This window comes from Knufia obscura (genome assembly GCF_036327395.1).
Source record: "Knufia obscura strain CCFEE 5817 isolate CBS 148926 chromosome Unknown scaffold_1, whole genome shotgun sequence".
Lineage (NCBI taxonomy): Eukaryota > Fungi > Ascomycota > Eurotiomycetes > Chaetothyriales > Trichomeriaceae > Knufia > Knufia obscura.
In genome coordinates, this window is record NW_027042687.1 from 1 (window position 1) to 1,075,662 (window position 1,075,662).

A 1,075,662-nucleotide genomic window follows, 5' to 3' on the forward strand; every position below is an offset into this window, starting at 1 on the left:
TTTTTTTTTTTGTGGCACCGTTACGAGTCGTCTTGCTCTGGGCATCAATCGAGCTGCCGCCCATCGTGGAGACCTCCTCTTCTGAAGGCGCGATGACTTTCACTCCCTTCTTGCGGCTGGCTCCTGCCTGATCCTTCGCAGCTGCTGGAACTGCTTTGCCCTTCCGGACCACAAATGGACTCAAGTCGAACTTACCATCCTGAGTTTCCTCGTTGACATTGATCATCGTCAGATTCGAGTGCATTTTGAAAGCAAATATCTTTCTGAACGATGATAACGTCAACGGGCGGTAGTACTCTGACCAATAGTCGTCAAAGCATGACAGTGGTCGTTTCTGACAGCAATTGGTAATGTTATGTGGCCTCGTTCAGTTACGTATTGCTCCCTAACCCTAACCCTAACCCTAACCCTAACCCTAACCCTAACCCTAAACCCTAACCCTAACCCTAACCCTAACCCTAACCCTAACCCTAACCCTAACCCTACTCGGGTCGGCCGGGTTATATTATACTTTAATTGATTCTTTGTACTACTCATATATACGGGTTATCTAAATACTTTAATAGAGGGCGGAAAGTACTGAGACACAGAATAACCCTAGGCTAACGTAAGGTATAACCCTAACCTCTTAACTCTAAGGCACCAGTTACTGTGTCCCTATTCTTTTCTCTATATAATACTAAGTAATAGTTAGATACTAAGACGTATATATAGCGTAATACTAGCTATAACCCTAAATTAAGCCTCTAAAAGTACTATTCAATTTGACTGCTCAATTACAGTGTAATTTTCCCTTATTAGGCTTAGCGTAACCCTAACGCTAAACCCTTTTAGGGAAAATTACAGTGTAATTGGCGGTGTCCTCTAGGTTAGGCTCGTACATTGGATGGAGGGCTGCAGGGCAGTGATGTTGGTAGCAAGAAGCGATTGCGTCAACACTTTACCAATTCAGATCACCTATGGGATCATCGAGTGAGTCTCGGAGTGACGAGAATAAATTCTTTCTTGTATCAGCGAGGACAAGGCAGCTTGCTTGCGAGTAGTGAGAACGAGTGCTCGCGAGCCTTCGTACTTCTCGGAGATCCGCAAACTGAGCGATCTGATTGGCCTATAAAAAGTCTTAGGCGTTCCGCTCACGCTGACACACCTTCCCGCTTCGCTTGTGATGCCCGCCTTACGTTTGGCAACTTGAAACAAGATGCTAGACTCTATCCAGGTCGACACTATGCATGATTATGCTGCAAGACTGGTGGTATCACCCGGTTGTCCTCTCATGCGAACAGCCCCGACTCTAAAGCATAATGTTATTGGCAGCCGAGGTTCAGCTCCACATGCTACGTCAAGACCACCGCGACTGTTAATATCACGAGGAATGGCATAGTTCAAGCAAAACAACAACAGACTATGCCCGTCAGCACAGCACGACTACAATCTCTACAAGCACATCTAGGTAGCCCAAAAGCCAGCAAGATGCCGTACGAAATCGTCCCATCCAAGGCATCCCTCAAACCAGAAAAGTTCACAGCCCACGTCTCCGACGAGGAACTCAACGACTTCAAACAGCTTCTCAAGCTGTCAAAGATCGGACCTAAGACATACGAAAACCAAGACAACGATTTCAACCGTTACCTAGGGATCAAGCGTGAATGGCTCTCCGACGCCAAAAAGCACTGGGAGACAAGCTATGACTGGAGGAAGACCGAAGAACGCATTAACTCATTCCCCAACTTCACCGTCAAGATCGAGGATATCGACGTCCACTTCATGGCATTGTTCTCGAAGAAGGCCGATGCTGTTCCTATCACCTTCCTTCACGGATGGCCTGGCTCGTTTCTCGAGTTCCTGAGCGTGTGCGATGTGTTCCGCCAGAAGTACTCCGAGGGTGACCTTCCAGTCCACATTATCGTCCCGAGCCTGCCTGGGTATGGGTATAGCAGTGGACCACCTCTTGATCGCGACTATACGGTCTTTGACCTAGCGAGAATCATCGATCAGCTGATGAAAGGGCTTGGCTTCGAAGATGGGTATATCTCGCAGGGTGGCGACATCGGGAGCATGGTAAGCAGGGTCTTGGGTGGAAAGTATAATGCTTGCAAAGCTGTCCATCGTAGGTCTATCTCGTGTTTTCAATGGTGGTCCACTAACCTGCGTCAGTCAATTTCTGCATCGGAGCACCCAAGCCGAATCCTGACAATCCTTTGGAGGGACTGAGTGACGTCGAGAAAAGAGGATTGGCAAGAGCGAACGACTTCAACACGCTGGGCAGTGCGTATGCTAGAATGCACGGGACGAGACCAGCAACGATCGGGCTTGTACTGTCTTCGAGTCCGCTGGCGCTGCTTGCTTGGTAAGGCTGCCTGTCCCTAGGACGAATTTTGCTGACGATAGAAAGGATTGGAGAGAAGTTTCAGGTATGGACTGACACAGATCCTACCCTCGACGAGATACTCGACAGTGTCAGCTTGTACTGGTTCACGGAGTCCTTCCCACGAGCAATTTTTCCGTATCGAGAATTCCAAACACCGGAAGCCACACCTGTGCATTCAGACCCGGAATTGATGATTAGAAGTCCAAAGTACCTTGGGTACTCGTATTACCCTATGGAGTTAGCGCCTATGCCAAAGTCGTGGGTGAAAAAGACGGGCGACCTGGTTTGGTATCGCGAGCATACGGAGGGTGGGCATTTCGCAGCAATGGAGAAGCCGAAGTTGTTTGCGCAGGACATGGAAGACTTCATTCGAGAGGTCTGGAAGAAGTGATTGGTCGTGCTATTCAAGCTCATTGTCTTTGGTCGTGGCATTTGCCGATAGCCTCATGTTTGCCTCCACCAGTCGTTGACATTCTGCTGAACTTCATGCCTACTCGCAGCACTTCTGTCAACGGCCTACGCTCCGTAGTAACCCTTCCCCTGCTCGTTCATCTCTTTCAGCGTTGTATTCAATAACCTTATCGATCCTCTTTGCTCACGAGAGTCCTTCATGTGCGTCCACCTTGCTACCATGCTTATGGAATAGTATATGTAGCAGCTTTCGAGTATGTCTTCTGATAATGGAGCCTGCTCGTCATGGACAACACCCGAACTGCGTCTCTTATTGGTATTGTCTTCACCACTTTGGAGGTTGGCTAGTCCAAAGCGGTGTCTGCGCAAGCTGAATCTGTACTGGGTGGTTGCAGAGGGCCACAGGCGGAGGAGGCGCTGCGGAAGTGTTCGTGAGGGCTGCGTGGATCGTCCGATGAACATACTTGAATCCCCTGTTCTCAGCTATTGGGACTTGCGCTTTCTTGTAGTAGTGTCTCGGTTCCATCCCGTCGATAGTATGGGCAGCTGGTGGTCGCTCTGAAGGATACACAAACGTCCAGACTCCGAGACAACCTCCCGATGTCCACCGCGTGATCTGGCCATCCAACATGTTCCATCTGCGACCTCTTGAGTCACCGTCCACCTGCCCAATGTAGCCTTGGCTGACCCTCTGCGACTGCATCGACCGGATGCCCCAGTTATCCTCGAAGGCACTGTCGGCCGGCTAGAAGCTTCTTCCGTTCCATGTGAGGGTCCATTCACGATCCGGTGCTAGGAATCCTCGCGGAGGACTCGACCTTCTTTGCTGGACAGGGAGGAGGAGGTGGCGGGGGTCGTCGCGGTGCTTCGGATACTGTTCGTGTTGTCAAGGATGAGACGGACTTTCAGCTGCTTCGGTCTGCCAACGTCAGTTCTTCAAGATAAGATTTCGCAGAGAGCGCTGAACAAGCGTCGCGAAGATGTGCATTTTGTAGAGCGAATCGACTCCATGCATCAAAACTGGGTTGAACAAGAGCTGTCCCTGTTTTAGGGCAAGCTGCTTCTCGATACTAGATGCGTGTATAAGCACAAAGTCAACGCCCATCACCTCTCAATCACCTTGTCTTTCCTCTGCAGCATTGCCACCTGAGTACGACAATCGCAGGAATCAGCACTTGCTGTTGACCTTTGGCACGTGCGTTTACCCGACCGGGAAGCGATGAACAAGGTTCATTACTGCGCTTGCCTACCAGCGAGAAATTGCCAATACTCAGGCAAGAAAGAAGTTGGTTGCTCTTGGATGCGCAGCCAAATCGGAAAGGAAGCGCGGCCGGCAAGCTGAAACCCGCTCGATCAACGCCGAGCCGCTAAGGACCAGTAAACACCGAGGGACGAATCGGTACAGCTACACCCATCTTCGAAACTCACGATCTCAGAATGTGGCTCGGTCAATGGGATTCAGACAAGACACGAATGGCACAGGAAAGTTTCTGTGTGGAAGAGACACGATGGACTATGCATCGACGCACAATCGGCTACATGTTGACTGGCAGAATTGGGCTCTCAGAGCCATGTGTTATCGATGGTTTCCTCAAAGGCTTCTGCAAAGAGAATCCAACTACCAGAGAACTCTCGTTCTTCCTTTCCTCGATTCCTACTTGCCTATCTGGCACAGCATAAGAACTTTACCACAGTCACCCATCCTGTACTCCAGGCTTCGCATGAACTCTGACCTTCCACCACGACTGCTGACGTCTGGAGTACATGTTACCCATGGCAGGTCTTCATAGACTGCGGGTTTGATTGCACAACTTCCCACAACGGCTGGGTGAAGGCACAAATGGACCATGAGTGCGGCGTAAAACTCCACGATCAAACTCAGAATGACCTCAAACCTGACCTCAGCATAGACCTTCTCCCAGCTCGTGGCAAATGCATATGCCGTTTGCGCTGCTTTTGACTGTAGCTGTTCGTGAAGCCTGTCCGTATGACACGGCTTGTAGTAAATTTGCTAGACGGCGTTGCTTCTGTTCCATTTACACTAGCCGCCAGTATCTTGTCCGCCGCATGTTCAGCTGCAACCATGACAATCGCCTGAGTGTTACCAGTTGGTAGATCGGGATGTATCGACGCATCCACGACGTATAGGTTGTCCGTGCCATAGACCTTAGTGTCAGTATCGACAACAACACTTCCTTCGTCGGATCCCATTCTTGCTGTTCCAACAAAGTGGCTTCCTGAGACAAAAGTATCGAGCAGGCTCGCACCAGTGTCGTTCGTGCCTGTGCTCGAGGTGTACCTCAATGATGAATTCGAGGTTCTGGTGTACTCAAGTAGTTGATCGATAAATGTTGCCAGGGCTTCACGGTCAGCATCTGTATTCAGCCATGGTTGCACGGCAAACTCTGTATTACCAGCGCTGGTGATGGTAAGGTCTCCAGAAGACGTCAAGCCATGAGTAAGGTATATCTTCATCTGCACGGTATTGTTCGATGGTGCATTGCAGGTTCCCTGAAAGTAGCGAGTCGCTCCATCTGACGCTTCGGCAGACGACCAAAAGTTGAGCCGTTGACCAGACTGCGTGAGTAGGCCTTCTCCTTGGGCGAACATCTCAGTGTCGTTTATTGACGGGTTGGTGAATGCCGCCGACGCTAGAGCGGGCAAGGAGCCTGTCTGGAACTTGAGCGTAACGATGGGATGATCCTGGACACCCTCACCGACTGGCAAATCGATCCACTCGGACTCCCGTGGCAAGATTACCGATGTTTGCCCATCTGCCACGACCTGAATCTGCTCGGACCTGCCAATACCACTGTTCCACAAGATGCGAGGTGAGGACAATGCCCCAGATGCGAGAATGACTTTGCCGCCTGCGTTGACGTTGATAAGCTGACGGTTGCCAGCAGTCGTCTCAACCTCGACACCAGACACATATGATCCATTTCGGACTGCTCGCATAACTTTGGTCTCCAGCTGAAGCTCGAAGTTCGGCATCGACTGCGCAAGTGGGAGGTACGTCGTGACAGGACTAGCACGCTTACCATTTCCAATACTCCAGTGTGGGTGGGAGTACGTATTGTGTTTGTTGTCAGGACTTTCCGCAATATCGGTCAAAGACCAGCCCAGGCCATCGAAAAACTTGGAAAGGACATCATACGCTCCCTGATCATATCGTTCGCCGTCCGCAGAAGGCACGCTCGTACCAGGTAGCTTTGTGTAGAGTCGCTCGGCTGAGGCTACGACATCTGTCCACTTCCAACCAACAGGCCACTTGTCATCGAAGTCAACAGGCTGAGGAGGTACGTACATCATAGCATTGACCATCGTGCCGCCTCCCAGCAGACAGCCCGCTTGGGAAGCAGTGTCGACGCAGTAGTCAGTGTCCATGCTGCTGAGAGAGTATGCAAGAGCTGGCACATCATATTGAGTGACAGTATCATTCCAGTCCAGCACCTTCTCACCACCAGAGGCGTATGTTGAAGCCGGACCTCGCTCGATCAGAAGAACATCTGCACCGGTCTCAGCCAGCCTTTGTGCCACGATGATACCGGCAGGACCGCCTCCAGCAATGATGTAATCGTATGTAGCGTTCGAGGTAGTGACTGGTAGAGTCGAATTTGAGCCGGGAGGTTTGGGTATCGTTGGGATGGTGGAATTCGAGGAGGCTGCCATTGCTGCCCAAGAACCAAAACTATCAGATCGAGCTGCATCGATATCCAAGCCAAATGCGCCGAAGCCAGCTGCGTGATAGGTCAAGGCGGCCGAGGTTGTAGAGGCGTCCGTCAGAGCGGTCGTTGAAAGCGCCCAGCCAAAGACGCCGACGTTGTCTCTGAGACTGCTTGATTCGATTGCACACCCTGTGCAAAGGTAGGTGTAGCTGAAGTGGGTCGAATTGACGAAGGTACCATTCGAGATAGGCTTGATCGCAGCGCTGCCAATATACTCTGGCGGCGCTGTGTAGCCAGTGGTTAGACGAGTAGAAGCAATGACTTGACCTTCGTAGGGCCATGCAACCACAAGCAGATTGTTGATCATGCTGCTGCCGAAGTCAAAGCTCGCCCAAGAAGCATCGGCAGGTCCCACGATCTGTCCGATAACATCGTCACTGGTGTCAGTAGGAAGAGCGATGCCGAAAAAAACGTCTTTGCTCGTGTCGAGGAAGCTTTGAAATGTGATGCCAGTGTTACTGTCCACGTAAGTCGAACTGCTCTGCCCAAGCACACCTGCTGCAAGAGTCAAAGCCAAAAGAATGTCCTGCATATTGAGTGAACGTTCCAGACGTTGATGAAATGGATGACTAAGAAAGGAATGGCTGCTCAACCAGGAGCTTGTGAATGCGGGTGTGAAGAACGACAAGACACTTCCTGCCAGCTGACTTGCAACTGCCAGCATATATGGCCAGCATCATCTTCGTCTGCCTCTCTCGGGCCCGCAGAATCAGATTCCATGGATGTTCGTGAGATGTGTTAGTGGCGCAGAAAGCAGCAATGCGAGCAGTGAGCCGAGTCTCGGCAACAGGCGACTTCGTGTATGAAACGCCACGATCATGGTATCGAGAGAGATCGAGGCAGATGTCAGGGCTCTGGAATTCACAGCCGGATCCAGATCGTGAACATTTACCAGGTCTGGCCGAGAAGGTTTTGTCGCAAATTCTGACAGCCGAAATGAGGTAGGCCCGAAATCTGATACATGGCTCGTTTCAGCCTTGTTCGAGCCAGCCATGCGAGTCAGCAAACAGACAATTGGGCGAAGAAGCCGAACCATGCCGATAAGCAAGCGGGTCAGGCAACGTGGAACTCAACGATGAGATACTGTAAACATCGTCTTTGGGCTCTATTCTCACGGACCATCGTGCAAAGAGTCAACGAGCACAAAGTCGGGTTCTGGCCTCTCGGACCGGTTCACTTGAACAGTGAATGGGCAAGAAAGGCGGATATCAGCCAAAGCCTGACAATCATGCAACTCAAGATTCGTCGATTGTCGGACCAGTGCACTGAGGAGCATGGGCATAGTTCGAAGTCGGAGTTCTCTGTGATGTAGATGCGCGTCCAGGCTGGCTTCCTTGTCGGGTGGCGGGAGTCACCACTCCCCTGGGACTAAACTGTCTGGCCGCTTGTCACTGCGATGTATGAATGGGTTGTGAAGAACCCGTTGAGATGTCGCAAAACGTTGTCTCGCAGCGACCTCGAAGCAGACGCGCAGTCGTTCGGTCACGTGACCGGCTCGCGCATCCGAATGCCAGGCCTCGACGCGTTCCTTCTGACGAAGGTCTTGCTGTTCGCGATTGGGATATCTTGTGTCAAACAATGTGGAATTTTGTCATACTATTATCATACTGAGCCTTCCTCCATCATCCTATTGACGATTACAAGACATAAATCACTAACCTGAGCTCACACCAGCTGTTTCAACAATGATTTGAGAAAAGTCCTCGATGTTCCTGGTCTGGATATACACCGTCCCTGGCCCTGTGAAACGGCATACCGCACCCTCCCCAGTCTTCATCGACGTGAACATGCCTCCGCCTGCCTTCTCAATCTTGTAGTCGCAGTTCCATGCAACAAGATGTCCGTTGTCGACAATATGCGTTTGGCCTGCTGCGATCTGCATTCATTAGCGCTTGAGCCCATCGGCATCATGAGCAACTCACCTCTCTTCTAGTGATGGCACCGAATGAGGACACCCACATCAAGCCTTGTCCCGAGACGTTGTACACGAACAGATCCTCCCCACTGAACATAGCCTTGCCGAGTCCCTGCGATTTAGCCTCCTTGTGCACATCTGTTGTTGCTGCCAGAAACGAATCCTTGCCGATCCTCCAAGTCGATGAACCATCAAGCTGAAGAGTAGCAATATCACCGAGAAGAACAGGAGCAAGAGTCAGAGCACCAGTGCCAGTATAAACACTCTCGTACATCGAGCCGCCCGTCAACATCTTCTTCATGCTGAACTTGCTTTTGCCTTGAAGGACGACTGTTCCTGCCATCTCGATCATAGCGCCTGGTCGGGACTTGACGGACCCTCCATTGCTCAATGTGACTGTCAAGATACTATTGGTGTCGCGATGCGAAATTTGGTACGATCCGCCATTGAAAGAACCACTGTCGCTGGCATGCCATGCACCTGAGCCGTGGGAAGGTTGTTGATGTTGAGGCTGTCCATATTGCTGTTGTTGAGCGTGTCCATACTGCTGCTGCTGCTGAGGATGGCCTTGCTGATACTGTTGCTGACCATATTGACCATATTGACCTACCTGGGTTAGTCCGAGCTTGCGAGAGGAGAGAAATATCGACCTTGTTGCCCATGTCCACCTTGATAGTATTGCTGATTAGGATCGTGGTATGACATGTTTGATAAGGGAGAGGTTGCGGATCACTGAAGAGTCAGGAGTAGCACAGGACTCAATACAAGAAGTTCCAGTTGGTGAACCGATGAGTGTGAATTCCGCTGGGAAGTCCGCGCTTTTGTACTCCGAGCGCGAGAAGTGTTAGTATTTTTGCAGCAACGTCCAGCATTTATCTCGCAAACCTTACACAGGTCAGCAAAAAACGGCACGAGTCAGAAACCTGCACAGGAATGGCAGACCTCGTGAAACAGTTCTGGCCCACTGTTCAGCTCATCGACCTCGTTCTCATCGCTAAAATTTGGCTATCGTCTTCGTTGCTGCCCTATGCGGGCATGTTGAAAGCTGATTCGTTGTTTCGTTCATAAGCCGTGGGGGCCAAATGTTTCAATGGGGCACCTCGGGACTCGGTCAAGCCTTGACTTGGATACGATGAATGGCCGACTGCTGGTATCTAGCCAAGTGGCAGCAGGTCGACCGGCACGCTCAATCATCGTGTTTCCACTCCTTGCTCGAGTTACTTTCAGCTGCCGTGCCAGTGTGGCCCTGCAACGCAATACCGTCTGTTCTGGAAATGACTTTGTGACAAGGGCCGGAGATGCCGCCATGGCGGAGAGCGACGTCTTTGCCATGCAGCAGGCAGTATCTCCCATCCGTCATGGTTAACGCTTGATGCGGCGTGGCACCATCCGATCGTAACGGCAGATCTGGGCTAATCGCCAACCTTGACTGCACAGAGAACTATCCAAGGCTTCATGCTCTACCCAAGTATGCTAATCATTGCTAACGACCACGCCTGAAAACCCTGAACCGAGCAATACTACCGGCGGCTCCTCGAAAAGCTCCTTGAACTCGAAACATACCGATATGGGGTCTGTTAATTCTGCAAAAGGACCACAACGGCAAGCACACATCGCAGGCGGCTCGTCGAGATGTCTCGAACTAACAACAATGTCATGTCCGCACCGTCATTGCGATTACATGTGTGATAGCCACTGTTTCCGTGGCACACCCAAGTCCCAGACCCATCCAGGTGGCACGAGCTCGAACAAAGCAAATATCAAAATAACCTTACCATACTCTATCATTGATCATGCCGACCACAAAGAATCCTTGTTTGAAGGCGCGCAGTGCTGCAAGCGGCAGTCTACCAGGAACTCACTAATGTGCATATTAGTGAGGTTCATGATCAAGCAGAATCGCACAAGCAGCCCAATACGGCACCCTTTCTGCCTTCTCAAGCGCCAAGAGCGACCAACTCAACGTGCGTAAATACCACTGCAATCTCAAATCCGAAGCCCAGCCCAACATGGCACCAGCACCAGCATCAGCACAATCCCGCGCCCAACGCAACACGCCCACCGTCGCAGTGCCCCTCCACATCGCCCGCCGCATCATCCACGACCACCAACGCATAGTCTCCACCCACAGCAGACTAATCGACTCGCACCAACGCATCATGGCCCGCCTCCCTCCGCACCACTGGCGCGACACCGTCTCCGCCGTCCTCCTCGGCAACCTCATCTTCTTCCTCATTTTCGTCTTCGTCACACTGAAATGGGATTCTCTCCGTTTCTTCCTTACCGCAATCTCGAATGCGTGGACTAGGGACGCCCAGCATAAACTCACGATGAAATTGTTAGGGGATATGGTCAAGATGCCGCCCGTCCCAGCAGGCATGCTGCTGCATCTGGGTATGTTGTCGGCTGTGGTGTCTTTTGCGAGCTTGTTCGCACGACGGCCGTTGTTTGTGGTTATTTGTTTGGTGGTGCTTGTTGCGATCGTCGTGGGCGCTGAGGGTCGTGATATGCAGGGCAATACGCTATGGACTGGCCGTGAGTATTTGGCTAATCGGTATCGGGAGAACGTTAAAGATGGATATCTCAACTTTTGGGCAGGGTATCGGGAGAACGTCAAGGATGGATATCTCAACTTGTGGAGAGTGGACTTGTGAAATATGAGGTGGCTGTTCAAGAGCGAGGATGTCTTGACCTGGGAATAGGATATTTCGGTGAAGGGGGTGACAATGCTGCAGTACTGGCCATCATGTATCGCTCTCATGAGCTGAATGAATCGTATAAACTGGTCGATGGACGGATTGGCGAATAGTGCTCCATGAATAAATGTGTGATGTTCACAGAATCTTTCCTCCCGGTTGCCCAGCAGTATCTGGGGGTCGGAATACACAGTTTCTGCCCATCATATCTTCGCGCTTGCGTAGATTCGCAAAGCATCTGCTATGGTCAGAGAAATTGACTTCTCCCCCGCAGAAAGCTGATGAGATTCGCATAGACGTGTAGACAAGAGACATGATTGCGTGTTGCAGCAAGATGGAGCGATGCCGGCCAATCAAAGCCGTTAGTTCTCGGGCGAGCTTCTAGCCTCAGGACTTGAGCTTCCTCCATCGGCTATACACCTTACACAGCTGAGTGCAGAGTTCTGACGAGTGAGAGACACCGGACACGCGGAGGAAGAAAATAGTCGAAAATGCTTCGTAGTGAATTGAAGTGCTACGTATATGCATGATACAAGCCGGCACGGTGCAAAAGGAATGTTGTTAAGATTACTAACTAGACGACTTGTCTGTTTGATCATATCGTGCCTCATCAACATGCCTCATCAGTATACTTCATCAAACATAGACCATGTCTCATGCCTCATCGTTGTCATCATCCCAAGCATAGCTGTCATGCATGACACTTTGGTAGCCGTTCAGAGTGCTAGCCAAATATGAGCTGCATCTAGCCTTGCCAGCCCTGCCAGCCTGAGGAGGTCGAGCATGGAGCTGTGTAGCTCTCGGTCTTGGTCTGTACCACATTAGCATCTGCACAGCCAAAAATGTCGATCAAAATACCACGTAGCTCGTGACCGCAGCCGGTGTGACGGTTGAGTATTGTGTTTTGTATTGAGTCTCGGTCTTGTACTGGGTCTGAGTCGCCGTGACAGTGTTGAATTGAGTCTGTGTCTGAACTTGCGTCTGTGTCTTTGTGCTGTAGACAGTGCTGTACTGAGTGGAGTAGACGGTGCTGGCAACACAGCTTGATGACCAGCCTTGCCAGTCATTTCCGCCCTCTCGGGCGTTGATGGCGACAGCAGAGGCGGAAGCAGCCAGAGCAATGATGGAGAGGAACTTCATATTGAACGAAAGGGCCTGTCGACGAGAGGCGAAACGATTGTATGTTTAAGTGAGTGTTCTGTCGAGGTTCCTTTGATTGCTGCCGGTAGAGAAAAGCAATTGAGGGAGACGCTGAAGGCTATATACATCTTTGATCGTTGCTCTGCAGCGGATATCTGCACTCGTCTCTCACTCCTCCCAGCCACGCCATGATGATGCTCTTGGAGAGTAAGTTCATGTGCAACCTGCATTTGGAATCTGGGGACAACAACAGCAAACCTCTAGTAACAGTGCGCAGCTGCTGTGCCTCGAGGTACCGCTTGAGTCGATGTGCTGCTGGACTTAACCTGAAGAGGCTAGTGCCGCGATGCACAGCTGTTGGGGTCCCCGCCATGGTGGCGCCTCGCTAATGGTTAAGTTCGAGGCTTCGCTCGATGCTTATGCATGTCTCTCTTTTCTCGGGCTCGAAGCCAAAGCTAGGCTACCTTCCGCCATCTTTGCAGCGATTGTGTCGCTTTTGCACTGGCTGCCAGCGGTCCATCAGGCACATGTTGACAAAGCTGTGCTCGATTGGTGGGGCAAGACACGACGACTGGCTAGGCGCAAAAATAGACATTCGATCGTCACCGTTGAGAAGCTCCCAGTTTTCCAAGGCTCCCCATTTTGGTTCACAGAGGTCTTAGCTTTTCTCTTTAGCCGAAAGCTTGGTAGTCTTCATGGAACCTACTCTGGTCTTTCTGTCACGAGTACGGTCTTCGGTCATGAGGTATATGAGGCTTCCAGCAAAGCAGCAAAGTCTCTGGAGCGGTGGGCAATCTGCGACATGGCCAGGTAGTAGCTGCTCCCATACGTGCAAGAGCGGTGCTGCGAACGGGAGAGGTAGCAAGCATAAGCTTGTGAGAACAGCTGACGCACAAACTTCAGCTCGTGTATCTTGTGCCACGAAGCTAAGGCCCGCGGCTTGTACGTCCCAGAAGCTCCAAGCAAACCTGCATTAGTTCTGCAGTTCAAGTTGCCCGCATCCTGCGAGGTCAGCTGGAAATATTCTCGGTACAGTAAGGCGTGCTGACAATGAGCGAGGCGTAGAGTGAATATTGCATACCACCATGGCGTTGGCTGAACTTGAAGAGACAGTCATGATGATAGCAGACCCTTTGATGCGAAGGATGGATTTCCCGAAGCCACAGGGCAACCGCAGGCTTGTCGAGGGACGCAGACTTTGTCACCCTGGCGCGGAGCGATCTCTCTAACCCACCGAGCACTCGAGCTAGCCCTTGGTCGTGAAAGCTTCTTGTGCTTGTCTTTGCTTCTTTCCTCATCCTTCGAGTATGGCAGCGCATCCTGCTGCTCGCATCTCATCCTGATGGGCTAGACAGCGTCTCGCCTGCCTTGGGCCGCCGAAGCAAGTGAGCCTCGGTATTGAGGACCCAGTCGTCCAGGGTCCAATCTGTAGGTTCGGCGAAGATCAGGTAAAAGTACTTCAGAGTCTCCGCTAGCCAAAAGCTCTCCATCCTGTCACTCTGGGCTGGAGGTTGCATGCGAACATCGGAAATGCCAGCGTAAGCAATTGGTGTTTTGCAAGCTTTGCTGATGCTATCCCACATAGTCCACGCGGTATCAAGATAGGTCCTGTCACCAGTGAGGCGGTACATGATGAACACAGACTCGATAGCTTCAGGTCTCAAAATGTATCGGTTATCGCCCCACTCGGTGAATCCTGGAAGCAGTGAATACTGATCGACCAGAGCTTGACCACTTTCTGCCAAACTTTTCCCTGGTATGGCTGCATGTGGTCCATGCTGTCTCGCGACTGCTTCGAACCACTTCGACTCACTCCAATCACAAGCATCGCCAGACGGCACATCTGTTCCGACGTGACATGAAGCGACGTGGAATGTCTCAGGCATGAGTCCAGTCGGTGTATAATTGTAAGCCCACACACAACCATCCACAAGCTGCTTCGCAACACGCATCTCGTCAGGACGGTCGAACACCTTGGCAGCTATGCCCATCATACCGCTTGTGAAGCAGGTGAGATGCTGACCCTGGAGCTCGGTCACAACCTTGTCATTTTTGTCCAAGGCAGCGTTCCCACTGAACAAGATGTTGAGATTACCGGGTACAAGCGGACGATAAAACAGGTATTTCTGAGCTGCAGTCACCAATTTGTGATACATGGCTTTGTATCGATCGTCGAGGCCACCAAGAAGCATATACTGTTTGGGAAGATATTCAGAGGTGGAATCAGCCATGCCCCCAAGAGTGAAGTGGTTTTCAGTGAATTGTGCATTTTCAGCGTCGATGATAGTCGGCCACAAACCTGGGATCTTGGTCTCATCTTGGGCTTTGTAAAAGAGGTCTGTGATTCTGTCGATTGCGTCAAACCATTTTGCATCGCCCGTCAATTGTGCCAATCTCGTGAATTCGACACTCATGCTCCCAATTTCGGCCAGCAGAGTCGTCTTCGAGGCCTGCAGAGGCATGCCTGCCACAGAGCTTCTCCAGCGCCATCTCATACGAGGAAGGCGGTTCGGGGTATCGAAGGCGATGTAGAGAATGTCGGCAAGCTCGACAGCTTTGGCCAGAAGTGCCGGATATCTGGCTTTGGAGACATCGTATGCACTGAGGAAGCCTCCCAGGTATCTGATGGTGGTCTCGAAGACGTTAACGACATCCTCAGTGTTTGTGGTGAAATCAATATCCTTCACAACGGCAACACATTCCTCGAACTCCTCGTTCAGACCCATTATCCAGAGAGTGTCCATGGTATCGACCAGCGATGCGCCCCAACCTCCGAAGGGATTTCTGTATGCGCCTGACAGAGGAGCGATCTCGTCCTGCTTCCAGGCATATTGCTTGTAGCCTTTCCACGAATGGATGAATGCTTCTTTGACGGCGTCTTGTCGCTTCAGCCGTTGAATCTTCTCATCTTCGGTCTCGGTTGAGAAGTCATGCTGTATCTTTGGAAGTTTCAGAGCAGTGCCAGTCGGGAGTTGAGCATAAGTTTTGACAGGATATCGTTCCGGACGGCTCTGCAATCGAGCAGCGCGATCGAGGGGTCGTAGCGACGGTAGCGAGTAGCTGTAGAGATAGTAGAGGACCAGAGTGACTGCTATCGCCGGCAATAGCCATAATCGTCTGATCAACAGCATGACAAGGAGGTTGCTCAAGGGGTAGATTGGACCTCAGTTCGAGGAAGGAGCGCAGGCGCAAGTCTGCGAGAAATCCGGGGAAGCTACGGTGTTTCACCCCTGAAAGAGCTTAGATCTCGGCAGTGATTAAGCTTAAATTACAACCCTCAACTCTAGCGCACACAAACACTTTTGTTCATCCCAAGGGAGGGCCGGTACCTTAACTCGAGCTGTTGCATGCTTGTATGTCGCAGAGGCGCAGCGCACCGAGCATAATGCTTTCGCCTCTTTCACCAAAGCACTCCTCGCTACTCCAACCATGCCTACTACAGGGTCGGTCTCTCAAGATCTTTAGACAAAATGTCCTGCTAATATGGCATAGTCTCTGCCTCCTCCCACCTGCATCAGGCAATGCTCCTGTCTCTACCAAGCTCATTGCGCACCTCTCTCGCCGCTACCCCACACAAGAGCATGTACTCTTTCACCTCGAACATCGACTCTTCTCCGACACGTCGTCCCAGCTGCCAGGCTCAGATGTCAAGCAGCGCTGCTTCACCCACGTCTTAAGCTTCTCCCACGATCCGCAGCACGCCTTTGTCTCCAGCACAAAACCTGGCAACTCTGACGAAAGCTCAACCATCACCATCCCAGCTGCCTCAGCAGACTCCTTCACTGGCCTGATCAGCACCAAGTTGCAGCCGGCCTGGTATCCCAGACAGATGCTGAGCGTCGAGAACGGAGTCTGCGTTGCGATCGAGGAGAAAGGACTGGTTGTGTGTATTGGCGATGCACGAGTCTCAGCAAGGTCGCAAGGAGCTGGCACGGTGCGAGGCACGGTGGTCGAGCTCTTCAGAAGAGAGGATACTGGCAGCGACGAAAACAACTACACAAAAGAAGAGGCAGCTGAAGACGAAGCATGGATGCAGAGCGCTCTTGAAGGTTTGTTCAAAGGCACAGGTGTCACGTTTAATGCTAGGATTATCACCGGTCGGACACTGCCTCGAAAGCCTGAGGAGGGTGCTGATGTGGAAGCCAAGCGAGACTGGAACCTCGCAAAACTCTACATGGCCGTGTTCAGGAGGTAATCTAGCACATCTTCTGCACGACGGCGCGTCCATTTGGCCGGATTGTCCATAGCCATCACATCACTCCATCGGAATTTAACTCACTCACCGTCACAGAGCCTCCGAGTTCATTGCACGACACCGAGCACGCCAAAGTACCTGCTCACGAATCGAGCCGAGCATTCAGAAAGAGCATGTATATCCTGTGGTGCATCTCGGAGTGACTGAAAGACATGATTGGCACTTATCCTGGCTTGCGGTTACGGCGAAACATCGACTGCTTGCTCATGGTTAACACAAGTGCAGCTTGGACCAGACGAGATGGTGCTGAAACATTCACCGGCACAACCGCAGCTGGGATCATCTGTGGCTAGCCTGTACCGAACAGGAAAAGCTTGGTTTACTCGGTCGCGTCACATGTCGTTGACTCGACTCCACCTCATCCATCTCTTCGACCGACAACTTGCGATTCAGCGAGCTTTTTGTATAGAAGGGCCTGCCGTCCACCTCGCGCCCTGAAGTGAGGCGCAGTGTCCACTGATGCTACTTTGTCCGCAGAGGCTGGTCTTCATCTCGAGATCACCTGTACCGACCGCATCAACCACCAGCAATCCCTCGCCTCATACTACCCTTTCCCATCAACCTTCAAACACGGGCCTCCAAATCCTGGAACACCAGCCGATCTGCACGACATCTTGCTAAACTAGCCATAATGCCTATCACCGCCTTCCTCAGCTCTCCCAGCCCTCTTGCTCTCCTCACCACCGCAATCGGCACAGGAGGCCTCACAGTCGGTATATACAGCTTCATCAACCCCACCGCTGCAGCTCGAATCTATGGAGTGCCTGTCACAATACCATCCACCACACTAACCAACATCCTTTGCTCTTCATCCTCCTCGTCTACCGCGACTAGCGAGGCTGCAACCCTGGAAAGCCGTGACTTATCCTTTATCCACGCCCTGGGTATCCGGAACCTAACCACTGGTCTCAGCGTTCTAGTACTGAGCGGCTACTGGCACATCACGCTCTCCACATCATCACACGAGGTCCGTCAGGCCGTTCAACGCGCTCTGGGAATCGTCATCTTAGTCGGAGCCCTCGTGCCAATCGTCGATGCATGGGTATGCTGGACTGCTAGTCGAGAATTCGCCGAAGCACTCACGAAGAAAAGCAAAGCGGGAGACATGAAGGTTGGCGACGTGACGAACGAGGCCGTGGAGGTGGGCAGGAGAGCGGGAAATCTGCATGCTATGCGGAGTTTGGTCTGGCTGGCAGGTGCATTGTGGTGCTTGTTTGGGTGAACGCTCGTATGTATAATAACGAGCTCTTGCATGTTCGGTTTTGGGCGACTCGCGTGGTGCTTCGATATGCTGAGAATGAATGCTGGGGCTGTAGTTGTCGACCCTCGCATCTCAACTTGGATTGCTGAACCACACCCTTCCACCGCTTGCTCGCCACTATAGCTCCTTTGCAAGTACTGGAGCTGGCAGCAGATCGGCTGGTACCTCTCGGTTTCACACGCGAATGATCATCCGATGTGACTTGAAGGCAGATCAGCAGAGAAACCATCAAGCCCGAGGCAATGGGAGGGTGATTCTTGGAAAATTGCTATAGTACCGTCAATGGCAGAAGCTTCAAAGCGTCGGATCACAAAACGAACACCTTGTTCTCTGGAACCAAATAGCATCGTAAGTCAATATGTCATGGCTACACAGGATATCATACTCGCAATACAATAGTACTCCAGACATCCCTCGACATCGCTTCACGCCATGCAGATCCACCCAGAACGCCTCGAAATCGTGAAAACTCCCACTCTTGATATGCACCATATGTCAGTCATGATGTCCGCTCCCCAGATCACGTCCTCGTCTCGATATAGTTACTCGGGAACGTCCCCACCCTCCCATCCTCAGTCCTCCCAGTCCACCAGTCACTCTTGTTGTCCGTCCTTTGCGTGATAGTAATGATGTCTCCCTTCTTGAACCCCAGATCGCCATCCTGCTCAGCATCGAACGTGAACAGCGCGACGGCCTGGTTCGGGCCTAGATCCCTCGTGCCTGTGGGCTGCCTGAACACCGGTTTGGGTGCGCTTGGTCTGCCAGGTCCACTAGCTTGCGAACCAATTGTACTCGATCTGTTCCTGTTGTAGTTGCCCATGCTATCGAATGTCTCGTTTGGATTTGCTCGTGAGGAGAATGAGCCAGTATTCGTTCTGCCAAGCCCACCACCAGGCTGTCGATCGTAAACATCGTCGTTCCAAGTCGTCGCTCTTTTCGGGTTATCCCTGTATTCGTACTCATCATGTCCACCTGTTTGCGAGCCAAACGTCGATGACCTGTTATTCCTCACGTTCGCGCCGTAACCTTCTCCCGTCCGTCCTTCCCAAACCACATTGTCATGTGACTCGTCGTAGATCGGCATATCGTTGTACATCGCATCGTTCCCCCCATTCCCCGAGAACACCCTCGTATTCAGCACCCTCATCAACGGATCCGCAGCGGGCGGCGGCCGAACACCACCCTCGAGCAACTGCTTCGCCGTTATCCGTCCTCCATACATCTTCTCGTTCGCATCTCTTCTCTCGATCAACACTGATCCCTCCAAACTCACACCCGCGAACAACCCCTTCGTCTTGCTGTACGAGAAAATCCCCGCCACGCCCTTCAGACTAGCTGCGCCTGAAGCCTCCGCGTTTCTCCCCACTGGTCCAGCTGCAATCGAGACATTGCCTCCCAGCGTCACACTCGCTGCCTGTGAGAATGAGCGAACAGCCGCGTAGTCGTTGAGGATGAACACGAAGTCCGTGAGTTCGAAGCCGATTTGTCCACCAAATCCACCACCTGCGGTCGCGAGGGCGGAGGGTGCGCTCCAGGTACCGTCTGCGAGACGTGCGACGACGATGCCAGAGCCGAGACGGCCTGATCCGAGGAAGCCGGCTTTGAGGACTGTTACAACTGCGAGGCCCTGCGTAATCTGTTAGCTCTACCAGACGATTGACGTATTGGACATAGCACACCTTGCAATTCGCAAGCACGGAAGGCGGTATGATTTTATCTGGACCAAAAGCTTGTCTCGGGTCAACGAAGGATGTGAGGATCTTTCCTGCTTTCTTGCATTCGCCTGGGCGGTGTTAGTCTTGTGGTCTGAGCGCGGCTCGCGCGGCCTGATCGAGAGGCTTGTGCGATGGACGTACTCCTCATTGATGAGGGCAACGGATTGTTGAGGCCCATCTTGATTTCTGCTCAGAGAGCTGTTCAATTTCTGGTGCACTGCCGATGCGGGACGAGGTCGGTGTAACGAGTTGTGATGGGCGACTTTCGCAGGAAGTAGCTCGACTCGGCGTTCGGATAGTGCTGAATGGTGGGGCTGTGATGTTCAGCTTGCCCACGCAGGTAGTGACAAATTGACAGCTGTGCAATTGATGAATTGTGTTGAGTTGCTAAATGGCAGCTACGATCTAAGTTCATGAGCAGATAGAGCAAGAGCAAAGCACACGGACTGCTGCCTCGCAGCGACTGCGGCTCGATGAATAATAATTTCGCGCTTTCGCGCAGGTGCTGCTGGTGATGTCGTTCGTCATCTTCAGGCAAGGATGAGCGGTGATCTTAGCACGATTAATCCGCCGAACTTCCCCACAAACGGGAAAGTGCTGCCAAGAGACGCGTAGACAACAGGCTGTGTTTCCGCTTATCAACCTCGACTCGGAGAAGGAAGCTACCGAGGCGTCGGGCAAGCAAACTGGCACGTTTCCGCACTGTCTTTGTAGCTAATACAAGAATACAAACATTACCACAGGTCACGTTCGAGGTAATTGTCCAGATTTGCAGGCAAGGCGCCATTGTGGTCGACACAGTACTGCACTAACTGAAGCGCTGCTTCTGCTTGTTCGTGTAGTTCGGGGTATCGTCCTAGGTCGCATTCTTCCACTCTCCTCTTCGCCGCATCGAGTGCAGTACCGTTGCGACCTACCGCACCTACATCGGCGCCTGCCTGCAGCACAGTCACAATCTTGTGCAGCGCACCACAGTGTCTCCCCAAAGACCGCGTCAAGATGACAACCAAAATCGGATCCTCCTGGTAGTTGTTCATAGAGTCCACCTGCTCTCCTTGGGCAAGCAAGAAATAAAGTAAAGATGTCACACCTTCTCTATTCTCCTTCGTCAGCTTTGTGACAGCCCAATGGCATAGAAAGCTGGAGCCTTGCCCATGTCTGGAGACATTTTCGACCTTAGATGCAGGGCACGATATATCGTGGGCTCCTTCATGAAGTGCTATTTGTACCAGGCTGGCGGAGAAAAGCTCTATTATAGATTGCCATTCCTGGAAACTTGCATAATGGCCTCGCTTCAATAATTGACATAGCTGCCTGCTATCTATCTGGCAGCCCCATGATAGCAGCAGAGCCAGCGTCTCCATTCGTTCATTGAAGTGAGGGGGCCACGAGTGCTTTGCTGTAAAGTACTTCCATGCGTAGTCAAAAAGCTGCTGTAGTTCGACTGCGAGAGACATACGGCCACAATTCATGCGAGATTGTAGCAATCGAGGAAGTCTGTGAGAGATGGCCAGCGTAATATCTGGTCCTATCTCCTTGAAACTGCGCTCCAGTGAGTCGATTCTCCGGAAGTTATGAAGCCAAGGCCGTATGCATTGATCGCTCCATTGGTGCTCTACTGCAAATGCAGTGGCTTCCCAGTCCCTATACTTGCAGATGAACCAGTGGTACAAGAACAGCGGGTTCTCTATGATACCATGCAATGTGCTCAAGCAGGCAAGTCGGTCAGCTGTGACACGGCGAATTTGGCGTGGAATGTCTTTCAGCGCGAAAGGCAGCAATGGCGTCCATCTTGGCCAGGATTCCAGAGCCTCCAACAGTTCTCCGCTGACGATGGCCCAGTTTGTTTCACTATTTTTCTGATAGCCCCGGTGGTGTTCTTCCATTGAAGCTGCAAATGCTATGACACGGGCCACGACATCCGTCACCGTGATATTCGTGCCTACCGAGCATCTGTCGATCTCTTCGGCGTATAATCGCAGCCAAAACTCGCCACCAGGAGCAGAGAATGTGAAGGGCAAATTCGTGTCCAACCATTGACTGGCGGAGAGAAACGGAACCAGTGTCTCGTGTGTCAATGAAACCCGAGCCAGGTAGCCTCTTCGCCTCGTTAGCCTGTTGCCTTCAAAGATAAGAAGTAATGGGCATTCATTCTGCAGTAGCTCGTCAGGCGGTTCTATGTAATCGAGGAAGTCACCCAGTAGGGCCAAAATTCTACCATCATTGTTCTCTTCAATTACCGGCACAACCTTGTCTTTGAGTGCCGTTTCGAGAGGCATTGAGCGTAGGGCAGCATACAGTCTGCTGATTTCGACACCGACTTCACTTCTTTCATCATGCATTATCATGTGAAGCAGCATTGCTGCCTCAGCTCTCCGGCAGGGTTCGATCCTGTCCAAAATCCGTTGGTACATTTCTTCAACGCCCTCCGGCATCTGCTCAAGCTGTCGTTCGAGTGCTTCAACATGTTTTCCGTCTGTAAGGCCCAGAAGCAGTTCATCCATCGCGAGACGAGCCCAAAGAAATATTTCACGAGCTTTCGCGCGGAGCTTGTTCGACAACGTCTGTGGTAAAGCTGCATGGATGCTCATTCGATAATCTCCCCATTTACCTTCAGAATACAATCTTATGCTTTCATCATTGTAGCCCTGCACTGCCAAGTGGGGATGCTTCGATAGCTGATTTTTGAAGTGAGTATAGGGGCGGCTCGCTAAACACAACTTGATACCAGTACGACTCTTGAGCTCGAAGATCTTTCCCAACAACTCAGAAGCTGGCCCTTGAAATTCGTCTAGGCCATCAATGAAAGCACAAACTCTCGTTGACGAAGCTCTGATACTTTCACAGAGATCATTCATGCAGTTCTGCGCACTTTCGGTAGCCAGGTCACCTACGTAGAGCGCATGATCAGCGGGTAGAACAACTCTGGTAGGCTTTTGACTAGTTGCGAGAAAAGTGACCGAAGCATGCCTTGATTATTGTTTGCTGTATCTTTTCCTGCCCGAAAGTCAAAGAAGAAATGCACCACGGTCCATTTGTGTCCGTCTATCTCCAGGGTGGCTTTTGTCTTCTTGTCATCCGCAATATGTTTCATGAGGGTTGATTTTCCAGAGCCTGGTAAACCGGTGATCCAGTAGAAGCTTTGCGGACTTTCGAGCCATTGCGCGAACGAGGTGGTCCAAATCCACTTGACATACTCAGGTGATGCCGCTCTGGCATCTATTTGCCGTTTCCTCTTTTGCATGTCTTTGAAATACAGAGCCCTTAATAAGGCCGACTTCGCGTCGTTGTGGTTGGTGTGACCAAGAAGTTGGCTATCATGGCCATACACGTTCCCATTTATCACGAGGGCATTGCCTGAGGCTTTAACCCTCTTGTAGGTGTGAGACGCTCCATGCTGATCCTCGTTGTCCATATTGATCGAGCGGGACACAATCCGACAGCACTCAGCTAACCGGAGCCATCTGTTACATCAACATTCGGTCCGTAACGTTTATAACACTCACGTTGGAAGGAGCCGATTTCAGGCTATTCATCGCTCAGAAGCGTGGTAAAGAGAGATCAGTTCCCAGGCTTAGAGGCACAGCAGCGTCAAGCCATTCCCAGTGCGAATGCATCTGCAGGTACGAGCCTTGCATTCGAACTTCCTGGAGCTCATCCTAAGGATAGACTTGCCGTGGACGTCCAGCGCAATGTCACCAGTCAATCTCTTGACCGACATGATAGCGGGCGCAAAGACTGGATAAGTAGCCTGAAACGTTTTCAAAGCCATAGTACCGATGCGAAGTGGCGTTCGGAAAGAAGCAGGAAGAGAACAACGACTGGAACAGAAAAGAAATTTGGTACGGCTGACTCTAGTGGCTCAGAAAGCTGCGCTCTAATGTTTTAACTTAACCCTAGTAGCCCGCAGCTACCAGTCGAGCCAGTAACGCTACAATGATTCCAGCAGTCTATCTGTGGGCGGTCACCTTTCGAGCCGCCCAACCCCACCTAGCACAACGCATTCAAAATACCGAGTCAGTGTTCCCCTAAGATCTCCTCATGTGCTTTGTTGTTTTGGGATATAGCTCGATATAATAGCGTCAGTGCTCCACTCGACCACCTTATTGCTCAAGACCATTGGCCTCCGAACAACCTTGACAGATCCAAACCACCCCATCCCGAAGGCAACACCGCTCATCCACCTCAATCTTGTCATCCTCCCCATTCCCCTCCTTCTCTCCCCCATCACACTCCCCACAAACATCCACCACACCATAACTCCCACAACACAATCCCATCCCCTTCACATTCACCTTCTCCACTTTCCCCAGCTCTCTCAACTTCTCAAGTGCACCGCCCGAACTCGACGTCCATTTCTGGTCATCCCGAGCACAAGGTTCTGTCGACTCACACACCATACATCCGTTGAAATGATTAATGTCCACGCTCGGCGGACAGTTCTTCTTGGGTGGAATGTCCTGGCCTGTGATTTTGTCTCTGCATGGTGGGCAGTCGACTTGGCGCGGCAGCAGGTCGTTACCAGTAAGGTTCGTGGTGGCTAGAGGACTGGCGGTTGTGAGCATTCGTGTGAGGTAGATGGTTGCGAAGAGGATTGATCTGGGATACATGGTGAGGAAAAGAAACGTCTAGTGCTTTGGCAGGGTTCGTCTTCAGTTGGGGATTGGCGAAATTGTAATCGTCGTGTTCGAGGAGTATTTTATGGTCGTAAAGTCGATAAGCAGCTCGGGTACCACGGAGGGAAAGTGGCCTTTTATAAAGAAGACGATGCTGGCCCTGCGAACGCACTGTGATCAGTGACCGTGTAGCAGAAGCGTCATCCAAGTTTCCACCAAACGACATCGTGATTTGTGACAAGTAACTTCGGGTAGAAGTGTTCTCTGGTCATTGTCATGGTACATCCTATGGCGCAAAGCTCTTGAGCCGATACTGACCGTGTTGATCCAGCCAAACGACTCGTAGCTACTCAACATGTTCCCCGACTCCTGCAGTCTCGAAACAAGCCATATCCGTTGGTGACCCGGTCCCGAAGGATCGCGCAGAGGGTTTCATCTCACCCAGTACCGGTCCGAATCCCCCCAGCCAACCTCATCTGGGGGAGGCGGATTGCGGCTTCCATGTCGTAACTGCTACAAGCGGCCCGTTGGAAGTGTTCAGCCACAACCTACACACCTGGTCTCGTTCGCCTCCCCCGCCGGTCTTCATTTGCACACCTGACACTTATTAGAATGATTCAAATCGACCATCGGCGGACAGTTCGTTCTGGGAGGGATGATTTTTCCATTCTTGTCCAGGCATGGAGGTAGATCGTCGCGCTTGACGTTGGCGGCCTCGGCAGCGTGGGTGTGTGAGCCGTGATCGCCGGGGATGTGAGCTGGGGTCGCGAGCACAGCTGCGAAGCAAGCAGCAATAGTGAGGAGGTACGTTGTATGCATATTGAAATTCAGCTGTTGTGGCTTAGTGTTAATCGTGAATGCCGCAATCTTGGGCGATAGGGTCCGTCGAGTTTTTGCCTGAGCGACACCATACTGTTCATTGTGCTTGTGGTCTTTGTCTTCGGGCATGATCTGCCGAAATCGGATGTGTATACACGAAGGCCGGGGTTGCGACGAGACAAAGGGGAACAGATTGCTTTGTTGCTTTGCGCGACCTTGACTTGTTGAAAAGCCTGAACACGATCAGTGGGTTTTGAAGGCTAAAGAACAATACCAGCCCGTTATATTGTTGCCCCGATGCGAAACCGGCGTGGGTATGTTCCAATCTCAGTCGCTGCCCTCGTCTCCATCTTCCTTCGTCTCAATATACCCCTCACACATCTTGATGAACCTCTGCCTATACTCGTCACTGCTCGTAGTAATGCTCATTGGTCCCTTGTCCCCTCCCAGATCAACCGTATTCCAGAAGTTCACTAGGTGCGTGAGCATCTTCGCCTGCACCTTATGTTTCGCCCAGAAGAAATCAAGTATCGCCGCTCGATAGACGTGTTTCCCATCTGCACTTTTGACGCCAGTCCGCCACGTAGGAGGATCAGGAGGTGTGAAAGGCGGACGTTCCGGCGTCGGAACAGCATGTGGCGGTTTCTGAAACTCAGCTGACGTAGAACCATTGTTTCCAGGATAGGCTGCGTTGTCGGAAAAAGGGTTTTCGTGGTTCTGGTCCTCGTCGATCGGTTCCTGCTGTGATGGCGGCACAGGTATCCTCACCAGGAAAAGACTGTAGTCTACCGCGTTGGCACCCGCCAGCAACTCCGTGTCGCGCTTCAGCTGGTTGATTAAGGCCTCTGCTTGTGACTTGGTAAGCACAAGTTTGTCGTCGAATTCATCCGCTAGTTTGCTTTTTGTGGCATCCGAGGTAAGCTTGCCTTGTGCTATGTCGCGTTCAGGGAAGAAGTATGTGGTTGGCTTGAGATCCCAGGTATCCCACTTCCACGGCTCGATATCTTCGTCTTCCGGCCCCTGATGGCGCCTGTCCTGCTTGACGAATTCCTCTTTGGCGCGTCGTTCTCCCTCCTCTTGACCGACAAGTAGGTTCTCCATGACGATGTGGTGGCTTGGTGCGAAGCCGAAGAGGATGCCAGGACTGAGTCGGTATGCGTCGTCTGCTGCGAGAAAATCGGTGATCCGTATCAGCAACGATGAGAAGTTCTTCGTCATGTAGTCGACGTATGGTTCTAGGAGGTCATCTCTGAAATAGCTATGCTCAAAGTGCCGAGGCACAGATTTGACGAGGTAACTCTCGTCAGATGTGGTGAAGAATGTGCTGCCGCTGTAGCCCATATCGCCTTTCGCCTGCAAGGCGTTCTGCTTGTCGTCTTTGCCGCTTGCGAAGCTGGCAGCATAGGACTCGGCGTCTATGTTCCATTGAACCCGCAATCGATTGAAGAGATCAGATGCATGTTGATGGAGGTGTACCGAGTAGATCGTGAAAAAGGCTTTGATGGTCCGGCCGATGGATCGTTGCGTTCCTGCGTCCTCAGGGTGGATGATGGCGCTTGTGACAGACCGAGCGATCTGGTCCTTGCGAGACATAAGTTCAACGCTATGAGGTCCACGTTGCGGTTGCTCCAAGTATTGATCTGCAGACTTGTTATGCGGCTCTGGTCCGGTGCTGTGGTCTTGCTTGGCGCTGATGCAAACGATGCTCCGAGCCAATCGGACGAGTCTTCTTGAGTATTGGGATCTTTTGTCGCATACGGGCGTTGCAATTCGAAGTGATGCAGATTCGATCCTGAAATTAGCTAGCTGTAGATATGCAATGCTTCGGGTCTCTGCGCTGGAAAAAATAAGTTTCGAAGAAATTTGGTCGTCGCTTCCCGAGGTCGGCGAAGCTGATGAAACACAATCTGACGTCAGTTAAGGTTAGGCGACGAGGTGCGGCCTGGGCGGACGCCAGGTTGTTGCAAGGCAGAACAGGAAGCCCGGAGATGGTCTCCAAGCAATCCGCGACATGCTTTGCAAAAGAAATTCCGCTGTATCACCTCCGCACTCTGCCCTCCACAACGACTTCTCCCCGCTGGACATTGACTTTCCATCCCTCCCTCATCAGCATCTTACTCACAGCAGGTCCTATTCTGCCAATACCCTGCGCACTATGCGTTCCTACTCCAACAATGATCTTGTATCCAGAACCAATCCCACCAACAACATATTTTCGATCACCTAGTGCTTCCCACCAATCTTCAACACTATTCTTTGCTATCCTTACAGCATGTTCGACAGTAACGCCATGCAGATCAAGGCTGTTCGCAGTTGATTGCTGTCCTACGTGTGCGTCCGCTGCTGATGCCATGAGTTGTTTGTGCCTCTTTCTCTCCTCGTGTCCGACCGATGCATAATATGCTGCTGCACCTCCCATGAGCTTGTCTGATTTTCCGCGACGATATGCACTAGATGCTTGCTGGAACGCGCTGCTCGCTTGTATTGAGTGTACGCCTGCTCTACCCAGGAGCAGCGAAGGATCAATAGTACTGGTAGGTGTCCGCAATCCAGATCTTTTCTTCGGCTCTTCGTCCTCCGACAAATTGACAGGTACGTACTGTGGGATCAGTCTTCCTATCTCGCTGGGCTGTCCCGGACTTTTCACCATGGCATCGAGGAGGTCCTTGGCTGCGGAAGGATGCATTTGGGCAAGGAGCAGGGCCCCGTAGATGTATTTGTCAGAGGTACCCTCGCACTCGAACTTGAGCTCAGCGGCCTGTATCTGGAGGATCTCGTCTGACCAAATCTTCGCCGATTGTGTTTCAGCCTCCTTCGTGATGAGCGATCGTATCGTCAAGGCTAGGCTGCCGTTGTTCTGGTTGTATATTGAGTGGACATACTTTGTTGACATCTGTGTTCTTGAGGCGACGAAGTCGACATCGTCCATTGCGTTATTCCAGACGTTGCGACTCGAAGGTGCAGAACTTGAAGAATTGGGATCGTCGGAGAGGTAGTGGCTGTCATTCTCTTGCTTTCGTCGAGTCTTCCTTGTCTTCGTTTTTCTTGATCCATCTCTTGCGGCGAATCCATCAATTCCTCTCAATACTGGTGGTGGCTCGTATTTCTCGTCGATATCATCGTGAATGAAGGAGAGATTGAGGAGTTCATCGACTGATCGCTGCAGGTCGCCGTCACACTTAGACAAGGTCTCCGTAATCTGGACTGACTCAATTGAAGGGAAGAGTGTCTTCAACCATCGTTCCTTATCCGACGTAGAAGCATTCTCCAGCCCTTCTGGTAGTGTATTGAAGTCATGATAATCGGTATTGGTGTCTGTCGTTTCGGATGTGGTCAAGTCTGAGATGCCTGTTGTCACGCTGGCGAGATTATCCTCGAGGTTCTGCTGGTTCGTCCTTGCTATATCGGTGTTCGGGTCGCTATTTTCTGTTTGCGGTATGTCTTTGGGTATGGGCGCAGCCAATTCCAGTTCTTGTTCAACCACAGCCTGTTCCTTCAATCCATCTAGTATCTGCTCTAGCTGTTGCCGATGCTCGTCGTTATTCAGGTCGAAGTCGCTTGCAAGTGCGAAGAATAGGGCCTCATCGAGCGGTGGACAGTATCGCTGACGCAATTGCTGGTCTGCGATTAGAGAGCGGATTAGGCAGATCATCCAGGTTAAGTCGCTTGACATACCTCTTGGTCAATCATGTTGAGTCTTGTTGTCGAGCCTCCTGGGCGCAAAAGCTCTACAACGCACGGCTGTCGTGCTCACTCCTCAGGTATTCTGAGGATCTCCACGCAATGCAGGTCGTGTGAGGATGAGAGTACTTGGTAAGAGCCGTGAATACATCTTCTGGATGGTCTGGGGGTCTGGTCCAGGTTTCTGTGTGTCAAAAACAAAGTGTAAATACTGGCTGCGAATAGACATCTTCGAGTCTAGGTGTAGAAGTGGGGAAAGTAATGATGCGGTTCGCGGAATCCACGATCTCATGCAAGGAACAACTGCGATAACAGATCTTGCACGTCATCGGCTGGCGAAAGGCAGCACATCAATTGGAAACAAGCAGAAGCCAGAGAAGCTTGACCGTATGAGGATATATCATCATTCCGAAATATGCATAGAGGTATCATAAATTCATAGCTCACAATCAACTGCTCAATGCTCAACGCCGTCCTCAAACCTCTTTCCACGTGTATCCCGTCCTCATGCTCGGGTCAGGTGTCTTCGCGGCGTTCTTGTCGGCAAACGGGTCATCGTCGTCCGAATCATAATCAGTGTCACTCTCTTCGCTTTCAGCTGGCTTCGTCTTCGTGACAGCGGGTGCTCGTGGTGGCATCGGGATACTTGTCGGCCGCGGTGGCTTCGATGGCGGGTTCATATCCATTGTTGCAAATCTCTTCTCGGCATCTCGTATCGCAGCGTCTTCTCTTTGCTTCTCCCTGCGCGAAAGGTGCGCTGCCTCTTCCATCTCCGAGTCTGAGTCATCCTCCATGCTCTTGTCCATCACTTCGTATGCCATGAGGCTGCCGATCAATCGTTCGTTGGCGTCAATGAGACCGCCGAGTAGTTCTTCTGTTTCGACGAACTGGATGTATCGAAGGATCTGCCTTCGCAGGTTCTTGCAGGTCTCGAAGCGCTTCAAGCACTCCTGATTGTCGCTCACACGCTGATTCTCGCGGTTCACCAGCTTCATGGCGTTGTTGAGGTTTGACGAGGCGACGGATGATCCAGCAATGGCTTGTAGAATGGCCGGTCGTTCCTTTTCAAGGTTGAATATCTTGCTTTTGTTCTTTTTATCTTTCTTGACCTTGTTCGTGCCCCATGTCGACGAGGACGACAACGATATGGGGTTCGACTTCTGCCGTGAATGAGATGGGGCCGCCTCGGTTATGCTGCTAGCTCGGACTCTTCGCATCTCCTCCTCTTCGTCTCTCATAGCTGCTTCTTCTGTCTCTCGAAGGACCTTGCTCTGGTCTCGGCGTTGCTGAACAGTCTGTTGCTTCTTCTTCGGCAGCTGGTTGTATAATGATTTTGCGCCTTCGAGGCCCGGTTGTTGTGTAGCACTTGCAACCCACTGCCCGAATAGACTTCGGCACTTCGTTTGAACTTCCTGGTCAGACATCGGGTCTATGGCGGCGATTCGTAACCGTTCCTGCAATGGCGGGTCCTGTAGTATGGCCCGTTGTAGTCTCTGTCCTCCATTTTGTAGCAGACCATCAAGGATGGTTAATGCCCTTAACTGCCTGTGCACACTTCCATATTTCAGCTTCTTCCTTAGCGACCTTGCAACTTCCGAAGGGCCTGTGGCTTGTAGCTTAACAACTTCGAGTAGGTCTGGGATACCGGCAAGATCGTCTTCTTCGTAGGTTTCAGAAGTGAGCTGTTCGACGTGGACGGATATGGCAGTGAATGGTTTCTTCTGTTTAGAATAACGGTATCTTGTCAATATCTGATATCTCCTTTTTGATGTGCAATAGCAAATGGCAGCATGTTTCAATTCGATAAACAGGCGCTTGCAACCTCTTTCACGAGGACGTCTCCGGGGCTGCAGCACATATTCGGGCAGGGTTGGTAATGTGGTAGGGTAGGCGTCGAAGGACAGTCTTCGTCTCTTCCGTGAGCACTGGTTGCAATCGCTGGGGTCATCTCCGAGTAGGGGAGCCGACTCTGTACGTCGATGTATGGCTGCTACCTTCTTGGGAGGACTATACTGTAGTGCTTCCAGTGGCAGCTCAGCAATTTGAGCATCCGGCGTACAAGCCGGTGTTGACACCAGCAGCCAGGTGAGAGGGTTCTTCGACATGGTGCCAGGGCTGTCGGTAGCGTTGTTTGGGGACGTGACGAGGGAAGCAAGACATACACCCAAGGTGGAGGAGCACAGAACAATATATGGAAAGCACTTACCGAACTCGAGGAGAACATTATTGTGGATCCTGTGTATCAGATGTGTGAGATATGGAGTCTCGACCTGCTAAAGGAGGTGTACACACAAGTCGCTGCAGAAGGGACAGGAACTGGGAGGGGAGGTGTAGGCGGAGCGAACAGTCTAGTTGCCGGTTGTGCATCGAGTAAAGTGGGAGACGAGCTTGCTATGCGAGCCTGACGGTAGCCCACCATGATGAGCCTGAAACTCAAAAGCGATGCACCGCGGCTTGACAGCCACTATGGCGGCTTAAGGTGGAGAACGAACTAGCTGTTCAGAGCACACCGCACTGGCCACAACAAAAGCCATGCAACAACAACCCACCCCTTTTATGATCCTGGACTCTGCTCCAGACCTGATGGCTCCTGGCTAGCTGTGGCTAAGCAGTCCTCCCCTGTTTATCGCGCTTCACTCTCCACCATCGAATCTTAAACCAGCCCAATCCTCTGGAGGTTTTCAGGCAAATTTGGGAAATTGCCAAAGCAGGAGGTAGCATATTGGGTCAGAATGAGACGTGTATGTTGCCCTTGATATACGTATTATCAAGTCACCGAGCACAACGATAGGTGCAGGACGGGACTGAACCTTAGTGCCATGTAGACTGTTAGTGCTGACAGAAATTGTTCGATGGTGTTCGTATCGAATAGTCATTCATCCTTGTTCGTACGCTACCCAACGGATGGCGAGCTACGAGATATGGTGCTGCATGCACCAGGTGCATGACTCGCAAGGATGCCGGCCTTGGTACCAGCCTGATATCAAAAGTCTTGGGAAGCAGTCCTCCTCTACCGTATTACGTTCGGTCCTCTCGACGTGTGCTAAGCGGTATGCAGATGTACGAAGCCTTCGGGAACACACCATCTTGCGCCACCAAGCACTACGGGCCACGCAGGGTATCATTCAGCGCGGCCGTACCGCGGTACTCGTATTTGTTCTCGGGCTTCGAAGGGCATTAATGAGTAGAGTAGGCTCTATTCTAGAGCTGTGTTGAAACTCGTCTGACAGCAGTCTCGACGGTCATACCATCTCAGCCGTCGTTCAGCCTGACTACATCTGTGAAGCGTGACCTGAAATTGGGTCACGTCGAACACAAACCTCGTAGGACGCCCAGATCCGGTCCAAACGGCAATCTTGACAGCGATCATCTTGAATGATCAGTCAGAAGTTGGGGGCGGCACATCCTATCTACTGTACCTTCAAGCGAAGGAGCGGTCCAGAGTGCGCCGAGCTTCCTCCCGTGATTTAAAGCATTCGTATCGTCGTCCATAATAATTGCGCGCGCGCCGACACCACACTCCAGAGACTTACGTTTTACGCGAAGGAGCAAAGCACCTTCTGTAATGCGCTATGATATTGCACGGTCCTGTTCATGAGGTGGTCGTTAAGTTAATCCGTAGCTTATTTTGCGAGTTGCGCGATCCGATGAGACGAGCGAGCTACTCCTCCTGTATATGGACTAGAGCCGGCAACAGGCATGTCCCGGAAAAATCGCCACCCTTGCTGCCATCGATACTGCCGCGGTTGCGATCCAAGTCCGCCAGACCACAATCGGCCAGTATTCATACTGAGGACGAAGCTGACAAGCTTGAGCCCGTCTGTACTCTTTCATCTTGTCTCCTTGTAACACAAACCGGCAGTCATAAATTCGGCCGACTGCTAAGAGGACAATTGGCGGGTTGTCGGAGTGCAGCTGTGGTGTACGAAGGTGACGAATGATCAACCCCATGCTCTGGAAGGCAAGTGTGCTCGATGGCATCCGAAGGAACGTGACGAGACTTTGCACCTGCAGTGCACGAAACCGTGCAGACGCCGACTCGCCGAGCTTATCACAACATCAAACTTGAACACCATGACGGTTGCACTTGCGTCCGCACAGCTTTAACGACTGTGTGACTTCCTGTTTTCATCGCATGACAAACGATAGTCGGACTTCGAAGAGAATTGTTCTTGCATCCTTTGCTTTCATCGCCGTAGTCATCGCAGTCATTCTGGCCCCAACCCACCACACTCAACAATTCTTTCGTGTCGCATCAGTCCTTGTACATGTTCCACTTCTTGGCAACAGAGCGGTGAATAAATCTTCTCAATCCTACGCTTCAACAGCCACTTCGCTAGACCGGGTCGTCGGAAGCAGTAGTACAAACGCCAAAAGTACACTCACATTGAGAATGGCTTTCGAGAAAGAACTCAAGGTCGCTCAGCTTGCTGTGGCTAGAGCTAGCATTCTAACAAAATCTGTCTTCGCCGAGAAAGCAAAAGGCACGATTTCGAAGGAGGACAAATCTCCTGTCACGATTGGTGATTATGGTGCTCAGGCATTGATCATTGCGGCTATCAAGCATAATTTTCCAGAAGATGAAGTGGTCGGAGAGGAAGAAGCCTCTACTCTGAGAGAACAAAAGGAACTAAGCTCGAAGATATGGAACCTAGTCAAAGACACAAAGTTATCTGATGAAGATAGTGATACAATGCTCGGAGGTCCTCTGAAGACAGAAGACGACATGCTCAACGCTATCGATGCAGGTAACAGTGCGGGAGGCGCCAAAGGCCGAATCTGGGCTTTGGACCCGATTGATGGTACAAAAGGTTTCTTGAGAGGAGGTCAGTATGCTGTCTGCCTGGCTTTGATGGTTGATGGAGATGTCAAGGTCGGTGTTCTTGGCTGCCCGAATCTGCCCATCGACGACTCTGAGCCTTTGAAGGAGGACATGGGCGCCGCTGCTACCGACAAGGAAGGATACGGTGTGCTCTTCTCTGCTGTTCAAGGTGAGGGTGCTCGTATTCAACCGCTGACTCGAGGAGCACTGTCTGGAGGCCACTCAATCTCGGTCAAGAAGGTCACAGATGTCACTCAAGCCGTGATGTGCGAGAGTGTCGAGGCCGGTCACTCAAGCAAAGGTGACAATGCTGAGATCGCACAGAAGCTTGGCGTGACTGGCAAGCCCGTGCAAATGGACTCGCAGGCCAAGTATGGTTCTGTCGCCAGAGGTGCTGGTGATATCTATCTTCGCCTGCCTGTCAGAAAGGACTACCAGGAGAAGATCTGGGACCACGCTGCCGGAGATCTGATCGTTCGCGAAGCTGGTGGTCAAGTAACAGATATCCATGGCAACCGACTCAACTTCAGCATCGGCCGAACCCTTCGAGACAACAAAGGTGTTGTTGCTACTCCTGCCAACATCCATGCCCAGGTTCTGAAAGCCGTGGGTGAGGTCCTTTCCGCAAAGATCTGAGGTCTGCTCGGCGCTCAAGAAGCTAAGAAGCAAGGCATGAAAATATAGAGTATTTGTACAGCATGATTGTACAGAATGCCAGGATAGAATAAACGTCGTCCCAGCTCATTTGATCTTCTTCGCCTTCAGTTTTATCGTCTCATCGTTCACAAATATTCCTTTTCCTTTGTACGGTTCAGGTTTCCTCCATGCTCGGATGTCGGCCGCAAACTGCGTCAGGGCGTGTTTGTCGACTCCTTCTAGAAGTATTCTTGTAGGTTGTGGTACGGTAGCTTTGACGCCCTTCGGTACGGGCAGCTCGACTGGATGTGCATATCCAAGCTTCAGTGACACGAACTTCTGTCCTTCATATTCAGCCTTCTTCGTTATCGCGGTATCCTCGATCGTCGCTCTGTAGCCAACACCGACCAGCCTCAAAATGCAGATGTGACCTTCAGATACTCCTGCGATTGAGTTCTGTACATGCGCTCTCATTGTTCCTGTCAACACCGTCAGATTGTGCCACTGCTGCAGAAGCATTCATCTTACCCCACATCGCCCTCTGATGCTTGATCTCTGGATCGCCAACTGTTATCGACACTTTCCTGTCCGCTTCATCGTAATTTGCGAAGAGGTATGGGGGCAGATTGACCGACAATTGACCTTGAAGTGAATCAGCGGAGGCCTGAGATCGTAAATCTGCTTCTTCCTACCTTGCGGACCTGTCACTTCCATCACGGATGTCGGCGCATCAACATTTCTGCTTCGAGCTTGCGACTTTGGAAGACCATAGAATCTGAGGCTGACGTCGGGAGGGATCGATATTGGCGCCATACCAACTCGTGAGGACCGTGGTTGCGATGTCGAGAAAGATCTCCGGGCACCCTTCTGTATGGCCGGTGCTAGGAAGCCAGGTATTTCGTGTGTGAATTGTGCTTCATGCAGGAGGCATCGCAGAGGATGCCGGAAGCCTGTACAGGCCATCGTGGGAGGTGTACGGTTTCGTCGGCAAAGATGTTTCCTGGAATCGAGAAGGTATCGTGGTCGCTGATGATGGCGCAGACGTCTAGGTTACCTATTCCATGGACAGCGATGATATGTCAACTCTCCAGCAACATTTTCGAGATGAGCTGCAGCTGAACATGCGACGACTTGAACCCTGGAAACCGCACTTGGCCAAAAGGGGTAAGGCGGCTACGACGCGCAACTACTTGTGGAAGGAGCAACCAGCAAACCTCTACGCGTGCCTTCCTCATGAGCAGCATCTGCCCTGGAAAGTTTGCACAGATAGCCATGGCTGCCTTGAAGACCTCCAAGATGTTCAATCAAGTCAACGCTGCGACAGGACTATCATCCGAGTCAGCAGTGTTAGTTCAAGATATCGATAGCAGAAGTCTCAAAGTGACATTGACCTTGACGACACTCTCGAGGTGTGATCGACGGCAAGGTACAAGCACGCTCGCGTCTTGGACCGCAATCACAGTTCCAGCCGCCTAGTCAATCAACCAATCATCTCCAATCGACCTCCGGATCAACCACCTGATCTATACACAACTAGCCTCAGATCCTTTGATATGATCGACAACAAGCTCGGATCGATGGCAGGCGCCATGGTCTCTGCAACACTTGTCCTCGTCCTGTTCCTGTTGTTACTCAGCACACAGGTTTCTGCATCCAGCTCAGCCTTAGGTAAGGTCTGCCAATACTATCTTCGTGGAACCTATTGACAAAGCAATACAGCTTGGAACCCACACCAGTCGGGGCCGTTCAATCATGTCGACAGCATCTCCGACCTCTTGACAGCACCAGCTGGGACTGAAGCGACATCTCTGGTCAAGGCCAAACGCATCATACAAGCTCTCTCCTCGTCGCCCACGTGCGCACATGCTGCAACTGCCAGGCTGCTCAAGCGGTGTAAGCTAATCAAGCCGGAGCACGAGACATCGGAGTCCGAGTTACAAAAGGAGAATGCACAGGCCGCCTATGGCATCTTAATGGCACTCTGTGAGACACGACAGGCTCGCGTGCCTATTCCACCAGCCTGCCGCATCTTCGAAACCATCCTTGATCGTCCGATGACAGATTCCACGATCGAAATTGTGCGAGCAGAGGAGATCCAGTCGTGCTCGAACCAACTGTACCACAACCCTTCTTGGACGAGCCTGATGGCCTTCAAAGCTCAATCCAAGGATCTCTGCGATTCGTCGCGCATCGACTACCAGCGAGAAGAATTGCTCGAGCACTTCCGACAAGCAACAGATGTCATTCCGGACATAATCGATGCTCTGCGAGGCCAACAATACGAGAGCCAGCTTCTCATGATCAACGTCCGCGATAGCGCTGCCGATGTGTTGGCATCTCATCAAGAAGTGTCGTTGCTGGTCCAGGAGCAAACACAGCAATCCAAGGAGCAGCTTCAACAGATGTCCACGTTCATAGCATCACATATGCAACAACTGAACGAGTCAGAGACGTCCTTCAAGTCTGCTGTGGCAGATGCTATCCGGCACGCTTCGACAGATCTGGCAGTCATGCAAGATCAAGCGGGCACAGTCAAGGTCAATCTGGCCGAGATCTACATCGCTGCAGCTGAAGCCGTCTCAAGCATATCTGCCGACGTTCAATCGTCATTCGAGCTTATGATGCAGCAGACGAACAGCATCGCCGAGCAGATGATCAACATGGCTACGAATGGACACTTGCAAGTCATTCAAGAGAGTGTCACACAGGGCAGGAATGCGGCGATTGAGTTTGCGACCATCCAAACAGCACAGGCTGAGATAGCCCAAGCACAGTTGACCATCAGTCAAGAAGTATTGCACACCATCGACCACACCCATGGCAGGCTTAATGAAATTCAGAAGGCCGTCGACATGCTTCCGACATCCTGGTTCGATACTCTTCACCACATCCGAGAGAAGGTCATTCGAGTCCAGACGGAGGCCAAATATGCAGCCACCTTCATCGTACCATCAATACTGTTCTTGCTCTTTGGCCGGCCACGAGCAGCCGTGGTAACACTTTTGAGCTATGGTGAGATCAGTCCAAAGAACCCGCGAAATCAAGCTAACTTCATGGCAGTCCTCATTCGATCTATTTGGTCGATCTCTCGATCTGTTCAATTCTCGCCATCTGACATCTACATCTCCACCCAAGACCTTCAAGTCATCGGTCTCTGCCTCATTGCTGCTGCATGCGCAGTGACCTCACTCGGATATGCCATCAATACTTTCACAACCTTGCTTACTCGCGGCAGAACGAGAAGCAGAGATGCCGAGTCACCACAGATCCTCCCTATATCTTCGAATACGACACAGCGCACGCAATTGACCACTTTCGAGAAGGTGGCATATCTGCCACGACGGTCACCAAAGCAAGCTCTTGAGCAGTTCAGTCGGTCCACAACCTCGACTGCCAGCAGCAAGGACGTTGCTGACAGCGTCACAGACCGCTTCGCTCGCGCCAAATCCGTTCCGGTCGACCTTCCATAGGCCACATCTCTGGACTTTTCACAATGTTTCGGCATATCAGGCGCAATCGTTCTGCTTTCGGCGTTTCTCTGAGATTACCGACACCTCTTCACCTAGAGACTGCAAGACTTGGTCCACCTTGCAGCAGTCACGCCTATTTGCCATTCCATGCGACACTGCTATGCTGAATCACGACCGCCTTTGAGCGTCAGAGGATTCCGACTGGTATCTCTTTCTTGGAGTCGGGATCCAACACAATGCGGCTATTTGCCGGTGCTACAGTACGATATGACATGAGCTGAGATGCCACATTTCTTTGGATATACACATAGCTTTACGAATCTGATTCAATATGTTGCGTACACAAAGGTGCTGTCTCTTGGCTTCTGCATGCTGCTTCATCCGTGCCGTGCGCTGTTGTAGAGCGATCGGTCTTCAAAGAGTACCACAAAAATCATGCTCGTTGAAGGACGAACTCACTGCAAAGTACTCCTCACTCTCCATTCTGCTACATAATGCTGCGTAAATCTCCTGTTCGTCAAAACTGGAAAAACCATGCGGGTACCTCCCAGGTAGGCTCGGCGTCCAGACCATCACAACATACCACACCCTCAAGGCACAATTCGAAAAGACGCTTCATGACGATGGACATGTCTTATCATCTAACACACAGGGCCAATTCTAGTTTCAGGCACTGCCATCTCCACCACCATTGACCGGCGCAGCCGTAGCCGCAGCATCACCACCAGCAAGAGCGTCAAAACCAGCGATATCCAATACGGTCTTGACATTGTCACCCCATGCAACCAACCCAGCATTCCTCTGCCTCACATCCCGAAGCTGCCCCCTCAAAATCTCGAGCTCAGCTTTACTTTCCTGAACCATCTTCTTCGCCCGCTTATACTTCCGCTTATACCGATCCTTATCACCGAACACGGGACCGACTGCGGCTAAGACGTCATCTTGGGTGACTGACTTGCGTTGTTCTCGGTTGGGGGCGTCGGTGGCGTCGGTTGCTGGCCAGAAGGGGAGGGAATTGTATAGTTGGCGGGCCCGGGAGATTGTCGGATTGTGGAGGATGTTCAGGTCGGAGTCTGAGTCCGTGTCTGTGTCGATTGAGGAGACGGATATGTTGGAGTCTGCTCGTCGGCGTTTCTGGCCTCGGGTGGTGGTGGAGGGGCCTGGTTGTTCTGATGCCATGTTCGAGGGGTGTGTGGGTGTTCTTCGAGCTCTTGCAAGATGTCAACGGGTGAAAGGATTTGATGCAGATGTGCTTGACTTACCTTGGGGAGGACCTCGTGGGTGAAGAAGCAGTCTTCACTTCAAATATGGCACGATAGAAACTGTCGTGGATGTTTCCAGATTGCCTTGCAAGTAAAAAGACTTTTTGCAGAAGAAGACCGCTGTCACCATTTTGTACCCCTTCGATCAAGCTTACTTGGCATTCTGCTCAACTTGGTAAGCTCAGGCCATATCAGCCAATTGACGATTCTGGCACACCATGTCTTTGAGCACCGACCAGATCAGCTCGTTGAGTCGTCTCTCTTGCGCTTTGCCTAGCCTCCCTCCGAGACAGCATGCTGATCTGATCTGTGCTGGAAGCCGCCATCATTCAAGCTCTCCGGCCGAGAGGACACCACATAGTGCTGCCAACGAGGAACAAGCGAGCTTGGAGGTCGACGCTTCGCCCATGGATCTGATCATCTATCCTCACCGGATCGTGAGAAGAAATGGTCGAAACACTGGTGTTCGTGGGCTCGTTGGCTAGAAGCAAGACGCTAGAATTGGCAAAAGCCAAGACCAAGACCTGGCTTGTCTCGGGTCAAAAGAAATCGCAGATGATGGACAACGCTCTGATTGCATGAAATGAGATAGAAATGTGCAGAAACAGCCAGAACACTTTGTGACGCTCGAGAATGGAAGACTCTTTGCTGCTTTAGGCAGATCTCATTTGTGGTGTGGTTGTCATCAGGACAGCTTCAACGGCGAATCCGTTCTTCTGTCATGCGCAATTGATATTCGCGTCTGCCTGCGGGAACATATCGCGCTAGCCGTTTCGTCTATCCGTCTATAGGTCCACGACCCAACCTCTTCACCGCTCATCTTCTTTCGTCTTCTCCAGTAGATCGCAAGCGATCGTAAAGCATCTATCTCCCTCTAGACTTTCGGTGCGGTGGTGAGAAGCTCTTATCCTGGTGAGATCTGTTGACAGCTGCATAGTCCAGACAATTATCCCGAGCATCACTCCAGGAGAGGTCAGAGCCAGGCATCATCACCTATTGCAGACACAACCACACGAGGCTTTGGTTCTCGATGCTTCTGTCCATGTCCTTAATAGGTTCCACCACCTCCCGCCGCCGAAAGGACTCGTCGGTGTCATCCATGCCTCAGAAGTCTGGCCATACCTTGCTGTGGCCCGCTGTGAAGTGCTCAAATTTCCTTCCTCCATTAAGTTCGAAGTCGATGATTTGGCAGGTTTCTGCATCAATGCCAAGTAGCTACGCAATACGTTAGTGCGATGTTCGACAGCGAGCACGGACGCCAGGCAGGGCTTTTGCCGAAGGAACATCATTGCTTCACTTACAATTCGCTTCCCCACCTCCGTTCTGCGACCAGTCGTATAGGCAATGCGACAGCAGATTGTCACCCAATACCGTACTTTCCACGTGCCACCTGCGCTCTGGATATTTTGCTGTAACTTCTGCGCGGTGATAAAGCCATGTCGCTTGAAGAAGAGGCTGCTCTGCAAGGATGTTGCTAAAGCAGATAGTAGCTGTCCAGCACCCTCTACTGGGTCAGCAACCTCGAAGGTGTGGAAGCTGTCACTCGAAGGTGGCCCACATTTTCTGTACCAGACAACCATAGGCGGACCAGAACCCGGCTTCAGAAGGTGTTCGTGTAAATCTTCCTTCCCCCAATATAGCCTCTCATCGGCATAGATATCGAGCTCTTTCGGAATTCCGGACGCAAACATGGCTGTGTCGCTTGAGAACGTCAAGAGATCGTACATGCCGCCAGAGATCTGGATAGTCTTGCTCCAGGAGAGACTGAATGCCAAAATCGATCGAAGAAGAGGTAGCCGCGTTGTGATCTTCAATGCTCGAGACGGCATGAAATACCTTAGGTCAAGCGAAGTGTTTTTGGCGAACATTGGGAAGGCTTCCAGGTACCATCGGGTTGACACAAACAATTGCTCGATGTCCTGAGGCAAGTAAACATGAAATTCGTGCTGGTGAGTCTCACAACTTCGAGTTGTTGCGCAGTCTATGCACGAATGTTTAGCACCACCGAGGGCCAAGGAAGCGCCACATCCTAGTTCTTTTCGCGTAGTGCTGAAAACGATGCCGAATATTTTCTGTTTGATCTCCAGTGGAAGGTTGTCGAACGGAGGATTGTAGGCAGTCTGGTCTGCTGTAGTCACATTCATAGGTTGCACAGCGTTCGGCCCCTGGGGATAGGGAGGAACACGCTTCCATTTTGGGATCCCGTTGCCATCGACTGTCATCTGGCTGAGAAAGGTAGTGAAGGAGCGCGCCTGGCCAGTCGAATTGTGACCAAGATGAACCACGATTGTTCGGAATGCATCCATGTTGGCAGATTGTGCGTGCGTCGTTGTATGTGGTAGATGGATGTGAGATACCTGTGCTATGTCAGGGTACGGATTAACGCAAGGTGATCAGATGTCTTGGTTTGGAGCAGAAGTAAGGCTGCGAGTTTTGCCAAGACCAATATTTCACTATGAGGTGAAGGATCAGCATCGCTCTATTGGTTGCCTTCAGACCTTCCAAATCCTTCAGTGCCTGTCTACGACTGACTACCGCAGCCACTTGTGTCCCTAGGACGCTCTTCATAGAGCATGAGCATATATGTAGCACTTCTGTATGGTTGAGTCCAGTCATGCTCGTCTGACACCGAAAACGGCCGTTACAGATGCGTCTCGCCGTATCAGTCTGAAGCTGCACTTTGGGGAGGACTGGCGGAACAGTGCTGATAAGGTTGTTTCGGCAAAGAGCCCCAAGCAGTTTGCTGATATGTAAATCTGCAAGCGTGACTCCGTGAGCTGATCAGCAGGGATCTTGACTCTTGTGAATCATGATGCGGACGAGCTTGCGCGTACCAGTGTCGATACAGTGATTCTATAAGAGTGATGTTAGTATTTGCACTAACGGCAGACGTGCCGTCTCGAACGACCTGTCCGTGTAAGCCGACGTACCAAGGAATACTCCTCGCTGGTAGTACCATCATCGACAGTGACATGGCACGCCACACAAACCCAGAAATGCACCTGACATCGTGGCCCGCTGCTATTGAGCTTCGTATCCAGGTCTCGTACATTTGAGAAGGCTTCACAAGGGAAGACATGACGCGCCAAGCAGTCCACAAGACCAGGAAGGTATGTTCCGGAAACCGAGCTGTGGTCGACGTCCTTCAAAGAGGCTACCACCAAGTGCCACATGGAAGTAAATGGCCGATATGGGCTAATGTTCATCCCTCCAGCATTCTTGTTGCGCCGCCAATACTGCGTCTCTTTTAGCCGGACGTCAAGACGCCTAACGTGATCCATGAAATATGGGAGGCAAGTAAGCGTTGAGTTGGTGGGCGGTTTCATCGTGACAATTGGTGATAGCGAGCGAGTATGTCGCAAACAGGTTCTGATGATGCTACCAAGCACACCATGTTGATCCGCCAAGTTCGTGATCGACTCAGCCGGATGATCCAAGTAAATGATTGTCCTGCGAGCGAAGATTGGTAATGCATCTGCAAAGAAGCTTTGCGATACGAACAGCTGAACCATGTCCATAGGCATGTCCAGAACGACAGCCTCCTCTTCTATGAAGCGGGATCGTCTATAGTGACTGCGACAGGTAGCTCCAGCCTCATCACGTATTCCATCAAACAGGAATCCCAAGCTCTTGTGACGTAGTTCTGCAGGCATGTCCATAAAGCGAAATATCTGGTTCGTATCAAGGGCGATGGCGTGAGTTGTGTCTGAGGGTTCGCTCTCCGTTATCGTCATGCCTCCAGCTTGGAACCCGGTTGAGTTCATGCGGAAGTATGTTGTGGTAGACAGGAAACCAGCCAGATCGACGACTTCCTCCACTTTGAGGGTCACAGTACTGCCAATGCGCAAGACCAGAACAGTTGGTTGCTCCATACTGAAGCTGGGTATCGAAGACGCAAGATCTGTGAAATGTCACAGGAAGATGCTTGTCGGGTAGAAGGGTAGCAGACAGTGTCGGAAGAGTAAGCTGTGCTAGGTGTGAAGGCTACAAAGGAATAAGAGTCTGGAATAATGGACTCGTTGATATACCTTTCAACGAGAGGAAGGCTGCAGGAAGTTGACCGATCTGGGGAGGCAAGTGAATAGGACATTGAACAGGACATCAGCGCAGGAAGAGAGGTCGAGATGAGCTCGTTTATGCTCCCACTGCGTCGCTCAATCTTAAACATGACCTCAATACTTAGTCAATCTCTAGTGATGGTGAGGTTGAGCTTGTGGTACCGGCGAACCAAAGACGACCAGAACAACAGTCATAACGATGGGCACTCAAGCAGGCAGTTTCACACTGTCGCCGTCGTTCGTTATAATTTGTCCGTGGTTCTTTCAGGCTCATGGCTAGATAAGTCGATGCTAGCACGCGCCTGAGCCCAGCAGAAGGAGACTGTTGTCGAGCTTGCAAGCTTTGCTCCGGTTCCAACTTGTCCTGCAGCAGCTGAGCCTTATGGAAGGAAGCAGTAGCACTGGGACAAGCTTCATGCCTCAATGATCTGTGGTCGAACACAATAGTGTCGCGTCACTGTGGTAAAGCTCTTTCCGCTCAAATATGTGTCTTAATGGTTCGTAGCTTTCCAACGCCTTCGCGGCGTTCTGACTTCGTGCTTTCCACATCCTTCCCATAGTCAGAGAAAAGGCAGCCACGATAGTGTCAAGACATCATCAGGACAATCGGTGCCAAACGCCAGTCAAGTCGTGGGCGAACGACGTTAGGACATTCGAAGCAATGACAGATCATGCGAGAGAAGCTGCGCATCGGAGAAAGGTTCTTGCGTGCCGTGCTTGCTCTTCTGCACTGATGCTTTGCCCTGCTTCAGCCACTATAACATCAGATTGTATGGACCAAACTCCTCATCTTACCGGTACGATATCGGGAGAACGACGGAGTAAATGCATAGCAAAGGACAAGACGACATGCTATATCATTTTTCGAGAATCTCGAGCTTCCTTGTCTGTGAGGTATATAAGTCTGCTCTATGACTTGGCTGCTCCCATGGATAATAAAGGTCACGACCACTGAATGAGCCTTGCAACAAGCTCTCTAGCGAATCTGACGGCATCCTCCTTCGTCTCCTATTCGATGAGATGTCCAAGCTTGGAATGCCGACTCAACCGCCAAAGAGCTATGTGCTCAACGATACCATCCTCGACCACTTTTGTCGAGCCCCATTCTCAGTCATGGCTATGATACACATTCGGAGTAGCATAGTCAGCGCTAGCGAACACAGGTCGGGCTGTCTGCCAGCCCTTCATACAGAAGTCGATGTTTGCCTCGTCGCCATCTGGTCTGGGGTACGCCCCGTTGGCGAAATTCCAATGAAGCTGGCCGCCAACATCAAGCTTGAAATCGACCATATCGAGAGTTGCAGCATCGATCACGAGAAGCTGGCAGAATGTGTCAGCAGAAACTCAGCAGGCCTCGAGCAAGCACGACTTACCATTTTCCGTGGTTCTTCACCAAGTGGCGTGATACCATACTTGTCGCGTTGACCATCCAAGGCGGGATCAAGGATCTTGCATACGAGAGTGAGCCAGAAGTGGACTTTGACAGATCGGAGAAGACGCTGGAGGGAGACACGCAGCTTTCGTACGTTGCGAAAGCGAGTACGCTCGAACAAGGACTCTTTCAGCGTATCCTGCAGACCATTGGGATACCTTGGTGTCTGCGCGCAGTCTGCTGCTTCTTCAATGGTTATCGTGTGGTGCTTTCGTGAAAAAGAGTCTTCGTAATTCACGCTCATGATGAAGCCATCTTCATCGCCATCCTCGTCGTAGTTGACACGCCAGTGAAATTCATCTTCGGTATAGACATCGATCTTTTGCAGCTTGTAGGCATACATAGAGAGTGTCTGTATTGTATTTGGGACCCAAGACAGACTCATGTCTCGTGCCTGGATGTGAGGTGTCCGGAAAAGCATTGTCGCAAGGATGCTTGTCAGTCGAGGATATTTCCTGATGCCTGTCATCAGATCGAATGCCTCACAGACCGTAAGGTCAACACTCGTGTTCTCCGCGAATACTGGGAATGCTTCTGCGTAGCATTGTTTCGATGCAAAGAGCTGCATGAAGTCGTGCGGGAAGCTGATCCAAGTGTGGCTGCGGTGACCTAGACCACCATATTGGGTGCTGCAAAGTTTCTCGTAGCAATCTCGTCCTGGCCAACTGCAAGCATGCTCGTTCTCATAGATTGTCACTACATCATGAACCCCGAGATCGTATCGACAGGTCGTGAAAAGTTGTTTGAGGACAATTGCTCGTAATTCTGGCAGCAGGGCGGAGTAGGGAAATGTCGAAAACGGTAAGGAAATGCTTGAGGTGACCCGCGGTTTCGTAAGTGGACTTATGGGCTCGTGACGCCCATTCCAGCCGTTTCCTGCTTCGTCGATGTCCTCGCAGTCGAATGTTTGCAGCGCTGAAAACTTGTTGATCTCTTCTGGCAGATAGTTGGTTCGGTATCCTAGCCTCAAGAAGTACTCTGACGATCGGCCCCATTGATCCATGATGGCTATGTTCAGAACGGGATGTAATCATGAACCAGAAGGAAAGCGCCGAACAGAAATTTATATAGAGCAGTTAGTGAAGTGGGACACGTCCTGTCGATTGTGCGACATCGATGGTGACGCATCAATACAAGATGGCTGAGCGTGAAAATCCTGAGGAAATACTGTGAGAGTGTTGAATCGAAGTAGTCAAGTGATATCTGTACTGCTGCGTGTTCAGCGGCAAATGGCAAGTGATTGATGTTTTTGCAGTTGTGTTTGCATCGTAACCAACGATGAGGCTGCGGAGCATTTGTGACTGGACGTGCCGGACAAGACTGGGATGTTGAAAACTGCGTGACCTTCGTCGCCTGAGTACCACATGTTGCCGCGACCAAGAACGAACTCTCACTTGTCACAGCGACATATCCTGCGAGAGCCATGCTTGTTGTCGCCTACAACCCATATTGCACTGCAGCGCAGCTTTCGCGGACTGCGTGGTTTGTGTCTGTAGAATATTTTGAGACTAAAAGCTAATCGAGTCGATTGGGCACAGTGACAAGAACTCTGTGATCCCCTGAAGGTGTCCTTCGCCATGCTCTAACCGCAACTGCTTGGAAATCTCCCGTACCTCAACGCCATGTGGCAAGAAGGAACCCGATCTCTTTTGGTTGCAATTCTGCTGCGAGTTTATGGACTAAAGAGTAACACTCTACCCTTCTGGACGAATCCGAAAATTGCTGGTTCGAGGTCGTGTGCTCGATCATGCCGGGCTCCATGTGCGGTCTTCAAGTTGTAGGACCTTCCTGGATTGGTTGGATTGAGGGGTTGTTCGCGTTTCTCGAGTAAGGTGAGCGAGCGTTGTGGCCACAGTGACATTCAAAGGTGGGGCAGTAGGGACTTCACGATCCAGAAGACTGACCGAGACAGGCGAGTCGAGCAAGTCTGCGGACGGAAGGCGAGGCTGCAGTTAAACACTGTGTGGGACTTAATGTCCTTGCGAGAAGCAAGTGTCAGTGAAGGCTAGCGCGCGAAAACGAGCAGCAACATTTGGCAGTACGCAGTCAGAGATTGACCAGTCGGGCGTTATTCTCGTATCTCATAGACTCATAGTGATGCATCATGTAGGGAGTAAAAACCCTGCCAGGCTCGTCCAGCTGTTGACTCTTTACCACGCCTACACATCCTCAAAGTCCTCATCCTCGTCAGAGTCCGCAGCAGTACCGTTTGCTTGCGCTGGTATCGCCTCTCCTTCGACCTTGACATCTGGACCATGCCCATTCTCCAGCTTGACTCTCTTCGCATCAGGCTGGCTTGTCGGCGCTGCATAAGCTGGAGTATTCGCACCCGTACTCGTTCCACTGACACTATCCCCATCTTCATCAAGCTCTCTCTTGATGCCGTTTGTTCTCAGGGGCGTAGCCGCATTTTCCAGCCTCAACGCCGGCTGCTGCGAGCTTACCGGTGTCCCCACATTCGAGTTGTCGACATCCTCGAATTCGTACTCCTCCTCGTCCTCACTCACTTTCTCCGCCTCCCGCTTCTCCTTCTCGATCCTCTCCCTCTCCATCTCAGCTATATAAATATCCAGATCATCCTGCATCTTCCTTTCCTCGGCGTTCCCCTCAAGCACTTTCTTATCCTCTTCTTCTTCCTCCTTCACACCCGGCAGTCCATCCTCAGCCTTCACCGCACTCTCCCTGATCGCACTCTGCGTATGCCAAGTCGGCAACAAATTCCTCTTCGCATCACTCTCCATCTTAATCCTCTTCGCCTCCTCCTCCATCTTCACCCTATCCTTCTCATCCGCAATCGTAGTCTCCACAGCCGCCGCATCAACCGTCGCCTGCACCTTCTTCACCTCCGCATTCCTAGCCTTAACATCCATAAACCTCGCTGCTCCCTCTACCGCAGGCGGCTCCCTCCTTGTCTCCCACGTTTGTTCGAAGTCATGAGTATCCGGTATCTCCCCCTGATCAATTTTCGCAATAAACTGATTGAATGGCAACAACTGCTGATTGATCTTCCTGATCTTCGCATGTTCGCCTCTTTCCCTAACCGCCGCCTCATTCTGCACAAGCGTAGTATTGCATTTCTCACAGTAGAACCCTCCACTCTCAATATCGAGCTTATCAAGAATAGACATCTCATCGTACTCGGCTTTACACCGCGGACAACTCCAGTCTTTCCGCTTCGCGTCCGTCTCCTTGTACATGTCCGCTACTCGGTCTTGTAGGCGCACAAGCTTGAATTTGATGGCGTCGATGGCTGCGTGCCAGTCTACGAAGCAGTACTCCCGCTGTTGTGTACGTGTGTTCGCAATCCCACTGGCTTGAATCTTGATTTCGCCGCGGCTGTCTTTGGTGATTAATCTGGCGGCATAAAGTGGGTTGAGAAGACCGCGGATCTCTTTCGGCTGGGTGGTATTTGGTGGAAAGAAGCGGGTGAACTCGTCTGGGTGGAGGACATTGTATGTTAGAAGGGCGTCGACGATGATGATTTGTTTGGGATTGGGAAAGAAAGTGCGCACTGTGGTTCGAAGGAGGGATTTGGCGGCATCGAAGGCGGCAGTGTTGTTCGACATTGCGATCGTGCTTTGGAAGAAGTCGAACTGTTAGGGCGTTCTGCGCAAGGACGGCGTTCGCTTGTGTCGCTGGTAGCGCCGCTTGCTTCCACCGAGGGCAGTTCAGTCAGCAACTGCTGGGGTCACGGAGGAATGCAGAAGAACCACAGGCAGTAGATTGAGATCTCGGAGGGTCGATTTGAGTTGAACAAAGTCTAGCCCAGTGTTCTTGGTCACCGAGAGGTCGCAACAAACAGCATCGTCGTCTTCCAACAAGCAGTCAAGCTGTAGAAGTCGAGGTGCGTACTAATTGTAATTTCGAGCAAAGAGTGAACTCGAACCAAGCATGTCAAACAGAAGTAACACGAGCAAGACTAAACCATTGTCTGCGAACATACCTATGTTCAAGGCAGGCAATGCCAGTGTCTTTCAGAACGGCAACCTGGCGTAGCGGCCTTACATAAGATTTTCAGGCATTCACGAAGGTTCTTTTGTCTCAGGCACCATCACCCAGCACGATTTTGATGGCGCCAGCAAGGAGATTCTTCAGAGCGTTTATCTTCTTCGCATCAGCATCAAATACATCCAATATTCGTTATGTACACTACAAAGTATTCGACTATGCTACTGCCTTTTCCTCATTGTGTCACGTAATTCTTCTTCTCTTTGCGCTTTTGCAAAACGCTCGCTCAAAATGCCATCAGACCAAATGAAGCACGCCATGCAGCAAGATGAACCACCATGCGGTGTCCGCCTCGTCTTATCTGTTCTTCCTCTGCTCCCGCTTTTCGCCAGCAATGCAACTCTTGTATGTGTACGCAAAAAAATGAATCATGTAATATGCAAACATAATCTATCGCTAAGCCGTAAATCATAATTGCTTGCAATGAGTGGGTATCGTGTTGATGTTAACCGTGAGTGGTGTCAAGGATATTATGTTTATGGTGCTTGTAGCTTCGCAAGTAAGGCGTCGAGGTCCTCCCAATTGGATTGAGTCATGGCAAATTTCCTGTGCTTACGAGAGACGACGTGCTGCATGATATGTTAGTACGGGACCAGTCAACAACAAGGTGGGTGCACTTACATCCTCAAAGTCGTCATACTTGTCGTGACAATTTTCGCAATACCCAGGCTTGGGTTCTCGTTTGGCAGGCTTCCTTTTCTTGACCACTGCTTGCGTTTGTCTCTGAGCCTCCAGATCATCCGCGTACGGATCAAGCTCTTCCTGTATGCCACCAAGCTTTTCTTGAGCTCTACTCTTTGCAGCTCGTTGTGGTGCGGGTGCCCTTGCATTCTTCAGTGCTCCTGCCAGCGCACTGACCTGATGCGATGATGAGATCGAACCAATCGATAGGCTGCCGGTATGTGTTCGTTCCAGGACTTTTCTCTTGAGCTCGTTGACTTCCCTGCTTGTCGTAGCCTTCAGGCCTGTTGCTGCTGCGGAAGAGATCATCTGCGATTGAATGGCGGACGTCATGGCTGATCTCTGGATACCCGACGCACTGGGTTCGCGGACAAGCTGCATTTGAGATGGCTTGACGAAGCCAACCGGTGGTTGTTCAGGCATTGGCGGGAAGGATGACTGCCTTTCGACGGGGTGTGGCTGTGCTGGCTTGATGCTGGCTGGCTGAGTCATGGTGGTGTTCTGGTTTGCTTCCCTCAGCACTTTCCTCGGACTGGTCCGTCTCGGAGGTTCCATTTTCGCGGACTCGACCAGTGTCTGCGATGTTGTGACTGACTTCGACCGTGCTGCTTTCTGTGCATCCTTTTGTTGCTGTATTTGCTGGGCTCTTTGCTGAGCTCGTTCGCGCTCGAGCTCCTTCCGCATGATGGGATCCTCGACGAATGGGCATTTGCCGATGCTAGCGGACCTGAACTGTGGCCATTCTCCATCCTGCCTACGAGCGACCTTGGGATATTCCCTGATCATGATTGGCTTCACCTTCTCATCCATATCGTGAACATAGATGAATGGGCCTCGAAAGGCCACAAGCTCTCTTGGGATTCCAACTTGTTCTTTCTCTGCCGCAGCGGCAAGCTTTTCGTTCTTCAGTACTTGGACCAGATCGTTGGTAGCACGTGCTGTGTTGTTGGCTCGCGTCGTGACTTCCTGGCCGGGCTTCTCGTCGAACAGGGTTGTTAGTATCTTGTTCAACTTATCGGCACCCCATATCTTCATGTCCATCTGCTGCCCACGGATGAGGATATCGTTGGCGTTGACACCGTCGCGTCGAACAGTTGACCTTCCATTCTTGATCTCCAGCACGGCAGGGTTAACTGTTTGATTGTTCTCTGTGGCTTTGGCTACAGCATCGGCGCTGGGTACAGGTCTCGTGGTGACGATGTGGGTGACTTTGTTGGAGAAGAACTTCTCTTCAGTCTGGTCATAGTTAGCAATTGTTATGTTTGAATCAGGAGAAAACAACATACCGCTCCGAGATGTGTTATTTGTCGAACGAATCGTGCCTGCATATCCCCCGGTATCGAGTCGAAGTAGATGTGGAAATGAGGAAATAGCTTCCGGTAGTGCTTCTGCCATTGTCGTATTGATTCAACCTCTCGTGAAGCGGCAGCATTCTGGCGTGTTGACTTGGATGGTGCATTTGTCCTGTCCCGGGCAGCGACAAGCTTCTTCTGAAAATTGTTGGAAGGGTCTGCTGTTCCACGCTCGAAAACTCTTCCTTCAGCCGACTCGTGGTGGCCTTGACGTCGGGGTGTTGTTGGCGCGGGCTCTTGTAACGACTTCTCTAGGGCTTGTCTTTTGGTGGGAGGCTCATTCTCCTGTTGCGACACATTTGCCACGGCACGGGATCGCTTTGAGCCCGAGTTATTCAGGTTTCGATGTGGGGAGTTGGTGGCATTCGGGATGCTCATCAGAGGCTGTCTGCGGGTGGTGGTCGCCATGCTGCCAAACGTCTCATGCGGTGAAGGAGGAATGAAGACAGCAGCTGCCATGCATGAGGCTCCAGTCCTTCTATCGTTGATCGTGATGCAAGCAGCCTGCGTGTGAGGACCTGGTAGTGGAAGGGCTGATGGCTGAAGTCAGAAACGCGACAAGACACGCGACTTTTCTGGTGGAGGCTGGTTCTGGGCTAATAGTAAACCATGATTATTTGATGACTCTCCTGTACAGATAGATGCAAGCAGTAATGGTTGAAGAAGGTTTGGAAGTAACGACAGGCCTGTACCTTGCAGCTAGAACGGAACCAAAGCATGCAGCGAGAGGGAAGGCAGTGGTAGAGCTCGACTTTTAGTGTGTTGACAGAGCATTGGAGTTGGAGAGGTGCAAGGTGCGTGCCGCTATGACTTAGTGCACCATAACACTCCAGCAACCAGAAGCTGCCACAAACACAATCATCCAGCGTCTCCACCATATCATAACATGCTCATATCTAGGACTTTGTTGCAACCTGAACATGCAGCTGCAGAAGTCTCTTGGTGGTCAACCTATATTGCTATTGTTGTACAGTGTCGTGCACGACATGCCATTGCTATGTGCAGTTATTATTACATATGTCATCATTCACCTGCGTCAAACATGTCGCGACCATGACACGCCCACGTGAGGTTCATCCCGAGCTTTCCTGCAGCTGTGCGGGCGTGCCGTTCCATCTTGCAGCATGTCTTACCGGCATCAGAAGCTTCGTCCTCAACAGCTATTCCCTGCGTCTGCAAAGTGCCGTTGTTATTCTTTTCCCCAATGTATACCGTTCTAGTGTTGAGCTAAGTTACTAGTCGCTTCAACCAAATGCTGGACCTGCTGCTGTGTATCCTGCCTGCTAATATGCAAAGTGACAGAGAACGGATATGCTCTCCTCCCCATACGTGACCATCCCAAATGGTGGCATACTGAAGCAAAACCGACGCTTTAGACTTTCGCAGGTCCTTCTCACTTCTAGTTGCCATAGCGGAAGCGTAGGGCGCTGCCACTATCTTCGACTTATTCCGTATTTCGAATTCGTTGAACGTCGCATTGTCTCATTGCCAGGTGTACCGAAAGTCGGACTTGTTGATAGCATCGACTCTTTCAACTGATGATGTGTCGATAGCCAGCCTTCCCCATCACACCCGCCTCCTTGGGCTTCGGGCTTCTGTCACGAGTCTTCTTGCCTCTCAGGAAACCCAGCACACTGCCGCTTTCTTTGCTTTCCCTGCCTGCCGTGGCATCCACTGGCAATGTCGTCGTCTGATCGGCCAAATTCGACCAGCTACCATGTTCGTCAAGCACCATTTGTACCCCTCCACCTTTGCTGGCCTGTCTCGCTGCTGGTTGCGGTCTCGGTCTGCTGAATGATTGTGAATGTACGGCTGATTGTGGTCTGTTGGCTTGAGCAGTGGGCGGCAGCTGGGCTTTCAGTTCTTCCATGCCCGGGAAATCTCTATGTTCTCCGTGCGCAGGCAGTTGCGAAGGAGATAATGGTGGACTGCCGTCCGGCGTTGTGGCTTGCGATTGAGGTTTCGATGGAGGCTGTGACCGAGTAGAACCAGTCGCGTTGAGTACCTCGACCGTACCGTCGTTTGCCAATGCCGCTGCCGCCGTCGCATCATAAGATGCCGATGTGTAGTCGAATGGCTCGAACATTGTCTCTATCATCCTGTGGAGCTCATCCTCTCGTATTTCTTTGGTCGTGGCATCTTGTCGGAGTTCTGCCCGAGGCTTCTGCTTCCTTGCTCGTGCTTCGAGTGGTGCTTCTTCCAATAAAAGTTCTTCAAGGTCATATGTTGCATCGAAATTGGTTTTGTCGCTTGATGGAACGAATATCGGCGGAATTAGCTTCTTCTCCAGTGACACAAAATTCAATGGGTCGAAGAAGTGGTGACTTGTGAACGACTCCCAACTTGCTGCTCCTATTCGTTTCCGCTTGTCCTTTTCCAATAGTGCCGCCATCGCGTGCAGACACGGCATCGAAACAGGAGGTCGTGTAACGTGAAATTTTGGGTTCGCGGCGCAAATGTTCTCGACCAATTCGTCATGTGTTTTGCCCTCGAACGGTCGCTTACCATAGATGCACTCGTAGAATGTCACACCGAGTGACCACCAGTCGACCTCGTCCAAGTAGCCAGGTCCTCGGAAGGCTTCCGGCGCAAGATATGCTAATGTGCCCGATTTGCTTGTTAATAGTTTTGGTGGCCTGAAATCTGATGCAACATTGAAGTCCGCCAAATGGACATGCCCGTCCGAGTCAAGAAGCACATTGTCCGGCTTGACGTCTCTGTGCACAATGCCTTGTTGGTGGATGTACCTCAGAGCACATGCCAGCTCCCCCATCCAGAATCGAACAGTGTCTTCTGTGAAGGTCTTGCGAGATATGTGAAACCGCAGGTCTCCGCCATTCATCAGGTCTATCACCAAGTAGAGATACTCAACATCCTGAAAACTGTAGCGTAGATTGCATAAGAAAGGATGATTCAGATGTTCCATCATCCGCCTTTCTCTGATAATGTTTCGTACACTTTCTGATCGGACGACTATAACTCGTTAGCATTTGTTGAGAGACATCTTCTAGGCCACTGACCTTCATCTTTGCGGATGTATTTGAGTGCGAATGTCAGGCCAGAGTCCTTTCGTTCCACAATTCGTACTTTGCCAAAAGCACCCTTGCCGACTACCCTCAGCAGCCGGAAGTGGTTGAGATTGACTTCGTCTGTGTATATTACGGGTTTTCCCTGTGAGTTGCCCATTTGTGACCTTGTCCTCCCTGCTGCACGTGATTGCGAAAGATGAAAGAAAGATTTCGTGTGACATGCGGCTCCTTGAGACGTCTTTCACGTGCAGGTGTCTTTTGCCAATCGGGCTTTTTGCCTCAGGTTAGCAACGACTTCTGCCAACTAATCGTTGCTTCAGAATGCCGCTGTAGATGCTGGATAATCGATGTCGACAATTGTCTTCGTGAGTTTCGGTCAAATTTGCTGAAAGAATGTGTCGAGCGTGATGTAAGGCGATAGTCCTTGCTTGAGGTTAAATGTGCTAGTTATTGCTCTTTGATCGTTAAATGATTACTTTCTTGCGACTTCGATGTTGCTGCGCGTTCGAGATGTTGAGGTTGAGTAGTATTCGGATGAGGCAGCAGCGTAGAAGGCTGAAAGAAGGTGATTTCCTTCTAGAAGGTAAGAAGCCAAATGTGTCCACCATGAGAAATGTTCAGCTGACCACGGCTCCACAAGTCTTTGAACGATCGACTCCTTAGGACTATCCAATCCGTCGGTAACAAGATAAGTGCAGTATTAAGATTAGCAAAGGACGAAAACGTGATAGGTGCAAAGCACATAATCGGATGTTCGACTCTGAAAGGGCAAGCAGAGGTGAAAAGGTTAGAAGGTGGATCATGACACCATGACCTAAGGGAGTCTTCGGCTAGCTTGACTTCAAAACTCGCTATCTTTGAGCTACGTCCTGCTACCTAGTCCAGCTTTGTTTAGGCAAGCGAAGTTTACCTTGTCTCAACTCTGCTAGGAGGCTGATCATGTCCTTATTGCGATACAACTCCTGCTTCTTAATGCACCGCTTCCTGCTAATAATGTTCGCTAGATTGACGATACGGCAGATCAGGAGGACGTGTTTCAAAGGAATCCTAGGAACTATGGATGGCTCGTCTCGAGACTTTCCGTTTGTCTTGACGCTGTGACAGCGACCTGCATTACTGAATGATGGAGTTGAGAAAGAAAACGTAATGTTACACGAGGCTCATCCCAGTCAGCACATGTTGTGGCGTAAAGACAGCGGCACTGTTAAGACGCCAAACATCACTGGTGTCTTCTGCAGAACATTACCCGAAGCAGGATGCAGCCATGGGAAGGTCCAGATTCTCTCTCTTGCATATCGTGGTCCGGAATTATCGGTATGTACGAAATGCCATGAGCTTGCATGAAAATTACTAGATGTTGGGAAACCTTCAGAATATGAGACGAACGGAAAGTGCGCATGGAAGCATTCTTGACCGACGCCATCCTGTAAGGCGTTTCGCAAGCACGGAGGCCTCCACAACTTGCACGTCTGTGGACCTTTACCGCTATGGCTTCCACGTGGCAATCCCACGTTTACCGGAGCTTTGCACCCCTGAACCACGTCAGGATTAGTCACATCGGTCTCCGCTCAAATCTTGTCTCAGATTTGCCTTTCTGCTCACTCACCTTGTGCATGGCAAGATGAGGGTTTGTGAACTGAGCTGAGAAGGCATGTGGTATTGTCTGGACCAGCCCGTTCGTGTTCGTGAAGTTCGAGCGTCGCCGATGGAAAATGTGCAGGAGGTATGCACTTGCCTCTCCGGTTCTCATCAGCTTGGTCAACGCTGAAATCTCGCGTCCACATGACCAGTCGTGCTAATCAGCCAGGTGTTGATCAGCGCCAATCTCCATTTCATGAGAGCCGACGGTCTGACGGCGGAAGACATCCGAGATCGTTTGTGCCCAGTTTCCTTCTTTGACGAGGCACAATATTCACTGGTCGTTCTTCTTTCCGTAGCTTCAACATGAGCATTAGCTGTACCCAATCCAAAGAACATCCAGGACGGCTAAACATCCATGAAGTCAGTTGCGAGCGGTCTGTGGGTGCTGAGGGTCGCGCTAAAATTCCGGAAGGGTCCCAAGTGCATGCAGAACGCCTACGAGTAGCCATACTTGAGTCAGCGTTGTTGGAAGCAGGGTACGCGCGCACAAGCAAAGTATGGTTCTGTTAGTTCACAATGGACTTGGTCAGTTGAAGATTCCCAGGTGGGGAGAGCGTTTGTGAAGGTACGCATGTATCATCACGTTGGTAAGCTGAGCCCCTGAGAATAAAAATGCATGCCAGTGCACTCATTTCTGAGTCAATAAACTTCGAAGCGATCAACTGTGGTTGTGGTCTATCTGGTGCCATAGACTATGTCGCGTACACTATATCTATTCACACCATGAACATATAACACGGGTGAGGGCTGGCTAGACGCAGGCACCTACAGAATGTGCAGAGGCCATGTCGTATGCGACGAACAACGGTTATCTTGCCATGCCATGCTCCTGAACCTGCACCTCAGACCATGCCATCTTCGCTATTCTTGCGAGGCTACTGTCTTCCCGCTGGTTGACCGCCTCGCTCATTCTGTAGCGGTAGGAGCAGCTGTTGCACCATAACTATGTAGGGCGAAAGTTCGAGTCGCTGTTGCAGGAACCATTGTTTGCGTATCCTTGACCTTCCCAACAATACCCTGTATGCATTTCGCACCAGGTATGACGAAGGTTTCTGTTTGTGGTCTGCTCTCATCTCCACTACAGATCACATATGAGATGTCGGTCAGCTGTTGAATGTCAGGAAACAGGGTTGATGCTTTGAACCATGGCTTAACTCACGCAGATCATGCTGTGCTTGGGGAAGCCTATGCAGGCTTTGGCAGCCGCTTCATTGCCAACGCCTGCGGCGTGGACAGAAAGGATATTCGTGCTGGCAACAGCCAAAATTGCGGCAATGTACTTCATCATTCCGGCGGAGGTATCGGGTTGCAATTGTTCCAGTGGTGATGTGGGCTTTCAGTCGATCAACAAGACCTCTGTGTAGAACGTTGTCTCTGGATCTCGCAAGATCATGGTTGTTGCCATTTGCATCAAGCGGGAGGACAAAGAAGAATAGGCTGCGCAGGCTTTAGACCTTGTAGCAGTACTGACTTCTTTGTCATCCTCGCAAAGTGAAGAAAGAATATCAACACGGGCCTCTTATGCAAAGCTCGTGCATGCCCTGGTCGTATGTTCTAGACGCGGAGCCGATTAGCGAGAGGACATCAGCTCGTTCGAAAGATCAGAAGGCACGGTACACAATGGAGTGGACATAGGATGGTTTCCCTAAAGACTCCTACGAGCACTCAGTCTAGATCTTCTACCTTCTGTCTCGTCGACAGCCAAAAGCTCGTGCTTGTGGCCTCCACATCTTCCGGCTTTGCGCCGCATTATTGTGAGGTCTCTTGACATTCGTCAACTTCTGACTTCTCCCCTGCACACAACATGGTGGCTACGTAATTCCATACTTTTCAGATGCATAACCGTAGACCATCTTGTCTGGTGCACGCAATCATGTTCTGACTACGGACATTGCCTGCTCTGCAGCCTCCAGAGTATAAGATACTGTGCATGAACTACGCAGAAACGTGGTTGGTTACGTAATGATTGTGTACGAAGAGAAGCGTTCGCCTCGTGATCTAGCCTATCATGTGTTCTTGTTCAGCTCAGCCATGAACTTCGTCCATGGCTTCGTGTGAGATCAGCCAGTCAACCCTTCTTTTCCTCAAGCCTTCGGAACATCTTGACACTGCGGTATATCAAGGCTGTCGATTCCCATAACCGCCGTTCTCACGGGCAATTCGAGCTACCAATATCCCACAATACGATCGGCTGTTATGCCTTCGTGACGCTCCAATCACTATCTGGCGTGCATCCCTCCGGCAAGGCCAATGGGAAACTAAGACCGCAGTACCCCTCATTCGTAGCAAAAATGCCATAGAAGTCGGCGTCTTCATTTCCCTCCGCCTCACCCAGGAGGACGGATTGATCCTCGGTCTCGACTCGACAAAGCTCAGGGTTGCCGGAAAAGCCAGCCCGGCAACTGAATGCATACCCGTGTTCTCCGAAGCATGAGCCGGACAGAATGAATGTAGCCCTGGATGCGTCGTTGGTCAGGCATGGGGATTGATTGGCCGGAGAATCGTCGTTGTAGATCACATTCCCATGGTCGTCGATGAGGGAGAACCCTCCACCGTGGGTTATCTGGCTGCCCCCTCCTAAGTCAGGCGTTATGCTGTCACTGTTCGACCAGATTGCATTGACCATGGGCTGGTCAACTCGGGCCTCATGTTGACGTTGGAAGATACCCGAGTGGGGAGCTGGGGTAGCGCTGGTGAGGAGAGTGAACAGTGAGAGACTGGTGGCACCCCTGAAGTTGATGGATGACATGGTGGAATATGCGATGCGTTCTTGTGAACTATTGTTTGCCAGAACCGATGCTTGAAGGGACAGGCAGTAGGCACTGATCAGAATGTCTTGCCAAATGGATGATGTAGGCCACTTATATACACGTTTACGTGCAAGGGCCTCGTCCTTCGCGGCTGACCTGATAATGGTATGATCGGTATTCTTGTGGTCGACGTTACATCGCACATAACCAGCGCAGAAGTCAATGCTGCCCATCGCCCGATCATATTGCTATCGCGATTGTGCCAAGTTTGTCTGACTTCATGTATCACGGTACTGTAAGTCAAACGAGGCTGATACCGTTCCACTTCGACATTTCTCTGGTAACATCTTGCGCTGCCGAAGAGCTTCGTGCCTCACAACGTGGATGGAGATCCTTGTTTAGTCGGCACGATCTAGTTGCTTCTCACTAGGGACAGAACATGATTCAATCGATCGTCTGCACCGTTGTGTGAACGCTGGTGGTCACGCGTTCGTCAGTAACCTCGGTCACAGAATCTGTCCATCAGAGTCGTTCTCTGGCCTCAAATTTTGCATAGTATGTCTCGACCATTTGTGACTCGCCAAGATTGTCGGTATGGCCCGCAACGAGACGGCCATTGATGAGCCAGCAAAGCTTGAGGTTGAGGCGGCAGAGGATAACGCGAACCACGAGTGTGATCTGCAGAGGTGACAAACTCAGGGAAAATGTAGTCTGGGGTTGACGGGTATTGCGGGGCCAGAACCGCATAGTGCCAAGCACATATAGAAGCTTGGCTTTCTTGCCATGAAATGGAGAGAGCGATGATCCTATCAACAACGTGCCGTCTGCCGTGCCCATCTCTTTGATACGCGATATTGCTTAGTACAACCTGCCACCACTCTGAAGCGAAGCCATGGGAAACAGTATTAGCACGACCTTTTGTGGCTGCCACACCCCGGAAAGCCAACGTGATTGGGTCGTCACGCCAGACATGCCTGAAATTTGCGGGGAACGTTTGGTCAGAACCGCCTCGCCGCCCATGTGATTTCCGGGGTGTGGCTGCTCGCCGTAGGACATGGGGCGAAATCGCAGACAGTGCACCCAGGCTGTACAGTCCGCTGTGCGTTATAAGACTCGATGGCTGCCCAACCGGCTGCAATGGATCGGTGTCGAGCAAGACGTGCTGGTTCGAATCTCTATGCTGGTATGCCTAGAGCCAGGTACATTACATTGCTTTGCCGATGCTGTAATGAACCGGCGCATGCCTTTCCGTGCTACAATCGTAGCTGGAGGAGCAACGAAGAGGCGACTGATCTATATGTAGCTCACGCCGTCCGACTGGTATGCGACAAGAAGAAAGGCAGACCATGCTTGGGCAGGAAATTTGTGTACCGAAGTGGTCAAGCCGATTGAGATGATGAAATCCAATAAGCTTCTCGTGCTTCTGCTCCGCTGATACAGTATGAAGGTATGGTCAGAAGGTAGGACAAAGCATACCTATTGACGTTCCTGAACTGTGAAAGTCGTCGTGTGATTTGATTCATTGCTGTTCAAATAATGTTGGTCCATGCTATCGACGAATGTTGAGCTCAAGAAACCTTGGTGAGGAAGATTTGCGCACTGGTGGGCACTCCATCCATCTCCTGATTATGAAGGCCAGACGTTCGCAGTAGATGGCGACCAGCAGTATTTGTTGTCGCAGAATCACAGAACGTTGGTTTTCTGGTGCCATGATATTGTTTGCCAGAGTTTTTTCATTCTCAAAGAAGCTGGTTCAATAAATCGCTTGCACTCGATGGTCATCAGTAAGAAATCAAATCTACTGTTAGTAAGTCCAAAAGAGGTGCTCGTGGCGCTGGTAGGCCATTCCCTTGCTCATCGGGAGTGAACTTTTCCCTTTATCTGGCGATTGATACTGTCTGCATCATTTCTTGAGCATGCCTGGATGTATCCGCTTACCTTCGAGCACATCAAGCCCATATGAATCTTATCAAGCTTGAACTTACCGCCATGGATACTTGTTCATGAGTTGTACAATCCTTAGCAACCTTGACGCGCGTAAGCAATGCCGAGTCTACACCAGAATCGAGTGCAGAAATTGCTTAGTAGGACATACATGCTACTGGATAACGTCAATAGGAAAACGGTAACAGAAGGTGAGAGGAATGGATTGCGGCCAGGAGTGCTGGGGCTTTTTCACACCGGTGATTCAGGCTGTAAGGCAGAAGCTGTCCAGCACTTAAAGCTGCAACTCGTCTCTCGTCCTCATCTCTTCCTCAATTGTACCATCCAGGCTCGCAAAGCTCCATATCCTGGCACCCGTGCTTCGGCAACGTGCGCAACGCACAAATGACCCATCGTGGGCTCAACCTGAACAAGGTCCAGGAAACATTGTGACGATGACTGCAGAATGAGGTACAGTAGTTCCATATCGTGGAACGCGATCGTTTTCCAGGCTGGACACCACCATACTGCAGGTTCACGTCTTTTGCCCTCCAGTGATTAGCGGGGTTTTGCTTGAGATGCAAGTTGCATGCAAATTTCTGTGAATCCATGAGCTCACAGCAGGCCGCTGACGGACACGTTTTCCGCCAAATATCCAACAGATCAACTCTGATGAGCGTCAGAGGGAGATGTGACATCATGTTGAGTCGCGACTGATTATTTTGATAAAGTGTTCGAGCCTGCCAACCCACCTGCGTAGCAGATTTTTGTTAACAAACAACAAGAGAAGCAGACCATAACGACTACTTACTCCTCGCTATACACCCAATCCGGCGACACTCCTGAGTTACAAGTGATCACAGCATAACACGAGCATTCAAAATGTCTAAAGAAGGGACTCAGTTTCAATCAGGTGAGTAGACAATGCAGATGTTTAAGGACTATTACTGACAGGATACAAGGCCACGAAGTGCCAATCACACACCAAGACGTACCTGGTCACCAGAAAGATCTCCCGATCGAGCCCGTCGATACCAAGCTGCCCACAGCTGATGGTGGCTTCCAAAAGTACAAGGCAGCCGGGAAGCTGAAGGGCAAGAAGGCTCTCATCACAGGTGGTGACTCTGGCATCGGAAGAGCAACTGCAATCTTGTTCGCCATGGAAGGTTGCGATAGCACCATTGCATATCTACCAGAGGAAGAAAAAGACGCCCAAGACACCAAGAAGGTGGTTGAGGAACATGGAGGCAAATGCTACACCATCGCTGCTGATCTGAGAGAGCTCGAGAACTGCAAGAAGGTCGCCAACTTTGCCTGCGAGCAGATGGGAAAGGTCAACATTCTGTTCAACAACGCCGCTTTCCAGATGGTGCAAAAGAGCATTGAGGAATTGCCCATCGAGCAGTGGCACAAGACCTTCGACACCAACATTCACCCCTTTTTCTACCTTTCCAAGCTACTGCTACCTCAGATGGAGGCCGGAGATACAATCATCAACAACGCTTCCATCAATGCATACATTGGACGGCCAGATCTGCTCGACTACACTTCTACCAAGGGTGCCATAGTTTCCTTCACTCGGGGTCTCGCCAATCAGAAGATCTCAACCGGCATCCGAGTCAACGCCATCGCCCCAGGCCCTGTCTGGACACCCTTGATCCCATCTACCATGGACGACGATGCTCAGGCCTCGTTCACATCACCGATGGGTCGACCAGGCCAACCAAGTGAGATGGCTACATGTGTGATTTTCTTGGCCAGTTCAGACAGCAGTATGGTTTCTGGTCAGACTATTCATTGCAATGGTGGTGGCTTCACAACATCGTGAGCAACCTCGTCATGAAGATACGATACAGAGTTATGATACAGAGAAACTACGCAGGGATGGTTATGAAGTGAGCGGGAAGTGAGCGTGTATAGCTTTGAGTTGCATATGATCAGCATGATGAACAATACTCTTGACGCTGCTCCCACCCGTCCTAGACTGCTATCAAACCAAAGTCCTTGGCAGTGATTGATCCCATCACATGTGCCACCCCTCCGCCTTTGTGGTCCGTACTCGATTGTTCAAGCAGTGTCGTTCACTCTCTAGATCGTGCGCAACCTGCATATGGAACGTCAGTCGTGGCAGCAATTTGTAAGCAATGATCTTCCTCAGTAATGGTAGCGTGCAGGGTAGCAATAGAACTTTACAGTTGTGCTGTGGGCACTATTTATACCTTGATGACCACAGCTAGGCACCAATCGCAATGTCAATGCCGAACGTCCAAGTACCGAGTTGAAGAACACCGGCAATGCATTTCGTAACAGAACTAGCATCTCACAGCATCGCAGCCTTTATGACAAAGCAGCTGGCGTCTGCGCTAGACTAGTGCCCCCCTGTGCCCTCTCACCGAGCTGCCCAGTCCTTATTTGATGAGGTAGATTCTTCCCTCCCAAGGCCTCAAGTACTTCCCAGCATTCTCCTCACCAAGCGTGCTAACCAACAGCTCGGACTCTCTCCCCTGTAACTTCTTCGGCATATCAACCGGCTCCTCCTCATCCGAAAAGCTGCAAACAACCAGCATCTCCTGCTTACTATCCCCTTCCTCCCCAGACCCCTTATACTTCTTCACGAACGTAAACGTCTTCTGCTCCCACATATCATGCAGCTCGAAGTCACCCAGTATCATGAGATCACGGTACTCCTTCCGTAGCTTCAGCATCCTCTGGTAGAACTTCAGCGGCGAGTCGGCTCGTTGCAATTGCTCCGCGATATTGACGTTCTTGTAGTCATCGTGACATCTGATCCAGGGTGTAGCGTTAGCATCAGTAAAGCCAGCATTGACCTCGCCGGACCACTGCACCGGCAACCGAGCATTGTCACGGCCAACGGTAGCGAGACCTTTCATCGCTTTCCTGTTCCATACCGGGTCGTTGCGGTACCGATCCCTCACATCGTTGTAAGCATTGATGCTGTCGACGTCTCTCAGGTCATCCACCGTCCATTCCGCAGAGTGGTTGTATGTGCCGATCTCCTGACCCTGATAGATGAACAGCGTACCCGTCAACGAAGTAATGCATAACGCCAGCATTTTCGCCGCAGCGTCACGATACTCCGGTCTGTCCGTCGCAAACCTCGAAACACATCGCGCCTGGTCGTGGTTCTCGAGGAAAATTGTTCCCCAAGCATCGTAGTTCTGGATTAACCGCTGTACCTTAGCTAACGATTCCTTGAACTCCGGCAATTGGTGCTTATAGTTGTGATGTTTCTTACCGCCAGAGGTACGATTTGTGCCGAGGTCGACCGTCTGGAAATCGAACACGCAGTTGAATTCGTTTCGGTCTCGGGCGACGTAGGAGAGAACTGTTGCTTCGTCGGATGCCGGGCATTCGCCGACCATGAGGATGTCGCCGTATTTGTCGAGGCAGTGCTTTCGTTGCTCCTGGAGCCACTCGTGCATTTTCGGGCCGTTGACGTAGTGCTCGAATGCGGGTTGGTAAGCGTCATTGGGAGAAACGATTTTCGCGTCTGGATATGTAATGTCCTTGCTGTAGAGGTTGCACGTGTCCACGCGGAAGCCGTCTACGCCCTTGTCCAGCCAGAATGCGATGGCCTCCTTTTCGATGGCGCGTCGCACCTCCTCTAACTCCCAGTTCAGATCTGGCTGTTCGGTGACGAAGAGATGGAGGTAGTACTGCTGGCGTTCCTCGACCCATTCCCAGGCACTTCCGCCGAAGATTGAGCTCCAGTTGTTGGGTGGGTGTCTCTCGCCGTTGACCATCTTTGCGTCCTTCCAGATGTACCAGTCTGCTTTTGGGTTGGTTTTATCCTTCTTCGATTCCTGGAACCAGGCATGTTGGTCTGAGGTGTGGTTGACGACTAGGTCGAGGATTATCCTCATGTCTCGTTTGTGGCATTCTTCTATTAGGTTATCCATGTCTTCCATTGTGCCGAATGGAGGGTAGATGCCTTGGTAATTTGAGATGTCGTAGCCGTAGTCCTTCTGTGGTGAATCGTACATTGGCGAGAGCCATATGATGTCTGTGCCCAGATCCTTGAGGTAGTCGAGTGTGCTGATGATGCCAGGGATGTCGCCCATGCCATCACCGTTGCTATCCTTGTAGGATGCTGGCCATATCTGGTATGCTGTGCTGGTCTTCCACCAGTTAGGCTGCGGAGGCGTCATCTTGTGGTTTACCTTTGGTCTATGCCTGAAGATGCAAGTAGATGCACGAAAGAATCTATGACAGAACGCACAACAAGGGTATCAAACGCGTAGGAGAGGGTATCATAAAAGGATTATCAGTCTCTTCTGATTTCGGGCTATATACCTACGACTGTACACTCCCCGCCTTGCTCGTGCGGCTGTCTTACCCAAGGCGTCAGTTCAATTCCAAAGCATGAACCGAGGAAGTGACTGAGGTCTACTAGTGATGTAGCACTCGAGGATATATCGACGCCGGCATCCATGGCGCCTCAAGTCCGTCTCAGTCAAGCTTTGCATAACGACCAAAGTTTGCGCGAATAAAGCAGCGACGTTAGCTGCCCAGTACTTCGGTTGTGGTCGCGGACAGCCGGTCCAATCCTCCGAGAGTTTGAGCGCTCCTGTCGTTAAGACATACACAATGTGAAATCGGAGCAAGCGCCGTGGTGTGCATTACTGGGATGCGGGATGTCGTGCAGACGCGCATAATCATGTGTATTCTGCGGCTGGATGACCAGAGTACGAATGGGCGTCGAAGGGATGAAGGTGTCAAAGACGATAAATGGGAAGAGAAGACGCGCATGTCGCGCTAGGGATAAGCGTGTCTACGGCTCGGCGTCGGCTTCCTAAGCCTCATGATCTCACTGCGCTTGTGTGCACGAGCTTTGCCGAAGCAAATGATATGGTGACAGCAAAGATACTGCGATTAAGTGGAAACATCTATACACAACCACCCGGAGGACCCGCCTGTAAGCGAGCAACGCCCTCTCCTGATATGCAACGCATCCCGCCCGCTCCAATGCATCATAAACAAAGTACTAATATGGTGTACAGCAGGCCATTCAAGGCCTGATCGTAGCTCACAGCTGCTGCTGCGACTCTCCTTCTTCCTTCTGCACATTGACCGTGCGAGCCCATCGCTTCCCCATTTCATAGGACGAGATCATAATGGCACAAGCTGGTGCAACCTTCATAGTTCTTGGTATCCAGCCTTTGAAAAGTCCGGAGGCGCCCTCCTCTTTCAAGATATGGTACAAGAACCTCGGCATGCTGAGCTCCTCCGGCACCAGCTTTCCTGCTTTCGCAGCTTCCTTGGCAGCCTGCACTGTCAAAGGTGCATCGTCGCCTGCGTGTCTGTAGACTTGTTGACGAGTTTTACCCACGTCAAATGGTGTAGTCACAAAGGCTGCAGCTGCACCAGAAATTGATCCAGCCAGAAAACTGTCGACAAATATCTCCATGTGACTGCCTCCCGTGTGGTGAGCCTGAAATCTTCCTTGAGCTGAAGTTGTAATGTTGGCCAGCCCATCGTTCCTCATAGCACGCAACCTGTTCCGCAAGTCTTCGTAACCCCACCAGTACAATGCCGAAAATGGCACGTCTCTCCACATGGTCAGGGTCAAACCTCGCCAGAGGGACGTGTAGCCTTGAGTTTGGGTCATCTTGCGCATTCCTGCCATTGTCTCTTTGAAAACTCCTGTTGCACCACCCTGTGCGGATTGCATCCTCGTCCGGAACATCTCGATCGGTGAAACTGCGAGGGCAGCCAGTATGCGGGCAAAGGAGCCAGAAATAAGTGGGTTGTAGGTGTCATTGGATATCGCCCTGACAGGGCTCCTATGGTTGTATCTCAGCCAGTCGTAGCCTGTGAAGTAGATGACGTTGGCGGGCACTGCCATGACCAAAGTCGGGGTGAGTCCGCGCCATAATGTGAGAGGGCCTTCGTTCCTAGCGATCTTCCTCAAGCCATCGAAGGTCGAATTGATTGTCTTGCGCTGAGTCTCCTCAACAGCACAATCTGACGCTGCAATGGCAGCTGCATCTGTAGTTGCAGCCCCATTATTCGCGAGACAAAACTGACCATTGTCGCCAACGAAGAAGACTTCTTTGCAGCATGCCTTGACTCCTAGGTCTTTCGGAAGTTTTTCGAAATCTGCACCATATGCTGAGAAGCGAGTGAGGTTGATTGGTGGCGGTTGAGGTTGCGGATTTTGGGATTGTAGTCGTACGCGGACAACGTCGAGAGGCGTTACAAGTAATGATGTGAGAACACTACCAATGGTGGCGGAGACCATTCGCTGTGTCACTGTGATCTGGTCCTGGCCTGTTCCTGAGCTGGACATATTGTCTGTATCCTCCTTCTGCTGTGATACTCTGTCATGCCGTTGGCCTCCGTTTGCATCGTGGTGATCTTCGCCGTCGAAGAAGAATGTTTTGTCGGAGACTGTATTATAGGACATGCATTCAGAAGTGTCGAGCCTGCGCAAGCCGACAAGGCCACAAGAAACCCGTGAATGATACTGGTTGAGGTTAAAGATAACGTTGAGTGATAGGGAGTCGGCGCATCGACCGGCCGCGATGATGATGGAAAAAAAGTCGTCATGTCATTTCGCAACGAAGCTGCACCCGCGCGATCGGAAGTTTGTATCGCCTCAGGAATTCTTGCCGATGACGCTACCGCGCCTTCAGGTTAGTTTCGGACTTAACCAGCAAGAAATACCGACCCTAGTTAATGCCTCAGGCTTCCGTCAACGACAGTGACTCTTCGCCGTATCTCTTTCCTTGTGTACGCGTCAAGTAGGTGATAGAGATATCCTCAGATCCTACACTGATATTCCATTGGATCCGACCAACACGGATCAATCTTTATCAAGCTATGGAAAAGCAACCGACCTCATCGGATCTAGAGCAGTTCCGCCAGCAGTGGCAACAGGAAGTCAGTGCTCGGACACAACAGCAAGCGAAAGGCAGTAACAGCAATCATGTCCGTACGAAGTCATCGACAGATCAGGGACATAGACCTGAAAGGCTGATCAACAAGCCACCCGGACCACATCCACTAGCAGATAAGCACGACGAAGAGGTCATTCCGGAATCTTCTGCACAAGCAGTGCTGACTGAGCGACTTGGACACCTCGATATAGGAGACGCCGATGCAGACGAGTTTTCAAAGCTTGGTCGAGCTGAGCCAACGACGGCACTTGAGCACTACGAACGAGCAGTCGAGAAGGAAGGTCAAGGCAAGCTTGGCGACAGCTTATCTCACTATCGGAGAGCATTCAAGCTTGATGACAGCGTCGATCAGGCATATAAGGAGAAACACTTCGCCCACAAGTGGAAACCCTCCAAGCCCAACCCTTCCAATGCAGCTGTAACAGTGCCTTCAACCGCCCACCACTCGCAATCCGCCGAAGCTGGCAAACAAGCTGTACCGCAGACAACGGCTCAGCTTATTGCCAGCTTCGCAGATTGTGATATCGAAAATGCTCCACCCATGATCGAAGGTGATGCTCCACCCCCGTGTCCAATTCGAAAGTTACCGACCGAAGTACTTCTCGAGCTCCTCGACCATATTGCGCGTATCGACATCTCAATATACGCCCGACTAGCCTCAGTCTGCAAGAAGCTAGCCTACCATGTATACACGGAGTCTAGTATTTGGAAACGCATTTCGCTTGGCGCGGAGTTCGGTTTAGCCTCGCAGCAGTACCACTTCGCAACTGATATTCAGGGACGACCCATCATCTGGTCCGCCGTGGAAGACGAAGAGGAGGATATCGATGAGCGACCAATGCCACCGGTCACAGACGCACTCTTCCCAGCGAACCAAGACTGGCGAGAAATACTCCACTCCTACCCTCGCATCCGCTACACAGGAGTGTACATATCCACCGTGAACTATACACGATCTGGAGGCACCTCAGCGACACCGAGTACGTGGGGTAGCCAAGTGCACATAGTGACGTACTATCGATATCTCCGCTTCTTCAGAGACGGCACACTCATCTCTCTGTTGACAACTCACGAGCCAATCGAAGTCATACACCTTCTTACCAAGGAGAACATTGCCCTTGTCCGATCGGGCAAGACCGTCGACCCAATGAAGTTCGCTGGTGCTGGTCAAACACTCTCCCAGCAACCGAACATGCCGCCTCCACCAAGTGCGCAGAACATCCTCAAGCATGCACTCCGTGGACGTTGGCGACTTTGTCATCCATCGCTTGACTCAGCTGAGGTCGCATCGAACAGCATCGTGCCTGGAGACGTGCATATCGAGACCGAGGGAGGTGCCGGCCCACGATACCAGTACACCATGCATCTATCGTTGAAGCATGGCAATAATCGGAACAAGTTCGCGACCAAAAACAATAAACTGATCTGGAAGGGCTTCTGGAGCTACAACAGCATAACTCATGACTGGGCCGAGTTTCAATTGAGAAATGACAAGGCGTTTTGGTTTTCTCGGGTGAAGAGTTATGGTCTGGGATATTGAGTCTCGTTGTGATGACTACTTGAATCCGAACCTCGGCGTTGGCGTTGGCATTGTACTGCTCTGCAAGCGTGTTGGCCAACGAATTGCTTTTCAAAACAAACTCACTGCAAAAAGGATGCCGTCAGTCTGGATCGAACAGACGACCTTGAGCTTTCCTGAATGGAGAGGACAAAGGCGCCCAGGTTCTTTTCCTTTGTCTCGCATATTTCCATGAGGCTCACGCTCTTCCACTGAGCTATGACGGCTTTTGCTTGCTGTTGTGCACAAATTATTGGTCGTACGCTTATGTATCTTTGGCTCTTTGTTCTGATTGATTTCAGTTGATGGAGACTTTCGCGACGAGTGCTGCAAGTGTTACCAAAAAGCTGTCTTTCAGCCATTGTAATGCTCGCGATCTCTCCATATTCTAACGATCTGTAGCTTCTCCCACCCGCCTTTCGTACCACTGCTGCCGACTGTTTCTGCCAGCCAGGGTCCGTGTGGGAGTTCTTCTATGATCCATCGCTTGACTTCCGCGGGGTTGTTCTGTGCACAAAGCAGGACGTAAGCCACGCCGTGGGTACTTAACACTTCCGGAATCTGTGCGAGTAAACGGTTCGTAGTCTCCATGCCTGCCTCTCCACCATCTGTGGTTAGAGCTAACAGATGGGAGTCGTGCTCGAATTTGTCTCTGTATCTCCTTTCAAGGTCGGGCAGAGCAGGTAGCTCTTCGCTTGGCACATATGGTGGGTTGAAGACCAGAATGTCAACACTTCCAGGTCGTAGGCTTGAACACAAATCACCATTTACCGAACCAAGATAGGTTGACTTGCTGGACTGATCCTGAATAGCCTTGACCACAGTGGTCTTTGTGGCATGACAAGCATTGATGTTCACATCGACACCCACAGAGATGATGGGTCGTCCAATGATCTGCTCAGCGTTGGCTGTGAGAAATGCTATCACCACACCAGAGCCTGTTCCGACCTCGATTGCAAATGGCGTTCTGCCACGAAATCTCTCATGCAGCCATGCTACTTCGGTTGTGCTTGACAAGGTGTCCAGGAGGAGGAAGGAATCCTCGGATGGTTCGTAAATTGTGCTGAAGGATACATGAGACGTGTCAGGCGTAGCTAACATGACGGTCAAACCGCTCAAGACAACTGAAGGCAGCTACTTCAGCCACCAACAATGTACAGGCGATTCCCATGTGGTCGTGATCAGGATGCATCAATGATCAACTCGAGATTCCGCACGAGAATTTGAAAAGGAGAAATCAGGACTTATTCTCGTCGACATGGACCACCTTCGTCGAAGTTCCGTGACACTTCTGATGCTCGGTGTGCCTAACATCCCATTGCCTACTGGTACCCAACCGTGACAACGGCTGCTGTGTAAAGTCGCGATACTCTGAGGCATCCATGTATCGATGATATTACCTGCTAACAATGTGGTGAACTGAACTACTCCTAGCGGCTTCCGCTCCGGCAACCTCGGCGGAAGATCTCCGATGAAGATCATAGACGATGCTCGATGATGTCAAGCGAACCAAGAGCTTCACTGTACTTATTTTCCTTCGATTACGCTCAATCTCCTGTGTCTCCAGCAGAACTACCATCACAGCTCAATATGAGACTCTCGCCTAGATTGCTGGCGTCGCCAGTTACTCCAAAGCTCGTACCCGGCCAAAAACAACCCAGACTAGCCGTCCTCCCACCCATTCCTCTCTACCGCCGCCTCCTCCGTATTCATCGAAAAAAGCTTGGACCCGAGGAACGAATAATGGGCGACCTCTACCTCAAGGACGAGTTTCGCCGGCACAAGGATATCGACAATCCCATCCATATCGTTGGTTTCCTCAGTCAGTGGCAGCAGTACGGGCAGATGCTGGAAGGCGATGATTGGAAAGGACAAAAGATGGACACGGAGTTGCTTGAGAAGATGAGTGATCAGCAGATCGGACAGATGTACGAGCTTATGCAGGCTATCCAGCAGAGGGGTAGGGACAGTGTGAATGAGGAGACGGTGGATGAATTGTTCGATCCGAGCAAGAAGTGAAAATGTGTTGCGTGGATGCGATGACAACCTCTTACAACCGAACAACATATACGCAAGTCTCAGTCGCAATCGTACGAACACTCACAACGAACACCTACGTCTGCGCCATCGACTTCTGCTTGTTGACTGCAGCGTTTCCACAGTCACCAACTATCGATAGACATTCAAAGCATCGCTAAGAACTACGTATTCACCTGCGGCAATTTGATATCCGAAGATTCCTCAAAGCGCAAGCGTTCTCAGCCCCAACAGAACCCTTACTTGCAAGAACCGCATACCAGAAATCGATCTCGTCTTCTTGCAAAGCATCCAAGATGTGTCGCACAACCGCCTACAAATCCACAACCTGCGGCCACAGATGGCTTACCATCACAACACGCTGCGCACCCAGCATGGGATTCACCACGCCTCCAATCCACGAGTTCCGCTCTGACGGCTCCTTCATCTGGGGCAAACCGAAGTTCCAGAAAGCACCCGCAGGATCTTGTCCGAACTGCGATTTGAAGGGACAATACGATGGCAACACCACACGCATGGTGCTGGGGAGTGGCGAGAGGGAGATTCGGAACAATATGTGGCGGAGTGCGAGAGGTGAGGCTATGATGGGTGGAGGGACGATCGGCTATGGTTATGGATCCGCTGCTGTGGGAGGATATCAGCAGGCGATTGTGCCGTATCAGACAAGGGGTGTGAACGGGCAGGCTTTGACACTTTACCAGCAGCAGTTTGCGGCCAATCAGCAGGTTGCACAGATTGCGAGAAGGCAGTACTACCCTATGACTGAGAGATATAGGGTTGGCTATGGAAGTGGGCCAGGACAGTCTGGATGCAATGTCATGTGAAGATCACTGGGCTGAGATGCAGACAGATGAGCCAGGACGCTCTTTCTTTGGACGGCATGCCAAAACCAGCTGCCTATCAGGGACATACTCGGCGCCCGGACTTGTATTTTGGACAGTCAACTAATTTGCATTCGAAGATCAATCAATTGATCAATCATCATCAATCTCATCACCGACCCCGTCAGCATCTCCTCCTGTCCCGTCTCCCACCTCACTCCCTAACTTTACCCCTCTAGCCCCCTCCTTCTCCCTCCTCTCCTTCGCCCGTCTCTTCAACTTCCTCTCCCTATTCTTCTTATTCCTCTTCTCCTTCTCATGCTCCTCCTTCGTCTTACTCTCGTCGATTACCCTTTGTCGCCTCTGGGCCTTGAGCTTTAGTAGATCGCGCCTTTTCTTGCTTGGTCGGGCTCGCGCTCCGCGTCCGGCACTGTTGGGTGGGATTGGGGTGCTGACTGGCTTGGTGATAGTTGATGCGGGTTCAGCCTTGTGTACGACGATTTGCTTCCGATGAGCTGGCAGAGTTATGACGCGCCATGAGAGGTGAGTGCCGGGCCAGGGACGTGAAGATTGGTGCTGAATCGTGGCGGTTGTTATGGCGCATTGGGCGTACCCGTCCCGGAGATTTTTAAGCCTGGTCGGTGAGATAGACGCAGTGAAGTAGTAGCTGTCCGGCCTTTCAGTTCGAAACTTGAGGTTCGCAGGATCTGTAGCAGTGGGCGGTGATGGCGAGCGGAGGGATATCAGTGCTGGTTGTGCTTGGGAATCTGGCCGAGTAGCTGTTGTGGACTCGCTGTTCTTGGCTGCTGAGGGTCTAGATGTTGGTCGAAAGAGATTGAATTGGAGTGCTTCTTCTGCTGGTTGGGCGTCTGCTGCTTGGTAAATCTTTGATGTCGTGGCAGGGTGTGGCTCGATGAAGTCGTACTCGAAGCCGTAGTCTACTGGTCCATTTTCTTCTTTGCTGGATTGGTCGTGCTCTTCACCGGGAGCTTGTTCAAGCGAATCGTTTATAGGTCCATTGTCGGAGAGTTTCGTGCGCTTCACTCGTTTCGCTGCTGGTACCTCGAACATGTTGTCTGACGTCGTCGTTTAGATGGCCTATCTCGGGTCTGTGAGTGTTGGCTAGTCGCGCATTTGACTGTGCCGAAATCGCGCATCCCGTACAGTCTCCTGCCTCTGGTCTCAACGGCTACGCTTTATTCGAGTCTTATTGTTGATCGAAAGTGAAGACGCGGCAAGTGACCTTGCGCACCAATCAAATCACCTCGTGTACCGTAGGCAAGCTTTTCACGTGCTGATAGTGCTCGGAGAATTGACCGCCGACCAATTTTGCAACGATAAGGACTGACGTGCTGAGGAAGTTGTGCGGGCTTGTGATTACTTGTTGATCAGTCAAGTCTCGTGGTTAAAGGTCACTGACGGTGTCGACCGAATTGGAGATCAGCCTGAGCAGTTGAGCATTTACAACGGCATCAAAACTCTTTACAAAGGCTTTCAGCCAAACCACCCAGCGAGCATTTACTCTGCGCAACCGTTTCTACAAAATGTCCTCAACGGATCTACCTACCACTTACAATGGCACACCTCGCATAGCAGTTATAGGCGGCACTGGCCTCGAGTCTCTCGAGAACTTCCACCCGGTCGCAGCCCTGGACATTTACACACCCTGGGGTAGACCATCGTCACCAATCACAATCTCAGAACATCCAAGTCCGACTACAGGTCAACCAACTCCCATCGCATTCCTCGCTAGACATGGTGTGCACCATCAATTTGCGCCACATGAGGTTCCGGCGAGGGCGAACATTGCGGCACTGCGATCGATCGGTGTGCGATGTATCATTGCTTTCTCCGCGGCAGGATCGTTGCAGGAAGCAGTAAAGCCAAGGGATTTCGTGGTACCGGATCAGGTGATCGATCGAACAAAGGGTATCAGGCCGTTCACATTCTTTGAAGGGGGCTTTGTGTGTCATGTCCCGTTTGCCGATCCATTTGATGGCGGTGTTGGTGAAGTTGTGAGAAAATGTGGTCACTCATTGGAGGGAGAGGGCGTGACTTTACATGACAAGGGCACCGTGATCTGTATGGGTAAGTGTCCCACAGCATTGCGTTTTCATTGAGTTGAGTCATCGCTAACGCTGTTGCAGAAGGTCCACAGTTCAGCACCCGAGCAGAGTCACACATGTATCGGTCTTTCGGCGGTACAGTGATCAACATGTCTGTCTTGCCAGAGGCTAAGTTGGCAGCTGAGGCAGAGATCGCGTACCAGATGGTGGTAATGAGCACGGACTATGACTGCTGGCACGACAGTGGTGATGTAAGTGTCGAGATGGTCATGGGCCACATGAAAGCCAACGCTATCAACGCGCGGCGGTTCATCGGCGCTGTGCTTGACGAGCTCAGCAGGGAGGAACATGCTGACCTGGTTGCTGCTAAGCATCTGGAAGGTGGCAGAAAGTTCGGAGTCAGCACTCATCAGGGTGGAAAGAGCTCTGAGGCGCTCAAGAAGATGGAGTGGCTGTTTCCAGGGTACTTCTCATAGTCGGGCTCTTTCAGGTCCAGGTTAGGCCAATCTTCTGGGCTACTTTCGAGGCAATCGACTCGTAGTATTTCGTGTTGACCGACATCCCACTAGCTTCTTCTGCCACTATGGTTGGCTTGCCGGCATCTGCATCATGGCAGATACTTGGGTCAAGCGGAATGTTGCCCAATAGATCAATATTCATGTCTTGTATCTGAACCTTCCCTTCCCCACCAGAGTGGTCATGAGCGAATATCCTTGTTTCTTCACCACATTTCGGACACACGAATACTGACATGTTCTGGACAAGACCAAGCACAGGTATCTTCATCTGGTTGAACATGCCAACACCCTTGACCGCGTCCTTCAAAGCAATATCTTGCGGCGTGCTCACAATGACCGCACCGGACAGCTCAACTTGTTGGCCGATGGTAAGTTGCACATCTCCCGTTCCAGGTGGCAGATCGAGGACAAGTATGTCAAGCTTGGGCGACCAATCGACCTCATGTAGCAGCTGATGTAGTGCTTTCTGGACCATTGCACCTCTCCAAGCCACGGGTGCAGCCTCCGAAGGTAGGAGGTAGCCCATACTCATGCTCTTCAAACCATAGCTCTGTAAGGGCACCAATGACCCTCGATTGGTCACTTCAGGCTCAGATGCATCGGCGAGGTTGAGCAGGGTCGGAACTGAGGGACCAAAGATATCTGTATCGAGTATGCCCGTTCGTAGATTGTGCCTGGAGAAGGCTAGAGCAAGATTGACTGCCAGTGTGGACTTTCCCACTCCGCCTTTGGCACTCGACACAGCTATGACATGGTCGACATGGGCGATGCGACGCTTTGGTGGGAGACCGCGTGGTGCTCCACGGAGGGTAGGTGCTGGGCCGGAAGGTGGCGCCCGTCGTGGCAGGTTCAGAGGGTTCTCATGGCTGAAGACGCGCGCTGAGGTTGTGAAGCATCTGCGCATGCCGGTGGATGGTCTTTGCAACATGCGCTGGCAGATGCAGATAGACTTGAGTCCTGGTACTATTGGTGATGCTCATCGGTATTGTCTTACCGGCTAAAGCTGCCGAAGCTTAAAACGGCAGGTTGCGGCGAACTTCTTTCTAGATCCTGCAAGAAATAATTTGAGCACTTGCGATTTGGTGGTAGTAGAATAACAAATTCAGCTCGTGCTCAGAAACGATGTCCAAGTTGCGCAAAGACGTTGAGGCGTTGACTTTAGGCAAGAAGAAGCCACGCGACTACGATCCGGAAGATGAGCGCGATGAGGACGGAGAGGAGTCTGGCAGTGGTTCAGAAGAGGAAGGCACGACCGGAGGACGAGAGCATTACGAAAGAGTAGGAAAGAGCAAGCTGAGAAGACCGGAAGTCGCGCCACTAGATCCAAAGTATGGTGGTGCTGTTGTGAGCCGGGCAGCATTGGCTGGCGAAGCAAGTGACGAAGACCTTTTTGCGCCTCCGGACGATGATGAGGATGAAGATCCATTTGCTGTAGCCAGAGACACGAGGGACGGCGTTTCAGACGATGACGAAGACGAAGACCATGTTTCTTTCGGCGAAGATTACGAGGACAATGACGATGCGCCCAACAGTGAAGTCGGCCCCGATGATGATATGGAGAGTTCGTCGGAAGTGGAAGACGAGGAAGATGAGGAGGACGATATCGACGGTGATGAAGAAGACGAGGAAGAGGATACTGAAGGTGGGCGTTCAGGACCAGGAATGCTCAACGGCACTGCAACTTCCAAAGACAGAGCAGAAATCAGAGCGCAGCTTGCAAGCACATCACAGAACCTGGCTTCAGGACTATCAAAAGCAGCCAACGATGACGTGAAGAAAGGACAGGCCGTAAAGAAGCAGTATCAGACATTCGACCGCTTATTGGATGCTCGGATGAAGTTGCAGAAGGGTCTTACAGCTTCAGACAACCTTGCTGCACAACAGTCCTCTACCTCATTCACGACTGATGCGGATGAAGCACTGCGAGAAGCACAAGATGCTGCGCTGCAGCTGTTCAACACCATTGGCTCATTCAGAGAAAGTATTACTAGCGCAGCAGGGACAGACTCAGCGTCGAAGAAAAGGAAGCGGACTTTACCTGTGGACAATCCGAATAGCCTGGACTCGATCTGGAAGTCGCTGGAAGAGCTCGAAGCAGAAAGTCGGTCAGCCCGGCATACTACAATAGACAGGTGGTCAGCAAAAGCCAAGCTGTCAGATCCAGGCCGAAATGCAGCAAACACGAGATCGAAGTTCCTTGATCCATCTTCACGCGATGACAGGCTCACCACTGTGCTGGATACCTTCGTCATCAACGAACAGGAAAAGCACTTTCGCGGCCAGGACCACGAAGACGAAGAAGACGGAGACTCAGCGTTAAAACCTACGATGCCAGCTTACGACGATTCTATGTTTTACCAATCACTCCTCCGCGACCTGATTACAGCCCGCTCCGCTGCCTCGGCCAACGACATCTCGACATCAATGCTACCGCCAAAACTTCACGTCTCGGGAAACAAACAGAATAAGAGAACAATAGACACAAAAGCCAGTAAAGGACGCAAGATAAGGTATACGGTGCACGATAAATTGCAAAACTTTATGGCTAGCGAGGGCGATACAGGCCGTGATACTGCTATGTGGACTGAACGAGGCAAGAACGAGTTCTTTGGCAGTCTGTTCGGACAAGATAGAGTCTTGAGAGAAAACGATGACGATGAGGATATGGTCGACGGCGACGATATGATCGATGACGGTGCAGAAGTGGAGGCTTTGCGATTGTTTCGAACATAGGTCTGCAAGCTCCACGAGACCTGTCTACCAGCTATGCCCTTCTGTCCCAGGTCGCATCGCTGCATGTTCCGGCCGCACAAGTCTCGCTCCATCAGTGTCCTCCAGCCTTCAGCTCTTTCGCTCGGTCATCACTTATTGCGATGGCCTCTTTGGTAAGCTCGTCCAGATCTTCCTTAGGCAACCCCAGCATCCCGTTTACCAATTCATGTTTTGCCTCATAATTTGCGTCCCCATTCGGGAAAAAGCTCCTCCCATACAAGACCTTCGCGAATCCCGGGAACCTCCCTTCCTCCTGCATCTGCTTCATCCCTTCTGCCACTCGGTCTGAGCTAGACATATACTCAATCTTCCAGTCACTGTCCTTCGTCCCGGTCACCCTCTTCACACTCTCGAACACTTCCTTCTGACTGACGCAGAAACTGCTCACATAGGCCCACTTGTTCTCGAACTTCGCCTCAAGCTCAGACACATCCATACTCAACATGGCTGCAACAGCACGCGCAACTTGCGCCTGCGAAGTCGTGTTGATCTTGGTGTTCCCATCATCGAAGAAGAGGCCTTCTTTCTTCTGAAAGTCGAATCCATAACTTTCCTTCATAAAGCCCAGGCTATACTGGTACCAGAATCCACATGCCACCGCGATCCACGAAGAAACGCCCAATTCGTCGATCAAATTCCTCATGGCAGTCTTCGGCGGACCAAGGAAACATTCCTTGCCGTACTGCTCGTTCGTGCCGTCGATGCCCCACTCGTCGGGCAGAATCCATGGCACTTTGGCCTCGGCAGCGGCACGGATGAGTTTTTCGGAATTGTCCTGGGGAGCCATGACGCTCATGGTGATAATCAGGGCGTCCTGGCCGCTGAGGGCGGAGACGAGGCTGGAAGGGTCGTCATAGTTGACTTTGGCGATCTTGACGCCTTCTGCTGGTGGGGCGTTACTGCCTTCTCGGGTGATGGCTGTGACAGTGTGTTTGCCTGTTTTGAGGAGGTGGGAGGTGATGTGGGAGCCTTGTCTGCCTGTTGCGCCGACTATGGCTACGTTGCGGATGTGAGTGGGAGACATGCTCGGGATTTGCCTAGCTGTTGGAGAGACGTTTGAAGAGATGTTGCGGTTGCAGGACTTGTTGAAGTGCTGGCAGGGCAGCCAGCTGCTTTATACTTCATCTTTCGTATGTCGGCATGCAGATTGCTTTGTGGTCCTAAGTCTTATGTCCGAGCCGTGTCCTCAACAGGATGATGTGGAGGCTGATATTGCAGTAGCTAGCTTTGATCGCATTCATCGTACCTACACAAGTCGAGTATGAGTTGGACCGAATGCCGTCCAAAGCAAAGGAAGTCCTCTGCATCCACTGGAGACTTGTCAAGATAGACTTTCGTGTGCTCAAAGCTAGCCGGATACAGACTAGGGCATCGCGACCGGCTCCACCTGTACCTGCGTTTCGCGTCGAGTTCACTACGAAAACCAAACGACCAGAGGACACCACCAAGTATGCCAGAGTCTTTATGTCCGACTTGATGGGGGACGGTGTTGCAGTCGACCGAGCGATGCCAGAACAGCCCTGCGGCGATAAGGATTGCTGAGCCGAAGCTACAAGCCGCGAATGCAACAGACGCGCTGGCTCTCGATCACTACGACGCTCGAAAAGCGTGGTTATCGTGGGCAGACTGCTACATCCGCATGTGAATCGCTGAAATCTTGAACGCCTCCTCTGCATGCACCCGTCACGGTTGATGTTTTCGCGAAGCCCATGGATCCGTCGCGAAGGAGTATGGACGCTGATTTCGAACTCCTCCTTCAAATCCGATGCGATTTGTCGAGCTCCGTGATGCCAGAGTTATGAGACTCAGGATGGTTGTGTCTCCAATTTGAGTATACCTACCGGGGAATGTGGTCCGAGCGTTGGCAAATATCACAAATTATGGTTGAGGAAGATGCGGTTTTGCTTGATTGTACAGCGAGAGACGAAACGCTTACAAGCTCAAGCACAGTACATGGACGCTGTCGTCACACTTTGAGCCTCTTGATCGCACGGGCACTGGTCGAAATTTCCTTGCCAGCCTCAACAGAGCGAACAGACCTCCGGGTGGCTCCTGCTCTCGTATGCTGTCATATTTTTCAGGTACGCGACTTCCTCGTGATTCTGCTTATCTGCTGTACGAAACTGCATCGTCAGAGTGCGAACATCGATCGCGCAGAAGAAGGTCATCAGCGAAGGAACGCAACTTCCGGCGCATCCTCGCATTCAGGCTGCTTAAGTGGTTGCAGTCGTTCCTCCGCAAAGGTCATGTTGTCATGGCACATCCCACCAGAGCCTCCTTGGTGGTCCGTGTGAGCTATAGCAAGATACCACCCAACCTCCATTTTCCCCAGCATTTCAGGTAAGCTCGTATCTAGAAAATGTCCGACGAACCCCAGTCCCATGCACTCGTCTTACACCGAAGCGAAGTCGACATCATCAGACTTTGTTCCATGCTATCTTTGACTCTACTTCTTTGGCAGCTTAGAGTCAGGATATGGCGTTGGTTGAGGATCACGCCCTACTGTAATGACCGCAGAAGACGATGAGATTCAACGCGCCCCAGAAGGTACACTGAACGTGCCATCGGACTCGAGGCGACGGCTTTATTCTTGGTCCTCATATCTCGACTCGAGCCCAATACAGTTCCGTACACCAAGCTACACAAAAGAAAAGTGTGAAGCACCACGATTGAAGCAAGGGAACTTCGGTGATGGATCAACACCAGATGTGGAGAAGCAGGAGCAGTTGGGTGATCAGCAAGGTATGTTGACCCGTTCACGCGAGCAAGCATGATCAGATGCTGACATTACCCTAGCTCTATCGCGCTCTCCATCACCGAGATGTCTCCCATCCCTAACGACCGCGATGTATGACGGGGCAGACATAACGCCAGGCATACTCCGTTCAGAAGAGCAGCACAATACACTTGGTCGATGCCGCCATCGTGACAACCGACATCACCAGATTATTGACACTACATGCGTAGACAAACTTGGGCGCAAAGCGAACCTGAGAGACGAATACGATCTACAGAGTGCTGCCACTCTGGTAGCATCTCCTACATCGCAAGCATTATTCGACAAGTATGGCAATCACTTTGGTCCTGGACGACACTCAACCTCTTCCGATAGTTCGTACTCAAGCCATGGCAGTGATGTGGACGAGAACCCTTTGTCTACAAACCGGCTGATACGGTATTACACCGGCTTGGACGACCCGGATGATGAGATCTTGACTCGAAGAATCAGCAGGTTTTCGACAGCCGCCAATCCATGGCAGCTCGAGGAAGGCCCACTTGAAACACGACACCCACTGCAAGCTCATGCGACACCTGAAAAATCGAGGCAAGGAAGTGCACCACCACCCTATCGACAAGGTAATCGCAAAGGTTCGCATGGACTGCCAGAGTACTTCCAATCATATGCGAAAGCATGCCTCAAGGCAGAAGGCAGGCGTCGAAGGTCAAGACGAGAAAGTGATGTTCTGGAGAAGAACGTGTACATGCTCAAGCTTTGCAAAGCCTTTCTGCTCTTCGGTGTCCAGGCTCACAGGCTCGAAGAGTACCTGCACATTACTGCGGCATACCTCGAGCTCACTGCTGAGTTTCAGTATGTGCCCCACTGCATGTTTGTTGTCCTCACGAATCCCTTCAGCGAACGGAACGAAATCCACCTGCTCAAAGAAAGCACATCGGTCGACCTGGGCAAGCTCGAAGACATCTACAGTGTCTACGAATCCGTTATCGAGCATGAGGCAGACCTCCAAGTCGCAATCCGACGACTCGACAGTGTTATACGCAGGCGGAAGACATATCAGAATCTCCTGCTAACATTGCTTCACGGCCTGGCAGCGATGTGTGCAGGGACCTTCGCCTTTTCCGCGCGCCCAATCGACTTTCCAGCCCTCTTCCTTTTCGGCTGCCTCCTCGCCATACTCCAACTCGTTGTTCTCGGCACCCCAATCCGCAACTCTCACATTCTCGAAGTCCTCACCTCCATCATCGTCCCATTTTCTGCGCGTGGTCTTGGTTCCATCTATGACCCTGCTGGGGACTCCTACCTCTGCTTCAGCGGCATCACCCAAGGCACAATCGCTCTGATTCTCCCAGGCCACATCATTCTCGCCGCAACACACGAGATCCAAAATCGAGCTGTCGTCTCCGGCTCAGTGAAGATGATTTACGCCATCCTCTACACCCTCTTCCTCGGCTTCGGTATCCTCATTGGCACATCACTATTCGGCTTCATCGACAGCAATGCCGTCAACGCCACGACATGCAAATTGCCTGAGTACTGGGATACCGCTGGACCCAATCGCTGGCGAGCAACATATGCCCAATTCGTATGGGTGCCAGTCTTCGCGCTGGCAATAAGCATCATGCATCAAGCCAAGATAAAACATTTACCCGCCATGGTCATTATCGCCACATGCGGCCACCAAGCATTCTACTGGTCTCTCTACCGCTTCGCTCAGAATCTCCAGTTCGCGGGTATGATCGCGGCGTTCGCATCAGGTCTGCTGGCGAACATCTATGCGAGATTTGCGGGGTGTCTAGCATCGACGATATTGTTACCCGCTGTCTTGGTGCATATCCCCAATGCACTTGCGGCGTCTGGCTCGCTCGTGGCGGGCGTCGACACTGCGGATGCGATTGTTACGAACTCGACGTATTGGATTGATGCGAGTATGCAGCAGAGAGGTCCAGGTGAGTATGGCAGGTTGATGGTTAGGGACTTCACGGCGAAGGGACCAAGTGGGAGTACGGGGTTGATTGTCACTGCGGGATTCGGCATGGCGCAGGCCACGATTGGAATCACTGTTGGCCTGTTCCTGAGTGCGTTCGTAGTTTACCCATTCATGAGGAGGAGGGGTGGAAGGGGCTTTCTTGCCTTTTGAGGCTACAGTACGTGGCACTCGTGATGACGCTTGGCTGGTCTTTTGTAGAGGATGTATTCACGGCTCAGCTCATATGAAATCCAATATAGCTCTATGACTCTGTGGCATGAGAAGCGTACTCCTGCTCCTGCTGCTCTCGGGACTTCCAGGCCTGTTCGTTGAGATAATATCAATAGGGAGAAATGCCGCATACCACCACAATTTTAGTAGTCATCCCCACCTCTGCAATCAATCCAACGGCAAAGACAGACTGCTGAGTACACAGTCCACCTCCCCAGGCACTGATTGCATGAAGTTGCAAGCCACGGAGAAGTTTGAGAATTGATTCGAAGACATGCCAGAATGCGGCCAACTTGCAAGAATCTGGTCAAATAAAATCGATGCTCTGCTTGCAACCACAAGATGGAGTCTACAGAAACGCAACTCTCCATCATCTGCACTGACTACAAGTGTCAAACGAAATCTCATGATATATGTCAGGCTCGAGGAGACACACTGGCCTGCGATACTCATCTACATCATGTTTAGTCCATGGCACATCCGGTGCACGAACAGCTCAGCTGGTATGGCAATATTGAGGCAGAACATGCAGTGGTTTATGGCTGCATGCAGTTCGTTTCAGTGAAGCAATCTGCCGTCCGCACGCCTAAATACCCTAACTCAATAGCCTAGCACTGACCCGGAGAAGCCCACTTTCTGGCTGACAACTTCCGGAGAAGAGCGTTATACTCTCCAGGCGTGCGCTCGGCTGAGTTGCGCGGCAAGGTAGGATGGACTGTCATACAATCCTGGCTATCGTGACAGCGCTTAGATCCACACTCGATGCCAGGAATCCGGGGTTTCATATCAAGGCTGCTCGTGTGACATGAGCTTCGGCAATGCGAAGGTCACACAAGGCGAGAGTTGGAAATAAAATTGCCGCATGTGGAAGGAGTGCACGAGATACTTGAGCCATGCGAAAGCGAAAGAGCATTGTTCTCCCCATGCTCCAGAAGAGTACCCAGGCATTTGTACAGATTACAATTCAGTAGTGAAGGTAGAGAGGGTCCACATCTATTTAACAGCCGGACCGAGTAGTATTCCCACCGAGGTATCATATCCAATCCCCCGATCACAACGCCCGCTAGTCCAACACGAGTGTAGCTTTCACAACAATAAAGCAGGAGCATCAGAACCAGAATTAGAACGAACCTTCACCTATTGGGTTGGTTCACCGTGATGCTTCTCGTTCCTCATGGCGTCTTCTGCTGCAATACCATGTCTGTCACCCGCGGCCGGAAGTCCGCGATGTCCACCTGCACTCGAGTGATCCGACGAGCTGCTGACCTCATCCTTCTTAAGCATGGCGCTGTGCTCGGCGATTCCGTGTCTGTGCTCTTGTGGCATTTCTGGATCGACGCCCGTCTGGTCCTTGGAAGCGGGCGTCCAGGCGAGGTAATCCCTTCGGACCTCAACGTAGTCGTAGGCGAATTCGCCAAGCTGGTCGTCGTCCATTCCGAGGAGTTCGGCTTCCTCGGAGGCTCGGAGGTGAAGACCAGGGATGTAGTTGACAGCGTAAGCGAGAATTGCGGAGATGACGAAAGTGTAGGCTGTGCATGCGACAATGTATGCCAGTTGGATATAGAATTGGCGGTAGTTGTGGTTGAGCCAGCCACCAGCGAAAGTGCCGGTTGTTGTGTTCTCGAGACCAGCGTTGACACCATCAAGACCAATGATGTAGTCTGCACCGAAGAGAGCGTTGAACATAAGTCCGACCATACCGGCGACACCGTGCTCAGCGAACACATCCATCGAGTCGTCGATTCGAATCCAGTACTTGATCTTGGTGGCAAAGTTAGCAACTACGCCGGTAGTGATGCCTAGGACAACTGAGCCCCAAGGAGTGATGAAACCAGAGGCAGGAGTAGCTGCGACAAGACCGGAGATAGTGCCTGAACACCAGCCGACCATAGACCATTTTCGTGCAAGTCTGAAATCGAGGAGGACCCAAGTCATCGCGGCGAAGGTGGCAGTCAGATTCGTGTTCCAGCAGGCCATGACAGCTCGAAGGTTAGCACCGAATGAAGAACCGCCGTTGAAGCCGAGCCATCCGAACCACAGGAACACAGTTCCGAGCAGGATGAAAGAGACGTTGTGTGGTCGGAAGTTAAGCATCATCTTCTCTTGACGTTTGCCGAGGACCATCGAGTAGGCAAGTGCGGACAGACCAGAGACGATTTCGACAGGTCCACCACCGGCGTAGTCCAGAACACCATACACGTAAGCCCATCCGTTCGGGTTCCAGACCCAGCATGCGATGGGATTGTAGACAATGGTGGCCCAGAGAAAAAGCCAGACGCAGAATGGCAAAAGACGGCCTCGTTCGGCAACAGCACCCGCAATAATGGCTGCTGTGACGGCACAAAATTGCATCTATATGTCTCGTCAGATGAAGCTTCTGTTGGAGTTCAGCGATAGGCATACCTGGTAGAAAGCGTAGAGCAAGCTGGGGATCAGAGGTGATCCAATGGATGGTGCACCCAAAACACCCATAAGACCAAAGTGCTTCAGATCACCAATGAAGCCGCTTGTGCCGGATGCAGAGAAAGTCAACGAGAAGCCCCAGAAGTACCACTGAAAATTGACGACTGAACCAGCAATCATACAAGCCCACATCAGCGAGAGGGCGGACTTTCTGCGAGCAAGACCAGAATAGAGGAAACCCAGACCCGGTACCATCACCAAGACCTAGAATCCAAAGTCAGTACTGGTTGTAATTGTGTGATGGGTATTCGTGTCTTACCATAGCAGAGGCCACGATAATGTAAGCCTGATCGCCTGATTGAAACCATTTGTTCAAGTTCTCCGTCCTCGAATCACCACCAGTCAAGGTGTTGGTAGTCAAGCCGAAATCTGCAGGGGGTCCAATCCAGTTGTAGGACGCATACGACGGCAAGAAGACATCGTGCGTCTCGGGGGTGCCGCTGATGGCGGAATCAGACATGTTGGCGGTTCGTTCAGCTCAATCGGTGGGAGAAAGATACTTCGTAGTCGATATTGTCGGCAAGAGCAACCTCTTAGCTTCGGCACGTGCGACTCGTAGCCAGCGACGTGGGAGGTGTGATCTTCGCGTATATGGAATGCTAGATGCGAACAACCTCAACGACAAGCAAGCGACGAGAGAACAGAAATGCGGACGCGGTCGAGAAGTTAGACCAGGATAGATAAAGTCTAGGACAGCGATATGAAGCGGCAGTTTAGGGTTGACATAGAATCGAGCTGCTCAATCACGAAATTATCGGGAAGTCGAGGCGTAGATCGGGTGCCGTCATTTTACACGCTGTATGGACAGGAAGTCGTGTACCTATCAGTGGAGTCTTTTGACGGAGGCTAGAGTTATTAGGGCGTGAGCCAGGGCGGCGTGCTTCAGGCTGTTTGGCAGATCCCAACACCCACCATGCCAGTGCGCCTGTCAGATTGGGTCGTTGAGTCTGATACAGTGGGGGCACGCTCTGGCTGTTCTTTATTTCGAGACTATCAGCTGTCCTTTCCTCCTATCAAAGTTGACTAAACTAATTCTAACACTCATGAGATCTCGCTGACGATAATTATTGTCTGACCTGGTCAGTCTATGCTTGCCAAGCAATACAGTTGGTGCCAACCCCTTGGCCAGATATTGCTTCGCGACGTGACTGGTCGGTTTGCTTCGTTGATGTACGAACTGTTCTGAGAAACATGGTTCTACGTGTGCTTGTATGATGATAAGGACTCGCTTCTAGCTGTCAAGCACATCATCGCATCAAGGAATCTGTCAAAGCTCGCGTCGTGCCTTGGTATGGTTTCCCCAGAATAGGAAGCTTCTCGTGGTACAAAATCAGGCCTAACTCGTGCTACGGTTTCATGCAGATTGTGGGCTACATTTTGCCATGCGCCTTTGAAGCGATGCACCTCAGAACGGATCATCGACCGAAGTCGGCGATAGCGATCATACGCGGTGCTGAATTCTGAATTATGTTGGGTTCGATGGTGGGATGCATATCTCAGTCGATGTTTTGGTTTGCCATAACGTTGTGTTCAACCAATGAGAAAGGATTGACTTATCATCTTGGCGAACAGGCATCCCGATCAAGGCGTGCTTAAGTTTGAAACGGCGTGTTTTCAGCAGGGTTCATGGTGGAGTGCATAAGCGCTTCATTCCATTTTCTGGCGCAAGGGACTTCTACCGAATACGGCACGTGAGTTCCCCGTCCATGCCGAGCATACTCCTCGTCGTTGGTATGCGTGCTTTTGATGCGGCACGGTCTGGAGAAGCCATTTCCAGAAGCAATAACAACCTTGTCGCGGTGGCTGAATCTATGTGCTGGATGCGAGGTCGCGTGAGGCGAGAAGTTCGTGTCCGCACACTTTGGGAAAGTGAACCTGTTTAGCTGCAATTTCTTTCTGACGAACACGTGCAGCTTCTTCGTTTTGGTACGGAGTTATCGTGGCGCTGGGTGGCCATCAGGAGATACTGTCGCTTGACTATGCTCACTGGACTGTCAACATCATCAGACCACGTCGCCTTCACGGACAACTTGATGGTAAAGATCGCAAGACTTTCGCCTCCGCTTTGAAGAGCTGCAATTATGACCCACATGTCTACTGCGGGCGCTACAGCTCTGGGATCATGGAGCTTCCCCGTACAGCAGATCTGACTGAGATGGACCTTGACCTCTGCCGTCATACGGAGTCAAGTGATATGGTTCGCTAGAGGGAGGGCGAGTCCGAACCTGTGAAGGTGAAGCTTGAACATAGCTTATCGCTTTCCGCCTGGCTGGCTCATGTGCGGATGTGCTTGCATAGGAAGGAGGGAATGGCCCGCATGGGTCTGAGACGCATGGACCTATCAACACGCAGGCAACGACGCGTGAAAGCATATCTGCGTTCGCATGCAGAAAGCTTGGCTATTGGCCGATAAGGGTCGCTCTCAGGAATGGTGTTAGAGATAAGCCAGGTTGTAAGATGGAAGAGTATGGACAGCGCCATGGCTGAGGCTGGATCTAGTTCGATCTGGGTTTGCGGTTGCTACAAATCGACATCTGAAGCTGCGGAATTTGATATCTTCACACCTGTCGACACATCCGTGGAAAGGTGGGATCGTGTCGCGGACTCCTTGACTTTGCGACCTATCTCGGTAATATGTTTACTTTCTCACATGTCGTAGACGTCACCTTGCGACCTGGTGGGAGTACACAGCTTCCAGGCAAGAACTAAACCTGCCGAACGTATTAGTATCGAGAGCGACCACAGTGATGACGCGGTTTTGCATTAGATCCATGGTCAAGATGATAGTAATAACCTACAACTTTATGCGTACTCTGGACAAGACAGTATGATCACGTATCAGTCTTCATTCGTGGTATCAATAGCTATCTAGCTCTAACCAACTTGCAAGCACGTATGCTGCGCCAACAATATCCAAACGCCATGCTCAAGATTTGAACATCTATTTCTCAGAAGGAGAAATAGCGCCATACATAGTCTCCACAATGATACCAGTGATAGAGTATGGGTCGCCGTTTGAAGCAGGCCTTCGGTCCTCGAAGTAACCCTTTCCGTCCTTTGCGCACTGCCGTGGGATTCGAACAGATGAGCCTCGGTTGGCAACACCCCAGCTGAACTTGTCGATGCTGGAGGTCTCGTGGCCACCAGTCATCCGCGCCTCATTGCCCTCACCGTAAACCTTCATGTGGTCAACGTGTCGGCCTTCGAGCTTCTTCATAGCGGCCTCAATGTGCTTCATGCCGCCTTCTTCTCTCATCTCCTTCGATGAGACATTGGTGTGCAGACCGGCGCCGTTCCAGTCGCCTGGCACAGGCTTTGGCTGGAAGGACACCTTAGCGCCAAATTCCTCGCCAATTCTGTGCAGCAGCCATCTGGACACCCAAAGTTGATCACCAAGAGCAATACCCTCGCAAGGTCCAACTTGGTACTCCCATTGACCGGGCATGACTTCAGCGTTGGTGCCGGAGATCTCGATACCTGCGTACATGCAAGCTTTGTGGTGGGCCTCGACGATGTCTCGGCAGAAGACTCGGCCAGTGCCAACACCGCAGTAGTATGGACCTTGTGGGGCTGGGAAACCACCCTTTGGCCAGCCGTATGGCCAGCCATCAGGGCCGAGGAGTGTGTACTCTTGCTCCAGACCAAACCAGATCTGGTGTTGGGCATTTGCCTCCATCAACCGCGCGGCATCGTGTCGGAAGTTGGACTTGTTTGGTGTTCCATCAGGATCCCATGTTTCGCACATGACCAAGACATTGTCGCCTAGTCTTATTGGGTCGGGGTACAATGCGACAGGTCGGATGTAGACGTCGGAGTTGTCGCCCGGGGCTTGTTCGGTCGAGGAACCATCGAAGTTCCATTCTGGGAGGTCGTCAACGCTCTCTGGCTTCTTGTTCAGAGTCTGGGAAAAATGTTAGCAATAGTTTTTAGTCACGATTGTAAGCAGATCCCGCCGTTGCTGTGATCTGAGAACGCCGGCAGAAAGGGATGTCGTCACACGAGCATTCGTGGAATGCAAATGCCGCAAAGTTGAAGAAGTTTGGCCCAGCCGAAAGCGGCCGTGGCGCCTCTCGCAGACGATCGCGTGGGGCACGCCAACACCGAAATAGACCTCAAGGGTGTTGACGCATTTCAACAACCCAGCGCCTGATAGACTGTAGCGACAGTAAGATAGTGCTTACCTTTGTCTTGTTCCGGAGGCCATTTGTACCATCAATCCAGATGTACTCTGCAAGGACTTTTCCCTTCTGCTCAAGTTTCATATACTTGGCCAAGTTGATTGTGTTGGAGACATAGACGTTGTCAGCCATGATGGCGGCTTATGCAGTGATAAGATAAGAGTAGTTGTGCTCTCCAAAAGTTCTGTACAAGATGCAAGATAGCTTCTATGTGAGAGATGAAGGATGCTCAAAAGCAACTGCGGGAATAAGTCTGAGATAAAGAAAGGAAGTGACCAGAAGCAGGAGCAATCGCAACTGATAATAAAATAGCTATGGGACAAGGATGCCGGCAGAATTGTGGTTCCCCAGTTGCAAAAGAAGCGTTGGCTGCAGCTTCGGCCGCTGGCGTTCTTTCTGCTGGGGAAGACGAAGCTTCGTTTCGCCGGTGACGGAGCGGTTGGTGGTGAGACCGTATCCTGCCACAGCCACAGCAGCCTATTATTGCCTACGATTACTGCCTTGCAATTGGGCGTTTTGATCTTGAGTTTGTTCGGGGTTTGTGCTGCACGAGTTGCACGGCCGTCTAGGCCTCGTCACTTTTGGCTTTGTCGGCTTTGGCGCGTGCCCCACTAAATTTGTCCCACCGTCATGCGACATGCCACTGCCCCTCCACGGCCACTCACGAACAGGCGAATTCGTCGCTCGCCGCGATAAGAAATCGCTGGTTGTTTACCCCCAACCAGTAGAAGGCTCGCGTTTACTACGATCTGCTCGTTGCTGTGCAAGATCGCAACTACTGATGCGATTGCTAAACATCGCCCGAACGCATCGGGATCGTTCTTTGTTTGTTAGTTGCTGTGCGATTGTGAAAAGGAAGTCTGTTTGTGTAAGAACGCTGCCGACAGCAACAGCGGTGCAGATTCGCTTGCACCGAAATGCCTTGTCATGGTACCGGTGGTGACACCTTCCACGGTGGAGTGCGTGACCTGCTGTGCCTTGCATGGAACGTTCGTTCCGACTTTCGTTCGTTCTCGGACAACCATCCCGAATCAGGGTCTTATCTCACTGCAAGCGTTTGTGCCGCAAAGCTGGCGCCAAGGGCTGAGCATCATTCTGACAAGCCGGACGTCAACAGATTGCTTCTCTTCGAGTAATGCCAACGTTAAAAGCGAGCGAGGCCAGAAGTTGTTATTATTCTGGTAAATAAGTCAAGATTAGTAAGACTGACGATTCTAAGCATCGCTAACAGCAACCCGCATCCTTAGAGCCGCACCTTATCGCTGAACGCTGATTCGCTGTACAATGCTTCCCAAACACACCAAAATGACATGCTTCCCGACGTGACTTGGCAAAGCCGCGATTCGCGTCGTCGCTGACCTGCCACACGTGACAGATCAAGCTGTTGATGCTCTCTCAGACCTGCTCAGCTTTGGATGAACTATAGACATACCTCGCTTCTCCCTCTCGCGGGCTTCTTCAAGACGCTGTCGGCCCATGCTCGTCGTCCACTTCGTTAAGACACGTGATCGAGCTTGCTCCAGATTTCCATCACGGCCAGACCCAGCTGGAGGCCGCCCGTTAGCCTTGTGCTCTTGTACTTCTCGGTCTCGCAGTTCTTTGATATCAGCTGCACCTTGCGCTAGCCTTGCGCGTCGTATCCACCTGTCCGTCTTCTCGGTATCCTTGAATCTCTTCCGTAGCGATGCATAACATCCCTTGCCAGTGTAGTTTACCAAACCAAGAGTCCCTGCCACAGGTTTAAGCACGAGACCACCCAGTCCACGTGCCACACCTTTAGGTAAGCCAGATATGCCGTCCTCGTGGACATCCATGTAGGGTATTTTGACAAGTCCAGTGGTCCCGTCATATAACCCAAAGAAGTATTCTTTCCCAGCGACTCGGACACCTTGTCGAAAACCTCGAATATTCTGCGGAGCTGGCCGCACTGTTCTGTCACCATACAGACGTGGTGCGTTGCGGAACCCTAGAGTGACTGCATTCAGCATATCCATAGGCAAAAGCACAATGGATTTGAATGAATGCCCGATGCCGCGACCGACATCCTTGGCCAATATCACTGGTGCTGGGCCATTCAAGGACGAGGTTGTTGTTGCATGCCGTGGGTTTTGTGGTCGTGCGTTGCCGCTATCGCCCACGATACTGGCAATATTCCGGATAGGCTCTGCTTCGCCGGTCAAATTGACCTTCACCCTAGCGTCCTCGCCGCCATCCTCGTCTTTGCTTGCCGCTCGCGCTTGTTGCGCAATTTGACCAGGCATCACTATAGCATCAGTGATGCTATTCCCCTTCTTCTTTCGTCTTCGCCGCTCGATCCGCTTCCAATCGGCCTTCGCACTGTCGTGTATCTCGGTCATACCGTGAAGAGCCTCCTGGAAAGCACCAACCACGACACCCCCTGCTCCAGTAATCGGCTCGCCAGGGCCCGAAAAGTCTGCCCAACTCTTGTGACGGATAAGTTCAAGATCGTGCCAGCTCAGTTGCTTGTTCTCAACAAGCAGATCTGCAGCCAGAGCCGAAAGCTTCATATCAGTGTGCTTCACCTGCCATACCGCAACTCGATCCTCGAACACACCACATCTCATTGAGGATTCACCGGAGAGACCAAGATTGCGGTGAAAAGAGTCGACAGCATTTTCAGCACCGTCACCCTCTAGCGCCATACCCTTCGCGATGGCTTGTGCGTTCTTCTTGCTTGAGGGTTCAAGACATTGTTTAATACCTGTCGCAAATCTTTCCACTGTCAGCTTCTTCAACGGGTACACTTCTCTTGCACCAGCTTCTGCTCGAGCGATCATGTTCGCCCAGAATGGCTGATCGCCAAAGAACGGAACAATCATTGTCGGTTTGCCGAGCTTGAGGCCGATTGCTGTCGTGCCAGCGCCTCCGTGATGAACGACAGCGTCAAGTTTTGGGAACAACCAGTCGTGAGGAACATTATCTACCATGCAGACATCCGAAGGTATGTCCATTCCCTCGCCCATATTACCCCAGCCCTTACTCACAACCGCGCGTACACCAGCTTGAACTGTTGCGTCGAAGATTAGCTGGCAGAACGCTGTTGCATCTTTTATGCCTGCGATTGATCCGAAGCCAATGTAGATTATAGGTCGGGTGTCCTCCTCGGATCGCTTCAGAAACTTCGTCAGGTCGTCTGATGGTTTGTAGGATTTGGCGAGATCGAGGAAGACGTAACCAGCCACGTCGACTTCTGGGCCCCAATCCTTGGGCTTGGGCACCAGATTTGGACTCCATAAATACGTGGTCGGCACCCTCATTCTCGTCAATTGTCCTGGCGCCCACAAAGTACTTACCGGCTCTAGCCCGAGTGTTTTGACTCGGAAACGATTGACCAGGTCACCCAGACCCTGCCAGGTCATCAAGTCCACCAAAGGATAGCTCATATAATTGGTGTACTCCCGGTCAACGTTCGAAGATTTGATGTTTGCCAGAGGATGAGGAAATTCTGAGGTAGGTGTATATGGAAACGTGAAAACGAGCTGAAGTGGGATCCCGAGCTTCTCAGCACAATGATAGTGGGCAAAGGAGACTGGGTTCCCTATGATGGCGTCGGCAACGAATGGCGGCTTATCGCCTATCATCTTCAGATTCGCGGTGTCCTTTTCGTTGTCGGTGGTATTGATACAAGCTCTCCAGAAGCCGTTGAACATCTCGTACATTTGTTCTCGTCTTCTGCCGACTTCACCCGAGGTAAGAGTCTCGAAAGAAGGGATCAACCCTGGGTTCCTAACCATGAAAGACATCAACTCGGACGGATCGCCTCCAATAGAGAAGAACTCGAGACCAATTTCATCCTGAACGAATTTGCGAAAAGCCGGATGTGTTGCTATCCTCACTCTGTGACCATATTTGTCTTGCAAGATGCGTCCTATCTTGAGGAATGGCTGTATATCTCCCCTGCTTCCAATGACCATGATCACAACGTTCATTCGAGGTATTTTGATTGTGCTCTTGGCCTCGTCGAACTGCTTCCTGAGCTCTTCGCCGTCCTCCCTGGCTTGCTTCGCGTGAGGATGAAGATGGCCATGTATCGCACTTCCAAGCGCCTTTGCAAGGTAGCCAGTGTTGGCAGCCTCATTGAGCTGTACATTTAGACGGCCATCTTTCGCAACTTTGCCACGGCCCCTGAAGTGTTCGTTGCCTACACTGAACCTCTGGCGCTTTTTCTCCTGCCAAGGTCGCAAGCGCGCTCTGTTCAATTCTCGTGCTCTAAGATCTCCCTGTTCGGGACCAGATGCTTGCGGGTCGAGATCGCCTTGTGGCTCTTGACCGTCGTCGGTAGAATATGCTGAATCTGACGAAGAGTCAGCGGAAGCGCTGGCTCTTCTGAAGGCATTTTCGTTGCTCGAGCGGGCGCCGTCCGCCAAACCTGGACGCTCCACGGTGGGCCTAGATGAACTTCGTGTCAAGGTTTCCTTGGTATGTTCATCATTAGGTGATGGGCTCGCGTTCGCCAGTGTTACATCCGAATCTTTCCCATCAACTCTGCCTCGCGAAGAAGGCCTTGAGGTCCTCCTCGATTCGGGATAAGGGAATTCTGTGATAGGTGGTTCGACGACAGGACTCGTATGGTATTGGATGGAGGAGCTGGCAATGGGTGTCAACGTCTGCGCCATATCGAAACCTGCGTATGCAGCACTTGGGCTGTAACCCGTTCGACGTTAATGCGTAGCACACGAGATACGTAGACTTCGCTTTTCGGGGCTTGTGAACCTCAACGCTAAACCGGGATGACTGGATTTCAGGTGCTGTACTTGCGGCGATCTACGAGAGGCACTGAGTAATTAGAGGCATCACGACGCGGCCTTCGGATCCTGTCAGTGATATTAGCAATCCGTCACCGAACGGCGATGTAAATAAGATCAATTGATGAATGAGCAGCCAGCGAGAAGATCAATTTGCAGGCTGATGTCATTGGCGAAGACATCAAACCAAGCGTGCATCATCCCGAACTCTTGGTTCTAGCCTTGCCAGCGCATCCTAGAAACACGCTCGGCGCTCGATACGAGGACGTACGGTGGCAGAGCAAGGTTGGAGGACGAGCCATAACGACTTGTGTTTGGTATACATTATGTTGCCGAGTCTCAAGAAGTACGTATTGAGGAACAGTGATGAAAAAGAATACGGAGTCGTTCGAGTCGCGTTAAGGACGCAGGAAGCGTGCTCCATGCAGGGAAGATACAGAAGGGACCATCTATGCGCTCTCATCCGATTGGTGTACCTGACTCGGTTCACCTGCCTCTAATGCAGCTAGCACATCTCCTTGTGGCCTGCATGCAATCTGCGCTGCTGACCTGAATTGACCAATCAACGGCCATACACTGCTCGTTTCGTCTTCGAGACGAAACAAGTCCTCCTCTTCCTTCACCACGCATCGAACAACTGTTCCCACGAGCGAAGTTTCATAATGTGCTTCCAGATTATGTCTGCCAATCGATCGTCCGGTGTCTGGCGTTTATGCTTCTCCTTCACGTGGACCATCAGTACAAGCCATGTGATACACTAGCTGGCTTCCTGGACTATCTCGTCTTTTCGGTAGAGAGCTATCCAATTGCTTCTAGCCTGCCTGCGTGCTGCAAATCAACGTCGCGTTGCGGTCAGCTCTGGACCGAATGTTGTTGTTTGTATCTGCATTGAACGTGCTTCAGCCGCGATTTTGACTGCTCATCACTCCTGGGCTTTTCGTTCTCTCCCGTAACGGTGGTGAGGCAACGTCGAGCAAGTTCATGCATTGAGCAGGAGCAACATCGCGTCTCGAACTTCTATTCTCATAACGCCCGGAGCGTCCTTTTCGCAAATCATTCTCCATTCTGCAAATCCTTTCCGTGCGCACGCCCCGCGCTCAGACTCGAGACCAACATTGTGGAAGCAACCCCTATAACTACGCCGGCCGGAATCTAATTATCGTGGGACGACGTTATTTGCCAGGCCTTGTCCAAGTCTTGCAGCGCCTGCTTTGCCGCCTCGATCTCCTCGGTTCTGGAATATCTGGAATCAAAACTGACCATGAGCTCAAAAAGCTCCGCCAAAGCGTCCTCGAGTCACTCATCCCATCGGTATCATCGACATCACAAGCATCATAAGAGCGCAAGCCGCCCTTTGCTTATTCTACACCTTCTTAATGGCGTCTTCTCATTCATTTCGATAGCTGTCTATGCGGCAATTCTTCCGGTCTGGAATGCCAACTTCTTCCATAGCACAGGCATAGTTCGCGGCGACTGGCCTGATGCGTTACCAATTCTGCCACTATTCATCACGTTTGTGGCGAGCCTCTTCTACCTCACCAAGCGTTGTATTGCTCGTCGCAATACTAAGAAGCCGGGAGATTATCTCCAGTCAAGGAACAAACCTACTTCTTCGTCAGCACAATGTTCGAGGTTCCAAGTCTACCTCACATTCACCACACTCATTCTGCTACTCACTTTTCTCATACTAGCTGGCATAGCAGGCCTCTACCGCTTCTGGCGGCCAGCAGTCATCACATCTTCTGTCGAACTCTCCTCAGGCACCGCCTCCTCCAGCATTTCACTGTCGACATTATCTTTGCGACGGTCGTTATCGGACTCCAGCCCAACTTCGCTTATTCCTCCGACAGATGGATCACCCACTTCGACGTCGTCACAAAATGTTCAACCAAAAGTCCACTCATGTAGTCTCGCCAACGTCTTTACGCGAAGATGCAATCCAACCCTCTACCTGATAGGTGACCTTCAGATCGCAGCTATCGCAACTAGCTCTCTGGTATGGCTCATAAACCTAAGTCTGATTGTGCTACAAGCCCGCGAATACCAATACCAGAAACACAAGCATCAGCGAAGCTTGAGGGCGAAGGCAAAGGCCAAATTCGACTTCGTGGAGGACGAAATCAGCAAAGCCGAAAAGGGAGAATATGTTACCAAGAAGAAGATCCACCATGACAAGAGGAAAGGCCATAGCAAGTCGCCTTCAGACCCGTCATTGGTATCACAGCAAGCTTCAAACATATCGCCACCACCTCTAACACGACCGAAACGTGCGCGTACAGTCCCTAGCCATGGGGACAACGCAGCGTCGGTTCACCCGACAGTACGGCCGAAGCAGCACTACTATAACCCAGACATTACACCGAGTCGGTCGAGAACTGTTCGGGAAGCACAGCCAGACGCTGCTGCAAATCTTGCTCCTGCACCATTGCAGACCTCATACAGCCGTGCAGTAGAAGAGGCAAGGCGGAAGGTGAAGCCTGCCGAGACGATGAGGGATTGGATGGACCGGAGGTATTCCTAGATTGTTCATTCAGGCTTGTAGCCGAATCGACTATTCAAAGTGATTTACAGGGCCCTTTCATTATGAAGCCCAGCGTTTCACCCTGATTCTGCTACTTGCTGATACTCGGCGTGCATGGAGGCCACTTCTATCACTCACTGATACTAATGCACTTCGTCTTCATTTGCAACAGTTATGCGTATTCGACTCCTTGTTGATGTAGTTTTGTGGTATTGATCTCGTCCATAAATTTGAGAAAGCAGTGTCTGTCAAATTTTGGTTGATCTTCAGTTCCGGAATGATTTGTAGGCATTACGATGCTGAAATGAAGCACGCCAGGGTTCATTAGTGTCTCTTCAATTCGTTCAACAAGCATTACGAATATGTCTTAACACAAAATTGTTTTGTTCCGCAAAGTATGTACATAATATTGACGCCTGCTCGGCCACAACGCTGCGAATGCCATTCCGAAGCCTGACCCCTGTTTGCACTGACCTTACGCACAAGCGTACATGAAACCTTGAAGTAATGCAAATGCAAGTTGCTCGTTCTCATATTCTACACGCGTCGAGTGAACAGTGGATCTTGATGAGCTCTTTGAATTGACCAGGCTATGCTTCCTCCATCACACTGAGCTCCTTCAAACTGAGCTTGATCAACCTTGTAGCTCGATTACACGCTCGATCCAGCACCCTTGTTCCCAGACGAATCACCTCCCTCCTGTCGCCCACCACCACCCTCGCTACCCTTCTTATCCGGACCACCAGACACCTCACTAGTGCCACTGCTCAGCTCCGGATTCGCAGGAGACACGTCTAGTGGATTGCCCTCCTGACCCTCTCCAGCCTTCTTGCGTGCCTCATCCGGATCATTCGATGAGTTAGGATCAAACGCAGCCTCCTCTTGTGCTCCTGATGAATCGTCGGTGCCAGACTTTGAGTACTCGTTTGACTGGGTGTCAATCTGCTCGCGATCTTCTTGGGCGTCTCGTTGAGGGTTAGAGTTGTTCGTGCCGCTTTGGGACCCCGCATATCGAACTGATATTCTGGTAAAGGGTGTGGCGTTGCGAGCTGCGAAGGCTCGTCTGAAGGGGATGAGGCGGGAGGACATGGTTGATATTGTTTTCGAGTGTCTTAAGATGTATGAAAGATGTTCTTTGTGAGTATCTTGAGGGAGCTTGCGTGTTGGGAAGAGGTTGGCGGATAAAGGTCTGAATAGCTCTCAGATTTCGCAGAGTGAGCTCGCCCTACGGTGATGAAATCCGGCTAGTGCATCACCAATACGTCATCATTGGCTGACGGGACACTAGCGTTCCTCGAATCTGGGGTCTCGAAGCTAGACTCGCACGTGCCCCATCAATCAAGGAAGCTCAGCCGGTCACTTTGCTGACTCGGAATCATGGTCATCATGCCTTGGGGAGCGATTTAGGCTTCCCACCAGCAAGATGTCACACCCGCTGTCCTGGTGAGCGGCAAGGGCCACAGAAGAATCTTGGTGGGCTGCAGCTGCCTCGAGAAGCTTGCGCTCACCAGACCTAAATGAAAGACACAATCTTTGAAGGTGAGTCAGTCAACTTGCTTGGACCTCGCTTCGGAAACCTGCATTTGATACAGACATGCGAAGACATCTGCAAGCACTCTTGTGAGGAGGTTTTGAAATACCAAATATGACATCTCCAATTTCTGTATCACCAGCTCCTTTGCCGACAAGGTATAGACATTAGCCCCTGACTGCTATCGTAAAGGGTGCCGGACCAGCTGGGCTTGCAGCAGCAATTGCTCTTGCACAATCAGGCTTCGATGTCAAGGTTATTGAAAAGCGGCCTCAAAGACCTGTAGGCCATGGCCGTAAGAACATGGTCGCTCTGCGGCCTGAAGCTTTGCGGCAGCTGGAAAGTCTTGGTGCGCTGAAGTATGCTCTCAAATCTAACAGTAAGGACGGCGACCTGGGATGCATAACACGAATGACGGAGGGGAAAACGACGAGCGAGATCGATGGTAGCGTATTCGAATGGCCATTGAAACGATATCCAGGTGCCGAACCAGAATACCGTACGGGTAACAAACAGAACAGGTACGAGATCCCAAGCAAGATCACCGAGCAGGTTCCGAGCAGTTTCATCAATCTTGGAGACCTTGAGGACTGTCTTGCTCAAGCTGCCGTAGAGCATGCCGTAAGCATTACTTACGACACTACCCTCGTGATTGGTCAATCCTCCAAGACATTTACTGCCACAGTCGTGACCAGCGCAGGCGTTATCAACGATCTAGGCAGACCCGATCTGATAGTGTGCGCCTCAGGAAAGAACGACCACTCTCTGACGAGCGAAATCGGAATCAATCGAATACCCTGCGCTGTTCTAACCGATGCCGACCTCACACCCACCCAGAAGCCAGAAACGCCATTCGACCTTCACTTACGAGATGATGCATCAGAAGACCTCGAATCTCAACTGTACTCCGTGTTCGTCATCCAAGACCCATCCCTACGCATGGGCACGCTCGAACACCTCAACCGCAAATACATCTCCAGCCCTTACAACATCCCTCAACCCGTAGTTGAAATCCAAATGAACCACGCAACAGCAGCGCATTCCATCCTACAACACCCTCGCTCCGAACCGCCACTCTCCGCAAACCAGAAAAACCTCGAAGCATTCATTCTCGGTCGACTCAACGCTCGCCTTGGTACATCCTACTCCTCGATCCCAACATCTGAAAGATTCGGGCAACCTCGTGTGGGGTGACCCATTGACACCAATCACAGTCGAAACAGTAACAGCGTCACAATTCGTGTATGGCGACAATGTGATTCTCGTCGGCGACTGCGCTATGAGCTGTAGTCCTGCCTCTGGCATTGGTGCGGATATCGGTATGACGGTAGACTCCCAGTCTGTCAGGGTCCTGGCAGATGCGCTGAAGGACGCTCGTGGAGATCAGGAGAAGAAAAGAGAAGCTCTGATGCAATTTAATCTGAGGAAAGCGGAGAGCGCTGTGATCTGGAGTCAGAAAAGTAGGATGTTTTACCTTACGAGGCGAGAAGCAAATGAGGTCTTGGAGAGGCAGCGGACGGAAAGTTGTAATAGTCACGACTAGTCAAGGTTACGGCTATAAGCGTGATATGCGTGTCTCTCGAAAGCAGGATGTTTCTGAGTATTCATTCTTGTCTATACTATAGTAAATATGCCGGGCGACCTGCGCACACAGACATTACCTCAATCGCCTTATCTACTGTAGAAATCCAAAGGATTAGGCGGGAGCTCCGGCCATAGATGACCTTGGGGATCCTGAGCTCGTGCATGCTCCAGCCGCTGGCGATACCATCTGCAATTAGACACAAACACGGATGATGGTCTCCAGCTTGAAGCATTAGCCACGATAAGCATGCACAGCTGATTGCCCTCCGCAATCGCGCGCTCCATACCTTCGATGTGGCGACGGTATCCTTGCCACCGTCCCAGCAATGCCATCGAGAGTCTCATGCTCTCGATCTCGTTGATGTTGTATCTCATGCTCGGTCCTCTCGCTAGATCGTCCTCGTATTGGTTCATTTGTCGCACTATGTTGTTAGCATAATCGTCAATGTGGTGGTTGCCTGTACCGACGCTGTACTGATCCCAATATTGATTCCATTGGTCGTTGAAGGATGCGGTATTAGTTCTGGCAAGCCGGAATGGTTCGACGTGGCGTAGCAGAGCTGTCGAGTCGAGCTCAGATGAGAGGAATAGTCGTCTTTCCGATTCATCGAGAGGTATGAGTAGCTCTTGGCTGGGTTGATCGTCAGGTCGGAGATGACTGCCATCAGTATGCGCCACACCTTGCTGAGACAAGCCGTTGTCAGACGGAGTGCTTCTGTGGTCGAGATTGGTAGGGTCAGCGTTTTGCGGGCTGTCTAGGATGCATCTAAGCTTGTGATGCAGATCTCTAAGGAAGCTGGCTTCGGCCACGAAGTCGAAACAATGTCTCAATAGTTGGTCGTAAAATGCTGGATCGAAGATGCCCTCCTCGTCAGCCGCGTGACGCTCAATGCGGCTACCATCAGTGGGATTACTGAAGATGTTCGCTAGCATGCTGTACAGAGCCTGAAGGTGGCGTCGGTTCCCCTCGGTCTCTGCAAGCCGTGTAAGAAGCTCTTGAAAGGATGTATCAGCTGAGGCTAAGAGAGGGATGTCCTCGCTTGACCGTGGGCGACTCTGGACATTGCGATAGGCAAGGCCTGAACGATTTTGTCGGAATGAATAGACATGCACCTGCCCCTCAGGCCATTCAGGCCATACAAACGAGTCGATGTGGTCCACTTGTCGGTATATGTGTCGACGGGTTCGCAAAAGATGATGAACGAAGTTGCGAAATTCAACCACAGAAGACACATTATCGTACTCAGTCTCACTATCAGTGAAGAAGTTTGTGGCGCGTGGTCGTGGTTCGGTGATTCGATTGCTGTCGGAGGTACTGCTGAGAACCAGGCTAGTGTAAAATCTCGCGATTGGTTTTATCAAGTCAGCCCTACACCAGGGACAGCTCCCGTTTGTCGCTAGCCATGTCAACAAGCAATCGGTGTGCCAACTCATCCCGCATTTCTCATGCTTCAGCAGAGCCTCGTCATCCTCGAAGTCCATCAAGCAGACCGGGCAACTAGGTTCTCGGGCAGCTGCGGGACCTGTGTGGGGGATGACATCCTGCAGCTGCCGAAAGATTTCGTTGTCCGAGATGTCCTGCATCGTTGTTGTAGTGCCGTAATGGTCGTATCCGTTCAGGTTTTGTTGTAAGAAGATACTGTTTCAGCGGATCTGTTGTTGTGGGTGTTCCGTTTTGCTTGAAGTTGCTGTTCCTACACATTTCTGGACCTATGCCTGTCGTCTTATGCTTCAAACCGAGGTCAGCTTGGGACAAAGCACCATCATAGAAACAAGCTCGTGAAGCAACATCATTGTTTCCTGCAGACAACATACCCTGCACAGCCATTGTGCGCATCACAAAGGCGATTGACCACCACTATTGCAATGGGTCTGTTGTGAGGCGGCCTTGGAAGAAAGAAGGCAGTAATTCTTTCCACTTGGCTATTGTGAACGACAGATGCGAGCTGATCATGTCCCTGCCCCGGAAACACGGATTCTTGCAACTTGACTTCATTGTGGAAGTAGGGCTTGATGGCCTTGTTAGTACTGCATTTGTTCTCAATAATGATCTCTTGTAACTTTCCCTTTCATTCCTTCGAACGGGGTTATCGGGCCTCCTGACCGAAAGTTCGACGTGGCCTCACGGTAATCCGAATTCTAGACACTCCTGGCAAACCCAAAGATTGACCTCAACCTATCGTTCATCTCTCCGGTGCCAGTCGCTCTTCACACTCCGTCGATATTCCACAGGGCTTGAAGCAAGCAGCATTGTGATGCTCTTGTATAGAGCAGAATGTGTTGACGGTCGAGTTTGTGAAGACAGTAATGAAGTGGAGGTTCTCCTAGTTCATTCTCGATCTTGAAAGATATGTAACAATTCATCCCATGAAGCCCATACAGTGAGCGATTGCAAGCATCGGTACTAGGATGCTCTGGCCAATGTCTTATCGCTATGCGATATGGATGCGAGTCGTCCTACTGCTCAAATTTCTTGGAATGCGCCCTCGGAGTAAGTACCACGGTCACCACTTACCGGAAAACCAAGATGACCACTTCTGGTTTGGTTTTCCGGCTTGTGATATGTTCTTATCGCGTCCGTGCACCTGGGAGCTTTGTGCTTCACCCTATCCGACTGCTACGGTGAGCTTGAGTGCTCACCTGTGCTTCTGTTCCAGCACACCGCTCAATTTGGACAACCACTGCTACAACGCCTCGATACTTGATTCGTTAAATCTCTAGCCAGAAAGGCGGAAGAGAACATTCTTCTGTAGCCTTGTATTGCTGTACAGGATGACGCGCTGCTCCAGCTTTGTCATGAAGCGCGAAATGAAGCCAGCTAGTGAGCTGCGCGACAGCAGCGATTGATTACCTAGGTTGGTAGGGAGCTATGTCAAGATGCTAACCTTCACCATGTCGAAACACTGAAGCTCCCCACGTATATGCCGTTCCTTGCCATGCTGAGACTCAATGATCGATCGACAGCTTCCTCTCCCTCCGCGCAGCTTACACCTTTGCCTCAGTGGTCGCGGTCGGCTCGGTCTTGGCCTCAGGGCTCGTCTCGTGGTGACCGACCGACAATCGCTTCTCGACGTCACCGACATCCCCCATCTCAGCCCGTCGCACACTCGCGTACTGAACCTTCGTGTTCCATGCCTTCACATCCGATAGGAACATGTCTTCAACTTCCTCCAAAGTCTTTCCAGCTGTTTCTGGGAACATGAAGAAAATGTGGATGGTCATGGCAGTCAAAAAGACACCAAAGACGATGTATACCTTCCACTGGATGTTGACAAACGCAGGCGGAACGAAATAGGAAAGAGCGAAGTTCTTTGGCTTGAGTTAGTACAGGGAAAGCAGACTTGGGGGACAGTGTACTTACGAAGATCCAATTGGCGCAGGTGCAAAGAGCGACAGCCTTGCCTCGGACTCGGAGAGGGAAGAGTTCCGGTGGGTAGATCCATGAGACGGGACCCCTTGAAGATATTAGTGAAATCTAAAGAGTAGTGGAACGGCCAACAACTTACATCGTAGGTGCATAAGAAGCAACGAAGAGGTAGGTGCATGCAATGACGGCTCTGGAAGGTGCTCCGGAGATCTGCCAGCTTTCCTCTGGGACACCGTTGAGACCACCAGGTGGCGCAGGGCGACCATACGTCGCCATGATGCCAGCGTTGGCGTACATCCAGATGCCCATGAACGTGCAGCCGATAAGCAGTGGAAGGCGTCGACCCCAACGGTCGATCCAGATCAATGCCGGGATTGTCATGAAGACATTGATCACGTACTGAATCGAAGAGGAGTAGAGGCCGACGTTGCCTGTGAGACCTGCCATGGCGAACACATCTGTTGACTAATCAGTTTGTTGAAGATGCTGGAGGAGACGATGATACTAACATGAAATATAATACATCATGACATTCATGCCTGTGAGTTGAGACCAGATTTGAGTGAAGACGCCAATGTGTGTTCTGTTAATCATCTTAGGCTTGAACAGTTCAAAGTAACTGACGTCTTGGTTTCGGCGTTCGAACTCGACCATGTCTCGGATCTCTTGCAGTTCCATATGGACGAATGGAGCGTTTCGGTCACCCTTTGCGTGGACAAGAGCAAGAACGTTGTGAGTGTCTTCCCATCGGTCTTGCTTCGCAAGCCATCTGTATTGCTGTTAGCGACACCTCTCTCAATCAGTATGGAGACTTGCCTTGGGCTTTCAGGGCAGAAGCAGAGGCCACCAGCGAGGAAGATGGCAGGGAGCATTTGAAGAGCCCATGGCACTCGCCATGCCTTGGTGCCCTCCATGAAGGAGCAGCCATAGGCGACGTAGTACATGATCAAAATACCCCAGGTGATAGCCCACTGTTGCGCACCGACGACTCGACCACGCTTGGAGGGAGGCGCCAACTCACTGACCTGTCTCTCGAGTCAGTTGCTGGAAGCAGAAGTATCAATCATATACTTACGTATACAGGAACCTGGGCCGAAGCAATACCAATAGACAGACCGTTGATGAATCGACCAGCGACCAACATACCAATGTTTTGAGAGGCGGCGGTGATGATCGAGCCGACGATCCTACCCATGTCAGTATGTGTTCATCTACAGTGTTGTCCTTCTTGCTTACCAGATGGCGCAGCCATATTGTACCGATGTCTTTCGACCGAACATGTCCGAGAGGAAACCTGAAGCAATTGCGCCCAAGAAAGAGCCACCTGGCATGGAGGCAGAGATTCCTCCTTGTACACTGGCATCTGGACCCTGACAATCGTTGGTGGCCATTGAGCCGCCGCCTTGGTTGAAGTAGCAACGGTATTCTTGCGTTGGGAGACTGCGCCTGGTCAGCCACGGCCTTTGCGTTTCTGGAGTGGGATTGAATGGACTCACATGGCGCTTAGGGATGCGATATCGAAGCCAAACAGCATGCCGCCAGTGACGGCGATGCCGGTAATGAGGTCTGTCCAGAGTCAGCAATGGTCGTCGCTGTACAGGGCTACCACAACTCACAGATATTCCCTGTCTGATACATGATGGGCGACAAGGTATACTGTCGAGGAAGAATATTGGAGACCAGTAGAGGTTACAAAGAGGTTATCGTTGCGGGAAAGGCTCGAGGATATATGTCTGTGTTTGCACAGTTCGAATCAAGTGTCACGGCTAAGGATCGCGAAACACGGTTACATGAGGCAGGCATGACCAAGTGAAAAGCAGGGTCAAGTTGCGCTTGCCTACGGATTCAGCATCAAAATGCGACTGCGATGGGAAGGATCACCTCACTAGTACCTGCTAGAGGCGGAGAAGAGCCTCAAGATCCTGGTTCACGCTCCATACCCACGAGGTGGCCGTCGAGTCATTCCTACGGAGGATGTGAAAGTGTTCGCTGCCTAGGATGGATTTGGTCTACTGCACCTGCGCACCCCTGCCGCCCCGCGTGCCACAACGCCCGAAAGTAACGATGAGCTGCTCCATACAGCTTTTCATTGGCTCCGCCAACATGCAGGCGGCTCAAGTACAGAGGCATCCTCAAGCGAATGCTTGTTTGACAGCCACTGACACTGCTGAGGCCTGCCACTACTGTCACGAGTCAAGCTCCTCCTCCTCTCGGCTGATCGGCAACACTAAGATGACAATCGAAATGAAGCCCTCCACGTTTCTTGACCCCATACTGGCCAATGTACCATCCGCAAGGATTCGGTCTCCTCCTCAATACTACGTCGACAATCTTTACCGTTTTCTCACGCCTTTGTTGCTCACTTGCGGATCTCACTGGCTGAGCAATCCGTCCTTGCCGTGTCGGACGATGATAGCCCGAGGTTAAGCAGCCTGCGGATCGCCTAGCTTAATTTCCGCCCCGTTCTTGCATGCAATGATTGACTTTCGCTTGTAGTAAAGGTACCCGGCTGATCAATTCTTTCTTCGACCTCCTTCGGGCACATCATGCGCCATCACATGCATGGAAGCATTCTGGTGAACTTCTTGACATTCGATTTGCCAGAAAGCGCACAACTAGTCTTGTTGCACAATGTGCACAAATGCATCCTTTCTTAGACACAGTAACACAACAACAATGCACCCTGGGTGGTTGCCGCCCGCTCCTTTGACAACAACAGGGGAGCCAGACGTGATGTTGATCACTACTTCTTTTGCTAGTGCTCCGAGGCTCAAGACGTTGCATTCAGAATTTTGACGTTCAACTTTGTCGCACCACCACTGCCCGAGGAACAAAGTTGCGACAAAAGCTGATCCTGCTGGTTTCCCAGAGCATATCTTCTCAGTTCCACGGTGCGCAAATTGCTTACCTAATAGGAAAACCACCCCTTCGGACCTTCAGCACTAACCTCATTCTATCGCTGCTTCAGAGTCCGAGTTGATATCACACAATTTCTCGGGCGCACTTTACAAAGATGTCAGGCAACAATGTGTTGTAGATACAGTCATTGCAAGAATGCCAAATGAGCCTTGGGTGGGATCTCAATACGCACCTAAAGCGTCCGCGGAAATGCGGAAAATGATTCCAGATTGTGTCCTTCTGTGCACCTTCGTTACCACTTGTCACACAATCAACCATACCTCAGGTTGCTTGCCGTCCCTTCTGCGATCTTTACCATCTCTTACCGGTGAAGGGCGTCTCGGTCGGAACAGACCAAGTGACTGCACGACACTGCCTGCGCTTGAGATCGATCTACGCACTGACACTTAGGTCTCTCAACAAGGCCAGCTCAGCAATACACTCAAAGATACGGTAAGCGCGCTGACATACCCTATGAACCCCAAGTTTGTCACTCCAGCGGTCCACAAGTTAGTACAATCGATCGAGAAGGGATCATATCTGCCACTACGCACGAAGAAAGCTGTGAAAGGACGGATGAAGTACCTAAGCGCCACAACGGCGGTTGTTGTTGCAGAAGCCATCCGATACAAGTATCTCATACAAACCCCCAACCAGACGCAATGAATACTTCTTTTAGACCATTTGCCTCAGGGTTCCGGAACACCATACGCTGAATCCAACTCTTCTCATAAAATCTAATGACCTCCAATTTGACCCTTCGGGAACGGCTTGATGAACAGACCAGGAATGTTCATAGCAATCGACATACATCCAATGATGAGCATCGACTTAGCGTAGTCTGCGCCGTTATACCTGAATACAATGGCGTAGACAATTCCTCCGAGATTGCCAAAGGCCCCAGTGAACCCAGAAACAACCCCGTTAGCCTGCGGGAAGACATGCGGCACATATGCGAAATTTGCACCGTTGCCAGCCTCTAGGAAGAAAGCCATGCCGGCGATAAGACCGATCAAGGTATTTTGATCTCTAGGATCTGTGACGCCTATCACGATCAAGAAGATACCCGTGACGACAGCGAGGAACACCTGGGGTTTGGTCAGTATCGGTGATATGGCAAGCTCAGCTCGAAGATACTCACAAGCCATATCTTCTTAGACCACACGGTGCCAGTCTTCCGGTACAGAAAGTCAGCGACGAGACCGCCAATCGGCCGGAATGCGACGTTCAGGAGACCTGGATGACCTGTCAGTACACGCTGCACAGCTGGCTTCACTACAAGTAGGACTTACCGAACATTGCGGCCCAACGGCCTGAGTTGGTCTGTCCAAGGGTTGGGAAGTTGTGGGCGTAGTATTTTCCGAGAATCGAATTGATGGCCAATTCGGCACCGAACGAGTTGAAATAGCCCACGCCGCAGACGAGAGTCTGTGGTGCGATGATGATCTGCATCATCTCTTTGAACGTTGGCTTGACCACGACCTCACCTCTGGCAGTCTCAAGCATGGATTGCTCAGGCATTTGAGCTTCATGGTCGGCAAACTTCGATGGCTGCTGCTCTCCGCCCATGAAGACCTTTTCGCCGTTTTCGTTGGTCGGTGGAGTGGATGAGCCAGAGTTGGAAGAGCTGGAACCCTTCTTTTCAGACAGGACGCCTTGTGGAGCATCGACGATTGACTCTTGGATGCCGTGCGCCTGGAGATTCTGTTGAGCAACAAGATGTCGCTCAGACCACTTGCCGGTCGGAGTGTCCTCGGTGAGCAAGAGCAAGGCGGTGGCTACTGCGACAATGCAGATACCTGGGACGACGAAAGAGACTCGCCAGGCAACATGTGGTGTAAGACCTTGTTGGTGAACAAGAGAATCGAAGATAACCGGCATGAGGAAGTAGGTAATGCCACCTCCTGCATTACCGAAGCCAGCCACGAAGGCATTCGAGGTACCCACAATATTCTTGTCGAAGAATCCAGTCGACCACACTTGGCAAGGCACGAAACTGCCACCCAAGATACCAACGAAGAATCGGACTGCCATAAGTTGACCAACGGTGTAAGCTGTTCCTGCGAGGAATGTCGGAATAGCACCAATAAACAGGCATCCTGCAAATGTCCATCTCGGTCCAAATCGATCGCAAGCTGGCCCAGCCACCAATCGAACGAGCAGTGTTGCGACAAGCGCGACAATATTGGAATTGAGGACATCGTTGTTGCTCATCTTCAGATCTTTGGCGATGGTAACAGTCAGAAGCGGCGGGAAGGCATACCAGGACCAGAAGGCGATCAGGAAGCCAAACCACGAAAAGAACCACACTCGGCCGTACATGTTGACCGGATTCAGTCCTGGTATGCTTCGTGCTTTGCGGTTCACCGGGTTCACCTCCGGTGCCTGGAAGAGGAGCATTGGGTTGTACATCTTAGCTAGTGTTGCTATGTTAACTTCCCCGCCCAGGGTGTTGTTGGTGGTTTGTTACGGGACTCAATATGTCCTCTAGTGATGATGAGCCAGGATGATGAATAGTAGAGGCCAGGAGCAGGATGAGCTGCTATATAGAAGCGCTGGTCATTATCAGCTCAGGTGCAATGTATGCAGGAGCCAAGATATGACGTTCGAGTCTTTCTCCGGGGAGGACAAGCATGTACACTAAGCTCCAGGTTGGGAAGCGAATATAGATCCGCGGGTGAGTCTGGTTACCATCTTGATAGTGTCGCACCAATGACAGGCCAAAGATCGATCAACTCTAAACTCAAACAAACAACATGCTGGTTCGAGATAACGTGGCCACCAGATCTGTGCAGACGTTCGACCGCACTGCTAAGTGGCTGGAAGTCCTTAAGACACCTCAAGTTCCTCGGGTCGAATATTCGTCAATCTGCTTTCATGTCTGGAGGCCTAGGTTGACCTAGATGTCCACGCTGAAGAGTGCTGGGTGTACCGCGATAGTGGTATCGATGGACTTCTCAAGAGAATGTCCGTTCAGTTTAGCTGGTGCTATCAGCCACGATGTCTGATTCGTGCTCGAAAAGACCGTTGTCCATGCGGTGCTGAGGTGTTGTGGCATCTATGTCGATCTCGTTCGAGATTCTGATACACCATGCGACGTCACAAAGCATGTATATTCTGGGCTGACATACCCTCACTCCTTGGTTCCTGGGGCACATAGCAGATTGTTATCGTCTAGAACTGGTCAGCACTGGCAGTCAGGCCTGCTATTGGTGTGACTCGAGACGCGTGAAGGTCCTAGGATTCCTTGTCGAGCACTCCAAGATAACGACGAACTGATAGACGAACCTGAAGTTTTGCAAGGCTGAGAGCATGTCCTGGTGATTGGACTTTGATATGCACGCTTATCAGTATCTGGGCAAAGACGGCGTTGTATGCAGACCGTAACATCGATAAATATTCTCGATGTCAGGCGCAATGATTGAATGATACCAGCCGTATACTGCTGTAAATGTCGTGTATCTGAAGTCCATCACCGTAATCTATGGATTTGAACCTTGCAGCGCTAGTGTTTCCAAATGTGGAGCGGAGAGATAAGACTTTCATTACTGACTGAAGTCGAGAAGCATGTGCGGTGCAGCTCGTCGAGATAGCGAGCGGTGTTTCTCGGAGATGCTCAGAGTCAAAGTTGAGGCTTCGGGAGTTCGAAGTCGTGTCCTGATAGAAAGAGCCACATTGTGTTGTGCGCTGGCCGGGTGGCCAGTACCGACCAGTTCATTGTCTGGGTCTGTACGTGCTGTCTTCACCACAGACTGGTGCAAGTATCTGATGAGTTGAGAAACTCGTCGGTATGAAAATTCATTGAGACCCAAATCATTGTTGATGTAGACTCGTGAGATGGCGGCAGCATCGTCCCGTGGACATCCCGTGCGACAAGGGGAGCTGCAACACGCAGCAGAATTTGCAAAAGACCCGATCACGTGACCATCGATTGAACATATGCACAAGTGTGTACTACAAGAGGCAGTACTGCAACATTACGCTTCTGTGCATTGAAGACATTCGCTATGCTACGTGAGCCACGTTGTGAAGCCCCAAAAGCACGCTGTCCGAGATGCAAAGCATCGTCCCTGGTTGCCCAAACCTCTAGTAGAACGCCCATATCGTTATCGCACGAGATCCAGACGGTCGATCGTGGCGTTTCGACGCGATCGACCGTTCACCAACCCCTCCATACCTCCGCGCCATCTACCAAATGATTCTGGACCAGTCCAAACGCCTATCCAATATTCTCCAGCTTTCAGCATGTCAAGCGTGCTGGGTACTTTGTGGCGGTTCCGGATCCTCGTTCCAGGTTCTCGACTTTCCATCAACGCTTCTTTACATGATAGAATAGATGCTGTAGATCTCAGGATGTGCTGCGCTTGCAGGCCGATTTGTTTTAGAAGACGCTGCTATGGAGCGTCGATCGCGATGCCGAACGACAAATCCCGATAGAATCGAGGATATCGTTTGCCGTCCCGCGATATTCCCGAACAGTTTCCTGGAAAGCGCTGTGTATGCAAGCTGAAGGTTGAGCAGTGCAAGGACAATTGATATTCAGCTGTGAAACATGCCTGAGCTGGCCCGAGTAAGTCGTGGTAGCGTTGTTGCTTGTCTGGAAAGCGACGTGCTCTTGCTAGACCTTGATCTGATCTTTCTCGGTCTTCCAGACAATTCGTCTTCTTGTTGCGTCCTGCTTTGTTCTAAGCGTGATTGCTGATTGACGTGGTATTGCACGTCTTCGTCAATCTGTTTCTTGCCGGCTGTTGGCACGATCATCTCCCAGCGCCTTTCCTCGGGGGAGGCGGAGGTGCCATTCTTCCTTTCTCCTCGTCTTCTGACGGTCTCCGGCCATACACAGTATAGTTCTTCATGTACGAATGAATACTCCGGTTGCTCAAACTCTGCCTTACATCTGCCAGAAACACCTCGATCTGATCTCTGGTCATATCGAGTCCATCGGAGAAAGTCCTATAGCTGGCGGCTGGCAACGTGTCGGACACCAACTCGGCCCATCTTCTACCAATGGCTTTGAGCCTTTGGTCCTTAGGCCAACTTCCGATCGGTATTTTTGTGGTGATTAAGCGAACGTCCACGTAGCCTGCAGCTATCATCCACTTCTTTATCTGCTTCGCAATCCGCAGCGGTCTGCCCTGCCGTCTAGACGCATAATCGGCCCATTCTGCCCACCTCTTGAAGGCATAGTCCTGCTCCTGAGGCTGGCTACCATTCCTCGCCCTCGCTTGAGCATCGCGCATCCTCCTACGCCGAGAACTGTCCTCTTCCTCCTCGTCGTCTTCACTCTCGCTTTCCGCTCCGGGCATTGAGCCGTCATCGCAATGTGGCTTAATGTCAAGCTCACAGCATTCGATCCAGCCCGTCCCAGGAACCAGGTACTTCCGGGCAGTAATGAGGTACTGTGCATAGTCCTGTAGGCTTCCGAACAGACTCTGCGTATAGATAAAGTCGAAACTACCCAAGGGCCTCTCCCAATCCAGCTCCGAACAATCCTGTAGCTCGAAGAAAACGTTGTCGGGGACGTATTCTTCTTGGATTGGCGACAAATCAATTCCGGTGATCTTTGCGTCCGGAAACTGCTCACTGTCTGCCAGTGCAACACACCATATACCGGTGCCGGTGCCGACGTCAAGGATGTTCCGCGCATTTTGTACGGGGGCGAAGAACAGTCGATTACCTTGTGCCTGTTTGATTATATTGAATTGGGTGTCCATCCTTTCTTGTTCTTGGTCGTCATTGGGGAAAGGATAGCTGCCTTCCTTGAATTTGTGGTATCTTCTGTTGAAGTGGAAAGGGTAGTCTTTCAGACTCTCGTCAATCGAACATGTAGCACTGTCGCCCGATGATTTGGATGATATGCTGTCAGCTGCCAACGGTGAGGGGTTCTCTGACGAGAGCGCCTCGACCGGGCTCTGTCCATCTCCTGGCGAAGCCATCTTCAGTCGATGAATGTTTCATACAGAGTTGTAGATACTATTGTCCTCTGTCACACAGACGGTGGCGTACACTCAGTACACTTCTGTTGAGCTGCACGTCCAGCAATAAGTGCAGCACAGACTACCAGCTCTTGCTATGCGAAAGCAATATGTGTAGGTGATGTGGTAGCTGCTGAGCCGACGCGGCAAATGAATCCCGCGAACACAGACCGAGCTTATGAAGAGTGTGGGCTGAGGAGACCTTATCTAGAAGCTTTTAGCTTCGAACCTTAACCGATTCGCTTGTCCTCTCGTAGTTTGATGGTCCGAATAGTGCATTTGTAATGGGAGGGGAACATCGTAATCGTTTGGTAGGAAATATCACGAACCACCGGAAAATTTGCTCGGCTCGTATAATGAAGGTCGATCTTCTTCAAGCGCAGAAAGCCGTGCCTTGGGATCAGTTCCGTGAACATGGCATGCAGATGAGAGATGCATGGAAACCACGCTGCTGGAAAGGCTAATGCATCTTTTGCTCGGGGGAGGATTATTAGCTTCGACGCTTGCGCGTGTACCGAGTCATTGATTGACTGGATTAACCCCACTATGATTTTGCTCGCTTCGCACACGAGCATGTTCTTTGACAGTCTTTCAATGTGCAACTGCATAGCACAATGTTTGGTAGCAAAAGCCGGAAATAGGACGGATGCCGCTAAGCAGAGAGGCAACAAGCGGTATTAGGAAGAAGAGTGGCATGATATGAGTGTTTCATGGTAGCGAGAACATGCAGATGTCAAAAATCCCAGTTTGACCGCTTTGCCGGATAGATTAATCCCTGCAGAACCGAAAGTTTGGATCAGGTGAACATGCAGTGCCGCCAGATCTGATGTGATGACCCAGGCCACTGGTAACAACTCTTCAATTCAGCTGCTGAGCATCACACGGACTCTGCTGCAGAGCTGCTCTTCGATATTTGCTCTGACGCCTCCTGCGTTCGATACTCGTATATGTGTCCCCCTCCCCCACGCTCTTGTCGGGCGAAGCGTGCTTAGAGTTGCAGCGCCCTCATGCACCCAGTTTCTCCATGTCCAACAGCCTCTTGGCTGTACGGGACTTCCCAGCAGGTGTCAATTCACGTCAAACATGTGACGTGCCCCAGAATTATCCAACCCGGAAGCATAATGGTTTCACCTAAGTAGTAGTGCAGCGGCTGTTGCTGTTGCCCCATCTCTTACAATTAGACCCCGTCACGGTGCTTTTGTCAGATTTCTTATTTGCATCGCTTTTCAACGATCCCAGCACCATGTTCTTCATACTCCTTCTTGGAGATCCACATCTGATGGAAAGTGCCGAGACTAGCAACGATGCTGCCACCGATCCAGCTTCCGAATTTGCGCTCGACTGGCATGCCTGCAGCAGTCACCCTCACCTTGCTGCTCGGATACATTCTGGTCAGCTCACCCTGTATGCGATCTGGCAGACCCTTAATCAGCGAGCCACTTCCAGTAATGACCACGTTGCTCAATAGCATTGGCCGTATGTCAACGTCACACTGGCCGATGCACATCTTAACTAGCCCAGGTATCGTTTGATTCGGTTCTGGCGCTGGGAAAGACTGAGCGTCATTGCTACCAGCTGGACCTGGAGTATGACATTGTGGATCGAACATTGTTTCGACAATCTTGAATCTTTCGGAAGAAAATGTTTGATTGTAGCCATCTGGAAACTCGAACGGATGCACGTATTGTTCCCGAGCAATTGCTTCGCCCTGACCACGGAAAGGTGTACCTGACGTCCACGTCTGTAAGCAAAGCTCTTTGAATTCCAGGACTGTCTTTTCTTCTTGGTATCTCCTGAACGAATCTTGTGGCTGTTTGTAACCTTCCGGGAATTGCTTGACGATCGCATTCGCAGGTTGGCCAGCCTCGACCGGCTGCTTCGACTTGACCATATAGTGAGGCGTGATGGTGATTGGTGGATCGTGGGACGCAAGCACGTTGCGTACTTGCGAGGACAGATAGTTGCCTCCGATGTTCGACCGGGTTATGCTTTTCCTCAAGATCATTCCGTCATGTACAGCAGCCACAGAGAGCTGCGATGCGCCGACATCAATGACAAGCGCAGTCGACTTGCCCATACTAAAAGCTGCCAATACACTCGATCTCGATATGTAGAATGCTGGTGCAGCCCACTTCTCCAGTGCTATTTCGACAGCTTTTTCTCTGTTCTTGGGTGGGTTCCAATTCGGCTCGCTCATGAACAATGGATGGTCTTCTAGAGCTCTTTCTGTGTCCTCAGCCTCTGCCATTGCCTTCTGCAGGTTCGGTACAGCTGTGGCATCGTTCAGCCATTCCTGAAGCGCACGATTTGGTCTCACGCCAGTCAGCTTCGAAGCGAATGTATGCTTCCACAAATCCTCGGCTGCGTCCCAGTCCTCCACAATGCCGTCTTTCGCGTAAGGATTCTTGATGTCGACATCTTCTCGCGGCACATCGATGACATGGTCACCGAACAACCTGGAGCCGTTGTATGATGCATAGTACGACGGAACAATTGATTTCGGAGTATCTTCGCCTGCGAAGCCAGCCCTCGTCGACGAGTACCCAGGATCTAGAACGACTGCCGACACCTCATCTGCGCATCGAATTAGTCTTTGCGACTATACGCAAATGCAAGAATAAGGACATACCGCCTGCATATTCGGCCGTCCGGGGCTCGTCTTTCGAAGTCAGAGCTGCCATACCTACGGCGACAAGATCATGACTCTTGCAGCCTTATGAGACGAAAGTCTGGTGCGTGTTTTGGTGTTGGCTGGCATGTGCTAGGGAATATGCGAAAGTGAAACGCGACTCCAATGACGCCAAAACGCGACCGACACGCCAAGCCTTGGGCCCTACGGTGAGCTGAGAGTGCGCTGTTGGGCAAGTACGGCCCCGTACCTTTCGGTACTGCCTCTTCTACTCTGTCTTTATATAGTACCACTCTCTCTCTACTAGCTAGTACTACAATACCATACCCATTGCCTCCCATCAGCGCCTACTAGTATCGAACATTCGCCGCTTCCACCAAATGTTCACTCAGTCTCAAGCTCGATTTCGGACCGACTTTGAGACTTCATCTGCTAGCTAGGCTAACCACAGAACAGTACAAAAAGTGGACGGGCATAGCTGATGGGGCTGTAACAGATTTTGATACATAACCGAATGAAAGGTACATTGAACGCTTGCTAAAGGACTAAGAACAACTATACCATCTCGTACCCGGACAGCTCGGACATATTGAAGCTCGCTTTGTGATGCTGATGTCACCCACCTATCGCATAGCCGACCCTCGATCACATATCGTCGATGTAGCACTCCGCCGACCGCTCTGCCAGATCCCTGACAAATTCTTCAGCGTCCAAGCCAGGATCTGTTACGCTGTCTTGAATCTCCTTCCACTTCCTCGATCTCGCTGAGCAACGAATATTTGTGGTCGACGACTCAACCAGTCTTTCCTGACTTGATGTATCCCCCTCCTCGACAGATTTCCCCTCCGACACCAGAGCAATTTCCGAGCCCAGGCCGGAATGATGAAATAGTTCTGGGTTGACGCTGATGCACCTCATCCCCTCATCTCTGCATCCCTCCAGTAAACGCACATCATATGCCTTGCAAGGATGGTCAGGTCCGCGACTTGGCTCCCGTACTGCAAGCTCGTTCAACACTCTTTCGGCCGCTTTCCTGGTGATGGCATAAGCAAAGGTACAGAGAGGTTGGACCGATGCATGAACAAGCCGCTGTTGGTTCTGGTCGGCACCTATTCCCTCCAGGAATCCTCTTGTCCAAGGGTGAAGACCCTCCAGGTCAGGCATAGCTGTGTCCGTGTAGGATTTGATGACTGAAATTTCCGAGCCTTTCGACGCATTGAAATAGTCCCCACAGTGTCCCAGCCATATGATGTCCCAGAGGTCGGTGTTACCATAGTACCCAGTATGTGAATTGAGCAATTCTCGAATAGCATATGCTGTGTGTGGTATCTGTTGCGTCCGAAGGCGAGTGTCCCAATCCACATCGTCTTCCATAATCAATGCTGTATCATGTGTACTTTTCAGAAACTTCTCGAGTGCATTGCGGTGGCCGAGCCAAGCTAGAGCTGAACCACGATCAACGAAGGAGTTCTCTGGTGCTCGAATCTGCGCAACATCCTCGTCTGTCCATATCGGCTGTGTCGGTATTATGATGTCGAGGCTGGTCAGGCTACCTGCGCTCAAAAGTGATTGTCGTCGGGGTGAGCCTTTTTTGGAGACTGCGTAAATGCCGCCAAATCCGAGCGTGGAATTCGCTGTCTGGTCGTGATGACTCCAGGGCAATATGCTCACTGAGCACAATTGCAATGCCATGTAGATTTGTCCAAGGATGGCGAAGGAGACCAATAGGCATATCCATTCTCTTTGATGGTGTGTTCGTCCATTCGGTCGCAATACCGGACTTGCCGGTAGGGCAATTCTGTTCTTTTCGAACATAGCGCCTATTAGGATGTTGTAGAAGCGGCGAAATTCGTGGATTTCATTAGTGTAAAAGTGGTTGATGGTGACCAGCACCGCTGAGCGAGTGAATGTTCGTAAGCCAGAACAGGTGGTATTAGACAACTTGAGAAAGAGCGACTGGATGATGCAAACCTGGCACCATTGAGTAATTTTGGTGGCTCAGGACATGAAAACTAACAAGAGGCACAAAGCATATTACTCACGCAGTGTTTAGTGACAAACAACTAGATGTCTCGTGTAGCCATGGCCCGATCTCTGTCTTACTATCAGGTACCATGATGCCGATTGGCTAGCGCTTCTGATGGTCATCGCTCTGACCAACCCTTGCCCACCAAGGTTCGCAACGATATCTGCAGCAACGAACCCTTCACTGTTATGTGGGTCCCGCGTTACAGGAGAGTGGAACGCACAAGCATATATGATCCATCGCGCCATCTTCGATCAGTCTTTGAGGTGAGCAGAAATTTGTACAGATCGTCATAGCTCCCGCAGAATTGCATCTTGAGATTGCTGCACCGCGCGTCACGCTCTTGGTAGGAGATATGCCACGTGAGCTGACGCAGGAGCACTCAGCAAGAAACCGTAGCAGAAGCAGCAAGCAAACCCTTGATTGGAAAGGAGTGTAGAGTGTTTCCTCTGCTTCTTCGCAACCTTGCAGCAGCAATGCGGTAGGGAGCAGTGAAAAGGCAGGGAAGAAATCATCACAACACGTTCTCACTTGTCCCTGGAATAGTGGGTCAACAGCCGCTGAAACAAGCTAGAATGATCTGCAGCCAAATGCCAGTCACTGCCCGAGCGTCTATCAAGCCGTCTCCAAAAGCTTGCCAGAACATCGAGAGCACATCCCTTCGCTCCCAAAATGTCATTTATCCCATCGTGCTTGCGCATTTTTGCTCTGCATTGAGTGAAATGAACAATGATGCAAGATATGCCCCGAGGTGAGTACTGTATCCGGATATGAGTCTCCGTCTCGTTGTGCAATGCCGCACCCTGCTTTGTCTCGCTTGACTGTGCGTTTCACCTTCCGCCCATATGCTCAAATCATGCCGCTCGACTGATCATACAGCGGATCTTTTCATGCACGCGTAATACCGTCTGTCTGTCTCCACTGTCTCTCTCCAGATCCCATCTGAGATCCTCGGCTCTCCTGACAATCAATCGCACCTGACTCGACCAGGGACTCGAAACCATTCCTGCCTAGTCAGTCCGGCAAGCAATAGTCCAGCTTATCGCGAGGCAGGTACAAGTGAGAGATTGGGCGCAAAGGTACGGCAGGTACGTACATACGTACACCTTCCCGACGGGACGAAGTGGTTGTGCGCAGAACACGAATCATCTCAACAGTTTTGGACCTCACCACCACCTTCTCGACTGCAGCGCCATGATACTGCCTGAGCAGAACCTGGTTGTGCTTGGAGTCGTCCCATAATCCTACATTCGTCCCTCTACACACCCGGCGCTGGTCGCCAATAGCATGGCTACATCCTCACGCCGGCGGATATGGCTGCCCATTGTCATTGTCCTTGCATTCGTCTTCTGGTATCGTCATGCCCATTCGAGCTCCGGTCCTTCGCCATTCAATGTCGTCGATTTCCAGATCAAGGACTACCAGTCCAAAGAGGAGGCAGATTCGCAGGATAGGGCAGGCTCGTTCCAGGACAGACAGCGTCCGTACAGGATAGGCCTAGACTATCAGGCTGAGATCGAGGACATAAAGAACAGGCCAGCATTTCAGCAACAGCAGCTATCGTATGATGAGCTTCAGGACAGAATACAGCAGTTCATACAATGGGATAGGCCCTACACAGATCACTGGCCTGCCTGGCACGACTATGACAACGCCGACTATGATCCTAACAGATGGGAAGCCATGGACAGGTATGGTTGCCATCGCAGATCTGGTCAGTTACTGACTTGAGCAGGGAATACGGCTATTACGTCAACAACACAGTACAAGAGCTCCAGCATCACGGTATCGGACCAGAACCATATCTGCCGTACCCCAAGTATAACAGCGAGTCGTGGAGAAAGAAGTGGCATGGAGAATACGTCCCTTGCCAAGGTCCTCGTGGTGAGACCTATGGCGAAGGCGACTCTTACGACTTTGTGGTTAGAGGCTACCGGAGCTCGTCGGAGAACTTTCCTGCAGAAACTGTGGGCTCTGCTAAAGTCCTCCATCTAGATCGAGACACCTGCTTCGATAAACAGTCAAGATATGCGCCATATGGCCTTGACGACCACAGCCACAAGTCTAAGCACGTAAAATGGGACACAATACCTTGGGGTGGACTTCAGGAGGCTTGTTTTGAAAAGAATGAGAAACGTTTTGCACCAGAAACAAGAAAGCCAACACTACTTCGACCAAGCAAGCACATGAAACAGAGTGCAGATCCATTGGACGAAGATCACCGGCGAAGAAAGTCTGGCACAGACGGAAAGCAGTACCAATCACGGACCGCCATTTTGATCAGAACATGGGAAGGTTATGACTACAAAGAGAATGATATCCAAGCCATTCGTGCTCTTGTCACCGAAACGTCGTTGCTCACTGGTGGTGAATATCAAGTCTTCCTCTTCGTGAACATCAAGCAGCGAGAAGCAAACATTTATGAGGACGAGACAGTGTACAAGGATTTGCTGAAGCGAACGGTGCCTAAGGAGCTTCGTGATATAGCTATCCTCTGGACTGAGCAGGTCTTGGAAGACTGGTACCCACATGTCGGAGATTGGCAAGTATACTGGATGCAATTCATGCCTTTGCAATGGTTCTCCAAACAACATCCAGAGTTCGATTATATCTGGAACTGGGAAACGGATGCCCGGTACATTGGTAACCATTATCACTTTCTCGAGCAGATCGCCAAATTCTCCAAACAAATGCCTCGAAAGCACTTGTGGGAGCGGAACGGTCGTTTCTTTTTCCCGGGCTCGTGGGAGAACGACTATGATGCTTTTCTGGCCGACACAGACGAGCAGATACTGAATGCTTCTGCACTGGGATTGATCGACGAGCCGGTTTGGGGTCCGAAGCCCTACGCGCCATTTCAATATCCTCTCGGCCCTTTACCGCCGACCAGTGCAGAAGAAGACAATTTCCAATGGGGGGTCGGAGAAGAAGCTGATCTTATTACGCTGCAGCCCATATGGGACCCTGCAGAGACAGATTGGTCTTACCGAAATCATATCTGGAATTTCATACCTGAAGTCCGCCCTCACTTTAGTCCTGAGAATGGCAATGATGATGGCTTTGATCATCCTGGCTTCCCAACGATACCTCGCCGAACGTTCATCAATACGGTAGTCAGGTTCAGCAAGAAAATGCTACACGTGATGCACCTAGAAAACTTGCAGGGCCGCGCAATGCAAGCAGAGATGTGGCCAGCCACAGTTGCTCTTCAGCACGGACTAAAAGCTGTCTACGCTCCACATCCGATATGGAGTGACCGGCAATGGCCAGCCTGGTATGCAGAAGCTGTCTTCAATGCTGATGATGGAATTCCGGCACGGTGGGGCCAGCAGCTGGACAGCCCATACAATCACGACCGCGAAGCCAACTTCGGAGGCTGGAGTTGGTATTATAGATCAGTTTTCCCGCATGTGCTATACAGAAGGTGGCTCGGCTGGAAGGCGAAGGACTGGGGATGGGATGCTGACCAGGCGAAGCAGAACGAAGCAGACATGAAGAGTGCTCTTGCTGTGGGACTTGGCAGGGGTGCCGATGAGACGGATGATTTTCGCATGTGCTTGCCAGGGATATTACTGCACCCTGTCAAGAACGTTTACGAAGGGGCGGATGGTGGCTAGGCCCGCAAGTTACAAAAGCAGGCAGCGTTTGGACGAGATTACTGTCGTACTACACAAGGATACAACAACGATTTGCGTGAGCAGGTCGCAGACATCAAAAGGTCAATATCGGCAGACGATATGACTTAAGCATTACAGGCGTTTTGGTACAGATACGTTCCGACGGTAACGAGGGCATCGCATATGGCAGCATGGTCTTTCCTGGCATCTAGAGCTAGAGATACAGATGATATTAGATGATGACAGAATTCATGTCACCGTCAGTACGGAGTACTATTTAGTGCTGGAGCTCAATAATCGAAGTTCTCGAAAATCACCGGCTTTCCATCAAGCCACTCCTGCACCTGCTTTCGCATAGCTGGCGCCGTACACAAACACCAATTCTCGATTTTGATCTTGCCATCTTCCTCCAGTGCTGTGAGATCGTCCTTTGTCAGCCTTCTCCTCTCCATTCGAAGCCCATCTTCAGCGTGAGAATCTTCTTGTTCCAGCTCAGCGAGCATCTTCATGTTCTTGCTATCTCCGGCTTCATTACCGATGCCCGTCACGAAGAGGCGCAAGTTCTTCTTCATACCTTCCTGAGCACTTTTCAGAACATCGACCGCCAACCCAATATCCTTAATATTGACCGTCCACAGCACGATCAGGCCATCGCCTGCTCCTTCCTCGTCTCGTATCTGTCCAAGTAACGGCGTGATACCAACCCCCGCCGCAATGAACACGTTCTTCTTCGTTTGATCTTCACTCTGCTCCGGTTCGTCAAGAGCTGCTGCCCTCGCAAACCTAAAGTCTCCACCGAACCCACGCACTTCGATCGTTGTCATCCCGCTCCGATCATTCTGGTAGCTTAACCACTTCGTCACAACGCCCACGTTGCGCACTATGATCTCGAATTCTACTTCTGCGCCCGGCTTGTAAATCGATGCGACTGTGAACGTGCGTATGAAGTCGTCGTTTAGACTTGTGGGGTCGGAGTCGTTCATGTGTGTATACCCCATGTAGAGTTCGTCGCTGAAGTCGAGGGCTATGTATTGGCCTGGTTGCCAGAGGGGGCTCATTTGGGGGTCGAAGGAGTGGGGATTTGTAGAGGAGAGGGTAAAGCGGTATTTTGTGATTGTGGGGGTTATGGGGGTCTTTTTGGTTAGTGTAGCGGTGAGGTCTGCACTGTTGGAGGGGCGGTATTCATCTGGTGGGAGGGTGGATATGCTATCGGTTTTGTTGGTTGTGAAGGGGAGTTCTGAGGTGAGGTAGCGGACTCGAGGGTTGTAGGGGCTTTGGCCGTCTGTTATGGACCTAGTGGTTACTGGATGGGAGGATGAGACATCTTTGTTGTCGGTGCATGGTTCGCCGCGGAAGGTTAGGCCGTCGTGGACGAAGCGGGCGGAGGAGATGGTGAAGCGGACTGCGAGTTTGGATTTTTGGATCACGCTGCTTGCTGCTTGGTCGAGGAGGACCTCGGCGTGGCCGGAGACGTAGAGGACGTTTCCGGCTGTGTAGTCTGGGATTACGATGCCGATTTTGGGGTCGTGCATGATGTTGCCGAGGGTTTGGTAGAGGTTGTTGCCGCTGTATTCGGGCCATACTAGGACGGAGGATTGTGGTTGCGTGGAGTCGGTGGGTTGTTGCACGCGGATGAAACCTGGTGGGCCGCCGCGATGGTTGCAATCCATGTCTTCTGGGCCGCGAGAGGCGAGGAAGAACATGTCTGCGTTGTGAACGTGTGAGAAGGCTTCCTCTGTGAGCAAGGTTGATTCAGAGACCAGACGCGGTTTGGCGCTCGGATATGACTTGATTGTCTTTTTGTTGAGGTACTTCGGGCAATTGCCGAGCGACTGTGTGATCTGGACAACGAGTTGAGCATTACCGGTCTTGCTTGCTTGACCCTTTCCTTCCGTTGAGGCTCGCTCCGATACCTCTGATACTGCCTCATCCGTGCTCAGGCTGCCGGCCATCATCCGGCCAAATAGCTTTATACGATCACGATCTTCAAGTTTGATGCTGAGTCCGCTAACCATCTTACCATTCTTCGGATCACGTCGCACGACCTCGCCATCATCTTTGCCACCATACAATGCTTGCACAACTGGATCAAAGCTAGCATCGACCTGTGTTCGAATGCCGATCACTCCACCCGGTGCTACCTGCTGCGCAATAGGGAGGTCACCGCCCCACAGGGTACACCATACTCGGTCCTGGTCGTCGGTAGTACCTAGGGCGATTGTGGGTGATACTGAGATTCGTTTTGCCGCATATTGTGGGAGCATAGGATGAGTCGGGTTGTCCGATGGTGGGACCCTAGTCAGCTCATGGATCTTGTCTTCGCCTGCGTGCCATGGCAGAGCTTGATAGAAGGCCATGTTCGTTGGTTTGCTTAGCTGACACAATTCAGTGTGACAGCAGATCGGCGTGCTTGGAGCTGTAGGCCCCTTGGAATACCTCAATGACGGCTAACAGGGTTCAGTATGTGTGATCTTCGACTTCAGGTGCTGCCACACGTAGAGTGTCCTGCTTCTTGCCAATAATGACTGTAGTCGGGGCCGTGGCTCGCACTATCTTCACATATCGTCCATGAAGCTGAACGACTAAGGAAAACAAGGGGAATTTATACTTTGGCAATTTTCATCAGCATTCCCCTCGACAATGCGCCGGAGCCATCTTGCAGCAACGAGCTTCGATTACTACATCGCCAGTTTCGTACATAATCAGGGCTGACGCCCTGCCCCAAATGGCAGCATCGACCTGGTCTTACAGTTGCCTAATGGATGACAAAGATGTTCCTCGTGCTCAGGTTCTTCGGCAGCATCTTCGGCAGCACAAGCCGCTAGCCCGTATTGGGCTGAATCGAGCGCCGCTTTCACGAAAACGAGTGAGCTTATTCTCTAGGTAGAACAAAGCGGCCAGTACTTTGTACGAACAAAAGGTATTCGTGCCATGCTCTATATTCTATAGGGTTATCGTGATGGTAAGCATGAAGGACGCAAATTGCTGTTGTTTTGAGAAAGTCCCGTCATTGAGGAGCACGTTATTGTCATGGAGCGTGGTAAACTGCTGACCCCTGAACCTCAATGCTCCAGATGGTATCACACACGAATTGCTCCGTGCGGCAAGATAAGAACACTGAAGACATGCCGCTTCTCTCCACGTTAGTCGTGAGCCTCGACCATAGCGATGGCCTGTGTGTTCAAGCCAGGCCAGTTCTTCTTTCCGTATGCAAACCAGTACATAACCGCAAAAGTGACGATGAAGACGAAAATTGGTCCGGCGTAGTTCATATTTGTGCCTGTGACCGGAATTGTGGTTGGGAATGGCAACCAGATGGTGAGGTAGATTGTCCAGATCAAGGCAACAATATTCATCGGGACTCCGACACCTCGTGGGAGCTTCCAGCCTCCGTATTGTACGACATGTCCTGGACCATCGCCAAGTCGGCCAGTCAAACGAGCATGGAGCATGCAGCTAATAGCGATAATGTAGGAGCTGTAGAGACCTAGCGAGGAGAGCGCCGTAAAAGCCGCGAAGACCGTTGAAGTAGCTGTGTTGCCGACGGTGAAGAGAGAAAGGCAGGTGACTATGGCGATCGGGAGCCATAGAGATCGAATAGGAACTCTGTGCGTTGGGTGAATCTTGGCGAACCAGATTGGCAGGCCGCCGTCTCGAGCCCAGGCCCAGGTGATCCGAGAGACGGAGGCGAGAGATGCTGCGACGACACAGAAAGTGACGACCAGTAGACCAACGACCAAGGCTGTGCCACCGGCCTTACCAGCCGCATTCTGGCAAATCGGGATGATGGGGTACGAAGAAGCAAGAACTTCTTCAGTGTTGCCCATGCAAAAGAGGAGCACAAGAATGATTCCATACGCCAGAGCACCATTGAGGAGGATGGTCCAGATCATGGCTCGTGGCACCGCAGACTTGGCTTTCTTGACTTCTTCAGACATGTGGACCACTCCGTCGAATCCAATGAAACCCCAAGCGGGTACGAGGAGACCCAAATTCCAAGACACCATGCTATTCGTCCAGCCAGAGCTGACTTCTCGGTCGAAGAAGACAAAGTCAGCATCATGTCGTGGCGAAAGGGTCACCAGGACAATGACGAAGATAAACCAGAGTATCACATGGAGGATACCAGCAAGAAGCTCAAGCCAAGGAATAGCCCGGAAAGTGTACATGTTCATCAGTCCAACAACGACGAGTTGGCAGATGATAAGCAGAGTCAAATGCCATGGCTGATAGCTGTAGCTAGGGTAATTTGTCGCCACCAGACCTGCAACACTGTTAGTGTCGTACCGATCGCATGGGAGTTTAGGTGTACCAAGCAGGATATTGCCTTCTGATGAAGTTGAACCACCGAGCGCAGAGACCCTATGCATACCAATCAGTATATGCCAGACGGAGGAAGCAGCCTGACGATGTTCCGGCCATCGGATGGCTCAAGCGCACTCCGCCGACGAAAGGTTGTAGGATGAACATACCATGCGAACCATGTAACCCATCCCTGCATCCACGTAATGAAGCGCTTGTGCTTCTCCGGAGCGAGGAAATGTGTCCAATGGTACTGCGCACCTGCAATGGGCTGAATTGCTGCAAGTTCCGCCATAGACAGTGATTGTGTGAGAGCGCCCGTCACGACAAGCAAGATTCCCCATACAAGCGTTTGTGGTCCGCCATTGTAAAATGTTGCTTGAACAAGTCAATTTTTTCTGTGTTAAAGATAGATATAATAAACATACCTCCCATGTTCATAGCCATGACTTCCCAAGACTCCATAAATGTCAAGCTAAAGAGGTAAGCAGCTGATATGTTGTGCCACTATACCCGACTGACCTGAACGCGATCAATTGGAAGCCGGAGAACAAACGCTATATGTCGTCAGTCATGGGCGTTGCCACTTGGGACGAATTGCTTACCCTGAGCGTCGCTCCATCAGTGGCACTATTGTCGTAGTAGGCATGAGCGACCTTAGATTCGACAGCATGGCCAGCTTCCCGTTCTTCGGAGGCAGAGTCGACAGATACGGTGCCTGTCTTTGGCTGCTGCATCTCTATCGCCGACATATTGGCGACAACAGTGGAAAGGGCCTCCTAGCTGTAACCACGAATCCCGCAGTCGTTTTCGTTGTACAAAAGCCCGATAACGGATAGCAAGGCAGGGCAAGGGAGTGAACGTCGAGAATGAGTGAGGTCCAGAAGTGGTTTCCGGAAAGCAGAGGTGTGGTGAAGAAACGTGGTCGGCAGTTTAGGACGCTTGGTGGCAGATGCCGATCAACTTGCTTCAGGTACAAGCGCGGCGGATACCTCGCGAAGCAGCATTCAAATCAAGCTCGAGTCAAGGCTCGTATCCCGGTGGCATGTCGTTGGCGCTAACATCCAGTGAGCTCGAACAGGTATTTCTTATCTGGAGCTACTGTAGCGTGCTCGTGGAGGCGAGAAGGAAGGATTCCTTCTGCAGACGCCACTGTAGCATTGGTGGGTTCATGGGCTTCGACCTGTCAATGTACTGCAGGTCGGCAAAATGCTATGAGGCTTCTCATAGGCCGCACCCTTGCTTGATGCCATGCCCCAACATGTCAAGGTCGTATGTGTGCAGAAACTCGTGGTCTGGAGGTCGATCATGTCGGTAGCGATAGCGAATGCCCCCCTGACGACACCATCGATACTGTAGGGGATGGTGAGCAGTACTGTAGCAGTCAAAAACAACGAATGCACCCTATGAACGTGCACTGGTAAAGCATTGCCAAGGAGCCCGTTCTAAACTATGCGTCTCAAATGCTCCCGTTTCTAGGCGGGGAGTCCGGCTTGCCGGGGAATATCACTAGTGCCGCACCGAGGCATCTTCCACGCGAGAAGTGTTCTATCAATTGATACCACTGCATGATTTCCCACAACGATTGTGCTTTATTCAACACTCGTTTCATGTTAGAGGACCAGCTGCTGCGCAATGCACACAGAGTGTTCATTGCTCCATGTTCAGAAGCACAACGAGCGTAGCACGATACCATGAACGAAACGATCAACCAGCGACCACGTCGCGACAACAAGCTTGTCATCCATGTGACCCCAGCAGCAGCTCATGAGCGTGAAAAGCACGACCTGTCAGGGCACTGCTCATAGGCCAAGAAGGCGCCGGAGCATCTTCCAAACCTTGCGATCGTCGCAGGCCTTGTCTTCCAAACCTTGCATGCGGAAATCAGACCTCGTATTCACCTTCGCTTACCTGATATCTAGCTTGCTAACTAATGTCGCCTCCACGACTTTTGGATGAGGAGTACATGATCCTCGCTACTAGTGCTCTTTCCCAAAAGGACTCCATAGGTCGTGCACGACACGCTCGATTGAGCACTCCATCTTCATAGATTGATGTGCTTACGCACGTGCAGGAGGATGCCATGGGCCTTGCCTTGTAACGTTATACAGCCGTCTGGGCTCCCTTTCGAACCACAGATGGGGATCGGGAAAACGCAACTTCAGCTATACTAGCGCACAGTTAGACCTGAATTGTCCTCAAGGCCCACAGATAAGCACAGCGATAGGTCAAGACACGGGGTGCAGCTCAGTCCCAACTCGACCACACGCACCAGGATCCGCAAGGTGCGACCACCCACCGCAGCTAGCCAGCTCGCCTCTATCCCCCATCAGATCGACATCGCACTTAACTACCATCCAACCCCTTCAATGAGATTCTCACCGCAGCCCTGTTCTTGAAGGACCCGGCAAGAATGAGAACATTAACCCACGCATTAAATCTATCTGCTCCCCTATTACGATTTGCTGAACAGACAGATGTAAAGGTGCCTTCAAAAAGAGGATCTGTACAATGTCGTCCGGAGAGCCGCAAACACCAGCCTTCCAGCAATTGACTGCTGATAACCATGGGCCTGCGGTTATCGTGGCTTCATATATCTTCTTAGTCACCACTGTGGTCGTCGTACTCACAAGACTTATCACTCGATTCCAAGTCACGAGGACATTCTCTACAGACGACTATCTCATTTCAGCATCGACACTGTTCGCTATAGGCCAAACGGTAGCTATCACTGTTGCCGCAAACCGCGGCCTCGGCCGGCATAGTGAGGATGTTTCAAGTGCACAGTTCGACGGGTTCGCGAAGGTCGGTTGGGGAACAAAGCCAAGCCTGTATTCAACTAACGATGGTTAGGCTTTCTATACAGCACGAGTCCTATGCATCCCAACGCTGAGCCTGGCGAAGATCTCTGTCAATTTCCTGATCATGGGAATCCGTCCTCCTAAGCCGGTTATGCTTGCATGTAGGGCCACCATGGCGATCATCGTTGTTTGGGCACTTGCAACCCTTCTGGCGACCATTTTCGAATGCAGCTTCCCTCGGATATGGGACTATAAAGGTCACTGTGTTGATCAATGGGCGCTCTACATCGCAAACGTCCTCTGGAACGTCGCGACAGACATTGCCCTCATCTTGCTGCCCTTCTTCCTTATGCGCAACGTACAAACTTCGAACCAGAAAAAGAGGGTGGTCATTGGTCTATTCGGCTGCCGCATTATCGTCCCGGCCTTTTCAATTGTCGGTGCAGTCGCAATGGCCGAATACTGGCAGGCGTCACCATCAGATCCTACTTGGTATGCCTTGAAGCCCACTCTCTGGACTCAAGCGGTTATCAGCCTCAGTATCATCACAGCTTGCATACCATGCATCAAGCGTTTCCTTGCCGACTTATCATCCGGCATGATGACGGTTAACATATCCGAGCCAATGGAGCTGACAATGAAAAACAACTCCTCGTCCGGTGGTGGGAAGACAACTTCTGCTCCTTCTGGCGGCGGCTTTCTGGGGTCGAGACTTTTCTCCTCGAGGGGGAAGTCGCAGATGAACAGTCAGCTCAGCGCAGTTGATCGTGGTATGGAGAAAAAGCACCAGTCGCAAGCGCAGGCCTTTACGACCGCGAAGCAGTCCACGAATAAAGTAGAGAGGAGCGAGAGCATGAAAGGCTTGACGGATGGCGTGATCATGCAGACTATTGACTACGAAGTCAATTTCGAGGAAGCAAGAGACAGTGCAGTGTGGGATAGCAATTCGGGTTCGCATCGGCTAGAAAGCAGGCCGAGTCCTGGCTCGAGTTCCCCTGGAAGCCGGATCGAGAAGGAGCGGTAGAGCCGGGATTTTGGAAGTGAGCAACCTCGCAAAAGGCGATGCCTGTTGCCCTTCTACTGAAGGCTGCGTCTTCGAAAGTTGCTGCGGTGAAAATCATGGTGTACCAGACGCCGCTTATCGAGCATACCACGACCAGATCACGGGTCGTTAACCTTCTCCGTTCGTTGTCCCGCGATCAAGTTATATACGATACTACTTGGCGAAGTCGGATCCCCATTCCCTCGGGCTACAAATCAGCCGTCATGGTGGCTCTGGAGTACCGTCTTCAATCATCGTCGGATGCGTCTTTTATGGCTTGTGTTGCACGTGCCGTCGATCAGATGGAGGTGTGCGACTATTCTTAGGCGTTTCATTGCTTGGCATGCACACGGTTCCCGCGTCCCCACGAGCCAAGAAGAGCTCGACCTCGGAAGAAGAGACATTCGAAGATGCAATCGACCATTCTCGTCAATTTGCTTCGAGATCAAATGATTGATGCGCACTCACGGAGGCCGGTACTGGCGAAGCGCGACCCTCCTTCGCCCTGGGCCTGGTTACAAGTCTGACCTGATCTTGGGAGCCGGGCACGCACCTGCGTTCCAGTTTGTGCTGGTCTCCCCTTGCGCTTGAGGCCCATCTGTCCTCCAGCTGTGTGCAGCCGGACCAGACTTCTTGGGCATCAACTGCACCATGGTCGTCTATTCTCAACACCGAAAATCTACACACTGGAAGCTGTTCTCCCGGAGGGCACAGGGATGTGACCGACACTGTGGTCACTCCTAGCTGCCCATGAGCTGAGTCCTTGCGACGGGCTGGAATTGATTATGCTCCGCATCCTTGACACTCCTTGCGCAGCCATGGAGTACATCACAGAAGAGATTCGACAAGTTATCGATGAGCTGCGAGCACGTTGAACCGATCTGACAATGCAAGTGGTATGAGGTATAGCCGGATCCCAGCACCTCATATTCTAGGCACTGGATCTGAATCGAAGAAACACAATCAGTCCGCCAGGGTCCCGCCAAGTGTATCAGCTCAAGGCTAGCCTTACTCGGCTAGAAGCTTGGCAACATGAGGGCTGAATCTGGCGGACTTCTTTCCAGGCAAAATATCTGCCATCGTAACCAATCAAAGCCGCTACACATCGATGGTATGCCTCAGGCATGCTTTCAGCCCTGTGGTTGCGGATGGGATATCCCAGATTCCTCGGTACCTTAATCTCAGGTTCAGGGTCTCAACTGTGTTCTGAGGCTGTATTCTAAAATATCTTTCGAAGTGGAGCCAGATAGGTAAGCACTGTTGAGACCTGCGGCCATATGCTGGAGTTTTTCGGTGGCCTCCATCTATGGTGAGACGTGGGTGATTAACGCTGCCTCTCGCGTTATACAGACGATGCATCGAAGGATCCCAACTTCGCCACAGACCAACACAACAACGACAGGAATGAGCAAAAGATCCAATCTACCAGCTGACTGGCATCGTGAATCAAGAAAAACAGCCAGAGCGCGACCATCATGTATATAACGACGGCCCAGGAACTGCCACAGTCCTTCTCGATCAGAACATCACAGCATTCACTTCCATACAATCATTCTTTTCGATTCATACACTCTCCTATTTTTTCCTTGCAACACTCGTTCTACAAACTGGTTCAGCGCCTTTTGTTACACTTCCAGGACCTGTTTAGCCCAACTCTTGGTTCTCGACGCAATGCATCTCTCTGGTCAGCTCGCTGCTGCCCTCGCAGTCTCTGTGGCGACTGCAGCCCCCAGCTCACTCTGGCGAAGAGCAGATGATCCCCTAGGCCCATACTTGGGAGGTCTCAAAGACCGAGGAAAGTGCGTTACCCACAAGTACGAAACCACCGAGTCCCGGGCGGAGGTTTGGGACGCAGCTCGCGGAAGCGAATTTATCGATGCATACCTCAACAACAATCCCCGTGAGGGCTGGACTACCACCATCGCGAAGAGACTATTCCCAGATCAGAGTGCCGGCCAACTAGATGGCTGGAGCGACCAGGCTTTGTTCACGCTTGGCAATCATGAATGCTGTGAGTCTTCACATGGCCAGTCCACATAGAATACTACTGACAGAACCAATAGCCGAATTCGCCGATCTCAACGTCGCGGGCCTCTTCGAAGTCCTTGTATCGATTCAGGACTTCCACCTATTCAGCAAGCAGTACCTCTCGAACTTGGATCTCATATGCAGCGACCCGGGCAACATAACAAGTTCAGTAGTGGAGCAGTTCGGCAAACCCGAAGAGGACGAATCGCCAAATTACGCGGCTCTCCTCTCCGGCGCACTGTCCATTGGCGCTGCAGCTTCAGACGCCAACCCGACAATGGGTGGAGCTCTTGGGGCTCTTTCCGGGCTCGCAGGGATCGTCGGCGAGCTTAATGGTAAAGACGAGGCAGGAGACGACTCCGAGGATTTGGCCCTGAGGATGGTTCGCGGGACTTGTCAGGCCGCCAAGGCAAGCATCAGCAAGATCGTGGATGCTGTTGTGGGAGTGCCGGGGTCCAGCGAAGTTGATATCCCTTTTGATATGAAGGCGACCACAACGGCAAAGTATGAGCATGCTATTGCGTACTTGTTTGAGAACGGACAATGGCTCTCGGACCACCCAACTTGGGCCATTAGGCAGAACTTCGATGAGGTCAAACTTAGGATGGTAAGTCACTGCGGGTGCTGCCCTCTCTTTGTGAACGTCATGCTGATCTCCGTTACAGCGACAATCACTCGCTTGGCAACTGCTCCGACTTAAGCACCAGGCACTGGTCGTGATCAACGATGCGTCAGACTGCACAGACAAGAACGAAGTCAAGGATCCAGACAACGGCTACTGCTACGGCATGATGCAACTGAGTGAGGATGGCAACAACCTCCTAGGCGGCATCAACGATATCGCCTACCCTCTCTGGGATGAGTAGAAGATGAACAAGCTTACAGCCTACCGAAACGCCGTCGACTGTTGGTTGGGCAATGATGCGCAGGTCGGTGAGGTCGTCCCGAACGGAGATGCATTATCGAAGGAAACTCCGAAGTGCATGTTCGGCATGGACGTCAAGAAAGGATCCTGGAAGAATCTGGTGCGTAAACTTATGTCGCTAAGAGAACGTTAGACTAACAGCATGCAGGGAAATGGAAAGCACGCGATCGTGCTTGATCAGGAGTTCAAGAACTTCCATGATGATGCATCCAAAACGGGCACGTATTTCCCGGGGTGTAATCAGGTCGAGGATTTCGATTGCATCTAGGTCGAGTCGTGCGAGGCGGTTGGTGGTCTTGGAGAAGCACATCGCACGAAGGATGAGGAGTACAGTTTGAGTCCAAAAGTCTATGGCGTTCGGTGGATTCATACCAAAATCATGCTTATACTGACTGTTCTAGTATAATAGCTTAGGCATACACTTTTTTAGCATTGATGTCTTACGCTTGAACAGCAACTTTCCCTGCTCTTTTGTGTTGGCTTTAGGTGTCATTGGGCAGTTAAGACCCTCAGTCATTACATCTGCACAGCTCCGGCCTCCACCAACCTTACCACCTCCATACCACTTAGCCAGCATCCATACACTACAGTACCAACAACACCCACCCATCTCCAGGAGAAGTCATCCACAAGGGGATGTACCTTCGCACGGCGGTATCTATGGGCTCGGGAGCCTGTCAATTTCCCTGAGAAAGGCTCGAGATAAGCGGAGGCCAGCAGTCCGTTAGAGCTAATCGAAGCGAAGATCCCAGCCTACACGAGTCTACAATCCCTCACAAACATCGTGAACTCCGTATCCCAGACAAAGTCACCCGTGCTGTCTCGCCATGTCACCGGCCAGAACGGGGTCTGTCCCTGTGAGATTGCTGGTGTTAGGCCTGGTAATGATAGCTCAACGGCGTGCCTCTCGCTGTCGGGTTCGTGCCCGGTGGTTCTAGGTTCAGCTTCATCCTCATTCAACCCTAACTCTGCCGGTTCAGGAGCTGGCGTACCAAATGCGGAGTCAAAGAGGCGCGTCCTGATGTTCCCCAAGAATGCCCTGATCGCTGACATGGGTGAACAGCATGGCACATCCGTGCTAAAGCTTGGCTCGGGGAAGGAAGTGTACGTGAGCCTTTCAGACGTTTGACTGGCCCGTACCGGTTCTCTGTCGAGTTCTGGCTCGGAATCAATCTTGCCATGTTGTTCTCTGACGTTACGGATTCGTGTTGCGCGGTGTACTCTGGCTCTTGGACGGCGGGGTGGTTGGTGTGCTGCGTCTCGACCTCGGTGGGCGTGCCAATCTGCGACAGGCAGCGAGGGACAGTCACCAAGGTCCGAGTGCTGTCGTTGTTGTGCTGATGGCATGATGCTCATCCAGTACTCCTATGGGCAGGGTCGGCGAAAGGGACCCCTGTGCCCTTCAATACGCTTTTTCCTGTTTTGGTATTGCAAGGCAAGAAATGATAATTAAGAAAGGAAAAGCAGGCATGGATCATGGAACAATCAGAAGTGAGCATATTCCTTCGATTGTGCGTAGCATTTCGTGGTCCTGTGACGATTCAGCCAATACTTCGGAGCAACCAGTGTCGTGGTAGCCAGATGGTACCTGGAAATATGCTCAATATCTGGCCCATGTGCTCATGTAACCAATGCGCCATAATACCGGCAAGTCAAAAAACCGAATTCAGGGGATGGTAGGCATTTGCTGATTGTATACAAAACCTGCCGTGGCCACATCATATGACCTGTGAACACAAACCTGTACATGTGTATTGTGTTCCGGCCAAAAACTCTACAAAACCAACCCGATAACAATGCTAGAAGCTCAAATAGCAAACCAGCAACACAAACCGCCTTGAGGCATCGAGGACGTCCCTAAGTATCTTCCGGGTCGTTTCCTGCCCCAGAGGCAACCTGAACTCCAAGCTAGAACAAAGCATGAAGGAATTGCTCGACTATACCTCACGGTAGGATCCAGCTACCGGTTTCCTCCCAACCTGAAGCAGACTCGGTGGCCTCACACCATCATTCTGCTGTAACGGCGGTGACTGATATGGGGTGTAGGATGGTGCTGAAGGAGGCGATACACTCGGTGTGAACTGCGTACTTTCTCTCGACGATGGATATGGCGCTACGCTCGGCGACAGCCCTCGATCGTAGGATGTGTTCTGATGGAAGTTCTGCTGTGGCGAAAAGTGGTCTCTGTTTAATGGTGCTGTTGCAGCTGCCGCTGCAGGTGCTGAGCTATAGTATGTCGGTGCAGGGCTCAACGGTGTATCGTAGTAGTCGTTGGCCGCACCTCGCTGGTCTAAACTTTGAGCACCTAGATCGGAGGCATAAGGCTGGCTTTGTCGTCCATATGGTTGCTCCCGAACAGGAGACTGTGGTAGCATACGCTCCATCTCCAAATCTGAGCCACGTTGCTGGCTATGATCTTCAACTCTTCTTGTTGCTGCGTTATCCCAGCTGGGCATATGAGGTAGAGAATCTTCATGGATTTTGGCACTTTTTGTTCCTGTGTCGAAGGTTGCGAATTGAGGACCGTGGTTGTTGTACATCATGGGTGAAGGCTGCGGCTGGTAGCCCTGGTACGGAGTAGGCGTTGGAGGCATAGGATGATACTCTGGATCCTTCCGCCGCCTTGACCCTCTGCAAGCGCCGCAGCAGTTCCCACAGGTGAGACACTTAACACATGCTGTGCAGAGTGATATTCCGCAGCATAAGCAGGAGAAGAGGCACCACAGCACTGAGAGGACTATGACCGCCCCCAGAATGATAGCTGCTATGACCGGCCATCTACAGGGAAGTCAGCATTGGAACCGAGGATTTCTGGGAGTCAACGTACTTGCAATATGTTTTGCTCATGCATGAATCCCACGAAGTAAAAGTAGCACCGGCATTCTTGACATCGTTGATGATATCCGTCATGATTGATTGTATGTAGAATAGTATGCGATATCGTGTCAGGCTGAATGAATGTTTGCTCGTCGGTGTCGTCGATTTCGTGGTCCTCTACCGGTATAACGAAAGTGGGCACCGGTTTCGTCTCAATTAACACTGAAGAGTCAACGAGTGTGATGTTGTCCAAAATGCGACGACAACAAAGAAGCAGATGCGATGGGTACTCAAGTCGTTGTGAAGGAATTCAGCATGAGCGCGCAATACATTGCGAGGACAGGAGGCTGAGCCTGGTGATTTGCGCAGCTTCGAGGGATGCGCATGCTGCAGGTGTCGCTGGGTTTAGAACGCTGTAAGCGGGAAAGGGCAAAAGCACCTGCAGATCTGGCTGCGGGATGAGCAGTCTATGCCTATTCCGGGCTCAAGTCGGGGACTGAAACGCGCTAAAGACGAGCCCAGTGCCACTTTCTTGGCGGACCACTGGTGCGGCGACGCGATGGAAGGGCTCGGGAGGCTGAGATGTCGCAACGTTCGACATCTTCTCTACACCTTCGCCTGGAGATGAGCTAGCATGTTTTCTTTTTGAATATCACTGCAACCGTTGTGAGACATCAAATAGATACGAGTCCTTTCCTTAGCATGCACGGTAAGCAGTCGAGTGGTGATCAAATTTGGTATCGAGAGAAGGATCTCATCTGAAGCTATCGTGACTGCTCATCGCCCAGTCACAGTTCCCTGGTCATGTTTCGCGCTCCTGCCCAATCAACAGGATCGGTATCTATATTCTGGATTTCTCTGCTCACGTATAGGCGATCACGGGTTGTGTTTCTCACGGTAGCGCTCAATGACAGAAGACACATGCAAACGCATTGATCAAGAGGACCAATTTCCGCCCGGCAAGCAGTACTGTTGCATGGCGTCCTGCAGAAAACATCGTCGGCTTGCTTGAAGAAGACCATACTGCGTGGACGACGGGTAGTGGGCGGATGACGTGGATGGTGGATGAGATGCTGGTTTGTGGGACGATACAATAATGATAGGTTTCTTGAGATATGATCGCTAGGATCATCATTGTACAGGAGAACCGGAATGCAGGAAAAGCTGCCGTGAGGAGTGTTGCACATGCCTGACAATTGATTTATATGCACCTACAAAGTGCTACCGTAGCTTGCGACTGAATGGCAAGCAGATCAGAGTCCAGATTGGAAATCCCACAATGATGATCATGGCAAACAGTACAATCGCCACGGGTCTCAATGTAGCATCTACAAAAGGTAGATTGAGCATCACAATGGCGAACATTGCTTCCAGCGCAATCCATAGAAGCATGCTGCCTGCCAGAAATCTGAAAACCCTGCTGCGAGACAAAATTGCTTGGATAGTATCGAAGCTTGCGCCTGTTGTTTTGTCGTCCACACTCAGTAGCGGTGTGTTTCGAAACGCATCTGTGAGGTTTATCGGATTTCGGTAATCGTCGATAGACATTGTGACGGTGATACCATTCTTCGAGTCTGGTGGAGCTAAATGCGCAAGAGAGATATCTCGTATTGCTACCTGGGTATAGGAAGAACGTAGTCGCTTGTCTAGGTATGATTAGTAGGGCACGAACATTGAGCAATCAAGTCGAGCGACTCACCAGTGAAATGCTCGAAAATCGTCAGAAGGGGTTGCAGTAACAGTAGCAGCGGCAGAAGTTGACCAAACTGCATATCTTGCTCAGCCTCTGACACCTCAGTCGGGGCCATGAGACGAGGAACGAGTAAGGTCAATGTACCCCAGCTCAAGGTGAAGAGCAGTACGAGCATCGTAAACATAAATGACTCAAGTACTTCGGCATAGACCATAAAAATGATATAGCAGAATTTGGTGAACTTATATGTCACTCGCCAGGAGCCGCTGAGCGCACGTCTGGCGGCACGTTCGAGGAGTAAATCAGGAAACACCCGGAGCCACCTACGGGACTTTCCACGACTCTTACTGAATAGCTGACTCAGCTTCCACACAAAGGAACCGAAGAGTGCGACGTAAGATATGATAGAGTCAAAGTTCAAAGATTGGTCGCGTCTATCCAAGGCTAGTGCTTGTCCGTTACCCCAAAAGCAGTGAGCAGGTGTTCCTCGACGTTCAAGGTTGTCTCGGGACTCTTGGCGACCAATAGCAAGCACAAATGCGTTGTTGGTCGTGGGTACCATCGCACTCGCCAGCAGTCCAAGCAGCAGCACCATACCGAACAGCCGCAAGCTCTTCATGTACTTGTTTGCTTCGAGCTTGTTTCCCAGCAAACTGATAGTCATCAGGTGGACTGTAGAACTCAGATATGCAAGTGACCTAAGAATGTTCCAGTGATATACGCTGAGATCTTGCCGAAGCTGGATGAAGCCCGCAACCAGAATACCTATGCCAGTAATCAACTGTTGGTCGCTGAACACGAGTATGGCATCTTCAAGAGTCCTCTTCCAGTGGTTGTCGTAGTTTCCGCTGTTGGCGAAGAAGAGACATCGATCGAGGGGTCGCAGAAGGTCCGACGGGAGCAGTCCGCCCCAGTAAGTCACAAGTAGGAACGCCGCAACGGCCCACGAACTGACCAGGAAAGCTGTGATGACCTGATATTTTCAGCGACTGATTGGCATTGTTTTTGAGGGGTTAACACCCACTCCGATACCAGCGATATCAGCATTTGGCTGTAGCTGGCCACCACAATGCCAGTAGTATGCGCAGGTGCTGTTCACGGGGCTGGCGTCGCAAACGTTGAAAGTTGACATCTAGAATGTAAGCGGCGGATGGCTCCCAAACGTGTACGATGCAACCAAGTGATATGTTGAAGAGGACGAGAAAGTTGATCAGCCAGCGTTGGCTCTCAAACAGTACTGCAATGCCATGTCCCACGCGACAGCTATGTACGAGGACAGGTGCCTCCCAGGCTCTGGTCGTGAAACTGGTGTGCCATGCTGGTACGTTGAGGAACTCCTGATACGGCATTGAACGACCTACTCACCAATGGGATAATGCAGAACAGGTTTCACCTGTGCTTCTGTATGGTGTGCTGTTGTCGCGAAGCGAGCTCGAACAGGGAGCCCCATGCCTCTAAATGCTAGTCTAGGCGCAGTCACAGTTTCACTGGGATGTCGAAACACATGATCGCCAAGTCTGCCAAGGATTGTGCTACCTAGGCTCCATCCGGACGACCAAAGTGGCCGCAGAGTCAAGAAGTCCCACGGCAGACTTGGGGGCCTCTAAGCCTAAGCCAAGCGCCTAAGTCATCGCTTAGGGAAGCACTCTAGGCTCGTGACGCCCAACGAAGCACAAGCACAAATGCGGCAAGCTTGATCGTCCGGACGGAGCTAGGTAGAGAGTCTCCGTCCGAACAAACCAACTGGTCATACTGCTCACCGTAGCGTTAGGGGCCAAGAGGGCTTCTGAGGCGTCGCAATCCCTAAAGACCTGCTTGAATCATCGCTTAGGCACTACAAGGCTAAAATGTAGATCCTAACGAAGCACAAACATAAATGCCGCGACCTTGTTTGTCAGGACGGAGGGCGTGCTCAACGGGAGGTCTGACGCAAAGGACTTCGAACTTTGTGTGAGAATGGAGTCGAGAAATGAGGGCAGAGTAACTTTGCTTTGGCATGGCAGAACTCGCCGTGAGGTTCGAAGCACCATTGCTTTGTGCACATGGCACATACAGGCGAAGGAAGCCCATGCCTGGGATGAACAATTCTGTCTTCACCCTTACTCACAGTATCACGCCGGAGACTCTCATCACCATACCTACAGCAACTCACACGCTTACTCCACCGTAAACGTAGTCCTCACGCCCATAGCCGCAAGCTCAACATCTAGATACCTTAACACCCCTGGCACATTAACAACCGTTGTATTCTCCCCACCCACAAACTCCTTCCCCTCCCCGTCAGCCCAAACCCTCAACTTACTATCATCCCACTTCGCCTCCCTCGCACAAGTCCTACACCTCACAATCCCACTCGGCTGTACACTCGCGCCACCGACCGCTCTCTTCCCCGTCAACGCATTGTACGGGTTCGGCACCATCTGCACACTCAAGAAAGACCCACAATCCTTGCAGATCCACGACCTCTGCTTATCACTGCAATCCATCAGGCGGTCTTGAAGGAGATACGCACAGCCATGTGCAATCAAACTGTCTCGCTCCATCTCACCGACTCGGATACCACCTCCTTTCGATCGTCCCTTGATCGGCTGGCCCGTCACAGCATTCACCGGCCCCGTCGTCCTAACCTGGAACTTATCGCTGACCATATGCCTCAAACGCTGATAATACACAACGCCAAGGTAGATATCAGCCGCGAATTCCTTGCCCGTGATACCGCTGTACATCGGTTCATTCCCATAGAAGTTATATCCCGCTGTCCGTAGCTGCTCGCCGAAGAAGTCGCCTGCTGTGTTGTCCTCGTCGAAGGAGAAGGGAGTACAATCTTGAGCAAGACCGTGGAGGGCGCCTGCTTTCCCAGCCAGAGACTCCACGAACATGCCGATTGTCATTCGGGAAGGGAAGGCGTGCGGGTTGATGATTACGTCGGGTTGAATACCGGACTCGGAGAAGGGCATGGATTCGCTCGGCCAGAGCATGGAGCAGACGCCCTTTTGACCATGCCGCGACGAGAACTTGTCGCCTATTATGGGGCGTCGGGGTATGCGGTATTTGATGCTTATGCACTGGAGGGGTGTTTCGCCGCTCTCTGAGCCAAGAAGACGGATCTGGTCGATGTAGCCGCCTTCGCTGTCTTTGTACTTGAGGTAGTGGGTTATGCCGTCGAGGTTGCGGAGGGAATTGGTTGATGGGTCGAACATGACGGTGTGGTATGCGGCTATTATGCTTCCTTCTTGGACTTTTGCGCCGATCTTCGGTAGACCGTCTTCTTCAATGTGTGCGAGGACAATTTCGGAAATGGATGTGTCTCCTTGGGCGAAGCCGAACATAGACTTGATTTCTGTTTTGGACCGGGATGCGCGACCGCCTGTTTTCTCGGCTAAGTCGTAGAACTTGGTCTTGTAGATTACGCCGTCGCCGAAACCGCGCTCGTGGGAAGACTTGTTGATTATCATTGCGTCGTCCATGTCGTAGCCTGTGTATGAGATGACGGCTACGACTGCGTTCATGCCGTTGGGGAAGTTGTCGAGGCCATACTCGTTGTAAAGTGGTGGACGTACCACGGGTGTCTGACCGGTTTGAAGGAGATATGCTTTGTTGTCTGCTCGCATCATCATGTTCGAGGAGGGTGTACCCATTGCTTGTTTTGACATCTGACATTGGTACATATTTCTCGGAGATTGATTGAAGTCGCTGAAAGGTGTCATGTTCGCTAGTATCGACAGGATATTCGTAGGCTTGTATTCGATATGTGTGGTGAGATTTGGTATTATGTCTGTGTCTGTGCATGCTATTGTCATGTATTGCTGCTCGAAGGGGCCAATGTAATCGAGCTTGTCAGCTGGAATGTACTTCGCGGGCCGGATCATTCGTGCTGGACCGCTGAACATGTAGAGTCCTGGGTACAGGCCACCATTGGAGGTTGGTATAAAGCCGATCTCAAGTTCTTTGGGTATGCGCTTTTCGTCCTTGACCTTCCAGTGTCGAAGCAATTGAGCTGCTTCTTGTGCCCGCTTGGCTGACATGTGGCCTAGCACACGACCATCGAGCTGGACTGACAGACCGTCCTCGACTGACCTTGACGGTTGCTTGCTCATGCCCAGTCTGGAAAGTGCTGCTTCGACACCACTGGCATCAATAGTGTGGGTTTGCACTATACACTGATGCGACAAGTGATTCAGCAGACCACAAGGAGAACCATCAGGTGTATGCACAGGACATAGGAAGCCCCAACTCTCCGGCAGCAGTTTGCGTACAGTCGTGGTCTTCAGCTGTGCAAAGAACGAACCACGATGTATACATCTGAAATGGCTGATGAATCTGTAAAAGTTGATCTTTTCTGCCATGACTGTATACCCAGATGTCTGTGACTGATCCAGACCACTTTCGCTGACCAAGTTGCCTGTTGACAAAAAGTACTCGAGCCGCTGAGCAATATTCTCATTGGTCTTGCGCACAATCTTAGCCAAAAACTCTCCTTCGAATTTCGAGTCTGTAAAGCTGGGAGGGCTTCTCATCCTCGTCCATTCTCTCGCCTGATATCCTATCGATAGCAGCCAGTTGTGTATGCTCTCCTTCAAGATCATGCCGTACAAGAAAGGACCGAGCAATACCTCCTGGTTCGAAACAGCATCCGGGTTGTCCACAGCACAGTCGCCAGCCGCTAAAGCATATAGCTTGCGTATCGAGAACAGTATGAGCTGAAATTTGTCGTTATTCTGCGCAGCTGTAACATTGACATTTCCCAGATGCGGCAAGACGATCCTCCTCAGCAACTCTTCTCCGGTCTTTTCGTCTGACAGAGTCAGAGGCGTCTGCAGCACCGGCCTGAACTTCTCTCCGAGATACTCCAGCGTCTGCTTCTTCGTCTTCAGCCCGTACGTCTTATACGTCCGCAGCAGAAGCTCAACACGATCTGACACGAACGAACTCGGCGGACCAGCATTCGTCGATGCACCTATTATGCCCTGCGCAATCTCATGGTCATTCGTCTCGACAAGCGCCTTCAACACCATAACCACAGGAAGCAAGTACTCGCTCTTCCGCCACGAAAACCTGAAACTGACATTCCCATCCGTCAAGTAATGCAGCACATTCGTCTGACTCGTCTGGTCAGGCCTCACACTCCGTATCTGTATACCGAACTTGCTGTATGTAGCCCCTCTGCCCTCAAACGCAGGTCTCGAGATAGCCGCAGGATAATTCCGTTTTGGCGTAATGAGCATCCTAATAAGTTTCTCATTCCCGTTCACGATAAAGTATCCACCCAGCTCTTCTGATTCCTCCTTACGCTTGACCATTTCCGCTGGTGGGAGACCCTCGAGATGGCAACGGTTCGACCTGAGCATGATGGGGAGACTGCCGATTTCCCTGACTGCCTCTTTCCACTCATTGGCATTCACTCTGTATTGTAATCTTGCGCGGAGCTTCCCTCTGTATGTGACGCCTCTTTCTCTACATTCTGCAGGGAATATCTCTCTTACTTGGCTATTTCTGTTCGTGGAGGGAAGATATGACTTTTCGAGCATAATCTCCTTAACGCGGAGGTCGAGTTTGTTGCGCGGTGTGCGAGGGTTTCGGTCTTTAGGATCGCCATCTGTGACGGTGTGGGTGCCGATGTCTTTGAGGGCTTCGTCTATAAGGCCTTGGTCGAAGAGAGCGTTGAACGAGTCGACATGAGGTTTTATGGATGCATGGAGGAGTGGAAAGGCTGTGTGATCCTTGGGTGTGTTCTTGAAGAGCTTCTGCCGCCTGGTTGTCTGGTATTCAACGTCCCATTTTGTGCTCGTTCGGGACGGCTTCGTCGAGGTCCTTGTGGTCGACATTTCAACAGTCCCGGTGACACACGCTCTTTGGACTACACAGCGAAGCTCACAACATAAACTTGGGCTCTGGCGCCCTCCCGACGAACTCAAGTGACAGCAGCTCTGTCTTCGACCGAGTCTCAAAAAGTTTAGAACCACTGGTCTCAAGTTTGTTCAGTTTGCACTTTTCGCCGCAATCAGTGGGGTCCTCCCGGAGCTTTCATGCATGTGCTCCGTTCGGTCTCGTGACCGGCTGGCCACTGACGGCATCGTCAACAACAAAGGCCACCGTGATTCGACGGCTTTCTGGCACAAGAAACAGTCTCAATAGTGTCACCTTTCATCAAATTCGCCAGAAAGCATTTCTACACCTCAGTAATTGGTGTACAGTCTGGCACATCGCGACAAGCACAGCTTGTTACCAGTAGCCAGAACCATCGCGCAAGCACGAACGACCACGGCAATTCACGCTGCATGAGCACATAGCAAGACCAGCAAACCAAATCAGCCATGGGCCTCTTCACCTGGCTATGGGACTGGCTCCTCTACCTCTTCTGGTCCACAGAAATGGACGTAACAATCGTAGGCCTCCAAAACGCCGGCAAGACATCCCTCGTCCGCGTCCTAGCAGTATGTAGTCCCCATCTCCACCCCCATCCCGTTCATACTCACTTCCCACCAGGGCCAAGACTTCACCCTCGACAGCATCCCCACCGTCGCCTTCAACAAACGCGAAGTCAAAAAAGGTCACGTCAGCATCCGCTGCTGGGATCTCGGCGGCCAAGTCAAATTCCGCAACATGTGGGAACGGTACTGTCGCGACGTGAACGCAATCATATTCGTCGTTGACGCCGCGGATCGCGATGCGATCGTCGTGGCCAAGGACGAACTTCACAGTTTACTGGGGCATGAGACGCTCGAGGGGATTCCGTTGTTGGTCCTGGCGAATAAGAGTGATGTAAGTGGGAAGATGAGTGTGGATGAGGTGATTGAGGGGTTGGAGTTGAAGAGGGTGGTGCATCGGGAGATTAGTTGTTATGGGGTTAGTGCGAAGGAGGAGACGAATTTGGAGGCTGTGTTGCAGTGGCTTGTTGCGAGGAGTGGGAAGTGAGTGAGGTGTTGGGGGGTTCGTGGTTGGTGGTGCGATGGGTAGGTCATGGTCTTGCGAAACGACACTGTGATGGGTAGCTTCGGGCACAGATCCGAATGAATTTCGCTTTGTGGAAGAATCGCGGCCTCAGACACGGTACGAGCTCTGGACTGTTTGACCGGACACATCTTGGGGAAGTGTTCGTACGCAACCAGCAGCGCGCTGCTCTTAGAACGGTAGTGAAAGAATCGCGAGTTCAAGACACGCGCGCAAGGAAGGCGACAACAACAGCACACTTGATCCTGAAGGGACGGATATGACTGCTGACATTTCTGAATATCTCAAATTCCGGCTGCTGAATCTATAGGCTAAGTCTAACCCTTCAGCATATGGCTGCGGTTCCTTAGATCGCGGGCTCTTAATGCCTATTGCAGATGTCCACCCTGTAGTTGTGCTTCTTGATTCCAGGAAAGCCAATGTCGGCACCTGAAGCCTTTGGTATCTCTATAATCCCACAACGCCGTCGAGCGCCTGCCTTGAATAGATGTTCCGCACGCCGTAGTTGCTAAAACACAAACGAGTGCAATTTCATTTGTGAGGCTGACAATGAACGTTGCTTTCTTTGTACATGCAGCGCGTATGAGTTTCGAGATGTCTAAATTCGACCCCCCTACATCATCATCATCATCCTCGTAGCACGCTTGCTACTGAAACTAGGTCTAGGGCTGTTCTCTCCACCTGTCCATGCCCTGTTCAAGAAAGAGTCACGCTTGTCCTCACCACCAATAGTCATGGTAGATTGTCTGTTGCCGTTTCCACCAGCGAGTTTGGCTCTGTTCGGTAGAGGTGGCATATACATGCTCTCGCGGTAAAGTGGTCCCATCAATCTGTCCTTGACACTCTTGTTCCTTCTAGGGATTGTCGAAACTTGTGGCTCGGGCGCAAACTTGTCGGGTTTGTCGGTCCCATCTGGGTTCTTTTCTCCGGCTAATATTGCCCTTTCCATGTTGAGTGCCTGATTACGGGCCCGGCGTCTTTGGTGGAGGATGAAGAATGTGATAATGAGTCCAACGATGATGACGGCCACTGCTATACCGATCCCAAGTCCAGCTTGTGCACCTGATGACATATTTCGTTTGAGCAAGTGGGTAGATAAAGGTGCCGCGGCGGCAGTGTTAACGAGTGGAAAGGCTAGGGCCAGCACGGCTACGTTGTGTTTCGATGAAGTCGACATTTTGGGATCTCGAGAAGTTTATGTTGTGCGATATTCGACCAGCGAGAGCACCCTTGGGCGAGGTAGAGAATTGAGTGGAAGATGTGTCGTATTTGTGAAATCGAAGCGGGCGGTAAGTGATCGAGAACGAGTTGGTCGAAAGGAGAGGAATGGTCGGTGCTTGTATCGCTTGGAAGGAGTGGTAGGACAGTAAGCACGATGCAGGAGAGTGACGGAAGACAAGATCAGGTGAAACGCGAGCAAGAGACGCGCAAAGGCCTGGCTGAGATCTGACAAGAAGCATGCCTCGGGATGCAAGCGTTCTCCCAAGGCCACCCACGGTGTCCATGTCAGCCAAAGTCCAGTCGAAAAGCCAGAGCATGAGCTCCAAAGTAATCCAGCTAAGCAAGCCACTTCGATCTCCTCAGCACCGACGTCCAGTGAGAGCATGATCTGTTGGTTCCTGAAACGCTGAATGTCGGCGAAACGAACAGTAAGCACCGACGAGAACCTGGTCCGATAGCGAAAAGGGGTCGTGATTCGTGCTTCAGGAGACGCCAGTGCCTTGGTTCCTTGCATGACTAGCGCAGATCATTGTGCTTTCAATGTTTTGATTCGTCCGTCAGCCAAAAATATGCCTAGTGCCGTGAGAGATGGAGAACAAATCCGCTAGGGACGACAGAGCGTTCAAGTTTGGCTCCCCTGGCGGCGGCCCTGCAGTACCTGGTTCAGCTCCTGCTGACCCGGACTTGCTAGGCTTTTTCAAGATGCCCGACGGCTGCAGGCCGAACGCTAAAGGGATCACGTTCGACAATCACAGTGTGCTGATGATCTTCAGAATCTTGAAGATCAGTATCTGAAACCGCATGAGCATGTAGTAGGCACGTGGGAGATGGTGACAGGCTCGTCGTCACCGCGGTGCAACAATGTATTTGATTTCGGACTGCGCTGCCCATACGATGACCTGATCTTGCGAGACTCGAAAACGAAAAGAACAGGGTTTCGTGATCATTTCGGTTAGCGCCGCTTCGTGTGCCATGGTCAGCATGGCCTGGTGTGCGGGAGATACTCGAACTGGGGTTGTACGTACTTGCGACAAACACTCAATTTCACAATGCCTGATATGTCAAATGTGGTTGACGGGTGTAATCTTCAATGATGGTGCTCGAGGTAAGTGCGGCAATGTCAAGCTTAATTTGTAAGTCGACGGGTTGTGGCTCTGTTACTGAGCAGCACGAGAGGAGAACTCGAACATTGATGCGACAGACCTGAAGCTGTATGTGCGTGCAGCTGAGGAAGCGGTGGATGGGTGGCACAATAGTTCTCAAGCTGAGTCAATAATGAAGCGGCACCAATGAATTTGACATATCGCGGGCCGAATGTCAACAACGCGACGACTCAATGAACTTTCCTGTCAAAAGATGTGTAACATCCCGAGCTGAGGAAGTGCGTGAGGAGATCGAGTACGGTTGGAAGGACTGAGGCACAGTGCTTGGTGGGAAGGCGCGAATTGTGGGATGTGTGGAGCAGCTGTGGTGTTCCTATGAGATAGCAAGGACGGAACCAAGAAGAGCACAGTATTATATTCGTTATCATCTAGGCATGAGCTGAGACTCCTTTCAGGTGGCACTCGCATTGAGGCTATTTCTACAAAACAGATCCAATCGACAGAAGAGCTATACGTATCACTGTTTGCGACGCATGCACTGTGGCTACTTCTTCGGTTCAACGGCTTCAGTCACCGTCTCCTGAGCTTTCGAGCCTTGAATCTCATCCTCCTTCTCGCTCATGTCGTCGTATTCCCCTTCACCTGACCGTAGCGTGTACTCGATTTCCTCCTTCTCGGTAGGAGTTGGATTGTTACGAGCTTGAGCTTGCTGAGACCTCTCGTTGGTCGTGTCGCCGCCGCTCATCTGCCATTCCATCAACTTGGAAAAGGCGCCATCCTTTTTGCTACTCAATTCCTTGTAGCTTCCCATCTCCGCCACTCGACCATCGCTGCCTAGACAGATGATCGTGTCCGACCTTTTGATAGTCGATAGACGATGTGCTATAGAAATCGTTGTGTTATTCCCCCTGAGCAGAGATGTCAGGGCCTCATTCACTAGGGTTTCGGATTCTGCGTCAAGAGCAGAGGTGGCTTCGTCAAGGATAAGAATATCGGGCTCTTTGACGAGAGCCCGGGCAATGGCAATCCTTTGCTTCTGTCCTCCAGAAAGCTGTGTGCCTCTCGCGCCGACGTGAGTGTCAAGCCCGTCAGGAAAGTCACTAATGAACTGGCAGTTTGCTCGTCGGGCAGCACGCAGAATCTCCGATCTAGAAGCCTGCGGCCTGCCGTATGCGATGTTCTCTGCCACACTGCCAGAAAACAGCACTGGCTCTTGCGAGACAACGCCAACTCGACGTCGCAACTGCTTCACATTCAGACCCGCAACATCCTGCCCATCTATCAAAATCCTGCCTTCGGTTGGTGCGTAGAATCGAAGAAGAAGAGAACCGATTGTACTCTTGCCTCCGCCACTCGGGCCAACAATCGCCACATTTGACCCTTGTGGTATCTCGAAGTCAATGTTTCTGAAGATGCTGACTGCTGGACGCGTCGGATAGCTGAAAGAAACGTTCTCGAACTTGATCGGTCCTCTAGCGGATGCGACAGGCTTGCCTGCAGTTGGCGAAATGGTCGGTTGGCGGTCTTGAAGCTCAAACAGTCGCGATGCTGCACCAACGCCTTTCATTAATTCGGAGTAAAAAGATGATAGCCCAAAAAGCGACGACCCTGCGTATGCAGTATACATCAAGAACGAAGTAAGCTCACCAATGGTGATTGTGCCTTGCGAGACCATACCACCACCAATATATAATAGGGCCAAGATGGTCATGTTTCCCATGAAACCTGTCGAAGAGAAGAAGGTAGCACTGATCAACGACTCTTTCAATCCTAGATCAAAAATCTTGCGTACCTGAGTGTTGTACCTGTGTACTTCCAAGATCTCACCAGCGAACGATTGTGAGGTACGGACGTTGCCAAGTCGTTCTTCTGCAATCTTGGTCAATGTGCCCAGATTCTTCTGGATCTTACGACTCAGGTTCCGGATTGCCCGGCCATATAAGAAGGCACCGATAGCAACAGGTGGAAACATGAGGCCAAGGACCCCGGTTAGCTTGACTGACACCCAAGCCATCAGACTGAAGCCTGCTGCACCGCTAACAAAGGCTCGCAGTCCGTCTGACAAATTCTGGGTTATCGACTTGCCCACGATGATGGTATCTGAGCTCAATCTCGAAATAAGATCGCCGACTCGATTCGCGTCGAAGAACTCGGCATTTTGAACGTAGGTCTGCCGGAATAGCTTTGAACGTAATCGAGCAACGATACGCTCTCCCACTATGCGCAAGATGATAATTCGACCGTAGTTCGCAGCAGCCCCGGTCGCCAAAACGCATGCAAGTCCGATGTAGAAGGTGGACATGGAGAAGCCGAACAGCATGTCCTGACCTTCGCCTGATTCCAACGCTTCTGGCTTCGCGCCTCCCTTGGTCGCAATATCCAGAATCTTGCCGATGGAGAAAGGAATGGACATGGTAATGGCGGAGGAGATCAAAAGAAAGACGAAAGCTACGCCCAAGATTTTTGCTTCAGGGCGAGCGATCTTGATCAGACGCCAGACCTCTCCAAAACCAGCACCTCCTGAGCCAGCTCCGCCTTCTTTTGACAAGCGGGCACTGAGGTCGACCTGCGATGCCTGGGCTGCTTTCTCACTTTTCTGAAAGGAATCTTCTTTTTCGTCTTCTTGATCTTCTCGAGTCGCTGAATTCCTCTCAGACCTTATGACGGGACTGGGAGTGTCATGCTTTCCAGGCGCATTGGAAATGCGCCTCACCTGTTCCAGCACTCTACATCGCGAGGAGGTCGGTGGACCTGAGGTTCGCTCTGACGATCGGAAAAGTAGTACGGGCGGTTTCGCTTGAGCCGGCGCCGGTTGATGGGAGAAGCTCCGTACAGTTTGTGTGGCTATCCTTGAGTGACGCGGAGCTGAGTTGTATAACGAGAGGAGGACATTCTGATCCTGCTGCTGTGGTCGCGTCAACGATCTCCAATTTCGAGCTCCGAGCAGCAAAGAGCTGCGCATCGTTGTGAGATTCCCTTATTCGTGTACTATCGGATGTCTCTTCGGGAAGCGTGTCCCATGGTGGCCCAGCGCAAGTACTGCGATCAGCTGAGGATGAGAATGACTGCGGATCAAGTCCCAAGAGAAGACGATGAAAGGCGAGAACGAAGCTGGGACGGTGTGCTGTACAAGTAGCTATGGTTGAGAAGGACGTGGATACTTGGGTGATGATGTGGTGGACGTCAATGAGCAAATGACTTGAAGCCATCGGAAGCTGCTTTTTCGGTGCAGCCGCGGCCGATTTCAGGGCATGCTAAGCTCTTTTCGGCGCCTTCCAAGCCTGCGCGACCCCTCCAAGAAGCCAAATGCCATCCACGTGCGTCACGCTGTGTTGCAGGGCCGATGTGCTTCGATGATATTCTTGAGCAGACAGCACTGATTACTCTTCTGGAGGCAAGAGTACCATTGCTTCGTTTGCTCTCTCCTCTCTCACAAAACAAGTCGTTCTGCCCATACGAATCAATACTAACGTAGAACTTGAGGGCAGTTCGCACAGGTGAATAACCAAGTTCATGGTAGTAGAAGTCCTCAGAAGCAAGCATGCCAGTTGATTACAGCAAGTGGGATGCCCTCGAGCTGTCCGACGACTCGGACATTGAAGTGCATCCCAATGTGGACAAGAGGTCATTCATCCGAGCAAAACAGAACCAGATACACCAGCAGAGGTTCGAGCGCAGGAAGGAAATTGACACGTTGAAATACGAGCGTCGAATAAACGACGGTCTGTTAGAACGTATCAACGCTCTTTTAGATGCGCTCAAGAAGCATCAAGATGAAGCAAAGTCAAAAGACCCCGATCAGCTGGTGTTTCAGTCGCTCATCGAAAGTGCTGCTGATCCTGCTAAAGACGAACCACCGAAGCCACCAGAAGGTGTCTACATTAACCAGAAAGAACAACCACTGTACTCCAAGATGATGGCAAGCCTCATCGATCAGGTCAAGAAAGATGTCGACGAGAAGAAATCAATAGAGCGGTTCAAGGACTACATAGATGGTGTGCGAGGACATTTGACAAAGGTCCAGAGCTTGCAACAGGACCTGCTTGCTAAGCTAGCTCAGCTGGAGAAGGATGAAAGTTCAAAGATCACGAGTGATCAGCTTCACGACGGTGTCAACTACTCTTCCGTAAGTAAGTCGAAGCCGAAGGAGCCTACCTCAACGAGCAAAGCGCAAAAGAAGACAAAGGAACCTGAACTGTTGAACGCAAAGTCCGCTGGAGGTCTTGCCTCGAACGAGAGAGATACACTGCACCGCTCAGACAGTCAGGTCTCATCTGGCGCCGAAGCAGATGTTGAGGACGATAACCTGATCGCGCAGCAGGAAGAGGTTGATGAAGACGATCTCGAGCTCACGCCTGAGGCCACACAGTTTTCCAAAATCAAGATTGGTGACTTCCAAGCCTCGCTACAGTTCATCGGAAAGAACTACGACGAGATCATGAACTCGAAAACACAAGATAGCCTGCTAGGGGAAGCATTTAGTGCACAGATGAAAGGCCATCAAGCCTATGCAAAGCAATGCGTACATCAGGCTCTTTTGATTCAGTACTGCAGACAACTTGGCAGAGATGGTGTCGGAGTCTTCTTCAAGCGTGTGACAACCAAAGGCCATCAAGCATACAAGGTTTTCGTGGACGATGTGAACGATACCTATGGCCGCATCAAGACTCGCACAGCCGAGCTAAAGAAACAGGAGATGGAAGCAGAAGAGAAAGGAGGCGTTGAGCAAATCCAGCTTCATGCTGTAGAGCCTGGCACGGAGATACACATAAATGTTCCGCAGCCAAACTCGAACGATCCTACTGAGATTGAAGCTAGAAAGATTTTTGAGAGCTTCCCACCAGGTCTTCAAAGAGCACTGGAGTCGGGCAGCCTGGACAAGGTCAACGACGTGCTAGGGAAAATGGCGGTCGACGAAGCCGAGCAGGTGGTTGAGAAGCTGGGAAACGGTGGCATGCTGAGTATGCAAGAAGGAGTCATCGATGCCACCAATGAAGAAGGACAGCAACGACTTCGCGAGATCGAACAAGAAGAGCGAATGAAGCGCGAGCATGGTGAGCCTGGTGAAGCAGTACTAGAGCAGAAATCTGCTCCAGGTGTCGCGACTGCCACGTCCGCGCAGGAGTCGAGTGCGTACGACATTGACTGAATGGACTTGTATAAACAGCGTTGATGATACCCAGCTGAAAGGCAGCTCATGAAGAACATGATTGAACAACAACAACGTCCCAACTGTAATTCCCCATTGTATCGTCCCTTCCTGACGCCTTCAAGCACATGTTCTTGCCTTTTTGGCGCGGCTGACGTCGCCTAAAACAGTTCGTGCATGAATTCACCTCCAAAACTGGCCCAACATCTTCTCCGTGGGGCTGCTCTTGACCAATTCCAGCATCGAACTCAACTGTTCATGGCCATACTTGCGTTTCTTCTTGAACAGTTCGTGAATGCGCAATCGCTTCAAAGCATGGACCGTCACCACTTCCAGGTCGTGCATGACTTGAGTGCTGGTTGACACTGCACGTCGCCGGACTCAGCTGAGCTCAAAGTCTTGTGAGAATGCCGACGGCAACAACAACAACAATAGTGATCGAAAATGCGAAGCCATCCATAGGCATGGACGACCAACCATCATTCCATTCGCAAGCCACCGGGCACAACCACGAACAAGCACGTCTGAGCCAAAGCAACGGCACCGCAGACAAGACAAAGCCTGTCAAGTTTCGAAGCAAATATAAGCATGTTGAAGCTCCGCATAGAGTCGTTCGTCCATCTGTACTCAGTCATGACTCAACAGAAGTCCCCAGCTTTCTCGGTTTCAGGAACCTTATGGTGTTGACCATCAGTGAGTGCAAGTCATGATACACCGAACTCGTGCTGACTACGTTCGCAGTCGTGATGAACCTCCGTCTTGTGGTCGAGAACGCACGCAAATATGGCCTCCTAGTCACCTTGAAGTCCAATATCAGCAGCTACGACCTGCGAATAGGCCTTTTGCTTTGGGCACTGACCCCATGTCACCTATTCGCTGCGTTGGTGATAGAAAGCGTGGCAATGGAACATGCAAAAAGAGCATTGGGACGCCGGAAGAAAAGCGACGCAGGGGTTGATGCTCCTGAGACAGAAAGAGAACAGCGAGCTTTCCGAAGCACATGGAGATGGATAGCTTTTGGTCACATGGTGAACGCCACACTTGCTCTATCCATCACCACGCTTGTTGTCTTCTATGCCATCGACAATCCAGGTATTGGCACTATATCTGAGTTGCACGCCATTGTAGTGTGGTTGAAGACCTGCTCTTACGCTTTCACGAACGGAGACTTGCGGCATGCTATGCTACATCCTTCCCCTTCCTCAAAGGCGCTTCCGGAAGTCTACAAGCAATGCTCATACCCCAACAATATCACTCTATCAAACCTGACCTACTTTTGGTGGGCGCCGACACTTGTCTACCAGCCAGCATACCCTCGAACTGAACGAATCCGCTGGTTCTTCGTGCTGAAAAGATTGGGGGAAATGGTTGCATTGGCAGTCTTCATGTGGATCACCTGTGCCCAATATGCTGTACCAGTCCTTCTCAACAGCTTGGACAAGATGATGACTCTCGACTATCCTTCTATTTTGGAGCGACTGATGAAGCTCTCAACCATTTCCCTCATCATCTGGCTGGCCGGTTTTTTCGCCCTCTTTCAGTCATTCCTCAATATGCTTGCAGAGCTTCTGCGATTTGGCGACCGAGAGTTCTACGGTGACTGGTGGAACAGCACGTCACTAAAGGGGTATTGGTCCTCGTGGAACAAGCCAGTCTACCACTTCATGCGGAGGCACGTCTACTCGCCACTTGTTGGCCGTGGCTGGTCGCACTTGGCTGCTTCTACTGCTGTATTTGTGTTCTCCGGTTTCCTGCACGAGCTGGCGGTAGGTGTCCCAGCTCATTCAATATTAGGAGTCGCGTTCCTTGGTATGGTACTGCAGCTACCGTTGATAATGATGACGGATCCTCTGGCGAAGACGAAGAGTATTACCGGCAAGGTGATAGGGAACTGTATATTCTGGGTAAACTTTGTGTTTGTGGGACAGCCTTTAGCGGCCATGATATACTTCTTCAGCTGGCAGGCCAAATACGGTGCATTGGCACAAGGGAAGAGCAGTTCAGTGCTGCGGTAGCATAAGTTAGACCAGACAAGTACCAGGAATGAGCCTGCAAGATCCATGAAGTTCTCCTTAAGATGGATATCGCAGCTACAGTGTCTACCGTCAGAGCACAATTCGGGTTCCCTCTAGTCCTGCAAGTGGTCGAGTCTATTTTCTGAGAGTTTATTTAGATTTCATTCCACGGTAGCATTGAGGGTTGGCGGAGTGGCTTGAGCTGGGAGCTCTTGGATTGCCTCATAATAATAAAGAACAGTGACAAGCTGGTTAACGCTTTGCATCCGAGATCCAAGTACGTCTATCATGTTAATCTGTTGAGAAACATTGCAGGCACAATCAGTGTGATTCCTGCTAGGTGCGGGCCTCAGCGGGAACGTCACGTGAGCATGAGACGCGGCCTGAGCCTGACCTGTCTCGATCTCGTGGTTTCTCATCTATCTCAGGCTGATTTGTTCTATCCTCGGACCAAGTGAGACCTGTGCTTGTTTTCTTGGTGATCTCATTAGATCTATATTTCGGGTTCCGAACCATCGTTGATACATGCGTTCAGTCGTTGAGCATCGTCACCCTCGAACGCGTCAATAGCAATCATCGGAATCTATCTTAACTACCGCACCGTATCAGGCATGAGGATGCCGAGTATCGAAGATAGTCCTATTCCGAGATACGCGTTCGATTACCTCGACTTCTTCATATTACCCAACGGCTGACATGGCAACCCCCCATGAGTTTCCTGGAAACTTCTCTACCAATACCTACATCCTGGTTTGTTCAGCATCCTGTCCTTTCACAGCTCCATAAGCTTACCCATAATAGCAAGACTTTTCAGAAGTAGCCTACATAGTATGCTCGGCAGCAATACCAGCAGCCTCGGACAGATACAGCAATGTTCAGGACATCAACTCGAAGCCACGCATGCTGGAGCGACTTAGAAATGCCGAAAAGCAATTTCGACAGGCGTCAATCATGGTGTATCTTGATCCCGAGAAGCTGGAACTGTTCACTTTTTACAAGAAAGTCGACATCCTGAAGGACCAGAAAGGTGTCCTGACCAAGTTTGGCCAAGTGTGCAAATTGAACCACTGCATTATTGCATACAAGAATGCTTGCAGAGTGCTTGATTTTCTGAAGCCTGAGATGGCCAGAATATATGAGCTGTTTTCCGCTGCAGTGATCTCGAATCTGCGTTTGCAGGGGCCTGATGGAAGCAAGGCCATCAGTGCTGGCTCCAGAACTTACTTGGTACGCGCACAAAGGCCAGTATCAGACGATTTCTCGCCGATACAGTGGCCACAAGCGTTGTGGTATCTTCAAAAGATTGAGCTACAGGTTGTGCCAAGCGGACAATTATTGTTGGCTGTGCACAATGCCAACTGGTCTCCTTTGACAGCTGTGTCGGATGCCATTGATCCAGACGCCTCACCTATCGACCATAGTGACGGGACAACGCTATACCTCGCTCCGACGGGCCAATTGGCAAGATATAAGGGGATTTGGATCACTTCGATGACTTTAGAACAGGGAGTTCTGGCAAATCAGCGCGGCCAAGTCAAGGACTTGCAGTGGCGAAAGCGATGGATGGAAAAGGTGCAAGTATGGCTCGGCAAGAGAAACAGTGATCTTGTGGTCCCGTTCGGACCAGGTACAATCTGGCTTCAGACGGATATACCAGTGCTCGTCCAACCTGAGAGCAACGACTCAAAGACAACACCCGTGCAATGGAAGACAGTTTATTGGCCCGTGGTGCTCAGCTACGCATTTACGGTCGATCAACGGAGCGATGGAAAAAGCTCACCTGTTGTAGGAAGCGACGACCCTCTGAAGGTCGCTCAGGAATGGTTTTTGAACGGGGCTGCCGACGCTCGACATACTGACACAGATATGCAGGATCAGACTGACGACCATCTGATTCATGGAAATGGCCCTCTTTTTGACGACGAGGTCCATTTTGGCAGTCCACAACAGTTCATGAGCCTACCTATGCAGACCTTTGCGCAGGCACAAACTGTGTATCCAACGCCGCCAGACGTCATGAATACCCAGGCCACACCCGGACTTTCAGTCAATGGAGCAGGACAAACTCCTGCTACAGCTCAACAAACGCCCGCTGCCTACCACTCATCGCCTCTAGCGACGATGACGGATGTTGGGGGTGCTACCTATCAACAGCCTGCGATAGCTAACTTTCTGGCTCATGACGCAAACGACGACCTCTTTGATGACATGGAAGACGATGAGATCGACCAGCAATCACTGGCGAATGAGCCTAATTGGGACTTCTTCAACGTGGGCAATCTCGAAGAAGAATCGAAGTATCAGCTGGAGGGACAGACATCGGAGCACTCTTTCAGCCCCAACCAGGAGAATGCTGAACATGCCGTCGTCGCTCCAGAACAGGATGAGTCACCTGACGGATTTGCCGCTGAGCAGCCTCGTCCGGACATAGACCATCCATCTCACGAGCTTGTGCACACTAAACATGACATCGGAAGCGAGCAGCAGCCACAATCCCACGTGAAAGATACCGTCACAACGCGACAGTCAATCACAGTCAGCGATACAAATGCTGTAACTACGAACATTCCGGTAGGCGCAACGACACCTTCAGGTAAGAGACGGCGGTCAAGCGCTTACGATGTGGCGCCGGTACGAAAGAGCACTCGAGATTCGAAGTACGCAGCCAATGGCAAATATTGGTTCGAGCTTAGAAAGCCTGCCATTGCGATTGACAAATATCCAGCTCCAACACCATCGACTCGAAGAATTTCCTCAGGCTCTGATTCATCACGGTCGTCACAGTCGTTATCCGACTATGATCACGAAGACACTGATCGGGCACCCCTGCCAAGCTGGACTCAATACACGCCAGTTGCCCCTGCAGCTGCTGTTCCACAACCCGACGACGTCGATGGTTCTGACCTTGCAGAGTGCGATGACGAGATAGATGCGTTGTTGAAGGTAATAGCGTTGGCTACTGGTCAGGAGCCTTTCACCACTTCTATGCCAGCACCACGACAATCGCACGTCCAGACACAGGACGATGCGGAACGGAGGTCGATGGTTGTCCAACTCCTCTCGGAACAATTGACACAATCTAGCCTACTGAGAGGCATTGAATGCTTGCGACTTCCTCGGCTGAACCAAATAGCAGTTGCCGACATCTCAGTGGACAATGCTGGGTCTAGCACGAGTCTCAGCAGCGCCTCGGTGAGCGACTTAGTGGCTATTCAACCCGCGAATCCGCACGCGAAAACAGCGTCCAAGATCACAACTCTGGAACATAGCAAGCTACGCTTGAGACAAACAGACAGCGACATAGCTGCGGACTTGTCAATCATCAATTTCTGGGAGACGTTAAACCTACAGCCAGTGAGTGGCGACAAGGACGTTCTTGCGTTATGCATCCATCCTGACGGAATCAATTATCTTGCGGGCTGCGAGTCGTTCTTGCAACGAATGAGTGAAACTTACAGTTCCTGTAACCTGGGTTTGCATAGACGAACCAGCTTGAAAGGCGTGACTGCCACTGGGTTGGTCTCCTGGAGAACACTTTCCGACTTACCCAATATTTGTCGGAGAGTCGGAAGGGCATTGGCTTCTACGGATAGCGAAGAAGAGTGCACGATCATCTATATGATTATACCGGACGACGATCTAACTTTGTGTCTCGAACTCTGCGGTGCTTTTGTGGAAGTTTACGAGACTTTGAACCACGATGCCAATCCCGAGATAGGAGACGTCGTTCTGCAACTTGTGCCAAGCTCATTCGTGGTCGACAGTGACACACTGGTAATTCGCCCAGAAGAACAGTATGTCGACCTTGCGCTTGAGGTCTACCACAAAATTCCTCCACTACTGGATGTGCCAAACTCGGCACTGTGCGCTCCAGCCATATTACTAGAAGAGCCGACCGCTCATAGCATTCAATTTGAAATGAATACCAAGTCGGCATCGCCGTTATCGAAATACGGACAATGCTGCCATCTGGCATATTGCTTGAGCTCAGATCAGAAGTGGCTCGTGGCAACGTGGTCAGACGCTATTGGCAACATCGCACTGTCCATGTCATATTGTCTGTTTGATGAGGAGACCGGCACGAAACGAGCACAAGCTGATATCTTCGAGCACATGTGCGAGATCTCGACACAACTGATGAGCCGCCAGAAATCGACATGGTGGTTGGCTGTGGCGAAGGTCGGACTGTTCGACACCGAAGAGCTTCGTGAGTGGCTGCATCTTTCTGGACAGCTCAACGAGGGGCATGACATGCTCAGTCGCGTCGTACTGCTCACGGTCGAGCTTCAGCCGCGTCTATGTCTGCAGGGGTTGAATCCCTCGTCCAAGCACTTTCAGACCCTGAACCCATACGGCCCGAACACGTTGAGCACACCTGTGTCTACACCACAAGCCTCTAACACGTTGTCACCCGAACAACTAGTTCCTGCAACACCCACTACAATATTTGGTTTCGCTGGGAATGCTCAGACCCCTCCTGAGCATAACACCGATGCAGGAGGAGAAAACGAGACATTTTTAGTTGACCCTTTGGAAGACAGCTGGACGGCAACCTTCGCGTTTGGCTTGAACCAGTCTCACAATTTTCTCGAGATCCGGCCAGCACTAGCGAGTGGGTTTCTCTTGAAAAGAACAGCTCCACAAGGCCATGCGGGAACAAGCATGGCTAGCCTGAGTGTGAACCTCATCGCTGTACCGAGAAAGCCAGCAAGCCCTGTATCCTTTCAGGAGCGCGAGCAGATCCTTCAGGATATCCTGATTCAATATCGAGGATTACATACGCTAGGTGTAGCGAGACGTTGCATCGACCCGCGCGACAATTGTGTGCCTTGGCATATCGCTATAGCTTGGAAAGGAGCAAGCGCTCTCGAAAGGTTTGCATGAGGTTGCTCGAAGATGCTTTTCAGTTCATTCAGACAAGCTAAGGAAATGTACGTGGTGTGTTGAGCTGTTCTCCATGGTGCCAATAGTTACCGACAGGCTGGGTCACAAGTTCGAGGGCCATCTGAAGTTGGAGTCGGGGCTAGCAGGTGACATCGGCAGACTCCATAGCAGTTGGACGGCCACTCCGGAGTTCGAGGGCAACTCTTGGCAAATCTGTGAAGCAGCACTGCGAGGGTAGACGAACAGGAAGAGCTCTCGCAGCCGAGGTTGCTCCCAGAAATGCAACCATTTGGCAATGTCAGCCGACGCCAGCGAATGAGGCTTGCAATCAGATTGATAATTCCCGCAGAAATGCCGTGCTAATGCACCATCGTGTCATGCCTAGCTCACCATACAAGGGTAGTCCTTGGCGAACAATAACTGAGCAGTCGCGATTTCTCAGATTTCTGCACGAGCTGCGCGCATTTGGCTACTTTTTGAGGCATGATCAGAAGCTACTCTGCTCTTAACACCACCATGACCCACGCTTCCTCTGCTAGACACTTGGCCGAGTCGCGTGAGTTTCGTCAGGTTGCGACGAACCAAGACGCTAATCCACCAGAGCTTCAGAAACTTCAGCTAACGACTTCCTGTTCAGGTGCAATGTGGACAATGATGTGGGCTTCAGCACCCATCGAGATCTTATCTGATCGAAATTTTCTTCTCGTGCTCGTCTCTTGATCTGATCGATTTTACCTATCACTCGTTGTAAAGGCTAAATACCTTGCACCCCCCTTGAAGCACGTTGTCTTCTCATCGTCGCCTTTTCGAACGTTTCCTGAGCTGTTCAAGCTGTGACTATCACTTCAGTCAAACGGCTACCTGTGTCGAACCGATCGGCCGATAGTGCAGAGCTCGGAGCTGGACGTGGTGGGTTACTAGATCAGAAACACCAACGTCTGAGCACGAGTAAGAGTAGGGCACCACTAATCTCGGACACGTCTAAACGAAGAATCAAACAATGGCGGCCGCAGCTCAGGACTACGGTGTTAATGGGGAGAAGCATCGAGATCCATTCCACAACTCCTCCGACATCCACAGCTCCGACCATGAAAAGACACCAGAAGAGTTTGGACAAAGACGAGGTTCTGTATTGGGCCCCAAGTCTCCAGGTGTAGCTCGAATTGAGGCCATCGCATCGCAACTCACTCTAGCGAACCGGATCTGGCTATTCTTTGGCGTCTTCCTGATTGCATATGCCTATGGGCTCGATGGACAGACTCGGTATACGTATCAGACCTACGCGACCTCTAGCTTCGACTTGCATTCCTACCTTGCGACTATCAACGTCCTCCGCTCCGTCATAGCTGCTGCTGCGCAACCCACTGCAGCTAAAATTGCAGACGTCTTTGGGCGTTTCGAGCTGGTCTTGATCAGCGTCATCTTCTATACCATCGGCTCGATTATCGAAGCAGCTGCAGGCAGCCTCGGCGCATTCTGTGCTGGTGCTGTGCTTTACCAGGTCGGCTATACGTGCATACTCCTTCTTGTGGAGGTCATCATTGCGGATACGACCTCGATGAGAGCACGTGTATTTTTCTCATACATTCCAGCATTGCCCTTCATCATCAATACCTGGGTCAGTGGCAATGTCACTCAGTCCGTCATGGGCTCAACGACCTGGCGATGGGGTATCGGCATGTGGTGCATTATCTACCCAATCTGCTCCCTGCCACTTCTTAGCGCCCTGTGGTGGACAGGACATAAGGCCAAGAAGAGTGGCATCCTCGATTCTTATCAATCTCCATTCCAACAACTAGGTGCCAAGCGCCTCGCCATCGAACTCTTCCACCAACTCGATGTCATCGGCATAATCCTGATCATCGCAATCTTCGGTCTCATCCTCACGCCCCTCACGGTGGCTGGTGGCGTCTCAACACAATGGCAGACAGCCCACATCATCGCTCCCCTGGTGATTGGTTTCCTCTGTATCCCAGCTTGGATTCTCTGGGAAATGAAGGGGGCCAAACACCCCCTCGTCCCATTCTACCTACTCAAGGACAGGGGCGTCTGGGCTGCCCTTGGAATAGCCTGCTTCCTCAACTTTGCGTGGTACCTTCAAGGCGACTTCCTCTATACCGTCCTCGTTGTGGCGTTCGACTTTAGCATCGCTATGGCGACACGGGTGAGCAGTTTCTACTCTTTCTTCTCGGTCATTGCCGGTGTGATCACCTCAGTAGCAATCTACTACGTCCGACGCCTCAAGTACTTCATCGTGGCAGGCACGGTACTCTTCCTGGTTGCGTTTGGTTTATTGATCAATTACCGTGGTGGCGCGAGTGGAAGTGCCAAGTCCGGTGTGATTGGAGCGCAGGTGCTGCTGGGGCTGGCAGGTGGTATGTTCCCTTACCCAGCACAAGCATCCATCCAGGCGGCCACGAAGCACGAGCACGTTGCCATCGTGACTGGGCTTTACCTTGCTTGCTACAGCATTGGCAGCGCCCTCGGCAATTGTGTCTCCGGCGCTATCTGGTCGCAGACACTTTTCCCGGACCTTCAGACGAATCTCGCGTTCCAGAGCAATGATACACTGGCGGCGGCCGTCTACGGGTCGCCGGTCACAGTTGCGGTTCTTTATCCTGTGGGGGACCCTATTAGGGATGCTATCATCGCCAGCTATCAGCATGTGCAGCGGACTCTGTGTATTGTCGGTATTTGTCTCTGTGTGCCACTGATTGTGTTTGCGCTGTTGTTGAGGAATCCGAAGTTGAGCAACGAGCAAAGTCAGCCGGAGGCTGAGGAGGGACATGTCACCAAATAAGTCGTCGATTTATAGGAAGTAGCTAGCAAGCCAGCCAGACAAACACTGGAAGACCTCGGAGTCTCCTCCCCCAGTTCGTACTTAGAGACATAGTATAGTCATTTTGAGTACAAGCAAGCTAGCATAATTCATAATCTTCAAACATTGTCAGTCTTCGTAGTAATCAAGCCCCCATTTGCTACGAGAGCGCCATCCATCACTCTGCTGCTTGTGAAGGAGACCACCTTTCCCTGTCCTTATTGACCTAACGGCGGCTGGGAAAACCAGATGGGCTTGCCAACTCGCGGAAACGTGTTCCGAACATGAATTGACCGCACCCAATTGTCTCCAACTGAATCTTCCAGATCAGTAAAGGGATTGATCGCGCAGCGTCTTGGTATGTAGCCGTGGTCTATACAACAGTGCAGCACGGGATACAGCGCTTTAGTATCCCAGAACATCGAATGACCTAGGCAGACGGTAATAAGTGTGATATTACGTGGGTCTTGGCATTGTTTGTTTACTTAAAGCGGCCTTACATAGCTCTTACTTCTAATTAGTACAATTACAATAATCCTTGCCTGATTTCACACAAGTAAGATCGCCACTTTCTGCATCTCGTGATCAGGCTGAGCCAAAGCCGGGCCTGCGCCTCTTTTGTCGTATTCGTATCCTCGGTCCCTTTGTGCCTAGCGGCCTTAGCATTACAGAGCTTCCACCCACAGCTCAGCTCTGCACAAGCGTGATCGATCCAAGAAGTCATGGAACTCTGAAGTACAACTCCGCGAACTACTGCTGCCAACTAACAAGATCGTTGTTGACCAAGATCATGTCAGAGGCAGCAAGCACATTGGGTGGAAACAGCCTTCTTACTTGGCGATCGTACTTTCCTATGCCGAATCCAGCTTGGCATTTCAGTGCATGCGTCATGGGCTGTTACTAGCGCGAAAGTGCGGCTTGGAAGGCACTACATCATCGCTATTGGTTTGCTCGCTTGGGCCTCTCACACCTTTCACTTCGCATAGCCCTGTCTTGCAAGCTGCGCCTCTCTGGTATTTGATGTTTGAATCATCATAGCTGGCCTCACTTTTTCTCTCCGCATTCATCAAATTCCAAATCCTTTTGGTTGTACTCATCGCATTGCGACAGTCGCGTCTTGTATAACAACCATATTCTGTACAACAACAAACACGTTCTGTACAACTAACTTCAACGACGACAACAACATTATTGATCGTCACACAACAACCGGCAACCTACACTTGACCATCCACACTATCTCCTTACCGAGCGTTTCGCATACCACATAGACCAGCCACCATGGCGACCTGCTACAACCGTTATACTAGGCAGTATTACTCTTGTACATCAAGATGGGGTGACTGGGGCCGATGGGTCGCGTTGGCCGTCATCCTCATTGTCGCATTCCTCTTCTTCTTCCTTTGTGCCTGTATTTCGCAACGACGAAGACGCAAGGCCGGGAGGCAACCGTTTCAAGGGACCGTGAGTATCTCAAGGACACCCTCATCTGTGATATGGACTAACAAAATTCAGGGCTGGATGGCAACACTCCCGGGCGGTGCACCCCCCGCCTACAAGCCGAACGATAACTACCAAGCACCACCTCAGTACGGAAACCAGAACACCAACCAGGTCCCGCAAGGCGGCTACTACGGGAACCAAACCAACTCTAGTGGTGCGAACCAGAGCTACTTTGGCGGGCGTAACGACGTTGAGATGCAGCCGCCGCAGAATGTGTACACAAACGAGCACAACTATGCACCTCCATCCGGACCTCCACCAAACAAACTCCATTAGTGGCAGATGAACAACAGGAAAGGGGGTCGTGGTACGAACGGCACGGCTGGCCCAGAGGCAGCGGGTGTGAACGGTACTCCACCTGTACAACCTCAGAATCAGAGCTAGGGCACATCGACGGGAATGATTATGACTTGACAGACAACAATGAAAGAAACGCAGTATCTTGGGTATACCCTATCGTGCGGATGGCTAGGCGTTTAGGTGATTTAGACCCATGAGCTGTATAAGCGAGCATGAGCTGATACGATAATGATATCCTTAATCAACACCCCTTCTCCCTTGTTCAATTATCCTACATGCTTACTGTACATTTTACACTTGCGAGTGTGGAAGTGCATTCTCAACTGAGCTCGCAGATAGAGGACTATCCATGCATGCCTACACCAACGGTATCTTCAGAGCGATTGGGGTAGACGATGTTTGAGTCTGCTTGGGAAGGAAAATGTCACAACCCACCACAGTCACGATACCTTCCGGCACGCGGAGGACGCCAGTTATCGTCAACTGCTTGCGAACGTCTCTCATATTCGCTAATGCCGAAATGCATCAGGGAAGGTTCTAGTATTGCCACAATGCTTATAGTGGCCCAACACCACTCGATCTACATCTACAGTACATCATTATGCTCGTTTGGGCTACGACTCTTCACCGCCTATACTCTCGCCGGCAGCGTTCGTTATTATCAGGCCGAAGGTGACCTTCATTTCTGCCTAAACCACTTCGTGAGTATGAGCATCACTTGTCCCACCATATCGTGCCTGATTACTACCTACCTCTTCTCTCAGAATATCAACCCGGTTCCTTGACCTCGACCCAGAATGTTGTGGGAGACGCCAGGCCCGAGGAGTTGACACTAGAAGCCCACTCATCGACGTGCATCCTCAGAACAAGATTCGATCAGACCACAAGTCTGCGAGCCGTGAGTAAGCCTCTGGTCTTGTGCTCCTGGGGCACGCCAGGATCTGCTTCGTGCAACTGGTGGGCACATATGACTACAGTCATATTCCGGACGGAGCCTGTGCTTTGCGCTGTACAGTCCTCGCCCTGAAGAAGCCTGTCGCCCATCAAAAGCATCACATTACCCAAGCATGTGTCACCGTAACAATCAAGCAGGGTCCTGGCGTGCCCTTGCTTGACTGGTACGCTAACGTAGCCGTGCAAGTTACCAGGCCGACGACTGAAGCAGTGATGGGCGTTCTCGAGATCCGATACCGTCTCGATACCGGACAATCCTTTGGTTCGAGACTTTGAGGTTCGTAGCGATAGTCGCCCTGTTCCAGAGTGGGCACGCCATCTCCATTATCTTGTATATATTAGCACCCTTAATATTCTACTTGCATGAAGTGATACGAACCTTAAGACCTTTCTGCGTATCCCTATAGTTGTTAATCGCCTGCGTGTGCTTATCTCGTTTGCACCCTTCTTTATCACGTAACTTCTTGCCTAGTTTTGCATACCTCATTTAAATGTCTGCCGAAGTTCATACTAGTAGTGTTGTGGCTGGGGAACTGGGCGTGGTAAGAAGGCCATACATCGCCGCTAAAGCCTTAAGCGTTAGGGAAATCTCCGGGCTGAATCTTGATAAGTTCAATTAAGAGATATTAGTAGTACTGAACGTAAAACATGACATCTGCCCATTTGACTGTGGCTGCCGTCATGAATTTCTACCGAGCTTCCCGTTCGGTAAATGTTCAATTCTGATCTTGCATTCCTAACGGCGCGATATAGAAATTGCCTCCATGGTCCTGGATCGCCAGGAATCTTCGCAGCTAGAAGTTCTTCCTGCCCCTTTTGGGACATTTCTGGATCCTCGCGTACGATGGCCAGAGCTTGCTCTCTCATGTATACTGCCATGTTGACAGTCTCGCCATCGACGATCGAATCAGTCTGCTTGGAACATATTGACGAATTTTAGGCTTGACACCTTGAATCTGGTCCAGCCGGCTCCAAATAGTAGCTATGTTCCGTGGTACAAAGAACTTACGTCCCTTGTTCAGTGCATTGAGTTGAGAAATGGCCTGTGAGCTGAGCTCATCTGAGGTGATTTCGTCGTTTAACCATTGCTCGCCCAAGTTCGTCAATACTTTGTCCTCTGCCTTGCGCCCCGGGTTGAATCTGTCATGTTGCAAGAGAGGAAATGCCGAGTTCAGTGGTCTGGTGTCATGTCCAGTCGGGAGTCTGTTAGAAAGTTTGGCAACGCAGTCATCGATGAACGCCTGTGCCTGAAGTGAGAAATAAGTTCGGGTGGGTGGGGCTCGGTAAAGCGATTGTGGTAGGATGCAGACAGCTGTTTCGATTGTCAAATGCATCAGTAGTGAAGTGATTGGGAGACCTTGCTCATGGAAGGGCGCAAGCACTGCAACGATCACCTAGAAGCGTAGCAGATGAAGTGCGACCTGTGGGTAACAATCATTAGACGCCAGCATAAGTTCTGGTTGATGACCATTGCTTCTTGTTCGGGAGTCGATTGTTTCCCCTGTGTAGACAGCGTGCTGTTCCATAAATTCTGAGCCGAGTCTGTGTTGAGTTTTGTGAAGAAGCCGTTGTATACGACCGCGATAGCACTCCGAGGCGGATTGTCGGTGCCTTGCCGCACTTGTTCGAGCTGGTCATACATGTCCTGAGGATTGGACCAGTCGCCATTACCCCTTTGCGCGACTGATCTAGAAAGAACACCAGAACAAACCGTGGTGTTCGCGTCTTGTTCTTTGTCCGTTCTAACATTTCTTATCGGTACCTCTGACATCCGCCAATTCAACCTCTGTTGATCCTCAGTCCTGCAGAGACAATAGCAATGGCACGGGTACAGCAGCTGGAGTGGCATGAGTCGGGGAGGGCGCAACCCCTCGCCCTCGTGGTGAACTTGAGCTGTTTTGCCTTCTCGGAAAGCCCAGCATGAGAGTCTTCGTCTCTCCTTGAACCAGAAAGGCGAACTTACACAAGGATCTACCCACCAACATACTCTGAATGCTCTTGAGAACAGCCGCCGACGTGAATCGCCAGAGGTTGACGTTGGTCCATTGCGATGCGTCGCATCCGAAAGCTTCCCCACAGGTGGCGCAAACTTCTTGGACGATACCTTTTATGAAAGCCTCGCCATCCTGTCTCATGAGCACTGTGATGGTCCGGATGTTCAGAGGGTCGCTCGCTATGGCTAAGTCGAATATCGTAAACTCGAGACAAAGCTGATCTTTTGCCTGTTCCACGAAACTTGCGGTATGCTGGGGTAGGCGTCCGATCCATGTTGCCTTGCTCGGTGGTAGTATGACTGTTGGCCCTTCAAGTAGTGTGGTGATGGCGTAAGGGCTTTCTTGTCCCTTGGCCTGCTGGGACGCTGAGGTCAGCCATATTTGTGTAAGGGCACTCGGACAATATGCTTCACACGCACACTCGAATGAGCTGTGAGGAGCACGGTCCGAAGATCAAGGTCCTGATCTCTCAGCCCTCGTAGTCCTGCGAGCCACTGATACTTGGCATGTGCTGGCCAGCACAAGTGAGGCGGAACATTGCCGGCAGAGAGCACTGCTTTGAGTGCGTACGTGGCAAGTGCCATGATGCCGGAAGCCAGGACGAAGACCGTGGGTTTGAAATCATCCGAGATACTGTGCATTCCTGACATTCTGGGTGAGTTCCCACCAATTACAACTTCCAGCTTTTCGATGGTGCTCGATATCGAGTGCATCTCAAGTCGATTGAACGAAGCACGAGAACGGTTTCGTCGGCCAGCGGAACCCGGTACATATTATGGCCAGTGGGATATTAGGCAATCCCTTGCCCAGCCAGAGTAGGCGAAGGCTCTTTCCCCCTACCATGCATATTATTGACTGTCAAATGCTGTGGGTGTGTGAATCGCATAAGAAAATCTCAGCTCGTGATAGGGGCGCGCCTCAGGCTTGCACTCATAGATTCGTGGTAGAGTACTCGAAGCTCGAACGGACTCCCTGACTACGAGTACCAAGACCTCATGATCGCCATGAATGAACTCATGTGCTGCATGTAACTCTTGTCATTCGCTTGAGGTCCAGTGGCGCATTTTTGACTGTCAGAGTCGTCGGACCACGTCAGAAGCAGGTTGTGCGATGTCGAGATGGAAGGAATCAGCGAAGACGGTGGTTGGGAAGCGTGCAGTCATGGAGCGACCATAAGCGTAATCCGGCTACGGTTAGACTGCCAAGACAGATAGTTTACGCGACTTCTCCTGTTTGCCTGCTGCAGTTCATCCTCAATATTGTTCGGAATCACGTAAATTGACTCGAGGATCTATCTTTAGGTACTTTTGACACTGCTGTTCGACGGCGGGCACTTCTCTCCTTGCAATCACGATGCTATCCGGAAATTGCGTCGTGCTCCCAGCTCATCGTGCGTCCTACTTTGAGCAAGCTACCACAGCCACCAAACTGTCCCAACATGGCAGACCACAACCGCAGCGGATCGGATACGTTCATCATGGAGTGATTCCAATGCCACTGGCAGAGAAAAACTTTGCAAGTACATGGACTGAACCTGCCGGGTGATGAGGCATATCATACATGCTTGCACGAAGGTGCTACAGACATGCATACCACAGACTGGCTATGATGTCTGTCAAGGCCTACACTCTTCCAATCGGCGCCTCAGGGGATGCGGTGGTCTCGTTACGCTGTCAAGTGGTGAGGGCCTTTGCATGCAAATGTCAACGAAACACACACCTCGGAACGGCAGAGTCAGTCACTGTTCCCCATCAGCTCGGGCCTGATATTGTTCTGCCATCGGCGTATTCATCCCCGTTCTCACCTGTTTTGAAAACATGGCGCCCACATATGCGGACGCCCTTCCTGTGTGCACCGTCTCATTCTCTTGTTGTCCCGTCATTCTGTCACCGGTACAAAGTCCTAACACTATTTACCACACAAGTCACAGTTTACGTAGATCTTCCGTTTTGGTCTGGTCGTCGGAGAGTCACAACACGGCACGACAATATGCGGTTGGCATCAAAGAAAAGGGGTACGGGTGTGCAGGTTTCCCGCTTAGCTGACAGTGAAAAGTAACTTGATAAGTTTGTACATGTTGAGGAAGCCCTACTCCACGAAGCTTCCCATTTTTTTCTTACCATCTGCTTCCGTCCTCGATCGACTGCAGAACATACGGCCTTGCACCTCAAGCTACATCGAGAGAATGGCCTCAAACGCAGACATGGTCCTTTCCAAAAATGAGCAGAATGCTCCAGCTACGCGAAGTGGTGCGAATACGGTCCAGCATCTGCATCAACAGGCCAGGGAGGCTATTGCTGCAGCGCGGACCTACGCCTATCGAAACGTCAAACCAGATGGCCACTGGTGTGGTGAAATCTTTGTTGATGTCACCATGACCTGTGAATACATCTTTCTGATGACCTGGTTCAAGCTCGATATCAGTGCCGACCAAGAAGCACTGATTCACCATATCCGAAAAGAGCAAAGGCCGGACGGTTCTTGGGCACTCGCACCAGACGCTCCCAGTCATGTTTCGTCCCCTACCGAGGCGTACTTGGCTCTGAAAATTCTCGGTGTCGACTGCGGGTCCCCCACGATGGAGGCTGCTCGGAAGTCTATCCTCTCCCAAGGGGGCATCAGCTCCGTCCGAAACATTACCAAAATCTGGCTTGCCTTGTTTGGCATACTCTCTTGGTCAGATTATCCTCAGATGCCGGCAGAGCTCATCTTCATCCCAGCAAACATGCCCTTCAGTATCTACAGCTTGGCAGCGTGGGCGCGGTCCTTTATCGTACCCCTGCTTATTCTGGCTCATCACAAACCCGTCTTTGAGCTTTCAGGTGGGTTGTCAGGTGACAGCTATCTGGACGAATTGTGGTGCGATCCTGAGAATAAACGCATCACTTGTGGGCAAAACTATTGGGAATTGGCTGTGAATCGAGACTGGGTTTCATTTGCAATGAAGTTCGCAGACAACGTCCTCTATTTGCAAAGTGCTATTGGTCTCTTTCCCATTTCATGGTTTCGCAAAGCTGCGATTCGCAAGTGTATGGAATTCGTCCTGACGCGTACCGAGGCATCGGGGGATTATGCACCTGGGTACCCGCCTGCAATGGTCGCGCTCATCGCTATGCACGTCGAAGGAATTACGCTAGATGACCCGCGTATGGTTCGTGGATTGGAAGCCTTGGAAAGACATGTGGTGCGCAAAGGCCGTGAGATGTATCTTCAGACAACTGTTTCACCTGTGTGGGACACAATTCTGATGTGCATTGGCCTACTCGATTCCTGCAGCTACTTTGAGGACACGGCTGCAGAACTTCAAGCTTCCAGCCATATTCAAAAGGCTCTGGAGTGGCTTCAACGCATGCAAAACACCGCTTGCAACGGTGACTGGCGCATTTACAGGCCCCTTATCAGTCCAGGCGCCTGGAGTATCCAATATCATGACTTTTGGAACTCCGATGTTGACGATACAGCAGCAGCAGTCATAGTCTTTCTCAAGCATGATGCCACGATGATACAGTCCAACTGTGTCGTCTCGGCTGTAGAATGGCTGATAGGCATGCAGAGCTCCAACGGAGGATACGCAGCGTTCGAAGTTGACAACAACCATTTTTACCTGAACAAGGTTCCGTTCTGCGACGTCGAAAATCTGCTCTGCGATCCGCCTTCGCCTGACGTGACTGGTAGGGTCTTGGAAGCATTTGGTTTATTCTTGGCAGCCTCGTCTGCGCTTGACGGAAAGTCCTCAGCTGCACATCCTGGACTCAGTAAGCGTGTCCTCCGAATTCGAGGAGCTTGTGCTCGAGCAATAGACTACCTCATCAGTGAACAAGAAGTCAATGGATCTTGGTATGGCAGGTGGGGTTCTTGCTATGTTTTCGGGACCAGTACCGTTCTCTGTGGGCTCCGATACTTCCTCGAAAGTGGTACGCACAAGGACTTGGGCGGTCGTGTGCACCATGGTCTTGATTTCCTCAGTTCCTGGCAGAATGTCGATGGTGGCTGGGGAGAGTCAAGCCGGTCTTACAGTTGGAAGCCGTCCGAGCATGAAAATGGTACCAAAGATATTCCTTTGCACGAGTCGACCCCGTCGCAAACGGCATGGGCGTTGATGGGCCTCTTAGCTTACCAGTCGACCCAGGACGTCAACATTCAGCGACGCATCAGACATCTGCTTGAGACGCAGACTAGTCGTGGACGGTTTGCTCAGAGCGGCAAGCCGGGAGCTGTGGCTGAATCGCTAGATGGGTTGGAGATAATTGCAGAAGGCAGGACGTGGCCAGAGTCAAATCACACAGGCACGTCGTTGCCAAACTGGATGATGATGAAATATGAGTACTATCCGCATTACTGGCCGATGATGGCATTGGGCAGGTTCGTCGCGAAGGTTAGCGCAGAGGCTAGTCCACCAGCTTACTTCAGTAACAAGGAAGCATGAGATCGGGTCCATGCCTCGAGGCCCATCCACCAGGGTATTGTGTTGTAGTCACGATCAGTGGATTCGATAGTTGAGGGTGGTAGTTGAATCGAGGTAGGGTTTGCCAACCAAAACATGGACAAAGACCGGTAGAAAGGCCTTCAAGGTGCTCGTTCGATCACACGCGGCGAAGGAGATGAAGGAGCAGTAGGAGCAGGCGCCTGCTTCGTCTTGGCGGCATGTATCCATGGCTCCTCCCAGTCGAGCTCGTCCTTCAGCCAGCCTTTGAATCCAGTTTTGATCATGCCCATGCACTTGTCCCAATCTTCTCTGCTGGGACCGGTACTGCCCTTCGGTGTCTTTGGCCCAGAGATCTCGCACGAATTCTGGTTTCGGTATTCACCCAGCATCACGATCTTGCCTTTGTCTTTTGATACGAATTGAGCGCCGTAGGCTTTCTTAGTCTTGGCTTTAAGTTTCTGAAGGGCGATATTGTCTTTGAAGCGAAACACGAAGATGTAGTCGTAGTCCTTGAACGTCGTTCTTGACAGGCCACGACTACGTTGCTTGGATAAGCGTTCTGCTATGGTTGTCTTGTAGTCATAGTTGAAGTACTTGTTCTCAAATAGTGCGGATTGTGCCACCGCTCTGGGCGCCTGATCAGCCTCCACTGACGGCAGCTTCAATTCATCTTGTAGTTCGGCTAGACCATTCGGACCTGTGTTGCGAACGTGTATACCTGCCGAGTGAATCGCCACGATGAACCAGGGCTTTTTGAGTCGTGTTGTGGCTTCACGGACGAGTTGGGCATATCCTTGAGCCACCATTGAGCGCCCGACGTTTGCCGGATCAACGAACAATATCTTGACGTTACGGCGTTTGCAGGTTCCTCTGAGTGGCTTTTGGGCTTGGCGCACTTGTTTTTGGAGATGTTTGCTGTCCATCAGTCTGACTTGCCGGTCTAAGTTGTCGGCTCGTCGTTCTATGGTCGTGATGAGATTCTCAAGTTCCTTCGTACTACTTCCCACTGCGAATCTGATGCGGCGGGCGAAACCCCAAATGTCGTCGTCGCGGTCTGCTTCACGGAACCGCTGAAAGATTTCTCTTATGCTTGTTGCTTCGACCTTCATCTTGTCAACTATTGCTTGTATGGTTGGTGCTTCGGCGTAGTTTCTAGCTGGGCCGTATTTGTCATGTAGATGTGCTTGAATTGGTTTTATCCAACCAAGGATTTCCTGTAGCCGGTCTTGAACATCGTCGATGACCTCTCCTGCATCGTTTATCTTGTTGTAGAGTTTCATGCAGCCTTGAAGAATGAGCACAAGGTCTCCAATACCTACGCCGAAAGCCATTTCCACGCTCAGAAAGCAGTGTGTCAGCAAACGAATACGAATACTTGGGTCCAATGTTTGAAATTGCAACAGTCGCTGTTAGAGGAAGCCTACTTTATTAGTACGAGAGCACGGCATGTTCAGGTTGCTCAACGATGGCTTGCCTGAATCACCATGCATGAGAATCGCCGCCCTCTTCGCCATTATTGGATGCGTGGCGCAGTAGCAGTCATGCTATGCAGCAATCCCCACCTTTTGTGTAGAGACTTTTTGATCATATGCTGTTCATTCTTTCTTGCGGGCCACGGAGACAGGAGATCAGCACATCTTGTCGAACCGGAGGATAGCAGTGTATTAGTCCTTTCTGTAAGCGATGGGTATGGTGTCTGATGCATCGTTGAGTTGCTCTTTTACGACAATAATAATTATGGAGAGAAAGGCAAAGAAGCGCGATGCAGCAGGGCAGAAGATACCCTCGTACTCGCCAGCATAACCGAATGGCCGCTAAACCTGCCCGTTTTCCAGCGCCAATGCAGCTGTTCCGGCTGGTGCCGGTGTGCCAAATCTTAGGCTTGGAGGCCCCTGGGCTGTCAATCAATTAAGCTTCCAAGCTCCAGCATAAGAAGCTTGACATGCCAGACGGCCGCATGAACCTTTGTCAACAATTTCTTTCAAGCGGTCGATAACTGTCCGTCGAAACTGACAACACCAGCATCGCCTCCCACCCAGGTACGAAAGAAGACGAACACCACAATGCCGCCTCCTGCAACACCACCGCCCTTCACGCTGGACCTAGGCACAGGTCTCTCCTTAGCTCTCGCCTTCTCCTTTATGCCAGCAGCTCAAGCTCTGGCCGGCACCGTTCTCCCGAAGACAGTATCGAAAAAGTACTACTGGATCTTCGTCTGGTGCGCCTACGACTTCCTCACTCATAGCATCATCGAGGGCTCCTACCTCTATCACTGCTTCTTCTCATACGAGACAATCAACATAACCTCAGATCATCCCCATCCAGCATCACTTGGTCGCAGTGGACCTCATTTCCTCGGCTACTCCGACAGAAACTATGGCTCTTATTACTCGACGGCACCTCTGGCAAGACTATGGCAGGAGTACGCAAAAGCGGATACCCGTTGGGGAGGTTCAGATCTGACCGTCATATCCCTTGAGCTTCTTACAGTCTTGGGTGCTGGGCCAGCTGCCGCATATATCTGCTATCTCATCTCGAAAATCGCTAATACCACGGATTCGAGTCTACGAGCTCGACTTGATGCAAGAATGTGGTTCGTTGCCATGATTCTCAGTACAGGAGAGGTAAGTACGTTCCTCGACCTTGCACCGCTTGACTGACTAACGACAAAAGCTTTACGGCGGATTCATGACCTTCGCGCCGGAGTGGCTGTCTGCCAATACTTCTCTTGCGGTCTCTGACCCTGTTTACCTATGGCTATACTTATTCTTCTTCAACACTATATGGGTATGGGTTCCAGCCTGGATCCTCTACGAAGCCTATCGAGAGCTCAGCAATGCTTTCGTGCGAGGCGCGAGCACGCAGCACCTGAAGAAGGCGGCATAAACCCGCTCCATCAACTCCCGCTCACTGCACTATTATATCTTTGGCTGCGGCAACCTCATCATACCTTTGCCAGGAGGACACACAAAGCCATCCTCAGGCTCATCCAGCTCAGTCAGAGAAACCACCCTGAAGCCAGACTTGGCATACAAAGCTTCACCAGCCGGTCTCGCGAAAAGCCAACAAACAATCTTCTGCTCGTCAGCGCTATCCGTTACAACCTTCAACAACTGCTTTCCTATCCCTTGGCCATGATATTCAGGCAGGACCATGATCCGACGAATATATACGTGCTTCTTACCGCGAATGGCACCAATGTACGCGTTCCGGGTCTCGAGATATTGGGCCTCACCCTTCTTCAGCCGACGGGCACGACCTTTATCCTCCGCGCTCGTGGCTTGCGATGATTCTTCAGCAAGCTCATCCGGCAGCTCCGATGCGGGATCCATAACATCCTTGACAACTTCCTTTGGCTCAAGATCCTTCTTGCAATTCGATTGCGCGCTGTTATACCCACCCTCAAGGTGGATATACCCACACATCCACTGGATGAACCCTACAATCTTCTCGTTGCCTGCGTCATCCATATCTGGGATGACGGCTTTGACGAGATGGTAGTTCGGGTCTGTCAATGCTCCAGTGATGGCCTCAACGGTGCTGTCCCACTCTGTCCGTCCAAGGTAGAGGATCATCCACTGTTTCATTGGGTCGCCCTCGAGAGCTTGCTCGTTGATATTGGCGAGGTCTGGGACGTCACGCTCGGAAGTTACGGGCTTGAGTATTACTTTGGGCTGTTCTTGGCGGCTAGAGGACATTTTGACTGCTGTGCCTCTATTCAAAGCATTTGCTCGTGGACCGGTGTTGGACGGGACGTTGACTAGGTTGTTCGCAGAAGCTGAGGAATAGTCAGACCAAGACGTTGGCAGGATTTCAAGTCCCATTCTCAATTTTGAAGCAATCCGGCGATGCTACTCAAATATAGACCTTCAATCTGTAACAATCAAACGTGAGTCAGGACCGTGTGGCGCTCAAGCCATGGAGTACCAGACGTGCTTGTGGGGAATCATTTAAGGCTTAGCGTCAAGGCGTGCCACTACAGTGACTCTAATGCACCTAAAACGCTAGCCTTTAGCAGGAGGACACGAGGTGAGCTCAACATCATGAATATCGATGACAGCGACCGTAATAGAGATCTGTTCAATCACGGTTGCTAAGCCCGCGAGTTCGTGCTGTATCTTCCACGCTCTTGGATACATCGTATCGACAAGCTGGGAGCAATGGTAGCCTCCCATGACTCAGTAAAATCACAGCACCGACAGATCCCGTAGAAGACAGACCCTCAAGCACCCTCACGCCTCCTAACCCACATCACCATCTCCCCCGGATTCGAATTAAACCTCTCAATCGTCTCCAACTCAAACCCCCCCTCCACAAACTCAAAATCCCACCCCTTCACCACCGCCGCAATAACAACCAACTGCTCAAAATACGAAATATTCCTCCCAATACACGCTCTGGGTCCCGTACTGAACGGGAAGTGTGCCCTGGCCATCATCTCCTTGTCGCCGTTGATCCATCGATCAGGATTGTATTCGTCTGGATTCTCGAATGCGACGGGATCCCGAAGGAGCGTGTAAGTTGGCACACTGACTGTTGTGCCTTCCTCGATGAATTTTCCTGCGATTGTGCGGCCGCCGGGTGGTACGACGCGGGGTAGACCCATTGAGCTTGGGGGTCGGAGGCGGAGGGACTCCTCGACGCAGGCGCGTAGGTAGGGGAGGTGAGATAGGCTGTCGTAGCTTGGAATGGTTGTGTTGTCTGTGGCTTCGTCTAGCTCCTGTCGCAGTTTAGTAAGGACGTACGGATGCTTGTACAGGAGGTAGATTGTGTTTGTGAGGGCAGCCGCGGTGGTATCTGTGCCGGCGTTCATCATTACGCTGCCCTCTGCGAGGAGCTCACCGAGGCACAGGCCTAGGGGCTCTCCTTTGTTGTTGGTGAGGAGCTTTGAGAAGACGTCGGAGGTGGAGGCACAGTCGGTGTTGGCGGCCTGCAGTCGCCTGACCGTGTTGTGGTAGATGATGTTGTCGTAGTCTGCGCCTGCTTTTTTGTGTGAGTGAAAGGAGAATAGTCTCTTTGTTAGAGGGAGGAGGGGTGCTTCCATGCCAAGCACGGTGTTAATATGCACGGCGTCGTGTAGCGATTTGATGAAGGGTATTGTGTACACTTTCCCATCTTTTGTCTCCGCATCGACCATATCGTTACCCCTTTGAAGACAGCCCAGCGAGTTCCCATAGAGAATACTCGAGAACACATCGATGGTGAAGTAGTTGAGATATCGCCTCATATTTATGCTTGAGGTAGAATCGGCTGCTTTCTCGATCTGTGCTAGCAGTCTGGCTACGGTGGCTGAGATGACAGGCTCGAGGTTGGCAATGGTTTTTGGGGCGAAGACATGAGCGAGGAGTTTCCGCTTTGCTTGATGCTCTGCTTTGACTCTTGCATCCGCCATGTGGCGATATTCGCCAGCACCTCCATCGTACCAGGCGTCCTTCAGAAAATTTGCGCCATGGCCGTAGATGTCTTGAAGGGCTTGGGGATCCGAGATTGACAGGTGGTTCGGAGCGATGCGGACATGAGTACCTAGAATCTTGTGTGCTTCGTGGATGGCCAAGTAATGCTTGTACTGGAGGTTCTTGTAAATGCGCCAAAGACTGGAGAGCCCGGCGAAAGATGGTGAAGGGAACTGGCGTAATTTGTTTCCATCCGTGGCATACGAAACGAGCGGTTGTAGAAAGACGATAACAACGAGGGCAACAGCCAAGACTAGCACAGGTCAGCGTTCGTTCAAGCCAATATCGTGTAATAGGGAGCGGTGCTTACATTGAACCAACATAGTGGATGTGGTCAAGGACGGTCTTAGACGTCGAGTGAGTTGCTGAGGATACGGTGTCTTATTTCGGTGGTGCCGCTTCTGATATACCAGGTCGATGAGGGGCCTCGGGTACACCATATGACTGTTCCGAAAGGGGCAAGAGACCGTCTCTCTATGGCGGAGCTTCCTAATTCGTCTGATTGCCCGCCCAGTCTCAACCCGTTCCACTTCCTTCCAACTGCTGCCAAGTGGAGCCTTCGCCACCGATAGGCGGTAACGACAGAGCCATGTTTTCGATCAGCGCCGCATCTATCGCATCGAGGTCGAAGTCCGAGTCGAAATATTCGAAGATATCTAGGTCTGGGAGGTCCTCGAAGGCAGTAAACTCATGCGGCGTCATGCTTGAGCTCTCCGATGGTTGTGCTGGCCCACTGCTAGGTACTATGGGGCTTGCAGGTATTTGCTGGGACTCCACGTTCGCAGGTTCAGAATTCGCTCGTGAGGCGCTATGTTGCTGAAGGATATTCGTGTATACCTTGTCCATCTCTCTGACGATCTGCTCAGCGAGGTCAGCGACCTTGATGGCTGACGGAAAGCCGTCGCTGAAGGTGATTCGCAGCAGCTCGCAGGCATTTAACAGTTGCTTGCGCACCCTGGTGCGGCTGAAGGTGGATTTGCTGCTGAACCGCAGTCCACGGTAGAAGACCCGCAACGAAAGCGATAGAGCATAGGGCACGAAGGGCATGTGCGACATTTGGCCCTGAAACTCTGTCCCGATGATAGAAACAATGCTCGTAGCGGAGAGTGTCTCGCGAACGTCTAGCGGAGAACAATCTTTGGTCGTGGATTTTGCTCGAAATGAAAGCACGACCACGGCATGGTAAAGAGTTTCGACGGTCGCTAGGGATTTGTCAGCTCGGATGACGTGAAAGAAAGCATTCCCGTACATACCAAGTAGAGCTGAAGGCACTCGCGCAGCATCGCATTCATGAAGCAAGTTTTCAAAGGAAGGAAAACTACCACCTCCCTCAGTACTGGACGGCTCAGAACTCGTCGGCCGATACAATGCAAAGATGTTGTCGAGCTGCAAAAGAATCCTCAACAAGAGTCGAAAGCATCCTGCCTGAGCAGATATAGAGTTGCTCATATCCCTTCCGAAGTCATGTTCGTGCAACAAGGTCGGGCGGCCCTGGAATGCGGCATTCAGCCTGTCCACGGCCCAAACACAGCAGAACAACGTGGTAAGATATTCCGGATCCTTCCTGGTAGGCGGTGCTTGGAGATGAAGCCCAACTGTCTGTGCATGGCTGACCACCCGTGCCGCCACTTCTGCAGAAAGGTCGGACCGATGTGAGAATTGGCTGAATAATGCTAAAATGCTCAAGATTTGTGCTATCACCATGCGGTCTTTGACGAGTCCCATATTCACAGAAGTCAAGATAGCGGATGATATTCGGTCTGCGAAAATGTTTGGAGCGTCCTGACCAAATCCACCATTGCTTGTGTCAATTCTTGCCAACTGCAAGTGAGATGTTGCCCTCGGGCTGGTGCTTGCAGCCAAGCAGATTGCTTGCTTGACCACGCGCTTAGCGGGCGAATCATCGTACGAGATACCACCGAAGCTGTTCAGATCAATAGCTGGAAAGAATGGGTGAACTTCCTGGGTATATATCAAATGCAACGCTGCATAATGGGCAGGCGGTGGGAGCAATTCCTGACAGTAGCGTTGCATCAATGTTAAGAAGATATTGGACACTGGAAGATCAGCAGTAGGTGAGTATATTGCTGCACTACTATTCGTTCGTGAGCAGCTTCCTTGAAGGACTCTTGGGGGAAGCCAGACTCCGACTTTGTCATTGTCCGAGTGCAGTGTGGCCTCCGGGCTTGTGGCTGCAAGAAATGTACTTTCTGGGCTGAGGTCACCAACGAAGCGTCGCTCAATGTCGCTGTTGTCCACGCCCTCAGCGTCAGCATTTTCCCCGGTTGGGCATGCAAAGGCTGCTCCTAATGTGTCCGTACCCTCGGAACGCGAGGCTGTTCGACGACCTGCTTTGGTAGCTAATTGATGGGGTGGCACTGAACGAGGTGTTTCCGACACATAGAGTCTGTTAGTCTTTGCAGAAGCTGAGCCGAGATTAGAACCGTGAGTGCATCGTTTCTGACCACTTTAGTACATCAATTCTGGTGATTATGTGACGAAGTTGGAGCCGGTACCTTTCGCTTCCGGCAATGCACACAGGCTCGAAGTGACTGGCTGCGCTTCTGTGGCAGCCCATCACTGTCGCTACCAACAAATCGAATCATCCTTTTCTGTCAATCTTGGAAGTAGTGTCGAAAGCCAAGGATTTCACCATGCTTTGAGACTAGGGCACTAGATACTTGTCTAGAAGGAAAGAAGCGTCACGAAGTGTATAGGTGTGTGGGTAGAATAATTCGCGTGGTGGCATGATGATAGAAGCCCGGGTTGAGTATGGGTCGCCTCCTCGTTCAGAACGATCGGCTCATAACATCGAAGTTTTGGCTCAGTCCATCGTACAGTGGGTAGTAAAACTCTTCGATCGATTAGCAGTAGCACTGTAACAGATCAGTCGTGTCATCGAAGCTGAAGATGGTTTACCACCCAGGCGGCTGGTACGTGACAGAACCAGCGGCGCGAAGGTTGATGGGACAGAAAGCTCCAACGAACGTGACGGTCAAAGGAGGTCGTATTGCGGAGTTTCCACATTTGGGGAAGCCGCTTCCCCATCAAGCAATATCTTGGCGTATGCAGGGAAGGAGATATCAAGTCTGATCGAGCACTACGCTCAGTCGGCGTCTGCTAATGGGGCTCAATAAATAAGAAGACTAGGTAGTGGTGTCACGGAGTAGACACAATGGAGTGTTTTGCGTCTGCGAACTTGGTAGGAGTGAGGGGGGTATAGCTACATGTCGACGCATCATTCGTGCAGTGGGTATCTCATTAATGCTTCTATGCTATGCGGCATCAACATCTGCTATCAAGCAGGTTCCGAAAACACGAACGCTACGGACCAGCAATCAATACCTCCTAGCCTCCAACTCATTCTGCTGCGGACTGATGTGATATGACCCCGACCTCGCAACACCGCTTTCCTGCTGGGGCGCAGACAGTCCACCTTGTTGTTGAGTAGGCATTCCTGCGGCAATCAGTACTTGGCATCTGGATGTGTCGCCGATTGTGGCAGCGTACCTGTTTGTTGTTGGAAGGCCGGCGGAGCGGCACCAGTCGCTGAGGATGGCTGCGATCCGTATCCAGCACCACCAGCTGAGGTTGGAGATGCCATGTCGTGGCCCGCGACGCCTGGCTGTTGCTGTTGCATGCCTGTACCAGTCGTACCGGACTGCTGCTGTGCAGCAGTGGTGTTCAGGTTACTCGGAATCTGGTTCTGCATATCTGTTGGACTTGTTGGTGAATTTGGTAGACTGTTCGTCGTGCCTGCGCAGACAGATGCAATGACGCTGTGCCACTGCTGGGCGTCGCCGGGTGTGTGAGCTAAGTATGTGTATTCGGAGGACATGCTCAATTTCTGAGTGAACTTGCTTCCGCTGCTATCCTTGCCCTTGATGGTGAACTTCTGGCCATCAACTGCACCGATGACGCAATCTGGGAGGTACAAAGAGTGCTCGGGGACTGGGTCACTGCGGAAGTTGTCGTTGTCCTTGTACTCGTGCATATATCCTGCTGGGGTTACAGCGTAGTAGTTTGCTTTGTGGCCGCCGAGGGCACCCATCTTGGATTTCCGCTCCAAACTCCCTTCGATGAGAGCCTTTGTGGCACGGTGACCCTGGTTGGGAAAGCTCACTGTGTCGATTGTGCGTGCTGGACTGTTGGGTGAAATTAGGACATGGCCATTCCGCTTGGCGAAACCATTCCACTCGAAGTTGGGATCGATGCCACCGGCTGTCTTTGCTACGTCGCCATACATGGCCTTTGAGCGATCGGCTTGATTGGCCATGATGGAATTAAAGGTGTTGAAGAAGTTTTGGACAGTATTGATGACATGGTTCTCGAATTGCTGGAAGTTGTTCTGAATGTTGATAAGGTCAGAGCGGTGATTGTTTTCTTCGGCCAACTGCTTGTTGAGTCTGTGCCAGACACCACGCTGGAGGACATATGGATCATTAGCAGCTGTAGTCTTGCCGCCAGTCGAATCAAAAGTAGCGGTGTGCTGGCCCAGCATTTCAATATGCTTCTGAGAGGAGTTTCGGGCATGGTCGACTGCCTTGCTTTGCTTGCCTGCGCCAGCGTCAAGCTCCTTGCGCTTGGACTTGATCTCTTTGTGTAGTCTCTCCAGAATGGGCAAGACATTGCCAGTGAGGTTCTTTTCCGTCTCAGCGTAGAGCTGGCTTTGAGCCTGAGTGTTCGCTCGTAGATTCTCGAAGAGTCCTGCTACACCACCAAGTGATTGATCAAAGTGGTGGCCCTCCTTGAGAGGGTGGTTCAGGGTCTTCAATATCTTCTCCGAATCCTTGCTCTGCGAGTGCTGGTCCTTTGCGACAGCCTTAGCATAGTCTTCTAGGTAGGCGGTCATATGCTTCCATGCTTGTAACCTTTCTTCAAGTAGACCGAGAGTGCTCGACGGGTCGTTGGTAGGCACCGCATCATCGTCAGATGTATAGCCAGTGTTCTGCGTCGAGACGGTATTCGTCCGGTGTGGGAGTGATCCGTGGGTAGCCATGATGAGTTATATTTGTGAGATTGGTTACTACAAAGGCTCTGGTAGCAGACAGAAGGTGTGAGGGACTGGATAATGATATAGATTTCTGCTGCCCTTTCCCCACGATGGGGAAGAGTGAGTAAAGAGTGAACTGCGATGACATCATTCACAACAATGATCGACGCCTCGTTAATCTCAATTCCGGCAAAATCCCTGGTTCGAGACCAAGTCCAGGCTTCTCTTTCCGATGGTCGACCGTCAAGCTTTCGTCGGTCGAAGCATGTCGACGACAGCAGTGGTGGCAGTGCCGGATCCCTTTCTGGGAGGAGGACGTCTATTTATGCCTGAACTTCGTGAGATATGGTAACGAGAGCAGGTCATCGTGCGCTTTCAGATGCTGAAGCGAAAAGTTACCGGAATTGCAAATCAGGAAAAGTAAATCCTCCACGGAAGTCTCAGAACATCACCAAACACCATGAAGAAGATGATTGCACATGGAAATAAAAGTCCTGCTCATTTAAGTCATGAATCTCATTCATACCACGTAAACTCATAACTCATCAAAACGTCTCATTATCATCGCCCTGATTTCCCTCCTTCACACCGCCCAGCGTAGACCGTGACGGTGGCCGCCCCTCAGCAAAAGGTATGCCAGAACTCTGCCGCCTCGTCAGGGCAGGCAACCTACTGCTGCCGCCTAGACTCGTCCTCTTGACAGCACCAGAAGTCGGTATTGATGTGCCGACATCACTTGTGCGTTTAGCATAAGTACTTCTGCGGGGTGTGGCACCCGACATATCCATACTACTATCCTCGAGATCTTCATCGAATGCACCATCGTGTCCTCCACCGTGACTGCTCAGACTTGAGTGTGGCCGTACTCGGTCCGTGCTGGCATTAGGTGCGTAGCTGTTACCGTTGGCTAAAGACCGTAGGCCAGATGTGCTTGCTCGACTTGTTGGTCTGCTGTGGCCGGGCTGATAATGGCTCATTGAAGCTCGATTAGAGACGGCGCTGGTTCGACTTGAAGGTCTCGGCGGAGCTGCCATACTTGTTCTGGTCGGTGAGCCTGGCCGTCCAGCAGACTGACGGCTTGATCTTGGTCGCTGCAATGAAGGTGTGGCTGGAACTTCGTCTAAGTCTTGTCCACTGAGTATGCTGCCTGTGCCCTTTTTACGGCTACTGCGCATGGTAACTGATGCTGGTATGTGATTGCTGAGAGCAGAACCACTTCTCGGTGAGCCTCTTGGGGGTGTGTCGGTGGGTGCTGGTAATTTGGACCTTGCTTTGTGTACTCGCTCTTCCAAATTTTGCATCTTCCCTCGCAGATTACGCAGTTGAAGGATGGAGGATGATTTGGGAAGACCGGATGGGATGTTAGACTGTCGTGTTGGGATGCCTCCCTTGCCGAAGCTTTGTCGGACGGCTGTGCCTCCTTGGGTTCTGCTTGAAATGGCGATGGATGAACCTCGTGCGTGGCCGTTGACTCTGGCTGATAGTGGCGGCTGTCGTGGTGTAGCATTCGTGGAAGCTATGGAGAGCCTGGATTTGGGTGCGACGGGCGTAGCAAATGGCTGCGGTGTTGCAGGCACTTTCTCTGATGCAGATGGTGAAGGAGGCGTGGGGGTGTCCGAGACGCTCGAGGAAGTGGCCGCCTTCGCTGGTGGTGTGTCGAATGACGGAGCTGATGCTTCGGTTGTTGTTGGGGACAATTCTGATCTCGGCGAAGCGGCAACAACATTCGGACTGATTGTAAGAGATCTTCTCTTGGTTGCCAGGACTTCTTCTGCCTTCTCAAGCTTCTTCCTCACAATCTCCGTTTCTACTCGGTAGTCGGAGAACTCGTCCTTGAGCCTTTGGGTCTCAATGCGCAGAGACTCTCGTTCCTGCTCGCCAATTTTGACCTCCTCTTCTAGAATTACTGCTCTCTCGATGGCCTGGTTGGCTTTGGACTCCATGTCCTCCAAGGACACCTCAGTAGTCCTCTGCTTTCGTTCGAAATCATCGTTGGCTACCTCAATGTCGCGCAGTTGCTGTCGCAATGTCAGGTTCTCTTGTCGCAAAGTCTTGACCTCTCTTTCCAGCGAAGCCTGAGCAGCACCGGCCTCGCTCTTAGCTTGTTTGTGTTTCTCCTTCCACTCGTCGACTTGATAGCGTAGGTCTTCGGCTTGCTCCTTGAGTTTCCTTTCGCGCTTTTCGGCCTGTTCAATATCTCGCTCAAGTTCTGCTTCGAGGTCCTTACTCGAGGCTTGAAAGTCTGCAAGCTCGGCCTCAAGGAATTCGTATTGTGTCTTGTAGAACTTTAGCGATTCTTCAGGGGATGCGCCAGGTGCTGGCGATGACGGCATCGACCTCTCCGAGCCTGGCATTACAGTTCGATAGAAGTTTTTGTGTCTTTATTGGCCGTTCAACTGTCGCTGTTCTCGTGCTATCTTTTTTACAGGCCTGGTCGTTGATTTGAGTCCATGTGTGTTGTTTATCGCTGTGCCTGAATTTGGACTTCTGGTGTCGCAATGGTGTCGAAGTCGAATTGGCGTATAGTCGGATCTGATCTGTGTCGCATACAATGTCGTCGAATCGTACCTGTTATGTTAGTATAATCGTGTTGTCGCTGGCTGGGGAAGTTGTCGTCGTGCAATGGTAGAATAACTAAACATCATCATAAATCCGCATGATGTTTCTGTCAACAACGCCCGGCGGCCCCCAGCAACCTGAAACGCCAAGCAAGACCCCGGAGCTAGATTCGCCGCTAGATCTACCGGAGTGCCTGACCATTCTCCATATTTGCACTGTTTGCACTAAGTTTTCTTTCTAAGGCCATCGCGCCGAAGCAACGAGATTGCAAAACTGCTATTCCAAGGTAAGGCTACGTCGCAGAACATCTATCGAGGGGAGTTCCCGCTGACAGTATACCACAGAAAACCCATCACCTACCACACTTCCTGGAACGTTTCCTCCACCGTTCCTGGCCACAGGCCACCCTCCCACCACCATGAAACTTACCAACTCTGCGGTGCCCGTATACACAGTAGCCGGCACCTCAGCAAGCGGCAACATTCCCGACTGGGTCAAAAATAAAAAGAGAAAGAAAGGCCATGACTACGCAAACCACATCGAACTGCTCCAAGACTTCGAATTTGGAGAAGCATCACATTGCGTGCGTGTATCGGACGATGGCGAGTGGGTCATGAGCACGGGCACATACAAGCCACAGATACATACACACTACCTACCTAACCTTGCGCTGTCATGGGCGCGCCATACAGATACAATAAATAAGACATTTTTGTTTCTGAGCAGTGATTACAGCAAGAGTGTGCATTTGCAGGAAGATCGGAGTATCGAGTTTCATACGCCAGGAGGGTGTCATTACTCGCTGAGAATACCGAGATATGGACGGGATTTGATATATGATAAGAGTAGTACGGATCTGTTCGTACCAGCTGTGGGAGTCAACGGAAACGGTATGGGCGAAGTGTTCAGGATAAACCTGGAGCTGGGGAGATTTATGAATGAATTCGAGGTCGACGTAGGAGGAGACGACATGACAAGTTCAGGTGGCGGTGCCATGCAAGGCGGTATCCGGGTTGGCGGTGTCAACACAGGTGCTGTTGCGCAGGAGAGCCACGGTCTGGTCGCATTCGGAACAACACTAGGAACAGTCGAATACTGGGATCCTCGCGTACGGACTCGAGTCGCAACATTGACAGTCCCTGCCGAATTCGGCACAAGACCAGAAGTAACAGCAATGGACTTCCACCGCTCAGGCATTAAAAACGCAGTAGGAACATCCACAGGCCTCATCTACCTCTACGACCTTCGCTCACCAATCCCAACCTTGAAGAAAGACCAAGGCTACGACTACCCAATCCAACACGTCCAGTTCCTCACCCCAAACAGCACAACCCGCTCCGCTGACTCAAACCCCAAAATTCTTTCCGCCGACAAACGCATCCTCAAGATCTGGGAAGAATCCTCCGGTACCCCGTGGACCTCCATCGAGCCAGACGTCGACATAAATTGCACAGCATGGTGTCCCGACACAGGCATGATCCTTACCGCGAACGAAGGCCGCCAACAACACGCCTTCCTCATACCACAACTCGGTCCAGCACCAAAATGGTGCGCCTTCCTAGACAATATCGTCGAGGAGATGGCCGATGACCCGAACGATCCAAACGCATATGCAAATTCGAGTCGGAAGACAGGCGAAGTCTACGATAATTTCAAGTTCCTTACCGCGCCGCAACTTCGGACACTCAATCTGGATCATCTGGTTGGAAAGACGAATCTGCTAAGGCCATATATGCACGGTTACTTCGTCGCGCAGAAACTCTACGAGGAGGCACGACTCATCGCGAACCCGACGTCCTACGAGGAAGAGCGCGCAAAACGTGTACAAGAGAAGATCGACAAAGAGCGCGAGAGTAGGATCAGAGGACAGAAGAAAGTTACCGCGAAGGTCAACCGTAAACTCGCGGAGCGCATCCTCGAGAAAGAAGCGCTTAATGAGAAACGCCGTGCACAGAAAGTCCTCAAGCAGGGAGGCGACGAGGCGGCTGCTGTTGAGGCCGCGACGGACGACAAAGGTCTCCTCGTTGACTCACGTTTCGCGAAGATGTTCGAGATGGATGACTTTGTGGTTGATGAGGCGAGCAGGGAGTTCCAGAGTATTAATCCTAGCACGAAGGTCGAGGTGCAGCCACGGAGTAATCTTGATCATGAACGGGGTTTGACAGCCGTGGAAGAGGATATGGTCGACGAAGTGCCAGGTTCGAGTGACGAGGACTCCGCCTCGGAGGATGACTTTGCACATCGCAAGGTCGGCGAAAAAGACAATCGCATATCAAGCGCGGATTACAAGCGCAGACCGGACAAGAGGAAGAACAAGCCGAAACCAGCTGGTATGTCAATGCAGGTATCGTCCTCGAAAGCAGGGCCTAGAGCTGGGGGACGAACGCAACAGGATAGGTCTTTTGGTGATCGAGCTGCGACGTTCAAGCCTGGCGGGAGAGACAGAAATTCCGGTGGTGGCGGTGTGGTTGGTGAGAAGAGTATAACATTTGAGCCGGCATCGAAGAGGAAAGGGAAGGTACAATTTGATGCTGGACGGTCGGAGAAGAGAGGTGATAGGAGGAGTGCGTCGAAGAATCAGTTTAGGGGGATGTGAGATGCTCCCAGGGATGATCTGTATGATTGATGATTTTGTACATTTTCGAGATACCCTGTCTTCAAGTTCGGTTTTCATGTGGTATTGTGTGAAATATCTCAAGACGTTTTGCAGCGGGCTTTGAAGATTCGAGTCCCCATCGGGATAACCTGTACCACGAAAGAGAGCTATTCCTTCCACAATACACCTTGTCGTATAGGACATCCTTTCCACATCCAGCAATATCACCAATGTTTCGACAGCCACGCTCTGTGTCCCCTAGGTGACAGTCGAAATTACAACGAGCATAACCACGTCGCCTCCCCGGACCGCCCATCACGATGGGAGCAGAACACTTCGATATCGCGGCGGCTCAAGCTCCACGTTTCTCGCCAATAAAGACATCCCACTCCTTCCTACAGCAGTAAAATGGACAACCTATCCGAAATTACATCGACCAGATCTCAACCCATTCCATGCACATCTAATTACCCCGTCGCCAAAACTCATGAACCACACCAAACTCCCATCTCACGCATCCCAACGTCTTGAACACCCCTCATCTGAACTCCTCCCATCTCAATACCAGTATTCACCCAAGGGCCACACAAGATGAACAACACCACCATCCCCCTAACAGAGATCAACCTAACCAACCTCCTCCACCGTCTCACAACCGAACAACACCGTCTCGAACACCAATCCAACCCACCCGAATCGACAACAACATGTCTGCAGCAGATCAAACGCGTGATCCAACTGCTCATCCTTTACCGCAGCGGGGCGTTGACCAGCCTGGTGCTGCTGGAACTGGGGTAGATGGGATTGGAGTATTTGGGGATCATCCCGCCGGCGGAGATGGGCAGTTCGCAGGGTCAGTCACAGGTGGGGCGAGAGACACAGATGCAGACGCAACCACAGCCACAGCCACACCCACCAGCTCCGGCTGCTCGTTCAGTGGGGGTGGTGAGAAGACAAGACATCCAAATCCAATCGCGCCAAGACCAAAATCATCGTCGTTGAGAGGATATCGGAGTCGCTTCACCGAGATCCCCAACGACAACGAACCAGCATCCCCAGGAGACACAGACACACTCCCCAGCATTGAGGAGGCGGCCGAGCATGCAAGACCGATCTTCTTACTCCAAAGACAGGATGGAAAGGGCGATGCAAGCACGACTCAAATTGAGAAGGTCGATCTCCACTGCCCACCCGCACATGCTGATCGTTTACCATCGTTGCTGGGTGTGTTCGATGACAGCAGCTCTGATGAGGACGTTGAGCTAGGAGCTGCAGCTGAAGGTGTGTTTGAGTTTGATCCTAACGCTGATCCGGATTACTTCAAACCAGTCCACTCTCCACACCAATCCGAACTATCGGAGAAAACTCCGCTGCTCGCACGCATCGGTCGTTACATGCCAAGCGAGGACGAGCGGGCAGCAATCGCTGAGGAACAATACACGAAGGCAACGCGCCGGATGCCACTTCTTCTCGCGCTGGCGATGGTTGCGTCGGGGATGGTTGTTGTGCTGCAGGTGGTGGTAATGTGGCTTGTTTTCGCGCCGGGTTGCGCGTCTTGGGTACGTTCTTTTCTCCGCCTCTTCTTCTCTGTGTTCTGACCGAGGACTAATCTTGATGCAGGCGGGGTGTAATACGAGTGCCACAGTATGATTTCGGCGTAATCTGGAGGAGAGAGACGGACAAACGGCGGGCATCATCAGAGGATGTGTTGAGGGACGACGTTTCTGGTGATTCTCCTGAGTTGGTGATTTTGTCAGTGTTGTCCGGGTTGAGTCTGAACACAGCGAGGGCTTGGCTCTGGACAGGACGTTGCGTTTAGTCGACTTTGTGGTAAGGATAGAGCTTCGTGTTGGCGGTTGCGGTGGGCTAGAGGTAAGTAGCAACAAAGATAGCATCAATTCGCTGAGATCGTGTGAGCTTAACGGGCGTGGATGTCAGTCAAGCAGTCAGTGATGCAATTCGAGAGGAAGTCAACCACCTGTTGGAGATGTAGATACTTCGCAGTCGTATGTGAACTGAAGCGGACCAACGAGACTTCTCTCCTCGCTTTGTGTCGTCTTCACGTTTACTATATTGTTCAGGAGCCTCGTAATCTGCCTGCCTCAAAAGTCGAACACAAGCCATGCGCGAAGAGATACAGTACGACCCTGCTGAGACATGACCATGATCGAGTTGCGAATCTAGTTCCTTTGTACCAAAGCCATCCATGAGATCTTCCCGATGTGGTCCTGCCCACCGGCTTGTACATTCTTGCTCCGTTTCTGTGCATACATAGCGCTTAGTCCAGCCCTGCATGTTACTCACAGCCTCCTCGCCCTCCGCCTCTCCACTCTCATATTCTGCGTGACACCACCCACCACACCTCGAATCCGCCGCTCAATCAGGAACGTGAAGATAACAACGAAGATGAGGATTGGTATGATGAAGTGAGACATGACTTTTCCACCTTTTGCTTGCCCGAACCCTTCGTTGCTGATTTGAACTGCGCTTTCGCGGGGGAGATCTGGATCTTGTGGTGGCTTATCGATGAGACTGGGAGTAGGACTTGATGAAATATGTTGAGCGGACACCCCATCGACGGTAGGCGACACAGTTCGCTTCTGGAAGGTGGTTTCATATGTGGTGGAAGGCGGAGCCGTTGCCGTTGCAGTAGCGATCGCAGTGATTGTTACCGTAGGCGGTGTGAACGTCAACCGGGTGGTGCCATTGCAGACATGGTCAGTCCAGTAGCAACTGCTTGATGGAGACACGGTTTCTGGTTCGTGAGTGAGGGACCAATCTATCGAAGTTGGTGCAGGCTCGGGCTGTGTAACTGGCTGGGTCGGCTGGGAAGTGTACATGGTGGGGGTATACGCAGTCGCGGTGAATGCAGGTGTGGAGGGAGGCATAGATTCAGGTTCGCTGGGCTGCTGTGGCTTTGGGGTTGATAGCGTTGAAGCTGGCGCAGGAGTTGCGGTCGATACAGGGTTTTGCGGTGTCGCTATGGATGTGGGAGGAGTGGTGGACAGTGGTGAGTTGGATGTGGCTTGTGGCGTACTCATAGGTGTTGGAGGATCAGCGTTCGGAATCGTCGGAGTCGTGAAGCTTGGATTCGAGTCTGCAGATGGTGAAAGTTCAGGCGAAGCAGAAACGACTGAAGCTGGCATTGGCGATGTCCAGGTCGTTTCCTGCGGAGGGGAAGGCAGTGCGAGTGAAGAACCCGCGTTGTAGAGGGAAGCAGGAGATGGGTCTGTTGTGTTACTTGTTGTCTGTGATGACGTTGCACTATTGGAAGCGCATATGTCAATTGTTGTCGTCACTGTCACAACAGTGACAGGATCGATCACATTTGGAACAGCAGCGCTTGGCATATCGAAGGAAGTGAAGGGTTTCGCGACCCGAAGTACAAAATTTTTCAACTGGGTTATCGAAGCTAACAGACCATCATCTCGTGGAAGTTGAGTGTATGATCAAGATGCTGCGTAAGTATCTCTTCCATGGCTGATACGCAACACAGACAAGTTTCGGTGATACTGAGTCGTTCTCATCGTCTGTTTGTTGCAATTCATGGTGGCTGCCACGCAAGCTGCCTCTCATCACCGGTCCCCATCTCCTCCGTCACTACACTCAGACTGCGCCATCTCCCTCCAGCTTCCGGTACTGTTGCGCACGCTTCGCTTTCCGGTCTTCGATACACTGGCTGACAAGAGCGCATGCGAAATATATAGGCACATAGCTCATGACTAGAGGCACGAGCAGTGCTAGCTGTGCCCATGTTGGCCATTGTGTGAATGCGGTCATACTGTGGTGTCTGTTAGGCTAAGTTTTGGCTGTGTTGCGCCGAATCGGGTGCCGCTTGCGCTCTAGATGCTCTATTGAGAACAGGTTTAGGCAGTCGAAGGTCGACGCTCAAGTTGCTTTCCCACTACAGATAAGTGGACGCGTTTTGTAGCAATAGCCTGCATACTCCGGTGGTGTACTGGTTTCGAGGCTGTCAAGGTGAAACAATTCCAGCTGATGCACCGACCCTGCGTAGACAAAGCGCGGTACCGTGATAGTCTCTGGTGCAATTGCGTTCGTCTCGTCATCTTCCTCGTGGTGCGTGGACACTCACAACCATTTCCTGCCGGCAGCTGCGACTCTAGCTCGAAACACAGGACTCTTGATCTCGTCACCAATCTTGTAGAACGGATTCATTAGAGTCTTAACCCAAATCTCATACACTTCCGTCATGAACTGCCGAAGCGCTTCCTCTGTTTGCGGACTAGTCGGGTTTTGAGCTATTGAGCTTGAAGAAAGCGTTGAGGTCCTACTTCCAGCAGCAGCTGCCGGACCGCCAGGTTGATGCAGAAGCATGAAACGCACATTTGTTCCGGTCATGAAACAACTGATATGGGAATTTGTCGGAGCATAGCTGTCGGTTACCTTGAGCCACATGTTCGGAGTCAGCCACTGCACCTCCTCCACCACATCGATAGCGGCATGAACAATGAATTGATTCATGTATCGTGACGACTCGCCATTGCGGAAGTGCGCTTGACCGTTGCCGCCGGCTTTAGCGGTTCCGAAGGTATACTCAAACAATGGCGTGTCGGTCGGCGAGACGACTACGAAGTAGTAGGACATCGCTTTCCAAAGTTCACTTTGTGCCTGCCAGCTCTTTCTGCATTTAGCGTGGGTCGATAGGGCTGGGCGTGGTTCGGCTCACTGACACATATGGTCCGGACACAGACCATGTGACACTGCAAACCTGGTCCCGCGCACGAACGTGCCGACGATGCTTTTCCTACGGACAGTGATATCGAGGTACGTTCCCTAGTAATTTGAAGTCGATTCCGTAGCCTTGCTGTAGAAATGCTCAGCCTGGTGTGGAAGGCGCTCGAAGCTAGTCCGAAAATAGACAAGAGTGTTTCCGCGCTCTCAGGAACGCGTCTCCTCCAGAAGCAGACTTCTGTCTTTCGTTCATGCATTTACAGTGGGAGTGTTGTAGCCTTTCTGCATCCTGCGGTATTCCATGGACTTGGACACGCATCCACCAAACGTGGGACCGGCTTTCTCTGCAGCTATGTCTGAAAAGTCGCTGCTCCTGTTCGACCTCGGTCCCGCTCGCTGGAAACGAAGAGGTCCGTTCAGAGGTTTATCATGATGCTGATGGGTTACCGTACCTTCCTGCTCTTTTGCACTGGCGGTTGCATCTGCGACGCAAACCCTCGATTGAAGTTTGTTGCCTAACAGCTCGCCTATCTCGATCTGCACATACAAAGCGCGGAAGCCATCTGCATCTTCACTTACACTTTCTTAAGTTCCCAACTAGTGGTTTTGCCCGAAGCCAATGTACGCATCAGCCTTGCGTAGCCTCGCTTGTCCTCTTACCTTTTGTGAGGAGCAATAAATTATCCCCTCTATTCTCTGCTATGTTATTCTCTGCTTTCGCACAACATGGACAAGCTTACTTCAAAGTTCAAGAAGCATTTCGGTAACGATACTCATACCAACATCGGCTCACAAAAGACATCATCGGCCTCCCCAAATCTGTTCCTGGTGGGCAATCATAATGCTGGGGATGGGGGTGGTGGTACCGCCGACGGATCCCCTGGAGAGGCTCGAGAAGTCAAGATACAGAACGTTACCGAGCTAGGCAACGTTTCCAGCATATCTTCGCTCGTGAAACGAGATCTAGGATTCCAAGGAAAGCTGGGAGATTACATCCTGATCAACTATGGCGACACCATGTTCACGGACGCCAGAGGCAGTGATGAGTTTCGAGGGATGACTTGCAATTCTTGTGCTATTGCATGCGAGGATCCCACGCAGGTCTTTGACGCCAAGTTGGACAACAGCGGCTATCCTCACTGCTTACTCATGCCTTCCGATGAATATGGCGAGGATTCAAGCAAATATGCTTTAGGCATCACTAATATCGTTGAGACGTCTCACGGCAAAGGCAAGTCACCCCAGCCACATCTACAAGCCAGTACTGACATGCAGCAGGCATTCTGTATTTTCTTTTGAACCACCGACCCGACTTCAAGGATCATCTACTAGGCGCTGGGGTCGCTGAAGTTTCTATCGATACTACTGGCCCTCACCCTGTCCCAAGAGCTAGAAGGCTCTGCAAATACTGGTGGGACGGAGAGACAGAACCGTGGTATGGAGACGTCTGTGCCTTGAAGGTTGACGGCTACGTCTATGCATACGGTCATGCTAAGGACAGTCCATTCGTCTACCTCACCAGGGTCAGACAGGATGATGCTACGAATCTTGACTCGTACGAGTACTGGAACGGTGAGTCGTGGCAACACGAGAGGCTGAAGCGTGAGCAATTGAGTGAGAAGGAGAGCATATTCTGGCAAATCAACCAAGGCCAGATTATCTGGTCGAACTATCATCAATGCTTCATGTTCATTTATTGCGACAACTTCTGGTCGTGCCAGGTCTTGGTGAGTTATGCGTCGAGGTAAAGAGCACAGCGCTAACAGACAGAAGCTCAAAACGGCACTCACCCCTGAAGGACCTTGGTCAGAGCCAATGACGGTGCACAAGCCGAAGCCTGTGCAGGAGGGCGGCAACATCTATGCCGCAGTACCCCATCAGTACTTCGATCCTTCTGGCAAGACCTTGATCATCACTTACACAAACCATCCAAACACCATTCAGGCCATCAAAGTGGTGAGTATTCACGTGATCGAAGGAGTAAAGTACATGCTGACCAGATTCTAGGATTTCGATTGATGAATTTCTAATGACATGAAAGATTACGGTCATCAACGAAACGCGCCGCATGGGTACGGATCGGCCTCGACCAGGGTCTCGCGCTTGTATGTCTGTCGAGTTGTCCAGTCGATAGTTCATCTTGAATCACACCTTTACGCGCTCCCCAACATAGTTTCTCGAGTCATCAATAATGATGTTATCTCACAGTCGTTACGAACTGCAGTGGTGTCAGGCATGTGGGCTACTTGCTACCACACTATCCCAAAACTGGATGTCTCCCCGAAGCCACCAAACCCTGCTGTTCACTCGATATGGCTTGACACTGCACCCATGCGGCACTTGTGCTCATGGTTTTCGAGCTATCATTTTTGTCGAACCACTGCATTGCATTGATCAGCGTTCGCTTTGCAATAACCTCGGCGAGCATCCGATAGCATGTGACGTTCGTCACGACTACGTTGAAGCTCTCAAGCGACAATTAAGCGACATGGCGAGCAGAAGCAATGCAGAGTGTGACCTGATGAGTGAATATGAATTACCTGTTCAAGAATACTTATGGTTACATGGCTTCTGCTCACGGCTCCCTTCGATTTTGATATTCGGATGCTGAACTATCGCGCAAGGAAGTCGCTGACTCTGTTGGTGGCGCTAATCACGACTAATGAAATTTCTGTCAAGTGTAAAGCTGTCTTATCATTGACATCAACCTAGAGCAGATTTGGTGTTCGAGACCTATTACTACCTCCCTCATAAAGACGATCAAGCACATCACATGAGCATGTTCCTCGGTTCGGAAAATATATCCCGTTCAACAATCGCATCTCGTTCGCTGTCAAGGAACTGCACTTCTCAAACTCTGTACCTGACTGACATGCACGATACTTCCCCGCAGAGATGCTTTTGCAGGCGATTGTGCGAAGTCTGGGGTCATGGAGCCGGAAGTCAATGATCACTACAGATCGCCCACGCTAGAAGAAACCCTGTCTCGCACCGTTACGGAACGCGTACCTTAACGAAGCTCGTCTAGAGCTTAAACTAACTCTACTGCGGAGGCTGCATTAGCGTGATGCTTGATAGAGCTACGCTTCGCATCGATGATACCGAGCTTCGGGTCGAGCTGATGTGCATGAAGTGTCACTACCAATAGAATGAACGCCAATTCGACGACCGAACTAGGATAGGCTCGTGACATTGGCAGCTACCACATCAGCGACGCTGAAGTGGTCGTCGCAGCAACAGTGTTGACGGCCACATTATCATTAGCGGCAATATAAAATGCTTACTATATTCTTCTCATATGCCAGGTGCTCATGAACCATCATTGCGAGTTTCATCCAAACAACGACCGCTCATTACGTCAATCAGCTACCCTCCATCGCCTTCGTCACATCGATGTCCATCTGTAATGCCACCTCCTGCAACATGGTTGTGTAGTACGGTATCTGCTGTCCGTCCACTGTGCTGTTCCCCCCTTTTAGGTCGACCGGAAGGACTGGATTTTGCCGCTCAAGCACGATGCCGACCGCAACCAGCTGGTAGACTTCAGCACGCAAATCGACTTGTTGTAAACCGGGTACCAAGACAAGGTTGTTCAGAGTCGCTACACCAATATCCGTGCCATTGACGGACATGGCGAGGGTCACATTCCCGAGGTTCAAAGTCATGACCGTCGGGTTGAAGATCGCAGCCACGCCAACTGCGTTTGTTCCATCTGGCTCGGTCGTGTTTAACGTATTGAAGGAGAGAAGGCCGAAGTTCTTGAGACCGTCGAAGCCTAGCGGGTTGGTCAGCATGTGCGGTGTTGCGACAAATTTGACGAGATTGACATACCTTTCAAGGTGATGTTCTTGTCATAATTGACATTTGTTTTCGGTAATGAGCTTGTACTCAGGCCGCCGTGTCCGCGCAGAGCGACGGTGAACTCTTCGCTGCCAAGCGCGAGGAGCACGTAGCGGGTAAACTCATCCATATGCGTGATGTTGACACGCTGTAGCGGCACCTCCGACTCGGTGCCGTTTGCTGCCTTCGTGATCTTCGGGGTTCGGATTGAGGCAAATGGCGGGTTGTCTGCGTTGTCAAGCATGTAGAACGACGCATTGAAAGGGTAGAGTGTCGGCTCGTATTTGGTCGGATTGTTGACCACTTGTGTGAATCCTAGTTCGACACTGTCCGGTGTGGGATTCTGAATGGTCATCGACGTGACCTGGAGCGTACTCCTGTCGGCTGCCCTGCGCGCGACCTTCGGGTATGCGACGTAGATGCTGGAAACTAGTGTCAGTGGGTTGGTGACGATGGGTCGTGTCGCCACTCACATCGGCAGCACCACGGCGAGCACTATGATCACGAAGAGCAGGAAGTACAGCCACCAAAACCGACCACATATCCGCCGCAGTTTTCCCTTCTGTGACTTCTGTTCTGACACTTCATGATGTGCTGCTTCGTCCTTCTCGTGCGCTATGCTCTCGTGCGTCATGATGGGCTCTTGCGCCGACGACCTTGTAGAATTGAAGAACGATGTTGCGAATGTCGATTCATCAAGGTGTAGCGAGGGGACTGCCTCACGCGGCATGGACCTCACCTGATAATGACTGTGGAAGGACGATGCATCCCACAATAATGTGCTAAGGCCTCAGTTCTTGTTGGGCTCAAGTGGTGCGTGGCCTAGTGATTGAAGTTTCGACGAAGAAGGTTACCACGCCATGCACTAGTCTTCCATATGGGGTTCTGTCTCCGCATTTCGGGTCCCCATGATGGAGGGAGTTCTTGGCGGAGTAGAAGGTTGAAGCTATGTAAAACCCTGCGTTTAGTGACGCTGCTGCATCGAGCTCTTCGAAGCACATGCTTGATCGGCTTTGCTGCTGACTCGGCATAGTACCGAGACTCCATGTAACGGAAAGTTACCACATAACCAAAATCGGCTTGAGTCGATCTGAGCAGATTCTGGTATATATTCCGATCCCAGCTAGACTAGGATGCGCTTATGTAGACTCATGCATGGGCTGCAGCTACCCGGTCTATGCAGGCACAGATGCAAGCATTTTCAGTATTGCTGCTTCTGGATATCGCTCTGCTGAAGCTCATCTGGAGGTTGCATTTCCTCCGCCTTCATGAATTTGGCGAGATTCAGTATAGGCAGGAAAGTGAATCTGATGCATAGCTCGTTGACATATCTGTGAAGCTCATATGTATTTTACGCCGTGGTCCGACCACGGGGGGGATTAACACCAGTTGAAACAATTCTCATAACAACTCCAGGCCTGCCGGTGGGACATATCCTAACCCGGGCTCTCCAGGTGACATTGGTAGTCCTTGTAATTCAGGTCCTCCTTGAACAGTGAACATATTCTGCGCAGCGTCAGACGCGACCTTGGCTGCTAGCTGTGATTGCTGCTCTTCTGCCGGAAGCAACTCAAATGCAGCTTTATTTTCGTCCCATGCTTTCACGCACTCTGGAACCCAATTGCACGATTCGACCTCTCCGTAAACTGGGTGCTTGTACCGAGGGTGATTCGTCGGCCACGAGGATGCATGGTAATGGTGCTTGACGAGAGCTTGCTTCGCATTATGATTGCCTGAGTCTGAATGACCCTGACCAGCGGCGAAGGCCTCGACCGTAAGGACGAGCACGCCGCCAACAACTCTTGACTCGTCCATGGCGTGGAATGTATCCCATTGAACCTGATATCCGACCCTCTGAGACATATACTTGAGGATGGCGCGCGTGAAAGCCGACGGTCCTGTACCACTGAGCACGTCGTCAAAGTCGAGCTTCACGTCTGATATCGGTACCCCCTGCTCTCGCGCCTTATCGTTGATCCATGCTAATATGTTATCGACAAGCTGCAGCATGACTGGTAGTCTTGGTTTGCACATGAAAGTCCATTGGCAGAAACTCATCGATTTCGGCCCGAGGATGGCATGATCTTTGAACTCAGGTTGATCAATTTCGATGCCAATAACCATGTCAATATCTCTTTCTTCAAAGCGTGATGGTATGAACCTTTCGACAGGTCTTAGAGCTTCGACATCGATATCAGCATAGACTCCACCCTCCACATACATGATCAGGTACCGCAGTAGATCAGCTTTGATGATCTTCGCGGTCAAAGATCGATAGGTGTGCACAATATCAGGCCTATTCAGGCCTGCAGGTCCGAAATGACTTTCGACGTAGTACAAGTCGTTGTAGTCCGTCAGTACCTCATATCTAAAAGTCGGGTTCTTCTGCGGCCAGGTTTGAGCCACGGTGTGGTCGCGATCATCGAACGCGAAAGGGTTTACTTTCCAGCTCTGCCATATCCTCCTTGGAAAATGTTCGGGTTGGTGTATGGACCAGTGGTATGCTTCAGTGTCGGTCGTATCGAACGGGCCAAATTTGGACATGAAGCACATCAGGAACATGATGAAGCCACAGAGAGGACCCGTCTTCTGAAACTGTCGTGGGACAAAAACCGTCCATTTCGTGGCTGCCGCCAGTGGTCCGTACATCTTGTTGATACTTGGCAGCAGCGGCTGCGCTGCCTGTCGAGCTCAGGGTAGAGAAATATCAGGACGTGTCAAGCTCATCACTCTGAGTCTTGTTGCGCACGGCGGAAGGAGTACTTCAAAGGTCGTGTGTTCTCGGACCTCATATGGGTCTGTCAGACGCGATCGATCTGATCTACAGTCTTAAGCCATGTCTCGCAACTTTCCATCATTGACTGGGGCCGGCCAGACCAGGGTGAGTGGATGGGATCTACTTCCCCAGGTTGTGCCCGCTGTACTTCAGAGTACATACCGAGACGGGACTTTTTGATGTGCTCTTTGCGCGCGCCGCTAGGTTCACACCGACCCATGTAGAAAGTGAGCTAGGGTTTCCCAACCTCTTGATACGCGCACCATGTTCAGGCACAAAGAGAAGATATTTGCTCGGCGGCAACTCCACCCTCAAAGTGATCGCTAACATGTATACCACCCCGCCTGACGTACCTACTAGTGCGTACACTTCGAAGCTTCGAAACTAGTCCAGAGCGCTGTGGGATGCGTTCAGTGGCGATATGCAGTCCACTCGAATCTAGCCTGCGCTACGATCGATTCGAACAAATCTCCGTAGAGATAAGCAGGGTCGGCTGCTTTGTCCCAAAGCCTCGCGGTGTCGTCCAGCTCGACATGTGTTCATCTTTGGAATGTGGTGCAAACCTTTCCAACGACGAAGCTCATCCCTCGCGGACGCTACCCGCAACGCAATCGCTGGGGGCGGATAGGTTCTTTCCAGCTTGTACCGTACAGCATATTCTGGATATGTCGCCTGCGTTTGTATGGCGCTCCCGGCGTCCTCTGCATTATTCACATGCAGCGCTAAGGCTTGCAAAGCTTATGCAGCACATGCTCTCTATGAGCGAAGCTTGAAAGTTCGCGTGAAGCTGGAGGTTGCCTCGGTAGTCGGAATCCATCTTCGCCAAGCCGTCCGGGGTATCATAGCTCCGCTAGCGCCGTTCGTCTTCATCATGCATTCGAACCCACTCACCGTGCTTGTGTAACACTGCATTAGAAGTGACTATTGTCGAACTCAGCAATTTGAAGCCCGCAGCGAACTCACTGTGGGGACCTGCTGGAGATCGACACAAGCTAAAGACAGCCAGCATTAGTGAACTACGATAAGCAAAATTTCCGGAGACCATAGGGTCGAGGCCTGGGCTCAAAGTCATCAATCATCGATCAATAGTGTTCAAAATGGAGTGGGACATGTGCCAGTGCGAGCCTTTCCCTAGCGAGTCCCGCCGTAACAAGACGCGCCGTCAGAAACACCGGGTTTACTGAGAAGCTACGCCCGCCTTTACGCAAACATTGCAGCAACAGTACACACAGCTTCTGTGCTATCAAAGTCGCCCCTCGATATCGGTGAATCACAGGTCTGAGCGCCTCTGATCGGTCTCTCAGCACAGCTCTCACTTCCGACACGAGGAGCTGTTCACGAAAGATGGGAGCTTCGGAAGGTATCCTTGGCCAGGACTACTGGCAAAGCGTGAAGGAGAAGCAAGACCAGTATGTCGCCGGCCGTACCGGGAGATGGGCTTTGAATGTCGTCCGTCCTTCTATCTTCAACAAGTTATCGGCTAGCCGGCAGCAACGACAGTTGAGAAGCACCGCCTACCTTGACGGGTTGAGAGGGTTTGCTGCATTGCTTGTGTACATCGGCCATCACGAGCTATGGGCGCATGGAGCTATTAACCCAGAGAGAATATTTGAGAACGTCTTTGGCTACGAGCAGCAATATTACTTTTGCACGTTTCCAGGCGTGCGAATCTTCTTCGCTGGCGGGCATTTCGCAGTATCGGTGTTCTTCGTCATGTCAGGCTACGTGCTTTCGACGAAACCGCTACAATACATTCACGCTGGAGATCACCTCAAGCTCGGGGACAACCTTGCATCTGCTCTATTCAGGAGATGGTTACGACTTTTCCTTCCCGTTATTGCTGTCACTTTCTTGTACATGGCTTCCTGGCATCTTCTTGGAATACGAGTGGACGCCGAACAACAACAATCGTTCCGAGCCGAGTTCTGGAGCTGGTACGTGGCGTTCAAGAACTACAGCTTCGTCTTTCACAATAGCCCAGCATTTCGATACAGCTTTCATGTCTGGTCTATTCCGACCGAGTTCAAGGGTTCGATCGTTGTCTACACGACCTTGCTGGCTCTATCCCGAACACGCCGCAATGCACGCCTATGGTGTATAGTCGGATTGATAATGTACTTCTTGTACATTGTCGACGGCTGGTTCTGTGCCATGTTCCTCATGGGCATGCTACAGTGCGACCTTGATCTACTGGCTGCCAATAACAATCTGCCCATGCCCTTCACAAAGCTGTCTGTTATCAAGAAGCCAATCTTCTACACGATGTTTGTGATCGGAATTTATCTAGGTGGATGTCCTGCATCAGATTCCGATATGCAAATCTTGAGAACTTCTCCTGGGTGGTACTATCTCTCCTACCTAAAACCACAGGCTATGTGGGACTACAAATGGTTCTACCTGTTCTGCGCAGCGAGCATGACCGTGGCATCCATTCCGCGCATACCAATCCTGAAGAGCTTTTTCGAATTGCGGTTCAATCAGTACCTTGGTCGTGTCTCTTTCGCGTTCTATCTGGTCCATGGTCCTCTCATATGGACAGTGGCTGATAGGTTATATGCTGCAGCGGGATGCATCAGGGAATCGCATGGTGCAACCGCAGTCAGATGGGTGAACATGGTGCCGATACCAAAGATTGGACCGCTTGGATTAGAGCTCAATTTCTTGGTGCCGCATCTTTTGATCTTTCCGATCACTCTATGGATGGCAGAGATAGCGACGAAGCTATTCGATGAGCCAAGCGTCAGATTTTCCCAATGGTTGTATAGGACAACGATGGATGGCACGGGAAAGTCTTGAGAACTTCATACTTAGATTTCTGGTGGGACCATAAAGCAAAACAATTCTCTCTTGACCTCACCCACCTTTTGTGGTACAAAGAACGGATGATGTAGTCTTGATGTACGCGGCACTCACGAATGTGCGGCATTGTCGCCCTCTGAGCGTTGTTTGAAACATATCCGTTACAGGACACAGCATTACAAGCATCGGAACTCACTCACCCCCACAATCTTTTAAGTTGCAGCGGAGGTACGGAGTAGCTAGCGCATTCTGTTAGACCCGAACTCTCAAAGGGTGTGGGTCATACAGCTCCAGACCCCGGCTCTTTCCTCTGCCACTCAGCGCTACGTTCCCGGCTGCACTTCCCCAACGTCGCGGTGGTCTTCAATCATCACATGTGTAATTGCGTACATCATTCTTTACATCCGCGGAGCGCCACTGTCGGTCGAGGCACCAGACCAAAACATGTTGACAGCAGTTGCTACGGGTTCTGGTCGTCGCCTGGCTGGCAGCGCAAGTGCCATTCTCTTCTTTCATCAGAAATTATTGCATAGAAGCCGTGACGAGGAGACAAACACACATCTTCACTACGTGTTCCGCATAATGCTTGAAAACATCTGCGGCTCATCAAAATGCTCGTGGTCTCAGTGAAACGTCCAGCATATATTTTGATACCCTTCCTTACCCTGGCATTCGGTCTGTGGACTCTGTACCACAATGGACCGCGCATCATTCGAGACAATGGTGGCTTTCTGAGCTCTGTCCTCAGTGGTCAACAGGGAGCCTCGTCAAGGACACACAACGAGGTGTTCTCAGCTTCGACAGGCGACCAGCGATTCTTCATGATTGATTTTGGGGATCAACAGGCTATAAATCCAAATATCATTCCTCACCCTGTTCTCGAAAATACTTGGATCGTAGTAGCACAGCTGCTACCACTGCCGCAGAGCTCCCGATTCGCCGAAATCGCATGCAATGCCGTGTTTGACAACGGTACACTGCGATGTGTCAACCATGCCATCGCGCTGCCAATCGCACCTACCTTTGGAGACAAATGTACAGGCGACGTAGAACTCCTTGGACTCAACAAAGGACCTCATGATGCTCGAGTGTTTTATGGTCCCAGAATCCCATACACGATATATGGATCGAATTCTGCATTCGCTTGCTTCGGACAATGGGTTCAGGACTTCCGAACCCTGACAGAGTGGGGATATGAGGCATTCGGCGAGGATGATTTTCTTCAAGCAACAGAGCTCCAAAGGCCGCCCCCGTGGGGAGTCATGGAGAAGAATTGGTTCTTGTTCTTCGATCAGAACGACCAGGCTTATCTTCATTATGATGTGGCACCGAAAAGGGTGTTCGCAAAGGTCGAGGCGAACGGCGGAGTTGGACCAGACCTGGCGGTTCTGACAGCTTCGCATGATGAGAAATGCATGGCGAAGTTCATGCCAACGATAGGCCCTGAACTCGAATCAATACATCAAACGACCAATTCGCTGCTGGTCACGTTGTGCAAGCGCAGCGACCCATCGTGTGTGGCTGATGACTCGAACACCTTCATCTTCACCATCTTCCAACACAAAACTTATTTCAACTTTCATGCCCTTTATGAACCGTATCTTATGCTGTTCGAGCAGACTGCGCCTTTCAAGCTCTATGGCATTTCGAAGAAGCCTTTCTGGATTTCCGGTCGAGGACAAGGCATACGCAGGGCTCAGACAGAACATTCGCATTTGGGACAACGCGACATTGAGGATGAAGCCAGCGTCCCGAGGGAAGAAATGTTCTACATCACTAGCATGAGCTGGAGAGTCAAAGGACAGAAGTACCATGGCTACATCGATGATGTGCTGCTTGTGGGCTTCGGGATTGAGGACAAGCAACCTGCGGCCATTGATGTCGTTGTCGGCGACCTGTTGCGTGGTTTAGGAACATGTTGATCATCTTTCGTTTCTCCTAGCCTTCGCGCCTTCTGAGAGCACATGGGTATGGGCCTGCGCTGGTGCCTTTCGAAAGAGTCGAACACCAACTTGTTGTTCTGCCGAGGAAGTACACAGTTTGCTGAACGATGTCCAACACGAGGTAGCACCACGATGACGCCTGATGCCACTAACCTTGACACGGAAATCATGCCGTCCCTGAAAAGCGGCTATCGTGCTCGAAAAGTACGAAGCAGCGGTAAGCTATCTATCCGGAGACTAGTAGCATCACTGGATTCCGTCGCTAGGTACTTTGTAACCTGATGCTCAACTTCGTTCGCATCAGGAAATTTGAGCGAAGGTTTCACCGATTGATATCATCCTAGTGGCTCAGCCTCGTGACATCGGTCGAAGGGCTAGCCTGGATACGGACTAGTGAGGTTGCATCTGGAATGCGGCTCCCACTTCTAACCATGTTGCGACAAGTTTCAGGCCCTGGATCGCCGGGCGTCTTTCACCTCTTTGCGACTTGTGTCTTGTACTCGAAGCACTTCTCGCAGATTAACGCTCAAACAGCGTATGCCCTTGGGGCCGAACTCTCACAGAGCTTGGTGATGAAAGCAACAGCCTCGGTGCAGCGTGCAAGACGTGATCACCAGATATCCGCTCCACTCGCCAAGTCCGCCAACCTCTTGGCTTGATATCAGGTCTGAGAATCAGACGTCCGCTTGGCTCTTGTGCCCAACCAGTGTTATCCTTGGTATTCCGGTAGCGAAGTGACCCAGGCCATATGCGGCTGCCGCGTCACGCTATCAAAGCGAAGGTAACGCGCCAACGCTTGCCTCCAGGATTTTGTCGCATGATTGTTGATCGCTATCTCGCCTGCCCGCAATCCCCAAGCATTTCCCCAGGCCCACGATCGGATCGACACCCACCCAAGCCTCTCTTGCCGGAGTCACTCCGTGGTTCGAGCTGCACGATGATACAAAGTGTTCTGCATTGCCGTCTTGGATGATGCTGTGGCTTCGAAAGCGATCGACTCAAGACCTGATGTCCTCCAAGATAAGAGCACAGGATATGCCCAAGCCAATATCAGGCGAAAGATAGGCCCTTGGCGCAAGACTCGCCGCTGCTTATGGTCGGTCGAACTCTCGGCCTTTTCTATCGCTCCTATTGGCGTTTAGCTCGCTACCAGTACCCTGCCTTCACTGGTCTTGTGATGGCTCACCCTAGCTAGCTGAAACCATTGCCAGATGTCGGGAGAATATAAGGTCGTTGCTATGCCGCTTCCTTCGATGGCTGATCTTCAGCCAGTAAGCCCAGTCTTTAAAGGATACTGACACTCGTCCACACCAGCTTCATCATCCTTCACCATGTCCAGAAGGACATCTTTGGTCAACGTAGACCACCATAACGATGGTGTCCTCCGTGTTGACGACGCCGCTGTGCGCCGTCTATCACAAGTCCATGACAACGTCGGTCAAGAGTTGGCAAATGCAAAAGAGGCATCCAATGCCGAGAAGAATATGTCTGTTCGGGACTCGATCAGGCTGTACAAGAAAGCCATTTGCTTCTCGCTGATCATGAGTCTGGCTGTCATCATGGAAGGGTGAGTGTTGTGAACAACACTCTGGACAAAAGTACTGACGATGATAAAGTTATGACTTGAATTTGATGGGATCCTTCATGGGCTATGATGCCTTCCGCGCACGCTACGGCACCCAAACCGATGCCGACGGCAACCCCATCATTTCCGCTCCCTGGCAGACGGGCCTGAACAACGGTGTTCAAGTTGGTTCGATCATTGGGCTGTACATCAACGGTTGGATCTCGGAAAGGATCGGCTATCGCAAGACCATGCTGGGCTCCCTGGTCCTCATGGTTGCCTTCATTTTCCTACCCTTTTTCGCCAAGAATATCGAAACCATTCTGGCTGGAGCGATACTGCAAGGTATTCCTTGGGGTGTCTTCCAGACCTTGACGGTGACTTACGCATCCGATGTTGTCCCGACGAACATAAGAGCGTATTTGACTACCTACGTTAATCTATGCTGGGTCATGGGCCAATTCATCGCCGCTGGTGTTCTGAAAGGCTGCTCGACTATCGACGGTCAGTGGTCATACAGGATCCCCTTTGCCATCCAGTGGGTATGGCCTGTACCTATCTTCATCGGTGCCTACCTAGCGCCCGAGTCCCCATGGTGGCTAGTGAGGAAGGGACGTTTCGACGAAGCCCGTCTATCACTCCAGAAGCTCACCTCACCGACACCAGATTTGCCATTTGACGTTGGTGCTCAGCTATCTATGATTAGCGCAACCAATGAGCTCGAAAAGGCTATATCTGAGGGTACCTCTTACGTCCAGTGCTTCCGGGGCATCGATGCTCGACGTACCGAGATCACCTCCATGGCCTGGGTCACCCAGTCCTTCTGCGGCGCCGCCCTGATGGGATACTCAGTCCAATTCTATCGAGAGGCTGGTCTCTCAGAGGACAACTCGCTCTCCATGAATCTTGGACAGTACGCTATGGGATTCATCGGCACTGTCGCCTCCTGGTTCCTGATGAAGCACATCGGACGACGCGCGCTGTACTTCTATGGACTGAGTATTCTGTGTGTCCTTCTTCTCATCGTCGGAGGCCTAGGCACCATCTCGAGCAACAACACGGGCGCGCAATGGGGTATCGGCTCGCTGCTGCTGGTATACACCTTCGTGTACGACATCACCGTCGGTCCGGTCTGCTATTCAATTGTTTCGGAAATCCCCTCCACACGACTGAAGATCAAGACTGTCGTGCTGGCTCGAAACTTCTACAACATGGTGAGTTCAAGCATATCCAGACCGTTTCACCTCGCTAATCTGTGTTCCAGGGCGGTATCATCAACAACACAATCATGCCATTGATGTTAGGACCGAATGAATGGAACTGGGGCGCCAAGACTGGTTTCTTCTGGGCAGGCGCCAGCTTCCTGCTTGCGCTGTGGACGTACTTTCGGCTTCCTGAGCCCAAGGATCGAACGTATGGTGAACTCGATGTGCTCTTCGAGAATAAGGTTTCGGCGAGGAAGTTTCACAAGACGAGGGTCGATCAGTTCTCTGGCAATCATACTGAGATTATTGTTGATGATAGCAGTAGTGGGTATGAGAAGCATGGGGCTGAGCATAAGGTCTAGAGAGCAGTTCACGATGGTGAGATGATGGTCAAAGGGTAGATAGCAATTCATACCCGTTGTTGATGAAGATGAAGACTGATTGTCTTGAAAGTGACAATATGGAGCTTGAATGTTCTGCGTATTCGTACTCGGTAAGCCCTGTACAGTACCGTGTTCCACTGACCTACCCTCTCGTCACGCGCACTACTGTGATCTTCTCCAGAGAGGAAGAGGTCACATGCTAAAGCGGCTTGTTGGCGCTTTGTACTCCGTATGACCTCGTCATCGCAGAGGATTTCCTCACTTAGTAGACTGCGGCCTGGGCCTTGACTGACAGACGAGTACAGCGAGATCGACTCCGTTTGCAGCATTCAAGCACGGATCGCAACAGATGGGCGTCGCGGTCAGATCGCTTGGCACATTTAGTCACGAGAAAGCTGCATCAGTTGCAAGGTGTTTGCTTCTACGACCTGTCCCATCTGCTTCTGTTCTGAATGCCGAACAGTTCCCAACTCAACTCCGGGAAATCGCAACAACAAGGTGTCGATAGATGGCGGGATACGCCGGTGTACACAACAAACTCTCTTCTTCTTGCTACTAACAGCAGCTCGAAACTTCCAAGATGGAGTCTCAAGGTCTATTTGTATTTACATCAATAATGGGTGTCTAGAATGGTACATTACTTCCTCTCTCATCGTCCTCTCCATTCCTCCAGGCTATCCACAATCTCCACTGCGCACCTTATAGCCCATTCCGCGCCAAAAAGTCAAACGACAACTGGAACCCAGCCGTGGCATTATTATGCAAAGGCAACGCATGCCCCGTATTCGGCTGAATAACCAACTCAAGGTCACTCGCCGCCGGCCATGTCTGCCTCAAAGTCGAGACGTCCGTTACGCCCTTGCAGTCCCCACCACAGATGAAGAAGTCAAACTCCGGCAGCACAAACTGCACAGGTGCCTTCAACCCCGGACCAGGCCGACCAATGATCTGAGCCCCCGATGCAAGCTCACCAATAGGAACAGGCTGCTTGATAGAGTCACCGTAGTCGAGCAGTTCCTGTGTAAACGCTGTTTTCGGATCCCCTCCGAAGAAGACAACTTGTATGCCTGACTTCTGATTGACGACATATCCGCTTCCTCGATCCCAGCCCGCGGTTCCGGCGTAGTTTGCGTACCAGGACGAGAAGCCTGTCATGCCAAAGTACTTGTTCAGTGCGAATCCGGTGATGATACCGCCGTCGGTTTCATTGGGGTATGTGGCGAGGAATGCGGTTGTTACGACGGAGCCGAAGCTGTGACCAATGTGTACGATCTTATCTGGCTTTGTTGGGATATCTTGACCGCCATAAGACCAGCTAGCTGCAGGGACGAGGGTGCCATCGCGGGCCTTCTTGGTGATCTGGCGTAATATGTCTAGTTCGAGGGCTGTTTGCGCGCCGGTGTATGCGTCTGGGATGTCGGACTTGCCGGCGCCAAGGCGGTCGTAGGTTAGGATGCTGTAGCCGGCGGCTAGAGATGCGTAGACATAGGAGTGCTCCTCTGGCTTGTACTCTGAGTCCCAGTACCGGCGGTCGTAATGGCCACCATGGGTCGCAATTTGCAGCGTGTTTGTCTTCCGATCAGGGCCGGTAGGAACGCAGAGTTGCGCATGAATGTTGTACGTGCCGGAGATGGTGATGTTTTCCAAGATACCGTGGTCGGGGCGCGCCTTCCAGCTCCAGGTGTCGGATTGTACTGCCCATTGAACGGTTGTAATGTCGTCGACTACCTGAGGGAGGTCGTACACGGCGCCGGGAGCCTCGGCTGTGATGGCGACGTCGAACTCATGGCAGAGACCATGAGGATGGGAAGTGCGCCTGACCGCTGCCGCCGAAGCGGCACTAAGTAGCAGGAGGCTGGTTGCGGTGTAGGTGATCATGGTGTCGAGTTGGGTGATGTTGATGTTCAGTCATGGTTCGTAAGTGTTGGGACGTCGGTGTCTTATACTGCTGCTTCACAGCAGAGGCGGGTCCTCCTGTGTGCTCATGTCGGTGCTGTGCTGATCTCGCTCTCTCGCTCACCATGCCTTGGTATTGCCCATCGCGAGCACTTTCAAGGCTGTGAGAGCACTGCTGATCCGCTAGTGAACAAGAGTGCCGAAAGTGGAGGTGAGAGACATACCGCATCCTCGCTATCTATCATGTCATACCAAGCTTGACGGCGTGCATCGGACTAACCCGTGCAAGAACGCGGGTGTTCTGGATTGAAATGGGCGCGGTTTCGAGAAGAGTATAATTTGTCATCGTGAGCAGCTGCTGTTGGAATTGGCAGTCTCAATTGTCCGAGGAGGGAGGGGCGCGACTCCTTGGCACTTTTTCACCCTTTCTTGAATGTCACATAGCCTGTTTGCTTGTGTGGCTGATGACCGACCCTTTGGCACTCATTGTAGCATCTCTTTAGTCTGGACTTCTCCAGTACACACTGTCAACGTAGAGCTGGCGCAAAGGGGAGATGAGTCGTATTCGCTCCCAAATGGGACACTCCAGGAGCGAATACGAATGCCGAGTACGTTAGCGGACCAATCAAATGGCAGCGCACAAAGCCACGTGCGCCACATTTTCAAGAGTGCAGGAAGTTAAGTAAGCATTCCGCACCCAAGCCAACTGCTAGTATTCATGTAAGCACCTTTTCATCGCACAGTGCTCTGCTCTGCCTTCAAAATCGTAGCTCAAACCTTAAACTGCGTAACACAAATGTACATCGGGCTGCACTGCCGGATCGTGCTAGACGGGCAGTTAAACCGTCAAGGACCGACAAAAATAACACATGGCCAGCCGCAAGGGACAGCCTCTCGTCTTCGCTCTGTTTCCGGAACAACTAGTTGCTCAGCGCCTAAGAGTCCACACCTGCATCTGCTTCGTGCTTTTTGATGCGTAACTCTTTGGCAAGTGACCACATCTGCCATGGCCACCAATTGTGTATGCCAACTTCAACACTATATCCATTCTCATTCGGCTTGGGTAAGGTATCTCGTAGTTTCTCAATATCTGACCGCCCCATATCAGCCCACCACCAGAGGTCGTCCTCCATGGAGAATGTGAAGACCAGCCAGTGCGCGTAGATGTCCCAAGCGAGGCACTGAATCTGCTGCTCCACTGTCAGTGTGCCGTTGTCAGAGCGTTCAGGGTAGCGAGCGACTATAATATCCATGAATTCTTTCGGGGTGTGGCCGATCCACGTGAACACACCTTGTGTGGCAGGTTTCGGAGGGGCCTCTTCTGCTTGTGGGGTGTTGAAGTCGTGGAGCCAATGCGACTCATTGAGAGAAAACCATTTTCTTCCCATAGTTTCATAGTGTGAACGACTTCTGGTGGGCGGACCTGTTCCAGGGGATGGAGACAGGTCGAAGGTATCGACGGCGGTGGCTGTCAGCATTGTGATTGCTGAGTAGCAGGCCGTCAATGAGCTCAACGATGGAGAATGGGATTCTAGTCCTTCAAAAGAGGTCGACCAAATATCACCACAGTGCTGATCGCGGATTTTGAGCTCTAAAATGTTGAGCTGCTCGTACAGCGTGTCTAGGGCTTTGGAAACCGAGGACGATATGACACTCCTCATGGCATCCCTGTGCGTTGAGGCAGAATTTGTGCATGGTGATAGACGTTCGACTTGTTCTCGTTCTAGCTCAACAGCTTGCGCCACATAAGTCGAGAGAACGACATCGGGCACATCCCTCCCTGTTCCCCCTGGTGATGCCTCATCATTCGTGCCTTGAAACAAAAAGTCATCGCGAGCCTTGGCCACAGTCTTGAGTCCTCGCATAAAGAAGGCCCAATCCAAATTGTAAGGGGCATCTGCATCAGGCTCCTTTTCTACAAGAGCAGGGCTTGGGCGCTGACGCCGAAGTAGACGGAATATTCTCCTCCTCGCTGGAGCGTAGCCCATCAGCATTGCAGTAAGAGCATGAGCAATGTCGAGTTCCTCGGGACTTTTAGCGCCTAGCTGCGATCGAATCGTAGCGAGGGCTTTGCCGTGGTATCTATCACCAGTTTTGATAAGATGCGTTATCTGATCGATGGCGGCAAGTGGGTCAGGTCCGAGGAGGAGATCAACACAAAAGCATGCGGCGCCAAAAGCAAGTATTGAGTAGAGTACACCTTTGCTCTTAGAGGCGAGCGTGGGCATACCGATCCTCCTCGCATACGCGTAGTCACGAGACAGACCTGAGGCGTGGCAGGTATGTCTTAGGTAATGATCGAAGAGAGACAAGTCGCTGTAAGGAATGTCGGGCTTTTGACTGGGAGATCCATGACCAGCCGCGAGATAATTCGGCGGACTTGTGTGGGCACTCGATGAACCAGATATCGACGTTTGTGCAGGTGATACTGATGCAAGGTGCATTTGCCCAACGGCCAGAGCCAGTCGTGTTGGTTCGGTGTTCTGAGTACATGTTTGGTGAGATACACCTTGACTTTGCTGCTGCGGCGTCACTCGGCCGTATTCGCATTCTTCTTCGCGGATCACACAAGTTCGGCACACTGGTTTCGCCTCGTCGCACTTCAATTACCATACGTCAGGTCGTTGCACGGCTTTGGCTGCATTGGCTCTTACCTTGATTTTTCGGCGTCTGCAAGCTTTACAGCCGTCGCGGGATTTCCTGTGCGCTTTGCGTGGCTTGAACGACTTGAGGGGCTCCATATCTTAGGTTCGCTTGCACAGGTGAAGGTTTGGTAAAATTTGGAATAAGATCGCGCAGAAGATGTCCTCAAGCTTCCGCTGGATGGAATGGTGCAGGCGACGAACCCAGTGCTGTCGAACTCGAGGGCTGCAACATCGAAGCTTCCCCGACCTCAGGGCCAAGGTCTATGGATTTCTAATAATCTCGAGATCGACCTGAAGACCCGAAAACGAGATGACTCAGCCTTAAGCTAAGCCTAAAGTAGTGTATAAGGGTCTCGACCGAGAGCTCTCCCCTGAACCCAAGCACCCATGTGGATGCAGTAGCCTCGTATCGGGCTAGAAGGGGTCACGGGTGCTATCAGCACGAGCATTCTGTACCGACACCAGTGGTAGAGGCAGTCAACCTGGCCAGTAGGAAAATTCTTGGGAGGAATTTATGGGGAGCACATCTTGCTAGATCGACAGGTTCTCTGTAGCGTATTCAATCCTGCTGCAGGAGCAGCGCGCCTTACTCACCATACTCAATGTCACTGACTCAGGTAAAATAAGTCTTTAACCAGTCTAGTACGAGTTGGGGCCAAGCATTGGGTCAATAATGAGGAAGTAGGTACCTACAAGTAGCTCACAGATCTGTACACTCGGCCGAGAAAAGGCACTGGACATCAGGCAGCATCAAAAATCAGTACCGTAAGCTGTCCTGCGTCAAGAGCTTGCCGATTGACTATACACGGTTGGTAGGGATAGGTATACGCGCAGCCCAATGACTCGTGTAAAGATCTCTGCCAAGACTCGAGGTCGATGCTTCGTCCTAATTTACCGACTGTTGTTTCTCAACGCATGCATGGCTCATAGGTAATGTTACATTACCCGACTGCATGACAGCCCACTTGCGCCTCGACAGTCGTTCAGCAACCTGGTGAACATCGCAATAGTACCACACTAGTGAATGATGTTGTGGGATCCTTAGGTAACTGCTGACTCTGCTACTGGACACGTGACCATAAAACCCGATGATCCGCGGTGCTTGCAATTTGATACACCTCGCTTTTCAGGTTAATTTAATGATTCCAAGATGCCGGCGCTGGCGTTTGGCCTAAACAAGAAGGTGACAGGTCCCAGCAGACCGCCTCAGAAGCGCAAAGCCGCTTTCGATGAGCCGGAGGACGATGCTGGCAGTGACGATAACGATGGCGCCTTTGGCGCCTTGCAGAACCCGGGGTCAAAGCAGTCGCGCAATCCCGGCAGTCTGAAAGCGTCTGGTCCGCCGCCTCGAAAGTCACCGAAACTCGATGTGGACAACGCGAAGGATGGTGTCACGAGGTACAGTAACCTGTCTGCTCTGCGCAGCGCAAAGCTTCAGGATGCCGAAGCCTCGCAGCTGGACTCGATGGTTTATGATTACGACGCAGTCTACGACACTTTCACAGCGGACAAGGCAAAGAAAGGTGCGAAGAATGGCAGTAGCGAGGTACCGAAGTACATGAGCAATCTACTGGCCTCAGCAGAGGTGCGAAAACGAGACCAGCTTCGTGCAAAAGAGAGGGCGTTGCAGAAGGAGCGTGAGACCGAGGATGATGAATTCGCCGACAAGGAGAAGTTCGTGACAGGCGCGTACAAGCAGCAGCAGGAAGAGCAGAGGAAATTGGATGAAGAAGAGAAAAAGCGTGAAGAGGAAGAAGAGGAGCGGCGCAAGAAGGGTGGCGGGATGACCGCGTTCCACAAGGACTTGCTGAAGAAGGATGAGGAAAGGCAGAGGGCTGTCGAGGAGGCTACGAGGGCGGCGCAGGCGAGGAGAGACCAGGATGGTGTTGAGAAGACAGGCGTCGAGCAAGAGGAAGCTGAGAAGACTGATGCAAAGGTTGCTGCTGAGCTCAATGATCAAGGCGCCCGTGTGGTAGTCAATGACGAGGGTGAGATCGTGGACAAGAGGCAGCTGCTCACTGCTGGTCTGAATGTGGCGCCGAAGAAGCCTGGCTTTAACACAAATGAAAAGAAGGCTTCGGCCGCGAAGCCGCAAGAGTGGCAGCGACCAAGTAAGCAGCAAGACGCTCGTACAGCACAGCGAGAGAGACAGTCTCGCATGATGGAGCAGCAGATTGCAGAAATTGAGGCCAAGCAGAAAGAAGCAGAGATGGCGGAGCAGAAAGAGCGCGAAGACAAGAACAAGACCAAGCTTACGGAGAATGATAAGATGAGTGCCAAAGAGAGATACTTGCAGCGGAAGAAGGAAAGGGAAGAGGAAGCAAAGAAAGCGAAGGCGGGTGCTGGATGAGCTTGAAGCATACCTATCTAGGTGTTTTGTCTCAAATATACACCTTGATAGTCGATCATCGCTACATCCAGTTTTCCGACGACGGCAAGAACCTCGGCCGTGCTCAGCCGCAGCACCAGACGTCCTCCAACATGTTTGTCCTTGGATGGAGGCTACTGCACGAACATACCGCCATCGACTGCTATTACCTTATTGGTCACATAGCCGGTTTTTACCATCCACACGACCGTTTCAGCGATCTCCTCAGGCTTGCCCAGTCGACCGATAGGGATTTCTGCCATGATGTCAGCAAAGTTCCCGGCTCAACACTGGAAGAGCAAGATCATACTATCCGAGAGACTCTCGCTAGTTCCTGGCAGCATTGCGGTGTCGGTGATCAACGCTGGAGCGACACCATTGACAGTGATACCCTTTTTGGCATAAGTGTTCGCAAGCCAATGGATCAGGCCGTGGAGGGCTGATTTCGAAGAGCTGCGAAGGTCAATTCTGTAGACCAGGCACCTGAGATATGCACCTACGCATAATGAGGCCCAACAATGCCACCGGTCAGACCCGCGACGCTCGAGCAGAAGATGATCCGACCGAACTCCTTCTCTACTATGGCCGGCATACAAAGTTGGGTAAGCAGGTATGATGTTGCACAATTAGCTCGCCACGTCTTCTCGAAATCTTCGATACTGATTTCGCTGATGTCTTTGACGCCCGATTTGCCCAAGGTCAAGCCAGCATTGTTGAAGAGAATAGTGGGATGCCCGAGAGAATCCACAACCTCCTTATGCAGCCGCCTGGTATTCTCATACGAGGAGAGATCTGCTTGAAAATGCTTGGAGCGGACGCCCTCCGACTCGAGCTTTCTGACGAGTTCTTGAGCTTTCTCAGCATTGGCATTGTAGTGAACGGCTATGTTGCATTTCATTGAGGCCAAAGCCAGAGCTGTAGCATGACCAATGCCACCAGTTGCACCTGTGATCAAGGCAAGGTGACTTGAGAGATCGGTGAGGACGTTCGACATGACTGAGCCGATTCTGGTACAAGCAAGTCCTGGAGTAGCGCCAAAATGTGACTTGCGAGCACGTCCACTGGGATGAACCGCGATTTGGTTCGTTTGAACTGACTGAGTCTTTAAGGTCAACGTCCTCGTGGAAGTTGTGTTACGTCAATGGATGATCGTCATATGTCGCAACTGCCTGACAGCCTTAAAACCCTATAACAATTGTAAGCAGGAGCGAGTCAGCAGGGCCAGCTGGGCTCAGTGCAAACTCCCTGAAACATGTCAAGTCAAGCTCCAGACAAGTCTGTCGGATCTGGTCTTCTATGATGCAGTATTGAGGTTTGACTTTACGAATCACTGGTGCAAACAGTAGACTCTACCCTCTATACCCTACGTCGAACGTTTGTGGAGCTGTGGTTCGATGGCAGATCGCAGGGCCTGGGAATCATGTTCCAGCTACAGTCCCGCAGATGAATCACATTGAAGGAGATGAAGAAGAGCGGGTTCACGCGCAGGCAGCTTGGTGACTCGTTCTCGGCTAGCCGCGTTTGAACAACCTGGACCTTCGAACACGGCTTATGGCTGACTGGGTCAGACTCATTATGGAACACCACGTCTCTTGTCGGCCATGTCACTGCCGGGAGATCCAATGTGTCACGTTCTCCGTCTGCTCTACGTATGATTGGGGTGCATAAAAGGAGGCATGTCCTTCGATCTTCGGCATGTACGAACATCCTCCACTGGATACTACCACCAGAAGTCATTGTTCTGTCACATCCTCGCCTAAAGGACCTGACGATCACTGAGAGCCAACTCGATGTCGAAGCAATATTCACGATCAACCGGAGCAACTGAGACACCTCCGCCTCACTACTTTACACCAAAGATGGACGAAAGACTGCGACCACAATACACCGGCTCCTCTAGAACGCCGTACGAGCATGAGATGGACAACATGCGGCGAGAGCGACCTCTGCCACCACAAGGCTACGGTGACGAGTATTACCGATGGCGAAGAGGAGTTGAGAATGACATGCCATATCGGCCACCGAACAGGTCTAAAGCAGCTCACGTGTTCGCTACATGCTGCTGCGGCTCTGCATGGGGCATCGCTGCTTGGGTCATTGGTCTCGTTCTTGTCATGGGTGGCACTACGGCCCTTCTTGTCAAGGCTTTGGTACGTGGCATGAAAATCGATTTTGCTTCTGAAACTGATGTGTGCCTAGCTTCCCCACGATGCTCCAGTCGCGGCCACAACGACTTCTTCTGCTATTCCGACCACCACCCTGACGACCTCGATCACTCCAAGCTCATCGGCTTCACCTTCCACGATCACAATCACAACGAGTTCTGATGAGCCGAGCACGGCCACGACCACCGCCACGGCTACTTCAATCTCAACACAAAGCTACACTCCACCATCGACAGTGACTGTAACGACTGAATCACCAACTCCCGAGAGAGAAACTACGATTCAAACGACCAAAGAGATTACAACCGTGAGTGCACCGGACAGAGAGACGGTGACAACGACAGAATCCACAACAAGATCCACCACGGAATCCTCGGTCTCCACATACACCACAAGAATCGGTATGAGTACTCTAAGTTGATTCAGTCAGACAATCTAGTCCTCAATACCATCTGAGCTCTCATCCTTATCATGTCCACCCAACCGATACCCACATATGTCTCCTTTCGGTGAACACATCTTAGATTGCAGCGCCATAAATTGTGAGGTTTGCTGACACAGCACAGCTTCAACACCCACTACGCAAGATCATAAATCCTCGGAGCCGATGCCCACGCTATCATCGAGTAAGTAAAACTTCAACGCCAACTTTCCATAGCATTCTCTGCTCGCATTCCCTTCGTTCGTACTTCCGACCTCTCTGGCTTCATGACACTGCAAGGACACTACAAGGACTAAGCTATGGTCGATACACTCACGGCAGACAACTGAGAGCGGCTTCCGGGCTCAAGGTCATGCCATACCCGCCGTCAAGAGTACTGCAAGGATTGTATGAATCTGGAGCGAGATTCGAGCACACCTTATGGAGGGAGGTCGCGCCTCCACATATTGGCTTGTGCTGACTCGTAATGCAACCACAAGTGCCATGAGCATCGCCGGGGCATTGGTGCCATGGCTACGCCATGTACCGGCTACCAGTGTCACGTCTCTATGCGAAGTGCATAAAGACTACTACCGCAGGACAAATTCAGATTAGAAAGAGCGTCACGAGTGCAAAGCTTGCGATTGTGCCACATCCACTGCCGCTATCGAAAGGTTCGGTTCACCTTCGGACCATCTATCGAATCAAATCAACGCCAACATTAGGCTACCGCTTGTGGTTCTCGCTGCTTAACCCGTTGGAGTCACGCTAGTGGCCAGATAGAAACGATTACCCATGCACTTGAAAGGTCGATGCACGACTACGGATACTAAACCACGCCCGCCAAATCAGCACGCGAAGACGACAGCGATAGGAGGTCGTGCCAGCTCTTGTGGGTTTGAAGGTTGCAGACCCAGAAAAGAGAAACAGCAATGGCAGGACTGTGGCTGTCTAGTGGACCAACCAATCCTGCATCGTGCACGCACATATGGGCTACGGCGCCTCAGCCACGGATCCAGGCACGTCGAACAAACATACCGAGTCCAGCATGGCTGCGCAACTCTTCGGCCCCCAATCATATCTGCATTCACGAGCGCCTGGCAGGAATACAATAGCACTGCAGCTGACGATTTCATCGCACTAGACTATCCAACAACGAAAAGCTCCTCCAGTCCTACCGAAGAATTATGCACCTATATGCATGTAGCGATGCCGTGCGAGAGCATACCTGGTAACGTTGCCGTATCATCGGCTACCTCTGCTACCTCATCTACTACTTCTGCCGCCAGCCACGGACCGCTTAATCATATCAACTCTTTGAGATGATTCGAGAGTCAAGCTCTTCCCGCAAGCACGAGCAGATCTCGATCGGGCCGATTCGCGGCTCTCTAATTGGCCTCGACGTTGATTTCGTAAGTGGACCTTCAGAGTCATACCTTGAGTTTGACCCGCGTTCTAATAACGGCTTTTATTTGCAACGAACATCAATCTTGCCGGAATGGAGACATGCTTGCGAAATATGCATGGCCAGATGCTGACGGACTGAGAGGCATGAGCCCACGCACGCTAGGGAACACAGTGGGAGCTAAGCACTGGCACACCAACAAAGGCATAGTAGTCAACTATTCAGAAGCGGGCTGAGAACGATTTTGTTCGCAGTCGATACGATAGAAGCCATGTCTCCGACTTTCACAGTGTCCGACCTCTCAATCCTAGACCATGGCTCACTGGCGCGATCAGCCAGCCTGGTGCTTCTCTTTACGCCGTCGGCACTGTGTCCACTAACACATCATTTTGTGTAGAGCCTAGTTCATCCGCTACCCCAACCGCAAAGCTCACGAGCGTGCCGGCATCAATCACAGGTCTCAACTCGTTCCGAAAAGGCCCTCAAGAACAATCCTTTACAATCACAATATCAGGCAGCTCGATTCTGGTTTCGGTCCCACCTACTGCTTCGGGCACAGGGATGCCAGCTTCAGCCAGCTGCCAGGGCTCTCAAGTCGCGACGGACTGCTATATACGAGATCCGTGCCATAGACTCGTCGGAACCAAAGGCGATGCAGCCAACCCTTCCAAGGCGATCTGCGAGACGAAGGCATTCTGTTCAAAATCAGTCTCGTTGGATGCGGACAAGAGCATCTGCTCATCTTGTCTCGCAAAATGCTGATCGTCAATTGTCGGCAGTCTGCAAGGTTTTCGTCGCGAAACGTCTGGAGGAAGCTGTATTACGTCCAAGCAGACACGTTCGCGATCTTTGATCGAGAACGTGTTGCCTTCAGCGCCTCTCCAGAATAGGCTTATACAGATGAAGGTGCTGCTACACTCCTGAGCCTGCAGTGCCGTCCAGTTCAACGGCAAAATCAGCCTACAAGTCCGGCCGTGTAACGGTTGCTACGATAGCGTGGTCTTGCCATCGGTCGTGCCGCTGAGATGTCAATCGGGCTCGCCTTGTCGTAACAGCAACAGAAGGCTCTCTAGCTCATACACAACAATGAGCTACTCAATCTCCGAGCTACACTCAGCTTCTTGGCGCTTGTGAAATACCTTCGGGCCGCAACTTGAGCTGAGACAGAATTCAACGAGCAGGGAGGTTTCCAGCAATGACATCGAACCTCGTTGAGATTGGAAGAGCATGCCCAGCCTCGGACAGCGCTTAGGGTCGTCGAGCTCGCCGGCACTCCATCAGCCTGGACAGGGGACATTGCGCATGACTGCCAACGTGCTAACCTGAATGACGCACTAGGACTCGACCCACAGCCTCGTCATCATGTTTGCATTCACTTCGATAGCTGAAGAACTTTGCTAACCTTCACCCCCCCCCCCCCCCCCCCCGGTCCTTCGGCCTCAGTCTCACCAACATCGTCCTCGTCCTCGTGCGTCATAATGTCCGTCAAACCGCACAAACCCGTCGGCCTTGCCGTTTATTTCTGCCTCTTGGTGCAGGACTGCTCAGGCAAGCTCTCGCAGTTCAACCTCGGTCCCAACGACGGCTCATGCCAAAGATTTTGTGATACAGGATATTGTAATGATCCGCGGGTGGATGAAGGGGAGGAGCTTTGCTGCACGTTTTGTTGCTAGAGAGCTCGCGGTTCTGCTGGCGGTATCGTCGACCGCACAGATGGCGACTGTGTGTAACGTGCCAATCAACTCTCTGTCAATATGAGCTCATACATCAACATCGAGGGCTGTGGAGGCCATAAGACTGCCGACTATGATAGCACACTAGGACTTGGACTACAGCCTCTCCATCATATCTGCATTCACTTCCATAGCCGAAGAGCTTGCTAACCTTCACTCCCCATAGGTACTTCGGCCCCCCCAGCATCGTCCTCCTGTGCACCAATGCTCCGGAGACTCAAAGCCCCTGGCAGCGCCGATCTCGAATACTGCGCCCTGAGGACGACTTGCTCAGAGGACGAAACCCTCCTCAATCCCCATGATCCCAAATCCGAAACATGCCCGGCTTTCTGCAATACAGGGTACTGCGGGAGAACGACGTTAGACGATATAGCGACTTTCTGCTGCGAACTTTGCTCATGCGCGGTAGTATCGCCTTCTCCATTTGCCACACCTTCGAGTTCTGCCCCTTCGACTACGACTACAACTACGACTACGACTCCGACTTAGACTACGTGCAGCCCACCAGCTGGCTCCACATAAATGTTGGTACGACCTGCATCGACACCGAGGCCTGCAAACGCTACGACAGGTCCGATGAACCATGCAAGAATTTATGCAAGTCGCATTTTTGCTTGCAAGATGGGAAATCAGATGAGGGGGACGGATGTTGTGGGAGGTGTTATTGTAAGGAGACTGAATGATGAGATGGGTTTGTGGGATGTCGATGGATGGTCTTATGATCTGAGGCGAACGTTCCTAGTCGAAGCGTGTGGGGTATCAACAGGTTGTGGACGATCACATAGAGAGCTATCTCCATGACTGGCTACTTAACGTGAGCTTAACGACGGCTACTACTCCAGTCTATCAAAATGATTATTGACCATTGGCCTTGGAACGGATATGGTTATATCCGTATCCCTATAGATCAGAGTCGAGAGCTTAAGTCCCACGCAGCTTCAGCATGTCGTGCTGACACACACTCTGCACTTCCACTGTGGTGTGCAGACCATGTGCTACCGCCGATGCCTCACCAATTTGTTCATACCCCAGTCCAACAAGTAATATCCGATTCAAACCAGCTGAACCTCCATCGAACCAGTCAGCTTCGCTCTTGGCGCATTGTGCGTGATGCCAGCCACTCAATCAAACCAAAGGAATCCCTTCACAGATCAGACCTTCACCTCAGCCATTCCCTCACCCACATCCGCACCCTTCGTCTCCCCCTTCTTCACCTTCTCCTTCCTCTCAACCTTCCTCCACCCCAATCCCAACCCACTAACCACACTAACAACACTAACCCCCATAGCAAGATAAAACGTCCTCGTAATCGCCTCATTATACGCCAACACAACACCACCCCTATACTCCCCTGGCACAGCCCCCCTCACATCCGTCGCACCACTATTCAGCACAACAGCCGGGTCCAACCCAGGCGCAAACTTCCCCAACGCAGGACCCAGCAGATTACTCAGCACGGTCTGCCCCAACGCGAGGAACAGACTGCCGCCGAAGAACTGGAAGAAACTCACCACGGCGGTGCCGACTGCGAGTTGGTCTTTCGAGATATTTTGCTGGGCGGTCTGGACTGGGATCTGCATGAAGAGACCACGGCCCGCGCCGGAAAGGATCTGGAAGCCGATGAAGGTTGCGGTTGTGGTGGTGGGCGTGAACGTGGTCATTAGACCTACGCCGATGGTGGCGAGGATTGAGCCTGCGATGGCGAAGGGCGTGAAGTAGGGAATCACTCTGGGGCAGAGGGCGCCCGCGACGATCGCGAGAATGATCTGGCTGAGGAAGGAGGGAAGCGTGTCGATTGCGCTGTGGACTGGATTGGCGAGTTTGACGGTTTGGAACCAGAGGGGGAGGTAGTAGCTTAGGATCAGGAGGGAGGCGCCGGCGGTGAAGGCTGTGAGGCAGGCGCAGGAGAAGACGCGGATTCGGAAGAGTGGGATGGGGAACATGGCGTCGATGCCGGCGCGGTACTCCCAGTAGCAGAGGGGAATCAGGGCGACGGCGAAGCCGACGAGGAGTCCGATGATTGTGGGGCTGGACCAGGGGTGGGTGCTGCCGCCCCATTGGAGGGCCATCATGAACATTATGATGGCGGGGACGAAGATGGCGAAGCCGATGATGTCGAAGTCTTTGATTATGGTCTTTGGTACGAATATCTTGCGGGAGGCTGAGTTGTTCGGGAAGCGGATGAAGGTGAGGAAGGCGATTGTGACGGCGCCGCAGGGGAGGTTGATGTAGAAGCACCAGCGCCAGGTGACGTGTTGGGTTAGTGCACCGCCGATGAGGGGCCCGAGGAGTTGGCCCGCGCCTGCGACGGCCATGGTGATACCCATTAGCATTGGTCGGGTTTCTGGGGGACCAGCGAGCGCGATGATGCTGAGCGCGCCGTTGACGATGCCGCTGCTACCCATGCCGGCTACGGCGCGGCCGACGATGAACATTGGTGAGGAGACGGCGGTGGCGCAGAGGAGGGAACCAAGCTCGAAGACGGCGACGAAGATAATGAAAGAGTACTTCATTGGGAAGAATGTGTAGATCTTGCCGGACATGGGTAGGAGGGCACTGTTGGTGAAAGTGAAGGCGGCGCCGTACCAGCCTATGTCGGCTATTGTGTCGAAGGTGTCAGTTATTCGAGGAAGGGCTGTGGCAATGATGGAGATGTCGAGGGTCATTATTATGACAGTGAGGATTAGGGCTGTTATGAGGAGGTAGAGGGGGGCGCCGGTGAGATATTCTGGTTCGGGGGTGGGCTTCTCGGTTTCTGGCTCTGATGTGGTATTTCGTGAATGTCCTCGAGTCCTTGCATCGTCCAAGGGCGTTTCGATGGAGACATCGTGATCGGGCTTGGACTGTGCCGACATTGAGTTGTGGAAGTCTCGTGTAAAGAATAATGTCGGTGTGTAAGGAACGTACTCAGAGGGAATACAGGCTGCCTCTCTCCTAGGTTAAAGTCTGGTCGTCTTCTGTCGAGAAGTAGACAATCGAAGAGAGTGGTGCCTGGCATTTAAGTCCACCTTTGCTCGTATCCGTTTTGAGGGCACGCTCCGAGCGAAGTCTCCGTCTCCGTCTCCGTACTATTGTTTGTTTCTAACCAATATAGGGCTAGCGTGTTTTCAGGAGTCTCAAGCGAAGTTGAAATCACTGTCCAGCTTCGACGAGTCGATAGTATAGTCCTGCCACAGTAGATCGGAGAAGTCGGCCATCACCGGAAGTGAGCTCAGTCCATCTGAAGGCGGCCAGTTGTCAACCACATCTTCCTTGTCTCGAGACTGCTGCGATGATCTTTCTTGCTGGACTTTGGCATTGTACCATTGCTTGAACTTCTCCAAGCGCAAGCAGAAGACTTTGAATCTTATCGACCTGCTCGTCGGATACATAGACTCCTCGCGCTCTTGTACACTCTTGAGCATTGTGTACATACGATCCGACAATGTGTTGAAACCTGGCGTGCTTCGGACATATGTTAAATCCCAGCCTTCAGCCTGGGCGAACGACAGCCTAGACACAATATCAAATGCGTGTGCAAGCGATACTGTTGACAGAAATGGCTGGTAAGGCACCTGCGCAATATCCTGACTCGTGAATGTGTCGAGGTAAGCCAGCACTTTCTTCAGGCAAGCATGATATGCCTCAACCCTATGGACAGGTACATCGCAGGCTGCGCCAATAACGGACTCGAAGAGATGCATTTCTGCTGCTTGTATGTCAGCAAGCATCAAAGGCCAAGTACGAAGATGATCTGGCATATTCAGACCCAAGCGGTGAATATCATCCGAGAACAGTTTCACATATGCCTGTACTGGCATAGATGAGCCGGGTTTGAAGCCGGAAGGGCCAGTGTAGCGTTCTGTAATATGGTCAAGTCTGACGAGTGCCACAGCGTATGCGTCGGACTGATACTGAACAGCTTCCTCAAGAACGCGGCAGCACTCTTCGAGCCAGTCAGTCCAGGTAGGCGGGTCCAGACGCCTGAAAGCGACGGAATATCTCGCATGAACATGGTAAAGACCCAGACGCACCCTGCAGTTCTCGAGGTTAAGCTTTGGAGGCTCCGCCTCATTGCCGTGAATTTTGAATGTCGCGTCAGGTGCTGCCTTTATCGAAAGACCCCAAGGCCCTGGCGCTTGGTTGAGACCGAGGTCTACTGCAAGAGCTTGGGCTAGGTGCAAAAGGTTCATTAGTTGCGGGTTGCTGTTTATATACATATGATACCACGCAGTCATCACGAGTAGACCCTGCAATAAATCTAGATCTTTCTCGCCTGCTAGAATCATATGCTCGCTGAGATACTTGAGAACGTCTCTCGCAATCCGTGATTGAAGTGCAGGATCCCGATGACTAGTGGTCATGACACAACAAGTGTAGAGAAACGGCCTCTCCTCCATTATAGTGCCAGACGAGAGGTCAGTGGACAAAGGCACGAAAGGAAAGTACTGGCTCTGATACGTCTTGTACTGCTCGAATAATGCTTCGTGGATTGGTGCGACAAATGCATGGCCGATTTCAGGCGATATATCGAAAATCGTTCTGGTGTTATGCGTGCGGTTCTTTGAAGGTTGTCCATGAGTAATGGTTTCCGCCAGCCCCTGCATTTCTGTTCAGAAGACGAATTAGCATCCACAGACCTTTGCAGTAATATGGCGTCCATCCGAGCTTCATTTCCAGCGGCCAACACAAGAGACCACGGCCTAAAAATTGGCCGCATATAGCAGGTCACAAAGAAGCTTGATGCCGCCAGTCAGGCGAACTCCAGCTATCTCATGGCTACCCTCACGCGACTTGTCGAACATTCGCAAGGTATGACAGTGGATTCAAGAGGACTTATGGGCCGTGCTTGGCTGGTCATCGTTTCTGAAGGAGTCACTTACTGGTCAGATAGTCGATGTTCTGCAACGTAGTCGTGGAAGAGGTATACGAGGATGCCTTTTCGGGGAATGAGGTCGTCTGGGCTGGTTCTGGCGTTTGTGTAGGGTTGGTGGCCCCTAGGCGAGTCTCTGTCATCCTCGCGGGCATTCGCCGTGCACGACGTGGTGCTGGAGCAGGAGTTGTGCACTCTTTTCCGAGTCGATGGCATCGCTCGCATATCACCAAAGAATTCGCCCAAGGAACACACTTGGCCTTAATTTGCACGCAATGTCTACACGCTCGATTTGGGCGCAGCCCTGGTTGGTCGGGTATCGATGACACAGGGTCTTGCGGCCGCTCCATTGTTCCGAAACCAAATTCGCGCAAGTAGAGGACAATTCAAATTGAGGATTCAAAGCACGGAGATTTGCCTGAACGGACTCTCATCTCTCCCCCTTCAAGCAGGTCCGGAGGGCACCCGGAGTCTCGGAGAAAACCGAGATAAGTCCTTCGAGGCGAGCATTAAAGCCGAGGATCGCATTTTGTTAAGGAGGACGCTAGAGGCATCTCTTCATGTCCGGGGATGAAGTGAGCATCGGGCTCAGATAATGATTTGGATAAAACTCGTTGAACAAGGACTAGATATGAAAGACGACGATCTTACGAATGCATGGTGCAGTACGATGCTTCACAAGCTAATTTTGACCGAGTGTGGAGTTTTGCGAGGCTGTTCATTTTGAAAGACAAGGCTGCACCAAGGTCGCGCCTTCCACTGTGGAAGCAAGTCGGTGACTCTTTCCACGATTATTAACGACGATACTTGCTCGGTCTCAGAATGACTCTTGCTCTTTCTAGGAGTTGAAAACTTCTTCTACGCTCAAGAAGTACGCGACAGGAATCATGTTGAAACTACAACAAATGCTCTTCTACTGCCATACTAATACCCGGTCTTTACCACATTTGCGTGCCTTAATATGCCATTGGCAAAAAACATGAGAGGCAACTGGAAAAAAGAGCACAGAACAAGAAAGGAAGTCATACGTAAAATTGAGCCGTAATAGGACAGGCAAACCATGGCATCAATATTTACATACCAAGAAGAACCACATAGAGTTCACTCACCATGGAGCACGCCGGGAAGCAGCACGCCGCAGATCGCCGTGCATGTCCAGGGACACTCTACGGCAGACGCGTCGAGAAATGGAGGAAGTTGTAACCTCAGCAAGCTGGAACCAGAAAAGCACGATGGCCCCATAGAGTACAAACTGCATCTGTTACTGCGGTGGCGGAGAACATTCACGTACTCTTCAACAACTGTGCCGGTATGGTCCAAGACCCCCGACCGTCTCGAATCTGCTTCAGCTTTCTCTCCATCTACTCATGATGGCATATTGCCAAGGTCTACCTATCAGCCCTCTACCCAGACACGGCAGGCCCGCTTACAGCAGCTGACCACACAACTGCTTTGGCGGCTACAACAATCTTCTCCGTTCCATTCGTCTTCGAACGCCAAGTTGGTGCTGCCTGTACTTCCGGAAGCCACACCTCGTTTGGGAGTGCCAGACCGCCCTTCGAAGCTATTGCCTGGTTTGGAAGAGAGCCAGGGTGCTTTGTACGAGATTGGTGTGGCTGATGACGGCACGCTCGTTGGCCTGGCTGACGAGGAGATGGAAGAAAGCTTGATAAATTTGCGTGCCATGGCCGCTAGCTTGGGCTGCGTGCTCGATGTTCACAGGCGAGTCGTCGTTGGTGAGTGTGAATGGGTCGAAGAAAGTGTTGGTGATCAACCTTCAATCACCCGCACAAGCAAGCTTTGGGTTGCGGAAGTCCTTGTGAGACCCGACAACAAGAGCGTCGAGGTGATCCCGGCCGATGCACACAACGCACCGCAGGCATTCGTATTACAGGAAGAAAGTTCAGGCAAGACAACAACGGAAGAAGAAAGCACCAAGCAACACCTTCGTGTAGCTCTTGTGGGTGCCAGTGCAGCCGGGAAATCATCATTGCTCGGTACCCTTACCACTTCAGTCCTTGACAATGGCAGAGGTAAAAGTCGTCTGTCGCTGCTAAAGCATCGACACGAAATCGCTTCTGGAATAACGAGTTCCGTGGCCCAAGAGCTACTGGGTTATGATACCGAAAGACCTACGAAGAATACTGTTGTCAATTATGCCACCGGAGATGTATCCTCCTGGCCTGACGTTCATAGCTTGGCGAACCGCCTGGTTTTCCTTTCGGACTCTCCTGGGTTGCCTCGATACTCGAAATCCACATTTCGTGCTCTCATTTCTTGGGATCCGACTTGGACCGTACTTTGCATTGCGGCTGATGACGATATGCAGAACAACATCCAGAATCCGGCTGACGCGCTCTCCGTGACTACAGCGAATCAAGCTGCCGTTGAGCCGAGCTTGTCCCTGGCCCACCTGGAACTATGCCTGAAACTCGGGCGGCTGTTCGTTGTGGCTATAACAAAGATGGATGCGGCAACCAAGTCGGGCTTGAAGCAAGTACTCGGACGGATACTGTCGATGGTGAAAGCTGCAGGCAAATTTCCTGTGGTTGTAAACGCGCCTGCAACGCAGACGTCGAGAAAAGACGATACAGAATTTTCTGGGAAGGTCGACGAATTAGTGATCGAAGAGCAGAGTCGGATGGACGAGAAGCTCGCGTCTATCCAGGCTAGCCGTGTCGAGTCCTCGGTACCAATCATCCTGACGAGTGCTGTGTCCGGCTCAGGCATTGCGAGTTTGCATGCAATGCTTCGAGCTCTACCGACGGATCGAGTGGCACCCCATTCTCAGGCCTCCGGAGAGAAGCAGGTGATTTTCCGGATCGACGAAGTCTTTGCTATACCACCGTCAAAGGTCTACTCTACCTCCGCAGATCGAGCTGCCACGGACAATGGTGTAGTGCTTTGTGGTCTGGTAAGTTCAGGTACTGTCACTCTGGGTGACGAGCTGTTGCTGGGACCCTTCTTGGTAGAAGCCGATACGGGTGAGCCACTGCAGGTTCGTGCTCTGAGAAGAGCCTCATCACACCACAGCAAGCCTATCGGGCAACCGCTGTCTCGATCATTGTCTGAAAATTTCTCCAAATCCTTGCAGCTCAACGAGCAAGGAAATGCTGAACCAGAAACCCAAGTAAGATATGCAAAGGTGAAAGTCGTCTCGTTGCGCAACCTTCGGCTCTCGGTCACCTCGATGCATGCCGGCGACACTGGCACGGTCGGTATCCAGGCTATTGATACATGCGCAGAATCAACAATCGCACTTGACAAGGCTAGGAAAGGCATGATTCTGGCTCGGTCTCCTGAGCCACTTCGAGGCTACAAGTCCTTCACCGCAACCTTTCCATATTCCGATTTTGGCGGTTCGGCTTCACCTCCGCTCATCCTCGGCGGCCACGCAATTGCTTACATCCACAGCATACGAGCACCTGTGAAGGTCACCGCCGTCGCGCTTGAAGACGACGATCGGACAAATCAGTTAACGACTGACTCTAACGGTGCCCAAGTGTCTACGCACGACGAGGTCTTCTCTTTCGAGGGCGATGACGCCGCAGACGATGCGGACGACATCAATGCTCCACATGATCAGAGCACAGCGAGCCTGAGAATTTCCTTTAAATTCGTGACAACAGTGGAGTACCTCGAAAAGAACGATCAGGTGCTCATCGTGCCGAATGTAACACCCGCAGGTCCGGTCACTGGGCCTCCATCGACGTCGACGATACCAGGGTTTTCAGGCTTTGTTGGACGGATATGTGAAATGCATGTATGAGTGGGGGGAGCTAGAGACGGTCGTGGTTACTTTGTCTGTGTGGACTATATTTATACTTGAGTGCAATACATGCAAACTACTGGTCTGCAGTAATCATACCACTATCAATCACGTCTCAGCCGCCTGCTCAGACGATCACGCACGATGAGCTGCCTGTGCTAAACTATCACGTAAGACGTGGATTGATATCCGTAAGCCTTGCAGCCCGGTCGTGATTGTCCTTGCCTGCCAGAAGCAAGTAGACCACTGTGTGCGTGTTGGAGTCTCGGTATATATACATCGTCGCTCACATCTCGTGGATGTATTGGTACATTCTTGGACCAACCATTTCGAGCTAGCTGGACAGACTCATCGCAGACCAAACCCCGATCCTCCAGTTTCTTCCACCGAGGTCATGTCTTCTTTCCTCTAAAAAGCTCACGGCTCATGCCTGCTCTTGAACACTCTTGCTTGCTCTCTCCTTCAAAAGCTGCACTTTCCATTCGTGCCTGCCTACATTGTGACGGTCGTCGCGCCTTCCAACCTCATACACGCAGTCTACACGCCGTTGGTGGCGGTGGGTGATCACTCGTTCCTCTTTGCGTCGGTCGCGTTCGCTAACAGCATTAGGCTTCTTTGTTATAGCACACACCGTAGACTCAAGACGGGTGCTGCTGATCAGAACTTAAAGTTGGCATGACTTTTTATCGGAATTTAGTTGAGCGTGACAAGGTGCGGACGTCGAATTCCGGGTTGTGAGCGGGAGTGCGGCGTGTCTATCGCATGAAAAGGACTGAGGGCGTGCTGCGTTCCTGTTCGTGCGTGTTGTAGCAGACACCGTAGCCACAAGTTACCGCGACAGAGTGAATCGCGTCGCCAATGCAGATTGCCTGATTGTAATGCCGCCCGGGGGATCTGGTGACGCATCGGAAATGAGTACATGACTACCACCTCCTCGATTCTTAGGCAATCTGGGCTGCAGGCTTCTGACCTGCATTCAGCGTGCTACCCTGCTGTTTTGCCTTGTCGAACTCCCGGACCATGACCTCGCAGGTGACTTCTGTGCATAATCTCTTTCTCCTCTCGATCGGTAGTTTGTCCGCGAATGTCAACCCGCTGGCTCTTTCCACCGCTTCAAGCGGCACCTCGAAGTCCCTCAGGCTCTTCGAGTTCGGTATCTCCGTATTCGGCAGTACGAATGCACCCAGTGCGACCTTGGCCCCAGGATCCACCAAGTGATCCTCCCCATAGATAACCTTATAGAAATGCGTCGGGACAGCCACATTCGGCGGGTTCCCAATGACCTCGTAGCTGACCCTCCACTTCCCATCCGGATGTTGCTTCGGTAGATACAGCGGCCCAGTCACAACTCGAACACTAGGAAACCTCTTCGTCAAGTTCCTGCAGAAATCCTCAAAATGCGCCCAGTAATCCCTGTTGAACCCGTCTCCGACCTGCGGACACATGTTGCTCAGCACGAAGGTACTATCCATCGCCTCCTGTGACCACTTTGCATCGGCGGCTGGTGTCTGGTGGCCGCGATCGTAGCCACTGCGGAAGTAATCGTGGAGTTTTGCGCGGAACATAGGTGGGACGGTTGTGTCTTCGTAGAAGACGCTGTTGCGGCGGGAGGCGTTGTTTCGGGAGAGGGATTGCGGGGTGAAGTGTTCGGCTACCCAATGGGGGTTGCGGGTTATGCGGTTGTAGGCGGAGAGGTGGGAGGGGGTTATGTTTGTGTCGGGGATGGGAGGGGTCAGGCCGTATTTGAAGACGCCGGAGGGGTTGACGGGGCTTAGGGGGAGGTTTGATGGGAGGGGTTGAGACTGAGGTGTTGGCAAGGGTAGAGGTTGTGGTGCTGGTGCACTGGGCGCTGAGGGTGGGTTCTGGAGTGTGGTTGTTGGGGTGGGTATAGGAGTGGGTTTTGGTCGGGAGGTGAAGATTAGAGCTGTTAGGGATGCGCCGGCTGCCGCTGAGCCTGCAGCGATTATGGCGAGTGTTGATTTTGACATCGCTGCTGGATAATGATCCAAGGATGAAAGGATGGGATAGACAGACGTCTCAAGGAAAGGACCTGGAAGGCAGCGAGGCGTTGATGAAGATGCACTGCAGAAGATGCAGATGACCATTTCTCCAACAGAAATGTCGCGTCAAGTCTACGCGTGTTCGTCCTCGTGGTGCTCGCGTCTGCTGACAAGGGCTTAGGGGCATCCAAGTTACCACTAATCAGTATCGATATCAGCCACACAGGCATGAAGTGGGACTTTCCCTGTCCGCAGGGTCGCCTCTTTAGCGGCACCTGCGCCTGCACCTGCCGTCATAAGCAGATTCGAGCCATGCAAACTGCAGCAATTGAGGACCTTGTGCATTGAATATCGAGTTGAGAAATGCATTGTATCTTCGAGTCCTACAGTCACAAACAATTGTCAGCATGATATCTTGATCTTCAGCATTACGACCTTTTGACCCTTTTGTCGTCTAAACTACCCTCGATTGAATCCTGTAACGACAGCAAGATTCGCTTCTGGATGGTAGTATATTTAGAGAGTGGAAGTGAAGATGGTGCTCGATAATGATACTCGAGGATGGATCATGACCGCTGTGAGCGGCATCGGTACGGCTACATGTATCACCATCTGCAAGCATCCGCTGACTTTTCCAAGCTTGCGTCTTCGGATCAAGTATAATCTGTGTTGATATACCGATCAGACTGTTTCCGCGCTTCCATGACTTTTCGATATCAGAAAGTGATACGTTCCTCTCAGCAGCCTTGAGCCTGAGTTTTGGCGTTATGGTAGGAGATGTGAATCGAAGGTAGAGGACCTTACTAACAGCAGCGCAGCTCTTCATGTCCCTCTACTCCATGTTACCCAAATCGAAGACCTATCTGATGGACGGTGGCTACACAGCGAGACAAGCGTCGTTCCTGCTCATTGGCCTCTTTCTTGCTGGCGTGGTGGTGATACGGGTCGTGTCGAGTGTCATGCACCATTTCATACCTTCTCACGTGGTTGATTGCGACCATCAGCACGAGGATGAAGAAGCAAGTATCAAGCACAGCGAACAGATGGACGAGAGCAACCATGAGCATGGAGAAAGGACCCCACTTCTATCGTCTCGAAGATCTAGCGACACGGCTCTGCGTCCTGGAAGACGAGCCAATGGTGCCTCATTGAAGCCGGATGACCGCAGGCCATCGACCTTTGGGAGGACCCTTACCAGGACATACTCAAAATATGTCCAAGGACAAAAAGACAACTGCGACGAGGGAGGTCCGTGTAAAGGCTTTTCCGATCCATGCGGTCAAGATTGCTTCCACTTCATGCAGCGCCGCACATCATCGCCCACAGTCCGCCAGGGTCTGATGCCTCGCCAGCCGACCTGGAGCAAAGTCAATTTCCCTCAGACAGAGCCTGTACCGGAAGAAGTGGACGAGAGCGGAGCACATTCTCCTCGCGAAAGCGGCCGACCTCGCACTCAGTCAAATATACAAGCCGATCACAATGTGAACCGATCACGATCAGCGACTCACCACTATCATCATCCGCCGGGCGAGCATGACTCTGTAGGCGCGAAAAGAACAGCATCAACGCATTCGCATGCCCACTCGGAGGGACAGGAGCACCATCACCACGTTCCTACTAATGCTTTCATGGCAATCGGCCTACAGACGTCCATAGCCATTGCTCTTCACAAAGCGCCGGAAGGCTTCATCACTTACGCCACCAATCATGCTAACCCAACCCTAGGTTTCGCTGTGTTCATGGCACTATTCATCCACAATATCACAGAAGGTTTTGCAATGGCCCTGCCCTTATACTTGGCTCTTGGTTCCCGGACCAAAGCCATTGTATGGTCTTCGTTTCTCGGAGGAGCATCCCAACCGCTAGGTGCAGGCATCGCAGCGTTGTGGTTCAAGCTTTCCCAGAGGCACCACCATGGTGGACCTGACGAGGCAGTCTACGGAGGGATGTTCGCTATCACAGCGGGCATCATGACAAGTGTTGCGTTGTCGTTGTTTTCAGAGAGTCTGCAAATGAGCCACAAAAAGGGGATATGCATAGCTTTTGCATTCATTGGTATGGGTGTATTGGGTGTCAGCTCGGCACTGACAGCCTAGTGATGAAGCAGACGGAAGTTGGAAGTTGGAGAAATAGATGAAGTTGTGATACCCTGCATGAATATGTACTTTATTCTTCTATTGTTCAGGACGTCCACTGTTCCTTGTTTCCTAGCTAACCACACCCGTAACTCAGGCACGAGCGCTTTGGTAGCAGCCTGTTCACGAAGAACAACCTGAACGGGAGTTTCCGCAAGATCGTACCAGGAGCGTGCCAGTTGAATTGCTCAAAAGCCCAAAATCAAATCTCAAAGAATAAATTTGCCAGCACTTGATTCTAAACACGTGAAACGCGCTGGCAGCGTCACTGCGCCAAGCGGCCCATCTTTCCGAGTTTCCTGCGCAACAGACTTGAGACCTCGTTGAGCAGTCTTGCAGAGCTCACTTGCAACGTGGCAGACATGACTCAGGTCAGTCTTGTCGATTCGACTCGGCTGTCTGCATTGCTGCAAGAGGCACTGAGTTGGAATGAAGAAATCTCATCCATCATGGTATCGGCGCAGAATGGATCAATCCTAGCCTATGCGTTTCGTGGACAGACGCCCTCAGTCAAAGCAATGCGGACTCGGTCTACAACGGTGACAACAGCATATGCGATAGCCGGACAGGACACTCTCATCTTCGAAGCACAACGAACAGGCGCACTGACAGTGATATCGGCCATTGCAGATCAAATACTGCTCTCCATCACTGGACCTGAATCACAAGGAACCGACCCCTACGAGAAAACAGTACACGAAGCTGCGCAAGAGGAAGTAGATGGTACAGGAATGGAAGACTCCCAGGAGCAAGATCCAGAGATGTTGCGACTTCGTTCAGACCTGGAAGCGGTTAACCAAGAGGTCGCCAGCATCATTCGCGACGATTTAGCCGGAATGAGATGGCCCGAAGACATTTGAGCACGTTTACTCGAACAGCCATGCCGCTTCATTTTACTCCCACATCGATATTTGTGCGATATTGGTAATTCAACAAGAGCATCGTCCCGAGTCGCGAAATTACCGGTCTTGCAACCCGTCGTTCCTGCCTCTAGGATCCTCGTCGAGCAAGTGCAACTGCATTAGTTTTGGCGCATGGTGCCTTCGCGAACCCCACAAGATTGCAACCCCGGATCAGTTGCAGAGCTCGGCTACCTCGAACACATCTACATCCAACCATACCAACATATTTCAGCTTTTGCATAATTCAGCGACATAGATAACTGCTTGTCGAACAACCAACTGACCTCGTGGCGCACTACGCGCCAAGCGCTCCATGATGTTGTGCGTACCTGCATGCGACTCGGGTCGCTTCCAACTAGTGATAACCATGACTGACCTCGACTTCTCACAGCGCCATCCCTCCACCTCCCCGTTACCCCACGGCAAATGGCATGCCACCAACTCCCCTGGAGACCGCCAATCAGTTGTCGAAGCCAGAGGGACCCGAGTACACATTTCAGTCTGGCGAAGGTAGGCGATCCACTCCAGGGCTTGGAAGATGGCTAACATTAACAGGCATATACGTTCTGCGAGACGACCTGCAGCTAGCGACACCACCGCCACATCCATCAGAGACCCCAATCACGAATCCGAACCCTCTCGCGACCACGACTAGCCCCCCCACGAGTGGTGCCAAGCTCACTGTTCTGACGCTCAACCCACGTCAAGTGCGCCCGCAACTGAACAAGGCAAGTACTACCACAAGCAATCTGTTACGATGGAGAACCTTAGCAAGAACAGACACAACCAAGCCCAAAGACACAAAGGACATCAAGGAGGTAGAAAAAGAGCCTCGTTTATCTTCTGATAACAGTAGTACGAATAGTGTCAACGGCGACTCCAGTGCCAGCACAAAGTCCTCAACGGCTCCAGCTTTTGGAGAGGGCAATGTAGCGTTGACATTGACCAATTCCCGGGACATGCTTAAGAAGAGGAAGCCGAAGAACAACATGATTAAGAGCAATTCGTCCTTCGTCTCGCGTGTCATCCCGCATGACCACCTGCCTAAGAGGCTGGCTGAGCGAGACCCTCAGGGCACCTTCGTCTTCGTCAATATTAATCGCGCTTTCCAGTGGCTCGACATGTCATCGAGTACCAAAGCCGAGCCTCTCACTAAGATCCTGTTCACAAAGGCTCATATGCTATGCCATGATGTCAACCAATTGACCAAGGACGACACACATATCGATGTGGTCATGGGCTCTTCGGCGAGCGATATTATATGGTACGAGCCCATGTCACAGAAATATGCTAGAATCAACAAGAACGGCATGATAAACAGTACTCCCGTCTTCAAGATAAAGTGGATACCAGGCTCCGAGAACCACTTCCTAGCTGCTCATCAAGATGGTTCGCTGGTGGTCTACGACAAGGAGAAGGAGGATGCTCCGTTCGTACCCGAGACCACGACCGACGAGGATATCGACTTTGAAGAAGACCCTGACTCAATTCTCAATATTACCAAGAGTGTAAAATCGACGAACCAGAAGGCAAATCCAGTTGCCTGCTGGAAGCTAACCTCAATGCCCATCAACGACTTCGCCTTCTCACCAGACAGCCGCCATCTTGCTGTGGTCGCTGAAGATGGTTATCTGCGTATTATAGACTATCTGAAAGAGAAACTGACAGATGTCTTTTCCTCCTACTACGGAGGGTTCATTTGTGTCTGTTGGTCACCGGACGGGAAATACATCTTGACTGGGGGACAAGATGACCTAGTGTCCATATGGTCGCTTGCCGACAGGCAACTTGTGGCACGCTGCCATGGTCATGACTCGTACGTCACGGCGGTAGCCTTCGACCCATGGAGATGCGATGACAAGACCTACCGTTTTGGAAGCGTCGGATTAGACTGCAAGCTGTTGCTCTGGGACTTTAATGTTGGCATGCTGCATCGACCAAAAGGAGCTCAGAGCAGAGCCCGGGGAAGTGTATCGGGTTCTGTTTCACTAGCACGACATCGGACCGAAAGCGCTTCTGCCAACCGGTTAAGGTCGGAGTCGAACAGGTCAGGTCCACCTCAGGAGGAAGAAGAAGAGCCCGAGTTCATCAACCACCCGATAGAGCCTCGAGCGAGAACTGCTAAGCTACCGCCTGTTATGGTCAAGGCGGTGGATACACATCCGCTTTGTGGTCTTGCTTTCGAGCAAGACTGCATTATTACTTCATGCGAGGATGGGCATGTGAGGACTTGGGATCGACCTACGCAGAATGCGAGTGCTAGCCAGCTTGACCTCAGCAGCAGTTCGAAATGAGTGCCTTGTTGTTCTCATCGCAACCACACATGCAGAGCAGCTGGCATGCATGTGCGAAAGATGAATGTTCTGCCCAGAATCTTGTTGGTACAGTGTTTCAGGATGTGGTATCCCATGATAACACGTGCAACGCTTGGTCCAAGAGGGACAACTGATTGATACACAAGCTGTCGGTAGAATTTTCCAGAACGCACAGGGATGTTGACAGCCGCAAAGCGGATACCAGGTGGATCTCTCTGGTGTTGGCTGTCACATGTTGGCTCCCGAAACGATGAGCCACCGTTGGATCTTGATAAGAAACTGCAAGGCAACGTGTCGGGCATGTGTGTCGTTCATGGCACCTGTTGTTGCGTTGTTGGTTAGATACCCATAGTGGTAGTATCACATGGCCAAGCACGAGTGTTGCGTGTCAGTCTTGGTCAATCCAGAGGAACAGGAATTCTTGGGTTGAAATGTAGCTTCAAGTCTTTACCAATTGTATGGACCATCGTTTCTACTGATCTCAGGATTGCGCGGTTGCTCCATGCCGGAAGCTGATCTCATGTGATTCTGATACATCACTTATCCGTGCTCACTTGTTCAGACAATGAAGGGACGATTGGTCATGCTATCAACATTTGCACGACTGGCTGCTGTTCATGTTCAAGCCACATGCGCCACCCTCGATCAACGAGCTGAGTTTGACATGGAATCTTCCTTCTTGCACAGCGAACCAGCCACGGCAGGCTGTCATGAGGCTGTCTCGGGGTGGCATACCGAGCAGCCATGTGGAGCATGATTTACCGCTAGGCTTGATCTCGGCGACACTACTGTCATGCCGGTTATCAGTTGATCCATCGAAATCCCAAGAGATATCTCTATCCATATCAGTGTGCAGAATTTGCATGTATCGCGAGTTGTCAACGTGTGCGAAGTCGTCGTCAGCAACTAACCCTGCGTCAGACTATCAAACACAAGTTCCTGCTGGACAGGCAGCACTGCTGATTGGGAGAGTGGTCATACGAGTAGCCTCGGGTCGCCCGGTCAGGCGGCGATGCTTAAACGGTTGCATCCGTGCCGTTTGGCTCTACGTAGAGTAAAGACTTATCAGCAGTAGAGTAGTAGTAAGCTCTCAATCGATTGCGTCTTTTTGCTTTTCTCACTTTCCTCGCTTTGTCTAGATATGCATCCACTCCGGTACCTGACAGATCATGTCATGTCCTTGAAGCATTTCCACATGGTCCCAGTTTAGAAGTAATCATCGCATTCTCTTACGATCCTCACGTTTTCGGTCCCTTCTTTTTTGAGTTCCCTTGATCATCGCAGCAACACTCCGTTGACGCCCCGCGTTGGCTCACCACAATCCTTCAGTGAAGACATGGTACTACTCGTTCAGCAAGGCATTTGAGCAAACAGCAATCCTTCCTTTCTTGCCGATAGCACATTACTTCAGCAGACCGGTTGATCCGCCATGGCTTTCAAGTTCTTGAGCGCTCATACCAGTAGCGGAGGACACAGTAGCAGCGTGAAACTATTCGAGATACGGCTGGACAATGATTACATCGTCTTCCGAGGAAGTGAAGATGAGGCAGGAAGCGCACAGCTGGCGGGGCAACTCGTGCTGGCACTGACTGAACCCTTGACGATAACGGGCATCAACCTGACATTGAGCGGAATTCTGCATATGTCGTAAGTCTATCGACCCTGAAACGTGTGTGTGCGACCTGTCACCACTATCTGGATGCCCTGAAACAAGTCGAGCGACTAACGCATCCAGCTACAACACAACCTCTACTTCCTCCTTATCTGGTCGACGAAACGCATCGAAAGAGATAACCTTCTTCCAGCAGACATGGAACTTTCGAGACCCCGGTAAAGGACGAACGGAGAACCTCCCCAGCAACAACTACTCATGGCCCTTCGACCTGGTGCTCGATGGCACTCTCCCCGAAAGCGTAGAAGGAATGAAAGACGCATACATAGTGTACAGATTCAAGGCCGAGATTGGGCGCAAAAGAGCAAAGGACATTGTGGTCAGAAAACCCTTACGGATTGTCCGAACTCTAGGCTCAAGCGCACTCGAATTGAGCCATGCGATGAGCGTCGAGAACATATGGCCAAACAAGATCGAGTACTCGATAAGCACACCCAGCAAAGCCGTCATATTTGGGTCATTCTTGCAAGTCGAGTTCAAGCTGATACCGCTGTTGAAGGGATTGACCATTGGGAACATCAGTACCCAGCTGAAAGAGGAGCACGAATTTGTGGTCGATCCGGGATGGGGTGTACACGCGCTCAATGGGGGTCAGATGAAAGACGATCGAGTAATCGCGTACGACAACTACACTCTGGACACCGATAAGGACCTGCAGATCATAGATGAGGCTGCCGAGGGTTTTCAGTTCTCGCGGTACCTCGAATTACCCAAGTCTTTGACGAAATGCATGCAGGACTGCAATGTCAAGGGCATCAAAGTACGGCATAAGATCAAGTTTAATGTTCAACTGCACAATCCGGACGGACACATCTCGGAGTTGAGGGCAAACCTGCCTGTCTCACTGTACATCTCGGAGAGCCTTCCGTTGAACGAAAACAATGATCTAGTCGATCAGACGCCGCAAGCTGGGCGAGCTGCTGTTGAGAACGACATGAACCATTCGGCGCCACCGCTGTATGGTGAACATCAACTTGACCAGCTGTATGGTGATCAGCAATTCGAGGCAGTCTACAGCGGATATAGAACGCCTGGTGCAGCACTATCTAGCACAGGAACACCATATTCGCACAGCAGAAATATCTCTTCGGAGAATCTAGCAAGTCTGAGCGGCGTCGTTGATGGGAACATAGATTCGACGCACGTGTCTGCGAGCGCACTCCAGCATAGATTGCAGGATCTGCGTCGTACAGACAGGGTGGTTCCGACTATTGCACGAGATGACCATGATCAACCGTCGAATGGCAGTCTATCGAGGCGAGGGTCCCTACCTCATTCAAACTCGCTACCCCATACCAATTCTCTTCCTCGTTCGAATGGAGATTACTTCGTCGGCATAAATGAAAGCGACACCTCAGGACACCAATCCCGTGGCACAGCCAGCGGCAGAACCAGCCAGCCAGAGTCAAATGATGTATCAAGACGGACATCAAACGAGGATCAAGATCACACATCCGGCACAGCAACACCATTCTTCCACACAGACCACTTCGAAGATCTAGCGAAGGTCCCCTCATACTCAACAGCCATCCGAACACCTGCACCACGATCGCATAATTCAGGAGTCGATCTCCCCAGTTATGGCTCGTGTATAGCGGAGTCCCGACCCGCAACACCAGCCGCACCGCCCATGGCACACCTTAGAGATCCGAATGTGAGGCCAGAACACTCGTTGACGTATCCGCCGCTGGAGCCGCGTACGGGAAGGCCGGCCCTAAATAGGAATCTGAGTGAGTTGCAGGATGAGGAAAGACGGTTACGGATGATGCAGCTGAGAGGTCGGAGTTAGTTGCTGGGGACTTGTGTCTGGGTACGGCGTTTGGGTTGCATTGGCAGGCGTTTGGGACGATACCCTATGACTATGGATAGGACTACGAAGAGAATAGAGGGGGAGATGGGTTGATATGGGATCTGGGTTATGATATAGCGGTGCATATAAGGATTTGGATATCCGGATGGGACGGTATTGAACCAGACTCTCGCTTCTTCTCTTGGCTACGATCGTTTGGGTGCGATGAAGCGGTTTCTTTGGATGGGAACTATCTATGTATCTTACGGCATGTTATCAGGTTACATATTTACTACCAGTGGCATGTGCTGAGCACAGTGTATTGTGAAGTGCAACCAGCCTCGCAGGTCATCTGTTCTTTTCGACCTCTTCCGTCTACGAATTCCTCATCTCTCGCAATGCAAGAATATCAGGCTCTGATCAGGCACTGAACGAACGACCATGCAGTAGCCGAGCTGTCCTCCGGCGACCCCCTGCACCTGCAGTTGGGCGTCAGCCACCAAGCTTTTCGGGAAGCGAGAATAGGCTACAGCTTCCGTTCGCCCTCGACTAACGGATTCGCTTACAGCTTCTTTCCGGCAGGACCGGCTAACATTCGCTGTCTCTGAGATCAGCTTCCGGTTATGCTTGCCCTGTCATTGATCAATTCGCCTGTGACTGACGTTTGGATGCTCAACTCTCGGATGGCATGTTTTTCGTGCATGAAAGGAATCTTGATCGGCTTGACACCCCTGGTCTCCATGATGTATGCCGCTCGAAGCTGTCGCTTCTGCTGTCTGCCACTTCATGAGCTTTGCACTCAGCCGTCTCCAGGAAAGATGACCTCGACATGATCTCAAGAACCACTACCATCGCGGCAGTATGCTAACTACGAATAGCCACGAGCAGAAGCCAGCATGTCCGTGATAGTGCGACATCTGAACGCCGACAGCTCTTTTCTACTCATCTTCTCACCCAAAGAAGAACCTACGTCCGATGACCTTCTCTCCGTAAACGGCGCCTTCACGGTGCTAATTGATCCGTGGCTGGTCGGCCCCTCAATTGTCAACGCCAAATGGTTCGCAGTCACCCGTAGAGTCGTCCCGAGTGCGATCAGCCACCTCTCCGAGATCGAAGAACCAGACGTGGTCCTCGTGTCGCAGAACAAGCCGGATCACTGCCATAAACAGACACTTCTACAGCTGAGGCCAGAAGGGAAGTCCCTCATTGCCGCTGAACCCGGAGCCGCAAAAGCCATCAAGACTTGGAACCACTTCGATCCGAATCGAGTCACTGCGTTGACAAAATATGATGCTAAGGCTCGCTTCGGGAATACTTTGCGGCTGAGGATACCACCACTGGGTCCGGATGGCCTGCCAGGTGAGCTTAACATTGCCTTCATACCTGCTAGGAACTATGTGACTGGTCTGCATAACGCATATGGGATTACCTACCAGCCTCCTACTAGGGTCAAGGTGCTCGCTCCAGTTACGACTATAGACTTGCCGCGACAGAACTTCTCCATGCCCTTTACGCCTGTGTCTCTGCCAGCTCAGAGTCCACAGCCTATGCTGTCTCCGGCTTTTGCGAGGCCAGCTTCGTCGTATGTCAGGACGAGTCCGGAGTTACCTCGAGCACGGCCGACTACTGCGCCGGACAACCACAGGCTCGCCGGAAACTATACACCGCGGCTGTCCCAACCTTCGACTACACGTCCACCTGAGTTCTCAGCGCCTTTAGACCATACGAACACTGGATCCTCCGAACGAGATGCGAAGCAATCTCAGACAGGCCGAGCATCAACGGCCGTGCCTGTCCCAGAAGTCAACTTCGACACAGACGCACTAATCAACACTACCGATTTCACAACCACCCTACCAACCCCACCACTTTCTGCGTCAGTATCCTCATCAGCATACTCAGGCCCCTCATCCGACATCTCAGACGACTCGCCCATCCCACAAACCGCAAGCACGAACACCTCCTTCTCATCCTCCCCAGCACTACCCTATTCTCCATCCCTCCCACAACTCAAATCCCGCTACTCACGCGCCCCCACCATCCACCCCGCCCGTCCAACAGCAATCTCATGTCTCTACTCACCACACGGTATCCCCCTGTCCGACCTGAAACCCTACATCCAGCACCACCTCGTCCCACTCCCTGGCGCCTTGCCGTTGACCTGCCTATTCCACTCCTTCGATTACGCGTCTAACCCATGGTGGTTCGGCGGGAATATCATGATGGGTGTCGATGGGGGGATGGAGATCGCGAGGGCACTGATGGCACGGTGCTGGGTTAGTGCGCATGACGAGGTTAAGGATGATAGGGGTGTTGCGGTGAGGTTTTTGAGGTGTGAGAGGATTGGGGAGGGGGTTGTGAGGAGGAAGATTGAGGAGGCTGAGGCTGAGGGTGAGGGGAGGTGGGAATGTGATGTGAGAGCGCTGGATGTTGGGGAGGAGGTTAGACTTGGGGCTAGTGGAGAGAGAAGGAGGGCGGGAGATGGTGGGGTGGGGCTGGGACTGGGGCTTGGATCAGCTTTGGATGTTGAGGTGTTGGATGGCAATAATGGTGGGTGAGGTCGTGAACAAGAATGCGAGATCATGGTACGACTTCGCAAAGCGCACAACAGCCCAGCGCGAAATCTCTCGACATCAGACACTGGCCAGACCGGGCAGAATTACACTGTGCATGGCGTAGCGCCCAGCAATATGTCGACACCTCCGGAGGAAAGAGATCGACTATCAAAACACGGTCTGAAGCTATTGAGCACATCAATTAACATCACACTACCATCAAGGTACTTCCGACCGGGAATTAGCTCGCCTAGAGCATCAGACGTTATCCCACACGAGCACACCAAACCTACCAAACGGTGAACGGAGCCGAGATTGGCGCACTATCAATGGTGGCCTGACGACACGGCCGCAAGTTTCGCGTAAGGCAGGCGAAAGTGGTTCGCGCCTGACACGAGCAGGAGTCCTTGCAACTAGACGAGGCCCAGAACGGCAAGAGATAGACGTGGTGGGTTGTACCGATGAGATAGAGCATGGTACAAGGGGTTACATGAACTACAGGCGAGCTCAGCTCACTGTCTACTTGGCAATGAGGCCAATAAGGTGAACCGGTGAGGCAACCTGACCAGACATGAAACAGATACGCTGTGCCGCTCGGGTAGTGTCCGAGCCAAGACATCCATTTGTCTGACCTAGCACAACGGTGAACCGACTTCACCAGCCACGAAACAGCGCACGATGAGTCGCTAGGCGCGAGCCAAGACCCCTCATGCAGTGTATCTGACCGCTGAAGCACACCGGTTAGGGGTGGTGTGGTATGATTATTCTCTCGCTCGGGTAATAACGTCTTGAACCACCCCCGTCTAGCATGACTCTAAATTTGGTCTAGGGGTGGGGTGGGATGGTTCAAACTTCATTATCTACCCGAGGAAGGGTATACAAGCAAGTCGGTGGTGGGTGGTGGGTTAGCGGGGGTCATCGAAAGCGTTTTTTTGGCGCAGTCAATAGACGGTGGACCGGATATGATATAGCGTGAGAATAACGCGCGAGAGGGTGGTGTGCAGAGCAGGCAGGCAGGCAGGCAGAGTGGCTGGGGCGCCCGAATTGCAGTGATTGGTCGGGTGGGCACGGGCCTAAGAACCGGTGTGAGCTTGCTGTGCACCATCGGTTGGGTAACTGTGGTATCACCTTGTGAGGCAAGACAGAAGATGCAATGCAGTTCAGTTCAGTTCAGTTCGGTCCGGTCGCTTCAGTTGTTTGGACTGTGGAGAAAAGTGTAGGCTTGGAGTTGCATACCACTGCACAGCTGGAGAGGGAGGGAAGTCGGTGTGTACATGCTTGTGCTCAGTGTTCCACCCATCAGGGTTGAGCTTTTGGCTTTTGAAGGCAATGCCATGGGAAACTGAGATGAGGTTGTATGGCATTGGTACATAGTACGTATGACTGCGTCTACTTAGCCAGTCAACCAGACCATGTACTGTATGCCACGACGAAGATGAGCTCAATGAAGAAGAAACTTGGGCAGGAATGCACGTGTAGTCTCAGATCGATGCAAGAAGATGAGGTTAATTGAGCCTGTTTTCTACTATAGATAGATAGCATAAAGGAGATACAATATGCGATAGACAGCATGAAGGAGACACAATAGGGACACTATCGCGCCATCAAAAGTTACAATATCATGCAATACAGTACAACCTTCATACCTACCTACTTCGACCCTTCCGTGGTGTCGATCCTGTCCTGTCCTGTGCGCTCTGGACAACGTGCATGCACGCGTGCGTGACGTTCTAAACAAATGACAGTGATAGCTAGCTGTTACTGCGTCGCACACCGGAGTAGAGTACAGTGGGCCGGTTGCTTTCACGGTTGTCTGGGGCGTCGGCGAGGCTCAGCGGGGACAGAACGCTAACGTAGGTATGATATCGCGGACCGGGGAAGTCGTGCCTTCGTTCGTTACTTCTTAGGGCGGTGTCTGTCTTTCTGTCTTTCTATTTATCTGGCTGTCTATCTGTCTGTCTGTCTATCTGTCTGTCTGTCTATCTGTCTGTCTGTCTATCTGTCTGTCTGTCTATCTGTCTGTCTGTCTATCTGTCTGTCTATCTGTCTATCTTTGTGCCAAAAGGGTCACGACGATGGATCTATTGATTAAGTGATATATCACGTGGTAGGATCGATTCTAAGTAGTAAATACTATACCGTGGTACAAGACTCAATTCGGGCAGAACAACGTTTGATATATTATGTTCTATACTACCAAAGTCCGGCTCTCGCAGGTATGATATGATGGTAGTCGAGTCGAGTTTATGACGGAGAAAGGGGAGGAGAGCAAAGCGAAGCGAAGGTCGTTGGGCAGGATGGTATGGCAATGGGTATGGGAGGGTACTGTGTAGAGACACAAGATTCAGCTCTCCCAAGTATGTTAGCAAGAAGATCGGGCTCGGTTCGGGGAAGGGGTAGATGGGCAAATCGAAGCGAAGGTCCTTGCGCAGAATGGAGATGGGAGTGGGAAGGTGGGTGCTGTGTCAATACATGCGCGCTGGTTAGTGAGCGTTCGGGAGAAGGTTTCGGGGTGATGGCAGGTGAGGCTGCTGTTGATAGCGTCTATTGGGGTAGTGCGAAGACATGTATGCGGATTGTGTGCACCGAAGGAGAAGATGTCTTTGTGTTGTATTGTCAATCTGGGGAAAGTCTTTCCCAGGTTCATATCATGCTGAGACCGTCGCGCTCTTGGATGAGGATGGGACGAAAGTATGGTTACTTGGCTGTAACGTAACTTAGCTACTCGGACTGGGACGGAGCGGAGTAGAGAGAGCTCGATTCTTCGTCTGCCTTCCTTCGGTCGGGTGATGTCTACCGCTGTGCGTGGATGGTACTGTAAGTTCATGGAGCGAATCAGATGTTCTGGGATCCAGAACGCATCCGTCCGTTCGTTATGTTGCGCGTTTGCGATGGTGAGCCAAAGGTTTGGTGCATGAGGATACTGTATCTTCTGCGGTGGGTGTTTGCTGGGTGCTTGCTCATCGTCGAGCGAGATCGGCCACTGAAAGGTCGGGTATCAGCATCTTCGCTACAATTAGCCCAGTCTAGGTTGTTGAGCAAGCAAAGACAACCACCTTCCGGGACGAACTAGGCGGTCGTTCCCAAGCACGAGGCTTGCAAAATCGAGCGGCCTGGTCGCAACTCCGGGAGGCGACCGGCCTGGTAAGCTCGCTGCTCGCGCGAAGGGGAGATGCGACTGGGATGCGGTAAGCAGAAGGATATCGACTGACGCACAAGTTGTGGGTGGCAACCTCGCGGCAATGAAGTGTCCTGGCTCATGGCCCTGATTTCAGGATGCAGCGTCGCAGAGAGTAGCGAAAGCAAGGGCGTGGCGACAACTGGCAATAGTGGACGGGTATTGCTTCGACGTCGCAACGATGAAGTAATTTCGTGGGCGGAGCGGGGTGGAATAGGGACTGAGTTGGGATCAGGATATCTGATGTGCTCGGTATGGTCTGACCGTCCGAGATGCCGAGGTATTGCGCTGGTGGATGGTAGGCGGCAGGGAAGGGCACTGTACAGTATGAGGCCCGGAAGAGTGGGAAGATCGTACCTAGGCGCTCATACTCCCTGTATTTCACAGGGATAGAGATGGATACTTTTGCTGGTAATCATCCACACCTGGCGTCTTCACACTGTGGCCCCATGTATACCATGCATTTAGTCATCAAAATCTATATTGGTGATCTGGAGCGATGGGGCTGGTCGTTTGTTAGTGTGAAGAGTCTTATGGATCTGGTGGTAGAGGGAAGGGCCCTGGTGATCGGCCGCACGCTATACCGTAAGAGGAAACTCTTGAGAAGTGGGAGGCTGAAACTCTGGTTTGTACAGGGGCAACCGCGAAGCTTTGTATTATTAGGCAACTGGTTCTGACTAATGAGACCACAGTCGCGAAATATCTTCCAGACGTTTACTAAGCATATCTATTCATGGTGGCCAGGGTGCGGATGGAAGTAGTCAGGATAGACGGTTTTTGAAAGTGATATGGATGCTCGTACCAGGCTGAGATGGCGATCGGCAATTACCGAAAGCTTGATCCTGGCTGCCATGCTTGTTACATGCTGAGTAGCGATGGCATGAGGTACCGGTAACGTCTTGGACGGTTAACGCGCACGAGTACTTTCCGACGTACTCTTCGATTCATTTTGCACACGTGCCTCTATCCACTGCTTCTACAGTGTTAGGATGACAAGGTTGAACGTCGTAGTAGCTACGAACAGTGCTGCTCACTGTTTCTTGTGACTGCGCGGGAAAGGAAGCTGGCATCACTGTGCTGTAAAGCGAATCGAACCCGCTAACCCTAAATTGGGCTACTGTTATTGACCAATGATAGAGGCGCGTTCACTAGCTCAAAGACGTTGCTGGGTACAATCGCACTCTAGACACACGGTCCTCTCAAGGACTGCCCCAAGCATTGAGACTACCGCACGGCTTCGTGTAGCTTTTTGGCCCTCATGAGCTTTTATAGTCTGTCAGGACGCTATTTGTGTCTCTGTCAAATTTCTATCATGACTGGAAGATTCGAGTATCATGTCGAGGTCGACAACATCTCAGATCGAAGAGACCATCGTTGGCAAACAGTGAGACACGACCCGATTGATTCCACATGGAGTACTCTAGCCATCCTTTTTTGGCTGTCTCCAGAGTTGTAGGGCCAGGCACTGACCTCGCGTATCTTGTCCCGTGGCTCCGCTGCAACCCTGCTATAGCATCAGACTAGACAGTGCGCAGTGTCGATGTATACAATTTCGCAAGGAGAAATCAGTACCCAATTCCGACAAGTTACGTGCTCGGTAGAAGAGAGAAACAACGTTCAAGCTTGTCTGTGGTGATTTCGTTGTCAGCCACCAACGTGCAGGCATGGTTGAAATTCGGACGTTCACCGGTTGTCAATCTGCCGGACGCCACGTGGAGCTTTGCTTCTGTGCTAAAGCTCGTACCCTACTGTAGTGTCCAGCTGTGGCGTGGCCTGGAAGCACATGTGGCTGTCGTAAAGACTGTCCGGAATAAAACATAATTATTGATTACTATCGGACAACGTCCCTGTTGCTGTAACGTCCACAATAAGTGATAGCGATATGGCTTTGCGCGGTACTCGATGTGCTACAACGTAGCTAGTTCTTCCTGTATCTAAACCGGATAACCGAGTGACTATCACCCACTCAAAACCTGGTGTGATGCTTCCTAAAATGGCTATTTGAGGGACATCGACGGAATGGCGTGGCTGGTGCCAAGGCAAAGTGAGCCCCGTTCTAGTCAATATTCGGTTGACGCTAAGCTCGTTGCTGAATGCACATGCTGATTCGCTGCGAAGTCTGAAACTGACCTCCATCGTCATCTACCATCGTGTGTCGTGAATGATCGGTTTGATGGCGACCGTGATCAGCACTGGTGATAGACCTGAGGTGAGCTCATGCCTGTAACAGGACTATCCTGCTGCCTGGAATTTGTAATACCGAAGTAGCTGTGCCCGGGGCACCCTCTCAGCAATGGAAGGAGGCCTTGAAGCAAGGTTGCATGCATTGGCCTAGTGTGCGTAGCTGCGTACCGTGCTCGTCCCACTGCTCGTCCACGACGTACCTGGAAGACTCGTTGGTTGTAACGTGCCGATGGATACTTTGCTCTCGAAATCGGTAGTTGTCTGAAGGATTGTACAGGGTATGCATGTATTCGTACCGACGTGGTGCAAAGAATCTCCTTACCGATTCCAGAAGGCTTGCATAAGATTCCTGACTTGACATTGTTCGACAGAGCGATCTATTGGCTACGGCTCTTCCTCTTCTTCTTCTTCTTCTTCCTCCTGCTTGGTCGAGTCTTTATCTTGTTGGTCAGACATGCCTTTGCACTTGCCACCGTAGAGGTGACCATTGCGTGCCGTAGTCCTCGTAAATTCAGTGCCACAGTGAGGACATCGGGCTTTGTTTGCGGTCCCGCTCTTCTCGCGTTGGTGCCGTAGCAGGTTGCTAAAAGTCGAAAATTGACGTCCATTACAGCCGTGGTCCCAGCACTGAGGTTTTTGTCTGTTAGGGCCCATATCGACCTCGTTCGGAGTCGACTCGAGTAGTTGAGGAATTGGAGGAAAGTTCGACGGGACAGGAGGCATGGGGGGCATTTGCTGTGCTCGAGGTTGAGTGTAGAATTGATCGGGCTGGCTAAGTGTGGATCCTGGCAGTTGCGATGGCTGCATTTCGTGCCTTGCTGCTACATACGTGTTTGCAGTGTTTTGCCTACGCTGGGGTGCAAGCTGAGCATAATTAGGAGGAGTGTTTGCTGGTTCGAAATAACCCGTCGGCTGCTGATGTAGATATGGCGAGGTTACTGGCGTGAAACTGTAGGCTTGAGGGTTGTACGTTGGCTGTGTAGACTCTATGGAAGGGACGAACATCGCATTTGCTGCATCGGACTGTCCCTGTTGCACCTGCCGCGCTTGTTGTTCGGCATACGCGTACATCATCTCAGGGCGGCTACTGCTGCGATGCCGCGACTGTTCTGGCCTATTGTGTCGAATTGGCGTGCGGTCTCTGATGTTTGGTGACTTCGAGAGCCGTCGCCCGAACGCCTGCTGCGCTGCCCACCTCGGAGGAGAAGTATAGCTGCTTTGCTGCTCACTTACAGCATTTGAGAATTCTCCTTCAGAAGTGATTGCTGAGGGTTGTTGGCCTGCACTGTTCAGCAAAAGACAACCTGCAGCGAATGAATTTCACCAACCTTGATATGTTGCATACACCCCTGGATGATAGTGTCCGGGTAAAGTACCAAGATGATGCGGTTGGTGTAGCACGGTCGTTGCCATACTGCAAACCTTAGCTACAGTCCATAATTCAATACAACCTTGACTAACCTCTGAGGCAGGGCTTGGGAATCTATCTGATAATTGAAGCCGTGCGTCGGGTGGACGGTCGGTTGTTCCGCCTCCAGCGATTGGGAGTAATGATACAGACTGCCTGTCGAGGCTTGCCGGCTGCTCCCTAGGGTGGGAACCCCTCTATGAACGTCTGTCTGTGTTGTGACGGGATTCGACAACACATAGGAACCGGTGCTGCCCTCAGCGATGGATGCTGAGGTCTGAATGTTGCCTTGCCGAAAGTTGGCTGGCGCGGCGGCCGAGGCTCTCGGGTTGATCGTCTTGTCCTCTATGTTGACAGTCGTCACACGAGATCCCAGAATTTCGTTGTGGTAGGCCTGTTTCGCTTCTTCGACTGACTAAGAACTTCACCATACGTGCTTCTGCACTTCACCAGCCGATACGGTCTTGTTGTGGCAGAACAGGACATTGGTTTACGGGAAGTCGCGACGTCTTCAGCTGGATGAATTGAGGCTTAGAGGTCTGATCAAGGGCGCCATAGGATAAGCATAGATCGAAGCGTTTTAGAAACGGCAGGGTTGGGCAGGTTCTGATGTGGGAACCAGTAGGGTAAGGTAGAAGAAGGTGCGGGCACCACGGATGATTAGGTAGAGGCGAGAACGACCATGCCCGTCTGAGGTAGTCTTGCTGGTGACCGAGGACGAGGGTGGCCTAAGCTAGTCTATATTCAGCGATGGATAGAAATATGAAAGAGTGTTGTATGGCAGAATTGAATAGGCCTATAGGCCATCACGAGTCTCTTGACAATGGAGATGGGTGTTTCAAGTCAGAGGCAGTCCGCTCTGAAGCTTACCATGTGGCCCATACCGGCTATGCCAGATGCATATTGAAGGGCCCATCATCTTGTGATGGTCGAGTGCAACGTGTGGTCCCTGGGGCTGTCATTGCGGCGGATCTGCCCTCGGCCAACCATGCTTTTTTACGCACGAGAAAGCTAGGCCAGAGCTTGTGGGAGGCCAATGACGCACAAAGCCATGCAAGCGTAAGCATAGCAGGCCGAGATGGAGTCAGAGCCCAAAAGGCATCAAACACTCCACATAGAGATGAACAGGCGTCCGGGAGGGAGAGCTTGAGAAGGTGAGGCGACCGGGGTTCGACTTAGTCAACCAACAGCGTGATCAAAGGCCGAACTCGAAGTAACGTCTCAGCCTCGCTGCGAAAATAGCAAATGGGAACGAGGTGCGCGTGGAGGCCGGTGCACATCACCGCGTGCTGATTTGACATCGCTTCCGCCCCAAATAATTTGCCAAAGCAATGGTATGCTAGATGTCGATCATTGAGACAGTTGCTTAGCTTGTAGCCTAGGACATCACCACTTCCAATTGGCGTAGAGAGCAGCAGGTGATGAAACAGAGCCAAGTCCTTGAGCCGGTTAGGCAGGTTTTGCCTGCGATTACTGCAGAACAAATAAAGCAGGCAGAAGGAATATTTGCTGCATCTTGGTTGATCAGTCGTCGTTTGCTGCCTCTCTGCCTGCAGCGCATCAAAATTCCCAAGACCATCGGTGCTTCGGGAGGCCGGTCCAACGGCCAAATTGGATTTTCCATGATGATTATTTATAGATGCTGTGGGGGGCACCTCGAATTTGCCAACGGTAAGAACGAGCTTCTCGAAGCAAGAGAAGCTCCTTTTGGCAAAGGTCAGGTCAAAGGTCGGCGAAATTTGATTCCGACGTCAGTGGCATATGGGCTTGCCTGAAATGTAGAAAAGCAATCATGGTCATGGTTGGCCGCGTGGCATCATTTGCGGGGTTGTATACGGGTGTGCTCGGCTGAGCTACCTATCAGCTTGCATCGTCTTTCCTTAGGTACTTGTAAATAAGGTCGTCGGTCATCTTTAACGGAAGTTTAGGCGAGAACAGAACGGAGACTTTCTTATCCGAGGGAGCAGAGTAGATTGTGCCGAACCCATCTGAAGTTGCCGTTTCTGTACGCTTGACAGGCAGAAAGGTCGATCCGGTAAACGAACGTAGCAATCGTTGAACGCACACGGGCACGTCCCAGAAAAGCAACGTGAACGCCTGTACAGTGGAAATTGGTGCTTAAAGCGCTTGCGACCCTTTTCCGGTACGTGACGGGACACCGAGTATAGCAGGCGCGATTGTGTCGTCCCCGTTGCGAGAACAACCATCGAGTCTTGCCACGGTGACGTTAGAAAGGTTGCGGGCTTGAGCGCTGCACTTACTCGAGGCCGAGCAGCTCTACCGTATGATTCTCTTCCTTCAAACTGTCATGTCGGAGCCATCGCATGATCCAGATGGGAAGAGCCCAATCATAACTCTACAAGAAGAAAGCTTCCCAGATGATTAGATCTCAGATTTCAAAAGCCAGATTCCGAGCATAGTATAGTGTTCGGTCGCGGATAACATGGCAGTGTCCCAATGTGGAAAAGCGCAACGGAATTGTTTCATCAAACTTGGGGTGAGGCTGCAAGGCAGTAATCACGGCAGAGCTCCTTCCTCAGTCAGTGAAGTGATCAAGACAATTTATAACCACTTCTTCTCTCACCACAATACCTACTTCAAGGTCTGCGTTAGGAATGGAATTCAAAGCACGCCAGACACAAGTCACATGCTATCGCTCTCACGCAGCTGCCATGAACCCAGATTGCTTTGAATGAGCGCGTGCAAGGTGGTCGGGTGATCCCGCCGTGTCATTGGTTGTTTAACTGAATACCGACAGCAGCCGCATTTCTCAAAACAGCGTCACTGCCCAAGATGAACACCTTGTTGCCTACGCTCAAAGCATACTAATTAATCTTCGCACAGTTTGGGTCGCTTGCTCAGCATCTCAATTTTCCACGCACACCGGATCCAGTCGTGCCACCAGCGTTATCAGCATGGCGAATTTTATGGAAGAGCTCTGGGGCAGCATTTTCACGCCTGGAACAACCCCCACCTTACTCGTTGCGACCAATGCTTCTTTCGCCGCTCTACAGTTCTTACTCCTAATACTCCTTCTGGCGACCTATAGCATTCACTTCTTGGTCCTATCGGTGTTGTCTGCGGCCTTATGGTATGCCATAAACTGGTTCGCTCGGGAACTACAAATCGAACATGCAAAAGCCGCAGCTAAGGAGAAGCAAAACCAACGAGACAAATCGCCTGAGCCTGGCAGCGATACAGAGACAGAAATAGATACCCCGTCGGCAGTACCTAAACTTGCAGACACTTCCAGTACCGCGACATCCGTTGCAAGCGGTCATCTACAGGCCGACGCTTTAGCTCCAACTGATGACCTGAGGCGAAGACGCAGTTTGGGAGACAGCTCTGGCTATGTCAGCACAGACTCAGAGTGGGAAAAGGTCAGTGAGGGCGGCAGCAAGATATGAAGACTACGCCGAGAGACAACCAATCTCGCAGGAGCATACGAATGATATTAGAGCAGCGTTCTCGCAGCTGATGTATTTACGCAAGGGCTAAGAAACTGTTTTGCACGTTTCCTGTAAGACCAGTCTTGCTGGCGCTGGCCTGACCTATCGTCATTTATGCGCCTTCTAGCGAAAAACGACAGAATACCCCATGGAGAAGAAAACAGCCCGACCTCATTCCAAATCATGTGAGAGACATATCGCTAAGCAAGGGCTTCGTAATTGTCATGGAGGGCAATCTATAAGCTGATCGGTCACGCTCGACACCGATCTCACGTCAGCCATGCCTAGAGCTTTGACTGCGTCCGACCTGCTCTAGTGGGTGGGATGCCCAAAACTATGTGCGCATCGTTCTCGCTTTCCACTTCTAGCGACTGCTTGTGAAGTGACTTCTTACCTTGCTCAACCCGCGATGATATCCATCTGTTCGCGATAACTTTGTCCAATGGGTCTCCGGTATTTCTCGCGTCAATCATGAGAAGAAGAGCGCAGACAAGCTCTTGTACCTGTTGCAATACATCCCGTCCTTGATACAGCACTTCTTCTGTGGCTGTGCTCGACAGCCAGGCCTTCAATGCATTCCATTGCCGTCGCACCAGATGCGCGCTGTCCGCAAGGTCCGTAGCAACAGCACCAACCAAGGCCTCAATCAGTCTATCCAAACTTGCAATCGCCTCCCCACCAGCACGACCCTTCACCACGCGCACAAAATCTTCACTCAAGATATTCGTCGTACCTTCCCATATAGAGTTCACGGCATTATCGCGGACAATTCTGGCAATATTCATCACGCCTCCATCCTCAAGGTTCTCGCAGTACCCTACGCCGCCCAAGCTCTCCATACACTCCCTCAAGCCCCAATTTGACCACAAGCTACACTCTGCTTTCATAACGGGCGTCAATATCCTCAGCAGTGAGTCCGCTTCTGTTTTGTCCTTCGGCAGCCACGACCCAGCTTTCGTGCCCTTGGCAGCACTTTCCCACCCAGACTCGGCAATACCCAGAAGTGCAACACCAAGAAACGCAAGATGTGTACAAGCTCGATATTTCACTGTCTCGCCTGCCATCCATCTGAGATGTTGCTTGTTCTCGGCAAGCACCTGCTCGCCTTTGATCTTTCGAACTTTGGCGTACGCCCGAGATACCGCGAGAGCTCTTCCCCAGCCGCCCACAGCACCACATGCCGTCCACAGTCTTGTTGCGTTCAGAATCGCACTGATCTTTTTGACGCCCTTGCCTTCTTCGCCGATCAGCCAGCCCCTCATACCTTTGATTTCCAGCTCTGCAGTCGGCAAACCCTTCGTGCCCAGTTTGTTCTTCAACCTTGAGATCCGTATGCCGTTCATGAAACTGACTTTGCTGCCATCAGACATGATCTTTGTGCGCCTCATAGGTGCATAAAATGCGCTCAACCCTTTCGATGTCTGCGCAAGAAGCACAACCATATCTGCATCGGTGGCACTGCTAAACCACTTGAACCCATCGATGATGTAGGGGCCAAGCGGCATGCCGACACCATCTGTCTCTGCACCACCGAACGCTGCCTTCTCTGCTGCGAGCTCTTCCGTCGATCCTAATCGAGCTAATGTCTCAGTCCGGGAGACATCTGAACCACCGGGACGTTCGGTCATCCATTGGCCTGAGGTCCATGCGTAGCTAGGGTCGAAAGAAACGAGCCTATCATAAGCTCCCTGCAGCACCTTCCTCAGCATCTCCGGATCCTGCCCCGCGGTCGACGAATTCGCTGAAGCGGACAAGTGCTTAGACAGCAGGATCGCAGCGCCATCGGACATAGCAGCGGGGCATGAAACTGAAGCACAGCTAGGAGACCAGAGGTGGGCGAGAGCAAACTGGTGAATACGACGGTTGTATTCGCCTGCTTCGGGGACACTTCGATAGGCATGAGCCACGATTCCGGATTTGGTCTGGATGTCCTTTAGGCCTCTCCATCCTTCGCTTGTGTGGAGCGCGTTAGTGTTGTTGACTTCGCCGAAGGTGTTGAGGGGGTGGAGGGTTGGGTGGTTGGTTTCGCAGTCGACCATTAATCTTAACGTAGTTGGGTCGAGACATGTTCGGGCGAAGTCGTGGATGGATTGGTCGAGGGCTGTTGGTAATGGGTTGGGTAGATAGAGTTTTAGTATGTTTGTGAGCACAGCGTCGTCAGAGGGTAGAGGGCCAGTCTGTGCATTTCCTTGCTGGTTCTGCGAGGTGTATGCTGGTGGTATGATGGGATATGTTTGGAAGAAGCCGGCTGTGGCTGAAGATGGTTGTCGTTCTGGTTTTGCTGCCATGCTTGTAGCCTGAATTAGCTTTATGTTATTGTGTCAGTAGTAAGCATGGTTCAAGTATCTGCCTCAGTCCGGGCCAACGTGTTGGTCATCGACCATCTCGAGTTTGGTTGACTCAACCGACAGCTGCCGTTTAAAACATACCAGCTTCGCTTCAATTGGCTGAGATGGTGAAGCCTCGGCTCAGAGATGAGAGATTCCGCGTGCCAAGTTTGCGCCAAGCTCTTACGGGAGCAGGGGAGATAGACGGCCGGCTTGACGCGTTGGATCTACCACATTGCATGAGTGCGTCGTGCCGTCCTTTTCACATTGAATATATGACAAAACTTCAAGAGTATCAAGCTGCTTCGACGAAGCCCCCTCAGATCTTGCAGCGTCACGACTTGTGGTGACAGGTCGATAACAACGGCCCATCTGCTATCAGCTTTGCGTCGCAGGAGACGCCGTCCACTATGCGGCCGATACGCTTGCAACACATTGTCTTCGCGCCTCACTCGCAGCTATGATACAGCATTTGCTTGCTCATGGTCAAGAATGGAATATGAAGAGGGGCCTTCCTTCTGTTGGGCAACCGCTTTATTGCATCACTTGTTTCCGCTTGTGATGGCACATTGCGAGGAACAGCTCTGACCTCGGCGATGGCTACCTTCCAAATGACACAATTATCTGCCCGCTTAGGACACTCGCTTAAGCCCGATCACAATGATGACTTTCAGATACGTTGTGGTGATTCTTCCTGGCATGTCAAGAAATCGATCATCTGCCCAGCTTCGAAGTATTTTGAGAGACTTTGCAGACTTGTGAGTTGAAGTCGGTGCTAACGATAGTTGCGTGCTGACCGCTATTACAGGAACCATGGAGAGCAACAGAGACATTCTCTTACACCCGACCTGGGGTTATGGAGGCAACCCTTGGCTATATCTACAGCGCCAACTACGACCCTGCTATTAGTCGGTCTTATTGCAATATAAGCAACCTGGAATTCCATGTGGATGTCTACAAATTAGCCTGTATGCTCGAGATCCCAGAGCTTCCCGACCTGGCGAAGAGCAGCTGCACAGCTATTCTTGGCGATGAGCACTTTCTCTATATAGCCGCGATTGCAGTACTGGATCTTGTGCTCAGCATGCACTATGATCCAAACCACGATCCCTGGCTGAGGTCTGCAGCGCTCAAGCTTGCCGCTCGCTGCCGTGCTTGCGAAGACTTTCACGTTCTCGATTCGTTGTTGACAGTTTTGGATCACTCTGCATGGCGCAAGGCGAAGGACCACGAAAACTTCTTGGCGGAGATGCGGCTTGTGGAGCGTGAACGGCTTCATGAAGTTGGTCAGCTGCGCCGCGAAGTCGAAAGGCTGAACAGAGAGCTGAGCGAGAACAAGAACATCCCGCGCAATGATCGATGTACATGCCCATCGCGCCCGATCCAGGTCGTTAGCGGACCAAACGGCGCTTGCCAGCGCCTGGACGACCACACCGCCCTTGTCTCTTCGACCAGCTCTACGGAATCTGCTGACTTCGAGACAAGACCGGCCGAATTTCTTCAATTGGCGCTTCCAGATACCAAGCAGGAGACTAGGGCTATGAACAAGGCAGACCCAGACAAGGCTACCTTCTACTCGGTCGCTCCCGGTGCTTCGACTGGGACCATGAGACTGCAGGAAGTCCGACAGCATGAAATCTCTGGCTTGCAGATTGCTTGGAGATAGGATAGTGTGCTCATACAGAAGCTGAGTACCAGGAGTCTATAGGGAAATTACAAGCCTTGATCGACAGACTTGACGACTGGGACAATGATGAGAGGAATACGTGTCCGTCGCAATGGCATCACTCGATATCCGCAACACAGCACACTGCCAGTCTAGGGCTAGACCAGCCTTCTGACTACGCAATTGCATAGCCGGGACTACATCAGACTATGTCAGGACCTGCTTTATTGTTTCTACCTTTATCTCTTCCTCCTCGCAAAACCAGTATCCTTTCTACTGTCCCAATCCATCAAACTCAACCACAAACCCTGACCACCCTGATACAAGACCACAATCAAAGACTAATTACGAGTCAGCTAAAAGACAAAGCATTGCCAGACGCTGACATTAGACAGATACTTACCAAAAACGCAAACATGCCTCCTCCCTTCGAGACTGTCGTGGCAAAGCCAACACCCAAGCTAAAGCCAAAGAAGAAAGCAGGCGAACCCCAGGTCGAAGTCTTCGATAACGCCACTGTCAGAGCGCATCACGAAGCACTTAGAAAGGAGTTGGCGATGGAGGCATTGCAGAGGGAGCGAATCAAGAAGGCAGCAGTCGGGAAGAAGCCAGCAACCAAAACCACACCAACAAAGAAGACACCAGAGAAGGAGAAGAAGAACACCCCAGCCAAGAACCACACTAATAACAACCACAACCCTGTTAAAGCTACTGCCAACTCAGATATCACTGCCAACACTACCACCACAGCTGCTCTCACTACTGCTGCTACTACTGCTCCTGCTCCCAAGGCTCCCGACGAGCCCCTCACCCCCACCATGAAAGCCAAGATGCAAAACATCAAAGACACCATGGCTCAACGAAAAGCTGCCAAAGTTACTGCTAGCACTCGTGTTGCTAACGCTGCTGCCACTGGTCTCGGTGCTGAGCACGAAGACGAAGAGTTCGAGGTTATTGACTATGCAAAGACCGACGAAGACGAGACTGACGGCTTTGTGATGGTGGATGGTGGTGATGGTGGATGGTGGTGATGGTGGATGGTGGTGATGGTGGATGGTGGTGATGGTGTTGTTTGAACAAATATGGTTGGCACCTACTACCAGGGCAAATGACAGCCGAGTGACCCTGGTATGGCCAGACTTGGTGCCTTTTCTGTTCGACACGTGCGATCATTACAGAACAACCCTACCCAAGCAAGTACTTGAGCATGAGATAGAAAGCGGCGAGTATGTACGGTTAGGTCGCGGTTCAATGACAGAAGAATATGAGTGAAGAAAGCAAGCAATAGCAGCGTCGAGGCTTCTTATCCTATGTGCGGGTCGGCCAGCAAGCTACCTATACACCAAACAATCCAATGAATGCATACCAATCTTCAATCATCATCCCTCATCTCCATCATGTATCATGTATCATTCATCACATCATACCCACCCACACCCCATCAACCATACCCAAACATCCCCCCTACACCACCCCCGTAACCCTCCTAACCGTCCTCCTCGCCCCCTCCCCAAGCACCATAATCTTCCCCTCACTCTCCAACCCCCTAATCGCCTCCCCAAACTCCACCCCCTCAACCTCCGCCGTCGCCCCCTCACTAACCGCCCTATACAACTCCGCGTACCTCACCGTCCCACCACCCCTAACATCCTCATTTCCATCCAATCCCATAAGGATACTCCTCTTCAACTGCTCTTTCCTGCGCCTCTCACTTGCGCCACCGCCTTCACTCAGCAGTCCCATGTCGATCAGACCGGTTCGTGCGTCGGTGGCGGAGGCTTTAATGGCGCTCTTGATCAGGCGGACGGCCTCAGACACATCACTTTCTTCGACCGTGGGACTCAACCGCATCTTGGCGTGCGCTTCGCTGAGTCGAATCATGGACTCGAGTTGACGCGTCGTGGCGGTGATTCGACGGTCGGAGGCCTGAAGGCTATTCCCCAAGTTTCGCATTGAAACGTATGCTTCCGTTAGGGCATTGGCGGCGGGTTGTGTGAGGGCTGGGTGGCATGTGCTGCGGGCGTGGGAGATGTAGAGGGTTAGAAACTCGATTGGCTGGGATGTGTTAGTATAGTTTTGAGGTTGAGGGGGAGTCAGCAGCTTACTAAGATTTCTTCGCGACTGGCGTTTTCGGGGGTGTCTTCGAGGTACATTCCTACTAGATGCTTTGCTAGTCTCCGGTCGTTGGCTTCGTCGATGCGGTCGAGTACGAGGTACACGAGATCGAATCTTGACAGGAGTGTTGGGGGTAGATCGATGTTTTGTGGCACTGGTAGGTTCGGGTTGTATTTACTTCCGATGGGATTCGCAGACGCTAGGATACTCGTGCGGGCATTGAGAGTTGTGATGATGCCTGCTTTGGCGATACTCACAGTCTGCTGCTCCATCACTTCATGTAGGACTGATCTCGTGCTTTCGCTCATTTTGTCGAACTCGTCGATACAGCAGACACCACCGTCTGACAAAACGAGAGCACCCGATTCGAGCACCAACTGGCGTGACTCGGGGTCACGGGTGACGTAGGCCGTCAGACCGACTGCTGAAGAACCTTTGCCAGAGGTATACACGCCTCGAGGTGCGATCTTATGTACGTACTGAAGGAGCTGAGATTTCGCAGTAGAAGGGTCACCGCATAACAGAACGTTGATATCACCTCTGTACTTTGGACTGCCGCCTTTTTCGAAAGACTTATTCGTACCACCGAAGAGCTGAAGAAGGATACCTTTCTTGACATCGTCCATTTCAGAGATGCTAGGTGCGAGACTTCGTGCGAGTAATTCGTACACATCCGGACGGTTCGAGATCTCTTCAATTCTTGCTTGCTCCTCTGCGCTGATCTTTCGTACCTGCTCAGTGCTTCCTGCTACTTGCTCTGATAATTCTTGCTCGATTGTGCTGACATCTATGCCCAGCTTGCGCTTGTCGACTTTCTGGATATGCAGCACATCGATATATGTCTTGAAGAGTGATTTGATGGTACGCTGTCGTGGGTTTATGCGAACAGGATTGCTCCTGAAGATACCAGTGACCTCAATTCGATCACCTGCCTTACATACGTCGACAAGCTCGTCATAGGCGCACAGTGACACGCTATGCGGAGTCTGACCATCTGGCACCGAATCTGGCGTCTCTTGCAATTTGATGACTTGCTTATCTGCAAAGTTGCATCTGTTGTGTACGATTTGCATACTGTCTTTCGATTCGCATGCCGGTCTGGGACACTTGACCGGTTCTGCAATCTTGCCTCTGTCTATACCGACCAGTAGGGCATGGTTGCACACAGTACACTTGAAGAAGGCTTCTTTCATGTCAGGAATCACTGGCGTTGTCCTGATCACCAAGCCTTTCACCGAGACCAGTTTGTCCATATCTGACGGGTCAAGGTCTCTCATGTTGACAGTCTTCTCCAGACCAAAGGGCAGAACTTTGTAGCTGTGCAATTCGACCTCTGTTGCCAGATCTGGCACCTCAGACGGTGCCGCCGGCGTCCCAGCGTCGGAGCTTGGATAAGGAGCCATTGAGCTCGAATGTCGCGATCTGTGTTGTGGTCGAACAGTTTTGGCTTTCTGCATCTCCTGCATCTGTCTCTTCGCAAGCTCAAGCATCACATCTTTCAGTGCTTGATCCATCAGAGGAATGATTTCTTGAGGGTAAGCATGCATCTGATGCCACAGCTTGAGTGTGGCAGGATACGCTTTCAGGTTTCTCGCGTCCAGGTTCAAGCCTGTCAAACCCATCTTCCGAAGGTCATTCAGCATGTTGACGTACTCTTTCTCGTTTGCTCGGTCAATGGCTCGAGTCTCATCTTCTGACATACCATCGGCCCACATCCTGTATTTTGGTGTGTAGTTATAGAGGAAAGTCTTGAAGGCTGCCATAGAGTCAGTTATGGAGATGTTCGTTCCCCAGATGACTCTTGTAGAGCCCCCTCCAAGCATATCTGCGTCAGACGTATCGGGGTTTGCATTCGAGAAGGTCGCTTCCGAGGCCGGCTCGGAATCTCTGACTGGCAATCCATTTTCACCGACGAACACTCTTCTTCTGTTGGCGGCCGCGCCAGCGAAGTTGTCCGAGTGTATGTCTCCTCTTCTCGACGAAATTCTCTCCCCATCTGATCTCAAGAAAAGGCCACTGCTGCTTGATGGTGCGTCTGTTCGTCCTTGCCTAGATCTAGCAGGGCTCGAGCTAGGGTCATACCGCAAAGGCGAAGAGTCTAGATAGATTTAGTACTGGCACAGTTTGGGATTGCGAGGGAATTTACCAGTCACATTCTGTGTTCTTGTTGCCTTAGGTGTTGTTTCGCCATCTTCTGCAACCGACGGCTGTTTGGGAGGAGAGCTGATGATGAAGTCGCCATTTGCCGGCTGGCTGCGCCGTGGTGTCGAATTTGCTGGTGAAGATCTGTAGAATAATGGTGAGGAGGACGCTGCTACATTGTCGGATGGAGGTTGTCTGGGCTGCGGTGTACTGCGATTTGCTCTGGAAGGAGTTGAGGCTACAGAGCCGCGACCGCTTCTAGCGGTCCTACGAGAAGATGGCGTCGACATGTTGTTTGTTCTGCTGAGTATGCCAAATGCAACGAGGAAAGTGAACTTCGCGCTCAAATCGAGGGGATCAACACGATACTACCACGCTACGCGTGAGACGCGTAAAGTGGTCAGGGGTAGCAATCGGCATACAATGGCTTGGAAGGGCAGGTTAGCCGGGGCTGGGAGACTTCCTTGAGTTCCGACCATTGCATTCTGGCCATCACCCAATTCATAGAGCTCTGTATACCAGACTCACAAATTCACAAGATGAATGGCGAGGTCCTCACACCTCGAATATATGGGCTTTGAAACATCTTTCATGATAGGCCATCCTTGCTTCGTCACTACTCTAATGTACTCTTTCCTTCTATCGAAGAGTCTACCAACAGCAGCCATCTATGAGTGTTCTTTTCGATCTTTCTGCAGCCTTATGCATATGTCTGTTATGCTTGCCAGAAATGTCCTTGTCTTCGTACCGTATTCGGCCATCTGACAATCCATCAAGCTCCTTCCAAATCGTGGCGTCGAAAGTCTTCTGGCTACAGAATGGTTAGTCCAGTCTTAACGATAGCGTGGCCTACCTACCTGGTACAAGGTGTCTTTGTCTCCACCGGCAGTAACGATGTACCCATACGAGTACGTGCAGCAGATGACAAGAGCAGGGGCGATGCAATTGTTGGGATCCGCGCCAGTGTTGGTATCCCGACCTATCACGAGCTTGTCAGCATACATACTTGACCCTGTACTGCCTGGGTTGGCAACTAACATGCGTAGCCTGGGTATTTGACGTTCTCTGGAGTGACCAACAACCAGTCGTTTCTGCAACAGGTCGAGACGGTCATGTTGCCAGTGTTGCAGGTAGGGGTCGGATGAATATTGTCTATGGTTGACGCAATGAAGGGTGTGGCGCTTGCTACTCCGAAGAGTACTGGGAGAAAGGTGTGTAACAGCATGTTGAGGTCTATTGGACGGTCTATCTGGAATGGAAGAGAAATATAAGTGTGAGCGACAAGTTGTGCTTCGAGAAAATAGCCAAGAAAATTTATCGACGGCAGCGGCCGGCATAAGTTCGACGAGAGCAGACCAGAAGGAAAAGTGAAGACACGATGAGTGACGATCGTGAGCCTAATCTGAACAGTGAAAGTGAAATCGTGCACCTACTTTGCAGGCCCGGTACAGACTTGATGTTCCCCTCCGCTTGAATCACCTGAAAGCCGGCTTTTCCAAAATACTGACCTCTTCAGATCTACAGCTCCATCTGTATCCTCGAAACACAGAACCACGGGTCAATCAACATATCAGATCTGATCGACATGGACGCAACTCAGCTCCAACACCTATCAGTTGTCCTTACACATCTCAACGATGCCACTGTCGACTGGGCAGAAGTCGCCAAAGAACGTGGTATCAGTCGCAAAGACAACGCACTTACTAGCTTCAAGCAACTGATAAAGAAGCACGGCCTAGAGTACACCAACAATAAATTCAACGCTATCGCTGGCTTCGATGCCTCAGCGGATGGCGCAGCTGGAGGTACTCCTAAGGTGAAGAAGGCAAGAACTCCTCGCAAGCGCAAGTCAGAAGACGAGGATGGCGACGATAAGCAAGAGAAAGCATCTGCAACTAAGAAGCAAAAGGCAAAGAAGGCTGCAGAGGGTAATCTCAAGGAGGATAAAGAGGGTGATACTGAAGACGGCGTCAAGGATGAGAGCGACTGATTGTGGATGGCGAATGTAGCCATTTGACAAATCTCTCGAGGTCAGGTGAGTCAATCCTTATTGCTTGTACCATGTATCCCATCAGCTGACTGGTCCGTGGAGCTATATCTTCCGCGGTACGAAGTGTTAACACAACAATTGGCTTGATGGCGCACATTTCTCGGGCAGCACTAGAAGAAAGCTGGAGAGTTGTCATGGTTGATTAGACAGTACCAAGAGCAGGCTCGGCATCACAGGAAGGCTTCGGTTCTAGTCGCATCTAGAACATGGACATGGTCAGAAGAGAATGAATGAATCAATATGCAGTACCAGGGCAACCATCAATGCTGCTTGTGGTTGACACTCTCACTGTTTTGATCTGCTATTCATGCTCTCTTGATGCTCCCATTGAGCTTCGGTCTATTCACAGTGTCAGTGCGCCTTACAACATATACCGAGCTTGCCTCAAGCCCGAGCAGGATCTTCAGCCATAGTCAAGGTCGTCTGGTCCAAGCCAGGAAGTGCGGTTGAAGGCTTCCGGTCCTCGTCGAGCTTCTCTCATATGGAGGAGGCTTGCAGCAACACGACTAGGGTCATGAGTCTCGACCTCTCCAAGGATCCCCACAGCTTTGATCTGTATTCTGTATCCACAGCTTTGATCTGCAATCTCTCCCAGCACATCGCGTGATCATGAGAACGAACCTGTTTACCCCAGGACGTCAAATCATATCCGCAGTACATCTCTGTGCGCGTGCATGCACGCACCGCCCAGCATCCGAGACTTCTCCAGACTCGCAAGGGTAAGCCCTGCCCAGAAGCTAGACAATATTAGGGGCAGATCAGGTGGAACGATCGCTCAAGAGTTCCGAGGATCAACGCTTACGACCCTCAAAACCGGACCTCAGAAGCCATGGTCGTCGTCTCGAGCCGTTGCTTTGTTATGAATTTGCCAAAGTTGGCCTTTTCTATGCCGCGTGATCAAGGAAAGTTCCACTGCACTACCACTAGTCTAGGTACTCCCAGCCACCGAAACTCCGCGTTTGAGGAGCTCTTGGAATTAATTTCGGACCTCTGCCGCCGACTTCTGAAAGCCGTGCTCATATGACCACCTCAAAGTGGACAGCCGCCCGATCACACTGGAAGGTCTAGGTCAATCAGCCTGTTTACTGTACATGATAGGCTGAGGCCAGCTCACAGTAGCATGCAACATACGGCTACTAATAATAATATGAAAGTGCTGCTGCCCAAGTTCGCTTTCATGAGACTTCTAATTCCTTTCTTTGGCCGCCTCATCTTTTCGGGGAACGTCCCTGACCGCTTCCACAGCCCCGGTGGACGCCAAGCTTGGACCCTGACCACACGCGACTGACCACGTCCACGGGTACCTGACACTAAGCGATCTGACCTGTCAGGGACGACAAACACGAAGATCAACCGAATCTGATACGACGTGGTTGGCTGCCTGTCACGACAAAGGACGGTCAGCTTGACCCTGAATGCGCGCGATACGTTCGACCCCCTGATGATCCTGTGTTGCTGCACAAGATGAGTTCTCTTTCGATCTTGCAGTCGTTCTTACCTTCCTACATTCTTCGCGCATTCAATCACTTCCAGTATTGACGACAATATCGCTTTGGCGACAGCTAGCACCGCTGCACAGAAGCACACGTCTCGCTGCGCGTCAACTCTCGAGTATGCAAGCGAAAGCCTGATATGCCTCGCCTATCCATCACAGTCACATCCCGCCTCAAGCACGACGCAGCATCAACCGGAATCTCCTATTCAGGCGATGACCAGTTTGCTGCAAACAATGGACCTTCGGAAGCCAGTCATCCTCCATGCGCGACATGTCCATCGCTACCATACTCCATAGTTTCCAGCAACAGCATCACACTACAGCAACCATCCAGAACCCATCAACCTCGCAACCATCCACGGAACCACCAACAAAACGCATCATTAACCACAACTCCCGAGCAACCACCCGGACCCTACCTCAACTAAGGTAACTTTCGCTAACCCAACTAGCGCGCGGGAGATTCACGGCCTTACCTGTTCCTTGCATACAACATCGGAACTCGGTCTCGGGAATCACTCGGACCTGCATCAGATACCCGATGTGTCAACCCGAACTGACGGATATCATAAAAGCCCATCCTGTCCAGCACGAGATTTTCAGCTAGGAAATCGATAGGGTGCCTGACGCGCGCCCCGGGCATGACATGCACATGCACCCTTACATGAGCCGTGAATCCATTACAACAGGGATATCACAGGATATTTTCAGTCACGATCCACAGAACGAAGAAGAACAAACATGCGTTCATCCCGAGGCTCTACAGTATCTGAGTTTCGCATTGCATGGCATGGCCACATGGCCATTCTTCAGCAACATAGAGGCATCTTCCTTCATACTGCCTGCCTGCTTACATCAAGAACGTCCACTACCAAAGCTTCATCGCATCTAGCAGTGCGCGCAATCTGGATCAGCCGAGTCGACCGGATCATAATGTCACCAGCAGGCCAGCCCAGAGGACACACGAAACTCCTGCTTCGTGGACAATACCAGCACCCTCAACATGACGATATGAGACACCTCCTATCGGCCGAATCTATCAGCAGACAAGAAACGCGCTCCCGTAAAGTCCATCACGACCCACAAACACGATCAGGATCCGAAGATACGGTACTCGAGTACATTGTTGGAATTTTCGTTCGGATCTCCACTGTATATGGATGGATCGATGTGGACCGATCAAAACAAACACAACACAGTACATAACCAACGGCTGGGTATACAGAACACTGGTATCCCGTTCGGCTGGTGCTGGGGCTGGTACTGGTGCTGGCTGGGAATGTTGTTGCTGGTCATCGATCATTTGGTATGCGAGGGGCGGGTTATTGCGGCGACCCTTCTCACCCTTTGTGGTGGTCTATGCTCATCTCAGTATGCCAACCACAAGTCAGGTTCGTTTCTCGACTTTTGATGCTTCAAGGTCATTATCAGACACGCAAGAAAAAATGAAGTGGTAGATTATAGAGGTAAGTCAGGATTGGTCTATGTACTGATGGTTCTCTAGGTCATGCACGCATCCCAGTCATCCATTTGAGCAGCGTTAGTCGCGCCCATGCATGTGCATCCGATCAATCATTTAAGTCACCAAGCACAACTACCACCTCAAGATCGTACGAGCCACTCATGCACTGCATCCTTTCCTGCCGGCTCTTGCAAAGGCACCGCTCAGCTCAGAGAGTCATCAATCCGTCACCAGGCCACAAGGCGAAGCGTCCTTCGTCTGGCCACAATGTGTCGTCAACCGAATACCCTCCAGAATTTGCAGCACTCTGCCTTGCGCAGACCAGTCAGCAATTGAGACTCGCACAACCACCACTTCGAAGAACGAAAACTTTTTGTCCCCCATCGACCGTTGCCACAAAATCCAAAATTCGATGAATAGCATAATCCGTTCAATCGTCCGTTTTCGACATCTCCGCGTGTCGATCGTCGATCATGGGATCATCCATGCCTGCGGCCCTCCGCTGGCAGAATGACTCCGTCGTCTATTACAAATGCATATTAAACTCCAAATAACACCTCGCCGGAATATTGAGAAGAGGTCTGTCCAAAGCCGAGAGACCAGAGAATAAACAATCGAAACAGCCACTCGTGGATGCATATGCGCGCTTCAAGAAATTGAGAAGCAGAGCATGCAAGCACAGTTCACTGGTGATATGAGGAAAGTGGGGCCAACCAAGGCTACTGTCCTCTGTTCGGTTAGTGTGGGTGTGGTTGCTTGTTCCACTCAACGTATGCTGGAGCTGAGTTTGTTTTTGTCGACGTGCCGTATCGATGGCACGCCTAGAATGGCTTGTGTCATTTTGGTCCCTAACCAAGAATGACCGTGGCCTGCGGTGCTTCCGCTAATAACGTTTGTGATGACGTTTGCTGATAGCGGTACCCAAATGAGGCAGGTGAGTTTGACCTTGAGTTCATGCATGAGCCCAAGAAAGATGATGGTGAAGAAGACCGCGACAGATTAGGGGTTGCAGTCTTGTACGACGACACTTCTGACGGGGGCGACAAGGTCTCAGTCTGCGAAGGACTTGAAGAACCTGAGGATTCTGCACTGCCAATGCTCACATCAGAAACAGATCGATCATCAGCAGCACCATCAGTCGACACGCTCATGGTCTTCTTCATAGGCGGAGTAGATTTCGCACTCCCAAACTGCGCCAACCATTAGCATCTCATTTCGTGATTATCGCCTCTTTCGACGTCCGAGGGGTACCTACAAAGCAGTACTTGTCCACGAGTTCCTGGTAGGACTGGGAGGAAAGTGATGGCTTCTCCGAGAATAGAGCGACTGGCTTTGATGTCACTGATGGAGCGGACACTGCAGGTGCAGATGACACAGCTGGCACATTGTGGACACCATTCTCGAGCTTTTCGGGTTTTTGAGACGCGCTCTTCGCAGGTACCACAGGAACATCGCGGAAAGACTGCTTTGTGTCGATGGCAGATAGTCCACTCTGCTCGCCAAGTACAGCATAGGCACTGTTCTTCGCAGCTGAGAGCGAAGAGTTGAAGTCATAACGAGTGGCAAACATAGGTGCAGCTGATTTGTTTCGTCGCGGCGCATCTGGCACCAGGTCCTGTTTTGACCGTGGACTCCTTAACTTGATTTTGGGCTCGCCAATGAGTGATGTTGGTGACTGAGCGAACACAACACCAAAGTTGCTGTCAAAGCCAGAGCCAAAGTCATCGAAAGAGACAGGCATGGACTTTGGTCGACCGGAAGAGGTAGGTGGCGACGGTCTGCTTCTAGGCAACGCGTTCAAAGGTCTGGTACCAAGCCCGCTTGGTTGTTGGGATGATGTCTTGACCTTAGCCTTCTTCGTGAAATCTACCTGGTAGTTGATCGAGTTGTTGCTGTCCCAGTATTCCTGGCCATTCACATTGTAGCGCACGCAGAAGAACAATGTCTTATTCTCGAGGTTGGCCTGGTCAGCGAGACTAATGCTGAATGTGAAGTGATCAAGGTTGTCAGCCGAGCTGGTTTTGCGCAAGTCGTTGCTGTACTCTGCGCCTACTTCAGACGTGGTTTTCCAGTAGTCGAGCGTGAATCGTGCAGTGACTTGTTTCTGGAAAGCGAGATTCTGTACTGCAACAGTGCCGATGAGGTGCTTCTTATCGGCTGACAAGAACACACGTTCTACATGTATAGGTAAAGCCTTGCGTTCATCCGACTGAGGAGGAAAGTTCGCAAGACGAATTTCCCACTCGTAGGATGGACCGCGAGACCTGATTCCAGATGGATCAGAGCCAAAGGGAAACTCACTTTCGCTCTCGTAGTTTTCTACGGGCGACGATCCTGCACTGACCGCTAACGGCCTGTCGACTTGAAGGAAGTGTCGGATATGCTCAAGCTGAGAATCGAAATGCACAGCTTTACCGTAGGTTGGAGTGCCTGGCATACTTGACGGCCGCCTCCGAGAATGGGGTCTCAAAGCAGGTTTGACAAGCTCGCCAGACTTCTTTCTGACCATGGGAGGCCTTCGAGCGCCGATACTATCACTCCCATCGGTGTCGGAATCAGCTCCTTGCGGTGAGAGCAGACCTGTCTCGAGTTGTGGTTGTGACTGTGCAGGGGTGACCTCGAAGATAATGTTCGAGTCTGTACTCGACCTCGAGTGCGAGATCTTTCTCTGTGAGCTCGATAGAGGTAACCGACTATCCTCGGCAGGCGAACAGCCCTCGGAGGCAGCTTTGTGGCCATTCTCCTGTGGTGGAGCTCGTGTGCGGGTAGGTGAACCAGAATGCCGTTCTTCTCTAAGACCTCTAATCGCAGCTTGAAGTTCAGCCAAATTTTCCTTCTCCAGCTCTCGGCTCCGTCCTCTGGTTTCTTCGTCGTCGCTATTGTGGGTTGACTCTGGAGGAGAGATGGTCATGCCCTGGGGTATTATGCCGTTTGTTCTTGGTGGGGGTGACTGCCGGAGACTACCATGAGGGTCAAAGGTAACGCCTCTCTGAACGTCGCTCATGACTTCCGGCAGCTCATTACCTGTAGGTGCTGAGGGACTCCGGCGATGTTTTGTCAGGTATGAAGACGATCCTGCTGACCTCGGTAACGATGGTCGCATATCAGTGGTTGGGAATGAGAACTCTGGATGGGCATTGTATTGTATGTATGAATGCGATCGACTGGGCGTGGGCGTTGATTGTTTCGAGCCAGCAGGTGAGAGCTGCGATGGAGGTGTGTAAGGCATTCGTGCGGTGATCTGGTGGGGATAACCAGAATCTATTATTGAGTAAGTCGAGAACTCATTGGGCTCGATATCGGCAGCGGGGGAAGAATAAATGGTCGACCACTGCAATTGCCAATGTCAGCTGAGCTCCGTGATTGTAACTGGCAAGTGCTTGCAGCTAGGAAAAGCTACTGAGAAAGCTATCGGATCTGATGACCTTGTATGTGCCTGCGCTGGCTGACAAATAACCTCGATTTTCTCTGTGCAGCGGGTGCCAGTGATATTGCTGCGGACGGTGACTTACGTAGAAATGTCGACAAGAATGATAATCTTGTGGATGGAAAAAACTCGAGCTGCTGAATCTCAAAATTTGGTTGTGGTAGAGAAATATCGGGATCGACTAGCAAGCGCGACTTCCACCACGGGATCTAATGATCGACCTGACTGGCGGTGCAACACGAACTCGATCGTCGTATTCAAAGGTATGAAGAGAATTCCCTCCGTGGTGTCTATTCTTTAGCGGAAGTTTGTTGTTCTTTGTCGTGCCTGCACAAATCCAACAGCTGCGGGCAAGTTGTACTGAAACAAAGGCGGCCACGAGGTTTTCCCACTTTTCGGACCACACCGGATGCTCTTTCCTTCCAAGATACCACTTCTTCCCTGTGATATTATCGATGGCACACAGAACGACAAGAGGTGAACAAGACTACAAAAGTGAGGATAGAAGAAACGGGATAGTGTGGAGGTAGAAGGTATGGAGGGCAAAGATGTTGGATGCAAGAGGTGAGAAACGCAGGCAAGTAGAGGTGAGTGTTGAGTCTAGACGACTCAAACTGGCCGCGCTAAGAATTGCAAGCGTGCGAAAATCAGGTCGAGGGAGCAGTCAAGCTGTGTGCGGGCTTGATCAGCGATGGAGATGAGATGAGCGCTGGGGCACCATTTGGTACGTGTGGTGGAGCCCGGACCTAGCATGCCGCATGAGCCACTTATCGCCTGCTGCGAACAACTTGCACCTAAAAAATTTAACACGGAGACGACATGGGTTACTCTGCAGCTAAAAAACTAGCTCAAAGTCACCATCTCACACCACGTCCGAAAACACTGCTGTGCTTCGTTGCTTAGTTTCCCTTACACATGAGCATGTAATTGTTCTGAGACCTGCTTCCACTTATCATTATTGCTTGATGTTCTTATCACTCAGGGAATATTATTCCGGTGCATTGCCATTACATTTACTAACGGAAGTCTCAATTTCGAAAGAGATACTTCGAAAAGTCTGAGGCCCTACAGATGAAGGCCTGACAGCTGTTGGTAGATATCCGCTGGGCACGCAATAACGTCAGGAGAGGAAATAGAGAGCAGCTTCATCATAGAATCATGATTTGTACACGACACAGCAGAAATCGTATTGGCGATTCTGTGCTCGCGAACACCGGCGACACGTGAAAAGCAACTATTCGCAACTCATGCGTGATAACAAACAATATTCGGCGTCCACCACTTCTCATCTATGTTCTATCTTTGCTTTTTCAGCATTGCCGGAGCAGCCTCAAGTTTCTCGTCATCATGAGTCAATAACAGTCCGCTCCTGATCCCGATCCATGATGTACAGTACAAGTATGACTGATACACGCCTGCGAGTAGCATACGCTTGTTGTGCTAAAAGAAGTCAGGTTATCTCCAATGGGGTTATACGAAGCCACGGTCCACAAGCGGGCATTCCACCCGGATGCAGGCGCTTCTCAGCTTAGCGAGCAGAGCACGAAATGTTGGTTGCGAGCTACCAAGTTGGACGGACAAGATGGACGACGTAGCCAAGGCAATGCTGCCATGATCAATGCTATCATCGTAAGAGCTCACTGATGCTGCTTGCCGCATGCTCGTCAGCTTGTGCCAGGTCTTGGATAGACAAAAAACTATCTTTACTCATACTGGAAGCGGCTAACATGTGAGGCGACCACGGGGAATGAGCGGCGGCCGTTGCTTCTTTAAGCCCGTGTGCTTCTCGCTTATTGGTTCTGCCTTGGCTCTTGTATGAACAAGCATGAGGTTCTTGTGTATCTTGTGGTATCTTTCTGTATGGCATGACCTGTCCGTACTGAGTCGCTTCAACATAAGCAGTCTTCATCCGCACATGTACGATGGAATGTGGTTGTTGTGGTCTAAGCGTCGATGGCGGGAGAGATTGTAATCTCCCAACCAACTTTCTGTCCGGAACCCGAAGAGCGCACGCAGCCAGATATATTGTCATTGTTATTGCTACTCTACACATATGTTTCAAAGGACCTTCGGCGTGTTCGGGCGTCCTGGGCTATTTGCCGGAGCTGACCTAAAGATTCTACCTTGCTCTATTCAAGGTACAAACAGTGAGATGCCTGGTTGCTGATGGTCTGTACCTGCACTGCCGTATTGCGCTAGCATGGTGCGGCAAAGCCTCCGTCGTGCCTTCCAAGGACGGACAGCTCAGAGGAATCGCATCCCAGTTCAGGATGCAGACGTAACGACTTTTAGTCACAAGACTTGTGCATGCATTGAGCATGCCCCATTCCATGCAGTCGTTACTCCTTCACTTTGTTAGGTATACCTACACATCTGGTTACCAGTTCGCTATCAATGCTCGTCGCGAGCGAGAGTGAACGACGGCATAGAGCAGCGACGTGATCATGAAACATATCCTCTCATACTCGTTGAGCAGACGTACTTGCAATCCTGGACATCGTGTCTGCACCAAGGCTCGAAACGCAGAACTTGTCCTGCGCCTACCGATGAAGCTTTTCCGGCTATGATAGTGCATCCAATTAGATCTTGAGCTGCTAGCGTGGCCCAAAACTTCCCAGATCCAATCTCGCAAAGCATGTGTGGCTTGATCTGGATTCCTCTCTTGAAGTTGCCCCGCATTTCGACGATTATGAGAAAGTCATGGACAGGTTCACCTCAAGCAACATGTACGGTGCACTAGCGAACTTCACAGCTACATGTCCCAGATCCAGGAAGTCGAATTCCGTCCAAGTGCTTGCAGGACAACCTAGCGGTTTTTCCAAGCACTACAAGCAGGGACCATTTCAGATCTCATGTTGATCGTTATCGGCAGCAAGCGCTGACCAATAAGATAAATAGCACCGAACATGGTATGAAAAGTATCCGAGCACGCTGACTTTTTGCTCCGTCCGCCGGCTCCTGCGGCAATAATACAGAAGCGCCAAGCTGAAGGCGGTCAACTACATCAACCAATCGAGGTATGGTGTAGATCTCCAAGTTGTCTTGCATTTATGATGCCCGTCAGATACTTCGACCTGCTTGTGCAGGCGGTCAGGTGCCATCTCTGGTCTGACTAGATTCTGCTTACGTGGACAAAAGCTCGCAGATTATGGGGTAAACTCAACCAAGAAGACCGGAAGCGAATGTGATTTGGTCAAGGCTCAGTCAGCTTTGCGACAGTCTGAGGTACGGGGTAGGAGTATGACTTACCTGAGCCATAAGCCCTGTCTGTGGACTCTGAATTGAGTTTCAGTGGTGCAGCCGTGTGAAAGACAGAAGTACGTACCATTAAAACCTGTACTTTTAAGTATTTGCCACCCCTAATACAGTCTTCTAACCAGTCATAATGAAGTCCATAACGGGCCGCGGACAGGCGACCGATTGGGTAAATCGATGTATACCTTCATCTGAAGGCATCCTGTCACGAGAGATTATGCTGACTTAGGCCCTCAGGCACGGGTTTAAGCCTGTTGGGGTAACCAGCCGACGTCTCCGTCTAGCGTATGGATCGGGTGGCAAATACTTAAAAGTACAGGTTTTGATGGTACCTGCCAAGCCGACCCAGCAGAGCAGCTCGTCGAAAGGTTGGTTCCAAATGCTTACGAAACAGGCACGATCAACACGAGCGCCGATCATCAACCCGCACAAACGAAAAGGTTTCGTAGGTGTTTTACAAGAGCTTGCGCCTCTTCTGCTACGGTACAGCTCGCTCATGCATCAGGAGTCACTGATAAAGAATTACACGCTGTGATTGCATTCTGCATCGCGAATTCGTTTCAGCGAGGCTCCTCATGTCTGTCGGCACTACAACAATAATGAGTTGTAAAGGTACTCCACGAGATCCTCCTTCGCAGAAATCCGAATATGGAGCCAGCGTTCCATCTCTGTTGTCCAGATCTTGCGACTCCCTGGGGCTCAAGAAGTCCCCATGGTCCTCATGCATACACGGCTACGCCTCGTTCGCTACGACTACTGGTCTCTACTCGAGCCTCCGGTCCTGACCTTGTAATCAAGGAGGTTGCTGATTTTAATGTCTAGCACGATCGGTGCGACGGTCTCCATAGACAGTGGCCTCGCCGCATAAACTTCGAGCAAGCGCGCTATACCTCAAACTCAACCTGTCTCCTGGCAGCACCATCATTTACCAATCTCAACCACAGCCCCGCGCGCGATTGTATCGTCAGCCACATCCTCTGTGCTCTGCTGAGGTTTACCCAAAGTTCTTTCGCATGAACGCCGGTTTAGTGAACAAGGACTCTGGGTCCACACACAGAAAGGCCGCTACGACGAGTGCCGCTGCGATGGCAACTGCATGCCTACGCTCGAGCATGTCAGCAGGTTCTGGTACGAGTGAAGTGTCGAAGAGACACGAACACCCTAGCCATCAAGCGAACAGCTTCCAATACAAGACTTGCCGGTCCCTGCCTGCTCTAGTCGCCGAGTAAACTTTTCCCTGCAGCAGTGGCTTAAAGGCTACTGTACATTACTTAGCGAGAAACATGTGCAATACGCATCCTGCAAATCACAAGCATTTTGTCAGGACTCAATGGCTTGGGAGCTCATGGTCTACGGTAACGAGCCTCACACCTTGGCAAGGAACGACGCACATCTGCGTCTCTAACTGCAGGCCCCAGGGTTGAGAGAAACATTTCGCAAGCCAAACTCGTCCTCCACTTCGAGTAGTAGTAAGCCAGCCTCAGCCCTGCACGAAAATGTACGGTGGTGTGATTATGTTCATGCACCTATGGCGATGCTGTTGACGCCTCCATGTTATTGAATCTGGCCACATGCATCCCTTATCAATGTTTGTCAGCTCCATATGTGTCCACGGCAAAATCGGACCTCTGCTGTACGAATAATACGGGGTGTATGGAGTATCCTTTGATGTGCAGTGCTGCTGCAAACGAGCTGCACTCCGCAAAATGCTGAAGGATTCCATGGGCGTTGAAGACTTCAATTTTCTTCCACACCAGTTCGTGTTCGTGTGCGCTGAACACAGGGTCAAAGCCACGTAGGTCATGCTCGATGCTGCTGCTCGTGCCAGAGGGTAGTGTTGGCATGTTGATCAGAGATCAGGCACATGCATTGGGGCGCTGGTTGTCGCGATTGGCGTCAACGAGTGTTTCCACACGTTGATCACCATGCGCAATCCCAACCTTGAGCGAACCGATACAGGCCTCACTACTTGCGACATCGTCGACGCGATGTCCATATAGAAAGTTACGAAGGTGGGGCACGCTTGCCACATTTGCCGCCCGCCAATTTTGACACGGCGCCAGTCCCAAACTCTTACTCGAAAAGAACATCAAAAGCACATGCAACGACTGAAAGCGACACGTTTCCCAACAATTTTCCCAAACAGAGATTTCTAACAACATCTCAACCCCTGTAGCGATCGACGTTTACCGCCGGCACTACCCCACGGGATCCCACGTCGAAGATCAGATCCACCAGACTCAACAATCAGAATCAAACTCAAGCTCGAAAACATGTGACTCCAACAGATAGCAACACACTGCAGTATCGCGGCGAGGCGGCCACCGGCCACGCCACCGATAACGACATACGAGCTTCGTCCTCGTTACCACTGATGCAGGGTCTTGTCATGCGCGAATAGAGGGCCCCAGTCATACCTATCACTTTGCAGTCAACCCTCTCGTCACGTTGATGATGTGTCCCAACTACGGGCTGAAAGAGATCAGGATGAGCACATATGAGCAAGCTTGAGCCCCAACCCCGGCCGCACCTCGTATCAACGCAAGGCTTTACTGGTAGAGGCAATATGGCGCAATTTCATCTCCGCTCGCTGATTTTCTTCCACCACTCGGCGAAACCTGTCAGGCTCTCTCTGCGATGCTGGTACCAAGCGCGAGCACGTGCTGCGGTTTCACAGTCCGATCACGACTTCAAATTGACGAACAAACGCTGATCTGTGGCCATATCCCCCTAGCAATAACAGAAACTCCTAGATCGAGATATCGAAGAGTTTGCCGTATGCTCTGCACCTCGACGGGTCTCAACAAATGCAAAGTGTCAACCAGGTTCCCCGTGGGGCATACGACCAGCCATGGATCACAGCAGAATCTGGCCACCATGAAGAGTTTTCTGGACACAGCATGTGCTCGATCAGTACAAACAGAACACAGCTCCGTCAACGCACGTCTGAAAGTGGCACTTCCCGACAAGTATGGAGCATGTCGGGTTGCACTGCAGGCGCACCTTCGTGTCGAGCTTTGCGTTAACCTAAAACCTGACACCACGATCTAGGCAGTCCTTCGCCGCGAAAATGCTCGTGAGACCTCGCTACTGCCCACATATCACTGATCTGTGGTAGCGATACTTGAGCAACATACTTTTGATGACCAATGGAGTCAACCTTCGCTTCAGAGAGCAGCCATCGATCGCTCGATGAGCCGCTACACGGCGTACAACGCGTCTGCATTGTCGCCCAAAGACTCATCAGGAAGCATTGGCATCATCGCTCCCTGCACGCAGAGAACCCCTCGAAAGGCCTCGCTACCAATGTTAACCTATCCAGAGTCCACTGTCTCGTTGCACAACCGCGGGGTTGTGTAACAGGAAGTATATTTCCTTGCTAACAAGCCAGACCTAGTGTTGCTGAAATGGGTCAATCACGACAGCCTCCCCATATTGCTCACATGCAGGACACATAAGCAGTATGCGGCCGTGACGAGGTGGCTACTGCTCACAACGACCACAACATCTTCTATACACTGCCACATACGGAATCACCAGCACAAGCGCACTGCCGACGTCCTTCAGACTATGGACGTTGCTGCTCCCTACAGTCGTAGAGTCTTTACCCAGTCCAGCACGAATTGGGCGCAGAACTGAGTAAAGAGTTCATGATTCGAGGGAGTGCTTTCTGTGCTTGACTCTCTGCACGGCTTCTGTCTCAGCGCTCCCCAACGGACGCGCTTCTTGTGCCTACCTCATCCCCTATCCCACCTCCTGAGCTGCTAACAATCACGGGCCGTTCACTCAGGAACCCGCTTACACTTCGTCAGGACGATGGAGTTGAATGATGGCAAGACAGCGACAATCCAAGAGAGAGCTTTCGCACACACGCCGTACTTCGTAGACATGTAGTCCCCTCCAGATCAGTGTTTCGTCACTCTGTAGCACTGTAATACATTGTATCTTCGATCCGTTTTTAATATTTCAAGAACGCGTCAATACAGTGTTAGCATCGTCATCGTAGAAGTTCAACGAATAAATTTCTCAACAACCCACATCACAAGACTGACCCAAGAACCTAACAATGGCAATGTTGCTTCGCGCCAACACTCAGTCATTGCTTCAGAAGGCGCCATGAACGTCAAAGGACTCCGTCAACCACGGATAACTCCCTCAGACTCCTTCCAGACGGGACCCGCAGTCAACAACACACAGTTGCATATGTTATTTTCGCAATATCGTCGACCCCCGCACGAGGTGAAGTAAAAACTCACGGGTACTCTGGCTGATCGAGAGCTGCTAAAGATTAACCGCATAGGCATGGCTGCGGTCTTCTCCGGGCTCCAGATGCAGCCTAGAGCGCCTAGACCCTCTAGGTTCCTCTCCGCTACCCTGATCAAGATAGTATGATATCGAGCGAGTGAGAACCCTTTGCGTTGACCGTCGAGGTGATTTCATAAAGATGCACTGGGAGGCGCTATCGTGAAAAGCACATACAACTTTGTAGGACTTTGGCCAACACCATTGACATCCATAGGTCTGAGAACATTTCAATAATAATATCATTCGTATTTTCTCACCATACTCACTATATACCAAACCTAGCACTAGATTAGAGTCAAGCTCAATGTCTTCCAACGCCTTCCAACGATCCAACTCTTTCATCGCCAAAGGCTGATGCTACAAAGTGTTCCTTCGTCAGTCTGACTCCGACAGTACATGTATGTACCAAACCAAGCTCGTTCGTCCTCGTTTTCTCTCGCTCCTCGTACGCCTCGTCCTGCTTGCGTGTGGCTCTGCACTACCCGACTTCATCCGACCTAAGCCTGATCAAGCTCAGACCTCGTCATCGGCCCATGCTTTTCGAAACCACCGTCACCGTCACTTCGAGTCACATCCTCGCCACCTTCTTCTTACTCACCCACACCCTAAAACTATCATTAACCCTCTTCTCACCCTGCTCATCCTTCCCCTCCCTCATAACCACAAAATCCTCCTCCCTACTCCACGCAGCCCGATCCCCAATACTCCTCAGCTCCTCCTCCATGTTCTCATCCTCAGTGCGAATATACCCCAGGTTATGCGCGCCGCGGAGGTGCTCGATGAACCAGTGCATGAAGACTTCTTTGGCGTGGCGGTTTGCGAGGGCGAGGGAGGAGAAGAGGCGGAGTTGGGTGAAGTTTGGTCTGGTTATGAGGGGGTTGGATGGTTTTGGTTGGGAGGGAGATGGGGCTGGTTTTGTGGGTGTGCGTTCTTTCTCGACAGGGGAGGTAGGCTGATTGGAAGGGCTGGATGGGGAAGGAGGGGTGCTTGGGGGTGTGGAGGGGAGAGTGGATGATTCGGGGTCAGGGCTGAAGAGGTCGTCGTCTTCGTCGTCGTTGGTGGAGAACAAGGAATCGAAGGATGTGGAGGGGGATGTGTCATTGTCATCGGTGGCTGGGACGATGGAATCCTGGTTCGCGTCTGTGTTAGCCACTGTGACAGGCTGAGCTGGCGACTCAGCAGCACCGTCAGGGTGAATGCTGACTAGTTCCCAATTTTCGTCTGTCTCAGAAGCCGTGGCTGATTGAGTTGGGGAGGCAGTGACGCTATCAACCTGTGCAGCAGGTGTTTCCTGGTGCTCTTTCGGACTGGAAGGCGCGACAGGCTCAGATGCCTGCTCCGCAGAGTCTTGCTCATCGACCTGGTCAGCATCCTCCATTTCCTCATCCTCATCTTCCTGGACAGGTTTGATGATCCGCTCCCAGTCGACGTACCAAACCTCTTGTTGCTTACAAGCTTTGTATACCTTAGCATTCTCGTACGCCTCTTCACTTGGATTATATAATTCCTCTTCAATCCAAGTGCGGCATCCGGCGTCTCCGTCAACACCCAACGTCATTTGTTGCTCATATTCATCTGGCAGGTCTTTTGTGGTTATCGAGAAGGAGCTGTTGTCAGAATCTGGATTGCATCTTGCGAACTCCTTTTGCACCCAAGGCGCGATCTCGGAAACCTTCTTGATGGCCTTCTGTTTGTTGAGGAACTTGCCTAGTAAGTGCTCATCCTCATCAAGCTCAGCAGAGACGCCAACAATGCAAGCCTTGACAATGTAGCGCTTGCAGACGGGTTGACCTTCGTCGTCTTCCTCCTCTGCAGCGTCTTCTTCGTCTTCCTCTTCCAGATCGGAGTCGTCGAACTCGCGTGAAGATTCAACCTCGATAGAATCGTCTTCTGCGACCTCAGAATTCTTCTCTTTGGCATCTGCGGCTGTGGCCATCTCTTCTTGCTTCCTCTTTCGCTCAGCTCGAGCGGCCTCTCTACGGCGCATGTTTTGTAGCATCTGAGAGTCGTGCTTCTGGCCGCCTTGCGAACTAGCATGGTTTGCTTGCTCTGCTTTCGCAGCCATTTGCTGGAGCAGAGACATGTCTGCGGCTTGTGCTGGTCGCGCAGCCTCGATCTTCTGCCTCTCATCTTCCAGCCGATTGATCTCCTCAATGGACATCCCGTCATCTTTTGATCGGGTCAGCTTCTTGGTACTGCCAAGGGGTCGCATGAAATCATCGCCATTGTTGACTGCGTCTTCCTCACTGATCGCACTCTCGTTGTCCTGGTTGTCGACGATCTCCAGGTCTCCAGTATCAGCTCGAGCCGTCGCCGAAGCCTCGCCTTGATTGAAGCGTGCCAGCTGAGCACGACCCTGCTCAATCTTCTTGTCGAGAGATCTGTAGTAAACTTCTCGTGACCGCTCAGACTTGCTCAGATGACTCATTGATCCTTTGGCCGTCCCACAGCCTTTGGAATGGCCTTCACGCGTCCTGTTGGCGCGAGCTTTGTTGGATTCTCGGAGCTTCTCAAGATCACCTAGCACGGGACTGAGCTCAGCATGAGTCTTCTCATACTCTTCTTGCAACTTCTCATAATGTTCTGGAGACATGATATCTGGCAGCAAGTGACTGGCTGCCTCTTCGTCTATCTCGTCTGGGGTAGATGTGAGGCGCTGCACTCGTCTTTTGACATTATTACTGATATCCAACATTCGCTTGCGAGCACTCTTGCCGCTTTTGTCGTTATCGAGAACTGCCACCGAGAACTTCTTCACTTCAGCTAATTGTTTGGTATCGCTGTCACCAAGTTCATCCAAGGTAAGTAGTCTCGTAAAAGCTTTGTATACTTCGAGCATAGAATCAAGGTCCTTCTTTCGCTCTTTGAGCGTCTCTCGCTTAACGAGAAGACCCTGTCGAGCCTCGGACATGCTTGAGAACTCTTTAGGTAAATTGAGATTGTCGCCCTGTTGAGGTAGCATGTCATACCTGTCTCGCCAGTCGCCTGTGTTATTACGAGCAGCACCAACGGTAGCCTTGCGAGCACTCAGCTGCTCCAACACAGCAAGCGACGGAACAGCCCGCCTCGACGATCCGGCGTTGTTGTCATCTTGATCATTTTGCGCGCTGTCGTCTTGTACAGAAGCTGTACCCATCATTTCACGGATGGCTTGTCGACTGTGCTTCTGTGGCCGTTGCAGAGCGTTTTTCTGTTTTGGCCTAGGCTTGTCGTCCCACGGCGAGTGAAACTTGACCGGCCGAGCTGGCATCTCTTTCTCCTTGGTTTTTAGTATAGGCTTTCCAGGGAATGCGCCCATCTTCATACGGATCAGTCGCTCTTCCCTCGCCTTTTGTTCTTCTGGAGTGATGACATCTGGCAGGTCGTTACTGGCTAGTATCGTTTTGGCAAAAGCATCATCACCATCGTCGTTGTCGTCAATCTCCAAATGGCGAGTCTGAGTCCGGAACTTGTCAGCCTCTGTCCGTGAGTATGAGTTAGGCTTTGCGGTCCGTGTCCTGTCGGTGTTGCCCCTGGAAGAGTTCGATGTTTTGCCTGATGCTCGATCCCCGTTCCGCAGCATCTCAGCAAAATCTAGCTGCCTCTCAATCTCGTCGGCTGAAAGCTCCTCTAAATCTTCCCACTGATTTTCTCTGGCCTTCTGGATTTTGTGCGAGGTGTCATGCTTTTGTTGAAGGCCTACAGAGGGATGATGTGGAGTTGGTGACGAGCTAGATCGCCCTCGCTCATTCGTATCGCTCTGCTTCCTCTTTGCACGAAGCATCTGACTTCGAGCAATGCCCTCTGCCTCAATGGCATCTTTCATGCTTGACGCAACCTCAGACGCAGGGGCAGGCTGAGCTGAAGAGCCTTTCGAAATGCCGCCCGCCGCCACTTCTGGGTTGACGAGTTGTGCTAATTGCATGCTCAACTCTCCTGCTTCGCTGGCATCATAGGCCCAATCCTGGCTTCTTTGCTCGTCTTGGTGAATATCTAGGTTACCAAAACTCCAGCTCGAGTGGTTGGGGATGTCGTTCGCAATAGGCCCAACGTTGCTTTGCGGTGAGTCTGGATCGGATGGTGGACTCAGTAGACCAGAAAACTTGTACATCGTCTCCTTCGCATTTGCAGAACTGAATAGTCTTCTCTTGACGCCACTTTGAGTGTCTCCTACAGTGCTGTTGGCTTTAACTGGAGCCGGTAAGGAGCTCGCAATCGTGCGCCGCTCAATGACTTGTGCGCTGGTCGAGAGTGAAGTCAAAGGCTTTGTTGCAGTGTATGTCTCTGTCGATTGTAGCTGACTAATGGATCCATCGTCGTCCTCGATATCGAGCATGATGATATCTTGACGTTCGCGGAATTGCTGCAGTACTACCTCTCGAGAGTCGACACCGCGACGAGGAGTGCGCTGTGGCTCCAGGAACAGGCTTTGGCCATCATCATTTGACGCTTGCGCCTGAGCCATTGGCGACTCTCGTTCCTTGACTGGCTCCATGACGAACAGGACCTGTTAGATGGCAAGACCCATGAGTAATCGCTGGAGCGGTTAAGGGATATGTGTAGAAAAGGAAGTGTTCGCGATGGTAGATCATCAGTGGAGAGGATATAAATGGGGTGTAAAGTGAGGTTCAAGTCAACTGGGGTGTACTGCACTTGCTGTGTCCTGGCGTCAGGGAGGACACAAGGAAGTATAGCCGCGCTAATGAGAACCGAAGCTGGGTCAGTTGACGCTTTTGACTTGCTAGAAAAGGCTCGATCCAGGTACAAGGAAGAGTGAAGTGCTTGATCGAATCAGCGAAGAGAACTTGGGTAGGTGAGTGGTTGAAGAGGTCGCAGAGCTTGTGAGAAGAAAGGACGAGTACTTGTAGGCGGGAGAAAGAAGATGTGTTCGGTTCCACTCCTTCACACGACCTTCAGGTAGGCGTTGTCAGGTTGTTTTCTCATCTTGAGCTCACACATCTCTCACTTCTGGGGTCGACAACGATGTTCCACCTCTCGAGCGCTCGTAACCCAGGCCGATCGCGACTGTCGTAACGTTTCGGTGTTCATGATATATATCTTGCCTAATCAGTAGATCCTGTCAACCCCCCTAGACACCTTGAAGTCATCTGATCTCGACGGCTAACTCTCATGGTCTGCAGCCAAGGAGGTGAGAGGCCGGGTGGGAGTGGATTGTTATGGTTGTCGGTATCGCAAGCACGGGAATCTTATCGAGGAATACCTGTTCCCACCTGTGGGACTATGTGAGGTTTCATGGCTGAATCGTGGCAGTGGCATATGTACTGAATACCACGACCATCGCGAGACGACCGATGAAATCAGTGCAATCAACTTGGCGCTCCGCAAAAGCTGAACCTAGCTGATATTCGTAGTTGTTGCATGTACCTATATTATCTGACAGTCACTCTGGTCGCAAGGTCGATAGCTTTAACTGAACCGCTCCCGCTCAATTAGCATGGAAGTCGTAGGCAAGAGGCAGAAGCTTGACCGCTCCCTGGAGGCAATTCTTGCAAAGACGGTCAGAGCGACACTGGTTTGCTAAGGTGCATCATGCATGAAATAAGCAAGGAGAGAAAGAAGGTTGGAGGGGCGGCATCACACTCTTTGCCAGGGCGCGGCGGGTGCCTTGGCGGTGTGAGGCGCCCACGGCGCCTCAAGTTCTGGATGAGTTCCCCGTTAGGGTGAGACATTCAGCTGCATGAGCAGAATAGCAACACCACAGGATGCAACTAAGTTAAGGTATGCGGTAGCTGATTGTCAGCCTCAAAGCGCATCCTCCCAGTGCCTATCATGATGTAAATAGGTTGCAAGAATGCCAACGATGAGAAGACAAAACGCACATAGCTGACGGCTCCTCCTTCTTCACGATGACTTCCAACATGGCGGTAGCAGCTAACGCAGGAGCTGGACTGGCCAGCTTTGAGAAGGAACTGATATGCTCGATATGCACCGAAGTGCTCTACCAACCACTAACAATTCTGAACTGTTTGCATACATTCTGTGGCTCTTGCTTGAAAGAATGGTTCTCTCATCAACATCGCAAAGCCTCCTCCTCCCGTTCATCCTCGTCTACAGCGAATCCTTACAGTTGTCCAACATGCCGTGCCGAAGTGGTGGATGTACAGCACAATGCCACTGTCAGCAACCTCCTCGAGCTGGTCCTGGCAGCCAATCCCGCGCTAGACAGAAGTCAGGACGAGAAGGAGGAGATGGATAAGTTGTATAAGCCGGATGGTACCAGACCACGCGACAAGATACTGCCAAAAGTTGAGCGGCGGCGTGAGAGAAGGCATAGAAGAGAGCATAGCGAGACGGCCCGGGATAGACAGATGATGGAGGAGGCCAGGTTCCGAAGCTTGCGAGAGTTAGAGAATGCTTCACGATCTGCGACCAGCTTAGTCCCTCCTTCAGCTGATCGGACTAGAAGTGCAAGTGCAGATAGAGACGAGAGGAGGCAGCGCCGGCGAGAAAGAGAGAGACAGCGAGATAACACTCCGACACTCGCTATACCACATGCTGCGAGCCATCAAGAACCAGACAACGACCAAACTGCTTCACCCCCGCCTGTGTCCTCGCCGCGGCATCCAGACGCAGTGGAGCTACGACAGAGGGAGCAAAGGATGTCTCATCAAGCCAGCCTGCGTTCTCTGGTGAGCGCTTCAGAGAGCGGGACGGGCACAGGTGACAGCCTAGATGAAGCTCGCATCATGCAGGAAATTCTAGATGAGGGTCTTCTCGGTGATATTGATGTCGATTCTTTGACGGAAGCCGAACAAGACAGACTAGCAGAACGAATTGCTGAACTATACAGGCAAAGACATCCTCCGAGATCTGCTACTATGAGCCCGGCACAAAGCTCTACCTACCTGAGCAGTAGCAGCCCCGAATCGCCTTTTGAGCAGCGCCGAATACGACGGGACCAACAGCCAAGATCAAGCAGCGCACAGCCGCCGCCTGCAGATCATGCCTCAGCGATGGCTTCTGAGAACAGACCTCGTTCGAACTCGTTCAGACCTCAGCCTATGCCACCCACGAGCATTGAACGATCAAATTCAAACGGCTCCTCCATCACCATTCACCATCGACGACAGAATTCCGATCAGACTCGTCACCCTCGGTTAGTGGGCAGGTCGAGACACTCGAGTGTCGAAAGACCGCCAGCCTCGAGTTCTACGTCGAACCTGGTCGAGAGTCGCGAAAGAAGGCCTTCGGGTAATACTACCAGAACGAACACTGACCCTGCCCGAACAGGGAATGCCTCTGATATCTGGTTGCAGGCAGGCGGAGAAGATCGGAGATTGCGACTTCACAATGGTGCTTCTCCCGCTCGCTCACCGAGGCATACACATACCATGCCGGTGAGCACAACTGCAGCAAGCAATATGAACACAGCGACCATTGCCGCACCTGCCGAGCTGGATAACGCAGCTGCTTCGGCACCGATTGTACCTCCCTCGACTAAATATGAAGAACCTTCGATGTCGTGTTTCCGCTGCAATAAAACCGATATCCAATACCACTTATCTAGACATTGTCGTGCTTGCAAGGTGGACCTCTGCATGAAGTGCTATCGAGAAGGCAAAGGCTGCAAACATTGGTATGGTTTCGGCCACGCAGCAGATATCAATTTCGAAGGCTCAAAGACCACAAACGAAGACACGGACCGACCACATGTCTTAATTGGCAGACAGTACCGCAAACCTGTAGCATCCACGGTCTCTGAAACGAGACCTTCACCTAGAGCACAAGAGCCACTGCCAAAGACAACCACATCGAATCCAGCAGATCGACTTCAAGAAGGCCATTTCTGTGATCGTTGCGGCACCTTCGCAAACTCGCAATTCTGGCTCTGCGACACCTGCAATGACGGCGAATGGGGCTTCTGCAAACAGTGTGTTCAGACACATCATTGCTGCACACATCCTCTCCTACCAGTGGCATACGTGCCGCAGACACATTCGCTACAGCATGCCTGCCAGAATCTGCACCTCAACAGCGGACCAACGTCATCGCTGCAGCCAACGAGTGCTAACAACAGCCGGCCAACAACACCAAATTCTGCCACATCGCATACTCATTCTCGCCGCAACTCAGGTTATGACTACCTCTCGATCAACGTGAACTGCGACATGTGCCATCAGATCATCTTCCCTTCTTCTCCACGCTACCACTGTCCATCCCACCAAACAGACTACGACATCTGCACCTCCTGCTACGCCTCCTACCTTCACCACTCCCGCATGCGCCGTGACGGCAACAGCTCAGCAGACGTCGTGGCCGGCTGGCGCAAATGTCCCCAAGGTCATAGAATGATCATCCTAGCCTTCGAAGCAGACAACACCGACGAAGGCGACGGCGGCATGCGACGCATCGTCAAAGCAGATCTAGTTGGTGGCTGGAAAATGTCAGAAGCAGACCAGCGACTCTGGAATCAACAACACAATATCTACTCCTCCCCACCCACCTCGCCTCCCCTATCGAGCTCAGGCTTCGGCGGAAACAGTAGCCGAGGAACCTGGTCATGGAAGGAAGACACATCCGGCACACGCAAGAGTCGAAGTAGGGCATCCACACTGTCATCGACAAACATCAACAGCGTGACTAGCCAGGGCGTGGCTCGCTTCCCACCAGATGGTGGCTTCGGCATGAGAGGAGTAGTATACTACGCATACTGGCCCGAAGACGGTCCAGACGGTGAAGGAGAGCTCAGACTCCCCCGAGGCGCAGAAGTCGCAGAGATTGAGGATGTAAACGGCGATTGGTGGAGTGGTGTCTATGCTGGAGATATAGGTGTGTTTCCGTTCGGCTATGTGAGGGAAGGGAGGCAGTGAATGAGAGAAAGGAAGAACACATACCATATAATTCATGTCCTACATATACACACCATATATTGCTAGTGTATTCCCAACGTCCTCATCATCATATCTTTCCCGCCCTTCACAAGATAGGATCCAGTTCGGCCTCAGCCACAGTAAGCTCACATCAGCAACTCCCAACGCAACCCTCGCCCACGGAAAGCACGATCGCTGAAAGATCTACAAATGGCAGGAGCCCCGCGTCAAAGGCAGCCGCGACCCAATCTCGAGGTACACCAGATACAACCACTGGTTACAGACGGCAAGCACTACACTCCCGAGAGCCGCTGTAACCCACCAGCAGACGAAGGCGCCACCCGTTGCAATGAAGGCACGGCCCCTGACAAAGCAGGAACAGCCTACGAAAAGACAGGGCAGGCGCAACCGCACTCAGTCCCCAAAGGAAGGACGGCTCCCTGGATTGTACAACGCGGGCACGACCCTCCCCACAGTCATCCAGAGGAAGGAGCAACTCACACCTCCACAACGACATGCACGACTCAGCGAATTGTGGTCCTATAAGTGCAGGCCCGATCCGATGGTCTCATAAGGCAGCCACGAATCACAATCCGCTCTCCACTAGAAGGCAGGTACGACTGGACAATGAAGTGATCGGAAGAAGGAACCACCGCGAGCAGAAGAACAACGCGATATCACGCGGACAGGAGCGATTACTTTAAGATCAAGTAGCTTCCTCAGACCGCGGTTAGATAATCAATCTGTGGATAAATACGGCCCTAGATAATTCAGAGGAAGGGAAGAACGGCATTCATGATTTACACCACGATGTGGACCGTAGCAGGCAGACTGAGCAAGCCACTGTAGACACGAGCGGCATGTGCCAGGTGCCTACAATGGCAAGAAGTGGACATGATCATGGATGAACAAGGTGGTCAGCAGGTATAGCGCAACAACGACAAACGTAACGTACATCGCATCGTCAACACGGATCAATCTCGAAGAAACAGCAAGAGAATGGCGTTGCAAGATCCAACTTGCTATCAAAACGCAGAAACGCCCGCCACCAACATTTCCTGCATCATGCCCTCATGACTGACCGTTGACCTCAATCGTGATATCCCCGTTCTGCACCGCACACTCATCTGTCAAAGCCTCCTCAATCACGTCCGTGATGTTCTTCGCCTTCCGATATCCATAACCGATGAAAGCACTGTCCTTGCGCGTCTGTAGAGCCATCTTACCAACGTTGGGGTCTCTCAGAATCTTGTCTCTTGGCCGCTTCTTCTCCTTCGGCTTCTTGACCTTGACATACGGAGGTGGACTGAGCTTAGGTTCAAGTTCTGCACCTGGCGTCTCTGGGCTGATGACTTGTGCCTCCTGCTGGTGATGACTTGGGTCGAGTATAGCACCATCAGGCTTGAGGGTTTGAGAATCGTCCTCCGAAGTACTGCTTTCGATATCTGAGATGGGTTCCTCATCGAAGTACTTGGTATCTTCCCAGCTCTTGACTCGTGGTGTGAATGGAGGACTGTAGTCTTGCATGTTTCCCCACGGGATCCCGCCAAAGAAAGGATGATTCTTGATGTCTTCTGCATCTTCCGGATACACGAAATAGCCATTGTAGTTTCGGTGTGTCTTGTCCGCAGGGACTAATCTCGCTCCACTCTTCTATTGTGGTCAGCATGTGGTGACAAGCAGCATGGTGCCGGACTTACTCCTAGGAACTTCCTCGTATAATCATTGAGCTCGTATCGACGAGTACAGAGCCTGATCTCTTTTTCCACCAGAAGTCTCCTTATCAAATCAAGTGCGTTACTAGTAACGGGTTGGGGTGCATCGTGTAGTTCGGGTAGATGTAGCGTCTCTTTGTGCCGCAAGATCCTGAGCTTGGTGTTCTGACGGTCTTCGCAGGCGAAGGGGGTAAAGCCTTCTGGTTGTCAATAATCCGGCCAGACTTGCTCCTGCTGAGCAGACTTACCAAAAAGACATTCATATATGATGATGCCAACAGACCACTAATCACACCTGCCATCATACAACTCGCCACGGATAACTTCTGGCGCCATGTACTGACTCGTGCCGACCACTGATCGTGCAAGCTTGCGTCTCTGGTTTCGATTGCGCCAGTCAACAAGCCTTTCCTTTGTAGCTGCACACAACTTCTCGTCCGGAATGTTCGGTGGACTCTCGTAGCCCTCCTTGCCTTCAGCTTGTCGCCTCTTCCGTCTGGCAGCATCTCGTTGGTCCTCGGTATCACCTTCAACATCAACTCCAAGACTTGACATTAGACTGTGGCGGTGTTTGTGGAAGTACTTCTGATCGTGCTCCCAAAAGCCGTCGAATGCTAGACCGAAGTCGGAGATCTTCAAATGGCCATCAGCACCGATCAAGAAGTTGTCGGGCTTGACATCTCGGTGAATCCATTTCATCTTGTGAGCCTCTTCGACGCAAAGGATCATTTCCGCCACATACCATTTGGTGATCTGCTCGCTGAGAATGCTCTTTCGGATGAGGAGGCCGAGGAAATCACCACCAACGCAAAAGTCCATGACAAGGTAAAGATGTTTGGCATCTTGGAACGCGGTGATTAGTGGCACGACCCACTTGGACCCCTCTGCCGCGACCAAGAAGTTACGTTCTGCTCTCAGATGGCCTTCTTGAGCATTCCTAAGCATATCTGCTTTTCGAATGACCTTCATGGCATAGATCTCCTTGTTCGGTGGCAGCATCTGATGTCTTGAACGTGATAGCCCTTGGACGAGGGTGACCATTGACGACTTCCGAGAGGCTGAGTTTGAGAGAGGCTGAGACTCGACTCTGCGCAGCTTGCCGTTCTGGCGTGCTGCAGCAAAGAGCACTTCCTGATCTCTGACGAGGCGAACGACACCAAAACTACCTTTGCCTTTACCGGAATTAGCACTGCGTTTCAAACATTTCAGGATGTCATACCTAGTACTTTCACCACTTGGTAGGCGCCAACCTTAACAGCATGTCTGCCATCCTGTCCAAGCAGCCGACTGCGCCTGAGAGCATCGGATTCGTTCTTTTCCTATGTTCTGCGAACTCGATGCTTGAGGTATGGAGGCAGCTGCATCCGAGCCAGACGCTGTTCGAGATCTTCATGTCGCTTCTGGCGAGGAGAGTCGCGATTCAGAAGCGCATTGAAGTGAGTTTCGAAGAAGACCCTAAGCCTGTTAGCATCTCGTAATCTTAATCGTGGCCCACTCACTTCGCTGCAGCCGTGGCCTCGACGGTCTTAATCGTGGCAATCTGTCCTTTGTCCACTTCGCGAATTGTTGACAGCTTCCTTGGACAGATGTTGTGGTGGTCAAATAAGACCAAGAGCTGATTGTTAGCAGCAGCTAGATCAATCTCATGTTTCCGGACAGAACCAGGAGAGCCTGACATTGTTCCTTCCGAGGTAGGTGGAGTAGAATTCTGTTTCTGTGTAGTTGAAGTCCGGCCGCTGCTCGGGAGTGACAAAGTGCCTGATGTTGCCGAACTTCTGTCGTTGCATATCGTCTGCACACTGGGTCGGGCCCTGAGCTCTGGCTTCCGGATAACCGTCGGGCTAGAAGGGCTGAAGGCACCCCGGAATTTCTGTGAGACTCGGCGGCGCAATGAGCCGGCAGAAGTGAAGGACACAGGACTGTCCTGCCTGGTAGAGCCGGGCTCGGCAGATCGTGGACCACTCCGCAACAAGAGCTGCCTTTCTTGCTCCGTCATATCCATTCCAGTGAGATGTAGCCGTAAGGGGTTCTTGGTCAAGCTTGGAGCACTGCTGAAGCCAGCTTGAGTGCCCTGCTGGGAGATAAACAGTGCTTGAGTGGCTGGGTAGTCATTGTTACAGTTCTCGCTGTCTGCAGTCCGACTCTTGAAGAATGATCTGATATTGGAGACGCCTCTTGAAAGTCTTTGGCGGATCCTGTTATTGCCATTGCCACTGACAGAAGAAAGTGTCCTCTTTGGTCTGGAAGGAAATGTAATGCCGTGCATTGAGGGAATCTTGAGAGGGTTCGGAAGACGCGATGCCGCCTGTTCCTGTTGCCGGGCTAAGTCTGTAAGAGTCATTGTGCCAAAGAATGTGGTCAATATTGAATAATCAATGCACACCTATCATGAGCGTAAACCAAAAGTGGTGGGCATGTAATGTGAAAGTCATTCGAATGGATGTATGCGAGATACGTCAGCAAAGCACACGACGGGCAGGGGCGCACCCGAGAGCACGTCTGGAGGAAAGCACGACTCCTCCACTCGAAAACCAAGGCAAGAACAAATGGCTGGAGCCCATGATCAGAAATGTGAAGCAACCGTCACTCACTGAATTGCAACGGTGCCAGCCCTCGTTCCCCTACCGCGAGCTGCACCGCGCTCTTGAGTGCTCCTATCGTGTCCTGCCACGCAGCACTAGTCTGGCCATTTTCGAAGGGCCAGTCACCGACCACGTATACGAGCCAGTCTACCACTGCTTGAGCTTTCGCCATGTCGCCCTCCTCCAGTACAACTCTGTTGAGATAGACCCCGAGAGCCTCAGTGTCCTCTTGATATGGTCCTTCCTCACCGTCCCCAGAAAACGCTTGGACCCATTGCGACATGGCTTCTCTCAGCTCTGGGACTGTGCTCAGCTTCCGTGATGTAAAGGTCGGCTTCGGATCTGGCCTTGGTATACTCAGCTTTTGCTGGCCTCTAATTACTTCATCTTTCTTGCCAGGTCTGTTGCGCTTCCGACTCTCTGCCAGGTTGAGCCCGGACTTCTGCTTCATTCTCTGACGCTTCTGCTCGGCCAGGATCTCGGCTCTGATCTCTTCCGGCAACTCTTGAAGAAATTCAGCTGATATGTCGTCATTTGCAATCAAGGCGTCGACTGCTGCTGATGTGCTGCCATTCTTCATCGACACAAAGTTCGACTGCGTCAATGTGGGCAGGAATGCACTGTTGGTTTTGGATCGACCTTTCGTCATCAGAGAGGTGAATTTGTGTTTCTTCTTGGGCGTTGTACTAAGCTTCTTGGTTGGAAGCGGCCGTGCTTTTCTTGGTGATTGTGGCAGGAGTTGCTGCGTCTTACTACTCGCACTTGTTCTGCTGGCATTCCTGTATTCAGCCAGAAGCTCTTCTCTAACGTCATCTGGGAGAGCTGCTAGCGTTTCAGGATCGAGCTGACTCTCATTTGGCAAAGCCAGCTCCGAGTCACTAACGAAGGGTGACTGCGAACGAGACCTTGCTTCGTCACTTGCTGAATCCTGCTTCACGTATCTTTCGAAGAGCTTTGAAGTCCTTGGTGCCAGCTTGCTCCGAATGTCGGCAGGCAATTCCGCCAAAACTGACGGATCGATCTGGGAAGGTATCACGAACTGAGTTCCACCAATGTTGAGGGGTGTGTTGCTACTGTCCTCAAGCTGAGATAGATCATGGCGTGCGGACAACGTCCTAGACTTCTCAGGAGTCGGCACCTCTTCAATGAGATCCTCAGGTTTCTTGACCTTTGGCGTAGGGGTTTGTGCAGAACCCTGATTAGACAGTGGCAACGAATTTGGCTTTGCATAGATGCTTGATGGGGCTGGAGAAGGTCGACTCGGAGTCTTCGTCTGCATCTCCGGCTTCTTGAATTGCAGTCTTCGTTGACTGCTTTCCAGTGGCGTCGCACTACTGGCCATTGAAGGTTTCAGTGGTTCGAGCTTCTGCATCTGGACGCCCAGACCACGGAGTTCACCAGGTGGGAAGCCATAGCCTCGAAGGATAGCGACTGCCTCTTTGCCCAAGATCAATTTGTCGTTGGTAGCGACACCCAGGACGACGCTCTTGTTGAAGGTGTCGCACTTTCCATGACCAAGATTCTTAGGTGGATCCAAACCTGCATCTGCAGCTTTACGCATGATTTTCATGGTCAACTGCCTGCCTTTGACAAGTTGTTCGAGCAGTCTCTTCGACAACTCTTCGCACAGAGACATGACAAATTCTTCGGCTTGCTGCTGGTTGACGAACCGGATACCCCAATTGACTTCTGCCGACACTGATTTGCGAATGACTTGCTCGCCGACTTGCTGTTTGTCGACGCCACGAGAGTAGTCACATAGCTTCTCGCCAGTCTTCGGTCCCAAGGTGTTGACGAGCTTCTCCTTAGTCAGGCCACGAATGTCTTTCACAAATTTGACCCCAATCTCCTCAAGCTTGTTCCCGATGCTGTATGCAACGCCAGGTAGTTGCGTCACAGTAAGGTCGGCAATGAAGTCTAGCACAGCTTCTGGTGTAATCAAGTGTTGGCCTGCAGGTTTGGCTTTGCGTAGGGCAACTTTCGCAAGTAGGATGTTGCCACCAATGCCCACAGATACTTCGCAGCCAGTCTTCTCTCGAACCAAATTTCGAAGTGCTTGTGCGAGCTCGTTAGCCTTTGCTTGCTCGCGATAGACGGAACCTTCAGACATGCCCCGGCCGTCAGAACCGCCAGCTCGAATGCACTGCTCGCTGACATCAATCAAGGCCTCGTCGATACTGATGCTCTGTACAATACCGTCAATAGCGAGAATTGCATCGTAGAAATGCTTGCTAGCGTCTTCGTACGCTTTGTAGTCATAGGGCAGGACCTTCAGATCAGGACATACTTCCAGAGCATGCTTCATCCACATGCCGTTTTTGACGCCGAAGTTCCGGGCAGGATAGTTACAGCTTGCGATCTCGGATCCCGGCCCGCTTCCATGAGCAACGACAACAGGCTTCTCCTTGAGCTGAGGATTTTCCCGAAGACTGACTGCGGCAAAGAAACTGTCGAAGTCGACGTGCATGATGTACCGGCGGGTGCCTGGCGGCCTCTTCAGTTTCTGCTTCTGCGACGAGCTTTCCTGGGCCCTTGCTTGTAGTTGGGTTTTGAGCTCGGCTTTCCATGTAGACAAATGATGTAGACGAGATTCGCGATAGTATTGGTTCAAAAAGTCAGGATTGGCAGTGCTAGACTTGGCCATGTGTGGATTTTGAAGCAGTATCGCATTGTGTTCCTCGGCTGTGAGCGCCCTCTTCTCTGGTGTGGTTGCACCTCCCCCTACCGGAGGTGAACCTGCAGTCTGAGGGTTTTGCACCATGTCCGAAGTAGAAACGTCATGTTCCGTCTCAGCTGCATGCACAGCACCTATTTCTTCAGCGCTGCCAATCGTTTGGTTTCCTTCAATTGTGCTTGTCTCTTCAACAGGTTGAGGCTGCAGAGTTGCTTCTGCTTGTAACAAGTCATCGTCCGCTAGCAACTGCGATGTTCCGGGACCGTTGTCGTCAACTTCTTGTTCGTCAAACTGCGCTTCAAAGTCGTCTGCTCTCTCCGAAGACGGAACGCCATTGACTCTGTCAGCGACATCCTTGACCTGTGAAGTATACCAGCTCGTATCACTCTGATCTCGGTATCCTTGCTTTTGATTACTGGCCTGGCTGACCATATGACCGCTATCAAAGCCAAGCACTTTCTGCTTCACGCCTTCGTCAACGACGCGATAGTTCTCCCATGGCAGTAGCCTCCCAGCCTGCACACTGTCTACCACCCATGCTGGCTTGACGATCCTGTATCTCGCGAACTCGACTTTCTTTTTCGGGGTCAGCTGGCTTGCTATGACGTGTGTAACGGCTGTCTTTCCATCAAGGTATTGCAAGAAGCCTCCACCATGACTGACAATGAGCACATGAAGGTCGGCAAGGGAGGGTTGAGTGTATCCGTTGACATACGCCACCACATTTCGGAAGACCTGAGGTTTGTCGGACTGAGATCTCAATTCGGCATCGAGGTTCTGTAATTTGATCTTCTTCCTCCGCATGTAATCGGTGAAGCCACCGAACTTGGAAGCGGCATATTCCTCGCCATCTTCGCCGTCGAATGTATGTCCGGCAATGCGCTTTCGCACGTCACTCGAATTCTTCTCTAGTCGGGAGCCCATGGTGGGCCGGTCGCAAAGGTCATAACGCACTCAGCATGATACGATGAGTGCGCTCAGAAATTCTCAGATGCCAGAGACTCCAGTACTATGCTGTTGGTGCTCAGGACAATGAATGGTGGAAGTGGTCGTTGAAGAAGCGCGCCCGAACGCGCCAGCGCGAGTGTTCTGTTTTGGGTATGGCGCAAAGGCAGCTTGGCAGGCATCAGCCTAGCGGGGCAGCGATCGGCCGCTAACGCACGTTGGCGGACCAAAAATTTGGAGTAAATTCTGCTCGAGTTTCAAAATCTTTTTGCTCGACTCTGTCGCAGAAACGAAAGCTTCACTACAGCAGCTTTTCTGTATTGCTTGTTACTTTCTAGTCATTTCGTCTACCTACATCTTGTATTGCGCAGCTGAACTACAGCTTTCACCATCAAGATGTCAGGTACACAGCCTGTGGCGGTCTACGCCATGCGTATTCCTCCAGGCGATGTCATGATGCCTGCAGTGCCTAATGCTGCTGCAATGGTAAGACAAGCATTCCTAGAAGTTCCGACAGTTCATGGGTACTGACCTATACAGTTTCGCGTCACAATGGCTGCTATTGACCCAAGTGAAGAGCCTGATCTCGAAGCTGCCGAGGACAAGACTAAGGGACGAGCTACTTTGAAGCTCGTCCGAGTCCCAGCAGAGATGCTCGATGATTCTGAAGACGATGACGACTTTGAGGATATCGATGATGATGAAGAGTCTGACGAGGAAGAGGGCAACGGTGGTCCCAGTGACAGAAAGTCCAAGTCGAAGAAACTAGCGAAGGCCGAAGATGAGGACGACGAGGACGAGGACATGGATGATGATTCAGCGGATGAAGCTGCCGCTGAAGCTCTTCTCGCTAAGATCATGAAATCTGAGAAGAAGGGCAAGTCAAAGGCTGTCGACGGTGAAGTTGACGACGAATCCGACGACACCAGCGACGAAGGCACAGGCATCGATGAAGTCGTTCTTTGCACGCTTGATTCAGAGAAGGTGCGTTTAATCTTCACCCTGAGTATATGTTCACAGTTACTAATAATATGCGCAGATCTACCAACAACCCCTCGATGTTCACGTCGCAGAAGGCGAGAATGTTTTCTTCAAAGTCTCTGGTAGTCTGACGGTTCACCTCTCTGGTAACTACGTGATGCCTCTAGACGAACCTGAAGGTGATGATGATGACGACGAGTACGACCTGTCACCAGACGAGGACGAATTGGACGGTCTCGATGCTCTGGTCGACGGTGAGGAGTCCGATGAGCTAGACGATCTCGAAGACCCACGAATCATGGAAGTCGACGATGAAGAGGAAAAGCCGAAAGCCATCGCCGCTCCTACAAAAGAGTCCAAGAAAGGCAAGAACAAGAGACCAGCAGAAGACACAGAAGAGGAGGTTTCCCTCGACAACATCATGGCCAAAGAGGCAGCTGCCGCCCCAGAGCAACCAAAGAAGCTTTCCAAGGCTGAAAAGAAGGCAGCCAAGAAGCTGAAGAACAACGAGGGTGAAGCAGCAGCCGCACCAGAAGCCAAGAAAGAGAAGGAGTCCCCACAGACCAACGGCACAGATGCAGACAAGAAGAAAGTCCAGTTCGCGAAGAACCTCGAGCAAGGTCCTACACCATCAAAGTCTGATGCCAAAGCCGACACAAAAGCCGACACCAAGTCCGCAGACAAGCCCAAGTCCGTCAGCCTCGGTATCAAGGATGTCAACGGTGTCTCCGTCGACGACCGCAAGATCGGTTCTGGTCCAGCCGCCAAGAAAGGCTCAAGAGTCGAAATGCGATACATCGGCAAACTCGACAACGGCAAAGTCTTCGACAGCAACAAATCTGGCAAGCCATTTGCCTTCAAGCTCGGCATTGGCGAGGTGATCAAGGGTTGGGATCACGGTCTCACAGGCATCAGCGCAGGCGGTGAACGACGACTTGTCATTCCTGCCGGCCTGGCTTATGGCAAGAAGTCACTACCTGGTATCCCTGCTAACTCGACATTGACATTCGACGTAAAGTGTCTGTCGGTGAAATAAAATGGCGCCGGTAAAGACTCGAAGGATAAGGACGATGTTGGCAGTGACGCGGAGAAGATGGATGTCGATCTCGATGGTGAAAAATCTGAAGAAGTTGTAAAGCATGAACCTAAGGAAGGCAGTTCTTCTCCCGAAGCAATCCCCATTACGAAAGTGCATCAAAACAGCGAAACCAGGAGCAAGAAGAAGAAGAGTCGCAAGAACAGAGACAAGAGACGAGGTGATGGTTCCAAAAAAGACGAGAGCAAGGACAAGAAACAGGATGAAGCTGCGAAGCAAGATCAGAGCAAAAGCACCGACGCCAACTCTCAGCCCAAGTCAACCTTCACCGGCACAAAGATCAAGCTCGAGCCATTCTCAGATGATTCATCTTGACTAGGCCTCGCAATGCCCAACCTCCTAGGCACAACAATCAGGTCATTGTTTCCACGGGTATGAAAATGGCGTTACACAGGACGGGACAAAAAGTGCTTTCAAGATACCCAGCTTGCAAGGACTGCATGAATGAAATGTACAAGATGTATTGCAAGAGTTTGTGCATAGTCAGCTGGGAAATTACCGGATGGTTACTGTAGTTAGCAATATGCTTGAATGGCCAATGGATAAATGATCACATTCAGTCACTGCACTTATGTCGTAGTCCTCCTTCTTCAACTATCATATACTATCCTACACTATAGTTATCCACGCAATACATCGCACTACCATTGAACGCGACACCTCAAAGCTCATCATGTCTATCCTCCCCCTCCCCTTCGCCTCATCCTCCATTCCATCAACCTCAAAAACCCTCTGCACAACAACCCCCAACCCCTCCCTAACCCCCACCCCCCAACCCACTAAACTCCTCCGTCAATCTAATCCCCTGAACCCGATTCAAAAACCTCATCCCAACGACTACATCCGCCTTCCACCACCCCTCTACTCCCCCTTCAACATCGGCCTCATCCTTCGGACTCAGCGGCGCCTCAAACACCCCAAACCTTATACCCCCAACCAACCGATCATCCCGTCCCGCAAGAACATCAAGACTGATAATTCCCAACTTACGTGTCCGATATCCAAACAGAGTGCTCAGATCCCGCTCAGGGATGTATTCCGACAGTGCCTCCGTCTCACCACGCACGATCGACCGGCTCAACCCAAGTTCATCCACAAGACCACTCGATATGAAATTTCCGAAGAGGCTTGCGTTGGCGTATGCGATTAGACTAATCGGTTCATCGTCGCCGTTCGTCGTGATGAGCGGGAGCGCAGCGCCGTGAAAGCCGGAGAGGGGGAGGGAATAGAACGTGTTTGTGACTTCTTTTAGTTTCGGATCCACGTCTTCCGCCGCCTCGGGTTCCGTGGCTGTGTCTGGCTTCAAAGCTTTCTGAACGGTGTCGGTGTTGGTCTCGCTCGCATCTGGCGTGGCCCCTGCCTTCGAATTTGCAGATCCACTCACATCCCTCACAATCGTCGTGCGCAACGGTGCATGTGTCGCCGTCACGACACGATTCGGCAGTTCTAGACTCGTGCTTGTTGTGCTCTTTGTCGTCGCCGACGACGACATACTCTCCCCATCCGACAAGGATCTAGTCGCTGTCTCAACTGGAGTCGTAGGTGGCACAGGCTGAGGCAACATACAGCCCATCTCGCAACCATTCCAGCAGCCGCTGCATGCTGTTCTCAGGCTCGGATTGACGCTGTCTGTTTGCGATGTCCCGTCATCGGCCTTAACCTTGGTGCTGGACCGCCAGCTACTGAAGATGGAGGCGTAGGCTGAGGATGTGTGTGGGTTGATATGGTCTTTGTTGCTTGCTGTTTCGGCTGTTATGTGAAGGATGTTTGGGGCGGCTGTTGTTGTTGTTGCTGCGGTACATAATGGGATAGAGAGGGATATGAGGCATGTCAATGCAGTCGAGAAGGAGAGGAAGATCATGTTGGTGGTTGTTGATTGTGCTGATGGTTCGGTGTCGTGGTGATGTCTGATGTTCTGAGCTAGAGAAGTGTAGCTTAGATCTGAGGGCTTCGTAATGTGCGGTATCGTGAGGCCGACATCATAGCCTGCCTGAGCACTGCTTTATACATCAATGGCGGCGGACAGAAGACGTGATATCGATACTGAAGTGCATAGGTCTTGGCAATCATGCCTGCTCAAGGCAGCTGTTGCCATTTTCAGCTCAGCTCGAATCCGAATTCAGCCCAGATCGACTTCACACTGTACGATGCCGAACCCTGCTCGCGGACGGTCTTGTCCCCAACGATGCGCATACTGCTCATGTTCCAAACTGTGCACAGTCATTGTGGCTTGCACTAACTCTCCAGGCATATGCTATAGCCAGTCAGATAGTCAAAGAATGCCAGCAACATACAGCTGGTGAAGGTTGTCTATGTCATTGGTTCAGTATGTGCAATGTGGCGCTGAGAAGCCTGCGGGGGCTAGTGTAGCATACTCTGCATTTGTGCATACAGCTACACCAGCTAGGCCATCAGAAGTACGCCTGTTGCTTCGCATGCCGAAGTTTCAGCCCATTTCTGCTGCTGCATGGATCGGAAAGATCGACGAACAGATGGATGCCTGAATTCATCTTGGCCCCATTAGGAAACATGGTTGTCCTGACCAATGAGATCTTGACGTACAAGTGCTTGGCATTCAACTTTCGTGCTATCATTAGCGATAGTGATGGCTCTGTGCTTAGATTCGCGATTGAAAGGCTGTGTCGATGAGAAATGAGCCAACGATATCCTCCCTGGGACTTTTGCGTACAAGCATAACTGTGGAAAAGGTAAAATTATGCATGCTCGGCTTATCGTACGCGTAGACATTCTGAAAGGCAGTCCATTGCAGAAAACCTCATTTTAGCCACTGAAGCCTCAGAGTCTTTTTGAACGGGATGACTTCCGGAACTCACTATGTGGTGTCCAGGACTTGCGCAATCACGTCCCAGGTTGACCGAATCAGCCACCCTTACACCCTGCTCGCACCACTCGTCGATCCCTCTTTATTGGTTCAAGCACAACTCTACCTGACCGGTGACTCACCTCACAGCCAAGTAGCGAGGTTTGTCTGTGAACGCTGCATCTCCGCAATATGTCCTGCGCGTGATCGCCGCCATAGTGCGAACCGATCACCTTGTCCACGATGGTTGCGAATGAACAATCTTAGAGCCTCCTCTTGATCGCGTGGCTTCGTCGGACTGAGTCCCGTGTCGTTCAGACTTTGTTCATTGTGACTCTCGAGGAACGCAGCTGAAGTCAAGCCCCAGTAGGTGAACAGCGGTGTTGTAGGACCAGTCCTCTTACGCGCAAGCAATGCCTTCCCGAGTAACGTGATGCCAAGCATAGGATAGAGCAAGCTACACACCAAAAGCGCTATGAGCGCTGACTTGGGCACTTGCGCCACAAACTTTGTTGTCTGGTCCTGTTGCAGAAGCACACGTCGACGAGAGCTGTATGCACCAATCGCCGATAGACCATCCTTCGATAGCAGTTCACCGAAGCGCTTCTCGTAGGAGGCCGTGGTGTTGCCCGCTATCACGCTTTGCGTGTTGTAGTTCTGCCAATTTGCATCTGTCGCACTGATGCTTGGTACATAATCAGCCATGCCCGTCCACATATTGAGTGTGGTGCCATTGCTGTGCCGTGTAGCAGATATTGTGTTGAGACTGCCATTTACCCATGTAAGATCAACATCATAAGTGCTGACTTGGCAATTCAAGAAGTAATCGACGTAACCTGCATTCTCGTAGCTCTGCACTTGATCTGACAGCACCATACCATTCTTACTAGACCCGGCAAAGGACTTCTTGCCTGTTCTCCAAGCAAAAGCCACATGTACAGGGTTCCTGAGCTGATTGTCTGGCCAGGGCTCGAAGTCGTCCGTTTGGTAGGCCGAAGCATTCAAGTCTGCGATGTTGTACACAATCTCCAATTCTTCGTCCGCGAAATAATTGTATATGAGGTTCGAGTTCTGGTTGATGGCAAGGAATGACAGGTATGGGGAAAGTGCTTTCCCATTGTCGCCCAGAGTAGTCTTTGCCGGAGGCAAGCCTAGGGTAGCCCAGAATTGCGACGAGCAGTTGAAACTTGTGTACTCCCCGTTATCGCCCCACTGAGTGGTATTGCACGAAGCAGGAGGTATCAGCGAACACTTCGAATCCACCCCAATGGTCTGTGCTTCGAAGTTGGTCTGTAGAGGCACCAGCGATTGTTCGGGCATGAGAAAAGCAATTCTGTTGCTTGCCACTTGATCCGTGTCAGCCAGATGAATTGTGGAATTTAATGAAGTATTGTGAGCCAGACGTTGAATTTCGGGCTGGCCAATCCGCCAGTCCGAGTCCTGACCTAAGTCTGTAGTGCTTGCTTCGGTGCACGGATAGCCATTGTTGTTTATGAGTCTGTCGACACCGAGACAGTAGGAGTTGATTCCCGTGCCAAGTTCTGCTGCAGGGGTCGACGCTTCAGCATACACCCTGATGCTCACTGTCTGCGTAGCAATATGAAGATAGGCGTCGGTAATTGTGACGGCCAACGAAAGCAAGAGGCTGACCAGGAAGATACTCAAAGCATAGAGTAAGAAGGGGGATGCCTTAGCCGTCCGCTTTGGTGACATGAGATAAGCGAAACTGCTGAACAACTGCTCGTATGATGCGGCCAGCACACCGATGAGGAGGCTTAACTGGTATGGTGTCGGCAGCTGCGGGAATCGAGATGGATCAGAGGAATCTCTAAGATCTCTATACACAAGAACTGCTGTCAAACTCATAATGCAGCCAGCTAGTAGCGGCGCCATAGTCGACAGGAAACTCGCCAGAAAAACCAGCTTCGTGGCCGGAAAGTCCACCAAGAGATATCCTAGATCCTCAAATTGCTTTATGGCATCCTGGTGATTGAAGATGCTTTCCACCGGCTTGATCAGGTAGTTGAAGACAACGAATAAGAGTGCGGCGCAGAGCAAGACCACGGGAACACAGATGATGAGCGCCGGCCAAGCAAAGGCCTGAAATACACCTTGCGATGCCTGCACTTTGATGAAGTCGTCACTCTGCACATCGTCATATGGCGGATCCTCAACAGCGCCTCGTGCTTTTGCCAGATCAACATCCAAAGGAGTCCCATTGTAAAAGTTTCCCGCGGGCTGTATACACGACGTGGATAGGTTGCTGGAGAAGCCGTCGAAATGAATGTTCTGTTCGGGGAGGTCACCCTGTTGTTGATTCTGATTCAACTCCGGTATCGCGTTGCGATATTGGTCCATATGGAAAGTCTGGCCACCTGAATCTGGGTTCAACTGTTCTCGGGCCTTCATCCTCCGAAGACCATTTGCTATCTGTCCAGAACAAGAAAGCGACGCGTGGAATTCAGCCATCATTAAGGCTCATGCATTGGACGAGCTGATGCTGCTATCGATGGAATATTCTGTCTGTGATGACCGTTGGTATGATTTCCAGAATCTGCTCGATAACTTTGTGAAGCGAGCAGACTCCTGCATAGACAAGGCTGCCTACCCAGATCAGATAGCGGAGTCACCTCATTCATCCTGCTGGCTAGGCTCTCTCAGGGTCACAACATTCATGGCTAGCGAGCACATCGCCTCGCAGTCTTTGGACCACGTCACGGCTGCAGGCATCTTGTGGTACTGTTGAATGCACATCTTGGTTGCCTGACATGTCAAGATACCAATGAGGGCAGAGTAGTCACTCAGCTGAAAGATGGTCTTTGCAGGGAAAACTCGAAACTTAGCGGATTCTCCGTAGGGCTGCTGCTACGAGGGTGTGACCGTACCGCTGAAAGAATGACTGGCAGAAGGAAAAGGGCAAGAAGGACAGGAGCGAGTCTGAGTCGTCAAGCAAGGGTAACCGCGACCCGCTATGCCCGTTTGGGCATCGGCTGATCGTACAAGGAAACCAATCACAATGAAGGACTTGATTCCGCAGATCTATTGCTTAGTTACGCAAGAACTACGCCTAAATCGTTGAGCAGTTGCTGCCTAGCTGAAAGCTCTTTCCGGAACACCATGCTAATGTAGGCAAACCACAAAGTTCGCGAGAGACAACGTGAATCCAGGCGCAAGCCGACAAGACTTACAGAGTCTTGACCTTCATCCACTCCCCAGTACCAACGCCAAGGTTGAGCCCATTTCTTGCCCACCATTCACGAACCTCGCCTTCTCCACCACCACCCACAGCATCTTCCATGGCTTCCTCGATGTCGCAGGTCTTGTACTCGACGTGCAAGCCCCATTTTCGACTAGCGTCTTTCCACCACTCGAGCACTTTGGCATACCCGTGTTTCGTAGGGCCAACCAGGACCTGATTATCGAATATCATTTTTGAGCCCTTGAGACTGTACCACAGGTCAAGGACGTCGACGTGTCCGCCTTGTGAAGCTACCGTCGCGACACGCTCTTCGTGAGAGTACGGGATCCCGCTTCGCTCCCACCATGCGATAGACTGCGGGCGGCCACACTGCGCAGCCAGCCAGATTGATTTGCCTACCTTCAAAGGCAATTCTCTATCTGTGCCTGCAAGCTTCTGACTGTTGGTGCGCCACCACTCAAGTACCTCAACTAAGCCCCTTGAGCTTGCATTTTCTAGTGCTCGGTCGGTGTAGTGTAGCGGTAGTCCTGACTCGAGCCACCATTGCAGTACCTCAATAAAGCCGAGACGAGACGCACCATCCATAGCCTGTGCATTGTAAACCTTTTGTATGACCGCCGGACAATCCTTCCACCACTGAAGAATGGCAGGTGAATTGTAGACAATGGAGGCTTTGTGCGGTAACATATCCGAGGGAAACGACGTCCAAAAGATATCCTTCTGGTGCGAAGCTAGGTAGGTAAGTACATCAGTCCGGGCGAAACGGAAGATGATGTCCAGCGAGATAGATGACAATGTCGGAGGTGATTGGTCCTTGGTTTGCTTTTCAAGGAAAGCTTTGACCTGGGCTATAGGCTGGGTTAATATTATCCACTCAAGGCTTCTTGTCTTCGAACTGGGAAGGGGCACAAGATCCATCCAGTGGCTCGGGGTGGGTAGATGAGTATAGATATTGAGAGCAGTGGCCACTTCCCAATCTCCCAAGCAGTCAAAGACATGCGTCCAGATTTCGGGTGGCAATGTAGGCTTGCTTGAGGGTGAGGCCTTGGGCTGTAGTGCGGCCAAAGACACAGCGCGAGCCTTCCGAAGCACCATTTGAGTCTCGCTGTGCAAACATTCAAGCATCTCGGACGGCCCTGCCCAAGTCCACTCAATCTCCTCCTGCTTTTCAAAACTTAGCGCATCCGTAAAGTCGTCCGAACCGATGCTCGTCCAGACTGCGGACTCAAGTACATGAATCCAGTCCCACTTTCTGTGCAACTTGGATATATGCCGCTTCCAGATCGGATGGGTGTATTGCTCGATGCTCATTTCTGGTAGAAGCAGTATCCTCTTCGATGCATCCCAACACCTGAGTGCATGCAAAATCACATCAGTGGTAAGTCCGGCCAGCATCAAAGATACCATGCCTGCATCAGCGACGAGCAACATCACGTCTGCCCATCGTGCCAACTTGTGACCCTGCATCTGGGTCTGCTTCTTGTACGAGTCGACTGGCGCATTGTCAATCCAATGGAGACCTGCGATATTTGTGCCATCTCCCAGATACTCTTGAAACTCCGCTTTCGATGAATCCGAGACCACCTTCACGTTCACGTCTGGTCGATGAAGTAGATGTGGGAGGACTTCGGGTCCTATCTTCGCTGTCACAAAAGCCAGTACGTTGACCTTGCGTTTCGAGGGCCGATAGTCGCTGCCCGGTAATAAAGAATGCATTGTCATAATCTGGTGACTTCCATGTGTGAAGGTTGAGAGGAACTCGTCAGGGCACGAAGTAAGCCAGAACTTATAATCTGGTGTCAAGGGTACTCAGACCAGGAACGGCCTCTCGTGGCGAATTCTGGTTGGGTCAAGTGATATGCAATGCGGTCTGAAACCTTCAGCGGTGAGTCGTTGATATAGATTCTGTTGGATTAGACGAAAGCACTATTCGTCGCATGTGTGTTTAGATTCTGTTTGTCCGGAGAAACCGGGGAATTCGTCTGGCTTTTTCGCAAGGATCATGGAATCTCGATCGCTGTTGTTGTACATACGCTGTTGCTGACCAGCAGCAAGTCTCACGTACGAGGGTGGGACAAAGCACATGGTGACAAGAAGATCTTACTTGATGACCTCAAACGGATGCGCCTTCCGTGCCTCCGATGCCCTAGAAGACCACTAGAACGAACGCCTAGCGCCACGAGACTCCGCTAACATTGAACCTAGAATGCGCCGATTCTAGCCTTCCTAAGCCGACGAATATGCCCTGCTGTTATGCTCTTCAGGCGCCATAGGCGACCACACTGGCGTTGCTCCCCAGAAAGTCTGTCCGGTATCGCGAAAGTGTACACCCTCGAATTAGATGATATAACATAGCACGGCTAGTCCATACGCTGTCGAACGCGCAGGTTCGAACAATAGATGTGAGGAGACCTTGAGTGACTTGAATCCTGAAGGTCAAATCGGGAATATAAGTCGAATAAATTCCAGGCTTGGAAACCAACAAGGGCCCCGACTATTCTGGCACGTCTGGCAAGAAAAGCGGAACGCGTTTTGGAGATCCCTTCAAGAATCAAGCCTGAAGGTAATCTCATGAGCTGGTCAAAGCTGTTACGGCAATAGAAGGTCGCGTGAGCTTGAAAGTAGCTGCACAGCAAGAGCAGGGCAACTCGCCGCTCGGTACCGCTGGTGGCAGGCAAGTTCGTCCAGATTACCTATCTCTGTCCATCACAAAAACCTAGTAGGTTTCTACAAGATCCATGAAACACGTCTCGCTGGCACGACAAGCCCACATCCGTCTCTCTCACCTTAGAAACCACACCTTCACCAGGATGGCCTCCACAGCAACAGACCCCGCCGCCAAGTCCGCCATGCTCCAAGACTTCCACTCCCACCTCCTCAAATCCCGCCGCACCGTCGCCCTTCTCGGCGCCGGCCTCTCCGCCAGCTCAGGCCTCCCGACCTTCCGCGGCGCCGGCGGCCTCTGGCGCACCCACGACGCCACCTCCCTCGCCACGCCACAAGCCTTCGCCGCAGACCCAGCCTTCGTCTGGCAGTTCTACAGCTACAGGCGCCACATGGCACTAAACGCAAAGCCCAATCCGGCCCACTACGCCCTGGCCCAACTAGCCAAGAACAACCCACACTTCCTCACCCTCTCTCAAAACGTAGACGGCCTATCACCCCGCGCAAACCACCCACCATCCCAACTCAAACTCCTCCACGGAAACCTCTTCGATCTAAAATGCACAGACAAAACCTGCGGCTACACAGAACCCAACAACTTCACCGACCCGATCACACCAGCCCTCGCAATCCCACAAAGCGGTCAAGACCCCACGGCGACGCCAAACACAAACACAAACACACCAACCAACCCCCTAATCAAAGGTCTCGACATCTCCAACGCCAACCACACCCTCCCCACAATCACCCAATCATCCCTCCCCCACTGCCCCCAATGCAAAAAATCCCTCCTCCGCCCCGGCGTCGTCTGGTTCGGCGAAGCCCTCCCCACCTCCGTCATGTCCGACGTCGACGCCTTCTTCAGCAGCAAGGAGCCCATAGACCTCATGCTCGTCATCGGGACGAGCTCGGCTGTCTACCCCGCCGCGGGCTACACCCAGTTCGCGAGACACAAGGGGGCGCGGGTCGCGGTGGTGAATCCTGATCCAAGTAGTGGTGACAATTTGGATGGGAAAAAGGACTGGTTCTTTTGTGAGGATGCGGCGAAGATTTTGCCTGAGATGTTGAGGCCTGTTATTGGGGATGTGGGAGAGGTGATGGAGCAGACGGGAGATGCTGCGAAGCAGTGAGGGTATTTGTCGGCTTGTTCGTAGCATTACATTGGCAAGTACGCCTCGGTACTCTTGAAAATGTAGGCAGGTCAGGCGGACAGCAAACGGCCAATCTAATAGTCGGGACGGAGTCTACTTGACGATTGAGTATCTTTTTGACATGCACAAATTCATCGAGGCTACATCTATTTGCATAGCTATTCGGTCTATCTGGGTATCATTAGGCAGGTCCCAATTGCGAACTGATCGCTTCTCCTACTCGTATGTCATGAATTCGTGGACCATCAATGCCTGGCTCTAATGTCATGATACCCTTTCTGTATGCAATTTGTCCATACTTCTTGTCATAACCCGTAAGCTCGTACTCCATCCCTGATGGTAAGCTCACTGATCAAAGCCATAACTCCAATCATCATCCCAATAACCGTTCAGCTCACCCTGAGCTTCTAGCGCCGCCCACTGCCCATCCTTCGCTGTGTCCGCCTAGATCCGATCGTGCTGTCCGACTAAGGCGACATCGTATCAGACAATTCCACCTCACTCAATGCATCACTACCACTTTGTCCATCCCAAGTAAACTCATCAGGCTCGACCTGGTTTTCGAGTAATTGCAGATGATCCATCACAGCCTGCACTTCCTGCTGGAGTAAATCGTCGTCCGCATTTCCAGTATCGAGGTATGGTCTGCACGCCTCCAAGACCGTGGTCATCTGGCTCGATTGACCCGAGGCAAGGCTCATCCTTGGCTGCCCTTGGCGTGGCGCTTCAACAAAGTACCTCTGCACATGACTGCAGGAGCCGTTAGCGAGGAAGCGAATCGCCGCCATAGCTGTATCGATTCGAAGGACCTCCTCGATGGATAAATGCTCGATCCGGTCGAACAAGAGCTCATTGACGGTCATCAACGCCTCGTTCCGTACATCTCTGTGCATGCTGTTGGGTGCCATAAGTAGCATTGGTGCCCAATTTCCAAGCTGTATGTAAAGCACCTGTCGAACCTGGTCACTCGTCAGACCCGACACCGTTTCTTGCAAGCCGATCAAGCCTTTGACATAATCGAGATACGTCTCACTGAAGTAGCCATCTGTATCCGATATTGCCGCAAGACTCTTAGAAATCACGCCCAAAGCCCGCTTCTGCATCGAGCAGAATTGCACAAACACAAAACAAGGTTTCACAAAGTTCGCAGCATTCGCGTACTGCCGCGTGCGTTCCAGTCCGTCGATGAGTGTCTCAGAGGTCCTGCCCAGTAGCGCAGGGTAATCGCACAGCTCTTTGATCACCGCGTCCGCGGCATCAAAATTGCTGCCTCCAAAGACAAGTCTTCTCAGCCATTCTAGCGGCCCATCTTCCTCCATCTGAAGCAGAATCTTTTCTTCGTCCGTGGCTTCAAGGCGGGACCTCTCAGTCATCGGGCGCTTAGCCAGTCTAACCGAAGGAAGCAACTCCGCGAACAGTTTCATTGCCGCACCATGATTGAAAATTCTGTTCTTCTCACGTGCAGCCAGATACATGTTATAATTCTGTCGAACTGATCGCGGAATCGCCTTGGCGGTAGACGGGCCGGTGTGTACCCATACGATCTCTGCTGTCTTCTCGAGAAAGCCAAGCTCGACCATCGTAGTCGATTCCTTTTGGCCGAGCTCTGCGATGGCACTTAGCACCCCGAATAGTTGATCCCAGCCCCGATTTGATCTTTGCAGTTGAGTCCATTGTTTCGCGATCTGCGCGAGACTATTGTTGGTAGCCTCTTCGACTCTCGCGCGACCGAGAAGCAACAGATCATCTTTTTTCTCAGGGTACCGCAGAGGCCAAAGAACACTATGGCATGTGGCAAAGAGGATGCCAAACTGCTTCCTGGCTGAAGGATACCATGCACGAAGGATGCTGGTCATGGCATTAGTCTCCACCTCGAACCACTCCAAAATTTTGAGTGCGCAGTTCCCACAGCTTTGAGCATAGCTACACAGTAGTTTCGTGCTCTCCTCAAAGTCTGGAAGCTCCTTCCATCTTGAAGAGACTTGTTGTAGATATTCCAAGATTGTGCCCAAAAGCTTGTCCTCGAGCTCATGGGTTGCAGAGCACGCTTCACCCTCAGCTCGCATACGTTCCGCAATCTTCAGGAGGAATCTGGCATGAGATGGATCTTGTGTGACATATCTTCGCAAACATATCTCGTTCTCTTGTGCGATCGCACAGTCCAACTCATCGGGCAAAGCGACTGCATATGGCTTGCTGCTGTCGAACACTGGATAGTCCTGAGCATAGCCTTCGATGCTCGAAGAGCGCTGGTAGAAGAGCATGTATCCATTGTAGAATTTGGTGATTGTGCCGAAGCGTTGATCGCAACCTCCAAATGCCTGATCTCTCATTTGTCTCGAATCAAACTTCGTGACGTCCTGATCATTGAACTGTACCCAAGAATCCTTGCTGTTCTTCGAAGATGGTCTCTGTCGTACAAAGGAATAGTAATGGCCAGTTTCGGCAGTGCCGGAGTGTATGATTACCCCGACAAGCTCGAACACGTCAGGTGGGAAATTTTCATCAGGTTTGCTCAGTGCGTCCACCGTGTAGGGCATCATGTCAATGGTTTCTGGGAACTGAAATTCGTCGTTGACCTTAGCTCGCATACCTGTCATGATATCGTAGTCAAAGCGCTTCAGGTTGAAGATGAGGTTATCAGGCATCTCTTTGATGCAAGCCCGCTTCACGGCGTCGACGTGCCGGGCACAGCCTGTACACGAGTACTTGTTGTCACCTTGTAGGATCTCTCCCTCAACGTACGCCTTGAGACCTTCTTCAAGACCAGACTTGCCTTTGATCTCGATCTGTATGGCACTGAAAGGTTCGAGTCTCTCGGAGACATGTTCACACTCCTTCGACTTGATCTGCTGCACAAGTTGGCCACCATACATTGCTTTGAACGCCTCTCGAGCGCCAGGATCAATGATCTGGGCCTCAAGGCGATCGAATAGTAAGTTGAAGAATTCGTCCACGTCCATTTGCACCGTAACGTCAATCTGCTCTCCAGTGTATTGCGTTATTGATTCGACGGCATCCTCGGGGCTCACGTATTTCTCAAATGAGCTCTGCATATTCGCAAATACGTTGGCCAACTCAGCAACCAATTTCTGCTTGTTCTGGTCCACAACATTGATTCCGATGATCAGCTCCCGAAACTTAACGTTCATGAACAAATGACAGAACAGCGAATTCAGGTAGCAGGTGTTCGAGAGGTTACGTAAACCACAGTAGCCCTCTTCGGATCTCAACGCTTTTCTTTCGTTCGCCGCGATTGGGCTGAAGGCATCTTTGTCGATTGTGCTATCAACCAGTTCTCCCACGATAGTAGAGAGCGCCTGCGCAGACTGACATGCGCTGAGAGTCAAGTCGTAGAGGGCTGTTCGAGTTTCCATCTTTACCATGGGAACACTCTGGTCTTCTAGAGATGCACCCGTGGAATCTGACAACGGCGGAAACAGGCATCGCTGGAAGACCTTCAAAATAAGGTCATTGGTATCAGGTGCAGGGCGCTTGAGCACCATCAATGCCGAGATGCATTGACGAAGCAGTCTTGCCAGACCAAGTATCAGATACTCCTCTGAGCAGTACACTCTGCGACCAGGGTTATGCTGGGAGAGAAGAAGACTTTTGAGATCAGCAAAAGTGGTGATCAGAGTCGCATCATCCAGCTTCTTCGAAACAACCTCAAACACCGCCATTGCGGCATCTAGCACTTCACGACACGCCTTGGGTTCCTCGCAGGCTTGTGCCAGTAATGGAGCGAGATGCGTCCATACGTGCCCTAGGCAATTCTCGATTTTGCCGACGACAAATCGACTGCGAGGGGCGCGTGAATCTGGTTTGACAACGCCTTTGCCAGGTACTACACCTGCAAGGCGTGATATGACCTCTTGTACACTCTGACGACTGTCCAGCTCGGGGTCCAGCAGGATTGATGGAGTGAAGAGTTGGTCGAAGTCTTGGCTAGCATTTAGATATTGCCACAAGCGATCATCATGGAGGGAAGCCTCGAAGATGACATCCAGAAACGCACGATTCAGACTGGGTCGAGAGTGTCGGTTGTCTTCGCTCGGTCCGCTTGCTTGTACGCATCTCCAGGACGCCAGAACATCTTCGGTAAATGACTTTGGCTCCGTGAAATATGCCTTTGAAGTGGCTTCGGGCACCTTCGCTCGTAGTGCAAGCTGGAGAGTTTCGATAATGCCTATCAAGATGGTGGTGCGCAAACTCTGCTCGGTGTTAACGCGCTGGATATTCTGAAGAGTCGAGACTATGGTGTGCACAGCGTACACCAGGAACTCGACATTCGGTGTGTTGCTGAATGATTCTTCTTCAATGCAAGATCTCAGTGCTGTGGCAAAGTAAAGCAGCTTGAACGGCTTCTGTACGGGTAGCAAATCCTGCGGCTCCAGTCGCATAGACTTGATGTCGGCCACGACACCCTCTTGCGAAGAGAACATGGTTAGGAAATCGAAGACTGCTTTCGCAACGGCTTCGCGTGCATCTAAAAGGGCATAGAGCTCGCCAAAATGATGCATGATCTTCGAGTCTACCGGAGAAGACGACCGAATCGCCCTTGAGCTTGTACTCGTGGCTGAAATCGCCTTAGAAACCATCATCAGCCCGGATCCAAGTTTGGCATCCTTGATGGGCGTCTCATCATCTCGCAGTTGTACTCGGAAGCCGCCTTTGATAAGGTTGAGCTCGCTCCAACCTGTAACATCGGAGAGAAATTGCCACACTTCGTGCCCAGTGTTTTCGTCTCCAACAGTCCACGTAAGCTGCTCATCACGCATCTGTGGGTGTTGTATCACACGGATAGGAATCTCGACAGCGGTACCTCGCTTCTGGAATCGCCCTAGTACAGGGCCTAAAGCTTCCGAAGCTGTAGGTTTGTATCGTGGGCGCACCTTCAATCCATCTAGAAACTTCCGCAATAACATAAGAGATCTGTGCAAATGTGCTTCGTGCTGGGTGCTAGATTCATTTGATATTGCTTGGCTGGTCTGATCCGACTGGCCTATAGTTGTTGCTGGATCAGTCGATGTGAAGTGTTGCGCAGAATCGATAACAATCTGTATGCATCTATCGACTAATGCTGCATGTGTCTTTTCGATGCTCGTAGCACTTCTGTGGACAAGGACGTCGTCATCCAAGTAGACATGAATGATAAACTCGGAGGCCTCATTCTGAACAACCATGTCCGATGTCTCGAGGACTATTCGCCATAGTCGCTCCATTGCGGGTATGTGAAGACGTTCGTCCACGTCTACCACACTCCTTGTGTTGTGGCGGATCTCGAAGTTGACCGATTCTTTGGCAAATTCAAATACTGCCTTGCCGAATTGCGACGACGGAAGATTATGCATGAATTGTGAGGAGACAAACTCGAGAAATGGATGCAGTGTAGTAACATGGCGATAAGCCTGGGCAAGTGTACCCCACGCACGAGACCGTACTGCAGAAGGGAGAGCAGAAGTCAGCACGTTTATCCAGAATAACGCGCACAGATCCTCGTCGAACACATCTGGAGTCTTAAGCATCATGTGGAGCATGCAAGACAGACGCACTTGGAATTCGGTATCGAGCGTGTCCAAGTGAGCCGTCGGTCCCTCTGCGTCTCTCGAAAGCGCCACCATATCGTCGAACAGTAGCTTAGCATAGTCGTAAGCTGCAATAATTTTCGCGGCTGACAAAACGTCCAGGAACTGCAGTAGCGCGGTCATGCCGATCACACTGCCTGTGGCATGGTCGTTGTGGCATGCGATATCGTTGCAAATGGTCGTCAGGATGTCGTCCCGTTCCTTCTCCGTCAAGTCCATGATATGTTCTCTGTTCATGAAATTACAGACATACTCGCGTACTTGATTTGCAATCTCTGAGCAGCAACGGGCCGGAGCATTTGCTTCTCGCAATAAGTGGAGGCACAACCCAGTCATTGTGGCATTGACATGAAACTGTTCGTTCGAAACCCAGTCATGCTTGGCCATCGTATGGTTGAGAACTGACAAAGCGAAGCCTAGCATACGACTATCGAACTTCTCGAACGGCGTCTCATGCAACTTCTGGTGCAAGTACAAAAGCGCCTCTAGATTCAGATGACCTAGGTTAGCCTTCAAGTTGTCGACAATGGCTGCAATGGATCGAGGATCTTGACTGTCCAAGACAGCACGCCATGCAATATCGCTGTCGGAAGGCTCCCAGTGGTTAGAGACGCAGAGGAATCCGATCACGTTCGGGCTTCTCTGGACAATTTGAGGGTGGGAGGCGACACCCAGTATGTAGTTGATCATCTCGTTATTGCGGAGAAAGCTGATGACAAGGTCCAGTATGGGCTGTTGGCGGTGTTGTGGTAGTTTCTGGCTCTGAGTCCACACACTTACGAGGTTGTGCGCCATGGTCTCTATACCATACACACGTAACTCCATACGTCCTTGCTGAATGAATTGCTTCAGCAGCGTAAGCTTGAAGGCCAGGCCTGCGAGATTGGAAACATCAATAGGATCTGTCTCTGGACATTGCACGCGAGCCTTCTGGAAGATATCTCTTGCGAAATCCGGGAACAATGACACACTACAGTGTGTCAAAAGACTGTAGGCCTCAAAGAGGTTCTGCATATGCTCGAGGATAAGCCATGGCTGCTGCTTGATAATGCCTTGTTGCAGTACCTCATTCGAGTGGGACAGGAACTGAAGCGTGGTGGTTTGGAGTAATTCATGCTGTTTTGTACCCAGTGTGATATTGTGGATATCGACTGTCTGCGCCAGTGTTCCGAAATGATGTACAACTTCCACAAGCATGATTCGTTTTTGTGAGCTCGCCGGTATCTTCTGAGCAAGTCCATCGAACAGGTCCAGCAGAGCGTGGAAGGGCTTTTCCGGGTCATCCTGTAATAGTGCGGTTGCCACTTTCATCATGAAGTCCTTCTCATGAACATGCTTGGAAGCTCGCAAGGTGGCGTGTAGATAGCACCCAGGGACAGGCACAAGCAAGTGAAGAAGATATCGGATGTATTGGCATGAAAGCATCCAGGGAGGCACGAGCATTGTTGTAGCATCGTCCACTCGCTTCACTCTCTGGATATCAAGCCTCAGTATGTGCGTGGCGATGTATGTAAAGGACTTTGCGAAGCGAACCAGATCTTGCTCCGTAACGCTCTGAGGTATCGGGGATCTTCGCTTTAGTAGTCCAGCCATAAGCGATGGAAGCTGCTGATAGATGTCGATGTCTTCACAGAAGTGATGCAAACCGTAACGACTGATTAACGGCTGAATTTCGATGAACCATGAGTTGATACCCCCAAGCACGTCCGTGAAGTCCCCGTCTGCTCGACCTTCGAAAACTTCTGCAACATTGCCCAAAAGTCTGATGACATCTGCCTTAGGACCACCACTGCGGTATGGAAAACTCTGCCAGATGGGAGGCAGATCGTTGGTATTCTGGACTGTGTTGGGAGCGCCAGACATTGTAGACCAACTCATGTTTTCCTCTGGCTCTCCAATATCTTGCGGTGCGCTTATTTCGATCAGAATATCTTCTCCTGGTGTGGAAGGAATAGATATAGGTTCTGACGCATCGCCTCCGGCTGTCGTAGCTGACTCGACCCCCAGGGCATTGGCTATGACAGGAGAGTCGGATTTGGAGGTGTTGTCGCTCGAGCCCTGGGTCGTTGCATCGCTCTCGTCTTTACTACCAACAGAAACAACATCGTGGGAGGTTGACTGGGCGGATAGTGGTCTCGTGTTGATCGTCATCTTACTTTTGGGGGAGACCACAACATGGCGCTTTTCGTTGCCTACCGGTATCACAGGAGGGGTCCGCGGCCGAGTAGACTGTGGAGCTGGATCTGGCGAGACGGTCCGACTTCGTGGAGTTTCGTCCATGACCGCTTCACTATTGGTGGTGAGTTCTGAGTTTGTCTCTTGTGTAGTATCTAAGCGAGGTCGCTTATGCTCGTGTCGAGGTAGCTCAGAGGCTCCAGTTGATACACTTCGATTCCTAGAGAACGGGTCTGATGGGGAGGTAGCCATGTTGGTATCGATTGTTGTCAACGATGCGCATCATGTAAGCGGCATGTCAATACAACCGTGTCGCTATCATCAAACAACCGTAGTGAAAGCCTGGTATCCCTTTGCCTTAGCGTCTTGGCATGAATCGAACGATGTGGCGATATGTCACTCTTCGTTCTGATGAGGATGTTTGACGTCCTTGAGCGCTTTCAGAATGAAAGAGGTGGTGTCGGGCGACCTTGACAGTATAATCCGACTGGTAGAGATGGCAAGGCTGGAAGGTCGAGGTATGTGGACTAGTTCGAGCTGAAAATTAGAGAACTTGTCACGGTACGTCACTGGCAATTTCAATAGCTGTGCGCCGCCCAGGATGCGAAGTGTTACACCTGAACACCGGCAAACAAAGACGGTAGACAAGTGTTTCTGAAGAGAGCAAGTGACAAACTGGCTGTGAATGCTGTGTTGGATGCAGGAAGTATCAGGCTGCAGTGGAGGCTAATAAAGAAGGAGGAAAGAACGTTTAAAGTGGAGTCTATTTGACGCGTCGGACGCGATTTCCATCCGCAGCCCCTCATTAGGCTCGGCCTTGAGCATAATTCATCGGCAAACCTGCCCCAAAGTCACCCAATCTGACTAGCGTACAATGCACAAGGAGACGGCTGCCTAGCTGTCATCAAACACGGTGAGCAGAAGCTACGAACAGTAGACTGTCAAGCCTGATCATGAACCGCTAGCAGGGGTCTCATGAGCAAGGCACGAGTGGTTGTCCGAATACATTGTCTCGACGAGCGTGCTGCTAGGCCCTCGCAGGTAGCCACCTTAGATTCTTTGTCTGCAAGCCAGCTGAGGGGCTTTGAACTCGCTTCTCCTTCCGGTCACATTGAGGTCTTCCAAGGCTCACAAACTTGCTGAGTCTGCGGAGGATGTCTGTGGCCACCAAGAGACCTGGGCGTTCACACGTCGACAGTGATGGACTCCCGCACCAGCAAGCTCCGAATTCCCAATTTTGCGGAAACTAGAAGTAGCTATATTCGCAGCTAGATACCAAAAGCTCATGCAATGAAAGGTATCCTTACTGGTGTTGTCTTGCGATATTGGTGATAATCCTGTTCAAAGAAGCTGACTAGGTGTTTCTCCTCATGCGTTATCCTGTGCGAAAAGAACTTCCACATTACCGCGGCGTAGGCTACAGAGCATATCGGGTTCCCAAGAACAAGCTGGGTGCCCAGAGCCCACCAGAAGAACCCAAAATACGCTGGATGGCGTGAGACTCGGTATACACCTGATGTTACCAACACATGGTCTTCCTTTTTGCTTGATTGAACAATGTGGTTGAAGCTTGTGCCCGCTTGCTTCATCGCCAAACTTCGGAATGCTTGGCCAAGACCAATAAGCACGATTCCCAGCACAACGGATATTGAGAATGGAAGCCGTTGCACTGTAGCCGTCACTGTCTCGGGTAATATCGTAGATGTCAAAATTCCGCTCGACGTCAGCCAATGTCGTAGCAGAACTTCAAGCATAGCAGTGGTATGGGCGATGTTATAAGCCCTGCCGTTGTTGAACAATAAGAAAGAGGAGACTTTTGCATCGGGAGGATTGTATCGTGCCGTCATGTCGAATTCCAAGAAGTGGAAGACTGCAAGAACAGATATGAAGAACGGTATTCTCCATAGATAATGCTCGGCATACGCGAGTTGAAGTGCGATCAACAGCGAGACACCCAAGGCAAGTCCTAGGCTACCTGCATTCTCAGCTATGCTAGAGAGCGACTTTCGACCATTTGGCATGTACTCTGGAGAGATTCGCACTTGTGGAAATAGAGGTTGGACATGTTGATGGTGAGATGTTTGCACGTCGAAGATTCTGCCATTTGGCTGTGGTGCATGCGAACTTTCATCCATCTGCATCGATCATCGGGCTGTCAATGTATAGTTCGACCTGCCGATTGCTGGTGTAATATGGGTTAGTCAGAGGCATCATTGAGTGGAAGTCTGCATCGCATGATAGAAGGGAAAATACAAGCAGGAATGAAGCAGAGACACGACAGGACGAGACAAGGGGCTTCTGCTTGTCATCCGTGCCGCGCCAATCGTCCGGGCGGCATCGGCAGCCTCCTAAGCCTCCTAAGCCTTGTGGCTGCGGCCTAAATAACCCGGACTTTATCTCAAGAAACTGGGCGAGATACAGTAAACTTCCGTAATAACGAAGCACGATTCTGACGGTTTGTCTTCGTTATTAATAGGCCTTCGTTAATACTATTAATAGTACTTTAGTGGGCTAGCTAGACGTCTAATCTAAGCTGTCTAGTGGGTATAGCAGCTTATGCTTGTCGCACTGACTTCTAGAGGTTCTTTAGGCGTTAAATCGCCTTTAGTTACTCGGTCGTAGACTATTCGCACTATAGGATAAGTATATTAACGGCCTAAAGGGTATAGGTAATAGAGATAGGTAGAGGAGGTTCTATATCCTCCTTCTCGGGTAGGTAGTTATCTATAGGGTTATATATATTAATAATAGCTTAAATTAAGTCTTCTTTAGTTATAGGATTCTTTACTACTTTATTAGGATATAATAGTAGCTATATAGCTAACAAAGTAGCTATAATATACCCGTTCTTAACTAGAACTCTAAGGCTGCGGTAAATATTAGTAGTTATTAAATTAATATCGTATTTAGTAGCCTATAGAAGCTAAGATCTATTCTTAGTATCGGCGCCGCGTATAGATATTATTTAGAGTGTAAAGACTTAAGATTTAACTTAGTAGTTATTAATTATAATAGGCTAAAGTATAAACTAAGCGTTAGTAAGCTAGCGAATTACCTAAAGCACTATAACGGTCTTAACAGGATTCTTACTAGTAGAGTATTAATTAATAAAATAAGTAAGTTAACTATAACGATAGTATACTTTAGTAGTACGGATAATACCTTAATTAAGTAGCTAGTATATACTAGTAGTATTTAGCGGTAGGTAGAGGATTTAAGTATATATTAAGGCCTTATCTTCTTATTTAAGTAATTCTAGTACTTTCTTATAACTAGAGAAGTTATTATATAATAGAAGTACCTATTAATCGTATATACGTATTTAAGCGTTAAACTAAAGTAGCTATTCTTTAAAGATAATACTAGTTATCTAGCCTTTACTATTATACTTCTAGGCAATACTAAGATTAAATAGATTAATACTAGCGAAAGACTTTAGCTTCTTTGCCTTATTAATAAATTAGAGTAGAAGCTTATTAGAACCGTTAGCGTTATAATAGAATAGTATAGTAATACGTAACTTTTCTTACTTTAAACTAGGTAAATCTATAGAAGATAGAGATATATCGCTAATTATCTTCTAAAAGAGCGTAGTCTTATCGTAGTTATAGATATTATATAGAGGGTATTTATTAAGAACGAGCTATATTTAAGTATTAAGTTCTTCTAGTACGATAAGATTAACGGAGGATACTTTATCGTGACGTTAGCTGTAACAGACCAGTTAATGCCAGGGATAAAGAGAGTGAAGATTGTGTTATTGTTGAACTATCTAAGAGAGAGCGAGCTTAAGATCGGTTGGCAACCTTGAGGTTGGCCAACCGCGTTGCCAAGACCCCGCATCGTCTCACGACATTAGCGATACTTAATATTATATTATACCTTAAAGTTCTTTAGCTAGCTATTAGAAAGCGTAGGTATTTCTTAACCCTTATAGCACTTTAGTTAATACTAGAGAGTTACTATAATAGATTTAAGGATATCTTTAGTAACTAGGTAGCTAGTAAGATTAATAGAGATTGACTAATTATTAAAGGCGACCTTAAGTTCGTACTATTTACCTTTACGGAGTTTAGACTATTCTATCTTATTCTTATATAATTAATGATCCAGCTCTTTATAATAGATAAAAAGAATCTTTAAAATAGAGCTAATAGAGAGGAGATAATAGTATTTAGTATAAAACTATACTTAGAGGGAGCGATAGATCGGCCGGGGTATCTAGCTATAGTAGTGCTTTTATAGAGCTACTTTCTACTCGTTTAAGATAGGACGTCGCTTTCTAATTGCTAGTAGGGGCGTAACGGGTCGCAAGAGAGATAATAAGTTAGCTAGTAATATATTTACGACGTAGAATAGCGGTTAACTGACCTAGTTATCCTAAAAGTTGTGCTATCTTATACTCGGTTACCTAGCTTTCCTCGACTAATATAGGGGCAAATTAGTGGCTACTTACAGGGAAATTAGTAGCGGCGATACTATTAATATAACGAACTTCGTTGCAACGAGTATTTCGTTAATTGTATAGGTGTGTGGATGAAAAATAAAGAAAGAACGTTGTAAAGAGTGTATCGTTGTGGTACGAGTTCGGTATAATAGAAGTTTACTGTAAAGTCCGGATAATTCTGGCTGCGGCCACAAGCCTTAAAAGCGTTAGTACAGCTCCATACAGCACCTAATTCTAGGCACTTGCTTGGTCATCGTGGCTTCTACTGAGTTAAAAACATCAGGTCATTCTTTCTCTTCTCTTCAAGTCCCAGAAAGAACTTCAGTACATCTGAAGCAACATGGATCTTATCCATCACCCTGAGTGGCAGAAAGCTCAGCGAGGCGAACTGTACCACGGGTTTGCGCCAGAGCTGGTAGCCGCCCGCGATAGGTGCATCGCAGCTTGCAATGCATTCAACGATAACCGTGATCAATCACGGCGAACTATCACGAAACTTTGGAGAGCGTAGGTCAGCGCCTCTACTGCCAAATGTATTGCCGAAAGGTACAAACACTGTCTTACCCTCGCGTCGCCAGGATCATAGATGACCCTCAGCCATTGCCTGACCCTGCTTCTACTACAGAAGAAGATAATTTGTTGTTCGCAGATGAGCCCTGGGTCATCGCGCCTATTCGTGCAGATTATGGATTCAACATCAAGCTTGGAGCTGGCGCCATGGTGAACTGCGGCTCTATGTTCGTGGACACATGTCCCGTGTACATTGGTGCCAGGACGCTTTGTGGCCCAAATTGCAGCTTCTATTCTGGCACCCACCCGCTCGACCCTGCAGTACGTATGGGCATGGCAGGGCCTGAGCTGGGTAAGCCGATTGTGATCGGAGAAGATTGCTGGCTAGGAGGAGGTACGTTCAATGCTTCGTCCGTTCACACTTCTTCTTACTATGCTACGAAAGGTGTGATTGTACTACCCGGAATTACGATTGGGCGAGGATGTTCAGTCGGGGCAGGTTCAGTCGTCACAAAAGGTGAGTAGGAGGGCATATCGGTTCCTGAGCATGGATTGAATTATTTTAGACGTTCCAGCTTTCTATGTAGTCGCGGGAAATCCAGCAAGGATACTTCAAAAGATTGAGACTGCCATGGATCCATCGCAAAGCACGACTGCTGTGCCTGCGGATGATACAGTCAAGGAAGGTACTGAAAAGCTTCTGGCGGAGCAGTAGCGGTTGGACGTCAAGAGTGTGCAAAGGGCCAGGATGACTGGGGCCGAACGTGAAGATGCCATAGCCTTCATCGTAGTCAAGGGACGTGATGGCAAACACGGTGTACTAGCTAAATAGAACAAAATAGAACATAGCTATAGTAATGGTGCCAACATGTTCATTGAATAAAATTGCCGTCGCTGAGGAGGATTGGCATATGCTGCCTTGGCTCTCTGTTTCGATATATTCAATGTTTATTCGCGGCGATAACGAACAACATCTTCTCACGAGTTGAGGTTGCAAATTGCAATCGTTCGATGGTGCATAAAACGATGATGTGTACATCGTGGAAGAGATTTGACACTGCAGCAACATGCACTTATCAATGAATGTATCACCAAGCACAACTTACTAGCATTACGATCGACCACGATCAATTATAACGCGAAGCTACCATAAACACAAATGTCCATAGCGCAATCGCTCACCACATCTGTCTCGCATCACTCAAGCTGTGACAGTCCGCGGTACATACTCTGCACCACCTTTCAACGATGGGGAAAAAGCGCAAGCGAAACCAGAATACATACTACGAGCAAGATGCACCATCGCCGACCCCGTACCCAGCCCATACCGATCTGAAACCGCCAGATATCGAGGGCGCTCATCTCTACACGAATCCAAATGATATCCCTTGGGATCTTGAGCCGTGAGTCAAGCCCAAGTTGGGGTACACCTCTGGTAGCTGGACTGAGACTAATGAAAATAGCTACTGGAAGCACCGACACAGTATGTTCTCGTTGTACGATCATGGCATCTGGACTACTGATGACTCGTGGTTCGAGGTCACCCACGAATCAATCGCTAGGTACATACAGGCACTTGAATCTGCGGGCTATACTAACAGCTCGAGCAGGAAGATAGCAGACCACGTCGCAGCCGCAAAGCCTGCTGGCAAGCTCATCATGCTCGATTGCTTCGCTGGTATCGGCGGCAATGCTATTGCCTTCGCATTGAGCGGCGCATACAAGCGTGTCTACGCCATCGAGAAGAATCTGGCAGCGCTCGAATGCGCACGGCACAATGCTCGGATCTATGGTGTTCACGATCAGATTACTTTCTTCCACGGCGACTGCTTTGAGATTCTGGGCCTCGATGAGAACAAACAGAGCGGCAAGATCGAGAGTCTGGCACAAGTTGTTAGTAAGGCTGGCATCATCTTCGGCAGTCCACCATGGGGAGGTAAGCACATTGGTCCATATTCCATTGACTACCCTCTAACAATGATACAGGGCCTGGCTACAAGGATGCTGGAAACTCGTTTGACCTCAATGGCGATACAATGCCATATACCTTGGACTACATGCATTCGCGGTTTTCGAAAATCACAAAAGACATGGTCCTATACCTGCCAAGGACAAGCGACTTGAACCAGATTGCGGACTGTGTAGAAGGAGATGAGAAGGCGCAGATTATGCATTATTGTATGTACGAGAACAGCAAGGCTCTTTGTGCATATCTGGGGAACTGGAAGGGGATTGTCTCTGCTTGACCAGCGTCTGCTCGTTAGGCAGGTTTCGAGCAAGAAAGCACATAGATAGCTTGATACACTGTATAGATAGTACAATGCTTGCAGTAACATGTTGAAGATGCCGAGCTTTGATCTTGACATGATCACTAAATCGCAACCCGCGAGTGAAGAGAAAGAAGCTGTCTGAAGTAAACTGCAAGTGAAATCATGTCGACGATTTTGCGCTAACGTGACGCGAGTCATTGGATCACAAACGGCCTGCGTCACGAGTCAGTACTTCTTGCGCTCCTCCCGCTTTCAACAACTGATCGTGTCACCGTCTTGCTTTTTAATATTCATCCTCTTGACATAATCATATTCCTACTCGCCAGACACCGATCGATTCACCCATCAAAAGCTCGTCTCCTGAGCCACCGACTTTGTGGTATCGACCTCTTGTAACCACAGATCTCGATTGGAACGTGACATGTGCATGGTGCGCAAACCGATCGTCGACTCACGGGCGGGTCTGCGCAGGTGGGAAGGAAGAGGATCCAGACAGTCTCAAAGCCATTAAGATGGATCAAGAATTGCCCACAATAAACGGCTCTTATGCCGGCGACGGCGCCTACAACGATGAGGATCTGTTTGGAAGAGAGGACGACCAATTTGACGATTTGTTCGGAAATGGCGGTGATACCTTCAACGACTTCGAAGCGGGCGCGCCTATGGAGGATCCGCAGTCTGGCTATCATGACGAATCGATGACTCCTGCGCCTCCTGCATCTGCCGAACAGGCCATGGTCGATGCGGATGATGCTGAGAACGATGAAATGATGAAGATAATGAACGAGGGCATGGACGGTGAAGCAGAAGGTATCGATATCAATGCGCTGAACGACAGGCCACTGGATACTAGTGAGGAAAAGGCCGACGATGCAGAGGACTACGGCGACATCCCTGATGATGACCTGGCCGATGAGGAGGAGCCAATGGGAGGTCCTGTTCAGCCTGCGTCGACAAATATGCTTGCGGGCATAGAGGACATGGCTAGGGAGGAAGATGATGACCTGTTTGGAGACAACGAGCCTGCAGATGATCTTTCCGTGGTAGCGCCTCTTGAGAACGGGACTGGCGACCTTGCGCATAAGCATTACGGAGACTCTATGGTTGTTGACCAGCCTGCGGACGTGGCTGAGGCTGGGTTCCTGGCTCAATTAGGGGCACGCGATGCAAATATGACAGAAGAAGACGAGCGGAACTTTCGTCTGCAGATGGCGCTTCTCCGGGGTGAAGACCAAGGTCCAAGGCGTCAGTATGGCACATTCGAAATCGATGATATGGATGCTTGGCTAAAGATCGAGTTTCCTGATTATGATCGGAACGACGATGCGCCTTTCTGGAATAAAATCATGCCAGGAAGGCCGGGGACTTGGAAGGGCAAGGAGTCCTCCAAAAAGCCTAGAACGATACGCCCAACAAAGGTGTCACTGGACATTGAGCCTGACCAGAAGACGCTTTTCACAACTCCCGCCGCTGTTGCGGTACCCATCGGGCCACGACCAGATCTGGTGCACTTCGTTACGGACAAGCGTGACGAACAGCTGGAGACTTTGTCTGATTCTGATTCTGAGGATGATCTGCCTAATGGGCTGTCAATACAAGACCTAGAGTTCATGTGCACTGACTTCGATACGCTGTCGCAACTGGCCGAAGAGGATGCATCCATACCAGAGCCAAGAATTGTTGGAGAAGATACTGATATGTTTGACTTCGAGAACGAGTTCAACGACTTCGAACGACCGATCAAGAAGCGCCGAACAGGCATGAGTGCCCACGATATCGTGACCATTCACCAATTCGAACTACCTTCCTTCGACAATCCCGAGAAGATAACTGCGAGGCTTGGGCGAGAAGTTGTGCTGGACCTCAACGACTCGAAACTACTTGTCGAAGAGATTGACCAGGAGACCTTGAGACAGCGCAGCAGACCAGGGAACAAGGCAGGTCAACTCACTAGCATCAAGGAACGGCTAGCACATCGATTTAAGACGTCGAATGATGCAGCCTATAACTTGCTGCAGCAGAATCAGAAGAAGGTCAGAGGTCAGCTGACTAATATGACTATCGACCATTCCCTACCTGCGATCAGACTGCAATATCCGTACTATCAGGTCAAGATGTCACAGCGAGACATGCGGAACTGGCATCGCAAGCAGATACAGTTCAAGAATGGTTTTGCTTTCAGCAAAATCAACAAGCAAAAGCGCAAAGACTTCAAAAGCAAGTCAATGCGTGAAGCATATGGCAAGACCCGTGATCTATCTGTTGCAGACAACTCATATGCTTTGCTGCTAGAGTACTCAGAAGAGCACCCAATCATGCTTTCCCAGACTGGTATGGGCAACAAAGTGGTGAACTACTACCGAAAGTCGGACTCAAACGATAATTCACGGCCGAAAAGCGAGATTGGTGACACATCAGTTCTGATGCCAGAGGACAAGTCGCCATTCAACAACTTCGGGCATATTGATCCTGGAGAGTCGACGCTCGCGCTGTACAATTCCATGTATAGAGCCCCCATCTTCAAGCAGAATCAGGGCAGCCACCAAGACTTCTTGATCGTCCGTGAGGTCACTGGCATGAACGGACAGATTCACTACCTGCGCAACATCGACTACCAGTATGTGGTCGGTCAAGAGCTCCCGTCCGTGACCGTGCCCGGCACACACAGCAGAAATGTCACAACTGCATCGAAGAACAGACTCAAGGCTATCTCTTTTCGTATTGCGAGAAGGAAGAAGAGCCACCGTATTCGGGTCGAAGAGGTCACTCGGCATTTCCCAGACACAAACGACATGCAAAATCGTCAGAAGATGAAGGAATTCATGACCTTCAACAAGGAGCAGAAGGAATGGGAGATGAAGGATGGTGCTGGCATACCTGACGAGGATGAGATCCAGAAGACACTCAAGCCTGAGGATATTTGTCTGCTCGAATCGATGCAGGTCGGGTCTCAGTATCTTCGTGATTCTGGCTATGCCGAAGACGATGATGGCGATGACGACAAGGACGACGATGACAAGAAGGATCTGTCTACCGAGCAGCAACTCGCCCCATGGAAGACGACGAAGAACTTCATTCAAGCGACGCAAGGAAAAGCCATGCTTAGTCTGTATGGTACAGGTGATCCTTCGGGTCGTGGCGAGGCCTTCTCGTTCATCAAGACAAGCATGAAAGGTGGCTTCAAGGCCCAGGGTCTATCAATCAACGAAGGCGTTGGCAAGAAGGGCGAGGGCGGTCACACTTACAATGTTGCCAAGCAGCAGAAATTGTATGACGACGCCATTCGAGCCATCTGGGAAAGGCAGAAAGCTGTTCTTTCCTCTCAGGTCGAGCCAGACGACGAAGATGAAGGAGTCGACGGACAGCTTGAACAAGCAGAACGAGCTCGCGGTGTTCGAGTAACGCCAATGTCTGGCATGCAGACACCAAGCGGTCGCAGGCGAGATGACGAGACCGGTACTTCATTCAGCAAACGCAGCGGCACATCTCAGGCTCAGAAATTCCTGAAGATCCGTCGCAAGGTTTATAATGCGAGAGAAGACGAATGGGAGTATAAGGAGATCGTCGAATCCGATCCTCAGGTCATCAAGCTTTATCTCAAACGAAAGGAGCAGATGGAGCTCCAAAGCACAAGGTATGTTCGAGAATTACTGATCGCAAGGCAATTCACTAATCACCACAGTTTTGCCGATCTCGTCCCAACTGGTGACCCCGAAGTCGACGCCCGCCACAAAAAACGCCTCGAAGCCGAACTTGCCCGTCTCGAACAGACGAAACAGAAACGCCCACGCAAGAAGAAGGGTCAAGCCGCTGCAGCCGATGCCGGCTCCCCAGGTGCCATTGCAGGCGCAGGCTCACCCGACGCAGACGGTAATGATCCTCCCACACCTGCGCCCGTTAGTGGTGGGCGGCAAACACAGGCTACGGCACGCAAGTGTGCGAATTGTGGGAGGGTCGGACACATCAAGACAAACAAAAAGTCAGTAAATTCTCGTTGCAAGCATTGTGGCTTTGATATGTTGCGGAAGCAGCAGGATGCACATTTTGCGATGCCGCTGGAGTCTACTGAGAGTGAAGATTTCTTTTGGCTCCTGGTCAAGGCCAGCGCATGATGCAGGATTTGACTGACATTGGCCGCAATCGTTGATCTGCCTGTGGCAAGCGTCTACCCGAGGTCCTGCTGATGCGGACCCGGGCTGATCCTGATGTCCATGCTCAAATCCCCCCTTTTGATCTCTTACTATTGTACCTCTATGTTTTGAATCCAATGCTAACATATCGTTTCGCAGACTATGCCCTCTCCTCAATGGCGAAATCAAGCCAGATTCAGGTGGCACCATGGATGCCGGCGCCTTCATGGGTGCTCCTCCTAGCATGACTTGACCGTCACCTCGACCTCACCTTCATACGAACCTGCGCACAAGCGACGATCTCACTTGGACATTATCGTCTTTCCATCCCCGACCTACCTTACTTCGTCACATTACGACAATTTTCATCCACTATCCTTCGGAACGGGAACCCGGACGCTTTCAACGATTCATTTTCAAGATATTGTACAATCATGTTCAAATTTCTATCTCATGTATTTTCAGCTTCACAGTGCATATAGGAGGACTATCGTTCATTAGAAGCAAGGAGTCGTGGGTTGTTTGGCGGTTTGGCATAGCCATGGAAAGAAAAGCATTCTCGCCGCCATGTTTTGCCAAAGGTCGGGTATCTAGTATTATTAGTATCTTGTTGTAGGACGAAGCATGCAAAGCATCTATAGTGTTGAGCAATAGCAGTTTGTTTGTCCCTCACCTTGTCAGTCTCTCACAGAACCATTCAAACGTAGACGTAAGGCTACTAGGCATCAAGCTGGGGTTAAACTGCCTGAAACACTATGTTGAAATAAGCATGGACGGACCCTGCGCTCCAGGGATGCACCTCCACGTCGATCAGGTGCGACAACCGCGGCGGGCATTCCACAGGCGCAGTACGGTGACAAGTAACCTACCATAACTGCCTATCAGCATACAACACGCATATTAGAACGAGCGCGCGCTCATACAATCCCACTATTTACAGCAAATGCAATAGCTTTCTGCTACTCATAACCACTTCATACTCTACCTAACCATGGACTTCGCCTACGACCACATCGCAGAACGCACCTACTCAAACGACCGCTCCTCAACAACAACACCGAAACCCGAGTCCAGCGATACCAACAGCAACAGCAACACAGACCCCGACGCCTCAACAACACCCACACCTATCCAATCTTCATCCACATCCGAACCCCCTCGTCAAAACCTCCAAACCGAATTCCAAGAAACCTTCCGCGCATTCTCCTCCTCCCCCTGGGGCGCAAAACTCGGCGGTTGGTGGTCAACAGCGCAGAAACAGGGCAGTGCATACTACGAGACTGCACGGCGTGAGGCGGAGAAACGGGAGGCTGAGGCGGCGAGGGTGCTGGGGGATGCGGGACGGTTGGTGAGTGAGCGGGTGGGGGTTGTGGTTGAGGGGGTTGAGGAGCGGTTGGATGGGTTGGTGAATGAGGAGAGGAGGGCGGAGATGCAAGCACAAGCACAAGCACAGGCTGAGACTGAGGCGCGGAGGAGAAAAGAACAAGAACAGGAGGAGACAGAGCCAGAGGTGATCACACGAGAGCCTGAAACAGGACAACAGGCAAACGAAGACACAGAAACCTTCCTAGCCCGCTTCAAATCCGAAGCCACAAAACGCTTCAAAGAAGTCCAGAAGGCGGAGGATGCGGCAGACGATGCGCTGTTACGATTCGGCTCGAATATTCGGAACTTCCTCAAGGATACCATCTCCATTAGTGCGCCGGAGCCCTCGTCCTCCTCGAAGTCCAGCGAGGTGCTATTCGAATCCAAGGATGCACTTACAGGCAAGAGAGTGATACACACAAGCAGATTCGACGCGCAGTTACACGTTATACATACCAGTCCCGCCAGCTTCACGCAGGACCCAGATGGGAGTGAAAGGGAGTGGGAGAAGTTTAAAAATGAGTTTGATGTTGGAAGCCAAACGGAACGGATAGCGGGGGATCTGGAGAAATATGCTGAGTTACGGGGTGTTATGGAGCGGCTTGTGCCGGAGAGGGTTGAGTATGGGGATTTTTGGACGAGGTATTACTTTTTGAGACATGTTGTGCAGGTGAGGGAGGAGAGGAGGAGGGAGATGTTGAGGGGTGAGTTGCTTTGCTATGGGTTTGGAGGATATGTGCTAACGAGTGCAGCTTCTGCAGATCAACCAGACGAAGAGGTAGCCTGGGATGAAGACTCCGACTCAGAAGTGGACCACAAACAGACACAGAAAGAGCACGAAGCTGTAGCAGTGGCTGCATCCGAAGTTACTGCTACTCCCATACCAGCACAGCCAGGCACGACGATGGCAACATCACATACAAGGACAGATTCAGACGCCATGACATTGAGACCAGCTCGGCGGTCCCATGATGAGAAGAGCGTGGCTGATTCGGAGGCGAGTTATGATTTGGTTAGTGCGAGTGGTGCTGCTAGTCATGCTAATAGTTCGCCGAAGGAGAAGATGATTAAGGAGGAGGAGAGTGATAATGATTGGGAGTGACCAGCCGGACTCATCAGGTGTGTTGGACTGGAGGAAGTAAGTACTACGATACCCGGATGGTAGGAAGGAGTTACATGGGCCTGGGCTTGGGGTAGTGTTATGTGAATGCATCATCAACATCATCGGTTGATCATTGGCCTTGTTGTGAAATTGTCCTATGTTCGTAAAAAACGTGACTTCATCTTGTACTAATTCGCTGGATACATATTCTGCTCGAAAGGTTGATCCAAACCCCTAGGTGGCCATCCATATACTTGTGACCGCCTCCTCTAACCACAAGCCCTTTACTCCCTCTACACACACCAACCCAACCCTACTTCCCCCCATCCAACCTCCCGCCAGGCCTCTTCCCCGCCTCAAATCCCCACCCGCCCAACCCCTCCCCCGCACCCCCCGCCATCCCAATCCCACTCGTCCCACCCGCCGTCAAACTCCCCGCCGCCTGACCCCCCGCCACACCAGGCGTCGTTTTGGACCAGTCATCCAATTCCTCCCTCGTCTTCCCCGTGTACTTCTTCAGATCCTCGTCGCTCATGGAAGACACGCCCGGTCCGCGCTTGAGGTCTTGGTATTTCTGGTAGAAGGATTTTTTACGGGGTTTGTCTTCGTTGGTGGTGGTGGTGGTGGAGGGGGATTTGAGGAATGTGGTGAAGGAGCTGGAGCTGAGGCTGTCTGTTGTTGTGGTTTGGGTTAGGGCTTGTTTGGTTGGGTCTGGGTCTGATGTGTCGTTTGGGGATTTCTTGGTTTTGGAGAAGAGACCCATGTTGGCGGATGAGCTGTTGTCCAGGGAGTAGAGTACAAAGTCGACAATTCCGCCGACGTGAGATTGGGCCGTCGGTTGGTATAGAGATGATGAAAGGCTAGTAAGAGGGCTTCTCACCTAACCTGTCTATGGTTGCCGATGTAATTTGAGGTTGAGACAGCTTGTCGTTGGTGGTAAATGTAGCGGTGTTAAATGGAGTGACGGGCGTTTCAGTCACGTCGCGATATGGTTCCTTGTTCTCGATATCCTCGGCGTTGCGAGTAACTGGGTCTTGAACGAGAGGTTGTTGATCTGGTATCTTGCTCGCGAATTCAATCTGATCAGCTTGCGTGGTCTTTGTCTCAGGCTGTGATTGATCAGGTGCTGCTGACGTATTAAGAGAGTCGTCTTGCTTCTCTGGTAATGGTAGCGGTGGTGGTGCGTCTGACTTCTGCCGAACGGGATCAAGAGGCCCAACGGTAGTGTCTCTTCGACCTTGTCCTGCTGCGTCGTAGTCTACTGTACTGAAGCTTGTTTGGACCTTCTTGATGGGTTGTGGTGCATCATCTGTCCCAGCGGACTGTTTCTCACCTTTAAGACTCGAAGAGCCGCATCCCATGATTATAGATCGACCTCGTGACCTAACTAATCGGGCAAAGACTTGTTCCTATATTGAGGCAGTGCTGGCAGTGACGTCTGCGCCTTGCCGTGTGTGCTTGTTGATACGTCGAATCCGGGGTAGCTATGCTATGATACGCCGGTCTTGGTGGTACACAGCAGTATTGGAACTTTATGGTCGAAGCAAACCTGATGCTACGCGAAAGTTCCAAGGTATCGCGAATCGTGGTGCCTCCAAGGTGGTCCCGCTTCAGCTCGTTCCAGATCTGGAACTGGTATAGATGCCGAGATATGTAAGCGAATTCTATTTTTGATGATAGCGAGTCAGGTAAGTGACAAATATGTAGCTCTTTGATGTTCGATACAATAGCATGAAAAGCTGAAAGATGTGGAAGGAAGTTAGAAGGGTTCCTGAAGCTACCTTGTTGACCGAACACTTACGCAATTCTCTGGGACTTTCGGGAGCAGAATCTGGGGCCCCAGATGTGCGGTCGGGGCGGTTCAGCTCCGCGAATCATGATGACCGAGGGTCGATCGAGGCCCGAAGGCCCCACTTTCAAGAGCTTGAAGTTGCGGCTGTGCTTGCCGTTGCTGCGTCCAGCGACCTTCAATCTGCGAGTCATCCGGTCTCGAGGTACGAAAAGCCAGTGGCGACGTCGCTATGCTCAGGTGGACGGCGGAGTCCTCGTGGTACTCCACTTAATGGGACCATGGGTATCAGTGTAGTCATCGTCTTTTATCTTCCAACCGAGTGACGCAGTGACGCAGACGGTAGTATATAGCAGTGCGTGACTGACAATCGCCTATTCATGCACTCGGATAAACCAGGGCAACTTGGCGACGACATCTATGCTACGCCGACCCGGCATCTGCATTGTTTTGAAGATATGGATACTTTCAACGACGCCATTCGCCTACTGGGTGTCGTTGAACATGTCATTGCTCTAGGTTCCAGCTAGATAGCTAGGCTTAGATCCTAGGTCTGGGTTAGCTAGGGTTTGGGTTAAAGACTCGATCAGTGTGAGGAGACCATCTAGAAAGAGAAAAGTTAAGGAACAGCAACGTTGATAGGCTGAAACGACCGTTGAAACGAAGAGCTGAAGAATCATCAAAGTTTAGCGAGTAAAAAGTGTCTCCACGAGTTGTTGCAACTAGGCGATCGCACCAGGCAGGGGAGAGCACAGCACTAGTAGTATCTGACGTGAGTCTAAACGATGGTACGCAGTAGAATAAAATGAGGTCCGACATGAGAACAGAGTAGGAAGAGGCATTTCGTCTCCGATTCTTCAACATTTGAGGTGAGGAAAGCAGCACGGATAGACCGACAGACCCAACATCCCAGCTTTTCTCTGTTGAACTCTCCTGCTCAGACCACAAAATGGCAGACACCTTCAAAGACATCAAGCAACTGTACAGCCTGGCTGGCCGTAACTACATCGTCACAGGCGGAGCTCAAGGCATCGGCTTCGCCGTAACACAGGCCATATGCCAGATGGGTGGAAACGTGGCTGTCCTCGACATTCGGACAGAACCCGTCGAAGCATACAAGTCCCTCTCAAGCCAATTCAATGTCAAGACTGAATACTTCCAGACCGACGTGACAAAGGAGGAGGATCTGAAGTCTTCGTTCGAGAAAGCTATCGCGAGCTTAGGGAGCCTTGATGGCTTGGTGCCTGTTGCAGGGATTGTCGTCGACAAGCCGTTCGTTGAGCAGACTTGGGAAAAGGTGAACCGGATCCAGCAGACCAATGTATGAGTAAGATGCATGATTGTGTGTTCTGATACTGACGAACGCAGGTCATGGGAACGTTCTTCGCAACCCAGCTTGCCGTCAAACAGATGCTGAAGCAGGGTACTCCTGGCAGTATCGTGCTTGTGGCCTCACTCTGTGCTACTCAAACCACTCCTGGTCACAGAGTCTCCGGCTACCATGCTTCGAAAGGCGCCGTTCTGATGTTGGCCAAAGGTCTTGCGGTTGAGCTTGCGCCACAGAACATCAGAGTCAACTCGATTTCGCCTGGCTACACAGAATCTGATATGACCAGAAAGCTGCGGGAGCAATACCCGCAGGTTATTGAGGTTATGCACAAGGTAGCCCCAGTAAGTCCATGTTGTCCTTCGTGTTAGACTTTGGTTGACAATCATCGATAGATGAAGAGGATAGGCAACGTGAACGACCTCACGCCAGCAGTGGTATATCTGCTCAGCGATGCTGCTGCTTACACCACCAGCGCTGACATCCAGATCACAGGAGGTCTGCATGCTGGACGCATTGAACCCAACTCCTTAGATTAGGCTAGACAGCAATCAAGATGTCCCTCCATGCTCATTCAAGCAGGCTTGATCCCTTTATGAATACTCGCAATCCCACCTGTCAGGTTCTCGTACCCCTTACCAGGAACAACAAATCCTGTTCGTTGAATCATACTGCTGAATTCCTCCTGTGTCGGGAACTTCTCGATGCTCTCCACCAAGTACTGATAGCTGTCTCTATCACCAGCCACGACCTGTCCAATCAATGGTATAGCACCGAAATTCCATCTCTTGTAGAAAGCGTTGAATAGCGAACTGTTTACATGACTGAACTCCAGAACAGCGAAAACCCCACCAGGCTTGAGCACTCTGAATGCCTCACGTATCGCCGCATCTTTGTCCGTGAAGTTCCGTATCCCGAATGCGACAGTGTATAAATCAATGCTATTGCTCTCCACAAAATCCAGCTTTTCAGCATTTCCAACCTTGAAATCTAATCGTCCTGTGTTCGCATACGGCGTCTGTAGGCTTCTTTTCTGACCCTCAGCGAGCATATCAGGGTTGATATCGCTGACCAGGACCTTGCTGTGTAGATCGCCGTTGATGTTGGTCGCATGATCGAGCATGCGGAAAGCGATGTCGCCTGTTCCGCCGGCTATATCAAGGATATTCCATGAATTGCCTGAGGTGGAGGAGCGTGTACCAGGATTAAGTGAGCGGACGAAGTGATCTTTCCAGAGACGGTGGATGCCTAGGGACATCAGGTCGTTCATGGTGTCGTAGGAGGAGGCGACGGAGGAGAAGACTTTGCCGACTGCGCACGATGGTCAGCCATGTCCGCCTGTGAGGTGCCACACTCAGCCTTTAGATGGGACTCTTGTACCTCGTGCTTCCTTCTCAGCTTCCGGCACAGTCTCGAAACCGAAATGTGTAGTCCTGCCATCTTGCCCGGTGGTCTGCGATTGCTGTAAGCATTTCGTAGAGCTGGAGAATGCGCGTAGTGTCCGTGATGATGTTATCAACGTAGCGATCCGCCGCGACGGTCTTAATGCCAGTTGTGAAGCCATATCGATGAAGACAAGCTGGTTGCTGCTGGCCTGCTGCAGCTAGAGTGGTGGACTGATTGGTCCGAACTTTTTGACGATCACCAAATTCCCGGGGCAGGCGCGTCTTGGAGACCGCGACGGACCCACCTCGATTCTAGCCGAGGGTAACCGTGAAGGTCACAGGAATGCTCATAAGACAAAGTGACTTGCTTTCTAGCACAAACATCTCTGCTCTTGGGATATGCTGAAAATGGCAGTAATGTCTTTGAAGTTACGGTAATGGTCAAATCCTCAAAATACACAAAATGAGCGTGAAACGGGTGCTACAGCGGTTGATCCGCCCAGGGTCGACATACACAAAACCAGCCTCAGTAACACAACATGTCAACCCAGCCAGTCGGCGCCTTCAATTCCGCTATCAATCCAGCAATGCCGGCCCCGACAGCTCCTCCTACCAACCCTCCGTCTCCCAACGCCACAACTCCAACAGCGTCAACTTCCCCGGCGCCCTAAACAGCAAATTCACCTCCACCATGTCCTTCCAGAACCCCGCCGAAAAAGCCGCAATGCCAACCTACCGCATCATGGACGCCGACGGAAACATAGTCGATAACACGCGGGACCCACAGAATGCGTCCGACGCGGAGATCATAACGTGGTACAGGAACATGCTCACGGTGAGCATCCTCGACATCATCATGTTTGATGCGCAGCGACAGGGGCGGACGAGTTTCTACATGGTGAGTGCGGGTGAGGAGGGAATTGCAGTCGGCACGGCGAGCGCGCTTGACGCGGAGGATCTGTGTTTTCTGCAGTATAGGGAGCAGGGGGTGTGTTTACAGAGAGGAATGACGATCAAGGATTTCATGAGCCAGTTGTTCTCGAATAAGGATGATATGGGGCGGGGTCGGAATATGCCTGTGCACTATGGCAGTAGTAAGCATAAGATCTTTACGATTTCGAGTCCGCTGGCGACGCAGATTCCGCAGGCGAGTGGTGCGGCGTATGCACTGAAGATGCAGAGGATGATGAATCCTGACCTCAAACCGAGGATCGCGACGTGTTACTTTGGGGAGGGCGCGGCGAGTGAAGGGGATTTTCACGCTGCGTTGAATATTGCGGCGACGAAGAGTTGTCCTGTTGTGTTTGTGTGTCGGAATAATGGGTTTGCGATCTCGACGGCGAGTATTGAGCAGTATAAGGGGGATGGCATTGCGAGTCGGGGGTTGGGGTATGGTATTGATACGATTAGAGTGGATGGGAATGACATTTTTGCGGTTAGGGAGGCGATGATTGAGGCGCGGAAGATGGCTTTGGAGGGCAATTGTAAGCCTGTGTTGATTGAGGCTATGAGCTACAGAGTCAGTCACCACAGCACGAGTGATGACAGTTTCGCGTATAGGGCGAAGAGGGAGGTTGAGGAGTGGAAGCGTAGAGATAATCCGATCACGAGGTTACGGAAGTGGATGGAGAAGAAGGGTATCTGGAATGAAGATATGGAGAAGGAGGCTCGCGCAAGCATAAGAAAGCAAGTGCTGCAGGAATTTTCAGCTGCCGAGAAGATGAAGAAGCCCGCATTAAGGTACATGTTTGAGGATGTGTACGAGGAGATGACACCAGATCTGAAGGCTCAGATGAAAGAGCTGAAGCGACTCATAGAAACATACCCTAAGGAGTATGATATGTCGCAGTACGAGGATGGCATTAAGAGCCTGAACCAATAACGATAACTTTTTCATTCGTTCTGCACCGAAGGACAAGTTTTCCAACTCTTCAACTCTCTATGTGCAAGCCAGATCTTCTGGCAATTTCCGTATTTCTGACTCTTATGTACTCCGGAGGGCTTTTTTCTGCCAACGCGCAAAAACTGTACAAGAAACATTCTTGCAATGTCAACAGCCGGCCGTCAAGGTTCGTAAGCATTTCCCCGCCTCCGCACAAGCCGTGACTTTCTGAGGTCAGCCTGTGTCTTTCCGATCCGCAGGCCTCCGGATGTCCTCAACTCTTCTTGGGCCGCCCAGCAACATCGTTGGACATTTAATCGTGAGGAATTCCAAGCAGCTCTGATTGCCTGCTGTGCAAGACTCGTCTAAGTCGAAGCGGCATGGTGGTAGTGGTTGTGAGCCGCGGGCTCGTGCTAGATCAACACTTCAGTTGGTCGATGCAGATGCAGTGGTCTCTGAACCTTTGCCTTTTTCTGTATTGGTTGCTGGCAAGTTTGTATTCGATGATCTGTTCTCCTCCGCAAACAGTTTGTTCTGTTCAATATATTCAACCACAGGCGCTGGAATCAAGTACTGTACACTCATTCCTCTCTTCAAGAACAACCGAATCTTTGTGCTGCTCACATCATTCTGGATGAGTTGTTGTATGACGTAAATGTTGTCTCTGTAGTTCGTCAAGCTTGCCAGCGCCTCGTCGATATCTGTCCCTGATCTTTCGACGATGAATGTTCCAAATTTACCAAGGATGTGATCCAAATCTTTCTCCGCCCATACGCCCGGTTGAGACATGGTTTGTATCAGATCAGCCCCTGCCAACAGAGCAATTTGTACCGGCTTTCGTTCTCCATCTCCTGCCTCGATGCCCTTTCGTTTAATGTTGACCTCCTGGTCGAAGTGGTCGAGCACCAAGGCCGTTGGCTGATACTCTGGTGATTCAGCCTCCCATGTGTCTACCATCAGCCAGTTAGAGGCTTTATCTATAGCTAGCTTGCACATGTTGACCCTATGTTCGGCTGCTGCTAGACCTTGCTTCTTGTATGCGTCGGACACTGGCGACAAATATCCTCCTATCACTTCGAAGTTTGTGTTATGTTTGACGTAGTCACCTGCCATAATGAACATGCGCAGGTGCAGGAAGGTGATGGGCGAGAAGGAGCCGCAAGCAATCAGTAGCAATGGCGTCTTGCTTGGGTCATCCATCTTCCGCTTCAGCCGGTAGTCGGGGAATACATAATTGTCCATCTCTGATAGACCTCCCTCACCAAGGAGGGCTTGTAATTTCGTTCCGCGACGGTGTGTTAGAGGTGCTGAGGTCTTCCTCCAGTGGTCGGGTTGGTCAATTCGGCCGATATTCGAGCGTAGAGAGTATTGCGCAACAACTCGGGTGCTTCGGCAATAAGGCCGTATTCTATATGTAGGCGGCGACGGGCGGGGGACAGCAAACTTGGTTGTGGTCGTGCGTAGGTGATAGTTGCGAAAGAGGCCGAAGCTTTCTAGAGGAAATTCTATGTTTGCGAGAGGTAGATGTCGCATAAGCATGTACAGTCACCGTGGTGGGATGTGGAGACGTTCAAGACGAAGTGACTTTTCTGCCAGTGCGGGCTGAGCGGGCTCGACCCCGGCGGCTTCTAGGCTTCTGTAGGCTGCTTATCCGATCGGGGCTTGTACTAGAGCCGGTTTCAGTCGGGGTTCAGAGCAAACAGTAGCTCCTATGCCAGAAAGAAGAAGTAAGTCGGTAAGGATCAGTGCGAGAAGGAAGTGACAAAGAAGATTTGTGACCGGAAACAAGGATGTGGGGTACCAACTCAAACAAAAGTGAAGCCTTCGCACCAGTTTGGGTTTGTGGTTCTGGAAGTGTTGGTCCGGGGTCTGAAGTCCTGTCGAGAGCTCTTGGGAGCACAAACCTGCAGGGCCGAGGGAAAGCACGACCGAGCGCCTGGTCCTGCCTGCCAATCCTGTTGTCCGATGACGAAGATGCCAGCGATCGCCTGTTTGCCCGGCCAGTCGTGCCTGACAGGCATATCTAACAGACCCTTGTAAAGAAATGATGATCGCTGGTACGGAAGCAAATTCATTTGCTGACATCCCCTCGACACACACAATCTTGCACGTCATGCGGAACGCGTCTCTACATTTACGCTCTGAGACCAGAAAGTTCAGCTACAACGAAGTGCCGATGCTGGATATATGCCGTCGACGAGAGCTCATGCCATGACTTCGACACATCTTGCAAATATGGACGAAAGGTCCGTACTTTTTGGAAGGCACAAGGAGAATAAGACAACAATGGTGAGTGTTGTCCCATCCTGTGTTATTAGATCGAGGTTTCAATACAAACTACTTCCTCTTCGTCTTGAAACTCTTCAACGGATCTAATCTCTTTCCCTGCGGCTTTCCTCCACGGCGCGTCTTTCCACCTTTCCCGAACGACTTCTTATCCTCCTTGTTGAAGCTCACAAAACCACTATCACTTTTCTTCTGCCTTTTTCCGCCAGGTAGCAAGTACTCCGGCACGTGCTTCATGTGGCTCTGTATCCTGATCACACCAGCACTACTACTCGTGTCGTGTCTCAAGGCCTTGAGATCCTCAGGGTTGTCCTCAAAATGCCTCGCTAGCTTCTCACTCTTCAAAAGCTCCTGCTTGATCTCTCGCGTTCTAGCCTCGCGGATCTTGTTGGGCGTTACTGCCTTTAGAGCGTCCTGCATTCGGTATCTGAAACCATCGACTTGTGACATGTTGAAGTGGTAATCGAGGATATCTTTTCCCTTCTTCGCTTGCCGAGTCTTGATCTTCTCGAGGATGCGCTCGTCATGCCGCGAGGACGGCAAAGAAGTATATTTGTGCTTGCCAAATTCTTCTCGAGGTATCACGAAAGAAAGTGCCATGCCGGACTTCCCAGCCCGGGCAGTCCGACCAATGCGGTGAGTGTATGCTTTCGATGAGGTCGGAAGATCGAAGTTAAGGACACAAGCAACGTTCTGAAAATCAATGCCCCTGGAGACACCAAAGTCTCTCCCACGAGACGTCTTCCCGCTCTTAGCCGCAGTCTGTTTTCCTTCATCTTCGCTTGCATCATCCACCCCGACTTCCTCCTCCTCCTCTTCGGCTTCGGCCTTTTTAGACTTCCTTTTCACTCCTCCAATAACCTCTTGGTCATCCGCCGCTATGAGTATATCGTATAATCCCTTGTTAAATTCCTGCACTGCATGTAGCCGCGAATTGACCGGCAACTCTGAATTGAGTATACACGACTTGATGCCGAACTGCTCCAGGTACAGCTTCAACCTGTAGCTCCTGTCCACGTCCTGCACGAATATGATGCATTTCCCTTTCACCAGCTTCAGCTTGAAGATCACAAAGATGAGCAGGAACTTGTCCTCTTCACCACATTTGACCACGTATTGTGTTACTTCTTGGCCCTTCTCTTCCTTGTCCTCAATGTCCACAACCGTATAGCCCTGAGCAAAGGTATTGCGCAACTGGTCGACTTCGGGTGTCAACGTCGCACTTATCAGGAACGTCTGTACACCACTCGGAATAGCTTTGGATATCTTCTCAATGTCATCCTCGTAGCCGTAGGACAATACCAAGTCCGCTTCATCGATAACCAGCTTCTGTATCGAGCTCAAAGAAAGTGTGGAGCTTGCAAGTAGTTGCGCGACCTTTCCTGGCGTGGACACAATCACATCGGGCGTCTCGTTGAGCTTTGCGGTGAGCGCTGACTCGCTAACCTTCTGCGTCAGGTTGAGCGCTCGCACTTCTTTGCCACAGGACTCGCTCAAGCTAGCGAACACCCGCGTGACTTGATCTGACAGTTCTCGAGTCGGCACAAGGACGAGGACTGATGTGTTCTTCGTCTTTGACTCATGAGACTTTGAAAGCAGGATCGACTGGATGCATGGCAGAACATATGCTGCAGTCTTACCGCTTCCGGTCTTTGATTTAGCGAGGACGTTTTTTCCTTCCTGTGCAAGAGGTATAACCCGGGCTTGGACAGCAGTTGGTTCAGAGTAGCCGGACTTTGCTAAGGCTTGCAGCAGGCGCGGGTCAAGGTTGAGGGAGTCAAATGTCGATTTCGAGGGATCGGTTGTAGGCACATCGGTTGTGCTAGGAATTTCTACGGTAGGCGCATCGTTTGCGTCGAGCTTGCGCTTCATCTTGCAGAGAACTTTGGAAGCAAGTGTTTGGGATGCTCTTTGCTCGAGAGCTGGTCGCAGTCAGGATTTCTGGCCCAAAATTTTGGTCGATCGTCGGCATATCTTCGGTGAGGGACTGCGGAGAAACGATAGTAGCACTAGCAGGCCGTTCCTTGCACCGTACTCTATATAGGTACGGGAGGGTAAGAAGTCACTGTACGCTCGAAGTTGCCGTCTTTTGGTCAAGCCGATCCTTCGCTACTCTCTCACCTCGCCGGCCACTGCTCGCGTACGTTTCTTCCAAATGCCGCATGGGGCATATCTCACATTGATTACCTCAAGCTCAACCTGAGCGTCGCTCTAGTTCCAAGTCATGCTGGTCGTTTTATGACAACGACAAGCGGTTGTCTGGAGAAATGCCAGCCCAAAATGAACAGGGTTTGGTGGAAAGAAGATCTGGTGAGGTGGGCTGATCAGCAAAGGCCTCCCACAAGACCACATGGTGGTAGCAGTGTTGCTCATTGAACACACTACGGGAGAACTATACAGCTCTTTGGCTTGCATCTGTCACAACCTTCGCCTCTGGCTCTACGCTGGCCTCCACGTTCTCCGTCATGAGCTCCTTTACGCCTCTCAGGAAGGCTACACAAACAATCGCGACAACCACAAAAGGAATGATGCTGGACCACGCAAGCCGATATGCTCGGGCGTACACCCACTGACTCGCGTTGACGGCACTTGCAATAATGTCTTCGTCTCCTCCAGGCACATCTCCGAGAGCTTCCGACGAACCCTTCTGTAGAGCTGCAAGCAGATCCGACACAGATGATTGTGGCAGCCCTGCACTCACTGCAGCTGCTTCAACTTCCACCGCATAGCTCGATTTCAACTTGCCTTCAATGATTGCAGTCAAGACTGCTGACCCGAAGGCACCCCCTATCGCTCGTGCAGAGAATGCCAAGCCTGTTGCTGTGGAGAGGTGCTCATGAGGAGCTGCAAGCTGAATCACGGCCACAAGCAGTGTCAATGGACCAGCTTGCCCCACCGATACCAACACGTTGTAGCCTATTTGGGCAGAGTTCAGATTTGGGCTGATGAGTGCATAGCAGATCGTAGATGCCAGGAAGATGCCGAATGTGACAAGCAGCGGTGTCCTCATATCCTTGTACCTTGTCGCATACCATGTTATGGGTATGCACGCCACAAGAGCAGTGACGGAGTTCGAAAGCTGTCGCACAGAAATCGACCAGGAGTTGTCCTCGAAGCCCAGATTCAGAGTGAGTTGTGGCACAACTGTGTTGACGGCGCTATCCATGGTCCATCAGTATTTGATATCAGATCAAAGGTTAAGCTTATTACCTGTAAAAGATCCATCCATCAACAGCTAACGCAAATGTGGCGAGCGCGAAGTTGGGCGACTTCGCAAAGAAGGCGTGTGCAATGATGCCGTCGTTTCGACCTCGCCACTCTGTTCTGAGTCAGCTAACATTGCTAGAAGCCATCATGAGTGTACTTACCGTAAAATCCGAATGCAAGCAGGCACGGCAGCCCTATGCAAAGAGGAGCAACGACATGAGCATCGGCCCAGCTGTATCTGTTGACCCAGTCAAGCCCAAGCAATGCCAAGGTCGTCCCTACTATGAAGAGACCAGAGCCGACTGGATCTATCGCCCAGAGGCACTCCCTAAACGATAGACGCCGGTAGTCTCGCCTCGGTGGATGGTACAGCAGAACAAAGCCTAAGCATGTCGCTCCGTGCAGTGCTGCTTGCATCCAGAAGATGTTTCTCCAACCTGATGCGCTCAAGCTGGTCACCTTTCCAGCTCCAAGCATTCCGACTATGCCGCCGATGCCGCTACCGATGAAGCCAGCACCGTTTGCAACAGCACGGTACTTCAAAGGCAAGACTTCGCTGGGAATTGCTTGCACAATCGAGATTGTCGAGAGCGTTGTGCCAATCAGAATGCCACCACCAATGAGTGTAGACATCGAATTAGCTGTGGCAGACACAACAGCGCCGATGAAAGCTATCAGCGGTGGTATCGACACCAACCACTTCCGGTCCAGCACGTCGCTAAGTCGTCCTACTATCGGACTCATGCCGGCTTGGATCAGGAGAGGACCCTCTGGATTTTGTTAGTAACGGATCCGCGAGCGAGACTCATTGAAGCAACTCACGAATGATCCATCCCGCAAGACTGGCGTTCCCAAGATCTCTCGAGATGAATGATATGTTCTGGCCAGACCCAGCAACGACAAATACCTGTGCCATCTGCGCAAAGCACGTTACCAGTACGACTACCCATGACCGCCATGTCAATCGAATGTGGTCCTCTCTGCCCGGCTTCTCCTGGTGTTGTGAAAGCTGTTCGCTGCTGGAATTCATGCTTGTGGTAGACGTATCGTTGAGTGAAGTGACGTCCTCCTGAAACCTGGTGCTGACAATGCGCTCATTCTTGGGCATCGTCACGAACTATCACGAAGAGAGAAACTAATGCTCGTACGCTGCACTACGGCTTGCAGAATGGTGAAGCAAACTGGGATCGCTGAAACATCGCACGACCTGGGCAGACAGTATCTATCAAAATCAAAATCTGCTGATACATCCTACCGGATCGCCGTTGCACCTCGTCGGGAGTATTTAGCACATCCAAAACGAATCTGTTCCTGGGGTTGTAAGGCGTCCAAAGAACCGATCCACAGGGTTACCACCGCGGAGTGATTCCCATTGGCTCAAAGGCATAGGCTCCTTCACCAGCGTTAGTCATGGGATAATTTTAGGACGCCAGATGGGGCTAAAATACAAGCTCGCCAATCGCAACGCGTTGTTTGCAGGATGGGGAACTCACCGAGCCGACGCTCACCGTCTCTTATCGACCGTAGTCTGCTCGAATGCCTTTTGTAGCATGCTGAACTTGCGTTCCCAGAGGAACGTGTCTGGTAATGCGCGCAACGGCGCGATAGTGATGGCCATCGGGTTCACCTGTCATTCACCGCAACCATCTTCCACCTTTGAGCGCACCGCTCCAATGTTACTAAGGAAGCAATTGGCTTCGCCAAGGGCATGGTTGGTCGCCTACGGAGCGTTCAAGGCAGCACAACCCGGCCACAGTAGGCTTGGCGCGTTCTGCTAAACATATATACCTTGGTAAGGATTCGAACCATATCTTGGGCTACTGGCACGACACAACCTGACCTAAAGATATCCTGCGGTAGCAAGGACGAATATATATCTTGATGCACCCGGGGGCAAGACCTCCCGATGCGACATAGCGCCGTGAGGTCGTGCGACTCATTCGTGAGTGCCCCGAGATAGAAGCGTCCTATGTATATCTCCGTGACTTTATAGCTTTGCAATCCCAAATCCATCTCTCCTCTCCACCCCTAACATACCCCGCTGGATCTCTTGCAGATTCCTAGCACCACTCAGCGCCATAGTCCTACTCAATTCCCTCTCCAGAATATCCAACACCATCTCGACCCCCCTTCTCCCGTCATAAGCCAAACCCCACAGCGCCGGCCTACCAACAAGACAGAAGTCCGCACCAAGCGCAAGACACTTGAACACATCGCTTCCCCTCGTGATACCCCCATCAACAAGCACCGGCACCCGTCCCTTCACAGCATCAACAACCTCCACCAACGCCTCAACCGTGCTCGAAACACCATCCAACTGCCTACCACCATGGTTACTAACCACAATAGCATCAGCACCACCCTCCACAGCTAGCAACGCATCCTCAGCCGTCATAACCCCCTTAACCACAACCTTCATCGTACTAGTCTGCTTCCTAATCCACGGAATCGTCTCATTCCAAGTAAGACTCGGATCGTTAAGCAACCCCCTCTCCCTCGCAGCCTCCTGCACCCGATCCGCCTCCTGCCGATTTGTAGCCTGCAGCAGCTCACGGTTCAAACTCGGCTTCTTACTACGATCGGGGTCAGTATCTTCCATATTCGGCAGGCTTAACGGCGCAGGCAGGATAAGCTGTGTTTTGCGCTCATTGATTCTGTTGCCCAGCACAGGCGTATCGACGGTCACGGCTAGCGCTTTATATCCCGCTGCTTCAACCCGCCGTATCAACCTCGCGCTCTTCTCGCGGTTCTGACTGACATAGAGCTGGAACCAGAAGTGCGCGTCTGGGCCGCCCGCAGCGTCAATCACGTCCTCGCAAGAACACGTTGCGTTGGTCGATAGGATCATGAGCGTCTTCCGGCCCGTTGCAGCCCGCGCAACATCGAGCTCGCCGTCTCCGCCCACGAGTTTCTGGTAGGCGCTTGGGCTAATGCCCACCGGGAACGCGTACTCCTTACCGAAGAGAGTGGCAGCCGTGTCGATTTTAGTGACGTCCCTAAAAACACGAGGGCGGATGATCAGGCGCGTGAAGGCCTCCCTGTTACGCTGGATGGAGATCTGGTCCTCGGCGCCGGAGACGTAGTAGTCCCATACTTGTTGTTTGAGCTTGGTTTTGGCGATTGCTTCGAATTCAGCTATTGTTAGGGGCTTGTCGTCGTGGACTTCTAGGTCGGTCTTAGCCATGGTTCGGATCGATTCTATCTCTGATGGGTAGGTGCTGAAATTGCGGTAGGATAATGCTGATGCTGGTGCTGTGAATCTGTGCTCTCTACTCAACTGGAAGCTATAAGACCATGCCAGCGCTGACGGCGCAACGGTGCTAATTGAGAGAAACAGCCCGCGGGAATACCGATAGGAGTCCTTCACCGGAACGCCTTCGCTTGTGTGAGCACCTTGCGCTCGACATCTTGAAAGAGGCTTCTGTTCTAGATGACACTGATAACTTATCTCAAGACAAAAGCTCTGAATGGCTGGAGACTTTGCCGCCCTCCCCATCATCGGGCAGGCCCAGCTTTCGCCGATGCCGGCAAGACCTGCCCGTACAGGGCATCACCTTCCCCAACGATGTCCAAGACCGAGGTACTTGAGTGCCTCAGGCACCAAGATATCTCCGCGGCTCTGTCGCATATTGTTCGAAGCTTCATTCATCGAGCATCGTTGAGAAACCATAGTCGGCGATTGTAGCTATGAGCATTGCTACGAACCTATGACCGGACATGCCAGAATTTCAGGCGGGCCAGTAGACAGGACCAAAAGCGAAGCACAACCGTGAATTTCTCCACACGCTCCACGATCGTGTCCTATGCGGAGGCGGGTAAGGAGTGGTGAATGCCGAGCATAGATATTCGTGCTGGTAATTCTACTTCTCGCGGTCAAAGTACCGTCTAGAAGCCGACGTGATCATCAAATTCGCACCGGTAAGCAACGATGACTGACGAACTCATCCGGCCGAACAGATCACTAGCAGGGAAGGTCGCAATCGTGACCGGAGCAGGAGCACTAGGAGACGGCATTGGCAATGCTCGAGCCGCGGCCATTCTCATGGCAGAAGATGGCTGCAATGTTGTCTGCGTGGACCGGGACGAAGCTTCCGCTAAACGGACGGTCCAAATGATTGTGGACGAAGGCAAGGGCAAAGCGATTGCGGTGCAAGCTGATGTTACATCCCTGGCCGACTGCGAGAGGATAGTGAAGACTACTGTTGATACTTATGGGAGAGTCGACATCCTCTTCAATTGTGTTGGGGTGGGAGGTGCTACCGGCACGGCTGTTGAGGTTGACATGGCGGACTGGGCGAAGGGGCTGGAGATCAATGTTAGCTCTATGGTGAATGTGTCGAAGTTTGTGATACCGGAGATGACGAAGAATTCGGGCGAGCGTGGCTACAGAGGTTCCATTATCAACATGGGAAGCGTTGCTGGGATCAAGGGCGGCACGCCACATTTGCTGTATCCTACGGCGAAAGGGGCTATAGTCAATATGACGAGGGCTATGGCGCATCATCATGCGCCGGAGGGGATCAGGGTCAATTGTGTCTGTCCTGGTAAGAGAAACCCTTTTGCAGAAAGACAAATAGGTTTGGAATTTTACTGACAGTTACAGGTATGGTCTATACTCCCAGTAAGTCTACTCTGTTTCCTCAAGCATATTGACCCTAACATAGCAGTGATGTACGGAACGGGTATGACCCCTGAGACGAGAGAGTCAAGGAAGAACAGGAGCTTGTTGAAAACGGAGGGATCGGGATGGGACATTGGGGCTGCGGTGCGGTGGCTTGCATCTGAAGAAAGCAGATGGGTAACGGGCTTGATCTTGCCGATAGATGCTGGTGTTACTGCCGCTGTTGGTACAGATGTACCGAAGAGCGCTCATGTCAATGCACCAAAATAGATCGAGTACGTTCAAACGAAGGAGGGAACTGAAGTGTTGCAAGGCATGCTTTGATCGGTTATGCAAATGGCGATCTCGAAAGTCTTCGATGTTTCTTCTTGATACTGAACATGAATATATCACAGCTCACGGAGTCGTCAATTGCCGTCATTCTCTGTATTCATTTAGATTGTTACAACCCTTTCCCTACCGTATTTGGTGTTCAAGAGGCCTTCGGGTTCAAGCCCAATGGATTCTCGCCGTTTTGCTCTTGTCCCGCAATGGGTTCCTTCATGCGCTCCCCCTCAGCCTCTTGCTGCTTCGCCGGGCCTCCTTCCTTATTACCAAAGCCAACTCCTAATGTGTCTCCAAACCCTTCACCACTTTTCATCAAGCCACCAACAAGCGGTTCAACGAGGCCTCCCACAGGCTTGCCAACCGTCTCGAAGCCTTTGCCGGCGTATTGACCGACGGGGTTGAGCTTCCCTTGAACCCACTCGCCTGCGCTGTTGCCCATACCTTCTGGCTTCTCGTACCAGCCTGGGTGACAGTCAGCTTGCTCTAACAGATTGTCTGGGAGACATATTACCTGCTTTCTCTCCCTTAAGTTCTTCACTGCCCGTGATCTGTTGCTCTTGAGACGGCTCTTGTTCTTCTTTGTCGGCCATGTTTGATGATTCTTTCTCGCTGTTGTCTTCGAGGTTGATGCGCTGTTCGTCTGTATCAGTCATTTCAGAAGTGTTGGCGTTCTCGCAAGATGATCAAGGTCATATAGTAGGCTGCAGTACAAGGCACGACATCATAGCATTACATTGTTACACATGTATGAACAGGGATCAACTTGAAGCGACTTGTGAGTTTCGGCCTGTGATCAGGTTTTGGCGCAGGTGACGTCTCATGTGGCAGGGATGGGAAGAACTTTAGCTGACGGGTACGGTTATGTGGTAGTGCCAGTGAGGCAATTGGAGACGCCCTCGACGTCTCGTTGTCGTACTCCGTAGCAGTTTTCATACCATTGTCTCTTGCAGCTGTTCTCAACATCGGCAGCATCATGTAACATCTCCTCGGCGGATGGTTCTCAGCTCCCATGGGCAGCATCCACCTTTCTCGTTTGTTTCTCGAGCTACCTGAATGCCACTAGGGAAATACGAGATTCGGTACTGGTTAAGACCATGAATGATGGTAACGTGCTCATGTTGGGTCGAGACGCCACGAATATTGTATGGCCTTCCAGCGCAAGTCACGTCGCGAGCATTGAGGTCATTCCTACTTCATCCCGACTGCATTGTTCAGACTCACAGCATAGTAGAGTCATCTTATGTCAGGCACGTCTGGTTGTGGCTATTTGTGCTGACAATGACTATAGATAGATAGCTTGGTCTTCGCAGTCGCTCTTGCCGCCTTTGTTTGAGAAAGTCGTAAGACCGTCACAATGAAGCCAAACAATGCTGATCGAGTCGATTTACATGATATTCGAAATGATCCCCAAGTTAGGGCGGTAAAAGACATCTTACTATTCCGATTCTCGAAAGCAATTTGGCATTACCAGACCGACAACCAACACTTCTTCCTTTAGAATTTCAACAATTCCACATTCGTTGCAGACCACCTCAATCAAGTTCCAGAATCACAGCTATTCGCACACTCTGTACTATCTGCAGAACGAGATCATGCATGTCTTCAAACCTTTCGCTGTAGTTGCACTACTCTACTCTGGCCTGGTCGCTGCAGACTGCTACGACGATCACGAGTGGACTATTTCCCTGCTGAATGAAGACCCTGCTGGCTACTGGGCTGCAGTGCCAAAAGATGGGAAGAAGCACGATCTGACAGATGCGCAGTGTCTCGTCATGTTCGACCACTCATGCAAGCCCTGCAAAGAAGTCATACCTGACCGTATCGGTATCCAAAACGACTTCGGAAAGTGCAAATTGTACTGGGACGACGAGGAGACCACGACAGTTACTGCGGACGACAAAAAGGCACCTGGGATGTTCTTGTATCAGGTAACCCCCCCGCGGGCGGTTTCTGCTATGAAATGTGGATGAAAATGAGGCGATGGTCTGACACTATGAGTGGAAGTCGTGAAATGGGCGGGCAAGAGCGAGACCAATGTCCAACCCGCAAGTACTGACTGCAATGAAGAATTCTGGAACTTCTTTGCAATATGCCAACTGGGCGCACTGTCACTGCTAGGACAGTTATATGGCAAGGTATGGACAAATATTAATGTTATTGCTAATTCAGGATTCGATATCACATGTCGCTTTACAATACGTGCTCGTCGGGGTGCGGCTAACATGTATAGGTCTCGTCTCTCCATCTCGCAAACAGATTCGAGCCAACCGCCAGCCCGAACTTGCGTATGAGCCATGAAACAACCAACGGCCATGATAAATGTACGACCTTCGGTTACAGCTGGACGTAAATCCTTCACAAACTTATCACTGAGGTGGGCGTCTCAAGTATGCTTCGAGGCGCATGTCTGTCACGGACGCTCGCGATTATTGTGCTCCTTTCATGCTATTTGTTTCATTTCAACTGTATGCCTAACCCCACCAAACTTGGTTACATATATTTCAGATTGGTCAAGAATACTACCGTCCATCAAGCTCAACCACAGCTCAAGAATTACTATTGACTCCTCCAAGCAAAATGCACTTCCTCAAACTGTTCGCAGTAATGCTCACCAATAGCGTACTGGCCAGCACAACCGTTACAACCGCAAAGCACAAGAGGGAAATAACAGACACCTTCGACTGCAATGAATCAGACTTTGCCAGCAACATTACAGTCTTTCAATCCGGCGAGCCTTTTGCAGCGCTCATTCCCAAAAATCAAAGTTTCGTTAGCTGGAGCAGTGCATTATGTGGCATCACACAAGACGGGAAATGCTTCTACTGCAAGGATCTGCAGGTGGATGAATTTCACATGCCTGTTGAATTACTGCCATGTGTGGTGATATCGACGGAGGGCAAGAACGATGATGGAACCGTCAAGCTTGCTGCTCTTTCGACTGGCGACAAGAAGGAGGAGATTGGATTAGGTCTTGAGGCGGGTGACGAGCTTGTGGGTTTTATCTGTGGTTGAGTGTGGTCGCGACGTCGACGTAGGTGTGGGGAGTGAACGCTATCTCTGAATATTCCTGACACACGGATGATGCCTTCATAGTGTCTCAATATCGATTGGCTGTCTTCTGATTGACGAATTCGAAGGAAGCCGAACCTTACCTAGCGAGAGCGCGAGGACCTTCAACGCTATCTACACTGCAAACACACTGAGAAAGTGGCGACTTGCACATTTCCTTGGGAAACAACGTATTCCATGGGTTGTCACCCATATCGGCCGTGACATGCTTCAGCCTGGAATCCACAAGAGGCACTCATAATGTCGTTTCACCTTCGTTTGTGGGCGTCCACGAGAACCATAAAAGACGACCCAATTTCTGGTTCTCTCGACACCCTTATAATCATTCCACATATAGAACCTCGACTTCCTCATCCACCTATAATTCGACCTCCTCATCCACCTACAATTCGTCTTCCTCGTCCCTTGTCCACCTCAACGGGCACCCAGAGCCAAAGACTTCTTCCAGCAATACACTCGACGCCATGCGCGTCCTTTGGCTCTCTCCGTTTCTGGCTTCGGCCATGGCGGCCGCCGCAGTCACCTGTCCACCTACTCATGGCTCCAATGTTACTCTGACTAGCGGTTCCTCAAGATATGTCATGCCAGTACCTGCAAACCAGACTCAATTCAACGTCCTCGGTCCAGACCAGCAGCTTGGTTGCATTCAGATTGGGGCGAAGTACTCAATGTGCGGCCCTTGCAACTTCCCAGTCAATGAGCTCGAGGTCGCACCTGACGCAGGCCTTTGCTCTTTCAAGCTTGTGGGTAGAGACGCACCTATCTATGCTCAACACAGTGGCAGTCCTCATAAAGTCTCTCCACCGGCTCAAATCTTGGAGGTTACCTGTGGCTTGCGGTCACCTGCTTCTACTGACGACAACTACGAGGATTTATCGAGCACCCCTTCAAGCCTCCTTGAAGGCGAGGGCAGAACGACGGGCCCCAGTGAGAACACAATAGCTCGACGCGAAACTGACTCGCATTCCACTTCGGGTACGTACTCCTGCAACATCGACCCAGCGAATGGTGTCATGCTTAACAGCGACTACCGTGTGCTCTATGTCTTCCCACCTGCGGACAATCGCATATACGATCTATCAGGGGGTGGGAACAACCTCGGGTGCGCACAGCTCTCGACGAGCGGTTGGCAATGTTACCCATGTAGCTCAGAGGAGCACTTCAGATATGTGAACGTCCCGTCCATCATGGGTAGCTGCTCTTTCTATGTTCCCGGTCTGTCTTTACCGATCGTGGTAGACCCAAGCAAGAATGGTGGCGCAAACTTTGACCTAGGCAGGAAAACGGTGAAATCAATCGCCTGCGGTTACGGTGTAACTCCTGTCAGCACAGATACCATGGGCACCACTGACCTGACCGAGCGTGGAGTCACTGACCTAGCTGAGCATGCAGCCAGCGGCCAAAACACCTATTCATGCGACACTGGTGGACGCGAAGGGATCTTGCTTATGAGCAAGGCACGTGTACTCTACGTCTACCCACGTCCTGACAAACATATGTACGGCTTCGCGAAATTTCACCAGAACCTAGGATGCATCACATACTCCACAACCGGGACCAATTGCTGGCAGTGCAGCGAGTTAGAAGAGTTTCTATACGTGGAAGTGCCCGCGTCCCTCGGCACCTGCTTATTCTACACATATGACTATCCCGGACCTATCATCGAGCGGCTCAAGGACACGAACGCCCATTTGGAAAACAGAAGACTGCAGGGGGTCGCTTGTGGGTGGTCTGACGAGGAGGCCGATGCTGCGCAGCACTCCATAGGAGACACTAGCTTAGTGGGTCGAGACATTCAGGATGCCAGTTCGATCGGTCCCGTCGATGAGTCTGAGGTAGCTACCATCCCTCGACGCGATGTCAGCATGCCAGCCAAGACGCTAAATCCTATGTGCGACTCTCACGGACGCAGACCGATCATCCTCATCGGCAGTACAGGCATACAAGAGATCTACCCACCTGGAGACAAGCAGGAACATCTCGTGTTAGAGGCCAACGCTGAGATCTGGTGCTACGGAATCTGGGGTGACCGTGCGCCATGTGACGTGACTGCCACTTGGCACCAGGCATTTGTGCCGCCAGAGCTGAACAATTGCTACTTCTATCCTGGAGACAAACTTCCAATAACAGTAACGCCAGGCGAATTTGTGTTTCCTGGAGGCACACCACTGAAGAGCGTTGCCTGCGGTTAGGTGGTCGGAGAGCACATCTACAAGACAGCGCCGTGGTAGGACAGGCTGAGTAATCCCTCGTGCTCGAGCTTGGTGATTTATTGATGACGGGGGCAGTTGGCTAGAATGTTGCTTCTTGTGTTTTACCTATAGAGATGAGCTCTACTGTTCTCAGTATCATATAGAGAGTTTTAACGATTACGATTCCTGAAACGTTATGCGTCATGGCGTCGACATGTTCCTTTCGGTTGCAGGATACTGGGTATACTGTGCTGACTAACAGTCTTGCTTATCTCCAAAGCGTTCTGCTTAGGTCTCTGTACTCGTATGGTGCGTATTAATCCCGCAACGCTTTCGAGGCTTCCCATTATTTTCTTCCCGATCCAAGTCAGCAATTCAAGCTTTGTAGCGCCAGATTGAGCTCGCAAGGCGGTGCTTAGGATGCGCGGTTTGCTTTACTTGACGTCATTCCGTCTGAGCCAAATCAAAATTGCGTGCAGAAATACGAGCTAGGCTTCTGGCCCGAGACCAACAACCGCAGGTGCGGAGCGCTCTAAGCTGGTCTCGGTCTTATGCTCTATGTCATTACTGGTATGAGATCACCGTTATTGTGGGCTGAACCTTCGACCGTCACCAAAACTTTTAAATGGTGTCAGTCAATGATACAGGCGCGATGCCGTGGCCTCAGATACAGCCCTCCTACCCATCGTCTTTCGTATGCACCGTATAGTCACGGCTTTGCTGCACGCTTCATGCAATGGCCGAACCCGTCGGCATGAGCCATAGCCCTCATAGGACGTCGTCCGACAACACCCTAGATGGCGATCGCGAACACGAGCACGAGAAAACCGAGCACAAGAGCAGAGATGCTTCGGGACAAGAAGAGGAAGGGCAGCAAGGTCCCCCTAAGCCAGTGGGCTTCTTCGACCCAAGGTTACACAAGACACGATGGAATGTAGCGAAGAAATGGTTCTTGATGAGTAAGAGTTTGCTTGTGGAAAACACACTGGCAGTGAGGCTAACTCACGGTAGCAATACTCCTGATGACATTCATCTTGTGCGTTCTGTCGCTATACTGGGCTGTTCTATTCAAAGTCAACGACAATATGTCCGCCCTCACAGCGATAGTGGTTGATTTCGATGGGCAGTCGGCACCATATCAGAATGCGCAGCCAGTTGTCGGACCAGCCATGACCCAGGCAGCTCAGCAAATACGCATGCCGAAGGGGACGATCGGTTGGGAAGTCAGGTCTCCAGCGGACTTCAACTATGACCCAATCGCGGTACGGCAATTCATCTATGACGAGCATGCATGGGTCGCCGTCATCGTCAACAACAACGCAACAGCTCTTCTTCGCGATGCAGTTCAGACCGGAAATGCTCAGTACGATCCTATGGGGGCCGCACAAATAGTCTACGTTCAGGCTCGCGACGAAACCACCTATGCCAACTACATCCTGCCGCAAGTCCAGGAATACCAAACCCAGGTCACGTCCATGTTCGGTCGCCAATGGGTGGGCCAAGTCCTGTCCGATACGTCCCTCGACCCAGCAACATACGCGAATGCACCACAAGCTCTCTCGCCGGCTATCGGCTTTTCGACGTTCAACTTGCGTCCCTTTACACCCACAACTGCTACTCCCGCTGTCACGATTGGCCTCATTTACCTGATCATCATTGCCTTCTTCAGCTTCAGCTTCTACCTTCCCATTTACAGCCAGTTCGTGATTCCGAAAGATCATCCGCCGATGCACTTCTGGGAGATGATGATCTGGCGTCTGGGTATGGTGCTGTTGACCTACTTCTTCCTGAGTTTGGCATACTCATTGGTGTCGTTGGCCTTCCAGATCCCGTTTAGCAACACGTCCCCTCACGACGATGTCACCGTCGCAAACATCCCGAATGCCTATGGCAAGGGTACCTTTGTCGTTTACTGGATGATAAACTGGGTTGGAATGGCAGCGTTAGGCCTCGCTTCAGAAAACGTCACAATGGTGCTAGGACAGCCGTGGACTGCACTTTGGCTCATCTTCTGGGTTATTTCCAACGTCTGTACCTCATTCTACGCTATCCCTCTCGAGCCGACATTCTTCTACTGGGGATACGCGTGGCCCCTCCATAATATCGTGGAGGGAAGCAGAACCATATTGTTCGACACGCATAGCCGGATCGGGCTGAACTTTGGAGTACTGTTCACGTGGGTGGCGATCAACATTTTCCTTTTCTTCCCAGCAGCTGTGTTCTTCAGGTGGAGGAACACGAAGGAGCAGATGAAGCAGGTCCCGCAGAGTAACTTGAAGTGGCTGCTCGATGGATAGATGGACCCAAACTATGTTTGCATATGTGTGGCGTTTAGCATAGCGATTGCATACGGACAATTGGTTTAGATACTTGTACATCAGCAATGACAGAATATTGGATCAACACAGTTCAATTTGAATGATGGTAGGAAAGGGGTACTCATAGCTCTTGGCATGTTCCGGAACCCCCATCTCGAACTCTTAGACTGCGCTACTGGTCGTAACAGTCACCCCTATAACTCGTGCCTCGGTATGCTGGGTGGAGTGGTTGGCTTGTTGTCGCGCTGTACGAGTAATCGTTCTGTTCGCAGGATGGCAGTGCGACCACCACTTTGCGACGGCACACCTCGCCTCTGGTCCGCATGGATAGGTCGCTGGCGACCCTTTTGCGGTCGTTGCAAGCATCAAGAGATGTTGAAGATGCAGCGCGACTACTTCCCTCAGCAACGGGGCTCTTATCGCGACTGTCGAACCCTCTGAACATCACGCTTCTGGCATCGCAGTTGCTAGCCAACCCATTACTCTACCCACGACCTGTCAACCTTACGTCCTGTCGCAGTGTATTCAGTGCCTTCTACACCGCAGCCCTACGTTTTGCCGAAAACGAAAACAACGAGAAGGCGGAGCACAACCGAAGCAATCTATCGCTGTTGGAGTGGACTAAGGCTGTGATACAGGGAGCAGACGACAAGTCGCCGAGATGGAGGCATTTGCTGTTATTAGGCGGCATTCTGCTGGGCTTCGAGAACAAAGGCTATTCACATCTACCTGGGGACCTTCGACACCGGATCGAAGTTGCGCTGGTGACTGCGACAAACCTCGCACTGCATGAGAAGAATGCCGGAGACGCAAACAGTCAACTTTGCATTGTATTCGTTCTGAACACTGTCTTTCCTTTGATGTCAGACGAATCCCGGACGCGAATCGAGTATGACTTGCTGTTGCCGCAGTTGGTGGAAGCGACATATTTCTCGCCAGAAGGTCTCGAGCATGGCTACTGGTTAGGGACCATCGATGCAGATGTCCGGCAGGTATCGAAGACGCATTTCCACTGGGACGCTAGATCCATCTCAGCTGTTCGAGTACATGAGATCAAGTCGAGGGTGCTTGTGTCTGCTCTTGGACCTCTGGCGCGGTTGATAGCACATTCGGTCGAAAGCGTTCGGGACCCTAATCTGCTTGTTGCAGTCTTGGCCAGGTTAGCCGAGTTCAGCCGGAACATTGCTCTATCGTGGAGGCAGAACAAACTCTCTGAAATTGAGGTCAGTGAAGAAGGTGATTTCCTGGAGGAGCAGACTCGAAGGACTACTTTCCCGGAATTGCTGCAATTGCTCAGAAACACGATGTTCTCATTTGTGATATGCCTACGAGCTATCACTGGCAGGATCCTGCTTGATGCGACGCTGTCTTCGGACGCTAAGGCCCCGACACTTGCTATTCAGACATTGCATATCCTGCGAGACCTATACTTCATCTCTCACAGATTTGGTCAGCAATCTTCATCACAGTACATGTTCGTGAACTACACCTCGATAGATGTCCTCAACCAGTTCCCTGCCCAGGCCGAGTCATTCCTGTCCACCGTTCGGTCCACGCAAACCGGGACAATCCCAGCTCACCCTCTCGACCGCCTCAACGACCTCTTCTTCCTCAACACAGCCGAGCACTTCACTCTGAGCCTCCGGCCAGCAGCGACGGAACAACTCCTAGTCAACACTGCACTTCCGTACATCACCACAAATGGTGACCGAAGACTAAGCGAACTCTACGAAGCAGCCCACAGTGTCCTCCTAGCCGTCTTCGCCGCACCTCAAAACGGCGCAGTATCAGCACAGCATATCCCCTTCTACGTCGAGACTCTCCTGCACAGCTTCCCAACAAGTCTGACCCCGCGGCAGTTTCGACTGGCCATCAGATCGCTCCTACAAGTCTCGGCACCACCGTCGCCAATCGCTGCTTCCATGCAACAACTGCAAGAAATAGTAATGGATATGCTCAAGTCGCGCCTGCCGCAGGCATCTGAAGTGCTCCTTCCACCAGCAGATCCTGCATTCACGGAAAGCGCACCGCTCTCTGAGAAGTCTGTCTTGGTTCTGTCTATTATAGAGAATCTCAATCTGCTTCCTGTATTCTTGCTAGAGGAGTGGCTTGTCATTGCGGCCGAGTCGTTGCAGAAGCTAGGTGATCCAATTCAGAAAAATGAATGCCAGAAGAGGTTCTGGGAGGTCCTGAGTAGTGGTGAGATGGATGTTGAGAGGGCGGCTGTTTGTGTCACCTGGTGGACTAGTCGCGGTGGGAGGGAGCTGGTGTTGTTTGGCAATGAGATGCCGCAGGAGGTATTTCAGATGAGTGGTGGGTTGGCAGTGGAGAGCAAGCTTTGAGCTGGGGATCTCCCATGACACGAGAGTAAGCAGCAGCGCACCCGGCTCCCGGAGAGATGGTCGTGAAAACTCCTTCCAGCCGGGGACTCGCGCACCGAGTAGATGACATTAATGTTTATCGCTGCTCCACAACGGTAGAGGAGAGGATAGAGACTCATCGGCAAGATTGATCAACGACTCTGAGCACGGAAGCATGACACCTTAAGAGGCGGAATCACTGCATCTGCAGCTGGACTACCTCGAATCAACCAGCCAATAACTTCTCATATACCAGCTTGTTGCCCTGACCTCGGATCGAGATTCGGAATGCGGCACAAGAGCTGCCTCACGTCCATACGCGCGTCGAGGTCACAGCCGACAACACCAGGTCGGAAGCTATCTTGCAGTCCTCGATTTAGGCGAAGTCGCGGTGTCTAGTGTCTGCATTCCAAGCAGTGCTTTGTACGGAGGCGCGTCCCAAAAAAGATTACCGCGCTAATTCTATAGCGTGGGTGCTAGCAGTCGATATAATGCTTCTTGTACGTTTCGAGGGTTCGATAAGGTAGCCAGGGCCTGAAAAGCCTAAAAGAGTAGTCGCTACGGGCCTGATAGGCTTTCTTCTTCTAAGCTATGATAAGTGTCTGTAGCGCCTAGACGATCTGAAGCTTACGGGTGTCTAATGCCTAAGAAGCCTATAGGCAAATCTTAGCGCCCTTTAGCGTAAAGACTATGATTTAGCGGTGTAATCCTTTTTGGGACGCGCCTCCGTACGACGGCCCATAGCCTGCGATGAGGCACAATGACTCCCACATTATTGGGCCGTGGTGGGCAATTTGTGCACGATGTACCTGCCACGACATCGCTTGGTCAGGTCTGGAAGACGCATTGTTGATGTAATTGGGGTCAGTGCGAAGAAGGAACAAATCATGAAGGAGTAGAATAGGTAGTGTAGAATGGCAATGTAGAGCGTTCAGGGGAACACTTCGCTTTCCGGCCGTTCTATATCACCAGTAATGTATTCATGCCGTGGCCTCCAACATAGCAAAGCTTCCTACCTTCCATGTCTGACATGCTTGTCCTTTTTCGTGTGTTTTTGAGATCAGTTGGTTCTACCCATATGTCTGCTCAGATGCTGCAGCCTGAGAACTTCAGGCATAAAATTCACCAAGCCGCTAATATTCCGCCTGTCGAAGAACTCCATTTTCCAGACCTACCAAGGCTACTTAGCTCTTCCCTCCTGATATCTCCATCCGATGGCCACGAAGCGCAAGGCAGACGAAGCCTTTCCACATCCGAGGAAGACTCAGCATGTGGCACCGAGTCAGTCCGGCAGCGTGCAAAGGTCCAATGGTCCGCCACCTGGAAGGATACCCGATGCGCAAAAATCAAAACATCGAGACAGAGCAACAGCATTACTGAAGACGCGACAACAGCTCCCAATATGGCCGCACGCGGACGAGATACGGCAAAAGGTTCGCGAGAACGATGTCCTTCTCCTTGTCGGGGAGACGGGTTCAGGTAAATCAACGCAGATACCTCAGTTTCTGTACCAGGAGAAGTGGTGCCAGCCATCACCCGGGACATCCAGCACCCAGCATGCTTCGGAACAGGGGCGCAAGGGTGAGATTGGCGGTCGTATCGCTATCCTGCAGCCTCGACGGGTAGCGGCGATTTCTCTTGCCACACGTGTTGCGCAGGAGGTTGGAACGCCACTGGGTGCCTCGTCTCCAGCTAGCACGGTTGGCTACTCTGTTCGGTTCGATAATAGTGTTTCGCCTGCGACGAAGATCAAGTTTCTGACGGATGGTATGCTGTTGCAGGAGTTGTTAAGGGACCCTTGGTTGAAAGAGTATAGCTGTGTGATCGTGGATGAAGTGCATGAGCGCGGAGTAAATGTTGATCTTGTGCTAGGGTTCCTAAGGAGGATACTGGAGGCTGGTAGGGGGTATGGCAAGGGGGACGGTAGAAACGGTGTGCCGCTGAAGGTTGTGGTTATGAGTGCTACGGCAGACATGGAAGGTATCCAAGGATTCTTTGGAAGTGACTCGGACAGCACGTCAATGAATGGTACCAATACTGCGAAGCAAGTTAACGGGACTTCTGGCGCTGACGAAAGCGAATGGAACGGCTTCTCTGATGCCGAATCTTCACATGAAGATAATGCTAGCTCTCCTAGTCAGATCTCAAAGCCAATAGCCGTGGACTCCTGCTACATCAAAGGCCGCCAATACCCTGTTACGGCCCACTACACGCCAACACCCGTCACCAACATCCTCGACACAGCAATGGACCGCATAATTCAAATACACCAACACAGTCCCCTCCCAGGAGACATCCTCGTCTTCCTCTCAGGTCAAGAAATGATCGAAAACCTCGAGTCACTCTGCCATACCTATGCAACATCCCTCGTCGAGCAGCAGAAGCCAGCTCGACAGCCAGCAAGAACGAAAAAGGAGCACGCGCCCAAACTGCCCGCCCTTCAAATCCTGCCACTTTTCGCTTCGTTACCTACACATCTCCAAGCGCGAATATTCCAACCAACACCCCACTTCACCCGCCGCATCATCCTCTCCACAAACATAGCCGAAACCTCCCTCACCGTCCCCGGAATCCGCCACGTCCTCGACACAGGAAAACATAAATCGCGTCTATTTCGCCCAGGTCTAAACCTCGATACTCTACTAAGCACGCCAATCAGTCAGTCTATGGCGAAACAGCGCGCTGGTCGAGCCGGTCGAGAAGCGCCAGGACATTGTTACAGGCTATACACGGAGAAAGACTACTGGGAGCTGGAGAAAGACACCGAGCCTGAGATCCTGCAGACTGATCTTAGTTTCTTGGTGTTAACGCTTAAGGCGCATGGGGTGGATGATGTGCTTGGGTTTCCGCTTTTGACGAGGCCGCCGAGGCGGAGTTTGGAGGCTGCGTTGGAGGGTTTGTTGAATCTTGATGCGTTGGATGGAGAAACTGGGAGTATTACCGAAATTGGTAGGAAGATGGCGAGTTTGCCGGTGAGGCCGGACTTAGCGCGAATCTTGCTTGAGGGAGGGAAGTTTGGAGGGTATGTACTGGATGGAGTGGTTGATATTGTTTCGGCGCTCTCACTTGAGGAGGGGATTTTCTTGCCCATACACAGTAACAAGAGGTTGCAGAACGGGGTTAAGAAGACGACTCAGGAATTACTGCTTAACGGGAAGAAGAAGCAGGTTGATGTGGACGGCAGCGATGATGAGGACAGCAACCCTGTTGAAGCAGCGCGAAGACAGCTACTGAGCCGGCATTCCGATCACCTCACACTTTTGAATGCGATACAGGCATATGCGAACCCTAGCACACACGACCGACGAGCATGGTGCGATCAGCACGGCATATCTCATCGTGCTATGTCGAGGATCATGGATGTCCGAAAGCAGTTGAGGCAGATGATGGCAAGTTCGAGATTCCAGCTGGCGTCCTCTAAAGATGTCAACACTGACAGAGACGCGCCAATGGTTAAGGGCGCCCTAGGAGACCTTCATCGACGAGATACGACCCTCAGGTGCCTAATATCTGGTCTTTGGCCGAACATCGCCATACTCACATCACTGGCGCCTGGCCAGACGCCGCAGGGACAAGGACAGGCAGGGTCTCAGCCACAAAATCCGAATCAAAGAGCGCCGTATACGACGCTGCTCACGAATCAGGGTATTCACATCCATCCCAGCTCTGTGATGTTCACGCAGAGGAGTACGCCAGGTCGGAGGAAAGAAGATGGGGACAACAACGGGAATGGTGCTGCAAGTGGTGGACGAAGACGCCAGGGTGCCGCAGCGGGAACGAGCGGAATGCCAAGGGCGATCATATTCACGGATCTGATATATACGAGCAAGCCGTATGCAAGGAATGTGTCTGCGGTTGAGCTGAGCTGGGTTGCGGAAATGGGGAAGCTGAGTTGAGGTAACTGAGGTGTGAGCACGCAGATCCGGCTAATTTCCTCTGATGTTGTACGGTAGGCGGAAGTACTTCGAGATCAGATGTCGATACCAGAACTTGAAGCTGAGAGAAAATCGATTATGAAGCCAAAAATATAGCGGTTCAAGAGGTCTACGTGCGCAGTCGAAGGTGCCAAGACGCCAAGACTTTTACTATCATTTCACCCCACCCTGCTTGTAGGTCGAATCTTTGCGTGTCACATACGTAGCATTCTTCAACGGCGCTTCGATGTTGTTACGTTCAACTGAGATGTAAGACAAGTTAGAAACTACCAAGTCCGACACAAATACAAGGGTACTGGCGGTCAGTCAGCGCACCTGCCTATTTCGGCATGGCTCATAAGGATAGCTATCAGCGAGGCGAGGTTGGAGCTCCGATGTGGTCATTGACGAGGTGAAAAGGACTGGCGTGAGTACTTCTAGCATGACCACCCAGACGCGAGCCGTAAGTCTTTCTCTCGTTCAAGCGGGCTCCCAACAGAATGTTCCCTCTCGTGATATCAAACTTGCTGGCACTCGTGCTCTTGCCTGGCGTCTTTGCTCTAGCAGGCCTTCCCTTCCACCAAAGACACTTCCTGCCTCATGCCGGAGGCCTAACAACCAGGCAGCTTTCCAGCATTAACGGCTCCGATTACCCACCCGAATGGGTGACCATTCCGGTCGACCACTTCAACACATCCGATGACAGAACATTTCAAAACCGGTACTGGACGAACACCTCTTTCTACAAACCAGGTGGACCAATCTTCTGGTTCGACGCTGGAGAACAGAACGCTCAACCACTAGTGCCATATTTCCTCGCGGAGGTGGCAGGGCCCTCGGCGGTCATGACACTCGCGAGACGATTCGGCGGTCTTGCAGTGCTCGTTGAGCACCGATTCTATGGTGGCTTGGAAGAGGGGAGTTACCCGTATCCGATCAATGCCAGCACTGGTATGGTGTTAGATCCTCAGGGCTACGCGTACCTCAACACTGAACAAGCGCTGGAAGATACGGTCTACTTCGCTAACCACTTCGAGCCCGCGCGTTTAGAAGACCATTGGGGTGTGATGAAGCCGAACAGCACGCCTTGGATATGGCTAGGAGGCAGTTACCCAGGCATTCGCGGTTCACAGCTACGAATCAGGAACCCAGATACCTTCTACGCTACCTGGGCGAGCAGTGCTCCGACCGAAGCAGCCACCAACATGTCGTCCTACTATGCTCAAGCCGAACGTAGCATGACTCGGAACTGCTCCGCAGATTTCACAGCAGTAACAAGATACGTCGACTCGATCCTCACCAACGGCACAGAGAAGGAAATCGCAGACCTCAAGATAGCCCTCTATACCGCCATATCAGGCACACCCGCTGACCCAGTCCCCACCATCAACGAGACAGAAGCCCAATCCCTCACCCCCTCAGACATCGGCAACCTCCTCCTCACACCCTTCTCCTTCTACCAATACTACGGCTTCGAAGCCTCAGTCCTCCCCTTCTGCGACATCCTCGAGACCCAGAACCGTACCACCATCTCCACAACCGATAACGGCGGAACCGCCCCGTCGATCGCGCCCGCATCTGGCCTCTTCCTCGAGACAAACAACATAACCCTAACATGGCACAATTTCCTCACGGCCCTAGCCCAGATAGACTACGACTCCATTGAGTCACCGACGCCTCCAGATCCAGTCCAGGGCTACAGCTGGACATGGCAGTACTGCTCCGAGTACGGGTACTACCAGATCGGGAACGAATCCGATCCACATACGATCCAATCACGCTTCGTGTCGGAGGACTACTTCCAGGCCGGCTGCAACGCGACATTTCCCACGCTAGCTGAGAACGGGATCCTCCCTCCACGTCCAAACGTGAGCGCACCGAATAAATACGGCGGCTGGGATATGCGTCCCTCGAATACCTTGTTTACATCTGGGCAATATGACCCCTGGCGCGGCTTGTCACCAGCATCAACAGAGATCGACTCACCTCACCGCCGCTCGGTCCAAGACATCCCATCGTGCAACCAGCCACCTGAGCGTGATGATATCTTCGGGTTGGTCTACCGTGATATGGTTCATGTTAGTGATATGAGGTTGTTGCTCAATGAGAGTGATTACTATCATCAGAACTTTAGTACGGTTGGCTTCTCGAGTCCGATTAGTGCGGAGCCGTACTTTGCGGGGACGGCGTTGTTTGAGAGGGCGTTGGAGGAGTGGTTGCCTTGTTTTGGGCGCTAGCAAGACATGAGTGGTGAGGGTGCCAGTGTGGTGAAATGTCAAAGTCTGCTATCCACCGGAGCTCACCGAGAATGGTATGCAGCAAGCAGAACCTGTACATTGGGTCATTTGAATAGCTTCATACTTACAAGACAGCGAAGCTCGAGGTATTCCTGTGCTTGGGTGGGTTCCTGCCCAAAGCCATAGTAGCCAACTATTCATTCAGCGCCAGAAAAGAAGAAACAGTGCCTGGCTGCTACTCTTCATCAGTGCTCTCGTTGTTGCGTCCCTGCTCAAAGCTCAGCATAGCGAGTAAAACCTCGATACGTGTATCCCTTTCTATAATGCTGTGCCCGTACCAGCCTACTCGGCCTTTACCGTGTTGGGCGAACACGACTGGGCTGTTCCAGATATTCCGATTCCTGCCGCTCCCTCGTCTGCCTGGCAGGATTAGAGTATACACTTGGGGGCAGAAGGACCAGATCCTCGAAAGTGACTCTAGAAATGCCTGTATCCGTTCATGTGGCTGTGTGTGTGATATGACCACAGCTGACTGAGGATTAGGCTGGAAATCGAAACGCTGACCGTAGTTCATAGTCTGCGTTTTAAGACCTAGATTATCCGCAAAGAAGTCAGTTACCGCACGCGCAGGGAAACCCTTGTGGTCGACACAAGTCAAAACCGTGATGCCGCCTTGCAGTGTAAACTTAGCGATTGCTGCTGCGTTGACTTGGGCGTTTCTGTCAGTGTCTAATGAATGTTTGTTGAATATTGATGCTTGGATGAGAATTGCAGTCAAGTCCAGGGCGCTCAGATGAGATGTGAGCGCCTCCGTGCTTGAGGCAATCCTGACTTCAAATACTCGGTTCAAATCTGCAAGTAAAGGTTTGGCATTGCGGGCAGGCAGATTATAGTCGATCAGCAGAAGGACCTTCTCTGATGCTTGAGCCGCATGAGGCCCAGGCGACGCGAACGACGACGAAGTGGCTGGCCTTACGATTGTCGACTTCTTGCTTCTGGAACTCTTGGACGAGTATTCCATCGAGCATCTCATAGGTAGACCGTTCAAAGTCGGCACAGCTGCTGTTGCTGTTAATGGTACGAAGACTGGCGCTGTTGTTGGTGGAACAGGACTGCTGGGCGTAGACTCCGGGCGTGTAGATGCATAAGAATATCCCGATGTGCCTGTGGCATAAGCAGCGCTTCCGATGACACCGCCTGCAGCACCACCAATGAGCGATGTGGCAAGGACTTCCAAGCGAGATCGTCGTTCGTTGGTGACATGAATGGTGCCAGCATGCACATCGCCAACGACTGCATTGCCGCCGTTGATGGTGGTGCTTCCGTAATGCCCCTGCCCGCAAGAGGGTGATACATCAGTGCTGCAATTGGATGATTGATCTTGGAGCTTGCTCTTTGCGACTTGCTCCTCCAAGCACCACAGCTGATATGCTAGAACTTCCGAGGCGGCGCGTCGTTCGAGCTCAGATTCTATATCAGGACCTGCTCCTTTTTGGGATAGATTGGCGGAATTGTCTGGCTCCGTGGATGCGGATGACTGCTCCTTATTCTCAGGGGGAACGCCTTGTTGGGAATGGGGTTCTATATCCTTCTTTTGCTTGGCTGCCTCTTCTCTGCTTCTGAGCCAATCTATAAGCTGTTGCTCCGTAAGTTCTGGCCCAATATCAGCACCAAGCTTCTTGAAGACACTAAGTAGCTCTAGAAATCTTTTGAACTCGGCCGTTTCTCTTTCTCTTACCAGATACCTGCGATTCCTGAGGATAAAAAACTCATGAGCGCACTCTTGCAATCGGGTCCATTGGTACGGCTTGACCTTTCGATGATCGATTCTACTTTGACGCGTTTCCACCTTTGCAGAATCCTTCGCTACTTGTGCAGACTTGATTCTGTCCTCGTCAAGATTGATTTCGCTTGCGTCATCGTCATCATAGCCTGCATACAGAACCTTGCGTGAGGCTTTAGACCTCTTTGACAGCTTTGGTACCGACATTTGAGCGTTAGGCACGTCTTCGAGGACAGCGGTTTCCTTATCCGACACGAGCGCCTCTAAGTGCTTGCATTTGCTGCCCAAGGTCGGTCTTTTTACACGCGCAAGTTATGCGTTGATGCGTTGATGCGTTGATGCGTTGGGCCAGGGCCATCACGGCATTGAGTGAACCCGAAGGCCGGTGTTGTCGGTACGTAGCACATATGTACGGCGACTGAGCGCCTGCTAGGCAAGACCGGCCTGACAACAAGGATCGACTTCCGCCACCTGGCAGGCTGTAGAGGAAGCAAGGAAAGGTAGTCAAGGATAGCAGAAGGTAGGCTGAGACTCTGCGTTTGGTGGGAAGCAGAACCTCTTTGCTACCTTGCAGAAATCACAGTAGTAGCAGACGTTGGAACGCCCGGCATTAGCACCATGCCGCTTGCGTTTTTCGCAGCAGATAGTGCTAGAGCGCGATCGACGTTATTGATGGTGCTTTGCTGTACTCTAGTCCATATGACGAGCGAGGTGCGGCTGAAACTGGTTTCTAAGGCAGAAATTGGTCATCCTCTCGATCGGATGTCACGATAGGAGAACTGAGCCTGTAGACAATTTTCATGGCAGCGGTACAGCAGCTTTATGGGGTGGACTTGGTTCTTTGACTGTGCTTCTGGTGAAGGACCGATGAAGTTGTTTCGGACTTCGATGGCAGGAACGATCGTGTTGCCCAAAGTGGAGACCGGCTACTGACGCGTAACATAGCATCCGAGACGCGTTAAGTGGTAGTTGAGCGCAACGGGAACGCTGATCTTGGAACACTGCAAAGGCAGAGAAATTTCGCCATACAATCGTTCCAAAGCAATAATTATGACTTCAATGGATGAAGAATGTATGCAAGCGCTCATTCCTCGCTATAAGTAGCTGACAAGTATAGGGTCCGTCTCCGCGAACGAAGTGGTCAAACTCTCCCAGGTGCGGCCGGGCAAAGATGGAATAGAAACAATACAGGAATTCTCGCCGACCTTCACCTACCCGATCTTCGGTGAAGCAGAACAGATATTCGGCTACAAGGGGCTCGATATCAACATACAATTCGCGGCGCATGATGGCTCGCCGCACGTCAATATCTCCTACGACAAGAAATTTCCAGCCGTCAAGTCGACGCAAGCGCTGGACCTGAACAAGACATTGAAAGAGTTCTTGCCAGCAAGCGCATTCGAGCAGGACTACGAAGATCAATTACAAAACAGAACAGACGCGAAAGACTGGAAACCACCAGGCGAACTAGTCCACAAATACACCAAGAAAGACCGAAACTTCGAAGTATGGGCCGGCAGTCTCCTCGACCCCCAAGTCAACAAGCTAGTCGAAAACATCCAAATCCTCGTCCTCTTCTACATCGAAGCCGGCTCCCAACTCAACCTCAACGAAGTCCCCTGGTCCCTAGACCGCTGGCGCGTCTACTTCACCTTCGAAAAGATCGACCCTCTTACCCCCAACATCCCCCCCTACAGCCTCCTCGGCTACTCAACAACCTACCGCTTCTGGCGCCCATCCTTCCCACACCCACGACCAACAAAAGCCTCCCCCACCCTCCAAAAATACCCAGACCTCCCCCCCATAACCCCCACACAACTCGAATCCCGCCTACGCATCTCCCAATTCCTCCTCCTCCCACCCTACCAGAAATCCGGCCACGGCTCCCAACTCTACCGCGCAATCTACAACGAGGTCCTCTCGGACCCGAAAATATCCGAACTCACAGTCGAAGATCCAAGCGAGGAATTCGATCAACTCCGCGACAGCTGCGACTGGAAAACCCTCGAACCACAATTCCGCACAGCCAACATCGGCATCAACGCTGACTCTCAAAAGTCCCATAGACGAATAAGTCGTGTACCGACAAAACACCTCACGCCCCTCGACACCCTCTCCACCCTCCGCACCCTCAACAAAATCGCACCACGACAGTTCGCCCGCCTCACAGAACTATACCTCCTCAGTCTCATCCCCTTCTCCCACCGTCTCAGCGGAGGCGCAAACCTGACGAAACTCAAGATCCAGAAACATTCCAACAAAGACGCGGTGGATAGGATATATTACTGGTGGAGGGTGTTGCTAAAGCAGCGGATATGGAGGAAGAATAAGGATGCACTGGTGCAATTGGATGGGGAGGAGAAGTGGGGGGCTATTGAGGATGCGGCGAGGGGGCAGGAGGATGAGTATGAGGGGTTGTTGATGCTTTTTGCGTTGAGGGGGGCGGGGGGTGGGGGGTTAGTTGGGGAGGGGGATGGGGACGGTAGTGAGGTGGATGCAGCTTCTGGTTCGAATCCGAGGAAAAGGAAGGTGATAGACGAAGAGGACGATGATGATGAGGAGGTTGAGGAGGTGGAGGTGTCGATGCCGAAACGGGCGCGGACATAGAGTGATTGTGGTGTTTCGGTTATTGGTTTTGCTTACCCAAGGGACTAAGCTTGCGAGAGCAGCTATGTGCTATGCCGAGCTCCGATAAGTCTACTACCTAGGTGCACTTCTACCTCGGTGAAAGCAGAGATCCGGGCCTCTCACTGCGTTTAGCGGCGGCGCATGCTGATAATAAGGTCAAGCAAATGAGAAAAACGAACCTTGCTGTTGTGCAGAGTTTGCCCCTCCGAGACTCATCGAAATAAATGCTTGTTCTGTTGCAAGAAAATTGTTTCCGTCAACCGGCACGGCGGAGACGCTCAGGGCATGGTCATAGACTCATATGGCTAATACAAACACATCGGTGCAAGCCCCTGTGGCAATCGAACCGGTGACCGGTCCAGATGTCAAGCGCGAACACGAGGAATATTGTGAGCGGTCACTAAAGATGCTGTACTGCACTTGCTCGGATGATCATATCACTCGAGACTGTAAGCGGGAAGCGAAGGGCGTTGATGGGGGTGACAGACGGTCCGTCTTCACGAAGGAATTGACCCTTCCACGAGGTTATCCAGGGGCAGCCTCGAAAGTCTTGAATTAGCGAACATAATGCCTGTCAGGTTGTCCTCCAATCAATTGAGAGTAGATTTGCATCTCTTGCATTGTAGACGAGCTCAGCAGTGACTAGACGGTTGTCTTCCTCGGACCAGAAAGCGATCGCCATGAGAGGCAGTTTGAGCTTGGCGGTATCGTCGATGGGCCGTGGTGTATTGGCCGTTTATGATGGTGGCATGACTGGTTCAGAAACGGCGAAGATCGATTTATGTGCGCACAAACACATCGTCGTTGGAATATAGTATGTCCACGATTGATTCACCGTCCAGCTTCCACTAGTAAAGCCTTGTGGTATCTGGCGAACTGGGCTCTTTCGTCAGCCTCCTCCCGTGCAATCACATAGTCGTCGTCGTTCAAATCACTCGTCTCTTCCCACAGCTTGTTCAATTCTTCTTCATTGTCTCCATTGACCGCCCAGACACTCTCACGCAGCCGTTTGTTGCGCTCCCTGTCTTCCTCGATCCGCTGCTCAATAGCTCGTTTGTCGATTTTGTGGCCGTTGCTCTTTCCATCCTTTGACTTCTGGTGATGCTTGTCCCTATGTTCATGCTTCTTGTCCTTCTCCTGCCTAACAGCATCTGTTTTCTCCTCTTGGCCTCCTTCTTCGCTGAGCATCTTGCTTCGTTCCTGCTCCTTTCGTCGTAACTCACTTTCGATATTCTTGACTGCACCATCATCAAGAACACCTTTGACCTTCAGATTGTCCACCACTTTTCTCGCAACTTTGATGTTGGCACCCATACCACTTCCTCCTTTCTTGCCCTCTGTAACAACACCGTGGACGATCTTGATCATGTCTCGCTTGACCATCTCAACGTATGGTCCATGGCCTTCTGCACCACTTTTCATGGCCATGTCGCAGAAGTGCTCGAGAAAATACATGATGTTTGCCCGGCTGTTCATCGAGGTGGAGGAGCCAGAGTCCAGTGATTCGAGGATGCAGCTATGCAAGTCCTCGTCCATGTCTCTATGCTTCAGTGCGAAGGAAGCAGTTTTCATGCTGGCGGTCTGGGACGCGCTGAGATGCGTCAAGAGATTGATGAAGCGCATACGCACTTCGAATGGGTCTGCCATATATGCGAGTTGTGTGCGAGGCGACTTTAACTTTGTGCTGATAGCAGTGAAGAATTCAATATGGAGGTCGAGTTTCGTGTCAGGTAATGTCCCGGGTGTGATACAGTGGAGGCTTGTTATGAATATTTCGCATTATCGACCAGCTGTGTCAACTGAACGGTGATATCGAAAGTACAAGGCAGCAGCAGCACGGCTGACGTGACTCGATCTTCTGCTAAAAAGCGTAGGTACCTGGGCAGAGACTGATGTCGAGATGGACTTTGGTACCTCAAGCTAACACCTGAGGTATCCACAATAAATGCAGGTGAGGGGACCCTGTCCGAGGTGCACTTTCCACTCGGAAAATGTTTACACAAGAATAATGGGCAGTAGTTACCACAGAATAGTTTTGGGTGAAGTAGGAAGTACTTTATCTTGGTCGCTAAATACCTGGAACCGCCATCCTCTACGGGTTCCGAAAGTTGCGTTGCGTCCTGATTGTTCCACTCCGTCCACAGAAGCTCCTCGCTTCTATCACCTTCAAGATGAGCGGCCTTCGAATGCCCTCTGAGAAGTCAATGACTCTCACACTACTAGGCTGTGGAAATCTGGGCACAGCAATTCTGAGTGGCATCCTTGACAGCATTTCCCAACATTCCAATCAGTCTGCCGCCCCTTCTTCGGCTTACCCAGATTCAGGTACAGCAACCTCTACTACGACGGAGCCCACCTCAAACGGCACTCAGGACACGTCCAACACACCTTCAAGGTTCATTGCATGTGTACGTTCGCCGGCATCAGCGAAGAGAATAAAGACTGCTGTGGCTGAATTCTCTGCTGAGGTTGAAATACTACAAAACGAAAACGTCAAGGGCGTACAAGCTGCTGATGTTGTGATTCTCGGTTGCAAACCATATATGATTGCAGATATTCTGCGGGAAAGTGGCATGCAAGAGGCCTTGTCTGGAAAACTTCTCATCTCTATCTGCGCTGGCGTGCCGGTAGATCAGATCTCAGATGCCCTCTATCGAACACCCTATGCCCAAGTCATGGATGGCAGTATCGATAACCCGTGCAACATCTGCAGAGTCATGCCTAACACAGCAGCTCTAGTTCGTGAGTCGATGACTGTAATTGCGACAACCACACCACCACTGCCGAAGCACTACCAAGACCTCACGGATTGGTTATTCACACAAGTCGGTCAGACCGTCCAGTTGCCGCCTGGTATGATGGATGTTTCTACCGCACTATGTGGCTCAGGTCCCGCATTCCTGGCACTCTACCTCGAAGCTCTAGGTGATGGAGCTGTAGCCATGGGTCTACCCAGAGCAGAAGCACAGAAAATGGCTGCCCAAACCATGAAAGGTACGGCTGCTATGGTCCTGAATGGTGAACATCCAGCTTTGGTCAGGGAGAAAGTTTGTACACCTGGCGGATGCACCGTTGGTGGCCTCATCGAGCTCGAGGAAGGCGGTGTGAGGAGTGCCGTGAGCAGAGGTGTCAGAAGAGCTACAGTTGTTGCAAGTCAGCTTGGTAAAGGTGCCTCAGGAGTCAACGGGATGATCGTTGGCAGCAATAGCTAATAAACCTCCCGCTATGAGCGCAGCGTTCACCTCGTTCCGTGCGATAATTTCGCAATCTCATCTTAGTTTCTGAAATGAAAGGCGCCAAGAAATAGCGGCCTCGGAAACATAGCTTCAAACGTTCGGGGCACTGAATCCTCGTTTCCGCCCCGGCGGTCTGCGCCACAGCAATGGCCACGACGTCTTCAAACTGCTTATGCAGGCACGTTTTCAGGGCACGAAACAGTCTCGGTCTTCAGCCCCGAACCGGCATCTGTTCTTACATGAAGATCAAAAGTCCTTTCCAGCCATATTGACGCCAAGTTTCGCGCTTGTTGGCCAGCTTCGCCCTCTGGTTACTAAATAGAAACCAGCATGCCAACCTCCGTACTTTCAGGCCACTGTTGCATATATAGTGGCATCGGCACGTCAGTGACACATGTGTCGACTCAAGCTGGACTATTTCACAAAGCATTCATCAAAGGTCCGCGAGCGCTAGATGTCCATAGCCCTTCGAAACCATCTCATTGGCCCAAGCCGTCGACTCGAAAAGGACGATGGCAATGTCACCGCACAAGTCTCTCTTCAGCTACAATGTGACTCAACCATACCCTTTTAAGTGGTTCACGCCAGTCGTTGTTATTGGCTTCGTCTGCGCCACAGCTCTTTTCTCGTTCCTCAATTTTGTTGCGAATGGCTATTATCTCGTCAACGAAGTGTCCACGGATCCAAATGCAACAATCTCGAGGAGTACATCCGTTCGAAATATGCCCTCCTTCTTCGCAAGCAAGGTTCAAGCGACGTGTCAACCCACATTGTTGACGCCGGAGGCAGTCGTATTCACAAATCAGACGGCTCTCACGTACACGATCACTAGCATTGCAAGACCTGTGGGCGATGATATAATATCATCACTGGAATACCACAACAATGTCTTGGAAAACTGCTCTATTAGCAACATTGATATTGACCTCCAATCCTTCGACCGCTTGGCGAACCAACTCGCTTTCAACCAGTGGGGCGTTTTCGTACGAACGTATCTTCGGTGCGACGTCCATGGTGCTGATGGAATCGTCACTATCAACATGACTCATGGCTATGATTATGAACCAGATACGCTCTCGTATGGCAAGCTCTATACCTTCCTTGGTACAGGATTCTTGAAGCGAAATAGAACAATGAAACCTGGCCTCTGGTGGGGAGAATCTCTCATGTCATGGTACTGGATCTACATCTCAAACGCTATGCAGATCATCCGAAGTGACAAAGTGTCCGCAGGTGAAGCGCCCATTCGGAAGGGAACACTGTCCTTCAGTCGTAATGAGGAAGTGACCGATGTCACCAGTCTCCACTTTTTCGACATAGATTATCGCCTCATCATCGAAAACGAAGACTTTTCATACAATTTCGTCTATCCGGGTGACTATGGCGAGTCACGTAACGTGGCAGACTTGGACAAGCAACAAGCATATCCGAATATTTGGATTCCTGCCGACAGTCTGGCCAAGTCTACATATTACACAGTTCTAACTGATCTTGGACAGAAGTCAGTGGTGCCTAACATTCTCAACGATCAGAACCTCCTCGAACATTTTACTGCCAACTTCTCTTTGGTGCAGGAACAATATTCTTTCTCTAATGCTAGACCTGGCCCTGCGGACGCGCCTTTCGATCCCGAGAATGACACTATTAACAACACCGCCTCACAAATACCTTCTAGCGTGATTAGCGCATCGTATCTGTGTCAGGTACCGAAGATGAAATCAGCTGGGAATCTGCTGATGTCGATCTTGATTGCTGACCTGGTTTTTCTTCAAGCGCTCTGGACTGTATTTGTTCTGATCGTTGACTCATTTATGCTGAAGAATGAAAAACGGGCAGCACACGGCGACGCCACTAATCAGTGGAACAAGAGTATTCATGGACAATGGCGAACGACTTCGGAAGATGAGCCGGGCTATGATTCGACACCAATTGATCTCAGCGGTGCTGATGGCAGCACAAGACGAGCTGGATATCAACGACAGACAAGCAGTCAGTACAACCTGCTGCCAGTACTAGGGAGCCAAGATGTAGACGGCGCTGCAAACTAAAGGGATCAAGGGAACCTATGGTCGACCTCAACCCAGTGTATGCCAGGTATTGCAAATAATCCCTGTATAGCGCTACTTAGGCAGCACTCGTCCAATCAAACCCAAGCGGCGTAGACAAGCTCCGCGCGGAATATCAACATGGCCGCACAAGCAATAAGGTCAAGAACTGGCGTACTCCCCAGATGCGGGATTGGGTATTTACAGACGTTCCGCAGAACCATGAGCCGACGTTAATATACCGGCTAACGTCTCCCTGGTAATCGCTCTTTGTATGGTACTGGCGTGCCTCCCAGTATTGATGTGAGCGGCCAGCTTGATATTCCGTGTGGAGACAAGTGCGCTTCTGCGCATCACTGCATTGGGCAGCCATACATCCCGCTCAGCCTGATTGTGATAAATGATCGTGGATATTGTTGACGCTAGTCTTCCGTGCTCGACGGTCTGTTCTGTCTTCGATCATCATCGACGATGTTCGAGTATTCCGCCCTTTCAAGCTCGACGTCCATACGTCTGGTTCAGCTCTCGTCAGAATTCATACAAGATGAGCCGGCCTTCTGTATATCACACCACAAACTTAACGAGACACCTGCCTATTCTGCACTCTCGTACAGATGGGGATCTGCCGCTCAATCGAAGACAGTGAAGCTGAATGGCGAGCAGTTCACGGTCCGCGCAAATCTCTGGAACTTCTTACAACAAATGCATCACGAGGGTGCCAACTCGCTTTTCTGGGTGGACGCCGTGTGTATCAATCAAGACAATATACCAGAGCGCAACCAGCAAGTGGTCATGATGGCTGAGATTTATGCACAGGCCGAACAGGTGATTGTTTGGCTCGGGCGTGATCCTCATATCGAGTATTGTCTGCAGGTCATCGAGCTGTCTGAGCACGAGGATTTCTTGTACGGAGAAGACGATAAAGTACGAGCCATAGCGCGCAGTTATGCTTGCCAACAAGTGGCGAGCTTGGACTACTGGAAAAGGGCCTGGATCGTACAGGAGATTGCCCTTGGACAGACAGTGCTTCTCAAAAGCGGTGCCACGGTAGTACTATTGGACGAATTTCGGTCACTGTTGTCCGAGCGAGGGTCTTGCGAGCATGCTCCTGGTCGTGTGTGTGCAGCTGACGGGCTCCTGAGTTCTATTCCACTGTTCCAGGCCACGGAAGGAGCTGCTGCAGCTACAGCTACGTCAATGGAGCCATGGCTAGCAGACTTGGGTGCGCTTGAATGCACCGAGCCCCGTGATCAAGTGTATAGCCTGCTCGGACTATATAGGATGAGAAATCCTCCGGATTCGATATTGTTTTATGTTACCGTTGATTACAGCAAGTCAGTCGAGACAATTTATTGGGATTGCGCGTACATGATGTTGATGAATATGCGTAGCTCAGCAGAAATAAGTCGGGTAAACGCACTATGGATATGGTTACAAACAAATTTAGCCAAGCAACATACTTCGTCCGAATCGGACTGGTCTTCTATATGGTCATTAAGCAGTTATCTTGCTGACGCGTCAGTCTGTCACGAGTATAAAGTTCTTGCCAGGATTACCCGCTGGGCGAGAACAGTGGTGAGTTTCATCTCTGCAATGCATTGGCCGGATTTCAGACTGAAAGTTATGGAAATGCCTCATGTGCGAGCTGAAACTAGCGAACATCTGGCCGCCCTGCTTGGCTACGTCTCTGAGGAACCCAAGAAGCATATCCTTCATACAGGCATTCCCAACCAGTGGCGCTGCACCGCTTGTCGACAATTGATGGGCTCTTTCATTGTGGATACAAGACGTCCACTTGACTTAGAGGTGTCGTCACTGAAAGTTGTTCCGCCAATACTAGTTGTTGAGGCGAACACAGCAAATGTTAAATCGCAGAAGCGCGTTGACTGCACACAATGTGCGGCTCACTATCATCGTCTGGAAAGAAAACTTCTGGAAGCCGCCGGAGACAAATCACCGGACGTAAAATTTGATTTTGTTGAATGTTCGGTCTCTCATGTCTTTGCAGCCGACTGCGGATATGTCAAGCTTCAGAGGCGCGGTCCGCTATACCATGAACACGACTATCTAGTTGTGCTATGGGTCAAGCCAACGCCTGCTTTTGCCCTCACAGATAGCCTGTCAGTAGAGCAATCATCAGAACAAGCCTGCCGGGCATACCCTTGTGAGGATCGGCAATACAAATGGTACGTCGCCGCACCCATTAATTCTTTGAAAGCGCACAAGTGGCTGCTGCATCCGGCTCACCTGCTACTGTCCGTGTCAAGGCCATGGGGGCAAATGTTGTGGGATCACGAAAGGCTCTGGCGGATTGTGGGACGTCAAGTGGCTACCAAGTCGTGAAGGTGCTTCCGAAAGGTTGCGTAGCACACCCGGAATCTAGCTAGGAAATGGAACCTCATTTGCCACATGTCGTTCCTTCATCCCGGTACATGTGTGTGCCTCTCAATCCCTCAAGGTCTTGTGCTTAATCCTGTTTGTCGGATGAGCGTCAGTCTCGTTCAGTGCTTTGCTTCCATCTCATGAGGCCCAAGACACAGGTTGAGGTCCAGCGACCGTGCCGTAGGTATCATGAGCAGATCTGATCATGAGACAACAAGACGGTCCGAGCGCGCGAAGTACGCACGCCTGGTTCGGAGCATCGAAGCCTCGACCCAGATTCGAGTCTAAGATGGCGGGTACAGAGACAGCAACTCGCGGCACATCACCCGCTAATCCTCTCTTGCATCTCACCAAGCTCTTTCCAATACTTCTGCGACCTTACCTTTAGCATGCGAGCATCATGGGTCCGCTACTGCCGCTCTCAAGTCAGCGATCGTCAGTACAGCACAGTACTGACTTTACACCGACCACGAGCCCTTGCCAATTTCCCTCGTGTTCACACCGTCAAAAACCGCCGCGCAGATCCAAGTCATCCATCTATCCGTCCATCGATCGTCCCAGTCTGGATTGCACTTAATGGTGTCGTCCTAACAATTCCAGTCAGCAACTCTACGTTGCGCCGCGCCGAGCCTCGCTGACCTATTCTCTGCCTGTCAGGCCTGCGTGTCCTGCTCATTGCTGCGGCATAAGTTACAGGAGTTCGTGCACTGTGTGAGTATTGTCCGCACGGCAGATGTTCACTTGTCACTGTCATTGACTGACGGTGCCTACCTACATGATCATGAATCTGTCTCTACTCATGATATCCAAACAGTCCGGTGAAACCTACAAAGGTTTGAAGAGATGTGGCAGAGCACCGCAACGCAGCATGTCGTTATCAGATCAGCTCGGCTCATCTAGAGCGCGAACTAAGCTGAGGGACGTATGATACATACATTAGACCGTGTTGTGTGTCAGCGATGACGCTTAGCGCCCATCGATCGATGTTTGACTTCCAGCGGTATGCGATGAGATGTGCATGAGAAGGCATTTTACAGGGCTATCGACTGAGCGTAGGGGTAGATACGACTCTGAATCAGCGCTGGGCCAACCAACAATGCGTTGTGTTGCGCAACGAACGTTAACTCCCAGCATTGTCAACGTTGCGCAACAATGCCAAGCTGTACATATAGGTCAAGCGCGGTGGGTATTACCAAGATCCACCTCTATAAACCCCGTCCTCTTCGCCTATCGATAGTTATCGATAAGCCAAGATATACTAGATGATATAGGCTTGGCATATCCATATCTGTTGCGCAACGTTGCGTTGCGTTGACGATTCGAACGTTGCTAGCAACCAACGTTGTTGGTTGTCCCAGCGCTGCTCTGAATTCGCTAGAATGAAACAGGAAGAGCGCCAGCAAGTGTAATTATCAGAGTGGGGTGTAACAGCTCATTGCTTATCGTTGTGGCACAGACCAATGAGTACTACGTTGCTCCGAGCGGTGTGAGCTTTCTCATGGCGGAGTGGTACAGTATATCGTCAGGCAAGCGTTGGTTGCAAACGGCTCAGCGTTGTGGGGTATCGGTGAGATACCACCCGTTGGTTCCCCTGCCTGTTCATCTATCTATGAATGTGTCTCTTAACGCTTCTTCCCCTTCCCACCCCTACTTCCACCCTTCCCCTTACTCAAAGCATTATTCGCCCCCGCCCCACCCCCCATAACAATCCTGACCCCCCTCACCGGCACAACCCCCACAATCTCCTCAACCCTCCACCCCTTAACCAACTCCACCTCCCGCGCCCAAACCCTCTCCTTATCCGCGTTCTTCTCGTCAACAACCTTAGCACCTTTACTCCCCAATCCAGCCCAAATCCCCACGATTTCTTTCAATGCTTTCCCCTTTTTGAGGCTACCAGGCTGCAATTTAACCTTGTATTTATTCTTGCTTAGGGCACTCCACGGCGCACAAACGGGGATCGCGGCGATGAGTTCGTCGCCGGGGACTGGTTCGGACACGAGGAGATCAATATTACTGTGTTCTGCTCTCTCAATCGCCGCCTGTTCAGCTGATTGTTCATCATCTTCCTCCTCCACTGCACCACCCTCGCCAGTTTCGTTGTTGTTCGCCTGTGACCTAGCGAGTTTCTCCTGTCGTGCTTTCTCCGCCTCGGCCGCCTTGTTATGTTGTGCGCGACGCCGTTCGCGGTCTGCTTCGTTCTTGCGTTCCCGTACGAGTTTCGCCTCCTCTTCGGCAGCCTTGCGTTGTTGATCCTTGGTTGTGCCGAGGAGTTGCATGGCTAGTGCTTTATCTTCTTCGTCTTGGAGGGCGTATTTTGCGGCGCGGCGTTTGGCCGCTTTGGTGTTTGCGCCGCGTTTGGTTGGGGTGGGTTTTTGTTTTTGTGTTGGTTTGGAGGTTGTTGGGGGGTGGAGGGGTTTCATGGTGCCGACTTGGGGGCCTGAGAGGGAGGATTCGGTTTCTGAGACGTTGCCTGTGCCTGTGCCTGTTGCGGCAGTGGTGCTGCCTGCTTGGTCGTCTGTTTCGTCTGCGGTTTCGCCGGCTGTATCGGGGTTGGTGTCTTCTGCTTCGGCTTGCTCTTCTGCTTGCGGGGGTTTCGGGTCTGCGTCTTCAATTTCGACTTCTCGCTCGGGCTGATCGTGCTGTGAGTTGTCGCCGTTCATCTGTAGAGGGTTGCTCTGTTGTTTCCTGTCCTCGTCTTCTTCATCGTGATCGTCTTCTGTGTCTGATCCGTCATCGTCGTGATCGCCATCAACAGCTTCATTGTCCTCTTCAACCTCTTCTTCCGCCTTGTCACCTGCATCTTCGACATCGGGCACCACGTCGTCTGTTTCCTGCTCATCGTCCTGATTATCGTCGAGACTCAACCCCCTCGCATCCTCAGCCAACATCTCCGCCTCACCAGTCATCATACTATCCGTCCTCTGGATCCTATTCTTGCCATGATTCGCTCTACTCCCCTCACTAATCAACCAGTAGATTCCAAACCCAAGCAATAACTGAGATGGTGGCAAGAAATTCTTCTGTCCTCTCACCATGAACCCACCAGTAGTCAGATACTCCCCTGTCGGCGCAGTCTTGCTAACTTGATCAGAATTCACCCACCAAGCCGCCATCACCGCCTTACTATCCCAAGCTGAACTGCTACATACACTCAACTGGCCCGCCTGACTGAGTGTACTCGGTGGAATAGGCGCATCAGGAGTCTGCGGATTATTCTTGATGATGACACAGCTGGCGCCGTGCAGATCAGCATGCACGAAGATATCGCCCTTCTTTAGGTACCGTCTGTACAAGATCTCGTTTTGTTGTGCGTCTTTTCCACCGAGGACGAGGTAGCCATCACTGCTGATGAAGTAAAGGAACTTCTCGAACCAGAAGGCTTTTCTTGTTGCACGAAGTGTTTGTGTTTCGGATTTGAGTGCTTTTTTCAGATCTGTCTGTGTCTTCTTCTCCATGCTCTTTAGTGCCCTCTCGCTCGCAGCTATGGTCTTTGTCTCTTTCTGTGCTGCTGATTTCTTCTGTTCGTAGTACTGCCTCGCATTTGCGTACGGACTCAGTGCTAGATCGATATCGATCGACAATCTCTTCTCCTGCTCAACTGGCTTCTTCGCCTTCACGGACTCATCCTCTGAATCCTCCTCTTCTTCAGTCAAATCAGCCTCATCATCACTGTCCTCATCGACAGCACCGGGCTCATCGAGCAGTAGCGTAACAGTATTCTCATAAAGCTTAAGCGGCAACTTAATCACCTGCGCAACGACATTCCCTCTCTTCTGCTCATTCTCAATGAGCTTCCCAATATCCATCCAATCCATGCCTTGCCCAACAAGGCCATTCACAGCGCCACATGCCTCCTCAACACGATGTGTATTCGCTTCTATAGCCTGTGCCTTGCGAATATGCAGTTCTTGAACCTTCTGTAGCCCCTCCAATCGTTTATCATGTTCGTTCTTTGCAGACTCCAGTTTCTTCTTTGCAGCTTCTTCGCGCTCTGTTAGTCTTGATTCTAACTTCTGTGATTCGAGGGAGGAGTAGAACTCGTCGACGGTCTTGTTGAAGCCTTCTATTTCGAGGATTTTCGTGTTGGGTTTGTTGGCGAACTGAGAGGGCAGGAATGGGTGGAAGTCGTCGTAGAGAAGGTTTGATCGGTTGTCTTTGCCGGATTGTTGATCTGATGTTTCTGCACTGTCATCGTGTGGCTGGGCGTCGTCCTTGTTCTCTTTGACTTTTGCTATTATGTAGCTCTTCCTGGGACTTCCTTCCTGACTCGATGAGTCGAGGCTATGGGAAATGTCACCTGCCTCATTCATTGCCTTCTCGACCTTGGCTAGCAGTTCCTCACTTCCCAACACATCCTCCAGCTTAGTTCCCACATCCAAGCCAGCATTAGTGAAAACATGCTCCAACAAATGCGGCGGGAACTCAGGAAACCCAATACTCAACGCCTTCCTCAAATCATCACCACCTTTGTTCCTCTTCGCCTTCTTACCTCCACTTTCTTGTGCACTTTTGAACTTCTCAGCCTGCGTCTTCAGAGTCGTAGTTATCCGCTCCGTAGTAACGGGCGGCACACCATTGTAGTTCTGTTTTGGCTCCAACATGTATTTACTCCCCAGCTTCACATCGACCGCCGGATCCCCCTCGTTGACCTGCCGCAGCAGCGCAAGGACATTCAACTCAGCATCCGCAAGGATGATGTTCCCAGCTGCAAAGAACTCCAGAAACAGGCGGTAGAAGCCATCTCTGAAGACAATTTCTATCACACGGTCTGTGCCGATTTGTCTGACGCCGGTGATTCTTTGACTCTTCAGGTATTTCCGTAATCTGGTTACGAATTGACTTGGAGCTGAGGCGGCGGTACGGCTGAAGGATGTAAGATGGGCGCGGAAGCCAGAGTCGACGAGCAGTTGTTCTTTACTGCCTGGCCTGGCGCATTTGAAGAGGAAGATTCGGGAGGAGAGGTCGTAGATGTTCGAGACTCGGAGGCCTGTGAGGGACGAGTTTAGTTCGGCGGCGATGACTTTGACGTCAAGGGACGAGAAGCGTTGTTTCATGGCGATTGGTAAGATGTTTTTGCTGTCGCCAAGTGAGTGTTGAGAAGGGTTAGCAACGAGATAGGAGAAGGGGAAGCATTGAATTCGTTGAGGTACTCAGGTACTGTTGTGTGAATCTTCGTAGATTTGGATGGTCGTTTGCATGACGTCTGTTGATACTGTAGCCCGCAGCGCAGACGAGTGTGGGGCGGCTGCCTCAGGCACGATATCTCTAGTCAGTATCGTTCTGTCCTCTCTACCTACCAATGCAACGCCCAACTCCTTGCTGAATCCTCCTTCAATGCTTGATAATAGCATGATCTATGCCGGCTCCTCAAGCTTCCGAACACCATATACGCATCAATCAATTGGCCACCTCCCCTATCCGCCAGACACGAAGCACAATCCTTCCCTCTCACAAATTCCGCCTCACAAACTCAATCCCCTGCTTCTTCCCAAAGTCCCACAGATTCTGCAAACCCTGCTCACTCAAATCCAAATTCTTCATATTCGGCGCATCCTGCGCAGGCGCCTTACTAACTCTACTCGCGACAATCACCGGGTCGGTCTCAAGCACAATCCCATCGTCGATGATCTCGTCTATAGCCAGCGTGACAAGGTCGTAGTTATCGTGTATCGTGCGTTTATCTGTGCTGTTCCTGTGTAATACCTATTAGCATCTTCCACACCCATGGTATCGCGCAGCAGGGCAAACGTAATGTAACGTACTTAAGCAATATACTCAACGAATCCCTCAACGCAAGCACAACATTATACAGCAATATCTCATTCTCATCCGGGTTTCCCACAACATAGAGCATAACATCACTTTCCATCTTGAAGAGGACAACCTTGTTGTCGTAGAGGATTACATCGCTGGTCTGCTTTGCTGTTTTCTCGAGGAGGCCCTTTTCGAATGCGCGCTGCTCTTTTAGGGTCTTGTAGGATTGTGTTGGGGTTGGGAAGGTCGTGGATGTGTGTGGTGGTTCGTAGTATTTTGTGAAGATGCGCGATGTGTCGGGGGGCCCGTCGGCGGCGAGGATGAGGATTGCTTGGACGCTGTGGAGGGACATGTTGGGGGCCATGGTTGTGGAGGTGGTATGGGTTTGATGGGAGGGCGTTGAGATGGTACTCGTGTCTGTGGAATTTGACTGCGACGTCGAATGGGCAGGAGAACGAGCGTACCAGAGAGATTTGCAGGGTGCGGATGGGAGGTGTTCGTTGTACTCTGAGATCTGGTCCTTAGAATTCCTAAACCCACTCCGATTGGCTGACGCTTGGCGGAACAGGTGGTCAGTAAAGGACTCGGAGGACGGAGGGTTTGGTCAAAAACTGCACGAGTCCAATATGAGAAGGTTGCTTCACAAACACATAGATTGTGTCTTATTGCTGCTGCTACCGCCAACTGCTCAGTCATCATGCTGGTATAGAACGCTATGTCCGATCTCTTATCTCAAAATCAGAATTCCACCAAAACGCCTTACTATGCTAGCCTATTGCCATGTTCCCCATCTATATACCTATCCTGACCTGAAATTGCTATTGGCACTTCACGATGAACATCCAGACCATATTAATGACTATGTCCATACCCAGTACCCTGCTGCCCATACCCACCATCATACCCCGTCTGCTGCACCTGCGGCTGATAATAATCATCCATCCTCACCGCCTGCTGCCCATGACCCCCCGCAATATCCCCATAATCGCCCACCCTCGCACTAGCCAGCGATGTATTCGTCCTCTGCCCCGGCCTCCAGCCCGGCTCATCCCTATACTCCGTCGTAGGATCTACATACGGCGCATCATGAATCGAATTGCTAACACTATTCCTATGCGAATGCGTGCTATCATACGGCATCAACTTCACCTGACTCGTACTATCCCTCATCTTCGCGTATCGTCCGCTTCTCGTTTGTGCGATGCGCGCTCGTACATCCACAACCACCATCGCGATTTGTGCGAGTGCGCCGAAGATGGCGAATGAGAAGAGGGCTTTGAATTCCTGGCAGACGTTGACGCCGTCGTTGTTGCCCCAGTTTGTGACTGTGCAGCTGCGGGAGAGCATGCCGTAGATGTTGTAGCCTAGTATGCCTATGCCGACGATCCAGATGATGAGGAGGGGGACGTTAATTATTAGGTTGAGGAGTGGGCTGAGGCGGGTACAGGCGTGTATGCATGTTGTGAGGATTAAGCTGATGAGTGTGAGGATTGAAGCTGCGAGGACCTAGTATACTGTTAGTATCACCATAAGGTCCAGGCTTCGATATAGAGACATACAATGAGAAATGTCCATGGTATCTTGTAGCTCTCATTCTTGAGTTCTATGCAAAAGAAGACCAGTATGCCCGTCACTATTATCGCTGATATCGCGGATACTGTGCGCACACCATGGAATGATCTCGCTGAGTAATTCGACGGCTTCATCTTCGTCTTTAGTGATGTTGAGTCCATCGCCGCGACAGTCGAGTGTGGGAGAAACGGCTATTTGTTGTTTGTTCGCGCCTTCTGAAACGTCGGCTCGTCGCAGCAGCTCGTCTATGTGTCAACGGCGAGGCGGATATCCGGGCGTCTCAGGTAGTGTAACAACGGTTCAAGCGAGTGTGTAGAAAGAAGGAAACATGCTGAGCATGGAACGAGTGGTCGTGAGGCTCTGGGCATGAAACAGTATTGAGGCGCAAGCATGCTCCCAACCGAAAGGCGTTACGCAATCGACAAATCAACTTTCCCCGGAGCATGCCCACCGCGTCTCCAGTCTTGGCTTACTGGGACCGAAATAGTGACCAATGCTAGCCAGTCTAGGCGTAGATCAATAAGGCAGTGAAGGCTAACGAGGAGCTAAATTCGATTGTGAAGGAACCTTAAACTTCTCACATCAGTGGTGTACGTATACTATCAGACCCCCGTAAGTTTACCGGTGGGTCTCGGCGACCAGCTTTGAGGTCTTATCTTCAGATAGTCTAGCTTCATGATTGCAGCAAGTCGGCCGGCCCGCATGTGACGGCACACCCCTTAAGAAAGCCTAGTCAGCTCCTTTTCCAAGCAAGCTACGAGATAGCTGCCGGGACCCACCGGTAAACTTACGGGGGTCTGATAGTACGTAAGACTTTGTTTTCTTCTGTCTGTCTGGGATGACGCTGATGACCACGGTCCTTAGCGGAGGCCGCAGGAGAGAGCTCAATGATCACGATCCTCGCAATCTGCCATGGTCCTCGAGGAAGGCGCAAAACAAATACAATTTGGTGCAGACATAATAAGCATAATAAAATCTCAACGAGCGTTGCGCAGTGCCACATATGGTACGATGCTTTCAATATTCACCGAAAACAGCGTACGGGTACTCGAATACTAGGTTGATGTGCAATGTTGATGCTCATCTGCTATGCCTGAGGCGTCCTGAATCCCTCCTCATCATCTTCGATGTCGGTTAGCATGATATTTCTTCTGATGCTGTTTGAGTCCCCCTTTTTACCTCCGCCAAAAGGATCTAGGCGTCCTTCCCATTTCCAAAATCAAACAACGACTTCGCTCTCCTGCATCTCCTCCCCGCGTTCTCAAGATGCCGCGGATACTATCGCAACGGACTATCCCTCACCAGTGCGCTCGCCGGCGTCAACGTAGCAGCGCCCCTGTAACCCGGGCTACCAAACACCGACCTTGCAGGCGTCCCAGGCAAGACCCCATTAGAGCCTGCGTCAGGTGTGTTCCTTCCACTCGGCACAGCGCTGCCAGTATACATACCACCTTCGAAGTTGATACCCGCGCTCTTGTTCGGTGGCTTCCATCCGAATCTGCTGCCTTTTCTGTAAATGTCTTCTATCATCTGTTCCGCGATACCGGCATCTTGGTATTCTTGAAATTTGCGCCAAAGTCGGAGGGCCATACGTGCGTCTTCTATGCTGTCGTGGCCGTCGATTTGCGCTTGTGTTGCGTCTTCGGGCGCGTCTTCTTGGATGTACTCCTTGAACACAGCCCAAGCTAAGTATTTCAGTGAGAAGCGGCGATTCTTGCCCGGTAGGAGATAAAGGTTCTGAGTATCAACGGTTTGTGCCTTCGGAACATGGATATTGGTTTTGCGGAAATCAGATGCCAGACCATGACCGACGAAGACGCATCCTAGATTGAGCAGGAGCCAGAGCTTCTTGTAGGCTACCTTTAGTGGTACCAGGTTGTGGCGCGACATCCGCACGTCGAGATCACCGGGCTTGATGCCTGAGTATTGTGTTTTGTAATCGACAATTGTGTCGAAGATTGTGATGTAGTCGTCGATGAATGGCTTACCCTCATCTAATCCATTGCCTCGCAGCACGCTGACTCGGGCAAGTCCATTCTTAGCCGGTCGGATTGTTTCTTGCGTACCATCAGCTTTGACATCGATCTCTGCCCTTTCTAGCTCGACAAATTCTGTGTCAAGTGCAATCGGTGTCCCACCAGCTGGCAGTTCATCGTCTGCCAAAGGCTGATTCTCTGGCGTACACGCAATACCATTGATCGAATAGGGTGAGTGTACCAGGCTTGTGTCCATATTGTCCTTCCATTGGTCATCGACCTTGCCATGAGCTGATTTGACCTGATACGCAAGGACGCTAGGCATTTTCCAGTTTCGATCAAAGCTTAGTGCTTCTCGCGTCTCGAGTGACGAGACTAAGAAATCGTTGAACAGGTACCAATCTGTGCTCCATTTGTTCTTCGGACTTTCCTTCTTCGAGATGTCGACGTTTACCAGGCTGACTAGATGTGGCTGCTGGTGTTCAGCCGTGTCGATATCTGCCACGAAACCTACTAGCTCGTACACAATGATGCTCGAAGCCTTGGTGCGCAGCTGTGTCGCAAGCTCCGTACCCTCGAACACGTGGATGCCTCTGTTCTGCATCATGATGCCAATCTCAGTAGGCAGCCAACCTGGACTCTCCCACAAGGTATGCATGGCAGTATTTATCAGAGCGGTGTTGAGCAAAAGCACAAATGGAAGGTGCTGTATCGATTTTCTGGTTGCAAGTTGCTGATATCTTCGACACTTGTTGCAGAAGCCGCGGTGTTTGACCTCCCTCTCCATCGTTGCTTTCAGTATGCTGCTGAACTTGAAATGGTGGCTTCGCGGGTTGTGCTTTGGTTCCATGTTTGGATATAGCATATCATGTACGTACAGACTGCCATGCTTGGTTGTGACATTCCCACAATGCAGGCATCTGATAGCTTCCAGTGCTCCAGTTGAAAGAATTTCGTCCATACCATCAGATGAGCCTGCCATCGAAGCATAGTCGTGTGAAATCTGCTTTAGCAGAAATCGATTCACTGACTGGATTGTGTTTGACAGCGTCAAGGGATTAGCGAGCGCTACATTTTCCAGCAGGTTCAGACTTCTTGCTTCGCCAAGCGAGCCAAAAGCATGCAACAGATTTGTAGCTTGACAATTCTGCCCACCAGCCTTCTCCAACATATCGAAGAGAAAGCCAAACTCGCACAACATGCAATTTGGTTTGACACAAGACGTGGCCGCATGCTGAATAGCAATATTTCGAATCAGAGGAACGAACTTGTATAGTTGTAACAGAGCATTGAGGTATGAGTTCTTGATGTGGGTCTCCAATCCAGAGAAGTCGGTCTTGTTGTAGAACTGGAAATCGAAATCATCGACACCAAACCTGCTGTACTTGATCTCGACGTTACTGTATTTGAGCATCCTTTCTTGCTCTGTCTGTGCTCGGCCATTCAGCAACAAGCCAGCCATGGCAGCTGTTGCGCCATCTGCTTGAGCGAGAGAGACATTTTCGGGCGACTCTTTTGCCTTTTCGCTTAGGAACTTCGGCGCCGCAATAGCAGACGGCATATTACCGCCTCGTGCATCCTCAACCTCATACCTACGCAATTTCTTTGGATTGATGTGCGGACCGTAGTGACCTAGTTCACCTTGCCGCAGAAACGGAGTCAAAGCAGGATCAGGACCGGAGGGCAACGCTCCAACATCGAACGTCATGTGGCTCGGCCATGCTGATAGCAGTCTCTCCGCGTAGTACGGCATGCCGATCGTGTTCAATGGTTGTTCCTGCCAGTCGACTGATGGGAGGTTTCGTGGTGGAGGTTGGCCAAATTCGGTCTCGTTACTCACGTTATTGAATTTGACCACCTTCGACTGTGATCCCCAAAGGTATATGAAACCGTTAAGATCGTTCAAAGCCACCGCGTCACCTGAAGAAGCAATCTCCATACCAAGCATAAACTGTACGTTTGCTTGCCTAAGCATAACGTTGACAGGATTCATGAGGTCGACAACTTGCATCTGTCCAGTGTTTGATGCGACAAAGCTTGTTGTTGACAACTTCGGGTGTAAACGAACATAGGCTGCGCCTGCGTGGAAAGGGATGGGAGGAAGAGGTCTTAGTGTTTTGAGATCGTAGACGTTTGCAAGCGGATCGACCATCGGAGCGCCCATCTGACGAACGGAAAAGCCACAGGTAACGAGGTAGTCATGTCGGGCATCCATGTCGTTTACCGCACCAGAATGGGCTTTCCAGCTTTGAACAAGGGAGTAATCTGTGGCATTCAGAACATGGACCACTCCATCGTCGGTGGCAGCGCATATATAGCGGCATTTCCTGAGCAGAGTATATTTGGCTCGAGCGGCATGGGTTGAGACGATACTTCCTTTTTCAATATCAATGATGTAGAACGTGCTTTGACAGCCGGCGACCATAAGTAGATTTGGAGAGGCAGTAAAAGCCATGCACCTTACGTCGGTCATGGAAGGATCGGAAATATGCCATTGTGTTAAGCCTCGTCTGTTGATCAGGTGTACGCTTCGAGTGGAAATTGAAAGAATGCCACGCTCGCAGACCAGGAGCTGGCGCACCGATCCTTCTCGTAGATGCGCTTTTATGGACGTGTACCTCTGAAGCTCCGAACTGTGGTAAGAAATGATCCGACCCTGTGAGGTGAGATCTTAGCTACGAGTGGGGTGTTATGACTGGTTCAATGACTGACTTGATCTGTACCGATCCATAACAGCTCTTGTGAATCGTCAAAGGCTACTGCGGTTGCAGGTGAAGGTTGAGGTAACACGCCTGGACTTGGTGGTCCCGAGGGAACGCCAATGCGCGTAATTTCATCCCAATCTGCCTCCATGGGCGACTCATACTATTGAGCTGATTCATGGGAGAGTAGAGGCATATTAGCGACCATTTCTATGCTTGGGAAGGCGCCATTGCGTGGCTATGCTGTCTTGATGAGGTCTCGAGACGATTACGCGTGCATGATTGTGTTTTGTGGTTGAGCAGTGAACACGATTAGGTGGTCGTTGTTTCCTACCATTTCCGCTTAGTCCTTGGCTCCATTGCGTGTTTCGGACGGGCCACGTTGAGACATCCTCTACGAGCCTCACACGAAGATATCACCGATCTATGTGCCCCCTGCTCTGGACTCAAGCGTACCTGAGTTGATGCAAGTCTGATGATATCGTGTATGTCTCGCTGAGTACAAGTGACCGGACGAACTCGATGCCCGTGTGAATACGCAATCTTCTTCCGCCTTGAACCACTGACCCTCCTAAGCATACAGCAATTCTACAAGCTACAGTATCAGCTCTAGCGAAACTCAACAAATCGATATTTCAGACGACTGACTGCATAGCCATCTAAGATCCACTGTGCAACACGATGGCGAGCTACGAGAGTACGACTTCCTACCTCTGACACCACCACTTCAGTCAGCTAACAGAGCCCCAGCCGAACACGCCCGCGACGAACCTCGCACTGACCGCCCCCGCCGCCCAGATTACTCCTCCCTGTACAATCTCATCTCCGAGATCCAGCCCTCAGAAGACCGCAACCGCGAACATGCAGTCCCAGTCCCAGGCGACGTAAGCGCAGCCTACCGCCACCTCGCCGACGCATTCCGCTCCATGCAACAAGACAATGACAACGACAGTGTCAACTCCGACCTCCTTCAGACCATGATCTCGAACCTGCTCACCACAGCCGAACACCCGCCCACTGAGATAAAGGGCGTAGACGAGGAGTACATCGCGGATCTAGAAAGAGTGCCAATCAAGAAGATGAAGAGTGATGCGGACTGTCCGATATGTGGAAACGAGTTCAGAGAGGATCCATATCCGTTATTGGTGAGGCTGCCGTGTCATGAGAGCCATGTGTTTGATCTAGAGTGTATACGGCCGTGGTTGTTGCTGAATGGGACGTGTCCGTTGGACAGAGTGGATTTGGCGAAGAAGGAGCGGGAGAGGAAAAAGAAGAGGTTAGAGGAGATCAAGAAGAATCAGCAGGTGGATGATGAGGAGGAAGAGTGGGATGGGATGTATGCGTGAGGAATGATTGGGTTGGAGATCCGATACTCGAGATGATAGAGTACCAATTGAATGAATATTTGGTTTCTATCAGGCGCCTACTACTACGATCCTCCTGACCGAGACAGCCATACAAAGACAGTGTGCCACGATTGTACTGTCGAATGCAACAGCTTCTTCACGGGACACATCTATCCTTCCAAACTCGGACACCATTGCCTTCTGTCCCGAGGTCTTCTTTTGCAGGGTACTTCCAGCTGAACCACTCTCATACTGTTCCTGGCCCTGATGGGGAAGACAAGCCTACCTTTGATTTCTACTACACGAGTGAATTCTTACGCTGTATGCAGATATCGGCCAAAACGCTAAACACGAACACGAGGGTCAGTCACCCTGAACGTGAATGTGCATTTCGTGCCGCACTGTTAGCGAGAAACAGTTGCAGCGTCAGACAACCGTGCCGCCATCCTCAATGATGATGCCGTGCAGGCTGCCAGCGAGGGGATCCTGCTAAGGATGGATTGTTCCTAGTCTTGACCAATCCCGCTATACTGAGCTGGCGCATAAGGAGGATGAGAATAATTCGGTGGCTGTGGTAAGACGTTTGATTATAACTTTCGTGCTCCTTGCTCGTAGAATGCGGAACAGATTGTAGAGAACACCAAAGAAGGGTTGGGACATGATCTATGGTTCTCGGAGCTCAGACGGCTAGACGACGCGTTGCTTCATGGCGTTCTTAGACAAGCTCAAGGAGCAAACAACTGTAATCATTGTTGTTGAGATGGATCATCTCGCAGCTTGTCGTAACTACACGACAGCCAGGGCGCTGCAATGCCGTTGTCGAGCTTTTCGCATCGTTGGACATGAGACAAATCGTGGGCACAGCATCGAGTCACGGTAGGTACCTAGCCTGCTACTGTAGGTACCTAGACACAGCGTGATGTCGTTACAGTGCTGCCTAAGGCATTAGAGACAAGCCCTAATGACATAAGCCCAGTGTAATCGCCTCGGGTGTCGTTTGGTTGGTTGGTGTGCCGCGAAGCAGGAACTGGGGAGTGATCCGCGTGCTGCATATGACGCTCTCTCGTCACAACACACCCATGGACACGCCTGGCCTTCAAGTTGCATACAGTGACTATCATAAGTTTGAATCTAGACCTTTTTCGAGGGTACTAAAACCTAAATTTTATAGCTACCTCCTGTACTACAGCTATACTAAGTATATATATCTATATCATAAGGTCTTGTTTACACTTTATTATATTTTTAGTTTATTAAGCCTGAGAATAAGTATAGAACTTAGAAAATTCGTCTTTTCCTATAATTACTGTAAATACTTTATTAGGTAAACGACCCAGCGTTTTTCCTCTTTATACTAGTAGTTAAATATATAAAGTATAATATAGCGTACTTAGAATCTCTTAATTGAAATTAGTTAGGTAGGGCCTAAAGTCTAAAATTTAGGATTCTAAAATTTCGTCTTTAAGCTTAATTTAGTACCTACTATTAAAGTATACTTATACTTTTTCTTCTTTATATATACGTACTAGCCACTTAAGTTTAGTCTTAGCTATTTAGAATTTTAATATTCCTTCTTATTAATAGGGTCGATACTAGAAAGTTGACTTTACTAGATTTTAGCGCCTTATATCTACTTTTCTGCTTAATATATATAAGAAAGTTCGCCTAGTATAAGTTATATACAGTAATAAACCACGCTTTTAGTCCTTAGGTAGCTTAGGTTTATACCTAAATAAAGAATTTAGCACGCCTACGAAAGTTGCTACTTTGGCCCTGAACTGACACTTGGATTTAAACTTATGACGTAGTACTGTAACATCGGAGGTGCCTGATCAGAGGTTCAGATCAGTTCTTCTATCGTTGCCGGTACTCATCATCACGATCATTTCAGCTGTTTCGATCCAATACAATATCCAGCAGCACTCGTTGTCATTCCGTTTACGTTGCACTACACAGACGGCGATGCTCTAAACCGGTAGTATCTCCTCTGAATCACGACCTTTTCGCACCTTATTGCATATTGATAGCCGATTTGAGCAAAGATGCGTTTTCTACGATACACAGCACCGATCTTCATCTCCTCCCTCCTACCATCGATTACATCCGCCGGTCAAGCCACAGCCAAGCACGAGGCAGGCCGCTGCGCAGTCAGAGGCCAATGCGAACCCAACGGCTTCTTCAGCCCCGGCCGACCTTGCGCAGACAACGGCCTAGCTACTTCTCCATCCGATAGTGTACGCGAAGACCTTGTGCAGCTATGTGGGCCGAAATGGAAGGACACGGACGTCTGCTGTGACGAGGACCAAGTTGCGGCATTGAAGAAGAACCTGGCGCGGGCGCAGGGAATCATCGAGTCATGTCCAGCTTGCAAAGAAAACTTCTTCAATCTATTCTGTACATTCACGTGTTCGCCCGATCAGAGCTTGTTCATCAACGTCACCGGGACGGAGAAGAATAGGAAGGGTAATGACACAGTCGTTGAGCTTGACAACATCTGGAGCGCAGGCTACCAGAGTGGCTTTTACGACTCGTGCAAGGATGTCAAGTTCGGTGCTACGGGTGGGAAGGCTATGACCTTCATTGGCGGTGGCGCAAAGAATTATACACAGTTTTTGGCTTTCTTGGGACACAAATCTGCCGTCGGCAGCCCGTTCCAGATAAACTTCGCTGAGGAGCCGAAAGAGGATGGTCAGGGCATGGAGGCGCACGATGAGAAGGCAAAGGCATGCAACGACGAAGATCCACAGTTCAGATGTCGATGCGTCGACTGCCCGGCGTCTTGTCCTGAGCTACCCAAGGTCGAGGACGTCGAGCATTGCTACGTGGGCAGGCTGCCATGTCTGAGCTTTGCAGTCATCATCATCTACTCTATCGCATTGGCCCTGCTTATTGTTGCCGTGTCTGGACACGTTGCCTATGCGAAGCATAAGCAGAGAAAGAGCGAGAGGTTACAGTTGCTGCAAGATGCCGCTCCAAGTGACGATGAGGATGAGGGAGACCTGGTACACAATGCTGGTCTGCTGGACAGACCACAGCGAAATTACTATCTGAACCAGATCTTCGATCGAGCTTTCAGCAAGTTAGGACGATTCTGCGCCAGATATCCTGGAATCACCATCGGTACAAACATCATTGTTATCGGGCTGTTGAGCTTGGGCTGGCTCAACTTTGAAGTCGAAAGAGATCCGGTCAAGCTTTGGGTCAGCCCCGATTCAGATGCTGCCCAGGAGAAGGCTTTCTTTGATGACAACTTTGGTCCATTTTACCGAGCAGAGCAAGCATTCCTGGTCAATGACACTGCTCCCCATGCTTCGGTCCTTAATCAGGATACGCTAACTTGGTGGTTTGGCGTTGAAGAGGAGATCTCGAGGATGCTATCAAGGCCAAACAGACTATCTCTCGAAGACGTCTGCTTCAACCCAACAGGCGACGCCTGCGTTGTCGAGTCTGTCAGTGGTTGGTTTGGAAATTACGAAGTTAGCGATTGGGAATACGCAATTAGCTATTGTGCCGAGCACAATGGCGATACAGAGTGTCTGCCAGCTTCCAGCAACCCCCTTGAACCAGGTCGTGTTCTTGGTGGTTTCCAGAACACGTCCACGGTCACAGATGCTAAGACCATGATCATTACGTGGGTAGTGAACAATGGCCAGCCTGGCTCGGATGCTGAGGCTAAAGCAGCAGAATGGGAAGAGACACTGAAGAACCGCCTATTAAAGTTGCAACTTGAAGCTAAAGATCGAGGATTGCGGCTCTCGTTTAACACGGAAAGGAGTCTCGAAGACGAGCTGAACAAGTCTACGAACACTGACGCTAAGATCGTGGTCATCAGCTACGTCGTCATGTTTCTGTATGCCTCTCTCGCGCTTGGCTCCACCAGCATGAGTTTGCGATCCCTGCTCAACAACCCTGCCAATGCACTGGTGCAGTCGAAGTTCACCTTGGGTATAATAGGCATCATTATCGTGTTGATGTCTGTTTCTGGCTCTGTCGGGCTGTTCTCAGCTGCAGGTGTCAAAGTCACCCTCATCATTGCGGAGGTCATCCCGTTCTTGGTATTGGCTGTTGGTGTGGACAACATCTTCTTGATCGTTCATGAGTTCGAACGAGTCAACGTGAGCCATCCAGACGAAGAGATTGATGATCGCATTGCAAAGGCGCTTGGCAGAATGGGGCCAAGTATTCTTCTGTCTGCATCTACAGAAACTATTGCTTTTGCGATGGGAGCTTTTGTGGGCATGCCTGCTGTCAAGAACTTTGCGGCTTATGCTGCAGGAGCTGTGCTTATCAATGCGCTTTTGCAAGTCACGATGTTTGTCTCGGTCCTTGCGCTCAATCAGCGACGTGTTGAAAGCCTCCGAGCAGACTGCATACCATGCATTGTGGTCAAGCGAGCAAACTCTGTCAGTATGCCAGGAGGTCACTTCTTCGGTAGTGAGGAGGAGGGAATGCTTCAGCGCTACATCAGGAAGACATATGCTCCAGCCCTTCTCAACAAAAAGGTCAAGACGATTGTTGTGGCGGTTTTTGTGACCATTTTCGCTGCAGCTCTTGCTCTGATCCCACGCATCCAGCTCGGCCTTGATCAGAGAATTGCTCTACCATCGGACAGCTACATGATCCAATACTTCGACGATCTCTATGAGTATTTTGGATCTGGCCCACCAGTCTACTTCGTCGCACGAGACCTGAACATGACGCAGCGTACACCTCAAGAACAAACGTGTGGTCGATTCTCAGCATGCGAGGTCTATTCACTTTCCTCGATTCTCGAGCAAGAAGCGAAGCGACCAGATGTCAGCTACCTCAATGCCGGTGCAGCCAGCTGGATCGACAACTACTTCTTGTGGCTGAATCCGACGAGTGGTTGCTGCGTGACCGATGACTTTGAGCCCTGCCTTTCAGAAGACGAATGGTCTCTGTCAATGAGAAACTTGCCAGAGGGTGAGCGCTTCATTGAGCTAGCTGAGAAGTGGCTCGAAGCCAAGCCTGATGCGGATTGTCCGACCGCAGGCGCTGGTGCATTCTCAGAGGCAGTCGTGCTCGACGTGAACAGCACGAACGTCCCTGCTAGCCACTGGCGCAGCTTTCACACTCCTCTTCAATCACAGGATGATCTCATCAACTCATATGCTGCAGCACGCCGCATCTCGAAGGATGTCTCCGACCGACACAACATTGATGTTTTCCCATACAGCAAGCATTATGTCTTCTTCGATCAGTACCGATCCATCGTCCATCTCACTGCGACTCTCCTCTCTGTCGCAGTCGTGGTGATCTTCATTCTTACCTCTCTTCTCCTCGGCTCAGTCATGACAGGACTCGTGGTAAGCGTCACAACAATTATGATCTTGGTGGATATCATGGGTGTCATGGCCGTCTTCGGTGTCTCACTAAACGCTCTATCCCTCGTCAACCTCGTTATCTGCGTCGGCATCGCAGTCGAATTCTGCGCACACATCAGCCGAGCATTCATGTTCCCCTCCAAGAACGTCATGGAGCGGGCACGATCACGGTTCAGAGGAAGGGATATGCGGGCATGGACTGCAATGGTGAATGTTGGCGGCTCAGTCTTCTCAGGGATTACGATCACGAAATTCCTTGGTGTCTTCGTGCTCGCATTCACAAGAAGCAAGGTCTTTGAGGTGTATTACTTCAGGATTTGGCTTGGGCTGGTGATTCTGGCGAGCTCGCATGCGCTTGTGTTCTTGCCTGTTGCGCTGTCGTGGTTTGGTGGTGATGGGTATATCGATCCGGAGAGTGATGGTGGGCTTGAGGAAGATTTGGCGAGCAGGAGGTATCATAGTTTGTTGAGGGATGAGGAGTACTCTGATGAGGACTGAGAGGTGAAGGATTTGGCATGAACACATAGCTAGCATCAGTCAAGAATTAAATTCGTTCACTTGAGCCTTCCTGCGCCTATCTTGGTGTTTTCGCTCCTGCTGACTCTAGAAGCGACGGCATAGGCGATAACAACAGAAAGAGGAAGGGGGAGTTCACGTGATACCGCGGAAGCTGGCAATCGTGGCCCGAGTTTACTCTCGAATCTCGATCCATATTGTGACTGTACAATATTTCTCAAGTCATTTCCTTCATACCATCGAGCGAGGAGCTATCAATGGTACCGTATTGTTTTTGGACCATGGCAGACTGCATACAGGCTCAGCAAATACTGCTGCCTGGCACTTGTCCCTCGCATGTGGCTCGCACATTGCCTTGATCGAGCGCTTCCGGTTTTGCCTTATGGATTTGGCCCTATCTTGCCTCCCCAAAGCACCGGCCTACATCAATTTGTCTATGCATGCAAGCGACCGAACGTACTGTGGCGAAGGCGCAGAATAATTGATCCTTGCCCAGGTCTGCAAATTTCGAAAGTCCTGATGCACATGTTCGAGGCTTAGTCGATCGGACCAGTCCACAAAGTTCAGGATGTGCCATCGACCAGATCAACAGGTACAAAATTCTGGAGATACTGCTGACTCAAGGCTGGCAAGATGCATATTTCTGTTTTCAGACAGAACTGAGTAGGCGTCCCTGCTGCCCAAACCACTATGCCGTGAGGCAAAATGTGGAAGCCTGTCAAGGCGCCTTACATACGATACAGTCTATAAGTCGTCTCACATCTGTCCAAGCAGCTACTCGTTCCCCCATCCATTTACGATCGTGCTATTACGAAACAGATTCCACCTGCTATGAAGTTGACAGCTCTACTCCAACAGTTGACCAGCCTCAATCTACAAGACCAACCACCGTCACACCCGGGCCACACATTCCCGGGTAGCTGGCCACCATCAGATGCTGGGCGCACCGAAACAGACACAATGTCCTTGACCACTGCAGAAACGGCACCTGCTTCAGCGCAGTCACAGCGACCGTCAGCCACCATAGTTCCCCAACCTGGAATCTTCCTCGACATCGGAGATTTCATGCGCAGCGAAAACACTAGTCTGTCCAACGGGCTGGAATATGAACGCGCCAACGATGCCCGTCTGGAATCGGGCTGTATCATCTACATCAACGACGATGTAGATTCCAGTTCCCGAATCGACAAACGAGTCATGCTCATGTTCAAAGACTGCTGGTCCTCATCGTACGGTTGCGTGAGTTTCTGCCGGCACAAGCGCTGCCCGTCTTCGCCCGGAGAAGTCAAAGTCCACAGGCTGGTCTGCCAGGTCGGCTCGCACTGGGCTGAACCTAGTCCGTCGGATATGCAAGCCATCAGCGTCGAGCTGTACGACGCGAGTCTGGCAGAGGGGATCACCATCAATCTCCAGGAAATCTGGAATGTCAAGTCGGAGGTCAAGGTCTCTGTCATTGGTCGTGTACCACCGCAGGACTGGCCTAGTGTTCGCAGGCAGATTGATGAGCTATTCCACGCGGATTCGAGTACACAGTGGATCGTCGCACCAACGTCAGTTCCCACCCCTACTAAGCCTGGACGTAGTCGACGATGACGGACTAGCTCGAGGAGTGGATTGCATGTTGAGAACAACTCAGTAAGTCGACGGAGGACTGGAGGTTCAAGACAATTAGTATATATACGATGAGCGTTAATTGAGTTGAGCTTGCCATCATGAGCAGCGTCTGAGAACCTGAGACACTGGCGGAGAGCGTTCGACATGCCAGCTTTGATTGCCTTCGTACTCGTTTTCAAGACTTAGTCACTTCGGCCACTTAGATCATTTACATGTTCAACGTAAGAAGGAATTGGGATGTCACTATCATGAACCACGCCGGAAGACGGACAGCAATGTGTCGGTGACCAGGGTGCACTTGGGTCAATGTCCAGTCAAGGCCTACTATGCGTTTCAAGTACAGCGTATTGAATTTGAAGCCCGCGGAAACCTCGATTTGAGCTGCTAAGTCTATCGTTCTCGTCGCTGCTTGCTCTTCCGGGAAATTCCCCCATGATCACATGATTTCGAGGCTGCAAGGCTCATGCAGGGGCCGACGCGCATCAGTGAGCAAGCGAGAAAAGTTGTCTCTATTTATCGGACCATTTCTATTGAAGTTTAATTGAACTCTCCTACCATTCAAGAATGAACACAACCATCGAGTCATGAGGGTCAGGTGAGGTGAAACTGATAGTGGAGTCCATCACGTTCTATCAACCTCGCGGCCTGGCGTCCCCTCGCACCACTGTCATGGATCCACAACCGCATCAACAATTTGGGCCAGAGAAGAAAGCTCGACGCAGGTCATCGATAGCATATGATCCTGCTAGAGATACTTTCACAGAGATATCTGATGTTGTGCGGGAGGAAGTAGTTTCGAACGAGTCACACAACAAGACTTCAGATCCAGTGCAAACGAAGAGCAATACCATGTCTTCATCTCCCGAAACGCGAAAGCGACAACACTCAGCTTCACCTGCAAATAGTGCTGCAAGGAATGGACTCGAACGTGCAGAACCGCCGCAGAAAAGACAAAGGTCGATAGAACGAGACACTCCTGAAAATGGCACGGCCACTGCAAGGCCAAATCACGAATCACAGAAGCCAGTATCGAGGATACCGAGAATACCTAAAGTTGCGCGAGAAGACGGAGAAGTAGGGAACAAGCCAGCTCGGACGCCTGCCGCCTTCAGCAACAGAAGACCAGATACGAATCAAGAGTCACGGCGTCGGCACGATGACGAAAAACCACGAGACTACGAAAGGGTGAGAGACCGACCCAAGCGCCGATCGAGATCACCAGAACGACGTGTACCTTCAGCTTATCGAAGGAGATCACCTCCTAGACCTACGAAGCGTGACCCGAGTCCCATCCGCAGATCTCCCTCTCCCATCCGAGACTCCCCACCGAGAAATGTACCGAGACCAGGCGGTGGCCGAGGACGAGGCAGGAACGTGTTGGCTGAGCAAGAACGTCTACGTGCTGAGAGAGAAAAGGCCCAAGGTATTGCAGCTGTCAACAATGGCGTACAAGGAGTTGTCAACGAGTGGTACAACGCAGTCCCCGAATACGTCAAAGAGCGAGGTAGAGATTGGCGAAGGAACGAATCTCAGATCAAGGGTTTGCGCAGTTTCAACAATTGGGTTAAGAGTTGCATCATACAGAAGTTTAGTCCTCAGGAAAAGCATGTCGAGCAAGAGGAGGAGCTTGGTTGGGGTGAGACTGCAAAAGAGCCTGAAGAAATCAAGCCACTTCTCGTACTGGATATGGGATGCGGCAAGGGTGGGGATTTGGGGAAATGGGAGAAGGCTCCTCAAGCTGTTGGCCTTTACACTGGTCTCGATCCGGCTGACCAATCTATTGAGCAAGCTCGAGATAGATACAGGACCATGTGGAGAGGACGACGACCACGATTCGATGCTCGCTTTGCCGTCAAGGATTGCTTCGGCGAGTGGATCGGCGAGGTACCAATCGTGCAGGAGGTGGGCATTGATCCCACACCAAATACCATGAACAGATGGGGTAAAGGAGGCGGATTTGACATTGTGACCATGATGTTCAGCATGCACTATTCCTTCGAGAGTCAAGCAAAAGTCGAAATGATGCTGCGGAATGTCTCAGGAGCGCTCAAGAAAGGTGGTCGTTTTATCGGTGTCTGCCCGAACAGCGACGTTCTTTCGGATCGAGTTAAGAGCTGGTTTAGAGAGAATGGCGACAAGTACAAAGCTGCGAATGGCAATTCGACTCCTATACCTGAGACAAACGGCGAGACCAACACCAATGGGACGACTGCGCATGCTGGCGACTACGCCGAGGCATCAGCGCCATCCTGGGGCAATTCGATCTACTCCGTTCGATTTCCTCCTGCGTCCTCATCGCTTCCACCCATTGCCCCCGATGGCTCCTTCCGACCTGCTTTCGGCCACAAATATACCTACTACATCGCAGAAGCCGTCGATGTACCTGAGTTCGTGGTGCCCTGGGAGGCTTTCCGATCCATCGCAGAACATTATGGCCTTGAGCAACGATATCGCAAAGGTTTCCTCGACATCTGGAATTGTGAGACTGATCCTCAGCGGGCGACTAATACTGGAGGCGGTGCTGCTGGAGCAAATACCGGCGGATGGGGACAGGAGCCAGCCGATGATGGACAAGATTCGACTGCTGCAGTTGCAAGAGAGCTGGAACAATTGGGTGTGAGGATGGGAGTGATCAAGCATCCTGGTGGACCGCTCTGCATGACTGAGGAGGAGAAGGAGGCCGTCGCCTTCTATCACGGGTTCTGCTTTGTCAAGACCTGAGCTTGAGGCACGGTCTAATGCTTGACAGAAGAGTATACTGAGCGTTCGGGGCATAACCGTGGTTCTGCAGGGCTCCTGATCTTTCAGGCTGATGTCGAACCTCATCTAGGTACTCAACCTCAGCACGTATCAAAATTGCTTCGGTGGTTGCGGAAGCTGGCGACAAAAGATGTCGTTGTTGTCTCTTTCTGGCAGCATGAGTCTTCATTCCTGTCTTTTGCGTAGTCATGTACTGACAGTCCCAACATCGCTCCTCACTGTTATGCCGAACGCTGTTCAATCCTGGCGATCGCCACCTGCCCATTCATAGCACCCTTCCAACTGGTCAAGAGATGAACCGGTTTCATACAAACGACTGCAGGAGACGTCAAAGGAATGATACTCGCGTTTGAGGATTACTCCATTGGTGGCCCCTTGGTGCATGGATTCATGCCTATCCGTTCACCCGACGAAACAAGAGTACGAGCCATACTACTACCGACAGCGAAGCACTTCTAGGCTACCGAGTCAATAAGCCGTCGACTCAGCCTTTTTGGTCACGCTGAGCATACGTCAGACATGATTCTGGACCAAGAGGTGCGAACGGCGCTCGGATGGTTTGCTTGGATGGGAACTCTTGCGTCGACACGCGTCTAGATGAGCAACCGGGCCTGAGACATGAGGTGAGCTGGTCGAGTCACTGTAAAGGCACCATGGCTGCATAAGAGATATAGGGGTACTCTCTCTCCGGCAATTCATTCGATAAGCATTCATACCATTTCTCGAGACACAAACTCCAAAGCCAAGCCGCATTGTCACCTCGGGCGAGTATATATCTATCCTACGAGCCTGCTACACCATGCCGAGAGGTCTGACGCGGAGGTATCGAGATCTCCGGCTAGAGACGCAACCAGTGCTCGACCTTGGTAGACTCTGTCAGAAATTCGCCAAGTATCTTGAAGAGCAAGCATCACAACTTGCGGAATGGCAAAATTGGCAACAGCGTCTTCAAGAACGCATAGCTTCTGAAGTTCCCACCACGATAGCCGCACAGGAGTCCACCATGCCGCGCTCAGAAGTAGAAGACATCCTCGATACCCTGTCCTCAATCATGAATACCATGAAGAGCACTCTCGACACTGCCATACAAGATGCACCAGACGAAGATCCTTATCTGCTATATCGCCGCCATCAGGTAATCTCAGGATTGAACTCTGTCGCACGTCGAGCTTCCCAGACGAGTAATGGCGAGTATAGCGATAACGACATGCCGCCATACGAACGACCACCATCTTATATTCAAAGCCAGCGGGATGAATCTTGGCGAGGTTCTAGGGATGCACGGCGGCGCAGCATGCGCACGTATCTAGAGATACAGCACGACAACGAAGTGGCCAGGGACTTGACTGGAAATCGGCGGCGGGATCGAAGAGCTGCTGATCATCAAGCTATACCCGGTATATTCGTCAATGGGAGACCTGTGGTCGGGTCCTACGTCGACAGCGATGAATCTTCGAGTGACGATAGCGATGCCAGGTCGCGGGTGTCGTAATGAGACTGATGTTGCATACGAAGGGGTCTTGCACAAAAAGGCCAGGACAGTCCAAGTAAAGTCAGCGGCCCGCGCTGTGCGAGGAGGAGAGACGCACTGAAGCTTCCATGCAACATACCAAGTCTACAGTAGTGCTACTGTGCTAGGGCTAGCAGATCAAACAGCATCGTAAACATGTGTCAACCTTGCGTCCTTCCATATGTCCCTTTTGGAGACCGGACCTTGAAGCCTCCTTGCCATCGTATGTGTGCATAGTGTCTTCCTTTCGTCTCTCACTTGTAGCTGTACGTGTGATTGCGATTCTTGATCAGCCAGCTGTACCTACTCGACTGATCACCAATGTATGAATGCACTTAATAGGAAACTGTAGCTGAACACAACAATTCGCAACGACGTTCACTCTTCGAGCTATGAACATATTCACAGCTCCATGCTCTCTATGATCCATATCACGCCATGCTTCCTTACCATAGCTTCTAGTTCGTCGAACAATCAACATCCTAAACCACACCATGGCTCGTTCAAATGGCGCAACCACCCAGAACCCCAGCTCCAGGCTGTCGTTGAGCTTTTACTGCTTAAAGCGTGTGCACGCGGATGAGATTCGAGTATACGAAAAGAGCTTGTTATCATGTCCTATTGTGGAGATGGTCGCTCTTCCTATGCATGTCCGAGTCATGACACAGCTTTCTCGTGCCATCGCTATCTTTAGGAACAATGATCAATCAGGCGGGAGAGCTATGGTGTCTACCTCGGAGACAGACAGAGTGTCAACCTGCTGCTCAGTCATACAGATGGGGATACTGGCAATAAAACAAGAGAGAGTTGGTTGGAATGGCGACTCTTCAGCTGAGACTCACCTAGATGAACGGGAAGATCCCAGTCACAATTCCTACGCAAAGCGCAAGGAGGTTGAGTCAGTGCAATCGCACCATGATCGAAAAGAGGTATAAAATGCAGAGTTTAAGCTGACTATCAGACTGAGCATACATAGTACCTCAGTCAGCTAAATCCTGGATCCGAATCTCTCTGATCACGGCACTTTCTCCTGACCTTCTGATCCCGACGAACGTTCCGCGAGCACCAAGCATAGGTCTCTTCTCGAAGTTCTCGAAGAACAAGAAGTATCCCAAATCAAACGCACAGAGTGTGTCTCCGCCGTCGCAAGAACAGCTCCTGCTACCAAAGCCCGCTACAGACCAGTGGGCCGCATCCAAAGCACCTTTCCCCTTACCGCCCGCACGCTCAGGCTTCTCAAAGCAGGAGATGAAGGCTATGGCTTCGAGCAACAGGAATCGTCCTCCAACCGCTCCTGGCACACTCAATGCCTCAAATGTCCATCTTTTCCGCGGGAGGAACTCGAAGAAGTCGAAGAAGATCCCTAAACCCAAGAACACTACATTTCGAGCTCTCGAACACGAAGATGGTATGGTCACCCACATGTGGTATCAGAAGAATGCCAAAGCCTACCTGATGCGCATGGTCAATCCGTATCTCAAGTATCCTTATACCACGGCAGCTAGCGCCGATGATCGCAAGGCATGGATCGAACTGAATGGGGAGTATAGTGAGAGACCAACGTGATCTTGCGCCAGGGTCGGTGGCTGCGAATTGTTGTCTCGGAGGTTCACTAGAGTCGAACGTGTTCAGCGCAATAGAAGTGCTTAATGAGGTTCAGAGAGCTTTTTGTTGAAGCGGACCTCGGGCGTGTTATCGGCGGTATTCAACAATAGAGGTGCTACAAGAGATACCACCATCAGTCCTTGGTCACACCTGCTTGCTTGGGACGCCAACGACTGAAGAGAACTGTACAGCTGAGCATCACAAAGAGAAAACGTGCTTAGAGCTTGCCACCCAGCATACCAGGTCTGGTATTCCTGTGCTATAGCTAGAAAATGAAACAACATCATGAACCCACCCGATCCCGCGTTCCCCTAATGGGCTGTCTTGCTCCACGCTGACACCTCATGTCATCTCTGCACACGTGCCTTCCCTTTACATATCGCGCCCACGTCTATATCCCTCAGAACTGCGCCTTCCTCGTCTGAGCAGGCTGTACCTTCCTTGATTCACCGGAGTCCAAGGTAAGATATGAGATGACCTCAATGAGAAACTTAGCCGAGTGTCAGGAACCGTGATGACGTGACGCGACATGAAGCTCAGAGCTATCAATACACATTTTATTGACCAGTTCATGCTGTCCAACACGACACTGTCAGTTCCATCACACCGATTACCCGACAATCAGCACCACCAACCCACACCATGGCTCCATCAAGAGGCACACACCCACCTATATCCCACACAACCTCAACACCTTCAGACGAAAAAGCCCTAACCCAACAATCCAACTCCGCACTAGCAAACGCAAAACGCAACTTCACCTACCTCATCTCCCCCACCTCCACCACCACCTCCACCCGTCCAACCCGCCTGCGCACCCGCGCCCTCCTCCGCACCCTCCGGTACATCTCCCAATTCATCCTCTGGCGCCTCGTCCGCTGGGCCAAGTACGCCGCCGTCGGCGCGCTGGTAGCCGGTATCGGCGCGACTGCATTTGGATCTGTGATCACGGGCGCGGCGTGGATTGCGGCGCCGCCGACGATTGGAGTTAGTGTGATGGCGAGTGTGATCTGGGGGGTGGGGAAGTTTGCGGCGAGAAGGTTGCATCGGCGGTGGGAGAGGGAGGGTGGGGATGTGGGACATGAGAGGAGGGAGATGGAGGAGATGGAGGGTAGTTCTGTTAGGAGGGAGGGGGCGTATGGAGTTGATGTTGGGCCTAGGGTTATGCCCTGGTGAGAGTGTAGGGGATTGGTGGGTGTATGGATGGCATTCGTTGACTGGGGTTGGTTAGAGGTTTCGCGAGGGCTTGACGAGATTATCTCAACGCAATGAAACGTAGCAAACAACCCTCAGCGGTGGCTGTCGGGTGGATATTCCATGGTAAAGCTCTTTTACCTGATCTCCTCCCACCTTTGAAGAACACCGAGCGGTTCTACTGTCAAGTCAAAGCGTATACGGATCACTCTATCTACTCCTTGGTGCCACATATCGGCTGATGTTTGCCGAGCTCTGCACATGCCACCTTAGGTGTGAGTAAACAATGGACAGATGCCGCTGCGCGACAGGAAGGTGCAAATCGACTCCAGCTTCAGAAAGATCTGATTACTCAGCAGGAAGGCGCGACCATATTGCCTGCCAGAAGACTGTTGCCTGGAAAGTGCGACCAAGACGCGGGGAAGCTGCGACTACGGTGTAAGGAAGGCGCGACCGTAGACGAGGAAGTCGCGACTAAGCGTGAGGAAGGTGCAATCCTGTGTCAGGAAGGCACAACCACATGTATGTACCGCACAAGGAAGGCACGACCGTTGAAGAAGGGAGAAGGCGCGATCACACGACCAAGGAAAGCACGACTATTTTCACAGTATAAGAAAGGCGCGACCGAGTTCGTTGAATGTGCGATCATGCAGCAAAACAATGCAGCAACCGAACACAGATCGAAGCCACGAATGAACACGAGTAGCTATTGATTTCTTAAGCGGACGCACGTATGAAGCTATACTGCGCCGTTCCCAGGTCAAAGGATGGGGCGAGGTGCATGCTATTGATAGCAAGAGCATTGCTGCAGCATGAATAGGGACCAATTTAAACGAACACTTTCAATTGAGCTTTTGCTACTCTACACCATTCCGAAGCAGACCATGACATTTTTACGCAGTTCGCCTATGCGCCTTCGCTGCGTTATCGACAACCTAAAACTCCGTTCGTACATCATGACACTGATGCTTACACCACCGTAGCCCACAACTCTAGAATCCAAGGTCCTTCCGCCTATTACTCCTATGCATTCCCTTAACCTCCTTCCTCCGATCCTTCTTCCGCTCGAACTTCCGCCTCTTATCCTGCGCTGCCCTTTCGGGCTCCGCGATGGTCTCAATTGCCCTCTTGTTCCGACGTTCCTGTCTCTTCTCTCTTGCTTCCTTTGTCGCCAACGTAATGAGCGTTGCATAGGTCCGATCTCCTACCTTGGCTTGGATTGCTTCGAGCAGCACTTGCGCGTTCTCGACCATTGTTTGGTAGGTTGCGTTGAATGCTGGGTCCGTTGAGCGTGGGGCGTGCACTGTGGTGGATGTGAAGTAGAGGAGTGGTATGAGTAGGGAGATGATCGATGAGCGGCGATTGCTGACGGTGACATCGGATAGGTGAGGGAAGAAAGCGGTCAAGAAGGCTAGGAACGATAGTTTCGAGCGGATTGTCGTGGAGGTATACTTCGATGGTTCCCGGCGCAGATTGCGGGCTGCCTGATCAAGTAGGTATTGTATTGCTGGGATTGACGTTGTCGTCTCACCATTGGCGGCTTCCCCGTCGCTATCGACGTCGTTGTCCATGTTGTCATCGACCCCGTCAGCTGTAGCTTTGATTGCAATTCGAGCACCACTTGCTTCCACGCATCGACCAAGGAAGAGCAAATTCTGTACCACTACATCAGCGAGCTCAGTCGTGGTCGATTGATGTTTCAGCACTTTCACCGATGATCGGAGTAAGCCGACGACCGCTGGTTCTTCAAAGCTTAGGCCTTGTGGGCATGAGAGCGGTATCGACATGCAGCCTGCGCTAAGGCATTCGCGGAAGTAGAGACTAACGAGCCTTGAAGCTGAATTTTGGAGCCATGTATGACGAGTATCCAGGACAGCGAAGATCGCTTGCCATAAGGTCTTCTGCTTGCTTGTCAGCAACGAGTGAGGATGCGCTTCGACTAGGGCATGAACCAGCTCGAGCGCATGGTATTGCACCTCCCACACATTCTCATCTTCGTCCGCACCACTAAAAATTGGCAGCAATTGATCCCTGATCGTCGCAACCTCTTCTTCCGTACCCTCCATTGCAGTCTTGAAGTAGATCGACCATGCTTGAAGACTGATCTTCTTGAGCATGAGGTTCTCGCTCTGTTCTAACCACCCTCGTAGTGGTTCAAGCATAGTTGTGAGGCCGTTACGAGGCGTCTTGCGGAATAGCTGCGACAACAATGCGCCTGCCATTTCTCGACATTGCACGTTTTCGTCGTTGGCCATCCTCAAGACAATAGGCACAAACATCACAGCTGCCAGTTCTTGAGCAGTTCCCTTGTCCATCTTCGACAATAGTGTACTGCATGCCTCCATAATGCTCTGACGACCTTCTGGATACTGATACTCAAGGTTCTTGACCAGAAATTTGACCTGTTTCGACCATCGAGCCTTGCCCTGCGGGTAATCGAGCAAAAAATGGACATACACGCCTCGAGCAGCATCTCTTGAACTTCGACTTTGGCTGGTCACCATCATCAGACCAATCTTGTCGACCAGCTCATATATCTCAGGCATCTGCATCTGACGAGCCATAACCGATTTGACAAAGTTGAAAGTAACACCTTGCCGATCTGGCTCCTCAAGATCGGGCATGGTCCGCTTCAAGAGATATGCTATGTCAGACTCTCGGACCTCAACTTGACTCTGCTCACGAACAATTGCAGAGACAAGCTTCATTGCTGCTTGTGCTGCTTCTTCATTTGTGCTCACTGCATTCTTCACGACCTTCACAGCTTCCATCGCATAGAGCTTTCCGTTCTGCTCCATTTCTGGCAGACGAAGCTTGATAACAGTCGACAGCAACCGCAATGCAGAGATCTTTACATCCTCTTGAGCTTCAACAAGCGCATCGCCTATGATTGGCAGGAAGCCATGAACGTTCCCGGGCGTCATGAGCTCGGTGTGACGTGCGAACGTGGACCTCGCTATATCAATAGCGAACTTTGCAAGCTTGTACAGGAGAGAGGCAGAGCTGACAGGCCCCACTTTACTCTTGTTGTCTTTCTGCACGATGAAGCGAGCTCTGTTCTTCTCATCGTTTGTCAATCGGCGCGGGGGTTGTGAGGGTTTAGCTTTGTAGAACGACTGAATGAGCTCGAATGCAAAGACAAGTAGATCCTGGCTGCTGGCCGCCGGGCTGTGAGAAATCCCCACTCCAATACGTCGGAACAACTCATCCACATTCCTTGCTTGCTTCGAGGAAAGTGAGCCAGTCAACAGGGACTCGAACGGCAACACTAGTTTCGCGAGGTGCCTAACGCTGGTGCAATTCGCAAGGATCTCCATTGAGTCGAAGCTCTTGTTTCTCTTCACCTCTTTCATGCTGCTGATGTAGTCTTCATTGTTCTTCTGTGCGCCAACGGTGCCAAAGGTATCATCGAGAATGACTTTGACTAGATCCTCAAGGCAATAGTCGAGATCTCCAATCATCCTTTGTTTGGCTGTGGCCAGGAAAATTGTATGCATGGTATACGATAGCACATGAAGCTGGTAGCCTTGTGTAAGAGCGGTTCGGAGTTCCTTGAGAACGAATTCCATACTAGATGACCCTAGCAGAATAACAATCTCTGCTAGCTTGTTGCGAGCCAAATCACGCGTCTCTTGCGTTCGACTCCGTAGAACTTGTGCAACATCAAGAACAACAGGCGTTGCTAGTAAAGGAATGTCGTCAGCTGGCAGAAGCTTGATCAGCTTCACGGCTACAACAGCGGCCGGTATCCTCTGGCTGATCTCGCCTTCATCTTTGTAGTGACTCAACTCTGCAAGTTTCGGAATAAAGTTGTTCTTCAGCTCCTGCGCAATAACATCGTTGGTAGGCAGAGACGTGGTCAAATGAGGTACAGGACCTTCCTGACTTCCAGCTGACCTCTTTCCGACCGCATCGGTCAAAGCATCCGCAGCATGGTCCAGCAGTCGTACATCAACTTTATCGTCCTCGTTTTTGGTATCTGGTGATGGTCGATACTGCCTGAAGACACGGCGAAAAGTTTTCCAGTCAAGCCATTGGAGGAGCACCGACATCGAAGCGATGCTCTGACCTTTTGTCGCTTGTGCGGATTCACTAGTACTGGTGTCAGTTGCAAATTTTTGCAACAGCGGCAAGAAGTAATCTGCAATGTTCTCTGCTGATATTGTGCCAGTTTCAACCTCAGTAATCAGCCTTCGAATAGCACGATTTCGGCGATGTTGCTGAATGTGCAGAATGTTGGTGAAGAAAGATGCCTCATCGTCATTGCCCACAAGAAGGACTTCCATATCTCGCAAACGGTCTTGAGTCTTCCAATACTGGACTACAGCACCTAAGAGTTCTGCAAAATCAGCGCGTACCGTCTCGGAATCATCCTTGATATGCTTTCGAATAGCCTGGAGTAAAACTGCTGAAAGTAGATCTGCACGTTCGAGATCGTCGGCAACAGCTTTGATCGAATGCTTGATGCAGCCAAGCGCATTACCCCTGATTGCAGCATCATCGGTAGACCTTGTGAGGAAAACCAAGTTGTGCAGTATCGGGAGGAAAGATCGTTGAGAGACCCGTGTCTCGAGCATGTCGTGTATCTTCGAGACTGCCGCGCTTTGTCGCTCGTGATTGATCTCATCCAAAGTATTGGTTGAGTAAGCATTGAGGTCCTCACAAATATCAGCTGCCTCACGAAGGCTCTCATCTTCTTGGGCGATTTGCTTCAGGATAAGGGAGCAGGTTTCTCGGTTCGGCAGATCTCGAAAGAAATCAAAGTAGCTGCATACCAACTGGAAGAGTCGATCGATGAAGGCAGCAGCAGGAAGCACACCGGCTGACTCTCCCATACCCTTTATGGCTTTGAGCACCTGACCCTTGATGTGGGGTGGCAGTCTTTGGTTCGGCTCACTCAGTATGTTGACCAAAAGCTCAACGATTCTCTGCCTGGTGGTGACCGCTTCGACATGTATATCAAGTTGTTGCACAACTCTTGTGACGCTGAGGAGCAGGTCTTTTGGTGGAGACTGTTGCAGCAGTGTTGCTAATTTGTCCAGTATCTGCGGTGCTTCTGCCCGGATAATCGAGCTAGCTATACTGTCCTCCTGTGCTTCGTTGTCCGCCAGGTTAAGCAATGAGCCAATTATCTCGTCTATCACAAATGCCTTGACAGCGGGTTTCGCATGTTCTGATGCAAGCAAGCTCCAGCATGATCCCAGTACATGATATGCCTTACTTGCGAGTAGCTGCACTCTCTGTTGGGATCGTGCCCAGACTGAAAACATTCTGAGCAGACCTGATACACTCTGTGAGTTCTCGGCCGTGAAGTTGGGTATTCGGGGCCTTATTAGCTCATCCCGCAATAGGGTTTGATACGTTTTCAAGTCAAGGTCCGGGCAGTATTCGAATATCAGGTTCAGACATTGAATTCCTGTTCGTCGAATGTTTCGGACAAGAGCCGGAGCTGCATCTGCGCTCTCGAATGCTTTGATCTGGTGGCAGGCTCGGGTCGTGCAATACAGCACGGCGTCCAAGACCTTGTCACCGAACGGGCTGAATTGTAATTGCAGAATTTCAAGCATGGACAAAACCATGCGCAAGAAGCCATATTGCTGGTCGGTGTTCATCAAATCGTGACAGAGGAAATGCTTCTGCATTTCCACATTGGCATCTGTCATGACTACCTCCCGTAGCCGACCCAGGACGACATCTAGAAACATAAGCACTTCCGACTTCTGCATCCGAAACAACAAGCGTAACAACGACTTGCGCTTAGCCTCTTGAGAGCCATGAATACCGACTCGCCCAATGAGCTGGCCAAAAACAAGTCGCAGGACGACAGGAAGCAATTCTGCTCGACTCTCGCCTTTGATTGTACTCGATTCTGAATCGCTATTTAACATCAGACCAAGCTCTGATGTAGTTGTCTTGTCTTCGGCCACTCGCAACAGAGATTCCTGATGCGAGATCAGAGCTCTGTTCTTCCATTTGAGTATTGCGAGCAGCGCCAGTTTTCGAGTCTCCATGTCGCCGTTCGCGAGAAGTTCAAGCAACATCGCGTGAACATCGTCCGCTCTGTATAACATTCTAGGATTATTGAATTGTCCTATGAGCTGCAAAAACAACTTGCGCTCCCTTAGACTCCATCCACGCTCTTCTATCTCCGGACTGAGCGTGTTGACCGAGTTAGATTCATCGTATGCGTTCGCATCGTGTCCTGCACGCCCGCGTTGAGCAACCAGGAATGCAGGCACCAGAATCTTCGACCTCTTTTCGGCAGTCTGCGGCATATCGAGAAGGACTTGCAGTGCAAGCAGCCGGCTAGCGGAGGGGACACGATAGGTTAACAGAGTGTGAGCAGACTCTACACGAGCGGCAATCTCACGTTCTGGATCCATAAAGTGGTCCGCTGAGGTCGTGTAGGTAGAGTCCACGTCGTTAAGCCTGGTGCACTCGAACAGTGAGACCCGACCTTCAACTTCATCACCTGAACGAGGTGAAGCTGTAGGAGATTCGAAGGGTGCTTGAAACCAGTCCCTGATGTTCTCCAAGACAAGTTCTTCTACATCAGCATCAGTCACCATTTGGCTAAGCGCAGAAGACACATCTCTGCGAAGCTGGTCGTGGTAATCGGGCAGGAGGCCGAGCGCAAAGGTTGGAACTAGCTTTGAGAGTTCCCTATCTTCGGGTGCGTTCTTCTGGATTTGCGGTAAACGACGAAGTAACATCGCAAGCTGCCGAGCATTGCCGATGCTGTACTCTGTGTCAAGGATCTCCTGCAGAAGCGCAATAGCCTGCGAGAACCACTCTGATGTCTTGCCATATATGAGTCGAAATACTTTTAGAGAGGCCTTCCGCAAGTCAAGCGATGGGTTGAGCATGTTCTTCACAAGCAGAGAACACGCATGTGTGGTCGAAGCTTGCGCAATGTCGATGGCAGTCGACTTCACAGCAACATCCGCCAATGCCTGCACAAATGGCAATATTTGGAACATGCCGTCTTGTTTCATCAACGCGTTCAGATCTTCCAGCGATATACCTGACTGGCCTTCAGAGAGGTTCGCTATTGTCTGAAGGCCCCATCCTAGGTGAAGACGCTCATCAAGTATTGTGCTTGACTGGGCAGAAAGGGCTGCTCTTAGATTCTTTGCTAGAATCTGTCTGTATTCTGCAGAAGCTTCCTCACTCCTAGGGAACACCATAGACCGGGCCATAAGGAGATGAATTTGTGCTACTAGGGTGGAAGTTTGCTTTGCCTCTGACCTGCGCCATTGTTCGCGGATTGACGCCTCCCACGAGTCGCTGATGACTACTTGACCAGAGTTACCAGCTTCCCTATGGATGTGGCCCTGCTGCTGGAGGTCGTTGAGCAAGACGACAAGCGCTGCTTCATTTTTGCCCCAACTTGAAACGATGTAGCGTTGCAGGTGAGGCAAAAGCAAGTCTTGAAATCTGGATCTATCAAGACTTGCGACTGCTTCGCAGAAGGTGAAGAATTGAGTTGAGCTTGTATTGTCAACGACTGCGGTGACCAGTTTCGGGACGGAGGGCAAAAGCTGATCCAAGGGAGCATATAGAATGGCACTTGCCACAGCTTTGATAAGAGTCGATACTGGCGCTTGCGGTGGCTCAGTCTGTGATGAAGCCTCGCGTAATCTCAAGGAAAGGAGCTGAAGCACTCTTGACCAATTACTGATTCTGGAGCCGCCACGAGTGGCAAGAGCAATGAGCAGCAAACGAGATGCAAGAGCTTGCTCAGGTGTCGACTGAGCTGGCTTTTCGGCAGCTTCTACGATAACATCGAACAGCGGCCGAAATCCTGGTGCGTCAGTTCTGTGGACAAGATTGACTGTAATGCCTTCAATGATCTGCACAGCAAGGGCACCTGGCTGCTCCGGTGCCAGCACTTGGTTATATAGGCAAGTGAACAAGTCTGGAGCACTTGAATGCAGAGCTGCATCAACCCCAGCGGCGCTTTCTGCAAGTAATGTCCTGGTCGATTCGACGCATGCATCTGCCTCCTTCTCGTTCAGCTCCTGGATCTTGGTGAACACGATGTGCTCAATGGCGCGTGACAGAGGTTTCTGATTCTTCGGGTACAAGATTGCTGCTTTTCGAACAAGAAAAGCTAAGGACTCGGCAGTAAACCTTCGTATGTACTCTTTCCGAGCAGAGAAGTAAGGCAGAAGGATGTCTAACAGCGGCTTCAGGTCCTGTACGAGTAGCCTGGACAGATATTTGTACATCCATGCCAAGCAAGTAAAGCATGCTTCGACAACAGCTGGATCATCCTGAGCCGTCGAGACCTTAGCCACCAGCTTGACAGTCTGTGCAAAGTATTTCTCAAACTCTTGACCAAGATCATGCGCCAGGTGTGCAACCAAACTCAGCAGCGCTTCTAGTGCCAGCCCATCCTGTTTCTCTATGTGCTCAAGCAGTGACTGTACGATCCTATCCGCATGGTGAATCAATTGAGGGAGGCTTTCGCAGAGTTGGTTGACCTGGTAATAAAATGATGTGAAGGTATTGGTAAGATTCAGCTCTGACCACTCCTCGAGCGCTGCTCTGAAATAGCTTTGAGAGATATCGTCGTTCGACTCTTTGAGTCTAGACTGCTGGATCTTGTGCACGGGGTCAATCTTCAGTTTCGCGACTCGTTTGGTGAAGGGTTCGTATCGATGTGCTTTTGTAGTAGCTGTCGGTTTCCGCGCCTTTCGCGGAGGTCCTACAGGTTTCCCAGGAGATATTGGTGCCATTCTGGGTAGTGTTATCTGTAGTCACGCATGAGCTGAAATCCACGTTGCACAACGAAGCACAATGTACGGCGCATGCAACAAGTTGAAGCCATCCGAGCCATCGTACTTTCTCGCTAGAAACTTTTGGAGCTTATCGATAACGGCTTCGACGAAAACCAGGCAGTAAGGCAGGTATGACTAAGCACAAGCGCGCCTGCCACTTGCAGTATCAACACTACCCACCTGCCGGACAAGCAACGTTGCCGCACCCCACCAGATTTTAATAATTCTATAACTTATAAATTATCGATAACTACATACCATATAATTACAATTACGATAAAGCGACCTTAGAATCATTGTTTGTATATTAAGAGGAGGAGATTTATATAAATATTAAAGAAACTAGATAAGTTTTAACCCCTCTAGATAACTTAATATACCGTTATCTAGTTACTAACTTTCTTATAGTCTTCGAATCTCTAGCGGTATAATTTAGTATAATACTAGCCCTTTATAAATAGGTTATTAATCCTACTTTACGATACCTTATTATACTAATATTACTATATAACCTAGTACTTCTTATACTTATTTAGGCTTATAAACGGCGATAAGACCTAGTTAAGTAGTAGCTAACTACTCTTTAAGATATTTAAGATTTAGCGAAGACGTTAATAATATAATCTATTATAAACCTATTTTCTTCTTAACTCTATTTATTAGCTATATCTTTCCTTAATACTACTAATATTCTCTTATTTAAACTTTAACTAATTTATTATATAAGCTAAAACTATAATACCTATATACGGTATCTCTATTTTTTATAAGGATATAATCCTCGGCCGTTCTCTACTTTCTATATAGGTTCTTCTCGTTATATTAGTTTATAATATTAGTATAAGTATTAGTATTTATCTTCTTATTAGAATTAATATTATAAAAGTATAGATTTAACTTATACTCGTATCTAATTACGGCCTAATAATAAATACTTTTATTAGCGAATTCCTTACGTAAAGTAGTATTATCGTTAACGAGCCTAAACGAATTACGATTAATAAGATTAATAGTAATCTTTTTACTCTTATATTTACTAGCTTTATTTATTTTACCCTTTAGCTAATTATTAATCTACTTTTACTCGGCTCTAAAAGGTATATAATTAATCTTTTTTAGATTATTACTTTAGCTAAGTAGTCGCTTCTAATATCCTTAGATAAAGCGTATTATATCTTTATAGGATTTATTACTATAGCGAAGCTACTTCTAGAATATATAATTAGGCGAATATCGTAATATCTTATTAGTTAAGCGTATATATAGCTTAACTACTCGTTCTAGTAACCTCTCTTTTATCTTTATTTATATAATATAATAGCTAACTCTATATACTACTCTACGAATCGTTTACGTATAAGGTATATCTTACGAGTTATTAATATAATTAGCTACTATAAAGATCTATAGCTAAGATATCTTAGCTTTAGTATTCTTAGCGCGTTTAAGATATTCTTATATAATATATATTTACTTATTTATAATAACTCGATTATTATCCGCTTAAAGATAACGCTTAAGCTCGCTAAAAGTAACCTTTTTACTTACTAATTTTATACGTCGCTAATACCGAGCTATTCTATTCTTTATACCCTATTATTAGTTAATTTACTTCTTAATAACGAGTAACTCGAGCTTGTTAGCGAAGTTAGTTATCTCTCTAAGTACTATTCGCTTTATTACGCTAGCCTAAGTTCCTTTTTTAGATACTAAATTAAGGCTACTAGTATAATTAGGCGTATTAGATCTTAGTGTTAGTATACTCTCGTTTATTACGCTTCTATCTCGTACTTAGAAATTACGCTTACGCTTGCTAGTAATAGGCCTAGGCGTAGTCTTACTATAACGTTTATATTTACGTACTATAGTAACGACGAGAGTATAGAACGACTATAATTATATAGCTAATGCACTATACAGAAGTAAGAAGGTGCTTAGAGACGTATGACGACAACGTACTATAAGCGGTATAGCGGCAATCTTGTATGTTCGCCAGGTGACTACCGCAACGCGGTCTGCTCTTACAGGAAGACAGAAGACCACCAAAGAAGAATCTATCGTCTTCGCGCTGTCGCCAGCGCCAACGAGAAAACTCAGTATCAAGAGGGTGAGGACGCAGGTCTCCGCTTGTGTTCAATGCAATCGATGCAGTTCGAAAATTTGAGCTTGACTTCAGCATTGGCGACGAAGAGCATTTCCTGACCTGACACTTTCGGGCTCCTTCAAGCCTGCACACTGTAACTTCACTTGAACCTCACTCCCAATTCAGTGATCGTAGGTAGTGCAGCATGCAATTTGACAAAGCCAGGCAGAAGAACAAATAAAGATCTGCTCCTTGCTCTCAGCACCCTGTCTCAGTGTCTTATATCATTCAACCATTACAGTAGCTATTGGCTACTGAGAAGACAATCTTCATTACGCTCAACCATGGCCACCAAAGTGCTGGTCGTAGGCGCTGTCCAAGGCCAGCTCGCCAAAGCATTTCAGAAGATCTCCAAGCTTCATTCAAAGACAGATTTCGCATTCGCACTTGTGACAGGCGGCCTATTTAGCCAGGAAGCCGACGACGACGTTCAAGCACTGCTATCAGGCTCGACCACAGTACCTCTTCCTACATACTTCACAGTCGCCGACCATGCGTTACCACAACCTGTCCAGGAAAAGCTAGAAGCAGCAGGCGAGGTCTGCCCAAACCTGTTCTACCTCGGCCGTAAAGGCACCTTAACCACCACAGAAGGCATCAAGATCGTCTTCCTGGGTGGGCGACAAGTCCAAAACGAAGAGTCCATGACCCAGTCGATCGGCAAGTACGATCCTCTCTTCCTCGACAACGAAGCACGAGTCCTCTCAGGAGCCAACAATGCACACATCATCCTCACAAACCAATGGCCAGCACGAATCGAGAATGACTCAAGCATCTCATTGCCAGAAGGCATCGAGCCCAGCACGTCAAGCGTAGCCGTCGCCAACCTTTGCGCAACACTCAAGCCGCGATATCAGTTCTCCTCTTCACCAACCGCAAGCTGGAAACGCGAACCCTTCGTCTGGCCCATGGAGTACTCAGAGAACGCCGAAACCCAAGTCACCCGCTTTGAGTCCCTCGGCAGTATCAACCTCAAAACCTCAGAGTGGATATCAGCATTCACGCTCGACCTAACCAAACCCGCCGCATCAGAAGGCGCCCAACGTGCCGCACCATTCACAGTTACCACCCCACGAAGCAAGCGGAAGCGCGACGCCCTCGATTCAGACCCCTACCGCAACCAACGCTACGACACCAGCACGACCGACTCCTACCGTCCAGGCGGACGCGGCCGAAATAACAAGCGCCCCAAATACGACCCAAACGACTGCTTCATGTGCCTAGGCAAACCCCAATTCTCCGCCAACATGGTCATCAGCATCGCCGAAGAATCCTTCCTCACATCCCTCCGCGGCCCCCTCCCAACAGACACGACCTTCCCCACCCTCAAATCAACCGGCAATCTAATGATAATCCCCATGTACCACGCCGCCGACGAAACCGCCCACGGCCGCCGCAGCCCACCTGAACTCCAAACCGAATTCAACGAGATGACGCGCTACCGCCATGCACTCCAGCACATGCTCCTCGACAAAGCAAAGGGCGAGCTCGGCGCAGTCTGCTGGGAGGTAAACCGCACCGGCATCCGCCACTTCCACTGGCAATGGGTCGCGTGTCCACAGACCATGATAGGCAAGGGTCTGGTCGAGGCCGCATTCAAGATCGCAGCGGAGAAAAACGAATACGAGAAATTCCGCCCCTGCGAACCAGATAAATTACTGTCTGAACGACAAAGCGACTTCTTCCGCGTCTGGATCTGGTCTGCCGTCCCATCTACAACTTCAACGACCAACGGCTCGCACACAAACGGCAACGGCACCAGCAACCCCTCCCCACCACCGACCACAACCTCCCCACTCGCCCAAGCAGACGCCCTCGCGGCCGGTCAAGACGAGAAATCAACAACGCCACCCAACACAACCGAGACAAGCATGTACTTCGAGCTGCCACCCGACCAACGCTTCAACATCCAGTTCGGCCGTACCGTGTTGTCAAGTCTCCTCAAGCTAGAGCACCGAGCTGATTGGAGATCCGTTCCCGCTGGAGATGGAGATGAGGCTAGAGATGCAGAGGCGTGGAAGGAGGATTTTGGAGACTGGGACTTTGCGATGGGCTAAGGGGCCTTTGATCAAGACTGTGCCTGGGAAGGAGCTAGAATGCAGCTGTACAGGATGAAGATCTGCTCTGGCTATCAGAACAGGATCATGCCGTCTTTCTTGCAACTAAGCAGCGCAATTTTTGAAGATAAGTGTATCGATCAAATAAATCATAGAGGCACATTAGACATCAGTTCCAAATTTCTGAAGCTATAGCCTATACATAACTTTCAGTTACATAGCGCACCCGTGGGTGGCCTGCGGCTCTTCGATTCAAGACCTCTATCCTCCGTAAAAATAGTGCGCTGAACATACGCCACTTCTTTGCACCTAACCAACACCCTCGACTCGCCGACTAGTGTCATCCGACTTGTACATGACCGCGGCTAATGCTTTGATCTCCCCACATCCCTCCGCCCATAAGCTCTGGGTTCCTTGCTGGGATCCCTCGAGCGGACTTGCATTGCGCACATCCAATCAAGACATCCACCATCCCATATTCCACGTGTTCTTTGAGCCTTGACCCTCTTGACCATAACTTCGGGCTTGGCAATATCTTGAATGGACGCGAATGCAGGCAGCATCTATCCCATGCGCGACTGAAATGACGAATTCACACAACCTTCCTGATGCTTTCACAGGACGGCGTCCAGACCAATGCAACCGAGGGGATGAAGGTGATCGATGCCTGAGTCCAAAATTCGTCGTTTCAGTCGCGCATAGGATACGTCGTCTCATTGAACGTTCAAGAGCCGTTTCGCCAATCGAAGATCCACTCCCGCGTCTGACCGTATCGTCCTTGCTCTCGACGTAAGATCAGTCCTTCCTTTGGGCCGCCAACTGCGCAGAACCAACAGTATGCGACCTTCGTAGTCTTTTCTCTGACTTATTCTTCCAGAGACAACCCGTCTCTACAACCATCCCTGCTACCTCCTACCTCTCTTCCACCCCATCCATTCCCACCTCCGCCTCTCCCATCTTATAATACACCCCCCCAAACGCATTCCCAATAAACTCCCCCAACTTCCCAAAAACAACATCATTCGCCCCATGAAAATAAATCCCATGATCACTATCCGGAAAAAAATGCACATCATAGTTCCTCACACCCCCTAAATCCAACTTATCAATCAACGTCAACGTATTCTGCAAATGCACGTTATCGTCTCCAGTACCATGCATCATGAGCCAGCGTACATTCTGACTCAGCGCCGTGACGTTTGTGATTGCTGTATCTGCGTACCCAGTCGGGTTCATGGTGGGCGTGAGCATGTACCGCTCTGTGTAGATGCTGTCGTAGAAGGACCAGTCTGTGACGGGTGCAACCGCAACGCCATATTTGAAGTGTTGACCCGCGTCTGTCTCGAGGACCTTGAGCGTCATGAAGCCGCCGTAGCTCCAGCCCCAGATGGCGAGGCGGTCGGCGTCGACGTAGGACTTTGCACTCCATTCTTTGGCCGCAGCGATTTGGTCAATGGCCTCGAAGTGGCCTAGATTTCCGCGGATGACGGTACGTGCCTTGCGGCCTATGAAGCCGGTGCCACGGTTGTCGAGTGTGACGACGAGGTAGCCGAGGGTACTGGCGACGTAGGACTGGAAGTTGACTTTGAAGCGGCGGTCGACTTGTTGGGAGCCGGGGCCGCCGTAGAGCTGGAAGAGGACGGGGTATTGCCTGTTTGGGTCGAAGTGGGGCGGACGCTGTTCGAGGACGTTGAGGATCGTGCCGTCTTCGGCGGTGATGTTTGTGTAGACGAGGTGGGGCATTTCGTGTTGGGCTGCTTGTTTGGCGAGGTCTTTGTTTTCTTCGAGGATTTCTTCGTAGGTGTTTGGGTTTGAGGGGGTTGAGATGACTTTTTGTGTTGGGATTGAGGGGCCGTTGTAGTTGATTATGGCGTAGCCGGCTTTTGCGCTGAATTCTGCTGTGTAGTAGCCTGGTTTGTCGGTTGGTACGAGGGGCTTGATCTCTTTGCCTTGGAGGTCGACGCTGTAGATGTGGCGTTGGGTGGAATGTTCTTTGGTTGCGCTGAAGTATACTAGGTTGTTCTTGAGGTCGACCTTGACGGTTCCTTGCTCTACCTCCCATTTTCCTTTCGTTAGCATCAATGGTTCAGGGCTGTCTAATGGCGAGAAGTAGCCGAGATGGTCGCCGTCGTCGTAGATGACCATATCGATGTAGCCTTCTTCTGGTCTACCGTTGTCTGGATCAGCAGGTATATATCTGCTTTCCTGACCCGGCTCGACCCAACCACCGTCAAGCTCCTGCACATTCAGAGTTCTGATAGTCTTTCCAGTCCTGCTCTTGACGTCGACAAGAACAACTCTGACCTTGTCACTGACTCTATTCAGCTCCTTGACGATCACTCTTCCGTCGTCGGCCCATAGCACATCCGCAATGATCCTGTCATCATCTTTGAAGTCGCCATCGATCTCCACTTCGAACATCTCATTGGCCTCCAAATCGTAGAACAGCATATCAACGACGGGATTTGGTGCTCCAGCCTTCGGATACTTGATCCTCTTCTCGTCAGGGTAATTCTCCAAGCCAGCCTTCGCCCGCTCACCGCTTGGCCGACTAAGATAGTAATCAACAGGAAACTCAGGCACCATAGTCTCATTCGTCCTCATGAAAGCCACGAACTTGCCCTCCCGATCCCACCAGGTCGCAACATTACCCTGAAACACCTCCTCCTCAAACACCCAATCAGGAATACCATAGAAGAACTCCGGCCCGCCATCCTTCGTAATCTGTCGCACCGCAGTAGTTGCACTCCCATTCGAATCCTTCAACAGCCTCACAAACAAATTATTATCCCTCGTAAAAACAACCGCATCCCCCTTCGGACTCCAACTCGCAAGCTGTACCCTCCCATCCGGCACAGCCTCATCCAAATACTCCGCCGTCTGACTCTCGACATCAAAAACATAATAAACACCCGTGAACGAGTGCCTATACACCTTCTCCCTCTTCGCCAACACAAGCACCTTCGTCAAATCCGGACTAGGCCAGTAATCCTCCGCAACCACCACACTGTTCCCACCAACCGGCGTGAACCGCCCACTCTTCATCAGAGTCTTACTCTCATGTATCTTCTCCCCCTTCACATTCCCACCCTTCCTACTCCTCACATCCTCAACAACCATAAAGTCCTTCCCCGGCTGTCTAATCTCAAGCAATAACCCATCCTCCTCATTCGCACCCGCAATCCAGTTTAGATTGACGTGTCTCGGATACCACTCCCCCCTCTGTATACTCTCCAGACTTATCTTGCGGCCCGAACTCTTACGCGGCCCCTCGTGGTCATATGCTTTCGTCGAACTGTGCTGGTAGGCTTTGCTGTTGATGAGAGAGAAGAGTGCCAGGATCCAGCCGGCGAGCGCAATGACTGAAACGATCCAGATTGATCTCTTCAGGGTCCGCGACATGGTCTTCTGGCTGCCGCTGTCTGAGTGTGCCCTTTTCCGTTTCGACCATTTCGTCGGCGGGAGTTCGGGGTCTGATTCGTCGTCGCGATAGTCCAGCGGCGAGGAGGGTCCATTCTTCTCGGTGAAGCGGGAGGCATTTATGTTTAGGTTCTCGAGGACGAGGGACGTAGTTGAGACACTGGTGGTTGAGTCGAAGGAGCATCGGCGTGAGGATGTCGAGTCGCGTGGTTCGAAGGCGTGCGAGTCACGGAGCAAGGAGCCCTTCTCTGAGTCGTCGAGGAGATCCTGCTCTCGCGGCGACATGGTTGCGGTGGGTAATGGCTTGCGACTTGATGACTTCCACGGATCACGGAAGAAGGATGTCGTTGCTGATTGGGGTGAGGATGGGAGGGATGGCGTCGAGGTACCGGTGCATATTGATTGTGTACGGGTCTTCGGCGACACTGATCGGATGTCTCCTGTATACGGAGAATGTGTAGATGCAGTTGCACTGCTGTCGCGTGAGTTGAAAGCACGTCGGCGCGGACTCTCTGGGGATACCCCGGCTGACGCATCTTGGAGGCTCTGACTGGACGTCACGGTTGTGATAGGCTGTGGAGTACCCATGGTTGCCTAGCTCGGCAGGCAGGCAAGCACTAATAACTTCGCTGGAACTTGAAGTAGGCGCTAACGAGGGAGATCAGATCTTTGGCCCTTGCAACAATTACTGCATATTGGTAGAAGAACCACGATAGAGGATATTGTGCAACACATGGCTCTTCCTGGTGTCGTATCCATTTCGTTTTGCGTGATCTATGTTTAGATATGCTAGAGCATATTTCTACAGCGTCTTGAAGCAGTAACACACAGGCGGCAGCTAGTCATCGTTTTCAACCATAACCGCTTGCGGTACATGTCGCTACTGTGTCGATCGACTCTTCTGCTCTGCGGCCAAGATGACATTCCTGAACTCGAGGATAAGAACTCTTCATAACGGACATCATACGTGAGATTCACAGACGATAGTAATCATGGTCTTGATCATCCTCGCAATTGTCATGATCAATGGCCTTGGTGTCAGTGGAACATAAATGATAATAAGAATGTTAAACTAAGGTAATTTTGTCCAGCCCTCCAGTCATCGAAGCAACTTTTAGAAAGCCCTATCCGTGTGAGCCTGACCCTACGTGCTTGCAACCATACTTTCTGTGCGATACTGCCGAGCAGTCTGCAGTGCTTCGAGTGTACGCCTTGCATCGGAAAGGTCATTCTAATGGTGTGCTTTTGAACTAGCTCTGCGGTGCTTGTGTGTACGTACTGTGAATATATAGGATGAGTTCGAAGGAATCGAGATCGTCTCGGAGGAGAGTTGCGTTTTCTCTCTCTAATTCGAACCAAGATTCATCGAATCGTCCAGAATTCGTTCCATCCGAGAGATACGATATCAGAGATATGTCTGAAAGGGATGATGAACAGGTCTCTTCTGAGACACTCTTCCAGCTTTTCGATTGTGATGCCCGGTTCTCCCTTGAAGACGGGACCGCCTTGCTCAGAAGTTAAAGCCCATGGTTCTTCAGAGAAGAGATGTAATTTGCGTAGCTTCATCCGTCGGAGTGGGTGGTCGCTGTAGCACCCATGGAAACCAGCTACCTGAACGGTCGTGCTCCGCCGTGCTTACTGATACGCGTTCCGAGTTGCTTTGGTGAAGATCGAATGTAGCGCTACTACCCGCCTGACATCGTCGATATCTTTGGCTGCCACCATCGCCTTCAACGTCTAACAGGAAGCCCATATTCACGGACCGTACTGCGCCGACGATCTCCAAAGAGCGTGTCACAGTACTTGGGATATGCCGATCCTTTCAAACTCAACATCCGTCTTGTTACTCAACATAAATCCGAATGGTCAGATTTTCTGAAAGAAAATGTACTCCTGAAAGGTCCAGCGAGCCCACTTGATACATAGCAAATAGCCTGATAGCTCATCTTTTCGACCTTACTCCTGGCAATGGGTCTCGCCAACTGTGCTTTATGATCACCCAGTGAGCCTCTAGATTTGAACTGGATATAGACTCTTGGAACGAATATTTTTCTTATCCTCGCGATATCTCTCAAGTATCATGTCGGGTCGGAACAAGAGATGTGTCCGAAAGGGTTGAACAGGTCTCTTCTGAGGCGTCACACTTCACTCTTTCCCAAGTAGGAGTGACAAGTAGGTAAAAGTATTGAGAAGAAGCCACGGCACCGATTCCTGTTTTTACGCCAGTACTCAGTTAGCCACTTTTATTATTGTCCCCATTGCTGTTCCCAGCAGCAGACGAACCACTTGGGGTGGGGGGAAGACCCTGTCGATGTCGAAGAAAGAGGTTGCAGCAGTCGAAGTGCCTGGGCTCGCGATCTGATTCGAAGTTGAGGATACAGTAGCCTGCACGTTCCAACCCACAATAGCTATGGCTCCGACCGTAGAGTCCGATCTTACTGTGGTAGTTGTTTTTGAAGACATCCTTTGAATTTGTCTAGATTTGATGGAATTGGTAAGTTGTGTAGGGCCTGCAAGACCTGTCGCACGTGCATAAGGTGTTCTTCCTTCCATTCAGAAGAGACTAGCACATCGTCAAGGTATGCAATCACAAAGACATCGAGAAACTCTCGCAGACACTTGTGTGTAGAATTGGAAACTCGCAGGGGAATTGGACAGGCCGAAGGGCGTTACGCAGTACTCGTAGAGGCCATACCTCGTACGAAATGCGGTCTTCCACTCGTCGCCTTCCTGTTGATCGATGCTGCGCCGAGCCCAGCAGCGTTTAATCGGGTAGCCACTTCCGGCCATTGATAGAACAGCTCTCGCAACGAGTAATAATATATTCAAGATGTCTTCTGGTTATCGATCGCGCGGCAGACGGGAAACCGCTTGCTGTATAGGAAGTGATTTTGATTTATGTAATTTTCATTTGGTTCAGAGGATACTGCGTGTATTTCTTTTATGCTTACGGCACGAAGCGTTCGCGCTTCATCTGTTCTATTGTTATGAGACAGCTCTTCGTCGCGATAGTTTGCTCCTTGCGGAAACTCCATCTCCTCAAGAATAGTCTGGGTATTTCGCGACCTAATTTCCTTCTTTTTCCACCTTTAAAGCCGCCGGAGTTTTGTGTTCAGATACCGTCGTGAAGACATAGGTAGATCGACATGCCCGCCGCTTGAGTAATTGCTGAGATGCGCATGCGGCCAGCCACCCCAGGCCGAACCACATAGGAGGAGAAACCAATCCACACCAGACCATGTTTCTGAATGCGAGGTGCCGGATCTGAAGTGTCACCACAGCTCTGGCGCAGCGTGCAATGAAAGCATTGGTGCTTGCACCATTCCGCATCCAGAGTGTTCGGCCGTGGTTCCATCTCTTAACGTGTTCAGATCACCTTCAGCCTCTCTTCACAGCACACCCAGAACACATGTCTTCTCCTTCACCACGCGTTGGCTCGCTCCCAAGAGCGTCAGTAGTTTCCTGGAGTCACACCCTCACAGCAAGCCCAGCACCACCCCAACGGGCTGCGCTAACAGCCGAGCAGCCAAATGTCGGCTCCTCCCGCGGAACCGACGGTACGTAAGTTATTTTTGTATGAGTATGTTGTGCTGGTAAAGCAGAAGTTTCAGAGTATTGACATTCTGAAGTCGCAGATATCATCGGTAGCTCTGCGCAAGGCTGGCTTAGTTCAGCCTCGTCGTCACATGGATGAACTAATGGTGAACTCATCTCTGAGCAAGCTGGAGACCATTCGTGAAGTTGTCTTGATTGAACTTCGGCTGCTCCTTGGTGACTTGCTTGTGATGTCGTGCCATTGCGACATTGACTCGATGCTATAGGATCTGCCATCGCTCGAGCCGGTGTGACAGGCGCAGACTTCGAGACTCGACCTCGTACGGTCTCTCCACTGTTCTCTTGTGTCAAGCATTCTATGTGCGCACATTGCTTGTCCACTTCCTTGACTGTTTCTGATAGTGTGTGTCGGCGCGGTTTCATCGCTGGCCGAGGTCGACTTGTTGAGACAGCATTGAGACTTTTGCCACGCTTGAGGTAATGAGGGTCAATGTGGAAAGCACACCCTGTCAACATTGATACGGGCCTGGGCGAGTCAGGCCTACGAGGTGGCTGAACCTGCTTGTCGTTGGCCATGGTTGACATTGACTTGAACCTTCGTAGGTAGGTGAGGTAGACCAAGAGAAAGATAGTGTTGATGCTAATGCTCAGAGAACCTTGGATATCTGATTGTGACTACTCCCTTGCCATTGTGAAGAAGCGATGCGGCCGGGGTATATATCTTCCTCGTCCGTTGCATTTGCGTGAGTCTAGATCTCAACAGGATTGATTCTATCCTGGAGTACCAATTTTTGTCCGCGAGAATGTGAGAACGACAACGGTGGATGCTGTGAAGCGAGAGCTTTGTGAGGCAAGGATTGACTGACTGCAGAAACCGTATCACGTTGCTGGAACGCTGCAGATGATGGTGCTACTAGGCGTTGGTCGCAAGACAGACGCCAAGCACAGACGAATCCACTCCCCGCAGTACCGGAGTCTGCAACGTGGAGAGCGCAGCAACTCTAGTGACTGTCGTGTACGAGCGATTTGAGCCCCGAGCTGATCTGGTCCTCCATCCCATCATCCTCATCGCGGCCCTGCCACCAAATCTGCTTCCGGACCACAGCAACAATATGCGAGCCAGCCGTGAAGAGCCAAGCCACCACAAGTAAAATGGTCATGCCAGATGTGACAGCCTTGATGCCTGTACTATTGAGGACCATTCCAATCTGGATCGCCGCAAGTATCATACCAGCGTTGGGGAAGATGAAAGCCCACCAATTCAGTGTAAAGCTCATCTTTCTCACGCCAGTGAGTACTGCCACAAGCGACAGGGCGAAGAACCAGAAGGCTACAAGCCAAACGAAGATGCCGGACATGACCCCCAGAACTTTGATCGCGGCACCAACATCGAAATTTGGTAGGCTTAGGAAATCTTGCGGTATGACATTGGGTGCTTGATTGCCGAGCGCGACGAGACCTGCTGAGGTGTAGCCAGCGGGACCAACTGAAATGAACATTCCCGGCCGTGTTGAAGGAGGTGGCAGTTCATTTGACATGAGCCGGATGACGTAAATGCTGTACATGAACATCGCGACTGTCCAGCCCAAGCCCTGAAGAAGCACACCTCCAACAAAGATCGGGAGGGCGGAACTTTGTGGCTGACTTGGTATGAGAACTGCTGCGAGAGGGCCGATGACCAGAAACGGGTAGACTGGGAAAACCCAAGCAGGCATTGCTGATGAGACCGGCATCTGCTCTGCCACAAACAACGTACAATACTGGAAGATGGCCACCAGAAGCGCGCACGCAGCGTATAACCAGAAACAGACCTCGAGCGCCTTCACTAGCCAAGGACCACAACTGGGAACACCGTATTGTTGCGTGCAAGTGAGGACAAGCGCAATGCTCACCCAGAACGAGCCAAAGAAGAGAGCTTCCTTTGGGTAGTGCAGAGATTTCGTAAACTTCCACGGCTGCAATACGAACCGTGTGACCATTGTCGCCATAAATGCCAGAAGTAGAACCAGATCGAGTATGAAGAAGATCTTGCCAATTACATTGAGACCATCAAATGTGAACGGTTGCTGCGATAACACGACAGCGATGGCGCCCGTCGACATCGTGCATGCGAAGTTCGACCATGTGAAATGGCTGATTCTGCCTTTGATACCAGGTGGTTGTTGGCGTGTCCCTTTGCGGTCTTCGGGCGAGGCCTCGACATCGTAGTGTCCTGGCCTTGGAGTCATAATAGGCGTATGTGATGTGCTAGATGAGAGGGTCTGCATGTGGTAAGAAGCCGCGACCTCTGCGCGGGATTATCATATCAACATAAGAGAAGTCTTGGTCTGAAACATGAGACTGCCTTCTAAACACCATGACGGCGCCTAGCCGCCGTTGTGTAGCCGCAAAAGAACGTTCGCTGGGAAAATGCATGGAGCTTCATCTCTCATGCCGTTTTTCCATAAAGTTTTCTTGATTCTTGCTGCAAACAGAAGTCTGTTGAGATTGAAAAAGGATCACGACGTCATCTAGCGAGAATCGTAGCTCGACGTTGCCGAGCAATGACCACGCGTCAGAGAAAGTCACATAAAGTTCTTGTGCCGTCAAGGCGGATGAAGCATTACTTATCGTTCAAGTCATGTTCGTATCATGAATTGTCAGATGATCAAGGTGTTTTGAAATGTGATCATATGCAGCTTGCACAAGCGAGACAAGAGGCCGTGTCGCGGAAATGGTTAGATCCAAATCTTAGGCTAAGATGCTTTCGGAAAGGCGTTTCTCATCGTTGTTTGTCTCGAGCTAACTACTCGTACACTCCTTTCTGTTCTTCAACGTTGTACCTACTCCTCGCTCGGGGATACAAGAGTGACCACGCATGTGTTCGTTTGGGGAGAAATCTTGCCTGTTGACTGTTAGTCCCCGTATCTACGAAGTGTGTAGACAGATACTAAACTGTGCCCTCTCAACGTGGTTGCTCAACATATCGACGGAACAAGGATGTACCTGAAACCATATAGGTAGAACGCAGAATACAAGCTTTTTACCTTTCGCTCTCTCACGAGTAAACTGAGTCAATGCCTGTACCCGTCGGGGAACGGAAAGCCAATGGGAATGTAAGCACGGCATATTATATGTAGGCCCCCTTCCGAAGCTCGCCTTCATTCTTTATGGTCCTAACGGCAGTCGTGACTCACCGTGAACTCGAAAGTCAGGACAGCAGGAGCATCAGAGACTTGTAGGTTGAAACGGACAAGGTAAGCAAGATTGTGATGTCCGTTGATTCAAGATTGACTAGACACAAGTAATATACATATCAGAGTACACTATGAAATGCCCACACCACCACCTGCCCCCAGGCTCGACTTGATGGGCCTTGTTAGCTATATAAACGTGAGGATACTAGCTGTGCATTACCATTACTACCCACTTGACTGGCTACTGTGCTCGCCAAACCCGTATTCACACGACACCAACACCACGTCCATGGCTTTACCGACGACGACCAAACGTTCGTCGATTGTGGCCATCACCAAGACCTCGCTTGAGATGACCATCAAGGTAGTGAGAGTGTGCATGTCCATCCCGTCGAACAACATTGTCGAACTGCCTGTTGGCCTCCGAGACCATACGGTCGAAGTAGTTGTTCTCGCGGCGTTTCAAGCCGGATTGGCCAGAGAACTTCTTGCCAGATGGGGTGGTGGCTTCGTACGAGCTGTAGGCCGAGCACTCATCCTTGAACGATTGCTTGTCCGTGTAGGTCGAGACCTGCATATCATCTGGTCGTTCGAGCCACTGGAGAGCGAGACCGCCGTCAACGTGCCATGCGATGTGGCAGTGCATCAACCAGGCACCTGGGTTGTCCGTCTCGAAGCCGATAACGGTGTATCCGCCCGATGCAGCTGCTGGAGAAGCAGCACCTCGGAGCATGGCCGTGTCACGTCGCATTGGATTATCGAAGTTGAGGGTGCTGACCATGTCGGCTGTGAAGAGACCGTCTCCCTGACCAAGGAGCGAGAAGTCGTGGCCGTGCAAGTGCATGGGGTGGAAAGCAAAGAACTGATTCTGGATGACGAAGTACACCCACTGGTCTTTTTGGTTCAAAGTGATTTGGTTGGCGTAAACGGATTCATTCAAGCCGTAACCGTCACTGAGAGACTGAATGGTGGGTTGAGTGTAGTTGATGTACATGGCACCGTTGTTCAAGAACCATCGGAAGACAGCACCATCGTCAGACGTGCCGACCTTAGTGACAGTACCGCCTGGGATGGTAGATGCAGATGCTTGGAAAGAGCTCTTGGTGCCAGCATCTTTCTTGAGATGTGGGACCAGGCTCGCAAGAGGTTCGTCATTGCAAGTGGCGAAGGCAGCAGCGGTCTTGTTTCCGTTGGCAGTGGAGCTTGGTAGGTAGATTGGATGCTCGTGAACACCTTCGTAAGCAATGATGCCGTTGGCCTGGCCGAGACCACTGTTCTTCGAGCCAGATGGGCAGAGTGTCTGGGTCACAGCTCGGAAGAAGTAGCTATCGACATCTTGGTCCATCTCGACAACAACATCGTATCGCTGACCAATCCCAATGTTGACCCACTCGGTCATGTAGGGCTCGATGGGAACGAAGTCAGCAGCAATGACTTTCATCTTGTGCTGATCAATCGAGACTGAATACATGTTCTGGGCAGCGGAGTTGATGATACGGAAAAGATACTTCTTCCCCTTCTGGACCTTCCACAAAGAATGCTGACCAGACGACAAATCAGGTCGGACGTTGTGGCCATTGAGGAGGTAGTTGTCAACAGGTGCGGGACCTACATGTGCGATGAGCGAGCCGAAAGCAGTAGCAGACATGCCGAACGTGTCAGCAATCATGACTGGACCAGCATCAACATCGTAGTTTGCAGTGGCCGGACCGTGGATGATGATAGGGCCTTGAACGCCATCACCATATTGCAAGTTCCAGTGAGAGTGATACCATGAGGTACCATATGAGGATGCTCGCCATTGGTAGGTTCGGGATTGACCCGGAGCAAGGGCACATTCAGTGACACCTGGTACACCATCCTGGTCGTTAGTACCGACTTGTCGGATACCGTGCCAGTGGACAGCTGTCCCGTTCGTTTGCATCTGGTTGTGCACGTTGATGGTGACCAAGTCGCCCCAGGTGCACTCGATAGCAGGGCCTGGGTACTGGCCGTTGATCAAAAGAGTTTGAACGTCGGTCCCATCCGAGTTCCATGTACCATTTGTGATCACAAGGTCATAGTTGCAAGACCCGCCAAGGCCGAACCCGGCATGACCGCCCAGCTTGCCGCCAACTGCCGTTCCATCTCCGAAGTAATCCAGATAATAATCTGTCTCGATATCAGCCCCACCACACCATCGGCTTCGGTCAGAAGCACTGTTGCAAGCCGAGTCTTTCAGGAATTCGAATGGCTTCGTGACGTTACTGGCCTTGGAGCCATAGTCCGGAGAAGTACCGTTCACTGGTGTGGTTTGGTTCTTGCCTCCATTGTCTGGGACAGTACCATTCTGCTTACCGCCATTATCAGGAACGGTGCCGTTTTGCTTGCCGCCACCGTTGTTGTTACCGCCATCGCCGCTACCACCGTTCGGGCCCTTCCAGTCGTTCCAATCGCCAGCACCGCCCCATGGAGTTCCGCTGTAGAATCCATCGGGGTTCTTGGTATATTCGGGAGCAATGCCAGACTGAGTGTTTGTAGGTGCCTCGGGTGTCCATTGGAAGACATCGTTACCGCTGCCAAGCTGCTGGCCGCCGTTGCCCTTTCCTCCCCAGCTTCCTTGACCCCAGCTGCCCTTGTTGTTGTTTGAGCCGTCGTTAGCAGAGTCTGAGCTTGCGATGCTTCCGCTGTTGCTGTTGCCATTGTTGCTGTTGCTTGAACTGGACCCAGAATTGGGGCTTCCACCATTGCCCCAGCCATTTCCGCTGTTGTTATTGCCGTTATCGTTCGAGTTGGAGCCCGAAGCCGAGCCGAAACCGGAGCCAGATCCAGAGCCGGACCCTGAGATGGAACCTGAGTCGGATCCTTGCTTGTCTCCTGAGTCCCAGCTTGAACCTGAACCAGTCACAGAAGCTGCGGTCGAGCTTGAACCAGAGGCACCCTGGGCTGTGTTCCATGCGTTCCACGCAGCATCAGCATTACCAGTCGCTGATGCGCCAACATACAGAACAGACTTGGTGATGGTTGTCGTGCCTAGAATGGTCGAGGTGATGGTATTGGTGGAGGTAACAGTCTTTCCAGCTGTGCAGCCGGCCGGCATGCTAGTCACTGGAGCACCAGTAGTGTTGACGGTGTCCCAATCAACCCATTGGGGCTCAACAGAAACATCAGCAGCCTTGCTTGAGATTGGTACAGTGACTGTGGCCTGGTAGATCTCAGATGTAGACTCGTAGCAGGTTTTGGTAGTGGTCTCGACGGAGGTGAATGTTGCTGGGCAGCTCTTGGTAGTGCTTGAAGTGCTAGAGACGGGCTTGGAGGAAGTAGAAGAAGAGGAGCCGGAGTTGCTGCTCGACCAGCCAGCCCAGCTATCTTGGGCCGAGACACCGCTCGCAGCCACCGCCAGAGCGGCAGAGGTCGTGATCTTCATGTTTAAAAGTGTTGTGTCAAATGTATGCTAAGAGAGTGTGAGGATTTTGGCTGTCTCCCAAGACAGATAACGAGAGGCAAGGCTTTACGTCCCCAGACGATCGAAGGTAAGGAATGGAAAGAAACCTCAAGAACGAGGCTCTGTACAGAAACTGATGCTGCGATGAATGAGGGTGAGATCGTAATGCTAGGACGAAGGAGATCCGCTCGGTTTTGAAGGCCATGTCGTGCCCACGTTCCAGAGACTTCATCTCCCCACGTGTCCCCCCTGTGCGAAAGCAGTAAAGCATAGAGGATCTGTATCGAAGACTGGTGGTGATGGCACAACAAGCTTTGACGCCAAAAGAAGCTTTTCTGCCAGCCAAACGCCAATACTCACAGTTGGATCGTTTACGCTCCATGGAGCGGCATATGATTGTTGTTGGTCATGGTTTGGTCGAGACTAGGCATCCTCGATACGATCCTCCTGCATAATCTGGGGTCCAGATTCAATTTTCTGCCATCTTAGAGATGTCCTTCGTAGAGTCGTAAATGTTCTTGGGGCTGCCGAAATCCATGCTGACATCCGTAGTCAATGTGTCACCTGTCAATTCACTCCTTCGTATGCATGGTGGCTCATCGCTGACAGGGAGACAAGCCGCCATAGCCACACAGAAGCAATGCTGACCATCCTCTCTCCGCTCGCTGTACAGGACTGCCGCTGGACGCATCGCACCAATAGGATGAATCAATTTCCACTTCGGAATGAGAAAGTAATCGATTGGCTTTGAGGTTCGCTTTTGGCTTTGAGCAAAGTTTGTCCCGACTGACTTGCCGAGTGACTTTAGCCACTTTGCGTCTAGTCAGGGGTATTGCTTGTTGATCTTGGCTTTCTTGGAACGTCAGCTCTATTTTGTCAACTCATGGGTAGGCATTAGGTCACTAGTTTGATCGATACTCGGATTGTGGCGTACTTCTGCACATAGTGAAGTCAGTCAACAGACGATCCTGGCCACCATATCCTGAGAGTTCATCGCGGGGTAAGCCTAATATTCAAGGTACGTAGGCTTATAGCAAACATGCGTCTGCGAGCTATGCATCGGCGCGTCAAACATTATGGACCAGCCTAACGATGACTGTATGCCGGCGAGGGCTCGCTGCGTCAGTTTGCTCTTGTTCTGGGCGCGCTGGCTTCACGTAGGTTGACTTGCATGTGAACAGCCGGCTTGTGCCTTCCGCCTTCCAGCCATCGTGGCTTGTCCACACAATACGTAAGTGTAAGCGCACCCATCCCCAAGGCTAGACTCTTCTTTTTTTTTGGAGTGAAGTTGCGCGGCCTTTCCCCAGTGGGCGTTAGCAATCTCGTCTGATAGTCCAGGCTAGACGCCGACCATATAACAGAAGCGCTGCACCACCAGGGCAAGCGCAGGGGTGAATATCTGGGGGTCTAGTTTGCACTTGCTACGACTTTCTCATGCTCGATCCGCCAACCTTAAGTCTTCCTTGGCGTCCCCACGGTCGCTCTAGCGAAGCTTAACGTGCTTTATCCATCGCGTGGAGGCGTTAAGATTACATGGATCCGAGCTGACGGAAAACGCTTAACGAAGCTTAAAATTAGAAAGAATGACATTGAGAGATGGGGATGAGCACGAGTTCAGAGGAGATGCATTTGGACAAAACTTGCTGTGAGTGATAGGCAAGGCAAGACCAGTGCATGGTTGTGGCTTCCTGGAGCAGGCAGCACAAATAAGGATGATTTGATGCACTGAGCAGGAAACAGTAGGATGCAAGTAGGATCGATGGGTACATCATGCACGTGCTCAATATAAGATTTCCCAAGTTCCCAAGGCTACTCCGGTCTCTCCAAGTACGGGGTACTCCCTAGCACCCACAGCTGCCCTTCAGTATCATACACTCAGCCTACTCAAACGACCTTGCACAGCCTCGATAACCGCTGCTTCACGCTCCACCATTTCCATGACCTCCTGAATCTTTCTTCTCTGGAATCGAGACATATTACCACTTCCACCCAGTGACGTCCTCAACTTGCCATCTGGCGTATTCTGTTGATCATCCTTGTTTTCTGTCTCGGTATTCGTTTGGTCCTTGACTCTCTTTGCTTCCGCCATCAGATCATCGATCAGAGACTTAGCTGCCGTCAACCTCGACGTCAATGCGGTATCTCCGCCTTGTTTGCTTGTGTCTTGATCAGGCGCTTCTGATTCTATACCAACGTGAACAGCAAGGGAGTCAACCTCATCTACCCATGCTTTTTCCTTGATACTCAGCTCCTGTTTAGCATGACCCACTTGGCCCGCCTTGCGTCTGAGACGTTCATATCTGCTGTACAATTCTTTCTGTCTCGATTTTGCAGCCTCTATACGATCATTGAGTTTTTCTGAATGTGGCACATCGCTTTTATTGCTGGTTTGAACCTTTTCTTGATAATCACTGCCCGGCCCCAAGCGGTTCAGGCGTTCTGCAAGCTCAGCCATTTGTTTGACCTGATCTCCGAGTTCTTGACGCAGGCGCTCACAGCGGCGGAACAGTTCAGCTGCAGCTGTTTCGACGACAGAGGTCTGATGAGAGAAGGTGCGGTGTGCAAGTGTCATGACATCGAGGCACGCCGGACTAAGGCGTAGCGGGTTCTCTGTGAGCATGGATCTGCGCTGAGGGGGAACACGGCTTTTGACATGGTCCAGTGCAGCCATCTGATCGTGGTAGAAGATCTGCGGAGGAGCGTATGGAGCACGAGTGGGTGGTGTATGATTCATAGGTTCGACCTCGGTCTGTAAGACTTGCATAAGAGACTGAGATGCACGGAACGGTGATGCGGCGGAGGTGGAGAACGACGGTTCGTTCGTGAGCATCTGAGAAGCGCGGAAAGGCGTCTGATCGAGCTGAGCTGCAATAGCCCTTCCATCAGAAGAAGCAAGGAGCAGGCTGCCCAAATTGATGTCCTCAATGAAAACGGCCGTCGACAAAGATGCTTGTGTGGAGCTTCCCAGCTGCTGTGACGGGATCAATTCCTTGCTGACGCAGATCGGCCCCTGACAAGCCAGCTTCAAACGACTCTGTAGACCTGGATCTATGGTGTCCGAATCTTCGTCGGTCACTTCGAACGCGACCCTCGATGCCCAGTCTTCCAACGATATAGACCACACGCCGCTCCCAGTGGTGACGAAAAACAGGTACGGATTTGTAGGGTCTGGATTGATCGCCATCGGGCATGTCGCGACCTCCGTCTCCTCGCCCAGAGATATTGTCTCGAGCAGAACGAATTCTCCTGCTTTCCAGGTTGGACTGCTGAAGTGATTCTTGCCTTTCTTAGGAAGCCACTGTCCAGTTACGCCTTCGAGCTCGATCATCACATGGAGTTGATGTGTTGTAGTGGCGAGACATATGATAGAAAATGGTAAAGATTTTGCGCTGCCGAGAATCTCATAATCGTCTTCGCCAGAAAACAAATCTTCCTCGTCCAGGTTCGCAGGGATCACCAATATATCCGAAATCTCGCTGTCATCGCTCGTTTCATCAACGGGTAGCTCAAAAGGACCCTGCAATCGGGGAATGGCGCTGAGTATGGAAGGTCTGAGAAGTGTGCTATCATCACTATCCAGGGTCTCGTTGTCGAGCTCTTGCACCCACTCATATCGCTGCTCTGCCGCTCTCTTCTCGTCGGGCTCAACGTCCTCAGGAGACATGCTGGCCTTCTTTGCCACGGCGGAAGTCGTTAATGCAGGAATGGTCATGCTGGTGGGCTTCCACCTTGATGGTAGTAGAGGGCACAAAGCATAGACGTCGCCATTGGTCATTGTGATCCACAAGCTGGTGGCAGCCCAAGGATCTTCATGCTCGGCACCTCGACCACCAAAGCAAGCTGCTGCTGCCTCCATGTCGAATGTATCAGCTGAGAAGCCGCGGCTCTTTCCAAACCCTGAGGGCTCAAAGTCCTGGTCCGAAGAAGTTCCGTCTGCCAATCTCCTCAAGTCGATGGCCAAAGCTGGTCGCTCAACGGACCAGCGGTCGGTGTGGTCGAACTCCCATACTCTGACAGCGGCTTCTGTGGACACAGTGACCAGACAATCCGTCGATGCTGAAGACGCAGCAAGCGGGTGCCAAAGTACAGCTGCTAAGGCAGCCTCGGGTATGACATGAGTGGTGGGACCCACATGATGAGTTCTCAGCTTGATCTCGGAGTGGTCGCTGTCGTGTAGGCGGGAGGAGTCGGGCAAGACAGCGACATGAACTGTGTGCTCAGTGGAGATAGCGAGGAAGTGTCCGGAAGGAGATACAGTCAGGTTGGTGATCTGATAGTAGACTGGGGTCTTGAAGGTGCGATATGCTCGTTTCTCGGGCTGGTGGCCGCTCTTGTCTGAGTGCCCTGGTCGCGAGTGACCTTGCCCTTCCCATTCATCCTTGACTCTTGCTAGATCAGCCCATCTGATTTTATTCCCAACCACTGTAAAGATTTCGGAGCCTCTGTAAGCAATAGTTCTTTGCGCAGCTGAACAGGCCGCAGCACTTGTCTCCCCATCAGTAGGCTTTCTACTATGTCTCTTTGACGGTGAGGCAGGCGATTGTGCTTCGGGATCGGAGAATATGCGACCACCTGGGGATGGGTGTGAGAGCCACGGCGGAGTGTGACCTATGACCTTCGGCATGGCGATGCAATGATGGTCGATGGTTCGGTAGCCGACTAACTGGTCACAGGCAAGACACAAAGCATCATTGACAATATGAGAAAGTTTTGCTGCTTTATCGCTGCTTTCCTTTAGTGGTGCGGTGAAATAGCGGAAGTAAATATGTTGTTAGTCAAAAGGCAGTGACGACCGAAAGTTCAGACATCTTGACGCGCAGCAAGCGCGTCGCAACTTCCACTTCCTCTTGCACCTCCGCACTACACCACTTTTTGTCAAATCACTACTAGTACCTACCTAGGTGTTCCTTAACGTCTTGTACCGTGCACTGTCGTCTCAGGCTTCCCAAGCTTTGTTCTTCGCGACTGCAACACAATGTCGACGGTCGAGAGACTTGACAAGCCCAGCGCTTACTATGCCGCAAAGGTACTTCATCCGCGCCCAAACGATAATACGAGGATAGTCTTCTAACAAGTACTTAACAGAAACGACGACGTTCCGACCGTGAAGAGAGAGATCGAGATGCCCAACCAAAGCAAGAAGAGGACCCTCTGAAGGATGCTACTACAATCTATGTTGGCAATCTTTCATTCTATACCACTGAAGAACAAATACATGAGCTATTCTCCAAGTACGGTCACACCTTCTCACTGCCTGATATGCAGAACGCCGTCTAATGAATATGCAGATGTGGTGAGGTCAAAAGAATCGTGATGGGCCTGGATCGGTTTCAGAAGACCCCCTGCGGCTTCTGCTTTGTCGAATACTATACACACCAGGATGCTCTGGACTGCCTGAAGTATATTGGAGGTACAAAACTTGATGAGCGCTTGGTGAGGACCGATTTGGATCCTGGTTTTCTGGAAGGACGACAGTTCGGAAGGGGCAAGTCTGGTGGTCAGGTCCGGGACGAGCATCGAGAAGAATATGATCCTGGTCGCGGAGGCTATGGTCGTGCCGTGCAAACAGAAGATCAGTATGGTTGAGAACATCCCGACGGATTATCTGTTCATCGCAGCCACAACCTGCTGCAACCACCACACATGAATTCTGAAATCGCCGGTAAGCTCGGGATGGAAGCTGGTGCCGAAGACATTGCCCTGTTTGACCACAATGATGTCTCCTACCTCCTCCGAAGCATTGATCTCAGCCCCCTTCTCCGCGGCGCGCTTCATCCTTCCTGGTAGCGTGGCCATTATGTCAACTTCGTCACTGGTAGCTGCTTTGGCCTTCTCGTCCTTTGCTTGCTTGGACGGGGCGACCACCGAATCCGGCACTTGCTGTTCATTGGCTTGCACTCCCTCCACACTGGGCAAAATCTTCTCAACCACTGGAGCTCGAATGAAGACGCCTGGGAACGCTTCTGCTGGTGCGCCGGACTGATTGAGGAAAGGCAATGTCAACTCTGTCTGGAAGCTCTCTATTTGACGTCCGAAGTGGTTGCGGTTGACACGAACGTCGAGTCCCCCGATCAGTTCTTGACCACCTTTCTTGGTTGAATTGGCGGCTTCAGCGAGCAAGATGAGACCGGCGCATGTGCCCCATACTGGTCTGCGTTCGACTTTCACAAAGTCTCTGAGCGAGTCGAGCAGGTCTGTCCGGGCAGCGACTAGAGAGATAGTTGTGCTTTCGCCTCCAGGTATGATCAAAGCATTACATGTCGACAGTTCGCGAGATGTTCGCACTTCGATGAAGTTGAATTGGATATCGGCCGACGTAAATTCGGCAGAGGCTTTCCGTAGAAGCGTGATATGTTCTAGAAATGCTCCTTGTACAGCGAGCACGCCGATTGTTATTGCCATGTCGAATCCACAACACTTGTGAGAATGCGCACAAGAACTTCGTAGTCCCTGCTTCTCTGATAGAATGTTCGATCAGTACCGTGTCATCAATCGTGCATGCGCCAGGGGTCGAGCGAAGTCGAGTCAATCATTTCTTGTGGTCAGACGGCATCGCGCCTTCCATCGAACATTTTCACTTTGCCATGGCGTCAATTTGCTGGCAAGCGATTTCGGCTCCGCGATTCGATGAGTTCACCGGAGAAATACTCTGCGGTGCCTGGAGCACATGATTTTGAGGCCCCTGCATATCGGTCTAAAGATAGAACATATCATCCTTCGATGTCTTCTCGACTTCGGAGAAGACAAAGTACATTAGCAGTCGAAAACACTAGTCCTTCCGATGCACTCTATGGCGGTGCCTGACATAGAGTTTGCGACCCATCCGCCCGGATGATGCCCACCTCGCTGCTGATGACATCTCGACAATTTATGAGCTATAAACTTGTAAAGCTCACGGTCACGACATCTGATCAGAGAGCTGAAGAGCCTGATCAACCAGTGCCCGCTCAACATGGCTTACACGAACGGCGATGATGCCTTCCACACCTCGATTGCTCGCTACTACGTTGATATCCGGCCATACGCGCCCATCAGTGCTGCGCGACATATCAATCCGCCCAAGAAAGAAGATGATCATCTACCACTGTTACACACGCTACCTAAAGAGACTCAGGAAGCCATCACCCGTTATGTAAGGAAACCTGACAGATTTATGTCTCTGGCTTCGGCTCTTCTCAAGTATCTCTTCATTCACAAGACAGCAAAGATACCCTGGGCAAAAGTCGATGTGCAAAGAACACCGAAACCTCATTCGAGACCATATTGGGCACCTCCTAATGACTGGAGTGGCAAAGGGTTCGAATGGCTAGAATTTAATGTCTCTCATCAGGCCGGAATGGTCGTGCTCGTCGGATGCGAGACTCCAAAAAAGGCTCGAGATGCGCGGGTCAATGACCAGAACGGCATTAATATTCGAAGCCCAGCAGTCATTAATCCCGACCCAACAGCTGTGATTGAAGCAGATTCCGAGATTGACGAGGACGAAACAGAAGATGTGAGGATTGGAGTCGACGTTGCTTGTACCTGGGAACCGCCGAGAACGCCAGACCTATCTACGCAAGCGAAACTGGAGGAATGGGTTGACGTGTTCGAGGAGATGTTCTCGACGGCGGAGCAGAGTGACATGAAGTATAAGCCTGTGCCTGGTCTTCCAGGTATGACTGATCCAGATCAGAAGACGAGAAGGTTTTACACCTATTGGGCTCTGAAGGAAGCCTACATCAAGATGGTCGGAGAGGGATTGCTCGCCCCCTGGCTAAAGGAACTTGAATACAGAGATGTGCCAGTGCCATCAAGACCAGAGACGAAAGCAGAGCATCAGTGGACCATTTTGCCCGACGACCATATGTCGAGGCTTGGTGTTCTTTTCAGGAACAGAAGCATTGCACACACCATGCACATCACGCTCGAGGCATTCGAAAATACGTTCCTGGTTGCCACTATGACGAGAGGAGTGGTCGATGAGCCTCGGAACGAACCGAGGTGGACAAAGGTTGATCTGTTTGGCGACATTGAGTTATGCGCGACCGGGAGGTGTCAATGTCTCGACTGAAGCGCCATATCAAGCATCGGTGCTCGAGGCATCTGCCTCGCATCGGAGCTTGTGAAGTCAGTGGCTACCAGTGACTGGCCCCTGTACCTTACAATATCGCTACGACACTGCAGGCTGTCGGGACAGCTCAAGTGACGAGGAAACCGAAATATCGAGCAGATTTAGGGAACTGCAAACCCCTCTCTCAATATCTCTTGACATGCATATACTGGCTGTGCAAACCGCAAATACAGCACGGTGACAAGAGGTCTCAGACTTGGGTTGGTAGCTCCCAACAACGAAACGATTCGAACAGGGAACAAGCTGGCTAGGTCACTCGGTATGCTTGAAAATGTGCTAGTTTGGGACGAACCCCACGATCTTCGCACTCCAGTGCAAGCGATGGGCAGGTATGAATGTCGCACGAGTTGTCTGTTGGCAATCGTTGAGTGCAGGTTCGAGTCGAACACCAAACGAGTGACGTTCAGTGTTATATCGTACATTTCCACTCCGGCCTTTCACTGTTGTGCAACGCTTTCACTCAGCCTCGGTGCATACACAATGCGTTCTGGATAGAGCAGCCTAGGGAAGAAAGTGACTGCAATCACAATACGGATATACATGGCAATCCGTGGCGTGCTTGCAAACACTGCGCTGAAGAGTGCAAGTAGCCTCGTTGTTTCTCACCCATCTGTTTGAGCACAGCCGCACAGGCTGTATATATACAGTACACATTCCGCCTTTCCTACATATTGCAACCCATCCTACTCTCTGCACGCAACCTCCAGTCAATCCGAAACCTGGAAACCAATCCACCGACCACAGGACGCTACTAGAAGCAAAACACGATGTCGGAACCGAGACAATGGCTTCACGACATACCCGTCGAAATACGCCTGAAGATTTATGAGCAGCTTTTCGCATCTGGCCCAATCATGATCCATTCTTGCGACCAAGCTGCAGCCTGCAATTGGTCCCATCCTAACAGAAGGTCGCAGCATCTAACACACCTCAAGCTGTTTGCGACCTCCCGAGCAGTCAGAGATGAAGCGGAGCCAGTGTTCTGGAGTACCACACCTTTCAAGTTGCATGCATGTATGAGGAAGCTTCAAGATTCCTTGCCTCTCGAGCAGTACATGCAGATTCGAGACCTGACCTACGACGCTACTCATACATTTAACTCTGCACACCCAAGTACGAACCGCGCCTTGACGCCGATCGAAAAACGACTCTCTCGCGTTGGCGAAATTCTACCCAGCGGCCAGCAAGTCCAGAGAATGAATTATATCGACATTCAAGCCGGACTGACATTAGATGGCGCAGGTAAGTTGCAAATTCCAAGATCAACGTGATGGCCTTGACTAACGCCATTGTTCCCCACAGGGCTTTCAACTATCCAGTCTTTGCTCGAGTCGACTCAAGGCCGTGTCAAAACCCTCATCTTGCGCATCAATTATGCTACATGCTACCCTGAGATGCCTAACGGGATCGTTCTGAACGCTGGAGCCAGTATCTTGAGAGGAGACGACTTCGACGAGACCTACACCGTCACCATGAAAGACACCTATCACATCACCATCACCGGCGCTACAGTCAATGTCATCGAGGCCATGAAGGAGATGCTTCGCGCTGTTCATGGCCAGAACTATGAAGAGAAGCTTGTGATCCACACCGAAGATATGAGGGAAATCGCCCAGCGTGATAGTCGTCCGGTTCCCTTGCAAACCCTACTACGGCTCCGGACCCCAACGCTTACTCTCAACCATTTCGATATGAGTCCAATCACAGTGGACCGTTCGATTCCGATCGATACGGTTATGACCTTGATTCCTTCGGTACAAGACAACAATGCACAGGGTAGATCGAGGAGATCACGGGCTTTCAGACGACGGAATCGTGGTTTACGGTGGTAAGGAACATGGTTGAGAAGAAGAGGCAAGCTAGGCAAGCGATCCGTTGATGGATTGTTGCGAAAGCCGTTCCTCGTCAATAGGAGGATCGAGCGGTCACTGAAGTCGCCAGTCACTGTGCGAAAGGGGAGCAGTAGAGCCTCTCTTCTGCTTCAAGACGCCAAGCATGACCAAGGTAGTGCAGAAGTCACTCATGAATCGTAAATAGCTACAAAGTTCGCCGTACTTGTGTTTGCGAATGCTGTTGCCAGGGATGTCGTGAGCCATCACAATCGCAAGTTTAGCCATTAGATCACCAACCACGACTTCTACCTTAAGCAGCACTAGCCCACACCCACCTCATCACACCAATCCCCCAACAAACAAACTCAACAACCCCACCCCAATCACGACGGCCAAACTGCTCCCTCTGCTAGTACTCACCGCCGCGCCCTCCGCACCGCCATCATCAGCGCTCATCCCCTCCTCAAACCCCCCCCCAAGATACATAGCCCCCAACCCCGACAAATCCCCCCCATCATCCAACAACGCAACCCCACCCCCCGTCCACCCATTCGCATTCTCCTCCCGAAAAATCCCAAACCAGCTGTACCGCTCCACATACTCCAGTCCATCGAGATACGGTAGCGTCGTGTTCATCATCACTTCGTTCGCAGTTGCACTCTGCTGCGGGAGCGCGAGTTCCGTGATCCATATCGGTAGTTGAGCGTCGCTACTTGCGTTACCGTTGTAGTACTCATCCAGCGTCCCCAGCCACGACGCAAGCGCAGGAAAGTCACCGTAGAAGTGTGTGGCGAGGAAATCGGCGTGGCAGCCGTGTGTCTCGTTGAGGGCGTAGCAGGATGTGTTGAAGCGTTGGAGCCAGTTTAGACCTGAGAGGGTACCCGTTGTGCTGGGGTGGGAGATGAGCCAGCGGCCGCCGTTGCTTACAGACAAAGGTGCGATCTGGTTGATGTAAGCGGAGGCCGCGTCCTCGGGGGAGATATTCGTGCCGCCGCCGGAGGTGTCGTGGTCGGGCTCGTTGAAGGTGAGGAGGTGGGTTGAGGAGGAGGGGAGGTTTCCGAGTTGGCGGAGGTCACTGGAGAGGGAATTCAGGTTGTGGAGGAGGGGGACAAATTCAATGTCGCGGAAGGAGGAGGGGCGCCCGACGGGGTAGGGTGACCAGTTGTAGTACCATGTTATTGGGCTTTGGCGGGAGAGGAAGATGTTGTAGTCGTTTGGGTGCTCTGTGCCGAGGTATGCTATGCCGCGTTTGGGATTGCTGGTATCTTGTGATGATGCGGTGGTGGTGAGCGAGCTGAGGAGGGAAGTGGCGATCAGCTGTGTGAAAGGTCTCATGTCGGTAGCCTAAGGATCGTGTTGTTGTGGTGGTCGATTGCTCGATGTCAGGTTACTATTGCAGATCACGAAGTATGCACGCTGTTGAAGCTCGACAATGCTGAACGCTGCAAATGGGTATCTCTATGCACAAAAGGAAGAGCTGGCGTTCATGAATGTTACCAGAAAGATAAAGATATGAAATGCATTGCCACAAATTGGCAATACGTAGAGATGTGCATTGCCCAGCCTTGAGTCCGGTAAGTACGGCACATGGTTGGTGTAAGTATTCTAGACGAAGTGGCGATTTGCCTGATTCGATCTAAGACTCGGGACAGGACCAGATCTGATGCTGGCAGTTAAAAGGTGGACTGGATCTTGCAGCAGGACTTCTTGGTCGACGTCATCGAAGTAGGCATCACGTGCTCCGTCTCAAGCACCGGTCTTGGCAACGATGGCCGACCGGGAAAAGAATCCAGACCATTTTGGGTCGCGCCTCCGGATACAGTAGGATTCATGGTCTCTCTCCACGGTGCTGAAGCACATCACCAGGACCACCAGCTCGACATTGTGACTTCTGTAGATGAGCGTAATCTAGAAACAAAAGACCTGATCCTCAAGCTTACTCACTGGGCGAGCCTTTTGGTAGCCAATGCTCTCTGCAGCCTTCTTCATAGCACTGATCATAGGTGGAGGACCGCACATCAGCAACTTCATATCTGGTGCTGGACCTGGAAGATGCTCCTTCATCATATCCGGTGTGACGAATCCGACGCCGCCCGTCCATCCCTCCGGAGGATTGTTGAGCACGTAGTGAACCTTGAAGTTTGGATCTTGCTTCGCGATCCCATCAATTTCTTCCTTCAGTAGAATATCGTCCGGGTTGACATTGGCGAATATCAAGTCGACCTTCGTCTTATCACCACTGGCTCGTCCACGGCGAATGGCTTGGATGATCTGGAGCATAGGCGTGATACCGGTCCCACCAGCGACCATTCCGATATGCTTGCACATGTTCGGTGTATAGACCATTGCGCCCTTCGGTCCTCGGAACTTCATGGTATCTCCTACACTCAGGCTGTCCATGTGCGCAGAGATGTTGCCCTGAGGATATGCTTTGATCATGAAATCGACATGTCCAAGGTCTTCGTCAGACGAGATAGGTGTGTATGACCGCACAATCTCTTTCTCGGCATTTTTTGGCGTTGCAGCAATAGAAATGTGCTGACCGATAGGCAGGCCGAGGACCTGGTTGGGTGAGGGCAGAGCAAATCTGTATATCTTGACATTGTGCGAAGTCTTGGTTATTTGGGAGAGTCGGAGCTCTTGGAATGTGTCTGGCTTGAGAAATGTGCCTGGTGCTAGAATCAATCATGTCAGTCAGTTCTCTCTGCGCTTCTTGCACCACATACTGCTAGTGTATAACTTGAATCCGCCAGCAGCTGCTGCGAGTATGGCGGCGAATGGTATCCATTCTTTCTTGACGAGTCCGACCCCTATTATCAGGATCACCGCTGGTATGTAGACTGTGCTGATATTCTGCTTCGACAATGCTGGATTCCTGCTCTCGGTCAGTCTGTAGGTTATGGATTGGCAGGGGTGACCTACCCCATCGTGAAATGCTCGGTACCTTCAGACACCTGCTACACGTCGACGTTCTCAGTGTCAGTGGCTGACTGGTATTTGCCAGGAAAATGCAATCGTGATGTGGCTCAACAAAATAAATTTCCCCAGAGTCTCGGGAAATGCTTTCGGACCCGGTCTACAGTCGGCTTGTTGAATATTCAATAGACGTCTTCAGGAGTCTATGCGGATTAATTTCGTTATAATAGCTTATGGGATGTCACAATCGAAGGCGGCGATAGCTCTATCTCTTGCTCTCTTAATTTGACTTCTGTTTCTTCCTGGATAATCGCGGATTGTGTCTATGAGAGCGGCAAACTTCCGCGAAACAGAAAGCGGGTCCGTGAATGCGGGATATCGATTCCCTTGTGGGCTAATGCCGACAGTATCGTGACCATGGCAAGCACGGCGAGTTTACCGTCCGCTATGGGATTGCCTCTTTAAGGCAAGTCACGGTCGTCTGTCAACACGGCCTCGAATAGGACCAATCACAACCGAGAAGTGCTAATAGCGGGACGATTATTTCACAAAGCAGGAGCGGAGGGCATTTGATCTGGTCGATGCAAAGGCATTTTTTCGAAGAGGCGGACACAGCTTGCAAAGAAAGATCAATAAGCGTCGAGATGGACAGTCACGAGAATACCGAGCCTTTCGAAACCGAAGAGTCTCCATTTCCGCTGACGGATGTGGATCGATACAATCTTTCCATTACAGATGCTGAATATAAGCCTCATACCTGGGAAGAGCTAAAGCAGATCATTGGTGCGGAGCGTAGGACAAGATACCGGTACATGAATACTAACTTGGCGCAGCGGAGAACAAGCTTGAGACACTGCGGCGGTGGCCATCAGACCTGAGGCGCTACATCAAATGGTCTGCCGCAACCAAGAAAGAATATGGCTCGATCATGGCGTATGTAATGCAGAAGAGACTGAAGTGGACTCCGTCGCCGAGGTCAACAGCGGAAACCGGCCCACTCTTCGACTATGAAGATCCGACACCCTTTCAGGACTCTCGAGACTTCCGCATTATGCCAAATGACTGGCCATACGGCCTCGACAAAGGTATCGTACACGTCATTGTGTGGTTGAAGAACCGTCTCGAGGTCGAGCCGCCTAGAGGTGACTTGACTGCTGAGGCGCGCACGCAGGTGGACGCCTTCATTCAGGAACATTTCGTCCAGCGGGTAATGGATGTGACAGGTGGAACAGACAATGTGATCTGGTTCAAGAATTGGGTAAGCCTTCAATCTGTTCCTGGTATCGACCATGTCCACGTGCTTCTAAGGGATGTGCCCCAGGACGTTATTGATGAATCGTGGACGGAAGGAGAGAGGCCAGTGCAGGATCAGATTAGCTTGTAACAGCATCAGTGTGTCTCTGTCATTGCTTGCTGGTACGCAATTTCGTCCACATACGGTCGAGTACTTGGAAGACGGCAGTCACACCTTCCATGGTACCTTGGTCAATTTGCATGAAGCCAAACCTTTGCTGAATCTTGTCAGGGTGCCATTTGACCCTTTCAGCTTTGATAGTTGTGGTCATCGCAGTCGCATTATCGTGTTCGTCGATCTGCTGAACATCACATACTCTCCTGAAGAACGCCTCAACGGTATCAGGATCAACGTCTTTGCGCTTTCCAGATTCGACAGGCCATGCAATCTTGTTGCGGAGGAATATCTGTTCACCATCGTCAGCAGATGATCCTTTCCGTGTCTCGTAGATTTGCTGCAGTTCCTTCCACCGCTGTAGGTACTCTTGCCAGATTGTTTGCCACCTCTTCTTGTCTTTCCGGTCCTGGCCACGCCGCAAGCTGGCCTCGATCTCGAAATCAAAGACAAAGTCATTGGGAGTTTGTGATCTTTCTTGAGGCTTGCGTTTTTCACTGCGTTGTTCCCTTCTTCGATTTTCTTCTTCCTTCCTTTCTCTTTTCCTTGCTTCTCGAGCAGCTTGCAGGCCTTCCGCACTTTTCTCCCACATCTTGCGACGCACGTATTGCGCGTATTGCTCGTCGTCCATTGTTTCAAGCTCACCGGTATCAGCATCCTCATAGGCTCTGGAGTAGTTGTGTATTGGTTGACCATACACACCCTGCCAGAATGCTGCGCCTTCATCATCGCCCAGAGCATCAAAGAGGGATTCTCGAAACGCAGCATCTGGCGGCAGCGACGACGTGGTATGACCGTGCTCTGGAGAAGGGCTCCGCTCGTCCGAGAGCCTCCGTCGCTTATGCTTGCGATGATGATGTCGTCGATGGTGACGGCGATGGCTGCGCCTTTCGTTGCTCCTCCCCGTGCTGGACTCTTCCTCTACTTGCACTGAATCATGCTTCCTTTTGAAGCGAAACGCGCTCGTCGCTGCATGCTCATCTTCTGCTGCGCGCGCAGAACTCTCGTCACTGGCGGTCACAGGCATAGCGCTGCATTGCTACCGCGTAGATAGCTGGTCCTTACTTCGCAGTTGTGATACGAGCTGGAGGAAGAGTGCAAGTAAGTTGTTGTACTTGTGACATGCGACTAGTAGCGGGCTGCCAAGAAACAGGGCAACTGGCAGCTTTTGCTGTTGCTATGAATCATTTATCAATTCAGCTGCGACCATATCATGACTCTTCTCGAATAGCTAGTAATGCGCCCTCGCCTTTCATTGAACTGCACATTCTCTTCTCGTTATCTGCTCGAGCCGGACTTGAGACTTCTTCGACCCAAAGCAAACAGGCAGTTGCTGCCTCATCAACTCTTCCAGAGGATCCATACAAAAGATTTCTCCAAAATTTGTCAACACCCAAACAAAATTCACCAACCACTCATACAGTACCCTTCCGTGACCAGGCTCATCATAGCCAACTCTAGCAACATGACAGAGAACGCATTGGCAAACTCAATGAGTACTATGAGTACACAAGATGCACAAAATCCGGTCGATTTCTACCGACATCATATTGCTGAGAGATTGTCTCCCATTGTCAACAAGCCTGCTCAAGATCTGGTTAAATTGTTATCATGGACTCAGACATTGGACAAAGGTGATCTCATGTTGCCTGTTGCAGCTTTGCGAGAAAAGGGAGTGAAGCCGCCTGAGCGAGCTGAAGAACTTGCCGCTGCTTTCCCAGCAGATGATGATGTTCTCGTCACCTGCAAAGCCAACGGTCCATATGTGCAATTTTACTACAAGCCAAATGATGTGATTGCGAGGGTCATCCCAATGATCCTGTCTACCAAGCAGATCTATGGCTCAAATCCAATTCCAGGTCTCCGCGATCCCCAGCATCCTGAACAAGGCAAGAAGAAGATTGTTGTCGAGTTCTCCTCACCAAATATTGCGAAAGAGTTCCACCAAGGTCATTTGCGAAGCACGATCATTGGAGGCTTTATCTCGAAACTGTATGCGCTGAACGGCTGGGAGGTTATCCGAATGAACTACCTTGGCGATTGGGGAAAGCAGTATGGGTTGCTAGCGAACGGCTTCCGTCAATTTGGCAGCCAGGAGGAGCTCGCCAAGAACTCAATCGCACATCTGTTCGAGGTCTATGTCAAGATCAGCAAGATTAAGGCTGAGCAAGATGTACCAATCAACGACTTGAAGAAGCAGATTCGTGAGAAGAAGCAGAAAGGAGAAGACACGGCAGCTTTGGAGAAAGAGCTAGAACCGCTTGTTGCAGAGAGCGAAGACGAGAAGGCTCGAAGATATTTCAAGAGCATGGAGGATAAGGAGCCAGAAGCGATGAAGTTGTGGAAGCAATTCCGAGACCTCAGTATCGACAAGTACAAGAAGACGTACGCTCGACTGAATATTGAATTTGATGTCTACGCAGGAGAGTCACTCGTGAGTCCTGAGAAGATAGACGAAGTGCTCAAGACCTTGAAAGAGAAGAACATCTCAGAAGAGTCAGAAGGTGCCGTTTTGATCGACTTCGCGAAGCACGGAGCAAAAAAGCTCAACAAGGCCATCATTCAGCGAAAGGATGGGACCCCACTTTACCTCACACGCGACCTAGCAGGTATTCTGGAACGACACGAGAAGTACAATTTCGACAAGATGATCTATGTGATAGCTGACCAACAGAATGAGCACAACGGCCAGCTGTTCAAGACGACTGAGATCAGCGGTCACAAAGAGATCTCAGACAAATGCCAGCACATCAGTTTCGGCATGGTCAAGGGCATGAGCACAAGACGAGGAACCGTCAAGTTCCTGGACGATGTCATTCAGCACGTCAAGGATACCATGATGGAAGTCATGCGAAAGAACGATAAGAAGTATCAGCAGCTCACAGAGCCAGAGAAAATAGCCGATATCCTAGCAATCACTGCAATCATGGTGCAGGATCTGACCGGCAAGGTTCGCAATGGGTATGAATTCGACTTCGAACGAATGACCTCCTTCGAAGGAGATACTGGACCATACCTGCAATATGCCCACGCTCGTCTCTGCTCAATAGAGCGAAAAGCAGGTGCCGACCTAGGCTCTCTGAGCTCAGCAGATCTATCCTTGCTCAATGAGCAGCACGCCATCGACCTTGCTAGGTCGCTAGCACAGTACCCTGAAGTTGTCACCAACACATACAAGACACAAGAGCCCGCGACTATACTAACCTACCTCTTCAAGATGTCACATGCGCTTAGCTCTAGCTACGATGTGCTTCAGGTTGTTGGCAGTGAGCCTGAGTTGATGCAAGCACGTCTAGCGCTGTACGAAGCAGCTCGACAAGTTTTGTGGAATGGCATGACGCTGCTTGGATTGACACCTGTGGAGCGCATGTAACGAAGGTCATCTTTGTTCCACTTGGTTGGCTTGAACTCCAGGATATCCTTCCACGAGCATGAGCACGCCTCGGTCCGGAAGATTTCGGCGAACTACCTTATCATGCATCGTCAATCCTGCACAGACTAGACATTTGACTCGCATACGCTAGCATGCAAGTTTGGGCAGAAATGACTTGCTTATGATGGCTAAATTCTAGTCCTTCCTCACTACAGTACAAGATGATCAAACGATACAGGCCTTGCTCACGGAAGTCTGGACGAAGGTTTATCTACAGTCATCCATAAGTGGTTTCCACTACGCTCCATTCGAGCGTACTCTGCTTGCAAGTATGCCCCGTCTGCGGCTCTCAAGCACTAGAGGTAGCGCATCGCAGATCTAGCAAATACTGACAAGGATGGTGAGGTGGGAAGTAACCGGTATTGCTATAGCCATGGTCCGTTGAGGTTGGATTGTCGTCAGTCTGTGCTACCCGCTTGTGCTCCGAAAAGTGTTACAAGATACCCCATGGTGAATCTCGTGTAACAGCTACAACGGGCAGCTGCCATCCGCGCCACCGCAGGAAACACAGCAGTACGCCAGAAGAAGCGTAAGCGATGTTTGCAACCAACAACAATCAAATTAGCAAGTCCCCTCTTTCCTTCTCCCTGCCAGCATATCAACGACACGTTTTCGTACGACCTCATTAGACGTCAATTGTTTGTAAAATGCTCACCCCGGCATTCCTGAGATTTGCTAGAGCTCGTATTCTGGGGTTCTCAGCATACACTTGTTCACCCTCAACCACTACTAACAACAATGGCCGTCGAAATGCACTGGAAAATTTCAGCACCTTGATTTCCATGCATACCGATTGCAAGAAAAATCTTTGGTTGCGTTTGGGCTGCAAGAATGACTTGGAGCATTATTGGGCATTATCGTCGGCCACACACTTTTGTCTGCCAATGGCAAGTCTCACCAAGCATAAGCTGCATGCACAAGATTCTTGATGCCACGCCAGAAGCCAGACGCCATTCTAGCTGTCTTTTAGCCTGGAAGACGTTGAGAATATCACACCATCCCCGACCTATCCTAAAGCACAGTTCATCGCTGCTGTCACCATCGTCCAGTGGCCTCCTTCGTAGATATGCTGTCCTTTGCATATGCCTTGAGTGTGCCTGCCTAAAGAGGATCCAGAGTTGCAAGAGCTATCGTCATTGTGCGTTGCTTCGTCCATGGATTAGCACACTGTGCGTACGGAAAGGGCTTCACAGATCTCCATCAGACGTGTACCTAGCAGACAGAGCTTTTGACTGAATGACTCCTTGTCGACAGGCAGCGCGGAGCTGAAGAGGAAACCACTTCCCTGCCCGTTATTGCTTCATCCTCGCAGACTTGCATTGATTCTTGACCAATGCTTCTACGGCTACCTGCAGTAAAACACATCCTGTACAATGCCATTGTGCTTGACTCAATTGTCGACACCAGCTGCGGTCAGAGCCATCCCTCGGTCAACCCTTGGCAGCTAGCCAGCCCAGTTTGAAACAGTTACCCGTGTTACGTGCAGCACAACCATCGAACAGCAACCCCTCGTTGTTGCCTCCTCAACGTCACAAATCAAGCGATTCTCCTTCAATGCCCTCCACGACGACTCTGACTTTCTTCTCAACGCGCCACTTCCACGCCAGTGTCACATTTGCGCACAGGCGCGTCGGATTACGCTTCATAAGCAATCTTCTGCAACGGCTTGGTTTCCTGTGAAAGCCGATGACCGACTACTCTTATTTGCCAAAACGAAACATTGTGACGATCGTCAATCAAAAGTTTTGTCTATCGATAGCACTCGGCTGCTTACCATATTTGGCGGCATCTACCAGCCAGAAGCAACCACCGGAGACACTCAAGAGTGATCCACTGTCCGCTAGCACCAACAGGGACTCCCAGGCTACACTTATCTTGGGTTGGAGGCCTGGGGCTATCCGAACCTGAGCCCACTTACCTGCCCCACAGCAACACAAGTCCAACTCTCAGGCTTTTGATGGTGATCCACTTCCTCTTCATCCCGAACACCACACCTCAACTCTGAAACTGCCGCACTGGCAAAATCAAATGTCAGGCGTAGACCCGACGCCATACCAACCAGTGAGTGTGGAGGACTGGGATGATGAGGCTCAGGCTTCCGTCCCCGGAACTCGCACCACTGCCAATGTCGCCGTGAAAAGGAACCTATCTTCCGAGTCCGACGACTTCCCTTCTGCCTTGATTCGCTACCAGTATGACGGCACTGATTCTGGATACGTATCTAAAGCACCAACAGTTTCAAGCATGGCTTCGTCGAGCCGCAGGCGCAACTCTGGACTGAAGATCGACACCGCTGTTCAGATCGAACGCGAACGCAAACCGTATGCGATGACTGCCGCTCCTCATGATACCAAAGAGAAGGATACAAAAGAAGAGCCAAAGCCAGTCAAAAAACCTTTCTGTCACCAGGAGGGATTATGCTGGGTTTGCGACAGATATGGCTTCCATTTCGATCCCAAAGACCCGCCGAAGGATCTCCATAAGAAGGTGCAGTCGAAGCCTGCGACCGCAGCTCCTAAAGCCGCTCCTCAACCCACCAAAGCAATCGCTGCCAAACCCAAGGAAGATATGCCGCGACCACCAGCGCGTCGCATGTCCACGAGCCAGACTCGACCAGTGAGTATGTACGTGACGACTCCGGTGCAGGCAGCGTACCATCAACATCCTGCAATGCACCCTGGGTGGACGGCAGCGGCTCTTCCCCCTCCTCCTCCTCCGGGCGTCACGTATACCTCATACCCGTTCATGGCTCCTGCAACGCCTGTAGGGTTTATTCCTCAGCAACCTCAGCAGTTCTATTACGACCCTCAACCTGTGTTCGAAGATCATCCTCAGAATCAACCACGACCGCCACGGCGGACGAGCATGATTAGCCAAGAGAGGCCAACGTTGGAGAAAAGGCCCTCAAGAACAAACACTATGCTTGAGAGGACATCGTCGCGCGAACAAAGGCCACAAATAGTATCACACAGGTCGAGCAAAAGCATCCATGCCGATAAGCTAGCGATGCCACCACCAGCCAAGCCACAACACGTTACGACTATACACGCTGCAAGGCCCCGCACAGGAAGGGCTAATACTTATCACGCGAATAGTTCATCCCATAGAAGATCCCGATACGAAGAGAGTGATGACGAAAGCGATGAGGAGGAGATCGATCCAGGTGCACTTACAAGTTACAAACAACCACCTCAATCACCTCGGCGACCACCATCGTCGTATAAGGCGCCCACCCATGAGGCACCCGGGCGGCCTCAGTTAGCACCAAAGGCCAAGACATATCATGACGGTTCGTCCGCTATGCATATTGCCAGTACTGCTCGTGCCGATGGAATGCTACGGCGAAGGACAACCGAGTCCGTACCAGCCGCTTCTAGTGATCAAAAAGCAGCGGCAGCTGAAGCATACATGAGGAAGCGTGGTAGCATGCCTGTGAATGAACTCACTGCAGAAAATCTGAATCATTTGAAAAATGTAGCAACTCGGCAAGTGAACGATCAAAGGTCAGAGAGCGGCAGCACGAACAGCCACATCACCCATCAATCATCGTCAAAAGACTCCTCAAGCGGTCGCGGTCGTATCATGTCAAACTCAAGTGCCCTTGGTCACTCGAAGAGCACAAGCATGAATATCAACATCAATGGCCTCAACCTCAATATCACCGATGGCGGCGTTGCAGAAGCACCGCCAGTTCGACTAGACGTTGCTGGCGTACAGATCTCGATGAACAATCGTGAAAAGGAAAACATTGACTACTTCAAAAGGCCTCAGAAGCAACTCGAACGTGCACCCAGCATGTCAAGTCGACCATCACGTCGAAGCTTGACACAGAGCAGTCTCGTGTCAGCTGCAATCGATGGCCTGAGACGCGAGAAGGACGAAATGCTCGCCATAGAAGCCGCTCGCCCCTCTCGTGATTCATCCCGCCGCTACTCATACGTTGAAGAAGACGAGCGAGAAGCTCTACGAGAGGCAAGCGCAAGGTCATCGCGGCAAGCAAGCCGCAACGCAAGCAGTGTCCGCCCGTCGATCGAGGAGCTTCCTGTCCGACCGAAGGTGCAAAGTCATAGGTCGAGTGTCGACTACTCACGACGTGATGAGCCCGTCATGTGAGCTCTTTCTACCTCACATCAACATACGTTACTTCTCATGGAGGTCTGAGACAACTTCTGCTTCACAACACTTGTATTCGGTGGGCCATATTCTTCACATTTGAACTAGCGTTCCGTTCTAATCAGCATCTTGCACATCACAAGCAATGTTTACTGAAAAGCAGGCCGGCCCTTTGCTTTACCTTCTTTCATGTTTGACTTTTTATTCCAGCTGCTACCATCTACAGTACGAAAAGCAAGAAAAAGTTCTATGATACCCCCAGATTGTTCATGTACGAAGAGAAAAGTGTAGTAGCATTATTTTGGTCTTATTTCTGGCATTTTCTTTGCGGTTTGTGGGTAGGGGATGGGAGGAGGGAAGGTGGTCGGCTGGATGTGGATGGCACGACATATGAGGATATGAAATAAGGAGATGATAATGGTTTTGACGACGATACCCCAGGCGCGGCATGGAAGAAGCAAGCAGATGGCAGGAAGCAGGAAGCAGGGTTGCTGCAACGATGATGACGAGAACTTCGGTTTAAGTAGATACCCCTACCGTCAATTGACACGATTTTTGCGCTCTCAAGCACATCGTCAATTGCTTGCCGTAGTACACGCGCAAGCTTGCCCTCTAGTCCGCCAATGCCCGCGTTTTCCTTACAGTATTTGCTCTGCTCCTCAGCTCAAGAGCACCACATATCTGCCTAATATCCCCGCTAAGAGACTAAGTCAGGGGCAACCACTGCTCCTTCGGCCACGTACTAAGACATTTCCCTCACTGCCCCTCCTTCACGTCACAGTGCCTGATCACCGCCCCGCGACGTGGTACCTGACATGCTTTCCCAACCTGCCCTCGTGTTCATGCATCTGGATCGGACCCCTGTCGGGATGGTATGCATAGATGCCCAATGCGCCATTTAAGCCCTGGCCTGGGTTTCAACATGCCATTCCCACGATGGATCGGGTGATAAGTGGTATCGTGATCGGTTGAGCATGCGAACTCCTAGGTACGAGGACGTAGGAGTGGATGAGAATCCGCTAGAGTGGTTGAAGCGCGGTGTTCCTGAAGTAGTTGGGCGAGACAAACCCATCGTTGTCTGGGTTCCGTGACACTCCGGAGGAGGACTGGAACTGCTGCAGTGGTTTGATGGGGGCACTGCGAAAGTCGTTCAGAGTGCCGCTGGGGTTTGTCAACGAGGTTCCCAGTCGCGTGTGTATCTGGAGCAATACTGTAGTTGCACAATCTTGCTTGACTGTTCATTCCGGGACGGACACCTTGAAACATATCATTTGGGTATCATAATAACATCGCTAACTCCATTCCATGCCATAGCCTCGTAAATCATCATATCACAATCCCTCAATACTCACGTGAAATGTATGCCCTCTTGATTGAACAAATACAACAGTTTCAGAAAGTCGCCCTCATCACATAGCCGCGCTCGTTTGTCTGCCAGTTGTGTCTTGTCCTCTAGCACAGAGCGGACCTTCTCACGAACCAACTCGTGGACTTTTCCTTTCTTTTTTCGGTTTGCGCCTTTTGGCAACTTTAATGCTGTTTGCTCCTTGAAGAAGGCAGGCAGATCATCTTCGTCGTCGAGGTCCATACCCCCGTCATCCGGGTCGTCATCTTCCGCCTGATTATCAAGACCATCATTGTAATTCTCAACCTCCATCAACACATCTGCCCCATTCATCCCATTCGTCTCCGCCGGCCCATCATCAAGCGGAATATCATTCTGCGCACAATACGTCCGATAATTCCCCTCCAACAAATTCAACACACTCGTCGTCCCCAAGAAATTCGACCTCAACATCTTATTCTTCCTCACAAAACATATCCTTAGTAACCCATCCCACTCCTCATAAGAAATATTCGGCCGCGGATTTTTCGGCACCATCCTAATAACACTCGACTCGACCGCGGGCGGCGGCTTAAAATTATTCTTGCCCACTTTCATGATATGGTCTATCTTGGCCCACATCTGCGCGTTCACACTCAACCTGGAATACAACTTATCGCCCGCCTTGGCGAATAACCTGAGCGCAAACTCCCGCTGGAACATGAGTATGCAGACTCGTGGTGCGGGCGTCGTAGCAAGTAATTTGAACGTCAACGGGCTGGAGATCTGATACGGCGTGTTACTGATGCAGACGTCAAAGTACGGCAGATCCGTCTTGATCACATCCCCAAGCATAACATCTAGCCTTTTCCCCGCCGGTGTGCCCTGTACACGTTTCGTGACTTCAGCCGCCATGCGCGGATCGAGTTCGACGGCGATGCATTTTTTGGCTTTCTCGAGGATGCGCACTGTCAAGTTACCTGACCCCGGGCCGACCTCGAGGACGACATCGGATTGTTTTAGGTCTGCTTTGTCGACGATTGCTTGGGCGACGCCGGGGTTTTTGAGGACGTGTTGGCCTAGGTCTGTGTTCATTTTGAAGATTGCATTGCTGCTGGTGGATTTGGATGCGGGTTTGGAGTAGGGGGAGGAGGCGCTCGGGGCGCGTTTGTGGGGGTTGGCTTTCGGCATGGTGGTGGTTGTAGAAGATGAGAGAATCGGGTGCTACAGGTGTATCATGTCCTCGAGAATCAGTGACTGCTTCTATGTGTGAGCTTCAGAGTGGACTTCGAAAAGATACTGCGAGTGCACGTCCCCATCGCAACTGCCCGCAACTTTTGCTTATCGATAGCTGATCTTTGTGGAGACATTTTTAGTGTCATCTAGCGCCGTCGATCATTTTATGCTTCTCGAAATTCCTCTTTTTGCTGTGTTTGCCTGGAAGTTCAACTCCGGGCGTCCCCCAGAGATTTGTTTTCCGCGGCGTCACGCATGTGCAGGTCCTGCTGAGTCGCCTGTGTTGTAAGCCGTGCTAGTTCTCATATAATCCAGAATGTCGCGACTCGACTTCTTGAAGCAGAGAGCGCCCGAGAACTATGTCGCAGGTCTTGGGCGTGGTGCGACAGGCTTCACTACGCGATCCGATCTTGGACCAGCCAGAGCGGGACCTAGTAACGAGCAGATCCAAGAAGAACTCGCGAAACGAGCAGCAGCACTCGGGGCAGCCCCACCCACAGCATACGGCGTCCCAGACAAGAAGAAAGAGGAAGAAAACGACAACGATGACGAACGATTCCAAGACCCAGACAACGAGACTGGCCTGTTCGCGAGTGGGCTCTTCGATCGAGAGGACGACGAGGCAGATCGCATCTACCAAGATGTAGACGAGAAGATGGACAGAAGGCGGAAGCAAAGAAGGTTAGTACTCCCATTCCCTACATTCCCCTCCCCATTCCCCAAAGATGATTGTGTTTATCAATACAATTTGTATCGAACAGATTACCGACGTATTCCAATTTCGACATATAGGGAAGCACGAGAACAACAAGAACAAGAAGAATACGACCGAAATAATCCCAAGATCTCAGCACAGTTTGCCGACCTGAAGCGATCGTTAGCTGGACTTTCAGAGGACGACTGGGCGAATTTGCCGGACCCTGGAGACTTGACTGGCAAGAATCGGCGGACGAAACAGAATCAGAAAGCAAATCAGAAATTTTATGCTGTGCCGGACAGTGTTTTGGCCGGCGCAAGAGATTCGTCGCAGTTCGAGACGAGTGTACAGGATGACGGCGCAGACCAGAAAGATGGCACAGTTACGAATTTTGCGGATATTGGTGCGGCCAGGAACAAGGTACTGCAAGTCAGAATGGATCAAGCCGCGCAGGCAGATGCAGGTTCTGGCACAGCGACGAATATTGACCCGAGAGGATATCTGACGAGTCTGGCAAATACCGAGCTGAAGGCTAGCGAAATCGAGATTGGAGACATCAAGCGTGTTAGAACTTTACTCGAATCGGTCATTAAGACAAACCCGAAGCACGCGCCAGGCTGGATTGCAATTGCTCGAGTGGAAGAGCTCGCCGGCAAAATCGTCGCTGCTCGGAAATTGATCGCTCAAGGATGTGAGCAATGTCCGAAGAGTGAGGATGCTTGGCTGGAGAACATCCGGATGAACGACAACAACAACGCAAAGATCATTGCCGCGAATGCTATCAAGAACAACGACAAATCGACACGGTTATGGATAGAAGCTATGAAGCTAGAGGAAGATCCGCGCAAGAAGAAAAATGTCCTACGTCAAGCCATTGATCATATTCCACAATCAGTCGCGATCTGGAAGGAAGCAGTTAACCTGGAAGAGGATCTCGCAAACGCTCGGCTCATGTTGGCGAAGGCTACAGAGACTATACCTCTGTCGGTCGAGCTTTGGTTAGCGCTAGCACGGCTCGAAACGCCAGAGAACGCACAGGCAGTGCTGAACAAGGCTCGAAAAGCTAATCCCACCAGCTACGAGATCTGGATCGCAGCTGCCCGATTGCAGGAGCAAATGGGCACAATGAACAAGATCAACGTCATGAATCGTGCCGTGAAGGCACTCGCCAAAGAAAACGCAATGCTGAAACGAGAAGAGTGGATCGCCCAGGCAGAGAAATGCGAGGAGGAAGGTGCGGTCTTGACGTGCGGTTCTATCATTCGGGAAACGCTCGGTTGGTCCCTCGACGAAGATGACGACAGGAAGGAGATCTTCAAGGACGACGCCAAGTCAAGCATCGCGCGAGGCAGATACGAGACCGCAAGAGCAATCTACGCATACGCACTGCGAGTCTTCCCAACCAGCAGGGCGCTCTGGCTCGCAGCTGCTGATCTGGAGCGGTCACACGGCAGCAAAGATGCCCTCTGGCGCCTCCTCGAGAAAGCAGTAGAAGCATGTCCGCAATCAGAAGTCCTCTGGCTCCAACTCGCACGAGAAAAGTGGCACGCCGGCGAGAAAGACGACGCACGGCGAGTCCTCGGCAACGCATTCAACCAGAACCCCGGCAACGAAGAAATCTGGCTCGCAGCCGTAAAACTCGAAGCAGACGACCGACAAGTCGACAAGGCGCGAGAACTTCTCAAAGCAGCACGAGAAGAAGCGCCCACAGAACGAGTATGGTATAAATCCGCCGCATACGAGCGTCAACTCGGCAACGTCGACATCGCACTTGACCTCGTCCTACAAGGTCTAACCTCAACACCCGTCAACGGCCGCGAAACTAAGTTCCCCCGCAGTGCAAAACTCTGGATGATGAAAGGCCAAATTTACACCGCCAAAGGCATGATCCCGCAAGCACGCGAGGCCTTCTCCCAGGGCACACGCGCCTGTCCAAAGTCAATCCCCCTCTGGCTCCTCGCCGCCCGCCTCGAGGAACACGCCGGCGTCATCGTGCGCGCCCGGTCGGTCCTCGATCGCGCGCGCTTACAAAATCCCAAGAACGCACAGCTATGGCTGGAGAGCATAAGAATCGAGCGGCGAGCAGCACCGAATAACCCCGCGCAGGCTAAGACACTCATGGCGAAAGCCAAACAAGAATGTCCGAAGTCTGGCCTGTTGTGGTCGGAGGATATATGGTACCTCCAGCCGCGAACGCAGCGGAAACCGCTGAGTCTCGAAGCGATCAAGCAGGTCGATAACGATCCCGTCCTCTTCAATACCGTCGCACGAATTTTCTGGGGTGAGCGGAAATTGGAGAAGGCGGCGTCGTGGTTTGAGAAGGCGATTGTGCTTGATTCTGATCTGGGGGATACGTGGGGGTGGTATTTGAAGTTTTTGGGACAGCATGGGACGGAGGAGAAGAGGAGTGAGGTTATTGGACGGTGTGTAGCTGTTGAGCCTAGGCATGGGGAGGTGTGGCAGAGGGTTAGGAAGGATCCGGGGAATGCGATGTTGGGGACGGAGGAGGTGTTGAGGAGGGTGGTGGAGGAGTTACAGTAGCGAGAGTTCAAGGGATAGTACTACACAAATGCAATATGAGAAGGTGACGCCGCTCGTGGATGTCTAAGGAGAACCTTGATGATTGAATTTGAGACGAGGGTATCAATAAATACAAATCAGCAATACTACTCATCAATGCTCGCGACGCTTCCGAAGCCTATCCAACTCTGCTCATGCCAGCTCTTGTCATGCCATGCGAACTAGTACCAATATCCAAGCCATGCTGTCGTGTCATTCGTGATCATCGTCGTCATCGTCCTCACTACTTCCATCACCATCCTCAAAGTCACCTCCAGCCACAGACCAAATCCACCTCTGATTCTGCCACCACTCAAGCACGGGATACAGCCAGCCCACCTAAAGCCCCAAACTATCCTGACTCCCGTTCTGCCTAGCCACAGGCACAAACACCTTCCCAGCCTTCCTCCTATACCTCTCCCCCTTCCTCTGCCTCCTCCTCCTCGCAAGACCAGGACTCCACACCCCCGCAAACAAATCCTCACACTCATCCTCATCCTGACTATCGAACTCCAACTCCTCTTCACGAGCCCCATTCCCATCCCCCAACTTCCTCACCTCAGCCGCCATAAGCGGGTATACCTCATCATACTCCTCCACAGCCGTACACCCAAACCCACTCCCCTCTTCATTATCCCATCTAACCCCAACGCGTACCTTCTTCGTCTCGAGTATGAACTTTCCAACCTTATATTTCTGACTCTCCTCACTCGCCTCAACATACTTCCACCCCAGCAAACTGCCACAAATACTACAGCTCAGATCCGCAACTATATGTTGTCCCGTCACCAAGTTCCTCGCCACAGCCCGACTCAGAAACGTATTCGGCAGTGCACCGTTAACGCCCATCGTGCGCTGCGTAGACGCGTATTTACTGCTCGGATGACCCTGGACGAGATACGCGCGGCCATGACGGCCCGTGAAGCCCTTGGATATAACCTGGGATGTAAGTGCGAGGTCCGTGGCGCATTTGGCGCAGTGGATGTGGGAGGTGTGGCCCTGGAGGTATTTGTCTGTGGGGGGCTCGATGGGGGCGTCGCTGGGTGTTGCGGGGACTGGCGTTGGACTGCGGGAGAAAGGGTTGGAGGAAGGGGTGTCGGTGCCGCTGGGCGCGGTTGATGTGGTGGTTGTGTCTGTGGAGCTGTGTCGGCTTTTTGTGAGGGCGAAACTGCTGCGGCGGAAGGGGAGGGGCGGGATTAGGTAGGTTGGGAAGACGGCGGGGGGATCGGAGGATTTGCGGAAGAGTGAGGACATTGGTGGGCAGGGGTGGTTGATTGTTGTTCTGTCTGGATCTGTAGTCGATGAGTAAGGTCACGAGGCTATGTAGCGCTCAGAAGTATGCTTGGTATGAAATGAATCAGGACAATGGAGTGATATGATCAGGAAAGGACAATTCGGAGGTGAATAGCAGTCCGTCTTCAGCATTCATGCTGCAGTGCAACATGGGACATGCGCAACGCGTCGGGAGAGGAGACGCAGCGGCACACTCATTCTAGATGCACGGTCCTTGGAGATAGCCGGGCCAAGGGGCGCATGACACGCATTGCATGTTCGAGAAGGATAGAAGCTATCTGTGAATGGTCAGCAACTCATGCAGAGGATGTTGGTGACGTTGGATTCGTTGTTAGGTGGGTGATGGTGGGGTCGTTTCGGAAATGCACCGGCAGGCCGGGTAGACCCATGCACATGGGATCTGGGTCAGAATTGGTGGCAGTGAGAGACCTCGAGACCTTGTCCGACTCTTGTTAGGGAACAACAGTTCACGTAGCTCAAACAAAGCGTGCGATAGAAGATCAGTAAAGTACTCTAGGAGAATCGAAGTTGTTCTTGAGTCCTGGGTGACCCGAACCAGCTCCAGAGTACTTGTATGCACAAGTGGTGGTGAGAGATGAGTTTGGGACAGTCAATAATGAGATAGATGAGGACGAAGCAAGAAGTTGAGATTGATGGGATTCGATCTCTGTAATGATGAACTCATCTCCTGTGCCAGGTGGCAGGTGCTATGTATCATCCATGCTTCAGAGCAGGCACCTCGAACTCGACTGCGACTTGCTCCTCCCCTGCTCACTCTTGAGAAAACAATCGAAGAGTGACGCCTTTCATGCAATGCTTTCCATCCCATATGTCATCATAAATAATGTTGCTTGCAAGAAATCAGATATCTTCTCCATATGCCGCTTAGTTGCTATACTAGAGCTCCTTATACTCGGCATTCCTCATACCCCGTCTTCCTCTGTCTCGATTCATAGCCCGTTGGGGGTTCACCGGCTGCCGCATGTATGCGTTGTCCTCCTCATTTCCTTGGTGTCGTTGTTGGTTCGAGAACTTGTTTCCCGCCGCCGGGCCAGTCGGTACACCAGCAGGAGGTCCCGATGTCATTGCCTTCGGACCCTTGGGCGCATTCTCCAGACCCGCTGGTGGGTTTTGAGGGGCAGGAGAGGCGGTCTTGTTGTAATTGTTGAACTTCTTGCCGCCTCGGAAGCCTCCTCTATTATTGCCGTACTGGTTGTTGTTCCAGCCTTGACCATGATTGCCATTCATATTGGGATTGAAGTTGTTTTGGTAGCTGCCATTCATGTTGTTGTCATTCATCATGGGCATACCGTTCATGTTGTTGAAGTTTGGCATCGCATTCATGTTAGGCATGCCGTTCATCCCATTCATGCCGGGCACCATCATCATGGGATTCATCATGGGGTTCATCATAGGATTGAAAGGCATCATACCTGGGAATCCCATGTTCATAGGATTGGCGTTCGGCATATTTGGCATGTTCCCCATTTGCCGCATGATCTCTTGCATCTCAGACGGCATACCATTGGCATTGTTAGCGTTTGAAGGATTTGGCGTTGATGGTTTCGTCTCCAGTGCTGTAGACTTTGGTGTCCCTGCTTCTGAACCTCCAGACTTCTGTCGTTTCATGGCAGGTGCTGGCACAGAGAGACTATCTTTGGTTTCAGTGAGGTCCGATGCATTTCGCTTTCTACCGGCAACACTGGACGGTGACTTTGGCGACTTTATGCTACCATCACGAGAACCTGGACGTGAAGCACTTTCTTCAGCTTTTGGTGAGCTTGCTTTCGAGCTACCACCGTCTTTCTTATTGGTATACTCCTTGATTTTGTTCTTGACCTCCTCATCGGGTTCAAGTCGCTCCAATGAGACGTTTTCTGTTTGACAATTCGGACACTGAAGATCGTTGTCGAGAAGAGCATTTTCAATACACTCATGACAATACGTCTTCCCACAGCAAGGTGTCTTCATTGGATCTACAAACATTCGTTTGTCAATCGGGCACTCCAAACCAAGCTCTTGCAGCTCCTTGTCTCCTGTCTGCACATTCTTCTGCGCCTTGTCTGTGGCATTCTTCTGATCCTGGAACTTTTGCCATGTCTTCTTATCTGCTTGTGCCAGGACGTACTCTCCTTCCGATGTGATCATGACATTCTGTCTAATCTCGTCATCGAGGTTCTCAATCTCTGCCTTGTCCACCTTCTGCAACATCGATCGAGGGATACCAGTAGTCTTCCTGATTCGCTGTTTTCCATCGTACGAAGCATCGTCGTTAGTTGGGCACGCCTGAATCCAGTGACCTACACATGTTAGCATTTTGTATTCACATCATTGATCTGAAAAGCTTACCTTTCTGGCCGCATCGAAAGCAAACGTAGCCGTGAGGTGGCTCTCCCTCAGGCACATTTGCCTTCTTTGAGAAATTCTTCTGGCCAGCAATATTGATTCTCTGGTCGTGGGACATGTTCTCCTGCTGGTTGATCCATTGTGCATCCTGCATCTTCATCATGGCTTTGATCTTCTCTTCTTCTGACATGGCACTATCGATCGCAGCGGACATCTTGGACGTGGCGGCTGCCGTGGTAGGCTTCGCCGTGGCTGGTGGCTTGCCCGAGACATATCGAGCAGCACGACCTTTACCAGGAACAGCTGCAGGTAGTCGTCGTGCGAGCACTGTCGAGTCTTTTGGTATTATCTCAGTGTCATCGGTGTATTCTACAAAAGTTAGCAAAGGAACAGAGTGCTAGTTGCAATTGACAGTGCTCACCCTCGTCTGAGTTCTCCTTGTAGATCTTCAGGTCAAAGTCTGTGCCATCTCCCAGTCGAGATATATTGATAATTTCACGCTTGAGGTTCCAGACATCGGTATGAGGACCGTCGATAGTAACGCGAGTTGGGTCCTTCTGTGATTTGAACTTGAAGTAGACGAAGGAAGACATTGTGGACTTTTCTAGTTAGAAATCGATTGCCAAATGCAAATGGTCAGGTTGCAATCGACGAAGAAGTCTGTCTTTGGTTGTGGTAATCTGTGATTGAGCGAGACGTCCCGTCTGTTGTACTTTGAAGAAAAATGTGTTCTGTACTCAACCGATCAGATCTGTAGTTGAGGATCGATTACAGCAGACTTCGGTTAGTACCTGGGCAAGGATGCAAGCGCAAGTGGTCAAGATGTAGGTTCAATTGAGTATTTGTAGGAGTAAGAACTTCAACACGAGCCAGCTGCAAGCAGGAAGGTTGAAGCAATACAACCAGAATCTTTCAATCCTCAAGTGTCCCAGAGAAATCTCCGCCCTCGATACTTCAGATCGCTGTCGACACCTGCTAGTGATACAGCAAGGTGATTTGCAGTTATCTTGGTAGAGATTATCGCAAACGAAGACTGCACTTTCCACCACGAGACAACCTCTTTTTCACCTGCTTCGTTGCTGACTGTCACCAGTCACTAGTATTGGCGAACCCTTGTTTGTTTGGAAGAGAGGCAGATGGATGAGTATTGAGATTTGGAAGATCGAGAAAGTGTAGTAGTAAAGGAAGTCGGTGGAAAGAGTTTGAGGAAGAACCCGAGGATGAGGATGAGGATGAACATCAATCGATTGCGGGAGCAGGCAGCGGCAACTTTGCTTTAGGCTTAGCGTATGTCACGTGATTATCTGGATGACAAAGACGTTCGCTTGCCGAAGAAGCCCTGGAGTGGATATCCAAAAGCATTGGCCAAACATGAAAGCTCGTTTCACTGCTGCCTCATCAGCAATCTAAATTTCAGTACTACTGTACTGTAGTCTCTTCATGGCGTATGCATTCATAGCTATGCACTCGAGGATGGCCCTCCACGAAAATCAAATCACCGACCTCTTATCATGTCTCCTGACGTTCTTCGTCAGGTAGTACCGCGCTTTATATCCTGCCCTCGCTCAAGCTCAGCCCATCTCCTTTTCTGCTCGTAGCGTTGTCCTTTCTTAGCAATGAAATCCTTCTCATCAGAGGACCAAGCAATTCGCACAGTATGCACGCAGCACTTCCACCAAGCTCTATGGCTCCCGGAGACTGCAAACCATACAAAGCTCAGGGTCACATATTCGTCGACGACGAATTTCGACAATATCAGTCTCCCAGCCGTTCTCTTCATCGGTCCAATGTTTGGCACACGATGGGAATCTTTACACTTCGACAAGCTGGCAAGAGACTGCGGCGTAAGACTCATATGTGTCGATAGGTATGCCCAAGATAGTACTTTTGGCTGAGAATGATTCCAGTTGAGCATAGAGTAGACCTGCCTTCGGAGGCTCAACACCAGTCCCCATCGACATTCGCATGGCTGTCTGGCTCGAAACAGTCCCAGCCCTGCTGCAACAACTCGACGTCAAGCATGTCGCCATCGCGACCCACTCGGCCGGAACAATCTACACCCTCAACACGTTATTCCACCACCGGTCCCTCCTTGACCCGAAGGTACCCTACGTAGCATTCTTGGGTTCGTGCCCACATGTCAATCACCCCCTATCCCAAGCTGACAACACCAACAGCGCCCTACGCCCCATTCACCCACTCAGGCGCAACCCTCCCAACCATAGCCGCCAAACTCCCAACCAACCTCCTCAACTCCTGGGCCGGCCTCAACACCTTCATCAACACCAAGATCGTACCCACCGCCTCCTGGTCCGGAGGGATCATCTCTTCATCAGCAGCCTTTCTCTCCCCCTCGGCCAGCACAGACGTCCCCGGAGCAGAGACATCAACGTCCACCACACCATCCGAGCAATACGGCTTCGATAACAACACGGCCAAGCTTATCAGCAAGCTCTCACACAAGTACCAATTCGCAGAAAGCATGACAGGCGGGAACGAAGAGGCAAAACTCTGCCTCCGGAAGTGTAACGATGCAGACTGGGGAGAGGCAGCGGACTACACGAGCTGCGTCCGCACGATAGCCGTTAACGAAGCGGCGCTTAGTAACGGTAACAGTGCACCAACCGCGACGAAACTTCGCGTCGAAGCCCACTTCGCAGCCTCAGACATCATGAGCGGAAAGCGCGGACAGACGTTCTTCGAGGGGTGTTGGCAAAGCAACGAGGTAAAAGGGAAAATAGACTTTGCGAGTTTGACGCTTGCAGAGACGAATCATGACTCTGTACTTGTTGATTTGAGGAAAGGAGCGCTGAAGGCTGTATTCGAGAGAATCGCCAGACTCGGCAAACAGAGAGATTGATTGATTGATTGTTTCGCACCGGAGGAGGATACGGCCTGCACACTGCAAGGCCAGGTCCCCCGAAACCCTGTTCTTGAAGAACAACGTCCGTCGATCTAGTTGTGGCAAAACATAGCTCTGCTGCGACAAACGGGATACGTTGATGTGACACAGACGATGCAGTCATTATCCTAGGTACAAGTACGATACCGTTTTCATGCCCATAGACAGAATCCTACCCACACTTAAGACCGAGACATAAGAGCAAATCCAGGCATCCACCCAGCGATTTGTGTCAGTCCTGCATAACACCCGCCGAATGTACTCATAATTGCGTGTACCATGGCCCAGTATCGGCCTAGAGATACAGAAAGCCCGCAGCGTCATCAACGCCGCATGTGAGTCCTCTGATCGCACTACCCGGTGCATCCATCCATCCGTTCCATGAAGGTGACCACGGGATTTTTGAGGGTTACATTCCACCATGTTCTTGGTAGGGATCCCGAAGACGGTAACTCCACGGTTGCATTCCTGCCTGTGTCTGACGTGAATAGCACAAGAGACCAAAGGTTTCGCGGCCGTTTGAGCACGGCCAATGTGCGATCGAGAGCTATGGTTGTTGCTCGGTAGCGTTACTGTAATCTGGCGACTCAGACCTGGTATGGCCTGGCGAAGGGGCACGGCAGCTGCCGAACGTCGAGATACACGCTCAGTTGACAAAACCTATCCGTGAAGCCTAGGCGACTTTGCGATGACGACGTGCTTGCTTACGCTGACCTTCCGCAATGGTCATGGCAACGCACTTGGAGGCGACGGTCTAATGGTTTGGTCGGGTCAGCGTGTGGTTGGGAGGACGACCTTGGCCAGAGATATCGCGCGTGCGATCGTGAACAATAATCTCAGGATAGGGGCGACTAGGAGACTCGAAGATTCAAGAAGACATTGTGTGACGGGACGAAGGTGGCCATTGTGATGACCTGAGCAGTCTGATCCCCTGTGGTGTCAATACTCGAGGTCCAAGGCAATGGCATGAACAGCTACCTCTGATAACACGTAATGGCGCAGTCATGAACAAATAAGAAGACCGTGCTGTATGTAATGCAGCACGATCTGCTCAGATCTGCTCGAAGTCATATTGGTAAGATGGCACTAATACATTAAGAGAAACGAAAGATACAGCTCGCCCGTCAAGCGGCATAGCGAGCCCCCCTTGGAATTAGAGTCCCGTTCCACGGAAAACCCAAAGCGACGATATCGCTGTCCAACGTCATTGTCGTGAAGATGTCTTCCAGCCCAGCACCCACGATCGTCGTGTTTGGTGTCAGCTCCTGCTCGGCTCTACCATTCAAAGTTGGTGTTGTAAGGGTGTCTCCCAGTTCACCGTCCATCGCTGTCGTGGCTGGCTGATCTTCATCTTCATATCCCACCTCGTCATCCATTTCCATGCTAGAAATCAGACACAGTTCCCTTCGTGTTCGGTCAAATTGGTCTGTCAACCACACATGATACGCAGCCGCGGACTCCGAAGACTAATCGATGACATCCGCGATCCTCACCTTCTTCACTGGTGAGCCTGGCTCTTGTGCTGAGGCTCCGTTCGTGGCTTCAGTCGCGGTCTCCGGTTCAATATCCTCGAGTTTCCTCTTTCCTTTCTTTACCTCCACGTCTGCCTGTAACTGGCCCTGTGGCATTTGTAACGCATCCATCGGAGCATTGCCGTTACTGCCAGCGTCAGCAGCAAGCTTCGGCTTCTTTCTCTTCACCATCCCACTCAGATCATTCGCGCCAGCCATAATCTCAGCTAACTTCTCTTTCTGTTCGCCCTTGCCACCACCGAGGACTTGTCCAAGCACAGACCCCATAAGTTCCTGCTGGGCATCTTTTTCGGTCTCAGCCTTGACGCTAACGGGTGGTTTTCGCAACTCTTCCAGCCGTTGTTGCATCGCGGCGACCATATCCTGGACATCCTCGATTTGTTCTTTTGCTTTTTGCTTTTTGTCCGCGGGTAGATCTTCGAGCTCTTTTGTTTCTTTGCTGACGCGCAGGTTACATGAGTGAATTGCTTTCTCTTGTTGGGATACGGCTTCGTTGCGCAGGGTCCAGTCGATGGTTATTTCGCCCACGGGGTTCCCGTCTGCGTCGCGCTGTTGGACTTGTGACGCGGCTTCGAGGGCGAGGGAGAGTTTGTAGTGGCATTCTGCGAGGAGGCTGGAGCTGGGATCGTAGAGGGTTTGTTTTAGGTCGAGGCAGCTGCGGAGGTCTGTTACTGCAGCGTCGAAGCGTTCGCCTTCAAGGGAGATTTCGGCTTGGAGGTCGTAGATGTCTGAGATGCGGGTTCGGAGGTCGCGGGTTGAGTCTGAGTCTTTGTCTTTCTTTTCGAGGGTGCGGAGGTAGAGGATGCGCGAGAGGTCGAGGATTTCGAAGGCAGTGTTGAAGTCGTCTTCTTCTTCCTCTTCCTCTTCGCCGTCTGCTGCTTCTCCTTCCTCGTCGTCTTCTGTGTCGTCCCAGTCGGGTGCGTCTCCCTCTATCTGGAAGAGAGGTTTGTCTGACTTGGATTGTTGGACTTCTTCCGGGTTCGCATCAATGGCAGGCACTACATCTGCTGGTTGAGATGTCTCTGTGATGGTCTCTAGGGTTGTGGTGTGAGCAGCTGCAGTTGTGCTTGACTCTGGCTTGATAGTGCCATTGGCTTTCCTTTTCTTGGAAGGCTTCTTATCGCTGCCTTTCAGCTGGGCTGAGGCTGCTGTGCCGCCCAGTACTGTGCTTGTCTTCTGGGCAACGTAGAAAAGGCATCGACCGTAAGAGAACAGCAGATCCGCATTCTCTTCAGCCATCTCACCCCTTATTTCTGCTTGCACCTCGGTCGCCTCTGAGTAGAGTTCCGCTGCCTCTTCATACTTCTTGACTGCGTATAGTGAAGTTGCTCTCGCTATCAGGTCTGCCAGTCTCTCTTCAGGCGATTCGTTTTGCGTTTGATCTGTTGTCCGGTTACTGGCATCAGCTCCGACGGCTTCGGACTTGGGTACTTCTGTAGATTCTGCCATGGTGGGATCAATGCGACGATATGGTGTGTTTGGAAAATCGTATATGCTGATTGTGGTGTCGCAAGAAACTTGTAGACTGTTCGAGGTAGTGTTTGAAAATCACCGACCAGCTTAGATGGACACTATGAAGTAGGCAATAAATTGTTTGGTATCAGAAGCAAAATAGAGTAAGACAGGAATGAAGACAGAGCAATTGAGGGCAGTCGCAGCACATGTTCCTGCCGATGCGCGTCATTTCGCAAATTGATTTGGACGCGTCAAAACGCGTCTCGCGAGGACCCCACCCTACCATATCTGAGGACTCGAAAGAGATGCCGTTGATGGAGGACGAGAAGAGGATCACATGAGCCTATACAAACATGGAAGAGCCGATATCGACGCCGTTGCCAGCTCACATCTTTAGAGCTGGACCGCTCCCCGCGAAAGACGTTCCATTCTCATCACCAGGATTCGCAACACCAGCGCATCCCATCAGACCTCGCGAAACCCGACCAATACCTGCCATTGAGAAACCGGCCTTTGCGCCTCAGCTAAAGCCCAACAATGCTCAGACCGTGTTGCCTATCATATTACCGCCGCAAACACTACGGCCTGTGGCATTCAGAACATTGACCAAGAAGCACAACCTGACCATAACTTCGTCGGGACTGGGTGCTCTTGCAAATTTCGTTGGCAAGTTCTGTGGAGAGAGATGGCGACAGGAGGGTCTTGCAGAAAGAGTGCTCGACGAAATCGCTAAGCAGTGGAAGAGAGACAATGGTGGGCTCATTCTGGACGATGGTCATGACAAGAAGCTCAAGAATATCCTCAAATCTCTCGAGCCATGCATGTCCGGTGGGAAGCTGGACGTTACTCGACTTAGTAGGTCGAATAATACAGTCGGCTCCCTTTCGAGGTCAGACAGCCTGTTGAACCGGCCAGACGTCTCAAGAGACGACAGCCAGGCTAGTCTGGGCATCTCAGGGTTGGACGTGCAAGATGAAGAGATGGAAGAGGACGACACAACACACGAAGACGCTCGAGCATATCTGAAAGTCGTATCTGCCTTCAACCAACCACGCCTGGCATATTCAGTCAGCAAGAAGACATTGGAGCTGAATACTTCAACTGCTACACTTATGCCCCCTATACACCACAAAATAGCTGCCTTTCGCAATAGATACCATTTGGTACACCAGCGACTATTACGAAATGAATCTTTCCAAAACACAACCTTCTCAAAAACCACCGGCGTATCTACACTGTCCCGCTCAGCAAGCACCATGGCCAGCACGACCGGGGCATACAAAATCACCCCCATATCAAATCTGTTGGGTCGATCAGGCTCCTCACATCTGCTGCTGGGTCTGCTAGTGCATTCAGCTGCTGGTGATCTCTCTGTAACAGATCTGACCGGCAGTACAGTGCTCGACATCAGCACAGCCCGACCTATACCTGACGAAGACGCCTGGTTCTGCCCGGGCATGATAGTGCTGGTGGAAGGAACTTACGACGATGACGGCTCCAACAACTCAAATCTGGGCTCAGCTGGTGGTGTCGGAGGTCAGATCAGAGGTCGTTTTGTCGTCGACACAATAGCTGGTCCTCCAGCTGAGAGACGCGAAGTCACACTAGGCACTGGTCATAATCACAAAATAGACGCTATACATACCGTCGCAGGTGCCGGCTATGGCTGGTTCGACTTTCTCGGAACAGGTAGTGAGAAGGCACTGGGTCAACAGATGAGACGTGTGCAACGCCGGGTCTTAGGTCACAAGGACAACAATCCAGAGAATGAGGACTCACGAAGAACCAAAGTAATAATGATAGGAGAATGCACACTCGACAATCCACGAACTCTCGAAGCCATCAAAGCAATCCTCAACAGTCAACTCGCATCAGACGAACCTTCCGACCGACCACTCACAGTAGTCCTACTAGGCAACTTCGTCTCAGCAGCCAGCATGGTCGGCTCAGCAAAAGGAGGTGACAGCATCCACTACAAAGAAGCCTTCGACAACCTAGCCTCCGTCCTCTCGGAATTCCCCTCTCTCCTCTCCACAACAACCTTCGTCTTCGTCCCAGGCGACAATGACCCCTGGGCAAGCTCCTTCTCAGCCGGTGCAGCAACACTCCTCCCCCGTCAAGGCATCCCCGAACTCTTCACATCGCGCATCCGCCGCGCAATAAATAATGCGAACACCGAAGCAAACCTAAAGAAAGACATCGACACCCCAGGCGAGGCAATCTTCACCAGCAACCCAGCCCGTCTATCTCTCTTCGGCCCAGTAGAAGAAATCGTCCTATTCCGAGACGACATCACATCGCGCATCCGCCGAAATGCAATTCTCTTCCCGAAACAGGAACAAGACGAAGAGATGGCTGACGAAAACGATATCACCCAGATCCACCCAGACACTGAAATGCCAGATCCAGACATCGAAGCAGTAGCATCACATGTCCCATCTGCGGCCAATACGACCGCAAACAGCAACGCCATAGACAAACCAACCTTCATCGGCCGCCGCGTCACAAAACTCCTCCTCGACCAGTCACATCTTGCGCCCTTCCCGAATAGCATCCGTCCCACACTGTGGGATTTCAGCCACAGTCTAAGTCTGTATCCATTGCCGACGGCACTGTGCGTGTGTGATGCCGAGGCACCGGCGTTTTGCGTCACGTATGAGGGGTGTCATGTGTTTAATCCGGGGAGGGTCGTTGAGGGTGGGAGTGGGGCTGGGGCGACGAGGAGGGGTGGGGGGTTGGCGAGGTGGGTTGAGTATGATGTTGGACGGAGACGGGGGGAGGTTCGGGAGGTGAGGTTTTAGTGGAGTGGGAGCGTGGTGTGGGTTATCGGGGGAATGTTTTGTGAATATGAGAAATGACATATTATGCATATGGAGAGCTTCTTGTTTAGCAAGCTGGGAGGCCGCCATGCCAGTGACTTTCTGTCTGTCACTACACCTACCCAGAGAGGACAGAGCTAACACGACGTGAAGTCACTCAGGTAGCGATTGCAGAAGCCTATATTTCACTACGGCCGAACGCGATACTGACACTTTGACGTCGTTGTCTAACTGGCCACCATGTTCATAAGTCTAACTACCTGAAAGTTTTACTACCATTTCATAACTTCAAGCACCTGAATATCCGAGATCTACAACCAACTCCAAACACCAAGGCAACCACTATTTATCCATCTCGACACCCGTGTAGACCTCATCGGCAAGCCTCACAACACCCAATGCCACCCTCCCTCCCCACCCTCCCCCTCGAACTCCGCCTCCAAATCCTGACGCACTACTTCCGCTGCCTCTCCCTCCTCATCTTCCAACCACGCCAGACCCCTAACACTAACCCAACCGACCCGTGTCGATTGACCTCTCGAATCCTGACCCTACAACCCTACTTTTAGCCCCCAAAATCAAAACCAAACGCAAAGCGCAAACTGCACATCCCCCTCCTCCTGACCTCCCATCAACTCCAAGACGAAGCAGAAAACATCTACCTCTCCACAACGCAACGCACTTCACATTCTGTACCTGCGTAAAACACCCCGATCTCCTCCTCGGGCGGAATATGTACCTCCGCATCGCGCACATCGCAATGCCAATCTCCAAGGCCTTGACGCGCCCGCAGCTCCATTATCCGGGGTGGACGCGCTTGATGAGAAAGGGAAGCCATCCATTCGGACGTCTACGGTGGTTGGGCATCACGACGAAATATGGGTATGGGTCTAGGTCTTTGAAGCCTGAGGATAGAGCGGCGCTTGAGGAATTTGCGTTTGGGGAGGATGTGGAGCGAGGAAGGGGGCTGAGGATTGTGTTTGTTGATGGGAGGGGGAGGGTTGTTAGGAGTTGGTGTGGAGGAGGTGGGTAAGCGTGGGCAGAAGGAACTGTAGAGTGGGCAGGGCGACGTTGGGAACGATGAGTGGCGGTGATATTCATCTACAGTCACAGTGATTTATGTTGTTCTTGTTGGGTGCGGTGGTGGTGTGTACTTTATGTACAGGAACACAATACAATGGTATTGTACTGGGATGGAAACGTGATGTCATGGTAGGGAATGAATGTATTCAACCTTATCAACTCTTGAGTAGTCAAATCTCGAGTCAACTCTGACTCTTGAGTTGTGAGTTGAGAGTCGAGATTCTTCAGCAAGATTTCAACTCGTGAGTTGGCCTTGGCGTGTTATTGAAGTATTATAAGGTACGATTTACTTCACCGCTGGCAGGCGCTGGCTCACCTTCCACTCATTCTGGTAAGCGTAGTAAGTCAGAAGTATGCCAAGGCTGACTCAAGAGTTGACTCTAAATCAAGAGTTGAAGCAAAACCAACTCATGAGTTGACTCTGACTCGTTGACACTATCGAATGCATTGCAGACGTATGAGAACATAATACCCCCATTTCGTGATTCGGAATACACAGATAGAGCAGCGCGAAGAATACCATTGTCACGATTTCAAATTGTGCTCACATCCAGTCAGCTAGCTCCACGGGCTCCCTCTTAGCCTCGTTAACGTGCATACCTCATCGTACTTCATCATACCAACTCAACTCATCCCTTACACCTCGCCAACACAAAAACAGCCTCCCCTTCAACCCCATAATCCTCCCGAAATGTCTCCTCAATGACCTTCATCGCTGCCTCGTCCTCGTTCAGATAAATTCCTCTCGCCTTCCGATGAAGTCCTTTCCCCTCGTAACAGACTCCCCTCTCCTGGGAGACAACATGGAACACACGGTGACAATCCCTCTCTCTATCTCTAACACAAATCTCGAACTTGCGATCTACCCATCGACCCAAATCCATTGGGAACATTCCACCGCCGACCCGTCCATTCCATTTGATGCTGAATCGTAGGTTGTGAACGTGAGATATACTCATCCCTACCAGGTCGCGTATCTCATTCGCTTCCCGTGAGAGGATGGTGGCGGCGTCGTTGATGTCTAGGCTGCGGAGTCACTGGTGTGCGTTGTTGTCCTGTGGGTGTGCATCGAACAACCGCAACCGATCAAGCGCTTTGTTGATTGGTAGCGAGATGTTTCGGATCTGGAGGTATCGGTGTCGACCGATGAGGGTGGAGGGGGATCGGACGAAGGAGCAGAGGTTGAAGGGTGTCGAGCTGAGAAAGATCGGGGTTGCTTCGGCGTTGTTTTTAAGGTTGGTTAGGAGGAGCGGGAGGTGAGGTTGTGGGTAGTTGAGCGGCAGGCTTGGGGTTGTGTTATAGTTGTGGTTGTGGTTGTGTTGACTCAGGATGTATGCGCCGGAGTTGAATGTGTACGAGATATACTGCATGGAGGCGTATAGGTTTGGACCGCGGGTGACTGAGTGATACGGGTATAGGTCTGGGTTGTATCGATATGGGGTATTTTGGTTCGAGCTGTAGCGGTTTGTTGCGGTGTCGGTCGATGGCCGGCTTGGTTGGACGATCTTGAGGGTGGGGAGGGTTGAGAAGAAGTAGGTGTAGATCGCGAGTCTGAGCTCGAGAGGCAGTGTGAGAAGATTAGGTGGCATTTTCGAATCTTGATGGTATTTGTCGGTAACCGCTTCGTGGTTTGTATGCAGGTTTCCTGGAAGTCTCGACTTGTATTGAGGAGGTACTGGTTGATGAGCATGAAATTGTGAGAGGGAATTCTGATACCAAGAGTTATTGACATGGTGGCCGGTCATCTTAGTCAAGTAAGCAACAGCCTGAAGTGATATTGCAATTGTATTGCCGATTCGTTCCTCGGCAATGATTGTATGAGTGACGATAGTGTTTGTTGCATTTTTTTGCAAACGGTGTGTAGTGAGGAGTAAAGGTCTTGCCGGGGTGGCAGTCGAGTGGCATCGAAGGTGAAACTGAGTGGGATTTCCTAGAATGCCTCGGTGTTCCGATTGTACGCATCTTGCAAGTGTCTCTGTCCTTCTGTCACGCATGCAGCGGTACAAGAGATGGAAAGGCCTGAGCTGCGTATTCACTCGTTCGCCAGCATCGAAGACCTCGCATATCGTTAGTGGCAGGCTCTTCCTACTGCTGCAATGACCGATCAAACCCAGAAAGCAGTCCAAAAGTCAGCATGGTTTCCAGCAGACTGACATCTGCGAAGGTGCTGGTGATGCGTTGCCACCGGCATGGAATACTGTCTCTGTGCCGCACGACTTGCAGAGTGCCGGCGATGTTCATAACATGAACTGAACTATGGCCGAAGCCCTCGGAGGCGGAGAATTCATCGTGACTTTCTCGAGTCGCCCGCGTACTGCTTTCCCTCCTGTATCGGCTCAACGTCACCACTTGTGAAACAACAATGACTAACACCATCTTTCTCGGACCCTGGAATAACACCCCATTGTACCGGGCTCAACGCCGCGTCAACATCCCGATCAGGTCTATGACAAGCAGCTGAAATAGCAGCACTGCAGCTTCCGGCAAGCGGCATTGATGGGTCATACTTGAATCTGCCGATAATGAAGGATCCAAGGATAAGGAGACCTCCGAAAACAAGCACGCATACCATAGCCAAGGGGGAGAACCCACAAGAAGCTATCTGCACGGCGTTGTTGAGTTCTCCTGTTTCGCTATAATTTGCTACGACGACTAGGAATATCGACCGAGAGATGAGCCAGTGTAAGACGCCGGATACCACCATGAGCGGGACGGCGATCTTGTAAGGTAATTGTAAGAAATGTGTACTCCTTTGCTGCCCTTTTGGTGTGGAGACTCTGAGATATTTACGCTCTTTAGCGATCTTCGACCATTCAAGAGCGACGAACATGCTTGTAAGGAGGCCGTTGAGGTTTAGGTAGAGAAGTGATAAGATAGCTTGCGGTAAGTTGGCAATGAATATGGCTGCAATAATCTGCTTAGATGCGTTTTCAATCTTGTCGATATCCCACCCGCTTATGATCGCTGAGGCATGCACAGTGCCGAAGCCCAGCGCCATCGGTGATGTGCCCTTGTCGCTGATAGCAGAAATTGCAGCCCCGAGGAACCCGAGGACCGTGATCAGCGCCAAGATGATCAGACCTATAGTCATGGTCCATCTTCTTCCACTGGCTGCCTTGCTCCATCTCAAGGTCTTTAGCGTCGCTTTTCTTGAATTCGCTCCATGCTCGTATCTCCACGGAGGTTTGTCCTGTTCGACAATATCGCGTTGCAATCCCCAGTTCTCGCTTTCGGCTTTATCGGCGTCGACGCGGCTGAGTAGGCAGAGATTGTTTGTGGTGTTGTCTGGTGACTCTAGGAAGCTCTCAAGGGCGTCGCCTATCGTGATGAGAGGTTTGTCAGTAAGCCTGAATGCGACTATGAGCATCAAAAGTACCTTGACAGTGTTGCATATAACAACAGTTGCTCCAATGGGAATGTTACCATTGAAACTGCACTGCTGTTCAATGCGCTCCGCAAGACAATAGTCAACGACATATCCCCACGGCTGCCAACTATCGACGATACCTTCGATACGATCGAAGTAAGAGTCACATGGGGCGTTCTCAAAAGAATTTGGACTCGAAGGGACATCGATCTTTGTACCTATGTTAGGGTCGCTTGTACAGATCCTGTCGAATATCAGCATTGCCCAAGACTGCCTCCAGGCAGTACCTACCAATCGAAAGGTGTGTAAGTCTGTGAAGGGGGATCAATGTGGGAGCCGAACTGATATGAATCACCACGTAAGACAGAGGAATTGGTCCCAGTAGTGCTGTTCTTTGAAACTATAATTAGATTTCTGTAGTCTTGTAAGAAGACCTGACCATATGTCTTGAGGCATGCGAGGGTGTCCAGACGCTCAAACTTGACTGTGTCGTTGCTGACAACATCTTGTTGCATCTTCTCAGACGAGACCATAGTAGGCTCAACAAGAGGATGGGAAGCATTAGCGCCCGAGAGAAATTCAGGAGAAACCACATAGATGCCATAGTCGTTGGCAGCCAAAGATGAATAGAAAGCAGAATTGTACCTGAGAATGTCAGCTTTGCCAGTTGAATTCGTACAAACATACATAAGGTGCAAAGGTATAGAGGAAAGGCCAAGTAGCCACCACATGAGGACCTTACACGATGCAATGCTGGACAGATTCCGGAAACTGGGGACACCAATATCCAGGAACCGACCTCGGGAGTGAGCTTTATCAATCTCGCCTCTGTTTGGAGCACACAAGCACTGCATACAATAGTTGGAACCTGCCAATAGAAGAGTGCTCAGCGCATTGATTGCGAGATGGACCCATGTATCCATCTGTGCAACAGTATCGCAACTTCCATTGAACACTTCAACCAGATTGGATTTGGAATCTGGGTGCCGCGCCAGCCATATAACAGCGACGACATTGATGATCAACGAGCAGAATGCAAGGCCAGCTGCTGAATATGCCCCTGCACGCCAGCCAGAAAACCATTGGGCATGAGTTGATGGCACAACGAATGCCTCTTCGTTCGAGTTGCTTCGCAGGTGGTAATCAGAGCTATACTCCTGTGGTTTTGGGAAGTCGCCCTTGCTGTCTGTCTTGCTGTAGTCAGACGTCATCTCGAAAGTGTCGTGGCGAGCGCTTGGGTCTTCGCTGTTGGCGCGATGGTATGTCCGCCGAGGATGTAAAAGTTCCATCACGCCCAGCTAGATCGTCCGAGTTGGCGTGAGGTTCGTTGGCGCTGGTAGCTATTCATGAGCTCGGTGTGGCAGTCGATACCAGAAGAACGAGATGCAGAAACAAGACCATAGCGAAGACATCAACGACGCGAACATGTTGTGTAAGATCAGGCCGGCAAGCTGCCAGTACGACCATTTGTGACAGAAGCGACTGGTGTGGCTGCATATTAGCATGGTGTTGTCGTTTCATGAGCAAGTAAAACGCGCTGTGAGCATCGCTGTTTAATTTTACTTTCCCTGCAAGAAAGCCTTGTCCGGCCTGTTGTGCCTATCGCTTCGGAAGTTCAGGGGCAGCAAGTGGCGCAAAATGACCAATCGTTCTCGTAAGACCATACCTAGATTGGTAGCTACGTATTGAAGATCGCGTAACAGTACGTGTTCCGCACTTGCTTGCAGGACCAGAAACGCACGAAAATATACAGGAGGTGGACGGTGCTGTGCTGCTTCGAGGTCAGAGGCCGCATCGCAAGGTTGATACATCACTGAATGCTAGATTCACGGAGAAGGTAAAGTGTCGGAAGCACATTTAAGGATCCCATCAAGCTGATATATCTTCATGGTAGCCTATCCACAAGCTTGCTAGCTATCTACGCAAGCATAATCAATTGAGCTCGCAAGATTTCACCATTCGAAAGCATCCAGGCTTCCTTACATCTCGAACTCCGCTTACATCGCCTGAAGCTCCGCTATCTGCCTATGAGACATCACTAAATATTACATTAGCACAGGCTTGCATCGCCTGCCTCGCGCCAGATACGGCGTGCTAATCAATTCCTGACTGAGAGAAAAAGGGTATCACGAATATGTATCCATCGAGAAAGCCTGCCTTCGCGGAGAATGAAGTCGAAATCGAAATATATCCCGCTAGCTAACTGAGCCAGCAAATGCGCCATTCACCGTGACATCGATCGGTAGATGTGATCGCATGTCGAACTTTGAACAAGAAATGAGAGAGGAAAGTCTATGACGTTTGGTAAAGGGAATATCTGTGGTCGTCAAGTCGTAACGTCGTGGTCGTGATCTCGTAGTTCAGAGACTTGTTGGGGGTCGTCATACAGCAGGTGCACCAGGCGTTCTTTGACCCATTGAGGCGAAGAGTCTTTCAGGTGGAACTCGATTTATGTTCATGTTCTTGTCCTGGTAGGGGACGCTGGGCAGCGTGCTGTATCCGGCCCGTTTCCTTTGTATTCTGTTGAGGATCATGCCAGCGAGTATGATGAGGAATATCGTGCCGAGCGCAGCGCAGAAGGCAACAAGTATGGCGATGCCATTTGAGTGTCTGTAGGGATCTGGGAAGAACGTTAGTCAATGAGGAGAGCAAGATTATCGAGCGTAACTTACTGCTTGCTACTGCAGGGTTGTCGTTCGACGAGAATAGAGCGCTGATACTGCCTGGTTCGCCAGCCGAGTTCACGCTGAGGATGAATGGCTGCATAGTCGTGCCATTGAACAATGCAGCAGATGCGCGTCCGAAGCCAGCCAAATTCAGTTGACCCATGACCAGAAGATCCTTGTCGTTGTCAAGATAACGCGAAGACCCATGGCCATTGCCATTAGTGAGCGGCATCAGTTGTAGCCCAAGGATATTGGACCCGGCATCGAGGAGACCCGTCACCGGTGATTGGGCTCCGTTTCCATCGACCCTAACAACGTATGCAGAATTGTTCGATTCTGCCGTTCCCGCCACCCAGAATACATTGTCATCTTTCGTCTTTGCGAATGCTGTCACAGGACCTGGCAGTGCTGCACTGTTGAAGACTGTCCAGGATTGGGCTTCCGTATCGTACTCGGCGAGGCTCGTTTGGGTGTCGCTAATGGTGAGATTCCCAGCTGCTAGGAGTCGAGTGCTTTGGAGGAAGTGTAAAGCCGTAATTGTGCCCGAGAGCCCTCCACCCGGTGTGCTCCAGAAATTCGAGCTCGTGTCATACATGCAGATCGAGACACATGTCAGGCCTTGAGCCGTGCTTTCGAATGAGCCACCAACATAAACATTTGACGTACGAGGCTGACTAGCAAAGCTGTTGACTATAACATCTTCACCCTCGAGTGCCGCTGGCTGTGGAGATCGATATGTTCGTTCAGCGAGGTCATAGAGCACAAGACCTTGAACTTGGGTATTGTTAATTTGCCCTGTCACACGGCCGCCTGCAAAGAGAACATCGCCCTGCTTAGAAAGTGCGACGAAGGTCGAATTGTCATCCATGCCAGATGGTAGCCCGGAGACCTCGTTATTGCTTCCATCAAGGAACAGTAGGTTTTGGACACTGCTAGTGTTCGTCCGTGCAGTAAAATGTCCACCAAGGATGGTCACGTTGCGGCCATTGTCAGTATCATATGCACCAGTGACGACACCGGTAATGCTTTGCTGAGAAAGTAATGCCCGCTTGCTCGAGGAACTAGAGCTCGTGGCTGAGCTGGAATCAAGCTCGATTGGCAGTTGTTGGATGGCGACGGCACCATCTGAAGTACCTAAACCAGCGATACCACTCATAGCCTGACCAAGTGAGATCAAAGTGCCGGCTCCCAGCCAGGTGCCGTTAGGCAATGTGGTGTAACTGCACAGCATGCCAGCCAGAAGCTGGCGTTCCGAGCCAAGATTCTGAAGCCAATTGCTTCGTGACGGGACCCAAACCGCCAGGCCGTCGGCTGGCTGCTCAGAACTGCCTCCGGTGGCTCTGATGTTCGAAAATGTACCGCTAAAAGCAATAACATCCTCCGGTTCACCAGCAGTAATATTAAGCTTGAAAGGAACAATATCTGAAACAGCACCATCAACGCCTGCACCTAACGCAACCCAAGAGTGGTCCGCGTAATTGTAAGCCGCAACGTTTTCCAAGCCACTTGGACCATCCTCATTGGTGCCTGTGAAATTGCCTCCAACATACAGAAAGTCGGTGGAAGCATGGATATCTGAGACTGCAGCATTCAACCCGCCGTTCGGTAACGATTGTGCTTCGTTATCGGCAAAAGACATGATGTTCTCGAAGGTATCATCTGTGAACCCGCCAGCGGCATAGATCGTATTGTTGTGCGTTGCAAGACTAAGAACTTGAGCGTTTCGCTTCAGCATAGTTCCGGCATTATTGATTGCAGATTTGGAGAAATCGGTGTCGACGACGGCAGCATTAGGATCAAAATCGAACAGGCCATTCAGACCTCCTGTTGATGGATTGCCACTAAGGCGGATTCGAGAAGCCACGATAGTTTGTTCTGTCATTTGCTTCGAGGGCAAGACAGTGACAGCTGGACGGAAGCTGCCGGATGCAGCATCAACAGGCCCCTGGTATATTTGGTCGTATTTATCGTAGTCGTTTCTTTGGGAAATCAGCGTGCTGAAAGGGTTGCTACCATCGGAAGTAAGCGTGCCGGTAACATTTACGAGTCCTCTGGAGCCACATGAGCTATCTTGAATGCAGCCTGGCGTGTAAACTACGATGGTGTAGTTTCCTCTGTCGCTGATATCGGGCTCGAAAACGATGTTTGTGGTGTTGAGTGTCGCAGAACTAACCTTCGCGGTCAGATAGTCGGCGACACTGCTCCTAGAAGGAGTCTCTGCCCAATCACCAGTTGCAGTCGCCCTCGACATGGTGTTTGATGCTGTTAGGCAGGACGGTGGATTGACGGCTTCAATGGCATAGACGAACGTATCATTCTGATATAGCTCAATGCCTCTCAATGCAGCACCTTGGCCATACCAAGCGGAAACGTCCAGGCGGAGACTATTCATGCCAACTCTATTAACAAAATAGAAGTCTTGGTAAGGCAAAGAGGAGTTTTGAGCTAGCGGGCAAATGGCATCGCAATGAGCTTGTTCACCAGTCGCGGGATCGGTGTAGGTGAAGTTCATGATACCAGTATTAGGCAGTGCTGTGAACCTCCAGTTCTTAACGCCTCTACCGTCCAGATTGTTGTAAAGCCTCAACCTTGAGGGTTCGAAGCCATAGCGCATGCTCGCGGTCCATGAGCCAGCAGTATTATCTTCTAGCTGCCAGGCAGTGGTGGTGGAGTCATTACTGGGACAAACGATATCCATGCCATTAGTAATGTTAGCGACTGAAGTGACCCGAGCAGAATCGAGATTGATGAGCTCGCCGCCCTCGTCGTCCGAAGCTCTTGTCATATTTTTCAAGCCAGTAAAAGATCCGCCGAAGATGATGTGGCCAGCGGGGCCTTTGGTGATGGAGGTGACTGGGGCGTCGAATCCAGCGAAAGGCAAATTTGCCCATGAACCGGATGCAGTCCAAGCAATGGCATTACTCGACCCTGCTGCATCAAAGGTGCCTCCTAGGTAAGCAGTGTCGGTTTCGTTGTCGCAATATACAGCATTCACGGTGCCTTGAATGCCTGGATGAGGAGAAATCTCGCCTGTCTGACCATCGATGAAGGCAACACTTTGTGCACCGATGCCGCCAACGCTCGTAAAGTTCCCGGCTATGATCACTCCTAGCAGTGTACCGTTCTTCAGGGAGAAAGCGCAAATGTCTTCTATCCTCGCATCTGTTTCAGCTAAAGCGCTGTACATGCCATCAGGCAGTTGTTGAAGTATTGAATGAGTCCCATTTCCTTGGATTCCTTCCGTCTGACCTTCGTAGGAATATATCGAGATAGCATCGAAATCACCGCCCAGTGCGACTTGGCCTAGTCCGTTGAGGTCGAGATTCGGTGAAGGTACCTGTGTATATGCGTGGGTTTTGCTGGCCAGAGACAGACCTAACAGCCATTTTGCAGGCCATGGCCCCAGACGCATCCTCCTACCTCACCTCGAGGTGAGAGTCCAAAGCTCTATCACGATTCCAGAGTGATGGTATTCGGCTTGTTTCTATCGTGGTGGAATGCAATTGGTTGTTGAAAAGGTATTACAACGCGTATATTGTACGTCGCTATGAAGATCTCATATCGGTAGTAGGTATTAATTGTAGTAATTCGTGTTATAGGCGACGGGGTTTAGCGAGTGACAGTCGTGATTATTGGACGTGTGTACACTTGTGATATTCACTCGAAGTGTACAGAATGTTTGGCGTCGGAAGCAGAAAGGACGAATGTTCGTGGCCGGTGCGCAGTCTAACGGCCCAGCCAGCCTGAGCGAAGAGGAGATTTGGAGCTCGACACACAGGACGACCAGAGGACCCCAGTAGTTGTCACAGTGAGCGTAAGACCCAAGCGAGCTTTCTTAGTGGCCAGAAATCGAGCCTGTCGCACGTCAATGGATGCACAGAAGGTTTTTAGAATAACGATCTTGGGTTAGTGGTTGCGGGTCTTGCTGTAGAGCGTGGCTGGGATCACCATGCCGGCGCGATGTTTATCTGGCACTACCAGCCAAATTCCAAGCCCAATCTCTCTGGCTGCTCTGCAAATCTACGAATCATGACCGTCTTCTACATGCATTCTAGCAGACCTCTACCTTTCTACAAACCTTCTACAAAATTTGTTAAGCTGAGTTCGTGAATGCTATCGAGCTGTCACCAGGGGGACTGCGGATTCCGAACTATGCTGAGAGCTTGTTTCTTGATACCTTCGGCACATCAAGAAATGTGTGTTCTCTCTACGTGTGAAACCAGCTTGAGGTCTCTACGGTAAGCGGCCGAACAAACGCAAAGGTACCTGCATGTCCCTAGTAAATTGTGAAACACCATCGTCTTGTTTCTCGACTCTTTTCACATGTCCGTCGAACGTCCTCCAGCTAGAGTACAACCTACACCTCGAGCAAAGAGCCCGAAATTCTCGAGCCTTGTCGGCGTGTCAGGCAACCACTGCATCTTCTGACAGGTAGAGGTCCTTTGATGCCCAAAATGTCTTCGAGATGTGAAGCATGAGGGCAACGGACGAGGACGAAACTGCCATGTTTTCGCGTCGACGTTTCACAAAGCCAATTAACAGGTGATTACATCTTTATCCTTCGTCAGAGAAGGACAAAGATATCGCACATTACCAGCATAACCCTGCCATTTTGATACTTCTCCGGTGAGATCTTCTGTTAATCCAGGAAGACGGCCTGCCCTCCGTAGGGCTGTGGCATCGTAACTGATGCAGGGTGCGTGTCACGCAGCCTGCGTCAATTCCACATCGACGGTGAACTCACATCAGCTGCTATGTAGTTGGCATAGTGAGCTACAGTCAAAACATAGGTTGGGCGTTGGACTCTGATGCGAGGGGATTGCCAAGAGAGTAAGTAACAAAGGTATGTGTATCTGGAAGATGATGAAGGCTTCGGATACTGTTTAATGCTGACATGCGACAGATGTCGCATCAAGGTGTCTACCGAGTACATGACTCGTTGCTCTTTGACGGATCTTGGTGTCAACCTATATCTGCGTGATTGTGTAGCCTTGAAATCCTTTGCGCGTGTAGGCAGTATACACGGACATGACCATGAGCTTACTTCTTCAGTTGGATAGTACGGCAATATGGGCCGATTAAGTTGGCTTCAAAGCAATGCCTCAGCCGCGCCTCCGACGTTTGACGCGCTCACTACTCGTAACAGCTGTTTCATCGAGTTCCAAGACTCTCTTCACCTCTTCATGCACCGACTCCTCCTTGATGGCCGTTTCCGATATGGTCTCTATTGTCTCGACCTTCGCGCTCTTTGTGTCCAGATCTTCACTTTTGATCACGACCTTGGCTTCCAGTCGCTGAGCAAAGACTTTGAGATCGGCCGTAAAGAGAACACTGTGTGCCCAGCCAGCCTCCTTCCCCCAAATCTTACGGAAATGGTTCGCGACAGCGTCATACGTAGCTTTCGTCAAGCTAGCATGCTTGCCTTTGCCAAACTTGTAATCTCTTTGCGCTATCTGCCAGACATGAGTATCAATAGGCACAGCTTCTCCCCAGCCCAACCCCATGAGAGAGACACAATCTGCCACTTTGGGACCGACTCCCTGCAGTTCGAGTAGTTTCTCATGCGCAAGGCGGTAACCATCTCTGCCTTCTGGCTTCATCTCTCCAGCTGGACCTGCACTCCCACCGTATGCAGGGCTCTCAGGATTGCGCAAGGAGTCCAACCATCCATCATCTCTTTCATTCGCGACCATCTGCGCCGTACGCGCGATGTACTTGGCACGATATCCGAAGCCTAGCTCACGCAGATGCGCCTCGACCCCTTTTCCACACAGCGCAGTCGGTGGTGGGAAATCATGGTATGCGCGTCCGTCCCAGGCCGCAATGAATCTGCCGTAGTGCGTACATAGCTTATCGACCATCTGCGATATCCTGATGATATTGTTGTTGCTACTGCAGATGAACCCGATCAAGGCCTCCCATGCGTCCTGCCGTAGGATCCGAACACCCGTGAACTTGGGCGCCTTCTTTTGAAAGTTTTTGTCATTCTGAGACCACTGTTTGTAGAGCTGCTCCAAATTCGGTCCCAGATTGAGGTAGTGCTGCAGCAGCTCCTTGCTATCATCGTGTTCCTCTGGCGCAAGCGAAGCAGGAGGTGTGGGAGGAGAGGTATCGGGCGCGGGCCATATCGAGCGGTATCGAAGGTGGGTATCGTCCTGATCCAACTGGAGAATGCGCCCTCGCAGTACACACGTCCAGCTATGATCCTCAAGCTGCTTCCATCGGAAGGATTGACCACATCTCAAGGTCGTCGCTAGGCATAATTCTGTCAGGGTCACAGGGAGCTTTGCCCAGTCTGTTATGCGAATCGACATCTCCGAGGCCCCGGCTATGGAACACTCCCCTCCACGATATTCAGTTGTGAAATAACTGCTCACGTGCTCATCAAAAGCAGAGCCAGCAGAATTCCATGTTCCTTTGCTTGCACGGTGTGGCGCAGGCTTTGGTGAAGATATTTTTAGTTCTCGGTTAGCTCACAATAGCCACAAGTAGCGTATACCAAGACGTCGCTTTGTATCTTTATGTCTTTTTGTTTGCTAGTAGAGTACGGTCACGGCAGGCATGACAACAATTGAGCGGAAGGAAGATGATGCTGACTCCCCGAACTGTCTTCCAAATACCATCACATCGTGATTGATCGTTGGGACTCGCTCTGGATGAAATCTTTGGGTGCGGGTTGAAGTGGAGAATGCGTCCGAATACAGTGCAGTGAAACAGAATCCTCCTTGACGGATTCGAGTCCACTGCGCCTCCACGGAACACCCAACACCTGCTGGGGGTAGTTCTTTAGGGTTTCCATGATAGCAGTCGACAGCACGTCTTCCTCTACGGATGATCTATCGTGTACAATAACACAATACTTGGAATCTGAATACTTGATATGGCGTCGGTGCACATGAGCAGCAGGAATGAAGGATCCTCGGTTCATCAGAAAGTTTGGGGAGTTTCAGCATGGTTAGAGCCTTCGGGCTTTCAACGGTCCGTACCAGAACAGCAAAATCCTCAATCTTGCATTTTGCCGTTCCTACATCGCCATCAGTGTGCTGTAATTAATTAAATGCTCGCAATGCTTTCTCTTGCCAGTGGCTCTGCTACCGCAACAAGCTGAGTAATGATAATAATACCTCGTAAGCATACCGAAATTCTGCGCCAAGAAGTATTTAGCGCGACGACGACGACGCAATTGCAGCTCGCCCAGGGGCAACACTGCCACCATACACCACATGCTAACCTAGCTTGTCTCCAGAGGTCACCCCTGAACAATGTTTATTCGTTGGGGAACGATGGAAGCCTTGTCAAAGGCTTGACAAAGGGCTCCAGCTGAAGACTCGCGGCAAAAGCCTTATGGTTGGTGGTGCTCTCGTGTCCAGAAGCGGCCATTCTCTTCATGCATGCAGATCTCGCTACTACTATCCTGCAACGCAACGCTCCGATATCTTGCGTTCTCACATCCAGCTGAACATCCTTTGCATTTTTGGTTGCGTTTCATTGCTCTCACTCTCATTTCTTCGCAGTCTCTCGCTTTACGTCCATTTGACCTTCGACTACTCTCGTTTATCGCTCAGCAATATCATATCCACTGATCAGCAGACAAGCGATCACACGACCTTCACCTTCCTCCCGAAGAACCATCTGATAACAACGATCTACGTTTGACCGACGTACTTTGAACAGACTGGACACATCCTTCTGAAGACCAGCTTGACACTAGGGCAGAGCACAACTTCAATCCACGATTGGCCGCTCGTCGGTCTCGGCCACAGAAAATGAAGACAGCAGCTGCTGTATTGGCGTCTCTGGCGCTGTTGAGAGGGGCATTTGGAGCGGACGTGATCAGCACAAATGGCTTCTCGAGTTGTGGTAGTGCAGATTCGAGTATTACGGTCCAGAATCTCGATATCTCATTCGACAAGAACACAAACAAGATCACATTCAACGTGGTAGCAACAAGCAAGGTTGAACAAGATGTGACGGCGTCGCTGGTGGTGGAAGCTTACGGAATGAACGTCTACAACCAGACTTTCGACCCCTGCTCTGAAGAGACCAAGGTCGAGCAGATGTGTCCAGGTGAGTATCCTGTTGTAGTTAGTCGTCTGTAAATGCTAACGTCCTTGCAGTCCCCGCGCAACAGTTCTCGGCTATAGGCGAATTCGAGGTTCCTAGCGAATATGCCTCTCAGATCCCTTCAATTGCTTACAGTATACCCGATCTCGATGGCATGGCGAAGATGGTCATACAAGGGAAGGATGGCGCTGAGGCTGCCTGTATAGAGTCCTCGGTTACCAACGGAAAGTCAGTCGAGCTGCCAGCAGTACAAGGTGTTGCTGCTGCTATTGCGGCGGGTGCCTTGGTTTTGTCTGGCGCCAGCGCAGCCATGGCGGGAAGCAAGCCCGGGATGTCTCACTCGTCTCCTGGTTTCATGGAAGTCATGTGGTGGTTCCAGGGCTTGGCGATGGACGGCATGTACACTGTCAACTATCCTGGCATTTACCGAAGCTTTACCAAGAATTTTGCTTTCTCGACAGGCTTGGTTTCGTGGGGTACCATGCAGACGACCATCGACAACTTCCGGCAATCCACAGGTGGAAACATCACCGACAACAACTACAACTACCTCAAGAATACAACCTTGCGGTTCGAGGACGGGTCGACCGCCGCTCCAGAAGGCTCGTTCAGGCGCCTTGCTATTCGCTCACTCGACTATCTACTGCCAAGGCAGATCGACGGGATCACAACTTCTGTCAATGGCACTGGAAACAGCACCGCAAATACCTCAGAAGAATCGAAATTGGTGTCCGGTATCCAAGCATATACCGAAAAGCTGACAGTGCCCGACGCCAATGCTTTCATGACAATTCTCCTAGTCTTCGCGATCGTCCTCGCGGTTGTCGTTGTCGGTATTCTGCTCTTCAAAGTCATCCTTGAAGCATGGGCACTGTTCGGCAGTTTCCCCAAATCTCTCACCACTTTCCGCAAGGAATACTGGCGCGTTTTGGCGCAAACAATCACAACACTTATTCTCTTGCTATATGGTGTCTGGGTACTTTACTGCATATTCCAGTTTCGGAACGGCGATTCATGGGCTGCCAAAGCTCTGGCAGGTGTTACGCTCAGCTTGTTCACGGCACTACTGGCTTTCTATACCTGGAAGATTTGGCATGTCGCCCACCAAATGAAGAAGATGTCGGGAGACACGAGTGCTCTATACGAGAACAAGGAAACGTGGAAGAAGTACAAGCTCTTCTACGAGAACTACAAGAAACAATACTGGTGGCTCTTCATGCCTTTCATCGTCTACATGTTTGCCAAAGGCTGCGTACTGGCAGGTGGAGATGGGCACGGCATGGTTCAGTCTATTGGCCAGCTTGTGATTGAGGGTTTGATGTTGATACTCCTACTCTGGAACCGGCCCTACGATCGCAAATCCGGCAACTGGATCAACATTCTTGTTCAAGTCGTGCGTGTGCTCTCGGTGGTCTGCATTTTAGTCTTCGTTGAGGAATTCGGCGTCGCAAAGACAACACAGACCATTACCGGCGTTGTTCTCATCGTCGTGCAATCGACCTTGACTGGTGTCCTGGCCATATTGATTGCTGTCAACGCGATCATCAACTGCTGCAAGGAGAATCCGCACAGGAAGAGGCGCAAGGCTGCCGAGAAGGCCAGCCGAGGAGATCTCGAAGGCGATGGTTTCCTTATGGAGATGCGAAACAAGAACGGCATTCAAGGCCACACAAAGGATTTGTCTGGCAGCACGATCGGCTACGATGACATGCGAGCTCAAGCTCAAGCAAATCGCTCCAGCCGTTATGGTATGACACGAAGCGAAAGTCAAGACCCTCTGGTGAACCAAAGCCAGGTCAGTATGACTAAGAAGGGCGGCTATCACAGCGTGAGCCAAGATGTCGCCGATCTCACTCCTCAACAAAGCTACAGCGATTTGAATAGGGAGCCTCGGCTGCCGAACCTCGGTTTCGGACATCAAGGTGGTCAGCCAGGCAGGCACTATTAGGTCAGTAGCTGCTGGGTGGCTCTCCTGATTATGAAAATTTGGCTTCTGCATGGCAATATCAGTCTACGTCGAAGCGGTGTTTGGTTATTTGTGGTTATCTCAGGCCTACAGGAAAGGGCCCTGATGGATTTAGCAAGCCGGTTCGTGTCGATATGGTTGGACATAGGCCCCGGTCGAAAACGCCTGTAGAAATGGCCGAGTCCTCGGGTTTGAAAATAGATTAATTTACTGTACAGAAGAGTACTTCAAATGAAAAATGGTACAGCTCCTGATATAATGTGCTTTCTACTCTGCATGTCAAATAATTGATACGGCGCTTTTGGAGAGTGGAAGATACGACAAGCCGTCGAAGCAGCAATTTATTCGGCAAAGGTCGTGCTCGTCGCTCGAAGGGTACATCATGAGATTCAATAAAATTCGTGGATTTGACTGACATACTCCACATCTCGTGGTTGTCCATCGCCCATCTTCTGGTATTGCAATACTTTGTGTCTGGTGTCCTTCCTGCCGTGCCCGTTATCTGGTCATAGTGATTGCCCCATTCCACCCTGTCGCCGCCGGAGGTCATCGTGACCACAGTTGATTCCACCTGTTTTACACGTTGTAAATCCCCACAAACACCTCTCTCCTTGATGCTAAGGAACACACGGCAACGGTAAGCTACAAGGTAACCAATGTAATTTGCTGATAACATCTCCAGTGGCTCGCTACAAATCTCGCACCGTATGTGCACGTCGGACAGGCTCGTTAGGACTTATTATTCTGTTACGTTAGGGGCTCCTTACGCTGAAGCATGTACTAAGTTCGACCCCGGTCTACTCGGTCACTGGTGTACTCGGTCACGTTTTACACCTTAAATCGAGATTTACAGGGGTCCTTATCTCAATAATTTAGGCGCTACCTCTATATAGTAAATACTTATATACATAGCCTTACCATTTTTACCATATATACTAAGATCTAAAGTCTTTATACTGATTATTAATAAAGTTATTAAAGAATAAAAACGCTGTCTTCGTGTCACGAATAGCACGTGACATAGGATAGGTACATAGATGCGTTGCGTGTGCGATTCTTCCGCTTCTTACAAGCGTTGAATCGCTGTCGCCCCTATAGGTAAATAGAGTATTTAGCCACTGATAGTGATAGAGTCGTCCCCAGATCCTGACATTTTCAACGCTTCCCCCTTATCGCCGCCGCCGAACGACTATACGAGCCCCGAAACGATGTCGATGCGCAGTCGACGCGCCCCCGAGGAGACAGAGAAAGAGGTGGCCGCGAAGCACGCACAGCTGCAGGCAGCTATAACAAAGAAAAGGATACGGGACGAGATAGAAGAGATGGAAGCAGAGCTTACGGGTCGTAGGCGAGCGCCTGGTGCGTCGCCTACGCCTAGTCGGAGTAGTGGTAGCGATATACCAGTGAGGGCGAGGGCGCTAGCACCCCCCGTCTTTACCGATAAGACGCTAGGCGAGCTTCGAAGGTATACTTAGGGTTGCAGTATCTATTTTAACGCTGTAGGCGAGTATAAAGAGAGTCGGCGAGTAATAATAACAGCGTTGTACCTCCGGGACGACGCGCTATCGTAGTAGATACGACTCGCCGGCGAGAAGCCTACGAACTAAAGAGATTACGAGAGAGTGCTACGGGATATAATTCAGGATCCTACTAGCCGAATAGGCGACGCGTTACTGGTAGTAAAGAAAGCGGAGCAGCGACAGGGCGAGGGCGTCCGCGAGCTAGCTAACCGGTTAGAGGAGTTAGAAGAGGATATTCCTAACTCTATAACGGTTAAGCAGCAGCGGGCGTAGACGCTAGTTAACGCTCTACGTCCTAAGCTACGCGTAGCCGTCCTCCGCGAGGAGCGTGCAATTAAGACGCGCGTACAGGTCGTTACAGCAGCGCAACGGCTTAAATTGCTTCATCAGGGTAAGCTAGAGGCGGAGGGTAAGGTAGGCACAGAGAGTGCGAGGCCTACTCGTACCGAAGGCGTACCTAATAAGCGAGAGTGCTTTGCCTATAGTAAACGAGGGTATATAGCGAAGCACTACTCAGCGAAGAAGAGCGAGAAGACCTAACCTTAAGGTTACAGCGAAGTATACAAGGAAAGGAGGGCTATCGCGAGGTTGCTACTATACGCATACGCGTGGCCGACGAGGCGAGTTCTCTGTAAAGCTAGTAAAAAGGGCTATGCGTTAGCTAAGTAACCGGGGATAATTAAGCTCTATTCGCGGGATTCGAGATTGCTGAAAGCATATAGCCGTAGAGGGCTAAGGTTACTAAACGCATGCGAGTCGAAGGTGAGTCGTAAGACAGGACGCAGGTCTACTGTTAATCGATTACCAAGATAGTAAGGTGATAACTAGCTGCGTTATATCTATCAGAACAAAGAAGCGATCGTGTATCGAGGACGATACGCACGGAGGGAGGGGATAAATATCACGAATAGCACGTGACATAGGATAGGTACATAGATGCGTTGCGTATGCGATTCTTCCGCTTCTTACAAGCGTTGAATCGCTGTCGCCCCTATAGGTAAATAGAGTATTTAGCCACTGATAGTGATAGAGTCGTCCCCAGATCCTGACACTTCGGTTTACTAACAAATTTGCGGGGGTTTTAGAAAAGTACCTTTTAGGGTATAACCTTTTTATTACTAGAGATAATTAAATTCTAAGAGATTCTAAGCTAGGAAGATATACTTTTTCTATGATATTAAGTATAAATATAATAGTGGAGACGCCTAGCTTAGGTCGCTACGAAAAACGCCGAAAATTTTATTAGGCGAAAAAGCCTCCCTTTTATTTCTTCCGTTATAACTACCTAAGTTTATAAGTCTTATACTTAAATATCTCCTAAATAGTAGAAAAATCATTTTATTATTGTTGCGGTTGTTGCCATGGTGGTGGCACCGGTCACCCGTAGAGATTGAGACTTCGTCTCACAGCCAAGGTTGAACCTTGGTAGATAGTCATTAATCAGACATTCACACACCAAGCTTCTTGTGCACCAATTATCTACCTAAAGTTAAAGGAGTAAATTATTATACATACTAAGAGAGTTATTAAACGCTACAGTCTCTTAGGTCGTCTTACCGCAAATTAGTATATAAAACGCAAAGATCGCGTTTTTATTCGTTAACAGCTTTCTTATTTTAAGTCTATATGTATATTCCTCAACTTACACATTCTAAAATTAGTAAATCTCTATATATAAGCTTAGTACATTAAATTAGAGTTAATAATGATAAAGCTAGAAATCACGATTTCGGCGTTTTAAGGTGGGAATCGTGACCGAGGACACCAGTGACCGAGTAGACGAGGGTCGAACTTAATCTAGGTAGTAGGCACATCCCGGAGATGAGCGTACATCACAATTTTCACCGTATTCAGCCTCGACGACGGGGACTCTCCTTACTCCGATTATTCAACATCCGGTGGGTCGATGCTATTGTGAAAATGACATTGGATACCATGTAAAATGTGAAGCTGAATCTGGAAGCTCGAAATCAGATTTACTCTACTACGTTACACCTGCCCTTGTACTTGCGGAGAACGATTACCTTCGCCCATTCTACGACATATTCCCGCTTGGCGATCACCGCATAAACAGCTTCCAAGACAGACTGCCAAGCTGAATTTGTCGATCGCGGGCAAGGAAGAGGGGATGGGAAACGAACGACTAGGTCGACATTGCCGATTGCGGCATAACACCACGGGCTACAAATGCCTTCAACTGCCCGGTATGAGGCAATCATCGAGCAAGGCAAAACTCTGAATGAGCTACAGAGACTGTACTGGGTACGATGACTTTCTCAACACTGCTCACCGTTAGCCTGCTGAGCCTGACTTCTGCTGTTGAGTGTGTACGGTACGGTAACAATCATGTCCCTGTACGGCGAGACAACGAAGCTGTGGCAGCGAATTTTCAGGATGTTGAAGGCTTCGAACTCATCGCTCCTGCCTTCACAATGCCAGATGGTATACCCGCCGAGTTTGCAAATGGCACAGAGGGACCGACTGACGACGCGACTATGGGTATGTTCTATGACAAGCGTACCTATGTTCCGGTGCTGACCCTACCTAGATTACTTTCTGCGATCCATAGCCTCTCGCAATACCGATTGGATGACATATTACTCTGCTGACTTCCAGTCTGAAGAAGGTCGGAGCTTGCCGTATGTCTACCTCTCAATGTCGACACAGAACCTTGTGGCGGGCACCAATAACTCTAACAAGCTCAAGGTCTGGGTTCAGGGTGGTGTTCACGGCAATGAGCCGGCTGGAGACCAGTCTCTGCTTGCTTTGATAGGGAAGATGGACGCTAATCAAACCTGGACTCAATCGATCCTAGCCACCATGGACATTCTGGTATTGCCACGATATAATGTTGACGGAGTTGCATACTTCCAGAGGACGCTAGCTACAAACTTTGACCCTAACCGCGACCACATCAAGCTCGCGAGGCAACAAACTCGAGACATCAAGGAACTATTCAGTAGCTTTGAACCTCACATTGCTGTTGATATGCACGAATTCACTGCTGGTTCGCGATACGGGGGAAGCTATGTCCATGCCGCGGATGCCCTCTTTTCGGCCGCGAAGAATCCCAACATAAACGAAGGTATTCGTCAGCTGTCGGAGGAAGTCTTCGCAGCTAATATCGGCACGTCCCTGGAAGCTGTCGGCTTGAGGTGGGAACCATATGTCACGGGCTCCAGCAATTCCACACCGGATAGCACGATCAGATTTGCTGAAGCTGGCAGTGACGCGAAGATTGGCCGGAACGCTATGGGTCTGACTCAAAGTATTACCTTTCTATGCGAGATGCGTGGGATTGGGTTAGCAGACCAACACTTCCAACGACGAACAGTGACAGGACTGGTCATGGCACAAGCGATCATACAGACCGCTGCTGATAATGCTCAACAAGTTTACCAAACTATCACAGATGGCATCGAAGAGTTCATCAATACTGATAAAGATATCGTTGTCACTGATTCGACAGAGTACGAAGATCGGACGTTCCAAATGGTTGACATCGCAAATGGCACTCTGGTGGACACCCCTGTCCAGTTTGCGAGCACAACTCCAACAACAGCAAAACTCACGCGACCACGACCCGAGGCATATATCATACCACGTGCCTGGGCGGACCTTGCGGCTCGTCTCGAAGTTAGCGGCCTTGAAGTCACAAAGATGTCTCAAGGATTCCGGGGGACGGTGGAGGCCCTCAATATCACCAGCATGGCCTTCGACGAAACCTATTATGAGGGCGTTGTGCCAGTTACGGTGACCACCTCAGCGACTGAGAAAGAGGTCGAGCTCCCTGCTGGCAGTTTTGCTGTGAGCACAAGACAACGAAACGCAGGATTGGCTTTCGTGGCTCTCGAACCGGAGAACATTGATAGCTACGTTGCATTCAATATCATACCGGTGGAGGAGGGCGACGAGTATCCTATTTTCAGGCTGCTCGCATGATGGCGTGGAGAGACACTGGGAGCAGGCCAAGATTCGGCACTCATTTTAGCTACCTAAAGCTAGTGGACGACATCCGAACTGCTTTACCGTATGCAAAGCAAGGGCATGTCTACATGCGATGCTATGCGCGATGTTTGAGCAGTCGCACTGATGATGCTGGACTCGCTGGTATCGACGATTTGTCTCGTGTCACCTCCGACTGATAACGCCTGCTTGGCCTGATCGCCTCGTTCGCGAGCCGGTAACCGAGGTTCTCGAGGTAATGTTATCGGCGAAGGATTATTCGAAGCCTGGATCTTGGAAAACAGCAATGTGGATTTTGGCGTGTGGAAACCGTGTGCGCGGGCGAACCGCAATCACAATCGCGCTCAGGGCCCAAGATGAGGTGACAAGGACATGAATCAGGAAATGAACGGACATCGCGGCACTCACTCAACAGAAGCCTCCTCTGGACTGGTTCGGATGATATGCGATCCACAAATGCCATGAATGTAACCCTGTAACACTCTGCACTGCATGGTACCATAAAACCGACTAAGCTTGCCAAGACCATCTTCATGCTGTTGATCGGCTTGGCGTAAGACTTGGCAACTGTATCGTCATTTTCGTGGGACAAATGTTTCTGCGACGGGAATCGCATGCTGCTGCGTTGCCCGATCACGCAGTCTTCGGATCGAGTTGCGGCTATTCGCAACCATACGACGTCGCTGCTTGAAAGCAACAGCGAGTATCTAACGAATTTGCTGAAGGTGGTGCCTGGCGGAAGGAGCAAGCACGACAAACGGCAAAGCTTGCGAGAGGCAAGTCTGGCCAAGAAGACTTGTTCGAGCCATGTCTACTTCGCGCCTCGGCGTGCGGATACCTGCGGCGAACCAACACACGCGACCTTCTAGAATTAAGGTAAAACAGATTAGCCACTAGCCGCAAAGAATTCGGATTTCTCGAGAGGCTCGTGAGTGGGTCACACGTCTAGCCAGTGAGATGTTGCGGCGCTCGACCAACGTTGCTTGATCTGTGAAGCAAATCAAGCCAAGATTCAAGGTGACATTGACCACCATCTGGCGCGCTCCCTCCGCACCAGACATCCCTCGAGCCTTTATCGTGCTCCTTGTTGAGCGACATCTGACCTTCCTTTTTGGGCTGGGGACTGAGCTATCTTGTGCCCGGACATCGAACCCTTTTGGTAGAACAGCGGGCTATCAGAACGGGGACAGCAGAAGGTCGCATTCGCCTGCAGCAAGACTATCACAACTGATAGCCATGTGGCGGGAGGGTCAAGCTACTCGTGAAACATATATATCATCGTTACCTCCACCACCTGCCTCGTTCCTTGCACGCAGGCTTTTCCTCGCATACCACAACACTTCTCAACTTATTGTCATATCATTGTAAGCCATCCGCGACGATGTCGGTCACCGCCATCGACGATTTTGAGCTTGCCAAGTCTGGTGTCGGCGATGCTCCCATACAAGGCACTACGAAGGAGGTCCAGGAAGGCCATGGGCGCATGTCGATAACAGCCGCTGAAAGCATACGTGGATCTGTTACCAAGCAAGAACGATATGAAGACACACCCACAGACGAGGAACTCACGACTTTGCGGAGGGTCTCAGGCAAGATCCCGTGGGTATGCTGGACTATTGCCTTCTGTGAACTTTGCGAGCGATTCTCCTGGTACGGCACTACTATCCTCTACACCAACTACATTCAACAGCCTCTCCCCGAGGGCTCACGTACCGGCGCAGGCGGCACAGATGGCCAGTCTGGCGCATTGGGCTATGGCCAGCAAGCGTCAACTGGTATCAGTCTGTTCAACTCTTTCTGGGCCTATCTGATGCCGCTGTTCGGCGCGTACCTTGCCGACGCTCACCTTGGCCGATACAAAACCATCCACGTCGCCATTGCCGCCTCCATCGTTGCACACGTCATCCTTTGCATCTCTGCCATCCCTCAGGTTCTTGTCAACCCCAACGGTGCTATGGCGGCATTTGTCATTGGCATGTTCACATTGGGTGTCGGCACAGGTTGCTTCAAGGCCAACGTTGGTCCTATGCTTGCTGAGCAGGTCACGGACACCAGGTTGCGGGTCTCAACGCTCGCGAAGACTGGTGAGCGGGTCGTCATTGATCCGGCTGTCACGAACACCCGGATCTTCCTTTACTTCTACATGATGATCAATATCGGCTCATTGACCAGCCAGATCGGTATGGTCTACGTCGAGAAGTACGTTGGCTTTTGGCTAGCCTACCTCATTCCGACTATTCTATTCTTCTGCGCACCAGTTGTCTTGGCCGTATTCAAGAAGCGCTACAGACTCACACCACCAACCGGATCTGTCCTCCAAAAATTCTTCCAAATGTTCTTCTACGCTATGAAGGGCAACTGGTTCTCACCAAAGAAGTTCTCCTGGGATGTTGTACGACCATCGAACGTCGCTCCTCAATCACGACCATCGTGGATGACCTACGACGATGCTTGGGTTGACGAGGTTCGACGTGGTCTCATGGCTTGCAAGGTCTTCCTTTTCTTGCCGCTCTTCCATCTCGCCTACAACCAAATGAGCAACAACATGACCTCGCAGGCGGCAACGATGACGTTGAACGGTGTACCTAACGATCTGATTCAGAATTTGAACCCCATTTCGATCATCATCATGGTCCCACTCATGGATCAAGTCGTATACCCTGGATTCAGAAAAATAGGCTTCAACCTCACACCCATCAAGCGAATGACCATGGGTTTCTTCTTTGGCTCTGCAGCAATGATTTCCACCTGTGTCACACAATACTACATCTACGAGCTGGCCCCATGTGGTTACCACGCCGGCGATTCAGACTGTGTCGAGGAGAATGGCCCCGCCCCAATCAATGTCTGGGTTCAGATTATCGGATTTGTCTTCATCGGTATGGCCGAGATCTTCACCAACGTCACCTCCTACGAATACGCTTTCTCCAAGGCTCCCTCCAACATGAAGAGTCTGGTCATGGCAGTTAACCTCTTCATGTCTGCATTTGCATCAGCTCTGGGCCAGGCCTTCACCCCCCTTGTCGTGGACCCCTTGCTCATTTGGAACTACGGCATTGTCGCTGTCCTTGCTGCTGCCGGTGGTGTTGGTTTCTGGCTCTGCTTCAACAAGCTCGACAAGGCCGAGGATGCGTGGAACTCGATTGCGAAGTCTGCATACCACGGAAAGTCTACTCGGGCTGGCTCCGTCAGCAACCGTGCGGGCTCTGTCAGCTCGGTACCTCAAACTCAGGTGCCCAGTGAGAAGATATAGATTGTTCTCAATGACTACGGCATGCACGACTGGATGGTTTGTGTTATGATAGGTAACAAGCTTGAAGTCAGCTTGGACGTATCACCATTCAGGCCATGCTGTTGTATATGATTGTTTTGGACGTCTTCCATGACGAAAAAGCGTAGTATAGACTACAGAGAATAATGATACCTTTCTGACATTTCACATCACATCTTTCATGATCCCTTTTCATCTTCATACATAGCAATTCGCGCTTACACTTGCGGTGTCCTCTGCTCTTCGTTGCTCATGCTTAGACTCTGGGAACCTGCGAGTTCAGCATCAATGATTTCCATTGACGAAACCATGCAAATCTCCGACTTGACAGATCACAACTGCTTCGCTTCGATAGCACTCCTTCACTAGGCACACGTCACACAGAAAACGATATCAGGACCTGTAAGACATCACCCTAGACAAGCACGACTCCTTCGCTTCAGGGTATCAGGCTAAAGTGATAGCTATCATATTCAGATCGAGATCCAAGATTGCGATCGAAGAAATGCCAATTCGATCACCGCGAACCGGCTTTTCAAATCGTTCGTCATATCTATCAGGCGAGCGTCCGGTAGTGTACAGACCTGCATTCAGTGCGACGATCAAGTTGACCGTCTACCTTGCCCCGAGAAGGGGTCCCGGTGCTCAACTACTTCGTATATCGAGGACGATCGCGAGGAGAGCACTTACTAGAAATGAACACTGACGTCGGCTCGATTTGCACGCCTGTACTGTCATGGTTCAGGTCACACTAACTATTGTCCAAGAGCATGCCAGTCCTCAAGGATGCACGGTGTGTCTTCGACAGGTTGATGATCCTCAAGATGCAGTGTGCTGCAGGGACGTGCGGTGAATGTAACAGTACTCGTAGATAACACGCCCCCGCCGGAATAGCTGGATGACCAATTTGGGCAGGTTTGGCGGCCACATCGCTTTTCCGGCACGAAGCCACAACTTGAAGTCACAAGCAATTTACGAACTAGACCAAGAATGGATTGACGCGTTTTCCGGCTTGGGGGTTGAGTTGTTGCAGCCTGGAGACTCTTTTCGCGATCCGGCTCGTCACTGTCGCGCAGCGCATTGACTCAATTCAGCCGAGATAGCTGTGGTTGTAAGTTGTTCCTAGAGTACTGTTGCTGCCCCTGATGCCATTTATGTGATGCTTCGTCTATGTGCGTGGTTGATGCGCATATGCACCTGATTCGTCGACTTCCTCCTGACGACCAGCATGGCTGACCACGGTCATACAGATCATCAATCACCAGCATTCAGTAGCGCCCGAATATACAGTGCACCTATTGACATGACGAAACCATGAGCGGACCACTAGACGAGACGAAGCCTGCGACCCCTCCACCAACGTCAGATACGGTCCTGCCTTCACCGTCGGACGCTATCGCTGCCCAGAAGGAACGCGCCAAAGCAGTGCTGGACGCCGCGAACACCGACCAAGATGGAGGGCATGATGCGGCGCAGCAGGACCAAGCCAGCGCGCAGGAAGGGCTAGGCCAGCGGCCACCGAGTAGGAAAAGGAAACGTGAGACGACTGCCGAGCGCATCCGGACAGATCAATACGTGACACGCGAATATCTTTACAAGGCCGATCTCGCCGAGTACAAGCACAAACCTCTACTGCTTCAGCAAAAACAACAGGAGGTCCAATACTATCAGAAACTAGCACCCTTGAGGCAACAGAAGCCAGGTCTTGTCTTCGGTGTCGGATATGAAGGCTTTGGCAATCCAAGGACCGACGATCGTACTGTGCGCGAGCCCCTTATATATCCGCGCATGCGGAGGGCAGGGAAGAAGCAGACTAGACCCCCGCGAGTACCTCGGAAAGACCAGGCTATTCAGGCCGAGCAGGACGAAGAGCTTGTTCCCATCCGGCTCGACATTGAGTGGGGAAAGATCAAACTGCGAGATACATTCACTTGGAACCTATACGATCACACCACGAACATTGACTATTACGCCGAGAAAGTAGTCGAGGATTTCGGCCTGGACGTCAAAGCGTGCGATCCTCTGATCAGGAAGATAGCGGCAGATATTCGAGAACAGCTTCAAGATTACACACCTCATGTCTTTACCCTGCCGGAACCGCTCGACCCTCACCTGCCATATACTGCCTACAAGAACGACGAGATGCGAATATTGGTCAAGTTGAATATTACAATTGGCCAGAACACACTGATCGATCAGTTCGAGTGGGAAGTCAACAACCCTTACAATTCACCCGAGGAGTTTGCGCGGCAAATGACCCATGACCTTAGTCTGGCAGGTGAATTCACGACTGCTATAGCTCACTGTATCCGGGAACAATGTCAGCTCTACTCGAAATCCCTGCATCTGACCGGGTTTCCGTTCGATGGCAGAGTTATCGACGATCCAGATCTCAAAGAGAACTTCTTGCAATCGCCCCTACCAACACTTTTCAGGCCATACCAAATGGCGAAGGAGTACTCGCCATATATATACGAGCTCAACGAGGCGGATCTTGAAAGGACAGAGCTGTCTATATCTCGAGCTCAACGTCACCAGAAGAGATCGACTAACCGACGGGGTGGTCCTGCACTACCAGATCTTAGAGAGAAACCGAAGACGATCAGATCTCTTGTGGTGTCATCTGTTATACCTGGAGGCGCTCTAAGCATGGAAGATAGTCGGATATTCAGAGCTGCAAGACAGAGTCGACGGGTTGCTAGAGGTGCCCGGGATGAGTTCGAGGAAAGTGAGGACTCGGCAAGTGCTGATGACTCTGGTCCCGACTCACCAGCCATTCCTGCTCATCTCCTGCCCTCAGGACCTTCACGTTCCAGAGGTACCATGCGGAGTGCTGCTCTCACGGCCTCAGCCGGTATCAGGAGCAATCTTACTGTGGGGCGCTCAGCTACTCCCGAGTCAAGTGCTGCTATGGAACCACGAAGTGCGGCACGAAGAAGAGATTACAAGGAGGCAGACAGCGACGATGACGGTGACAAACTGGTCGTTGTTCTCAAAGTGGGAAAGAAGAAACTGGCAGCATGGTCTCGTGCCCAAGGTCTGAAAGATCGCACCGGACACGGTTCAAACATGGGCAGTCCAATGCCTCCACAAAGACAGAAAGCGGCGCCATTGAATCTTGCTGCTCAGCCGCCTCCGCCGCCGAACACGAAGCCACAAGAGAATATGTTCGGAGCGATAGATGCGACGTGGCATCCTCCGAGCGCTGAACATCCAGCTGTAAGTGAAGTTATCCCTCAACGCACAAGATCAGAAATTAACAGTTTTTCAGCCACCACCTCCAGACTGGCTAACCGAAGGTCTCGAGAAGCTACGCTCACAGTACCGGGACGATAGATTCCAAGCAACCATGAAGCACACCGCTATCGATCCTGCGACGGGCGGACCAGTACCTGCGGATGAGAAGAACAAGCACTTTGAACACAAATACGTTCCGAGGATTAGGTGTCTGGATTGTCCTGGCAAGCTGTATGTGACGGGCCCAGGAATGACTGCAGAACGGTTCGAAGCACATCTGAAGAATAGGAAGCATCGCGAGTCCGTCGAGGCGAGATTGGATCAAGATGGTTAGTCGCCTTCTAGTGATGAATCTGACCCGATGGATGGGCTTTTCGAAGGCTAGTCACCTTCCTCTAAGGGGACCGATCCGATGGACGGTCCGTTCGAAGGGTAGCGTTGTCCACCCAAAGATTGTGATGGGTTTGATCATATCTGATTGAGTACATAGAAGGGTTTGGTACGACTGCGCCATATGTGACTATTTGCTCGATGGTGAGCTTCTACCTCCTACATCGCGTACCTGTTTTGTTTAACCTTCAGCATCATTATACTTCGCTGCCCCTGAATTAGTCTCACAAGCCCGCGTATATCGCCTAAACCAGTACTCCGGGGTTGCACACGCTCAGGAGGCTGAGAAGTGGAACTTTCAATTGATGTCATCTGCGGGCAGCATCTCGCACAAGACACATCGTTTTCACAGTGCAACGCCGGCCACACCCCACCATAGAATACAAGGACACACGACCTTTCAAGTTGCGCTTTCCTCAACCACCACACCTGCCATTTGTTTCCTCATACCCTTCAGACAAATCGCAATGGCCGAATCTACAGAGACTGGTAAGTTATGGAATTTTCGCAGAACGAATCGTTCAAGCACTCCAAAACAAACATGACCTCTTCCTGCCCAATATGGTCCTCGAAATCGTCAACATAGATGCGGCTGATGCTGTTCACTTGGAAGAACAAGTCACTCAAGCGCTGGCAAAGCTAACACCTGAGGATGTTATAGATTACAGTCTCGCCAACCCAGATACACTCACAAAGTAAGTCCGCAAGCCCAATCCCTTAGACACAAAACGCCGAGTCTAACAGCACAACAGATACAAGACTGCAGCACAAATCTCGCACAAGGTCTACGAGACCGTCTCAGGTCAGTACAACACCACGGTCCCTAATGCCCTCTCGCAACATCTTTCTAACCCTCTACAGGCTGGTTGACCGAAGGCGCCAAAATTGTCGAACTCTGTCAGAAAGGTGACTCACTCCTCGACGAAGAGATCCAAAAAGTCTACAAGGGCAAGAAGATACAGAAAGGCGTTGGCACACCATGCACCATCTCACCCAGCTCCTATGTCACACCCTTTACACCTCTGCTATCCGACCCTGAAGATTCGGTCCTGGAACTGAAGGCGGGCGAGGTAGTCAAAATTCAACTAGGTGCACAGATCGATGGCTTCGGCGCCATAGTTGGTGGTAACGTCGTGGTACCGAAGAAGGGTGAGAAGGCCGCAGATGTCAAGATCGAGGGTCGAGAGGCCGACCTGCTACTCGCTACACACTATGCTAATGAGCTGCTGCTGCGACTCATGGTTCCTCCTGGTCTACTAGCGGCTGGAACTGAAGAGGAGAAGAAGAAGGCTGGTTCTGAGAAGGCACCGAGTCAGACCAAGATAATACAGCTTGTGGAGAAGGTTGCTGCTGCGTATGATGTCAAGGTTGTGCAGCATACGACTTCGTGGATGTTCGAGAGGAACGAGATCGAGGGCAAGAAGAAGATCATTCTTTCGCCTGCTGCGGATAGCACGAAGGGCGAGGGTTCGGCTGAGGTTGGGGAAGTTTGGGGAGTCGAGGTAGGCATGAGTCTGGGAAGTGGTAAGGTGAAGGATCTCGATAAGAGGCCTACGCTTATGCGACGGACTGCTATTACTTATGGCTTGAAGAGACCGAGTTCGAGACAGGTGCTGAGTGAGATTGTGAAGAAGTTTGGCACTTTCCCATTCTCCTTACGACAATTGGATGATGAGAAGGCGGGCAAGGTCGGAGTGATTGAGTGTGTGAGGAATGGTGTGTTGAGAGAGTACAAGCCTGCTGCGGATTCGGATGGCGCTGCTGTCTCCAGGACATTCACGACTGTAGCGATCACGAAAAATGGTCTTACAAAGTTGGCAGCACCACCAGCTTTGGACCTGGAGAAGGTGAAGTCGGATAAGAAGATTGAGGATGAGGAGATTCTGAAGATCCTGGAGAGACCGTTGGCCAAGTCAACTGGTACGAAGAGCAAGAACAAGAAAAAGAAGAAGAAGCCAGCCAAGAAGGCTGCGGCTACGGCTGATGAGGGTGAGGAGAGCGAGGAGGAGGATTCGGATGACGAGTAGGTGGTCTCAATGAGCTGTGGTGGGTTTTCAACGATGGCAAGCGTTCGATGAGGCTGGCATAGCGACGTCGAGGAAGCATACGAGGGGACGTTCGACTCTGGACTGCCAAGTATGGTATCATGCTCCGAAGGAGCTTGCGAGGTGAAGCGAGCGACCGAAACATCCGCGGGAAATGCCTGATCACGAATCAAGGCCACCATATTCACTTGCGAAGTGGCGGAACATGAGTCACTGAAGGCATCAAAAAGGTAGCGACGAGCATTATGCGTCAAAGAAAAGAGGCATAGACGTTAGCATTCATCGACATACCTTTCTCGCCATGCATAAATTTGACCAAGTCACCGATGCGTGATACGTTTGCATTAAGGAGGTCATGAGACCGATATTGAGCCTGACATGTCATGATCAAGCGCTAACCATTCGTGAATCTTCATCTTACTGCCCTTGCCATTAAAGATTCCCATCGATCAATACTACCAGTAATCTTGTTCACGAGTCTAATGACTTGAGGTAAGCACGTTGGAGGGTGCAGTAGTAATCAAGGAGAGAACCCCTGGAGTGCCTCACTAGCGTCGTCAAGCGCAAGTCTGCGGCTTCTGGGAATCGACAACTCTCGACTTTCCGTCACGCTCTTTCCACTCGCAAACCCACGACTACGCCTATCTAGGCTTCTGTCCTCATATAAGAGGTGTTGTATGTCCCGGTCTACCATATTCCGACGTGTCCCTGAATTAACAAGAGCAGGTTGGACGTGCGCAGGACGGTCATGTCAAACACCAGAAGTCTACGAAACAGGTCGAGTCGCTATTCCAGTCCCGCGACGTTCACATCCGTCAACCCGGGGAGTGCTCCTCCAGTGCAGGAGACTATTGAGGTGCGGCAGCCTGAGAATGGAGTGCAGGTGCAGGGTCAGGCTCAGGGTCAGTCGCAGCAGGGCAGCTGGGTCGAGCCCTTGCCCCGGCATGGCGTTGCCAGCTTCGAGGACACGAAAGGGCTAGAAAGAGTTGGTGTGCTGGAACACATGCAACCGCTGGGTGTCGCCCCGAATCAGAAGCTGTTGCAGAGGCTGAAAGTGAACAACTACCGGCCGTCATTGAGTGCAAGGGCAACCCCCGTTTACAGTGAAGGCGTGGCAAGTCCGAGTGTCGAGCCAACGAAAGAGGAGGTCGCGTCGCCTATAATAGATCCAGAGTTACTTCTCGATGCATCGACTCCTCCTGTTCCTCCTCCGCAAGAACCACCACAACTACAATCACCACAATCGCATCCGCAGCCAGAACCTGAACCGCAACCACTATCCTATCCGCAGCCAGTAACTCAGTATCATCCTCAGTTGTATCCTCCGCCTCTGGCGCAGCCATTTCAACACCTGCCTGAGCAGCCGCCACCGCCTCCGGTCATCATGAGCCCGCCGCGAGGGAGACCTGCGAAGAAAGAAGTCGAGGAGATGAGGGTATATCCTGGTCCGGACGACAGCTTCTTGTCACCCCTGGCGAATGGCACACCGCGTTCATCGCGCGCTTCTCCCAAATATCCTCCTTCCGTTCAGGATCAGTCGAAAGATGCCCGCATCAAGGCTTATCTACAAAATGCTATCGACAAAGCGCATAGGGAGAACAAGCACGACGTTGCGGCGGGTTTGGTCAGAGTCATGGACGAAAGCTACAAGGATGAAGTGTTCACTGCTCTGGACAACATCTCGAAATTCAAAGCCAGTGTGAGAATCGAGCAATTCAAGGTATTCAAGAAGTACATTAAGAAAGGTATTCGGAAGCACCGACGAGATTCAATGCAACAGCCGGAATTTCATGATGATCGTCCCCCACCACCTTCTCAATCTCAACCCGTCGCATATTACTCCAGCTTTCAAATGAACACAAAGAGACCGACTGTGGACACGACCATGAACGACGACAACGATATTCAACCTTTACCAGATGTACACGCTAGCGTTTCTGACAGGGCAAACAATGCTTCTCCAACTGATCTTGCAATACATTCACCTTCGGTAGCTGACACCACCATGGCAGATCTACCATCAGATCTGCCTTCCAATCTACCACCAAAACCATCGCCGCGCAAGAGACGCTCAAGCAGTGGATCTTCCTTGAGTTCTGCTCAATCGCTACCATCAGATTACATAGCGACAGATGAATCAGCAAATCAGGACCAGCCTTCCGAAGGACGACCTACCAGAGCTGCCGCACAGCGCCAAGCCCCGAGTCGGGCAGCGGCTGGCAGAGCGACACGTTATCCAGGCACAGACCAAAGTGGCGCAGTTGGCGCTCACCCTCTCGGCTACCAAAATCTCGAACTCACGTCTCTGAGTGCGGATAATGTTCGCACGAAGAAACAGAAGTCGACTCCTATTATTCCACCTGAGGAAGAGGCAGCCATTGAGCAAGAGAAACGAAATTTTACGAACCAACTGGACCATTTCAAAAAGACCTGGAAACCTGCTCAACTCGGTGATGACATACGCAGCGACGTTGATGATCATAAACGTGTGAACCCTCCGAAGACTCTTGAGCCATACACAGGGCCACCACCACCTGTAATACATCCTCACGCACTCATTCCATCAACCGGCGAATTATCTTCACCTGCAAGCCACATCGCCGACACCGTGGCAGTCAACGGCGCTAGTCGAAAGCGAACTTACGATCAGTCTTTTAGTGACGATGACTCAGAACTATCGTCTGCCGACTCTTCACCACCGCCACCGCCGCCGGTGATTCCTCGACTCAGTGCTGCACCATCGAGCACACGTGCATCGACGCCTCGAGCAGCGAAGGCCAGTCAGGTTTTGAATCCTAGGAAGAAACAGAGAATTATGGACTCGTAAGTACACTCAGGTCTCAACTCCTGCCGCTTCAGCTATGATGTCCCGAGGGCCGACGCGAGAGAGTGGATTACACGATTATCCGATGGAAACACTGTCAATTTGGCTTATGACTTTTTGAGATATATGCTGACTCTGAGACTCATAGCCCTCGAAAACTAAAAATGTCCGCAAGCAGACTAGCCGCAGCACGTGCGGGGGTTGGCAGAGAGGAAGCAGGTGCCAACGACGCAGATGATGCGGAACAGGTAAGACAAGCCCGCTTCACTTTCCTTGTTATTCCTTCGCCTTGTCCTTCCGACTTCTGTCGACTTTCAATCGTCTATTCACCCCTTGACCTGAAAACATTGAATTTTGAGCATCGATATGTCCTTGATTGGTTGGCAGACTGATTGACGACCTTGGAATTTGTTTTGGTGTCATGCTGCATGCATCGTTATTCCGAGCTGACAAAATCTTACAGAAACCAGACAACGACGATAATTGTCGATCTTGTGGTGGTCCCAGCGTAAGAGGCCATCAATTGGCCTGCTGCGATGGATGCACCAATTCTTTCCATTCTGACTGCCTTGAGCCTGCAGTAGCAAGTCCAAATCTTTTACCTGAGCCATGGTTCTGTCCAGAATGCGAGGTCAGAGATCGAGGGCCGGCATCGAGATCTACTGGATTGGTGAACGGTTTGATTGATCAGGTTGATGACATGTATCCACGTGCCTACAACCTGCCATATGACATACGAAACTATTACGAGAATGTCAAGACTGGCGACGAAGGTGAATACATGGAAGATCAACCACAAGTTTCGAACAAACGAGGTGCGCCGAAACAGGATACCACAGGTGCACTTAAACCTCCGGATTACAAAGCTATACTAGATGGCAAAAACAAAGTGCGACTTTGCTACAAGTGTGGGCAAGGTACCGATGGAAAGCGGGAGATGATTCCTTGCGATTTCTGCAACAACGAATGGCACCTCGATTGTCTCAACCCGCCTGCTGCGACGATACCAAAGCACTTCAATGTGGCTGGGAAGGCAGTTGCAAATTGGCGTTGCCCTCATCACATCGACGATGACCTCAAGCGATATGGTCGTCCGACAGGAGCAGAGACCGGCGAGCTGGGCCGCAGACCACGAATAAGAAGACCCAAGAATGCGATCTCCAAAGAGCCGTTCGTACCTAAGCGCATTCCAAACAATGGTGTGATTGATGTTCAGCTCGAACCCGAGGAGCCAGAACTTGACATCAAGACAGTCGAAATGGGTGGCGTGGTGTTCAAAGTTCCTGAGAAACAGATCAAGCTTGATTTCCTTGCTGCGGCGAGATCACATTTCTACGATGACATCACCGTACCGCAATCTCAGGGTGTAGCGCCTGGAAGATTTCATTCGAAGCACTACTTGCCGAGCAATCCACGATTTCGGGATACTCCAGCCCCTCAGCAGTGGCACGAGATTGATGGTTTCGATGCACCAGAATCAGACCTGCGGAATGGAGACCGACCGACACCTGCCATTATCGCCGAAGAAGAGGCGCGTATACGAACTCAGGCTGTAGCGAATGCCCAGCTCCGCAAGAAGAGCTTCGTTGAACAGCGAACCATCATCAGCCTGACTGAATTAGCGAGAAGAGAGGCCGCACTCAACCCAAATACCGATGATACCTTCGGCGACACCATCCCAGGTCTCACGAACACACTCGTTGCTGAAGCGCCTGAGGAAGTCTTCGAACTAATCAATACCGCAGAAGCAGACGCATGGGAGATGATCGCGCGAGCTGCGCAGAGAAAAGCGGATGAAGCCCGGCGTCATGGGAAGAAGACTGTCCGGCCGCAATCGCAACAACGGGATAGTAAGACGAAGAATGTTGAGGCCACGAAGATGAATGGGACTTTGGGACATGATCATAGGGAGTCATAGGGGGATCGCCGCAATGGGAGGTCACAACGTCGGGTCTCGGGGAGCATAGACGTGTCGCGAGATGGCGGGGAATTACAGGAGGGAAGTAGGGAGAGCTGGCTGATCAGCAAAAGGATACGTGAGTTGCGTAAGCGTTGATTCTTAGTTAGCAACACCGAGGTGAGGATCGGGCAAGGGAATGACTAATTATAGTGTGTCACAATAGGGTACGCACAGGGCTTCTCCTATATCACAAAGCTTCAGGTCGAGGATATACTAGGCGCTTCGGGTGTCATGGTGTTCGAGGGCTTCGCCATGGACGGAGATGGCATGGTGCGGTGGAAATGAGGCTTTTTCCATGGTCATCACCTGCATGGCTACCTAGCAGTGGAACTTCCGTGTATTGTGTACTTACCTACCTAATTGGAAATTATGTATCAGCAGGCTTAGGTTGGTAGTATGGTACCCTAGTAATGAAGACATGCGCTTGCCTCTCAATGAATAATTACAATGTTCCTTCCTACTCTTCGCAGCGTCACTGATGATGACGTGGCTACGATCGTTCTCTTTTGTGAACCAAAATAATGGTTAGGTAGGTAACAGGGCACTGATTTACTCCTGCTATATTGATATGTGTGCCTGGGGCAACAAGGTTGTACGTGCTTACCATCTTTCTGCTCATTCGTACATATACTGTCAACTTCCTTTCAACGATCTTTGCCCTCTCAGGTATCCCTTTGTTCACTTTGCATTCAGTCTTTACATAGTCGTGTCACATACAACAACATCCAACGACAATGGACGACATCCCTGTTTTCAGAGCCTCCAAGCGTCGCAAGACTACCGCTGCCCCCAAAGTAGAACAGGTGAACTCGAACTCAACTTTACCCGCGCCAGAAGTGTCCGGAAATGAGGATGAGAATGAAAGCGAGGAAGTCTCCAGCCTAGTTAAGCCTCGACATCGAAGTCAAAAGGCTAGATCAAGGGGCGTGCAGTTCTCGAACGCACGGGTTGTGGCCCGTGGTGATGATGGGGAGATATCAACGGCGTTGGTGCGTACCGATGGCAACGCCAATATCAACGATGCAAGTATGGCACAGGAAGTGGGTGGTCTACAGAGTCGATTTGTGGGGAGTGGCGGTGGCGGAGGAAGTGGAACGCAGGTCGGGGATGGGGATCGGTATATGTACGTGTGTCCCATATGTTTCCTATCCTAGCACAGGCATAGGTTGCCAGCCAGTATGCAGCTGTGGCTGTGATGGCTCAACCAGTCGGCCAGAGCTGATGTGAAGCGAAGCTGAGTCGAGAGTTAAGAGTTGAGTTGAGTGAGACACAGATTTTAACATGACAAGGACGGACTATATAGACCGGGCAATGGCTGAGAGAACACGTACGCGTGCTCAAGCTTCTACAACAAACGCAACCGCAACGACCGCGATGGCACGCAACGGCGAAGAAGGCGAGTACACCGATGCTTCCAGCTCCGACGATAACGCCGTGCCTGAACACGATGTCAATGTCAAGAACCACGTCTCAACAGATCAGAGTCACCGAAATCATACGCACCACCTCGCAGAAGTCGACCTTACACCCAACCCGACCAGCAACAATATATTACAAAGCGGCGCAGAACGAGGTACTGCCAAGCCTCCGCGTCGAAAGAAACCCCGCCTCGGCCGCGACGGCAAACCCTTCCGCCCACGCCCACGACGCGGTCCGAATGCTGAGGATGTAGCGCGGGATAGGGTTGTTGAGGAGGTGTTGCATGAGCATGGGTTTGGTCTTGGTACGTACGACTCACCATCAGCAACAGCCAGCGGTACGAGTGAGAAAGCAAATATGGGTGGAAGTATGGGTATGAGAGGAAACGACGAAGCCGCAGACGAGAGAATGGCGGTTGAATTTCAGAGGCAGTTCTTGGAGGGTGTGCAGGAACGGCAGGGACAGGGACAGTCTCAGAAGCAGGGGCAGGCGAAGAGTGCTGGTGCAAGTGGAAGTGGTGCCGCAACAGCAGCGAGTTCTGGACCCCGGTTGGGTGGGAGTAGAAGTGCGAGGGCGAGAATGGCTGAGATGCAAGCGCAGGCTCAGACTGGTGGGAAGGGCAAGGAGAAGTAAACATTCTGCATATCTCGTATCTTGAGATAGAGTACAGGAAAGCTGTCCTGGAATGGGCAGCCGATTGAGCGTTTTCAACTGACTGTGTTGACCCTCCTTCCCTCCCTTCCCTCCCTTCCCTCCACCTCAACTCAACTCCTGCTCACTTCAGCTGAATGTAACCTCTCCTCACCAAAGATTATACATCGCCCCGTTCAAATACTCCAACCTTCGCAATCGTCTCAACATTCCCGATCGTCTCTCACTGCGCATCACGCCTCTCAATATGACATCCCAGTACTTTGACGCTGTTCTCAGATTCTGTAGGGCGGTCAGGCTGGTGGTGTGGCCGTTCACGTATTGCGTGATTAGATCTCGGATTATTTTTTGGTGGAGTTCAGTTGGGAGGGAGGAGAGGTTGGGCATTGTGTGGTGTGGTTCGGCGTGGTTCGCGGTGGTTCAGGGTGGTTTTGGTTGGGTTGTGTTGTGTTGTGTTGTTTTCTGGTTCAGGATTGGTTGTTAGACGGTGCGCATGATGGGTTCTGGTTTGAAGAGTGCTTACTGTTGAGTAGGGTATTCGTGAGTCTCGGGTGAGTGATATGTGATATAGCTGTGAATTCCTGGAAGAGAGGTCAGAGTGAGAGTGAGACATCTTATAGGTGAAGGGAAACTGCGGTCGGGTTCCAGGAATGTTCAGTGAGTGATTGATTGCTCCTGCGAGAATCTTTGTGTGAAGCTTTCATCCGTGTAGGACTTTGCCTTGAAGTGACAATGTCACGCTAAACGACACTTGATCCATTCTACAGTAGACCAGGTATACCCTTTCAATGGCCGGCCGGACACATTCAAGAATGCCACAAGCTCACTCGCAACAATATGTCCCATCACAACTTCGTAACCAACTTCCCCTGATTCCCCCCCTCAAACAACTTCAACCAAGTCCCCGGCACATCCTCGAATTTCGTCTCAACAACCGTCTCATTCTCACTCCCAATCTTGATCTTCCCTTCCTGAACTGCCCCGACCAACTTCCCAATCGTCTCGACTGCCTTATGCAGAAAGTCTATTACGATGAAGCCCTTGATTTGGAGTCTCATACTGATGACATTGAAGTAATTCTTCATCGGGAGCGCAGCCTCACCGTTATACCCCGTGATCGCGCCACAAGCACTGATCCGGCCGTTAAGGGACATATTGGCAAGCATGTGGTCGAGGATCTCGCCGCCGACATTATCGAAATAGACGTCCACGCCGTCGCCGCAGGCGTCTTTGAGGTCCTTCTCGAAGGTGGGGGATTTGTAGTTTAGGCCTGTAACACATTAGCCCATATGCTTCCGTCTCAGCCTTGCTGATAAGTGCTGGTTTGTGGTGCGACGAAGGAAGGGAAACAACTCACACTTATCAGCCCCCAACCCCTCCACCCACTTACACTTCTCATCACTCCCCGCAATCCCCACAACATAACTCGCCCCGACAATATGCTTCGCAATCTGCACAACCATACTCCCCGTCGCCCCCGCCGCCCCACTAACAACAACCCTCTCCCCCTTCTTACACCCCACAACCTCCACAAGCCCATACCACGCCGTCAACCCCGTACTCCCCAACGCCCCCAAATAATGCGTAACACTCAACCCCCCAGGTAACTCCTTCACCTTCCGCACACCCTGTGCTGGATCCCCCGCGTCGAGAACAGCATACTCCCGCCAACACGCGTTACATTGCACCGTATCACCCTCCTTAAACTCATCATTCTTAGACGCTAGCACCTTACCCAATCCCCGCGCGCGCATCGGCTCGCCGGGTTGAACGGGCGGGACATACAAGCGCTTCGGATCGATTTGGGAGGGGGGTGCGATCCAGCCGCGTTGGGCGGGGTCATTACTGAGGTAGAGTGTTTGGATCAGGATTTGGTTGTGGGTTAGGGCGGGGAGATCCTTTTCTTCGAGGGTGAAGGTGTCGGAGGGGGAGCCGTAGGTTGGGAGGCCGGTTGGGTGGGCGGATAGGGTCCATTGGCGGGTTTTGGTTGGGAGGGAGTTGGACATTGTGGTGGTGGTGGTGCGTGGGTTGGATTGGATTGGACTGGACTGATGTTGGGTTGGTGTTCGTTCTTTGCAGTTGGTGGTTGAGTAGGCTGGTGGCTAATGTGGTGATATATATTCGTGGTGAGCTTAGAGCTGCTTTGAAATCAAGTACTTCTCGACGGTGGATGTGGTCAGACAGATGGATAGGAGTGCTCTTGTCAGTCTTCAGACTGAAGGACCTAGACGGAGCAGCACTCGTCCTCAGTCGATGCAAGTCAGATTCTTCGTCGTCCGAGATGTCAGTTGACCAATGGTGGACACGAAGTGGTTACTGCTTCTGGAACTTACCTTGTCGATGAGGGTCGTCACTACAAATTTCAGGCGAGAGCACAACAACGATGTAGTGGGAATTCTTTCTTACTTGAAATACCTACTCTGACATCCGTCTATGGAAGCTAAAACATTTTATGCTTTTGGCTTTCTCTGATATCCATCGTAACCCCTCCTCATCAATTGAACATTCGGCTTGAACATCAGTATGCTGTCATAAAAAATACTCCACTTCTTCATATCTCGTACGTACCACGGCCGAAATGCATGATTTCATAAGCAGAACGCTTGCTGCCGAGGTATCCTGTCTGCATGACTCGTACGAGGAAGCTGACCCGAGACATCAGCGCTGGAATATTGTGCGGACTGGGTGAATTCTAAATTGACCAACAATTGATTTTGTTGCAATTCAGCGCGACATTCTCCGGGCAGTTAGAAGTGCCGTCGTGAGGTCCTCCCTCTGTTGACCGGCTAATACTCGAAATCGTCGTCGATGCCTTTGCCCGCGTTCTCCTTGTTGATCACATCCTGATTCTTGTACATCTCTACAATAGCGCTCGAAGTGGTAGCGTCCTCAGGCTTCTTGTCATCCCGCCGTTGAATGAATCTCGGAAACCGCAGACTGATACCTTGGCCCATCTCGTCGATAGCGGCTCGATACCGTGGGCTCAATGTCAGATCTGCTGTTTTGACCTCCCAGACATATTTCGACTCAAACCAGACGTCTGGCTGATGTGCTGCTATAGTCGAATGATTGTAGAAGGGCTTTGGTTTCTCAATGACGATTTCAGAGAGCTGATCATAGAGTTCTTCCAGAATTGCCTCGCTGAAACCAGTACCAATGTTGCATACCGTCTCGAAGTTTTGCGTTTTGGGATTGTAAGCTGCAAGCATGAACGCACCGTACCAGTTGGTTCGTTTGCCTTTGCCATAGTAGGCTCCGAGCACAACAAGGTCGATGGAATCCCCGACTCCTGATAGGTAATCCTTTTTCACCTTCAACCAGTTTCTGGACCGTTTTGAAGGCTCATACCCTGATTCTTCTGTATCGAGCATCTTCACCATGAGCCCCTCACAAGATGCTTTGACGGACTCATCAAGCAGCGTCTGTATCTCTTCGATCTCTCTCGTATCACCGTACTGAGCAAATGCGAACTCACCCTCGACAGGTGTGAAAGCCTCGTGCAGCAGTTCTCGTCGTTCACGGAGGGTCTTCTTGACCAAAGCTTCGCCATTGTAGAACAAGAAGTCGAAAGCGAAAACACAAACTTTGACAGTGATATCCGATGTCTTGACGTCTTTGCGTTTCCGTGTCATCAGCTGCTGGAAAGGCAGGACTTTCTTGGCCTTTGGATCCCATGCCACAGCTTCACAATCCAGCACAAAACTTTTCGTTTCTGGTTTGATCCAAGTGTTCAGCTTCTCAAGAATATCTGGATATTTCTTTGAAAGGTCTTCCGAATTCCGGGAGAAGACAGCAGCAAGACCTTTGAATAATTTGGGGTCTTTTTGTAGGGTGTCCTTAGCTGCAGGGTACTCCGATTGTTCTTCAGGCGCGACATAATGTATCTGAGCTCTCTCACCATCGTATTTGTACTCACATGTAAAGTCCTTGCCCTCGAAGCGATCGAGCACTTCTGTAATCGATTTTGTTGGCTTGGCCAACATAGGCTTGAGCGGCACACCAGGTTGTAGTTTACAGCTATCGTGGAGGTTGAGGATGCCATGCTCAAGCATAGCGGGTATGATGACCTCGTAGGATGGCAGCTCGCTGTAGACAAGCTTCAGCGCTGCTTCACCTTTTGCCAGCTGGTCAGTGCTGACTGTCTTGTTTTTCTTTGCAGCTTCATGAGTAGTCACGGCCTGAGAAAGAGCGATGATGACTGTCTTTTCGGCCAGACCTAATCGAAGCTTGCCTTCTAGAAAGCGTACGAGAAATTTGGCCTCTGATGGGCCACCTTTGTCTTTTTCAGTGTCGACCGTTTTGCTAGCTGCTGAAACATCGGCAGATGCCATAAGCTTGTTGATGGCCTTGACCTTCTGATCCTGGGACCCATGACCTTCCATCTTCGCGATTGCTAGGAGCCCTTCGTGTACACCACGTACGGTCAATGGCTTAGGTTTGAACATTTGACCTTGCTTAGACTTGCTCTTAGCTGCCACCAGCCCGAGATCGCCAGTCTTACGATGATCCTCCTTGATGACTGCTAGCGACCGTCCAGAACTCTCGCCGATAGCTTTCATGATCAAAGATTCTCCGATACCGAGCTCGATGCCGGCGTAGTCAGCTGCAAGCTTGTTCAGCATAAGCTGGACCGTTGGCAGTAAGTCATTTGGTGTTAGTCGAAGCACTTGCTGCAGGAATTGTGAGCAATAAGCAGTGATTTGCAGTCGTTTCGTGGTCAACTCGATCAGAGAGAACGTCGTACAGAGAGCAGCATAGGGTACTGGGTCACCAGCTTTCCAGTCGGGGTATGGGTCCTTTCCAGAAGTCTTGATAGTAGCTTGCACCTTAGCAACCTTCTTCTTGTCGACTTGGTTCTCTTCCTGCTCGCTCAGAGACTCGTCGGCATCTGCTTCGGACGCAGTGTCATCTTGTTCCATATCTACGTCCGCTTTGCTCACTGGAGCTGGTGAAGGTTTCTTCGTCGTTTGAGCTTTTGGACTGGACCTTTTCGCAGCTTTTCGTGGAGCGGGCTGTTCCGATGTAGTTTTCCTTTTCTTCGATGCGGGCTTCACATCTTCCTCATCCTCGTCCGCCTCAGGTGGAGACGACCTCTTGTGCCTGCTGCTTTCTTGGTCCGATTCTGGCTCCTTTGACTGGTCCTTCGAAGCGGAACGTCTTTTAGAGCTAGGTCTCTCATCCTTCGAATCGACACCCGATCCTGCATTTACCGAGTCGGTTTCTGTAGTTGTCTCTTTCTTCGCAGCCTTCTTCTTGTCTGGTCGTCCATTGAAGGAGAGTGTTGACTGCTGAGCCTTAGTTTTCTCATTAGACTTGTTCCCAACAAACTTCCTACCAAGACGTCAGCATTTGGCGAACTCGAATGGCCTCGTACATACTTCAACGTTGACTGCCGCCCTTGAGCCATCGTCCAAGGCTGTTGCAGATACTGGCTATAGCTGCAGCTTTGGACCGTGCTGCTTGGGAGGCTTGTAGCTCGTGATTGATGATTTCGTGGTAATGGACGTGCAAAGCACAAAAGTTTGACAGCCAGACTCTGTGTGCTTCTTCCACGAAATGACGGAGTCAGAGTCATGGGCTATGCTACAGCGAAGGGACATATCATATCATTTCGAGTCGCGCCTTCCCTCGATATATGAAGTCGCGTCCGCACGCGTCAATGGTCTCCAACCCGCGCTATCTGGTACTATGATCTCACCGTTGTCTGCCTGTTCTGCCTGATCTTCCAGGCAATTAGAGGTCAGCCTGTCGAGCCTGAAAGTGCTCGCAGATCGAGCAACGTGCAGCCTACAAAAACTTCTAGCCTTTCTGGGTGGTGTGCTACGAAAATGCCGGTGCATGAATTGATAGTAGGGCCGGCGAAGCGTCTATCACGACTGGGCGAGGAAGAAATTTCGTGCCTCTATACGACATGCCCACGAACAGATGCCTTCGAACAACGCATACAGCAGTGCTTCGACTTCGGTATGATCAGGCACGTGTCAGGTCAGCATCAGATACCTATACTAGTTCTGGCATCGCGATATCGACCGTACACGATATGAAGAGTCAAAAGAACAAGTATTGGCATGAATGAAATTATTTTCAGCTCTAAGCATATTAGCTAGGTGGGCTCAACGCCGGTCGTATCCTTGGGGTATCCTCATAAGCCATGAACCGCCTGAACATCAAGATGCAACATCGTCTTTCAAGCCAGTCTGTGATATAGCATTGCCACAAAGCGATTGCCGACAGCGAGGGTCTGCGCACGGCTTTGCTGGATGACTCTACTTGACGTCAGGTCGTGAAAGTGATTAGATGCAATGCTGGGTATCATATGTACTGAGAAGTCGACTCGTCTTTCGTTGTTGCTTACAGAAGCATAACAGCTGCAAGACCTGCGAGGCCCACGACACCATTGGCAGCCATCGTGGCCATTGGAGCACCACCAGCAGCGGATGAAGCAGTCTCGGAAGCTCCACTGGCAGCACTTGATGCACCAGATGAAACGCTGGAAGCAGCATTGCTGGCAGATTCGGACGCAGATGAGACAGCGCTGGATGCAGATTCCGAGACAGATGAGGCAGCATCCGAGGCGGAGGACATGGCAGAAGAAGCTCCTGCAGACATGCTGCTCATAACAGAGGACGCAGCATCACTGGCGCTTGAGAGACCACTTGCGGCTGAGCTAGCGGCGCCGGTGATTGTGCTTGTGATAACGCTGCCACCAGATTGGGTGATCTGTGTAATGACGCCAAAGATGGTGGGGCCGGTAGGAGAGACGAGAGTGGTGAATGTGCTGCCGTCAGTTGTAATGGTCGAAGAGACTCCTTCTGTCAAGATTGCTGAATTGGTCGCTGCACCAGCTGCGCCACTAACACTAGCTGAAGCGTCGGAACTAGCACTGGAGGCGCTCGAGAGGGCTGAGGAAACAGCGGCGGTAGCAGGAAGGGATGAACCTGAAGCAGAGCCTTATCAAACGTTAGTTTGGTCCAGCGAGAACAGTACAGCGGTGTAACTCACCAGCAGAAGCAACAGCACCGCAGTATTGTACAACATAGGCCTGCACACCACTAAGGTCGGTGCCAGGTGGGCATGATTGACTGCTGCAGTCGGCAACACCGAAGCCGAAGTTTGGGTTAGCGCAGAGGCATTGAGCGGTTGACTGTTGGCATCCCAGCGATGGAGACAAGTTAAGCATGTTGCTGATACAGTTTTGCTGTCTTGCTATTAGCTTCGCCGCATAGATTTAGAAGAATGCGAGAACTTACAACGCATGGTGGCTGTGTAGCCAGGTCTTGAGCCTGGACAGCAACGATGAGAGCTGCGACTGCGATGTAGGACTTCATTTTGCTTGTCTTGAGGGTATAGAGGTGGTATGCTCTAAGTACGATGTTCGAATAAGTCTATTAGGGTGTTTGGAGCTGAAGGTTGAGTGGAAGACGAGCGGTTGTGTGCTTTGACCAGGCTTGATATGAGAAGTGAAGTAAGAGTTGAAGACGGGTGGTGCAGGAGGTTGGTGCATTAATATCAGGAAATTGAAAACTTGCTAATTCAGGTACGACGCAACTACTCAGTACAAGCTTAGGATCCTAGGCAGGTACGCCGCACTAGCGCTGTTTTCCCGCGACTTCAATCCCGTCACGGCCGCGCCCACTTGCAACGGCAAGAGCTTGCGAACAGATGGCAAGGACCAGCTAATCACCCACTACATCGAATAGCTGCGAGTCAAACACATAGCGCAGGGGAGGGCCTCCCGATATGCTTTGACTTCCTGGGTACATTAGTGTCATCGTGGCTTCTGCGCTTATCTCATCCGCCTATCATCTCCCATCTCCTCACTTCCAATTTGTGACGTGAAGCTTCTGCCCGAGATTGGACAACCCTTAGACAATCAGATCTGCTTAACACAAATTGGACAGATTCAAACGGATATCTGCAGGCTGTGTGCATGATGTGAAGGGCCACGTTGTGCACCAGCCACCTTGTACCATCCTACTCAATTCATCAGCCGACATGGCCAGGCACATGTGCAGAAACAAGAAACCTTCGGTCATGGTGGGTATCGTCCGCCTGCATTTCCATCTCTCTCGGTTGGAAGCGAACCTGACGATCAAGGCCGTTTCATAGGCTAGTAGGCCAAGCCTTTTGGTGGCACCAACTTGCAAGGTTTCTTTCCGAGACGGCTCGACTCACCCAGCTGAACGTGCGATTGGCCGGGCAACTTGCTGTAACAAGTAATGTAGCAGAATGGCCAATAGACCATTGCGCCTTTCAAAAAGCCTTCCAGCATCGGCCAGAGGTGCAAGGCGATTCCTCGACTACTCGAGTACCTGGGTTGGAGATCGGCTGAACGTTGTCATCTGCTATGTGCTGGCAGCGTCCATAATGACGCAGGGTTCAGCTTTTGGTAGTACACAAACGCGTGCAACTGTCAACATTGAAGAGTTGGCATCACAAACCCTGGGTGTTTCAGTGAACGCAACATCTCTCCCCAGATTGGTACGCTTGCCTCGTCTACTTCTACAACAGCAAGGGAAGACGGCGAAGAAACTTGCTTCCATGAAAGAGCCCCATCCTTAGGCGAGCATTGCCATGTTCTGTACATTGCATCCAACCGCCAGCGCGTAAGAGTACAGATACGTTTGCGCGACGTGGCGTACTTGCTTTCTCTTAGTGATGGTGTGTTGTCTCAGCTGTTGTGATCGAATGCGCTGAGCGCTGTGATCACTTTTCGCAGCGACCGCAAAAAGACCGCAGCTACAAAGTTCCAGAAAAAAGTTATCCTTTTCGGCAACCTAAACCACTGGCATGCCAGATGATGCAGAGGAGACCCCCACAATGAGGTCTGAGAGACTCCAGAATGATGTAAGCTTGGCGGTTCTAGCTTCGTTAATTTAGCGAACTATCCGAATTGGATCATCACAACATGATTGTGATGTCAGTCGGCTCGACCGCGTCCTTGCGGCCTCTGTGAACTCACCTCGTCGCCGACGAACAGATTCGGAGGAATGTATCTCTAGCATCAGATACAGGTCTACCCCAGGTACACCAACAGTGCACACCACTGTTCACGGTAGGTAGGACTCAGAAGTCAAGACAAGCTGCAACTGGCATTATCGACGCGTCCAGACCTGCGACCACTTTCCACTTGTGGCTGTGGCTCGAGCCTGTCAAATCTCGGTTACCACCGACCTTAACTTTCGAATCATTGATTCTCATCCCCAGTTGTGGCTGTGTTGTTCTTTACTCCCCACGTGGTACGCTGTACGGCGTAGCGACAGTTTAGTAGGTTGGACGCGCTTCTCATGCCACGAGGTCGATGCAAACAAACGTGCAGAATGGGCGGCAAGGATTCATCTCCCACAGGAGCTGCACACCAAGCACTAGCTGTTTTCAAACGACTACAGTAAAGGATGTGAAAGTTTCGTGGTTCTCCAGCACGTTCACAGGAGTGCCTGCTTGAAGCACCAACTTATGCAGTCAAGCTTTGATCTGATAGATGCAGTTGCGCACATCCACAAGGACGACGAACCTTGAACTTAATTGTTCCCTTTTCCCCCGGTGGTCAAGCGTATCTGATACCAGCGATACAAGTATGACACGGACAGCTCTCATCGTTGAAGATGACAAAGAACTGCGCTTGCGCATAGGAGCAGATATTGATTGCGATGGCGCCTCTTTTTTTTCAGTCAAACCCAAGGTACTCAAGCCGTCATTCTTTCTCCGAACGGTTTCTGGAGTTACATATTCATGGTAGATACTGGACTTGAATCATGGAGCAATAACTGCTTGCAGGCAAGGACCACTCAACTTTGCTGCCGCGTCAAAGGCAGCATCGAACTGATTCAACGAAAAGATACCCACCGTCTCGATGCCGCCTGCCTTGCCCAGCTTTAGGTACCCGCTTTCAACAAGTTTGATCATTACACGCATATCCTCCTTCGTGTACATCCACTTGCCCTTGACAGTCAGATCCTGAAGCATGATGGTCTGTGTGAGTAGGGACAGCCCTTCGTGCGCACCCATCAAGCTCACCCTGCCCCCACGCCTCAGCGCCTGGATGCAGCTTTTGAAGTGCGTGCTTTTGGCCGCTTTTCCTGGTGAGATATCAAAGAATACGTCAGCTAGCCCGTCCTTGGTCAGCTCTTCGATGTCCAAGGCCACGTCCCCTGTGTTTTGGACAATGCGAAGCCTGTCCTCAGAGCTGAAGGTTCTCAATCTCTCCAGAGCTTCCATGTTCCGACCCATGGCAACAACTCGTACTCCTATGGCTAGCGCGGCCACTACCGCCGCACTGCCGAAGGAGCCGGTAGCCGGTGTTATGATGACCTTCTCTCCAGCTCTGACGTCCACCTCTCGTAGTCCACCAAAAGGAATCGATAATGTCCAGAGATATACCAAATCTTCCATGGTATAACCCATGCCACCATCAGCGAGACTACCCAGCAGACGTGCCTCATCTATTGGGAAACAGTTCTCCAGCGGCAACTTGGCATACTCGGCATAAGTGCCATCGCGCCACGCCTTTTCCATGAGCATATTGCTACTGGGCGTGAAGCCGGCAGATAGGCCGTGCAAGATCAGCGACGTTGTATCGTCACGGCCATGAATATAGCTGTCGAAGTAAACAAGTTGGCCTGGCTTGAGCCTGGTGGCGTCTGGCCCAACGGCCGCGACGCGACCAACCGCAGATGAGCCCGGTACGAAAGGTATGGGATAGAGGTAAGGCTTTTTGCCGCTGTACACTCTTTCAGCATAAGTCAGGACGGCCGGCTGCAAGAATGCGGACCACTGCACTACCGGGCTCGGCCTGCGGTGTTGCCTGCTCCACAACTGACATATCGTACGGGTCACTTGTGGAGTGGAGGACAAGTGCCCGGTGTTTGGGAGGAATGAATGAAGACGCTGATGTTACCATGTCGGGTGATATCGATGCAATGCTTTCAGAAGTCACAATTTGACGAACAGGCTGGAGTGGTGATGAACAAGGTAAGAGATCAATAGGACAATGATGTGGAAGCAGTTTGAGGTTGTCGTTCTGCTGAGGGGAGATAACATTGTCAAAGGGCAAAACAATCTCTATATGAAGGGATGGCTGTGTACTGATCCTCAGCAGTCGATACATCTGTATTCATATCCTGTTTCGGGCTCGGGCGTGAAACACTAACAAGGGTCACCGATTAAAACTGATTGTCCGACCTAGTACGAAATAACGTCCGACCGAGCCATCATCTAGGAACCATTGCGTTATCCTGTTGGTAGAACCTCTCTGAACTGGATCATATCACTTGGGCCTTTTCTCCCTCAACGGAGCACACGCACAGAAATGAACATCAAGCCTGAGCCTTCGTCGGCCCAAACTGACGGACACTCCGATCCCGAGTTTGAGCAGTAAGCACCTTTGGCAACTGTCTCTTCTCAGAACAACGACACAGTTTCCCGTTCTTGCCACGCTTGCAACCGCAAGAAGGTCCGATGTGACAAGAAAAGGCCATGTTCCTCGTGCACGCGGTCTGGCAAGCCGTGCTCTTACCCACCGAGCGGTCCGCGGATACGGCGATCGAATAAGTCCATCATGGCGGAAATGGCCTCCCGTATTTCCAACCTTGAGAAAGCTCTTGCCAAGGCAACGGATGAACAGAAGACCAGCCGGTCTGGTTCAACCAGTCACATTTCCGAAGTCACGAATACGTCCACGGAACAGCCAGCAAGCATTTCGCTTTCCGGTGACTTGAGTAAGGGTCCCGGAGAGGATACCCTTGTTCAGAAGGGGTCGTCAAGTCAGTACTTAATGAAGTCCTTTGGTCCAAAGCTATAGGGGAGGTCAGTTTCATCCACTTCGGCACTGGCGTGGAATTGATGGCCACCTGAGTTTCTAACAACCGGTATAGGAACGAAATATCGAGTCTGTATTGACGACGCCGCTGACGACAAAAGACTCACTGTACCCGCGTGTATCTCCATTCGATGCTTCGGGCCTCTTCTCCAGTCCCATTGTCTCACAGCCACCCTCAAGTTTCCATCCGCCTAAAGCATCGGCTGTAAAACTATGGAACATTGACGTGAACAATGTGGACGGCTGCACCGGGCTGAAGTTCTTGCGCCTTCCCACCGATGAGCTCCAAGTCTACTCCACCATTGACGATCCAGTATCAGCGTCCTTAGAGAACCTCGTCCTATGCCTAGCCATTTACTTTGCCGCAACGGTCTCTCAAAACGATGGAGAAGCCCAGGCAAAGCTAGGACAGGATAAATGCGCTCATCTACTCAACTTCAAGGTCGGTGTAGAGCAGGCTTTCGCCCATGGAGACTTCCTAGACCGTCCAACGCTGACTGGACTTCACGCGTTAGCAGTCTACCTCGTACGTCCACTCTCCGCTACCCCCACTGCTCCAGTCCAGTCCAGCACAACTCTAATCCTCCCTAGTCCGCCCTTCGCGCCCACAACCATGGCAAAGGTATCTGGATTCTAAACGGCCTCGCAATTCGCATAGCAGAATCTCTAGGCATCCATCGCGACGGAACGCGCCTAAATCTCCCCCCATTCGAGTCTGAAATCCGCCGTCGCCTCTGGTGGCACTACTCAGCTGCGACGGACGTGCAGGCGAAGACTATGGCCTAGAGAACACCAACGGCCACACACTACTTTCCACTGCCAACCTTCCCCTTAACATCGACGACGTAGACATCTACCCCAGCATGACCGACCTACCCTCCGCGAAAAAGGGATGGACAGCCATGACGTTCTCCCTAGTCAACATCGAGCTCGTCAAATGCATGCAGAGACTAGCGTCCATTGCCAATGCCACCACTTGCTCGACCCCAACCAGCGAAGTCACCCGAGCGAAAATCATCGCCGAGACCAGAGCAACCATCGAGACCCGCCTATCCCACTGCAACACCATCATCCCCCAACACCATCTAACGCTCCACTGCTCGCGCTTTCTCCTCCGAAAACCCGACTTCATCACGCGCCAACGATACGAGCTACTCCATCAACGCCATCCCACTTCCCAGCCATCAGCACACTTCACATCCGAATCCTCCCTCGTCGAGGCCCGCCTCACCACCACCCCCCATGACCCCCTAATATCCCAATTCGCCTGGGCTCGAAAAGCATATCCGCAGTGGCACATCACGCTGTATATCCTCTGGCGTCTATGCATTAAGCCTGAGGGGCCTAGTGTTGAACGGGCGTTGCGAGCAATCGAGACGCTATTCGCTAGCCATGACTGGCAAGTGCTCAGCTCGGGATTTGGACCTAAGAAGGCGGTGCTGGCCGCACTGAGGAGCAAAGCTTTGGCTGTAAGGGCGGAGATTCAGATGCCAAATACGAGGGACGACCCAAACCATAGCGGTGGTGAGGTGGAGGTCGAGATGCGTAGAGATCCATCTGGGTCTGCGATCGGGAGTGTCCCTATATGTCTACTAGGAGATATGAGCAGTGGTGAGCTTGGTATTGATATCGACAGTGATGAGTGGCCGAACTGGGAGATGTTGGCTCAGGCCTTCCAGCCTGATGGGCAGGCATTTCCTGGTGGCTTCTGGCAGTGAATATCAAATATGGTCAAGCCACTAAATAAGCGGAAGAGCTTGCGGCGCTGGGTTGCTAGGGCCTAAGACGAACACAAAGGAAGACGCGAGGGAGCCGACAGACGTGAGGAGTGCCATATTGTCCGCTGGACCATCGTGCGCATCCCAAAAAGAGCCGACAGCGCCTACACCGACAAACAACGACTCGACTACTACACCAACTTGAAGCCGCATGACCTCTACTACGATATGCGGCCTCAAACGTGATCACAGCGACAATACACCCAGCAATCTCAACCGCCAGAGAAACCGTAGTCCAGCTCTCCGACTTGAGAAGGACCAGGTAGAAGTGCCTACCAAGTGAAAGGAAAGCTTTGCTGGTGGTGCTCTACGTGGAAAACGCGCTCACCAGAAAGAGCTAGCGCATCTCGAAAGTCGCGTCGTCTTCGCGTCAGGAGCCTGCTCTTTCCTCTTCTAGGTACTTTCTTCAATCAGCCACTGCAACATCACTTGCTTGGTTCTCAAGTCCGATCAACATTACCAGAGGAAAATACTGGGTCTGACCATCTATAATCGTGCGTCAGGCTGCTTATTCACACTAGTGCAATGCGAGGTCTGTGGGACGCTCGAACCATCAGCGCAGTGGAAGACTACAAGGCCTGGTGGACGCTGAGCAGGTAAAGACACCCACACGACTGATATCGCCGAGATGGCGACGTATTATGAAGATGAATGGAAGACGTATGATGAGCTCACATGACACATGGAGCTTGAGATGCGATGTAGCAAGTGGAAGGCGCCACGGGACTTTCATGGGTATTGTCAATGCGACAGAAGCCATTCACAGCTCGCCAGCCTGAAGACGTATGGGGGTTGAGCACCTATTGCTGTGGCAAAATCAACATATATGGGTCCCGCTCACCTCGTATCTGCTCCGTATGCTGGGGGTTTTACTTCTTGGCAATGCGGAGAATCTTTCTATCGTACCGTCCACTGCTTATGGGGCGTTGTCGAGCGGACGCTGCAGTTGCTGGATTGCAAACAATATGCTGACCGAAGCGCAGTGTCAATTTCCTGTGCAAGCGGCCATTAGGCTGAAAGCATGCTATTCTGCCGTTGCAAGCGAAATGCGGAGAGGCAGCTTGAGCTACCCCAGACTTCAGCACGCTCCAATCCGCTGATCTTCAGGCACATTGTTGCTCATTCTTGCTTCCATGCATATGAAGATGCTTCCCGAGCGGGTTACCGAGACCGTTATGCATAAGCAACCATGCAAGCTTGCTTGGCAAGTATCGGCAAGCTTGATTTGAGGAGAATTACTTTCCAACCATCCCAGATACCACGGCGTTCGTTCCGATGATCAGCCAGAAGCTCATTGTCGCTTAGGATCATCGTCTGCTGGTATTGGAGATTGAGCTTTCGCCAGACACAATATCTAGGAAGTCTTTCTGGAGATGGAACCTCTCTCACGACTACCTTCGTCGTCTTCACCTCAATGCAGATTGCAACCATGAGGACCGTCCTTGCCACTACCCTTCTACTGGCGATCACAGCCAAAGTCAATGCCAAGTCTTGCACCGTTCAGTCCTCGAACGGCAGATCCGATGACTCCCCAGCCATAGCTCAGGCACTATCGGAATGTGCTGAGGACTCGGTCATTACCTTCTCTGAAGGTGTTGATTACAATGTCTTCAATCCTGTCAAGGCCAACCTGTCCAACGTGACTATCCAGATGCAAGGAAATCTTCACCTGTCTCAGAACATCACCCACATGCAGTAAGCTGGAATATTCGGTTGTCGCCTGACACAATTAACGTTGTCATACAGATCCATCGTCAATGCCTCAGCAAACACAAATGCTACCTCACTTTACTGGTTCGACTTCAAGGGACAAGGCATCAACTGGATAGGCAGCACCAACATCACCACCGGCTGGATCGAATGCTACGGTCAAGCCTGGTGGGACACCAATCCGCCGAACGGCACAGGCGCCATCGCCAGACCTCACCTAATGCACTACAACACCAGCAACGCAATCATGCAAAACATGAAAATCCACAACACAATCGCATGGGGCGTCGTAGTAAACGGCGAGAACCTCACAATCAGCGACACATTCATCGACATCTACTCGAACTCCTCCGGTTTCCCGTTCAACACCGACGGCTTCAACGTCAAAGGCAACAACATCTCCATCCTCGACAGCACCATCTTCAACGGCGATGACGCAATAGCGGTCCAATCAGGCTCCTACAACATCCTCTTCAAAGGCGGCACAATCGGCTATGCCTCCCATGGCCTTAGCATCGGTAGCCTCGGGCAAGACCAATCTAAATTCGCAGAGGTCGAAAACGTTACCTTCGACGATATCACGGTTGTCGATGCGGTATATGCCGCTCGATTCAAGTCCTGGATCGGTGGACAGGGGCTAGCGAGGAATCTCACCTGGAAGAATATTCGTTGTTTCAACGTTAGTTTCCCAATGTTCGTCACGCAGTCATATTTCAATCAGGGTTCCGCGCAGACGCAGATAGAGAGTGGAAGTACGACTGTTAGACCCAACAATGCTAGCGTGGTCATGGAGAACTTCAATTGGGTCAATTTCACGGGCACGATTAATTCTTACATGCCGGGTGATGGCAGTTGCGTTACTGATGTAAGTCCTTTCTCTGAGTGTGCTCCGTGACCAATGCGTTGCTAACAGCGCCCAAGCCATGCTGGTACGACGCCGGCTTCCCAGACCTAAAGCACAACGAGGCAATTATCGTCGAGTGTAACACGAATACATCGTGCTCGGACTTCAACTTCGAGAATATCCAGCTGAGCCCGCAGAATCGGCTTGAGCCGAGCGTTATCTGCCTTAATGCGACTGCGGAGTTGAATCCTCAGCTGGGATTGGAGGTTGATCAGGATGGGTATTGTGTCAATGCGACGTACGTGCCCGTGTCAAGCTGATTCTGGGGTCTGTGTGGGGGACAGTCCTTTATCAGCCACATGTCTTCTAGAATCGAAGTTCGAGGTCGTGGTTCGGAATGTAGCGACGAAGCATCTTCCACGCGCAAAACTCGATGCTGATCTCGTGGTGAGCGGGCTCTATGCTCGTGGGACCAGCCACCATCCACTGCAGGCCCTTCTAAAATCAAAGGAAGAGCACGACACAAGACATGTCAGATGTGTCATCCTCCCCGTTTCTGTTCTGTTCTGTTCCTTGGCACATCTCCACACCATTGAATGTGTCTTAACCACAGGGAAAACCAAAATGGGCTCTCCAGAGTCTACACATCTCTTCTCCAGCTCCATGCCTTCCCTCCCTTCGCCAACCCCTATTTTCATACAAATGCCATCAAAACCTTCATCAGCGTCGAAACCCTGTCCATGCTCCACACCCTCGGCATTTCCGCCCCAATCGCATCGAACAACATCATTCTCCCCAGCGACGTGCTTTTTTCCCTACCTGCGCCCCCACCCCGTGATATAACGTCCACGACTGGGCGTCTGAACAGGAAGATTGATGCGGCTAAAGCGATTGATGCTCTGAATGGTTCAAATGGGGCGTTGAGAAATAAAGGGCCAACAGGGACATGTAGAAGGCATATGTAATTCTGAGCTTGATGGTTGTTTGATACGTCTAGATAGTCTAACTTCAGCCTCGTGGACCTCAACATCGAATATCGATCTCGGTACATTGTTTCTGTGCCACCGTGATTCTCACTTTTCTCCTTGGAGACTGGTCCGCTATATTCCTCGTTGTTGATCCTTCGAGGGGTGCTTCTGCTCTAGCGGTTATGGACAGGGAAATAAGCTCAATGATGGATGTGTGCAACCACGTATGCCCATTCGCCGTTGGCCAAACTCCACACCACTAACGCCAAAACGTATCTCTGGGCAGAACAAGTGCTACCGAATAGTTCATCTAGGAGCTGGAATTCACGCCACGCCGCGGCGCGCCGAGCGCAAACTGGAATGGCTACAGTGCGAAAGAGCCCGCACACCGATTTGCTTCGATCCATCTGAACGCTATGTGTTCTGCTGCTGACTTGACGACAGATCACTCATCGGCTGTGACTCGACAGTAAAGGTAAGAGAGCCTTGCATTTGAGCGTCGAACGAGTCTTCCTGGTAGGACGAAGCAGGCTGTGCTTCTTGCGATGTTGATGCGGATGGTGCGGCGAACGAGTCATCATAACATGATGGGACGGTTTGTAGTTCTTGTGCGGTTGACGTGGCAGTTGCATCTAGTAAAGTGGATAAATCATCCGGGAGAGAATATGACGTTGGCATCGAAGGTGGTAGACTATCGTCGGCTGGCATCGTTATTGGTGTCTCTGCGAGAGGATGCGATGATCGACGGGTAGCTGTGGCTCTCTTGCCTCTAGCTGTGGTAGATGCAGAGCTGGCGGTCTTACTTCTTGTTGATGGGCCTGAGCTCGAGTCATGTGTTCTGGCTTCTAAGTCGTTCTTCTTTTTGCAACTGCGCATGACTGTTGGGCTCATGACAGGAAGTGGCTCGAGAGGATGAAACAGTGGTGAGCAGTGAATGAAAGACATCCTGAGCTGCGGTGCTGTGGAACTGGAGGCTTTGCCGGCTTCTTGCTTGTTTGATGGATTCGAAAGACCGTGGTATCAATCTGGTACGGAAGCTGCGACATATGTATGGCAGAATGGTTGGGGACGGGTGAGGAAGCTGCGTGCATGTCACAGCTTCCACTGCGAAAGAGTATGTCTCGGCAGCTCAATGGTGAATCAGAGTATACTTAATACCCGTGCTTGCTCATTAGAGTCAGAAATTGAGGAAGCGGAAGACCAGAGCTGGCCATGTTGAGACAAAGGGCGGATGTTAGCGCGTGGCCCGTCATTCGGCATGACCTCAAGCTGCGATCTAGATATCTCTCTGAACCCTAAGCATGATTCGCGGAGAGCCGTCTCCTGGGAGAGCAGTATGCTGGCAGGGTTCGATGAGCCCATAACGTTATATCTCAGGACCAGGCAGAGTCAGGCAGCAGCGAAGCTTGGTTCGCATCGCTTGTCCTGATCGAGCCATGTACAAGTACGATTACAGAAGCGATGCTGCTGGCTCGTGGCTGATGTACAGTTAGGTTGGTGAAACAAGGATGAGGAGTTTCAGATGACTCACGTATCCGTATTCAGCAGGAGACCGCCTTTTTGAGCTTAGCTTCGAAGCTGCTGTGACGGAATGCATGGCGTACAGAATAGAATACTTTGAGACCGAAATAGCAGCGCGTGGTCCATGAGGCTCTGGAAGCATGTATCGATATCGTGCTGGGCAAGCCCATCAATTACATGCATAGCAGAACTATAAGTACCCCATCGCATTCTCGTCGTTTCTTCGCTCGGTTAACTTGATACATCTCATCAATCCGAGCGGAACTTCCCTCTCTGCCGGTCTTTCCGCGGGTCAAGAGTGGTGCCTTCACGATACATTCTCCATCCCATCTTGATGTAGAGCGCCAGTTCGAGTAAGGCCAGAGCTGTCACGACCAAGAGAATCGTATATTTCGTCCTGCGGCTAAGAAGCGCGAGTGGCTGTTTCCAGTTGAATTTTGGCTTCGTTTCCGGGCTTTGACTTGATATGGGCTCAATCACGTTGTGTTGGTGAGCGCTCGTGGTAGTGTTGGGCTTTGGCGGAGGCGGTCTTTTGAGCTTGGGACGCATATCCTGAGAAACATGGCGTCGGACATCCGGCAAAAACACTCTGTGAGGTTGTATCGACAGGTGAGCTGCAGCAAACAAAAGCGGCCATTGGCCATAATGTGAAGGTGGTACCTTCCTTGGTGGCACGCATTTGTGTATGAGTGGCCGGTTCATGCTCGTGGTGAAGGCGAATGAAGGCACAGTCGCTAGATCAATGATTGTTGAGAAGACGCCTGCATGGCCAAGAAGGATAGCGATCTCAGATGGAGGTACGGCACAAAGCTCAAGACCAAGAAAAGGCCATCAAGATGGCATGCCGGCCCACGGCGGTGCTGAAGAATGATGAATACGACGCGGCAGTCGCGCGTTGAGCTTGCTATGAATAATACGGATGCCTAGATTTCCATATGGTGCAGCGCTAACGCGTGCTAAAAAGGACCGTAACATTCATTGAAAGTAGGTATCGAGCACTTAGCTCTACAATATGACCTAGACGGTGGCCTACTACTGCCGAGGGAAGGCCGATATAGTCCCCTCGGCATGCCAGCCCCTGCTTGAAGGGTAGAGATCTCTTGTACACTTGCATTGTCTGGCCGACCAGCACTTTGATGGGGTGCCCTGTACTGTTTTACTGGCAGGGTGTAGCTACCAGAATGCAAAGCTTCTTCATAGTCGGAATCCCACCTAGTTCGTACCAGCTCCTGTTACTGAATGATGGGCCGGCTCCGTCGGATACACCGGTGGCTGAGAGGCTGTCACTGATCTTCAAACCAACACAGTGGCATGCCACATGCCCTTTATTGTTTCGTACATGAGCCGGATCTGCCTCAAGTAATATCGCCTGCCGGATCTGCGACTGGACTCGTTGGCGGTGGTGCCTTATTTCTATTCCTCGGCTTGACCAGTAACAGCACGAACAGACCGAATATGATCAGTATCAGCAAAAGTATGATCTTTCTCTTCGTGTACCTTTTCTGGTAACCTGTCGCGACAATCAGCTCCTTCTCTGCGCCTTTCACATCTGTCGCCATTCGCTCGACATTATAGTCTATCCGGTCCAACATTGTCCCCTGATCAATGACCATGCCTTGCAGATCCCTGAATATGTCCGCGAGCTCGATGATTCCCTTCGCGATGTCATTGATCTCCTGTTCTCGCTGAGCTATAGCCGTATCGTTGCTTCTGAGATGTTTCTGCGCAGTCTGCTGTAGGGTTGAGCGGGAGAAGGAAGCATCGGTGTCGGCGTCCATCATTGCCGGATCTGTATAAGGGTTCTGGCTCTGCACAGGCGTACCGGATCGTCCTGGACCTGCTGGTGACTCGAAGCCACCGAGTTGGCGAAGCTTGTTCAAGTAGCTACTCTGTTTCTTTCTGAAGCCTGCGCTGACTTCCTGGACCCTCGAAGCGAGGGCAGTCTGTATGTTCGCGGCCATTACTTCGTCCCCTTTCTGTAGGGCATTGCTCTGCCTGGCCTCTTTGACCATGCGCTCGATGCGTTGGATTGCTTTCCGACAGTCTTGAAAGCCCCTCGTGATCTCCTGGGTCAGACCTTCGATCTCCATCTCTTCCCGCGCTTTCACATCCTCGTCATCGAAGCCGGGGAGAACGTGTTTCGAATGGAGCTTGTCGAGCTTTGCTGCTTTCAGGGTGATGTCCTTCAGGATATCGCTGACTTCGTCTTGCACATCGATCCACCGCGGTGGTAGTAGGTCCATTTCTATCACCGCATCCCCATCGTCTTCGAATGCTCCTCTTGACATAAGACCCCTGGTCTCCTCCGACTCGGGCGCCGCAAAGCCATTGGACGAGTCGCCATATCGGCGCCTTTTGGAGGGTTGGTGTGTATATGATTGTCGGAAAGAGATGTAGCTACTCTCGTTAGTTCGCCTTCTTATCCTTCTTGTACTTGTTGTTCCTCACAGGTTCGTCCTATCTCTCCACATCCTCAATCAATGTTACCTGACTTCGCGATGCGTACTGCGCCTCGACCTTGTATCCGCTATAGAGGTCGTTTGAGCTCGTAATATCATCTCTAAGACCATGCGCCGGCATATAGAAGCTCAGAATGCAGTATGAACTGTCAGGTATGTCTCTCAACCAGGATGGCTAGCTGAACACATTGTCCTTTGCATTACTTCCTGATGAAGGTGCGTCACTGGTTGTGAGGCACATGGCGAAGATGCCTAAACCGCGCTAGCTTGCAGATCCAAAACACCCACAAATTAGGCTAGGCATACCTAAATTTCAGCCTCGAACAACAATTTTTCTTCGTTCGTGACGTTTCGCGCCTGTCGCACAGGACCATCGCATGTCGAAACGACGGAAGCTCACGGGCGAGATGTCGGTCTCGAGTGGTCTAGCTGCTGAAGCTAGGATTGACGAGATCCTCAAGACTGCTGGCCAGCACGACAACACAAAGCTCGAGCGCCTTCTAAAGGAGTACAAGTTCAAGGATGTTGATGCTGTAGATGTGCAGAATGCTGATGGCACTACTCCGCTACATGCTGCGGTTGCCTCAAGCGCAAAGAAGCAGGTCAATGGCGACGGTGAGTCTACATCTGATGAGTCCGCAGGTTGCGATACCGTGAGGCTACTGCTCGAGAGTGGTGCCATTTGGAATCAGCTAGATAAATACGAGGAGACTCCTGGTTGTGTTGCTTTCAGATTAGGTTTACTTGATCTATACGAACTTATGGTCGACGCGGGTGTACGCGCCGAGGTACTATTGAACAGATTAGAAGGTTACGAGCGACTAGGTGACGAGTACGAAGAGCCTGGAGAAGATGCCACCGACACAGCAACAGAGGCAGCAGATGATGGCACGCTCGGCAACGACGATGAAGCACCAGAACTTGTTGATACAGCGGCCGCCACCGATGGGATCACTAACCAAGCACAACTCGACGTCAATAGTTCAGATTACCTTTCGTCAAATCTGCTTCTGACACGAGACAAGCTGCTAGATGGTGAGCGGAACGGCGTGATGATGGCATGGGAGTCTGATATCATGAAACGGTCGGTCGACTTCCTGCTCTCGAGGCCAGGCATGAAAGTGCTCAACATTGGCGCCGGAATGATGATCTTCGATACTTTCGTGCAGAACCATGCCAACAAACCAGAAGTTCATCACATCGTGGAAGCACATTCTGATGTACTCACAAACATGGAAAATCAAGGCTGGGATAAGAAACCTGGCGTGACAATCCATCCAGGCCGATGGCAAGATATACTACCGCAGCTCGTTGCTGAGAACCAGACTTTCGATGCAATCTACTATGATACGTTCGCAGAGTCATATTCAGACTTTCGAGATTTCTTCACGGAGTATGTGCTCGGTCTGCTTGAGCCGGACGGAAAATGGTCTTTCTTCAATGGGATGGGAGCTGATAGGCAGATCAGCTACGATGTGTATCAGAAGGTAGTGGAGATGGATCTCTTCGAAGCAGGATTCGATGTCGAATGGCACGATATGGATATTCCAGAACTGGACGCAGAATGGGAAGGTGTCAAGAGGAAGTACTGGAATGTCCAGAAGTATCGTTTGCCGGTCTGCAAGTTCATGGATTGAGCGAAAGACGGGTTCGGAGCGAGCACAAATCTGCCTACTTGCCATGGGACGCAGAGTGCCAGCGAAGCACAGGTGATTGGCTGGGCGCGTTTGGCTCAGCAACAAGTACGGCATATCTACTGGCACTTGCCAAGGCTAGTCCTCCGGTTGGTACGAGTAAGCGTTCTACGTGCGATTCGACATCGAGCTGTCAGAGGTACAACAAAGAAGCGTCTACTAGTACCAGGAAAAGAGTTTCTGCTCGGCCGCGACAACACCGAAACTTTGTTCCACGTGTGCGGAATTGCTTCGAAAATGTACCAAGCTTTCCCTGACTTGGTTAATGAAGCAGCATTCGATCTGCACTGAGCCGAACATATCCCATCGGATTCGCGACTTTGACGACACATTGTTGCTTGAGACGCGTTCCCCGCACATTGCTCCCCTCAAAACCAACATGTACTACTGGACACGCCAACTCCACTACCATACGACCAAGGCAAGAGAGGTTCTTGCATGGCAGCGCGAGCCGTGAGTCCGATGAGGAGGGCGGCCTAGAGCCGTTTGCGTAAGAAGATGGGAATTGCTCCCGTGGCTGCACCGATGTCAGCCAAACAGCAATAACATAAGTTTAATTCGAGAATAGCACCGGATCTTTCTAGCAACCATTACAAATTACCATTCACACAAAATGGCACCTGCAGAGAAGCGCACAGCGATCGTAACTGGCTCGAGTCGTGGAATGTAAGTCCACTCTCGGCACCTGTTCCAACATAAGCGCTGACCTACGACAGTGGTGAGGCTATCATCCGACGCCTAGCAAAAGATGGCTATCACGTCTGCGTCAACGACATTTCCGCGAACCAGGAAGGCATCGACAAGCTCGTCAAGGACCTCAACTCCCAACATGGCGAAGGCTCAGCAATAGGATACGCAGCAGACGTCACAAAGTCAGATCAAGTCGAGAAGATGATTGAAGAGTCGGTGCAGAAACTCGGTCCTCTTACTGTTATGGTCGCCAATGCCGGCATAGCCAAGATTAAGCCCATCCTCGAAGTTAGCGACGAAGATGCTCGCTCGATATTCGATGTCAATTACTTTGGTGTCTGGAACTGCTACACAAGAGCTGCGAAACAAATGATCAAGCAAGGACCTGTGAAGGAGGGCACGACTGGTTACAAGATTATTGGGTGTGCTTCGATTGTTGCGTTTAAGCCGTTCCCGATCCTGACGGACTACTCGGCGTCCAAATGGGCGGTCAGAGGCCTCACCCAAGGTTTCGCCATGGAGATGTCGAAGCACAAGATCCAGGTCAATGCATACGCTCCGGGTATTGTTGGAACTGCAATGTGGGAGGAGATCGATAGGAAGCTAGGTGAGCTTGAAGGCAGGCCAATCGGCGAGACCGTGAAGAAGTACTCTCAGGAGCTGACGGCAATGGGTCGTGTGAGTACACCAGATGATGTCGCAAAAGTGGTTGGTGGTTTCCTTTGCGGAAGTGATAGCGACTTCGTGACAGGTCAGACACTTGTGGTTGACGGAGGCATCATCTATACATAAATAGATTGTTCACAGGACATCAGGCATGTAGGAACAGATCTCGCAAAGTGCTAAGCAGTATTCAAATTCGACCTGTTCAACGAATTCCACTTCTGTTCCTTGCAATTTTCGAGTTGCCCCCACACACTTGCCTACATGTTGAACGGCACGCTGTCTGATTCATAATGCCAGATGTAGTACTAGCTACGACTAGTGCTATTGCAAGAGGCGATGCTGTTACCGCGCGTGCCGCTGTGACTGCGTGGCTCACGTGGGAAAAGGAAGCTGGCATCACTGTGCTCTAAAGCATACCGTACTCGTTAAGCCCAACTCATCGTGGACAAACAAATTGGCCGGTCCAGAATGCTGATACGGCAAGTTAAGCGGCCAATTTGTGTGTTCGGGATGGGGCCCAACTCAGCTACCGTTACTAGCCAATCACACCGTGCGCGGCAGCCGGGCCAAGGTCATCACCAAGGTCATCGCTCACTCATACACTTCACTACATGAATGTCTAGTCTTGTCTAATATCCAGGAGTGTCAGCAATCCTTTCTATACTTAAGCAGAACAGATAAGGTACAAAAAGAAGCGTTGCTTGCCAACGACCGCCTGCATCGAACTCTGTAGGAGGAGCATTACGAATTAAAAGCTCATCCGCTGGCGGGACCCGGTCTGAATTCGCAGAAGACATCTTGCTTGACACTGGCGAACATATACTGTGTGGATTTCTTGCTAGACAGGTCTTCACGGAACCATGTGTATGCGACGGCAGTGTCCGGCGTGTGGTAAGTTCTCCCAACGCTTCATACAACAATGCACCACGTAAGCTCCCCACTGCCGCAATACTCTCTAACAACGACCACAGAGAAGGCAACATGGATGGGCTGCGGTAAGCACATCCCGATGGTAATGGACTCAATTTCGGAGAGTGATTGGTGTACATGCGACCCAAGGACTGTGGTTGATGGGAAGGAGTACCCACCAAAAATGGGCGAAGGCAAGAAGAGCGATGCTGCGAAGGTCGGAATTGGGTATGAGGAATGAGATGACTGAGTACTTATCTCGAGAATTGAGTAACCCCCCGGGTGCGAGGATGAGAAGACAGCTGCAGCTCTGCAGTTTCCTGAAAGAGAAATTTGTACCAGGCACCGTTTGTTCTAGGCTCGTCTGATCACCCCGGCCTACAGCTCGATACAATCCCCCTATTCCCAGTCACCCAGCGATTTGGATGCTGATTTTCAGTGCAGTGGTTGGTAAGGCCATGAATACCACAAAGGGCAAGAGCGACTCTCCGACGCGTGCCTTCCTTCTTTGTCCAGTTCGTGATGTCTGACGGTCACGATGATTCGAACAAAAAGTCTCTGGCTTCCTATTGCAAATTCACACAATGAATGTCGTCTTGCTCCTACCATTGTGCACTCCAACGCTAATGCCATATCCGACCACGAACATTGCTTGACCTGGTCATCCAAACATGTCATGGAAGACAGTAAATGTTACAGTCATCGTACCACAGCAGTCACCAACGAGTCTAGAAGCACAAGCTACTCCTGATGAGCCTGCTAACGCATTTGCAAGCAAGTTCAGAGTCAACATCCTCCACGCCGCGGAGAAGTTGGCAAACAGTATACCGAAAAGGAAACGGCGAGCATCCAAACCTGTCGCTTTAGAGCCTGCCCCAAAGAAGTCCAAGAAAACCTCAAACAAGAAGCAGCCAGCTGCTGAGCTATCTGTGTTGAAAGAAGAACCTGATGAGACCACGAGCTCACCTGCCCGTCGTAGTGCCCGACTGCAGACTCCTAAGACCGAAAGCTCGCCAGATCCGGAGATTGGAACGTCCAGATTAGAGTCATCAAGAGGCCTGCAGCATGCAGCCATCAAGAAACTGGCAGCAGATGCAGAAGGCAAGGACAAGTCTACAGCGAACGAACCGGAGGACAAGACATCCATTTCGACAAAGCTGTTGGATCCCTTTGTCGAAGTGAAGGCTTCATCGGGCAGCTACTCGTCAGATAGATTCGCCTTTGAAAATTTCCCGGATGACACTAGCATCAAGTTCGATGGGTCCGACAGCTTCGACGATTTCGACGACAGCGTTTTCGATGGACCTCTCGCGGCCAATTTCGAAATAGACTCCTCATCGCAAATCGCATACTCACCTGCCACGACAGCCTCGTTGACCAGTCCAGCAGACCCGAATCCGGGCACGAACAAGCTTGCGGAAATACCCATAAGCGAAGTGGGAGCCGCACACCCAAAGGGAGCGCCCTTCGCACCCTTCATGCATCCCTGCCTCCTCGACTCCATGGACGCCGAAGCTGTGGCACTCAACAGGAAAGATGCTTCCACACCTTCACTTAAGCATACTTGTTTCCGTGCTGCTGAGTTGCTACGCCTAGCAAAGAGTTTTAGGACGAAACCTATCGCAGAAGATATTGATCTGGTCACCGAATTCTTCGCTACTGTCAAGGAGGTCAAATACGCGGATAGTCAGGGTCAAGGACAAGGTCTCATCCTAGCAGACATCTTCTTCCCTAACAAGCCGCCGTTCATTACTGCAAGCTCAAGAATACCATACAACGCCAGAGATCTGATACCACAAGGTCAAGCCAAGGAAGGATCGAAACGTCCAGTGAAGGCTACGATTAAGGTACTGGGAACAAGGAGTAGATCAAACGCTTGGGCAAGGAAACCAAGGTCATCTCCCGTCAAGTCCTCTCAGACGACGCCATTCCAGTCCTCACCTATCGTCAACGACCAGGAATTCGAGGTAACGGACGTGCAAACGACTTCTTGGGAAGAAATCGGTCAAGCCAAACAGATGATCGAGAAGGATCTAAGAGTGAGGAACAAGAGTCCGACAAAGACCAAGGACTATACGACGGTAGTGCATCGACATTGGCCAAAAGAGGAGGAGAAGCAAAAGTATAGCCCGACCAAGACGTCGAACACGGTCAAGGCATATGGATCAGAAGACCAGCTACTGGACATGAATGAGTTTCCGGATGACGACTTCGACTTGCCGGATATCGAGGCAATCTTCAGGAGAGCGTCTCAATAGATGCTAGATATGTACCCACCATCTAGCGAGGCGCACTTCGGACAGAAGAGCTATACTGAGTATACTCTGAGGTAGCCCGTCTCGCGTCGAGGAACGAAATGCGTGAGATAATAGATGGTACGATGCCCTTCAATATTGTCGTTGCTACACGAAGCATGCCATTATTGTGCAATTTCTTCACATGAATGCGTTGATCCTTCCGTTCACGGGTCGCTGATGCCGCACACGATGACTTCGACTAGTTCTCGACAATCACAGCGGCCACATCCCTCACTTGCCCTCGTATTTAGAAACAATATCCGTCATCTTCATGACGCCACCGCAACAATTTGACCACTTTCCTGGTCACTGGAACGCCTTCCCATCTAGCAGATAGACCATCAAGTCTGCCCGTAGCGATACAGTATCATCAAATACGACACATCCCATCCACTCTCTAATCTGCCGTGCACTCAGAGTCGTAGCATCACCGCCATCCTCTATCCTCTATCTCCTTATCTTCAGGCCTCCATGCTTATGCCCTATGGAGATACATGTTGCATGTCACATGTGCTCCATCACGTAGCCGAGCACAGGCGTAAACACTATCTGCCGCGCTAAGTGAACGTCAGGACAGGCAGTATAGTGCTCGCCGTACTCGAGGTCGTAGTCATCTCTGGGTCATGGCTCGTGACATGCGCGTCAGACTAGTGGGTGAGCATGTAGGGTGCGAAGAGCAGCCCACGGTTCGCCTGGTGAGTACTAGATGTACCATTCAGTTCATGCTATTGGACCGAACATGCGTGTCGCTGTCGGTCGGCTGAAATAAGGCTTCCCCTGAGCACTTTGGTGACGTGACAGCGAAGTAGAAACGAGACACCGCTAAGGCCGTGTGTGTGCGTCTGTAAGGGAGGCGTACAACATCCGAAATTTGACCCCAAGACATTTTCTCCGTCTTCGGACACGGCACGCCTCGGCTGCACCATAGATACCATCCATGATACAGTAACAACCCACGCTACCCACCCGTCCGCCACCCCCTCAACAACGTATCCCTAAAATTCCCAACCAACCCAAGATCATAAATATTCTCAACCTCCTTCATACTCCCCACCTTAACCCACCTCTCATCAATCACCTCCTGTCCCCTCTCATCTCCATCCATACCCCACCTCGTCGGCTGCGCACCCCCCCTCGTCCGAATAACCCACCACTCCGCCCTCTTCCCGCCCGCCCACACAGGCCCCTTCCCTCTCTTCCTCCCATTCCCGTCTTGATCAAGATAGTGCCCGGGGTCATAAACCGCCCCCTCATCCAAACTCCCCGGATACTCAACTTTAACATCCTGTATCCTCGCCTTCCACACCAACCCATCCCAGATATCCTCGCGCAGATCCGTCCATTTCGCAGTCTCATTCGTCGTGCACCCAAGCCAGATGAGATAAGCGTGATACACCAGGAACCCCAGCGCAAGCGGGAACGTCATGGTCGCGAGCAATGTCACTGCACCAATCCGCGCGTTGGATGCGATGGCGACGCTGTAGATGTTCGCCCATTCATAATAGCTCAATCCTGTACTCCAGCGTTTGGCGCTTCGACTCCCCCGCGTCAGCCGATCCGGTACGAACGCGTCCTGGAGGATTGTATCCAGAATGCTGAACCCCGTGATTGTACCGTAGGCTAGGAGGGCGGAAATGGAGAGCAGCAGGCCGATGAAGTGGTGGTAGTTATGCAGCCCCACGCAATTGTTGATCCAGATGCAGTGGTGGTCTTGGCGTTCGATGCAGGTTTTGCAGATGGGGCAGTGCTTTGAGCGGGCTGGTTTGGGGGTTTGGCAGGTGCGGCAGGGTTGGTGGGGGTGGTAGAGGGTGTAGTCGTAGGGGTAGCGGGTTAGGGCGGCGGGGTAGGAGGGGGCCGTGATGTGGTGGGTTGTGGTTGAGTAGCTGAGGTAGAGGGTTAGGTAGGGGAGGGTTATTAGGGTTGGGAGGAGGATGTATTTGTTGGTTGCGGAGAGGTAGGGAGTGGCCGGGGGTATGAAGAGGATTTCTGAGATGGATTGGAGGAGGATGAAGATGATCATGACGACTGGGTGGCGGTCGTGGAGGAGGTAGTTGTAGAGGCGGGTGAGGGAGCGGGTGATGCGTTGGCTTGTAAGGGTCCGGTCGAGTTTGATTAGGGTTTGTGGGAGGTGGTGGAGGAGGAGACGGTGCGTCCAGCCTATTGGGGTGCGTCTGAAGATTGGTAGGCGGCCGAAGAGGGCGATGAAGACGATGAAGGAGACGGTGCCTACTACCCAGGCTATTGTTTTGATCATCTCCATGGCGGAGTCGCTCTGCGCGAGCTGCCGGAGGAGAGGCATGTCCATGTGGTGTTCGAGACAGGTTTGCGCGAGTGTTCTTGCTGAGGCGTTGCGTCTATTTATGGCGCATGGTTAACTCGGCTTGCAGAGCGTGCTAAGAAGAGGATGCTGTAAAATGACTGTGGTTCCTGCTACCTTGAGGTTTCAGTTCCGATCCTAGGTTGTCAGCGCGTTGTAGCTAGCGCAGAATCTCAGTCATTGTCGGCAGATACCATTTACTCTGTATTCCGTGGCATGATTGTAAACAAGCATATAGCAAATGATCGCGTTATGGAATTGTCGTATAGACAGTTGAAGCAGGTAGCGAATGCAATGTCATGTTCTGCCAGAAATATATTTCATGAATTTTACTCCCAAGGCACCCGCGACTCTCAACTTACGGAACCATATACTGCAGCCAGACATGAAGCAGAAACAAATGTCCTCGCATTTCAACCCGACTCCCGAAGGTCGTGGGACAAGTAGATCGTCCAGGTTCGTAGGATGAGAGATGAGTAGTACATGTTACAAAATTGGTCAAGAGCTCGATAGGACGGTACAAATTAGCAATGAGCACAGAACAAAAACAACACGAACTACGGGCTTAGCTGGGTGTACGGATAGATAGCCTGACCCTCGACCACAATCCCACGCCCAATCATATAATTACAATGGGTTGTTGAAGTGGCTGGGGGCAGATCTTGGTGTATTAGCTGACCGCTCTTGACGGAACTAGACGCAGTCTAATAGCGGCCTCGTCTCATCCTACACAGCGGCGTTCTACGAAAACAGTTCTAGCGAAGGTCGAGTCAGCAGTCAGCATCGATACACCAGTGCTCTTGGTAACAGTTGCAGACTCGGAACATGGCGAATGGCTGAATGTTCTAGCGACGAACTCATCGGCTCTATTAGAAACAGTTAGATATGGGTACATATAGTCAAGTAGTACTTGTCCCTTGGCACTTGCGTATCGTTCGCCAGTATGACCATTCGTAAGACCCCTATGGATTGACCAACGTCAGTTACAGCTGTACTCCACGACCTTGAAAATAGTGATGTAGAACAGACGCCAAATCTGTCAGAACATCCAAATACCGCGTCTCATTACTATTCATCTTGTGCGTCCTGCTGGTAGATATGGCGGGACCTCGTAGGATCTTTTCTCATTTCGTGGCCTGAACCTGTGAATCCCACTGGGAGAAGTTAGCAAGGATTCCAAAGATCAAGAAGTGCTTCGTACCTCGAGCTGTGACACCTTCGCCGGTCCTGAACATGCTGTCTTTTTTGCCATGTTTGCCTTTAGTTTTGGCGGCGAAATCTTGCCATTTTGACTTTCCTGCTTCTAGTTCGTTCTTCGCTTTGACCTTTCGAGGTATCTTGGCTGGCCGGACTGGACCATCGCTGACTTTGCTTGGTTCTCGCTTCGCTTGCTGGGCCAGATTGGGATCGACTGTTGAAGCTGCAGATATCACATTCGGATTCGACGGGGCTGAAACGGGTGTAGAAGAGCCTGACATGCTATCAGCTTTTCGCTTTTTCGCTTCACTCGACAAGGGTCGAATATCCTTGGAATAGCACGTTTCAGTCGTGCCGTAATTTTTGAAGGACACAATGTAGACTGGATTTGCTGAAGAACCGGTTATTGACGTGATTCTCGCGTTGTAGAAGCCTCCATCTCCGGACTTCCACCTTGCCAGTACAGTATCGTTCACCGAGAAAGTTGTCTGTGTGGATTGCTCTTCGGGCTCGGCATCGAGAGGTTTGTATCCAGCCTTGTAGGCAGGATGGTTTTCGCGCGACCACTTCTCCTTCACGGCTGGTGTGGCAGACTTCTGTGCGGGCGGAGCTGGAGCTGGATTTAGTTCTGCAATGGCGGACTCGGTAAGGGCAATGACTTCTTCAAGTTCTGCCTTCAGGCTCTGCAATTCCCCATTTTCTGGATCATTCTGTAAGGAAAGCGCTACTGTTTCGAGTTGTAATTTGTACTCTCTGACCTCAGCCTCGAGGGCAGCAACTTCGGGGTTGCTCATGGCGGGAATGGCACAACAATGTTTGATCACGTAACGAGTGAACCAAAAATTTCAGATGCGCAGATCGATCGTGAAGTGTATGTATGCAAGAGTAGTGGTTAAGACTTGTGGTTCTATAATATGTCATGGTGTTGATCGACGCAACGTGCAGTCCTGTCTGCCTCAGGCGGCAAAGGCTCGGACTTTATGCAATTCAAGTAGCCGGAAAACACGTGCTCCACGTGCCTCGGAGCGGCAGCAGTGAATCAGAAGCTGATTTACACTGTTTGACCATCAAGCACAGTTTGAGTCAGTATTGTGAGCAACAATCGTACTATCTGGTAGGACCTGCTATTGCGATCTTCTTGAACACGTTCGCTGAAGCATATACGAGTGCGTTTCCCATCTCTAGCAAGTGCATCATGGCGTGCTCTCAGGGCGTGATAAGCTATACTACTTTAGGAATGGTACCGCGCTTAGGAGGCCTGATCACGAACCTGGCCACTATGGCTGATTATCAATCAACCTGCCATTTCTTTCCACCCACTTGATGCCGTCTTGATGGTGACGCAGAGATCTAATCATCGCATGGTTTGGACCTCAGGCAGCACCTTTTTGTTCAAAACATACCAAGTACTGCATTCGGGCCAACAAGGACACCGTATCTATCACGTCGGGCGCGAGGTTGAGGGGACTACGGAATCGCTGAAGGGAGACACCCAGCTCTGATTGGCCTGAACTCAAGTGCGAAAGACCCTGACTGCTCAAGGTGTGGACTCTTGCCGACCGCCGCATCCTGCTACATACTGCGATTTCCCCGTCTCACATACAACCACTTCGGTCTCTCCTCTTTCTTGCGTATTAAATTTCCACCATATACTTGCCAGTCGCCGGTCACGTATATCCGACACGAATTCAGTCTTGCCACCGTGTGAGATCTCGCCCACACCCCGTCAGCGGTCAGCGCAAGACCCCACTAGTCAGGCATTCCACCGAAGGCAGCACCCTGTTGCACAGTCTGAGGGAAGGTGTCCTGCTCGGACTTACAGGATAGTGCCTTTTCCAAAGGACGTGTGTACGCACCATCGAGCGTTCTCACTTTATCTCCATACCATTCATGTCCGACACGAGGTCAGACTTGGTCCTATCTCAAAATCAGCGAAATCTCCTCGTGGCTGCACTCACCTCCAACCAGCCCTCAGAGAGACAGCCCGCCATGTCAATAAGCGCTAAGAGATCGCAAGGCGCAGGCAACGCTTCCTATACTCCTGCTGCCATATCGAACAATTCTGCACCTGGATCAGGTCATCTCGATTATGACGACAGTCCATTCTTAGACTCGTTTATCGACGGCGAAGGTGACGAATCTTTCGACTTCGAAGACCAAGGTCAGATGTTTGGCGACCTCCCAGACGACAATTCAGATGACAATGGTACGGCTGATCCAGATCATCTGCATGACAAGAGAAAAAGCATGGGCGCAGAGGATGACGATGACCATGAAGGCGGTGGTAAGCGACGTGAAGGAGAAGACAAGCAAGCGAAGAAGCCTGGCCGCAAGCCATTGACCTCTGAACCCACTTCCGTAAGTAGAACGGACATATCAGGTCACAGAATCTAACATCACATGCAGAAACGAAAGGCCCAAAATCGTGCAGCGCAGCGCGCTTTCAGGGAAAGGAAGGAGAAGCATTTGAAGGACCTCGAAGTCAAAGTCGAGGACCTTGAGAAGGCCTCGGAGACTGCCAACCAGGAAAACGGTGTACTCCGAGCTCAAGTCGAGCGTCTCCAAGTCGAATTAAAGGAATACCGTAAACGCCTTTCTTGGATCAGCAGTAATGGTGGAGCAAGACAACAGCCTACTAGCAACAACTCACGTCCCACGAACTTGGGCAATGGCAGTAGCGACTTTCAGTTCCAGTTTCCGAAGTTTGGAGATTCGCCTAACACCAGCATTTTCGGTAGCACGAACAACCAGAAGCCTACTCCTCCACCAGCTCGGGCTCCTGCTCGGACATCCAGCGTGCCCACACAGCAGACTGCGAGTCCAGCTTCCAGTTCGGTAAGCAGGCACTCTATCTCGAATGCCATGCAGAACATGCAGAATTCGCGGCATAATTCGGTGGGCAACTCACCGCGAAACAACAACATCACTGCATCCCCGCCATCATACAACAGTCAAACAAACGGGTCAAGCGTTGACAGCCTGACTGGGCTCTTTAGCCCATCTATCTTGGAGGCTACGAGAAATTCTCCACATGGCTACTTTGGGGTCGGCAACAACCAGAACAAACCAACAAATCGTGGTAGCTTCGAAAACTCCTACTCCTCCGTGCCGGGTCTCTACTCTGGCTCTAGCGTGTCGAACACCGAGTCGCCTGGCTCTTGCTCAGATGCGCAAAACCAGTTGTCGTCTATTGGGACATCTCCGGATCCTAATTTCAACTCGCCGCACAATAAATTGCAGGATTATAGTATGAACACAATAAACGAGGAAGGAAACCTTGGGCAGTGGAACTGTGAGTCTTCTTCGTGATTGCGTGCTCAACAAAGCTAACGGAATCAGTCGATACCAACGGAGCCCCCGAATTTGATCCAACCGGGTTCAGCTGGCTGGCACAACAGAACGGTGGTGGCTTTGACCCAGTGTTGTTTGGCGACTATCGTGATACGACAGACAACATCCTATCTCAGGACTTTGGCTCGTTCTTCAATGATGCTTACCCACTGCCTGAGCTCGGGAGCCCTTCGCACAACTATGGCGATGTAAGCGGCGTCGCATCGAATGAGCAAGCCAAGAAAACGGATCTCTTGAGCAGAGTGGATGCAGCGCAGGCAGGAGATATCACCGTGCCTTCAAGTGCTCCCAAGTTGATGACCTGTAATAAGATTTGGTAAGTCATATTGCGCGACATGCTTCCTGTACGGATAGGCTAACAACTCAAAGGGATCGACTTCAGTCGATGGAGAAGTTCCGCAATGGCGAGATCGATATCGACAATCTGTGCAGTGAGCTACGTGCTAAAGCCAAATGTTCAGAGGGTGGTGCAGTCGTGGAGGAGAAACATGTGAACCGAATTCTGGGCTTGTGAGCGAGCCCATACCATTGAACATTGGTTGTAGGAGAAAAGAGCAGGCGCTGGGACACACACTATAAAGATGCTGCACGGAGTCACGACATTTACGAAGGCATGTATGGCAAGACTCGAGGCTGCAGAGTTTTGAGCGACCTGTACCAACAACACGGAAGAACCGCGTACCAGGCAGGAGGATCATGTGGCATTGGAAAAGCGCGCTTTGGCGAGCCCTGCAGTTTTGAGCCGAACATCATTTGGCATTTCTGAATCCAGAATCGTTTGTTGTAATCCGAGCCTCGCTTTCATGCCTGACTATTCAACCCCAGAGACCAAGCCGAGCGAGCATAGTCGAACGATGAGCCCAAGACAACGAAGCTTGATGTAGAGTGAAGCAAACGCGGAGGCAACGAATGTTGACGCTATTCTAGTTCGGGCCAGTAGCAGCCTTAGGAGCCTCGTCCTGCACCTGCAGTGGTCCTGGAGTAGTATCAGTACAGAATAATAATACTTTTTCTGGGATCATAAGAAGGTGCACTTTGTCCTTGTATCTTCTGTCGACACCATCCTGCCGCCAGTCAAACAATAATATCTCCACTCCGATCGCGCCTTCCTAATATCTACAGCCAAAGCCGTACCTTCCTATTCTTACCAACCACACCTGCGCAACAAGCAACCTGCGCCTTCCTTCTCGAGATCACAATACAATACACATCTACACATGGCTTCTGTAAGTGACTCAGCTCTTGACATGTTCATCGTCATCAGAAGACAGCATCGCGACCAACTTCACGATGATGAAGACGGTGCTTCGGCCAGGACTTTCGCTGACTCGTGGATCATCGCAGCCTCGACCACCCCAGTACCAGCTTCAAGGTTACATGCCCAACGGCACTTCAGGCCCAGTCACTGGTGCTCAGCCCCTGCAACCTAACAATGGTCGCGTCCTCCAGAATGGCTCAGTGCGCATCCTGTGTATCGCAGATGTAAGAGGTATGTGACCACTCTCGCCTCTGTACGGGCTGCGCTGACTCTACAAGGTGATCTGCGGTCACTCAACGAATTGGCTAAGACGGCCAATGCGACCCATATCTTACACACTGGTGACTTCGGCTTTTATGACCACTCTTCTTTGGAGCGCATAGCTGAAAAGTATGTTCCAAATCAGCCCCTACGGCCGCTAGCTTACAAGGACCAGGACCCTCAAGCACGTCGCACAGTATTCGCCTCTAATCTCCACGAACGTAAAGCAACAGATAGCCAACATACCTATTGGTAGACCAGTCAAGCCCTCGTTCCCTCCCTCCGACCTACCCCTATCACAGTTACCTGAACTTCTAGAAGGGAACTTCAAACTCGACGTGCCTGTCTACACTGTCTGGGGAGCCTGTGAAGATGTCAGAGTACTGGAGAAGTTTAGATCGGGTGAATACAAGGTCGACAACCTTCACATTATCGACGAAGTGAATTCAAGACTGTTAGATGTTGGTGGTGTGAAACTCAGACTGCTCGGCTTGGGCGGTGCTGTAGTCATCCACAAGCTCTTTGACAATGGTGAGGGAAAGACATATATTGCAGGTGGTCAGGGAACTATGTGGACCACCCTCTTGCAGATCGGTGCATTGATCGATACCGCAAGCCGAGTCTACGACCCATCAGAGACCCGAATCTTCCTCACACACGCCTCACCTGCAAGAGATGGAATCCTGAATCAGCTATCTGTCACTCTGAAAGCAGATTTCTCCATATCTGCTGGTCTACACTTCCGATATGGCAGCTCCTATAACGAATTCAGTGTCAATCCGTCCCTTGACCACTACCGCGGAAAACTTGCTGCGTCCAAGGCTTCGTTCAACGATGTTTGGGAGACAGTCAAGATGGACGTTGAGCAAGCAATCTCCACGAACGAATCACACAAGTCATTGCTGAACAGCGCCCTCGAGATCGTTGAGAAGATGCCAAGCGTTGCGAATGGTGGCAATCCCTTCGGTGGCCCTGTTGGTGGCCCACCAGGTGCTGGTCAGGTCGACGAGAGCGCTTTCAAGAACATGTGGAACTTCAACCTTGCAGATGCAGCTTTCGGTTATCTCGTTCTCGAGGTCGAAGGCGGTCGTATTGGAACCGAGATGCGAGCTCAAGGCTTCAATTTCGCCCACCGAGGTGCTAAGCCCGTCGCTTCACAACCGCTTCCACAACAGACTTCGAATGTTTTGTCTGAGAAGCCAAACCTCTCTGGTGCTCTCCCTGCTGCACCAACAGGTCCTGCCCAGAATCGTACACCCTCTTTCCAGCCACCAACACAGCCCTTCCCTCAGCCATCTCAGCAAAACCGAGCTCAGCAGCCGCCAGCACGACCTGCTTCCACTCAGCAAGGACAAACTTCAGCTGCTAAGCCTCCAACATCAAATTCCCCAGTACCACCTGCGGCACAGAACAAGCCTATAACACCCCAGCCTTCCTCCTCGAATGTCCCCACTACCGCATCTGTTGGAGCTAAGCCTGGCACACCTTCAGCAACAAATGGCACGGTTGCCGGCAGAGGTAGCGACACTGATGCTGCTCGATCCAAGCCTGCTACTCCACCAGTGCAATTACCACAGACGAGCAGTTTGTACGTCATGTTCGCTGACAACGAAGATCAAGCGAGAGAGTGCATCGCCGAGCAAGATCGATCAAAGATCAAGACATTATCCAAGGTCGGCAACAAATACAACAACTTTTCTATCACCTTCGAGACTCATGAGATTGCCGAAGACGCCTTGAAGCGGGCCAACGACCAATCTCGAAAGGTCAAAAATACGCAAGGCAAGAACCCAAGAGTGGAATGGTTCCGTGAGCGGGGAACCACTTTCCACCAGCGGGACAACAGTGCTAGTGGTTTCCATGCTCGTGGAGGTGCCACGTCAGCTGGACTACCGACACGAGGCGGCTATTCCAGCGGTGGCGAGAGAGCCAGTGACAGTGAAGGCGGCCGAGGTCGAGGTGGCTTCTCCAGAGGACGAGGACGAGGCGATCGTGGTCGAGGTCGTGGTATGGGTGCCGGACGTGGCAGCTTCCAGAACAAGGGCGACGGTGCTAGCGATGCGAAGCCTGCCGACTCGAAGCCAGAGCCTAAAGCCCAACCTGCCAAAGACTCCTCTTAGGAAGGGTCACATCGCACTGCAGTGGCGAAAATAAGGGTGATCACTTCTCTAGCGACTTGTGAGGAAGAGCCTTCACCAACAACATACGGCGCAAAGGATATGAACTCGAATCATCGATACCAACCAGCGATACCAAGTCATTTGCAGGCTTGGAGAAGAACTGTGTACAGTTAGGAGTTGATTTCTCTACGCAGGCACCTCTTACGGGCTTTACCCTTTTCGACAGCAATGTATTCTATATTCAGCTAGAGGGGAGGTGCCGAAAAGTAAAGTCAGAGGGAGGCGTTCATTTCGACTCGATTGAGAGTATACTTTTAGTATGTGTAGAGCAATTGAGATATCAAATGGCATTGACTCGTATATGTATGTGGCCAGTTGCCAGATAGGCTTCGAATACTGGACCTCATAATAGCGGGCAGACGTGAATGAAGATCAAGCAGGTGGTACATTGAACAGATGGTAGACGAGTTGGAAAGCAAGATCCATGCACGCTCTCAACTTGTACGCGAACGCGACTTCTGTGATACGCTAGCTCCTTTAGGTAAGCGCAATTTCAATGTAGAGCACAATGAAGCTTCGAGCCTCCTCCGGACCTTCTCTTGCACATTCACCTCATGTCCTCATTGATAGAGCGTGTCACCTTAACAAAACCTCATCCAACAAACACCAACTCGCCATCCTCATTTCCGATCCTCTCATCAAGCACAATCCGACTCTGACTCCACCCACCCCTCCCATCCCCCATCTCCGCCTCAAGCACCCTCCCATTCAAGCTCAACCTAACATTCCTCGCACTCGCAAACGCATTTCCACCCTTCGCCCACTTCAGGTGTCCCCAGTCATTCGTCAGGTAATCATTGAGCCTTATACTGCTCAGCTTCTCCTTCCCATGTCGATCACTACACAGCGCAATTAGATCATAATCCCTATCAAGCGTGATATTCGAAGCGCTTGCCGTAAAATTCCCCGCATATCCACCCTGGTGTCCTCCCGCATCGTGACCGATTGAACGGCCATAGCTCGCGGCACCGGCCCCAGCAGCGGCATACTTATCCTTCCGATGTTTACGGTGCTTCTTATCCTTGTCACTATCGGAATCTGAACTTGATGACGAAGACGACGAGCTCGAACTGTGCGATCCCCTACGGCGTCCTCCGTGGGAACCGGATCCGCTATGGTGCTTCTTGTGTTTCTTCTCCTTCTTCTTGTCTTTCATGGCGTCTTCGAGTTTGTGGCCTGCGTAGGCACCGCCCACGGCTCCGATGATGCCGTGGCCCATTTTGTGGCCGCCGTAGGCGCCTACGGCGCCCCCTGCGAGGGCGCCGAGGAGACCACGTTCGCCTTCTGCTGGGAGTGGCTGGTTGGCATTGGATAGGGGGCCTGTTGGGGGGAGGTTGGGATCTGCTTTGATCTCATGGGATCGGATTGCAAGGGGTGCTTGGCCGTACGGAGTTTGGTGTTGACTGTATTTGTCATACCCTTGCTGACGGGAGGTGTCGTAGGTGTTGACGAATTGTTCGTGTGAAGCAGGTTGCTGGTAATTGTCGTAACCTTGTTGGTGGGTGGGATATGAGTTGTCGTAGGTGGGCGGTTGGTATGACTGTTGTTGGTTATGGTAGGGCTGATTGTCGTATTGGTTGTATTGCTGGTTTTGATAGTCGTATGATTGGTACTGCTGCGAGTCATAAGGTGGCTGCTGAGCACTACTATCGTGGCCGTAGTAAGGTTGAGGAGCACCCGTCTCTGGATAACCGTACGGATTCGCTCGATCTTGCGATTGGTATGGATCGTTGGCGGGAGGAGCGCCATATTGATGCGACTGATCTTGCTGGTAAGTGCCTTGTTGGTTGTACTGCTGGCCGCCCTGGTAGGACTGGTCGCCGCTGTAGTAATTCTGCGCCGACATAGTGCTTGTGTGGATGGTTGGGGATTCTTTTGATCGGTAAGTCAGTGTCAAAGGCTTCTTACCGGGAGTCCTACTTATCTTGGACAATTAGATGATTTGGCCAAGTCTTATATGGAAAGACAGAAATGCTGGATGCCTGGTCGAAAGTGGGGCATGTGAGGCTGATAGCTGAAAGCTTAGCGCTTGCTTCGGTACCGCTGGCAATTGCAGGAGTGCTAGGACACAGCCACAGCTCGGAACCAGTCAGATGCCCTTGTGTACCGACTATTCCCAGCTAAGCGCGAGGTGATATCCACGCGATGGGAAGGAACTAGAGGCCGAGCGATGGCTACATCAAGGCTTTGTTTGGAAGCACGGACTGGTAAGGCAGATCGAGACAAAGCAGATATGGAGCATGAGAAGTGGTCACTGGATTAGTGACGAAGAATATGGGCGCGTTTCGTGCTTGCACGGTTCATGATGTTATGTTCTCTATGCATATGCACAACCCCGCCTCGATGTTCTGTACATTGATTGTACATTGCCTTCTGCACAGTCGGATGCTCAATAAGTCATGGTAAACGCTCGACTCGCCCGGGCAATTCTTCACAGCGCAAAAAGCGCTGCAGCAATCGCGACCATCATCGCGACCGAGCTGGCAGCGAACCGGCCTGCAGCATTGTCGTCGTCTCCACTTCCTCCACTCCCACCACCACCACCATTACCACCAGATTCCGAACGCTGCTCAGGCTCGAAATCCGTCACATTAGTCGGGTTCCCATCATTGAACAGTGCCTCATTCCCACTCAGACTGCTTGGCGCATTCGTGCTGCCCTCAACACATAGCGAGAACACATCCGTGTCATTCAAGCCAAATGCCTGCGCAGCCACTGTAGCCCATAAAGTACTCACATCGTTAATATGCTGCGGCTGATACCACAACCGACAATCAGCTGCCTCGTACACGAACTGCAGAGGCGTGTAATCCGAATCTCCTTCGGCAACGTTGTTCTGCCAGTTGAATGTGAAATCGGTCAAAGCTTCTATGCCAACACCTGCACTGGCGCCCCTGAAGATGATGTATGTGCTGTCGTTGAGGAGTGGTCCCAAAGTGCTGGACTCTTCAATTGAGGTAGCGATCTCGGTTTGCCCCAAAAGAGCAGATCCTTGCCACGCATAGTAGACATCTGAGGCGAGTAAAGCGTACTGGTAAACTTGACTGCCTTTGACACCTCCGACTGCCTGCATTGCACCGGTCTGTGGTCGCCCACCCATTGCTACTGACTTGACCTTACCTTGCCATTTCAAGAAGTGTGCGAGAATCGTGCATGTGGAGGAGCATCTGCCATCTGAGAGAAGGATGATGTTCTCTGAGCTGAAGGGAGAAGGTTGTATTTCAGTGTTGTTGCCGAACCCGGAAACAACGATGCTACCGCTTGCTAGATTGAAGTCGGTGTCGTTGATGTTCCATCGAATGAGATTGGTGAAGTCATCTTTCGGCGTGTCGACTGGCCCATACAACTGATCCCAGCTGTTGAATAGCTCACCACTGCTGTTTGCGTAGGAGTGGGCTGAGTATTGTGCATAGTAGTTGTTTGCCTGAAGCAGAGTCACGTTGTCAGGGTACACTTCCGCCAGCTGCGCTGTGTAGTTTGTGTAATAGTTGCCTAGGATATCGAGGCCTTCTTGAGCTCGAAGCGTCCCCGCGCCATACGGGAAGATATCAGGGAAGAGCTGCTTGAAGACCTCATAACCAAGACTGATGGTGCCACCAGGATTACCTTGAACATCAAGCACGAGGTGCGTCTTGCCTTCCTGACGACACTGGTTCATGAACTCTGTCATGGTGGACTGAAAGCCATCAGGATCAGCCTCTGACATTTGTTGGAGCACCAGAACAGCAGTATCTTCAAAGCCTTCAGCCTCTAGAAAGTAGCCAGAGATTGACAGGTCGTCAGAAATGGCGACCGGTGTTGGGTAGCCAAGGATCTGTGTACCTTCTGGCGCGACAGGTGCCGACTCGGTGGCAGTCGGGCTCAATGACCTGGTTTCCGTAACTTGTCTTCGCTCTTGCCGCTTTTGTACCCTCTTCTGGTGCAACATTTGCTGCTTCTTGACTGGGTCCACTCGTGTACCATCTAACGTGTCTGGATCATCGAGATCGTAGCCTTGTGCAGCTGCCTTCAGAGTGGCATTGCAATACAAGTTGTAGAAAGATCTGCCATCCTCCAAGCCACTGAAGTCAAACGGTGAATTATAGATAGCTACGTTCTGCTCAGTTCTTGACGATCCGTCGGCAAAGGAAATGGTAGTCTCAGCGCCAACATAATTTCGGTCGAAGCCAAACAGGCCAGTGCTGGAACTACCGCCTGATCCATCATTTAGCACGTAGAACATCTGATTATACAGAGCATCAGGATCTTGGAACCCTCCATATGAGACGTTCTGACCCTGCATGGTCAGAAACTCTGCCACATCCTGTCCGTTGACCTGAGTAACAGCAGAAGGAGCTTCGCTCAACTCTCCTGCCTGGAAGGCAGCAAAGTCCTCATACACGTAGATATTGGGCTCGGACGTTCCGTCTTCAGACACAGATATCAATGACCCGACCAGTCTTTGATATACAAAAACCGAAAGGCCGTCAAATTGGAAGGCAAGATGACCATTCTGGGCTTTGCCAAGTATGGCTGTGAAGTTGCTTTCGAAGTCGATCTCACTCGTCATATCATCCGAGCCGACCTGTTCTCGGAGTTGCGATATCTCTGCGAAGAGGTCCACCCCGGCTAGAGGGTATTCCGCTGGCGGACTTGCCAGATGACCTACGTCGCTTTGGAACTCGAGAGCCGCGACGATGCCATCGATGAGCCTAAGTGCATCAGCCTTGTCGATGGGTGCGGACCTGGCACATTCGTTTGCGAGGCTGGCAGCAACAATTAGAGGAGCTGGCAATATTAGCGGGAGTGGCAAATTGTCAAGTGCGCAAAAATTACCTTCAGTCTGTTCGGCTAGAACACTGCTCACAGCAGCGCAAGCCTCACCAGTAGGCACTGCAGTAGCTGTGAGCAGGCTCGATATTGTTTGTCTGGCGGTACCAGTCACCTCGAGGCTGCTTGTTGCCGTGCGAGTCTGTGCAACTACCAGAGATGCAGTCGCAATAACGACTAGAGTCGACAGCAGCCTCATAGTTATGGTGAGCAGCAACCAGGTAGATCCTAGTCAATAGGACCTTCAAGGGAAAAGTCTACATGGTGTACTTCACTGAAACGAGAGAGGCCTGAATCGATGCACCGCCCAAGACTGTGACTTGCGGCATCTCGTGAAACGTTCCAAGATTCAGGAGGCCCAGATTGCCTAGACATCGGCCTCGAGCGACGATCGGAAATAGAAACTGGTGTCACAAGTTGCATGGGTAGCGTGCAAACGAGCGAATCACGAGCACTCCTAGACCGGTGTGACCCAGAAGCTAAATGTGGGTAGCCAAGCTACCGGCGACTCGCGGCTGGGATTATGAATCTTCAACCAACTGAACAGTAAATCAGGGCAAACCGGTCCCGTTGGTCAGGATTGAAATGGAGCTGGACAAACAGTCGTTGCTTCCATATCTCATGAGTCTATCGAGCTTGACACAACACGCGTGATCCGATACCTGAAGGTGTGCAGGACTGCATGGCCCGCTGGATGCCACGGCGTCCCACAAGCGAGGGCGGGATGATGTCGGTGTCGAGTGCTTATCTGGATGCCAAGCCCGTCCAAAGTGTTCAATTACGTGTTAGTGCTGCTAAAGGCGAACATGAATGCCGCCATTCCGTCGGGTCTCGGGTACGTACCTCGACTGCAGCCAAGAAACAGTGCTTCAATAGATCAAAGTGAACGCTGTGCATCTATTTCGAAACATTTGAACTTCCAGCATGTCGGCCCAGTAGCACTTGCAAAGGCAAGGCACGCAGAGACAGATCTGCGGTGGCGGCGGCGGCAGGCGTTCATGAGTAGACAAGGCAGTTGCGTTCCTTCCATGCGATGTCTCCGGCTATTCGTGTTGTCGATGCGTGGATAGTCAACGGCTGTCTTGACGCTTCATCTCCTGTCCCCTTTCGAAAACGACCACGTCCACTTGAAAGCCTTTTTGATATTTCCAGCCACAAGTATGAACACACCCAGCATTCCAGGCACCACACTCTCAACAATATCTCTTCCCCACAGAGGCATAGTGAGCACAGCAGTCCAAAGCAGTAACCTGCGCTGTCTCCTAGTCATCCTCCTCTGTGACTGGGTGTGTGCCTCATTGCCATCTTCTTGCCGCTGAGACCCTCCATGCTCTCTGCTTGCGTCTGCCTCGAATGCTGAGTTGTGGTCCAGCGCTAACGTGGAGATCTTTTTGCGCATATTGCGCTCTCTTTTTCTGCGCGCAAGCCATGACTCTCTGGCACTTTGTTGGGTTTTCCGGGATGTGGAAGGTGTTGAATGGTCATCGTGGAAGGTGGCTTTCCGTGTTTGTTGAGGGTGTGTTATTGTTGGAACTACTATTCGTTGAGGGAAGGTGTGTATCGTAGGTCTGAGGGCAGTTGCGACCAAGTCACCGCGCCGCATTATTATCCTTGCGGGCTGCATTTCGTTTATTAGGATGATTCCGCCAGCGTACGACGACGCAAGTGATCGTCGTGATCCTCTTGTACGTTGATGGTTCAAGCAGTGCGACTATCGGCAGCCTAGGATAGTCTGTAGGCCTCTCGTGAATGACAGTAGGTTCTCTCCGAGGCCGTAGTATACACTCGTGGTTCTTTAGCGTATGATCTCACTGCGCTGGCTTGGGGTGAGAGACTGATAGACAAAGGGATAAAGAATCTAAAGGAGTGTACTCTTTGTTCGCGGTTAGTTGTTGCGTGAACTGTCATGCGTGGACAATAACAGAGCAACACCTGCAACTCGGGGATACTCCAAGTTCTGCCCAACCTCCGACCTGAAGGCTATACCTCAGGACGAGCCTCATCCCATGGAAATGCAAGTCATCTCCTCCCTGTCGTGGTCACTAAGAGGGAGATCAAGCACGGAGCCATGTGTGTTCGAGATCCGCCTACGTCAAAAAGCGGGCCACCAGACACGGTCCGGCGAATCACAATGGCAGTCGGTATCGAATGGCCGAGAACAGGCGAGCTGCTGCCCGAAGGAAGATTAACTTGAAAACCAACATCCTGGAGCAGCTGTCTCGTGGCTACAGGCGGATTTGTGGTTGGGCAACATTTATCCACGTCCTGGGGATGCTCGGGTTAGGCAAGAGGAAAGGCATTTGCCGATCAATCATCCAGCGGGACATCAAAGGCCGAACGAAGTGTGGTAAGAGACAGAACGTGGTTGTCGGAAGATCGCGCCGCAGGAAGCGACAGAAGTCGCCGATAACATTAGCTCTATTTGGAGTCGGTACCGACTCATTATACCTCTTCAAGCACTTAACTTGATGAGCAGACGCGGCATGACTGCCATTTAGAACTAGTGATATAAATGAATTCTGTCAGTACGTTCCTGAGGCGGGAATCTCATGAACAGTTCGCCGCCCGCGCCGCTACGACGAGATTCACGGCTTTCCGATAAGCGCTTGTAAACGGGATGTTGCGTGCTCGAAGGTGCAAATAATGCGATGCATTGTTGATTCTGACACTTGCTAGGCTTCTTTACCTGAAGCCGAGCACTTACAGATCTATCTTGTGTCACTCACAATGCTCACCCTAGAAGCATCTGTTGGTACATGCCGCTGAACGCCTTGCAACGGCAACAACTTCAGAACAGCGAAGCCTGCTCCTCGTCTTGTTTTGCAGCCTGCTTTTCCGATGCTTCGCCCTTTTCTATGAAGCGGATTACATCAATAATAAGCCCTGCTATCGTGCGCTGCTTACTGAAAATGTTCCATAAATTCTCCCTCACCTGAATACTGAAAAGTTTGCCCATCAGGTCTTTCCTCTGTTTCTCGCTCCCGCCATATCTTCCGACGTATCGTGCCAGATTGAAGAGCAGAAGAGCACTCATGAACGGTATGCCGTTGGGGATACCACGCTCGTCGGTGCTCGTGAGATAGAAAGTGTGTTTGACGACGGTATCCTCCTTCGGCTTGGTTTGCTCTCCTGCCAGTTTGTAGATCAGTTCTTTGTTTTGCTCTGCATTTTCGGGCACGTGCATTCGGAAGTGCCGAGCTAAGGCACTGGGTGTGTCGATGATATTGTTCTTCCGGCAATTGACCCATCTGCACTTGAAACCTCCTTCCGGTATCGCAACGTCCTTGGACTGGAACTTTCCTTCTGGTGTTTTCGGTATCTGTGCGTGAGCTTCCAATAGATGTCTCCAGAGCATTTCTGGCGAAGCGTGCCACGTACTGCAAGGACCGTATTTGGCCGGCTGGCCATTGATTGGTTGTTGCGTTAGCATTTCCCAGTGGCATTTGTAGTAGGATTGTCCATGTAGTCCAACGAGTATACGGCGCGGTCGAATTCCTTTTATTATGAAGCGTGACTGCCCTCCTGGCCCTTGCACAACTTGAGCTTGCGCGCCATTAACCGTCGCTGATACCTGCTTGATGAACTCAGCTGCAGGAATGTGTTGGTTGTGCAAGAAGCGATTCTGATATGCTTGCCATATTGATATCTGAGTAACATCTGCTTGGGGTGCTTCCTCGAAGCAACACCGCAGCCATTTTGCGGACCGCTCAGGCTCATTAAAACCAAGCATCTGGGTAAAGAGGTCATTTGGAACATGTGGGATACTTGCTGGTGTTGAAGCTGGCGCTGCAGGGGCCCTATGCATTATTACGTTCTCTTCTTGAGCCGTCGCTCCATGCAGGAGCAAATTCGCAAGTCGCGGGGTAAGGTTGGCCAGGATGTCTGGTGACTCCTTCAGCGCCCATTCGAGGTTCTGAGGCGAAGCTGTCCAGGCATACAAGAAGTTGATGACAGCTTCAACTAGTTCATCGTCGTCAAGCACACAATATTGAAATAGCTTCTCAATGGTTTTCGGTGGGATATCACTCAGAGGGTGCACACGGTCAGCATCAGCGTCAAATCGGAATATTGCTCTCAAAGCCGCTAGGGTCTTTCCTCGGTCATTGGAGGCAAGCTCTCTCACCAGTGAAGCGTACAGTTCATCCGCAGGCTCCATCTCAAAGAACCTCGAGGTCATTTCAGTCATGTCGAGTGCATACTGTTTGATTTCATCAAATCGTGACTGCTGTGGCAGGTTGAGCGCAAGGATGAGCAGATCTCGAAAGAAGGCCATCCTCGACAAGAAGATAGCGTTGTCCTCTAGTGTGACCATATTGCGTAGCACCAAAGTCGCCTCGTTCACTTTCTCAAGCCGTAGGCTGTAATCTTCAGGCTCAATCTCATTTTCGGCTAGAAGTGGTGGCAACTCGGCTAAGCGCTGAGCAAGTTTCTCGGTGCCGTGCACTGCATTGATCGTATTTTCCGCGTTCTTGCCCCGTGCGTCCATATACGAGACCTGAAATGGGACGCCGAAAGCTAGCTCTGCGATTTCAGTAACTTTCTCCATCAGGGACTCTGCTAACGTTGGGAAGCCTTCGAATTTGAATTTGTCACCTCGTTCGTGTGAGACCTTGACCAGATGATGCAAGGCAAATTCCTGTTCTCTTCGTATTCCTGATTTCAGACCTTGCACGCATCGAACATAGATATTTGGCCCATCGAAAGAAGCTTTCGGCAGAGCAAACTTCAGCAGATCTTGCGGCTGTGGAAGGCGTTGTATTGTTGCAAGTTTCGACATGGCCTTGCGCTGATAGAAGACATCAGGGTTGCTACCAGGTGTTACCAGCGGGCGCAGAGTGAGGGGCATGGATGGTCGAGGCTCGTAATTCTCGATCTTGAAGTGGGGATCTCGTGGATTGCTGGATGCATTCGTGAAAGACTGTGTCAACATCGGAGCTGGTTGCGGCGAGTTCGTGGTTCGCATTCGTGTTGTGCGTGATGGCGTGGGATCTGGCTGATACAGCTGAACTGGCTTCGGCTGTTGTCTCAAACGGCTTGGATATCGACTTGCACTGCCTTGGTCGTCAGGCTCAATTTTCTCCTGCTTCGGGGTTTGCTGTGGAGAATCAACAGCCATGCGCTCGGTTTCCTGGCTATGTGATGTGTCGTTAGCCATCATTGTCTCGTGGGTCCTCTTTCTCACATCACCACCTTTGGCGGTCAAGTGTTCCAGTATGCTCGGAGCAGGCGGTGTCTCTCCCCAGTATTTCTCGATCTCATAGGCTGCCAAGTTCTTGTAGTATAGCTGCTTCAGCTGATAGCTCATAGCACCATCATGCTGTTTCGGCAGATTGAAAGTAGCTGCAATCTCCCGCCAGAGCATCCGAGTGGCTGTGACGGCGTCATAGCCTCCTCTCTCAACTACATCTCTGTACAGCCGATGTAGAGGTACCGGCCGACCTGCGACTTTTCCATCTCGATCGAAAGGCACACCGCGCTGTTTCATGTACCTTTCCACATCATCAAGAAACTCTTCCTCATCCTCAATGATAGCGCGCGATGGCGCACCATTTGTATTCATCCTAGCACCGTAAGGACGTAAAGTCTCGGCTTTCCGAGAGCGATTCTAGCGCCTATGCGCTCGATCTGTACGAGCGCGACATGCAACGGCACTCCTGGACTGCGAAGGACGCCCAGGCGGGGACAATTGTGTGCAGAGTAATTGCAGAGGCTTCCACCGCAGCGCAGCACTGGGTCCAGGTCAAGATGCGATGTATCGCGCACAACACCACCGTGCTAGGTGTGCAGTCGATACCAATGAAGGAAGGGCGCACGCGTCGTGAAAGGTTGAGTAGGATTTGTATCAGAGTAATGCCAATTAGGAAGAGATCTTTGATTCGCTCCTGAAGTCGTTCGATGTCTGCGGGAAGTGTAAGTTGGGTGTCGTGGCTGTTGGCATACAGAGTTCTGCTCTTTTGCGCCTACGGAAGCAACGACACGAATCTCAAACTTCAGAGGGCTCCTGCGATCGCTCCTTCCCTTCATGCACAAGTTTTCGACTATCAACGGCAGCACCCGTGCGGTAGCGGCTTGGCACTGTCCGTCTCTCCAAGCTCGGATTTCTTCACTTCTCAAAGTTCCTTCTCATGCTTGCTGCTGTGTTCACACCGGTCACAGCTACGTGTAGCATGACCTCGTCCACTGCAAAGTTGTTCATCGATGTATTGTTCCAACAGCACCTAGTCTGCTATTCCCCGCGCTCATTATGAACGAAAAGAGAAGTCTTTGCATTATTTGATCATACAAGCGTTATTTCTCTTCAGCATCCAGATTCCTAGCTCTGTCGTTCATGGTTCTGCTCAGTCTCGCGCTTTCATTATTTTCGTCATGGAATCACAAATGCTGCAATTGCTTCCGCCAACACGAGTGACTATGGCGTTGACGAAGTTTTCTGCTGCGACTACTTCCAATGGGTATCCCGGACCGATCCCCTGGACTCATATAATCAGCGAGAACGGTCTCTTTGCCATGTTCGAGATTCCTTCGTCTCAGAACATGTCTCAGACCTCTGAAAGTGCGAGGTTCAAGATCATCAATGACCCAGAAGTTCTAGTAAAGTATGTTCACTTATTCCGAAGACCGTACTAATCCTGCTAGGAGGATATAAACCTCGATGCACTTGGAGAGGAAGCCAAGCAGGCGGCTTAGGAGGCTGCTGCTAAAGGCAGGACGCAGAAGACTCCTGAAGTCTGTATCGTCATCAAATGTCCTTGCATTGCTGTGAGGTATCCCACGAACGAACATCAAGTATTTGGCAAGCATCTGCAGCAACGATGGTGATGGCTGATATATGTCAGGTTCGCAGATTTCAGATTCGCTTGGCTCAGAAGGAACAATTCTATGAGGCCGTAAAGATTTTGTCCAGAGCCAACGTGCCAACTACGGATGCAGGTCACAGTCAGCGTCAGCAATCAACAGGTTCGCAGAATTCCATTTCTCAAATCGCGCACAAGACTGCTCCGCAGACCATTCGTCCAGCATTGAGAGCTCCGCCATCCCGTCTCGCCCCTGCTCAGCCGTGAGTCTGCTACTTTGTTGACAGTGCGAATCGCTAATAGACCCTAGGAATCAATTTGGACAAGCGTCAGGTCCCAAAGTGTCTACCTTCGCGAGTCAAACGACGGCTACGAACGCGATGTCTGTTCCTCAGCCTCAAATGCAGCAAAACGCTGTAATAGGCAGCAATGGTTATCGCAGTAATGCATTTGATTCGTACGATCAGCACAATCGCACTCAAGCAGCACATACCACCAACAGCCGAGCAATTGAACTCACAAGTTCTGCCCCTGTCCCAGCAGGAATGCGCGGTAGCGGGCACCTCAACCTCTATGTACCCAGACCATCAACAGCTCCCATCGTTGTGCCACGAAGTCCGGATGCAGATCTTCCACCTCAAAGAGAGCTACCTTTTGCCACCAGAAACGAGCACACTGTCGCAGACGAACCCCAGCCATTCCATCGAGCTGTCATGAACGACACTCCAACCAAGCTGAATCGATATGACAACGATGAGAAACAAGCTCAAGCCCAAACGCCAGCCCAGAGCACGTCACACCGCCCCGCAGCTGCGCAGACTACCGAACACATGAATGGTGTCGTTGTCGAAGCCTCAAAGACCCTTGCGATAGGGAAACTGAGAGCGGAAGATATCGATACACAAAAATTGCTTGACAGAGTCGCTGCCCGACGATCCAACTCTACGAAGAAAGAGCCAGACTCGAAACCAGCTGCAAAAGTACTTCCAGCCCCACAATCCCAGACTCGGAAATCTTCTCAGAAAAGAAGAAGACCTCTACGCTGTACTCACTGCCGGTCGAAGAGGATCAAATGCGGGTTTAACGACGACAATCCTGATGGAGCGTGTCAGCCTTGCATTGAGGCGGAACGACCCTGCTCTTTCGTAGCTGAAACAGAGGACAGGGTCGACAGCCGAGCTACCAATCAAGCCAAGCCCGAGATTCAGGTGCAGAACTCGCAGGACAACGGTGTCGAAGGTTCACCATCTCGGCAACTTTCGCTTCGGTCACGAGATATTCAGCTCGCCGGTGCCCCAGTAAGCTTGGTGTCACAAAAGATTCCGCTTGAGGAGGTCAAACAATCAAAACTGGTCAAGACAGAAGTACCCAGGAAGAGACCCAGCCAGGTAGCTATGCCAGCTCCGAAACGTCTGAAGGCGCCCGACGTGAAGCCAAGAGACGAATTGCAAACAGCAAGCCGTGCTATCAATGCTAAGGGACAAAGCCAACGCAAGCTCGAGCTACCAACTACGAAGGCGCAGCGGGCAGTACGAGAACTTTCCAATCCCCCAATCCACATACGGTCTGATGCCACTACTGCCACCGCCGAAACTCTCGACCTCGACCCCATCCAGAAACCTCAAAAACCTACTCGGGAGTCTAGCCCTACCAGACCACTCTACTCCGAACTGTCAGCTATCACCGACCAAGCCGGACCGGCTTACCGGGAGAATAGGCCTCCTCAGCCCGCACAGAACTCCGAACCCACCGTGAATGCTGCCACAAAGTCCGCTGCCCCAATCGGCCAATCACTGTTCGATCAATCACTAGCAGAGCTCATGGATCTCTCTCCAAATGAACGAAATGCCTGCCTTGACCGGACTTTTGTCGGCCTCCTACAAGATGACAATTTCATCCCATACTGTCAAATGCTCGGCTCGAGATGGGAACAACATCTATTCAACCCCAAGATCTAGCTACAACCCAACCTAAATATACCTAGACAACATCTGCTTTCACAAAGTCCAAAAGTACATTCGGAATACATCTGCCTTACGAGCTCATCACTATCTGCGAATAATTCAGAAATGCAAAGAAATGAGGGTAAATGTCAGAGACACATATGAAATATAACTACTCAATATGTTACGATACATAGCATGTTTAGCCAAATAGCATAATATAGAAACATCTCGAAGTCATACATCAGAGCGTTCTGTGCCGTCATGGAAGTCGAGTCTGCATACTTAGTTACAATCAACTGTACTCTTGTTCCCTAATACCTATATTAGGTGTTCGTGTGAAACGTGGTAGACCACGAGTATAAGTGCACGAAACGAGATTACGAAGTAAAATTGAATAAATTCTCCGCAGAGCCCGCTTAGGATGCGGTGTTGGGTACTGGAGTTCATCCCCGCAGCACGCGCCAACTTTTGTGTCTTTTGCCTTTAACTAATATCAATACCAGTCTACTGCCACACCACCATCACAGATTTGTTTCATCCGCGGTCGCTGGAGCTAGCTTGTAGCTAGCCGCTGTCATTAGCTGCTCTCGTCTCAATATATGAAGTGGTAACGGTAGCGGAGCTGTAGTAGTTTTCTAGGGAATCGGACTACGGTAAAGTAAAGCTACGCTTAGTACTTATATAGAATACAGTAGAGAAAAGGTAGCTTACTCTGTGTAAGTAAGCGATTCATTAGATTATAATAATTACTTAATTTATAAACGAAACTATTAGTAGTAGTAGATATAATCTTTAGAGCTTAGGTCCTTTAGTAATAAAGGTACTTAATATTATCACAGTCTTATACAGACAGCTCTGTTTTCGATATTCGTCTTTAACAAAAGACATCGAAGTTGGCGCGTACTGCGCCAATAACCGCCAGTAGTTAGGCTAATATCGAGTTTATATTGGCAGCATGCACCCACAGTAATGCAACAGATGTACAATTCCAGTGCAATAGCCCTTACAGTGCCATGGAAAAGCGAGGAGCTCTTGTTATCGAGGCGAGTGAGAATAGATCCGAGGGTCGGTAGTGAAGGGGATTGAGATCGTGCAGGCGAGACGAGACCGAGACCGAGACCAAGATTGAGGCTGACACGTCAGCCGCACTGCACAGCGAGCACAGGCAATCCTGGCCACACTGCTGAAGGGCATACAGGTGGCGTGAAGTAACAGGGACAGCGCATATTTTGAATTTATTTTATTGTTCTTGTGTGCTTCTCAGTCTTCACAGCCGCTTGCACTTATGCTCAGCAACCGCGAGAACCTCCGCATGTACCATATCGATCGATCAACAATTATCACCGCCTGCCTGCCAGCTTTTGCTCAGAACGCTCAGCAATGACACGCTGTACATCACTAATCCTCCTATGTACACTAGGGTATAGAATAGACAATGCAATTGCAGGTGAGCAATATTCACCCGCAAGCCAAACCAGTATGCAAGCAAGAATCGATGATACCACCGCCTGTCCCAGTCCGTCAAAAGCTTTTGATCAAAATGGTTTGTATAGAAGCGAAGGTGAATTGCCGAAGTTGAGTGATTGGATATGGGTGACACAAGTTGATTCGTCTGTAGAATCGAGAAATGTCGTTGTGATGAGTTTTGATCAAACAAAAAGAAAAGCGATTGTGATGTCGACCACCAGGTGATGGCGAAAATGAGGCGTGCTGTGTTGCTGACAACACTGGGTATAATATGCTGAACCGACAGCTTCGTCCCCAGAAAGTAATTCCGATCCCTGATATGTGAACCAGGATAGCGCCCGCTAAGTCATGAATAAGAAGGTGCGCCCAAAATAACAATCGTGAACATGCCTGCCCCAACACCAAGCTGATTTTAACAAGTCGTCATAGTAAGAAAGTTGCTAGTAAGAGAACATTCGTTGGCCACGTCCAATTTGCAATGCGTTGAAAGACGGCCTTGCAGGAACGGGAGTAAAGTCGAGATCCATATCAACGTCGTCTGGTCGACCTCGATACATAGCTGTTGGGCTTGAGTCCATAGAAGGAGATTGTTGACCGAAAGCAAAGGTCTGAGCGCGAACGAGTTTTGCTCGTTGCTGTTGCTTGACCTTGCCCATACCAAGTTCGCATGCGTCAGCATGTTCTTTGGCATCCATCTCCACGTAGTTCTGAGGAAAGCACCGGTGACTGAACTCCTTGTAGAATCCGCTGTAACCACCATCAAGAATGTAGGCTTCTGGGTAGGTCAAGTTAGGATAGCATTCTGCATTAACTGTTCGATCCTTGTTTCGAATGTGCTTAGCCATAAGTGGAGCCCGATGTGCTGAGTACTCGCAGTGGAAGATGAGAAGGGCGTTACCTGGCTGTTCGTGTTCGAAGAGCTGTGCGGCGAGTTGTTCCTTGTCGTTGAAGTTGACAGCGCCATCGATGTGGCCTCCTTCATACTCGTACTCAAACCGACAGTCGATGACCACACGCTTTTCGTATACGCCGTCATATTTGCCATCGAGGATGTCAATCATTGTTTCTCTTGAGATGCGGGGAAGATCGCATGTCTGATTGCCTGAGTAGAAGTGTGGCAGGTTTGGTTGCTGTGGTGTTTCAATATCAGCAATGGACGGTAAGCAGTCTGTGCTGGCAGCCTTCTCTTGCCTCATGATCTCATCAGGGTGCTCGAACATGCTTAGTGAGCGACGGAATTGCTTTCTGGGTCGGACTAAGGGATTTGACATCTTTCGAGAGTGCTGGCCAAGTGGAGAAGCATTGCGGGAGTTGTTCCCCAGGTTGAAGGGCTGGCGTGGTCGAGCAGGAGGCAGGACTGGTCGTGCTATTGGTGAAGCAGTTCGGACTGAGACTGGAGACGAGGCCTCGAAGATCTCTGACAGGGCCAATGAAGACGTGGGGTTTGACCTAGGGACAGCAGCACCAAACTGGAAGGAAGGTAGTTGTGCTTCTGGGTTGGGCCTTGTTGGAATTGAGGTTGTGCTGAAGCCCTTCGTTCTTGACAAGCCAGGCCTCAGTGGGTTGCTCCTTCTTCTCTCCTGTGGTATCTGAAGTGAAAAGTCTTGCATGGCAGGTGGGCTGGACGAGCGGGGGGTCAAACAATCGGAGAAGATAGGCTCTGTAGGTGTGTGCTCTGGGGTAGGAGACTGTAGGTCCATGTTGAAAGTAGGCCGAGCAGGCTTGTGAGGGAGAGGGGACATTTCCATGCTGTCCATGCAGTCCGGGATCGGAGCAGGTGAAGATGAAGTAACTGGAGGTGTGGTCAAAGGGGCTATGTTGCGAGTTAGCATGAGAGTGAAGGGAACACGGAGGCCGACATACCATGGCTCACAGTGAACATGTTACCACTGAACAGTGCTCGCCTTGGGGTAGGATATTGTGGACTGCTAGTCTTGTCTTAGTATGAATTATGCCTCCTTGGATCCATGTAGCCCATACCTCTTGTCAATGTTCATGTTCTGTGAAAGGTCGGCGGCCAGGCTCGCAGTTGGCGAGGAGCCTCGTACAGGAGGAGGCATGTTGAAGTAGTCCGGCTCTTTCCTTCGCATCATTGACAGGTCTCTGAAGTTGAAGCTCTCTGGTCCGAAGTTGGCACGAGCAAATGAGGCATACGAGAGGTGTTCTTGTCCAAATCCACATCTGTTCATGTACATCGATGGTTGCATGGATGCAAGAGGCGACGAGGCCTCGATCATCATGGTGGTAGTCATGCTGTGCCCGTTTGTCTAGTCCCTCCTCTTGACAGAGATCTGAAGTTTCGACACGTTTGGTATAGGGCTAGGTAGATAGTTGCTACTGAGATAGGATAGTGGTCCCGGCAACGGTCGTTCGAGTTGGAGATTCCAGTTGCTGCAGGTTGTTCCTCCCAGTTTCTGTCACCTCGAAGTAGTCGACGAATTGGCCTCAGGCTGCATCTACTCTTAGATATACTGTAGTCGTAGTTTCCGTGCTTCCAATATGTGCAAAACCCTTCGTATCCGGCTCTACAATCTCAATGTCCTGCCAGATGTACAAGGCCAAGAACTCGAAGTGAGGAGAGGACTAGGTCGTGATGAGGTTGACCTGGTGAATGTCCTTCTACTACTGGTCGACAATGGGGATGAGATAGTCGACACGGAGGGGTTCGAGCCTTGACCTCTGGAGGACAAATGAGGCAGCTGAAAGAGCAGGAAGGAAGGTTAAGTCAGATAAGAGGGGACCAAGATGAAGACTTGGTCGTTGCTCCGTGATACTTGCTAACGTCGGCAGCCAGAACCAAAGCGGTCCAGTCGCTCCTGCAACGGTGGACAGGCTTGGCCACCTGCCGCCAGACGGTCGTTCCAGTTAAAAGCTGGGCTTCAACCTGCGCATATCCGAGCTAGCTCTTTACCTAAAAACTGGGGCTTGTTTCAGCTCCACTTCCCACGATTCACAGCACCAAAAGCATGCTGCTGTAACTCAGTGACCGAAGCTCAGACGCTGCAATTTGACAACGATATTCAACTCGGCGTCTGCTCAACAACCGATCATCCTACAGTACAAGTTCATGGCTACGTAGGAATACTCGAGTAGCGTCTTCAGCGCCTACAGTACTCCATGCTTCTCCATGCCACGCAAATATAAGTAGCCACTCAGAAGCTGAGGATACCTGCCTGTCAATATTCTCGCTAACAAGCTTCGGAGCTGCACAACCTTTTAGGTGTTCAGGCGTCTTCCTTGAGCTCAAGCCAGAGCTTCACCATGACGAACGAGGCATCTCACGCGTGCTCCAGCGTAGAAGTCCTGGTCTAGGATCATCCTGTAGCTATGCCATGCATGTTACTCTAGCTGCATGCAGGACATGTTCGATCGGTCGATTTCATGATAGCACAGCCATAGGCATGACCAACTTTCTTGTCAAGCCCGAATCTTGGTATCAATCTACATCCGATGTTTTTGCACAAGCACACAACAACTTCCGGAATTATGGTTTTCACACGGCGATTTTGCACTCGACAACCGGGGCATGAGTCCTTGCAAACCCTTGTTCATCCTCAAAAGGCGTTGTGGTGGGTACCTGCCCTTGCAGCGCTTGGTTTGATGAGGCAAACTAGAGATTTCTCGTCACCTTGCAGCTGCAGCCAACCGGCGCTTGAGCAGAGTCGTCGCCAACGTTGCCTAGGACGATAAAAAGGCACTTTACTTGTTTCCTCCCACAGTAGGATCAATAATGGCGGGGGACTTGACTCGTTTGACCTCGCTTCTGCCTTGGAATAAGTCGTCGTTGTTACAGCTGACAGCTAGGAGTCTTTGCGTAACGTCATTCTTGCTAGATGGCTATCGGTACTGTCAACAACAATAATGTGAATGGAGAATTCTCAATCTCAGAATACGAAATGTCAGATTCGGCTTCAGCTGGAATCGAAGTCCCTGAATATGGCGCACGCCCGATCCAAACGCCATAATCAATCTTGCTGAAGGTCTGGACTTCGGTGGAAAGTTCTATAATTGAGCCCGTGCCTTCCCTGTGATGAAGAAGTCCATGCTTCGCGGAACAAGATAAGCTTGTGCATCATTCCAACGCACAGTCAAATTCATGTTCTGGTTTATTAGAAGTAGGTGCGCAATCTGCGAAGGGTAAAGTTAGCATTGCGTCTATAATTACGCCATTAGAGCGATGGCGCAAACACGCCAGCCGTCAAGCACTTCATACTACTAATCGGTCTCTTGTTTCATTCGTTTCATTTCTGGTCAACCACACCAAGCTCCTTCCTCGTTCTCAGAGAACAATACTGGCACCAACAAATACCAACTCCTTTGTCTCGGGGAGTGGCAAGCAGAGTTCGTTTCAGCCTGAGCTTTGTCCGACGAGCCCAGGACAATTCCTTGTCGCTGAGGGCTATCTTCGGAGTACTGTACGGAGCCAGATACCTCGCATCTGACTGGCGAGATGATCAACGGAGCTTGAACGGCGTTATTTGCTGATCAATAGCTACCCCGCCCCAAGGTCTCATGAACTGTTCGGCTACTGCGGTCGTGCCTGCTTTCTACGAAACTTCCATATTTTATGAGCGATGCAACCGTGTTTGCACAATCGACCCGTCCGCAGTGTCTGTTCCAGGAATTGCACACCATCGGCTGCTGCTACGAGCCCGAGGAATACATCGACGTGCTTTCGAGGTGCAGCACGCAAACGTTAGAGTGGGACGCAGGAAAAGGTTGGCGCTTTAGTTTCAACAACAGACCGGGGTTGCTACGCGCTTCGAACTGCTCAAGAGTGCAACGTCCTTGCCGAAACATCCAATCACAAGCTGTAAACGCCTTCTCCCATCACATCAGGATTCCACCACCAGTTCTTATCTCATATGGCGACAGATAGACTTTTCGAGAGTTGGCAGAATTTCAATCTGGTGTGAAAACCTCGAATGGCCTGTTAACAGAACTCGCGTCGCCCAGGAACACGTCAACAAAGTCGAAACCTTAATCACGCTGACACGTGCCAGGTACGAGCCCACTATTCTCAAGGCTACTTTCATCGGCGAATCGTTCTCCGTGAGGCATCAAAGCTCTGCCAGACCGAGTGGAAATAAGCTTTTTCTCAAGCTGTGTGCATCGACCGATCTCATGTTTCAATCCGATCACCAACGTCATTTTTGTTTTCTCCTTCCTATGTCCTTGCTTTCGCCTTGCGCCCTGTGGACCAGTCAACAACGCCGATCCGAGTTTGATAAAATTGGGCTTCGATATCGACGATGTTGCCAAATTGCGGTGAGTATGAATACCAACAAAAGTCGCACGAAAGCAAGGCATAGGATTGTGATTTGCTGCAATTTTGGCGCAGACAATTGCCTCGCGCCGAATGATCCTCTATCAGCACGTCTCTTCAGGCCCGATATGGAAGTCTTTTGCATACAACCACGTTGCCAACCGCCCCCAAGCTTCCCAAAGCAGACCCAGCGTTGCATCGTCTTCAGAGCTGCATGTGTCTTGCCACAAGCGAGATCACGCTTATCTGAGAGAGCTGGCCGATCTTGTGGCCTATGACGAATATCTCATTGCGCCTTACGTGAAAACACTCGAGCACTCAACACTAATAATGTACAGCGCCACGATCAACGCTACCGAGCACGATACCAAGTCGGCAATAACCTGGAAGGGCCGAGTTCAGACACGGCCGTCTGTCTCGCCAGCTTTCTCAGGACGATGCTCTCGTTTGCAGCAACGGCGCCATGAGACTGCTGCAATGACATAGTCCTCCGGCCGCATGAACGGCCTCATCAATCACGCCCGAGTGCTACAACCTGTTTTCACGCCAAGCGACCAGACAACAGACGTTGTAACGGCACGCAATCCAGCTATGCGTTCGAACACGGCACCTGACTTGGCTGTTTGTTTACGTATTCCTCAGTCAGTATGGTTTTCGAACTTACGAATCTTGCCAGCTTCTTGAAAATCGTTGCACCACAGACTTTGCAGCTTCTTGTGCTCATGGATGCTTGGTGCTGTCCACGATGCATCATCAAACGTCTGATGTGTGCCTTGAGAACGTTGGACTGTATCGTTCCGGCTATGCCTCAGTTTTGCAAACCCCGAAATGCTCCTTGATTCATTGCTGTCATCTGCTGTCCAGTGTCTGCGAGAGATAGGAGTAATCTATCCGAGAAGCATCGTGGCAGTACGGCGTCATGGTGTTCAGTTGCATCGGAAGGGCCGGATGCTCATCTCGCTTGCCCGCGCTGGTCACACACCAATCAGCTTCTTGCTATGTACGATGGAAATGTGCCCTTCGTTGTGAAAAGCCTCTTAAGTGACCTTCAAGACAGCCGCTACACCGCGTATCCAGGGGAAGCGTTGAGCATTTGGCGTCACAGACTACACATCGCCAACACCATTCCAGTATCAGCATCGTTTCGATGCCTATCAATGAGTAGAGCATTCGTTTTGGGCAACACACTTGTCATCAAAATGCGCAACACTTCTCGCTCTTTGCCGGATCATTTAGCTAGGGTAGCGGGTGACAAGAGGTTTCCTTCCCTGGGCAAATCAAATCGAACTTAAATGGAAAGGACGTCGCTATTCGTTCATCTTCACCTCTTACTTGAGAAAGACTGTTACAAGAAGATGTTCACGGAGGTGAGTTACAAAGCAATAATTTGAGGCTGAGATGTAGACAGGTGACGGCTCAATGCTGAAAACAGCCGATTCGAAGTATTCCTTATGGAAACCAGCCAATGGTCTGACGAGGGTTCACCTCGCTGATCAATCTTCTACCTCGCCACAGGTGTAGCATTTGCGACTGGGTCTGCTCATGATTATAGGTTCGCACCTACTCATCGAACCGCACCACACACCGCCCGGCAACCTTCCCGCTCTTCAGTTTCATCACAGCATCAGAAATCTTGTCAAAGGGAAACTGCTCAATCACTGGCTTGACCAGGCCCTGTGTTTCACGTCAGCGCCTCAATTCAGCAAACAGTCCAAGAATTTAACACAACTCACCTGAGCAGCAAACTGCAATGCCCTCCTTACGTCGTTTCTCGTTCCCACAGCCGTGCCTGTCACTTTCAAGTTCTTGCCAATGAGGCTCAGTGGGTCAGCGATACTTGGTACGTCTGCTATGGAAGCTGTCACAGAAGATGTTAGCGCTGGCGTCGTTCGAGTGAGGCAGAGAAAGCACTTACGAAGTCCAATAGACATCAGTACACCCGAAGTTCTCAACATCCCTATGCCAGTCCGGTAGGCTGCAGGGCTGGTAGCTGTTATGATCAGGCCATGCGCACCCAAACCATCAGTCAGCCTCACAACCTCAGCATTCACATCCTTCGTCTCCATAAAGTCAACGAAGTGCTCTGCGCCAATACTTTTGCACATATCTCCCTTCTCCTTCCCACCATCGATCGCGATGACCCTCATGCCCATGGCTTTGGCATACATCACGCCCATATGCCCTACACCACCGCCAGCGCCCGCAAATGCAACCCAGTCCCCACTCTTCAGTCCAGACTCCGTGATCCCGCGGTAGATCGTGGCACCACTACACATGATAGGTGCCGCCACCTCATCCGGAACTCCCTCTGGAAGCTTCATGACATGGTCTGCCGAGCCGAGAACATATTGTTGGTACGTGCCTGGCTTCTGCAAGCCTGTCTGCAAGGAGGCTGGGCAGTACATCTCGCGCTCAGATATACATAGCATGCAAGAGTTGCAGGAAGACCAGACGGGCTTCAGGCCAACACGGTCTCCCATCTTCAGACCTATCGAGGCGGGGATGTTATCGCCCATTGCAACGATGTGGCCGATACCTTCATGACCCGGCGAGACCACCCCTGAATCGGACATTTTGGGCATCGGAAGGTCCTCGAGCATGTAGTGAAGGTCGGAGTAGCAGATTCCGGTCACGGTCAGCTTGATGAGGACCTCCATGTTACCAGGCTTTGGCACGGGAACATCGTTGCGAACTTCTACTCCGAAGTCTGCGCCTGGGTTTGTCACGCAGGCGGCTTTGCCTGTGGTAGGGAGCGCGGCGTCACCCATTCTGGCAGCGTGTTCGATGGGCCGTGGGAGTTTGTGGTGACTAGCTCTCCAGGTGGGATGTCGAAGTAGGTGTTTACAAATATCGATGTAACTGTAAGAACTGCAGTACCCGTACTTTAACACAGTCTTTGATATGTCTTCAGGCTCGAGTCAGCGTTCGGGCTTGAGCCTCGGCTCCTTTCCGTCTCCTCTCCAACGCTTGCCGAACATTCGTTACACAAAGATGCAACTCCATATCCAGCTGTAACTTCAGGCCGCCGTGTCAGTACTACTTGTGACTACCTACTGCCCGAGCGATGCAGGTCCGCTCCTACTATTCTACTCATATTGTGCTGGCCAGCGCGTCTTTGTTGTTGAAGAAGGGTCGTCTAGAAGCACCGAGTAGATTACAATTATAGGGATGTTTCGACCATGGAAATAATCATGCGTGCCTCTGTCTACGTTCAGCTCCTTGAAGACCAGAGCTGACTCCTAGACGAAGCGGGATATTGGAAGCGAGAGGACGAAACTAACGGTGTTGACTAATCCACATTGAATTTCTTGGCACAGTTTGCTCCTGAACCATCTTTCCGACCTACCTCTTGTCAGCATCAGACTTTACCAACATGTTCTAGTTCTTCTGCTTTAGCCATCGTGTAATACGTCTCCATTGCTCAGAAGGCTTATGAAGACATCAACGATGAATTCAATCGCTTCGACAGAGATCAGTGGCAACTATGGCTACGGCTAACGATATTCCAGTTTGGAGACATCGACTCTCCCATCGACACACCATCTGGCTTCCAAGATGGCATCATGCACCGGCTGGTATGCAAGGAACCTCAAGCCGATGTCAGAGGCGTGTCGGGACGAAGCGTATGTTGCGTACGTCCTCGCTCAAGTCAAAGCTTCTCTGTCCAGCTTGGAGCGTGCTACCAGAAATGGCAGGTAGGAACTGCGATTCAACAGAGCATTGACCTACCTTCGAAGTGTTCTGCTTCACCATTGAGATTCTCTGCCCACCACCACTCCACCAGGATTCTGGACGCGTAGATGGAACGTCAGACCATCGTTGTCCGCACCGCCTATTTCTGCTCTCAGCGAACGCTATAATTCCAATATATATCATAACGCTGCTTCTACGCTACAGTATCGGAAGTCCTCCGACCTGGCGATGTGACAACGAGTATATTCTCCCTATACTCCGACTGACCATGACAGGCAAACAGATATTGATCGTCTTTCACTGGGACAAAAACCGGCCAGTCTTTAATGCTCAGTGCATTGTAGCGACCATTGCAAACAATGACACGGCACAAAGCGACATTGTCACGACGAACCATGCTTTCACTTGATGAGCTGGAGTTTCGAGCCGCATCGTGTTGGTTAAAGAGCCACCGCACTAGATATTCTTGATCTTGTCACCATATCCAGACAGCCTCCTGAATACTGATCTAGCAGAGACTACTTACTACTGATCACCCAGGAAACTAAGAACAACCAAAGACTCTCACAATTGGAAAGCTTTCCTGACCACGAAATGGAACACAAATATTCCCCATCAATACAGGCACTGCTTGACGAAACTGAAGCTATCAGACTGGCGAACTTCCAGCAAGAAAGCCCACCAGAGCCTCCAGCAGTACCGGTGCAGGAAGCGCAGACGACCAGTGCGCGGCTCGACGAGCAACTCAGAGCACATGCTGAAACTCTGACTTCTCCACGTCGTCCTCCACCAGCTCAGCGACGCACAGCAGGACATGGCCAACACGTGCCACCTCAGCTCCGGCGTGAGGATGCTTTGAACCACGAGTCTAAAGGTGGAGCTAAAGCTGATGGACCAGAGCAACCTCCGAAGGAACGAGGTATCTTCTCGGTCGGCGTCCTCCGACGGAACCCCTTTCTCAGTCGAACGTATGAGCCTGCCGCCCTTGCACAGGGGCACCCTTGGAACGATCCGCTAGTGTTACCACATCCGCGCCCACTACCAGCAATCCCACGACCTGCCAACCTTCGAGCAACCATTTTCGACCCACATGAACTGTCCGAATGGAACATGACACAGCTCCGTGTCCAACATCACCAAGCCGAGGTAGCGAGGCTGGAAGCTGAGCTAGCTGCCAAATATCCCAATGGTCTGCCTGCGGACTACGATTGGTGCGTTGACCCAGGCGCTCTCAAACCTGAAGAGACAAAAGCAGGCAAGAAAATCCTCAAATGGCTTGCTGACGTACCCTTCCCTCAGGCCGATGACTTCGAGCTAGACGAAAAGCATAGCATAATCGATTTCGATCCAGATCTCCTCGTCTATGAGTCGAACCCGCAGCGGACGCCCTCGGACTATCAAGACGAGCTAGGCGAGATTCCAAGCGATGCAGACGTAGCAGGTGTCAACGTCGGTCTCCAAGATATTAGATTTTGTGAAGCCGCCAGGTTCGACACCGAAGGCGGGAATTGGAACAGGCAACAACTGACATACGGCCGTGAAAAAATGTCCGCTCATGATACTTGTGCACAAATCTACAAGATGTACGAGTGGAAAAAGAGCATTGACGAAGGGCCGATGGGAGCACAACCGCAAGCTCCGGCGCCGGCACCATTGCCATCAACGCCTCCAGTACAGATGCCGACACAATCAACCATGGCGATCGGTATCTCAAACGCCATGCAGAGGCCAGCACAGACGCAGAGAGCGCAACATGCTCAAGTGATACAGCCCACGCAGTCAGCAAATCCAGTGCAGATGCCACAACGAACTCTAAACCATAACCAACATCAGGCACGGACACAACGACCCGCGCAGAGCTCACAGCCGGTGTATTCACCAGCTCGATCCCGTGGGCAACAGCAAGCACACCGACCACGCCAAACACAACCACCTACCGGAGCGAACTGGGATGACTTAGGCAAGAGAAGGCGGAACGCTGCACCCGAGTAAGCTGAGTAGAGCCCGTAAACATGTAGAATCACTCTGCGGTGTACAAGCATAGAACATAGTTTGGAGGCTGCGGATCAGCCGCACCGCGCAAGCATAAAACCATCGGCAGGTCCGACATTGTAATGCTATACAAACTTCAAACATGAACTCAATTGTCCTGCCACTCAATGAATCAAGTCTTTCACAAAACCTCCAGATCCCCCCTCTCAACACCCCCCCGCACATCCCGCCACCTCGCCACAAGCACACCCCCCCTCTCAACCCTCAACTCAACCGTCGCCCTCTGCTCCTCCTTCAACATCGCCCCACCCCCCTCGTCCCCCCCAAATACCTCCCCCTCATTACTCCACTCTCCCGCCAAACACCTAACCATAACACCACCCGCACTATCCGGCCCCTCATCCATCCGATTCCCACCCGTATTATCATCCAGCCTCCTTAGACTAGGCGGCAACGACATAAGAAAAGATGAGTTATATAGGTTTGATAGCAGGGTGGCGTGGTGGCGGAGGTATGTTGTTTCCTCTGTGCTTAGAAGCGGACTCTTCGTGTCCCCGTCAGTACCACTTTCACTCTGGCCGCCAACGTGATCATCAACGTGATACTTCAAATAATACATCCCATGCCTCGTCACCTTCGCCAACCTGCATCTCAAGTAACTCCGAACCAGAAACTGTGTCCGGCTGAGGTCAGTCTGCAGTATACTCAGCACGAGATTCAGATTCGCCCCTCCAGTACCACCTTCTCGCCCGGAACTGCTATCATACACCCCACTCGTCAGATCCTCAATACGACTGATCTGAGCTCGGATCCGATCCATGATGCGGGTTATGAGAGTGGTGGGGTAGGGGAGGAGAGTGGGAGTGCAGCGTTCGGATGTCCATGAGCGGGTGAGGAGGATGTGGTCTGTGTAGGCTGTTGAGGGGTCGTAGTGGGAGTAGGAGGAGGGGTGTTGGTCTTGGTATGGGAACGAGGACGAGGAGGAGGGTGTGGGGCGGGAGATGTCGGCGAGGATGTCGGAGATGTCGATGTCCATTGTGTGTGCTGTAGAAGTAGAGAGCCAAGAGGTGGGGAGGTGAGTGGGCTTGCTGTGTTTTTGCTCTCTGCTGGCTTGGAATTCGATGAAGATGAGAGAGAATGCTCTTGTTTGATAAGCGGTCACATCGCCTGACACAGTAAATTGCCCACTGGGACCTGCTTGGTGGTTGTGGTCTGCTGTCGGAAGTTGCTAGCCTTGCGCTACTACTTTCTTCGCTCGTGACGTGTGAGATTGGAATCGTGGTGTTTTCAAGGATGCTTGAAACTGTTACCGACCCTTGCCATGTGGTGGCGCGTGGTGCAATCTTCTCACGTCAAGTTAATAACTGTAGCTGATCGTCTGACGTGGGCAGTTGAAATGCCTGAAAGAGAATAAATTTATGGCACTGACATACACGAAATTGGTGTAAAGAAATATAACAAAAAAGATCACGTACATGTACATAGAATTTGGGCTAAGGCTCACATGAGCTCTGTAGAAAACGATAGGAACGTTCGTTGTTCACAGTAAATGTCGGGATTATGCTATAAGACATCGAAGCCGGCTTGACATGGTATGTCTCCTGCTTGCTATGCTACAGCCGGTCCCGACCATGTATAAACCCGGCTTGCAAGTCCTGTCGTCCTCTGCCCGAGCCAATTGTGCCTCATACCATTAAGGACGAGCTCAAATGCGGACTGTGTCGCCGAACACCTCGCTAAAATCCAAGCGCCGTAGATGCATCAATTCGTCATCATTCACGCCGTTCACCGTGCCGATACCCTTTCTGGCTCATTCCTCTGATCTCACTATGCTAAGTAATTGTAAGAAGGATTGGCACTATCCGTCCCTCTTTCCAGATACTCTCTCTCGATGAGAGATTCGATCTTCCTCTTGATCATAGCCACATCCGGCTGAAATCTGCTCTTCAGGATATCGATCGTTTCTGTCATCAGCTGCTGGTGGGACAACGTCTTCCGCGCTTTCATGATTCTAACCACAGCAGCATCAATAGCTAAGCCTCGCTCATCGTCGGCCTTCTTTTGAGTCTCTTTGCGCTGCTCGGCAGTCTCGACCTTGTTCTGTCCCTCTAAAACAAGAGCAACCTTAAACTTCCGGAAAGTGTGTTCGAACTTTTCATTGTATGAGAAGACGTCGGAAGGGTTGATTTCTCGAGTCATTGGTTCTTTCTTCAAAAGTCGAGTTTTTGGTGCAACAGCGATGGACAGCAGAGTCTGGCTGACTTTCTCGGCGGGGATGTTGGTAAGCTGCTGTATCTCATCCATTGTGAGCCGCTCATGCTCATTGAACAGCATAAGAATGACCATGCAATAAGTCGAGCCAGAAATTTCGTAAGTGATTGGCTTGCCAGCTTTCTCGTAAGTTGCCCTCATGGTCACGTCACCCATATGTGGTAGCCAGGTAAGCTTACGGCCTGTGTGCTTGTTGAGGTAATACTTCTCGAAAGATTCCTTGACCAGCTCAACTTCCTTGGGAAATATGCAGGAGCGGTCAGCATCTGGAATAGTGATCGGCCAGACAGTGGTGGTCAGAATGCTCGGTTCGAACTCGATCTTGTGAGTAACTCCTTCGCCAAGTCTCTGCATCTGTTCCTTGTAACCGATTGTCAAGTTCTCTGATAGCTCGACGTCCTTGAGTAGACCCTCCATCTTTGAAGTGAATTGATTGCCAAGTCGCATCTTCATCTTGACAAGCATCTGTCGTTCGACATCACGACTTATGGATTTGCCCATCAGTAGACGCTTAGCCATATGCTTGTGGTAGTAAGTCTCCAGAACGTCCTTGTCTGCCAAGTATTGCACTAGAGTCACTCCGTTGTCAAGCAAAGCGTCAACTTCGGCTTCAGACTTGTCTTTGCCGCTGGACTTCAGGTACTGGTCGAGGAACAACGACAGGAATTCGGGACTCCGATTATTCTCGTTGATGAAGTCTTGGAAGCTGACCTCAAGTGCTTTCTCCATAACGTTGTCGGATTTGAAAGCAAGCTCCCATATTTTGTCGTACTTGGATTTGAGCTTTAAGACCTCTTCGACCCAGTTGACCGCTGCGATAGTTTGTTGATTTAGCTGTTTCGCAGGACCAGCTTTCTCCTTGCCCTTGTTCTCACCATCCTTCTTCTCCTGCTTTGGTTTTGAGGGAGCCTCGGTGGCTGTCTGATTGGCGGACCTATTGATCTCGTTGCCCAGCTCGAGAATTCTCTTGTGCACTGCATCTCTCAACGGCTTCAACCTTGAATCGACCCTCTTGACTAGCTCGTACATGTTGCGCAGATCGTCCATCTTGTCATTGTCGAGCATATTCTTCACACCTGTGCCTGGCAGATTGATGACATCTGTAATGTGTGCCGAAACCAGTTCTTGCTCGACTACCGACTTGATCTTTGGTTCTGTATGAGTAGATAAGCTTTGTTGGCATCGGTCCTCCTCTTCCTTGAGCCTCCTCGTGGCGGTGCTGCAAAAGGTAGTAGCATCTGCTTCCTGCACGAGCATCTTGCCTTCATTGCGGTAATAGTCTCGGCTGGCTTCTAGGAATTTGGGTTCGAAGGATGTGAGATAGAGGCGTGTGCTCTCTTGTTCGTTGAGACTTTCGTACAGACTTTCCAGCATCCGGCAACTAGCCTTGATGAGGGGTCTGTCTACCATTTCTCCGCTTCTTTCTAGAGAAATGGTCTCTAATATGATCATTTCCAACAAGTCCAATATGCTCATAGCAAGATCTTCATTGGCCGTTGCTTGTAGAACACGCTCTCTGAACAAGCCCAGGGCAACCGTGTATACCGAAGTCTTCCGACCTTCACTAGTGGAGATGCGATCCATATACATGAGCACGTCTGTGATCATTCCAGCCTCAGTAGCATGTTCTTGAAATGATCTGGTGAGTTGTAGCATGAACTTCTCTCCTGCTGCGCGTCTCTCGATGGATGAGGAATCGTTGGCGCCTGATATCAGTAATGTCGGAGTAGCCAGCCTTCTAACCTGGCTCTTGACATCGTTATCGAGGACATCTATCTCGAGCTGTTTGACCTTCTCGAACAAGAAATCACCCTTCTTCTTCAGGACCAGCTTGTAGGCGTTGCGAAATAGTTCTTCGAAGGACAAATTCGAGGCATTGCGGGCGTGTATTTCTCTGAAGGCTTTGTGTAGCACTTCCCACGTCTGCTCGAAATCGACTTCGTCTTTCGTGAATGCCTGCCGAATTGGAAGATTCATGATTAGCTATGTTCTGAGGTGAGGAAATACAGTCGTAATTTCATGACAGGAACAAGCAAAGAGGACTTGGTGGGGACATATGTCTTCGATCTTTTGGCAAGGCTACAGTGGGCTAAAATGAAGGTCTCAAAAGTGAAAGAAGTGAGGGTGGAGGGTGTCTTACTCTTCTTGGTGCCCTTATTCGCCCTCTTCCACGACCAGCACCAATCATCTTGTGTGACGGCGCTGGTGTGCGCTCAGTAGTCTCGGTAGTCCTTATGCTCGGTGGTGGTATCGTGTGAGACTACGGGAGATGTGTGGCGCCAGCAGTTGAGGTGATTGAGGTGTAGGTTATGCTGCGTGTGCCTTTGTTCGGGTGCCGAGTAGGGTAGTTCTGACTAGGGACTCGGTCTATAGTCGTCGAAAGAAGCGGCAGTAGAATGAGGGAGAAATTGGAAAGAAAGCAAGGCTACAGTACTCATAAATCGACTAGGAAGTGAAGCATTCAATGGTTAGACTTCGAGCCTTCCTGCGTGGTTTAGTCCAGTCTGCACCTGCCCGCAGCCGACCTTTCGGGCCACTTCCGTCGTCATGCTTGGCAGGGTCCAGTTGCGCTCTTGCCTCTTCAGGCCGAAAATTCTTAGCGTGAAAGCATGGCCGGTGGCTCTTGCCTTGTCGCATCCTCTTTGTAAGGTTGTTACCTCTACACCCCGTATATCACCAACAGTGTCACAGAAGATCACCTTGACAGAGGAACATGCAGTCGATAGCGTCGTTCCGAGCCTTCGCGGCCAAGCGATCCTTCACCACAGCACTTAAGACGCCTTCCCGATCCTTCTCAAGATTATCACAAAGGCCAACACCGCGCCTTAGACTCACCCCAGTACAGTGGTCAAAGCCAGCACAACGCCACAACTCATCGCTGGCTGTATCAGCGTCCGACACCGCGAACGCCCCGCCGCGCCCTGAAGAGCCTTCTTACCAGATCACTTTTACCTGCAAGCCGTGTCACCACAGGTCTGCCCACATGATCACAAAACATGGCTATCACAAGGGTACCATCTTGATCAAGTGCCCATCGTGCGCGAACAGACATGTTATCTCTGACCACCTGAAGATTTTCATGGACCAGAAATCTACACTGGAAGATATCTTGCAAAGGACGGCTGGCACGGATAAGGATTTGACAAAATTGCTGAAGAAAGGAAAACTGGGCATGAGGGAAGGCGAAATGATCGGAAGAGAGGGTGACGAGGATATCGAGTTTTGGGACGATGGCTCCGAGACACAGCACACACCAGCTCACCCAACGCCTTGATAGCTGCGCCACGACCCATCACTTCGAGCCTGTACATCTCTCCCACTCCGGGACGAACAAAAATCCGTCTCAGGGACTATGTTACGAGTTATAGACTGTACACGACTGTACCATCACCATGACATGTTCAATTGTATCGCTACATTAATCCAATAAGCTTCTCACATCACCTTACTCAGGACTATAACACACTACAGGGGCTCCGTTGGTCGCATCACGCACGCCATGGCGCATTCCCAGCAGACGGGAGACGGCGGATATGTACCTGCATATTTAGTTCATCTTGCAAGTTCAAGTCGTACATCTTAACACAATTGAATTATCGCAGGAGAACTTATCATCCAAGATGAATGCACAAGACCACTCCGAGCCGGCCGATCGCCTTCAGAAAGCTCGTCCGGCCTACGCATTTCTCAATATGACGCATTTGGCCTCCGAGCTCAACGGACATCCAGACTTAGTGCCAGTACAGAACACGATATCGGACCCCGGTACATCCAGTTCCGTGGAACCAACCACAAGCCCAAGAACAGCGCAGAGAAACAAGCAAGAACAGCCCAAGGCCCAGATACGTGGTGGCTGTGAAAGGGATTATGAAGATTGCTGGGATTGCGGATGCTGGTTCTGCTTCTTTTGCTGTCAATGTTGCAGAGTGTAAAGCTCGAGAACGGGAGGAAACTTCATGTCAATACAGCCTACAGAACATCAATATCTTCGTCCTGACAGAAGCAGATATTCTAGCTCTTCTTTACTTTGATGACTGATCAGGCCGCACACGACACTCGAAGCGCAGACACGGATTTACTCATTGGCTACCGCGTAGCAGATCCTGTTTTGGGCCTGTTCATGTAATCGTAGGGCGCGATAGCTCACGTGATTTTATGAGTCGCTGCAATACAAATATCACAAGCTAGAAGCGCCACGAACTGAGAAACATCAACGACGGAACTGAAACACAGTAGGAACGTAACCAGGACAATACCAGCACGACACGATGGCTCACGATATGGACTTCCAGCTCGTTAAAGTCGGTGAGCTCAAATACATAGCATATATGTTGCAGCTGACACCATCTATAGTGGTTAACATCCAATGGACCGAATGCTGTTGCCGTTGTGGGCGGCAGTGCCACACCCTATCTCTCGCTGCAAGAAATAGTCTCGCTCTCTTCTGATCCAGAGACGACAAAAGCAGCTTTCGATATCATGAACAGGACTTTGAGTTTGACGGAAGGAGGACCGACCTTGCAAAAGACGATAGCGGAGATATATGACCAGTCAAGATCGAACATCGAAGCTCGCAATGTTATTGTGACAAACGCTGCGACTGGCGCCAACCATGTTGTTCAACGTTCTCTGCTCAAAGCCGGAGACCATGTCATCTGCCAGTATCCTATTTATGGTCCACTGCTGGACGAGCCAAAGGACATCGGGTGCGAGATGTCATACCTGCGTCTTGATCCGGCCGACAACTGGTCCCTAGATCTCGAGCAGTTGAAGGCCCTCATTAAACCCGGTAAGACGAAGATGCTTATCCTCAATAACCCCGCAAATCCAACCGGAACGCATCTTTCGACTGAGCTGCAAAGAGAGATTATTCAGATCGCTAAGCAGCATGACATCGTCATTCACTGCGACGAGATCTTTCGACCACTCTTTCACACCGACGAGACGCCAGCTTCCATGATTGAGCATGCAGATCTCGATTACGATAAGGTTGTGACTACATCTTCGCTATCTAAGGCTTATGGCCTGTCGGGTGTGCGCTTGGGCTGGATCGCGACACGCTCACAACGCCTGATGGATGAATTTACGCATTATCGGATGTTCACATGCCAGTTTGTCTCTACCATCGATGAAGCCATAGCCACCGAAGTCCTCAGCTCGCGATGCAGACCAGCAATCCTGCAGAAGCATTTCAGCATGGCCAAAGCTAATCTGGATCTCGTTCAGTCGTTCATTGACGAGCATTCAGAGCAGTGCGAATGGGTACGACCGACAGCTGGTAGTGTTGGATTTGTGAAATTCAAGAATCACAGGACCGGCCAACCCGTTGACGACATTGAGTTCTGCAAGAGGTTGATGGATAGTAAAAAAGTACTGATGGCTCCTGCTAGTTCGTGCTTCGACCTCGGTGATCGAAAGGGTGAGTTCGAGGGCAGGACAAGGATGCACTTCACAGTCGAGACGGACACAGCCAAAAAAGCCCTGACATTGCTTGGTGAGTTCTTGGACGAGGAGAAGGACCGGATGCAATGATTCTTCGTACGTCTGTCATTGACAGCGACGAGCTTGTTTCGCTTGTCCCAGCATAATCAACATCATGTTGGTTCACGAATGGTCACGAATGGTCACTTGATGCCAAAATTCGCCATCTTTCTTATTCTTTCCTACCACTCTAGGAGCTGACCCTTATTGACACGGACCCAATTTTCTACTCACACAATGGTCATGCTGCTCACATCGACAGGCTCTTCCAGGTCTATTGTGGCTGGTGCGTTTCCGTTTCAGCATCTCAGATGGTGGCTCGCGTAGCAAATGCCGAGATTATGCGCTGGTTTCAGACTGGTCTTGGCATGCGCTTCCCTCAAAGCACACCTCGCCACGCTTCCCAGAACTCTATTACCCAGATCATGCTTGTATATCCCGGCCAAATAGCCAGAATATGGCCCTCAATGCTGACTCTGCGAATTCTCGTCCGCGAAGCAACAATGACTTGGCTACACAAGCGAAATTGCACAGGGTGATTGTGCCGCAGCCATGACCTGGTTGCACACCATGTCAATCATCAGTGCAAAAGCTTCGAGCTCAAATTGAACATATAGATCACAGGTATTCCGCAACGCAGCAGTACCGATTTTCTCTCGGCCAGTCTCGCAGTAGCTACACTGCAAACTCCTACTTTCATCTTCCAGCTGCTGCGCGGCTTTCCATTCTTGAAACGCAAAGTCTTATTCGTCTCTCACTTCCTGACAAAACCGAAATGAAGTCCATCACAATCGCCGCCCTAACCGCCCTCCTCACCCTAACCACAGCACAAACCCTCAACATCCCCACCCGCTCCGGCAGCATCGTCCACCTCTCAAAACCAAGCACTATCTCCGGCGCCTTCGACGGCGGCAACAAAGAATTCGACCGCGGCCACCCCTGCAACAGCGACGACGACACCGGCTCTGACAGCGCAGTCTTCATCCTCGAGAACGGCGCAACCCTCAGCAACGTCATCATCGGCGCTGACTCGCTCGAGGGCGTGCACTGTAAGGGTGCTTGCACGATCAAGAATGTGTGGTTTAGGGATGTTTGTGAGGGTATCTCCGCCCCCTTTCGCTTGAGCTCATACTCAGGATACGCTTGCTAACACTCCCCAGACGCAATCTCCATCCTCGGCACCGGCAACGCCCTAATCCAAGGCGGCGGCGCCCAAAACGCCAAGGACAAAGTCGTCCAGCACAACGGGCGCGGCACAGTCACGATCAGCGACTACACCGTCGTCAACGCGGGCAAACTGTACCGTTCCTGCGGCGACTGCAGCAACAATGGCGGGCCCCGGAACGTCATCGTGTCGAATGTGAAGGTTAAGGGTATGACGAGCGATTTGGTCGGTATCAATTCGAATTATGGGGATGTGGCGACGGTTTCGGGGAGTTGTGGGGAGAGTAAGAAGGTTTGTCAGGAGTATAAGGGGGTTAGTAAGGGGAATGGGGACTCGGAGAAGGTTAGTACGGTGAATAACTGTAAGGGGGATCAGGGGCGGTTGAGTAAGTTGCCGAGTTGTTAGGTTGTCTGGTGAATACCTGGTTTGAAAGTGGGAGAGTACCACGCTTTATTTTCATACGAGATACATTTCTTTGGGGATCTTTGCGAGATGGCACGGTTGCATTGCAAGCTCTCGTTATGCTCATGTTCGGTACTGATGTTCTTTGAGGAAGCAAGACCAAAGCCCTATCAAACACACCATAGGACCTCAATCAGGCTGTTCCCAATCACTAATAAGCTTAATCTCAGCGGATGTAGTTTGTAGAGTAGTAGACTGCTCCTGGACATGAAAGAGCCGGTCGGATTCTCCGCCTAGAGCCTACAAAATTTCTGGGCTCGTAAGCCCCCTTCCGGCCGAACAACCAAACTTGCCGTTTTTATGCTTGTGCTTCATTATGGGCTAGAAGCCCAGAGTGCATCCCTACATACAACGATAAATCAGCCATATTTGTAGGGCTCAAGCAGCCTAAAAGCTAGGGTGGCTTAGACTGGCCAAGCAAACCTGGAAACTTACAGTATGAACCGGCCACTTTGGTCGTCCGGGCGAAGCCCCTAAACTAACATTCACCCACGAATCACGTGATATGGCGCGTGAGCACGATTTGACGCGTATCGCACTCTCTTTCTCAATCACTTTTTGTGGCCATCACATATATTGTCATGGTGTATCAGAGCGCATACTCATACTTAGTTTGGCATCGATATGACTTGTACGGGGATGCGCAGCTTGTTCGGTAGAGAGAGAGAGCCCGATCATTGCATCAACACGTGTTGGATGGATGGACTTTCGTTATTGTGTGAACGGCGCCACTAGCCCATGATATCCTGGGCCTTCGACGAACTGTACCGAGACAGTAGTCTTCGGTGTCTGCAGCTGTGTTCCCATCCACCGCCGTGATGCCGCGGTCAATCACTTCGCTGCCAATGATGGATGATGTGGATGTCGTATCTCTCGATTCTGCATCTGAGTCAGAACGAGAGCAGGCTGCTGCTTTTCGCCTTGCACATGCTACTACGAGGCTTGACCGACCAGTCTCTCTTCCTGTGGTCGCCACATCGGGCTCCTCCACGTCTTTGCACAAGGCATTCATACGAGATCAAGTGGAAGGAGTAGAAGCAGGACCAGCACGGAAGCAAATGATTAATGGTACGTCGCAATACGAATCTCCACGATCTGTCGCCGATTCGCCAGCTGGTCTTAGCGACCTTGTCAAACACCGATCGACACCGTCAATCCGCTTGGGGACAGAACGCAATGAGCTCTCCAGTTACGATGAAGGGTTCCTGGCTTTGTGCGTTCGTGCCTACTTGCGACACTTTCAACCGGTCTTTCCCATGCTCCACGTCACTTCAATCGAGTCCAGCAGAGGGTCATTACTCTACTATGGAATTGCTGCTGTCGGTAGTCATTTCAACAGCTCGATGACAATGCTTTCCGAGGGAGAACGGCTTTTTGAACATGTGTGGGCTGAAGTCACTGCACAACTTGAACAGGACACTGGCGTATTTCACGATGTCAAACCCATGGTATGCAAGCAGCTGTTTTGATGCAGACTTGTGCACTGCTTTCTGGTGCCGACAATTACCTGCCGAAAGCCAGTCAGCTGCACGAAAAGATTGTGACTTGTGCAGCGAGCATCAAACTCTACGAGGTTCAACACTACACGCAGTTGCCCTCTTCTACAGCTGCGGCACCTGATAGCCGTGCCTGACAATCGTGGATAAACACAGAAGAAAAGGTTCGAACAGTGCTTGCACTTTACTATCAAGACGCAGAGCTTGCTACCATCTACAATCAGAAGCCTCTGCTTGATTACGGTCCCACTAAAGTGCCCCGTGCGGCCTCCGATCATCTTTTCAACGCACCAACAGCCGATCGTTGGGCCGCTTGCTGTTACCAGGAGGACCCGGAGGCAACGTCCGCTTGATCCGTCCTTATAAAGATCGCAGGCATCGTTGCTGCTATCACAGAAGCACGTTTGAACGGCACACTGACCCGCCAACGTGTCACAAGACTCGAAAATGCACTCCAACAGATATACGATGAGTTGTTGCAGTCTCTCCTCGATGCTTCGGATGATCGGTCGGGTTTACAAGTGTTCTGGCACTCGGCGTGCTTGTCGCTATATGCTTCTTTCGACATCATCAAGAAGTGTCTAGCACAGGGCATCAACAGTCTTGACGGTTGCGCTCAGGACTATATCAAGGAATGGACTGCTTCATCGGCCGGGCAGCGATGTGCCCTGCATGCAGTCGCGATCAAACAGATCCTTGACGATACTCCCGCACGAGAAATGCAGCCACTACACGTTCCGCGTAGTGTTCTCTTCGCAGCGGTATGCCTCTTCTGCTTTGTCAGATTCGGCGCCTTTGATACTAAAGGACTGGACGCTGAAAGCGCTTATGGCATCAACTTACCAGATCTTGGTGAGATTCGACTATCGGCGTCCCTCTTACTCGCAGATCTCGATATCTGTGCTGAGACAGGTCGTCCTGTACCAGTCAAGGTGAATCAAGCATTGCATGGCTTGATTGATGCGCTTGAATCGGACAAGTATTGGAAGATTTCTGATTTGTTCGCAGCGGGGTTGAGGGAGGCTATCGATCAACAGCCTGAGCAACGGTTGCCACGACGTTTCGTATCAAGGGCGCATCTGCCTTGTACGCCTTGAACAGAGGCCATGTCCCGATTCCCGCCATGTCGCCGTCAACATGCTCGTTAAGTGGTACAAGACTGATCGTCCCAGGGGTGCGGGGACCTCCTCAATATCGATGAGAGAAGCTGTGAAGATTCTTGCATAGGTTGCGCCTATCACGTGCAAGGCTAGCAAGGTGGCAAGGCTGGGCTGGGGGGGTATATATGTCTCTCAGCCATTCAATTCTTTCTCTTTCTTCCTTTCCTTATGCTCTTTCGACGCCCTCCCTGGCCCCCCTCTTCCGGGGAGGGCGGCGATATCGATTCGACTGACCGACGCTCTTCCGTCGCCGTCCCTAGCCAGTCTCTCTAGGGGCGGCGGCGACCTCTCTTCAAACGACGCTCTTTCGTCGCCGTCCCTGGTCTGTTTCATCCAGGGGCGGCGGCGACCTTCTTCTAACTGACCGACATTTCTTCGGCGCCGTCCCGGACCTGCCTTCCTCCAGGGACGGCGCCGGCTTCCAGCAGTCGCTCCTGCCTCAGTACTCGACAGTCATGGCAGGAGCGCATAGCGCGTCTGCTTACGTCAATAATCTGGTCTGACGCGCACCTTCCAGCGGACGCATCGCTCTTGCCGAGTTCTAACAGACTTTCCGCCATTGTAAGTTCTTCAGCTCAATCCGCAGACAGTCTTCTTATCTCTCTCAGAGCATCTTCTCACCTCTTTCAGACCGTCTTGTCACCTCTCTCAGATCGTCTTGTCATCTCTTTCAGACAGTCTTGTCATCTCTCGGAGGCCGTCTCTTCTGCTATACCAGCCATTTGTTGAGCTACTGCACGTCGGTCGTCATGGCACCATCATTGTGGCCTAAGACTAGACAGACCTCAGAATTCGCAGCTATCAACGCCAGTTTTGCCTTTGCACACCGTCGCTTCGTTCATGACCGTCCGGACGCCGTCCCTTTGAACAGCAAAGGCTATCCATCTGCCGCTAGAAAGATCAAAGACCTGATAAAGAACGATCTGAGACCGTCTCTCAACAACGCTTTTCCCAGATGTCAGAACATGTCTACACCGGTACCAAATAACGGTTCACCTTTGTTCAGCAGACCTGACACTACCTCGACCGTCCTAGGCAGAGAAAAGCAAGACTTCCGACAGAAGTGGTGGGATTGTTCCATCGACACACTAGCAGAGATGATCGTTGCAGAGTGTCCATTCATCGTCAAGGTCACACCGTCAAAGATCAACTATACAGGAAGCCGTCTTGACATATGCTACGGTCTCTTTATCGACTACTTGGACAGTAACAGTACGAAACAGAGCTGTTTTACCCCGATCATCGCGGACTACGGTCCAACACCTCGTCAGAAGAATTTCTGTTATCAGATCGTCGAAGATGGCTGGCTACACACCTGCTGGGATAAGCAAAATGCAGTGACCGTCAAGCAGTTCATCGATCGTCTATCAGGGCTTGTCGTTGTTGACAGTCGTCCAGTTAAGACCTACGATCATGGCGGTAGCTACGCTAGTTGTGACTGGCTGCCTCTATCGACTATCTATTCAGCTGTTGAGATCACTCGAAAAGATAGGTGGGTCGATCCTAAAGTTCGTATACAGACAGACGACGGTCAAGCACAAATCGAGTTCGTTTTCAAGCTTCGAGGTATGAAAGCATGGACTACACTTCGCGGTGTTATGCAAGAGATCGTCACTACGACACCACGCATGACAGGAGACGGTCTACACACAAGAACGGCGGTCGTAGAGGATATCATGAAGTTGTACGACCAAGATCTGGTTCAGGTACACGCACCGGAGCCCGTTCTGAGGACCGCTCAAGCAGATGTCAGACGAAATTTCATCGGCGGAGTCGAAGTCGTCGATCTCCCCACCGACAATAGAGATGAGACCGCCCCGACTGCTGCTAGCGGGCCTGACACAGTTGTTGTCAAAGCAGAGATCGTCGACGACAGTGGCAGTGTCGATGCTAGCGCATTATTCGAGGCCGTTGACAACGATGCTGAGGCCTTCAGATACTTTGTCAACCAACGACACTGCTTTCGACCATTCACGGACAGGGATACACGAATTAACCGGCAGTATAACCAGAAATTCACTCAGACAGAACTCAAATACTTCAACGACAATCCAAAGCCATGTGCAGGTTACGCCGACGTTAATCAGTGGGACAAACCCTGCCCACACGGTCAGTCAGACAGCATTCTCACTCTGGACACTGCATCTCTGAGGCACAAGCAGCTTACTAAGGGCGTCATCGAGAAGGTGACGGTCGCATATGCCAACCGCTGCTCTAAGTGTTACGCACTAGACGGATTTTGCAAATATTACTTCCTGCGTAACCGCCAAATCGACGGTCGTGCAGCTTGCGCAAAGTCGCCATACTGTGTTGCACCGCCAGCTCTGCTCACCGATCAAGGCGGCGTGAGGTGTGTTCATCACTTCATGGAGAAAGTAGCGGACGAAGCTAGACGCAGTCGCAACAGCAGGACCATTGCCATGACCAACGATGAGAAGAAGAAGGTCCGGGACAAGGTTGTGGGAAAGCCAAGCCCCGACGGTCGAGCACTGATCGATGGGAACCCTGACGATGAACGCTTCGTCGATACTGAGTATCAGTATAACCCGGTCGATGAGGCCGAGATCCTCACCCAAGTGGCCGTGCTTGACGGTCGCCGGAATATACTCGTCCATTGGAAGGCAACCTCGGCAAACGTGCAGATGTCAAGATCCTTGCCTCGCAACGCACTGTCTCAAGCTGAGGAAGACGAACTGCGACAATCTCTGGAGACCCATATCAAACCACATCATACGATGATCGAGTGGTCCGTCAACTACTGCGACTGGGATCATCTCAGGCCCTTCTGTGACACGCTCCCACCACGCGATCAGACCGTCAGACTGTGTATGGCATACAAAACCTTCTTGACCGGCTACTGCTGTCGTCTCGACGCACTGTACCCTATATACTTTCCAGACAGTCAATGGTGCTGGCTGAATCACGATGCGCTACCGGATACCATGCAGTGCGCGACATGGCGGAGCTATACAAGAAGAAAGTGAGAGAAGAGACCGCTATCAGAGAATCGTACCGTGGATACTGTGTGAAGCTTGAGGGTGACGATGAGAAGCGACGTCCTGCCATGAAGAGAAAACGGGAGTAGGTGGAAACGGTCGACCATGTGACGGTGTGAGGATGTGGCGAAATGATGGTGTGACAGTATGGTGGTGTGATGTGAGAGCTTTTGGGACAGACAATATGTGGTAGAACCACCATCGTGGTTGACGATATGCTTGAGAGACAGTCATCGGACGTTAATATGAGTACAGCATATCGTACTGTTCACCAGTATTGACAGCCATATAGCATGAAATAAGAAGTCCCGCTACGCTAGTTGCGATGGTCATATGCCCATCGGTCATGGTGCATCATAGACCGTCAATAATAGATTGCCTATAATCATCATGCGGACCTGCCTATCCATATTGAGCAGTAGCCGGCAAGTAGCGAAAAGCAGGATCGTCACAAAGTAAAGTGAGGTGAGGTGATGAGAAAGTGAGCTACCCAGACGTGGACCGTCAGAAGTGAAGTGAGGCGAGAACACTGCCAAGTGAGCTACCAAATGAGACTTGGCGACGAGGCTGAAGACCCAAATTCTGCCCACGACTAAGTCCCACAGTTTGATTCGAGCTCTGAGCCAGCACTGAGCTATGGGAAGGCTTTAGGCAGTCCGCCGACATGTCTGCCACGACTAGAAGTGGACTTACAGAAGTGGATCGTCACGAAGCTATGGTTGCAGAACCGCCGTCGATTCGTGTGCCCATCTATTTGACCTCCCGAGTAGATCGTCATAGAGCTGCAGACTCACCAGCGATCTGTATATTCATCGTTATAATTTTAAATTTAGATCGTTACGAAGCTGTTCCTAACCGCCTGACTAATCATTGTGTTTGCCCATCTAATCTGTCGAAAAGGATCGTTGTAAAGCGTGAACTCGCGCTCGTTCTAAGTATTCTCCTTACAATCCGCGACTTAGATCGTTACGAAAAGCATTTCTATACTAGCGATCCATCGTTATACAATAGATTTGAGTCGAACTTTATGACGCTAGGAGCGGATCGCCACAAAGCGTAGTTGTAGACTAACGGTCCGTCACTGTAGAAAATGATCGAACAATCGAAGTCTCGTCGGTCCTCCAGCGCTAGCATAGAATTGTTGTTAGTTGGTGGAGCGGTCTAACCCAGATCCCGCTCCGCAAACCCACGACTTTCTCTTGTATCGCCATAGAATAACTGTCTGCGTAGGAAATAGCGATCCTACCACCATCAAGTTAGCTACATCTGTAAGAAGCTCGCCAATCGGTGCACGATGCTCCCCCGAGTTGACGTACTAAGTCAGAGCCGACTGCCCTTCTGCTTAGCTGGAGCGTCACAAGCCTCCGTCAGTGGGTAATGCTCAAGTGCCTATTCTACCTAGAGCCTATCCGCATAACAGAATCGCGAAACAGATGAAGCTAGGACGGAGCGACTACAACGTCAGACGCAGGTTCCGAGTTCCTATCCGACTTGGAGCGGAGAGCACTCAGTAGGCCGAGAGAAACAACTTCTGAAACGAATTACTTCAGCTTAGGCGTAGCAGGATGGTTCGTTGCAGCAATCGCTGGTGCGCGGCCACGGTCAGGTTTTCCTCGAAGTATGACGAGCATGTCGGTCACATTCAATCGGAAACCACATCTCCGACAGAATCTAGACTGACCGTGACCATCCGATGAAAATTAGCAAGTTCGAGCGGCACAACCAGTGCTTTTGGGCTTTGCCGATCGACCGTCCACCTCCACGCCGAGATGAGAGCTTAATGAGCTTGTCCATCCTCTTCGAGACTGAGGTTCGTCAAGAAGTGTCAATCGGAAATAATGTGATGATGCATGGTAACGCTCATGCGAGACGAGAAACACTCTGAAGAGGGCAGTTGCCGCAAGGTTGTGGGTAGGGCCGTCCTCATCTGGTACAACGACAGGCCGGAAGCAGGATAAGTGCCGATCTTGATGCGATCTAGAACACAGAGGTCCCGAAGCGAGAGACGACCAACCACGCGAGCCGTGCGAGCGAGACTACTTCCGATTATGGTTCGTTGCGATGGTAGAGACAGTCTTCACTGCAGGCAACACGACGCCAATGCGCACGACATAGATATACAGTATGCGCTGTCTGATGAAGTGTCGATAGGCATATCAACTGACCGGCGTTCGCGGACCATGTACATGCCGCGAGCAGTTTGTATATCAGAGGCTGTCAATCGAAGAACTCCGTCCTCAGCTCTATAACCTAATACAGCAGAGCGTCATTCATGACCCTGACCGTTGATGCTATACGTCCTTAGGCGATAGACATACCAAATTGATCGTCATAAGCTGACCATCATCCAAAGCCTGTGCGCCAAAGCGATTGCTATCATTCCACAAAGCTCTTCTAGCTGTCCGCCTGATGTCGAGAGATAGATTGACGAACTGCTAAGACTGTGCAACTCTTACTGACGTTGCCTATATGTCTGTTATCATTCTTGGTCGGATACTGGATAGGTAAGCAGTCCACCTACAGCCAGCACTGGTACTACGCGCCGGACGTCATGCCCCCTTGACCGATCCATAGCGTCTATCGACTACTTCTCGGCACAAACAAGAGGACGGATAGCGGACGGGATTAGAACACGACTGGTTAGGGATAAACGAAACGATCAGGCAGCAAGGGCTTCTCAAACCTGCAAGGACTTGACTATCGTATCGTCCTCGGAGTGCGCACTAAAGCAGAAAAATACACAAGCCAGCCCACGCGATCGGATGCATTGCATAAGCGGGAAGATCGCCGTACTGAGCCCGTTCACGAGGCGCTCAGCCAAAGGCGGTTCTCTACAGTCATCATATTTGACTATCCAACTTCTATGCAATCCGCAGCCTCCTGGGGATCGACTTACTATCATGTTTGGCTGGATGGATGGCGTCCATAAGCATTCCTCAGCCTTCTCTGATGATGGCACAAATGCTTCGTCTGACCATCATATCCGGCTACTTAGATGGCTACCATAAGCACTAAGCCGTCTTTTGAATATGGCACGATGCTTCAGCTGACCATCCATGTCCGACTGTCCAAATTGGCAACAGTGTCTTGTGTACAAATGTCCATGCTTCACACGATGGCTTCGGTGTCATGATATACTACGTGAAAGATCGTGAGTCTGAAGACACGAGTCTTACACTCTGTGACGAAGCCTTGCAGTAACAGTCTTGTCAATGGTGCTAGTCCTAGCAGAGATGTGGTATGGATCGATAGAGCTGTGTATGGCGCATCTCGGACATCTGGTCCGTCAGATCTCACACTTGCTGGATGGATGGATACACAATTTATGTTTTGCGCCGGAAGTCAACAGCACAATGCGAAGAAGCCTCGGATGTATCGGCACCGCCAAAGGGAACGCTCCTATCCAATGGAATGTCACAGCAAGTACTACGATCACAACTTTGGTCGACATCGATGGGAGCCCAGGAAGACATGCTCTGCACTCAATGCGCTGTCCAAGCCATGGACGAGGAAAGACCAACTCATCAGATAAGATGCTCTCGCCTGTTCTTGTGTGACGTTCAAGGTGAAGGTCAATGAAGCGAGGGTTCACCGAGATCCTCGTGTCTAGAGGCATTGGAACGACGGACTGGCATAGGTAGATATCGTACCGACACTGGATGAGGGCAGGTGCATACGGTCCACGTTGCTGAACGATACATGCTTTCCGACGCTTCGAAGTGCTGCTCATGGAACGACAGATTCAGAATCCTTTGCTACGCATAATGAAGGTCGGAGTATTCTGGACAGGCACACGGGCACTGTACCTACACAGGATGTCATTCGATGTGCCGATGGATGGCAGAAACGTGTCCATACCTACTCGAGCAAATGACCGAGAAGAACACTTTCGAAGCTGGCCGATACGCAGTCCACGTTAGACGGTCTCCTGCCAATTCCAGAAACAGTTTGTGCCAACCAAGTGCCGCTCGACCAAACCGCGAAGGTATCCGGGGACCGGCAGTCCCTTCCTTCGTGGAGTGAACGCTCCCTGATAGCCCTGCACAGCTTGACTCAGATGATGATGCTGGTACGGTGGCACATCTTACTGGATGCTGCAGCATAGGCCGTCGACTCGTTGACGCTCTGCAGACGCGAGATCGGCATTTGTGGAAGGCATGGTCTCGGACAGCGACCTCAGTCTAGTAAAAAAACACCCTCTCGATGTCGACTTCGAACGCTCGAACGTCGGCGCGCTGTTTTCGATACTCTCCTCTCTATGAAAGGACGGCCAGTCGGGGGAACGAACTGGTTCAGATTGCACAAATAGTGGTACAAGTAGGGGACTGAAGAGACCGAGATTGAGCTAGCCACACTACCTGATATCTAGGCACTCATGGATGGCTAAGTCTCAGTAAGCATATCTGATACACTGTCAGGTGAGCATAGCCTCGAGCCAAGGAAGGTCTAGTGGTCGACAATAAAATGACAGGACAACCGGTAACGGACAAACCATTGTCCGGCAGAAAAGCCACGAAGATTGTCGCAACAGTAAGTGCGTGGATGGAGCGGCAGTCTTGACGACGACGAATGCGACGCGATGTTCCACTCACCCCATTTTGGTGTCTTTCCGTGAACATATGGAAGAGGCGGTCCGCAACATACGGCTTCCAAGTCAAATCTAAGGCTCGACGTGCAACAAAGCAGACCGTTATCAGATCAGGCGAGCCATGGTCGGAGTGCTTACGAGGTATAATATGGTAATGATCCAGCGGATTCAGTATTCAATCGAGCGCATCTTCATGTTATGCATGGTTCGATCGGCACGTTACCGGTTACAAGCTGCTTTGCAGACAACAGACCGATATTGCGGCGGATCGAGCTTGGAGCAGCGGACCAATGTGTTAGCAAGGGGATCAGTTGAAAGCGGCCACAGAGCGGCATGGTGAACTATTAGATTGATCTAGGAACATATCAAAGGGTAGGTTGCTGGTAGGTGCGAGCACGCCAAAGAGCTGTCAACGAGCTTAGGTAGATACAGACGGAGAGGAGCACCGCCGAGTCATACCGTTGTACTACATCGATCGCGGATATCATCAATAATTGTTATAAGGGGTAGTAATAATGCCGATCTGAGACTATTTCAGTGATTCTCGACTTATGTAGTGATGGAAGAAGAACAGCGAACAGAGATGGTCAAGAGACGGACTTCATCTGGTCCGGCGGGAGTGAGTTGACGATCCAGAGTGGATTGTCACAAGTGAGGAATAGCGATCCAGAACAGAGCGGCAGAAGTGAAACTTACAGAGCGGCGAAAGTGAAGTTTTGCACAGGCTTCAGAAGTGAACTTCAGCCTCGTCAACTCCTAATCCTGCCTGCGCACAACTTACAACTTCTGCTTCTACACAACTGCCCTCTGGTACTGCTTTCCATATCTTGTATACATCTCCGCCGAAAACAGCCACAGATCGAAGAAAACACACGAGCCGTCCAACAGTCGAAGCAGTCAGCACAGGCGACAATCCGACGCGGCAATGGTGAAGACCGGCAACAAAGGTGGCGTCGCAGCCAAAGCACGCAAGATGGACTATGACACGATAGACCGTCGTTTGCGAGGCGACCGAGGCGACAAGAAGGGACCGTTCAGGCCGTTCGTTGACGATGTCCGATGGTGCAACAGGACCAGCAATAACGCACTGCTCAAGAAGCACGGATTCACGAATGACGGGCAATTGACTGACCAGACGAAAGGACCGCTGAAGTACAAAGTGGACAGCGGTAAAATGAAGTTTCCTGACGATTCGCCATACGATCCAGACCGCATTCCCGACCACACGAAGCGCAGGAAGGGCGCAGAGCCCGCGCCAACTACGACCCAGAGCCAACCGTCGAGCGCATCCAAGAAAGCTGCACAGATTGTTGCAGCACTTGGCGATGGGGATTACGACGAAGCAGATACCGTTGCACCGGCACCGCCGCGCAAAGGATGGACAAACCCACAGATCCAACAGCAACAGAGCACACCAAATGTCAAGTCGCCTCAGCAGTTCGTCAAGAACGAGTACACCATCAACAGAAAGTTGAAGGAGAGGTACGGTAAGCTCGCATCGGCAAAGAAGAATCTGCTCGAGACACCAGATCGTGGAGATCAGGAGATTCCCATCGGTCTAATGGCCGAGAGTGGTGAGCAGCGAGCAGTGTTTGCAACGATCCGCAAGGATAGTTATCTTTATGTCTATCCGGTGGATCTCGATTACGCATTCCGTCAGATTGAACGATCGGGTCTTCACAACGCAGACCGTCCGTCCGACGAGGCATGGAAGGTCATCAAAGGAGATGCATCAACTATCGAGGGTATTCAGATTCATGCAAAAGATGTCGTCGCTCCACCTAAGCGAGGTTGGTATGACAGTCTGTACCGGTTCGTCTTCGAAAGTCAGAAGACGAACAAGGCTCTACCGCAAGGTATACCGTTCCACAATGCAAACGATGCGATCGACAATCCTGAGATAGCTGGACTATGGAAGATGGTCAAAGCCTCAGAGGACGGTACCGACTACTCTGGCTTCGGCAACTTTCCTGTGACCATCACAGATGTCATCACCCAGATGGAGGAGATGGCCAGACATGGTCGAACGCTTGCCGAGGCTCAGAAGAAGGAGATCGACAAACTACACTCTAGCCAATGGACACTCAATGGTGACATGGCGGTCCAGGTCCGACGAGCTTATCAGAGAATGTGGGCAAACAGCTTCAACTACATCGGAAGGACGATCGAATGCCGACGAGTCCCACTAGCAGAGTTCTATCCTTTCGATCCATCCAAATGGACCGACGAGCAGTTCAATCTGGCCAAGGTGACTAAGACAGATGACTCATGGATCAATGAGAGCGGCAAACAAGACATTCTGATGGTTCAGATGGAGAAGGATCGACCAGCCAGCTTGATGTATACTTCGCTGGGTCGGACCGAACGTGGTACTCAGATCGTGCACGATGTTGGTAGCGACGACGAAGGCCTCTCCTCCGAGGCAGCTGCCATTCAAGACGGGCAAGAGATCGTCAAAGAGGAAGCCGATGAAGACGAAGAAGACTGATCGACGATTGGCAGGATTGGCGAACCAGGTGATGAGAAGGACGGTCATGAGCTACGGAGCTTTGGAACGTTATGATTGCTTAAGGAGAGATGGACAGACAGGCAAGAAAACACAAAAAAACCATATGAGCTCAGATGGTGAGGCAGAGAGCGCCCGATCCAGTATGGCAGGCGTGGTGATTAGTGAAGGTGATTTTAGTAGCAGCACAGACCGTCCATAGACCTTGAATAACGATCAGAGACTTGAAAATGTACCATTCGAAATGTTTCTACGAGGGCCATTGGTGTTGTCGATCCAAAGGGCAGGACCAACCATGTGACACTTGCAAGATCAAAAGTCGGTGCAACCCGGATCTCACCGGAGTCACACCCTGGAGGTACACTGAGGCCCTGCGAAAGCGCAATGCCAAAGAACTTGGAGGGGCCACCGTATCACAAAGAACAGCGTCCATTATCCCGGTCACGATCGAGACAGACACAGACGATATGGTTACTGATGTCGATCCTCTGGTTCGCTTCAGAAGATACTTGCCGAAGAGGAAACGGACCCGAGACGAGTATAGAAGCACCCAGTGGCCACCTTGCCGTAATTGTTTCTACAACTCCAAGATCTGCTACAAGTCACACGATATGGCGAAGTCGTGCGACGGCTGCATCGCAACCAAGATGCTATGCAAACACGACCTGACGGGCGCAATTCCTCGACAGTACAAGTTCAAGCAGCAGAATCGTCATGGACAACATGCGAAAGATCTCCCCAACCATCAGCAAGGCAACTTTGAGGACAATTCTTTCTCTGCCTTCCATGAGAGTATGCTCGATGCCGCAAATGGTGTGACTGACGATGATGGCGAAGAAGCTGGCGCCCATACAGACCCACTCGTTCTGTACGCAAAGTACTTGCCCAAAAAGCAAGGACCTGCCCACATGCACATGACACCAGAGCGTCGCCCATGTAGGTATTGCTTCTCAAACTCACAGTTTTGCTACAAGTCTTGTGGTCCTGCAGGCAAGTGTGACGCCTGTCAGTCACGAGGGATCAAGTGCAATCCTGATCTGACAGGCGCAGTGCCGACGAACAAAAAGAAGAAGATCGCGCATGATGCACAGCTGCAAGCACAGAACCATTTCGCGGATCATGTTTCAATTGCTACCAACAGCGACGCTGGTGGCCCGCAGCCAGCACATGAAGGTGGCAGGATATGGTCCTCAACAAGTGGAGAAGATGCAGAAGAGACGGATGATCTTGACTACGCGGCTGCCTATGGAGACGACATCCCCTCAGATGTCAGCAGTGAAGTGGAACGCAGGCTCAATGACGATGATATCCTTGCACTTTTCGATGGCAACAAGAACGACAGTGGCTATCAGACTTTGCAGCTCTACCTGCAGCACCCACCCCGAAGTGCTCTGCCTGGTCCAGCACCCTGTCGTTTTCCTTGTAGAAGGTGCCTCCAGCAGAAGCCATGCTGTGTAAGAGACAATGGGTCGAAATATAGCTGTCGGTCTTGCGTGAAAGGTCTGAAAGGCGCCTGCAACCGCGATCTGAGAGGTGTAAAGCCTTATGCCAAGCGCTACAGTACATTCCCAGGCATCGAATTAGGCAGCATTTCAGGCATTACACCTGATCAGTCCGGTGGCCGCCGAAGGACAAATCTGATCTAGAAGAAGCCATCACAAACAATGCTCAGCAAGACAGTTGATCAGAGTCCACACGGCAGCAAAACAATCGAAAGCAGCGAACGACGAGGTGGAGAGGACGTCGACGTAGCGCGCACGCTAAGTCGTCTCGGTCTTCCTCCGAGCGACATAGGTACGAAGACTCTGAGGCTATACCTCTCGAACCGGCCAGCGACGAAGCACACAACAGACATCTCAGAGGTCCCGTGCGCGTACTGCTTGTCTCAGAGAATAACGTACAGACGACTTGAGGGCAAGGAACGGCCGTGTATATCTTACAGCACAAAAGGAGGCGTCGGTATCCGTTGCAGAAGTGATCTTCGTAGGGTACGCCCTTACCTAACTAGATATAGCTATCTACCGAACTTCGTCGAGGTAATGGAGGGTGAGGTAGAGTATGTCGCAGACGACGTGCAGCCTGAAGGCGTGGAACAACTACACCCTGAGACCGAAGACGACGAACCTACCCTTCCGACACCGCCTGACCCTGTTGCTGAGTCCGATCTAGCTGATCCAGACGATGAGCGGCTACTCGAACTTTTCGACTACAACAAACGCGACTCAGGCTTCGTGGCCTTACAGATGTATCTAAGGCATCCGCCAAACAGTCAGCGTCTGGAGGGTCTCCATGTCCAAACGATCCCGTGTCGCCGCTGCGTGAATCAGAGGATCTAGTGTGTCAAATTCAATCAATCGGATGCATCCTGCAGATCTTGTGCAAACAACGCATTGAGAAGATGCTCCGATGACCTCAGAGGTGTCAAGCCCTATTGGCGCGCATATTCGAGAGTGCCGGGTTTCGAGATTGGTACGTATGGTGATTCCCGGACTCCTGATGACCAAGGGAGCCCTCCAACGGAAGAGACCGAAGGCGACAGTGCCGAAGAAGCATTCTCTTTTGACGACGAACCCACTCAGCCCGATCCCATCGGCACGACAGATCTTGCCAGGCTCTTCGACTACAACGAGAACGATCCAGCTCTGAAGCTGCTCCGCAACTACGTGGCGAGACCACCACGATCAAACGTGAGAGGCGATGGCCCTCTACCTCCAGCCTCCATACCTCCGTGCTTGCGATGTCTCCGCTTCAGAATGCGATGCCACAGACAGCCTGGGTCCACGGAGTGCAGAGAATGCACTTTAGGTGGCCACAGAGCGAAGTGTTCATCAGACCTCCGAGGTGCAACGCCATATGCTAGTCGGGCTTATCTCTACAAACTCGAAGGCGCTTCTCGCACTTTGGATGACACCGTGGACGTTGTAGACGTCGCAGACGACGAGATCCTAGAAGACGAGACGGCATCTGAGGGGTACGCCAGGGCCTACGGCATGTCCCACAGCGCACGCCCTTCTGCAATCTACATCTCCGACGACGACGACCCAAACACCTTCAACGACACCAACGACCTATCAGCCTGGTTCAAAACGAGTGATCGAAATCCGGCCCAAACCACCAGCGAAGCAGAAGAGGACATCGGCATCCTCACACTACGAAAATACATCGCGAACCCGCCGGTCAAGTACAAAGATCCGCCACCAGGGACTGAAGTCGCTAAGACCCCTTGTCGCGGTTGCATGGTCCAACGAGTCGCGTGTGAGCTGTTAGCAAATGACAAGGAGAAATGCAAGCGATGTGATAATGGGAAGGGAGGCTCCGGAACGAACTGCAAGAGGGATTTGAAGGGGTTGAAGCCGTATCCGCCTAGGAATATGAATCTGCAGAACCCGCCTTATCGGGGTTCGTTGGAGGGGTATGATGTCTAAGTGGCGATCTTGACGGTCCGAGGAAGTGGGTAGGGTTGAGGATTTTAGTAATTGTTTGAAGCTGGGGTTGACGGTATGAGACTGCGTTGACTTGAGACGGTCCAAGATGTCCAGGCGCATCGTTCTACGTGATCAGCTTGACAGTCAACAGCTATGGTATGAGTATCTGTCAGGTGCACGGGCCCCATGAGGTATATAGTCCTCACATTTCCTCGTCCACGATAGACGGTCTAGCTTCAGAATCACATACCTGTTGACTCCTGCCTTGCTTCCGGCCCTGTGGCCTTACAGTATCGACGTTCACCAACGTTCTACGTGGAATATATGTACGTCTGTTCGTGACATCCCTCGGCTGCTCGCTAGTTCCCTTTGACGGACCGTTCGCGTCGCATCTGCGTACTCATAATAGAACCTCGAAGTAGGTGAGAAGGAGGCGAAGCGAAGATAACAAGCTGGACAACCGGAAAGATAATAGGATAAGGTGAGGTGAGATTCAAGTGAGGTGAGGTTCAAGTGAAGTAGGGTTCAAGTAAGGTGAGGCTCAAGTAAGGTGAGGCTCAAGTGAGGTGCAACTGAGAGAGATCAAAACCTAAGATCTCTGGTTCGCATGCATTTCTATCAAAGTAGAAACAACCTTCAAAGGAGCTCCACATCCTTGCTCGTATCTAACTCTTCGTGCCGCAATAGTTCAATCGGTTTCTCGAGGAGCCTAGCAATCGAGGGATGGGGTCAGCACAAGATCGCCCGTCGAAATGTTGCCGTGCAAGGCCGCTAAGACACAAGAAGGCAGACATTGAGCCACACGCTGATTCGATAGGGTGTGAACCAGCTGAAGCGCAACCTTCACTCTAACTCAGGTGGCCACCATCAACCAACGAAGGTTAATGTATACACAAGCATGAGCTGCAGGAAGGTTGATCTCGAGTGTACAACCACGTAAGGGGTCCTTCCCAGCCATGAAGATATGAGCTTCGTCAGATCTGTGTGGTGTCGTGGTGGTGGTGGTGGTGGTGATGGGAATGCAGATGAACGCATTGTCACAGCAGGAGTACTCACGGCACAACATAAGGATCAAAAGTCTTCCAATAAGGGTTCTCAAGGTGATACTTCTGACTACTCTCCTTCTCGAATCTCTCGACAATAGTGAACTTTCGCGGGTTATGCACGTCCTGCATCACAAGCCAGTCGACCGTTTCTTTGTCTTTTCTGTAGACTCGTGCTGCTTCGATGAGCTTGCGGCGGATCTTCTCGATGGACTCATCGTCTTTGGCGAGGAGATGGCAGACGAGGGTGTGCATGGTGAGTGTTGTTGCTGTTCGGAGGCAGGGGTCTGGAGTGCTGTGGTGTATAGATTAAAGGTGAGGTCGATAGTAATTAGAGTCGACGTTGTTCGAGTGCTTTGTGGTTATACCATGGAGCAATAGGAGCTCGATGATGCATATGTACTAAGCATCCCCGCGTTCATGTCATGTCATCCAATCGCTCCACTCACGAGACTTTTCTCATACTCAAGGGCTTTCCAAATTCGGCAAGAGTTAGCGAAGCATGTTTTTGTCGCAATGTCAAACTGGCCGGAGATGCACCCATAAGCACTGGCGCACTCCCCGGCATAGTAGATTCGGTGCTTCAAAGAAGAGTCGCTTGTCGCGAAAAGGGTTCGTTTCGGCATTGGGGCTTCCGCAACGATTGTATTTTCTGTGGTGCAGCTGGTCCGCAGCAGCTCAGATCCTGTCAAGTTGATGTCCGTTCCCATTCAGTATCTGTCAACCTGATTCGACCCATTTTTGGATATATTGACTCAGAGCTCATTCGAAGATCCCTCTGTTCAGCTCACAGCGGCGACTGCCATATCAGGTGCGATCTCGTGGATCTGCGATCCTGGTTCTAGAGGTTCAATTTTGATCGGTATGCTTAGCGCTGCATCTCTTCTGATCTCCATGTTCTTTCCAGCGGCAAACAGTGGAAGCGACCGTTGTATCATCTTGAGATAAACTGCTAAAACCAAAGAATCATATCTCTCATCGTTGTTGACGAAATAGTCCACCATTTCCATAATCTTCGAGTACGTTGGAACTTTAGGCGGAGAGGGCAAGTCCTGTTCAGGTACGGTAAGCTGCAATTTGGCATGCTGCTGCCATCTCTCAGACATGAACTTCATTTGTGCTTGGTGTGTAGCCAATATCGCGTCGAACTGATCGCTATCCTCTGATCTGACTTGCCTTGCTTTCTTCCTCGCTTGTTGGAGGAGGGCGACGCCGTCAGCAGCTTCCCGAATGCTCCATAAGAGTCGAATCTGAAAGTTCTCATCAGATACGTCGTCCACGTTCTGCACCAGTTGCAGGATCTCGGGAGTCCGCAGGGCCTCAGGGACCCCCGCGTCACAAACAGCGACGTACCACGCCACAGCCTCACTGACTTCTCCTTTCGGGAAGCTTTGCTCGCACATCCGCGCTGCACTCTCCAAATGCATGACTGCACGGTCCCATGAGCCCATCCATGCCTCCATGAACCAGAACACGAATGCTACCAGCACGGTGACTTCTGGCGGCGGTTTTTCATTGAAGATGCTGCTGATGGCAAGGCTGCTCTGTTTGACGGCCTCGATGACGGCCTGTCGCTCATTGAACTCACCGAGCGAAAACTTCTCAATCGATGCCGTGACCGAAGCTGCTGAGAGCAGGCCATGCCTCAAACAGTCATAAGACCACGCCGCCTGAGGGAGTGCTCCGCCAAGGATATTGAAATCGCCGAAGCTTCTTGACATAACCATGCAGCTTTCCGTCCTGCTTTGCCAGTGCACGAACGTCTGGTACTCTGCCTGGGTCTTATATGGGCTATTGCAGATATGCAAGATTTTTGCAATATGACCACGGTCCTTGTCCGGGTCTTTCCTGCGTTGAGTCGCGGGAACCGGCAGTGTCTCTTCCGCAGGTTCTTCTTTGGGGGCCGTCGCGTATTCGCATTGACGGTCGGTAGTCATGCAGCGCGAGCAAGCTGGTCGTTTCTCATCGCATTTCACACGACGTTTCTTGCACGTTGTACATCCGCTTTTGGATTTTGGAGCCCATCGCTTCTGTCTGGAGTGTTCTGCTTCAGGTGAAGTGAACGACCCTTGCGAGCTATTCGGACTTTTAGAACTTTGGGAGCTGCCTGAGATGGACCCTGTGCGATAGCTTGAGGATGCGCTGTTGGAAATGGGCGAGCCATCGGAGCTGCCTCCAGCCGCGACCGTCGTAGGTCCGCTGCTCAAAGGCTGGAAGACCCACGTTTTGGGTATGTCATAGCCGTCGCACTTACCGAAGTCACCTATACATCTCGAACAGCTCGGCCGTGCTTCATCGCATTTCAGGTGTCGCCGCTTGCAGCTTAGACAGCCAAGCCGACTTTTGGCGTGATGCTTCTTCCTTCGTTCATCAGGATGTACCCTCATATCGCAGACTGCAAGTCGCAAGAACTGACATAATAGAACTAGATGCGATGCCGACTACTCTGCGATATTCCTGGTATCTCGTGTTATCTGGTCAAAATGTGAAGACGATGGTCGCGATAAATAGGTACATGATAAGTAAGCAATAGGATCTGGAAGATGTTGCGCTCGCTTATCCGGCTTTCGGGGCTAAAAAGATTGGCAGGAACAGAGGGTCTCGAAAGAAAGTTGACCTCCTTGTATGCTCTCGTTAACAACGTTGCAGACGATTCAATAGTGACATTATCAGTATCTTCACCTATCCAAGATGTGTCGTCAACCGCATATTGCGTGCAGAGTAAAACTTGGGAAGACGACTTTTACAACAGGAATACGGAGTATGACCTTGTACTCAGGACGCCTAAGTAGATGACGCCAAGCAAACTTGAAACCTTAGAATCTGAGGACCTCTGGGCCATCATAGTCGGCAGTCGGTCCTAGCGTTGCACCTGCCTTCACACACAAGAACGACCAGTATTCTGCTTACATAAGCACAGGCCAGACAGCGCGCTGACATATACAGTGTACCTGTCCTGAAAGGGAGAAGTGATCCAGGGATCGATAAGATATCGTTGACATCTCGACTTTTTTTTTTAAGTCGCTCGAGAATGCGAAAATGAGGCTACAATTTGGGATTTTGCGCGCTTGCTTCGGAATGTTTGCATTTGTGACTTGTCTGTACCACTTTTCGTTCTCGCTATGTACAACAGCGATAGATAATGCTTAGGAGCAAACAGTGGCCATCATGAGATATAAAGACGACTGTACTTGTCCTTCGAGCTGACCACCTGGTTGAACCATACGCACTTTCCTCTCTTCCACTGAACGACGGCTCTCATAAAACCAGCCTCCACGTAGCTGTTCACCAACTCTGCAACAGCCTCGAACAGGGATCAGCGGCGAGATCCTTCCAGAGGAACCGAAACATCGATAAACACGATTTCCACTTTATGGCGCAAGACTGGCACAAGCTTCTTCAAAGACCCCAAACCACCAAAGCCTCCACCGAATACGCCTATTGGCTCACCACCGAAGGGCAAATAGAACATCGAACACATTCTTATACGTTATGCTGTGGTCGTCCAGGATATGTCGAATACGGTTAGGCAGAACATGACCGGTCCACATGTCCCGACGTGGCGATCTTCACAGATGAAGATAGACAGGAGTCGAGGATATGGCAAATAAGGGAATATCGAAGATGGGAAGTCAGCCTATTGAGTGAAGTCTGGCAAGACTAAGGCGATGACATAACTGGTAAAGACTCCTGAGATAGTTCGCAAGCATGTTTGCGTAGGTATTGGGTCCTTTGGCAAGATGAGGTTCCTGAATTCGCAATCCACCCGTACTGTCAGATATGTGTCTTGGAGACACATGTTCCTTACCATCGCCTCTATTCTAGAGAATCTGTGACGTTGTGGCAGCGTTCTGATTTCCACACGCTGTATGATCAGAGGCATGCCATCTAGGTCGCCGAGATCCGTGATGTCGTGTTCCTTGCAGACTGCGAGAATCTCTTTGCTGTGAAGTGCGCAGTAGCCACTATCTTCGTTCACGGTTAGCAAGCAAGGCTCATAGTTGCACCGTGGTAACCCCGTTGACGCATGCCACTCGTTGGGTGCCGGTGCCGATCTAGCCATTCCTGACGTGTACCTGAGCGAGACCGGCCTGCTAGACCTGTTTCGCTCAGTCTGTTCACTACAGCTCTTTGACCATCCGCTCTGATAGTCGTGGCGCCAGACCATTCACAGTCAGAGGCAGCGTTATCAGTTTCCCTATTATTCCGAAGCTATAGTGTGTGATAGCGCTGAAGCGCTTGAGTTCCGCACTATTATGCTATCTAACCGCAAAGCATCGTGCTAGTATACCTTCAACCAATCCTGCGGGGGTGGTATACATATCGTAGTTTCTTATATTGACTGGAGAGGTAGTCTATCCTTGCGCTTGAAGGGCCCAGCCTACTTTATACCGAATCAACTTCTTCTTGTTCATCGTGAGTCTTAGGAGTTCCACGTCCTGGCAGTGCAGCACCGGTCCATCCTCCTGGAGCTGTTTCAGATTCGGGACGATGAGATGTGCAAACCCAGCCTGACTTTCTTGTGGCTCCCATCCAGCGCTTCTCGTCAATTGAACTATTGGAAAAGGCCCCATCAGAACAAATGACCGTGTGTATCCTGTTAGCTTCATGTTGTCTCGTGGCTTCACTTTCGCTTCATCCTGAGTTCTCTTTCTTGTTACTTCAGTCTCACCGCGACCTTTGATCCTCGTGGCTTAGGCCTCAGTGAGTGTATTTGACACCAATGTTGACAGTCTCCTTGCCCGACATCACCGGCCCCGGGCCGGGTACCCGAGTGAGATCTGCCCTGGTACAGATTCATGTTTTTTCCCACAAACGCCTTTCTTGTGTGGCAACCGATCCCCTGTCATTCGTGGTGAGGTGTCAAGAATGTCTTTCATAGCATCCATAAACTTTGTCCATGCGTCACGCAGCGAAGGTTGAGCACGAATTCCAGCTGTGAGGGGCTGTTACGTCGAACACGACTGCCAGGATCGCCCGAACACTCACGTTGAGCGATCTCCGCGGCCGAGTATATGACCGACAGTGGCTACCCATCACATTTGACGTACATGTCAGCTTCACCAAATTTCTTCAGTGGACGACTGTCAACGACAAAGAGTCCTGACAGACGGCAAATGGATTGCTCGACGCTACCTCATCTCTCTTGTTCCAACAGGCTCGTAGCCAACCATCTTGGACGATCTGGTAGCCGAATTTCGTCTGCCGAGGCGTTGAACCATAAGCAGTAATGACGGGACGAAATAACTTTGTTTGAGACTGTTGTTATGTATCAAACCAACGAACATACCATAACAGACATCCGTATTGCTCTCATTGTAGTTGACTTTCGACGTGTGTAATCTTCGCGATGAAGGACATTCTTTGACGATCATGTCGGCAAGTGTATCGACTGAGCAGTCCCACCACTTCTGCCGAAACTCATGCCTCTATCGTTTGAGTCCACTCAGAGCTGCAAGAGATTTTCGTAAATGTGGTGAGTTGTTGTTGGTACTGGATTGGCCATATTCTCACATCTAGCGAAAGCGTTGTTGGGTAATGGTCTGAGGTCGTTCTCAAGTAGGTCATCGTTCTTCCTAGCAGTGCTATCGTCGACCGTGCTTTTCAGCTCGTGTTCCTCACCGTCTCGTGACTCTAGCCTCATTTCTTGTTCTTCTTCTCTTCAAGTGGACTTGTGTTCCCACCCATACTGAAAGTGGGCGCTCGACCACCCAGAGCTGTAAACTGCTTGTAGCTAGAATTCGGGCTCGCAGGACTGTAGCTATCCGGGTCGGTCACAAACTTCTGCTTGATCTTTTGGAGGAATGAAAGCTTGGGTTGCTCAGGCGTCTTCGATTGGATTGCGGGGTTGAGTGCCGCTTTTTCAGTAGACATACTTGCTGCAGCTGGACGGCGCGTCAGTTCTGTGATGGTGAGCTGGTCAACGACGATGAGAACAGGATAGAGAGAGAATGCGTATATTAGTGCTTGTAACTCTCTTGAACTGGCTATAGGCGACTAAATTTAGGTACTCAGCTCAGCTGAGGTGACAGAGTGGGCGCCTGAAAGTAATGCTTCTGTTCTTACCAAGAATACGAGGTCTGCTCATGAACGATATCGGAACAGCATCGGCAAGCAGTAGGCACCATCAGAGGCCTAATGCACACTGTTAATACCCCCTCCTTTGATACCATTGAGCAACCAGCTAAAAGTGAACGTGAAAAGCGGTCATGGGCGCAAGAAGGACCTCATGCCTCACAGGGCCATAGCTCGAGCCTCTGCGGAACACGGTACTTCCATGCTTCCTCGTCGAATCAAGATAACATGTAGCAGTCTGCAGCGAGGTGCGCATGCCCTAATCAGAGATGGACCAGCAAGCACATCGAGAGGGAAACGACGCAGGCGTCCGCCGCACGCATCTCAATTCGCGTGAACTCTTCCCAAAAAGGATGCCTAGCCTAAGCCTGTTTTGGCACCCTGAAACTCGCTCCTGATGCCTGACGAATCTGCTATTCAGGGGTCAACCCCGAGGACGCTTCGAATATCTTCTGTGGCCATAATCAACACCAATCCTACGCTCTTGTTTTTGCAGATTATCTGTTCCTGTACAATGACTTTCCTAGGCTCACAACAATGGGCGCCAAAGCACCAGGCCGCATGACGCCACACATGACGGGCCCCATGCACAGAGTTTGGTTTCGGGAGCCCTAACATGAGGAACATGAACTCCTGGATTTCTTCTCGAGTGCAGCTTACGTGCCCAGCAACTATTCAGTTCCCGAAATGCAGGACACCTGGTCATGCCCTAGATTCTAGCTGAGTCAAGGTGTCGAAAGAGCATGTCCCAGAACTTTCGGGACGCCAGACGTACTTTTGTCGAGCAGTCTCATCCCTGCGGCAATAGCCACGAGTATTATTATACACGCCGAGAAACAGGTCAAGCTGCACCTGGCATCGGTATCTACTTAGGATGATATTCGACTTCGTCTTCGATCTTGCCATGCGCGTGACACGGCATCTACACGGCTAGCGCCAAATCCGCAAGACGTCCCTCCGGTGTTGCCAAGCAAGTCTCTGCCGAAATCGAGTATAATTTGCTTCTGCTGTGCGGATGATGCATTTCGCTTAGCGATGTGGCCTTAGATGCTGCCTCAAGGACTGGCCCTCTCAGGAACCGCGCCATGATGACACCTCAGGATCGGGGAGCTATGGCAACAGGCTGTCCAATGTCCCCACGGGGAGAATTGAGGCAATTGTGCCCGACATAGCATGACACCAATCATCCCGTCCTCGACACGCTCTAGCAATCGCAATGGCGTCCCCCCACTAATGCGTCCGTGCACACACCGCAGGGGTAGCTTTCCAATCAGCACTTCGCCTGTCTGAGATCATTGCAGTATGTACAGGAGTGTGCGTGCGAGCTATGTTCAATCTCCGAGTGACACCGATGCGGACGAACTGCTGTCTATGGAGGTCACAATAAGCCCGTTGCTTGTCGACTTTAGACGGAACAAAAACCAGAACTTCGGAGGAATCTCGATATCCACTACTATATTGGAAGCACCGAATCAGGCCTGTGCACCATATGTACAAAAAGCGGTTCTGCCATATCAAGCTAACAATGATCGATGAGCATATCGCACTTCAAGGCACTGATATGCAAGATACACGATCATATTGTCGTCATAAAATGTCGATATTGTGGTCGATGGTGTCCTTGTTAGGCAAAAAGGGCTCGATGTTACCAAGCAGAATCAGAACACACGTCTCTGCGGGTAAGTTGAAAAGGAGGGCGCGAACGCTGGCTGTGGAGAGGACCCCAATACCGGGAAACAGGCTGATGGTGCCATCAGCGTGAGTGCTGAAAAACGGGTGCCATCTCTGGTGTCAAAGGTACAGGCGCATCTGATGTCGCTACCAGCGTCTTTCATCAGGGAAGCTGATTATACGAATGGGGCAAATCCACCCATAAGAACTCGGACACAGCACCCTGCTCGACGAATCGGCGCCATGTGCGCTACGTCCCGAGCGTCCACCGAACGCCAAGACCGGCTCGACTTCGCTCCACCGCCAGCTAATTTGAGCTATCAAAGCACAATTGCGGTCAAAATGAAGCTCTTCATTGTCCCATATCTGCTACGTGTCATCGCACGATGACCGGTGAAATACATTATAGCGGCTTCACGCTCAGTACTCGTGCGACTGATGGCCGTTCGCTACTCAATCCCGAGATGCTCATAGCTCGAGGATGGTTAGACCCCTAGCGGTACATGTAGCGTCATGCGCTGCATGCCAGACGCAAGCTACTACGAGCCATATGCAAAACCCGAACTTTGGTCACGGCACCTTTCGTTATGTAGTGGCACTGCAATTGGCTCTCAAGCTCGTCAGCACAAGCTTGCCGAATTTCCGTCCTTCCGAGCTGCAAGCTTGTCGACACCATGCAGCTATCACGTCTTCACGCACCCACAACAGTCGGGCTTAGCATAAAATTATTCGCTACAAGCAGTCTCAATCGAAATATACTGCTTCTGAGTCCTCAACATACAACGCCACACAAAATGCAGTGACTACATCTCATGATTCGCGAGACTGAGCATCTAGATTGCCGAATCAATACTGCAGTAAGATCCGGCATATGCCGATGGTGTTCCCATGCGCCCTGTCGAAACCGCTGGCTATTTTCACGCTGCACTCCACTAATCCTCATCTGCTAAACGAAAAATGCGGGAGCGGTTTAGCCTGGCCGTTACATGCAAGCGGACACTCTGTGCAGATCACTTCGGAGACCCGTTCCACCAAGAGTATTCTCGCACTTCAGTGCAAGCTCGAATCAGCTGAGTGTCAGCCGCTGTCGTCCGGCCAGGGCAGGCTCACCTGTCGCTTCTGACATATAGCTGACACAAGCACGACCCGAGAGGTTCCAACATTCCGTATGCTGTGATCAGTCTCACACTTCAAGGATGCCTTACATTATTGAACCTCAGATGTCAAGCCGTGACAAGAAGAGCCAAGCTCCAACAACAGCGCCTGCAACTACGATCAGATACGATGTCCTCTCTGCACTTGGAGCTACAAGGGAACAGCCGCTCAGCTACGGCGGCAACCTGGAACCCCCCAAAGACATGATTTTGTCTGGCGAGAAGATTGAGGTCTTACACACACGATGAAATTACCTCATCTCTTCCTCATTCTGCCTTCGAGACTGCGGACCAAGGCACACGCACTCAAAACGCCACATCGGCTACAAACGACACCAGCATGACGTTACGCTCGGAATCGAGGAAGTCTCCCTGCTGCAATAGTCGGCTGTGGCTAGACGGAGTCGACAACGAATCGATCTCGCACCGTGGTGCAACGGATACGGACATCGGTGATAAGGTGCACCCAGTGCGCATTGATCAAACGGAACGATGGTGGCATGAAGCACCCTGTGTGCCGACATTGCGAAGCGAACTTGCAGGATTTGCTTGAATCTCTTGATACTTGATGGATCACAGAACAAATGTATCAACTTAGTACCTTCACATTGGTTCACTACCCGCCAACCTTTTGCACATCGCTGATCACCAATCTATGCATGGCTGAATTTGCGGCGCATCAGGCACCTTGGTTGCTTTTGTGACAATGCTTCCTCGTTCCTACACTGCCGCCGACAACACGCATACATTCATCATCCTATCAAGGCTGTGATGGTCATCAGGCCTCTCCAATGCACATCTCCAGGGGAGAGGGTTGGCTCGAATGTATCTGTGATCCACTGAGATTCGGTCACGAGCATCAACATGCGTCCTACTACTGCCCAATGATGTTGTCTGATGAGCATCCAGAGGTCGAGAGGCCATCGTTCGAGAGAAGTCACGTCACTGTGCTGTACAAATGATGCTCGATTTGAGTTCGAACTGCATCTCGAACACCTCGCTTAGCGGCACAACTTTCCCTTCTCGAAAGAGAATGGTTGTTTCCCGCTTCAAGATCGACAATCTAGCTTCTTCAATAATGTCATCCGATGCGAGGCGGGCAGGGACGTGACCAGGGCTCCTGGCCAGACTCGTGGCTTGGCGATCGATGTTCCAGCATTTCGACGTTACACAACTCCTTCATCCTGGCACTTTTACGAGCGACCTTCGTATTTCTAAGGCCGCCCACCCCTTTACACGAAAAGACTGTATGTCCGACGAGACGACAACATGGGGTCCTCCTCAAGGCGGATACCGACACTATCGCTGCAGATCCATTTGTTGGATGCCGCTCGGGTGTGGGATCGAGACCTGTCTTGTTGTATCACGAGACTTTCTCTACCGTCACTAAGCTTTCTTCGAAGTTATGGATTGCAGATGGGCATTACATCAAACAGACAACGAACTACGCAAGCAAACAGCACACTACTTGAATGTTGAGCCAATGGTCGGGCCGAGGCCAGCTGCCGCCATATGTTTCGTCTACAACAATGACAACGCTTCAATGACCTTCAAGGCCGTTGTGATAATAGAAGGAATTACATCACAGCCATCGACAGCAATATAAATGAACACAACTTATCGCGGTGGCATCATTATGGTTTCCTTCAGTGCGTGTGATCGAATCACTGTGCGAAAGTTTCGGGCGCAACTGGTAAGAGGTATTCTGGAAGCCTCCAGTATCACATTTCGAAGGAACATTTTGGACGATCCTGCGGCAGGTACGTGTGTCTCGACGCGTCGTGTCTGCACCTTCTACTGTCGCAAACATTTCATTTTGTCAGGCAAACTTTCCTTTTCATCCAGTTTTCGTCGACCTTCTCTCGAACCCAAGTACTCCATCTTCCGCGCCATCATTGTCTCTTGGCTATCTAGTTCGCCAATTTCATTACACAACTACCAGCGAGTTCCAAGTCGATATTCAAAATGGGTCGATGGGGTTACAGTGAGTCAAGACATTTGGTCTCATTATGATCAATTCTGACTTCAGTGCAGCGATGTTTCAAGGTGATTCAGACCTGGACATCGTCTCAGAGTTCGATGACGAAGTCGGTGTATCTATCCATGAGAAGCCCGAGAAGCTCAAGGAAGCACGAGAGAAACTTGATGCCGGCCTAGGTGCAGAGTTGATGAAGAAGTGTCGGGAGAAAGAGAAGGGCTATCACGAGTTGATGTTCGAAGACCCACGATACCACACCATTATCCTTGGAGCCTACATGATGCAGGTTGGAGCCAAGATTGCGCCTGACGATCGAGCCCACCTAGCGGAGATCTTTCCTAAGATCCCTAGTCGAGCTGGGTATGCTATGCCTATGGGTGACGATGGTTTCAGAGATCCGGGCAAAGCCCAATTCAAGGCAGCACTTGAACTCTACGTCGATGGTCAACCACGAAATTTCTTCGATGCGAGGTTAGTATCAAAGCTCGCTCAATCATTAGACTGTGTTGACAATAAAGCAGCTGCTACAATTGCGGCAAGACCAACGCCGATCTCGATCCTGCCAAACTTAAGACCTGCTCGAGATGCACTCAGAGTAGCAAGTCCAGCTTCTATTGCAACCAAGAGTGCCAGAAGGAGAACTGGAAGAGCCACAAGCAGATCTGCAAGCCCTTGATGCAAGGTCGAGGAGGTCTCCGGATGCTCAATGTTTGAATATTCGCCGGTCAAATCCGTGTTGAACACAAGTAATGAAGGTTCGAACAGGACGTACATTTGAAGAGAGATAGTGTCAATGATTCGAAGGATCTCACAGAGATGAATGAGGGACATGACTGGGATGATGTACATGAGCTGGACAACATACCACAACATTGCTTTCTGGCAATCCGAGCTAGATGAGGGTGAGGAGTCGTCCAGCAAGCACAGACGCAATAGACACGTAATATTGTCAGATGGAAATCATGAATGATGTTGGCGTCTGATATCTTCATGTTGTACAACACCAAGTCACTGATGAACGTCAGAGCACTACCACAACTGTCGTATCTCTGCACACGCCGTCATATCCTCCCGTTGCCAGGAAGAACTCCCGGCAAATCCTCATCAACCACTATATAAGGCCCTTACTAAGTGTGTCTTGCTTGTTGCTGTTGCTGCTGCTTGTGTATACTGGAGGTGCTCTCAAGCAGAGGGTTGCTGGTGATGCGCGGGTGTGCTTGAGAGGTCGCTGGTTCGCTGCCTACTGGTTCTCGACGAGGACATAGATGATGGTTTGGTTCCGGAAGAAAACATCTCAACCGCTTGTGGTGATCTAGTCGTGCTTATTGTGTTACTTGTTTCTACCGCCCGGATTGTGACTCTATGCAAGGAGGTTTATCCGATACCCGCACAGCGGAATGTGGAGAGGTCCAAAGAGGGAACCAACACAATACTGTCAAGTGTGATGGTTTCCCGTCCGGGAGTCTGATCTCCTTTGCTGTAAAGCAACATTAGATCCGATTGAATCTGCACGATGGGATCTTGTGTCAGCATAACACGCTTTAGTGGACAGATGGCCGCAGAGCCATAGGAAAACGGAATTGGTTAGCTCTGCTCGCGTATCAGCTGAATTCATACTGTACGTAAGCGACCGCTTCATGCATCAAGATGCCGTCCAGAAAAAACCCCTTCCACGTCTGCATTTCCCGAATACCGAACCAGACCTCTTCGTGCCACAACACTTCCGCTCGTGAATATACAACTCTCATATCAATGCTTTGACGGACTATTCTAAACATGAAGGCATCGATCCCAACGTCGCTGTCCCCCTTGGCCTATCGTCCCTACTTGTGCTCTTTTTGCTGTGCTTTGAACACCTCGAACAGTTTCTCGGTCGCATCGTCATATTCAATCTCCGCTGCATCAGTGATGACATCCAACAAAGGCATGATGGTATGTGCGGCAGTACTGAAGCTGCGCAATGACTCAATGACAGTATTGAGCCTTTCTTCAGCGTCTCCCTGAGCTTTGATAGCTTCCTTTTCATGAGCTTGCTGAATCTTCTTGACCTTCTCTTTTTCGGTTTTGAGCTCTCCCTGCAGATTTTCCACGCGTTTCTTCTAGACTCGCGCTTCGGAGGATAGCTCCTGGTTCTCGTGTTGTAGGCGGGCTACTTCGTTCCCTAGTCGCTCGAGCTTCTGGTACAAGCCAGTGACAGCCTCTAGAGCGGATTGGGCTTGAACAGATTCGGCTCGTGCTTTCGACGGCTTTACCTGGGTAGGCGTGACATCTAGGTCATTGTTGAGGGTAGCCGAGCTGGCAGAACGCGATCTTTCTCGACCGCCCGCCACAGAGGAAACAGAGTTGGCTCTGTCTGGACTAGTCTCAATTGACTCTCTTGTCTGCTCTGCATCTTCTGCTTCGTCGCCCAGCTCGGCAGGCATAGGTGGTGACTCTGGAATCTGGTAGACACTCGATTGTTTTGCAGTGCTTTTCTTTGTGGTTCTCTTTCTGGCAGCTGGTGGGTTCGAAGACCCCTTTGCGGTGCTGGTGCGTGGCATTTCTGATACGTTAGTGGTAATCAAGAAGAGACGGGAGTCAAAGCTAAGGAGTTGAATGCATCAATGCTTGTTGGTACTGAAGGATCCAAGATCTGTAGGCAATGTAGAAATCAGTGCGTCTGCCGCCACCCATGGATTCACGTTTCGCCCATGAATTGAGTAGCGAGATGAGGAAAGAGTAACACGATATCTTGAGTGTCACGGCAAGTGCGATAGGTATCGCAAGAAGTGAGTCCAACATATGGTAAGGATGACCCCAGGAGCGACAACCTTGACGGCGGCATGCGAAAACATGTCGTAGCGTTCGATTGACTTGGCCTCAACAGCCGTGCAGTGGCGGAGGACTACTATAAGACAGTGGTTTATAGCTGAGAAGCACTGGAGAAATAGTGAAGCGTTGATACTACTCGTACGCAAGACCATAAAGGACTCTTCGCACAACCGTAGCACTGGTTACACATGAATAAAATGGAGAGTTCTATCTGAGTTGCCACACCGTTTCGCTGCATATTTTCTGCGCCGTCGGAAGGCTTTGTCCCAATCTACACCTCTTTCCCCTGGTTCTCTACACCTTTCACGGCTTCTGGACCTCCTTTCTGCTGTTCTTTCTTGACACTCTTCCACTCCATGGCTGCTGAACCCAAGACTGTCAGACATGCTAGAGCGGTGATCAGGTAGAACGTGGCTCGCAAGGCATCGTTGTATGCCACGAGGACCTGAGGCAGCAGATCCAAGGATATCATCTTTCTGAGATCTGTCGCACCCGTGCTGGCGATAGAGCCGACATTGACTCCCGGGATTCTTGTCAGATCTCTTGCAAGCTGCGACTCGAAGATGTTGTTGCCAACACTGATGAAGACGGCACCTCCCAGAGTCTGACAAAACATCATCAGAGCTGCGCCAGTTGACACGTCCTTTCGTGCAAGTATCGTCTGTGCTGCAACGGAAGGCTGTTGGGCTCCAAAGCCGAACCCGAGACCGGATAGTGCTTGATAGCCGATCCAGGCAGAATGCGCAGTGTGTGGTGTGAAAGTCGAGATCAGACCAGCTCCGACCGGGGTCAAAATTGAAGACAGGTACATCCAGGGCGTAAAGTAGCCAAGTTTCCTGGTCAGTATGCCTGCAGAAATTGATGAGATAACCAATCCAAGCACCAAAGGCAGATTCATAATACCAGACTTCACAGCCGATGCGCCCTTGATAGCTTGGAACCATATTGGCAAGAAGTAGACCATTGTCTGCAAACAAGCGCCGTTGCAGAACGAGAACCAAGACCCGGCAAGGATGCTTCGTTGGAAGAAAATATGCCCTGGAACCGTGGCATTCTCGCCTTTCCACCTCTGCACGAAGAGGAAGGCGACGAATAGGACTCCGCTAAGTACGAGCAGAACAATAATGCGAGCATTCGACCAGCTATACGTAATGCCACCCCATTGCAATGCTAGCAGCAAGCAAATGATGCATGGTAGGAAGAAGAGAGTTCCAACAGGATCCAGTCGAGTCCCCATCTCTTTGAGTGTTGTCGGTCTCTGTTGAAGCATTCCTGCCGGGATGTGCAAGAAGATGAGGAGCAACACAAAGACAACTGCACCGCATGGTAGATTGATGTAAAAGCACCACCGCCAACCTGGGCCATCAGTAAATGCTCCGCCGAGCAAAGGACCAATAGCACTTGCCACACCGAATACCAACCCCATGAATCCCATATACTGTGGTCGCTTGTGTAGTGGGACGATGTAGACGACGATGATGACAGCACCTTGGAAGAGTCCTGCATTACCCAAGCCTGCAACAGCTCGACCGATGATCAGCGCTGTCGAGCTCGGAGCCGCACCGCATACTGCTGACCCGATCTCGAAAACGATGAGGGAGCTCAAATATACCCATTTGGGGTGGTAGAAGGTGTAGACACGCCCCATGAGCAGCATGAACGCGCATGAGGTGAGGAGATATGCTGAGCCATACCAGCCAACGTCTCCTAGCGAATCGAATTCGTCTGTGATGCTGGGTATAGCCACTCCGATGATGAGGCGGTCTAGAGCAATGAGGAAGGTAGTAAGGAAGAGGCCCGCGAAAATGGCAATCGCTTTGTTCGTTGGTGGATATGTGTGCTCAGAACTGTCCTTGGAAGGTTCTTGTTCCCGGGATGTCTTGTCGTCGACATGGTCGCCCGCCTGCACATCTGATGAAGGTTGGTTGAGAGACATGTTGCGATTGCAAGTCGTTTGTCACTTCAGCAGAACAGGGTACACGAATGTCAAGGAGGATCGAGTACAATAGAGAAGGGTCTGGTATGGAATTTGGATTTACCTTATACCTCCAGGACTTCTGGAGGTACACTTACACATTGCCAGATACATTGCACATGTTGCACGTCACGGCCCTTCGGCGACCACATTGTCAGTGTTGAAGCTTGCACTTCGGATGGGAGCAGGAGTGATACTTCGGGCTCAGGTGCTCAAGGAAAGCTCCCGCACTTGTAGAAGTTTCGGGCCCGAAAGATGATGACCCCGAGGACGCTAGTGGACGCGCTAATGGTCACAGCCAATCATGGACCTTCCAGGTGATGCAGAGGGCTCGACGCGTTATAGGTATTGAACTCCGATCATGTTGTTACTCGCGCTGATATTCGCTACGGAACAAGACTAACAAGTGCCAGAAAGTGCTATCGCATATGCGATTCTACCGCAATCGTGGTGTCGAGCACAAACTCAGAGATGGGACCCTTCCGTTCCTCTATTGATCTCAGATGACAGCACGTGCTTTTGCGCTACTTTGACCAGGCTGAGTGCATTGCACGAAGAGTTGGCAGAAGCTTCAGCTTCAGCTTCATTGGGCGCTGCAGTACTCCACTGTCCATACCACCTCATCCGGTGTCCTAATCTGCGGCGATGGAACCCTCCCCTTCGACGGCGGCAAGGTCTGCCAGCAAAATTGCCTCCTCATGTGGACGCTGCTCTGATCGCAAAGTCAAATGTGATCGGCAGAAGCCATGCAGTAACTGCGTAAAACACAATGCTCAGTGCATTTTTCGCGCAATCCAACCAGCCCGAAGGAGGCGAAAGCAACCCCACGACGAAGTCATCAATAAGCGATTACAGAGGTATGAGGCATTGCTCCGAGAACGAGGCATTGAGCCAGATAGAGTACCAAATACTTCAGAGACTGAGCTACACCACCAAACTGCTCCCCCAGAAATGTCGTCGTCGGATGCGAGCTTGCAAATGCCGACCCCTACGTCTTTGAGTTCGGATCAAGGCATTAGCAAGACACAACTCCTGCAGGGCTCAGGACGTTCGAAATATGTTGACAAGTGAGTGTTATCGTAGAACACGCCGAATCTGTACTGAATGATGTATAGCACCTTGTGGACCAGAGTGGTCGAAGAGGTACGTTCACGCAGCCCGGCATGATCGTCACGTCCAAACATGTACGCGATAGGCGCTAAGTGTCTTGACAGTTTAATGAGCCGGAAGAAGCTCTAGAAGACAGCTTTTCGGATGCGAGCGACGTGGATTCAAGTGAGGATGACTCTGGTTATGTGATAGGTCGAACACCAGACTCCGCCGTCGGCAATGTGCATCCATCTACTGGACACATACACCAGCTATGGCACATTTTTTCCGAGAACGTGGATCCTCTTACCAAGGTCGTGCATGCGCCTACTATATATCCACTAATCCAGAAGGCTGCAAGCGACATAGGAAGTGTACCCAAGAACTTTGAAGCACTGATGCTCGCTGTTTACAGTACCGCTGTGATGTCAATGCAGAATGATGAATGCGAACGAAGATTCGGCGAGACCCGCAAGACCCTCCTATCGCGCTATATATCAGCAACAAAAGCAGCCCTGGCGCAAGTCAAGTTCATGGGAACCACTAGCATCATCGTATTGCAAACACTGGTTCTGCATACTGTTTCCGTGCGAAATGTTCATGAGCCGCGCAGTCTGTTCACTCTGTCAGGAATCGCCCTGCGGATTGCAGAAGCCATGGGTCTACACCGTGACGGTACGTCTCTAGGCTTACCGCCATTCGAGACCGAGATTCGAAGACGCATCTGGTGGCAATTGAAGATGAACGACTACCGGATAGCTGAACTTGCCGGCCTTGCAAAGTTCCGAGTCATCGATACTGCCGTAAACCCGGCTAGAGCCCCAGCCAACATCAACGACGATGAGCTTTATCCAGGAATGTCCTCGCCACCCACGGAATCCTCAGGGCCGACCGACATGATCTTTTGTGTTCTAAGATCTGAGATGGGAAGTCTCGTAACGACATTTGCCGTCAAGTTCCATTCGCAACAAAAGGGCGAATTTCACTGGGACGAGTTTGTCGAGCACGCCTCAAAAGCCGAAAAGCGTGATAAGCACGATTTCATCGAAGAGATTAAAGACTTGCTGGAGACAAAACACGTCCGCTATTGCGATCCTTCGCAACCACTACAGCTGTTGACCATGCTTTTCGCTCGATCGGCCATGGATGTCGCCCGCTTCTATGCCCATCATCCACGAAGATGGCGCAGCGCAGAGCAAGTATCAGAGTCGGAGCGACAAAATGTGTGGAACATCAGCATTAGACTGTTGGAACAATACGACATGGTGCAAACAAGTCCACATCTCCAGCGTTTTGCATGGCATGCAGCCTACTTCTTGCAATGGCACGCCTTCATCCATGTCCTAGATAGCCTTCGAGCTGATCCACTCATGACAGAAGGTGACAAAGCGTGGCATCTCGTTGAGTCAATATACAAGAATCATCCAGAGATGATGTCAAACACAAGGAAGACGATCTACAGAGCAGTAGGAAATCTCTGCTTGAAGGCTTACAGCGCGCGTGAAGCTGCACTTGTCAATGCGGGCGAAGCCGTTCGAGATGCACCAGAGTACATTATGACGCTTCGTCAGCAAAGAGAAAAAGCAAAGGCTAGAATTAATGCCCGAAACGCAAATGAACAGCAAGCCCAGACTCTCGGTAACGATGCTCGGCCAGTGAGTGTTCAAGCGAGCAGAGAGCCAATTTCCGGTACGACAGACTGGACATGTGACACTGAGGGCTTGAACTCTCTGCAGGAAATACCTTCCCTGCCGCCGGGTCCAGGTCAAGATGCCATCAACAACGATGCCTTTTGGTTCGACAGTAGCTACGCCAATGACTTAGTTGGAGCCTCAGACAAAATGATCTGTGAAAACACAGATTTCATGTTAGCTGAAGACCACATGTTCGACGACACCATGATCGACTGGACACAATGGGACGCCTGGATCGGAGGGCCGACATGAACGCGAAGCGTGCTACTCTCGGCATGACTTCCAAGAAGAGATGTGCTAGGGAAAGCGCATCGAACGATTGCCTTGTCGCCAGGGTTTCCATGCCGCAAGATCTCATTGACCACTTCATGCACACGTCTTGAGAAAACTAGAGGTCATGCTGATATCTAATGTATGAGATATTGCTCTGCTCCTAACCGGACTCATGATTGGAGTCAGCCCTTGGCGAAGTCTTGGCGAAGCCGACAAGATCCGAGACATACTAGATTGTTACTAGCAAATTTCCAGGCAGCGTCGTTTTGCAACTTTCTATTCGATGAAAGGGTAGAAGCGTGTTTTTGCATCATTGCGGCTACGCAATCAACATAGCCCCGGATCTCGAATGGGGTATAGCCGCTTTTTCAGGCAGGTGGACGTACAAGTGAACCGGAATGCCTGATTGCGGCGAACGCGCGGGTGCCGATGCTCCCGCCTCATGTCGGCTACTACGTCTGAAGAGTATCGTACAAGTATGTGATCTCCATATCGAGTACCGGGAGCAATGTCAGCACCTAGCGAAGCAGGATTGATCATCAAGCTCGACAAAGAACAACAGTCCTACCTTCCAGGCGATCCGGTTCGAGGAACCCTTCAGCTCCATTTGAACAAGGACTCTCCCGTTGGGAAAGTTAGCATACGCTTCTCAGGAAGTACAGAATCGAAGATCGTGCAATCGAACGGTCAATCTACTTCCGAGTTCCGAGGCAGCGCAGAGCTCTTCAACGACGTACGGGCTTTACATGATGACCACTACACGCACAAAAGCGGTCTGCTGAGCTGGCCATTCGAGTTTCAGATACCAACCACTGTCGATCCGGCTAACATCAGATCGAAATGGGAGCAACGAGATGGGTTCCTCGCAACTTCTGACGGCGCAGCAATCTTCCCTCTGCCGCCTTCGTTCCAATTTGCAGATTCTACCGCCAGTCGAGCATGGCGCGCTTACACCTCATATGCTATTGAAGCAACAGTCATCCAGGCTGGGGATTACAAACTTGCAAAGCCGAAAACGAAACGCCTTACAAAGGTAATTCGGGTCCTTCCGCTGCCAATTGCAGAAGGTGTCGATATGCACGATCCTAGGCAACGGCGAGGGGTCCCGACAACGCTGACAGTTCAAACCCTCAGACTGCTGCCGGAGCACGCCGGCGAATTGTCAATCATGCAGAGGACCAAGTCCATTTTCAACACATCCAAGCTTCCGAAGTTTACATTCGAGGTTGATGTCTCATACACTTCAACGATTCAAGCATATGCGTCTACCTCCCTACCATTCGTGGTGTCAGGATATCCCAAAACTGACATTCGATCAACGACTGTACAACCCGAACAGCGAAACTTTTATCGCTACCCAAGTCTAAAGGTCAAACACGTCAAGCTTGTTTTACAAGCACACACGAGCTGCCGCTGTCCATCAGTACTTTCCGATGTCTATGCGGACACAATCCACGACATCCCACTAGTGGACCGCTATCTCAGCAACACCTCTCTTGCAATGCGGTCTTTCGCATGGGACCAAAAGAATAGAGTAGAGGAACAGATTCCTACATCCATCGACTTCGGTAAGGAATATGGCATAGTCGTGACAAAGGACTCCAGGGAAGATAATCAGAAGGTAGAGAAGGCGAAAGTACTGGACAATTCGTCTGGTCGTATTCGGACATTCGTGACGCCCTCTTTCCAAAGCTACAACATTTCAAGGCGGTATTACTTCGCCTGGAGTCTTCAAATGGAATGCGCAGGCGAGAAGATAACTCTGGACGGAAGAAGCGCGGAGGAGATCACTGTGCTCGGACCGTCAGCGGGTGATACTGGCGAGCTGTTGCCGGACGACGCGTTTTGGGTAATTCCTGGCGAGGATGGTAATAGCGAGAACGATGAAGTCCAGAGGACGCAGTCAAACAAGGGCCTTCCGCCAGCATACAGCGAGCTTCCTGGTGCGGAATCGACAGTGCTTGACTCTACATCAGCAGAACCTCGAGGAAAGACAGGGTAGTTGTACCTGGACTGGAAAGTGTTGAACACTTTGGTGATTAAGAGGCATCAAGATCAATACATATCGCAATAGATGAGCACTCCGCACCGAGCTCGTTTCCTTCCACGCCTCTGTCATTCGTGCCCGCTAATGAGAGTCATATCCTTCCGATTCCTCCTCCCAGTACAGCAAAACCCAACACCCCCCATCACAGTCCCCACGAAGAATGTGATAAGCTCAATACACGCGAACCCAAAGGCTACCTTAGATCCACCAGATTCCCCATCATCCCCAATAACAGATACACTGCCCACCACAATGGCCGCCGCCGCCCAAAGAATCATCAAGATGACCTGAGCAAGCAGAATGGCGATGATCCACCGTCTGCGCTGCGGCGGTGACAGCGTGAGGTAGAAGAGCACAGGTGATAGAATGAGAGTGAATAGTGCGACGACCATTGCGTAGGGCTGCGCTGGGGAGTCAGCGGTGATCGTGATGTGGGTTGGGGTTGGAGTCAAGGGATGGCTTACGGCTGCAGAGTCATTACTGTCGTCGTTGTCGTTTGAGGTCGCATCGAGGTTTGCGCCGACGATACCGATGATTATTATGGCGGTGACGAATTGGATTGTGTTTAGGAGGAGAGGTGGTATTGTTGAGGGTGTTAGTGCGTTGAAATTGAGTTTCGTTGTTAATATGTTCATGGTTTGTGATTTGGATGGTGAGTTGAGGATGTAGGGCTGTATCGATTCTATGTCAAGGTGCTCGTCTTGAAAGTCGCAAGGTTAATACATGTCATTCAGCCATAGGGTGAGCAGATCATGCCCAGTAGATGAAGTACTACCAGTTAGCCTGAATGGATCAGACTCGAGACAATGAAGCAGCTTGGGCGATACTCCTGAGGACAACCTGCGGATACACCGGGTAATAGTAGTAGCCGTCGTGTCAACGACTAGGATGCCGCTGCACACGTCTACACTAGGCATAAGTCGCGTTGATTCACTCCCAAGCATAGCATTCAATAGCCCCCTCGCGAGAGGAGACTCCGAAAACGAGACCAGTGAGGCTCGGTTTGATGCCAAGCTGCGTAATTCGCAAAGGCGCCTCGCAACGCGCGTCAAGCAAGCGTTCGGCCACCCACGTAGCAGGCACTTTGATTGGTGGAGCTACGAGGAGCAGGCAGGCCACTGTTCAAAGAAGAGACAACGAAGAACGTTTGGGTTCTATGCCATCGTAGAAATCTCAAGTGTTACAGTTTCTCTGTCAATAGTAGTAAGATCTGGTACTATATAGGCAAGACACTTGTTATTCTCATCTTGTACTGTTCTCGCTTAAAGCAGAAGCAAGCTCGTATGGAGGGCACCGGATTGTATATATGTGGTGCCATGCCACTGAGTTCTGTACCGCGTGGACGCGGACAGCTCAACTTCCATTGTCCCTATCAGCTTTGGCCCGGACTTACCTTCGCGCCATCTATGCACATCCTCACCTTTGAGGTCTTCACTCTCACGCGAGTTGACGTCCTGTAGAGTCTAATTGCTGTGAAGTGATGGTCAGTGGTCTCAGAATCATAGCTTCGTCAGATCGAACATAGCGACATCCGTATGTTCTTTGCGTTTGTGTGCTAGGCGCGCTTGGGAACTCATCAGCTGGGGCCCAGGTGACCTGTGGTAAGGTCTGTGTACTTTCGAGCACCCAATGGTCGATGCTGTAGTCGAGCTGAGCTGCAGACGCTGCAGTATGTTCACTTTCTACTACTGTTAGGTGAGCATCTAGTTCGGCCTGAAGCTGGTTGCTGGCATCATCAGCGACAAGGTCTGTCGAGGGGATTTGATCTTGAGGCTTAGCCTGCTGGAAGTAATCAAAAATACCCATCTGGTCGAGGTTGGTAACCGAATAGTGAAGTGGTCAAGTATATGCTATGGTCAGGTTTTTGCTGTTGACGCTTGGAAGAGGGATTGCATGGACAGCAAATGCCTCGACATATAGCAGGAACACATGCTTCATTCTTGTGTGGAAAAGAACAATGATTGAGAAATGAGACTTGCTGATAGCTTTCTCACCGAGCACGAAATAGCAACCACAAAGGAGGCTGACCTATGCTTAGAACAAAGACAATAACTACCTATTGCCGCTCTTTCATACAGCATATCACCACTATCTGGCCCTCAACCAGGATTGTAACGCGCGAAATTGATGATCAAAGATGTTTTTGGTGGGCATTGGCGATGCAGAAAAGCATCGACGACATTGCTAGCACGGCGGCGATTCCGGAAGAGTCGGTAGAGTTGCCCTTCATGAGCGGGCTACGGTAAGCCAGTAACGTAGTTCCGCAAACCCACTGGAACGCGCTTTCCGACTGAGCTCAAGATTGAGCTCCTTCTTCTCTTACACGTTCAGCCCTTTTAGTCAGCATAATACTGCCTTTAATGGTTGTTCTGATTGGCAACAGTTTTGCTGCACTTCACTAATCTCCGTCATATGACTGATATGGAACATGTCGTTTGTCGACGTCTCGGACTACAAAGCAGCAGGAGATCATCTACCAATCCTGACCCGCTTTGATATGGGTATAGCTTGGAACACCACGTGTTGCGGTTGGTTCTGTCCCTCGAAGCTGTCCTCTATGCTATAACATGATGACGGCACAGTTGAAGCCATGGTTCACGTCACACAATGGGAACCTTCTCATAAGAAACAATGTCTCTGCGCTCAAGATACAACAGAAGACCCATTAAGCGCCAAGCCGTCTAACAAAGGACAGACATAGTAAGTACAAGAACTTTCTCTTTTTTGCCAATGCGCAAGACCATCACATCCTCCATGTAAGTAGTCCCAAGTTCAAAACGTGCTACGCCTGTCAAACCGCTAGCTGTTCGGACGGAGCACATAGTAAGATGCCTCTACCCCCGCCTCCTCACGAGCAACGCGAGCGCTGGATGACCGCGATCTCAGCCTCATTCACCAATGCAACAACATGGCGTTACGTCAGATACATGCTCGTAGAAACGAACACACTACGCACAGACCTTGGCCTTGGCATTCACAAACTCACACGCACCCTCGACGACTTCTGGCTGGGACCACGAGTTATTGTTATCTGGAAGTGCATAGCTCACAGAGTCAACAAGCTGTTCTATGGTTGGCAGAGCATCCTCGACTGGCTGGAGGAACGCAAGTGGCGGAAGCCGGAATTTCGTCTCGAAAAGGAACAAGTCATCAAGACGCTGGTCGTGCTGAACTACTACACTTCAACCATTCTCCGACTGTACAAGGACTCTTTCGAAACAGTATTCGAATGCTTTAGGCGACATCGAAGAGTCACATCCTCGAAAAAGCGACCTCGAAGATGGTCAACGGGCAATCAACACCTTTACTCAACACGAATCTTCGAGAATCGTCACTACTACGAAAGAATACTGCATCTATATGCACAGCTCATGGAAACCACCACCCGAAATTCTGAGAGTGACATCTCGCGCCTCTACAATAACAGCAATCTCTTCGAAAATTTTGTCGCAGACGTTCAGCAGAATAATAAAGCCCAAGCAGACTACTGGGAAGCTTGGGGCAAGAAGTACCCCTGGCCGTCCTGCCAGCTCAAGAATCTTGGCAATAAGGACTCCGATCTGTGGCGGGACAACGAACCACTCGATGGCGTGCTGAGCTGGGAGGAAGACGAAGATCTGAGAGCAATGTTCTGCTGGACAACGAAGATGACGTGCCGTTAGGGAAAAGCTTCTCGGTACTGACAGTCGAATGCGTTGCACAGATGAAGGATCTCCTCGGACTCAGCCTATCATAATTCAGATTCCTAGAAACTGATGCCTGGAGACTAAGGCATAAATAGCTCGACCCAATCGATTCTCTCATCCTATCGCGTACAGCCTCGGCTCGTCTTTATTCCCGTCGCTGGCAATGACCGTCTTGGCTGCATGAGAATGTGGCAGGAAGGATAGAGGTTTCAATGGTAATTGTTATAAGGTGACGTAGAAAGATTCCAACGAAGATTAACGAGGAGCCAAGCAGCCAAGGACGATTAAGCACTCTTTGCCAAAAGGACTGCGGTCGAAGGCTGTCTCCGTCCGGACAAGCAAAGTGGCGGCGATTGTGCTTATCTAATTACTTTATTATTATTCTTTCTCGACCACTACACCACCCACAATTACAATTATTATAAAGCGACTTTAGAATCATTATTAGCACGTTAAGAGGAGGATTTAGATACTAATTACGACAATTTTAGCTTATATTCAGGTATGTAACGCCTATCTTAATAGTAGGTTATCTGGCTGAAAACCTCTATATAATCTTAAAACCTCTACCGATAACTATAATATATACGGCTACCCTAAAATAACTTATTAATCTTAGACTAGTCTATCTTATTTAGCTAGACGTCTTAAATAATCTCCCTCTTTTCCTTCTTTAAAAGGCCTTATAATAAGGGTAAGCGCTAATTAAGAAGTTACTAGCATTTCTTAATAATATTAAGATTATACCTACTAGTCGGTAATACTAACTAATGTATCTTTAGTCGCTTCTTTACCCTAGTTATCTTATTTAAACCTCGCCTCAGCCCTTACTAGAATTAACTAGTCTGTATATACTATGGTTTATTAAAAAGTTAAGATTTATAGTTACTATAGGCGCCGTCGCGGTCTTTAACTAATATATAGTTATTAGTCGTTCTAGGCTACTCGTAAGGGTACTTCTTATTATACTACTTAAGGATTTCCTTATACGTAACGTTATTGTCACGAATAGCACGTGACATAGGATAGGTATATAGATGCGTTGCGTGTGCGATTTTTCCGCTTCTTATAAGCGTTGAATCGCTGTCGCCCCTATAGGTAAATAGAGTATTTAGCCACTGATAGTGATAGAGTCGTCCCGAGATCCTAACAGTTATCTATCTTCTCGTTAGAGTTTTTATTATAAAAGTATAACTTAGACTTATAACTAACGCTAATAGCTATTTAGTAATAAACTAGCTAATTAACTAGCTCTTATAGGTACTTATTACCGTTTATAGGCCCTTACGGTTCTATATTAAGTATCGTTTAGTTTTACTTACTCTTTTTATTCTTCCGTTATCGCTTAGACCGCGGAGAGTTATATTATACTTTCTTAGGATCGATATAATAACCGAGTAGCCTTTTTTAATAATTATATTCCTACTTAATTACGCTTTTATGCGATTTATTACTATAACGAAGCTATAACTAAATAATATCGTCTAGCTCGTAGTTAAGTATAAAGTTAGATATACGCTTTTATATTTCGTAAACTCGTAGTTCTAGCTCTACCTTTCGTATAGTTAGGCCGTTATATATACCGATTTAGTAAGCTATTTAGCGAATCGTACGCTCTAATAGTAGCTTATTATTAGTTACTTTTACGAAGATATACTCCTACGATTATAATACCTATTCTTTAGTACCCTCTTTATAAAAGTAACGGAACTTAACTCTGTTGTGGCGAAGCCACGATATGTGGCGCAACCATGGCTGAGCCATGTTTGCCACGTTTGCACGGCCACCCCAGGATTTCTATCTAACCATGGCTTCGCCATGGTTAGATAGACAATTATGCACGTTCCACACTTTCACCTTGATAAACTCGCTATTCTTTAGTTATTACTAAAGAGTTATTCGCTTAAGGATCCCGTTTTAGTTTACTAGTAGTTACTCGTTCTATTATAAAAGGCCTATTCTTATACTAGCATTAAGATAAATAATGACTTACTTCGTAATAGTTATTTATCTTAACCTTAGTCGCTAGCTAACTAGTATTCTAATAGAAAGCCGTTACCTCGCGTAGTACCTGCTTGTCTATAGTACTATGCTATCTATTAGGCCCTTTTGACTAAGGACTAGCCTAATTCCCCTTATATAATAGCTAATCACTACGTGCGATCGAGAAACTAGTAGCGTTAGCGTTCTCGTTATCGTTGTAGATATTGAAATTACGCTTCCTCTTACCTATTATAGGCCCCAGCTTCTTACTACGCTTATTCTTCGAAGGTATAAGTACTGAATGCTATAAATGTACGACGGAAGCACTGTAGATAAGCGAATACAGCTCAAGTAGATACGACGATGACATCAATTAATGCTATTAATAAGCATAATCGCCGACAATTTGCTCGTCCGGACGGAGGCTGTGTCAAAAGTACGCCAAGCGTGTGGTCGACGTATCCTCCAATGACAGGTTTCCATCAAGTCTACAAGTGGGTTTATGGTGTTGTCCCCAGATTGAGGGCCTCAGGAACCTGAGGGCAAACTGAGAATATATTTTGCACATTAGACCTCGTGAAAAACAATCCGTAGAGCTCCAAGGGAAATCAATCGCAACTCCATCCATCCTTCGCACAATCTCGTCCATAGCGCATAATAATCTCGTGCTTTGGCTCAACCTTATCCCGGCTTACTATCGCATTGCATGCGCTACTCCCCACTCGCCCCACAATTCCGATCATACTGCGACCTCACATCGAAGCAACATGACACTTCCTCTGTCCAATGATGGCATCGCATCCGTGGTACTCAGCATTTTGGGCTCGATAATCGCCAGCCTCACGATCTTGGTAATAGTCAGACTGGCAGCAAGTATGCATCGAGGTATGCCTGTTCCACTTCAATTTGGCACAGATCCATCAGAGACCTGACCTGGCGTGTCCCAGCCACTCCTGACACCGAGCTTGGCTCATCGAACATCGACCTTGAGTCCATGTTGCCCTCTGAGAGAGGCAGGATCACACCGGATCTAGTGGAACAGACCAGAAGTCTTGCACTACCTCGACCAACGACCGCAGATGCTCGAGACGAAGTCGACGAGCCCGGGTCCAGCCCGTGCCTGGCGCTTGCTCGCTCAGCAACTGCTTAGTCTTCCGTGATCACGATTTGACGTTGCTAGCATTGCTGCGCTGTACGGAAGGAGACGTTAGAGGTTGCTAGGAGAGATATGCTGGAGCCTGTTTGTATGTCTACCGTGTCCACATCATGGAGCAGTGTTGGAACGTAGCTTCAATGACAGTTGATTTCTGGCTTTGTGTTGCCGAATCGTATCGTCGTCCGAGATCTGTAATGCATGTATATTCGTCGTTACTCGCTCCTCGCGTGGCTGCTTCTCGTCCTCATCTTCTCGCCGAATAGCCAAAAAGCTAATGGAGCAGTCATGCCAATCCCGATAGCAATAAATCCCAGTAGCGAGTTTCCCCAGCCATAACCTAATGCATCATACATGGCAGGTGCAAATAACGGAAAGCCGAACCCTGCAATGCTTCTTAGCATAACAACAGCCGCCATACCGGATGCTGCGTACTTAGAATATGCATCGATGTTGTATGTCTGTGCGCACTGGTAAGACACAATGCAGCCGATGCTGAAAATGAACATGCCGATGTTGGGAAATATCCAGTGCGTCCTGAACTGGACTGTCCACCCGTAGATGAACAGACCCGCTACGCAGAACAGGGATGCGGGAAACATGAGCGGGACCCGAAACTCTGGCCTTCCTTTGCCGTTCCCCCGTGTTCTTTTGAGGTGTACATAGATTTTGTCATTCAACGGTGCTGCGACGATAGAAGCTAGCAGAAATCCAACACCAATTGAAAGGTAGTTCAGACCACCGATCGACTGCTTTTCATGGTAGACGCCGATCCAGACGTTCGGGAATGTTGTCAGGATGAGGTAGATGGTGCCGTAATTGTAGAGCTGGTATAGTGCCAGTGCTTGAATGATTGGCTGGGTGAACAGCAGAAACATTGGCCGTTTCAGCGCTTTGGCAAGAAGGATGGAGAGTTGTGGTTTCGGCACCGACACTTGACTATCGTTTGCGTTAGATGAGTTGGCTGTTTGAGCGGCCTTGCGCGCAAGAAGGATAGGTGCATAGGTCTCTCTGAGCACGAATAGACCGACTATCTGCACGAGCCCAGTATATGCCGCGGTGGCCCAGAAAACCCAGCGCCAGGTAGTATCTTGAGCAATAAAGCCACCAAAGATTGGACCTTTCCATGCTGTCAGCTTGCGCACCAGAGGAGATTATGGAACTTACCAATTGCCGGCCCGAGCAGAGGCCCTGCTGTGTAGTATCCTAGTGCCTTCCCTCGCTGCTCGGGTGGCCAAAGGTCCGAGAGTACACCTGGACCGACAGCGAGTGGTGCGCTGCCCCCTAGACCGGAAATGATTCGAAAGACGAAAAACTGTGCCTTGTTCTGCGCAAGACCACATGCTAGGCAGAAGACCATGAAAAACATGAAAGATGATTGTAGCACTCGGGTGCGTCCAAACACTTCGCTAAGTGGCCCGAGCAGGAGGGGACCGAATGCATAAGACAGGATGAAGATTGATAACAACAAGGACGTCTGGAAGCCAGGAGGAACGTTGAGATCTCGGGCCACGTCGCTCAAGGCTGGGGCAACCATGGAAGATGCTATCGGGCTGATAAACGTGAACATGGCTACCGTGAGCGTTGAGGCCCACTTCCTCGTCTGCGTCCAGTTCTTCGGATTATCGGGGTCGTTGGGGCCATCCCAGCCAATGGTCCTCACGCGCCGGACCGGTTCAGTTGTAATGCATTTCTCGTCTGCCATGGTGTCGACCGTCTCTGGTGTGTCGTTTTCAAGTGCTGGCTCTTCATTCAGCTGTGGCGTTTGATCAACGATATCTTTCATGCCTACTGGTGCTTCATGCTGCTGAATCGTACTTGGTCTTTGCTGACTTTGTCCATCCGGCATCATCGGCGTCGTCATCTTGGTGAGGAATGCGAGAATCTTAATCAGTGGCAGTAGTGAAAAGGAGATTAGTCACAATATTTGAACGGGGAGAACAACATGGAAGCACTGACGGCGTGGCCCATCAGGCGGTCAGATGCAAGAGTGTAGAGCCATGCAAGGTTGCAAAAGGCGAGTCTTCAGGATTCAGCAGGATGGATGCTTCGGCAAGACAGCATTGCAAATACATGGGGCCCTAGAGCCTCGGCCATTCACCTAGGTAAGTGCGGCACAAAAGTACCTGCAGGATTAACATGGATTGGCGCCAATCAATGACAGTCTGCGTTTAGCTTGTCTTCCACGTTTATTCTGCGCTTCCAGTCCAGTGCCAATTTACCTGTATGGAGATTCGGAGCTCATGGTTTCCAGCCAGAGGGTGTGTCAGAAAAACTGAACGAGTGTGACCTCTAAGTCAGGCTGTCGGGCGAAGGCCTCTGTCTGAGACGCCTGAAGCTAGAAATCACCTCGCATACGTGATGTAGTGTGAATCTGCATGGTGGTGCCCGTGACACCCCTTCGTCCACGTGGCTTGGACCAGGGTCGACAATGTCCGCAAAGACGGTCTCGAGACTTGCCCAGGAACTTGAAAAGGAAAACAGAGGGTGAAGAAGTTGTTGTTGATGACGAGTGTGTTCAAGCTTCGCCAAGGAAGGAGCAAGAGCCAATTTACAGTACCTTGGAACTTGGAAGTCGCCGGGTGCATGCAGACCCGGCTCGGCAACTGTTAGAAGGCAGTGACGTGCCGATTCTCAACCACCTACTCAATCAGACCGCTTGCGACTACTCCGTATGCACCATATTTTGGGGCTTCGTATCTTTCTGAGGTCCAGATGCTGATAGATTTCAAATGTTTTCTTCGTCACTGCATCTAATGAACTTGAGCGATACCGATCGTGGACACAACATGGCAGTCACAGCACCCTCCTTGGAGAACTACTCGTTGACTGACCTCCCAGATGAAGTGCTACTGCACATCTTATCTTACTTGCATGTATCTGACCTCCTCCAAGTCGGCCGCACATGTCATCTGCTCCGCTTCCTTGCCGCAGACCCCGTCCTCCATGAGGAACGACTGCGCTGGGCGTCGGCCAACCTCGAGTTATCGTTATCAAAGCGCAAGACCAAAGCTTCGATCAGCCCTCCGAATGCTTGGATATGGCTGAGCAAGACAAACGTGCTCTCGAGATCTATCAGCAAGAGTTTGATCAAGATTCGGCTCTGCCACAGCCTTGAACGCAGACCCTCGACGAAAGAGCTTGTTGCTCGTGCTATCTTGCCATCTTATTCTGCACATGTGTCACCACTACTTGTGCAATCGCAGCAATCTGTCTACAAGAACCGTCTAAGGGATGGTCTGTGTAGGAAGCTCGAACGCAGACCGAGCGTGAACAGCCTAGTGTCCATGAACATTCTGCCAGAAGAGTGCGTCAAGGTTTCACCAGCACTGGTTGATGCCAGGAGGAGAGTGATCAAGGAGAGCTTAAAGGATGGACTACGAGCATGGGTGGAGACTCGAGGTATAAAGGCACAGCAGCGGAGAGCCGTCGAGCTCGACGAATCTGAAAGAAGGACTGTAAAAGCACTAGTACGACGACTGACCGCACGCAAGCTAGCCGAGGAGCTCGACACACAGGCAAATCGAACATCTATGGAGAAGAAGCGTGCACAAGCAAGATGGGGTCGAGCACTGGAGAATCAGAGGATCAAGGATGAGACCAAGGCGGCCAGTCAAGGCGCATGTATTCACCCGACCAGAGCGCATGTCTTTGGGTTAAAACGGTTCTGGGAAAGTGTTATTAGAACTGCTTCGACCTGAAGGCCAGACAGCACTCAAAAGGCGTTCCAAGTCAGCATCGCAGATGCTACGCTAGATGAAGCAGTTCCTACCCCACATCAGACTGACTGCAAGTATTTGACAATTGGACACGACTCACAAGTGATTCATGGGCCGAGCGATGCATGCAGCTACTGTGACTTAGTCTATTGAGACTACTGATTAGTCATCCGTGACGACTCCCAACGCGTTTCACTCAACGCGTTGTTTTTTATCTCTTATCGCCTCCCGGTTGCCTAGACAATCATGACGCTAATTGACCCTGAAGTCAGACCCTCGAAGCCCACCACTGCCGACTGGATCTGCGAACAAGAGTCACGTCCACAACCACCGATTATACCTAACAACGACAACATGGTGCGAGAACGAGAAGCAGCACGAAATCCACTGATGCCGTCCCAAGCAAGACTTCCTGCCTCAAAGGCAGGCAACGAGAAGTCACCTATTGAGATTCCTTCAAGTCCCCCAGCGAAGCAGAGTGGGCCATCCCAAGTACTATCACCACAGCCAGAGTTTGGTAGACCTACAGCCCTCAACAACGCTGCTTCTCCTCTAGCGAAAACATTGGCCAGAACATCAGATCCCAAGATCATAAGACGAAGCGCCGACAGCAATCACTCCAATCTATTCTCGACACGATACCACAAACCCCCGACAGGTCTGGGAAATCCTCTCTCTAACGTAGGGCGTGATGCTCCAAGACCACCTCAACAACAATCAAGAGATTCGAGCACTAGTGCAAATGCCTACCCTTCAACGGCTGGCGGTTATGTGCCGTCTGACATAGCCGATCCGTTCTCAAGACCTGCTGCGAACCCTCCGCGGCCTCAAGGTCCAATGTACGTTCCCGTACCTAGCAATACTGCGCCCACGTGGCGACCAGCGCCCCCTCCAACCTTCTCCTCAAATTCAAACACAAATCCCTATATGAGACCCGCAAGCCATTTTGTTGACCTGACACAACCTGCGCCGCGGCCAGTAGAACAAGATGGCTTCAATGACGCCCAAGTTTTTGGCAACGATCGTTTTGGCACAGCAGATCCTATGATGTATCTCGACTCAAAGCAGGCAGACGAGAACATCAAAGCCCTGCTCGAAGGCGCCATGGACGAGGAAGACGATAAGCCGAGGACAAGACGCAAGAAGAAGGACCTCGAGAAGAAAGTCGATGCCTTGACAAAGAAGATGCAAGGTATGGATGTCAAAGAGGAAACCGAAGAGCACGAAGACGAAGAAGAGGAGGACGATGGCACAAGAGAAGGCCTCAAGGTCAAGCTCCTGCCGCATCAGATTGACGGTGTAGAGTGGATGCAGAACAAAGAGGTTGGCACTAAGAAGATTAAGGGAATACTGCCAAATGGTGGCATATTGGCCGACGACATGGGTCTCGGAAAGACTATACAGTCCATTGCATTGATACTGGCGAATCCACGACCATCAGAAGAAGAACTCAAGGCCTCAAAACGCAAACTCAAGACTACCCCTGACCGTGCAACCTTGGTTGTCGCGCCGCTCGCCCTCATTAAGCAGTGGGAAGCTGAGATCAAGGATCGTGTTGAGGAAGATCATGCACTAAAGGTCAAGGTCCACCATGGCCCGCAAAGAACGAAATCATTCAAAGATCTACGCAAGTATGATGTCGTTATCACTACATACCAAACCTTGACATCTGAGCATGTTGAGAACAGTGGCAGTGAGAAGACTGCTTTGTTCGGCGTAAACTGGTACCGTATCATCCTGGATGAAGCACATTCCATCAAGAATCGAAACGCCAAATCGACAAAAGCAGCTTGTGCTCTCGATGCCGAGTACAGATGGTGTCTGACTGGAACGCCTATGCAGAACGGCCTCGACGAGCTGCAGAGTTTGATCCACTTTCTGAGAATCAAGCCATACAATCACCTAGACACATGGCGAGAACAGATTACGAAGCCCATGAATAATGGTCGTGGGGGCCTGGCGATCCGAAGATTAAGAGCGTTCCTGAGCGCTTTCATGAAAAGAAGAACAAAAGATGTGCTCAAGCAGGATGGTGCACTCAAGGCAGGCGCTAACGGTGCAGTGAAGTCTAACACTGGCTTCAAAATTGTCAAGAGAACCGTCGAAAATGTCGAAGCTGAGTTTAACGAGCAAGAGAAAGCATTCTACAGCCGTCTCGAAGCCCGAACAGACAAGAGTCTAGAGCTCATGATGGCAGGAGGCCAAGCGAACTATGCTAGCGCTCTTGTGCTGTTGATGAGGCTGAGACAAGCTTGCAACCACCCCCAATTACTCGGAGGAGATCTGTCAAAAGAACAAGATGCCATGGCGGGCAACCGAAGTCCTAGTAAGAAAGGTACCAAGGCCGACGATATGGACGATATCGCAGCTATGCTTGGTGGCCTTAGTGTGGAGACCAAGCGCTGCGATGTCTGTCAAATCGAGCTCAGTAAAGATGCGGCCGAAGAAGGTCTAATCCGCTGCGAGGAGTGCGAAGAAGACCTGAAATTAGCAGAGCAAGCAGCCCAGAAACCAAGAAAGAAGGAGAATAAGACTGTCAAGAAAGAACGCAAGGTCAATCGACGTGTTGTGATTGACAGCGACGACGAAGAAGATTCTGTGGTTATCAGCCAGCAGTCTGAAACTGAGGACGAGGAAGAGCAAGAAGATTCGGCAGAGGAAGAAGAGAGTGGCAGTGACGAAGACTTTACTGCACGAACCTTGCGGCCGTCGCCTGCGTCGAGCACGAAGATCAGACACCTCCTCAAGATCCTCAAACATGACTCGCATACTCACAAGTACATCGTCTTCTCCTTCTTCACTTCTATGCTCGACCTTATCGAACCATTCCTGAAACGACACAACCTCAAATTCGTCCGATATGACGGCGCAATGCGCAACGATGCTCGTGAAGCATCCCTCGAACAACTTCGAAACGAATCGGATGTACGAATTCTACTTTGCTCACTACGAGCCGGTTCACTCGGCCTCAACCTCACGGCAGCTTCCCGAGTCGTTATCCTCGAGCCTTTCTGGAACCCTTTTGTCGAAGAACAAGCCATTGATCGTGTTCATCGTCTGAATCAGCCGCAAGATGTCATCGTTCACAAACTGACCATTAAAGACACTGTTGAATCACGTATTCTAGAGTTGCAAGACAAGAAGCGAGAACTCGCTAAAGCAACTATTGAAGGCCAGAAGGGTACTGGTGCTGGCAAGTTGTCTATGCAAGAAATGCTTAAGCTGTTCAAGCATGATGCCGAACGTGACGCAAAGCTCGACATGATTGGCATGAAAGATGGAAGAAGTCTGCTGGACAGGGATAGTCAATCGACAGCCGTGCAAACGCAACAGGAGTATGCGAAGGAAGAGGCAAGGAGGCCAGACCCAAGGGTCGGCAAACCGGCGAAAAGAGCAGACGATCCTGTCTATGGCAGACGTTGGTAGGGGTTCGCGGCTGGGGACAAAACTGGTTTGCGGAGCGTTTGACAATTGTTTGTATATCCTAGAGCACGGAGCTTTTGGCCGCAACAGCATATATTGAGCTGACCTTGTACAGCCAGGCAATGATTACATGGCGTTTCGTGCGCAAGCTGACTCTCAGTGGTGACAATAACGCGGACTATGTTGCTGACGCTATCTAGGAAGGTACGCTTGCTTGGCTGATTTTCATGGCAGGCAAGACTGGGCTTCGTGACATCGGGCTGCGCGTAACTGCCAACAGATCGACCTTGCATCTCCCAATCTCTGCTTCAACGCAGCCGATGTTCAAGTCTACGCCCCAGCTACTCGACGAGAACTACGCGTAGGCCACGAACATCACCTTGCTTTGGGACGCAAGTTCTCTTTTTTGTTGTAAACGGCAGAATTTATGGCAACGCACGCCCCATCTCACCGAAACAGATATCAATGTCACCATGCCTGTTACAAGATATATAAGCTCGGTCCAAATCTCTTACTCGACTCTTGTCTATCATTCAACCTCTTCAATCGGGTCTAGAGCAGTCTTCACTCCTTGAAAGCAAGAATAACACGATATTCTGATACCGAATCAGATTCACTAGAGCACGTCTCCTGGATACAATATGTCTTCTCTTCCCTCCAAACCAGCTCCCACCGCCAACTGCTCCCTTGCACAGGGTCAGCACGGTTCTGCCGAAGAGTCGAACTTCCACCCTCCTGCCCGCAACTACGTTTCTCCGCCACCAAATTTCCCAACATCTGACGATTCGGCATCCAATATTGAGGACAAAAGCGACAGCCATTCCAATTCCGCCATTCCTCCACAATCCTCCCGAGGAGGACACTCGTCCTCAGAAGCTGACCGGTCAGCACGGGTGGGTAGTGAGAACATTGAAAGTAGCGAAGGGGACATTTCGGCGTCGTCCATGCCATATGGCGATCTGCTTACTCTCAGCGGATACGCATCAGCGAAGCCGTGGATAAACGCTGTTCTGGCGGCGATCCATGGCTCCCAAGTCACACAGCCCCAGCGTACGCCCGAGGAAGATCGTGCCGCAATCAACACATATCTGAACCATTTGTTGGACGAATACAAGTTGCCCAATGCAGGCGGGGATGTGTTTCTGCATGAATACTTAAGCTTTCACAATCCAAAGGTGGATGAATCTGTTATTGCTCAAACACTCTCGACGCTGGCTGCGAGAGATACCATGACAGATACTTCCTCTACAGGAGGTACCCAAGCAGATGCTGCGATGCGGCTTGCGGATCTTAGCATCAGCAGCGATACTGGCGCTAACTCGCGCACCACTGACTCAAACACAGTCGTTGTCCGTCATCTCATATCTGGCCTTCTAGTCGACATCAGAGAATTCCACGACTGCCACACGAATGAGTTCGATCCATCTGTCTGGGACGACGCCTTCCAACCACTCTTAACTGGTGATGGCAAATACAAGCCACTTCTCCCGTGGCTCAACGCAATTGCGTATCACCCACAAATCAGAGACCTTGAGGGCGCTCAGAGACATCCCGAGGGTTTGATTACCGGCTACAAACGGACACTGCTCATTCTTCGGGAATATCTGACCATGCTGTTCGATATCTACGGTCGCCATGAACAGGGGCCAATAGAGGATCAGGAAGACTGGCTGACAAGGGCAACAGGTCTCCTGGCTTCCACTTACCCACAAGTAGATGAGGATGCTGTCACTCGATTGCGAGAGAAAATTCTGCAGAGTAGGCTGTGGAAGATCGAAGCTTGGTACCATGGCCGAAACTACTCCTTCGACCCAGCCTGTCCGTTCATCCCTGCTCAGATGAAGGACTTCCTAGCCGAAGTCGACAAGTGGGGATTCTCCGGCAACTGGTACGCTCATTCTTGGCAGTGGAATGCTCAGTTTGCACCTTTACTGTTCGGCGGCCAGTATGATGGCGTCAAGAAATGGCTGGACCGCAGCATCTGTCACAACTCTAATCTGTCCAACCTTGTCTACAACATCAAAGAAGACGATGACGTTGATGAGGACCCCGATCTGGAGCCCTGTACTGGCTTTAAGAGAAGCAAGCTTCTCATGAAACAGTATCTCCTTATCGTCTTCGACAAGAACGGATGCGACGAAGACGGTTTACCAGAAGATGGCCAATCGGAGCCGCAGAAGGAGCGGCTCAGAGCATTGCTCGACATCGAGAATCCAACAGTCGATGACGATGCCATACAAGCAATGAAGGATCGTCTTACGTTCCACGGAGCATGGAAACTCGACCCACCAGATACGTCGTACGTGACTCCCTCCGGACCATGGTCGTTCAACTCAACCTTCATCCCTCCACTCATCGCATCCTTCTTCGCCGAGATCGGCACCTTCTGGGGCAAAGACTACGGCTCTAACGTATGGGACACACACTTTCAACCACTGCTCTTCGGCGGAAGATTCGACACCATCCGGCCATGGATGGATGCCATCGTATGCAAGAATGAGGCTATCATGAACATCCAGCACACGCCACCGAACCCCGAGTGGCTATGCACCGTCTTCGAGAGGTCGTTTCTCCTGCTACACGAGTATGTCATACGGATCTTCGAGCGAAACGACTGTGATGAGGACGGGACGCCGCTGGAAAACCAGGCGGAGGAGCAGAAGGGGAGACTGGCGCGGTTGTTTGACATTGAGAACGTGGTCGTCGATCAGGAGGCGGTGGAGGAGGTCAAGGTGTATTTGCTTGGGACAGGAGCTTGGAAGATGGAGGACTGAGCGGCATGAACGGGGCTCGTGGTCATAAGGAGCTATCGTATACCTGTGGCCCGATTTCTGCAGCGACTCATTTGTAGACACACGGTTGTTGAGCTCGGACGATAGAGCTGTGATTTTCGACACCAATAAAGCTAAGTAGCTATGCCAGCTAACGCTGTGTGCTCCTCGTGAGCTCAATAATCGAGACAACATCGTAACGATTGTTCTGTGCGCACGAGGCTAAAAGTCTAAGATCGTGGCTTCCCCTCTCTTACCCTTCAGTCGTGCCTGCCTCGATATGAGCTATTCGAATGGTGCTTGCCTGACCTACTTTCTCGATCGCACCTTCCCCTATGCCATTCGAGCCTGCCTCACTATCCACCCCTAACGTGCCTTCCAGCTCAAATGCCTATTCAGGTCGCGCCTTCCTTGCTAACTCCACCGTACCTGCCTCGTCAGCCTGGCCGTGCCTTCCTCGCTTTGCATATATTGTAGGTCACGCCTTCCTCATCGTACTTACCTTGATCTGTCCGTCCATCCCGCCTTCCTTCCGCACCTTAGGTCGCGCTTACCCTGGGATCTCAATCGTACCTTCCTAGCTACCGAGTATACCGTTGGTCGTAGCTCCCTTCCTTTCCACAGTGACGCCTTCCTTCTGAGTTATCTTCTCGCACCTTCCTTTTCATGGCATCCCGGTCGTGCTTGCCGTACTATATCTCTCCTCGGTCGTGCCTGCCTTCCATCGTTAATCGCGCCTTCCTCATTTGTCCCCTCTCAACCGCGCTTGCCCTACCATTACAGTCACACCTTCCTTACCAAGCATGCCCTCCTTCGCGCCTTCTTCCCTTGTTCTCCTCCGTCGCGCCTTCCTCGTCCTCGGTCGTACTTTCCCTCTTACACGTTTCCTTAGTCGCGCCTTCCTCATTCTGCCCATCGCACCTTCCCACAAGTACCTTCTCAGTTGCGCCTACCCTATCATCGCAGTCGCACCTTCCCCACCAAGTATGCTCTCGGCCGTGCCTTCCTCCCTTAATTCTCCTCCACCGCGCCTTCCTTATAAGCTGTTCCCCTCGCACTCCCCTACCTAGGTCGTGCGGTCGTGCCTTCCTTGCTTGGTGAGTTGTGACTTCCTGAGTACAATGCGTATCGGGTCGTGCCTTCCCCCGTACCTTCTGAGTTATGTCTTCCTTCTTTCAGGGTCCTGCTTGCCTGACGGTACCAGTACCGGTCGGTCGCGCCTACCTCGCCTCCTCCCTCATGATCGTGCCTTCCCTACCCTTTCCCCATTTCGGTCACACCTATCATGTGACTGTTACAGCACTTCCGTCGTGCCTTCCTTCCATCTAGGAAGGCTGCGCTTGCCCTGGTGAGTGATCAGTCGTGCCTTCCAAATGGATAGCCTTGCAGGGTGTGCTTCCCAACCTACATTCTTGGTCGTGCCTTCCTTATTACTTTGCTTCCTTGTCGCACCTTCCACTGGTTTTTGGTTATTCCTTCCCAAGTCTTATTGTCGGTCGTACCTTCCTCGCTTTGTGGGTAGGTCAGGTCGTACCTACCTCCGGACCTCGATCGTGTCTTTCTGGTGTGGAAGGCCGCAATGGGAGTTTTGGTGTACATTCAGTGCAAGGACTGACATAGAGCAGGGAAATATTAATCACATCCATCGTCATTAGCTAAGTATCTATGCATAAGCCCGTTCCTCTGTAGTCTTGTGTATGTATGAATGCATGTAACGCTTCAGTCCCTGCTCGCTATGTATAACCTCATTCAAATAATAACAATATTGTACAATGATACCCCACACCATATCATCACCTGCCATGCGGAGTATAGAATCCTCCATACTGGCTGTACTGACTCTGCGGCCTTTGCTGGGTTGGCAGAGACTGAGCTGGGTATCCCTGCTGCATCTGTGAGATCGTTCTATTGAGAACCGGCTGCTGACTCTGCTGCTGCTGCTGGACACCATACATGGACTGCCTTTGCTGTGGGTCGTACGTCGACTGCGCACCCTGCGGCATCCCATATACCGACTGTGGTGCTTGTTGAGCTTGTTGCTGGTATACCGACTGATTGTATGCCTGGGGCTGCATTTGTGGTTGTGGCTGCTGTGTGGAGTTCCAGTATGCTTGATGAGCAGATGGGACGTTCCGCGAAGCGTAGTCCGATGCGACAGGATACGCGTAAGGATTCTGCTGCTGCTGTACCATGTATTGACTTTGCCTCCTCTGTTCTGCTTGAGCCTGTGATCTCGCCTCTCTTTGCCTTTGATCTATCGCAGCTTGGACCATTCGACCTTGGAGACCCTCCTTGATATCCTTCTTCTCCTGTTCTCGTGCTCCAATGGCACCAATCAGGCCAACGCTGGGATCGGGTGTCTTCGTACCTGGATTCACTCCGCTAAGCAGCGGACCGCCAGTCATTCTTGCCACGTGTTCTTGCTCACGAGCTGAGAGATGAGACGAGTAATCGATCGAGGCCAGTGAGTTTCTTGAAGAAGGCGACCGTTTCTGAAGTTTGCGGCGCGTAGGAGATGTTGGACTTTCTGGTCGGGATGGCTGATCACTCTTGATTTGTTCGATCCTCCCAGAAGACATGGTCCTGTGTGGTACGTAGCCATGTGGCTTCATAGCCATTGCGGCCCGCTGGTGGACAAACTCTTCTGGAGTGAGGCCATCGCTTCCGTCACGTAACTGTGTCCCTGGCTGCCACGCGTACGATTGAGATCGTGAGTGGGACGGACGAGGAGGAGTTGGACTCTGCTTTTCAGGGGTCCGAGCAGGTGATGAGGATCCGAACGGATTGAGAGGGGACTTTCGACCAGTGGAAGGCAAGCCAAGTGAATCGAAGGGCGACCTGCGTCCACTGGCTGAGTCAGGCCTTCCTAACGAGTCGAAAGGAGACCTTCTGCCAGCAGCAGTACCTGGTCTGCTACTGTCCGGAGTCAATCGTAATGTCTGGCCAAAGTTAATGTGTAGATTATCTGCATCGGGTGGCGTCCGAGCGTCAGAATCGCCGACGACCTTTCTTGTGCCTCCTCTTATCCGTTCCTTCTCTTTGCCTCTGGGCTGCTCTTCAGAAGCACGGCTCGCGTAGTCTGGTGAAGAGTCTCGATCGTGGTTGGGCATAGAATAGTTCGAGGTGGAAGAATAGTTTCGATCCAGGGGAGGTCTTGAGGCGATGTTGGTATCGAGGTTGGTGGCGTCAAGGTCAGTTGTCGGTAGGGGTTTTCTCTTGACAGAGCTCAGCGTAGTCTGTGATGTTGAGGAAGGATTTGTTACCACTGCTGGTCGGTAAGCATTAGTCAAGGTTCCATTCGTATCTGCAGGGGTCTCGGTTTCTCCTACCCCACGGTTTTGTGTTTGTGTTTGGCTCATGTTTTGGCTTTGACTTCCGTCCTGCCTCTTTTGGCCCCATGCGTACGCGGCTGCCGAAGCCGCGGCTCCTCCCTGCATACCCTGCATACCAGAGCCTCGGGCTGCATCCTCACGCCTGAGCTCCTCCAGCACCCTTGGATTCATTTGAGATAGGGTTGCATCAGACATGCGGCTCTTTTCTCTTCTCATCTCTGGCCTATCAGCTGGTCTTCTCTTTGGCTGCTCGTTAGGATGATGCTGAAACTCTGGCGGTGGAACCACTGGCTGAACCGGCTTCTGCTCAATCATGTCATGCTCCACATCTTCAGGGTTGATATGCCCTTGAGTCTCACTATCCGAGCTGTTGGCGCTGCGTGCGTATCCTGCATCGTTAACGCGAGGCCTCAAGGGCTTGCGTGGCTCGTGGGGAACCATGAGCTGCCCCTGTTCAGGCGGGTAAAAGTTGTCGTCTGCAGTGCGCTCCTCAGACAATCTTGTAGGTTTGTATTCCCTCATAGCAGGCTCGCGCAGTTTTCGAGGAGAAAGATTGATGTTCTCCGAGGCCGACCTGGCGTGGTAATGGCTGCCTGCAATGTGAGCAGGTGCGGTGTGGGTCTTCTTTGGCGGCTCGAAAACATTATCGGTAGACATGTTATGTCTGTGAGATGATTGAGTCGAATGTGTAGAGGCATCGTCGGAGAATTGTATAGCAGGATGTGGATTTGTGGTGTTCCTGACTCGTTCGAGATTGCTGGACCTGCCCTGAGTTTGCATAGACATCCTCCGAGCAACAGCGTCCTTCATCTGCTTCCGCCATTCTCGCTCCGACCACTTGTCACTACCTTCTGTATGGATCAAAGCTGCGATATCAATAATATCGAGGTACCCGTAACGTCTCTCCTTTGGCATTGCGAACATCAGAGATTTCGTGTCTTGTGTATCGGGAACAAGCCTGTTTGGTCGCCCATAAAGAGAGAAGGTATCGTAGACAGGGAGCAGCCATCTCAACATCATCTCGAAGCCAGAAACAGCAGGATGTACTTCTGGCATCACAAACACGAATCCTTCAGTCTTGGATTCCGGCTGAGAATGGATTGTGATTTTTCCTTCGAGCTTGACCAGAGTCGACTCGTTGATCAATGGTTTCGACTGTGGGTAGATAGCATAAGCTGAGTATGCATCGGTAATGGTGGCGATGGGCAGAGCCTTCTTGATCTTCTTAGTGTCATAGAACTTGATATCTCCTTTCGGGAAGGTGGTTTTCTCGTAGGCTGACCGCTTGCCTAGTCTCTTCTGCGACTTCTGCCACTCTTTCTCATCCGGAGGCTCGATTACACACCAACAGCGTCTCCAAGGCGTTCCGGCGCCAAATCTAACTCTTGCCCAATCTTCGATTCTGAACTTGTTCTTGGTCATGATCTGGTTTATGCTGTTCAGGTGCCTGCCTTTCCCGGCTATCACGCAGCCAGTGTAGAGTTCTTGTAGAGAGGCGTTTTCAAACATGGCAAGTCGGATGCCGGCAGTCCATTGCGTGAGCGAGTGTAAGGAGTTGAAATGAAGGAGGTATCGGTTCTTGCCGGCTGTCGATATCGAGAGGACATTTTGAAGGGGCTGCACTTCCTGGTTTCGGGTGGGCAGTGTCTCGATCTACCGAAGTTAGAACAGCAACACCTCATGGTGATAGTAATAGACCATACCATTTTGATTGAAGCATCTGCCAGGTTTATGAAAGAGGGCGCGACCTCCCCATCTTGACCAGCTGCGTCCAGTGCTTCAGCGTCCCAGAAGGATAGCACTGTGCCGACCAGCTGGGCAAAGCACTCGGTCCACACGCGGTTGGGATTGGGCTTTCCATCTATCTCCTGTCAGTTGCTTTCTCCCAGCACCTGTTGCTTGAATACTGACTTGTGTCCAGGTCATCAAGCTTGAGGAAATATCCTTCGTAAGTCAGCCTAATCCATTAACCACGCATGCACTGATCCGCACCTTCTTGGTATAATTTGTTCCCATGGCTTGACAGATAGCTGATCAATGGTCAGTGCATGGTCCAAGCTGTGATCTACGTGTCTCGTACCTGAAGACAGGCTTCAACTCTTCAATCTCTTCATTCGCCGCCGGGCCAATCGTGGGCGGAGTATAAATCATGGAACTCGGTCGCGCTGTCGACGTGTCCGGTAGTGAGGTAGTTGAGGCTTCCCGCACAGTTGTCGAGTTTTCCTTCTTTTCTGGCGTGCTATCAGAAGCATCAGGAGATACTGTGCTGGACCGATTTGGTGAAGCTGAACTAGCAGAGGGAAAGGCTGCCGCTTTGAAACTTGCGGACAGGTTTCGAAGACGACCCATCGTGGTTTGGAGTAGCGAACGGACGCGGCTGTGATCGTGCCTGCTGTGTAGCAATCAACAAGTTTCGAGACGATTGTTCCTGCACGAGGTGGTCGCAACTCGAATTTTGTGTAAAGAAGGATCCGGATCGGCGCGGATCTGTAAATTAGTCTAAGTCACCATGAACAATGATGGTCGTGTGGCGCAGCAGTGGGCTGGTTCTGAATCAAGGTTACACCACAGGTGATGGTTCGCGTTGTGAGAGAGAAACAGTATTAATTATGATGTCCTCCTTGCGACGAGCAGCTGGGACGAAGCACTTCTTTCTACAGAGGCGTAGGCTATCAAACAGGATCCATCATGAGGTCTTCGTTTTAGCTTTATCCAAGATCGACTGTCTTAAAGTGGTCACCGATCTCAATTTGCCCAGATGACCGGGGTACTAGCGTTCCTGGTAAGCGGCTGCTAGGGCAAATTGTCCGCCGAGATGGGAACAGTTACGCGGCGGGGTGACGTAGTGTCACGGATCACGAGTTTACCTTCTCTGTGCTACCAGTCGAGCCAGTACATATGGTGCAGGAGGGAGCCTTGGAGGCGAGCAGCGTTAGTAAAATGAAGAAAGTGGCAGGTATGACAGCACATCCATGTGCTCTGTTTAACGAAACATCAACAGAGGCTTGGTATGCGCTGGGTACATCCAGATCTGTGATGGATCGCTTACTCATGCGGCTTAGTGACCGGCGGTGGGTGGCAGGGATTGTCCGATTTGGGTGATGTTAGCGTGGCATATGCATCATCACTTCGCTTTCGCTTTGGCGCGTTCCTGCTCGCTTAGATTTAGATCTTTCGTGCGGGAACAATAATGTATTCGATATCAGTACCAGCCTCACAGCGTCAGAATCATGTTCTTGTTAGCCCAGAGAATCGGCGTAGCCATGAATCTGGGTTCTGTCCTCAAGATGGTGGAGCTGCTGGATGCTCACCAGCGCCAAAGATGACGCAGTGGCTGCCACGCAATTTGACAAGTTTATCATTAGACTGATGGGAGCCACCTTCGCCGGGATTCTATTTCCCCTTTTTCCATGCCGTACTAGAAGTCATCGCCTACATCCTCCACGGTCGAGAATCGTTGGGCTCTCTTCCGCTTGTCAGGTGCTGCCTGAGGCTGTGGTTGTGTCTGTGGCTCTGATGGCGGCTCAGATGGATGTTGCGGAGGGGGCACAACCGGTCGTGGCGGACTGAGGTCTATTGCTGGTCCTGTGGGCTCCCACTCCATCTCGTCAGGGTCTTTTGAACCAAGGATGTTAGAGAAGTGATTGATATGGTGCTGCAGCGAGTTATTGAGGTCGCATAGTCTGTCGCATTCTCTTGCAAAACTTGATCTTGGGGTGAGGTAGTGGGATGACACATTGGACGCGTGGGCTGACTGTACGGATGAGTGCTGCTGGGTTGGGATATTGTTCTGACATTGTGCTCTACCGCTTCCACTGAACGTGCTTGCACCGCGAGAAGTCTGGATCGGACGGGTGTTGAACGACATATTGCACTGATTGGGCTGTCTGTTGTACTTGCTGGAGAACGTCTGATCTGTGAGGATATGGCGTTGCGATGCCTGTCCGAAACTGCCTGCTGGCCTGATATGGCTATGATTGCCTCCTTGTTGATTTTGACTTCGCGCTCTGCCAGTTTTTGCGAAGAAATCATCGTCAAGCGGCTAATAACGGTCAGCATAATCTAAAACCGTGCTTTCTCAGTTCTTGCATTGCTCCTCGACCTTGAATGACGGTTCATGGCTGACAACTAGATGATCACGAGTTGTTGGTAAGCAGTGTAGTTCAATGAGCGAAGCATGAACATGACCAGCTTTTATGCTGAGGGAGAAATGGAGGACGGCGTTAAGGTCTTTTTTGGTGGCTTCTTCGCAAAATCTCGATTTGTTCTGGAGCATCCCATTGCTGGCAAGCGCATTCTCGAATAGAAGGTATGGATCTGGTAATGCCGTCGCGATTTTCTTGCAGACTCTTCGTGCTGCGTACCATATGCCAGGATTGGCGCAGAATGTGCGAGATTGAATCATACATCTGTATCAACTCACGTTATGGTAAACCATCCATTTCAGCCGCGTCGGGCGCGACATATATGCAGATTATTCTAACGCCATTCATGCAAGGGTATCGTTGTTCGTCACGTTTCTCTTACAGCTCCCAATCATGACCAGGCGGTAAATAGTTCAGAGCTGACAAGTCCCTAGCTTGCCGTCCCGAACTCATCCTTTACCGGCTCGTTGGCGTTCTGTAACGCCTGGCGAATGGCTTCATTGAGGTGGTCAGTATCTGCCGTGTCATCACCCTCTATTGGTGGTGCGCCCTCCCTCAGCTCAGGGTGAACCGTCTCTTGATCTGCAGCACTTGTGCTCTGTTCGAGGTTCGGGTCTATCATGGCTTTCAAAGATGTCGCTGCAACGTCGACGTACTGAGGACTAGCCGGCTGAGGAGGAAACTGCGCCTGTTGTTGTTGAGGCTGCTGTGGTTGCGCTGGCGGTTGTGGTTGAGGCTCATCGGCATACGGATCGGAGATGTGGACGAAGCTCACTGTGTTGCCGTCAGTAACCTGACCAGTTGTAGCGCTTGATTGCTCTTACACTCCTTTGGTACTGGAAGGAAGTAGGTATTGTTGAACTTCTGCCGATACTTGTAGAAGCTGGAGAGATCGCTTCCTCCCTCTTCACCTGAAAAGCCAGCATTCTGTGCATGGCGGAAGGAAATCCCTAGGAAAGTCAGTACGATGCGTTTTGGCCCCGGCAACGCAAGACGTACCCTCACTTGCTAGGCATTCTCGGTTCGATTTGCGACATTGGCCGCAGACTGGTTTGGTCTGAAATTTGTCAGTACAGGTTGGAAGGAATCGAACATCGGTGGGGTGGTGGAAGCGCGCAACATACCTCGTCACATTTCAGCTTTCGTTGCCGGCAAGTCTTGCAGCCTGTCCGTGTTCGTCTTGCAGGCGTAGACATGTTCGATGCGGCGGCAATGCTATGAATCGTTGTCTATGAAGGAAGGTATTGCGATGTTCGGCACAGTTGCAAATAATTGTGAGAAGGAATAAAAGTGCACAATGCTACTCGAGGGACAACCGTAATTTATGTAAGCAGTCGAGCTTTTCCGCCGTCCGGTGCCAAAGGTAACAGTATTCTTGTGTTTGCTTCTGGAGTACAGCGCGAATGGTATCACCCGCGAGATCACTTTGGAGCATCGTATCTGATTCTGTCTGGTAAAGCGTACGTTCATACACTTCTTCACTACTGCGAGGCCGGCAGTCCGTGCACCAATATACTATCCAGATTTTTCAGACGTGTAAAGAATCGCTTCAGGCTCAAGATCACACCATCCCGCCACACCTCCTATTGACGATAGTAATACATTGCAAATGCGGCAACCAATACCGCACCACCGATAGCCGTTCTATCGAGCATTAGCTCTCTTCTGTTTGTACACCATCAGGTCCTTACTGTCTGGAACAGCAGCAAAGCAATCTTGCCAGGAAGCCTCGAGGTCGCTCGCCCGAAACCTGGTCCTTCGGCGTATCTGATGCAATGCTGTCTGTCCCTGTCTGAGTCTCATGTGTTACCGTAGGCCGGAGTTTTGTGCGGTCGATCTGGTCGTCGCGAAGTGGTGTCGTTACTCCTGTGTCTGCCTGGCTGTCCAGGATTGGGTTTGTGCTGGTGAAGGAGTTTGTTTCTGCGGCGGTAGTGGTCGAAGGAGATTCTGGCGGCGAATCTGGAGGAGTCATTTCGGGTTTCCTGCTCGTCTGACCCTCCTGAATCTCCTTCACCGCGGTGTTGCTGCTCTGGCTTGCGTCGTGCTGGGTTGTACCATTGGGTTCCTCGACCCTGACAACATTGTTGACATTCCCCAAATCATCCGTCACTGCATGATTTCAGAAGACGTTCGCATGCGATGCATGCTTATCACATACCTGTCTCAGCCGCGTCGTCGATAATCCACCAGTCGCCATGCCCAAGTCGAAATTTATATTGATGTTCTCCTGGTTTCAGATCGATGGTCTTGTAGAAGGCTTGGCGATTCTCATTTGATTCTATCACAGTCTCGTGATCCATCTCGAGGCTGGGTTGCCATTCTGTAAAAGTACCAGCCAGGAACACTGGCGGCGACAGATCTTGCCGCGTTAATCGAATGGTTTTCAGTACCATTTTGTATAGATCTCCAACGTGGAGCTGTCACAGTAGTAGTCGATCTCTGGGTCCTGATACAAGAATTTATCTGACGTACCGTAGATAGAGGCGGAAGGTTGGCATGCGGAGTTGAAATCCGACAAGGGTTTTGCATAAGGTAAATTTTCAAAAAGGTTGGGAAGGAGCATGTCGTGTGACTTTGCGCCTTCCAACGTTTTCACGGAGCAATGAAACTTGGAAGTGTGAGGAAGAAACCAGTGTCTCTTCATTGAGCTACTTACCAAGGCCAGCTATCACTTTATCGAGCGCTCTAACCTGTTCACTAATCTCTGGCACGTAATGGTGCCGCAGTAATTCTTCCTCCCATACGCCGCTTCCTACAGCAAACACACGCGTGCCCTCGACTGTATCGCCGTCACTCCTGAACACGCCATCGCCTTTCCTTTCATCGCTATACCACAGAGCCTCCAATTTCCGTCCGTGCTTGTCTACGATTCTGCCCATGAGCGCAACGAGAGCCTTCGTTGACTTCTCCGGAGTGTGCAGAGTTATCGTGAGCAGTCTCTTGTAAAACGCAGCCACCACCTGTGTGGTTGGAGGTGATGACGGTGTGAGGAGGATGGCGCTCAAGGCTCGAGTCAGCAGTAGGACGGGTGTTGACACATTGACTTTATTGTCCCTCTTGCTGAGCTGAGCGGCATGAGGGTCTGGTAAGTGTAGCGACTTTGGCCCAAGCTCGATATCAGCATCTGTACCTGCAACATACAGCGTCTTGTAAACATGCGAAGTGAAGAAGGATAGATCGAGATGCAGTGCGGATGCAGACTTCGCAGCATCCTGCTGAGACAGCAGCGTGAAAGCTGTCTGGATTGCAAGCAGACATTCTCGCATGCGATCTCTCTGTTGGTTCGCATCAGTTTCGTCTTCGTCCTCCGTCGCTTCTGCCTGCCTGATAATATCTTTCAAAGCCTCCAGGATGTCCCCGAAGAAGTCCTGGTTGATCAGATGAGCAAATTTGGCAAGTCCCTCAAGTACTGCGCCCATCAAATGCGGTATACTTGCTTTGAGTATACGGAAGTAAGTCACAAACACTATCTTCAGCGTTTCTGATTGCATCTTCTCTCGGGATTCGTAGTCAACTGCAGCATCTGCCTCCCTCATGTCTTTCTCCACTGCTTTCCGCTCTTTCGCCAATTTCCTATCCTTTTTCGAGCGATGCTGAAATTTCTCTTTCTTGGCTCTTTTGCCATGCAACTTCTCGACGTCCTCCACCCTATCTGATCTGTTCATTGATGACTTGACAGACAATTGGGAGAGAAGCCGCAGATGAAAGAACGTATTGAGCACTTCCTCCCGGAAGTCGTAGTTTTTAGCCTTCATCATCTTCGTAATCAAGCTGACAGCTTCCAATGCTGGGCCACCATCCTCGTCCTGGTCGAAGAACTTTCCGATGGTCTCTATACATTTCTGGAAATGCGCGGATGGCTCTTTTTTGCCCAGCTCTTGCACAAGGACACCCAAAAGTTCGGTCCTGAAATTGAAATGTGGTATTGTCAACAGCAAAGAACAGACACAATTCAGCGCAGTTGTCTTGAGCTGTTCATCTTCCTTGTCCCTACCCTTGCACAGATTTACTAGATGTCGAACATAGCTCTGATAGTTTGTGACCAGTGAGTGCTCGTACTGCCTCGTCCTTCGCACATCTTTCGATACTTTCGTGCCCATATCTTCGTCTTTGTACGCGCGTATACGATACCCCGGGACTGTATCCTTGTACACTGCTGCTTGCGAAGCCAACACCAGCTTCTTGATGCTCGGGTGCGCATTCTCGCCCGCAACTTGCGCAAGCTTCTTGAACGAGCCTGCATGTTCCTCAGGATCCTCATTGATCAGACCAGCCAGCCGCGCGATCTCTTCCTGCGCCTGAATTAGCTGTAGTTTCAGTGGGATAGCGGGCGCCGTCTCTGTCGCATCAGTCGGCGGTGTCTCGACATCGTCGTGCTCGTCTTCACTGCCAGATCCGAGGAAACTGTCCGATTCATCTGCAGATTCCTGACCTCCTACTTGCGCTACCTCCTCAAGTCGACCTTCCACATCTTTGATTGGCAGCCTATTGCTTTCCTTGACTTTCTTCTGCCTTGACCTTGTCTCGTACTCCTGCTCTAGGTCCCAGTCTGCGGCACGATGGAAGAGGTCCTTCGACTGGATGGTCTCGTCGGTCTTACTGTCATCAATAGGCGGTGTCAGCCTACGCCGCTTTGCTGGGCGTCCGTGCGGCATTACGCTGTCGCGACAGGTTCAATTGACAAGAAGTCAACAGCAAAACTAGTCGCTCCTCGTAGTTCGGGTCTCAGGCATTTTTTTTGTTTTCGGGTCCGAGATGCCCCCACCCATTAAGCTTAAACTTCACCGGCCGAAACCGGGTCCGAGCATTCTTGATCCCGCGTCACGTGCGCTAAGTCAAGCAAGAAGGTTGGCGACACGATAGGCTTAGATCGGGCGCTCTTCGAGTCAAACGTGTTCATCTTTGATTTGAATCTGATAGTCAAGGGCAGGGTGGCCTCGCTTCTGCGCGATATGACGCTACCACTCTCTGCTTGGAAGCATTATGCGGCCGAGCACCCCTAGCAAGTACGATAGCGGTCTCCTCCTGACCCACTGGCTACTTCTGCATGATGGATGACCGTATTTAAACAAGACAAGGGCTCGCTCTCAGCCGCGAAAGTCATCATCTTCCTCCCCCTTCTAGGCTGATCTGCCATTGCTATACTCAACCACATTCAACCTCGCCATGCGCGTCCTAATCAGCGGAGCCGGCATCGCAGGACCCACCTTAGCATGGTTCCTAGCAAAGACAGGCGCCAAGGTCACTATCGTGGAGAAGAGCCCACGTCTCCTCCCATACGGACAGAACATCGACATCAAGGGCAGCGCCGTCACCGTCATGAGGAAGATGGGGCTCTTGGACGAGGTCCGACGGCTGAATACGACCGAACAGGGCACGCGGTTCATCGACTCAAGAGGACGGCCGTTTGCGCCTTTCCCGGTTAAGGAGGGTTCAATCACTAGCTTTACCTCTGAGTTCGAGATCCTTAGGGGAGACTTGGCGGGGATTCTCTACAAAGCTACGAAGGATCATCAGGATGTTGAGTATTTGCTCGGTACTACGATCAAGGAAGTTATCTCGAATGACAATGACTCAGTCAAGGTTGAACTCAGCAATGGCGAGGTGCAGGAGTTCGACCTCCTAGTCATAGCAGACGGACAGTGGTCCAAGGCGCGGAAGCAATGCTTCCCTTCAGAAAGTGTCAAACTTGTCGATAAGGACATGTACGTCGCCTACTGGACCATTCCGCGTCTACCCAGCGATGACAATTGGTGGAACGTCTACCATGCCCTTGGTTCGCGAGTCATAACCCTCAGGCCCGACCCACACGGTACCATCCGGGCAATGTTCAGTCTCATGCCCTGCAACGCTACCCAAAAGAAAGCATGGCAGGAAGCCTCCAGAGGCGACAAACAAACCCAAGAGGACCTCCTGAGAAGAGAGTTCGCGGACGCAGGCTGGCAGGCTCAGAGACTCCTGGACAGCATGGATCAAGCGCCCGATTTTTACTTCCAGGCCATCCAACAGATCAGAATGTCGAAATGGTCAAGTTCGCGTGTAGTCTGCCTAGGGGACACAGCGTATGCGCCCACACCGCTCACTGGGGCAGGCACTTCACTAGCCATAATCGGCGCATACGTGCTCGCAGGTGAGCTGAGCAAGCTGATGCCTGGTGAGCATCCTGCCAAGGCACTTGAGGCTTATGAGAGAACATTTCGCCCGCATGTTGAGGAGGTACAGAAGATTCCTTCTTTTGTTCCGGCGATTGCACACCCGGCGAGTGCGTGGAAGAGGTGGGTGTTGCAAACGTTTCTGTCGACGCTTTCGAGGATCGTAGCTTTTCGGTGGTTCCCTGGTGGGACTGCGGAGGGGAATGACGATGGGTTTAAGTTGCCGCTGTATACGAGGTTGGAAGAGAAAGGTTCTCAGTAGGGGAAGGAGGTACCTCGCCATAGGCGGGAAAGATGTACGGAAATGCTTAAGATCGTGGGTCGAGACGATGTGCCTTGCCGATGTAATATGGTTTAAGCTCACCGCTCAATGCTTTTAGTTCTATCTGGTCGTACCGCGCCAACTCCGCTGACTAGATACCGAGGCAGGCTACTTCGAAGGGGGTCCTAATCAAAAGCGATGGTCGATACCAAGGATGCAAAGCTTTTTCTCTATCAAAGCATGGAACGGCATACTACTATGATTTCTCAAAGAAGTCGTGTGAATTCAGATTCTTTTTCATGAGGTTTGCATTAAGGCTGACTACCACACTAGTACTACTCGTACATAGAGACGCTCGAACATGCCGCTCGAACATGCTGTGTCCAATACAGACCACTGACGCAACTTCCATTGTTTCCAATAGCATCGCTCTTCCTTGCGTCCTTCCAGACAACTGATATGAGCATAGTCTCGCTGTGCTGCACAAGATCCTCCACTGCAATTCCGATTGTTTCCGATCCATATTGCTCCTGTTCGTTATTCGTTGTTTCCTGCATAACCCTTCCCTCACTGCTGGCTCAATCCATGAACACCTTCCTCAATTGCTGTATCCAATTTCGCCTGTCTAGAAATTCTTCTTTGTTGCCTTCATGTACATCACCTCTGTTGGCGCCAATATTTTAGTTCGTGCTTTGTTCGAAGTGACCCTGTCAGCTCGTCTGCAGGACCTCTTACTCACAGACATAGTAACATGTCTCAGGTGGTCGCCAATCTTTCGGCTTCTTGTCTATGTGGCAGTCTTTGCACAGAAACTTGCTCTTCGGTCGAGGCTTGACCTTTCTCGTCAAGCATGTTAGGTGTAGAAAGTGGTTCGCAGGACAATCACGCCCATCACAGATGGCGTAGTCTGGTCCCAATGGCTGCTGGCAACGACCGCAGATGTCATTCTCTTTTGGGTCACCGTCAGACTCGGAATCAGCTTCATACTCGATGGGGCCCAGTGGCTGCTTTTTCTTGTGTGCTTTGCGAGGATGATCGATACGGGGTTGTCGTGATGGAACCTTGCTTAGTATCTCCTGCATTCGTGGATAGCTAACGTGAATGGGGTGAACTTCAGTATGAGGATCGTCGATCGTTGCTTCGTCAGAGCTGCGAGGTCTCTTGCGCGGTGGTTGTGGAGAGACACTTTCTGATCCACTTGATTCATCATCATTATCATCGCAGTCACCTCGACTTGAAACTTCCTTCGCCTCCTTGTTCTTTGTAGGTGGTGGTTTCGCTTGAATAGAGCTGGGAGGTCGCTTGGTTGCTTCACAGCATATTTGATGGACTCTTCATCGCCGGAGTTATCACCCTCGGTATCCTCGTGAACGGGTACTGGATGTTGACGACTGTAGCCATGGTGTGGTCGTTTGGCAGTCTGAGAAGGCTCTCTTGGCTTCGCATTATCCCGTCCTGCAGAACCCCTTGCCCCAGGCTGTTCTCGGCTTGGTATCCCTTTACTGCCTGTCTCAACTGCACCTTGCTGCAAAGACGAGTCCCCCAATTCCTGCTCCAAATGATCGTTCTCATCACGAGCTTTGTGACGGCGTTTCTTGGCCCCATGTCCTTTGTGTTGAGTTCTTGCCGTTGCGAGGTTGGCAGCGTTGTTGTTGGCCTTGAGCTGCGACTTTGGCTGTGCTAATGCACGACGCTGCAGATTCAGGTCCTTCTTCACTGCCTTCCTCGAGCTTGGCAGAGTGTCTCTACTGACCTGGGCAGAGACGCCAAGCAACGAGAACTTCCTGGGCTGACCATCGAGTACAAGTCTCAGAGGTTGCGAAGCGTCAGTTCCTTTGTCTCTGACTCCTTGAGCCCCAGGGTTCATGTAGACACGCAAGATCTGGTTGAAGTCGAACACTATATGGAGCAGGACAACATGGTGTGTCCTGCCACAGATCAATCTGCTACACTTGCAGAGAGCCGTGCCTTCCGTGTCTACCTTGTCGAACGTCTCGTCGAGCAGTTTCTGCAGATTTGCAACATGACTGAAGATGGGAGATTGAACCCGATCAACGTCTTTGGTTGTATGTTCGAGTACTCGACGTGCGGTGGTAAGTTTAAGTGGATAAAGTAGCTGCAATGGTCCACTCAGATGCTTGTTGATCACCTTCTGTAGATCGTCTTCCTCTATCAAGTCTTTGTGAGATACTGTGAGAATGCGCTCGATCATAGACGTAACTGCCTTGGTGTAGTCGAAGACTGAGACAGTAAGGCCGACCGCCTTGTTACTGTCCCTGTCCATGATATTGGATAGTTTTCTTGACTGACTGATAGATTGGTAGGGAAATTGTAGTTTACCTGAAGAGGATCTTGGTGGAAATATTCAAAGAACAGCGATTCTGCATCAGGACTGTTCAAGGTGGGAAGGCTGGCGAGTTGCGTTTCCAGTCGTGACATCTTGCAGTAGGAAGTGCATGTTTTGTTTACTGCACTTCTGATCAGAGTGTTGATTCCCCTAGCCAACCTGGTGCTAGCAGTCGAGGCACGCAACAAAGGATTATTAGGACTGCAGGGATATCACTTTCGGCCAGCCTCACCAGCCGCCTCGTTGATAGTGTATCGTCACTTGCAGTGCTGGCGAAATTTCACAATGAGTCACATGACAACGTCACTATGAGCTGTATAAGATGGCGCTCGTCCACACTCCTTCTTCCTTTCCTGCTCGCTACTTGCGTACTTCATGTTAAGCACAACATTCGAAGTGCTCTGCGCAGGGATTCCGGAAGTTGGTAAGAACTCCCTACCATGATACTGATATTTGCCTTAGGACCGAGCTTCGAGATGAATAAGAAGATTTCTGTTGATGGACGAAGTGGCATCTTGAGCCTTCTCGATGTCGACCAGAGATATTCCTGCCCCGATGTCCGAAGCGCTAGGGCATAGCAATAACACACTCGCTCGGCGACCCTGCATTGTCACCGCGAAGACAAAGAGCACAGGGCACCGCTGAAGGGCCGTATAATCACAGCGACTCTTGGAGCTGGCGTCTTACGTAAGTACCCGTTAGCATGGTGTGGCGTCCTGAAACTTGCTGCCGGGTGCCTCGTCTTGGTTCAATCGAGATAGTTTTCGCGGTCAAGTGCCACTTCCTGAAGAGAAAAGGATGAGGAGGATTTCGGTGATGAGCTAGGTGGCGTCTTGAGCCATCTCGGACATCGACCAAAGATAATCCACCCTCAGCGACTCCGAGCGCTAGGACATGCTCAACACACTCGCTCGACGACCCTGCTTCGTCACCGTGAAGATGAAGAGCACAGGGCACCGTTGAAGGGCAGTTTAACCCCAGCGACCTTTTGGAAGCTGGCGTCTGACGTAAGCACCCGTTAGCATGGTGTGGCGTCCTAAACCTTGATGCTGGGAAGCTCTGTCTTTGGCTCGACCGAGATGGTTTTGCGGTCAAGTGCCATCTAAAGAAAGAGTATGGACGATGGGTGATGAGAAGCAGGCGTTGTACGAGGAGGCAGAAGACTGCGGCCTCGCTTCGAGCATGAGCATTTCAACTCTGAGGTGCTTGAGACTTCAGGCCCTAGGTCGAAGCTTGAGGCTCGCTGCCATGCTGCCCAGTAAATCCCCCCTCCCACATAAAAGGTCATAGTCGTCTCGGCCATGGCCTACCAGAGCTTCTGCGAGAAGAGACCGAGTGCCTAGGGCTTAACGCGACATCTTTGCAGCAAGCAAACTTGCTGTTGTCAGCAAAGCTCTGGCTTTTGAAGCCGGCTCCGCTATCTTCGCTTTCGTGATGGTAGCGTCTTAATATCTTTTCCATTGTAAGTCATGCTCGAGGCATGAGTACAGGGGTGAAGACTTTTCGTCTGCTGCCCATCGTTTCTCAGTAGGATACGTCAATCAACCTCATATTGCTGCTTCAGCATTGATACTGTGCTAAGAGGATATGCAGGTGGATGATTTGGATTGAGGAAGCTTTTGCTTTTCGTGCTTGTCTGATGAAGTCGATGTTCACGAGGATGCTGTAGTCGCTGCTGCCTCAGGCACTAGGACTGCTCTAAGTGGAGATCTTCGGCTAATCTACGGTCCAAGTATCCTGCGGTCCGCGAAATTATCAAAAAGTTGCGCTCGACTTTACTTGCGTAACAGGGAACCACGAACAGCCTGCTTGAAGTCTTAGTAGCCTCTATATCTCATTGACCTGCTAAGATGAGGGCGCTCACAGAGACAGAGACACAAACCCTCTTCAAGAAGCTGGCTAATTACACGGGCCGCTCCCTAACACAGCTCATCGCACCCGATACCTCATCCGATGATACTGCCACAGCCGACAGACATGTCTTCCGCCTCCACGAATCCCGCGTATACTATGTCCGCCTCTCTCTCGCAAACCTTGCCACATCTGTCGCGCGCGACAACTTGTTATCGCTAGGAACCTGTATCGGCAAGTTCACAAAGACAGGAAAATTCCGGCTACACATCACATGTCTCGACATTATTGCCCCACACGCACGGTACAAGTTATGGGTCAAGTCCAATGGTGAAATGCCATTTCTGTATGGCGGCAATGTGGTCAAGGCGCACGTTGGGCGGTGGAGCGAGGATTGTCCTGAGCATAGTGGGGTTGTGGTGCTGAGCATGGACGACACGCCGTTAGGCTTTGGTGTTACTGCGAGAAGTACGGCCGAAGCGAGAAAACTGGATCCGACAGCTGTGGTGTGTTTTCGACAGGGCGATGTGGGAGAATATCTGAGGGAAGAGGATACATTGTTCACAACATGAAGGACTTGTGCCATTCTTTGATTATACGAAGGGACACAACAAAGCGGCGTGGACCATCGGCTTCAGAGCAGGCCGTGGCCCTCCGTTGCCTTCGAAGATGATGAGGCAGGTTAAGAAAACCAATTATGCAAAAGCGATGCGGCATATAGGGACGACCTATCGATGGCCGTTTCCTCATTCAAAAATGCAGCCGCTTGGGGGACCTTGGCGGTTGCGACAGTCGCAAGGATTATGAAAAGTCACCACAAAGGGTATAGGTGGATGGACGAGCCGCGACTTCAGAGGACCAATAATAGAGTATCTTGCGCAAGAAACGGTGCATGAAGACTTTGCGCTGCATCGCCAAACACTACCATATCACTGCTCCGGTATGAGAAGTTTTGGTGAGAATGGCGCACCTCTTGCGTCGAAACCGGATGAAGCTATGTGATGTCTGCTATTGCATTCTTTATTGCAAAAGTAACAATACGTTGATTGAAGACAGGCTTGGATCAGCCTAGCCGCAACTGTACCCAAATCCCATCAACCTTTCACATCGAAGAACAACAATCACTCGGCACAGCCCACTCCTCCGCCATTCCATCCTCTCCACCATCAAACGCCATCCCCTCAACCAACCACATCCAACACCCCCAGCCCTCCCCCCAGACTCGCCCTCAACAACGTCGTGACCCCGAAATCCTCCTCCTGAGCACATTAAATTCCTCACTCCTCGTTCATCGGAATCGAACCCGAACTTGCACACGGCGCCTTTCCCCTTCTCTGTCACCACCATCGCATGTCCAGAACAACTAATCGCGTATGCGCGGCTCGTCACGCGGAACACCTGCCTCAACATGCCGTGGAACGCAGGGTGGCGGGAGGTGTTGAACCAGTGCAGGTCATAGACGTCGTAGACGGTTCGTTTGTGTCGCTCGACGGCGAAGAGGATGGCGGTGTCTCTGTTGTTGGAGGTGTAGAAGACGCAGGTGTTGGGGGTGGGAGTGGTGGATTGGAAACATTGTTGGATAAGGGTTAAGGCGGTGGGACTGGACAAGTCGAAGGTGAGATTGTTGAATCGTGGATGCGTTGGGGGTAGTCGTGGTGTGAGGGTCGGTAGTGGTAGTGGTGGTGTGTGGGCTGTTTGAAGCAGCGTCGTTAGTGTCAATAGGAATGCAGTGATGGGTAACCACGTGGTTGTTGGAAGTAAAATGGGTTTCATGGTGGTTCTCTGGGCAGTTCGAACTTCGTCATGGAGCTCATGGAGCTACTACCATATGTTGAGACGCGATGGCCAAGGTTCAAGTCTACTCCGCGGTGGCACCTGCAGTCTTTCATACTGTATGTATGTGCATCGAGCATCTGGTTGCAAATGCTATACTTCGTATCTCGAATTTCTGAACTCCTGGGTCATGGTCGTCCACCCCCAACCTTGGAACATCGGGCAATATCGTTCTTGTTCCAGGCCTGGCCTCTTGCAGATCGTGGCGACTAGGACCCGATACAATTATCTCCTGCGCCAAAGTGGTGAGCAAGTCCTCGACCGACAGGATGTAAGTGGCCATTGCAAGCATAGCGGTGGCAATTTTATACGTACTTCGTGCCCACTGTCCGGAACGGACAATTATCGGTACACCAGCCTCTAGGTGATGTCTTCCGCGTAGTGTAGCAATAATGATGAGAAGGTAGGACTGGTGCATGACCTGATGTACGGCGGTAGCGCAGACCTTGGCTATCACTACCACATACTCACCAAGGGACGAGACTCAGGACTGAGAAGACAATCCTCTGCAGCCCATATTAGTCTTCCAATATCCTGTCTATGTAAGGCGGAATCGTGCTTTCCTGGATACTACAGCACGTCTACATTCTCCTTCTATCAACAGGTGACCGTGACTTCAACTCATCGAAGCAACCACATCGAGCCCACCATTTCTCGAAAAGTACAGATGATCCGCTAGGGCCATGATACACCACCACGATCGTCCAGGCACCAAGCTGATCGCGCTTGGCACTCCCGCCCTGCGACTCGCCTGCTTGATTTGAACCCCTTACCCATCGATCCTCACCCCGCCCTCGAGTCAGCCAACAACAACTCCGCAAAAGGCCCAATAACAGCCTCATCCATACCCATAGCCAACAGCTTACTCATCCTCACGTTCAGCGGGCTCTTCTTATCAGTCAACACGCTCCATAGCTCATCTTTCTTGCCGAAGTCAATCTGGAAGTCCAGCACATAGGCCTTCATTCTCTCGGTCTGGTCAATTTTGCTAAGCTGCGCGTTCTTCCCGAGGTCAATCTTGATTTCTGCTTTGCTGTCCAATACTTGTGGTATCTTGACCACAAGGCTGGGAAGATTAGGGTATTTCTCGATGCTGACCTTGGCGTCGGCGGTGGTATCCTTGCCGTTCACGGTGACCTTGAGGTCTTTTGGTATCTCGGTAATGGCAACGAAACGGAAGGACCAGGTGCGACCGGTGACGTTTGCGGTGAGTGTGCCCTCATCTTGCTTGTACTGGATCAAGGCACCTCGCTCTTTGCCTTCGAGCTGTTTTTTCGATGCTTCGGAGTCGTCATCTGGAGCTTCGAGCACGCTGGCCTGGCCATTCTTGCCAACGCAGACGTAGACCTCAAACTCTTCAGGGTTCAGACAGCCGTTGACTGGTGCACTGGCAGCGTCCAGTACCACAATCGACCCTTCGTGCATGAGCACAGGATACTGGTGCAATTGTCTGTACATCACCACATCCCTATCCTCATCATAGACTGTGCCAGTGAAAACATCGACAAACCTGCCCAACGGTGGTAACCAAGCCTTGACTCCAGCCATGTTGCTCTGCTTGTTCCTCGGCTCCACGATTGGCGCGACCAACAGCTCAAACCCGAAGAAATACTCATTCTTATGCGCATATGCCTGTCCGTGCTCAGGGAAATGCCAATATATCGGCTGACATAGTGGTTCACCTTGGCTTGAGCCTGTAACATTCAGCGTGTAGAGATATGGCACCATTCGATGTCGAAGACGCATGTAGTCGGAAACAACTTTCTCGAATTCAGGTCTGTAACACCACGGCTCCTTGCTGCCCCAAGGTGAATTCGAGCTATGCAACCGCATTATAGGACTGAATACACCGTATTGGACCCATCGTGCGACGAGTTCATCGTCGCGAGATCCCAGCATGTGACCACCGATGTCGTGGGACCACCAGCCATAGCCGATATTTGATGCAGTATTCGTAAATTCAGGCTGGAAGGCTAGGGATGCCCAAGTGACGATGGTGTCGCCTGAGAAGCCCACTGGATATCTGTGGCTGCCGGGTCCAGCATACCGAGAGAAGATCAATGGTCGTTTCTCCGGCGCGCCTGTTGCTGTCGAGGCTGTTGCGCCAGATTCGGGGGTTGCGTTGTCAAGGAAGTGGAAGTGATTTAGCATCCAAAGTGGATCGACATTAGGAATGCGAGAGAAATGACCTTGTTGCCAGTCGATCCACCAGAAGTCACAGGCTTGCTTCTCAAGGTTGCGGTGGAGAATGCTCAGGTAAGCTTCCATGAACTTCTTGTTAGTGGGATCGAATAGGATGGGGTCTTTCGAAGATGTGTCGTGGCCGATGTACTTGGCCATCTCCTCGTAAGATGATTCGTGGTGATGCACACCCATCGCTGGGTGGTCGTTGAGGGTAATTTTGAGGTTGCGACTGTGTAACTCTCGTCCAAAAGACTCTGGGTCAGGGAAGAGCTTGTCGTCCCAGGTGTAGCCGGTCCAGCCGGCGTGGGGAACTCGCTCATCGTCGACGAGATGCCAGTCCATGTCTATGACCGCGACTGAAAGTGGCAGATCCTTGCTGCGGAACTTGTCCATCAGCTGAATGTACTCGTCCTGCGTGTATGCGTAGTATCTGCTCCACCAGTTGCCTAATGCCCACCTCGGAAGTACTGGCTGGTCACCCGACAGCTTGTAGAGTGCTTTGACGGCGCCTCTGTAGTCATGGCCGTAGCCGAACAGGTATCCATCTATCCTGTCGCCAGGCATACGCCGACTGACCCAGCCGGAGCCGTCGAGGAGCATAGAATCACTATCATTGATTGCAGCGTAGCCTGAGCTAGAGTTGACACCATGACCCATATCGCAACGTCCATCCACTTCATCAAGAGTCCTTGCTGTACCACCAAAATTGCCTGATCGTGTCTCATCGTCGCCGAAGCGCCATTGTGCACCCCAATTCGTGATTTTAGCGTTGAAGCTGACCATCAGTCCTGATGGCGAGAACCTTTCCTTGTCATAGCTAAGGACGAAATGATCGGTGACGATCTTGAGCTCATTATCACCTTGGTCGTAGACTTGAAATTTTGCTACAGGAAATTGACGGTTGATGGCAAAGATAGATGCTCGGTCCTCGAATTTGCCGTCTGCTGCCCATTCATATCTGACAAGGCGGTCGGTCAGAATTGTGAAGCGGTAGTTCGCGCCCTGGACTATAGCAGCCTTGTCCGCTTGGGGCTTTGTCTCGAATTTGTAGTCTTTCATGCTAGATGTTCTCCTGGGAGCATTGGACGGGGCTTTTGTGTATTTGTGGCTCGTGGTGCTGATGCTTGGAAGAGCTATGCTGAATTGACTAACCTGGTATTTCTTGTAGCTGCAAAAGTGATCTTTGATTCCGCTGCAAAAGAATTTGACTCTGTGCATTGAAGCTGCACAGGGCTCGCTTCTTTGTTCGCTCAAATTGCTCCATAGCAGGAGCGGATCGACGTGCTTGCTTGGTTTGCGGTGAGCACGGGCTCCCGGGCAGGAACCGGTGGAATCTCAATATCATCGTGAAAGCACGTTCATTGGGTTAAGTAGGCAGGAACACTATCTGGCCGTCATATGCAGAAGCTAGAAATGCGTACTGATGTCAGTCCGAAAAAGAATGTTCACTGTCGGATATGTAACCCTAAAGAGAAACCGAGCTGGGAAGTACAACCGCACTACTACAACGTTCAGTTTGATCTGTGGGATTGTGAGGACTGCATAACTGCGTGAACATCGCACAGTGGGCAGGAGCGCTCAACGATGTCAACAACGTTCTCCGAAGCTACGCACTATGGCAATGGTAAATCAGGCCTGAACGTGAAAGATCGTAACCAAGTTGGTTGTGCTCGAAAAAAGCGAGGCTGAATGCTAAGTGCTGTCAGATTATCCCACAAGGAAGCAATAACGACCATTGTCTTAGAAACTGACAGGATCGCTGTGGCACCGTTGGAAAGTGGCTGGCAGTGAATGTGGCAAGAGGGTCCTGCTCGTTGGCGTGGATGCCACAGCGGCTGGCGCCATGATAACGCCTGTCCACATCCTAATTATCACTGTAGTAATGGCTCGGTCACGTACCTTTCACCTGGAGACGATTTAGTGTGAAAGTAGGCAATCTCGTTGGTCGCAGGCATAACAACAAGTTGGAAGGTGGTAGAACGTCTGGGCAGCTCGGTGGAAGTGCAAGGAGGTGGTTGAGAGGAACATCGCGAGGCTGCGTGTTCGTACCGGTTTGCGAGATTGTCCAAGAGGCTCTAGCGACTGAATCAGACTGAATGCGAAGGAGTGCAAGTCAACTCAGGTGCTCAGTAGTAGACCGATAGGTGTGAAATGCTTGATGGTGCTTGATGCTAGCATCATAGCTTTGGGCACTGCATTGTCTTTCGCCCTTGTGGTCAACGCCCAACGGAAGACGCAGGTCAGAATCGTATTCTGTCCGCATGACACTTCACATTCGACTCAGACCATGACTCACTGTCACTTGATTGCTCCTTTTGTCAATCACAACTCCGGCGCAAGGTCGCTTGCTCTTACCCGTAATCCTTCCTACCATATATGCATCAGACCACAAGAATCATCTATCTTTCAGGCATTTCTGGAAAAAGCATTCTACGTGGTCGTAGTGCAGTGGTCAGCACGTTTCGTTGTGGTAAGCCATGAATATCGCTCCGAAGAGACGCAAGTTCGAATCTTGCCGACCACACAACTCATTTTTTGCATATTTGCCATGAACAATTCATTTCGGAAGATCTTCATATATGGTTGTGTGCGATGCAAATTTGCAGAGGCTGGGCTCGGTGAAGGTGGGGTCTCGTTCGTTTGATGGCCAGCTGCAGATTTCAGTCGCGCCTGCAGCTTCGAGGAAACAATTTTGGCTTCTTTTCTACTCTCCTTTTTCACTCGTCGTCTTGAGCTCAACCGCAATTTTTGCTCACATAGCTGCACAACAGATGTACCATGCTGGGAATTGCCGCGGTGGACGACAGCATCTCCGCTACATCCAGTAACTGATAATTCTCAGGTTCCGTGTGGTCGTGACGACACTGTGCAAAGCTCTGGCGCTTTCACTTGGTTGACTCATTTGACTCTGACTAGATCACGGCGTTGTCGTTGTTATTCCGCCCGGCATGCTGAGCATGTGGTGTAGAGGTTGATAAGAGAGCCGTCTCACACTCCGGAACTCGGAGCTCCTGGATATACACCATGCTTAGTTTCTCCGCTAACCACGTTTGAGGAGCGGAGATCATCGCCATGATAAAGGGTGCCGAGCAGATGGCGTGCTCTTTTGTCCGCTTGTACAACGCGACAACCCTTCACTGTGTGCTGCAACATACAGTACCTGTTCTGGCAGGCGCGCAGTATTCCGCGATGGCACAGGGATCGCGTTATCGAACTCCTATCATGAGGGGTTGTCTCAGCACCGGAACCATCCAACCGTGAGACTGATATAGAGGTAAGACAGAGTCGTAGTGTGACTTGTCTCTTTTTGTCTGATTTATACGTGCTCGCTTTGTTGCTCTCACCAGAACAGGGACATAATAACTAGCAAACATGGCTCCAACAGCAGTCGAAACCCCAAGCACCCCAGCTGGCAGCATTCCCTCCAAAGCCTCCAAACCAGTCAACAAAGCAATCTTCCCGGACGGCTTCAGAACGACAGGTAAGCAGCATTCACAACTTCAACAGCCCATTACCTAACCAAACCCAGGCCAACAACCTCCCCTCTACGACAAAGTCTACCCCTACTCCGCCTTCCCCAAACACATCTCCGGCCCCACAAAATGGGAGCCCCAGGACTACGCCAACAACCCCGAACGATGGGTCCACCCATTCTCCCAAGCTGAGATCGAAGAACTCTCCCGAGCAGCAGACAAGGTCATGAACGAGAACATCCCTCTGACTGGTATCACCAAGGACCTCTTTGAGCTCCCTACCCTAGGCCCACAACTAGTCACCATGCGCAAAGAGTTACTAGACGGTAAAGGCTTCATCCTCTACAAGAACTTCGCCGTCAAGGAATGGGGTAACCACAAGTCCGCAATCGCATATCTAGGTCTAGGCTCCCACATCGGCTACCCAGTCAGTCAGAACGGCCGCGGCCACATCCTCGGGCATGTCAAGGATCTCGGTGAGGACAGTACACAAATCGACAAGGTCCGAATCTACCGTACCAACGCGCGCCAGTTCTTCCACGCGGATGACTGCGATGTCGTCGGGTTACTGTGCGTCGCACGGGCAGAGGAAGGCGGAGAGTCAGATCTGGCGAGTATCCATCACGTTTGGAACGTCCTCCAAGCAGAAAGACCCGACGTGGCTGAACTTTTCACAAAGCCAATATGGTACGTTGACCGGAAGGGCGAGGTAAGTGAGGGCGAAGAGGAGTACATCCGTGCTGCGATCTTCTATCTCGAGACGCCGGACCCTGCAGACCCGAACCGGGAGCAGAGGGTCTACTGCAAGTGGGATCCGTACTATGTACGCTCTTTGAGTCGGTTCTCTGACAAGGGTATCATTCCACCCCTGAGTCCGGAGCAGGAAGATGCAATGAAGACGCTCGAAGATGTCTGCAATAGAGTGAAGCTACACATGATCCTTGAGGTTGGAGATATCCAATTCGTGTCAAACAGTCATACGCTGCACGCAAGGACAGCATACAGGGACTATGCGCCTGATAGTGGTATGCCAAGGAGACACCTCATGCGATTATGGTTGAGTACGCCGCAGAGCGAGGGTGGTTGGCGACTACCGTTCTGGGACGCGGATGAGAAGAAGAGAGCTGGTATTCAAGTCAACGATACGCCGCCTGTTGCGAGGTTGGATGCAGATTAGGTACCGCATCATAGACATGAATATGACAGAATGCCAGTGCGACCCTACATTTGGTCGCTCTCGAGATGACATTGACGTTTTCCCTAGTGCCTTGTTCTATTCCGTTTCAAGTTGCATGAAGCGCTGAGCCGCTGATCGACACTGGCTACATATGTTAGGCTGACACCAAGACGACCGATCTCCGGCCAACGCATGTGCATCTACATGTATTGCAGTTCTCTTTTTGGTCTAATCTTCATGTTCAGAAACAGAGACCTACTTACTGTTTATCAACATAGTACTGCAGCCATGCTGTGGCTAAGAACAATCCTACTCACCCTCGGAGCCTTCGCGATGCTTCACACCCCAACGAGGAACTACATAAACGAACGTCCCTTCCTCTCCACGACTTTAGGCCAGACTCTTGGAAGCAAGTACTAGGAAGCACACGTTCACTCCTCCAGCATCCTCCAGAAACGATGTCCTCACCATATCGCTGAAAGAAAGTCGACTGACCACCCAACGCAGTGTTACTCATAAACGCCAACATTCCATCTACGCAGCCGGTGGCAGTCTGCCAGGTCAGCCAGCAGCATCTGAATGCTCAGAAGGCGCTGCTCGAAGAAATGCGAGAACTGCGTGACATGCTGAAAGGAGAACGAGAAGCTGGCACCGGTGCGTGACGCCCTGGCTTGGTTAGGCGCAGCCGGTAACGGCGAAATGGAAGGTGACGGCACAAGGGAAAGGGAATCTTGACAGATGAAGCTTCGCTTTCTCGAGCACGTGGGCCTGAAGGACGATGTAGTCACTCGTGTGAATAGCTGTTGCGTTGCTTGGAGTGGGGCTATAAGAGGGTATGGCGCATATGTTCGCGCTTGCGACTTCTGTCATTGCTTTTGAACACGCGATGCTTGGGACTTGTCTTCTGCCACACTCGTCTCTGTGTGCGAAGCGACGCTTCTGTCTTGATGCTACGAAATTCGTTGTCCGCAAAAGTAATGCATGTCGGTGTCCGAGCGTCAACTTTCATCTGGCCTGTTGATTAGTGAAGCTTTTGGTTCATAGCTGAGAGGTTGATGTGCGAGAAGGGCTGCAACCTTGGATCGCGAGGCTGTCTTTGATCATTCGACGTATTGTTCGTCCTTTGCGATTCTTGAAAGTACGTCGTATGTCCCTAGTAAGTACTCCTTACATGAGCAAAGTCCGCGATCTCCTGCCTCGTTTGTGTCCCGGGCCACCGTTCTTTCGCCGGGGTAGCGTCATCCGATGAACGTGCTGATCGATACGTCCTTGTGTCGCCATCTCGTGGATTGGATCTTCTTGTCGCTGGGTAGTAGGTAGTTCAACGACCGATTCTTGGGCCGTTAAAAGACCAGCTTCGATCTTCTAGCCGCCACAAACACGACTCCCACGCTGGTGCTCGCGGCAAGTTAATACCACCAGATGGCTGCAGTCTCTAGGAGCGAGCCTCGTTCAAGATCCAAAAAAGGTTCAGTCCGCTTAACCAAGTGAAGGAAAATGAATCGTATGTGAAAGCTCCTGTCGTCACTCCTTCCACTACCGTCTCTTGCAATCACTCCTTCCACCACCGCCTCCTCCCGTCACTCCCTTCCACCAACTCCCTCCCACTCCAACCTCAAATTCCCATCCCATCCTCCAACTTCTCTAAAGCGCCACACCCATTCGAACCCAACAAGTCAATTCGAACCGACAACCTAAACCAAACTTGCCGCCGCCACCGAGACGCAGGTCATCGACCCCGCCACTAGAACTCCAAGGCGTATATGGAGTCTATCGTATTGGCCTCAGTTGGGAGTATACCACCGTGACTTGCTCAAGGTCATGGGAACTCTGATTGTCGTGGTGTGACGCTTTGGTGAACGAAATTCGATATTATGCGATATGTATGTTCGTTGGTGTGTCACTGCAGTAAGAGGGGAGTGCTAAATGCGACTGCTGAGAGTGTCAGATGTTCGACTTCCTGCCTTGAAGCCCGAGAATGGAAGAAAAGCATGCCTGAATAAGGCAGCCGAAGTGAGAATCATATCATTGCAGCTGTTGTCTAGCTTTTCCTTCCCGATCTATACAGTTATCTAGCCCTGAATGCACCCGCAGAACCAGACCTCCTTCTAGCAGTATCCTCCTGCGCGTCACCCATCAGAGGCTCACTCGCCGGCTCCTCCACATACCGCTCACCACCAATAGCAGCCCCATTCGGCTGATCCTCCTTCCTAATCAACTTCTCCCTCGCATCGCTCCTCATCTTCGTAATCTTCATATAATTGTAACAAGCAATACTCACAATCGTAACCAACAACCCCGACACATTAATAATACTCAGCTCATCGTGGAACACTATTCCAGCCGCCGAAATCGTCACCACCTCTTTGAAAATCCCACAAATTGAAAGTGTAACCACATTCGTCCGCTGCAACAACGTGAACTCACTAGCAATCATGCAGAAAGCTAGTACACCAGGTACAAACATGAGTACTACCGCTTTCGCAACTCCGAGATTATGCGCAAGCAGCTGTAACCCCACAAGCACTGCGCTTGGTCCCTCGCTGAACAGCGCGATGACGAATAAGGTGACGAACATGATTGGCGCCAGGAAGAACATGGTGGCGAACGGGTTGCTGGTCGCTGGATGCCGCAGTAACAGAATCTGCGTGAGCGCCCATCGGAAGCCGGAGAAGAAACTCGCGCTGATGGCCAGAAGGAAACCTGAAAGATGGAAGTCCGTCTCGCCGAAGACCATCATCACAACGCCCAGCGTCATGCAGAGGATGATCAGCGTGAGTTTGATGGTTGGCGACTCGAGGCGGAAGAGAAAGGCGAATATTAGGACAAAGATGAGGACTGAGGATTTACACATCGTATAGAAGGTTAATGTTATCGTCTGAAGGGAAGCGTTGCCGAGACCGATATCGAGAGATGTTGTAGTACCGCAAGGGACTAGCCTTGTCAGGTAGAAGAGCGGCGTGAGTAGCGGTTTGGCGGGCTCGCCATTTCGTTCTCGTGGATCTGGTCTCTTGATCTCTGGCCGGAGGGAGGGGAAGATGAGAAGGACCGTGGATGCGAGGAGGAATTGGACGACCATGTGCAGACTTGTCGTGAAAAGAGGGAAGTGGAAGTTGAGGTTATCCGAGGAAAACATCCATTTGTTGTACTGTACCGACTGTTAGCATTGATCCGGCGTCCTCCGGTGTGATCCTGTCCTTACCAAGGATATCGACAACGAGAAGAAGTACCACAAACATATGAGTATAGCATTCTGAACCAACTTTTGCATAACACTCTTGTCTGCTTCTTTCTTCTCCTGCTCTGACAGTCGACCTGGGACGCCAGCTATCCTCGAGTCGAGATTGTTCTGCTTGCGCTGCTTCCTCAAGAACTTCCTTCTCTCCTCCGTCGGCAGACCGGACTCGACATCGTCGTCCGAGCCGAAGTCATCGAGCTCATGATCAGAAGAGTCTGTCATTATTGACTTGTCCTCATCTTCACTTTCTGAGTCTGGGTGATTTGAGCGGTCGCCGGTGCCCCTGCGTCTGAACTTCCTGCGTGGGTTGATAGGGAGATGGTGCTCGTTCTCTGGCTTGACAGGCGTCTTCGGTCTACTGTTATCTTTATATGACCTTGAGTCCATATGATCGATCTCACGGGGCTGGCATTGGCCCGTAAACACAATTGGCTCGGTCCTCGAGCAGGCGTGGTCAGATGGCGCAATATATCTTTATTGAAGCGCGTTGACAGCTCTGTTCTACCGTGAGAGGGAGAGGTGCTGTATTGAAAGATTCGCAGGACGGTATCTGTAGTGGAACAAGTTATGCCAACTTTAGAATTGTTCAAGTCAGCCTGTTTCAAGGAGGACTCAACACCGCAGTCTGCTGCCCATAATCGTTAGCCTGGACCCCGGATGACCTCTAGCCGAAGCTAGACCTTAGCGGCTCACGCATCCCTGCACCCTTCACCTTTTGCGGCAAGGGCGGCTTGCGGAGGAATTTTCCGCTGTACCTTCCTCGAGCTGGACTTAGATTCACCAATCCAACGATGTTTACAGCGCTCTTGGTGCCAACTTGAACAGATGTATTTGCTTCTATACTTTGCGTGATGAGTAAGTGGTAGGAAGAACATAAGATCAGCGAAGCAAGTGGCTAGTCTAGCCCATGTCGCAGATAACGCTCTTCAGAGCTCTGCAGACTGTTCGATTACAAAATCTGTGTTCTATAAAATTGGCAATCCGCCCTCAATACATAGTCCACCCACCACTCAAATTCAACACCTGCCCACTAACCCAACTACTATCCGGCCCAGCAAGATAAGCAACAGCATTAGCGATCTCCTGTGCCTCACCAAACCTCTTCTGCACAGCCGTTGCGTCTCTCTGCGGTATCTTGATCTCATCCGGTATCTGATCCAGCATATCAGATTCAACGGGTCCCGGAGCAATTGCATTGACCGTAGTCCCATCGTGTCCAAGCTCAGCCGCGAAACTCCGAGTTAACCCTTCCAGAGCAGATTTACTTGAGCTATAGAGTGCGAGCTTGGCATAGCCAACGCGAGCACCAACCGATGAAATATTGATGATGCGGCCTGGTGCGCGAAGGTGAGGGATAACAGCTTTAGTCATCAGGAGCGGACCTAGAACATTGGTGTGGAAGACCTTGTCGAAGTCCTCCTTCGTGGTCTCGGTAATGGCTCTGTCGATCTCGATAGCCGCGTTGTTGACCAAAATATCGATGTGGTCACCGAATGCTGTGGTGCTCTTCTCCACGACGCGAACTGCAGACCCTTGGTTGGAGGCATCTGCGCGGATATGTACTAGCTTTGCGCCGTTCGACATTTTCGATACCTGAGAAGCAAGTGTCTGACATTTGGTCTTGGAAGACTCAGACGTGTACGTGACACAGACATTGGCTCCCCTCTGTGCTAGATCGATGGCAATAGTAGCACCGATGCCGCGGGAGGCGCCTGTCACGATGGCATTTTTGCCTTCCAGTGTCTGCGGAGGAAGCACCATATCGTAGTTGTGGTTTGTGTTTGACGAAGAGAGGATGTGATAGCTTGGGATCCCATGTTCAAAAACTTGAGGACTTCACAACTTGGACTTACATTTCTCAGCGGAGTTAGGCCTCGTCGTACCTGATCATGATCGTCGTTGACTCTATGCTGTAGTCTATTGCTCATGATGACGGATTTTGCTTTCTTAAATGCGGATCTGCGGCCGCATCACCGCATCTTTCACCTTGTGGTGGTTCTTGTGTATGTTCATCAAGTACAATGTTACCCTCGCATCACATGTTCATGGTTGCAAGCAATCGCCGAGCGGTAGGCAGATACCGTACTGAGGGAAAAGTCGCCGACGACAGTCGCATGCATGATAGTTGATTCACTGAGGACCATAGAGGAAAGGATGATAATGAGCCAGATTGATAGTCGTAGCACGGTGAAGCATATAGACTATATGTGCACACATTTGATACAAGCTTCGGTTGCATGCGGTTATGGTAGCTGCCTCGGAACCAGTATACGCTGTCCTCGTCGCACAATAAGTTCGGGCCTTGAACTTTGCTGTTGACTAAATTCATGGGTGCAATATCGAAGCAGCGGTCAACATTGTCTGCCATGGTCTCTTCAAGGTGCTTCCGTAGGAGCAGGGGCGTGTTTATGGGACCCCTCATCCCCCACGACCCGTTTCCTAGCGATGTATTCGAGCATCCTTCGGTTTCGCAAGAGTGAAGGCTTCTTACACCAGCATGCAGCTTACCGACAGGACCATATTGTCTTCTGCGACAGCCTCAAACCTGACCAAAAATTCTAGCATCCTCATCATTGGTGCAGGCACATGGGGTAGCTCAACGGCGCTTCACTTGGCCCGACGTGGGTACAAAAGCATCACTGTCCTCGACCCATATCCCTCTCCATCTCCCATCTCGGCCGGTAACGACATCAATAAGATCCTTGAATTAAGCTCTTCTGCTCCACGAGGCTCACACGAGCGCTATGTGGGTGATAAACTGGCCGAGGATGCGATCCGAGGATGGAAAGAGGACCCTGTGTACAAAGGGCTGTACCACGAGACAGGCGCGGTGACGGCTGCCACAAGTGAAAGAGGTCGAGCTGCTCTAAATGAGGGCGACGGATACTCAGAAGCTGACGGCTGGCGTCCTCTCAGAACCAAGGAAGACTTTCAGAAAACGATGCCCGAAGGTGTCTTGACCGGCGACTTCCCAGGCTGGCAAGGCTGGACCAAAAAAGATGGATGCGGCTGGGTGGAAGCCCGGAACGCTGTCATCTCAACCATTGCTGAAGCTCGAAAACTGGGAGTTACCTTTGTCAGTGGTGAACGAGGCCAGGTCCTGAGCATGATATACGAAGCTGGCGACGTGAAGGGCGCTGTGGTCGTTCAGGGCCCTGCCTTCCGCGCTGACCGAGTCATCCTCTGTGCAGGCGCAAATGCTGCTAGGGTCTTTAACATGCAAGACCAGCTTCGACCGACTGCCTGGACTCTAGCCCACATCAAGATGACCCCAGAAGAAGCTAAGCTGTATCGAAATCTGCCCGTCCTGTTCAATATCGAGAGAGGTTTCTTCATGGAACCTGACTCGGATAAGCACGAACTGAAGATATGCGATGAGCATCCCGGCTATTGTAATTGGGAGACAAATCCCGGCGATCCTAAACATGTTAGCGTACCATTTGCTTATCATCAGATTCCCGTTGAAGCCGAACAACGTGTTCGACAATTTCTCAAGGAAACCATGCCTCACCTGGCCGATCGTCCTCTCTCGCATGCTCGGATCTGCTGGTGTGCCGATACACCCAATCGAGCGTTCTTGATTTCTCGACACCCGTCTTACCCTAGTCTTATTCTCGGTGTTGGTGGTTCCGGTCATGGCTTCTCCTACATTCCTGCTGTAGGTGGTGTCATTGCTGACTGCCTCGAGGGCCAAATGGATCCGCAGATGCAAAATCTCTTCCGCTGGCGACCTGAGACGGCTGTCGACCGCGATTGGACTGACTTGCAGAGCCGCTTTGGGCCAGATGGTAGCAACCATGTCATGGATCTCCAAACTGTCAAAGAATGGACAGCGATCCCAGGCGATTCGTAGTCTTGGTCCGTTGAGGATGTGGTCGACGTCTGACGCTGCTCGCTTGCTAGCAAGTTACCGACCTTGTCAGCTGTTATCCGTTGTACGTGCAGCATTGTTTGTCATCTGTCCTCCTTTTGAAAGTTTTGCTTGGCTCAGTCAGCTCGAACGAATGCTTGCAAGTATGCACATGGCGACCGAGACACACAACGTGCTCAGCAGTGAATTCGACGAATCTAGGACAACGTCGGTCAGAAGGATCGACTGCACATTGGCAGAGGTCAGGATCAGACAGTCAGTGGTAATTCAGAAGTACAGGCATGGTTTAAGGACGAGCAGTAAGAACACTCCAACACAGGTAGGAGATCGATCTCGGGTGCAGCGACTGCTCAACGTCGTCGCGGCGTGTGGTGTTGAACAGGAAAGAGCATTGGTGTACATCACCACCGGAAGGTGCTACACATACAACTTCTCGGGAGAAGAACATGGCAAGACAATGCATTAGAAAGAGCAACATGCTTTCCAACGCGAAGTGCAGCAGCGCCCAAGCACATGCTCGGCCATGGTCGTCCTTAGCGGGCCAGCTTAAGCCCTAACAACCGCTCAAGCTACCACCCAATATCGAACCAGGCAACCCCACACACCCTTCATATACTATCAAAGCAAAATTATCCTCACCGAATACGGTCCGATAAAAAAACACCTGTGTTAGCGGAGGCTGTCTGTGGTGCCTCAGGGAGGATTTCTCACTTACAGTCACTGAGGGTGTTTCTTCAATGCCAGTCCGGGTGGACGGTGGTGGGGAGCGAGCTGCGGACCCTCCAGGGCGAGCAGAGCGTGAGTAGGGCAATGCGTCCCTGCTGCTGGCTTGAAGTTTTGCAATCTTTGCTGAGCGAGGGCAGATGTTCGAGTCCCGCAAGTTATCGGTTTTCTTTTTGCACGTACAGGGAGCAAGTGTGGCGAACGCAAACAAATGGTACTTCTGGCTCGGGTGGAGCAGCTAGCCAGTTAATGAGAAGGATGCGGTGCGTAAGCCACATTGCATACATCCTGCGAGTGCCTATGTCTCATCATGGCTAATGCGCAAGCCTTTTGCTAAGTGGCAACCCGACGCTGTCCAGTGCCAGTGGGCTTGCGCAGCATTTCTACCAGTAGGGTTCTGAGATAGGTCCTTTGATGTCATCGGTTATAGAGGGAGGTGCACGCAAGCTCCCAGTATGTTAGCATCCAACGCAGCAGAGGACTTCTGGAATGTAAATGCGAAAGCATGGCTCGATATCAAAAGAGTCAACAGCAGGCACAATGGTCTGCCGAAACCCGAGCTGTACGCCTGCCCCGAATCGCAGCCCGAAGCATCGGTGCTAATGGCCAACCGGCCTCTACGTACGCCGACTCCACACCACGGCCGTACATATACACAAAGCCCACAAAATATCTCAACAAAAAACACCCGTGTTAGCGCGATTCGCGGCCACCAGGTCCCTATTGCGAGGGTGTTTCTTCTTCACCAGTCCCCGGTGGTCGAGGCCGGGGGTCGACTTGCAAATCCTCCAGGAGGCGCAGGTAGTAGCCAGGCCGGCAACTAAGTCCTGAGCTGCTGGGCTGAAGTTTTGCTGTTTTGGAGGATGGTGTTCGAGTCCGGCGAGGAGAATGATTTTTGGTCCTTTTTGATCATCTCGCCAGCATTGGTGCCAGATCCACATTGAGCGCACCACTTGTTTGCAGCACGCTCGATCGAATTCAGGTTACATGTGCAACGGTTCAGATTGTCTACTGCTTGCTCCCAAGCTACATGATGCACGAAATGTCAATCTTGCTAGCTGTACACATTGTCAAATGCAAGGCATTCGATGTGGACTATCGGATAAATGTGCGACGTACAGAAGAAGCATTAATTTTTATTCGTATGGCATGATGGCCTGCTCGCGATGTGTTTGCTTGCAATGCTCGATCAGTACAGCGCTTGCAGTTCAGGATACGCCTCTCGTCACATTGGGTTGTCACGATTTCAGCATTTTCTCAACAGTCCCCAGCTCTCGCTATCGACAATTATTCAGCTCGTTAGGCGGCATGGATCTGTGCCTTACAGCGCTATCGCGCAGGCAAGTAGAAGGCCGTGCTCAAGGTGCGGATTCCCACGAGCTAGATTATTACTCCTGAGATAACGTGTGCACCGAACTCCTATCGCTTTATGCCTGAGGCATCTTTTTTCCCAATCTCCGCCCATAATCCCAAGGTCGAAGAGTGCAGGCCAGTACAGCCCAGGCCCCAGGGCTTCCGAGAGACGGGACGATTTGTCGCATGTGCTCTTCTCACGATGTCATACTGCTGCAGTAGCACACTCGCCATCGACTTGCTTGGCGTTGCCCTTCTTTGGGATAGGAGTGCGATGGGCAGAAGCGGACTCCGACGTGTGTCAGGAGCCACACATGCACACCTTGTTCCGCGTATCCACCCAGTTCAATTCCCGCTGTGGTGCACAATTGAAGATCGAAAAGAGCCTGATTTGCAAGTTTCGTTTCAAGGCAGCCACATTGCAGCATTTCTCCAAAGCGACAAAGCAAAAGATGTTATGCTCAAGGCCATGCAAAGCAATATCTCATTCTGCACTCGACCATGTTACAAACTACCATGTAGCCACGGCATAGCAAAAAAAGCAAAAAAGAGATGTCTGGGCTACAGACTTGTGGCCACAAACCCGCGCATGCTTGGACACCCGGCCCCAGGGTAGGTGACCTTCGCATGCCGCACCGCCCTTCTCCCCCAGCCCACGAGGAGGCTGTTGTACATCTACTACCACCGCACTCTGGACACAAGCCAGCGCACTGCCGAAGTCAGTGTTAATGGTAGTGACGCAGGAAGTCCTCGTGGGGTGTGGGGGACTTGAAAGACGGATTGGCCACATCAAGTGCAGTTGCATGCGCGTTGTGAGGTAAAATTGTGTGCAATACAATAATAAATGTTTAAAGATTGAGTTGTGTGGTGGCGGCTTGTGCCTGAGCTTAGGGCTGATGAGCCTATGAGGAGGGCGGATGGAATGGGGGAAGATCTACGGTACCGGGGCTACTGGGGTCTGTGCGCTGAGCAGCGCGGAATGATCGAGCATGTGCTCTGCATTACCCGCCGACTGAGGATGGCAGACCCTCTAAGAATGAGCAGCTGGGCAGGAGCAGATTCAGTGTCGAGCGAATGATCCAGCAAGAGCAGAAGTTAGAAGTCGGTCTATGTGAAACGCATCTCGAGCCTGCAGAAATGCCATATGTTCTAGGGAGCTGCTGCATGATCGAACCACTGAGCAAAGAGCTAGCGGCGCAGACCGGCAACCGACGCACGCCAGAAGTGGCAGAGCTTTCAGCCAAAAAGAATCACCTTCCATCTCCCAGAATTGAACCCAAGACATTTCCCAAATCATCTTCTACAGGTCTGCAAAAATGCAAAAACTCATCAGCGGCCCTGAAAACACACGCTTTCAGAGACGAAGTGAGGAAACCAGAGGTTGTGCTTTGTTTTTGAGGAGCCTTCGTTCTCACCCACCACCCCTCCGACATTGGAGGGCGCCCTCCAATGCCTCAGGTGAGACTGGTTTATTACGGGAACAATTTGTGTGTTGATAATATATGAGGGCACTGGAGTTCACCGGCCCGCGCGGTGGTGCCTAAGGAAGTCACTCCCTTGGGCTTGTGACGTGCCTGCGGCTTCCCTTCATACGCTCATTGCACGGATGCGGGCTTCAATTGGATGTTTCAGCGTTCTGTGCAGAAGTCTCTATGCGGTATTCTTTTTCGAGTGCACATCTTGAACATTGCTCTTTAATGGCTACCAGTTTCTTGCAGCATAGTTCTTCCCTGCTGCCCTTCCGGCACCCAGCTTCCAGACTATCAAAGACGAACCGCTACACCTGGAAGCTCCGCACCTACAGCCACGAAACATCGCACCGCTTGCGCACACTTCCGACTGTCTCATTATATCGAACGCTCGACGTTAGTTCGGCACAACGATAGGGTAGAAGGCAGGACCAGGAGAAGGCAAAGTCATCTACATTTGGTCTCCGGTTGTCAGCAAGCATGCAGACGTTGACACAAGATGAGGACAAGCGAATTAGGTCGAGCAAATACAAAGTCCTGGAGCTGAGAAGATAAATCATGTATTGCTACAGTGAGCTTTCGCCAAAGGCGACAAAGCACTTAACCAACAACGACCAACCACGGATCGAGGACGCTCACTGACTAGCTTCAAACAGATCCGTCACATTTCCAGTTGTCCTTACCGCCTCTTCTTATCGCCTTCTTCCGCCGTCCCTCCAAATACAGCTCCGTCTCTTTCCCAGACATAAGTCAATGCACAAGCCATATGACCCACCAAACTCGGCCGAACCAATAAGTCACCAAGGATATCGCCTAGGCCAGATTGCCTCCTCGTCCTTGCATCCGAGTACTTTACGGTCAAACCCCAAACCCAATAAGCGACTCCAGAGATTAGCAGGTCGAATTGCAGAAACCAAAATGCTCCCTCGGCTAAACCGGACACCTTGGTCGATGCCATGAACGGGTTAGGCGGCACGAAAATATGTAGCGGCGCCAGCTGCTCCCGCGCATGTGCCGAAAACAGACCAGGGAACAAGACAGTGGCAGCTGAGAACGAGCCCGCCGCGATGTGGCAATGCGTTGAGAGGTACAGGGCGAACTTGTAGACCCTTCTCAACGACTTGATCTGCCGCTTGGGCGAGGTGCTAGTGGACGTCGATGCGAAAACCGTGTTCTGCAGGATAGACTGGATAAGCTGCGTCCAGAGCGGGAAGAGCTGCCAGATTAGGACTGCGTAGATCTTCTGTTGATGGGTGAGATAGGCCGGCGAGGGAAGAGACATGGCTATTGTTGGGGCTATGAAGCCGAGGCTGATGCTGTATGGAAGTGCTCGCAGGGCGGATTCTGGGATCTCAAGGTCACTGGGACTGGGGCTGGTAATAGTGCCGGAAGTGTAGAGGTGCAGAAGGAGGTAGGCTGGACTGGTCAATGCCATGCCGCAGCTTTGGATGAGAAGGCCGTAGACTGTTGTACTGTCTGCCGTCAGTATTTGAAAGGAGACTGGTAACAAGAACTCGTACAATGATATCGCCCGCCATGAATTGCCCTTTCTCAAACCTTCGAGCATCGTCAAAGTCCACGCTGCCACCGCTTGTCCGGCGAACAAGATGCTGATTAGGGAGCTGTCTGGGTGCTCGCCATCGACGACGGGCCAGAAGAAAGTGAGCAGGATCGAAAGCATGTCATCGAGAGGCCTGATGCCGGTGAATACATTGTGGTAAGAGACACCGTTGGGAAGCAGCTTCTGCTCTGTCAGCCGCGTTATGGTTTCGTAGAAGCCATTTGTTGTAAAGAATCCATGGAGACACCATCCGCCGAGCAATGTAAGTGCCAGTAAGCTTGCCTTACTCAAAGAGAGCAACATCTTGGTATCTTGATATGTCTGTCTCGGTTCTGGTTTCGTTGATTGTGGTGCTCCTCAAAGTGGTGCAGGTGCGACGTCTCAATGTGATTATGATGCGCTACATTGAGCAAGTTGGCCGCCTGATTCCATTTGAGGGTTGCTAAACGAGTCCTCGGCGAGGAGACTCATACTCGCGAATATTGAGGCACCAAGGCATCAAGTTCTTCGATCCTCTATCGATAACGGCTATCAGCGACGATGGGAGAACGCCGCTGAACGGCACGCGAGCCGAATTTGGCGGACAATGGTTGCATCCAAAGCTTTTGACCTTCCAGATTTGTTGAAATTACTTTCCTGGTGTTTCAGTTCGTTGTTATCGGATTTCGTATGTCACGCTCTATTCCCAAAGATCATCATCAGCATTGCTACTTGGTGGAGGGGAGCACAAATATGGTTATTAACGTTGAGATTGCCTGGAAGACAACATCATTATCTACCTTACCGCCTCTCCACAAATCATGAGCCGGCCTAGTACCGACCGCCGACGGTTGTCGACAGAGACGCAACACGATGACATTCGCGATGCAGACTTGGTGTCATTGGTTCGAACCCGATCACAAGATCCCAGCGCTGTGGAGAGTGTTGCTGTGCAGGAGCCGGATTCGAAATCTGTTTCCGAGGCAGGCGGTGACTCAACTACAACGTGGCCTCAGTCGACGAGATATCTGGTCCTGCTATGTGCGTTCATTACCAGCTTGAGCTTTGGAGTGACACAGGTGCCGCTGTTGTATGTGTTCCGCTTGATGACATGTGATGCCTACTACGAAGATCACCCGTCGCAGGTGCACCCTCGTGCGCTGGGCGCCGAACCGATTTTGTCGTATGCGTTAGCACGATCCAATGGTTCTGGAACAGCGGAATCTCAGGCTCGCGACCGTTGCTCCATCCACCCCATCGAATCCTCGACAGCGCTTTCAATCTCCCTTCTCGGTGCCAGCACAACTGTTTTCGGTATCATGAACCTCTTTTTGACCGGCAGTCTGATCAAGCGTATTGGCGTGAAGCCCACGCTCCTCATTCAGGTGTTCTTTCCGGCTCTTCGGCTTGTGGTGCAGAACATTGGAATCGAGGTTTGGGGAAAGATCGGGATTATCATTGTCCAGTGCTCTCAGGTTGTAAGCATAATTGGCGGTCCAAGTGGGTATCTGCTCTGTCTCAACACATTCATGACTGAAGTCGTAGAGTACGAAGGCAGGACAGCTGCATTGGGAAGACTTACCGGAAGCCAGATGTTTGGGTCAGCCCTTGGCTTCTTGCTGGGTGGATTAGTGGCCGAGATATTTGGGATCAAAGCTCCATTCCGGTTGACCCTGATTGTGTTTCTCGCCAGTTGTGTTTATGTCGCCACCTCCTTACCTCATATCCCGCCTGCAGAGGCAAAGGCTGAAGGGACAGGCCTGAAAAGCAAAGAAACACGGACTATCGCCAACAAGTTCCTTGGTCCTTTGTCTGTGTTTGCTCCAAGGAAATTCATTGGGCGTGATGGTATCATACGGACTGAGTATGGCGCTTTCTTGCTCGCCTGGGGCGTTTTCCTGGGCATTTTGGCAACCGGATACCTGCCAACGCTGCTCCAGCTGTACTCGACCGATGTATTTGCTTTCGGCACGAAGGAAAACGGCTGGCTGATATTCTTGTACTCGATGCTCAGGGGTGTGTTTTTAACATTCGCCTTTCCTCTATTGATAGCCATCGGCAGGCGATGGTCTGCAAAACGAGAAGAACAAGCACGGGAGACAGAAGTGCTAAAGGCGGACTCGGAGCGACAGCCATTGTTGGGAACCACTAACGGAACAACTGTCACCGCTCAAGACGAACCTAAAAAGGAGCAAACCTTCCGGTTTGATCTCACATACACAAGGTTCTCGTTGATCGCCGACGGGCTTCTAACACTTCTTTGCTCGTTTGTGCGACAAGGCTGGCAAATGTACCTAGTGGCTGTCATTCTGCCTTTCGCAGCAGGAACTGGGTCAGCAGCCAAGGGAACGATCCTCCAAATGGTTGGCAGCTCAGCCAGCAGTGGTGAAAGGACAGATGCTTTGGCCGGTGTCAGTCTTGTAGAGAATATGGCTAGACTCAGCACAAGTGAGTGATCCCTTCAGTTCAGACTGCTCACACCCATGCCCGCCGTAGAACCCACTGACCAACAACTCAGCTTTCGTGTTTGGTGTCATCTTCGCAGCCTTTGCAAGCATTGGGAGGACAGAACTGGTATTCACCTGCAACGCGGTAAGTAGCCATGTTGAAAGCGACAAGAATCACAAAAGCTAAATTTTGCCATAGGCTGTTGCATTGGTTGGATTCGGCGTATTGCTCTTCGCACGATTTCCGTTGGAAGGCAGTCGACGCCTGGATCATGATTAAAGCTTGGAATCTGCCAACAATGATTGACTTCTTTGAAGCATTGATTGGCTTCCTGATGCGACAATGCCAGCCGCTTCATGGTTGTTTCGGCCAGGTTTGGTGGGTGCCTGGTCCCTGTCGATGCCTTGACACCGGGGCCGGACTGCATTCTTCGCAGAATAGTCTTGGAGGTATCGCGGTTGCGGCAGAAGTCGCCTGGTGCGCTTCATATGGGGAGGATAGGGGGGAAGCCAGTTGACAGTCGAAAGCGTCCAGTACCACTACTGTTGGAATAAGACATGCCTCACTTCCATAGAACAAGTTTGCAGGATCTGGGTTGGAAAGTGCTTGAAAAAAGGCACGCGTGGAACACCTCAGTTCTCACAAGTACGTAGGCGCGTCGTTAGCGCGTTTTGGCTTAAGAGCGCGGTTGGGAGGCTTGCCTCGCCGTTGGCCAGGGTCCAGATTTGTCTGCCTCCATCTTCACTAGCAGTACGTAGTACCACAGGCCGGCTAGCTTTGTCACCAGCATAACCTCTCAGTCAGGTCATGTCGACACTGCCTATGTTTGGCTGTCCGGAATTCACACTCCGACCGATTCATACCGATATCCATTCCATTACCTGTGTCTTCGTAGTTGGCACGTCAAACCTCTGATTGCTGCAGTTGATAGAATGCATTTGATATCCGACAGGGACTAGAGTTGCATTGAATGACTGTTGTTATGTTCGACTACCATGTGCATCGGACATCCGGCACGCACGGTTGGCTTCAATCTGGCACGGAAACTACAGCTTGCGACGCTGCAGGAGCATGAGGTGGCTGGACGAGCTTAACGCCGTTCCAAACTGACGAGATTTGGTGGCAGGGCCTTATTCCAACATCTCCCTCTGTAGTTCCACTTGAGCAACGCGCTTCGTATGAGACTCATCTATCTTGTCCGATAGACCATTTGAGTCCTTGTCGAAGTATAACGACCACTCCCCGTTCTCATCCTCAACAGCCATGTACCCGTCCCAACCATCCATCGTGATCTTCGAGTTTCCGTCGGCCATCAGCGTCAGGCCCATCGGTCCAGTTAGGTGACCCTTCTCTGCCTCTGCTCGAGTGCCATAAGTGACTCTGTATGTATCAGCGTCGACATAAATCCAGTTGAGCATATTCATGTCATCGATGGTCGAAACCAGGCCGTCATACTCCTTGTTGGGAAATGGCAGGAAATACGCGGTGACTTTATGATGAGGTGGATTCTCCTCATTCTGCTGGCTCAGCTTCACCACGCCGTCTTTGAGAATTAGACGCCTGTCTTTGACCGCATTCTTGATATCGCTGCTCATGCGAGAGGAAGGCAAGACTATGACATGACATTTGTTGGTTTTTGAAGCGTTGATTGATGCTTGACCATTGCCCTCCTTGGTATCGTTAGCAGCATTCTGCAGTTGTATCGTAGACGTTGCAAGTAAGGGCACGGTCGCTGCTAGAGTGACGATTCCGAAGACCATTGTCCTTTTGTTGAGTTTTGATGAGGGTTGCTCAGTGATTGGGCCAGGCCTTGATTAATGCGGTCGAGGAGTGAAGGTTCTGCGGTTGAGCAAGACAATCAACTGTGCAAATGACGTTCAGTGTTATTGAGCCGATTTTAGGGCTAGTCGTGCTACTGTTGGCATTCCACGTACAACGCTGATAGACTGAGCCGTTCGAAGAACGTCATACGAGTCGAAGCAAATTTCTGAGCTTCTGCTTGTAGAGATAGAGCGTTGCTGTGATGAGATCCTGCAGCACTCGAGCCCACCCTGGTGCGCCTCTGCTGCTCCCTTATGCACGTTGCTCTTGTGGGGCGTCGCTTATCCGGTGCGGAGCCTCACTGCTTCCAACCTACGTCAGCCCCATGACAGGGTTCATCTACGATTTCAACTTCTTGGGATATGGTTGAGAGAGCTGTCCTGAATGATCCCATGTCCAAGGTTCCTAGTCATAAGTAGCTCTACTTTCAGAACTTCAGGAACACTTCCTTTCCTTGCCGCGACGCTTGAAACCACGTCTGCTGTCATTAGGTACGCCAGAGCTCGAGCTAAGGTCATTCTATAGTGAGAGCCCTAACAGTTTCAGGAGATTTCTACCAAACTTCTTACTCGAACCGTTTCTCACAAAGTTCGGTACGACTATCGCAATGTCTAAGTACGAGACCCTCAACAAATAATCGTGGCAGAACTGACAGCTTTGGTCCAGTAACGCTCCAAGCACCCCAAATTCCAGTGCTCCTACAAAGCCTGAGGAGAAAAAGTCCGGTCACGAGAAGTCTGGTCAGGAGAAATCCGGTTCGGACCTCACGAAGACTACCCAAGATGCTGGTAAAATCGTCCCCGACAGTGCGGGCTTGCTAGATAAGCCAGCCCTAGGAATCAGCAAAGAGGCTGCCGAAGCCACTGCCGGCAGTCTCAAGGTTCACGTCAAGATCGCGCTTGAAATCGACATTCGGGTCACTGCAAGAATAAAGGGCGACATCGCAATAGGTACGTTCTCCAGCATTGAGCTAGCGAGGAGCTCGTAATAACCATTCACTTGCAGGCATCCTGTAGACAGCAATGAATCATATTATTGCCGAAGACGAATTGATTCTCGAGGCTGAGAGCAGTCTTGCTGAGGGGTCAGTAGAGGGACAAGCGCTAATGCAAAGCTTTATGTCAACCTCAAACGCTAAGAGGTATATCCATCAGTTGTACATAGACCAAATGACATACAAGTGTATCACGGCTTGGTACCGCTTGGCCGGACACGAAGTACGTGGTTTCTTGCAATGTGCATAACCTAAGTGAGGCTCATGCTGTCAAAGATCAACAGCTTGCAAGCATGAGGTCCATACCAATCAAACCAGATTTGGAAACAGGTGATCTGCTCAAGGTTGCTCAGATTGAGTTCCGAACCCTTCCCCTCAGTGCTATCGTTCGTCACACTAAGATCTTGCATCATTCTCGACAAGCCATGCCTGTCTTTCTTAGCGTTTCTGCTTCGTTCAAGCATGTGCAGCCTGTGAGGCAAGTTGTCTTTATATGATACTGTAAGCATATAGGGCACAGACCGCGGACGAGTCTGACGAGCATTTGGTAGGGTAAAGTGGCTCATTAGCGACCCTCATCGATATCTCATGATGAAACCGGTTGATGCTAGAGCAAAGAAACAAATCAGAGTGCCCAGACGAGGTCCGAACAAGATCAGTTGTGGTTGACTAGCGTCTAGGGGTCCTTTTGCCGGTAGTTACATATGGCGTGCCCGGCCAATTTGATGAGGAACGCTTTTGGCACGCCCAGAGCTGTAGCCTGCCAATTCGGTTCTTTGGTGCCCACCAACGATCCGCAAGTCTGCTTGAATGCGTCGTATGAGTGGAAATGGCTAAGGAAGGCTCGGCTTCCGGCATATATCTCCGCACCCAGGCGATCCAATTCCGCAGAAGATCTCAGATAGTGAGGACTCGGATATCCGAATCAGGACTTGCGCTGCCGTATTGCCCTTGCCCATCAACTTTCCGCCAACGACTTCCCTTTTTCCGTACAGCTGCATTACTATCGAACACTTCGCGGATCACTATGTGCTACATATGTAACGGCATCATGTTGCTGCCGATGCAGCTTATCACGGAGCGTAAGGTTTGCTGACATTCGAAAATCACGATGAATTCGTGAGAAACTCCACCGTTGACATAAAGTCATGCAGAACGCTTTTTAGACTTACCGCCCGCAGCTCTGGGATCCACACTTCTGATCGACTCGGACGTTTCCATGGTCCTGTTCGTGCATCGCTACGCTCTAGCGTCGATTCCATCTTCCGTAACTTTGGTATCCGGCATGCCGACGACCTCCAGCACGCCCTGGCGTATTTTCAGCACAATCGGCTTCCGCGTGTAAGATGATCAACGCTATGGTCAAGCCCAGTCACATCATCTTGATGAAGCTGGTCTTTTGCGCTGCGTTAACCGTGTAGCGGTCACTGTGATTGAGAATCGACAGGATGCCAATTTAGACAGATCCTCCACGACTCTCAGCAATCGTTCAACTCGAAGCCAGCCACTAGAATCGCCATCTGGTCCTCCATAAGCACAACAAGTCAGCCTCCAGATGCATTGGTATGGAGGATCCGTGGGATACGTTCGCACATTCGTGAGGACAAGCTTCTCTCCACCATCGGCCCGTTGTCTGCATATGAGCCATTGTACATGTATTCTGTGTACTTGAGTTGGACTAAGGCCGTCACACAGCTCCATTGCGGTGCTCTCTTGGAACAGCAGTTGGCGGAACCTATGTTTGCCCTCCGCCAACACGAGCTATATGCACTTCATCGCTGTGCCGATCATGGAGCTGCCCAGCACCGACATAAATCCGTACATGATGGACTTGATGATCGCGATGATACACCAGCTAGGTTCGAGATGGCCGTCGACGCATCGGTCGAGCCGCAGCACAAGCTTCACCCCAGGGGGCACTTGTCTCCAACTTGATGTCAACGTACAGCAGGCTCTTCAGCTTCACGCAGAGCCATGATGATGACGGCCCACAGGAGCTTCCGATCCGCATATGAGCTTTCAACAATTTATTTTGTGAGAGCTCTTCCTGGAATTTGAAGTTTGTTTTGTCTACAGCGTTGACCGTCTTGAACTGACAGGACAACAGGAATTTTGTATAGCACACATAACTTCTTACGAATTCATCCTACCATTTGTACAACAGCAATCGAGAAAGCCATCTCAGACCACAGAATATCAACATGGCTGTTACTGTCAACACAAGAAGCATGACGATGCAGAAGGGAAGCGTCTTGCGAGAGAGCATTGAGAAAGTCTCTTCATCCTGCAGACGAGACCTTGATTCATCGTCGCAAAAAGTTGTGCTCAGCACAACAGACGTCGGCATCGTGCTAGACTACGTCGCTGCTGAACGCCTGCGGTGCATGCCCCACCCCGGCAGTCGCTACGACAAAGTGCTCAGGTGGGCAGAGATATATGTCCTACACGTCGCAGCTTTTGTACAAAATGCTTCGGAAGCTGTTCCGAGCTCATATGAAGCTACCCAGCAAATATGGGGCAGCGTGCTTCTTCTACTACAAGTGAGATAGTGCAAGCTCAAGCAAGAACCGTGCTGACTTCGACCTAGCTTGGCGAGCGACATCTCGAACTACTCGAGAAACTAATTGGTGTTTACTACAGCCTCGGTCGTGCCTTGGACATATTTGCGGCCCATTCAGAATACATTGTAGAAGGTAGTGAGGCGCAAACCTCCTGCGCTCGCGCTTTCGCCGCGCTTCTTCAGGTCAATACAGAATCCGCACTTTATTATCACAAAATGGCATCCAACACCATTGTCAAGATCAAAAGCGGGGAATTTGAACGCCGCTTTGGCCGCCTTATTGAGCACTTCTACGATGCCCGTGCCAAGGCCTCAGATACCATGTGGACCATCAGCATCGAGTCAGTAAAGGCTGAAGGGCGGCCCTACGACACGGCTGTTGTGCGACGTTTTCTTGCTCCGCAAGACACTGTCGTACAGGCATTAATGTCAGGTCGCATCTCCTCCCGCCATCGACGGGCCGAGTTCACATGTGAGTGGGCAACGAAGCGTGTAAACGACTTTGCGCGAGGTAAGAACAGCCTATTAATACTTAGTGGCAAGGAGTATTCTGGCAAAAGTGTGCTGGCTGGCTGGATCGCTGAGCGCATCTCTAATACGCGCGGCCGCCTTGGCCATGATGTCCTTTTCCACGATATCGACCCAGCAATCAAAGAGCAGACACATCCATTGTCAATTGTCAAGGGTCTTGCTTTGCAGGCTCTTGATCGGTTGGTTGGCGATGAGGAGTATTTCCGAGCTCTCTGCTCCGTCATCCGGGCGGACACCGAGGGCAAGCGACCTCAGGAACTCGCGGAGTTGCTGTGGGTTGCCCTCGACAAGGCTATCGCAAAAATGGATAAGGCTATGCTGATAATAGATGGCTGCGAGCTTTTAGGTGATGATGAGCAGTATTCTCTTCTCAACCGTCTTTCAGGGCTCAGTGCCAAGCACAGCAATCTCAAAACCATTGCCGTGTCTCGTCCATTGATGAAAGCTCCTCCTAGGGAGTCCAAGGTCTGGACCATCGAGAAGGAAGATACCTCGAGAGATATTGAGTCATTCGCTCACGAAAGACTGTCTGAGTATTCGTCGCTTCGGGCACTCCCAAACAGCCAGATCCATGAGTTTGCCGCGCGCATTGCTACTTCAAGCAACGGATCTTTCGCGTGGGCGGATGTTGCCATCGAGGTCGTCGCTCAAGAGAAGACGTTGACAAACATCTCGAAGACCCTGGATAGCTTGCCAAAGAACCTCAAAGACCTGATCAATCGCCTGGTTTCGACCATCGATCTTGGTGACAAAGATACTCGAGCAATCCTTGCTTGGATGCTTGCTGCTCAGCGCCCCCTGTTTGTCGATGAAGTCAAGAACTTGCTTCAGATCGATTGTTCGGCGCTGCAGATTACAGAGCGCTTCAACAACCCCGAGGAGGATATCCAAAGAGCTTGCGGTGCTCTGATTAATATTACAGATGGGATCTTGAGGTTCCGAACTCTTGCAATCCGCCATCACTTGGTTGAGCTGGCCGCTGGCGTCAAGGACTTCTCCAACTCGTCAAAGAATGCCTTCCCATTCCACATCGCTGAGGCATCTTACGATCTGTGCCTCCGGTCGCTCGCCTATATCAAACTCGTCCTCGACCGAACATACCCCATCGCCGTTGAATTCCTTACGCAGGAACAGCTTATCGAAGTCTTCAATGAGCACAGCTTCCTGGAATATGCTTCGAGATACTGGGCGAATCACTTTAGGGCGTCCCCCATGCATCAATATCCCAAGGACCACAAGCTTACCGGAACGTTCAAAGCTGTTCTTCCCGATCTTGTCAGCTTGGCTAGGATTGAGGGAACATGCCTCAGAGCACAATATGACCTTCACGAGTCATGTGACTTGTTACTGCTCTGCGTGAAGCTGAGACGTATGGTTTTCGGCGATGAGAGTCAATCCGTGCTCCAGACCACCATCAACCTCGCGATGACACGCCAGCGTCTTCTGAATCAGCAATCGAACATCTACTACCATGAAGCATTCAAGTTGGCACGTAAGCTGCTGTCTGCGGATAACGAGACCACCTTGACTTGCGCTCAGCGCTACATCGACTCAGTCAGAACCATGACTAAGGCGACCGAGACTGAGGAGACCCTGACGTACATCATCGAGGTACAACGCAAGGAGTACGGTGTGTCGCACGAAAGAACCATTTCTTACATGCGGAAACTGGCAGAATATTATCTAGCTATCAAGGAGACCACTAAAGCATCCTCTTTGTACATTGAACTCTACGAGATTCTCACCTCCAAGTATGGTCATCACCATGCCGAAACTGAAGCGGTCTACCAGAAATTAACCACTACTGCTACGAAGGATCAGCTCACACAGATCAACAAGAAGCAGCAGACTTCGGCTGAAAAGACGCTCGAGGTTTCTGACACCCGCCGTGTGGACTCGACCAAGGACGTGTTCAAGCAATACGAGCAGGACAAGAACGTCGAGAAAGCCGAGGAAGTCATGGTCAACTACTGGCGTGAAATCAGTGAGAAGAGCAGAACTTCCCGAGATGTCAAGGTTCAGGAGCAGCAAGTTGATGTCACGATGGAGTACGTCCAGTTCTTGCAGCGACAGAACAGGAAGGAAGAGGCGACAACCATCCTCAATGGACTCTACCTCGAGCTTGAGAAGAGCACTAGCTACAGCGATACCAAGATCTCGTGGATCCAGCGAATCGGCAATGAACTCAAGTCCATGGGTTCCACCTCGGCTGCTCGTGGTGTCTTTAGCTATCTCTGGAGCTACTATCGGAGCACAGGCCAGCAGACCACGAAGGAGGCTCAAACAGTGGCCAAGTCTCTCTCCGAGTCTGCTTCCTCAACTGCCATGACCACCAGCTCTACAGACGAGCAAGTTGAGGTCTTGCGCGAAATCTTGGAGACGAGCACTCTCACTTCCCAAACTGTCGACCAGACTACCGTCAACACTACACAACAGCTCATCTCAGCTTACAGCCAACAAGAACGCCATGAAGAGATCATTGAAGTAACTCGAGACGTGCTTCAGCGTGCATGGCCGAGTGTCCTCACTGGCCAGAAGGATACACGTCTTACCCAGAGCTACTCATCCGAAATGGTCTCGATAGCCAAACAATTGGCTACCAGTTATATGAGACTCAGCTATGTCGAAGAGGCGTCTACTGTCCTGTATGGTATCTTTGCTGCATACCGCGAGCAGGCCAAGCAACATACTGAGACTTTTGTCACGTTCTCGAACGAGCTCATTCGACACTACCAGACCGTATATCGCCATAGCGATGCTCTCAACATCTACCAGTCTCTTTACGAGACTTTGGTGTCTGTTTATGGCGCAACTCACCAGCAGACCATCAACGTCGCCTATGAGAAGGCCGACTATGAGCTGAAGCAGAATCGTCGCAAGCAGGCCTTGGCATCCTACGAGAAGATCTATACCTCGCTCAAGGACAGCAAGTCCGGTACCTGTTCTAAGGAGGCTATTCATGCCGCGCAGTCCATGTGCAGTATCTACGAGAAAGAGCAGAACTGGCAAGCAGCCCAATCTGTCTACCATGTCCTGTGGCAGACCTTCCTCCAGAAGGGACAAGACTACAACCTGGGCGTTGAATTCGTCGACAAAGTCTTTGATCGATACTTGTATATCCTAGAGAACAAGACTAGTGTCGACTTCAACACCCGACGGCAGTTGGCCGTGGATTACCGCCAGACGTGCATCAAGTACTATGGTCAAGAGAACGAGCGAACCATCAGTGCAACGCTCAAATTGGCCCAATTGAACGAGAAGGATGAGAAGTACAAAGCCGACGCTATCTCAATGTATGAAGCAATCTTGAGCTCAAACAAGAGTACAGCAGCATCGATGTTCTCCGTTGCCGCGACCGCCAGGAGAAGACTTGCTCATCTTTACTCGCAAATGTCTGTCACCCACGAGCGAGCCCAGAACCTCTACACTGACGAGTTCGAGGTTGTTCGCAACAAGAGCGGTGTCTCGCACTCTGACGCCCTGTTCTGGCTAGGTCTTCTCATCACCTGTCTCAAGAAACGAAACACTCAGCAGGACAATAAAGCAGCCTCTGAGCGCCTTCAGGCCGTTTCCACTGAGATCTTGCTGCAGGAGACTGACACCTCGAAACTGTACGAGGCAAGCAAGACAATTGCGAAGATCTACAAGCAGCAAAACATCACCGAGCCGAATGCGAACGAGTTCCTAACACAGCTGCGGAATCACGCCATTTTGGGTGAGAGTACCATTGCTTCTCTGAAGGGCAAGACCCTGCACAGACGCTCTTTCACCTTTATCGTCGGCTTCGAGGAGGGCATCAACGGTGGCCAATTCTCCGTCATCATGTCCGAGCTCATGACAGAGTCCATCCTCGTCACCACTTACAACAAGCAGAGAAAGTCCAACGCTTCATTCGACGTCATTCTCAGCACCGGCAACCGCCTTCGTGTTTTCCTCAAGAACAAGGGTCGTGAAGACTACACTACAATCGAGCGACAACTCTTCGACATCTTCGTAGAGAACGTCGTCGGCAAAAACAGTCAAATCGACAACTCCGCATCCCGACAATTCTTCGACATTGTCCTCGCAGAGCTTGACAAGGACGCCCACGACCTGAACGTCCTCCGCATTACCCTCGATGCCGTAACTCGAGCCCTCAACGAGAACCAATTCAACCGCGGCTATTCTCTCGCCTTCATCGCAGACAAATACATGCACCACTTCGACGGATTCCGCAGCCAAAGCAAGATCGAACTTGCCTTCCAGATCTGCCTGCGCCTCAGTGGCCGCGGAACCCGCAAGGCCGGCGACGCCAACATCGAGCAGAAGATGGCCCAGCTGTCCGGTGCTCTCCTCCACGAAGTCCTGCAAGCTGCAAAGGCTATCCGTCTGAGTCTCATCTCCCTGCCACTTTCCGATTTGAACCTCCTGGTCGGCATTCTCGGCCAAACCAAGAACTACACCGATCTCGAGGTAAGTACTCATCCAGCGCAGGCACTTGATCCACCACAGTCCAGCTGCCTGCGCCCTCCCCTACGCCTGTCCTGCAATACATACTAACCATTCCACAGTGGATCCTCACAGACCTCTGGTCCGCCCGCCACACCCAATCCTCCTGGCCCGCCACCACCGTCGTCGCAATAGGCCGCCGCCTCGTCGAATGCCGCTTCAGCATGGGCGAGCGCTCCTCCGCCCTGCACCTCCTCGAAGATATCTGCTATAACCTGCGAAGAGTATGGGGACCCCTAGACAAGACTACACTCGAGATGGAGCAGCTGCGCAGCGCCATGTATACAAGCTTGAACCAACACGGGCGCGCAATGGGCGTGCACGAGGATATCCTTGCGCATCTCAGTAGTGATGAGTTAGACATGGATCAGGTTTCGGGTAAAGAGGAGGCAGATATCGCGGTGAGACATGTGCAGCAGTTGAGACTCGCTTTCCTGCGTAATGGTGCGAAGTGGCCGGGTGATAAGGATGGGGGTGTGTATGATGAGTTATACCACATCGTGGCTGAGCAGGTGTCTGATCAGGATGCGTGGAAGAATGCAAAGATTGAGGATGTGAATAAGTGGGGTGGGGCTGTCAAGGGCTTCAAGGATGACGGGAGTGGTGTCTGGCGTGGTGTGCCTGAGGGTCAGTGGGAGTTTATGGCTGATGATGGGAAGGTTAAGCATGTTAATGCTATGAAGAGAAGGAGCGCGAGGTACTCTTCGGGATACTTTGTGAATGGTGTTAATGGGAAGGGGAATGGTGCTGTGACGAGGGATGAGATGATGACTGTGGAGGGTAGGAAGGTTAGTGGTCCTGTGACTAGGGTTGAGGATGTTGTTAATGTGCAGGGGGCGAGACCTGTGCAGGTTAATGGGTCATGAGGGCCGTTGTGGGTTGCTGCTGATGTTAAGGTTGAGAGATGCATCACGGTGACCAGGAGGTGAAAGATTGAGATGATGATATGATTTATGCTATGGATTGGGTACATACAGGGAAGGATACAAGGGTTAAGTGCTGGCTGCTTTGACGTTTATGATGAGCACTGATGCTTTCGTAATTAATAATGATATGTTATCTACATTACATCTCCTTGTATCCTATCAGCAAGACGATCATTGGCCCCATGCAGTCATGACCCAGAGCAATTCTAGAGGGCATCGTGATCAAGAAGCTTCACCTTACTGTGGGTTGTTAGCATCTCCCTGCTCCTCATGAACCCCGAGCTATCCTTCTGGCCATGGGTATTCTTGCGCTGCGGCTGCCTGGAACGCGAACTGAGTTGAGCCGTTGAATGATCCAGGACTTAGGTAGACAGATTCGAGCAGCTATCTATCGTAGAACCTGCATCAGCAGTGTAAGCAGCACACCGAGTGAGCCGTAGGAATGTATGGGCAACACTTCAAGAACACATCGGACATATGTCAGAAACCACCTCAATTGCGAATACCAGAATACTATCCACTGCAGGCAGCAAGGACTTTCAACTTATCTAAACCACCAAGACGCACCAACCATTCAAGCTTGCACAAAGGCTGTATTCCAAGTCTCTAACTCGGAACAGCCCTCGTAACAGCACCCACACACTTCTTCCCCTTCCCCGGCTCATACCCATAAACATCCTTCCTCATACACCTTGCATCCACAGTTCCACTCCCAGGAGGTGTGGGTAACTGCGTCGGACTCTGCGTTCTTGGGACCGTGTCGGCTCTGCACCTTCTGGCGCTTGCTGAGCTTGCGCTGACGGGGGAGGATGTTTCGTCGTGGTGGCTGGTCTTTGAGGATGGGCGGTTGGTGGTGGTGGTGTTGTAGACGCGATCGATGGCGCCGGTGTCTGTGTTTGTGTTGAGCTGCAATTGTTGAAGCTTTGACTGGAGCTGTGCGGCGGGAACATTCTCTTTGTTGTCTTCGATGATTTGTGCGGGTTTTGCCCTTTCATGGATCGTGGTGATCGCAGAGGCTGAAGCTTGTTGAATCTGACAAGGCGAGGTCCATGGAGCGTGTGGTATCGCGGCGGGCAACCGAACCTCTTTTGCGCCAAGTCTTTCTTTGAGATCATCGAAGAGGACTTCCATGGGTACAATATAGGCCAGGTTCATCGAATCCGACCAGGCAAGTATATGGCCACATAGCTCTTTCCGTTCTTCGTTGTAGACCCAAGCGCCGCTGTCACCTGGTATACCCATCCCGCCTTCCACGGTGAATGATACGCTGAAGGAGGTCCGTCCTGGCAGCTTCAACAGGCTCATCGCTTGGCTGATACGTCCAGCCTGGCGTCCTGATGTGCGGCCTACACAGGAGACTGGCATTTTCGGCATGGATGTCATGGGCGTGATGGCTGTGAGTGGTGGCTCGGTGAACTTCGCGCCACCCATGGAAGAGTCTTTGCGCTTGCGGAGTTTGCTGCTGCGCGAGGACTGGCGGGATGCTACTGCTGCCTCAGGGTTGACAGTCAGGTTCAGACGTCGCTCGTTGATGCGTATTAGTGCCCAATCGATTTCATGCTTCATGTTTAGCTTTGTCATCCTTTTCAATCCACTGCTTGCATGGACCAGCCCGAAGGAATGGCTTAGCAAGTGCTCCTCGTCACGGTACTCAGGGTCGTCGCTGAAGAAGTTCTCGGGCACATCGTCCCATGCGGGCTGAGTGATGCAGAAATCTTCGTCGTCCCAGCGGTCTGCGCTAACACCGGGCGTATCACCGATTGAGCCAGTCTCTGCTGCTTCTCCATCGGACTCCTCAGAAGAGTGGCCATCTTCGTCGTCTTCTAGGTCAGGTGGCTCATCTTCGTCATCGTCGTCGGCCATGATGAAGAAGTCGTCGCCGTCGTCACCCATCATGACGAAATCAGGCCGGATCGTACTTGCGTCGCTCTCTGCGTCGGACAGACTGTCTTCATCGCTTGTCTCGGCCATCTCGTCATCGTCGTATAGGTTCAGCTCGTCCATTGCATCTGTCATGTGAAGATCTTGCTCCGAAGCCATGAAGCGGCTATCACCCTCCATATCTGGCATGCGCTGCGATGAACGCGGTGCTGTCGACCGCGTTGGTGCCTCTGGGTCTGCTTGCTCGTTTATTGCCTCGGCATCATCTGGATCATCGAGCATATGGTGCACTGTCATGCCGTATGGTGTGCCATCAACGATTATGGTCCCACCGAACGAGACAGGCGGCAGATGCGTCTCGTTTGTCCAGGCACCAATGCTTGCACCACATCCCGGCCACGGTTGATAGAGCTGTTCTCTGGGCTTCTCATCGTTGTTATGTGGCATGCCGACATCACCGCCAGACCTGCGAGCGTTCGTGCTCGACTTGGTGCTCTTCCTTGCAATCTGCCCACTTCTTCTCACGTCACCACCACACACAACCAGTCCCCATCCACTCTTCGGCTTGAACCTCTGGCAGAGAAAGTCTCGAACCTTCGCAGTATCACGACACTGGACGCATATCGTGGTTTTGGCTTTTTCTGGTGTGCTGCCAATCATCATCAAGTTGACGCTGCACGATTCCATTGAGTCCTTGAGAGCGTTCTTCAGCATTTTGCTGAATCGTGGCATCAACATGTTCTCCCACGTCTCGAGGTGATCCTGCGGTATGTCGAGATTTGGCCACTTCTTCAGAGCATCTGCTGACTTCTGCTTGCTCTTGCTCTGTGCACTCGGCTTCTTGGCTTGTGATGGTCGTGCCTGCGGTACTGGCACAGGTAGCGTTGGCGCAGGAGCTGCTGACTTTGACGACTCTGGGTGTTCGAGCCGTTGTGATCCGATTAGAGACTCGTATACCTCAATATCAAGCTCGGATGGCGGTCCAGCTTCATCCACAGCACAACACCTACAGAGGTCTTCGACGATATCAAGAAGATACTCGGCGGCATCTATCGGCGAAGTCTTGTCCTGTAACTCATCTGGAGCTTCGAAACATCGTTTGACTAGATTCATGTACCTCGTGCCACATTTCGATGCCAACTTTGGTACATAATACTTCTGCAGGCGATCATGAAAGAGTGCACGATCGTACTTTGGCTTCCAGAAAGAAGGTAGTGGCCGCCATAAGCCGATCTCCAGCAGTATCAAGCCAATACTAAAGACATCATATGCCGGGACGACACCATAGCCGACCTCATCGGCGCCGGTGTGGTGGTATACTGTGTCCCGCAGTGGCTGAACAGTGTTCGGCTCGCCAACGAGCTTCTGCACAGGCTGAAGAATGTACGGACACCTCAGCGTCTTGCCCAGCTTGGGATTGTCGTTCTCCCGTAGAAATATGATGTTCGAGCTCTTGATGTGTCCGTGACAGTGACCATGCGCCAGGTAGCTTGTGGCGTTGAGAGCGATGTTGTACCCAAGTCGGAACTTGTTTTCAAGAGGAGGAAAGGACGTTTCGTGTTCAAGAGTAGCATTGATACTCGTCGTCAACGTCTGGCACGCCTGTAGTGCGGTCGGGTCCTGTGGCGCAGGTAGAGCGTAGACGAGACCAAATCGCGAACTTGCGTGAGCGAGGGTGAAGCCTAGCAATTTGAGGTGCCCATCCCAGGTAAGCAGTCCTTTGCCAGACACAAGCTGTGAGATCTCGTGAGCCTGCTGCAATGGATCGTCGCCTGGCACAGTGACTGGATAGCTTCTAGCCCGAGCAAGGTCGACGAGAACATGCGTCTGCATTGCAGGATAGAAGTAAACCGACTTTGCTTGGATAGCCTGAGTGTTCTCCTTGGCTTCTTCGTAAGATGGTGGTTCTGCCGCAGCGTTCGGGTCGTGCATGGGCTCGAGCCGGGTGAAGTCGATGTATAGTGAATGATTTAGGAGATGATGCGCGACTTGTGCCTGCTCCTTCGTGTTCAAAGCGTCATCCACACCGACGTGCCGTGGCAAGCTTGCGGGCAATGGCGGTAATGCGTGGCTACTGGCAGCTTCCTCCTTAGCCAGCTTGCCCGTAGTGACAACATCTTCTTGACTTGAATCAAGCGCATAGAGAAGGTCGATGCTCTCCTTGAGCTTGCCCAGAAGCTCTCTGCCAGTCGTCAATTCATAGTCCTTCCATTCCTTTGGCTTCTCAGCCCTTGGACTAGCACCACCCATGCCTATCTTCTCTCTAGCCATGCCACTCTTGAAGGCAGCCCAAGCGCCACCTCCTCCGCCTGGCGGTCCTCGATTCTCTTTCCATCTGTCCGGATGCTGAAGCTGACCACTTTGCGCCAGAGTAGACCGGATGTTCTCCATGATAGCGGCCACGACCTCGCCCAGCCCTGCTTCATCAATCTTCTCGTCGATCTCCACATCAGCGCCCGCTTCCTTCCCCTTTGCATTTCCTCCGCCACCACCGCTGCTCGCCTGCTTGTCTGCCCAGTGGATGCCCCATGCTAATAGCCGGTCTTGTTGTTCCTGAAATTCCTTTCTCAGCGCGAGCACTTCCGGATCATTGTCGTAGTCTGTGTTAGCTGGTCTTGTTCTGCTGCCGATTGTGTTTTCGTAGGAGACCTTTGCGTCATTGTAAAGCTGCGTCAAGTCTCGTCGTCTGAGGTGAGCAGCGCGGCCTACCGCTCTTCGCTGTTGTGGCCACATGCCATGCGACATCGTTGCCGCTTATTCGCCAAGACACGGCGCCGGATGCTGCTTTATGACCCTGATACCCTTCCTACAAGCACATTTGATCTCTGTTGATGTTGCGGCACTCCAGATTCATGTTTTGTAGATGCTGTTGTCGTCGATATGCATTATGCAGGTCACATAGGAGTGATTGGGCAAATAGCGCGTTCTTAGAACTGGCGCCTGTGGATTTGAGGTGTGAGAAACGGTGCTGCCTGCCCGCGTCGGAATCCAACCAATTTCCGCCACTCACAGGCATCTCGGTTTCTTACAGGCTTGTTTTAGGTAACCACGAATGGCACGGATCCGATGCAACACGCTTAAGATCCACGAATCAAACAGTGAAGCAGATGAGGAAACGGACGAAATTTGGTAGCAAATAGTATGGATTGCAGTGGTGCTACCTTTGCGACAATTTGTCACAAATTATGCTTCTCTATCGCATATCATTGATGATCGAGCTCATTGCTCATCTCGGCTTTCCATCTCAAGCAAAAAAAAATACAGTTCATGCAGGAACCTATCGCAGTAACCATTTCTGTGCGCCATTGTCATCGTGAAAATCATAAGCTCCATAACCAGGTTCATTGCCGCTGCGTCTTGCAAAGAACTCAAAAGTTGTCGGGTATTCAGAAGTACATATGTGTTTGTCGAAGTGTTGCGACTCTCTTAACCACCGAAACCGTAGAGAGTTCGTCCTTGTCTCTTGAGAGCATAGACGACGTCGAGAGATGTGACTGTCTTTCTCTTTGCGTGCTCGGTGTATGTGACGGCATCTCGGATGACTGATTCGAGGAAGGACTTGAGGACACCTCGTGTCTCCTCATAGATCATGGCTGAGATACGCTTGACACCACCACGACGAGCGAGACGTCGGATAGCTGGCTTGGTGATACCCTGGATGTTGTCTCGAAGAATCTGAAAGGTATATTAGTCTGATGTTGTTCGAGTCAACGATGTGGTTGCGATGCTTACCTTTCTGTGGCGCTTGGCACCACCCTTGCCGAGGCCCTTGCCACCTTTACCACCTGCAAGATGAGTCAGTATGTGTCTCTTATAGTCTCGGTGTAGTGCTGAGGCAAGTCGTGATACATAAAACGCGTGATCCGACGCGTCTTGATAAGATGCATCGATGACGATGAGGTCGGTGGTGATGATGGCAGCGATGAGGATGTGTACTTACGTCCAGTCATGTTGATAGATGTATGTGGTTGATAGAGTTGGATGAATTGAAGTTGTGGTGGTTGAAATTGATTGGTATTGGATGAAGGTGGTATGCAGTGTAAACGTGTGGAATATGCTGAAACAAGAAAGAGAAAAGGTGGAAAATAGATGGAGGGGAAAAGGCGAATATATGCGCTGCAGGCAGGGGCAAAAGATCAGCCCAGCAGTCACAACTAAGATCAGTGCTTGGCACGGATTGCAGGTGCAACTGATTTTAGGGCAAAAGTAATGATCAAAAAGGCCGCCTGCTTTCGTGACTGTCAAACTGAACGATAAATGAGCCAATCATAATTCGCGTGGAAATGATCAAAGTTGCAAGCACGCTAAAGCGCGGCTGCTCACGTGCCGGCCCCAAATCATGCCTTGTGAGCAGACTGTTTAATTTGCCTTGTTTGCTATATTGAGTGGAATCAGGCAACGCTCAGCTTGAAATGAGCCATTGAGCATTGATTACAAGCTATCTTCCCAGCTCTTATATTGCCGCACAGTGCACAATGTCCCAGTGATGCAACAATGACCCTGCTTTCACTGACTCGACATGTATGCCGTCTGCTTGTTTGTCTGGCGTAGAACTGGCCAGAGTTTCTTAGGCCTTCCCGAAGAAGATGATTCAAGCAAGCCTTCCGTATCGCTCAATGCGGACTCGGCACTGTTCGAATTCGAATTCGAATGATTGATGAGTCGTTTGCACTTCGCCATGATCCATGATGTGCTGGCGCCAGAAGGATGGTCCGTTAGATGTGAACACGAAATTGCCCTCGCCTAATGGTCCTGAAATGTTATGCCCGTCCATCTCTGTCGTCGTATGCCGGACGCCCCCGTCTCGCCTGGAAGTCGTGCAGGGCAAGCCGGTGCATTCTGGAGTCAGCCTCTCTGCTCGCATCAAGCCCTGACTCGATCTTGGCAATTGAAGTCATCAAACCCTTGCCCTGCGCGTTGCTCAACAATGGTTACCAAAGCCGGCGTTGAAGATGGTTTCATTCGGTCCCCTAGAACCCTCTATACTCCCTCCTCTGCTTCGTCCTATAAGCCGTATAACCCGCATAACCACCCCCTACCACCATAAAGAACACAATAGTTTTGAAAAATAACCAACCCCATCCACCACTGCTCTTCTGACTGCCACTCTTGAAATTTCCACCTTTGCCTATGTTCCTGTTCGGCGGGCCACCTTGCGCTCCACGTCCACCGCTACCCGCAACAGGACTATACAAGTTCTTCGTGTCGACGTTCACAATATCAAAGTTGTCGGACAGTTCCCCAGTATGCGCGCTGAAGCCTAGGTAGGCAGTATTCGGCATCTTGATCGGTCCCTTCCCATCATCAGCTGTGACCTTGAAGCATTGCGTCCACTGATCCGCCGTCTTGTACTGCAGTTGCAACTCGAGAGACTGGTCTTGGAAATATGTCAATTTCGCTTTGCTCGGTACCGCTGATCCTCGTAGACCTCGTGCCTGCACCAGTATTAGCATTGCTACTCCCATGGCCAGAAATGACCCTGATTACCGAGCAACCCCCAAGCTCATTCGCCTTCCCATCATGCGCCGAATCATAAGTGGTCTTCCCGTCCCCCAGCATAGCCATGACATACGGAAACACAACACCTGGCCTGTTGTTCTTGTACGTATCGAAGAACAAGCCCAACCCCTCAAACCGATCCGCATGTCCAAACACAGGGCCAGGTTGCGCCCGCTCTTTCGTCACCCACAGCGCAAAGCCATCACCATGTAGATTACCCTTCCCACTTATGCTGAACTCGAATTCGATCTCCCAATTCGTGGCCGTGAGCGGGATCTTGCTGAAGATCCAACCTGATTGCGAAGGGATGTCTGCGGCAAGACGGACGTATGAATCTGCGCGAATGATGGTGTCGCCGCCAAAGTCCCACCATCTGCTAGCCATGTCGGAGTCTAGGTACGGTGGTTGAAGGGAGTGTGTCCGTAACTACACATCGTTAGTAGTGTGGCGTGCATGTGAGCATATACCATACTGGTATAGCCTTCATCTCACTGTTCTTGTCCGCCTGTACAGCCGCACTCGAGCCTGTGAGCCATGTTGCCAGGCACAGTAGGCTCGTTACTGTGCTTAGGCCAAACATCTTGACCTGCTGTGCTGATTACTGCAAAACGTGGAAGCAGATAGGAATGAGGAATGGAAGGACGGATGTCAGGCGAGCAACCAGTGCTCTCGAAGCAAACAGGCTATACAGCTGTATATACTACTCAGGAGTATCACAATGGCAAAAGTGTCGATTCAAGCATCTCCAATTGAATTGAATCGTGTTCACATGCGACATTTCCAGAAGCGACGCAAGCCAAGCTTCCGGGAGGGTTCGACGGCGGTTCGGTTGACTTTCCTTCCAGAAAATAACGTCCAGATGCACAGGCCGAGCCAGGTACGATGTGGCTACCTTCCATCGCTGGCGAGCAGCTGCTGCGATGGGCCCGATGAAAAATATGGGAAGCTACCAGTGTAGTTCTAGGCAAGAACAGACACTCGTCTACACAGAAGTGTCTTAGTGTTCCTGTGATTTATGAGCAATACTCAACGGTACCTCCACGAGACTGTCAAGTCCGAAGTCGGAATTTATTCCATGCCACCACATGGCGAGCAAAGTCAGTCTCATAAGTATCCGAAGGTCAGGATTTCGAAGTTGCTAGTAGGTATATATACGCCATGTCCTCTGAGAAGTCTCCGAGGTCTTTTTATATTTCGAGAATCGAGTCAAGTCTGGGAGGGTTGATGCTGTCGGTGTCGGTCTACTATATCCCACTTCAGATGGTACCACACCACTAGCGACATCCTCTCCTCTGGACTTGTGCCAAGCCGAGCTGCCACTATCAACGTGGTCTTTCCGACGAGATCACACACCCTTTCACTACTGTCTACCACCTCGACCCTCCCGCAAGCCTCCAAGATGCCCCTCTTCGATCAGCTCCCACCCTTCCTCCAGGGTCTCCTCGCACCAGCCCTCCTCTACTACCAAGCCGTAAAGTCCTACATCACAATCCTCCTCCAAAGTCTTCTCAACGACCGCCAAGTCCCCACCGACCTCCGAGCTAAAGCGTTCGGGCGATTCTGGTGAGTTTCTGAATGACCGTGCCGGTGTGAGGTCATCCAGCCGCACGCGAACCTCGATGCCTAAGACATATTAGACAATGTGTCCAGCTCGGATTGCTAGGCGCTGGGCAGCTAAACTCCTACCAAAAATGGTCCTGCCGTTGCAGACGTACTAACCCAGAATCACAGGAACCAAATCTCCCCCCGCCCCGACCCCACCACCCCCCTCATCGGCAGCGCAACCCTCGTCCCGCCCCTCCTCTCCCAAGCGTCCGGGACAGTCCTCGACGTCGGCCCCGGCAACGGCAGTATCCTCCACAACTTCGAGTCCGCCGCGCCCAACATAATACAGATCTACGGCGCCGAACCCGCAACCGAACTCCACAAAACCCTCCGTCTCAATGCCGACGCCACGAAAATCGGTCGGAAGTATGAGGTGTTATCCGCAGATGCCGGCGCCGCCTCGATTGCGCGGGAACTCGTGCGGGCGGGGGTGATTAGGGAGGCGTCCGAGGCGAGGGAGGTCTTCGACACAATCGTGTGTGTGCGCGTGCTCTGCTCTGTCCCCGATCTACGCTCCACAATCACAGATCTGTATACCTTCCTCAAGCCAGGCGGGAAGTTACTCGTCTGCGAGCACACCGCTAACCCCTGGCGGACGAGGAAGGGGAGTGTGATTGCGCGGGTGATGCAAAGTGTGTATATGTTGATGGGGTGGAGTTATTTTGTGGGTGATTGTGAGTTGACGAGGGATATTGAGGATGAACTTAGGAGGGAGGGCAAGGGGAGGTGGGAGAGTGTGGATGTTGAGAGGCATTTTGGGAAGGCTTGTTTGACGTATGTGAGTGGGGTGTTGGTGAAGAAGGGCAAGTAGGGCTTGGGTCTGCTTAAGTGTCTTTGAGGGTTGTAGAAACGGTAACTGGTATTGTACATTGTACAAGATCTTCATTCTCATAAACAGCCGAGCTGAGATGTACTGTACAATTTGTCCAAATCTCCCTTCGGGTGGTATAATGAGCAGATGTTCAGACACTGGTATACACGACGCATGAATATTCCGTCCTGTGTCTTTCCTGCTGCTTCGGACGGCTTTTGAGACTTGCGAGCGTGACTGCCGACATTTGCATGAGCGTCAACCTCACCTATCGAAGACCGCACGCAGCGCATGTATTTGTGCCGGCCATCTGACGACACTTGCGTCTAATTCTGCAATCGAACCCGTGGCGCCACGTCTGCTCATCGCTGTGCCGGCAAATGCCGCAATACACACCGATCCAGGAAGTCTACCCATCTACCCTCTTCACAAACTCCCCCCTGTCAACCCTCCCATCCCCGCCTGCCCACCCATCGGCCCAAGCTCACTCTGCGCCCTCTTATAATAAGCCTTACTAACCGTATTCCACCCATCAATATACTTCTCCATACAACTACTCAGACACCCCTGCTCGCGAGAACTCAAACTCGTCCCGGGATCCGTAACACAGTGCTCGAAGCAGTTCTCGTTTATCTTCTGGATCAGATACTTGCCGTTCATGAGGTTGACTTGGGCGTTTATGGCGTTTTGGAGGCGGGTTTTGGTGTCACCGGCTGATTGACCGAGGCCGGAGAAGGGGGCGGGGGAGGAGAGGGGTGGGTTTGAGGTGTGGGTGGGTGTGGTGGTGGAAGATGAGGAGGAGGAGGTGTCATCGTTGTTGTTGGAGTTGCCTCCGCCGAAGAAGCCGCCGAGCATTTTGGAGAGGTGGTGCTGAACGGGGGGTGGCTAGGGATGGTGACAAAGTCGAGCTATTGGCTGATGTTTGCTTTGTAGGCTGCTTTGCTTGGAGGTGTTGATGGCGAATCTGACCTCGAGTGCGGATTGTGTTGCTTTGACCTTGGTGGGTAGCGAATGGGTAAGGAGGATGTGGCCGCTCGGATATTCTAAGGCAAAGTCTGATGATAGCCCGAGGTGGTAGATTCCGTTGTGATATGCTGAGTATGGAAGCGATCTATGAACTTTTCGAAGCTCTGAGCAGAGATGGGATTCAAAAGATGCATGCTCGTTGCGCTACGGTGCACCATTGAGCTTCGAGTTCTGGCCTGAGGCATCAATCATCGGGGTTGCTCCTGCCTCATCATGGCCTGTATTATTTCTTGTAGACCAGATCGTGTTGTCGGTTGCTCAGGATTTGATTGTCTCCCGATCCCAGAACGGACAGCGAAACCTGATGACCTACACGCTCGTTGAAGCTAAGTTGCATACTAATCTCGGTTGGAAAGCCTCCTTGTCCGAGTTTCATCTTCAAGCCTCGGGTCCAAAATGATGCAAGGCATGGTCAGATAAGTTATCTTCATATTGATGGTATCCTAGATCAATCAAAGATGCAAAAGCCATCATTGCAGTTCCTCAGCTCTTGCTGGTGGTTTGCCGCTTACTGGCTGTGTGCTGCGCCCATCGTAATCTCATACAGCTCATGTAATCAATAGTCCTCCAAATGATCCTTCCGAGCCCCTCCTGCATCCGACACGACATCGGCCATGAGCAGAAGTATGAAAGCGTTCGTGTACGATCGCGTCGCTACCTACCTGCGCCGCTCCCTTCCTTCGTTATTCCATACATCGTCTCCCATGCAACATATCCAGCTTGTCCGGATCGGTACTTGCTCTATTGATGTGTCGCTCGCTTCGTCTTCCAACATGCCATTTCCAGGACACTCCGGTTGCCCAGCTGGCTTCTCTCGAGGTTTTCACTGCGTTCGTTGCGTCGTTTAGAAGTCCACGAAAAGATGACCATGTCTATCCATTGGTTAGCAGGTGTCCATATTGCAGAAGTCTTGAGACTCACGGATCATCACCCTTCCTACCATATTCCTCCGTCTCCTCGGGATATTTGTCAAACTGACTCGCATCACCCGCACCACCCTTAACCGGTGGCACGTAGGGCGCATCAATATCTTTCTTGACCAGTCTCTCCCATGTAACCTCCGCAAACCAAGCATGGTTCTTGATGTCGTTTGGTCCGCCGTGCAAATTGCCCAGTCTTTTCGTCAGGTCACTCGTGATCAATTGAACCAGAAGGTCCTGCGCATCGTGATGGATATATGGAGGGTATTTGACTCTGCCTTTAAGGATATTCTCATAAATCTTGACGGGTGACCCACCGTCCCAGAATGGGGTGAATCCGCAGAGCATTTCGAAGATAAGGATTCCAAGGGACCACCTGGCGCAGTTGTTAGTAGTTTCAAGATTCTCAGCCTCGGTGCGGCCTACCAATCGACTGATTTATTGTAACCTTTTGAGGCTACCACTTCCGGAGCAAGATAATCTGGCGTGCCGCAGAGCGTCCAGGTAATATCTGGCACGTCTTTGGCAAAGCCGAAATCGGTGATCTTGAGATGACCGTGCCTGTCGAGCAGGAGGTTCTCTGGCTTCAGATCACGGTAAATAATATTCTGCGCGTGTAGGTATTCAAGGGCAAGTGTCACTTCTGCGGCGTAAAACTTGGCGACTGGGTTTGGGAATCTCTGTTGAGGGTGTTAGCTTCCGCTCCATTACATTCTTGTTGACTTGTCGCTCACCTGTGACTTCCTGAGCAAGCTAAACAGCTCACCACCCTCGATGAAGTCCATGACCATATATAGGTTCTTGGAGTCTTGAAATGTGCCCCAGAGAGTGATTAAGAATGGGTGCTTGACTCTCTGCAGCATCCTCCTCTCGTCATTTGTATGTTCGATCTGCTTCATCTTGACCACTTGGGCTTTCTTCAACACCTTGACAGCATAGTACCTCTGGTTGTGCTTGGATTGAACGAGATGCACTCGACCGAATGAACCCGTTCCGAGTGTTCTTTCAATCTTGAAGTCCGACAGTGTGTATTTGCCCTTCGTCTGCCGAGGCTGGTTCTTGCTCTCGACGGCACCCCCAGCGGGGTTCACCAGGTTCGCAACGTTCATATCGGTCTTCTGAGCGTCGCCGTTCGCTGCAGCCTTTGTACCAGGGTCTGGATTTGTGGTCACGGCAGCTTGCTGTGCATTGGGGTGTACGCGGTCGTTAATGCCAGGCTTGGAGGAGTCGGCTGTAGTGGGCTTCGAGGATGTTGAGCTTGAGCCAGCTTGCTTGTGCTGCACGGGCTGAGAACTGCTGTGTGGATTCTTGTCTTCCTTTGTCTTGCTCCTCCCCAGTAGTTTGCCAAAAGTAGGCATGGTCGGTTGTTTGTTTCGAGACTTGCGAGGTCGCTTGCGTTGACAGGTGCACTGACCGGCTTCAAACGAATGACGCCAGATCACCCAACGCTCTTTCCTCAACCAGCCGGTAGCTCTCGCCTACTCACACTATTGTCGTGCCGATGATTAGTTACTACAAGGTTGCGAATAGTTGCATGCAATGATAGGGAGTCGACGACAAAGCAACGACGTGAGCGGCAGCGAGTCTATGCCTATGTACCAAGTCTAGACTTGGAAGCTTTAGGAGAGGGGGGAACAATGATGGAGGCAGCCGGGGCGAGCTGCGATGTAAACCACGAATCGACCAGTCAGATGCACTTCCCGAGTAAACCACGAGGCAGAACGGAGCTTGCGATTGTAACGAGCCAACTCGAGGGGCAATATGCGCGATCAGGGTAGAGTTGATCAGATGAGGTTACAGTGAGCAAGCTACCAAGAAGTTGACTGCTCTTAGCCAGATACCCGGGAATCATAAGCTATGACATGCTTTTGGTGGAGGGGAACGCACGCCGGCTCGAGGCGTCCACAATTGGCGCGAACTGATGCATGTGCCAGTTTCAGAGCGGGGGAGGAGCTCATAGATTACTTTTTCTTGTCTCGCAGCTTCGTGGCTGCAAAAGTCCTGGATCCGTCCCATAGTAGTGGAAGGTGTATTGTTGGACAGACACGCAACTCTCGTCCAGAGGACGACTGCAGCTACTCATGGGGCATGAGTACGAAGTGACCGCGGCATCGGCATAATCGACACCTTCGCTTAGGGTCGGCGAGATCACGTCGGCAGGATGCCGTATCAAGCCACAGGATGCATGAAGGGTCGGCTGCAACTCGGATACCAGGGCAAAACATACATGTTGCGGAATACATGAGCTCTATGGGGTATCATATCATCCTCGTGCAAGTTTCATCTCTTTCGTGATCTCGTCAACGATCTCCTGGGCTTCTCCTGCTGTTCGGGCCTCAAAATCATATCTTTTCGTCTCGGTCCCTCTGCGAACAAAGAGTCGAACAAGCTTTGAATGCTTGCTGCTGATCTTGCATCGCATGACGTCCGCGAATGCAAATGAGTTCGTCTTCGCGTTCGAGTCGATCATCGTCTTTCCTGTATCTGCTGGCATGTTATGCAACATGTCTCCATCGAAGACCAGCACTCTCGCACTGCTTTGTGAGAATGATGTGACTCTTCTTCTTGTCACATAGTACTTCTTGAAATTACTTGCGCTCGCCATCATGTCTTGCTTCTGCGCAAGTGGATGCAGAATCTTTTGGCCCTTCTTGCCTTTCTTGTCCTTACCAGTCGGGCCTTGGATGTCGAGCAGCAACGGTGCATTCGGCGAAGCACTTCCTGGGGACCCTGTTAGATTTGATGGACCAGCGCCGAACCTCTTTCGAACAAGGTCGAGGTCCGAGCGAGTTCCCAGTGCCTCCACAGTTCGGTCAAGGGCAGCAACAGTGTTAGTTCCTGCAACTTTCAGCACGAACCCAGCTTTGTCCAGATTCCATCTGCGGCATACGAGGTCGAGTATTTCGGCAATGTAGCTGTCCGTAGAGATCTCGACCTTGGTTGTCTGCCCGATCGTGTCAAGGTCAAAGTATTTGACTCGAACGGTCTTGGTCGTGCCTAAACGTGGTGTAGAAGTCATTGCCATCGGCGCAGGTTTATCGGCAGGAGTCAACCCTGTATTCGCCAGCGCCGAAGCGAACGGCTGCCCTGCAAGCAATGGATTAGATCGACTAGAGCCTCTGGTCGCTAACGGTGGAGGAGCTAGCGCTCCGGTCGTAGAAGGCTGTTGCTGCGGCTGAGGTTCACTCGACAGCATTTCGGCCTTTGTGGGTGAGAACATAGGTGTTTCCTTCTCATTTGCCGCGAACTCGCGAGACGAGGCTTCTACTAATGCAAATTCATCAAAAGCTCTGCCCCGAGATCGGCCTCTCGCACCTCGATTGTTATTCATGGTGAAGTCTGACATATGGCCTGTACGAGATAATGGAGGAAAGTCATACTCAACTTCGCCATCTTCAACGAGGCGCAGAACCCATTTGTTGACGTTTAGCTGCTCAGGCTTGAGTTCTGGTTTGAGCTTTTCTTCACAATAGCGCCACAGTGATAGGCCAATTGCTTCTGCCACGATGACAGGCTCACCATCCTTGGAGGTCTTCATCAAAGGCATTTCGAAGGGATCCTCAGGGTCTTCCGAAAATGGTGCGTAGACTTTGATCCACAACGGGTTGGGCGAACCTTTGCCCGAAAGGCCAGCGTACCTCTGAATTGGATTGCTGGTAGATGTCTGTGCTTTCAAAGCTTGAGACAGTAAGCTGACGGGTTTTATCATGCTGATAGGCCGAGGGGGTGGGAGAGCCTGAAGTGCTGGCAAACTTTTCATCTTCTTTGGCGACTCTGATGGCGATCGGATCTCAGCCTGCCTAACACCAGCCAAAATTGGCGAAGAGGTCTGAAGATTGGGTCCTCCCATGGTATTAAGTAGATCTGCCGAGTCGACTGTTTGCCCAAGCTCAGAAGAAGCAGCAGAGTCAACAGAATCTCCATCAGAATCATCGGCTTCCACATCCTGTGGATCTATGCTGTCGGTGCGTGAAGGGTCTGCCTTCAGTGCATCCGCTAATGAGACAGATTTTGGGGCTTTTGGAGCACTTATTTGTCGCCTTTGGAAATAGCTAGGGTCAAGTTCGTTTTCGGACGACATGTCACTGCTCGTTGTGGTATCTGCTCTAGCACGTGCTTTGACAGCTTCTACGGCTCCCAGAGAGCCTCCGCGCTTTCTCCCATCAGGCTTCGATGGGGACGTGACCATAACATCTGGCCTCTCTTGTGATTCAGTAGCCTTCATTGGAGACGAGCCTGGTTGGTCGCGAGCAGGCATCTTGGCGAATTTGATTTGCTGAGCAGCACGTTGGGTCGTACCTTCGTCATCATCACTTTCGTCACTCAGATCACTGCTATCGTCGTCGTCGATTTGTTCTCGCCGGCGTCGGCGTTTGACGTTAATTCTTGGACCAACCGTGTCATTCGATTTGCGGCCAGTAACCATGCCTCCCTCGTCCTCGTCATCGTCTCGAGATTCCTCTCTGAGTAGGACGCCCCCACCTCCGGCTTGGAAATACTCTGTATTGATTGCGGTGGGGATGGGCGGGGAATAAGTTGGTTGAACTGCGTCTGTGGTCCAGCCAGCAGCTCTGAAGCCAGGTGTATTGAGAATAGAAGAGTTGACATTGATGAGACGATCACCAATGCCATCCTTGCAACTGTTCAGGTAAGTAGTCCGTAAGTACCATATCGCGAAACTGCCATGGTTAGCATCATATCTTAAGAATGGATGTGATAGGAGGCAAACTCTTCCTGCTGTGAGAGCGCCATGACGACGCCTCGCGACGCATCGTATGCTCAGGATGGAGGCCCGATGTACATTGTCGTGTCCAGCACACTTTGATATTGGACATGAAGAACGATTCTAGAAGGGCCTGAAGATGACACTTGAGACAGCGTTGTCCTGCTCAGCCGGTTCGGCTTACTTGCTTGACAGGGTGATCCAGCCAGATTCGGTCTAGTGGATCTGCGGGATGCCCTAGCGTGGTCGGGCAATGACGCAACACGCGCATTTCAATTTGTTTGAGGAAACAGCAAGTCTCGCAGTCTGCAGGCACACTGCACGGTGGGCAGGAAGGCGCAAGGCTTACGGCATTTGAATAAGTAAGGTACATTTGGTTGCTAATAATGCCATCTTACGATCTCTTGTCTTACCTTTCCTTCGAATAGATCGGATTATTGCCAATCATGGGTTGCCCTCACATTCAGTCTTCCGACCTCAACCCTCCTCGCCCCAGTCATTCGGTGTATCGAGAAGACTGTACGCAATGCTTCGATTCGATCGATGATCCAGCTGGCCTGGATGTGTGCTTGACCTGCTTCAACGGAGGCTGTGCAGGCGACCGAAAGCACGATCTGGTACATTTTCAGTTTACCAGCCATCCTCTTGTTCTTAACATTAAGCGAACGCGGAAGCACGTACAGAGAGATGAGCCTCCCCAGAAACTTACCAAGGTTGCCATCGAAGCAGAAAGGGAAGAAGATAAGTACGACACGAGAGCGCAAGTAAATTGCCTGGCATGTGAGATCGAAGACATAGACCAGAGCTCGGGGAAGCTACCGCAAGTGGTCGATGGTATCCTGAAAGCTAGCACATTCGCAAAGCAAGAGGAAGTCAAGGCCTGGGAGCTAGAGATGACCACATGCGAGCACACCTTATGCCTGGAACAACAGCCAAGCAGACAGATTGCATCACAAGATCTTGGCCACTGCTTCATGTGTGACTTGAACGAGAACCTCTGGCTGTGTCTGGAATGCGGCAACTTAGGCTGCGGCAGGAAACAGTGGGGTGGCTCTGGCGGCGAGGGCCACGGGCTAGCTCATGTTGACCAGAGTGGTCATGGTGTTGCCGTCAAGCTGGGTTCCATAACAGCTGAGGGTTCTGCAGACGTTTACTGCTACAAATGCAATGAAGAAAGAGTCGATACCGAGCTGACCGCCCACTTGGCCCACTGGGGCATCAACGTTGCTGATAGGCAGAAGACCGAAAAGAGTCTGATGGAAATGCAGGTTGAACAGAATCTGAAGTGGGACTTCTCCATGCTCACCGAGGACGGGAAAGAGCTCAAGCCTATATTCGGCCAAGGCTTTACTGGTCTTAAGAACATCGGCAACACCTGCTATCTTGCAAGTACTGTTCAGTGTCTGTTCGATCTACCAGAATTCCAACAACGATATTTCCATCCGAACGAGCCTCCTCCGCAAGCCACTTTGCCGGCCGAAGACCTTGAAACACAGTTACGCAAGCTCGCGGATGGCATTCTCTCCGGCCGATACTCAAAGCCTGACCCAAACATAGTTCCTTCCCAATCAGAAGAGTCAGAAGTGCCTCATCCCAAAGGTCTCAACCCTGCCATGTTCAAGCACTTAGTAGGCCGGGGTCACGAGGAGTTTTCTACAATGCGGCAACAGGATGCCTTCGAATTTCTACTGCATTTGTTCAAGCTCATCAACGTCTCAAACAGTCGCAACCCGGATCAAGACCCTGTACAGTCCTTTCGCTTCTCCATGGAGCAGCGGCTGCAATGCATCTCATGTAAGAAAGTCCGATACCGTACAGACGAACAAGACAACATCTCAGTACCAGTGCCTGCGCGACGAATAAAGTCGACAGACGGCTCGACCGAGGACAAGGATAAGAAGGATGAATTCGAGACAGTGTCGTTGAAGGAGTGCTTAGACATTTTCACAACTACTGATACAGTCGAACTCACTTGCCCAGCATGTGGCTCAAAGGATGGCTTTCTAAAGTCAAGCAAATTCAAGACTTTCCCTCAGAACCTGGCTGTCAATGCTAGAAGATTCGAACTTGTGAACTGGGTCCCAACAAAGCTGGATATTCCGGTGCAGGTGACTGACGAGCCATTTGAGATGAGCAACTATATGTCTTCTGGCAAGCAGCCAGACGAGGAAGAACTACCCGAGGATGCAGATCCAGGTAGCTCAGGGGCAAGTGCCAACACATTTGTGCCGAATGCGGCGGCGTTGGGCCAACTGGAGTCTATGGGCTTTCCACGACCAAGGTGTGAGAAAGCCCTTCATGCTACTGGAAACTCAGATGCAGAAGCAGCGATGAACTGGCTGTTTTCCCATATGGAAGACCCGGATATTGATGAGCCGCTCAATCTCGGCGGCCCTGCTCCAGCAGGGGGCGCAGACGATGCAGAAAAAATCGAACAGCTGGCTGCCATGGGCATCGGTGCGCCACAAGCACGAAAAGCGCTCAAAGAGTGCAGTGGAGATGTCAATCGAGCACTAGACTGGGTCTTTAGCCATCCTGACGACCAAGGAGATTTCAGCGAGGATACACCATCGGAGCCGGTAGCGCCTAAAGTGTTGTCCGGAAGCTCAGAAACACCAGCAGTCTTCGAACTTGAGAGCATTGCATGCCATAAGGGTTCGAGCATTCATGCCGGACATTATGTTGCCTTCGTTCGCAAGGAGGTCCCAGGAGAGCAGGGCCGGCAGTGGGTGCTATTCAATGATGAGAAGGTAGTCAGAGCGGCTGATATTGACGAGATGAAGAAGTTTGCATATGTGTACTTTTTCCGACGACATTGACGAGATATGATAAGACGACAACATGAGCATTTGTGGGCGACGCTTCGCAGTGATGCCGAGCGAGCGATCTCGAAAAGCTAATGAACAACATGGATATACCATAGAAGTAGATTTGGTAGAGCAAGTGGCTGCAGCCTCTGAACTTGTTGTGAGTGAGACCTCTTCGAGCATTATGTACCGGTCAATAATGCTTCTTGCTTCTCGCGCTCGTCTCGTGCTCTGTGATGACCTTCGACCGAACCCAGGCTTTCTGAATGACATGTCAAGCTCATTTGGTCATGTGCTACGATGAAGTCGTGCTGAGTTAGGTTTCCCCACCAGCCCGATACCGCCCATGCCACTTACAGTTCGTCAACAACGATTTCCCACATGGTCATAAATCTCCAAAAGATCACAATATGAGCTTCGTCAGTCACGCGGGTCGTGACACTGCCTGCAACTCCTAGAGGTAACACTCCTTGATACATCTCTCTCCTAAGAAGAGCATACCCCAGCTTTTCATCGCACAATGTATGCCATCTTCGCGTACCCTCTATATGGGCTGCTGGCCTATATAGGCATTATGATCACTGCATTCATTGCATATACCTTCATACCCTCTGCACCGCTAATACTAGGCTTCGTCGCTCGGTCAATGAGCGCGTACCTTGCTCTTATCATCGCCGCAGCCTATGGGACAATAGCTTCCGCAATCCTCAAGCCCTTCGATCTGCACTACAAATACGCCCAATATTCAACTGCCCGCGCATTCAAGTACATTGGGAAATTTATGATCGGAGTCGAATTTGACATCGAAGGAGATGGCAAAGAAATCCTCGAGAACACAAGACCGGCTGTCGTTGTGGGAAACCACCAAACGGAGCTTGATATCCTTGTGCTAGGAACGCTGTTCCAGTACGGCTACTCGGTTACAGCAAAGAAGAGTCTGGCGAGAATACCATTTCTGGGCTGGTACATGTTACTCTCGGGAACTGTCTTCATTGACCGAGCGGATAGAGCACAAGCATTGAGGGCATTTGAGGGTGCAGCGAAGGCCATGAAAGAGAGACAACAGTGTGTGTTCATGTTCCCAGAAGGCACAAGAAGCTATTCTACCGAGCCTATGCTGCTACCATTCAAGAAAGGCGCTTTTCATATGGCTGTTCAAGGTCAAGTACCAATTGTGCCTACGGTGGTGGAAAATTATAGCTATATTCTGAATGTCAAGAAGAAGAGATTTAATGCTGGCAAGGCCCGAATTAGAGGTAAGATTGAATCTGAATATGACACGTTTGCATCAACTGACATTATCCAGTGCTCAAACCAATTTCAACCAAGGGCAAGACAGCTGCCGATGTTGACGCTCTTCTTGCCGAAACACGAGAAGCCATGCTCAATGCGCTGAAGGAGATGGCACAAGATTCACAGTCTATGAAGGAAAGCAATGTCTTGTCCAAGAAGACTTCATGAGCAGCAAGCACTTTGCTAGCACTATCCTTACAGCCGACAGGCCGTATACCATTCCCAAGTGGAGCAAATCATACCGGTATCAGATCACATCGACTCTCGAAAAAGGGTTCTATTGAAGAACATGACTGTGATCGTTGAGTATATCAGTCAAGTTTCGATCGTTTCACACTCTCCAACCCTCTCGCAACAGACCTCAGCTCCTCCGGGGTGTACTCCTCCTGCCATAGTTTCAGTCCCAAGACTCCGCCTACACCACGGACAGCAGCATATATCGCATGTGTTGAGGCCCACGAGAGCCTTCCCGGCACTACCTGTCGCCAGTCGTCGCAGTGCGCGGCCACGTAAGCTGCCTGCAGATATGTCCAGCTTTTCCAGTACGCTTTAGAGTCCTCGAGTATGCCGAAGAGGTTCCTAAAGAACACGTGTTTCACTCCATCAGCAGGGTCGGTCCATTCTTCAGTGACGACTTCTCCAGGATCCTTTTCATCAACTGGCTTGCTATAATCGGCTCGCATGAATTCGTGCACCACAAATCTATCCACACGTTGAGGTCCGTCGTCTGGTGTCACAAGCTTCAACACTCCGTCGAGTCTTATCAGCACTCGACCTTTGACGACCTTGAAGTACTCAATGTGCTGCTCGTGCCAATGCAATCCGGGTGTCCAGGTGCTTTTCTCTGGTAAGGTGATTTGCGTCATTCCTGGGCGTGATGGATCTGTGTCGAATCTGAAAACGGCGTTGTAATTGGGGTCTGAGTCATCTCTGCTGACGAACTCATTTCGCGACGCGGTGTTAGTTTTGGATCCCATTTTGAGTCTGTTCTAGGAGCTGGGAGTGCTCGATCAAGTGGACGCTGTCAGGAAGTGAAAGCTACAGCTGAGGAAGCGGGCGAGCTTTTGAAGGTCCAAATGCGTATCTGCATCTCGGGCTCATGCCCCTGTCGCGGCAGTAACTCCCTGCTTATGCAAGCCATGCTGTAAGACTGCTCAGCAAACTGCTCACGAGTAGAGCTGCGGCCGCGGTTCCGCCCATTTACGGCCCCGAGCTGGAATACGCTAGTTTACGACCTCATCAAGCAGTAGTAGTATGCTTGCATCTATCCCTTCTTGCTTATTCTTTCGTTGTTATCATTATGACTGTGTACAATCCACAGAGAAACTCATGCTCGATGCCCAAGTCTCAAGCTCCACGAATGTAATTCCATGAAGATAATCAGTGTTGTGCCACACAGGTGAGAAAACTTTTCGCAATCACATCTTTCATCATTGCATTCTTGAGCGATTGATTCGTGTTTCTTTGACTCACTTATACCTGAACAAATTGATGCCGTTAGCTGCATTATCTCGCCAATGCAATGCCAGGGATACAGTAAATTGAAAGTAAGCTCTTGATACATTCAATAAGCCCTACCATCGTATACGGGTGGCCTGAAAGCAAACCTCAAGCCCTCACTACCAAGATGCCAACAGTTCACCTCCTCGACTACGTAGCAGGCAACATCCGGTCCCTCGTCAATGCTATCGAAAAGTGCGGCTACGAGGTAGCCTGGATAAGATCACCAGAAGAAGTCGCTAGCGCTGACAAAATCATTCTCCCTGGCGTTGGCCATTTCGGCCACTGCCTGAACTCCCTCGCAAAGGCAAATTACCTCCCCGCCATCCACGAACACATCAAAGCCGGCAAACCATTCTTCGGCATCTGCGTAGGCCTACAAGCTCTCTTCGCCGGCTCAGTCGAAGCTCCAGACGCGGCAGGTCTGGGTGTCCTCCCTCAGACACTCCAGCGCTTCAATCCCAAGAATGCCGATGGCTCAAAGAAGTCAATCCCCTGTATAGGATGGAACTCCGCTACCACAATTCACGACACCGCGTCCACGGGAGCAGGCACTGAATCAAGCACCAAATCATTCTACGGCCTAAACCCAGACAGCAAATACTACTATGTCCACTCTTACTTCGCCCCCTACACCCGTCACGACCTCGAAACCCAAGGCTGGACCGTCGCAACCGCGCAATACGGCGATCAAACCTACATCGGCGCAATCGGCCGCGACAACATCTTCGCCACACAATTCCACCCCGAGAAAAGCGGCGCCGCTGGTCTCCGCGTCATCAAAGCATTCCTCGATGGCAAGCAGTGGTCTACCCCAGCACCACCGGACAACCTTACAGCCGCGACATCCACCAACAGCCACGCTAGCGGCCTCAACAACTTAACCCGCCGCATAATAGCCTGTCTCGATGTCCGCACCAACGACGCCGGCGACCTCGTCGTCACGAAAGGCGACCAATACGATGTCCGCGAGAAGACAGATGACAAATCCGTCCGAAATCTAGGTAAACCAGTCGAGATGGCGAAGAAGTACTACACACAATCTACGGATGAGGTGACGTTTCTCAACATCACGAGTTTCAGGGACTGTCCTGTTACTGACCTGCCTATGCTTGAGATATTGCGGCAGACGAGTAAGAGCGTATTTGTGCCGTTGACGATTGGGGGTGGGATTCGGGATATGGTTGACCCTGGCACGGGCAAGACGATCAGTGCGCTTGATGTTGCGAAGCTGTATTTTGAGAGTGGAGCGGATAAGGTGAGTATTGGGTCTGACGCCGTTGTTGCTGCGCAGGAATTTTGGAAACGAGGAGGGAAGGGAGATGGGAAGACGGGGATCGAGACAATATCTGCGGCTTATGGGCGACAGGCTGTGGTTGTGAGTGTTGATCCGAGAAGGGTATTTGTGAAGACGCCGGAGGATGTGCCGGCGGGTGTTGATACGAGTCACGTGTTGAAGACGAGATTGCCGAATGCGGAGGGGTGGGAGTATGTTTATTATGCTTGCACGGTCCATGGTGGGCGGACGACGACGGATTTGACGGTGAGGGCGCTTGTTACGGCTGTGGAGGCGCTTGGGGCGGGTGAGATATTGCTCAATGCGATTGATCGGGATGGGAGTAACTCGGGGTATGATCTGGAGTTGATCAATGATGTGAAGAATGCGGTTGAGATACCTGTTATTGCGAGCTCGGGTGCAGGCAACCCTGGGCACTTTGTGGAGGTATTCAGGGAGACGGGTGTTGATGCTGCGCTTGGAGCCGGGATGTTTCATAGGGGAGAGTATGAGGTTAATCAGGTTAAGGAGGAATTGGCAAGGCAGGGGTATTTGGTTAGGAGGTGGGAGGGTGAGGAACTATGACCAAGGCTACGATACAGAGTTTGTGGCGCTGGGCCGGCACGGATGAAGTCCTAGGATCTGGTTGGCAGACATTTATAGAAGTGTTGGATAGCCGCCGAAACCATCGAAGCATCTCAGCTGATTAGAGGATATGCCGACCCCCTTAGAAATCTTCGCTGGACTAAACCTTCTGATGTGCATGATCGGAGCGAAAGTCATGCCTGCCAGTTAGAAACATTAGAGAACATACTTTATGCAATGCTTTTCCTACTGAGACTCGTCTCATTCATCGTCTGATCCCGTGCAGCGGTGGCGCATAACGGAATACGAGCGCATTCTGTGTTCGTGAACCTCCGGACCTTCATGAACGACAACGTTACACAATATCACATAGAAGACGGGGTCAAAGCTCGCAGACTGGACTTGAAGCACAACGATATCAGCGAGGGTGAACTGGTGAAATTTATGTCAACGAGTCCTGCATTACTACATATCATTCAAAACAACCTGCGCCATCTTCTCCGCATGCGCATACACCGTCCCCTGCGTATGTCCAGGCGGCGTAAACGGCAACGCACTCGAATCCACAACTCTCAACCCCTGCACACCGACAACCCGTCCCCTACTATCAACAACCGTGTCTCTCTCCCCAACCCTCCCCATCGCGCAACTCGCGCTAGCATGGTGAATCGCGGCTATATTCCCCACGATTGCCTTTTCGAGATCCTCATCGCTGGTAACGTTCTTACCAGGGAAGATCTCGTCTCCGATCCGTACACCCTCGGGGATACCCTGCCATGCTGTACGCGCGGCGCGGTAGGTTGCTATCGCGACTTCGCGGTCGCGCGGGTCGAGGAGCCAGTTCGGTGATATGATCGGCCGATCGAGGATGGATGAGCTGGCAATCGTCATGTTTCCGCGGCTGGCTGTGGCGATCATGAGGCAGCTGATGGTGCCTTGCTTGGTGTTGTCGTCTGCGACCTCGAGACTGCGGCTTGAAGTTGAGAGTATCAGTTCCACCTCAGGCCAGTCCGTGGGTAAACTCGCGATATGCGCTTGTGTCGCGTTTGAGAAGGTAGAGGTTATGTTCTGGGGGAATTTGTACCAGGCTGCGACGTCGGAGCCTTCGTTTGTGAGGGGGCCTGTGCCGCTGTTGGCAAACTGCTGGTCTATCTGGGTTGTGATTGTGGCGTTGTTCTGGAAGTCGGAGAAGGAGGTGAATGTATTGTTGATACGGTAGACTGGGCCGCCGATGTTGGTTGTGTCCCACATGTTTTGGCCTACGCCTTCGAGAGCGGAGATGATGGGGATGTTGTGCTGGCGCAGGGTCTGCTCGGGGCCGATGCCGCTTAGCATTAGGAGTTGGGGGGAGTGGTAGGCGCCTGCGCTGAGGAGGATTTCTTTGCGGGCGGAGAGGGTGTAGAACTTGGTTCGGGTGCCGGCGGGTGACGATGTGACGTTTACGCCGATGGCGGTTTTGTTGGCGTTGAAGATGACGTTTTGAACGAGGCTGTTGAGGTAGACTGAGAGGGTGTCGCGGTTGAAGGCTTCCGCGAGAAAAGAGGATTCAGCGGAGGAGCGAATGCCAGTTTCGGGGTCGATTGTGAAGGCCCAGTAGCCGTAGCCGTGGAGGACGCCGCTGCTAAATCCTGGTTGGGATTGGAGGCCTATGTTGCCGAAGGCTTGTGGTGCGTAGGAGGATAGTTCGTAGGAGTAAGCTGGGTAGCTGACTTGCAGTGGGTTGCTTGCATTGGACGTGTCCAAAAATGCCGAGGCGTCGTAGGTGATCGAGCTGGCATCGGCTCTTTCTGTCATGTTCGGTGGATGGAAGGTCATGCTTCGCTCAAGGCATGTGGTCATGTTATCCCATGTATATGATAGGTCTCCAACATGATCGGCAAAAGCTTCATAGTATCCTTTGGTTGGACGATGGTAGAGCATCTGGTTTCTGCCTGAGGAACCTCCCAAGTTCCTTCCTTGAGCGTAGTGAATAACTTCACCATTGGCCTGTGGTGTTGTTTCAAGGCCAAAATCGACAAGAGGATTGTAATCGCCTTGTTCTGACCCAGCATACTGCTGAGAGAAATAGGGGATCTGACTCCAATTTCCATTGCTAATCTCGTAGAAGTTGCCAGCTTCCACAATCGCGACGGTTGCATTCGAGTGCTCTGTCAGTCTGGCGGCCATGACACTGCCGGCTTGGCCGCCGCCGACGATAATGTAGTCGTAAGTAGCATTCTGAGACGGTATCCCGAAAGAGCTGCCGGTTAGACGTCCTGGTGAAGAAAATTGAGATATGATGGCGGCCTCTGCGAGGCATGTACAGGCAAGCGCCACATATGTTTTGGAGAGCAGCATATTGACAGTCCTTAATCACTGACAAAGAATCCTTGGGGAGAGAAAGTCACGGCGGTTCATACTTGTACTGCACACCTACCTCTGCGTCACCAACGTAGTTCTGTGCGCCGAACATGAATGCTGCGATGGTTCTCATACGAGTGGAGGATAGCATGAACTTCGGGGAGTTAGTAGGAAACGGTGTCGAAGATCACCGTTGCTTTTCACGTAAGGAATGTGGTGACTTGCGCACCGCGAAGTCTCTGAGCTCGACGGAGGTTCAAGAAGTGGAAAGCTTTGATGCAGAGTTGTGGATCTGAGATCAGTTTTGGTCGAAACTCTTCTGGTTCCGCAAGATCAAGACCAGAGTGTTGGGGCCGATCACATCGTTGATGGATACCTTTGACATCACTTCTGAAGGTCGACGGCGCGGGGATACCGACCTATGCCCGATGTTCACGGCTGCGCCGAGGACAACATGAGTATGAACAGATCTGAACTGGCCACCGTCAAATCGTTCAGCAGCTTATAGACGACAGTAGCAGAAGTGCAGGTCGTCTTTCTCTGCTGGTCAGTACGAGTAATAATGCCTGTTCTCGCTAAACTTCTGGAGCTCGATTGCACTAGACCGCTTTCGGTGAATCCACCTCCGTCGGTCCAAGCATTGCCGATCATGGAGATCTGGTGTCTTTGTGGTGTTGATCGATTCGTTAGTCACGTCCAACCTTGCGGCCAGAGAAAGCTATCCCGGCACCACCGAAGACGCGTCCGCCCAGAGGTCACTTTCGCTGTGCTCACGACAAGGCCGAGTCTGGTACGGATCACTGCTTCTGAGGGTACCAAATGCAGCTCACTGGGTACACACAACACGGCATAGTAATCAAAAAGCTACGAGCCTGCTGATGGCTGTACTTCTTGCGGCTCGTGTTATGCAGCGTATGAATGCCAAGTACGATGGCAACGAGCTTTGAGACAATACCTATAGCATTATGGCACACGAATCAACCACAAGAGGTTGTGTCAGCCCTTTCCACAGATACGACGATCCTCTATAGTAAGGCACATCGCCCCCGAGGGTATCGATAAGTGAGCGTCGAGGCAATGGCTTCGCGGCGAAGCAAGAATCGGATACTCATCTACGTGGAACTTTAGCCAACAGAGCAGGCTATATGAGATTCTGGGCACCTGGCAGCATTACTCAGGAAAATGCGTGACTTCGGGGCTGTTGTAATGTTCGACGTTCAGACACGATGGACTACTACCGAGCATTCTAGGTTGTCGTCAGACTTACCGGTTCTACATCGAAGAGTTGCTCGCAGCGACGAGACATGGACAAAGCTTTGGTGGCCTCAGAACGTTACCGTGGGCCGCTAGGACAATGGAAGTGACGCTTGTGACAAAGGGTGTAGGCTACAGCCTGTAACATTCGCGTTCTATGGTGGTCGATGTTTCATGGTGGCCTGCTTTGGTGTCTTCCGGGTGTACATGGCTCAAGCCAATCCATCTTGCGATCATTTACACGCTGGGCGGGCACCGACCAGTAGCTATGCCAACGCAGCTCTGATGCCACACCGCCTACTACCATTTCTGTGACGTTCTGAGCATCCTGGTCTTGGAATTAGATACGACAATGGCGGACAAAGCTGGCCCTCGAAGTACTTAGTCCTTAACAAGTGGTCGTTTACATACTATTGTCAAGCAACACACGATCCACATTCGCTGGTCACAATGCCGGCGACAATGAGACTGTCGTCGGCATTATCTCAAGCTGGAGCACTGACCTGTGGTAGATGGTATATAGGGGTCTCGTGGCTACCACTTTCAAGAATTTGGACACGCACATCTTCACAGGCTGAAGATCATCGAGTTCAACACTTCAAAGAATCCCAAAGACATAGCACTTACATCCTCGCAGGTCGAGCTCATTAATTAGCTATTCAGACAACAGGAAGCCACGTCTCGCCCATCTGAAGCATTACAGCAACAGCCAAGAAACACACATGTCTCAATACGGATACCACGACGGTATGTACTCAAGCGACAGCGAGTACTCAATCGTACCCATCTCCTCTGACTCTTCCGAGTACGCACGTCCCACGGGAGGATGCACACGCCACTCGAAGCGGAACTGCCCACGTCGCCAGCGACAATACTCTGACTCAGGCTACAGCAGCATAACACAAGGCATGAGCGGACTAAGTATGGACTCCAGATCCGGGTACACCCCCTCACGCAGCCAAAGCGTACGAAGTCGGGTCCCACCCCGCGCTCCAATGCCACCACCAGCCGTCCACAGCAGTGAATATGATGAATACTCCGAGTCAGAGGACGGATACAGCCGCAGCAGAGCTTCATCCTCCCGCTCACATTCACGAACACCATCCCGCGTCCCATCCGGCAGATCATACTCACGAGCACCATCTAGCAGATCACGCTACATAGACGACTACGAACCGTCCAGTCGTGCGGCTCCACCACCTTCTCGCAGCATGAGCAGAAGCAGGAGCACAAGAGGTCCATCCTCTCAACGATACTTGGAACCCGAGTACCCCACTCCCGAACCATCCAGAAGCACGTCTCGACGAGGTCCATCCTCGCGCCAACCACAGCCAGAACCCGAGTACGAAGACGAATACGAAGATGAGTATGAGTACAACGGACCACAGGCAGGTGAGAAATCCGTCGCACAGATTCAATCTGAGATTGCTCAGGTAAACCGAGAGCAAGCCCGTCTCTACAAGATTAGAACGGGCGGTGGGGCTGGAGGCGGGAGTCGAAGGAGAGGTGACGGAGGGAGAGTGAAGGGCGAGAGGACGACGGCGGCGTTTTTGAAGGTGGCTGGTATGTTCTTGTAAATGACTGATTTGTGGGATGGGGTAGGTAAGCATGGAGTTTGGAGTAATTGACTTAGTACCTGATGTAGTAGCGCAGCTGGTCTGCGCAGTGCAAGGTAAGAGAATAAATTGGTAAGTATAATTATGTTTTCCCTTGATGTGTTATGCTTTGCATTTGTAGAGCTTGCACAAAAGTTGACGCCCTCAATACATAATTGACGTATCTTGGCCACATCACTTTTTTCTGAAGCTTGCAATGTTCGAAGATAGCTTGAACAATGAATCGCGTGAGTCGTGGGGATCGCTCAAGCCGCTGAAAGACTAAGGTATGTACTCCATACTCTGCCCACGATACGCACGCACTTTCGAAGGTACGTCTATCCATACCCATTCTTTAGCCTGATCCGTGTTCTTGCAAGCCGACCTGTGCTTTAGCGCGCTACTCTAAGCTTTCAACACGCACAACACGTCGTGCTAATCATCAGCCGACAATATTCCCGTCGATATACGCCCTCAGTATCCTGCCTCATTGATTCCAATAATATCGTGCCCAGACGTTTACAGTAATCACTGTACTGTAATCATGTAGACTCCAGCTCCTCACATCCACCTCATCACCAAAGTTCGCCCTTACCGCATTCACATCAAATCACCGGCAAAAAATTAATAACAACCAACATCGGCACCTCAAACACATCCCTCTTAATCGTCCACGAATACGAACACGCAATCAACCCATCACTACTCCCCAACTTCCTCATCCCACTCTCCCCACTAATCCCTTTCTTCGCGTCCTGCGGTCTCGCGACCGCAAAACTATCCATCCGTTGGATGTTCTGGCGCGACTGAGTATCTGGTGAACGGCGATGATTCTCCTTGTTGGAGTCGTATTCGACAGATCGCAGGTTTGCGGCGAGTTCGTCGTCTCTGGTGCGGTATTTGAGGAGTTTGCCGGTGCCCATTACGCTGCCGCGGGAGTCGTTGAAGGCGAGGCGGGAGAAGTCCTGGTTTTGTTAGTTTGGTATACCAGTACGATCAATTCCGCCGCTGGGACTTACCTCGTAGAACTGGACAACAGATTCATCGTCTAGTAATTCTGCCAAGAAGACAGGCTGTTGTCTTCCTCCGTTCTCTGTCGCGTTCTGCTCCTCTTCTAGTTTTCTTCTTGCGGGTGTGTTCATCCCTGTTCCCCGTCCTTTTGTGTTGGCACCACTTAGTCCCTCCGCGGGTGTCTTGCCAGAGTGACCTGTGTTGACATTTAGATTTGGCTCTCTACCTAGCAAAACGTTCTTCTTCCATCCGGTCAGGATCTGAAACTCTTTACCTACAGCCGCGATTTCGCCTGTGCGTCGCGCGACGATTGTGGGTGTGCCGACACTTTCGATGAAGCCTTCGTATTCCCAGAGGGTACGCTGGAAGCATTTCTCCATGAATATCAGATCTTCACGGTTCAGGGTCTTGGTTGTGGCGATGAAGGAGGGTCGGATGGACGCTAAAGATTTCGCTATGGCTAGAGTTCTGCTTGGTGATGCGACGAAGCGGCGTTGCAGGTAGGCTATTAGGCTGTGGAAGCCGGTTGTGTATGGGTATGGACTTGTGACTGAGGTGTATATGGACGATGGATCTCGTGGACGTTTCAGGGTAGAGGGCTTGACGGGTAGTTGTGACTTCGCTTTGAGCTGTGGCGTTGATATCGGTGCCGGTACTGGTGTTTGCGTTTTCATCTCTGATACTTGTGCAGGTGTGAGTGCGAGAAAATTCGAGGCTTGTTGATTCGTCATGTTTAGCTGCTGCTGTTGCATGTTCCTCATCATGGGTGAATCGTCGTGCTTTCCAGTATCAGGTGTATTGCTGCTATGTCCTTCTGGTGAAGTGAAGTTGTGCATATTGGATGACTCAATAGCAAATGCATTTGGACCTTTCTGTTGAGGCATTTGACCGTACATGCCTACACCGTTTGTCCAGTCCATCATGCCTTCGTTGTATGCCAACTGTGGGCTTTCACTCATGCTTCCGAACGGCATGTGGTATTGGCCAATCGACCCTCTCTGCGTTGTTGCTTCACTTTCGGGACTGTGTCCGGCTCCTGTGGCCATCTTTCCTAACATGCCAAATTCTAGCGCGCCATAATGGTTGCCGAAGTTCATGCTTGCTAGATCAAAGTTGAAAACGGATGGATCTTCGGCGCCAAACAGAGTGTCCTGCCAACCACTGGTCGGCAAAGAAACTGATTGTGCCTGTTGACGAATAGCGGTAGGTGACTGCATGGGCTGGGACATACTGGATCCATACGGAGACTGCTGACCGAAGGAGGTGGTTCGCTCGTGTAGAGTAGGTGGTGGCATGGCTGTCATGGTACTGGGCGTAGTAGTGTACATCTGAGGAAATGGCTGACTGTTCTGGAAGAATGGCTGTGGCGGCTGATTGTCATTTGGCATGCTCGGTGTCGAGCTGTGTCGTTTCAGATCACCATGAGCGTAATGGGAGGCAGCACCTGGCAAGAGAGCGTCATTCGGAGCATCGTGCAGGTACTTTGCCTTCTTACGGACACCATCTTGACACGCATCAGCGAGACCGCGCTTGATGCATCGTTGGCATGGACGTTCGTCGCCTGCACGCCGTCAGTTAGCGATCGTTAGTGCTTCATGACAGGTCATGTTGGGTTGTTTCGGAGAGGCAGGAGCGAGTCACAGGTACATACCACATGTCAAGTGAGCTCTTTGACAGGCGAAACAGGCGCGCCTCGCTTTCTTCCTCCTAGGACGATTTGGATCTTTGGGATTAGGCTTTGCAGTGCCATTCTTAACTTGAGTTTCAGTAGCGATCATGATTGAGTCTCCTTCGTCGTTCTCGCTTCCGGACTGAAAGTCTTTCGAGTCAGCATCTTCCTGGGAAGCAGAAGATAGATCCATTATGAAGCAATCCTTATAGCGGTGGGCGCAACGACTTGAGGCGTTATGTCTGAGATCTTCAACCTAGCAATTGAATCTCCTCGTCATGCACACTAGGCCTAGCAGGGAACAACCAGGTACTATTTGGTTTGTACCACCTCGAGACCACAATTTGTCCTGACCAGGTCTAGATAGTCCCCAGTCTCGTAGTTCGTCACAAGGGCCTGACTCCTGCACCACAGCGCAACAGATTTCCACAGACCAGTCACGTCGCTTGGACTGGACCGGTCGGCACCAGAACGACGGGTCGTCAAAATATGTATGTCACTTCGTGCATAGGCGAGAAAATAAGCTGGCCCAGTTCAGGTTTTCCCGTGCTACTCTACAGCCCTCGTGCGAGGATTCTGCGTAAAATATGGTCCCTGGATATTTCTTGGAAGATTCGTAAATGTGAATAGCTCCTATCTCAGGCTCTCCCGTGTCACCAGCTGTGGCGCTGTATCACAGTGATGGAACATGCATGAGCAACAGAAGCTGCGCACGCGACTAGGGTGTGCTGGTCTTAACAGGTTCGTGAGCGTAGTCTTGATGTCAGGAACAACAAGCTGAATATTGAATGGGCAGGTGCGATCGAGGCGCAAGAGAACGGTTGCTTTACTCCTTCCCCAGTTTTATCGTTACGGAGGCTGATAACTGTACGAGGTGGTAGTCGTGCGCGGTCTAACACCGAGGTCTATGGCTATTTTTGCGGCCTGGAGGATCGTGCTTGTCAGCTTTGTGTATGGCGTTAACGGTTTGCTTGTTGCGCTCATGCCTCGAATTTCGCTGGAGGTCGTGGAGGGTCGGGACGCAGAGCTTGAAGTGAAAGAAGTTACGAGTTCTGTTCATCGATGTCTGGACTGCGCCTTCACCCCACAACACAATAACCAAGTCCTCGTTTTAAGCTCGCTTTGATTGACAGCTTGAAGGTTATGCGGGTGATGCGGAGCTGTCTGGGCAAGCCACAACTGCTGCCGACTAACCAAATCTTGCCAAGTCCAGGCCTGTGCCACCTCCAGACTGACTGGTGTCTTGGGTGGTGTTGGCACCAGTTGGCGTCGACCACCCCTCGATTGGACATCGCTTACAATAATATTGCCCAATCATTTGCTTCTGGTTACTGAACACTACGCTAATCCTACTGCAACTCTAGCACAACATTATTGTTCCTGATGGCTGGCGACCACGAGGCAAACACGTAGGGCACGTTTCATCTTGTATTGCATGGTGAGGATATGTGATGCTTGTTGGGAAGGCGTAGATATGAGCATATGTAAGCGTCCGTTACTCTATTTAGTTGGACCTACAAACGCGCTGTGTCCTGCAAGAAGAATGTTTCGACAACGATGAAGCCTGACTGATACATGCACCCTCGACGAAGAAGCAAAGCGAGCCGGCCTGCCAGCAGCTAGAAAAGCGACGGCATTACGATCGCCGACCTCATTCAAAGCAGACTGAATCCTGCGACGTCCTGCTGCACGCGGCTAGATAGAGGTACTTGTGCACAACCAGTATAATCGCCGAAGGGCACCGCATCGTTCCGGCAACCAGGTTCTCAGTATGTCTTGCAAGATTCTGCAGCACCAGATAAGCGAGAGATAGATCAGCTCCGTAATGCTGGATCATGCCGAAAGTGATCCCATTATGTGGGCGCATTGAAAAGGTGTGGAATTGCTGATGAAGCACAGGAAAGTCGGTCTGTTCAGGACTGGTTCGCCCCACAATGATTGGCCAAGAGCTCATCTGCAGCCTCATCGTTGCCAACAAGTCCGACTGGAAATCCGAGATTCTTTTCTGCTGGGGGTCATGGCTTCTGGCGAGTACGATGCGAAGCAAGATGCGTCTGTGCAAGGGTTTGCTGCATAGCGCTGATCGTGCCCGTACCTGCTCATCATACTGGTTATGCAACATAAGTGCTTTGTTATGCTTGTAGGGTATATCCAAGAACGGCTTCTCGTCGACGTTGGTATCGGCAAACATGCATTGACGGCGTTGACTGCGCCTCGTCCCGAGTGACTTGCATGATTGCGTTATCAGATGGTTCCTCGCGACCGCTCGAAGAACGGCCATTGGCTAAAGTACCAGAATCCCAAAGACGGCCAGCGACACATTGAAGTCATCCCACCGGGCCTGACAGTACCGCTCGCATTAGCTTCAAGTACAATAGACACTCAGGTATTCGCACGGCATATGCCACTGACAAATGCTGCGACCCCTCACTGATCATTTTGTTTCGTCCTATCAGTTTGAATAACATTGACATAAAAGTCGGTATGCGTCAACCCGCAATCACGATTACACTTCCTTCACATCGTCTTCTCCGGACTGAACCTGCTCTTAGCTCGAAGCCTCTTGCCATACACGTAAAACAGATACGGAAACGGCGCCATCACCAGGGTCAAACACGCGAGTAACGTTGTAGCCCAGTGAAACCCAAGAGTATTGTACATCTGTCGTCCAAAGAGGGGGAACGCGCCCGCGAAAGAACTCCGCGCAAATGAATTGGCCGACAACGCACTGGCCGCATACAGCGGAAAGGCCTCGACCAGGAAAGTGAAGATTCCGACATATGTCAAGATGATGCCGGTGCCGAAAAGGGACGTGCCGATGATAGGCACTATCCAATGGACTGAAGGATATATCGTCCAGCCGAACCAGAAGAGACCGACCACGCAGAACCACGCACCAACGATACTGGACGGTAATCGGTACTCTGGCTCGGATGCCCTCTCGCCGTGCTTCTTTTCGTGAATGTTCAGCTGATGGATGTACAGATAATGCCAGATTGGGTCCGAGGCTATCGCTATCAACATTCCGATCAGGATGCCGAGGAAGCCAAGGCCATACTGCCAGAGATTGAAGCCGTATACCGTGCTGAAGACCAGTGGGAACGCCCCGAAGAAAAGATAGAGGATGCCCAGGAGTATAGCTGAGAACAGGCAGAGACTGAAACACATCGGGTCTAGGAAGAGTAGTAGAAACGGACGGTAAAGAGACAGCATGATAGTCCGCACGATTGACTTGTCCGTGACTTCGATCTTTGCTTTCCATGTGTCATCTCCAGTTTCTGTACGCATCTTTCTTGCTTTGTTTCTCAGCACCACCGGGGCATAGGTTTCGGGTACAAGGAGGGCGATTGCGACGATCTCGACGGCAGCCCATATGAGAATAATGTAGTACGTCCATCTCCAATGCACATTGTAGTTGACAAATCCTCCCACTATTGGGCCAATGCCTACAATCTGTTAGCAAACGTACATCCGTGACACATGAAACTACATACCTGGACCAAGGAATGGTGCTGCCGAGTAGATCATCATCGGCGCAGACAGAGTCTCTTTGGTGAACATATCTCCGACTGTGCCACCAGCAACACTCAGAAAGGCACTCCCACTGAAGCCATCCAAAAAACGCGCAATCAGCATCGTCTGAATATTCTGTGCCACCGCACTGGGTATCAACCAAATCAAGAACATTGTAAATCCAGCAAGGTAGATGGGACGACGCCCGTAAAACTCGCTCAAAGGACCGAGCACCCTATACGGTCATGTTAGTAAGCCTATAATGGAACCCAGTCTTGGGAGAACCCCGGAATGCAGCGCGCTGAGGCACACTCGCCGAAACACATCATGCAATGTATTTCAACGGCGACGCACCCGAATGCTCAATGTATGGGACACCCGTGACAGGTTCGCTAGAGAAACTTACATTGGCGACAATCCGAGCCCGAAAACAAAAAGTGATAGTCCTAACGTAGCAACAATAACAGAGTTCCCAAACTCAGCATTCATCTGCTCGTAGGTAGAAGTATAGACCGAAGAGGTGAAGGTAACGCAAAGCGAGCCACACGCAAGAACGAGAACAATGGTCCACTTTCTCCAAGTCGGTAATCCCTTAGGATTCATCGGATCATCGAGCTGATCGAACGTGACCTCCTTATATGCTTTCTCGTCTGAGATGCTGCCATCATCCTTTGACGCGGACGGTCTGTCATCGCCGTTATCTTCATTGTCGGACTGGCGATTGCTGTAGTAGCTGTGACTGTCCACGTAAGATCTCGTAGGTCGCAACGGTGCATGTCTGGAACCATGGCTATGGATGGGTGTAAGTGCGTTGGCATGTGCGCTCGACGTCGGCGCAAGTCTCCCGTTCGGTTGAATGGCCTTGTCTTCGCTATCGTTCTTCTCTGGCAACGACGCCTGGAGGTGGGGGCTTGTGTCAGGCATGTGTGCCTTGGTCTTGGTGTTGACCAAGTCCTTCTTGACTTCCCTTGAAATTGGTCTCGGCAGCTCCGTATTTGAAGTGATTGCGTTTGATCACTTTCTGCCCTAGGGTATGTCCGACATTTTATGGTTGCTTACTCGTTAAATTGCTATACGGGTATGATAAGAACTCAAGCCAACCCATACATTACCAATGCATCAGCAAGAATAGGATATCAGCAAAAGTAGATGTACGAGCCTCAGGGGCCAACTTGGCGTGTCTATACAATAAAGACGCAACATGATTATGAAAGATACCGCCACGTCGACGTGGTGCTGCAAAGCAAAAATTGAAGCTAGTTACCTGGCCATGAGCAGAGGGAGTCGCGATCGTCATAGTGACCAGTGGTGAAAGGCATGCAAGCACGGCTGTACGGCAAAAGTCCTGAGCTCTTTCTGGGGCGTTTGTAGCTAGCGCAGCCGGGGATGTGGCCAATTATTCGTACCATAATTGGCAGATCTCGGCACGGCTGACAAACACGGCTTGTAAATCCAAGGTACTACATGAGGTACGAACGTACGAATGTACGAAAGTACTTCAATGTTTTTGTAAAACCGGCATATGCTATTCAAAAGTACACGACTATACAACGATAGGCCAAGAGCTGCAATCATGTACAAAGATCGATGGTCGTCGCTGATCAATTATATGGCTTGCCAATATCAGGCATCCTCCCCATCCCTTGTCCGGTAGCCTCTACACCCTTCACATCATTGAGTACACCGCCAGCACTCCTCTCCCTAACATGCCGTCTCAGAAGATCGATGATCTCGGACCCCTTCCAGCGCTGTGGAACGGGTCGATAGGCAGGCTTGAACGTCCCTACTGTTTGCGCCCATTCTCCAGATTTGGGAGCTCCCTGTTGCCACGCACTTGTCTCCTTTTCTTTGGCCGGGTTGGCGGGCGAATTATACTGTGTTGTGTTTGATGGGGGGGTGTTGTTTTCAGATCCTTCGGCATACTCGAGCGATGTTGGTGAGCCTCCTGCCTCGGTTTGTGTTACCCAGTAATAGATGTCCCAGTCGTTCTCATCGAGGAACAAATCGTATTGGTGCAACTGTTCCTTGGACATGTTCCCGAGGTTCTCAGATGCGAAAGTTGAGAGGAGTAGATCGGACTCTAATGTCCCTCGCTTCCTGCTTTGGTCTATTCCGAATCTGTCAGCATTGGTTCCGTGATAATATGTATAACCATCTCTTGTCTTCTGTGGGAATGTACGAACATAATAACCTAGATCTCATCGTGGGCAAATCCTCCCCGGTACGTCTCAGGGGCTCAATCTTGAACTGAGCTCCTTCCATCTCACCAACACCATAGTCACCAGAAGAACTTGCTTGACCTACTTTGTCAGGGTCACCCGGCTGAGTGCCTCCGGTCATCCGCTCGGTGTTTTCTGGATGTCTGTCCTTCGGGATGTAGTTTGGGTCCACCTTGCTGAGAAACTCTGGCGGTGGTTGATCTGCCCCGACGCTTGGGGTTTCCTTTTCATTGTGGATGGTCGAAGTTGTGTTCGTCAAGACAGGATTTAGAGGCCGCTCTTTCTGAGATTCTCTGAACTCTTCGGCATTCGAGTGCTGCCGTCGACCGGATTTCTGCTGCGGCGATACAGCGTCTGTCTCTTGCTTGAAGAGTGCTCGGCTTGAGGTTGATAGTGGTCGCTTGCTAAATGCAACAGCGTTGGAACGAGCCAGAGCTCTGGACAGGAAACGCGTTGAGTTCATAATGAAGACTTGATAGCACACAGCAACAGACCGCTTCGTTGTTAATACTGAAGAAGTACTATACACGTCAAGCACTCCCCATATCTATGTAAAGCGAGGTGCGCTCAGCTACCAGCACTGGCTGAAGCTTGACTGACATCATGTGCAGATTGGAAGTGGATCTGCAAGATTTGCGCAACATGTCACTTCTGTCAACCTTAAATTGCCTCCTCGAACATCCACATCGTAGAAAGTCTACAGGACTCTAGACCAGCCCTATATGGATAGTATATACAGCTACATCAATAGTATGTGCTCATGAATCAGATAAACTCATGTCTTGATCGCTCACTGAACCTCCCAGTAATCCCAACGCCGTCCAATGTGGCTATCCTTGGTCCCAATATGTCGGACTAGATATCTAACGCCGCCGTCCATCCACGCGAATTGACATCATACAGCCGCCGACGAACCATGAATGCTGTCCTACCATGTCTCTGCAATATACTGGCCACCAGCCTTCTTCTCTTCCCAGAAGGCCATGGCCTCTTCTTTGTTCAATCCACCTTTGCCAACAGCAACGTCCACCAGGGCAGCCTCGACGCCCTCGCCCATTCCTTTTGAGCTGCCGCAGACGAAGATTCGTCCATCAAGGGCGTTTATGATGAACCAGACAAGATCGGCTTGTGCTCGGACCTCTTCCTGTACATATCTCGATTCTGCCTTCCGTGATTGCACAACCTTTTTGACCTTTTCTTCGTGCACTCCCCAATCTCCCGCATATAGCTCGTCAACAAGACTGTCACGGATACCTTGTAGCACCCAGACTTTGTTTGCACAGTTTGCCGACTTCAGCCGCCTGTGCACGAAGCCTCGGAATGGCGCAACGCCAACGCCAGCCCCAATCAGAAGCATAGGCCCATCAGAGACAAACTCGCGCGCCAGAGGGTTTGCCATCAGACCCCGAAACATAGGTATCCTCAAATCCAGTTCCTTGGGGTCGACGCCATTCTTTTCGGCTTCCATTAGCTGAAGCGCCGTTCTTTCGAGAAAGCCAGAGCCAACACCTGTTCTGTTACCACCCTGCCAATCTGGAGCATCGTGCACCGAAACAGCGACCTCTATCAGTTTGTGTTCTGCCCCAGATCGTTCACACGAAACGTGCGGATCCTGAGAAAGAGAATAGAATCGAGGCATCAACTGGTTAAGAGTTGACAGTAAGTGATCAAGTGGAGGCATCGAAGAAGGGAAGGCATGGAGCAGCTGAAGTAACGTAAGGTACGGACCCGTCCTCAGGTCGCAAAACGAGGCCTGCCCCTGTGAAGAGCTCAAGTAGAGCATGATCTGCTTCTCGTGCTCGTCTGATGCATGTTCAGCCAGGAGTCGGAATAGTTGCTTCGTGGGTGGGTATGACTGGATGTCTGTGCACCACGTGAGCAGCTCTCGGCGCGTTGTAATCAGCTCCCTAGCCTCCTCTTCTCCCCAAATCGTGGGCCATCTCCCTTTTGTGGTCTTCAGTAGTATCGGCCTGTCCCGCACAAACTTTGGCACTCCAAGTCGGTCAAATATCTGGTCAACCATCTTTGGGTCGTTGGGAGCACAGACCCCGATAGCACCTCCTACTCTGAACTCGACATCACCACCTTCTTCAGGATAGTCGGTCACGTCAATGTCAAAATGGAATGTTCTCTTCTCAGCACCTGGCTTTGTTAGCTCTCTTGCATGGTGCAGCTTCGCAGAGAACACATCATATGGAGGGTGTGGCTTGACAAAGTTCGGAGGATGTTTGTCGTGCTTGACTTGTGGTTCCCGTTGATCTCCTTTTTGTCGAGTTAGCACGTCTAAAGGTTCGAACGAGACAGTCTTCTCAGGCAACTCCGCCAGCCCAGTCAGCTCACTTTCTAGACCTAGTGGCCCATTAAGCCGTAGGTTCAGACTCGTGTATGCGTTGTTCTGCGGTAGTCTGATAGGATCGCGTGTGGAAAGGCTCGGTTGTGGTTTTACTTCTTTCAACATGCAGCAGCCACCTCCGCAGCATGCTTTCTGTATCATCTCCGTGGCTGCACCTTGAGCTTTTCCAAGGAACAGTCTCGAGTCTGCCGTGTCCTGTGAAACAAGCATTGTGGAGGCGCGTCTCTTCCGCTGCTGTGGTTCGTTTGCATGCTCTTTATCTGGTAGCTCTTGCACAGAGCCCTCCGAGTCTTCAGTAATTGGGGTCGACGGTGAAGTCTCTATATCAGAATAGTTTTCATTCGTGAACGTAGTGTTCAAACTCGAGTCGACCGACTGTGCGCTGGTAGTTGTGATGGACATGGCTCGAGTCTTGCTTGGCTCTTCCGGTATCGGGTTCGACGGGTGTGAGTTCGAGGTCTGGGGTAAGGGCGAGGAAGTCGCCATCGTCGCCATGCCAGACATCTTGGCAAGAACGTGGATGTGTAGCTTTTGAGATGCTGCAAGCGCGTCTTTCGTTAGCAACTCTGCTATATATCCAAGTTGATGTGACGAGCGCGATTGTAGAGAGGGTGATTAGTTCAGAAAGACGCGTGCAAGAATGGTTATGTAAGATGTCGTGGAAGGGACGCACAGCGAAAAGTGTTGGTAAGGATGACGTGAGTTCCGAGGCTTGCAGCGGGATTTCTTCTGTGGAAGGGGCGTTTGAGCCCTCGGAATATTATGAAAGATGGCAGGTGCGGTCGAGTTAGGAGTTGTAAGGCAGTAGCTCGTGTTATGTGCATCCGAGCATCAGGATTCTTTTGTCAGAATCGTGTACAGCAAACACGTGTCTAGGAAGTGATGCAATGTAGGTTGCACAAAGGATATGAAAAGAGGTGAAGATAGCTCGGAAGGAGGCGCAACAATAATTATCAGATCAGGTATCGGAGTGCCGAGCGGCCTTGAGCGCCTCCCATCCAGGCAAGGTTGGGCAAGTCAAAAGGTGCAAACGAGCGGCACAGCTGCCGGCTTCATTCACTGCAGGTGAACAACTCTGTGGAGAAATATGATCCAACCTTTCCAGAAGATAAGCATTTCGTAAGATTATCTATCCACAGCCGCACGAAACAGAGCGATTCCGTATGTTGTCGATGGATACGAAGACATTTCTTTTATCTGATCCGACTTATGTGGTCTGTGCTACCGTCTTTGCCCTCACTATTGCTTACGCATAAGGTGAAGACAAGCTGTTCTGAACCGCAATAAGATCTAGATGTGTTAATGATATCACTGCAGAAGCCTGTCCGATTTCCTTTTGTCGGTGAGGGGTCAAGAACCGTTAAAAGGAATCATAAGTAAGCGATGGGCTTGCATCAGATTGCTTCATGGTGTGCCTCTGCGATTACCGAAGCATTGCATAACAATTTTCCGATCGCGGAATTTCATTGCGACAGTCGGGCCAATCTGATACTGTTTTGGACATTGAATGCCAGTTCCGTTGGGGTCAAGATATGTGATGGGCGAGCTTAATTACAGTAACAGCCGATCAGAGCCGTTGCAGGTGCCTCCTTCCCCGACAGCGCTTTCGTCCGCCATCTCGTCAGATTCGCTTTGCCGCTGTCGGAGATCTGTCGTACCTCCTAAGCATTGCTTTTGCGCACAAATCACAGCGATAGCGATGGTAGCAGACACATGTCCCGATTGAGTGCTTATACCCTCACGCTCTGGTGCCCTTCAACATCCCAAGTACTCATCTATGGCTCTGAAACACTGATATTTATGCAAGAGCACGATGATGTCCTATTTCTCGGCGCCACATGACATTGTCAATACTGGGTGCCGTGACTGCTTCCGCCGTGCTTCACCCAGCTTTGTTAGAGCCTACGACGGTAGGGTCATACCAGCACATAACTCGCGATAACATTTCACCTCGTTCTCTGATGCTAAGCAGCCTCGACGGTACGTGCCCCACTACTGCTGATTATCAGATTAGATTGCTGTACCCACATTCGACAGCCATCGACGTCAAAGGTTGTACAGCCAAGTCATTCCATCTAATCTTATCGCTTCCAGGCCCCCAATGGGAACCCCTTGAAACAAACCTGGTTGGCATATTTGGAGCGGCCTCGCGCGCTGGTCACACGTTTTCTCATCCTTTTCTACCATGGTTTCACTCTTTCCACGTTCATGCAGCATGCCATGCAAGATCTGAGCGATACAAATATCGAACAGTCAATTGTCCATTTGGTATTGGGCCATGCATCAAAGTCCTTCAACAAGATCTACGTTCTTCCAGGGGTACATCCATAATGCTCGGCGAAACTGTACGCACGCAATGGAATGGCACTTGGAGGTACCTAAAGTTACAATACCTCCCGCAAGCAGGAAGCTTCATTCATTAAGCCCTCCGAATCTATCTCCATGATACGCTCAGACGTTGAGCCTAACGTTGCTCTTTACACGTGGAAGCAGCCGTGAGGACCTATCACACTTACCAAATAGGATGGGGCAGAGCCCAAGAGTTAATGGTGAACAAGCCGCCCTTGCAGAAACCAGAAAGGACAACCATTCTTGACATTCACGACCGCAAATGGCGAACTCCTGGGCGTTTGATCGTGCTTGCTAGTGGTCACGCGAGCGATATACGATCTGTTCCTTGTCAGCTACGGACTATATGGTTGAGAACATCGTGACATGCTGACAAGCAGAAACAATTGTATTCAGCGGGAAATAATGTGAAGGAGATATCCGCCTTCATTTGCTCCCCATACGTTGGCCAGCTGACGATTCTCCTTCGCAATTTCTACGGTTGGTCCACCAAAGGATGCGTTGACAAGGAATAAATTACCTTAGGAGTGGTTCGACCACCTTCTTCGCGAAACCATATTCAAAGCGATATTCTCGAGACCCAGATTGACGTTATCGGCTTTAGTAGGCTCAAATTTGTAGTCAGGAACCCATACAGTACCTCGGCCTCCACCACAAGAACGCGCTGGTGTAGATATCATCGCTTCTACGCGACATTCGAACCCGAAGGACGCTCTCAGGCCTTTCCAATGCTCAATGAGTCTGCAGACAAGCAGGGGAATGGAGACTGGAAGAAGAGTAAAAGAAGAAGAAGCTTACGAACACGGACGACGTCCTTGAGGGCTCTACAAGCATTACCAGGCGACTCGGGTCCAGTGTACCACACAATTGCATATCTGCTGACTGCTAGCGAAATTATAGGTACTGCCTCCGAGAAGCACATGGATATGTTGCCAACGGTTAATTTTACCGAGGTTCTGAGGCAACGCCGTGTGAAGGCATTGGATGCCGAAGGCCTGCATTTCGATCAGAACGGGTGAAAGCCCCTGAGAGATATAAACCAGTCGCACGATCACTTCGACTTCTGGCTCTGTTGCCGGTCCACCTCCATGTTGACCTAACCACTCGTTTTGCGACGGACCAAGTCCCTGCGACTGACACGATCGTTGCAGCATGTACTTCCTGATCTCCGAACCTGAGAATCAAGCGTGGGAATGGAGGTTTCAAGCGGAAATGGGGGCTAGATGCATCGGAAATGATCGCTTGACTGCATCCGATTGCTAAGGACTACGCAATGGTATGAACCGAGCCGCAAGCATGGAACAAGCACGCACACCGAACACGACTACCACACACCACAGAGCATCGTGAAATGACCAACCCCGAACGGCTCAAGACGCTTTAGTCAACAGTGAGATTGCGACCTCACCGCTAGCTAGTCAGCCCATACAATTCTAAGGCTGCGCTCATATACATATCATATCGTATAATATCATACAAATGACTTTTCAGCCCGAAAGATAAGCAGATCATAGTCGTAACAACGCACAGACCCAGACCCAGATCAAACTCAATCTTCACGATGCTGTTCCAAACCCGCGACTCAGTGACCCCAACGACCAAAACACAAATCACAAACGCTCTTTCCTCCTCTGGTGTATAGTGGTATCCTTTTGCTTGCTTGCTTGTGCCCAAATGATGAATCAACAGTGCGCCTATTCCCGTGTCGCAAAGAGCAAAACGCGATGCAGAGAACAACGACGATGTAATCTGATGCTCAAACACCCAACGCTTTGTACCGAGATGCAATACTCATGCAACAACACCACGCCGAGTTGTCAGCGATGCCCTCCACTCCCCGAATGCCCATGCCCATGTCTCGCAGCCTGCAGTCCCTTCTGCGTCTGTTCCCTCTGCTGCTTCCACCCCTCCCAGTGGCGTCGTCTCGCGTTAATGAACCAGTTGCTTATCTGTATACGTTAGCATGATCTCCGACCCTACCCACAACGCCACGAACGAAACGACAGTGGCTCGACTCACCTGACTAATCGTCAAATGCGTCTTCGCAATCAACATCTGCTTATCCGTATCACTCGGATACGGATGATCCAAATGATCACTAAACCACGCCTTCAACACATCCGTCACATGTTTCGGGAGGTTCCCTCTCCGCCGTCTGCTGCCGATACTCGCCGTGTCGGAGCCGATATACCCATTGCTTGACTGGCATGCCATGCTCGGTGGCCAGGAGTGCCCGTTTGGATACGCGCAGTAGGGGTCCACGGGTGACCATTGATCTAGCGTGTTATAGCCCGTTGGGAGACCGGCGGCCGTGTTGATGGGGTAGGTAGTCCGTGGGGTTGAGTATTGAGCGTGGGTGAAGGAGGGGGCGTAGCTTGTGTTTGGGGTTTTGGCGTAGGAGATGTCGAGCGGGTCGGTGGGGGAGGAGGAGTGGTAGCCCACGCCGTTGGGCTGTTGGCGGGGGAGTTGTGAGCGGGAGGAATATGACGGTGTGCTTTGTGTGAGGTTTATTTCTGTTAGACTGGGGAGATTTTGTTGGCTGCGGCCTGTGCTGAGGGGGGGTCGGCCGTAGTAGGATTGTGAGGAAGACGTGGAGGAGGCGTAGCCGCCGTTTGAGTATTGGCCATTCGAGCTCCAGCTGTTAGGTTGCGAGAGCATGTTGTCGTTTGTGGTGTAGAAGCTCAAGTCGTCGAAGGTTTGGCTCAGCCCTGGCATTGGTCCGCCGACTGTCTGGGGTGATGAGTTTGCCACGGGCGTTGGTGACCTTGAGGAGTAGTCCCAGTCGTCTTCGAATTTTGGTTTCCGGTCCGTCTCGCTGTCTGGTTTGATGATCTGTATTTGGAGTGAGATTTTGCTTTCAGGTGATATTGAGTCGCCAGGTCTCACGTCTTGTAGCGGCGGTAACTGTCTTTGACGGTTTGAAAGTGAAGTCTGATATTTTTGTCTGCTAATTGTTAGCAAAGTCCCCGTAATATCATCTGTGCGTGACTGTTGACTAAGTAGCGGCTATGAAAGCTGAAGAGTCTCGCTTTCGTATCATCGTGGACATGTGTTATGGCACTAACGACTGTCGTAATGAAAGGCTCTGGCACGCTCAAGCTCTAAAGTGTTCGGAGAATTGTGCTTACCTATGAGAGGAATCGTCTTCCTGCTTATACATATCCGCTGGATATCACCCAGCGTAACGATCCAGGAGAGGCTATCTCCGCCTGCAGAACACGATCTCACGACTATTCTCGATCGAAAGTCAAGGCCGATGTTCGTCGGTGTAGGTGAACAATATGGTCACAGCTTCCGGTCTTCTTTCAATGGGAATAGGTCAAAGCTCAGCCAATGTGAAGATCTTGTAGCAGAGTGTCGGTAAATGAAGTGTATGTACTGACCGACACGAGCCTGGGGGTTTCAGCTGTCATATACATTTTGTGATTGACTCGATCCACAGAGTACCCCAGACCTGCAGTCGCAGAAAAGCTAGGTGGAGCCATGGCTGATCCGGCTTGTACTCCAGATCTTGATTCAGGGGTGTCGAATATGATGAGAACATGGGAACCACAAGGTTCGGACGCCTCAACTAAAGCAGAAGAACTTGGTGTGCAGGGTGGTGCAAGCAGCCGAGCCAAGTTTCCGGCACACCATGAGTCGGTGGCTTTGCCTATGGATGGCAACACAGTGCTAACAAGAAGTCTGATCGAATTGGGAGCGGTGGGCTGAATACTTGTGGCTGGAATGTCAACCAAGGGCTCTGCACATCTGCCTGGCCTCGCGTTTGACATGAATACTCGAAGAGCAGCAGTTTATCTTGAACGAAAGCTTAACGGAACTGCCAACATTTTCGGAAAATTGATATGTCGTTCTCGGAAACAAGGGAGGAGCATGCATCTTGAACAAGGAACAAGCTTACCTCTTAGCTAGATGTTGTAGACTGAAAAGAAATAAGTGCATGCTACTGTGGTGATGTCGAACTCGATGGATCGAACATGGGTTGCTAGCGTCGTTTAGGCTGCACTTTTGTCGATTCTTGCCGGACATGTGGCCCACACCCAGCATCGTGGTCAAATGGAAGCGAACACTCGTTAATCCGAATCATGGCAAGCGCCCGGATCTGAATCTTGGTACTCTTTGTCGAATCGGACTAGCTCTGCATCGGAATCCCAAATTTGGTCGCCTGCATCATGAACCCAGCCTCAATGCGCAAGAACTGATTCCATGCCTAGGAGTCCGCATTAGCAGATAGAGTTTAACATGGTGGCAGTCCAACGGGCCACTAGGTACCCGGTAGGATCTGCAGGCTAGCAACGCGGAGTGTGCTGGCGCATCCAGTCTGCAGCAGATGGAGACCATTCACTGAGCATTAACACCTTTTAGCTATGGCGTAGAGTGCCGCTGTAAACGTGGGAGTGTCAAAAACGGCATTGCGCAATCTTCGCACAGCGCCTGTCTGGAGTTGCATCTGTCGTTTTCGCCGCATCGAGCCGCACAGCTTCAACAGTATGCCACGGCTTGATCGACGAAAAACATGTGAATACCGCAGATAGACGACGCAGTGTCCATCACGTAGGTGTGGATAGGGTGCGGTACCGCATCATTGGATCACGTTACACATAGTCGCTGACTTGGTAACTCGGTTGAGATTAGAATTCGCGAATCGATCGCAAGCGGAACGTAGTATCCAGACGCAAACGGGGCCTTGATATGCTGCAGAAAAGCATGCAGTTACATGCTTCTAGCGATAGTTCAACATAAGAAGCGAGAGTAACTGTATTCGCTTACCGTGGGCGCTGCTCGCAAACCAGACTGCGCTGGCGAGTTGACGCAAGGGTGGCAAATGAGACGCTAAAAGATATAGCTTCATGCAGCTTGCCGGGACTACCCAAGGCTCTGGGTCGGTCCAAGGCGAAGTACCGGAAAGTCGCATGCATGGTACGTATCATATTGTACCATCATTGGGAATCTTTGAATCCTTCGTAAGCAATGGCCTCAAGCCCTCACGTCGAAGACTCGGCCGGGTCCAGGGGCTATCAGTATCGCCGAGTGGTGCGCGATACGTATAGCTCGAATGCGACTCCTGGAAGAAACCCCACCTAGCAATGACTGTCGAAGGCGACAGGACCGAACTGCGCAATTCTTCCTCGGCATAATGATCCGTGGCTTTGAACTGATACATGAGGCTCGCATACGAAAGCCATGCAGCGTATGCAAAAGCGTTCGAGGCTGCGCCTCTTAGACGACCGCCTCCTTATGGCAGGAGCTCCTCCTCACAGCTCGACCCCTGGGTCTGACACTTTTGGCAGTGCACGTTTGGCGTATGATCTGCTTCGCTCGAGCTGGTGACCGCAAGATGTACCGAATCTCGTGGTGACAGCTTGATGCATGGTATTGCCCTGACATCTGGCAGAATCTTAGACATCCGCCTGAAAAGAATCCTCCGATGAGCCTCGCCGCGGGCAAGAACCCGTTGACAACACTTTCCTGCTCGCGCTGCCTCCCTTCAGGCTACCAGCTGGAATGCAAGTTGCTTAGATACGACATCGGAAAAAATCGCTGTGCTCTGTCAACGAGCCGGGCTTGCTGGGGTATCGCTGTCTAATGGCGAAGACCACGGCAAGAACAACACGGAGGCTTAACCTTGTTGAAGGTAGCACAGAGACGCCCGATCACCATATGAGGTGCAATGCACATGCAGCAAAGTACACGACCGACGAAAAACGCATACCGGTCGCACTGTACCGTGCTCAGCTGTACTCGAGCATCATGGCCATCGATATCTCCGCTAACACGTAAGTTGGGTCTGTTTGACTAAAACTGTGACACAGCTTGCCTAGAGCATTGCTCGTGGTGGTGTGCTCGTTGGACATGCGCGAATGTTCTCCGAGTCTCTGGTGCTGTTCATCCGTTCCGGCAGGTACCCATAGCCAATTTTACCTTGATTTCTGAAGGAGTCGGCCGTCGCCGAGTATTACCTCAAGGCATTGCGTTTCCAGCCAAACAACAGTTCATGCTCACCGCAAGCACGTTTTGTGACTCGTCGTTTTCGAGTGATGAATCTTCAGTCTTCTTCGTTCACTAAATTCCGACTAACGGTAGTGTATGTGTGCGGGCCTGTGATGATGGTTGAGTTAATGCTGATGCTGAAATCGATGATTAATCGACTTGGTTGGAGGTAGGGTGACATTCCATTCGAAGTGAACTTCTTCTTCTTTGTCGGTTCATCTTCCAATTTCATTATTGAACCAAGGTAGACGCGTCCAATGATGGCCGCCTTGAGTCCTCGACGGGCGTCGCCCCTCGCAGTTGATCCAGTCTCGTACTGGTGGTGGTGTGATAGATTTCTGGGTACTTCAGCGACCTTACAAGATGCAATCAGTGGTCTTGAATTAAAGTAAGAGCTCAGTACGGGAACAGCAATGTTTTAGATAACATCTTGATGATTCAATGAATTGATCGTTGTACTTAAACGTGAAGAGTCGTTCATCGACTTGAAATTGAGTTTGGTTGAAGCAAACACAACAACTGTCCACACCGCAGCTCCTGGTGCCCATCGTTCCTGCCGCTTCTTCACGCAGTAGTGCTTTCTACGCGATGAACGTGCTGCGCAATTGGGTCTACATTCATTCAATGCGCCGTGCGGAAATCATGCAGGCGTTGCTATTGCCAGGCAATCGGATGAAGACGGCATCGTAAGGTCCATCGGAGAGTTTGAAGTCAGAAGCGCAACAGTCTTGCTTGAAACCTACAACAATAGGACCATGACCACCAAAACAGAGTCAAGAGGCGCTACAGGAACCATCTATCTAATCACAATCCAAATCGTCTCCAGAGGCCTGACTTTTTTCGGCAACCAAGCTCTCCTCCGGTATGTCTCACCCAGTCATCTTGGGCTGGCAGTACAGCTTGAAGCACTCTCGATATCGGTACTCTACACAGCACGCGAGAGTCTGCGAGTAGCATTGCAGCGCGTCTCCAGCGGAGCAGCAGCTACAAAATCATCTCAAGCCGCAGTCAATGCTGCGTATCTGGTTGTACTGCTCGGGATGCTGCTAGGTACCGTGCTAAGCTCCTTCTATCTCTACCCAGCTGGGTCAGACCTCCTTGATCTGCCTGGCTTCAAGCCTGCATTCTGGTTATACGGCATTGCAACAGTCCTAGAGCTTCTGGCGGAACCATGTTTCGTGATTATCCAGCAACATGCCCTCTTCAAAGATCGGGCTCGCGCGGAGACCACTGCCGCCATCACACGATGCATTGCTGCCTGTTCTGCTGCTATATACATGAGCAGACAGCAAATGGTCATGTCTGTCTTACCTTTCGCTGTCGGTCAGTTTGGTTACGGCCTAAGCTTGTTCGTGGTCTACGCGTGGAGTGCTTCGAGAGTCGCTTCTTCGGACCACTTCTCGCTCCTGCCTAAACAACTGCAAGATGAATCGAATGCCGCGCTTGCCCTCTTCTCAAAGCCACTGCTGAAGGTGGCGCGCGCCTTCTACATCCAATCAATATTCAAATGGCTGCTCACACAAGGCGACACTCTTGTCCTATCATATTTCGCTGACCTCCAGTCACAAGGCATATTTGCACTCGCCAGCAATTACGGCGGATTGGCATCACGACTACTTTTCCAGCCTGTCGAAGAAAGCAGTCGCAATGTCTTCGGCAGACTTTTGTCCACAAGCAATGCGCCATCCACCAAGACCCTAAGATCAGCACCAAAGTCACCAGAGCTAGTTCAGAAGTGCAACCAGGCCCTCCACTACCTATCCACAATCCTCCACAGCTACACCCTCTTCATCGTCATCCCCTGCTTCACCCTCCTCCCACAAATCTTCCCAATCCTGATATCAACACTCCTCGGCTCAAAATCACAATGGAACTCAACACAGACAGCACAACTCCTCTCAGCATACAGCTACTACATCCCATTTCTAGCCATCAACGGCATCCTCGACGCATTCGTCACCAGTGTCGCAACCGAAGCAGAACTTGGCTGGCAGTCTGTCATGATGATCGGTGTGACGGGCCTGTACCTCAGCGTCGCAGCACTCTTCATGGACGCGATGAAGCTGGGCGCGGTTGGGCTGGTATACGCGAATATAATCAACATGGTGTTGAGGATCATCTTCAGTCTTTGGTTCATACAGGGCTGGACGCAGGAGAATATACCGAGTACGCCGGGCAAAACTCGGCCTTCTGCGTTCAGACAGTCCTGCGGGAAGAGCTTGCCGAGTTATGCATGCTTGTTTAATTCTGGGCTCATTGCGATCGGACTACAAGCTCAGGGATACGTCAAGGTTGCATTGGCCGACAATGCGACCGTGGCAGAGTTATCGAGGCTTAAATTTGGGAGACTGAACCTGGACCTCTTCGACTTGAGCTACCTCTTCTCGGCCGCGGTCGTGCTTATCAGTACCATCCTGCTCACTGAAAGCGAATTCTTGATTAGAACGGTTGAGCCGCTCCTGCCAAAGCGTGTCAAGTCTCGGTTGGAGCCATACTTGAAGGATCAGGAAAAGAAGGAGCAGTAAAGCGCAGACCTGAAATCATATACCAGGAGACACAACGTTAGCTCAGGTCCTGAACTGAACAGAAAATATCATAGATTGAGCACCTACTTGAATAGGCCAACGCATCTGACTTTTCCATCTAATACTCCCACATATTCGACCAGACACCGCACGCCATACCAACGCACTCCGACAATCAGTCACTCAATCATCAAACGTCTTCTTAGTAGCCACCAACCCCTCCATCCCCTCCTTCGGCCCAAACGCCCCATAAGCCTCATGCTGCTTCTTCTTCACCGTCGTCCCAAACCTCATCAACTCCCCTGGGACAGGCTGTCCCGCCCCCTTAAGCACATTCACCAACCCCCCCGCCAACCCCTTATCCTGCTCCGTAAAGAACGTAATCGCCGTTCCATCTTTCCCCGCTCGTCCCGTCCGTCCAATCCGATGAACGTAGTCCTCCGCCGTAAGCGGGAATGTAACGTTGATAACTAACTTCACATTCGGAATATCCAGTCCTCGTGCCGCGACGTCCGTTGCAACGAGGATGGATACGTCGTTTTCCTTGAAGGCCTTGAGCGATTTCTCGCGCGCGGCTTGTGCGAGGTCCCCGTGGATCCCGGCGACGGGGAACCGATTGCGCCGTATGAAGTCCTCGATCCGTGTGGCTTCTTTCTTGTATAGACAGAAGACGAGGACGCGTTCGCCGCGGGGCTGTTTCTGCAGGAGTTGTAACAGACGCGCCTGCTTGTCGTAGCCGTCCATCACCTCGACGCTCTGTTTTATCCGTGGGTTCGCGCGGAGCTCCCCGTCGTCGGCCATGCCGTCTTCGCCCGAGTCCCGACCGATTGTGATGCGGACGGGGTCGCGCATGAATGTTGCTGCGAGTTCGCGGATCGACTTCGGCCAGGTAGCGGTGAACATTGCTGTTTGGCGTTTGGTGGGACTGGGCATGGTACTGATGATGTGCTTGATGTCGTCTTCGAAGCCCTTGTCGAGCATGCGGTCTGCTTCGTCGAGGACGAGGTAGCGGGTTTTGGAGAGGGATATTGTGCCGTCGGACATGAAGTCTTTGAGGCGGCCGGGGGTTGCGACTATGATGTTGCACCCGATTAGATTGCGGCGCTGCTCGTCTTTGTTGGTGCCGCCGTAGATGCATGTTGCTTTTAGTTTGTTTGGAGAGAGGGTGCGTGTGAGGGCGTCGATCTGTTCGAAGACTTGGATCGCGAGTTCGCGGGTCGGGGCTATGACTACTGCGCGGATTTTCTTGCTTTTCTTGAGGTGCGAGAGGCGGTGGACGAGGGGGAGGCCGAAGGCGAGGGTTTTGCCGCTGCCTGTTTCGGCTATGCCGATTAGGTCGCGGGAGGAGAGGAGGTGCGGCCAGGAGGTGGATTGGATGGAGGAGGGGGTTTCGAACTTTGAGAAGAAGGATTTGTAGGTTGTGAGGATTTCGGTGGGGAGTTGGTTGAAGGCGAGGATGGGTCGGAGGGTGGTGGATTGGGGGTCAGTGATGGAGACGTTTTGGGATTTGAGGTAGGTGTCTATGTCGGTTTGGGGGAGAGCTGTGAGAGCAGCGCTCTGCTTGTATTTTCCATCTTCTTCTTCGTCTTGGTCGGGGACAGGTGTGGTTTCTGCGGTGGTGTCGGTTTCTGTTGGCGTTATGTCTTCATATTTGAGCGCTTCTTTGCGGTCTTTCTTGCGGCGCTTCTTGTCGTGTTTCAGCGACGAGCCGTCTTCGAGATTTCGCTTGCCCATTATAGTGGTATAGTCGTTGATGTTGGCAGAAAGAAGGGCAGCTTCATGCGCCGAACATTTTGAAGATTTTAGATGCTCAAGGCTGCTGACCAGAAATTTTGTGGATCTACCGGAGTTCTACCGTTAGCTTAGTACAACTTCCGAGATCAATTTTTGGTGAAGCTCTTTCCTTCTCAACACCTCCGTCTCAGGGTTCAGAACATCACCGTCTTTCTCACCTTTGTGCCATCATGTCCGGCACGCCCCTGGAAAGCGCCAAAGCTTGCTGGACCCGCATACAGTCCGGATCGCCTGTATACAAATTCTTCTTCGAAAAGATTGAGCTCGTTAGTGCGGAACATGGCTCTATTGTTGCCAAGCTACCTGTGACTGAGAATCTGTTGAACTCGAAGCAGGGCTTGCATGGCTCAGTCTCTGCAACTATTGTCGACTGGGCGGGTGGTATAGCTATTGCGAGTACTGGGATGGAGAAAACAGGTGTGAGCACTGATATTCATGTCTCATACGTCTCCTCGGCGAAACTTGGCGACCTCCTCACTATCGAAGGCAAGGTCGCTAAAGTCGGTCGGAATCTAGGTTTCACAACCGTAACTATCTACAAAGGTGAAGGAGATGATCAACAAGTCGTTGCTCATGGTACACATACCAAGTATGTTCTCCGAGATCAGCCTCCGAAGCCGACATCCTGAGCTGGAGTCCGCTCGAACTATTGAATGAGAGCCACTGAGAGCCGCTGAGAGCTCTTGCTTCCTCGTCTTCGGATCATGCGTCCGATCAGGGACGGTATCACTTTTGTTCTGGCCGGCTGTCTTTCAACTCTTCTCCCCTACACCTCCACAACCGCCATCTTCTTTGCGTCTAGCATGCGCTTTTTAGCGGTCGTGTATTGGACTCACTCGGATAGCGAAGATCATCTCCATGGCTATGCTTTAGATGTTGCTGAGACATTTTGAATGCTCAAACGACAATTTTGCTGTGGTACATATCTCCTGCTGGATCTCAAGGGTTGAAACGACCATCAGCAATCCAACCAGACCATTGACCACCGACCTCTTGCGCCAATGCGAGAGGTGTCCTTCCTTGATCATCCTTCAGCGTTCTGATGTCAGGGGTGGCCTTTCGCTCGCTCTTGCTGAGACCCAAGCTCTCCATAGCTTGAATTACCTGTGTAGGAAACTTGGACCAGTCGAGACTAGAGGCCATTGCCAGCAAGAGCCATGCAACCTCTTCCCGCTCATATCTAATGGCAACATGCAATGCAGAGCCCTCGATGCCCTCGAATGTGCCCTGATATCTCAAGATGTTTGTCTGCTCTTCTTCTTCTTCCACCACTGCGTCGTCCTCGGAGTCGTCCTTGATCAGGTGGAGAATGGCATCAATATCACCTTCTCGGCAGAACTCTAACAAGGCATGACCTCTTCTTTCTTCAGGGTATGCCCGCAGATATGCCTCTTCTGTCGCTGTAGGTAGGATGTCGAAGTTTGGCTGGTCGCCACCTTCGTTTCTGATTGTGCATAGGACTTGCTGTTGGCCAGCATTGTTCAGTGAGGAAATATCTTTCGAACAGTTTGGGCATTGGGTAATGGTATATGCATCAAGGAAGCATTCCCTAGAGCATATTAGTTTAGTCGTAGCAACTAATAGTCCAGATACTCACCAATGGAAATGGCATCCACAATTCAGTTCGACATCGTCAGGCACGCTCTCTGGAGTTGCTGCATCTTTGGAGTCCTCTTCACTGTCTGAATCGACCAGGACCAACAGAGGCTCTTCACAAGCTGCGCAGTTGCCTGACATTCTGATGAATTGTGATCGTGACTTCCAATCTTGGTAGAAACTTGCGCCTGCCCTCAAATGACCTTTGTATCGCTCTTTCTCTTGTTGAGTACGGTCACAATATTACTCTACTGCACCTACGACCTCTTCAATTTAATCTCGAACTTTTTCTCTCTTCCTAAAACTGGCCCACCTTCAATATCGATTAGCATCGAATCGATTGCGGGATCTGCGGGCAATAAGCTCCACCAACAGCCGGCCAGGGACGAAGTGAACACGATTGGGTAAGAGATTACATGGATTGCATGCGCCCGATCCGCTCATCAAACTTCTCTGACATGAAGCCTCTGTCCTCTTCATAATATTTGTGGCCTGGAGCGGTGATGTGCAAATATGGAACCGGAATCCGTGGACACTACCCAGCGGGACCGTAGTGAGTCGGCGTTGACAGAGAAGCCCGCCGCGACCCAACCAGACGCGGCCTCCACGGCGACAACTGTGCCAGACAATACCAATTCATCAAGCCCCAATGCGCCGGTAAAGCCTTTGCCTACGGTTTCAGACCGACTACGATACATAACAGATGCTACCCTTCGCTTCTTAGGGAATGCAAGCAAGGAGACTTTAGGAGCCTGCGCCGTTGGTCTGGCCGCTTCTACATATCTTGTGCTCGGGAGACTGGGACTTGTGCTCATAGGGGCTTTTGGAGGGGTTCTGCTCGGCGCAACATGGGACTCTACACAAGGTTCGGCAGATAGTAACTCATCCGACACAGCACAGCGGAGAAAAGAGCTAGGTGCTGAAATAGTGAAGAGGAACCTGGACTGGCGCAATCAAAGCCGGAACAAAGACGGTGGCCAGACACCCGAGGAGAAAGTAGAAGCATCGACGAGCAGGAAAGAGTTGGACTTTTCCCAATACCCACCGGAAACAGCATCTGCATTGAAGGCTTTTTCGGATACCGTCATTAAGGACTATGTGAACTACTGGTACACTCCAATATTGCCTACAGAGAACGATTTTCCAGCCGACTGCCATCAGATCCTGGTAGGCTTCATACAATCCTTCTCGAACCATGTCTCCCGAAAACGTGCCGCAGACCCCTTCCTCGACTTTCTTGCCAACTCGACATCCGTGGTTATCGTGTTTCTACAAGAGTTAGCTGTTGCCTTGAAAGCTTCCCAAAGGAGCGACGCCGAAGAAGCTCTCAACACTTATCTCAAGTTTCAGCCTGACAGCAATCTCGCGAATGTCCTGAATACGGATCAGCAGAAGCAGAAGCTGCATATGGTGGCCGACGACATACTTCAGAACTTCCTGGATTCCAAGACATACAATTGCTTGCCTGCGAGAACATTCCTGCGAGAAATACTAGCTGGCTTGATCCTAGATGGTACACTGGTTGCCTGCTCGAAGCCAGAGTGGATAAATGGTTGGATAGTTTACCTGCTTGAAGATGCAGAACCTGGCATCTTGGACGCTATTGATGCTGGCGTAAGTGAGCTGGAAGAGAAGGCGAAAGAGTCGGGTTCGCCTATGCAAGATGTCGCACAGAAAGCACAACACAAGAGGCGCATGAGCAGAGCAGAGCAGGCCATGGAGGATGCCATGCGTGAAGCGCAGCGCATGAACGAATTGATTGCCGAAGAAGAGGCACGCAGAAAGCAGGAGTCATCTACAGCCGATAGAGAGGATGCCTTGTCCACCGCAACCACCACAGATGCCGGCATAGCAACCCCGACCTCGTCCGACAGCGAGGCACAACTGCAAGGCGATCGAAGCCGCGCAGTAAGCAATCCCATGGTTTTTGACAGTGAGGGTAACAACATCCCATCTGTGGCTCCTAGCCCAGCCAAACAACAGCAGTCTCAGGCAGCCTTTACGAGCTTTGACCAGCTGGAGCAGATGCAACCGCCAACAGCATTACAGCCGACATCAGAAGCACCGACTAGAACGGAGACCATGGTTGCCATCCCACTCACTTTGCATAACGCAAACATCTCGATCATGGACATGGGTGTGACCAATGACCAGGTACCTATGAAGCAGAAACCAGACGCAGACTTGTTAGTTCAGATCGAGCCAGCGTCGAACAGATTCCCTGGCTGGATGGTGACGCGTCAGTATGCTGCTTTCGAAGCATTGTTCGAGACTTTGCGAAGGATAGCACATATCTCTGGCGTTGCCGAGTTCAACTTACAGTACCAAGAATTACCACCGTGGAAGGGTCGATCTCGAGCCGCATTAATAGCAGACCTCGAAAGATATCTGAAGATAGCGCTGAAGTCGAATCGTCTAGCTGAAAGTGAGGCAATGAAGCGCTTCTTGGAGAAAGACACAGGTCTTAACAAAATACCTGCATCACAGAAGAACGTATTCGTTCAAGCAGGTAGTGGTCTGGAGAATGTCGGAAAAGGCTTCGTCAATGTGCTAGGACAAGGTGGGAAAGGTCTTCAGACCGGCTTCCAGACCGGCGGGAAAGTCTTTCAGACGGGAGGGAAAGCAGTACTAGGAGGTGTCACAGGTGTCTTTGGAGCTGTGACCAGTGGTATACCGGGTCAAAAGAGACCTGGACTGTCATCCAACAATTCGACAACATCCGTGACAAAAGCTCAATCATCCATCTCGTCTCCTGCACGACAGAGCCAAGACGTACTTCGTCAGAGCACTGATCTCGATCGTCAGATGAGAGGCTCTCCACGACCGTCGACAAGCACGCGAAGCTCGACTGACCAGCTGCGAGCATCGAAAGACTTTTCTATGAGCTCGAGTCAAGAATTCGACCAAAACATGAATCTGCCGCCACCACCAGACATGATGACGGACGAATATGTACCAACATCCTTCTCATCACCACATCGCGCAGCATCTCTTGATGGTGTGGCGGAGCTATCGAGCACACCAAGTTCATCGAAGAAAGCGGTCTCGACTGCACCGGCGCCTGCCCAACAAGCACCTTTTGTGTTGCCAGAAGAAAAGTCACAACCAAAAACTAAATCCCGACCTCAAGACGTGCCGATATCAGAAGAAGAGACACGCATGACCGTCGAACTTATGTTCGCCCTTATTACCGAGCTCCTTTCTCTTTCCTCAGCATGGACGTTCCGTCTCTCCCTCCTAACAGCCGCAAAGTCTTACCTCCTCCGTCCTCGCAATCCACAACTTCTGTCCATACAGTCACTGCTTCAGGAAAGCGTTATTGACGCCAACCTCTCCGACGCTGGCATGGCAGCACATATCCGTAAGCTACGCGAAAACGCATTGCCTACAGAAGAAGAGCTAAAGAAGTGGCCGAATGAGCTTACGGCTGAGGAGAAGGAGAAGTTGAGGATTAAAGCCAGAAAATTGCTGGTTGAGAGAGGCATGCCACAGGCGCTGACAACTGTGGTTGGTGTAGCGGCTAGTGGCGAGGCATTGGGCAAAGTCTTTGACTGCCTGCAGAATACTGATGTTGCGAGGGGTTTGATATTTGCGCTTATGTTGCAGGCGTTGAGGACTGTGATCCAATGACGCAAATATGTATGAATATGATCATGTGCTTCTGTTAGTACATGTGGAAATTCCTGCTCGTGAGGTTCCAGTCCATGTCTGCGGCGTTACTGAGGTAGCTGGATCACACGGGACAACTTACATGCCATTTACTAACAGGTCGAAATTGTGGGCCAACAATATTGTGACAAACAGTGGTACGGAGCACGCCCACAGCACCAAAAAGTGCTCATTTCCCTACCAAAGTCCTGGCGCTGCCTCATCAGATTGGTATAAATACCGGTCACTCCTGCACTCTTACACTCTCGGCTGATTCGAAACGTCTTCGAGATCAACCGTAGAACTAATGAGCAAGAGATAGCAACTTAGCCAATATGGGACAGTCGCAATCATTAGAAGGCTCGAGAAAATGTACTGAGACGATCGAATTCGTAACCGGGCGATCTCAGACCAATGCCGACACCTTCCCACCGCCTCCCTATTCCAAAATCCAGTACTCTCCTTCGAAGTCGTCTACTCCAAGCCACGCTACCTCAGTGATACCAGCACCCTCCGCGCATGCCAAGCTCCTCGTCGGTCCAAACAAGACTGAGTTCCATGTTCCGCAACACATACTCGCCCAACTACCGCCCAGTATATTCCCGGAGACCCTCAACCACGACCAAACAATCGATCTACCCAACGAGGACCCCGAGACCATAACCATCCTACTCCACTACCTATTTACCGGCACCGTGAACGCCATTGCCTTCGACAAAGCCGACCCAATCCGCTCATCGCACGAAACACAACAATGTCTCACAAACATGAAAGCCTACATCCTCGCCCACAAGTACAATCCAGAAGCACTGATGAACGCCCTCGTCGACGCCTTCCACACCTACTTCACCTCCCGCTTCGTCAGTCCCCTGCTCATCACACACCTCACGGAGGCCGGGTTGCGGTACTGTAAACTGCGGAGGTTCCTTGTTAGACGGCTGGCTGTCACGCTTGCGGCGCCATCCATAACGCCTTGGAGTGTGTACCGCGACAGAGATCGTGACTGGGAGGATGGGATACGGGGGTTTGCGGGGGAGGATGTGCTTGATGTGTTGAGGGAGTGTATGTTGGTTTCTGGTGGGGGGATGGTGGATACGGTGGGGAGATGTACTTGGCATGTGCATGAGCGGTGTGGGAGGTGTGGGAGGCGGCGCGGGTTCTTGTGGTGATGTGGGGTCGGGGCACGTCTGGTCTGGTAATCAGAAGCTGCATATCAAGGCTTGAGCTTTGGCTTGTATGGTAGGCTGTGTGATGTCTTAGGTATACATCGTGACGCTCGCGCAGGTTTCGGCGGCGCTCGAGATCTTGCAGTCGGGGTCCACGCGAAGGCCAAGGAGGAGCACACGAATATGAAACTCTCTGACAGGTCGTCCGCAGCGGTACTTCGTGAAATTCCAGTTCGTGTCCGCAACCTCTTCATAGCACGAGAGCTGCCCCGGGCTCTTCCCACAATTGACCGCAGCGCAATAGGGATCCCCCCGAGCACAGAGTAGATCCAGTAGCAAGCCGCACATATCTTCATCATTCAGCATCTTCTCGGTTGTGCAATTTGCTTGCTCGATCCAGATCATAGTACTGACCGTCGAATTGTGTACGGTGTAGTTAAGTGAGTGAGCCAGTTTGTTGTCCGGAGGGAGCGTAAGCTGATCGAGGCTACAGTAGTTCTGGATCGAAGGAAGAACTGTGCTTGCGATGATGTAGGTGACCAGGTTGAGGAGGATCTCGATAGCGATCTAATGTTTAGGATGTCGAGCCGCAAGGAGGCCAAGATCGAATCCGAGATGAGATGGAGGTTTGGGGGTTCATGAGGCACTGTTGCGTTTCGTGCTCTGAGCACTCTATATCGGGTAGGTTTCGGCGAAGGGAGTTCGTGACACGGTGGAGGTGAAGAGCTAGTGGAGCGGGATAGTTACATAATGGTCTCGGGGTCCTCCTCGGGTAGATTGATGGTTTGATTCGGACCGTGGGCCTATAGGATTATGGTGGCAGGATGGGCGTATACCTAGTCTGTCTCTCCTTGAGGAACTCACTGTCACCTACTCATAAATTCACATATATACCTTGGGGTTATGAGCCTTATACCACAACAGCTATCGTTGCCGCACTATGATCTCCTTGTGCTTCGTGGAACGTCTTGCAGCTCAATCAAGTGAGTACACCTCGAACGACTGGATGTCAAGTAGATTCCTGGAATGGATCAGGCAAGCAGACAGCACGTCCGAATGCCATCGCCGTAACCAACCGTAAGAGTTGTAGAATGAGTGACAGGTATTTGTACGATCTTGATTGCAGTAGTCGGAGCCGGGATGCGTTTGGGTATGCGGTGAACTAGGCGTGTCACCTTGATAACATGACAATGTGGACTCAGTGAAGGATGAAGGGACAGTACTAGGCCTCGCAGGGTACACCAACGTGGCACCTGGATCATCCTCCATCTCAATACTAAGCTATATGTGTGTCTATTTGCGATTTGTCCTTCGCAATCGACCATAGGGTCTGGAAAATAGGGGTTCCCGTTCGATCACCCGTACTCAAGCCAGGCGCCGACAGACTAGTAGTTGGGTCGGTGACGACCAGCGAATCCCTGCTGTTGATTGTTTTTGCATTTTTGCGAAAAGATAGGCGGTGTGTTTGTCTGTGTGGCGTGGGAAGAATTTTTTTGTTCTGCGGAGTTGAAGGCCCTAACGCAGGAAATCATATTGAGCTAGTGCTGTTAGCGCCGAGCTAATGTCTTGGCCGTCTATCGCGTTCTGAAAGGGTACGCTCGAACCTGCCATGCTACTTGGTGTCAACTCATGCTTTGATTATTTCTGGCTTTCGCGAAAGGCACCTCGTACCTACAGCTACAATGAAACGCCTATGCGTTATATATGCGACGAACCCTTGACGGCAATCAGCGCCTACCTACGACACAAGTAACCATATCCTGTGCAGCAGCTCACCTCTGTACGCTGACGGCTACGGCGCATTGTTCGAGGAGCCGAAGCGTCGTCTGGTCCTGGACAATACATACGTTGGGGAATTGGGAAGAACCTTGGGACAGTAGATCGTCTCTTCTCATAATGACCTTCCTCACCGATTCTGCGATATCGCATGCTATGAATCGGCCATACCACTCCTGTGTTTCGGATACTCCAAGAGCACAGTGTGCTTGCGATGTGAGTGACGGGGCCTGTCAACGGACCTAAAACTCGTCCTCTCCATCACCTGCTGAACTCGAAGTACTGTACTCTATCTACAGAGCTACATTCTTCTTGCCTATAGTAAAGCTTTTCAGTCCTTTTGTGCCGGTTCTTCTTTGCTAAAGTCTGAGTGCATCCCAGCATTACTGATAATAAGGAGGATGTAAGGATGAGCAATACAGACGCAGACACCATCGATTCCACGTTCAAGAACGGTGAAGAGTAATCTTGACTTTACATAAAATCGACACACTGTAATCGACCACAGGCAGCAAGCCACGCTCTCAAATTCCGTACGGCTCTCGGAGATCCAATCGTTCATGGAACATGACATGCTGTAGTACCTGCCCCTTCACGAAATAGGGAACGGAAACACAGCAACCCCCCTATACCCCTCCACGCTCCTGGCCCTCACCCCAAACACAACATTATCCTTACTCACACCCACCGTCGCCCTCCTCCTCCCCTCCACCATCTCTCCCATGCCCACATCCACAACCCTCTGCCACATCGGCGCCGTCGTAGCCCTCCACACAACCTCATACCCACCCACAGCCCCCTCCCCATCGCTCGGCGCATCCCACAAAAACGTCGCATCATTCGCCAACGCACTCGTATTAACATTCACATTTCGCGGCATACCCGGCGATTGTGCGAGCGAGTACATAGCCGCCAGATTGACCTTGCCCACCCGTGAGATGAACCCATAATCACAGAACTCAGGCAAGTCACCGTACTGCTGGCCGTCTTCCTCGCGAACATCCTGATGCTGATGCCTGTAGTCCTCGTATGGCTCCGTGAACCGTGCAGCTGGGTACCCCGCGTTCAGGAAGGGCGTGTGGTCGCCGCCTCGGAGATATCGATCCTGACGGTTCACAAGCGCAACGGACATGTTCGTGGCGTCGTTCTCAGCGACTTCCCGGACGAAACGTGCGAGGTTCCGCGCTGGACTGTCGCTGTCGCCGCCAACCGTGATCCGTGTCGCACGTATAGTTGCGTTCTCCACGTCTAGCGAGGGGATACCCTGCGCAAACAGCCGGATCGTGTAAGGGTCTGCATCGCTGGGCGCATTGCCGGTGTCGTACGCGCTCATCGCCTTCGGACTCCCGACGATATCATTCGTGAACATGCCCTCCACATTCACCGACGGTGTTGCATTGCGATAGGTGAAAGCGAGGTTATTTGCGCCGTATAAGCCCTGTTCCTCGCCCGCTACAGCCACGAAGACGAGGCTACCGCGTAACTTCGGGGCACCGGGCTGAGACATGATCCGCGCGAGTTCAAGGCTGATTGCTACACCGCTGGCATCGTCGTCTGCGCCGGGCTGGAAAATCTCGTAATCGAGAACGTCGGTGGCGCGGGTGTCGTAGTGGCCGCTGATTAGGTAGACGCGGCCTGGGTTCTCAGGGGACTCATATGTTGAGCCGGGGAGGAATGCGACGACATTAGAGATGTTGACTGGGAAGAGGACTCTGTCGCCGTCGGGCGGCTGGATGTAGCTGTTTAGGGAGACTTGGAGGCCGGAGTCAGGGTTTGCAGTAGCGTAGCGGCTAAACTCTGAGTGGAGCCAGTCTCTCGCTCCGCCAATCCCGAAGGTGCTGTTTGAGATATTGACGGAGAGGGTGTTGCGGGTGTGGAAGGTGACTAGTTTGAGAATGTGGGACTCGATGTTTGCTGGGGAGACTTGAGAAAGGAGGTTGGTTAGTTCATCATTGGGTTCCTGGGGTATGTTATTTGTGCCGACTGTTGTTGGTGGCCATGAGGAGGCCGGGCAGCTGAATGTGTCTGAGAGATCGGCTTGTCGTGGTAGCAGGACTGCTGCTGGGTTGGCTGACGTTAGAGGCGCAGCGAGGACTGTGTTTGCGGTCAACAGCATGCAGCGCAGAGAGGCTGATGGCTTCATTCTTGCGGTTGGGGGCACACCTTGCTGCAGAAGAAAGCTCGCCTATCACAAATCGTTCAGTCGTCGTGAAGCCTTTAAGTACTGCCCATCGAGGTGCGGCTCTCGACCTGCCATTTCTCGCTTAGCTTGTCTATACAAGCTAGTAGTGTAGAACACAACCTTGCAGCGGACATGATCGCTGTCGGCAAGACACTCGGACGTTACCTTGATTCGTTTGGACGGATGGCCAAGCCTTGGAGTGCACAGCGTGCCAGTAGAGTTCATGAACAACAGTTCGCTAGCAAGGGTAAGCAGTTTCTCCGCTCGATCTCTACTGTGGAAAGGTTGGTAAGTCACAACCCAGCTCCATGCCAAGCAACTCTGCTCTGAGTGAGAGCATCAGATCTGATTGGTGCTGACTAAGTGGAGGAGGTTGTGACTTACCAACCTTTCCACAGTATTGTACAGAGATATCCTAAGCCAAAATGAATTGATGCGTAAGGCGATTCGCCATGGGGAGACTGTTCATGTTTCAAAACAGCCGTATGTCTTCGGCTGTCTTCTGAGCAACCGCGAATTGTACATCCTGCTCAACGTCTTCCACGCTAGCTTGATTCGTGGTAGAAGTCAAGGAACATACATCGAGCGATGAAGTACCCTGGTTACATTGTGATGGAAACAAGCAGAAGCGATGTCGATCAATGAAGGTGAACCATGCTCGAAGTGGCAGCTCGGAAAGCACACAGCAAACGCCAAGTGATTGCACCTAGCCAGGAGGCTACGCTCAATTTGGCAGGAGCGTTAAGGCGGCGCCTGATGGCCCGGTATTTGCGCTAATGGTCGCTATGATCAGAAGTGTAGATACTGCTCACTACTGCTCCGATTTCGCGCAGAAGGCCGTGCGAGGGCGTGTGATAGCGATCGGGTCTCTAATGTCTATGTGATGCCAGAAACAGCAACTATCTGCTCATGACAGCGAAAACTCGTCCTTGCTGCTAAGATCCTGCTCAAACTCCGCAATTGTCTCCAACACGCTCTGCAAATGCTCCTCGCTCAACGGCACACCTTCGTCTCGTGCAAGCGCACTCGCCGTCCGCACCGCATTCTTGATTTGCCGCCCATTGATGTCAACCGCCGCTAGCCTATCCAGTATCCCATCGTCAAAGACCGGTGGGTTCTTCGACGTCCTGCTGATGAAGTTGACAAATAGTTCTTTTCTCGATGCGGCGTTGAGAGCGTTGTACTTGAGCGCTAGATGCACCCTCGACTTAAATGCTGGATCGAAGGTTGTGATTCGGTTCGTGGTGAGGAAAAGGATTCCCTCGTAGTACTCTAGTGTCCGTAGAAACAGTGAAACAAGACAGTTCCGCTGGAGATCCTGCGTCGAGCGTTGCTCCAGGAAGACATCTGCCTCATCAATCAGGAGGATTGCATTCCACGCCACAGCGAGCATAAGGGCTTTATTGAGGTTGTCTTCGACTTCTTTTGGTTGAATGCCTAGCTCGCCTGAGTTGAGGATGTATAGCGGGCGTTCGATGTGGTCGGCGACTGACTCGGCGGTGAAGGTTTTGCCTACGCCGGGGCAGCCGTGAAGGACGAAGACGAGGCCTCTGCCTTTGCCGGCGATCATGTCGTCGAAGGAGTCTGTGCCGCTGACGTGCGTTTTTACAAGGCTGTGGACTAGGGATTTCTGTCGAGCGGGGAGTAAAAGTGAGGCGAATGCTTCGGTGTTGAAAACGACGGGTTTGATGAGGTCAATGTTGAACCAGCACCAGCGTTTGATCTCTAGGGCGTACCCCGGAAGTCTGTGATCTGCTAGAAGTAGGTCACGCTCCGTGATGTATTCGTGCTCTTCTTCTGGTGTGCAATCTTTTGGCATGGGCTTGTAGTCGTCTAGCTGGATACGGTTGGGACTTTTCATGATGGAAAACCATTTTGCATCGACCATTATCCGTGAGTTGATGATCATCGGCTCCTCCTTGAACTGACCGTAATGGTTCCAGTCTCGAACGTTCGCAAGCGCTGAGACTGTCCCGGAGTAAGTTTTGTAGTGGCTTCCCTTCAGGCTGATGAACTTCTGTCCTCGAGTCGTTAACACCTTCTTGGCCATTTCTCGCTCTTCGTAGTAGTCGTGGGGAACACACCGGAGCTTGCTCAGCTCCTTCATGCCTTTGTAAGGACTCTGTCCGAGTTCGTGCTCCTCGTAGCCGAAGCGCGTGCCGTCGTGTGTGAAGGTCTTGCCTTGGACGATGTAAGCTGGGCAGTTGCCGCCGCGCTCCCAAGAATCAACAATTTCCATGCAGCGCAGGCTCGAGGGGGCACCAGTGAAGAGCAAGTGGCCGGGCTTGTAAACCATCCAGAGATTCGACCATCTGATTGATGGCTTGTCAATGGCGTTCCTCACGTTCGCTTCGTACTCTGAGATGGCTCTTCGGTTCTCCTTCTCGCAGAATGTGAGTAATAGTTTGACGTGTGCTGTGGCTTCTTCGTCGCCCAAGCTACCGGCGTACTTCGCAAGCTCATCTCGATAGTGGAAGACAGGTTTGTATGGGCTGTCCATCGTGACTGTGTCAGACCAGAAGTGCTCGTCCGGGTACTCGTTGATGATTTTCTGTAAAGCTAGGATAATGTGAGGTGACATGATTTCCACTGAGGAGGACTCCAGCTCCCCACCACGAGTGTACCATTTGTACGAGGACAGAGCATACTTGCGCTTCTCGTCTTCGGAATCAGCGTCCTTCTTATGGGCTTTCTCTGCGTCGAGAGCTTTGAGCTCCCTTTCGCCTTTGACGTCGTATCGAGCTTCGTAGAACTGAACTTCGCATTTTTGCTTTTCTGGCTCCTTGGGTTCGTTCTTGACGTCTGCCTTCGCGTTTTCTTTCTTACCCGAAGAAGGTTCGGCTTTGTCGTCACCGCCGTTCAGCGCATCCTTATTGTCAGTGTTTTCGGCAGCCTGGGGGGCGCCATTGGTGCCATTGACCTGCTTGGTCACCGCAGCGGCCTCACCATTCGTAACTGCCTGTGAATCGACTGCACCTGGCATGGTCACTGGATATGAGGATAAAGAGTGGTAAGACTGCTCCGTTAATGGTCAGGATGAGCAGTCAAGATGCTTGAGAATGAGATTAAGCAACAACATGAGGAGATTCAACAACATATATACAGTGGCTTTGACAAGGATCTCTTTAGAAACCATGCTGTCCCATGTGAACAATGACTAGCGGAACAGTCAATGTAAGCTGAGGTCCCGTTAGGCAACAGAAGAGTCACTATCCTCATCGCGCTTCAGCCTGGGAGGCGGAGCTGGAACGCTAGGCAGATACCTAGGCATGCATTAGCAGAAGCCTTTGCCGTTTGTGGCATGTCTCCGGGACGGATCTGGCAGCAACCATACAGAGCATCAACCAAGGCTGTGACATGCAAGGTCCAAAAAGTCCTTTGTAGACAAGATGCGTGGCGGTCAGGTTTGGAACTTGAAGTGAGCGGTTGGAGCCTCAACTTGGTTGTAAGCGGTATCTTTTCAGGCAGCTAAGCGAAGTGGGGCCACTAAATGCTGTCCTTCAATCATGCACGATCGTACGTAGCTGATGCCTTCCCGAGCCCGTACCATGAGCGGCAAAGTTCAGAACCTTAGGCCCGCCACAAACGAGCTCGTCGTCGAGCAGCATCGATGAAGAGTCATCTACCCGATAAACATCGAGCATATTAATAGTCGCCACTCCTATGAGTCGATATGCAAGCTCTCACCCATGAAGGCTTTGTCGATCTCGGCTTGAGGATCTGATGGCTTCTTCGGTTGCAATTTGCGCACCCGTCGTGTGCCTGGAATGCAAGGTGGAAGTGTTACCTGAGTCGTTTCCGGCTAAGTAGCCTCTGTATCGAACACAACCCTGGAGAACACCATGGGTGTGTGTTGATTGATAATTTGATGTGCTATTCTGGCAGAGATGCATCTCTCTCGCGTCTAGGACATCGTGTCCAGTACCACTAGCATCTCCGACATCTTCGACAGTCTGATCGCTGAAGCGGAAGTCTTCCCGATAGTCACCGTGTATTGAATCTTGGATCATACGATATAGTACGCATAGATGGGACTGCTAGCTAGCAAAGCCTAGCACGAGATGATGTGCCACGCATCGGTCCTGTACGGTTCTACGTTAAAAGTCTAGATGTAATCGCAATTCCTCACCAAAATTATGCTTAGTATCATCACTGTATATGTCTTTACCCTAGACGTGAATTCTGTTTCGCTAAGGACTAAAGATATAGAGAATGTAAACGCGATTAGTATATTCCGCAGACTATCTTCGTCTGGAATGAACAATTGTGTAACTTAGGGAGCAGAGTGAAGTAACTGCCTCGGCGTGTTTGAAGTTGTTGAGAAAAACAAGGGTTCAACGTTCAGGAGAAGCAGCTCCGGAAAAGCCTCCAGGCTTGAAACCTTGATGGAGCGGCTGGCGCCAACACAAGGCGGATGTACGGTCTCGACTCGGACTCTCCGTCTTGTTGTTTATCTTTGCTTAAACCTTTGGACTCTGTTTTGACGCACGATACATCTCTAGTACGTTAAGAACAAGGCCTTGGACGTGAAGAAACGGTTGGAGATGTTCCTCATCAGGTCCAAAAGGAAATGCTAAGCACGATAGCGCCGTAATAAGCCTCTCGGCAGACCTGCCTCCCGCCCGCTTGACGCGTAATGGATCGGCAGGAGGGTGGATCGCTGCTCCAAACCTCAAACACAGTTTCCGACTTCAGCTTGTCAATGGCAGTGGCTTGCAGCCACTGAACCCCAGGTCGAGATCACTACCCTCGGTGGACAGGACACACAATGGAAGGGTTAGCAATAAAACTGATGGATTGATAAGAGTATGAAGACTGAGGATCAAAATAGAAAGAAATGGACGAGAGGATGAAGGAATGTCAGCACAGACTGATCTCGGTGAGCCTTTGTCCCTTGCAGCTTTGCGTTCGCTATCATTGTGTCCCTGTTCAAGGAACCGTGGAAACGCGTTCGTGGAGCACCCCAGCATCTTTCATTGCGGAAAATGTCAGAATTGTGGAAACAGCGATGTTCAGTAACTGCTTCTCTTGTGTTTGCGTTTCTCTACCACCGTGACTGTCGCACAGGTGCACAGTGTCACCGAGACAAACATTTTCTTGCGTACTCACATATCACCATCTAATCCAACAGGAGCAAAAGGTTTGCCCTGGTGGCAGCCAGTCTTTCGCTTTTTGCCAAATCCAGTTCACATGTGGCCATCATTATCGACTATTCATCAATCATGGGATCTTCCAGCGGGTCTGTGAGGAGCTTCCACGATGAGGACGAAAGCACTCCTCTGAGCGAGAAATTGGACAACTACGATCTCGACTCTAGCAGCGAAAACGGCTCGAGTTGTAGTGAAGCATGGCCATCTCAAAACCGAACTCCGAGTCCGAAGAACTATTTACCTACGCTATACCCTCTGCTACGGCTACTACACAATATGGGACGCTTACTGTCCACGATAATACCGACATTCTTACAAATCTCGCGCCAGAAAGATCACAACGTCAAACAAGAGAAGCTGCACTCAACGGCATATTTGGATGGCATGAGAGGTGTGGCGGCTTTCGCAGTGTTCTTGTGCCATTTGAGCTACGGAACATTTGACATTACACATACTTGGGGCGCGGGCGAACCTGGTCAGCCCAGCGAAAACCTTTACTTCCTCCAGTTACCGATAATACGGCTCTTCTACTCTGGCCCACCTATGGTTGCCATTTTCTTCGTTGTGTCCGGATATGCGCTGAGTTACAAACCACTCCAACAGATGCGCAGCCGCGATTTTGAAGGCCTGATGGGAACGGTCTCTTCTTCGTTGTTTAGGCGAGCCTTGAGGCTATTCCTGCCATGCTTCGCGTCCACCTTGATTGTGGTGTGCTTGACACGCTTGGGACTCTATAGCCTCACAGAGGACTTTGCGAATGACATGAGGATGGTACACGAGGATCACTATTGGACGGCACCCGACTTGCTCAATCAACTCTGTGACTGGATGCACAAGATGCTCGATTTTATCAATGTTTTTGACTGGTCACTGTACTCTGGGTCCATTGACCTAGATCGGCATCTATGGACGATACCAGTGGAGTTCCGGTGCAGCATGGCCTTGTTCCTCACTCATGTCCTTGTTGCGCGAATGGCTTCTAGGCTACGGATCGCAACGCTGCTCTTTTTGGTGGGTTGGGGTACTTACTGGACGAGATGGGAAATGGTGCCTTTCTGGGCTGGCGTAATCATTGCAGAGCTGGACCTGATCAAAATCGAGAAAGCAGAGCGTTCGCTATCAGAAAAGGTTGTATGTGATGACTCTACCAGCAAACCTCGCCCATTGTGGTGGACATGCTTCACTTCGGCAGTCTTCGTGTTCGGATTGTTTCTGGCTAGCTATCCTGACGCCGATGGTCATGCGTCCCCAGGCTATGTATGGCTTACGAGCATCATACCAGATCTATATACCGAGAAGCACCGGTTTTGGCCAAGTATAGGCGCAGTCATGATTGTGTGGAGCGTCAGCAACCTCGACTACATCAGGAAAATCTTCACTACAAAGCTCCTGCATTATCTAGGGCAAATTTCCTTCCCACTATATGTCTGCCATGGATTTGTCATTCATACGTTCACTTATTACGCACTAGACACGATTTGGGAGGCTACGGATGCATACGGCGACGAGGGTCGATTTCAAAGAGGATTTGCAATCGTAGCGCTTTGCACGATTGGGATTACGGTATGGGTCTCGGACATCTTCCTACGTGTTGTGGATGTACGATGTGTTCGGTTTGCGCGTTGGCTTGAGAGCCAGTTCTTTGCTCCCTAACTTGCACAAGGAGCGATATAGCATTGGGAGGGCTTGTGATTTCATGGCATCTATAACAGCAATGACTGGGCTTGAGCGTTTAAGCATCTTCGGAAAGGAGCATCGAGGCAATCACGGTCGTCTGCACAGCTTGGTTGAGCTACACGGCGAAATATTGAGCACTTCGAACATAGAAATATCCATTCATGACAAGGAGGTACTGCTTCATATAAATTGAAGTGGTGCTGCGTTTCTGGTCAAGCATCGGTAACAGACACTACCTGGATTCGATATCCGAGAATCTCGATTGTAACACCGTAGTAACGCAGGACGCAGGACGAAAACAGGATTTCGAGAACGTGGTTCACCAATAAAAGAAATTCGCAGTCATGATGAAAGAAGTTCATTTTATCACTCATCCGGCCACACCGAGCTGCAGCGTTGCTCGATTACGTCATAACCACTCGTACGACCTTCACCTAGGTCACCGTCACACCAAACACCTGATACTTTGCCTCAATCGGCCGAAGCTTTTTGAACAGCTTTATACTCAGTCAGCCAAACATACCCCAAGACCTAACCCATACAAGCCGTCGGATCACGAGTTACAACAGTCAATCAATCAACCAACCAAAACCAAAAGCACGCCCGCCACTCCAACACATAAACCTCCAAGCCGTCAACTCACAATACAACAAACCATTAACCACACCCACACACCCACCAGCATGTCCCATCAATCCCCCTCAACACGCGGCCACACAGCCCGCTCCCAAATGACAATCCCCCAATTCGAACCCCTCCCACCAACATCCCTAATCAACCGTATAATCAACAAGATCCTCGCGCCACTGTACTATTTACTGTTTACCATTATTACCGCCGTCATCGTGGTGCCCGTTTACACTGTGATTGAGAACTTTAAGAACGGGAGGAATGGGAGGGGTGGACAGAGAGTGCATAGGAGTGAGACGCCGGGTGGAACTGGGGGTGGGAGCGGGGAGCGGAGGAATAAGGCGCAGGAGTTTTTGAGGGGGTATTCGAGTAGTTACGGCGGTGGGGGTGGGGAAGGGAGGAGGTCGGTGCATGGGCAGGTGACGGGGAATTGAGTGGGTGAGTGTTGCCATTATGTATCATGGTTTTGAGGGAGCTGGGCGTCGTTATCATTTATTTTATGATATGGCATGGCATGGCGCAGGTCAGGCGCGTGCTCAAGGGTTGCGAAGGGCTCTAGCTGTCCGCTATATTGCGAGATACTGGGGTTTCATGGTTTCTTATGTCTAGAAGGAGCAGGATAGCATGGTGCAACGGAGCTTAGCGTTGCTTGTTGATAACAAGAATCGACGAAGTTGCGAGTGGAATTAAGACTAAACTGGACTCAATCGATCTAAACTAAGGTACGCCGTCATTGATGTTTCAGGCTGGGACACAAAGTCGTATAGTGGTCTCTTGCTAGCTAATTTTTACTCCCGGTATGTGCTGGCAGGCGACTGGCGATTTATAGACAGGGCCTTGATCGGATCTCCAAGACGGTTTGATGGACAGCCCAGTCGCTGACAGCAGCCCGCAAGCTTAAGCATCGCAAAACTCGATCCACTGATCCAAGTCCATATTCTTCATGATCGTCGAGAAAGTCCTCGAAGCCGCATCACCACAAATATCCCCCTTGACATCCGGATCCGTAGGCATCTCATCATCCACATCCTCACCCTTCGGATATTCGACATGGAACACCGCCTTGCCCGTCTCCACGAAGTCCCCGTAGACATCACATTCACTGAACTCATGACACTGCTCGTTCACCGCGAAGTCCACATCCCCAGTCAACGAATCAACAATCTCAAGGCTATTCTTCAACCCAATAGCTAACCCCCGGCCGTGCGCCTCAGTGGCTAGGAACCGCATGAAATCCTCGCTGTCGCCTGAGGTAAGACCGAGGCCGTCTTCGTTGTTGTAGCCGTCGATATTATCCGGATCAACCGCATCACACCCCTTCTCCTGTGCCAAAGCGATTCGCGCAGCCATCACGGCGCGCACCGTCTGGCTGCGGATACCCGCCCATTTCTCGCCCTCCCAGCCGTCCAAGTCATTGCCGACGTCAGATGGGATTGGGTCCGTCCAGTCGGGCCGCCAGTTCTCGTAGGAGCCGGCGGAGAAGTAGCAGATTACTTTTGTGTTGGCGGAGTGGAGGGCGGTGATTGTGGAGGGGGTGTTGTCGAAGAGGTCGATGGCCATTACGCGGGCGGTTGGGGTGGTGGCGGAGGCGGGGTTGAGGAGGTGGTAGTCCCATGTTAGACCTTGGGGTGGTTGCCAGATCGGGGATTGGCGGGGGAGGGTTGGGAGGGCGATGGTTGTGCAGGCGAGGGCGACGCCTGCCAGCAGAGTTTTGGTGGGGAGTGTTTGGGAGGTCATGGTGCTGGCGCTGGTGCAATTGTAATGAGTGCAGGTGTGGCTTTGTTGATCACCGGGATCTGGTTAATGAGCGTGATGGTCGCTGAACGAATGAGTGTTGAGAAACGAAGGGACGATGGATCAGGAGGTAAGTTCAACTTATCCTTGAACAGGGACCAAGAGCCTCTGGCTCACGCTCAAGTGGAAAACGAAGGCGCTGGCATTTATATGTTGACGATGCCGAAGCTGTTCTTGCTTGCTTGCTTGTATGTGGTGCGACGCTACTCTCCTCCCCGTCCCTCTGTGCATCATCTCGCATATTGACCGCTAAGTTCAAAAGAAGAGGTCGTTGACACAGAAAAATACTTAGGTTGGGGGTCGATCCTTTGGCCGTTTCGGAATGAAGCACCGGGGTGGAAAGTGGAGCTGTCGAGGTTGCGGGTTGCTCTTTCCTAAGTGCTAGTCAGGAATTGCTCCTGTCATGGTAGTGTCTTCTTTACACTACACCTCATTTGATTGTGAATCGAATCAGCAACCTCGTGTTTTACTTACCTGATACCTCGACTCAAACGTAGAAGTGTTGTTGCGCAAATATGGAGGGAGAAGGCGGGATATTTCTCCTGCAATCTCTCAACCAACTGAGTTTGGTTGGATGGCCTTGGCAGGATGTTTCGGAGCGGATCTGATCGCGCATCTTGTGCTTCTTATTTATTCCGTACACTGTGCCATAGGCATTGGCTGACCTCGCAAAGGCCGATGAGACTTCAGTTCCTGAACCATCAGTAATGGCAGTGTGAACAGCAGCCCAAGAGGAGAGATTCCTGTAGGAAGCCTGAAGCAAGGCGCGTGTACGTATACGTATTCAAGATGCTGCATATCTTCCATGCCGATGCGGTTTGAGAAGGCAGAAAACTCGAGCCACTGCACTCTCTTGATGCGTTTGTAGGAGGATCAAGTTTAGAGTCTCCTCCCTGGGCAAAGATAATAGGAACAGAATACAACAAGCATTCTCTCTGTTTGAACATGACCGCTAATGCATATATACAGGATTGCCCTAGTGCTTAAGATTGAGATGTAATGATTTGTCTCTCTCACTTCTTCTGCTCCTCCTTCTTCTCTTCAGGCTTAGGTGTTGGTAGCTTGAATTGAGGAGGCTTGTGATCTACACCAGTACCGACCTGTTCCCAAGCACTTGTACCACCCTCGAAATTCCTGAAAGCTTGTGTCAATTCGAGTGGCTCAACAACAATGCGCTTCTTTTCCTCATCATATCTGATCTCGGTGTAGCCGGTCAATGGGAAGTCCTTCCTCAATGGGTGACCATCAAAACCATAGTCTGTCATTATCCTCCTCAAATCTGGATGTCCTGTGAAGAAAACACCAAACAAATCGTAGACTTCTCTTTCATACCAGTTGGCGCCATCGAAGAGGGGAGTGATGGACGGTACAGGTGATGCCTCGTCTGCATATGTTTTGACCCGAATTCTCGAGTTGTGCCTCACAGACAGACAGTTGTATACAACCTCGAACCTGTTTGGTTTCGTTGGGTAGTCGACGCAGGTGATGTCTACGACCGTGGTGTATTCGGCTGCTGTATGGTATTTGAGGAAAGTGAATACTGGGATGACACCCTCAGGCGCAATGTGGATCATGAGCTCGTCCTTCCATACACTGAATTGTTGTACATATTTCGGTAAGCAGGACATGATGTACTGGCCATATTGGTGCAAGGGGACAGACTTCTCGGCGTATTTGTCTGCTTCGTTCACGATCGGGGCGGACAGCTTGCCCATGGCTGCGAGTGGTTAGTCCTGATCTGTGTCCCATGCATCTTTTGCAGTAAATGACATACGAGGTCGAGGGGCCTTCCGCAGTTCACTAAGCAGATCATCGCCCGGCTGTCGCAGTCTCTGATCTCCAGAGGATTCAGTCTTGATGGGATTGCCTGTTCCCTTCTCTGCCGAGTTGATATTGATGCTCCTCGTGGCGGCCACAGCGCCATTGGATCTGCGAGAAGCTGCCAGTGCAGCTCTCCTGCTCACGCGCAGCAGGTTGTTCGAGGCGGACATGGTGGTGATCGAGTAGAATGTGCCGCAAGACAGGGCAGGCGACGGATCTAGAGCCCTCGGGAATCATTGACGAAATGGAAGCTGCGATCAATGATTGCACGTGACTAGATTCATTCTGCGCTTTCCTTCTTTGAGCTTGGCGTGATGCAGCGTGACTTCGGTCGCGGCAAAGTTGAGTTTGGGGTGATCAATCGGGTTGCAATAATGCTCAATGCTGCCACAGTTGTACCCATCCACTTCCTTCGCCTTCACCAACTTACTTCAACTTCAATAATCACCAATCACACCTGCGATATCGCGCAGTCGCGTCAATAAAATACGACCTCGCCGTATTTGTATCAACAAACCCACGATAATATTCTCAGCTACGGAGTACCTTGTGCATGGATGACAAGTTGTCTTTACCAACGGAGAAGGAGTCGGTGCAGGTTGTGCTAGCCTGCCATTACACATTATGAGTCGATACCAGGATACGGTCATTGACGAAGATGAAGAGAGCTGTCCGCTCTGCATTGAAGAGTTTGATTTGTCCGACAAGAACTTTAGGCCGTGCCCGTGTGGCTATCAGATATGTCAATTCTGCTTCAACAGTCTGAAGAACACCTATGAGAAGTCAACATGTCCAAACTGCAGAAGATTATACGACGAATCTACCATACAGTATAAAATCCCTACAGCAGAAGAGTTGAAGGCCGACCAGCTCAACAAAAGCAAGAAACTTTCTCTTGCGAAACGAAAGGAGACGGAGAAACGAGAAGTCGAGACTTCAAACCGTCGCAACCTTGCAGGCCTTCGAGTGAAGCAGCAGAACCTTGTCTATGTGATAGGTTTGGAGCCTTCGAATTCGAAAGATGAGGCTGCTTTGATGGAAACACTGCGAGGCAAGGACTACTTCGGTCAATATGGGCCAATTGAAAAGATCGTCGTCAGCAAGCCCAAGCCCGGCGCTGTTAACCAAGGTGTTGGTGTCTATGTCACATTCAAGAACAAGGACGACGCTGCCAGGTGCATCACCGCTGTTGATGGTACACAAAATCTGGACAAAGTGCTCAGGTATGTATCGTGTGGTTAAGGTGCAGACAAATGCTAATTCTTCGCTTTATAGAGCACAATACGGTACAACGAAATACTGCTCGACCTACCTCCGGGGCGACGTGTGCCAAAACAAGAATTGCTCGTTCCTGCATGAGAATGGAGAAGAGGGGCAAAACACAACCTTACAGAACGAACCCATAGAAAACAAGCCAAAAGTCGTACCCGCTCGATCTGTGCCCACCCCTCAACCCCAAGCGACCTCCCAAGCAATGGCTCGTGAAGCAAGTAGAGAAGGAGCTACGAGCCGACAAGGTAGCACAGATGGTTCGGCTCTTCCACCAACTGTTGGTTGGGCGAATGCGCCTGTTCAGAGAGCGAGGAGGGCAAGCCAAGCAGCTTCTGCATCTACAGCCAGTCCACAGCTGACTCATGCTGCGCTGGCTCACAAACGACCAGAACAACCGAAACAGCCCGACCCTGCACCGCAGCCGCAGCCTCCGATTGTGCCTGTTGCTTCAAGTAGCGCAAAGGTTTCCCAACAGCCATCCCCCATTTCAGCTACCAAATCTGAGCCAGAACCCCTCGATCCTATTGAAGCTCTCGTTCGACAAACCATGAAACAGCTGAGGCAGACATTAGCGAACAATCAGTACGGGTTCGTGTTTGATGATTCTTCCATGTCTCCCGAGGCGAGAGCGATAGTAGCCGCCATGCCACCACTGATCGATCCCTACGGCGGTGTCAAGCGACGCATCATGGCCGACAAAGAAGCTGAAAATAGAGCAAAGCTAGAGGCTGAGGAGAAACAGCGGCTAGAAGAACAAGCGAGATCTGCCGCCGAAGACGCCATGGACGAGGAAAGCATGGCCACTGGCAGTCTTGCCCTGGGTGGTGAGCCTGAGGAGAATCCTAGAAGTGCTTCAGCTCGCGGCACCATCGGTCGCCCACCTCAGCAAACTCCGACAGTCCCGATCGATCAGCTCTCAAATCTCAACCTCAACCGCAGTTTGACACCACAGCAGCGACAGCAGCTTGCAATGCTCAACGTTGGCAACGCACGAATGACCCAACCTCCCACAGCCAATACGGCCTTCGAAATGTCAGATTTTGATCGACGCGGACCACAATACAGTCAGGCTCAGTACGACCAGATAAGCGGTCATGCAAGAAATGGCTCTCGGTATTTCAACAACGAGTCCAAAGCGAATAACAACCGCTTTTCGTCTCAACAGCAGCCTTACTTCCCTAGTGGCGTTCAAGGGCCACCACCTGGTCTCCCAACCGCTGGCACTCCTCCGGTCAGTGGTGGTGGCATGTTTGCTCATGGACAAGGTTTTACATCTAGCGGATTCGGTGCAGCAAAAGACAACGACTCTCTACGAGCACGAAGCGGGACAAATAATGGTCCTGATGCGAAGCGTGAGTTACTCCTTTCTTTACACAATATTGGCGGAAACCCCTTGCGTTCACCTCCTGCTCAAGCCTCTGCCCCTGGTCTTCTCAATGGAATGTATGGTCAATATCCAGGTGCATATCAAGATCCCAGTCTTGTCAAGCAAAGGAAGAAGGGCAAAAAGCAGAGACACGCTAACACCTCTTCTTCAGGAGGTGGTGTTGATCATCTGTCTGACCCGAGCATACTATCAGCGAGAATCCATCAGGGTGCAGGTGGCCAAGGGCTCTTTGGAGGTAACCAAGGTGGGTACAACCAGTCCAACATGGCGGGATACAGTGGGAATTTCAACCGCTGGTGATCAAATATATGTCGATTATTTGCTTTTATGTATGGCGTTGGTGGTCATTGCCTCAATACAGCATGAAGTGAGTAGCTACGGCGAAAACTCAGGGAGTCAACACAGTGGGAACACGCGATCACGAGCAACGGAGGAATCGCCATCACAGAGAAGTCTCGCCTCTAGCGATGACTCAGAGGCGAGACTTTCTCACGGCATCAGGCTCTCAAGAAAACATGGCACGTTGTCTTTCACACACTACGGCATTCGGCGAGATCTTATGTATGTTAGGTACGCAAATTCCTGACTTCGGTCAGCTGAAATCGAGACAATGTTCTTACTTCTAGCTATAGGTTTTGGTTCCTACCAATACTAGAATCTCGGTTCCGTGATGTGAAAGACAGCGTGCAATGAGACCTTGACACTTGTGTACATAGATGTTTTGCTCGAGCGTTTGGGATCTTACTTCAGCTCTGTTTCTCATTTCTGTGAAAAGGATAGCTTGCTGACAGTATCTTTTCCAGGAGATGAGCACGACTTCCCGCCACTGCCAAAACGAACCGAGTCCGCCATACACTCTCGAGTGGCATCTATTCAAAGTGGCCATGAAGCGCGGGCTGGAACCCCGAAGGTACCACCTGGTTTTGAACGATCGTCAACACCAAAAGTTCCGCCAGGCTTCGAAGAACGAACCATCAGACCGCCACCAGGGTTGGCAGAGTTGCACGCCCATCCCAGCCGCTCCGAGGACACAACAGGAAAACCTTCACCTAAGAAGGAAGGTGTGACCATACCAATTGTGCCCGTGGTACCTGCAATACCAACCCTCCCTCGGTCGCGAAAGTCCAGCATGAAAATCGAGTCGAACAGCGATAGTAGGCCTTTAGAAACTATCCAGAGCTCTGTCGACGAAGAAGACGAAGACGTGATCGAGGAGGCGGATGACGCTACAGTTGTGCCTGATAAGCCGAAACAACAGGTCGGGCCAGAGGTGGTGGCGACTGAAGAGGTGGCAAAGGAAGCGAATGCAGCAGTGTCTAAGTCGAAGACCGAGACCAAGCAAGAACATGTTGCGCAGCAGGAGGTTCCAATCCCAGCTACGAATGAGGCACACGATAATGAAAGCAAGCCTGAAAACGCCAATCCGAGTGAAGAAGCAATCGCCGAAACTATCTCTGTGCAGAAAGCAGTGTCCCAGCCCCCAGTTTCTCCTGCTCAAGAAAAGAAAGAGGACTCTGTGCTCGATGAGCAAGTAGTCAGCACTCCAGACATCCTCAGTAGGGCAGCTACATCGCCACCCAAGAAGCCTGAACCGGTGAAGCGGCCGACATTGCGTACCCTCCAGATCACTTCGGAAATGATAGCACAAAGTGGCTCGCAAGCACTGCCTTCAACCACAACAGAAAGATCAGCTGCCTTCCCGCCACTATCTCAGATTCGTCAAAGCTCACGCCAGCCATCTATCTCCGTCACGACTAGTCGTCCCTCAACGCCTGCTGCTTCAGAACGTTTCATGTCACACGACGTGTCACGAGCTGGTTCTCCGCCTCCCAGCCTGGTTGGTTCTGCGCCTGCGAGGGGCAAGACCAAAGCTCAGCTGAAGAAGGACAGAAAGAAGAAAGCTAGCGAGATGTCCGAGACTGGTAGTGTTGCTGCTGCTCCTGCACCACCCGCACAGGAGGCAGTTGCACCCATCGTTGCTAGACAGAAGAAGCAGAAGAAGTCGAGGCCTTCGACGTCTGCTGCGGAGCCCTCCAAGGCCACCAAAAACATTGACCCGAAGGACGAAGGTCCTGCTGAACAGTCCAAGCCAGTTGAGTCAAAGTCCCCAACCAAAAAGGCATCGACAGACAAGCACAAGTCACAACCAAAGCGAGAGCCCTCACCACCACCCAAGTCACCAACTCCTCCCCCACCCGAGCCAGAGTTACCACCACAATCTTACACTCTACGCGACCTCTACACCGATCTCTCAGACATAGCCAATTACGATCCCACCACAGGCGAAGAATTCACAGACGAGTACAAGCGCCAACGCCTCCAAGACATCCTCGCATCCCACATCTCGCCCCTCCCCAAACTCCTCGCCGAAATGGTCCAAGACGGCGACATAGCAAAGACCCACCCCCTATTCAACCCACCACCCTTCACCAGCGCCGGCTACAAACTCCCACCCGACAACAGAAAAGGCCAGTCCTACCTCGATGGCAACAACTACAACTCCTCCGACGTCTTCGGCATGGTCTACCTCCCCAACAAGGAGAAGAAAGCCCTCTACCAAGGCCACGCGGTTAGTGTCGCTGACTCGGGCGAGCGAGCTGATGATCTCCTCCGTCGCTGTCTGATTACACCGGGCGGTTGGATCCTGCGCCATCTCAGCCGTGAGGAGGGTGAGCGTGTGCTTGACCTTGAGGAGAGACGGCAGATGTACCTCGAGGATCTTGGCGATATCGGTCGTATGGACGGGCTGGGGAAACTTGAGGAGAATGATTACTCGAACCTTGAAGGTGGCTTCGACGAGCTCAGTCGCTTCGGGGAACGCCACGGCGTGTGCTGGGTCGTTGGGGAGAACGACGCTGCTGAGCGCGGCTTTAGACGGGCGAGATATGGGAGGCGCGGGACCAGTCATGGTCTCGAGGATGATTACGGGCTGGGCGAAGCACCACTTACCACCGATGACTTCGATGAAAATGATCAATTCGATGATCCCGAGGACGAAGATGATGACGACGAAGAACTAGAGGGTGAAGAGATGGTACTTGAAGCCGCAAACGTCGAAGACGGCTATGAACTTGGCATCGACGAGCAGGATTTGCCGTTTACCGATATGGGTGTGGGGGAACGAGTCACATTGCCGCCGTTGCCGGAGATGATGGGTATGCCTGGGGCCTGGGATGCGACGTTTAGTGGGTCGCCGTATCCGACTCGAGCTAGGGTGGCTGGAGGTGGAAGTGGGATGTACGCTTCTCTCCAGCCGATCACGGACCCGCGGTATGCTCATAGCTACGCTGGCAACTACAACAGCGGCTACAACACCAACTACAACTATACATCCGACGACATCAACCTGCCGCCTCCGCCTCCGTTGCCACTGCCACCCGGGAATGTCCAAGGGCAAGCGAACACATTGGCGCCGATACGGCATGCTAATTCGCAGGGGGTGGTGAATGGGAATGTGAATCTGAGGGGTATGGATGTTGAGCAGCTTGAGAGACGGGTCAAGGAGAAGGCGAGGGAGGTTGAGAGTAGTAGGAAGGAGGTTGAGAGGGTTGAGAAGATGGTTGGGCGGAAGGGGAAGGATGTGGGGAGGTGGAGGGGGGTGGTTTTGGGGGGTTGAAGTGTGGATGCGGCCGAGGATGTGTTTTGTTGCGCGACGGCGTATCATCAATGGAGACTGGGTGGCGTTTCTGGCGTTCCGGGCAGGTATTGCTTGAGGGTAACATATCGTTTCGAGCTCGTGAGCTGAGTGTTCTATTGTGTTGTGACGGCAGGCAGGCCTGAAAAGTGGAGCTGCAGTGTTACTGCGTTTTTACGGATACTGTACAGAAATACTGTATAAAAGCGGTCGATGGCGATCGACGTAGTATCTATTGAGTACCAATAAACCACAGCGTGACACACACTTCCACTTACTGTTGGTGTGGGGATATGATCCAACGCATCTCTCATGCTTTCATGCCTCGTTCGTCATTCGTCAGGGCGTCTACTGTACATTGTATAATAGAGAGCATAATATTGGGGATTACCTGCTTGCGCCACCAAAGTTATATTACTTTAGCTACGAAGCTCATATTCCGACAACCTACTCGAAATCATAATCGCGTTCTTACGTGGAGAGATTCACTGGTCGTTTCTAGGTCTATAATTTGGTTCATTTGTCTATCACCTGCTACTCGTTGGAAGAGCATGCTGTTCGCTGAGCTACCCGATTCATGCTTGGATTGAGTCGTGGTTGAAAGGGTGTATCATAATTTATTTGGGTTGATCTCCACAGCCTGTGTGTGCACTACGAAACATCGAGAAACACAGAGGCAGAGCAATGTGGTCATGCAGCTGGTGTTCTTCATCACTGATACCTGTGGTATTAACACTCTCCTTAATGCCTACATCTCGGGCCGAATCACAGTAGAGACTTATGCATCCAGCGAGGTAAGCGGGCATTCGCGAAGTTTCGGGTCGCGAATGTATGAAAGTGGGTACAACAGGAACTGATCCTGATCGACTGGCTGAGTGACTGACTGTAGTAAGACATATCGGGCCGTATCTGCCTAGTGTGCATCGAACTATCGTATTGTCAGGATGAACCCCAGCCCAGCCCAGCATATCCCGTGTCCACTAGTATCGCTTTGCAATAGAACAGGACTTGTGATGGTCGTTGTACCACCATGCACTCGCCGATCCAACTGCTAAACAACGTATCTAAAATGCTTATTCTCCCAATCAGTCAGATCGTCGAACCCCTCTCTCTCCTCATCCTTCTCGGCGACGTGTAGTCCCGCCTTATCACGCCTCTTGTTCTCGATAAAGCACAGGGTCGTGTAGATGGCCTGGAAGACTATGAGGGCGCAGTACGAGCCTAGGAGGCCTTTGATGGCGGTTGGGTATCTGGAGGACATGAGTTACACAGAACGCGGGGAGGGAAGGGGAAAGAAACTCACCTCGGCACCTCATCCGCCAAAAACATATGCGGACCAGCAATATTACCCGCACAGTAGAACACGAAGTACATCCCTAGTGTCGCTGTGCGCTTCGTGTGCCCAGCGATATTGAGACCAGGTAGCGTCCAGTTTAGGATTAGTGGGGATCCGAGTACATTCTGCATCCATGCCATTCCGACAAGGGCGTAGCGCTGGGATTCGGGGATCGTGAGGATACCGATCAGGCCTGCAAGACCGGGGAGACATGCGAGCATGATTGTTATACCTAGCATATTCTTCCGTGAGACGGACAGGTACCCGAAGAGGATACAGCCTATTATTTCGAAGGCGCCGCCGGGCGTCTGCATTAAACTGGCTTGTAGTGGTTCGAAGCCGAAACCTGAACAAAAAGATTAGACGATGACTATGCGTTTCAGTATATATTCTGGCGTACCTCTAATTAGCGCTGAAGTGAAATTCGCGACGCCGCCGTTGAGGATGCCGACTGCTGCGCCCATCAGGAGCATGAGGTAGACCTTTGGGTCCATGCAAGCCTCCTTGATTTGGTACGGTTTGATCTCTTTGTGTTTTAGGCCAATGCGGTTCTTGCTCACGCGCCATACTGCGACTTGTCGTTCGTACTCGCTTAGTTGTTTGGCGTTGTGGGGGCCGTCGGGGAGCCAGAAGACTATGACGAAGCCCCAGACTATGGTGATGCAGCCGACGATGAGATAGATGAGTTTCCAGTTTGGGATTGCGAGATTGGTTACATTTCCGCTGCCGTAAGCGAGGAGGGCACCGATGATACTGCTGAAGCCGTTGCATGCGAGCCAGAAGGAGGATCGGAGGGATTGTTCCTGTTGAGTCCAGAACATGGATGTGAGGAGGATGAAAGCGGGGGAGATACACGCTTCCAATGCGCCCAGAAAGAACCGGATGGCGAAGAAGCCGGAGAAATTGAAGACTGCGGCTTGAAGCATGCAGACTGTGCCCCAGACGAAGAGCATGCATCCGATGAGTCGGCCGATTGGGTATCGTTGAAGCGCGAAATTCCAGGGGTATGCGGCGACGAGCCAGCCGATGTTGAGGGCGGAGGCTACCCAGGAGTAGTCGGACCCGGTCATGTTCGTGTCGGCTTGAAGACCGTAGGTGTTACTGTAGTTTAGGGTTTGTTTGTCGAGGAACGAGACCACTGGGGTTATATGTCAGTGGATTAATGGAGGCGGTTTGTGGATACGCACTGTAGGTTCCGCACATGAGTGGGAGGATCATGAAGTCGATCTTGCGCTTGACTTTCAGGGCATCCCGCTCGAGTTGAGCTTCATCGTATTCAAGCGCTTGCTCGAAGAGTTGCTTGCCGTATTCGTTTGGGTCCCTGGCGTGGCCTTTGACGGCGTTGAGAAATTTGTTTCTCTTTTTCATGGTGCCGGGACCGATGTCTGGGGAAGGGGGAGAGGTGACGGTAGTGTCGGCCTTCTTCTCGACGTCGGCCATGGTGAGTTGGTGTGTATCTTGATGGGAAGAAAGGACAGGGCGGTCAAGAGCTTCCGCGGCTTCTTGTTGAGCAGATGGGTAGATATGTAGTGTGACTCTCAGCACATGCTTGAGTCCTTCGAGTTTCCGTTGAAGCTTCCTATCTATGGTGCCTGCCAACTGATAGCACGTTCCAACATTTACACGCGGTCCAGCCGTGTGGCAAGGGCATGGGGTTGACCTCGGGTGCGTGTTGGACCCCACACTTATCTTCTTATCAAGGAAGCGATCTCCACAGTAGGCCCGGAGAGGAAGGGATCTGACGGTGATATCCATCAGATTATCGTCCGTTCCGCTCTCGGAGTTATGCACCGGTTGTTGTACAGCTGTCTCGCAGAGATATGAATCAGAAACGTGGTTTTCGAGATCTCTTAGCGAGGCTTGACCTGCAGTAGATAGACGTACCTTGCTGGGAAGCTCGCGTAGACATGAGCGCCGCGTGCTGACAACATCTGACGCTTGTCATGTTGCGGTAGGTGCTATGAAGCTCGAGCTGTTGTAAAGGTGGAGTGGCTGTTCTTAGGCAGGCAGTGACCCACATGGTTATCTGGCGCTTCATCGAGCACTTCGTGGGGTCTCTCGATATCGAACATGTTCTCTTCAGGCGGATGTCTTCCCTCCCAGGTTTCGAATATGCTCGCACCCTTCATCAGACCTCCCACAGTCTCCCACAGTGTCACCACGGTGAACAGTGCCATAATTGTACACACAAATTGTGTCGTGTTCAAATGTTCGTGGGTTTCCGGCAGCACAACTAAAATGAGAGCAACGATGAAGCGCATACCAATCCTCAACCACCGGGGCATGATCAAGTCTCCATCATCATCACTCCTGAACAGCATACCGAAGGCCCACAAACAGAACATACCAACACCCAGTCCGCCACCTAGGAGCCATCGTTGACCGTCTTCAAACTCGTCCAGGTGCACGCTGACGGCGCAGACATGACCACCAATCAGGAACGACATAGAAAGAGGCAAGTGCAGCAGGAAGAAAGCAAAAGCCGTCCATGCAGACCTTCGAATAGGATGGGTAGCCTGCAGACTGCCGTCTCCGGTGACATAGATCCAGTTGAGACAGAATGCAATCACCAGGGTCGCGACTGCCTTTGCATATCCTGATGTCAGACCAATGCCAGCAGGGTCTCCCACGATGACACTATAGACGAACTCGCCGAGAATAATGATGAAGAATGCTGCCATTCTGTCGACTTCATGGGCAATGTCTAAAGCTGTGCTGTAGGTCAAATTGAGCTTACTTTTAATCCAGGGACTCAATGTCAGTCCCCACGTCGACTCTGAATAGAAGATCATGACAGCGACCACCGCGGCCTTTGCTTCGATGCTAACAGACTCCAGGAAGAGAGGAACAGCGATCAGCAGTCCCACAACCATAAACCCTGCCATCATTCTGGCTTGTGTTCGGTGCTGGTAGCTGGCAAAGGATGAAATGAGGAAGACAGAGCCGGTCGTAAGCCTGGCGCATATATATGCACCGGCTGCTGTTCTCATGGCCGAGATATTCTCATCTGCTAGACCTGCGTTGTTCGAGTAAAGGACAAGAAGAGCCATGACCCAAAGAATGATCAGTCGTTGCAGGAGGTCATCAGTATAGTAAGAGTTCATGATCTCACGAAGGTCACTCCATATGTGCCACGCTGGCGCAAAGATCAGGATATACTTCGCTAGATGCCTTCCATCCGGATGCTCTGCGAGCTCATCGCTGAAGTTGGCGACAAGCGCGACATCTGAAGAGCTGTTAGCCTGTGGCAGAGTGACAGGGCCCATGGAACTCACATAGCAGATCTAGGAACAGCTCGAACCGGCCTGCTTGGCGCTCCTCTTCAGAGTCCTTCACCAGTCGACCATGGTGATACCATTGCAATGCCTTGGGTCGTTTGATGAGGTATCGGGCGCCTTTCGTGCTCTCCTGCAGCTCGTTACAATTCATGGTATGGTCTGATGCCTGTCATTAGCAGTGAGCACGATCACACACACGACGGATAGCTTTCTCATTATATATCGAAAAGCATCAGTACCTCTGCCTTCTCTCCTCTTCTTGACTAAGCAGCCACACTTGGCGTTTGCAGTTTAAGGAATAGCTGATTAGTGAAGTTGTCATTCAATCCGATCAGACTGTCATTTGAACACGAGGAAGGGAACCATGCTGTGTTCTGGGACACAAGAAGAACGCACTTGTACAAAGCTCGGCGCCGGAATTGTTGACAACTCTGCATATCGATCATGGTAACAGTCGATGGAAGCATTTGCAAGAGCTTTAGGCATGATGACAACTCTTATGCGTGGAAGGTGCAAGGGAAACTCTGACAGATATTTGTCTCAGCAAGTGCACTAAGTGTCTCTCTAGGACTCACCGTATAGTACTACGGCGAAGCAAGTGCGACGCCTTTAGCGCGATTCATCTGCGAATTGGACTAGACATTTCAACGTCAAGAGATCCCAGGACGTGATAGAGTTGGATTGAAGGCATGCTTCTGGCACCATTACAGTGCTCTGAGTAGCTCAATCTGTTACTGCTTTCGACCTCTCCACATCAAAACTTTGCCTCTCCTGCACGACCGTGTCGTGTCCGCCGACCGCGAGGGTGACCCTCGGCCCTTCAAAGTTCTTCCTTCCATCCGCAAACCACTGCACCGTACTAACCAGCAGGATAACCGCAAAAGCCACGATACAGTAATTCATGCTCGACCCACTCACAGGCAAGAACGGCGGGAACACGAACAGCACCGTCGTCAAAACCGTGTATGCCAGCCCAATGATGTTGGCTGTCCAGCCTAGCCACCCTGGTAGTGCGAATGCACGCTCGGGAAGCTTGCGACGGCCTTGGAAGAGGTTCACGGCAACTGGGATGCCATAAGAGACGCCCAATGCGACTACCGAGGCCGCGGTGATAGCGTTGAAGGCAACGCTGCTGCCGAGGAAGATGCAGCCGAAGGCTATGACGATCGCGACGTTGAGGTATAGGGCGTTGAGGGGAACGCCGAGTTTCGGATGGACTTCCCACCAGATCTTCGACAGGGGAAGTCCACCATCGCGTGCGAAGGCGAAGGTCATTCGCGAGGACGTGGTGAGGACTGAGTTGCCTGCGAAGAGGAAGCAGAGAAGCGGGAAGATGAGGAGACATATCGCGCCAGCGCGGCTCGAGGTTGCGATGTAGAAGATTTGGAGGAGCGGGCCAAGAGGTGAAGAAATGATCGTCTCGGCGTTTGCTTGGCCACCTGACACGAAAAGCAGGACAATGAGAAAAATGAAGCCTGTGCTAATGCCGATGTACTGGCAGTAAATCATGATCTTGGGACCCTCGATGGACGCGTTGGGGATCTCTTCGATCATGTGAGCGACGGCATCGAAACCTGTTAGGCCGAGTCCGCCCTGAAGGAGACCAAGTAGCCAAGCGACGCCATTCGGCCAACCGGTAGTGTTGGTGAAATTGGTGAAGACGTACTCGGCTGTTGCATAGTCTGGCGCTGCACAGGCGAGGACAGTGATTGAGATGATGAGGAAGCCAGCTAGAGACCAGGCAAGCGCGACTTGGTTGATTAGAGGTAGAGCCCTGCTGCCGAATGCATTGATGAAGAAGGCGAGGAAGGTGACGGCAATATAGATGAGGAACTGATGCCATCGCTGCGGCTCGTAGTCCGGGTGCTCGAGTTGCGCGATGAAGAGGATGAGTTGACTTTCGATGACACTGTTTGTTGCCACGAGAGCCACCCAGCCTGCGAGGTTGATCCATCCCGTGACCCAGCTGAGTCCGCGTTTGATTGAAGGCGGGCTCATAACGGCGACCCAATGGTATTGACCGCCTGCTGTAGGATAGGCCGAGAGAAACTCAGCTAATGAAGCCGCCAGACTCAGGTTGCATATGCCAGCTGTAATGAGGCCCCATAGCACTGATGTTGGACCTCCCGACGGGAGTGCAAAGGAAAGACCGGCTGCGAGGGCTGCCCAACTGTTCAAGATGGCGAATGCTAGACCGAGCATGGACCATTTCGAGAACTGTCGCTCGAAGGATTGAGCGTGGCCCAGCTCAGCGAGCTGGAGGTGGTCGGCAAGATGTTCTTTCATCTTGAAATCGAGCTCAGAGCTGTGTTGTATCGCCGTGCTGAGAACATCAAGCATGGGAAGAAGCGTGACCTGCGCGACATGTCAGGGCGCCTGGCGACCCTACTAGTGCGCGACATTGCTATTGCTTGATCATCATACAACGGGTTTCACGGAGCAGAGCGTTGTGCCTAGGGTGGCCTCCGCATGGGACTTCCAGATTTGGCTAGTAATTAGCGTCAGCATGAACCCGAAGCTTGAAGACGCAGGCCCGTCCGCCAGAGCTTGAAACAAGCAAAATAACCATGACTACTCCCTGAAGCTTGTATTGCTTCAAACTCGCTGCGCTTCTAAAATGAAGCTACATGATTGGCAGAAGCGGGCGGTCATGTTGTAGTATCCCGGATGATAGCATAGTAATGAGTCCGTTCAATCTGACAAAATCACGTCAAAGAACCTTGTCTTGGAAGTATGTAAGAACAACTGACAAGTCATGTAAGAATATAGTAACAGCAACAGAGGTGTTGTGGGTGTTATCGGTGTTTCGACGACTCAGAAAATCCCTATTGAGTCGATGAAGATATTCGCTTCACTTGCCTTCTCTGAGCACAGCACGTGATATCGGAATCGCGTCTACCAGTCCGCGCAGTCGCGTACCGGGCTGGACTTGGAGATGCGTATCGTGTCGCACTAGACATTAAAATATTGGAACCATTTGCCGTAATCTCACATCAACACAACCTATCTCCCTTCTCCAGCAGCCGCACAAGATGGATCCGCGACAGCTCAAAGACCCTGCGGCCGGCGTGCCTTTACAGCTTGTAAGTCCTTGCGGGAGTCGAGAAGCCCATTTCTAACAGCAGTAGTTACCACATTTTCACCTGATATCCAAGCACAAATACCCTATGCTGTCGAACCCATCACCCGATACATTGGTCTCCTATCTACTGGAAGCGCCAAAGGTTATGCGCGAGGTAGCGACTGTACAGTGGCAGTTCTTGGATGCACCACCCGATGGCTCCATCTTCTTAACATGGCAACCGACCGAGTACCTGTCCAATAACTTTGCAAGTGACGGGTACATCTGGTCTGACGTCGAGCAGCCCATCAACAGCGAAGTTCGAGGATACGTGAGTGGAATGATGGGCGACTACAGGAACACTAGCTAATCGTGTTAGACCTTACAAATGCTGTGGCATCGGGCAGGCTACAGGCCGGGCGCCGAAGCAATGGCTACCCACAGTCGCCGAAGATATAGACTTATACCAAACAACCAGATGGGCATGGCCAACCCGGACCCGAGTTTATGGCTTGTTCACTACAACAAAGCACAACCGCGCGACCAGCATCCCGCCGCATCGCTTCCAATGCTGCCCCACGTTACACAACAGTTTCAGCAACGGCAGATGATCCAGAGGAGTGGTCAGCTACCCAGGAAAGAGTTCATGTTTGCAGATCGCTCATCATGGCCCGTTATCCAGCTTCCAGCAGGGCTCGGTAGATCGAGTTCTTCAGGCCAGTTGGCTAGCAGCCACAGAAGAGGCCAGAGTCTGGCTCACGAAGCCACCCTGGAGGAAGACGAGGATGTTTCAAGAGGTGACGTTCTGGATTTCATGACCCCAAGGGAAATCAGCCGCATGCGATATGAACAACATCACGAATGGATGGAAGAAATTCTTGAGTCGCCCTATGCTACCAAGCAGATCATTCCCTCTGAGCTAGGTTTGGGACGAAAGGGTGCGCTAGAGTCCTTCACAAACGGGTTCTTCACTGCTCCAACTTCGACCACCCATGATCCGGTAAATGGCAAGGTTGGCAAACTCGATCCTGGGAAAGCAGAAGAATTCACGAAACATGCAAATGCTAAGCTTGAAGAAATGCAAGCCGATATCGAGAAGATGAAGCAACAGCACTTACGGAGAATGGAGAAGCTCAGGCGGACCACAGATCTGGGTGCTGCGGAGAGGAAATTGAGGAACATGAATGTTGCTGATGATTCGTACAAGGATATTGCTGCTCAGGTGCAGAATCTTGTCGGGAGGAACATTGAGCCAGTCGCAAAAGTTGCATGTGTGTCGCGTGGCGGAATGCAGGACATCAAGCCTGTTGCGCCGGAGCCTCAGCAGCACCAGCAAAACGTGAACGCACTGGCTCAACAACAGGCTCAGATGCAAGCACAGCAGCAGCGACAATATCAACAACAGCAAGGTCAACCACAACCGCCGCAGCAATATCAAGCCCAGCAACCACAGCAACAACAGCAGCATCAGGCTCAAGCGCAGCCTACTCTGCCACAACAGCAGCCTCAACCCACCCAGCAAGCTTCATTGCAGCCACAAACTAACGCTGAGGCCACGCCGTCGCAACCTACTCCTGCACCAACCGATCAAGCACCGGTTGTGACTCAGCCACCAGAGATCCCTGACCAAGAGGATGCGAACATTGAAAACAATGATGCGGTGGATAATGACGACATGGATATGGGCGACCTCGGAGACCAGGTCGCCACTGGTGATGGTAGTGCTGACAATGGCGACTGGGATATGGTAAATGATCAGCAAACTATCCAGGAAGATCAAAACCAAACCCTTGATCAACAAGGCTCGAATCAAACAGGGGATCAACAAGCGCAGACCTCTGATCAAGGTCAAATCCAGCAATTGAATCAAAGTGGAAACAATACGCCTGGCAACGATTTCGATATGGTGAACGACTTTGATGCCAACATGGATACAGCAGGCGATGCGCTGGCTGATTACAACCCGGACGATGATCTTAATTTGGACGACTCTGCGTTTGGCGATGCTTTCCACCACCATCAGGAGGATATGTCCTAGGAGGCGTTCTTCGATGAACAAGACAAGGAAAACATCAAGCCTGGAAAGCTGTTTGACTTCTGAGCTGGCACCTTCTTCATGAAGCACTTGACGTGTTTACTGTATTATTGATCAACCAATTTGTAGTGCGGAGGAAAGCACGTGCTCAGACAGTAGTACCTCTTCAGCTGAACAAATTTTCCAATCTGCAAGGACCCTTTGTGTCTGGGCATGGACTTGTTGTCGAAAGTCTTGCTGAACCTGAAATGCAGTACCCTTCTGCATCGTCTATCAAATAGTGGTCGAACTCAGCGCAGGCCGTTACCGCATATAACTTAATTGTCGAAGTCGCGGCCAAGATGGCGGGACCAGGGACCGACCAATTATATGCTTTGGTGGATATGGGTAGGTACGGTGTCCTCACACTTCTTCTTCCCAAAAAGCCCGTCACGCTGAAGTGCATTACTTCTCTCTGCACACTGTGCCCGCATTCGCAATCTTTCTGCGACCATGACTGATCCCCGACTACCAGCAACGGCATCCGCTTCTCGATATCCTCTTTAGCGCCGCCTACCACTCGCTCTTTACCTACTGTCTATCAATCCCGACTTGGCATATCTCTTTACGATGCTCAATACGCCGACGGTCAGAAAGTTCCAATTCCACGCGACACTATCGCAACCATCTTGTCCGAGCTCAAACGTTTCAAGCAGACCTCATTGGACTTTGGTGTGCCACAGCAACCCGAGAATATCAGAATCCTAGCAACTGAAGCAACAAGAAACGCTATCAACTCGTCTGAGTTCATCGGCGATATCGAGAAAGCACTAGGCGAGCCATGGAAAGTCAACATCCTCGCTAAGGAGGATGAAGGACGCATTGGGGCATTGGGCGTCGTGAGTAGTGTAGGCGGTAGCGATGGACTGCAGGGCCTCATGATGGATCTTGGAGGTAAGCTGACCATCTCGGCGCAAGTGTGCCACTCTCCTACTAACGTGTCTATCACAGGCGGCTCAACACAGATCACCTGGCTCATCGCTCGGCCTGGCGAGCCGATGCAGACAACACCACTAGGCAGTATCTCCTTCCCATACGGTGCGGCAGCAATGACACGCCTCCTCGAAGATACCTCAAGCAACTCAGCACGCGTTGGTCTATGCTCAAAGATCGTCGAGCAATTTAAAGACGCATACCAACAACTTTCGTTACCTCACGAGCTACTGCGCAAAACCAAATCACACGGCCTAACACTCTATCTTTCGGGCGGTGGTTTCCGCGGCTGGGGTTATCTCCTCATGTCGTCGCACAGAGTTCGGCCCTACCCGATACCTATCATCAATGGTTTTAGCGTCCCAGTCAAAGACTTTAAGAACACAAGTCACGTTTCAGACCTAGCGTCAAAATCCCTGACTGACCGCGACAAGGAGGGTTTAGGCGTGTTCCGTGTCTCCAAACGACGCGCAGCTCAAGTCCCCGCCGTAAGCTTCCTAATCGACGCACTAATTGAAGCAATACCTGTCATATCCGAGGTCCGATTCTGCCAAGGTGGTGTCCGTGAGGGTTGGCTCTTCGACACCCTCCCATCGCATATACGAGCGCAGGACCCGCTAGTAGCAGCAAGCGCACGATACTCTCATGATGCACAATCCTCCAAGCACTTCACGGAACTCCTAATTGGGGCCCTACCACCTGACTGTCCCATTCTCGACCGCCGTGCACCGAACACACTAAAAGATCCACTCCTCCTTCGTGCGTTCGCGAACCTCCTGTTTCTTCAACAAGGCCACAGCAGAGAAGGCGCAGCGGTGACGGCACTACACCTACTCGTCACAGGCCAACTCGCCAGTGCACATGGAATCGACCACGAGCAGCGAGCATTACTCTCACTTATGCTCGGTCAACGCTGGGGAGGAGCCGGGAATCTTCCGGCACCGAACAATGAGATCAGGACGCGGTTGGAGGCACTACTGACGCAGCAGGAGATCTGGTGGGCGCGGTATTTGGGCGTTATCGGGACGTGTATTGGGGATGTTTATCCTGCAGGGCGGATGAGGGGTGGAATGCGCCGGATTGTGTTCGAGGCTAGGTGGGGTGAGGGATTAGGGAAGAAGGGGAATATGCAGGGCGTTATATTGAAGTTGGCTGTTGCGCCTGATGGGGGGATGGACAATGCAAACGGGCTTGTGACGAAGGAGCTTGTCGCTGAGGTTGTTGAGAGACTCGAGGAGATTGGGAAGAAGAAGAACCGTGTGGGTGGGAAGGAGTATGGATATGGAGTGCCGGTGAGAGTTGATGTGCAGAGGTAGATCACATCCTATCAAGGAGTGTAGCAACGTTCTCTGATCTGCCTGAAAGGCAACGTCGTGTAATACCTGGTCTCTACCGTACAATGCTATTCGTAAACTCAACACGACGACTCACGCACCATGGTGCTGATACTAGGGATATCCCATGCTAGATCAGAAGCTCTTGGCATCACTAAAGTTCCTTCTTGGCGAGGTCTTGGCCTCCATTGGCCACGCAAGAGCTCTGACCTTGAGCGAAACACAAACAGCCTTGACGGTCATTCGGCTCGGCAGCCAAGAAAGGTGACAACCTCTGCGAGCAAAAGCACTAGGCATCGAAAATGATACTTAGGACGACTCCTTCTCTGATGATCACCGTGTAGTACCTGAATATACAGCAATATTCGTTCCTTTGCCGAACTCAATTGACACCCGTCTGCCCTGACCTAACAACAGTCACATATGCTTGGCCGGCTAGCCAAACGTCGACAGGAGTACGAGCTTCACCCCCACGATTGGGACTTCCGAGACCCGACACCCAGAAGATCACAAGCAAGATTCCACTCACGCTCATCAGACGACTTTCCTACAGTACCAGCACCTTTGATCTTTCGAGATGTCGCGATACCATATTCACTCGCGCACAGCAGCACTGCGCCACCAACTTTTAGACAGTACCCCGCGCCGGGGCATGTAGCCAGTCATCTGCTGCTCATCGAGTGCTTTTATACATTCAAAGCAGATATCGAACAGAATGCAACCCTGGAGGACGCCTTCAATGCTTTGCATGGAACACAGCTACGTCAAAACTCTGGAACATGGCCACAATATTTGCTTGTAGCTATTAAGAGGTTCAAGCTGTGGATCACCAAGATCGAAGCCATCATACGCCACTCGGCCGTTTTCAATCGCTTCGGTACGGGAAGCCATCTCCATGGTGCCTTCAACGAAAACTACCTCCCACCACTTGATGTCCTGTTCATCTGGTACTGCTACCTACAAAGCCCGGCATCATACGAAAGGTTAATCGCAAGCAACGACTTTCGACTACTAGGCACAATTTGCTTTCCGTGGCACGTGTTTCCCACAGCCATTGACCAAGCTACGCTGGACTACAAGCCTTCGCCGGCTGCAAAGACTTTGTGGGAGAAGCTCGTCGGTGTTCCTTTCGACCTCGAAGCGTGTCTGGGTGTAGAGCTAGAAAGTGGCACTACCGCCTTCACCACCCACGAAGCCGATATTCTGGAGCTAGCAGTCGTACAGACTGAGCTGCTCGAGCGATGCCATCGACACCGGTGGCTCAGATCACCTGCCTTACATGGAACTATTGCGCGAGCTATGCAACGATATTCAGATGCAGTCTTGTCAACCCAGCCGCAAACGCCTTGGCGAACCCAGCAAATTCCGATGGTTGGCGATTCTGAAACACGAAGCACTCATTCACTGCAGCTTGACCTTGTAGCTCAGCTCGTCTTGAACACTCACAGGGCATATCACGGAGCCTGGACAGCCTTTGCACGAACGTATAACATAAGAGACGAAGACAGACCGCCGCCTCCATCTTACGAGGAGAGTCATGGCAAGTCTGTAGACAAAGGCGACGATCTGCAGATCTCAGTGTCACACGACAAGTGCTATTGCTGGATTTGCGAAAGGATCAAAGACGAACTCGAGGAGAAGGTCGTCTCGCCACGAATGACGGCTCTCCGACAGACTCCATCGCAGGATGACACTGATCTGAAGCAATCTGAAACATTCTCAGACTCTTCTTCGGACACAGATGAGCCTGCACCGCACCTTGGGCTTTCTAGGAAGCAGATCAAGCGTATCAAGGCAGAGATTAGGATATATCGAAATGCTGAGGTGCTCAGGGAGGAGAAGATCCAGCAGCAGAGGGATTCAGGGTGATGCTTGCCTTCCGTGGGTGACTAGTGAAACGTATGCTTACGTTCAGGAGCTGCCGGGATTGTTATTCATTGTCTAACGAACAAGTTCGTGGATAGGGGATCTGCAACGCATATCGTATTGTGAACGGGTTGTCGACATTTTACCCAAGATGTCAGGCATTTGCTCAATGGAAACAAGATGTCGACTGCACCGACTTGCACGGGGTACTGCGGCGCGACTGCATGCTTCCTGGCTTAGCTACACAGCATATCGTCAGAAGGCACATCGACAAGCGAGATACTTGGAACTTCATGGCTCGCATATCCCGCTACAGCCACAACCAGCACCATCACCTTGTGCCTTCAACGAGCGCGATCACCTGAATCAAATGCTTCCCGGTAAGCCTCGGACCAAGGGCATAGCCTACAACCCTCCCATCCACAAGCCCACCATTACCAAAACCACAACACAACCCGCCCCCGGGATGTCAACCACTCTCGCACCAAAACCTCAGCAGACATCCCGTTCCCTCCACCTCTCATAACCCTCGCCCTCTTCCACGTTCGCGAAAACTCCTCCTTCTAACCTAAAACCACATCGTGCGCTCCCTGCTCTCTCCTCGTCGTCCTGTGCTCCGACGACATTACCTCTCCCTAACCTGCTCCACGAAGCCCACGCCGCCACAATTCGTCATGGCCTCGGCTTCCCCCTCGAGTAGCCACCCCATAGCCAAATAATATCCCAAGACAAACGCAGAAGTCAACGGCGCGTGTATCCCTGCAGTCACATAGGGGCTGAGCTGGGATACGCCCCGCCTGCAACCTCTAGGACGCAACAGCACTACATACCATCGGCGTATCATATTCAGAAAGAGGCCAAATGGCAAGTCAAATTACGAGTTATGAGATTGGGCAGATTTAGAGGCCAGGGTGTCCTGGGGTCTGTTGACGCACGAGGAGTATAAGGTTATTTGAATGCGTATCCGCGGTGCGGATGAAGGCGTTGAGGGGAGTACGTGGCGTTCATGTGTGATAAAGCCAGGCAGGGGACAACATACGATAATGCGGTCGCGGCGGAGTGAGGCCATCGATGTGAGGTAGAGTGGGGAAGTTTACGCGGGATTCGTTGGGAGATGTGATTTGTGGGGTGGTATCCTGGATTCGATTTATGCCGTGCGTTGGTAATGATACACTCTATTAATCCTTGCTCGCTCGATCGCAGTCTATGCCAACATACTATACAGCGTCGTTCGCCGCATCCATGCGTTCAGTGTCAAATGTGAGCTCCTGTAATTCTAGTTACAGAAGCAGCAGAACGCTTTCGGATTCTTGCCGTCCTGTCTTCATGTTGAATTAGACATTCGTTTTCATATCCTCCCCCTCCCCCCAAACTCCTCTCCCTCCCCCACGTAAGCGGAAACAACACAAACGACCCAACTATACTCTGCACCGTAGCAAAGAACATCCACGCCACAACCAATGTATACCCCACTCCCCACGGAAGCAAGAACTTAATCCACTCGCTCGTCTGGTACAGATCGTCTTGGCTGGTGATGTAGTACAGTTTCTTTGGTATACCGTTGCTGGTGGTGGTGCTGGTGTCTGAGTCTGGGTCGGCGACGGCGGCGTAGGAATACGGTTTCTCAGATGGCAATTTCGTGTTTAGCTGTCGTTGTCGTTGTGAATTGATTGTGGTTGTGATCGCGGAATCCGGACCCGACTCATCACCCTCAGCGAGTTGCAACACCGTAGTGAGATACACACCCGCGTCATAAAACGGGATGATCCATGCCCTGAAGTGCTGATGGATATCGACGTACAGCTTCAGATTCTCCTCGTTAAATGTTACGCTTCGGACCTCGAGATCGATGTTGGGCGACATGATTTTGTACCATTGGTAGATCTTTAGGGTTGCCCAGCGGGAGTTCAGGGTGAGAAACCCAATGAAGGGGAGGGTGAAAGGGAGGTCGAGGGACCAGGAGCCGGTGGCGCAGAAGGGGTGGGTGAAGGAGGCGATGGGGATGAAGTAGTGGTTTATTGCGGCTTTTTGTTTGGAGGGGGTGGATTGGGTTAGGGTGTGGATTAGTCCGGGAGCTTCTTGAACGGGATTTTCCATTGTGGTGGTGTGGTGTGGTGCTTGGGTGAAGCTGGGACGAGTGCAGCTGCTTGACTTGCTAGGGGATGTTGACGGAGAGTGAGCGGCGGAGGACGCAGAGGCAATTCTAGACTACAGTAGTTAAGCTGACAGTTCGATGCTGTCAGCCTTCTGGGATAATGATTCCGGGCAAGAGTTGACGTGGGTTTCTCACTAGGGAGCTCGAGCCGTGAGATCCACCATGACATCATCATCTCTAGTGCAGAAGAACCTTTTTGACATGTGAAAGGCAGATAAAGTTTTTGAGCCTCAATCTTAAGCTGCTGCTGAGCAGAAGTCTGCTCGATACACATCGCTATGCTACGCCGTGAACGCCCGACTATTGCGGAATAGTATAAAGACAGCACTGAACCCATCTCAGTGGGCATTCAGCCACCTGATCATACCATCGAACGCCTTCGCTTGCGCATCCATAATGCCTTGTGACTCGTACTCGCCCACGACGGCAAAACCGTGCGGCACCCCCTTGTACACTTCGACTTCATAGTCCACTGCATTCTCATTCATATGTTTTCTGCCCTCCTCCAAGACATCCGCAGGGAACAAGGGATCGTCCTCCACGCAGACCAACTGCACCGGACTCTTCACATCCCTCACATCCTCCCTTCCCACCAATGTTCCATGCGCACATACTCCAGCTTTGATCTCCATTCCCCTGGGCACCTGTCCCTCCTCCGCCTTCCCTTGTGCCTCCCGACCAGCCAGCACATTATCCGCCCTCTCTCCAGCCAAAGTCAAAACGTACCTTCCACCGAAACAATACCCGACAGCGTATACACCATCGCCATGAGCTACCGCATCAGCAAACTCCTCTCTCGCCTGTTGTAGCACACCACGAATGATAGGCAACACCTTCTCCGGCGTATGTCGTGCAAGCCACATATCCAACATGAAACTCTTGGCTGTTTCCGCCGCCTTGAGCTTTACCGTATCGAGCCATGATGCGTTTGGATCGGGTGCATTCTCCTCTGGTTTGCTATTTGGGGCTGGATCGCCGAGGAAGAGATCTGGCATGACGGCTAGGTAGCCGGCCCGGGCGAACATGTCGGCTTGGTGTTGGTTGTTTGGGCTGTGGATGCCTGTGCCGTTTGTTAGGAGGAGGAGGAGGCGGGCGGGTGTGGATGGGTAATCGGATGGCTTGGAGACGTAGACTTCTGTGTTGTTGGAGGTGCCGTGGAGGTCGAGTGGCCACTTCGAGATTGTGCCTGAAGGGGCGGAGATGAGATTTGGTGGGAGGGGACGGGAGGTTATGCAATGGTCTGAGAGGGTGGATTGTGACTCGGGTTCCGGCTCCGAGGTTGATTGTGCGGGGTTCCTGGTTAGTGGTTGCTTGTCATCTGCTAAGGACTCTTCTTCGAGATCTTCTTGAAGGTCTGACTCTGGCGCTCTGGTTGCTAGTTCTGGGTCCGCCATGGCTACGGTAAGAGTGGGAGGATGTAGTCGCAATTCTCAATTCGCTATTTTATCGAGCGAAGTGCGGTCCTCTATTGTTCCTTCCTTGGATGCAGGAATTGGTCTTCGGTAAGCTGAGTAGTCGTCCTTATCTTTAGTACTACCTGGACTGTCACACCTCCAGACCCGGTGTTCATGGCGGGGCTAGTAGCACTAGGGAAACCCACCTCGGGTAAACCTGTCTGCTTATGAAAAGCACATGCTTCGGAGACGTCGTCCCGCCATGTTCCTGCATTACGTCTGTCTGCACTTCCGGTGAATCCTGTCGCAAGTTGAGCTCCAGCGAGATTTTATGCTGGCAGTCGCAGTGTATGAAGATGTCGTCCTTTACTCATCCTCCAGTTGTATCCTTACCCCTTGCCCATCACCACCGCCATGGCGTTCAGCCCAGTATATTGGCTGTACTCCATCCTGCAATGGATTCTAGCTAAGATATTCTCGCCTGAACCGCCTGCTCCAGGAGCTCGACTTCGTCGTCCTAAGATTGCCATCATTGGCGCTGGACTGACTGGTGTGTCTGCTGCCAGCCATTGTGTTGGTCATGGTTTCGACGTGACCCTCTTCGAAGCTGAAGGACGAGATCATCTTGGTGGGATATGGAGTGTATGTTCACGCCTTGATCGTCCATGCTACATGTACACTGACATTTTACAGCAAGTCAACAGCACCTCCGGTCTTCAAATCCACAGTGTCATGTACCGCTTCCACCCCGCAGTCACTTGGGAAGGAGGTTATCCGAAGCAGAATCAGATAGTGTCTCAGATTGAGAAGCTTTGGAAGATGTACAAGCTAGAAGACAAGACAAGGTTCAACACAAAAGCTGAGAAAGTCTACAAGGACGCGCAGGGCAGGTGGATTATCAACAACCCATCTGAGGGAAGATTCGATGGTGTTATTGCAGCGATTGGCACTTGCGGTGATCCGAAGATGCCGCACCTTCCTGGCCAAGAGATATTCAAGGGCCAGACACATCATTCGTCTCAGCTCGACAATGTGGAAGCCAAGGGAAAGAAGGTGCTTATCGTTGGTGGAGGTGCATCTGCAGTTGAAGCGCTCGAGTGGGCTGTCGACACAGGTGCGGCCGAGATCAAGGTCCTTGCACGATCTGATAAGTGGATCATACCACGGAATGCGTTTGTGGATGGCCTCCTGGCTTTCAACATCTTCGGACAAGAGACCTTGTTCTCCTGGATACCGGAGACAATTCTTCGACTCTTCTTCTACCGCGACCTCAAGGACATTGCTCCAGCCGACCAAGGGCTATTCACTGAGACACCCATGGTCAACTCTGAGATTTTCAACCAAATCCGTGCCGGAAAAGCCAAGTGGCTCAGGGGTGACATCCAGGAAGTCCAGGAAGACGGCATCTCGTTCAACAAGCGAGGTCAAGGTGTACCAAAAGGAGGGCCCGGTCATACAACTCTGGTTGAAGGCGACATTATCATTATGGCTACTGGCTACAAGCGGCCATCATTGTCGTTCCTACCAGATGAAGTCTTCGAGGAGCCATACGGTCCACCCAGATGGTATCTGCAGGTCTTCCCTCCTCAGCATCCTTCAATCTGCGCCAACAATTGTACTTACGTCAACGCCATAGGCACCGTTGGCAACTACCATATCGGCATCTATACGCGACTTCTCCTCATGTTCTTGGTTGACCCTCTCACAACCCCAAAGACATGGTGGATGAAGAGGTGGATTGATATGACCTCTACTCTAAAGTCTCTGGCACCTACCCGAGCGTTCGACTTCTTCACATATTCCGAACTTATCTATTGGTTCTGCTTTGTCGTGCTGATCAATCCTTTCCGATGGAAGTGGGCAGCTTTCGTGTTCTTTGGCATTGGTAGCGACCTGCCGGCAAGAGTTGTTGAGAAGGAGGATAAGCTGCGAAATGGTCTTGGTTATGAGAAGAGTTATCTGAACTGAGATACGCAACTACAGAGGTTTAAATGATAGCTTTCAGATGTCGATGCCTCGATATTGCTATCAGAAACACTTCACGTGGAGAAGTGGTGGCAGTCAGCTTTTTGAACAATAAATAGTGTATGAAGCACCGCTCGCATTCGAAGGTGCTTCTCTACTGGGCCTCGGCCCTTTGAAACACTAGATATGAATTTCCCTAGCCCAATTGGGAGTCATCTGTCATCAATCATATTGCTGCGCGCATGTGGCTGAATTCGTCGTGGAGGGAGAGCTCGATTCCTTGTCGCCTCATCTACTTCTGCATCATGAGCTGGACGAACTCGTTGTCTGTATCCTGTTAGCGACCATGATCCCGAGTGCTTGTTTAGACTTACAGTCAATTCGTCCATCACCATCCTGGTCAGCCTCCCGAATCATCTCGTCCACCTCATCATCGGTCAACTTCTCGCCAATACTCGTCATGACATGTCTCAGCTCGGCAGCAGAGATGAAGCCGTTGTTGTCACGGTCGAACACTTTGAATGCTTCGCGGATCTCTTCTTCTGAGTCTGTGTCCTTCATTTTGCGGGCCATCATGGTGAGGAACTCTGCTCTCTATTAGTCCTTGCTCTTGTAACCAGATCTTGGGCGCGTACCAGGAAAGTCGATGGTGCCGTTGTTGTCTGCATCGACCTCGTTGATCATGTCTTGCAGTTCAGACTCGGATGGGTTCTGGCCGAGCGATCGCATAACTGTGCCTAGTTCTTTCGTTGTGATTTGTCCTGAATAGTGTCAGCATCATTCCTTGACTAGGCATCCAATCGATCTCGTCCAGAAGGGGTAGCCGGAGGATAGTGGTACTGACCATCGCCATCTTTGTCCTGGTCTGGGTCAGCGCAAGCTCATAGCTAGGTGGAACGTGTACTCACGAACAGGGAGAAAGCCTCCTTGAACTCAGACACCTGTTCTTCAGTAAGGGAGTCGGCCTGTATCATTCACTGTCAGCACTCTTTGTAGCACATGTTCATGCCCCACTTTGGGTATGCTCGCTCTCAACGAGGTATTGACTGACCATATTGTGTGAGATCGCAGGTGTATGGATATATGGAAGGTCAGTGGGAATGCGGCCGTTGTAGGGGGGTAAAGGTTACTGTGTGACGATCGTATGATTTGTTTGACGGGACTGGTAAGATCGTTTCAGTCACCCAGTGTTTCAAGGGACAGGAAACAAAAGCATAAGCGGGCAAACGGTCTTGGCGGAGTATCCAGGGCTGCGATGGGCCAAAAGAACGCTTGTTGCAGGTCTTGAACGAGCCCGAAACGAGGAGGACGTCAGCAGCCAATCTTAACTGGTCACGTGCACTTTTTACGGAAGACTATTAGACGTTTTCTCATCGTCACATCTGTACAGTTTCACTGCAATGCGAGAGGAAAGCCATCAATCTTAGGCACCGTCGCGTAGGCTTGCATCAGTCATGCGAGCAAGTCTTGTCAAGTCGAATTGAGTATGCTTAACGACGACTCTAGGAACGCGTCGGCAGCTACCCGTGCTTGCCAGTAGTGATGGGCCGTTGCCGATTAGCACGAGATACGAGTTTTAGGCTTGGGTGAAGAATTGGAGCTGAGGACCGACTCTGTTGGAACATTGCGGCGTCACAGCGAGGCACATCAAATAGTCCCAAAAGTGTTACTCCTGATATACTAATATGTTAGCAAGAATCATTCCATACCAGCTGGAGGAAATCCACGGTTTCCGGGGCGTTCTATGCAGTTTGATCACGTTCAACGGTGGTTGCTACCATGTTTGGCATTTGCTTTCACTTCAAGACCACAATTTCTTCACTAATTTTTTGTCACGTGCGCTAAAACAAAAAGGTCTAAACATCAACTTTTGAATTCTGGGGTGCACCCCAGCTCTCCACCTTGATGTATTTTCGATACACGTTCAGGCACCGACAGAATGCCGGATCCGAAGATTGGCGCCCTCCTCGAGGAGCTGAAAGCTGATATAACCGCAAGGTTGGCTAGCACTCAAAAGCTGTTTGATAAGCTGGATACTTCGACATGGCCGACCAGAGACAGGGAGGCCTTCGAGGCGTTGATTGAGGAAAAACGACAGATTGAAAAGCAGCACCATAAGACAGCTATGAATGATGTTTCTGCCAGATCTGGACAGCGAAAGCTAACTACTACCGACCTCAAGACTGAGGATTCCGATGGCTTCAGATATGACCAAGACACGGCCGGATACAAGTACACCGGGACTGGATTTTGTGCGATGGATGGTCTCCCAGGAGGGCACCAGTGTCATCACGAAATCTGCACACAAGCAAAAGGCGATGGTATTTCTTACCTGGAGTATGACACAATAATGCATTACAAGCAGCGCATCTCAGCGGCCAAAACACCTCGAATGAAGGACGCCCTCCGCAAGCAACGCGACATACAACTACAGAAGGACCTCAAGGCAGGCGAAGAATGGAAAGAAAAAGCCATAAAGAAGCTGGGCAGCTTTGGCAAGGAAGCAGGCGAGGCGATCTTGAACGCTGCGTCCCACTTCACAGGCAAAGCGTGGATACCGCCTAAGCCTAAGGAGGACACCAGACCAGACAATGCAGTCGAACTTGTCGGTCGCGCACTCAGCAAATTGCGACTTGGCGTCCTCCCCAAGGTCAAGCAAGAGTTTGCCAGTGTAGTCTTGGAGCGTCTGACGGGCAGCGCTGGCAGCCATACCTACCATTGGCGGAATCCTGCTCAACTCGTGGAATTCTTTGCCAATATGCAAATCAGCCACATGGATGCTGCTGTCATGAATATTCGAGATATTCTCGAGCTCAATGCTGTCCTTCCTTACGAGGTGGAGTTTTGTATGCGAGGGATGCTAGAACAATGCCGGGAGCTAGTAAAGCACGTCGCTCGCAATAGAAGAAACGCATTGGGATATACCCTTGGGGAGGGCCTCCATGATGTCAAAGAGCTTATCAAAGCCGTGCCTGAAAAACAGAAGCCTGATCTGCCAGAACCAGCAACGGGCGTCCTCCCGAAGAACGATATCTACAACTCTTTAGCTGACTGCAATACTGTTGAGAAGCATTACAGCATGGAAATGATGCGTTCTGCCGGCAACTCCGTTCGTGACCAAGTCGAGCCAGACGAGAAGCTGAAAGAGATCGAGAAACTAGGGCTAGCCGATTCACCTCTTCCTTCAATATCGGTCCGCAGCTTCCGTAATGATATCGAACAGGGACGAAAGCACGCCGCCGTTCACTGGTTCCTTGATATGGCCGAGAAGAAAGCAACGTTGACTGAACTCCAGGAGGCCGCCGTACAGAAGATTCAAACCATCGCGGAGCACAATGCACACCGGTACATGGATGTATGGGAAGACATATCGGACGTTGAGGATCGTCTAAGCCAGGTTGAGACTGAGAAACCTTATGCTCTTCAACATGGTCTGATTCGGACGGCCCTCGATAACGCGAAAGTGAAGCTTACACCACTCATTGAGGCATACGAGAAGCAAGAGCAAGAGAAAGAGCAACGTTCGGAACAAGCACGGGAGGCTGGCACTATGGAACATATCCGCCGCCACGCCCACGACATACAGTATTTGCCAGGTATGGCGTACTCCAAAGACCACAAAACTGACGTCTTGCTCGAATATGCCAGGAGCGACAGCAAGTCCGCTTCTGATGCATCAAATCGAGACTCCGGGTGGACGCCCCTTATCGCCAAGCACATTTGGAGGGGCATTACAGAGCTCTACCACGTCCATCGCATGACCAACGCAGCAGCCATCAAAGCTGATGAAGGACTCCCATTGTTCATGCGCGACCCAATTAAGCACGTGCGCCATTTTGCATCTGGGGAGTACACCATTGCCGATTTCTTCGCCGATAGACATCTCGAATGGTGGTGTCTTCCGGCGGCAATCGTCCGATTTACCGTCATATTGCCTTACCTGTGTTCGTTGAACCCGCTCAGAGCCAAGGGTGTGCTTAGGCAACTCTCGCTTCTTATCGATGGCGTCCTCCCGAGTAGCCAGATACCACCAGAATGGTTGGAATTGTTACGCCTCGTTGGTACGACTATTCTACACACATATGGCTACCTCACCATGGAGTGCACTCATGTTTTCGGTCGCTCAGACGTGGAGCAGGTTGTCTTGACTCTCCTGTGGCAGATAATGTTCAATGCACTCGTTGCTAAAACTCGGGAGGACGCCATGAGCAGATTTGCGGATGTCACTGGGTTTGTGGCACGAGTTTTGCACGTGGATGAGTCTAAGGCGAAGCCATGGTTTGAGAAAATGTCAGGTATGATTGTGGACGTTATCGAGAAGCATGAGATCCGGTGCGAGACGCCAGAATCCTGCGTGGGCTCTCGGGAGGGCACCAATGTTGCAATCTGTGATCACCCCGAATCTGGAAATGGGGCCAGTTCTACACTCCTAGAGGTCACCAGGTATCCAAAATCAGCTCGATTTGTCTTGCCAGATCATGATCGGACACTTGCTAAAATTATGAAAGCACACAATTTCGAGGTACTGGCGGCCTCCCGAGTGCTGGAATATCTCGCCTTTCGGCTGAAAAAAGGTGTCCAAATGCGATCACTCAAGACTCTCTGGTATGCATTTCTACGGGCTGAGGCTGTAACCGGGCGTACTCCCGGCGCAACAGATTTCGCGTCAAGCTCCAACATACCGACGAAGTATAAGGGCAAATTCATCAGCACCACAGCCACCAGTCTGTGCCTCAACATGCACAACCACTGCAACATCTGGGAACTCTGTAGCTCAGTGGAGAAGGCTCCCGGCTTCTTCGATGGCTACAGATACGGCTTCCGAGACCGACCAGATATCGACGTCCTCTTGGAATCGCTCACGTTATACGCTGTGCAACACGGCTGCGACAGCAAGATGGACACCAAATCGAAGCAGCTAATGCGGAGCCTGACGCGCCTCGGGTGCCCTCCCGAGCTCCTGGGGATCTTCCAACAAGGCAAGGCGTACCTCACTGAGCAGATGGAAGATTCACCAGAATTGAGAGCTCGCATGAATGTGAATAAGCTCGATTCCATGTTGGGCGTCCTCCCGGAACATGAAATGCCAAGTGCGCACTTCCTCGATGATTTGTTGCTGTCGCGGCATGCGTTCGGGGAGTATTGCAACACATTAGTGGAGGTCTTGGCACACCTGGGGTCCTCCCCGGAGGTCATCGAGAAGGTCAAATCCGCGTGCAGAATGCTTCTGAAGGCTGCCAAGGCCGACCCGGATGCCAGTAGCATTGAAGACCCACAACTAACATTGATAGCTGACGCCGCGGAGGACGCCTGGAAGCGAACCGAGCATGAAAACGTGATCTATATCGAGCCAGAAACCGACCCTGGGGACACCGGCCAAACAACCTCCAAACCCACATCCGAGAGCACTCCAGTACCTCCAGACGACGACGACTCTGAGTCTGAATCAGAGTCCGAATCAGAATCAGAATCGGACGGATCTGACGAGTCTGGGCCTAATCACGCTACTACTGTTGCATCTTCCAGGAGGACACTAGAGGGGAAACTCGACCGCTCAAAATATGTAGCTGATCTTCTCGATGATGCCGAACGGAACTTCGATCTTGCTAACTTCCATGGGCCTTTCCGAGGCACGCTTGTCTCTCTTGCTGGGTTGACTGAATCGGACTTTGGCGAAGAATCAGATGTTGAGGCTGAGTTTGAGGCTGAGATGGTTGATAAATCGACGCAAACAGAGATAAATGAGCTTGAATCTCCTGATCCGGGCATGTCTGGACTAGGCGGGGGAAGCGAAGTAACGAGAGAACAGCCATCGAACGCCGCGGAGTCGTCGATGCTGCAGAACACGACGAGCGAAGAGCAACAGGTTGAGACGACGATAATACCTCACAAAGTACTTAAGCTGGACACGGAGGTCAAAGCGGCCCAATGGGTCAGAGAACCAGAATGGGCAGTCAAGAAATACATCGATGCTCTCGTCGAGAGTGGCTGGGACAAGGAGGCCGAGGAGATCACGGAGCTCATGGCCGCTATGAGGCAGGAGCAGGCCGAGCAAGCAAAATTGGGTAACGTGATCAGTATCGGTATTGATCGAAAGAACAGGATCGTTGTCGAAGACGACCCACCTGAGCTAGCTGACAGTCCACGACCGCGGCCAAAACTCAAGCCGGTAAGCGTCAAGGAGCGGGCTTCGAGGTCGACGTCACCAGAAAAGAGTATTGCTACGGCTACGCAGGCTACTTTCGCTTGTGGGACGCAGGTAACCTTTGACCCATCCGCACAAACGAATCTTCGAGGTCGGGAACCAGACGAGGAGCAACCAGAGGCTGCATATAGATTGAGAGGAAGAAGTGTCACGCCATACCCAAAGGACGAACAGGCAAACGTCAACCATCGACCTGCCCGTAAAGCTGGTAGATTCATTTTCCTTGGTGATAGAGGTTCGGACTTACCGAAGCTGAATGCCGTGAGTCACATGTCGGCCACTGAATTCGGCACAGACGAGACAGCAACCACGGTCATGCCCTCAGCTCGTCGCACCACTAGAGATCACTCACTGACACCCAAAGCTCAAACGCGCCGTCAGACCCAGGCTCAAGCACACAGCTCGGACTCAGAGTCAGAGTCAGAATCGGAGTCTGACTCTGACGGCAGCTCCTCGGACGTCGACGATGAAACACCCAAGGCGTCGCGAACCCCAATCGCAGTTTCTGCCCTCCAAACTAATACGATTTTCTTCACCGCGTCTGCCAAGGTTCAGAATGCACTATCTGCGCTGCAAGAATCTCTCCGGGAGATTCAAGCGAGTATAGCGCCTGGTACTGAGCTACATGCGCTCATGGCATCAGCGTCCGAAGCAAGTGAACGCGAAAGTGGTACTGAGGCGTTAGCAGGGGTACACCAGCAATTGAGACGGTTCGAGGGGATGTGTGAGCAGCTTGGAAGAGATATTGGACATAAGGGCGATGCACGAAGAGAAGCGAGATAGCAGGCTTCGGACGGTGGACATGGATGGGAACACAGAAAGTACTTTGGATACCATGCGAGCGTGTTGGGCAGGTATGAGCTTGAAGTCATTGCTGTAGGAAGTGAACAATCCAGATAGCTTCAAGTCACTGCTACAGGAAGCGAGTAATAGATAACAGAAAGCGTTGGTCGTGTACCGGGTCTCAGGCATTACTTAGCAGTTCCCACCATCCTACACCGAAATCCACCTCCCCATCCAAGTCTCGACAATCTCCTTCGCCTCATCCACCAACCCCAACTCCAACAACAACTGCGTCGTCCCCCTCACCGCAGAATCCAGCGCCGAAAAGATCCAAGCATGCGTATAACTAGTATGCTCCCCCACAAAGATCGTCTTCCACTCCGTCTGGTAATAACTCGGCAGATACAGATCCTGCTGCCCGACGAAAGGCGCAGCCCAAGCACCAGCGTGATGCTCGTCGTGTTCCCAGCACTGTCGATCGTAGATGCCGGTATATTGCTCCGCTGCGACCTCACCGTGGATCTCGACCATCGCGCGTTGCACGAGTGCGACGTGGTCTTCTGTTGAGAGAGCGCCGAGGGATCGCGCTGGTGCTCCGGATTGGTATGAGGCGAGGATTACACCTGGACCGGTGCTATTAATGTTGTAGGCGGGATAGCAAACTGAGCCGATGCCTGGGATGTCGGTGCTGCCGCAGCCGCCGATGATTGGTGGGTCGAGGTGTTCCCAGAAACGAGTCTCGTAGTGTAGCGCGATCTTGCATGAGGGCTGGTAGTTCATGGTCTGGATGGCTCGGGTGAGAGATGAGGAGTACACTGGGGTGCGCCACAGGCGGACCTTGGTGAATGGGACGGCGACGACGGCGTAGTCATACTCCTCGGATCGAGGGGTCATGGCTAAAGGATCATCACGCCAGTTCAGAGCGATCTTTTGAGTATCGTTGTTGAAGGTCAGGCCTTCGATCTTACGGCCGAACGTGACTTTGCCTTCGATGTGAGGCATGAATGCCATCGGTAGTCTGCTTAGGCCCTTGTCGATGGTGCGCCAGGTGGTCGCCGCGAAGTAAACAGAGTCGTACTCCCAGAGTGGGCCGTTCTCGGAGCCAGCAATGAAATCAGTGATGTTGTCACTCACTCCGAGGGCATAACGAAGGTATGCAGCTTCAGACCAGTCAAATAGTCCGTTCTCCACGGCATCTTTGTGAGCTTTGTATATGTTGGTTGAGATCTCACGCATGACGTCGTCTGTCAGGTTGACGAAATCCTCAAACGCCTCTTCTGCAGCCTCTGCAGCTTCTGGGTCCTCTGCTTCAGCGGCAGGAGTGGTGAGGTTGCTTTCCGTGGCTGCTGCTAATTCTGCTCGGCTGGGAACTCGGCCATTCTCCAATCGATAGCCATTCGAGTTGACAGGAACATTGGGACTGCTCTGGATCCATGGAATGAAGTTCACAGCCAGATCTGAATCATTGCCGTTCAGTCCATTGAGTACATCCGCCAACTGGAAGACCATCTTGTGATCTTGAATGTCCAGTGTTTCGTTCGTGTCGGTGTACTTGACCGATACCGGGAACCTCATAGGACCCATTTCCTGGTACTGGTATTCGTCTGGAGTAGTGTTGTTGAGGTATTTGGTTCGGATCCGACCTCCAACTCGCTGAGTCGATTCGACTATATGCCAATCCTCGATACCAACTGATTGAAGCAGAAGTGAAGTCATCAGTCCGGAAATACCACCACCAACGATGGCAACCTTCTTGCTCTTGGCTTCTGCCACGAAAGTCGTGCTGACATTCTTGGATTGCATATACACGACGCCGTCAAACCAGGGACCAAGGGTATCGGCAACATCGGCAATGCTCTGGCGCTTCCGAAGTGATCGCTTCACACGAAAAGCTTCGGATCGGCCAACAAGATCATGTCCGGAGTAGGCGTGTAGACAGCCTCCCTGGAAGGTGTTCCCCGGTACGATCCAGACAAGGCGATCGGGCTGAGCATTCCTTTGAACATGTGTTGCGCCTATTTCATGATGTCGTTGATCGGCATGAGTCAGGTCACAATCGCCATAGACAACTCGCAGATCTCCCTGGAAGTCATCATCGAAGCTGACATGGATGTTGTGTACCGAATCCAAGTCGACGGCGAATGGCCCCTTGAAGTGGACAGCGGCATTGCTAATGATCGGCTTGGCAATGGCCGTGCCAGCCAGCAAGGCGACGACACCGGTAATGAGGTTCCTCATGCTGGGGAGGCTACCAGAGTCAACTCGGTGATGAGAGGAATCAAAGAGGGTGGCAGGGGATCAGCTCTCGATCAGACGGCAAAGTAAGAGCCATGGCCAAGTTATACTCTGCCTTGGAATTTTGCTGCTGTTTCTCTGCTGCAGAGCTGGCTGGTCGATCCCGGCTCTTTCGATCATTCCACCGGTTACTACTGCACATCGAACGTGGTCCTAGCGCATGGCAAGGACATGCTTTGTGCCGGGGAGTCGATGCCACACCCGCATGAGACGGTGTAAAGTTCTGCTTTCCAGCTATCTCCGGCCGGACACCAGTCGAAGATTCGCGATAACGGTCAGGGCGATTTGTGTTTGTGTCTTCGTAATGGCTCGGTGGTCTTCCGCATGGCGCATTGCCTGCTGGTCTTTATTACCGAGCACATTACGAGAGGTAATCCCATCAAACGCACTACCTATGCAAGCACATGGCTCATTGGTCTGACTGGGCGTACGTTGGGATGAACATCGTCCAGCGATGTTATCTGTGGGCTCGCATCCCATGTGGCAGATATGGACACAACGTCGTGGGTCTATAGATAAGAACTGATTATGGCAGCATATGCAAACCCTGGACCAATCGTGCAGGTGCCTGAAAGATGCTGGACAACTCGACAGGCTCGAAAAGTTCCGGATGCAGGAAAAGACTTGCGACCTGCCATTCTAGGTTAACTACCCACTCCGAGTGAGAAAGGTCAGCTTGGCACACCGACTATGGTTTCCTCTCATAGACGTCGAACCTACGCCCTTGTCCACCAGTGGGGTACTTGATTAGTAAACCGGTCGGCTGGCACTGTCGAAAGGCGGGAATTCGTTCTTGGCGAGCACCATGGTGAACTCCGAACGGGTCCGAAGAAGATAAGGTAGCTTTCAGCCAATGGAAAGGATGTATCGTGCCAAGCATTTCCGAGTTTCTTATCGCGCCACAGTCTTGCCTGTCTCTGTCCACGCCTCGGTCCAAGTAGGATTAGGAAACCATGATCGATCTGTCTTGAGCTTGAACGTTGATGTCCGAACAGTTGTGAGGAAGATACTGCTCAGTGCAGAAGAAAGTCCGTTCTCTGCTGCAATGAGGAAAGGCGTGTTACTCACCGCCAGGAAGTGGTGCAACCCAAGGTCTTGCCATATTTTTGGTCTTTGATCGAAGCATAACGTAACGACGTTTAATGCGATCGAACGCCAAGATCAACTTCTGTATGCCTTGACTGCAGATGCTGGATCGAGCGGCCCCAAGGAACATGCTCCGCCTAGCCATACCCAGGGCCGATGCTTGGCTTTGGCATGTACCTGGTCCCACGAACATGCGAGCTTCCGAGGACTCTTGGTACGAAATATAAGATGTATTGGTTCCGTGGCATCCTGCTAGAGTGTGAGCTTAGTATCGTAGTTGTACGTCTGTTTCGCTCTCGAATTCTTTCCAAACTATCAAGACCATAATACAACCATGTTCTCCATCACCTGCCTCTTCACTGCTCTTCTTGCACTCTTCGGCTCTGTTATTGCAGGCCCAGTGCATAAACGACAGGGCATAGAGACCGTGACATACCTTGGATCTCAAGGAAGCATCTTGTGTATGTGCCGACACCACTGCTGAACAACTCATGCTAATACTGGTAGCGGGCGGTGCTGCGGCAAAGGGCCTCGTATACACTGCTGGCACTGTTCCGTCTCTAAACGGAACAATCGTGTCTGGTGGCATTCAGAACGAAACGGCAAGTCTTCCTGTTCTGCTATTGAACTTGCCACTAACAGTTCTGTAGGCTCAAGTTATCCGCAACATAGCCGTCATTCTTGCGGAAGCCGGCACATCCTGGGACTATGTCCTCAAGACCACCGTCTTCCTCGCGACTATGGATGACTACTCAGCCATGAACGAGGTATATGCTGCCATGTTGCCAGACCCTAAGCCTGCAAGAACTGCGGTGGAGGTCGGACGGCTACCAGGGAACTTCTCGGTTGAAATTGAGGCAATTGCTGCCATCCCTGAGTGACGCATGATCGATCGCACAGCTACGAGGGTTGGTATCGGAACGAAACGTGAAGCGCACGATATCGATGCGTGCGGGTAGGAAGGAGTTTCAACAGTTTTCGACCGGTAGACATGCCGTCTTTAGTTGAAGGGCGACACCGGCGTGATCGATAACGGAGCGAAGCTGCGTTGCAAGCTCAGAGATTGTCCGACTCACTGGCAGATCAAAGTCGATGCAAGTACTGCTACGCTATCTATGGAGAATGACATGGTCTTTTTCTGATCACGTGATGCAGCCTACTCTTCCTATCTCACCATCCTCACTTTATCGTCGTCGCTTCTCAGAATGCCCTGTATCATTGTAGCTGTGCTTGTGTATGGGCATGACTCACTGAGTGTTCATAACAGATATCTAGCGATGAGCTATACTAGACTCAGCTTCGAGCTTCGCTATCGTGTCAACCGAACTGAGGGGTCCTTCCCTGGCTCCCGAGGTTCATAGATCATGTAAGCAACAGCATTGTTAATCTACCAACTGCCAGGCCATGCGTGCTACAGATTCGTGATTGATACAAATCAATAGAACTCGACGGGATAGTGTCTACGGCATATCACATTTCGTCCAGATAGGAATCACTAACGCACAGCCCAACCTTTCCACAATCCCAGCCAGTCATATTTAGCATCAGCTCTACAATACAGTATCGCAACGATATCAATGTCTACCCACCCTAAAACGATTCACGTCTGGCAAAAGCGCTTCGGCACCACAGAACCCCAGCTTGTCGAGGTACCCGTCCCCTCCGCACCACCCGATGGCCTCCTGATCAAGGTCCACGCTGCCGGCGTCTGCCACTCCGACGTCGCCTTGTTGAACGCTCCGATTAAGCCACCCGAGGCTCGTTGGCCCTACGACTCCTACACACTTGGTCATGAGGGATGCGGTGAGATCGTGGCGATTGGTGACAAAGTGACTGGATGGAACGTCGGAGATATGGTCGTCATTGACGCAGTCGCGGGTTGTGGTGCGGACGATTGTAGCGAGTGTACTCGGGGTCTCCAGCAGATTTGTCAACGGGGTGAAGCGTACGGGATTGGATATCATGGGAGTTATGCACCGTACATAGCCATTAAGGCGCGAGCGGCGGCGAAGTTGCCGGATGGGGTAGCGCCTGAGGTTGGCGCTGTGGCGACGGATGCGTGTATGACGGCTTATCATGCTGTTGTTGGGACTGGGAGGGTTACCGAGGGCCAGGTCGTAGTAGTGATAGGTATTGGCGGGTTGGGCTTTAATGCTTTGCAGATTGTACTGGCATTGGGTGCGCGGTGTATCGTGGTTGATCAGAGGAAGGACGTACTTGAAGAGGCTGTCAAGTTTGGAATTAGGGAAGCGGACGTGGTTCCCGTGGAGGAGGGGTTGGTTCAGTTTGCGAAAAGGCATGGACTGGTTGTTGATACCGTTATTGATTTTGTGGGTGTACAGGAGACGTTTGATGCAGCACAGGAAGCTGGTGAGATCTCTTTCTACTATTGTCAGAGCACCATGCTAACTTTTACAGTTCGATTTGGGGGAACGTTGGTGCAAGTTGGCCTGCTGTCACCACACATCGCTATCAACAATTTCCTTTCCGTGCGGAAGCATCTTTCAATTTTGTGCAGCTATGGTGGGACGATGGAGGATCTGAAACAATGCTTACGATTGATTGCAGATGGCAAATTGCGGCCACAAGTCGTGACTGGCAAGCTTGAGGACCTGCCGAAAGTGCTCGAGGATTTGCACGCCGGAAAGGTAAAGAGTCGAATTGCTCTTGTGCCCTGATCGTAAGAGCACAATATTCGATGGCACGTTCTGGATCTGGGTCTCAGCCCAATCAATGACTGAGACCTGAAACACGCCGAGCACTTCCTCTCGTCAATTACTCACTTCTGCTGCGGTATACAGGGCTTTGTGTACGCAGCAGGCGGGAACAAAAGTACTCGATGGTAATACATCGCTTCCACTGCAAGGCCGATTGATACCATACCGTGCCATGTGCTTCGGATATGTCTTCCGACTGGTTTAGCACCTGCACCGTGACGTATCTGCATATAACTTGACTTCACTCCCCACCACGTCCTTACCAAGACAAGCTACTCGTAACAGTCTCACCTAACACTTCGTATCCTAAACCAGTACATCAGCCTTGTGGAATAATCTCAAGAAACAGCAACACACTCCTACGCAGCATCAGAACTATTCCCACGTCAGACTTGCAGTACCTGGCACAACAGCCGACCCACAACACAAAACACCAACAATGGCCTCCCTCTCCGGCCAACAAGGCGCCGGCTCCGACACATCCAAGCCCGCTCCAGGCCAAAATCAAACGGGTGAATCCATGGGCGATCATCAGCAGACCGCTGAGACACAGTCCAGTATGGTGAGTACATCACCCCGCCTTCTCCGTCACTTGAACCTTGCACTATCCAATACCGTTCGTTAAAGTAGAGGCTGACGCATACTAGAAAACAGGCCCAGAATCAAAAACAGGCGGTGGCTCCCAGGACACGAAGATCGGAGCGGGAGATGCGATCAAGGACTTGAGTGGTGAGGGGGGTGGAAAGGGTGGGAAGATCGATGAGAGTTTTGTGGAGGGGGTGAAGGATAAGGTGCAGGGTTGATTGTAGTATGGGGATAGATATGTGATGCAGCGTAATGTCAAGTGTGGTTCATATTCGTATGTTCTTGACAGGTCGCTCTCGTAGCGTCGAGGATGTCACCAGGCCCGAGAGAAGGTACTTGTGTCTGAAAATTTTGGCTTGGCCTTGTTGTCCGCGCAATGCCGCATGAGTTATGCTGGCCTGCCTCTAGGCGACGGAGGCTCATTGTCACAGAAGAATGTAGCCTCGACGCCAGTGCTATGGTGATTATTGAACCATATACATACCTGACCCTATAGCCTTGACGTGAGCATTTGCATACCTTGTTCATCGCTGAAAAGTTCGCGTCTAGCCTTACTTGTATGCTGGAGAAACCTACTTGTGAAGACAGCCTTGAAAGCAGGTATCAGCTCTCAGATTGAGTGTACATGAACAATCTACCACTGAAGGACTTTTCCTGCCCACCTTTCAGAGACGCCCTGACGCCACTTGAAATGCATAGATCTGACGCCCCTGAGCACGAAACTAAGCCTCCGAATTGTCCTGGACTCAAACACCATTTGCGCCAGGGGCATTAGGATCCTTAGCAAGCCCCAACATCATCTCTCTCATCTTCTGCTTGCTGCTACCTGCTCCTGCACTAGCATGACCCTTCCCAGTCAAATCAGCAAGCTTGGCAATCCGTTCCCAAGATGTACCGCCGCTTGTGGTGTCTTCTCTCTTTGCAAGGAACTCTTCGGCCTCTTTAGCGGTTTGGGTTTTTTGGCGGTCGACTTTTCTGTTGTAGGACTCGTAGAAGGAGTCAATATCTTTTCTGGCAGTGGAAATTGTCTCTTCCTTCTTTCGTGCGGAAGCTTCGTCCCGGCGGGCAATATCGGCATCTCGCTTCTCTCGCCAGGCTCGAACGGGCTCGGAATCTTCTTCTTGTTGCTGCGTAGCATAGCCGGATGTGTAGGATGTCGTAGTAGGAGGGTAATGGGGGGCTGTTGAGCCTGTAATTGTGCCGCCGGGTCCGATGTTCTAGCAACCGGAGTCAGCCACGAACCTGGAAGAAACGTCGGTTTTCAACTTACGTCGTTTGTGCTATCAACAGCAGGAAATGAAGATTCGAAAGTGTCGAAGTCATCCTGGGCAACAGATGGTTGCTGAGCACCCCCTGAGAAGTCACCGCCTAGCAGATCATCGTCGCCGTCTTCAACAGTCGTCTGCCTGGTCTCGTTGCCAGATGTGAACAGATCGGCATCTTCTCCTAGAGCTGCACGTTCCCTAGCAAGGAAGTCGCTGTCCCCTGATGCATCACCACCTCGGACTTCTGTTTGACCTTCCACAAGTATCAGCACGTTTGCCAGGCCCAGCGCATCAGTCCTTCTTACCTTGGTCGATATCGTCGAGGGATGGGAATCGGTCAGCCATTGTTGCGATGGAGATTTAGGGAGAAGTGAACTTGAGGATGGCTTCCGGTTTACAGACTCGTCTTCACAATAGCAAAGAATGTGTTGCAAGTTGACGCCAGTATTTGTTCGGCGAGTAGACTTCACAGTCGAACAGTCTTGCGCTGGGAGAGGATGTAGGGACTGTTGATTTAATGACCAGGACCGCACTGCTTGGGCCGCCGTATTTCAGTCCTAGGTTCTCGCGATAGGAGCTCTCAGTCAGAGGACTCTCGTGGTGGTTATGGCAGGTTGAGAAGATGCGCCAGTCTTTCCGTATGCTCTAGACGCGACAAACAGACAGTAATTAATTGTTCCTTTTCGCAAACACAGCGATTCGGAGCACTCCCCAACTCACAAGCAACGCAGGCACGACCCAATCACCGCACGTGACCTGCGCTTGCTTATTCGAGACCACCGTAGCTTCTTTCTGGTTGCGATCGTTCTTTTCCTCGGAATGCTAAAGGTTATTATTCTACTCACCTTCATCAACTTGTCATACGTGTCGAATATAGCAAACTTGACGCCGCGCTTGAATTGCAGGTTCGACCGTCGACCATTCTCGTTCTTGACTTCTGTCTGTAGCCATAGTGAACACCCTTGGAGTCATCGTAAAGCTGTTCGAGGGTGAAGTCGACCGCGAGGAGCGCGCTCTGTACCACAAGCTGTAGACATTAGAGCTCAAACAAAGTAGTCTGCCATCATGGCATACAACGATGATGCTCTTACACAGCGACTATCAACCTTGAACGACTCCCAAGAAAGCATAGAAGCCATTTCATCATGGATGGCCTTCCACAGACGCCATGCCGACAGGTTGGCCCAGCTTTGGCTAACACGTCTCCGGGCTACCCCCTCACCAAAATGCCTCGCCTTCCTCTATCTATGCAACCACATTGTTCAGAACGCCATACACAGAAAACGACCTGAATTTCCAAATGCTTTCTCACCTCTAATGCCCGAGGCAGTCCAGGTTGCATACAAAGTATCACCCAAGGACATCCAGCTTAAAATCCAAAGACTCGTCGACGTCTGGAAGCAAAGAAAAGTCTTCCCAGATGATATTCTTCAAGCAACACGAGATCGAATCAACGATGTCGAGAAGACAAAGGGCGGTGGTGGCAAAAAGCTCATGGGCAAATCACTCTTCTCATCCTCCTCAGGTGTACCCAAGGAGCTAGAGCCCCTAGTCTCTTACCAGATAGCATCCTCCAAGCTGGACTTCGCTGTTATGCCGAACGTCGAGACAGCAATGGAGGAGCACTCCAAATTCAAGAATCCAAGCACACCACCACCAAGCGCCCCAGTCCACGCCGCCAACCTCTCCAGCCTGATCAAGAAACTCGCAATCGCAGAAGCAGGTCTAAACGACAAAATCAAAGCACGCAAAGCATACATCGAGGAACTCCATCGTCTCGTGAAAGAAGCCGAGCTGGTCCTGGAATCAGACCAGACTGTCCAACTCAACATCTCAGCAGAACGCACAAAAGCAGAGACCAAAAAGCGCGACGTCGAAGACAGCATCATGCGCGGTCTCACTTCCACCCCCAATGAAATGGAAGAAGACTTCGTCGAAGACCGCAGACCAGACGTCGAAGAACTCACTCCCGAACCAGACGAGATGCCCGCGCCCCCACCAGCAGAAACAACGCTCTCACCTCCACCACAAGCCGAAGCACGAAACCCGAACCTCCAAGGTATCCTCGCCGGCTTCGGCTCAGCAGGCGACACCACAGCTACAATGCCCACCGACATCCCAGACTCACCACTTGACTATGCATCAATCCCAGCCACAAACACAAATCCCGCCAACGGCGCTAGCATCAGCACACCACCCCTCCCCGGCCCCCCCTCAAGCAAAAAACGCAAACTCTCCCACGACCTCTACACCGCCGCCGCAGTTCCCGACCTGGGTGAAATGGGCGTCACAGGCTACGATGGCACATCCGACGCCCCCACCCCTGCCGCCCCAGGTACCGCCTACGCCAACCCCTCCGCAGCCGGCTACCACACCCTGCCAGCTGGCGCGAGTAATCTGACCGCGAACACGAATGCAAATTCCGACATGCCATCTGCTAGTGCGATGGAGGCGCCGTCATTGGATTTTCTGGAGGAGGATGTTGATGCGTTGATTAGGGATGGGAGGGGTGTTGATCCTGTTGCTGCGGCTGGGGCGGGCGTGGGACCGGATTCGAGTACTGAGACGGCGAGGACGGTGGGGGATGATCCGCCGATTTAAGGACGTTCTGTGGGGTAGGCACTTATGCGATGGGATGGGAGGGATGGGGGTATCATGAAGACGATGGGATGAGCTATTGTAACATGTTCCAAGGTTCGAGGTTAGCAGTCGATTGCGCTGGTACTGCATCACCCATAGCGAATGTGGACAAGTTAGTCAGTCCATGAGCGTCCTTGAATACTGTATGTTCTTTTAGCTCGAGTTTCAATGGAACTATTGTATTGTACGCGAAAAGCACGATCTCTCACTTCACCACAACAATGCAATGCACGTTACCACTTGTATTAGGTGATTGATTGAGACGACCTTCTTGGTCTTTTATTGTGACTCTAACCTCTCTAACCTATAATACTTCTTGTAGCAACAAAGCGCCACGATTGACTCTTTCCCACCCATTCTCTAACCTTCGTATCGCTATACATGAGATCCTTGTGACTAGTCCAACACAGTAGAGCACCCATTTAGCCCTCAAAGACATCCTTGTACAGCAACGAACCTCTCCGTGTCCTCGTGCTCAAAAGCACGAACTTCACTTTGGGATTCACTCATGTAGAGGGTGTGTCTGAGGCATGCCCCGTGGCACTTCAACAACTCTGATCTTTCTCGGGCCTCGTATGTGTCCTCGCACAGCAACGAACCTCTCCGCGTCCTCGCGCCCAATAGCACGAACTTCGCTTCGAGATTCGATCCATGGAGTAAAGCGGCTCAAGTCCTTTTTCACTTTCATCCTTAAGACATGATCTGATCCCTATCCTCCACCAGCGTACAAACTCTCAAGAACAGTGTCCTGATTAGATTGCCATGTCGATCCTTCATAACAAGACCTTTACTATCCAAGAAACGCCAAGCACCAAGTGTATCGTCGACAAGGGGTTTGATGCTGCCGAAGAGGTCCGTCTCGCCTTGTGCATTCATTTTGACTTAAGTTCTTTTGTCTGAAGTAGTCCAATATGTTGTTGAGAACAGTGTCCCGGGATTTGCCGTCGTTGTACGTTTGAATAAGAGAGACCATGCGCAGTGTGGTTCTCTCACGAGGAGACCCGATTTTGTTGTTATTCAGCATCTTGTCGATCGCCTCCATGTCTTTACGCAGCTTTTCAGCATAGACTCGAGAGTCTCTGAGACTCTTCCCGAGATCCTTTTTCGTGTCGTTGAGACCTGTGATTTGAGCTTCGAGACTATTGATCTTGTCTCTGGCGTCTGCAATGTCCGAGTTGGCTGCTGATAGCCTACGCCTTAGTTGCTTGTTTTCATCTTCGAATTGAGCAGCCTTCATGTTGAGGTCTGCGAACCCGTTGTTGAGATTGCCAAGTTGAATATCATACTGCTTGACACGATCTTGGAGAGTTTTGACGGTCTTTTCCAGTTTTGTGATCTCTTTTTCTTTGTTATTGTTGTCTCCATCAGTCATCTCGCGTATTGCTCGCTCCATACCCAGCTCGTCAGACAGATTTGCATTCTCCTGTCTAAGTTGAGAGAGCTCCTTCTGCATCCGGTCGACCTCATTCTCGATAGCGCCTGGAATGGCGTCGAGTTGGTGATCTGGCAGAAGGTTCTGCAGAGATACGAGGCTCGTTCTCAGCTTCTGTAATGGTTCGTGGTCCTGCTTCAGAGTTTCGACGGTGTCGTTGATATGACCCATCAAGTCTGTGACGGTACTTTCGGCTGGCGGAAACACAGACAGGCTACCTAGGATTGCCACCGCCTGTCGGGTGACATGGTCGAGCGTCTCGTAGTGCTCTCCAGAGCTAGTCGAATTGATACTCTGAGCAGTCGGTGTGAGTTGCAGCTGCAATTGTCTGATCTGCTCATCTTTCATCGCAGCGGATGCTTGTAGTGACGCATTATTTGCGACAGTGTCGCGTTGGCCGTCTTCAAGGTCCTGAATTCTGTTGCCTCTCGTTTCAGCAACTTCTTGAAGTCGACCTTGGTCCCCTTGCAAGGTCGCGATAGTGCTGTCTCGCTCTTTGATGGTATTCATGTTTCGTACACAATGCACTAAGTCTTTCGATCTCCCTTGCTTGACTTTCATCGAGACCAGTGTCGGCTGCCTCGATTGTTGTTGGTTGGTTCGCAGCGACTTCGATTCTGCTTGATTCTTCCTTCTTGGCAAGCTGAGTTTTCAGGTCGCTGTTCTCGTTTTGAAGACGTGCAACCTTGTCTGACTCTTGACTTAGACGCTTCTCATCTTCCGTAGCTCTCGACTTTAGACGATCTTCAGCCGTGATCTTGTCTTTCAGGTCAGATTCTAGGGATCGTATGAGCTCGTCCTTCTCTTCCGCTTCATGTTCCATCCGTGAGGCCTTCTTGTCCTTCACATCTGCTTCAGTTTGAAGCGATCGGATCTTCTTATCCTTCTCGTCTACCAAGCTTTGTAATTCCTCCTTGTCAACCAGAATATCCCATGCCTTCTTGGCATCGATCCAGGTCTGAGTATGGAGTTCATCATTGCTAGCTTCAAGTGTCTTGACCTTGGCCTCCATTGAGCGAACCGTTGCCTTGAGCGATCTGATAGTCTTTTGTATGTCTTCTGGCATAGCTTTGACTCGAGCTAGAAGGCCAGGTAGAACTCTTTCGAGAAGTGGTTCCCATCGCTCAGGGGTTATAACCATGCTGTCCATGACTTCTCCGATGGTCTTAGCACGCGCAGGAAGGTTGCGAATACGACGTTTCTCGGCCAATTGGATGCCCAGAACGGCAATTTGTCTTCGAAGGTGGAATATCTCCTCGCAGCACGTGTGAGTGACAGAGCCATCAGGGCCGATGACAATCTTGCCATGAGGACATTGCGCCTCAGCTAGCTGAGTCTGCAGGTGGCTGTATTCCTGTAGACAGGCCTCGTACTTTCGACGATAGAACTTTTGGCCCATGGTGTGGTCGAAAGCTTTCCTATCAGCTCTTGAGAGACGTTGGAGATAATGGCTTTCGAGCTCGTTGCGCGAGCGTTTCTGGCGGTTGACTTCGCGATAGAGGTAGACGCATGCGATGGAGGGCAGGAGGATAATAACCAAGAGGCAGATGTAAGGTAGGCCGGTATAGATGAAAGGCGTGATCTCCGAGGACGATGTATTATCTCGATAGAATCTTATGGTTGACATAATTTCTTGGATAATGTCGATGAGACCAGTCGAAGTTGGTACTGCCATCAGGATGACGAGGACAAGGACAAAGAGTGGCATGTTGAGCTGCGTGGAAGCCATGTCCAAGTCGCGCAGCAGTGTTATTGATATGAATGAGAGGGTTTCGATTGGTTGAAGACAGGCACTGAGTTGTTTGTGCGAGCTGACTCAAGGAAGTGGGTGGCAGAAGAGGAACAGGAAGTCGCAGAAGTCGCAGGTGAACTTATGAAGAAGGAACTGCAAGATCTGTTTGATGTTGTCAAGGACGATAATTCGAGTGTTTGTACGGGGTGACTGAGCGAAATGTTCCTTCGAGTGAAAAGAAGGGGTGAAGTTGCATATGACAAAGATGATAGTGAAACATTTACCTTAACTGACACTTACACTTGTACTTCACACTAGGTATCTACCTTGGGGTTGGGTCCGCGTGAAGGAGCTGCTCGAGGTGCAGGACGTCGGGCACAACAGTGCCCCCCATTATCGCCAACGCAACACAAATCTGTAGAACGTGGTATTGCTGCCACCAACAGAATGTAACAACTCCTGAGCTATTATGACATCCGAACTTTTGCAATGCAACACACCCTTCAAGAACTACCAGCCTTAGCCATTGTTGTGATGACCCCTCAAAGAAGATGCCCAGTGAACAACGAAACGCTATTTCTGCCCACCTAGCAAAGGCTCTGTTTCGCCATTCTTGTTCTGAGCGTTGCGCTTCTTGCGTCTTCTCCTCTTCTTACTTGCGCTGGCGCCATTATTGTCGTCTTCGTCTCCTTCTTCACCTTCCGGTTGATCATTTGGGTTACCCGAGTCTCTGCTGGATTCATTCTGGTTGCCGTTGTTGCTCGGTCCCTGGTTTTCCTCTTCATCGTTCGAATCACTACTGGACGTTGTCTCAAGGACGACTTTTCGTATCCCGTTCGTGTCAACCACGTTTTCCGTGATACTACCACTTCTGGCTGGGCCTTTAGAGCGGTATGGACTCTTCGAGCGGGGTCTTAATGGCGAAATAGTCTCCTGGCTCTCGCCTGTTTGCGGTGGAGGTCGAAGTGTAGAGCCCGAGCTCTGCGCAGGTGTTGACTCGTCAGCATCAAGGCCGTTCGATTGGACAGCCTTGTTCGCACTTGCAGGCCTTCTATCATTCGGTGATTGAGAGATTGATCCGTAATCTGGTTTTAGCACCTTAACAGCATCACTAGCGTCCTTGCCACCAGACTTCAGCAGGCCTTCTCCTATGCCAGTGCCATACTCTGAGTTGGTCTCCGAGATACGTCTGATCGGTGCCGCACGCCCTGTAGCAGCCGCAGGTTGAGGTGAAGACGTTCTGTTGTCTTGCCCAGGTTTGATCTTCACAGATGCATAACGAGTCGTCTTCGGTCTGCTTGCCAGATTCGAAGGTCCCAAATGTTTTAGGTGTTCCTTGACGTCGTCAATATTGGCACGCTGCTTAGTTTTGGTATCGACGATAACGCTGTTGCCACTTGCGCGCCTCGGGCCACCCTGAGGCTTGGCTGTATCGCCATCAGTCGTACTCAATTTCCGCAAATCTGCAGCATCCAATGTTTGGTCCTCACTAATGTCAACCAGATCTGGCGCCGCCGGCTTTGGCTGCTTCGTATTAGCGTTTCGTGGGATTCGAATTCGTGGAGCCAAGTTGGTGCGACGAATGGCTTGGTGCACATCAATGAAGACATCCGATTCATCAACGATTTCCTCTCCAATAAGCTCCTCAATAACGTCTTCGAGCGTGACCACACCCTGGACGCCATGATCTTCTCCGGGGTGGGTTGAGACAAGGACCATGTGTGATTTGCCCTCTTGAAAGAAATTGACAATATCCAAGCAGCTTGTTTCTGGCTTCGTCTCTGGTAGTGTAGCCAGCGCGAACTCGCGAACCGGTCTGGCATCTTCAGGGTCATAAGTTATGAGCATCTTCACGAGAAGCATACCAACAAAGTTTTCGTTGTTGTCAGGATGATGAACAGGAATACGGGAAAAGCCTTGTGAGAGTATGTCGTCCATGGTGGCTTCGTCAAGGATGTCGTCGAGTGACAGTGTGAAAACGTCTTCCATCGGAGTCATAATACTGCCAATGGTCTTCTCTTTCAGGTCGAGGACTGCACTGATGATAGTGACCTCATCAGCATGTAGCCGCTGCCCAGCTTCGCCCATACTTCGATGTAGCGAGACAAGTGTCTTGAGACCAGCTTTCTTGTAGGTTGTCCCATGATCTTCTCCCAACAGATAATCGAGCAGTTTCGCGGTTGGCCATGCTACCGGACTCATGATGTACATCAGTACTAACACGAACGGAGACATCCAGGCGCCAATGGGAAGACCGTATCGAACGCAGATAGACTGAGGAACGATTTCGCCGAAGATAACTAGTCAGATATTAGCACTTGTCTGAGCTTAGATGAAGCTGTACTACTCACCAATCAAAACAGTTGAGCCGAGTACAGCTGGCCATCCGCCTCCCAATGAGCGGTCCAGGACAATGGGGAGTGTCTCGTTGGTGATAACATTGCTTAGCAACAGTGTGACCAGAACCCAATGCTTCCCTCTCTTCAGTAGCCGCAGAACCTTGCCTGCATTTTTCTTCTCCGAGCCCTCACCAGAGTCTTCGATGACCTGCAAGTAGATTTCGTCCTGGCCCATCAATGCAATTGTCAACCCGGCAAAAGCACCACCCAGTAAGACGAGAGCTGCTGCCACAGCGAGGTAGATCCATAGTGATGCGTCCTTTGGATCTTTGGGCTCTGGCTCCCCCTCAGCATGGTAGAGGTATTGGGAGAGGTGAAGCGGAATTGCAGTGACGGTTGTAATCTGGCAAAGAGCGAGAAAAAGAACCTTCGACAGCCCCAGGACCAGCGGTCGCTGTGCGAGATATTGGTTTTGCGTCGTCCTCATCTTGTATGGTCGATCCACTGGAGCTATAGAGCCATGATGTTGGTCTGAAAAAGTCGATCAAGAACGCATCAGGAGATGAGTACGTCGGTAGAAGCTTCCTGTAAGTAGAGCAGTACGAGGCTACTTCTAGTATGTGCACGAGCGTTCAAATGATACTGGAAATGTTTTTGAAGATAGCTTTGTGAAGCCTACAAAAAGGTTGATCGACATGCTACAAAGCAAACTGAGGACCGCTCGGCACGTGTAACGCACCCCCCAAATGTGATTTCGTCTGCAGGCTGGACTAGCTTTCCAAACCAACAACGCTTTTGAGCTTGTGTACGCCACGGCATCATTGGATTTGCTCGAAAACAGCTGCAGCGGGAGCCAACGTCACCTGCATCAAAGGTGCATCATAGCGAACTGTTAGCTAGTTGCTACGGCGAAACGTTAACCCCACAGGTGCGTTTTCTTACTCTGCCGTAGCTCGGCTGACCTCGGTTATTCCGGTATCCTCACATCCTCCTGTCCTCAGCTTATCCAAATTGCTGCACGGACGATTCCTTGACTTTTCTTCCTTCAGTCCCTAGTAATGGGACTGGGGCAGAAATTCGTACTGCCACAAGTGACTGAGAAATGAAGGCGACGACTCCGAGGCTGGTGAGCCAGTTGATGAAGAAGACCGCGACAAGCACGGCGAGGTCTTATGCTAGCCAGGCGACCCCAACTCGGATTAATCGCAAGGTCGACTTCGAGAAAACACCCATTCTGTACAAGACAGAGAAAGCAGCGCGGAATGCGTACGGATTGGGATCCGAAAGCAATCTGGAATGGCAGAATTATACCCAGGCGGTCTGCAGTGCTATGCATCATGCTATGAAGATCGATGAGAACGTCATTCTATTCGGCGAAGACGTTGCCTTTGGGGGTGTCTTCAGATGCTCAAAAGGCCTTTCCGATGAGTTCGGCGCAGCCCGAGTGTTCAATACCCCTTTGACAGAACAGGGCATCGCTGGCTTTGGAATTGGTTGTGCGGCTGCAGGGATGAAGCCGATTGCTGAAATCCAGTTTGCTGACTACGTCTTTCCGGCTTTTGACCAGATTGTTAACGAAGCTGCTAAGTTTCGATACAGAGAAGGAGCCACTGGGCAGCATTGTGGGGGTTTGGTATTCCGCATGCCATGCGGAAGTGTCGGACATGGAGCGCTATACCACTCACAGAGCCCGGAATCACTCTTCACACATGTACCGGGTGTGCGTGTCATAATTCCGAGGTCACCTTCTCAAGCCAAAGGATTGCTGATTAGCTCGGTTCTACAATGCAACGACCCTGTCATTTTCATGGAGCCAAAGACATTATATCGAGCCGCCGAAGAATTCGTGCCACGCGATGGCTTTTCCTTACCATTGGACAAAGCTGAAGTACTCAAAGAAGGAAAGGACTTAACCATCATATCTTATGGTCAGCCACTGTATTTATGCTCGGAAGCGATACAAACATTGGAAAAAGAGATGAAAGGTCTCAGTATTGAGTTGATCGATCTGAGAGCCATTTACCCCTGGGACAGGGAAACCACCATGAAAAGTGTCAACAAAACTGGAAGAGCGGTCATTGTACACGAGAGTATGCTGAATGCCGGTGCTGGCGCGGAGATGGCAGCGAGCATACAAGAAGGCGCTTTCCTACGTCTCGAGGCGCCGGTCGCAAGAGTGGCAGGTTGGGATGTTCATCCTGGTCTCATCTTTGAGAAGTACAATGTTCCCGACATCGTCCGTATATACGATGCGATGAAAAGGACACTGAATTACTAAGCGGCCTATCATCAACACGAAGCCGCAAGCTCCTTGGTAAGGCTTACAATCACTGTCGAAATCTGCCAGGCCACTCCGTGCCAAGAGCGTATTATGCAATTTCGCCGTGCACTAGCCGAGTTTCCCGATGATTCGTTCGCAGGCTTTGGGTCACAAGGAAGAAGGAGCTGAGGCTGAGGCACGCTGAGCCACAGTGTCTCTCTCTGATTGGTTGAAGTCATAAACTAGTGGGGTTGTATCGTCGTTTGCCAATTCCGAAGGCACTTTTCCACGTCACGTCCGCGGTTGCCAAAGATGTTAGATTAATCATGCGAACACCATCACCTAGTACTATATGTTGAGGCTGTTTTCGTTTTCTTTGGAACACATTAACTTGCGCCAGAACACATACCGCATTCCTCACGATCTCAAAATCAACAACGAACTTAGATAGTAATTATCAATGTCTGGCTATTACCCTCCGCCAGGTGCCCCACCCCAGCAATTTGGTCATCCTCCCCCTCCCGGTGGTCCAGGTTGGGGAGCGCCACCACCGCAACAATTCGGAGGCCCTCAAGGCCAGTTTCAACCACCCGCACAGCAACAATGGGGCGCGCCTCCTCCTGGTCAGCACTTCCCACCTCAAGGACCACCACCTCAAGGACCACCACCTCAAGGCTATAATCAACCTGGGCCCCCACCTATGCAACCAGGGTTCCAGCAGCCACCTCCACAGCATGGTTTCGGCCAGCCACCTCCGCAACAATTCCCTCCTCAACAACAGTTCGGTCAAGGCTCGATGCCGTCACCTGGATACGGCAATGAAATGCCACAAGGCAATGCCATGCCAGACGTTGACGCGCTCATGAAAGCTATGTCAGGATTCAAGCGCGATCACACCACGGTCATTCGTGTCTTGGCAAAGGCAGACCCACGACACATGGCTCTAATTCGGCAGACATATGCTCAGCGCAACAACGGCTCCAGTCTCGAGTCCAAGGTTGAATCCTCTTTCCGATCTCATTATGGCGACGCCCTACTTCAGCTTGTGCGGGGTCCGCTCCTGTCTGACGTTCACAACATCAACCGCGCCATCAAAGGCTTGGGTACCAAGGAGGACATGCTCAATGATGTGCTTATCGGTCGATCGAACGCCGACATGCGAGCTATCAAGAGCACATATCAACAGGTATTCAAAAAGACGATGGAATCTGATGTTGAAGGCGACCTATCTTTGAAGACGAAAACGATGTTCCAGCTGATAATGCGGGCATCTCGGACTGAAGAGTCTTATCCTTACAACCCTACAGAGACATCACGAGATACAGAGGCGCTACACTATGCTACACGTGGGCCATCAGTTTCTACGAATCAAGACCAAGCCTTCACCGTCCTTACGCAGCGATCGGACAATCAGATCCGCGCAATCGCGCACGAGTATCAACAGAAATATCATAAGTCTCTTGAAGACACCATACGATCCAGCTTCTCCGGACACATGGAAGACGCATTACTGCTGGCGCTTGGCCGAGCTATGGACCGTGCAAAGACCGATGCGTACGGACTCGAAGATACGATGAAGGGTATGGGTACCAAAGACAACCTACTTGTCAACAAGACTGTTAGAGTCCATTGGGACAGGCAACACATGGATCAGGTGAAGAAGGCTTACCAGCATTTCTTCAAGAAGGACTTGGTTTCCAGAGTCAGGGGTGAGACGAGTGGCGACTACAGGGATGCTCTTGTGGCATGTTTGACTTAGGAAGTCGACTACAATCCCTGGGTGGTGCCGACATACTGATACGATGGTATTCGTTCCCGTATTCAGAAGAAGAGGTAACATACGAGGTGTGATACAAAGGCAAGAGTCGGCAGATGGTATTATTAGCCGCGCAGACTCTCTAAGTCAACGACTCAACAGCTTGCAGCGTTAGGGGTGGTTATTTTGCGATCATGTATCCGTAACATCGAATCAATAATATTTATCGTATGTCGTATCTTGAGCACTGTGAGTTGTGCAATTAGTATCAGAGCTAATCTTTGCCTCGTACCAGATATGGTTCGCCGAGAGCTCGTGGTGGTGTTGCGAACGAACGGTTCCGAGGTTCTCTTGCTGGCAGGCTCGCGACTCTTGCCATATTGGGCTAGAGACCGCAAACTATTCCCAAACAGGCCTCGGCTAGCGAGGCACTCTGAATCTGTGGAGCTCAAAAGCATCATGCCTGTGATGATGCGTATGAGTACAGCTTCGGCTTTGCCGTATGCCATGCTGAGAGTACCTAGGTATGCATTGGCCACCTTCCTCTGTTTCGTGTTTGACTGGTTTCCCTTCCTGACCTTGTTATAACACGTTGCATTCGTTGACTTGTTCGTCTTTCGCGCGTCCGTTGGTCCCGCAAGTACTGTTCACGCACATAGCAATTTCAATCGAGATTCGCATCGCGACGACAACATGGGCATGGTAGGGCCGACCACGTTCTGGTCATCATATACCTTCTGGACGGGTTCATCAATTGCAGCATCTATATTAGCCATTAATACCGTTCCCGAATACACGATTGGACAAAGCATAGCCAAGACTGCAACCACAATATTCTTTGCGCAATGGATTGTGTACAGCATTTACTCTGTGCTTTTGTACCCGAGATTCTTCAGTCCTCTGCGAGATCTGCCTATGGTCAAAGAAGGTAACCATCCACTCATGGGGCAATGGTACGCAATCACAGGAGAACCATCAGGTGAGCCTATGAGACGGTGGATCAACAACACACCCAACGACGGCCTAATCCGCTACCTCGGACTCTTCAATAGAGAGCGCATACTTCTCACGAGTCCCAAAGTGCTGGCTGAAGTACTGAATACGAAGAACTACGAATTTCAGCGGCCTCAACTCTTGCTTCGAGGCATCATGAAAATCCTAGGAGTTGGCCTGTTGCTCGCGGAAGGCGACGATCACAAGTTCCAGCGCAAAGGGCTTACCCCAGCCTTTGCCTTCCGCCATATCAAACAACTGTATCCTGTCTTCTGGTCGAAGTCTCGAGAAATGGTCAAGACTATCGAGGACGTTGAACTTGTGCAAAAAAAGCCCAACGTCGAGATCGAGATTGGCGGATGGGCTAGCCGTGCTGCACTGGACATCATCGGCGTCGGTGGTATGGGTCAGCATTTCAATTCGCTGTCAGATCCAGACACCGAGCTCAACAAAACATACCGGAGCGTGTTCTCACCCAGTCGCCAAGCGCAAATTCTTGGCCTGCTAACATTCTTCATCCCAGCTTGGATCATCGAGAATTTGCCGATCAAGCGCAATGAGGATATAATGGCCGCCTCGAAAATAGCTCGAGATACGTCATTCCAGCTCGTCAAGCAGAAGAAAGAGCGGCTAGCACGCAAAGAGAAGATGGATGCAGACATCATATCCATTGCGCTCGAGTCCGGTCAGTTCACAGACGAAAAGCTGGTCGACAATGTCATGACGTTCCTTGCGGCCGGCCACGAAACAACTGGTTCGGCGCTGACATGGTCAATGTACCTTCTTTCCAAGCACCCAGAAGTCCAGACAAGACTGCGACAAGAAGTGCACGAGCATATCAATCACCTCGACAACGAGATCAATGACACCATCATCGACGGTATGCCATATCTCCATGCTGTTTGCCAGGAAGTACTGCGTGTCTATAGTCCTGTTCCCATGACGCTTCGTGAAGCAGTTGTGGACACCTCAATACAGGGCCATTACATTCCAAAGGGCTCAGTACTCATGATATGTCCTTGGGCCGTCAACAAGAGCGAAGAGCTATGGGGCCCAGATGCTAGCGAATTCAATCCAGACAGATGGATGAAGCCCGGTATGGCAAATTCGGGAGGCGCGACCAGCAACTATGCTTTCTTGACGTTCCTCCACGGGCCAAGAAGCTGTATCGGACAGAAATTCGCGACTGCGGAATTGGCGTGTCTGCTGGCGGCCTTTGTGGGTAAGTTCGAGTTCGAGATGACTTATCCCGATGAAGAGATCATTATCAAGGGCGGGATTACTGCGAGACCGAAGAATGGAATGCGGCTGAATCTGAAGCCTGTGGACTGGTGATTGAGCAGCGTGGAGTTCGGCAGATGAATCAGAATACGAAATCTATGTCTTCACACATCACGATTGCCATGTGTGTGCGAATGGTGGTCACGGTATCAGATTCGCATAAGTTGGAGACAATTCATGGGAAATTGTTTAGCATGGTTGAGCGCTCTCGCAATCTGTCAAAAGTTTATACTCGCATGTTGTTGCCTTACCTTACCTCGAATAAACGTGTCTAGTACCATTAGCAGGCTCCCACGAACAACGACGTATGAATGAATGCTTCTTCATGTGGCCTTTCATCTCATGCATTGTGAAATTTATTGATCTACGTGACATTAGTGCTCTGATGAGGACAAAGGGTACTTTATTGCTTGTCTATCTGGCCCGCCTGCATATCGTGCTTAGAAGACCCTGCGTAGCGGCGATCTCCGGGCTCCGATCGGGCATGGCTTAGACCCATAAGAGCGTGTCGGTCCGCCTAGAGTAGTGATTGCCAAGCACCTGTGAACAACGCTTAAGGGCCAACAGCGAAGTCTCCATCGACCCTGGCGAGCCTTCAAGCACAGCAACCTCAGACGACTCCAACAACTACTGGTCCTCACAAACTTTACATCTTCATGGCATCACCAGTTGGCATATCACAGCGACCAAGACTACAGTTTTCTCAGTCCTTTCGCACACAAGCGACACAAGATGCTCTTGCAGAAGATACACCACTAGCTCGCAACACCTCGAACGAGCAAGGGTTGCAACTCCCAGAGAGCGCTACCGCCATCGCTGCGAAGCTTGAAGGAACGGTCGAGAAGCCAAGCCATGAGCTCAACCCTCTAAGTGAAGACAACCTCCAACACCGACTCAATGCCTCGGGTAGTGTCCAAGCTATCGCCATTGACGACGATGTCCTCTTTGCAGGCCTCCAGGGAGGTGACATAGTAGTATGCCTGACATGTACATAATCTTGGCATACATTAACTGATCACATTCCATAGGCCTGGTCGCTGGAGACTTACGAGCAGCTGGCCAGAATCAAGGCGCATCACCAGAGTGTGCTAGGCCTTAGCCTGTCCGAGGATCGAAAGTTGTTGTTCTCCTCTGGCGTCGACTCGGTTGTCAACATTTGGGATTCAAGTTCACTTCAACGACTATATTCATTGCACTCACCGTTCGAAGTCGGCGATATATTCTGCGTTGCCTATTCCCCACAATTAAAGACAGTCTTCTCTGGTGCTCAGAATTCGAGCATACAATGGCAGCAATTGTTAGCTCCAACTATCAATGGACACGGAGACACCGGGCTTTCAAGCTCTAGAAGGCACAGATTCTTCGATTCGCTTGGACCTGGAGGCGTCCAGACGTCACATTCAAATGGTGCTGATGGACTCGTTCGAGCTTCAGGTGGTCAGGTCCTAACCATATCACCAAACTGCTACAAGGCCTATGCTCACAAAAGCTACATCTATTCGATGATACTAGCAAAAGGCATCCTAGAAGACCAGTCCGACCAAGAGATTCTCATCACCGCTGATGGCAAAGGAACAATCAAGTTATGGAGGACAGGAGCTCTTCGAGACGATGGCCTGCAACTGTTCTTCAAGCTCAAAAGCAGAGGCTCAAGCATATTGAATCTTGTTTACAAAGCACCGTTCCTCTATGCAGGGTCATCCAATGGCCAGGCCCACATTTACAATCTTATCTCACAACAGCTTGTGCAGAAACTCGACGTCTGCGGCACAGGTATTGCTCAGATACAGTGCTTCGATGGCGCTGTCTTTTGCGGCGCAAATAGTGGCTCGGTCACACGCATCGATAATCGCTACGCACACGCAGGATCATGGCAAGCTCACAGAGGTAAGATACTGGCAAGTGCAGTCGCCAAGGTCGGTAGTCGAGAGCTGCTGGTCACCGGTGGCAACGACAACTCCATCGCATTCTGGAATATTGCAGACGATCGCTCTCGGGCTCGAACCCAGATGAATACCAATGACGAACTCTTTTCAAGCCTCCGACAATTTGTGTCATACCGCACAGTGGCCGATAAACCCGCCTGTGTCGGAGACTGCCACGAGGCAGCGAACTTCTTACGGAAGTTATGCAACGCTTTCGGCGCGCAGACGTCTCTCATATCTCCTCATGATGACCTCAATCCTCTTCTACTTGCCAAGTTTCAAGCCTCATTGCATCCTCAAAGAAAAAAGACTCTGCTCTTCTACGGACACTATGACGTGGTTGACGCGGAAGATACCAAGGACGGTCACCAAAGATGGTCTGCGGATCCCTTCAGTCTTCATCCGCTGAACGGATATCTGTATGGAAGAGGCGTCACCGACAACAAAGGTCCTATTCTAGCAGCGCTCTACGCTGTCACCGAGCTTGTCGAGAATGATGCGCTCGCCTGCAACGTGATCTTCCTTATCGAGGGGGACGAAGAAGCTGGCTCTAGGGGTTTCGTGCAAGCAGTCCAGCAGCACAAGTCTGAGATCGGTCACATCGACTATATCTTGCTGTCGAACAGCTACTGGCTTGATGACCACGTGCCATGCTTGACCTTTGGCATGAGGGGTGTGGTACATGCCAATATCGAGATCACGAGTGGGAAACCAGATCAACATAGCGGCATGGACGGAAAAGCTCTCCAGCATGAGCCTCTGAAAGACCTGACGGTCCTACTCGCATCTTTGATAGGTTCAAGCGGAATGGACATCCGTATACCCAATTTCTACGACACGGTTGATCCACTGCAGCCATCGGAGCTGAGAGCTTACAAAGGTATCGCTACTTCACTCATGGCAGGCCACCCCGAGATCAAGAACGAGGATGCTTTTACGCAATCTCTGATGCAGAGATGGCGAGAGCCGAACCTGACAGTACATACGATTACCGTGCCAGAAACTAAAACAGCTGTCACAATAGCGTCTCGTGCCAAAGCGACACTATCTGTTCGCATTGTACCCAGTCAGAAAGCAGATGCGATAGCTTCGAGTCTTCAAACGTCACTTGAGCAGCATTTTGAGGCACTACAAAGTAGAAACTCAATCCAGGTCAATATTACCGCCAAAGCAGATCCGTGGTTAGGCAGAGTTCACTGTGAGATATACGAAGAGCTTCGCGAAGCGATCATCGAGGCATGGAGCTTTGACGAGTCGTCACAAAGACAATTTGTAGGTTCGCAGGAGCCGTCGTCGCCAATCATATCTCCACATCTTCGAGCAAGGGGCCGCCGTGCTTCGGCGTTGTCATCGGCAGGCACCTTTACGGCGGCCAGCACGCCTCATGAACCGCTCTTCATTAGAGAGGGAGGTTCGATCCCTGCCATCAGCTTTCTGGAGCGTGAGTTTAACGCGCCTGCTGCTATGTTTCCGATGGGCCAGGCTAGCGACAATGCTCATCTTGATAACGAGAGGATGCGAGTCGAGAATTTGTACAAAGGTCGAGACGTTCTGAGGATGCTGTTCTCGCGGTTGGGGACAAGCACGAACTTCAACCTGAGGAATCGAGCTTCAACTATCACGATATGAAGCGCGTGCCATTGCCATGTTGGTGCACTTTGAACAAGCAGCGAATGCTCACAAGCGACATCACACGGATGACGGCAGCGGATGGTAGGCTGTGGTGAGCCTAGAACAGGCTGGACTAGGACGAGAGAAGCTGAGTGCTGCGCCACAAAAGCTCCTTCCTAGCTTTCCCTACGCCACAATTCTGTCACATATTGTGGCTGAGAAGGAGCAATCCCCTTCGGAAGACCAATCAAGAATTCACCGGAACGCGGAGCTCATGCTGGTTGGACCTTCTTTGCCGGAAGACAAGGGTCTACTCTTCTCTCATTCTCTGGTCAATCACAAAGCGCCGACAGCAGAAGGTGAGGCACCAGTAGGATAAGAAAGCTACTGAACTATGTACCCAATACAAAACTCGTATGATTGCCGCCCAACTTGATGATTTCAGGGAATTGATATATGTTCCTGCCACTTGTCGTAAGTGGAGAGTTCTTTCCTCAGCTCATTTCCGACCAACTGTGCTCCTTGTCGTTGTTTCATGCTTCAGTGTTCGTCTTTGTCTCTGAGCACCACGTCATGTGGTCATTGTGACTAGCAAAGAAGAGGACGCAACCTCACCAATCGAGCCGCCGTGACATTTATTTGCAGACAAAAGCATCGAGGCGGAACTGTTACAGCGTCCAACCGCCTACCCCAGATCCGCTGTTCTGGAGATAGACGAGAATAGCGAGACGCTACACGATCACAAAAACGATCTTGTCCCGCATCAATCCACGGTCGTCATAGTACCCATTCACCACACCCTATGAGACACGGAGAAAATGGCTGCTAAAGTCGCTCAATACATAACCGTCATCGACAAATCTAACAAAGTCATTGGCAACTCTAAACAATTCAAGGATGTCTTCCGTGAGGCCAAGGCAGCCTACCAGGAACGCAAAGCTGAAATCAAGGCTCAGCGCAAAGCAAGAGAAGAGGTCGAGCTGCAGAAAGCCATACAAGCGGTGAGCATACAAGATGAGACAGAAAGAGCAAGCACAATTCGGCCAAGTGGCTCGAGGAGACAGACCGGACATCGCGATCAAAGCGGTGGAAGGAGAAGTCCCCCAGGGCACGAAAGACCTCGAACGCATCGCGTGCAGAGTGTTGCTTCGGGCAGAAGCAGTGGTACGACCACACCGATAGAGGGCGCACCCAGGCATATGTCGCTAGGCGATTTCAATGATCAAGTGTACGGTCCCAATGGTGCCGCTACGCAGTACCGTCGAGCGTCGCATACTGTGCCGGGCACACCGATACGGGAATGGGACGAGCCCGATCCAGCCACCCATGGGCTCGTACGTGCTAGGACAGATATGCCCTTCGCCTACGCTCGACGTCCTTCACAACTTGTTCGATCGCAATCCGCCGACGATGTTGATATGGATCTTGCTTACGGCGAATATCACCCCGAATCCCTTATTGTCATGCCTCAGGAACAGAAGGAGAAGGAGCTGAAGTCGCTCGTTACAAAATGCAAGATGCTACTGGAAGAGGCAGACTGTGCTGGTCACTCAGCGAAAGCCATAATCGGACACCTGCAAAAGAACCCGGATACTCTTGCCGCCGTTGGCCTAACACTGGCCGAGATTTCGACTCTTGCAAGTAAGATGGCACCCGGGGCTTTGGGCATGGTTGCTAAATCCGCTCCTGCTGTCATGGCACTGCTCATCAGTCCACAATTTCTGATCGCTGTCGGTGTCAGTGTGGGTGTGACCGTCATTGCAATCGGAGGCTACAAGATTGTCAAGAGAATTAAGGAGAAGGCAGCCGATGACAATGACAAGGGCATGGGTGGTGGGGCCGATGAAGCTATCGATGTGCATGAACTTGACAGGATCGAGCGCTGGAGACGTGGCATCCCTGAGGACAGTCTGGTCGATGACAATGCTACAGTCATCAGCGGCACCAGTGTCGAAGGAGAATTTATCAGTCCGTTCGCGGCACAAAGCATGGGACATCTACCTGCCAAATCACAGTCTGGCAAGAGCGCGAAGAAGAGCATCAAGGAGAAGGAGAAAGCCGACAAGAAAGCCGAGAAGAAGAAGAAGCACAGAAGGCACAGGAGCGATGGAGACGACACCGAAAGTGTAGTCAGTCGTGACTCGGAGAGCACCGTGAGGCGCAGTAGCACGTCTAATAATAAGGAAAAGAGCTTGGTGAAGGTTAAGAAGCCCAGTCCTCTGAGTCGGATGTTCACTCATGGCACCAGTGTGAGGAGTTAAAATCAATATGATGTGGATATGGACACAGGAGGCTTTCCAGAGCTGTAAGATATCAGGGAGAACGATTTATGATAACACATACGACGGGCGTTATGGATAAGATCCTTCTGTATAGCTTGGCACAGCACAGCATAGCATAGCATAGCATAGCGAAGTAGTCGCGAAGAGATGCATTTGAAGATCAGGTGGCTCCTGCCTCCCTCGTTCGAATGTACCAGATGACGTACATACCAAAAGATGGCCGGCGTGCAATCCAAGGTAGCTACTTGCTACCTAGGTATGTTACCATCGACACAAGTGTGAACGACAAGCTCATATTTCACACACCACCTACACACCACGATTTTGTTCACGTTCTTTCCATCCTTCTGAGCCGATCAATCAGTCGTCCGGCGTTCCAGCTGGCCAGCAGAATTATATCGCCAAATCTCGAAGTTCTGTACAGCCTAGGACCCAACGACGATAGCGATCATACCGAACAGGCGAGCAGTTCTGCTCATGCGACACGGCTGGTGTGGCTAAGTCGAGGTGTCTGTTACTGATACTTACGTGTCGTACCGGTAACTCCACGGATATTGTGCTTACTTCACCGTCGTCAAGAATACGACCCTGAGCAAGCACGCCACGATGTCGTGGACCCGATATGTCCAGAAATCAGAGATGCGGCTGTTTTGAGACGACTAGATATTATACAACACGTCTTGTAAGTGCTCTTCGAGCAGGTCTGGCAAGGCCATGGATAACGACGCCACAGGTGCGCCACGAGTCAACCATCTCAGTATCCATTTCCAGTCGATGCTTTTGTAATGTGTCACTAGGTAAGCTTTGGTGTCATAACTCAACCGGCACTTTCACTTTCACTTGGGTGAAAAGCACTCTTATATCTGCCTGCGCCGCATCAGGCTACAAGTTTCATGGTCCTCGAGCTCTTCATGTTGTTCCTTCCAAGTCTACACTTTAGACAACTTACCAGACCACTTCCTCCCATCACCGCCACGAAACATATTGTCGTCAAATGGTACCGTCTGCATCCGAGATGCCTTCAGAGCACCCAGTTCCGCATTCCGGCGTATCGTCCACCGAAGACACCGTTTCCAATACGCAAGGACAGCCACAGACTGATACAACGTCGCAGACGGCTCTTATCGAATCCGCACCCGCAGTGCAACCTAGTTTCTCGCCAATGTACTCATCTCCGCTGGTTGGAGAATCTGTCTGGACGTCTGACCCACATCCTCTGTCGCAGTATAGACGCTCTCGGCCTTTCGACGTGGCATTCCCCCTTGCGCTGCAGGATACCTCTGCATCATACGAGGTCACAACTGTCTCCACAGCGTACACACCGAGATTACAGCGGTGGTCGGTTATGCCACCATCTTTTCCATCCTCATATTTGATGTCGCCATCCTTCCGACCTACCATTCCAGCAGACCAGCCATCTCATCCGTCGTCCACGAGCACGTCGCTGGCCTATCAACCATCGCCGCCTTATCCATTACCGCCTTATCCATCACCGCCGCCCTATCGACCAACGGCGCCATCCTATACACCGAAATTGTCGTCGATGGGAACGTCCACATCATATTCTACCAGCAGAGCACCACATTATCCAGCGCCACCACTGCCAGCTTCAGCTACATCATCATACTGTCCGATGCCGCCACTATCATATCGACCTACGGTCCCATCATATTCACCTACTTCGCCAGCATTCAGTCCATCTTCGTCAATCTCGACGAAAACATCGCAGACATATTCGTCACCGCGGCCGTCATACGATTTGGAGCCCCCGGACGTTGCGTACAGGCACACCTACTACTTGCCGCGATACTGTCCGAAACCTCACGCAGGATTCGCCACGGAGGCTGTCCGTTCATATCAAGGCCAAAACTATCGATTCGCAGAAGAAGAGGTATGGGCGGTCCCGCTGCTTCCTATTGGTAGTGCTCGACCCCTTCCCATCTCGATGAGAGCCGATAAGACAGGTAATGCTGCCGCGCGCTATCGATGGATGCCGTTCAGATACAATGACTTGCCACTGGAGCTCAAGCAGAAAGTGCTTGAATTCGTGTTTCAGGGAGTTGAATTCCAACAATCGTACACAGTCGTGTACAACGAGTCATTTTGGAGGGACGTATCGCTCGAGCTCTTTATCAGGCTACCTTCTACGATCAAGCAGCTTTTCGTGTCGAACGCATTCTTGGCAGAGGCACTTCCCGTTTTCGCAAAAACTTACACCTTGCCGCTGCTCGATTATCGTTGGGCTTCCTCTCCACCAGATGCTCGGCCGAAGGATGTTCCAATCACCTCAGTTTTGCCAATCATCTTGTCACAGGTCAGGGGTGTATCTGACGTCGATATTGCTGCTTTCCCAGGTCTATCGGCATTGGTCACAGGTACGATGTCCAAGTTGCGTGTACTTGAGCTGGTTGACAAAGAGCCTATCTACTGGAAGCTACAGTATAGTTCTTGGCATGCATCAAAACTGTTCAGATGGGGTAATCCAATAGGTATATTGACCAGATCGCAACTCCAGGCCATCAGCACTCTCAGCACGACTGAGCACTTGACTCTGCCTGACGACTTGCATGAGGAGATGAAGAAGAGAGCAACAACCATTCACCAACAACACAATCACCCGAGGGGTCCGCACCCACCTGGTACCTCGGCTGTCTGCATAAACGAGAAATTCGGGGGCCGAACATATCTGCGCTTCACTGTTTTCGGTGCTTTAGTTGAAGATACAGAAGCACTTGACGCAGGTGCGACGGGCCGGCTGCTGGCGATTTCTGTGAGATATGACCTACAGAACTTCGGAATTGTGCAAATGGAGGAAGTTGATGCCAGGAAGGATAATGAGTCCTACCAATTTTGGGTGGAAAAGGGTAGCGATCACAACGAGGCTGTACCGATATCATCTGAGGACTTCTGGCTGTTCACTTAGTGATCAGTCACCCTCACGAGGTCCTGTAGTAGATGGCGAGTATTGAGGACTTCTAGCGGTTTCAACGTAAAGCGGACTGAGGCTATACCGCGTGGATGCGAGCACATTTTTGCAACCAACATCCGTGGTGGTGGCGGATTCGACATTTCCATAAGCTCTGACGCGATCAGTCTCCTTTGGTACTGCCAAATGATGATTGCTCGACCGATACTGTTCTGACCATTGTGAGACTACTCTCCGTGTGAATGAAGGCATGGCCTGCGCATACCCACTTCGTGTCCAGCACCGTCGATTGACTCGCAGTACCACAGAAGTATTGGTCCATAGACAGTCTCGAAAGGGTAAGCATAGCTAGGCATCAGTCATCCGGTTACGAACAATATAGCGATGTTAAGTTTTGATCATGGTAAAATGCCGCGCCAGGTTCTGCATGAGGACCTGACGGCTACCAGCCAGTGACTTTGGAAAGTACAAAAAGCGCGAACAACCCCGCGAAGAATCTATTCACCATGATCATGCAAGCCTGTCGCTTTCAGTGAATCGAGCAACGAGTTGCCTTTAAGACTTACTGTCGCGACGAACAAGCAGAGCTCCGCAATCCGCCCATCATAGTGCCAAGTGGCAAGTGCCTACCCCAGAGCCTCTGGTCCGAACAATGAACTCCACGGACTCCACCGCGGCGGTTCAGGTGGACGCCCTCGACCTCAACATGTCTGGCCAGATGTCTAGAACAACACCATCACACGTCTTCCCACCCATGTCACCCTTTCGCTATACGGACCTGCCTCAGGAGATCAAGGACATCATCCTCGAATTCGCCTTCGGTATCGCAGACGACCTCGAAGCCTTCGTCGACAGGCGTGACCCTGAAGACACCCTAGCTTCGGCGCAACTTATTCCCGTCCAGTATCCAGTAGATCACTATGACCCTGAGTATACCAGGGAGCGGGGCTTGTGGGTCAATCCACCACCAACCTTCGGCCAGATGTTCGTCTCGCATGACTTCCTGCGTGATGCGCTCCCCTTTTTCACCAGGGCAATGCAGCTCCATGTCTACTTCTGCGGTATTCCCACGTTTGTGGAGGGGCACGACATCATCACGTCGACACTGGAGGAAACTTTGCCAATGGTCCGGAAGCTTAGTGTCGACTATAACACTTTCGACATGTTAGGCGTTCCAAAAGCGTTGAAACGTATCGCGCCTGCTGTGACCGAGCTCGAAGTATGCAGAAACAGAGACACCTATCTGTACCGCGTGGATGACATTGCCGACATCTTGCATATAGGCAGATACCTAGATGAGTGCAGCCTCTCCGAAAAAGGCGAATGGACTCGTGCTCTGAGCAAGACGGAAATTAAGCAATTGAACACCAACGAGAAGCCATACGTTGAAAAGGGTCTTGGAAGAATGATGCTAGAAGCGGGCCTGTACGGGGTTGACGAGGTCTTTGGTGGTGATGATAATGCTCCTAAACCCGGGCATGTGTATGCTTCGGGCTGTGTTCGATACCGGTTGGTGTCTCCATACATGTGGGCTCTTGGATTGTTGCCGGCCGGGGACGGTAAAATTATTGTGGTAAGCAGATTGTTATATTCGCACTTTAATGCCTGACACTAACGAGGATAGGACTTCAGGGTTGACCTTTCAACGATGCCGAGCAAGCTTGTCGCGCTGCAGGCGCGAGATCTGCGGAAAGAGCGACAAGTGGCTCGGAGTTGGTAGAAGCGGCCGCAGCGATACTGTGGACAGTCAGCATACGATGAGATGAGACTCAAGAAGGGATGAATTGAAACCAAGGGAAGAATCAGATGGGACTCAAGCAGGAGCGAATTGTAACCAAGCGAACAAGCATTTCATCGTCTTGATACGGTTCCTGTATGTTCAACCGTTGTTCCCGCAAGTCGACGCTCGTGTTTGCCTGTTAAAGACAGCGACCTTGAGGGTATTCTATCAACTGGAACAGATACGATCCATTTACGCGCTTCGCGTTTTGCTGATGCCATGTCAGGTGACTGAGCCTGTCTATCACGCTAACCCATAATGGGCGAGCTTCATCCCTGAGGCCATCATGCTGTCTTCCATTTCTGCTGCCTGTCTCTTGTGATTGATGGCCTGCCGAAGCATGTGATTTTGTAGAAGATCAACTTTGAGGACGCCGCCGTAGAACCTGCGCTATCTCTCATCACGTTCGACAAGCTTCACAACAAGCACTTACAACCACAATCCCATGTTGAATTGAAGCCATGGCCAAGTCACCCCAATATTGTTTGGAACCATACCACTGGAGGCAAATTTAATATGCCTCGCTTCCATCTACCGTTCAGACGACATAGACGGTACAGAAAAGGCTCCAATATCAGGAGCATGCTCCTGTTGGTCTTCGCTGTTACATCGTTCCTGCTCGTTGCACCACTTTACGTCGTGTACAAGCCGCCAAACATCTTGATCCGGTATTTCCAGCATCGATGGCCTGACGTACTCTGGCACGTCCCAACCACGAAGAAGGTCATCGCGTTGACTATCGATGATGCGCCATCCGAGTATACCGCCGAGATCATGGAAGTCTTGAAGGCAAATGATGTAAGCGCAACATTCTTCGTCATCGGGTCTCAAGTCGCTGGTCGGGAAGAGGCTTTGGCAGAACTGGTCCGGAACGGACACGAGCTGGGCAACCACGCTATGCACGATGAACCATCGCGATCTCTCAGCGACCAGGAGCTACTGAAGCAGATTGAATTTGTCCAAAATAAGCTCGAAATTGCATACTCGACCGCCAATGTCTCACAACCTGAGCAGAAGTTCTTTCGGCCTGGGTCCGGCTTCTTCAGTACGCGCATGCGTGATATGATCGCGATGATCGGGTATCGAATCGCGCTGGGTAGCATCTACCCTCATGATCCGCAGATACCTTACGCTAGTGTCAACGCAAGACATATACTGAGCATGGTTCGGCCTGGTGGTATCATCGTTTGCCATGACCGAAGGTCCTGGACGGCGCCGATGTTGAGAAGAGTGTTGCCGGAGCTGAGGAGGCAAGGATATAGAGTCGTTGGTTTAACGCAATCATTGAAGGAAGCGCAAAGCTGACCGAAGGAAAGCTAGTGACGGTGTTCACTGTGCCATGCTTGCTCTGCTAGCGTCACTTTCATTTGTCGTACTAGACGCAATGCTTGCGCAGTCCCTAAGTATCTCAGTAACACACTCACTACCCAGCATTTCATCACAAAACATCCTCAAGAAGTGACGCAGCCTCACATATATCATGTCACAATGCCACCAAACGCGTTTGACGACACCTTCAAAAGCAGCGACATGATCCTCGCATATATAATTAACTTTACCTTGTTTGGCTGCTTATTTGCTTCAAGACCATTCTACATGATGACTCCCAAACCAGAATATCAGTTGTGTATCGATTACGAGACCTGCTATAATGCAGCGCATGTTGCCAAGCTCGCCGATCTGGATCGATACGAATGGAAAGTCGTTTCAAGCGACTTCAATCGCTCGGCGAAATTCAGCACGCAACATCACATCCAGTCATTGGCGCCGTGTCGAAAGAATCCAAATCAGACATCGAAGAGCAACCGCAGATCACGTCACAATGTTAGGCGAAACCTGAGACAACGTCGCCCAGCTTATCCTAGCTTTCCGTACGAATATCTGCCAATGGAGCTCAGACTTCGTGTTCTGGAGTACTTCCTTGCTGCTTACAGGGCCAGCACATCAGCGAATCGCACCATCACTACAAAGGCCATGTGCAAGGACGAGGAAGATACGGTCCTTTTCATCAGCGACGGTGACCTGCCAACCAGCCACACATGCACTCATATCCGCATCTACGCACCCGAAGAAGTTTCACGGCTATTCGTCAACAGACTGTTCCTCTGCGAAGCCCTTTCTGTACTGATGAAGACGACCATTATGGATCTGACCAGCCTCGATCCTGTTCAAATACTGTATGACATGTCGAGCTCATCCAAGGACTCGCTCCTCAAGACAGTTTTCAAGCTCATGCTCACCCACCCATATCGTCTGCAGCTCCACGTGGCAGCTATTGATACGAACATAGCGTATCTGCCCAGTCTTGCTGTGCTGACTGGAAGGCTGCAACGTATCGATGTCTACTGTGAAGTACAGTTGGCCTGGATACAGACCTCTACAGGATTGAGTTTTCTTGATTACAATGAGCTTGGTACCTTCTGGGACTATACGACTGCGATGCTGTATCTGGTCGACGAGGATGATCTCATTCGATGCGCAGGAAACCGGCAATACCCTGCCCACCTGGAACAATGCTTACACAGATCTCTATTCAACCAGCCAAAATTCCGGACCCTACAGCTCTTTGGCGAGCGCTTGGAAGAAGAGGGAAGAAGTGTTGTCATTCGATTGTCAATAATCGTGTACTGCGAAGTTATGGACTGGGCTCATCCGCTCGGCACTTTTGGGGGATTAGGCAGACGAGCAGTCAGAATGGTAAGTATGTCCTTCTGCTGTACGGCTGAGACTAATGCGTGCCCAGTTACTCGTCGTTGAAGTCAGGAGTTGTCAGCTCGTAGTGCTTCAGCTTGACTGTGAGGATGATTTCCTTCATTTCGCACATGGTCATCTGAAACCATTACCATCTTACATTGCCTGGTAAGCCCAAGGCGTCCAGGCCGTTACAAAGGACGCCCCTCAGTGAAGAAAGCTGTTTCGGCCATGATTGAGGCTATCCGTCGATAGCTTACTGTTCGTGGTGGCACGTGAACCTCGAGAAGCCCATTATTCAAGCCATGCATTTGGCTGAGAGTTGGATTCAGCTTAGACTAGTCCAACAGTAAATCGTCTCGACGAACCCTCTCGAAGGCCAGCCATTATGCTACGCTCATCTATGCACAAGCCACCTTTCGCAATCTCCATGATTCGATATTGTCTGGCTCGTGAAAGACATCCCCGTCATAGCAGACTACAGACATTGGGCAGGGAATGTGTCATGGGATCTCCATAGATTAGGGTATCGCCTTATGATCGTTTGAGATTGTGCTGATTCTATCGATGCCCATTGCTAGCAGATACAAGAGGCTTGTCGCTCTGAGAGAAGAGCGCGAGTCCGCAAGCCATAGCGGAACAGTCAGTGGCCGTACTAGAAACAAGGGTCTACTTACTTGAGTCCCTTGACATGGTACGGGGCGCACAAAGCCATCTGCGGTCTCCTTTGTCGAGATGCATCAACAATGATGCACTACAAAGGAGCAATATATACATTGTGTAGGATAATGAAGTGCAACAATGGTCGTTGTCCATTGTCTTGCTCGAGATCCAAGGCCGCATGAACTATATCTTCACAAATTGAACCAGCTTCTCTCGAGTCACTCATCCTCGTGGACACCTAACAAGCTGTGCAGACTCTGTTCCTCTAACTAAGACAACTGTGCAACTTGAACGACAACCTGAACCAAAACAACCATGAATTCAGCTGGTTCTGAATACTCAGACTCACACAGCATGACCGCCTTCCTAGACTCAGACATACCGGAGGCCGAGATGCAAGGTTGGTACAGCCCAGAGACATCCCCTGCTACACAAGTTGACGAGCACAGTTATGGTTCTGCCCCACTAACACACCAGGTCCAAACTGTCCAACCTTCACAGCTATGGCGCGAAGCACCCCAATACCAACAGCCTGTCCAACAATTCCAGCCACAGCAGATCTCATGTGAGCTACCAATACTGCATGACGAAGCCTGGAACGAGTATCTACAGGACGCTCATCTTTGGCAACCCGGAGATCCATTCGCGACTCCCCGCCAGCCCGAACAATTTGACACAGGGTTTGTCCAGCCATATGGCACTTACCCACAAGGTAGGCGAGGCGCCATCTGCATACCACACTTACCGCGATTGCAGATCCCAGACCACATCCCCGTTCCACCAACGCAACCACCACGACAACTCTCCGCAGTTGAACAACAGGTCTACCTCGAAGTCATCCGTCGCCTCAACGCAAACGGCGCCGGCATTGACCCAGACACACTCACCATAGACGCTGCCGACAAGTTGTTCCACCAATTTGCTTCACCAGCAGAACATGCCGCTGTCCTCGAAGACCAAACAAACCACGACTTCACTCCAGATGGGACTCATGCCTATCAACCAGCGGAGGCCCCGATCAACCCCTACCAACCAGCACAAGCTGAGCCCGAACCCGGGCCCTACCAACCAGTCCAAGTCGATCAGCCCGACACGACAGACACACCAACACCCACACCCACCCCCTCAACCCCCAAATCCCCCACCGGCAAATGGCCAACCGCACCCCGCCTTCACAACAAACACAACCGCCTGCACCTCCGCAAAAAGTGCTTCCCCTGCTTCCAAGGAAAACGCAAATGCGACCGCGACCCCAACGGCAGCGGCATCTGCTCCAAATGTGCACACCGTGCCGACAAGTTCCCGCAGATCTTTGATGCAGAGGCTTGTTGTGTCATTGAGGAGTCGGAGGAGTTCAGACAGTTTAAGGCTGAGAGGGCGTTTGCGACGAATAAGGTGAGGTTGGTGGGGGAGGGGGATTGGCAGGAGAGGAGGCAGGTGAGGCAGGATGCGGAGGCGAGGGAGAAGGAGGAGAAGAAAAACGGCAAGTAAGAAGATGTGGGTGAGTTAGAGGAAAGGTAGGCGAGATGAAGATGGGATGAAAGAGATAAAATATCCGACGACAGGTAAGTGAACGAGTCGTCGAGGCTGAAGACGAGGCAGGAACTCGTTACAGCTCTGAGTTGGTCCAAATGCAGGCAAACGGCCGAAAGAAAGATACAAGCACAACAAAACAAAACATCCGATGACAAGGTAAGTCGTCGAGGCTGATAGCGGGCAGGTCCCGGAGCAGCTTTGATACCGACAGGTATAACAATGAAAATCAGGTAAGTTTACCCCAATTAGATCCTTCTCCATTGATGAATTCCACAATCGCTCGAATCATGTCGTGCCCGTGTGCTCTCTCGCTCGTGTCGTATACCTTTGCATCAATCCAATCAAGTGACTACCGAAAGTGCCAAATTTGTTGCCCTGACCATGACCGCGTCAGATCGTGGCTCGTCGCCAATACCATATTGTCATCGTTCTTCACCAAGCTTTGCGGCTGTCGCACTTTGTTATTATTGCTGTTAATCCAGTGGTCGCAGTCATTGCTCGACCTCTCGATCTGTTAGCTCCCACAGTGGCCATTCATGAACCATACGACCGAGATGTGTCCTTGCTAGGTCGATCTTCGGTGGAATGGCCCAATAAGCGAGGGAGCTTTCTCCAACCTCAAGGCTGAATTCAACTAGCTTTTTGGTTGCAACTTCGATGACCATGAGCTGCCGGACCAGTTAGTTGTGTGTCAAACAGAAGTGGAAAAGGGGATAGAAAGGACTCACTATCTTCTTTTCTTGGCCAAGCCAGTATTCAGGTCCTAGTTGCTTTGCTTGTTGCGTGCAGAGGCAGACCAGAGTTGTCCAATAGAAGACCCGACCGCTGAGACCCTGCTTCTCAACTTGTAGTTGTAGTGCCTTGGCGTGTTGGAAGCGATCGCTCGAGAAGAAATATTGCTGCAAGGCGGCTTCAAGACCTGAAATATACTGTAGCTTACTGGCGCTGTCTACAGCTTCAGCCAATGGCACCGAATGAGGACGGGCATTTGTTCCGTTCGCCTGAACGCCCGTGGCGATGTATGTCCCATAAACGACCTCACCATCAACATCGTGGACACCACTGCGCCAGTGGAGCTCGTCGTTAGAGCAGATATCGATGATGCGTAGCTTGCTGGTGAAGGAGGAGATATCTAGGGCCGTATGATGATCACACCAAGGATAGCTTCGTGCGTTGTGTTCGCGAAGCTGAATCTGTCTGGCGTAGGAGAACATTCTGGTTAAGACCTCCTTCAAGATCGGAGACCTGGAAACGCTGTCGAGGATGGCGGCAGGTTCGGTATTAGCGAAGTCTATGGTCGTATGTGAGGCAAAGACAGGTAGAGCTTCTTCGAAGAATTTTCTGGATGTGAAAAGTGTTACGAAGTCCTCCGGGAAGGTGATGCTAGTATGTTTCCCTTCGTCAAGTAATGCCTCCTTGGAGTGATAACAGCGATTGTCGCACCTGAGACTATGGCAGCCAATAATGACCGCGGTCTGAATGCCTATTTCCGGTCGGCAGGATGTGAAGAGTTGTGACATTACCATTCGCCGAATCTCGATTGGCAGGTCATTGTAACGAAAAGTTGTGGAATGCTCGATAGCACCAGAGATGAGACTATCGTTCCGCAATTGTGTACTTTCTGTAGAATGTTCTTCACCAGGAGCGAGCCGCTGGAACTTGGATTGAAAGAGCGATACGCCGAAGTCGCGCGGCTTGAAAAGATTGCGACCAAGATAGATTAGTACTCTTGGGTAGGGTAGCTGCGATCCTGAGACTGATAACTGTTCCATGTCAGGAGATTGCGATCCATTCTCGTGGTGTTCCATATTGTGATTCAGAGAGGATTGTCGAGACAGTATGTCGGTCGGTACGCATCCAATGTCAATGGTGGAAGAGGACAACGACGAGGAGAAGCTTGCTACTTATATAGAAGTACCGATTTGACAGGATCTGGTTTTTACCCAGTGACAAGAACGGAGGATAGCGGTTTTCAGTGCGAGCAGACACTGTAAAGCACGGCGACGGTGACATAAGTTGGAACACTATTATAATCAGTTTTGTCACTTATGCAAACATCCTCCTCGTGTTGGATGCTCCAACAAAACACTGCTCGTGCAACTAGCTGAGTGAGGAGGGGCTACCAAGTGAGTACGCAGCCACGAGCGGAAGGAAATAATTATGTTGGTAAGAGCATTCTAGATGGCTCATACTCGGGGGTATTCTCTCAAGATGTAAAAGAATTGACAGATGTATCAGTCACACCGTTTGCATATGGATGGGCAGTCGTCGCAGCCAGGGAAGTTGTCGAAGAGAGGCGCGTGAAAACCAGGTAAGCGGTCGACAGCAGATCCGCAAGTACCCAGGTATATAATAACCATTGACTTCCACGGACGTAGACGACAGTTGTACCTTCAATCGCCTTGAACGCTAGACACCGCACCTTCTTTTCAAATACAGGATCGTTGAGACATGCCTACCGGTTCTTAATCACCACGTAAGGAATGTTCACCAAGGAGATAAGGCGGTGGTGCAATTGTCAACATGTATCTTCGACGTATTTAGTAGGCGGATGGAAACGCGTGCGGACATATCGTGAGAGGCTTGTGGTGGAGGTTCAGATCAAGGAATGCGATGGAAAGGAAGGAGAAGGAGAAGGAGAAGTGATGTGCAACATGACGAGGGACGTTTCATGCTCGGTGAGTCTCACGCGCTACACGATGCTTCCACAGTCGACGTTCCACTCCTCATCGAGGTCTCTGCTATGGATGTTCAGGCCAACGTGCCTGCGATTGACAGGAGGAACGGTTGAGAACAGCCACGTGACAGCCAAATATTACGGTTAACAGGAGAGACAGCAAGTGCTCAATGTCTCGGCAATTATTCGAGTCAACCATAACGACCGCCATGGCAATATAGTCAACGCGTTGGTGGTCAACGCGTTGGTGGTCAACGTGGTGGTATCTACATACTCGTGACAGCGCCCAGGAACTGACTGCCTGACCACTTGTGTACAGTCTGTGACACACTGGTGCACTGAATATCGCATGACCGGTCCACGAAACTTACGTTGTCCTTTGCCGGAGTCCATTTGATACCAGAATAATGTTCTCGTGACGAGGCCTGCTTCGTCTCAATGAAACGAACATGGTATTCAGCAACCGAGTAACCTTGATACGCCTCCGCGAACTGCATCTCGCTCCTTGACTCCAGTTCTCAGCATGGTCACAGTCCGGATCGCCGTCTGTGGCGACGAGGGTTGCGGTAAGTCGTCGCTCATCACGTCGCTGGTCAAAGATACCTTCGTCTCCTCTAAAATTCAAGCGGTGCTTCCTCAGATCACCATTCCTCCCACTCTAGGCACACCCGAGAACGTTACGACCGTCATAGTAGACACCTCAGCCCTGCCACAAGACCGACCAGTTCTCGCGAAAGAGATCCGCAAGAGCAATGTCATCCTCCTCGTCTATAGCGACCATTTCACCTACGAGCGTGTCGCGCTATTCTGGCTACCTTACTTCCGAAGTCTGGGCGTGAATCTGCCGGTCGTGTTGTGCGCGAACAAAAGCGATTTGGTGACTACTGTTACGAGCAAGCAGGTCGTGGAAGAGGAGATGCTACCAGTCCTGAGCGAATGGAAAGAGACCGATTCCTGTATACGCACCAGCGCGAGAGAACATTACAATGTTAACGAGGCTTTCTTTCTGTGTCAAAAAGCTGTAACATGTCCTGTTGCGCCGTTGTTTGATGCGAAGGAGAGTCAGCTAAAGCCGAGGTGTGTAGAGGCGCTGAAGCGAGTTTTCTACTTGTGCGACAAGGATAAAGATGGTTTCCTGAACGATGATGAATTGAGAGGATTTCAGATGAAATGTTTTGAGAAGGAGTTACAGGAGGATGACCTGCACTATATCAAGGACACGGTCGAGACAATGATGCCGGATGATGATATGAGTGGTGGGATCAGTCCTGATGGCTTTCTGCTACTGAACAGGCTGTACGCTGAGAAGGGAAGGCATGAGACTATCTGGATCATCTTGAGGACATTTCAATATACCGACAGTTTGAGCCTCCAAGAGTCCTTCTTACATCCCAAATTCGATGTACCCGAATATGCTTCAGCCGAGCTGAGTCCAGCAGGCTACAGATTCTTCGTCGATTTGTTTTTGACCAGCGATCGCGACAATCATGGCGGGCTGAAAGACGAAGAACTGCGGACTCTCTTCGCACCCACGCCTGGTATGCCACCAAGCTGGATCGACGATGGTTTCCCAGCGTGTACAGTACGGAACGATGCAGGTTATGTGACGCTTCAAGGCTGGTTGGCGCAATGGTCTATGACCACTTTCATGTCTCCAAAGACGACTCTTGAATACCTTGCATATCTGGGCTTCGAATCAACAGATCGTTCGAATCCATCTACCACAGCAGCGTTAAAAGTCACAAAAGCACGGAAACGGCGTCGGAAGGCTGGGAGAGTCCAGCGAAATGTCATCTTTGCGCAGATACTAGGCGCTGCTCAGTCTGGCAAGTCGTCTCTGCTCGACACATTCCTCGGACGACCACTCGATACAGCCTATCGGCCAACGATCCATACTCGAGTCGTGGTCAATACTGTCGAATTGCCGGGCGGAAAACAGTGTTACCTCATTCTCAAAGAACTCGGCGAGTCCGAAACCGCCGCTCTCGAGAACAAGTCCCAGCTGCTCGACAAGTGTGATCTCTTGGTATATGCCTACGATTCAGCCGATCCAGATTCCTTCTCCTACATACCTGATCTGCGAAAGCGGTACGCGCACCTCGAAGAACTTCCGTCGATGTACGTGGCTCTGAAAGCCGACCTCGATCGAACCACTCAAAGATCCGAAATACAACCAGATGCCTACACAGCCGACATCCTACGAATGCCTCAAGGTCCACCTGTACATACATCAGTGACCTGGCCGAGCATTCAAGAACTGTTTGTGACAATCGCAGAGAAAGGGCTGGAGCCAGCAGCAGCATACCCTAAACCATTAGCAGAAGAAGACGATGGCAAGCTACTGAGGTACAGTCTAGCGTTCGGTGCTTTCGTTTGTGCTAGCGCGGGTGCATTGATAATATGGAAAAGAGCTATGGGCGAGCATACATGAGAATTGAGTTGAAGAGATGAATGGCATTCTTTTTGTGAACAATCTATCTGCACTTTCCTGGTGTAGAGCCTAGCTAGATGGAAGGCGGGATTGTGCATTGACGCAAGCACTCGGGACCATTGGCTCAATCATCGTCCAACCGTTGTGGGTACCAGTCAAGCCTGTCTCCCTCGAGATCAAAGCATGTTTCGCCTCTTACATCGCAAGCGACATAACCGTAGCGACGATCGCAAGACCAGCAACCGCAAACCCAGCCTTCCCAACAGGAGCAGCATTCTTGTGCGACTTGGCACTCCCACCAGATCCAGAGTGCCCAACAACACCACCTCTACCAGTCGAACCCGAAAACCCTGACGATCCAGACAATCCCAACGAGCCAGACGATCCAGACGAGCCAGATGACCCACTCGATCCACTCGACCCAGAAGAAGCGCCAACACCAGCAGATCCTCCAGACGAAGCACCAGAACCCCCACCAACGCCTCCCCCACCACCCCTCCTCTTGTCCAGTCCCAGACCCCTCCTCATCACATCCCCCTCCTCCCCATCCTCCTCCTCCTCCTCCCCATCCTCCTCCTCCTCTTCCCCATCCACCAACCCCACAGCCGCCGCACTCCCAGGCGGCCCATCCCCCTCATGTCCCGGCGGCGCATCAAACCCCGCCCACTCAACCCCATCCCCCAACGCCAGTTCCTCCGCCAACTTCTCGGCACTGGGACCCTCGTTCTCGCCCTCGTAGACGCCGTCGTTGTCCGAGTCGACCTCCGGGCGGCTGCCGTCTGGGGGGAACCAGAAGGCGATGGCTTCGGGGTCGTATGTTGTTACGGGGGGTGGGGAGGGGGTTGGCGGGGGAGCAGGGATCGCGGCCTTGGTTGGGGCCGGTGGTGGGGTGGGGGCGGCGGCGGGTGGTGGTGGGGGAGGAGCTGCGGCGGAAGGAGCGGGGACAACGATCGTGATCATCGACGGGGCTGGGGCAGCAGGCGGCGCGGGCGGAGGCGGGGGAGGTGGTGGGGTGGCAGTGGCCGTTGGTGGTGGTGGGAGCTCTGGGGCGAGGGCGGTGTTAGGGTGGAAGACGCACGTCGCCGGCTTGTTCATAGCGGTTGGGTCGTGGGCGCAGACGTATGACATTTTGGCGGTGGGGTGGGATGAGATTGAAATTTGAAAGAAGAGTAAGGTGAGAGTGAAGTGAGGGTAGAGTGAGAGAATATTGATGTTGAGATGACTTATGAATGAAAGGTTCTTGCTTTTAAAGTCCTTGAGATGCTTCTGTGTTGTGTGTACTGTCTGAAAGAAAGAGAAGAGTACAGCTGCGAGGGTCAGACATTAAATACTCGATTTGTGTGAGGGTACTGGTACGGTCCGTCGTGGCTAACACTCTGGTACCGGTCCTATTCCTGCCTTGTCAGGTCATGCGCGCTCGCGAGTCCCACCATAGCGCAACGATTATATGCTCACTGGTAACGCAGAGGTATGGTACTGAGCAACCATTGGTTCCAAAGCACACCGGACCATCAGGTAGCGAAGCATAACACTTCTTCGCGCTCTTGGCAAGGCGGACCGGCAAGTGTATTCGTGTTTATTCTGCTCAGTCGGACCAGTGTTTATGCTCAATGCTCAAATTAGTATGAGCGCCATTTTCGAAATACGACAGTGCGCACTTTATGTGATTGAGAGGGTGTACTAGGTTCACGACATACGAATCAAGTGGGAATCTGGACGTGAAAGAATACTCTAAAGTCTAGACAGTGTCTCAATATGTGAACTGATTAAAGTTGCTCGCTGTAGCTACACTCTCGAGAGCCAGCGTGAATTCAGTGATATCTCTAGTCCCAGAGTAGACAGTGTACCGCCGCATCATACCTGTTCAAGTACGATTTGCTACTCTCTAGGCACGGCATGCTTCTGCCTCAAGGTTCGTAATATCACTGAATTCTGACGCTGCCTGGTGCACTTGCACCTCGTACTCACATGCAGCATACTGCTCACGATAGGAACTCATCTGGTTGTCATGACTGATGACCAACGCGCGACCACTAATTGGAAAGCACGTCCGTGTACAGGGTTACATGGTGAATGGTCATTGACGCGGCGTTTGCGAGAAAGTCTGGGAGCAGGCCGAAGCAGGGGACGGGCACCAGTGTATTGGCGGCTGACGTCTACTTAAGTAAGATGGTCTGTAACATATCTTGTGTTGATTCATTATTATCATTACATTCGCAGCCAGCTATGTACAATATGTTGCTCGACATGGGTGGTATATGTTCATATGATCATCAGGAATAGATTTCCTACTCTTCCAACACCCTACTCCTATTTATTGCGCAGACAATCCATTCTGCGAAAGGTAGCTGAAGATAGTGTTGTATGTTATAGGGTGCGAGTACTGCAGGTTCAAACCATGACCAGCACCTGGTGTGATTGATGCGTTGAAGTTCTGTGCGTTAGGGAAGAACATCTTCGAAGCGGCAGGGATGGATGCGAGCGATGGATCGCCGGTTGCGAGACAGTCGCCGCCGCAGTAGGGTGTGTCACGTTCTGTGGGAAATGTTAGCGCCGGTCAAGAAATTCAGTGTACGATACATACCTCCGGTGACGACAAGAACTGGACCGCCGAAGCTGTTTGGTGAAGCAGAAGCACCGGTCAAGGTAAGGATCTCGCCGGGTGTCACGGGCTGTCCGGTCATGTAGGCGACCTGCAAGACCTGGGGGTCAAAATCGCCTGGCGCGAAGAAGTCGATATGTACTCCAACGGCACTGCTGGGCGCGAGGTACCCGGTCGGATACTTGGCAAGTGCTGCGTTGGTGTTCGCAATAATGAAGTTCGACCCAAGGACGAATTGAGATGCAAAGGTTCCATTCTGCGAGAAGCCAGTAAGCACGATGCCGTCGCTGATGGTTGGGTCCATGGCTGTGAGCGCATAGCTCTGAGAAGAGCCGAAACTGTGACCGACGTGGACAATCTTCTGGAATTGAGCGGACATGCCCTGAATCTGTTGGTTGCGGAGACCTTCAGTGAGGTATCTCAAGGCTGCGGTTTCGATCCACAGTTGTCCTTCATTGATGGGGTCTTGGAAAAGGCTCGACATGCCAATGCCGAGTCGGTCCCAGGTGAATGTGCTGTATCCGTGCTGGTCTACTGCATCGCGAACGTAGGAGTAGTTGTAGTTGTTGTATGAGAAGTCCCAGTAGCTATGCGAGATGGTTAGTAGAAGTGGGAAGGGCGCAGTATAGAACTCTTACCTTCTGTCAAAGCCAATGCCGTGTGTGCAGACCTGAAGCACGTTGCCTGGGCCGGCATCAGGTTCGCAGTATGTGGCGGAAATATTGTAATCTCCAGATACAGTGTTGTATCCGTCAAGTATCTCATCAGTGTAGTTATGACCTTGCCTAGCCATGTTCAAGGCAAAGTTGGTCGCATCGATGGCGTTGGTAGGATTCGCGAGCTTGAAGTTGCCATTTCGTGCTGAGACACTGACTGGGATCGTCAGGTTCTGGCAGCGTGCCGCTGCTGCGACAGATGTGAACGCTGCGACTGCAGCTGCTGTAAGGGCTTTGACCATTGCGAGAGATTGTGAAGGACGATGAGAGATTCAGTACAAGAGAATCCTACTTTTGCGCAAGACTGAGGCGCAAAGATGCACAGCACCTTATACTTGAAGCATTTCCTTAAGCTTCAGAGCTGTCCGACGCACGTCACAGCAAGCCGAACGAGCTTTGCGCCAATGACATAGCTGACCTTGTTGACATCGGAGGACAACGTTGGTTTAGTGCTCCACAACTCATGTCTTGAGAGAGAGTCCAGGCTTCAGGTACATCGGAGTTGATCATCTTCGGTTACGGTGAAAGCGGAAAGGAGGATGAAGCTCGCGACCGTTTCGAGCTGTGGCAAGCACATCGTTGGCGAATGGGGTAATATGCCAGCCACGCTTGCGCAAGATCGGGACGATGCACAAGCCATGACTGGGGTTTGGGAAGCTCGAAAAGAGGAGTGAGCCTACGATATCCGGCGAGCTGGCACGTCCAGTGCGGACCTCGAGAATCTAAAAGCTGGAGATGAGACCACAGATCTGCAGTACCGTCATGTCAGTGCGGAGCTTGGACAGCTCCTCGGTGCAAGAACAACTTGGTACAGTACCTTTCATCAAACTTTCGTTTCTGTCATGGCGCGCTCACAGACGCGGAGAAGTCATAGCAAGGTACATCGGGCGATGCGCCATCTTGACCGTTTGAACGAGATGGAAGACGTAAAGTCATTGGATAGCTGAGGTTGACCAGCAGGACAAGGTGGAAACTGTGGTTAATATTGTGCACGTCTCTTCAGGGGATGACATCATCTAAAAATAGAGTTTGGCATTATTTTCTTCGATTTGTGTTAATACACTTGATGCATTTCCGCTGCCTCGTAGACTTGCGCCTGCCGTAACAACCGGGAGAGTGGTCTTGCCTCTTGATCTACCGGGAGCATCAACTTGGCGGGCGAGGTCGGAGTTCGGCTTAACAGGGCTGGCGTGCGCCCAAGATATGCTACTAGACATACAAGATAGGTGCTACGTCCTCAGTACTGCTTGTAGGGCACCCTATTCAAGGTGCTCTGGTGCTCCCAATTCCAGGAAACCATTCAGCTGGATATTTTGCTCGAGCCTCAGAGCACAATCTTGTCCTTCTCCTCCTCACGCCTTTTGTCTTTGTCACGTGACTTTAGCAGCTGACTAACCATAAAATGGTTCACATCGGCATCGGCCCAGTAGGAGAGATGACTCGCAATGCTCGCCAACAAACTGACATCAAACATGCCTTCTTGAATATGGTAGTCTACTCGACCATTCGAGTTCAATGCGCGCACCTTCCCTTCTTCTCGCCGTAGTCTTTTGGCCTTGTCTTGTTCAAGTTCGTATTCGAGGCTATTTTCTCCATCTCCAGTGGACGCCTGTGATTGACGACGTTTCTGGAAGCCTGCATAGAGAGTTTCCATTTCTGTGTCAATCAAGGTCGGGATGCCTTCACTTCCGCTTGTGCTAGTTCGCTTCACGTTCGGATGCGTCTCGTTATTGCTTTTCGCTTGTTCGGCGATGTTTTTCTGCTTCGAGGAGGTTTTCATGACATCTGTGACTGGAGGAGGTGGCATAGTTGTGGCGCGATTTGGATCACTGATGCTCTCCCCGAATTGCTGACTGACAGGCCTTGTTTTGTTCTCCAGAGGAAGGGCCTGCTCCTCGCCTGTTATGCCAAGGCTCCTGTTGATTAGAGTGGACGCCACCCCAGAGGTGAGGGAATACCAGCTGTTCATGACCTGTTGACCCATTCTAGCGGTAAGGTTTGCCATGCCTGGGGCTGCGAACAACCCGCGCTTTGTATATGGCAAGGCTTGTGGCTTCAGGGAGGACATCGCCGGCGAGATGAGCGGCTCGCATCGATACGCGATAGGGTCGGTGGGATGAAATATGTTGTAGAATTCTGCGCACTTTGGGGAGGACGTCGTGATTGGGATAAGACTCTTCTGCTGCTGAGACGATATGTCGTCCACTGATTGAAATGGATTGTTTTGCATCGGATCTGGATCATACGGCGACGTTGGAGGTGCTTGATCGTGAAGCGCAGGGCGACCAGCAATAGTTCGTCCTTTCAGCATCTGGAAGAGGGCAATAGGAGAGCCAAGGGCGAAGAAGTTCTCGCAATTAAAGTCGAGCGCTACGTCCTGGTCCGCAGGGACGGCAATTCGAGATGTCTTCGAGGACGCCCTGCTAGGCCTGGTCTTTGCTTCTTGACCTTGCCGACACAGAATATCGAAGAATATAGCACTGCCTAGTGAGTGGCCGCACAGGGTAACTTCGCCATTGAAGCCTGTACGCTCTTTAAAGAGCTTGTGCACTCGGTTGACCTCCTTTTGCATGATCTTCGCCACGTGCTCTCTATACGCACTTTGATACAGAAGAACATCTAGTGCTAGGTCGGTGATTAGGTTTCGTACAGCGGGAACCCCATCAACAGTAATGTCTTGTAAACTCGGATATTCTTCTTCTACTGATTCGTCGAGATCAGCGAGATCATGTTCCTTCCTGTTCTGCTTGAGACTCTGCTTTGGGAAGTCGAGTAGATGGCGCCAGCAGATGGGTAGGACCTGTACTGTGCAGTTTCTGGGGTTGTCTGTCAATGCTTGGAGATCTGGAGAAGCTTCGAACACAGCCTTCATCGTCTTTCTCATTGTGTTGACGTCGTGGACAAAATTGATGCTGTCGAGCCGTAAGCCCAGACGTTGGCCGATACCATGGGTCACAAGGATGAGGTGGTCGATCTGGCGGTCTTGATCTTCACCAGCTTGATCTCTGGCATCCTCCATCTCCTTCTCATCCTCAACTCGTGCTTCTTCCTCTTCTTGCTGCTTTTGCTGGTCCTGACTCTGTGATTGGCCAAGTCCGGCTAGCGAGGATAGCTGTCTCTCCAGAGCAGACGGCCTCGAAACGGTGTCTTTTTGCTCCGCAGGTGGTTGACCGTCCTCCTCAGTCGAGGATTCCGTGTCTGAAAGCTTTGTTGATTTCCTCTTCTCCTTCGTCTCGACTGTCTTGCTTGCAGAAGTTGGCTGAGCAGGCACGGAGTAGCCACGGACAACCTTAGTACCGACAGGACCACCAAATCTACCATAAACGGTACTGCTCATTCGAGACATAAAATCGTCTGCTGAAAGATAAGCAGTAGAAGCATCGAAATATGTAGCAGTGGTGTTCATATGAGCACCGAAAAGGCGATAAGTGTTGGGATTCGTCGTCTCCGTAGGGGCCGCCACTGCCGGACCTTGACTTGCTGATTCCGACGTGGTTAGGGCACGAGCCCCAGGTTGCGAAACTGACCTCGGGGCGCCCGTCTTCTTCCGCCACGGTGCTGTCTTGAGATATCCTTCCTCAAGTTGGTTCGCCAAGTTCTCTTCACAAGGACTACTGTCCTGATAGAACCAGCTGCCACGTCTCACATCGTAGACTGGGCCGATCCAGTACGCCGGCTCCAACTCCCGCCTTTCGATATGCACATCATACAGGTAATCCTCGTTGACCGGAATTTTCGTGGAGGTCGTACGCTCGCCAAACTCATCCTCTCGACCGAGTTGTTGGAACGCGTTTTCGATAGCCTTCGAATCCTTCTCAGAGAACAAGACCCATTTCTTCGGGAGTGCTCTTTTCTCCTCTGAGGAGGGCTCTAGTGCTGCGAAAGGTTTCCGTTTCGCCAAGTCAACGGCATAGTACCATCGGCTTTTGAGTGGCGGGCAGTCCTTAGGATATCTTCGAAGGCTCGGCACGGGTCTCGCGCTAAGAGAGTGGTCGCCGGGAGTGTGCTTCAAGGGTACCCCTTGGTTCGAATGCGGTTGCTGCTTCGGTGATTTTGGTGGCTCGGGTGTGGTTGTACGACTCCATGGGTTTATAGCGCCTAAGAACGACGTGTTGGAGGTCTTATTGGCTTCCGCCATACCTCTCCGGATGGCTCGTACAAGAGCCGGCCAACGGTCCAATGTGGCGGCTTTTTATCGATGCTAGAGACTTCGGACAACAGGCGGACTGCCCGACAGCCAAACCAATGATAAAGGGCAAGTACGGGATTGAGGCACACTATGACTGCCCGCTCATACAAGAAGAGCGCACTTATGGGTGGCCAGGAGGCCGCCAGCACTGAGACCGAGAAGAGTAACGATTTTGGGATGTTCGTGTCTCGAGGTGTCCTTTGTGATACACGTGTTGCCTAGAAGCGCTGTCGTTGTTTCCCAGTTTCCTGATACCGGCGTGCTCCAGGCACTTTCCCAACCAATCATGTGTTTTGTTTGTGCTCAAGCACCACTTGTCCTTTTTGAGCGAAATTGAAGAAACAGTCACGTGGCTCGTTTCAGAATCGTGGCTGCCTTAACTTCCTGGTGTGGCGTGCTTGCGGGGCAAGAAGGCATCGAATTTGTGCTGGGCAGCCACGTCATTTTTCCATCGCGGGCCGACAGCAGGGTAGCACAGCCCGGCTAGTGACTTGGGCGTTGGGAATTGATTGCGACGCAAGTCAGGCACCTTGATTTCTCTACAAACGACAAAATATACAGACTCGAAGCGCCACTCCAAAGTCCCCCAGTCCCTCCCGAACCTCTCACCCTCACCTTCAAATATTCACGCCAAGCGCACCGTCGTGCCCCTCTCTGCCCAGCATGGCCGCTGCTATGAAACTTGCCCGGAAATATCCTCAATTCCAGCAAACAGAAATCTTCCAGTTGCAGAATGCCTTCCAGCAACTTGATGTCGACGACAAGGGCTATCTGGACGAGGCGACCGTCATCAAGGCCACCCAGAACTCCGAACGACAATCCTACGATCGTGTGAGACAGGCACTCAAAGAGGTCGAACTGGACAGCTCGAGGAGAGTAGAGCTGGAGGACTATGTTGATCTGATATCCAAGATTCGAGATGCTCCTACACCACAGCAAAAGCAAGCCGGCGCCGGCGCAAGCAGACCCGGTGCTCCTGCAGTCTCTCACTCCTCAAAGCCCAGTTTAGGTGGAAGCGGTGGAAGGATTCAGATGACTAGCGGGAACGTCACGCATACCATCAACGAAGATGAGAGGCAGGCCTTTACCACCCACATTAATGCCGTCCTCGCGGGCGACCCTGATGTTGGCCAGATGCTGCCATTCCCAACCGATACTTTCGAGATGTTCGACCACTGCAAGGACGGTCTGGTACTAGCGAAGCTCATTAACGACAGTGTGCCAGATACTATAGACGAGCGTGTCCTCAACAGACCTGGCAAAAAGATAAAAACTCTAAACGCCTTCCACATGACAGAGAATAACAATATAGTCATCGAATCTGCGAAAGGCATCGGCTGCTCAGTTGTGAACATTGGTAGCGGAGACATCATTGAGGTGAGAGAGCATCTGATCTTGGGTCTGATATGGCAAATAATTCGACGAGGTCTACTCGGCAAGATTGATATCAAATTGCACCCGGAACTGTACAGATTGCTGGATGAGGATGAGACACTCGAGCAATTCCTGCGTCTGCCACCTGAGCAGATTCTGCTGCGATGGTTCAACTACCACCTCAAGAATGCTGGCTGGAATCGTCGTGTGAACAACTTCTCGGGCGATGTAAAAGATGGCGAGAACTACACTGTTCTGCTCAACCAGCTGAAACCAGATATCTGTTCCAGAGCACCTTTACAAACCAGAGATCTCCACCAGCGAGCCGAGCAAGTCCTCCAAAACGCCGAGAAGCTTGACTGCAGAAAGTTCTTGACACCTACTGCACTTGTCGCAGGAAACCCGAAGCTCAATCTTGCGTTCGTGGCCAACCTCTTCAACACGCATCCAGGTCTAGAGGCACTCTCGGAAGAAGATAAGGCACAAATCGAAGACTTCGACGCAGAAGGAGAAAGAGAAGCACGCGTTTTTACCCTGTGGCTCAACTCTCTGGATGTCAAGCCAACCGTCAACTCTCTCTTTGATGCTCTTCGAGATGGTACGATTTTGATGCAGGCATACGACAAAGTCATTCCAGGTTCGGTCAACTGGCGGCACGTCACCAAAGCTCCTGCCGATGGGAGCGAGATGATGAGATTCAAGGCCTTGCAGAATACGAACTACGCCGTCGAATTCGGCAAGCAGAACGGTTTCTCTTTGGTCGGTATTCAGGGTGCGGACATCACAGATGGTCAAAGAACGCTCACTCTAGGGCTGGTGTGGCAGCTGATGAGACGAGACATCGTCAGAACTCTTGGTGCGCTAGCTCAACGTATGGGCAAGCGAGATTTGTCAGATCCTGACATGATTAAATGGGCAAATGAACAGTCGAAGAAGGGCGGAAGATCGTCGTCGATCCGGTCTTTCAAGGATCCTGCTATTGGTTCCGGAGTGTTCTTGCTGGACGTGCTCAATGGCCTAAAGAGTTCATATGTCGACTACGACCTCGTCACACCCGGCAAGACTGAAGACGACGCGTTTATGAACTGCAAGCTCGCTATCTCAATAGCTCGAAAGATGGGAGCCACGATCTGGTTAGTACCAGAGGATATCCAGCAGGTCAGAAGTAGGCTGGTCCTTACTTTTATTGGTAGGCTACTCCTTTACCACTGCCAATTTTCGAACGCTAACATATTTCACAGGCTCATTGATGGCCACTGCCGAGAAAATGGGTTCTTGATCACTTGTCATGCTGCATCTTCATTCGTGCAAGCTAGGTATATACTGCGAACCCCAAGCCTATGGCTTCATAAACTCTTGCAGTCTTACTCACTTCCCAACTTGTCCTGCCTCCGCGTATGGATATCAAATTGTCCTCTCGTCCGGTAACATTAGGGTTCGGTACAGTTCCATGATTAGCCTTGTCGTATCGGACCACTGCTAAAGTAGGTTTCGCGATTGAACTTATCCTGATACCTTTCCAAAGAGAATATGCGAATCGCTGCCATGAGTAGACGATGGTTCCAGTATCATCCTAGCATTATCGACGAGTCAAGCGTGTGATGCCTCTACCAAGTACTGGGTACTCGGTTTGAGGGGGAATCAGCGTTCTGATAGGCACTTTTGAAGCAGACGGCGCACGACCGAGTTCACCGTGCATGCGGAAGACGGGTGTCGGCTTTGACATGCATGGGACCGCCTGTACAAGAAAGTTTGAGCTAACAGAATCAATACCGCGCACTTGTTGTGCAGCTATTAGATCGTGGAGCGCTTCCACCAGTCAACGAAAGTGCCACCGAACGTAGGTACGATATTGCAGCTATCGAGTAGCATCCGACTGCATTACTTCCATCGCTTGATGAAGGCACCCTTTCTCTGATATTCGGAGTCGTCAGTGTAAGGCTGGGATCACCATGTATTGGTATGTCACTACCTAGAATGATGTTTGTAGTTCCCCGACAACTGCATCGACAAGATTTGTTCCTGCATGTTTAACGTCACCATACTTCGTAGCGATGCTTTTTGTTCGCGGTCCCCACGTTTCATGTTTCGCCATGTGCTAATATAGAGTGGCAAAGAAGCATGCAGGGGCAACATCTAGGACATCATGCAGGCACGGTCGAGACTTCGTACTTGTACCAACGCGGAAGGTGCAACACAGACATATATTTCCGAAGATGTTGTGAAGGCTTCGACGAGGAAAGAGAATGCGCTGTTGAAACTCGTGGCTGCGATTTCTTCCACGAGCAGGCAGCTGAAGAATAAGTGCTCGACCATGGCGCAATGCAATTTCGCTACTAATAGAACAAGTCTTTTGTTCTAGGTTCTGGCAAGGGCCATGTCCGCATTACCCGTGCATGCAAAGTTGCAACTCAGCACCATCAAGAAAATGTTTTGTCTAAAGCACTTCCGGAGGGTGAATATCGTTGACAGCGGAGAAGCATATTTCTTAAGGATAACTTCGTGTTCCGGTATGCGGCAGTGTTTATCCCAAGCACGAAGCGGAATAGATCAACAGAGGATCTCAAGATCGACAGGAGACCATTTCCAAAATCTTGGGACCATCGAAACCCTGTTGGGTCACTTGCTGCTTTCTGTCTCTGATCAACGCCCGGGTTATGCGAACAGTTGCACTCACTACCACCCTGCAGAGCTTGCAAGACACGCGAAATTCTTGTTCCTCAAGCCCAAAGTCTTCCCATCGCAGTGGTCGCCGATGAGACCCCACACCTGCTAAAATGACTGGCTTTGATAACTATTGATAAGGAGACACATCCCGGTCCCTGGAGATTGGATTATGCAGCATTGCCAAGCGAGATATACTCTTGCAAACCGAATCTGGTTACGAACTCAACAATCAACTCTATCAACACGAAGCTGTTGCATCTATATTGATTGAGGCTCAAATTTGACAGCTTCTTGTCTCGAGGGAGAATACTGCATAATGACACTATAAGCCTGCATCTGTCAGTATTGAAGTCAAGATTCGCGCTGTCAAACGCAAGCCATCTGCGGAAGGTATGGGCTCCATAGAGACCATCAATCCACCATCCCGCAACGGCTGTCTCTAGTCTGCGCTAACCCCAATGCAGTCTTTGGATTCCTTGAGTTCCGTCCAGTCGCTCGTCTGCCGACTCATCTCCTGGCAAACTCTCGGAATCCACGCCCTTGCTAGTGAAGCTTACGATGTCTTCAACCCAGGCTGTGTGCGAATCTGGCCGGATGGAGAGACGTTTCGTAACCATGCCGCCTACCGCTTCTGCATGAGAGTGGGTAGCAGAAGCAAAAGCAACCACTTCCGCTACCATGGACTATTTTGAAGATCATTGGCGACACCATTGACTCCTTGCTATGCGATCGGCCATCCGCACTACCACGTGAACATGCTTGCACTTCCTCATCAACTTCGAAGCCACAGCTGGGGTGGTGATACCATAAGACATAGACGACCCGCTTCTTCTGCTGCATGAACTTTCGCTTCTTCACACAGCAGTCATTCTTTGTGAGTTCCTTGTACACTTTTTGTTTCTTGTTACATACTCATCCGCTGTGCCTTCTACAATAATTATGGCCGAAGCAAAGGCAAACCTAGACCATATCGGTTGGACATATTTGGGTATCGTTATAGGATGGACAATCGCCCTTGTCGCAGTGATGACCTTCTTGTGGCGCCACCGACAACTACCGCATCTTCAGATTAGGAGGCTACCACTCGTGTTTACGGCGATGATATTGCTTCACCTATACGGGACGATTTGCTTCGTCGGGTATGTCATTATGCCGATCGCGCCATGTGGTGTTGAGTATTGGATCATGAGTATCTTGGTGCCATTCGGCGTCGCCATTTTCCAAGTCTCAAATACACAATTTCTCTACATCGCCAGTCAGCAAAGGAGATTCACCAGTATTCAATCACTCAGCGAACTCGTCAAGGGAAAGAAGATGTCAGCGCTGGACGGGCAGACTGGCTCACTTTGGCAGAGGACGATCCGAAGGCTTAAGAGCATGGATCAGCTGACAAGAATGGTGGTCTTCATTGGTGCTGCCATGGTTGTTCAGGTACGTCGTGTTTATCGCTCGCTGTTACCTCTACTAATATACACAGGCCGTTCTTACTATTGTGATCTTCTTGTTGTCGCGTAAATTCCATCCCAGTTTCGGACCACTGCCAGCAAACCTTTTAGGTTCTCCGATGGAAGTCCGTATGAATTGCAGTCGAGGCTGGGAATGGTAAGAACATAGCAATCTATTCCAAGAATTCCTGCTGACATACCCAGGTGGCTATCTATCGTTTGGCAATTCTTCTGGTCTTGGATCTATGCGCCATATATTCTCTGGAAATCCCGAAACATCAAAGACACCCACGGCTGGCGTCTACAAACCATTCTGTGCTGTATTGCCGGACTACCATGCTCACCATTGTGGCTGTGCGGCCTATATCTCCCAGAATTTGCACCAGTCAATGCCGTCTTCATCCCGCCACAATGGTTTTCGATTTCGATAATGTTCATCCAAGCCTTCACTCTCCTCATCCCCTGCTATCAAGTGTACAGACACCACACTCTGAAATCCGAAACTCTCGCTGCCATCGCCGACTGGGAAGCGAAGAATAAGGCTTTCGGCTCGCTTGACTCCGACTCAACCAAAGTCGAAAGCCCGACACAAACTTCTTTCAAAGGTTGCGGCGAGTCTGAGAAAGGTATCGTTCGAGTGAAGGAGAGCCGCAAGAGTCTTAGTGATGGAAGCATCAGCTCGAGGAAAAGTCACATGTACACCATGACTGCGCTCGAGCATGCACTCAAATGGAACGCCACCCCGCTCCAGAAGTTCGCCGCTCTCAAGGATTTCTCGGGCGAAAATGTGTCCTTCCTGACCCATCTCCAAACCTGGAAAAAGACGTGGGCGAAATCAGACCGAGAGAAATACAGCTGCAAACTGCCAAGCGAGCGTGACGCAGAACAGAGTTCCGAGAAGCTGTTGAGAGGACAATTCAACCGAGCGCTGCGACTGTATGCTGCTTTTGTGGCTGCTGAGCACGCTGAGTTCCCCATCAACATTCCATCGAGGACTCTTCGGGCGCTCGATGACATGTTTTGTGGTCCAGCAGAATTACTCTTCGGCGATACGAGGTCAGAGAGTACCTACAACTCAGCGACGCCGTTCGATGACGCGTCGAAGTCAGCGGCGCATACTGACGTTGAGCTTCTACCGAGAACGAGCAACGACACCTTCAGACCAGACGACGTTTGGTACTGGGGTGAGATACCGCCCAACTTCGGAGCAAACGTGTTCGACGAGGCAGAGGCCGAGATCAAGTATCTGGTCTTGACGAACACGTGGCCCAAATTCGTGAACGCGGGTTATGCTGAGCAGATTCACGATTCTGAAGGAAGAAGTCTGAGCCGTCGGTTGAGCCAGTTCTTCTACTGGGGTGGCGGGAGGGACAGGTTGTAATGTGTGATTATGATGACAGAACAGAACAGAACAGACAGTGATACCCTTTTGTGCAGATGTAATGATAAGTCAAGTTGTTCTACAATTAGTTGGCCGCATCCTTATTGAAAGTGAAGGTACTCACGCTTCCTAGAGGTCGCAACTGCAAGCCATTGTTTCGAGATTGCGAAGCGCGAGCAATGGGCGCGTCGGCCCCTAAGCTTGATCGAGTTGGGGCCATTGCAAGCACTTACGGAGGCGCGTCCCAAAAGTAATTACCGTGCTATATTATAGTGCGTATACTAGTAATTAGCTTAGCGTATATCGCACCCTCGTATTTTGCTTATATCGTCCTTCTATTTACCGCTTATTATAATAACTAATTTAGCTGTTCCTTTAGTACGTGTTCCTTTCCTCTTATTTAGTAACTAATAATAACTAACTAGGTTACCGAGAAGTAGAAGTATAATTATACTCGATTTACTACCTTCTAGAAGGTATAATACCTTACCTTTATAGCTATAAACTAGCTTAGCTACTAGATTAAGGTAATTACTCGTATTCTTTAACGATCTTAACTTAATATTAAAGCTACTACTATTCGTAAAGGCTAAAACGAAATAATTATAATTAAGAATATATATATTAAAGAAGGCTGTCGTAGCGATTAATTACTAAAGTATATAAAGGAAAATCAATAAATAGTTACGGCTAGTATTACTTAAGATAAAGTAAGTAGAGAATAAACTATTAATTAAATCGCTTATTAATATAGCTTTTCTAAGTTAGCTATTTATCGTATTATTAAGAGTTATAGTTATTTTAAGATTAAATTAACTATAAAGCCTAGGCTAATAAAGGAATAGATAGCTACTGAATATATTTAGTACTTAAAGTATAAAAATCTTACTCTAAAGTAGTTTAAATAGCTTACTATCTAAACTAATAAAGCCTTAATTATTATAAAATAAAGACGTAGCTAAATTCGTATTTAAAGAAAATTAAAAAAAGCTTATAAAGCTAGTATTATATAAAGATATTAAAAAAGCTTTAGTATCTTTATATTCTGAAGTACTATTTTAGTATAAAGTACTAGCTCTTATTATATTTATGAAATATAGTTAAAGAATAATATTAAAGTAATAAAAGTAGATATTACTTAACTAAATACCTTAGTAAAACTATTTCTTTAATAGTAGTAAAAGGCTACTAATACTATTTATTACTTGTAGCTTAATTAAGTATAACTAAGTAAGAGAGTAAAGTAAAAATTTATAAAAAAGATTAATAAGCTTATTCTTTAAGGTAATGAATAAGGTATTAATTAATATCGTTATTAAAAAGAGATTTATATTTTATACTTAACTTCTTATTAGCGTTATATTAAGTAATTATAGCTAAGTATTATAGTTATAAAAAACGAAGCTTTAGTATATACTTACTACTTTTTACTTAAGTACTTGTACCTTAATAATATATAACGTCTTAACTAACTAAGTAACTTCCCTAATTTTAGTTTAATTAAGAAGGCTTAAATATAGATAAAGAGAGTAATAATAGCTTATAATTATATTTAAATAAGAGCTAAGCTTAAGAAATAATAAATTTAAATTTAGTAAAGTATTCTTTTAAAGAAGATAAATATATAGATTAAAGGTACTTATAATAATATTAAAAAGATTATTAATCTTAAGAGTAGTAATAAATACTAAGAAGAGAGAGAGTTATAACGATCTTAGAAAGGCCTTTATCTTAAGAATAAGCTTCTAGCTTATATATATCTTTATATTATTAATAACTTCGTCTTTAAGGTTAAATCTAGTTAAAAGAAGATCTATAAGGTAAAGGATATAATACCTAAGTCTTCGCCGCTAAAGAAGTAAAGAGAGGTATCTAAGATAAGTAGTAGCGAGTTAGATATAGTAGATAAGAGGATTTAGGGCCGTAGAAGATTAAGAAAAAGGCGTAGTCGCTAAGTTGTTAAGTATAACTTGTAAAAAAAAAAAAAAGAAGTAAAGGTTTTATAAAAAACTTTACTAACTTAAAGATTAGCTCTTTCCGAACGCTTATTATACTTAATTTCTAACCGAAACTCGTCGCTTTTCGTTAATCGTATAATCCGAGAGTTATTTCGAATTATATAACTTACTAATAAGCTTTAGATTCTAGTTAAGAAGAATTTTAGATTATAGAACGAAGGAATTAAACTTAAATAGCTAACTAGACTACCTAATAAGACCTATAAGCATTATACTAACTAAACTATAACGACCTAGGAACGATATATTAGAATAGTAGTAGTATACTAATTTAGTAGTATATTAATAGTATTAAAAAATATAACTCTACTCTTAATATTACGTACTCGAGCCGCGATCTCGGGTATACTCGATATCTATAGTGTCTATAAGCATATTTTACGCTACTACACTAATAATATAGCGCGGTAAATACTTTTGGGACGCGCCTCCGTAGCCGCCGATAATAGATACGGTAGGGCTCACAAGGCTCACAAGGCTTAGTCAGATCCAAGACCTGTTACTTGGCACTGCAGTTGCAATCGGACAGCACTCCGCGAATGTTGTCTATTCTATGTAACCTTGTTTCAAGTTGTGCAAAGGTGGACGACTTCACCCATAACTCTCATCAGATGCCTTCAAGTCAATCCACGACGATGTGGTTGCCGAAGGACATCACAAGGAATGTCTCCACAGTCAAGCTCAAACGGCGATTTTGGCCAACTTACGCGTAAACCACCCAAAAGAACAAGAGTCAAAGCAAGCCATTCCAAAGTACGCACTGGATGTGCTCGATGCAGGTAGGTTCGACCCTTCGTCTTCTTCGTTGTATTTCCATACTCAAATTACGCAGGCAGCGCAGGGTCAAATGTGATGAAACAAAACCCGCATGTCTAAGGTACGCGCGGCGGACCCAGTACTTCACTCATTTTAACATCGATCCAGATGCATCAAAGTCGGCGAGACCTGCTCCGGCTATCAGCCTGTCCAGATCAAAGTCTTCGGTCTAACCGTCAGCCAGGGGTTTGATACAGCGTTCGAGAAGAAATGCTTTGACTCTTTCGTGACACGCGGTTTCGATCATCTAGTCCTATTCCAACCGTCCTCGAGGCAGTTCTGGTCCTCCTTGATGCCACAACTCAGTCAGATCTATCTCCCCATGCGACACAGTGCTGTTGCTCTGGCTCTAATCAATGAACCGCTCTTCGTACCCGAGTTGGGGGTGGCCGCGCGAAATCTGCAATCGGATCTCCTATCAGATGTGATGAAGCACTTCAACAGGTCGATTCAGGCCTTTGCAAGACAAATGAATACCCTGAGCATCGAAGCCAGGCTGTCATGTTGCTTTCTGTATACAGCACTGACAATCTATATGTACAGGGTGCCCACATCGTCCATGCATATGCTAGCTGCCTATCGCTTTATGAGAGATTTCGAGAAAGAGATCGAGGTCGGAAGAGTGCTTGCGAATCCTGCTCTTACCGACACATTGATGCCCATTCTCAGGCGGTTGTTCATCGATGCAGCAACGTTCTCGGATGTTGTGGCGAGAATGCCTTACGACACACCTTACGAGGATTGGATACACGACCTCCTACACATGCCACAAGTATTTGCAACCATCGAGGATGCATATGAGGTTCTGGGTCACTTGATGAAGTACGCGATAGCTATCTCCCTTGGTCACATCAAATTTGGGTCGAAGACGCACAAGCAGCTGCAAAGATCAATCAAGAAGTACGAGATGGTCCTCGATGATTCGCCGCTAGATATGTATGGTGGAGAAAAGGTACCAACCCAACAAAAGCGTTTCTTTCGCAAAGACCTCAAGCTGCATCATAGAGTGGCTCAGATCCTGTGCAAATGTACACCGGAAACCATGGAGCACTCCTTCTGGGCATTTACAGCAGACTTCCAATGGATCCTGCAACAAATGTCCGCGTTGATGGAACTTGAACCGCTGGGCGAACCAAAGCTGACACTGGGCTGGACACCTCCTCTCTTCCTGGTGGCTACAAGGTGCAGAGTAAGCAGGCTTCGAAGAGAAGCCTTGCGCTTGCTTCACGCACTAGAACGGGTGGAAAGACCATGGTCATCGTGTATCGCTCACGCTATAGCAGAGTTTGTGGTGGATCTTGAAGAAATGTCAGACATCGGCGCCCAAGATCCTACATCGTTCACCTATGTACGTCTCCTGAGCGTTCGGTTTGACCCCGATAAGGCAGAAGCTACAGCTACATACGATATACAGGTCGATCAGAGAGTTGTGGGCACAGAATCAAGGAAATTCATGTTACGGACGCCTGCTAATACACTGATGGGTGCGAATGGCGTTAATCTCCCCGACCCTGTCCTCAGAGCCTCCGGTTATAGTGGCACTACTTTGTGGACGCCTCATATCGAGTGTCACTGCTTGCGGAGTTCGGACTGGCTTGAACATAGAGGCAGGAAGATTGAAGCAGGAACTATTGAAGAAGTTGTCGTGGGAACAGCTGGTATGCAAGTGTACCTAGGGAAAGAATCGTGGAATAGTCCAACTAATTTATGCTAACACTGGTGTCGTCCCGACATATCGCTACCTTGGGAACAGAGCAACTAGCCACATCGAGACCACATTCAGCTGTTCACCGTTTTGTGTTCAGCACCCTTCCAAACCTTCGGATCCAGCATTCGAACATTCAAGCCCAATTTTCGGTTCGGGTTGAACGTATCGATCAACGTAGCATGGGTCATGCACCCGCACCTCCTACAGAACTGGAATTCAGCATTACCGACAGAGCCAGGATCAGATCGGAGATACTTGGCAAGAGAGTGCCCTGCCTCTGCAGTAATGAGTACGTCCCTTTGAGGATACGTAGCATGCCCAGATCACGCCATAACGCCGGCAGATCGAGCAGTGGCATTCGGTGACTTTTGTTGGCGGGGATGGCGCTATTACTGTGATGCCTCCACAGTGGCAGGTTGCGATGACTGCTGTGCTTTTGTAAGGGGGAAGGCGATCATCTTCTGACGAGGTCATGTTGCTGTGAGGGCGTATCAGTAGCGAGAGTAGACGTTCGAGTCCTGCTTCATAGGCTCTCAGCACGTGATTCTGGCGGTTGTCTTGCTTTCAGGGGGTTATAACCTGATGGCTGACTAGAATAGAATATGATTTACGTACCGCATTCAGGCAATAATGAAGGCTCTGGCAGTATTTCTCGGCATCACCAGAGTCTCCGGCGTCGCTTTCGCTTTGCTTTAGGCCCCGCACCTGCCTAGGATTGGTCGCTTAGCGTGCTGCGGACTTCCATTCCTAGCACTAGCAGTCCATTAAACCATTCTCACTGCTCTACCTACGTTGCCAATGTGCATCGAAACCTCGTCGTACACGCATACTTCTGTTGAATATATCTTATTTGCGTCATGGCGAACCTTTGTTCACGGAGCATCTGCTTAGTGGACGATGACAAATTCAATTCCTACGTGCTCATAACTTTCCAGTACGCATGCCGAACGTATTGTTCCTTCCAAACAACACCAGCCGGCCTGGCTGCGTGATCCAGCTTCGTTGTTTCCGGTCAAGAGAAGGTTATATGGGACGCCGAACCGTCTGACTGGATACAAGCATCAAAAGAAGCTCGTATACAGACCTGCTGGTGCTCTGGATCCCTTCAGTAGACAGGCCATGACGATCGCTCTTAGGCCTCCCTTGCGGTCGTCAACCGGTCAAGCTAGCTGCACTTCCGACAACTAGCGCTGTAGCATGATGTTTCTTTCAAACAGCTACTCGCAAAGCCTTGGAACAAAACTTGAAGGATCGTAGGGCTGACCACCGGATCTGGCATAGAACACATATGTTCACCGCCCCAGCATGTCCTAACAAGCCTAGCTGAGGTCTGTCGCGTGTTCGCCTCATTACAGCTCTGGATATGACAGCTCCAACTGCCAATATGCTGCCAATAGCGATGCTATGCTGCTTTTTATGGGAGAAGGGTTGAAGAATCGTTCGTCTAGGACAAAGACGGATTTCCTCATACCACAAGTCTTTCTCTTTCAAGGGCTAGGATGTGTGTGAGCTCAGATACTCTTTGCCATGGTTAGCACAGTTGCTTTTTGCTTCTTCTTCGCGTTGTCCACTGTTGCGCTCAATGTCACAGCCCCAGTTGCGAATGAAGTTATCGATATCTCGGAGCCGTACAACATCAGATGGACGTGCGAAAGGTGAGCAGATACTTGGACCTGCTATCACTAGCTGATATGTAACAGCGGCGATCCAGCGCAAGTCTCGATAGACGTTGTGAATGCGACCGCGTATGAGGAATATGTCCTAGTCAACAATGTTCGCGGCGCGAACGTGTCGGATCAGAATTATACGCTTCACTGGGCATCAGCTATACCTTCAGACACTGCTCAATACACACTCGTCTTTCTCGACTATGCGACCGGTGGCTATGCTGGTCAAAGTGCAATCTTCAACCTGACATTGCCAGCTGGCGAGACGAGAGACACGAATGTCGGCAATGCTCCAGCCAGTCCTGGAACAACTTCGACGGCCGAGGTTACTGCAGGCGGGTTGTCATCTGGACCGCTGGCTGCTGCGATCGTCGTACCTATCCTCGCAGTCATCGTGATCCTTATTGGTGTGTACTTCTTCTGGCGGAGGAAGCGATCTCCTCAGACCGATTCAGTCATGCAGGACGTAAGCAAGGTTGAGATGGATGGCCAAGGCATGCCTGACAAAGACACAAAGCACGAATCGGCCGAACTCGCCACAAAAGACTACATGAACTGGGAGCTACCAACCACACCTGAGCAGAAAGCGATGGCTCCACAAGAGCTGCCTGCTGAGGTACCCTTGGTGGAAATGAGTGCAGGTGAGGACGAGACTACTGCCCACAAGCATCCCTCAGGCATTTCTGATAATGCTACAACGTCGGCAGGCAGTGCGTCTGGTGACAAAACAGAAAGTGTAGTCTCACCGCTAATGTTGCAAGATGGATTTCCGAAAAACAGCTTTCAGCAGTCGGTCAGAAGCAGCTTGCAGTCGCCAATGGGTGCAAATGCTAGTAGGAGTGTTGCAGCAACGACGACTGGTCATTCCAGATTCGAAGAGGCATTGTACGATCTCATTAGCGATCAATTGCGAAGGCCGGACCCATAGTCGAGGTGCTCTTCACGCGCAGGGACCGATTCTATCACTCTCGACGCAAAGTGAGTGACCTATGTGTTGCTTGTCTGATCACGTGGTGGTTGCATCCTTTTCACCAGCATATTTCAGATGATGTTTTCGCAGCGCAAGAGATTCGGCAACCTTGACAGATTCCTCACCTCACCTATCTCTCAGTTCTACCTTCAAAAAAGATGGCGGACAATCAATCAGCCATCCCTGGCCACACCGCAAACCAACCTTTTCGACTCCTCGACCTACCTGACGAACTTCAGCTGCACATATATCGAAAGTACTACGAAGACAAGCAGATCACGCTTCCTGATCCCAAAGGCGACGACACTGAATGTCACGGTCCAAGTCTAAACGTCGAGCGTACATGTCACAAAGTCCGCAACGATGCTCAGAAGATGCGCAAGAAATACCTACCTCGAACACTGACCATTAGTCACGGCGGCTTTCTCGCTGTCAACTGTCTGGGGCGCTTCATCTTCGCACGCAGCTTTGAGAGCGTTCGGAAGCATATTAACACTATTGTCATCACTAAAGTTGACAGGATAGAGACTGGGTGGGACAGTATGCCATGGGAGCAACTGGTCGACTCTTGCCCAAATTTACGCAAAGTGTGCTTCGAACTTGTCATGAAGAGGTTCGCTTCACGCTCCACTTGGCGTGCCTCCATAGCAACAGACGACCGCCGCCTCGCGATAAGTCTAGGGGAAGGTCTAAGTCCTAGCAATGTTCGGCGATGGGAAATGTTTGCATTTACTGTAATCAGAGACTGTCAACTCACTGAGTTGTCTCAAGTGTTGAAGAAGTACGGTCGCGAGTGGCAAAATGATAGTGTGAAGCTGTTATTGCAGGGCCGCTGGGTCTTCAACGATTATGTCGACAAAGATCCAGGCCCACCCACACTCAACCTGGTAAGTTTTGTTGACCTGGATCGTACCTATATTTGCTAAGTACCACGACACAGTTGACGAAATTCACAATTTGCGACAAAAGCTACCGTCTCGAGAGCCGCGAACTGGTCAAGCCCGGTGTAAGAATATTCTGTGACTACAGCGCCGGGAAGGCCGATGTCAAGGTGCAATACCTCAATGAAGGTGAAGGTCTGGAGAAGATCGGCATTGGCGCAGATCACTGGTTGAATGAGTTGGATTGAGAATAGCAAGCAAGCGACCATGTTGGACGCCCTCAGCACACAAGGAGCTCATGCTATGATCCCGATCCCGCCATCAACTTCCTTTGTTTAAGGAGATGAAGCGACATATGGGCCAAGAACATGCGAAGGAGGATACTTTGGGCAGACAACCAAAACCAGACACAAGACTCGATGAGCTTGGGATCGAAGTTCGAGCGAAGGAGATCATACTTATCAAATGGCAAGACCTTCTGAAGTTGCTGCTGGGCTGTACGCCAGTCTTGAAGCCAACGATAGCACAGTACCACTGCCTATCACCTGCATGGCCATGCTGTATATTTACTTCTCATTGCTACGGGGTTTTTTACCTATTCCCTACAGCTCATCGTACAATCTCGAGATCCTGTCCCACTCCTCAAGAGATCTTCGGTCGGAGAGCGCAACAGCAGATTTCCCTCTTTCCATGGAGCTCTGCCATTATAGGTGTCTACAGGGCCTGGAAGTCATCCCCGGAGATGGCCGTTACCTCCGAAACTTACCTCAATCAGAGGAGCAGAATCAGCCTAATTTTTCTGGTCATGCCTATATGTGTCGCCCGGACATCGCCGTTATTGTCCTAAATACAAGAACCATATAGGTACCTTCCCTCATATCCACACTGACCTTCCCCCTTCAAGTTTGAGGGAGCATTTGGCCACATTCCCATGCTCTTTGTGTGTACTGTAACACCGAGCCCTATACACTTGTAAAGCGTAGCGACAAAGACGATTACATTGTGCATGAATGGCAAGTAGACGGCCATCTAGTCTGCACGTACCGTACGGTTTGAAACTTCCGAGAAGTTTATTCGCACACCCCTAGCGGTCGATCGACAACCTGCACTGGAATCGTAACAAAAAGCTGCAATGCACGTAGGGGAAGCAACCGAGGCCAATGTAGGTGGATTCACTCGATGTTATACACCAAACAGCAAGGAAAACACGGTTCCAGTCCAAGTGAGGCACTGCAAGGCTAGGTAAGAGCGACGCAGATAGGTGAAGTATCACCCAACGCATAGTAATGACAGCGCGTTGGGGTCAGCAACTGGTAGAGATCCTGCAGCACTATCACGGTGAACATCGAAGCAAATGCGATACGGAACAGACACCATCATCGAAAGGCAGCAACGTGCGAGCTAAGATGAAAACACTGCACAGCCAACGTTGAGGATAGAGAAGTCAATCGTGCCTGCCTCAATCAACCGTCATACACACCATCCTCTTACATCCACTCATCCCGGCTGTGCCTTCGAACCCTTGTATGGTAGTCCGTCGCACTTTCCTCCTGTTACGATCGATCGTGCTTTCTTTCCTTCCTTCCTTCCTCCAGGTCAGCTTCGCACTCCTCTGCAGGCATGTCCTTAGCACGGCAACGTGCTTCAGCCTGGTTTTCGTTGTTGTCGCCGGCCTTGTACTCTTGACTTCGTTGCATAGTCTTTAGGCTTCTCTGCTTCCTGAGCACTGATTTGGGTGATTGTGGGAAGCCCGTGCTCACCTGCAATGAGGACATGAATGAGAGGGTGATGGCTTTTCTGAACCGAGGTTGCCTTCGTGAGTCGTCGTCGGCGGGTAAGGTCGCAATCGATCGCGAGTAGTACGAGCATTAGAAGCAGTCGTGTAGAGCGTACTGATAGACGTGCACGCCAGGTCAAATCGGTGCACGAGCCTCTCTGTTAGAGTCTTCCACTCCTAGATGCGCATCAGTAACAAAACAATCGCGACCGACCACATAAGGAACCCTGTTTCTGCAAGAAAGCTCCATCTCATGTTGCTCAGCAATTCATAGCTGCCATAGCAGAGAGCCTGCGCTGGTCGGCTCACGCCGAATGACCGACGGCCTATCTATCATATTAATCACAGATCCAAACCCAGTGCCTTTCCCCAATAACCAGACGCCTTTCATGACAGAGCCCACGTGCAACATCGTGCCTTGCAAGCCATGTTGCACAAGAGCGCCTGCCACCAACTGATGGCATGCCAGTCACATCTCAAAACAGAAACCAGACCCAAACATTGTTAAATTCCACATTCTGTACCGCGAAGATGCCCAAAAGATTGTTCGCTGAGTCGCTAAAACACGCATTGAAGCTGAAATGTCCCACCAATCCTGTGTAGCAAGTTTACCCTAACGCCGTGCCTTGATCCGTTAGGTCATCGACAATCCCCATCGTGTGCTTTCGTGTCGAGCCATGGCTGCTGCCTTCTGCTCAGCTTCTAGCACTCCCATCCATCAAGAATGGTAAGTCATCTTCTTCCTCGCCAGTTTTCGTTTCTGGCCTAGTCAGACCTTGTGTCCTTCCTCCTCTTCCCCAGCTACCACTTGCCGAACCGCTATCAGCCGTCTTTTCTACGCTTGCACCAGTCCCACCAATGCTCGACAAGGAGCCTTGCGTTGGTGAGGCGTGCGAGCCTCCTCTTGTAGCAGCACCACCACGAGCAAATCGTGATCGATACGTTGTCGGTAAGGATGATCGGCCTGAGCCAGAGTCAGAAACGTCAGCGGCTACGACTCGAGTCTCTGATCCAGTTTCTTTCTTCTGTGAGCTCAGGTCGAGAGGCTTCGGTTCGTCGACCAGAGAGGGTTGCTGCTTGACGTTTGCACCCATGCTTGCACTACGCATACCATACAAGTCCCCGATATCGTCCTCCGAAGAAAGAGGTCGTCTTTGGGCAGAGCTCGACCGTCGATACCCAGGTTTGAAGAGCATAGGAGAATTTGGTATATCAATGGCACCAGGGTTGGCTTCTGTTGGGGCCGACTCGATTCGCTCCTCGTTCGGAGAAGTTGCACCATCATTCTGCATTCCCTCCTGCATTTCTGGAGCATCGTGACTATAGGCGGCACTGAGCCTTGACGGCGCGAACGGAGCGTGTGGCGTATGAGGCGAGACGGGCTTGCCACCCGGCGAAGTTGAGGTAGAGATAGTAGCCTGACCCGGTAATTGTCGACTTGAAGGAGTCGAGGGCTTTGGTACCACGAGAGAGGACGACATTGATTCAGATAGGGCCGCGTTCGAATCACGCATTTGGTGGAACCTGTTTAGAGCTGCCGCAGTTCTCTTCGCGGATGACTCGACAGCACTGCTCGAAGCAGGAGTCAACTTATCTTTTTTCTGGTCAAGCATTTTCAAGAAGTCTGAGATGTTCTCATCATCAGCATGCATCGAACCAGAACTTCCTCCACGGGCAGCTTCAGTCATTAGACCCGAACCAGGTTGTCCCGATGAGGCGGCACTTGCTTTACCGCTACTGGTCTGGTCTTCATCTGTCTTGTTAGTAGTTCGGTCAACAGACAAACGGTTTCTCCTGTGGCTGAAGCTGCTTTGGAACCTTTGTACAGGTGCGGGTCTTGGCGAGCTGGAAACAGAGGTTTTTGCGACGTTCTCCGTAGACGAAGGCTTGGGCGCTGGGGCAGCACGAGCTTCTGGTCCAGGATGTGAGCCTTCTTCTTGTAACGAGTCTAACGTCGGCACAGCTTTTGCCGAGACTCGCGGCGAGGCCCCGAGTGGAGATGAACCGAGAGGAGAGGCGGCAAGTGTGGGCGCTTTGAAGGGATTTATGGAGAAGGAGCTTCTTCGAGTGGTAGTGCTGGTCCTTGGAGATGGGCGGGTGGGCTGTGCTTGTTGAGGTAGAGGCCTTTGAGGACTTGGAGAATCGCCACCAAGTTCTTTTTGTGCTCTCAGAGCTGAGATAGGGCTTGTGCTAGGATTGATACCTGCTTGATGGAAGGTGGCAAGGCTGCCGTAAGCCTGACCGAGTTCAGGTCTATCCATCAGCTGCCTGCGCTGATCGCTCGGCAGTGAGCCCACCCTTTGGGTTGCTTCATCTCGGCGGTCTCGCAGGGACGGATTGAAAACGTTATCATCTGCACCAATGAATCTTGAGCTGAGCAGTTCTTCGGAATCGTCGACCCGGAAGTCGGAGTTGGAGCGGTACTTGACTTGTACAGAAAAGGGACCAGCAGGCGAGTCTGTTGAGCCGAAAGAGTAGTCTGTGGTAACAGGAGAGCTAGTCTCGTACAAGGATGTGTTCAGATTGTCTGCTCTGGGAATGCTATCGAGTCGGTCACCCTCCACAATACGGAAGCCAATCTTCATGCCCATGGTAGACCTGCTCTTCCCCAGCTTCCTGATCAGCTTCCATGCAGGCAAGAAGTTGCAGTACGTGAACAGGGCACGAAAGAGGACGATGCTCTTCTTGTAGACATGAGGCAGTACCGCAGGCAGATCAGATGGAATTGGCTGAGTCGAATCCCGGAGCTCGATAGTCCATCTCTCCAATAGTATTTCCCTGCTCTTCTCCGGTCTATTGCTCGTTGTCCGCGTAGACTGTCTGGGCTCAAGAGCGTTGTAAACATCCCATCTCTTCTGGTCATCATCAAGTATGACTAATCTCTGACCTTGCGGTAAGGCCTCGGTGGTGAGGTAGACCTCGATGATGAGCGGTGGAGGTCTCTCTGCTTGTACATCGATCCTCTTCCATCTCTTGATGTCCTCGAGATAGTCATCCGTTTCATCAAGCTCGATGTTGAACCATTTGTTGACCCTCTTTTCGTTCGTCTTGGAGGAATAGGCAGGGGAGAGGTCGGCTCGAGAGTGTAGGATAATCAAAGCGGCCTTCGTATGGAAGTTTTGAATGACTTGGTTCAGTCGTTGCATTGAGGCGGCAGTATCGGGTTCCTGGCGAGTAGTGACAAAGTCCTCTGACGAGCCTGAGGCTTGGGTTGAAGGAGTTCGGTCTCTTGGATTATTCGATCTGTATGGATTTGTCTGTTCAGAGTTTGCGGGTGAAGCCGTAGCTGGTGGTGGCCTGGGGTGCTGATGCATAGTGTATCGTGAACGAGCCCAATCGGTGGTGGTGTCGTGTGGATATCCGAAGGGTGTCCTGTTGTTGAATTGAGGGCAACTGGTGGCTTATGCTATACGTATTGGGGCATGGGAGCTAGCGTCGACGGGCTGATGGACTGGAGTCGTGGTGGTGGAAGCCATTCATGCTATCAGTTGTGCGCGGTGAAGTGCTGATGCCAGGCCAAACAGGTACTTCGGGTTCAAGTTATTGACTAACCACTCATGATTGGTCGCTGAAAGTGAAAGAAGTGTACTATCAATCGAAAGGACTTCAAAAGGAAGATTGAGTCATTATGACTGTGGTAGATGATAAGTGTTGGGAACCTGGGCAGGTGTGAGTCGGATGGGTTATGGGTGATGGGTGATGGATGGTGTGCTAAGGTCACGACTGGTCCTCAAGGTGCATATGACGACGGATCGATAGGGTCGTGTGATTGGTGTGTAGCCGATAGCGGATCGACCAGGGCATCAGCCTGCTCAAAAGTGCACCAGGCACATCAACTGACCGGTCTTTGACTGCTTTCGTCACTCAAGGCAGACCACAAGCCACAATGGGAAGAGAACAGAATGATGTGTCCAGGCTACGATGTAGAAGAAGGGCAGGAACAATAAGGCCATATATTGAAGTTGAATTGTGCAAGCACGACCATCAAGATACAAGAGTCACCAACTTCACGCCTTGACTTGAACGGGTAGGTCATTTTTGGTGACTAACTCGGCCTCTTCCTCCTTAGCTACATTTTACCTTCTACGAAGATTATCGGACCTCCAGATAGTTGAGAGCATCAAGGTAATTCACAAGCTTGGAATGCTTGAGAGACTCGTCGACACACTTACCATGGATGTCCCAGTCCCTACTGTACTTGTAGAGAAAGCCTGGGTAAAGGATGTGGGAGCTCGACGTTGTGGAGAGCTGTTAGACTCGCGGATCTGTGCGACGCCTGCTTTATCTGCAGCCAACGATCATCGACCACCGTGCTTCCACTGCTGGATCCTAGTGCTTTCCCCACATTATACGGGTGGTGAATCGCAAGCGTGGAGGTTGTTGTGCAATCATGGGCTTGTGTTGACTTCTTCGTAGACGAGGTATCTGCCTGCTGTGTCGTATAACGGTTTCGATGTAACTCTCTGATAGGCAGCTGCGACATGTATGATTGTCGCCTGCTCGATTCCATACGGTGTTCCGAGTCTATCGCCCTCTCGAGCCGAATCGATGTGGAGATGCCGCGGCTACACATCCTGCAGTTCCGTCGACTACTGCCAAATCGTGCTTCTCACTTTGCCTGTTCCTGTCGAGACGTCTTGATCATTTGGCGGTCTGGTAGAATCGTGCATCTCTAGCTACATGTTGTCCTACGGTAGGTGCCACGCAGTCGCGAAGCTGATAGCTAATAAGGCACGGCTGTAGTGAACCGACAGATGTAGCACCACACTGACTGCGGCATACGGAGCCGTTTCGCCTTGTTATGCACGCATCCGTGCAACCATGTCTACTCAACCGCCATGTGTCGCCAGCAGAGTTGCTGCCTCGGCGTTCCGTCATGTCTGGGTCTAGTCTAGATGGTCAGTGGTACACCGCATGGCTGTTCAACCACGTTGCACAGATCTGCGAAAAGTCCTCGAGTAAATGAGGATGGAAGAATTTTTGTGAAATCTGTTATTTGTGCGTTGTAATTCTATTGGCCCGTTGTCGACCTCTAGTTCGTGTATAGGACCATCTATTCTCTGTGCACGCTATGCCTGCTGGCTATTGGCGGCTCCTCGACCGCGGCCTCGACCTCGATAGCTACCACGCGATTTGTTCTCTCGTCCACGGTGAGGTGTGGAACTGTCGACACGTGCGTGCTCATGCTTGTTCCCTTCATGTGCTGATGACGACTTCGAGACCGGGTCTTGGCTTGGCTTCGCACTTCCTCGTTCAGATCCCTTTCGTTGTTTGCCACCTCTGCCTCGCCCAGCACTTTTCGACCTGCGACTCGCTGTGGCACTGGCCGCTGCCTCTTCCTCTTCTTGCACCCGGCGGGTCTCGTTGTCCCACCACTCCTGGAACACCTGCTCCTGTTGAATCTCTTCTAAGGAACGCTTTGCGGCGGTTTCTTTGACCGAGATCTTCTCGTATTGCTGCTGGGCAAGAATGTCGGCCATGGATGTTCTAGCATCAAGCCATGAGCTGGATCGAGCAGGGACTGGTGTATGTCTGATCGATTGAATTTGCGGAGGCGGTGCGGTTGATGCTCCCGTCATGCCAGGGGATGAGACGCTTCGGCTGGCTTGTGGCTGCTTGTCTTTACCTTTTTGTGATGCCTTCCTCGAGTCTTTCGAGGGTGCCGCGCTTTGTGCTTGTGGGCTTGGTGCAGTAGGCAAGGTAGCCGCTTGTTCGAGAGCAGGTCTTGTTGGTGTTGTTGCCGACTTCGATGTCATTTTCTGCCACGGAGATGATGGTGATCCGAATTTTGCTTTGTCCGCTTCTTTCGCCCTCTGCTCAGCTTCAGCCACAAGTTGAGCTTGCGTCTGAAGCTTCTGTTCGTGCTGCTGTCGCTTCCTCTCCTTTTGCGAAATCTTCGCTGCTGCTTGCTTAGAGGATAAGGCAGCGTTTTGCAGAGATTGGGTTAGATTTGATACCTTTTGCGAAGAATCTTGCAGCATAATATCCTTCAAACCAAGACCGGGAGAGGTGGTTGACGGCGCAGCCCATATTGTCCCCGAAGCTGTCCGCTTTCCCGCAGAGGCGGTAGGCTTGCTAGGAATGCTTGAGATTCGCGGAGTGGTCGCAAAGCTTGATGCTTCCAGGTCCTCCTCTGGGTAAGATTGTTGAGATGAGCTGAGGCGGGTCAAAGACGGCCTAGCTGATCTGTCAGCATTCGGTGTCAGTGATGGCGACATGTCTGGACTGATCCTAGGCTTGGCTCGTGTCGTCTCATCGTCGTCCATATCGAACTGCAGCTCATCAAGAATGGTAGACGGACGAATATCTGGACTCGCAGAAGGCGAAGCTGTGGCTGCGTTCATCAGACCCCGCTTGCCGGAGCTCGACTCATTTGCTGCACTGTTCTTCTTTTCGCTTGTCGTCCTCCAGGCAGAACTGGGCCTGACAGCCTCCACCACGTACCTTGATGGCAACCTCATGGCGTCGACTCTTCGCTGTGTGCTCACTGCAAGCTGTTCCGCAAGAGCCGGGTCTTGTTCGAGTAAAACCTCTAGAGCTCGGTCACTTCTTGCGATGGGCATAAAAGCTAGCTGGTTTGATTGCACCATCTCGTTTAGCTCCTCGAGGAGATATTCGTCAAGTTCTTCTAGCAATCTTTGCTCGAGCATGTTTTCCAGATTCAACCCGATATATTCTAATCCCGCTTGCTTGAATTCGACTTCGGATGATTCGGCGATGGTGTTCAAGAGCCCGCAGATGTTCCAGGGCGTTACATACCGGCCTATGACCTTTTGGCAGATCCTGGCAAGGCGATCAAGCATCAGTTCGTTCGCCACGGCCATGACTTCGATGACAAGATCAATGAATTCGTCCAGATTCTCGCTGATGATGGCATCGAACAATTCCTCAGCTGTGTCCGCATACACGTGCCGTAACACCATCTCGAAGACCGTGGCATCGACATGCTTGAGGTCAACTCTAACTGCCTCGTGACCTTCACTACCATTGTTGCGCCGATCTGCCATCCACATGCCGCCAGTATGGCCCTGGAATAGACCTTCGAAGAATGGACACCTTGACTGCAGAATGACACTATGCGCGTATCGTTCCTCTCCTTCGGCAAGATCGACGACAACGTCCGCATCAGAGAAAAGATCCGAGTCGTGGAACGCGGACTCGGAATCGTCTCGTAGAGACCGCACCGGCTCATCCATTACTCTCACCGCCCGTTCGAGATGTCTCATGTCCAAAGAAAGAGCAATCTTCATTAGTTCTGTACGAACTGCCCGGTACCGTGGTGCCAGGTGAAGTGCCTTTGAGGTGAACCGCCACACATCAGCTAAAGTATCTGTGTATAGATAGAGAACGAAGTTGACAACAGTAAGAAAATCTGCTCCTTGAAGCTGCAGCTGGATTTGCCCGTCTGTTCCATACTCAACACTAAGTACATCAGTGACTGAGAAATAGTACGTCTCGGCGAATTCTGCTAGAGCTCGACGAAGAATCTTGCTTCTGGCCTTCAACACAAGGCTGTGTACCGGCAGTCGCACATCGGTCACGTTCGAAGTGATCCAGACATCGTAGTCAGAGTTCGAGAGAGGCTCGAAACGTCTTGCGACGTGAACAAAGTCGTCCTCAGCATTTGTATTCATTAGCAATGCGCGCTTGATTAGAGCTGGACAAGCACCCTTCATTGCAGGTTTCCAGAATCTTAGTTGTGGCTCTTCGGCATTTTCATCATCCGTAGCTTCGCCATACTCGCGAAACGCAAGCAAGTCGAACATATTGTTCCAGAGGGTCGGGGGTTCCACAACGATCTGTTCTTTCATGACATCACAATCCTTCCTTATGGCAGTAAAGGCTCCAAATGAGTTGCTCCTCACCGCGATAGCACCAAATATGTTGGGGACTCGCACGAACTTGTAGTCCTTCGACTTGACGTGGCCGACACCAGTGTGGACAGATTTGATGTTGGCACGCTTTTCCTTCTTCCAGACCGTGCCACCTGCAGTACAGAGGATGACTGAACCATCTTGACCCACCGCTACATCGAGCGCCGCCATGTGCGATTTGCGAATTGACCATACCTTGAATGGCGTAGGCAACGCATTTCTCGCCTTGCTCGGGTTCGTTGTTGACTTGCTCGACGGTACTGACTCAGCATGTCGAGGAACATCGATGGTAAAGACCTCGCCATAACTCGTCAGAGCGCATATGGTGTTGCCGCCCGATGTAATGCTGCAGATGTGCTTTGTCTGACGCTTGTGACGGGCGAAGAAAGCGTCCGAAGCAATTGAGCTACCGAACGTGTCGAGAGGGAACAGCACCTTGGTCCAGCCATAATGAGTAAACACGATGACATCGTGATTCTCCAGAAGAACAGTCGTCGCGCGGTCGATTGCCGCTACAGACTCGACAGCATATTGCAAGATCGAAACTCCAACTCGACGAGGGAGAATTTGGGTCTCCAGAGATCGCGCATCAGCGTCCATCAATCCAAGTTGTCCTTCATTTTTGCCAAAAGTGTATATACCCGACGAGGTGTATATCACTGAGTGCAAGGAAGAGGCTGCGGCACCAATGACTTGCTCTTTCTTGATCAGACCATAGATCTGCCTAGGTGTTACTTGCATAGGCATTTCGTGGGCAGGGACTTCCGGCAGTTCGTAACCAAGCTGGCCATATCGATTGCTTCCCCAAGTAAATACTTCTCCGGAAGAGCATATGGCGATGCTATGATCTTGGCCGAGTGCAATTGAAGATACTCGACGCTTTGCCAGACCTCCGCCTTGGATACACGCAAACGTGAAACGAGTCGCTTCATCGCCTGTTCCGAGTCGTCCGCCAGGGCCAAACCCACAGATGTGGAGGTTCGAGATAGGGTCATCTGTGAGAATGGCCGTATGCAATTTTGACATAACCACATCTTGAATCACGATTGGCTTGTTCTTGATGATCGTAGGGAGTTCCTGCAATTCAGCAATGCCGTCGTCGAGATCATCATTGACAGATTCTTTCTGACGCCAGATCTTGTAATCTTCAAACAGTCGTTCCAAGAGATGCTCAGGGCGTTCGAGATGGATGCGCTCTGGGTACGTTCTGTCATCTCCATCGCCTAGGCCCAAAGTGATGTTCTTGTTACTGCCGAAAGCAAAGACTTCATCCCCATGCAAATCTGTACGTGGTCGCAAGGTATCGCGCGGCTTGCCTGCGGTATCATTATCCATATCGGCGCTCTGAACACTTGCAGCCTCCGCTGCTTCTAGGGAGGCGTTTGCGTTCTGCTGCTGAAGATCGCGAGGCGCAGTGGTCAATCCAAACACTTCGAAAGGACTGTTTCCTTCATGATCCTTAATCTTGACTAGGCCACCGGCATTGGCATGTGAGACATTTGTAGTATAATCAGTGGCATTCTGAATATCTTTGACAGTTAGGGCTTGCGCAGCTGCAACATTGCCAGAGTAAAGTGCTCTGTGCAATGCTGTCCAGCCGCTCTCGGTGTCCTGTACGTACAAGTCGAGCAATGGCAGCTCGAGCAAGAGTTTGACAAACTCGATGGCATGTTCGCTGCGCGATGAGACTGCGTGATGCAGAAGTGTCCTTCCGAAACCATCTCTTGCGTTGATGTCTGACCTCGTCAGGATAGGCGCATTCTTTCCTCCACTAAGTGCAACATGTGCGCCGCTCTTCTTAGGTCTGACAGGTGTCTTCGGGGAGGTCGCCAGGTGGCCAGGACTTCCTACCCTGAGGGCAGTAGTATGTCCGCCACCTACTGCTTTCGATGCATTGCGATCGAAGGTGGCTCGCGCCAGATATTGCCGAAAGCTATCGACATCGTCATCGAAGAAGTATTTCCAGAGATTGTAGCTCATAGGTCCTAATTGTCAGTGGGTAATGTAGCCTGGGGATGTGCCTCGCTATGACCTCGACGGATCACGGCTTATTTAAAGGCAGGCTTGGAGATGACGGGCGTGCGCCAGAAGTATGAAAAATCAGTGTTACGTAGGCGTTATCATCTTTGTGGCATTTGAGACTGAACAAAGCGAGAGCTGAGGCGACGTTGATTCACTTGAGTCTTGCTTCAGTTTCATATGTCTGTCAGTTCCGAGTCATCGTTGAGGGGGTGCAGTGTGCGGGAGATTGAAAGCAAGCCCGTGGCAATCGCAAACCCGCCAATCACGTCATGGACTTTCCTCACGAGCACGTACCAGTCTCAGAGTCTGGCGTCCTCCCCAGATACAGCATCAAGATGTTGTAGACATCTCGCAAATTCGCGAATTGATCTTGAGATACCGTCGAGTCTCGGTCTGATGATCGGGAACTGGCGTGCCCCCGGGAGTGAAACAAGCAGTCAGCTTGATGTTCCGCGTCGGCAAAGGCATATTTGTCTACCCATTGTTCTTGAAATCAGCGAAGCCACATACCTCGTTGAGCTTTGGGATTATCGCACGACGCAAAGCATCAAACAAGCACCTTGATAGAAAAAAAGAACAAAGCTGTCGTATTCATATTTCCGAGCATCGAGCGCGAAGATGCAGGCTCGAACAGCGGTGTGATTGGGCACTAATTTGCGGCCACTGCACCGCGTTTTGTTACAGATCTATTCAGCATTCAGCGATCACGGGTATCAAGATTGCTGCCGTCCTACGTCTTGCACAACTCAAGAGACTGAAGCAGCATGACTCTGTCTGAGGGTGAAGCACGAAGCACCCAGGTACCTCACGTGGATGAAATAGACAACAAGGCGCAACTATATCCACGCCAACCTGAGTGGCCGTAGATAGAGCCTGATCAAAACACGAGATACTTCGGGCGTCCCCCTCGAGGATGACACGAAGACCTTGCAATGGCATGGCTTGCAAGTCGAGGTTGGTCACGATGTCGACTCACTAGCAGCGCTATTGAGTCTAGCGGATTCTGCTTTGCCATATATGGGCGTGTACCTGCGGCCGATTCCGACTACTATGGCGAGGAGCTCAAAGAAACTCACCATACTATAGAGCTGACAGCATGCATGAACACCTTGTACCCACGTCAGGACGATATTCTCTTGATTGCAGTGCGACTGCCGTCCTCACGATCATGCCTTCCTATAATGCCAATGGCACCTTCTTCACGGATTGCAGCTTCCGGCCGTCAAATCGCACACTTTTCTCCTTGTCGCGCCTTCTTTCATGCCCATTTCAACATCGCACCTTCCAGCTTTTATGTAAAAACGTAATTACCCGATCTAGGTCGTGCTTTCACCTTTTTTGCTTGACACGTCTGTCCTTCGGTTCCTTCCTTTCCACCGCTCGACGCCGTCTTGTACGTACCTTCTCGAAATCTCCTGATCACGCCTGCTTGAACAAGACCAAAGACGGCTTTGCAACCCCTGATCCACGTTTGGCCGCGGGAGCCCTCCCGTTCAAGCCAACCACACATAATTGAGTAACAATATTCATTTTTTTCGCGCAACACCAGAATTGATCAACACGACAGACCGAAACGCCATTGATGAGTTGTTGTGGAAGCGCGGGTCATGAGAGCGATGTGGCGCGCTGAGGCGGTCGAGTCCACCGAAAGTCATTTTCAGCCTTACCTTAGGCGCCATCATGCATACTGCTTCGTGACGAGCTTTGAAGCCCCAATATGAGATACATGCTTCATGGATGACATCGACATGTGCTGCCTGGCATGCACATCGTAGAGAGGACTTCGCTGTTCGCCGCCCTCGATGCCAGGGGCGCGCCGTGCCTCATAGATGGATCTGCTGACAACGAGCTCCGCGATGCGAGAATGAGCTCACCCTTGGGGTTACAGTAGCGCATTGCCCATGGATTCATTTACGCGTCAAAAAGATGGCGCGTCGTGCAGTCGGAGCACGCTGATCTTCCGAGAAGCTCTCGAGCATAACAAACAACAAGATGATCACTCTCAACAGCGAGCGCGATGTGCGAGAGCAGTGACAGACGATAGGAGCAAATGCCCGGCAAAGATGCTTTCTGTTTCAGGACTAGCCTCGTCACCGACCCACCGCACAAAAAGCCTGATGGCCTCGAAACCCCCGTGTCCCAAAAAGGAAATCGAGAGCAAAAATCGATCGCCAGGCGGCGCCGTTGATAGGGCTGAACTGGGATTTGAACCCAGGACCTCTTACAATCAGAATCATCTCTAGGAGTACCCAAAGCAAGAATTCTACCACTTCAATCCTGTTAGTTTGGGGGCGAGTCAATTGGGAAGTTCGAAATTTACCTGAACTATCCAGCCAGCATCTGTGTGCCATTGTTGAAGCAAGTCTGTGGTTACAACGCATATGACTCTATCCACTTTCCGGCGATGTCCGGCGCCGAGAAGCCTGAGATTCGTAGTTCTGGGGTGAAGACACTACTGGGCCAGAGTCGGGGGACAATACAGGGAACCAGGCCGGAACATTACTACTACAATGGCCGTGGCATATGCGAGCACATTCTTGACGTGCTTCCGTGTACACAAATCGACCCCTACAGCAGAGGTTGTACGCCTCGTAAACGTGAACAGGTTCTGGTACCAGTGGCTTTTCGCAAGCATTGTTCCACGACGTCCAAAATCACGTGACGCTACATAATCGATCCTTTGACCTCTGATTTCTCAGGCAACACTGCGCATGATCTCAGCTACGTAGATTGGAAACACTACAGAGTCGCGATCTTGGCGAAAGTCTCGTCGTTCAAGAAGAGAAGTCGGTAATGGTGATGTTGTTGTTCTGTGTTAACTGCCGCTGACTTCTGCGCAAAAGGGGCCGAGGTCCAAAGCGGCTATCCTAGCGCCGGAGGTCGGCGGAACGGCGAGCCACGGGCCGGAGCACGGAAGACATGTGCGCTGTATCCTGAGGCTACAACAAAATTCTTGCTTTGGGTACTCCTAGAGATGATTCTGATTGTAGCTAATTGCAACTCAACTTAAGCCTATATTCCAGTTTGTTCTGTTGCTCACTCAAATGCTAGTTAGTATGCAATGGCATACCATAAATATTGGGAAGTGCTCAGGACAAGGAAAGCAATGTATTGGACACGGCAGAAGAGTCTCTCGTACAGATCGCAACATGGACACCCTCGAATCACGTTCATCAATGCTACGGGTGATGGCGACCATGAGTAGAATGCCATCAGGTGTGGTTGGTAGCGATCAACAGGAGCAGCAGGATGTTCGCTCCCGTAGTCGTGAAACATGGCGGAGTGTCCATCAAGACTCTCTTTTGTACTACCTGCTCCCCAATGCGTTGCGTTCTGACTGTCAATGACCCGACTCCTCTCTGCCGTACCCTATATCCTTCTGTGACTGGTCGTTGTGTCGGAATAACGAGCACCTGAGTCAAGGCCTGTGTTTGTACCAGGCGGCGTTGTACGCCTAGCCTTCTGGTCGCGCCTTCGCATGTACCTCCTGATGGTCGCATTCATATATCTAGCCCAGGACGCAATTGCCTCGTGCAGCGAGAGCGCAAGATCCCGTCACGAGACTCACCCGCTAAAGGCTTGCCAAAGAGCAGTTCCATCATGCGCGACAACGCACCTGCTTGAACAGTTTCTCGAAAACATTGGTACGCTTCACTTATGAGCTTATTCCGCATTGCCAGGAGCGCGCGTAAAACGGGAAGCACAACCAGCCCTTCAAATTCGCTCGCTACTGCGGCCATAGCCTTAAAAAGATCATGTTCTGCTTTGTAGCTGCACTTCTTGCTCCTTCAAAATATGTCACGATACCACACGAGCAGAACCGGAAGCACAATCCTCCTGCACACTTCTTTTGACACGGATGTCCTCAAGTATGTGATTCGACAAATTCATCCCAGCACTCGAAGGCCATTCTTGGTTTTCGGAGCCTTCTTCTCAACCCCACCATATTCCACAGTCCCTTGACCACCAGCTCCCTTGTTCTTATTCTTATTCTTGTTATGCTTTCCTCTGTCATTTTTTACTGTGGTGGCTCTGACCTCGGTCATGGCCCGCTTGATCAGAACTGGATGACTCCCAATGTACTTCCCCTGCATATCCTTCGCAGCCTGGAAATACTCGTCTCCATTCGCGAAACTGACGAAACCATATCCTTTGCTCTTCGTTGTCCTCTTGTCTCTAATGACTCGCGCCTTCTGTACGGACCCGTACTTTGCGAATGCCTTTAGCAGCGACTCATCTGTCACCTCGCCTGCCAGATTACCAACGAAGATTCGGAAATGTGCTGGATCCCACTCCAGAAGTGAGTCGTCTGTCCAGGTTGTGCCACCTCCTGATCTTTGCACTGTCTTTTGAGCTTCTTTTGAGCCCTGAGCTGTGGTCTCAGTCTTGACTACTGGTGCGGCAGTCTTGGTGTATCCTGGCTTGTCATCCTTAGCTGTGTACGCTGACTGCCACTGCTGTAGCTGTGCTTCGTATTCAGGATCGTAGCTGCCGTAAGGATTCGAGCCCGACGGTTGATCAGGTGCAGCCACGAATGGATTTCTTATCTGTGGTGGTGCGCCGGGAGCTGCAGCTTCATAGCTCGGAGGATATTGCGGCTGTGCTTGATACGAAGGCTGAGGAGCGGCCGTGTATGATGGTTGTGCGGCATAATTGGGCGCTGGCGGCGCGGAGTACTGTGCCGTGCTGGTTGACCTGTTCGCACTCCCCGTGGGGCCTACCGTTCGAGGCGCAAATGCTGTGAAGGCTGGCTTGAAGGCGTTTGTTTTCGGAGGAGCCGCAGATGGCGGAGGCTTTGGAGGTAACGATGCATGACCTGGAGGCGGCGGATACGCCATGATGAATGTGTGTACTTTTGCGACCGGCGTGGGTAGATAAGAACGTACCAGGTGCCTATCGGCTTCCCACACGTGCAGCCCACGGATTGTTAGAACCCAGACTTTTACGCGAGGTCACAATGTGTACGTGTAGTTGGGTTGCGCAAAGTCGAAAACATACGCTGTCAAGTGCTGGAATATGGTCCAAGGTTCAAAGACTCGAATGTGGCAGGCGCGCTGTGGAAGGCCGATCAGTCAGTTGCGCAAACATGTCAAACATATTCATTCGCGTCAGGCATAAGCGCAACAGGCTTGGCATTAAGGCTTCAAAGTTGACCGGACAAACAATTCAGGACTTGAGGCATTTTAATTCGTGTTATGTGCTTCCGACGGAACGTCTGTCGCCAGCTTACTGCTACGGAGAACCTCATGTCTACAAGCTAATACTGAGTCTCTCTGCCTGCGCCAGACACATGGTTCTGTCGTAGGAGACTCATGGAACTCGGAAGGTGCTTAACGTGTAAAGAGAGCTGACATAACGTCCCTCCACCACCTCGAAACTAGCAGCTGATTCACCACGATTGGCCTTGGTCATCAAACGTGCATCTACTGCGAAATAGTACTGGCCTTGAATGACAAAGTGACGGCAGGCTGCGGCAAGCGTAAGACCTTTCTTTCCCTTCGGTCTGAGCAAGCATAGATTGTGAGTGGTGTATGAAGCCTTAGCGTCGAGTGAGACCCCTCTATGGAGCTTGCGGCTTCGGTTCCCGCAGTCATGCTGATGAGTGTTGAGTATCATCGTAGTGGGGCACCACGGGCTTCACTCAAAAACTTCTTGAACCGCAACATCCTCCAACACTCCTTCTCTCACTCAATTCAGTTCCTCTTCTCGGTGCGTTGAGAGAATTGTTTGAAACTGTCCATCAAGTCCCTCCATAATCTCTAAACCGCCTTCACAACAGCTTTTGGAAAACCTCTCAATACCGCAACCATGTCTGACCCAGTGTAAGTACAAAGCTCCATCTGCATATGCCCGCCCCGCTACATAGCTCTTTGACATCGTCAAGAGCTCTATTTTCCTGGCTGCAAGTATTCGTCGTTGACTGTCTCATTTGCTGACTTAGTGCGCGTTTGGCTGGCATCACTGCCAGTTTCAGGGCGCATGATGAACCTAGTGGTGATTTTGGTCTCATCGGTCTGGCCGTCATGGGCCAGAACCTGATTATGAATGCTGCTGACCACGGTTTCACCGTCGTTGCCTTCAACCGAACCGTCTCCAAGGTCGACCGATTCCTCGAAAATGAGGCCAAGGGTATGCAGCGAGAAGCAGAGAAGAGCAGGAACAATAGTTAACAGATGGTGCAGGAAAGTCGATTGTCGGTGCTCACTCCATCGAGGAGTTCGCCAAGAAGCTGAAGAAGCCTCGACGAATGATGCTGCTTGTCATGGCAGGTCCCGCTGTTGACGACTTCATCGAGAAGCTTCTCCCATACTGCGACCCCGGCGACATCATCATCGATGGTGGTAACTCTCACTATCCAGACACCAACCGACGAACCAAGTACCTCTCTGAGAAGGGTATCAGATTTGTCGGAACCGGTGTTTCCGGTGGTGAAGAAGGTGCCCGATATGGCCCATCTATCATGCCCGGTGGTAACGAGGAGGCCTGGCCACACATCAAGGACATCTTTCAGTCCATTTCTGCCAAGTCCGATGGCGAGCCATGCTGTGACTGGGTTGGTGACGAAGGTGCTGGTCACTACGTCAAGATGGTGCACAACGGTATCGAATATGGTGACATGCAGCTCATCTGCGAGGTAAGCATATGAAAGCGTAGAGCAGAGCAGACTACTGACATCTATAGGCGTACGACATCATGAAGCGTGGTCTTGGAATGACTTACCCAGAAATGTCCGAGACCTTCGGTCAGTGGAACAAGGGTGTCCTAGACTCTTTCCTGACTGAAATCACCCGTGACGTCCTGGCGTTCAACGACGATGATGGCAAGCCACTCGTCGAGAAGATTCTTGACTCTGCTGGACAGAAGGGAACTGGCAAGTGGACTGCCATCAACGCCCTCGATCTCGGTATGCCTGTGACTCTCATCGGTGAGGCTGTGTTCTCTCGATGCTTGTCCTCCCTGAAGTCCGAGCGAGGCCGAGCTGCCAAGCTTCTCGAAGGCCCAAAGCCAAACTTCACCGGAGACAGGAAGGAGTTCCTCGCGAATCTGGAACAAGCCCTCTACGCCTCAAAGATCATCTCCTACGCTCAGGGTTTCATGCTGATGCAACAGGCCGCTAAGGAGTACAAGTGGAAGCTCAACAAGCCATCGATCGCTCTTATGTGGCGAGGAGGCTGCATCATCCGATCCGTCTTCTTGAAGGACATCACCCATGCCTACCGGGAGAACCCAGATCTCGAGAATCTGCTCTTCAACGACTTCTTCAACAAGGCTATCCACAAAGCTCAGCCAGGCTGGAGAGACGTCATCTCCAAGGGTGTCCAATGGGGTATCCCAACACCAGCCTTCTCCACCGCTCTTGCTTTCTATGATGGCTACCGGGCCAAGGATCTGCCAGCCAACCTGCTCCAAGCTCAACGTGATTACTTCGGTGCCCACACCTTTCAAATCAAGCCAGAATATGCCAACGACAAGTACCCAGAGGGTGCCTACACCCACGTCAACTGGACCGGTCGTGGTGGAAACGTTTCTGCGTCCACCTATACCGCTTAAGCGTGTCACACCTTTCTGCCAGACAGAACCTTCATGCCGTCGAGAACGACCATACCTTCGACCGATCGGAGGCCAGGTTGGATGGAGATCTGAGAATGATTCATGTATAAGATCAAAGTTCTGGGAACTGCTTTGCTGTATAGATAAAAGCTTCCTTTGAATATATTCCTTCAACCTGATCAGTAGACATATCAGATCCACCTGCTTCTTTCCTGGTATCGTACATGTCCCAGCACGTCGAAACGTAAAGCATGTTCAGAAACGGCTTACCGAGTTTGCCCGAACCTGCAATATCCATCCCATCTTTTTCTCAAGCTTGGAGGCGCCTTGTTACTAGGTGTCTCGCATATGCAGCCAAAACTTCCATGTCTCTACAGTACCTAACACATTCACATTCTCAGCATACAGTCTCTCTCTCCCCTTGTCTCAATTGTACCTCCTTACTTAGCCGTCGAGACAGACGGCGCTCCCCTCTCCTCTTATTTACATGCCAGCCTCCAAGATGACGAGATCGAATCTCATCTACGCCCTCAGTGACACCTTCTTTATGCTCTTGATCCTGCCTACTTTTAAGGACAAGTTGCGCCGTCCAGCCTTCACGAATGTACCTTCTTAAGCAAACTATACAGACCGCATCCCTTGATAGTGCCCGCCGCACCTCCTCTACTTCCAGTCGCTGATCTCACTAGGTATTCACGGGTCGTGCTTTCCTCAACTCCCGTCATCCCTCTCCCACTGCACCTTCCACTAAATCCCTCGCCCTTACCAAACCCACATAACCCAAACCCTCACAAACCCCACCTCAAATCAGCCCACAACTGAAATACATCAAGACACCATGGTGCAATCGGTAGCACACCACCAGACACATTCAGCGTGTTGAACCCTATATACTTGGCCTCCTTTAGGAGTTATAATAGCGTGCATTTGTTGCGTTCCGAACGGTATAACGAACACTATATTGTCAAGTGGTGGAGATTCCAGTTCGAGTCTGGATGGTGTCGGTGTTGGGTCCTTTTTTGTTGGGTTTGTGGTGTGGGAGATTTGTGGGAGGAAGGTGCGAGGGTGGTGGTGCGGTGTGGAAGGTGCGGGTGATTTGTAGTGTTTGTCGGCTGAGTCGGGTTGTAAGTTCGCCTTCCTTCGCCGCTATAGTGCTCTTGCATTTTTGGGAGGTTCACTTCATGCTGTTGATCGTGCCTACTACTGTAGGCCTGTAATCGCTCATTCGTTTCTTTCGCTGGTATCGTGGTCCTCCCTTCCAATAACACTGACCGCTCCTGCCTCGGTCTCCTTGCAGGCTGTGAACACTTTTGCTGCATAGCATGCGAGCATGGCGTCTACTGTGCCTCAAGCAAGGACAGTATATTGAATATTCTCGTAAGAGGACTTCATACCATACTGTTCCCAGTGGTTGTGTACGAATACAACCTGATGTTGGAGATGCGACACTGGCCGATGAACCTGTATCACTCTGACTCTGAATCTGAGCTTGACCCGGCACCAGAACTCTCACTTGGTGTTTTCGCCTTCTTCTTCTTTCCCTTTCCACCGAACATACCAGCGATACTCTTCTGTCCCTTGTCCGCCTTCTCGAGCTTCTTCCGAGCTTTTTCTTCCTTCTCGCGCTCTTTCTTCTCCCGCTCTGCAACCCACTGAATCATCTTGTCCCGCTCGTCTTTGCCCTGATCAGCCAGATCGCTCTCGAGCTTCTTGTACTCGTCGCTTTCTGGGTCCATGCCAATCAAGCTTTCTAGCATCTTGATCTCGCGTGACCAGACAGTTTTGTCGTCGATGGTTTTCTTTGGGTCCTCGGGATCTGGCTTCTCGCAGGGTGTCTCGAGGATGAGTGGGATATTGGCCAGACGTGGCTCGTTCATTATGCTGTGGAATGCCCGGAGCCCGAGGAACCCGGTGCCGATGTTTTGGTGTAGGTCTTTGTGGGAGCCGAACATGCCCTTGGAGTCGTTGATGTGCATTGCCTTGAGATACTTCAGGCCTACTGTATCGTCTAGCTCTTTGAAAGTCTTCTTGAAGGCTTCTGGAGTCCGCAGATCGTATCCAGCAGCGAATGTGTGGCAAGTGTCGATGCAGATTCCGATGCGTCCAAGATACTCGGGTTTGATATGGGCGATTATCTCAGCTAGATCTGAGAACCTTGAGCCGATTATGGTCTCGGTTCCTGCCATGTTCTCAAGCAGAGGGACCACTGAGTTGGTCTCAGAGAGGGCTTTGTTCAGGTATCCTGCCAATCTTTTAATGGCATCAGGTAGTGGATCTTTGTTCGTCGCGCCAGGATGAAAGTTGTAGTACTTTATGCCAAGAGCTTCACATCGCTTCAGGTCGTTCAGGAAGAAGTCGTAGGACTTCTTGCCTTGAGCTGGATCTTTAGCTGCAAGATTGACGAGATAAGAGCCGTGAGGCACGATATGCTGCTTCGCGTCATAGCTATGGTGTGAGCATGCTGACATGAAAGCGTCTCTGTTCTCTGGCTTAAGCTCAGGGTTCTCCCACTTTCGCTGGCTCTGCAGAAACATTGCCATGGCATTTCCTCCGATGTGTACTGCGTTGGTGATGGCATTCTCGACTCCTTTAGCTATGCTGACGTGGGCTCCAACGAACATGTTTAAACCTGTAGCTCTTGGTGCTAGAGGCATGGCTTCTGCTTCCTTTTCCTCCTTGGTCTTTCGTTTTCGTTTCTTCTTTGGCTTGGACTTGTCCTCGTCGTCCGGCACAGAAGATAGTTCACTGGATTCGTCGTCTTCTATGAGTTGCTTTGCTGTGCCGTTCGTCTTTGCTTTCTTAGCGGCTTTACTCTTGGTAGTTGTATCAGGTAATATGTCGAGCACTTGACCATTTTGATCATCGGCGATGTCAGTCCTGCTAGGCTCATCTAACACCACATTCTGCTTTGCTTGCTTTCTCCTGTTTGAAGTCTTAGAGGCGGCAGTAGTAGTACTCTCACTTGAATCCTGCACGTCTTGCTGCTTGAGCGCGTGATGGCTAGGTTGAGGGATGGACTCAGGTTCTACCTCCTTATGCTTCCTTTTGCGCGGAGATTGTCGGACAGCCAATGCTTGGGGCTCGCCGTTTTTTCTTGATCTGGGAGGCATGCCGTTCGATGAATATGAAGCTCAGAACACACTGATGTCGCGTAGTCGGTAGCGAATCGATGACGGCTGGGGGCGGACGTGCCGCTTAGCTGACGCTAGAGTCGCGTTCCTGCAGGGGCGACCGACCCTAACACTTTAGCGGCACCACGTTCGCGTTCGGGGTGCCTGAGGCTCATTCCTTGCCCCAGTGTCTTCCCTGTCTGTCGCAAATTGCTCAATCTTGTACACCACCACCACACAAAGTCATGACCGATGTAGAACGAGCGAGCGACAATGGCTCGGATTCCTCGTCCGAGGGGTCGTCCTCGGAGTCCGGCGTCGAGTTAATGATTACGACGAGGCAGCGAAGGAAGACAGCAGGCAACAGATACAGCCAGGTCGTTGCCCAGGAACAGGTCGATGAAGACGAGCAAGACGATGTCGCGTTATTGTTTGCGGAAGCCGAGGGTGAAGACGAGGAGTACAACAGCGATGAGGCCGATGATGAAGCAGATATGTCCTCTTCAGACGACGACGATCAAGGGCCCAGCGCTGCTGCGGATGACTTGGAAGGCGAAAAGGAGATACAGAGGCAAGCAAAGGTTGAACGACAGAAGAAAAGGAAGGCAGACATGGCATTGACAACCGTGGGCGCGACCAGAAAGAAGCCAAAGATTGATCCTACGTCCTTGCACCGCGCTCCGGAAAGACTGAAGCCTTCAAAACGAAAGGAGCGAGTGTCATGGCTACCAGACGAGGCTGCTGGGTCGGGACGAACGTCGTTGAGGAAGCAGACTGTGGCACACAGAGAAGTCATGCTAGAGCGGCTGAAAGAGAGCGAAGAGCAAAGACTGAAGAACAAGGCCATCAGGGAAGAGAAGGAGAAGATCAAGCAGGCAGATGCTCCCAAGGAGATGACACAGGCAGATCGTCTAGCTGAGGCCGAGAAGAACGAGCGGAGGAATGCAAAGAGCTTGAACCGTTGGGAGGCCATGGAAGCCCGTCGAGCAGAAGAACAGGCCGCCAAATTAGCTGCTTTGAAAGAGAGGAAGTTGAATGGTGCTGTCATCACTGTTCACAGCTCAAGACATGTTTACCGAGGCCTAAAGACAGATAGATTCAGTCCTGGCCCAAGCGGGACAGATGAGAATCGGCCGAAGAAGAGAGGTCCGAAGCCGAAAGGATTGCAAGAGCAGCTCAGCACGCCGTCGTACCTCCCTACAGGCAGCTTTGTACAGTCTCCTTTCACGAGTATTGCCGTAAACAACGTGAGACCGCAGTCGCCTTGCCCATCACCTGCTCCGTTGCCAACGCCAGTTCAGCCAAAAGCTCCGGGCTCGCAAGCAAGCGGCGACGATTGGCTTGCTGGTATACATGAGTATGCATCGGTGCAGTCAAATTCTGGGCAGGCGACGCCCCAAGAGTCTCTACCCACAGCCAATACGCCTCAGCAGAGCAACCAGCCGTCACATGAGGCAAAGCTGGTTCCGGCTGAGCAGCACACTCCGAATCAAGCACCTTCAACCGACGAGCAAGGTCCTGAACTCAGTCAGATTGACGTGAAGGCGACCACCGAGTCGAAAGAGCCTGGTCAGCAACCAGTATCCGGTCCGATCCAACGGGATGACACTCCTACGCAGCCACTCGGTCCCTCGAACTCTGAAACTAGACCTTCGCCCATATTACAGACGACTCAGAGCGATGTCCAGCAAATTCAACAGCCACAGCCACAGTTAGCACCTTTACCACAAGTCAACCCTTTGCCCATAGCCCCTTACAAGCAGCACGTGCCAGTATACACTGCACCCATGGATATGATGCCAGCTCACAGTTTGCTTCAGCAAGTACAGGTTCAGCCTCCACCTATAATAGAGGTCACGTCAACAAGGAATGTGGTCATTCTCGACAGGTTCGAGGACCTTGTAGGAGACGCAAAGCAAGCCTACAGCGTCTTCAATAACACCAAGAAGCAATCAAAGCCAACCAAGCATGTCGGAGAGCTATGTGCGATCACTGGGGTATCGGCCAAATATCGCGACCCGACAACAGGTGCGGGATATGCAAGCGTGGCAGCATTCAAGCAGCTCAAGGAATTGCAGAAGCATACATACCAATGGAGCAGTATGCTAGGCTGTTATGTTGGACGCGTCGGTCATGCTGCGAGGGGTGTGCCAGATGGTTTCTTAGGAAGGTAGCAACAGTGCAATGGTGTAACTGCTTTGCGTTGAAGCGATCCTCAGCGGTCTAGCAACATGATCATGAGGGTGCTACATTGCCATCCCGCAGAATGTGGATCTGCGTCCGTTACGAAAATGAGTACTCACCAGCCGGTAAAAGCATGAAACGTGTCTTTCTCCGAGCCGAAACAGGTCTGGAAGTTCTGCCGATCATGGCTCGAGTGAAGATCAGCTGCCTGACTGCTCTAACTTCCACTCGTTGCACTTTCTGCTTTGGCTTCACACCGTAATCTCTTCTTACTCATGTCAAAATCCACCAAAAATCTACGTTTACGAAGCTCTTGCGCAGGTGAGTTCCTATCCCGTTAGCACGTTCTGTCTGGACTACTAACGACTGGAAGAATAGGATGTCTTCAACGACAGAAAGCACTCGAGGTCCACCTGGGCTATCACCATCCTTCCTCACAATACCTCAAGAGATCAGAGACAAGATCTACGATGATGTTTTCAGTGGCGCCACGTTACATCTAGCCTTCGAGGGCTTTGATCTTTACAACCCTTCTGCTGCCAGGGGAAACAAGATCGTCCGCAAGCAGAAGCCATCAATTGCACTGTTGCAAGTCTCAAAGCAGGTCCGTTGCGAGGCTATCGACCGATTCCGAATCCATCTCGATGCTGAGTACGATCCTCCTAGTCGGACGTCCGCCATACCCACGAGGAACCTACACCTGAAGCCATTGATGGGGTGGGCGGTAACCAGCGTCAGAGTCAATAGCTTCATTGTTCCACAGGTGCTTCATACAGGTGTCAAGTTCTCCAACCTTAAGACCATTACGATCGATTGGCCTTATTCGGCTGAATATAACTACAAGCTCAACGACGACAGTAATGCATCCAGTGATTATGATGATCGGGAGGACGCTCAGGCGGCTCTCAAAAGAAACTTCGACAATGGGTGTTACGATAAAGATCTCGCTCAGCAGGCCAAAGAGAATAAGTTCTGGTCATATCTGCAGGCTTTCGTGGAGCGAAGCGGCCGCAAGATACAGGTCATCTTTATATGCACAAGTGATGTCAGGACGGGTTCGCTTGTTGAGGATGAGCACGAACGTATCACGCCAGAAATTGGCTTCAAGCTGGATATGAACATAGAGAAGACGGTGGAGAGGCATTTTCTTGAGATACCTGGTCTAGGCGGCAGTACGGTAGAATTTGCCCAGTATCGGTGTCTTACCAAGGGCCCAGGACCATGCTCTTTGTGTGAGAGGGACGATATGTTGGCTGAGAGGGATACGCAGGCTGCTGATGGCTTTTGGTCTTGACACGAAGGCGATGTAGGTTCTGGTCACTGGCGAGAGGGTTCTTTGGCGACGACGCAGTGGATAGTGTTGAATTATCATGTCAATAGCGGAATGGTCCAAGGATAAGCTCGACGCAAGCCGAAACTCGATGCTGACGAGAAATCAAACGACTCTATTGATTCGTTGGAGTCGGAAGAACGAATAGCAAGTGGCAGCTATGCGCTTCTATGAATGCTCCTTGTTCATTTGTGGCAAGTCGGTCAGCGGAAAGGAACGTATTGAGCTCAGACCATCACCGCAGGGCTTCTGTGGTGGGGATGAAGTGACAGAAACGTTAAAGGAAGAAGTGACCAAGGGTACCTTCACACCTTACAGATCTTCCTCCCCAACGCTTTTCCTCCGTCTGCGGCTTCTCGCTATTTTATGTAGATGTGTATTACCTTGAGCCAGGTCGAGACCATGAAGACACCAACGCAGGTAAGTCTCAAGCTCGTCGTCAATCCCACAACAATCGGATCAACCTGCTGACTTCTCTTTAGGACGACATGATGTCCAGCCTGGAGAATCTACAGATACAGGCAGACAAGCCTACCGCTATTGTGCCTGCATCGCCGTCCCTCCTCGGAGTCCCTCTCGAGCTTCGCGACAAGATCTACCAATATGTCCTCGGTGATGTACGTCTACGACTACAATGGGACGTCAACCAATTATGTCTCGAAAGCGCACCCGACCTCAGCATCCTGCTGGTATCAAAGCAGATCCGACAAGAAGCTATAAGCCATTTCACATCTCTACCACTTCTCGTGCGGACAAAAACAGACTACACCTACATGTACCGCGACCAGGAGTACAAGATACCGAATGTTTTGCGCGATAAGATCAGCGAAATAAAGCTATTCCAATACACATGCCAACACATCTTTCGTTTTTGGAGTGACACGGCTAAGCCGCTATACCCCAACCTCAGAATCGTCGAGATGCACAAAAGAGCGAACCTGACCCTCTACTTAGACCTATCAGATGATCCGTCCATCCCACGTGACTGCTCCGACTACGATTACGAGCAAGACAAGCTGGCCATTATGGAGGACGTCAAGAGTGGCAAGTACGACATGTGCTTTCTGAAGGATGCTCGTCGAGGAGTGAACTCGCCGTTGTCCATCAGTTATATCGAAAGATATGGCGAGCGTTTCAGCCAACACTTCGAGATCTACTACGTCTTCTCGACCTTCATTGACATGTGCGGGGATCCGGAGCCTTGCCCTGAGTTGAGCTTCAAATACGACTACTATGCTGATGAGATTGTGGAGAGACATTGGCAGGTCATCACCAAGGACGACGGAACAGCTGCAAGAAACCCCGAACGTATTTGCCTGACCGGCCGACGGTGTTTCTCGTGCGAGGAAGGAGAGGAGGGGCGACTTTCATATCATTGAGTATGACCTCCAGCATATGCAGATGCAGCGAATGCACAGGATTGAACAGAAAGAGAGAAGACAAAGTCGTTGCTCAGTTTTGCGGACAATGGCATAACGCAAGCTCGGATGGAATGGACAGCTCGCCACGCGGCACGCAGGTGAGGAGTAGGCAAGCCATCAAAATACTTTGACAACGATGCGGTACCTGCAGAAGGAAATTGTGTAGCATCCCATGGTACACTATGAAAGGCAATACATGATGCTCTCGCCTTATCCTGCAACAGAACAAACGCCATTCTATTGTGCTTGGAGACACAAAAGTACGCCCTTTGCTTGACATCAACACAGCCCCATATACTATAGGTGCAAGCCATGCTCAACCAAGTCGGTCGTGGCCTCCTGCGTCATTCCGCTCGCTGATCCACGAGTCCCAACCCTGCAGAACATTATCCCAATCGGCATCGAGAAGCGGCATATCAAGCACATTGCCGAAGTCGAAATCGAAGTCTCTTGCATCGATGTCTCCCATGCGATCGGCGTTCGCTAGCTGGTTCTGGCTGTTGGCATGTCCCACATCCGAATTGCGAGCGTGTAGTTGCAGGAGGCGTTGAGTATTGGTCGCCGAACGCTCCTGCCTTTGCTGTTGATACTCCGACATCGACAGAGTCGCGATACGTAGCAACCTCGTGCATATGCTGTGTAGCCTTGCGAGGCTGTTCCTATTGGGACGCTGCTGATACCCGGTCAGCGTTTCCAGCACCTGCTGGAGAAGCTGCAGATCGTCCGAACCGTGATTGACGATCACATTGTTAGTGACTATGATGAAGGGTGTGAATGGATGAAACAAAATCGTCCACTGGAGAACCTCATCCCATGCATCGGCGTTGTTCATGCCGATTTCGGTCCAAGCGCGTAGCTGTACCGTGAGCGCGTCCCTTGCTGACGAGACGCATCGATCGCTCACCTCAAGGGCATGGCGCGGCTGTGATGGTGGTATTGCACGGTATGCGAGCGTCAGCATTGCGTGACAAGCCATTTTTGCCATAAGTCTCGATGCCAGGGGTACGGTAGCGTCGTAGTCACCCCACTGCCAGTACTTTTGTCACATGGTTAGCGTTCTCATCCGTGTGATGGGGTGACCGACTTACCTCTGACATGATTCCAAGCAATTTTTGTGCGAGAGCTTCAGCCCGCTCGGCTCTTTCTGTTGGCGGACGACGATGACCTTGTGCAGAGTACAGTTCCTGATAGATCTGTCCCTGGATCTCGGAGTAGCGCACCCATGCCACGAACTTTCCTCCTGTGACGGCATCTTTGAAGTCCTCCAGCACTTTGGGCTTGCCTGTTGAGATGTCATAATCTTGTATGTTTGGAGCACGTCCGAAACTCAACGACAGACCTCTGTCGAGCTTGTATGCCGTCCAAAACAAAAGCCGCGACTTGCGGACGCTGTGGCTGATGTGATCGTCGGGCAGTCTATGGAAGCCTGCATCGAGACAAAGACGGCACGCATTACTGAGTAGGGTCCATGCTGTGCCGTAGTCGTCATTTTCCATCCATACCGATACCTGGACGATTAGCTTCTGAGCGTTACACGAGTGGCAGACTCACTGTGAGAAGCAAGGCCTGGATAGTGTTTGCCGTAGGTGTCAGGTCTAGCTGGAGCTTCTGGGTGCCAAGGGCGATATGTGTCATGCATGTCGATTTGAGATTGTGAAGAAGGGAGGGTGAAAGTCCTGTGCTATTCGCAGGGTCACATTTCGAAAAGCTGCAAACATGGTAGATACACGCATGCATCGAGAGGTAGTCTGCCAAATGGAAGCGGTCTGCTGGGAAGTAGGCTTTCTGGCATAGACTGCTGACTTCTTCCAACTCAGTGAATGGAAAGTCGGCGTTGAATTGACATGGTCCGGCTGTGACTATCAGCTTGGCTCTCGCACGTTGCATTCGGGAGTTCATTGACCTCTTGCGGCATTGAGCACAGAGAGCACCTTGTCAGCTGAAGGTAGCGGCAGCTCGCTCGCACTGTGTTCATGGTCAACAGAACCAGCATCTAGGATCTGGTGCAAGATGAGTTCTTCGGTCGAAGCCGCACTGATAGCGTCCTGCAAAACAGCCGAAGCGGGTGATGCGGAAGGCTCTTTCTGCAGTGACCTTGCCCAGTGCGTTGAGTCTTCGCCAAAGGACAAGGTGCCTTTGTAGATATTTCGCCGTACAGGCTGTGACGTCGAGTCTGTGCTGCTGCGTAGGCCATCCGTTGCTCCGGAAATGCTTGCGAGCTGTCGTGCATTGAGCTGAGTCTGTGTCTTCTGTGGCGGCAGAGTACTGGTGAGAATTCGAAGCTGTTGTTTGATGTCCACGATCTCGTGTTCGCTGCCTGATTATTAACCACCGCTCAGAGGCCTGCTTTAGATGGAGGCCGTTCATACAACTTCTTGGATACCAAGATACGCTGACGCTTTTCTGGCTTCCTGAGTGAGGTGTGACAAGCAATGCCAGAAGATTTGCAAGTCGAGCACGGCGAATGCCGATCACATTTTACCTAGCACTGCAGTTAATGGACCATACCGGAAGGAGCGTTCGTCATTGTACCTTTCGGGCTCGACATGCGTTACACTGAGAAGGTGCACGTTAGCGAACGTTTGGCAAGAACATGCACACTACTTACAGCATGTCGCACTGCCGACGTGCTGATGCCTTCCGGACCTTGGGAAGTGCTCGGCATGGCCATGACCGGCTAAGGAAGTCATGCAAGGAGCGGACGGACGCAAGGTGATCTGTAGACAGCATCACGTCTGCCATCCTTCAAACCAGTGAAGAGTAGCACAGCTTGCAGTATGCTACGGATGAGGTTGCGTGAAACGAAAGGAGTAGTCGAGCTAGGCTGTCGGCGCCCGAGGATTCCGAAGCCCGTGATTGGTCAGTCCACCGAGCTCATACAACTCCTCGCTGTCGCTAAGCTCATGCACGGAGTCTACTACGCTTGTTCTGATGGCTTCTCTTAAAACCACACGAATGAGCCTCACCTATCGAGTCATGTGGCCGACTATCAGTGCATGAATGCAGGTCGAGGTGCAAAGTGTGACGCCATATCTCAGATATATTGCCGGTCAGGCTGAGGGCTCTTGACCGACCCGAGGAAAGGAGAAGAGCTGCCTCCCGCAAGGCAGTGCTAGCCACGGTGTATCTACGAGAGATCTTCAGGAGGTTGTTGGGGTGTCAGGACCAGAGGTTTTGCAATTCGCGATACCAGCGGCAGCCGCGATCATGACCTAGCCTCTCGACAGCCCCAAGTATCGTGGTCACACAATGAGCAGGTCCTACTTTGAGTAAGACATGTCTTCTTCACCACTTCATTAGCAGTAGACCCAGAAGGAGTCCGCTTTTCAAGCCAGTGACGTTCGACGAATTGTCCTGTTCGAAACTGCCAAGTAACATTCTAGCACGAAACGTTAGTCAGCAGCCACGCAGGGAGGAAACATCGAACTTTGCATACCATGAAGTAGTGCTCCTCCTCACGATGATCCGGGTCGAAAAAGTACTCTACCGCGAACTTCACATAGACCTCGACCCCTGCTAGAGCACCACTCTGACCTGCTGTAAATATGTAGCTGCTCCAAGGCAGCGACTCATTTTTTTCAATTAGGCCCTGGTCATTCTTGCCTTCTTTGATCTGGTTTAGCGTCTCGCATTCGTCTTCCACTTGGAGATATCCTGCTAGATGAGTATTCGAAGAATCATCTCTGTGGATGACTAGCGTGGTCAAAGCTGGGAAGATATGTTTTGGGACTGTGGTCTCCGGCAACGCATCTTCATCAACCGTGATCGTGGTTATTGCGCTTCGGACAATTGCTGGAAGCCTCAGACCTATTGTCACGATGTCTGGCAACCAGTAAAAGCCACAGCTGACGGTCAATTGCATCTCTCATCTTGGGAAGGCTTCATTGCGAAGCTGTCGACAAGCCTGCAGGATACTGGTTTGAGGGTTCCAATCTATGATCTTGAGCGGATCGTACCTATTGACGTAAAGATGAGCGGATGCATCGACGAAAAGATAGTCATAGATTAATAGTCGCACTTCGACAGGGGGATCAAGGAGGCCTCTTGATACAGTCATCGTCATGTGTAATAGCGAGGTGCTAGGGACAGGTGAAGATTGCGTGAGGTACTTATAACGATATTTGAGGTAGCTGAGGCAGGCGCGGATCAAGGACTTCTGCCTAAGTAGACACGTGACACGGCTAACGAGGAATAGGAATTCGCGTACGGAGTAGGGTAGAGTGCCGCTCGATAACTGCAAGAGTCGATATTCGATCTCTGCCAAAAGGATGTAGGATCTAGCCAATTCAACGTATACCGATAAGCAGTCGTTCAAGCACCTGACCAAACCAACCATCAATTCTTCCCAACTTTCGCCTTTTCCTTCTGCCTATCACTTCTCATACTCTTACTCCAATTCTTCGGCTTGAACGGCTTAGGCACATAATTCTTCGGCAACAACCCTTCCTCCCTCATGCGATGGATATACGCAGCGGTGACATGCCCATCTTGCGTGAAGTCGCTTTGAGTGTCGTTGTCAAATCCTGGTATAGGTGAGTACTTCCGCTGCAGTTGCCGAGGTGGTGACGGCGAGAATATACTTGACGATAACGAAGATGATGGTGGCGATTGCTGGTTGTGTTGATCATCTGCGAAATCTCGAACTTGGGTTGTGGCATTCTTGCTCATTCGGCTTGCTCGCGGGGTTTGATAGTCGTCACGTTGATCGCTCGCAGGTTGTGATGACGATGGAAGGGCGATGACCTCAAGATTAGCATCTCGCTGGGAGCGCGTCGTGGCATTGGTAACGACGGGCGATGACTGAGTAGTCTCACGACGTATCAATGAGCTGCGAGGACGCAGCTTCTGCGTAGGCGTTTGTGTGACTTCGTTCTCTCCTACAATGTCCTCAGAGCCTGGTAACCCACCGTCCATGCTTTTCTTCGGTGTTGCCGCTTTCCATGTAGAAGGATCAAGATCAAGGTCGTCTTCGTCTCCAGATTCCACGAGACGTATTTCGCCTTCTGCATTCAACTCTCCATCCTGAACGTGCTGCTGGAATTGACTTAGCCGAGCAGGCACCGAGCTTGAATCTTTGATTGTGATACTCTCGACCTCGGGCTCGCGATGTACCAGGAATGAGTTCGGGGCGGATGAAGTAGGAAAAAAGAAGCCCTGAGTGGAAGGAGCTTGTGTGGATACTTGCGAAGGATGTGGTATGGACGCTGGGTGAACGCTTTTCTGCGTGGGTATTGGTGGTGGAGGCAGTAACGGGCTCGACGACGACGACAAGCGCAGGTAGTCATTCGTGTCATTCAGAGGTACTTTCGTGATTCTAACACGATCAGTGGCCTTGTTGGGAGAGCGGACTTTTGCCGCAAGTAGCGGTAAGGACTCAGTTGATGACCCTAGCACTCGCGGTTGCAATGTGCGGAGAGGACTTGTGGTTACAAGCCGTGGTGCAGGCAACGGTGAAAGCTTCGGAGGCGAAGCAGGCATGCTAGCTCGTGATAGTCTCCTCGGTGCAGAAGATGGTGTTTTTCCTTCAGCAGGAGCAGTTGTTGCTCGATGTCTATCCTCATTCAACCCTGGCACAGGCGATGAGACTCGATTGTGTAAGCTCTTAACGAACTGAGTGTCGTTCGCGACAGGGGAGCCGAAATCCGAGAGCTCGTCTGAGGAGACTTTGTCAAGCTCCGGTATCATGTTTACCAGCCCTTGATGCAGTGGCGTTCCCTCATGGACACTTGCCGCATTACTTCTTGACTTAGCTTCAACATTCACTGCGGCTGTCGGTGTAGACACTGGAGCTGCATGGTCCGATTTCGTAACCTCAGGCGATGAAGCGTCGGTCAGGCCAAAGATGGTAGATATGTCAGGCAGAGACTTTTGGGTATCTATCTCAGCTCGGGGTGTAGACTCATGGATGGATGGAGCATCGGATTGACTCTTAGATAACTGTGTCGGGGTCTTGGCTTGAGATTGCGAAGCTCTAGTCCTCTGGGCCTGCTTTGGTTTTGTCTGCGGTGTTCCTTTGTCCCTTCGAGGAGAAGATGTAGCCTGCACTGACCAGACGTCCTGCTGGGAGTCTTCTACTCGGTTCGAACGAGGTAGTAACGCTCTGGGAGGGACTTTCAGAACACATATCTTACGAGGAGGCGAGTGCTTTTGAGGAGACTTGACCGGCTTGCTCGTCTTAGCCACTTTCGATGGGGTTTTCTGGATGTTCTTGTCCAGCTCTGCCAAAGGTCGTCGTCTGTTCGATCTAGTCTGGCGAGTACGAGACAGGGTTTCAGGCGTTTGACTCGAGGGTATCCTATCTCTGTCCTTCGTCGGCGTAACAGGTTGGGCCATCATAACTGCCAACCGTGAGGTAGGATCCAACGAGGGTTCGGTAAAGTCGGTCGAATCCTGTACTACCAATACAGGTCTTCCTGTTGAATCGATATGTGGCCGACGTCCTCTCGAAGCCGGTTGCGATACAGTCTCTTCTCGGCCAGCATTCGAAGAAGTTCCAGAAGCGGTGGCTGAAGCTAATCTACCTGACCTGCGTCGATTCTCTTGGCCTTGGTTGCTCTCATCGATATGCACTTTCCTTCTCTTGCGAGGTTGATGGTCTTGATACTCTTCTTGGTCCTCTGAACTTTTCACCTTCTCTGCCTTCTTCGCAGCTGTCGTAGTCCGCGCTGACTTCTTAGGCCGGGATCTGGGTTTACCCATTGTGGTTGGTGGTTGCGGCTGATCATCCTGAGCACCATCAAAAGCAGGCACGGGAGGCCGTCTGCCAGCATTCTCTACCAGCGGTGTCCCGATCATATGGTCATCCAAAAGATTGGTCGCCTCGGCTGTCAGAGGATCGAAAAAGTCCATCTGTGTGAGTGTCGAATCTCTCTTCTTCAGCCTCCTGCGAGCAGGTCGCACCTCTGGCTGGCCAATTGGCTCCATCTCAGTTTGTTCAAGTCCATCATCGTCTTCAAGCGAGGAGCTTTTGACGACATTCATCTGGGTTAACGTCGAGTCTCTCTTCTTCAACCGTTGGCGGCCGGACCCTACATGAGCCTGGCCAGTGGCTGGTCCTATCGGCTCCAGCGGCGTTGAATCGAGTTCATCGCCATCCTCGAACGAAGGACTGTTGACAAAGTCAATCTGTGTAAGCGTCTGCTGGCCGACTGTGCGTCGCCTGGATGTGCTTGCAGCGGATACGTCATCGCTGATTCTCGCTCGCTTTCGTGGCGCTGGCGTGGTAGTGGTTCTACGCCTTTTCGTGCTCGTAATTGTCCATCGGGAGTCGGCCATCGCCAATTGGCATCATGAATTGTGTAAGAATGCTGGCAAGTCCTTGCGAAGAAGTAGAGCGGGCAGGGCTGGTGGAGGAAGATCCGATCAATCAACCATGGCGGAGAAAGTACGCGTTAAGACGCGCTAGTCAAGACGCGAAATTTGTGTCACGTGATTGACGCGATCCGCTGTAAATGTGCAAGAATCCTGGATGCATGCTGTAGCGAGCACAGAGAGAAATGACTGAGTATTGAATGGGCGTTCTTCTTTGTCCAGGCCACACTGTGAGTGCTGCTGCCAAACTCTACATATGTATCTTTTGCGTCAACTTGGGCATGATCAATACGTTGCCCGTGTTCACGAGACTAGGTCGATATGCGCCTTTGCATCAACTGATAACCATATCGTCCTCCAGGGAAGGGATACCCTTGTGACTGCACTCTGTCCACGAAGGTTCATAACGCCATCGGTCTCGAAGGACATAACGTGTATATCCGTGTGGTTGGTCTAATGATGCAATGCTTCTATATGCCTGCGAATCGAAGGCATCGAGCACGGTACAGAACTGGCTTCCACACCAAAAACAGTCTCCTTCCTCCTTGCTCGTACTCCAGAGAATGCTAGATGAATAGTCCTGACAAGATCCGGTCATTATTGCTTTTCATAACTTGTTTCATGATTCGTCTTCAATCGCTGTTATCGTGCTATGCTGGTGTGATGCTGTAGGTGTGTGGCTGTCATCAGGAGACACGTCACCTCTTTGGGCTCCCTGGGCCTCTTCTTGCATTCTTGATGCTTCACTTGTTGGGTTTTTCCCGCTTGGATGTGTATCGGTGAATGGATCATCGCTTTGCTTGCGTGGTTCAAACCAACCACCTTGTTCCCACTTGCCGGCCTGGTATAAACACTTCTCTCGTGCTTCATTGTCGACCATGCCCTTGAGCAATTGATCTACACGCTTGAAGTCAACCGGCTTCAATATCCAGCCATCAAAGCCGGTAGCAATATATTTGTCTTTTTCTCTCTCCACCAGTGACGCTGAGACGGCGAATATAGGTACGCGTCCGTTCAGGGCAGCTCGACTCGAATGACAAGCTCCTGACTGAGTTTTCTCGAATGATCTTATCATCTTGGTAGAACTAAACCCATCCACGATCGGCATTTGTAAGTCCATCAGGATAGCATCAAACGTGTTCGCATGCTCCCCAAACGCCGAAGAACACTCTTCGCCGTTCACAGTCATGTATGCTCTGTGCCCGAGCTTCTCCAGCCGTTTCTTCATAATTTTGCTATTGATCGGATCGTCTTCGGCAACGAGTACGGAGAAGTTTCCTGCTCTTGATGTCTCGATGGGCGACTCCTGATCGATAGCAGCAGGACTTTGCACTTGTGGCGCCAATATCTGCTCAAACCTCACTTTTTGGGGAGCCCTCTCGGAGGACTTCTCCGGACTGTCGAACTCGGGTACCCTAACAGGTTTCAGAGGGGTACCAGAACCTTGAATGTTGTGTTGACCAGGTTTATTCTTCGTGGCAGTCTGGAAATCTTTCGTCGAACCTATCGATACCGCTTTCTGAAGCGGTGCATTGGTAAGAGAGCTCTTGTCGGCCGCACTCTGTGACCTAATAAGTTTGGGCTTGCTTCTCTTGTCCGCTGATGGAGAGTTTTGCGAAAATTCCGATGTGAACAGAGGCTCTTGAATGGCGTCGATCAACCTGTCCGCGTCGCTACGGTTGCTATGCGTACTTCCTCCACTCTTGCCGCTTCTCATGCTGTCAGCGCTCTGTTTGCGGCTGACAGGAGGTGGTGTGGGGCGTACTGAGGATGAATCGCTGCGCTTGATGAGCTCAACTTCACCCGGGTTATTTTGACCCTTATTCGCGACAGGCGGGGAAGGTAACGCGGCTGGCGTGGTACCTTCAATACGTGGAGGTGCCGCCTTAGGCAGCTCGAACCCCAGGACAATTATGAATTTTGAGCCCTTGCCTTCCTCTGTCCTGAGCCGCAATTGGCCATTCATATTTCGGACGGTGCGTGCCACCACAGCCAAGCCAAGTCCAAGTGCTTTTCGCACAGCAGCTTCGTTACGGTCCGAAGGTCCCTGCTCCAGCAGATTCTGCGCGGTCGCTTCCTCTTGATAAGACACTTCTTCTAATTCCTGGAACAAAGCATCGACCTTCTCGGAGCTCATGCCACTTCCTGTGTCCTCAACTGAGATTTCAACCTCGAATTTCCCATCTTTGGGTTCCTCTTCCACTTCCTTTGCGCAGACTGCAACACTGCCCTGTGCGGTGTGCTGTACAGCGTTCGCAATCAAGTTCGACACTATCTGGCGTACTCGTCTATGATCTCCAAGTACTTGCTGCGGAAGCTTGGAATCGATGTCTACGGAGTATCCGATGTTTTTGCGTTTCGCATCGCCAACGAACGGATCGGTGGCTTCGCGTAAAGTATCATGGAGCTGAAAAGCTTCTTCCTTGACAAGACTGTTGTGCTCCTCGGTTTTAGTGAGGTCCAGCAGGTCATTGATGACGTATACCAGCGATTTCGAAGCTGAATGCGATCTGGCCAGATTATCTCTTGTGTCTTGGTCCAGGCTTCCTTCGAGGGCAATCTCGAGATAATTGATGATTGCGTTGAGAGGTGTGCGCACTTCGTGCGCCGAGTTAGCCAATAGAAGACGAGTGAGGTTGCTGTTCTGCAGCGCGGCCTCCTTCTGCCGCCAAACGTCAATGAATTTCCCATATACCAAACACAACACAGACGCGGTCTCGATCTCTTCTTCCGTCCAGTCTCGACACCTCCCGACGATCACCTCACTCCACTGCTTGAAGCTTTTCCGAGGTTCCAGATAACCTTCTGTCCCTTCCTTGACAAACTTTTCATATGGGTTGCCTGCCCATTTGACTTCCTGCAGGACTCCTTTTCTGAAGAACGCAATGAAATCATTACCCCCGGTAGAGAGCGGTACGTAAAGCAAACCAGCCACATGTTTGAGACCTGGCCTGTAACGGAAGTCGGGGAAATCTGCGTTTATGTCTTGCGAGGTGTATACCGAATTCAACCGCTTCATACGTAGGAACTCAACCATTGCAAGAATCTCATGTAAGTGACCGGCAGAATTGCCCATTACCTTTGTTTCATCGCGTATCGATAGGGCACCGACATCAGCATCGAATAGCTGTAATAGGTCCTCCGACGAAGCGATGATATATCCTGAAGGGTTCTGCGCGGATGGTACAGTGTTGATGAGCTTTCTAGCTTGCAGTCGAGAAGCATAAGACAAGCGCTCAATGTTTCTCGATGCTGTATCGCCGACCAACCGGCACATCTTCCGGATCGGAAATGATACCCGCATGCCTCTCGAGCCATACGTGTGACAAGCTATGAGACCCCAGAGCTCGTTGAAGGCATTGATCGAAATTGACATGGAAGATCGTACCGCCATGTTCGCGAGGTATTTAATATGGATGGGCGACATCGCTCGGAGGTAGGCATGTGTAAGATCGAGCGGCTTCTCCAAGTCTTCGACTGTTCTGCAAACTAACCGAGCTGTCTCTTGATCACGATCGTACAATAGACGTACTTTGTTCAGCTTGTACATCTCGCGGGCTTGCTTAGGAATATCAGATGCTGGGAAATTGAGACCTTTGTAGAGATCTTTCGTTGCCCGAGGGTCAAGAAGTTCCGCAACGACCCGTCCATTCCATGCATGATCAAACTGGTATATCATGACACGATGGAAGCCAGTCAGTTCCTTCACAACACCTATGAGTACTTTCAAGAAGACAGGTAGAGATGGCGCATTTGCGAGCTGCTCCTGGACTTGCGACATGATGTTGAACACTTCCATTGCTGCCGCTTCCCCTCGCTTTTTTCTTGCGCTTCTGAGCACTCTAAGTGGCTTGCTGATGTTAACGGTGCTCTCAGCGAACTCTTCTGCAGTTGGAGCGCTACCTAAAGTATCCTCTGCCTGCTCCGGGGTGACCTCATCAGCCGGCACCAATGGGTTGGCGGCATCGTCCTCCAACTCGAACTCACAGATCACTGTCTCCTTGTCCATAGCGCAGAGATGCATAGCGCACCACATTTTGCGGGTTCGATGTTGCGGCGGCCTTATCGAGATCATGAACACCTCGGGTCCATTAGACACCACATCCGCCGCATCCTCATCTCGTATGAAGTCCAGGTGGTCCAGAAGATTGTCGGCTTGTTCGTCCGAAAAGACATCCAGAAAGTTGTCCAACTTGAATAACTGTTGAGGCGTATAGCCGATAATACGACCGGAGTTCTCGCTTACCACATGAACGACAAGTTTTCCATTCTCTTCCTTAAAAGCAAGTAGCAAGCCAAAGCCCTGTACGGCTCCAGGTATGTGTATCGGTTCGTCCTCGCATCGCTGAAGTGTCTCACCATCGCGACCAGTGATGACAGCATGACCGCCATCCGTAACGACATGCTTGAAACGTGCCGTGACAAGTGGTTGCTCGTCACCTTTATCCGATCTAGCCTTACTCCCGACAGAGCCACCACCGGACCTGCTGGATGGCGCCTCTGACCTGAAGGATTTAGTAGATGCGGCATCGTCCTTGAGGATGTTCGTGATGGTATGGTGATCCACATTGGAGGGTTGTCTGTCACTGAAAGCGGAAGATCTCCTCCTCGTCTCTTCTACTGTCGACTCATTCTCGCTATTTCGTGATAGGCTGTTAGACTTCCGTCTAGGTTGTGGGCTGCCTTGAACCGTAGCCGACCCCTTATCGGCTGGCGACCGCGGTACATCGTCCGTCTGCTTATCATCATGTACAAGCCCTCTCCTAGTCGCCAACGTGCCTTCGATGCCCAGGTTCATACCGGGGTACCCGTCACTAGATTCGATTCTTGGCTGTGGTGTCGCCGTCGGGTCGATTGAAACTGCTGAACGAATGGGGAAGACTCGGTTGATAGAGCCAGGGCTCAGGACCTCCCCGCCACTCTCGTGGCCTCTGGGCGATGGGAGGTCATTCCTGCTAGATTGACCAGTAAACATACTGACGGACGACTGTCGAGGCGCCGAAGGCATCCACGCCTGCCTTTGTGATGCTCCATAGCTCTGACTATTCTGAGATGACTGTGGTCGCAATGAAGGACTCCGTGAAGCTGGACGGTGCTCGATTTCAGACATGACTATGCGGTCAGGCGAGCAGTGGCGTGCCTTTTACACGCCCGCAGTGTCTGTAAGGCTGAACTGCCTGTCAAGCAGGGCTGTGCGGCTGCCGCAGGTGTTGGGGACCGGTTCTCTTATTTCCTATGCGACCCGTGTTTCATTCATGTTTTTATGCACGCATGGCTTCAGCGATACGGCTACACCTCGAACCCCAATAGATGTTGGTCGGTTACGTTTGATTTGTGTTCTATGGTTGAGGACTCAGATACCACGGGTTGCAGATAATGGTTCGGATTGCGGTTCGGGGGCAAATTCGAGTCGGGCAATAATGGAGAAGAATCGCTTTGCTATACGCTTGTCGTGGAGGAACAATGGTCGAGTCCGGTTCGCAGGATTCCGTATTTCTGGTTGGCTGCTGCAAGCGAGTAGGAGTGAGATTATTGTTGATGTATCGATATGAGGGCGCCGAAAGTTGAGGATGGTAGACTGAGACAGCCGTGCAGCACCAGAAGGGATTGGAACCGTGGTAGTGCGCGCAATCGATGAAGTCTATTTCGACTGTTGCAGTAGCAGCCCGGCGATCATTTATTGGTGGGCTGTCGATTGCTCGATGGGCACTATCAATTCTACTGTTCTACTCTTGTTTTGGCGATGCGCGTGACCTCGAAGCTCATCAAATGCTGTCTTTACAGGTGCGCAGACCTCGAAGGACCAAAAGAATAGAATGGGAGAGCCCCTATGCACGAAGTTTGGATGTGGGATGCTCTACCAATATAAGGATGAGCCCCCAAAAGCCATCCGAGCCATCGCAGCATGACCCGAACCCGTGGCCGCTGGATGCCACAGTTAAGGACAAAATAGCTTTCGTTACGAGGAAACAGTGGAACAGCCATCCCTAAAACTCATCATAGCTGTGGCTGCTTGCAAGGATGCCGCATTGTTGCCACGATTATTGGGTCTGAAGTGCTAGGTTCTCGACCTGAGGAGAACGCCACTTAATCACACCATGTCACCTCGCATTGTTCAAATCACCTCGCAATCTACGAGTAAGTAACTTCTCAGAATCTGCGACGTTGCAAAACCTGAAAGCACGAACATCTGAACGTTCTGAGTTGAACCATGAGTACAGCAGACACGACCCGCTTATCCTTGCTTAGTAGACGCGAGAGTTTTACGCTTGTGATCACCTTCTCATGAGAGGGATCGGTGATCTACTCGAGTATCTTCCAAGCGCGACAAGTCAACCTGTAGAGCTTAAGCCAAAGTACGAGTACACGGCCGGATCGCTATTCAATATATCCTAAATATACGAGACAGGTAGCACGAGTACTCATGATACTGCGCTTCGAGCTATGAAGGTCTGGATTGTCTTACCTTCGCCGATTACAACCTGAGGTGCTTCGGTATGGTTTCAGAGTTGCAGAAATGTCCAATATCGCGGGAATCTGGCCTAAAGATCGCCGGATCGTCGCCGAGTCCACGAATTCATAATCGCGGTCGAACTCCGGACACCTTTGGTGCTAACCCAAAATATGACAGGACAACAGAAGGCTGAACGGTGGTTACCAAAACTTACGTCCAATGAATCCATTCAGCTCTATCTGGCTATATATCACTTTGCGGCATACTGAATCTATATAACATCCCAAGCTTTGGTGTGCACGAGGAGGAAAGGTCTCTGTGACGTCAAGGAAGAAAAGCACGGAGCGCACAGGTCTCGCTAGCCCCGCGCGGAGCTGAGTTCCTATTGGCTGATCTAGTGAATCCTCATACGAGCGGCTACGCTAAAATGACCAGCGGGAAATCTTTTCCGCTCTCTGAAGCACTCGGCCTCGGCGACTACCTTGGTCCAGGATATCAGGCACGATGTGCTGTGGTAGTAGGCAACTGATCGTGGCATAGCCGGATATTCGGTGTATTACAACGATGCTCGGGGCGCGTTTGACGGGGTGTTGAGAGAGGCGGATTCGTGATCGACGCTCTCTTCGGATTCAGCTTTCAGTATTGGTTGTGCCAGTAGATACTCCCTCGCCGTGGGATGTTGACAGGTCAAGAAGGGGACCGGACATAGAGACGAGCCAGTCGACACGCACCCGACAAGTGTGAATGAGCGAAGGCGAGGAGCGGACAAGCGAAGGGACGAGGGGAGCTCTGTGCGGAAACTCAAGACGACCGATCTAAGCACGAATTTTGACAGGTGAAGCGCCTCAAGGGTGGTCACATTGCTCATCCCTAGGGAGGGGTGTTACAGCAGCGGCGGCGGCTTGAGCGCCAAGGTGAGCTCGGCGCACTTTTCATTCCGCTTATCTTGCTAAGGCGGGAGATGAACCCATCTCGTGGCCGAGGACCAGATTTCGAAATAGACCCCGGCGGCATTTCTCCTTCGAAATGGGGAACCGAGTCTTCAGATTTATTGTCTACTCCTTAAGAGCTTATGGCTTAGCATTCCTTCTCCTTCTGCTCCTCCTCCTCCTCTTCTTCTTTCTCTTCGTCTTAGCTCTATCCCACAGTGTAGAATATAGGCTTCCTTTTACTAGAAGGTATAATAGCCTGCCCATCTCGATATCGAATAGCCTCACAAATCTTCTGTACTCGTCCTCACCTTCAGCGTCTTTCTAAGTTAGCGTATCAAACACATATCAAGGCTGGGAGGTGTGGGCGCCAGTTCTGGAACAACGCCCTCTCTCCCGACCCTAAGCCTCCGGTACGCGGTTCTCGCCTCTTCGACCTGTCTCTGCATCGCACTGGGGTTTGCGTACCGCACAAGAAGACACAAGGACGAACTTCAGAGGGTTCGGCCCGTATCAAGGGATGGTGGTGTGGAACGTCGGGTGCGGTCACAAAGATCAATACGAACACGAACAAATACCAGACCGCAGGCTCGGATGACGTTGCGGTCCCGAAATCTGTTATTGGTCAGGTTGGTCTTGGCGCGACTGGCGTCGCCCTTTTCAAGTTCAGAGCGTCGTAGACTTGTCCTGTTCCTGACGACTTCACTGACTAACACCTGCCAGAATACAAATACTAGGTAGGTCCTGATTTGAGGCCGCCATTGAAGCAGCCACACACTCGTCCTAGCACTCCCTCAGCCCGAACATTACATGGCTGGCTACGAGTGCGCGCGACATCGGCGTGAACACGCTTCCATAGCAAGATCCGGCGACTTCCTTCTGGCTGATGAGACAAGATCAAGCTGTCGCGATTACTTAAAGACCGTCAACCAGGTATAAATACCTTCATGTCCCCTGGGCAGATAGGTCTTCGTTCGTTCTCCATTCCACGCTCAATATCACGTATCTCTCACAATGCACCGTTTCCTTCTCTCCACCCTTTGCCTTGCAGCTTTGGCACGAAGCACTCCCCTCCCCCAAGTAAAGAAATCATGCCAGCGGTACACTCTCCCTCTCAACATTACCTCCCTAAACCTCAAATGGGCCCTCGAACCACTCGAAACCAACGAAGGCGCAGCTGCCTACAACACTCAAACAGGACGGCGCGATGCTCAGTCCGTCTTTCACCCTGTCACCCTCCCCACTACACCTGAAACAGCTATCTACACGATATCCGGGACATTCTGCCAGCCAACCAGTGGAGGGAACGGAACAGTCCTGCTAGCTACCCACGGCGGAGGATACGACAGATCGTACGCTTGCTTCCGGCCTATCAACAACCAGAAACTAATCGACAGGAAGCTACTGGCATCCCTCGATTCAACCAGAGAGCTATAGCTTTGTGGACTACGCTGTTGCGCAAGGGTACCCGATCTTCTACTATGATCGATTGGGTCTTGGCCAGTCCGAGATGTACGTCTCATGTCGCGAGCCATTGACCATCTCACTAACCACTTCCATACAGGGTATCCGGCTACGTCGCGCAATCCTCCATCCACGCCTCCATCATCAAAGAACTCATCAAACTTCTTCGCTCCGACAAATTCGGTTCCCCTGCCTCGAAGGTCGCCCTCATAGGCCACAGCATGGGAAGCGCATACTCCAATTCTGTCCTCAATTCCGATCCGGGGCTGGTCGATGCAGCGATCCTTACAGGCATCGCCTATAACATCACTAGCAAGGGCATAGCCGACCAAGCAAAGCAATCGAGACTCGCGAAGTTGCAGAATCCGTTGTAGTGGGGTGATCTGGACGGGGGCTGGACGGTCTGGGTCGACGTCTACTCGAATATCGAGAAGTGAGATTTCGATAACCTTCTCCCCACCTACGACCAATGAATGACTGACGGGACGTCCAGCTTCTTCAAGGCCCCATTCTACGATCGAGAAGTGGTTCAGTGGGCTGAGGACAATAAACAGCCTAGCGCCTTGATGGAAGGAATAAGTATTCAGATGACAAACTTCTCTTCCCCCGACTTCACCGGCCCAGTCATGGTAAGTTCTCATAGCCCGATCATTGATGTCCACCTCTAACATTTCCAGATCATGAGGTTAGTTAGATTCGCGCAAGACCAGGATCTGACTCCTTCCGATTCACTAACTCCACCTAGCGGCGAGTACGACTTTATTGTCTGTGGAGGATATTGTCCGGGAGTCTTAGAAGAGAAGACTACTGCAGTATTCCCTGCGTCAAAGAATCTAGTCACTTACGTGCAACCGGGAAGTGGACATGGTATTAATTTTGCTGTAAGATGACAAACCTTCTGTCGGTGGGTTCCTCAGAACAAGGACTAATCGGTATCAAACGAACAGTTGAACGCTACGGGGTCTTTCGAAGTCATCACGAGTTTTCTGAAAGAGAACGGGATTTAGTTGCAGACTTTGTTGACGAGTACCCTATGCATACACAGCGTATATCCATCCACTACCTGGTGATACAAAGGGTTCGCAGTCGAGCAAGGGCTTATGATTAGAACTATGGAAGGCGGAGAATGAGGAAGCCAGATTTCATACTACAAAAGCTCATTTCCGGTGCTGGCGATCTCTCAGCATAGAATATAACAGCATGGTAACACAATGACATCTGACACAAGCATGGCATATATCTATTCTACTGAACAACAATATAGGCTTTGGATCGCACTTGCGAGTCGAGACAGATGTATGGCATTCTCGACCGGAACCCGCCCTGAATCCACGGTGCAAGCTCAACAATTTCAGGCATGGACCACAAGACGGGGCGTGTCACGTCTGAATGCGCACGCTCTGGAGCAAGGGTACCTGCGGCGCGATAGCCGGGCATCAGACGCAGAATGAAGACGAGCATGACTCAGCGTAAGAGGAGGGCACGAGCCAGATACTGGGAGAAACGGCTGGTACGACCAACAACAAGTGGCAGGCACAATTCAGGATCAACAGGAAAGAGGTGCAACCCTGCACGACTGGCAGGCGCGCCCCAGAACAAGCCAGGCGCGACCCTCTGCCAGCGTAAGGAAGTCGCCGTCCAACATTAGTAGGTACGGTACAAGGAAGGTACAGGGCCACGGTAAGACGGGCATGCCCGTGGCCTTCAATCAGGCGGGTGCGACTCAGCGTAAGACAGGCGCTGCCCAGTACAAGGGGGTACGCCTAAAAGCAGGGTAGGCACAACTCAGCATAAGAGGAAGGCACGGCTCACATTAATAAGGCGCAACTCAGAACTGGCCGGGTGCGACCTCAAAGTAAGACACAGAAGCAACAACCCAGGACGAAGCCAAGGCAAACGCAACTCAAAATCAGGAGTCTCACGATAACAAAAGAGTGATGCTTCCGTCGCAAGCGGGCACCACATTGGTAGGCAGATTGGACACGATATCATACCGCGAAACAGAGAAGCCTGCATGAGGTGGGCATGTGCAATCTTGCTTAGACAATCGTAGAAATATAGTCAATTGCTTGAATCTGGTCCGGACAAAGTAGGTCACATACTATGCATAGTGTCCGTTATCGCTCGTGGGGAAAGAACCAAGAAAAGCAATGTAGAGAAAGGATAAATCATCTGTAGGCGGATTCGATCAACTCGTAACCAGGCCTAGTGTATACCGGAAATAGGAAAGACTAGCACTCATACACAACTATTGTTTCAATCCCTGGAATATTCAGATCTCATGCTCATGCTACTTTTGTCTGTATCTCGTAACCCTACATCATACACCATACACCATACACCATACACCTTGCTGTCTATGCCATGCCATTTCAGCTGATGCTCATGACCTATCGTCGCGTCTGGTGTCCGAGCTCGGCAATCACAATCACAATGAATCGTAAACCATCAAAGCCGCCATAACACAATCATGTACTTTTCTCAGACAACCGTCCACACCATGCCATACCACGCCAGTTATCCACATACGTCTCATAGGAATCAGAAATTATATCTCCCCCCCTGCCTCGTAACCGGCTGCCCCCGTCGATTCAACACCGGCTCCTCACTCTTCCTCCCACCAGCACCAGCGCCACTCCTCCTCTCCCTCGGCGCACTCGCCCGCTCACTCGCATTAACAACCTCACTAAGTCCACTCGGCCTCTTAACCTGCGCCTTGCCCTTCTTGCTAACAGGTGCAGGCGGCGGATCAACATGGCGATGACCAAGTTCATGGAGCGCAGTCGTGTTCTTCCACCTCAGACATCTGTGGACTTTCTCGAGTTCCTCGATGTTATTCGAGTGTGTCTTTGTGCGCGTTGACATGCGTGTTGTGGCGGTGACGATCTTCTCGTCGTCGGCTTCTTCGTCCGTCGTGGGAGTTGCGGTGCCGTTGCCGTTGGTGTTACCATTGGCGTCTGCAGCGGCCTGTTCAGGGTGGATATATCTCTGTCTATTTGCCATGCACGTCGCCATGACATTGCGCTGCGCAGTGAGCTCCTTCCGTAACTTCAATTCACGCAGACCACGGATGTCAAGCCAGTCGAGAAGCTTGTCAATCGACTCTACGTCGTCGTAGAAACCCCATTGCGTGGCGTAGTGGAGATTCGTTGGTCCTTCTTCGAGTGCTTTGCGCTCGGCGGGTGTCATCTGGAAACAGCGAAAGTAATTGTTGCTCGCCTCGGGGGCAACATCGATGTAGCCCAAGCGTTCCATATCATCTGGACCTTGCACCCACAGTCGACCGTTGGCATACTCTGCATCTGCAGTGGAGGAGTCAGGTAGACCACCGTATGGCATTGCGTTACGCTCGAACCACCAGTATCGGTTGCAGAAACGGTCCTTGCCTAGACATCTCGTACGGTAGGCATCCGCTTCGCGTAGATCGCCATCGACGATGTCGATTTGTTCTTGTTCGATTGCGACTTTCTCATTCTCTTTCTGGATGGCCTTGAGAATGCGCTGGTATTCTTTGCTGCCTTTACTAGCCTTCTCCTCTGCTTCTTTCTTGCGTTTCTCCGCCTTCTCGGCTTCTTCATCACGCTTGCGTTTTCGTTCGTTGGCTCGATCGTTGCCCCTGCGGAGTGAGCGTGTGGTCATTGGTCTTTCGTCCTCTGAATCCACGATCTCTTCTGTATCGCCTTCCACAAGCTTTTCAGCGTCTGGAAGTTCTTCAAGCTCCTCGACCGGCTCGGGAGACATCTCCATTGGTGCGAGTATTTTTCGTTCATCGTGAAGCTTTCTCAATGTTGCATAGGCCTCCTTGCGGGCTCGTTGATGGTCGATCTTCTTCTTGCGGTAGTGTGTCATGGTTGCTGACATTTCTTCGAGAAATTTCTTGACTGCTTTCGTTTCCAAGAACAGTTGGCATAGTAGCTGCAAAGCTTCTGCGCGAAGATTGATGTCCATGGTCGAGTATTGGAAGACCACCGTCTCGACCGTAGGATCTGCATCTAGAGGTGCAAGATGAGTGAGGATCCGGTTGCAGCTTTGTGTCAGTCGCGGTCGACCAGCCAATTGGTGAAGCAGGCCGACCAGAATCAACTGCCATCCACCTTGGCGGAAGTCACGCTTCCTCAGTCGGGCCACCCAGCCATATTCTTCAGTGAAAAGTTCTGCAGCACGATGCGTGACTTGCTCGGACTTTTCGCTTTCGACCATGCTATTCTCCCTCTCCTGCTCAGCAAGAGCCATTCGGTTCAAACTACTTCTAGTGCGCCGTGCGGGGACATCAGGCTCTGGTGTGGGTGAAGACACGTGACTCTCTTCCTGCTCGTCTTCTTCCTCGTCTGAGTCTTCGGGCTCCGGTAAATCAGGCAGAGAAATCTGTATTGCACCATTTGCATCTTTTTCAGAGTTGACAAGCATTTTGAGCATGGCACAGTGCACCTCCACCAGCAGCTCGCACTCAATCTCTGTTGATGACCATTGCATCGCCTCGACAAAATCGTCGAAGGTGAAGGAGTCGAGCTTGAGTTCTTGGCAGTATACGTTCAAGGTATTCCACGTTTCGAGCAAAAGGCTGACTTTACCTTGTTGCAGGCCCGGTATCAGATCACCGCTGTCCTCTTTCTCAGACGCTTGAGACTGAACGACAAATTTGAGGGGAGGCCGCTGAACACCATCTCGCTGAGGAGGACAATCCATATCCTCGATAGGATATTTGATTACAGGAGGCGGTGGTGGAGGTGGCGGCTTCTGCATCTGCTTTGGAATCATATGAGGTGGTGGCGGCGGAAAGGGTGCGTGATGCCCCTCTGGGATAGGATAATGAGCGTGGGGATGTGGGTGGGGAAAGCCGTTGGGAGGGTGTCCTACGGTCGGAGACTGCTGGGGATGCCATTGTTGTGCATAGGCAGGATCCATGTGGTTTTGACGATAGTACTCCTCCCATTGAGCTTGTTGTAGCTGATCGAATTGTTCTTGAGTCATTTGTGACTGCTTTAGGCCTCCTTTTTGCGCAGGTTTTAGTTCTGGGAGCTTGCTGGAGGACCATACGCCAAACATACCATCTTGTTGTTGTTCCGCCTTCTTTTTCTCCTTCTTCTCGGCAACCTTGTGACTGTATTGTAGATGTGGAGGTACGTTTGTGTCGATGTGATATAGCTGGGCAACGTCTTGCTTGACTAGCCACGGGGCACCAGTCCAGGCCTCTCTCGTTACAGTGTTCTTGATGAAAGATCTGAGCATCTGCTTGGTAAAGGCTTTCCGATCTCTCGACACGTCTACGTCGTCGGCTAAGATCTCGGGCTCGACTGCATCTGCATCGTCGGCCTTGATGCGGTACCTTGCAAAGGCTTCCCGTGTGATCTCTCCCGTGTCAGGATCTCTGATTTCAGGAAAAGTCGCCTTGTCTCTGATAGTGCCGTTGTGTCTCTCTCCGCCTTTTGCTACGATGACTTGCTCGCCCGGGTAGTAGTCTCCCTTGAAACCATCATAGACTTGGTCGACGAGGTTGTCTATGCGCGAGACGGTGGAGAACTGGATCTTGCGCAAGACAGGCTGTTTGAGAGCCTCCGGGAAAGCGCTGTCGACGTCGCGTGCTCCGGCAGTTTCGCTCTTCAGAGCATCGAAGAAGGAAAGACCCGAGTGACCGCTGATCTCACAGATGAACTTCCGTGCTTTGTACCAGTCCATGCGCTGGAGATAGGCTTCGTAGCCGGTGAATAGTTCTTGCGTCTCTGGGATGATCCAACATTCTGCATTGTCATCTTCAATAGTTGGTCGTGGTATGAACTGTACCGGCTTCCTCTTGAAGAGCACCATCTTGCTCGCGGTCTGGCTGGTGAACCTGATATGCGATTCACTATCTAGCAGCAGTAGTAGTGTGATGGACCATGAGTAAGTCTAGGGTGGAAGAGGTGTAGTGGTGAGCAAACGAGGGTCAATATCTGCCTTTGAGTTGTTTGCGACAAGATTGTGGGGTCAGGGTCATAAGTCGTGCCTCAAAGACGGCCCGGTCGGGAGAGTCAGACTCGTGGGGGATGCGGGTTGGGATAAAGCGCGTTGAGATGGTCAAGGTGGGTGGAAGTGGGTGATGGACGATGTGTGGTGGTAGTTGTGCAAGGGCGACTTGGATTGAGGGAAGCATCTTGGAGTCGGCAGAAATAACTCTAGTGCGTCTTGCTGAGGAGGACCCGCAGGCCCATGGCCCGGGAGTGAAATGCTCAGCATGCACAGCGAACTCTCAGCACTCGCAGTGCCAACCAACACCCGCGGTCCCTTAGCGGCCGTCATGGCGTTGGCTGGCGTCGGCTGACCTGCTTCATTCAGCTGCCACGCTCTCCAAACTGCCTCTCGTTCGTACCAATCAGCGACTACCATTTCTCTACACGCTACCACGTAAATCATCCTGGCCCGGAATTCATCTACCAACGCTCCGTCACCCACTCTCAGGTACGCGTTTTGCTCAGCTCGAGCCGGAGAATTTAATGAGCTCTTGCGGAAATTTGTGATCAGGAGCTTCAAAGCCTCAAATGCCAGTATCATCTGCTGGACCTGCTCGTCCCGATCCTTCTACTCGAGTGGCGTGGAGCACGGAATGCCCGCCCACAATTCCTCGTAGATCACCGAAGTGTCCTACGCAGCACACTCGCATGATACTGCCGAACACGAACAGCAAGATAAAGCATGAAATTAGCGAGTGCCAGTATGTTTTGGACTAGTGTTCATTCCTTGCTGCTTCTATATGGACGTCGCGAGCACGTATGCTACCTGCTACACACTGCATCTATTCCCTTTTACCGCTGCTACATGGCTACCTCATGATGACAGGTAGCAAACCATGAACCCGATCCAAGAAGTGATGACTCCAACTGCGCAATACGTGCTCGTGAACATGAGCGGGAGAAACTCATACTTGTCCCTGAACAGCATCTGATGTACTAGTGAGCAGTATATCATCAGCGGAACTGAGATCGCATTGTACAACAGCGCGAATCGATCGAGCAGAAACACCCTCTGTCGACTTGGTGCGGGCGCCAGTCTGTCAAACACGTATAGGAATAGTATTAACCACCCTATAGTGTAAGCTGTTTTGATAGGATACTCCTGTGCCGTGAACAGTAGCGGAAACAGAGAGATGTACCCGGCAACTGCCAGCGGCCTGAAGCTGGCCAGATATGAGCGATCCTTCAGCGCTATCAAGCTGAAAGGGATGATAACGAGCAGGATCGCTTTCTCATGGACGTGCCAACCGAAAAGAAATGATGCATAGCCGCATAAAGTCAGCGCGCCGACAAATGTGTCCCAGGTCGGCTTCAGCCATAGTCTGGTGAGAGCCTGGATCTGGAAAGCTAGGGTAAGCGTGAAGCACAGCTTGGGTGAGACGTTGGGCAACACAGCGAAAGACGTGTCTCCCACCAATCCGCGTGTGACACTCTGCAGAGCTTCGGGGTTGATATTAAGCTTCAGGTATGGCGCTGCCATGATGAGAACGCGATCGACGAAGGAATAGATCGCCCACATATTCGGTGCCCAATATGCATGGCACAGACCTCGTGAGAAGGGAAAGAGTCGTGCCAAGAGTTGTTGCATCTGACCCCAGTACCCGAATGGCCCGAAGGCAGCACCAAACACTGCTAGAATGCTCGTTCCAAGCTTGAGACAGTTTAGAACTTGTGGTCGGAACACAGACTCTCGAGACAAGCAGTATGTCCGTAGAAGATAGACGAAGTATGCTGGTGCTAGGTAAAGGTAGATGTGCTTAAAGCATAAGAGGATGGCGAAGAGGATGCCACTGAGGAGGAGCCCGGAATCTGTTCGTGCGAGCGCGATTGAGAATATGAGGATGCCATACATCATAGCGTTGTACTGAAAGTGGATATGGTCGATGATGAGAAAGCCTGGCGATAGGAGAATGGACAACGCAATGGCGTGTGACTGCTTTCGCGTACCGAGAGGTGTGGATGCAACGAAGCTATCACCGTGTTAGCTGGGCCTGGGCGCCTACCGAGAGTACTCACAAGTAGAGTGAAGCAAAAAGTAGTAGCTCGCTGATGATGACAGTAGCTCGCTGAAATGAGATAGTCGCCCATGACGAGTAGTTAAGGCTGTTGAGGTCTACCATCCCACTATCTATCAGAGCTGCTGGTTGTGACAAGAGCCATTCGAAGGCCGCAAAGAATGGTGGGTAGTCTAGAGTCCATTCTGATGTCTTCTCGTAGTACCATGCCCAAGGCGGCAAGGAATGTGTGATTGCTAGCCAATTCCGGTGGACTTCAAAATCTGTGGACTTGTACGCTGGAAGAAGTAGGACCTTCAACGCCGCAGCGACAACTGTACATTGCCATAGCGTTGGATGGTATTGCTCTTGGGTTGATGGGACCGTCTTTGGCCTGATCTCCCGGGCGATTGGCTTCAGGTCAATGACCTTGCCTAAGCTGAAAGTCGATGTCATTGTTCTAATACCATGGCCCCCCTCGAGAATTGTTCAAGTGTGGTGATTCCAACCCGTTACACAAAGAAGACGCAAGACTGGAATTGGGAGCACCAGACAGCGTTATGCGACGGCAGGTGTGGCTCCGGCAGGGTGTACAGGTAGAGCTGGTGCTGAGTGCGAGGCCTAGGAAGGTCCATGAGGTGAGCTTGAAGACACGCAAACCAATCAATGAAGCTCGGCGAAGCCACTAAAACCGATTAGCTCCTTTTCTCTTCAGATCTGCCAATTATGGCCAACCTGTTCAGACCAGGTTAGAATCTGGGCATCCTCCCCGTGAGCACGAAATGGACTTCGGAGTCGATGCCATCAAACACGAGGTCGCATGGAAGAGTCCTTTGAGCATTCGGCATATTATTGAGGTCTCCCCAACTACAGTCTCTCTAGCGAGAGAAATTCGCATCACCATCGTTGCTGTCGCTCTTTGCATCACCGGAGTTCAACTCGCTCGTCTATGGTCAGATCGCAGCCAGAGGCCACGCTGATCAGCCTGCGACGAGCACCACTTATAGGTCTACCATAAATTGGATCTGCAACCACCACCTGTTTTCAACATCACTGTTATATTTCAACAGCAGACACTATGCGCTTTCTTGGTGCGCTGCTTGCTACTGCCAGCCTGGCGCTGGCCCAAGTGGTAGAAGACTTGTCCTTTGGTCACAAACAACCAATATCTCCGAATACATTTTCGATACCAGGATGGTCAATATTAGGCGAAGGCCATGTACCTCAAGTACTATCAGATAAGGTGGTGATGACACCACCAGCAGGCGGCAACAAGCGCGGAGCATTATGGTCGGAGAAAAAGAATACACTATCAGAATGGACGGCTGATTTTGAATTTCGAGCTGGGGGGCCGGACAGAGCTGGCGGCAATCTGCAGTTGTGGTATGTAAGAGATGGCGCAAGTAAGGTCAGCACGGGCAGTTTATACACGACCAACAAGTTCGAAGGGCTTGCCATTGTGGTGGACACGCTAGGAGGCGTACAGAAGATTCGAGGATTCCTCAATGACGGAAATACGGACTACAAAAGCCATCATACTGTCGAAAGTTTAGCCTTCGGCCATTGCGATTACAGCTACCGCAACCTCGGACGGCCCTCGAAACTACAGGTCAAGTATGGTGCGAGCGGACTGTCCGTGACCATCGATGGTAACCAGTGCTTTTCAACACCTAAAGTGTCATTGCCGGCGGACTATACTTTTGGCATTACCGCCGCTTCATCAGATCCGCCCGATTCGTTCGAAGTCTTCAAGTTTGCAGTCAGTCTGACAGGCTCCGGTGGTGGCGCTCAGCAACAGTACACGGGCTCACAGCAACCGATCGTGAATACTGGTAGCCAGAACGAGGCACATGTTGCTGCATCAGCTTCACAATTCGACGACCTCCACAACCGCATTCAAGCATTGTCCAAGTCTGTCGATAGCCTGTCGACGGACGTCCAAAAGACGAGGCAAGTGCAATCGGAGATCCTAGAGCTCCTTCGCTCCTCGAATTTGCAAGGCGCTATCGACTCCAAGCTCAACAACATGGACAAGCTGGTCGGAGAAATCCATCGTGACATAAAGTCGGCCGACCACAAGGGTCAATACGACAAACTGAGCCAGCAAATCCAGCTGACGCACGAAGGTATCACCGAGCACGTTCCCGGAAAACTGAGGGAGTACGTGCAGAGTCACACGCCACGAATCGGGTTTATTGCTTTCTCATTCATGGCGTTTCAGAGCTGCTGTTTGGCTGTGCTACTGTGGCAGAAATGGCGAAAGAGCACGATGCCCAAGAAATTCCTATGAGAAATGACTTGATGACAGACATGGATATCTAGCGCTGATGAGTTGTACAATACAATGGTTTTGGATATGGACTCTGTACAAACGACAGGCTTATTGGATAGTGCTTGCCTCCTGATGCCTGCTTTCTCACGTTAGACCATTTGTAGGGTGGAGTTGAGCTGACTCTTGTGCCCCGGTTAAGTTCGGGGCAAGATCTGGTACGGCGCTGCTTCCTTGGTGGAGTTCCACGAGCGGACGCGGCAGCACGAAGTCCACTGCAAGTCAAAATAATGAAGTTTGACAGGAATGTACGGTGAACTCGAATTTCACGTTCTGTCGTACTCCCAGTAGATGTTCTACCATAGTACACGATTGCCTGTAAACCTGTGTCTGATGGCACAATCAATTATTACGAGTATTGGTACTGTTAGCATGCCGCCCGCAACATACTTCCACCAACCACCTGCAGCCCGCTGAGTACGGTAACCAGTCATAGCACTGGGTAATTACACAATCAGCGACAATTATGCCGTCGGCAAGCCCATCTCGCCCGCCACTGGCTAAAAGGCCGTCTATGCAACCACGGAGCTCGTCTACATATTCCCTATCTACTTCGGGCAAGCCGGGTACCAGCAATACAGGTGCCACAAAACCAGCCCGCCCTCACCTTGTCTCGCGACACTCTAGAAATGTTTCTTATGGCAAGGGATTGACCAACGCCAATATGCCTAAGAAGTCTATGTCGCAGGTCTATGGAGAGGGTCGGCACCATAAAAGAGGAAAGTCCGGCCAAATAAGTCCTTCAGCCAGCCCGAAAACAACAGCTGCTGCCCACATCAAGCGCAATAGCTCGCATGTCGTCCTGCCTAAGAACCGATCGGCCGGCAACCTGCGCAAAAATCAGTCTGCAACCACTCTCACTGCCCTTAATCGCAATCTCTCTCGTGGCGGCCTCAATAAGCTTGGAGCTCCGGCCGAACAGAAAGAGCAGAAAGCAAAGCAGGAGCAGCAGCAGAAACAGGGTGTCTTCGATCTGGGCAATGCCTCGTCAGAAGAAGAGGAGGAGGCCGAGTGGGAAGACTCTACAGCTTCTCCAGAGCTGACCAGAAACAATTCAAAGGTCTCCACGCCGGCAAGATCACATACACCTAACGGCGAGCCCGTCCCGAAGCCTCCAGAACAGCAAGCAGAGGTGGAAGTGCCTGAGAAGACCTCATCACCTCCCGAACCATCCATCAAGAACAACCGATCTGCACCAAACCTGCGCTATGAGAGAAGCTTCAGTCAAGATCAACCACGGCAAAACCCAGCACTTCTCCAGCTCAATGGCCGCTCACGTGCTCCTCCAGCCATGACCACGGCGACAGCCCGCTCAAGCCAGCTAAACCTGAACCGCTCCGATTCGCAGCGATCACTCCTGAAATCAAGCCGAACAAGTCTAGAAACATCTGAGGATAGTGCGAAGACTGGTAATGCACCTAGGACACCAGCAACACCGGGCCTAACAACAGAATCTTCCGGCAGCGCAGGCGTCTCCCATTTCCTCACCAACCATGAATCTTCCCAACGAACCAGTAGAGAGCGCAACGGCTCAGACACCGACGAATCAGTCTCAGATTTCATGGCAACCTACAAACCTCAGCCCTCCGAATCACCAGAGAAACCGAGAACAAATATCAACAGAGCAAGACTCGCAACTCAGCCGTCAAGAACACAGCAAAAGCTTGAATTGCAAAGAAGAGAAGTAATGCGAGGCGGTGGTCCGCCACCAACATCAAGCGGGGGAATGGCATTGAGCGTAGGCTCTTCTGTATCGATCCATTCGCGATCTGCGTCAAAAGGACGTAACAGGTCCATGGCGGGTGAATACAAAGCTATCAAGGCTGACTACGAGAATGCTGTCAAGCAATTGACTGTTGTTCGACGATTCAGGAACCCCATACTGGAGAGCCTGAATAGATTGAAGCAGAATGGTGGAGTCCTCTCAGCTGAAGCTAGCGCTACTACCGTGCCTGGCAAGGCAGATCAAAAGCGACCACCAAGTCGTCACGGCCGCATGGCACCCACAGGTCCAGCTGCTTCAACCACGAATATCGCCGAGAGAGATCATGCTACTAACGGCGGAGAACACGCGAAGTCTGTAGCTTTCAAACCAACCACACACCGAGACAGTCGTGTCTCATTCCAGCTATCGCGACAAGGCAGCCACGATGACATACTGACTACATCAGCTGGCAGCCCTGACGCCCACCACGACGACCTGGATGATGGTTTATCGCCGAAAGAGGCTCTGATCAGGAGGATGTGGGAGAGTCGGATCCACGTTGCATAGGAGGCGCGTGGGAGTGCTAATGAGCATGATCCGACAGATCCTGATGCGGTTGATTCTTTCTGGATATGATTGTTTATTGCTTGCGTTCAAGCGTGGGAACCTGCACGGTTATGAGGCACGCACAGTTGCATAAGGTTAGGAAGGGACGGAGCATGATGTTACGGCTGTGTATCAAGAAGGAACTTGTAGCTTAGGGGACAGCAGCAAGGAGCTATTGATTTTCCAATTGTTTTGTATCATCAGTGCTCTCATACATGCTTCCCCGTTCGACATTGCTGGTCAAGTTATCAGTACTCTTACCTTCAAATGAATATGCATGCCCACACCATCCTTGTGTTACCTCGGCATATCCCGAGGCTAATATTCTTCATGTCGGGCTCATTCGTCGAGGAAGTACTTTTGATGCACGTCGTATCTGCACTCACAGTGAACTATACTGAGACTCGCGAAGATATATCTGCTTGAACGGCGTCTTGGATACGACGTCAAGCAATGGACGTCCTCCGCGATGTTGAGCAGATCCAGCCAGCCACAGGATCGATCAGTGGCCATCTCCTCACATGACGTGAAGAGCTTTAGACAACTATGCCTCAACTCCGGGCAAACTTACCAGGACTCGTGATCGCAATGACCTGACACGTAAGTGAGCCACGCGGACATCGTTGAAGGTGCAAATGATACTTTCCTCAAGCTGGCAAGATGCACAGTGAATCGATCGACCTCGGTACGTGAGGTTTATACAGGATTCAACATGTTCAGGGCAGCAAAGTGATCGAAATCCACCATAAGCACCATAACGAACACTTCTACGGCGACACAGCTCACTGTCCATCCCTCACACCCATCTGGCATCCAGCCAGGATGGCAAAATACAAGGACACAAACGAACCTCCCACCCTCCCCGAAGCCACCAGCCCGCCCTCTCCCATCCACCCCTCCACCACCACCAACACCCCCCACCCCTACACCTTCACCCAAATCATAGACGCAGACCACTTCACAATCCAGAGCCTCGCAAAACGCATCCGCGCTCTCCTCCCAGTCTCATCCTCAACACCACACCCAACTCATAGCACCGCCACCACCAACGCCATACCCACTCTGCTTATCAACCTCAAGCCCCTCCTCACAGAAGTCACACACCGCCTCATCCGCCACGATCTCTCCGAGGACCTTGTCATGCGTCCTGCCTTCACCTCAATCCTCGGGAGTGAAGGTCAACGCATGGCCGAGCATGATAGAGTTGACCATGAGAATGCGCGTCGGGAGCTGTTGTCGATCTTGGAGAGGGTGGCTGATTTGGAGGGTGTGCTAACATCTTCCACATCTGCACTTGCAGCACCCAACGTCCATTCCAGTACCGAGGATGTGCAGAAGAAAGTAGCGGAACTAGCCGATATGGTCACTCGCACATTCACCTCCCTAGGCAACCACATGGCAACTGAATCGGGTCAATTCCTACCGTACTTTGAATCGATTATTGACGAGACCACGAGTCGACGGCTCGCGATGGAGTACACGTGTACACTCGTCCTCACGCCTGATGTGACAGTCAACAACCGCAACACCAACCCCATTGGTACTCCCAGCGAGTCCAGCGAAAGTCGTGGTGAGGATGCCAGGAAGCCACTCTTCCCCTCCGGAGTAACAGAGTACATCAACAGCGATCTAACCCGCCTAAGAACCTGCTACGAGATGGTATTGGAGGACGCAAAGCTCGATGGAGGCGCGTATATGGATGGGATGGGTAAGCGGGAGATTGAGCGGTTACAGGTGGGGAAGTGGATGGGTTTGAATGAGCGGAGGGCGTTGAGGGATGGTGGAGGTGGTGGAACTGGAGTTGCAGGAGGAGGAGGAGGAGGAGGAGGAGGAGGTAAAGGCAAGCTCTGAAGGCTGGTATGGGAGAAGCATCAACCAGAACGATGATTTGAACCGACACGCAAGCAACATTGCAACGACCGACGTCACTTCGTAAAGCAGAAGGCACGACTCCAACATTATTTGATGCCACTAGAAAATGCCGGCTATATTGCTAGACCATATCATACCTGTCGCCAAAATATATGCTCCACTCAGATATGCACAGGGAATCATATACCCTTGTCTATGCTCACCCACCCACCCCTTCCGAACAAATGAAACGACTCCAATAGTAAGCAATCTGGGCCAGACACTCACCTGACTTCTCCCCAGAGTCATGTAACCTCGACAAACAACCTTCCTCCCATCATTACCATGTCACTCGGTGGCGCAACCGAGTCATACCAAAAATCCACCAGATGGCCCCGATCTTCTCCGTTTAGGTCCCAAGACCCTTCGGCCACAACGCAACCACTCCTTGAACTTCTCCAGCAACTTATGCTTCCGGTAAGTCAAATCCGACATAGCAACAGTCTCCGGAAACGATGACTGTTCGACATACGAAACTGGTCGCTCTTCACGACATGCATGAGCGATCGTGACGTGCTGATGCTGATGAGCTCCTCCACGCTGCGGCGAGAAGGTGAAGCTTCGGACTGAGCTGGGCACAAGCTGTCTGAAGCTGTCAAATCGTCTCCGAGTACGCATGCTATGTCGACCGTACTGCGTTGGACTTGGTTGCGATAATTCCATGGGCTCCGAAAAGGATGATTGCTTGCGACGTGGGGACTTCATCTGGTAGCCAGCAGACAAGTCGAACTGCGACACCCGCATCGCAGGACCAAAAGCTGGAGTCGAAAGTCGTGGCACGCTGCTTTTAGGCCTCATATCACGACTTGTCCTGCGCGAGTCGACACGAGAGTTGTTCACTGGCTCGACGATCGTTCGTTTACTGTCATGGGATCGAATGGTGTTGGCAGATTCCTTTCGTCTTAGGCCCGTCGGCTTTCTGGCAGGTAGTGGCATCGCTGCCACTATTCCGGACCACGTATCTGGCGATTTCGGGTTCGGCATGTCCGACATAGAGGTCAAGGACTGCTGTGACGCATTCGCGGACTCTCCACTTAACTCTGCGAAGCCGTCTACGGCTGAAACAGGTACTCGAGTCAGGCCAAGCCTATGCAGCTCCATATCACTATGGCCGGATCTATCGTCTGTTGACACCCAGTCGTCACTTACGGGGCTATCGATTCGCTGTTGATGACTCTTGAGATGTATCTTGAGCTTCCGATGCTTCTGCGTTTCCTTGTGTGCAACAGCGTCACTCTGAGATCGGCGGCATGGTGATCTGTTCCTCTCACCAAGAGCCGTCTGGTCGGTACTTGGCGGGGTCTTGACCTTCGAGATCGGTGTCGGACTTGGACTTGAGTGTCTTCTCAATTTGAACCTCTCGACTGCACGGCCACTTTCAACGTCGGCATAGTCCCCTGACAACAATGTTTGCGTGCTCTTTTCGGCCTCGATGTTGAGGTTGCTCTCGGATGGCAGTGGTAGCCATCCGTACGAAGGCATGGCCTTCTCATCAGTCCAAGCTAGCGAGAAACGTGGGTCCGATTCTGAGCTGGCGAGTGGGAACTCAGGTGTCTTCCCATCACCGAAGCTGGCAAATAGGCGGCGTGGCATGAGCTTCCGCTGTGCGGAGCTGCTGAGACTCGTGGGACGATTGGATTCATCTGTTCGTGGCCGAGACTCTTGCTTGGGTGATGGAATCGTCGAGGGGATATCTGGTACCTCTAGCTCTGGTATGAGCTCGAGCTCATGGTTTGTCTCCGCTCGATAGATCGATGTGTTCGATGCAGTGGATTCCGCGGGTTTTAGCCCGAGACATTCAATGTGCCGCTCGAGAAGCGATTCGACAGTCGACTTATCGTGGCTGGTCACGCCGCTCCATCGATCATGAGTTGAAGCTGGTCTTGAACTGTGGGTCATGGCTTTTCTGAAGGTTTTGCCCGTGCTGAGCGTATGTGGACTTGCGGTAGGTGGTGTTCGGTTTGGGCTAGATGCCTCTTCGACCCTTTCCAGCTTCGTGAACGCAGCCGACATGGGGTATCCAGAGCTATAGCTTTCGACAATCGCTGCATTCTGACCAACGTCTAAGATCTTGCTGAACCTTTTTCGGCTTTGAGATGAGGTTGGCCGCTCTGGACGTGGGGATACAATTTCGGGCACCCCATAGACAATCGAAACAGGGGATGTTGATGGTCTTGATTCGGGGATCATGCCAAAGGACAATGGCCTAAACTTGGGCGTGGGCAGGCGATAATCTTCTGATCTAGCCGACTCTTGCTGCTTGTCATGTGGAGTCCTATGGTCTTGGGCGACTGCATCAATGCTACCGACTTCCCTCAATTCTGGCGAATGGGCCTTCGCTGCGAGATCTGTCAGATTTCGAGGGCTTCGGCAGGCGTTAGTGAAGAATGTACTTGAGGACGGTGAAGGCCAATTTCGAGGGCTATTCGTCGAATTGCGGCCCATATCATGTTCTGGCTTGTCAGCTGCATTCATGCTGGAGTCAGGTTCGGACTAAATTTGTGTTAGCAATCATTCTTTGCTCCTTCAATGGCAACGTACTTGTGTTTCTCTGGCGTCAGAATCAGCATATTGTTCGTGCTCGTGTGCTGGATGCTCTTCGATTGCTTGGCTAGACAGACGAACGCTGAGATCCGACTTGTTACTCGTTTTCCTGCTATGGCGCGATCGCGTGGACTGCTCACTGGCTCGTCGATTGTGCTTGGTGGGTAACTCTGCAGGACTCAAATTCGAGCCTGGCATGGTATGAAATGGGTCTTGCGCCTGTGGGCTTTGCGGATGATGGCTGCCCGCGTCTTCCTCCTGATCCACGGTGACCTCTGGTATTGGGGGATGCTCCGTGGGTGAGCGAACAAGGCCGTCTGCTCCGTGAAAAGACTCGCTGTAGTCATAGTAGAACGGCACGATTGAATCTGTGGGAGACGCGGGCCCAGAATCGAGGGAAGCTGTGCTGCCAAATCGCTGAGGTTGACGCACAGTGGAAATTGGAGTCATATTCCTTGAGTAAGATGCATGTCTTGGGGGTTGGTACCTGTTCGAGCCGAATCCAGGCGACGGCAAAGGTCGGAATGATGTGACTGACCCATTATGCTCGGTGCGGTAGTCATGCAGACTTGGCAGGGCCGATGCCATCGAGCCAGGAGATGAGGGCGCAGTGCCGAAGCTGTTGTGTCTGGACATGTGTCTTGCAGGGATGCGGTACTCATACATGTTGCTCAATGCTGGTGAGGCAGCTCTTCCCGCACGGGGACCGCTTGCCGAGTGATGTGATCTTGCATAGGGTGATGGTAGGCTTGCCATAGCCGTGGCATTCCGCAAAGATGCTAGCGAACGATGACTATGCAAAGAAGGGTGACTTCCGGTCTGGTAAACGGGGTGATGATATGGATATGGCCCTGGTCTAGGACGAGGTCTTCTTGAACGAGGCTGGTATTGATATGCCGTTTGACTCGATGTCACTGTATCTGACCGTCTTATGCCTTGCGGAGAAAGTGCGGGTGGCCGGTGCAGCCGTGATGGAGGACAATCAAGTTGATGTTGATGAGAGCGACGAGATTGTGCTCCCAGAGAAGACTGCGTGTTCGATCGAGGGAGTCGAGACGGCCGCTGAGCGAACATTCCCACATCTCCAATCTCAGTTGTGCTCTTCAACATGTTCTGTATGGCAAGAGGAGGTGGCTGAGATGCCGTCGACCGACTGTTCTGCACTTCTTTCGAGGCATTGTGCCTGGTGCTTTGACTGCGTCGAACATTCGTTGGTACTTCATCGAGTGGCATCGTTCAAGTGGCTTTTCGACTATCTTTTGTAGTGATGTAGAAGAAAGCAAAACGTCGAGTTGCAAGCATGATCTTCGATAGCTCGAGAGCCGCCATATGACATGTGATGAGCGTGGAAGACGATGCAGGCAAGACGGTTTTGTTGTTCTGGCCCAATGCGTTGAGTCCGCAGAGGGCAGGTGCGACCCCATGCTGGTGTTTCTCATCTGGCAAGAACGGATGAAATACGCCATGGACATTGCAAGCGCGCGTCGGCGCTGGCGTCGCTGTGAATAAGAAGTTGTGAGGCTGTACTCGATGCAGAAAAAGAAGCTAGGACTCGACATCAGGTCATCGGTGCACAATGTCAGACGTGTTAATCTGATGACGTCGGTTGGATGGTGCCAGTGAGTGAAGGCCAAGCGGGAAACAGGCAGTTCTCCTCGTGCCTGCAGCGATAGTTTATGAGCGGTGGAAGTTACAGCTCGGTCAGAGAGCGCGATTCGAGCTCTTAAAATTCAATGTTCACTTCTCCAGGAGTCAAACATTAGTATTTAGGATCGGGTGCCTGCATTTGCAGGAATACTTCGCCTTCCGCATCCCAGGTACTACACATACCTACCTGATCATGCTTCTATCACACTTCGCTCTTCAACGACGCTCATCATTTCTCGTCGACCTCATCACGTCGGCATCATCCCAAACAGACCTCCGTTTCCACTGCTTGATTTACCTCCTCCAGATGGCTTTCGGCTTGACACCGCGCTGGACGCCTTTGATCCTGTGGATGCCCCTCTCTTCTTCGCAACACCACCGCCTGACGCACGCGACCTGGTCGTGGTGGCTGCCTTTTTCTTCGTCCCACCTCTGTAGTTCCTCTGACTGCCACCCCTCTTCCAAGATTGAGTCCTTACAGCCTTGGTATTGGCTCTTGGCGCTGTGAAAGTCTGAGTCTGCGACACCTGCTGATTGAACCTTGATACTTCAGGATCTTCTGCAGCTTCAAAGTAGTGGCTACTTACCCCTGCGTCTTCATCTTCGTCGTCGTCCTCTTCTTGACCTGCGTCATCATCGACGACAAAATCATTGTCGTCCACTTCACTATCATCGAACTTTTCCTGCATCTGGCTTGGCTGGACCCCCATTTCGGCACAATTCTGCCTAGCGTTTCGTGTACACCGCAACAGTACCTTACCGTAAAGCTTCCATTCCTCATTGTTGAGTTTCGACATTTCCTGAACCTCTCCGTTGGAAGACGGTAACGTAATGCCAATGTCACGCAAAACTGTGTCCGATACTGGATTCTGGCGAAGACCTTGCTCCAACATTATTGAACGCAGGCCTTCTCTTGTTTGGCTCACAAAATTGTCTAGTATTTCACGTCGAATGCAATCGAGCTCTGAGGTACGTTGGTCGACTGTAATAGGCGGACCAGCGGTGCGTATCTTCCTGTGGGTCGTCGTCCCAGCCCTCCTTGTGAGTGGAAAGTCATCAGCATCTTCAAATGCGTCTTCGCCTTCACTATCTGTCTGAATGACGGGGTGCTTCGTTCGCTTTTGGCTGCGGGCCTTCTGTCGAACAGCGACCGGCGAGGACACAAATGTTGGTGGCGGCCCATAATCCTCGTCTTCCTCGTTTTCGTCATCAATTTCAATGGGGTTCGACTGCCGGCCAGTCTTCGATTTTGCTTTCGTCGGCTTACTCTTTGCTTTCTTGGTAGAACCTAGACGGACTTGAAATCGGAGCTTGCTACGCCCCTCTGAGAATTCTCTGCATTTCGGCCCAAGTTTGATGTACTGGCTTGCGAATCCCTGGCCGTTCGTCACGTTGTATTCCTCCAACGCGTCCTCTGCGACTAAATGGTAGAAGAGACGTTCGACGTCGCCACGGTCAAGGTCCGATCCAGAGTTGAACTGAGGTAGCTTGTCGTGATTTGCTTCGATGATTTTCTTGGCTTTGTGGCCTCTATAGACGTCGACGCAGTGCAGCAAGGTAAAATCTTTCCCACTTACGTGCCGAACAAGGTCGATGATCGCTTTGGCGTGATGGGAGAAGTCCTTCGTCTCAAACTGTGCGTCAGATTGGCAGTTGTCACAGCCATTGTTGCAATCTTTACGACTGAAATGCTCGTTGAAGTAGTGTAGGACTTGAACCCGTCGACAGTCGGTCTTGTTTTCGCAATACTGTATCATGTTGCGAAGCATTAACTTCTGGCGTTCCTTCTGTTGCCAGCTACCCTCCCCGTCGTTGATCTGCCGCATCAGCTGTGAAGTGTCACCATAACCATAGTAGAGGTAGCACTGTGATGATTGACCATCACGACCGGCTCTTCCCGTCTCTTGGTAGTATCCCTCTAAGCTCTTTGGTAGCGAGTGATGGATCACGAATCGCACATCAGGTTTGTCAATGCCCATGCCGAAGGCTATAGTCGCAACGATCACACGATGCTTGCCTCTTTGCCAATCTTTCTGGACGCTGGACCGCTCTTCGGCAGCCATGCCTGCGTGATAATGCGTGCAGCGAATACCATGCTTCTCCTTCAGTTGCTTAGCCAACGTCTCGCAAGTCTTCCGCGCTAAGCAGTAAATGATGCCAGATTGACCCTTATGATAGTCATTTATTGTTGCTGCAATAGCCTCCACTAGCTTGATGCCTTTGGCTTTTGGACGCACTTCATATGTCAAGTTCGGCCGATTGAAGCTCTGCGTAAAGGTTTCGCAGTTCTTAATGCTCAAATTTGAGATCGTGTCAATTTTGACATTCTCGGTGGCAGTGGCTGTCAAGGCCATCACGGGAACACCTGGAAACTTTCGTCGTATTTCACCAAGGTTTTTGTAATCTGGGCGGAAATCATGACCCCATTGACTGACACAATGGGCTTCGTCAATGACCAGTCGAGCCAACTTCCCGCGAGAATGCAGATCTTCGAAGATTGTGATAATGGCTGTGCTCTTGCTGACCATTTCCGGTGTTACATAAAGCAACTGTATGAAATCTTCCGGCCGTGGTCCTCTGAGACTCTGGAAGACAAGCTTTTTGTGCTCCGCTGACACTTCGCTGTTGATCATGAAAGCTTGAATTTTCAGCTTCTGCAAGTGGTCGACTTGATCTTGCATCAGACTCAAGAGTGGAGAGATCACTACAGTCACACCGTGAGTTTTACCAGAGTGTATGATTGAGGGAAGCTGATAGCACAACGATTTACCTCCACCAGTAGGCATGAGCACGAAGGTATCATGACCTGCCAGCGTAGCATTGATGGCTTCCAGCTGATTGTGCCTGAATTCACGAAGATGGAACCGTTTCCGCAAAGCAGACATAACATCCTTCGACCATGGATGGCGCATAAGGTCAGCCGGAGGACCGGGCTTCTTTTCCATGTGTTCCTTCTCTCGCTGGATGTTATGGCTCATCTCCGTAAGAACAGGCCGTTGCCTTGATACTGAAGCAGAATCGTCTGGACGGAAAGAATGCTCGAAATCTTGCAGGGTATTCAACATTTCTTCATCGTCGTCAAAATCTGCTTCGAAGTCATCAGGTTGAGGCGAAGGTGGCGATGGACTTCCCATATTTCGAGAGAAGCCATGGTCTGGTCCATAGACCTCGAACGAGTCCCGCCTTACCTTTGAAACAGATTTGGCCGGAGTCTGTGCGATGGACCGTGTTATGGCTGGCGGTATTGAGTCACATCGGCTGGCTACAGGGCGCTGGGTTTGAGGTACATTCCGGACTGCGCGAAAACTCTCAACTGGTGTTTGGGCAATAGATGGCGAGTGGTAAGCGTATGGTCTTGCCGAGCTTGGCGTCGAAGAGTCGTACTCAAGTTTGCGAATATGCTGTGTGGATGATACCAGAACTTTTTGTGGCACCTCAGACTCTTGTCTCGATGGAGTTCGGGATGTTTTGCCTTGCTGCTTTAGTACCATCAAATCCTCGTCTGAGACGCCGGCCGCATCAATACTCTCAAGCAAAGATGCCTCCAGTGTGGTAATTTCTGCCTTCATGTTGTAAACCTCTGTGCTTAGGACATCGATCTGCTCGTCAATGGAGTCGTCACCGTGGTGATCACCGTCTATTAGAGCATTCAACTCTAGTTTTCGTCGATCTTTCTCAGATTGTTTGACTCTTAGCTGCCTACTGCTTTCGATCAATTGTGGAAGGACCTTGCTGATCTTCAGTCGAATCTCCGCCAATTGCTGCTCGAGCTCAGCAGGCGGCGACTCTCCTTCGCACCTGTAAGTCATGATGGCTCTCCGAGTTTCCTTTAGCCGGCCCTGCAGCCTGCCAAGAAGAACGTCAAATTGGGCGTCTGAACAGTCTCGGAAAAGATTGATAAGGTCTTGCTGGCCCTCTTCCACGGGACGGCTGGCTTGCGAAACACTGTCCACAAAATGTTTAGGTAGATCTTTCGGGGCTTGTGAGGCGCTTACACCCCCTGAAGAGACGACAGCCTTATCCTTCACGTCCGCAGGTGTTGCTGGGTAAGCGCGGATGTGATCTTGGTATCCAAGCGAAGGAGGTCCGAGCTTGCCCGCGCGACGCAGAGCTTTCGATGGAGATGTTGGCTTGGCGTCTTCATATGAGATATCGGTGTGAGTGGATTGATTAGGTTCCTCCCATTGTTCCTGTAGCCCCGAGGGTCCGACTCCTCCATCATCGAATGTGTCGGAGAATGTCGCACTATCTGTTTTGCGCCGTTTTGTATTCTTTGTCAGATCTTGGTATCTGGCTGGCGACTCTGGTACTGACGAGTAATGGCTCGCAGTCGGGCCAGACGAGGCTAGCTGCGATGATGATCTCTTAATGGCAGTACCACGAACGTGATGGGAGCTCTTCAGGTGAGTCAGCCCCATATCATCTACGCCTTGCGCTTGTTTTGTCTTCTTGACTGGCTGGCTCGATGCTATGTTGGCAGGTCTCTGAGTTGCCACGTTTTCATCCTCGCTTTCGTATTGCTCTTGCTTGACAGAACGATGAGATGTGACACCCTCCAGGAATTCTTGACTATTACGTTTCCTGCCTCTTGACGGTACCGGATCGACTCGTGTGGCGGCTCCTTCGTTCCATAGCTTCACAGGCGTTCCAAAAGTGTCGAAAGACGAGGTAGTCAAATCTGCATTTCCTGCCTCGATATCTCCATCGTCAAGGTCGTCGATGTCCTCGATATCCACTACACTGTCGTCATAGTCCGTTGCTGGCGTTTGGTGAACAACAGGTCTCGAAGGAGCCGGTGTTGGCGCCGGTCTGGTTGTTGCAGCTCTACGCCGAGGACTAGCTTCGAGTGGTGATGTAGAATCGGCCGGCGTAGGCAGCGCATTGGCAACCAGCCTTGGTCGAGTCACACTTTGAGGTGCGAATTGCAACCTAGCCATTTCCTCCTCATGCCTGTGATCGGCCTGATCCTCGTAAGCGAAAGCAGTCTCGTTTGTGGGCGTTAGTGGAACAATGAAGTCGAGATTCGTCTCGTCGGCGCTTGCTGTTTGCTGAAGTAGCCATCCTAGACATTTGTGTAGGTTGTTTTTAGTCATATGGAGGCGTCACACAGTACAAGCATTTCGTTGTAATCATTGCTGTTCTCCCTCAGAGCTTTGAAGTCCAGGTAGCTTGCAAATCGCAACGCAACATTGATACCGCAGGTCCAAACAAATGATAGTGGCGGCCGAGCACGGGTCCACGCGCGTCGAAAAGAGAGACGCGTCGCGCTAAAAGTACCACCGTAATACCACACTACGCTAAGTGTCCTCGCGATAAACCGTACGGTTTCTCCGTCAGCTTGGCAGGTATTGCGAAGAGTGTCTCTAGCAAAATTTCAGCTTTTGATATTTGCTAAGAACCAGGCGCATCATGGCCAAAGACAAGAAAAAGAAGTCTGCCGAGCAGAAGGCAGCAAAAGTAGCAAAGCAAGGCAAAAAGGCCGCAAAAGGCGAGAAGAAGGTGAAGACGAAGAATGCTGATGCCGATAGCGATGCGGACGAAAACGTCGATCTTGATGCTGTGCTTGCGGCGTATGCTGAGCAACAAGCAAAGTTTCTGAAGGTCACAGAACAACCGTGTGGTGCTCCGTCTCCTCGATCATCTGCTACCTTCATCGCCTCACCTTCGAACAAGAACGAGCTGCTTTTGTTTGGCGGCGAGTATTATGACGGCCTTTCAGCAGCCTTCTACAGTGACCTATTTGTGTATCAAATCAATCAAGGTGAGTGGCGACATGTTACTTCTCCCAACAGTCCCTTACCTCGAAGTGGTCATGCTTGGTGTCGTGGTGGTAACACTGGCGGTATTTATCTCTTTGGTGGTGAGTTTTCTTCGCCAAAGCAAGGCACATTCTACCATTACAACGATTTTTGGTACCTGGATCCGGACACCAGAGAATGGACCAGACTTGAGTCAAAAGGCAAGAACAAGAGCCCTCCAGCTCGAAGTGGCCACCGCATGACCTATTGGAAGAGTTTCATTTTGCTGTTTGGAGGCTTTCAGGACACTTCGCAGCAAACCAAGTATTTACAGGATACATGGGTGTACGACACCCGAGAAAATGTGTGGCATGAGTTCAAGCTGCCGCCTGCTTCTCAAAAGCCCGACGCACGCTCGTCCTTCAGTTGGTTGCCTCATGAATCAGGTGTGGTGCTGTTTGGGGGCTATTCAAGAGTTAAAGCCTCGGTGGGGACGAAGCAGCAGAGCAAGGCAGGGCCGCAAAGAAACGTACTCAAACCTATGCTGCATCAGGATTCATGGTTCTTGCGTCTGAGCTTACCAGCCGGAGATGTCCCTCCTGGAACTCCTCCAGTTATGCGCTGGGAGCGACGCAAGCGACCAGCTAATGTTGTCAGTCCGTCGAGAGCAGGAATCACCATGGCCTACCACAAAGGAAGAGGTGTGCTCTTCGGTGGTGTACATGATGTTGAAGCAAGCGAGGAAGGTATTGAATCGGAGTTCTTCCGAGACATGTTTATTTACAACATCGACCGAAACAGAATGTTTCCACTCGCTCTACGTAGGCCTAAAGCCGGCGCTAGAGCCCAGGCCAAAGCACCGAAGCTGCGGAACCGTGGCAAGGCGGACGAGGAGGAATTGCTGAGGAACCTTGCTGCGTTGGAAACTAAGGGCGCGATTGGTCAAGACGATGACATTGAGATGAGCTTTAAGAAGGAGGAAGAAGATTCAGATTCAGAGAAGAAACAGTACCCGGTCAAGTTTGAATTCCCGCATCCAAGATTCAATGCGCTTCTTACTGCGCAAGAAGACACGCTCTTCATCTATGGAGGTACATTTGAACGAAAGGATGTCGAGGTCACCTTCTCGGATCTGTATGCGATCGACCTAAACAGAATGGATGGTGTAAAAGAGCTCTACTACGTTGAGCCAGCTAACATGAATGCGGTATTGGAAGACAGCGAGGATGAAGCAGAAGACGAGGACATGGATCTGGATGAGGAAGACTCAGAAGCATCAGATGTTGAAGAGGTCTTCTCACCTAGCACGAGATCCGAGGCAGCAACAGAAGTTACAGATGCCACTTCGGCACAGGACCAAACAGAGAGTACAGAGATTGAGACCGAGAAACTTGCTTCTCAAGATCCGAGACCCTTCCCAAGGCCCTTCGAAAGCAGAGCAGACTTCTTCCGGCGTAGCACCAACGAATGGCAGAAATACGTTCTCGACTATGTTCGAGAGGCTTCGAATTTGTCGATCAAGGAGCTGCGTGAAAGGGCGTTCCAGCAAGCCGAGGAGAGATGGTGGGATTGCCGAGAAGAAGTCCAGGCACTTGAGGACGAGCAAGAGGCTGCTGGCATTGGTGATGTGGTCAGCCTGAATGATCGAGCAGAAGCCGGTGGTGGAGGCCGCCGTCGCTGAGAGACGGGAACAAGGCAAAGACTTGCCACCGTGGAAGCCCTACGGCACGGTACTTGCGACACAAAGCAGCTTATGCATTTGTGGGTCATTTCATGCTGCTATGGCTGCGCGTTCGAGCACCGCATCCGGCAGATTTGGGAGCCGTCGGTCGATCTGTCTGATAAGCGACAGAGCGCGGAAGAGCCATTGCTGGTACTCGCTGCGGCCGTACCTTGATTGAATGACATCACGGCCGCCAACACGTGCCCGGTTGACCACTTTCGAAGAAATGTTGCTCCGAGTCCGAGAGCCACTATACCATTCACGGTTCTTTTGACACCTCCACGACATAATGCAACGTTGAAGCCAATCTGGTTAAAGTATGAGCGTCTACAAGATGTGTGCAACGACTGTATATCCAAGTCTCTGACGCTTTGCGAATACACGGGCGGCTAGAGTTGTCCGTGGTCATCATTCGTCGGCAATGACTACACATTCAGACTTCACGGTGACACTACTTCCACCGCGCAATCAGCAAGCTCAGGAGCCCCCAGCACACCACGTCGGAAGCCCACCGACGTCTTTCCGCAACCCATGGCCTTCTTCCCAACCCATCGGCTTTGCCAAAGTCTTCTCGACGCGCTTCCTCCGATCAGCTGACAAGAACAACATACCCGTCCCCGCAGGTCGAAAAGGCCTAGTAAACGTCCAAAAGCCAGATTGGGGCGCTGCATCGCCCAACAAACTCAAAGCCACGTGGATTGGCCATGCTTCCTTCCTGATTGAGACGAGCTGTGTACCAGGTCAAGCCCGGGAAGTTCGTATACTCTTTGATCCGGTATTCAGCGAAAGAACCTCGCCTGTTCAATGGCTAGGACCGAAGAGGTACACGCCTACGCCATGCTCTGTGGATGAGCTACCCGAAGTGGACTTGATAGCGATCAGTCACAACCGTTACGACCACTGCGACTCTTGGACCATAACCGAGATATGGCGTGCTTCGAAGGCAAGAAACAGGACGCCCCTGATCGCTTGTGCGCTCGGCAACAAAGCGTTCTTCACAACTTTACTGCCCGACCTACCGGTAGAAAACACCATCGAATTAGACTGGTGGCACGGGATCCGCCTCGACATTAAAGCCATCGGCAGCATCAACCTCATCTGCACCCCAGCCCAACACACCAGCGCAAGAAGCGCAACCGACAAGAACAAAGCACTCTGGTGCTCCTGGATCGTCCAAGAGCCATCCTCCGAAAACGCAGCAACAATCAGCAAATCTCTCTTCTTCGCCGGAGACACGGGCTACAGACACGTCAACAGCGCAAACCCCACAGACAAAGAGCAGGAAAGTATGCCTCACTGTCCAGTCTTCAAGGAGATTGGCGACACGTATGGACCATTTGACCTGGCATTGTTGCCTATTGGCTTGTACTGACCGCGAGACTTCATGTCATCTATACATTGTGCGCCAGAGGATTCGGTCTGCATACATCAGGATATCAAGTCGAAGAAGAGTATTGGGATGCACTATGGGACTGTGAGGGGTGGGATCTCAGCTCAGTATGAGGATGTGCTTGAGCCGCCGGTAAGGTGGAGAGCTGAAGGTGAGAAGAAAGGCTTGAAGTGGGGCGAAGACTTTGGAGTGTGCGACATTGGAGAGACTGTGATTGTGTGAGAAGCTCTGGATTAGTGACATCTGGCATGCGGACTGCCTCGAATCAGAAGCAGACATCGAGCAGCATCTTCGTCAGCACCTTGCTCAGTCTTGTACGTTGTACTCGTGGGCTTTGGGAGGATGAAGACATTGCATCGATGCTTCACAGCAGAGTGCTCTCCTCTAATACAAGGCCTCCATATAACGGGTGGGTCAGTGCTGTGCAAAACGGAAGGATAAAGCAGGTTGGAAGTAGCGGACCACGTAACGTGGACCAGATTTAGACATCGATTTGCTCGGGCCGCTTCATGGAAGCAAAAGTGTAAGGTTGCGGATCTACCCACCACTGGCCCACCAGCTGTTATCTCTCTAGCCTCCACTCTTCTCACAACTTCGATTGATATGTGCCAAGGGCGAGGCCACGAATGTCACTGTCATCTTCAAGCTCCCCAGCCTGCGTCCTCGGCTCCTCACTTCATGCTTTCCCTTTCACAATACTTACACCCCCATCGACAAGCAGGTTTTGCCCAGTGACAAAGCCGGCTCCGAGCAGATACTCAGCAGCCTCCGTAATGTCCTCTGGCATGCCTGGTCTGTTCGTTGGGTGTGTCTCCACGTCGTCCTCCGCAACGTCCCATTCAGTACCCTCCTTATCTGCTTGCTTGTTCTCGTGGGTTACCTTGATTCTGCCAGGTGAGACACAGTTGACTCTGATACCATAGTGCTGAAGACTGACAGCCATTGCTGTAGTTAGACCAATCAATCCGGCTGTTTCATGTCAGCGGCTGCAGTACGGCAAATGAGCGTTTGATACATACCTTTGGTGGCAGCATACCCTTCCTGATTCGGGTCACTGATAACCCCCCGGAAACTGCTCACATTCAGGATACAGGGACCGGCAGATCCGGTCTTGGAATCTGGCAGCTTCTGCTTTTCATCGTCCCCCTTCACTTTCATGTAAGGGATGCAAGCCTGGCTCAAAACAAAATTCCCAGTCAAATTGACATCGACGTATTTCTTCCACATGTCCAAGGTGGATTTGTCCTCCATTGTCTTTCCGTCGGGCCAGTATGGGTAGGAGATGCCAGCATTGTTGATGAGGAAGTCGATGCCGCCACCTAAGTATTTTGCGGCTTTCTCGATGGTGTCTCGGACTGACTGGGAGTCGCTAAGGTCGCAATCCGACCAGGCAACACGGTCTGAGTAGTCCTTGAGATGTGTCTCTGCAGTGTGCTGAAGACCTTCTTTGTTCACATCAAGGATGAAGATCTTGTGTCCTTTTTCCACAAAGTGGCGGGCTAGTGCTCGACCGATACCTGAGGAAGGTGTAAGGATGGGCCTCGAGCGAGGAATACACACACGACTTACCTTGTCCGCCTCCAGTGATAACGATTCTAGAACTTGACCCGATCATTTTGGTGTTTTGCTGTATTGGTTGATCTACTAGTAGATATGGTGCCTTGTTTGTCGAGTCTAATAGTCAATGAGTTTGCTTCTACATGTAGACCAAGTTATTTCACTGGCCTCATGGCTGTTTACTCCGTGTGCGAGCAAACATTTCATTTGACGTCAGAGCGGTCATCACAGGTCACCGGGGTTTTATTCCGTGACCCAGGAATAATCCCATGTCATGGCGATCGAGAAATGATCATGGGAAACGCAGAAAGAGCGACGGCCTTCTCCATCCATTCCAAGATCATCGATTAAGCGTAACATCGCTGTCGTGGAGTGAGAAATCTGGGAGCACGAGAGAAGACAGGTTCGGTCCGAGTCTTTTTGTTCCCACGGTTTCCCCTGGCTTATTCTGGTAAGGTTCGGCGCCCAAGAAACGTGGCTCACACTTCAGATGCTCCATTATTTCCCGATTTATTTGGACTGAAAACTTTGGTCCCAAAGTCTCTTCGGCCTGAATTGACTTCATCGCATATCATTGATACAACAGCTCGTCCGGCGACTCACACGTGTACTGCTGGAGGATGGTGCGCCGATGCACTTGAAATCCTCATCCTCCTGAATGAGAGACGACGGACACCAACGATCGCGATACATTTTTTCACCAAGCATATAACTTCACTCATCCTTCCAAGTGATGGTCTTCCACCTCGTCCATTCTTGCAGACCCTGAAGACCATTGAAACGACCAAAGCCCGACTTTTTGGCGCCACCATGCGGCAGATTGGTCTCATCATGCACACTCATGGCATTGATATGCACAGCACCAGTTTCAATCTTCTTGGCGATCTTGATGCCACGCTGCAAGTCCTTTGTAAAGACAGCAGACGCCAAGCCATAGTCAGTGTCGTTGGCAATCTTGATGGCCTCTTCATCATTCTCAACCACGAAGAGTGAGACACTTGGGCCAAAGGATTCCGTATGATACAGGTCCATTCCCTCTTTGACGTCCTCCAACACGACGGGCCGCATTGCGGTCGAGAGCAGCCGTGTATCTTTTGTGTCGCCATAAAATACCTTTGCGCCCTTATCCACAGCATCGTCGAGCAATTTCTTGACCTTCGAGACGGGTGCTTTATCCACGAGGACCATGCCTGACTTGTCCGGGAATACCTGGTCAATGGTGGCCTTCAGTACCTCCTTGAACTCGTCAATTATCTTCTTGTTGACCAGTATACGCTCAGTGGACATGCAGATCTGACCAGAGTACAGAAATGCGCCAAGCGTGCAATTGAGTGCAGCCATATTCAGGTCGGCATCCTCACAAACTATCGCCGGAGCTTTGCCACCAAGCTCCATGACCGTCGGCTTGAGGTGCTTGCCTGCGAGACTAGCGATGGCAGACCCGACCGCAGTGCTACCAGTGAAGTTGATCTTCTTCACTGCGGGCGCAGCAATAAGTGCGGAGGTTATTTTGGCTCCCTCATCCGGCTTGTGGATGATTGTGTTCAGGCATCCTGCAGGTAAGCCAGCCTTGTGAAAGATGTCAGCGAGCGCCCAATAGCATGCTGGTGCCTTCTCTGGGCCTTTGACTACGACCGTATTGCCCACTACATGATGTCAGTCGGAGCCTTCCAGTAACCGAAACGAACTTACTGGCTAATGGCCCCAAGAACGATCGCAGACCCAGTATACACGGTGCATTCCAAGGTGCAATACTGACAACGACACCGTACGGTTCAGGTACGAGCATCGCACTCCGTCCCTCCTCACCGACCGGTATGGTCTGCCCAACTGAGGCTGTGTGTATCAACCCAGCACAGCTCCTAAGACTCTCCAGAGCATCGCTGAAATCAAAGGCAAAGTATGGCTCTGTGCTCCCGGTCTCGGTGTTGCAGTAATGCCATAGCTCATCCTTGCGCTTCACAAGCTCATCAGCGGCTTTGAGGAAGAGGTCGCGACGGAAGGTTGGCTTCGTCGCTGCCCATGCTTCTTGAGCAGCAGCTGCGGCATCTACTGCTGCGAGAGCATCCTTTTCGGAGGCAGCGGCAGTCTTGTACAGCACTTTCTCTGTTAGAGGCGAGATGATCTCGAAGGATTCCGCAGTTGTGACTGGCTTGCCGTTAAGCCAGAGCGGAATCGTGGAAGATGTGTCAAAGGATGACAGAGGTGACGATGCTGAACCCATAGTTGCTAGCTTAGATAATTAGAAGATAAAGGAAACCCGTGGTATTTCGTTCTCTGTGATATATAACGCCTGACTTTGTCGTTGCCAGACAGTGTAGCCAAGTATGGACTGGGACGCCTACTGTCGCCAAGATCATGGGGTGAACCTGATAAGAGGAGACGGCCAACTGGAATGTGGGGTTACGAGGCTCTGGTCCAGGTCACGCGTGCGCACCTCCCCGGACAATTCCATCAAGCCATGTGCAGGAGGTTTAGGCTCAGTGTCAAGGATGTTGATCGGTTTCGTGCACCAGAATCAGAAGATCGGGATTTCGCAGCTGGATGCAAATCATTCTGAGCATGCTGTTGGGATTAAGAAAGCTGCAAAAAATTCTTGGGTGCTAGCAGTATATTCGTCAGTCTTGAGAGGTTCAAGTATCTATGGTAATTTGGGATTTATTATAGAGCATCAGAGTCAGGTTTCTGGTGCACGAAACCGACTAACAACATTGACGCCAAGCCTAAGGCTTAGGAGGCTTAGGCTTGGCGTCAAGATAGTTGGCCGGTTTCGAGTTTGGCCGGTCAGATTGCATGCTTACCTCACCAAAATCGATGAATTTCAACTTCTACTAGCTGGTTAACCTAGGCGATAACTGATAAAGTTCGAAGTGTTTTAGTGATGAATAGTATACTGAAGGTTAGAGTAAAGCTGTAGTAGATAGATTATTAGTGATTTTCGACGAGGTGCGAAGGTACGAAGTAAGTAATCTAGAATAATTATGCTTTAAGCACTAATCTAAGCATGAATTTCGAAGTACCTCTCTTCGGAAGTAGACAGCGCAACAACGCAGGCAGTAAAGAAAATATTTTAAAGTCTCAGACTATAAAGCGAGAGATGAACTATAGCTCAGTAGAATATACAGTCGTCAAGACAGCTGAGGGTGGTGGTGGTAATATCTGAAGTTGACTGAATTGGGTGAGGCAAGCATGCAAATAACCGGCCAAAATCGAAACCGGCCAACTATCTTGACGCCAAGCCTAAGGCCACTCTCAAGCGCCACTCTAGGCGCTCCCAAGCATTAGGCGGGCAAGTCCGGGGCCTTGAACATCCCCATGAGTATACCACCGACTCCACCCCGCCGAGTTAACGCAGCCGTATCTACTTGGAAGGGTCGAACATCGGTTTATTCCCTAGGACGAAACTAATGGGAATTGAAGTCTTGTAGGTAGTTGTCGTAGCATCGCAGGTTGACCTCAGCAGATCAATGGCGTTCGGTGTAGCGGGTAATGTCATTAGTGTGCCTGTATAAATATCATGTACTAGCCCATTACATTTTCTGCAAACAACCATATCCACCTTCTCACGCCACGCACTGGGTTCCTCTCGTTCGTGATTTCCGACCTGACCTCTCGCACTTTCTGCTCCTGCTCATGGAGTGCTTCGCCAAGCATACGAGCAGATACGATACCCAAAGGATAAAACTGGCTGCCGGATTCGACCTGCTCAATGCGAGGAAATGTAGCGTTGAAGTCTCTCCAATGCCGTCCACAAATACACACGCACTCACGCATCCTTTCTTACCGCCTTCAAGCGGTCCAGCAAGTAGAAAACCGACCTCGTTACTAATCCTTGCTAATACATGGTCGAGGTCCTGCTTTCGAGCGGCCTTCATTTGCGCCATCGAATCGAGTCTGCGGGCTCGCTGTATAGACCGCAGCAATCTACCCCCAGCTTCGGCAATCGCCCTTGACCACCTGGAGAGCCGCATACCGTTCCTAAGACTTTGCACCGTCCTCCTGCTGGCTTGAGCTTTGGCAACGAAGAGTCTAATCTGTGCTTCTCCAAAATGCTTCGACATGGAAGTGACCAAAGCTGGCAGGTCAAAGTTATGAGCAAGTAGACCACGCCTCTAGCGTCAAAAAAGGGGCCATGAAATTAGCTATGCGTATTGTATCGTTGCTCGCCTTACGACAACCCGGCTACCGCTTCGACCTTCTCATCCTTCACCTCTGCAATCTGTGGCATCAACTTCTCCATATCCTTGCTCAACTCTGCCTCCAGATCCAGCTGCTTATCACCTACATCATCGAGCAGCCCGATGTAATAGCTCAAATCCCGCCCATCGAACTCTCTAACCTCGAATCCGTTGCCCAGGAACGCGAACATGTTCTTGTCGTTCTTGTACGTTATGTGATAGTCCTCGAACCTAGGGGACCCCAGAAGCTCAAGGTACGTAAGTCGACTCCCACAGAACATGGGCAGTGGTCCGTCCAATTTTCCTTGTTTGAACCATGACGAACATGGATCAGTCCATGCTGTCCGCTTCAAGAACAGGTCCGCATGGTTCGTGAATTGACGTGCGACATCTTCCCGCGGCACGACTTTCTTGATTCGGTCCTTCTGCATCTTCTTTACTATTTCGATGACATTCCCGTGTAGACACTCGAGGATCGGGAGGAAACTGCCGTGGCCGAGTGGTCCGTATGGTCCGGGTGTGATGAAGTAATTCGGCATGTAAGGGGCGGCGATACTCAGATATGATGGCACTGGACCATCCTTCCACATCTCTTGTAACACCTTGCCTTGTTCGCCGACCACGGGAAATCTAGGGATCCAGGATGTATTGAAGCCAGTCGCGCAGATAATAATGTCCACCTCGAACGCATTACCTTCTGCGTCGATGAAACCTGTCGGTGTGATCTCTCTCATCACGCCATTCGTGAACACGTGAACATTCTCGCGCCCAAGTGCTTCAAGGAAGCCGTTTCCTGGTGTCGGTCTTCTGCAGCCCACACCGAAATTCTTCGGGATCATTGCATCCATCAGTCGTTGGTCGCCATTGAGTTTTGTAGACATCTCGTTTGCTGCGAAGTCGATTGCATCCTTGGCAGGAGCAGTATTTTTAAGACTATGAGTAGTTAGTAGGTGAGCAACGTGCATGGAGGAGGTTTTCTATCATACATAAATTTGAATCGTTGATTCAATTCACTCTCAATCATCTTGCTATACTTCAAAAACAGCTCCGGGTTCTTCGCAAACTCCTTCTTCTGCTCATCAGTGTAAGCGAAGTTCGCACCATTCTCTCCTGCGAACTTCTGCGCGAAACCCGCAGTGATCCAGGTTGGTGACTTGATCCATGTATATAACTGCTTCACTTGGGACGATATCTTGGAGATACATTGTATACCACTCGAACCGATGCCGATCACGGCCACTCGCTTCCCTGACAGGTCTTGGCCTTCGGTGTAGTTGGCTGTATGCTCAAGGACGCCTTTGAAAGAGTGTAAGCCTTTGATGTCGGGCCACTTCCAATTGTTGAGGACACCACTGCCGTTGATCAGGACATGGCAACGGTCAGTGAACTCAGTATTGTCTGACAGATTCTTGATTCTGACCACCCATTCGCCAGCTTCGTCATCCCACGTTGCGCTTGAAATTTGGTGTTTGAGCTTAATGTACTTATTGAGTCCGTACTTGTCGGTCGTGTCCTTGAAGTATCGCCATATCTCGGGCGACTCGGAATAGTACTGACTCCAATTTGGATTTCTCTCCCACGTGAATTGATATGCTGCCGAGGGAATGTCGCAAGCACATCCGGGATATCTGTTCTCGAGCCAAGTACCCCCAACGTCGTGATTCTTGTCGTACAGCTGTATCGAGATGTTGCGGTCTGCTAGTCTGTCTTCGTAGAACTTGGCAAAGCAGATGCCTGAGGCGCCCGCTCCAATATGTATTATTCGTAGAGGTGCGAGTGTGCCGTATGGCTGTTCGAGTATCCGGTAGCCGGACTCGTCGGCGACCTGCCATCCTAGGTCGTTGTAGAGTGAGCTCGAATTGTGGTGGCCGTTGGCGCCGTTCGCAGTATTGCCTTGCCCGTCTGTTGGTGAGGGTATCTCTGCTACGGATGGTGCCATGTTGCGTCAGGTGGCGTGAGCCGGAGCACTATCAGTGGCGTTAATTAGAGTATAGTGATCTCGCTGATAAGTGCTTGGACTATGTATGCAGCGCTGCGCTGGCACCGTGTCTAATTGCAGAGTGGTATGCTTCTCGTTCTCAGGGTATATAAATAGGTCAAGTCGCCTTCGTAACGTAGATTGTTTCGCAGCATCAAGATGCAAGTGCGGACTCCTCAACGCGCGACCAGGATATTGCCGAGGCCCGTCAAATCTCGGGGCATTGGCACAGAAGGCATAGGTGGCGCTGGTCAACCAGTATCTTGGGTTGGAGAAACGCATCTCCAAAGATTGGTAGATGCGCTTACTCCGTAACTCTAAATACTGGTCCAATTGCGGAGACACAGCCAGATGCTGACACCGAGAGCTATTTGGCAGAGACGCATATATCGTTGACAATCTGCTATCACGAACTGGACCGAGGTCTACGCCTTCATTGGAATCATGCACGACAAGATCGAGACACAGCCATCACCAGAACAACGTTAAGCTGTTAGCAAGTGTACCAGTTTCAGTATGCAGTCTGTGTCTGCTCTGGCAGATCCAGATCGCCATTATTCACCTCAACTGGGAACAACTTGTCCCATTCAGACCAATCGATATCCAACATCGGAATGTCTTGCGGTGTTGACGTTTGCTGAGTTTGTATCGGTCCCCAAGCAGCAGTCTCTCCCGGCAGATTCATGAGAGTCGTGCTGGCTGGAACACTGGGCATATTCGGTCTCATTGCTTCTGGGGACACGGGGGCATTCCCCGTCGATGCCTCCCGTGTGCTGTATGAAAGAGTCTCTGTGCCTGGTGTCACACTGGGGCTTACGCTAGGCATATACTGACCCGACACAAGACCCATAGCAGAGTTGCCGTACAACGCTGGTGGCGAGCTCGGATAGTCCGGTGGCGACATCGAGTTCACCAACAGCGGAGATGCGGCATTCTGAGTATATCGATAAGTGGCTTGTTGAATGTTGGATATGCTGGGTGGCCATGGCTCTGTCAGATGAGAAGAACCTGAAGGGCTCGGCTCTCCCGGATGCTGAACGCCTGTATATTGAGGTGATATTTCAGCGTAAAAATTGGCCTGACTGGCAAGCGCATCAGTATGTTCTTGCTTATCTCGAACAAAGTACGTGAAAGGTGACTCGACGTGCCAAGAACACGCCGAATCACTCGGATTCGAGCTTGAAGCTTGTGGTAGCTCTGCTGCAAGCACTCGCGTGTTGGTGTCGGAGGGGCTGGATGCCGGAAGAGACCGCCCGTGCATTGTGTTCTTGGCGCTCCTGTCTGTGGGGTAGCCAGTCTGCGTCTGAGTTGGCTGTTCGGATTGCTGACCAGGCGGCAGGATCATCTCTGGGCCTCTGATCCTTCCACGGGCCGGAAGACTCGTGCTGAGTCTGTTCCGCATACTCACGGGCTCCCTCAGTCTCCTTACCTCCCGATACGCCACAGCTCGATCACGTACGGCTCCCAAGATGCTTCGTGCTTTCTGAACGCGGGTCAAGGTGAGATCTGGCTCGAAGACATGATCTGCAATGCTCCATATCCTGTCTGCTTCCCTGCGATTCGGAAACACAAAGACCTCAACCAGCAGCAGAAATGCTGTATGCCATTGCTGCAATGCAGAGTTGTACCACTTGAAGCATTCAAATTTGGGATCGATGTCCAGCTTCACAGCAGATTCTGAGATCCTCGTACCCGAGTTGATTATGATCTGTCGAAGCCGATCCGGTATGCGAGTGCTTGTAGCGTTGTGGTACTTGTGCAAGATCATGATATGCATGCGTAGCAAAAGCACATCAAGCAGTATCCGAGCGTAGTGTTGTAATGTGATCGAGATATCCAGCCAGGCGTACTTCTCCTCCATGGCTGTTCTGAATGCCTCGACCTTGCTGAGAGCATATGTAATGCTGATCTTCTGTTTGTCTAGCCGGACACGATCGTGCCATACAACACGGTGCATCTCAGTGCACTCGAAGCGGATCTTACTCAGTGTAGCATCCGTCCACTGGCCTTCCTTTTCCCTCAAATCGATTTGCTGGTTAGGGCCGGGTTGCAAGCTCAACAGGTCTGTATCGTCAAGATTCCAGGGCATCTTGGTATCATAATCCTCCCGCTTGATGCTCGGCCTTGGGCCTTGAGCTTCGGCTGTTTTGAAATCAAGAAAGCACAATTGAAACCATGCTAATCTGCGAATGTGAGCATCCACTGGTGCATGTCCGAACGCGTCTACCGGGTCACGGTGCAGTCCAAAGCACTCGCCGAGGCGTATAGCAGCGCCCACGAGCACGGAGTGAGCTCGCGATATTTCTCCTCTGCACATAGGAACCAAGTATATTATGAATGCCTGTAGTGTGTCGAACTTGGTGGTCCGAAGGCAATGTGCCTTGCCCAAAGCAACTTCCGTAGCTTGTTGAAAACTGGTGAGAACTTGACGATGTGTCTGCTGGAACACCGAGTCAACTTCCGAATAAGACATGCTTGCAATAGCCGAGAAACACATAGCAAATACTAATGCCTGCAGAGATGCTGGTGGCTCGATGCCAGAAAGTATCGAGTCCCAGAACGTATTGTATTGAACCTGGAATGTTGGCCAATGGACGACCCTGGCTAGAAAGTGGCAGTTTGTATGATAGCGTTTCATAAGAAGATCCGAAGCCGCCTTAGTTGGTAGGAAATCAAGGAGACTGCGGCGAGTGCCGGAATCGCCAAAGATGAAGCCTGAGCCTGGTGCAATAAAGGCGGGACCAGGATCGAGGAAAGTGTCAACATCGTCCTTGAGGGGCGCTTCCGGCTCGGTACCGCGCTTGTTGTCCCTAACAAGAGCGAACACCATCTCCTCAGCCAGCTTCGGCCGAAATAGCCCGCCGAGGCGCTCGGTCATTCGAAACTTCCCTACACGAAACCCAAGGTCTAATATGTCGTCGTTGTCCCCTTCGTTGTCTTCGTAAGCTGCGTCGACCGTGGCTAGAGGTGTCGCCTCTAGGCCTCGTTCGTCTTCAGGTACCGGTCCTTCTTCGGACTCGCTGCCTTCACCTGGTAGATCAGCAGAAGATTCCAGCCGTAGCTTCTTCTTGTCCTCTGATTTACGTCTAGCGACGTCTTCCTCAAGCGTACGTTCAAGCGTTCCCATCTTCTCCTTAATTTCATTCAACTTCTTCTGAGAGACAGAGTCCAAAGCGGGCGCTAGGAACATGCAGTCTCTCGAGAATTTTTGACAATTAGTGCATGGCTGCTGTTTATCACACTTCAACTTCCTTCTTCTGCACTCAAGGCAGGAAGTAATCATACGGTTTCGGCGCCGGACTCTTGACGCGGCTGATCCTTGGTTCTTGTCCTTGACCACATCATCCGTAGGCGATGGCGCCTTGTCAATATGCCTGAAGTCCATTTAGGCAGCACAGTATTGCACCACGTGTTGAATAAACAATTTCGTTAGCCAGACCTGTAGGAACTGAGACCCGGATTGATGGCCTCTGCTGTCACCCCCTGACGCTCGTCATAGACATGCCCCCAAAGGTGTACTTGCGGAACCAGTACCTCTTGCGCTGACAACGTTAGAGACATGGCGGAAAGCAGCAATTGTCGAGGACTGGAAGCGACGCGTCTTCATGCGACACGTCCCGTGACCTTGGTAACCAGGATTAGGCCCCACGATTTGAGGCCGAGGCCTGTGTCCCAAATAGATAATTGTGCTTGATCTCTCCGTACTTTTAGAGCTAGAGACCAGCCCTGAACTTTAGATGCACTTGATTTGACTATGGAATATATCCATCGCCTGCACCTCAGGTCGAAATGGCCGGAAGAAGCACAACCATATTTACGGTCATCTATCCTGGAAAGGGTCTTGGGCCAGACGTTCGGAGCCGAACATGATGTTAGCCTGGCTAAGGCATCAAGAGTACCTGCCGTAAGAACTTGAACAAAGCTATTTCAGCCTGAAAGCTTCCACAGCATGAACGATGAGACCTAGGTAGCAGCAACTGGCAGGATGATTGCCGCGCTCTGATTGATCACCGCCAGCCACATCTTGAGTGCATTGACATCAGTGCACATAAGCTTCCCCAGCAGAACTCATGATGTTCCAGCAACATTGCATCTACAGCCTTCCTTTCGTCTTCGGAGGGTGAGAGCTTGCGTCCCCCACGAGGTATCGTCAAATCTCGTTAACGGCTTAGACATTACTGTCCTCTTCGGGAACTCGACCTTGAGCCTGAGCTTTGCAAGATGCCTTTTTCCCGATTCAGTGACTCGGTGTCACTCACTTTGCATGCGCCATGACCATGGCGGCGTTCACTACGCGTTAGCATATCATGCGAGCTCAAATCTACCGTTGTCAACGACTTATAAGTAATAACGGCCCTCGCGCTCAGCCATGTGCCGTAACCAACCTCCGTTGAGTTTACACCCCTGCTCCCAATTCAACGGACTCGGTCTACACTATCTAGTGCTGCTGTGTGTTGCGTTATAAGGTTACTATGCCAGGCCGATCCTATATCGACTCGTCCGCTAAGGAATGACTATTGGCTTCAACGCGATGAGCTTGAGGGCGTCCGCCTCACAGCCCAGCATTATGCCCTGACACAGCGACAGGGATGGCTTCTGCGTCCGACGATCGAGCAACATATCTCCACATTGGATCATCCCAATATAGCGGATGTCGCTTGCGGCACAGGAATATCGGCCATGGAAGTCGCGGAGCAGCAACCTCATGCCTTTGTCGCTGGTCTCGATATCTCCACCGAACAATTTCCACCAAAGCAGTTGCGGCCGAAGAACTGCGCACTGGATGTTCTGGACCTTACGAAGGAGATCCCGGAGAAGCATCGAGGCAGATTTGATGTGGTCCACGTTCGTCTGTTATTGACATGTGGTCCATCGGTTGAGTCGCTCACACTCTGATTCCATGCGTTCGAGGCTCTGTTGAGGTTCGGCAGCTACCTGCAGTGGGACGATGTGGCATACCCAGTTATGCTTAAGGTCAAGTCTGTTAGTAATGGATTGGAAGGAGTCGTCGATGTTGAGCGTGAGCATTGGCTATCACCGGCGCTGGCCGAGGTCGGGTCGTTACGCGTCAAGACAGAATGGTACGAAGAGTTCACAACGGCATGTGGAAAAGCAGGCTCCTTCAGGGACATCGAGAAACTGCGACTCTCAATCAACCCTCGTGTGCTGGGAATCGAGGCAAAGACCACAACAATGGGTGTCCAAAGGATGATAGAACGCATTCTCAGTGGAGGCATGACCAAGGAGGAGCGTCTGATAGATGGCATTCGCTCGGAAGCTGAGGGGCTGAATGCTTTGGCGGCTCACGGGACATTCGTCACTTACAACTGGTTCATCCGCGTGGCACGGAAGGCATAAGCAAGAGAGGATGTTCCGTATGACTCCAGGTCCATCAGTTGCGCGGAGCGTGGGAGGCCGGCGCTCGAGACCTAAAATAGATAGCATTGACATATACTGCGCAAGTCGACTTAAGAACATATTTGTACTCACTCTTGCGATGCATGACGTCCCTAAACATCTATGAAACAACGCCTAACAATGTGGCTGACGAGCAGGGATTGCGTTAGCAGCCCTGCATCGCCAAGATATTTCTGCTGACCGGCGGGAGTTTCAGCTCAGGCGAGCATGAAACAGGAAGCTCACCTACTTCCTTTCTCTTCGTGCTTGCCTACTCCCTAATCGCTTGTGAACCGTCCTCTCACAACCTTCAACTGATACGTACCTTCATGCGCAAATAATCTTAAAATCGCACCATGGCTGGCCGCTTCGTGCGATCATCAAAGTATCGCCATGTTTTCGGCCGATCAACCCGGAAGGTTGGCTACATTCCGCCTGAATTCAAGCGCAGAAGCAGCTGACACTGGTAGGAACAATGCTACGATAACCTGAGAATCTCCAGAAATGCCTGGGACTCGAATCTGGTGAAGGTACGATCAATCACCTGCCCCGTCGACCTCCGCATCCTCTGACGACGACAAGGCCAACCCTGAGTACATCTCTGTGAACTGGGAAGCAAGTGGAGGTGGTGCTTTCGCTGTAATACCGGTGGAAGAACGTGGAAGAGTACCAGAGAGGATCCCGCTGTTCAGAGGACACACTGCGGTTGTACTGGACACAGATTGGTATGCAGTCGGTGGTCGAATGGTCACACGACATGCTAACGACAATGCAGGAACCCTTTCAATGACTCCCTCCTCGCATCTGGCTCAGACGACGGCAAGGTCTTTCTATGGAGAGTGCCTGAGAACTTCACATTGCATCCAGACCTGAAACCAGACGAGATCGAAGATGTTGCACCCGTGGCAAAGCTATCTGGCCATCCGAAGTAAGATTGGAATGCACATGGTGGTAGATGAGGCTAATCAGCTTTGTAGGAAGGTTGGCCACGTTCTATTCAACCCTGCTGCTGAAAATGTGATTGCATCAGCGTCTGGCGACTTCTCAATCAAGCTCTGGGACATCGAAGCAGGGTCGTCCAAGCTCTCTCTCAAAGTGGGCGACGTCATACAGTCTATGTCGTGGAGTGCCAACGGTTCCCTCTTAGTCACCACATCTCGCGACAAGAAGCTGAGGATATGGGACGCTAGACAAGAGAAGCCAGTCGTGGAAACAGCGGGACACGCTGGCGCGAAGAATAGCAGAGCAGTATGGTTGGGCGAGCACGACCGAATAGCCACAACGGGCTTCTCTCGCATGAGCGATCGACAGCTTGCCCTTTGGGACATCAAAGCCTACCGTGAGCCGGTAGGAGGATTCCAAATGCTCGACTCCATATCTGGTGTCTGTGTACCCTTCTGGGACGACGGAACACAATGTCTGTACTTGGCAGGCAAAGGTGACGGCAACATCCGGTACTACGAATATGAGAACGACAGCTTCGAATACTTGTCCGAATACAAGTCAGCCGATCCACAGAGAGGCATTGCATTCGTGCCGAAACGAGGTGTCAATACGCATGAGAATGAGGTTATGCGAGCATACAAGACAGTAAATGACTCTTACATTGAGCCCGTATCGTTCATTGTGCCTCGACGAGCCGAAGCCTTCCAGGACGACATTTACCCGCCAACTGTTGGCCTGAAGCCAGCTATGAGTGCCAAAGAGTGGTTCGAAGGTGCTGAGGGTACACCACCAAAGATCTCGATGGAAAGCTTGTTCGAGGGCCAAGGACTCAAAGAAGTACCAGAAGATGAAGTCAAGCCTGTTTCGAAGCCAGCACCGAAAGCGGAACCAGCCCCAGCAGCTACGAAGAAACAGGAAGAGCCTGTCGTGGTAGAGCCACCTGTAGCAGCCACAAGAGCTCCGCCAGCATCAATGAAGGATCAAGGTGCATCAATGAGCTCTATGGTAGATAAATTTGCTGACGACGAGGCTGCTGAAGATGAGGACGACGACAATTCAAGTTTCGAGGAAGTACAAAAGCCCGTACAGAGAGAAGCTACAAAGCCAGTGCCGGCAGACGTAAAGAAAGAGAGCGTCTCGGCATCTACGCCTGCCACACCGAAGGTGGACGCCGGAACTACATCAAAATCGCCGGCTACAACATTCGAGGATGGAACCGACTCAGAAGTGACCTCAAAAGCGGCTGCTCCCACACAGGAAGATGAGGTCGATCCGGGGTTGGCATCGAAGTCGACAACAAGCAGATTTGCCGACGAAGCTCCTGCGTCTCCAGCAGAGAGTGCGACGCAAGGGGACGCTAGCATTGCCTCTTTGGAGCGGGAGATGAGAAACATGAAGACGATTATGGCACAGCAAACACGTCAAATAGCGGGTCTGCAAAAGTCGGTTGAGACGTTGGTAACAGCGCTGAAAGACGGCAGGTAGCGATCTACATCCCTGGAAGCTCACGCTTTGACAAAGTGAATATCTGCGACTCTGTTTGCACTTGCCTGTGGACTCTATCACGACCAGTGCTTGCCGTTGATTAAACAAAAAGAACGCGACACATCTTCCACATGTCAGGAAGTGCCAAGTCACGTGCCGTACCGAAGCGCGCCCTCGACGCGTTTGCGGGCTTGCCAAAACCAAAATTTTGTCGCATGCAACTCGAGTCTTTCTGCTCCTTCCCGCCTGGCAGAAGCCAGGTAGGCACCCATACCTTTTGACCTAACCTGAAGACCGCCAGTTTTCTTCGACGCCAAAATGAAGTACGTGCTTGTTTCGGGAGGTAGGGCACACAAAACTCTGGAATATTTGTCCTCGTGCTGACTGGCGCAGGTGTTATCAGTGGCATTGGAAAAGGTGTAATAGGTATGGACGACCTGAAGGAAGGCACGAACGGTGGGCTCACGATATCACAGCCTCTTCCACTGGCCTGCTGCTGAAGACAATCGGTCTCAAGATATGTCCACACTGTCAATCAATATATTTCTTCTCACTGACACAATGAGCACGTCACTTCGATCAAGATCGACCCATACCTCAATATCGATGCAGGGACCATGTCGCCGATGGAGTACTGTTGTCTCGTCACCTGATGCTGATGATCGTTCTAACCATACTGCAGGCACGGGGAGTGCTTCGTCCTCGACGACGGCGGAGAGGTCGACCTCGACCTCGGAAACTACGAACGATACCTTAATATTACCTTGACACGCAACAACAACATCACAACTGGCAAGATCTACCAGCATGTGATAGAGAAAGAGCGGAAGGGTGACTACTTGGGCAGAACAGTTCAGGTCGTTCCACACCTGACCAACGCCATACAAGATTGGATCGAGGACGTTGCAAAAGTGCCAGTGGATGACACCAATGAAGCGCCTGACGCCTGCGTGATAGAGTTGGGAGGTACGGTCGGCGACATTGAAAGTGCGCCATTTGTTGAGGCTATGCGACAGCTGAGACGGAGAGCTGGCCGAGACAACTTCCTGCACATCCATGTTTCTCTTGTTCCTGTCATTAGTGGTGAGCAGAAGACAAAACCCACACAAGCAGCTATCAGAGATGTCCGAGCCGTTGGTCTCGCTCCTGACTTGGTAATGCCTCAAATATGGAATACCTGCGATGAGCACACTGACGTTTCCTAGATCGCTTGCCGTTGCATAGAGCCTCTCGAAGAATCGACTATCAACAAAATCGCCATGTTCTGTCAAGTCGAGTCAGATCAGGTCGTTGCCGTTCACGATGTCGAGTCCACATATCATGTTCCCCTCCTACTAGAAAAGCAGGGACTAGTCGGACAGTTATCTGACATCTTCCGCTTGTCAGACTTCTCGATATCAGCACCAATGCTGACGAAGGGTCAGCAGATATGGAAGGCGTGGAAGTCGCTCACCACAGCTCAAGAACGATACTTGGATACCGAAAGAGTCACAATTGCCCTGGTCGGTAAATACACAAAGCTACACGACAGCTACCTGTCCGTCGTCAAGTCTTTGGAGCACAGCGCTCTGGCTATACACCGAAAGCTCAACCTCGTCTGGATCGACGCTGTTCATCTGGAAGCTGCAACACAACAGTCTTCTCCTGAAGCATATCACAAGTCTTGGCATGATCTCTGCACAGCCGATGGTGTTCTGGTCCCAGGCGGGTTTGGCGAGAGAGGCATAGAGGGCATGATTCGGGCTGCTCAATATGCTCGAACTCAGCCCAAGCCGTATTTGGGCATCTGTCTAGGCCTGCAGACTGCAGTCATCGAATACGCCAGGGATGTCATGAACATTAAGGATGCCGCATCAGCGGAGTTCGATGCGCAAGCAGCCGACAAACTCGTTATGTTCATGCCTGAGATCGACGCGAAGACTATGGGCGGCAACATGCGTCTTGGCCTCAGACCGACACAATTTCAAGCGGGGTCAGAATGGTCAAAGTTGCGCAAGCTCTATGGCGGTGCTGACAGTATCAATGAGAGACATAGGCACAGATATGAGGTCAACCCGGCATACATCGACAAACTCAGTGCAGCTGGTCTGAATTTCATTGGGAAGGACGAAACAGGTCAGCGGATGGAGGTCATCGAGTTGAAAAATCATCCTTTCTTTGTTGGAGTACAGTTTCATCCGGAGTATTTGAGTCGGGTTTTGAGGCCCAGTCCGCCTTTTCTTGGGTTTGTGGCTGCAAGCGCTGGCGTTTTGGATCAGGTTACGGCTAAATTTGGAGAAAAGGAGAAGGAACATGCCATGAACGGTGACGGTTTGGCCGCGCAGATCAACGGTATTATGATTTGAGGAGAAAGAACGATTGGAACGAAATATTGGCAGTCTTTCTGATGCCTCCGGCATAAGCACTTCTGAAAGGTCAAACTGTATTATCTCTTCGCATCACCAAGTCAGCGTCGATGGTACGCTGAACGCGCGTGCGGTAATAGAATCTCATGGTTCTATTGGCCACCCAAGCGTTGGCCTAGCGAAGGAAGTGATCATCTCGAAGGGTCGCTACCCAGCGTGTAGCAAGCGTCTATGGATGGCTGTCGCGCATTCTCGTGGTGTGAAAAGGACAATGATGCAAATACCTGACCGAAACGAGAAGATGTTGGAATCGGTACAAAGGACGAAAAGCAGCCTTTGTGCACATGTTGGAATGGATCACGCAGGAATGAAAAAGATACCCAACAAGCAATGTCAGATGAAGATTTGTGGATTGAACGTAGTGTTGAATCAATGCTCAGGCACTCTACGCCCAGAGTCTACGTGGCAAGCCGGGGTACGTATTATCATTCATAGGCCATACAGTCCTATGATCCTTTGCTGATTTCTTGGGACTGTAACAGAGATGCGCGCCAATTGCCACATGTTCTCGTCATGTGTGGCTGAATGTCCTTCGAATCTGACTCTTTCACTTTATGTCAAGTACCAGCTTTTCTGTTGCCAGGAGCACGCCTGTAGTCTTATGGGTCATAGAGGACACTTACAGTCCGAACTCTTTGGATAGGCATCTCATTTGAGCAGATAAAGGTGAAGTGTGCATGATCTCAGCGCCACAACGCTTTTCCTACAACGTCAATATTGGAATCCAGGGAGGACACCCGTGCTCAGGACGAGTTAAATTTCTCGGCATCTGTGAGAAGCTGTGGTTAACAGGAGAGATACCTCCCAGCATTACACCATGTGTGTATCATGCGACATAGCCTGGTTAAATAGGCTTGTAACTTGTGCTGACAGGTGGCCTTAAAGTGAGTTGCTCCGGAACCCGTTTGACTCACTCCCAGGAGTACCCCAGTATCCTGTCAATATCCTATGAGCAGCTCATACCAGAGGCAAATTCATTCATCGAAGGAGTCTATTCGGGGATCCTGGCTTCGTTTATAAGCCTTTCGGCATTGTGTCTGGGGAGTACGTCAGCCATTTCATCGTGGCTTGTACTCTACATACAGGCAGCTATGTCGATATCTCAGGCAAGAGCGGCTAACCCATTCGTTTGGGAGTTGTGGAAGATTGATTCTCGCAGATTCGGAATCTTTGTCGTGCTACCTTGTGTACGTGTTAAATGAGAATACGTAGGCACGAACAGGATACCCAATGCGAGCAATGGTACATGAGCAAATACAGCTTCTTGCAGCCATGAGGACCTGCTCACACGACGCCAGCCATTAGATGTTGTAGTACCACAGTTGCTGCCGAGATGAGATGGTGCATGAGGATCGCATATCTGGCGAGCTGAGATGGTATTTGGTTGGAAAAATTGCTCATGCGTAAATCGTAGACAGCGGTTCTGCTCAGTATTGAGCACTTTCTTTGCCGCATTCTGGTGGCATTTGCTACGTTTTGTGCTCGACCTGGTACAGGTCCTCAGGCAACAAGTGGTGAATCAATCAGAAGCCGGTACCACGATATGCTAGTGGCTTGTAATATCTGACTATTGTAACCAGAGATACTGTAGGCAACCAAGCTGAGCAAAAGAAGAACATATATAAGGGGCGCAATATCTCTTCCAGTTCCCAAGATGTTCAAGTCACTCTGTACATCCGCTTCAGTCTCTGCTCATAACAAATTCATCTTCACCTTTCCTTGCTCTCACAACATCCTCAATATGACTTCTACTGCCACTCGTGCCCAGCCCGCTATGTCGTGGGCTAGAGTAGCTGCTGGTCCATCAGTCTCGGCACCCCGACCAGTCGTGCCATCGATTTCGGCTGTGCCAGTCCAGCCAGTCCAACCAGTCCAGCCTAAGGTCTCAGCTGAGGCTGCAATCTATATGCAATCAGCGTCCTATGCTATGGGCGTCTGCAGAAACCCTCGCGAGGGCATGCAAGAGCGCCATAAAGCCAATAGGCACGTGCGTGAGGAGTTCGGTCTTGTGACCCGAAAGGACGGCAATATCTTTGGTGAGGAGGAAGACGATGGGTAAGTTCACTTGTGGATCTAGTTGGTTTTGGAATTTCGTCAGCTAACACTCACAACAGACTGGATACCATCACGAAAGAGATGTTGGCGTCGAGTCTTGACGAGAAATCGTCACCTGATGTGGACGCGATGGTGTGGGGTAACTCGGACAGCTCCGAGTCCCAGGCTGATGAACCAGCCACACCCCAAGGTCAGTAGCACGCGTTAGTACCTCTCACATTACCGTGCTAACTTGTCGCAGCTGCGGATGTCGCGTACGACATCTACGATGCGCCCGAGGGCGCATATGATGAGGAGGCGCCCGCCTCGAACTCCCGAAAGCGGGCAAAGGCTCAGCGACAGGCTGAGCTCCGACGTGAGCAGGAGGAGAATGAGAGGCCGGTTAGGGTCTTCGGCGGGCCTAGACGGGGAAGGGGTGGTCAATAATAGTTGAAGTGCACCTAGAGTAAGGTTGAAGTGCGCCTAGAGTCAGGTTGAGGTGCGAGTAGATGGAGGTTGAAGTGCGACTAGAGTGAGGTTGAAGTGCGAGCGGAGTGTTCCTGTTTTGAGCTAGTACCAACGAGCATTAGCACACGAAGAAGTCGCAACCCAATGTAGTACTGAGTTAATGCTCATGCACTTGCTGTTCGTGCAACCTGGCCATACAGCCCCGCCGGCCCTGCTGCCTGCCCTCATCGTCAACAGACGTGCATTGATGTCGCGGAAGCTGATCCCACCGCAGTTCCGAACCCATGATACAATGGTGGGTGTTCGAGCAGATGAGAGGCCGCGCCGGTACGACTCACTGAATGATCCTGTCATGTGTGGCTGAATACTTATGGAGTTTGATCTCCAAGCTTTTTGTCAAGTACTAGCTTTCTTGTTGTCGGTAATACGCCTGTAGTGCTCCAGAGCACAAAGAAAACGTGTAGTCAAAGCATCTCGGTTAAGCCGGTAAGGGAGGATCGACACGGTTTAGGTGCCACAACGCTCTTTCTAAGATGCTAGTATTCGCACTTCGGGGAGGACACCTGTGCCTCTATGTGCATCGCTCGAATTGCATTTCTTGGTACTCATGAGATGCTGTTGGTCGACAAGAGGCACCCTCCCGACATACCACATGTGTGTAGTTGGCCGCTTATTCTACGCAGATCTGTGTTGAACATCGGTCTTTATACGGAATACCAAGCTGGCCGCTTCGCTCACTTCATGTTCCCCGGGCACGCCAGCATCCTAAGAAGCCGTCGTCGGAAGAGACTTCATCAATATGATGAGGTTGGTTCGTAAATGCTTGGAATGTCTGTAGGATTTTGATCTCGTACCTGGGAAGTACGCCAACCCTTCGTCTGTGACTTACTTACGCGTACGTGCGGCCACCTTGTTTGTTCGGGATGGGGGATTCGGGAGGACTGGGTGTCGTTTGCTCGGCATACTTGCCGTGCTCTATGCTACACGTGACACCGCGCTTCGAGCGCGGGGCAGCAGTCGCGAGTGAAGGTGTTTCTAATACTCGTTCCGAGCTGTAGATACCCAGTAGCTACTGCCCATCAGTGCACAGACGCGCCACCCACAGCAACTTATACAAGCCGCTGCATGGACGCTGGCTTTCTCGAGTGATCAGCGTGCTGTTCTTTTTCGTTAATTTGTCAACCCGTCAATATGTCTCAGCCGTTGCCATCATACACGTCCAACGCGATGCACGGATCACTTGTCGATGAAGTCTTCAAGCGAGTCCCAACAGCATCTCATCTTCTCAACATGGGACCATTTCACCGAGAAAGAGTCTGCCCCGGGTGCCCCTATATAGACCCTCCATAATTCACGCAGCAATGTCACAATCCAGTCAGAAGAAAGCAGAGAGTCTTTTTCTGCCTCCCGATTCTCCACTATTCTCTTCAGAAGATGATCAAGATACTCCGAAACGTGGCCGACAGAAGCCTTGGACATCCTTAGATGCACAGTACCAGCAAGTGCCGCCCGAAGATCAGGACATCGCAGAGCACGAGGAGGGCCAGGAACATCCAAGAATCGAAGAATTAGAGCTGGATAGAGTGCCCCGACAGACCGCTTCAATAGTCACTATCAAGAGGGTCCCTGTCGCATCGAGGGCGTATCTGTCACTTGCAGCTTCCGCTGCAGAGTCTAGCACATCAGTGGGCAATCAGAGTCAGGCCTCAGCAGACCAGCATGTAACGGGTGGCACAGCCAGATCAGGAATATCACCATCACCACAGTCTTCTCGATGCTCGCTGGAAGACGACACATATCAACAGACAACGTCTCAAGTGGACCTCCTTGCTCATGAACATGGGATTGCCGGATGTCCTACGCAGCGAGATCTGGTGCAGAGGCGGTGGACAAGACTTAGGGTTCTGATCATCGTTATGTCCTTGTACTCGACTTTCTTCTCCAGCTTCTTTCTGACACTTGCAGCTATGAAGCCTCGGTGGGGCTACCGGATAGGAACACAAGGCGCCATGTCGTACGACACTGCAACACTGCTTAGTGCCTTGATCTCAAAGACCGTCGAGTTGACCTTCGCTACAACTTTTGTTGCAACTCTTGGCCAGATATTGAGTCGCATAGCTTTTGCGGATCTGCTCTGTTCAGAGACAAGCCTGGAATTAGCCTTGCCGAGGCCAATATGAGACTCTGGATCATGCAACCCGGGACTGTCTTTACCCATTGGCACAGTTCAAAGCTGGCGCTGAAAAGTATCCTCGGCGTCTCGGCACTACTCGCTGCAGTTTGCACGGCCTTCTATACCACTGCTGTCGAGGCACTAGTGTCGCCTAAACTCAAGTTCGGGAAGAACGAGACCCTGACGATGTTTGGCGATGTCAAAGCCAGTTATGCCAACGCAGTGTTCCTTGCGGACAGTTGTCAGACCCCATTGTCTGATATGGATCCTATCGAAGCTGGGAATACCTGCCTCCAGATCGAGTATGCAGGCAACTCTTTCCACAATCTCAACACTTGGCTTGCGACTTGGGATGAGAGACGTGGTGCAAACACTGGGGCAGATACATCCTCCGACAGACCTCCACCAGTGGCAATGCTCTACGAGAACACCACAGTACATGGACAATGGATATGGCCTTCTGGTGATAACATCAGGTCAGATCTACAAAAACACGAGCGCTTAGTGCAAAACATATCGATGGTTATGCCGCATGCGAATGTAGTTCGTGCCGCCAAACATTGGAAGAACGGTATATTGCAGCCAAACGACCTTCGCGGTGCTGGCGAATATTACATCAAGGCCGCGGTACCAAGTCCTGGCATAAACGTGCTTTGTGTCGGGGCATCGTTCGATGAGCTGCAGCCCCTCATCAAGAACAGCAGTGCAAAACTTTCTGAGCTATGGCCTTCCAAGAGCACACCACTGGATAGCATCTTCAATTGGACGCAAACGCTGCCTGAAACCACCGCCGAGGCACACGCGCCTTGGTTCGCTGACTGGCCACTAGAATTCAACACCATCGTCAATGAAGGTTTCTTGCAAACAAACAGCTCTTATGGATCAGACTTCGTATACCTGCTTGGCAAACCACCAAGTACAATCGTGACAAATGATTATGCTCTCTGCGGATTACGATCGTTTCAGTACACGAATTGCAGCACTGCATACCACGTAACATCATCAGGTGGTCAGCTCTCGGTCCATTGCGACGATGATATCGAGAATCATTTGTCTTATCGTTCTTCAAAAGTTAATGGGAGCGAAATTGCTCTCATGCATATAGAAAAGGACTGGACCCCAGTGGGTCAGAAGTGGCTCGAAGCCGTTGCGCTCACCCAAGGTATCAATAAAGCGAACTCTTCCAGCAATCGACTCATGACACAGATGATTCCACAATGGAACAATGAGACAGGAATAGTGCAGTCGGTTCTTGCACTACCCAGTATCGGCGAGGCGCTTGGGGTGCTAGCTGGATACACCTTATTGGCATCTTCCGAAACGGCACCCTTTATTCACTACTGGAACTACACACCGACAATACTTGACGAGCCCGGACTTGTGAACTTTTCTGCTACGCTTTCCTACAAAGACTATGCATCTGGTGGCGACCAAGAATGGAAAGGCATTTTCTACATCGTCCTCTTCACAGTAGTCTTATTCAACGTACTCTGTGGTCAGTATCTATTCTGGCATTTCTGGCACCATGGGGAAGTGACAGACTACACCGAGCCACAGAACTTGTTCGCGCTAGCAATCAACTCGCCACCGAGCCAGATGCTAGCCGGCGTCTGCGGTGGCGGTCCATCGGGTGAAATGCTAGGCAAGAAGTGGCGCATTGACATGAGCCGGCCCACATCATCGGTACTTAGCCTTCATGACCACAATAGTCATAACCATGATAACTCGACCACGAACCGACAAAGCACAGGAATCACACATCCGCATTTCTTTGTGCGATATCCAGAAGAGAACGAGCGCGAGCAGAAAGAGCATAGTACGCTAACTCCGAGTGCAAACACTTTCTCAACAAAGCACAAAAGCTTAGTTTCGAAACTTGAGGACATGCAGCGAAGGAGCAAAATGCCTAGACCCAAGAGCATACAGAACCTCGTTGTGGATGAGAGTCCTGCCGTGGCGCAGTACAATAGCCTGATCGGTAAGCGGTAGCGGACAAGGTGAATATTTGTATAATGCTGTTGAGATGGTTTCTGGTCGAGTGCCAGGAAATGTGGTGTGTATAAGGGTGAATAGAAGGTAATAATAATGTATGGATAATAAGTAATATGTACGAGAATGGAAGACTTACCTTGCGATACAGTATCACGAAACACATTAGCATGCATACTTACCTGCCATTGACTCCGTACTCCACACTCCAAGCTCCAGACTCCAGACTCCTTGCTTGCCCGGAAAGACGCACCTACTTACCTCCCAATCCTTCTTCGTCGCTGTATTCAACAGTATCGCGGACCTACCTCTCACCATCCGTCACCTTCCGTCTATACCGCACCGGCGTCGGCCTCTTCTGCTGTTGCTGCTGCTGCTGCATCCTCGTCCGCGCCTGCTCGATCTGGGAGGTTTGCGCCACAAACGGTGAGAATGGGGTTGACCTCGTGGCTTGTGGTTGAGCGGTAGCTTGAGCCGCAACCGGAAGCGGCGGAAGTGGCTTGTCTGTCGACCATGTCCTAGCCTGTGGGTTGAGTTTGGCTTCTCGTGGTGCTGGTTTGTACTTTACTGGCACACCGATTTCCGGACGTGGTTGTGGGGCTGCTGGGGCTGGTGCAGGTGCAGGCTTGACATGGGTGTTGTTCTCCCAGGTTCTGGCTTGTGGGTTGAATTTGGAACCGGGTGGTGCTGGTTTGAACTTTACTGGCACGTCGATTTGTGGGCGGGGTGGAGGGTTGGTTTGGCTTTCCCATGTTTTGGCTTGCCAGTTGAACTTTGGTATGGCTGGCGTTGGTGCTGCCTTGACATGAGCCTGGTTCTCCCAGGTTCTGGCTTGTGGGTTTAGAGGAGCGGCCGCCTGGCGTGGACGTTGACGGAATGTACGTGTCTCGGCGTCCCAGGAGACGGCTTGTGGGTTGAGAGGAGCCCGCGTGGCGTGCGTCGGGGCTGGGGTTCGACCCGTGCTGTCGAAGCGTGGGACTGCGGCGACGGGCATGGCGAACTTTGATACGTTCTCAGTCGCGCCTTGAGCTTGTGCTTGGGTTTGCGCCTGCGCTTCGACGAATTTCTTGCTCTTCGCGATGACGTCCGCGATGTCTTCGTCGAGGAGCTCCCCTGAGCCCGCTACTCCTGTCGCTCGGCGTCTCTTCTTCTCCTTCGAGTTGTGCTTGCTTTTTATGCTAAGGCTGCGGTAGATCTCGGTGTCGGGCGATGGGAGCGGCTGCTCGGGTTTGACTATGACGGCTGTTTCCCAGGATCGCGTGACTTCTTGCGAGACATGGGCATGAGTTCTGCCTGATTGGGTCCTCGTAAGAGCCCAGGCTTTCTTTTCTGCGTCTGTGGGTGGGTTCGAGTGTGAGTTCTCTGGGGACACTCCTGGGCGGAGGGGTAATGGATGTTGGCTCGGCGTCCTCTTGTAACGCAGTGGCCTGGGTGCTTTCGGTATATCTTTATCGAGGTCTGAACCTGCTTGAAGCTTGAGTGTACTCGCTGACTCTGCTATGGAAGGGCCCTGCCAGGTCTGAGCCTTGTATGGCTGATGGACCGGCTGTCGCCAGTCAACTTTTGCCTCATGATCAGGTGCCCAGCTCACAGTCTTCTTGTCTGTGCTCTGGCGTCCTGCCCTCAAGGCGCTCGGAAGTTGCTCTGGCTTTACGCTTGTATGCTGGTCATCTCTGCTTGGGATATGCTTGTTTGCCTTCTGTAGGTGATCCGATATCCTCGTCCTCTGCGTCTCCAGCACCACTGGAGCTGAACGGAACTTCGTCTGAGGTATGATAGGTGGATCATCAAGCAGATGCATGTAGGCATCTGGGCCATCGGGCACAGACGGCGGTAAGCTCTCTGGGAAGCTGTCTCGTGTAGTGTCATCTGGCACGTCTGAGGCTCCACTATTGCGTGGCGGACTGGTTATGATTGGCCTCTCACCCTTCTCAAGCCCTCCTCTGGAAAAGTCCATTACTTGGTTAAATATCTCGATATATGAGTCTCTGCTGTGATACTCATCTTCAGTCACACCCAAAAGGGCACTCTCTGGCATTCGTGGCACGTTGGCAAGGTCATGTTCGATAGCAAGCTTACCCAATGCATATCCTACCTGACTCTCCACGATACCATCCTTGATGGCTTCAGCTCCTTCGCGGGCTTTCATCTTGACTCGCTTACCTATGCTGGGGAAGTTGCCCTTCTTGCGCTCGAGGTACTGGAGCGTGTGATCACGATGCTGCTCGACATCTTCGCTTGTCTCTGCTTCGGGGAAGTTGGGGTCGTTGGTATCGGGTAATGGTTGTCTATGTGGAGGCTGGCTGGGCAGCCTCCGCTCCATAGATATTGGTGTGTTTGTGGTTGTGGATGTTTCGGAGACCGGCTCCGGCAGGTTTCGAGGCCCTTGCATCCAGCCTGTGAATGAGAGGGCTATTTGGGATGGCGGCGACCAGCGCCATGGTAGGTTCTGTGCTGTGGTGGGCGATGGCATGTTCGTTAATGCTCTCAGCACAAATCGTTAGTCTTGATTTGTTAGTTCTTTTTTGTTCATGCCTGCACGAAGTTTGTCCACAGAGGTTCGGCATGAAGTGTGCTAGAGAATGAAGTCTCTTAAGGTGGTTGGGTAGATCCCAATTAAGAACATGCTTGGGATGGCGTAACAATGGCGCATTGTCGATTGCGAACAACGAAGAGGGGTAGCCTGCATCACAGACAGTGCCTTATTTCGAGGTTCCGTCCATTATGAGTAGTGCACGTCCCTCATCTTCGATCTGCAGGCTCGAAGTCGATTGTGGTTGATCATGTGCTGATACAGTAATGTGCGAAGTTGGTATCCTACTTAGCTAGCGAAGATAGTTCTGGGGTCAAGTCGAGTAGGTTCGAGCTGGTAAATGCCTTACTATAGATATCTAGTTGAGCGTGCCGCCGTCGCTCGGCTCTAATTACAGTATATGAGAATACCTACTCGTAGGTACAAAACCGAAGACAACACTTGGGATCGTCATTCAAAGCGGCCTCGGCGAAACCTTTTTCCGAGGTCGGCTTGTTCTCTGATCCCCTGTTCGGCTGGACCCCTTTCATTTAGGTTTTGTTCAAGCTACTTCACTAGTATAATATTCAAGTTCTCTTGTCGCAGAATCTCATCTCTTCTCACAATCTTACATGCTCGATCCCTCAGAAAAGTCTACGTAGCCGGTGCCTTTGACGAACGTCGCCAGCCACGGGCCTTGATCCTTCTCGGAAAGCTCCACATAGAATTTCCCATGTGCCTCTCCATCAATAGCACGGTACACAGCAGCACCATCAGCCTTGCGCTCGTCTGCGTAATAGAAGCTGCCTCGATTAGCTTCTGGCTGGAACTCAGGACGTGGCATGGACTACCTGTATCCGCGGTCTGCGTAGACTGACGCTGCCGCTTGGATCATGTGCACTGTAGCGCTTTTCCCATTCCTTGACTCATCAGTGCTGGGATTGGCTGAGAATTTGTTATATTTCCAGTGAAGATGAAGGTCCGCGCTGCGTCCTTTGGCAGCGCCTCGAAGGACTTGACCGCTTCTTTTGCTGCAGCGAGAGCGCTGAAGGTATTGATATTCATATCACGGATGGCATTCCTGAGCGATATTTCCAATGGGTGCTCCTTGTTCACAAACGTGGCCGCCGCGCCTGTCTCAGTCAGCATCGAAACAATGGCAACCAACAGCCCCAGTAACGAACCATTATAGACAACTACGCTTGGATGGCCAAGCTGCTTGCGCACGGTGTCGAAAACTGTTGAAACGCTTTCGGGATCCTCCAGGTCCGCCAGGATGTGGAGTCGCTTGTCGTTTGTGTCTGCCGTAGCTGTTCGCGAAACTGTTGCTATCCGATACCCTTTGGCAGAAAAGGCTTTGACGACACCAGCTCCTACGTTTTGGCCGGCGCCAAAAACAAGAGCGATGGACGACGAGGCAGACATGGTAACGTGTTGCACAAGTAGCTCGTTGGAGTAAAGCAGGAAATGGCGACTTTGGACTCTGTGCACAATGTGACACTCTTTGCAAACAATTATGCTGGAGGTTCCTTCCGCATCACAATGGTCCCTTTATACTTCTTGCTCTGGTAAGTCCCTCAAGGTAATCCCAATAGTTCTGGTTGGTGAACGGGTTGCTTAGCAATCGTGCTGCTACCACCTTCAATACTTACCCAAGATTCGGAGAAAGTTGCTTCGCTTTACATAACTCTACCGCCATCCCTATCCGACAGTATCAGCAAACACATCAAATTCGAATTATTAATTTGCTTCGCAAATACTTTTCGGTGATTACGGTGCACACGACGGGGCAACTCTTCCTTCCATGGCACATTGCCATAGGCCCTGCGATGGGTATAAGAGGATGCAACAACATCCCCTTCTGTCGATGCATCACCACAACCGAACGGACTGAGTAGAACGTTTTATGATCTCCTGACCCTCTTACAACATTCTGTACTGGTTACTCATTGTTGCCTAACATCGACGAAACTGAAAATGGTGTCCTGGGCTATCACCGGCGCGACGCGAGGCATCGGCGTAAGCTTCCCCAGATCAACACCACTATGATAACCCACATGCTACCAAAAGCATCCTTGTAGCTCGGCTTCGTCGATAATCTTGTGAGTCTACCGTTACAAGTATAGTCTTGGCAAGGGCTTGTCACTGACTGCCCTGCCAAAGTCTGTCGATCCGAAGAACCAAGTATTTGCCATCATTCGAAGTCGAAGAACTGCCGGATCGCTCGAGGAGCTTGCTGCAAAGCGCAAAAACATACACATTATGATGACCGATATTTCTGACCCAAGGAAATTGGATCAGGCTGCTGCTGAAGTCACTGACATAACAGCCGGTTCGCTTGATGTCTTGATTCTCAACGCTGGCTCCGCAGGGCCAGAGACCAGCGCGCTACCGCCAAGTGCTTTGTGAGTGAATTGATTTTGGGCGTTCAAAATGCTGACAAAGAGCAGTCGTGGGAAGGAGGAAGCGCTGGAGAAGGAGATCAATGAGAATGTATGATCCTTGAGCTAGCCCTCAAGCGATACCAGCAAATGTTGACTGCGCACAGATTAAAACAAACCTGATCAGCAACATCTACGTCATCAACTGCTTCCTTGGTCTCATCCGTAACGGCAAAGAAAAGAAGATCATATTCATCTCCAGTCAGTGTGGAGACGTGGAGTTCACTCGTGTCACTGGCCTTGCTACCCTGGTGGGATATTCCATCAGCAAGGCTGGCATGAACATCATCACCACCAAGTTCGGCGCTGAACTGGCGCAAGATGGCATCAAGACACTGTCTCTGAGTCCAGGGTGGGTGAACACCGATGCTGGTTAGTCAATACGCAAGGCGAATCGTGTTGGGACAGATGACTGACTCAGAACAGCTCGAGCCGTGACAGGCGACCCAGCCATACGTAGGTTTATGCTGAATGCATTTCATAAGCTCGACCCAAGCGTCGATGGACCGATTTCGGTGGATGAATCAGTCACCCATCAGCAGGGCTGCGTATTCTTGAATATGAATCCGAATCGAATCTCACCTGCCCCGGATTCCGTATTCTCGAATATGTTCATGTATCCAACATTGAATCCACTAGTGCCTATAAGGTAAGGCTAACCTGGTGGAATCGCTGGTACGGAGAAAATACCCATACCTCACCTGCCCTCTACCTCCCCCTACCTACCGTATCCAGACTAGCCTAGCTAATTATAGCTAGAAATACTGTCTTGGCGGTATTCAAGAATATATAGAATATGGTTCGAGCGGTATTCAGGAATACGCCTCAAGAATATACTCAAGAATCAACTCAAGAATACGCAGCCCTGCCCATCAGCTTCAGGTGATTCAGAGCTTGACGGAAACGAACAGTGGGAAATTCGTAACACATCACGGGAATCACGATGAGTGGTTCTAGTCCAGAAGCTGAGTAGACCTATCTTGATAGAATATCAGAACAGTGGATGGAGATGGTGGGGCCATGACCTGAACTCAGACGAATGGCGGTATGAATGGTACTGCGCCAACAACCGCATCGAAAATTGTTAGATAATCGACTTGGTTCTCCGCGTTGAGATCATGCTGGTTCCACACAGCCTCAACCATATGCTGAACAAGATGAATGTGACTTGATCTTCGTCTTCGATCTTGCCGACTTTGTTCAAAGACGTCCAGGATGGCGAGGCGCTGATCATCGCTAACTGCTTCGCAGGCGATAATGAACAATGGCCACGCGTTCTGGCACGTTTTCATCTTGGTCAATAGCAATATTCCCTCTCTCACAAGTCGCCTGTGACGGAATTCTGTTCCTGAAACGCAATGGATTGCCCGGTTGACATATATCAAGCACGCGAGTCGATGCAGATCGGCGACCATAGTGTTCCGGTCTATCGGAGTCTGAGATGGTACGTGGATTGGGCCATAATCTCCTACTGCCCTGGAAAGGTGCTGTTCCAGAACATTCGTGCGCTCTACTTCAGCATTGGCACAAGTCATATCGGAGGGTTTCGCGACCAGAGCTCGTCTACAAGTATGTGCGACGAGTTGGAGCACATCACTTGGACAGCCAATGTTGTCTTCTACCTGCCGCAATATTAGATGATGCCGGATTGGGCGCAAAAAGCTTCCATTTACCCTTGGACCGCTTTCCTCGCTGGCTCTGGGTGATCTTGATGTTGGAGCAAAGCCACAACCTTCATAAGGTACCTTCCAATGCCTGACAGTGAACTCTGCGAGTACCTCGTGATAATAGATCCAATCAAGGAAGACCGAATATTCTTGCCGAACCAGCTTTCGAATTGCTGGTGACGTGTTGATAATCCTTTTCACTGCGCACAGATATATCACCCAACTCCCTTTGGTGTTCGATTCGAGTGAGAGCTGTGATCATTAGCCGACCCTGGCAACCTGTGCGGATCGGGTTAGACTACCTCATAATGATACAACAGCATCGTTGCCATCAAGTTCTGAAGCAGCGTCTTCTCGTCGAGCCAGTTGGTTGACTCTTTGACTAATGACATGACAATATGCTTGTAGTGAAAGCTCTTCAGGTTACCGTGAAGTTGGAGGGATGCGAGAGCAAATACGCCTTGTAGGACTGTATTGGTCGTATCGGATGGATTCGAGAAGGCAATTGTCAAGATGAACTGTGCTAAAACCTCCTCGTCGGTAGGTCCTAGGATCAGTGATCTTGATTCGTTGACTGGGGTGATTTGGTCAGTATGATGATTGGGTCTAGAGAGTCGCCCGACATACAAAACCCCAGTAAATGCACCTCTTCTCTGTTTATGACAGTGGGCGATAGATAGGTCGGGCGAGGGACTTTCATGGTCCGGAGGTAACGAGCTACAGGTAGGTGTCGTTAGTAACAAGCAGCTTGACAGTGTGACGGAAGTGATATTCACCAGAAACCCTTCCATGCTCGAGCTCCTCCGATAGCAATATATCCCAGGAAGATGAATTCAGGAACCCCTTGACATTTGACTGAAGTATAATCACTGCGCTGCGCGTACCTCGCGAGACGATTGCTCTTTTTCTGTCGCCATCTCGAGGCCAGGACAGCTGCATGCCATAGCCTTGACAGACGCGCCGCGATTTCGTGCAATTGCCACATCTCGGCCGGTGCGAGTCGCATCGGACTTTGCGCTCTAAGCTGAGATCAGTCCACCTACGTTCATATGGGGGCTTGTCCACTTTTGATATGTTACCTCTGCAAGTCCAACACCCTTTTACTCCCATGGTGAGATCCTTATGGACCATGCACATATACTCATCCTTCAGATCGCAGAGACTGCTGGACTCTTATTACTGCCCTAACTCGGTATGGGTACAACCTGATTTCATGATGTGCCGTGACCTTCCTTGGTGTAATATTTATACGCCGGCGTAGAGTGTCCTCATGATATTATTCATCCAGTCCACGCCCGTCATATCGGGTCAATCTCAGCAGAAGGTTCGTCAGGCACCACAACTGGGACACGACAGATCTCGGAAGAAGTTGCCTATGATGATTAAGCGAACAACACACATCACCAAGTGCCTACGGCTCACCCATAGATATCCGCCTGCTTGCCCACTGATCGTCCGCATACATAGATAATTCCAGGACGATTGGTGCGGCGATGTTGCTTTTGCGACACTATACCTTATGATGCCGATAGCCATGGCCGTGGAGATCTGGGTAGTGCGGCAAACATTCCCCTTGGAACCAATGAAGAAGTTGAGAGAGATACATCAAGCAGCAGTGTCGACTACAACGAGATAACAGATGGTCCGCGAGCAGACCGATTCAAGCGAATGTTACAGTATCTTGTCAAAAAGGATGCCACAACGACGATGATTGATCAGAGATATTCGAATGAATTCCTACAGACGGCGCCAACGAACGGCCGCAAATACAGTGTCGCCAGTTATCTATTCGACCGTAATCGTTGGATCAACGTCGGTATCGTAGATGATATCAACTTTACCAACAGGAAATGGGAGATGATTCATGGTCAAGCTCAGATCAGACCATTCTTGTTCACTATCGCGTTCAACCTCGATGAAACACCAGGGGACAAGGACGAAAGCGCTCGTCGTGTTGGAGAGACCTTCTGTACGTTATGGGAAAGATTGCCATCCCCAGTGCCCAAACATGATGCTCCGAAGCTGTTTCATGGGCCCCAATTACTGACCAACATGGCTTGCATCCTGACCTTCCCTGATGAGGCCCGCGCTCTCAACAAGTTACGTTTGCGTCGGCCTTCTTCTCTTTCCTGGTGGGATTACCATGGAGACATCACCCTGATTAGGTCTACATCAGCAAGACACCGATCCCTCCCAAATGGAGGTTTCTATCTGTCCGGATGAAGTGAGGTTAGACGTGGACATTCCTGATATACCAGCTAAGTTCATTTGCCAGAACCCTGCTGAGGTTATACCCCAAAATCTCGACGAATCCACCAGACGCCGACACGAGCACGCTGGCAAGAGAGCTAGATGAATTAGTCCGTCCAAGATGTGGGACAGTTCGCAGAAACCCGGTGCTGGTGTTTCAGACAATAGCGATTGGAATGACGAAAATAATGATGGATCAAGAATACAAAGATCACAACTACACAACATCAGCAAGTTCATTGGTCAAATGAGCCCTGTTCAGCGTTTCCAACACACTGTAAGGTCTGGAACCATTCAACGCCAAGTTAACGAGCTTTGCAACACATAGACGACAGCGTTACTGACAAGGACCATGTAGTGCTGTGTGGCATGGTCAGATGATGCTTGATATTGTGCTGGCCGGAGCATGTTATGTCAGTCAGTGAGTTACTCTTACACGCCAGGGATATGTGCTCAAACATATCATTGGCGCTTTCGGACGAATCTTACTGCAGTGGGTGGATATATCCAGTTTCCCTTACTATTTTGTTCCAGAAGATCTTGGTGCTTCTAGCGAGCTCTGCTGATTCAGATTGGTGGGGCTGCAGTATCGATTTCACAAGCAAGTCTCGTTGCGAAGTTACTTGCCGAATATTGACCACGTTCTACATGGTAATGTCATCTTCTCACCAGAGAAGGACCGACTCCGGGTTCACCAAGCATATGGGATATTGAACGGAACATCAGCGTTGGTCCGACAATGTACGACCGGCGACTTCGCGGTCTCAAACGAGGGCGAACGCAGAAGATATCAGGCCTTGAAGGTGTCGATCTGGGAATCGTCGAATCTCTTGTTACGGGCACAATCAGCGCCTAGTGTTCATGTGTGAGAGACATCACAGCTCCGTGGTGCAATCTTCCTCCACAGACTATACCCAGGAGCCGATAACATGTACCCCAGTCGTGCGCTTCCGATGATCTGCGTGTTCGAGTTCCAGCCCTCTTCGGATCGTCGCGACGCTTGCTTGCGTCGAGTCAAGTCGATCGTGGTCAGGTGCGCCTCCAAAACCTTGTGCGTACAAAAATTGGGAACCCCAGCTGATATGAGGGTCTTGTGAATGCAACGCTCAAGGCAAAGCTTTTACGTCAAGCAGTAAGTATGTATATAGCTTGTGCCTAGCAAATAAGAGTAAAACTGATGGAGAGGAGTACATCTAAGCAGCACGAGCTGCAACGAACTTCCACAAATCATGAATGGTCACGAGGAACGTTAAAAGGTCGCTAGCGCCAGTGGCTAGTCAGCCGGATTGCTTATTTCGTGAGTCGCCGAGCCTGTCAGCTTCGCGTCGTTTCTTGGGGGATTGTCCCACTAGCGTGCTCGATACGAGGGAGCCAGACCACCAGAGACCATGTGATCAGCAGACAACGGAATAAAAGCCGACGTTTTTTTATTATCACTGTTCGAGCAGAGCTTCTTACCGTCCAAGCAATCCCGACAGATGACCGGTTGTTGGACGTCGCTTTATGCTGTGGCGCGCTCTAAGGGAGCTCAGTGCAATTCGTATGGTGTTCGAAGGCTCAAAAGCTGGGATTCAGACGTGCAGATTTTCATGTGAATAAAATGAAGTGGGATCTCCAGAGTTGTTGTGGCTGATTTCAGGCGACAACCCCCACGCTCGTGCGGTTGGCACTGCATGCAACGGGGGAGGTTCGGCAAGAATTTGCTTTGCTCTTTTGTTGTTGATACAGTATCTTAAGGTCCTTTGATGTGCATCTGATGCATAAGAGGAACATTCGCTTTATTGGACAGCTCGAAGGTGCCATGTTGGCCACGACAGCCACGGTGATGCGATGCAAGTACTAATAAATGTACCCAGTAACAACCTGTTAGGAGACGATCTACAACCTGCAACAGCAGGGAACAGCGGAGCCATGGCATTTATTCCCTGAGTGAGCGCTCTGCGGTTGCCGTTGTAGGAAGGTAGGTCTCACAAGAGTAATCCTTCATGTGCAGACAGGATTAGCAAACAGTAAGCATTCGTTGCAATTCATGGTCGAGGAGGTTACACTTCAAATATGTAGAGTCAAATTTAGCCATTTCATCTGTCGGTGCATGATTACCGGCACCGAGAAAGCCACATGGCGACGGTGGCGGAAACGAGAGCCGACAGATTCGTGTGTTCTATTCGAACGGCACTGAGATGTGCCTGCCAGGCCGTTACTTCAGAAGTGAGACGGGAGCGCCCAGAGAGCATTCGCAACAGTAATCTACATGAACTATTGAGCTTTTGGAGCAGGGTTGGAAGCACTTCCCGCACGCGATTTCCAAGCCCGCAGTTACAGTATTCCTCCGGTGGGGTAGAACTTGCGCAAGCCCATAAGCCTAGTGGGAACCGAGCACCGTAAGCCCACTTCGAGGTGTCAATAAGAGGTCAGCACCAGACTATCAAAACCTAGAGTAGGTAGCTGGGTTCGACGGCTCCTTGCCTTTACTTCCCTCAACTTCCGAGACACGTCTTCGGCCTTGCTCTGCACCCCTCCAGCACGTAGAACGTTGCCAGCAAGCTCTGTGCGTTCGTGCAATACGCAATGTCTCATTCATCTTGATTTTGGACAATTGCGGTGCTCATGTTGCGACATTTGGGCAGCACCAGACTCACCTTTCCTAAGTCCCGATCGAAATGTACAATCATCCCACCCCCGCCTATATGACAGTGATGCACCACCCGTTACCTTCACCAGAGTACACCGGCGACTCAGATAGCGACTCAGATATAATACACGAGCTAGAACGCAAACGAAGACAGCTAGACGAGGAGGTTGCACGCTTCAGAGCCCAGAAGGACAAGGAATTTAGAGACTTCGAAGCAGAATTGAAAGCAAGAAGAAGACAGAAGCGAGCTCAGCAACACTCCCAGAGAAACAATGCAAGCAATTACTATGAATTTACCAAGAATTCTCCTTCAGCTACACCTCCTACCGCGTCTATGCTCAGTGGATGTGAGAAGAAGATCAAGAGTCACAACAATCACCATGGGTACAGGCAATCAGAGCCCATGAAATTGATCAAATCGACTGTCGGATCAAAAGTCACACCGCCGACAATATGTCTGGACAAATTGAATATTAAAGGAGAAAGTATTCTACAATCACATGCCAATGCATTGCCGACGCCTACCACACCAACCCTGCTTGCTTCTATGCCGAGCATTGGCCGAAAAGATGCTTTGACAAGTACAGAAGAAAAATATACGTCTTCAGACTCTGCCTCGATACATTCGGAACCGCCTCGGGATAAACCTCCACTTTCACCGGGCGAGAAGAGCCAGGAGCAGACATTCGCTGGCTTATTTGCTCCGGCGTTCCTACCACTACTAGACGCACGCAACGACCGCAATCAGATCGATCGGCCTATAGAAGGTACTCAGACCGAGCCAGCCTCACCAATAGAACAAAGCTTGACTATCGACTCGGTGTCTATGCAGTCTTGCTCCTTGCCTACCGAGTCGTTAATGTCAGAATCGCTACAGGTGCCCAACACAAGACGTGCTTACACCTCACCCATTGTTAACCGTGGCACACTTCCTCCTATTATTCGCAACATCAACGGCCGAAAACGAGTAAGTGGGAAGCGAAAACACGTCACTTTCCAACTAGCAGATCGCGCAATCGTCGAGCCAAGCTCGAGTTATGAGGAAGGTCTATCGCCGAACGATATCTCTTCTGATAGAACAGCAAGCAACAATTCCACCCCCTCAATCTCATCTCGCGAACACAGTGAATCGCCGCAACGGCCACCCATACAAAGACGAAACACTCCTCGTGACCCCTTCGGCCGTGGCAAACGCGACTACACCCCCATTTCAACCCCCGAATGCGAGGTCGGAATGTCAATGGGCGACCTCTTGCTCGGCGACGACGATGAGTCTCAAGCCGTAGAAGAACACAAAGCGGCAAAAGAAGAGGACGGCTACTTCTCTCCACGACACGGCAGCCATTCACCAGCTTTCCCCTCGCCATCGAAAACCACATCTTTCGACACTGCCAACCCAAATTCGTACGGCGGCAAACGAGCCACTTCGTCGTCCTCGCACTCACCGTCTCGAAAGACCGCTTGCGAGAACGCCAGTGGTCCACATAAACCAGGCTACGGCTACACACCGAAGTCTCCGCGGTTCTCGCCCCTCACAAGTCCTACTCCACGTCCGTCACAAATGCAGAGCCTCTACCCCGGTCATCTGGAAGAAGATTTTTTGTCAACAAACAATAATGTCTGCTTCTTCGAACTCGACGAAGAACTTGACTCGCCAACTGCGGGTATACCACGGCCAGATCAGCCAGAGGACAAAGAAGATGACGTGGAGCCGAGCGCGAAAGATGGCAAGAAGAGCCAAGACCGGGACTATCGACACGGCTACGGCGCCCCAGATGAGATCCAGACGGGCACGAGTGTGCCGATAAATATCGTGAGGCCGGGAAGTTTGAGTAATAGCTGGGTTGGGACTTTTGGGCATTGAGCCGCGTATGCAAACATGCGGATATTAGCCCCGAATATCAGCGGAACAGAGGGACCGGATGCGAGTCAGACGGAATATCAAACTCCAGTATGAGCAGAGCATGGATTCAGTAGATGACGTTGAACATGGCTACAGCAGCAACACGCACATAAACATGATATGAATCATGACGCAAAGGGCGGATTTTATATTTAGCGAGCATATGGGTGCTCAAGCAAGCACCACATCACATCACGGCCAACGCCGTCGATGCAGAACGGAGGCGGACTGGCTGGGTAGGGAGGAGGTATTCGTGCTTCAATAGCGACTTCAGCAGCGACTTAGCTTAGTGTATATTATATAAAATTATTGCATGTTCCACCCTACTTCTCTACCCAGCTGCTCCAGGTTGCCATACAACACGCCTCCAATTACCGAACCTGCTTTGCCGCAACCCTTGCAAAGCATTATCTCGTCTTCAGCAGATCTACAAGGTAGGGTATGTGTTTTTCACACAAGCGCCGCCGATCCTGTTTCTTACGTACCCGTATCATACGCGGCTTTACTAGTCGCTGTCCTGTGATAGAATCCATCTACACCACTAATAAAGCTGCGACTAGGGGCGCCTATAGGCTTTCGCTACACTGCGCAACAGCTAATCGAAGCCCGGTCTTCTTAGGGATACTCTATAGCCAGCTCTTGGTAGGAGTGCCTAAAGTACATACAGTCTTTACATTCCTCAATACGCGGAGCGATCGACACCGCTTGTGTGAAAAACACATACTGTGCCTTGTAGGCGTTAATGGCTGAATGTACACAATGGCCATGAACAATGCACAACCCTAGTCCGGAGAACAGAAACCTGCAGCCCGCTGTACGCGAAAACCAGAGCTTTGTGTTGCTAAGATAGGGTAGACCGGATGCGACCGGGACGGGGTAAAAGTGCCTGCTCGGATGAACCAAGGCACTTGGAAGAGGACTATGAGTAGAGTATGGACTGTAGTCTCGTCAAAGCAGCTAAGTCCAGCTCAGCAACGTGGCTCTCTGGTGTTGCCATCGGAACCTCGGAGATTGAGCTTCGAGCATGAGGCCTTATGGCGGCCGATTGTCATTTCTCGACTAGGCTGCCCTCGGCTGTCCACAGCGTACCCCATTCATTTCGTACTGTATCGCTATATGGCGTGATCGGTACGCAGCGCCAAGGGCGCAGTCTGCATTATCAAGACCAAGTCTCGATGTCTGACTACAGGACAGAGTGGAGGGTAGTGCTCACGACGAACGGCGACTTGCTATGGTCGCCCATGCTTCTGATGAACTGAATTTGCGGCAGCGAGATGCTCAGAGCTGAGTGAGTGATCGTTTCAAGGCGAACAGAGCAGAGCCTCACTCTTGGAATATGGTATCGTAAGGTGTAAGGTGTGCTAAATAATCAATCCTACAAAGCGTTTCACGGACGGAGGCCTTAACCATGACTTCCCTCCCATTGGTCAGATTCGTGTCATCAATAAAACAAGCTTTCATGACCCTGGTCAGAGCATCGTGTTCCGCTGACTAAGGTCAGATCGCTCCACGTCGATAGGGCCTGACTTGGTTAGATGATTCGGAAATGTCACAGCGAGCCCGACATCAACATGAAGACAAATTGCATTCTCGCATGGAGCACTCTGCTCTTTTCCATGAAGGTACGCTATTGCAGAAGTAGAAAATGAACCAAAATGAGACGACGTTGTCAAAGGTGCCTGGTAAAGTGTGGACCGGGTCGAATATAACATGAACAAATACCGAGACTCTGTCCGGAAGCTTGCTTCTTATGAAGTCTTCTCGTCATGCTCTGATAACTTTGATAGCTATCAAGAACAACCGCTGAGTCCTTAGTGCTTGCCTAGCTGTCACAAAACATGGCACGGATCGCTCATCGGGAGATATGCTCTGACGACGAAGATTGGGCGCAGATTGATGACCAGGTTGAAAGGCGGAAAGCCCAAAAGTGAGTGCACCATTCATTGGCTGGAATAGTGTCAGCTAAAACCACGCAGCCGGAACAACCAACGGGCTTACAGAAGACGCAAGTATCAGCTGCTGCAAGCCGAGAAGGGGATGATCAAGGCAAGGAAGTCAACGAAGCCAGTATTGCTGCCGAAGTTACCAGCCATAGAGTACCAAAGATTGTCCAAACAGCAGCTAGAAGGCGGTCCTGGCTCCGCTTGCGAGGCCCAGACGCCATCCCCGAGACCTTTCAGTGTGCATGATGTGGTAGGCACAGGTCTGGACGGGGAGTCTCGAAGGATCTTCTACTATGCCTCGAACTGTCTGTGGACTACCTTCAGTCAACAAGTCATTGAAACGAACGAGCCTTTAGCGGCGGCCATGTCTCGCCTATCCATCTCGTCAGAACTCACTATGCAAACGTTCTTATGGACAGCCGCAATTGAGCTTGAGATGCATTCATCGTTCCCTGCCAACCGTGAGGTAATGCTCAAACAGCAGAATCGTGCAATTGCTCGCATTCAGCGAGATCTCGCATCAAATTGTATATCCGACGAGCTGATATTCGCGGTATATGCCCTGGTGGCCTCAGCTTCTCCGGCAGGCATCTTCAGTGAAAGAGAAATATTGCTATGTCGACATTGGTCTCCTTACGGTGACTTCCATCCGCCACTGGCGTCTCTTGGGTGGATGGACTACATGAGCCAATTTCGTTTTGACGATCGGCATGCCGAAGCTGCAGTCAAGCTGCTCGAACCGAAGGGTGGTTTGTGGGGTATGGAGGTCGTGGAGTTCGCTTATCAGATGCAGGCCGTAGACCTCCTCCGCAACAGCAGCACCGGGTCGAAGCCGTCATTCAACCTCTGCAGGTCGTACAGACACATCTTGGATCTCCAGATGCCTTTATACAGGGCAGTCGGTGCGTTCCTAGATTGGCCGATTTCACCAGAATTCACGGATCTGTTCTTAGACCTCAGATGTTATCTGCGACAAGTCGATTTGTACATGACGAAGGCTCAGCCGATCGTACCTCCTGAAACGCTTGTGGCTTGGAGAAACATTAATCAACATCGCGTCTTGTCTTTGCCGCCGGACAGAGATCAGATGTTTCGGTTGGGTGTACTTATCTTCTCTTACAATGTCACGTTTCCTGTCCCATACCGAGACCCTGTCCAACAATGGGTTCGCGAGCTTATTCCGTACATGCACAAAGCGCCGGCAGCCTCTGAAGCAGTGCTATGGGTCGTGGTGGTTGCTGCCATGTCGAGTCCGGACGAGGAGGTACTCAATTGCTTGTTGGACAAAGCTCGGAGAGTGAAGACCTCACTCAGCTTGGACACTTGGTTCGACGTGAGGACCATCATGAATAGGTATTTATGGCTGGAAAGTGCGTGCGATATGGGAGGTGAAAGGTTCTGGAGGCACGTCTGTAGAGAAGGAAAGCTTGCAGAAGTCCATGACCACAGGAAGTGTGGTTTGACAGAGGGCATCTGGACTGCATTCACATAAAAAGCGCTGGCACCACGCATCAGAAACCAGGTAGTGGCTGGAAGGAATGAAAATACTCATTTCGGTCGCTTGGTTCTCGTACGAATGGCAGGAGCGACTGGCCGAAAAAGAAGTAGAAGCTGCGAGGCATGAATGAAGCACTCGCGGCTCGAAGCAAGCAGCATTCACACGTCGTCCTCTGAGCACTACTGATTTCCACCGACATCCAAACGTCGCCAGTCTTGAGATGAAGCAAGCTGTAAACTCCTCTTCAGCCAGAGATTGTTATCCGAGCCTGAAGACGTATGGTCGCTTCGGGTGGCTTTGCGTCAAAGCCATCGCAGCATTGCTTGCAATCGAAACCATGCGTCGGTTCCTTACATGCCATCGTTCTCTCATCACATTCATGGATGACGAGCTCGCACCACTTGGTGGACCGAATGATTCGTCATTTGCCTTTCTTGGCGGGCTGCCGCGCCCCGAAACGCCGTTGCTATGAAGTTCAAGTGATGTTCAGAGATCAACCCGACTCTTCTTCCTCCTTGGCCAGTCCCTCCTCCTTTAGGAGAGCATCAATCTCCTTGCCACCCCAGATATGGTGGTAGATGGTGCCATCCTTCGTCTTCCCTACCGTCGCAAACTCGATCTTCTCGCTACTTAGCTTGGTCGAATCCATAGTTTTGCTCAGGATCTTGACTGCCAAACTGCAGGCTTCTTTCAGGTTGCAGTCTTCCTTGTAGTCCTGCTTCATCAGAGATTGAGCACTGGCATTGTTTGCACCCACACTCGTCGCCTTCCAGCCTCCATAGTTCCCACTTGGATTCGAGGCAGACAACTGAAATCCACTCTTCTTATCCCATCCCGCATAGAGGAAGGAGACACCAAAAGGTCTGAGACCACCGTGCTGGGTGTATCCCTGCTTGAGATCACATAATCTTCGGACGAGCTGTTCGCATGGAATGTCTTCGTTGTAGGTGAGGAGGTATCGTTGAGCTGCTTGCCGTGCGTAGTTGATGAGGATGTTGGCGTCCGCGGTCATGCCTGCCACCGCGCAGACCATGTTGCTAATCTTGTTAGTACCAGATGATCCAAATTACAAGTAAACCTACTCATTGAGAGTGTATAGCTTCTCTGCCGACGTATCTTGCTCTAGAAGCTTACTGGTGACCTTTCGTTCTGCTGCGAGGACGACTCCATCTGTGGCTAATATTCCCAAAGCTGTACCAGCGTGTGAAATGGCTTCGAGCGCATATTCGACTTGGTATAATCTGCCTTCCGGCGAGAAGATCGTGGTCTGCACATATGGGTTAGTGCTGCAACGTGTTTGTACAGATTCTGAGGCTCACTCTTGAATCATATCTTCGAGACATTCTGGATGTGTAGAACTGGCTGGGTAGACCCCGTCTCTTACAAGAATGAGTTGGGAGCTTCTTGAGCAGAGGTCAAAGCGAGGGAGGAAGGAGGAGGAGAAAGACGGACGTCAATGGTATCTGTTACCTTTGGGTGTAAAGAGCTTCACTATAGAAGTGGTGTGCAGTGGCAGGCGCGGAAGGCAGCGTGGTTGCGTATTGCGGAGGACCCTAGCCTTGCGGCCTTATGAGTACTCCGATTGGTCAGGCGCGCCTGCTCCACCAAAAGGTCGCTGCAGTGCAGTGGGAGCAAGCACGACTAGCAGCAGCACCCTCCCAACAATGTGATACGCCTCTTGCCGAGCTCGGCGATCCAAGGAAGCCCACTTTCGTTGAGAATCGAGATGCTCAAATCCACGCACCGAGCCGCTGCAGGCCCGGGATCTTCGGACACGACTCCCCTCCCAGCAGGATGGACTGAACACCAAGCGCCAACGGGGCATACATACTACTACAATGCCGAGACCAATAAATCGACTTACACAAGACCAGCGATTGCACCTGAGCAAGAAGAGCTACTCATCGACTATGGCGCTACGAACCCAGACCGGGAGATGCAGGCCTCCCTCAATGCCATGCAAGAATTCCACCGAAACAATGACCCCAATCAACTGAGACCGGGCCATTTCACCGGTGGTCAGAGCTATCAGGACAGGAACAGAGACCACTCGCGACCCAACAGGCAGGGCGATCGCCCCAAGACCAAGACGGCGATACCAGATTGCGCACCATGGGTCCTTGTCAAGACGAAGTATGGACGGCGTTTCGTGCACAATACAGAGACAAAAGAGAGTCTGTGGAAGTTCCCGAGTGGGGTTATGATGGCTGTGATAGATATGGACAGGGTGGAGTGGGAGAAGAAGAAGCTGGCAGAGGAGCAGAAGCAGCAGGAACAAGCCGAGAAAGAAGCGGCCGCTCAGCGAGCGGAGGCCAAGACTGCTGTTCAGCCTGTTCCGCAAGACTACGACAGCGACGAGTATGAGGAGGTAGAAGTTACAGACGATGAGGACGAGGGTGGAACAGACGCAGCAACAAAAAGGCCACGGCTCGATGAGCCACTAGACCAGCCAAGTGCAGATCAACCACCACCAGGTCCGCAAGAATTCAACGAAGACGACATAGCCTGGCAGCTAGCTCAGATGGAAGCTGATGAAGAAGATCCAGGCTATGACTACGATTTCGATGACCAGGATGAGGAGGACGGAGGCATGCCGCTCAGTAACGACGACAGAGATGCCCTCTACCGTGTCATGCTCGACGATCATCATATCTCACCTTTTTCGACCTTCGACGCACTCATAGACACGAACACTCCGACAGCTAATGCAGTTATAAGTGACGACCGGTGGACAGCACTGCCGAACATGAGCTCGAGACGCGCTGCTTTCGATGCCTGGTCTCGAAATCGAGTCGCCGAGCGGAACGCTAACGAAGCTGCTGAGGCCAGTGGTGCGGTTCCGGGCTCGACCAACGGCACGATCAAGAAGCTCGGAAAGCTCGACCCTAGAGTTGCATATGTGCGTTTTCTAGCTAGAGAAGCAACGCCGAAACTCTACTGGCCAGAATTCAAGCGCAAATTCCGGAAAGCGCCAGAAATGGCAGATAGATATCTTGCAGACAAGGACCGTGAGAAGTTATACAGGGAATATATTACCAAGCTCAAGACGAGTGATGCGGAGCGGAAGAAGGAGATCACGGCTCTGCTCAAGAGCGTCAAGCCCGAAGACTGGCAGGATGTTCATGTACCGTTGGCAGTTGAGAAGGATCTGCGCTTCTATGGTGTAAGAGATGAGAAAGGCAGAGAAGAACTAGTAGATGGCTTCAGGGCTACGCTCAAACGGTAAAATCAAGGGGCATGAGCGAGCTCTCTTATTAGCAGAAGCGCGTCCGTGTGAGAAGGCTGTGCGAATTGCCACATACAAACTGGCACTTGGTGCCGTTTAGCCGACCAAGACTCTGCCTCTGTCATCCATACGTCCATCCGCTCACATAGCCATTCACACTCTGCCTGGCACTTAGCTCATGACGATTCCCATCTGTACCCAGCTCCGCTCTGGCACAATGACCAGTATTCCCTGTTTCCTGCGCCGCGACCATCTTGTCGGAATATGCCTGATCATGATTGTTCTCTGACTCGCGCTTCGGCGATGTCTTGACCAATATTGCCTTAACATCTCTGGTTTCCTGTGCCAGATGTCATGGCCCCTAGAGCTGTTTGGGGGCGTTGCTGCCATAATTAGGCTTCTTCTCTTCACACATCTAGCTGCGAGAATGAATATCGCCAGCAGTGCGAAAGAGCCCAGTACCAGGCCGACCACTAGGCCTGCGACGGCGGATTTCGTTAAGAAAGGATTGCCATCGTTTTCGTCCGGGGTATATATCGTGTATCCGTCATTCGACGAAGGCGCAGGTGAGTTCGCTGCGCTGATGGATGTTCTAGTCGACCCGGCTGTCGTCGTGCTAAGTATGGACTCTAGGTCATTAGTCGTGGTGGCGAAAGTGTCAGTCTCGGTGGGTGTCCATGTCGATTGTGAAGGGGCTATAGCTATACCACTGGGGACGTTGATAGACGATGGAATAGTCTCGTCGGGTCTCTGTGGTGCCATGGTGGTGTGTCCTGACAACGAAAAGGATTGTCTTGAAGGAAGTAAATTGGTGTCTACCAGGCGCACTTTTCTGCTCCAAGCTGCTGTCCTCGACGTGTTGTCCGGCGAGGGTTGCAACTATTGTGAAGGCAACCACGAAAGCAAACATTTCCGACCGGTTTCGTGTAACCACAACACCTCGTCTGCAGGTAAGTATCACAACTTCTTACCCAGTGGCAGCACACAACGCAACGTTGTTCGTAGCAACGTTGCGCAACGTTGCGTTGTCCAACGTACTTTTCAGCGTTGCCCAACGTTGGCAACAATGCCAAGATGGGTAGAAAGGCTAGATGTGGATCCCAGAAAGGTTGGCCGAAGGAAATTCCACCTCGATACCCTCCTTATCCGGCCTATCGATAGCCTATTGATAGTCTACGCTAACCTCTTTGGATATCTTCGCTTTGTTGCGCAACGTTGCAACGTTGCGTTGCTCAGAGGATTGCGAACGTTGCCACAACGCAACGTTGCGTTGTGTGCTGGCACTGTTCTTACCATGTTATCGCTTATGGCGCCTCAGTCGTCGCTCAAGCAGAAGATAATATAGCGTATTGCCAGTAATAGCACGGGATAAGGTGTAAGCAGCGCACCTACCACGTTCGGTGGCTCTATATCCTACAATGTCAGTGGCGGTGACTACCACACGAAAATCTTCCACAAAAGGAGTCGTGCTTAGCAAGCTTGTGGTTTTGTAGATGCGCTTATACCTGACAATGGGCTTGCGCACGGTAGTCGTAACGTTGTCATGATATCTAGAAGGAACCACTAGGTGCAAGTCCAAGACAGAAGATTATCGCGCGCCCCTAAGAAGAGTGCGAAGGTCTATCGAGGGGCCGGATGCCGTACATCAGTGCCTATGACTTGTGCGTCAGATCAGGTGTCAGAGATGTAAAGCAGCCATGATGGGTCATATATTAGACTCCTAGGTCAAGCAGCTTGGTAAGAATTGTGGTGTAAACACCAAGGCAGAGTGCATGATTTCTCTTCGCATTGCCAATACGTCGTACCTCGATGGAATGTACATCCAAGTTCGCAATGGGTTGTATGCACCACACAGATATACCGCGGGCAGAATTGCTGAGGTTCATGCGAGATAGCCCGTCGTTGGGTGTATGTGATATAATGGACAGCACAAAGCTTCGACGACGAGGATATGGTTAGAGCTGGCATGTGATAATGGCGCTTTGCTTGATTCTGGAACGTATAGACGAAATGGGAAGCTTCTGGGACGCGACAACGACCGTGGCCAACAGCGTTGTCTTTGGACTTCCATCCTCACAGCACGGTAGTGTCCTTCTCGATAACCAGCAGCAAAAGTCTAGGCAAGCTCCCAATCAACACTGTACGTGATGCCAGTCTTTTGGAATACAGCCTTCAAGCCCTTGACGCGTCTGCACGAGACAACCTTCTTGAGATTGGGAAACTCTGCGCCAGCCATTTCTGAGAGCAGCCAGAGCCCAGGCTCGATTTCTTTGGTGCCTCCGATGATCTTGAGAGTCTGCAGAGATCTTGGCAGCTTATGGGCCCAGGGCATGAAATCATCGTCTCCATAGTTCTCAGCTTCATCCTTGTAGAATCCTTCCTCTAGCCCGTTCTCATCCTCATCGTCGTCTGGGTTGGCGGCTTTTTCGTCTTCGTGACTTCTGGTCAGGTCGAACTGCCAGATGACCAATTCTTCGAGCTTGTTGAAAGTTTTGAGCAGACCGATAGGCTTCTTGCTGTACGGACCATCGTCGCCGTCCTCATTCATATCGAGTCGCTCTCGCTGGTCGATTGTCAAACTCCGCAAAGTGTTCTTGAGAGGCCTGAGATCGACACCAATCTGGAATGCGCTGGGAGTACCGTCCATAGCCTGAGTCACGGTAGCGTCCGCAGTCTCCAATGCAAAACTCTTTAGGTTCGGAAAGCAATGAACAAGCTTTTCGAATTCACCTGGCTCCAGCGCAGTACGATCTAGTTGCAACGCCTCGACTGACGAACAAATTTGAGTAGCCTCACCGAATCCCGAGCAGGCGAACAAATTGACCTTGGTGATATTATTGCCTGCAAGGAAAGGCATAATTTCACTCATCTCAAAGCCATATTCTGTGTCCCAGTGTCGAATCTCAAGCGCCTTGACATTTTGAAGAACTTTTTGAGACCGTTGTCGCAACGCATGGGTGGTAGAAGGATCGATCAGATGCTCAGACAACGTCAGTGCAAGCACCTCAAGCTGAGGTAGTCTTGTAAGAACAAAGTCTGTAAATCGTCGATGGAACTTCCGATCTTCGCGCTCCTCGTCGGTCGTGGGTGGATCCTCGTCTTCTCTCTCGGCTATCTGGACATCAGGAGCCGTGATCAGAATGCCAACTTCCTCGAGAAAGGCTGTCCGAGCTGCACCGTCAACGGTATTCCTGACAAGCCAGTAGTCCTCCAGATCTATGACTCGAACCAGAGCTGCAAGAGCTGGCTTTCTGAGTAGTGTCAAGGCGAACAAACCTGCAGCAGTGTTCGTCAGAGCCACGCTGTGATAGAGATGAGGTGTTGCGATTCGGTTGCATTTCTTTGAAGCAAGGGAAAGGCTATGCAATCCGATTCTGATCGCATTGGGCCCATATGGCTCGCTATGCAGATTGGAGCATACATGGTCGATGATCTCGTCAGGCAATTCGGTGAGTCGCGCCATGCTGTATGCACAGACAGTACTTCTCGATGACAGGTCGTTCTTGCGCGCAAATCTACAGCAATTCAGGCAGGTGGTCACGAGAAGATAGCAAGCAGGTACCTGGATTCTGCAGTGGGGGCGACAGCGCCTGGAAATTCGGATTGGCGGATTTGCCAACGTTGCTAACTCGAACGGGTGCTAGTTCGCGCCGCTAGCCGCCACACCTTCTGCAGCCACTCAAGCCACTCCATGCAGGGCTTTTTGACTTCGCCACCCACCAACGCGTCGCTAGAAACCTTCCTGCAATGTTTCGCACAGTCTCTGCACGAACGTTTTGCTCTGATGGATTGCTCGACCACAGCCAGTGCGTCAAGTAGCCGAGGTCTCGTTGAGTCCCGGTGACTTCTCACTTGCCAGTAATCAGCTCGACAAGGTTTCTAGCACATCCTTTCATTGCGCATGTGCCTGTGACTTGCATATATTCAAAGGCACCCACAAGAGAAAACGTTCGTGCCTGCCGTTGGCGGCAGGCGTCCGTCTTGCTAAGTCAGCAGTATGTGCTTGTGTGGACCAGCCGAGCACGCATGACGAACTTCATCAACGAGAACACGAACGTGCAATCAGCAAGTCGCATCTTGCACCGAGGCACGACTACGCGAGCATTTTGACTGAGCATAGTATCTCGTAACTCCGTATGTACCTTAGCTGAATACGGCCGCCACTACTACGACCATCTCGATACCACAAAGCCGAAGCAATCCGCCGGGCACATCATCCAGAAGCACGCACGAGGCCACGATATCGCCACTTGCAATTAGGGTTTCATCTTACTGAAGCTCATGATTTCTATATTTGCTGATCGCCTCGGATATGTCTGGCCTCATGTGGTCGCATGACCGCAAAATATACACTCTCGAAACAGTGATGACTTCTCGATTTCCAATGTTTTAGCCACAGTGGTATTGCCTCACACCATCGCCCATCTGATGGGAAGAACCTTTGTAGCGGCAAACGCATCTGACGCGAAGTCGTCTTCTCGAGAACCCTCGGCTTGCGAACATATGTGCATTAGCTCACCCTGCTTACGCAACTGCAGAACTGTACAAAAAGTCTTCTCCACATTAAGATCACCAGGCCGAAAGTGGAATTGTGTTAGCGATTTTAGTGCTGCAGGATATCCTGAAGTGGTGTAGTGGCGAGCAGGGGGTTATGCAAGGTGGAGTCATGGTTCGACGGCAGCCTGACGATCTGGCTTGCATTGAACAGTCATTTCCTGTTAGGGCTGTGAGCCTGCCGCTGTCGAATCCCTCGGTTCGTCCTGCAGGGTCACTAGTCGAGTGAGTCGAACGGAAGAAGTGTTGTAGCCTCAGGACACGAATGTGTTCAGTTTACGCATTTTGAGGAGACAAGTTGTGACACTTCGAACGTTTGAATTGCTAGCTAGCACGAGATAGACTATCTGAGCACTCAACCAAGCAGAAGCCTGGAACTATGATCACCGCCGAATTACCATGCATTAAGCATCATCGTCCTCAATCAAAAGTAAACAAGTCATCGCCACGCTGACAAGCAGGCTAGCGGAATATTGAAACGCCCAAGAACCAAGTAAAATCTCCGAAGAGGGACCTGCGCCGCAGCGCAGATCAATGAGCCAGCCGTGCGCCGACGACTGCTCTGCGAATTGTTACAAGTCGAGCAGCATCGTGTGATGCCATATGCTGGACCATTCGCCAATCTATCCTGAACTCCATACTGTTGTGCCAAACCAAAGGGGTATCATGCAAGAATCGAAGTCGTAGTCATACATCATGAGAGGTCATTGTACAGGTTGTGTAGTGTCGACAGCAAGCTGCGGGCTTATAGGTGGTATCGTGCTGGTGATGCGTAGATGACCTCTGCATCATGTCTGTGGCGTCGTCGTTCGTCTTCGTGATATAGGCTTCCCCTGTATCGAGGCTCACGGTGTCGTCGCTCCTCAACATATCGGTCTCCGATGCGAGGGGAGCGGTGGCTTGGAGAGTATTGTTCTCGTGGGATGATAATAGTTGGTCGTTCGTATCTTCTTGGTTCAGCTTCTCGGATTACTGGAGCTGGGTGGTGCACTACGACCTTAGGTCTCTGTGGTCGTCTTGATGGGTTCGTGCTGTAGCCAGCGTTTAAAGCTTCGAATAATGTGCTGACATATTTGTATTCGACTGGCACCAACACTCTGTTCATCTCACTCCTTTGTTGCCGGTCGATGAGAGAGTATGGCTTGCCAGCCTTGCAGAAGAAATATGGCTGCATGTCAACGACATAGTTGTGTCCCTTGGAGCACAGGGAAGCGCCGGATCGCCATGATGACAAGGAACTGTAGCATGTATCGCAATGCTTGACGTGCTTGTGGAAGGTCTTCATGACGTCCTTCTCATCACACAAAGGGTCGCGAGCACCCTCTGAGGCAGCCCAGCTGACTGTTCGTGCCATCTCTGCGGCTTTAAGTTGTGGTGAAATGGCTGGCGTAGAAGCCGGCGACGAATAGTAACCAAGGTCTGGTGTTGGTGTTCTGGTGAGAGTAGGTGTCGTAGCAGTAGTCAAGCGGTCAAATACCTGCTTTACTGATAGTTCACTCGTCTTGGGGTTATAGAAGTAAGTTGTTGTCCGTGATGAAGACACGGTGGTAAGCTGGTGAGATGCTTGTGAAGATGATCGACGCCAGCAAGTGTCTTGCTGCTGGTGAGATGCTGAAATGTTTTTTGGTCTGTTGTAGTTGATAGTTCGTTGCTGGTGTTAGAAAAGATAGATGAACAATAGCGAGGATGTCTGGAGATCTATATAGTAGACATACTACATGGTGAATAGGTTGCAAAAGTGCCATAGGACAAGGGTCTTAGCGTGAACCGGCCCAGGCAACTAAGGTCTGGTGGTGGTGGGGTCTGTTCAGAAAGCTCGCATTTCAGGTCAAGCGTGAAGCGCGTTTAGACCAGGATCATAGATCGTGCCTGTCACACGCGCTGCAAAGACCAAATGCTCCTCCATTCGCCTCTGTGCTGCATGATATTGGGATAGATACTAGAGAATATCAACTACTCCCCTTACAGTGGAATGCATAGAATGGCCATCAGTGGGTCAGCGGTTACTTGCAAGGCATCGCTTGTTATTTGAGTAATGAGTCATTGGACAATGCATTCTCGATTTCGAAAAATGGTCTGCAACAGGTCGGCGGCAGACGCGGCATGAGCAGCGCAGGGAGAAAGTAGAGAACCTGTGACACACAGCCGACGTTGACCTTCAAGCAGGCCGCTATGGCAGTCTGACGAATCTCAACGCGGCTGGAGCTGCACGTCACATCGGGCGATAGTAGGGCGAATGCCATTGTTTGCTAAGCATCTTCTCGAGTCGGCCTGCGAATTTTACAGTTCAGGCGCATGAACTGTGAGGGTGTGCAAGTGAAACAGGTGGGAAGCAGAACGAGGCGAAGCACTCGAAGCAGAGACAAGCGAAAGAAGCGGAAGAACTTCTGGCGACGGGCGAGGAACTCAAGCTCTCTCCTCTGCCAATTTTACCTGTGGCGCTGTTCCACTTCTGGTTAGTGGGATTTTGTCCTGCAGTGTCAGGTGTTCTCCTCAAGTTCTCTGCTTGTGGCTTGTGTTGTCGAAAAGACTACCTATTCCTCATCCACGCCAGAACCATTTGAGATCACCTTGCTTTGGGAACTTCTGGGACTCAACTTGAACACTAGCGTTAACACTACTCTGTATGTTCCTGCTTGTCATGTCGCGGGCAATTCGTCACTAGCTTGTGGTTATCCAACCGGTCTACCAGCCATGACCATACGGAATAACTTCACAAGGCAGTGGAGGAAGATGCGTCGAATCAGCCTTAGGGCCTACCTCCGAGCGACGAGTCCTCAGAAGATGACACCTTGTACTTCTGGCCAAAGTCATACCTCATCCTGCATGGAGCAACGTTGTTAACAGTCTTGAGATTCGGTGTTAAGACCGCCCGAATCCTTGTCTTGCAGCTGAGCTTATGAACTTCCTGACTCACTGCCATGCAGGGCGTTCGCTCGAAGCCTCCCATTGGATTCGTCAACTCAGGCTTGGTATGCATGCCCCTTCTAGAAGGCCATGTGATTGCTGCCATCGCATTATTAGCCTTCGTCCTCTTCATGAAAGGGTTCAGCTCATCAAGATAAGGATTATGACGCTGACGTCTGCTCTCAGGCTTGGCGGTACTTGTTGTCGCAGAGGCCCAGGATACGGGTTGATGAACGGTACTGCTTACGCAACGGCATTTCCAAGCACAGACCTGATAGGCAGATTCTGCTCACCGGAAAGTGTATTCTGGTCACATGGCCGCTCACCAGGTAGAGAGAGTTCTCTTATCCTGAACGTCGCAAATCACCCATGAACTCATCGTTACGGACGCAAGTTCCTGACTACATCTTGACAACCCATATGCCGCTATGGCACGCTTATTGCCGGCTGCCATTCAGGCCGTCGTGCGCTTTCCGGCCACAGCATCGACGACCTCTGGTATGGCCAGCATGGCATCGAGTATGATGGTTCTTGACGCAAGACACACTTGTTCCCATTTGTGCAAAAAGGAGATAGAATGTTTTGACACCGCCATGTTGCACAAGGCCGAGGTCATACGTTGATGTAGCTGAGTAGATAAGCCAACGCCGGTGAGTACAATTTCATAGCGATGTACTGACGGTTTTAGGCAAGTATTGCGTCGCCAACCACAAGTCATTTTCCGCTTGAACTGCGTGGGACAGTACCTGCTTCACTTCTGCCGCTATCCGCTCGCCTGCTCCAGGCCGTTCCCAAATCGGTAAACCGCCTTGCAAAATCCGTGCGAAAGCCCACCTTGTTTGGCAATAACATGACCACGAGTTCATGTTGGTTTATGTTGTGGAACCCGGAAACACATGCAAGTCATACCACCGGGGGTCGCCGCATCTCACAAGATCTTTGCCTTGCAGGAATGTTCTCGCTACAGCCAGTTTGAGATCTCACAGGCTGCCAGACCGCCAGATTTCCTCAAAGCTTCGTCAGGCCGAGCGCAGGCGCCTTGCATACAACGTGGCGCAAGCAGAGCCGCCGGCATCTTTTCCCGGGGACTTTCATCCTCACCACTGTGAGGAGGCCGCAGCATCGTACGAACATGGCGGTCAAGCCTAGTAGCGGCCGTTCGAGGTGTTTCTTAATGAGGACAGAAACGCAGCAACTGTCGGGCGCAGTCAGTGCTGGCTGAGATCGAATCCAACCAGCGACGTCTTCATTGAGCACAAAAGGAGTCTGGAAGGGCCCGTCTTTGTGTTCTGGAGCTCCGGAGCCTTATGGTATGGAGTGACTAATTCTACACTGCCTTCGAGCACACCGCCTGGGATGATTTGGCTCATACAAAACCCGCTTCAGTCTGGACCAGTTGTCGTCAGCTTGTTGTGCATGGTCAGAGCTTGCCACAGGAATGACTGTCGACTGATGCCTTAGTCCTTGTCACTCGGATATCGACGACAGATCTGGAGAGCTGAGATTGCCTCGCACATTCTTCGTGACAGCAGTGAGGCTTCGAGATTGTTCGGTACCGTGGCGAAATTCCCACAGCAATGTGGAAGTGTTGTACCAATTGATCAACCTTTTATTTATGTCGATAGATGAAAATATCAGAGACCGCGAGTAATTATCGTAAAGATGTGTCTCTGATGTACATGTGCCGACCTCGAGAAGCAGGAAGTGCTTTCTTGTGGTTGATGCGTCTTAGCATGTGACTGGTACCGTGTTGTTCGACTGTCCTCGAAAATACATAAGTTGCCCTTCGTGGTACTCGTGTCAGGAAGTTGTATTCACCCGGACGACGGAGGTCGCCCTTTGAGGCACAAACCTAGGCATGTTAAGCATGCAGCAAGCGGCCAGTTTGGGACCCCAGAGGGAGGCTACATTTTGTGGCCTTCGGGCGTCTCGACCTAGAGGATTAACTACTGACATGGGAGGGCTAAAAGTTTGGTACCTTTCCAAGCGCATGTACACTATCACCTCTCGAGATACTAATGGGAGCTCAGCTGACAAGTATTTCTGAGAGAGTAGGGTGGCTCACAAAGGACATATGCTCACGATGCTAGTGAACAAAAATGCTTTGAAGCGTTGTCTGTCACCGATCAGGTCGAGAAAACCGCTCCTAAAGTGTTGTCGGTGTCGCTCTCGCTGCTGCTTCTTTCGAAGACTCCATGTTGCGTAGTGCGCTCCACACACACGCAATGTTCCTGGCCTTCCGCAGACGCAAGTGAAGTGGTCCAAGGTCGAGGATTTCTTGAAACACCGCATTATCATTAAATGATGCGGAGCCCATTGTCGTGGCTGCAAATTGATTGGTGATAAGAATGTCCACGCGGGCACGCTAAATTTCAGACTCGTTTCTCCGCTCGAGCTTTTCCTATCTGAGGCATGTAATTAGCTGGGCTTAGTGCCGTCACTTCCTTCCATCTTTCTCACCGAGTTCTTCAGACGATGTGCATAAGCAGGTCCCCAGTCTCGCCGCAGTTACAAGACCTGTTCAGGCAGTCTGTTTGTTACAATGACACAGGGCTATCCTACAAATATGGTCGTCTGCACGACGTGGCCTCATGGTCTCTCCCTATCGATCGCTAATATTGACGAGAGTGGCCGTTGGCCCACACTGAACGTGCACTTGGTGCTTTCTCTCCGGGAACTGCCATCGCGGCGTCGGCGTTCCTGATGACGACAACGCCAATTAAGTTGAGCAGCCCGCTCACTTGGATAGATGGCCCTAAGCTTGGTCGTAAGAAGCGGCGAGCAACTATTGCTCCCCAAGTGTGGGAGAACCATTACCTTAGGATCGAGCAGTTATACCGCGCGGAGGATAGACCACTGAAATATGTTGCTCAGTACATGAAGGACAACCATGGTTTCGATGCTACGTGAGTTATACTTGCAAGACAAAGCAACCAACTAATTCGATCACAAGTGAGCGACAGTATCACACGCAGTTCGAGAAATGGGGGCTATTCAAGCGATCGGGTCAGCGGAAACAAGTACTGCCTCCTCAGTCTCCCATATCTCTCACTGAAGGCCAAAGTCCAGGATCTTCTTCCCGACTCCTGCGTCAAGCCACGACCACTGGGAGTCTTCAGTCTCCCACAAACCCATTGGAGGAGCCAGCTTCGAGATCAGCGTCAATCGAGGACTGCTCTTCGTCAAACCAAGCCCCAAGCTCCCCTGGCTCCCCAGGCTCCCCAAGCCCAGCACAATATGGCGCGACACGAAGACCTTCTCGCAATTCCCACGAACCTGTGCTGTTCTCAACAGCTGCAGCTCCGTCAAAGTCGAACTTGCAGTCGGTCCTGCCGATCATGCTCAATGCTGGAGAGCACGATCCCAAATCGCAAGATCCGTTACGAATAGTGCTCATGGAGGACGAGTATAGTGGTTCCTTTGCTGCAGCTGACCAAAAGTCCCTCGACGAGCTCTTATTAGGTTTTGAATGGCCGCAGCCCCCGAGTGGCTTACCTACTACACCAACGAGCACCTTTAGTGACGGAATAAGTACATCCGGAAGCGTCTCGACCTCCGAGTATGTGCAGCAAGATGCGCAATCTGCAGCTAGGCACCAACAAGAAGCCCTAGAAGACCATGTTGGTGACGCTTTCCATTCAGAGAAAGAAGGAGTTGATGCAAATACACACGATAAGCCACCTAACTTGGAAGATGAGCCTGTCCAAACTCGATCTGTGAGCGACAAGACCCTAGAGAACAGTACAACGCCTGTGGATGATGGCGCGCCACAGTTGTCCGCTTCGGCTACAACTACTTGTTCCGACGTTCTTGACACTCAGCAACACCGGCAGTCACTCATCGCGGAAGTGCTCCTGCGGGATGGCTCGGATGCGTCACAGATTGAAGTGTCGATCAGTCAACTCACACTGAACCAGAGGTACAAGATACCTGGTGTACTGTCTCATGTGTCGCTAAAACCAAGCACTACCCTCGAAGACATGGTGACAGTGATGCTGTTCAAAGTCGACACGGCATCGGTGTCAACTAGTGATATCGTGAAGCTCGTCAGAACTGCAAAGTTTCTCTTTGCTGCACAGGCTTACGAGCACTGTCATGCCATCAGCGTCTTTACGTGGCGGCTTGTACAAGACAATGACCGCTCGGACACAACGCTAAGCACCCTTCCTGTATGACCCGAAATTGCAGTCAACACTATCAAATCATCGAATTTGCCTCAGGATTTGAGGCTTTGTGGCGAGATACTCAATGCAATGCCACTTCACGGAGCACTTCACTCGGATTGTGTGAGGAAAGACCTGGCAATCTTATATGCATGCCTCGGAGAAGCTTTGCACAGGCTTTCCAGTGACAGTGAGGCAGACAAGGCTGCGGTCGAATGCTGGACGACCTCACAATCCATGGCAAGCACCTACCAGCACTCGCTGGCTCATACTGCGATCACTGCAGCCACTAAGCACATTACCCAGCATATCAACAACAAGCCCTTGCCGCCTGATACCTATAAGCAGCTCAACAGAGTTCTCGAAGCTTCTGGGCAGTCGTCGCCAAGCTGCGAAGAAGCAAACAGACACATGTATGTGATTCTGATCTGGTGTGCCACCTCTCTAGGTCATGCCGGATTCGCATCCATGATTTCCAATATCGATGCCAAGTTTTGGACGACGAACGGCGTGGATGTTGCAGATGTGAGGAGGTTCGAGCGCCTCGTTGCCTACTCCTATCTGTGCGGATGTCTCTGGCGACATGAAAGATTAGACAAATGCAAAGAGTTGTGCAGAATTGACGCGGACGTCGTTGGTGCACTCGAGAACCTGCAGAGTGCCACGGGACTTACGAGCGAGGACATACTTGCCGCGATTTTGCAGTTGCTGTTCCATCCTGGTCTTGCCAGCGTTAACCGCTTAGAACAGGCGACCATGGCAACTCGATATCATGCCCGCATGGATGACGTTTGTCGACAGTTTGCACTGAAAGCGGCAGGCTTCCAACATCACGGTCGTACTCTGACCATGGAGCTGCTCTTGGAGCATTTCCAATGGCCTGGACGATCGTACTACGTCAACTGCGACGGTGCTGCCGCTCCCTTCTGCAGCACTGAATATGCAACGAGCGTTGGGACGTTCCTACGGGAGTTTGCCAGCATAGGTCTTGAACTGGGCGAATCCAAAGTGCTGCAACCAGTCTTGACTTGCTTCCATGCTGGGCGAGCACTTTTCGATGAGACTCTGCTCCCATATACTGCGAGGTCATCCCAGACGAGCGATGATCTGAAAGCGTTCAGATCAGCTGGCAGAAGGCGAAGTGACGAGAGCATGCAATCTATGACACCGTCTCTCCAGCGTTATAGTGCAGCATTCGATGATCTGTTGTCAGAGGGTTTCGATGATGACAGACTTCTCCGGTACTCTGGTTCTGTCAAGAGCCATAATAGTGGCAGCAACATGTCGATCTCAGGGGCTAGCCTCAGAGGTTCGACCCGGATGTCAACATCCGGAAGTAGCGTGAGATCAAGCAGGCTTGAGTGGTTCCCAAGAAGCAGCTTGGCTGGATCAAGCGTTATGGAGGTGGATGAGGACTGAGTCGGAAGCCATGCACAAAGAACATGCATGCTGGACGAGCCGCATGCCTTCTATGCCGCCGCCACCAAAAGCCGGATTGTACAATAAGATTTCGTTCGATGTTTGAACAGTTGCGATGAAGTTATTATGAGAACGCACCAAACGTATATTAGCATGGTTCTGAACCAGCGTTCCAGGCAGTATTGACACCCTGTTGAAGCGCAATTCACCAGAATCATAATGCCTAATTGATCAGGCTATCGCAAGCTGTATAAATGACGTAATCGTTTGGAAATGCATCACGTTAAGCGTTGTCGTTGTGTGGGGTCCATGAGAACAACACTCACTTGAGATCTGGAGAGTACGAGTGCAGAAATCGTCACTCGTGCCAAATTCCATTCACCACAAATTGCTTTTCTATGGTCTAAGACTCAGACGTTCAGAAATCAAGGCGTCTGCCTGGCACGACTCCCCACTTGCTTCAGAAGAGACAATCTGAACCAACCCCAACATCAAGGCAACATGCCACCCTCAAACCCAATACCCACCTCCATGAGGGCAGCACACTTCACCTCCCCACCCACAACCCAGATCTCCCAAACAGCACCCGTCCCCACCATCCAAAATTCAGGCATCTACACCTTCATCCGGGTCCTCTCAACCTCCCTAAACCCCGTCGACTACAAATTCGCCTCCTTACCCCAGCCATTCCCCCGTCTCGCCATCGGAAGCGCCCCAATAACACCCGGAATTGACTTCGTCGGTCGAGCATGGAAGACTACCCACCCCGATTTGAAAGCCGGCGACCTCTGCTGGGGCAAGCATAATGGACCAACCAAGCACGGCACGTGCGCGGACTACACCCTCCACACCGGAAAGGATGGCATTGCGAAGGTGCCTGAGGGGTATATGGCTCTACTTGAGCAGGGTCGAAGCCTCGCGGAGCTGGGTGGGGTGGGTGTCGCGGGGATGACGGCGTTGCAGGCGCTGATGATGGGTGATTTGCCGTATAATCGGTCGGGTGGTGCGGAGAGGGGAGGGAAGGTATTCATTAATGGTGGAAGTGGTGGGACGGGGACGTTCGCCGTGCAGATGGCGAAACATGGGTTTGGGTGTGAGACTGTTGTTGCGAGCTGTAGTGGGTCGAATGCGGAGCTTGTTAGGAGTCTGGGTGCTGATGAGGTGGTTGATTATCGGAGTACGAATGTTGTGGATGGGCTGAAGGAATGGAGTCGCAGGAATGGTGGGCAGCAGTTTGATATTATTGTTGATATGGCTGGGATGGATCCCTATGTCTATTGGCAGGCACATCACTATCTGAAGAGGGATGGTGGTAAGTATGTTATGGTTGGAGCTGGGACGGGTATCAAAGATGTGGTGTTGTTGACGAAGCTGATGATGTGGCCTGGCGTGCTGGGAGGTGGGAAGCGACCGTTTCAGCTGTTCATGCTGAGCGGCACGACGAAGGAGCAGTGGAATTTGTTTGGAAAGTGGATGGTTGAGGGGAAGCTGAAAACTGTGATTGAAGACGAGAATCGGTTTGACCTTGCGGACATTGACAAGGCGTTTGAGAAGTTGAAGACGGGTAGAACGAGAGGCAAGATTGTGGTCAAGGTTGCTGAGGATGGTCATTGAGCCAAGCACATTGTCGGTGGGTCAATGAAGTCACGATACTAGATCTAGCCAGCTTTCAAGGTCGACGTTGCTGAAGAGAATTAGCTACGTTTCTGCTTAGGCTCAAGAGGGTTCTGGGATGAGCTTCAAGTTGCTGGTGCGTTGAAGATGACATACCGCTTCGCAGCGCCTGCAACGCTGGATGATTATTGTCACATCAGCTGGGCGAATACTGGTCACATGCTGTGATGGTGAAGCACTAGTTAAAGCACCGTTTCAAGTATCTCGCGCGAAGTCAATTCTCATGTCGTAGCCTACTACGATAGTAGAAGTCAACAAGAACGCTTCGCCGACCACAGAAGACGTGGTTGGAAGCTCACAATGCACATGGACTGGTCAGTTTATATGGTGCAGGAACCAGCTCTCCTCTTCTTCACATCAGCTCAAGATATATTCTTAGGTGGACATCAGTCGTTCACCGAGCGTTGAGGTATTGCCTTGTTGCAAAGCAACTGATAACACTGACCATGATTTGGCTCATCTCATCTATTTGATCGCCTCCCAACTTTCTCCAGCTGTGCTAGGCGGCTAGGTGTTGCACCAATGCTAGTCTCCAGCACACAGTCGACATCCTTTCTGTTGCATCAAACATTGTTCTCCAGTAGCTTCTGGTGCTGGCCCGTCATGATCTTGCCAGTGCCGTGCAATAACCTCGTTGTTAGGAACTCGCCACAATATAGTCTTTTTGAGGTTAGATAATCCTCGCAGCCAAGGAAGGACATACCGTAGTAGATCGACGCTGATCTTGATTATGTACAAAAATAGCTCTCGCCCTGAGAAACACCTCCACTCCCTGCTCGACCGCAGCGAGCAACTTATCATACTCTCTCCTGTGGTAGTGTTGTGCGACATTCATCATGGTATGGTCGTAGGCACCTTGTTTTGCTTGCTTAATTCTGTCATTGTTGGATGCCATGTGCTGCGCCCGCCGGGTCTGCTGCTTGAAGTAGATGTCGACCACCATGTGTTTGAGGTTGGGGAATGTATCAGTCAGATCTTCGAGCCCAACGATCAATTGCTTCGAGATTGTAAGTTCTGAAACAGCATTACTGATTGTGTTGCTGAGAGGCCAGACTCCTCTATATGTAGAGTTATGGTTGGCGGTAGCAGTGAGCTTGATCTTATATGTCGAAAGAGCCTCATTGCGGACTCGTGTGGACGTTGCAAGCACTTCGGCGCGAGGTTCCCACAGGAGTGGCTTCCATCGGAAGAAGTTTTCTGTGTCAGAGCACAGGTGGATTTCGGCGTCGGCAAAGACGAATTCGTAGATTCGAAGACGAAGTTCGAGAGGAATGCCAAGGAAAGATGGTGTAGCCATCGTATTGAAGGTCATAAACAGGTACTAGACGCCCTGGCTGCGATGTAGAATTAGAAGAGCAGTATGGGCAGAGCGACTATGAGATTGAGCGTTACAGTGGCCTTTCGATACAACGAACCATTTTTGCAACGAACTCGCGATATTATCATCACCTTGGTTTCGCGTCGAATTCATGAACTTACGGTGGATTATTTTGGCTCGGCTAAGTTGCACAGATAGGCAAACCGGACATTGGACAGTGTATAAATAAAGGATATATTGACCCCCTTGAATCTCATTTTCTCAGTCATGTTCACAATTTAGCTCAGGTTTTATCCAGATTCCATTGATGATGACCACCAGAGGTTAACGCTGGAACCTGCGGAGATGTGGAATATCCTCAGCCTCTCGTTCCACTTGACGGGATCTCCAGTCTCATCGTCCTTTCTTGAGCTTGACATGAATACCATCATGCTCGCGAATGAAGACCACAACACCCATCGACTGCTCAAACTGCAATTCTTGCGGGCCACCGGCTGGATTGAAACATTGGCGGTCAAGCAGACATATCGAGCCCATGGCGTCCTCCTTCGATAGTTGTGCACCGCCTCGGGATTACCAGCACAAGCACGACAGATGCTGTGATCGCCTATACTGAATCCACCTAGTTTCCAGTCTTCTCGTTATAGAACTTCCCCATTCCATCTTGCCATATCTTGACCAACTGCTTCCCAGACCCAGCAGAGATCGTGTCCTCTCCATTCCTGAGGCCCTCCTCGATCTCAGCCATGAACTCCGGTAGCTCCAGCGCAGCCTGGTTGTTTGCCTTCTTGTTATCGTCAGGATTGGTCCTTTCACGATGAAGGTCAGTGGCAACAGTAGGTGGCACGATCTCAATGACCTTCACTCTCGTTTGATTTTTGGCCAGCTGTGTTCGCATGTTCACGGTGAAGAAATGAAGCCATGCTTTGCTCCCATTGTACACCGGATTGACCAGCGAGATTGGCGCAAATCCTAGCACGGAGCTGACGTTGATGATCACGCCCTGCTTCCCAGATGGCAACGAGGTGAAATGCGGAAGCAAGGCAATCGCGAGATGCATCGGCCCGCGGATGTTCGTGTCGATTTCCTGATCTGCCTTGGCAAGATCAAAGCCATAATCGCCATTACTGAAGTTTGAGCCTGGGATCTCGAATGGGCGCTGTACACCTGCATTGTTGATGAGGCAATTCAGGTCCTCGTGATCTTTCAACACCTGCTTGACAAAGGACGGTATAGAATCGACCTTGGACGTGTCAAGGACGTAATAGTCCGCGCCTATCTCCTTGGATGTCGCTTGGAGCTTGGACTCTGTGCGGCCAGCTATGATGACCTTCTTTCCGGCTTTGATCAAATTCTCGGCCAGGGCACGGCCGATACCACCAGCACCACCCGTGATAAGGGCGGTGTCTATGAGGTCGTAGGTTGATTGAGACATCGTCCTGTGACGGCAGGGCTATTGAACAATTGCCTTGAAGAGTTCGCCGATATGTCGTGGTTCTGAAGTGGTCTCCTCTCGCTACTGTTGTATCAGGCTTGGATGCAGTCAAGGTCGAGTCAAGTGCGTTCAAGCTGTTCCGACGGACCTACCTTTTGTCACCTTGCATTACGAAATGCTTCTTGCCTCATATTGCGTATCGTCATGTGTGCTTTCCTCATGGACCTGATGACGTATCGTTGGATTGGGAACACACATCCAGACTTCCCGAGCACGTAAGCTCGAATCAGCGAACAAACGTGTCAAAAGAAACGAAGACCGACTCTGTATGCCAGAAGTGCTTGCAACTTCGTAGTTCAGAAATTATGCTTCTATACTGTCAGGGATCATCGAAAGGTTTAGTTCGCATGGCCTTAGGGCAGGAGAGTCTGTGTGGTCTGCGTGTTGCTCAGAGTTATTCGTACGTTGTACGAGGCGGAACATTCTCAATGGGCGTGAGGCACAGGCTCGTGCTAAATGGACAGCTCCTGAAGAAGACAATAATCTTTCTCGTGCCTTGATGGAGTTGTCGTGTCTCAAGCCTGATCGGAGGTCGGTGCTTGACAACATGGTCACGAATTCTAGGGGTTCGTAGCGGAAAGTCACACCGGAAGGATTAAGCGCGCCCAGCGTCAGGGGCGCCTCCCGACTAACTTCTCGCTTGTCTCTACCAATGACAAGCAGCGTTCAGATCTGCACGATCTCAACGATTTGCAGACGCCGATCAGTCGTTCCGAGAAGCAATTTCGATAACTCTGCATGAGAGCACAAGAAAGCAGGTGTTTGCCAGATAACGAAGGTTTGAGGTTCTTGGCTCGCTTGGCCATTAGATTGTGATACAGTCTAGTCTATCTGCACATGCCTAGGTTGCAAACAAAAGAAATCAGAATTTGGACTCGAGGTCCGTAGTCCATTTTGCAAGTCCGAACCAAGACTCCCGGTGGCGCCTTGCGCCGCAATCTTATCAAGCCATGAACGCCTTTGTCTCTGCCACTTTAGCCTCGTGCGATAGCTTGACGCTGAACTATGTGTATGCCGAGATCGTGCTGGGCTGATTCAAATCATTAGTCAGGTGATGAATCTCGATTAGGACCAGAACGCTATGAACCTGAGCATGCACATTGCTGATAGATAGTGACTACTGCCGAGGCTTGTTCCATGGTCGGGATATGTGCTGTTGCCCTTGCTATCTTTGTTGTGATATTGACTTCCGCCGAGGTAGCGTCGTGAGATCTGTGACTAGGACACATGGTTGCAAGGTCTGCAGGTGGTACTCAGATCGAAACCCTGCTGAATAGTAAGCGTTGAGCACGCTTCGCGGTGTTGAAAATATCGGTCTATTGGTGTATCGTGGTATTTCGTGGCGGTCGTAAGTAGACATTAAGTAAACTCTATGTGGTCGAATTGTTGAATATACGCTTCGTGATGATGTGGCTCATCTGTATTCCATCTCATCTCCAAGCACTGCCTGATTCCCATAATATCTGCCTGAAGAGTGGAATTTCGGAGGTATGGGACCTAGGCTATCGTGCTTCTCAGGTCGATTGAGTCCATAACTGAGCACTCTATAATCGTAGTGCCAGTCGTTGAATTGTGCTTGTCTGCCGCCGAAAACGAAGGATACCCAGAATGAAATAACGACAGCGAAAGCGAGTAGCAGCGCTTTATGACAGGACCTCATGGTGAACGAGCAGTTCAGTACGTATTGCTCGCGGGGAGAAGGATTTGGCAATGGTGAAGGCGGAAGACGAGATCATAAGAGCATTGAAGTACCAGCACGTGCATGGTTCGAATGCGATACGCACCTGTGCAAGCCCAGCCATGCTATCGGTCCACATGTTGATGAACGACTAGGTGCCCCTGGGCTGGTGTATCTCTACCGAGCCAGACCTGGATCCATATCAGATATGGACTCGGGAGAACCAAGCGCAAGCAACGCCCAGAACATGATTTGCAGATTTGCGTCTGATGTCCACACCAGCCAATCGGTGATCAGGGGCTGATCCGACAAGCTCATTGGTCCAATCTTCCGCCGACCGCTGTGAGGAAAATCGAGAGATTGCAAAGAACTTGACTTTTACGAAGACGTGCACGATGAACACAAACTCGAGTCTTGGAGATTTTGAATTGTTTCAGGTATCATTGACTTATGGGGCTCGTGCTTGTTGGGTAGTACGGTACGCTAGCGTGCGATCTCTCTCGACGCGCAAGCAGTCGTCGATCATGGAGCTCAATTTTCGTGCTTGTGGCTCTGATCCCTGTTAAGATGGTATCCGCCGCGGTAAAGCTGTTTTGGAGCTCACTGTTGCTCGTCTTGAGCGCGAGTGGGTTACTCAAGCAGCATGCACTCGATCATTAGATCTTAAGATCTTTCTCCTTCCGCTCTGTCTCGTGGAACTTCCCGTCGCTCACCGTCTTGCGCTTCTTCTCGTCCATTTCCTTGTCCTTCATGCCCTCCTCATACTCAACGAGCACGCTGCCGTCGTCGTCCACCAAGTCACTCTGGTTGTCCAGACCCTTCCACTTCACGATGCCGTCTCCATTAAAGTCGACCACGCGCTGGGGATAGAACATGTGACAGGTTGGCTTGAATGCCTCTCGAGCATCACCCTCGTTGATACCCTCGATCAGAGTTGGGAAGAGCAAGATCATGTTTCTGCCCTCGTCCATGATGGGCGTTCGGCAAAATGCACATTGCACCTTGCAGGGCAAGTGGTGGGTGTTAGACTTGTTGGTGGGATCATACCAGCCAAGATCGTGGATGCCATGAGTGAAGTTGATGTCATCCTTGTGGAAAATTGCTGCCCATTGGAATGGAGACTAGGGTTCTTAGTATTCGACGTGCAACAATAGCTTGGATGACTTACACCATGCAATCTCTGACAAGTTGTGCAATGACAGAATTTGGATGCTAGAGGCTTCTCTCTGCTCAGCTGATATTTGACCTTTCCACAATGACAGCCACCTGTCCACTTGGCTGGGAACTTCTCATCGTCCTCGTGAACTCGATATGGCGGATTGTGCTTCCATTCATCTTCTTTGCGGTCTGTCCTAGCACCAGACTGGAACTGATGTGCTTCGTCTGCTGCACCAGCATTCTCTTTCCCAACGTGCTCGTTAACAGCGCCCTTGTGATTGTGCTTGTCCGGCATGGCTCTGCTGGTCTGACTTGTGAATGCTCGATTACAGAGGAATGATAGTCTTGTAGGGGTTGGTACAGTTCTTTGTGTAAATAATGGAGAACTTGTTACGATCGCGCGAAGCAAGGGAGTTCGAACAAAAGAATTCATGAGAAAGACTTAGAAGAGTGAAAATGGTGGTGGTGCAAGAGAGAATTGGAGTGCATACACAGGTGCTTCGACCACAGCATCAGAACAAGTGCGTCAGTCAGGCAGTTGACACGGAAAATATTACCGAAATTCCTTAGGGATCGATCCCCTCCTGGTCCTTATGGACAGACGCCTAAGAGCACACGACGCATCATGACAGCTACATCGAGACTCAAAGTGCAGGCAAAGATCTGGGGAAAGAAGTCAATCTGAGATTATGATGCTTGACGTCATCGCAAGAAGCTTCCGAGCAATAATGACGACCTTTGATTAGGAGAAATCGCTAATGCAGGTACCCTGATAGGCACTCTTACCTACTCTTGAGGTCTACACGTACACCACTTTTCACTTGATTGCTAGAGCTGTAGCGACAATAGATGATAGAGATGCGACGGATATGAGATTGACTCCGACTGCTTCTCGTCAAGTCGTCATCCTATCCAGGAGGACCAAGTGATCCCATAGCTACCGAAGAAGTGGTGGTCCCTCGTAGGTGTGCCCTTGAGCCACGGAACAAGCTTTGCCAGATGAATGCTTCGCTTAGCAGAAGCTCGATGTCCTTCTCAGTCCATTCCTTGGTGGGCAGGGCCTGCAAGAACATCAAGATCTCTTGGAAGTTCATTTTCATCAACTGATCAGACCACTTGACCAGAAAGGCTGCACAGACGTATAAGTGGAATTGCGAGAATCCATCTTCTTCAGCCTGTACAGAGTCAGCAGCCGAAAGTCAAGAGCGAAGGCAACGATAGCTTACTAGATACGTGTCCCACATCCTGATAACACTGCGCATGCTTAGCTCGCGCATCAGCAAGCAATTCATCCATCTGAAGCTGAACTGCATATATTCAACGTTTTCCACCTCAAAATGCTTTGCCAGCCGCTCATCTATCCTCGCTGTAAGATCTCGGAGTGCGTTGACTTGTCGATGTATTCCAGGCTGGGCCACTATATAATTGTCCTGGATACCGTCAAGAAGTTTGGACAAACACCAAAAAGTGTCTGCCTCGACTGCATCTAGTACCTGTTTCGGCAGCTGGCCTGGATCCATACCTCTTTCAATGTTTGAGTCCGTGATGTACACAGCCAGAAAGACCTGCCAGAAGGGTGTAGCCAGGTCATTGATACCTTGCACGTAGCCACTTGCAGGATGTCTCAACGCCCAAACGTACAATATCCGTTCAAGTGATCGTTGAGTAGCTTCGAACTGATACAGAGGCAAGTGCGGGTTTGTTCGAGGAACGTCAATCGCAATTTGATGCCACAGTGCTTCATCCAGTCCACGACCTCGACCAGCCGTTATTGGGGGATTTGAGGCAAGGCCTGCCAGGCCGGAATTGGTACTTGCACGATTAGTAATGCTCCCTTCTCCAAAAGCCTGCCTGACACCGTCAAGATATTCCCTCCGCTTCCTTTCCAACGTTGTGATTCTTCTCTCGCTCTGTGCTGGAAGGTAGCCGAGGAGCAGCTGCCAAGTCATCGCACGTACCTCTTCTGGCACTCCTGACCAAGCGGCAGATCTCAACTCGGGCAAAGACACCGTACTTGCTTGTAAAATGCGCTTGAATTTATTTATCCTTGAGATGCGAGTGTTGTGCGTCTCAACTTGCTTAGCTGTGGCGTCCGAGGGCAGGGGGGGATGCCGAATCAGATGTAGAGAGTTGGCTGGATCAGTAAGAACTTCTTTATACTGTGGTCTGAGGATTTTCCCATCTCCTTTATACGCGCTCGGATATGATAAAGTATTCCTCTCTTCTGCAATGTCGAAGCTGTTTGAACGGTGGTGCTGAGGCACGGCAGGACTTAGCAAATTCGGTGCGGAGCTGGTCTTTTCGAGGTCTGTGCTATAGTCGAGCGCGGAGAGACGGGTCTTCTTGGGTTTCCTGGTGTTCATGCTGGCGATACTTGGGAGGCCAAACTCATCCTCTTCATCGTCATAGACAAGTCCGTCGTCCTCCTCATCTACCGTGGCACTGCGGCTCGGCGCTCCCCAAACGCTTGACCTCGGTGAGGAGAAGCCAATGGGCGGCCTCCTCTCGGGCGACTGATACTGCGATTTATCGAAGTTGCCGGTTGGTGAGGCTCTAGCAGAAGAAGATGTAGGCGGAGTCTGCGGCCGAGATGAAGAGCCCATCGACCTTGTGTCCGGATTAGCTCGCTGTTGCGGTATAGTAGCATGCAACATACAGGGAATCGAACTTCAGCATATCTGCGTGGGAATATGATGCTCCCACCACCATGTTTCCTCTGCCGGCTGCATTGCGTGGTGTCTGAGAACGGCTCCGCCAAAATGGCGAGGCTGACCTCCTGTAAGAGTCAGTTCCTGATGGGCTTCCAGCGACGAGCCAACGTACGTACTTTGGTCTGTCTGCAATCGCATCAAATTAGCCATGGTTCCATGAAAAGCAAGCAGACAGTGCCCGCGCGGATCTATCGCAAATGGGAAGACTGACTTGGACCATTTCCTGCCAAGTTGTCAGTACAAATCGTTTCAGAATCTTGAAGGCGTTCGTACCTGTTGCTGAGGCTTCTTGTAGGCCATCTTGCTAGGGTGGGCGTAAGGGCTCGCAGCTGAGGAACAATGGAGGTCAGCGCGCAATGTGGATATGGTATACGTTCAGATGCTCGGAGGACATCGTTGTGAAGTTTTACAATCTACACAACCCCCATGGACTGCCTCTGTGTTGCTCCGTCTCTCGTAAGGGCGTTCGATACTACCTCGATGCCGTTGTTGATCGCCTGAACGCCGGCGGGCAAGAGCGACCCCAGCCAATTACGTTTGCCAAGGCCGTCACTTAGGCGTGAATGTCACCAATGAACGACACTTCAGAGTCTGCATGCCTTCCCATTGTCACTTCCTCTTCGATTAAATCACCTTCCATTCCACGAACCGCAATACCATTCTTCTCAGCTTCCACAAATTCGACTGAAGACAGTCCCTAACAAGTACTCAATTGGGATAGTCCTTAAGCCTTGACATTTGAACAGCGCCTTTTCATCTTGGTTCGACTACGCTGTTTTTCCTGTCCTTGTGATCATCTCAACACGGTTGGAAGCAGGCAACTGGTCTTCTAGCGCTTGTTGTTCTTGGTTCGTTGTCTGTCATCATGGCAGAAGAGATGGAAGAAGATCTCTTCGCTGACCTGTAAGTTGAACCATCCCTTGCTACAAAAGTCACACTACTAAGCGCGACACCCTAGTTACGACGGCGAAGAGAATGCGACCGAATCAAAAACTAATCCACCAGTCCCAACAGAGTCGAGCGCGCCAGCACCAGCAGCTGCAGAGGTCAAGGAAGAGCCTGGGTATGGGGAAGAGCCCGATACAGCAGCACCGCCCGACTCTTTCGACGACTACGCAGGTAACAATGAATACGTCAAAGAAGAGGATGCTACACCTATGATGGGCGGAGACATCGAGAGGCCACAGAGTACATTTGCTGCAGCCTCGAGAGATGAGCCATTGCAGATGAAAGAAGATGGGTGAGTCGTTCCCCGTGCGTCTGTACTCACTTGTAGAAACCCCGAATGTTCCACTAGGGTAGGTATGGTAGAAGCTGCATGGTGCGAAGGTTGTGCAAATTGTGGTGTGCTGGGCTGTCGCAGATGGGCAAGGGTGTTCAGCGGGCTTACGGCTTCTCACAACGACTGGCGTCCACACGAGGACATTGGAATGACCCAAGATTGCTACAGTTGAGAAATGTCGATCATGATACAGGACTTGAAATTGCCTTTGGAGGCATGGGTGAGGTCTATCGGCCTGCACCAGCGGTCAAAAGCTGACGTGCCAATGTCGTTGTGGGATGTGGTGGGACTCCGATCAATTCTGTTCAAGACATCGCGTGCGTCATGAGGTTTCGGATGCCGACATTGTCTAATGTGTCATGGAGGAGCGACTGGTTCACGGCAGCCTCAAGACGATTCTTATGCAGATATATTCGAGTTCAGACAGTTCATACCAAATCGAGCCACCATAGAGAGGATATGAGTACGAGAGAAGATATCTACGTCGCTGGTCTTGAAAGCTCGGTAGAGTAAGGCCATGCAATGCCAATCCTAGAAAAGACCAGTATCTTTCTCGCAACGATTGTTCCTGGTCTTGTCTCTGGCGGTCATAAATCGTGGCTTGACCATTGTGAAGATTGGTCAAACTTCGGATGCTACTGCTTGCATGCATAATGCGACAAGTGGAGACCCCAGCCATCAGGCGTCGAGTGGCGGTCCGAGACCCATAGAGGATGGAAGCATGTTCAGCGACGGAGTGATATCAAGTACGCTCAAAGTCCTCGTTTATGTTGGCGTGTCGAAGATACACGCAGGGTAGCTATGGTGTACTTGCTCTTACAGCCATCTGCCAAATTGTGTACCGCAGTACTTGGCGGAGAAACAGGATAGACAATCCCTTGTCGTACACACGGATTTGCATCCCTAGCAGTATTGCCGCCAGCTATATCGGAGACGAGAGAGATAGGATGGCGACATGCAGCTTTGATATGTGGAACATTTCGATCTTGGCACTTGCAGCAGGGCCTCACCATAGACAGTATAGCTAACGCGTGTTTACTGCAGAAAAATGTTCATTGGCGGACTTAATTGGGAGACCACGGATGGTACGTTCACGTCTCGCAACGCGTTTGCTGCCCTCCTTGCCACCCGTGTCTAACGAATAACAGAATCTCTATACGACTATTTCTCTCAATTTGGCGAAGTTCAAGAATGCACCGTTATGCGCGATGGCGCTTCCGGCCGATCGAGAGGATTCGGCTTCCTCACCTTCAAGGATCCCAAAGTCGTCAACACCGTCATGGTTAAAGAACATTTCCTAGACGGCAAAATTGTAAGGCCCACATTCTGTGAACGTTCCGTTCAAAAACAAGTCACCCTGGGATCCAGTCCTGCAGCAAGGCTTGCCCGTTTCCGTTCTCCTAGAAAGTCATACGACAAAAGCTTACATAAACGTGCCCAGATCGATCCCAAGCGAGCAATCCCACGAGATGAGCAAGAAAAGACATCGAAGATCTTCGTTGGCGGCGTAAGTCAAGATGCCACGGAGGACGACTTCACTGCGTTCTTTGCCCAGTTCGGACGAGTCGTCGATGCTACTCTCATGATGGATAAAGATACTGGCCGACCACGAGGCTTCGGTTTCGTCACGTTCGACAGTGAAGCTGCCGTGGAACGCTGCCTCGAGTTTCATCCTCTCGAAATTCTGAACAAGCCCATTGAAGTCAAGAAGGCTCAACCTAGAGGCAAGATGGACCAAGAGGAGCAGGACCCGCGAGGCGGCCGAAAGGGCAAATTCAGTAGAGACGACAGATTCGATAATCACCAATCACAACAAAATCAACCTCAGCAGAACCAGAACATGATGGGTCAAAACGGTATGACACCACAGATGATGGCTCAGTACTGGCAGAAAATGCAGCAGTACTTCGCCATGATGCAGCAAGCCATGGCTGCTCAATCTATGGGTGGTATGGGCAACATGAACCAGATGAACCCACAGATGATGGCTCAGATGCAGCAGATGCAGCAAATGCAAGGTGGTGGTATGCAAGGTATGACACCCCAAATGCAGCAACAGATGATGCAGATGATGCAAATGCAAAATGGCATGGGTATGGGCGGAGGTGGAGGTGGAAACCAACGAAACATGGGTGCAGCTGCTGCCCGACAAGCAGGCTTCTCAGCTCAAGAGCAGCAAGCTTTCGAGCAACAGAAGTATGAGCAACAGGTAGCACGACGATCAGGAAGTCACCACAGCGGCAGCGGTAGCGCTCGGGGAGGATTCAACCAGCAAGCTCAAAATCAAGGTGGACCACAATCGTGGGAGGGCATGTATGACGGCGAACCACAACCCGATGGTGGATCTCAGAACGGCCGTGGCAATGTTGGAGCGGTACGAAATAATACACCTCAGGGTAACAGACCTCCGAAAGGACCTACACCGCAGCCGAGCAACGCGCCAGCTAACGCGCCGACTGGGCCCAAGAACGCTGGTAAGCCAGGTGCGAACTTTAGAGGGGGACGAGGTGGACGATATCATCCTTATGGTCGATAGGCTCGGTCATGATAGGATGGTGGGTGTTTGAGACATTTTGACACAGTGGTATGGATTGATGCTGGCGGCATTCTGATGGATGCGCTCTACTCGATCAATGGCAAGGATAACGAGTGCTAGGTTGCATCTGCCTGAGCCGATGAGTCTAGCATCTAGTGCGGATTCTCATAGTTACGAGGGCTATTCAATAGAGATAGTCTAGCTTTTGCTGAATGCAGCATGGCAATGTATAACCCATAAGTTTAACGTCATCGGTAGTGACTACCTCTGCCACCTGTTGTTCAGCTCCCGAGGACTCTTATTGCATACGGGGCCGCTCTTGGCTTGCGGAGCCTCTACGGAATCAGGTTTCCAGGCAGAAATCGCGACCTGTGTTTGAGATCTGCGTGAAGCCGAAAAGTGAACTTTTGATCATTATCAGGAGCTGTTTCTTTTCCACGACTTTGTGCATTGTTCCATTACTACTCCTTCTCTGAGGATCGGTTCCTTCCGCAGCAAATACCAGCAACCCTGCTGTGCGCACAAAGTGTAGTCATTCTGAACAAGAGGCCGAAGCCTTCATACCTTCACCATGAATGGAGATTCATACGGCGGGCGTGGTGGGTACCGATCACTGCATGTCTGACAAGTACTAACAATTCGCAGATTCGGGACGGTCCAGAGAACATTACGTGAGCAACACAGCGATAGGAACGAATGTACATCACTAACAGACCCCAGAGCTCGCGACACGATAGAGACGACCGACGAGACCGCGACAGAGACCGCGACAGTCGGCGAGGTGGAGGCGGAGACAGACACGGTGGCGACAGAGAGCGCAGAAGAAGTCGATCGCCCCATCACAGATCGCGCAGAGACTACGACGACTCATACTCCTCCAGCCGAGACTACAGAGCACGAGAACGTGAAGAGCGCTACAGCGGCGGGGGCAACAGCAATAGACGGGACGAAAGAGAATGGGATCGCGATCGAGGTCCAAGACGGCGAGATGACAGAAGAGACAATAGACGAGGAGACCGCGACTTATTCGACGACCGACGAGGCGGAGGAAACCGTGGTGGTCGTGATCGAGGCGATGACCGTGGTGCAAGAGAAGACAGGGATGAGTTTGCTGCTCAAGCGCGTGGCGCAAAGGCCGATACTCCTCCTCCCAAGAAGCGAGAGCCGACTCCAGATTTGACGGACGTTCAACCTATCACAGAGAGAAAGAGACGACTTACGCAATGGGATATCAAGCCTCCGGGTTATGAGAGCGTGACAGCAGAGCAGGCCAAACTCTCAGGCATGTTCCCGCTACCTGGTGCGCCACGACAGCAGATGGATCAGGCCAAGCTGCAAGCCTTCATTAACCAGCCCACCAATATCGACAAATCTGCGCTTAAACCTGCAACTGCGCGACAATCGAAACGTCTATTCCTGTACAATATTCCTGCTTCCGTGAGCGACGACGGCCTCGTCACTTGGTTCAATCTCCATCTGAATGGTCTCAATGTCACAAAGGGACTAGACCCATGTATTACTGTCAACATCTCCAAGGACCGCAGTTTCGCAATCGCCGAGTTCAAGACGCCCGAGGATACAACCGTTGCTCTTGCCCTGGACGGCGAACAGATGGAAGAACACGTAACAGAGGCCAACGGCAGTGCTGCAGCAGGTGGTGTCAAGGGCCTAGAAATCAAGAGACCAAAGGACTACATCGTGCCATCGCCAGACCCAGAAGAATACAACACACTCGGAGAAGGCGGTATGTCAACAGTAGTGCCCGATTCAGAGAATAAGATCAGTATCAGCAACATCCCGCACTACCTCACAGAAGAGCAGGTCATCGAGCTGGTGAAGTCGTTCGGCGACATGAAGGCATTTGTGCTCGTCAAGGATTTAGGTGCAGATACATCGAGAGTAAGTCACACGGTAATTGTCATCAAACATGGAGTAAATACTAAAAAGGCCATTTTAGGGAATCTGCTTCCTCGAATACGCAGACAACAGCTCCACCCAAATTGCAGTCGAAGGCCTAAACGGCATGGACATAGGCGAGAACAAATTAAAGACAAACCTCGCCTCAATCGGCTTCAAGCAAGCATCAGGCATGGAAATGGGCGTCAACGCAATGTCCATGTTCGCCGGCACCCAATCGAATGATCTCGACGAGGGACGCGTCATCCAACTACTCAACATGGTCACAGCCGAGGAATTAATCGACAATGAAGAATATGAAGGTATGCACTCACCCACTTTACACTCCTTTCCTTCCCACCTCCTCCGCTCCGTCCTGTCCGAACGTGATCTAACATGGCGTAACAGAAATCTACGAAGACATCCACGAAGAATGCACCAAATACGGCCAAATCCTCGAAATGAAGATCCCACGACCGGCGGGTGGGTCCAGGCAATCAAACGGCGTGGGAAAGATCTACATCAAGTATGTTGATGGGCCGGCGGCGAAGAAGGCGCTGCAGAGTCTTGCGGGACGGCAGTTTGCGCATCGGACGGTTGTGGCTACTTATTTTGATGAGGCGAGTTTTGAGGTTAGTGCTTGGTAGGTGGTGAATTTCATGAGGTGAGGGTTGTGGAAGTTGGGAGGGAAGGAAGAAAGAAAGTGCTGTGATATAAGGTATTCGAGGTGGGTGAGGCGATTGATTCGGACATGGCACTTGAGGCAATCCGATTCGACTCGGGCAGTGCGGTGTTGTACCAGTAGCACTTTCCGTGGCAGGCGTGCCAGCTTGGATGGATGCGGTCGCGTCGTGTACAATCCAAGCAAGAATGCAGAGGATGAGGGCACCATAATCATCACTTCTTGTCGTTTCTGTAAGTTGTTGATGTGAATAGGGTCTGTCTTATCTAGCTAAAGGCTAAAGCTCGCAAATTACACATTACAGCCTCGAGAGATTCCAGCTCATCTATAGTACCCAATCTACCAAGGAGCAAGCGAGCAAGCAAGCACGACCGACAATCCGCTGTTCAATCCTTCTTTGCGTTCGATCACCCCTCCTCCGGTTCATGCATCTCCAACCCGCGCGTCGCATCATTCGCCACTGTCAGCTATTCCTCCAGCTCACTTCCTCTTTCCACCCCTCTTCCTTTTCTGCTTTGGTGCCTTCGCCTTCTTCGGTGGTTTCGGCGGCTTCGGTGCCTTCACTGGCTTCTGCTTCACCTGCTTCACCTGAGGTTGTGTCGGAGGTCTGGGCTGGGCGTTCTTCGCAGGCTGGGCCTTAGCATTAGGTTGTGCAACGGGGTTCACAGCCCTCCGAGCCTCCTGCTCCTGTCGCTTGGCAAGCTGTTTCTGTTGCTTTGCCTGCTTCTTTGCATCCTTCTTCTGTTGCTTGGCAACTCGTTTCTGGGCTTCGTGGATAAGTTTCTGGTTTTGTTGCGCGATGTACTGCTTCTGGTCTTTGTTGAAAGGAGGCTTCGGCTTTGGCTGTTGCTGTGGTTGTGGTTTTGGCTGTGGCTGTGGCTGTTGTTTCTGGTCTTGCTTCTGCGGCTGTTGCTTTGGCTGCTGTTGCTGTGACTGCTGCTGTGGTGGCTGCGCTTGTACACTCTGCTGCTGCTTCTGCTGTTTAGCGGCCTTCTTTGCAGTCCGCTTCTCTTTCCAAGTCTGCTTCTGCTTGACTCCTTGCTGTTGTTTCGCTGCGATCTGCGTCTGGTCCTGCTTCTGCTTTTCCTTGTTTTCGGAACCGCCTCCGAACAGAGACTTGGCCTGTGACTGCGGTGGCTGCTTCGACGTTGTCTGGTTCGACGCGGTAGAAGTAGGTGCCTGTGGTGCCGTTGTCGACTTCTGCGGCTGTTTTGCAGCTGCTTGGTTCTCGGCAGTATTGTTAGGGGCTTGTGGTGCCATTGTCGACTTTTCTACGTTGCTTTCTGGGGCCTGTGGTTGCGTCGATTTCGCCTTCCGCTTGGCACGCACCTTTGCAAAGAAAGCTTTTGATTTTGCTTGTTTGGCGGTCATTGGAGCGTCATTCTGCTTGACGGGACCTGAAGGCTGTGCTGAAGGCTCCTTGTTGACTTTATCACTACCAGGAACTGGAGGCTTGGGCTTGTTGGCTGGGCCACTGGACGGTTGGGTGGAACCTGATTGCTGTGTCGACATATCCTTGGTGTTCGTGCTTGGATGTTGTTGGCCGGGTCGAAGAGCCTCCTTAGGTGCCGTTGCAGTGAGGGTATCGGAGGGATCGGCCTTCGTTTCTGCGCCGACTTTGTGGTTCGAACTTGCAGCGCCTATGTTCCAGGATGGGTTCCTCGGCAATGGCTTTGTTGTATCGGGCTTCGTGTTGGTCATAGGACTCGTGACAGTGTTCTTGGAACCCGCCCGAACGTTGTTCAGGGGTGTCGGTGTATCAGATTTCAAGGCATTGGATGTAGACGGACTTGGATTTCCATTGGCAACTCCAGTTGTCTTGTTTGCCGTCAATGAGCCCGGCTGTAGCCCGAGACTGCCCGCTGACTTGCTGCTATTATCGCCTCCGGTCTTCACCCAGCCGTTCAATTGGTCTGATGCATGTGAGCTGTTAAGAGGCTTGTTGGGTTCCACCTGTTTATTGCCAGCGGACTTGTTGGCATCAGCAGAGCTTGTGCCTGTAGGAGGAAGCTTTTCAGGTACACCACCAGAAGGAGCTTTACCATTAGCTTGAGCAAGTATATGTTTCTTGTTCTTCCTGAAGAGAGCTGCGAAGCCACGCTTCTCAACTTTGGCTCCGTTCTGCCCTGAGGACGGTGTATTGGGGCCCTCCTTATCGCGACGGGCAAGCTCGTCTTTCTTGTTCTTTTTGAACAGTGCTGCCAGACCCGACCCTTTTGCTTTGGCAGTGCGATCGTTGTCCTTGCCATTGGCCTTCTTCTCATCTCGTTGTTTGTGCTTGTTTCTGCCATCTATCTGGTCTGGTTCACTGGCCACACCGGCGTAGTTCGAGGTCTCAGGTGGACTGACTGCATGAGATACTGGTTCGGGCTCGGGCTCATCGACCCAATTATCGTCTTCTGCAGGGACGGCACTTCCTTCGAAGGCGGTCGAGTATTCGTATGGGTTTGGCGAAGTGCTTCGTACATAACTTGTCTCCGACGTGACGATTCTTGGAGCAGGCTCCTGTTGGTAGGCAGAAGGTTTCTCAGCCGGGTCCTGTTGTGGATATACAGACTGTTGTTGATATGGCGGCTGTGGTGTGTAAGTAATCTGCGGCGGCGGCGGCGGCGGCTGGTACGTGGGTTGGTGCTGGTGATCAGGTTGAGGTCGGTATGCAGGCTGTTGCTGATATGTGTGTTGTGGTGGGTATACAGATTGTTGCTCATGTGGCCGATATGTAGGCTGCTCTTGGTGCTCGGGTTGAGGTCCATATGCACGCTGTGACGGGTATACAGACTGTTGCTGATAGGCGGGCTGCGGTTCATATAGAGACCGTTGTTGGTATACAGACTGTTGCTCATGTAGCTGGTACCCTAGCTCTTCGTAGTGTTCATGCTGAGGTTGGTGTGCAGGCCGTGGCAAGTATGCAGGTTGTTGCTGGCGAGCTAGCCCTCCGAAAGGATGCTCAGATCCAGCGTGGAAGTTACGTGGTGCAGGTCTAGCAGATGAAGGAGGTGTCCACTGATTCAGGCGCGTAGGCTTAGTTGGCAGGATCGGTACAGGCCGCCGTGGGACTATCGGAGGACGAAGACTCTGCGTGCCCAAGCTCTGGTGTTGCTGGAACTGTCGCAGCTCCTGAGGTGGAAATGCAACGGGCTCTTGAAACTCTGCATCTGGCTGATCGTAGTAATCGGTGCTGAGGGAGTGTGCAGCTTGCTGAACATCGCCAGGTGCATATTCCTCGTCGTCGCCGCTGACCTCCTCATCATATTCAGTGACCTCGACGACCTCCTCAGTAGTGACATACCCGTCGCCATCGTCAGGCATGGTCTCATAGGGTTCCACGCCCATGGTAGCCTGTTGATAGAGTATCCTGCTTTCTAGGTCTTGCTTTGAGGCTCTGTTTCCAGGGACAGATCTCCTCCTAAAGCGAAATTTCACGATACGCTTGAAGGTCCATCGTATGCAATGGCGTGTGCGCATACTCGCAGAAGCGTGGGTGAAGGCCTGTGCAGGGTTGTTCGGTACCTAATGAGGAGACCTTCAATGGCGGAGAGGTAGCTCTGGTCTATTGTGTCTTTGGGAATGGTCGGATGGCAATGCGCAGCCGTGGGAAAGGTGTTCTTATATAGCATGCTGGATGCTCTTGCTGTCGCCCTGACTGCTGCTATCTTAGCGTTTGTGCAAGTATGAATGCTGCTTGCGTCGTTGGCTTGGTAAACTATAGATATGAGTGGCTCTTCATCTTACCGGTTCCAAGCGGACAGACATGGTGGAATCAGCTCATCGGAAGAAAATGTACAGACGACTGATGAGTAGCAACTGCTGCGGACACAGTCTGGCCGTATCGGCCGAGGAGTCTGAATCATGGTTCTACCATCACCCAGTGCTTCTGTCGGTATTACTGATTATTGAGACTCGTCGCTGTCACTGAACTCGTTGTCATTGATGGCTGATTTGCCCTAAACGTTGGCCGTTTCATCCTTGCTGAAGGCCGACTACAAATGTATACGTGCAGTATATGCTTGTAAGGGATGTGGCCGAGATCTCTGTACCCACCCCGGGACAAGCATGGTTCCTTTACGAGTCGTCCCTCCGCACACATCACAGTCCTGCCTGGCTGATGGCAAAATCTGCCTCCATGCCTGCGTCGCGGCAGTAATCCAGGTGTGGTGGAAGGATTAAGTTACCACCTAAACAGATATCATCACCGAGATGGCAGTCAGTGCTGACCTTGCTGGCTGGCACACTTCCAAATGCCTCTCCCAAATCTGGGTCTCCCCAGAGTACAGCACTGTTGATGAAGGCAGTAGCGTTAGCAGATATCATATCCGCAGCGTTGTGGGCGACCTGAGCGCCTTGGCTGTATCCCGATACGCAAAGCTTAGTATTGGGACATTGAGTCATTGTTTGTTCAATCAGCTAGATATCGTTAGCACTCTACCAGATGCAATGTTGAGGAGGAACACTTACAGCGGCCATATTGGTACTTCCGGTGGCACTTCCACCAGCATTGAACCCGGCCACATCGGCTGGATAATCGTTGACGCCTTGTACAGCGACATTTGCGGCTCCTATCCGTGCATTGAGAGCGGCTACGAAGGGCGGTCCAACGATGCCACCAATATTGCCGCTTTCAAATGTTCCGCGTGCGAAGATGAGAGTGAATGCCTTGCAGGGAAGGCCATTCACGATATCGTTGTAAGTTGCACCACCGGTATTTACTCCCACACATCCTTGGACCGCAGCGGCGACAGATGCCGTCGGTACGGTGGCACCGACAGTGGCTGTGGCGACGACATTAGCACTGGCGCTTTGCCTTGCAACGAGATTTCCAGGAAGAGAGAGTGCAGAAGTGACGATGGAGGAAGCGAGTAGTACGGAACTAAGGGACGGCATCTTGGGCGGACGTAAGACTTGGCAACCAAGACTCAGAGCATAGATTGACGGGCAGGTGTCAGGGTTATATACACATATTACATCTCCTGCATTTCCATATAAGGAGAGACTTTAGGTCCCTGACCGTGCTCTACAGATCACAATGCTTGACCATCTACTCAGAATCCCACCTGCGACCTCGGCATCTCTAGACTACAGTAAACATTAAATAGGTTTCTGCGGAGATGTGTCCCAAAACGGACTGCGCGCTATATTATAGTACGCGTACTAGCCGTTAGCTCAAAGTATATATGCAGATCGTATCGTGCGCCCCTGTCCGCCTAACCCTTGACGAACTGATGCACTACCCAACTGGTCGCGTGCAGTCGAGAGAAGGTGGGTATGAGATGCTGCAGATTCTATCGAGCCCAGTCGATTTCACGAGCTTGGGACCTGTGATCTCTTCCACATGACTACGTGCTTTTCACAGCCAGTGACCTATTGTTGAGGAGGCTTGAACGGCAAGGGACACTGCCTCGACTGCAAACAAGATGCACATTCCTAGTTCCATCACGTCACTATTTAACCCGCAGTGCCCGGTACGAGCAAGGTCTTAAGCAGCTTGAGCAAAGCTGTCAACCAATATAATGAGCCATACAGTGCAATGATTGATCAACTGTGCGGTAGACTCTCTTCCAGAATGGGATCTGGCCGACCGCCTCCTGCCTGTTCCACACACCACTTCATGCAAAATCTACCAGCAGGTGGTCGCAATGTCCCCACACTCCTTCGATACTTCCCAGCCGCCCTGAACAGCGATAAGCCGTTGGAAAGCTACGGGACCAGAGGGTTTCAAGAGAGGCTCCTGAGGCTTGGCGGAAGCGCCTACTGTACAAGATCAAGGCAGTCCAGAGTCTTCAGACGCTTATTGGACGTTGAGTCAATTGGCATGAACTGATGTTGTCAGTATGTCTAGCTCGAAGCCACCAAACGATAGCTACTGTGAAGTCGTTCTCTAGCTCAAGAGGCATGTACATGCTCTGATGTTGAATCACAGCAGAACGCCGTCTGCCACGTCTACCTGACGCTGCGCAAGCAATAGAACGTCGACGTCATTGGTTGCAATCTCTCATCTTACATACCCTCCTCGTTCTTTGCTCATCTTCATCATCCCCATACCGAGGGTCCTGTTGACCTTGGGCTTCGCTGGTGCACTCTGGACCCTAGAGTTTTGCTTCGTGGTACCTGAGACACCTTCGGTAGTGCCTGTAGGTGCAGCCTGTTTTGGCCCATTCGCGGTGTTGGTGGGCTTCGATTTGGTGGAGGACGTGGTAATACTTGAGCTCCCACTACTTAATATGGTCGACGGAGCTTTGGACGGAGCAGTTGACGCAGTTGATGACTTGCTTGTGCCATTCGACCTTTTTGAGGCTTGAGTACTGGCGGTGACTCGTGAACTGTCGCTCACTGAGCTGACTGAAGATGGCGCGTAGTTGATGTTGCTTCCACGTCCGCCGCCGCTTTTGTTGCTGGACTCTGACTTAGCATGGGAAGTTTTGGTGTTAGTGCTTGTCCGTGAAGTACCGCTTACGTTGCTAGCTGGAGGTGGTACGTGATTAATATCAGCTATAACCTTGCTGCCGCTGTCGTTGCCGAGGACTGAACCAGCTTGAGAACTCTTAGTGCCACTGTTCGTTCGTGAGCTGTTGTTGATTGAGGTGACCGAAGACGGCGCGCGACCACTGCCTCCGTTCTTACTGCTGAGAACTGACTCAGCTTGAGATGTCTTAGCCCTGTTGCCGGCTCGCGAACTGTTGCTTATGGAGGTCACCGAGGACGTCTCGTAGCCACTGTCTCCACTCTTCTTGCTGAAGACTGACCCAGCCCGGGCGTCTCCGGCTCTGCTACCTGTGTCAGAACCGATCTGGCTGTTTCCACTATCAGATGGCTTTCTAGAAACCTGTGTGTTGACACGTTCCCAGTATTGTTGGTCGTCAATGGCATCCGGACTAGCACAGCGCCTGCTGTTGTGGCTTTCAATGTCACTGTTCCTAGCTACACTGCCTTTTGACGACCTCGTATGACGGCTTCCTGCGATACTTGAACCGACTTGGCTGATCGAATCAGTTTGAAGAACAGTGTCTGCCAGAGATGCACTGCCACCGTGCAAACGATGGTCTACATTTTTATAGACAGGGTATCCATCAGCAGTGTATCCATCAGTAGTATATTGTGCTTGTAGGTTCTTCAAACGTTGGTGTGTTAAGGAGCTAGGTGCGGACTTTTTGTCTCCGAAGCTCTTTCCGCTGACTATAGATTGGGCTTTCCGAACAACTAGTTGCTTGTGCTTGGAATTGGACACGCTGCTCCTGTCGTCAAAGCCATGCTCGGTATCGCTTCGATATCTGTCGTTTCCGCCTTCGACCTCGCTTTGGGTGCGCGAGTTACTCATCCTGCTGTGTCGAGACGCAGCCACGCTGCCAGGCTGCCGCTCAGCATAGACATCGTTGTACTGCGGCTCGTCATCGTAGTCGTACTCTTCATCGATTTCTTGTTCATTCACAGGCGCAAAGGCCTGACTGTGCGCATACCTGGATCGTGCAGTGGACCCCATCGGTCTTGCCGAGCGCTTGCGATAGCCAGATGTGTCGCTTCGTGCAGAAGGCACAGGCTTGCGAGAGACTTGACCGCCAGCATAACTCTGCTGATAGCCTTGGTCGACTTCATCAGCCCACTCATCAGCATGGCTTGAGGCCGCACCTTCTGCACTTTCATATGAATTGATCGAATGCTGGTCATCGTCTGCTTCGAATAGTGACTCGTTGGCCTCTATATCCTGGTTCCCACCCACGCTTTCACTCTCATATGTACCGCCAGATCCGTGGCCAGTACTGCGTGTCCTATTTGAGTAATCCAGCTCAGTATCTTTCTTGCGTCTAACCTTTGCCTTGCGGCCACCGGATTGCACTATACGAACGCCAGTTGCCTCACTAAATCCTTTGTACTCCGTGCTCGTCGAGCCGAAAATGTCGTGTCGAAGGCCTACTTCAACTCTCTTCGGGGGCTTGCCAGCCTTCTTGGCTTCAGTTCCGACTCTGTGTAGCTTCCTCATGTCGCCCAGAAAGGACATGACTGCTTATTGAGGTTGTCTGTAATTCCAAGTAATTTGAGCAGTGGATCTCGTCAGTGTGAAATGTTTCCGCATATGTTCTATTGTGCTTTGCAAAGGATTTGGCCTCAGCACCGGGCATGACGACCGAGGGACTGGTCCTCTTATAGGATACTGGATGCCTTGTTGGCGACATGACTGCAACCCGCGGCGTTTACTGAACCAGGAGTCAACTTGATGACAACAAGTCGAGACTCATGAAGACTCTCCGCCTACCAAGGCTACCCACAACCGCTCGAACGCGGCCTCTCACTCATACATAGTGAAGAATGGATCAATGACTCGACCCATTCATCGAATGGGAGACCGAGTCCATGCGAAGCAACATGATCGATCGACGACTCATCTCAGATGTGGCTGGCCGATATTGCTGTCGATAACGTTCACTGCGGTCAGTAGTTCGGTTGCTCGCCGTACCTGCCGGGTGCCAACGATATCTGTTTCTTATGCTGTGCGCGGGAAGTAGTCAGTACGTCCTCGAGCGTGACTCGCCTAACATAATTCATGCAACAGCGATAACACCGAAAAGTCCCTGAGCTTCATCGTGGTAGCGACTTCGTTGATTGAAAAGGCGCAAGAGAAGGGAAGCACCCACTGTTGCGTGTGCCGCCTCAGTCGCGCGAATGGCATGGTCGTATCAATGCTACCATGAAGCAAGGTTGGCCACGTTTGTACCTGCTTTCTGACATCCCGCAATTCTTCAAGATGCGGTAGCGTCGATACGACACGTCCGAGTACAGTAAACTTCCGATATAACGATTGGTTCCACGCAGCCTTTTGTATCGTTATATAGAGGGCATCGTTATATCGATATGCTGACTAATCGTGGTGTTGTACTTATTGAAAGAGGATCGTTATATAGGCGGATCGTTATATCGGAAGTTTACTGTATAGTACAAGAGAGTATGTGTAATAGATTCTTGGGACGCGTCTTCACCTTAGCAACACACTATTCCCAACACGTTCTAGCGTGCGGGTTAAGAAGATAGTGGCAGGAACGTTGTTGAGCTGGTATCAGATGCAACGTATCGAAGCAGCTAACAGAACAAGATCATACTACGCAAGCCGAGAAACAGGATATATGTAGTTGTTGATGCGATGATCCTGATGATGTCCACAGCTCAGCCAGCTCTTGATAGCACTATATCGGACAGTAGGCCACCTAAAGAGCTCTAAATTGCTGGTAGCACTGCTTTACCGTGGCAGCATTGAACACCAATAGCAACTTTACCAGAACGTCTTCCCAGCACCTGTCCACCGGTTCATCTCGCCATACACTTACTAGCGTATCCAGTAGCCCTGTCGACGCCCATGCTTCCTTACCCTGGGCATGCCAGTGTTGGCATTTCTTTCGGCAAGAATTCGTGAGGCCTTGCCGCTCTCGATATCTTCCCCTACCTCTACTTCTCTAAGGACATCGAAGGTCTCGGGCCGCCTATAATCGTATGCTCTTGCGGTAGACTTTTGTGTCCTCCGTTTTTGACAGTCCTCATCCTTTCGACACTCGTGCTTCCTGGCCTTCGGCGAACCAGTATCATCATAATCTTCGACAAGAACTCCCGGTGTCCTATCACCACTGCCATCTACCTCATTGTCCACTTCACCAGGTAATAAGCCGCTGTACTTATTCACGTCGACTGGTACTGTCCTAGATCTGTAGGCCTTACTACCACCTTCTTCATCGTGCACTTCGCCGCGAATATCCAAGCCTTCGTACCGCTTCACGTCTTCTGCCTCTGCCCTCGATTTACGGATCCTTCGTCTGCGAGCGTCCTCTGGAGCAAGGTGGTGTGCAGACTTCTTGTGTGCTGGAGGATCTTCGTGATAGTCTTCTTCACTGTGAGCTCTTGAATGGGGCGTATGTGACGGACTAGGGCTCGGTGAGCGAGGTGAAGGAGGTTCACGGTCGTCATCCGTAGAGATTGCACTGTGCCTTCGCTCGTCTTCCGAGATTCCAACTTCGCGACCTTGTGCTGGGCTCGGAGATCGAGACGCCCCGCTGTGGCTAGGAGCAGTGCTGGGTCTACGAGGGCTACTGTCTCGAAGCCTATCGTCGTCGGAAAGTTCGGCAATGACGGCGGACTCTCTTCGATCATTGTGCTCGTCTTCACTAGATGATTCTTTGTGATGGTGCGTGAAATGAGCCTTCTCTTTTCGCTTGCTCCGCCTGGCATGTCGTGGACTAGCTTCATGATCATCTTCTTCTTCTTGTGCCTCATAGTTTGGCTGCTGCTTGCCAGAGCGGCGCTCATGGCGAGGTGGTGTCTCTGCACGGTGATCCGAGCTCTGCATTAGCCTTGATCGAGGTGCCTGTACACTTCGATCCCTTGAGCTGTGCTGGTCGTGTCGCTCATCATCACGATCGACGGACGCATGTCTTGAGCTTGGCTGGGCAGCTTTGAGTCTCGATTTTCTTCGATTATGGCGTTCCGCAAAGGTATTCTCCCACTCCAATCTACTTTCATTGGGTGACCTAGCTAGGCCTGGGTACTTTGAACGTAGAGCCCGGGATGCTTGGATCTTCTGCGCCGAGGGTGGTTTAGGCTTTGTGTAGGCACTGGCACCGTAGGGGGAGAGGAAAGTGTCGACAGATTTGTGAGTGAATCTTTCCCAAGCCCCCATGATTGCAATCGTACTTGGCTGAATTGACAGATTGGATATATACTACACCTGTGAAATATGCGGAGGTCCATATGTGCTGACCGAGTAGCATGAGAGTCTGCCAGGTGCTGGCTTATGTAGCCTTTCGACACCCCTCTTGTATCCATGACAGTGATTCAAGTGTTTGCTGAGCTTGAGCTGACACCAAAGACGATGCGTAGAGCGCGTATGAACTGGCTTCGTTCGCTTAAGTCATAGGGAAGTCCTCAAACACAGCGTCCTACTCATGCATATTGAGCAACGGACCAGTGAATCAGACCATGGTGAGCCTCACGGAAGGCCAGATCAATGCATGACGGAATGACGGAGTATCAACTCATCTCAAATGCGACCTTGCCCGTTGGTTATAAAACTAGCTCGTGGGAGTCATCGCCTGATCTGTTCGTGCTGAGGCATCAATCTTGAACGCTGGCCGTTCACAACTGCTTGATTTGCCGCAGCTTTTGATCCGATCGTATACCGTGACACGCCATCTCTGGATGCGACACAACGAGTAGGTCCGTACAGCCATCGTTACGACAGGACATTGCGGCTCAGAGAAGACTCGATTTCACCGTAAACATGCGGATAAGCGGTTTGAAACGTGTCAGGTGCTAGCGCCGTCGTGACCAGGTACAGCATATCGACACCCCGTTGACAGAGTCTGATGGTCATCCGAGAACCCGACTGGCAAGTTAACAGCAAGCGACGGCTAGGAAAGAAGGCAGGTCCGTCGCTTCTCGCAAAGAGCCGACCTCCTTAGCTATAAGCTATACCTAAAAGAGAATAGTGTATCTTGCATAACCACTGGAACTTGTAGCCGGTAACAGTCAACGCAAAGAACTTAAAGAAGACAACCCTTGGTCTATAGATATCACCAACAATATAGACATACAAATTGACATGTTCAAAAGAATGAGCAAACTCAGTAAAGCCCTAGAAGTGTTTTCCATTGATGTTGCGACGAACAACTTGAGCACTAGCACTCTAGCTCATCATCCGACCCTAGTATGCTAACATGTAGTAACGCTGCCCAAAATTCCAGCGCGAGCTATATATCCTCCATGAATCCCCACAAGCTCGCGTAATTCTTATCTGTCCCATTATGAGTTCAGCTCGAGCTCTCCTCTACTACTCTCGCAGAGACCCGTAGCCCTAGTCCAGATCCTCCCGCACGTACACAGTAGATAGGTAAATTCTTCACTCTTTAGGCGCATCGTAGTACTTGCCGCGAGCTTGCTGATACTGATAATACCCCGAGTTGTAATACCCCGAGTCAGGTCTACGTACCGGCCTCTCGTAACGTATTCCGAGGTCGTGATCGTGCTCTGCTTCGCGGAATGCTTCAATCCCTTGAAGTTCTTGGCGTTTGTGCTCCATGAGTATGTGAATTTGGTTTTCAGTCAAGTCATGCCTATTGGGTGAATACCCTCGCACGGAAGGCGTTAGGAATCTGCTCGACACTTGACTGTCTCGTCTGTACATAGTTTCCGGCTCCGCATTGTCACAACCATCACTTCGGGAGGGCTCATAGTCGCTCGGCTCACGTGCTTCGAAATTGCGCGACCGGCCCGTGCCTGTGATGTATGTGCCTGCGATGCGAGGTGCGTGGGTGGCTGTAGTACGATCGGCGTGATCATCACGACGGACATTCACGGATGACTTGAAGTGGATCTTTCTGCCAGATCGTCCTCTTGGAACGTGCTTTTGAGCTCTTGCACTGCGATCGGAGGCAGTGCTGTACTTTCGACGAGTGTTCGGCTGAGAAGTGTCGAATTCGGAGTCCTCGTCTTCGAGCTCGACCCATTCCTTGTGGATTGGATTCTCTACTTCAACCTTGTCCCAATCTTCATCAGTCGACTCATCGTCCACTATATCGTCATCCTCAGTATAACTTGGTTGAGCCTGTTCATCGTAGCTTCGCGACTTAGTGTCAGAGTCGTAGTTCCCACCCTTTTCGTGTTTGGAGGACTTCTTCAGTATCGACCTGGGCATGCTTGTGTTTCGATATGCTTGTATAGATATAGTCTGAGAATCTCGATAGAATGAATGACTTCTTTGAATGTATAACTGGTGGAAGGTTCGAAGGGTACGAGCCGTAGCTTAAGTACCCTTCCACTGTCCACCCTCGACATTCATGACAGAAGCTGCACGTTTGCTCGAAGGTCCCTCCCACTCGCGTACTGAATCAGTATGAGCACAGTAGCTTGTGTAGGTGCAGCACCGGTTGGATGCTGAAAAGTCTAACTCATCGCTGCACACCTGTGAGTTGTCGTATGTCCGCCATCTTGCCATGACCAAATGCATTCGTTCGCATTGACTGCAGGCGTATCTGCAAACTAGGTCCAAAGCATGCAGCAGCTGTTGCTGTCATACCTTGTTAGTCGAGTCTTGCTGTTGAGGTGTGTCTGAGTATTCAATATGAATGTGCGTGGTCGGTATCTCCAGGGCGATTGACTGTAAATCCTGGATTCACGTAGCAATTCAGAATGAGAAACGTGACTGAGACTGCGTTTGTGCAAGGCGAACGAGAACATAACGCAAAAAGCCGAACTGACCGTGCAGCCGAGATGATCGTGGAGCGGAAGGCACGCATGTGTGAACTAGGTCAGTGTTGAATGTTGTTGATGTTCGGTCAGCAAGTAGCTCCTTCCTCCAGCTCAGTAGCCATTCATGAGCCTGCGTAGTTCCTTACGCAACTTTGTGTACAGGCTAGCTCATCGTCTCCACAAGTCGCCACCCCAACCTTTCGTGAACCTTGCTGTTGCACCTCACTTTCTAGCTCTCAGCCTTCATAAGCCCCCAATATTCACTGCCACTGTTGACTCTACCCTGGTCCGCCATAAGGCCCTACATGGCTCATGAGGCACCATCTTCTGACAACATACGGTGCATTATCATTCGATGCCCCGCCTTCTTCATGCCCGTCGTGTTTCTCGTCGGATTCTGATGTCTTGACAAGCTCATCATGAACGTGAGTACTCGGCGTCGATGGCATATTGTGTAGAACTTCAGCTTCTAGCTGTGTGGTCTCTGGAGCGTCCATCTGGCGACCATAGCCGTCGCCGTCGAACCCGGAGACGGATGACATTGTGATTTGGGTTGTAGTGTACTTTGGTACTGTATAGAGTTTGATGTATGTGTATCTGTATCGGAATTGCTTGTATTGTATCTTGTTTCTGTATCCAAGTTGGTTGGTGGACAGGTTGAGCAAGTTGCAGCAGAATTGGGGGTTCTTATAGTTGAATGGTGACAGCTTGGTGACGGAAACCCGTACCTAACATGTCGCTGATGCAATGTACAATGTAGCGTCATGCCAGGACTACGCAGCGCCTTCGTGAAGTTCGACACGAGCCGAACATGATTTAGCATCACTGTCTTCGAGCTTTTGTCGCAAGCTGGCATAGCTGCTTCTGGTATTAGGTGGCCTCTGCACGTCCACACCATACGCGTACGCGGAACGCAGCCCAAGTTCAAAACTTCTTCATACTCATACAACAACTACCCCCCCTAAAACTTCAAAAACACCCCCTTCCTCCTCTCCTCCTCCCGATGCTCAAACATAACCTGCGCCCCCACAAACAACACCCCACACGCACCACCCGTATACACCAAACCAGCCGTACTCCCCACCATACTCCCCACCAACCCCGTCAACCCATCCAAGCCAACCGCAAACCCCACCAGATTCGCCGCCATCATCATCATAATATTGAATACCGCGCCCACCCCACAAATCATGCGGTATGCAGTTGGGTTATGCCCCCACTTACTCCTTGGGAACGCAATACTGGCGAGGACTTCAGGTAGGACGAAGAACACAATGAGCCAGCCCCAGACTAGGAGTTGCAGGTTAATGTCGTGCCAGAGGGCAACGAAAGTGAACACGGCGAGCATATTGAGGATGCCGCGCACTTTCCCCATTCCGCCGCCGGGGCCGCCGCCGAGGGGGATGTACACGTAGCGCACGATCCAGCGGTTGTAGCTTCTGTGCCATGCGCGCCAGAAGGAGAGGGCGGAGTAGTTATCGCTCATACACCGGACTACGTTCTCAACTGGGTCGATGCCATCGATGAGTGACCAGAGGCGGAAGAAACGCCATGGGATGAGCAGCTTCAGCCAGATGATGTGTAGGTTGAAGTAGCCGAGCATACTGAGTTCGAAGGGGGAGTAGGTCGACCAGTCGGGGTTTGACTTGCTGATCGCGACGACGTAGGCTGTGTGGAGGAGGAATTCCATGCAGAAGAGGGTTAGGAGGAAGCGGATGCCGTAGAGGGTTGTGCGGCGGGTTGTGATGCTGTGGGGTGTGTGGGATGATTGGGAGATGTAGTCGTTGAAGTTTAGGATTGGACCGGCGAGGTAGAGGGGTGGGTAGAGGATGTAGGCGAGGTAGGTCTTGAAGGAGGTGAAGCAGGGCTCTGGTGCTGGAATTGACACGCGATCGCGTTCCGAGAGGGAGGTGGGATCGAGTTGTTTCTTCTGGCGTAGATTAGCGTGGCTTGAGGGAGGGGTTGAGGGCAGACCTTACCTCAATTGGACTTCCTGCTCGATCGCGAGCAAGTGACCAGTAGTAATCCATGTTGAAAGCAATCAGTCGAAGGATGGTAATGTTAAACAGGACTTCCCATCGAGGGATGAGACCTCCCCAGCCATCTAAGAACTTTCCGAGATCTTCGGATCCGGCATAGAAGGGTGCTGTGGCTTCCGTGAGACGAGAAAACCGATAACCTTGACCTAGCTCATTCGTAAACAGTACAGCAACATTGAAGACCCACGTTGCGCCTGGGACGGCGTGACGCGGCGCACGCATGGCTATGCAGTAATTGATGTACAGAATGGTGAGCACTTTCAGGGCAGAGAAGCCATGGAGGGCTGTGATGAAAACAAGACCAGAAACAAAGTCGAAATTGATGCGAGATGTTAGGTGCTGCGTTGCATCCCAGGAGCTGCTGTTTGAGGTGGACATGCCATTTGAGCTACTCGTCGTGAGAGAGTTGTAGGCCCTCCTCAGCAATGGATGAACGACAAGAAGAATGGAGAGATATGGTATGTTGTCTCGAAACCCGGCATATTGACCATCTGAATTGTCCACTTTGCGCCCAAATAGCCAGCCATCGGACAGTAGCCCCTCATATTCCTTGTAATGCGGTGAAGACGGCTGTGAGACACTCCATACTGCATTGTACATTGACGGCACAGCGATAATGAAGACCAGTGCGTAGAAGTAGAACTCTGGTGTTCTCCATCTCGCAGGTGAGGCGCCTGGTGGCAGATCTGTGCTTTTGACTGCGTCTTTACTGGTCGACTTTGAGATCTCATTCGCATCTCTCGAGGGTGTCTTGGAGGAAGTCGTCAGTCGAGTATCGAGCGTGTCGAGCGAATATACGTCGCGGAAGAAGGAGTAGAATGTCATCGTGGTCGCATAGCCTTCCGCGTCTGCACACGCATCCTCCGAGCTCCTGTCCTACGCCTCGACTTCTTAGAACAGGTTGGGTGTCTGTGTCTTGTTCAGAGCGTACGCGCAGACTTCACATGCCAAAGTCGACGGGGATGAGGGATACCGCAGGCAAGTGCTTGGCAGGGGTACAGACACTGACTATAACCAACATGGACAAAACGGGGACTAAATTTCGTACGTTGGCATACGATATGAGAAGTGCAGCAAATCAGGTGGGATAGTCATGGAGGACCGCGCAACAATCGAATTGAAGATATATGAGGCTATAGCATTCCTCGTATCAAACTGATGTTTGCCATGTAGATGCCCATCGCATGAAATACGTGCCTTTGACGCTTTCAACTTTGCTGCTGTTCCTGCCCTTCGCCTAGTCGCTCCCACTGTCCGCCGCAAGCTAGCGCTCGTGCTCCTGTCCTATGCGCAGGCAACCCTCCTCAGCCTGCCACGAGCCATGGGGTCTTGGGCTCTAGGTTCTTGATTGTTCGTCTGGGACATGATCATGTCGCACGGTTTTGCCGCAGCCGCACAAAATACCGCGAGACTTCTCATATAAGTGCTGAGCCATATTTTGACCTTCTCAACTAGACCAAGCTCAGAACCCCCGTCCCCTACCCCTTCCCCTCCCACCACCCCTCGGCCCACCCCGTCCCCTCGGCCCACCCCTCCCACCACCTCTCCCCCGTCCATCCTGCTCCTTCCTCGCCTTATTCTTCGGCTTCGGCGTATCATCAATCAACAACGTATCAAGCGGCAGCGAATCCGGCAAAATATAATACCTAATCGTCGAGCCCCGAATATTGATCGTATCAAGCGAGATCGTCTCCCCCAGTGTTCCCGGACTCGTACGGTTCTTGGTCGTCATCTTGACTGCGCGCAGCGCTGTGTTCATCTGTGGGGAGACGGAGGTGATGGTGCCGTGGACGATGGTGCCATTTTTGAGTTCAATCGTTACTGTTTCGTTGGCGCATTTCATGAGGAATCTAGATGTACAAACCTTGTCAGCTGCTGGTTGCTGAAAGTGGATAGTTGAGGGTGAGGACTGCGCAGAGAGTTCAGAGACTGGTCTTTGCAGCGGGAGGTAGAGTGCTTACCTGACGAGCTTCATGGTGGTGGTTTGCGCCTATATCTGGCGGTACAGGCTGTTTTGAGGATAGGTGGACGGATAATGGATCGTGTGTAAACAGTTTCGAGCTATGTCTGCGCTCACGAGAGGAATTTGCGCGCGTGTCTTGTACCCAGAAGGTGTCAGGTCGAATGTCTGCAACGACTGTACTTTCGAATGGCTTTCGCAAAAAGCTGTCGCAGCCGCAGGCATGAGCGCTTGCCGTGGGGTGACGTATATGGCAGGTCAAGCGAATCAGGCATCACGCACAGCAGGTGGTAATTGCCTGAATATTCCGAACCTACCGGCAAGAATCACAGAGGACGTCCTCGCGAGGGTACGGACTACTGAGTTTGTTTCATCGTTCATTCACATCCAGATCTGACATGAATATACACTAGATCATACTCAAGGCTTTTCAACCAAAACACTACTCGTACCCAAGACATAACCAGCCACTCCTTGTGCCTGCTGGTCGAAGCTCCTTGCTATTCAAGACCACCGCTTCCAAGCATGTGCAAGCCAAGGTTGTCGAATCATCCTAATGGCATTACTAGCCCCTAGTCCGAGTCTGACCCATTGTCTTCGTGCCGGCGACTTCTCTTTGTACGCTTTTGCGTGGAGGTACTTCTTCTCTGCACCTTTTTCTTGGGCGTTGCTTCCCAGTCGTCCCAATCTCCATCTTCACCATCCGTATCGTCTGCCGCCGCGTCGACAAAGTCATCTTCTGACTGATACTCTTCGTTTGGATTACCGCTGCCTACATCCTAGATAGGTGCGTAAATCCTTTCCGACACAATGCGCCCGCTTCTTCTTCGTAGCTCTCCGTCCGGTGTCGTGCTTTCGCGATCTGCAATCTCGCTTTCGCTTACTCGTGCTGCGTCTCTACCTAGACCGAACTGACCAAGGAAGTCATGTGTACCTTTCAGTCTTTCCACTTCCGCCTGCTTGAGCAGCCCGCGCCTCGCTACCGCTTTCTCGTCCTCAGGTAGGACGAATCTGTGTATTGTGCGGTGGTCCATGGTCCGCTCCTCTTCATCGCCGCCACCTTCATACCAGCTACCCTTGCCCTGCTTTCCCTGCCTACGGTAGGCAGAGTAGAGTTTTGGATCTTTCTTGTCCTTGTTTGACCCTGGTCTTTCTAGGATCTTGCGGTGACTGGGGTCGGTCTTCGGCCACGGGAATCCGTATAGCATTGAGTGTCTTTCACATCTAGGACATTCACGACGTGTGTTGTAGCCGTTGTGCTGGAGGAAGAAGCCTAGGCAACGCTCATTGTGGCACTGTACCCAGCGATCGTGAGGTTGGGCTAGAAGCTTGCGGGTCAGGAAATAATCACCTGGCGTCCGGTGGGTGGCTGATAGAGGCTGTATTGTGATTGTCGTACTCGTAGATGTATTCGTGGTCGGCTCTATCGACTCAACCACAGCATTTGGTTCAGGAGCATCAGGCGTATCATTTGACGTAGAGATTTGTGGGATCGTGGTTGAGAGTTCTGTAGTGGTGATCGTGGAGACGGCGTGAGGTTCAGGCCTAGAAGACTCGTCCGATGGCGATGCGCTCGGACTTTCCGAACTGCGTTTCTGTCTTTTGGCAGCTGGACTATCGCGCTCGAGTTTCACGACCTCGGTGGATTCGAGCTTGACAGTGATAGTATTACCACCAGCTCGGTGTTCGTCTTGATCGTGTGGTGGACTAACGTCGCCTTGTGACATAGGCGAGGGTAGGGCAGGTTGTATGTTCTCGGTGTCGCTTAACAACCTAGTTGCGGTATCACCCATCTTCTGTCTTTTTCTTGAGGATATGTAAGAGGATGACCGACTCCTCTTTCTGCTGTTGCTATTAGACCGATTAGCCAACTCTTCATTCGGCGTCTCTTCCTCGGAACTAGCGGGTGGTGAAAAAGCTAGCCCATCTGTGTCGCCAGCAGGTCCAGTCACTGGGTCTGCGGGATTTGCTTCTTCATTATCGTGCACGATCTCCGACTCTGACGTGGCTGGTGGTGTCCAGGACTGTTGCAGTTTTGACGGTGAGTGAAGCGGTCTTGGTTTCCGGATGTTTTGTTGCGAGGATGACACTGGTGACAGACTCTCTGAGTCTCGCTTTCGTTTCTTAGAGTTCTTCTCGGGTGAAGCTGCCGAGGATGCTGCTCGACTGCTTGCTCCGCTAGGGTTTTCCGTGCTCGTTATCGGAGCCCAACCATTCCTTACAACCTTCTCACACGTCGCGCACAGGCAGTCCACGTTGTCTGGTCCGAAATAGTCATCTCCATATGACACAGTAATCTCTTCCCCAACCTCGATGTTCCTCAGTGCCACGACTTCCATGCTGTCGTTACCCTTCGGCACCAGTCTGGCATTGGCGTCGCAATCATGGTTCGCGAAGCGTGCGGGACCGAGGAAGATGGACTGGGCCTTCTTGCGGCCAGCGCAGACGATGCTGAAGTTTCTGTTCGTCGCATCGAGCTGATTCGACTCTTCGGCTGTGAGAGGGACAAGTGTCCCTACCAGATATGGGATGGTCTGGTTCTGTTTTATTCTCGCTCGTGCTGTGACGGCAGCTTCGAAAGTGGTGATCGTGTATCGGTTTGTGGTTGAGACTTCCCAAGGACAATCGGTCTTGTACATGTCTATGTACTTGCGCAGGTGTTTCACGAAGTTGTCTTTAACAACCTTGCTCTTGTGACTAGCCATATACCTCTTGATGCCCTGGAGCTGGAGTATAGCCTTCTCAGCGGCAGTCGGATCCTTTGCGACAATGACCTTGTGCAGTAGTATCTGTGGAACCTCATCTTCCTTAATGCCGCGCAAGGGATTGTACTTCGGTCGGTTCTTCCGTATTTGCGCTCGGTAGTAAGCATTGTCTACCAGAGCGTCTGAACAAGCATCATCATGGCCTGCAAGCTCAGCGAGGGTCAATCGGTGTTCTCGGTCGGGCTCTGCCCGTTTGGACGTCTTGCGCGCCATGGTATGGTGGTAGTTTTGGTGAACAATGTGTCGCGTAAGGAGGTGTTGGTCCACAGTTTGGAGGAAGTAAGAGATGGTTAGGAAATATGGCTGTCGGCTGAAAAAGCAAGGTGCTTAGTAGTATTTACGCGTTTGTAGAGTCACTTTCCGGCAGTAGCGAGTGTAGATCGGACATTAGTGTTTTCCAAAGATGAAAGTAGTGAAAGAGCGTTGTCCAGTCTATGGGAGTAGATCCGTTAATTGGTAAAGGCGGAGAGCGGCTCAACAGCTAAGAGCCATTATCATGCAAGTGAGGCTATGTATGTAAGAAGCAAAGCAGTGAAGGTGACAGTGGCAGCAGAAGAGGGAGGAAATGGAGCCATAGCCCTCGTTGGCGTTGGTGTAGCTTGACGCATGGCCGCTCTGGCCGACTTGCGACTTATCTTGCGTCTGTGGCATCGAGGGATCAACAACACCGAGTGGAGGTCCGGTCTAATCCTTGTCGTCCAATCATAACCAACTGAGGCGGACAACTTGGCGACCTTGCATGCAATTCACCTCGAACCGAAAGGAGCTGCATGAACATTGGATCTTTGCGCCGTTGACACTTGTATTTCATCCAAGTCGGTCATCAATAGTCGGGCGGCAGGCAGGGTCTGCACATCCGCACCATGATCCAACTCAAGGTCAGGCAAGCAGGAATGAGGATGTGGTCCGCAGTACTGACGAGGCGCAGACGATGCTGAATTGCATCGACAACTCGGGTGCTGCCATGGTCGAGTGTGTAGCCGTGATGAAGAAGAAAGGAATACGTCCGGCTGCTAGTATTGGTACGAAGGATTGTTGCAGATGAGTGCGCGCGTCTAACACGATACAGGTGATCGAATAATTGTCGTCGTCCAGAAACAGCGATCGTTTGGTCAGGAAGGCCCTGGAGGCGGCAGTCTCAGTATAGCCAACAAAGTAAAGAGAGGAGATATACGGCACGCCGTGGTAGTAAGAGCACACAAGGAGCAGCAGCGGAAAGACGGCAGCTACATCAGATTTGACGACAATGCTTGCGTGCTGATAAACAAGTCTGGTGATCCAATAGGCACGCGTCTGACGAGCGTGGTGGGTGCCGAGTTGAGGGATAAGAAGTGGTCCAAGATACTATCTCTTGCACCGCTGCATGTATAAGATATGTACAAAATGATGGAAATGGTCAGCATGAATCTCAGCAGCACGACGTCTAGCATACCATCCCCACCGTGGTTTGAGGCTATGGTGGTTAAGGTTGAAGTGAGAAGAGACACAGAGGAAGGTGAAGGTGAAGAATACTTTTCATTGCGAAGTTGGAATTCGCCCCAGCGGGCTTTTCCAAATCTGTATGCCGGAGGCTCATGGAAGAATCATCAAACTCCTCAAGTCATCGCCCAGCGAGAGCAGCTTTCGCCAGAACGCCAAACATCCTCAGATGCAGAGAACCAGAATCCCAAACGCCTTACGCTACTTCTGCTCACTAGCTCCGTTCCAAGCATGGTTGCATGATGGGTTGGTGCAGACATAGTACAGACTCTGTCAAGAGTTAGTGGGAAGTCCAGTTATCGAGAGGGAGAAGAGCTTACCATGCCAATATCGCCCTTCCGCTGTTGCGACTGGAAGTATACGACATCATTCTCATGACATTTCGGACACTCTTTGTTTTCGTGTGGCAGCTGTAGACCCAACCAGGTCAGCCTATATCCAGAAGAGCAAATGCAAACATCAAAATGCAGACAACAAACTCGAAGCACAACAAGGTCATGAAGTCCGTGAAGAGGTGTCCAGCTCTTCTTGCGAACGCTCGGAATCATCCCCATCGGGCTCTCCACACTTTGCGCATTTCAAGCAATTGCCGCACATGGTACAGAAGCTGGAAAGGTCTTCACCCACAGTTGGATCATTGGCCACATATGCTTTTTCTCCCATCGACTCTTGTGCGGCTTCACTGAGGATTTGTCGGTATGTGCATGCCGGTTCGCTCTGTTGAACGGATGAGCAGGCCTTGCAGATGTAGAGCAATTGGTTTAGTTGGCGATCTTCGCGGGGATACAGTAAATTCGAGCTGTATTATCATGTTAGTTGACTCTCCCGTGCCATTATAGACAGAAGTCTTCCTACCATTCTTGACAGAATTTATATGCAATTTCGCCGGTGCCAGCGCCCTGCTCGCTCGCTGTAGGAGAGGCTGTAGACATTTTGACGATCTTCTCGATAGATTGTGAGAGAATACGATCGGTTGCACAGCTCACGAGCTTGTATCAGAACTGTATCCAGCTACTTGTAACAATTGAATATTCTCGGGCTCGATGAGGCAGTTCTGCGGAATGTGCTGGTGGCGGTCAATTAGAGTGCGTCTGCGTTTATGGTTTGTAAGCAGCCAATATTGTGGATGGCTGGTTGGGAACTTGGTTGATGTACAGTTGAAGTATTCCAGTGAGTAGATCGAAAGTCGCGTAGACAGCGTTCTTGTAAGTAGAAGTGTTGATCTGAGCGGTGACTTGTCGCATTTACCAGTGGTTTCGCGTCAAAATCACGGGTGGTCGTCAGTGGATCGTGGAGCTAGGCAGGAGCGGCGCCTAAGCGTTCCTTGCATGCAGTGCGGCCCCAGCTTGTCTACCGGCGTGGTTCAGGCTTTGTTTGTTCCGTCATCTCCCAACCAACGCGATCCAACCAATAACCCCGCTGCAGTCACCAGACTGCCTTTCTAAGCAGAACATCTGATCAACAGAGCCTTGTGGAACATACACAGTATAGGAGCACAAAGCGAGTCAAACAGATCTTGAGGAGCTTGAGCTTTGATAGACTATTGATCATCTGCTTTCCAGAGCTATCATCCCAACAGAACTTCAAGTCGCAATGGTGAGTAGAGGCAGTCACGACCGTGTTCATGCCAAACCTAATGAATCTGCTAGGCAGATACTGGCCTACCCCCGGATTGGGAGGTTCGACACTCGAACTCGAAGAATCTTCCATACTACTTCAACCACAAGACTCACGAGTCAAGATGGGAACCGCCTGAAGGCGCCGACACAGAAAAGCTGAAGATATACATGGCACAGCATCACAGCGGATCCAACGCTCGACTCGACGGCGGTGCTAGTCAAGAAGGCAAAATCAGAGCAGCCCATCTGCTAGTCAAACACAATGGAAGCCGCAGGCCTTCCAGCTGGAAAGAGCAGAACATTACAAGGTCAAAAGATGAAGCCGTCGAGATGCTGAGGGGGTATGAACAACAGATCAAGTCTGGTCAGAAAAGCCTGGGTGATCTCGCTACCTCTGAGTCCGACTGCAGCAGTGCCCGTAAGAGAGGTGACCTGGGCTTCTTCGGCAAAGGTCAGATGCAGAAAGAGTTCGAGGATGCTGCTTTTGAACTGAAGCCAGGCGAGATCAGCGGCATCGTTGAGACTGCGTCTGGCGTGCATCTGATCGAGAGGTATGTTTTACACTAGAGCCGGCACACTATACTGACAGAAGCCACAGGATTCAATGAATGCAGCCGCACCTTTCACAAAAGTGGGCGCTTCCTGATCTTGACCTCGATATATTTACACTTGATGGTCAGATAGTTGGTTGTTTCAAAGTACAGCTGTGGGTCTCTAAATATTCAGGCTTCTGTCTTCCCTATCTGGCTGGCTTCACGACACATGTGCTGCCTATACTAATCGCTAGGGAAAACATGTTCAGTCAGATGCACCAAGGTATTGCAAGGTGTACACCCATTGCTGAGCCACGGGCACATTCGCGGCGCTAACAGGCACATTGATCCAGCGCACAACGGCTTGCATGATTTTTTTCGAAAAACAGACATGTGCGGGCTCACCCATCTCTCGGTCGGTTTCCCGATATTGAGATACATCTGGAAGGTACTAAGGAAGACATCGATACCAGGTCATTACTTTCCAACCACTCAACATCTGACACGACTGGCGTATCCGCGAACGGCATTTTATTTGCAAATATTAGTGTCCTGGACTCGCAATGAACCGCAAAAAGAGACGCCCCCAGTCTGGATCGAACAGACGACCTCAAGCTTTTCTGTTTTCTGAACACAACAAAGGATTACAACCCATCTCCTTTGTTGGCCGAAGTAACAGGCTCACGCTCTCCCACTACGCTATGAGGGCTTTCATTGCTGATGTTGACTACAAATGTCCTTGCCAAATTCTAAGTACTTTTGAGTCTTTGTTCTGATTGCATGGAGAGTTCAGGGCTCGCATCGGGTGATGATCTGGCTGTGACCGTGGTAGGACGAGGAAGATTCAGCGCGAGTCAGATCAATGATCTTCTCAGCAAGCGTGCTTGCATTCCTGGGCTTCGATTTCAAGGTAAGTCGTTTGCTTTTCCCGTCTGGCATTGCGGCCGCAATCTCGATGGTCAAACTGGGGTCGACATGGGCACAAAGCGCGAGACCGGCATGTCTCCTTTGTTACAATTACGCTCATCCGTGCTTCTACTCACCCAGGCCTCCCTTTCCAGCTTCAAATATAGACTGTCAACCCACTCGCCGCCCTCGCCTCCAATCTGCATACTCCGTTCGAGGTAACCACTTCCCGCAAACCCAACCTTCTTCAGCAGTCCAATAGAAGCACTGTTTCGGGGATCTGCGTCTGCCGTTATGGACGGATACCGCCATTCACTGCTGCGTTCGGTTAATGTGAGAACTGTATGTGCTTCTGTTAGAGGTTCCGTGCGCGTTCTCGGGTGACTCTGTGTTGCCGGCGCACGAGCGCCTGGTTCTGGGGCCACATGTGACTTGATGCTGAACAGGTACTCTAGCATATAGCTGAGAGCTTCATGCCCCAGACCTCTATGCCAGTGCGCTCTGGCGATCAGGAAACCGATCTCGTTTGATGGCAGAGGGGAATAAATCCCTATCTTGCCGATCGGTGTCGGCTCATCAAGAGAGGACAAATCTTTCAAACAGATTACGAAATCTGTCAATCCGTTTTGTGGTGATTCCATCATGGACCGGATCCATAATTTCGTTTGAGAGAGGTCGGCGTCCGGCGGGGAGCTCCTGACGGGTATATGAGACGAATTTTGGAAGGGAGGTGGTGGGGACCTACCAATAGCGCATTGCCTCTGGGTCACTGAATGCCTCGTGTAGACGGACGGCGTCTTCAGGTTGTGCTGCGCGAAGGAGGAGGCGAGGTGTCTCGATAGATACCTGCCTCGATGGATGTTCCCCGGTTGCCATGGTTGTTGGAAAAGGTGTATGGACGTTCCCGCTTGCTACAACGGGTTTTGCAACGCCTTACAGCTTGGACTATGCTTTAGTGATTGTGTGGGCTCTTGAAGCCATAAACACATACTATATCCAAGCCTTTATCGGGCTCCCTACGCCATCTTCATGCGGTGTTTCGGGCTGTATGAAGGTGACATTGTGACGCTGTAGCGTGAGTCATGAGTGCGGCTGAAGGCAAGCGACACCACGATCGTTGTATGGTGGCTTAGCACGTGACAGCGATCGGCCGGACCGTATGGAACGAACGTAAGCGCTGCTCACTGGCAGTGTGTTTGCCCGCTTCGTTGATAATGTGCGAGACGGCATACTGGTATACCGGAGATTCTTGACTTTCATGAAACCTACCTTTGATGTTCTTCAGATAAGTCTGCAGTTGCCCTCAGTTCGACCTTGGTTCAAACCTTCAACATCTCTCACTCCACTCTGTGACCTGGATGAATTCAACCTCTGGCTTCCCTTGCTCCGGCTTCAGATGCCCGTGGATAGTTTAGCATGCTCTGACAGATTACGTGTTGTATATGCGAGTGATCGACAAGTGTTTGACTGTCTCGACCGTATCAATTCGTGTAGTTTTGGTGCACGTTATGGAATAGGGTATCCTGCCATGTTACACCTCGCTTCTGTGACCCCATTTTCCGGTGTCTGGCCCGACGGACGAATCTCTAGCGCAACGGTATCGTCCACGGTCGCGACCACGAACGTGGACTCCCGGGACAAATCATGAATTATCCAGTCGCCTGCCGGATGGATGGACTGACAGAGCTAACGCGCAGCTGCTGCTGAGTAAAACATCAAAACGTCTCACTCATCATCTGCAGCACAGCTAGATTCTTGATCTCGCATGATCTCGCGGAGTTACAGCCTAGTTCTTCGCGGATGATGTCTTCGTGCTGGAGGCGGAGACCGGAGATTATTGTGGCGGCTTCTTCGCAGGATATGGAGTCTTTGGGGGTTGGACAGCGGGGGGTTGGAGCTGGGGTTGAGGTTTGGAGTGGTCTGGGTAGGGTGGCTGTTGAGGGGGGCGCCGGATGCGAACTGATAGACTCTGGAATAATATTCGAGTTGCTGTTTGTACTAGTAGCTGTAGTATTTGGCCTCCAAGATCTATGCTGATGGCTTGATTGGTTCGTCTCTGCCGCGGTGTATTCAGACCCCATCTCAACCTGGTGGCTGCAACGCGGAGCCGAGCTGTCGCCACGCATATGAGCGAGAAGCACGTCGATATCGTGGTCGTCGCGTCCAAGCTGCGACTTTAGAAGTTCTCGCAGTAGTGAGTTCTCTGCTGCCACTGCCCGGGCTGCGACCTGCATCTGCTTGGTTGCTAGGATTTCTTTTTCCTGGTAGGCTCGCACTTGTGCCTCGAGGTCTTTTACGTATTCTTGGCGTCGGGAGCGGAAGTTGCGCTGATTCGCGCGGTTTCGAAGGGTTTGACGCTCTAATGCGCCTGGACTGGGAGGAGCTGAGCTCATCTTGCGGCTTAAGTTACTGTAAGTTAGCTGCCATGTCCGAGAAGCCGGTGGATTAATTGAGCGTTTGAATGATGAATCCCTGCTCCACGCGGAATATCAAGCTGGCCGCTCACGTCGATACTGGGGGGCACGCCAGTTCCGTACAAAGAGCGATTACCAGATAGACGTTAGTCGATATATTGACGTTGATTCGCGAATTTGCGGAACGTCTGTAAGTATTCAATCTCGCATCTGGGAGGTACACCAGTTCTTGACCTTGTTGCTTGTGCGGCCACGTTGACATTCCGCGCGGAGCCCTGGCAGGCGTGTTCTAATCGGTTCGCGTCATTTAAGTTCTGGACCAATGTTGGGCAAGCACGACCCACTCTCATCTTTACGCCTCTCTCTCTTCCTCTCCTTCTCCCTTTCCTGCACCAATCACGACGACCGAGTGACTAAGTGAAGGGGAGAAAATGTCCCGATCTTATTTATCATCATGCAACAGTGCGCACGATAGAGCATCCTCGAATTATTAACTGTTCCTGAAAGGTGGTTTCGCAGAATTTGGGTCGGGGCATTTGAGAATACTATATTGGGTATGCGGTCCTGGTTGCCATTGGGTAACAGAATCACTCAAAGTTCTTCATCGAGACTACGGGCTACCTGCTGCAATCATTCAAGCTTGTCAGCCACTGGGAACAGGGTTTTCAACTCTTCTCCTGTCCTCGTACGGTCGTGGGAAGCGCAGACTCGAACATCAAGAATGGCGTCGACTACTGCCCAAGCAGTCCTATCGAGCAAGGATGAAGCACCACATGGTATAAAGAGAGTGTCCGGTATTGCGACCAGTAATGGAGATCTCAACAACACGTCCGTCATGCGCAAGGTCGACCTACCACCACGGGACCCTCATTTCGCATACAACTCGCTGGCGATACCACCCTCGGAAGATGATCCTGAGGTCAGATCGAAGTATCGGCCATTCCTCCTTCCAGACGAGATACAGCGAACGGACTGGATCAGTCAGCTCGAGCTAGCCACGGTGACCAAGATGGCCTACAACGATATTGTCACTACCAAATCTAGGCTAAAAGTCCTGGTCCTATATGGCAGTCTGCGCAATCGATCATACTCACAACTGCTCGCATACGAGGTCTCCCGTATGCTTTTCCGCTTAGGATGCGACGTTCGGGTGTACGACCCGCGCGGTCTCCCCGTGAAAGACGACGAATCGCACGACAACCCTAAAGTCCAGGAACTTCGTGAGTTGAGCCGATGGAGCGACGGCCACTTCTGGGTCAGCCCCGAACAGCACGGAAACTTGACAGCCGTATTCAAGAATCAGATCGATTGGATCCCTCTGAGCACAGGCTCTGTGCGTCCGACTCAAGGACGTACGCTAGGTCTTGCTATGGTGTCAGGCGGGTCACAGAGCTTCAACACGGTCAATAACCTGCGGATACTGGGCCGTTGGATGCGAATGTTTACCATTCCGAATCAGAGTTCTGTACCCCAGGCCTACACGCAGTTTACTGGGGTGGACGATGCCGAAGGCGGGTCACGGTTTATGCCTTCTGGTAACAGGCAGAGACTGGTCGATTGTGTAGAAGAGTTCGTGAAGTACACGATCATTATGAGGGATCATTTTGCTTTGTTTAGTGATCGGTATAGTGAGCGGAAACCGATGGAGGAAGACGGGTCGGTGAACGGTGTTAAATTGATGCAAATCTGAGTCTATAGAATATCAACTTAGAAGGCATGGGCTACGATCCGTGCAGGACGGTATAGAATAAATATATCGAGTCCGAGTGCGTACAATGCAGCCAGTGTTCTATGAGCGAGTCCAGTGGCACTTCCGATCATGACCTAATACAATAGAAGTGCTAGACGATGGTCGTGCTCTGATAATGGTCGCGGCCAAGCTATTCTGCTCGCAGAATCCTTGCGATCAAGCATCCGTAAGCATGGTATAGGAGATTGAATCGTGGAAGAGGAAGAACAGGTGCTGCAAATGCCTTGCACGGAAACCACGCTAGCCAATTTCATGTTTAGCGTGCTTTCTCAGTTTTGTCCTTCAGCTCTTTTCAAGCACATTTCGTTAAGACTTGCCAGATCAGAGCAGTGACACTCTTCTGCGATATCGCTTGGTGTCCCCTTGGCCTACCTTCTGCTTGAGTCCGTCTGAACGCCAAGTGCGACAACGATCCCCCTGCAGGACATGGTTCTCAGCCAATAGTCGATTGATGCAGATGTCTCTCTGTGGCAGCCAAACTCTTCGCTGATAGGCTGACGAACACGAGCTTTCGCTTAACGTCAAAGTCTCGACCATGCCCAGCAAACAGCAGCCGAATATGGCATGGGCGACAGCATTGACTGTCTGCCTGCATTGAAAATGGACAGTCACAACTTCGACATAGCTATGTGATGGCCACCGAACATGGCGGAAGCTGTCGCCAGTATCATAGGTATCGCGACCTTTAGTGTGCAGGTAGGGGAGCAATTGTACAAAGTCCGACAGCTGTACGAAGCGATCAAGACTGCACCTGAGGATATCACAGCTCTACTCCAAGACTGTGAACGACTCAGCAAGCTCTTGAGTCACAACGCGACTCAGTCAGCTCAGTTCGCAGGCCTGGTGCCTCCGAGCACGTCATGGCATGATTGCCAGGAGAGTTGCAACTCTGCACTCCGGAAACTGGAGGCGATTGCTCGGGAGCTTGATCAACAGATTGGCAAATCGCGGTTTACGGGCTCGGTCAAGACTTTGCTCAGACAAGACGCGGTCGCCAAACAGAAGAGTCGGCTCAGCAACGTTCGAGATGATCTCCTGCTTGCTCTGCAGTCCCTTAACATGTGTGTGCTATTGCCTTGTGGATTCTCCTCTGACATCACGCAGAGCCATATCTTACCGGACTCTTGCGCACACACTCGACCAGGCTGCCTTGCTATCAGCGGTACACGGCCTCCTTCAGCAGCAAGTGGCTCCTGCGCCGCTTCCGCCGCCTTACGAGGAGTCTCTAGCGCGTCCTGTCACAGACATCGTTCGCTTCGAGAGCCGTGGCACGCATGTGTCGCAGAAACATCTTCACGACCAGAGATCCTCTTCAGTGCTGGGATTTCAGTCTCGATGGCTGCGCAAAGCATGGCACTTCGAAACCCTCAGATCTTACGGTAGCTGGACTTTCTCTCTCAGGAGTTGGAACATCCTGGATCCAAGCGCTCCTATCCTTGAGATTATCCGCCAAGATGATCTTCTCGAATTCCGCAAACGACTTTCGTACGGTGCTATTACTCTGGACGATCGAGACCCCAGGGGCAAAACGCTGTTTCGTGTGAGTGCATCTCTATTGATGTCTGGCTAGCAACTAACCTCCTATCTTAGACTGTCTGCGAAAACGGTTCTACCGACATCCTCGAATACATTCTGAGTCGCGACGGCCGGCGTAACGAGTTGACCCTCCATGATGCCTTCGTCACTGGTGAGCGCCAGCAAGACTACAAAACGATCTTCGAAACTGGTGTGACATGTTATTGGTGGGCCTCAATCTTACGGTCGCACGTCAAACCCGACTACTTGCCGGCGTTCTCTCTTCTGCTGCAAAGCCTCGAGACAAGTCTCCTGATGTTCGATGATGACGTCAGTCCGACAGAGTATGTGACATGGCTTACTGGCAGCGGAGCAGCATTCTTGACATCCTGGCGCAGACAGTTCTCTGAAGCACGAATTCAAGAAGCCGTCGTGCTTCTGCGCCGGCTCTTCGTGCCAAAATACAGATCGCTGAATTTGCAAGAACGACTGCGGTGTGCTCTAGCCGTTGAGGACTTTCATCATTTGTGGCTGTTCTGGCACTTCCTGGACCAGGATGAGCTTGATCTGGACTGCCTTGAATCCGACGTGTTGCAAAGCAGATCTCAAACGATAACATCCTTCTATGCGGAACTACTGGCCAAGCATGATTGCTACTCCAGGCACGACAGTTACGAGAGGTGTACTTGCTATACACGGCCAGAGTCTGCGAAGCTTCTAACCCAGGCTTTGCAAGTGCAAGATGTGGACCGATCTTTGTACAGACACATCTCGCCAATCGTTCGTTTCCTCTCAAGCTTTTCACTGACTAGGTGGATGGAAAGACCTGGACTGGAACCACTGGTGGACGCGCTGAAGGCCGCGCTACGTCTGTGGCTGAATACGCTGCACCATGCCGGTGCAGATCTGGAAGCTTACGGCAGGAAAGAGCAAAGCTTCTTTAGGGAACACAAACAATGGGCGGCCAAGCTGAGTACTGAAAAGGCCGAGTTTCCACAGCATTCTTGGATCGTCAGACTAGTAGGTTTTGCCTACGGGCCGCACCCAGAAGATTGGAAATTCTACTTCGCAACCTCAGCAGACGAGATCAACCACACGCTCCTTCTCGAGCGTATCGTCCACGGAAAGAAGCGCCATCACTCATGTGATAATCCACTTGAGATGCCTGGTGCGTGGATTGAAGCGCAAGAAAAGCAACTGTGCAGCATGACACAACATTTCGCACGAAGTCGACGCAAGCGAAGAAAATGTTTACGCGCCATATCGGCTGAGGCGTGGCATGAGGACAGCGTCTTCGCAGATTACTGCCGCCATGGACAGTGGTATCGACCGAAAACACCGGCCCGACAACGCGCATGCTACGCCAACTGCCCCGACGACTCTTATTGCAAGCAGGATGAGATGATCGATAGGCAGGCCTTCCGCAGAGCACGCATCTAGCACCCCTCCATGAGGGTTACTGCGTCTATTTCCACCTTGGTCGTGTAAAATATGCGGTTCTGGTCAAAGTGGTCGCCAATGTCGTGATCAATCTGCACGTCATCAACTCGATGCTAACCTAATATAGCCGTCGCTCCCACTCACTGCTATGAAAGTGTCTCACATAGCTATCGTTACTATTGCCCTTTCATCCTCAGTACCACCGCTCATCGCGTTTCCCTCGTTACTACCATCGCTCCTTCCCTCTCACTACCGTCGCTCCTTCCTCTTCAGCCACCGTTCCTTCCGTATTACCTCATGACCTCCATCGCGCCTTCCCCTACAAACGACAGGAAACAGCGACCACTCTACCACGAGTAGCTCCACCCACCGGTACCGGCCTCACCTGCAGCTAGGTCACCAAGAACTCGAATGGCAGAACCGTCGCGTCAATCCAGGAGCTCCATGGATAGCAAGGCGTAGATGAACTACGTACGACCTATCAACCAGGAAGGCGCTGATCTGTTATGGTCAGGGGGAAGGCACGACCTCGTACACCTCGTATTAGTGAAGGCAGCTACGAACGTGTCCTCGACGGCACGCCAGGCACGATCTGGCAAGCACGAAATGTGCGACTCAGCCACTGCAGCAACGAACAAAACACGACCTAGTAAAGCATGAAAGGAAGGAAGGCCCTACCCTGTGCGGAAGGAAGGCACGACCAAGAGAGTACCAAAGGAAGGCACGACCCAACATACACAGAAGGCACGATCCAGAGAATATGGATGGAAGGCACGAATTGGAGACTATGGAAGGAAGGCACGACCCACAAAGTACCAAGTGAAGGCACGACCACCAGCGATAGAAGGCGCGACCCATTCACGACCGCAATCAAGGAAGGTGCAACCCGAGCGTCAGCAACCAAGGAAATCACGACCCACCACGGACAGAAGGCGCGACCTTGTCTTTTCCGAGTCAGACGGCAGCCGCGACCCGTCCTAGCCTGGCCAAGGAGGAAGGTACGACCGAGTAGAGTGAACAAGGGCAGGGCAGGCGCAACCCATCCACTAAGGTAGTCAAGGGAGGTGCTTTCCACGGTAACTAACTTAATCAAGGAAGGCACGACTGATGCAGAGTACAGCCGGAAGGTGCGATTAAGAGATCTTCATGGGAGAAAGGCGCGACCCGTCCGTCCGGGCAGAGGAGGAAGGTACGACTGGTAATGAAGGTAGGTACGATCGGGTAGAGTAACAAGGGCAGGCGCAACCCATCCACTAGTCAAGGTCCAGGAAGGTGCCACACACGCGTAATTAACCAAGGAAGGCGCGATCGGTTGAGAGTACAGACTGAAGGTGCGACCAAAGATTTTTGATGGGAAGGCGCGACCTACGGTCAGGCAGGTACGACCTACATCAGTCCTGGTGAGGACAAGGAGAGTTGCGAGCAAGACTTGTGACTGGAGGAAGGAAGGTAGGACCCAGCTCGACCGCTATGTTATAGGGGAAGGCGCGATCCGGATATGTTACGAGGAAGGCACGGTTGGCTAGATACAAACTAAGGCAGGTGCGGTCTAGATGAAAGCAACAGAAGGAGCGATCCGGCAAAGAACGGTGTAGTAAGGAACAATCGGATACTGTAAGTAAGTCAGGGGAGAAGTCGCGGCATGAAATCATACTCGATTTAGGACGGGTAACAGAAGGCAATTGGTAGAAGTAATGGACGTCTTAATCTGATCGATATGTACCTAGCGACTGTCCATGAAACGCCGTCGTCAGACCATATTTCACTCACTCGAGCGAATACTCTCGCAAAATAACCCCAATGTCTCAATAAATACTCCGAAACCCAGCCTCGCCCCTATGTACCCATGCTCTTCCAGAGCGTTTCCGACTCCTGTGATATGCATCGTTCGTTCGTGGGCTTCGTCATTCGTGCGTAGTATGTTCATTTCGTAGTCGTCCCCATCCCCTACCATGCGCCATCGATTTCCAAAGTTCTTGATGATTCCCAATCATGCCTTCTGATCTGCTTTCGTTCAATTGTACCCCTTCACACAAGTCTTGCTGTTGACTGTGGTCCGAGATTCCTCATAATAGTCGTGCTAGCGTGCCCATTGTTCATCCTCCCTCTCATCATCCAATGTGAATCCTCTATTCTCACCAAACTGATCAACGTCGGGCTGAAACCACATTGGATCCTCAAACGCCGCACTATTCCGCAACATCTGAGCTTTATTTGCTGCCGCTTCCTGCTCTTGCTGGGCGCTCGTCAGATGCGCATATTTCTGCGCTTCCTTGATGCTGTATGGTACTTGCGCATCGATGTACGTCGGTTCGTCGTCTGGTGATGGATGGGAAGTTATGCTGAAGCCTCGTATCGATTCGGGAGGGGTAGACACGGTATGTTGACTCCGAGGTGGTGTAGGTTGCTGATGGATCTGTGGCTGGCTATGACTCGGATGATATGCGGCCTGCTGTAATTCTGGGGTCTGTGATTGTGAGTGTTGTGCGAAGGTCTGGCTATTTATGCTCTGCTGCTTGCTCTTTTGCTCGTTGATGAATTTGTCAATATCCAGATCTTTTAGATTTCCAGCAAGAGCGTTGCCCGCAGGTGTACCGAAGTAAGAGGATGCAGTGCTGAGTCTATGCGATTCGTTGTCGTCTGTCGCTCCAACACTGCTAACATCGTTCGAGATGGAGCTGATCGTCCTAAGAGTCGAGGGTCGGAACGAGTGCGGCGCCTCGTCGATTTCGGAAACCTCGCCGGGAGAGGAGGTGAAGCCAGAATTGAGCTGGTTGAGGTGTTCCATAGATGTTGCATAGGAGGGAATCTGGCTGTGGGCAGTGCCGCTACCCGGGCTCAAGTTGTATAGTGCCTTCATGCCATTCATGTCCATGGTTGGTGTGCCACACATGGTAGGCGTGCCATGAAAGCCGTATCTTGACCAATCTATGTACCCTAGCTCTGGAACATTCGGCGGACCGTAGTTATGGACGTCGTCTTGGGTTGTGAACCAGTGATCAGGTATTGTCTCGGGCAGGTGCGGTGCGCCAGGTTGAATGCTGGGGCTCTGGGCATCGAATGGAGAGTACGAGTAGGCATTCGGGCTGAGCGGAGGTATCTCAACCTGGAATGGAGGCATATTCATCGGATTGCTCGTCGGGGCAAGAAGCGGCGAATTATGTTCGGAAAGAGCCTGGCGCATAGGCTGGGCAATGCTGTGTACGGCATGGAGAGGAGACTCATGGTGGACCGTGGGGCGGTTCAGGAGTGGTAGGCTGTCTGTTGACCTTTGGGCCAGTTCACGATGGCCATGACCGTGGTGACTATTCGATCTCGAAGGTATTCTATATGGAGCGCCGCAATGATTGTGAGCGTCATTGAACTTGTGGACAGGCTTGTGGTGGCCATTTGTGAATACTGTAGGCTTCGAATCGTGGTTGTTTGCAATGGGAGCTCTGTGTTTCTGCGTCTCTTTCTCCTTTGCCTGATTCAGCATGTGGCTAAGTTCTTCGGGAACGGTGTCGAGGTAGGGCTCCTTCTTGAGAGAGCATGTGCATCGTTCGCCATGGCCACAGCAGCAGGCATTGGGAGGTGAGCCTGGGGAGAAGTCAGCATACACGGCTGAGTCGAATGGGAGGGTGCAAACCATTCTGCTCCTGTATGTCCTTAAGATGCGGGCAGTCCTCCTTGGCATGAGACTTGTCGTGGCACTCACACCGCACATGTTGAGAGCGGCTCTTGCGCAGAGAACGGCAGTGAGGACATTGCGAGACGGGTCGACCTTTCTTGTTCACATGCAGAAGTTTGCGATCTACAGTGATATGTCAGCGTGCTGTCCGAATCGTGTGTCAGCCATGCGGGTACTGACCTTGATGCGAACAAGCAGATACTCGATGTCCTCGGACGCATGCCTCGCAGGCATACTTCTCGCCGTTGATGATCATGTTTACTGTCAATGTCCGGGCAGACGCAAGTGGGTTCGGCCCAGTCGTTTGGCCGTCCCAGCTCGAAGATTGGAATGCTCTGGTTGAGTCGGGTAGAATGCAATACGTGTTTTGTGTTATGAATATTCAAATTCCTTGCTCCCAACACCAAACTGCAGAACGTAATAGGGTATCTCAGGTACTGTAAAAGCAGATGTCGTACTCGTAGTAAACCAACTCCAGCGTCGGAAAGCCAGCCCGCCCTCGGTGGAGAGAAAAGATCGAGGGTCCAAAGAAGAAAGCCACAAGCCACGTGCGAATAAAGTCGGAAGAAGAAATACAAAGAGATTCGGGATCAGTTTGTTGCTCAAGAGAACCAGTCAGGGTCAGCCATCTTGTATGTTCATGGTGTATTGTGTGCAGGTACCAGAGTCCAGGAAGGAAAGATGAAGTCTGGCTCGTCTGGTACGTGCGATTAGAATCTGCAGCGGCAGGGCTCAGTGGATTCGGGATGGAGAAACCAAGTGGATGCCAACACTTGCAAAGAAGATGCGTAAACTTGACTCGAAGCCGAGTGCCAATTCAGGCCTTTCACACTGCAAGGGCATGCAGGGCTATATGGTGCCAGATTCTAAGTAATACCTAGTCATGCACCCTACGAAGCCCACCTCGACGATCTATGATTGTGCGACCAAAGAATAGACACAAGTCGCTGCTAAAGTTTGAGCCTAACGCCGAACCGGACACCACCTCAACTGGATATGGTTCGAGCTTGCGACGAACAAATCCTGACTGATGGCATGAGTAAGCTACGATATACTCGGGTCGTAGATGTCACAAGACTCGTAAGCAGCCGGTAGTCGCCAGAAACAAGGATGACGTCGATGCCGCCCGGCCGTGAAGGGAAGAAAGGGAGTCAGATGTATCATTCAATGTTGCGCCGCCATCATGTTAGAAGCGGCGTTAAGTCTGTGTATGGATGGACCCTCGATTCCGAGTCTCATTTGATCGTGCAACATAACAGCAACCTCGGTGCATACCGACGTAGGATTATGTGACCTTGGTGCAGTGAATAATGACGCAGTACCGCACCCCAATGGCATCTATAGCATTGGCATTTCTGCAAGAGCTAAGCAATAAAAGTTCAAGCAACTCTGGTTCGTGTCAAAGAACTCTCGTTGTTTCCAAGCCGGAGCTACCAACGCCAGCTCAACGGCTTAAAGATAAATAGTGGTGCTGCAATATACAGTGTTGCGAAAATGTTCATCAGCCATCAATATCGTCTTCCACTTACACAGCAGGTCCTGCCTTGATAACCTCATCCGTAGCTTCACTCTGGTACTTCTCAAAGTTCTCCTTGAACAACGTGCCCAACTTGGTAACCTCCTCTCCGAAATCAGCAGAGCCGGTCCAGCTCTTCTTGGGGTTGAGCATCTCATCTGGCACACCGGGGCAAGTCTTTGGCACATTCAAGTTGAACACATCGTAGGTTTCATACTCCTGCTTGGCAAGCTCACCAGAGTGAATGGCATCAAGAATGGCACGAGTGTATTTCAGCGGGCATCGCTTGCCGCCGGTTGTGGCACCAGCACCTACCCAGCCAGTGTTGAGCAGCCATGCGTTGGCATTGTGGTGAGAGATCTTGTCGGCCAACATCTTAGCATATCTCATTGGGTGTAGGGCCAAGAAAGGCTGAGCGAAGCAAGATGAGAAGGTAGCTTGTGGTTCTGTTACACCATCCTCTGTACCCGCCATCTTGGACGTGTAGCCGGAAATGAAGTGGAACATAGTCTGGTTGGTATCGAGCTTGGAGATTGGTGGCAGTACACCTCGGGCGTCGCAGGTAAGCAGGATGATGTTGGTAGGGTGGTTATCTGATAGGCATGGAATCTTCGCGTTGTGGATGTAGTCGATCGGGTACGCGCATCGGGTATTTTCTGTCAACGTTGCATCGTCGTAGTCGACTTCTCGTGTTTCGTTGTCAAAGACCACGTTCTCCAGCACGGAGCCGAACTTGATAGCGTTAAAGATATCTGGCTCCTTCTCTGCTGACAGACCAATGCACTTGGCATAGCAACCACCTTCAATGTTGAACACGCCCTTGTCCGACCAGCAGTGCTCGTCATCTCCAATCAGTTTTCTCTTGGGATCGGCAGACAGCGTAGTCTTGCCGGTACCAGATAGACCGAAGAAGACCGTGACGTCTCCGGTCTCACCCTCGTTGGCCGAAGAGTGTAGTGTCAGAACATTGTGCTTGACTGGCATCTCGTAGAATAGCACGGTGAAGATACCCTTCTTCATCTCACCTGCATATTCTGTACCAAGGATGACCATCTCTTTCTCGGCAAAGTTGATAGCTACACTGGTAGCACTAGTCATACCAGTAGTATATCTGTTCGCAGGGAATGAACCGGCATTGTAGATGACATAGTCAGGGTGGAAGTGCTCGAGTTCTGATCGCTTTGGTCGGATAAGCATGTTTCGCATGAAGAGGGCATGGTAGGCGCGAGCGCAGACAACTCGGACGTTGATCCTGTATCTTTCGTCCCATCCTGCGTAGCCATCGACGACGTAGATTCGGTTTCGTGTGTTCAGGTAGTCAATCGCTCGTTCTCTGTTGATCTTCCAGACCTATTGAAGCACGAGTCAGTACACAGTAACGAAACACAAGAGACGGAAAGGTGCCGCAGATCGTCCGTAATGCTCCGATGACAGGGCCATATCTTGGCTCCCGTAAGATAATGGTCCACTCTGGTGATCCTCGGTTGTAAACTGCAACTGCGTCATTGCCATGTGGGGTGCACCATGGCAATTTGTCGTGTATTTGCGGGGAATTCTGGTGTTTGTGTCCCCAAAGGTCGGTTTGAGAGCAGGCTTCCTCACGTCCAGTAGGAGAGAATAGTGAGTGTGGCGTTTGATGGACGTCATGCTATATTGAGCAGGCTCTCCCACTTTTGCAGAACATCCTCGGAACATGCGCATACGAAGGGAAGTGAGGGCAGCTTACCTCTGTTGACATCTCCTTGTTGACAGGCCCCCACCAGACGTCCTTCTCGGAGCTTGGCTCTTTCACAACTCGCTTGTCTGAGGGTGATCGGCCAGTCTTTGTGCCCGAGTATGCTGTCAAAGCACCCGTCGAGGTCATGGCCGAACCAGTCTCGTAGACAAGTGCATCTTCGTAGAGAGCTGCCACGGATGGGTTGGCAATGATAGCTACACGGTCATAATCGATGTGAGCGTTCGAGTGTAGTTCTTCCTCGAGTTCAGTGTGTTCTCGAGATGGCCTATTCGATTGTTAGTTCATGGCTCATGTCATCTGGACGACGAAACCTACTGAACACCACCTGGGTGTAAGGCGGTCTTGTTGACGGATGCAGAGACCATGGTTGGTTTCAAATCTCTAAGTTGTCTCTTTGCTAATTCGGTACGAGCTTTGTCGTCACCTGGGGCAGGAGTAAGAGGTCGACCGGCAGCTTGATCGTCAGATTTGCCAGTATCAGAGGTACGAGTATCAGTCGTGCCGTTAACGTTGGAGAGATGAGATTTGAGCTCCTCGTGAGCCGACATGTGCGCAACGCTTCCTATGTATCACTTTCTCTTGTTATGCGGATAAGCCAAGCAGAAGGGCCTTTGCCGAATGCTTTCTCCACGATATCACGGGTCCGTTCGGGGCTGTGCCGTTATTGCAGGGTGATGATATTCGAATCGTTGTGATAGATTGAAATGTCCGGTCTGTTCCGACAGAATGACTAGGGTTGGTGAGGCAGGATGGTAGAGGTATCCAGAGACTAGTTTACTAGTGATTGGAGCACTTCTGTGAGAACGTCAGATCTCGAAACACAAGAGGTTTTTGTACTTATTTATTATTTTTGCTCGAGCTTCAAATGCTATGGCAAAGGACATACGGGATGTGACGTTTTGCAAGCAGACCGTACTGGCTCGCAGCCAGCTCCGGTTTCTCCCCCGCTTTGTTCGAGCCTAATACCGCAGCTGATGAACGGGAGTTCGAGGTGGATGTACACACAATGTACCAAGCTCCCCTCTTCGGATCTACAAATGACGAATGATTCTGCTTTGGCGAGCTTAGCTTTAGTCACAGGAATGCCGTGTAATGCTCTGACGGAACTCTATTCTCTGCTGTCTACGCGCTGCACTCTGCAAGAGTTAATATATTGATTCAATGATCCTTCATATTGGACGTGACCACTACTCTAGATGTGTTTCAGTATATTGAAAAGGTACCTGCAGCCAGTGTGGTAGTGCACTAACTAGACCCCACAAGGCCTCGAACGCCTGCTAGAACTTGAAAACCAGAGGGTAGCACTTCTTACCCACAGCCTGTTCCGATCATTTTCGTGGACTTGGCATCAAGCCAAAGGCTGAATTGCTGGAAGAAGTCCGGTAGATAGATGTCCGAACTGTTCCGAGAAGTCTTACGTTTCAATATGCTTGTGCCCCACCGTAGGGCATCAACTGCCGCGACTTCACCCGGTCTTTGCCCACACGCCTTGTACACCGAGCAGACTGCTCAATGTACCAGCCAAGCCGATGAAACCGTCGTCGAAGTTTGCATAGCCTAGAGCAGTCGATGGCACAGTCAAGTCGCAAAGGTCTGATGTGAGCTGGATGTTGGCGGCTTTTCGTTGTCTGCATATCGTTAGTATCAGTCTTGTCAAGGTCAAGAGAATACCTACTTTGCGATCTTCACCTTCTCCATCTTGCCGTCAGGGTCCTTCTCATCAATCTGCTTTGTCCTCTGGCTTAGCTGGTAAAGGCTGTAGATGCCGGCCAACGCGCTAGCAACGAGTCCAGTAAACCAGAATCGATAGGCTGTCGCCTGGAATCGTTTGGCGCTTTCGGACTTCCTGACGCCCATCGCATCGAGCACAGTCATCGTGTCGAAGAGCATATATCCGCCATAGCCGATTTGTCTCAAGGTCTGCAGATACTGGACGATCTTGTCTCCACTGCCCTGTTTCATGGCAACATCATACAGTTCTGACGCTGACCTGATGTGCTCAACAAACTTGCCCACCCTGAGTATCTTTCTGGTGAGTGAGAACTGATTCTTGATCGTTGTCCACGGCTGAATGGCGCTCGTAGGATTGTTTGTTCGGTATAGGTACCAGGCGTAAAATCGTGAAAAGTATTGAATTGTGCGTAGCACCTTATCTCGACCAACTGTAGGCGCATGTTAGCTTGGGTATCTCTCTGATGAGTAATGGGAGGCCCACCTGTGGTTGCGACATATCGCAGGTAGTGGGTGACCACAGGGTGCTGAACCAGCGCGTCGGCAACCATGATTGCTGTGCGTCGACTTGCTTCTCGAGATGGATTTGATAAATCGCTGAGCTGCACTTGTGAAACAACTCAAGGTTTCGGATACAGCAGCGAGACACAGAATGGCCTGTAAGCAGTATGGTAATGTTTGCGATGTAGTCTCGGATGCCTACAAGCAAGGAGATGGTCTAGAGATGATGCCGAGGCTTATGCTGAACCCGGTTTACTTTCCCCGAAGCACGTGCCATCACGGCCGTTATCTGTCACTTTAATCCGGGGTATCATTGACTGTCGTGGGGTCCTGGCTTATGGCGGTCTCAATGGATAAGAGGGCGTGAGTATAGACGTTGCTGTACTGGACAATCCAGATATAACGAGCTATTCTCCTCTGCTCCTGCTGGCGCAGTTTCTTCTTGCTGTCTTTGATCCATTAGAATTCAGCGATCGCGGAAATAGCTCGGACTTGGGGTAAACCACTAATCGTCAGCCCCATCCCCCGAGGTTGGTAGAGTCTAAGCTCATCTAGACTTCTACCCAAGTTTACGTGTCCAAATCACGATCTCTCTTTTGTGTTTGCTTCGGAACACGATATAGCCGTTCCGGTTTCCTTCTTCAGCTCATGAGTATTCATCTCGAGCGTCTGCCCTACTATATCGACAACTCTACTGCTCAGGCAAGGTGCTAGCACGTCATAATAGCTGAAACCACACCGAATATCTTCACGAGCTATTGTACCAGAAGTTCTTACCGTACTAGAATCTGGAGGTCAGTCTCCAGCGGCCACCAGCTCTTAGATCTCATCTCGTGACAATTGTCTTCGATCCCAGTCCCATCCAGAAAAATGCCGACCAAGTCGTCCTTTCCGGACGTCGAAATCCCTAGCCTGGATATGTGGGCCTTCATGTTCAACAATCCGGAGAAACGCAACTTCCCGGACTCCCAGGTCATCTATCGCAGCGCCACAAACCCGAAACGAGCTTATACCTTTGCCGAAGTCAGAAGTGCAGCCACAGGCTTTGGCGAGGGACTCCAGAATTTATGGGACTGGCAGAAAGGTGATGTTTTTGCCCTCTATGTACCGAACGACGTTGATGTTGGTCCTGTCATTTATGGTGTATTCTTCGCAGGCGGTATTGTCAGTCCAGCAAATCCTGCTTACAGTCCGGACGAACTGGCGTTCCAGCTCGGGAATAGTGGCAGCAAAGCCGTTATCACCACGGTACAGTTCTTGCCGAACGCACTGAAGGCGGCTGACAAAGTCGGCATACCGCGGGACCGCGTGCTGCTGTTAGGCGAACAGCGAGACAAAGATCACCGGGTGAAACACTGGACGAATATTCGGAAAACTTCTGGAGCCCTGAGATACAGGCGGAGAAAGTTGCATCCCGATAATGATCTTGCTTTTCTGGTATACAGCTCAGGGACGACGGGTTTACCGAAAGGCGTGATGCTGAGCCATCGAAATGTTATCGCAGACTTGTGTTTGATCCGTGGTGCGGTTGGGAAGTGGTATGAGACAGGAAAGGATAAGATTCTTGCTGTTTTGCCGTTCTTTCATATATATGGTTTGACTGGTTTGGTACATCAGCCTTTGCACCGAGGTATAGAACTTGTGGTGATGCCGGCATTTGATCTGAAGCTCTTTTTGACCACGATCCAAGAGCAAAAAATCACCTTTATTTATGTGGCGCCACCTGTTATTGTAAGGTTAGCAAGAGACAAGATGGTGGAAAACTATGACCTGAGTTCAGTGAAGATGATAACAAGTGGAGCAGCGCCTTTGACCCAGGAATTAGTCGATGCTGTGCACAAGAGACTCAAGATCAAGATCAATCAAGCATATGGTCTGTCAGAGACCAGCCCAATGACACACACACAGCCTTGGGACGAATGGTATGACAGCGTTGGGAGTGTTGGCAAGATGTTTCCGAACATGACTGCCAAGTACATGAGTCCAGAGGAAAAGGAGCTTGGACCCGGCGAGGCAGGCGAGCTGTGGTTGGCTGGACCAAACATTTTCAAAGGGTACTGGCAGAATGATGAAGCCACCAAAGATGCAATTGCCGAAGCCGATGGGCTGAGGTATTTCAAGACTGGTGACGTTGGTTTCCAGGATGAGAACCACAATTTCTACATCACAGATCGTGTGAAGGAGCTCATCAAGTATAAGGGATTCCAGGTCGCTCCTGCAGAGTTGGAGGGCAAACTCATGGATCATCCACTTGTCAACGATGTTGCGGTAATAGGTATTGAAGACAGGGAGATGCACACAGAGACGCCCCGTGCGTACATAGTACACGCCAAGCGGGCTGGCGAAGCAGGGAATAAGGAGACAGGTCTGCCAGAGTCAGATCAAGACAAGAAGGATGCCGAAGAGATCATCAACTGGGTGGCAAGTAAGGTGGCAAACCACAAGCGGCTCAGAGGTGGTGTACGATTCATCGAGGAGGTCCCAAAGAGCGCGGCGGGCAAAATCTTGAGGCGGATGCTAAAGGAGAGAGCGAAGAAGGAGCCGTCAACATCGAGAGCGAAGTTGTAGGGTGGGATTGGTGGTCTTCGACTGTATTCGTAGCGTGTAAATATCAATTTCAGCATTTGTTCGATGTTGTCTAGGTCAGGGTTGTGTACATTGTTGCTGATACCTATCAATGGTGCTCGTATCCAACATGAAATGATTCCGGGAAAGCCAAGAAAGCACTGGCGACGCAAGGGACATGCGGCGAGGGAAGTGCGCCAGCCTTGTGGGCGGAGCCTCGCAGGCTTTCCCGACTGCGCGTCACCGTGACTGCCACTTGTGCTCGCCGACTAGATTCATGCCACTTCCTTCTCTCAGATCTCGCGAGCAATAAACGTGGAAACCAACTGATCCCAAGAACCTGCCCCATTGCTCATTGCCTGCTGGAGTCGTTCTAGATATCTTTATTTCTTCGATCTACCACACAGCCCAAGATGGGATCCGATCCTCAATTCTCGAAATTCCCAAACCTCGCTCTTGCTCAGAATATCTTCTCGCTCACAACTTCGCCACGTCAAGCGCAGCAAAATTCGATACAATATGTCACCAGAGCGATCAAGGAGCACAAGATGGCGCCGCTGTACAGGCATCTGGCTCACCCAACAGAGGGTGTGCTGAACTCGAAGGGTGAAGGCAGTGCATCGGCTGCAGCCTCACAGCCTCCTCAGCCGTCAGAACCACGGAGACGAGGTTCGCTTGTTCAAAGCAATCTCGTGCCGTCGAAGAAAGCCCTCGCTGGCGGACTTCTACCGTGGGACGAGAGTCTTTACGAGGAGCTGAAAGCCGACAATGAGAAGGAGCTTGGGGAGATTCAGAAAGAAGAAGAAGAGGCCCAAGAAAAGGCCGGCGAGTCTGAAATTCAAGCAGCACGAGGCAAGCGGGCCGAGTTCTGGGCAAGAGTAGGAGACAAGGTAAGCAAATTCCAGCTTAGCATTTGATGAGGTTCTAATATGTATGAAGGACAAAGCTATCGAGTCCTATGAGGCGTTGTTAGAAAAGAGCGGTCCTCTAGGTACAAAGATCGACCTCGTCCTCGCCATAATACGAGTCGGCTTGTTCTTCAACGACAAAGCTTTCGTCAAGAAGCAGATTGACCGTGCCAACATTCTAGTAGAAAGTGGTGGCGACTGGGACAGACGGAATCGACTGAAGGCTTACAAGGGTCTACACCTCCTCACGATTCGATCTTACAATATTGCTGCTCCTTTGCTGCTCGATTCCCTATCCACATTCACAAGCTACGAGCTGTGCAGTTATTCCGCACTGGTACTATATGCTGTTCTATCAGGAACACTGGCACTGAAGAGGACAGACTTCAAGACAAAGGTTGTGGATGCCCCGGAGATCAAGGCGATAATGGGTAGTGGGGAGGAAAAGATGCCGGGTGCTGATGAAGAGATGAAAGACGTGTCAACTGCCACTCCCGAAAAGGCGACTGTGGTCAATCTGACAACACTGGGTACGGGACAGGGCATGGAAGGAGCAGAATCTGAGATGCCTATGGACTTCACATCTGTTTCGTCATTGGTCAGGAGTCTGTACGAAGGCAACTACAAAGCTTTCTTCGTCGCACTGGCTTCCGTGGAAGAGACATTCTTGCAGCAAGATCGGTACTTGAATGAGCACAAGGGTTGGTTCGTGAGGGAGATGAGATTGAGAGGCTACCAGCAGCTGCTGCAGTCCTACAGAGTGGTCGGGCTCAAAGCGATGGCAGACGCCTTCGGAATCAGTGTAGAATTGCTGGACCGGGATTTGGCAAAGTTTATCTCTGCAGGACGAATAAGCTGCACCATCGACAGAGTACAGGGAGTTATCGAAACCACAAGACCCGATGACAAGAACAAGCAATATGCAGATGTGGTCAAGCAAGGCGATGCTCTCATTACGAAGCTACAGAAGTATGGCCAGGCTGTGAGATTGAGGGGCAGTGAGAGGACATGATTGATCGAGCACAAAACGATAGTCGTCGAAAATTTCGCCTCGTAAAGATATTTGACACGCTTCGAGACGCCGAATTGATAAGTATGAATTGCTGCCACCAATCATCCCTACCTACTTCAGACCGCCATACACTTCCCTCGCGCAATGACAGCTCCTAGCCACTAGTCGGCTTTTCCATCCGACCAACACATTCGAGTGCACGCCAAAACGAAGCAGGATGATTCAAATTGAGAAGTGAGTGTCAAGGCATGGCGCTTTGGGATGTAAACCCGACAGTACAATTCGCATGGTGTGCGGGAGTGTTTGCGGACCGCAAGATCGAGACCATTGTACTCACATTCGAAGCGACCGTTTCCAAGGGTTGCTGGACTCAGTGAGCAAGTTGAGCCATTTACCACAACCAGGCGGTCAGCTGAAACTCACGCGAGTATGCAGAAGGGAGGATGATCGAAAATCGTTGCCGATATCAAAGCACGCTTGATGGCACGTGCTTTTCAAGGCTTATACGGCGCCTCGCTTCGCTAGTCGAGGTTTGGACCTGCGACTGGAGGAGCATTGACAGGCTATTGTGGCACAATTACATGCTATTTGGCAGGAACAAGACCGGAATTCAGATATCACAAACATTGAGAGCATTGCTATACAACAAATTTATCAGATGCTTTATGAGACCGAGGCTGGACGATGAAAGCCTACCAGCACTCGAATCGATGCACGCCACTCGCCGTTTTGAGAACAAAAAATGAGCATGATTGATCCTACTAGCAAGACTGAAGCATCGTCCTCCAACGCTTCCTTGACCGTACCGCCGATGCCTTCCAATCCTATCCAATCAAATGCCGCGCTGTTGCAGTACCGTTGAAGTACAAAGTCAAATCATAAGGCAATTTCGTCACCGGGGTTGACGCTAAGGACCTGTACCGTACAAGTCCCGAGTACTGCCTGCGACTAATATCTGCAAACCGAGAACCTGCCAGGTCCAGTAAGTATATAAGCGTCCACCTATTTCCTTGGTTTTGCTGTGCCATTTACACAGATACGTACATCACTTCACTGTCTTGAACACTTGAGCATTGCCTTACTCTCACAAGATCTCTCACTTCACTCTGACATCACTCTCATACCACCCTCACAGACCTCATTATGGCTTGTGAACATTGTCAACACGTTCTGGAGGCAGAGCACACCAAATCATCCCCTTCTGGAGCATCGGAAGGCACGCTCGACAACGACCCGCAACTTGATCCATTCAGTGATGCGTTGCCGGAGGCTGATGGCATCGAGAATTTAGCAGATTGGCACAACGACCTATCGATGATGCCTGATATGTCATTTGGGGGTAACCCACACCTGGCAAATAATGACTCGTGCTCACACCACGTGAGCACGAATGAACCTACAACAGTCCATGTTAATGTAGGCATGCAGCACAACTTCGGGCCCTATTCCGGGAGTACCCCGTACAACACCCAGTCTGCCGTCCACTTCGGGGGCAGCTCCCAGGCAGCCCATTACTCTGGCATGTCGCAATACGAGGCTCAGCATCAGCACTACGCCAGCCCGACCCAACCAAGCTCATCCACGTCGATCAGCATCTCCTTCCCCGGGAGCACGCCATCCCCAGCGCCAGGCTATAGCCATCCAGGATATTCCCAAATATATCCATCCAGGATATTCCCAAATATATCCACCCGCATACGGGGCCCCACAGAGCGAGGCACGGACAGTCACCACTGTCTATGATGGTCGTGGCAATAAGCGCACGACCACGGTCTGGCATGACTTCCGCAGACCACTTGAAGTACGCGTTGAGTCCGTCTCGAATCCCGAGGCAGATTTTGGTATGGTGCAGCAGCACTTTCCGGAACCGGCGCTTCCATCTGACGGAGCGCGGACAGTGACTACGGTGTATGATGGGCATGGCCATTCGACGTCACGTGTTTTATGCCATAGTGCACTTCCAAATGCGGGTGAGGGTAGTCGAATGTTCATGTGAGAGAGTTCGAAGGACAGGGTGAGAAAGATCGAACAGACATGTGGGAGAAGTCAAAGACTTGAGTAAGAGAAGCTAAAGGGCAAAGCGAGGCAGCACGTATGGTACACGTGACATAACGATGGAGTTGGACATCCGGAAGGCTACTTACATTCCGATTGATGTCACTGGGCTGAAGCTGGGCTGCAGCTGGAAAGAGGTGTCAAGAATCGTGGCACCTGTCAACGTCGCTGGACGTAGGCATATCCTGCACTGGGGTACACTGTACTCCGGCACTCGAGGTTCCATATCTTCGGCGGACTATCATCGTCCTGAACTGCAGCCTGCCCCTCAACCTTCTCCCTTCTCGTGATGGCTTCCGTCGAGGCACAGGGGTCCTCCTGGAAGCTGGAAACATGTTCAGACCCATGGCTTGAGAATCAGGTGGGGAGAATCTTTTGGAAGACGGGTTTTCGACTGTAAGGAGTACGTCGTTGTAGCCAGAAAGAGAGACGTCGAAACTACTACGGACTCACATCAACGACGTGCGTCCCAGCGAGCGTTCTTATCTCACTCGCAAGCCATTGTCATGTCTCGAGCTACATAGGTCTTGCCTTATGCAAGCGTAATAGATACCTAATCTGCATCACCGTTATTGAGGATTTAGTACTGGCTGTTCTGCTGTTCCTGGTCATGGTCATGGACGTGTCTCACGAAATGTATTTATGCATACTGTATGAAGTCGTTGAAGCCTGAAGGAGGTGATCAGCGTGTTGACCTAACCCAGACTTCGAATAAAAATTGCCTGCTCCGTACCAACAACACCATTGACACCTCGAGGCAACACTACACTCTCAAGCCGCTGTACAGTATCGCATACTTCTCCCATCATCTTCACCAGGTATATAGTATCCTGAACAGCACTCCAGGTTGAAAAAGAAGCAGTCGTAACCAGCCACAGTAGCACAATGAGTGCTGGATGTCGTCAAGTCGTGCTGCCGACAAGCTTACCTAAGGGAGACTATCTCTCGTGGGAGCCGAGAAGCGGGGAACTCCGGGTGCCACGCTACCCTTGAGATCAGCTCGAGACCGCCGCAAGCGCCTATACGGACTATCACTATTAAACACAGGTACTGTACAGATGTGCTCCAGGCATCGGATATGTCCGTCCCTTAGCAACATCCACCAGCAGCATCGTTCCCACCCTGCTCTTCGTTACATAGGGTATCTCTGGCATGTTCAAGGGTATGAAGGTGATGCCCTTCATCCACTCAAACTGTATCATGTCTACGATATTCCCCAACGTGCCTGCCGCTGTCGCTGCATCTCAGCCATACTTTGCACATCAACAGAATATGCCACGAATGCTATATCCCTGCCGAAGACTTAGATGTCGGTGAAGTAGGCTCTACGTCAATATCGGATATTCTTCATATGCCAGATTTTCGACTCAAAAGTGCAGGTACACTGCCGTTCTTTCCTTCCAACTACAAATTATCACTACCATTACCATTACCGACAGCAATATTTCCTGTCTCTACTACTAACCACTCAACCACTCTCAACAACCCCCTCAAACCACCCCTTCAACACCCGCCCAAGAACACCCGGTAAATCTCTCACCTCTCTAACAACAACATAGTACTGAAAAGGGAATCCCTCAAGATACCTCTTCGTCCTAACCTTCATCTCCCCGTTCTCGTCAGCAGGATCCTTCTCAAACACAACCTCTTTGAGATCCACTATACTCTCTTCGCTGTTATCGACAACCACAAACACAGACATGATTTTCTCCTCGCGCGCTCGTCGGACAAGTCTGCGGACTGAATCGTCGCTGTCGGAGCCAATGTGACCATCTGAGATGATGATCTGCAGTTGCCAGAGGTCTGCGGCTTCGCGGGCAGAGGACTTAGTTCGTGCGTCTTGGAACAGGGAGATTGACTCGGAGAGTAGTGCTCGGATGTTGGTGCCCGTCTGGTTGAATGTGAAGTTTGAGAAGGTCTCGGGGCCAGATGTGCTTGGCGAGAACGGTGCGGAGAATGGATGCGCAACCTTGACTGCTTGTGGTGTACCGCTGGCGCTCTGGTCGTTGTAGTCTTTGCCAAAGGCAACGATGGAAAGCTCGCCAGCTTCAAGCATGCTTAGACTTCGGCTGAGCATGCACAGTGTTTCGAGCGCGAGGATGTCAGCACCTGACTCGGCCATTGATTTGGAGTCATCGACTGCGAGCATGACTTGGTAGTTGCGCTTGGAAGGTACAGACCTTCGCATCCAGATCTTGTCGCGCTTGTAGCCGGAGGCAATGTAGGGAATGATCCGGCGGATATTGAGACGTTTGCCAGTTCGGAAGTCTCCTCGGAGCTTGGTGGCTGTCGTGGGCTGAAGAATGAGCCTAAGCTGCTCGGTAAGCATGAGCGATAACGACTGAGTCTTGTTCGACGTCAGCGACCACAGATGTTGGGCGTCTGCCATTGCCGTCGACGTTGGAAGCTGCATCGACTTAGCAAGATCATTCTCGAGCTGTTCGACCTCAGCTTCTACTTCGTCCCGGTCCTTGTCCTCAACGGCCATTGGCTCAGTGTCGATGTCCTGGCGAGGTCGCTCCCGAGCCGAATCTGGCAAAACTGCGTTTCGAGCGTCGTGATCGTCCTTGTCTTCATGCTCGTCCTGCATCCTGGTCATCTTTTGTGCCAAAGTCTCTGATTCGACGTCGGCCATCCGCTCGTCCTTGTCCTCAGGCGTGGGTAAATTGTCTTCAGCTTCGGCTCTTTTATCCTCAATGGCTTGTTCTTGGTTGAGGTCCTGAGTTGTATCCTGATTCGCGGTGCCGAGCGCTTGTGCTTCGGCTTCATCCTTTTCGCCATTGAGATGCTGAAAGTCAGCATCAGCCATGTCAACATCTTGATCTGCTTGCTTTTGCTGACGTTCTTCATTAGCAGTGAAGATCTCGCGTCGTTGATGATATCGCTCGAGCACATCTGCAAGCTTCTTGAGCGTTTCGTTCTGCTTGTTGGGTGCATCCTCTTGACGACCAATACCTTGCTCAACTGCACCTTGATCTGTGCCAGATTGCTCTTGTTTGCTTGACCTTGCGCCTTGCTGGGGCTGTGCTACTTGTGCAGCAGCTTCCACATCATTCTGACCCTGAGGGGCATTGTCGTCCATTTGGGCGTCGAGGTCGGCTTGATTCGTGTTTGCCACGCCGGCCTCGCCATTTTCTTGGTCATGCGTATTGGCGGCCATATCCTCTTGCCGCATATCATGATGCTCATCCTTGGTCTCTTCGCTGTCGAATGGCTGGTCTTCAACAACATCGGTATCCTGTGCTTGACCTTCGACCTCCTCTTCTCGCTCGCCGTTGGCGTCCTCTGGGATATCCTGCGCATTGTCACGTTCAACCTGACCCTCGTCTGGCAGGTCCGCGTCTTGCTTGTCCTCGGCTTGATTGTCGTCACCCACATCCGAGAGGTCATCCATGCCAGCGTCTGAAATCTCGTCTCCTTTCTCTTCTTCGCCATTGAGTTGCATGTCATCAGGCACATCCAGTGCCTGCTCCTCCTGCAGATGCGGATCAACGTTTTCGCCTTCAGCCTGCTGTTGGGCGTCCGCATCCTCCTGCTCTTGCTCCGCTCCGTCTCCACCTTCGTTGGCCTCCACGTCGTCGTTCTCTTCTTGTGTTTGACCTTCTTGTCGTGCAGCTTGATCTTCGGATTTTTGACCTTGTGCTTTCTGACTTTTCATTTCCTTCTCTTCCTTCTCAGCTTCTTTCTGCATGTCATCCCACATCTTCTCGTCCACAGCGCTGGGATCCAAGTCATCAACATCTCCCGTCTCCTCATCCATTTCTTGCTCTTCTCCATCTTCGTCACCACTTTCTCTTTCCTCATCCGTGGCTTGCTCGTCACCACTTCCCATCTCGCCTTCGAGCTCCTCAGCACCCATGTCTACAGCGTCCTTACTTTTATCCATTTGTTCGTCTCCATCTTCTCTTTGTCCACCTTCTTGTGCAAGATCAGTCAGATCTTCATCCACCCCAACGTCCTTGCTGATGTCTTCGGCAGCGTCGCCTTCACCAAGACCAGTGCCTTGCTCGACTTTACCGGTTTGTTCTTGACCATCTGATGGCTGCGATGGACTGCAAAATCCTTCCTTTGCCAACGTCGTGAATGTCTTACCGAGGAAAACAGCCAACCGACAGGTCTGCACATGCAGATGAAGCATGCGATAGTGAAGATCCTGAACAATGAGGCTGAGTTGCTGTATAGTAGGTGAAGCCACGATCAGCAGGGATATACTAAGTTTCATTCCTTCTCCATCGGTTTTGTGCAGACTGTGGAGCAGCGTCTCTAATGTATTCGACAAAGCGTCAAGACGCAAGGCTTCAATAGCTTTGCCGTGGCAGTTTGTGGTTTTCACTAGCCAGCCAGGGTCCACCGTGGATGAGGGTAAGGCTCCAAGTGCTTCAGTGGCCTTTTGAAGAGCCACAAAGACTAGATCTTGATCTATACTCGTGCGGTTCAGTACGGTATGACCATTCGTCTGAGCTTGTATGTCGTTTTCTGCTTCCAGCCACTTGCGAATCTGCAACATGATGTATTCAACCTGTGGTTGATCAGCAGCCCAGCGCTCGACGTCCTGTTTTAGTTCGCGAAGAAGTACAGTCGCCTCTTCCTCGATTTCATGGCGTTGTCGGGTTCGGAGACCAGGAGGTACTGCTGGCAGATCTTGCAGCTTATCGCGTTGTGCCCTCAGCCTCGCACCATGACGACGCATGGATGACACTATGTCACCCAGCTCTAATGCTCCTTGCCCAGCTTGGAAATCCGCAATTCCGGCATATACTTCCAGGAAAACTGGTAGCCACGCTAGGCAATGCGATAGCTGATCCGGGGAACTACCTCCTGATTGAAGGTGTAGAAGGGAATCGTCTCCCCCGTTCTGCAAGGAGGTATGCAGAGTGTCCAACACAGCAGTCAAGTCGGTGAAACGCTTGAGCTGTCTCTGCATTGACCCCAGTTGACCTCTCTGCTTGAGCGCCAGATTAAAGTATCCTTCCAGAAATCCCAAGCCTCTTCTTGTCTCGCCATCGGTCAGTTCATCAGAGTGCTCAAGGGCTGCCTGACGAGCTGGTACCAGGGTGTCAACGAGCTCGTGGAATACCTCATCCGCTGCTTGACTGACGACGTCTCCGCTGTTCAACGAAAGTGCTGGCGTCCTGGCAAGAATTGCGGCAGTCGAGGACTGAACGGATAAATCGGCTGTGCCGAGGTTGCGTCTGATACCCATTTGAGCAGCGTCTTTCATGGTGTCAGCCAGTAATCGTCGCTTGCGCTGCTTCAGATCACGGATGAGACTGGTGTTGTCGTCGGTCAAGATCGATGGCGTGGCTTTCCGAAGCTCCTGTGCGGAGGAGCTGATATCCTCGAGGTATCCACTAAGCTCCGATGACGGTAAGAATTCGGAAATCCTGCTTGTATAGACATGCCGCATCGTTCTCGCAGCGCCAAGAGGATTTTTCAGGCGGTCCGGTCGCTCGTGCCAATCTGCTAGTCCCTGAGCGCAGACGTTGACATGGGTCGAAATGCTCTCTGCTGAGACGGTTGGGCCTGACAATGCGGCTAGGGAGAATGGTAATTCTGTAGACACCTTGGAAGTAGCGCCGAAGCTTGTCACAGGCTGACCCAGTAACGCACGATACTTCTTGACGATCTTGAACAGCTTGAAATGTGATCGTCGAGCACTTTCCCGCAAAGCTGTGATGTTGGTGTCCTTCCAGCTTGCAAGCTTAATCTGCTCCGTGATATTCTTTTCGAGGGCCGATCTTCCTTCCTTCAGAGTCATCGAGACATGCACGTCGTAACGACTGTAGTGGTTGACCACATTCATGACAGTGTTGCGAATGATCATTATATGCTCACCCCGCTTGTCTTTTGGCATGATAAAATCGAGCTCTTCATCATCCATTGGTGAGGTGTCATCATCAAGCTCGTCGAAGTCGCTGCGTTCAGCGTCCTCGTCGCTCTCGTCTAGGTCACTGTCGGGCATCCGATCTTCGTGAGCACCACGAGCAGCACTCTGCCGCGCAACATCAGCACTCTCATCGCGCTTGCGAAGCTTAGACATATCTTTTGCGATGCGTTTGGCAGCATCCTCGTCAAAGTGTTTCTGCGCGACAGCATTCAGTGTCTCTGCGAAGGCTCTCAAAAGCTCCAGTCGACTCGAATACTGCCCAAGCGTAGTGTTGCTCAAATACTCCTCAAGCGTCTTTGCAAGCTTCTGAGGATATTCGTCCAAAGACTGTTCTGTCTCGCCAACGGCAGCGTCTTGTACGACCATAAGAGAAGTGTAGACAACGGACTCATACGCAATGAAGTACCATGCATCAGCATCTTCCTGCTGCTTTTTGTCCTCTTCGTCAAGTAATCGTGACCACGAACCGAGCTCAAGCCGACGCCAGTGAATGATTAGATTGGTCAATGAGTCAATGATGTTGGCGGCCGAGAATTCTTTGCTGGCTACAGCTTGCCACTGGGCAGTGATCTCAAGCAGCTTTTGCGTCTTCGTGAGTAACTTGGCGACGGGGTCACTCATTTTGAGCTTCATCACCTGCCCACAGAAGGCCAGAACCTCAGCCGGTACTGTATGCTCAGGCCAACGCTCCGCAATCTCTCTGAACCTGATCTGTGCATTTGTCGTGATCTCGAACAATTTTCGTGTCTCGGAGACATCACTGTCGGTGTAAATGTTCAATGCAGCGTGGCTGGTGTCTGCTGTGAGTGCTTTGAGCTTGCTTTCGAAGCATAGAAACAAGCCCGGCATGGTCTCTGGAGACAGCATTTCATCAGGCTTGAATCCGACATAAGTTTCATCCAGGACACTGATCTGTCCTCGTAAATACGTGCGTAGTAGCTCATCATGGTCTTCGTGCTTGAAAAGACTGCGATGCCACCTGGCCAGCTTGACTGCCGTCTGCCGGACGTCAATGTTAGTACCGTCAGGATCATCATCACTGTCATATCCATCCATCTCTTGCCCAGGAACAAGGTTATCGTTGTCTTGACCGTTTGTATCCTCGCTTTCATGCTTTGGAAACATCGCAGCCACATCTTCCTCACTAGGTTCCTTCAACTCATCTTCGCTTCTGTAGCTGTAGTACCTTGACTGCTTGTCAGCCTCCTCTCGATCTTGGCCCAATTTCTGTCTCCAAAGCATATACAATTGGTCGATAGCATCGGCGACGTGAGTTAAAAACTCATTCTTCTCTGCCCCCTGAGGCCTGCCGATGAGGTACGACAGCTTCAATTGCTTGAGGTATGTCCAGAGTTGTGGAGTCCGCAGCGGTCCAAGACTCTCCTGATCGAGCCGGGTATTTTTGAGAATCATCTGCATCGACACTACCCGCTTATCAAGCTCACGTTGCCATTGTCGATGCTCTACCACGCTCGATTTCTCGTACAGACTGATGTGCCGTCGACCCTGCTCTTCCATCACCTGTTCAACCCCATACAATGTCAGCCTAGCACCTAATGCCATGCAGTGAAGCAGTCCGGCCACTGGCTTGACGAGATCGTCATACGCGCGGTGAGTCTCAGAGAGCCTGCGTACGCATGTTTGGACTCTGCTGAGTAGCTGAGGAGTGCCACTTTTGACATCATCCCAGTCACCATCAGCAACCTGTTCGACGAGGCCAGAATCAACAACATTCCTCAACAAATTTGTGAACTCATTCTGCAGGTTGTCCATCTGTGAGGGCTCAGGTCGATAGATATCTGGCGCAGCAGGAGCTTCCCCAAGCTCGGTGAGCTCGTCTTTCAACAAAGAGATTATCAAGCTCGTAGCTTGACCCGTTGTCTTCATTTGGAAGTCTTGCCACGCTTCGATTCTTGCATTGAGCTCACCAGTCCTCTTCCCGTGTCGTCCCCGGACCAGTAGAGGGTAAGTCGCTGGGTCGAACACACGATCCGGAACGAATAATTTGAGGCAAACATTGGCGATGATCAGGAGTGCTTTACCTGTCTCTGGATACCACGGCTTCGCAAGAAGATTGCAAGCCACTTTCAGGGGCTTGATAACTTTGTTGAGCGAGGCGAAACCCTTTCTCTCAGCATCTTGTATGGCTTCCTTGAACACAGAAGCTAGCGATGAACGATTCGAAGTATCGTGCGAAAGCGCCCAACGAGACTTCTCGCTTAACAAAAAGCTGTGCGCGCCCAAGATCTGACGAAGGAGCGACACACCAGATGTTCGAATAGCCTCTAAACTGTTATTTGCGATATTCTTGTTGTGGCGTGCGAATGCCTTGACCAATTCTGAGATTTCTTCCTGAGCATATATCATCCTGCCGAGAGGCTGCTCGTGCACGTTGTGCAAGCGGAACGCGATGTCTTGCAACCCGATCTCCGATGGTGGAAGTGCCTGCTTGTGGGAGATCTCAGCGTACATTGCAGTAAAGTCACTCAGACTACTGAGCAGTCCCATAGGTGGTGAGATGGTGGCTCGATTGGAGTGGTATTTTGCCGCCCCTGTGCTGCCAAAGAGGACACGGAGCTGCAACGTCGAGGCCGGAAGAGGCGTCGCGTGATACTCGGCCTTTTGGAGCAAGGCATCGAACACAGGCTCAAAATGACCCTGCTCCTCGACACTGATTGCTCGTTCTGAAGCTAGCTCGTTGATCGCGTTCGTCAAGATCTCGACTTGCTCCATCGCATCGTCCATCGTCGGAACAGCTTCTAAAGCCTGAACCAACCTTAACCTCACATCGGCCAATTGCACTCTCGAGTGAGGTAGTGACTTACATAGTGTGTCAAATCGTGCTACCAGCTTCTCCATGGTCAATTGCGCCTCAAGCTGCCATGCAGAGGTAGCAGATTTAGCTTTCCAAGTCGGCCACATTCGCTGCAAGCTCTGGCCATTTTCAAGTTGGCAAACATCCCCAAGCTTCTTTGTCGCAAGCACGAAATCCTCACTGACTCGAGGGAAACACTCCGCTACTCTCGGTTTCATATCATCTAGAATCCGCAGATATGCTTGAATGTGGCTCGGATCAATATTGCTCTGATTAAAGAAGTGCAACAGATCCAGGAGAAGCATTGTAATATCTCTGAACACATCCGAGACAGGCTTGCTGACAAGAAAGTTCGGCTCTTGACTGCTGTGGTGCGATTTCATCATGCTGGAGGCGAAGAGGGCCAGAGCCTGCATGAACGAGAAAGCGGGAATCGGTGGCGCTTGATCGCGGCGCAATTTTGAATATTGGGGGCTCGTTCTCACGAGCCAGGTTTGAGAGCCGTTATTGCATTTGCCCTCCGCCACATCTTTCAGATATGACAGACATCGTATAAGGACAACAGACAGAGATTGCATGCGCGTTTCTTGAGCGATCAGGCTTCTGTAGTTCGTGCCAAAGAGGAATGGCACTAATGGTTCGTTCACAGCAAGCATGGCGGGCAAAGCCTTTCCTCCCCTGAAAGAGGTAGTATCAAGACCACTTGGTAAGTGTTCCATAGCTCGCTGACTGAGTTTCTTCGGCAGCTTCATGTTCAGCCGAATCTCTGCTTCTTCTCGTGCTGCCCCGACTTCCCTGTCGTGTTGCTGACGTAAAAGAACGAGATCGCTGTGGTCAAGCTGATCCATCCATGGCTCGAGTTCTTCCGTAGTACCCGACGCGACGTTGAATAATACGTCTTCAGTCAGAAAGGGTCGCAAGCGACCAAGTGTAGAAGCAGTTGGATATTGGGGCAAGCCGAATCTCCTAGATGTCTCAATCTGGGTACTCAAGTATATTTCAAGAGATCGATTGCGCATGGCACGTGATAGTTCTCCGTATTTCGGGTCCATAGTGAGGATAATTCGAAAGTTCCGATGGGGCTTAATAACTCGTGCTACGCCGTCTCCACCATGCTGTTCGCTAAGAACAAGACATCCGTTAGGTTCCAAAAGTGAATTGAGTCGATCAAGCACCGAAGGATTGCAGAGGTTGGCATTGTCAAGCACAAGCCAAGTGCCTGTCCGAAGAGCATCAATCAGTATGCCATCGTTCCAGACGAAGCGAGCTGCCTCCGTATCTGGTGAGCCGTGTAAATGTTCTAGCTTCCGATGTATCGCTTGGAGCTTGTCTTGAATGAGTTTAGGGGTGAGGGCCCTACTCGTGCGCGGCATGTTGTGTAGAGTACTGAGGAGCGTATTGAGACTGGCTGTGCCCCGTTGAACCTGATTGTAAGCCGACATAACTGCAGATAACTCTTTCCTGAAAGACTCGGCACCCATAGTCAAGAGATGAGACGTGAGATCGATGAGAGCGTCATTCTTGTCGACTTGCAGCGCTGCGATTTCACGCTGAACATCGTATTGCTCGTATCCACCAATCAGATCAGCAGTATCTACATCCGCATTCATTGAGAATTCAGTCAACCTGGCGCCAGAAAGCGCGGCTAGCGAACGGATCAAGGATGTTTTGCCGCTGCCTGAAGGACCAGCTAATATGATCGGCCAATTTTGGTCAAGTGCAATCATAGTTGCCTTTGCAGCGGTAAGGAGAGCCTTTGGTATGTGTTGTTCTGTAACCACGTGCTGGCGCATCGCATCTCGCTTCATGAAGGCAGTGCCTACCTGGAAATAGAGCTCTGACAAGTTGTGGTATAGGCTTTCACCCTCAAACCTGCCGAATACGTTCTGCGAGAGCGCTAGTGCCTGGCATTTGGCTGCCTCACTACGGAACCGCCCAGCAACAATAGTGTTAAAGTGCATGCTAGGGTCAAGCGCTGTGGCTTGTTGACACAACCTCATCCATCGGTTGAGATCACGGAGGTTTACCTCCCACGGACCTCCTTCGGCGAACTCTGGTCTGTAAGTGGTCATTGCTTGGCAATCATCTGTAGCCACCACGATATTGTTGATCCATTCGCCCGGCAGAGACGGATATTTGGTCCGACAGATCTGAAGTAGGTCTTCCCTGACGAACGGATCGGCATAGACCACCGTGAAGCGGTTCACGAAGGATGCGGGTAGACCTTTCCTCCCACCTCCCTGGTGATGGGGATTTTGGGTAGCGAAGAGGGTAAAATCAGGATGGCACTTGAACGTTCTGTCGAGTTCAGCGATATAGACCTCCTGGCGGTGATCTAAACAGGCGTTCAAGCCTTCCAGGACAGACTGCGAGGCCAGATTCATCTCATCAAGCAGCACCCAGTGACCAGCTTGCATGGCTCTGAGAAGAGGTCCATCTCGCCAGATGAAATTACCCAGTCCTTCGCCTTCTGCTGGAGCGTCAGCGCCGAATAGGTCCATCAGATCAGTTTGATCAGAAAGGTTGACTCTTGACAACGGTCTACCACAGAGCCTCGCAAGTGACGAAACAATGGCTGTCTTTCCAACGCCCGGGTTGCCTTCAAGCAAGAGGGGCCTGCTTGTTTGAAGTGCGCGAACTGTGCGCATGGTATTCCTCAAAGTTGTCGGCACGTCCAGGACCAGCTCATCTTGTGACGATGCTGTTGGCAGTCTTGGTAAAGCAAATGTACCGATGCGAAGGATGTCCGGTGCCATCTGTAGTGTAGGCAAGGTATAGTATATCGCTGTCGCATCCACTCGGAAGAGTCTGCCGAGTTTCCGCAGACAGAGGCCTCGCGCCTGCTGTATATCATGCCTTGAGCTGCTTGCGAGCCCTGCAGGGTTTGCCCCGAGCGAGTCAATGAAGGTCATCGCCGCGCCGTGTACAATAGCACGTTCGAGGCTTGACGACGCGTTGCTCACCACAAACTCGGCCCAGCTTAGCAGAGTTCGCAGCGGTATTGCCGCGTTGCTTAAGCCCTGGATTTCAGCTCGAAAGTAATCTGCGAAAGCGATCATCGGAGGTGCTAAGGTTGGCTGCACACTCTGCAACCGATTTTGCAATATAGGCATAACATCCTCGCTGTCCGACAGCGGAGGCACCCAAATTTCGGTCAATCGGTTTCGCAAAGCAGCAGACAGTTCGCGCTTGCCGTAGTCCCCTCCTGGATTCATGGTTGCCAAGAATTGAAAACCAGGTTTCGCGACCACGAAATTGTCCTCCACACCTTTCTCTGCTAGAAGAACTGACCTGGCAGGCTCGAGCAAGCTGTTCATTCGCTCCAGCACGGAATCGTCTGCCAGAGATATCTCATCAAGCAAAAAGTGTGAGCCTTCCTTCATGGCGCGGACAAGACTACCGTCGCTCCAAACGAACAGTGACTGGTAAGCCGCGATGCTATTTTTGACTTTCACCACTGCCTGTTGATCCCACTCAGAGGTGTCCATGGTCTTGAACCGCCTGATTAGGTCGTCGACGTCCATACCCGTGCTATATTGCATGGCGTTGTCAGTTGGGCCAAGGGCCTGGAAATTCTGGATAAGAATCTTGGCCAGCTCTGACTTATGTCGAATCGGTCGCTGCGAACCTATCAAATCACCGGTCTCTGTGTTCGAGTGTGCGTTGTAAATGTTGAGATGCTTACCAAAAGCTTCTGCGATGCATTGACATATTTGTGTCTTGCCACAGCCCGTCTCTCCCACAAGCAGGACTGGCTCGTTGTTTTTCAATGCAGTCGACACAAGCACAAAAAGCCGCCGCATTGCTCGAGTCCAGGTGATTTTGTTGTTGACTGATGGAGTGGAAGGTATGCTTTGCTCGCTGTACAGGGCACTGTCGTCAATTTTCACCTTAAGAGTCTCTTCGATAGTCGCCTTGACCACTGATTTCTCAGCTGGATCTCTGACACGCTCCGCCAGGAGCATAAAACCATGGTACGCAAGCTGCTCACGATCATCGACGGGCCGTGAAGCCCATCGAAATAGGTCTCGAAGGGTGGCAAAACTGTTTCTCGCTTCAAACAATCTCGATGACTGTCTTTGTAAGGACAATTTCTTGTACACTTCGACAATCTGCCGACAGAATGAAGGTGCAATTTGAGTGCGTCCCTTCAGAATCACTTCGAGCTCATCTTCGGGAATATCGTCGACATGAATCTCGAGAAATCTGTTTCGGAAAGCTCTAGACAATCTCTTTCGGCCACCGTACAGACCAGCAGGGTTCTGCGTCGCAAAGAGCATGAAGTTCGGGTGAGGTCGAACTATTTCTTGTGATTCCGGTATCAGTAGCTCGCGGTTGTCGTCTAATAACCGGTTGAGAGCTTCAAGCACATCACTCGGCGCGAGGTTAAGTTCGTCCAGCACGATCCAGTGTCCTTTTCGGAGGGCTTCCACAAGCACGCCTTCGCGATACTCGAGCTTCCCGTCGGCACCAGAAGCATAACTACCAAGATACTCTTGTAGATCTGTGTGCTCGTGGTTGTTGATACGGACGCTTACATTGCCCGTGTACTTGGCAAGGTATTCAACCATGCTCGTCTTCCCCGCTGATGTAGGTCCTTGTAGCAGTACAGGAAATCGTCTCATGGAAGCTGCTCGAGCAAGATTCGTCAAGTTGCGACGGACTGAGCCTGTGACAATGTAGTGAGACTGGACATCTGATGGCAACGATCCTTTGACAATCGCATAATGCTCGAAAGCAATAAAACGCTCCTGATCGATCGAGATTTTTGGCTTCTGTGATTGTAATGCTCGCTTGGCTTGTGGCGAGGCAACCAGATGCTGCTCTAGCACAGGCAAAGCTACCCGCTGCGACTTCAGGTCCAGGACAGTAAAGAAGCTCATCTGCATCCCCTCATGCATGGCGCGTCGCAGACCATGACTGGCGGAATGCTGCTGGACGTACTGCAGGCATCGCGTGAGGGATCGCAGACTGAAGTGCGGCAGATCCCCTGCACCATCTGTCAACTTGTGCTGTGCGTTTAACTGCTTCATGGCAAGGTACGCTTTGGCGAGATCAGTTGCTGCTCTCTTGTCGTTATCTAGAGCGGAAGTGAGGTAGACTTGAACCACCTCGGTCAGATCATTCACATCACTGTCACCTGCGCGGACAAAGATCTCGGTGAAATGAGCCCTTACTGCCATCGGCAGATCCTTCTTACCAGTATCAGTGGCAGGGTTCATCGCAGCAAACAAACGAAAGTTTGGATGCGCGTTGACTCTTTCGATACTGCCAGCCTCAGCAAGGAGTAGATACGGGACTTCGTCATCGCCGCTATGCAGCAAACTGAGGATGTTGTCTAGAGTCTCAGGAGAAGCAAGATTAATCTCATCAAGCAGAAGCCAGTCGCCGTTGCGCACAGCTTGAACAAGGCGACTCTCCACAAATGCAAAGATTTGATTCTGCTCGCCTCGCTGCATCTGAGCTTTTACCTGATTGATGTTGTTTGCAAAAGTGGCCCATCTCTCTCGCAGAGCTTGGTACTTTGGCTGATCCAGCTTTCGTCGCTTCGCAGCTTGCTCATCAACCTTCTCCTGTTGAGCAACAACCGGCAGATTGTTCATGGCAAGCTGTACGGCCTCCTCCCAATGCCCTACGAGTCTTGGCCAACGCTGCTTCGTGAAGGCCTTCGCTATTGAATCTCGGAACTTTCCATTGTTGCCTGCTGAGAACGTTCTATCAAAAAGCTCGTTGAACTCATCAAGAAGAGGTACTACCAGTGACCGAGTTGTCACGGGCTTCAATCCTCCCAGAAGATCTGATGCCTCGCTTTGGTTCGACAGGTTCACAACAGTCAGCTTCTGATCAATTGATGAGGCAATATGCTGCAGAATCGTGGTTTTGCCTACGCCAGTCTCACCGACTAGAAGGAGTGGCTCTTGAGCCACGACAGCCGATGCGATTGCTTCCATGTTCTGTCGGACTTGGCGGGTCAGAGCAAACTTCGACGTGTTGATATGCCTAGACCGTCTGATGCCAAGTCTGGGAATGGACGATCTGCCAACCTGCAGAGTCGACTTGTGCTCCTGCACCACCGGATTCTGGTGCTTGAAAGCATGCTCGGCTGCACTAGGCGCGACATTTAGGCACTCCGCCATAATCATGCCGATAATTGTAAACAGACCAACATCAGTGAGGTGTGCAACATAGCAATCAATGCCATCTTTGAGCATATCAATCATAAAAGTCTCTGGAATCAAGTTGCGGTTCCCATCTGTGACGCTGGACGACAAACGACGCGACAGTCGGCGGCACCATTTAGTGAGATCTCTGATGCTGGGTAGGCGGCTCTGGAAGGCTTTGAATGCAGGGTCAGACGACCAGATGCCGACAATCCGTGTGTGAGCAGCCATGATGCTAACAATGAACGGCTCGAGGTTCGCGTACCGCTGACGTAGTAACGTGCTAACCTCATCTCTAGAGTACTCGGCAATCTCGACAACATTCCATAATCTTTGGTTCGACAAGAATGCATTGCGAGTCCCAGCTGCTGCAGCTGACCACCCAGTGCTTCGAAGTGTGCCAAATATTCGGAAGCCATCTTTTGGTCTGAGTCTTTCCTTACGGCTTGGCAGGAACAGCTCATTGCTTTCAATCAAAGGACGAAGTAGTCCCATAACCTCCGCTGGCGCACGATCAATGTCCTCGATCAATACCCAGCGTCCCTCTTGAACAGCTTTGGTGAGAACACCAGGTTGCCAAGTAAACCCTGCACCTGACGTAGATGATGTGTAGATGCCCAGCAAGCTCTTCGCGTCAGTCTGGTCATTCAGATGAAGGGTGAGCATGCTGGAAAGCATACCAACCTCGTTAGCAATCTCCCGAATGATGGCGGTCTTTCCTGCGCCTGATGGCCCCACAAGTAGCGAGGATTTTGACGACCACAATGTCTGAGCAACATTGCGCAGGTTGTCAAGGGAAGTTGTGAACTTGACGAAGGAGGAATGAGATGGTCTTGAGACGCCATTCCTGGGCACTAGCACACCGCCAAGAGAGACAACGTGCGGACTGATATCTGTTTCGCCGTCGATTCGTTCGGACGAGGGAGATAGAGAAGCTTCGACAAGCTTGTTTTGAATCTGCTTCCATCTTCGTTCTTCGTGAAGCTTGAAAAGACTGTAATCAATGTCCCTCTCCTCCCATGGACCGATGACAGTGCCACCACCCGTGTTCCGAGCAATGAGGTTCTGACCAAAGGCATCGGCAAAGCGCATGACTTGGCACAAACACTCAATTGCGAGGTATCGAATGTGACGCTGTCCATGGCTGAAAAGGGAGCATAAGAAAATTGGCCTGACATGGCTGGTGAAAGCTTCGAGATCATGAGAAAGAAGTCGAAACAAAGCCACCAAAAGTTCTGTGAGGTCGCGATCGTCAAGTTGCATGATAGAAGGTATATGAGTCGTCACTTCTCTGAACAGACGTGCATTCGCGAGGAAGGTGCTGATTGATGGTCGTAGGTAAGGCGCGAACGGTAAAATCCGTGCAAAGCACGATATACATGCTATTTCGTCGAGCAGAGATCCCTGTGTGGCGCGTTCCACCCATCTTTGCGACGTGTCGGCTGCGACGGTGAGGTATAGTGGTAATGTGAAGTCAGTAAGTCGCGTATCGAAAGAGGCTGTGGCCAGTGCTTCAAGGAACTCCGAACCTCGTCCATTTTCGAGCATTCCAGCCAGTGTTGTGTGCAGACCATGTTCTTTCGCATCTTTGGTGATGGCTTGCTCCGTCACTGAAGCCATACTGATGCTTTTCGTGGCCATACAACTATTACCACGTTTCCTTAGGCCAGGAAAACGATGATGCATATACTCGATAAAAGTTTCTTAGAGAAAGGCAAGGCTTTTCGCAAACAGTGCAAACGCGATCTCGTTAAGTCCCCTAGATCCCGGCTAGCGCATCCGATCAGATCTGACGCGTAGAGCTTAATTTCCACCATCTTGAGCTCCTTCAAGCACAGTGCAGATTGACAGCATGGTCGACACATGTCAGTGGTTCAGCCAAAGGATCACAAATTCATGCAGAGCGACTTCTGGATATCGTCATTACGCACAAGACCAACGTTTGATTGAGTAGTAAACAGCCTAAATGTCGTACTGAAGAATGGTCATGGTGGCTACAGATCGGTTCGTTCGTTCGTACTTATCAGGGTCTCGGGTCGTGCTTAAACCACTAGGGAGCAGCCGCAACGTACGTCTCAACCTGTGCTGGCTCATTGACCTCAATATCACACTGACAAGTTTTTGAAATGCGTCTTAACATGGATTCATTTGTGTAGTACATACAAAAGGATTTTCAGCATGCTTGCCGAATGCTAGGGTTCGCACGCGAGTGCTGTAACGGGGTATATAGGAAATTAGTGTGGCTTGTGTAAGTATGTCTAAGAACTGGCACAGGTATGGTCGTACAGTCATCCGCATCTCTTCTTCTCATCGCTTCTCGTCTTTCATTGCTCCTCAGTGAGCATTTCTTCCGTCACCTCTCTCCAATCACGGGAAGCTTCTGTAAGCCTCCGAATTCCTGCGATTCGATCGGCCCAGATACTCTCGGACGCAGTTCTGAAAGTATATGCTCTCTGCGACGACATGATGCCGATAGCTTGGAGCACTGCTTTTCTCGAATCTCTGCTGAACACGGCGGGATGGTTAATCCATTCCAAGCTGGCCTCAATATCTGCGTCGAGGGCGTTCATGATAATTGAATCGACGACAGATGAGGGTGGGCCGGAGGACCTAGGGACAGGCGTGCTGCCCTCAGATCCTGCATCAGAGCGACCTGCAGGTGATGCAGTCCTTGGGCTGCCTGCATATCTTGGAACTGGCGGGGTGTTCCGCTTACTGATGCCAGAACCTGCGCTTGCACTTGGCGGCAGTGGTGGGAGACCCCCTTTCCCAAGGCCCTTCAAGATGGTTCTTGTTTCAGTAAGAAGATGATGCGCTCGTTCATGTTGTTGTTTGGATACAAGTGTCAACGCACGCGTGAGCATATCTGACGTGAGGAGCTCCATTCGCCTTTGCACAATATGCGGGTGCGGTGGGATTGGTGGTGTCAATGGTCGGCCATTATTTCGTGACCTCTTCGTTGCTGGAAGCATGGTAATCGTGAGCAAAGATGGCCGTGAAAGCTGCGTCGTCGTGTCGTCAATGTGCAGATCTGTGTAGGATAGATCAGCTTGTAGGAGCGGCACTTCTTCAACACTTTGCGGTCTTGATTCATCGACTTCAACGGAGCCACCGAGAGCCTCAAGTCCAGATACAATGGTCTCCCAGTGATCTTGAGGGAGCTGTTCTTGGACCGCAGTATCTGGCTCGACGACAAGCTGCACCAATATGTCGCGCTTATCGCCGAATCGCAGGTCCCCTAGTGTTGCTTCTGCGTCGCGCCCCGTAGCCCTTTTTGTAGTCTGCAGTGCTCCGCTGATCTTTACAAATTTTGCAGGTGAACCTTCTGGCAGCTTCAATCGAAGTTTCGCATTTTGATGGGAGATTGATTGCAAAGAGCCCAAGCATCCTGCTGCGCACTCTCTGAGCATCATCCAGTCCTTGACATAGAGGTATGAGGCTTTGGTCCTGGAAGACAGCTCGATCATGCTGTCTGGCTTGTGGGTCAGTCCGAGTCCAAACGAGTAGATCCCGACTTTAGCAGCCTCTGCGCGTGAAACAACGAAGTTAACACTCTCGGTATCTGACGTTGATGAGTCGCTGATCAGGAGGATGGTTGATATCGGATTTGCTGCCTTGCGTTGCATGAGTAAGTCCATAGCGACATTCGCGCCTTCAACTACATCTGCTCGCAGACTTTTCTGTCCTACAGGCCTGATGGATGATAGCACCTTATTCCAGCCTGCCCACTTCTTTGTCGTCATCCCAACGAGTGGGACACCACCTTGGCTAGAACCAAAAGTGACGAGACCCATGCGATCACGTTCTCCCAGATTATTTACCAAGAACCGGAGGGTGTCCTTCAAAAGTTGAATCTTCAGTCCCTGCATTGACGATGATACAGGAATGACAATCACAATGTCCAAAGGTGTATGCAAGGACGGTGTTACGTGGTTCTCGGTGTGCATTCTGTGCGAGGAATATTCAGTTGGGGCCGTAGTTGCACTTTTGGCGACGCCGTAGGAGGACGTATTCGAGGAAACGCGTCGAAGGGGATGTCCGTGTCGATCGTACTCGTCGTCAGTGCCAGAAGTGTCTTGTTCGTATTCCTGCGGCGGTGGCGGAACGTACTCTGGTTTGTGCAGGTCGAGGAGTGCCTGTCTCCAGAGCTCAAGTTCTGAGCGGTCTTGGAATTGAAGGTGAAAAGTCGGCAGTTCCAACACAGAGAGATTGAGAGTCAAGACATGGCTGTCATGTTGCACATGCACCTCCTTTAGATGCTTCTTGATCAGTATTGAGCCTTTGAGTGTGCATCTAGATAGTTGGCGTCCATCGTCTGTGACAATATGTGGAAGCGCATTTTTCTTCTCTTTTACACAAATGAGCATTTCCCCAAACAGATAGCATTCTAACTCCTGCCACGACCGTTGATCTTTCCCAACGCGTAGAATGCCTTGAAGTCGGAGGTTACCAAACCGCGAGAATTCAAGACCATGCCAATTATCCACCCTGGATTTGAGGTCGGCAGTCAATCTGTTCAATTCGTGCGATGGTCGTGTTGGGATAAAGGTCGCTTGTTGGACATTTCGCGAAGGCTGCAAGGGAGGCGGTGCCAATGACTGAGGTTGTTGTTGTGCTGGTGATATGGGTGTCTGGGAATGATCTTCGTGTTGTTGCCGCCATTTCGCTTCAGGTACCTCGACAGTGACCAGGCAAGTCAAAGTCTGCTGATGATCCGACCGCGTAATCGTTGGAAATTCACTACGGACTAGCACAAGGGGCGATGGAATGATATTGCGATGATCCTTAGTAGATTGTTCGGTAACGTTTGTTTCCATTGCGTGGACGTCGTAGTCGTGCCTCCTGGTCTGTTCGTGGGGTTGATAATCTCCCGAAGAAGCATTACCGCTGTTGTTTCGTGAATGTTGGTTAGTTAGGCCGAGACGCTCGATTCGCATTCGCTGGCTATCGCGGCTATCTCGATTGATCTCTTTTGCGCTGATTCGGCTTTGTGCATCGTAGATTTCGTTCTCCCTAGGATGTGTTTGTTGCTTGTCCCATGGCATAGGAGTAGTCGTTGTACTCCTTGCCGAGGCGGCGTCGTTCTGGTGAGCAATTGAACGAACCATGTTGCTTAGCTTGCCTATTCAGAGTCAGCGCACGGAGTCCCTAGACATAGAGACGTAGACTTACTGAGATCTAGTATACTTCCACCTCTTGCAGAGTCCAGTCCGAGCGGAGCATCGCATGTCGGACAATATTGGGAGTCAGAGTCCTTGATGTACTCGTAGAAACATGCTTCGTGTGCAACATGGCCGCAGGAAAATTGCAGCACTCGTTCACCTCGTAGTGTGTGTTCCAATAACTCTTCACACGCTGCACATTCACCTCCCACGAAAGTCCTCTCGCGCCTTGACCTTGCCCGGTCGCTGTTCAGCATGCTCGCCATCTTGCCAGACCTTTGACCATTTATTTCTCGCGTATCGAATGCAACGGATTTGGTGTTGGATGAACTCTTCACTACATTCGCGCGAAGAATGCTGGGTGCTTTTTGGGGTTGCCAATGGAGAGTACCACGAGAGATACTAGACTGCTTGAAAGTATCAGGTGATACCTCACGATGGGATGCTAGAACCTGGTTTAGGCGAGGGTTCTCCGAGGGGCTGGCGTTGGTGTCTGTAGTTTAAGACCTGGGTCAACACTGTCTTCGCATAGGCAATATATGAAACACAAGCGACAGAGGCTCTCCTCGTCGTAGCCGAAAGTCTGAACCCACCTTTATTCTGAACTCCGGATGGCTTACGAGGTATGGAATATTTGCGAGGGCGATTGCTCGTACTCAGCAGACCAAGATGTATCAGATTGTTCTCGATATCAGCAGACTCCTGCGACCTGTTGGACATAGGTGTTTGGTGGAAGAGACGGCAATGCAGCTCATGCACACTGCTTCTTCTGTAACTTCGCAGCAATTTCGTTCTGCAAAGGAGCCATGAGATCCGCAGAGCCAGGGAGCCACCACGTGGAACCGACACATGTCCTTACGCAAGAAGGCGCGACTTAGGTATGATCGTGCTGCGAAGTGCTTCTGCACTTGTTACAACTTGGACTAGGTCTTGGAGTTGGGACCAATTTTGCGTTTCTGTAAGCCAGAGACGATCCGGCAAAAGTAACATTCTAGCGGCGACTTAGAGTGCCGATCGCCTCGGAGCCGGGCATCATGGTGCAAAGGTGGATCTTTACAGCTCTCTGCTGCAAAGAGCTGTCGAAGGATTCTGATTCGATGATGGATGCTTAGCTAGAGCAAGTGCACTGGAAGTGCTCATGGTGCGCCGCCCCGTTAGCGAATGCATGATTCTCTCATCCGCGCATGTTATCACAAAGAGCTTGACTCCGAAAGTTGGAACAGATCGAGTAGGGGATTCCTAGTACAGCGTGGCTTTCGGCTTCTGTCATTGTGGGTTCCGAGACAAGGATTTTGTCTCTCAAACAAGGACGGCTCCGTTTTTAGTGTTAGGATCAGGAGTCCACCCGCAATCAACCAGTGCGTCTCAAGCTTACGCTGAATGGTATGATACCGTCTAGTCCTTTTGGGCACTTCCCCATATGTTGCGCGTTGATGGTCCATAGTCAAATGCGTGCACCACGTGAACCAAGGAAAGTCGATCACTTCAATTCTGGCGGGCCGAGAACTGCTCGTGCGCCAGAGCTGTCACTTTTGAGACAGGTCGGGCTAATGTTCCTTAGTCGCAGAGCCAAGGCGGTGCCTGCAGGTTGTAACTGGGATTACCCAAGAGTTGCTCGTGGCATGCAAGCCTTTTAGACTAAGCACAGTACCTCATGCTTGGCACGACATATGAATGATGTGTCGGGCCCAGAGATGTCACTGTAATGCTGCTGGCCTTCTCTCATCTCCTACCGTAGGTTACAGGAAGTTTCAAACATTGACACTCAGATAGTGCGCAGTCGCTGATCCAGTTATAGCAATGGAAATCGTTGTTCGCTAGAGCGCAACTTCCTCTCAACTACTGTATCTTAAGCCTGCGGGAACTTGTGACGGTTGCAAATCATAAAGAGAGTCCAAAGACAAATGTTGCCGGAAACTCTAATTTTGCTTTGTCCCTTGCTTGCTGTTTCCTGTTCTGGCAGTTGCGGGACTCTTCGAATGTTGCTTCTGTGCATAAGAGCTATATTAGCAACTAATAGTGTATGTTGGCGGAAACAATCCGGTTGATAGTCCTCCTACGACACCTTACAGTAGGTGTGGGAGAGATCGCCCTGGTTACATCGGTGGCGGACATGGTGTCAAGTGAAGAAATACTGTTTCCGAAGTACGACTACCATGTGAAGAAATCATGGTGATGATGTTCTTCAATCGCAATGACATACTCCGTACAAACACGACCATGTACCCGAGCGATCGGGACGTGCTTTTCGCAAGCCACCACAGGGAAAGAGGATTTGCCGGACACTCCTGCCATTGAGTCTGTTAAATTATCCGAGCCATCGCCCCAGCCTCATGGTTTGGTCCCTGGTTCACGGTCCGTCTCGTAGAACGTCGGATAATCCTTTCCCGGACAATAAAGGACCTGTGACTACCATAAGCGAGATGCGATGTTTCAGGCCGACAGCTGCTACAGTATGATACACAACTGTCAAAGATGTTGATAGGTTCCCGTAGATCGGGGTGTCGTGAAGTCATCAGGTCGCCGCAAGCTGCTATTCGCGGTAGTGGGAGGTGAAGTAGGTGCGTCAATATGCAGATAGAGTGAACCAGTTTGCGCCACGCTAATTCTTCGGGACTGCTTGTACGCAGAGGTCTGGGATAGAATAAGACGTGTGCTTGAAGATGTTGTCAGGGATACATCGGTGACCAGCATTTCTCTCCTCACAATACACTTTCACTTCTGTTTGGTGCAGCATCACAAGGGTCACGGCATATTACACCAGTAATGGCAGATATCACCGTCGGTCAAAGTCAATGGGGACTTTTTGCACAGGTCCGACTGCCTGTATCGAGCAAATACTTGTGTGCTGTATCGGGTTGCAACCTGCGCTGATGAGGCCTGTAGATCCCTTGCTTCATTTTCGGTTTGAGTTCAGCCTACTCCCAAGTAACCTTCTTTGTCCTTCTGACACGACAGCAGCTATGCAGGTGGGGACTTCCAAAACACGAGTTGCGTTGGGCGCACAAGGAACTCTTCTAGTTACTCCGAGTATGACGCACAAGTCTCGAGCCTTGCTTCTTCGTGGTCGATGATAACATATGGCTCAGAAAGGAGATCTACGACTCCTTGAAACGGATACCGCATGTTACTGTACATGCAGCTCATACGGGTCGACGACGTAGATGAAGTAAGTAAGAGTCAAAAATACGAATTGCTTTATCCACAGTTGATGGGCGAACACATGGCGAAGTTGAACGGTGGCCGAAGATATCTTCCGTGGTTGGAAGTGGAGAAAGATTGCGTTCAGAAATCAAGCTCCATAGCCTTTTTGCACGTGGACACGATGCATGCTTCTACGACAGTTCTATGCATGACTGAGCTCTCCTAAATGAGCATTGATCGCTGATTCAGGGAGGTTTCCAAGTGGGCCAACGTCAATCTCTCGACCGTCGGTTGAGGTGTGGCCTAGCTATGGAAGATGTTCGTACTCGACAGATACCCGCTGGCTAGCTGCCCTCTCACCGCCATGTGGCGAGCACCGGCTTCAAACGCGTCGTCGAAGGCGGCCACCTGCAGCCAAAGCACTCACATCGTGCCAGTAGTGTTCTCAACTGCCCAAGCCGCCAGTCTACGCCGGCGGAAGGTCGGCACATAGCGTTGAGAGGCTCGTCTGTTTCGTCAATGATTGATCTGCATTGCGTGGTCTCGGTAATCGACCGGGGAATTTGAGCCATCCTGAGAGCACGTCAGGTTCGGCGGCGCAAGAGCGATTACTCTAGTTTTGCGACACTTTGCGTGTTATTATTCTAGTACTATGGAGTACAGTATTTTCTAGCTAACATCCATCCACCTTCATCGTCTCCTTATGCCACGTGTGGGTGGAGTGTTCTCCTGTACGTATCTGTCAGCGTCTAATGCATCGAGCATTGCTCCCGTGTCGGACTACGCTCGCAATGTAGATAATTGCAGAGGTCGGAGCAGTACGCATGACCAGCACATGGCCTTGCGATAGGAGTTCGTTGTTTGTATCGAACCAGACCGTTTCGCTTGTGTGACAGCAGCCTACGAGCTTGCTCAGTAAGCGAGGTTGTAATGGAGCAACGTCTCAACCCACATGTGATGGAGCATGGCGATCAATCACGTCAAGCCGCTTCGACTTGGTCAAGCAACAGGTTGAACCAGTAAGGAACCGCGCGGGGACCACCCGTGTCTGAATGGAGAGTCATGTATTTGAGCCTGCCAAGTTCTAAAGGGTTTAATGGCTGGATTTGGAACGAACCTCATCTTTCTTCACGAAGCAGACCTTCCACCTCTTCGTTCTCCTGAGAATCATCGCCTTGTTCATCCCGGAGAACCCCGGCACCTGGCAGAAATTGGGCAGAAGAGCTGTGAACTTCGTTAGCGTTGAGGATCCACCAAATATCCTTCTTGGTTAGTAGGCCTCTCAGACTTCCTCTTTCCACGAGTAGCAGATACCGCAAGCCCAGCTTCTGAAACATAGACACCGCGAGCTGAAGACTAGAGCCTACATGCAGAGTGATGGGCGTCTGATCCATCCATGGCCGCAGATCAATACCTGTAGATCGCTCGTGTTCGCTTGAATGCATGAAGTAACACATCATAGTAGCAGAGCGAGCAGCGCTGGCGTGCCCTCCAATATTCTGGGCGTGGTCTAAGGCGTAAGATAGCTCTGTGCGGGATATGTATCCGAGTAGAACATTCCGTGCAGGTTTATGAATGTGTGACGTTGTGCTGCCAGTTGAGGAAGATCGCTGCTGACGCAAGACGGGGAAGCCCCTGAATGAGGTGGTGCGCAGGAGGTTTCGAAGGTCCTCCAGAGAGTATGACCTGTCTGCATTGATACATGTCATATCTCCGGTTCTAGTCATTATGCTTGCTGCTGGGATTGCGGGAGCAGCGACATCGTCTCTGTTGTCGATATAAGGATATTCATTCAGCTGAATCCAAGCGTCGTAAATACTGCGCGGACCAAAGGCATCACCTACCCACTTCGCCAGCATAACGGCGATCATGATGGGTAAGACGTACGTCAGTGCACCCGTCAGTTCGAACATGATGACAACAATCGAGGCAGTCATCCTCGTTGTGCCTGCCAATGCTGATGCAGCTCCCACAATCGCATATGTTCCTGGCGTGATGCAAGGGACGTCAGGCTCACATGCAGCAAAGACCATTGAATTCGCATGATGCTTGTGGAGAAGCTCGACAATAACACCCAGTGCGCGGCCATACAGAGCACCAATCGCCAAAGATGGGAGAATGATGCCGGCCGGTATGGGAAGACCAAAGGTAACTGCTGCAAGCAGTGTACCGAGGCCCGCAGCCGTGACAAGAAGAGAGACCATAGAAAGGGAGCCAGCGACAGTAGCCTTGCATAAGCCGAAGATGTCGTTGTTGCCGATCGTCGCGCACTCTGCGAAAAGGTAGTAGACTAGCTCAGACAACTGAGCTCGCATGAAGAGGTTTGGAAAGTTGATCATTGCAGCTATAGCAGCCACAATGGAGACTTCCAGTATTGGTCGATTGCGAAGCGGGTAGTTTTCTGATCTTCGAAGTCGCGCGACAAATATGTTCAATTTGATGAACAGCCCACCAAATAGCCCACCAGTGATGCCCAAAAGCACAAAGGGGACCAGCTCAAATCCATGCCAGCCTGTTGTGTAGCGGACCTGATAGAGCACGATCTTACCAGTATGGAAAGGGTTCAAGGCCTGCAATGTGACGGCCGCGATCATGGCGCAAACGAACGACTGCCACATGATCTTGTCGGGGAAGTAGTATGACAATTGTTCCAACGAGAACAGAACACCTCCGACAGGCGCACCGAAAGCGACAGAAATTCCTGAGGCGGCAGCAGCAGAGAGAACCTCGCGCTTTCGTGCTTCGTTACTGCTGAGACTGTCGAATGGTCTCATGGCAATATTGGCACAACAGCACGCAAGGTGAACCAACGGACCCTCCTTCCCAAGCCAAAGCCCGGAAGCGACGGACAAGCAGACACCAATGGATTTTGTGATTAGAGTCCAGCCTCCAAGGAACTCTTTGATCACATATCCTCCAAGCATGGTTTTGATCTCGGGGATACCACTCTGCTTAGCATATCTGGAATAGCCCTGGACCAGGACCGCTGAACAAGCGGCAAATAGGGTCGCGTAGAGCACGAAAAAGATGTATTCGACCACATATGCCCCTCCTAGATTCTCGATCTTCAAGGCTTTTCTCCACGGGGTCCATTCTCGGCATTGTGACACCTCATCGTGTCCCCAGCAACAGAATTGTTTGCTCAGGTAGAACTGTGTGCTGGTAGCGGTATCTTTGCAGTAGCCTGTCTTGATGTCTCCAAGCCAGTCGGATGCAATATTGATAAAGGCAGCCACTAGACCAACCATCAAACCCGTGACGACAAGCACGATCCAGACATGACTGTTATCCAGTAGCTGCCTCAATGTTCCCGACCAACCAGAACTAGTCGCGAGAAGCCTCCTCAGGCGCTGACGCTCTTTTGTGTATTCGAAGATCCAATCAATAGCCGTCAGATTCTCGTAGCCGACTCTTCTCCCTTGAGTCTCGACATTCCAGTCAACATAGACGCCCTCCTTCTCTACAGCATCGGCATCACCATTCGCAGGCGCACCATTGCTGGACGATTCTGCTGACTCGGAAACCGCGCCAGGCAAGACAGACCCTCTGGCTCTGACAGGAGGCTTTTGCTGACTGGGGTCATCGTATGATGCTGCAACCGGCCTTGCGCTTTTAGTTCATGCTGCTGGAGAGTCATGAAAATCTTACCTTGCGGATATGTCTCCATGCTCCTGGTCCAGCAGGTCGAGGTCCGAGTCGGACCCGTCGTCCTGCGGGAGGTTCACATGGCGGGATTCATGTGGTGCCGACGCCAACATGCTTCAATCTAGCAGTGCGGGAGATGCACATGTCCCATCGCTGCCTACACATACATCTAGTGCACTGAGGCGTGGTTGCAACTTGTACGAATATATGGGGTGAGGGTCCAACAGTGACCGGTTGGCAAACTCCGCAAACATTCGGTCTCAACGGCCTAACTCAAACATTTTGTTATGCCTGCCCGCTTCACCACAGCGAGTTCTTGTTTGCGCCTACCATCAAGTCTACCGATCAATTCACAATAGCAGATACAGAAATGTCTCTGTCGATACCGCAAGCATCTCAGGCTGGCCTGTTCAAGCAAGGATACAACAGCTACGATGCAGAAGATGGTGCAGTTATTCGAAATATCGACGCATGCCGCACAATAGCACAAACAGTGCAGACCTCATTAGGACCCTATGGCAGAAACAAGATTGTGATCAACCATCTTGCGAAAATGATATTGACATCGGACGCTGCCACTATATTACGAGAACTCGATGTGGTACATCCCGCAGCTAAACTGATAGTTATGGCCAGTCAACAGCAGGAAGCAGAAATGGGAGATGCCACAAACATGGTCATAGTATTAGCAGGAGAGCTGCTGAAGAAGGCTGAAGAACTCATCAGAATGGGCCTGAAGACTAGCGATATCACATCTGGCTACGAGAAAGCTCTCGTATTCACCTTGCAAGCACTGGAAGATCTCGAGGTCGATCGAGTCGCAGATTTGCGGTCGAAGGAAGAGCTAGGAAAGGCACTCCGAACAGTCATTGCGGCAAAACAGTCTGGCTCTGAGGATATACTCGCTCCACTTGTGGCTGAAGCAGTGCAAGCTGTGCTGCCCAACAATCCTGCCGCATTCAACATTGACAATATTCGAGTCGTCAAGATCATGGGCGGTGACCTCTCACAGTCGAGGGTCGTGAGAGGTATGGTCTTCGGTAGGGAGCCAGATGGCATTGTCAAGAGAGCGAAGAAAGCCAAGGTCGGTGTTTTCTCCTGCCCAATCGACACCTCTCAGACAGAGACAAAAGGCACGGTCTTGCTGAAAAATGCCAAAGAAATGCTCGATTTCAGCACAGGCGAGGAGAATCAGCTTGAAGCCGCTGTAAAGGAACTATACGACTCTGGCATCCGAGTGGTGGTAGCCGGCTCGACCGTGGGAGAACTGGCTTTGCACTACCTGAATCGCATGAATATTCTGGTCATTAAGATTCTGTCCAAATTCGAGCTAAGGAGACTATGCAGAGTATGTGGTGCTACACCTTTGGCTCGGCTGGGTGCTCCCATGCCAGATGAGATGGGCAGCATTGATGTGGTTGAGACAACTGAGATTGGAGGCGATCGCGTGACGGTCTTCCGACAAGAGTCAGACACCGCCGTAACACGAACAGCCACAATCGTACTTCGAGGTGCCACGCAGAACCACCTTGACGATGTGGAGCGAGCGATCGATGATGGTGTTAATGTCATCAAAGCTGTCACCAGAGATCCTCGACTAGTACCTGGTGCTGGGGCCACCGAGATGCAACTGATTGAGAGGATCAACGCTTTTGCTGACCGAACACCCGGGCTGCCTCAATACGCGATCCGCAAATATGCTGAAGCATTCGAAGTCATACCGAGAACTTTGGCTGAAAGTGCCGGTCTAGACGCTACAGAGATTCTGGCTAGATTATACACGGCACATCAGCAAAGAGGAAGTGTCAAGGCCCGACCGCGTGCTGATGACTCGACTTCGGAAGATGACGAGGAGGAGGAGAGTAGCACTGAAGGCTCGGAAGATCCATACTGGACATCTGGTGTGGATCTGGAGACCAGTGATGGCGTGTTGGATGCAGTGGAAGATGAGATTCTGGATCTAATGGTGAGCAAGAGTTGGGCTATCAAACTCGCTACGGATGCTGCTCGGACTGTGTTGAGCGTAGATCAAATCATTGTCGCGAGGCAAGCAGGTGGGCCAAAGCCACCTGGTCCGAATCCAAATTGGGACGAGGACTGAAGGCTTTGAGCATGGGCAGAGGAAATGAGCGAATATTAGCATGCACAAGGGCAAGAGCAATGCAGGTCATGTAGAACCACGATACCCATGATAGACGGCAATCAAAAGTTGATGGAATTGCTATCCACGAAGACATTTGCGAATCAAATCGTAGTCCAACGACTTGATCCATTGATTTGTGCTTCAGGTCAGTTGTGAATCTGATTCTTCGTTGCATACCATCAGCTCAGGACTTCTATCGAGGTATTGTTCAACTCCAATTCTGTGACGCGTGAAACGCGAATAAAAATGCCAGATGCGGATCGCGGCCAACCGCTAGATCAGTGACAGATGCTCTTTCCTTTGCGCATTCAACACAGTTACTGTGCTTGAACTTTCACTTCAAGTTTACTTCTCGGATCAGAATCGGTGTTTGTTCAACTTCGTTCCTCGTACTCATTTCCGTCGCAACAACAGTTACACGGTTACCCTCACGACATTCCAGACCACGTTAATATTCGTGAGAAGCACATTTCGGGCACTCCAAACGTGATCGCTAGCATCTTCGAGGACTCGTAAGGGTAGCAGGAGATCTGTTTGCCATCAGATCTGTCCCGCGACGTTTCCAAGATGGACGGCGCAAAGTCGTCGCCGTTCCCTGCGGCTTCGGAAGTACAACTACACAGAAACCCACCTCTTGCACCCTCGCAAGAGCTTGCCTACCGCAACAAATGCATACAGCTGAAGAAGAGGCTTTCTGAAATCGAGTCCAACAATGATATGACACGAAAGCGCATTTCTGCAGAGAAAGAGCGAGTGCATAAGCAGCGACTACTTCGAGCAGTTTTGCTGAATCAACTACGAGAGATCATGGAAACACCAGGCAAGAAGTTCAAGCCAGAAGAACTCGAAAGGATGGGTATTGTTATCAATGGCAATACCGAAGAAGAAGACCACCTCCACAGCAGATCCCGACCAGAAGGTGAAGTTCTGCTGGACGATAGCTCAGAAGACAGTGATGATGACCCAGAGGTGAGCATCCAGCATATCGGGGACACGAGTACCGCGAGACCCAAATTCGGCCCAACGTGAACAGCAGTCCGATGCTGACCAGATTCACAGCCAAGTGACCGACCCACAAGGACGAGACGAACAAACAACAACTATCGCGGCGAGACAGTCATGAACACTCGCCTAGAAGCAAACCCAAGCATGTACCAAGCGCCTGGTCTCCCAGCAATAGCTCCTGCACAGTCATTTTCCCCTGCTGCAGCCCGTGAGCCTCTGTTGACAAGCTCATTTCAAACGCCAGGACCAGCCGCCGGCTCACCACAACAATACTCCTCCTTGCACCAAAACACATTCATACCAGACACACGCTACGTCCACAGTCAGTCCTCGCCCATCCACGCCGCACAACCTACACCAGGCCAAATACTCGCGAATCCCGTCCGCTCAAGCTCACTCTCCCAAAGCCAGATGTCTCAACCGCCAGAATCAAATGGCGTCCACTACCGCCGCGATCCCAACCCTCCAGCATCCCTCGCACAACCACTCCGGCCCTCACCACCATACAACCAGTTCTGCGAGCATATGAGGCCGCAGCTGGAAGCAGACAGTTATCCACGGGAGCAGATCCAGGCAAGGATAGACGAGGAGTGGCGCAAACTATCGCCTGACAACCGAGCACTGTGGGATGATAGGTACAACGATCAGATGCGGGAGTATGAGCAGCAGATGGATGATTGGAAGAGGGCGCAAAGGCGATTTGGGGATGTCACACCTGTCAGTGGCAGGGGTGGTGCGTTTCGATGATGCATGAAAGGGACGTCCGCACAGCGGGTGC

General features: G+C 51.1%; 388 protein-coding genes and 4 non-coding genes across 392 annotated transcripts; 186 read left to right on the forward strand and 206 right to left on the reverse strand.

The window, feature by feature from the left end:
- Positions 1–1,404: 1,404 nt before the first annotated feature.
- Positions 1,405–2,759, forward strand: PMZ80_000001 (uncharacterized protein; the record flags this gene model as incomplete). Its single annotated transcript, XM_064868456.1, has 3 exons — positions 1,405–2,107; positions 2,155–2,347; positions 2,393–2,759. The coding sequence occupies 3 exons, from the start codon at positions 1,405–1,407 to the stop codon at positions 2,757–2,759; spliced, it is 1,263 nt and encodes a 420-aa protein (XP_064733953.1).
- Positions 2,760–4,657: 1,898 nt separating this feature from the next.
- On the reverse strand, positions 4,658–7,039 carry PMZ80_000002 (uncharacterized protein; the record flags this gene model as incomplete). Its single annotated transcript, XM_064868457.1, has 1 exon — positions 4,658–7,039. One exon carries the CDS (start codon positions 7,037–7,039, stop codon positions 4,658–4,660), a length of 2,382 nt encoding a protein of 793 aa, XP_064733954.1.
- A 1,122-nt stretch (positions 7,040–8,161) lies between these two features.
- On the reverse strand, positions 8,162–9,127 carry PMZ80_000003 (uncharacterized protein; the record flags this gene model as incomplete). The annotated part of the gene is made up of 3 exons (XM_064868458.1): positions 8,162–8,383; positions 8,430–9,028; positions 9,073–9,127. The coding sequence occupies 3 exons, from the start codon at positions 9,125–9,127 to the stop codon at positions 8,162–8,164; spliced, it is 876 nt and encodes a 291-aa protein (XP_064733955.1).
- Positions 9,128–10,431: 1,304 nt separating this feature from the next.
- Positions 10,432–11,076, forward strand: PMZ80_000004 (uncharacterized protein; the record flags this gene model as incomplete). The annotated part of the gene is made up of 1 exon (XM_064868459.1): positions 10,432–11,076. The coding sequence occupies one exon, from the start codon at positions 10,432–10,434 to the stop codon at positions 11,074–11,076; it is 645 nt and encodes a 214-aa protein (XP_064733956.1).
- A 2,516-nt stretch (positions 11,077–13,592) lies between these two features.
- PMZ80_000005 (uncharacterized protein) lies at positions 13,593–15,389 on the reverse strand (the record flags this gene model as incomplete). The annotated part of the gene is made up of 1 exon (XM_064868460.1): positions 13,593–15,389. One exon carries the CDS (start codon positions 15,387–15,389, stop codon positions 13,593–13,595), a length of 1,797 nt encoding a protein of 598 aa, XP_064733957.1.
- Positions 15,390–15,687: 298 nt separating this feature from the next.
- PMZ80_000006 (uncharacterized protein) lies at positions 15,688–16,453 on the forward strand (the record flags this gene model as incomplete). Its single annotated transcript, XM_064868461.1, has 2 exons — positions 15,688–15,701; positions 15,751–16,453. The coding sequence occupies 2 exons, from the start codon at positions 15,688–15,690 to the stop codon at positions 16,451–16,453; spliced, it is 717 nt and encodes a 238-aa protein (XP_064733958.1).
- Positions 16,454–18,294: 1,841 nt separating this feature from the next.
- Positions 18,295–19,667, reverse strand: PMZ80_000007 (uncharacterized protein; the record flags this gene model as incomplete). The annotated part of the gene is made up of 3 exons (XM_064868462.1): positions 18,295–19,401; positions 19,454–19,557; positions 19,631–19,667. 3 exons carry the CDS (start codon positions 19,665–19,667, stop codon positions 18,295–18,297), a joined length of 1,248 nt encoding a protein of 415 aa, XP_064733959.1.
- A 556-nt stretch (positions 19,668–20,223) lies between these two features.
- PMZ80_000008 (uncharacterized protein) lies at positions 20,224–21,993 on the reverse strand (the record flags this gene model as incomplete). The annotated part of the gene is made up of 1 exon (XM_064868463.1): positions 20,224–21,993. The coding sequence occupies one exon, from the start codon at positions 21,991–21,993 to the stop codon at positions 20,224–20,226; it is 1,770 nt and encodes a 589-aa protein (XP_064733960.1).
- A 386-nt stretch (positions 21,994–22,379) lies between these two features.
- PMZ80_000009 (uncharacterized protein) lies at positions 22,380–22,904 on the reverse strand (the record flags this gene model as incomplete). Its single annotated transcript, XM_064868464.1, has 1 exon — positions 22,380–22,904. One exon carries the CDS (start codon positions 22,902–22,904, stop codon positions 22,380–22,382), a length of 525 nt encoding a protein of 174 aa, XP_064733961.1.
- Positions 22,905–23,592: 688 nt separating this feature from the next.
- Positions 23,593–24,099, reverse strand: PMZ80_000010 (uncharacterized protein; the record flags this gene model as incomplete). Its single annotated transcript, XM_064868465.1, has 1 exon — positions 23,593–24,099. The coding sequence occupies one exon, from the start codon at positions 24,097–24,099 to the stop codon at positions 23,593–23,595; it is 507 nt and encodes a 168-aa protein (XP_064733962.1).
- Positions 24,100–25,251: 1,152 nt separating this feature from the next.
- On the reverse strand, positions 25,252–26,517 carry PMZ80_000011 (uncharacterized protein; the record flags this gene model as incomplete). Its single annotated transcript, XM_064868466.1, has 1 exon — positions 25,252–26,517. The coding sequence occupies one exon, from the start codon at positions 26,515–26,517 to the stop codon at positions 25,252–25,254; it is 1,266 nt and encodes a 421-aa protein (XP_064733963.1).
- Positions 26,518–26,962: 445 nt separating this feature from the next.
- On the reverse strand, positions 26,963–28,597 carry PMZ80_000012 (uncharacterized protein; the record flags this gene model as incomplete). Its single annotated transcript, XM_064868467.1, has 1 exon — positions 26,963–28,597. The coding sequence occupies one exon, from the start codon at positions 28,595–28,597 to the stop codon at positions 26,963–26,965; it is 1,635 nt and encodes a 544-aa protein (XP_064733964.1).
- Positions 28,598–29,081: 484 nt separating this feature from the next.
- On the reverse strand, positions 29,082–30,710 carry PMZ80_000013 (uncharacterized protein; the record flags this gene model as incomplete). The annotated part of the gene is made up of 1 exon (XM_064868468.1): positions 29,082–30,710. One exon carries the CDS (start codon positions 30,708–30,710, stop codon positions 29,082–29,084), a length of 1,629 nt encoding a protein of 542 aa, XP_064733965.1.
- A 2,288-nt stretch (positions 30,711–32,998) lies between these two features.
- MET22 (3'(2'),5'-bisphosphate nucleotidase) lies at positions 32,999–34,063 on the forward strand (the record flags this gene model as incomplete). Its single annotated transcript, XM_064868469.1, has 1 exon — positions 32,999–34,063. The coding sequence occupies one exon, from the start codon at positions 32,999–33,001 to the stop codon at positions 34,061–34,063; it is 1,065 nt and encodes a 354-aa protein (XP_064733966.1).
- A 105-nt stretch (positions 34,064–34,168) lies between these two features.
- Positions 34,169–35,026, reverse strand: MRPL6 (54S ribosomal protein L6 mitochondrial; the record flags this gene model as incomplete). Its single annotated transcript, XM_064868470.1, has 3 exons — positions 34,169–34,542; positions 34,592–34,705; positions 34,756–35,026. 3 exons carry the CDS (start codon positions 35,024–35,026, stop codon positions 34,169–34,171), a joined length of 759 nt encoding a protein of 252 aa, XP_064733967.1.
- A 590-nt stretch (positions 35,027–35,616) lies between these two features.
- PMZ80_000016 (uncharacterized protein) lies at positions 35,617–37,533 on the forward strand (the record flags this gene model as incomplete). The annotated part of the gene is made up of 2 exons (XM_064868471.1): positions 35,617–35,731; positions 35,783–37,533. 2 exons carry the CDS (start codon positions 35,617–35,619, stop codon positions 37,531–37,533), a joined length of 1,866 nt encoding a protein of 621 aa, XP_064733968.1.
- Positions 37,534–38,199: 666 nt separating this feature from the next.
- On the reverse strand, positions 38,200–38,712 carry PMZ80_000017 (uncharacterized protein; the record flags this gene model as incomplete). The annotated part of the gene is made up of 1 exon (XM_064868472.1): positions 38,200–38,712. The coding sequence occupies one exon, from the start codon at positions 38,710–38,712 to the stop codon at positions 38,200–38,202; it is 513 nt and encodes a 170-aa protein (XP_064733969.1).
- Positions 38,713–39,899: 1,187 nt separating this feature from the next.
- PMZ80_000018 (uncharacterized protein) lies at positions 39,900–41,101 on the reverse strand (the record flags this gene model as incomplete). The annotated part of the gene is made up of 2 exons (XM_064868473.1): positions 39,900–40,010; positions 40,097–41,101. 2 exons carry the CDS (start codon positions 41,099–41,101, stop codon positions 39,900–39,902), a joined length of 1,116 nt encoding a protein of 371 aa, XP_064733970.1.
- A 2,859-nt stretch (positions 41,102–43,960) lies between these two features.
- Positions 43,961–45,288, reverse strand: PMZ80_000019 (uncharacterized protein; the record flags this gene model as incomplete). Its single annotated transcript, XM_064868474.1, has 2 exons — positions 43,961–44,173; positions 44,227–45,288. The coding sequence occupies 2 exons, from the start codon at positions 45,286–45,288 to the stop codon at positions 43,961–43,963; spliced, it is 1,275 nt and encodes a 424-aa protein (XP_064733971.1).
- A 1,156-nt stretch (positions 45,289–46,444) lies between these two features.
- On the reverse strand, positions 46,445–47,851 carry PMZ80_000020 (uncharacterized protein; the record flags this gene model as incomplete). The annotated part of the gene is made up of 1 exon (XM_064868475.1): positions 46,445–47,851. The coding sequence occupies one exon, from the start codon at positions 47,849–47,851 to the stop codon at positions 46,445–46,447; it is 1,407 nt and encodes a 468-aa protein (XP_064733972.1).
- Positions 47,852–48,769: 918 nt separating this feature from the next.
- DBF4 (Cdc7p-Dbf4p kinase complex regulatory subunit) lies at positions 48,770–50,734 on the reverse strand (the record flags this gene model as incomplete). Its single annotated transcript, XM_064868476.1, has 3 exons — positions 48,770–48,862; positions 48,915–50,210; positions 50,261–50,734. 3 exons carry the CDS (start codon positions 50,732–50,734, stop codon positions 48,770–48,772), a joined length of 1,863 nt encoding a protein of 620 aa, XP_064733973.1.
- A 1,123-nt stretch (positions 50,735–51,857) lies between these two features.
- Positions 51,858–53,512, reverse strand: PKC1_1 (Serine/threonine kinase; the record flags this gene model as incomplete). Its single annotated transcript, XM_064868477.1, has 2 exons — positions 51,858–53,299; positions 53,347–53,512. The coding sequence occupies 2 exons, from the start codon at positions 53,510–53,512 to the stop codon at positions 51,858–51,860; spliced, it is 1,608 nt and encodes a 535-aa protein (XP_064733974.1).
- A 2,390-nt stretch (positions 53,513–55,902) lies between these two features.
- On the reverse strand, positions 55,903–56,284 carry PMZ80_000023 (uncharacterized protein; the record flags this gene model as incomplete). The annotated part of the gene is made up of 2 exons (XM_064868478.1): positions 55,903–56,103; positions 56,156–56,284. The coding sequence occupies 2 exons, from the start codon at positions 56,282–56,284 to the stop codon at positions 55,903–55,905; spliced, it is 330 nt and encodes a 109-aa protein (XP_064733975.1).
- A 906-nt stretch (positions 56,285–57,190) lies between these two features.
- PMZ80_000024 (uncharacterized protein) lies at positions 57,191–57,745 on the reverse strand (the record flags this gene model as incomplete). The annotated part of the gene is made up of 1 exon (XM_064868479.1): positions 57,191–57,745. One exon carries the CDS (start codon positions 57,743–57,745, stop codon positions 57,191–57,193), a length of 555 nt encoding a protein of 184 aa, XP_064733976.1.
- A 2,806-nt stretch (positions 57,746–60,551) lies between these two features.
- Positions 60,552–61,497, forward strand: PMZ80_000025 (uncharacterized protein; the record flags this gene model as incomplete). Its single annotated transcript, XM_064868480.1, has 2 exons — positions 60,552–60,582; positions 60,632–61,497. 2 exons carry the CDS (start codon positions 60,552–60,554, stop codon positions 61,495–61,497), a joined length of 897 nt encoding a protein of 298 aa, XP_064733977.1.
- Positions 61,498–62,077: 580 nt separating this feature from the next.
- PMZ80_000026 (uncharacterized protein) lies at positions 62,078–63,838 on the reverse strand (the record flags this gene model as incomplete). Its single annotated transcript, XM_064868481.1, has 1 exon — positions 62,078–63,838. One exon carries the CDS (start codon positions 63,836–63,838, stop codon positions 62,078–62,080), a length of 1,761 nt encoding a protein of 586 aa, XP_064733978.1.
- An 878-nt stretch (positions 63,839–64,716) lies between these two features.
- On the reverse strand, positions 64,717–66,096 carry MTM1 (Carrier protein, mitochondrial; the record flags this gene model as incomplete). The annotated part of the gene is made up of 1 exon (XM_064868482.1): positions 64,717–66,096. One exon carries the CDS (start codon positions 66,094–66,096, stop codon positions 64,717–64,719), a length of 1,380 nt encoding a protein of 459 aa, XP_064733979.1.
- A 416-nt stretch (positions 66,097–66,512) lies between these two features.
- Positions 66,513–68,129, forward strand: PMZ80_000028 (uncharacterized protein; the record flags this gene model as incomplete). Its single annotated transcript, XM_064868483.1, has 1 exon — positions 66,513–68,129. The coding sequence occupies one exon, from the start codon at positions 66,513–66,515 to the stop codon at positions 68,127–68,129; it is 1,617 nt and encodes a 538-aa protein (XP_064733980.1).
- Positions 68,130–68,245: 116 nt separating this feature from the next.
- Positions 68,246–68,374, reverse strand: PMZ80_000029. The gene has a single exon. It is a non-coding gene; the product is annotated as a tRNA-Met (tRNA).
- Positions 68,375–68,501: 127 nt separating this feature from the next.
- Positions 68,502–69,248, reverse strand: MTQ2 (S-adenosylmethionine-dependent methyltransferase; the record flags this gene model as incomplete). The annotated part of the gene is made up of 1 exon (XM_064868484.1): positions 68,502–69,248. One exon carries the CDS (start codon positions 69,246–69,248, stop codon positions 68,502–68,504), a length of 747 nt encoding a protein of 248 aa, XP_064733981.1.
- Positions 69,249–69,737: 489 nt separating this feature from the next.
- On the forward strand, positions 69,738–70,166 carry PMZ80_000031 (uncharacterized protein; the record flags this gene model as incomplete). Its single annotated transcript, XM_064868485.1, has 1 exon — positions 69,738–70,166. One exon carries the CDS (start codon positions 69,738–69,740, stop codon positions 70,164–70,166), a length of 429 nt encoding a protein of 142 aa, XP_064733982.1.
- Positions 70,167–70,480: 314 nt separating this feature from the next.
- PMZ80_000032 (uncharacterized protein) lies at positions 70,481–71,008 on the forward strand (the record flags this gene model as incomplete). The annotated part of the gene is made up of 1 exon (XM_064868486.1): positions 70,481–71,008. One exon carries the CDS (start codon positions 70,481–70,483, stop codon positions 71,006–71,008), a length of 528 nt encoding a protein of 175 aa, XP_064733983.1.
- A 150-nt stretch (positions 71,009–71,158) lies between these two features.
- On the reverse strand, positions 71,159–72,076 carry PMZ80_000033 (uncharacterized protein; the record flags this gene model as incomplete). Its single annotated transcript, XM_064868487.1, has 1 exon — positions 71,159–72,076. The coding sequence occupies one exon, from the start codon at positions 72,074–72,076 to the stop codon at positions 71,159–71,161; it is 918 nt and encodes a 305-aa protein (XP_064733984.1).
- Positions 72,077–72,549: 473 nt separating this feature from the next.
- Positions 72,550–73,547, forward strand: MEU1 (S-methyl-5-thioadenosine phosphorylase; the record flags this gene model as incomplete). Its single annotated transcript, XM_064868488.1, has 2 exons — positions 72,550–73,093; positions 73,153–73,547. The coding sequence occupies 2 exons, from the start codon at positions 72,550–72,552 to the stop codon at positions 73,545–73,547; spliced, it is 939 nt and encodes a 312-aa protein (XP_064733985.1).
- A 10-nt stretch (positions 73,548–73,557) lies between these two features.
- On the reverse strand, positions 73,558–74,493 carry PMZ80_000035 (uncharacterized protein; the record flags this gene model as incomplete). Its single annotated transcript, XM_064868489.1, has 1 exon — positions 73,558–74,493. One exon carries the CDS (start codon positions 74,491–74,493, stop codon positions 73,558–73,560), a length of 936 nt encoding a protein of 311 aa, XP_064733986.1.
- A 218-nt stretch (positions 74,494–74,711) lies between these two features.
- Positions 74,712–76,322, forward strand: BFR2 (rRNA-processing protein bfr2; the record flags this gene model as incomplete). Its single annotated transcript, XM_064868490.1, has 1 exon — positions 74,712–76,322. The coding sequence occupies one exon, from the start codon at positions 74,712–74,714 to the stop codon at positions 76,320–76,322; it is 1,611 nt and encodes a 536-aa protein (XP_064733987.1).
- Positions 76,323–76,413: 91 nt separating this feature from the next.
- Positions 76,414–77,385, reverse strand: PMZ80_000037 (uncharacterized protein; the record flags this gene model as incomplete). The annotated part of the gene is made up of 1 exon (XM_064868491.1): positions 76,414–77,385. One exon carries the CDS (start codon positions 77,383–77,385, stop codon positions 76,414–76,416), a length of 972 nt encoding a protein of 323 aa, XP_064733988.1.
- A 1,483-nt stretch (positions 77,386–78,868) lies between these two features.
- PRM10_1 (pheromone-regulated protein prm10) lies at positions 78,869–81,238 on the forward strand (the record flags this gene model as incomplete). The annotated part of the gene is made up of 2 exons (XM_064868492.1): positions 78,869–79,103; positions 79,158–81,238. The coding sequence occupies 2 exons, from the start codon at positions 78,869–78,871 to the stop codon at positions 81,236–81,238; spliced, it is 2,316 nt and encodes a 771-aa protein (XP_064733989.1).
- Positions 81,239–82,435: 1,197 nt separating this feature from the next.
- Positions 82,436–84,221, reverse strand: MEP1 (low affinity high capacity ammonium permease; the record flags this gene model as incomplete). Its single annotated transcript, XM_064868493.1, has 3 exons — positions 82,436–83,650; positions 83,702–83,965; positions 84,021–84,221. 3 exons carry the CDS (start codon positions 84,219–84,221, stop codon positions 82,436–82,438), a joined length of 1,680 nt encoding a protein of 559 aa, XP_064733990.1.
- A 2,481-nt stretch (positions 84,222–86,702) lies between these two features.
- On the reverse strand, positions 86,703–88,071 carry GLN1 (glutamate--ammonia ligase; the record flags this gene model as incomplete). Its single annotated transcript, XM_064868494.1, has 2 exons — positions 86,703–87,662; positions 87,943–88,071. The coding sequence occupies 2 exons, from the start codon at positions 88,069–88,071 to the stop codon at positions 86,703–86,705; spliced, it is 1,089 nt and encodes a 362-aa protein (XP_064733991.1).
- Positions 88,072–89,315: 1,244 nt separating this feature from the next.
- PMZ80_000041 (uncharacterized protein) lies at positions 89,316–92,576 on the reverse strand (the record flags this gene model as incomplete). Its single annotated transcript, XM_064868495.1, has 1 exon — positions 89,316–92,576. The coding sequence occupies one exon, from the start codon at positions 92,574–92,576 to the stop codon at positions 89,316–89,318; it is 3,261 nt and encodes a 1,086-aa protein (XP_064733992.1).
- A 1,390-nt stretch (positions 92,577–93,966) lies between these two features.
- On the forward strand, positions 93,967–95,226 carry PMZ80_000042 (uncharacterized protein; the record flags this gene model as incomplete). Its single annotated transcript, XM_064868496.1, has 1 exon — positions 93,967–95,226. One exon carries the CDS (start codon positions 93,967–93,969, stop codon positions 95,224–95,226), a length of 1,260 nt encoding a protein of 419 aa, XP_064733993.1.
- Positions 95,227–95,877: 651 nt separating this feature from the next.
- On the reverse strand, positions 95,878–96,315 carry PMZ80_000043 (uncharacterized protein; the record flags this gene model as incomplete). Its single annotated transcript, XM_064868497.1, has 1 exon — positions 95,878–96,315. One exon carries the CDS (start codon positions 96,313–96,315, stop codon positions 95,878–95,880), a length of 438 nt encoding a protein of 145 aa, XP_064733994.1.
- Positions 96,316–96,743: 428 nt separating this feature from the next.
- Positions 96,744–98,300, forward strand: PMZ80_000044 (uncharacterized protein; the record flags this gene model as incomplete). The annotated part of the gene is made up of 3 exons (XM_064868498.1): positions 96,744–96,765; positions 96,975–97,892; positions 97,972–98,300. 3 exons carry the CDS (start codon positions 96,744–96,746, stop codon positions 98,298–98,300), a joined length of 1,269 nt encoding a protein of 422 aa, XP_064733995.1.
- Positions 98,301–98,428: 128 nt separating this feature from the next.
- Positions 98,429–99,925, reverse strand: PMZ80_000045 (uncharacterized protein; the record flags this gene model as incomplete). The annotated part of the gene is made up of 1 exon (XM_064868499.1): positions 98,429–99,925. The coding sequence occupies one exon, from the start codon at positions 99,923–99,925 to the stop codon at positions 98,429–98,431; it is 1,497 nt and encodes a 498-aa protein (XP_064733996.1).
- Positions 99,926–101,326: 1,401 nt separating this feature from the next.
- On the reverse strand, positions 101,327–103,346 carry HGT1 (high affinity glucose transporter; the record flags this gene model as incomplete). Its single annotated transcript, XM_064868500.1, has 9 exons — positions 101,327–101,650; positions 101,703–101,796; positions 101,848–102,166; positions 102,218–102,477; positions 102,651–102,733; positions 102,784–102,895; positions 102,945–103,148; positions 103,205–103,274; positions 103,325–103,346. 9 exons carry the CDS (start codon positions 103,344–103,346, stop codon positions 101,327–101,329), a joined length of 1,488 nt encoding a protein of 495 aa, XP_064733997.1.
- Positions 103,347–105,343: 1,997 nt separating this feature from the next.
- Positions 105,344–107,018, reverse strand: PMZ80_000047 (uncharacterized protein; the record flags this gene model as incomplete). Its single annotated transcript, XM_064868501.1, has 3 exons — positions 105,344–105,694; positions 105,748–105,842; positions 105,899–107,018. 3 exons carry the CDS (start codon positions 107,016–107,018, stop codon positions 105,344–105,346), a joined length of 1,566 nt encoding a protein of 521 aa, XP_064733998.1.
- A 2,345-nt stretch (positions 107,019–109,363) lies between these two features.
- PMZ80_000048 (uncharacterized protein) lies at positions 109,364–110,542 on the reverse strand (the record flags this gene model as incomplete). The annotated part of the gene is made up of 1 exon (XM_064868502.1): positions 109,364–110,542. One exon carries the CDS (start codon positions 110,540–110,542, stop codon positions 109,364–109,366), a length of 1,179 nt encoding a protein of 392 aa, XP_064733999.1.
- A 1,249-nt stretch (positions 110,543–111,791) lies between these two features.
- Positions 111,792–113,262, reverse strand: ARP4 (NuA4 histone acetyltransferase subunit; the record flags this gene model as incomplete). The annotated part of the gene is made up of 2 exons (XM_064868503.1): positions 111,792–113,155; positions 113,211–113,262. 2 exons carry the CDS (start codon positions 113,260–113,262, stop codon positions 111,792–111,794), a joined length of 1,416 nt encoding a protein of 471 aa, XP_064734000.1.
- Positions 113,263–113,855: 593 nt separating this feature from the next.
- On the reverse strand, positions 113,856–115,025 carry PMZ80_000050 (uncharacterized protein; the record flags this gene model as incomplete). Its single annotated transcript, XM_064868504.1, has 1 exon — positions 113,856–115,025. One exon carries the CDS (start codon positions 115,023–115,025, stop codon positions 113,856–113,858), a length of 1,170 nt encoding a protein of 389 aa, XP_064734001.1.
- A 1,498-nt stretch (positions 115,026–116,523) lies between these two features.
- PMZ80_000051 (uncharacterized protein) lies at positions 116,524–118,853 on the forward strand (the record flags this gene model as incomplete). The annotated part of the gene is made up of 2 exons (XM_064868505.1): positions 116,524–116,927; positions 116,972–118,853. 2 exons carry the CDS (start codon positions 116,524–116,526, stop codon positions 118,851–118,853), a joined length of 2,286 nt encoding a protein of 761 aa, XP_064734002.1.
- A 290-nt stretch (positions 118,854–119,143) lies between these two features.
- Positions 119,144–121,210, reverse strand: PMZ80_000052 (uncharacterized protein; the record flags this gene model as incomplete). The annotated part of the gene is made up of 1 exon (XM_064868506.1): positions 119,144–121,210. The coding sequence occupies one exon, from the start codon at positions 121,208–121,210 to the stop codon at positions 119,144–119,146; it is 2,067 nt and encodes a 688-aa protein (XP_064734003.1).
- A 786-nt stretch (positions 121,211–121,996) lies between these two features.
- PMZ80_000053 (uncharacterized protein) lies at positions 121,997–123,907 on the reverse strand (the record flags this gene model as incomplete). The annotated part of the gene is made up of 6 exons (XM_064868507.1): positions 121,997–123,117; positions 123,166–123,215; positions 123,326–123,533; positions 123,584–123,630; positions 123,678–123,712; positions 123,761–123,907. The coding sequence occupies 6 exons, from the start codon at positions 123,905–123,907 to the stop codon at positions 121,997–121,999; spliced, it is 1,608 nt and encodes a 535-aa protein (XP_064734004.1).
- A 1,759-nt stretch (positions 123,908–125,666) lies between these two features.
- PMZ80_000054 (uncharacterized protein) lies at positions 125,667–126,980 on the forward strand (the record flags this gene model as incomplete). The annotated part of the gene is made up of 2 exons (XM_064868508.1): positions 125,667–125,960; positions 126,009–126,980. 2 exons carry the CDS (start codon positions 125,667–125,669, stop codon positions 126,978–126,980), a joined length of 1,266 nt encoding a protein of 421 aa, XP_064734005.1.
- Positions 126,981–128,669: 1,689 nt separating this feature from the next.
- PMZ80_000055 (uncharacterized protein) lies at positions 128,670–129,892 on the forward strand (the record flags this gene model as incomplete). The annotated part of the gene is made up of 3 exons (XM_064868509.1): positions 128,670–129,009; positions 129,062–129,633; positions 129,692–129,892. 3 exons carry the CDS (start codon positions 128,670–128,672, stop codon positions 129,890–129,892), a joined length of 1,113 nt encoding a protein of 370 aa, XP_064734006.1.
- Positions 129,893–130,018: 126 nt separating this feature from the next.
- PMZ80_000056 (uncharacterized protein) lies at positions 130,019–130,219 on the forward strand (the record flags this gene model as incomplete). The annotated part of the gene is made up of 2 exons (XM_064868510.1): positions 130,019–130,051; positions 130,100–130,219. The coding sequence occupies 2 exons, from the start codon at positions 130,019–130,021 to the stop codon at positions 130,217–130,219; spliced, it is 153 nt and encodes a 50-aa protein (XP_064734007.1).
- Positions 130,220–131,888: 1,669 nt separating this feature from the next.
- Positions 131,889–132,861, reverse strand: PMZ80_000057 (uncharacterized protein; the record flags this gene model as incomplete). Its single annotated transcript, XM_064868511.1, has 2 exons — positions 131,889–132,729; positions 132,779–132,861. The coding sequence occupies 2 exons, from the start codon at positions 132,859–132,861 to the stop codon at positions 131,889–131,891; spliced, it is 924 nt and encodes a 307-aa protein (XP_064734008.1).
- A 3,756-nt stretch (positions 132,862–136,617) lies between these two features.
- On the reverse strand, positions 136,618–140,286 carry ACR2 (DNA-directed RNA polymerase I subunit RPA2; the record flags this gene model as incomplete). The annotated part of the gene is made up of 1 exon (XM_064868512.1): positions 136,618–140,286. The coding sequence occupies one exon, from the start codon at positions 140,284–140,286 to the stop codon at positions 136,618–136,620; it is 3,669 nt and encodes a 1,222-aa protein (XP_064734009.1).
- Positions 140,287–140,775: 489 nt separating this feature from the next.
- Positions 140,776–141,376, forward strand: PMZ80_000059 (uncharacterized protein; the record flags this gene model as incomplete). Its single annotated transcript, XM_064868513.1, has 2 exons — positions 140,776–140,895; positions 140,948–141,376. 2 exons carry the CDS (start codon positions 140,776–140,778, stop codon positions 141,374–141,376), a joined length of 549 nt encoding a protein of 182 aa, XP_064734010.1.
- A 649-nt stretch (positions 141,377–142,025) lies between these two features.
- Positions 142,026–142,589, reverse strand: PMZ80_000060 (uncharacterized protein; the record flags this gene model as incomplete). Its single annotated transcript, XM_064868514.1, has 1 exon — positions 142,026–142,589. The coding sequence occupies one exon, from the start codon at positions 142,587–142,589 to the stop codon at positions 142,026–142,028; it is 564 nt and encodes a 187-aa protein (XP_064734011.1).
- Positions 142,590–144,280: 1,691 nt separating this feature from the next.
- On the reverse strand, positions 144,281–146,698 carry MDL1 (ATP-binding cassette permease mdl1; the record flags this gene model as incomplete). Its single annotated transcript, XM_064868515.1, has 1 exon — positions 144,281–146,698. One exon carries the CDS (start codon positions 146,696–146,698, stop codon positions 144,281–144,283), a length of 2,418 nt encoding a protein of 805 aa, XP_064734012.1.
- Positions 146,699–147,277: 579 nt separating this feature from the next.
- Positions 147,278–148,885, forward strand: CDC37 (hsp90 co-chaperone Cdc37; the record flags this gene model as incomplete). The annotated part of the gene is made up of 1 exon (XM_064868516.1): positions 147,278–148,885. The coding sequence occupies one exon, from the start codon at positions 147,278–147,280 to the stop codon at positions 148,883–148,885; it is 1,608 nt and encodes a 535-aa protein (XP_064734013.1).
- A 407-nt stretch (positions 148,886–149,292) lies between these two features.
- On the forward strand, positions 149,293–150,900 carry PMZ80_000063 (uncharacterized protein; the record flags this gene model as incomplete). Its single annotated transcript, XM_064868517.1, has 2 exons — positions 149,293–149,578; positions 149,627–150,900. The coding sequence occupies 2 exons, from the start codon at positions 149,293–149,295 to the stop codon at positions 150,898–150,900; spliced, it is 1,560 nt and encodes a 519-aa protein (XP_064734014.1).
- Positions 150,901–151,596: 696 nt separating this feature from the next.
- Positions 151,597–155,784, forward strand: SSN2 (mediator of RNA polymerase II transcription subunit 13; the record flags this gene model as incomplete). Its single annotated transcript, XM_064868518.1, has 2 exons — positions 151,597–151,650; positions 151,702–155,784. 2 exons carry the CDS (start codon positions 151,597–151,599, stop codon positions 155,782–155,784), a joined length of 4,137 nt encoding a protein of 1,378 aa, XP_064734015.1.
- Positions 155,785–156,784: 1,000 nt separating this feature from the next.
- Positions 156,785–158,584, forward strand: SIT1 (ferrioxamine B transporter; the record flags this gene model as incomplete). The annotated part of the gene is made up of 1 exon (XM_064868519.1): positions 156,785–158,584. The coding sequence occupies one exon, from the start codon at positions 156,785–156,787 to the stop codon at positions 158,582–158,584; it is 1,800 nt and encodes a 599-aa protein (XP_064734016.1).
- Positions 158,585–159,883: 1,299 nt separating this feature from the next.
- On the forward strand, positions 159,884–160,381 carry PMZ80_000066 (uncharacterized protein; the record flags this gene model as incomplete). Its single annotated transcript, XM_064868520.1, has 2 exons — positions 159,884–160,066; positions 160,118–160,381. The coding sequence occupies 2 exons, from the start codon at positions 159,884–159,886 to the stop codon at positions 160,379–160,381; spliced, it is 447 nt and encodes a 148-aa protein (XP_064734017.1).
- Positions 160,382–163,155: 2,774 nt separating this feature from the next.
- On the reverse strand, positions 163,156–164,003 carry PMZ80_000067 (uncharacterized protein; the record flags this gene model as incomplete). Its single annotated transcript, XM_064868521.1, has 2 exons — positions 163,156–163,710; positions 163,773–164,003. The coding sequence occupies 2 exons, from the start codon at positions 164,001–164,003 to the stop codon at positions 163,156–163,158; spliced, it is 786 nt and encodes a 261-aa protein (XP_064734018.1).
- A 1,535-nt stretch (positions 164,004–165,538) lies between these two features.
- On the forward strand, positions 165,539–167,779 carry PMZ80_000068 (uncharacterized protein; the record flags this gene model as incomplete). Its single annotated transcript, XM_064868522.1, has 1 exon — positions 165,539–167,779. One exon carries the CDS (start codon positions 165,539–165,541, stop codon positions 167,777–167,779), a length of 2,241 nt encoding a protein of 746 aa, XP_064734019.1.
- A 140-nt stretch (positions 167,780–167,919) lies between these two features.
- On the reverse strand, positions 167,920–169,110 carry PMZ80_000069 (uncharacterized protein; the record flags this gene model as incomplete). The annotated part of the gene is made up of 1 exon (XM_064868523.1): positions 167,920–169,110. One exon carries the CDS (start codon positions 169,108–169,110, stop codon positions 167,920–167,922), a length of 1,191 nt encoding a protein of 396 aa, XP_064734020.1.
- A 732-nt stretch (positions 169,111–169,842) lies between these two features.
- On the forward strand, positions 169,843–170,665 carry PMZ80_000070 (uncharacterized protein; the record flags this gene model as incomplete). The annotated part of the gene is made up of 2 exons (XM_064868524.1): positions 169,843–170,403; positions 170,453–170,665. The coding sequence occupies 2 exons, from the start codon at positions 169,843–169,845 to the stop codon at positions 170,663–170,665; spliced, it is 774 nt and encodes a 257-aa protein (XP_064734021.1).
- A 32-nt stretch (positions 170,666–170,697) lies between these two features.
- PMZ80_000071 (uncharacterized protein) lies at positions 170,698–171,477 on the reverse strand (the record flags this gene model as incomplete). The annotated part of the gene is made up of 1 exon (XM_064868525.1): positions 170,698–171,477. One exon carries the CDS (start codon positions 171,475–171,477, stop codon positions 170,698–170,700), a length of 780 nt encoding a protein of 259 aa, XP_064734022.1.
- Positions 171,478–172,001: 524 nt separating this feature from the next.
- PMZ80_000072 (uncharacterized protein) lies at positions 172,002–173,555 on the reverse strand (the record flags this gene model as incomplete). Its single annotated transcript, XM_064868526.1, has 2 exons — positions 172,002–173,485; positions 173,543–173,555. The coding sequence occupies 2 exons, from the start codon at positions 173,553–173,555 to the stop codon at positions 172,002–172,004; spliced, it is 1,497 nt and encodes a 498-aa protein (XP_064734023.1).
- A 193-nt stretch (positions 173,556–173,748) lies between these two features.
- On the reverse strand, positions 173,749–174,279 carry PMZ80_000073 (uncharacterized protein; the record flags this gene model as incomplete). Its single annotated transcript, XM_064868527.1, has 1 exon — positions 173,749–174,279. The coding sequence occupies one exon, from the start codon at positions 174,277–174,279 to the stop codon at positions 173,749–173,751; it is 531 nt and encodes a 176-aa protein (XP_064734024.1).
- A 2,419-nt stretch (positions 174,280–176,698) lies between these two features.
- Positions 176,699–178,231, reverse strand: PMZ80_000074 (uncharacterized protein; the record flags this gene model as incomplete). Its single annotated transcript, XM_064868528.1, has 1 exon — positions 176,699–178,231. One exon carries the CDS (start codon positions 178,229–178,231, stop codon positions 176,699–176,701), a length of 1,533 nt encoding a protein of 510 aa, XP_064734025.1.
- Positions 178,232–178,770: 539 nt separating this feature from the next.
- Positions 178,771–180,579, reverse strand: NDE1_1 (NADH:ubiquinone oxidoreductase; the record flags this gene model as incomplete). The annotated part of the gene is made up of 1 exon (XM_064868529.1): positions 178,771–180,579. The coding sequence occupies one exon, from the start codon at positions 180,577–180,579 to the stop codon at positions 178,771–178,773; it is 1,809 nt and encodes a 602-aa protein (XP_064734026.1).
- Positions 180,580–181,202: 623 nt separating this feature from the next.
- On the forward strand, positions 181,203–183,380 carry ENP2 (Small ribosomal subunit biogenesis; the record flags this gene model as incomplete). Its single annotated transcript, XM_064868530.1, has 1 exon — positions 181,203–183,380. One exon carries the CDS (start codon positions 181,203–181,205, stop codon positions 183,378–183,380), a length of 2,178 nt encoding a protein of 725 aa, XP_064734027.1.
- Positions 183,381–184,087: 707 nt separating this feature from the next.
- Positions 184,088–185,030, forward strand: PMZ80_000077 (uncharacterized protein; the record flags this gene model as incomplete). Its single annotated transcript, XM_064868531.1, has 2 exons — positions 184,088–184,939; positions 185,001–185,030. 2 exons carry the CDS (start codon positions 184,088–184,090, stop codon positions 185,028–185,030), a joined length of 882 nt encoding a protein of 293 aa, XP_064734028.1.
- A 650-nt stretch (positions 185,031–185,680) lies between these two features.
- PMZ80_000078 (uncharacterized protein) lies at positions 185,681–186,526 on the reverse strand (the record flags this gene model as incomplete). The annotated part of the gene is made up of 1 exon (XM_064868532.1): positions 185,681–186,526. One exon carries the CDS (start codon positions 186,524–186,526, stop codon positions 185,681–185,683), a length of 846 nt encoding a protein of 281 aa, XP_064734029.1.
- Positions 186,527–187,469: 943 nt separating this feature from the next.
- TRS20 (TRAPP subunit) lies at positions 187,470–187,985 on the reverse strand (the record flags this gene model as incomplete). The annotated part of the gene is made up of 1 exon (XM_064868533.1): positions 187,470–187,985. The coding sequence occupies one exon, from the start codon at positions 187,983–187,985 to the stop codon at positions 187,470–187,472; it is 516 nt and encodes a 171-aa protein (XP_064734030.1).
- Positions 187,986–188,798: 813 nt separating this feature from the next.
- PMZ80_000080 (uncharacterized protein) lies at positions 188,799–190,091 on the forward strand (the record flags this gene model as incomplete). Its single annotated transcript, XM_064868534.1, has 4 exons — positions 188,799–189,357; positions 189,405–189,799; positions 189,843–190,028; positions 190,080–190,091. 4 exons carry the CDS (start codon positions 188,799–188,801, stop codon positions 190,089–190,091), a joined length of 1,152 nt encoding a protein of 383 aa, XP_064734031.1.
- A 1,343-nt stretch (positions 190,092–191,434) lies between these two features.
- On the reverse strand, positions 191,435–192,546 carry PMZ80_000081 (uncharacterized protein; the record flags this gene model as incomplete). The annotated part of the gene is made up of 3 exons (XM_064868535.1): positions 191,435–191,847; positions 191,904–192,334; positions 192,386–192,546. The coding sequence occupies 3 exons, from the start codon at positions 192,544–192,546 to the stop codon at positions 191,435–191,437; spliced, it is 1,005 nt and encodes a 334-aa protein (XP_064734032.1).
- A 767-nt stretch (positions 192,547–193,313) lies between these two features.
- On the reverse strand, positions 193,314–194,561 carry PMZ80_000082 (uncharacterized protein; the record flags this gene model as incomplete). Its single annotated transcript, XM_064868536.1, has 1 exon — positions 193,314–194,561. One exon carries the CDS (start codon positions 194,559–194,561, stop codon positions 193,314–193,316), a length of 1,248 nt encoding a protein of 415 aa, XP_064734033.1.
- Positions 194,562–196,032: 1,471 nt separating this feature from the next.
- Positions 196,033–197,484, forward strand: PMZ80_000083 (uncharacterized protein; the record flags this gene model as incomplete). The annotated part of the gene is made up of 1 exon (XM_064868537.1): positions 196,033–197,484. One exon carries the CDS (start codon positions 196,033–196,035, stop codon positions 197,482–197,484), a length of 1,452 nt encoding a protein of 483 aa, XP_064734034.1.
- Positions 197,485–198,098: 614 nt separating this feature from the next.
- Positions 198,099–199,409, forward strand: PMZ80_000084 (uncharacterized protein; the record flags this gene model as incomplete). The annotated part of the gene is made up of 1 exon (XM_064868538.1): positions 198,099–199,409. One exon carries the CDS (start codon positions 198,099–198,101, stop codon positions 199,407–199,409), a length of 1,311 nt encoding a protein of 436 aa, XP_064734035.1.
- Positions 199,410–200,761: 1,352 nt separating this feature from the next.
- On the forward strand, positions 200,762–202,561 carry PMZ80_000085 (uncharacterized protein; the record flags this gene model as incomplete). Its single annotated transcript, XM_064868539.1, has 3 exons — positions 200,762–200,997; positions 201,047–202,208; positions 202,259–202,561. 3 exons carry the CDS (start codon positions 200,762–200,764, stop codon positions 202,559–202,561), a joined length of 1,701 nt encoding a protein of 566 aa, XP_064734036.1.
- A 720-nt stretch (positions 202,562–203,281) lies between these two features.
- Positions 203,282–204,460, reverse strand: PMZ80_000086 (uncharacterized protein; the record flags this gene model as incomplete). The annotated part of the gene is made up of 1 exon (XM_064868540.1): positions 203,282–204,460. One exon carries the CDS (start codon positions 204,458–204,460, stop codon positions 203,282–203,284), a length of 1,179 nt encoding a protein of 392 aa, XP_064734037.1.
- A 953-nt stretch (positions 204,461–205,413) lies between these two features.
- PMZ80_000087 (uncharacterized protein) lies at positions 205,414–207,219 on the reverse strand (the record flags this gene model as incomplete). The annotated part of the gene is made up of 2 exons (XM_064868541.1): positions 205,414–207,078; positions 207,133–207,219. The coding sequence occupies 2 exons, from the start codon at positions 207,217–207,219 to the stop codon at positions 205,414–205,416; spliced, it is 1,752 nt and encodes a 583-aa protein (XP_064734038.1).
- A 1,054-nt stretch (positions 207,220–208,273) lies between these two features.
- Positions 208,274–209,473, forward strand: PMZ80_000088 (uncharacterized protein; the record flags this gene model as incomplete). Its single annotated transcript, XM_064868542.1, has 1 exon — positions 208,274–209,473. One exon carries the CDS (start codon positions 208,274–208,276, stop codon positions 209,471–209,473), a length of 1,200 nt encoding a protein of 399 aa, XP_064734039.1.
- Positions 209,474–209,625: 152 nt separating this feature from the next.
- PMZ80_000089 (uncharacterized protein) lies at positions 209,626–210,485 on the reverse strand (the record flags this gene model as incomplete). Its single annotated transcript, XM_064868543.1, has 3 exons — positions 209,626–209,747; positions 209,802–209,944; positions 209,992–210,485. The coding sequence occupies 3 exons, from the start codon at positions 210,483–210,485 to the stop codon at positions 209,626–209,628; spliced, it is 759 nt and encodes a 252-aa protein (XP_064734040.1).
- A 5,881-nt stretch (positions 210,486–216,366) lies between these two features.
- PMZ80_000090 (uncharacterized protein) lies at positions 216,367–218,070 on the reverse strand (the record flags this gene model as incomplete). Its single annotated transcript, XM_064868544.1, has 1 exon — positions 216,367–218,070. The coding sequence occupies one exon, from the start codon at positions 218,068–218,070 to the stop codon at positions 216,367–216,369; it is 1,704 nt and encodes a 567-aa protein (XP_064734041.1).
- Positions 218,071–218,331: 261 nt separating this feature from the next.
- PMZ80_000091 (uncharacterized protein) lies at positions 218,332–219,801 on the reverse strand (the record flags this gene model as incomplete). Its single annotated transcript, XM_064868545.1, has 1 exon — positions 218,332–219,801. The coding sequence occupies one exon, from the start codon at positions 219,799–219,801 to the stop codon at positions 218,332–218,334; it is 1,470 nt and encodes a 489-aa protein (XP_064734042.1).
- Positions 219,802–221,127: 1,326 nt separating this feature from the next.
- On the forward strand, positions 221,128–223,836 carry PMZ80_000092 (uncharacterized protein; the record flags this gene model as incomplete). The annotated part of the gene is made up of 1 exon (XM_064868546.1): positions 221,128–223,836. The coding sequence occupies one exon, from the start codon at positions 221,128–221,130 to the stop codon at positions 223,834–223,836; it is 2,709 nt and encodes a 902-aa protein (XP_064734043.1).
- Positions 223,837–224,777: 941 nt separating this feature from the next.
- Positions 224,778–225,824, reverse strand: NUC1 (nuclease; the record flags this gene model as incomplete). The annotated part of the gene is made up of 1 exon (XM_064868547.1): positions 224,778–225,824. The coding sequence occupies one exon, from the start codon at positions 225,822–225,824 to the stop codon at positions 224,778–224,780; it is 1,047 nt and encodes a 348-aa protein (XP_064734044.1).
- Positions 225,825–226,660: 836 nt separating this feature from the next.
- On the forward strand, positions 226,661–227,932 carry ZRT3 (Zinc transporter; the record flags this gene model as incomplete). The annotated part of the gene is made up of 1 exon (XM_064868548.1): positions 226,661–227,932. The coding sequence occupies one exon, from the start codon at positions 226,661–226,663 to the stop codon at positions 227,930–227,932; it is 1,272 nt and encodes a 423-aa protein (XP_064734045.1).
- A 401-nt stretch (positions 227,933–228,333) lies between these two features.
- PMZ80_000095 (uncharacterized protein) lies at positions 228,334–228,831 on the forward strand (the record flags this gene model as incomplete). The annotated part of the gene is made up of 1 exon (XM_064868549.1): positions 228,334–228,831. One exon carries the CDS (start codon positions 228,334–228,336, stop codon positions 228,829–228,831), a length of 498 nt encoding a protein of 165 aa, XP_064734046.1.
- A 473-nt stretch (positions 228,832–229,304) lies between these two features.
- Positions 229,305–231,167, forward strand: PMZ80_000096 (uncharacterized protein; the record flags this gene model as incomplete). Its single annotated transcript, XM_064868550.1, has 2 exons — positions 229,305–229,383; positions 229,429–231,167. 2 exons carry the CDS (start codon positions 229,305–229,307, stop codon positions 231,165–231,167), a joined length of 1,818 nt encoding a protein of 605 aa, XP_064734047.1.
- Positions 231,168–232,617: 1,450 nt separating this feature from the next.
- On the forward strand, positions 232,618–234,649 carry PMZ80_000097 (uncharacterized protein; the record flags this gene model as incomplete). Its single annotated transcript, XM_064868551.1, has 2 exons — positions 232,618–232,835; positions 232,924–234,649. The coding sequence occupies 2 exons, from the start codon at positions 232,618–232,620 to the stop codon at positions 234,647–234,649; spliced, it is 1,944 nt and encodes a 647-aa protein (XP_064734048.1).
- Positions 234,650–235,545: 896 nt separating this feature from the next.
- On the forward strand, positions 235,546–237,207 carry PMZ80_000098 (uncharacterized protein; the record flags this gene model as incomplete). The annotated part of the gene is made up of 1 exon (XM_064868552.1): positions 235,546–237,207. One exon carries the CDS (start codon positions 235,546–235,548, stop codon positions 237,205–237,207), a length of 1,662 nt encoding a protein of 553 aa, XP_064734049.1.
- Positions 237,208–242,950: 5,743 nt separating this feature from the next.
- Positions 242,951–243,804, reverse strand: PMZ80_000099 (uncharacterized protein; the record flags this gene model as incomplete). The annotated part of the gene is made up of 2 exons (XM_064868553.1): positions 242,951–243,650; positions 243,800–243,804. 2 exons carry the CDS (start codon positions 243,802–243,804, stop codon positions 242,951–242,953), a joined length of 705 nt encoding a protein of 234 aa, XP_064734050.1.
- Positions 243,805–246,889: 3,085 nt separating this feature from the next.
- On the forward strand, positions 246,890–247,381 carry PKR1 (SMK killer toxin resistance protein; the record flags this gene model as incomplete). Its single annotated transcript, XM_064868554.1, has 1 exon — positions 246,890–247,381. One exon carries the CDS (start codon positions 246,890–246,892, stop codon positions 247,379–247,381), a length of 492 nt encoding a protein of 163 aa, XP_064734051.1.
- Positions 247,382–247,707: 326 nt separating this feature from the next.
- PMZ80_000101 (uncharacterized protein) lies at positions 247,708–249,711 on the reverse strand (the record flags this gene model as incomplete). The annotated part of the gene is made up of 1 exon (XM_064868555.1): positions 247,708–249,711. One exon carries the CDS (start codon positions 249,709–249,711, stop codon positions 247,708–247,710), a length of 2,004 nt encoding a protein of 667 aa, XP_064734052.1.
- Positions 249,712–250,606: 895 nt separating this feature from the next.
- On the forward strand, positions 250,607–251,416 carry PMZ80_000102 (uncharacterized protein; the record flags this gene model as incomplete). The annotated part of the gene is made up of 1 exon (XM_064868556.1): positions 250,607–251,416. One exon carries the CDS (start codon positions 250,607–250,609, stop codon positions 251,414–251,416), a length of 810 nt encoding a protein of 269 aa, XP_064734053.1.
- A 416-nt stretch (positions 251,417–251,832) lies between these two features.
- Positions 251,833–252,447, forward strand: PMZ80_000103 (uncharacterized protein; the record flags this gene model as incomplete). Its single annotated transcript, XM_064868557.1, has 1 exon — positions 251,833–252,447. The coding sequence occupies one exon, from the start codon at positions 251,833–251,835 to the stop codon at positions 252,445–252,447; it is 615 nt and encodes a 204-aa protein (XP_064734054.1).
- A 433-nt stretch (positions 252,448–252,880) lies between these two features.
- On the reverse strand, positions 252,881–255,963 carry CDC54 (MCM DNA helicase complex subunit; the record flags this gene model as incomplete). Its single annotated transcript, XM_064868558.1, has 3 exons — positions 252,881–253,471; positions 253,522–255,629; positions 255,678–255,963. 3 exons carry the CDS (start codon positions 255,961–255,963, stop codon positions 252,881–252,883), a joined length of 2,985 nt encoding a protein of 994 aa, XP_064734055.1.
- An 864-nt stretch (positions 255,964–256,827) lies between these two features.
- Positions 256,828–257,663, forward strand: PMZ80_000105 (uncharacterized protein; the record flags this gene model as incomplete). Its single annotated transcript, XM_064868559.1, has 2 exons — positions 256,828–256,884; positions 257,190–257,663. 2 exons carry the CDS (start codon positions 256,828–256,830, stop codon positions 257,661–257,663), a joined length of 531 nt encoding a protein of 176 aa, XP_064734056.1.
- Positions 257,664–261,814: 4,151 nt separating this feature from the next.
- PMZ80_000106 (uncharacterized protein) lies at positions 261,815–263,909 on the reverse strand (the record flags this gene model as incomplete). Its single annotated transcript, XM_064868560.1, has 2 exons — positions 261,815–261,870; positions 261,932–263,909. The coding sequence occupies 2 exons, from the start codon at positions 263,907–263,909 to the stop codon at positions 261,815–261,817; spliced, it is 2,034 nt and encodes a 677-aa protein (XP_064734057.1).
- Positions 263,910–272,235: 8,326 nt separating this feature from the next.
- PMZ80_000107 (uncharacterized protein) lies at positions 272,236–276,141 on the reverse strand (the record flags this gene model as incomplete). Its single annotated transcript, XM_064868561.1, has 1 exon — positions 272,236–276,141. The coding sequence occupies one exon, from the start codon at positions 276,139–276,141 to the stop codon at positions 272,236–272,238; it is 3,906 nt and encodes a 1,301-aa protein (XP_064734058.1).
- Positions 276,142–277,525: 1,384 nt separating this feature from the next.
- PMZ80_000108 (uncharacterized protein) lies at positions 277,526–280,477 on the forward strand (the record flags this gene model as incomplete). Its single annotated transcript, XM_064868562.1, has 1 exon — positions 277,526–280,477. One exon carries the CDS (start codon positions 277,526–277,528, stop codon positions 280,475–280,477), a length of 2,952 nt encoding a protein of 983 aa, XP_064734059.1.
- Positions 280,478–281,548: 1,071 nt separating this feature from the next.
- PMZ80_000109 (uncharacterized protein) lies at positions 281,549–284,533 on the reverse strand (the record flags this gene model as incomplete). The annotated part of the gene is made up of 6 exons (XM_064868563.1): positions 281,549–282,130; positions 282,178–282,392; positions 282,510–283,364; positions 283,412–283,463; positions 283,527–283,647; positions 283,692–284,533. 6 exons carry the CDS (start codon positions 284,531–284,533, stop codon positions 281,549–281,551), a joined length of 2,667 nt encoding a protein of 888 aa, XP_064734060.1.
- A 242-nt stretch (positions 284,534–284,775) lies between these two features.
- On the reverse strand, positions 284,776–288,372 carry REV1 (deoxycytidyl transferase; the record flags this gene model as incomplete). Its single annotated transcript, XM_064868564.1, has 1 exon — positions 284,776–288,372. One exon carries the CDS (start codon positions 288,370–288,372, stop codon positions 284,776–284,778), a length of 3,597 nt encoding a protein of 1,198 aa, XP_064734061.1.
- A 417-nt stretch (positions 288,373–288,789) lies between these two features.
- Positions 288,790–290,785, forward strand: FPR3 (peptidylprolyl isomerase fpr3; the record flags this gene model as incomplete). Its single annotated transcript, XM_064868565.1, has 4 exons — positions 288,790–288,879; positions 288,934–289,377; positions 289,433–290,386; positions 290,435–290,785. 4 exons carry the CDS (start codon positions 288,790–288,792, stop codon positions 290,783–290,785), a joined length of 1,839 nt encoding a protein of 612 aa, XP_064734062.1.
- Positions 290,786–291,227: 442 nt separating this feature from the next.
- PMZ80_000112 (uncharacterized protein) lies at positions 291,228–292,331 on the reverse strand (the record flags this gene model as incomplete). Its single annotated transcript, XM_064868566.1, has 1 exon — positions 291,228–292,331. One exon carries the CDS (start codon positions 292,329–292,331, stop codon positions 291,228–291,230), a length of 1,104 nt encoding a protein of 367 aa, XP_064734063.1.
- A 1,104-nt stretch (positions 292,332–293,435) lies between these two features.
- Positions 293,436–295,700, reverse strand: PMZ80_000113 (uncharacterized protein; the record flags this gene model as incomplete). The annotated part of the gene is made up of 1 exon (XM_064868567.1): positions 293,436–295,700. One exon carries the CDS (start codon positions 295,698–295,700, stop codon positions 293,436–293,438), a length of 2,265 nt encoding a protein of 754 aa, XP_064734064.1.
- A 775-nt stretch (positions 295,701–296,475) lies between these two features.
- On the reverse strand, positions 296,476–298,206 carry PMZ80_000114 (uncharacterized protein; the record flags this gene model as incomplete). The annotated part of the gene is made up of 1 exon (XM_064868568.1): positions 296,476–298,206. The coding sequence occupies one exon, from the start codon at positions 298,204–298,206 to the stop codon at positions 296,476–296,478; it is 1,731 nt and encodes a 576-aa protein (XP_064734065.1).
- A 1,094-nt stretch (positions 298,207–299,300) lies between these two features.
- PMZ80_000115 (uncharacterized protein) lies at positions 299,301–300,284 on the forward strand (the record flags this gene model as incomplete). The annotated part of the gene is made up of 1 exon (XM_064868569.1): positions 299,301–300,284. The coding sequence occupies one exon, from the start codon at positions 299,301–299,303 to the stop codon at positions 300,282–300,284; it is 984 nt and encodes a 327-aa protein (XP_064734066.1).
- Positions 300,285–300,772: 488 nt separating this feature from the next.
- On the reverse strand, positions 300,773–308,320 carry PMZ80_000116 (uncharacterized protein; the record flags this gene model as incomplete). Its single annotated transcript, XM_064868570.1, has 1 exon — positions 300,773–308,320. The coding sequence occupies one exon, from the start codon at positions 308,318–308,320 to the stop codon at positions 300,773–300,775; it is 7,548 nt and encodes a 2,515-aa protein (XP_064734067.1).
- A 1,031-nt stretch (positions 308,321–309,351) lies between these two features.
- STE14 (farnesyl cysteine-carboxyl methyltransferase) lies at positions 309,352–310,203 on the reverse strand (the record flags this gene model as incomplete). The annotated part of the gene is made up of 1 exon (XM_064868571.1): positions 309,352–310,203. The coding sequence occupies one exon, from the start codon at positions 310,201–310,203 to the stop codon at positions 309,352–309,354; it is 852 nt and encodes a 283-aa protein (XP_064734068.1).
- Positions 310,204–314,273: 4,070 nt separating this feature from the next.
- On the forward strand, positions 314,274–319,678 carry PMZ80_000118 (uncharacterized protein; the record flags this gene model as incomplete). The annotated part of the gene is made up of 7 exons (XM_064868572.1): positions 314,274–314,428; positions 314,489–314,587; positions 314,636–314,961; positions 315,012–315,203; positions 315,767–318,929; positions 318,978–319,274; positions 319,585–319,678. The coding sequence occupies 7 exons, from the start codon at positions 314,274–314,276 to the stop codon at positions 319,676–319,678; spliced, it is 4,326 nt and encodes a 1,441-aa protein (XP_064734069.1).
- A 738-nt stretch (positions 319,679–320,416) lies between these two features.
- PMZ80_000119 (uncharacterized protein) lies at positions 320,417–321,892 on the forward strand (the record flags this gene model as incomplete). The annotated part of the gene is made up of 2 exons (XM_064868573.1): positions 320,417–321,494; positions 321,543–321,892. The coding sequence occupies 2 exons, from the start codon at positions 320,417–320,419 to the stop codon at positions 321,890–321,892; spliced, it is 1,428 nt and encodes a 475-aa protein (XP_064734070.1).
- Positions 321,893–322,205: 313 nt separating this feature from the next.
- Positions 322,206–322,655, reverse strand: PMZ80_000120 (uncharacterized protein; the record flags this gene model as incomplete). Its single annotated transcript, XM_064868574.1, has 1 exon — positions 322,206–322,655. One exon carries the CDS (start codon positions 322,653–322,655, stop codon positions 322,206–322,208), a length of 450 nt encoding a protein of 149 aa, XP_064734071.1.
- Positions 322,656–322,752: 97 nt separating this feature from the next.
- PMZ80_000121 (uncharacterized protein) lies at positions 322,753–323,253 on the reverse strand (the record flags this gene model as incomplete). The annotated part of the gene is made up of 1 exon (XM_064868575.1): positions 322,753–323,253. The coding sequence occupies one exon, from the start codon at positions 323,251–323,253 to the stop codon at positions 322,753–322,755; it is 501 nt and encodes a 166-aa protein (XP_064734072.1).
- A 1,377-nt stretch (positions 323,254–324,630) lies between these two features.
- Positions 324,631–325,547, forward strand: PMZ80_000122 (uncharacterized protein; the record flags this gene model as incomplete). The annotated part of the gene is made up of 3 exons (XM_064868576.1): positions 324,631–325,002; positions 325,050–325,352; positions 325,404–325,547. The coding sequence occupies 3 exons, from the start codon at positions 324,631–324,633 to the stop codon at positions 325,545–325,547; spliced, it is 819 nt and encodes a 272-aa protein (XP_064734073.1).
- Positions 325,548–325,582: 35 nt separating this feature from the next.
- COQ5 (2-hexaprenyl-6-methoxy-1,4-benzoquinone methyltransferase) lies at positions 325,583–326,572 on the reverse strand (the record flags this gene model as incomplete). The annotated part of the gene is made up of 2 exons (XM_064868577.1): positions 325,583–326,319; positions 326,389–326,572. The coding sequence occupies 2 exons, from the start codon at positions 326,570–326,572 to the stop codon at positions 325,583–325,585; spliced, it is 921 nt and encodes a 306-aa protein (XP_064734074.1).
- Positions 326,573–326,856: 284 nt separating this feature from the next.
- Positions 326,857–328,275, forward strand: PMZ80_000124 (uncharacterized protein; the record flags this gene model as incomplete). Its single annotated transcript, XM_064868578.1, has 1 exon — positions 326,857–328,275. The coding sequence occupies one exon, from the start codon at positions 326,857–326,859 to the stop codon at positions 328,273–328,275; it is 1,419 nt and encodes a 472-aa protein (XP_064734075.1).
- A 426-nt stretch (positions 328,276–328,701) lies between these two features.
- NMA1 (Nicotinamide/nicotinic acid mononucleotide adenylyltransferase 1) lies at positions 328,702–329,814 on the reverse strand (the record flags this gene model as incomplete). The annotated part of the gene is made up of 1 exon (XM_064868579.1): positions 328,702–329,814. The coding sequence occupies one exon, from the start codon at positions 329,812–329,814 to the stop codon at positions 328,702–328,704; it is 1,113 nt and encodes a 370-aa protein (XP_064734076.1).
- Positions 329,815–330,612: 798 nt separating this feature from the next.
- On the reverse strand, positions 330,613–332,433 carry DBP9 (ATP-dependent DNA/RNA helicase; the record flags this gene model as incomplete). The annotated part of the gene is made up of 1 exon (XM_064868580.1): positions 330,613–332,433. One exon carries the CDS (start codon positions 332,431–332,433, stop codon positions 330,613–330,615), a length of 1,821 nt encoding a protein of 606 aa, XP_064734077.1.
- Positions 332,434–332,953: 520 nt separating this feature from the next.
- On the reverse strand, positions 332,954–334,876 carry PMZ80_000127 (uncharacterized protein; the record flags this gene model as incomplete). The annotated part of the gene is made up of 4 exons (XM_064868581.1): positions 332,954–333,719; positions 333,772–333,880; positions 333,930–334,538; positions 334,591–334,876. 4 exons carry the CDS (start codon positions 334,874–334,876, stop codon positions 332,954–332,956), a joined length of 1,770 nt encoding a protein of 589 aa, XP_064734078.1.
- An 879-nt stretch (positions 334,877–335,755) lies between these two features.
- Positions 335,756–336,952, reverse strand: PMZ80_000128 (uncharacterized protein; the record flags this gene model as incomplete). The annotated part of the gene is made up of 1 exon (XM_064868582.1): positions 335,756–336,952. The coding sequence occupies one exon, from the start codon at positions 336,950–336,952 to the stop codon at positions 335,756–335,758; it is 1,197 nt and encodes a 398-aa protein (XP_064734079.1).
- Positions 336,953–337,696: 744 nt separating this feature from the next.
- PMZ80_000129 (uncharacterized protein) lies at positions 337,697–338,659 on the forward strand (the record flags this gene model as incomplete). The annotated part of the gene is made up of 3 exons (XM_064868583.1): positions 337,697–338,312; positions 338,372–338,389; positions 338,436–338,659. 3 exons carry the CDS (start codon positions 337,697–337,699, stop codon positions 338,657–338,659), a joined length of 858 nt encoding a protein of 285 aa, XP_064734080.1.
- A 202-nt stretch (positions 338,660–338,861) lies between these two features.
- PMZ80_000130 (uncharacterized protein) lies at positions 338,862–339,369 on the reverse strand (the record flags this gene model as incomplete). The annotated part of the gene is made up of 2 exons (XM_064868584.1): positions 338,862–339,178; positions 339,228–339,369. 2 exons carry the CDS (start codon positions 339,367–339,369, stop codon positions 338,862–338,864), a joined length of 459 nt encoding a protein of 152 aa, XP_064734081.1.
- Positions 339,370–340,308: 939 nt separating this feature from the next.
- On the forward strand, positions 340,309–340,686 carry PMZ80_000131 (uncharacterized protein; the record flags this gene model as incomplete). Its single annotated transcript, XM_064868585.1, has 1 exon — positions 340,309–340,686. One exon carries the CDS (start codon positions 340,309–340,311, stop codon positions 340,684–340,686), a length of 378 nt encoding a protein of 125 aa, XP_064734082.1.
- Positions 340,687–341,028: 342 nt separating this feature from the next.
- PMZ80_000132 (uncharacterized protein) lies at positions 341,029–341,728 on the forward strand (the record flags this gene model as incomplete). Its single annotated transcript, XM_064868586.1, has 2 exons — positions 341,029–341,037; positions 341,222–341,728. 2 exons carry the CDS (start codon positions 341,029–341,031, stop codon positions 341,726–341,728), a joined length of 516 nt encoding a protein of 171 aa, XP_064734083.1.
- A 521-nt stretch (positions 341,729–342,249) lies between these two features.
- Positions 342,250–343,977, forward strand: PMZ80_000133 (uncharacterized protein; the record flags this gene model as incomplete). Its single annotated transcript, XM_064868587.1, has 1 exon — positions 342,250–343,977. One exon carries the CDS (start codon positions 342,250–342,252, stop codon positions 343,975–343,977), a length of 1,728 nt encoding a protein of 575 aa, XP_064734084.1.
- A 736-nt stretch (positions 343,978–344,713) lies between these two features.
- PMZ80_000134 (uncharacterized protein) lies at positions 344,714–346,274 on the forward strand (the record flags this gene model as incomplete). The annotated part of the gene is made up of 2 exons (XM_064868588.1): positions 344,714–344,936; positions 344,989–346,274. 2 exons carry the CDS (start codon positions 344,714–344,716, stop codon positions 346,272–346,274), a joined length of 1,509 nt encoding a protein of 502 aa, XP_064734085.1.
- A 344-nt stretch (positions 346,275–346,618) lies between these two features.
- Positions 346,619–348,637, forward strand: PMZ80_000135 (uncharacterized protein; the record flags this gene model as incomplete). Its single annotated transcript, XM_064868589.1, has 1 exon — positions 346,619–348,637. The coding sequence occupies one exon, from the start codon at positions 346,619–346,621 to the stop codon at positions 348,635–348,637; it is 2,019 nt and encodes a 672-aa protein (XP_064734086.1).
- Positions 348,638–349,869: 1,232 nt separating this feature from the next.
- On the forward strand, positions 349,870–352,551 carry prh1 (Salivary acidic proline-rich phosphoprotein 1/2; the record flags this gene model as incomplete). The annotated part of the gene is made up of 1 exon (XM_064868590.1): positions 349,870–352,551. The coding sequence occupies one exon, from the start codon at positions 349,870–349,872 to the stop codon at positions 352,549–352,551; it is 2,682 nt and encodes an 893-aa protein (XP_064734087.1).
- A 518-nt stretch (positions 352,552–353,069) lies between these two features.
- On the forward strand, positions 353,070–354,806 carry PMZ80_000137 (uncharacterized protein; the record flags this gene model as incomplete). The annotated part of the gene is made up of 1 exon (XM_064868591.1): positions 353,070–354,806. One exon carries the CDS (start codon positions 353,070–353,072, stop codon positions 354,804–354,806), a length of 1,737 nt encoding a protein of 578 aa, XP_064734088.1.
- A 235-nt stretch (positions 354,807–355,041) lies between these two features.
- On the reverse strand, positions 355,042–356,796 carry PMZ80_000138 (uncharacterized protein; the record flags this gene model as incomplete). The annotated part of the gene is made up of 1 exon (XM_064868592.1): positions 355,042–356,796. The coding sequence occupies one exon, from the start codon at positions 356,794–356,796 to the stop codon at positions 355,042–355,044; it is 1,755 nt and encodes a 584-aa protein (XP_064734089.1).
- Positions 356,797–357,648: 852 nt separating this feature from the next.
- On the forward strand, positions 357,649–359,196 carry HAT1 (histone acetyltransferase 1; the record flags this gene model as incomplete). Its single annotated transcript, XM_064868593.1, has 2 exons — positions 357,649–357,661; positions 357,707–359,196. The coding sequence occupies 2 exons, from the start codon at positions 357,649–357,651 to the stop codon at positions 359,194–359,196; spliced, it is 1,503 nt and encodes a 500-aa protein (XP_064734090.1).
- An 852-nt stretch (positions 359,197–360,048) lies between these two features.
- On the reverse strand, positions 360,049–360,864 carry PMZ80_000140 (uncharacterized protein; the record flags this gene model as incomplete). Its single annotated transcript, XM_064868594.1, has 1 exon — positions 360,049–360,864. The coding sequence occupies one exon, from the start codon at positions 360,862–360,864 to the stop codon at positions 360,049–360,051; it is 816 nt and encodes a 271-aa protein (XP_064734091.1).
- A 524-nt stretch (positions 360,865–361,388) lies between these two features.
- PRO3 (delta 1-pyrroline-5-carboxylate reductase) lies at positions 361,389–364,501 on the forward strand (the record flags this gene model as incomplete). Its single annotated transcript, XM_064868595.1, has 2 exons — positions 361,389–362,411; positions 362,918–364,501. 2 exons carry the CDS (start codon positions 361,389–361,391, stop codon positions 364,499–364,501), a joined length of 2,607 nt encoding a protein of 868 aa, XP_064734092.1.
- Positions 364,502–368,502: 4,001 nt separating this feature from the next.
- PMZ80_000142 (uncharacterized protein) lies at positions 368,503–371,937 on the reverse strand (the record flags this gene model as incomplete). Its single annotated transcript, XM_064868596.1, has 1 exon — positions 368,503–371,937. The coding sequence occupies one exon, from the start codon at positions 371,935–371,937 to the stop codon at positions 368,503–368,505; it is 3,435 nt and encodes a 1,144-aa protein (XP_064734093.1).
- Positions 371,938–372,331: 394 nt separating this feature from the next.
- RET3 (Golgi-to-ER vesicle coat component) lies at positions 372,332–373,001 on the reverse strand (the record flags this gene model as incomplete). The annotated part of the gene is made up of 2 exons (XM_064868597.1): positions 372,332–372,575; positions 372,646–373,001. 2 exons carry the CDS (start codon positions 372,999–373,001, stop codon positions 372,332–372,334), a joined length of 600 nt encoding a protein of 199 aa, XP_064734094.1.
- A 488-nt stretch (positions 373,002–373,489) lies between these two features.
- On the reverse strand, positions 373,490–378,610 carry PAN2 (poly(A)-specific ribonuclease; the record flags this gene model as incomplete). The annotated part of the gene is made up of 2 exons (XM_064868598.1): positions 373,490–374,143; positions 375,512–378,610. 2 exons carry the CDS (start codon positions 378,608–378,610, stop codon positions 373,490–373,492), a joined length of 3,753 nt encoding a protein of 1,250 aa, XP_064734095.1.
- A 958-nt stretch (positions 378,611–379,568) lies between these two features.
- Positions 379,569–380,233, forward strand: PMZ80_000145 (uncharacterized protein; the record flags this gene model as incomplete). The annotated part of the gene is made up of 2 exons (XM_064868599.1): positions 379,569–379,584; positions 379,638–380,233. 2 exons carry the CDS (start codon positions 379,569–379,571, stop codon positions 380,231–380,233), a joined length of 612 nt encoding a protein of 203 aa, XP_064734096.1.
- Positions 380,234–382,275: 2,042 nt separating this feature from the next.
- NCR1 (niemann-Pick type C- protein 1) lies at positions 382,276–386,076 on the forward strand (the record flags this gene model as incomplete). Its single annotated transcript, XM_064868600.1, has 1 exon — positions 382,276–386,076. The coding sequence occupies one exon, from the start codon at positions 382,276–382,278 to the stop codon at positions 386,074–386,076; it is 3,801 nt and encodes a 1,266-aa protein (XP_064734097.1).
- An 849-nt stretch (positions 386,077–386,925) lies between these two features.
- PMZ80_000147 (uncharacterized protein) lies at positions 386,926–387,687 on the forward strand (the record flags this gene model as incomplete). Its single annotated transcript, XM_064868601.1, has 1 exon — positions 386,926–387,687. One exon carries the CDS (start codon positions 386,926–386,928, stop codon positions 387,685–387,687), a length of 762 nt encoding a protein of 253 aa, XP_064734098.1.
- A 690-nt stretch (positions 387,688–388,377) lies between these two features.
- Positions 388,378–390,429, forward strand: ABD1 (mRNA cap guanine-N7 methyltransferase; the record flags this gene model as incomplete). Its single annotated transcript, XM_064868602.1, has 1 exon — positions 388,378–390,429. The coding sequence occupies one exon, from the start codon at positions 388,378–388,380 to the stop codon at positions 390,427–390,429; it is 2,052 nt and encodes a 683-aa protein (XP_064734099.1).
- An 838-nt stretch (positions 390,430–391,267) lies between these two features.
- Positions 391,268–391,960, forward strand: PMZ80_000149 (uncharacterized protein; the record flags this gene model as incomplete). Its single annotated transcript, XM_064868603.1, has 1 exon — positions 391,268–391,960. The coding sequence occupies one exon, from the start codon at positions 391,268–391,270 to the stop codon at positions 391,958–391,960; it is 693 nt and encodes a 230-aa protein (XP_064734100.1).
- A 512-nt stretch (positions 391,961–392,472) lies between these two features.
- PMZ80_000150 (uncharacterized protein) lies at positions 392,473–393,544 on the forward strand (the record flags this gene model as incomplete). The annotated part of the gene is made up of 2 exons (XM_064868604.1): positions 392,473–392,907; positions 392,963–393,544. The coding sequence occupies 2 exons, from the start codon at positions 392,473–392,475 to the stop codon at positions 393,542–393,544; spliced, it is 1,017 nt and encodes a 338-aa protein (XP_064734101.1).
- Positions 393,545–394,225: 681 nt separating this feature from the next.
- On the forward strand, positions 394,226–394,759 carry PMZ80_000151 (uncharacterized protein; the record flags this gene model as incomplete). The annotated part of the gene is made up of 1 exon (XM_064868605.1): positions 394,226–394,759. The coding sequence occupies one exon, from the start codon at positions 394,226–394,228 to the stop codon at positions 394,757–394,759; it is 534 nt and encodes a 177-aa protein (XP_064734102.1).
- A 1,010-nt stretch (positions 394,760–395,769) lies between these two features.
- On the reverse strand, positions 395,770–403,518 carry UTP20 (U3 snoRNP protein; the record flags this gene model as incomplete). The annotated part of the gene is made up of 1 exon (XM_064868606.1): positions 395,770–403,518. The coding sequence occupies one exon, from the start codon at positions 403,516–403,518 to the stop codon at positions 395,770–395,772; it is 7,749 nt and encodes a 2,582-aa protein (XP_064734103.1).
- A 2,469-nt stretch (positions 403,519–405,987) lies between these two features.
- PMZ80_000153 (uncharacterized protein) lies at positions 405,988–407,760 on the forward strand (the record flags this gene model as incomplete). The annotated part of the gene is made up of 1 exon (XM_064868607.1): positions 405,988–407,760. The coding sequence occupies one exon, from the start codon at positions 405,988–405,990 to the stop codon at positions 407,758–407,760; it is 1,773 nt and encodes a 590-aa protein (XP_064734104.1).
- Positions 407,761–408,672: 912 nt separating this feature from the next.
- Positions 408,673–411,768, reverse strand: PMZ80_000154 (uncharacterized protein; the record flags this gene model as incomplete). Its single annotated transcript, XM_064868608.1, has 1 exon — positions 408,673–411,768. The coding sequence occupies one exon, from the start codon at positions 411,766–411,768 to the stop codon at positions 408,673–408,675; it is 3,096 nt and encodes a 1,031-aa protein (XP_064734105.1).
- Positions 411,769–415,736: 3,968 nt separating this feature from the next.
- Positions 415,737–416,963, reverse strand: PMZ80_000155 (uncharacterized protein; the record flags this gene model as incomplete). Its single annotated transcript, XM_064868609.1, has 1 exon — positions 415,737–416,963. The coding sequence occupies one exon, from the start codon at positions 416,961–416,963 to the stop codon at positions 415,737–415,739; it is 1,227 nt and encodes a 408-aa protein (XP_064734106.1).
- A 1,243-nt stretch (positions 416,964–418,206) lies between these two features.
- PMZ80_000156 (uncharacterized protein) lies at positions 418,207–421,317 on the reverse strand (the record flags this gene model as incomplete). The annotated part of the gene is made up of 1 exon (XM_064868610.1): positions 418,207–421,317. One exon carries the CDS (start codon positions 421,315–421,317, stop codon positions 418,207–418,209), a length of 3,111 nt encoding a protein of 1,036 aa, XP_064734107.1.
- A 1,885-nt stretch (positions 421,318–423,202) lies between these two features.
- PMZ80_000157 (uncharacterized protein) lies at positions 423,203–425,959 on the reverse strand (the record flags this gene model as incomplete). The annotated part of the gene is made up of 1 exon (XM_064868611.1): positions 423,203–425,959. One exon carries the CDS (start codon positions 425,957–425,959, stop codon positions 423,203–423,205), a length of 2,757 nt encoding a protein of 918 aa, XP_064734108.1.
- A 351-nt stretch (positions 425,960–426,310) lies between these two features.
- CBC2 (nuclear cap binding complex subunit) lies at positions 426,311–426,921 on the forward strand (the record flags this gene model as incomplete). Its single annotated transcript, XM_064868612.1, has 3 exons — positions 426,311–426,361; positions 426,421–426,566; positions 426,624–426,921. The coding sequence occupies 3 exons, from the start codon at positions 426,311–426,313 to the stop codon at positions 426,919–426,921; spliced, it is 495 nt and encodes a 164-aa protein (XP_064734109.1).
- Positions 426,922–426,936: 15 nt separating this feature from the next.
- On the reverse strand, positions 426,937–427,737 carry SNO1 (Senecionine N-oxygenase; the record flags this gene model as incomplete). Its single annotated transcript, XM_064868613.1, has 1 exon — positions 426,937–427,737. One exon carries the CDS (start codon positions 427,735–427,737, stop codon positions 426,937–426,939), a length of 801 nt encoding a protein of 266 aa, XP_064734110.1.
- Positions 427,738–428,287: 550 nt separating this feature from the next.
- Positions 428,288–429,388, forward strand: PMZ80_000160 (uncharacterized protein; the record flags this gene model as incomplete). The annotated part of the gene is made up of 1 exon (XM_064868614.1): positions 428,288–429,388. One exon carries the CDS (start codon positions 428,288–428,290, stop codon positions 429,386–429,388), a length of 1,101 nt encoding a protein of 366 aa, XP_064734111.1.
- Positions 429,389–430,464: 1,076 nt separating this feature from the next.
- On the forward strand, positions 430,465–431,280 carry PMZ80_000161 (uncharacterized protein; the record flags this gene model as incomplete). Its single annotated transcript, XM_064868615.1, has 2 exons — positions 430,465–430,690; positions 430,751–431,280. The coding sequence occupies 2 exons, from the start codon at positions 430,465–430,467 to the stop codon at positions 431,278–431,280; spliced, it is 756 nt and encodes a 251-aa protein (XP_064734112.1).
- A 339-nt stretch (positions 431,281–431,619) lies between these two features.
- Positions 431,620–432,615, reverse strand: PMZ80_000162 (uncharacterized protein; the record flags this gene model as incomplete). Its single annotated transcript, XM_064868616.1, has 1 exon — positions 431,620–432,615. One exon carries the CDS (start codon positions 432,613–432,615, stop codon positions 431,620–431,622), a length of 996 nt encoding a protein of 331 aa, XP_064734113.1.
- Positions 432,616–433,188: 573 nt separating this feature from the next.
- CBR1 (NADH-cytochrome b5 reductase) lies at positions 433,189–434,207 on the reverse strand (the record flags this gene model as incomplete). Its single annotated transcript, XM_064868617.1, has 3 exons — positions 433,189–433,955; positions 434,007–434,155; positions 434,203–434,207. The coding sequence occupies 3 exons, from the start codon at positions 434,205–434,207 to the stop codon at positions 433,189–433,191; spliced, it is 921 nt and encodes a 306-aa protein (XP_064734114.1).
- A 633-nt stretch (positions 434,208–434,840) lies between these two features.
- Positions 434,841–435,580, forward strand: PMZ80_000164 (uncharacterized protein; the record flags this gene model as incomplete). The annotated part of the gene is made up of 2 exons (XM_064868618.1): positions 434,841–434,979; positions 435,030–435,580. 2 exons carry the CDS (start codon positions 434,841–434,843, stop codon positions 435,578–435,580), a joined length of 690 nt encoding a protein of 229 aa, XP_064734115.1.
- A 19-nt stretch (positions 435,581–435,599) lies between these two features.
- On the reverse strand, positions 435,600–436,631 carry PMZ80_000165 (uncharacterized protein; the record flags this gene model as incomplete). Its single annotated transcript, XM_064868619.1, has 1 exon — positions 435,600–436,631. The coding sequence occupies one exon, from the start codon at positions 436,629–436,631 to the stop codon at positions 435,600–435,602; it is 1,032 nt and encodes a 343-aa protein (XP_064734116.1).
- Positions 436,632–437,069: 438 nt separating this feature from the next.
- On the forward strand, positions 437,070–438,977 carry SYR1 (arginyl-tRNA synthetase; the record flags this gene model as incomplete). Its single annotated transcript, XM_064868620.1, has 1 exon — positions 437,070–438,977. One exon carries the CDS (start codon positions 437,070–437,072, stop codon positions 438,975–438,977), a length of 1,908 nt encoding a protein of 635 aa, XP_064734117.1.
- A 2,304-nt stretch (positions 438,978–441,281) lies between these two features.
- PMZ80_000167 (uncharacterized protein) lies at positions 441,282–443,150 on the forward strand (the record flags this gene model as incomplete). The annotated part of the gene is made up of 1 exon (XM_064868621.1): positions 441,282–443,150. One exon carries the CDS (start codon positions 441,282–441,284, stop codon positions 443,148–443,150), a length of 1,869 nt encoding a protein of 622 aa, XP_064734118.1.
- Positions 443,151–444,498: 1,348 nt separating this feature from the next.
- On the reverse strand, positions 444,499–445,665 carry DIM1 (Dimethyladenosine transferase; the record flags this gene model as incomplete). Its single annotated transcript, XM_064868622.1, has 1 exon — positions 444,499–445,665. One exon carries the CDS (start codon positions 445,663–445,665, stop codon positions 444,499–444,501), a length of 1,167 nt encoding a protein of 388 aa, XP_064734119.1.
- A 361-nt stretch (positions 445,666–446,026) lies between these two features.
- prp1 (U4/U6 x U5 tri-snRNP complex subunit Prp1) lies at positions 446,027–448,948 on the forward strand (the record flags this gene model as incomplete). Its single annotated transcript, XM_064868623.1, has 1 exon — positions 446,027–448,948. One exon carries the CDS (start codon positions 446,027–446,029, stop codon positions 448,946–448,948), a length of 2,922 nt encoding a protein of 973 aa, XP_064734120.1.
- Positions 448,949–449,305: 357 nt separating this feature from the next.
- PMZ80_000170 (uncharacterized protein) lies at positions 449,306–450,220 on the reverse strand (the record flags this gene model as incomplete). The annotated part of the gene is made up of 1 exon (XM_064868624.1): positions 449,306–450,220. The coding sequence occupies one exon, from the start codon at positions 450,218–450,220 to the stop codon at positions 449,306–449,308; it is 915 nt and encodes a 304-aa protein (XP_064734121.1).
- Positions 450,221–451,156: 936 nt separating this feature from the next.
- On the reverse strand, positions 451,157–453,198 carry MPE1 (the record flags this gene model as incomplete). The annotated part of the gene is made up of 3 exons (XM_064868625.1): positions 451,157–452,559; positions 452,609–452,974; positions 453,027–453,198. 3 exons carry the CDS (start codon positions 453,196–453,198, stop codon positions 451,157–451,159), a joined length of 1,941 nt encoding a protein of 646 aa, XP_064734122.1.
- A 1,372-nt stretch (positions 453,199–454,570) lies between these two features.
- PMZ80_000172 (uncharacterized protein) lies at positions 454,571–455,465 on the forward strand (the record flags this gene model as incomplete). Its single annotated transcript, XM_064868626.1, has 2 exons — positions 454,571–454,730; positions 454,783–455,465. The coding sequence occupies 2 exons, from the start codon at positions 454,571–454,573 to the stop codon at positions 455,463–455,465; spliced, it is 843 nt and encodes a 280-aa protein (XP_064734123.1).
- Positions 455,466–456,973: 1,508 nt separating this feature from the next.
- Positions 456,974–458,488, reverse strand: PMZ80_000173 (uncharacterized protein; the record flags this gene model as incomplete). Its single annotated transcript, XM_064868627.1, has 1 exon — positions 456,974–458,488. One exon carries the CDS (start codon positions 458,486–458,488, stop codon positions 456,974–456,976), a length of 1,515 nt encoding a protein of 504 aa, XP_064734124.1.
- Positions 458,489–458,847: 359 nt separating this feature from the next.
- DPB2 (DNA-directed DNA polymerase epsilon, subunit B) lies at positions 458,848–461,295 on the forward strand (the record flags this gene model as incomplete). The annotated part of the gene is made up of 1 exon (XM_064868628.1): positions 458,848–461,295. One exon carries the CDS (start codon positions 458,848–458,850, stop codon positions 461,293–461,295), a length of 2,448 nt encoding a protein of 815 aa, XP_064734125.1.
- A 2,135-nt stretch (positions 461,296–463,430) lies between these two features.
- Positions 463,431–464,141, reverse strand: PMZ80_000175 (uncharacterized protein; the record flags this gene model as incomplete). Its single annotated transcript, XM_064868629.1, has 1 exon — positions 463,431–464,141. The coding sequence occupies one exon, from the start codon at positions 464,139–464,141 to the stop codon at positions 463,431–463,433; it is 711 nt and encodes a 236-aa protein (XP_064734126.1).
- Positions 464,142–464,680: 539 nt separating this feature from the next.
- PMZ80_000176 (uncharacterized protein) lies at positions 464,681–466,974 on the reverse strand (the record flags this gene model as incomplete). The annotated part of the gene is made up of 3 exons (XM_064868630.1): positions 464,681–466,007; positions 466,055–466,408; positions 466,451–466,974. 3 exons carry the CDS (start codon positions 466,972–466,974, stop codon positions 464,681–464,683), a joined length of 2,205 nt encoding a protein of 734 aa, XP_064734127.1.
- A 1,170-nt stretch (positions 466,975–468,144) lies between these two features.
- On the reverse strand, positions 468,145–471,841 carry PMZ80_000177 (uncharacterized protein; the record flags this gene model as incomplete). Its single annotated transcript, XM_064868631.1, has 2 exons — positions 468,145–468,383; positions 468,436–471,841. 2 exons carry the CDS (start codon positions 471,839–471,841, stop codon positions 468,145–468,147), a joined length of 3,645 nt encoding a protein of 1,214 aa, XP_064734128.1.
- Positions 471,842–473,531: 1,690 nt separating this feature from the next.
- OGG1 (8-oxoguanine glycosylase ogg1) lies at positions 473,532–474,743 on the reverse strand (the record flags this gene model as incomplete). Its single annotated transcript, XM_064868632.1, has 1 exon — positions 473,532–474,743. One exon carries the CDS (start codon positions 474,741–474,743, stop codon positions 473,532–473,534), a length of 1,212 nt encoding a protein of 403 aa, XP_064734129.1.
- Positions 474,744–476,195: 1,452 nt separating this feature from the next.
- Positions 476,196–478,441, forward strand: PMZ80_000179 (uncharacterized protein; the record flags this gene model as incomplete). Its single annotated transcript, XM_064868633.1, has 2 exons — positions 476,196–476,496; positions 476,547–478,441. The coding sequence occupies 2 exons, from the start codon at positions 476,196–476,198 to the stop codon at positions 478,439–478,441; spliced, it is 2,196 nt and encodes a 731-aa protein (XP_064734130.1).
- A 1,226-nt stretch (positions 478,442–479,667) lies between these two features.
- PMZ80_000180 (uncharacterized protein) lies at positions 479,668–479,934 on the forward strand (the record flags this gene model as incomplete). Its single annotated transcript, XM_064868634.1, has 1 exon — positions 479,668–479,934. The coding sequence occupies one exon, from the start codon at positions 479,668–479,670 to the stop codon at positions 479,932–479,934; it is 267 nt and encodes an 88-aa protein (XP_064734131.1).
- Positions 479,935–482,411: 2,477 nt separating this feature from the next.
- PMZ80_000181 (uncharacterized protein) lies at positions 482,412–483,921 on the forward strand (the record flags this gene model as incomplete). Its single annotated transcript, XM_064868635.1, has 2 exons — positions 482,412–482,478; positions 482,528–483,921. 2 exons carry the CDS (start codon positions 482,412–482,414, stop codon positions 483,919–483,921), a joined length of 1,461 nt encoding a protein of 486 aa, XP_064734132.1.
- A 1,405-nt stretch (positions 483,922–485,326) lies between these two features.
- On the forward strand, positions 485,327–487,198 carry PMZ80_000182 (uncharacterized protein; the record flags this gene model as incomplete). The annotated part of the gene is made up of 1 exon (XM_064868636.1): positions 485,327–487,198. The coding sequence occupies one exon, from the start codon at positions 485,327–485,329 to the stop codon at positions 487,196–487,198; it is 1,872 nt and encodes a 623-aa protein (XP_064734133.1).
- A 1,332-nt stretch (positions 487,199–488,530) lies between these two features.
- SNF5 (SWI/SNF chromatin-remodeling complex subunit) lies at positions 488,531–490,787 on the forward strand (the record flags this gene model as incomplete). Its single annotated transcript, XM_064868637.1, has 2 exons — positions 488,531–490,435; positions 490,488–490,787. 2 exons carry the CDS (start codon positions 488,531–488,533, stop codon positions 490,785–490,787), a joined length of 2,205 nt encoding a protein of 734 aa, XP_064734134.1.
- A 523-nt stretch (positions 490,788–491,310) lies between these two features.
- PMZ80_000184 (uncharacterized protein) lies at positions 491,311–492,870 on the forward strand (the record flags this gene model as incomplete). The annotated part of the gene is made up of 4 exons (XM_064868638.1): positions 491,311–491,332; positions 491,355–491,538; positions 491,596–491,645; positions 491,705–492,870. 4 exons carry the CDS (start codon positions 491,311–491,313, stop codon positions 492,868–492,870), a joined length of 1,422 nt encoding a protein of 473 aa, XP_064734135.1.
- A 766-nt stretch (positions 492,871–493,636) lies between these two features.
- Positions 493,637–497,630, forward strand: PMZ80_000185 (uncharacterized protein; the record flags this gene model as incomplete). The annotated part of the gene is made up of 3 exons (XM_064868639.1): positions 493,637–495,711; positions 495,861–495,960; positions 496,287–497,630. The coding sequence occupies 3 exons, from the start codon at positions 493,637–493,639 to the stop codon at positions 497,628–497,630; spliced, it is 3,519 nt and encodes a 1,172-aa protein (XP_064734136.1).
- A 776-nt stretch (positions 497,631–498,406) lies between these two features.
- PMZ80_000186 (uncharacterized protein) lies at positions 498,407–498,991 on the forward strand (the record flags this gene model as incomplete). The annotated part of the gene is made up of 2 exons (XM_064868640.1): positions 498,407–498,795; positions 498,976–498,991. 2 exons carry the CDS (start codon positions 498,407–498,409, stop codon positions 498,989–498,991), a joined length of 405 nt encoding a protein of 134 aa, XP_064734137.1.
- Positions 498,992–499,046: 55 nt separating this feature from the next.
- PMZ80_000187 (uncharacterized protein) lies at positions 499,047–499,724 on the forward strand (the record flags this gene model as incomplete). The annotated part of the gene is made up of 1 exon (XM_064868641.1): positions 499,047–499,724. The coding sequence occupies one exon, from the start codon at positions 499,047–499,049 to the stop codon at positions 499,722–499,724; it is 678 nt and encodes a 225-aa protein (XP_064734138.1).
- An 863-nt stretch (positions 499,725–500,587) lies between these two features.
- Positions 500,588–501,748, reverse strand: QOR1 (quinone oxidoreductase; the record flags this gene model as incomplete). The annotated part of the gene is made up of 2 exons (XM_064868642.1): positions 500,588–501,012; positions 501,100–501,748. The coding sequence occupies 2 exons, from the start codon at positions 501,746–501,748 to the stop codon at positions 500,588–500,590; spliced, it is 1,074 nt and encodes a 357-aa protein (XP_064734139.1).
- Positions 501,749–502,528: 780 nt separating this feature from the next.
- Positions 502,529–507,070, reverse strand: cdc17 (ATP-dependent DNA ligase Cdc17; the record flags this gene model as incomplete). Its single annotated transcript, XM_064868643.1, has 4 exons — positions 502,529–505,073; positions 506,098–506,692; positions 506,745–506,940; positions 506,993–507,070. 4 exons carry the CDS (start codon positions 507,068–507,070, stop codon positions 502,529–502,531), a joined length of 3,414 nt encoding a protein of 1,137 aa, XP_064734140.1.
- A 2,425-nt stretch (positions 507,071–509,495) lies between these two features.
- Positions 509,496–510,263, reverse strand: PMZ80_000190 (uncharacterized protein; the record flags this gene model as incomplete). The annotated part of the gene is made up of 1 exon (XM_064868644.1): positions 509,496–510,263. One exon carries the CDS (start codon positions 510,261–510,263, stop codon positions 509,496–509,498), a length of 768 nt encoding a protein of 255 aa, XP_064734141.1.
- A 1,036-nt stretch (positions 510,264–511,299) lies between these two features.
- Positions 511,300–513,278, forward strand: PMZ80_000191 (uncharacterized protein; the record flags this gene model as incomplete). Its single annotated transcript, XM_064868645.1, has 3 exons — positions 511,300–511,504; positions 511,662–512,182; positions 512,349–513,278. 3 exons carry the CDS (start codon positions 511,300–511,302, stop codon positions 513,276–513,278), a joined length of 1,656 nt encoding a protein of 551 aa, XP_064734142.1.
- A 1,489-nt stretch (positions 513,279–514,767) lies between these two features.
- PMZ80_000192 (uncharacterized protein) lies at positions 514,768–516,212 on the forward strand (the record flags this gene model as incomplete). The annotated part of the gene is made up of 3 exons (XM_064868646.1): positions 514,768–515,033; positions 515,085–515,913; positions 515,970–516,212. The coding sequence occupies 3 exons, from the start codon at positions 514,768–514,770 to the stop codon at positions 516,210–516,212; spliced, it is 1,338 nt and encodes a 445-aa protein (XP_064734143.1).
- Positions 516,213–517,274: 1,062 nt separating this feature from the next.
- Positions 517,275–517,751, reverse strand: PMZ80_000193 (uncharacterized protein; the record flags this gene model as incomplete). Its single annotated transcript, XM_064868647.1, has 1 exon — positions 517,275–517,751. One exon carries the CDS (start codon positions 517,749–517,751, stop codon positions 517,275–517,277), a length of 477 nt encoding a protein of 158 aa, XP_064734144.1.
- A 1,985-nt stretch (positions 517,752–519,736) lies between these two features.
- Positions 519,737–520,961, reverse strand: tlg2 (t-SNARE affecting a late Golgi compartment protein 2; the record flags this gene model as incomplete). Its single annotated transcript, XM_064868648.1, has 2 exons — positions 519,737–520,778; positions 520,888–520,961. 2 exons carry the CDS (start codon positions 520,959–520,961, stop codon positions 519,737–519,739), a joined length of 1,116 nt encoding a protein of 371 aa, XP_064734145.1.
- A 256-nt stretch (positions 520,962–521,217) lies between these two features.
- On the forward strand, positions 521,218–522,477 carry RMT2 (Arginine N-methyltransferase 2; the record flags this gene model as incomplete). Its single annotated transcript, XM_064868649.1, has 1 exon — positions 521,218–522,477. One exon carries the CDS (start codon positions 521,218–521,220, stop codon positions 522,475–522,477), a length of 1,260 nt encoding a protein of 419 aa, XP_064734146.1.
- A 670-nt stretch (positions 522,478–523,147) lies between these two features.
- PMZ80_000196 (uncharacterized protein) lies at positions 523,148–524,016 on the forward strand (the record flags this gene model as incomplete). Its single annotated transcript, XM_064868650.1, has 2 exons — positions 523,148–523,200; positions 523,251–524,016. 2 exons carry the CDS (start codon positions 523,148–523,150, stop codon positions 524,014–524,016), a joined length of 819 nt encoding a protein of 272 aa, XP_064734147.1.
- Positions 524,017–525,470: 1,454 nt separating this feature from the next.
- PMZ80_000197 (uncharacterized protein) lies at positions 525,471–527,057 on the forward strand (the record flags this gene model as incomplete). Its single annotated transcript, XM_064868651.1, has 1 exon — positions 525,471–527,057. The coding sequence occupies one exon, from the start codon at positions 525,471–525,473 to the stop codon at positions 527,055–527,057; it is 1,587 nt and encodes a 528-aa protein (XP_064734148.1).
- Positions 527,058–528,054: 997 nt separating this feature from the next.
- On the reverse strand, positions 528,055–529,401 carry SWF1 (palmitoyltransferase swf1; the record flags this gene model as incomplete). Its single annotated transcript, XM_064868652.1, has 1 exon — positions 528,055–529,401. One exon carries the CDS (start codon positions 529,399–529,401, stop codon positions 528,055–528,057), a length of 1,347 nt encoding a protein of 448 aa, XP_064734149.1.
- A 1,080-nt stretch (positions 529,402–530,481) lies between these two features.
- On the reverse strand, positions 530,482–531,404 carry PMZ80_000199 (uncharacterized protein; the record flags this gene model as incomplete). Its single annotated transcript, XM_064868653.1, has 2 exons — positions 530,482–530,567; positions 530,615–531,404. 2 exons carry the CDS (start codon positions 531,402–531,404, stop codon positions 530,482–530,484), a joined length of 876 nt encoding a protein of 291 aa, XP_064734150.1.
- Positions 531,405–532,500: 1,096 nt separating this feature from the next.
- Positions 532,501–534,475, forward strand: YAP1 (DNA-binding transcription factor yap1; the record flags this gene model as incomplete). The annotated part of the gene is made up of 4 exons (XM_064868654.1): positions 532,501–532,968; positions 533,017–533,902; positions 533,950–534,277; positions 534,331–534,475. 4 exons carry the CDS (start codon positions 532,501–532,503, stop codon positions 534,473–534,475), a joined length of 1,827 nt encoding a protein of 608 aa, XP_064734151.1.
- An 863-nt stretch (positions 534,476–535,338) lies between these two features.
- On the forward strand, positions 535,339–537,600 carry PMZ80_000201 (uncharacterized protein; the record flags this gene model as incomplete). Its single annotated transcript, XM_064868655.1, has 3 exons — positions 535,339–535,450; positions 535,498–535,609; positions 535,656–537,600. 3 exons carry the CDS (start codon positions 535,339–535,341, stop codon positions 537,598–537,600), a joined length of 2,169 nt encoding a protein of 722 aa, XP_064734152.1.
- Positions 537,601–538,252: 652 nt separating this feature from the next.
- PMZ80_000202 (uncharacterized protein) lies at positions 538,253–539,506 on the reverse strand (the record flags this gene model as incomplete). The annotated part of the gene is made up of 1 exon (XM_064868656.1): positions 538,253–539,506. One exon carries the CDS (start codon positions 539,504–539,506, stop codon positions 538,253–538,255), a length of 1,254 nt encoding a protein of 417 aa, XP_064734153.1.
- A 585-nt stretch (positions 539,507–540,091) lies between these two features.
- Positions 540,092–542,668, reverse strand: PMZ80_000203 (uncharacterized protein; the record flags this gene model as incomplete). Its single annotated transcript, XM_064868657.1, has 1 exon — positions 540,092–542,668. One exon carries the CDS (start codon positions 542,666–542,668, stop codon positions 540,092–540,094), a length of 2,577 nt encoding a protein of 858 aa, XP_064734154.1.
- A 2,589-nt stretch (positions 542,669–545,257) lies between these two features.
- RSC9 (Chromatin structure-remodeling complex protein rsc9) lies at positions 545,258–548,029 on the reverse strand (the record flags this gene model as incomplete). The annotated part of the gene is made up of 1 exon (XM_064868658.1): positions 545,258–548,029. The coding sequence occupies one exon, from the start codon at positions 548,027–548,029 to the stop codon at positions 545,258–545,260; it is 2,772 nt and encodes a 923-aa protein (XP_064734155.1).
- Positions 548,030–548,835: 806 nt separating this feature from the next.
- Positions 548,836–549,156, forward strand: PMZ80_000205 (uncharacterized protein; the record flags this gene model as incomplete). The annotated part of the gene is made up of 2 exons (XM_064868659.1): positions 548,836–549,060; positions 549,106–549,156. 2 exons carry the CDS (start codon positions 548,836–548,838, stop codon positions 549,154–549,156), a joined length of 276 nt encoding a protein of 91 aa, XP_064734156.1.
- Positions 549,157–549,281: 125 nt separating this feature from the next.
- PMZ80_000206 (uncharacterized protein) lies at positions 549,282–551,221 on the forward strand (the record flags this gene model as incomplete). The annotated part of the gene is made up of 2 exons (XM_064868660.1): positions 549,282–549,526; positions 549,574–551,221. The coding sequence occupies 2 exons, from the start codon at positions 549,282–549,284 to the stop codon at positions 551,219–551,221; spliced, it is 1,893 nt and encodes a 630-aa protein (XP_064734157.1).
- A 1,895-nt stretch (positions 551,222–553,116) lies between these two features.
- On the reverse strand, positions 553,117–554,913 carry MIH1 (m-phase inducer phosphatase; the record flags this gene model as incomplete). Its single annotated transcript, XM_064868661.1, has 3 exons — positions 553,117–554,489; positions 554,540–554,604; positions 554,657–554,913. 3 exons carry the CDS (start codon positions 554,911–554,913, stop codon positions 553,117–553,119), a joined length of 1,695 nt encoding a protein of 564 aa, XP_064734158.1.
- Positions 554,914–559,502: 4,589 nt separating this feature from the next.
- Positions 559,503–560,710, reverse strand: PMZ80_000208 (uncharacterized protein; the record flags this gene model as incomplete). Its single annotated transcript, XM_064868662.1, has 3 exons — positions 559,503–559,616; positions 559,676–559,800; positions 559,858–560,710. The coding sequence occupies 3 exons, from the start codon at positions 560,708–560,710 to the stop codon at positions 559,503–559,505; spliced, it is 1,092 nt and encodes a 363-aa protein (XP_064734159.1).
- A 1,519-nt stretch (positions 560,711–562,229) lies between these two features.
- On the forward strand, positions 562,230–563,627 carry PMZ80_000209 (uncharacterized protein; the record flags this gene model as incomplete). The annotated part of the gene is made up of 1 exon (XM_064868663.1): positions 562,230–563,627. The coding sequence occupies one exon, from the start codon at positions 562,230–562,232 to the stop codon at positions 563,625–563,627; it is 1,398 nt and encodes a 465-aa protein (XP_064734160.1).
- A 181-nt stretch (positions 563,628–563,808) lies between these two features.
- On the reverse strand, positions 563,809–564,663 carry PMZ80_000210 (uncharacterized protein; the record flags this gene model as incomplete). The annotated part of the gene is made up of 1 exon (XM_064868664.1): positions 563,809–564,663. The coding sequence occupies one exon, from the start codon at positions 564,661–564,663 to the stop codon at positions 563,809–563,811; it is 855 nt and encodes a 284-aa protein (XP_064734161.1).
- A 791-nt stretch (positions 564,664–565,454) lies between these two features.
- Positions 565,455–567,875, reverse strand: PMZ80_000211 (uncharacterized protein; the record flags this gene model as incomplete). Its single annotated transcript, XM_064868665.1, has 1 exon — positions 565,455–567,875. One exon carries the CDS (start codon positions 567,873–567,875, stop codon positions 565,455–565,457), a length of 2,421 nt encoding a protein of 806 aa, XP_064734162.1.
- A 736-nt stretch (positions 567,876–568,611) lies between these two features.
- PMZ80_000212 (uncharacterized protein) lies at positions 568,612–569,172 on the forward strand (the record flags this gene model as incomplete). The annotated part of the gene is made up of 1 exon (XM_064868666.1): positions 568,612–569,172. The coding sequence occupies one exon, from the start codon at positions 568,612–568,614 to the stop codon at positions 569,170–569,172; it is 561 nt and encodes a 186-aa protein (XP_064734163.1).
- Positions 569,173–570,166: 994 nt separating this feature from the next.
- On the forward strand, positions 570,167–571,430 carry PMZ80_000213 (uncharacterized protein; the record flags this gene model as incomplete). The annotated part of the gene is made up of 2 exons (XM_064868667.1): positions 570,167–570,199; positions 570,252–571,430. 2 exons carry the CDS (start codon positions 570,167–570,169, stop codon positions 571,428–571,430), a joined length of 1,212 nt encoding a protein of 403 aa, XP_064734164.1.
- A 724-nt stretch (positions 571,431–572,154) lies between these two features.
- Positions 572,155–575,599, forward strand: PMZ80_000214 (uncharacterized protein; the record flags this gene model as incomplete). Its single annotated transcript, XM_064868668.1, has 3 exons — positions 572,155–572,479; positions 572,540–572,929; positions 574,878–575,599. The coding sequence occupies 3 exons, from the start codon at positions 572,155–572,157 to the stop codon at positions 575,597–575,599; spliced, it is 1,437 nt and encodes a 478-aa protein (XP_064734165.1).
- An 812-nt stretch (positions 575,600–576,411) lies between these two features.
- PMZ80_000215 (uncharacterized protein) lies at positions 576,412–578,747 on the forward strand (the record flags this gene model as incomplete). Its single annotated transcript, XM_064868669.1, has 2 exons — positions 576,412–578,563; positions 578,611–578,747. 2 exons carry the CDS (start codon positions 576,412–576,414, stop codon positions 578,745–578,747), a joined length of 2,289 nt encoding a protein of 762 aa, XP_064734166.1.
- Positions 578,748–584,171: 5,424 nt separating this feature from the next.
- On the forward strand, positions 584,172–585,734 carry PMZ80_000216 (uncharacterized protein; the record flags this gene model as incomplete). The annotated part of the gene is made up of 1 exon (XM_064868670.1): positions 584,172–585,734. The coding sequence occupies one exon, from the start codon at positions 584,172–584,174 to the stop codon at positions 585,732–585,734; it is 1,563 nt and encodes a 520-aa protein (XP_064734167.1).
- Positions 585,735–586,219: 485 nt separating this feature from the next.
- PMZ80_000217 (uncharacterized protein) lies at positions 586,220–587,398 on the forward strand (the record flags this gene model as incomplete). The annotated part of the gene is made up of 1 exon (XM_064868671.1): positions 586,220–587,398. The coding sequence occupies one exon, from the start codon at positions 586,220–586,222 to the stop codon at positions 587,396–587,398; it is 1,179 nt and encodes a 392-aa protein (XP_064734168.1).
- Positions 587,399–587,416: 18 nt separating this feature from the next.
- On the forward strand, positions 587,417–589,177 carry PMZ80_000218 (uncharacterized protein; the record flags this gene model as incomplete). The annotated part of the gene is made up of 3 exons (XM_064868672.1): positions 587,417–587,679; positions 587,767–587,997; positions 588,124–589,177. 3 exons carry the CDS (start codon positions 587,417–587,419, stop codon positions 589,175–589,177), a joined length of 1,548 nt encoding a protein of 515 aa, XP_064734169.1.
- Positions 589,178–590,229: 1,052 nt separating this feature from the next.
- PMZ80_000219 (uncharacterized protein) lies at positions 590,230–590,475 on the reverse strand (the record flags this gene model as incomplete). The annotated part of the gene is made up of 1 exon (XM_064868673.1): positions 590,230–590,475. The coding sequence occupies one exon, from the start codon at positions 590,473–590,475 to the stop codon at positions 590,230–590,232; it is 246 nt and encodes an 81-aa protein (XP_064734170.1).
- Positions 590,476–591,002: 527 nt separating this feature from the next.
- Positions 591,003–592,157, reverse strand: PMZ80_000220 (uncharacterized protein; the record flags this gene model as incomplete). Its single annotated transcript, XM_064868674.1, has 1 exon — positions 591,003–592,157. The coding sequence occupies one exon, from the start codon at positions 592,155–592,157 to the stop codon at positions 591,003–591,005; it is 1,155 nt and encodes a 384-aa protein (XP_064734171.1).
- Positions 592,158–595,860: 3,703 nt separating this feature from the next.
- Positions 595,861–596,393, reverse strand: PMZ80_000221 (uncharacterized protein; the record flags this gene model as incomplete). Its single annotated transcript, XM_064868675.1, has 2 exons — positions 595,861–596,217; positions 596,376–596,393. The coding sequence occupies 2 exons, from the start codon at positions 596,391–596,393 to the stop codon at positions 595,861–595,863; spliced, it is 375 nt and encodes a 124-aa protein (XP_064734172.1).
- A 4,692-nt stretch (positions 596,394–601,085) lies between these two features.
- PMZ80_000222 (uncharacterized protein) lies at positions 601,086–601,812 on the forward strand (the record flags this gene model as incomplete). The annotated part of the gene is made up of 3 exons (XM_064868676.1): positions 601,086–601,104; positions 601,155–601,569; positions 601,620–601,812. The coding sequence occupies 3 exons, from the start codon at positions 601,086–601,088 to the stop codon at positions 601,810–601,812; spliced, it is 627 nt and encodes a 208-aa protein (XP_064734173.1).
- Positions 601,813–602,921: 1,109 nt separating this feature from the next.
- On the reverse strand, positions 602,922–603,638 carry PMZ80_000223 (uncharacterized protein; the record flags this gene model as incomplete). The annotated part of the gene is made up of 2 exons (XM_064868677.1): positions 602,922–603,197; positions 603,252–603,638. 2 exons carry the CDS (start codon positions 603,636–603,638, stop codon positions 602,922–602,924), a joined length of 663 nt encoding a protein of 220 aa, XP_064734174.1.
- A 542-nt stretch (positions 603,639–604,180) lies between these two features.
- PMZ80_000224 (uncharacterized protein) lies at positions 604,181–605,845 on the reverse strand (the record flags this gene model as incomplete). The annotated part of the gene is made up of 1 exon (XM_064868678.1): positions 604,181–605,845. One exon carries the CDS (start codon positions 605,843–605,845, stop codon positions 604,181–604,183), a length of 1,665 nt encoding a protein of 554 aa, XP_064734175.1.
- Positions 605,846–606,835: 990 nt separating this feature from the next.
- PMZ80_000225 (uncharacterized protein) lies at positions 606,836–608,919 on the forward strand (the record flags this gene model as incomplete). The annotated part of the gene is made up of 3 exons (XM_064868679.1): positions 606,836–606,951; positions 607,000–607,027; positions 607,099–608,919. 3 exons carry the CDS (start codon positions 606,836–606,838, stop codon positions 608,917–608,919), a joined length of 1,965 nt encoding a protein of 654 aa, XP_064734176.1.
- A 529-nt stretch (positions 608,920–609,448) lies between these two features.
- PMZ80_000226 (uncharacterized protein) lies at positions 609,449–610,942 on the forward strand (the record flags this gene model as incomplete). Its single annotated transcript, XM_064868680.1, has 1 exon — positions 609,449–610,942. The coding sequence occupies one exon, from the start codon at positions 609,449–609,451 to the stop codon at positions 610,940–610,942; it is 1,494 nt and encodes a 497-aa protein (XP_064734177.1).
- A 113-nt stretch (positions 610,943–611,055) lies between these two features.
- Positions 611,056–612,793, reverse strand: PMZ80_000227 (uncharacterized protein; the record flags this gene model as incomplete). Its single annotated transcript, XM_064868681.1, has 3 exons — positions 611,056–611,687; positions 612,381–612,441; positions 612,509–612,793. The coding sequence occupies 3 exons, from the start codon at positions 612,791–612,793 to the stop codon at positions 611,056–611,058; spliced, it is 978 nt and encodes a 325-aa protein (XP_064734178.1).
- Positions 612,794–613,914: 1,121 nt separating this feature from the next.
- Positions 613,915–614,649, forward strand: PMZ80_000228 (uncharacterized protein; the record flags this gene model as incomplete). The annotated part of the gene is made up of 1 exon (XM_064868682.1): positions 613,915–614,649. The coding sequence occupies one exon, from the start codon at positions 613,915–613,917 to the stop codon at positions 614,647–614,649; it is 735 nt and encodes a 244-aa protein (XP_064734179.1).
- A 3,375-nt stretch (positions 614,650–618,024) lies between these two features.
- Positions 618,025–619,673, reverse strand: PMZ80_000229 (uncharacterized protein; the record flags this gene model as incomplete). The annotated part of the gene is made up of 2 exons (XM_064868683.1): positions 618,025–618,929; positions 618,977–619,673. 2 exons carry the CDS (start codon positions 619,671–619,673, stop codon positions 618,025–618,027), a joined length of 1,602 nt encoding a protein of 533 aa, XP_064734180.1.
- A 925-nt stretch (positions 619,674–620,598) lies between these two features.
- Positions 620,599–621,510, forward strand: PMZ80_000230 (uncharacterized protein; the record flags this gene model as incomplete). Its single annotated transcript, XM_064868684.1, has 1 exon — positions 620,599–621,510. The coding sequence occupies one exon, from the start codon at positions 620,599–620,601 to the stop codon at positions 621,508–621,510; it is 912 nt and encodes a 303-aa protein (XP_064734181.1).
- A 264-nt stretch (positions 621,511–621,774) lies between these two features.
- Positions 621,775–624,954, forward strand: PMZ80_000231 (uncharacterized protein; the record flags this gene model as incomplete). The annotated part of the gene is made up of 1 exon (XM_064868685.1): positions 621,775–624,954. One exon carries the CDS (start codon positions 621,775–621,777, stop codon positions 624,952–624,954), a length of 3,180 nt encoding a protein of 1,059 aa, XP_064734182.1.
- A 638-nt stretch (positions 624,955–625,592) lies between these two features.
- PMZ80_000232 (uncharacterized protein) lies at positions 625,593–627,725 on the forward strand (the record flags this gene model as incomplete). The annotated part of the gene is made up of 1 exon (XM_064868686.1): positions 625,593–627,725. The coding sequence occupies one exon, from the start codon at positions 625,593–625,595 to the stop codon at positions 627,723–627,725; it is 2,133 nt and encodes a 710-aa protein (XP_064734183.1).
- A 1,790-nt stretch (positions 627,726–629,515) lies between these two features.
- On the reverse strand, positions 629,516–633,403 carry PMZ80_000233 (uncharacterized protein; the record flags this gene model as incomplete). Its single annotated transcript, XM_064868687.1, has 5 exons — positions 629,516–632,707; positions 632,758–632,915; positions 632,966–632,998; positions 633,047–633,084; positions 633,135–633,403. The coding sequence occupies 5 exons, from the start codon at positions 633,401–633,403 to the stop codon at positions 629,516–629,518; spliced, it is 3,690 nt and encodes a 1,229-aa protein (XP_064734184.1).
- A 1,069-nt stretch (positions 633,404–634,472) lies between these two features.
- PMZ80_000234 (uncharacterized protein) lies at positions 634,473–635,173 on the reverse strand (the record flags this gene model as incomplete). Its single annotated transcript, XM_064868688.1, has 2 exons — positions 634,473–635,008; positions 635,167–635,173. 2 exons carry the CDS (start codon positions 635,171–635,173, stop codon positions 634,473–634,475), a joined length of 543 nt encoding a protein of 180 aa, XP_064734185.1.
- A 456-nt stretch (positions 635,174–635,629) lies between these two features.
- On the reverse strand, positions 635,630–636,395 carry PMZ80_000235 (uncharacterized protein; the record flags this gene model as incomplete). The annotated part of the gene is made up of 4 exons (XM_064868689.1): positions 635,630–635,973; positions 636,024–636,149; positions 636,199–636,256; positions 636,324–636,395. The coding sequence occupies 4 exons, from the start codon at positions 636,393–636,395 to the stop codon at positions 635,630–635,632; spliced, it is 600 nt and encodes a 199-aa protein (XP_064734186.1).
- A 387-nt stretch (positions 636,396–636,782) lies between these two features.
- Positions 636,783–637,592, reverse strand: PMZ80_000236 (uncharacterized protein; the record flags this gene model as incomplete). The annotated part of the gene is made up of 3 exons (XM_064868690.1): positions 636,783–636,843; positions 636,891–637,308; positions 637,358–637,592. The coding sequence occupies 3 exons, from the start codon at positions 637,590–637,592 to the stop codon at positions 636,783–636,785; spliced, it is 714 nt and encodes a 237-aa protein (XP_064734187.1).
- A 255-nt stretch (positions 637,593–637,847) lies between these two features.
- Positions 637,848–639,854, reverse strand: PMZ80_000237 (uncharacterized protein; the record flags this gene model as incomplete). The annotated part of the gene is made up of 1 exon (XM_064868691.1): positions 637,848–639,854. One exon carries the CDS (start codon positions 639,852–639,854, stop codon positions 637,848–637,850), a length of 2,007 nt encoding a protein of 668 aa, XP_064734188.1.
- Positions 639,855–640,365: 511 nt separating this feature from the next.
- Positions 640,366–641,613, forward strand: PMZ80_000238 (uncharacterized protein; the record flags this gene model as incomplete). Its single annotated transcript, XM_064868692.1, has 1 exon — positions 640,366–641,613. One exon carries the CDS (start codon positions 640,366–640,368, stop codon positions 641,611–641,613), a length of 1,248 nt encoding a protein of 415 aa, XP_064734189.1.
- A 1,066-nt stretch (positions 641,614–642,679) lies between these two features.
- PMZ80_000239 (uncharacterized protein) lies at positions 642,680–643,897 on the reverse strand (the record flags this gene model as incomplete). Its single annotated transcript, XM_064868693.1, has 1 exon — positions 642,680–643,897. The coding sequence occupies one exon, from the start codon at positions 643,895–643,897 to the stop codon at positions 642,680–642,682; it is 1,218 nt and encodes a 405-aa protein (XP_064734190.1).
- A 1,913-nt stretch (positions 643,898–645,810) lies between these two features.
- Positions 645,811–646,383, forward strand: NIP7 (ribosome biosynthesis protein nip7; the record flags this gene model as incomplete). The annotated part of the gene is made up of 1 exon (XM_064868694.1): positions 645,811–646,383. One exon carries the CDS (start codon positions 645,811–645,813, stop codon positions 646,381–646,383), a length of 573 nt encoding a protein of 190 aa, XP_064734191.1.
- Positions 646,384–648,427: 2,044 nt separating this feature from the next.
- Positions 648,428–651,783, reverse strand: PMZ80_000241 (uncharacterized protein; the record flags this gene model as incomplete). Its single annotated transcript, XM_064868695.1, has 2 exons — positions 648,428–650,996; positions 651,728–651,783. 2 exons carry the CDS (start codon positions 651,781–651,783, stop codon positions 648,428–648,430), a joined length of 2,625 nt encoding a protein of 874 aa, XP_064734192.1.
- Positions 651,784–652,262: 479 nt separating this feature from the next.
- Positions 652,263–652,352, forward strand: PMZ80_000242. Its single transcript has one exon. It is a non-coding gene; the product is annotated as a tRNA-His (tRNA).
- Positions 652,353–653,200: 848 nt separating this feature from the next.
- Positions 653,201–654,478, forward strand: PMZ80_000243 (uncharacterized protein; the record flags this gene model as incomplete). Its single annotated transcript, XM_064868696.1, has 2 exons — positions 653,201–653,309; positions 653,358–654,478. 2 exons carry the CDS (start codon positions 653,201–653,203, stop codon positions 654,476–654,478), a joined length of 1,230 nt encoding a protein of 409 aa, XP_064734193.1.
- A 2,068-nt stretch (positions 654,479–656,546) lies between these two features.
- PMZ80_000244 (uncharacterized protein) lies at positions 656,547–658,103 on the reverse strand (the record flags this gene model as incomplete). The annotated part of the gene is made up of 2 exons (XM_064868697.1): positions 656,547–657,626; positions 657,681–658,103. The coding sequence occupies 2 exons, from the start codon at positions 658,101–658,103 to the stop codon at positions 656,547–656,549; spliced, it is 1,503 nt and encodes a 500-aa protein (XP_064734194.1).
- A 600-nt stretch (positions 658,104–658,703) lies between these two features.
- Positions 658,704–659,477, reverse strand: PMZ80_000245 (uncharacterized protein; the record flags this gene model as incomplete). Its single annotated transcript, XM_064868698.1, has 1 exon — positions 658,704–659,477. The coding sequence occupies one exon, from the start codon at positions 659,475–659,477 to the stop codon at positions 658,704–658,706; it is 774 nt and encodes a 257-aa protein (XP_064734195.1).
- Positions 659,478–660,213: 736 nt separating this feature from the next.
- On the forward strand, positions 660,214–661,569 carry PMZ80_000246 (uncharacterized protein; the record flags this gene model as incomplete). Its single annotated transcript, XM_064868699.1, has 1 exon — positions 660,214–661,569. One exon carries the CDS (start codon positions 660,214–660,216, stop codon positions 661,567–661,569), a length of 1,356 nt encoding a protein of 451 aa, XP_064734196.1.
- A 4,242-nt stretch (positions 661,570–665,811) lies between these two features.
- Positions 665,812–666,996, reverse strand: PMZ80_000247 (uncharacterized protein; the record flags this gene model as incomplete). Its single annotated transcript, XM_064868700.1, has 1 exon — positions 665,812–666,996. One exon carries the CDS (start codon positions 666,994–666,996, stop codon positions 665,812–665,814), a length of 1,185 nt encoding a protein of 394 aa, XP_064734197.1.
- A 497-nt stretch (positions 666,997–667,493) lies between these two features.
- Positions 667,494–669,399, forward strand: PMZ80_000248 (uncharacterized protein; the record flags this gene model as incomplete). The annotated part of the gene is made up of 3 exons (XM_064868701.1): positions 667,494–669,120; positions 669,191–669,264; positions 669,319–669,399. 3 exons carry the CDS (start codon positions 667,494–667,496, stop codon positions 669,397–669,399), a joined length of 1,782 nt encoding a protein of 593 aa, XP_064734198.1.
- Positions 669,400–670,250: 851 nt separating this feature from the next.
- PMZ80_000249 (uncharacterized protein) lies at positions 670,251–670,880 on the reverse strand (the record flags this gene model as incomplete). The annotated part of the gene is made up of 1 exon (XM_064868702.1): positions 670,251–670,880. One exon carries the CDS (start codon positions 670,878–670,880, stop codon positions 670,251–670,253), a length of 630 nt encoding a protein of 209 aa, XP_064734199.1.
- A 668-nt stretch (positions 670,881–671,548) lies between these two features.
- Positions 671,549–671,929, forward strand: PMZ80_000250 (uncharacterized protein; the record flags this gene model as incomplete). Its single annotated transcript, XM_064868703.1, has 2 exons — positions 671,549–671,556; positions 671,608–671,929. 2 exons carry the CDS (start codon positions 671,549–671,551, stop codon positions 671,927–671,929), a joined length of 330 nt encoding a protein of 109 aa, XP_064734200.1.
- A 2,207-nt stretch (positions 671,930–674,136) lies between these two features.
- PMZ80_000251 (uncharacterized protein) lies at positions 674,137–680,380 on the forward strand (the record flags this gene model as incomplete). The annotated part of the gene is made up of 3 exons (XM_064868704.1): positions 674,137–674,475; positions 674,523–679,478; positions 679,577–680,380. The coding sequence occupies 3 exons, from the start codon at positions 674,137–674,139 to the stop codon at positions 680,378–680,380; spliced, it is 6,099 nt and encodes a 2,032-aa protein (XP_064734201.1).
- A 666-nt stretch (positions 680,381–681,046) lies between these two features.
- Positions 681,047–685,066, reverse strand: PMZ80_000252 (uncharacterized protein; the record flags this gene model as incomplete). The annotated part of the gene is made up of 1 exon (XM_064868705.1): positions 681,047–685,066. One exon carries the CDS (start codon positions 685,064–685,066, stop codon positions 681,047–681,049), a length of 4,020 nt encoding a protein of 1,339 aa, XP_064734202.1.
- A 681-nt stretch (positions 685,067–685,747) lies between these two features.
- HHF1_1 (Histone H4) lies at positions 685,748–686,271 on the reverse strand (the record flags this gene model as incomplete). The annotated part of the gene is made up of 3 exons (XM_064868706.1): positions 685,748–685,996; positions 686,054–686,106; positions 686,262–686,271. 3 exons carry the CDS (start codon positions 686,269–686,271, stop codon positions 685,748–685,750), a joined length of 312 nt encoding a protein of 103 aa, XP_064734203.1.
- Positions 686,272–687,291: 1,020 nt separating this feature from the next.
- PMZ80_000254 (uncharacterized protein) lies at positions 687,292–688,400 on the reverse strand (the record flags this gene model as incomplete). Its single annotated transcript, XM_064868707.1, has 3 exons — positions 687,292–687,756; positions 687,809–688,246; positions 688,293–688,400. The coding sequence occupies 3 exons, from the start codon at positions 688,398–688,400 to the stop codon at positions 687,292–687,294; spliced, it is 1,011 nt and encodes a 336-aa protein (XP_064734204.1).
- Positions 688,401–689,219: 819 nt separating this feature from the next.
- Positions 689,220–690,236, forward strand: PMZ80_000255 (uncharacterized protein; the record flags this gene model as incomplete). The annotated part of the gene is made up of 2 exons (XM_064868708.1): positions 689,220–689,383; positions 689,552–690,236. 2 exons carry the CDS (start codon positions 689,220–689,222, stop codon positions 690,234–690,236), a joined length of 849 nt encoding a protein of 282 aa, XP_064734205.1.
- Positions 690,237–690,662: 426 nt separating this feature from the next.
- TIM13 (protein translocase subunit) lies at positions 690,663–691,091 on the reverse strand (the record flags this gene model as incomplete). Its single annotated transcript, XM_064868709.1, has 1 exon — positions 690,663–691,091. One exon carries the CDS (start codon positions 691,089–691,091, stop codon positions 690,663–690,665), a length of 429 nt encoding a protein of 142 aa, XP_064734206.1.
- A 1,015-nt stretch (positions 691,092–692,106) lies between these two features.
- On the reverse strand, positions 692,107–693,540 carry TPK2_1 (cAMP-dependent protein kinase catalytic subunit; the record flags this gene model as incomplete). Its single annotated transcript, XM_064868710.1, has 4 exons — positions 692,107–692,134; positions 692,184–692,558; positions 692,609–692,862; positions 692,917–693,540. 4 exons carry the CDS (start codon positions 693,538–693,540, stop codon positions 692,107–692,109), a joined length of 1,281 nt encoding a protein of 426 aa, XP_064734207.1.
- A 905-nt stretch (positions 693,541–694,445) lies between these two features.
- AVO1 (Component of a membrane-bound complex containing the Tor2p kinase) lies at positions 694,446–696,934 on the reverse strand (the record flags this gene model as incomplete). Its single annotated transcript, XM_064868711.1, has 2 exons — positions 694,446–696,861; positions 696,912–696,934. 2 exons carry the CDS (start codon positions 696,932–696,934, stop codon positions 694,446–694,448), a joined length of 2,439 nt encoding a protein of 812 aa, XP_064734208.1.
- Positions 696,935–697,351: 417 nt separating this feature from the next.
- On the forward strand, positions 697,352–699,724 carry ubp14 (ubiquitin C-terminal hydrolase Ubp14; the record flags this gene model as incomplete). Its single annotated transcript, XM_064868712.1, has 1 exon — positions 697,352–699,724. One exon carries the CDS (start codon positions 697,352–697,354, stop codon positions 699,722–699,724), a length of 2,373 nt encoding a protein of 790 aa, XP_064734209.1.
- A 508-nt stretch (positions 699,725–700,232) lies between these two features.
- SLC1 (1-acylglycerol-3-phosphate O-acyltransferase) lies at positions 700,233–701,173 on the forward strand (the record flags this gene model as incomplete). Its single annotated transcript, XM_064868713.1, has 2 exons — positions 700,233–700,968; positions 701,019–701,173. The coding sequence occupies 2 exons, from the start codon at positions 700,233–700,235 to the stop codon at positions 701,171–701,173; spliced, it is 891 nt and encodes a 296-aa protein (XP_064734210.1).
- A 143-nt stretch (positions 701,174–701,316) lies between these two features.
- Positions 701,317–701,982, reverse strand: PMZ80_000261 (uncharacterized protein; the record flags this gene model as incomplete). Its single annotated transcript, XM_064868714.1, has 1 exon — positions 701,317–701,982. One exon carries the CDS (start codon positions 701,980–701,982, stop codon positions 701,317–701,319), a length of 666 nt encoding a protein of 221 aa, XP_064734211.1.
- Positions 701,983–702,632: 650 nt separating this feature from the next.
- Positions 702,633–704,366, forward strand: HIS7 (Histidine biosynthesis bifunctional protein hisB; the record flags this gene model as incomplete). The annotated part of the gene is made up of 1 exon (XM_064868715.1): positions 702,633–704,366. One exon carries the CDS (start codon positions 702,633–702,635, stop codon positions 704,364–704,366), a length of 1,734 nt encoding a protein of 577 aa, XP_064734212.1.
- Positions 704,367–704,831: 465 nt separating this feature from the next.
- On the reverse strand, positions 704,832–706,703 carry PMZ80_000263 (uncharacterized protein; the record flags this gene model as incomplete). Its single annotated transcript, XM_064868716.1, has 1 exon — positions 704,832–706,703. One exon carries the CDS (start codon positions 706,701–706,703, stop codon positions 704,832–704,834), a length of 1,872 nt encoding a protein of 623 aa, XP_064734213.1.
- Positions 706,704–708,682: 1,979 nt separating this feature from the next.
- PMZ80_000264 (uncharacterized protein) lies at positions 708,683–709,537 on the forward strand (the record flags this gene model as incomplete). The annotated part of the gene is made up of 1 exon (XM_064868717.1): positions 708,683–709,537. The coding sequence occupies one exon, from the start codon at positions 708,683–708,685 to the stop codon at positions 709,535–709,537; it is 855 nt and encodes a 284-aa protein (XP_064734214.1).
- Positions 709,538–710,160: 623 nt separating this feature from the next.
- Positions 710,161–712,428, reverse strand: ERT1 (Transcriptional regulator of nonfermentable carbon utilization; the record flags this gene model as incomplete). Its single annotated transcript, XM_064868718.1, has 3 exons — positions 710,161–710,520; positions 710,575–712,127; positions 712,242–712,428. 3 exons carry the CDS (start codon positions 712,426–712,428, stop codon positions 710,161–710,163), a joined length of 2,100 nt encoding a protein of 699 aa, XP_064734215.1.
- A 2,324-nt stretch (positions 712,429–714,752) lies between these two features.
- On the reverse strand, positions 714,753–716,672 carry PMZ80_000266 (uncharacterized protein; the record flags this gene model as incomplete). The annotated part of the gene is made up of 3 exons (XM_064868719.1): positions 714,753–715,681; positions 715,730–715,983; positions 716,155–716,672. The coding sequence occupies 3 exons, from the start codon at positions 716,670–716,672 to the stop codon at positions 714,753–714,755; spliced, it is 1,701 nt and encodes a 566-aa protein (XP_064734216.1).
- A 677-nt stretch (positions 716,673–717,349) lies between these two features.
- emi5 (Succinate dehydrogenase assembly factor 2 mitochondrial) lies at positions 717,350–718,430 on the reverse strand (the record flags this gene model as incomplete). The annotated part of the gene is made up of 2 exons (XM_064868720.1): positions 717,350–717,855; positions 717,974–718,430. The coding sequence occupies 2 exons, from the start codon at positions 718,428–718,430 to the stop codon at positions 717,350–717,352; spliced, it is 963 nt and encodes a 320-aa protein (XP_064734217.1).
- A 465-nt stretch (positions 718,431–718,895) lies between these two features.
- PMZ80_000268 (uncharacterized protein) lies at positions 718,896–720,824 on the reverse strand (the record flags this gene model as incomplete). The annotated part of the gene is made up of 1 exon (XM_064868721.1): positions 718,896–720,824. The coding sequence occupies one exon, from the start codon at positions 720,822–720,824 to the stop codon at positions 718,896–718,898; it is 1,929 nt and encodes a 642-aa protein (XP_064734218.1).
- Positions 720,825–724,486: 3,662 nt separating this feature from the next.
- Positions 724,487–726,611, reverse strand: CUP9 (homeodomain superfamily; the record flags this gene model as incomplete). The annotated part of the gene is made up of 3 exons (XM_064868722.1): positions 724,487–724,618; positions 724,689–725,613; positions 726,571–726,611. 3 exons carry the CDS (start codon positions 726,609–726,611, stop codon positions 724,487–724,489), a joined length of 1,098 nt encoding a protein of 365 aa, XP_064734219.1.
- A 2,804-nt stretch (positions 726,612–729,415) lies between these two features.
- RFT1 (Oligosaccharide translocation protein rft1) lies at positions 729,416–731,185 on the forward strand (the record flags this gene model as incomplete). Its single annotated transcript, XM_064868723.1, has 1 exon — positions 729,416–731,185. The coding sequence occupies one exon, from the start codon at positions 729,416–729,418 to the stop codon at positions 731,183–731,185; it is 1,770 nt and encodes a 589-aa protein (XP_064734220.1).
- Positions 731,186–731,368: 183 nt separating this feature from the next.
- DBP3 (RNA-dependent ATPase) lies at positions 731,369–732,919 on the reverse strand (the record flags this gene model as incomplete). Its single annotated transcript, XM_064868724.1, has 1 exon — positions 731,369–732,919. One exon carries the CDS (start codon positions 732,917–732,919, stop codon positions 731,369–731,371), a length of 1,551 nt encoding a protein of 516 aa, XP_064734221.1.
- Positions 732,920–733,149: 230 nt separating this feature from the next.
- On the forward strand, positions 733,150–733,608 carry PMZ80_000272 (uncharacterized protein; the record flags this gene model as incomplete). Its single annotated transcript, XM_064868725.1, has 1 exon — positions 733,150–733,608. The coding sequence occupies one exon, from the start codon at positions 733,150–733,152 to the stop codon at positions 733,606–733,608; it is 459 nt and encodes a 152-aa protein (XP_064734222.1).
- A 310-nt stretch (positions 733,609–733,918) lies between these two features.
- Positions 733,919–734,716, reverse strand: PMZ80_000273 (uncharacterized protein; the record flags this gene model as incomplete). The annotated part of the gene is made up of 2 exons (XM_064868726.1): positions 733,919–734,528; positions 734,577–734,716. 2 exons carry the CDS (start codon positions 734,714–734,716, stop codon positions 733,919–733,921), a joined length of 750 nt encoding a protein of 249 aa, XP_064734223.1.
- Positions 734,717–735,088: 372 nt separating this feature from the next.
- Positions 735,089–738,205, forward strand: PMZ80_000274 (uncharacterized protein; the record flags this gene model as incomplete). Its single annotated transcript, XM_064868727.1, has 1 exon — positions 735,089–738,205. One exon carries the CDS (start codon positions 735,089–735,091, stop codon positions 738,203–738,205), a length of 3,117 nt encoding a protein of 1,038 aa, XP_064734224.1.
- Positions 738,206–738,558: 353 nt separating this feature from the next.
- PMZ80_000275 (uncharacterized protein) lies at positions 738,559–739,392 on the forward strand (the record flags this gene model as incomplete). The annotated part of the gene is made up of 1 exon (XM_064868728.1): positions 738,559–739,392. The coding sequence occupies one exon, from the start codon at positions 738,559–738,561 to the stop codon at positions 739,390–739,392; it is 834 nt and encodes a 277-aa protein (XP_064734225.1).
- Positions 739,393–748,569: 9,177 nt separating this feature from the next.
- On the forward strand, positions 748,570–750,150 carry PMZ80_000276 (uncharacterized protein; the record flags this gene model as incomplete). The annotated part of the gene is made up of 1 exon (XM_064868729.1): positions 748,570–750,150. One exon carries the CDS (start codon positions 748,570–748,572, stop codon positions 750,148–750,150), a length of 1,581 nt encoding a protein of 526 aa, XP_064734226.1.
- A 707-nt stretch (positions 750,151–750,857) lies between these two features.
- On the forward strand, positions 750,858–751,238 carry PMZ80_000277 (uncharacterized protein; the record flags this gene model as incomplete). The annotated part of the gene is made up of 1 exon (XM_064868730.1): positions 750,858–751,238. One exon carries the CDS (start codon positions 750,858–750,860, stop codon positions 751,236–751,238), a length of 381 nt encoding a protein of 126 aa, XP_064734227.1.
- Positions 751,239–751,701: 463 nt separating this feature from the next.
- Positions 751,702–752,541, reverse strand: PMZ80_000278 (uncharacterized protein; the record flags this gene model as incomplete). The annotated part of the gene is made up of 1 exon (XM_064868731.1): positions 751,702–752,541. One exon carries the CDS (start codon positions 752,539–752,541, stop codon positions 751,702–751,704), a length of 840 nt encoding a protein of 279 aa, XP_064734228.1.
- Positions 752,542–753,611: 1,070 nt separating this feature from the next.
- Positions 753,612–754,589, reverse strand: ALI1 (putative NADH-ubiquinone oxidoreductase 30.4 kDa subunit, mitochondrial; the record flags this gene model as incomplete). The annotated part of the gene is made up of 2 exons (XM_064868732.1): positions 753,612–754,315; positions 754,373–754,589. The coding sequence occupies 2 exons, from the start codon at positions 754,587–754,589 to the stop codon at positions 753,612–753,614; spliced, it is 921 nt and encodes a 306-aa protein (XP_064734229.1).
- Positions 754,590–755,043: 454 nt separating this feature from the next.
- On the forward strand, positions 755,044–760,694 carry NOT4 (transcriptional repressor general negative regulator of transcription subunit 4; the record flags this gene model as incomplete). The annotated part of the gene is made up of 3 exons (XM_064868733.1): positions 755,044–755,642; positions 755,695–757,322; positions 757,882–760,694. 3 exons carry the CDS (start codon positions 755,044–755,046, stop codon positions 760,692–760,694), a joined length of 5,040 nt encoding a protein of 1,679 aa, XP_064734230.1.
- Positions 760,695–761,763: 1,069 nt separating this feature from the next.
- On the reverse strand, positions 761,764–763,488 carry PMZ80_000281 (uncharacterized protein; the record flags this gene model as incomplete). Its single annotated transcript, XM_064868734.1, has 4 exons — positions 761,764–761,962; positions 762,016–762,394; positions 762,449–763,186; positions 763,236–763,488. The coding sequence occupies 4 exons, from the start codon at positions 763,486–763,488 to the stop codon at positions 761,764–761,766; spliced, it is 1,569 nt and encodes a 522-aa protein (XP_064734231.1).
- A 518-nt stretch (positions 763,489–764,006) lies between these two features.
- PMZ80_000282 (uncharacterized protein) lies at positions 764,007–765,477 on the reverse strand (the record flags this gene model as incomplete). Its single annotated transcript, XM_064868735.1, has 2 exons — positions 764,007–765,274; positions 765,324–765,477. The coding sequence occupies 2 exons, from the start codon at positions 765,475–765,477 to the stop codon at positions 764,007–764,009; spliced, it is 1,422 nt and encodes a 473-aa protein (XP_064734232.1).
- A 572-nt stretch (positions 765,478–766,049) lies between these two features.
- PMZ80_000283 (uncharacterized protein) lies at positions 766,050–767,612 on the reverse strand (the record flags this gene model as incomplete). Its single annotated transcript, XM_064868736.1, has 1 exon — positions 766,050–767,612. The coding sequence occupies one exon, from the start codon at positions 767,610–767,612 to the stop codon at positions 766,050–766,052; it is 1,563 nt and encodes a 520-aa protein (XP_064734233.1).
- Positions 767,613–768,358: 746 nt separating this feature from the next.
- On the forward strand, positions 768,359–770,425 carry PMZ80_000284 (uncharacterized protein; the record flags this gene model as incomplete). The annotated part of the gene is made up of 3 exons (XM_064868737.1): positions 768,359–768,409; positions 768,455–768,718; positions 768,767–770,425. The coding sequence occupies 3 exons, from the start codon at positions 768,359–768,361 to the stop codon at positions 770,423–770,425; spliced, it is 1,974 nt and encodes a 657-aa protein (XP_064734234.1).
- Positions 770,426–770,763: 338 nt separating this feature from the next.
- RTG2_1 (retrograde regulation protein 2) lies at positions 770,764–772,710 on the forward strand (the record flags this gene model as incomplete). The annotated part of the gene is made up of 3 exons (XM_064868738.1): positions 770,764–770,809; positions 770,969–771,355; positions 771,413–772,710. 3 exons carry the CDS (start codon positions 770,764–770,766, stop codon positions 772,708–772,710), a joined length of 1,731 nt encoding a protein of 576 aa, XP_064734235.1.
- Positions 772,711–773,151: 441 nt separating this feature from the next.
- Positions 773,152–774,597, forward strand: PMZ80_000286 (uncharacterized protein; the record flags this gene model as incomplete). Its single annotated transcript, XM_064868739.1, has 1 exon — positions 773,152–774,597. One exon carries the CDS (start codon positions 773,152–773,154, stop codon positions 774,595–774,597), a length of 1,446 nt encoding a protein of 481 aa, XP_064734236.1.
- Positions 774,598–775,848: 1,251 nt separating this feature from the next.
- On the reverse strand, positions 775,849–776,691 carry PMZ80_000287 (uncharacterized protein; the record flags this gene model as incomplete). Its single annotated transcript, XM_064868740.1, has 1 exon — positions 775,849–776,691. One exon carries the CDS (start codon positions 776,689–776,691, stop codon positions 775,849–775,851), a length of 843 nt encoding a protein of 280 aa, XP_064734237.1.
- Positions 776,692–777,087: 396 nt separating this feature from the next.
- PMZ80_000288 (uncharacterized protein) lies at positions 777,088–778,143 on the reverse strand (the record flags this gene model as incomplete). The annotated part of the gene is made up of 1 exon (XM_064868741.1): positions 777,088–778,143. One exon carries the CDS (start codon positions 778,141–778,143, stop codon positions 777,088–777,090), a length of 1,056 nt encoding a protein of 351 aa, XP_064734238.1.
- A 414-nt stretch (positions 778,144–778,557) lies between these two features.
- Positions 778,558–780,111, forward strand: PMZ80_000289 (uncharacterized protein; the record flags this gene model as incomplete). The annotated part of the gene is made up of 2 exons (XM_064868742.1): positions 778,558–778,785; positions 778,837–780,111. The coding sequence occupies 2 exons, from the start codon at positions 778,558–778,560 to the stop codon at positions 780,109–780,111; spliced, it is 1,503 nt and encodes a 500-aa protein (XP_064734239.1).
- A 289-nt stretch (positions 780,112–780,400) lies between these two features.
- Positions 780,401–781,162, reverse strand: CMD1 (calmodulin; the record flags this gene model as incomplete). Its single annotated transcript, XM_064868743.1, has 6 exons — positions 780,401–780,435; positions 780,483–780,695; positions 780,744–780,869; positions 780,953–780,968; positions 781,017–781,073; positions 781,160–781,162. The coding sequence occupies 6 exons, from the start codon at positions 781,160–781,162 to the stop codon at positions 780,401–780,403; spliced, it is 450 nt and encodes a 149-aa protein (XP_064734240.1).
- An 885-nt stretch (positions 781,163–782,047) lies between these two features.
- Positions 782,048–787,096, forward strand: PMZ80_000291 (uncharacterized protein; the record flags this gene model as incomplete). Its single annotated transcript, XM_064868744.1, has 1 exon — positions 782,048–787,096. One exon carries the CDS (start codon positions 782,048–782,050, stop codon positions 787,094–787,096), a length of 5,049 nt encoding a protein of 1,682 aa, XP_064734241.1.
- Positions 787,097–787,306: 210 nt separating this feature from the next.
- Positions 787,307–789,334, reverse strand: PMZ80_000292 (uncharacterized protein; the record flags this gene model as incomplete). Its single annotated transcript, XM_064868745.1, has 1 exon — positions 787,307–789,334. One exon carries the CDS (start codon positions 789,332–789,334, stop codon positions 787,307–787,309), a length of 2,028 nt encoding a protein of 675 aa, XP_064734242.1.
- A 1,477-nt stretch (positions 789,335–790,811) lies between these two features.
- Positions 790,812–791,358, forward strand: PMZ80_000293 (uncharacterized protein; the record flags this gene model as incomplete). Its single annotated transcript, XM_064868746.1, has 3 exons — positions 790,812–790,938; positions 790,985–791,079; positions 791,128–791,358. 3 exons carry the CDS (start codon positions 790,812–790,814, stop codon positions 791,356–791,358), a joined length of 453 nt encoding a protein of 150 aa, XP_064734243.1.
- A 696-nt stretch (positions 791,359–792,054) lies between these two features.
- On the forward strand, positions 792,055–793,155 carry PMZ80_000294 (uncharacterized protein; the record flags this gene model as incomplete). Its single annotated transcript, XM_064868747.1, has 2 exons — positions 792,055–792,847; positions 792,896–793,155. The coding sequence occupies 2 exons, from the start codon at positions 792,055–792,057 to the stop codon at positions 793,153–793,155; spliced, it is 1,053 nt and encodes a 350-aa protein (XP_064734244.1).
- Positions 793,156–793,633: 478 nt separating this feature from the next.
- PMZ80_000295 (uncharacterized protein) lies at positions 793,634–793,997 on the forward strand (the record flags this gene model as incomplete). The annotated part of the gene is made up of 2 exons (XM_064868748.1): positions 793,634–793,756; positions 793,842–793,997. 2 exons carry the CDS (start codon positions 793,634–793,636, stop codon positions 793,995–793,997), a joined length of 279 nt encoding a protein of 92 aa, XP_064734245.1.
- Positions 793,998–794,525: 528 nt separating this feature from the next.
- Positions 794,526–795,389, reverse strand: clc1 (Clathrin light chain; the record flags this gene model as incomplete). The annotated part of the gene is made up of 3 exons (XM_064868749.1): positions 794,526–794,996; positions 795,050–795,297; positions 795,350–795,389. 3 exons carry the CDS (start codon positions 795,387–795,389, stop codon positions 794,526–794,528), a joined length of 759 nt encoding a protein of 252 aa, XP_064734246.1.
- A 720-nt stretch (positions 795,390–796,109) lies between these two features.
- Positions 796,110–797,645, forward strand: PMZ80_000297 (uncharacterized protein; the record flags this gene model as incomplete). Its single annotated transcript, XM_064868750.1, has 1 exon — positions 796,110–797,645. The coding sequence occupies one exon, from the start codon at positions 796,110–796,112 to the stop codon at positions 797,643–797,645; it is 1,536 nt and encodes a 511-aa protein (XP_064734247.1).
- An 829-nt stretch (positions 797,646–798,474) lies between these two features.
- On the reverse strand, positions 798,475–800,824 carry PMZ80_000298 (uncharacterized protein; the record flags this gene model as incomplete). The annotated part of the gene is made up of 2 exons (XM_064868751.1): positions 798,475–799,580; positions 799,636–800,824. 2 exons carry the CDS (start codon positions 800,822–800,824, stop codon positions 798,475–798,477), a joined length of 2,295 nt encoding a protein of 764 aa, XP_064734248.1.
- Positions 800,825–801,421: 597 nt separating this feature from the next.
- On the reverse strand, positions 801,422–803,674 carry MAM3 (cell agglutination protein Mam3; the record flags this gene model as incomplete). The annotated part of the gene is made up of 2 exons (XM_064868752.1): positions 801,422–803,148; positions 803,200–803,674. The coding sequence occupies 2 exons, from the start codon at positions 803,672–803,674 to the stop codon at positions 801,422–801,424; spliced, it is 2,202 nt and encodes a 733-aa protein (XP_064734249.1).
- A 615-nt stretch (positions 803,675–804,289) lies between these two features.
- PMZ80_000300 (uncharacterized protein) lies at positions 804,290–805,465 on the forward strand (the record flags this gene model as incomplete). Its single annotated transcript, XM_064868753.1, has 1 exon — positions 804,290–805,465. The coding sequence occupies one exon, from the start codon at positions 804,290–804,292 to the stop codon at positions 805,463–805,465; it is 1,176 nt and encodes a 391-aa protein (XP_064734250.1).
- A 442-nt stretch (positions 805,466–805,907) lies between these two features.
- PMZ80_000301 (uncharacterized protein) lies at positions 805,908–807,206 on the forward strand (the record flags this gene model as incomplete). Its single annotated transcript, XM_064868754.1, has 1 exon — positions 805,908–807,206. One exon carries the CDS (start codon positions 805,908–805,910, stop codon positions 807,204–807,206), a length of 1,299 nt encoding a protein of 432 aa, XP_064734251.1.
- Positions 807,207–807,896: 690 nt separating this feature from the next.
- Positions 807,897–809,531, forward strand: PMZ80_000302 (uncharacterized protein; the record flags this gene model as incomplete). The annotated part of the gene is made up of 1 exon (XM_064868755.1): positions 807,897–809,531. One exon carries the CDS (start codon positions 807,897–807,899, stop codon positions 809,529–809,531), a length of 1,635 nt encoding a protein of 544 aa, XP_064734252.1.
- A 602-nt stretch (positions 809,532–810,133) lies between these two features.
- On the forward strand, positions 810,134–813,031 carry PMZ80_000303 (uncharacterized protein; the record flags this gene model as incomplete). Its single annotated transcript, XM_064868756.1, has 2 exons — positions 810,134–810,451; positions 810,506–813,031. The coding sequence occupies 2 exons, from the start codon at positions 810,134–810,136 to the stop codon at positions 813,029–813,031; spliced, it is 2,844 nt and encodes a 947-aa protein (XP_064734253.1).
- Positions 813,032–813,831: 800 nt separating this feature from the next.
- Positions 813,832–815,274, forward strand: PMZ80_000304 (uncharacterized protein; the record flags this gene model as incomplete). Its single annotated transcript, XM_064868757.1, has 1 exon — positions 813,832–815,274. The coding sequence occupies one exon, from the start codon at positions 813,832–813,834 to the stop codon at positions 815,272–815,274; it is 1,443 nt and encodes a 480-aa protein (XP_064734254.1).
- A 1,036-nt stretch (positions 815,275–816,310) lies between these two features.
- PMZ80_000305 (uncharacterized protein) lies at positions 816,311–818,218 on the forward strand (the record flags this gene model as incomplete). Its single annotated transcript, XM_064868758.1, has 1 exon — positions 816,311–818,218. One exon carries the CDS (start codon positions 816,311–816,313, stop codon positions 818,216–818,218), a length of 1,908 nt encoding a protein of 635 aa, XP_064734255.1.
- Positions 818,219–818,873: 655 nt separating this feature from the next.
- On the forward strand, positions 818,874–819,941 carry PMZ80_000306 (uncharacterized protein; the record flags this gene model as incomplete). Its single annotated transcript, XM_064868759.1, has 2 exons — positions 818,874–819,794; positions 819,846–819,941. 2 exons carry the CDS (start codon positions 818,874–818,876, stop codon positions 819,939–819,941), a joined length of 1,017 nt encoding a protein of 338 aa, XP_064734256.1.
- A 576-nt stretch (positions 819,942–820,517) lies between these two features.
- PMZ80_000307 (uncharacterized protein) lies at positions 820,518–821,306 on the forward strand (the record flags this gene model as incomplete). The annotated part of the gene is made up of 1 exon (XM_064868760.1): positions 820,518–821,306. The coding sequence occupies one exon, from the start codon at positions 820,518–820,520 to the stop codon at positions 821,304–821,306; it is 789 nt and encodes a 262-aa protein (XP_064734257.1).
- A 183-nt stretch (positions 821,307–821,489) lies between these two features.
- On the forward strand, positions 821,490–822,864 carry PMZ80_000308 (uncharacterized protein; the record flags this gene model as incomplete). The annotated part of the gene is made up of 2 exons (XM_064868761.1): positions 821,490–822,698; positions 822,745–822,864. The coding sequence occupies 2 exons, from the start codon at positions 821,490–821,492 to the stop codon at positions 822,862–822,864; spliced, it is 1,329 nt and encodes a 442-aa protein (XP_064734258.1).
- Positions 822,865–823,670: 806 nt separating this feature from the next.
- PMZ80_000309 (uncharacterized protein) lies at positions 823,671–824,846 on the forward strand (the record flags this gene model as incomplete). The annotated part of the gene is made up of 1 exon (XM_064868762.1): positions 823,671–824,846. The coding sequence occupies one exon, from the start codon at positions 823,671–823,673 to the stop codon at positions 824,844–824,846; it is 1,176 nt and encodes a 391-aa protein (XP_064734259.1).
- A 536-nt stretch (positions 824,847–825,382) lies between these two features.
- On the reverse strand, positions 825,383–826,699 carry PMZ80_000310 (uncharacterized protein; the record flags this gene model as incomplete). Its single annotated transcript, XM_064868763.1, has 2 exons — positions 825,383–825,559; positions 825,620–826,699. The coding sequence occupies 2 exons, from the start codon at positions 826,697–826,699 to the stop codon at positions 825,383–825,385; spliced, it is 1,257 nt and encodes a 418-aa protein (XP_064734260.1).
- Positions 826,700–828,091: 1,392 nt separating this feature from the next.
- Positions 828,092–829,999, forward strand: GEM1 (ERMES complex Ca(2+)-binding regulatory GTPase gem1; the record flags this gene model as incomplete). The annotated part of the gene is made up of 1 exon (XM_064868764.1): positions 828,092–829,999. The coding sequence occupies one exon, from the start codon at positions 828,092–828,094 to the stop codon at positions 829,997–829,999; it is 1,908 nt and encodes a 635-aa protein (XP_064734261.1).
- Positions 830,000–830,194: 195 nt separating this feature from the next.
- Positions 830,195–831,127, reverse strand: PMZ80_000312 (uncharacterized protein; the record flags this gene model as incomplete). The annotated part of the gene is made up of 1 exon (XM_064868765.1): positions 830,195–831,127. One exon carries the CDS (start codon positions 831,125–831,127, stop codon positions 830,195–830,197), a length of 933 nt encoding a protein of 310 aa, XP_064734262.1.
- A 1,186-nt stretch (positions 831,128–832,313) lies between these two features.
- Positions 832,314–833,559, reverse strand: PMZ80_000313 (uncharacterized protein; the record flags this gene model as incomplete). Its single annotated transcript, XM_064868766.1, has 3 exons — positions 832,314–832,534; positions 832,584–833,188; positions 833,240–833,559. 3 exons carry the CDS (start codon positions 833,557–833,559, stop codon positions 832,314–832,316), a joined length of 1,146 nt encoding a protein of 381 aa, XP_064734263.1.
- A 1,082-nt stretch (positions 833,560–834,641) lies between these two features.
- PMZ80_000314 (uncharacterized protein) lies at positions 834,642–837,455 on the reverse strand (the record flags this gene model as incomplete). The annotated part of the gene is made up of 1 exon (XM_064868767.1): positions 834,642–837,455. One exon carries the CDS (start codon positions 837,453–837,455, stop codon positions 834,642–834,644), a length of 2,814 nt encoding a protein of 937 aa, XP_064734264.1.
- A 714-nt stretch (positions 837,456–838,169) lies between these two features.
- On the forward strand, positions 838,170–840,159 carry fim1 (fimbrin; the record flags this gene model as incomplete). The annotated part of the gene is made up of 2 exons (XM_064868768.1): positions 838,170–840,069; positions 840,122–840,159. The coding sequence occupies 2 exons, from the start codon at positions 838,170–838,172 to the stop codon at positions 840,157–840,159; spliced, it is 1,938 nt and encodes a 645-aa protein (XP_064734265.1).
- Positions 840,160–842,696: 2,537 nt separating this feature from the next.
- On the forward strand, positions 842,697–844,373 carry PMZ80_000316 (uncharacterized protein; the record flags this gene model as incomplete). The annotated part of the gene is made up of 3 exons (XM_064868769.1): positions 842,697–842,978; positions 843,025–843,149; positions 843,197–844,373. 3 exons carry the CDS (start codon positions 842,697–842,699, stop codon positions 844,371–844,373), a joined length of 1,584 nt encoding a protein of 527 aa, XP_064734266.1.
- A 2,681-nt stretch (positions 844,374–847,054) lies between these two features.
- Positions 847,055–848,921, forward strand: PMZ80_000317 (uncharacterized protein; the record flags this gene model as incomplete). Its single annotated transcript, XM_064868770.1, has 3 exons — positions 847,055–847,170; positions 847,224–847,268; positions 847,316–848,921. The coding sequence occupies 3 exons, from the start codon at positions 847,055–847,057 to the stop codon at positions 848,919–848,921; spliced, it is 1,767 nt and encodes a 588-aa protein (XP_064734267.1).
- A 1,521-nt stretch (positions 848,922–850,442) lies between these two features.
- Positions 850,443–851,510, forward strand: PMZ80_000318 (uncharacterized protein; the record flags this gene model as incomplete). The annotated part of the gene is made up of 2 exons (XM_064868771.1): positions 850,443–850,570; positions 850,616–851,510. 2 exons carry the CDS (start codon positions 850,443–850,445, stop codon positions 851,508–851,510), a joined length of 1,023 nt encoding a protein of 340 aa, XP_064734268.1.
- Positions 851,511–851,710: 200 nt separating this feature from the next.
- Positions 851,711–852,681, forward strand: PMZ80_000319 (uncharacterized protein; the record flags this gene model as incomplete). The annotated part of the gene is made up of 2 exons (XM_064868772.1): positions 851,711–852,439; positions 852,493–852,681. 2 exons carry the CDS (start codon positions 851,711–851,713, stop codon positions 852,679–852,681), a joined length of 918 nt encoding a protein of 305 aa, XP_064734269.1.
- A 2,224-nt stretch (positions 852,682–854,905) lies between these two features.
- Positions 854,906–857,524, reverse strand: ATG13 (autophagy protein 13; the record flags this gene model as incomplete). Its single annotated transcript, XM_064868773.1, has 1 exon — positions 854,906–857,524. One exon carries the CDS (start codon positions 857,522–857,524, stop codon positions 854,906–854,908), a length of 2,619 nt encoding a protein of 872 aa, XP_064734270.1.
- A 1,755-nt stretch (positions 857,525–859,279) lies between these two features.
- On the reverse strand, positions 859,280–864,064 carry PMZ80_000321 (uncharacterized protein; the record flags this gene model as incomplete). The annotated part of the gene is made up of 1 exon (XM_064868774.1): positions 859,280–864,064. The coding sequence occupies one exon, from the start codon at positions 864,062–864,064 to the stop codon at positions 859,280–859,282; it is 4,785 nt and encodes a 1,594-aa protein (XP_064734271.1).
- Positions 864,065–866,296: 2,232 nt separating this feature from the next.
- Positions 866,297–866,441, reverse strand: PMZ80_000322. The gene has a single exon. It is a non-coding gene; the product is annotated as a tRNA-Pro (tRNA).
- A 1,552-nt stretch (positions 866,442–867,993) lies between these two features.
- Positions 867,994–868,944, reverse strand: PMZ80_000323 (uncharacterized protein; the record flags this gene model as incomplete). Its single annotated transcript, XM_064868775.1, has 1 exon — positions 867,994–868,944. One exon carries the CDS (start codon positions 868,942–868,944, stop codon positions 867,994–867,996), a length of 951 nt encoding a protein of 316 aa, XP_064734272.1.
- A 970-nt stretch (positions 868,945–869,914) lies between these two features.
- Positions 869,915–871,657, forward strand: GND1 (phosphogluconate dehydrogenase (decarboxylating) gnd1; the record flags this gene model as incomplete). The annotated part of the gene is made up of 4 exons (XM_064868776.1): positions 869,915–869,928; positions 870,048–870,235; positions 870,289–870,740; positions 870,788–871,657. 4 exons carry the CDS (start codon positions 869,915–869,917, stop codon positions 871,655–871,657), a joined length of 1,524 nt encoding a protein of 507 aa, XP_064734273.1.
- Positions 871,658–873,123: 1,466 nt separating this feature from the next.
- Positions 873,124–874,767, reverse strand: APN1 (DNA-(apurinic or apyrimidinic site) lyase; the record flags this gene model as incomplete). Its single annotated transcript, XM_064868777.1, has 1 exon — positions 873,124–874,767. The coding sequence occupies one exon, from the start codon at positions 874,765–874,767 to the stop codon at positions 873,124–873,126; it is 1,644 nt and encodes a 547-aa protein (XP_064734274.1).
- Positions 874,768–875,012: 245 nt separating this feature from the next.
- PMZ80_000326 (uncharacterized protein) lies at positions 875,013–878,245 on the forward strand (the record flags this gene model as incomplete). The annotated part of the gene is made up of 2 exons (XM_064868778.1): positions 875,013–876,937; positions 877,330–878,245. The coding sequence occupies 2 exons, from the start codon at positions 875,013–875,015 to the stop codon at positions 878,243–878,245; spliced, it is 2,841 nt and encodes a 946-aa protein (XP_064734275.1).
- A 438-nt stretch (positions 878,246–878,683) lies between these two features.
- On the forward strand, positions 878,684–879,660 carry PMZ80_000327 (uncharacterized protein; the record flags this gene model as incomplete). The annotated part of the gene is made up of 2 exons (XM_064868779.1): positions 878,684–878,701; positions 878,764–879,660. The coding sequence occupies 2 exons, from the start codon at positions 878,684–878,686 to the stop codon at positions 879,658–879,660; spliced, it is 915 nt and encodes a 304-aa protein (XP_064734276.1).
- Positions 879,661–880,018: 358 nt separating this feature from the next.
- Positions 880,019–883,564, reverse strand: PMZ80_000328 (uncharacterized protein; the record flags this gene model as incomplete). The annotated part of the gene is made up of 7 exons (XM_064868780.1): positions 880,019–880,558; positions 880,607–880,738; positions 880,791–881,210; positions 881,254–881,555; positions 881,606–882,019; positions 882,967–883,081; positions 883,139–883,564. The coding sequence occupies 7 exons, from the start codon at positions 883,562–883,564 to the stop codon at positions 880,019–880,021; spliced, it is 2,349 nt and encodes a 782-aa protein (XP_064734277.1).
- A 473-nt stretch (positions 883,565–884,037) lies between these two features.
- On the reverse strand, positions 884,038–886,977 carry PMZ80_000329 (uncharacterized protein; the record flags this gene model as incomplete). Its single annotated transcript, XM_064868781.1, has 1 exon — positions 884,038–886,977. One exon carries the CDS (start codon positions 886,975–886,977, stop codon positions 884,038–884,040), a length of 2,940 nt encoding a protein of 979 aa, XP_064734278.1.
- A 655-nt stretch (positions 886,978–887,632) lies between these two features.
- PMZ80_000330 (uncharacterized protein) lies at positions 887,633–892,123 on the reverse strand (the record flags this gene model as incomplete). Its single annotated transcript, XM_064868782.1, has 1 exon — positions 887,633–892,123. One exon carries the CDS (start codon positions 892,121–892,123, stop codon positions 887,633–887,635), a length of 4,491 nt encoding a protein of 1,496 aa, XP_064734279.1.
- A 3,287-nt stretch (positions 892,124–895,410) lies between these two features.
- On the forward strand, positions 895,411–896,234 carry PMZ80_000331 (uncharacterized protein; the record flags this gene model as incomplete). Its single annotated transcript, XM_064868783.1, has 3 exons — positions 895,411–895,748; positions 895,798–895,908; positions 895,961–896,234. 3 exons carry the CDS (start codon positions 895,411–895,413, stop codon positions 896,232–896,234), a joined length of 723 nt encoding a protein of 240 aa, XP_064734280.1.
- Positions 896,235–898,401: 2,167 nt separating this feature from the next.
- Positions 898,402–901,665, reverse strand: PMZ80_000332 (uncharacterized protein; the record flags this gene model as incomplete). The annotated part of the gene is made up of 1 exon (XM_064868784.1): positions 898,402–901,665. One exon carries the CDS (start codon positions 901,663–901,665, stop codon positions 898,402–898,404), a length of 3,264 nt encoding a protein of 1,087 aa, XP_064734281.1.
- Positions 901,666–902,661: 996 nt separating this feature from the next.
- On the reverse strand, positions 902,662–904,297 carry ALG8 (glycosyl transferase; the record flags this gene model as incomplete). Its single annotated transcript, XM_064868785.1, has 2 exons — positions 902,662–903,817; positions 903,864–904,297. 2 exons carry the CDS (start codon positions 904,295–904,297, stop codon positions 902,662–902,664), a joined length of 1,590 nt encoding a protein of 529 aa, XP_064734282.1.
- Positions 904,298–904,919: 622 nt separating this feature from the next.
- Positions 904,920–906,131, forward strand: PMZ80_000334 (uncharacterized protein; the record flags this gene model as incomplete). The annotated part of the gene is made up of 1 exon (XM_064868786.1): positions 904,920–906,131. The coding sequence occupies one exon, from the start codon at positions 904,920–904,922 to the stop codon at positions 906,129–906,131; it is 1,212 nt and encodes a 403-aa protein (XP_064734283.1).
- Positions 906,132–906,834: 703 nt separating this feature from the next.
- On the forward strand, positions 906,835–908,442 carry PMZ80_000335 (uncharacterized protein; the record flags this gene model as incomplete). Its single annotated transcript, XM_064868787.1, has 1 exon — positions 906,835–908,442. One exon carries the CDS (start codon positions 906,835–906,837, stop codon positions 908,440–908,442), a length of 1,608 nt encoding a protein of 535 aa, XP_064734284.1.
- An 861-nt stretch (positions 908,443–909,303) lies between these two features.
- On the forward strand, positions 909,304–910,332 carry PMZ80_000336 (uncharacterized protein; the record flags this gene model as incomplete). Its single annotated transcript, XM_064868788.1, has 1 exon — positions 909,304–910,332. One exon carries the CDS (start codon positions 909,304–909,306, stop codon positions 910,330–910,332), a length of 1,029 nt encoding a protein of 342 aa, XP_064734285.1.
- A 369-nt stretch (positions 910,333–910,701) lies between these two features.
- Positions 910,702–913,602, reverse strand: PMZ80_000337 (uncharacterized protein; the record flags this gene model as incomplete). The annotated part of the gene is made up of 2 exons (XM_064868789.1): positions 910,702–912,885; positions 912,934–913,602. The coding sequence occupies 2 exons, from the start codon at positions 913,600–913,602 to the stop codon at positions 910,702–910,704; spliced, it is 2,853 nt and encodes a 950-aa protein (XP_064734286.1).
- A 6,390-nt stretch (positions 913,603–919,992) lies between these two features.
- KEL3 (Kelch repeat-containing protein 3) lies at positions 919,993–922,002 on the forward strand (the record flags this gene model as incomplete). The annotated part of the gene is made up of 1 exon (XM_064868790.1): positions 919,993–922,002. The coding sequence occupies one exon, from the start codon at positions 919,993–919,995 to the stop codon at positions 922,000–922,002; it is 2,010 nt and encodes a 669-aa protein (XP_064734287.1).
- A 463-nt stretch (positions 922,003–922,465) lies between these two features.
- PMZ80_000339 (uncharacterized protein) lies at positions 922,466–923,416 on the forward strand (the record flags this gene model as incomplete). The annotated part of the gene is made up of 1 exon (XM_064868791.1): positions 922,466–923,416. The coding sequence occupies one exon, from the start codon at positions 922,466–922,468 to the stop codon at positions 923,414–923,416; it is 951 nt and encodes a 316-aa protein (XP_064734288.1).
- Positions 923,417–924,020: 604 nt separating this feature from the next.
- Positions 924,021–925,049, reverse strand: PMZ80_000340 (uncharacterized protein; the record flags this gene model as incomplete). The annotated part of the gene is made up of 4 exons (XM_064868792.1): positions 924,021–924,089; positions 924,138–924,403; positions 924,454–924,951; positions 925,004–925,049. 4 exons carry the CDS (start codon positions 925,047–925,049, stop codon positions 924,021–924,023), a joined length of 879 nt encoding a protein of 292 aa, XP_064734289.1.
- Positions 925,050–925,705: 656 nt separating this feature from the next.
- On the reverse strand, positions 925,706–927,215 carry PMZ80_000341 (uncharacterized protein; the record flags this gene model as incomplete). Its single annotated transcript, XM_064868793.1, has 2 exons — positions 925,706–926,637; positions 926,684–927,215. 2 exons carry the CDS (start codon positions 927,213–927,215, stop codon positions 925,706–925,708), a joined length of 1,464 nt encoding a protein of 487 aa, XP_064734290.1.
- Positions 927,216–929,159: 1,944 nt separating this feature from the next.
- On the reverse strand, positions 929,160–931,108 carry PMZ80_000342 (uncharacterized protein; the record flags this gene model as incomplete). The annotated part of the gene is made up of 2 exons (XM_064868794.1): positions 929,160–930,102; positions 930,156–931,108. The coding sequence occupies 2 exons, from the start codon at positions 931,106–931,108 to the stop codon at positions 929,160–929,162; spliced, it is 1,896 nt and encodes a 631-aa protein (XP_064734291.1).
- A 550-nt stretch (positions 931,109–931,658) lies between these two features.
- On the reverse strand, positions 931,659–934,337 carry PMZ80_000343 (uncharacterized protein; the record flags this gene model as incomplete). The annotated part of the gene is made up of 1 exon (XM_064868795.1): positions 931,659–934,337. One exon carries the CDS (start codon positions 934,335–934,337, stop codon positions 931,659–931,661), a length of 2,679 nt encoding a protein of 892 aa, XP_064734292.1.
- Positions 934,338–935,827: 1,490 nt separating this feature from the next.
- On the forward strand, positions 935,828–936,505 carry PMZ80_000344 (uncharacterized protein; the record flags this gene model as incomplete). Its single annotated transcript, XM_064868796.1, has 2 exons — positions 935,828–935,992; positions 936,059–936,505. 2 exons carry the CDS (start codon positions 935,828–935,830, stop codon positions 936,503–936,505), a joined length of 612 nt encoding a protein of 203 aa, XP_064734293.1.
- Positions 936,506–936,900: 395 nt separating this feature from the next.
- Positions 936,901–938,974, forward strand: CRN1 (Coronin-like protein crn1; the record flags this gene model as incomplete). The annotated part of the gene is made up of 5 exons (XM_064868797.1): positions 936,901–936,963; positions 937,015–937,074; positions 937,127–937,269; positions 937,320–937,472; positions 937,522–938,974. The coding sequence occupies 5 exons, from the start codon at positions 936,901–936,903 to the stop codon at positions 938,972–938,974; spliced, it is 1,872 nt and encodes a 623-aa protein (XP_064734294.1).
- Positions 938,975–939,292: 318 nt separating this feature from the next.
- On the forward strand, positions 939,293–941,319 carry URA7 (CTP synthase ura7; the record flags this gene model as incomplete). Its single annotated transcript, XM_064868798.1, has 3 exons — positions 939,293–939,297; positions 939,657–940,128; positions 940,180–941,319. 3 exons carry the CDS (start codon positions 939,293–939,295, stop codon positions 941,317–941,319), a joined length of 1,617 nt encoding a protein of 538 aa, XP_064734295.1.
- Positions 941,320–943,153: 1,834 nt separating this feature from the next.
- On the forward strand, positions 943,154–943,860 carry PMZ80_000347 (uncharacterized protein; the record flags this gene model as incomplete). Its single annotated transcript, XM_064868799.1, has 3 exons — positions 943,154–943,434; positions 943,494–943,624; positions 943,676–943,860. The coding sequence occupies 3 exons, from the start codon at positions 943,154–943,156 to the stop codon at positions 943,858–943,860; spliced, it is 597 nt and encodes a 198-aa protein (XP_064734296.1).
- Positions 943,861–945,242: 1,382 nt separating this feature from the next.
- PMZ80_000348 (uncharacterized protein) lies at positions 945,243–948,043 on the forward strand (the record flags this gene model as incomplete). The annotated part of the gene is made up of 2 exons (XM_064868800.1): positions 945,243–945,766; positions 946,108–948,043. The coding sequence occupies 2 exons, from the start codon at positions 945,243–945,245 to the stop codon at positions 948,041–948,043; spliced, it is 2,460 nt and encodes an 819-aa protein (XP_064734297.1).
- Positions 948,044–948,347: 304 nt separating this feature from the next.
- On the reverse strand, positions 948,348–950,516 carry PMZ80_000349 (uncharacterized protein; the record flags this gene model as incomplete). Its single annotated transcript, XM_064868801.1, has 1 exon — positions 948,348–950,516. The coding sequence occupies one exon, from the start codon at positions 950,514–950,516 to the stop codon at positions 948,348–948,350; it is 2,169 nt and encodes a 722-aa protein (XP_064734298.1).
- A 667-nt stretch (positions 950,517–951,183) lies between these two features.
- On the reverse strand, positions 951,184–951,980 carry PMZ80_000350 (uncharacterized protein; the record flags this gene model as incomplete). Its single annotated transcript, XM_064868802.1, has 2 exons — positions 951,184–951,358; positions 951,457–951,980. The coding sequence occupies 2 exons, from the start codon at positions 951,978–951,980 to the stop codon at positions 951,184–951,186; spliced, it is 699 nt and encodes a 232-aa protein (XP_064734299.1).
- An 837-nt stretch (positions 951,981–952,817) lies between these two features.
- On the forward strand, positions 952,818–957,019 carry PMZ80_000351 (uncharacterized protein; the record flags this gene model as incomplete). The annotated part of the gene is made up of 6 exons (XM_064868803.1): positions 952,818–952,960; positions 953,006–953,048; positions 953,104–953,368; positions 953,423–953,645; positions 956,196–956,632; positions 956,829–957,019. The coding sequence occupies 6 exons, from the start codon at positions 952,818–952,820 to the stop codon at positions 957,017–957,019; spliced, it is 1,302 nt and encodes a 433-aa protein (XP_064734300.1).
- A 2,581-nt stretch (positions 957,020–959,600) lies between these two features.
- Positions 959,601–961,409, forward strand: PMZ80_000352 (uncharacterized protein; the record flags this gene model as incomplete). The annotated part of the gene is made up of 1 exon (XM_064868804.1): positions 959,601–961,409. The coding sequence occupies one exon, from the start codon at positions 959,601–959,603 to the stop codon at positions 961,407–961,409; it is 1,809 nt and encodes a 602-aa protein (XP_064734301.1).
- A 1,877-nt stretch (positions 961,410–963,286) lies between these two features.
- On the forward strand, positions 963,287–964,883 carry PMZ80_000353 (uncharacterized protein; the record flags this gene model as incomplete). Its single annotated transcript, XM_064868805.1, has 2 exons — positions 963,287–963,375; positions 963,425–964,883. The coding sequence occupies 2 exons, from the start codon at positions 963,287–963,289 to the stop codon at positions 964,881–964,883; spliced, it is 1,548 nt and encodes a 515-aa protein (XP_064734302.1).
- A 499-nt stretch (positions 964,884–965,382) lies between these two features.
- Positions 965,383–966,232, reverse strand: PRE9 (Proteasome subunit alpha type-3; the record flags this gene model as incomplete). Its single annotated transcript, XM_064868806.1, has 3 exons — positions 965,383–965,926; positions 965,972–966,156; positions 966,209–966,232. 3 exons carry the CDS (start codon positions 966,230–966,232, stop codon positions 965,383–965,385), a joined length of 753 nt encoding a protein of 250 aa, XP_064734303.1.
- Positions 966,233–966,615: 383 nt separating this feature from the next.
- PMZ80_000355 (uncharacterized protein) lies at positions 966,616–968,115 on the forward strand (the record flags this gene model as incomplete). The annotated part of the gene is made up of 1 exon (XM_064868807.1): positions 966,616–968,115. One exon carries the CDS (start codon positions 966,616–966,618, stop codon positions 968,113–968,115), a length of 1,500 nt encoding a protein of 499 aa, XP_064734304.1.
- A 171-nt stretch (positions 968,116–968,286) lies between these two features.
- PMZ80_000356 (uncharacterized protein) lies at positions 968,287–968,877 on the reverse strand (the record flags this gene model as incomplete). The annotated part of the gene is made up of 1 exon (XM_064868808.1): positions 968,287–968,877. The coding sequence occupies one exon, from the start codon at positions 968,875–968,877 to the stop codon at positions 968,287–968,289; it is 591 nt and encodes a 196-aa protein (XP_064734305.1).
- A 1,354-nt stretch (positions 968,878–970,231) lies between these two features.
- Positions 970,232–971,578, reverse strand: PMZ80_000357 (uncharacterized protein; the record flags this gene model as incomplete). The annotated part of the gene is made up of 1 exon (XM_064868809.1): positions 970,232–971,578. The coding sequence occupies one exon, from the start codon at positions 971,576–971,578 to the stop codon at positions 970,232–970,234; it is 1,347 nt and encodes a 448-aa protein (XP_064734306.1).
- Positions 971,579–973,414: 1,836 nt separating this feature from the next.
- Positions 973,415–974,023, reverse strand: PMZ80_000358 (uncharacterized protein; the record flags this gene model as incomplete). Its single annotated transcript, XM_064868810.1, has 1 exon — positions 973,415–974,023. The coding sequence occupies one exon, from the start codon at positions 974,021–974,023 to the stop codon at positions 973,415–973,417; it is 609 nt and encodes a 202-aa protein (XP_064734307.1).
- A 4,256-nt stretch (positions 974,024–978,279) lies between these two features.
- Positions 978,280–979,751, forward strand: PMZ80_000359 (uncharacterized protein; the record flags this gene model as incomplete). Its single annotated transcript, XM_064868811.1, has 2 exons — positions 978,280–978,482; positions 978,530–979,751. 2 exons carry the CDS (start codon positions 978,280–978,282, stop codon positions 979,749–979,751), a joined length of 1,425 nt encoding a protein of 474 aa, XP_064734308.1.
- Positions 979,752–979,976: 225 nt separating this feature from the next.
- PMZ80_000360 (uncharacterized protein) lies at positions 979,977–981,158 on the forward strand (the record flags this gene model as incomplete). The annotated part of the gene is made up of 1 exon (XM_064868812.1): positions 979,977–981,158. One exon carries the CDS (start codon positions 979,977–979,979, stop codon positions 981,156–981,158), a length of 1,182 nt encoding a protein of 393 aa, XP_064734309.1.
- Positions 981,159–981,659: 501 nt separating this feature from the next.
- Positions 981,660–982,772, forward strand: PMZ80_000361 (uncharacterized protein; the record flags this gene model as incomplete). Its single annotated transcript, XM_064868813.1, has 1 exon — positions 981,660–982,772. The coding sequence occupies one exon, from the start codon at positions 981,660–981,662 to the stop codon at positions 982,770–982,772; it is 1,113 nt and encodes a 370-aa protein (XP_064734310.1).
- Positions 982,773–984,772: 2,000 nt separating this feature from the next.
- Positions 984,773–985,585, reverse strand: PMZ80_000362 (uncharacterized protein; the record flags this gene model as incomplete). Its single annotated transcript, XM_064868814.1, has 1 exon — positions 984,773–985,585. One exon carries the CDS (start codon positions 985,583–985,585, stop codon positions 984,773–984,775), a length of 813 nt encoding a protein of 270 aa, XP_064734311.1.
- Positions 985,586–987,979: 2,394 nt separating this feature from the next.
- PMZ80_000363 (uncharacterized protein) lies at positions 987,980–988,776 on the reverse strand (the record flags this gene model as incomplete). Its single annotated transcript, XM_064868815.1, has 2 exons — positions 987,980–988,444; positions 988,492–988,776. The coding sequence occupies 2 exons, from the start codon at positions 988,774–988,776 to the stop codon at positions 987,980–987,982; spliced, it is 750 nt and encodes a 249-aa protein (XP_064734312.1).
- Positions 988,777–989,389: 613 nt separating this feature from the next.
- GYP1 (GTPase-activating protein) lies at positions 989,390–991,492 on the reverse strand (the record flags this gene model as incomplete). Its single annotated transcript, XM_064868816.1, has 5 exons — positions 989,390–989,656; positions 989,708–991,108; positions 991,138–991,257; positions 991,404–991,415; positions 991,466–991,492. 5 exons carry the CDS (start codon positions 991,490–991,492, stop codon positions 989,390–989,392), a joined length of 1,827 nt encoding a protein of 608 aa, XP_064734313.1.
- A 565-nt stretch (positions 991,493–992,057) lies between these two features.
- On the forward strand, positions 992,058–995,010 carry PMZ80_000365 (uncharacterized protein; the record flags this gene model as incomplete). The annotated part of the gene is made up of 4 exons (XM_064868817.1): positions 992,058–992,095; positions 992,151–992,432; positions 993,519–993,559; positions 993,623–995,010. 4 exons carry the CDS (start codon positions 992,058–992,060, stop codon positions 995,008–995,010), a joined length of 1,749 nt encoding a protein of 582 aa, XP_064734314.1.
- A 571-nt stretch (positions 995,011–995,581) lies between these two features.
- Positions 995,582–997,553, forward strand: PMZ80_000366 (uncharacterized protein; the record flags this gene model as incomplete). The annotated part of the gene is made up of 5 exons (XM_064868818.1): positions 995,582–995,609; positions 995,656–995,681; positions 995,731–996,909; positions 996,968–997,229; positions 997,315–997,553. 5 exons carry the CDS (start codon positions 995,582–995,584, stop codon positions 997,551–997,553), a joined length of 1,734 nt encoding a protein of 577 aa, XP_064734315.1.
- A 515-nt stretch (positions 997,554–998,068) lies between these two features.
- PMZ80_000367 (uncharacterized protein) lies at positions 998,069–1,000,921 on the reverse strand (the record flags this gene model as incomplete). The annotated part of the gene is made up of 1 exon (XM_064868819.1): positions 998,069–1,000,921. The coding sequence occupies one exon, from the start codon at positions 1,000,919–1,000,921 to the stop codon at positions 998,069–998,071; it is 2,853 nt and encodes a 950-aa protein (XP_064734316.1).
- A 753-nt stretch (positions 1,000,922–1,001,674) lies between these two features.
- On the reverse strand, positions 1,001,675–1,002,469 carry PMZ80_000368 (uncharacterized protein; the record flags this gene model as incomplete). Its single annotated transcript, XM_064868820.1, has 2 exons — positions 1,001,675–1,001,992; positions 1,002,044–1,002,469. The coding sequence occupies 2 exons, from the start codon at positions 1,002,467–1,002,469 to the stop codon at positions 1,001,675–1,001,677; spliced, it is 744 nt and encodes a 247-aa protein (XP_064734317.1).
- A 1,108-nt stretch (positions 1,002,470–1,003,577) lies between these two features.
- Positions 1,003,578–1,005,578, reverse strand: PMZ80_000369 (uncharacterized protein; the record flags this gene model as incomplete). Its single annotated transcript, XM_064868821.1, has 1 exon — positions 1,003,578–1,005,578. One exon carries the CDS (start codon positions 1,005,576–1,005,578, stop codon positions 1,003,578–1,003,580), a length of 2,001 nt encoding a protein of 666 aa, XP_064734318.1.
- Positions 1,005,579–1,006,898: 1,320 nt separating this feature from the next.
- On the reverse strand, positions 1,006,899–1,008,239 carry PMZ80_000370 (uncharacterized protein; the record flags this gene model as incomplete). Its single annotated transcript, XM_064868822.1, has 1 exon — positions 1,006,899–1,008,239. The coding sequence occupies one exon, from the start codon at positions 1,008,237–1,008,239 to the stop codon at positions 1,006,899–1,006,901; it is 1,341 nt and encodes a 446-aa protein (XP_064734319.1).
- A 1,218-nt stretch (positions 1,008,240–1,009,457) lies between these two features.
- On the reverse strand, positions 1,009,458–1,010,794 carry PMZ80_000371 (uncharacterized protein; the record flags this gene model as incomplete). Its single annotated transcript, XM_064868823.1, has 2 exons — positions 1,009,458–1,010,244; positions 1,010,787–1,010,794. 2 exons carry the CDS (start codon positions 1,010,792–1,010,794, stop codon positions 1,009,458–1,009,460), a joined length of 795 nt encoding a protein of 264 aa, XP_064734320.1.
- Positions 1,010,795–1,011,084: 290 nt separating this feature from the next.
- Positions 1,011,085–1,011,348, reverse strand: PMZ80_000372 (uncharacterized protein; the record flags this gene model as incomplete). The annotated part of the gene is made up of 1 exon (XM_064868824.1): positions 1,011,085–1,011,348. The coding sequence occupies one exon, from the start codon at positions 1,011,346–1,011,348 to the stop codon at positions 1,011,085–1,011,087; it is 264 nt and encodes an 87-aa protein (XP_064734321.1).
- A 419-nt stretch (positions 1,011,349–1,011,767) lies between these two features.
- Positions 1,011,768–1,013,670, reverse strand: GUP1 (glycerol transporter; the record flags this gene model as incomplete). The annotated part of the gene is made up of 2 exons (XM_064868825.1): positions 1,011,768–1,012,736; positions 1,012,786–1,013,670. The coding sequence occupies 2 exons, from the start codon at positions 1,013,668–1,013,670 to the stop codon at positions 1,011,768–1,011,770; spliced, it is 1,854 nt and encodes a 617-aa protein (XP_064734322.1).
- Positions 1,013,671–1,014,307: 637 nt separating this feature from the next.
- Positions 1,014,308–1,014,820, reverse strand: smd1 (Sm snRNP core protein Smd1; the record flags this gene model as incomplete). The annotated part of the gene is made up of 2 exons (XM_064868826.1): positions 1,014,308–1,014,695; positions 1,014,807–1,014,820. 2 exons carry the CDS (start codon positions 1,014,818–1,014,820, stop codon positions 1,014,308–1,014,310), a joined length of 402 nt encoding a protein of 133 aa, XP_064734323.1.
- Positions 1,014,821–1,015,377: 557 nt separating this feature from the next.
- Positions 1,015,378–1,017,783, reverse strand: set9 (histone lysine methyltransferase Set9; the record flags this gene model as incomplete). Its single annotated transcript, XM_064868827.1, has 2 exons — positions 1,015,378–1,015,584; positions 1,015,690–1,017,783. The coding sequence occupies 2 exons, from the start codon at positions 1,017,781–1,017,783 to the stop codon at positions 1,015,378–1,015,380; spliced, it is 2,301 nt and encodes a 766-aa protein (XP_064734324.1).
- Positions 1,017,784–1,018,534: 751 nt separating this feature from the next.
- Positions 1,018,535–1,018,941, forward strand: mrpl38 (54S ribosomal protein L38, mitochondrial; the record flags this gene model as incomplete). Its single annotated transcript, XM_064868828.1, has 2 exons — positions 1,018,535–1,018,592; positions 1,018,640–1,018,941. The coding sequence occupies 2 exons, from the start codon at positions 1,018,535–1,018,537 to the stop codon at positions 1,018,939–1,018,941; spliced, it is 360 nt and encodes a 119-aa protein (XP_064734325.1).
- Positions 1,018,942–1,020,642: 1,701 nt separating this feature from the next.
- On the forward strand, positions 1,020,643–1,021,276 carry pin1 (peptidyl-prolyl cis-trans isomerase Pin1; the record flags this gene model as incomplete). Its single annotated transcript, XM_064868829.1, has 3 exons — positions 1,020,643–1,020,645; positions 1,020,699–1,021,219; positions 1,021,267–1,021,276. The coding sequence occupies 3 exons, from the start codon at positions 1,020,643–1,020,645 to the stop codon at positions 1,021,274–1,021,276; spliced, it is 534 nt and encodes a 177-aa protein (XP_064734326.1).
- Positions 1,021,277–1,021,782: 506 nt separating this feature from the next.
- Positions 1,021,783–1,021,910, reverse strand: PMZ80_000378. Its single transcript has one exon. It is a non-coding gene; the product is annotated as a tRNA-Asn (tRNA).
- A 250-nt stretch (positions 1,021,911–1,022,160) lies between these two features.
- PMZ80_000379 (uncharacterized protein) lies at positions 1,022,161–1,022,983 on the reverse strand (the record flags this gene model as incomplete). The annotated part of the gene is made up of 2 exons (XM_064868830.1): positions 1,022,161–1,022,803; positions 1,022,853–1,022,983. 2 exons carry the CDS (start codon positions 1,022,981–1,022,983, stop codon positions 1,022,161–1,022,163), a joined length of 774 nt encoding a protein of 257 aa, XP_064734327.1.
- An 839-nt stretch (positions 1,022,984–1,023,822) lies between these two features.
- On the reverse strand, positions 1,023,823–1,024,500 carry PMZ80_000380 (uncharacterized protein; the record flags this gene model as incomplete). The annotated part of the gene is made up of 1 exon (XM_064868831.1): positions 1,023,823–1,024,500. The coding sequence occupies one exon, from the start codon at positions 1,024,498–1,024,500 to the stop codon at positions 1,023,823–1,023,825; it is 678 nt and encodes a 225-aa protein (XP_064734328.1).
- A 742-nt stretch (positions 1,024,501–1,025,242) lies between these two features.
- Positions 1,025,243–1,026,211, forward strand: PMZ80_000381 (uncharacterized protein; the record flags this gene model as incomplete). The annotated part of the gene is made up of 1 exon (XM_064868832.1): positions 1,025,243–1,026,211. One exon carries the CDS (start codon positions 1,025,243–1,025,245, stop codon positions 1,026,209–1,026,211), a length of 969 nt encoding a protein of 322 aa, XP_064734329.1.
- Positions 1,026,212–1,026,916: 705 nt separating this feature from the next.
- Positions 1,026,917–1,029,226, forward strand: PMZ80_000382 (uncharacterized protein; the record flags this gene model as incomplete). The annotated part of the gene is made up of 3 exons (XM_064868833.1): positions 1,026,917–1,027,332; positions 1,027,376–1,027,811; positions 1,027,862–1,029,226. The coding sequence occupies 3 exons, from the start codon at positions 1,026,917–1,026,919 to the stop codon at positions 1,029,224–1,029,226; spliced, it is 2,217 nt and encodes a 738-aa protein (XP_064734330.1).
- A 2,080-nt stretch (positions 1,029,227–1,031,306) lies between these two features.
- On the reverse strand, positions 1,031,307–1,033,130 carry PMZ80_000383 (uncharacterized protein; the record flags this gene model as incomplete). Its single annotated transcript, XM_064868834.1, has 3 exons — positions 1,031,307–1,032,805; positions 1,032,855–1,033,019; positions 1,033,073–1,033,130. The coding sequence occupies 3 exons, from the start codon at positions 1,033,128–1,033,130 to the stop codon at positions 1,031,307–1,031,309; spliced, it is 1,722 nt and encodes a 573-aa protein (XP_064734331.1).
- A 1,291-nt stretch (positions 1,033,131–1,034,421) lies between these two features.
- PCK1 (Protein kinase C-like 1) lies at positions 1,034,422–1,036,698 on the reverse strand (the record flags this gene model as incomplete). Its single annotated transcript, XM_064868835.1, has 3 exons — positions 1,034,422–1,035,762; positions 1,036,139–1,036,415; positions 1,036,466–1,036,698. The coding sequence occupies 3 exons, from the start codon at positions 1,036,696–1,036,698 to the stop codon at positions 1,034,422–1,034,424; spliced, it is 1,851 nt and encodes a 616-aa protein (XP_064734332.1).
- Positions 1,036,699–1,037,615: 917 nt separating this feature from the next.
- On the reverse strand, positions 1,037,616–1,038,432 carry PEX11 (Peroxisomal membrane protein PMP27; the record flags this gene model as incomplete). The annotated part of the gene is made up of 3 exons (XM_064868836.1): positions 1,037,616–1,037,778; positions 1,037,826–1,038,312; positions 1,038,366–1,038,432. The coding sequence occupies 3 exons, from the start codon at positions 1,038,430–1,038,432 to the stop codon at positions 1,037,616–1,037,618; spliced, it is 717 nt and encodes a 238-aa protein (XP_064734333.1).
- An 820-nt stretch (positions 1,038,433–1,039,252) lies between these two features.
- Positions 1,039,253–1,040,950, forward strand: PMZ80_000386 (uncharacterized protein; the record flags this gene model as incomplete). Its single annotated transcript, XM_064868837.1, has 1 exon — positions 1,039,253–1,040,950. One exon carries the CDS (start codon positions 1,039,253–1,039,255, stop codon positions 1,040,948–1,040,950), a length of 1,698 nt encoding a protein of 565 aa, XP_064734334.1.
- A 410-nt stretch (positions 1,040,951–1,041,360) lies between these two features.
- On the forward strand, positions 1,041,361–1,042,867 carry RPN7 (proteasome regulatory particle subunit; the record flags this gene model as incomplete). The annotated part of the gene is made up of 2 exons (XM_064868838.1): positions 1,041,361–1,041,837; positions 1,041,887–1,042,867. The coding sequence occupies 2 exons, from the start codon at positions 1,041,361–1,041,363 to the stop codon at positions 1,042,865–1,042,867; spliced, it is 1,458 nt and encodes a 485-aa protein (XP_064734335.1).
- A 3,523-nt stretch (positions 1,042,868–1,046,390) lies between these two features.
- On the reverse strand, positions 1,046,391–1,061,405 carry MDN1 (AAA ATPase midasin; the record flags this gene model as incomplete). Its single annotated transcript, XM_064868839.1, has 1 exon — positions 1,046,391–1,061,405. One exon carries the CDS (start codon positions 1,061,403–1,061,405, stop codon positions 1,046,391–1,046,393), a length of 15,015 nt encoding a protein of 5,004 aa, XP_064734336.1.
- Positions 1,061,406–1,062,109: 704 nt separating this feature from the next.
- On the reverse strand, positions 1,062,110–1,065,213 carry PMZ80_000389 (uncharacterized protein; the record flags this gene model as incomplete). The annotated part of the gene is made up of 2 exons (XM_064868840.1): positions 1,062,110–1,064,907; positions 1,064,958–1,065,213. 2 exons carry the CDS (start codon positions 1,065,211–1,065,213, stop codon positions 1,062,110–1,062,112), a joined length of 3,054 nt encoding a protein of 1,017 aa, XP_064734337.1.
- Positions 1,065,214–1,069,209: 3,996 nt separating this feature from the next.
- On the reverse strand, positions 1,069,210–1,071,849 carry GEF2 (chloride channel; the record flags this gene model as incomplete). The annotated part of the gene is made up of 2 exons (XM_064868841.1): positions 1,069,210–1,071,694; positions 1,071,740–1,071,849. The coding sequence occupies 2 exons, from the start codon at positions 1,071,847–1,071,849 to the stop codon at positions 1,069,210–1,069,212; spliced, it is 2,595 nt and encodes an 864-aa protein (XP_064734338.1).
- A 257-nt stretch (positions 1,071,850–1,072,106) lies between these two features.
- Positions 1,072,107–1,073,837, forward strand: CCT8 (T-complex protein 1 subunit theta; the record flags this gene model as incomplete). The annotated part of the gene is made up of 1 exon (XM_064868842.1): positions 1,072,107–1,073,837. The coding sequence occupies one exon, from the start codon at positions 1,072,107–1,072,109 to the stop codon at positions 1,073,835–1,073,837; it is 1,731 nt and encodes a 576-aa protein (XP_064734339.1).
- A 609-nt stretch (positions 1,073,838–1,074,446) lies between these two features.
- On the forward strand, positions 1,074,447–1,075,631 carry PMZ80_000392 (uncharacterized protein; the record flags this gene model as incomplete). Its single annotated transcript, XM_064868843.1, has 2 exons — positions 1,074,447–1,074,848; positions 1,074,939–1,075,631. 2 exons carry the CDS (start codon positions 1,074,447–1,074,449, stop codon positions 1,075,629–1,075,631), a joined length of 1,095 nt encoding a protein of 364 aa, XP_064734340.1.
- Between the last annotated feature and the right edge of the window lie 31 nt (positions 1,075,632–1,075,662).